General features: G+C 38.1%; 1 protein-coding gene across 1 annotated transcript; it reads right to left on the bottom strand.

Moving 5' to 3' along the window:
• Positions 1–200436: 200436 nt before the first annotated feature.
• Positions 200437–802166, bottom strand: FBXL17 (F-box and leucine rich repeat protein 17). Its single transcript, XM_064274712.1, has 9 exons — positions 801134–802166; positions 773009–773131; positions 765710–765967; positions 750468–750599; positions 627915–628022; positions 589453–589583; positions 385456–385532; positions 225391–225533; positions 200437–203209 (listed from the first exon to the last, which is right to left on the bottom strand). The coding sequence occupies exons 1-9, from the start codon at positions 802136–802138 to the stop codon at positions 203069–203071; spliced, it is 2118 nt and encodes a 705-aa protein (XP_064130782.1). The 5' UTR covers positions 802139–802166; the 3' UTR covers positions 200437–203068.
• Positions 802167–1153433: the final 351267 nt, after the last annotated feature.

Genomic DNA, 1153433 nt, shown 5'->3' on the forward strand with positions numbered 1-1153433 from the left:
ATTTATAGACTTCACAACAAATTACCGTAACAAACCAACCACCTTCCTAATAACAAAAATTCATAATAATAACACAAATTCTTCTCCATCACAAAAATATCTCACAAAATTCCAGCAATGAGAAATAGGTGGGAAAAATTTAAACAAGAGAACCAAAAGATAATGCTTTTATTTTCTTAAATCAAACTTTTATTTAAAATGTTGTCCCCATTCCCCCTTTTTTAAAACTTGCTGATGTTCATATTCTTGGCCTATTTTAGGGTGCTTTTTTTTTTTTCTCTTATGAGAAGGATGCATTTCTTCCCTCAGCCTTTCTGATAGCAGCTCTAATGGGTGCTCGTATGACACAGACAGGACTGCAGGAAATATTCTGGACCCTTTTGAGGATATATGTATCTTTAGGAGGAAGAGAATTCACGACTCCTGTCTTAGGGAAAATGCTGATCCTCGTCAGAGAATCTTTCTAGTCAGGAAAATATCAGGTATCAGGCATTCTGTACTGTCAAAGCCAGAATGAGTAAAGAAAAACAAATTTACTCACTTATTTCCCATTTGGAATACATAATGTAATAAAATGTGAAAATTCAGTGTATCAGGAGAAGATATATGTTACAATATTTTAAATAACTCTAATTTGTTACAAGTATGAATAGCAATAACATTTTAAACAGAAAAAAATCATACAATATGGTCTTAAAATGATTTAATGAGTTAGAATAAGAGTGAAATTTGCAACTGTTCCAAACATAACTCAAATATCTACATGAAATAATTCATAAAACGAAATCAAATGACTCCTGGGATTATATAACTAAGCAATTATTGATATTGGAGTTATTAAGCAGCAATATGATAAAAAGATATAGTTTGGAGGGAGGTATTTTAAACTGTAATTTGAATTTATACAGATCAGCCTTACATGAAATAATTATGATTAGTCCAATGTCGCTGAGGCAATGATTTTTAAGCTGGGCTTTCAAGGATTAGGATAGCCTTTTGTGAAGTATGAAAGGAGATTTACTTATGAGAGAAAGAAAAAAGCAAGAAGCTAAAAACACGAAGGAGTAAAAATACAGGGCATGTTTGAATGCTTTGAGTTCGACAAGACTGAAATGGCATTGTAGGAATGGACTATAAAAGAGATTAATTGCCATTCTAAAAATTTTTGGTCTTTAAAGCTATAGGCAACCAAGTGCATTGGTGGTTTCAAAACAACTGACGTTGAAGTGATAATCTATATGCCTCAAATTAAAACACAAATAGGGATTTTTATTTTATATTTATTATTGTTATTTGGCCTTGAACTATCTAGATCTTAACCTTGGCTGTGAAACAGGATCTCCTAGGTAGCTTGTCCTAGTTGGTTTGGTATGGGGACTTGGCATCTGTATTTTTAAATGCTCCCCAGGGAAGTCTAATGAGCATAGAGGATTGAGAGTCACTGATCCAGATAATTTACAGAAGAGATAATAAAGGAAACAGACTAGAGCAAAAATTAAAGAAATAATACATAGACACAAAACTAACTTCTAACAGATGACTAACATAACAGTATCTAATCTCATTGCTCTATTCCTAGAGCATTTAAAATTCATTCCGAAGCCCCACCAAAATACCCTTTGCCATCAAGTGGTTTCCAACTCAATGACCCTATAGGACAGAGTAGAGAACTGCCCCATAGGGTTTCCAAGGCTGTAAATCTTTACAGAGGCATCTTTCTCCCACAGATCAGCTGGTGGGTGTACACGGCTAACCTTTCCGTGAGCAGGCAAGTGCTTAACCACTGCATCATCAGGGCTCCTTCTGAAGGAGCTGTGGAAAATAAGTCCAGGTCCTATTGCCAGGCTATCACCTAGGTGACTTTCCTACAGACTCTTGAAGTTATTAGTGAAATCCTCCTCACTACACCCCACTCCTGCCCATTTAGCACAGGTTTCCAAGAATCTCTAGAAATAACTCTGCTAAATTTTCTCTCCTTAAAGACATTAAGGAATGCTTCTTTTCTGTTTCCGGCCTAGCTGTGCCTTTTGTGTGCATCCTAAAAATGAAAGAAAACTCCACTAAACAGAATGCTATTGTCTCTACTTCCAGTCCTGTGAGCCTCAACTTCCACCATGAATTTCCCACCTTCATTCTCCCTTCACTTTCCTGGTGTTTGCTGGAGTTTATTTCACAGTGTCCCTTCCCTTCTACTGGTACGTAGAAGCAGTTTTACAAGTTGCTGCAATTTTGTGAAAGAGGTATTATGAGCAATATTTATTTATGAAATAACTATCTCTTTTTTGTTACCGTTTTGGCCATTTCAAAACATATTTCAAATAGGACCAACATAAACTTTTTAAGCATACAGAAATTTTAGCAGTCATTTTAATAAACAACTAAACCATATAATCTGACACATAAATATGTGTTATATTTGTGTGTATTACAGATGTGTATGTATGTGCTTACATGTAATTTTAAAAGAAGTAAGCAAGAATTGGTTGATTCAGCCAATTTTTTCAGCACATTTATTATTTACACAACTGGTTATGTAACCAGTTTTTAACCATGAAGCTGAAATTGGTACTAAAAAAACCAAAAACCTGTTACTACTCATAGCAACCCATAGAACAGAGTAGAACTGCCCCATAGGGTTTTCAAGGCAATAATCTTTACTGAAGCAGATTGCCACATCCAGCTGTGGAGTTCAAATCATGAACATTTCAGTTAGCAACCAAGTGCTTAACCACTGTGACACCAGGGCTCCTGTGCCTGAAATTGGTGGGTAATTTTATTCTTATAAGCTATTTTCAGTTGTCTTTTACTATTTTAACACATATGAACTGTTTACTGCTCTGTATTTCTCCTCTTCAAATTTTTAAACAAAAATCAAATAAAATTTATCTGCATTTTACAAACCTAATTCATCAACTTAACAATGTATACTCTTAAAATGTTCTTTGTGAATTATTATATATGTATATATATATTTATATTATTATGACACTATATTCCTTAATAGAATATGTATTACCATTAACCTGTATTACCAAGAAAAAAAAAGTTGGTATTTATGTTTTATTACAAAAGTAATAAACATCTACATATTACATATTACAAAGGTAATAGACATCTACAACTTACCTTTGTTTTAAATAAAAAGAATATGAAGCTTCATGAATTGAATTGTGTCCTCAAAAAATGTGTGTATCAATTTGGCTAGGCCATGATTCCTGGTATTGTTGATTGTCCACCATTTTGTTACCTGATTTACTTTTCCTACGTGTTGTAAATTCTGTCTCTATGATGTTCATAAGATGGGATTTGAGGCAGTTATGTTAATGAGACAGGACTCAATGCACAAGATTGGATTGTGTCTTGAGCAAATCTCTTTTGAGATATAAAAGAGAGAAGTAAGCAGAGAGACATGGGTCCTCATACCACCAAGAAAATAGTGCCAGGAGGAGAGCGCATTCTTTAGACCCAGGGTCCCTGCACTGAGAAGTTCCTAGTCCTGGAGAAGATTGATGACAGGAACCTTTGTCCAGAGCTGACAGAGAAAGAAAGCCTTCCCCTGGTGCTAACACCTTGAATTTGGACTTCTAGCCTACTAGACTCTGAGAGACTAAACTTTTGTTTGTTGAAGCCATCCACTTGTGGTATTCCTGTTAAAGCAGCACTAAATAACTAAGACAAGTGGCCTTTCCAAAAATAAAGTTAATTTGTGCTTATTTTTCTTATTCAGACTAATAATTAGGATATTTCTCTCCTTCCAGCTCTACCTACCACCACTCAAACAGCACATAAGCATGCATTTTTAATTATTTTACTACCATAAAAATAATAATAATAATAAAACCCGTTGCCGTCAAGTTCACTCTGACTCATAGCAACCCTACAGGAGAGAATTGAACTGCCCCATAGGGTTTCTAAGGAGCAGCTACTGGATTTGAACTGCGGACCTTTTGGTTAGTGCTGAACACTTAACCACTGTGCCACCAGGGCTCTGTTTACTATCATGGAAACTCCCAAAAAGCAAGTTCATCTTTTGTTTCTTCTATGCTGTTATACATATAATACGTTAGCATACATATACATATACACACAAAGAGAGAGCAAAAATTTAGTTTTCAATCAATTTTTATCCACTTCTGTGAGAATTCGTTTAAAGATGATTAGAGGATATAACCCTTAGTCAGTAAGCATGATTATATGAAATAAGAAATGCTGTTTTAAGCCACTTTTTAGCTTTCGCTTTACTTTTTTCTCCCAGATCTAAACTAAGTGTAGAATTATGGCACACTAAAAACTCTTTCCTCAGATTATGTGCATTTTTTTCAGATAAAAAGCTCCCTTAAGGGATTTGGGTCTTAATATTTTGTGGATGTAGATTTTTTTTTTTTTTTTTTTTTTTTTTGCCTTAGTCATGGAAACAATTGTCTCAAATTTTTTTTTTTTTTCATTTTATTTGGCCACAGAAGAGACGGTCTTTTAAAATATACTGTTAATTTTTTAAATAAAATTGTCCCCTACTGCAGATTTGTACCTTTGGTCTGAAACTTCTAAATACCTTATGCCAACAATGTAAATTTATTGTGATGCTGTAAAGTTACAGTTAAGGTATAATTGTTTTTTAAAAAGCATTTCATCTTGTAGTTTGGGATAACAGTTATAAAACTGGCATCTGTAGGACTCACTATAACTTATGATCTTAGACTGTGAAATAATAATGCAGAGGATTATTGGTCAAAAGTTATTTTAAATGAGAAATATTTTACTGAATTGGCTCTTTCTACACTCAAGTCTAAGGAGGAATGTGTGCTCACAAAATGATTACCTTTTAGTCAAAGATTGTCACTTTTCATTTTCATTACCAAAAAACCAAACCCATTGCTGTTGAATTGATTCCAACTCATAGCGACCCTGTAAGACAGAGTAGAACTGCCCCATAGGGTTTCTAAGGAGTGGCTGGCAGATTCAAACTGCTAACCTTTTGCTTAGCAGACTGAGCTCTTAACCACTGTGCTGCCTGGCTCCTCATTTCTATTAGTCTCCCTTTTTTTTGGTCATGTGATGTATACTAAAATGGGATTTATTGGTTCAGCTGGATTCTGAATTACCCTCTTTTCTTGTGGATTAGGAGAGTGTATTTCTTAGCCATTTCCCCTGAAATCCATCAGGATATTTTATGTGGACTATCTAGTATTCTACACAATTCTGACGCTTAATAAATATTATACTACAGTATTAAAATAAATCATCTTAAAGTACTACATAGCTATTAAGTGAGATCTTATTCAGTTTGCCAAGATATTGAAAAGTTTTATTTTCCCATCTAAGATACAGCTACAGATCTCTACTCATCTTGAACAAAAGAGAATTAAGGAAACCAAAGTCTCAAAGAAGAAGCTAGTCCACAGGACTAATAGCCCACATGAACCACAGCTTCATCTAGCCTGAGACCAGAAGAACTGGATGGTGCCCAGCTACCATTACCCCACTGTTCTGGCCAAGGACATAATAGAAGATCCCCAGATAGAAAGGGAGGAAAATGTAGAGCAAAACTCAAGTTTCTAAAAAAGGCCAGACTTACTGGACCTATAGAGACTAGAGGAACCTCTGAGACTATCTCCTTAAGATATCTTTTGAATTTGGAACTGAAGCCACTTCTGGTGGTCTTCTTTCATTCAAATAAAATAAACAATATCACCTGTGAGTACTGTGTGCCCTTAAATAATCAACTACATGAGACCAAACAGTCAATATATACACTAAAACAAAGATAAGAAGCTAAGGAGGGAATCTAGATTAATGGAAACATACAAACAAAATGGAAATAATGAGAATGTCGACACATTGTGAAAAATGTATCCAATGTCATGGAACGAGTTGTGTAAAAATTGTTAAATGGGAACCTAATTTGCTGTGTAAATTTTCACCTGAAACAGAATAAAATACATTTTTTTAAGTTTTATTTTCTCTTCACACAGAAAGTAATTTTAAAACTCTCCATAAAATGTTCTTGCATTTATAAGATGTCTACATGTTACAAAGTGGTAAAATGTGTATCTTCCATTTATGTACTTAATTTGTTCAATTTATTCTGGAGCCTGAATTTGCCACTTTAATAAGAGGGAGTTTAAAATTGGGCAGACAAAAATGGAAATAGTGCCATTTGTCAAGTAAATGCCCTTTTCCCAATGGCTATTCTGAAATCTTTATACAAGATTACCAGGCCACTAGTTAGGTAACATTTTGTGCCATTAAGAAGCTCTGCATATCTGTGACTAGTATGTCATACAGATGTAGGCTAACAAGCATTGAAACCATGAGGATTTACTTTACAGTTGCAGACACAAAAATGGAGTAGGAAATGATTCAGTTAATCCAATTACACCTTAACTGCTTGTTTTGAGGTCCTGGTTTGACACTGCCATCAAGAAAAAAAAAAACAACTTTTCTTCCAAAGGTATTGCTCAAATGCTGTACATTTTATCTACCAATGTGTGAACCAAATAAAAATGATGCATCATCTGTGATAGGTTAAAAAATAGCCAAAATTCTTCCCTCCTTACTTTACGATTTTGCAGTTCCTCCCATCAATAAGTGGAGCCTATTTTTCCACTGTTTGAATCTGAGCTGATCTTGTGACTTCCACTGGCTAAGAGAATGTGGCAAAAGCAACGCAATGCTGTACCAATTCTGAGCCAAGCCTCAACAGGCCTTTAAGCTTCCAGATGTAATGTGGGTAAGCCCAAGCTAGCCTGCTAATTGATGAGAGATGTGTAGACCAATCACCCCCGTCACCATACACAATCCCCAGGAGCAGAGCTATCTACCTGAATGCCAGCTGTCTGCAGATGCATGAGGAAGCCCAGCTGAGACCAGAAGAATCACACAGTTGAGCCCAGACTAAATTGCCAACCCACAAAGTCCTGAGCTGAATAAATGCTTATGTTAAGCCACTAAATTTTGGGGTGGTTTGCTCTACAGCAATAGATAAAAGATATACCTTTTTCCTAAATTACTGGAAATAAAATTCTGTATAAATAAATACGGTTATTCTTTCACAATGTTGATTTCTATAACTGAGTTACTTGATGTTAAATCTATAAAAGGAAAACTTATAGCTTTCTGAATAAAACAGGCAAGTTTGTTCTTGTTACTTTATAAATTTCATAGGAAATCTTTATCTTCAACAAAAACCTTACATGTAACTCTAAATGAACACAATTAACATTCAAGTCTTTCTGATCCTCTTTGAATATCTAAAACCAAACCCCCGCTGCCATCGAGTTGATACCTACAGCAACCCTATTGGACAGAGTAGAACTGCCCCACAGGGTTTCCAAGTAGCGCCTGGTGGATTTGAACTGCCAGCCTTTTGGTTAGCAGCCAAGCTCTTAACCACTGCACCACCAGGGCTTCCTTTGGATATCATTTGGTTAGAATAGCAAACCAGAGCAGATGATTGCTGCAGAGGTGATTCTTCTTCTAAAGTAGTTCCCAACAAGAAAAATGAAAAGGTAAAATCAAAGGAAGCTATGTTTAGCTTCATCTCAAATATCCACATCATTCACTATTATTGATTTGCCATCATGGCACCTCCATATTTCAGCAGGAGGATCTTCACAAGACAGAAACTACAGTGACACTGTAAGGGTCATCTTGCTGTCAACCTCAAATTACAACATATCTGCTTTTGGCTGACAGCCATGGCAAGCCTGGAGAAGCACAGCTCTCTTTCCATAGATGGAATAGATGTGGTTCAAGGAAGTGAGATATGAAGTGAAATTTTATATACCAAGTCTCATTTTCCTGTAATTCAAAGTTCTAAAATAGGGGTTTTGTCAGGATGTCTTCTGTGCAGTCCCTCTGAGTCTGTTTACTAATCTGAGTTTCCAACGCATGCCCTCCGGTGTGGAGACTAATCTACAAACTCAAAGTTGTCTTTTGAGCATTCATCACACTTTCTTCCTCTGCAGCAACTTGCACTATTGTCTACCCTCCCTTCTTGAGACTTTTTACCCTTTGGAGTCTGTGACTTCATGTTTCAGAGTTCTCTTATCTTCAGCTAGTTTTTCCTGCCTCCTCTCTTACGACTCATAACCCCATATATTATAGTAGTAAATACTTAATAATTATTTGTAGAATGGATAAATAAATACGTGAATATCCATCCTTTAAAACTAGGTGTTTTCAGTTAGCCCTCTTTTTCTTCTTTTCTATACAGTCTTCCTTAACAATCACACTCATAGTCACAGCTCCAATTATTGTCTCTTTGTGGCTATCTCCCAAATTCTAGCTCTAGAGCTTATTGATTTTTACCATCACGTCCACATTTCCAATGTTCTCATTTATTGTTCCATATGACTATACTCTGACACCTCAAAGTCAGCAAGTCCTAAAGCACATCTATTCATTCAACAAACCCAGCCACCCCCTTCCTGGCATGACTGCTTTCCTACATGCCAAGGTAAGGATAAAGTTCCCATCAGTTCCCAAAAAAAGAACTTCTACTGACAGACTTGATAAAACCAAGAACTCAGTATTCTATCAATGAATGAAAAAATCAGTTTCCTAAATTCTCTTTTCTATGTCAAGTTATATAAGAAGTTACCACCTAACTGGTTTCTGCCACCTACACCAGCCTCTGCCCAATATGTATACTCCAGAGTGCAACTGGGGTGATTTATCCGAAAGGCAAACTGAGAAGGTGACATTACAGTAACCATCTGAGGGATGCGAGGAAGCCCTGCTCATATAGGGGTGTGGGTAGAGGTACCCCAGGCTGCCAGCCCAGGCAGGGGAAACAGCAAGCCCAAGGGCTCTGAGGGCGGAGAGCTCCAGGAGTATTGAGGGGACAGCAAGAGGCCAGTGTAACTGGAGGGAGCAAACAAAGGGACAAGCAGAAGGAAATGAACCTCTAGAGGTGTCAGGTACCAGATCTTTTAGGCTTTATAGGCCTTTGCAACAACTGTGACTTTTACCTCAAGTGTGATGGGAAACCAGCAGAGGGTTTTCAGCTGAGGGCCTGATTCAGGTTTAATGGGATCAGTTTGGCTGCTCTTTTGAGAATCCAGGGAGAGGCAGAAGCAGGCCAACCACTGGGAGGCCTTATTTTTGTTAAAGTTGTGGTCTGTTCTCTAATAGTTGCTGCTGTTGGATGTCCCATAGGGTTTTCTTGGCTGCAATCCGGGACCTTGGTGGCACAATGGTTAGGTGTTTGGCTGCTAACCAAAAGGTCAGCAGTTTGAACCCACCAGCTGCTGGGAAACCCTGTGGGGCAATTCTACTGTATCCTATAGGCTCTCTGTGTGTCGGGATCTTCCTGATGGCAACGGGCTTGGGTTTTTGGTTTTTTAATCTTTACAGAAGCACATTGTCAGGTCTTTCTCCCGAGGAGCTGCTGGGTGGGTTCAACCATTGAGCCACTAGAAACCCTTAATAGTTGCTACCATAATTAACCACTTTATACTCACACTAAATAGTTCCACATGTCAGAATTTTAGGATTACTATTTTTTTATATATTATGGAAACCCTGGTAGCATAGTGGTTAAGAGCTACGGCTGCTAACCAAAAGGTCTGCAGTTCAGATCTTCCAGGCACTCCCTGGAAACTCTATGGAGCAGTTCTACTCTGTCCTATAGGGTGGCTATGAATTAGAATCAACTTGATGGCAATGGGTTTTGGTTTGTATACCTTTATGGAGTCCTTGGGTGGTACAAATGGTTAATGTGCTAGGCTGTTAATGGAAAGGTTGGAAGTTCAAGTACCCAGAGGTACCTCAAAAGAAAGGCCTAGGGATCTACTTTTGAAAAATCAGCCATTGAAAACCCTATGAAGGACAGTACTACTGACATACATGGGGTCACTAGGAGACAGAATTGATGGCAACAGGTTTATATACTTTCATATTTTTAATAATTTGTTGTTGTTGTTCATGTGTACTTTTTGACTTCGAAGCCAAACAATGTACAGTTTGGGGTTAAGGCAGTGATAATGGAGATATCTGAATACCAATAAATGGATCTTCTCCCCAGAATTTCAGATCCAGGGGCATCCTTGAAAACAAGGGGGCGATTTTAAGCAACAGCCCTCTGGTTCGTTCCTTGATGTCACAAGTCAAAAAGCAACCCCTTTGCAGCCACAAGGGAACTTAATTGCTATCTCCTGTGCAGGTGAATTATGGCTTAAGGAATAAAGAAATAAATAAGTTTAAAAAAAATTACTGAGTCACTTACATTGAAAGAAACAAGAAGGGAGGAAAGATACATGAGGTTAGGGAGAGGATTTTATAATGTTTCCAAGTCGAGTCAATGACAAATGTACGTAATTAATCATAGACACCATTTTGGCAAATGATATTTTTAAATGATAGAGGCAATTATCTGTACAATTACCTGTGCACAGGAATGCATTATTTTCTGGCTTTTAACAGGCAGCCTACCTTACAGAATAGGTAAGGAACAGACTTACCCAATTTAGTATCCTGGTTTGTAACTTCAATCTAAAAAGGAAAATTTTTGGGTAGTTAAAGGAAACTCAGAAGAGGAATACAGTAATAGTAACTTTCTGACTCTTCTATTAATATCTTCATGAAACTATTCACTTGTTTTTCAATTTCAAAACATAAAAAGATAGGTTAAACACATGTACACACTCTTTTTATAAGAAAATATTATAGCTTTCTAAACATGTTTCTGACAAATATCCTAGAAACAAATTGAAAAACTTGTGAAAACAATAAAAGAATATTTGCTACTCTGTAGGATAAAATTAAAATGAGAGAAAATTCCAGCAACTACAGCAAGCAATGGTCTTTCTTCTAACTTGATAGAATGAGCACATTACTATCTCCGCTATTTCTTTAGCTTCATGGTCTTATCTTACAAAGGCAGTATGGTGTGGTGAAAAGATTTCAGTCTGGAATCAGACAGATGTATTTTCAAATCTGGCTCTGTAATTTACTATGTTTATAACCTTGAGCAAGTTACTGAACATCCCGAAGTCTCAATTTCTTTGTAGAAGTGGGACTAATCATCTAAATCTCCTAAAACTTGCTGTGAGCAGTACATGAGATGTTTACTGAGTACCTGGGCTAACATTAAGGACTCAGCACATGTTCAGTATTGTACATATTATTAATGTTAAGCCCTCCCCCTCACTGAAGCTTTTTAATATCTTATCCTTCTAAAATAAATTACAATGTCATACTATCATCCATTCATTCTACCAATATGTATTGAGTGCTATGCATACACACAAATTGTCAGTATATAAATAAATGAGTCGTTTTAGACCAGTAAGGAAAGGCTAGATTTTTCAGAAAATGACTTGGAGTGACTGGCTAGCAATTTCAATCTCTAACTCAGATGGTCTAAAACTGTGATGCCCAATACAACACTCATTAGTCACACGTGGCTATTGAGCGCTTGAAATGCAGTTATTCTGAACTGAGATGTGCTGATTTGCTGAAGGAGTCCTGGTGGTGCAGTGAGTTAAGAGCTCAGCCACTAACCAAAAGGTTGGCAGTTCGAATCCACCTGAAAATACTATGGGGCAGTTCTACTCTGTCCTATAGGGTCCCCATGAACTGGAATAGATTCGATGGTGACGGGTTTGATTTTTATTTATTCATTTTGGCTTGATGTGCTGAAAATGTAAAATACACTTGGCATGTAAAACAAAAAAGACTGTAAAGAATCTCATTAATTTTTTTTATATTGATCATACTTGAAATTATAATACTTTGGATATATTGGGTTATATAAAACATATTAAAATGAATTTCATCTGTTTCCTTTTACTTTTCTAATGCGGCTACTAGAAAATTTAAAATTTTCTGGCTCACATTTGAGACTAGTGTTATATTTCTATTGGGCAGCACTGGTCTAAATGTTTAAACATAACAAGGAAGGAAGGAAAAAAAAAGAATCTGGAAGACCTAGAAGTTACAAGCCTTAAAAAGATCTTTTTTTATGGTGCTCCTTGGAAACTCTATTGGGCAGTTCTACTCTGTCCTATAGGGTCGCTATGAGTCGGAATGGACTCCACGGCAGTGGGTTGGGTTTTTTTTTTTTAATGCATGATGCCAGTGGCAGAAAATCCAAGAGACTGAGAAACTGTGCGTTAAGCACAATGCCAGACACTTTCCAGTCAATTCCAGCTTGTATTATTTATTCATTTATGATCACCTCTCGTATTTTAGGCACTGTACTAGTTTTTTTTTTTTTTTTTTTTTGCTAGAGCTATAATGAGGAACAGTCTATCGAGGAGATCTTAGTCTAATCGGAATACAAACAAAAATTTTATAAATTTTTTTATTTTGTGTTTCACATTGTTCTTAGGGACCTAAAAGACAGTATGTTTTAATTTTCTTTCCAAAAGTTTGGACATACCCCTTCACATTCGACCATTATTAGAACCACCACCAACCACTTCTGTCATGATAGTGTGAAAAATTAACAGCCGCAAGACACCGAAAGGCAGTTTGGGTTCCTTTGGTAAAAATTTCTTCTATTAATATACTGTAAAGGTGTTCAGGAATAACATCAGTTTAGAAGTACTTATCTGGCATACATTGCTATATCATGTATATTGTTTTCATACAGAATCATACCTGAATCCTTCAGCAGTATCTCATGACACCTACCGTGCGGTCCTCTAAGTAGTTATGCATGTGTATGCGTGTACGTGGGAGAGAGCAAATCCGTTCAATTTGGGCGGTCACAGCATCCCCCAACTCGCCTCCACTTCAGGCTTCTAAAAGGAAGGAGCCTCGCTGCTAGGGCAGCTCGGGGCCTGGCCTTTTGTCGTGTTGATTAGAATGAGAGCCGAGCAGCAGGATTTACATCTTAAAGGGAACTGAGCCCTGGCCCCAGAAGCTGATCCTGAAAGGAGGAGGGGAGCGGAGGAAAGGCTTAAGGGAGCCAGAGTCACCGACAGGAGTTTGGAGGAGTGCAGAGAGAGAATGCAGAGAGAGAAAACAAACAGGGAACAGTCTCCATGCTGAGCTGTGTGAGATATTGAGATATTGGGATGACATTGAAATACTGAGATATTGACATGGAAGGAGGCGATTCTGAGAGAGAAGGCAGAGTCAACGGAGGCAAGAAGATTCCAAGAAGCCTTGCTGAGGGTTATATAACGCCTTGCCAGTTTTCTGAGAGGATGCAGTGAGGATTTAAAACACTTTTCATTAATTGTTGCCTATCAGACCGATGTTTCCACTGGCGACGTACCCGCGTGTCACTGTGGCGAGAGCAGCTCAAAGCACTCCGCGTGTTGTTTTCCGGTTGGCCTGCAATGCTGAAAGTGAAGACTGTCCCGAGCTCCCCTGCAGGCCCGAAGCAGCGATCACGTTCTCAGCACCCGAACTCTAGCAGATGCTCCATAAATACGGGCTGAATTAAAATCTTTGGGATCTGGAGATAGATAGAGCCCATACATCTCTGAACGCTAAATAGGTGCAGCCTCCAAGTTAATAAATGTGTCTGTGTGGCCCGAGGTAGTGATAAAGACCTAACCTAGAACAAAAAAAAAAAAAACCGTTGCCATCGAGTTAATTCTGACTCGCAGGGACTCTATAGGACAGAGCAGAACTGCCCCGTAGGGTGTCCAAGGAGCGTCTCCTGTATTAGAACTGCTGCCCTTTTGGTTAGCAGCCTGAGCTCTTAAACACTGCGCCACCAGGGCTCCTAGCTGAGGCATGGCTTCTTAAATCTTCACGTTCGTGATGCCAACAGCTGTTACTGACCTGGTTTACAGGGTTTTTCTTTTTCCCCCGTTAAAAAAAAAAAAATTATATTCGACTAGTTTGCCCTGTAAAACCGTCATCTAAAGTACAATAAAATATGTATGTATATATATTCAGTTGTCCATGACAAGAAATACCCATTCTCAGCTTAAATACACAAGTTCACTTTACTGCTTGCCCAGAAATGTGCGGGGCTGGGGGAACAAGGAGGAGATTCTGTAGTGTCAGGGTGCACCCCACCATCTTGTCCCACGGACTAATTAATAGAGAAGACACCAAAAAAAAAAAAAAAAAAAAAAGCCCATTGCTGTGGAGTGGGTGGGACTCATAGGAACCCTATAGGACAAAGTAGAACTGCCCCACAGGGTTTCCAAAGCTGTAAATCTTTACAGAAGCAGATTGCCACATCTCTCTCCCCACAGCCAGTGCTGGTGGGTAGTTAGCAACTGCTTTAACCACTGCACCACCAAGCCTTCTAATATAGAAGAAGGGAGGAAAAGTATAGGGTCACAGAGGAGCTGGAAGAGCTTATAGAGGCCTGTGTAGGCCGCATGTTAGAATCAACCGAATAGCTTTTTGAATACCAAATACTCTTGTTTAAACCCAACCTAAAATTAAAATTGAATTCTTGGGCATCTGTATTTTTAAAAAGTCCTTGGGTGATTTTGATGCATAGTTTGAGGTTCGAAGCACTCTCACCTTCATTCTTACCATGTTAGAGCTTTTCGCTTCTAACTTCATAACTCAACTGGTCACCTACAGGCATCTACATTTAGTCTGCAGCTCCAGCAGGAAGTCTGAAGGGAAGTTCCTTACTTTACCCATAACTAGGGAGACCTGGGAGTCGCTGGGTAGAACAAGTGATTTGCACTTGGCTACTGTCTGAAAGGTTGGTGGTTCAAATACAACCAGCAGCACTGAAGAAGAAAGTTGTGGCAATCTGCTTCCATAAAGATTACAGCCAAGAAAATTCTATGACGCTCAGTTTTATTCTGTAACACATGGGGTTGCCATGAATCGAAATCAACTCGAAAGCAATGGGTTTGGTTTTCTTTTTCTTTTTTTTTTTTTCCAGGGAGACATGATGCCCTGGTTTGCCTGAGCCAGTCCCTGGCCATGCTGCTTTCCTGGAATAATTGTTAATAGCTCCCCCTTTCACTTTTAGAAGAGTCCTGGTTTGGATGGCAAATTAGGTGGTCACTCTACACATATGAAACAGGGAACCCAAACCTAGAGTAGTATTTTCCTGGGATTTCTTCCAACTACAATTTTAATACTCTTCCCATCTCCTACTTCCTCAAATATCTTTCTTTCCAATCCTTCTCTTTCTCTTTCATCAAATAAGGCTTAAATACTCTCCAGAGAGCCCATTTCCTCACCCCACCCCATTGAATTTTTTTCTTATCTCCATGTTTCTAGAGTCCAGGTGGAGGCTGCAGCTTAAAGAAGACTTATTTTATCTTGTTTGGCCTGTTTGCAGACTGGGAGAGGGGAAGTATTCTGAAGCTGTGATTGGCCAGACCACAGATCTGCTTTTCTCCAGACTTGGATGACTAAAACCAAAACCAAACAAACGAAAATGACTAGCACAGGAGAAAGTTGTGACAGTCTGCTTCCGTAGAGATGTATAGCCTTGGAAACCCTATGGGGCCACTATGAGTTGGAATAGACTACAGGGCAGTGGGTTTCATTTTGGTTTGGGTGAATGGCTACAGAAATGGTCCATCAAGTATAGCATTCACAAGGAAATGAGCCATAGCTGACTAGGAATTAGAAACTGCCAGGTGAAGGCTGGTCAAAATGTGGACCTCAGACCACTACAGACAGAGGAACAAGGAGATCCATGGTTCCCTCTAAAAAAACCAAACCCAAACAGTTGTAGTGGAGTTAACGCCAACTCATGGTAACCTCATATGTGTCCGAGTAGAACTGTGTTCCACAGGATTTTCAATGGCTGGTTTTTTGGAATTAGATTGCTGGGCTTTTCTCCTAAAGTACCTCTGGGTGGCCTCAAACTTCTAACCTTTCAGTTAGCAGCCAAGCACATTAACCAGAGGCACCACTATGGGTCTTCTAGATGAACCCAAATCACAGACTTCCCGCACAGGAGTGCAGAGGTCAGGAACTGTCATCTTACTGTTCACTCTTGTCCTGCATCTTCCCTAGCCTGACTGTTCTACTGGCTTGGGCCCTGAACTTTGAACCTCAATGCTAATTCTCATCTGTATTTGATAATCGTGTGTTCTGGTACTGAGTTCTCTTTCCCCAAACTTTGCTTCATACTCTCATTCCAAAACATTGTAATCTCCCTGCCTTGGACTGATTGCTACCTCACAGAGCTCTTCCTGAATTCCATTGCTAATTCTGGTGATTCCCCAAAAACACAGGCCAGGATTTGGGGGATAAAGGGCACATGGGCCAATTCAATTTCAGAGATTCTCTGATATGGTCATAAACGTAGTTGATTTTTCTTCATTTTTACTACCTGGTCTGCCCTCCTCTCACCAAAGTTCAGATTTCTCTGCAGGGGTGAACCTAGCATACTGATGAGAGTTTCTGAATCTGTTTTCACTTTAAAGTATGGCTCTTTTTATGAACCCTTCCATTCCGTTCAGTCATAGCTAAGGTTCTCTACTCCCTTCATCCAATTTCCTGCCACCTTCCTAAATGGCCTCAGCTCTCCACCTAACCTCTTCTACGAGTTGCTGAATTGTTTTGTGAGCTGAAGATTGGGCTGTATTAACTATTGAATATTTACATTACAGAAGTTGCAATGGAGCTGGAGCTGGAGTTGCAAACTCAAATGACCCCAGGGGGCAGACTGACAGAGAGTGGAGTAGGCTGAGTGGGACCTGGAGCAAGCTGGAGTGCACCTGCCCAGTCAAAAGCGTCCAGGCACGGTGAGGCTGCACTGGACTGTTGTCATGGAGGACTGCTGGCTCCAAGTGCTAATCTTTTCATTTTGCAAGAAAGGAGATATCCAGATCCCTATGAGAAGTCTATTAAAAAAAAAAAAAAAAATTTTTTTTTTTTTTAATGTTGGCAACTAATTTAAAAATTTTAAATTACTTACTGGCTAAACAAAACTCATCTGTGAGTAGGAGCTGGTTCTCTGGCTGCCAGTTTGTGATGCCTATTACAGTGTGTTCTCAGACAAAATTTTATGTAATGTGACTTCAAGATTGAAAAATCATCTGAGGCAACCCAATGCAAAGCCAGGTAGTGTGGAGTCTGATGGACATCCCGGAACTCTATGGGAACTGATGTTCATGCATGAAGTCAACAGCAACCAGGAAAACAGGAACTCCTACTAAGTGACAATCAGCCACTTAAGAAAATTTTTTAATGAAAGGAGATTTTAAACATTCTATAAAAGGTCCACTGTGCATTCTTTTGTGCATGAACACTTCGTTTTTCATAAACAAAAAGCCTCTAATTGTCTTTCATTTTAAACATCTTCATCAGCAAGGATATTGAGGAGGTAGTTAGAGGGAAAAATAATGACACCATGCAAGTTGGCAGTGAAATCAGTTACTCTCTTATCTCTTTTGACAGTTTACATTTTGAGTGACAACTGAGGTTATCTACTTTGCAAATGTTGTAGCTTTATTCTTGAGCAAGGTGATAGGAAAATACACTACTTTCCACTATTACTGGACATTATCTTGGGAAAAAAAATCAAGATGTAATGCTTTAAATCAGAATATTTCAACCTGGCATGGTAAAAATGGCCAACTTATTGACACTCCAGAGCAGGATATTGACATTTTGGATCAGATAATTCTTTGTTTGGGGGGCTGTTCTGTGCATTGTAGAATGTGTAGTAACATCTCTGGCCCCTACCCACTAGATGCCAGCAGTCACTTCCTCCCTTCCCACGGTTGTAAAAATAAAAAATGTCTGCAGACATTGCCAAATGTTTACTAGAGCCAGATTCATCCCCATTTGAGGACCACTGCCTATAGGGTCACTATGAGTCGGAACTGACTAGACAACATTGAGGTTTTTTTTGCTCTAGAGGCATTGTTATAGATTGCAACTTGGTTTTCCATTCTCCAGAAAAGTCTTAAAATGGCAGTTTACACAAGGGGAAAGATGTTCGAAAAAGCATTACCACCAACTTCATCTAAGTCCTTAGGGGGCTGTGGGGGGTAGGGAGGGAGGTCTTTGGATCAAAAGCAGGGAATGTATACTGACAAATAAATTGCAGTGAGGGGCAGGACAGATGGGCAGGAGATGCGAAATCCACTCTTCTTGACAATAACATGTCGACGAGCAGGAACCAATAGAGATCTATCAGGCCAGGTAGTGACGTCTCCCAGTAGGTCCCTAACTACACATGGGGAACTCCAGTCATCCTCCGAACAAGCCAGAATCAAATTTTCAACATATTGAAGAATGGGATGATATGGAAGAGTTAGACATTTAATAGAGGCACCCCCCCTGCCCCATTTTGGAAAGAATATTTTTTCCCAGAAAAACTTGGAAGGTTGTAATAGTGGTTTGAAATAAGTAACGATTTTTTCTTTGTGGTTATGGGAGAAATCATCAATTTCATTTCTCAATAGAACCTCATAAACCCAATAGGCCAAATGCCAGCACAAAAAGTAAATGGCTGCAGGATCCTCAAGGGAAGACATACTTTAACAATGAAGTATTCTCACCAAACATTGAGAACAGTACATGAAGGGCAATGAGCTAGAGTATGTGGCATTCACATTTCCTGCTTTGACAGCACTGTTTGTCAAAATAACTGTAATTTTCAAAGAAAAGACTAATTTTTACTATATTGCTTTTCTGTCTGGTAGAAACTATAAAGAATAAGTTCACTAAGTTTTTGGTTGAGTTTTGGTTTATCTAACTTGTTACACCACAGTTAAATATTTCAAAATGGCATCTTCTAGTCTTCTTTTTATATTCGATGCTGTTGTTGTTGGCTGCCATTGAGTCAGCCCCTGACTCAATGGCAGCCCATGTGCAATGGAAGGAAATGCTGCCCAGTCCTGTGCCATTCCCCTGATTGGTTGAGGATTGGACCATTTGATCCACAGGATTTTCTTTAGCTAATTTTTGGAAGTAGATGACTGGGCCTTTCTTACTAGTTCTTTTTAGTGTGGAAGCTCTGCTGAAACCTGTTCAGCATCGTAAGCCTCCACTGACAGGTGATACCTGTACAAGTGGTGCGTTGGTGGGGAATCGAACACAGGTCTCCTGCATGAAAGGTGAGAATCCTACAACCGAACCACCAGTGCCCTCATTTATGATATCTATTTAGCTTAAAATCTGTTTTGTAAATTTAATAACCAAAAAAAAAAAAGCATTAAGATTCTTTAAAGGCCTTTTAAATAGGCCTTTTGAGGATTGATTGGCTCACTATGTATTTGTGATTGCTCAAGAGGAAGTGGTGAAAGGAAAGGACTTCCTTCCTTGACCAAGCCTGGCTCCTCAACTTTGTCATCCAAACTCCTGGAAAGTATAATTTGAGGACTGTGAATAGTGGACCTCAAACTACATCTTATACATTTTCTTCATTTCACCTTTTTGTATGCTTTTATGTTTTCCCCTCACAAAATAACTTTTAAAGTAGAATTCACTTATAACTGGTTATAATGCATTTTACCTGGTAGGCAGAATTGGTTATTAATTAACAGCATTGCATATAATATTAGAAAAAACAGTAACTTAGAAGAAATTGGGAAAACTTTTTCTTAGACTTTGTGTATACAACAGCAAACAATTTGTTATACTGAAATAGAGTGAATTTGTTTTCTCAGTGACATTCTATTCATCATGTCTTAAAAATCATCAGTCCCAGCTTTATTCTCTGTGACAATGGGAGTTTTTTTTAGCATAAAAGCTTCTTGGTTGGTTGTCAGAGAGGAATCTCCAGGCTAATTTGTCCCTATCAGTCAGAGGAGGGCCCTCAGTGAAGAACTTCATCCTTGATACTCTGAGGGAAGGTGGGAAAGGGAGAAGGGGTGATTTAAAGAAAGTTTTAAATGGTCCTGAATTCAAAGAATATAGTTTAGTTGGAAAACTTAGAACTATGTTTATTACAAAGGCTTAAGAATGCACTCAAATCAGCTGAGTAAATGCAACTGAATTCAAGAGAAATCTGAAAGCTTTGGTGCTGAAAAATCCCCCAAATTTATAGAGTTAGGAGGTACAGAGCAAAGTGGTAAAATCATGGGCTCTAGATTCTGAGAGACTTGTTTTCTATTCTAGCCTGTGTAACCCTGGGCAAGTTTCTTAACCTCTCTGATCCTCAAACCCCCTCACTGTCTATAGCCAGAAAAGGTCATGTTTGTCAGAAGCCAGGCTCATGGTAAGAGTACAGCAAGTGCTGGTTTCATCATTACTGTTAAGAGTGGTAATAGTACTACTACTTACACCCTGAGAAAAGTGTGTACTACAAGTAAGGAAGACCAGACCACTGGAAAGTAAAGAGACTGGCTTTCACGGTTAAGCTTTGTAATTCCAAAGCATAGGAAGAATAAATCACATTTTTAGATAAGATTAAGTGAGGGAAGTTCGCCTGAGGAGACAGAAGGAGTAAAATCGATGTGGTGTCAATATCACTTAGAGGAATACAAAAGATACCGAGTTGGTTCAGGAGTCGGAAGAACCAGGTTCTTAAATAGATTTTACCTTCGGAGTCCCAATTCCTTTACCTGTATGACCCTAAAAAAAACTAGGCAGAGCAAATTCTCTCTGGGACTCTAGTTGTTCACCTGCGAAATGGGATGTGTCATCTCTGAGGGTCATCCAAGTTTTGTGGCAAACAAGAATCCAAGTTCTTGGACGTGACTGAAATGATTAAACAATAGTGATGCAGTTGCTCTACAAGTACTTTGTAAATTTGATTGGAGTGGGAAATAGCAGATAGAGGAGGACTAGCTTAGAGCTGGATTTATGTTTATAAGGTTCCTCTCACAACAGCATAAAAGGAAGGATTGAATCTGTAAACTTGATGGAAGAATAGATGTTAGAAGCCCATGAATTGGGAATGGGAATGACACTAAAATTGTTGAAATAAGAGAAAGGAACTATTTGTAGGAGGATCCCTAGTGGCACTTGCAGTGGTTAAGTGCTCAACTGCTAGCTGAAAGTTTGGCGGTTCAAACCCACCAGAGGGAGAAAGATGTGGCAGTCTGCTTCCATCAAGATTACAGCCTTGGAAACTCTGTGGGGCAGTTATACGCTGTCCTATAGAGTGACTATAAATCAGCATCGACGACAATGGGCTTGCTCTTTTTTTGGTTACTTGTACAGGAAAGAGAACATGGTACGCTTATTTTTCAAAGAAATTAAGTGTCAGGACATGGCAAATTATATTTAATGACTAATGACCAATAAATTAGATTTACTGATTTGCTATAAGTAGAATAAATTATATTGTACATTTTTATTATCACTTTATCACTTAAAAGATTTTCTAAAAAATGGATTATAAGATTCATATAAAAGCATAAAGGTCGAAGAATAGTTAAGACAAATTTAAAAATGGAAAATAAGAAGGAAGGATTTTCCCCATTAGATATCATAAATTACTGTACCTGCATATCAACTAAAGGGGCCCTGGTGAGGCAGTGGTTAAAGCAATTGACTGCTAACCAAAAGGTCATCGGTTAGAATCCACCAGCTGCTCAGTGGGAGAAAGATGTGGCAGCCTGCTTCCATAGAGATTTACAACCTTGGAAACTCAGTGGGCTCTCTATGAGTCCGAATTGTCTTGATGGCGGTGAGTGTAGTTTTGGTGTATCAACTGAAATAGTGTGGTGTTAGGGCAGGGTCCTTACATCAGTGAATGGAAAAGAGGCCAGAAGCAGACCTAGTCTTACATTGGGCCTTGTTACATGCAGAAGTGACCTTAAAATCCAGTGGACATTTTAAGTAACTTTGCTATGCATATGGAAAACAATGTAATTAGAATACTACCTTATGTCTTACTCCAAAATAATTTCTGAATGAATTAAAGACATATATTTTTTTTTATGTGAGCTAACACATATCTTTTTATAATTTGGGAAGAGAAGAATTTCTTAAACCAAGCCCAGAAAGTACAAATCCTAAAGGAAATGATTGGTTGACTGCATCACTCATTACTGGTGAGAGTACAGGCTTGGAAGGAAATTTGGAGCCCTGGTGGTGCAGTGGTTAAAAGCTATGGCTGCTAACCAGAAGGTTGGCAGTTTGAATCCACCAGCCGCTCCTTGGAAACTCTATGGGACAGTTCTACTCTGTCCTATAGGGTCGCTATGAGTCGAAATTGACTCGATGGCGACTGGTTTGGTTTTTTGGTTTAAGGACCCCTTGGTGACGCAACAGTTAAGCACTCAGCTGCCAGCCTAAAAGTTGGTGGTTCAAACTCAAACAGCCACTCTGCAGAAGAAAGACCTGGCAATCTACTCCTATAAAGATTAGCTAAGAAAGCCTTATGAGGCAGTTCTTCTCTGTCACATGGGGTCACTTTGAGTCAAAATCGACTTGATGGCACCCAACAATAACAGTGAAGCTGGTGACGTATATATTCTAGAGCCAGCAATTCCAATTCTCATTAAACACCTTAAAGAAGTTTTCACATTTATGCTTAAGGAGACATGATTACAGCTGCAGAGCCTATAGTAGTGAAAACTGGAAAAAAAACTACATGCATATCACTAGAATAAGTAAATAAGAATGGAGCACCCCATAGCTGTTAAATTTATTGAAATTTTGATCTACGTGTATCGATATGGATGCTGTTATTGTTTCGTGCTGTCAATTCCTCAATTTCAGCTCATAGGAACACTATGTGACAGAATAGAACTGCCCCATAGGGTTTTCTAGGCTATAAACTTTACAGGAGGAGATCACCAGGTCTTTTCTTCCTTTGAGCAGCTGGTGGATTTGAACCTTGGACCTTTCAGTTAGCAGCCAAGAGCTTAACCATTCAGGTACCAGGACTCCTTATTGATATGCATAGAACTCAAAAAGAAAATATTTAATGAAAAAAGCAAGATGCAGAAAGCAAGGTTGCAGTATGATGCCATTTATGGGCATTTTAAGAACTCACAAAAATACTATTTACCAATTATAATAAAAATATAGACACTAGATAGGAATGATACACTGCAACTTTAGGATAGAAGTTATTGTAGAGAAGGAGAAAGGAAAACTACACCAGGGAAAGGTTTAAACAATTTTCAATTACATGTACAAGGTTTTATTTTTATACAATAAAGAAAATCTGTTAACATTTTTTAAATTCTGAGTGGTGGGTAACGAGTGCTTGTTATGTTAGTCTTTATATTTTCTGTATGCTCTAAATATTTCAAAATAAAGAATTACCGTCAGTAGGGTAAAACCAAAAAAACCAAACCCAGTGCCGTCGAGTTGATTCCAGCTCATAGCAACCCCATAAGACAGAGTAGAACTGCTCCAAAGAGTTTCTAAGAAGCGCCTGGTGGGTTTAAACTGCCGACCTTTAGGTTAGCAGACATAGCACTTAATCACTATGGCACCAGTTAGTAGGGTATGGTGGAAAAACTTTTATCACTCTAATCATTTAAATATTACCTGTGTATAATTGCTTAAATTTTAAGGAATTATTATTACTGCTGTGGGAGTGTTGGAAATTTTGGTTGAAATTTGCAAAATTTTTTTTTTTTTCTGGTTTTAATTCTCTGTGTCCCAAGTAGTTAAATAAAAATTACATGGTAAAGAGAACTTTACCGTAACACACTGATATTATATCACAAAAATGTTCTTAGCCCATAAGGAAATTTATTCCATGGCTCCACTTAAATTTTGATAAATATTTACTAATAGACAAGGAAAACTTAAAGTTGGAGTCCAGAGACCACTACCAACTGTAAGTATATTATGTCAGTGGGTTAATAAAATTTAATTCACTAAAATTCACTTTCCAATACCTTTCAAACATGGATGTACTGTGTAAAATGAGGAACACCTGTAAATTCCAAAGTGTAACTCAGGCTCTTGGGACTGTAGACCTCTTTGATCTGGTCACAAATTGGCTGCTGGAAACCAGAAGGCCTCCTGGACTCAAGTCTCCAGGGACTTCACCCCTGAAGCATCTCAAAACAAATAAAATGGCTGAGACAGACGCTGGACCCAGACAGAATGGCAACCATTTCACACAATTAACCCCGAATGATATGAACAGACAATTCTCCACATGTAATTATGGCTTTTGTTATTTTTCCCCTATGAAAGCATTCTATTGCTTTGGCTTAAATGCAACAGATAGAGGTATTCAGCCTCGGCTGGCAATATTTCTGATACATATTTCAATAGATTATCCTGAATCGGCCTTCTGGAAGCATTTATGCTGACCAGTTTTAAAAACCTCTTTGTCAGCCCTCACCCTTACCTGCTAACACCCAGCTCTAAAGGATGAAAGCAGGGGGTGATGGTAATCACTGTCTGCCTGCCCAGCCCTGAGTGCTGTGCCTGAGTCTGCAAAACCTGCTGTCTGGAGAAAGAAAGGAAATAAGGAGTGTAATTCAATGAATACTTGGAAACCAAACTGGAGGGTTTCTTTACTCCTTTAAAGGAGCAGTGATATCAGAAGCAGGATTATGAAATAGAAAGGGTTAGGAAAAATGGGGTCTTAGTGAAATAGAATAGCAAGGCCATTTCAAATTGAATTACACAGGATCGTGGCAATTAGAATTGGAAAAGATCTCTCTGTCTTTCTCTGTCAAAGCATGATTACTCCCAATGGTATATTCTCCCAAGCTTAGTCCAGTCCAATTTTAAATGATTCAAGTGATTATGCTTCTTTGGCTTCTCTTGGGACATCACTTCACAGTCTAAAACAGCTAACTGCTAGGGGTTCCTTCCTACATTTTTTCTTTGCCTTATTTCCATTATTCTGTTTTATATTCCCCAATCCACCTTAAAACTACTTGGATTTAATTTTAAATGGGTACAATCTGTATTTGAATGATTAAACCAAGCTGAGTTTAGATCTTCTTGGCTAGGCTAATGTTTCTGTATCTCTATTTGATACACACACATACAGATATCCACCCATGCACGCATGTGTACACATGCAAACATACATACACTCACGAGTGTACTCGCATACATACGCACACTATTAAAAAAATATTACCACAGCTGCAATATGCTTATGAGAAAAATTAGTAAAGATCTCTGACTTTTAGATCATTCATTGATAAAACAATCACAAAAGAAATCAATAATCTACTGCTTTTAAACTAGTAAATAGGCAAGAACGAATAAGCCTAAATGTTATTTTTGCCTTTTGAATATTATATTTATTGTACATGAGTGAAATAATATAATCTTTTAATATAGTATTTAATATAGTTTATTCAGAATAAGTAAGATTGTTATAAAATATGATGCTAACATCATAAATATATTTACAGAAAATATTTTATTCAAACTTTTTTCACCCATTGAAAGAACAATGGCTCAAGTTTTCTTTGTGGATGGACTCATCCTTACATTAAATATGGTTTAGGCTTTGTATAAGTTGTAGAACCTAGGGGAACAGCCTAAGGTATTCAACGTTAATGGATGTTGCTCAAAGGTATTTAAATTTGATCAAAAAATTTATATAAGTTTCAATGTCCTTTTCAAAGAGGTGCCCCAACGTGTCCCTCACATTTGCCCATCGACCAGCCAATAATAAGCTTTGTGCATATATCTGTAAAAAGAAGAAAAATAAACAAGTGATTTGAACTTTCTTTAAGATGGAATTCACCATTTTTACAGTCATGGTTTTTTACGCCATTCATTAAAAAAATTCTCAAGCTGGAAGAAATCTTAGAGTTCATCTAGCTCAGTGATTACAGCCATAGTCTGGAAAGATTGGAAAGAGCATCTGTGCCACAATTTAAACTTTTAAATTTATCAGTTCGTTGAATTTTAGTTAAATATAGTGGATTGAATATGTTTTTACTTTGAATCCCTTTGTAAATCTTGTAAAAGAAAAATAAAACAAAAGAACGAAGAAAACATGAGAAGAGATAGCCGCCAAGGAGACATGTCTATGCATTTTTGGAAGGTAAAAGTAAAGGGAGTGGTAGCTGAATAAGCTGAATGGAGAAAGCTAATAATGGCTAACAAATTCAACCATTTGTTATGTGTTAGAAATTATTATAAAAGGTTCTCATGTGATGAATATGAGGCAGAATGGGTTGGTAAGAAAGCTAGCACGTGGTAGAACTGGTATGTAAACTCAGAATACCTAACTTACACATCTGTACAGACGGGACTATCGATGACAAGGAAGCCAAATTGCCCCCATCAAACCCCAAAAAGGCTCAGTAATTCGAGGCACCTTCACAGTGGAAGGGGTGAGGGATAGGCTGAAACAGCATGATTGATTGAAACTCTGTGAAGAAAACACTTAGACCACAAGCTCCCATTTACCATACCAACTGGGTCAGAAGATTGGAGGATTCTTTATGGCAGAAACTAAATCTCCTTAAAAAAATTACTACAACGATTGACATTGTGGGTTCCCATATAACAGCCAGCTTACCACCCCATACCCGCACAGTGGTGTCTAACTGTAAGTTCCATCCATGTACAGAGAGACCTTCTAAGTAGGCGTTAGCATCACTCTTGATATCTACGTCTGTCGACTAATTTATCTCTTGATCATAGGTTGCCTTTTCCTTAATTTTTTCTGTGTCCCTCTATTTTTGATTGAATGCTGGACAGTATGTGTAGAAGAACAATAGAGACTGAGGAAAATACTGTTTACATCTGGAAACAAACATACTTCTTCAGTCAGTCTATTGTGGGAAACTGAGACAATCTACTCAGTAGTTGAACTGAATTTGGGTTTTGCCAGTGTACTAGAGACGTGAAATTTCTTCAGCAGTGCCTATTGCTACCTTGTCCTCAAAGGAAGCCTGGCGTTCCAGTAGATTTTTTACATTGTTCCTGTTCCACTATCACCTTTCAGGATTCCTTGTGCTTGTGCTCCGGAGATGCATCTCTCTCCATGCTCTCGCCCCACTCTCAGTAATAGATCACTATTGCTCATGTTAACCAATGAATGGCTTGTGGTGGGAGTTTTCTCATGTCTCCTGGTCCATTTTCAGACTTAGACAGGTCCCGTGCCTCTAGGCCTTGGGAATGAGACTTTCTTAGCTTTCCTGCCTTCACTTCGTGGCAGTCAAACTGCCTTGTATTTGCTTCAGTTGAGAGGAAGAGAGTGTCCTGCCCTACCCCAGTAGTAATAGGCCTCTTCTTTGTATTAGTGCATAATTTTGAGCCCAAGTAAGTTTTCTGACCTTTCCCAAGGGGCAGATGACTTTTGCTTCTAGTCCTCCCTCAGAGGCAGCTTGCCTTTGTCAGGGACTGATGACAGAAGTTTTTCCTGTCTTTCCTTCAGCTGTAGACTATTATTGCTCTTACTCAATGCAAGGGTCATGGTAGGAACAATGGGGTTTCCTGTCCTGATGCAGAGCAGATAGGTTTGCTTCTAACCCTCCCTCAATAGCAGTTTACCTTTGCTTGGGGAAGTAGGTTTATGCCTCTGCCACTGGTAGATGGCTCTGGCTTTTGCTCCTCTCACAGAGACAGTGGACATTTGCCCGGGCTTTGAGGAAGGGACTAGAAGGGCTGCCAGTTCCTCTCCTAGTGGCCTTACACCTTTGCTTCCTATGACAGCAGGGTCTGGGGAAGTGGGTGCTGTTTCACACCTGTACACTACTGAGAGGAGCTGTCTTAGCTTTCCAATCCTGCCCCCAATCTTTTCTTATGAGCAACTGATGGAAGCCTGTGGAAAAGAGAGTGAGTATGGATTCCTCTTGTGCTTGGAGATTCCCAGGATTCTAAACTGTCACGATAGCCCATACTTGGGCTTAAGAATTTGTTATAATTTTAGCTGTTTTCATCACACCCAATTTCACGGCAGCCACCTCTTTCTCTTCTGCTCTGCCAAACATGAAATGGCTCATAGGTCTTCTCTTTTTTTGGAGAGCACCCTTAGGAATTCAGACCTTAGGAAAGATGACCCTTAGGAATTCAGTTCACCTGGTTGGCTTGCAATATCAGCTCTCTGATGGACTCACGATAAGTTAAAATATGATGATAACATAAACTATCCACACATTTTGAAGTTTATTTCATTCTTATTGCCTTTAAAAATGGTATCTGAATTTACATTCACATCAGGCACTGAATGAAATGCCTGTTTCACTAGGCCCTAGCCAAGCCTAGAAATTATCATTTTTATAAAATCCGTGACAATCAAAAAGAAAGAAAATGTTAGCTTATTACTTTTTAAGTTTGAATTTATATATCTCTGATATTGTTGAACAATTCTTCATACATTTGTTGGCTATTTATGTCCTTCTTTTACAAATTGCCCATTCATGATATTTTTCCATGTTTCAATTGGAGTTTTTATCTCCTTGTTATTAATGTGTAAGAACATTTGCAAATTAAAGATACAAAGACAAATAATTTTCAAAGGATTTTCCCCTTTGTTTGACAAATTACACATGTCTACATGAAGGGACATTTCTGAATGGAAACATAAGTGGAAGAACAAGGGTCAAGGGGATTGACAGGAAGCTTACACTACCTTCAAGCTGCTGACCTTTTGGTTAGTAGCCAAGTTCTTTAACCACTGTGCCACCAGGGCTCCGCACTACCTAAAGCACAGCTGTTTGAGAAACATAGCTGAAAATGACGTTAGTAAATCAAAGGGAAGGCTGGAAGAAAATGCTTCTCTTGGCTAAGATATATTTTGGGGAGTTTTCCATATATTTGTATTGCCTAAGCAAGGCATTAGCAGAATAAAATTTCTCCCAGAAATCTACTCAGAAGTCAATTCTTGGAATGATGATAGAAGTCTTTCTTTTTAAGAATGAATAAGTCTTTTGGATAAACATGGATAAAAGCTTTTGCTCAATATGGTAATAACTCCAATAGGCTCACAGTGGCAAAACGAAGTCTGTCTCGAAGTGTCTTATTACAATAAAATCAAATTTAACCTCTTAAATCCAACACATAAATCACTTACTTTTCTTTTCTTTCAAACAATTTGTGAGTACATTACCATAAATACTACCTGTCACAAGACTGATAGCTGTCAGTAGCTCAAAAATATGAATAAAATTGAAAATACATTTGAGTATGGGAACCATAATAGCATTTTGAACAGAGGTGACAATAATAAGAGGTTATGGAAGACAAGAAAAATTCTAAGGAATAGCAGAACCAAGAAAATTTTCTTCAGATCAAATAAACTCCCAAATCAGTCTCACCAGAGTTGTATTTCCACGAAATATAACAGTCAATAAAATACCTATTGGCCCTTGGTAGTCTGTTGCCATGGAAAATCGAGTTTACTTTGTGAATTTTTATATTGAATGCAGAATATCAAGTTGCAGAGCATAATTTCAAAATTGCACAATTTATATTTCTTTCCAAATGATACTTGAAACCTTCATTAATACATCTTCAATGATGTAAAAATTAATCTTGCCTGATTTTTAAATGTACTTTTAATCATTAACTGGAATAAATAAATCCCAGATGCCTTTTAAAAGATTTCAGATAAAAGAAGTTTCATCCAAATTTTGGAACTCAGTTTGTATCTCTTTTGCATTTTTTTTGTTTTAAAAACACGGTATTACACACCACAACTTGGATGGATCTCAAGGGTATTATGCTGAGTAGAAAAAGCCAGCCTCAAAATGCTATGATTTCACTTATATAACATTCTCAAAATGACAAAAATATAGAGGTGGAGAAGAGATTGATGGTTGTCAAGGGGTGGAAGAAAATGTGGGTATGGATGAGGGACTCCCTTTGGGTTGCTGGTACAGTTCTGTATCTCGAGTGTGGTGGTAGTTACACAAATGTATACATAGACTGACGGCACTCTGATGGCATAATGTTTAAGTGCTTGGCTGCTAACTGAAAGGTTGGCAGTTTGAACTACCTCTGTGGGAGAAAAGATTTGGCGATTGGCTCCTATAAAGATTGTAGCCTAGGAAACACTGTGAGGCAGTTCTACTCTATCCTACAGAGTTGCTCTGAGTTGGAATTGATCTGTACACTTTTTTCTATGTCTGTGTCTTAGCCTGGGATCTCTAGAGGACCAAAACCAGTGAAGTATATATAAACATATATAAAAAGATTTATTTCAAGGAAATGGTTGACGCAGTTGTGAAGGTTGGCCAGTCCAAAATCTGTGGGTCAGGCTGGAGGCTTCTTCTGACTCACATCATTGTAGGGGATGACGAACCCAAAATTGGCAAGTCAGATGACAGGCTTCTGATTTACAGGGCTAGGAGAGCTGGTGAATCCTAGAATCTGCAGGTCAGGCAGCATGCTGTTGGCTCATGTTCCAAGAACCAGAGGTTGGAGGATGATGAGTCAGATGCAGGATCGAGAGAGAGAGCTTTGCCAGAAGACCCACATACATTGAATGCAGGCCACACCCTCAACCAAACTCCCTTTTCAACTGATTTGCTGCTCACATATCATAAAATGGAGGATAATTGCATAATATCTGCCAAACCACTGAGAATCATGACCTGGCCAAGTTGACCTTAACCGTCACAGTATGATAATCAAAATAAAAAGTTTATGTAAAATAATATTATGTCCGTAGTGCCAAAAATGCACTGAAGCTCTGTATGATTGGCATGTCAATGAAGTGAATCAACTATACACCAAATGGAAAGAGAAAAGATACTTTAAAAAAAATTCCCCTGTTATAGGGTCAAATGAAAGGAGGAGTTGGGCCTTTGGGTTATCAACCATCACATGCATCAGGGTGCTTTAGAATTTAGCAGCTTTGCAATTATGTGCTTTTGTATCAGGTCTACAAAGATTGAAAAAGTTTTCTTACCTGCCTTTGATGAACATCTTCTGGAGATAATAGCTAGGTTTCCCCATAAAAGTAGGTTCACAAAACATACATACCCTCAAACACTTAGAACCTCTCCCTACATGCTGAGCAGTCTGTGGAAACTAGAGAGAGGTGGTTTTATTCAAATGCCTTTAAAATCGTTAACACCACTTAGGTCCTATTGTTTAGGCCTTGAACCAATGCTTCTTTTCATGGACGAAATATAGAGAAACCCCCTTCCTCTCATGCTATGCAACTGGAGAGTTAACCCACACCCTTCAATTTATATAATCCTTCCTGATTTTTAGAGAGAAAAATATTCTTCTTGGTATTTCTATTGGGGCTCTAAAAACAATACATGCAAACAGTGATTTATCAACCTTTTTATTTAGGCTAGTTTGCATATAAAATTATACAAAATCTCACTTTAATGCTCATATATAATACCTTCTATTTAAATTGCCTATATATTTTTTTATATAATGAAAAGAAAATTTTTTGCAATGTATTTTTTTCTCACAGAAGAAATAATTCAAGTACCAGAAGATAAATAAGACGAACTGTCTGCTCTCAGGTATGTTTTCTGATTATGTGCAGGTGGCAATGTTTATGAAGAACTAGGCAATTAAAACAAAAAAAAGTTGGTTCCTGAGCAGATCTTCTGCTGTCACACTGGTCTGTCCTCCTTTCTAACTGCACCTGTTATATAAGGGATCATGTTGCAAATAATGATACAATTATCTAAATGGAGAGATTATTGGTATATTATGAGTGAAAGATAATGCTTCAGTCACTTTAAGTGATTGTAATTTTTTAAAATGTTACCAATAGTATTTGGACAATGAGCTCCATGAAGAACGAGTAGAAATTGATTTTCAAGACATAGGGAGTCCTGGGAACCAGCAGGCGAGCATATTTAAAAAGACTTACCAGGGCCTCCCAGGCCAAAAGATGCTACCAACTCACTGACAATTTTTTCACATGTGAATTTTTTAGATGTAACTCCCAAAGTATTTATAGAAATGACCAACTGATCTCTCAAGACTTCACTCTCCACTGAAGAGTACTTCCTTCATACCAAATTTACTGACCTTATGTCCAATTATTTTCAACCCCATTCTTCTCTGATTTTACTTAATTATCTATCCTCTAAAGAATTCCCTCAAATGGTGACAATAACTATCTTTTACCTATCTCCCATGATTTCCATCTACTCTTCAGTGCATCACTCTCTCCTCTGACTCTGATAATGAGCTCCACACATTGACTCACCTGCTCAGGCCTCTTGAGGGATGGTTGAATGTCACCATGGTGATAGGGTACCACAGCAAAGCCCTACTGGGAATGAAATAGGGCTCAAGGGATGAGGCACACCTCTGGAAGAATGAGTTTAGGGCCTGTTAGTTGGGAGAGAATAGGAGGTAGATAAATTAGAGTACTACATTGTGGTGCTGACAGGCCTTGGGAGCCAAGTTTAATTCACTATTGCAGAGAAGTAAAACTTGGTTTTTCAGTTTTTTTCTCTATCCCAATGAAAAGCTAGTCAAATTCATGTACCAGGAATACTGCTGTATCACCTCCATGTTAATGAGCTAGGTGGTGTGTGTGTGTGTGTGTTGTAATATAATAAGGTTCTCAAATGAACTAGGCTTAACATTAGTTTTTGAATCTTCTTCCATTTGTAGAGGTAGTTTGGGAGTAATTAGTGTTTGGGGGAATAATTATTAGCAACCTCATTATATCAAAGTGTCTTAGCATAGGACAAATTGTCCAGCTATTTAGTCACAGTCAGACTTTAGATCAATCTTATTAAGGGATTTCCCCACAGTTGCTGAAAATCTAGGGAAATTTGCTTCATTAAGAGCCTATTCTTACGAATGGAGTAACTCTTTCACAACTGTGGCCTGGCATAGAAAAATATTATGTCAAAATCTTCAATACAGGTTTGAATCTAGGTTTTACTTGAAAATTTTTAGAAAACAAAAAGCTAAACAATGTCCTCTTTAAAGTGTCATAGACATTTTAGTAACATTCTCAAACGGCTGCAGAAGAATCATTTATTGACCAAAACTGAGAAAGAAAAGACTCACGGGCTCAAAAGGCAGGGGGATATCATACCACCAAGAAAACACTGCCAGGAGCAGAGCGTGTCCTTTGGACCCAGGGTTCCTGCATGGAGAAGCTCCTATTTCAGAGGAAGATTGATGGCAAGAACTTTCCTTCAGAGCCAACAGAGAGAGAAAGCCTTCCCCTGTAGGCGACACCCTGAATTTGGACTTCTAGCCCACCAGACTGTGAGAAAATAAATTTTTCTTTGTTAAAGCCATCCACTTGTGGTATTTCTCTTATAGCAGCGCTAAGTCACTGGGACAGCAAGCAAGGTTGTGTCATCGGCATACTGCAGGTTGTTAAAGACTCTTCCTCCAATCCTGATGCCCGTTCTTCTCCATATAGTCCAGCTTCTTGGATTATTTGCTCAGTTTACACATTGCATAAGTATGGTGAAAGGATACAACCCTGACACACAACTTTCTTGATTTTAAACCACGCAGTATTCCCTTGTTCTGTTTGAAAAACTGCCTCCAGATCTATGTACAGGTTCTGCATGACCACAATGAAATGTTCTGAAATTCTCATTCTTCATAATGTTGTCCATAATTTGTTATGAGCCACATAGTCTAATGTCTTTGTGTAGTCAATAAAACACGGGTAAACATCTTTCTGGCATTCTCTGATTTCAGCCAGGATCCATCTGACCTCAGCAATGATATCCCTGGTTCCACGTCCTCTTCTGAACTGGCTTGAATTTCTGGCAGTTCTATGTTGGTGTGCTGCTGCAGCCGTTTCTGAATTATCTTCAGCAAAATTTTACTTTCGTGTTATATTAATGATATTGTTCAATAATTTCCATATTCTATTGGATCACCTTTCTTTGTAATGGGCACAAATATGGGTCTCTTCCAGTTCGTTGGCCAGGTAGCTGTCTTCCAAACTTTTTCCCTAGACAAGAGAACACTTCCAGCGTGGCATCTGTTTGTTGAAACATCTCCACTGGTATTTCATCCATTCCTGGAGCCTTGTTCTTCACCAATGTTTTCAGTACAGCTGGGACTTCTTCCTTCAGTACCATCAATTCTTGACCATAGGCTGCCTCTTGAAATGGTTGAATGTCAACCAAGTCTTTTTGGTACAGTGACTATGTATTCCTTCCATCTTCCTTTGATGCTTCCTGTGTTGTTCAATATTTTGCTCGTAGAATCCTTCACTTTTGCAACTCGAGCCTTGAATATTTTCTTCAGTTCTTTCAGCTTGGGAAATGCCAAGCGTGTTCTTCCCTTTTGATTTTCTAACTCCAGATATTTGCACATTTTATTTTAATACTTTGTTTTGTCTTCTTGAGCTGCCCTTTGAAATCTTCTGTTCAACTCTTTTATTTCATTATTTCTTCCTTTCGCTTTAGGTATTCTATGTTCAAGAGCAAGTTTCAGAGGCTCTTCTGACATCCATTTTGTTCTTTCCTTTCTTGTCTTTTTAATGAGCTTTTCTTTTCTCATGTATGATGTATTTGATGTCATCCCACGACCATTAATGACCAAGATCATTAGTGTTCAATGTGTCAAATCCATTTTTGAGATGATCTCTAAATGTAGGTTGAATATACTCAAGGTCATACTTTGGCTCTCATGGACTTGTTTTAATTTTCTTCAGCTTCAACTTGAACTTGCATATGAGCAATTGATGGTCTGTTCTGCAGTCAGCTTCTAGCCTTATTCTGACTAATGATATTTGGCTTTTCCATTGTCTTTTTCCTCAGATGTAGTTGATTTGATTCCTGTGTGTTCCATCCAGTGAGATCCATGTGTATAAAGCAAACCCAATGCCTTCAAGCTGATTCAGACTTATAGTGAACCTGTAGGACAGAGTAGAACTGCCCCATAAGGTTTCCAAGGCTGAAAATCTTTACAGAAGTAGGCTGCCATATGTTTCTCCTTCAGAGCTACTGGTGGGTTGAACCACCAACCTTTCAGTTAGCTGTAGCGTGCTTTAACCACTGCACCACCAGGGCTGCTTTCCCTGTGTACATTTGCCATTTATATTGTTGAAGAAAGTTATTTGCAATGAATAGGTCATTGATCTTGCAAAACTCTGCCATATAATCTCTGACTTCATTTCTATCACTAAGGCCATATTTTCCAATGACTGATCCTTCTTTGTTTCCAACTTTCACATTCCAATCACCAATAATTATCAATGCATTTCGATTGCATGTTTGATCAATTTCAGACTGCAGAAGTTGGTAAAAGTCTTCAATTTCCTTACCTTTGGCATTAGTGGTTAGTGCATAAATTTGAATAACAGTGTTAACTGGTCTTCCTTATAGGAGTATGGATATTATCTTGTCACTGACAGTGTTGTACTTCAGGATGGATATTGAAATCTTCTTTTTGATGATTAATGCGACACCATTCCTCTTTGATTTGTCATTCCCAGCATAGTAGGTCATACTCGCTACTTATCTGTTTATCATACTGTGGTGGCTTGCATGTTGCTGTGATGCTGGAAGCTATGCCACTGGTATTTCAAATACTAGCAGGATCACTCATGATGAACAGATTTCAGCAGAGCTTCCAGGCTAAGACAAAGGACCTGGCAATCTACTTCTAAAAAATTTGACCAGTGAAATCTTACAGATAGCAGCAGAACATTTTCTGGTACAGTGCTGGAAGATGAACCTGTCAGGTTGGAATGCACTCAAAATACAACTGGACAAGAGCTGCCTCTTCAAAGTAGTCTATCTTTATGACATGGATAAAGACCTTCATTTACTGATGTGGACTGACTCAAAATGAGAAGAAACAGCTGTATTTAAACATTTATTGGTAGTAGGAACATGTTGTTGTTGTTATTGTTAGGTACCATTAAGTCAGTTCCAACTCTTAGCAACCATATGTACAGCAGAACAAAACACTGCCTTGTCCTGCACCAACCTCACAATCTTTGTTATTTTCAAGCCCATTGTTGCAGCCACTGTCAATCCATCTCGTCAAGGGTCTTCCTCTTTTTAGCTGACTGTCTACTTTACCAAGCATGTTGTCCTTCTCCAGGGACTGGTTCCTCCTGATAACATGTCCAAAGTACATGAGATGAAGTCTCACCATTCTCACTTCCAAGGAGCACTCTGGCCATATTTCTTCCAAGAAAGACTTGTTCATTTTCTAGCAGTTCATGATACATTCCATATTCTTCCCTGAGAACATAATTCAAAGGCATCAATTCTTCTTCAATCTTCCTTATTCATTGTCCAGCTTTTAAATGCATATGAGGCTTTGGCTTTTACATGCATATGATACCATGGCTTGGGTCAGGTGTACCTCAGTCCTCATAGTGACATCTTTGTTTTTTAACACTTTAAAGAGGTCTTTTGCAGCAGATTTGCCAAATGCAATAAGTCATTTAATTTCCTTACTGGTGCTTCCATGGGTGTTGATTGTGGATCCAAGTAAAATGAAATTCTTGACATCAATCTTCATTTATCGTGATGTTGTTTATTGATCCAGTTGTGAGGATTTTTGTTTTCCTTATGTTGAAGGCTGTAGTCTTTGATCTTTCTCAGTAAGTGCTTCAAGTCTTCTTTGCTTTCAGCAAGCAGAGTTGTGTCCTCTGCATATCACAGGTTGTTAGTAAGTCTTCCACCAATCCTTGACACCACATTCTTCTTCATATAGTCCAGCTCCTTGGATTATTTGCTCAGCATACACACTGAATAACTATGGTGAAAGGATGCACTCTGACACAAACTTTGCTGATTTTAAACCCTTGTTCTGTTAGAATGATTGCCTCTTGGTCTATGCACAGGTTCTGCATGAGTACAATTAAGTGTTCTGGAATTCCCATCCTTCTCAATGTTATCCATAATTTATTATGATCCACGCAGTCAAATGCTTTTGCATAGCCAATAAAACACAGGTGAACATCTTTCTGGCATTCTCTGCTTTCAGCCAAGATCCACCTGACATCAGCAACAATATACCTCATTTCACATCCTCTTCTGAATCCAGCTTGAATTTCTGGCAGCTCCCTGTTGATGTACTGCTGCAACTGCTTTTGAGTGATCTTCAGCTAAATTTTACTTTCATGTGATATTAATGATATTGTTTGATAATTTCTGCATCCTGTTGGATCATCTTTCTTTGGAATAGGCACAAAATTAAATCTTTTCCAGTTGGTTGGCCACGTTCCTGTCTTCCAAATTTCTTGGCATAGACCAGTGAGCACTTCCAGCACTGCATCCGTTTGTTGAAACACCTCAACTGGTACTCGTCAGTTTCTGGAGTTTTATCTTTTCACCAACGCCTTCAGTGCAGCTTGGTGCGGCTTCCTTCAATACCATCAGTTCTTGATCATATGCTACCTCCTGAATGATTGAGTGTCGACCAATTCTTTCTGGTACAGTGACTGTGTATTCCTTCCATTCATCTTTTGATGTTTCCCGCATCATTCCATATTTTGCCCACAGAATCCTTGAAAATTGTCATTCAAGGCTTGAATTTTTTCTTCATTTCTCTTTGTTTGTGAAATGCTGAGCTTGTTCTCTTTTGGGAACATGGAATGTTGAAGTATGAATCAAGAAAATATGGAAGCCCTCAAAAATGAAATGGAAAGCTTGAAGATCAATATCCTAGGCGTGAGTGAGCTGAAATGGGCTGGTATTGGCCATTTTGAATCAGGTGATCATTGTCCAGCATGCTGGGTATAAAAAAGTTCTCTGTATATGGAACAGCCCCTCCAGACATGCTTAGGGATTGGGGAAATTTAGGGACAACCGGATTGCACCATAATTTCCTTGAGTGTTAGAGCAGTGGTTCTCAGACTGTAGCATGCATCAAAACCACCTGGAGGGCTTGTTAAAATACAGATTGTGGCTTACCTCCAGAGTTTCTGATTCCACAGGTCTGGAGTAGGGCTTGAGAATTTGCATTTTTAATTATTCCCAGGTGATGATGATCATTTGGAGAGCACAGGTTGAAGGTCACTCTTTACACCCATCACAACCTTACCTACACATTACAATCCACTGGGGAGATTTTCAAAATCCTGATACCCAGGTTATAGCCCAGACCTATATAACATTAAAACCTACAGTGGGGCACACTGGTTTTCAATACTTTATAAAGCTCTCTGGGATATTCCAGAAGACAGCCCAATTTGGGAAACACTACCGAATCACATAGTGGTTCTCATCCTGGACTGTACATTAGGGTTTCCTAGGGAGTTTTTTTGTTTGTTTATTTTTACCCTTGTGATTTTTAGTGTAATCACCAAGTTATGCAGCACCGACCACTACGTGATTCCAGAACACTTTCTCCACCATCTGGGGAGCTTTTAAACAAAATTCTTATACATAAGTTCTATTCTCAGAGTTCTGATATAATTGGTCTGCCGGACCAGACATCAGTTACTCAGGTGATTCTAATGTCCAGCCCAAAGCAAGAACCACAGTTCTGGAGTTTGTTACAAATCTCCCAAGACTGTTTTAAGAGTTAGATCTATTCAGGGCCTTTCATTGGCCCTGGCAGGAATGTTGTAAGTAGAAGGGAACTAGCATATGTTCTCTCTATAACTTCTCCTGTCTCTTTTATTTGGTCAGTTGCAAAACCGTGGTTTCTAGTTTTTCATCATTAAGCTTTCAGTGAATTGCCTGTTCATATCCTTTGCCCATTTTTCTATTGAGTCTCTCTTTTTCTTGCAGATTTTTTAGCTTTGTTATATATTCTACAAAGTTATGTTTTGTCTGTTATAGATGTTGTTAAGGTCTTCTCCTAGTCTGTTAGTTACTTAGTAGTATTATGTATGGTGTCCCTTGTGCCAGAGGAATCTTGAATTGTTTTGAGGTATTCAAACTTAATCATCTTTCTCTTTGTGGATTGTGATTTTGAAGTTCATTTAAAGACATCCTTTCCTACCCTGAGGTCTCAAATTTTATCCTGCAGGGTGTTTTATAACTCTCTATTATTTTTTTATTTACCATTTGTTCCTTTATCAGTGTGTTTTTTTCTTCTTAAAAACAATTTTTTTATTGTTTATATATATATACACAAAGCTTTTGTCATTTGAACATTTTTTAAATAATATTTTATTGTGTTTTAGGTGAAAGTTTACACATCAAATTAGAATCCCCTTTAACAATTTTTGGCAACCCTGGTGGCATAGTGGTTAGGTGCTACAGCTGCTAACCAAGAGGTCAGCAGTTCAAATCTCCAGGCACTCCTTGGAAACTCTATGGGGCAGTTCTACTCTGTCCTATAGGGTCGCTATGAGTCGGAATCGACTTGATGGCAGTGGGTTTGGTGTTTTGGTTAACAATTTTTATACAAATTTTTCCATGCCATTGGCTACAATTTTTATAATGTGTCTGCATTCTCATTCTTTCTATTCTGTTTGTTCTGTTTTCTTTGATCTAGCTTCCCTTCCCCTCCTTGCCATCTCATCTTTGCTTTCAGGTAACTATTGACTGTTTGGTGTCATACAGTTAATTTTTTAAGGTAGAACATTACTCATGGGTGATGTTTATTTTATAAGGCAATCTATTATTTGGCTGAAAGGTGACCTTCAGAAATAACTTCAGTGCCAAGTTCAAAGGGTATCTTAGGGCAATAGTTTTGGGGTTTCCTCTAGTCTCTATTGGTCCAGTAGGTCTGGCATTTTTTAGGGATTTGAATTTTGTTCTATATTTTTCTCCCATTTTATCTGGAACCTTCTATTTTGTCCCTGGTCAGAATGGTTGGTAGTGGTAACCAGGTACCATCTAGCTCTTCTGGTCTCAGATTTGAAGAGATCATGGTTCTTGTGGGCTATTTTTCCTGTGGATGATTTTCTTCTTTGAACTTTTGAATTCCTTCTTTCTCTTTTGCTCCATACCAGTAGAGACCAATAGTTATATCTTAGATGGCCACTCACAAGCTTTTAAGACTTCAGATGCTACTCACCAAACTCGGATGTAGAGCATTATGTTTGTGAACTATGTTATGCCAATTGACTAAATTTCCCCTGAGACTATGGTTCCAAGCCATTTGACTCAGTGAATCAATCCCTTTAGTTGTTTGGTTATGTCCAGGAAGCCTCCATAACTGTGTCCCCTATGTATTTTGTTATATATGTGTATATATGTACAGCACATGCAAACATGAGTATACACAAGCCTATTAAAAAAGCAGTGCCATCGAGTCGATTCCTATAGATACAGCTAAACATGCATGTACATTTACTTTCATTTGCCTTCCTATGCACATATATGCACCCATGTCCAGCTACGTAACACACACATATTTTTTTTTATAATTTTTGCTGTGCTTTAAGTGAAAGTTTACAAATCAAGTCAGTCTCTCACACAAAAACCCATATACACGTTGCTACGCACTCCCAATTACTCTCCCTGTAATGAGACAGCCTGCCTCTCTCCCTCCACTCTCTCTTTTTGTGTCCATCTCGCCAGCTTCTAACCCCCTCCACCCTCTCATCTCCCCTCCATGCAGGAGATGCCAACATAGTCTCAAGTGTCCACCTGATCCAAGAAGCTCACTCCTCACCAGCATCCCTCTCCAACCCGTTGTCCAGTCCAATCCATGTCTGAAGAGTTGGCTTCAGGAACGGTTCCTGTTCTGGGCCAACAGAAGTTCTGGGAGCCATGACCACCAGGGTCCTTCTAGTCTCAGTCAGACCATTAAGTCTGGTCTTATGAGAATTTGGGGTCTGCATCCCACTGCTCTCCTGCTCCCTCAGGGGTACTTTGTTGCACACATATTTTTTTGTTGTTGTTTTTACTGTTGTTGCAAAATAGTGTATGTTCCCGCATTGACCAAAATTGTTCCTTTTTCTCGTGTACACCTTAGTGTCTCTATTTACCTTTGTCAAGTTGTGCTGACTTCACTCATATTTGGGTTTCTCATAACCAAAAGTAACAAGTGTCTATTGTCCAGAAAGTGATTCTCCCTCCCTCCCCTCACATCGCTGGTAACCATCAAAGAATCTTTCTGTGTGTATATTCATTCTTGATTTTTATAATAGTGGAACCATACAATATTTGTCTTTTGGTGATTGACTTATTTCAATCAGTATAATGTCCTCCAGATTCATCCATGTTATGTTTTGTGGACTCTGCATTATTCTTTACAAAAACAAAAAACAAACTCTATTGCTGTTGAGTTGATTCGGATTCATAGAGACCCTATAAGACAGAGTAGAACTGCCCCACAGGGTTTCCAAGGAGTGGTTGATGGATTCAAACTGCCAAACTTTTGCTAAGCCGCCAAGCTCTTAACCACTGTGCCTTTGTACACATGTACCACAATTTGTTTATCCATTCTTGTGTTGATGGGCACTTAGGTTGTTTTCATCTTTTTGCTATTGCGAATAATACTGCAAGGAACATAGGTCCACATGTGTCTATTTGTGTAACTGCTCTTACATTTCTACACTATATAGCTAGGAGTGGGATTGCTGGGTCATAAGGTATTTCCGTTTCTAGCTTTTTGAGGAAGTGCCGTACTGTTTTTCTTAGTGGTTGTATATAAGTATCATATTATTTTAGCTGTTACGGTTTTGTAGAATTTCTTTGTATATGCTAAGTCAGACCCCTTTATTGTTGTTTTTTTAAAAATTGTCTTAGCTGTTTATGGGCCTTTATTGTTCCATATTAATTTTAGAAGCAGTTTGTCCAGTTCCCCAAAACTGCTAACACTTTTACTGAAACTGCATTAAATTCATAAATCACTTTACAGATATCTGTATCTTTAAATTGTAAAAGCCATCCATCTGTTTAGGTGGTGTATCTTTCATTTTATACAAATATCTTTTTACTTTCCTTTAATAGAATTTTAAAACTTACTCTTTAAAGTTTTTAGCTTTTGTGTTGTTATAAATGATTTTTTAGATTTTATTTCCTATTGCATCTTCTAATTTGTTATTGATGGTATACGAGAATGCCATTTCTCCTTGTTTAATGATATTTTATCCCTTAATCTTCCTGACCTTGTACTTCCTTAATATTTTTAATAGTTTGTTGATTCTCCTGTGTCTTTATGTGAACAATTACATAATCCACAAACAATAGGAATTTTGTCTTCTGCTTTCCAAATTTTATTCTTATTCTTATTTCAATTTATCACCTGATCGCATTGGCCAAAACCTCCACTACTATCTTTATCAGTAGCAGACACAGTCATACTGTGGTTATGAAACCCACTGTATATCCTCTTGGTTAGGAATGTGGTCTTTTTTTCCAGGAAACTTTTATCTACCTGAGGTGGACAAGGGCAAGAGGGGAACAGAACTTGACTGAAAAAGAAATACATGTGAAATCTTGTATAACACTTAAAATCCTGGGGCTTTTATTATACCCAAAACCAGGTAATTGTGGTGAAAAAGCATTTTGGATTCATACTTGAGTGGTGACTATAATCTGAATTGGATTCCCTTTCGTCTTCTTTCCTCTCCTCTCCTCTCATACCTTAAAAGTGTTCCAGAGCCCCTCTCTTGTTAAACACTACCAAACTCTTGACATGTGCCCACTGGCTTTTCTGTCTCTTCCTCTACTCTCTCCTCCTTTCCCATCCTATCCTTTATTATGTAACACAACTGAAGTTCTCTCCCTCTCTTTAAAAACCAAAAAAACCCAAACCCGTTGCCATTGAGTAGATTCCAACTCATAGCCGCCATATTGGACAGAGTAGAACTGCCTCATATGGTTTCCAAGGAGCGCCTAATGGATTCAAACTGCCAACCTTTTAGTTAGCAGCCACATTCTTAACCACTATGCCACCAGGGTTTGGGAGAGGGAAATAGAATATAGAAATAGGTGGGAACAGAGGGAGGTCTGTGAACATTCCCACTGGTAATTTTTATCCTTCCTACTAATCTACTTACATGATTAGACACACTGGGGTCAGAACATGAGATACTAAAGTAAAAAATAGTTGAGCACTTAATTCTTTTGGCTCTGCATCCGTTGCCTGATCAGCTCAACCAAAACTTGTTCAATATGATATCTGCCTCCATCACCATTATGTCCTATTTATACAATCTAAACAAAACATTATTTATTTATTTTGGCAGCTGTATTACATTGTTGGCCCATTTTCAAATTGCACTTAACTAAACTCCCAGTGTTACCCAGTTATTAGTATAATTAGTTTTTGGATCTAACTCAAATAATTTACATTTGTTCTTCTTAAAATTCCATTCTGTTCAATTTAGCTAGATACACTAGCTTATGAAGAGTTTTAGAAACTAGTCTCTGTTATCCAGCATACTATCTGATGCTCCAATCACCTTGTCATCTGTTGAATTTGATAGGAATGTCATCAGTGTGCTCATCCCAAACTTTGATAACTATGTCAAAAAGGACAGGGCCAGGGAAGAACCCTGAGGCACACCACTATAAAATTTCCTTCGGGTAGACATGGAATTAGCATTCTTTGGACATGACTCTTCAATTATTGATGAAGTCACCTGACTGTACTAGCATACACTCCATATTTCTCCATGTATCCATAAGGATTTTATGAGAAACACTGTCAGGTGCCTTACTGAAACACTAAGCACTGTGTGTGCAGCATTCCCTTGACCTACCTGGTTCAAAAACTCATGTATTATTTAGGTCTATTTCAGTTCCAATGACAGAATTTCAATATAAACTAGATTAAGCAGAGATACTTTGTAAGCTCCCCTATTGTACACTCTGCACCATTAGAGCACTGTTTCTCTTCACCTCCCAGCTCTACCATCTTCATTCTCAGCAGTTTCTCTACTTTGGAAACAAGGTGGCTACCAGCAGCTACAGAGCTGTTTTCTCAAAAGCTCCTCTGAAATCCTGGAACTGAGTCTTATTGTCCCTGATAGGATCATGAGTCATCACTAAGCCAAACCCAGGGAGATAGATGATCTGATTGGCCAGTGCTGGATCACATGCCCACCCCTAATGCTGGGCCTAGACTCTGGTCCACTGTATTACATGAACTGAGGAATCTTCAAAGGTTAACAGTGCTGTCAGAAGAGGAATAAACAGGTGTTTTCCATATCCATGAAAAAGTCTTACTTCTTATAGGCTCCACAGTATCTCCTGAATATATTGTTATCCACAGCATAAGGATTATTAACTATATATACTATTATTTTATTTATAAATATAAATGTAAAAATAAAAAATCCAATTATTACGCAGTTGAAAGCAATGTTCTGCTTGGATAAACAATGTATAACCAGAAGCTTATTTCTGTAGGGATGACTAATGAGTGTTCTCCATTAGACAGCTGGCCAGCTGACTTCAAACCCACTCACCACAGAAGAAGGCAAGAAGGTCTGTCCACAGGTGAGGGGTGGGTACCACATATGCATTCTATGGTGAGCTGTCCTTTTATGAAGAGATAATCTCTTGGTTCTGATTCATTTGGACGGTAATGGTAATATATGAACCATAATACAGTGATCTTAAAGCAACAGGAAACGCTAAGGCTGCAAGCAACAAGAAAGAGAGCTATGTTTTGGCTTCAATATAACTGTTAGAATATGGGGCTGGATTGCTTTTTCAGAGATGGAGTCTCCAAATGTGCTTACTGTCTAATTGGTTTGTCACCAAGGCACTTCTCAGCCATTTACTTTTATCTGTTCTAACTCACCTTGTACAAGCCCGCTAATGGAAGAGTGCAGGGGTAGGCACTGGGGAAAGTGCTTATGGGGCTCTTTGGACAGGATACTTTTTGTAACCAAACTCAAGGGCTAGGTGGCTGTCTGATAAGACTAGTTTTCTTATTTTTATAAGATAGAACACCAGAAGGAACACCGACAACAACAAAGGCAGGACTCCTCTCCCCACGTTGACTGCCCCAAACAATACAATATGGCCTTGGCCTAAACTAACCAGCAACCAGTTGCTGCCAAGTTGATTCCGACTCATGGTGACCCCATGTGTATCAGAATAGAACTGTGCTCCATAGGGTTATTATATTATTGTTGTTCTTGAGAATATACACAGCAGAACATATACCAACTCAACAGTTTCTACATGTACAATTCATTGACAATGAGTATATTCTTGAGTTGGGCAACTATTCTCACCCTCCTTTTCCATTAACATAAACTCATTGACCCATAAGTTTCCCATCTAATCTTTCCAGTTGTTATGGTCAATTTGATCCCATATAGATAGATCTTAAAAGGAGCACAATGCTCAGGGCAGACATTCTTTTCTAGTTAAGCTAAACTATTTTTGGTTTTAAGAAAACTTCAGGGAATATTTTTCTTATAAAATTTAAGGATTATCATAGGGCAATAGTTTCAAGGGTTCATCCAGCCTCCGTGGCTCCAGAAATTCCAGAGTTCATGAAAATTTGGAATTCTGTTTTAAATTTCCCACCTTTTGATCAGAATTCTTCTGTGGACTCTTTGATTAAAACGTTCAGGAATGGTAGCTGGGTACCATCCAGTTCTTCTGGTCTTATGGCAAAAAGCACAGGTGTTCATGGAGGTGATTAGACACACATTCCACTTCCTTCTCCTGTCCTGACTCTCCTTCTTCCTCTGTTGCTTCAGGTGAATAGAGATCACTTATTGTGCCTTAGATGGCTGCTTGCAAGCTTTTAAGACCCTAGGAACTACGCAATGAAGTAGGAGGTAGAACAGAAGTAATAAACACGTTATTAAGCCAATTAGCTGGCGTGTCCATGAAACCATGATCCTAAAGCTCCAAATAGAGGAACCAAATCCCATGAGGTGTTTGTTTTACGTAAGCAGCCTTAGTAACTACTCTTTTTGTGTGTCATTGTTGTAAATATATCCATGACACAATTTTTGCCAGTTTGACTTTTTACAGATATATAACTTATTGACAGCAATTACATTAATTGGCTGTGCAACCCTATCCTTAATCAATATAATTTTTTCATTACCAGAAACCAAAACTCAGTACTCCATAGCAATAAGGCCCTTTTTCCCACTGCGTCATAGAATTTTCAATGCCTGATTTTTCAGATGTAGATTGCCCAGGCTTTCATTTGAGGTGTAGCTGGGTGGACTCTAGCTTCCAACCTTCCAGTTGGTAGCTGAAAAGGTTAGTTGTTTGCACCAGCCAGGGACTCTGGGCCTGAACTATATACCTCTATATATATTGAGTACTATCTGTCTCTTCCTGTTCTTCTTTGACAGAGGGTCCTGTCTTTTGTTTAGGTGAACTTGATGTTGTATCAGAGTCAATATCTGGGCAGCAGCAGAATCACCATATCTAACACTATATGATAGATGGGCAGGCAGCGGAGAAAGATTGATTGTCAATTGTCAGGAATACATTAAGCTTTTCTTGAATGTACTGGGTGTAAAAATGAAAGCAAAAACATGTCAAGATTTTTGCTAATATATTATACGTATTAATACATAAGGGCCATTCTCAGAGAATGTTGGAAAAATAGCAGATATTTCAGGAATCCAATAGAGAAGGCCAATAATCCAGTTATTTGTTTATTTTGACAAGTTAAAGCCAAGCCACATAACCATGGGAGTGTTAGGGCAAGCCAGGACTTTCCAGACTGATCGATAACATTTAATGCCGCAGTTGTCTGACAAAACGAAACTAGCAAGAACATGTCGATGAACACAAAGAACCTGATCATTATCAATCACTCTTAGGATGTAAAGAACAACAAAAAATTGTAATTTATCTGAGGGTCCCACCATTAGACAATAGGGCAGAGTCTTAATTTCCTTTCCCGTTTTCACAATAAGCAAGTCAATCCAGTGCTCTAGGCACTCTTGCATTAAATATTGACATGGAGTCACTGTACAGTAGGCTTTCCTTCTAAGAAATTGATAAATTCTTAATGAAGAGTAGGCATACAGAGTCCAACATAAATGAGTAATTCATTCAAATACAGCTGACTTTGTCTTTAGAATTGTTCTTTTTTCCATACTACATAATGAACGACTTTCCCTTGGATTTAATTTTTCTGACACGAAAACACACATACCTAACACATATTTCTGGATTCTAAATGAACATGCTTGGAAAGCTTTCATTCGGTGCAAATCAAAATGAGCAAAACCTAGCAGCGAGCCGCCTTAAAACCTATAGTTTGTTTCCAGCCAAACAATAAATAGTGCCCACTTAGGAATAGAAAGAAAAAAAAGTCTTGTTGCCTGCATGCTCCTGCTGCTTTCTGAGCCCTCTGAGTCTATCAACATTCTCTCTGCTCTAGATACAAAGAAGTGGAGATTATAGAGTTCTGGAGCTAGAAGGGCATTAAGATGTCCATCTCCAACAGGCTTATGCAAAACCTTCTAGATGCTTATTTGCCAGTTCAAGGGCTATGCTTCATTCACTTTGGCTCCATAAGTGAAGAAATTTTCTTTTCACTGAGCAACTTCCTTTAGCACAAAGTGTAATAAGAAAGCTAGAAATAGAAAAAGTACAGAAGACATGATCCCAGCCCTCAATATGTGTATCATGTAAAAAAATCCCACAAAACTGGATGCCATGATGTCAACTCTGACTCATGCCAATCCCACGTGTGTCAGCATAGAACTGTGCTCCATAGGGTTTTCAATGACTGATTTTTTTGGAAGTAGATCTCCAGCCCTTTCTTATGAGGCACCTAGGGATAGACTCAAACACTAACCTTTGGTTAGCAGCTAAGCATGTTAACTGTACCTTTCAAATTACACACACACAAAATAGTCAAGATGAATGTGTGATGGTAATTTTACCAATCTCCATGCAGTTACACTAATTGGGTGGAATTAATTATGGAAGACTTTTTGAAGCTTTGAATTGAAATTTAAAGAAAATGATAGGGTCATCTTTTGGGCCCAGCCAGCATGTACCCACATGTGATATCACTGCAAGTGTCCCAATTCAAACATGCAATAAGAGCTGTCTTTGGATTAAGAAACACCAAGGGAATGTTCTTGGTAAGTTAAAAAATGTGTTTGCTGGGACTGGGTGTGTATTTTTCTAAAGATCCCAGCAGAGATCTGCTCAGGGAATGGCCAACAGGATGTTCCATACAACTTCCAGATAATCTCTAACCAGACATTGGCACCTAAAGGGAAGCGCAGCCTGTCCAATAGAAACAGCAGTGGAATAAGAGAATCCCCTAGTTGAAAAAATCACTCAGAGAATGAAACCTATTGGAAAATTAGAAAACACAATAAAAATGAGAACATGTACTTTATTTAGAAGATGATACGTGAATATCTTGAGAAATTCCAAAGGGAGATTTGAATGAACCACGACCATAGGATTGAGGCTTAAATCAAACTAATTAAAATAAATTAAGACAAGTAGTTAGGTAAGATGACATTTACTAAGATTTACAAGCATTCCTATTGATCAGTGTCTGACCTTCTGGGTGTATCTGATGAGAGACATTCAATCCATGTTTGACGCAAATAAATGAAGAATATTGAATTTGTTTTATGAGTCTGGTTTTGGTACAGCTTTTGCTGTTGTGTATTTACTTTCTCCTGTGTCTTTTCCTGCCTAATGGGAACAATAACAGTGTTTTTGAGTTGTATTCTTCCATGGAATTTCCTTACCTGTTCACCACTTCACAGGTGTAGGCTCATTCAGTACATAAACCTCTCAATGGCCGACTCTCCTGGCACTCATCAGTGTCAGGCTGTGAATGTGGTCGTTGAGAGGATGACTTCAGTGTCAGGCCACTGTCTTCAAATCCCAGCCTCATCATTTACCATTTGCAGGGGTGGATTATACAATAGGAAAGGTAAGCACGGTGCTTACCTTGCTTACCAGATCATCTGTAGTAAACGATTTCATATTTTTTCACCACATCAAAGATTCTTCTTCTAGGCATGGCTGACATCTATCTGTCTCCCAACCTCACAGAACCTTTCTGTAGAATTAAAGCCTCTTTTCAAATTTATAATCCCTGACAGGGAAGGATTACTCAGTAAGCAAGGTAAACACAGGCTTACTTGTCCTTAACTTTCTAATCTATAGTGCACAATTTCACATAGTGCACAGTTTCATATCTTTGATGTGGTGAAACCCATGTGAAATTGTTTACTACAGATTAATAGGTAAGCACAAGTAAGCCCATGCTTACCTTGGTTACTGGGTAATCGGCCCCTGACCATTTGTTACCTTAGGAAAGTTACATAAAGTCTCCTTCTCTGTAGTTCCTTATCTGTAAAATTAGAGTAATAACAGGCCATGCCTCATGCACAATTATGAATATTAACAGTGATAATGTAAGGAAAGCTAAGCATAATGTCTGGTGCACAATAAAAACTAAAAACCAAACCCATTACTATCGAGTCATTTCCAACTCATAGTGACCCTGTAGGAAATAGTAGAATTGTCCCATAGAGTTTCCAAGGAGCAGCTGGTAGATTTGAACTGTCGACCTTTTGGTTAGCAGCTGTAACTCTTAACCACTGCGCCACCAGGGCTCTCATTGTGCACGATATTCCCTCAAAATTATTTACTATTATTAAAATAAGAACAATCAAATTAACTTTAATACGATTACAAAGTTAGCTTACTGTGCCGCAGCTGCAATTCCATAGTATTATCATTGATTCCTTCCGTACCTGATTACCCTAGTTATGGTCAACAACTAATTCCAAGTGGATCTCCAGATTGTTCCAGGTCTTTTCTGAGTCCTTTAAATGAGGGTTGATTAAAGTCCTGACCTGACTTCTTAGGCCCTACCCAGGGTTGGCCTTCATTTCTGAAATAACAATTGGAGCAGGCCTGGAGACAAGAGGTTAATTTTCACCTTCTTTCCTCTACTTTTTTCCTAACTTTCACTCTTGATTTTCATATTTGTGGTGTTATTGTTTACGATATGTTTTTCCCTTCAGACTAGAAGCCCCAGAGAAGAGGGATCCTTGTTTTTTTCACTGATGTATCCCAAGTGCCTAGAAGAATTCCTGGCACATAGTTGGAGCTCAAGAGACGTTTGCTGAAACGAAGTGATGGCTTGTATGATGTCCCTGTGTGATGCAAAATTTAAGTACTCAACTACGAGCTGAAAGTTTGGCAGTTCAAACCTACCCAGAGGCTCCTTGAAAGACAGGACCGGCAATCTGCCTCCGAAAGGTCATGGACTTGAAAACTCTATGGAGCAGTTCTACTCTGCATACATGGGGTTGTTATGAGTCAGAATTGACTCGACAGCAACTGACAACGGCAACAGCATAGTTATAGTGCAATGGGCATTACAAAGATAAGAAAAGGTCTTTGTTTCAGTTGACTTGCTTTGGACCATGCTCGTTCAACAAGTGTTGATTGACCAGGGTTACCATATACAGCCTTGCAATCTGTGCCCTGCAAAGCCTCCAGAGATGTCTCTCACAGAGAATACACACCCATCCTATTCCCCCTCAGTCTCTCCCATCCCTGACTCCTACCTTCCACCACTGCCAGAACTATGCAAAGCAGAGGCCCTCTGGTTGAATACCCACCAACACTAAGTGACTACTATGAAATATAGTACTGCTTACCCAGGTGTTTATTAACCAGTTAGAGACACAGAACATTAGAGAGAAAGGGATAACTGAAAATGTAAAACTCTACCGTAGCCTGTGCCTCAGGGGTGGCACATAAAATTTGGAAGAGAGAGAGATCACTGGCTGTAGTAGCCAGGCTGGTCTTCACAGAAGAATTGAGATTTGAATGGTTATTTAACAAATGGTAATTAAATAATCAGTCAAGTAAATGCTACCTCTCCTTAGAGGAAGCAACACATGCTATTGGAAACGTGTTTAAGGGGATTTAACCTAGATCAGGGAAGTCATGGAAAGGTTTCCCTGGGAAGAGAAAAGAAGAAATTTGCCTATCTATTCCACTATTACGAAAACAAAAAGTATCCTATTTTGTTTTTGCATCTCCAGATAACAGACACACAGTTACTACACAACATAGTTTTGTGGGGTGAATGAATGAAGGGGTGTGAATTTTGGAGGGCCTGGAATGCTGAGTAGAGGGTATAAATCTTGCTGCAAATTAGACTCTTCCTTGAGCTCCCATCCTACCAAGCTGTTTGGAAGGTCCTTCTCCCATTCCAGGATCATGCCAGAATTTGGAAAGCTTACCTGGATCTCAGGGGAAAAAGTACTCAGATTGCTAATGTGTATTCCAGTTTAAAGATGAGCCTATAATAGCCACTTGAAGTCCTGTGTCTCCCTGAAGGTTTGAGACACGGTGGCATATGAAGTCTTTGCTGAGACAGTGAATCTGGTCCCTCCTTCCTCAATAGACCCTAAAGCCATTGCTTCTGAAGTTTTGCCTCCTTTGGGGCATTGACAAAGGGGACATACTGTATCTCCTATCTCTGCAGTCTCCAAGCCTTTTCTGAATCTGAAGCAATCACTCTCTCTCTCCTTTAGTTACCTTCAAAGGCACTTACCATCATCTCTTCAGAGAACTCAGCCTTTAAGGAATTGCCTCACAGGCAACTTCTGTTCTTGGCCCAGTTAATACAAACTTCCCCCTAAGGAGGAAGGGAGTCAAAAGGCTGAGTTACATTTGTAAAATCGGTAACAGAAGATAGATGGAGGACCCTACTAATCAATCTCTTAAGGTGTTTTCTTGCCATACCTGGATGAAGAGTTTGGAATTCTTCCTATAAAAGGAATATGTTGCTTTCAAGTGGTAGAGTGATTCTTCTTATTATGGTGTGCAGGATGGATTGGAGAGACAAAGGTATTATTCTGAAACCAGTTAGAAGTCTGTTGCCTCCGTGAGACATGATATAGAAAGAACCTGGACCTTAGTGTGGTAGCAGTGAGAATGGGAAGCAGGGCAGACCAGAGGCATATTGAGAAATCTTTGGTAGCTATTGAGATTGTGTAAGAAGGAGTCATATACAAGCATGAGGTTTCAAGTCTCAGTGAGTGCAAGGAAGCTGCCTAGGGTGGACGGGAAGGGAAAACAGAGAATATGATGAAGTGAGACTGTTAGAAGATATTCATGTCCATCCATGTAGAGATATTCAACTAGATGATAAAGCTGTGGGGTTGAAGCTCTGAAAAAAGAGTTAAGTGCTAGAGAAGAAAATCTGGGGACTCACTGATGTAAGGTGATAGCTGGAAATGTGAAGATGAATGGGAATATTGCAATCTAATTTTGGAGTTTGAGTCTTGGAGTTTGGCACTATTTGGGCACCAAACTCATTGCTGTCAAGTCAATTCCAACTCATAGGACGGAGTAGAACTGCCCCATAGAGTTTCCAAGGAGCACTTGGTGGTTTCGAACTGCCAAACTTTTGGTTAGCAGTCATAGCTCTTAACCCCTATGGCACCAGGGTTTCCTATTTGGGCACAGGCAGCTAAAATTGAGGAGGCCCTCTCATGAGGAAGAAGAGAATCTATCTAAGAGCTCTGTCATTGAAGCCTCAGTATCAAGTTGGGGTCAGTGAAACCAGAAGCTTTAAAAAGGACAGAAAGGATGAGAATGGTCAATTCCCAAGATCAAATCAGGAAAATAACATTAAAAAGTTACTGGAGTAGACTACTAGAATCTTTGTGAGAACAGTTTTAGTTATTTGTTGAGAAGTGAAGCCAGGAGTTCCGGAAAAAAAAAAAAAAGATGGTGAAGAAAAGGAGGCAGGGCATTTAGACCTATTCCTTAAGAAATCTGGCAGTGAAAAGATGGTGAGAAATATGACAATAACTAGAAGATCTTGTAGAATAAAGTGAAGAATTGTTTTCTCTCTCCACGTACCTAAAGAAAATGTCTTTTCCAAGAGGCAGAGGTATCAAATTGATGCTGTTAAGAGAAATAAAGATTTGTGTAACATTCTACTGTTTGTAGTAGTCATAGTGGAGGTTGTTTGCCTAGATTATGTGGCTTGGGTTCTACCATGACTCAGCAAATGATTAAATGTCTGTTGTGGCTTTATGGAGACATTCACCACCATGGTACAGTCAGCAATGACGATGGAGTCTTTATTTCTCTGTGAATGATATGAACTTCCTGTTCACTAAGACTGTCCACTCTTACCCAGTGGCTGTCAGTTCTGCTGCAGAGGGTACAGAAAAGACAGCAATAAGGTGGAAAGGAAATGGACACTCCAGACCCACACAGAGATCTGAAGAGTTGAATCTAGACTTGAGCTCCTTTCAGAATTTGGATTAGAAATGGGCGGTGATGGAGTCTTGGAGAACAGCACCTCCGGCGTTATGACTCACTATTCGAAGATTTCTATTAGGAGGGGAAGTACATGTCCTTCAGTCAGTCATCAGGAAATCATGACTGCCTGCTTACTCCGCTAAATCCTGCAGAATTTAGCTGGAGAGGGTAAGATCTAACTTAACACATCCGGGGGTGGAGACTTCAATACTGTAATGCTTTCCTCACCTAAATCCAATCTTTTCTGTTTCAAGTCATGAAAGCATGTGTTTTTAGATGTACTGATAGACAAATACACATATAGAGTTTATACATGTTATCTTTTCATAAACATTTACCTGTCAATGACTGTAACTGTAACTTAAAAAAAAAAAACTTAGAGTGCCTTTAAATAAAATCTTGACTGAATGACAGTAAAACATTCTCTGTATGAGTTCCCAAAAGAAGATGAACCCTACCATGGACTTCTTAAATTCATTCCAGAGAAAATGGAGAGTAAATGAGAATACCAAGTAGAGTTAGAGGGTTATTTTGATGAACCGATTTCTATAAAATATGAAGGCAGATTAGAGCTCATAGGGTTCCACATTTTAAATTAAATCACTGCATGGAAGCAAAGGAAATGTAACTAAGAATCTTATGTCTGCTTAACACTTCCTTCCCTTTACAGAATTCAAAAGTTCAGAAGGAAAGCACCTTTTAAGCAGTTTTTTTCACTCATTCAACCAAAAGGCGATGAAAGCCTCCCGTGATCCTGGCACAATGTTAGGCTCTAGGACTAGATGGTGAACAAAAAGAGACAGTCTCAGTCTCCTGGAGCTAAAAGGTAGGGGTGGGGCGACAGGAGGAAACAAATTTCAGTGATGGCACTGCTGAATTTCTATTTACAAACTGAGGTAAGTGCTTTAAAATAAAAGGCGGATATCTATAATAAAGGACTTGCGATGGGTTGGTGCAGACACAAGAAGGCTTCCCTGAGAAAGGGCTATTTGAGCTTAGATCTGAAGGGCAAGTTTGAGTAAAAGATAACCTAGTCAGCAGAGGCAGCATTCGAGACCCAGAGAAGAGCGCGCGCAAAATTGCACAGGACTAAGCCGTGCAGCAACTTGTTAAGGATTTGGTCTTTATTCCATGAACAGTGGGGAGCCATTCAAGGGTTTTAAACAGGTTGATGACAAGATTAGATTAGCGTTTTGAAAAGAGCCCTCTGTTTGCAATGTTGAAATAAAACTGGAAAGCCATTGTCTAAAAGCCATTGTTTCACTAAAAAATGCTATGGCCTGCAGCTGTCACAACCACTTTTCTGTGGTCACCAGGCTAATATTTTTCTGCACATCTTAAGACATTTAAAAGCTTTTTTAGGTATAGGATTAAGAATTACTTCATCCCAGATTATTGTATGTCAACATTTGCTGTAGAGACACAATGCCTTTCCATCTGCTCAAAATTTTGATTGGCACAACCGATCACTCTTCTTGTGGGTGATAGTTCAAATTAGGTCTAACAACAACAGAAAAAAAAAAAAAAATTCTGCATTTTATAGCCAGGAACAACATTGTACTGTTCTTCTCTTGACCTTTCGCCTCTGTCATTGTACACGCCCATCACCTTTTTAGTTTCCCTGCCAGTGCTCTGATTCTCTCCATGCCTCTCACCTTGCCTCTGACTTCCCTGGCTTTTATCGTACCTAGACCCCATGGTCAGTTATTCCAATAATGCTCTTGCGTTAGCACCTGACTGGGGAGGAAAAGGAAAGGAATTTGCAAAAGCAAGGTAGAGTCTGGGATACCAGACAGGATCCAGTCATCCTGACCAGCCTCTAACGTTGTCTTATAAAGACTCAATTAGCAAATTTCAACTAACCAAGGCTAAAACCGTAAATGCTCAATTGCCCTCATCAGATTCCTGAACCCCCCCAGGTTCTCTTAAGAGTGGAGCCAGAGGAGGGCTGAGTTGCAGTAGAGGATTGGTGGTCTTAGCTGATATGCATTGAGGGATACAGGACAGCAAGCCAGGCAGGTTCTGGTGACCCCAGTTAGACAACCTCCCTTTCACATGGCTATGAAACTTTGCTGTAAAAACTGAGGTGCAGGGCTGACTGGATTCATATACTCATTGAATATCATCTCTTAAGTTCATCCAAAACATACTCTCTGCCATGTTTAAAGCTATCTTCGACACTCTAAGCAAGTAGCTATCACTGGGTGTCGATAATATGGTTCTCGTCGTCATACCTTCCTCATATTGAGCTCAAGTAGATTCCTCCCTTAACTTCAACTAACTTAAGCAAACTGTGGCCTCTTCAGCCACACAGAAGGCTAATCCTTTGTTGACAAGATGTCCCTTTACCCGTTGCCATAGAGTTGATTCCGACCCATGGTGACCCTATGGCCTTATATTTCCTAAATCTTCTCTAGTGCCCCATTGTTCTAGCCATACTCTCTGCACCTGCTAAGAGTTTTGAAAAATACCATCCTTAAGACATGTGTAACTGGTTGACTAAGCAGAGGGGCTCAATGGGCTGTATGCAAAAATCAACTTTATTCTTCTATCCATTCTCTTCAAACCAACTTTTTTTCCACCTGTGTACGAAATTTGAGGCAGACCCCATAGCTTTTCCACTATGGGAAGCAAGAATATTCCCTTTGTTTTGATATTAAAAATCTAATAACCATATAACTCCAGTCCAGCGCATTTCAATTCTCTCAAAATCCAAATATATTTTGAGTATTTCCCCTGTTCTGCTCAGATCTGACTCAGTCTTAGAAGATGAGGTGGAACAGAGTGTGGCTTCCTTCTTTACTCTTTCCCGGCTCTTTCTCCTCTTCTCATTAGCTACTGTTTCTAACCACTGTAGGGTTGGGCTGGAGGAGAAGAGATGAGTGGAAGATGGCTGATACAGATGAATCTGTTGATACCTTCTAGGCATAACAGATATGCAAAGCTAATTCTTTCTCCTATGTGGTACTTTCCAATTTTTCTCTGGACTGCCTTGCTGGTGACATCTAAACATGTACTTCTCAAAGTGTCATCCACAAAGGGCAAAATGATTATTATCACTAGGGAACTTGTTAAAAATACACATTCTTAAGCCCCACCTCAGTCCTAAGGTTTGGGAATCTCTAGGAGTGAAGCCCAGGAATCTGTGTTTTAACAAGCCCTCCAGGTGACTCTTATGTAGGCTAAAATTTGAGAAGCACTGATTTAAATAGTGGTTTCTCTTCTCTGGCCAGCCACTTTCAACCCTGTTCAGGTGCTGGGCTTCTGGGCACTTTGCACGCCCAGGCTTGCACTCTCCTGAGTTGAGCTCACAAGTAAATCCCAAGACACACTATGTGTTCCCTACAGACAGTGGAGGCGCGGTTCCCTCCCAACATTGTCCTTTCTGTTTCTGCTGTACTTCTTGGAGGTCACTCCACCCAGACTGTCCATCTTAGACTTCTGAGGAGAGTGAGGTGCAAGTGTCTCTGTACCCCCAAACCCTGGGAGACACAAGCCACGGTCTCGAGGAGTTCTCTTGAAGCCTCCCTCTCTTGTCTTAAGGAGCAGAGTATATTCCTCTTTTCTATTCCCCACGGCTGGAGGCGGGGGGGGGGGTCGTGGTCTTATGTTGACCAAACTGGATCTATAGTCTGTTAAAATATTCCACATAAGTGATCTAGAAACCCCATTTGAGATATGGGAGAATTTGCTATGTCTTCTTGTGTTATTCGTGGCCTTTGGGATCTGTTGTGAAATTTCAAGACACTAGAAAAGCTATATTTGACATCCTCTTACATATGGCAGACAAAACCCAATCCAGTAGGGTGGTTGTGCTTTGTTCTGCACACTCTACTTTTAGTGACTCAGTCCAAGTTCACACTGGCCGTATCACAACACTGATGTCTTTGGATATACTGTCAATTCCCTTAAATCATTTTCACTTATGCTCCTGTTAAGTCATGTCTCCTTGAATTTATTCTTAGCTAGGTCTTTGTCTCGGTTTTAAAATAGATTTATGTTTCTCTTTTATATTTGCCATCATTATGCACCCCCTCATGCCTTCTTGTATTCATACATTACTGAGCTCATGGAACTTTCCAGACATTGACTTACATAATAGCCAGGCTATCTGTCTGACTATGCTACATACTTTCAGGTGAAATAGTTACCGTATCCCATTATTCCCAGCATTTTCACTTCTTGGTGATCAGAATTAAGAAGAGATTACTAATTCCCTGTTCCATTTTTCTACATCTGAGAGATGAAATTATCATCAAGGAAAATGAAGAATTTATCAGATATTCCGTCATTGCATTAAACATCCTGCAGATGCTCATTACACATCTGTGCTGTTTACCCTTCTTGGTTCAGCACTCACTGCTGTTTAGCGATTGATTTCTTAACTCTTTTTTGCTTCTCCGTGGAGCCAATGCCAAACCTTCTTCACTTCTTAAAGTCCAGGCCCCATTCTGCTTCTATCACTCACATAGATGATTCCACATCCCATTCAACTAAAATAATTAATTCTGATTATGTGAGCTCACTCTCTACCTCAAATCTGTTCTAATTTGACTCTTTGATTCTTTTTTTTTGTTGTTATTATCTCAGAAGACATTCCCCCATGCCTGTTAAGACAAATACCTCCATTTTTGTCATCTCTTCTCATCCCCTTTGGGATTCCGATTAATTTTGCCCCTTCAATCTGTCTCTCTCTATTAGTCCCATGATATAAGCCAGAAAATATGTGTAAGTTTCATATCTTAAAAGTCAGCTAATGAGAATACATCCCTTGACCGTCAAGTTTCCATCACATACATCCCTTTGTTTCACACATGTCAAACCATTTATGCACTTGCTTTTTTTCCATTCTACTGATAACCTTCCTTTAAAAGCTGGCTAATGATCCCCTGATCATCAAATCCAAAGGCCTTTCCTCATTTTTCATCCTCTTGGAACCCTAGGCTTTTCTCGTTATTCTTTACACTCTCCCCTAAGCACATGATAAACTCTCAATATACATTAGCCATGGTTATCATAATTGCATCAGCTTAAAAACTGATTTTCTTACCTCTAATCTCTGCCCTTCGCAATTCATAGTATACTCATTGACAAAATCACCCCCCTAGAAGAAATTCAGCTTTTGCTTAAATAATGTAGCTCCAATATCCATTTCCAACCTTATTGCCTAATGTTTCTCGACACACTAACCAAAATGGACAACACAAAATAAAACCACTTCCTCTTCTCCAAACAGGTGCTTTCATTTCTACAAGCTTTTGACTGTGGTGTTGTTCTACTTGAAACTTCTCTTCCTTTCCAGTTTTTTATGTAATATCCTGCTTGTCCTTTAACACAAATGCTACCTACCACTTCCATGAATCCTTGCCTAATTCCTTTAAATGAGTGTGATTTGTCTTTCCTCTGGGCCCCTATAGCCTATTGGTATCTCTCATGTTGTGCATTCAAATACACAAATTTTAATAACTACTATATTTAGAGAGCATAGCGTCTTGCCAAAATGACTTCCTCTTTTCAACGCAAGGAACACAACATAAATGACTCCAGCTTTCTTGTCTTACTTTAGTTTAGATAAAATATCAGCAGAGAAATGTGCTGTTTTTCCTTAATGTTTTGCCTGTAATTTGTAAAACAGAAGAAAATATTCCCATGGACATGTTTAAAATTTTCCCAAATGCCATAATCAGACCTGTATGGCAATGTCTTCATGAAGCCCACTGAACATGTCGATGCTGAAAGGTTCTGCTTGATAGGAAGTAAAATGATAAGCAATTTTGGAAATAGGCCCTATGTGGAAGTAATTTATATATGAAGAAGAAGAAGGACAGGAGGAGGAAAAGTGGGAAAAGAAGGAAAAAGAGAAAGATTTCTTAGTTACCTAGTGCTTAGCTAAAACAGAAATACCACAAGTGGATGGCTTTAACAAAGAGAAATTTATTTCTTCACAGTGAAGTAGACTCAAAGTCCAAATTCAGGGCATCAGCTCCAGGGAAAGGCTTTCTCTGCTGCTCTTCTCATCTATCTTCCCTCGAACTAGGAGCTTCTCTGCACAAGGACTCTGGGTTCAAAGGATGTGCTCTGCTCCTGGCACTTCTTTCTTGGTGATATGAGGTCCCCCCTCTGCTTGCTCCCCTTTCCTTTTTACCTCTTGAGAGTTAAAAAGTGGTGCAGGCCACATCCCAGGCAAACTTCCTTTACACTGGATCAGGGATGTGACCTGGGTAAGGGTGTGACAATCCCACTCTACTCCTCTTTAACATAAAATTACAAACACAAAATGGAGGAAAACCACACAATACTGGGAATCATGGCCTAACCAAGTTGACACAATTCAGTCCATGACAGAAGAATAGAAGGGAGGGGAGGAAAAAGAAGAACTGAAATTATTTGACTGAGAAAAGAAAAGGGACAGGAAGTATTAACAATTAGTTTGTGTCTGGAAATCTATTATATGAGTGACAGCGAGCAGCTGTTTTGTGTTTTTACTCATAGAAGGACAAACGCTTTGAGTTTTTGCAAGACAGATTAGGAAGAGACATTAGGAAAGGCCTCTGGACTCTAAATTTGGTAAAATTCTGGAGTATGACAACATGTTTTCAACAAAAGAATAGCAAGATATCTTTCTACACTGAGGTCAGAGTGAAACACTGTTCAAAAGAGAAAGTGCTAGAGGTGTGGCTTATTCAGGGTTTTTATTTATTCCAATGGATTCATAAATACAGAGGTAGATATGATTCTATCACATAGCGTATAAGGACGCTCTTTCAGAAACCACATATTATGAATTTAACCTTCATCAAAGGAAGGAAAGTTCTAAGAATATGGCATTGTGGGTCAATAGTCTTTGAAACCAGACAGTCTAGTTGATTTTCCTGGACCTCCCACAACCTAATTTTGTGACCTTGAATAAGCTATTCGACTACTCTAACAGTCAGTTAAGTAGGGATAATACTTGTGCCTTCTACACAGAGATGCTGTGAGGAGTATCGAGATGATGTTCAATAAATGTCAATTTTTATTATTTTATTAGCTACACGGCACCTTCTAGGCATGATATTAGGCATGTTCCCAACCACTATCTCCTTTATGGAGCAATCGTCCAAGCCCTACGTAAGATAGGATGGTATGATGACTTTTCACTGGAGTTATGTTCTTTAATTAAAAATAAAAGCCCTAGGTATCAAAGACCAGCCTGCTGAGTTCCCTTACCTTTCCCAACCACGAGACATTTCCCTGATGTCTGCAGCACGTCTTTGACGTCTGGGACAGAAGACCAATTTGCCTCCACCCCCATGTGGCTCCACCTGTCACCATTATTATATGATCTTTATAAAATTAAACTGAGAATGTACTATTTTTAAAATTATATTTTCGACCAAAACCATTAAGCCTACAAATATGGTGTCTATTTAATAAAATGAATGGATACGGGAAAGTAAATTTCTATATTTAATTGCACATTTTCAAAACATAATATTTATACCAACCAATGTGTTCATGTTCCGTTTGAGCTATAAAGTATTTGCCACCATCTGATGAACTTCTGATAGTGAGTCTGTTTGTAGCCTGTGGCTAACATACAGAGTATGTTTTTCTCTGGGTCATTGCTTCTTTCTTCCTCTACCATTTACCCTCAGATAAAGCCATTTTCCCAAGGATCCCAGCATGTGAATCCTTTAACTCTTCTCTGTTTATATCACCTAAAAGAGATAATCTTTCTGATCTTGGCAGCAGTTATTGTACATCAGTATAGATACCTGGTAAGATTCCAATTCTCCATTTGAGAGTCAGTTTAAAAGCACAAGATACTAAAGTTAATTGTGTAGCCATATTAGACTTCATATATGTGTGTATATATGTGTATGTATTATATATATTTTTCCCCCTTTTTTAAGGGAAGGTTGAATTCCCAGGAGCAAGGATAATGAGGCATATGCTCCATTCCTAGCAAAACAAAGAGTTTAGTTCAAAGTGTTATATAGAGCTTAATGCAAAATATATTAATAACTGTCTTTATGCTAATAGTGAAATTTTCATACCCAAACTGTAGGGTCGAATTTATATGGCTGAGTCAGAAAGAGTCATCATAATTGGAATTGCAGCAACATGTTTGGATGATAGAAATCAGTGGGGCATGACAATCTTTACTATGAGTTATACATAAAGATAGCTCAGGACTCGAATGAGACATGCATGATGTATAAAGAAATCCTTAGACGCTATGAAAATAGTTTACCACTGTGAAGAGAAAAGGGGAAGGTTAAATTACTTTGGCTATAAAGCTCCATGTAATGCAAAAACCAACTGAACCAACTTTGTTTTCCAGATGTCTTCAGAACTGCATAGTTGCAGAATTTTGACAAGTATATGAAGATGATTTCATAGAATGCCTGATACTTTGCTACACAAATAGCAACAATAATAACCAAAGATTTAAATCATACTAGGATAAGCAGCCCTGGTGGCTCAGTGGTTAAGTGTTCAGCTGCTAACAGAAAGGTAGGAGGTTTGAACCTACCAGCCACTCTTCCATAAAGACCGAAGCCGTGGAAACCCTACCTGTAAAGATTACTCTGTCCTATACAGTCACTATGAGTCGTAATCAAGTCGACAGCAACGGGTTTGGTTTTATTTTTTTTTGTATGATGTTGATAATGATGACAGTGAAGATGATGAAGAAGAGGAGGAGGAAGAGATTAAGAAGGAGAAAATCAACTAGACTTTACAGTTTTCATTAAAAGAAACTTTGAATCACCTCGCCCCTATGAAGATAGCTATCATCAGCAAAACTGAAACTAGGGAGTGTTAGTGAGGAAATGGAGAAATTGGGACCCTCATCCATGGCTGGTGGGAATGTAAAATGGTGCTGTTGATGTGGAAAACAGTTTGGCAGTGCCTCAAAAAGTTAAACATAGAATTACCACATGACCCAGAATTTTAACTACTAGATAAATACCCAAGAGACTTGAAAGCAAAGACTCAAACAGATACTTGTACACCAATGTTCATTGTAGCATTACTCACAGCTGCCAAATGAGGCGACAGCCTAAACGTCCTTCAACAGATGAATCGATAAATAAAATGTGGTACATACACACGATGGAATATCATTCAGCCTTAAAGAGAAATAAAATTCTGATATATGCTATGACATAGATGAATCTTGAAAACATTATGCTGAGTGAAGTAAGTCAGATACAGAAGGACAAATGTTGTATGATCTCACTTACATGAAATATCTAGATTAGCCAAATGCATAAAGACAAAAGTTCATTAGTGGCTACCAGCAACTGAGGGGAGGAGGAAATGGAATTCATTGCTGAAGGGGTACCGATTTTCTAATCGGGGTAATGTATATTTTTTGGAAGTGGGTAGTGGTGATGGTAATACAACATAAATGTAATTAATGTCACCAAATTTTACATAAAAAATAGTTCAAACTGTAACCTTTGTTGTTATATATATTTTACCACAAAAAAATTTAAAAGAGAGAGAGAGGCTCCTGAGAGGAAACAATTGTCTGGTGATAAAACGAGAAAATACTCTCACTCTTCTGGAGGATAAGCAATATTACGGTGAAGCATTTGTGTGCATTTCTGCATCTGTCCTTATAGAAGAATATTCATTATAAAATTAAAATGGAGTTGTATACCTTTCATCAGAGTGGAAAGTAGAATTGTTTTTAACCTAAAATTAAGAACTTTAAATGTGCTATTAATATATATATATATATATATATATTTCCTGTCCTTTGGCTTAAGTCCTATATGACTAACAGTTTATTAAGGAGAGTAGTCTATTCACTCCCCCAGTTTTCAGGGACAGAGGAGATGGAGTATAGTACATCAAAAGTTAAGGCTGACAGAGCAGACTGCTTCAAAATTGACAAGCTGATCCTAAAATTTGTATGGAAATGTAAAAGACCTCGAAGAACAAAGTTGGAGGACTTACATTACCTGACTTCAACATTTCTTTAAAGCTACAGTAACCAAGATAACTGTTGTAAAGATTGACATGTAAGTGATTGGGACTGAATAGAGAGCCCAGAAATAGGTCCACACTTGTACGGTCATTTGGAGTTTAACAAAGGTACCAAAAGAATCCAATAGGAAAAGGAAATTTTTACCAATGAATGGTGCTGGAATGATTGGATATCTATATAGAAAAAAAGTGAACCTTGGCCCCCACCCCACATCATACATGTAAATTAATTCAAGACAGATAATAGACCTAAAAATAAAATCTAAAACCATAAACTTTTCTAAGAAAACAGGAGAGTATCTTCATGACTTGAGGGCAGGAAAAGGTTTTTTAAATAGAACAAAGAAACACTACTCATGTATGGAAAAAAAAAGAATAAATTAGATAGACTTTATCAAAATGAAAAGCTTCTCTCATCAAAAGACACCGCTAATAAAATAAATACAAAACACATGCAAAACGTGTGCCTGAGAAAATACTGATATCCGGGCTATAAGAGCTTCTACAACTCAGTAACATAAAATCAAATAATTCAATTGAAAAAATGGGCAAAAGATTTGAACAAACATTTTATAAAAGAAGACTTTAGAAGGGGCAATAAACACCAGAGAAGTTGCTTAACATCATTAGTAATCAGAGAAATGGAAACTAAAAACACAGTGAAATACCATACGTATCCATAAGGAACACTGAAATTAAAAAGATTGACAATACAAAATGCTGGCAGGAATGTGGAGCAATCAGAGCTCTCAAACACTGTTGGTAGGTGTGAAAAATGGTACAACCTAGAGTAGATACTACTTACTCTTGTTTCTAGGGTAGAGGAAGTACAACTTACTCCATGACCAGCAATTCTTCTCCTACCTATTTGCTCAAGAAAAATTAAAACATATATCCACACATAAAAAGGCTTGCACAATAAGGTTCATAGCAGCTTTATTCAAAATAGAAAAAAATTGGAAATAGTCAATCAATAGGAAAATGTAGAAATAAACTCTGCCATATTCATATGGTATAATACTACTAAGCAATAAAAAGGTAAAAAACTGGAATATACACAACAACGGGTAAATCTAAAAAACGTAATGCTGAGTGGAAGAATCCTTAAACAAATTTTCCATTTATAGAAGTTCTAGAATAGGCCAGACTAATTTCTGGTAGAAAATGACAGACAAGTGGGTACCTGAGAAACTAAAATTTAACTGGGAAGGGGTATGAATGAATTTTCTGGAATGTTGATAATATTTTATGTCTTGATAGGGATTTGAGTTATACAAGCGTAAAATTTGTCAAAACCCAACAAATGTTAGCTTAAGATTTGTGCATTTCATTGTGTGTTATTTTACCTCAAATAAAAATAAAACAAACCACCCTGAAAACAAATATTGAATACTAGTTAATGATAGGTAACCCTGGTGGTGTAGTGGTTAAGAGCTATGGCTGCTAACCAAAAGGTTGCCAGTTCAAATCCACCAGGTTCTCCTCAGACACTCTATGGGGCAGTTGTATTCCATCCTATAGGGTTGCTATGGGTCGGAATTGACTTGACAGCAACAGGTTTTTTTTTTTTTTAGTTAATGATGTGCATGCTGAAGTGTTTGGGGAAAGTGTACTGATATGTGAAATCGACTTTGAAATGTATAAAATAATAAGATGGATTGATAAATAGATACAGGGATGGATAGACAGATGGATTATTATGTAATAAAGCAGGTAAGCAGATACAAACAAAAAAACCAAACCCTTTGCTGTCCATTCGATTCTGACTCACGGCAACCTTTAAGGACAGAGTAGAACGGCCCCATAGGGTTTCCAAGGAGCGCCTGGTAGATTTACCAAAATATTAACGGCATAATCTACGTAGAGGGTATGTAGTGTTCACTGCAATTTTTTTTTCAACTTTCCTGTCTGAATATTATTGCAATAAAATGTTGGAAAAGAAGTTAATGCTATTGGGTAGCCAAAACCCAGGTGAACAAGTCTGGACATTCTCTTTTTGAGTATGTAACGGGGAGACATGAGGTTTTAAGCAGGAAAAATGACAGCAGTTTACATTGTAGAATGGTCTTTCTGCCTGCAGTATACAAGGTAAATTTTAGATGTGAGAATAGGGACTAACTACAGACTAGGAAGCCAGTCAGAAAATTATTCTAAGTGCCCATGTGAAAGATTTAACAGGATGAGATCTAGAGAATTACAGTTTGTGATGGTTAGATGTTGGGAAAGAGGGCAAGGAAGGAATCTAAGATGGGTCCCATGTCTGGCATGGTTCATTGAGTGAATGGCAGTGACAACTTCTGAGAAGAAATACAGAGATAAAGCAAGTGAGAGGTGGGGGGTGAAACAAGATGTTTTATTCCTTATTGAAAACCAAACTTGTTGCTGTTGAGTCAATTCCAATTCATGATGTGACAGAATAGAACTGCTCCCTAGGGTTTTCTTGGCTATAATATTTATGGAAGTGAGTTGCCAGGCCTTTCTTCTGTGACACTGCTGGGTGGGTTCAAACTGTGAACCTTTAGATTAGTAGTTGAGTCCAAACCATTTGTGCCACGCAGAGACCTTCTATTCCATATTGTTGTTGTTGTTAGTTGCCTTCGAGTTGATTCCAACTCTTAGTGACCCCATATGTGCAGAGTATAACATGTTAGACATATCGAATTTGAGGTTCACTGTGTTTCTCTGGGATAAAGATGTCCAGGTGGCATTGAGTCTACAGCTGATAGAATAGGTTTAGGTTGGAGATACAGATTTTGAAATCACCAGTTTAAAGATCATAGTAGAAGCCATGCTAGCAGGGTGCATGAGATAGTCCAGGCAGAGAACATAAGTGAGAGAGCTCTGGGGTTGCCAACCCTTTCGGGGTTGAATGAGGAAGAGGAGCAAGCAAAGAATGTTGAGGAGGAGTAATGCAGAGCAATGCTTATAGTCTCTGAATGCACAAAGGACAGAGGTCACATAATGAAGGGCATAAATAACTGCTAGTGCTGTTGGGGCGAGGCAGGGAGCGGAGGGGGCGGGGGGAGTCAGGAAAGTTTTCACAATGGAAATGACACCTGAGCAAGACGTTGAAGAGTAAATGGGAGTTTTCCAGATGGACAAGTTGGATACAAGAAAGGCAAAGAAACAGCAGGAGGAAAGCTGCAAGCAATGTCCAGGAACTATAAAGAGTTTGATATTTCTGGGGTAAAAGTGTAGCTGGAGATAAAGCTAAAGAGATGGTCAGGCCTTGCATATTTCACTCTATGTTGGGCACTGAAGTGTGGCATTGGATATAGTTGTGGGGTTAGGGGAGGGTAGCTTTCCACAGTTCTCCATGATATGAACCGTGAGTCCTCAAACTTTAGCAAGCATCAGAATCACCTGGGGCAGCTGGTTAAAACAGAGAGCTGGGTCTCACTCCCAGAGTTTCTGATTCATTTTCTCGGAGTCCTGGAGTATCTATTATTAACAAGTTCCCAATGAAGTTGAAGTTGCTGGTGTGGGAATCACACTTTGAGGATTACTGAGGATGCTGGGAAGAGGAGGTGCCTTACAATCCCCCAGAATCAGCTTCTCAGGGCAGCTCTTCCCTGTCAGGAAGGTAGTAGTTACACTTGGGATAAGGGGCAATTCCCACCACATAGTCTTCATATCCTTCTTGGAATGTTTCCTTGGCAGACAGATTTCTTTTTAATTATACTTCGATTTATAGGAATTTTGGGAGTTTGTGAGGCTGATGTCTCTTCAACAAAATAAACTCATATTCATGCTGAGTCCCAGGGGCTTCTCAGCTCACACACCCTGGTGACACATAGCAGAGGTAACAGCTGCTGCGCAATTCTCCCCATTGCTGGTGCCTCATGGGAACTGACGGCCGCCATGAGGCTACTTACTGGTGGTATTTAATAAAATACTTGTTGGATGTTTACACATGTAAGAGCACATTTTTCATCGGTTCATCATTTTACCCTCCTGATAAGCCAGCACTGTAATGATTGATAGATAAACAAGCACAAAGAGACCGGAACGTGTCAAAGGTTCCACAGTAGCTCCTGGTCTAGTGGTGACCCCCATGACACACAGCCTCTCCTAGAACTGGTAATCATTTTTGTTAATTTCAATTTTACCTCCTCCCTAGGTCTGCAACATGCCAACAACACAATCTAATGCAACTATCCCAAAATTAACCAGGAATTATAAGTTTTTTTTTTTTTCTTGGGCTTTAGAGTTTTATAGTAGATGAAGTTAGGATGTCAGTTATTTTGTGGGAAGTATCTGTTTTCAGTCTTCTCCTTCCTCCCAAACCTTGGTATTATAGGGGTGTTGGCTATGTCTCTGATGTCACCATGACATGGGAATTGTATACATGTCTGTAAGGTGAGTGCCAAATGACTACTCTGTGTCTCCCTCAGATTCATACAAGAGAACAGTTAGGCTGTGCCTGTGCTCACAAAAGGGGCACAGAAGGGATGAAGGAGGATTAAAAAAACAAACAAACAAAAATCCTTTGCTGTCAACTCGATTCCGACTCATAGCGACCCTATAGAACAGATTAGAACTGACCCATAGGGTTTCCAAGGAGCAGCTGGTGGGTTTGAACTACTGACTTTTGGTTAGCAGCCAAGCTTTTAACCACTGTGCCACCAGAGCTCCAAACAAGGATTAGAGGATCTCAGACTGCAGCAAGGAGGACGCAGGACCAGAGTGGGGCCCCTGAGAAAGACCATGATAAAAGGGATATTGAGTTTGTTAGATGACAGATGATAACCCAGAGAGGTGTTTACTCCCACTAAGTAAGTTTAGGAGCCCTAGTGGTGCAGTGGTTAAGAGCTCAGGCTGCTAACCAGAAGGTCGGCTGTTCGAACCCACCAGGTGCTCCTTGGAAACCCTATGGGGCAGTTCTACTCTGTCCTATAGGGTTGCTATGAGTTGGGTTTTTTTCCTTAAGTAAGCTCAGATAGGGAGAATGAGGCACAATGGCAGAGACAGAGCCAAACTAGAACATACTTCTAAGAGACTTAAGGGTTTTAGGCAGCAATCAACTCACACTGAGCCAACAGAATGAGAAAGTGGTCCAACTTCAGGATATACTAAGAGAGGCCCAGTCACCAAAACATGAGGTTCCAGAGACATGGGGGGAACTCCACCCAAGAGAAGCACTTGTCCCCCAGGGATATATCCAAGGGGGTGTCAACGGGGCATGGAATGACATTCGAGGTGCCACAAATATGAAAGGCACCTGACTAACGTCCCTGGACAAGACGGGGAAAGGTGTTTCTGCTGAGGTGTAGCTGCCATCAATGTCTATTCGTCTTGAAATCGAAGGGGGACCGCGATTTAGAGATTACCCATGGGTGCTTGAATTGGGGGGGAAGGGGACACAATTTAGAGATTGCCGCTGGGGGCTTGTTACCTTCCCCGGCCCCTGTGAGGTTCCTATATAGTCCAATGCACCCCTCTACCAAACCAGGTTCAGTTTTCAATAAATATATTAAAAAGGAAAGAGAAGGGTGAGAGAGAGGGGTAATTTGGAGGAATAAAGGGCCTAGTTCCATGTAGTCTGTGATCTGGTTGAAAGAGCCAATGATGCTGAACCACAAGAAGGAATAACTCAAGGGGATGTACATTCATTATTGGATATTTGAAGGTCTGTCATGTGAAAGGGGGCTAAACTTGTGTTTAGCACAAATAGATTCTATGGGTGTATCTTACAAAAAATAAATTTCAGGGCAAGTAATATAAGAAGGAATTTTCTAGAAAGCAGAACAGTGTGAGGATTAAGAGCAAAGGCTTTGGAGCAAGGCTGCTTACGTTTGAATTTCAATTCTCCCAGTCCTGTTCCCACCTTAGAAAAGTCATTTATTCTCTTGGTGCCTCAGTTTTCCTATCAGCAAAATGGCATTAAGAACAGTATCTTCTTACAGTGTTGTGAGATTAAATGAGTTAATAGGTCTAAAAATGTTTGAACATTTTCTGGCGCATGCTAAGTATGGAATAAACACTGGCTATTGTAGTTGTTGTTTTCATTGTTATTGATAGAGCTGGTGATAGAACCACATCTTTGAGGGATGGGGTGTACCCTCTGAGGAGCTGTCCAGGCAAAGGCCTGCAAGCATCAGGCAGGGAGTCATAGAGAGGAGAAGTAGTGATGGGGGGGCAGATTGGACCGCATTGATGGTTTTCAGCTGGTGGGCTGCAGACTATCTGTGGGCACAAGGTAGTACAGGTGGGCACAAGGATTTCCGAACAACTATTAAACAACTTGTTCTCCTGCAATCTCCATTTCCACCTGCAACAGCATCATGATTACGTCTATATTCTAAATGGAAATATTTTTGTTTTAGTTTTAACAATAGCACTAAGACTCATTCACCAAAATACTTCTACACTTTTAATATCTTTAAAACTGTCCTTATAAAATACATACATTACCATAAACTAAAAGAAGTCATCCTTGAGAAAAAGTGAGCATTTTGAATCATGATATGTTCCAGGGACACTCATTCAATTCTTATTGAGTACTTCATATATGTCAGGCACTGTGCTAGGCACTACAGACATTTAGATTAATATTAAAAAGCTACAGTCTTGCCTTCAAGGAGTTTATAATTTAGTCCCACCGCTTGTACATAAAATGCAAAAGATTAAGAACCATTAAACAGGATGAAGTAGTCCCTAGGTGGCGCAAACAGTTAAGTACTCACCTATTAACCTAATGAGCCCTGGTTGCCCAGTGGTTAAGAGCTAAGACTGCTAACCAAAATATTGGCAGTTTGAATCCACCAGTTACGCCTTGGAAACTCTGTGGGGCAGTTCTAATCTACCCGATAGGATCACTAGTAGTTGGAATCAAATCGACGGCAACTGATTTGGTTTGGTTTTATTAACCTAAGTGTTGGCAACTTGAATCTACCCAGGGGCACCTTGAAAGAAAGTCCTGGAGATCTCCTTCTGAAAGATCACGGTCATTGAAAACTCTATGGAGTATAGTCCTACTCTGTTACGCATAGGGTTGCCATGAGTTGGAATCGACTGGACAATAACTGGTATGCTGATAAGCTAGATGAACCTTAGAGATAGATGCCTTTCATACTGAGTTACAATTTTATAATCCTTGATATGGCAAGCAGCAGCAACAGCACAGTGGACAAATTTACTACAGCAAAAAGATGAAACAAACAAACAAAAAATCCCAGCAGCCCAGAATCAGCCTTGAGAATGAATAAGCATGTTGAGTTAAAGGCACTGGAGGTCACTATACTTTTGCAAAGTAAATAGTAAGGGCAAGAAAGAGCAATCCCTGGGTGATGAAGCAGAAAAATGACTTCTTCAGAAAGAAAACAGAAATTCTTTAAAGTAATACATAATAATATGGAAAATAAAAATCTACCTGGCCATAATTACAACTGTTGAAGTATTAAATACAGATATTTAAGATCAGATGTGACGGGGTAGATAAACAGATAATACAAAGCATAGATTGGTCGAGAATCTTTATGAAACCTACATATTGTTGTTTAGAAACTGGATGAAAAACTCTGTTGCTAAAGGTAAGTTTCACGAAGAATATGATAGAGAGCTGAGAATTTAAGAGATGCAGTTTCAACAAAAGAAGTTTAAGGTAAAATAGACATTTCTCCCGAAATCATTTTTTGTACAGTCTTAGGGGAGAATAAAATCTTCCAGGAAGTCATTACATAGCACTTAAGACATGTAAGCGTTCCCAATCTCTAAAGCCAGGTGGTATTCATTGTGGGGTCCCGGAAGGACTCACAAGTGAATGGCCACCTTACTGCTCAGGACATAAAATACAGCCTCAGTTTTACGTTCTCACCTAAACATCAGGCTCCACTGGGAGTTTTTTCTTGAATAAAGGTTTGAGAATTGGGTTCCATCATCTATTAGTGCAGAGGAATTATTTCTGGAAATTAGAGAGGTGCTCTGTCCTCCAGAGACGAAAGAAATTAGAAAACTCTGAGCCTCTTGAATTCTAAAAACACTTGTTTCAACGATTAAATTGAATCAATATGCAGTTATAATCTTGATATATGCTGAAGTAAAACATAAAATCAATATTCAATTTAAATAGTTTCTTTCTGGGAAGGACAACAAAATGGGGAGAAAATAACTAATCCAACATTATTTTCTGAAAGTGATTTGTATTTTACTGATTTTTTTCCCCAAATTTTGTACCACACATATGCATTATTTTTATAATGAGGAAAGATGGTTGAAATAAAAACTATAATATACCAATATTAAGACAAGAGTATTATTTATCTTAAGAAGAATAATTAATGTGGTGACTTCACTCAAAGATTTAGAATAGCCAAGCCCAGTAAGAGTTAAGGCGACCACTCTGGTATAGAACTCCAAATAAAGACAGTAAGACGGATGATCCAATATGTGGTATGAAATTGAACAGTCTAGCATTATTTTATTCTGGAATATAGAAAAAATGATTAGAGACTTTATTGAGGTATTCAGACTCTCAGTGAAATCTGATCAGCTCCACATTTCAACCTACCTGTGCCAGAGGGAGAAAAGAGACACTGTATGAAGTTAATGACTGAGAAAATTAGTAAAAAAAATTTGAACTAATATTTCATCATGTATAGAGTTACAGAATATTGTGTCAAAGATTACAGTAGCAAAATCCTGAAAGTAAATTTTTTATTATCATTAATTATATTTGCCTCTAAAAAAAACCCTTTGCAGTCAAGTCAATTCCAACTCATAGCCACCCTATAGGAAGGACAGAGTAGAACTGCCAGATAGGGTTTCCAATGAGTGGCTGACAGATTCGAACTGCTGACCTTTTAGTTAGTAGCCAAGCTCTTAACCACTACACCACCATGGCTCCAAAAACAAGGAAGTTTGATAGAACGAAGTTGACTACCTACAGGAGAGATTACATTTATTTCCCTTGCTCAGCAATATCACCTTGGAAATCACACCTTTGGCTATTGTATTATGAAGCCTATGGCCAACTCATTTTTGACTATCAGATACTGGCTACTAATGAAACAAGACACCAGGTGAGGAGGACCAAAGATTTGATCATTCATGGCAGAACTTCACTTCTCTTGCAAGATTTTTCTTTAAGAGAAGCTCCCGGTCCTTGGTCAGGAAGGCCCACACACTTCACAGGGAACTGAAAGCTCTGCGTAAAATAACCTCTACTGAGCATGAGATAACATCTGTCTCCAGGTCAAAGAGATGATATACTGTGTTGTATGACACTAGTTCCTTTTTGTTCCCATTGGATTAAGATAAGGTCAGATACTTGGCTTCAAGTGACTGCATCAGTCATATATGCTAAGGTTTACCCATGGACTAATGTCAATCAACAGCCTGGAGGACAGTAACTATTCCTATGTTACAACATCGCTTCATTTTTAATGGATGGCTGACATCCACCTTAAAAGCTATTACCTGTTATAGTCCCATTAATTCCAACTCATAGCGACCCTATTAGCACATTGAAAATTCCCAATAATTAACCTTAGGGGGAAAAGTAAGTCAGCACAATTAATGTCTTTACCAGGGTCAAGGTCCACCATTTTATTGTACTCATACCCTGAGTGAGAACATAGATTTTCTATTAATTTGCTGATCATGTAAGGACTTCAGGCTCAATGTACATATTTAAAATTTATAGGAGCTGATTCTCTAAAAAACACTCTCCTGTGACAGCTTTGATAGAATTTAAATGCCTAAGCAGCCCTGCCCATACTATTCTTCCTTTGTGTATCTGACTTCTGAAAAACACACAACCTCTTTGTCGTGTTCAAGCAAGTAGCCTTGAGCTGGAAGCAAGAGTGAAGGTCAAATAAGACAGAAAATCTTAAATAAATCAGATACATTTCATTTGGCACCAAGAATTTTTTATCACACTTACCTCTATCAAAAATCAGCCAATCTTCACAGTTTACTTTTTACCTGGAGTAAAAATTAGAGTTTGCAAATTGTAAACATAGAGGGGAAAGGTAATTTAGCACACTGTTTTATCACTGCCAACCCGGTGGCTTTCATAGCCAAATCCTATATATTTTGAGAATGTCATTATCGCCTTGCAGTGTTTATAGAGCACAGTGGAGCAAGCCCGCCTCCACCAAAGGTCAGAGAGAGACACGGACTGACCCAGGTAACGACAGAGGGTGACCTGCCTGTGATTAAACCTTGCAAAAAGTAAATTAAGATAGTGGCTAGAGATGGAGGGAAGTAAGTTGCACATTTAAAGCTCAGTCATATTTCCTGAGCCTTTTTATTCTCTCCCTACCCTGACGATGCCAAATTTGATAACTGCTCTTTTAGATCATGGTATAAATTTTCTTTCTTCAGTGCAATCATTAGAGCTGAGAGAAGATGAGGGTCTTGTTTAGCGATGCCAAGTTACACTTTTGTTTATTCCTTTGTGCTTAGGGACAGAAAAAATGCAAGGGGAGTTTACTGTGGGTTTCAACATCTGTCAATACCCAGGCAGACATTTTCAGCAGCTGAAGTCAATCAGTTTCTGGAAAGTGCTAAGCAACCATACCAAGTGCTCCCAACTAACATTACCTCCGAATGTGCATGACCAGGCATATTTCAATATGTTCTGCCAGGCGGTGTTAGTAATGTGAGCAATATGCAGCTCACTTTACTTGCTGACTGGCTTAAAAAGAGAAAATTAAATACATTTCTCATAAGGATATTTTGTGGAATTTTTCCACATCATTAAATAAAATGTAGCCCTGGTTTAAAGGCATTTCCTGAGAGAAAACATTTCTTAACCTAAACTAACTGAACTATGTGAAACAGTCTGCTTGTGTACACCATAATATTTTTTTCCTGATTACAGGTAATGGGTCTCCTATCATCCTGCAAGCTTGCCCATATCGTTGAATTGTTTCATGACCATACAAAAAAAATTGACTGCAAACTTTTTAAAGCATTTCTGGGGAAATGGGTGGTTATTCAATTTTCTCCTCATAGTTAAAAAGGCTGGATGGTATCGGAGATGACATTTCTGAAATAATTAAGAAAAACAATGACAAGCTTTCTTCAGCTAGGTATATGCTTCCTTCACAACTTTGACATAACAAGCTATCACATTGCTTCCTTATTGCTTGAATAAGGAAGATAAGCTCAAATACGACAGACAAAAAGTAGCAAATGCTATAAAGAAGCACAGAATCAAATTGAAAGCTTTCTTGTTTGCCATCGGAATGCATCTTTTCACCTTCTTCCCAGGGAAGGGACTGTGCATCCCTAGCTCCGGCTTAAATCCATTCATAGTTTGGTTCTTCAGCATCCGTTTAATTACTTTAGATCCCCCATGACATTACCACTCCTAGATTCATGAATTCATGGTTCCTGTACAGGGACTGAGGTACAGTGCAAGGTTTGGGTTTCTTTTTTGTTTTTCATTGGAATAGCCACATGAGATATTCTGATTTTTCAAGAGACTCTTTTGGCCTCTTTGTCTCAGTCAGAAATTTTCTATTAAAAAGAAGGGAGGAAAAAAGTGATTCTTACAAGAAGATACTACCCATCTTCGGTTTAATCCCAGGAGCCCTCTAGCCAATTTGAAAGTCAACATCAGACAGAGAGGTAATGCTTTTTTGTCATGGTTCAATCTGAACTCTCACAGTTGTTCAAATTGAATCAAGAAGCAAGAATTTCAAACTAAGTGGTGAGTGAAAATAAAATTGGGAGACATACGTTTTCCAAGGCTGTATGGGAAGACTGCTGAGGACTCCCTGAGAGAAAAATAAAGGAGGGGTAACATTTCCACAGGAGGTTATGACTAGACAACAATCCACAAGGCAATGTGTAGAAGAGAACGGACACACCTCCCACAGCTTAATCCACATGGTTGTAATATGGCTTGGAGAAAATTTTAGCACTGGGATTTTTTAAAGAACTCTGTGAGTGAGAGAGATGGCCTCAGAAATAAAAACAAAGTTAGGTTTCAAGAATCTTAGTGCTTCTTATCCCTGTCTGGACACGCACACACATATAGTAGATGTGCCATAGGGACAAGGGTGCTGTGTCTAAAGAGAAACATGGGATAATTTTCTCTTTGGGGTGCTAGATCAAATTCCCAGTCTCCTAACTAGGTTAGGACTTTGTCCTGCTCTGGGCATTGCCTTGTAGCAGAAAATAACCTTCTGCTCCATTCCCATTCCCTGAAAAAATAAAACCTTCAAGAAGAAAGAATGTCCTATTGTTGGAGCAGAATTATTCCTCCAGTTTCTCAAAGAGGAGGTATTTTTTGCATCTGGGAATAGAGTGTGTCCAGAGGGGCTTCTTAATTTTACAGCTGGGTCCACTCAAACCAGTCCAACAAGCCAGCAGTACATAGAGGAGCCCAGCCAAACACAGTCACTTCAATCACGCTCAATTCACTTGGGTTCTGGTAAATGAAATAAAACCCCAAAGCTTGGCTTTTTATTTTTCTTAGGGCAAAGTCCATTTAGAATTGATATAGTCGCTTGCTATGGTTACATATGCCACATTTGTTTTTAAATAGCTCCACACCCCAAGGGCTCATAATTTCCATCCACAGGGTAGGTAGGAAGGCTGCAGGAAAAGAATTTTCAACACCGTCTACATTTTACCAGGCTGAGGAAAAGCACATCTGGAGATGGGTACCTAGGTTGATAAGGAGCTGGGCTATTTGTTAAAGTTTCCAGGTTGTGTTCTGGAAAGGGAGTCCAGCTGAGGGGATGGCTGGGAGATAAAATCCACTGCATATTCTGCTTGCAAAGCTATGCATTCCGCCATGAGGCTGCGGCTGCCTGGAGGAAGAGGCCTTTTTTCCTGCTCTGCGTAATTATGTCATCCACATGCAACCCTTGTGCCTGTGGGGTTGTGTCCACAAGTCACCTGACAGATTAGTGGTTAAAAAGCCTTTGGTTTTTTTTTTCAAATCCTAAATGGATTTGTGGAGGATGTTTCTCTGGTAGGGGAGGACTCAGGCGCATGACTTTTCTTGGCCCCTGTCAGAAACAAAAAGAAAAGCATAAGTTGTGGGTAAAAGGGAAGATAAAACAGGCATTCTCCACACTCTGCTTGCCCCACTTCTGGTTGAAAGGTGCACCGTGCTTCTCCAAGACAGTTTACCATATTTTGGCTATTGTTATCAAAGTTTGGTGCTTATCTTCTCTCTCTCATTGTTCATTGCAGCCAGGAACCAGGCCTCACTCAGAGTGTTAAATGGCATCCAAATGAGTCTCGCTAGTTAATGTTTAATTTAATTCAGAGATTGCAAACCAGCGGCCAGCAGACCAGTCTGTCTGGTTATGTTTCATTTGTTTCAAACAGAGTTTAACAAATGGTGAATTAGCTTTTGTGTTTTATATACTTGCTTATGTTTACAAAGGGAGAGACTCCACGTTAAAATATGCATTTCTAGCTTCTTTGGAAAAACTGGAAATGCTGGCAACACTGAGCTTGTTTTTCCTCATGACAGCAATTCACCTGGAGTAGAGTAGCTGCTACCTCCTCTTTTTTTTTTTTTTTATTGTGATTAAAATACATGTATAACATAACATTCGCCGATTCAACATTTTTTACAGGTAGAATTCAGTAACACTGATTACATTAATCTTGTTTTCCTACCATCTCCAGTATATGTTGCCAAATTTCCCATCACCATGAGCAGAAACTCAGTGCTTTCTAAACAATAACTCTCCCTCCCGATCCTGATAACCACTAATAAGCTTTGGTCTCTATGCATTCGCCTAGTATAGATATTTCATGCTAAGTGGGATCACACAATATTTGTCCATTTGTAATTGACTTGGGGGCCCTGGTGACACAATGGTTAATGGCTTGGCTGCTAACCAAAAGGTTGGCAGTTAGAATTCACCAGCTGCTCCTTGGAAATCCTATGAGGCACTTCTACTCTGTCCTACAGGGTTGTTAGGAGTTGGAATCAACTTGACGGCAATCAGTTTGGTTTGGTGATTGACTTAGTTCACTCAGTAAACTGTCGTCCCATTTTGACCTGGTATGTCCTTTAGGTCACGGAGTCACCATCATGCCCTATCCCTTCCTGTAGATTATCTGCCTTGCTCCTCTAGGCATATGGTTTAATTGAATAGGAGCTCATGAGAATAAATGACCCAATAATCTCGCTTACATTCAAGTAATGGACCCAGTGCTGTAGCACACAATTTGTCAGCATTTTTTCTTCTTTATCATCCATGGTAGATGGCTTTCACATGTGCAATCCACTCCCATTGGTGCTGTCCGGGTTATTCTAGCTATAACAAGACTGTGAGATGGTTGTGATAGCCTGGAAATCTCTCTTCTTAGAAAAAGCAAAGCAAATACTTTTCAGGCTTCAGGAAAACCATGACTGCTAACAAATTTCTTGTGACATCTCACAACTGATCACAACACACCTGTGTGAAGTGAGAGTGCATTTGAGAACAGCTCTTGTAGCTGAAAATGGAAAAGTATAAACAAGTTTAGAGAATCATGCTTATAAAGCATGATAGAAAAGACAGGACCTCCAAGTAAATAATTTTAGGACAGGGTAAATACTAGATTTACTAAGCTGAATTCAGTTTTCTACACACATACTGATGGTCACGCCAGCCTCTACTTGGGAGAAATTAGTAGCTACCTTCTTGTTGTGGTTGGGCTGGTAAGGAATCTGCACTATTAGACGCACTTCTAGGATTTAAGTAAAGATAAGGTATTTTTTCTCAGAGACTCTGGTAGACAGAGAAGACCAACAGGTTCTCTCGGGCACTCTCTCAGAACTTGAATTGGGATTGGTGTTTTAGATTCATAGTTTGCACCAAGAGGTTCATCCAGAGAGTGACAGGAATCTTGGGTACGTTTCAAGAAGTACGGGAAGGCTGGTAGCTCAGCAACAATAGGGAGGGAAAAACAGTGACTCTGGAGCAGGGGTTACAGTACCAGATGATGGACAGAGCGACAGCCCTGAGGTGCTGGGTGCTGGCTTACATAAAGAGACTCAGAAGATGCACTTTTGAGAAAGAAAACTGGAGTAGGGGAGAAATCCATGGGGGTTGATTACTTCATAAATGCTCCCCAAAGTTGGCCTTGTTAGTGATTTTGAAATTCACCAGTGTTACATTGGTTCGTTTAGGGCATGGTTGATAGATTGCATGAGAAGCCAGGCTTCACAGGTGGAGCAAGAGAAAAGTAAGATGGTTGTCCTTAATGTAGACTGTCTTGATCACCAATCTGCTTTTCAGGGTTTTTAAAACGGTGACTAACATTTTGCCTGAAAACAAAAGATTCTTAGGGGAAAGCACTGAACATCTGATGTTTCTAGAAAAGAGATTGTTAAAGGGCATTGTAAACGGATCAGGTGGGTCATTTTTCTCTGTAGGCTGGATTATTTACAAATTGGCTTAAGCAAATCAAGAATCATCTATGGAAAATCAAGCATTCATTGCTCTGCCTAGGTTCTGGTCGCTTCAAATTCAAAGTATAAGAATTTTAAAAGAAAAATCAGGGATTTTAGAGGCTACTAAAAGTGATACAGGCTAATGGTTTTAGTCATATCTCTTTAAAATGTTTTTACCACTTCTCAGAGGGATTTAACTTTCGACTGTCTGAGGCTGGCTAATTATTGAGGCAGAATTAAAAGTTGTTCTGTGCTCAGAGAGGACAAGGGGAATAAAAGCATTGAACCACAAAACTGTGTCAGGAAAGTTTGCTTTTCATGGTCATTGAGTTAACGAAGGAACAGGCCAGCTCTGATCTGGTCCATATCTGTCCGTCTTCCTGTCACCCTGGGCCTCTCAGCCACAAAGGGAAAGACACTTGTCAGACCCAGACACCTTCTCCACCCTGGAATGGAGCTGGCAAAACAAAATGCTTCTCGATTAGAAAAAAAAAGTTTAGAAATTTCTAATTCTCATTTTCTATCCGCTTGCTTAAAATGTGACAATTGTGTTTCAGGAGTGCCCTTCTATAGACACAAGGATGGGGAGCCATTGGGACAGAGAACACAACGGCTGCCCTTTTCCCCCTGGAAATGCAGAGGGGCAGAATGACTTACAGGTGGCCCCATCAGCAGCCTAAAGGAATGCAAAGGTTTGGGGAAAGAACTTTTTTTTTTTCTTAATTGCTAAAAAGAATGAAGAGAAAATGCTAATAGTTGCAGCTAGAAAATATGCCTGGGAGAACGGCCTTTATCATCAGCTTTTGAAGTAAAAAATTTGAAGTAGGGGCTGCAAAAGAGATGAAGCCAGGGAGAGGACCTTGAGGGCCAATCAACTGGATGGAATGCCATGGTTACCAGGACACAATTGATACCTGAGGGAGACACTTTTCTGTAAAGTCATTTCAAACTTGCTCGGTGATTTGATAAGAACAATTTAAATGGTCAACTAAATGGGATATTCCTGTTTCCTCTCCAGACAAGGATGCAAGAGATGTCTATAAAGACCCTAGCCTCCCTCTGCTTAAAAAAAAAAAACAACTGCTTAGGGATGTCTAAATACCTTCTGGTAATTAGCTTAACTTTGATCCAATGCAGTGCTTTCTCTTGGTAAAATAAATCCGTGAAAGGTCCTGAAATGGTCACCCCTTTAAGGTCTCTGCCTGTTAATATCAAATTGAATTATTTTAGTGGACTTTGTTTGATGTTTATTTTTTAAATCTGGTTTCTGGTTTGCCTGTTAATAAATAATATTTAATATCTATTTATAAGAGTTCAAAGTGAAAAACTTTCCTTTATTAACACAATGCCTTTTTTCCTCATAAACAAAACATGAGTGCTCCATATAAAAATATCCACACTTTGACGATGTTATTATAATCAGCACCTCAGTTTCTCACTTTATTGTTAGAAAAGCTTAGTCATGTGGCAAAACAATAAAATGTTCACCTTCTGTACCTGTGAACAAATTACATTTAACTCCTTTTGCCGTTTTTATGCATCCCTTTTCCCCAAAACTCAGAAGGAAAAGAAAACCAAAAACCAAACCCATTGTTGTCAAGTCGATTCCGACTCGTCTTAGTGACAGAGCAGAACTGCCCCATGGGGTCACTATGAGTCAGAACTGACTCCAGGGCAACAGGTTTGGTTTTCTTTTCTTTCTCTCTTTCTTTTCTGCACTCTTTAAGGAAGCAGAATGCCACATCTTTCTCCCACAGAACGGCTGATGGGTTCAAACCACCAACCTTTCAGGTAGCAGCCAAGAGCTTAACCAGTGTACCACCAGGGCTCCTTAGAAGGAAAGAGGAAGGTAGATTTGCCATATAGCTAAAACCTTTAACAGGCTAATAAGTATCAGGTGTACTGTCTTCTCCTCTCCCTCTTGTTTCCTGGTATTTCCTCAGTTGGGTTGTCTGTGAAATGGGCTGGCCTCGCGTCAAACCTGGAGCTACGAGAGGAAGTATGATTTCTTTTATTATAAAGGGAGAAACAAGTAAACATATTTAATTGTTTGATATAAGCCTCGAATTTAATCAATAGAGAATACAGTGTCATTATACTAACAACTGGTATCTTTTTAAAGAAAGGTTTTGGAATGTCACTTCAATTGGTATAATAGTGAGTAGGAGGGTTTAGAACAACATTCTCCCACAAAATTTCTTAGAGATAATAAAATATACTTTAATGGGGAAACCCTGGTGGAGTAGTGGTTAAGAGCTACAGCTACTAAACAAAAGGTCAGCAGTTTGAATCCACCAGGGGGTCCTTGAAAATCCTATGGGGCAGTTCTACTCTGTCCTATAGGGTTGCTATTCGTCAGAATCAACTCCACGGTAACGAGTTTGGTCTTTTGGTTTTATACTTTAATGAGGCTGATCATTGTAAAGCAATCAATGAAAGAAAGGCTCAAACTGGCCAATCTATTCTCATTCTGACATTGGAAATATCAATATAATTTTGTAATATTATAATGGCAATGTTTGTTTATTTTTTAATTTAAAAACACATAAATACATAAATAGGAATATATACTTGTAATCCTACTACTTAGAGATAAGCACAGTATTTTGAACTATCTTCTCTTTCAGACTTCTCAATGCACATTAAATACTGTTTTTTGCAAAATTGGGATCTAGCTAAATGTGTAATACTGTACCTTGGCTTTTTATTTAAAGTTAAATCCATTCTCCCACATCATTATATGTTATTTAAAAGTAACGTTTTTTTTGGTAAATAAAAACTGCATATTTATGTTGTTTTAAAAAATCGATACACTGTGAAATGCCTTATGATGAAAAGGAACTTTCTCTCCCATCCCAGGCCCCAGTTTTACTCTCTAGGGTTAAGTAACCACCGCCAACAGTTTCTTATAGACATCACTTTTTAATGACTGCGCTGTACTTTCTCACTCAATCAGCATCACACTAATGCAGTGAGCAAAGCATGGCACAGAATTTTGGTTAATGAGGAGGGAAAAGTTCCCATGCTGTACTTTTAAGAAAATGTGAAGTCAAGTCCATTGTTAACGTGAACACAATCTTTTATGTGATTGTACAGGTGGACAACCCAGGATTTGTATAGGTAAGTGCTCCTTTTTTGAAAGCAAATAGCTTTGGAGAGTATTACTATGGTCAAAGGAGTTAGAAGAGCCAGCAGCACTGGCTTCTCACAAAAAGACCGGGGCATCTATGAGAAAAGCATGCTGTTGTCCCATTTGCTTATGGGAGGCTGTACTCCACAATTCTTCCCAGGCATGCTCTCAATTCAGATGCCTACTTGGCCCAGAGAGGAAAGTCAATGACTGACGTAGGAAGCGTGAGACACGACTGGGAAGTGGTGGGAACCATGGTGAACAGCAAAGAATGTCATGGGGGCAGGTACAATTGCTGTTCGTACTATTACTTTATGGAAGTGCAACCCTGTGTTACCTTTCTGATTTTCTTTTTATGAGAGAAATTTTCATGCGAATTTGCCCCACATTTGGGGCAATTTATTCAAAACAACACTGGACTAACAAAACTTGCTGTGGGCTACTTTAGAGCATCTTCTTGTTTTCCTCCCATGAAATGAAAAGTCCCCTTAGCCAGAGACAACCATTTCCTTAATTGCCCCTGTGAGTCTTGGCTTCCCTAAGCTCTGGAGCTGACCTCCCTCTGTAGGAAGCCTGTGTAACTCAGGTGGCTAGCACAGAGCCTGACATAACATCACTTTACAAACATAAGCATGGCCAGAGCAAAAGAAGAGCAGGGTCTCAAAGCAGGGCTAGAATGAGGACAGTTCTCTTCTCACCACAGAGAGAAAATGGTGATTGACCTCCTAGTTCTGCTAGTGGAATAATGAAGGGGACCACTGCCCTGCAGGGTTGGGACAGTTCCCATTGCCTTGGCACCTGCCCGGACCTCCCAATGGAGTGTTTGCTGCTGTGATAGGGAGCACTCAAGTCCAAGCAGTTGTGGGTGAGGTATCTGAATATGAATGCTTAATGGTCTCGTTAACTGTGTTTTAAAAACTTTAAAAATCCACTTAAACTTTTCCCCATTCTAAAATATTGTTTCTGAAACCCAGCCCAATGCCCTTTATTTCTGTTAGCAGATTTGCCCTTCAGTGTGCCTGAGTGAATTTATACTGTCATCTAAGAGGCAAAAGGAAAGAAAGCAAATTCAATTTTATATAAGTAGTGAAAGGAGAATACCATCAGGAAGCTTCAGGCCAGCAATTCTAGATGCTTTCCACAAGGGGAATTTGAGAATGTGTTTTGTAGAAATGACAAAAGTTTGCTAGCATGAGTCAACAAACCAGTTTGGAAGCTGATGTCCTATAATGATGATGGTCACTTGGAATGATATGGGTGCCTATTAAGAGCATTGGCACCCGCCAGAGACCTCAAGTCCTGTTTTTATAAGGAAGCAGACATGAGTTTATTCAAAACATGGGCTTACAATTGATGTAACTGCTATTCCTCTACCTGAAAGGGTGCTTTATTATTTGAATATTGAAAGATGGAATCATGGAATCAAACAAACCTATCAATCTATTTCTCCGAGTTATTTGCATTTCAAATTAGTGTCATCTTTTTAAATATTTATGTTATTTGACTTGGTAACACCACTTGCAGGAATTTATTCCAAGAAAATAATTCTAAACAATAGCAAAAAATAGAAAGCAAGTTAAATATTCAATAATAGTAGAAAAGTAACTGCAGCTTGCAACCTGGGTGAAATGTTATATAGCCATTGCAATGATTATAAAGATGATGTAATAACATAGAAAATACTTATAATAAGATGTTGTCAGAAAAGCAAGATGCAAAATTTTAAATAAGCGTAGTTACATATTATACAAGCCAGCCGGCAAGCAAACAGAAATCCTTTGTATAGGAAATATTAGAGTAGGGAAAAATTCATTCAAAAGTTAACAGTAGCTATACCTGGGTAATACCTGTATTTCCCTACTTCTGATTTTCTACATTTTCTTAAATAAGTGTGTGTTACTTTTATAATGAAAAAAAGTATAAATTTTTGAAGTGGAGCTTAACCATAATGCTTTACAAAATGACAGTGTAACATCAAAATGAAATAATCTCTTCGCCAAGGTTGATTTCAGGTTGCCATGAATGGAGTTTTCTGAAGCACAAAGGTCTATCCAGCTCAATAATGATCCAAAAACACTGATTTTGAGAAAGGAAAATAAATTCAACCATTCCCTCGGGTAACTATGCCAACACTGCATACAGAATCAAGTTAATCATTCAAGGGATGGTTTACAACCCAAATCTTGAGATTTTATAGTTTGTTTTTTTTTCATAATCTCAGCTAAAACTTCTACAGTTGATACAATCAGTCAGAAAATTAATATTATTAAAATCCAACTACAGTATTAAATCAGGGATTTTCATGGATGCAGATTCAGAAGGTTGAATGAATGCAAAGTGAAGTGGAATTTCCTTTCATTTTGCATCCCCTCCCCCCATATATTTCCGCCCTTCAAATTCATCAAGTGATCCTTTGTTCTGACATTCTCGGGCAAGAAGTATGTAGGAACTGATCAACTTGCCTAACACCTCCTGTAGTTTTTAAATACGCACATGCTTGAATACATCAAATACATCTGCTCCAAGATTGTCCAGGCTAAATATTCTCAACATGTGTAATTCATATCCTATACCAGCTCCCTCTTCTCTTCTCTGATGTAACAGCAACTCACACACACACACACACACACACACACACACACACACACAGGCTTTAGTTTTCCCAGCCTGAGTTTTAAAATGGAGAAAACTAAATTTGCAACGGGAATGTGCAAAACATTATGTTGTGTCCAAGTAACCATCAAGAGTAAGTTAAATCAAATTCAGCAAGTGAGGGGAGAGATGGTAATGAAGGAGGAGAGAAATTTAGGCTGAAACCCCATTGTGTGGTTTTCAAAGGCTTTTCTGAGCTTTCTCTTCTCTATTATCACCTTGCAAATAGTCTTACTTATGCCCTGGAAATAGAAAAGGATACAGATGCAATTTTTTTTTGTTGCTGCTTGTGTGTTTCTTTTAAATTTACTTGAGAATATTTTTAAAACATGTTTTATTAGACTCCTGCAGTTTTTACTTATATTTCTTTGTAGTGGCTAAATTACACAAGGTGAACACACAAAAATAACCATTACTATTGATGCCATGTTGACTTATTTTTTTCACATTGTTTTTTGGAGTCTGGCTCAGGTTGCTAGAACAAGGTACTGCTTGGTTGACATTTATTCCTGAGACCCTTCTATAGGGATATATATGAATTAAATTTGTATGAATATGAACTCTATTTTGAGATAGGCGATGTTTATATTATCTTTCCCCAATCTTTATCTTCTTCTTTCATTTGTCCAAATTAAATGCCAAGTGGCTTTCCGCTGGCCTCTTTTTCAGTTTGCTTGGTTGTATCTGAAAAGTCTTCAAATTTGCCATAGTTCAACCTCAAAGTAATGGAATCAATCATTAGCATTGAAGATCCACAACAAGTCTCCAACTCTCATTCTGGAAGTCATCTGGGGGAAATTATTCTCTGTCTTTGGGTCTCAGTTTCCTCATTTGGGGATATTCGAAAAGTAAAGGTAATCATACAGAGCTCAAATGAATAAAATTCCTAAGAAGCTAAGTTAAGCATTATTTATAGAAAACCAAATTTGGTCTCTACTCCCATCAGTAGCACTCAACAAGGGCCAAGGATGGAATGGGGCTGGGTGAATGTCCTATTACCAAATGCTGCCCCACAAGCCCACCGAGTCCTCCCATCCTCTAACTAGTTTTCAATTCACAAAGAGAAATTACCTTTGCCCTATGGGTACTTGTTTCCTTTAAAAGTCAGAAAAACAATTATGAAAAAGCTTTACTAAAATCTTCTGTAAAGTGTCCATTCCTCAAAAGCTGACTCTTGACTCCCAGTTCCTCTCTTCACCCATTTCTATTGGAATTTCAAATATGCTGTAGTTACCCAAGTTATGATGGAATTTTCTTTTCACTTCTTTAATAAATAGATTCTCTTTGACCAAATAATAGATGTTAAAATGTCAACAGCCTGCAAATTAGAATAAAACAATTCCACAGGTGTTCCAAGAGTCCACGCAGACTTGAGGTTATCAGGAGAGGTGTGGAGATGGCCCCTAAAAAGTTAGTAGACTGGTATTCTGGTGTTAAAACTAAAAGAATGTAAATATTCCTCAATGAACTATTCCTTAATTTTTAAAAAATGGGACTCTGTAGCTACTGTGAGCTTTGTTAAGAGCATTATGCATTACTTTTTCTAATCTGAAAGATTGCCTGTGGCAAGTGAGCCCTTTGTTTTTCCTTCCAGGACTCTGCTTTTCCAGGAGGACTCTTGAAATGTGTGACCCTAGCAGCCACCCCAAATCGTTATTAGTCTCTGCTTTCAAGTGATTCTACTGATGGCCACCTCAAAAACTTGGGCATTTCTTTTTATAGTGACATTGGACAGACCATTTCTTTGTGATTGTTCTAATGAAAACTGAATTCAGCTAGAACACACACCACACATTTTCTCTTGCTTCCAAACCAAAATGCTTTTACTTTCCTTTGATTTTCAGCCTGCCTCTTTGGGAGTAAAGAGCTACATTGTTTTGGGCAAGTTGCAGTGAATGGGTCATTTCCCCTCCCTTGCTTCTGCGTTATGAACACACTCATGATAACAATTAATGAGAGGAAGGGTTTTATGATAGCGTCTAGCATCCGGTTTTCAGCTCTTAAATTCTGCCTATATGCACACGGATCCTATTACCTCTGGGGAAGCTCTTATTAATCTCAGTGTCAGAGCTGTTTCAACAAATCTACTGTAATAATGAAAAGTCATCTTATCACACTTTGCTCTCAGTAAATTTGCCGTTCTTTGATAAGGTTGCAAACAACCGGGAAGTAATTGATCTGTAATTAGTGTGGCAACTGCCGAAGAGAGCCTGTGCTGGGGTTTCATCATTTATCTGCCCAGCACAGCGCATCCTGCTCTCTAACACTAAATTATTTAGCATTCCTTTCAAATACAAATGGTCTCAAGGCGTCCTCCATTATTTTAAGAACTTTCTGAAGAGGAGGCTAACATTTAAATTTCTGATTATCTGTCACCAGTGCAGAGCTTAAAGGGTTGGGAGTGGAGGGGGATAATTTTTCACACATGACTTGCCTGCTGAAGCGAGCCTGTGCTTGGAATGGAGAGGACAGGGGGCTCTTTGATCTGCACCAAACTTGCACAATTTATCTTTTAAATGCACTAAAGCTTTTGATAAATGTCAATTTGACAATTAAATTCTTCAAGGGCCACAATATATCACCATCACAGTGCCTATTTTTGAGGGTCAGTCAGCCATAGCATCTTTCAGCAGACTGCAGCTAGCAGAAGTCAGGGGGGAATGATAGCTCTCAGGCCTAGCTCTTCTAAAAAAAAAAAAAAACTACACATGGTATTTTTATCTCTTGTTAAGTAAAATAGCTGTGATCTTCTCCTTCAAGACGGGGCACAAGTCCGATGGCAGAGTTCACAGTCTGCCTTGCAACCCAAGGGATTGTGTTGCGACCTGTCCTCTATCGTTTCTCTGATAGTTCAACGGAGGAAAGAAGTAACCCGCTCCTGTTACGTGCTCTTTCTGACAGTCTGATGCTGTTTCGACATTTTTTTTCCTTCTCTCAAGGGTATTTTCCTTTATATTTTCCAAGAGACAAACTGAGACAAGTCTGTCTTTCTCCAAGGTCTCAAACTCAGTAGGAGAAGGAGAAATAGAATGACCGAGTTGTGACTTTGGCTCTGGAAAACCCTGTTGACCTGTTTAGCCAGTTTATGCTTAAAAGGGCCATTGATAAGTCAATGAGTATGGATTATAGTTACAAGTTGAAGAAGATGGAGAAAATAGAAAGCAGGCATGAGAGTTTGTGGTGAGATTTTAGCTTCAAGGACATTCCATTGTTTTAGGCTCTGGAGACTTCAAAGTTATTTCATGCCTAAGTTCTGATCTTTCTATGCATCTTTGAGATCTAAAATACCTCACAGATCGTAAAGATGGATCAGTCCCTGCCGTCTCAGGGTTTACATTCAGAAGTGCTTCTCTTTTTTCGCTCTTTTGCTCCATGAAAACTGGACCCTGGCTGGGAGAATAACAATTGTAATGTGACATTTTGAAATGTTTCACATGAAAGATTATTTCGAACTCCATGGTTACGAAGGAGTTTCTGACAAAGAAGGATGCTTTGGACTTAGTAACAATGCCTCTGTGATCGCCTTTAAAGCTCTTCCATCATCACAGATAGTGTCACCATGACCCAGTGCAACCCCCCACCCAGATATTTGGCATAGATGTGATACTATCTTTTGACAAAACTGACATTTCAGTAGGATTGTGAAGAAGACTAAACCTCCCAGATCAGATGGCTGACCTGCTGAAAATGTAGACGTAAGATGCTGCTCTGATGTCTGTGTGCATCTTTTCTCAAGGACTGAGAAAGATCGCTCTAATAAGAAGTAGTAAAGAAGAACCAACTGGCTGACTGTCTTGAGGGCGTCTCACTGTTTCTAACACAGATTAATTTTTTGGATGGGCTATCATGCAATGTTGTCAATCAAACCCTCCCAGAATTGTAATGTGACATCAGCCCACAGTACAGCTGGAGTCATGAGTGCAGAAAGTTAGCTATAAAAGAAATGGAAGTCACTTCCCTGACCTTCAAAATGTCTGCAGCCTCTAACTTTTTGTAAAGGATTGAGAATAGCAATCATTTAGTAGATGGGGCTACCAAGGAGATTTTTCATGTGCCTATGGGCATCTCACAATGGTAACACCGGGTGAGTTGGGGGGGAAAAAGTCATTGTAGTCAATGCCATTTCAAAGCAGAGTTCTAAATAGCACTGACAAGCCTAGAAGTAGCTGACCAGATGAAATTTATCCAGTGATCATTTAGCTTTGCTGTGGCACCAAAAAAAATCAAACCAGTCGCTGTCAAGTTAACTCTGACCCATGGCAGCCCCATGTGTGTCACAGTAGAATTGTGCTCCACAGGGTTTTCAATGGCTGATTTTTCAGAAGGAGATCACCAGGCCTTGCTTCCAAGGTACCTCTGGGTGAACTTGAACCTCCAACCTTTCAGTTAGCAGCCTAGTGTGTTAACCATTTGCATCATTAATATTTAGGTCTTCTATCTGCTGTGCTTATTAATAATGTAAGGGATACACCTAACTATTAAGGAAATTCTTCTTTTGTGTCTTTCTCCTGTTTTTTCCAACTGTTTCTTATTGGATATGTTCAAGGACTCAGCTGGTATGTAAACCACTACTTACTGATGTATAAACAATTACTGATTTTAAGTACTGGTATGCAGATATTTCATGGATCGTAATGTATATTTTAATATGTATTTAAAGAGACTGGCAAAGTTCTTTGGAATGATACTGCTGATGTAATAAACTTCTAAAGCCTCCTCTATATAAATTGTCTTTTGAAATATCACTAAATGAATCATGCAGACTACACATGGAAATCAGATTAAAAAACTAATCCGTAATTGAGAATTCCGTCATTTACCCCCGAATAGCACTGAGTAAATGTCTCCTGTTATCTAATACTCTTCATGTATCATTGAATGATCAGCTTCAAAAACTACCCTGGGGCCTTGTCCTTGTCTCTGTCTTTTGATGTATCACATGCTGGAGGGCCGGCGCACCCCTAACAACGGTGGGGTCTGAGGCAGAAGCACAAATTAGGCCCACATATCTAATGTCTAAATATTTGAAATTGATAAATCAAGCTAACGAACTTCTAATAAAATATGCTTTATTCTTTAACCTTGATAAATATGCATTCGTACAAACAAAATTCAGTGATACGTATAAAGGTAAGGTTTTTAGATGAAAATATAAAAGATGGTAAAATTTAATTACTTTTACATGTCTGGATGGTTTGTTGCTGTGCTGCTGTTTGGATGAATAATAAAACAAGACGAATATAATCCATAAATTATTATATATTTTTTCCTTAGAATTTTTTCCTTGCCTTCTCAAGCAGAATTTTAATTTTTAGAATTTTATTGCAGCAAAATTCATATTAAAAAAAAAAACAACCAAACCCTTTGCCGTTGAGTCAATTCCAACTCATAGCAATCCTATAGGACAGAGTAGAACTGCCTCATAGGGTTTCCAAGGAGCACCTGGTGGATTTGAACCACTGACTTTTTGGTTAGCTGCCAAGCTCTTAACTACTACTCCTTGAGAATCTTCCTCTTTTTTGCTGACTCTCTACTTTTTTTTTTTTTTTCTACTTTACCAAGCATGCTGTCCTTCTCCAGGGACTGATCCCTCCTGACAACATGTCCAAGGTATGTAAGATTCAGTCTCACCATCCTTGCTTCTAAGGAACATCCTGGTTGTACTTCTTCCAAAACAGACTTGTTTGTTCTTTTGACAGTCCATGGCAGCATCGATATTCTTCACCAACACCATAATTCAATGGTGTCAATTCTTCTTCGGTCTTCCTTATTCATTGTCCAGCTTCCTCATGCATACGATGCGATTGAAAATACCATGGCTTTGGTCAGATGCACCTTAGTCTTCAAGACGACATCTTTCCTTTTAACACTTTAAAGAGGTCCTTTGCAGTAGATTTGCTCAATGCAAAGCATCTTTTGATTTCTCGACTGCTGCTTCCATGGGTGTTGATTGTGCATCCAAGTAAAATGAAATCCTTGACAACTTCAATCTTTTCTCTGTTTATCGTGATGTTGCTTATTGGTCCAGTGGAGAAGATTTTTGTTTTCTTTATGTTGAGGTGTAATCCATACTGAAGGTTGTGGTCTTTGATCTTCATCAGTAAGTGCTTCAAGCCCTCTTCATTTTCAGCAAGCAAGGGTGTGTCATCTGCATAAGAGTAACATTAATTATTTAATATTGCAAAATGTTACTCAGTTACAGTGTGCAACTATTGCAAAATATACTAATTTATAAGTACTTCCAGAATAATAGGAGCCTCTGGGTGGCACCTCAAGGCCTTGATTTGTAGTTTTACCAATTTCTGTTTTGTAAATATTCCCACAATGGTTGATTTCAGGCTGTTGTTGTTGTTAGCTGCCGACAGTGCCCCTGATTCACAGGACCCCATGTATAAGGGAACAAAATGCTTCGTGGTCCTGCACCATCTCTAGGATTGGTTGGGCATCAGACCTTTTTGATTCATAGGGTTTTCATGTGACTGATTTTTTAGATGGCCAGGACTTTCTTCCTTGTTTCTTTAGTCTGGAAGCCTCACTGAAGCCTGTTTGGCATCATAGCAACACACAACCCTCCACTGATAGGTGGGTAATAGTTACATATGAAGTATATTGCACCTGAAATCAAATGCATATCTCCCATATGGAAGGCCAGAATTCTATCACTGAACCACTATTACCCTCTGTGATTTCAGGCTACCAATGGTTAAAAAATGGTTTGCAAAATTCCTGACTTGTTAACAATTGGCTCTTGGGAGTAGGAATGAACCAGCTCCAGCATACCACGCTTAGCACCTTGGGAAATGATACTTCATTATGCAGGAATCTCTAACATTCATACTATCAGAAAGGAAGAATTTAGCAAGTTATCTAATTCATCTTTTCTTATAACTAAGCATCCTCAGCTCAAAGCTTCCCACTCTCAGAAACTGTCTGCATGACAGAGAGCAGCACAACCCTCAAAACTTCAGGTCACTTAGACATAGTTCCCTTTTATTTCAAAGGTGTAGGGAAAGAGATGTGGAAAAGTGTTTCTCTGGGGCCTAAATAGTGTTAATGGACAGATGTGTGTTTAGGAATACTAGTCACTCTGTGCCAACTCTGAGCACCAGATTCAGAGAGAAAGATGCTCCTGTGTATTCTTTAATAAACTTAGTGGGTTTGTGAAATTCAGAGGTTCTCTAAAGTATAGGGCCCCAGAGTCCCTTCAAGGTGAAACTGCCTTATATTGGTTTCTTTTGATTCTCTGAGACATGAACACCTTGATTAGGGCACAAGATGGCCCGTTTATACAGAATCTCCTCCATAACAAAATATAATGGTAAAACTGGTGAATTTCTAGGTTGTGATAAATGTCTTAACACTCATGAGCAGGGCTTTTCTGGTCTTGGTTCTACACATTCCATTAAAAAGAAATGATTCTCCAGAACCATCCCCACTCAAATTCCAGTCGGTAGAGTGTTGTTTCTAACCAGTCACTAAGTTTTAAATCAGTCCTAAATGTATCAGCAAGATGGAGGTAATGAAAGAAACCTAAATAAAGGTTTAGGAGGGTCTCACAGTTTTCCATTGCTCCTTGACCCACCACCCCCCACGCAACCCCTGTATTCTATGACTCATAAAATAAGAAAAGCTTTGCCACCTCAGTCAAATGTGGTTATATGTCAATCAATATAACACACAAATTCCTCATTTTATAAAGAAGAAAAATGGTACTTTACAAAAACGTTGTGATTCAAATGGAATTTTAAATTTTTTAATTATTTGACAAGATAATAGGTTCACATGGTTGGAAAATTGTAAAAATGTATACATTCAAAATTCTCCTCGAAGAAATGGGATCAACACTAGAGGCCCTAATACCTGGCATTAACAAGATACAAACCGCAACCAACAACATACAAGCTCCAGAGGATAAGCTAGATAACTGGGATCTTCTAAAAATTAAACACTTATGGTCATCAAAAGATTCCACCAAAAGAGCAAAAAGAGAACCTACAGACTGGGAAAAAAATTACGGCTATTGCAAATCAGACAAAGGTCTAATCTCTAAAATCTACAAGAAAATCTAACACCTCTACAACAAAAAGACAAATAATCCGATTAAAAAATGGGCAAAGGAAATGAACAGACACTTCACCAAAGAAGACATTCAAGCAGACAACAGGCACATGAGGAAATGCTTATCTCTAGCCATCAGAGAAATGCAAATCAAAACCACAATGAGATACCATCTCACCCCAGCGTTACTGACATGAATCAAAAAAACAGGGAATAACAGATGCTGAAGAGGCTGCAGGGAGATGGGAATTCTTATGCACTACTGGTGGGAATGCAAAATGATACATCTATTTTGGAAAACTATATGGCACTTCCTTAGAAAGCTAGAAATAGATATACCGTATGATCCAGCAATCCCACGCCTAGGAATATATCCTAGAGAAATAAGAGTTGTCACACAAATAGACATATACACACCCATGTTCATTGCAGCATTGTTCACAAGAGCAAAAAGATGAAAACAGCCTAGATGCCCGTGAACAGATGAATGGATAAACAAACTCTGGTACATACACACAATGGAGTATTAAAAAAAGAGAAAAAATGGAGTATTACACAACGATAAAGAACAATGATGAATCTGTGGAGCATCTCATAACATGAATAAATCTGGAGGACATTATGCCGAGTGAAATGAGTCAATCACCAAAGGACAAATACTGTAAGAGACCACTACTCTAAATACTCATGAAAGGGTTTACATAAAAAAAAAAAAATCTTTGATGGTTATGAGGGAGGGGAGGGGTGGGGATGGAAAAACAATTAATATACAACAGATAAGTGGAATCTTTGGTAAAAGGTAAGACAGTACACAATATTGGGGAAGCCAGCACAACCTGTACAAGGCAAGGTCATGGTAGCCCCATGAGACTGAACGACAGTAGACACATCCAAATTCCCTGAGGGATCAAATTGCTGGTCTGAGGGCTGTGGGGACCATGGTCTCAGGAAATATCTAGCTCAACTAGCATAATATAGTTTATAAAGAATATGTTCTACATTCTACTTTGGTGAGCAGTAACTGGGATCTTAAAAGCCTGTGAGCTGCCATCTAGGATGCTCCACTGGTCTCATCCCTTTGGAAGCAAGGAAGAATAAAGAAAACTGAAGGTACAAGGGAAAGATTAGTCCAAAGGACTAATGGAACACATCTACCATGGCCTCCACCAGACTGAGTCCAGTACAACTTGATGGTGCCAGGCTACCTCCACTGACTGCTCTGACAGGGATCACAATAGAGAGTTCCAGACAGAGCTGGAGAAAAATGTAGAACAAAATTCTAACAAAAAGAAAGACCAGACTTGCTGGCCTAACAGAGAATGGAGAAACCCTGAGAGTACGGCTCCTCGGGCACCCTTTCAGCTTAGTGATGAGGTCACTCCTGAGGTTCACCCTTCAGCCAAAGATTGAAGAGGCCCATGGAACAAAACAAGACTAAAGGTACACACCAGACCTGGGGCAGGGACGGAAGGCAGGAGGAAACAGGAAAGCTGGTAATAGGGAGAGTGTTGACATGTCATGGGGTTGTTACCAATGTCATAGAACAACATGTGTACTAACTGATGGGAAACTAATATGTTCTGTAAGCCTTTATCTAAAAAAAAAAAAAAAAAGTACGATTAAAAAAGAAAGAAAGAAAATTCTCCTTTTCACTCACTGCCTACCCAGTTTCCAACCTGGAAATTGGATTTTTGAGTATCCTTCCAGAGTTCACAGTGATTAAATGCTTGGCTGTTAACCAAAAGGTTGCTGTTTGAAACCCACCAGCCATTCCATGGGAGAAAGATGTGGCCGTCTGCTTCCAAAAAGATTATAGCCTTGGAAACTCTATGGGCAGTTCTACTTTGTCCTACAGGGTCGCTATGAGTTGGAATGGACTCAAAGGCAATGGGTTTGGTGTTTTGGTTTTCCAGAGTTCCTATACGAATTTATAAGAAATACACATATTTTTTTTTATTTTCATCCCCTCCCCCATTACACAAAAGTTAGATTACTGTACTGTACCTTACATTTTTAAAGCTTTACTGTGTCCTTCAGTAGTATTCCTTCATAAAGGTGTAGATTTCTTATGTTTATTCTGAATTATTAGTTGGAAATTGGATTTTTCATACATAAGATAAAAATATATATATAAATATCCTTTTATTAATTTTGTTCCTTACTGCCTTTGTGTTTTGTTGTTATTGTTTGTGGTAGTTTTTGGTTGATTTTCTTGAATCATATAATCTTCTAAAAATAATGATTTACCTCCTTTCCAATTTGTATTCCTCTACTTTTTTTCCCCTCTTATGTGATTATGTTGCCTATTCCTCAAGTACAATGTTAAATAATAGCAATGCTAATGGGCATTCTTTCCTTGTTCTAGACTACTGTGGTGGGTCTGTCTGTTCTTAAGGGTTTCTCATTAATTATCATGCTGATTTTTGAGTTGAGATAGATGTTTTAATGTATTAAGGGTTTTATTAGGCTTAGAAAGTTTCCACCTGTTCTTTATTTTAAAAGTGTTTTAGACTTTAAATCATGAACGTTCATTGAATTTTGTCAAATGCCTTCCCAGGGTCTAGGACTTTTCTCTTTAAATCTGTTAATATGAAAACTAATATTGATAAATTCACCCATATTAATCCATCTTTATAGTATTACTATGTACTATTCGATTCTGTGTGACAATAATTATTTAAAATGTTTGCATTTTAAGTGCTTATTTTGTGTAATTTTTGTCAGATTTTGGTATCAATTATATATTTACCTCAAAAGTTATTTTTTTCTATAATCTGGGACAGTATAATGTCAGTTTTGTCTGCTCTTTAAAGGTTTGGTAGTTCATCCATTTTCATTCTTTCATTTTATTGATGTAAGTATTTAAAGCTTTTTTTTTTTTTTTTTTAATGGAGATTTTAGCTGTGTCCCAGGAGCCCTGGTGGTGCAGTGGTTAAGAGCTTGGCTGCTAACCAAAAGGGCAGAAGTTCGAATCCACCAGCCACTCCTTGGAAACCCTATATGGCAGTTCTACTCTGTCTTACAGGGTTGCTATGAGTCAGAATCAACTCAATGGCAACCGCTTTGGTTTTCAGTTTTAGCTGTGTCCCATAGGTTCTTTCATATAATGTACTAATTGTTCATTGTTCTGTAGAAATTCTGAAAATTCAGTTTGTAAAGAGAACTTTAAAATGTCCAGGTGGAATTTTTTTTTTCTGTTTATTAATTTCATTATTAATTTCTAGCTCTATTGCGTTATATGTAATTCCAATTTAATTTATTGATATTTTCCTGTGGCCTATTGTAGAGGCAATTTTTATGAATGTTTCCATAGGATCAATAGCTTTCCTGAGATATAACAAACATATCACTAAATTCAAGCTTATTATGTGTACAACTCAGTGGTTTTTAGGATATTGACAGCTGGGCAACCATCTCCTCTATGATAACAACTTTCACAGAAACAGCACATTTATTTTCAGATTAGATCAAGTCTGAATCAACTTTAAACAGCTAGGGAAATTATCTGAGAGGAGACCTCCTTGAAGTGTCTTGGAGGTCTTCACTAATGAACTCCAGAGGATGGACATTCTAGTTATCCTCTCAACAATTACAGTTTTTGAACTTGCAAATACACACAGCTGTGTACATCTGTATACAGACATGTTTCTATTATTTTTTACAATTCCTCTTCATAACTACCTTGGAGATGAAGCCAACCCAACTAACCAATTAACGACTTGCTTTCGAATCAATTTTGACTCATGGTGACCCCCTATATGTCAGAGTAGAACTGTGCTTCATAGGACTTTCAAAGGCTGATTTTTCAGCCAGGCTTTTTTCTGAGGTACCTCTGGGTGGGCTCCAATCTCCAACCTTTCAGTTAGCAGACGATTGCTTTAACCATTTGCACCATGTGGGGACACCAAGATCAATTAGTTCCCTAGTATATTAATTTATTTTTTCTTTTGAAAATTTTTATGGGTAAGGTGACTGGTTTGAAAAATAGAGATCTTTTTTGTGTGTGAGCTTTTTGGTTCTACTAGCAAGATTCTATAAAATCCCTAATATGACAGTGTGAAAAGTTTTTTGAAAGTATACAGGTTGGAGACTGACAGCTTGCAATGAATGGCACTAAAGATGTTTTGTACTACCTCCCTGTATTTAGAAATGCAAACTTCCTTTTTGTTCTTGGCTATAAAATAGTAATTTCCTTTCACAGACAACTGTTGAAATCTCTGTACCCAGTAAAAGGATATTCAATTGATTCTTGCTAATCTAAGTTCTTGGGGAAAAAAAAAAGAAATGAAGCAGAACTCCTTGGAAGATGGAAAACGTGCTTTTCCTTTTCTCTGTTTCCACAAAATGACAAGAGTATCAATGAACTGACAAATGTGCAGACTGCCGATTTCATCCGAGGATTTCACTATTTCAGAAATGCACGTGCAGATTAATATGTCTTTAGATTTATATTTCACGATGAAATTTTAACACTGCAATACCCTTGATATATAATAAAAAATAAATAATATTCAGCTTTTAGGTTCCATTCTGAAATTATTCCACCTGTTCTCATCATTTATCATACCTTTCTAGAAATCTATAATTCTTAAAGCAATGGGTTCTAACGCTTCCATTTTGTTTGAGACTGCAGTGGTAGCAGGGTTAATAAATTAGCCTCCTGTCTCAGTTCAGTGGCCATCTACAATCTCTATCTGACATATTTTTAATCCTCTCCCTAATGTCAATAAAGAGGTTCTTTAGTAATAATAAAAATGAGTAAGTGTATTATATTCTCCTTCATGGATTACATTCCTGAAGGTTTACCTATTAAAGCTAACAAGTTACTAGTATTTCTAAGAGAGCTGCATTCAGCTAGCAGTGCTTTCCTTCAGTTTCATTTTGCTGCAGACAAACACTGTAGCAGCCTTTTCTGGTGTCTTCCTTGAGTTTTAGAGTCCTGCAGGGTATAACATGTCTTTAGCCAAAAAAAAAAAGGAAGGTGGGAATTTCGGTAATTTATAAGTAAGTATATCTGGGAAGTGCCGGGTCAAAACAAGGTAAGGGGTTTACCCTACCTCTTTAATGCAGAATTCTGAGGCTTTTGATATGCTAATGTGTACTGTGACTTTCTGAAAAGCCAGGAACTCTAAAGCTTTTCCCAAATATTGGAGGCCATGGAATCATTCAAAAATATATTAAAAAAAAAATGAGAACAGGTTTTACCAGGTTAATTTCCAAGTTCCCTTTCTGTCAAGATATGAGAATCAATTTTAAACACACCAATTAAAGAATGACGAAATGAAGTGCAGTAGAATATTGTGTTCTTGTTGTGGTGTGCCTTGGAGTCAATTCTACTCACAGCAACCCTATAGGACAGAGTAGAACTGCCCGATAGTGTTTCCAAGGCTGGGTAATCTTTATGAAAGCAGAATGCCACATCTTTTTCCCACCTAGTGGCTGGTGTTTTCGATCTGTCGGCCTTTCAGTTAGCAGCAGAGCGCTGAAGCACTGTGCCACCAGGGCTCCTTAGAATATTGTACAGCCATCAAAAATAATTATTTAAAGAATTTTTAATGACATGAAAAATGCTAATGATATAATAATATTGAGTAAAAGTAATACAGAACTGCATAGAATTTGGCAGTACGTACGTACGAAATTACTGAAACACACACGGAAGAAACAATGGCATGGTTCTCTCTAGGTTGAAGAGTTATGGCTGATTCTTTTCTTATTTACATTTTCATACAAATTTCGCTTATTATGACTTATATTATTAATTTTATAATATGAAGAAAGTTGAAACTTTTCCCATGTTTCATTTTCTCTACCATAGTCAGCCAGTAATTATTTCTCATCTGAACTATTTTACTTGATCTTTTACTTTTTCTTTACCTCTAATTAATTCCCTATATCAGGGGTCAGCAGTGGGCTCAATCCAGGCAATGACTGTTTTTCTTTTAAACAAAATTTTATTGGCGTATAGTCCTGTCCATTCATCACGTGTTATCTATGGCTGCTTTCGTTCTAAAAAGGCAAAGATGAGTTCTAAAAAGCTTTCATTCTAAAAAGGCAAAGATAGTTGAGGCCCTATGGCCCACGAAGCCTAAATTATTTCCTTTGGTAGAAGGGATGGGATGTGAGTATGGTTTGCAGTCATAGGTCTTAACCACATTGCGGACGCAAAATTTAAGGCAGTACTTGCTTTCGGGGAAATTACATGCCCAAATCTGGGTAGCACTGAACTGCGCAATAGATGTTTTTGTCAGTACAGGTCCACTAAGAGGCAGATACAAAGACTGAATTAGATGTGCAAGAGGTTTATTAGGGGAAATGCCTGTGAAGAATAAAAGGAGAAGGAGCAAGAGTAGGTGGGGGAGTCATTATATCAATATGCAGGCCTGACCCCTATAATAGAAGAGAGACTGCAGTGGGTTGAATGGTGTCTCTGAAAATGATACATTCGTATCCTAAACTACAGATGGATCTTAAATCCAATGGCAAGTGTTCTTATAAGAGACAGAAGAGAAGAAGACACAGATCCAGAAGAGAAAGTGCAATGTCACTATATTCACAAGTTCTTAGTGAAGACTGTTTGGGGCAGAGCACAGACCAGACACTGTTCTCATGGCATAGTCAGCAGGCATTTTATTACAGAATAAACAGGACAGGGTGACTCATAGTGACCCTATGTACAACAGAAAGAAGCACTGCCCGGTCCTGCACCGTCCTCACAATTGTTGCTATGTTTGGGCCCATTGTTGCAGCTGCTAAGTCAATCCATCTCATTAAGGATCTTTCTCTTCTTCATTGACCCTCTACATTACCAGGCGTGATATCCTTCCCCAGGAACTGGTCTGTCCTAACAACATGTCCAAAGTATGTGAGACTAAGTCTTGCCTTTCTTGCTTCTAAGCAGCATTTTGGTTTTACTTCTTCCAAGACAGATTTGTTGGTTCTTCTGGCAGTTCATGGTATTACCAATATTCTTTGCCAACACCACAATTCAAAGGCATAAATTCTTCTTCAGTCTTCCTTATACATTGTCCAGCTTTTGCATGCATATGAAGTAATTGAAAATACCACGGCGTGGGTCAGGTGCACCTTAGTCCTCAAAGTGACATCTTTGCTTTTATTTTTTTTTTTAATTTTTATTGTCCTTTAAGTGAAAGATTACAAACCAAGTCTGCTATGTACTCCTAGTTGCTCTCCCACTAATGAGGCAGCACATTCCTTCCCTCCACTCTCTATTTTCATGTCCATCCAGCCAGCTTCTGACCCTCTCTGCCCTCTCATCTCCCTTCCAGACAGGAGATGCCCACATAGTTTCATGTGTCTACTAGATCCAAGAAGCTCACTCTTCACCAGTATCCTTTTCTATCCCATAGTCCAGTCCAATCCCTATCTGAAGAGTTGGCTTTGGGAATGGCTCCTGTCTTGGGCTAACAGAAGGTCTGGGGACTATGACCTCCGGGGTGCTTCTAGTCTCAGTCAGACCATTAAGTCCAGTCTTTTATGAGAATTTGAGGTCTGCATCCCGCTGCTCTCCTGCTCCTTCAGGGGTTCTCTGTTGTATTCCTTGTCAGGGCAGTCATCCATGATAGCCAGGCACCATCTAGTTCTTCTAGTCTCAGGCTGATGCAGTCTCTAGTTCATGTGGCCCTTTCTGTCTCTTGGGCTCGTAATTACATTGTATCTTTGGTGTTCTTCATTCTCCTTTGCTCCAGGTGGGTTGAGACAAATTGATACATCTTAGATGGCCACTCTCCAAAGTGGGATGCAGGATGTTTTCTTAATATATTTTATTATGCCAATTGACTTAGATGTCCCCTGAAACCATGGGCCTCAAACCCCTGTCACGCTGCCCTTCAAAGCATTCAGTTTATTCAGGAAACTTCTCCGCTTTGGGTTTAGTCCAGTTGTACTGACCTCTCCTTTATTGTGTGTTGTTGTTCCCTTCACCTAAAATAGCTCTTATCTACAATCTAATTAGTGAAAACTCCTTTTTCTCCCTCCCTACCAGCACTTGTAACTATCAAAGAATATTTTCTTCTCTGTTTAAACTATTTCTCGAGTTCTTATAATATTGGTCTTCTACAATATTTGTCCTTTTGCAACTGACTAATTTCACCTCAGCGTAACACCTTCCAGATTCCTCCATGTTATGAAATGTTTCACGGATTCGTCATTGTTCTTTATTGATGCATAGTATTCCATTGTGTGAATATACCATAGTTTATCCATTTATCCTTTGATGGGCACCTTGGTTGGTTCCATCTTTTTGCTATTGTAAACAATGCTGCAATGAACATGGGTGCGCATATATCTGTTTGTGTAAAGGGTCTTATTTTTCTAGGATATATTCCAAGGAATGGGATTGTTGGATCGTATGGTAGTTCTATTTTTAGCTTTTTAAGGAAGTGCCAAGTCAATTTCCAAAGTGGTTGTACCATTTTTTATTCCCAACAGCAGTGTATAAGTGTTCCAGTCTCTCCACAACCTCTCCAACATTTATTATTTTTTGTTTTTTGGATTAATGCCAGGCTTGTTGGAGTGAGATGGAATCTTATTGTAGTTTTGATTTGCATTTCTCTAATGGTTAATGATCATGAGCATTTCCTTATGTATCTGTTAGCTATCTGAATGTCTTCTTTAGTGAAGTGCCTGTTCATATCCTTTGCCCATTTTTTAATTGGGTTATTTGTCTCTTTGTAGTTGAGTTTTTGCAGTATCATGTAGATTTTAGAGATCAGATGCTGATTGGAAATGTCATAGCTAAAAACTTTTTCCCAGTCTGTAGGTAATTTTTTTACTCTTTTGGTGAAGTCTTTGGATAAGCCTAGGTGTTTGATTTTTAGGAGCTCCCAGTTATCTAGTTTCCCTTCTAGTGTTTGTGCATTGTTAATAACGTTTTATACACTGTTTATGCCATCTATTAGGACTCTTAGCATTGTCCCTATTTTTTCTTCCATGATCTTTATCGTTTTAGATTTTATATTTGGATCCGTTTTGAGTTAGTTTTTGTGCATGGTGTGAGGTATGGGTCTTGTTTCATTTTTTTGCAGATGGGTATCCAGTTATGCCAGCACCATTTGTTTAAAAGACTGTCTTTTCACCATTTAACTGACTTTGGGCCCTTGTCAAATATCAGCTCCTCATATGTGGGAGGATTTATGCCTGGATTTTCATTCTGTTCCATTGGTCTATGTATCTGTTTTTGTACTAGTATCAGGCTGTTTTGACTACTGTGGCAGTGTAATAGGTTCTAAAATCAGGTAGAGTGAGGCCTCCCGCTTTGTTTTTCTTTTTCAGTAATGCTTTAGTTATCCAGGGCCTCTTTCCCTTCCATGTGATGTTAGTGATTTGTCTCTACATCTCATTAAAAAATGTTATTGGAATTTGGATTGGAATTGTGTTGTATCTATAGATGGCTTTTGGTACAATAGACATTTTTACAATGTTAAGTCTTCCTATCCATGAGCAAGTTATGTTTTTCCACTCATGTAGGTCTCTTTCGGTTTCTTACAGTAGTGTCATCTAGTTTTCTTTGTATAGGTATTTTACGTCTCTGGTAAGATTTGTTCCTAAGTATTTTATCTTCTTGGGGGTTACTGTATAACCCAGCATATCCTTGATACCAAAACCAGGTAAAGACGCTACACACAAAAAAAGAAAATTACAGACCTATATCCCTCATGAATGTAGATGAAAAAATCCTTTAGTAGTAGAGATGTTAACTCTTCTCTGAAAGTTTGGTAGAACTCTGCAGTGAAGATGTCTGGGCCAGGGCTTTTGGGGGGGGGGAGTTTTTTATTACCTTTTCAATCTCTTCTTTTGTTATGGGCTTATTCAGTTGTTCTACCTCTGTTTGTGTTAGTTTAGGTAGGTAGTGTGTTTCTAGGAATTCATCCATTTCTTTTAGGTTTTCAAATTTGTTAGAATACAGTTTTTTGTAGTAACCTGATATGACTTTTAAATTCAGTTGGATCTGTTGTAATATTGCCCATCTCATCTCTTTTTTGGGTTATTTGCTTCCTCTCTGGTTTTTCTTTTGTCAGTTCGGCCAATGGTTTATCAATTTTATTAATTTTTTCAGAGAACTAGATCTTGGTCTTGTTAACTCTTCCGCTTATTTTTCTGTTCTCTATTTCGTTTAATTCTGCTCTAATTTTTATTATTTGTTTTCTTCTGGTGCCTGAGGGTTTCTTTTACTGCTCTCTTTCTATTTGTTCAAGTTACAGGGATAATTCTTTGATTTTGGCCCTTTCTTCTTTTTTGGATGTGTGCATTTATTGATATAAACTGACCTCTGAGCATTGCTTTCACTGTGTCCCAAAGGTTCTGATAGGAAGTGTTTTCAGTCTCATTGGATTCTATGAATTTCTTTATTCCATCCTTCGCGTCTTCTATAACCCAGTGTTTTTTGAGCAGGGTATTGTTCAGTTTCTTATTGTTTGCTTTCTTTTTCCTGCTTTTCCTGTTATTGATTTCCGCTTTTATGGCCTTATGGTCAGAGAAGATGCTTTGTAATATTTCAGTGTTTTGGATTCTGCTAAGGCTTGTTTTATGACCTAATATGTGGTCTATTCTAGAGAATGTTCCATGTGCATTAGAACAAAAAGTATACTTGGCTGCTGTTGGGTGGAGTGTTCTGTTTGTGTCTATGAGGTCAGGTTGGTTTATTGTGGCATTTAGATCTTCTGTGTCTTTATTGAGCTTCTTTCTGGATGTTCTGTCCTCCAACAAAAGTGGTGTGTTGCAATCTCTTACTATATTTGTGGTGCCGTCTATATCACTTTTCAATGTTGTTAGAGTTTATTTTATGTACCTTGCAGCCCTGTAATTGGGTGCATAAATATTTAATATGGTTATATCCTCATGGTATATTGTCCCTTTAATTTTTTTTTTTAGTCATTATATAGAGTCCTTCCTTATCCTTTGTGGTGGATTTAACTTTAAAGTCTATTTTGTCAGAAATTAATATTGCCACTCCTGCTCTTTTTTGATTGTTGTTTGCTTGGTATATTTTTTTCCATCCTTTGAGTTTTAGTTTGTTTTTGTCTCTAAGTCTAAGTTGTGTCTTTTGTAGGCAGCCTATAGATGGATTGTGTTTTTTAATCCATTCTGCCACTGTGTGTCTCTCTACTGGTGCATTAGTCCATTTACAGTCAGCGTAATTGTGGATAGGTATGAGTTTAGTACTGTCATTTTGATGTCTTTTTTTATGTGTTGTTGACAATTTCTTTTTTACTTAATTTTTTGTGCTGAGTAGTTTGTTTTTATATATCATTTTTTCCTCTTATTTGTTATTGTTGATTTTGTTTCTGCTGAGTCTTTATTTTTTTCTTGTATCTTATTTTGATGAGTAGGATTGTTAGTCTCCTTTGTGGTTACCTTAATATTTACCCCTGTTTTTCTATGTTTAAACCTCACTTTTATTTCTTTATATTGCCTTTTCTTCCTCGCCATATGAAGGACCTATGACTATGTTTCTTAGTCCCTCTTTATTGTTTTAATGTTGTCTTCTTTTACATAATGACATCACTGTTTCCCCGTTTTGAGCATTTTTTAATCATGATTTATTTTTGCGATTCCCCTATCTGGGTTGACATCTGATCACTCTGTCCAGTGTTCTAGTCTTGGGTTGATATCTGATGTTATTGATTTTCTAACCACAGAACTCCCTTTAGTATTTCTTGCAGTTTTGGTTCAGTTTTTAAAAATTCCCTAAACTTCTGTTTATCTGGAAATGTCCTATTTTTGCCTTCATATTTGAGGGGCAGTTTACCTGGATATACGATTCTTGGCTAGCAATTTTTTTCCTTCAATGATTTATATAAGTCATCCATTGCCTTCTTCCCTGCATGGTTTCTGCTGAGTAGTCCAAGCTTATTCTTTTTGAATTTCCTTTGAAGGTGACTTTTTGTTTATCCCTAGCTGCTCTTAAAATTCTCTCTTTGTCTTTGGTTTTGGCAAGTTTGGTTATAATATGTCTTGGTGACTTTCTTTCAACATCTTCCTTATGTGGAGTTCGATGAGCATCTTGAATAGATATCTTCTCATCTTTCACAATATCAGGGAAGTTTTCTGCCAACAAATTTTCAACAATTCTCTCTGTTTTTTCTGTTATCCTTCCCTGTTCTGGTACTCCAGTCACTCATAGGTTATTTCTCTTGATAGAGTCCCACATGTTTCTTAGGGTTTTTTTCATTGTTTTAAATTCTTTTATCTGATTTCTCTTCAAATATATTGGTGCCAAGTGCTTTATCTTCAATCTCACCAATTCTGCTTTCCACTTGCTCAGTTCTGCTACTCTGACTTTCTATTGGGTTATCTAATTCTGTGATTTTATTTTTAATCTTCTCAATCTCTCATTGCTCTCTATGGATTTTTGTAGCTTATTAAATTTTTCATTATGTTCTTGAATAACCTTTTTAATTTCTTCAACTGCGTTATCTGTGTGTTCTTTGGCTTGTTCTGCATATTGCCTGATCTCCTTCCTGATCTCCTTCCTGATGTCTTGAAGTGTTCTGCATATTAATCTTTTAAATTCTGCACTTGGTAATTCCAGGAAGACACTTTCATCTAGAAGATCCCTTGATTCTTTGTTTTCAGAGCTTGTTGATGTGATCAGGGTCTGCTTCTTTGTGTGATTTGATATTGATTGTTGTCTCTGAACCCTCTATAAGTTATTGTATTAGTTTATTTTATGTTTGCTTATTGTATCCTAGCTTCTTGCTTTGTTTTGTTTTGACATGTCCAAATAGGTTGCTTGAGTGAGCCAGCTTAATTATTTTTGCTTTTGAAGCTCTATCGTCCTGTCACCAGATGGCTAGAGCTTTTATCAGGTATACGAGCCTAGGAGTCCATTCTTTTTTCTTTTATGGATTCAGCTCAGGTGTCTAGGTAGTTGGTCATAAAGTGTGTGGTATAGGCTCTGTCCTACAGTCTTAGAGGGGCAGGGGTGATTGGTGTAGGTACCGGTATCTGCTTGCAGCAGGGGGTCACACCCTGAACCAGACAGGGGCCTGAGAACCATCTCCCGAGTGCCTGTGACAAAAGCACATCCCTGTTCCCTAGAACACACAGGGGGGGTGGGTTTTGCAGATGGACTGTGGTAACGCAATGGTTTTGGTTGTAAGGACTGTGAACTACCAGTTTTCCTTGGATCCCTGTCATGGGTTGCTAGGTGACCTGAGTGGAGCCACCAGTCCTTAGGCCCTTGATGTGGGTAGGTGAGGACCCTGTTTAATAGGCAAAGTGGTGTCAAACATCAAACACCCACCTCTCCACTGCACAGCTGAAAGAGCTACAGCCTATCAGCAAGGGCCTACTCTCCTGAAATAGGCCCATACAGGTCCATGTAGGGGGGAAAAGTTTTCAAAGTCCATGGACTGTTTATGCCTGGACAGGAGCCACTTCTGTCCTGACCTCCCCAGGTTAGTAGAGCTGGCAGATTATCTTTTTCCCAGTTGTGAATTTATTCTTTCTCCAAGGCCAAGAGAATGGCTCAGAGTGCACAGCAGGACCTATCTCAGGCCAAGGAAAATCTATAGCCACTGAAACCAGCTTGGGGGCTGGGGGTAGGATAAAATATATGCAAGTACTTAGCTTTTGCCAGGAGCACCTTTCTTCTCTGGTTCCGGAGGTGTGAGTAGGCCTTGCAGCTGGCTGTTTCTCCCTAAGGATACTGCAGCTGAATGCTATCGCCAGCCCACTGCATCCTGAGGGTTCCCGGAGATTCAAGTCTGGCAACTCCTCTCTGCTTCTGAACTGTCTCTCCCTCCCCCTGCCACTGAGTCATTTTCTAACTTTGCCTGTGATGTTCAGGGCTCCTAGCTTATCATAAATGTAATCATTTCACTTGTTTTTTCAGGTCTTTGTTGTAAGAGGGTTCACTGGAAGCATCTGCCTACTCCGCCATCTTGGCCCAGCCTCACATCTTTGCTTTTCAACACTTTAAAGAGGTCTTTTGCAGCAGATTTCCCAATGCAATACATCCTTTGATTTCTTGATTGCTGCCTCCATGGGCGTTGGCTGTGAATACAAGTAAAATAAAATCCTTGACAACTTCAATCTTCTCAATTTATCACGATGTTGTTTATTGGTCCAGTTGTGAGGATTTTTTTTTATGTTGAGGTGTAATCCATACTGAAGGTTATAGTCTTTGATCTTCATCAGTAGGTGTTTCAAGTCCTCCTTACTTTCAGCAAGCAGGGTTGTGAGGTGATAAGTCTTCTACCAATCCTGCTGCCTTGTTCTTCTTCATATAGTCCAGCTTCTCAGATTATTTGCTCAGTGTACAGATTGAATAAGTATGGTGAAAGTATATAACACTGACAGATACCTTTCCTGGTTTTAAATCATGCCGTATCCCCTTGTTCTATTCAAATGATTTCCTATTGGTCTAGGCACAAATTCTGCGTGAGTACAATTAAGTGTTCTGGAATTTCTATTCTTCTCTATGTTATGCATCAGCTTACATCATCAGCCTAGGTTCACTGAATTTAGGCTCCCATCCACAGGGTAATATTAGATCACATCCAAGCATGCTGCAGTTTGTGTCTTGAAAAGAGAATGCCTAAATTCCATTCTCCCAGGATTAAATACAAATTCAACTGCCATGTCTATGTGACAAGTAGCATGTATAAAGAACAGGTAGGGGAAGGGGTAATAAAAGTGGGTAATAAATGGTAAAAAGGGGGTAGGTAATAAAAGTGGAAGGCCTCTGAAGGTAAAAGACATCATTTATTGCCCCCGTTCAGAGTGGGCTAGATTTACTGGCACCAGAGAACAGCCTTTCCTCCTTTACCCCACTGAGATAGCTTAACATAGTTCTCAATTTCTGTAGAGGGCAAATCTCTACAGAAGGCAAATACTTTATGTCCACCAGTAGCTATTATGTCCTTTAGCAGCTAGGGAGATGGTGATAGAGATATAGCATACCTCTGCACCCAGCAGCAGGCCATGTGAGATTGGAGGTAAAGATTGGAGTTATATGACCACAAAACAAGGAATGCCTGTGGCACCAGAATTTGGAAAATGCAAGGTAGAAGGAGTGGGGCCCTGTTAAAACTCTGATTTTAGACTTTTGGCCTTCAGAACTGTGAAAGAATATATTTCTGTTATTATAAGTCACCAAGTATGTAGTAATTTGTTACAGCATCCATCAGGAAACTAATACAGGGACAACAGAAGATTGGTTAGGAGGAGCCTTAACATACAGCACCATTCTCAGAAAGTCTTAGCAGGCTCATTGGGAGCCCAAGAGCAAGACTGACAGTAAAATTGTCCCTGGATCAGGAGAGGCCTGGATCTAATACCCCTGTCTCACTCAGTCATTGGCTGGGAGCATCACCAGGCTAAGTATATCCTCAGCGTAAATGCTGTGGATCCACTGGGACCACAGTGAAGACTCTTAGCTGAATACACTCTTCACAGAAAGTTCATTTATGGAGACATGCGAGTGGTACCACCATAGCCAACACAGTGCTTATTAATATTAGCCCAGTTGATTTGAGATGTGTGGTGGACATTGTGGTTCTTTTCCCTCAGATCATTGTGTCCCTCCGCTTCTTGTGATTTGGGACAGATTGACCCTATTTTGGACTGAGCCAATCAGGGTTATGTCATCCCCAGTGCCATAGTGAGTGGTGCATAAATGGTTCCATTGGAGTGATGTTTAGGACTTTCATTCAGTGGTTATATTTAACAGCAGGCTTTCACTCCTTGGATATGAAGGAGGAAGCATGGAACCCTGGTCACTTCTGGGAGTCTGTATTAACCAGGAAAGCTTTCAGCTAAAAGTAACCAAAAAATCTGATTAATGTGGTTTGTTTTTGTCATATAGCGAGAAAATCAGAGATAAGAAGCTACTGGCATTAGTTCGATGGTTTTAAGGCAACATCTCCACAATTCACTTGCAGCAGCTCCAATCAAAATACATTCGTCTCAAGTGGTAGGAGGCAGAGGTGACACAGGGCACATCATTTCTCCTACCCTGTCTTCCTCCCATCAAGGATGAAAAAGTGCCTTTCTCGGACACCTCTGAAGCCATCTGTTTGTCCAGGACTGGGCTGTAACTGTCTTAGTCTCCCAGGACTTTCATAACAAAATGCCACAAAGTGGGTGTCTTTAAAAAACAGAATTATTTTCTCACAGCTATCTGCTTCTAAAAGGACACAGCCTTGAAAACCCTATGAAGCAGTTCTACTCTGCACAGACGGGTTTGCCATGAGTCAGAATTGACTTGATGGCAACTGACAACAGCATACTTTTCAAGACCAAGTAGCAAAGTTGAAAATCAGCCAAGTGGATTGGATGTACCAGTTAAGATCCTTTTGCTTCCAATTTACAGAAACCCCTAACTCAAAGGGATTTTGAGTAGATCAGCAACTTGAGAATGTCAACAACAAGAATCTAGGTTCTTTCTGTCTCTCTATCCTGCCAACCTCCACCTCAGCTTCAGCGTAAGGCAAAGATGGCTGCCATTGGCAATGGAAGCTGTATTCAACAGGAAAGAGAAAACTCATGAAACCCAGGTCAGACAGGGCCAATCTGGGCCAAAAACACACAAAGCAAATGTCTGTGTGGAGGAGCGACAGGAATGAGATTTGGAGATAGCTGATGTGTATGCCAGGCCCCCTTTTAAGTATCTTTTTATGTGTGGTGTCTCATTAAATCCTCCAAGTGCAGCATCACTATGAGAGAGGTATATTTTTATCATCTCTGCTTTACAGAGGAAGCAACTGAAGGCACAGGGATATTAAATGACTTGAACAAGGTCACACAGCTATTAAGTGGCAGAGTCAGTATTTGATGGCAAGAAATCTGGGTGCAAGTTTTAGTATCAAGTTTTGGATCCTTGGTTCTTTTCTTTCCCAGATGTGCAGCTTTGGGCAAGTCACTTCACCTCTCTGAGCTTCAGGCATCTAATCCATGGAATGGAACCACATCGTATGTTCTAATCTACACCAAAGATAAGATCATCATAGATTAGATGAGATATAAAACATTTCTTGGGTTAATGTCTTAGATCTGTCTAATGGCAGGCACTCAATTCTCTTTCCTTCACCCCACCTTGCTGTTCAGAAAACAGTATTTAGTGACTTGAGGGCATCCACCCAACTTCAACTCATTAATTTGTCTTTATCCAGGGCTAAATAATCACCACCCCTAGCCCCACAATTCATAAATATCCATCTATATTTTGGGATCTCAGGATGAATCATTTTTTCAAATGGGAAGCTTCCTCCAAAGCCATAGCAGTTATTGTAGCAATAAAAACCCATGGTTTTGGGTTACACTCTATGACAAATATATCATGGAAGGCAAGAATTCTACCACTGAGCCACCATTTCCCTCTAAAACTTGGGAAAGATGGGTTTCCATGCATAATTCCATTCTTTTATCTATTCACCAACAAATATATACTGGTGTTCCCATTATACAGTGAAACCTGTGAGAGCCAGAACTTGATAGGGCTGCCTTGTTTATTCCGGGTCTCACCAACTATTCTACCTTTGGCAGGGTGCAGTCTTACCACTTTTCTATCACTCGTTGTAGTGGGGAATATTTAAGTTTTCCTTCTCTGACAGTTTTCCACTTTACGCAGTTTCTGGCTTTCACAGCTTTTACTGTACTTGCTTTGTGCCAAGCACTAGTCTATGATCTGGGGATATATCAGTGACCAAAACAGACATATATCCCTGCCCTCATGGAGCTTACATCCAGTTGGGGGAGATAATCAATAAACAATACAGAAAAAAAAATAGATATAACAAACAAATTATACATTATGTAGGAAAGGACATGTGCTAAAGATGGAAAGAAAAGGTAAAGCAGGGCAAAGAGAATAGGGTGTGTCAGGGTAGAAGTGGATGATCACAGCAGGCTTCTTCATTAAAGGCGGTCAGGCATATGGCTATCTGGGGGAAGGGCATTCAAAGCAATGGGAACAACCAGTGCAAAAGCCCAAAGCTGGGAGATGTATGAGCAAAGTGAGCAAGGGAGAGGGGAGTAGGAAATGAGGTCAGAGAGAAATGGGGGCAAGAGCATGTAGGGCCTTGTAGGCTGTTGTAAGGTCTTTGGCTTTTGCTCTGAGTGAAATCAGAGCCATTCCAGGATTTTGAGCAGAAGAGGGACATGATCTGGCTTAAACTTTAAACTGATTCCCTGGCTGTAGTATTGGGAATAAACTGTAAGGAGCAATTATAAAAAAACAAACAGAAAAGGAGCAATTGTAGACACAGGGAAATGACTTTGGAGACTTTTGCAGTATCCAAGCAAGAGATGTTGGTGGTTTGGGCAAGGGTGTTAGCAGTGAAGCTAGGGAGAAGTGGCTGAATCCTACATGTATTCTATTGTTTGAGACTGTCCTCTTCTTTGATTATGTTTGAGCGTCCTAAAATGTAAGCAACCGCAATGCCTTCACAAGATGCTAGTGACTCATTCTAATCTTGAAATTTCCCAAAACGTGCTTTTTCATCCAACACTCATTAAGATCAGCTTTGGAAAATATTGTTTTAATGTCTAAGCCATCCACCAGCTAGATCTATTACAAAGTGTTTTTATTATCATTTATTTGAGCCAGGACTGTAAGAATAAAAACTTCACATAAAAGTCTGAATTTCTGAATTCATTTAAAAAATCAGAATAGCTGGCAATGCCAGACTTGCATCTTTTCATGGTACCTAGAGCTGGAACTGAGTAGCTATTGCAGTTTGAGCTTGTGTGAAGGCACAAATCTCTGTTTGTCCCCCTTTACACATTGACATTATTTGCATGGACTTTGTAGGCACTGGGGTCTATGCAGCTGCCCTGGATACCAGAAGAAGTTGTGAGGAAAAGGAAGAGCAGTGATACTGGCCAACATCACAATGCTACTAAGCATTAGGCTCCAGGGCATTAGGCACTCACACAGGCAAACAAAGGGGTTTAAAGCTCATCTGACTATACAAATATCTTTGCATTTCCTCTATAAGCATCTTTCTTTCCCTCCATCTAACCTTCTGTCTCCTTTCACACAGTTGGCATGATGAGAGGGGCCAGACCTTTTCCAACTTGTGAGGAAGACTGCTTCTCTCCTGTTATCCCTTAGAGAGCCCACTGGGTCCAAAGTGGTGTTCAGGTATCAGGAAGCATGTAGTGGGTGGCAGAGGTCAGCTGCTCTGGACTTTAGGCAGAACAATGTTCTCTCTTGCTTCTGCATCCATCATTTCATACATTTTCCTGCCTTCTGACTGGTGAGACCTAGAGTCAATACTAGAATGAGATTCTAAGTGAAAGAAATAAACTAAGCCACAGACCTGGGCCAGGGGGACAAGAGTCACTTGTGATCCAGTTCAAATTTCCAGGACCAGGGGCTCCACAGAGGTCTCCGGGGTCAAATTCTCTAGTCATAAAACATGTGCATTTCTTTGGAGTTTCCCTTGTGAGCTCGAGCTTTCTAAAGATAAATGGTCAAAGATGGTGTTGGGGGTTCTGACCATCTCTCTCTACATAAGAGATGCAGCTCTTAACCAAGAGTGTTTAGTCAACTAGAAGTATTTCAAGAGGCTTCATTTCTGCAGTCACACTCATTCTGTCCCTTCTTCTGGCCAGCTCCCGAGGATGCAGGCACAAGGTCTACCTTACGCACCTGTACAACACAACCTCAAGCACACTCTCCTCCATGACCGTTATCAAAAAATACCCACACACTTGATGAAGCCTGAAATTCCGATGGTCTTTCACTCCAAATTAGAAATAAGACTTAAAATGCTAACTCTAGCAGCACCAGCCCTCCAGCAGCCTTGGTTGTATTAAAGTCTCAAAGTAACACAAAGAAGGCAGGGATGATAAGTTGTAAAGAACCCATGTGTGTTTACTGACTCTTCACTGACCACCTGTCCTCCCACAGTGAAAATCAGGCAATACCTTGGTCCAGGCTGGACTCAGAGGAAGAAACATTCGCGAAAGTTTTATAGCATCTCCTTGTCTTTTCCTAATTCTCCTCCTGCATGGCAACCTCTATTTTATAGAGGCAGGCGAAGAGATGTGTGAATCTTATCTTGGCTCCTTGGCCTTCAGACCCCTTGGGCATTAAGTTTTATTCTGTGCTTTAGGAGCACAAGTTACCTAACTATGACATAGCAGGGAAGAGGATTCTTACAAAGAGGCGTGGGAAAGAGTAGAGAGCGCCTGATGGTTAGCTGGAAATAAATAGCAGGAGCGTCATCATACTAATGATTGGCCATTCAAGGCTATTTCGCCAAGGGAAGAAGGTGTCAGGTTCTTGAAAAAGGACGAGGGGGAAGACAAAAATGATTAGGACCCATCTGAGTCCACTCCAGACCTATTTAAATGTTAGAACTTCTTTATCATTAAAATTAACGTGTTGGAACCAATAAATAGAAACATCTCAGAGAAGTGTACGCATTTATAACTTAGTAGCTAAGGTGTAAATGACTGAGTTCAGAGCACTCCTAAGAACACAATTTTAAATAGAGAAAAGGGAATGCCAAATCTAAGTGCATAGGCGAACATCACAAAGAAAAGGAAATCAGTGTGGAAAACTGAGTAGACAAAAGGTACCGAAAATGCTGGAGTACGGTATTTAAATAAACTGCTGTTGGATGACGTAGTGGTTAAGTGCTACGGCTGCTAACCAAGAGGCTGGCAGTTTGAATCCACCAGGTGCTCCTTGGAAACTCTATGGGGCAGTTCTACTCTGTCCTATAGGGTCGCTATGAGTCGGAATCCACTCGATGGCAGCGCGTTTGGTTTGGTTTGGCTGTTGGATAATACGAATTAAACTTGAGTCTGGAGTCAAATGGGTATGGAGAAATTTTATATATGGTCTTTTTCCTCACAAAGGAGCTTATACGGTGAGTTGATACGGTTTTAAAGTCTAGTGAATGTCCCGATTCTGGGGCAAATAAGGAGCTCAAATGTGTCTTAGCATTAAATCATCTCTGGGATGAGGCAACATTCACTGTGGTTCCCAGATGCTCCTTAACAAGCACTCATTTGAGCCAGGTGTTCAGACACCAGGACCACACTGTACCAATGTACAGCCTGAGCTGTTGTCCAAGTGGCATGTTCGTTTTTCTAAGCCCAGACAAGAAGCAATAAATGCATTAGTGTGAGCAGTAATTAGCAGCTCTGCAGAGGCCTGGCCCAGAATAGGTCCAGTGCTGTCTCCTCACTCCTGGATGGAGTCACTTTGGTGCTCTACAGCCAAAGAATTGTCCTTTTGTTGACGCTTTTGAAATCTAATGAGGGATTTGGACTTCAGGATACAAATCACAAAACACACTCTGTACCCACACCAATGATTTTGGCCCCTCCAAATCTTAGTGTTCTAATCACTGCCAGAAGTAGGGACACTCTGCTTCCAGCAGACAGTGATTTCTGGGGACATCCTAATGTTCTCAAACAATAATGGCCAAAAGAGAGAAACCGGAAAACCAAGATCAGCCATCCTGGAAATCAAAACAAGAAAGAGTAAGGGATGAGGAGGGGTAAGACAGCAAACATATGGAAGAGTTTTCAGTTATAGAGGAGGAAGCCACGCACAGGGGCCATTATTTCCATTTTCTTCAGTTTTCAGCCTTCAGAGACGCCCAGGAAATACTTTATGCTAACTCTCTTCTCTTAAAAAGCTGAAAAATCTTTCAAAACAAGAAAAAAAGTGAATGTGGCTTAGTATTGTTTTTTTCCTCCCATTCTTCAAAATAAACTGCTTTTTTTTTCTACCCAAGAGTTAACTAGTTCAAAGCCATTACATGAGGAGACAATTTGACTAAAATAACCAGGAAGTATTTGCTGTGTAGAAATCCTCATGAAGTTAAATACTGCACAGAAACATACTATGAGACACTGGGCTCGTTCACGTGGAAGCCTACTAGCAACATAGAGGGTGCCGTCTATTAAGAAGAACACTCTGGGCTTTCATTAATTTCCACATAGCTTCTTGGCCTGTTTTCACCTGTTTGTCAGTAGCATTTTCTGTAGAGAAGCAATTTAACAGAGCAAAATAAACAGGCCAGAACTTAAAGCGACTTGTATTTTCATAAGCCTTATAGGATTTTTGACCAATAGTTCAACAAACAGATTAAAATTTTCACAGAGATAAACATCTATATGCAACATTTTTTCTAACAAGAATTTTCATACTCCTTTTGAAAGATGGCATTAATTCAAACTCATAGCCACCAATATGAAAACTGTACTAGTCCTATTATGAAAAAAATTGCACATATTTCCTTAAGATACATAAAGTGTTGAGTGTTTTCTTTGACTTAAAGGCAAGCCAATCAAAATAACAGAGTAAAAAATAATCTCAGGAAAATAGACCCCAAGATTTCTTCATACGTAAGCACAAGTTTATGAGTGTATATATGTACAGGAGCAGGGTGTATTAAAACTTTAAAATTAAAACTTTAGAGAAAGTTTTAATTCTCCCAAAATATCACTTCAGAAACAAAGCAAGATTAAATGTGGAAAATCTGAGTAATTTTTTATCTCAGCAATGGTTCCAGCTTTAAGCGTAGCAACAATACCAGTTTTCAATATACAGTGCTGCTTGGAAAATAATTCTCCTGATGTAGTCTTCTTGAAATTGATATATTAAAATTCACTATACCTATTCCTTGTGCATTTATTGGGATCACCAAAACCATTGTATAATAAATGTATTATTATCACAAGCGGTAAGGAGAATTGGACTACTCACACTTCTTTGGACCTGAAATCTGTTCTACTTCCCCAAATCCCTGTGATGTCCGAGTAAATCTTTCAAGAGGCTCATTCAAGAGCCACACCAATCCCTGTGACAAGCTTCAGTGGAGCAGGGTCTAGAGCAGTGGGGGTAGGAGCGATGGTGGGAAGGACTCCATGGAAATCATTGAGTATTGTCCTGAAAACACCAAAGAGGGAGTTGAGAGAAACCTCTCCAACTGGTGCCTGACGACCGGATTGAGCCCATTTTTACAGCCTGAAAGTTTTTTAAAAAGGTCAATAAGAGGCTTCTGGGAGAATCAACACCCCCTTCCCTGACACCAAATTGTAGGAATCAATCAAATGCAATCTATTATCAATTCTGTTGCCCCGTGTTCCACTTCTGTACTGACACCAGCCCAGCCGCATATGCAGCACCTGGTCCTCTCACCCTAATCATCCAGAGCTGGGTCAGATATCACAAGTTAAAGGACACGCTTCTCCAGAATTCCGAGTCAGCCCAAGACCCCAGACCTCAGCAAGCTTGGAGTCCCTATGACACCATCATTTCTGACCTGCTTGCTACAAATTTGGAGTTTTCCCACTACTCCTTCAGGATGCCAGTGTAAGCTCAGGGATCCCCAGGGGTCCCCCTCACTTCTGACCAGCTGGTTTCCACTATTCCCTTGGGCTGGCTAACTTACTAGAATGACTCACAGTGCCCAGGAAAGTGCTACATTTGTGGTTACAGTTTTATTATAGCAAAACCAAAAACAAACCCAGTGCTGCCAAGTCAATTCTGACTCATAGCGACCCTATAGGACAGAGTAGAACTGCCCCATAGAGTTTCCAAGGAGTGCCTGGCAGATTCGAACTGCCGACCCTTTGGTTAGGAGCCGTAAGCACTTAACCACTACCCCACCAGGGTTTCCTTATTATAGCAAAGAGGATACAAATGAAGAGATAGATAGGGCAAGGTCTGGGAGCATTCCCAACTCAAAGTTTCCATGTCACTAAAAGGAATGTGCTACCCTCCCATGTGCATCAATGTCTATCACCAACCAGGAAACCCATGGAGTCCATGTCCTAACTAAGTAGGCATGATTAAATCCTGAAGTCTTTCTGGCCTGGCCAGTGCCTACCTGAGTTACCTCATTAGCATAAACCTTCAGATGTGGTCTGGCGGCCTCATCAAAGACACTTCAATAATGGGGGACAGTCCAAGGTTTTGGAGGTTATCTCTCAGGAACCAAGGACAAAGACTAAATATTTTGGGTAAAGTTAAATTCTTTACTCCACAGAGGCCAATGGTTAAAAATCAATAGATTTTTGCGTAAAAATCGGAAGTTCTGGCTCCTTTTACAAAATTGGACAACCTGACAACCAGCGGCATTCAGGCACTCATTGCTAGGCTAAGGAGCTCTACCCCTTCAGAGGGGAGAAGCATTCTCCAGATCCCAGTATCTCCTGCCTCACCTGTTCCACTCACTTGTGTTACCTTCCTGACACCTGTACAAATTTGATTTGAGTCAGGCCTTAGAGAATATATGGTCCAAACTACTAATTTGGGCATGAGAGATAAAATTGCTTGACCAACTATGTGATGATAGAAACTAGAATGCATCCCACGCACCCCAATACCCTTTGGCTGGCAAAATTCTACCCAGTCTTAGGTGTCCTCATCTTCTAAAAGACTTTTCCGCTTCTCTGAAGATAAGCTTAGTGTCCTTATACCCATAAGAGTCTGTACTCTGTCATTACACTTTCCACATGGCATTACGATGATCTCCCAATGTGTTTGTGCCCCAGAAGTTTGTATAAAATCCCTACTATTGGCCATGCCCTGCAGGGTTACCAGGGCAAGTATAATATATCCCCCAAAGACATAAAAGGACATAAAGAAATACAGATAAAATACGAAAAAGGCCACGTTGTTGTTAGGTGCTGTCAAGTTGCTTGTGACTCAAGGTGACCCTATGTACAACAGAACAAAATACTGCCAAGTCCTGTGCCATCCTCACAATTATTGTTATGTTTCAGCCCACTATTGCGGCTACTATCCAATCCATCTCATCTAGGATCTTCCTCTTTTTCCACTGACCCTCTCCTTTACCAAGCATGATATCCTTCTCCAGGGACTTGTCCTTCCTGATAACATATCTAAAGTACATGACACAAAGTCTCTCCATTCTTATTTTAAGGAACATTCTGGCTATACTTCTTCCAAGACATACTTGTTCATTTTTCTGGCAGTCCATGATGTATTCAACACTCTTAGCCAACACGATAATTCAAAGGCATCAATTTTTTTCAGTCTTCTTTATTCATTGTCCAGCTTTCCCATGCATACTAGGTGATTGGAAATATCATAGCTTGGGTCAGGCACACCTTATTCTTCAAAGTAACATCTTTGCTTTTCAACACTTTAAAGAGGTTTTTTAGAGCAGATTTGCCCAATGCAATATGTTGTTTGATTCCTCGACTGCTGCTTTCATGAGCATTGATTGTGGATCGAAGTAAAATGAAATCCATGGCAACTTCAATCTTTTCCCCATTTATCATGATGTTGTTTATTGGTCCAGTTGTGAGGACTTTTGTTTTCATTACATTGATATACAACCCATTCTCAAGGCTGTATTCTTTACTCTTCGTCAGTAAGTGCTTTAAGTCTTCTTTGCTTTCAGCAAGCAAGAGTGTATCATCCGCACATCGCAGGTTGTTAATGAGCATTCCACCAATCCTGATGCCACATCCTTCTTCATGTAATCTAGCTTCTTGGATTATTTGCTCAGCACACAGATTGAATAAGTATGGTGAAAAGATACAGCCCTGACATACTCCTTTCCGGATTTAAACGACACAGTATCTTCTTATTCTGTTTGAAACAACTGCCTCCTGGTCTATGTACAGGTACTGCAAGAACACAATTAATTGTTCTGGAATTCTCATTCTTCACAAAAGTATCCATAATTTGTTATGATCCACACAGCTGAATGCCTTTGCATAGTCAATAAAACACAGGTAAACATCTTTCTGGTATTCTCTGCTCTCAGCCAAGATCCATCTGACAGTGATATCCCTCTCTCTTTTGAATCCAGCTTGAATTTCTGGTAGCTCCCTGCCAATGTACTGCTGCAACGGCTTTTGAATGATGTTCTGCAAAATTTTACTTGTGTGTGATATTAATCATACTGTTCGATAATTTCTGCATTCTGTTGGATCACCTGTCTTTGGAATGGGCACACATGTGGATCTCTTTTAGTCAATTGGCCAGATAGCTGTCTTCCAAATTTCTTGGCATAGACAAGTGAGCATCTCTAGCTCTGCATCTGTTTATTGAAACATCTCGACTGGAATTCCGTCAATTCCTGGAGCCTTGTTTTAATCAATTCTGAATTATAGAAAGAGTAGAATAGACACGGAAACACACACAGAGGAAAGACAGACACCATGTGAGGACCCATCTATAAGCAAAGGAATACCAAGGATTGCCAGCAGACACCAGAAACTAGGAGAGTGATCCCAAAGGAATCAATACAGCTAACACCCTGATTTGGACTTTCAGCCTTCAGAACTGTGAATAAAATAATTTTTGTTGTTTAAAGCCACCCACTTATGGTCTTTATGTTATGGCAGCACCACGTAACTAAGGTCCCTGAGTGGCACAAACAGTTTGGCTTAGCTGCTAACAGATATGTTGGTGGTTCTGACTCACTCAGAGATACTGTAGAAGAAATGCCTGTCAGTCTGCTTCTGTAAAGATTATAACCAAGAAGACCCTATATAGAGCTTAGTTCTATCTGTAACACATGGAGTCACTGTGAATTGGAATCAAGTTGGTGGCAATGGGGTTTTAGGTAACTAAAACAACCTCACACCCACTAAAAAAAAAAAAAAAAGATGACTATAATAAAGGAAAAAAAAAAAAGAAAGAAAACAAGTGTTGCTAAATATGTGGTAAAATTAGAACACTTGCACATTGCTGGTGGGAGCATAAAATGGCTCAGCTGCTGTGGAAAACTGTCTAGCAGTTCCTCAAAAATTTAAACATAGAATTACCATATGACTCCCACCCCTACCCCAGCAATTCAACCCTAGGCATATACCCGAAAGAATTAAGAATAGATACGCAAACAAATACATGCACACATATGTTCATAGCAGCAAAATTCAGAACAGCTAAAAGGTAGAAATAGCCCAAGTGTCCACTAACAGATAAATGGATAAATTGTGGCTCGTACATACAATGAAATATTCAGCAAATAAAAAGGAATGAAGCATTGATGCATAAGCCTAGAAAACATTATGCTAAGTGAAAGAAGGCAGACACAAAATGTCACCTAGTGTATGATTCCATTTATAGGAAATATCCAGAACAGACTAATCCATAGGAAGGAACACAGATTGTGGTTTCCAGGGACTGCGGAGAGGAAAAACAAGTACTTAATGGGTGTAAGGTTTAATTTGGGTGATGAAAATGTCTTAGAACTTGATGGAGGTGGGTAGTGGTTGCACAACATTGTGAATGCCATAAATGTTGTTGAATTGCTAACTTTAAAATGGTTAATTTTATGTCACATGAATTTCTCCTCAATTAAAAAAAAAAAAAATGGGGCATAGGATACATTCCAGGAGGCAGAGATCACTGAGTTTGTAGGGTTTGTCTGACCGTCAGTACCATCAGTACAGGGTTGAGGAGTGGGCACTCCACTGAATCAATAATGAGAACCCTCCAGAGCTCTTGAGCTGCAGTGACATGATCAGTGCTGGGCTATGGAGTTATAGAGAGAAGAGGTAGAATGAAAAGGAGCAAGCATTTATTAAGTGTGCTAAACCTTGTGCTACATGATTTTTATCTAAGATCTTACTTTATCCTCACAGCTGGATGAAGGGGTTGCTGTGATCCCCATTTTAATAATAAAGGGAAAAGTTCAGATGTAGGTGGTGTCATGGATTGAGTTATGTCACTAAAACATGTGTATCAGTTTGGGTAGGCCATGATTTCCAGTATTGGGTGATTGTCCACAGTTTTGTCATCTGATGTGATTTTTCTATGTGTTGTAAATCCTATCTCTATGATGTTAATGAGGTGGGATAAGTGGCAGCTGTGTTAGTCAGGCAGGACTCAGTCTACAAGATCAGATTATGTCTTGAGGAAATATCTTTTGAGATATAAAAGAAAGAAGCAAGCAGAGAGACATGGGGACCTCATACCACCCAGAAAGCAGTGCCAGGAGCAGAGTGTGTCCTTTGGACCTGGGATTCCCGTGCAGAGAAGCTCCTAGTCCGGGGGAAGATTGATGAGAGGGACCTTCCTCCAATGTCTACAGCGAGAGAAAGCCTTTCCCTGAAGCTGATGTCCCTGAATTTAAACTTCTAGCTTACTTTACTGTGAGGAAATAAATTCCTCTTTGTTAAAGCCATTCACTTGTGGTATTTCTGTTATAGCAGCACTAGATGACTAAGACAGGTGGTTAAGTAAATTGCCAAGTCTACCTCTGTTTAATATCTAGTCCAATAAGTGTTTGTTGTATAAGTATATGACAAAGATAAACAAATGAATGAATGAGTGAATGTTCTTTACCTTCCATTAGTTGGGAGATCCTTCAATAGTTGAGATAGGTTCAATAGGGCTGTGGTGCTGAGAGTAGAAGCGGGGGGAGACAGCAAAAGAGAAGATAAAAAGGTAGAGCCACACAACAGTAATGAGGTCCTTTCTAGGGTGACCAACTGCCCTGATTTGCCTGGGACTAAAAAGTTTCTAGGAACATGGTAAAAAACATGATACTTTCAGCAATAAACTTGGGAGAGTTATGGGCAAACTGAAACTGTTGGTCCCCCTAACTAGGAACCCAGAGGTGTGGAAGAAGGACAGGGAAGGAGAGATACCAGGAAACCCTTCAAAATAAAAGTAACTTTATAATTGAACAGCATCTATTCTAAAACTGTAGTACTCATCGGAATTTTCTGGAAGGCTTTTTGAAACACCTAGTGCTGAAGCTAGTACTACAGCTTCTGACTCAGTAGGTCTGGGGTAGGAGGCTGATGCGGTTGACCTGGAACCACACTGTGAGAGCTGCTGCTTCTCAGTTTGCAAATCACTTCCTCCTCAGGCCTCAACACATTTGCTCCTCATGATAATCCGGTAGGCTGGGCTGGGGCCACTGGCAAGGTCTGAGGCTGACTGCTGGTCAAAGGAGCTGCATCGTTCCAGATCAGGGGAGGAAATGGAAATGGCTGCCTCACCAGCCACTGCCTTGGAGACCAGTCCCTGGAGATTTACCTGTACTGCCTTGTCAAAATCAGCCTTGAGGATCCAATCCCTGGGACATTCTTGCACCACCAGAGAGCTTTTATGGCCAGTGAATACTACCTTGAAGCTGCTATGTTCATGAAGTCAGTCCCTTCTAACTGCACAGAATCACAAAATCCCTGCCTTTTCCTGCCATGTGCTGTGCCATACTTACCCTGTGGTCCTGGTCAAATGGTAGAAGTCATATTATTCGGGTGTTCACAGAGATGCCTGCCTATAGGGGAGGAGCTATTTGCTTGTAAGTAACAATTTCCCAAAAGCACCTCCCAGTCTTCATCTGGCAGCCTGAATTAGGCCAGAGGTTGCTTGCATTAGATTTTATGCTTAATTATTGAGAATGCCAGTTGGAGATAAAAACTCGTTGTTGTCGAGTTGAACTCATAGCGACCCTATATTACAAAGTAGAACTGCCCCATAGGGTTTCCAAGGAGCAGCTGGTGGATTCGAACTGCAGACCTTTTGGTTAGCAGCAGAGCTCTTAACCATTGCAGCACTAGGGCTCCAGGTGGATATAGGCTACCAAATTTTACAAAAGAGATTAGAGAAAAGCATATTTTTATGTTTTTGTTTGTTTGTTTGCAAAGTACTTTCATAGGTCATGTCTCACTTAATCCTTATAAAAATCCTCTGGGTATTTTCCATGTTTCATAGATAAAGAGGTTAAAGTGCCGTATCCTGGAGTTGTCAGCTAGTAAGCAATGACATAAGGGCACACTCATACTCTGTCTGCCTCATTGTCTATCTCTACCAATCATAAAAAGCAGAAAGTCAAGCCTGCTGCATTTTTTCCTGTGTTTGCTATGAAACACATATACATTCTTTCATATGATTGTCAAGCCTGTGAAATATTCAGATCATTGCCAGCCCTTCAAACTCACCTTGCATCATAAATTTCATATGTATGTGTCTATTTTACATTCCTTTCTTCTCCCTACAACCTTGGAACAATGCTGTGTATACAGCAGGAATTCAATGAGCAAGTGCTGAAGTTGGGATACCTGTTATATAAGAACCTTACCTTCCTGTAGCTCTGCAAATATCAGACAGGGTAAGATATATTTTATTTTTGAATTTCTGCGGTTACTGAGTGTATTAGTTTCCTATTGCTGATATAACAAATTACCACAAATAGCAGCTTAAAACAACACAAATTTATTATCTTTTGTTTCTAGAGGTCAGAAATCTGAAATAGGTCTCACTGGTCTAAGATCAAGGTGTTGGCAGGGCTGCATTCCTTTCTGGAGGCTCTAGGGGAAATTTCTTTTCCTTACCTCTTATAGCTTCCAGATACTGTGCATATTCCTTGACTCATGGTTCCATCCCTTCATCTTCAAAGCCAGCAACAGTGGGCTGAGTCCTTCTCACACCCCATCTCTTTGACTCTGCCTCTTCTTCTGCCTTCTTCTTCCGCTTTTAAGGACCCTTGTAATGACATTGAGCCTTCCAAGATAAATCAGTACAATCTCCCTATTTTAAGGTCAACTGATTAATTCCATTTGCAATCTTAATTCTCCTTTGCCGTCCAACAACATATTCACAGATTCCATGGATCAGGATGTAGACCTCTTTTTTGGGGGGAGGGGGAGTGTTTTGCATATCAGATTGAATCGGATAGTAAAAGATATTCTGAGAGGGAAAAGGGTCACAGAAATTGATAGGATTCACTTAAAGGTAACTCACCAAAAGCACCTACCACCACTGCCAACAGTTTTGAGCACTTATGAGTTGCCTGACTCCGTGATAAGTGCCTTATATACATTTCATAAATACATTTAATCCTCACATCAAACTAGTGATATTGATATTAGCCCATTTTCAGATTAGTTAGTACAGACAAACAGGTTATGTAACTTGTTTAGCGTCAACAGAAGTGCAGAGTAATGGAGCCAAGATGGCCTGCATTCTTCTCAACACACAGTCCAGCCTCCTGGGGCTCTATTGCCACTGGCCCTCTGTTGATCACACGCAGCTTTGCATTTTCTTATGTCTTCCTTTCTGTGTTATTTGCCAGACCACTCTTAGTTATACATCGAGAGATAAGGTAAAATGAGACCTGGCAAAACCCTCCAGTAGGTAACTCTTAGGGGATTTGTTTTTCCTCTTATTCTTGTTGTTCAAGGAGACAGATGATAATTAAAATGTCAGAGCCCTTCATGCTTCCCTGATCAAGATAACTACTTTACCACAGGTGATAGAAAGAAAAAGAGGAAAATGTCTGGTGAGGGGGAAGGTGAGGTAATGATTCTGAGAAGGGTGATGAACCTGGGGAAACCGACCCCCCTCAGTCAGAGGAAGAGCTGATTGCAACTCTAGCTGAATCAGGGTGGGTGCTTCAGGAGGCTTCCTACTCTGATCCCTCCTCCCCAAATTCCCATCCCTGTCAGCTCAATGGGAGCCAATTCCCAGCAGATTCAACCAACAGCTTGCTAATTCTACCCAATCTCTCCAATTCAGTTAATTTCCAGTTTCAGTAACAGCAGCAGCAGCTGTCAAGACCAGCAGCTGTGTTCTTTGTCTTGATAGCTCAACCTCTCCCCCTTCCTCTTCAAGTTAACTGAGAGGATCATATACAACCTTCTAGGGAGAAAAAAATACAAAGGTCCTGGGTAAAATGAGAGAAGAAAGAAGAAATGACTTGTAGGACCATGAAAGTGTCAGGTTGGCGGGAAGCAATGAAGAGAATTCTCTCCCAACCTCCAAGTCTCAGCTTAATTTAAAATAACCTCCTCAACACTCGTTTACCCTGTACAATAGCTAATTTTTCTCAAACTTGCTTTGGCAAAGAACCAATTTTTTTAAATTCCAACCTGCCACAAACCAATGCATGGTTCTACTATGCATGTCTAGTGCACAAACTTATGTGACATATCACTCATCCCTGAGGACAACAGTGGCTAAAATGACCTACATCCTGCTCAAAAAGGCTATGTGCACTGATATCAGGGTAATGTCAAGTTACTATAAAAGCCTCTAAACACTCAATTCCTGTGTTTATCTCATTGACTAAGTAGTACTGTCTGAGAGGCCTCATTGGGAAGGTGTGATCTGCACAAAGGTTTATGGCCTCTTAGCCTCAGGAATTTCCAGAGGTAGAGTATTTGAGGCAGAGGAAACAGCCAGAACAAAGGTGGGAACCAGGGAGGCTAGAACTGAGGGAGTGAGGGAAAACTTAAAAGAGATTAGCTCTGACAGGTAAGAGAGGCTGGCAGATCATGTTGGGCCCTGTAGGTTGTTGAAAGCTGTTGACTGTTTTTACTCTGAGTGAAATGAGGTTCTGTTGTAGGGTTTTGAGCAGAGGAATGTCTCAATCCATTTTTTTTTTTTTTGGCTTTAACAAACAGAAGTTTATTCTCTCACAGTCTAGTAGGCTAGAAGTCCAAACTCAGGGAGTCAGCTTCAGGGGAAGTCTTTCTCTGTTGACTCTGGAGTAGGGTCTTTGTCATCAATCTTTCTCTGGACTAGGAGCTTCTCCATGCAGGAACCCCAGGTCCAAAGGAAGCACTCTGCTCCTGGCACTGCTTTCTTGGTGGCATGGGATCCCTCTGTCTGCTCGCTTCTCTCTTTTGTATCTCAAAAGAGATTGGCTCAAGACACAATCCCATCTTGTAGATTGAGTCCTGCCTCATTAACATCAAACAGGTAGGATTTACTACACATAGGAAAATCACATCAGATGACAAAATGGTGGACAATCCCACAATACTGGGAATCATGGCCTAGCCAAATTGATACACATTTTTGGGAGAAAAAATTCAATCTTTAACATGTATATAATTTTTAAAACTTATAGTTATGCCTTAACTAACCTTCAGAAGCACCCTGTCTTGTTTTACATAATTGTATTTAAATGATCAGGCTCACTGAAACACTTGAAACTTGTTCTTTCAGAAAACAGTAGAAGATTAATGAACATGTCCTGTTTCTAAGACTCCAGAGGCCTTACAATCATGGCTTACAGATCTTGCGATTGTCTTGGCAAGATTTCTATTCTTTATAATGTTTGAGCACATACTGCTCTTTTATAAGGTTTATGTGTTCTGAGATGATTGTCAACCAATCAAAAACTTTTTTGTTCAAAGTTCCTGATGAAATTATATATAACTATCCTGAAAATCTTAATTAAATGGAGCACTGATTTACTCTGTAATGATGTGCTACCCAGATTTAAAGTGTATTAAGCCTGCATAGCAATCCATGAATGGTATTCTTGAATTTTTTTTTTTTATTATTAACTTTTATTGAGCTTCAAGTGAACGTTTACAAATCAAGTCAGACTGTCACATATAAGTTTATATACATCTTACTCCGTACACCCACTTGTTCTCCCCCTGATGAGTCAGCCCTTCCAGTCTCTCCTTTCGTGACATTTTTGCCAGCTTCCAACTCTCTCTATCCTCCCATCCCCCCTCCAGACAGGAGATGTCAACACAGTCTCAAGTGTCCACCTGATATAATTAGCTCACTCTTCATCAGCATCTCTCTCCTACCCACTGTCCAGTCCCTTTCATGTCTGATGAGTTGTCTTCGGGGATGGTTCCTGTCCTGTACCAACAGAAGGTTTGGGGACCATGACCGCCGGGATTCCTCTAGTCTCAGTCAGACCATTAAGTATGGTCTTTTTATGAGAATTTGGGGTCTGCATCCTACTGATCTGCTGCTCCCTCAGGGGTTCTCTGTTGTGCTCCCTGTCAGGGCAGTCATCGATTGTGGCCGGGCACCAACTAGTTTTTCTGGTCTCAGGATAATGTAGGTCTCTGGTTCATGTGGCCCTTTCTGTCTCTTGGGCTCTTAGTTGTCGTGTGACCTTGGTGTTCTTCATTCTCCTTTGCTCCAGGTGGGTGTCTCAATTCATTTTATGTCTTGAGAGGATAATCCCAGCTTTGGTGTGAAGAATAAACTGTAGGAGGCAAGGGTAGAGGGAGGGAGACCACTTAGCTGCAGCAATAATTCAGCCAAGAAATGATGGTGGCTCAGGCCAGTGGAGGTCTGAGAAAAGGCCCAAATTTAGATATATTTTGAAGAGAGAGATGATGGATGTTGTTGTTGTTTTGTGTCATCAAGTTATTTCCGACTTGTAGCAAGGAGCTCTGGGGGTGGGATGTTCAAGTTTTCAGCTGCTAACTGAAAAACCAACAGGCTGGAGGTTCAAACCTACCAGTGGCTCCACAGAAGAAAAGACCTAGCGTAATGATTACAGCCTAGGAAATCCTATGGGGCAGTTCTACTCTGTCGTATAGTGTCGCTATGGAAGGATGGATAGGGTGAAAGAAAAAGAAAGAATATGGGAATGGTGCCATGGTTTTTGACCTGTTCCCTCAGTTGGGAAGGGCAGTATGTGCAGTGGGTTTGGTGGAGGGAAATCAGTTTAATTTCCATCATGTTGAGATTGAGGTATCCGATTGACCTCTACAGAGAGATGAGAGATGTCAAGCAGCAGTTGGGTATACAAGTCTAGAGTGTGGGAGAGACACCAGGGCTGGAAGTATTAGGGAATTGTGAGTATTTAAAGCCATAACTCAATAATATCATTGACTAAGTAAATTTAGAGAAGAGGGCACTGCAAAATTAAGAGATCAGGGAGAAGATGAGGGATCAGGAAAGGAGAGGTAGGATAGAAGTCAAGAGAGTGTAATGATCTGAAAGCCAAGGGAAGAAACTCTTTGAAGTGAGGACTTGGGCAAATTGATAAACTTTATTTTTTGTACCTGTTAAATGGGAATATTAATGCCTCCTGTGATTATCGTGAAGATTACAAATGTGCTAATTCATTTAATAAATATATACTAAGTGTAGTCACTGTACTGGGTCTTTGGATTTGACTAAGATATGGTTACTGACTCAGGAGGTTACGTATTTGCATGGCTCAGTGACTGACCCTAGAAGTTGCTCAATAGATAGTTACTTCTCCTCTCAGAATAAGTAATTGCCTCTGTGGCCTATGTGGATTCACACTCTCCTCTGCTTCTTGAGACCAATTAAAATTACTTAGTGCTAATTATTCGGTATGAGTAAGCAAGGGAATCTTCCCCTTCACCACCGCTTCAACCATTTGAGTCTAAAGCTCTGATACTCCATAGAATAGGTGAATTCCTTTCTAGTTTAGGGAATAATAAGGGTCCATTTTGGGAATTAGTAACAACTCTTACCTGAGCTGACCTGAGGGCCTTCAGGGGCTAAAGTTGCCCCAACAGCCCAATCACACCATGTCTACAACTCAGGCCCCAACTCCCCGCCTCCGAAGCCCAGACTGAGGCAAATGGCAATTTCCAATAGGGGAAAGAAACCAGGGAAGGGCTGGCTTCCTGAAGTCACTAGTCCCACTGCCTTACCTTTTGTACATGGAGAGGATATAGCGTGTTCACTGGATATGTTTTCAGAACATGCACATGGGTACATGTATATAAGTAAGACTTGTTCTTTTATTTTACCACAAACCAAGCAGCTGCCTCTTTCACCTGGTTCACTTTGAGTATTCAGGCAGCCTAGGCCCTGGAACAATGCCTTCTTCTTTCCCTAGGCTCTCACCATTCCTCTTGCCTATGGGCTGGATGTGACGCTAGGGCTCTAGGAGCCAGGTAACCAAGGTAGCCAAAAGCCCCCAGAGCCTAGGCAGGCCTCCCTGAGGACGGCCAAGGGCCGCAGGCTCTAAGCAGTCAAGGTGGGACCCTTCCCCAGCTGTGCTCTCACTCCTCTGACGTTCCCTGCCCATCTGGGCTGCTGCTGAGGGAGGTTCCTCTGGGTCTGCTGGGTTTTTATGACTATGGGTGACATTGCACAGGCGCTCCAGTTTCTTTCCCAATGCCTTTGTTTTGATCTACAAAAGTCTGCTAAGTTTCTTTTGGGCCTTGTCATGTTAACAAAAACAAATGTAATAATATGCACTTGAAAAGGCTTGCGTGTCTTGATATTTTAATAAGCTTTGATTCTACAGGGACCTCTGAGGCCTTTAAAAGTTTAAAGTTAATAAAGAGAGTAAAAGAAAAAAATATGAATTGTTTTTAATTATTATTATACAGGATTAACCAAGCCAGTTGTGTATAATTAGACAGTAGCTACCTTACATTGTAGAGGCAGTAAACAGGCCCACAGGGGGGCTGCCAGAAGGCTGAGGTGTTTACAAGGCACTGGAGATGTTTTCACCAAGCACATGATTCCCTTTGCAGTTACTATTGCTTCTATAATGGATGGGTTCATTACAACCAGAGACTAATATGCGTATCCATCATCTTTCTAGCACAGATGACTCTGAAGTGGGGGTTGGCAGTGGAGGGTGTACAATATAATTTTGTGGTAAAATTATTAAGACAGCCTATTAGTATGCAGCTTTTTTGTCTTGTTTTATTTTTGTTGTCATTGCTGAGTGGAATCTTAAGAAGTTAAATAAACAATTGCCAAAGGAGTGATGATTAAGATATTACCAAGAAAGCTTTTTTTGTGCTTTTTTAAATACCTCTGGCGGTAAAAAGCAATGGGCCAGGAGTTCTAGGGCTTTGTTATGAACCGGCCTATGACCTTAGGGAATTCAGTTATTAATTCAACGGTTACTGAGTGCTGCCGTATGTTAGGCATTGTCTTCTTCTTGTTAGGCGCCATCGAGTCGGTTCTGACTCATAGCGACCCTATGTACAGCAGAACAAAACACTGCCTGGTCCTGTGCCATCCTCACAGTCATTGCTATGTTTGAGGCACTGTCTTAGGTAAATCTAAAAAACCAAACCAGTTGCCATGGACTTCATTCCAATTCATGACCGTATGTGTACAGAGTAAAACTGCACTCCACAGGGTTTTCAAGGCTGTGACCTTTCTTCCGAGCTATGTCTGGGTGGGTTTGAACTACCACCATTTGGGCTAGTAGTTGAGAACTTAACCTTTTGTATTACCCAGGGACTCCATTGTCTCAAGTACTGGGGACAAAATGTTGAGCAAGAAAGACCCAACCCTTCTTTCCAGTTGTTTTCAAACCAGGACACACTCAGAAACTAGCTGGGAAGCTTTTTAAAACACACTCACTGAGATCCAAGCCCAGACTTCTTAGAGATGGGTACCATTTCCAGGGTATGCCCTGGGTATGTTCATTTTCAAAAGTATTTCAGTGATTTTGATGATTTCTGATTGGAATGCGAGAGAGAGAGAGAGAGAGAATTAAACAGTTAAATGAGATAAGTGCTATGAAAGGGAAATGTTTGACTTCTCTGAGCTTCCACTTCTATGTTTTACAATGGAGATAATAAATCTGTGTCCTACATATCTGTCTTAGGTCAGGTTTCCCAGGAAACAGACTCTGAGAAGTAGTAGGAAGTTCACTGGGGAGTGCTCTCAGATAAACAACCATGAGGGTGAAATAGACATGTCATTGACAAAATTGGGAAGGGATGTGGCTTGAGGCAAGGTGCCCTCTTCCGCCCTTCACAATTCCTGGGAAATGACTCAGTTGACAGCTTTCAGCAGATACCCAGCCACCTCCAGCCCCAGCAGCTGGAGGAAGGAGGGCCTCAGTCCCAAAGGGGATCTGGGTGGTGTGCCACAGCATCCACTACCGTATCCTACAGAAATTGACAATGAAATGGAGATTGATTGGGAAGTACTTCAAAAGATAAGAAGTTACTCATTTTCCATTTATTAACCCATAAATAATAATTTGCTCTTAAGAATAGCTTTTAAATTTTACTCATTTTTGATGTGACAATGATCAGTCACCCCATGATTACCGGAGTTAGCTAGACTGAGCTGGCCTGCAGAACTAGTTCCCTATTTTCCCGCTAAAGCTCCTGATGTGTCTCCTCCCAAACCTGCACACTTGGGCTGAGAAGGCACATTTCCAGGGAGAGGAGGGCTGATGTTTGAGAAGGGACATAAATGAGGCGGAGCTCCCCGCTTTACACTTTACGCATGTTCTACTTGTAGTGGTGGTACAATTACTAAAAAGAGACAAGTTCTTTTATTTATATTTGTTAAATATTTTTCTTGATTCTCCTGCTCAAGGATGAGTTGCTGGAGTTGTTTTATGCATTTAAACAAGGAGTTTAAACCCTATGCATCTCTGCTTCAGATTGAGAAACGAAAAAGTTAATTTAAATCACCTTTAAGATTCCTCTGGCTGTTTAAGGGTCTATGGTCCAATGATTTTCCAAGCTATCTACCAAGTTATCTACCTTGGGGTGACAGTAACTGATTTTCTCCCAGACAAGAGCAGACAATGCAGGGAGACCTCCAATTAGAAGTCCATCTTACTAGAATGGAAGCTTTATAAAGCTCCTCTAAAAAATTAAAAAATAAAAAAAATTTTTTTTTTTTTAAGACAATTTGGAAGGAGCCCTGGTGGCCCAGTGGCTAAGCTCTTGGCTGCTAATCGAAAGGTCATCGGTTTGAACTTACCTGCAACTCCATGGGAGAAAAATGTGACAGTCTGCCTCCAAAAGGTTACAGCCTTGGAAACCCTATGGGGCAGTTCTACTGTGTCCTATAGGGTCGACTATGAGTTGGAATCAACTGTACAGCACATAACAACAAGAAGAAGATAATTAGGAGTTCATGGGTGTGCAATTGGTTAATGAGCTCGGCCTATAGCCAAAAGGTTGGAGGTGCGAGTCCACCCACAGATGCCTTGGAAGAAAGGCCTGGTAACCTAGTTCTGAAAAATCAGCCATCGAAAACCCTAAAGAGCACAGTTCTACTCTCACACACCTGGGGTTACCTTGAGTCAATTCTGACTATGGAGCAACTGATTTTCTAAGATAACAACAAAGATGGAAGGAGTTTTTTTCCCACCCAGCTTCCCCAGTCCCATCTCTTCTTTGTCTAAACTCTGTGAGTAAGAAGGTGAATAGGTAGTAATAGGCAAATGGGAAGATACTATCAAAGGGAGGGAAAAAAATTAAGTAAAATTTACGGTTTGCTTGATTGTCTTGCCTAGACACTTCAGGTTCAAATCATGTTTATCCATGTTCCTGATTTAGGCAAGCAATTAGGATGAGAAGTTTCGATTATTTTTTTATTTTACGTTTATTTAAAGAGTCATCTATCATGGATCTGCTCTATCTCTTGTCATGTTTAAAACTATTTTAAACAACAAGATATGCTCCATGCAGCTCCACTGGAGCCTAGAGCCCCCTGTTGGCAATGGAAAAATGCAAACCAGTTTGCTGGGGCACAGTAAGCTAAAACACAAACAGTTAAAGTTGGGTGGATACTTGGAACTCAAGAATGCTGTTAGAGACCTGAACAGCAAGTTGGAAATGATTTTCACTCCATATGGCCAACATGGTTTTAAGGACTTTGAGCTTCAACCACAGGCCTATGTATTGGACAGACATAAAAATAGATGTTTGTATAAATACATGTTTGTCTAGAATTTCCATCGTTTCCTCCCTCTGAGACTGGAGCTGGTGTGATCAGGACAGGCACTGGGTAAAAGCCTAGTGAAAAGGCTGCAAAGCCTGGGATCCTGACAACTTTTGGAATTTCAAAGGAGGCTTAGATGTGGGGAATAGAAAGAATGAATAATGACAAAAAGACATTTTAAAAAGGTAAAAGGAATTACTGTGGAGCAGAATTAGCTACGAGGAATGTTAATGGTCTACACTTATTGTGTTGCCGAGAAAATGTAATACGGAAAAGCCACATAGAAAGCTCATCCCCATGGTATAACTGTGAGGAGTAATAGGAAGGATTTAAAAAGAAAACTTGAGACAGGCATTAGGGAAGAGACAGAACTTCCATATTCCCAGAGGAAGGTGAGAACATTCAAGGCATTTAAAAATTGAGGTTGAATTAAACTCTAGGAAATATTTTCTATTGTCGGCAACAATTCTATGCCTGCCCATTGGGACACAGTACTTCATCTAACAAGACATTTTCATTTCTAATTTCTTTAACTCCATGGAACACCATTCTGGAATTCTTTGCAACTCTCTGTGGTGTTTACTAAGTGAAATAACTTAGTGCCCTCCACAGCCATCACTAACTTACTATCCACTCACTCCTCCGAATCAATAATAAACACATTAAATAACACTGGTCCCCAAACAGACCCCAAATGCACCACACTATTAACCTCCCTCTGCTCCAGGAGACCAACAGACACTGTTTTCTGGCACTTAGTGGCTTTGTAAAAATCTCCAGCCTTTGACTGTTCGTGCCTCGCTTAACGCAGGAGAGTCTAGCTCTGCTTCTCTTCTTTCCTGGCTAATGCTACATGGCTATCAGGCTGAGGATCTGGGCCCCTGGGTGCAGGGCTGGGGGTAATGCCAGTCCATGTGATGGGAGAAAGAGCAAGGAAGGAAAAGAAGGTAGAAAAAAGCTTATTGTTTTTGCTGAAAACCCAATTGCATTGCCATTTTTCAATTCCATTGAGAAATGTCAATGTTCTTTCCCACCGTCTGGCGGAGGCAGATTTGACCAGGTGTCTCCATGCAGAGTGGGTTCTCACAGTTGGGCTATGTGTGTGTCATAAAGCTAAATAAGGAGCCAGTTCAGTCCGCCACTCCCCTTCACTTCTGCTGGCCAGACACACTTCCCCATATGACAGTCTTATAAATAGTTGCTAAGCAGCTGGTCCTCCTCTCACCTCCTGACTCCATCAGACTCCCCCACCAGAAGCCCCTGACAGCTACGCAGCTGGGAGCTCCCTCTTTTCTTTCTTCTCCCTTCCTTACTCTGCCCCCCAACATGTGGCCATCACCTCCCCAGTGTCCACTATAACCTTTCAATAATTGGCTTTTCTGGGGGAAAGGGTCAAAGAAGTTAGGGACTGGATATGACCACTGAAGCAAGCTGTCACCAAACTGAACAAGAGAATGGAAGGTTGGGAGATACCAGACAGCCCATAGCACAGAGCCCAGATGGTTGACCCAGCAAAAATCCCAGGAATCATTCTGGAATGAGTCAAATATTATAATTATCTATGGGGCTCTGTTCTGCCTCTATCTATATATGTACATATTCAAGAATAGCTTTGGGGAAAATAAATGTAGGGTAAAATGTATTATTATTAGCTTTTACAAAGCACAAAGAAGTGTTCAGAGTTCAAATGAGTGTAGACTTTAGGATAAGGAAAATACATGAAAGAATTAAGGAGTCGGAAGCTAATATGTGATAAGGAGGTGATATAAAAGAAGTAGCGTTTTCTTCCTAAATTTTGTTGTCTTTTATAAAAGGAAGAGGCTCTAGATTACAGGGGAGTTGTAGGGATGGTCAAAGAAAGTCAAGTCAGTTTTATAAGCATTAATAGAGTGCCTATTATGTGCTAGGCACAGGGAATGCCAAGAATTATACCTGGGTCTTGATCAGCTCCTGGGCTGGAAGGAGATTCAGATCTGTAGTGGGCTGGTAGAAGGTACAGAGGTGGAATGGTCCATTCCGCTTTTGGGAAAGAGAGTCGTGGAAGTATACGGAGAGGACGCAGGGCCATCTCGGTTATAGGACATCAGGCAGAATGATGTGCAAGTACCGCAGGTCCAGGAAACAGTGAATGGGTCCACTGAGGCAGAGAGCGAATGGCAGGGACTGGCAAAAGTACTTGGGCCAGAGGTGGTATGCACCATGGGAGAGGATTATAAATGTGAGAAAATGAAGCCTTTGGACAAAGTGTGCACTAACCGTAGGTCAATGCTGAAACGACAGGTCTTGAGTATCACCTGAGGAATCCTTCCACTTTCTGATTCACCTTATATGCTAACTTAAATGTTTGAATCTATCATGAAGGAGAGTCATCCTTGAACCATGATCCCATTAAGATAATTTCCCAAAGTACTGACACACTTCGCTGAAAAGGCCTAGAAGTGGCTGCAACTAAGGAATTCTTAACAAAGTGTAGAAAAGTTCTGGCCTTACTAAGAGAGTCCAGGACTCCTTTCTGGTTAACACACACCCAGAGACCCTCATGTGCAGGACTAAGGTCAAGAGCAGGGAGGACACACATGGTGATGGGCTGTAGCTTCATTTGGGCAAAGATCTGGGTTTACCCTTAGGCAGGAGGAAGGAAGATTCAGGCCTGGAGGATCAGGTAGATGGACCTGGCCATGTTTTATTCAGATGTCAGTGAAGTCGTCACCTTCTCTGGGAAGCCTGGGCCCTTTCTTATCGATTCTAATAGTATCATGTACCTTTTCTTCATATCATAGTTGCTATTGCATGATTATTTATTGATATCTGTTTCCTCTCCCAGAGGATAGTCAGCCAAATGGCTTTGTTCCATTGAATTCTCTACATCTAGCACCATGCCAGGCACACACTAGATACTCAGGAAATAATTGTTTCTTTAAGGATTAGAAGAGCTAATGCTTATTGAGAATTTCGCATTACATACTTTAGTCTTCACAGCTACTTATGAATTAAATGATAATAATTAATCCCATTTTACAGATGAGCAAAAAGAGAATCAAAGGGTTAAGTAACTGCCAAATGCTAATGAGTGGTAGAGCTGGGATTTGAACTCTGATAGTCTGACTCCAGAGCTCATGCTTTCCGCCTTTCAAGGGCAGGAGAAGCCACACGGTGGGCCTGGGTGCAGAGGAGGATAGCAGAGAGGCCAACAGCAGGGGAGACAGAGAGAAGAGTAGAGGTAGGGTTGGGGGTGGGGCATTTAGGTTTAAGGGACCCAGGTTTCTGGCTTCGCCACTAAATTGCCTCCATTTCAGCTGTTTAAAGAGTATTTTAGCCAGTGAATGAGGCTGGTCATCCTTAGCAGATGTTTCCCACCTACTTGGACTGTTCTCCCTAGCTATGCACTGCTGAGTTCAAGCTGTGTCCCTCAGTCACAGGTCCTTTCCAGCTCCAGTGATGTGCACTCTTATTGAGACCTAATAAAAAAAAGGCCAGAGACGACAATAGCCAGCTGAAGAGAGAACAGCAGATCGGTTATCTGTCACCCTGCCCTAGGCCCTCATCTTGGGAGCTGCGCCACAACAGGTGAGAGGGCAGGTGGCTGGGAGTTCAGATGTCACACTGCTCCTGGGAAATGCAGAGGGTGACATTAACTAAGATGGTCACCACATGTTTAACTGTGAAGTGTTCTGTAACCTCTCAAAGTCATGGGATTTAGATGGCTCCTTAAAGTCTTATTCTTTCTGTATCTCAAGACCATTTAATTATATGTAAGGATATGCCATGTTCGGAAAGTCAGTCTGGCTTCTTTCGTGTAGTTTTCTAAAATGTATTGAACCATTAACTGTGCTAAGCACTCAATCTGCTTTCTCTTATTCAGTCCTCAGAATAACCCAATGTGTGGCTATTAGTATCTTGCTTTTGCAGATAAAGAAACCAAGGCTCAGAGGCTGAAGGCACTTACTCAAGGAGTGAGTGGTGGAGCTGGGATTGGAATCTAGATCTTTCTAAATGTAGTCAAAAGTCTTGGCAACCACGGTATCCTGGGTTAACAGCCAATTATGGCTGCTGGGATACTATTTTTTCCCCCACTTTCAAGATTTTTAAAAGGTCAAATCTATTACCTGAAATAATGAAAGGAGTTAATGTGAGGATTTCTTTCTTAATCAACAATTTGATTGTTTAATGATTTTTGTTTTTGAAAATGAGGAACAAGACTAAAAACCCCATCGTAGTCTACATGTCCAAATTCTGGGATACCTCATCTTTATCTTCTTAAAGCAAGACAGGAGGGCAAAAATGGAAAGTAACACTGTCTGAGTGGCTTCAATTTGGGGAATTTTTTTTTTTTTTTTTTGCTTATAACTGAAAAACAGCTTTCATCTAAAAGATTAAATGTGACAAGAAATTAATCCATATTGTGATCTAATTATTTTTAGAATTATGAGAAAAATGTAAGGTGTCTCAACTATTTAATTTTGAAAAGTGCCTATGGAAATTAACTTTCATTACCTTTTGTAAGGATTTCTCATTTTCCTGCCACCTTTAAATAGCATTTTCAACAGTTACTAATATTGCTATTGCTGTTACATAAAGTCACTAGCATAAAAGGAAGGGTTTCTTAAAAAGCCTGACTTAAGGAACATGTGACCTGTGATGATCTTGACTTGTCCAAAGTGTAATTTATCAAATTCATAAATTAGAATGTGAAGGCTAATCAAAGACTCAGCCAGTTTTCTTGACTTCCTTTATATCTTAGAAGGATCAAAAATCAAAAACCACACCCATAGCGACTCATAGTGACCCTATAGGACAGAGTAGAACTGCCCCATAGAGTTTCTAAGGAGCACTTGGTAGATTCTAACTGCCGACCTTTTGGTCAGCAGCCATAGCTCTTAACCACTGTGCTACCAGGGCTCCTAGAGATCTTATATCTTAAGGCCCACCTATATGTCCCAAAATAAGTTTTCCAATTGGAGGCCACAATGATCTAAATGGTAAGTATTGAAGTTGATACTTGGGGAAAAAGGCATTGGATCCAGAAAGCACCAGTCAAGATCAGGAACGTAATTTGGGATGGAACCTGGTTAAGTCATCTACTCTTCGGATTTATTATACAGTAATAAATTTTTTTTTTTTTTTTTTTACTGTGTAGTAGAGAACAAGTCCTGGGTGACTACAAAGTTCATGCTAGAAGTAGCAGAAATTCTGTTGTGGGGAGAGGGTAAGGGAAAGTGATGAACAAGGGGAAAAACATCAAGTCCTTGAGTTATATAAACAGTTAACGCACTTGATACTAACCAAAAAGTTGGAGGTTCAAGTCCACCCAGAGGAACCTTGGAAAAAAGCCCTGGCAATCTACTTCTGAAAAGTCAGCCATTGAAAACACTATGAAGTACAATTCTATCTGACACACAAGACCCTCATGAGTCAGAATCGACTCCACCGCAACTGAAATAACAGAGAGAGAGCCACAGTAGGAATAACAGTGAGTGGTCAGTGGAAATCACAGAAGCCACAGCGCTGTGCTAAGGAAAGGAAGGAGCTCCAGAGACGGGGAAAGGCAGGAGATGCCAAAATTTATTTTCTTAGAACTTTTATGGGCTCCTCTGCCTTTCAAGTTCCTAAATTCAGTACTAACACACGACCATCTGTGATTCTAAACACCTATCCTCCTGAATAACACCGGTTAAGCCCCAGCGAAACACTTGTTCATATCTCTTGCCATAGGTCCTCAAAGCAAATGGCCACCACATCCAAATGCCGTGAAGGTCTGTGGGTGTTCATTTGCTCTGGAGGGAGATAGAAGGATGGACTTTGCTTGAGAACGCGGGGAGGATTTCATCAGTGGAAGCACTTAGGTAAGAGAAAAGATTAATTAATTAACTTTTCAAATTCTTCCTCTCACAAAGCATGAATGCGATGGATTCTTGCTTAACAAAGCATGATTTCCCAGTGATGCCAAGTGTCCATTTGCTTGCTTCTCTTCTTTCTCCAACTGGGGATTTCAGACGTACTCACACATCAACATAACGTTCACAATTACACATGGCTGCTAATGCATATTTACCCTGAAATTTGTGTATATACATAGGGGCAGTTCTATTCTGTCCTATAAGGTGCTGTGAGTCGGAATCTACTCAGTGGCAATTGGTTTGGTTTGGTTTGGTTTTGCTATATGTAATATAGTGAAGCATGATACTAATTCTTTATATTGACAACTAGATGGAAATTGGATACTACAGCTGCACGTAGTTATTTTATAAAAATATAAGATTTATGTTGAAAAAATTAAATATCTTCAACTTTAAATAATTTTTATTTAAAAGATTGACATTTATTATAATTCATTATAATTTGCATTTTGAATAAAAGAAAAATGTTTCAAAGACAAAAGCATTTTTTAATTTTTAATTTACATTTTATGAAAATAAATTCAAATTTTGTATATATTTGAATGCAATTATACTTTTATATTCTAATTTTTAGACCATTACGCTCAATAGAACTTAACTTCCATAAAAAATCTTGAAAATGTTGATAGGAAAATTAATAACAGACATTTTTCTTTGATTTTAAGGCTTTTCTTAGCCATAAAATCAAATATTAACCATAAAAAGCCTGATCCAAACTGCAAAAGCCTGCCAGAAACTGCTCTACAGCAATGTAAATTTGGCAGGATAACCAAAAAAAAAAAATCCAAACCTATTGCCATCAAGTCGACTGTCCCCTACGGTTTCCAAGGAGTGGCTGGTGGATTCTATATACCGGCCTTTTGTTTAGCAGAGGAGCTCTTAACCACTACATCACCAGAGTCAGAAACTCTAGAAAAGGATAGTCATCAAACCATTACCTCCTAATTTAAACCTTGAAAAGCCTTTAGGCTGCAGGTGGGTGGAGGGGCAAATTATTAGCAGCCTGGCCAGGGGTAACCTGTTATCAGTTGATCTCAGTAAAGAGGGAAGGCAGAGTTCAATCAGTCACATAAAGATTAGCCAATGGTTGATCTTCTATTCTCCTTCCTCTTCTCTTTACAAATATCATTGTAACTAGCAATTTGTGAGCCGTTTTCTTTCTTCTGGAATCTGAATGGTCACCCTATATGCATATAGAATAACTGCTCAGAATAAACCTTATATTCAAATTTCATTGAGTTTCAATTATTTTTAACAGATATAACCTCTTAATTAATGATATCATTGAAATGAAGGCAAAAAATAAATTTTATGGAATAAATACATGATCGTGTATGAGTTACACCTGCCTTTATTTTATTACTCATCTGAATATCTCCAGCTCATCCACAGAACACCCAGACAGATGCAATAACAATTAATTCAGTCATTTTTGACATTTTGCCAACTTTAAGTTCCAAAAAAGCCAAAATTTTACTCATATTTTTCGTTTTGTCTCCATGAAATATATTTGTCAAGGAAGAAAAATTGAACATATTTTGTTTAACAGTTTATGAGTTTTAAATATTTAGGCATATGGTATGTGGGCCTCTATTTGTACTCTTATTTCAAGATCTATCCTGAAGTACAACGCTGTCAGTGATAGGATAACATCCATATGCCCACAAGGAAGACCAGTTAATATGACTCTTATTCAAATGTACACACCAAACACTAATGCCAAAAAAAAAAAAAATGCCAAAGATGAGAAAATTAAAGGTTTTTTTTTTTTTTTTTTAACCAACTTCTGCAGTCTGAAATCATCAAATATGCAATCAAGATGCAGTGACAATTACTGGTGATTGGAATGCAAAAGTTGGAAAAAAAAGAAAGATCAGTAGTTGGAAAATATGGCCTTAGTCATAGAAAGGACACCAGAGATCACATGATAGAATTTTGCAAGACTAATGACTTACTCATTGCAAATACCTTTTTTCACCAACATAAACGGTGACTATACATGTAGACCTCACCAGATAGAAAATACAGGGATCAAATCAACTACATTTGTGGAAAGAAACAATGGGAAACTCAATATCGTCAGTCAGAACAAGGCCAGGGGCCTACTGGGGAATAGACCATCAATTTCTAGCCCGCAACTTTTAAGTTGAAGCTTAAGAAAATTAAAATAAATTAATAAGAATCAAAATATGACCTTAAGTATATCCCACCTGAATTTAGAGACCATCTCAAGAATAGATTTGATGCATCGAACACTATTGACCGAAGACCAGACAAGTTGTGGGATGACATCAAGGACGTCAAATATGAAGAAAGCAAAAGGTCATTAAAAAGACAGCAAAGAAAGAAAAGACCAAAAAGGATGTCAGAAGAGACTCTGAAACTTGTTCTTGAATGTAGCCAAAGCAAGTGGAAGAAATGATGAAATAAAAGAGCTGAACAGAAGATTTCAAAGGGCGGCTCCAGAAGACAAAATATTATAATGAAATGTGCAAACACCTGGAATGGAGTTAGAAAACCAAAAGGGAAAAACATGCTCAGCATTTCTCAAGCTGAAAGGACTAAAGAAAAAATTCAATCCTAAATTGCAATATTGAAAGATCCTATGGCCAAAATATGGAACGACATAGGAACATCAAAAGAAGATGGAAGAAATACATAGAGTCACAGTACCAAAAAGAATTAGTCAAAGTCCAAACATTTCAGGAGCTATCATATGATCAAGAACTGATGATATCGAAGGATGAATTCCAAGCTGCACTGAAGGCATTGGTGAAAAACAAGGCTCTAGGACTTGGTAGAATACAAATTAAGATGTTTCAACAAACTGATATAGCACTGGAGGTGCTCACTTGTCTATGCTAAGAGATTTGGAAGACAGCTACCCGGCCAATCAATTAGAAGAGATCCATATTTATGCCCATTTCAAAGAAAGGTGATCCGACAGATTGTGGAAATTATCAAACAAAACCATCAATATCACACACAACTAAAATTTTGCTGAAGATCTTCAAAAGCAGTTATAGCAGTATATCCACAGGGAACTGTCAGAAATTCAAGCTAGAGTCAGAAGAAGATGTGGAATGAGGGATATCATTGCCAATGTAAGATGGATCTTGGCAGGGTGTAGAGAATACCTGAAAGATGTTTACCTGTATTTTATTGACTATGCAAAGGCATTCAACTGCGTGGCTCATAACACATCGTGGATGCCATTACAAAGAATGGGAATTACAGAACGCTTAATTGAGTCTCTTCTGACATCCATTTTGGTCTTTTCTTTCTTTGCTGTCTTTTTAATGACCTCTTGCTTTCTTCATGTATGATGTCCTTGATGTCATTCCACAACTAATCTTGTCTTCAATCATTAGTGTTCTATTCTTGAGATGGCCTCTAAATTCAGGTGGAACATACTAAAGGCTGTACTTTGCTCTCGTGAACTTGTTCTAACTTTCTTCTTTTCAACTAGAACTTGCATATGAGCAATTGGCGGTCTGTTCTGCAGTTGGCCCCTGGCCTTGTTCTGACTGGTGACATTGAGCTTTTCCAGTGTCTCTTTCCACAGATATAGTTGATTTGATTCCTGTGTATTCCATCTGGCAAGGCCCACATGTATAGTTGCTGTTTACATTGGTAAAAGAGGGTATTTACAATCAAGAAGTCGTTGATCTTGCAAAATTCTATCTATATTAGTAGCTATTGTAAAAATAGTAGTAATGGCTACTGATGTGGAAATTCAGCAGCAAATAATTTCTATGAGCTCAGATGGTCAGGAACAGCACCATGAAGGAAAACTCAGAGATATTAAAGGGTTGAGGGTACTTGAAAGAATGTATTTTTTAAAATATCTGTTAAAGAGTTCCACTAGATAAGAAAATAATTGAGAAAAGGTGAAGTGGAGGAACCCCTAGGTCAGTAGATAAGAGTAGTTATAAAGGGGCAGGGTGACATAGCTGACAGTATAGATCACAATGGAACTGACTTGTAGGGCAAGAAGGTGGGGAGTTAGAGTCAAGCATTAGCAGCAGCAGGAAGCAAAGAGGATCCTGAATCCTCTTTCTAGTCTTGAGGGATACTGCATGGAAAAGAATAAATAACCACTCCTAGAAATGGTCGCAGGGAAAGCACTATCCTTGGGAAAGACACAGGTGTAAATTAAGGGAAAGAGCTAAAGAGAGCACTCTGACAAAGAATTACAGACCTAGGGAAGTGTGCTAAACATGGCAATCCAGTTAGCAAAGCAGAAACATGGAAGGTGAAGGACAGAGGATCAGGGAGCTGGGTGGCAGCAAGGAAGACGGCAACTTCATCAGGTTGATGAAGCAGTTGCGCAGGATTTGAAGACTGAGTTTGTGGAGAATCTTTGCACTATGGGGCTTCTGTTCACAACATTGATGAAAACAGGGAGGAGAGATTGTGTGAGTTCCTTGGAAAGGAAAATATATAATTTCAGTCCTATCACCAAATGCTTGTGACCTTAGGAAAGCCTCATTTAAATAATAAACTTGATAAACTTGTGTATCAATTTAAACATTTTTAAAAAATTTTTTAAAGATTTGGAGGCTTTGAAAAGTATAAAATGCTTTGCAAATATAAGGTATGATTATGATACGCATATCAGGTCAGGATGGGTTTTCAGTTCAAATATTCCAAAAGAATTGAAAAATATGTAGGGAAGTGTAAGGCACCAGGTTCAACTACTGGATTTCAACTACAGAAATCCAACTGCTGGATTTTGTGACTCAAGTGTTCCAGAGCATTGGTCCTACCAACAATAACCTCAACCACTGGCATGTTGCAAGCCAAGCTGCATGAGAAGGGATATGAAGAAATAAAGTGAATGGGTGGATTAGGAGAATGAAGCAAGACAAGACATCTGGAAGGCCCTGTGGGGTCAAAGAAAGGATGTGGTGAGGAGAGCTCCATGGATAGGACTTCTACTTTTCCACTGGAGCTGCAGCCACCTAATGGTGGGGAAACAAAGAATAACATAGCATATAAATTAAATTAGCATGATTGAAGGACCTGCATCATATTCAGCTCTGATTTATGGCAACCTTATGTATAAAAGAACAAACTGTTCCCTGGTCCTGTACCATCTTTATGGTCATTGGTATGTTTTAGTTCATTGTTGCGGCTATTGTCTAGTGCCCTCCAACTTATGGGACTCATTTTCCAGCACTATACTGGACAATATTCTATTGTGATCAATAAGGTTTTCACTGACTAATTTTTGAAAGTAGATGACCAGGCCTTTCTTTCTACTCTGTCTTAGTCTGGAAGCTCTGCTGAAACCTGGCCACCATGGGTGACCTTGCTGGTATTTGAAATGCAGGTAGCGTAGCTTCTAGCATCACTGCAACATGCAAGCCACCACAGTACAACAAGCTGACAGACGGGTGGTGTGGCACATTCAGGTAGAACGGTAATATTACTTCTCTGGTTCCAGTGATATTTTTTCCCCAAAGCTTGGCTATGTACAATTTTAGCCATACATCTCTCCAGAAAGTTGTAATTCACTGTACTTTCTCATGTGTTAATATATCACATTGAGTGTTGACAGGTTGGCCATTTAATTATCTAAGGATTGCTGTACTTAGCTTTGTTTCTTTGGGTTATCTACCAAAGTGTGAGGTACTTACAGCTTCTCTGAGACACCAGGGACTCTTCCTTAGGTTGTATGGGGATTCCACCATTCACATATACCCCAGGAGGATAAGCGAAGCAATTATCTGGAGATTTCAGGAAAATTACTGACTCATCTTAATTATCTAGATATAAGTAAAATCCCATTTCAACAAACTTTAAGACACTGTCCTAATTACTATGAGTAATGAGTATTGTTTTTCAAGAAGTGAGTCATTATTTGGGCATTAGACCTCTGCTATATTTTATATAGGCTGTTATCATTAAAATGGCATCTGTTCTAATCATATTTAACCTGTTTAAACTACCTAGAAATTGCCTTAAATGATTACTTAATTTTTTTTAAGTGTGTAACACACCTTGCACAGAGAAAAGCAGAGAAATGCTCCTGTGAGTAGTGTATTTGTGTTTATAGACCATGGACCATCAAATTATGGCCCTAGAATAACAGTTTATTCAGAGCTCATCTGATGAAGGCAACAATGTGTTTGGGTTCATTGTCCTACTCAGGTTTGCATTGGGGGGTGCTTGTTTAGATCAGCTAGTGCACAGTGTAGCCAAATTGTATCTGACCCTGGCCATTCCTCAGGCTGGCCCTCTATGTGGGGCTGTTATGGAGCTGCTTCATTTGTCAAGGTCATCTCCCTCAGTGCCCAGCCTTTCCTCCGGCCACTTTCAGACACTACTACGGAGGACGTGAGGGATCTTGGCCTCAAATCTTCACACCAATATAAAGGCTTTAATTGCTGCAAAGCCACAAGAGATTGAGCCCCATTAAGAAGTGAAGTGCATACAACTGGACTAAAACAAAAGCAAAGAAGTTTCCTGAATAAACTGAATGCTTAGCATAGCAAGGGCAGGGGTTTGGGGACCATGGTTTCAGGGGACATCTAAGTCAATTGGCATAATAAAGTCTATTAAGAAAACATTCTGCAACCCACTTTGGAGAAGTGTCTGGGGTCTTAAACACTAGCAAGTAGCCATCTAAGATCCATCCATTGGTTTCAACCCAACTGGAGCAAAGGAGAATGAACACCAAAGACACAAGGTAATTATGAGCCTAAGAGACAGAAAAGGCCACATAAACCAGAGACTACATCAGCCTGAGAACAGAAGAACTAAATAGTGGCTGGCTACAACCAATGACTGCCCTGACAGGGAACACAACAGAGAATCCCTGAGGGAGCAGGAGAGCAGTGGGATGCAGACCCCAAATTCTCGTAAAAAGACCAGACTTAATGGTCTGAGACTAGAAGCACCCCGGTGGTCATGGTCCCCAGACCTTCTGTTAGCCCAAGACAGGAAGCATTCCAAAAACCAACTCTTCAGACAGGGATTGGACTGGACAATGGGGTAGAAAATGATACTGGTAAAGAATGAGTTTCTTGGATCAAGTAGACAGATGAGACTATGTGGGCATCTCCTATCTGGAGGGGAGAGGAGTGGGTAGAGGGAGTCAGAAGCTGGCAGAATGGACACGAAAAGAGAGAGTGGAGGGAAGGAGTGTGCTGTCTCATTAAGGGGAGAGCAATTAGGAGAATATAGCAAGGTATATATAAATTTTTATATGAGAGACTGACTTGACTTATAAACTTTCACTTAAAACACAATAAAAATTAAAAATTAATAAAAAAAGAAATGAAGTGCAACACACCAAATTATTACATGAAGCCCTAACTTACTGCCTTACACATAAACAGTGCTTAAATATGTATTGACTAAGTAAATGGGAACGTAAATATGGCATGTCCCATTCTCATGTCCCACAGCTGCCATAAAAAAAAAAGCCATAGAGCTATCTAAAAAATTGCTTCACACAGAATTATAGTTGGACTTAACTTTCATTTTTTAATTCTAACCTATGTTTCCAACAACTTATTTGGCATCAGCATCTAGAGGTCCCATGTTGTTGTTGTTGTTGGGTGCCATGGAGTCGATTCTGATTCATGGCGGCTCCATGTGTTACAGAGTAAACTGCCCACATAGGTTTTCTTGGCCATAATCTTTACAGAAGCAGATCTCCAGGTCTTTGTTTGCAGAGCCACTGGATGGGCTTGAACTGCCAATCTTTTGGTTAGTAGCCAAGCACTTAACTGTAGCACCACAAAGGCTCTTTTGTGATGCCATAAACCTGAAACCCATTGCCATCGAGTCACTATCAACTCATAGTGACCCTCTAAGACAGAGGGTTTCCAAGGAGTGGCTGATGGATTTGAACTGCTGACATTTTTGTTAGCAGCTGAGCTTTTGACCTCTAGGCCACCAGGGCTCCAAACCTCAAAATCAACATTCTAAAGAGCCAGTGTGGTAGGCAGCCCCCAAAATAGCCCTCAATGACACCTGCCTCCTGCTAGTCATGCCCTGTGTAATCCCCTCCCCTTGAGTGGGCTGGACCTAGGAATTTGCTTCTAACAAATAGAATATGACAAATGTTAAGGGATATTATTCTGAGATTAGGTTCCGAAAAGACTCTGGCTTCTGTCTTGCTTGTCCTTTCTCACTCTCTTGTTCTCTCTCGCTGTCTCAGTCCCTGTCTTAGGTTGGGTTCTCTAGAGAAGCAAAACCAGTGAAGCATCTGGTGGCACAGTGGTTAAGAGCTCAACTCTTAACCAAAAAGTCAGCAGTTCGAATCCACCAGCCAGTCTTTGGAAACCCCATGGGTCAGCTCTACTCTGTCCTATAAGGTTGCTCTCAGTCAGAATCAACTCCACGGCAACAGGTTTCTTTTTTAATATATAGATTTATATCAAGGAAATGTCTCACACAGTTGTAGAGGCTGGAAAGTCCTAAGCCCATGGGTGAGGAGGGAAGCTTTTTCTAACTCATGTAACTTCAGGGGCTGGCGAATCCAAGACTGACAGCTCAGACAACAGGCCTCTGGCTCACAGGCTACAGAGGCTGATGAATCCCAAGATTGGCTGGTAAGCTAGCAGACTGCTTGCTCACAGACGTGGAGGCTGTTGAATCCCAAGATTGGCAAGTAAGCTGCTAAGTCAGGTCCAAAGAACCGGAGGTCAGATGAACAGGAGCCACCTGCAGGATCCAGAGGCAGCAAAAGCCGACCAGTCTTGCCAGAAAGTCCGCCTATATTGGATGTAGGCCACATCCCCAAGGAACCTCTCTTTCAACTGATTGGCTACTCACAGTAGATCGTATGATGGAGGTGATCACATTATATCATATCTCATCGTGGAGGTGATTACATCTTTATATATATATAAAAAAATCTTTATACTGCTGCCAAACTACATCATAACTGCCAAATCACTGAGAATGATGGCCCAGCCCAGTTGACACACAACCTTAATGATCAGTCTCTATCTCTGCTTGTGTTTCCACTCTCAGCATCTTTGCTCTGAGTAAAGCCAGCTGCCAAGTTGTGATTAGTCCTGTGGAGCGGCTCATTTGGCAAGAAACTGATGTCTCCAGCCAACAACCAGTGAGAATCTGAGGCCTGCTAACAGGCCTAGAAGTGACTTTAGGATTGGATCTTCTGAGGCTGCAAATAGCCATGTGAGTAAGCTTAGGAGCAGATCTTCACCCAGTCGAGTCTTCAGATGACTGCAGCCCTGGCTAATATTGATTGTAGTCCATAAGAGACCCCGAGACAGAGATACCCAGCTAAGCTTCGCCCAGATTCCTGACCCACAGGAATAGTAAGATAAGATGAGATAATAAATAATATAATAAATAAGGTGAGATAATGAATGCTTATTTTTTAAGCTTCTAAGTTTTGGGATAATTTGTTACGCTGCAATAGATAACAATACAGCCAGTCCTATGTTTTTTAGGTATTAAAACAGCCTGATAAATGGTGTCCTTCCTTCTACACTCTTTTCCTTACCAAAAATCCAAAGATATTTGCCTTAAAAAAAAAAGAAAGAAAATTTTTTTATGGCTCTGTCTTAGTCAAGGTTCTCTAGAAAACAGAACTGGTAAGTTACAGATATTTATATCTATATCTACACAGAGAAAGAGACGGGAAGATTCTCTGGATGGTGAAACAGTTAAGCACTTGGCTATTAACTGAAAGGTTGTTGGCTCGAATCCACCCAGAAGTACCTCAAAATAAAGGCCTGATGATCTACTTCTAGAAAGCCACAGCCGTGAAAACCGTATGGAGCACAGGTCCCCATGAGTTGGGATTGACTCAATGGCAACTCATCTTGACATCTATCTGTCTATCTATCTACCTGTCTATCTATGTATTAAGAAATTTACTTATTTTAAGGACTGATCCAGGCAATTGTGGCAGCTGGTAAGTACAAAATCTGTAGTTCAGGATACAAACGGAAGATGCCTGCATTCTTGTGTCTCAAAATCCTTAGGTCAGTCAGAGAGAAAGAATCCTGGCAAGATGTCTGTTTACAGTCTGGAGGAAGAATACACCCAAGAGAAAACTTCTTTTTTGCTCTTAAGTCCTTCAACTGATTGGATGAGACCCACCCACATTATAGAGAGTAACCTGCTTTACTTTAGGCCAACTGATTTAATCACTTGTAACTACATCATAACAGTATCTAGTGTTTGACAAACAACTGGACACCATAGCCTAGCCAAGTTGACACAAAAACTTAACCATCAGGTGCCCTAAAGGAAAAATTCTAAAATCCAAAGCAGAAATTCTAGCATTCTAGGTCCTTTGTAATTTGGCACTTACCTATACATTTCCAAACTATTTTCTATCAGTCTTCCCATTTCCAAATATCTCTGCTCCAACTACATCAAATAATTTGCAGTTCCTAAACACACCACATACTTTTATATCCCTCTGTTTTGTCCAGGCTGTTCCATCTGCCTGGAGTGCACTTACTCCTTACCTTCCTGGAGAACTACTACTCGCCCTCAATCCTCGTTTCCATAAATCCTTCTCTGCTTTCTTTAGGCAAAGTGAAGCATGCCCTCCACTGTTTCCATAGTTCTCTGCTCTCGTTTGGCCATTCTCTCTCTGATTAGATCACAGGTAGGAAAAGAACATAATCATTAAAAGCAAAGTGTTAGTAACTAAACAGACTGAGTTCGAATCCTGACCCACCTCTTTACTTAGCTGTGAAACCTTGGATGAGTTATTTAACGACTCTAAATTTCAGTTTCTTAATCTGTAAAATGAGATTGATAATAGAACCTACCTAATCTTTTTTTTTTCACTCTCTTTATAGTTAAATGAGATAATATGTGATGAGTCCTCAGCATAGTATCTGGCAGTACTAAGATTTCAATAAATGTTAGTTATTATTTGTACATATAACCACAGAGACTAGCAGACACTAAATTTTCAATTAATGTTTCAAAATTCTCTGAGAATTAATGCATTTCATTTGGGGACCAAGGTAGGCCAAGAAATAAATGTTACAATGGTAGAATTTCAGGCATGAACACCTGTTTTGCCTTCTTCTGGGGTTGGCCCTGAACATTAGTATTATAACTACTAATAAATTAGCAGATAGGAGAGAGAGTAGGGTCCATTTATTCACCAACAACTATTTGCCAAGAGCCTGGAAAAGAAAAGATTTTCCCCAATTAAGAAAGATAAATATTAATGTGGTGAAGTGATTATAGTCTTGACGTTGAAGGCATCATTTTCTTTCAAAAGAAAAGTTGTCGGGACACAAGAATCAATTTGAGGGTTTCATAGCTTTAAAAACTCAAGAAGCAAGATGTAATAGAAGAGGCACAGGCTGAAGATTCCAAAGATTTGGCTTCTAGATCCAACTCTGTACTTATTAGTGTGTGTCTTAGGGCAACACTCATTTATGCCATCTATATATTGGGGATGATAGTATCCATTTTCCATAATTTACACCATTGCAGGGAGGAACAAATGAGTTAACGTGTGTGAAGACAATGTTTGAAAGTTTAAGAAAACAAAAATACATGATGTGTATTTGTTTTTTGGTTTTTTTTTTTTTGGTTTTCTATTTAAATAAGAAATAGTCAAGCACGTGTAAGGACAGCAATGAAGACATAATTGATTCTGCTTATGTAAATGTGTTTTCCTTACAAGCCTTCCAAAAAATTCAAAAGGAAGTCATAAGACTAAAAGTTGTTTTAAGAAACTTTTAAAAAAATTGGAGTAAAGTGATTTTTCTTTTTTTAGCACCAACAGAACACGACTTTAAAAAAAAAAAAAATCTGAGGAATTCAATATTGAATACGAAAGAACTAGACATTAAAAGCCAGGAGCTAGTTTCTTTACTCAGTGCTTGAGTCTTTGCAGGTGTCAATGGGCCAGGTAGATCAACTCTAAAAATTAGTGTCTGTATTTTCTAGGGGTCATTAACAATTTGTCTTGGAAGGGGCAATCCCTCTGATCTCCTTCAGAAAGCTCTGTTCTAAGTGGATATTTGAAAAAAATCAAATGCAGAAAACAACTCTAGGTAAACTGGGTAAGCATGATTATCCTTAAAGGGTACTTCATTCCAAGAGGGAAAATGAAAGAAAATGGTAGACAACCAACGCCGTCTACATATTAAGCAGGGCGTTCCAATTCCAGAGGTTTCTTTGATGAACTCTCGGAGATAAAAATCACTCTTTACAATTTGAAACAAAAGTAAATGAAAGTTTGCAATGCTAAGAACCCCTGTGGAAATAAGGCGAAATAAGACGAGGCCTTCAGACCTGTGAGAAAAATCAATCTGATGGAAAATTGACAACCTTGTTTAACATGAAGCACAAGAGCTGAAGGCTGACCCCAGAGACCTCCACTGAGACACCCGGTGAAGTTCCCGTCACTCCCCTTAATCCATTCAATTATACAACAGTATCAAGAAGGGAGCTTTTTTTTTTTTAAAACCAAACATCACTTTAAATTAACTTTTTTGCCATTGTGTTTTAAATTCCGATTTCTTTCTCTTCATTCTCTCCTCTATACTAAATTATTAAAATCACCAACTGCTCTACAATCAAAAATATTTCAGAAAGCAGTGATGCCAAATTTGGATTGACTAAAGTGAAATCAGACAGAAGGAAAGATATTTTGAACATTTCTATGCTTGGTGTATTGTTTAAGGATATGGCAACAAGTAATTAAAATTTACTATTTGGCTTTTCCCCACAAAACCAAAGCTAAGCTCACTGTTTGGCCCCATTACAGCCTGATTCAGACCAGAGAGGCATCCGAGTGCAACGAAATGCACTAATATATTTATAAATGTACTGATTTTTTTCTTCATCTATAACTTGTTTCTTTTTTTTTTTTTAATAAGTTATGGTAAGGTGATAAAATTAGATTTTTTATTTGGGAAGTCAGAATGAAAAGACAAAGTGTATTAACTTTTATAACTACAGAAAATAAGAAGTACTTGATTTTTTACAAAATAAGTTTTACTCAAAATGTCACATGAATGGACCCACGTATGTAGTTGGCCACGTAAATTGTGACCAGCATACTTTTCTTTTAGCTTTATCTATTATTTATGTATCTTCAGGTGCCTTCTGGTCTCAGATTTTGTAAAGCACCTTGGGTTTTCCTGCTTTTGTGGGACTCAGCCAGGACGAGGGCCAAAGTGTTTCTGTCCAAGAGCCACCATCAACAATATTCTTATAGACTATTCTCCCTGCCTCTTTCCGATCTCCCCCAGCTCAGGGAATTTTTTCTAGTATGAGGAGTTACTAGTGGAAACCCCATGGAGCCGCTCTACTGTGTAACACATGGGGTTGCTGTAAATCAGAATTAACTAGAAGGCAACAGGCTATGGGCATTTATATACCTATTTACGTAAATAAAATTATATACACAGCCTCACAGAGGAAGCAGAATTTCACTCTGCCGTTACACGCAAACATACCTCATCCACTGGCCTTCTGATGACTCCCGTATCCCTGAGCAGGCTACCTCTAGGCAGTAAGTTTATACTTAATGCCTGTCAGCTCCTGGGCTCACTTCCTCCCCTTACCATACCTTTGTGTTCCTCTATCATCCTAATTCTACCAGTTTGACAGCTGAGCTCATCCAACTCTTAATGAATTTTCTCTGTGCCAAGCACTGTGGTAGGTGCTAGAGATTCAAAGATGCTCCTTGCTCTATAAAAGCTGATGGAGTAGTGAGGCCCTTAGAAGTTTCTTCATAGCGAATTCCTTATTCCAGGTAGCATGGAGCAAAATATTTGTGAAATGGGTGAATCCTCAACAAGACAAGTAGGCTTTGTTTAAGAAGGAAAAAAGGTGTTCATGGAGGGAGGGAGGCTAATTGTTTGGAAATCAATTCACATTTTTACCCTGAGAAAAAAAAATGTTCACCATAAGTGCTGGTGGTTATGTTCCTGAGCCTACAAAGGCTTATTTAACGCCTAATGTGACTGAAATTCCTACAGTGGTATAGCGCATTCATAGGAAACTGTACTGTTGTACTGCGTACTTTTTCAGATATGTTTCATATTAAAAAAAAAAAAGTACCAACTTTCACAGTGTGTCTTTCAAATATTACCTTGTTTGCCCCATGAGGTCAGAGGCTAATTGATTGTGGCTTGTCTAAATGAGGAAATGGAGGTTCAGTGAGGCTAAGCAAGGGGCCAGAGGTCACATGTTGAGGAAGTGGTGGTTCTAGGACTGGAAAACTGGTCTCCTGACTACCTGAGACTGAACATGAATATCCCTGGGCTAATTCAAGATGCTGCACCAAAACATTGAATTTCATTAAAATTTAGAAATAAATGTTTCGACTAGAATTTTCCAGTGTTTCTGGGATGTTTGATACTGTCCTTGTGATTTCAAAGATTAAATGTACCTTGAGGAAGCATGAACTTATCCTGAAGCAGTTTTTCTGGCAGCAAATAAGCAGCTGTTTAACCACGTTAGTAGGTTTACTGGCTTTTGTTTCCATGTCTAGATAATGCCCTTCTTAAAAAAATTTCCCCTTCAACTTGCAGTTTTAGGAATCAAATACTGCCTAATTAGAAAAGAAAGGAAGGGGCTGCTGCTAAAATACAAGGAAAAATTTGCAAAGATTGGTCTTGTTTGGTTTGGGCATGGGTCATCTGAAGTTTTCGATTGCCTGTTTTGCTACTTTGTTTTTAATGAAGCAGTCTAAAACCTCAGGTCAGTTATTAAGGCGTTAGTTTCACAAGGATTACATATTCTATCAAGCTTGTCATGTAAAATACTAGGTCTTCAAGAAAACCAGACTAAAGTAAATTTTATTTCTTTCCCAAGAAACCAAATGAGCCTAAGGGAACCAGAGGTGTCACTCAATGAAGGACAATTGCAAAAACTGATTTTAAAGTTAAAAATCTGAATTTTGGTTCTGTCTGAAGATAAAGAAATGGAGATACTTATGCCACAGATTACTGGACCGAGTATTAGAAGTGCATGTGTTGTGTCTGGCTGCATAAATGCAGTATTTCCAGCTATTTCTCTCTGAGTTTACAATACATCCTCTGTATGAAGGCTTACCCTTGCCCCTTCTACCCAACCCCCTGTCACTTATAATACACACATAGTTTATTACTCTACCATGCAATGGTGACATATTACTTTTACTTTGTGAGTAGAATATTACGCTTTCCCACATGTTACCAAGCTGCAAGCTTTTGTTAGCTCTCGTGGGAAATTTGTGATGGTGTGAAGTGAACTCCTGTCACAACTGAATGGATTGCAAAAATAGTACAGCCCTTGCTAAAGACCTGGATCATATCTTGAAAGATTGCTCTGATCAAATCAATATCTTCAACAAAATTGGTTGTAGCCAACCTTGTTTCAATGTGTGAAATGGATATAACATGTTTAAGAACGTATGGTTGGGTATCTCCTTCCATTGTATTCCTTCCAGCTAATCCTTCGGCATAGAATTTTATTTTAAAAAAAAAGCAAAAATAAGTATTAAAGAAAAAAAAAGAACATTGACACTTATGGGCACTGAACTGACCACAATTAGATGTTGTTGTTAAAAGAGGTTATTTGGGAGCATATTTGGGAATCTCACACACCTAAATTCAAAGCCAAGTTCTGTTGCTAAGTAGGGATGTAACCTTGAATAAGCTACATAACTCTTCTGAGCCTTGGTTTTCATCTATGCAAAACTGAGGTAATAATGTCTGCATCACAGGCTTTGGATGCACCAGGCACAGAGCAGGCACTCCTATATGTTAATTTACTCTCTATTCTTCCTTCTTATACGCCTTTCTTTTTCTGCCCTGTAATCCATCTACGTCTCATCTCTGTATTATCCTACTCTCGAGCATATCTGTATATTTGTGTATATGTGTGCATTAAAAATATGTATATATATGCACACACTTTTAAGAATTTCAGAATCACTTCCTTTTTTATGTTATTTAACTTAAGTCATTTTGAATTTCTTAATAGCTATTTTAATTCCCAACTAATATAATCAGTAAAAAGAAATATCCCTTTTACAGTGGTATTTCTGGCCCCCAAATCTCTAAAGGGGGCTGTAAGTAAAAACGAAAGTCTAAATGAGTTCCATTTAACTTGAAGCATATCTGACAATATGCTGAAAAATTAAGCATATAAAAATAGTCTTTCACAGATTCACTCACATACTAAATAAAACATTGAATTCTAAATGAGAAAAATTTGAAGGAAAATTCTTTTAGTAAAGAAGTTGGTGGTGGAAAAAAAAAAAGGACAAAATCTTACTGGGGGCCACATTGCATTTTCATATGACTTTTGCCCTCAGGAGGGACAAGGAAGAACAACGGGAGGAAAAGACCAAGACAGATTATGTCAGAAAGAGTCCTGGTATTCTTCACTATATTACTAATGTGACCTTAGAGAGTTTCTGGAGCCATTTGCATAAGCCAGGGCATTAAAACACAACCTTTCAGAAAGGTGGCACAGACATTAGTGTGCCTAAAAGCAATCACACTTGAAAAACTAGTGCCAAAATTCAAAGAGTTTGCCTGGGTCCTTGATCCTGATACACTGCTATGCTTTGACAAGCAGGCTTTGGGCATGATATCTGAGGGCCAGTCAAGAAGGCATTTTTGCTCATTAAGCTATTTCACTCTTGTGGCAGAATAATATTTTTAAAATATTAATTTATGCCCTTTAGATCCATTTAAACAGCTGGACGACTTTGAGCTCATTGGTTCAAGGGAAGGATGCCACACAGGGTCAAAAACAACCAAACCCAGTGCTGTCGAGTCGATTCTGACTCATAGCAACCACACAGGGTAGGAGACAAAAATCACATTCCTGGTTTTTGTCTTTGAAAAGCTTGGGTCCATGAGTCACGCTACAGGAACTGATAGAAAGTTTGAGAGCTGGGGATTTAACTGGGAAAATGAAGAAATTTATCCCTCTCTACCTGTAATTCCTCAGAACAGAAATAATCCCCTGGGCTGGGGCAGATGGAAGAAAGACAGGGAGGATTCCATGAGCATATTGATGGTGGTGACTACTGAGGAGAAGTGTCTTCACTCTGCCTCCTGGGCCAAGCCCCATGGAAACAGGAAAACCCAAGATGCTTTACAAAATCTGAGACCAGAGGCACTCTGCCCTTTCCCCAAGAGGTGAGATGGCTGGGCAGTGAATCTGGGTAGATGTAGCTAGGTGGTACTTGCAGACACATCATGCAGCCACAGGCATGAAAGGAACACAGTGACGACCGCGAGTCAAGCGTGGCAGCACAAGCTGAGAGAGATGCTTGACCTCAGGGGCCCAGGTGGACATGAGTAAAGGGCTGAGGACAGATGGGCTGATAGCATACTAAACAGGTACGTGAATGGCAGATAATCCAAGGACCAAAAGCATTCCTTCACCCCTTTTCTATACCCTCACTCCTACCCCCTGTAAAGTCCCTGTACCTGTAAAGATCCCACTCCAGAGGAAAAGGTGTGGTGGAACCTTAGATAGATGGAGAGTGAGCAGTAATCTCAGCAGAATCAGGCTTTAATATAAAATGAAGCAGAATTAAGAAAAATAATTCTAATTCTTGCACATCCAATTTGTGAAATGCATTCTTATGGAGGCCAAATAAAAATACCAGAGATGAAAACAGAGAGAGACTAGCAGCTAGGAGAGGGAACATGGATGGTCGAGAATGTCTCCTGCTCTCTTTCCAAGTCTCATTTACAGTTCTGTTTAAGTTTTGAAGCTGGAGAAAAGAAGCAATGTCAGAGGGAATTGGGGCCTTTAATACTGTGCGCTGCAGTTCGTTCTTAAAGTGGAGTCACTCAGTCGAGGTGTTTAAAAATGAAGTGCAGTTCTCAGCTCTCCGTGCCTCTCATTCAGGAACTTCAGTGAGCTCACATTCCTTTCACATTTGTTCCAAAAACTCGCCTTACACCTGAGGGTGAAGCTCTGGGTTTTTCAACTCTTCAAACGCTGTGTTTAGAGACGGCACAAAGTCTCCATTCCAAAGCAGTAGCGGTAGAGCACGGAGCCCGAAGCACATCAAGGTTTTCTTGCTGGGTCCTGAGCAACGTTGGGACCCCAAAACGCAGCCCTCCGAGGAGCTGTGGACTCAGGCTCTCTGACTGGAGCCAGGAAGAGCCTGACTCCAAAGGGAAGACTCTGCTCAGTAAAACATGGAGGAGCTGAGCCTAAAAGACTCTATGTCACTAAATCACAATAAAGCAGGCTTTATTTTACAATATGGCACGGGTGTGGGTCACTAATACCAGAAGAAGCTGACAGATGAGCCTTCTTTATCCCAGGAAGGAAACAGGGCTGGCGACGTTTTAAGCAAAAACCTTGTGATGCCAAAAACAAATACGTTAAGGGCTGGCCAAGGGCAAGTCAATAAATAAAAAGGAAGAGACAGACTCCCCGCTGTGGCTGCCAGAGGTTAAGATTGATTGCTTTGCATGTGTTATGAGAGAAGTTGCATGGAGCGCACTTCATATTTTTGCCTCTAATCACACCATTTCTGGCTTGTGTGGGGAATAGGCTGACCCCGGATACATGCTGCCAAGCCTCGCAGATAAGGGAAGGGGATTCCTTCTGGACAGCCTGCCTTTAATTTGTGGTCACAATGAAAGCCCTTGTCTTGTCTCAGGAGTCCTCTCAGAATGTGGGAAGGAAGATGACAAGTGTATCTCCTGAGGTCTGCAGGGTCCCCTTAATCCTGGAAGCAGGGGTTTAAGAGGTGCATGTCTACCTGGAAATATTTCAGGGACACCTGGACAGCATCTTTGCTGGCTTTCTGCAATTGCTCCCAGATGCTCAAAAGTTTTTTTAAATAGTCACAATCTTTCTTTCCACAGTCAGACAGAAACGCTCTCACATAAAGGTGTCAATGACTGATGCCAGCTTCTTCCCTGGGGATAGGTTTGGATAAGAGGAAGATAGGAGAGAACATGGAATTATTATTGGACAGCAAGGGTAGTGTTTTAGGGAAAGAGAGGGGATGCCATTTTGGCGGAAAGGATGAAAGATGGGAAGGGTGAGGTTGCCAAAAACAGCCATTTCATAATTTTGCATAGGGCCAGAAGTAACGAAACGGCTTTGCTGAGCTGTATGGAAGTGTCATTTGGAACAATATGCTTGTTTGAGAGATTCTATATGTTCCGCATTATTAACAGTGATATAGATCACACTCCACTCCAAAGTACCCTAAAAACATTTGACTTTTTCTAGCTTTGGCTTTCTCAGTTACTCAGTATTCAAGTAAACACAGTCCTGACATGTCCCTGCAGAGCTCACTGCTGAACCTGGAAGGCAGTGGTCAGAAACTATTGAGAGCCCCTTAGATCTTTCACAAATGAAGGATCTCAAGATATTCTCGGTCAAGAAGTCTTTTCATCATAAAGGTATCAACCCTCCCTAAGTTATGAATTAACATGATCTCACTAAAAGTACTAACAGTTCTTCTCTGGACCTAAACAAGCTGATTTTAAAGTTCATGTGGAAAAATCAACAAGCAAAATGACCTAGAAACTTCTGAAGAACAATTTGCAGGGGCAGGTTAGAGACCAGCCCTGACAGATATTAGAACGTAACAAAAAGCTTCAATATTTAAACAGCGTGGTCTGCCATGTACATGACAGACAGAATATTGAAACAGAATAGAAAGTTATTATTTTTTGGAGAAGAACCAAATATATACAGATTTAGACTATGATTGTTGTTTTTAGTTGCTATTGAGTCAATTCTGACCCCATGTGTGTAGAGTGGAACTGCTCCACAGGGTTTTTGGATGGCAGATCACTAGGCCTATCTTCCAAGGTGCCCCTTGGTGGGTTCGAACCACCAATCTTTCTGTTAGTAGTGCAGCCTTAACAACTTGTGCCATTCAGGGGCTCCTTAGAATATAATAAAGTTTTTTTTTTTAATACAGGGTTTTGAGACAACTGTGTATCTGTTTTAAAGAATAAAATTGGATCCATACCTCACACTATATACCAAGATTAAATGAAACCATAAAAAATGAACTCATAAAAATACAAGAACAAAACATGAGAGAATTACTTTAAAAATCTTTGTTACGGAAGCCCTTTCTGCCTATGAGTCAAAATTCAGAATGCATAAAGAATGAAATTAATAAATTTGACCACATTAAAAAAAAAAACTTCTCCATGCGAAAGTAACATAAAGAAAATCAAGAGAGAAAAAAAATTGCAGCTCAGAACACAAAGGGCTCATCTCTCTATATAAAGAGCTCCTAGAAGAAAAGAGACCAACAACCCAAATAGAAATTGAGTAAATGACATGAAAAGTCTGTAGAAAAAGAAACACAAATGCCAAACATACATCAAGATAGTGTCACTAATTCCTAGAGAAAAGCAAATTAACACTATACTGAGATGCCATTTCTTCCTCAGAGATTGGCAAAATTGCAAAAGTAAGACAACTCATTCTGTTGATGAGGCAGGATAAGAAAGATTCTGATTCATTGTTGGGGGGAATGCAAAGAGGTAAACTCTTGAGGTAGACAATTTGATAGTAACCTTCAAAATAATAGTTCATCTTCCAGACTTCTGCTTACGTCTATGATGGAGTAAGATAAAATGAATTTACTCTCCTGCCTTACACAACTACAACAACAACAATGGCTAGACAAATATTTAAAACAACAACTTTCAGACATTGGACCACAGGCAGCACAGAACAGTAAATCCTGACAAAAGATAAACTAGCAAAGAGAGCCTTGTAATTGCCCCAGCCTATTCCCTGGGCGGTGCAAATGGTTGATGCTCTCAGCTACTAAACAAAAGATTGGAGGTTTGAGGCCACCCAGAGGTGCCTTGGAAAAAAGGCCTGGAGATCTACTTCTGAAAAATCACCCTTAGAAAATCTTATGGAGCACAGTTCTACTCTGACGTACATGGGGTCACATGAATCAGAATTGACTCAGTGACAATTGGTTTTTTCCACCACTTATCTGTCAATTTGTCATACTGTGGTGACTTGAGTGTTCCTGTGAAACTGGAAGCTATATCACCCGTATTTCAAACACCAGCAGGGTGATTCATGGTTGACAGATTTCAGCAGAGACTAGGAAGGAAGACCTGGTGATCTAATTCTGAGAACTAGCCAATGAAAACTAAGACAGACCAGGAAGAAAGGCCTGGTGATCTAATTCTGAAAACTGTTGTTGTTGTTGTTATTGTTAGGTGCCCTTGAGTCAGTTCCGACTTATAGAGACCCTATGTACAACAGAATAAAACACTGCCCAGTCCTGCGCTGTCCTCACAATCATTATGCTTGAGCCCATTGTTGCAGCCACTGTGTCAATCTATCTTGTTGAGGTTCTTCCTCTTTTTCGTTGGTCCTCTACTTTACCAAGCATGATGTCCTTCTCCAGGAACTGATCTCTCCTGATAACATGTCCAAAGTATGTGAGATATAGACTTGCTATCCTTACTTCCAAGAAGCATTCTGGTTGTACTTCTTCCAAGGCAGATCTGTTCATTCTTTTGGCAGTCCATGGTATATTCAATGTTCTTCACTAACACCACAATTCAAAGGTGTCAATTCTTCTTCGGACTTCCTTATTCATCATCCAGCTTTTGCGTGCATATGAGGTGACTGAAAACACCAGGGCTTGGCTCAGATGGACCTTAGTTTTCAAGGTGACATCTTTGGTTTTCAACACCTTAAAGATTTCTTTTGCGCTGATTTTCCCAATGCATTGCGTCTTTTGATTTCTTGACTGCTGCTTCTATGGGTGTTGATTGTGGATCCAAGAAAAATGAAATCCTTGACAACCTCAATCTTTTTCTCCATTTATCATGATGTTGCTTATTGGTCCAGTTGTGAGGATTTTTGTTTTCTTTATGTTGAGGTGTAATCCATACTGAAGGCTGCGGTCTTTGATCTTCATCAGTAAGTACTTCAGGTCTTCTTCACTTTCAGTAAGCAAGGTTCTGTCATCTGCATAACACAGGTTGTTAATGAGTCTTCCTCCAATCCTGATGCCATGTTCTTCATATAGTCCAGCTTCTCGGATTATTTGCTCAGCATACGGATTGAATAAGTATGGTGAAATGATACAACCCTGATGCACACCTTTCCTGACTTTAAACCACTTAGTATCCCCTTGCTCTGTTCTAACGACTGCCTCTTGATCTATGTACAGGTTCCTCAGGAGCTCAGTTAAGTGTTCTGGAATCCCCATTCTTTGCAATGTTATCCATAATTTGTTATGATCCACATAGTTGAATGCCTTTGCATAGTCAATAAACACAGATAAACATCTTTCTGGTATTCTCTCCTTTCAACCAGGATTCATCTGACATCAGCAATGACGTCCTTGGTTTCACGTCCTCTTCTGAGTCCAGCTTGAATTTCTGGCAGTTCCCTGTCCATATACTGCTGTAGCCACTTTTGAATGATCTTCACCAAAATTTTACTTGAGTGTGATATTTATGATATTTTTCAATAATTTCTGCATTCGGTTGGATCACCTTTCTGAAAACTAGCCAAGGAAAACTCTATGGATCATAACACAACATTGTCTTATAGTGCTGGAAGATGAGGTCTCTAGGTTGCAGTGCACTCAACATACACAGTGACTGCAACAACGAGTTTGAGCATATGAACGATTGTAAAGATGGCACAGGACCAGGCAATGTTTTGTTCTTTGTACACGGGGTTGCCATGTTGACAGCAACTAACAACAGCAACTGGTTGGAGATGGTTTCCAAGCCACAGCCCTGGAAAGGTGATCCCAAAATTGAGGAGACAGAGTTCAGGACTCAGACAGGCCAGTGATGCTAGCTTCAGAGATTACAGAAGAGCTCCCCTTGGGTCTTCTCCTAAGGATTTTCCTAATCCATAAACTGGTCTGAGTATGGGTGCCTCTCATGGTGGGAGCATCTTTACCAATTATAATTCATGAGTTTAAAGACATATTTTCCATACAGGTGGACCTCTAAACTCCACCCCACTGCTTCATTTGGTGCTCAACTGAAGAAGCAACAATCTGCCTCAATTCTGAAGGACAACTTGGCTGCGTTGGACTCAATGACAGACAATGTCTCCATTGCCAACATGGTGCCTTCCTGAGAGATTTTCAGAGGCTTTTTCAACCGTTTGCTATTTTCACGTGTGTAGACTTCAGCTCTGTGCAAAATGCACATCAAATGTAATGGCAAAAATACTAGATTTTGAGTCCAGAGATGCGTTGCAGGCTTTAGTCTATCGTATAACCTCTGTGGGTTTGTTCTCATCTTTATAAAATGAAGTTGCTCGGCTGTGTAATCTCTAAAGCCCTTTTAGTTCTAGGATTCCACAAAAATTCTGATCACAATACATCACAGTCACGTAGAATTTCCAACGCTCCAAGATAAGGCATAATTGCACTAATTCTAAAATACATAGTTACGCTATTTAATTTTACAGTGAGATTTAATTAACTCTCCTTTCCCTCTGTCAGGTGCCCCAATGGAGTAATTGTCTTGGCGAGTTGTGCAGAGCTTTGGTGACTTCGCTGGGAACTGTGGGTCCCGATTTGCTCCCATCGCACCAAGGAAGAATCTTGGAAAGCAGCAGTGGTTTGTTCACTCGGGAAGGGGACAGCATAGTTGCCAAAGCGAGCCTACCTCCATCCTCCCCTCCGCAGCTCAAAAGTCCTCCCAGGGGAGCTGTGGGACCAGGTGCCAGCTAAGCGCCACCTGGATTTAGCCCAGTGGATAAATTTTGTTCCTTCAGCTGCCTCAGACAGGTGGATCCATCTGAAGCAAATGTTAGAAATTGGACTTTTTCATATAGTCTTGTTGAAATAACCACTGCCCCCAGGCCCCTGCAGCCAACAGGGAGCTATCTGGCTTAACCACAATTTTACTTATCTTTCAGCTGAAGCAGTCCTTCAAACATAAACCCAAGTCATTGGGGGCACTGAGTGGATTTGTGACCCTCCCTGGAGGCTGTTGGCTCCAAACTCCGGGAATATGTTATATGAAAAAAATAAATGCCTTTTTTTTTCTTACCATCTGTGAATGAAAAACATTCTTCATATGTTTAACTGTTTCAAATCGCCATATGTGAGACACGCACGTACACACGCGCGCACGCACACGTATACCACGGTCCTGTCCGGGGGGTGGAATGAAGTTGGTATTGCAGACTTTAGACCCTCTTCCAACCCTCTGCCTTTTTTTTTTTTTTTAAAGGGGGCTGTATGTATGAAGCTTCCAGATTTGTACCCACCCAGAAATAGAGCAATTTCAATCTTAGTGGGGACACTGAGGCTGACTTAGCCAGGGCAGTTTTTCTGGAATTTCAACCATCTGCTGTTATTCTCCTCCTCTCCTAGTCATTCACCTGAAATGCCCCATGCTGCCACAAAATCATATATATCTGATACCCAAAATCATGACAAATTAGGGTATGCTATTTTATTTTATGTTGTTTTATTTTTTGAGAGGGATGGATGGGAGGAGAGAAAGGCAAGAAGGAAAAAACTTCTGAATTGTACAGTTCCTCATCAACAACGAATAAGAGAACTAATCTGGCTTCTTTCAAAGATTATTGGTTTGGTTGTTTACTTGGGTTAATTTTTCTGAAAAAACTAATAAACCAGCGTTTTTCTTGTTACCTCAAGTTAATCATTTACCCTCAGAGGTTTTAGAGGGTGAAGAGTAAATTTTAAACAGCACCCATTGCAGAAAAAATAGATCTATTTTAATCTGATCCTACTATGGGTGGTTAAGAAACTGTCAATGAGAAACAGCCAAACTATGGAAGCCATTATTTTCTTAATCTAGAAGGAAACTCTCTTAGTAAGGACCTTCTTAAGGAGATTAATTGACTCACAGGTATTGCTTTTACGTAAGCCCTTTTAGAGCAGACAGTGGATCAACCCCTTCCTTACTTGCTGGAGCAAATCTTTTCTTGACCCACAGACTTGATATTGATTCCTTTCCTCCTGGATAAGGTTTCATTTAGTCACATCGTGTGGCCCAATTCTGGCTAAAGAGATATGAGAGACTTGGGACTTCCAGGAAAGGCTATTTTGGGAGACATTGCTATTCTTCACCAGTACCTGGTTCTCCTTTGAGGTATAGGGCCAATTGCACCTTCCCACCCACTTGAAGTTAGGCACAACATGAAAGAGTTCTGGCCAATGAAATGTGAGAAAAAGTCACATATATTACTTTGGGCAAAAGCGTTTAATAGCAGGAGCTAGACTTTCCAGCCTGCTCTTCCTTTGGCACCACAAGATTTGAATTTTCTGTTAAGATGGAGGCTTTCATTAGCCTGCATCAATTACCCTGACTCTGCAAATCTGTGCAAGGTGAGAAGCACAAGGAAGAAATGTACTTTTATTAAGCTCTAAATCCCTAATACGTGGAGGTTATTTGTTACTACAGCAAAATTTATTCTACCGTAACTATAACAGATTTTATGGCTCTTAAAAAAAAAAAAAAAAAAGGACAATAAGAAACAGCCTCTTTTCCTTCCCTGGACAGCACTCTGTAAGGGTATGATATTTGGGAATGCTGCAGCTATCTTGCAATCATGAGGGCATAGACTATGGACAAATTTGGGTCAGTGAAGGATGAAGCACAGAAATGCAGAAAGAAACCTCAAAGAGTCTGTCACCAGACTTCTTACGCGAAACAATAAACATCTCATTTTTATACCTCTTTAAGTCAGATTTTCTCTTATTTGTAGACAAAAGCATTCTAATTCATACACTGCAGAAGAAGTTATCTACTTCTCTCTCTCTCTCTCTTTCTCACGCACACACACTCTATCTCCGTCCATTCATCCATCCGTCTATCCATCCATCCATCCATGTATTCACTCATCCATCTATTCATCTATTCATCCATGTGACAAGCAAGCATAGCACTTACTTTTCACAATATGCCAGCCATGGAAACACACACATACACACACACACACAAAATGAACAAAAACTTCCAGAGTTTTAACTAAATCCACACCCGTATTTCCCAGGACTGTGGCTCCACCAAATCACCCTAGTGATCACTGGTGCTGTTCTTCATACTGACCCCTTCCAGGAGTCCACACGGACTCATTTAAGGTAGTTCTAGAAAGCTGAGGGTGACCTGGGCTATCAGGCCTCCTTTGTTGGGTCCTCTCATTGATTTATTTAGTCCTTCTGCCAATATGTTTCATGTATATTGGCTCTAACCTGGGCACTGCAGTAACCACAGGAAGCAACACAGAGTCAACATCATCACAGAAGAGACAAGGTGGTTGAGCACGGGAAAGAGAGAGACAAATCAACAGACCACCTGAACACAAGGGCTGCCACTGTGATTGCAGATACCCTGTAGTTCCTCACCGTGCACTCTTGAGGACACTACACTGCCTACCAGGTCTATGTCCAATGCTGGTCACTCATGTCAGCAAGCTGTGCTTATCTTTTATGCTCCAAAACTTCACAACCAAGGATCTCTTAGTCCTGGATGTGACTTTGCTCTTTGAGGTCCAGGCTAGTGTCCCCAGATGGGTCAGAATCTCCCCATTGCCACATAATAGCCTGCATTGACCACCTCTACCCAGTGATTGCTTCAAGACAATCCGTTGCCTGTAAGGTGGCTTCCTCAGCATCCATCACAAGGATTGGAAGGCAATCCTTTTCTTGGTGCTTGACTCTAGGCCCAAAGATTCTTTCAGAGCTTGTATGGGCTGGGTTCTCTGGAAGCAGATCCTGAGATGTAGTATGAGGGACAAGATGCTTTTTTATAGTCTAATACCTGTGAAGGGAAGGGAGAGAAAGCAGGATCAGTCTGAGGAAGAAATGAATCTTCAATGCAGGACCACTAAATCTCAGCTGACCTGGTGGGTACTCCGAGTAAATATTACCTATCAAAATATACTGTGTTGGATGGAAATGGCCAGGCCTTCATCCTACCCCGCTTCATTCCATCACCTAATGAGAGCAGTTCTTGAAGAGGGTGACCTCAAGTAAGGCAGCTGAGGTAGACCATGACAAAGTTCATGGTCGGAGGCTGTCTGTCTATCCCATTCCCACAACTGGGCAGGAAGTCTTTCCCTGAGGGAAGATCTGGAAGGCATGTTTCAGTGTCTGTCACAGTTCGTCTCAGTTTCACTTTTCCATGTATGTCCAGGAATTTCACCAGGATTCCAGTGGGTCTCCTTTCTTGAGGGGAAACTTAGAAAAGAGAAATTAGTGAACAATTTCAGCACCCATTGTGATTGAACAAGGCAGTTGCTTTTGGGCCCTACAATTCTCATGCCTCGCTTCTCTTCCCTCCTCATATCTACTTGCATGTTTAGTGCTTCTGTAGTGGTTGTTCTTTCGTGAGTATTAGCATGTTATACAATGATCTTTACACTTCACGCCTACTCCCACATGTCCATCTACATACCTCTACCCCAGGTTTTCTCATGCCCAAGCTTCTGATCTTTTTCCTGCCAGGTACCTGACCAGCAATAGCCATGGCCTATGAATCTACATATATTTTACTCTTGGGCCATTTATTTTCCACACAGTTTGATGACCAGGTACATCACTTGAAACTGCTCATTGGGAGGATTGTCCCTTGACATTGTCTTTCAAAGCTAAATGAGACTATATTGAAGCTGCTGTCCATTTGTGACGTGCACTTACATACTGAGCCAGCCCATCTGTAAACCAAACTGAGGCCTTTTCAACATTTTTTAGCTGGTCATATTCGGTGCTCCCATACTTATAAGCAAGAATGGATGGAGGAGCATGTACAATAGTGTGGGTACCAAGGGTTGGGCTACCTGTTTATGAAGCTTGTTTGTGCATTTGTCCCTCTGGACCTTGGTCCCAGATGTATGTTTTCCATCTTGTAATGGAGAGTTGCTGGGCCTGTTTGACTTTATAATGTGGTGGGTCTGACAGGACCTTGGTCAGACGTTCTGTCTCTAGTAGGGCCCAAGCAAGCCAGGAGTTGTATTTCTAAAGATACATGATTCTCCACTGAAGATAGCGGTCCTTTCTTCAAAACCTCAAAAGCCTGCATTGTCGTGCTACCACTGGGGCTTGCTATAAATTCTTTGGGAGCATCCACACAGGTATTTCTATTCCATGTGTCATGGTCCCAGGTTTTCCCAAACAGGACCCTACCTTGGTATAACAGACCTTCCTTGATTGGGCATTTGACTATCTTTGAGGTTCAGCCACTCTGACTTCCAGTCCTGGGCTTGGTCCTTGGCTTTCTTTCTGCTTTCTCCAGTGAGAGCAGATGAGAGCTTCCTTGTGTGCAGCCAGAGGCCTCTTGGCTTTTTTCCTTGGCTCCAATTGTCTCTTACTCATCTTCAGCTGTTCATTATATTTCTGTAGAGTACCAATGGCTCTTAGCAATAGCTATCTAACCCCATTATCTTTATGTCTGCATCTTCTTAGGTTTCAGATGACTTATACATTGTGCTTGATAGCATAGTCCTTTCCACCAATACACCATCCCAATTCACCACTAATGAACGTTTTAACAATAGGACCACCACCTGGTGATGGGGCTGTCTGTGCTCCATCTATCACCAGTGATGGGCTCCTTGTTACAGACAGGCAGTGAGTAATTCAGCTCTAAAACCCCATCTTATCACCACTGTTTTCTTAGACTGTTCTCAGTATCAACTTTGCAAAGCTAATTCTCCAAAGGCAGACACTACAACACAGTTTGGGGTGCAAGATATTTTTTAGGAATTAAAACATATAAAGAGAAGTGGGAAGAAACAGGATTGGAGAGAAAAAAGCCAATCTGACTCACACTCCACAAAGCTCAGGAATGAGTATTGCCCATCAGAGTCCGCACTGGGCCACAGTGCCCAAGCCATAACACCCAACCTTACTCAGTCACTGCTGCAGGACGCCCTGGAAGGCTGTGACCTCATATGAGGCAGCTTCTGCTGCTGAAGCTGACTCTGGAGGAGTGACAGCTGGAGGTTGACTGCTGACTTCCCTCCCTGTAGTTGACCTGGAAGTCCCTCCATGAAGGGGGAATCTACACAGCGCTGGTCCACATTTACTACCTGGCTCTCCCCGGACAACTCAAAAGCCCTCATGAAACAAGATCGCAGAGGGAACCCTAAGACCACTTGTGTGTAAATTAGGGGATAAATGGAAAAAAGCCACAACGAATCTGCGGAGAAGAAAAACGAAACTTGTCCCTTTCCATACACCTTCTTTGTTTGTGTGCTCTCCTTCCCATTTTTTCCAGTCCCATGACCCAGAAAAAGAGCATATGGGTTGAGACATTCCCTAAAGTCTCTTGCGAAAAAAACAGGCTTATCTGTGTGGATCTTTCTTCCAGGTTTCTGCCAGAGATGCTCAATCAAATAATGCTTGCTCTTCCCTATATTTGGGAATCTAAACAGGGAAAGAAAACTCTATTACCTTTTTCCACAAATGTCAGTCCTAGAAATCTCATTACTGTCCCCGTTTCCCACCTTTCGTACAGGGAACTGACCAAGTGTGTCTTCGCTTTGGTGTGACCACCCACATGAACAGAGTGAGACCAATTTCTATAGGTCTACAGCATTGCATGTTTGAAAAGTAAAGAGCAATCGAAAGTGCAAGTATTACTCTGGAAATGCTCCCTAATTAATAAGTGTTCTACATTTTTATGTGGGAATGTTTAATATTTAATTTTTCAATAATTTTATCATTTATAATTTATTAAATTTATTTTGTGGCTTGTATTTATTAAAAATTGATATACTTCCTTTTTCTTTTACTCCAATGTTAGATTATTTTTATGCAAAATGAAAAAAAAAAACTAGTGTTTTTAAGTCACAGATCTTTTTTTTAAAGCCTCAATTGCAGCATTTTAAGACTCCAATATCCTAGGCCTCCTTTATGATATCCCTCCCTACATTTTCTCAAAGGCTATTGTTCTTCTGTAGGTCAGGGGATCAGCAACCCTTCAGAAGTGGGCTAAGATGTTTAATTTTTTTTTTTCTTTTCCAATGCGCTTTGAGTAGAGGTTATTGCAGAACTAAATTTCATGTTATAGAAATGTTATGGACTTAGGGATTAAGACAATAGTCTATGGGCCCCTGAAAATTCAGATCCTGCAGCAAGATGGGCTGAGTCGTGGATTGCTGGCCTCAGGGGCTGACAGCTCAAACATCTTCAGTTTTCAGTCAGGTAATAGGAAAAAAAGGAGGGGCTGACAGAGAACACTGGAAGTAGAGTTGGTGGTAATTGTCTAAGCCTTTCAAAACTAAATATTTTCAAAAAACAAAACGTGTCTGGATTCTGCCCTTTTGCAGTGTCAGCAAGGGAACTCTTGCGACTTTGAACTGGAGTCTGAATGTAGGGCAGTGTGTTCTCCTAGGTAGAAGGAATGCTATTAAACTTCTTTCTATAGTGTAGGTTTTAGGCAGCTCAAATTATGATTAAGGTCAGGAGACCACATGTGCGTTAAGTGGAAGGGGATACTAGTATCAAACGCAGCAATCACACCGCAGGTCAAGTTTATTCAGTGCACAAATGTTTATTGAGTATCCATTATGAGGGGTGTCTGTGAGGTCAGCTGAAGAGAAAGGTAGAAGGGGTGAGAAGGGCATTTCAGTGACAGTTGGAGACATGAGCAACAGAAGGGAACATGACTTTTGCAACTCCACAAGTCACCAAAACTCCACGAATAAAAGCCCATCAAACATGGCTGTGAAGTGCTTTGAGATTCTGAGTTAAAAAAATGATCTGATGTAAAATCGTTAACTTCAACATTTGAAATTACTTTATGACTACTCGTGAACATGCCTTCTCACCGTTACTAGAACTGAAGGCGGGGTTCACATGGGTTTTACCTTGATTTCCCAGCATCCTGCACAGTGCCTTACTCCTAGTAACTTCCCATAAAAACAGGCCCAACCAGTTAATGTTTATACCCCAGACTATCTCTAGCTTGTGAGCCACAAGAGGAGAGCTTCAATGCATTTTTATCTATGTATCTTCCAAGGACCCTAGAAGAATGCTTTACACTGAAGATGCTGAATAAATATTGATTTAATTGAAGAGCAGCCTCCAATAAACCAGTTGTCATCGAGTTGATTCCAACTCATGGTGACCCCGTTTGTGTTAGAGTAGAATTGTGCTCCATAGAGTTTTCAGTGGCTGATTTTTACAAAGTAGATCATCAGGCCTTTCTTCCAAAGAGCCTCTGGTTGAACACAAACTGCCAGCCTAACAGCTGAGAGTGTTAACTCTTTGTGTTACCCAGCAACGTCAAAGCGCTGAATGAATGTTGACTTAGCTGAAGAATAACCTCCAAAACCCAACCCCTTTTCTTGCACAGGCCACTCCAGTGCCCTTCTCCCCACCTGGCAATGCCAAGCTGGGTTTCTTCCAGAGCTCTCTCCTGTAATCTAGCAGCTGAGAGTCTGTAGCATTTTGATATAATACATTAAAACATTTCCTCAGCCAAGTATTTTACACAATATAAAATATTTTCCTATGCTAATGTTTCCTTTATTTATTTATTTATTTTACAAAAAATTATCACACATTCTACAGATATTCAACAACACTCACTCAACTGAAACACAAAATAAAATTACAGAAACGTCAAATACAGACATCCTCTCAAATTAACCAGAAAGAACTTTTGGTACTGAAAAATCAACTCCAGGAAATAAATTGCAGCACAGCCTCTGTCTAGGGTCTCTTTCATGATACATCACACTGGTGGGGCAATTTAGGGTGGGGCACAGCACTGCTGTCCCTCTACCTGCTGACCTAGAACTCAGGACAGAGATGGAGAGTCCAAGTTCATAGAAGAAGGCTTACATAGTAATTCCAGGGGTCACAAGTGAGGCAGACACTCTATATATCCAGTCTGCTGTCATCTAGTTGATTTCAATTTGTGGCGACTCTGTGTGTGTTACAGTCCAAAGTGTATGAGAGCAAGGAGGATGTGAATAATGTATGTAAACTTGGTAAGAGTTCCTGATTTGAGAGAAACACTTTACACCAAGGAATTTGAGGCAGCCTTCACCCCAGGGAAGTGCCACAGCCTGAGGAAAAAGGGGAGGTGAAAACTGAAGGGCACTGAGGGAATTAAGGGTGCAGGGGTGAGGGCGAGAGGAGGAGGTGAGAGGGAGAATGTCCAGGTGCGAAATCTGTGAGGCAAGGTCCCTGTATGTGGAGGCACATCCATTCTGGGAAGGGAGGACAGTTGCTTGTGAATGGTGTCAGAGACTTAGATTAAGTACACGAAGCCCAACTCTTTACACTTCCACTCCCAATTTCAAATCACACCAATTTGGTCCCCTGTGGCTAGAAGCAAGGAGCAAAGGAATCCAGAGTCTCATGATAGGGCTAATAGCATCCGTACATATACACTTGCTCACGATCATCTATGGTCACAATGAATATTTTCATTCTTAGTTAATAGATGAGGAGATTGAAGAACAGAAAGTTTAAGCAGCTTGTATAATGTTGCACTACCATAGAGAAAGGAAGGTCGAGGGCTGGAGTTCAGGTCTTTTGACCATTCACCCACTGATTGGCTCCCTTATTTTCCTTTATGTCTCTGTTCTAATTTCACCCTCTTGGTGAAGGTTTCCCTGATCACCATGTATAAGTAGTACCGCCCATTCCATGACAGCTTCTGTTCTCTCGTTTCCCAGCCCTAATGCTTATTGATCTTTCTCCCTGTTCCTATTAGAATGTAAACTCAATGAAAGCAGGACTTTTCTGTTATAGCCACTGCTATCTCCTTAAACCTAGAACAGAGCATGGCGCATCTATATTTGATGAGCCTGCAAGGCTGAAGTTTCTGGTTTGGGGACCATACACCATGATATCTGGCCTCCTTTGAGCTCTGATTTGGTGGGAAGGATTGGTGGCCACAGGGGAGGGCAGGGCAGGGCAAGTGAGGGGCTGGAGGGGAATAGCTAAAATGAGTCTTTTGCAGGTCATTTCTTTATATCCTTAATAATTTCTCTTTAGTCTTATATGCTTCTTTTATATATTATATTGCTAAATTCTATGTAGGAACTAGGTATTTATCTAGCTTCTATCCCACAGCACTTCGACAAGCCACCAAGCCTTCAACCCACTGGGTCTTCCTCAAGAACACATTAGGAGCTGGTTCGATTCTTAAGTATACCTTAAAAACAACAGAGCTTCAAAGGCTGCAGGTAAAGGAACCAGCTCTCTCAAACAGGAATTTTCTTTAGGGTCTGTTTGGCAAACACATATGCTCCTTTCTTTGAGGCAGACCATGTCAGCAGTTTAATTTAAGACATCAAATGAGAAACAATCTGTCTGGTATAACCTTTTGCCGGTGAAATGAACAGCCTCTGAGCCAGCTCCCAGAGAACACTCTCATTATCCTGGTCTCCGTGACATGGGACATATTGTCTCTTTTCTTGACTTGACCTTAACACATCACTGATGCAAAACATATTTCTAGTTTGAAAAATAGTCATCTAGAAAATAAAACCATTTTATCCTCTCAACCACCTCAGCACTGAACCTCAGCACTGTTGAAATGCATTTTATTTGTTTGTTTTGAACCATTGTCTGTGCTGGACTCTTAAAAAATTAAGAAAATATTTGTGAGCAGAGAGGCAGTCTGCAAAAATGTACTACTTTCCATTGAAAACATAAGGTCCACGGACTAAGATCAATTGGAAACATGGGGCACTTTGACTTTTGTCCCAAAATGTCCTTGGAAATTAAGGGGTAAAGAGAGGTTTGTTTCTAAGTAAAGGCTCATGATTAAACAGGAAGGAAGGAAGGAAGGAGGGAGGGAGGGAGGGAGGGAGGGAGGGAGGGAGGGAGGGAGGGAAGGAAGGAAGGAAGGAAGGAAGGAAGGAAGGAAGGAAGGAAGGAAGGAAGGAAGGAAGGAAGGAAGGAAGGAAGGAAGGAAGGAAGGAAGGAAGGAAGATACAGATAGGTAAATAAATACACACACTTCTATTTGTATGTATGTATATGTTCCAAAACTATTTAAAATAGCAAAAATATGATCTGACCAATGGAGTGGTTCAGTGGAGTGGGGGAAGGAAACTTAAGAATCACTTAATTTAATGAGACATTTTCACAGATGAGAAACTGTGACCTTGAGTTTGCCCAGAATGATGTAGTTATTGTTGAAAGGGTCAGGGCAAGTCTTCAGCCCTCCTGGTTTGTAAGCCAATGCCTTCTTCACCCACTTTCTCCCCTAATAAAAGTCCTGTACAATGTATATACTTGTACTTCTTGATGTATTACTTACACGGGGTTACCCCATGGCATGTATATCAGTTAGGATTAGCATTGACTACTACTAACAGTGGCTACAACAATTTAGAGAAATATACCTTAATATCTGGGTATTTTGTTGTAGGCAAACCTCAGATTATAGCTCAATTGAAAAAGATGTTGCTTTTAAAAACATGATTTCCCACCAGTTGGGTATCCATTTTGTTCTAAGCAGGTGTACTAGAAACCCTCTTATTAGCACAATCAGGACAAGCTGGTTACTTAATTGCAAAAGGTGATTAAAAAAAAAATCATCAAGATAAATGTTTATACCTAAATCATGTAAAAGAAGCCCAGAGGCAAGCAGTCCAGATGCAGTGAGTGGCTCCACAGAATTAGAGGTCTGCTCCTCTTTGAACATTTTGCTCCAACTTTCTATGGTCAACTCATGATCGAAGATGGATGCTGAAAGTCTGACTATTTTGTTCACGTTACGTGCTGGAAGAGGGAAGAAAGATAAAGGGCCAAGAAGACTTCATTCTGCTGTCTGTTTCTCAAATTCCCTGCCAACTATTTCTGCTTATCCGACAAGTCAGAACTTCTACTGGTACAAGGAAGACTGGGAAGTGAGCACTGCTGCTCTAAATCAAATTGGGGTTCATATTGCAGAGGAAGCAGGAGAATATGGGTGTCAGGAGGCAACAAGCTGCCTCTACAGGAGTACAGTGTGGATGTAGTGGTAAACATCCTCCTCCTGTGTATCTAGATTTGGCCTCTTTAAAACCAACATTAGGAATTACGGTTCTAGTAGTGACAAAGCAGCTGGTATTGAACGAACTATCCCACAGATAACAATAATGCTTTCTTACTTCATCCTTCTGCTCACTTAGTGATTAATTTTCACTCCTTTGTTCAAGCTTCTGAAGGTATAAACTTGAATAAACGATTTTATGCATTTATTCATCTCTAATAGATGAATTTAAAGCTATAAATTTCTTTCTAAACACTGCTTTAGCTGCACACCACAAAAGTTGATACGTATTTCATTTTAATACAGTTCAAAATATGGTTTTAATTTCCTTCGCGATTTCTTTTTTGACCCATATGTTACTTAGTAGTATGGTTTATAGTTCTATGTATTTAAAGCTTTTTTGGATAGCCCATTGTTTCGTTTTTTAATTTAATCTCATCAAGGTCAGAGTGGATGGTTTGTAAGATTTTTTTTTTTTTTTTTTAATAAACGCACTGAGACCTGTTACAAGGTCCAGTATGTGGACTATCTTGATGAATGTTTCAAGCAAATTGGAAAAGAATGTTTTCTCCAGATATCGGATATAGACTTTGTAAATATCAATTAGGTTAGTTTTGGCTGATGTTTTTATTCAAATCTTTTGTACCTTTACTGATATTTTGCATGGTTGTTTTTTCTATTGCTGAGAGTGGAGTGATAAATTCTCCAACTACGATTTTGGTTTTTTCTATTGCTTCCTTTAAAAAAAAAAAATTAGTTTTGTTAAATTTTGCTTCATATTTTAGAAGTTTTAGGTACATATATACTTATGATGAATATGTCTTCCTGATGGTCTGAATCTTTTTTCATTATGAAATTTCACTCTTTATCTCTGATAATATATTTTGTCTTCAAAACAAAATTAAAAAAATCAGTGGATTTCAAAACAAATAATAGAGCAAATTAACAAAGCCAAAAGTTCACTCTTTTAAATGATTAATAAGTTTGACAAAACCCAGCAAGACTGATCAAGAAAAAGTGAAACTACCATGTTACCCAGTAATTCTACTCCTAGGTATACACCCAAATGACTTGAAATCAGAGACTCAAACAGAGACTTTTACACCAATGTTCATTGTAGCACTATTCACAATAGCCAAAAGGTGGAAACAACCTAAAAGCCCATCAACAGATGAATGGATAAACAAAGTGTAGGGCATACAAACAATGGAATACTATCAGCCAGCAGAAGAAAAGAAGTCTTTGATACATGCCAGAATATGAATGGAGCTTGAAGACATTACGCTGAGTGAGATAAGTCAGTCACAAAAAGACAAATATTATTATGACCTCACTTATATGAAAAGACAAGAAAAGGTAAATGTATAGAGACCAAAGCTTATTAGTGGTTACCAGAGGTGAGAGGGAAGGGGAAAGGGAAGGTTAATGGTGACGGTAAAAAGTTGAACTGGTAAAAGTGTGATATATTTATGACAACAACAACAACAAAAAGAGTAGCTGATGAGGCTGCTTATGTACAACCAAAAACCTCATGGGATTTGGTACATTGCTTTGGAGGTTTAGGGTCACGGTTTCATGGAACATCCCGGTTAATTGGCCTAATAATGTGTTTAGTGCTTCTGTTCCGCCTCCTAGTTTAGTGTGTACTGCCTGGATCTTAAAAGATTGCAAGCAGCCATCTAAACTACGATAATTAGTCTCTACTCGCCTGGCGCAACAGAGGGAGAAGGAGAGTCAGGAATAGGAGGAGCATATGGAATGCGTGGCTAATTGCCTCTGTAAACTACTGCTTCTTCTGTCATGAAACCAAGCAACTGCCTCTTCTGCTATGAGACCAGAAGAACTGGATGGTGCTTGGCTACCATTACTGCACATTTTGATTAAAGACTCTATAGAATAATCCTGATCAAAAGGGTGAAAATGCAAAACAGAATTTTAAAATATCATGGACTCCAGACTTTCTAGAGGCAAGGGGGCTGGATGAGCCCCTGAAACTATTGCCCTGAGATAGTTTTGGAACCTTAAACCAAAAATATCCCCCAAGTCTTAAAATCAAACAATAGATTAACTTAACTAGTAAAAAAATTTCTGCCTTGAGCATTATTCTCTTTTAAGAACTATCTATATAGGATCAAAGTGACAACAGCAACTTGGAAGATTAGATAAGAAACTTAGAGGGCAGAGAGTTTATGTTAATGGGGAAGAACAACTCAGAAAAGGAGGGTGTGAATGGTTGCACAACTTGAAAATTGTAATCAGTCGCTGAATTGTACATGTAGAAACTGTTGAACTGGTATGTGTTTTGCTGTGTATATTCTCAACAATAACAAAAAAATAATATTTTAAACAAAAAAGGATAAAAGAGAGAAGACAGAAATCACCAACAGCAGAATGGAAAAGAGACAACATTATAATAGATCCTACGAACATTAAAAAAGGTAATAAGGGGTTATGAATGACTTTATGCCAATAAATTCTGCAACTTAGATGCAATGAACAAATTCTTTGTGTTCCCTTGACACAAGAAAAAATAGAAAATAAAAAACTTTTCCACAGAGAAATTCCAGACCCATGTGAATTCACTGGGGAATTTCTTTTCAAACATTTAAGTAAAAAATAATACCAATTTTGTATAAACTCTCTCTGAAACTGGATGAACCTTATGAGACCATAGTATAAGAGAAGAAAATAAAGGAGAAAGCCCATATGATGATCTCAATCAGCTTTCAAGAAATAACTAAAAAGAAATTTTTCAAAATAGCAAAAAATGATAACAGAAGAAACTCAGATTTACATGAAATATTTAGGAGTACCAAAAATGGTAAATATGAGGGTAGATGTAAAATTATTGAGAAAAAGATTTGACAAATATGGATAAATAAATTGTGGTGTATTAATACAATGGAACACTATTCAGCAATAATTGATACACCCAATGACATAGGTGAATCTCAAAAACATTAGGGGAAAGAAGTCAGACACAAAAAATACATACTGCATGATTCTATTTATAAGATGTTTAATAACAGGCAAATTAATATGTGATAGAAATAATTATGGTAGTTCCCTGGGATGGGTAAGGGCACGAGGGAAATTTCTAGGGATTTGACTGTGTGGATCATAACAAATTATGGACAACATTTCAGAGAATGGGAACACCAGAGCACTTAATTGTGCTCATGAGGAATCTGTACATGGATCAAGAGGCAGTCATTTGAACAGAACAAGGGGATACCGCGTACTTTAAAGTCGGGAAAAGTGTATGTCAGGGTTGTATCCTTTCACCACAGCTATTCAATCTGTATGCTGAGCAAATAATCTGAGAAGCTGGACTATATGAAGAAGAATGGGGCATCAGGATTGGAGAAAGACTCATTAACAACCTGTGTTATGCAGATGACACAACCTTGCTTGCTGAAAGTGAAGAAGACTTGAAGTACTTACTGATGAAGATCAAAGACTATAGCCTTCAGCATGGATTACACCTCAACATAAAGAAAACAAAAATCCTCACAACTGGACCAGTAAGCAACATCATGATAAATGGAGAAAAGATTGAGGTTGTAAAGGATTTCATTTTACTTGGATTCACAATCAACACCCATGGGAGCAGCAATCAAGAAATCAAAAGACGTATAGCATTGTGAAAATCTGTTGCAAAAGACCTCTTCAAAGTGTGAAAAGCAAAGATGCCACCTTGAAGACTAAGGTGTGCCTGACCCAAGCCATGGTGTTTTCGATCCCCTCATATTCACGCGAAAGGTCGACAATGAATAAGAAAGACCAGAGAAGAATTGAAGCCTTTGAATTGTGGCGTTGGCGAAGAATATTGAATATACCGTGGACTACCAAAAGAACAAATGAATCTGTCCTGGAAGAAGCACAACCAGAATGCTCCTTAGAAGCAAGGATGTCAAGACTATGTCTCACACACTTTGGACATGGAGGGATCAGTCACTGGAGAAGGACATCATTCTTGGTAAAGGGTCAGTGAAAAAGAGAAAGAGCTTCAACAAGATGGATGAACACATTGGCTGCAACAATGGGCTCAAGCATACCAACAATTGGGAGGATGATGCAGGACCTGGCAGTGTTTCGTTCTGTTGTACATAGGGTTGCTATGAGTCAAAACCGACTCGACGGCACCTAATAACAACAACAACGTGTATATACACATATATATACACACACACATATGTATATGTGTACATATACATATATGCGCATACACATATATTTATAATATAGCTTGTTTTGGTTGTTACACTAGTCTTTTACAAAATGCAGATAAATGTATTTTAAGAGCTGTATATTTTACTGTAGGTAAATTTATCCCAATTGAAAAAGACGTTGCTTTTAAAAAGATTTCCCACCAGTTAGGTATCTGTTTTGGTCTAAGTAGCTATAGTAAAACCCCCCTTATTAGCACAGGGCAGCAAATTCATTCCTTAACTGAAAAAGTTCATTAAAATTTATTTTCAATATTTTATTTTTAATATAAAATGCATATATATGTGCATTCATTTGTTAATCATTTGACGTATAGCCAAGGCCTTTTTCCTTTGATTTGCTTTCCACATTGTCATTCATATAAAAACCACCTCTAAAACATATCATCTATGATTTCTAGTTTCAATTTCTTTAAAAAAAGGAGTAACAAATGCATTTTCATTTTGAAGCAACCTAAATGCAAAATCTTTCTAGATCTTTATGATATTCTTTTTGACATTTTACAGCTTGTATTTCTTACAACTAGACATTTTTTTCATAACTTGTCTTTCATCTAGGTTTTCCAAAGAGTTCAACTTTGTTTTCATAGCAGAGGATCAACAATTCTCTTTTCTCATTCTTATTTCATTGGTTTACATGATATTTAATTCAATTACATCAACACAATTATTCATACAATCTTGTGTTGAAGTATTGCTCTGGATCCCTGCAACTTCTCATTTAAACTTAAGGTAATAGACTCCTTTTTAATAGACTCCTTCCATACATTAAGATGTAACAAAATCACAGAAAGGGTAGAAACCTGTTTTTTAAATCTACAAATCTCTTAAAGAGTCCCTCAACTTCCTTGCCCTTGTCATCGCTTTTGCCCCAACAATTACAATCCCTAGTGCAACTTCGGCAATCTTCTTCACCCTTTTCTGGTTATATCTTTTCTATGAGGTGGAAAGGCAAATGTTGGTTTAAAGGTCTTTACAACCATTATTCCTAAGTGGCCGCTAAACACATGAAGTAGTACCCTGCTTTTTGAATGCTCGAGGGAATGCAGACTAAACTCATGATAAATACGAACGAGACAATCAGACGCAAATAGGTGATGATCTATAAGATCTTCCATACACTGCTGGTGGAAATGTGAACTGGTGAAATCCCATTGGAAAACAGAATGGTATTACCTACTGAAGCTGAAGCTATGAAAATTCCAGCAATTCCTCTTCTGGGGACCCTAGAAGTAGCTGTGCTTGTCTGTACCAGGATACATGTACAAGAATGTTCTTGGCAACAGAGTTTGTAATTGTCCTGAACTGAAAGCTGCAGCAGTATATTGATGAGGAACTGCCAGAAATTCAAGCCAGTTTCAGAAGAAGATGTGGAACCAGGGATATCATAGCTGATGCCAGATGAATCCTGTCTTAAAGCAGAGAATACCAGAAAAAGGTTTATCTGTGCTGTATTGACTATACAAAGGCATTCAGAGGCGGAGCCAAGATGGCGGACTAGGTAGACGCTACCTCGGATCCCTCTTGCAACAAAGACTGGGAAAAACAAGTGAATCCATCACATACATAACAATCTATGAACCCTGAACAACAAACACAGACTTAGAGACGGAGAACGAACAAATACGGGGAAGCAGCGACGGTTTTCGGAGCCTGGAGCCAGTGTCCCAGTCAGGTAACCTTGGCGCCGGGCTTAGGTCTGGGCCCAGGGGAGCTGATCTCAAAATCTTGTGATGGAGCAAACAAGGGGTGCAGCCCTACCCCCCTGAACTAACCCCGGGAGGGGGCCCAGCTGGTCCACGGGGGCGGCGTGGCAATGCGGCTGGCGGGACGAGAAGTCCCCGGGAGGCAGCGACTGATTTTGGAGCCAGGAGTGCAGCGTCCCAGCAGGGGAACCTTGACGCTGGGCTTTGGACTGGCAGCGGAGGATCTGACCGCGGCTTCAGCGGGCCAGACCCTCAGGGACAATCTCCACACAGCCAGCACACATAGGCGACACGCCCCTCAGGAATCTCAGATAAAATAGTCATTCCAAGCAAGATAAGCAATTTTGGCTATATTCCGGGGTGCTACTCTACTGTTTCTCTGAACCCTCCCCTCCCCTTCCCAGGTGGCTTCATTAACATTGGAATTTCCTGAGCCAGAGGGAGAACGGCTCCGGCTCCGTGGAGGCTTTGCTTTTCCCCTTTTTTTTTTTGGTCTTTTCCTAACCCATTCTTCCGGCCTGAGAGAAGGAACCACAAAAAACCCAGGGACCAAAAATCCATCCCTAATTGGACTAAAAACACAGAACCAGCTTCAGCCAAGCATATATGATCCAAATCTCAGACTTTCATCCTTACAGGGAACAAGGTGGCGGTTATAATCCAAAGGCAGTTCTGATAGGGATCTGACTGCATTTTTTTTTAAGCGGATTTTCTGGAAAAACAAGTTTCCCAGGTCTGATATCTCTGCTTATTCAACAGAGCCCTAACTGACCCACAACAGGGAACTGAGGGCTGAAGCTCCCCCCAGACCACCTAGCCTCTTGCCCTGGGGTCTAAGGAGGGTGACACCTACCAATCAGTAGAGGTGCTTGCATTGGGGGCCTAAGGTACAGCTGCAGTGCCCTCCCATCAAGGTGCTACAGGAATAGAGACACACCTACCTCACTGACACTTGGGGGAAGCCTGTCAGCATCCTGGCCCCCCTAGGGGGTGAACCCCAGCTGCTAATAGAATCTGGTGCACACAACTATCACCACTACTTCTCGAGGTGGATAGGTGTTAGGGTACAACACACACTTGATGACCCAAAATCAGATTCTACTCAAGAATAGTGAGTAGACTCAGGCATATATACCTGGCAACAGCCCAAACCAGCTGGTAATAGGTCATAAGTAAGTCAAGGGCTACAACAATCAAGACAGCACAATCTAGTCGCCCATCCACATATATTGAAAGAAAACAAAACAAGATAAGACTCAGTGACAAATTACAGAATAAACCACTACTATATCTTTTTCTTTTTTTATATCTTAGTGATGGCTTGGAGACAGTAGTCAATATCAAACCACATAAAGAAACAGACCATGACAGCTTCTACAACCCCCCAAACAAAAGAATCAAAATCTTTCCCAAATGAAGAAACTATCCTGGAATTATCAGATACAGAATATAAAAAACTAATTTACAGAATGCTTCAAGACATCAGGGATGACCTCAGAAACGAAATAAGGCAAACTGCAGAAAAAGCCAAGGAACACACTGATAAAACAGTTGAAGAACTCAAAAAGATTATTCAAGAACACAGTGGAAAAATTAATAAGTTGCAAGAATCCATAGAGAGACAGCATGTAGAAATCCAAAAGATTAACAATAAAATTACAGAATTAGACAACGCAATAGGAAGTCAGAGGAGCAGACTCAAGCAATTAGAACGCAGAGTGGGAAATCTGGAGGACCAGGGAATTAACACCAACATAGCTGAAAAAAAATCAGATAAAAGAATTTAAAAAAATGAAGAAACCCTAAGAATCATGTGGGACTCTCTCAAAAAGATAACTTGCGTATGATTGGAGTCCCAGAACAGGGAGGGAGGACAGAAAACACAGAGAAAATAGTTGAAGATCTGCTGACAGAAAACTTGCCTGACATCATGAAAGACGAAAGGATATCTATCCAAGATGCTCATTGAATCCCATTTAAGATTGATCCAAAAAGAAAAACACCAAGACATATTATCATCAAACTTGCCAAAACCAAAGATAAAGAGAAAATTTTAAAAGCAGCCAGGGAGAAAAGAAAGGTCTCCTTCAAGGGAGAATCAATAAGAATAAGTTCAGACTACTCAGCAGAAACCATGCAGGCAAGAAGGCAATGGGATGACATATACAGAGCACTGAAGGAGAAAAACTGCCAGCCAAGGATCATATATCCAGCAAAACTCTCTCTGAAATATGAAGGCAAAATTAAGATATTTACAGATAAACACAAGCTTAGAGAATTTGCAAAAACCAAACCAAAGCTACAAGAAATACTAAAGGATATTGTTTGGTCAGAAAACCAATAATATCAGATACCAGCACAACACAAGGTCACAAAACAGAACATCCTGATATCAACTCAAATAGGGAAATCACAAAAACAAATTAAGATTAATTTAAAAAAAAATGCTCATAACAGGGAATCATTGAAGTCAATACGTAAAAGATCACGATAATCAAAAAGAGGGACTAAATATAGGTGGCATAGAACTGCCATATGGAGAGTGATACAAGGCGATATAGGACAATACAAGTTAGGTTTTTACTTAGAAAAATAGGGGTAAATATTAAGGTAACCACAAAGAGGTAGAACAACTCCATAACTAAAGATAAAAGCCAAGAAAAACGTAACGACTCAACAAACATAAAGTCAAACACTATGAAAATGAGGATCTCACAATTTACTAAGAAAAACGTCTCAGCACAAAAAAGTAAGTGGAAAAATGAAATTGTCAACAACACACATAAAAGGCATCAAAATGACAACACTAAACACTTACTTATCCACAATTACGCTGAATGTAAATGGACTAAATGCACCAATAAAGAGACAGATAGTCTCGGACTGGATAAAGAAACACGATCCGTCCATATGCTGCCTACAAGAGACACACCTTAGACTTAGAGACACAAACAAACTAAAACTCAAAGGATGGAAAAAAATATATCAAGCAAACAATAAGCAAAAAAGGAGTAGCAATATTAATTTCTGACAAAATAGACTTTAGACTTAAATCCACCACAAAGGATAAAGAAGGACACTACATAATGATAAAAGGGACAGTTGATCAGGAAGATATAACCATATTAAATATTTATGCACCCAATGACAGGGCTGCAAGATACATAAATCAAATTTTAACAGAACTGAAAAGTGAGATAGACACCTCCACAATTATAGTAGGAGACTTCAACACACCACTTTCGGAGAAGGACAGGACATCCAGTTAGAAGCTCAATAGAGACACGGAAGACCTACTTACAACAATCAACCAACTTGACCTCATTGACTTATACAGAACTCTCCACCCAATAGCTGCAAAGTATACTTTTTTTTCTAGCGCACATGGAACATTCTCTAGAATAGACCACATACTAGGTCATAAAACAAACCTTTGCAGAATCCAAAACATTGAAATATTACAAAGCATCTTCTCAGACCACAAGGCAATAAAACTAGAAATCAATAACAGAAAAACTAGGGAAAAGAAATCAAACACTTGGAAACTGAACAATAGCCTCCTGAAAAAAGACTGGGTTATAGAAGACATCAAGGAGGAAATAAGGAAATTCATAGAATGCAACGAGAACGAAAATACTTCCTATCAAAACCTCTGGGACACAGCAAAAGCAGTGCTCAGAGGCCAATTTATATCGATAAATGCACACATACAAAAAGAAGGAAGAGCCAAAAGCAGAGAACTGTCCCTACAACTTGAACAAATAGAAAGTGAGCAACAAAAGAATCTATCAGGCACCAGAAGAAAACAAATAATAAAAACTAGAGCTGAACTAAATGAATTAGAGAACAGAAAAACAATTGAAAGAATTAACAAAGCCAAAAGCTGGTTCTTTGAAAAAATTAACAAAATTGATAAACCATTGGCTAGACTGACTAAAGAAATACAGGAAAGGAAACAAATAACCCGAATAAGAAACGAGATGGGCCACATCACAACAGAACCAACTGAAATTAAAAGAATCATATCAGATTATTACAAAAAATTGTACTCTAACAAATTTGCAAACCTAGAAGAAATGGATGAATTCCTGGAAAAACACTACCCACCTAAACTAACACATTCAGAAGTAGAACAACTAAATAGACCCATAACAAAAAAAGAGATTGAAAAGGTAATCATAAAACTCCCAACAAAAAAAAGCCCTGGCCCAGACGGCTTCACTGCAGAGTTCTACCAAACTTTCAGAGAAGAGTTAACACCACTACTACTAAAGGTATTTCAAAGCATAGAAAATGACAGAATACTACCCAACTCATTCTATGAAGCCACCATCTCCCTGATACCAAAACCAGGTAAAGACATTACAAAAAAAGAAAATTACAGACCTATATCCCTCATGAACAGAGATGCAAAAATCCTCAACAAAATTCTAGCCAATAGAATTCAACAATATATCAAAAAAATAATTCACCACGACCAAGTGGGATTTATACCAGGTATGCAAGGCTGGTTTAATATTAGAAAAACCATTAATGTAATCCACCACATAAATAAAACAAAAGACAAAAACCACATGATCTTATCAATTGATGCAGAAAAGGCATTTGACAAAGTCCAACACCCATTTATGATAAAAACTCTCACCAAAATAGGAATTGAAGGGAAATTCCTCAACATAATAAAGGGCATCTATGCAAAGCCAACAGCCAACCTCACTCTAAATGGAGAGAACCTGAAAGCATTTCCCTTGAGAATGGGAACCTGACAAGGATGCCCTTTATCACCGCTCTTATTCAACATTGTGCTAGAAGTCCTAGCCAGAGCAATTAGGCTAGACAAAGAAATAAAGGGCATCCGGCTTGGCAAGGAGGAAGTAAAACTATCTCTATTTGCAGGTAACATGATCTTATACACAGAAAACCCTAAGGAATCCTCCAGAAAACTACTGAAACTAATAGAAGAGTTTGGCAGAGTCTCAGGTTATAAGATAAACATACAAAAATCACTTGGATTCCTCTACATCAACAAAAAGAACATCGAAGAGGAAATCACCAAATCAATACCATTCACAGTAGCCCCCAAGAACAGAAAATACTTAGGAATAAATCTTACCAAGGATGTAAAAGACCTACACAAAGAAAACTACAAAGCTCTACTACAAGAAATTCAAAAGGACATACTTAAGTGGAAAAACATACCTTGCTCATGGATAGGAAGACTTAACATAGTAAAAATGTCTATTCTACCAAAAGCCATCTATACATACAATGCACTTCTGGTCCAAATTCCAATGTCATTTTTTGAGGTGATAGAGAAACAAATCACCAACTTCATATGGAAGGGAAAGAAGCCTCAGATAAGCAAAGCATTACTGAAAAAGAAGAAGAAAGTGGGAGGCCTTACTCTACCTGATTTCAGAACCTATTATACAGCCACAGTAGTCAAAACAGTCTGGTATTGGTACAACAACAGGCACATGTAGACCAGTGGAACAGAATTGAGAACCCAGATATAAATCCACCCACATACGAGCAGCTGATATTTGACAAAGGCTCAGAGTCAGTTAATTGGGAAAAGATAGTCTTTTTAACAAATGGTGCTAGCATAACTGGATATCCATTTGCAAAAAAATGAAACAGGACCCATACCTCACACCATGCACAAAAACTAACTCCAAGTGGATCAAAGACCTAAACATAAAGACTAAAACGTTAAAGATCATGGAAGAAAAAATAGGGACAACCTTAGGAGCCCTAATACAAGGCATAAACAGAATACAAAACATTACCAAAAATGACAAAGAGAAACCAGATAACTGGGAGCTCCTAAAATTCAAACACCTATGCTCATCTGAAGACTTCACCAAAAGAGTAAAAAGACCACCTACAGACTGGGAAAGAATTTTCAGCTATGACATCTCCGACCAGCGCCTGATCTCTAAAATCTATACGATTCTGTCAAAACTCAACCACAAAAAGACATACAACCCAATCAAGAAGTGGGCAAAGGAGATGAACACACGCTTCACTAAAGTAGATATTCATGCAGCTAACAGATACATGAGAAAATGCTCTCGATCATTGGCCATTAGAGAAATGCAAATTAAAACCATGATGAGATTCCATCTCACTCCAACAAGGCTGGCATTAATCCAAAAAACACAAAATAATAAATATTGGAGAGGCTGCAGAGAGATTGGAACTCTTCTACACTGCTGGTGGGAATGTAAAATGGTACAACCACTTTGGAAATCTATCTGGCGATATCTTAAACAGTTAGAAATAGAACTACCAGACAACCCAGAAATCCCACTCCTCGGAATATACCCTAGAGAAATAAGAGTCTTCACACAAACAGATATATGCACACCCATGTTTATTGCAGCTCTGTTTACAATAGCAAAAAGCTGGAAGCAACCAAGGTGTCCTGCAATGGTTGAATGGTTAAATAAATTGTGGTATATTCACACAATGGAATACTACGCATCGATAAAGAACAGTGACGAATCTGTGAAACATTTCATAACATGGAGGAACCTGGAAGGCATTATGCTGAGCGAAATTAGCCAGAGGCAAAAGGACAAATATTGTATAAGACCACTATTATAAGATCTTGAGAAATAGTATAAACTGAGAAGAACACATACTTTTGTGGTTACGAGGTGGGGAGGGAGGGAGGGAGGGAGCGAGGGAGAGGAGTTTTTACTGATTAGTTAGTAGGTAAGAACTGCTTTAGGTGAAGGGAAGGACAACACTCAATACATGGAAGGTCAGCTCAATTGGACTGGACCAAAAGCAAAGAAGTTTCCGGGATAAAATGAATACTTCAAAGGTCAGCGGAGCAAGGGCGGGGGTTTGGGGACCATGGTTTAAGGGGACTTCTGAGTCAATTGGCAAAATAATTCTATTATGAAAACATTCTGCATCCCACTTTAAAATGTGGCGTCTGGGGTCTTAAATGCTAACAAGTGGCCATCTAAGATGCATCAGTTGGTCTCAACTCACCTGGAGCAAAGAAGAATGAAGAACACCAAGGTCACACGACAACTAAGAGCCTAAGAGACAGAAAGGGCCACATGAACCAGAGAGCTACATCATCCTGAGACCAGAAGAACTAGTTGGTGCCTGGCCACAATCGACGACTGCCCTGACAGGGAGCGCAACAGAGAACCCCTGAGGGAGGAGGAGATCAGTGGGATGCAGACCCCAAATTCACATAAAAAGACCATACTTAATGGTCTGACTGAGACTAGAGGAATCCCGGCGGTCATGGTCCCCAAACCTTCTGTTGGCACAGGACAGGAACCATCCCCGAAGACAACTCATCAGACATGAAAGGGACTGGACAGTGGGTAGGTGAAAGATGCTGATGAAGAGTGAGCTAATTGCATCAAGTGGTCACTTGAGACTGTGTTGGCATCTCCTGTCTGGAGGGGTGATGGGAGGATAGAGAGAGTTGGAAGCTGGCAAAATTGTCACGAAAGGAAAGACTGGAAGGGCTGACTCATTAGGGGGAGAGCAAGTAGGAGCATGGAGTAAGGTGTATATAAACTTATATGTGACAGTCTGACTTGATTTGTAAATGTTCACTTGAAGCTCAATAAAAGTTAATAAAAAAAAATACAAAACAAAAAAAAATATTTTTTGAGATAAGTGTTTTTAGAATAGCTACGCAGTTAAGCTGTACTTTGTGTCTTTGCCACTTAAGCTGTCATAATTTTTTAAAACAAAAGTACAAATTACTTATGAAACTGAGAAATAGGTATCGGAAACACAATTTTAGAGGAATAATGTGGGTAATATCAAAATACGAGTGCAGTAGCAGGGCTTAATATTTGTCTTGAATAAATTACGTCCTATCTTCAAGTTTGAAAAAAAAAAAAACAAAGGCATTCGACTGTGTGGATCATAACAAATTACAAAGAATGGGAATTCCAGAACACTTAATTGTACTCATGAGGAATCTGTACATAGATTAAGGCAGTCGTTCGAACAGAACAAGGGGATACTGCATAGTTTAAAGTCAGGAAATGTGTACATCAGGGCTGTGTCCTTTCACCATATCTATTCAATCTGTATGCTGAGCAAATAATCTGAGAAGATGGACTGTATCAAGAAGAATGTGACATCAGGATTGGAGGAAGACTCATTAACAACCTGCATTATGCAGATGACACAACCTTGCTTGGTGAAAGCAAAGAGGACTTGAAGGACATTAAAGAGATCTTAGGCAGCAGATTTGCCAAATGCAATATGCCGTTTGATTTCTTGACTGCTGTTTTAATGGACATTGATCGTGGATCCAAGGAAAACGAAATCCTTGACAACTTCAATATTTTCTACATTTATCATGATGTTTCTTTTTGGTCCAGTTATGAGGGTTTTTGTTTTCTTATGTTGAAGTTCAACCCATACTAAGGCTGTAGTCTTTGATGCTTCATCAGTGTTCCGAGTCTTCTTTGCTTTCGGCAAGCAAGGTTGTGTTCCTCCAATCCTGATGCCATGTCCTTCTTCATATAGTCCAGCTTCTTGGATTATTTGCTAAGCATACAGGTTGAATAAGTATGGTGAAAGGATACAACCATGATGCACACTTTTCCTGATTTTAAATTATGCAGTATCCCCTTGTTCTGTTCAATCAGTTGCCTCTTGGTCTATGCACAGTTTCCTTGTGAGCACAATTAAGTGTGCTGGAATTTCCATTCTTTGTAATATTATCAATAATTCATTATGATCCACGCAGTCAAATGCCTTCAGATAGTCAATAGAACACAGGTAAACATCTTTCTGGTAGTCTCTGCTTTCAGCTAAGATCCATCTGACATTAGCAATGCTATCCCTTGTTCCACGTCCTCTTCTGTATCCAGCCTGAATTTCTGACAGTTCCCTGTCAGCTGCAACCACTTTTGAATTATCTTCAGCAAAGTTTTACCTGGTTGTGATATCAATGATATTGTTCAATAATTTCTGCATTCTGTTGGATCATCTTTTTTTAGAAGGGGAAAAATATGGATTTTTTCAGTCAGTTGGCTGGTTTAGCCATCTTTCAAATTTTTTGGCATAGACAAGAGAGCGCTTTCAGCATTGCATCCCTGTTTTGAAACATCTCAGTTGGTATTCTGCCACTTCTTGGAAGCTTGTTTTTTTTCAATGCCTTCAGTGCAGCTTGGACTTCTTTCTTCAGTACCATCAGTTCTTGATCACATGCTATGTCCTGAAATGGTTGAACGTCGACCAATTCTTTTCAGTACAGTGTCTCTGTGTATCTTTCCGTCTTTTTTTTGATGCTTCCTGTGTTGTTCAATATTTTGCCCATAGGATCCTTCAATATTGTAACTTTAGGCTTCATTTTTTTTCTTTACTTCTTTCAGCTTGAGAAATGCAGAATGTGTTCTTCCCTTTTGGTTATCTAAACTCCAGGTCTTTGCAAATTTCATTATAATACTTTACTTTGTCTTCTCGAGTTGCCCTTTGAAATCTTCCGTTCAGCCCTTCAGCTTCGTCATATTTGCCATTCACTTTAGCTACTCTAGGTTCAAGAGCAAGTTTCAGAGTCTCTTCTGACATCCATTTTTTTTTTTCTTTCTTTGCTGTCTTTTAATGACCTTTTGCTTTCTTCAAGTCACCCCACTAGTATTCAATGCATCAAATTTATTCTTGAGATGGTCTTGAAATTTAGGTGGTATATACCTAAGGTTGTATTTTGGCTCTTGTGGACTTGTTTTAATTTTCTTCAGCTTCAACTTGCATATGAGCCTGTGATGGCCTGTTCCACAGTCAGCCCCTGGCCTTGTTCTGATTGATGATATTGAGCTTCTCTATGGTCTCTTTCTACAGATGTAGTTGATTTGATTCCTGGGTATTCCAAACAGTGAGGTCCACATGTATAGTTGCTATTTGTGTTGCTGAAAAGGTATCTGTAAAATTCCATTATGTGATTTCCAGCATGGTTTCTATCACCAAGACCATATTTTCCAACTACTGACCCTTCTTCTTTGTTTCCAACTTTCTCATTCCAACCACCAATAACTATCAATGCATCTTGATTGCATGTTTGATCAATTTCAGACTGCAGACTTTGGTTAAAATCTTCAATTTATTCATCTTTGGCATTAGTGGTTGGTGCATCGTTTTGAATAATAGTTGTATTAACTGGTCTTCCTTGTAGGCATATGGATATTATCCAATCTCTGAAAGTGTTGTACTTCAGGATAGATTTCAGTCATAGTTTGGACAAAACTATTTGCTGTCCATTAAATTCCAACTCATGGTGACCTCATGTGCAAAGAGTAGAACTGCACTCCATGGGGCTTTCAAGGCTGTGAACTTTTGGAAGCAGATTGCCAGGCCTTTCTTCCAAGGCACCTCTGAGTGGGTTCAAACCACCAAACTTTTGGTTAGTAGTTGAGCGCTTAATCATTTACACCACCCAGGGACTCATACTCAAATGTTCATACAAAGGAATATTTTATAGCAACAAAATTGTGTAAAGTTACACATAACAAAATGGATAGATCCTACAAACACAATACTGAGTCAAAAAACAAAGTCACAAAAGAATATAAACAGCAGCATTCTTCAAAAAAGTTCAAAACCAAACTATATTTTTAAGGATGCATACTAGGTCACACACACACACACACACACACACACACACACACACACACACAAAATACAAGCCAGAAAATTATTTCCATAGAGGTCAGGGAGGGAGGGATATCCCTGTGCTTAAGAGGGTGTACAAGCAGCGGATGGCTTCTAGGGTGCAGGTGATGTTCTAGTCCTTGACCTGAATGGTGGTCGCACATGTTTGCTTCACAACCATATCAATACTGTACATATCTGTTTTATATACTTTTCTCTATTATGTTTCATAATAAAATACGTTAAAACATCATTGAATATTTCAAATAATTAATTTAATTCTCCCTGCCATCGCCGTCTTTCCCACCCACAATTATATGTTTAGGGTTCATGTTCAATTGCATCATTAACCCTTGGAGACGTGAAGATTCTAGTAACTAATTTTCTTGGATGTTTTGGCTAATTAGAAGAATAAAGGCAAAGAAGAAGGACTAGGAAGAAATGGGGGTATGTCTTAGTTATTTAGTGCTCCTGTAACAGACGGCAATGGGTGGTTGGGTAACAGAAATACCACAAGTGGATGGCTTTAACAAAGAGAAATTTATTCTTTCACAGTCTAGGGAGCTATAAGTCCAAATTCAGGACACCAGCTTCAGAGAAACCTTTCTCTCTGTCTGTCTGCTCCGAAGGAACGCACCTGACATCAATCTTTCCTGGTTGAGGAGCTTCTTAGTACAGGGACCCCAGGTCTAAAGGATGCGCTATTCTCTTGGCTCTTGTTTCTTGGTGGTATGAGGTCCCCGTGTCTCTGTGTTCTGTTTTACATCTCAAAAGAGATAGACTTAAGCCACAATGTAATCTTGTAGATTGAGTTCTGCCCATTAACAGAACTGCCTCTAATCCTGCCTCATTAACATCATAGAGGTAGGATTTACAACACATAGGAAAATCATATCAGATGACAAAACGGTGGACAATCACAGAATACTGGGAATCATGGCCTTGACAAATTGACATACATTTTGGGGGAATACTATTCGATCCATGATAGGATGCTAAAAATCACCAGCAGCCACAGAGAAAGAATAGGGAAGTGAACTAAATATCCATTAGTATAAATTTATCCTAAGACAAACGTCTTTCCTGTTTTATGATTTACTTTAGAGCAAATTCAGTCATCTGAATTATCTAATAATGAGGGGTGCCAGTAAAAAAAACTGTATGGAAAACAACTGTATGGAAACTGCGTGGAAAAAAGACTATATGGAAACCCTGGTGGCCTAGTGGTTAAGTGCTACGGCTACTAACCAAAGGGTCAGCAGTTTGAATCTGCCAAGCGCTCCTTGGAAACTCTATGGGGCAGTTCTACCCTGTCCTATAGGGCTGCTATGAGTCAGAACCGACTCGACGGCACTGGGTGGCTGGAGGGGTGCCAGTAGCTTTATTTTCACATTAACCCCAATTATTTGAGTTATCTACAAGTGCCCTTCTTTGTATTTGCCTCCTTATATCTATGAATCCTGTATAGTAATCCAGCTTTTGCTTTAGAATTAAAGAAATACTTCAACAAAACTTTGTTGTCGTTGTCAGGTGCCGTTTAGTTGGTTCCCACTCATAGCAACCCCTACATGCAATGGAATAAAACACTGCCTGGCTGGGTGCCATCTTCACAATCGCTGCTGTGCTGGAGCTCATTGATGCAGCCATTGTGTCAGTCTATCTTGTTGAGGGCCTTTCCCTTCTTCACTGATTCTCTGCTTTACCAAGCATGATGTCCTTCTCCAGGAATGGTCCCTCTTGATGCCATGGACGAAGTACTTGCCACCCTTGCTTCTAAGGAGCATTCTGGTTGTACTTCTTCCAAGACAGAGTTATTTTTTCTTTTGACAATCCATAGTATGTTCAATATTTTTCACCAACACCACAATTCAAAGCTATCAATTCTTCTTAGGTCTTCCTTATTCATTATTGAACTGTCACATGCGTATGAAGTGACTAAAAATACCATGGCTTGGGTCAGATGCACTTTAGTCCTCAAGATGACATCCTTGCTTTTTAACACTTTAAAGAGATCTTTTGTAGCAGATCTGCCCAATGCAATGCGTCCTTTGATTTCTTGACTGCTGCTTCCATTGCATTCATTGTGAATCCAAGTAAAGTGAAATTTTTGACAATGTCAATATTTTTAAATATTTCCTTAAATAAAATTATCAATATGTCTTCTTCTTTTTCCTTTTTTAAAATTTAAGCCAATAAGTGACTCTACTGTGTTTAAAAACACAATAAATCATTTCTGTCAACAAAATCAAGCTTGCTAAGCTTTCTCCATTCATTTTGGCATCACTTATCAATTTTTTTTTTTTTTTTATCAATACTACCATTGTCAGTAGCCACCCATGCCCATCAAGGCAGCATCTATTTATGACAGTGTTTTTTTTTTTTTTTAATAATTTTTATTGTGCTTTAAGTGAAAGTTTACAAATCAAGTCAGTCTGTCACATATAAGCTTATATACACCTTACTTCATACTCCCGCTTACTCTCCCCCTAATGAGTCAGCCCGCTCCCTCTTTCCAGTCTCTCCTTTCGTGACGATTTTGTCAGTTTCTAACCCTCTCTACCCTCCTATCTCCCCTCCAGACAGGAGATGCCAACACAGTCTCAAGCGTCCACCTGATACAAGTAGCTCACTCTTCATCAACATCTCTGACAGTGTTCTTTTAAAAAGCCTTTCTTTAGTCACTAATTTTTCATTTTCCATTATGTGCATTACTAAAGGACCCCAAATAAGAAAAAAAAAAAAAAAACCCAGAAGACTGAACAGATTGAACATTCAGTAAACATCACTTATGGTTGGATGCTGCATGTTGGCATGCACATGCGCAACGCGTGCGCACACACACACACGATTGAAGATTCCAGGCTGGAGAGATGAGCTCAGTGTCTGATCTAGCCATATACCCTTAGGACACCTGACATTGTTGCCTGTCATCTCAAGATCTTTCAAATGATGCCTAACTGTGGAAAATATGCAAGAAACACATAAATGTCCCTTTCATCATGTGGCAAATGAAAGAGCTGAAACAAACAATGCCTACTCTCCTTAGATGTTTCTCTTTTCCTGGGCTGATGACACTTGGATATAATTTTATTAGCCATGTAAACTCAGAGGGCAAGTGGTGCTCCAAGGGGTTATTTCTTAGAGATGGTTTTCGTTTTCTGAAGTTTATTTCCTGTAAATAGCTGCTGTTTCAAGAACTGAGGAAGCATCCATAGCTATATATATATATTTCATAAATATTTCAAGAAACTGAGGTTAATTTTAGTAAACATGACACCCCAACAGGAAACAGCATTAATGGTAGTGTAGGTAAATAAATTGTGGTTTATTCATGTAATGAAGTGGATAGACTTGACCCTGATTTTCATCTATAGATCACTGCATTATCAGACAAGTGTTTGCGTTACTAAAAGATTTTGATACTAGATTTATGTGTGTAATTAAAAATGAAGTGATAATGAAAGGGCCCCCACAGCTTTACAAAAAGAGTGTAACCGTCCTTTGATTCCAGTGGTAATGACATAACAGATATGCCACATGAATTCTCACAGCCGTCTCACAGCACCACATGGACAACTGCTCTGCTCAGAATTCCAGTGATGGTTAGATAGAAACCAGAACAAGAGAAGAGAGTGGGACTGCTGAGTCCCCCCACCTCTGCCACCTGCTTGGACAGGAGATTGTGTTAGCTCTGTTTGAGCTAACTTACATCACCAAAGAGGGGTAGGCAATCCTTGTTATCCAGTCAATCCATTTAAACAAGGTATACATTTTTTTCTTTTATATTTTTAAAGAAATTTTTGATACAGACAATTTTATATATGTAAATATAAATCGTGAAGCATACGAATAAAAACAAATACTGATGAGGCCACCCCTTAACTTACGAAATAGCATGTACAGATGCCGCTGAGGTGTGGTACTACAATCCCAGCCCACTGCCTGGCCTCCTACAAGGAACTGTTATTGTTGTTAGGCGCCCCGAGTGGATTCCAGCTCACAGCAACCTCAAGTGACAGAGCATGACTGCCCCATAGGATTTTCTTGGCTGTCATCTTTACAGAATCACATCACCTGGTCTTCCTTCTGTGGAGCCACTGGGTGGGTTTGAACTGCGAACCTTTAGGTTAGCAGCTGAGTGCTTAACCGTAGTGCCACCAGAGCTCCCTCCTATCAGTAACTACCACTCTGAAATTTTGAAATCACTCTTTTGCCTTTTTTTCTAAATATATTTATGTCCTTACATAATAGATTATTTAATTTTGTTTGTTTTTGAGCTTGATAAGTGTTGTAAAGCTTCGTATATTCTTCTGTGGCTTGCTTTTTCATTCAACGGTGTTTCTAAGATTTGTTTATATTGAGATAGGTACTACCTGTTCACTTGTACGGACTCATTAAATGCGATATCACTTTTTTTGTTTTTCTTTTTGTTTTTCTGAGCAATGCTGCTATGCACATTCTTGTGCATATCTCCTGGTTCACATGTGTAAGAATTTCTCCTAAATACACATCTATGAAGGGAAGTGCCGTACGTTCAAGTTTAGATTACCTGTATGAGATAATGCCAGGCTCTTTCCAACTTCCACCAGCAGTATATAAGTGTTCCTATTGTACTGTAACCTTTGCCAAAACTTGGTAAGGAGGAATTTCTGCTTTTTGCCAATCTATTTTTTTTTTATTGGGTATGTATTTTGTGTTCTAAATTTTGCATTTATTTGAAGATAGTATTTAAGGATTTTTCATGTGTTTATTGGCTATTCATGTTTCCTCTTTTATGTTCACGACTTTTTTGCTTTTGGGTTTTCTTTGGAGGGGAAATTGTTATTTAATTAATTCATCGAAATTCTTTATGTATTAAATGAATAATTTCTTCTATAAGGTTCAGCACAAATCTGGTTCCTACGAAGCAGAGTTTAAAGATGTCCCAAATGTCTAACTTTTCCAAGCTGCTGTACCGCTCCATCATCTCTAACATCAACTTCTCCCTCTCCCCTCAGTACTCTCCCTCCTGTCTTTGGGTTCCCTAATTCGCTACAACGTCTCACAGAACTCACAAACTGAATAAAGGAAAAGACTTACGTGGTTGAGGAGGCTGGCAAGTTCAGAATTCGTGCGTCAGGTGTAGCCTTCTCCCTGGCCCTCAGACACTGCCCAAAGGCACTCAACTTTCTTGCTCTGTGGACTGGGAAGCCCACTGTACAGTCTCCTGCAGGTCTTTCCTGGCAGTCTCTCCCTTCTTGGTGGTGGCAGGCTCTCCTTTCTGCTCTGCCATTGGCTTTCTTTTAAGGCAAAACTGACCAATCCTGTTGGTGGGCCACAATTATGTTATTTGCACAGCCTCCGCCAATCACCTGGTTGGGAGTTACAAGACCATGGCGAGAAAGGCCATACTAAGTAATTCATCACACCACATATCTTCTGAATACTTACTATTTTTTGGCTATCTGTGTTACACATATTTTCTTCTAGTGTGACTTAGCTTTGTATTCTCTTTGAGGTGACTTCTGAAGAAGTGAAGGCCTTAATTTTAATATAGACAAATTTATCAATTTTTGTCTTTATGTTTATTTAAGAAAACTTTTCCTACCCTGAGGTCTTAATGATATTTATTATCTTATGTTCTCTTCTATGAATCTTAAGATTTTTGCTTGTTAACATTAGTCCATCCATAATTAATTTTTGTACACAGTGAAATGTATGAATTTAAGTTAAATTTTGTTTTCCATGGGAATAACCAATTTAACTAGATCCATTTTTCATTTACTTTATGCTTTCCCTACTAGGTAATACGTGCTGTCCCTCTGTAATACAGGCATGTGCCACATAATGTTCATTTGGGCAACATTTGACCGCATATGCATCTGTGGTCCCATAAGGTTATAACAGAATTCAAACATTCCCATCAGAGAATGGGACTTAGCAGGTGTAACCAGATGTAGCAAACACAACAGCTTCCTGCACATAATGCGTGTATCTCGTGTCTCTTGTATACAAAGCGGTTGTGTTGCCAGGTGTATTTAACTCAAAATTTTAATATAGTAGGCTTTTTGGCAGTCAGTTCTTAAGTACACATTGTCCGTAAGTTGGACATTTGTAACTTAGGGACTGCCTGTAATATGGTGTTCCCAAACAACCAAATCTCCTAACATTCTATTTCATAGAAAGTATGGTGGACGTTGAGAAATGCATGACTGTATTCTGTTTAGGTATGTTTTGAGGCTGTCTAATTTGGTCCATTGGTTTATTTATTTATCCCTAAATAATTATCAAATTGTCTCAATTACTGTGGCTTTCTGAAAGTCGTTTATAATGTCTTGATATCTTGTAGGGCAAGTTTCCTCACCTTGTTGTTCTTTAAATGTAACTTGACTGTGCTTGACTTTTTGTTCCTCTCTATAAATTTATTAATAAGCTTGTTGAGTTTGATGAAAAACACTATTAGGATTTTGTTTGGAATTGCCTCATATTAAGAGATAGATAAATTACCAAAACAAAACCAAACCTGTTACTGCCAAGTCATTTCTGACTCATAGTGAACCTATAGGGCAGAGTGGAACTGCCTCGTGGTGTTTCCAAGAAAAAGCTGGTGGGTTAATAAATCAATTAGGGGGGAATTATCATGTTAAGAACTGTGAAGGGTATGAGATTTTACTGTACCCGCAAGCTGACAAGTTAGTCTGCCACAGTTTCATCGATGCTGCCAGAAGATAAAAGACTCCTGGGTCAGAGAAAAGAACTTCATCTGTCACAGCAATGGCAGTAGTTAGAGTATAAACATTCTCCTGTGCTGGTTCCCCGAGCCTTAATTCCCACAGAGCAACACGAAGAGTGTAGGGTGGCACCTGTAAATACAATGAGTTGTATTAAAGGAAAGGGACCTTGAATTTAGGAAACTTGAATATTTTATACGAGGCAGTAAACATTGGGCAAATCTGCTGCAAAGGACCTCTTTGAAGTGTTAAATAGCAAAGATGTCACCTTAAGAACTAAGGTGTACCTGACCCAAAGCCATGGTATTTTCAATCGCTTCATTTTTGTTTTTCATATGCATGGGAAAGCTGGATGACGAAAAAGGAATACTGAAGAATTGCTGCCTTTAAACTACGGTGTTGGCAAAGAATATTGAATATACTATGGACTGCCAGAAGAACAAACAAATGTGTCTTGGAAGAAGCATAACAAGAATGTTTCTTGGAAGCAAAGGTGGAGAGACTTTGTCTCACGTACTTTGGACATGTTATCAGGAGACATCAGCCCCTGGAGAAGGACATCATGCGTGGTAAAGTAGAGGATCAATGAAAGAGAGGAAGACCTTCAAAGAAATGGATTGATACAGTGGCTGCAACGATGAGCTCAAGCGTAGCAACAATTGTGAGGATGGCGCTGGACTGGGCAGTATTTTTTCTGTCGTATATAGGGTCATTATGAGTCAGAACTGATTCGACGGCACCTAGCAACAACAACAGACAGTAAGCTTGCCTGCCCTTTTCTTGGACGGAGGTGCTATCACCTTTGCCATACAAACATTTTTGAAGACAGTATAGAACAAAGGCAGTAAGTGCCTCTGCTCACAAGATGCACAGAAATGAAAGAGGTCCAGGGAGAATTTTCTCCCAAGTTAACATTGTTGAGTATATTAAGTCTTCCTATCCATGAACATACTAGCTCTAGACATTTATTTTTTAATGTCTTTCAACAGAGTTTTAAAAGTTTCCCATATTAGGCATGCTGCTTTTGTATTCGTTGGCTTTGTAAATATTTTTTTTAATTACATTTTTCTAACTCATGGTTTGTATATAGAAATGTAATATTGTATTTTCACAATATATCCAACTACCTTGCTAAACTCTCTTATTAATTTTGTGTTGATTCTTTCTAGTGCTTTATGTAGTTATTTCTGTTAGCTGTATATATTCAGTTTGTTTCTTTCATTCTGGCCATTAAATTTTTTGTTGTGGTGGTTAAACAGAAGTTGTAATAATGGTAAACATACTTGTCTAGTGTCCTGAGAGGATGTTTATTATGTTCCAATGTAAAAGGATATTTTTCCCTAGTTTTGGGAAGGATTCTTATATCATGGTAAGGATGTTTCTTTTTACCTTAGTTTGCTAAGCATTTTTTATCATGAATGAATATTGAATTTTTTTGAATGCTTTTATTGTCTCTGTGGAGAAAATCATACATATTTCTCTTTAATATATTAATGTGTTAGACTCAACTAGGGCATTTTGTTTGCTAAAATTTTGTTTAAAGGATTTTTGTATTGTGTCCATGAGTGACACTGGCATATAAATTTCATTTTTCAAACTATTATTGTGTGATTTTGACATCAAGGTTAGATACTTGCTTCATGGTATTTGACCCACTTCAATCAGTTTTTTGCCCTCACCACTTCTTCAAATTCACTCTTATCAAAGATGATTTCCATGTTGCTAAATCCAAAGGCCAATTCTGACCCTCATATTACTTACCAGCATATGAGTGTTTGAGCACACTCTCTCCTCAAGAGACTTTCCTCACTTGATTCTAGGACAGAGCACTCCTGGTTTTCTTTCTACTTCTCTGGTTATTTATTTTCAGTTTTCTTTGATGAGCTTGCTTCATTCCACTGAATTCCAAATGTTAGAGTGCCCAAAGTCACAGTCCTTGGATGTCTTCTCTTTCTATCCAAACTAATCCCTTGATAATCTGATCCAGGCTCATGGCTTAGAACGCCATCTATGTGCTATCTACATGCTATCCCTATACCTCTCCTCTGAAATTAACTCCTATATCCAACGCTGAACTCAACATAGTTATTTGGATATTTAGTGGACATCTCAAAATTAACTCATCAAATCATCCAATACTGAGCCTCTTATATTCTCTCCTAAAACATTTTTGCATTCTTTTCCACAAATAGAAACTGCACTATCTCTTTAAACTTAGCCTTTCCCTTATTCTTTTTATTTCTTCTACAAGATTAATTAGATATGTTAGAAAGCCTTCTACTATACACCCCATGTGTTTTAACCTCTAAGTCTTCCATACGGAAATTATCTGTACATTAGAAAAAATTCTATTTAAAAAAAAAATGATCTTTTTACTTTGTTCAGATATACCTTTCAGTTTATGGATTCTTCCTTTAGCTGCATCTCCTGTGCTACTTAATCACCCTTTTTGAATTTCAATGATTATGGCTTTCATTTCTAAAAATTCTATTTAGTTCTTTTTAAAATTTACCTGTTCATTTTTTAAGATTCTTCTAATATGTTTTAAACAACTTTCATATCTTTAGATATACAAACCAAATTTATTTTATGTTTCTCAAAATTTAATATTGAAGACTTTGAGAATGTGGGTCTATTATTTGTTGCTTCTGCTGACTTGCACTAATGCTGAATTACTTCCTTTTGTTCTCTGTGATTTTAGATTGTATTTGTTGAGACTCTATCTGTGGAGTTTCTTTTGAGGACTAGAGTGAGGGTACCTCCCTCTAGGGATGATTTTTGTTTGCTTCTGTCAGGTATTGAGCACTACTGACATGAATCCTTTTAAAAATACAATCACCAGCAATAGAAACTATGCAAATAGTGTAGGTTCAGGTGCTAAACCCATGTGATTGTTAGCTAGTAGCTATTCATTTTCACAGGAGCCTTAATAAAAAATTCATGAATAATCAAGGCTGAAGATTTCCCTTGCTGTCTGCTTCTTCAGCTTTTTTTTGCTTGTTTGTCTTTAGTTCACCATCTTAAAAAGTGTGTAAGCTTTCAGGGGTCCCAGCTTTATGTGAGGTGTGAACTCTGATTAACTCCCCGTTATTTACTAGATCAAAGTTTTCTATGCATTCTTCCTTTATTATGGAAATTCTAGGTGATGGGGATCAAACGTAGCCTACAATATTCTGGCAATGTCAAGACTATCTCTCTTGATATAAAAATTTAGCATGCAACAAAGTCAGTTGGAGGATTTGGTAAAACCCAGATAGCCGGGCCTTAGCCCTCAGGTTTCCGATTCAGTAGATCTGGGGTGGGGTCCAAGAATTTGTATTACTGACAAGTTCCCAGGTGATGCTGATGCTATTGGTCTGAGGACCACACTTTGAGAGCCACTCCTCTAGACCAGAGGTTGGCAAACTTCTGTAAAGGACCGGAAAGTCTTTGTTGGCCATGTGATCTTTATCTCAACTACTGAACTCTTGTATTGTAGCAAAGCAGCAGCCATAAACCCATTGCCATTGAGTGGATTCTGACTCATAGTGACCCTATGAAACAGTAAAACTGCTCTATAGGGTTTCCAAGGAGTGGCTGATGGATTTGAACTGCCGACCTTTTGGTTAGCGGGAGATCTCTTAACCATTGTATCACCAGTGCTCCAAAGCCGTCATAGACAATACCTAAACAAACGGTTGTGTTAAAACTTTTTTTTATAGAAATATTCAGCTGGTCATATTTGGCCCAGGGGCCATAGTTCCTACTTTGTTCCTGGCTGCAGCATATTTCCTTTGCTTCCTTGTAGGCACCTTCAGTCAATTAAACTTTTTTTTTTTTTTTTTAATGTTTTAATGAAGTTTTAGATGTCACATAGCAGAAAATCTTTCAAGATCTCCAACCCACCATAATATGGCCAGAAGTGAAAGTCACGCATTTAAACTTCACATTTGTACTTGTTGAAAGAATTTACAGCAAAACTTTTCTAGCAGATCTGATCTTTCCTACAAGTCCAAACTCTTTAGCAGGGCATGAGAAGTTCTCTACAATTAGCCCTTGTTTCCCCACCCCCCGAACGTCTCCCCCCGACTCCCCTGTTCCTACACATGTTGTTGTTTCTGTTCTATGCAGTCGAATTGATTCCAACTCCTAGTGACACCGTAGGTCACTAGGACAGTAGAACAGAGTAGAACTGCTTCATAGGATTTCCAAGGCTGTAATGTTTACAGGAACATCCTTTTCCCCGCAGAGTGGCTGGTGGCTTTGGACCACCGACCTTTCAGTTAGCAGCCGACACTTGATCACTGTGCCACCAGGGCTAGCCTCTTCTCAGACTTCGTTACGTCAAGGGCCCTGTCTCATGCCCTCATGCCTTTGCACATACTTTTTTTCCCCCATTTTCCAGGTTGTCCTCCCTTCCTCTTGGTAAATTGCTACTACTCCTTTAACCCCAGGTAAAAGCTCCTCTGTGAAGCTCTCCCTTCCCAAAGCTGCTCTCCTATGTGTGCCCTGTAGTCATGCCCGTTATCATATCTACCACACTCCACTGTCATTGCTAGTCTTCAGGGATATCTCCTTGATAGGCTCTGAGCAGCTTGAAAGTGGGAATACATTTCATTTATCTTTAAATCCCCAGTGCCTGTCACGTAGTTGTTACTGAATAAATGTTTTATTTATTTATTTTTGAATAATTCAATAAATGGCTAAGTGAATGAGTGATTGTTTAGGGAACGGGATTTTAAACAATACACTTTAAAACCCTCTGCATACTTGCCACAAAAACCCTTGAGGTTTTAATTTTACCTCAAAAATCACTAGCCAAATGAGAGCCTCCTGAATCCACTCTTGTTTACTATTTTGGGTTCATCAAACCTACATAAAGTATGCAGTGAAACACACACGGACGCCGACCACTGCATGCATCACACTCAGCCACCATCAGGGAGGCCGTTTATTGTCTCTAAAATAAAACGAAAGACACAGTGTTTTGTATCTCTTTTATTGCAACCCATTGCAAGGTCAAAAGATTCACGGAAATATAGAAACTACAAACCGGGTGAATTTTTTTTATCCACTCAAAAAGACATTAAAGACAAAGGACCAGAATTTTCCACTACAGCAATATATTTCATAGTCTTTATTCTGAAAATACTGTTGACATTTTGGAGAGGATGAAAAGCCCTGCATTATGTGTGTTCACATGTATTTATGACATCCTAAGCAAAAAAAAAGAAACTCTATATTGCCCAGAAAAATTATTTTAAGCCTCATTTCGAAGCATCTAATGAGAACACATTCCACACCCATCACAGGATCACTCAGGGCGATGCTTTTCTGGTTGTTTTGTTGAGATTAATACTTTGAGGCTGGATACATATTTCTACAGATTTCTACAAATGTACCAAAGCAGTTTTCTAGGTTAGGATGCATCAGGCTTTCTGGATTAGTCAACATTTTTAAAGAATAAGTGCAAGTCCCCCCACCCAACCCCCCAAGCTAAAGCATGTTATAGTGCTATACTTTAGATTCAGACAACGCAACATTTAAAAAAATCAATTATGCACTTCCGAAACCATTTGACAACCAAACTGTAACACTCCAAAGATTATTACAACTTTGAACTGAAATGGCACCATCTGTATCAGAGATGGTGCTCCCATCTTTTGTCTTTCTTTCTTTTTTTTTAACTATTTAAAATATAGTGTGACATATATAAAAATTAAACTTTTGCTTATTCACTCAAGCTACTAGTACTATACATACTGTCTTATAAATTAGTTTTGGATTAAAAACCAGTTAAAATATTGGGAAATAAGATATTTTTCAGTGGTGGGGAGGTGAATATGAAAACCATACAGTTCAATGTCCAAGAAGAAACACAGGTTATTAATGGAGAAGAGCTTTTTTCTTACACAAATTTTATTCCCTTCAAATTAAATTAATAACACAGTTATGGCAAAAATACCCTTGATACTTACTGACTAGATTTTCCTAACTGATTTGAATTAAAAACAAAAAATGCCACATCAGAAACATGTTGACATAATCAAAGGAAACAGTTGTTTACAAAAAAGAAGTCATTATAAATAAGTGAATAACATTCAAATGTAAATCTATCTTTTGTTTCTCATAGCTAGTATCATTTTAGCAATATTGGGACTTACAGAAAATGAAGTTCCAACCTCAGTTTAACTGTTAAAGACCAAATAACAAATAGCAAGTTCACAAGTCAGCGTTTTGTTTCCAGCTCTACTGTGAAAGATAATCACTCTTTATCTTAAAAATGCTCCCTGCTGTCTTATTATAAATGCAGACACAGGAAAGGTTATTGGAGCCTGAGTCCCTACTATGAATTAATTGTAAAGATGAGTGAAATCAAAACATATATGCATTTACTGATAGGTACTGTCTCCACCAAAAGCCGGCAATCTTTAATTAAATGAAAGAAATGCTTATTTCTGACAAGTGTAAAAAGCATTTTAATGAACAGGTGTTCCATTTTTTCTTGTTAACTCATACGTTAGCCAGCAATAGATCTCTGTTGTCGCCTAAGAACTATTCAAGAAGTGGTAACATGCATATACCCGAATAACCTGTTCTAAAACCCAAGGCAAAGCAAGACAAACAAAATCAATAGAAGGATTGTCTACTTATATCTCACTCGTTAATCTATTCATGTGACTACCTCCAAATCTAAAAAATATACTTTCATAATTACGAAAATTAACAAAATAATTAAATGATCTGCAGATTTTTTTTGCTTTTACTAACTGCACACCATTAATTACATTGGTGGCTTCAGTGTGGGATAATGCTAAGATTAGCTCCAAATATCATTAAAATATATCCTGACCAGTTTTTTTTATCTGTGAAATAAAAGCTAATACAATGTTAACGTAAAACTCAACTAAAATGTTTATTACTCAACAGAATGCATTTGCAGAATACGCATAATTAACTTTTGTCAGCTGGCCAGGGGAGTTTAGATCGTTGACTTCGTACAAAAAATTTACAAAAGGCTTTATTCTTTCTAGTCACTAAGTTACCCACCAGAGAGCAAGTCGGGCACCTGTGGAAACACTGAGTCAGGCACAGACACAGTGGATAAAATGCTCCCTTAGTGGCCTGGAGGAGGGCCTGTCTGTCAAGAAACGATCTAGAAAGAAACCATCCTGGTCTGTGTATGCATGCAGGTGCACGCATGCACGAACGTGAGAGACTGCGAGTGTCTGCATGTGCGTGTGCTTGGAATTTCTAAGAAGTTCTGGTTTCCAGGCTCCTAATTAGTGCAACATCCGTGCCTGGTCATAACCGGTAGAAATCCACAATCCTATCACTTCAGAAAAGAAGGCTGACTTCTTTTTTGGGTATCTCTAAGAAGCAGTAAGTGGAAGCTCGAAATAATACATCAATTTTTTTGATTCTACATTAAAAAAACTTTTTTTTTTTTTTTTTAGAGAAATAAGCCTTCAAACTTTAAACTAAGAGGTCTGTGGCTTTTAAAGTCTTTAATTTTGGAAAAAAACCCCACAAAACCAAGCCAAACCTGCTCACCTGGGAACAAATAACAATTGTGTGTATGCTATGCAGTAGGCCAAGGAGACACAAATATACACACTCGAGTACACACGCAGACAGGTGACAGTTAAAACCTTTCCAAGAGATCACCCACCCCTAATCTACAATTCCTCTCTGCCCTGCTGACTGATCAGAGTCAACCCACGCGTAGGCAGGAGTGTTAGGAGGAGGCAGCAGACATGTTGGGGGTCCAGCCCATCTGGTAGGCCCTCTCCAAGGTCCTCTTGCAGTCCTGCAGGACAGTGCTGAAGGTGATGTGGGGGTACTGCTGCACCAGCTGTTCCACTGTCACTTCATTGACCTGTAACCAAGGAAGAGCCACTGTCATTCATGGATACCACCAAGACCACTCAGCTGCTCACGGTGGCATGCTGCAGACTGCTTACAATGACACCAGGGACCTGGACTCGTACCTTCTTAGCAGTGTGAGAAAATGTTTTGTAAGAAGTGTTGCTTTTTGTCTTAACTCCCTGATTTCTGAGTACTATATTCATCCTCATGAGGTGATTGCTCCTCTTTGCCAAGAAATTTGGAAGACAGCTACCTGGCCAACCATCTAGAAGAGATCTCTTTTGGACCCATTCCATGGAAAAGTGATCCAACAGAATGTGGAAATTATCAAACAAAACGCTGGTGGTATAGTGGTTAAGTGCTACGGCTGTTAACCAAGAGGTTGGCAGTTCGAATCGGCCAGGCGCTCCTTGGAAACTCTACGGGGCAGTTCTACTCTGTCCTATAGGGTCATATGAGTCGGAATCGACTTAATGGCAGTGGATATTTTTTGGGGGTTATCATTAATATCACACACAAGTAAAATTTTGCTGAAGGTCATTCAAAAGCAGTTGTAGCAGTCCATTGACAGGGAACTGCCAGGAATTCAAGCTGAATTCAGAAGAGGACGTGGAATGAGGGATATCCATGCTAATGTCAGATGGATCTTGGCTGAAAGCAAAGAATACCAGAAAGATGTTTACCTGTGTTTTATTGACTATGCTAAGGCATTCAACACTGTGGATCATAACAGATTATGAATAACATTGCGAAGAATGGGAGTTCTAGAACACTTAATTGTGCTCATGAGGAACCTGTACTTAAACCAAGAGGTAGTCATTCAAATAGAACAAGGGGATACTGCGTGGTTTAAAGTCAAGAAAGGTGGGTATCAGGGTTGTATCGTTTCACCATACTTATTCAATCTGTATGCTGAGCAAATAATCCAAGAAGCCGGACTATATGAAGAAGAACGTGACATCAGGATTGGAGGAAGACTCATTAAGAATCAGCAATATGCAGATGACACAACCTTGCTTGCTGAAAGTGAAGAGGACTTGAGGCACTTACTGATAAAGATCAAAGACTACAGCCTTCAGTATGGATTACACTTAAACATAAAGAAAACAAAAATCCCTACAACTGAAGCAATCAGCAACATCATGATAACTGGAGAAAATTCTGAACTTTAAAAGATTTCATTTTATTTGGATCCACAATCAATGCCCATGGAAGCAGCAGTGAAGAAATCATATGATGCACTAGGGTCTTAAAAGCTTGTGAGTGGCCATCTAAGATATTCCACTGGTTCCACTATGTCTGGAGCAAGGGACCAAAGACACAAGGGAAAGATCAGTCCAAAGGACTAACGCACCACAACTACCACAGCCTCTACCAGACTGAGTCCAGCACAAGTAGATGATGCCTGGCTACCACCACTAACAGCTCTGACAGGGATCACAATAGAAGGTCTTGGACAGAGCTGGAGATGAATGTAGAACAAAATTCTAACTCACAAAAAAGATGAGATATACTGGTCTGACAGAGACTGTTCAAACCCCGAGGGTATGGCCCCTAGACACCCTTTTAACTCAGTACTGAAGTCACTTCTGAGGTTTACCCTTCAGCAAAGATTAGACAGGCCTATAAAACAAAATGAGACTAAATGGGCACACCAACCTATGGGCAAGGACAAGAAGGCAGGAAGGGACAGGAAAGCTGGTAATGGGGAACCCAAAGTGGAGAAGAGGAGAGTGTTGACATGTCGTGGGGTTGGCAATCAATGTCACAAAACAATATGTGTATTAATTGTTTAATGAAAAGCTAATTTGCTCTGTAAATCTTCATCTAAAGGAAAACAAAGAAATCAAAGGACGTATTGCATTCGGCAAATCTGCTGCAAAAGACCTCTTTAAAGTGTTAAAAAGCAAAGATATCACTTTAAGGACTAAGGTGTGCCTGACTAAGGTCACGGTGTTTCCAACTGCCTCATATGCATGTGAAAGCTGGACAATGAATAAGGAGGATTGAGGAAGAATTGATGCTTCTGAATTATGGAGTTGGCAAAAAATACTGAATACACCATGGACTGCCAGAAGAACAAATCTGTCTTGGAAGAAGTACGGCCAGAATGTTCCTCAGAAGCAAGGATGGTAAGACTTCATCTCAGATACTTTGGACATGTTATCAGGAGGGATGAGTCCCTGGAGAAGGGCTTCATGCTTGGTAAAGTAGAGGGTCAGTGAAAAACAGAAAGTCCCTCAATGAGATGGATCGACACAATGGCTGTAACAATGGGCTCAAGCATAGCAATGATTGTGAGGATGGTGCAGGACGGGGCAGTGTTTTGTTCTGTTGTACACAGAGTTGCCATGATTAGGAACTGACTCAACGGCACCTAACAACAACAACATATTCACCCACAGTGATTTCTTTTAAAATATGTGATATCAAGAAATCGAATGTTTTCTATTAGCTGAATAATTGCAACTTGTCAAGATCTTAACAATGTCCACTGAAAAGTTTAGTGTGTGGGAGGTATAGAAGCAATAAGATAGCATTCTAATGTGCATTTGACTTTGTCATCAACTGACAGCATTTTTAGGACAAAAATTGTAGAATGGTAGAGAGGATACACAGAATTCCAAATAGAAATGTTGGGGAAAATGTTTATTTTTCTTCCCTTTAAATGTTAAGGTATTGCAAACTTCAAGCCCCTTTGTGAAAAGGGTTGAAATGTGAGGAATCAATAATTAAAACATACATGGCTGGCAGGTCAGCGATGGCCCCAGTAGACCTTAACCATCAAAGATACCACCTTGATTCTTGATTAGACAAGGCAATCAGACAGCCCTAATTAAAACTAACACCTTTACAATTGCTGTGCTGTGGAGGGATTAATTTATCAATTATTTTTAAGCTGATTGCAGTTCATATCACAGACATAGACAGCTTTCTTCATCCTTTAGATAAATAAATGATTAACCTAAGAACCATAACTTTTAGGTAGCTTTATTTAAAATCTTTATTGAATACTTGGGCATTTTCAAATACAGCAATATTTCATTTATACCTCGTAAGTTAGTCTGAAGGAAGGTACTTGTGATACACATTTTTGAGCTCCCTCTTGGTGTCCATTACTGAAAAAGATCAGGATCACCAGAAAAAACCTAGAACAACATGAAACCCTTGATGTTTTCTTTGAAAGCCAGCTTAGAGGTATGACAGCCACAAAGTTCAGTTGTCTGCACTTTTCTGAATGACTTGGTGTCTTCTGGGTGATCTGGAAAACTATGCTGTGTATTCATCTTTCTTGTTTTATTGAGAGCTGATATTTCAACATTGTGTTGACAATACTTAATTTTTGTCAGAACATTTTTCTATCCAAGACTGGTTTGTGACTAAATAAACTTTTATTCTAAATTCAAGGAGGCCATGCAGCTGATTCTTTTCCTGATCTATACATGATGTATAAAATGTTGCTTTCAAAGGCTAGAAGAAAATAATTTTGAATAGAAAAGAACTGTTAAACAAATCAGAGTTGAGAATATGAAGTAATGGTCTTAAGATGATTTTAAACTACACGATTTTTAATTTTTCAAATTTAAATTTATGCTCTAAGTCTTGTTTGAGTTGAGGCAGCTTGTAACAATACACTTAGGAGACCGTGTGTGGCCTGGCCCTGCCTCTCTCTCTAGCAGGTATTTGGTACTATGCAGCCAGCTGGCCAAATTTCAGCTTATCAGGTTGCCCAAGTTCCTTCTAGCCTCAGGTCTTTGCACATCCTGTTCTCTTTGCCTGGAATACTTCTCAATCCAGTTCCCCATAATGATACCCTACTCATTCCTGAGTTCTTACCTTTTAATGTTATTCCTGCCAGGAACTTTGATCACTGCCCCATCTCTGCCCCTCTCCCCAAATCAAGCAAGGCTTACAGGTTGTTCACTCTTCCAGTATGTTTCCTTCATAGTATTTATGATTGTATTTTTAAGTTAGATTATAATTGCTTTGTTTGATGGCCATTTCTCCTGCTCTAATTTTTTTTTTTTTAATTTTTATTAAGCTTCAAGTGAACATTTACCATTCCAGTCAGTCTGTCACATGTAGGTTTACATAAATCTTACTCCCTTCTCCCACTTGCTCTCCCCCTATTGAGTCAGCCCTTACAGTCTCTCGTTTCGTGCCAATTTTGCCATCTTCCCTCTCTATCTTCCCATCCCCCCTCCAGTCAAGAGTTGCCTACACACTTTCCCGTGTCCACCTGATTTAATTAGCTCACTCTTCATCAGCATCTCTCTCCCCCGCACTGACCAGTCCTTTTCATGCGTGATGATTTGTCTTTCCTGCTCTAATTTAAGATACACAAAATTTATAATCATTTTTGTATCCATAAGGCAGGCATAGATATTAATGAATGAATGAGGAACAGTAACTAACTACAAATAAAAAGAGAAACCCAGGGGCAAGGCAAAGTCAGACACTAACATACCAGTCACAAAGACCAATGATTTCCTAAGGAACTCCTATCTGAACTCATGTTCAGCTCAAGAATCCCCTCCTTCAGGGAGCCTTCTCTAAGGAGGCCTATCTCCCACAAGGCTGTGTTAGGTATGTCTTCTCTGTGTACCCATGGAAAGCACCCTGCAAGGTCTGTCTTCTATTTAAGCCCTCTCACCCTACATTGCAATCATTTCTCCAGTTGCCTCTCTCTCCCACCTGAAGAAAAGCCTCTGGAAATCAGAGACTGTCTTTTGTCTTTAAAGCTATTGAGCTGTTCATAAAATAAAGAACAAGCAAGGTAACTGTGATTATTACAGACTTTGGAGTCAAACAGAAACAGGTTTGAAACCTGGTATTATTTTACTTAAGATTTGGTTTCCTCAACTGTAAAAACAAGATAAAAGTGCTTATGTCATAGGATTGTTTATAAGTATTAATTGTAATAATATGCCTTGCACTGTGATTGACATTAAAAAAAAAAAAAAAAAAAACAGGCTGCCAAATGGTAGCTCTTATTATTCTAGAAAGCATTCAGTAAGTGGCTATTGAATGCATGAGTTAGATGATGTGTTCCAAGAGACTAGTTCTCTATAGTGTTACCCAATGTTGTTCCACTTTTAAGATATTTCAGATATAAACCTTGGTAACATTAGTTGTAATGTTCAAAAATAAAATGATCATAGGGCCAGTAATAACCTTTAAAAAAAAAAACTTCATGTACAAGAAAAATCTATTCTATCTTAAAGCTCGCTGGAGAAGAAGATTCCAGAACTTCCCTCAATAACCCAGTCCAGGTTTTAAATATTCACTGTCAGGAAATTTTCCCTTTTCTTTACCTGGTGACCCCCAGGCTTCATTTAGGTTACCCTCTTCCGTTCTGCCATAAACAAACTGTAAATAGGCAGGTCTCACTAAGGGGGAGCTGAAGTCATTTGGCTCGAGAAAACCCTCGGAAAATCTGTATTGCACTACAAAGAAAGCAAACGTAGTCCAAGCCACTTAACATTCAAGGAACAAGCACCTGAAAATATATGAGGAAAGAATGGATAGAAGAAAATATTTAAATCCCCCATAAAGACAGGGACTGTCTTCTACAGTTCATCTTTTCCAATCTACACACAGGCCCATACAAAGTATTGTACCTAGTGCTGACAGGCAATTTATTTTGGAGGGTTAGTTTTTAAAAAGAGAAAATATCTGTATATGGTAACTGTTTTCCGAGAAGAGGTATGCAATTCACTTTAAGCAAACTTGTTACATGAAGAGAGGGATTTATGAAGTATATAAATTAGAGGGTAATTTTCACCTTAGTAAGACTTCCATGGTAGGGCTAATTTATTTTGCCAGCTCCCCTAATATATTTTATATATCCTGTTGATTTATCAAAATTCAATTTATCTGTAGTAAGGTACACCAGAGTTGAGAATATAAATGATGGTGTGTTACGTCTCTGGCTTTCATAGGCTATCGGCAAGGATAGACACTAATTTGGTTTTGTGTGGCTATATGAGAAGTGGCACCAGTAATCCTCTGTGGATATAATGTATCTTCTAAACAATCCTTTTGCTAACTGCGCTCTGCAAATTCCAGAAACAAAGCAATGGGGAAAACATAAATATTCCACTTTGTTGGGTAGAAGTTATTCACGGGAAATACATGAGCTTCCACTAGAGAAGGTTCTGTCTTTTACTTTTAGTGTCGCTTGGTGACATACTGCAATAAATTTTATCCGAAAGTCATGTTCATTTAGCCGTCAGAAGTACAAATTACACTCACCTCTTTGTATAGGCTACTTAAGTACTTTGGTGCCTTAGAGAAGGAGTTTAGTGTAAGACACCAGGAGAGTCCAGATCATTTTAAATTGTAACGCCTACATACACATTTCTGCAGACATTTTGTCATGCTCAACCCCACTCGCTAGAATGAAAAGAACCATTCTCTGCTCCAACTCGCAAAATGTATGCAATGTAAAAAAGGAATATAAAAATTAAAGTTTTTTTTTTTTTTATTTCCCCATGATGCCTGGTTTTCTGTATTCAATCTCTTTTCCTCTCACTGAAAACTATCAATGGCAACTCCTATATGACACAAGAGATTTGAAAAATGCAGTGTATCTTCCTCAAGAAATATGCAGCCATGTCATTTGAAGAAATTACTGTGATTAAAGGGAAAAAAGCATGTACCACAGGTTTTTTTTTAATGTAAGAAAGATTGGATTTTATAGTTCTCTCCAAAGACTACATAACCATAATTTACATTTTCAAAATTATTATAGCTCTTTTTAAGGTAGTAGCAATTTGTCTGGCATTTTAATCTATTTTGAGTTAACATCTATTAGCACTTTTTGAAAATGTGAGGCAAATTGGTATGCTAATTAAGGTAAATCACACCATAGTTTCATTCTATTGCTGCTGCTACTACGGAAGGGTGAAAAGAGAACCTTCAGAGTGTCAGAGTCTGGGTTAGCCAATCATCTGGACTATCACATTGTTTCATCACCTCCCCAGAAAGTTCCAGAATTCAGTGTAAGCCTAGGCCTGAACTATCTTCTCAATGATATCTACTGTTCAGAAAATATAATTTCTGATAAAATTTGCTGAAGAACTTGTTTGTATGAAGTGATTTTTACTTCTTTGATTCATAAAATTGGACATGTTTCTTGTGGGGGGGGGAGATATTTGATACCTGAGTATATTAAAACACTTAAGAATATAATAAATCACTTAAAATCTTTTTTTCTTAATGCAGAAAGTTTTCCTACAAAACATTAACACCATTTAAAATACAAACAGCAATGAAATGTATTACATCATTCCAAGACTATAAGTTACTTGACAGCAAGGAGTGTTCTAGTCTTCTCTTTGTTCTCAGTCCTACACACACTCTCTGGCATATTCCTGCCATTAGCATATGAGCCCATGACACAGAGGTTTTTTTGTTCACTGCCAAGTCCATAGCACCTAGGACATGCCTAGCACATAGTAAGTGCTCAATAAATATTTGTTGAATGCCTTAATATAGGAGTTGTTCAATGAATATGTACTGAATACATGAGAAAACACCTAAAATCTCCTATATCAGATATTGTGGTGATGAGCCCATCTTTTTTTGGCTGCAGTGGTCACAGTCTCTAAAATTTTGGCATTTTTGGCAGCCCCAAACTCCTTTAACCCTTTGAGTTACTCTTTGTGCTACCATCCTTTCCATTTGACATCACCCAGTGACCCTTCCCAGATACACTGTCCCTGGTATTTACATCAATTTTGCACAGGAAGGCCAAAGAATGATGGTGGTTCAGCAGTTTTTGCTTGGCCATGTGGCTGTCAGGCAGTGCTAAGGATATGATGAGGTTACATTTCAGATTAATTGATGGCAGCCTTCTTTATTGGAGATCAATGACACACTACACCAAGTGTGTAACACTGACAGACATGCTAATGGTCTCTGAACGTGAGTCGGTTTCCAAAGCTTTCCACACAATTCAGAGGATTTGACATGTTAGCCTGTAGCATCAGCACCCTGCTTGAGGTAGCAGGCCCAGGAGGGGTCCCACGGGAGATCTGGAAAGGCTGTGACATCCCTTCTGATGTCAGTTATCTGGTGGCAGAGGGAACTGTGGACAGGTGTCCGGGCTTAAAGCTGTTTTCCCCCTCGGATTTCTTGGGCTTCATGAGTCAATATGCCTTCACCCCTATCTTGAGGTAAATAGAAATCAGAGGGGCTTTATTTTTTGGTCATTTTTGCTGTCACAGTGGTCCTTGGAATTTGTTGCCCTGGAGAGCACACGGCCAATACTGCAACGGATTATACCATCCTAGATAAGCAACATGTCTCCAACCAAAACTGCCTCCTGCCCTTCACTGAGAAACATGGTACTTGTAAGTATTGGGCTCTCATGCGATAGAAGACAAACCCTTTCCTTCTCTTTAGCATGGTGTATTTTGGCAAAATACTTAAAAATAATGTGTTAATTTGTCACCCTAGTGATCAGTAAGGCAAAAAGTAGGTCCCTATTCCACTAAGGATCAGGGAGGATAATGAACATGTACTATTTTCCAGGCATCTAAACATTAATACCCTCGTATTATAGATGAACCATGGCTTAGACAGGATTAGTATGTCACACAGGGTCACACAGCTAGCAAACAGCAGCCAGGACTGAATCCAGGACCCCAACACTAACGGCTTTGCACTGCATCACCGCATCACTGCATCACAGTGTCCCAACAGAGAGGGAACGTGGCGTGGTGAAGAAAGTGCTAGACTGGGGCCTAGCTGATCACCTGCCCAATAAAATGTGTACTGACACTTTCTTTCTAACATTTTTTTTTAAAAAAATGCAGTTTGCAAATAAATACATTTCAAATTCCTTTATGTTCTCTTCAGAATGGCTGTTCTGTGGGAATGTAAACTCTAACAGGTCTGACTTGGCCTGAGGTTGTTCTGTTGTGGAGCCTTGGTCGCGTGAGACTCCAGGAGCATGATGAAAACATGATGAAACTGCAGGACTAACAAGAGGCCCTTTGGCAGAGCCAACTGCTACCATGGCACAAACAGGCATTGCTTTTTCTTCTCTTTTCCTTCCATTGCTCTATTTTTTCATGACCTGGAGGTAGAATGGCAAGAAAAACAGACAGGGTTCTCTGCCCTCTCGGAGCTTATAACCTGGCAGGGAAGATGGACAATTATACCAGCAACACCAAAGTATGCTAAGTGCTCTCTAGGGGAAGTGCAGGTTGCTGTGGTAGGAAGCACGCAGTAGGCACCTGACCATCTTCAGAAAGGCTGGAGAGGGCTCTCAAAAGAAGTGATATTTAAATGGACTTCTGAAGCCCACTTGGGAGGTGTCAGCCTGTGTAACACATGCATATGATGTGCACATATTCAGGAAAGAAAGGAAATCAGTTCATGAGCTAGACAAGTAAACAACTAAACAGCCTTTTTCTTTTTAGCTATGCAATGCTCTTCCTTCCCCACTCAACAACCTCAAGGGTATGACTGAAGTAAGTTCATGTTTTCAAACAGCACTGCTCTGAGGAAGGGGATGGAGAGAGCAGATCTCTGCTTCTGCAGGTGGGGAAAGTAAGGTGCCCACAGTACATCTGTGATGGCATCGCAAACAGCATACCCAGCTCTTGCCTCCTAATTCCATGCTCTTACCCTCAAGCCAGTCTGTCATTCTTCACAGACTCCCTGGGCAATGTCGCTCACTGCTAACAACTCCAGAGGCTGACTCCTGGAGAGTGTTGTCTCTCGGGCAATATGCCTTCCGAGTCTGCTTCTGAGTTTTCTTGGCTTTCTGGGAAATTGTACTGGATATCCATGGAACCTGGCATCACCAGGTGCAGGCAAAAGTCATCCTGGACAATGCATATTCAAATGAGACGAACTGCTCTTTCAGTAAGTGCTCACAGGCTCCAAGATGGGCATATATTAAAAAGGATAAAATAAGGGTAATGTGAACTTTAGTAACACCCCCAAATTGCATGTAAATGAGGTGAGTCATCTAAGTGCAATTTTAAATAGGACACAAAAAAAAAAAACAAAAAACCCCATAAGAACAGCCTATACATTGATTTTCCAGGACCCGGGAGAGCCGCCAACACGCACCAGCTCTCTGCAGACTGTGTAAGTGTATGATTCTATCTCCAAACCTTTGCGTAAGATGTCCTACTGTCCCTGTTTGGGTGACATGCCACATTCTGCTGATGTTTCCCTACGGTTAGAACAGGAAGATCCGGGACATCAGCCATTTGGTGCCATTTTATGATCTCTCACCTCTTTCTCTTCAGAGGCAATGCTAAGCTTCCAAGTGGTCCCTTAGGAGGGCAAGGCAGTTGCTCAACAGGTATAAACAGGTTGCAAGTAGAAGCTATAATGAAAAGAAAGGATCTTTCCCTACCCGGTGAAGGCTGTGAAAATAATTCTAGGTGTGAGCTAGAGCACTCTGCTCCTTTTCTCTTCTCTGCGGACAACTTCACATTCCCTTCCTTACCTCCTCCCTTCCCAGTCAAATCAAGGTCTTTGTCCATGCCCACTGTGATGCACACAGAACAAACGCCAGATACATATTTATTGATGGGGGATGGGTTTCAACTGTATCTGCAACCAAGAATACATTTACAAGGGTCTAGAACACTGTGTCTCAACCCAACTGCTCATTAGAATTACCTGAAGCCCAGGTCACACCCCAGACCATTTAAATCAGAATTGTGGTGTGGTGGGGCCCAGGCATCAGTATTCAAGCTCCCTGGGAAATTCCAATACACAGTCCAGTTTGAGACCTACTGATCTAAAGCCTCCTATTGAGGAGCTTCTGGAGGGCAAAGGCAATTTCTTCACTTGGGAATCTGAAAGCAAGAATTCAGAACTAAGATTATTTAAAGGTGAACAAGCACCACCCACTTCCCATGCTGCCCTCCACATCAAACTCTGAGTCAGGAGTCCTGGAGAAAAGAAGCTGATGCTCCCGCAGATTAATCCATCTTTTTTTCAAATATTCATCATTGCCTGCAATAAAAGACATGTTCCTGCAATGTGGTAAAAACAGGCTGGTTTCCTTTACTTCAGCATTTGGCCTCAATTCTCTAGCTGGGCATATCCAAAGGAGGCTACCACCTCACCTTCCCAACAGCCAACAGGAAGGAAAGATTGCCCTAAACTCAGTTCTTACATGGATCTATGGCTTCCTCAAGGGGCTGCCCATGACGTGGAAGGAGAGGGCACACATGACTAGATATTTAATACAATTTTAAAAAGAAAAACTGTATATCTCATTGGAGGCTTAAATCCACCTGCTAAATATGAGAGTCAGTTGATTACAGAATACCCAAAATGCACAATGCACTCAGAACACACTAACAGCCTGAAGCCTTTAAGGGCATACTTTTTTATAGAAAGGTAAGAAATACTAGTCTTGGGTGGCAAAAAAACTCATCTAAAAATCCCAAAGCATAGAAAGAGACAGATACTGAGCGTGCAATGAACCTGACAGAGGGAAGCTCACAAATTCAGTCAGCTTTGTCAAATGCAGTCATTCCATTTCAGAATCTGCAATGATTGGAAGTGCTATGCTCTGTCAATATCACAACAGGCATGGCTTCATGCTGTCTCTTTTTCACGAAATGTGGGTTGCCCGTTAACACCAGCATTGCTTCTATTCACTTGAATTAGCACAGTGAGAAAAAGCCAAGAACCTGGAAGGATGAAGATCACAGAAACGTCTGCAGTGTCAAGTGAGACATAGGGCTCACCAACCTGAAGCCTCTAATTAGAGATAAGTGTGACAGAGTGTCCAACAACCAGACTGCTGTCAGAGAGAAAAATTAGTGACATTTTCATTCTCTGTTTCACCTTATCCACTGATAAGGATGTTTCAAGCCAGGTGTAAGCTCTAGGTACACAGCCTGATATAAGTCATTCTGAGATGACAAATTGCTGGTCATGGAACTGACCCATTGCTCAAATCCATGCACGTGCACACGTGGTACGGGTCTAAACCAAAACAGACGAATGTGGGACACCAAGATGGAGGCAGCCAGTTGGGGAATCAGCTGTGTACTCTAAATGGTTTAGCAAAAGATCTACTATTTGAAAAAACTTGGGCCCTAATAAGATAATTAATGTAGTCACTAAGTGAGCGGTAAGTGCAGTGTATTTATGGAACACATCTGGGTGTTTCTAAATTAAACTTGCAAAGTTAAGCCAAAAAAACATAATGGAGGGGGAAAACTCTGAACTAAAAAATGTTTTCTTTTGTGCTTAATGACTTTCTTGATTTTAGTTTTTATGTTCTTACATAAAGCCTAAGGCAGTGGCAATCACCAAGTGGGCACCTGATGAAGAAATATCTTTTTAAGACTGCAGTTTCTGCCAGGTAGAATTTATGGATTTGACCTGTTTCCTAAAACAAATTTATTAGCAGCAAAATTTTATTTCTGCCTAAAAGTGATATGTAAATCTGTAGATTAAAAAAACATGAAAATAAATGATGTTGTTGGTTTTCAGAAGAGAGATGCTACATAAATCAGAGCGTTGCAGGGTTGGGCTCTGAAGGAGGCTGCGTCCAGCTACACTTCAGATGCCTGAACTCTGTAACTGTCCTCAAAGTCAGGGGTTTTGGCAGCTCTCAGGGTTCCCCAGCTACAGGAAGCTTATTATTAAATCCAAGGTGGTATCTTTTTTATTTGTTTATTTATTTATTTACTTCTGTATAGATACCTTGGAAAATCCTATGGCATGCAGGTCTACCCTGAAACACATGTGGTCACCATGAGCTGGAATTGACTCAACAGTAACTGGTTTTTTTTTTTTTTTTTTTTTTACCATCTATCAAATTATTAAGAGGCAGTAGGGCCTAATAGTTTTCAAACTTGTTTTTAGCTGTATATTTTTTTTTTTCCCCAAACACAAGCTATGTACCCAGAAACCCAAGCTATGTAGAATTCAAATAAATAAAGCAATAAAAATGGGGCTGAAGTTGAAGTTAGATGCAAGGATCCAGGCATCCTGCCCTCTTGACCACTTTGTCATTCTGAGAGGCTCTGAAGTACTTCCCTGGAGCCTTAGAGATACACAGAACGCAATGAGAAACAGCTGGTTTGATACACAATCCCATCCATCCATCCATCCATCCTCTGATACATACTTGTTTAGGAACTAGTATGTCCCAGTCACTGTGGTAGACCCTGGCAATATAATACAGAAGGAGAAACCCATGGATATTATGCCCTAATGAGGAAAGAGAGGGAAGGGGGAACGAGACAAGTAAGAATTAAACACAACAACGAACAAGAGCTAATATTTACTGCTTACTTCACTCCAGGGCCTTATATATATTAACTCATTCCTTTCAATAACATATGAGATAGGTTCTATTATTATTTTCATCTTACAGATGAGGAGACAGAGGCACAGAGAGACAGTAAAGGTATAAAAATGGTATGGGGGCATCTGACCTCCTTGTCTAACTTCGTAAGGGGGTATAATCAAGATCATCAGCCCAAGGCTGACTCCTGTAAGCCAGAGGTCAGACATAACCTCCTCTCTCCAACCTTTTTACCAACTGATACCAGCACCACCCCCCCCACCCCGCCACAATACTCCCTACTTCTCTGCTGGGTTTCATAATTCATTGCAATAGTCACAGAGAACTCCCAGACAATACTCACAATTATGGGGTTTACTAGGGAAGTAAGGGTTACAATTCAGGATCAGGAACGCTCAGGATACAGTACTTTGATCAAGACAGCTTCTTCTCAGCTGTGCTCGTAGGCAGGCCTCCTTCTGGCCCTCAGCTTTTTGGCCTCCCTTCTGCCCTGCTCAGGCAAGTGTTACAAAGCTCTTTAGTTCCACCAGTAAGTGCCTGGAGATACCCCACTCCACCAGTATACCTCGGCCCGAAGGCACTCAGCTCTCTCGCTCCATGGTTCAGCATACCCACTGTAAACGCCTTGCTGTGGGCTCAGAAGCCCACTGCACTGTCTCACGTCTGTCTCCTGGTTCTGCTGCTGCTGTTTCTCTGCTGCTGCTTCTTGCCTTGCACTGTCTCCGGAGTTATAGCTCTATCTTCTAGGTCTAGGAGGCTCCCCAGTGCAGGGAGTACCAGTCCAAAGGACATGCTCCATTCCTGTCTCTTCTTGGCAGCAGTGAGGTCTCCCCTGTCCACTTCTGGGATAGCTCATTTTAAGTCTAGCAGGATGACAAAACTGATTAATCTCCTTACTAGGGTTCCATATACCTTATACGCATGGCCTCACCCCCACAAGGGCACCATAGACCTTTTTTGTACTATTAGCAAGCTGTCCAATTTCCTTGGTAGGCCACAGGCACCTTATCTGCATAGTCCCACCCAATCATTTGGTGGGAGTTACAAGACCATAGGAAGAGAGGCCATATGAAAGTGATCCATCACACTGCAAAAGGAAAACTGCCATAGCAGAAAAGTAAGGGGGAAGGGTGGTTGTGACAGTGAAGGCAAGAGAAAAGTTCTTTCACAAAGGAGGGATTGGAGGGTTAACCATGTGGAATGCGGCTGTGAAGAGTCTGAGCAGGCTGTGGACACAGAAGTGGCCACTTGACTTGGCAACATGGAGGTTACTGGTGACCTTGAAAGGAGCAGAATCAGTGGCCTTGGGGAGATGGAAGCAGAACTGGAGTGGGTGGTGAGAAAGTAAGGAAAACAGGGCATAAACAGAAATTAAACAGCAGAGTTGAGAAAAAAAAAAAAAAAGGATCATACAGGTGTAGGGTAATCACCCTGGAAACTGGGAATGGCTGACCTCCAGAGATAATGGACTCTCCCTCACCCTGCCCTTCTCCCCCCAACACACCAACAGTTGGCGAGGATGACATTCACATCTCACAGGCCCTTGTCTGGCAGAGGCATATGACTACAGAAGGTCTGTTTGAGAATGTCCCAGAGGTGCCCTCAGAGCCCAGCACTTCTCCTCAGTGAATGCTTTCTCAAACCAAGAACTCCATGAACTGAATTCCTCCTCCAGAAAAAAAAAAAAAAGCTCATAGCTGAAGGCTGATGTGGGATAAAGTGAAGTTCTTTATTCAGAAAAAACATAATTCTGGATGCCAGTTTTTTTTCTTTTATTAATTTGCAGTTGCCCATTGGCCTGTCTATCTCCCCAGTAGGCTGCAGGCTCCACATGGGTAGGGAGTCTGTCTTACTACGTTTTTTCTGACCCATCACACATGACAGTGACTGGAGCATAACAAACCACTCAACAAATATGTCTTGAATAAATGGATAAAATACTTGATAAAAATTTGAGAAAAAAGGGTTAGGTTATCTCGGAAAGACTATTTGCCACACAGGAAGAAAATGCTCACTAGGCGCAGCATGGCAGGAGTGGACACGGGCTGAGCTTCCTTCGATCTACTGGGCCACTGCAGGCTGCTCTAGTTCCTACTTTGAGAAGTCAGGTACTTAGGAATTCTGGGATCTAATCTGAGTTCTGTTAAGGAAATGCTGTTACCTTTCCTATTTCTAAATTAGAAAAACAATATGATCCTGCAACCCAATTTTTTTGTATAATTACTTAAGCCAAATCAAAGCTCCAAGGAGATTATTTACAGCAAAGCAATGAGGCTCCAGGGTGCCTCCAGGCAAACTCCAGCAGAACATTCTATTCATCCTACAGCATTCAGGGGAATAGGAGGCCCTCTCTGTCCTCCTTTAAAAAAAAAAAAAAAACAATTTCAGTATACATCAATCCCATAACGGAGGTGAGGAAAACATAAGCAGCTAGTTGCAGCATATTTCCTCCAAAGTTCGGTAAAAGATGTTGATTTTCCTGAAGAAACAAACTGAATAAGTCCCATCCTGGACACTGCCTTGGCAAGTCATTACTGTCTCTGTTCAAAAGAAGGACCAAAATCTGCCAGTCTCTAAGGTTTTTTCTGCTTCTGTAAGTTTGACTGTAATTTAATAGGTCAAAAGTATTTAAAAAGACTCATTTTTAGAATTTCTGTTTGATTCTCGAGAGGCTAGTTTTCTCCTTTTGAAAAGATCTTCGTGTGTGAGCTTATATTTATGGATAGAATATTACGCATCTTGGGGCAGGTGGTTAATATAGCATATATAAGATTCCAAGGCAGGTATGTTTATGATGTATCCTCCCATTTGTATAATAATTGTATAATAATATTGACGATGATAAAAGCAGTTAACATTTGTTGAGTGCTGACAGTGTGCCAGACTTCGGGCTAAGTGCTTTATTGTAATATCTCATTTAATCTCAAATGATTATTTTTCATTTTCAAATTCCTATTTTTCAGATGGGAAAACTGGGGATTTTAGGGACCAAGTTGTCCAAGGTCTCACAGATAGCAAGGCAATGTAGACAGAATTTGAAAACTGAGCAGTTTGACACTAGTACTCACCATTTTACCCTCTGCCATAAAGTGCCATGCTGTGCTTCTTGGTTTAATACTTAACTACTGGAAAAGCTTTCACTTACTGCTTCTCAGCAGTTCTGGTGAGTAAAGCTGGAAGAAGAAGAGATGGGAACTCTTGGCTAAAGTGAGGTTGAGAGGTTATCTCTGAATTTCAGCTGATGTGTTTTTCCCTGTTTCAATTACGAGGAATAATCAGGAGAGGGTTGTAAAACTGTGTTTTAAAGTGCTCCTACGTGAAAATCACCTGGAGAAACTGTTTTATCAGCAAAAGGAACAAGCTGCTGATGCTTCAAGTGAAGGACTTAAGTTCACGTTTTAGAGCCCCAGACACAACTCTCTCGCCATTTTTTCATCATCCTGTTCTCTTAGAGCACGTGGCGCTGTGGGCAGTCCAAGTAATGGTTACGCCATGCACGACAGGGGACTCCTGCCACATTAGGACAGAAAGTTTTTTTTACTTTATTTTCTTTGATACAGCATAAATTTTAAATCTTAAATATTGGCTCTCTGCAACCTGGAAACAGCTGTTCATATTTGCAGGGAAAGGAGGAGTCCCTGCAGGTATACACTTTGTTTCATGGATGAATGCTACCAAAACAGTCCTGGACACAGTGCCCCACAAATTATTTTTCCCTTAAACTGATTTTTTCCAGTTAGTTCTCTATATTAGTTACAGAGTCCTGTATTATTTTCCCCATAGGCCTTTCCTGCTCCTGATTCCTAAAACAAGCTGCTAAAAACTCCATTTTCTCCACAGAAATATTTAGGGTGTTGAGGCTCTCTCTTACCATAATTACTTCCTGAAAAACACGGTGGTCAATTTTTCCCAAATATTTTTACATTAAATTGGGCACACAAAACTTGGCCCTTGATATTTTAAGGTTGTACAGCAGACTCTTGGCTTTAAAAAGCAGGCTGGTTTCTATTACTTGCTTTCTGTATTGGCTTCTCATTGATTTGATTAAATAAAATCTCACTGCCATTTAAATGAGGGACTCTGTGAAAACCAGTATTTCTTATGGCCTGAAGAATGTAGCAGCATTTATTAAAAGAAATCAAATGTTTTACTTCTCAACTAAGAACTTACTTCAGGAATTGGGACAGGTGAGGAGAAAGGTCTTGGCAATAGCAGCTTGACGAGAAATGAATTAATTCGTATTTTTCATGGTGGGGATCAATAGGAGCCTCCACAGAGGCTCTTGGCCTGTAGGCAGTTGGATAATCAATAGGATCACACAGAGGCGGCTCTCCTCCCCCAGAAGCCTCTCTGATCTTTTCTGGGCGGAATCTTCACGCCTGTGTAATTCTAATTTATGTCAACTAGAAATCAAAGAAATTCCAAGAGGCTTCGGTCATAGGACATTGGGCGGACCTTTCAAAATCTATTTATGTCTACTCCTTAAGTAATGTGGCCCCTACGGCCCTCCAGGCACCTCTACTGGTTGAGGGGAGGAACCTTGCCAGCAGAAGAGAAGCTATCTGCTCAGGGCAAAGGCGCAGGGGCGGACTTAGGTAAATCAAGGTACACTTTCTTTTCTCCCTATTTGTAATGCTGCAGGGACCTAAGAACCAAGTATTTTAAACAAAAATGCTTTGCCAAGAGTGGCTCCCTCAATAACGCTCTTTAATGATACCCCAGACGCTGGCATTTTCAAATCAAATGAACAGTGTATAAAATTAGTTCTGCATGAAGTTAAAAAAAAAAAAAAAAAATAGAAAGTGAAAGGGAGCTTTTAAAAGCTCCAGCATTTCTCTATCCAACTGCTTTTCACAAGGGTTTGGCATTTGAGAATTGCTACGTTTATGATGTTATTCACTGCTCATAATTCAGGCCCTTGGTCTCCAGACTTCTGTATTAACACACGCTGCAGAGGTTTCCACCACGACATTTTATCACCGAGGTTTTCCAAACCAGCCAGCCAATGCCATGCCACCATCCTCCTCCCCTTCTCATCAACCTTGTTACCCCAAACATTTTTCATGAACCTTGAACACTGTGTTTCCATTTGCCCTACAGCTTTACTGGTTTTTTAATTTTTTGTCCCTTTCAGTTTTGTTCTCCATCTAAACTGCCTCGTAACAAATGAGGAAAATATCATATTATTAGAAGAAACAGATTTGTATAGAATCTGGAATTGACTGAAGTTGTGAAAACAATTTCTATGACCAAAGTTGCTGCTGTCTGTAACTGTGGGAACAGTGGTAAACATACTGCTCTCATTAGAGCGCCCCGTTGATTGTACAAGCAGTTTTAACTAAATCACCAAATAAATGTGCGTTAAGTTGATAGGTGATTTCGGGTCAACTCTAATTCCCAAGGTCAAGTAAGCCTTTGAACAGTCTTTAAGAATATAAGCTCACCCCAATTCATCAAAGCCATCTCACACAGCGTTTTCTTCTCTTGGTTCTTACAATGTACTAACGTTTAGGAGATTAAGTGGCGTCAGCTTCAAAACCCAAAGTAATGCCTCTAACGTGCTTATCCATCCAGCAATCAGAAAAGCTACTCAAACAAGGACTTCTTAACGCACTTCCTAACCTTACAACTGCACACGGAATGCCGCATTTGTTGAACGGCTGCAGGACTCTTCCCTAGGAGTCACCAGTGTTGCAGCCAAACAAGTTCACTGCAGGTTAGTTTAGACATTGTCTGATAGTCCAAGAACATGTTCCTTTCATGTGCAAAGAATATGTTTTCCTAATGCTTCTCATCTGTTCTCTGTTTACCTAACATAAGAAAGAGGGAGAAAACACATTTTCCCACAACAAATAAAACACACTTTATTATTCTTGTAATTCCTCAAAAGCTGAAATGGAGGAAAAAGCACCAGTTCAGGAAAATATAGCCTTGAAATTAAATAAAGAACAAGTAAAAAGGCAACACCTTTTCTCATCTGAGTTTAAATTTTAAATACCCTTTCAAAATGAGACAACCAAAAAAAAAAAAGAAAAACCACTGCCATGGAGTCAATTTCTACTCATAGCAACTCTACAGAACCGAGTAGAACCATAGAGTTTCCAAGGCTGTAAATCTTTACAGAAGCAGACAGCCATATCTTTCTCCCCCAGAGTGGCTGGCAGGTTCAAACCACTGACATTTTAGTCAACAGCCGAGCACTTTAACCACTATGCCCCAGGGCTCCCTTTTCAAAATGAGATAGTGGTGGAATAATATATATATATTTTCTCATTTGAAAATTCAAATATCATGACATAAGTTAATAGTCAACATAATGATGTTGATGATAAGAATAATCCTAACACAAAGAACTTTATAACAAACATTATTCTATAATGTTAACTCGTTTAAATCTCACAACAATTCTACAAGATAGGTACTGTTATCATTCCCATCTTACACATAAGGAGGAAATGGAGGAACTGAGAGGTTAACTAACTTCCCAAGATAATACAACCAGTAAGTGCAGCCCAAATTTGAACCCAAATTCTGGCTCCAGAGTTCATGTATTTAACTCCTACACGTTTCTTTGCTACTCAAATCTGTCTTTGAATCTTGATGATAATTTTAAATCTGGAGATGCCTAACATAATATAAAATCTGAAAACTGCATAGCTACTTAACTCTAGGCTTCTATTCAACTCAAATCAACAAAGGCTTCTAGGTACAAGGCTTTCCTTGTACTGTATGGGTAGTTTGGAAGCTTCTTTCACCATCACAGAGCCTCTCATGTTTGGCTCTGGGCTGCCTTGAGCCTGAGGACCCCAAGCAGTAAGGCTGGGCCTCAGTTTCTCGAGCTGGGCTGCACTGCAGCAAGTTCTGGCCAGACGGCACCATGCTAGAGCCAATCGACTCCCAGGGCGGTTTTCTGGTTGGAGAAAGAAGGTTCGAAAGCTGTCTGAGGAAAGGACTAAAACCCTAAGGGATACCATTAATCAGAACACATCCCCTTCCAACTACTTTTGGATTTTAATTTGGAGCATTTGGTTAGAAAAACACCCATTCCTTAACTTATGGAAATCAGCTAAATGCTACTCAGCAATATGACTGGAATAATCTTCTGTACTAACTGGAACACACAACTTCCACAATTCATCTCTGAAGATGGAGCTGACTTTAACAAATCTGAAGAGTACAGATGAGAAATATGGTGATTTCCCAGAATGGCTGTGGATACATAAATACATTTTGAATGCATACATTTTGGTGGCCTTGGCTAGACAGCACTCGTGTTCCTTCTGGTGGAAGCTGAGGAGTTCTGCTGTCATTGTTTAGCATTTCTGGAACACTCTGCCTATTGTGGACCCTTTAACTTTGTTTTAAAAGAAGTCAGTTTAAAGTGACAAGGTTAGTAGCGGTGTTAGGTTAGTTAATAGTGAGATTTGATAGAGACTCGCAACCCCTGGGTCTCAGTGCTGTTGCTTAGCTACAAAGTAAGTCTGCTTTGTAGGCTGGGCTAAGAACATATGATAAAATCTCTCTAAACAAAGGACATCATGCTTGGTAAAATAGAGGGTCAGTGAAAAAGAAGAAGACTCTCAACGAGGTAGACTGACACAGTAGCTGCAACAAGAGGCTCAAACATAGCAATGATTGTGAGGATGGCGCTGGACCTGGCAGTGTTTTGGTCTGTTTTACACAGGGTCGCTATGAGTCGGAACTGAATCAACGGTACCTAACAACAACAATGACAAACATATGTTGGCAAATGTCTAGAATAAGTTGGTATATTAAAGTATTTGGAAAAAAGAACTAGGTCAATTAAAAAAACTGACAGAGCACACAAGGGATTTGGAGCATTATCCTATTTGCCCCTCAAATTTGCTGTACTTAGAAAATGCGTGCCCCTTAAGAGGCATGCATTTAGTTTCATTTTCTCTAGTTGAATTTGTCCCTAATCACCATTTGCAAAAGTAGCACGTGTAGTGTATGTAAATTAGTCTAATATGTCTGCATTTCTTGAGCAAGCAGCCATGGTTAACCTTCTCTAGGGAAGCAGATACCATGCCAGGAGACCTCCACCACAACTGTGCCAAGAGCACGACTCTGAAGGCCTGGGGTGAAATCTGGGCAGAGTGGCCTAGGGCCCCTTTGCAGCGCAAATTAACTACGTTTTAGGATTGTTGTAGAGACAAAATGGAAGTAGCATGGGGGAAAGTACCTCTCTGGTGCCAGGTGTTCAACATAGATTTTTATTATTTTTCTTCTCAGCTTTCAAAGTATCCTGTGTTCAGTGGGGTGCAATTTCCTAAACTCAGGCTCATGTCTTTGACCAGTCCCACAGGCCTTGTGCTGGGGTTCTGGGATTGTTTCTCATCGTACGCTAAGAGTGGCATCTTAAGTGTGGAGAAAGTCAAGCTCCCCAAAATATCCTCTCATCAGCCCTTTCTTGTCCCCAAATGACTAAAATGCACAGATGTTATGCAATGAAACTGCACGTTTGTGAAAAAGTAATTTAGCACTGTTCTCTACACCTCACTGTAACAGGAAACTTGGAACCCAGAGAAGAAATTTACTGCTAGACTCTGCAAATTGCAGTTTGCCATGAGCCCTTTTTAATTTTGGACCATGCACTTATGGAAAGGAGGACAAAATCTAAATTGACTGTGTGTATGATTGCTTTTTCTCTCTGCATAAGAGCAAAATTTATTATTAAAGAGAGAAATGCAAAAAGAATCTCAAATTGGTTTAGAAAACCAGATATCTTACAATGCATAGGTGTTACAGTATATTTTTATGGCTATTATATGTGTATATATAGAGAGAGACAGAAAGAAAGGGTGAATGTATCAAGCTACTAACTATATTGATATTAAGGAAGCAATTTGACAGAAAGCTCTTACTTTATCACATCTCATCAGCCCCAAATATCTCAGAGACTTGCTGCTCTGTGCAATCAGGGTGGCTCCTTGATCTGTAATTTCTTTACACCATCCGACATCCACAGTCTCTATTGTCATGCTGTACCTTCCAATGGCTATCAGTGCTGCAAAGAGGGACAGAGAGGAGGAAAGCAAGCATGAATGTTAGTACTATAAGGCATCTCTTTTCATTATGACTATTTCTCTCATCACTAATCTGTTCCTGAAACATTGTGTGTAAATGATTTTTTTGTAAACTAAATTAAATTTGAAATGCTTTAGGAAAGCTTGCCCTATGACAAACCCTTTTGCAAAGTAACAATCATTCTATAAATTTCCTTTCATAGGAACAAAACCTCTTATCTGTGTTACTCATTATAAGACTACATAGAGTTTCAACAACATTCAAGTCTGCGACAGCAATAAATGAAAACGAATTACACATATAACATTACAAAAACCCCAAGCAGTAACTAAAATTTATCCAAGATAACTTTTAATAATTTTTTGAAAAAGAAAAACCAATGTAAACACCATTCTGAGGTGTGCTATACTGCATGTGAATTTATTTACTGATTGACATAATTTTTTCCATGTGTTTGTGAACTGCAAAGTATAAGAGTATATAATATTTTTCACATTAGTCCTTCCTAGGGCTGTTAGAAGTTACGAGTACATTATATATATGGTCAAATTTAATTGGTACCATGTTAAAAAAATATATATATATATTTTTTAATGCAGTAAAGGGAATGGATTTGTTACGGTGAATTTCCTTCCTATATCAGAAGTCTTCCTTCTATTAACATAAAAAATGAAGCCTCTCATCTGAAAGCTATGACAGTATCTCTGGCTTTCCTGATAGGTTAGTACTGTACCACTCCTAAAGTGCAGATGGTTATCCCATAATCTAATACGTGCACGATTAGCAAAGCTCCATGACCCATCATTCTGTCACAGAGCAACCGGTCGCTGAAGGTGGCTCTTTTCTACAGACTTCTGATCTGATAGACGTACACACCTCCACATTTATTGAGCAGAAAAGAGATTTCAAACCTCCAACCAGATTAAGTTTATGGTGCGTTGGTTTGTGAATCAAAACAATGCCACGAATATTAAAAAGGAAAGAGAAATTGTTTACTAATTATTGCCTTATTCTAAGATAGCATGAATTGATTTCTGTGATATTTAAAGGTGGATGATATTTCCCAAATATGCTACTTGCTCACTAGATTGATATTAGGAGCACAGTGAATTACTCATGTAAATAAGCGTTAACTCTTACAGCTCACCGAAAAGAACACTTGGCAGAATCTCTTTTTTGATCTACATTGGCAATTTGTTTTCATTTGTTTGATTTAGTAGAAAACTTAGGCCCATGCATTTCAATATCAAAGCACTTCCTGGTATCCAAATATTGAATACCTATAAAACCAATAACCGTGACCCCAGTTTTTCCCAGTGAAAAAACTTTTTTTTTTTTTTTTTAAAGTTCATGACACCGGTTTGTTAATGCTCTCATCTTTGTACATGCTATTTTGGCATTTAACGTTTTCCAAGGGGAGACTATTAGCCAACTACTGAAGGTTTACTGAATTGGTCTGAATAATATTTTTGTGTAGTGGGAACAATGTCCCAGGTTAATTCCATTGGTGTCCCTGATCTCAGAAAATTATCGTTCTCTCTGGTAATGTCATAACCTTCATTGGTTATGATATCCTGAAGATTTCCCATGATAAATGAAGTACGAGATTCATAAATTTCTTTCAATACAAAGTACCCTAACAGTGATTTCAAAACATAAAAAAAGTACAAATTACAGGATGGCCCAAGGTTGGTAGATTGTGTACATTTTTCCCCGCACCCCAGGCATGAGGCTGCAGTTCTGCACTACTCAGAAAAGGGTAAACCAAATGAAATGATAAGTTTTCAGAGACTGTTTTATAAGCAAATGAAGCTATTGACTGTAGGCATTAAAAACCCTGGTGTTTAGTGACCCTTTCTTGCCCAAATTAAAGCAAACAATAAATAAGACAAATGAAGATAATTAAGAGTATTCAATTTTTGTTTTGACAGTTTTAGCACTTACTGAAGTTAGAATTAAACTTCATTATTCCGTAAGTCATTCAATCATTCAACAAACACCTAATGAGCATGCTAACATTTTTGACTACTATCCAATGTGCCAAGCACTGGTCTAAGAATTTGAGGTGCACTGTCTCATTTAATCCTCACAGCAAAACCATGAAGTCTTGTTTTTATTTCCATTTAAAATCCAGAAAATGGAGGCACAGAGAGATTGAATAACAGTGTCACAAAATAGTAAGTGGGGGAATGAATGAGAAGCTGGAGCCCTTCTCCCCAGCTGCACATCAGATATACTAAACCAGAAACATGGGCCAGGCACCTGGTGATTCTAATATGTGCAGCACAAGCACAGTGTGGAACTGCAGTGTGACTCTGTGCTGGGTCCTGGGGAATACTAAGATTCACTGAGCCCACTGTGTGTTTTATGGGGTGGGGGAGGAATGGGGATAGAGATGAGGAACAGGCAAGTAAACAGTAACAATACAACGCTGTTCTCCCATCTCTTCCCATTTTTAACTCCCCACCTTTCCAATCTTGAGAGTTGATCACCCTATCACTTACTGCTATACTTATTAGCTTATTTTTATTTCTGCCTCTCTCATTAGAATGACAGCTCCTATTCACTGCTATATGCCTAGCACCTAATGTATGTCTGGTACCCAGCAGGCTCCTAAAAATAGTAGTTGAATACGCCAATGTGCTTAGGTCCATTATAGTGGCATGCGAAGGGGGCGTGTGAGCCTCTCACTCCTAGAGGAGGAGAATACCAAGGAAAGCCTCACAGGAGCTGAACTAGGTCTTGAGGGATAAGTAAGGATTCTCCAGGAAAACAAAGGGGTGAGGGCAAGTATGTTGAGCTAAAGAAACACCATGTATAAAAGTAGACTGATGTGAAAGAGCAGGGGCATTGCAAGCCATTCTGTGTGGTTGGAGTAAAACTGAACAAGGAAGTGGCAAGATTCATTCATTCTACAAATATTTATTCAATGATTAGTGGCACTGGAGTAGGTATGGTAGATACAAAGAGTGGCAAAAACAAGCAGAGTCCTTGATGTCATGAAGCTGTGACCATAAAACAGAGGCCAACAGAGCCTTTTGATTCCAAAATATATACTACCTAATATAGTTTTTCTCTCTCTGAACATACCGTACTCTTGGAAATTTTTTCTTTGTTGGTAATGAACTAGCTGAGAGATCTCTAGTGTGCATAGTCTCAAGTTCAGTTCCACGTGCACCACTTAGTAGATTTCTGACCTCAGGATGACATTTAACTTTTCTTGACTTCCTTACCTGGACAGGAGGGATGCTGACTACCTATCCTGCCTACTTCACAGAATTGATTTCAAGTTCAAACGAGACAATACATGTAAAGAACTGTGCACTACATGAATGCAATGATTTATTTGACAGCTCCCCAAACCATCCTGCAGTGTTGCAGTAGATACAAAATGAAAAGACTTAAAAAAGTTTTGAAAACTAAAAAGCTCTGGGCAAATGAACACATTATATAAGTACTTAGTCATTATGCAACTGCTAGAGTTCTTGAACTACCTATTCTCCATCAGTGATCATGAACTTGGTAGACTGCACCTGGGCTGAGAGGGCTGTAAATGTAATGAGTGTTTACTACCTTCATTAGGGGCTGTTGACACGTTACAGTGGTATTTACTGAGCCTTGAAAAGGGATGAATTATGCATGGCTAATTCCTAATTCCAACACAATTTTAATATACCTTTTTTTATTTGCTAAGTGCAACTAAAAAAAAAAAAAAAAAAAAAAACTTCAGTTAAAAAAATTACACAGACCAAAAGCTGTAGTTCAGAAACTTATATGTTGATCAAAGATATATAATAACCCACTAACAGGTATTTCCTTAGGCAGGAGATGGGAGGATGGAGTGACTGAAAAACACAATACACTTTATTTGTATTCCTCCAAGAGTAGCAAAACTTCATAATAACTAAAAGTCAATATAATTGAGGTTTAAAGTACACAGATAAGGGGAAGGCTTTCTAATTACGACTGAACATCCAGAAGCAATAAAAAAGATGGACAAATTTGACTAAATAGAAATAAAAATATTTGCATGGCAAAAACAATATAAACAAAGTCAAAAAACAACTGACAAACTGGGAGAAAATATTCACAACATATAACACAGAGAGTGAATATCTCTATCATCTAAAGAACTCAAAAAATTGGGAGACAAAGGACCAAAAAAAAATGCTGACCTAAAAATGCAAAAAAAAAAAAATGAACAGATAATGGACAATAAACGATATACAAGTAGCCTTCAAACATACGTAGAAAATTTCAAACTGAGTCATAATTAGTGAAATACAAATTAAAACAACACTGATATACCATTTCTCATCTATAAGATTAGCAAAAGTGAAAAACATGATAACACAGTCTGTTGGCGAGGCTGTGAAGAAATAAGTACTCAAATATATTATTGGTGGGAATGCAAATTGGTACAATCCTTTTGGAGGGAAATTCGGCAATACTTAAGAAAAACACATAGGCAGGCAGACCCCAGCTTACAAACAACCAGATTATGGACAACTCCTACCTGCCCTTTAAAGTTATGTAAATTTGCCCTCACTCTGAAACAATTAAACCAACAAATTTTTCATCACAATCACCTTCACTTGCTGCATATGCAGCTTTTAAATCACTGAAAAGGCTTTTCTTATGCTATAATGTAAGGCTACATATAAGCCATAAGCACCTGTTCTGACTTACCTATAAATTTTTAAAGGCATACTCAGGAATGGCTCTTGATAGTAACCTGGGGACTGCCTGCACACTTAACTTCAGACCAAGAAATTCTGTTTCTAGGAATCTACCCAGAAGATATCCCTCTAACAATACAAAATTTCACTTATACAAGTTTATTTATCAGGGTATTGTTTGTAATTGCAAAATGATCAATGCAAACAACCTAAATACCCATACGTAGAAGAATGGTTGAATAAATTACCCTACTTGCACAAAATGGAATACTATGCGGCTGTAAAAAGAAAAATGGAAAAGATCGCTATTAATTAATTCAGAATGATTTGCAAATCATTAAGTAGAAAAAGCCAAGTGCAAAAGAATATGTATGGTGTGCTACTGCCCTTCATGTAAGACAGAAGGGAATATCTGCTCCTTTGTGCAAAAGGAATGCAGGAAAGATAAACCAGAAACTACAAAGGCTGTTTATCCATAGAAAGTGGGTGAGAAAGGAGTAGAAAGGAGAGAACATTCAATGTGGGGGAGATGAGGAGGGAGACACATTTTCTGGATATTGCTTTTTGTATTGCTTTCACTCTCTGAACAACAGTAATGCTTCCCAAAATAAACAAAACCAAAGGACCAAGGGGGGAGGATATGAAATACAAACAATAACAAATGAACCTAACTGTATTACAAATGAATGGTATAGCCTAGATGAACAATATAACCACACTGAGAAGGATGGGGAAAAAAGAACTAAAGTAGGATTGAAAAACATTATTTTGACTGAATACTGTAAGGAACAGAACTATAAGCAAATACTGTAGTCTAGTTAGTAAATCTACTTGTCACAGGGCTATGAGTTAGCAATTCAGTAACTACTTTATGTGTCAAAGAAAAAACTGGTGAAATTCAAATAGGGATGTGTATGTAGTTAATATTATTGCTTTAATATTAATTTCCTGGTTTTGATCATTATACTACGGCTACATAAGTTGTTAACATTAGGGGTAGCTGGGTGAAGTGTGTATGTGAACTCTCTGTACTATTTTTGCAGCTCTTCTGTAACTCTAAAATTATTTCAAAACCAAGAGTTAAAAAAAATGAATAAGCTAATAATAGTTAACAAGTGAACAAATTAAATAGAAGACTGGAATTTTCTAAGCGAAAACAAGTATTATTTTCACACTCGGAAGATCTGATACATAAATGTTAGGAAAAAAATAACATTTTTCCCTATAGGAGGAAGATGTCATCCATTAGTCATACAAATACATTAACAAGTGACCTGCAAGTACCATTTTGTCCTTCCCAGTTCTGTCTTCTGCTATGAATCTATATACCTGGAATAAAATCAGAAGAAATGCCCTAGTGCTTGAAAGCATCAGGGTTAACATTTAACAGGAGGATTAACATCTTTCATGTAATACTTGGATAAAAGCCATTTGGAAAGAAATTTCTTGGCACAGTTACAAAGAGATAAATGTGAAAAGTGCTCTTCTTTGTGGAAGCTACACAGAAGCTGCAAAAACAAAGAAATGACACATTCAAGAGCCATTTGTTGTTGTGCTCATGGTCCTTGGGAAAGCTCCTTCCATCCAGCAGCAACTACAGCAGTGGTTCCTAACTCTGGCTGTGCAGGAGAATCACAGGTGCCTCGTAAAAGTACAAATGCCTCAGTCCCACCCCTGGAGATTCCGGTTCAGGAGAAGCTATAAAAAAGCTCCCGTGATCCTAACGTGCAGCCAGGGCTGAAAACCACTGGAACAGAATAACCTACAACTCGGACAATGTCAGTCAGCTGAAAACAAAAGAACTCACTTTAAAGGATATAAATAGCTTGTAAGTGACGTGTTCTGATAGTTAAAAACAATTTTGCCTCTCAAAAAGTAACCAATTTTTGTATGTAATCCAATACTTTTTAATCTTCTTACTGCTAATTTATGTCCTTTACTTCCATTTTTATACATTATTATTATCTTTCTATTATTATGTTGTAAACTCAATACTGACTATACAGTACTTTTTCCAGACTGCCATTTCTGTAAATATTTTCCTTTACTTCATTGCACTTACCTTTATGTTTCTAATACAGCACGTATTAGAGTTTGTTTCATATTAGAATTATTTATCAACATGTCTGTCCTTCCCACTAGACTGTAAAGTTTTTGAAGCAGCAAATGTAGAGTATGCTTTATTTAACCCATTGCAGTTGAGTTGATTCTGGCTCATAGTGACCATATAGAACAAAACAGAACTGCCCCATAGTGTTTCTAAGGTTGCAAAATCTTTACAGAAGCAGACTGCTACATCTTTCTCCCACCAAGTGAATGATGGGTTTGAACCACCAACCTTTCAGTCTGTAGCTGAGCACTTAGCTAAACAAAAAACAAAAAACAAACCCGTAGCCGTTGAGTTGATTCTGATTCAGAGACCCTGTAGGACAGAGCAGAACTGCCCCATAGGGTTTCCAAGAATCAGCTGGTGGATTCCAGATCTTAACCATTGCTCCACCAAGGCTCCAAGCACTTATCTAGGCCCCCTGAAATAGCACTAATCTAGGACTCAAACATACCAATGATCATGAAGATGGAGCAGGACCAGGCAACATTTTGTTGTTACACATAAGGTCGCCATGAATTGGAGTCTACTCAATGGCAAACAAACAGCAACAACAACAACAGGATCCCTGAATATCTGAAAATCGAGTATCACTCATTTTTTATGATTTTAATAATTTTTTAAGCAAAACATACATGTAGGATTTGCATAACTTATAAGTGTATAGCTTGATGAATTTTAACCAGGTAAATACAACTGTGTAACATTATCCAGATCAAGAACAGAACACGACTAGCATTCCTGAAGCCCCCTCATCCCTCACTCCAGTCACTACTATCCCCTCAAGATTAACCAATATCCTCACTTCCAGTCACCTGTTTTTGAACTTCACATAAATAGAATCAAACACCAACATTTTGTTTTTGTTTTCTTAAGTTACCCATTATGTTTGTGAGGTTGATCCATGTTACATGTAGTGGTAGTTTACTCATTAACAATGCTGTATAGAATTCTATTCTACTGTAGATGGACATTTGGGTTGTTTCCACTTTTTGACTATTAAGGATAATGCTGCTATGATCATTGGACGTACAAGTCCTTGTGTGGACGTATGTTTTCATTTCACTTGAATATATACCTAGGAGTGAGACCGTTGGGTTGTATGGTAAGTGCATGCTTAACTTTATAAGAAAGTAAAAAACTATTTTCCTAAAGTTGCTGTATCACTTTACATTTCCATCAGCAATGTATGAGAGTTACAGTTTCCCCCACATTCTTGCCAATACTTGGTATTGTCTGTCTCTTTGATTACAGCCATTCTAGTAGGTGTGTGGTGGTACCTCATTATGAGGCTTAATTTTTATTTCCCTGTGGTTGTTGTTGTTAGGTGCCCATTGATTCGGTTCTGACTCATAGCAACCTTATGTATAACAGAATGAAATGTTGCTCCGTCCTGTGCCATCTTCATGATAAAAAAAAAAAAATATATATATATAGTAGGTATATTTCAGCCTATTGTTGCAGCCAGTATGTCAGTCCATTTCACTGAGGGGTCTTCCTCTTTTTCACTGACCCGCTACTTTACCAAGTGTGATGTCCTTCTTCAAGGATTTGTCTCTCCTAATAACATGTCCAAAGTATCTGAGACAAAGTCTCACCAACGTTGCTTCTAAGGAGCATTCGGGCTATACTGCTTCCAAGACAGATTCGTTCGTTCTTTTGGCAGTCCATAGCATTGTAAATATTCTCCGTCAATACCATAATTCAAATGCATCAATTCTATTCAGTCTTCTTTTTTCACTGTCCAGCTTTCACATACATATAAGGCAATTGAAAATACCATGGCTTGGGTCAGGTGCACCTTACTCATCAAAGTGAAATCTTTGTTTGTAAAGATTTTAAAAAGGTCTTTTACAGCTGATTTGTCTAATGCGATATGTCATTTGATTTCCTGACTGCTGTTTTAATGGGTGATGATTGTTGACCCAAGTAAAATAAAATCCTTGACAACTTCAATATTTTCTTTACATTGAGGTGTAACGTGCTTGTTCGTGCTTGGTTGCTAACATAAACATTGTCAATTCGAATCCACCCAGAGGTACCTTGGAAGAAAGGCCTGGTGATCTATTTCTGAAAAATCAGTCATTGAAAAACCAATGGAACACAGTTCTACTTTGACACACATGGGTCGCCATTAGTTGGAATCATTTCAGCGACAACTGGTTTTTATTCTCCTAAGAACTAATAATGCTGTGCATCTTTACATGGTTCCTTCCTTTTTTTTTTATCTTAGCATAATGTATCTCTCTGTGCGAGTATTCAGCAAATACCTATTAAATTAAACTGATGAAGAAGAGAAGGCTCAAAGATAATATTAGACTACAACAAAGAATCATTTTTTAAACAGCAGATCATTTTCCATGTAATTTAAAGGAAGGGACCAGTAAAAGAAACTTAGTCTACCCTCTGGAGATATGACACTTAAAATAAGAAAGTAAATTGAAGAAAACAAATAGTTATACAAAACTTTTCAAACACACATTTATTTGTGGAAATTTCAAAGACTGTAGAGTATATAGAATCCCTGGTGGTGCAGTGGTTAAAGCACTCAGCTCTTAACCAAAAGGTAGATGGTTCAAACCCACCAGCTGCTCCAAGGGAGAAAAATGAGAGAGTCTGCTTTGGTAAAAATTTACAGCCTTGGAAATCCTCTGGGTTTGCTACGAGTTGGAATTGACTCGATGGCAGTAGATTTGGTTGGTTTGGTGGAAAACATATGCTTTATTTAGGAACACTGAGTTTCTGGGAATCAAGTGAAAAATAAGTGTAATAAAAAAGGTTGCCCAGCAATGGTGGTTAACATTAGAGAGTGAAAACTTTGAATTGTATTAGCGTTTTCAGGCACTGCAAGTAGGACATTCATTTTCCATAACTCTTCTCACTGAATTTGGAACAGCAACACGCAAGGATTGTCTGACTCACAAGGGAGCAAGCTGGCTGTGGCCCTTGACCTTTCTAGGAAGAGGCTCTTCTGCCCTATACATCCTGAAACAGAAATGCAAGCATTATTTATAGGCTGTGTCTGCTTTCCTTCCTTATGGGATAAACAAGTTGGTAGAAAAGTACATGTCTAAGAGAATAATTTCTTTTTAAAAGGCCTTTTAATGTACCAGGAGCAAAGATAACTCCGTTTTCTCCTTTAACCCTTCCGATTTCTTTTGATTTTACAAGCAGAAAGACAAATCTGATTAGGTATATAGAAACTATTTCGGATTGTGTGACTTCCAAAAATATAATGAACAAGGGGCATATTTAGAGCTAACCCACATTTAACAGAAATCTGATCCACTGCTCTGGCTTTCAGTGCTGCTCTACTTGGTGGTGACCAACCCTTTGGGTGGAGTGTTAGGTTCCCCTGACAATACCTCTTATTTTATTTTAGCATTCAGGATGAGGAGGAAAAAAAGCCTTACCACTCTAACATTAGCCAAGGGCCTAAAGTACCTGGTTCAATGATTCTTTTTTATTCCAGCCTGCATAAATACATACTTTACTTATCAAAGAATTATGCATCCTTTTCAAAATCCTGACATTATACTAGATTTCATAACTTTATCACAGAAAGGTAAATTGTGGGCTTAAATATGCTGGTTTGTAGATACGGAAAAGTACATTGGTATCTCTCCTACATCTACATTTTCACCTTTCTAAACTGGATTTTTCAGATCACAATGAAGACAAAGCATCAGTTTCAAGCAGGCGTCAGATATAAAAATTGATCTGACCCCGTGTGCAGCAGAAGTAGGATGTGATTTCATAGACCACTTAAGAGATACCAAGGATGGTGACAACATACCTGTTGTCAGGTTGACCAGTAGACATTGTAAAGGTATCTCTGTACTAAAGGGTGGATAACCAAAAGAAGAGGGAAGAACATGTGGGGATAATGTCAGCAGACTGAACAGATGATCTCTTCTTTCATTCCACGAATACTGAGTACCGACTAAGAGGCAGGTAATATTTTAGGAGCTGGGGATAAAGAAATTAAATCCCTGCCCACGTGGAGCTTATAGTTTAAATATAAATAATAATTAGACTATATAGTTTGTCAGATGGTGATAATACTTCGGAGAAAAATAATGCAGGGGAAGTACTGCAACTTTAGTTAAGATGGCTAGAAAGGCCTCACACAGAAGGTGACATTTGACCAAAAATCTGAAGGAGACAGGGGATCAAGCCAAGCAGAGAAAAGCAAGTACAAAGTCCATGAGGTGGAAGGGTTGCTGGTTTGTTCTAGAATGAGCAAGGCAAGCGAGGTGGAGAGTAGTTAAAATGACAGGGACTTAATGGAAAAGGAATAAATCATCTTGTAGGTCATTTTAAAGATATTGGCTTTTGCTTCAAATAAAATGGGAATCCATGGAAGCAGCAGTCAAGAAATCAAAAGACACATTGGGTTGAGCAAATCTGCTGCAAAGGACCTCTTTAAAGTATTGAAAAGCAAAGATGTCACCCTGAAGGCTAAGGTGCACCTGACCGGAGCCATGGTATTTTCAATCGCATCATATGCATGTGAAAGCTGGACAATGAATAAGGAAGACCAAAGAAGAACTGATGCCTTTGAATTGTGGTGTTGGTGAGTACTGAATATACCATGGACTGCCAAAAGAACGAATAAATCTGTCTTGAAAGAAGTACAACCAGAAGGCTCCTTAGAAGCAAGGATGGCAAGATGTGGTCTCATGTACTTTGGGCATGTTATCAGGAGGGGTCAATCCCTGGAGAAGGACATCATGCTTGGTAAAGTACAGGGTCAGTGAAAAAGAGGAAGACCCTCAATGAGATCGATTGACACAGTGGCTGCGACAATGGGCTCAAGCATACGAACAATTCTGACGAAGGCGCAAGACTGGGCAGTGTTTCCTTCTGTGGTACGTAGGGTCCTGACTTGACGGCACCTAACAACAACAACCACCATTGAAGAATTTGGGGCAGAGAAGTGATATAGTCTAACTTAAATTTCCAAAGTACTGCTCTGGCTTCTGGGTTGAGAAAAGACTATAAGGAGACAAGAACAGAAGCAGGGAGATTAACTAGGAGGCAATTACAATTATATAGGCAAGAAGTGATAGTGGGGTGGCACAGGGTTGCATGATACAGACTGAGAGAAGGGACTAGAATTCTGTATAGATGTTAAAGAGAAGACCAATAGTATTTGCTGATGGTCTGGGTATGGAGTGTGAGCGAAAGAGAGTAGTCAAGGAGGCCAAGGGAAAAGAAATCTTTTCTTGGCACTTAGATTTGTAAGCAAATTGCTAGGTGGAATTTTAAACACTGCTGTTTGTATGTTTAAGTGTCCTTGTATCAGTAGGAATATATCGGTTTCTTTTACTAGATATAAACTCCACTGAGAGGGGCAGAGATCACTCTTTTTCATATTTTTGGGTACCATCATTTTCTAGCATAGAACCTCATTTAAAAAAGTGTGTCTATGGAAAAATTGGCACTAAGGGCAATGGTTACGCAACCAGGCTAATGTAGCTGTTACCACTAAGCTGTACACCAGAAAAAAAGGGAGAAATGGCAAATAAAGTGTTTCATATAATTTTACAACTATAATAGCAGCAAAAAAAAAAAAAAAAAAAGCTGTGTCCATTGATGCTATTTAGGTATTTAGGTACAACTAAACTGTTCACGAGATTAGTTTTCTTGATGTGAAAGTTTAGGGTCACACCTTCATGGGTCTATCCAGTCAACTGGCCTAATATTGTTTTTAGAGTGTCTGTTCTACCTCCTAGTTCAGTGAATAGCGCCTGGGGTCTTAAAAGCTTTTGAGTGGCCACCCAAGATAGATCAATTGGTCTCTATTGGCCTGGAACAGCAAAGGAAGATGGAGAACCAGGAATCAGAGAAGGAAATGGACTGAAGATTCAATTGCCTCCATAAACTACTACCTCCACTGCCACGAGATCAGAAGAAATGGATGGTGCCCAGCTACCATTACTGAATGTTTTCATCAAGGATCCCACAGATGGACCTTGATCAAAATGGGGAAAACTGTAGAACAGAAATTCAAATTCATATGAAACCAGATACACTGGATCCATTGAGACTGAGGTAACCCTAAAACTTGAACTGAAACTATCCCATGAAGCTATTGCTAAACAGTTTAGCTCAATTAATAATGTTTGCCTTGAGCACTGCATTCGTATAAAGAATTATCTATATGGTTTTAAACTGACAACTGTTAATCTAAAGTACAGATCTAAATGAATGGTGATGAAACAATATGGGTAGAGATACTGAGCATAGTGATACAATGTGAAGTATGTAACCAAAAGTCACTGAACTGTTCATGTAGAAACTGTGAATGGATGTGTATTTGACTGGGTATACTGCTACTAAAAATAAAAGAAGAAGAAAACACAAACAAAACATGTATCTTAGATATCACGATTATAAGGATTTAGGGAAAAAAAACTAAGAAAAGGGGTCTAACTTGTCTTCTTGAAAAATATGTGAGTAGCTACAATTTGTCAATCACTGTAATGACTGTAGTATCTTTGCTTAGGGAGATTACAGACTTTTTTTTCCTTCCATGCTTTTGTGTTTAAATTTTTCAACACTAGACATGTTTTACTTTTACAAAGGAAGTAACAAGCTTTTAAAAAGGTACTACTGGACAGATCACTTAATTTTACAAGAGTAAATCTGAGATCTTGACATTTCCTGTACTGGGCTTTCTCTCTGATCCAGAGCTCCTTAAGGTGAATAAACTGCTGCCAAAATTCAATACCTAAAATCTTATGAAATTATGTGAAACCATGTGAAAAAGCATAAAGCTGTTTACAAACTAAAACTAAACACATAAAGTATAGCTTGGTTATTCCTTCCAAACTGTAAGTAGAACAGAATACTCAGGGGTTGGAGTATGGATTAGCTTAGATACTTACAATAATTTTTGCTTATGGGCACTCCTCCCATAAGAAGGGCAAAAGGAATAAAAAATATGAAATTCAAAGCATTTCAATTTGAGTTTTCAAAATTGAGTGGTGAAATTAGATTAAAATTTAAGAACACTCGACTTTCCATATTCTTATTTTCTCTGTTATCTTCCTATCAAATGCCCCACTCCACTGCCGGTTTGCTCTCTAAAATCTGTCTGTTTTTCACAAAGTCCAGTAAATATTTCATCCCCAAAACTCAGTAATGGAGCTTGTGAGTATCACTGTCAGGGTGAAGACTAATAAAAAAATAGGGGAAAAATCAAAGGAATGAGAAAAAGAAAGAGCATGAGCAGAAGTAACACAGAAGAGAGAAAAGAAGGAAGGAAAGAAAAAAAAATGACGTGTACAGAGTAAGTAGTAGAGATGCTACAGAAAGGAGAGTCTTAGTTCTGGATCTGCTTACCTGAGAGCTTATACCACACATACAAGTGCACATGCCCATACGTGTACTGTGGTTTCCTAGGGCTGCTATACCAAAGTATTGCAAAACAACATGGATGGCTTAAAATAACATAAATTCACCCTTTCACAGTTCAGGAGGCTAGAAGTCTGATTCAGGGTTTGATAGGTCCAAACTCTCTCTGAAGGCTCTAGGGGAAGATCTTTGTCACCTTTTCCACCTTCAGGTGCCCTTGGCTTGTGGCATCACAACTCCAATCCCCGCCTCCATCTTCACATGACCAACTTCTTCTGTGTCTGTCTGTCTCTTCTTACCAGGACACCAGACATATTGGATTAGGGCCTGCCCTAATGATCTCATCTTAGCTAATTACACTGCAACGGCCCTATTTCCAAATACTGTCACAGTCACAGGTACTGGGGGTTTCGCTTTCAACATTCCTTTTTGGGGGGATACCAAACCCAGACCCATTGCCATTGAGTCGATTCCAACACCTAGCAACCTTATAGGACTGAATAGATCTGCCCTATAGGGTTTCTAGAGTTGTTTATAGGGTTTCATAAGAGTGCCTGGTAGATTCCACTGCGGACCTTGTGGTTAGCAGCCGTAGCTCTTAACCACTACACTTAGTTCAGGGTTTCTAATGCAACCCATAATAGGCACACACACACACACACATATACAAACACACGTTCATTCCTAGGCCTTAACACATGGGGAGATTTACCTTGAGGCTTATAACGGTTTAAATTTCAGTGTCCCTCACTTTCATGGATCCTTTACAAGGGCTCTGGGAGGTGTAGTGGTTAAGAGCTTGTCTGCTAACCAAAAAGGTCTGCAGTTTGAATCCACCAGCCGCTCCTTGGAAACCCTATGGGGCAGTTCTATTCTGTCCTATAGGGTGGCTAGGAGTTGGAATTGACTTGATGGCAACAGGTTTGGTTTTTTTTTTTTTTTGGTGTACAAGGGCCTGGGTCCTAGAATTGTGTTCACATGGTAATGTATTTTTGTAAAGTCTGTGTCATGGATTGAATTGTGTCCCCATAAAGTATGTGCCAACATGGTTAGGCCGTGGCTCCCAGTATTGTATGGTTGTCTTCCATTTTGTGATTTTCCTGTGTTATAAATCATAATCTCTGCCTGTAGTTAAAGAGGATTAAGGTAGTCACATTCCTGACTCAATGTAAAGGGAGTTTCCCTGGGGTGTGGTTTGCACCACCTTTTATTTTACAAGAAATAAAAGGAAATGGAAGCAAGCAGAGAATTGGGGACTTCATCCCTCCAAGAAAGCAGTGCCAGGAGCAGAACTCATCCTTTGGACCTGGCGGTTCCTGCGTGGAAAGGCTTCTAGTCCAGGGAAAGATTGATGACAAAGACCTTCCTCCAGAGAAAGCCTTCCCCTGGAGCCGATGCCCTGAATTTGGACTTCTAGTCTACCAGACTAAAAAAATATGTTTCTCTTTTTTAAAGCCATTCACTTGTGGTATTTCTGTTACAGCAGCACTAGATAACTAAGGCTGTCTGAAAAAGGAAGATATTTTTATATTCCTTTTCTTAAAGAGCCTTTTCTTAAGGATCTCTGGTGGTGTAGTAGTTAAAGTGCTGGGTGCTAATCAAAACGTCAGCAGTTCAAGCCCGCCAGCCACTGTACGGAGGAAAGATGTGGCAGTCTGCTTCCATAAAGATTTACAGCCTTGGAAAGCCTATGGGGTTGCTATGAGTCGGAATCAACTCCACAGCAGTGGGTTTTTTTCTTAAAGACAGACCCCCAAATTAGGTAAACCTCAAGGTGCAAAATCTTGAGTCTGTCCTTGCCTCAATCCGGAATATTTTGATTCAGTGGGTCTGACAGTGGATGCCAGGATGTTGTGTCTTCTTTTTTTTCCCCTTATGTCACACCAAGAGATTCTGATACACAGGCAGGTTGGGAAATTACTGATGAAGGACTACAGGCTGATCAGTTTAGTGAGTCCCTGACATCTAGGTAGTATTTCTTTCTGGAGCTTTGCCACCATTGATTGGGACATAAACCATATAACACTATGTAGTTTGGAAAAAGCTGACAATTGGCAACGTTCACTTCCACATTGCAGTGATGAATCACATAACCCTCTGTGCCGAGTAATTAACTATCCATTTTGTATGTACTGGCTGTAGTGATATAGTTCTTTTCAATGAGGAAGGAAGGAAATTTGGACATAACATTAACAGTTGTTAATACCAAGCAAATAGAGTAAATTGGATTTATTACAAAGAGTATGTGTGTAGATTTTTTCCCTAGGAGTTGATATAATTTGTCCAGCTTTCTAATTATAACTGGGACAGAAAATGGCTGAACCCAAAGGCCTCTCATGGTATCTAATAAACTTTTACTTACAGGGAGAACATTTCTTGGGTTAGAGAATGACAAATAATTTACTAAGCTTTTCCTGAAAGATAGCTAAAGGTGTTTCACCTATATCCAGCTGATGAATTAGCTTTAGCTAATAATCAGTGTCATGAGACAGGGAAGAAGCAGCCTGTAATTACTTTGAAAGGAATGAAGGAACAGATCTGAAAAAGAAACTAAATCAGCTAATTACTCTAGTGGCATACTGAGTGGGAGAGAAGCTTACTTTACTGCAGGTTTAAAGGGAGACAAAGACAGGGGACATCAGTAGTTTGTACGTGCCTGGCATCCACTCCCCGCTCCTGGTAATGAATCTCCAGTTTTTCCTTCCATAGGATGCCATTTGGAGAGTGTAAATAAAGCTCCCTGTGTTTGCCAAACCGGGGGTGTGCATGTGCCCCAAATCCAATGTTGAGAAATAATACTCACTTGCAGATATCTGAGTCCTGCCTGGAAATACATGAAACAAAACAGCTGGAGCTGATCCACCCAGGAGGAGGCTCCCTAGAGACTATCACGAGTCCCAGCTAGCCTAGATTTTGTATTCTTGCCCTTTCAGATTCTTCCTACTTAGTTTTTATGTATATTGACTGTGGGAATTACCCCATTGTCTTCCAATATATGTCTTTGTTTTTATTTTGCTCTATTTCTACTGAAAGTAGCATCTGTTGGTTTCTTTTGCAACCGAAGAATTTTAACTGAAACAGAAAACTATGTACATGACAGCTCAGCTATTTATCACAACAACCTAAAAAACTCAAAAGGATTCTCAGCAACCTCTGGCTGGAAGAGTTACAACAGCAGAAATTATGACTATGGCTCAGTTAATGAACATTTGCTTTGTTGGTAGGTACTGAAATTTCCATACTCACTATTAGTCAAATTAAAACAACCTTATTCAGTTTCCTTGGATATCTTTTTTGATTTTTTCAAACAATGACTCCACTGATTTTGTAAAAACAGCACAAACTTATTTTAAAAATTAAATCAGTAAAGTTCAAAAAGAAAGAAACTTAAATACCCCAAATCCCACCATCTGGAAATACCATTGCTAATATACAGTAAGTATCCTTCCAGCACCAAGATAAAAATAATTTTGGAAAACTTGTATCTAAGTATAAAACCAAAACTAACCCGTTGCCGTAGAGTAGATTCTAACTCTCAGTGACCCTACAGGACAGAGCAGAACTGCCCCTTAGGGTTTCCAAGGAGCAGCTGGTGGATTCAAACTGCCAACCGTTTGGTTAGCAGCCGTAGATCTTAATTACTGTACCAACATGCTTTCTAAAAGAAGTATTCAATTTATTTTTACTTGGATTTAACCAAAATAAAGAAATTGAATTGAAACTAAAGAATCACAGGATGTTAGTTAAATGTTTCTGTAGCATATGAGAAAATAATTGTTAAAAGTGTCTACATAAATTAAGAAAAAAACTTATGAAAACTTAAAAATTTAGAGCCATTAAAAAAAAAAAAGTCTACATGTTAACCTTGGACAGAATCTATTGATTCCCTCCTAGGAAAGATGAGAAAAGTGGCAGGCATTTTCTCCCTTTCTCCTCCTTCCTCCATATTTGTTACCTATATTATTATTTTTACATTGTCAGGTTTCAATTTTTCTTATCTGCTTGGTAATAAGCACAATTCCCACAGTTACTTTGCTCTGGTTCTATATTTAATTGGGTTAAATACTTCGGAGGAGTTTTTTCATGACTTTTTTTCATTCCTCAGATCTTTATTTGGATTAATCTCTCAGTTGACTAAATAATATATTTAAATAGTACTTTCTTTTTTAATTCTTTAAAATTCTCACGTATTCCCTAAGTTCTTGTAAATAGTTTGTTTCCCTATGCTAAAAGGACAATGTGGCTAAGTAATAAATTTTGGGGCCATGCTTTGTTTGCTTCAGAGCTTGTAGACAGGTTCTTTGATTGTGCTGTGGAGAGGATAGGTCCAACATGATTTCCTTCCCTTTATACATGTCTTGTTTTTCATGTCTGGCAGTCATACGACTCTTCCTTTATCTCTTGGCATCAATATCTTTATCAGGACATGTCTTGATTATTCAAGTAGTGACTTATGTTCCTAGAATTTGGCAGACCCTTTTGATTTTTATAGATGCAAAACACAAGACCCATGTGTTTCTGTCTTTTTCTATCAGGCTTTCTTCTCCCCCCACTATTAATACCCTCAATTGAAATCCTAGGTCATAGACACTGGGCATGATCCCATGTTTGCTCCTTTCAGACTCTTCTTTTTTGACTGATTAAGGTTGGTTACCTGTGGGGAATATGGAGAGGTGAGTAAGGAGCTAGAGCTTTCTGCAACAGCTACTTGGGAATCTTTGTATTCAGTATCCTCTGCATAAATTTGGTATTTTCTTTATCCTGATACACTTGTCCCCTCAGGTTTCTATGTTCAAGAAGGCATGTGTTACTTAGAACAAAACCATTTGAGTCATGTTTGTGTTGAATTCTGATACCTGCTGCTTCTCTTCCTCTTTCATCTGCTTTACTCCTGGCAATCTAGCCCATTTGGAGGCAAGGAGGCAGACGATGGAGATGGCTCATCGGCATAGTTTCTCCTTTAGTGGCCTCCTCCTCGACATTTTTGTGATGTGAAGCTGGGTCTCTACATGAACATTCCCACCTCTTGAGACGATGGTGCACTATTGGAGATTCACATCTCTAATCAAAGAATTGTTGGATGTCCCTTTCAGGGTGGGGATACCTATTTCATATTAATCAGAATTATCACTCAAGATATTTTTGTTTAAGAATTATGAAGACAGTCGATATTGCTGAGAAATAACAAATTATGCACAGAATTCTTAAATTTTAGTTTAACTTGACTAATATTTCCTGTGTGATTGCTGCATAAAAATAATGAAGGAGATAAAAAATGACGAGTAAAAGAAAGCCACTGTCCTTGCTTTCAGTGTGACAGAAAGATTAAATAAAATAGAATATATATATAACATTACGATTGTGTATTGTTTACTGCCCAGCCAGGTAGTATACCAAGATCAAGCTTCATTTCTCAATTTTTTTTCTAAAGTTTACATTTGCCTCATATTTGTTTTTTAATGTGCCTATCGCTGTATTTTAAATGTGCTTACAGATGGTTCAAATACCTATTAGTATTTGTCCAAAAGCTCAAATACATAAAATAACCTGTTAGTTTCATTTCCCAACCACAGTTTCCTGTTCCCAGGCCCTCCCTCCTGCAGCCCTTTATCTTGCTGCTCCCCTCTGAATTGAAGGCTCTCAATTCAGAGACATCCTAGGACTTCCCTTTTCGCTTTCCTATGGATGTCATGTTCCACTGCTAGTCATAAGATTTTTACCAACTACTGCAGTCTGAAATTGATCAAACATGCAATCAAGACGCATTGATAATTACCGGTGATTGGAATGTGAAAACTGGAAACAAAGAAAAAGAACTGGCAGTTGGAAAATATGGCCTTGGTGATAGAAACAATGCCAGAGATCACATGATAGAATTTTGTGAGACCAACAACTTCTTCATTGCAAATACCTTTTTTCAACAACATAAACAGCGACTATACACGTGCACCTCGCCAGATGGAATACACAGGAATCAAATCAACTACATCTTTGGAAAGAAACGATGGAAAAGTTCAGTATCATCAGTAAGAACAAGACCAGAGCCAACTGCAGAACAGACCATCAATTGCTCATATGCAAGTTCACACTGAAGCTGAAAAAAATTAGAACAAGTCCAAGAGAGCAAAGTATGACCTTGAGTGATATCCCACCTGAATTCAGAGACCATCCCAAGAACAGATTTGACACATTGAACACTAATGACCGAGGACCAGAAGAGTTGTGGAATGACATCAGAGACATCATACATAAAGAAGGGAGGAGGTCATTAAAAAGACAGGAAAGAAAGAAAAGCCCAAAATGGATATCAGAAGAGACGCTGTAACTTGCTCTTGAAAGTACAGTAGCTAAAGTGAAAAGATGAAATGATGAAATAAAAAAGCTGAACAGAATATTTCAAAGGGCGGCTCAAGAAGACAAAGTAAAGTATTATAATGAAATGTGCAGATCTGGAGATAGAAAACCAAAAGGGAAGAATATACTCAGCATTTATCAAGCTGAAAGAACTGAAGAAAAAATTTAAGCCTTGAGTTGCAATATTGAAGGATTCTATGGGGAAAATATTAAATGATGAAGGAAATGTCAAAAGAAGATGAAAGGAATACACAGAGTCATCATACCATAACGAACTGGTTGATGTTCAACCATTTCAAGAGGTAGCATATGATCAGGAACCAGTGGTACTGAAGGATGAAGTCCAAGCTGCACTAAAGGCACTGGTGAAAAACAAGGCTCCAGGAACTGATGGAATACCAGTTGAGATGTTTCAACAAATGGAAGCAGCACTGGAAGCACTCACTTGAGGTCTATGCCAAGAAATTTGGAAGATAGCTACCTGGCCAACTGACCGGAAGAGATCCATATTTGTACCCATTCCAAAGAAATGCAATTCAACAGAATTTAGAAATTATTGAACAGTATCATTAATATCACACACAAGTAAAATTTTGCTGAAGATCCTTCAAAAGCTGCTGCAGCAACACATCCACAGGGAGCTACCAGAAGTTCAAGCCAGATTCAGAAGAGGACATGGAACAAGGGACATAATTGCTGATATCAGATGGATTATGGCTGAAAGCAGACTATATCAGAAAGATGTTTACCTGTGTTTTACTGATTATGCAAAGGCATTCGACTGTGGATCATAACAAATTATGGATAATATCACGAGGAATGGGAATTCCAGAACACTTAATTGAGCTCCTGAGGAACCTGTACTTAAACCAAGAGGCAGTCGTTTGAACAGAACAAGGGGGTACTGTGTGATTTAAAGTCAGGAAAGGTATGTGTCAGGGTTGTATCCTTTCACCATACTTACTCAATCTGTATGCTGAGCAATAATCCAAGAGGCTGGACCACAAGAAGAAGAATGTGGCATTAAGATTGGAGGGGACTCATTAACAACCTGTGATGTGCAGATGACACAATCTTGCTTGCTGAAGGTGAAGAGGACTTGAAGCACTTACTGATGAAGATCAAAGATCAGAGCCTTCAGTATGGATTACACCTCAACATAAAGAAAACAAAAAGCAACTGGACCAATAAGCAACATCATGATAAATAGGGAACAGTTGTCGAGTATTTTGTTTTACTTGGATTCACAATCAACACCCATGGAAGGAGCAGTCAAGAAATCAAATGAAGCACTGCACTGAGCAAATCTGCTGCAAAAGACCTCTTCAATGTTTTAAAATGCAAATATGTCACTTTGAGGACTAAAGTTTGCCTGACCCAAGTCATGGTGTTTTCAATTGCATCATATGCATGTGAAAGCTGGACAATGAATAAGGAAGACTGAAGAACTGATGCTTTTGAATTACGGTGTTGGTGAAGAATACTGAATATAGCATGGACTGTCAGAAGAATTAACAAATTTGTCTTGGAAGAAGTATTGCCAGAATGCTCCTGAGAAGTAAGGATGGCAAGACTTTGTCTCACATACTTTGGACATACTATCAGGAACAACCAGTCCCTGGAGAAGTATATCATGCTTAGTAAAGCAGAGGGTCAGCAAAAAGAGGAAGACCCTCAACAAGATGGATTCACACATTGGCTGCAATGATGGGTTCAAGTATAACAACGATTGTGAGGATGGCATGGGACCAGGTAGTGTTTCCTCTGGTGTACATAGGTTTCACCGTAAGTCGGAACCGACTTCATGGCACCTAAAACAACAACAATGGATGTCATTTCCTGGATACCATGTCTTCCCTTATCATGGTTTATTCACTTCTGAGATGAAACACATCTTCTTAATGGTTTATGAGAAATAAAATGTGAGCCCTTAAATGTCTAAAAGCATCTTTCACTTCCATACTTAATGAATAATTGGGCAGTATGTATAAAAAAAAAAAATTTTTTTTTTTTTTATGTATAGAATGTTAAGTTGAAAACCATTTCTCCTCTGAATTTCGAAGGCATTGCTTTATTGTCTTCTAGCTTCTCATATTGTTTTTAAGAACTATGAAGCCATTTTTATTTCTGATCTGTAGCAAGGATCCTGTCTTTTTTCTTGGGTAACTTTTAGATTTCCTTGGAAACCCTAGTGGCGTAGTGGTTAAGTGCTACGGCTGCTAACCAAACGGTCGGCAGTTCAAATACACCAGGCCCTCACTGGAAACTCTATGGGACAGTTCTACACTGTCCTATAGGGTCGCTATGAGTCGGAATCAACTCAACGACAACAGGTTTTTTTTTTTTTTTTATTTCCTTGGCAATCTGAAATTTTACGATGATATGCCTTGATGTAGATACATTTTCTTGCATGATGCTGGAGTTTGATGGCCCATTCAATCAATTCTTTCACAACCTGTTCTTTGTTTTTAAGGAATGCAATTTCTTTTTTTATCTCTACGGATGGTACTTAGTTTTTTGTTTTGTTTTGTTTTTTGCTTGGGAATATTTTGTTTTCTTCTTATTATTCAATTCAAAGTACTTTCTTTTTTAACAGCTTTATTGAGATATTGTTCATATGCCATATAATTCACCCATTTTAAGTGTACAATTCAATAGTTTTAAGTGTACAGTTCAATAGTATATTAACAATTGTGCAACCATCACTGCAGTCAATTTTAGAACACTTTCATCACCTCGGAAAAAAAACCCCTACTCCCCAACCTAGACTTAAGCAACTGCTAAACTACTTTCCATCTCTATAGATTTCCCTATTCTAGACTTTTTTATGAATGGAATCATATAGTATGCGGTCTTTTGTGACTAGCTTCTTTCATCTAGCATAATGTTTTCAAGGTTCATCTATTTTGTAGAATGTGCCAGTAATTCATCTTTTTATGACCGAATAATATTCCATCATATAGATAGATATATACCACATTTTGTGTAGCCATTCATCAATTGATGGACACTTTCTTTTGCCATCTGCATTGTCTCTGTTTCCTCTGGGTCTTATTTTCTCTGTTATCATCTTTTTCTTTTCTGTTGGAAGCTTTTCCCAAATGTCTGGTCAGCCAAGGCTCTTTGACCATGTCACCCAGGGTTTCTAGGATATGTACATGCCTCTGAGTGCTGAGCCTTGCAAGGGTTCTGTAGGTGTAACAAGCCCATCTCTCACGGAGTACCTTCCTGAAGGCATTTAAGTTATGAGTTCTTTTGCTTCGCTAAGACAGTTACCACTCCTCTTTCTGATTTCTCCTTTCTAAAAATACATAGAAATCTCTCATAATCTCTTTTACTCTCTTTGTCTCAAAAATAATCCCTTTTAGGTCTTAAACACTAGCGAGCAGCCATCTAAGATGCATCAATTGGTCTCAAACCACCTGGATCAAAGGAGAATGAAGAACACCAAGGACACAAGGCGACTACGAGCCCAAGAGACAGAAAGGGCCACATGAACCAGAGACTACATCATCCTGAGACCAGAAGAACTAGATGGTGCCCAGCTACAACCGATGACTGCCCTGACAGGGAACACAACAGAGAACCCCTGAGGGAGCAGGAGAGCAGTGGGATGCAGACCCCAAATTCTCAAAAGACCAGGCTTAATGGTCTTACTGAGACTGGAAGGACCCCGGTGGTCATGGCCCCCAGGCCTTCTGTTAGCCCAGGACAGGAACCATTCCCGAGGCCAACTCTTCAGACATGGATTGGACTAGACAATGGTTTGGAGAGGGATGCTGGTGAGGAGTGTGCTTCTTGGATCAGGTGGACACTTGAGACTATGTTGGCATCTCCTGCCTGGAGGGGAGATGAGAGGGTTAGAAGCTGGCGAAATGGACAGAAAAGAGAGTGTGGAGGGACAGAGCGGGCTGTCTCATTAGGGGGAGAGTGATTGGGAGTGTGTAGCAAGATGTATATGGGCTTTTGTGTGAGAGACTGACTTGATTTGTAAACTTTCACTTAAAGCACAATAAAAATTATATAAAAAAAATCCCTTCTAGGTTATTTTAGTAACATTTTAGGAGGGAGAGACGATGGATACATCTATTGTATCAGCCATTTTACTTGGTGAGAAAAAGTATGGGGGATCTATGGTCTTCCTAATTGTTTTTGCTTTTGGCATTCATTAAAAATTGCTTCTTTTGGGACTGAATGAAGTATATAAGAAAGGTGAGTCTCTTTACAGCTTTATATGTTACATATGTTCATTAAAAGCAAAAATGAAAGGCAGAGTAAAAGCAGGACAACTTGGCATTAACAGTGAGTAGTGCATCCTGGAAAATAAGTAAACATACTAATTATATAATAGTATGTTTTTAAGTATTTTTGGTTCCCGTGCCTTTACTCTGCTCTATTGTACCGAAAGTTAGGTTCATCTGTATGGTTGAACAGTTTATTTAAAAAATTTAAGTTGCATACATTGAGATGTACTTTAACTATTTTATCAACCAGAGTATTATATTTACCACTGAGTAATATAATATTTGAAATTAAATTCCAGATACTTGGAAATTGTTTATATATTTCCAAGGAAGTTTCTATAACTTTAATGTTCTCTTTGAAACATACTTGAGACGGTTCTTCTGATTTAACCAACACCTTTCATGCACTAAATACTTTCATTTCAAGATAATTGAAAATAAACAAGTAAGCACCTGGTGTTTTACGCAAAAGCGTATTTTCAGTAGATTATTTTTTTACTGAAACACGTACATTAACTTGGCTTGATTCGGCATGATTTTTAGTAAGTGAATTGAACTTTGTTCACTGCAGAAAATCCTGACTAAATTGTATTGTTTTTCCATTACCATCATCTACCTACAACATATGTAATAGTTATTAAATTCAGCCAACTGAATTTCAGGTCCAGAGAGACATCTTCGAGAAAGCAGACTACAAATGACAGTTCTCTCGAATCAGACAAATACCATAAATATTTATATATACAGTTATAAACAATTATTAGTTTAAGAAATGCAATTTATCCTTGGTGATAATAGCTTTGGAAGTTAAAATGCAGAATTTAAACATTTTAGTTCTCTGAAATGTTATGCTGTCAATAAAAACAAACTGCTCCAACTGAAGAATATCAAATATTTCTCTATCTACTGTCACATTTCACTTTTTTTAAGATATGCATGCAGCATATAGTAATCGCTATGTACTTAAAAATTATATGTGTACACTAAAAACATTACTTGGAAGAACTGCTTGGATGTTCAAGAAATGAAAGATTTGAAATAAAATTGTATCCACAAAGCTTCTTTTTAAGTCCCTTGCATTTATTGAAGCTTCTTACAAAGTTTACTGAATTTCAGGCGATGGTATCTTTTTACAGTGAGCCCAAAAAAAGCAGGAAGTTGCTTCTATAGAGAAGAATTAGATAAAGTGCAATGTAGTTTATTTCTAGAACCTATTTTATTAGTTTTGAATAGAATAAGCTTCTCCAGAGAGAGCGCTACGTCTCAGGGGATTAGGAGATTTGTAAAGCTACTATCCTCTCATAATGAAGGGCTTATCAACTGCAAAATATTTTCAATTATTTCACTCAGTATATATTATCGTATCCATGAACATAAGCTACATTTCAGATTGCAATAAAGCACGCTGCTGTGTGTTTTAATTCCTTTTATAAGAGTCACATAATATCTGTGAGTATTCTTCAGCATTATATGAATTTTATTAGCCCAGGTAAAGCACTGTCTCATTTATTTGGTATTTTTGGGAAAGAAGGAGTGCCATATAAGTGAAATACCCAAATAGCAGAAGCTTACTGCTCTATAGTAGGTTAATGCATGTGAAGTTGTCACTTCTGTGGGTCAAAAATTATTAAATATCAGCAATTTTATATGGTATATAAATGTATATACTAGAAGTTTCTTATTTTAACTAATTTGGATAGAAATAGTTCTAGAAAGTTTTAAATTTTCTTTATCTTTTAAAACAGCGTTTAAATGAAAATTTTCCTTGGTGTTTATGATTTTACTCTGCTGTAATAGGAAGCTGTGCTCAGAACTATAGAGGGCTCTTTACTAAACCCAAATGCCTACAGGGTCCACATAAGTGAAGTAAGTGAGCAAAGCTGTTTTATTATATTATTTTGTCACAGACACACTTTATTTGTATGTTACACAGAGAAATATTCTTCCCTTCCATAAAAAAGTACGCTTGCTCCCTTTCTTTCTATGCCACTCAGCCCTCTAAGCCTACCCTCCTATTTCTTATTTTTGATGGGAGACTTAGATGCACTAAATATTTTGTCCAGTTTTTTTTTAGTCAGAGTATTAAAAAAAAAATCAAATATACTCAAAGATAAACGTCAACCAACGCTGGATCTCAGTATTGGTAGCAATAGGGAATGGTGGGGACTGTGGATATTGAAATGCCTTCCTTAAAAATGGGTTGAGAGAGACTGGATACGACATGCACTGTGGCCAATCTAAACTACCAAGAACTAATGACTTTAGGAAAACAGACTCAGTGTTGCTAGATCTTCAATTTTTCAAGAGAGCTTGAAATCAATTTTTAAAAATGTGATCACCAGACACTTAAATGTTGGCAACTAAAACACAAAAAACAAAAGCAAAACAAAACTGCAACAACAAAAAAAACTGCGTGTAGATGAACATTGTGGCGGCTAAAAAAAAAACACGTTTGTGGAGGAATATGGTCCACGGACCACTAGTTTGGAATCCCTGCTCTGTTTTTGTACTACGTTGTGTTCTTTGAGTCTTTCTGTGTATTTCTCTCTTTACTCTTGTTGTTATGGCTGTTTTTCAGTGGCTGTGAAGGTTGCTGGACAGCTTGAGAAATCAGGTAATCACACGTGTCACAACAGTGTATAAAATGGGAATGAACAGGTTCTGCATGAATAAAGGGCAAGAGGGTTTTTTAAAAGTATATTTTAATTTACTTTATTGATTGCAATACGACAATACAGGATGGGTTTTTAAGAAATATTTCTTATTGGTACACTGCAACTCAAGCATAGCAATGATTGTGAGGATGGCACAGGACCGGGCAGTGTTTCATTCTGTTGTACATGGGGTCACTATGAGTCGGAAGCGACTCAACGGCACGTAATAACAACAACTGTGATTACGAGAAGCAGAAGGACAGGCATCAAAAGCAGCTACCATGTATATTACCCTATCACACGAAGGATAATAGCAGGAGTTGCAGTCAAAACTGTTAACACGTTAATATTTCAAAAAGCTAAGTTAGGATTATCCCTCAGTACCTAAGCAAAGCGTGGTTATCTCAGAAGCTGTTTTCTTCCTTCCATAAAGCAAAGCAGCTACCTGATGATGATGTACTCCTGAAGACCACCTAAAAATATCTTTTAATACTTTTTTCCCACATTACTTTATCAGTTTTTAAAAGTTCTTATTATGGAAATTTAAAAACAGAAACTCAATAGATTTTATGCATGTACTTTGTGGTATCTATTTTAATTGCACAAAATGCTTTTTTTTTTTTTTTAAATAACTTGCAGGCTTTTGGTTTGTGTTCTCCTTGAAGTCGGTTGATAATTGATCTCCAGACAATTGAAATTTTACTGTAGTTTGTATAGGAAAAATCATCATTCACTGCATTGACTGAATAAAAAGTGAAAATAACAGATACTTTGTATTTTCTCTTAGTAATTTATGAGACTAAAGAAGTTTTCTTGTGTATTTCAACTTCTATATATTCAAAATGGAAACCATCAAATCATTTTGATTTTGCTTTCGTAACTCGATTTGTGATCTAAGCCTAGACAAAAAAGACTCAGGCAACATATTTCTGGAAAATATTTCACATTTCACAAACCTTGTAGTGAGACATTTCCCCCTCTATTTGTTTTACTGCTTTAGTTTTTCAATTTAAATAAATTTTATTTTTTGTTGATATTAATACCTTTGAAAGAAACTACTACTGAAGAGGCGGGGCAGACCGGGAAAGGGGTGAAGGAGGGAGATAGAGAAAAGAAGAGGGAGAAGGAAAGGAAAAGACTCCAGTTGTGTAGGATTCCTGGCTTCCTGCATCCACCTCAACCAGGACAGCTCAGCTGGCAGTATACATTGTGGTTCTTCATAAGACGTAATTATAAAATGGTAATAATACTTAAAATCACTTAAGAACTATTGCTCTATAGTCTAAAAAATTTAGAATAGATGAAAAACGTTTTAATCCAACGTAGAGCAATTGTTTACGTAAGTAATAAACCCATGTAAATAATCATTAACATAAAACCATTCTCTCTTTCCTAAGTATAAAACTGTCTGTTCTGTGCTTTCTTGGTTAAAGATTTTCGGTTTACAAAATACTTGACATATTTTAAAAAGAGTGTATCCTAAACTTAAGATTTTATTCAACATTATTCTGATCAATTCCTTTGGCTTTGATTTCTCACATAATTTACTTTTGATTATTGAGCAAGGGAGCCCTGGTGGCATAGTGGTTAAGAGCTACAGCTGCTAACCAAAAGGTCGGCAGTTCGAATCCACCGACCATTCCTTGGAAACCCTATGGCCCTCTAGAGCAGTTCTACTCTGCCCTATAGGTCCATTGTGAGTCAGAATTGACTCGATGGCAACAGTTTTTTTTTTTTTTAATTGAGCAAGAGAGATCTTAATTTATGTGGAGTATCTCTTCAGATTTCTATGTTAGTATTTGTTTAATTACATATACTTAGCACTTAAAATATACTGTGAAAGAAAGACTTTAACATACGTCAAATACACACAGTTGCAGACATATACGGTTAAATACAGCCACAATCAGGAGCGACCTAAACATATAATCACAGCACGTATATATGTGCCTCCTCTCCTTGAATATACAGATGAGACTATAACTCAATCATACTAAAAGTCATTTGCAAACCTTTGTCCATCTGGAATTATTTTCATAATGGAATTTCAGTTCATATTTTTGGGGTGGAGACTTGCCTTTTAATAAATTCTGTATGTTTCATATTTTCTCTGGGCCTCACCTGCCTCAGGCAGCTGCAGCCTCCCACGGTAATTTGTGGGTCTACCTTTGTGCATACGTGCCTCTGGGCAACATTTCTGGAGAATGAAGTACAGGACTGCAGTCAAATTCAGCAGGAACATAAGGGCATGACCATGTTGGGAACCAATCTAATATTATGCCCAAAGGAACTAAAAAGGAAGAGAGGCAGACTGCATGCCTAGGGCAAACCTTTTTTTTCTTGAGGAGTTCAGCAAATCTGGTTAAATTCCCTGGATCCAAATGTATATTTTGACCTTTTCTTGAAAACTAGATGACAGGCCAGGCAAGTAGTGAGAATAAGATCTACTCATACATATTTTTCAAAAGGACTTTCTTTAAACATCACAGGTATTCAATATATGTTATATTTAGCATACACATGCTAAGCATAAATAAAATATATCTAGTGTTTATCATTTGAAGCTTCATATACTAAGGCATTATGGATAAAAACCATTTTAAATAGAGGTAAAATAAGAGATAAATCAATATAGCACCATCTTTGTGTATAGCACTACGAGTGAACATAATTACAACAAAAGGAGTGATCATTTATGAATATTTATTACGTGGTAACATGTGCTAAGTGCTTTTATATACATTTAATCAATTAATCCTCATTTCATGCTTGGGATATAGATCTTATTTGTGTCATATAAATGAGGAAGGTACATTTCAGATAAGGTTGAATAACTTCTCCAAACACCACAGCTAATAAGAGGCAGAGGCAATCCTGCAGCCCACGTCCTACATCTGTCTGACTCCACCAGACTCCAACACCTCACCTCATACAACTGGATAATTAGATAAAACTCATAAAGGCAAGGAGGAGAAAAGGTTTGGGTGGGGAGAACATGTCTAGGAACATGGCTTATAAATGTGAATAGTTATTGAATAATACACTAAAGGGACCAAAGAAATTTAAAAACAACTAAGGAGTGGGATAACCTTTCATTTACACAGTTTGAACAAGACAATGAAAGTACACATTCATAAATATTATGCAATATTTTGGTAGCTTATAATACTACTATTACATCAAACTTAATTTTCTTTCAATTAGGCATATCTTTGTGCACTCTGCATGGAAAGTAAAGTGGTACTGAAATGCAAGGACAGGCATTTTCTAGTCAGACCCAGAAATATAGTCAACTTCTTTTTTTTTTCTGAATCAGAATTAATATCTTAGTAAAATAGATAAAACTCCCATGACATGTACAGTGAATCACTGATGAATGGGGGAAAATATTAATAGGTAATTTGCACCTTCCTATCCCTTTGTCCTCTACCTTTCCTTGACCATATCATCCATTTACACTTCACACATCTGCCTTATAAAGATCTATGAAGTGTGACTACGATGTAATTAATAAGGAATGGTCTCAAAAGATGACTACTTTGAAGGAGATAACATTTCTAGTATGTTGGTTAAATATCAGACATTACTTTAGAGACACGCTTTGTGCATGTCAAATGAAATTATACCATAGTCACAAATACACACATACAAGCTCAGTACTAAACATCCGTAGCACAGTCTTTGGCTCATATGAGGGAGAAACATGTCTTTTCATAGCATAACAAACAAATAAAAACGGAATAAACCAAGCAAACAACTAAGCAATGTGATCCTACCTGATATCTCCTATAACCAATAATATACTAAGAACTAATTGCCAGGCATTTTGGTTATTTGGTTAGATATAGCTGGATATTTGCTAATTCTAGCAATATTCAAAAACTGTGTCCTACATACAGAGAAATTCATTCATTTATTCAACAAATAACTATGAGTATCTACTAAGTTTCAGGCACAATTCTAGGTGGTAGAATATAGAATATGAAAGAATGAGTTGATGGGAGATAGTTTAAAAATGTATAATTATTTCAGTAAAAACTATGATATACTCAAATTTTAAGAAATTGTGAGCCCATTTGAAAATAATTATATAATCATATATATAGATATATATATACACATACACACACTGAGATATGTGGATAAAAATCTGTATACACTTAATTCCTTAATAAAAGCTTTGTGTTCAAAGATAGGGAGAAACATGTATAGGCTTGAGTAGTTAGGAAAGACCTAGTAGAGGTGGGTGGTGAGCTGGGCTGTGAAGCATAAATAGGCTGAGAAAAGAAGGGCATTCTGGGAAGGGGACCAAGGGGAACGACGGCTCTGGAATGTACATGGTAGATGAGGGTTCAACGGCATATCACTGAGCATATGAATCTATGGAGAGAAACAATGGGTATAAAGGTGGGAAATGTAGTTTGGGGTCTTCCTAGGAGGATCTTAAGTGCTATTTTGGGAAGTTGGAGTATACCGTAATCCCTAACAGCCTCACAGTTATGTGAGTGATCTGCATCTGAGTTGGCTTTTTCTGCCATGCCAAGCACACCTTTGCTGGTGGCAGCATGGCAAGTGGCCCTGGTGAGAGATTCTGTCCCTACATTAATTATGATTAACCAAACACATGATGATCTCACTTGTACACTTGAATTAACATAAATAGATTTTTAGAGTAACCTGTATTGAGACTCTGGGGAAAAAAATGAACAAAATTAAACATAATTCTATACTGTAAATCAATGCAGATTAAGTAAAAAAGAAGTGAAGGGCGTATTTCCAGTCAGGGCATTTTGAAGACTTATTATTAACTTCTTTAAATGGTTCCTCGGTACTTCAGAAAGAACAACTGAACAGAGTTTCCATGGAAAGTGCCACACAATTTGTGCACAGTTCTTCAAGACTGTCAAATTACTTTCAAATAATGATACCTACTGTATGTGAACAATGTTTATTGCTCAGTGGCTACACATAACTTGCATATTCTTTAGACTAACAGTTTTGGATCATAATTAGCCACTGTGCATAATGAGCGCGTAGAACTTTAGGAAGGTGTTTGAATGAAATCATCTTCAAAATCTGTAAGCAACAATGAGTGTGATGGAAATTTAAAGAATAGCTGTTAGTGTCACAGGCTTTTGAAATATTTTTTCTCCCTGAAATGAAACATTTCTCTAGCCAAATCATAAACGTAAGCTGCAAAGGCTTACTTTCCTCACCAATTAAGGCCTTTCTGCCTTAAGGATTGTTCAAGAAATATAATACAAATGGCAGCTTCTCCTTCACATCCTCACTCAATGAATTCTGAGACTCTTGAAAGAAAATACAAAGCTCAAATGCAGACACGAGAGAGAGGTGAGTGGAAGGGCTGTGTACGAAGATGGGGGAGGCTGTTAAAGTTAACCGATGTCAATGCAGCTGTTCCCAAAGAATTCTGTCCATAAATTTGGCAAACCTCATGCTCGAGGCGCTGGGTCCACACCAGAGCTTTCTTCTGCTCCAAGGAGGTTTAAACATTTCAGGGATAAAAGTCAATACTAAGAAAGGTAAACAAATGTTTTCACTTACCGTACTATTTGTTGATGTTAAATGGCATAGTGACCCTATAGGACAGAGTAGAACTGCCCCATAGAGTTTCCAAGGAGCACCTGGTGGATCTGAACTGCCAACCCTTTGGTTAGCAGCTGTAGCACCTAACCACTACAGCACCAGGGTTTCCATTTGTTTTTTTTTGGAAATGGCTCAATATATATGAATACATTGGTTTCATCCTAAGGATCTGACTTGTTGAGAAATCTTTAGAAAACTAAAGTCACTAAATTACTCCTGAGGATTATGTACATTGGACTAAAGTGACCTCACTATAGCCACTCAAATAAATACAGCTCAGGATCTCCAATGTTATTTGTTCACCTTGTGATGGGGGTCATGGGGGAAAGTGGTCACCCAGAATGGATGAAGACTTGGTTACAGAGGGTTAGAGGAAAAACTATTCAAGGAATTCAAAGAAAGAACCAATTAATAAAAGAAAAGAAATAACGAATTTGGGGATGACTCTTTTGAAAACTAAGGAAGAAAAAGATAAAGTTAATTAAACATCTTACATTCTTAAAAACTTAATCCGTGACAAACTAAAAATAAATATACCAGAAATCCTACTTTACTAACAGATGAAGAAGGCTGACATAAACATCTAAGGATAATTGTTTGGTCTTCAAAAGTGCAAAATGAAAAACAGTATAGTGTAGTGGAGAGAGTCCCACTAAAAGGTGTTCACCTGACACCTACAGCAAGCATCATATTTGACGGTGAAATACTGTAAGCGTCCTGAGGCCAGGAACGATCTGGAGATGTCTCCCACATTCTCACTACCCAGTATATTCATGGCCTTAGACAATGGCAATAAAACAAGAAGAAATGTGAGGCATAAAAATTGGAAGAAGACAAACTGATCAAATTTTCAGGGAATATGACTGATGGCCTAAAAAAGGTAACAGACTCAAACTAACAAACTGTTAAAATTACTAAGAGAGTTCAGTAAGTTGGCCAGATAAAGATTAACAAAACCAATTGTATTCCAACAATAAAGTAGCAAGAACCAGTCAGAATTTGTAAGAGAAAAAAAAGAGTCCATTGATAGTAACAACAACACAACAAAAATAATGTACAGGAATAAACCTAGCAATATACGAAACAGTTTGTGAAGAAAATTACTAATTTTGTTTAAAGACATAAAAGACCTGAAATGGAGATCTATATCCAATTCATGGATGGGAAACTTCAATGTTATGAATATGTCCTTTCTCTTCAGAAAAATCTATATTCAACGCAATGTATGATTGGACGTATACATTCAATGCAACATACAGATCTCAGTGAAAATCCCAAGAATTCAAAATACTATTTAAGAAACTGATTATAAAATTAATATGGAAAATTATGTAAGAATAAGCAAGATAATTTTGAAAACGGGTTAAGGAAGGACTGATCTACTAGAAAGTAAGACAAAATATAATGCTGCAGTAATTAAAACAGTATAGTATTGGTGACAAAATAGATAAATATAAAATATTTCAGAATTAGGCTGATGAATACGTAGAAATTTGGTCTCTGATGGAAGTTCCACATCAAAGCAGAGAGGAAATGTTGTCAAAAAATGATGTAGGAACAATTTGTGGTCCTTACACAAAAATATTTAGATCCTTAACTCACATGTATAAAGATAATAAAAAGGTCAATTGAAGACCTAAAGTTGTAAAACAAAACTTTAATATTAGTAGAATACTACAGAAGATTTTTTTTTTAACTTGGGTTGGGGAAGGCTACTTAATAAGCACAAACACCTATACAGTATTTATTCTGTGCCAATCACTTTATGTGTATTAATTCACATGCCTTACCATAATCTATGAGGTAGACACTATTATTATTCTTTTTTTTACAGCTGAAGACACAGAGGCACCGAGAGGTTATGTAAGTTGTCCAAAATCTCAGAGTTAGTACGTGGCAAAGCTAGGATTCAGACCTTAGCTGTCAAGGACTAAAATACATAATGGGATCGATAATGTGATCCCATATACTTAAATTGTAGTGTAAGACAAAGATATTTTAAGCGAAGTTAAATAAATGGCAGATTAAGAGAAAATATTTGCTACATGTAACAAAGTAATGATTTCAAGAATATATTTAAAATAAAAAAAGCTGTGATGCTGGAAGCCATGCCACTGGTATTCAAATACCACCAGGGTCACCCATGGCAGACAGGTTTCTGCTGAGCTTCCAGACTAAGACAGACTGGGAAGAAGGACCTGGCACTCTACTTCTGAAAAGAATTAGCCAGTGAGAACCTTATGAATAGCAGCGGAAATTGTGTGATACAGTGCTGGAAGATGAGCGCCCCAGGTTGGAAGCCACTCAAAATACTTCTGGGGAAGAGCTGCCTCCTCAAAGTAGACTTGACCTTAATGACATGGATGGAGTCAAGCTTTCCGGACCTTCATTTGCTGATGTGGCGCCACTCAAAATGAGAAGAAACAGCTGTGAACGGCCATTAATAATTGGAACCTGGAATGTACAAAGTATGAATCTAGGATAATTGGAAATCGTCAAAAATGAAATGGAATGCATAAAGATCAATATCCTCAGCATTAGTGAGCTGAAATGGACTGGTATTTTTGGTCATTTTGAATCGAACAATCATATGGTCTACTCTGCTGGGAACAACAACTTGAAGAGGAATGGCGTTGCATTTATCGTCAAAAAAGAACATTTCAAGATCTATCCTGAAGTACAACACTGTCAGTGATAGGATAATATCCATACGCCTACAAGGAAGACCAGTTAATGCGACTATTATTCAAATTTACTCACCAAACGCTAAGGCCAAAGGTGAAGAAATTGAAGATTCTTACCAGCTTCTGCAGTCTGAAATTGATCAAACATGCAATCAGGATGCACTGATAATTACTGGTGATTAGAACGGGAAAGTTGGAAACAATATAGAAATGATGCCAGAGATCGCGTGATTGAATGTTGCAAGACCAACGACTTCTTCATTGCAAGTAACTTTTTTTCACCAACATAAATGTGCCTATACACATGGATCTCACCAGATGGAATACACAGGAATCAAATCGACTACATCTGTGCAAAGAGATGATGGAAAAGCTCAATATCATCAGTCAGAACAAGGCCAGGGGCCAACTGTGAAACAGACCATCAATTATTCACATGTAAGTTCAAGTTGAAAGTGAAGAAAATTAGAACAAGTCCATGAGAGTCAAAATAAAACCTTCAGTATATCCCACCTGAATTAAGAGACCATCTAAAGAATAGATTTGACGCTTTGAACACTAACGACCGACGACCAGATGAGTTGTGGAATGACATCGAGGACATCATCCATGAAGAAAGCAAGATGTCATTAAAAAGACAAGAGAGAAAGAAAAGACCTAAATGGATGTCAGAAAAAACTCTGAAACTTGCCCCTGAACATCGAGTACCTAAAGCAAAAGGAAAAAATGATGACGTTAAAAAACTGAACAAAAGATTTCAAAGGGTGGCTCGAGAAGACAAAATAAATTGCAATGACATGTGCAAAGACCTGGAGATAGAAAACCAAAAGGGAAGAACACACTCAGCATTTCTCAAGCTGAAAGAAGTAAAGAAAAAATTCAAGCCTTGAGTTGCAACACTGAAGGATTTTATGGGGAAAATATTAAATGACACAGGAATCATCAAAAGAAGATAGAAGGAATACACAGAGTCACTGTACCAAAAAGAACTGGTCGACGTTCAACCATTTCAGGAGGTAACATATGATCAGGAACCAATAGTACAGAAGGAAGAAGACCAAGCTGCACTGAAGGCACTGGTGAAAAATAAGCCTCCAGGAATTGATGGAATACTAGTTGGGATATTTCAACAAATGGATGCAGCACTTGCAGTGCTCACTCGTCTATGCCAAGAAACTTGCAAGTCAGCTACCTGGCCAACTGACTGGAAGAGATCCATATTTATGCCTACTCCCAAGAAAGGTGATCCAAGTGAATGCAGAAATTATAGAACAATATCATTAATACCACACGCAAGCAAAATTTTGTTGAAGATCATTCAAAAGCAGCTGCAGCAGTATATTGACAGGGAATTGCAAGAAATTCAAGCTGGATTTAGAAGAGGTCATGGAACCAGAGATACCATTGCTGACGCCAAATGAATCCCAGCTGAAAATAGAGAATACCAGAAAGATATTTACCTTTGTTTTATTAACTATGCTAAGGTATTCAACTGTGTGGATAATAACAAATTATGGATAACATTAAGAAGAGTGGGAATTCCGGACCTAATTGTGCTCATGAGGAATCTGTACATGGATCAAGAGGCAATCATTTGAACAGAACAAGAGGATACTGCATGGTTCAAAAGTCAGGAAAGGTGTGCATCAGGGTTGTATCCTTTCACCATACCTATTCAATCTGTATGCTGAGCAAATAATCTGAGAAGCTGGACTATATAAAGAAGAATGGAGCATCAGGGTTGGAGGAAGACTCATTAACACTACCTTGCTTGGTGAAAGTGAAGAGGACTTGAAGCACTTACTGATGAAGATCAAAGACCACAGCCTTCAGTATGGATTAATCCTCAATATAAAGAAAACAAAAATCCTCACAACTGGACCAATAAACTACATCATGATAGATGGAGAAAAGATTATGGTTGCAAGGATTTCATTTTACTTGGATCCACGATCAACACCCATGGAGACATCGGTGAAGACATCAAAAGACCCATTACATTGGGCAAATCTGCTGCAAAAGGAATCTGTAAAGTGTTGAAAAGCAAAGACGTCACCTTGAGGACTAAGTGCACTTGACCCAAGCCATGGTGTTTTCAGTTGCCTCATATGCATGTGAAAGCTGAACAATGAAAAACGAAGATTGAAGAACTGATGCCTTTGAGTTGTGGTGTTGGCGAAGAATATTGAATATACCATGGACTGCCAAAAGAATGAACAAATCTGTCTTGGAAGAAGTATAACCAGAATGCTTCTTAGAAGCAAGGATGGTGAGACTACGTCTCACATACTTTGGACATATTATCAGGAGAGATCAGTCCCTGGAGAAGGACATCATGCTCAGTAAAGTGGAGAGTCAGCAAAAAAGAGAAAGACTGTCAACAAAACGGACTGATACAGTAGCTGCAACAATGGGCTCAAGCACAGCAACAATTGTGAGGATGGTGCAGGACTGGGTAGTGTTTCGTTCTGTTGTGCGTAGGGTCACTGTAAGTCAGAATAGACTCGACGGCACCTAACAACAATAACATTTTTTAAAACTTGAACAACAGTCTATGAAACTAGAAAAATGGGCAACAGCTATAAACAATTTACAGAAGAAGATATAAAACTGGCGAATAAACATATAAGAAATATTCTATTTCAGTAGTAATCCGAGAAATATAAATTGAAATGTTACTGAGATAAAATGTCTTGTTGGGAAGATCAGCAGTAAAAAATTTTGATAATACAAGGTGTTGACAGGATGTAAGAAAGTGGTCTCTCTCTTACATTGCTAAGGGAAGTGTAAATATATGTGGCCACTTTGGAGGGCAGTACAAGAGTACCAATTAAACTGAAAATCAGCACAGACCCAGTCATTTATGACAATAACAGCTCACTTTATAAAGGGCTTCCTGTCTGCCAAGCCTGTAACTCAGCACCTTATATACATTAAACACTTATCCTCATACCACCAGTAGTCTGTCAGTTTGTCATACCATGGTTGCTTACAGGTTGCTATGATGCTAGAAGCTATGTCACTAGTACTTCGAATACCAGCAGGGTCACCATGTTTCAGTGGAGCTTCTAGACTAAGACAGTCTATAAAGAAAATGCTGGTGATTACTTCCAAAAATTAGCCAAGGAATACCTTATGGATCACAACACAACATTGTCTGATATAGTGCTGGAAGATGGAGCAGAATGGGGCAATGTTTCATTCTGTAATATATAAGGTTGTCCCGAAATGGAGCTGACTCGATGGCAACTAACAGCAACAACAATCTTCATAACAACTTTGTGATGAGGAGACTTCAGCTTAGATTGTTTAGGTAACTCACCCAAATCCCATAGCTAGAAAGTGAAGAGTTGGAATTTAACCACCAAAATATATTGCTTCACTGCACAAAAGGAGGTTCACTGAAGCATTTGTAATACTGAAAAAGGAAAACAACCTTAATGCCCATCACTAGGGAAATAGACAAACAAGATACAGTATATTCACTTCATAGACTACTACAAGGTGGTTAAAACAATGAACAAAATTTATGTGTACTAATATAGATGAATCTCAAAAGAATATTGCTGAATGAAGAAAGCATGTCAAAAGATATTTACACTACGATTCCATTTATATATACAAAAAAAGCAAAACCAAACCATACATTTTTGATAGGTACATATATATAAATATGTATGAAAAATAGTCTGGAAGAACAATTACCAGACCTGTAACAGTGTTTTCTCCAGGGAAGGGGAGAGGGGAATCGGACGGGGACTGGTAGCCATAGGGAATTTCAATTTTATCTATAATGTTACACATTTTTAAAAAGGACAACATATTCATGCAATTAAAACACAGTAATAAATTAAAGTGCACCATTTGGTGTTCCTATTCTAGTTCTATCATCTATTTCCATATTTAGCTATAGGATCAAATGCTGTAAAAATGTTGCTTTATACCTCTGTAAAGACTTAAGGGACTTAAGGGAAGGCCTTAGATCTGATGTCTAGCTGGACCCTGGCACCTTTTGAGAGAGAATTTCAGTGGTTTGACTAGGTGGGAAATAGCTGTCATAAGATTATAAGTGCTTTGAAAGCAGAGACCATGTTTTATTTATATTGTATCTTAACAATGGTTAGCTTTTCATACAACCAGCTCACAATAAATACCTACTGAATTGTTACAGACTTCAAGAGGATGCGTATGTTGGTGAGGCAGATGAAGCGAGGAGTGGAGGCAGCTGGTTCGGACTACGTTATTTACCCCCAAGAGTTCAGCTACGAATGAGAAAGAGAAGGTAGTATTTTTTGTGGAGCTGACACTGTTGAGGAAAGGTTTGCTTTGCTGCTTTAGTTACATTCCACCTAGGCAGGTGGGGGTGGGGTGGGATGCAGAAATGGTGTCAAGTCCTAGAGCAGGCAGAGGAGATGGAAGAAGAGCATATGTAGACAGTTGGGTTAAAAGAAGTAACATTTCCTTTTGGTATGGAGAAAAGGAAGAGAAGGACTGTGAAGGGATAGTAGCAATATTATGATGGTGGTGATGACGACAATGACAATGGTGTCATCTTGTAGGTTCCTTGATCCCCTGGGAGCAGTATCTAGATACAAAAGATTTAGAGCTCTTCCGAAAATGTTTGAACTGTAAGTGAGGCAGGTCCACTGACTCTGGCTGCATTGCATCTTGAAGACTAGGTGGGGGTTCGAGGGATGAAAGGATTCATTCTATTTTGTATACACCTCCCCTTTCTGTGTGGCAAGCGCATTCAGGGCTTAGTTTCATAAACTAGCTTGAAAGGGATGTTACTTGGTAAGGGCAATAGTGTCACTGCTCATTCTGCAAAAACTGTCAGCTGTAGGTATCAATCCCAATCCAAATTAGGGCCATCCCAGGGCAATTTTAGGGTTGTTAAAAACAGCACAAGAACATGTGCCACACAAGAATGAAATGGGCATATTTCAACAATCATATGTAAAGAAGAAGAAAAAATAGGGAAGAAAGACTTTACATTTCATTCTATGAGTTTCTTTTGTACAAGCGGCACTTACAGATTTGGTAGAAAACCCAAATGTAAAACTGGTAAAATGTTTCCTGTCAAGTCCATCTTTTCTCTAAACCTTCAAGTAGTTCACTGAAATCAGAACAGTGTTTAAATGATCGACTCGACGGCACTGGGTTGGTGGTGGTTTGTCAGTTTAAGCAGATTGATGGGGTCTAGAGTCACAGGGGGAAGACTCCTCTCTATCTGCTGATTACACTACTTTGAAAAGGGGATGTTTCCAAAAGAGGTTAAAAATTAACATGTTAAAATAAGATTGCACCATCTTTACTTGGAAATACCCCAAATAACGGCATTAGATGAGTTCGTTTTTGCTGAGAGGTAAGGGGATGGGCAAGATAAACTTCTCCAAACCAATTTAAGCCTAGGAGTCTGAGTCTGTATCTTTTTTAGGTACATGGTTGGGGATATTTGTCGGCTGCCTCATAATTATCCAGTTAGCACCCTCCTTCACTCTGGGCCTTGATTTGTTTAGCATACATCTTATCCACCTGGCCACAACAATTAGTCAACATTTGACACAAGCCAGTCCCACCAGGGAAAATTCCAACACTTTTGCTGAGAATATCGGGACACAGTTTCTTTATTTCCTCTGGATGGTGTTCACGAAGTATTAAGTCTAGAATTACTTCAGCCCTTTTTCTACCTCAAGGAGAGTGGTAACCTAAGGACAACACCAATCTACTGAGGAAGGCAAGGTGGAAAGAATTGCAGAATAACAGAGCTGCAGCCTAAGAGCTGAGAAATGCTGGTACCAAACCTCACATATAACTAGAACTAACTCTTGGGTTCCATGAGCCAATAAAATCCCTCCCTTTTTCGTTTAAATCAGTAGAGTGGTGTTTTTATTAATTGCAACCAAAAGATTCTTAACTGACAATATCCCAGTTATTTGATTAACAGACTTAAAAATAAATATGGACAGAACATTGAATTACATTTTAGTCTTTGATGGAGAGTATAACAAACTATCTTTTGTGTAGAGAAAAACTAGTTTCTTACTATAATTGAAATCTTAAAATATATTATTTGCTTAGACTCAAGCATCCCTTCATTATTTTTGGCACTCCTTGAAATTTATTCCATATGCAATCTGGAGGGGGATGTTTGAATTCTAAATGAAGAGCCTCAACCATTACAAGCTGCACAAAACATACGTAAAACATTGTTGCCAATTTTTTTTTATTTGTATACCCTATTTTAGATCTGGGAATCTGACACTAAAAATGGTCTCAATTTAATGTTGATTTGTGTTCAATGCCAACAATAAAAAAATAAAAAAGAACCCTAGTTAATATGCCTTTGGGGCTTTTATTTTAGAGAGCTGCTATTTCCTAAGAGCGGTTTCCCAGACTGGGTAGAGGCTGGGGTAGGGGAATGGTTTATTCTTTAAACATTGTGAAAAAAAATTCCACCAATAGTCTGGAAAAGATATACAACAGTCTTTTCTGCAAGGACTTATGAAAGTAATGAGATTTTTTTCTCTGTTAGCTTCTAAGAAATTTACAGTGAGCCGCATTGTTCTTGGGTAATCTAGTCTTGGGACATAAAGTTTTAGAACCTGCAGGTACCTTTTTTGCATGTAGGAATAAAAGTAATTTTGGTTCTTACAGTAATTAATGGCTAAACAGGAGAGTTTTGTTTATTCTAGCCTTGTCCGCTGCTTGTTCAACTATGAGAACCAAATACCTTAATCCAAACTTGACTTCCCAAACATTCCATCATTATTACTAGTTCCTGCTGCCTCCCTGTCTGTGTTCAATTAGGCTGATATCTATTGGTTCAAAGAATTGTACACATCTTCCAGCAGACAAAAGATGCTTGGTGCCAGATCTCCATGCCCACTGATAGGTACCTCTGGAATGCTCACCATATCTTTTTACAGCTATTTCTTTCTCATTGTTCAAAGGCTCATTTAATACTGTCTTTGCTCCAATAAAATTTTCTGCTTCTGATAGGGGCACTCTAATAAAGACTTAAACTGGTTGCTTAAAGATCTGTCTAGCGCCGACTTTACTTAAGCCACCGCAGGGTATCATAGATGGTGCATTAAACAAAAAAGTGCAAGTCCCAGAATGTAAATGTCCATATTTATTCAATAAGGACCAGGTGGTTTTGGGCTGTAATAATCAATCCCTTGTTTTCAGAAGATTCTATAAAATGTAAGATCACCTAAAAATGTTTTAAGGTCTGAAGCAAAATCTACAATGGAGGTTGGGAAGATTCATAGCTCTAACTAAAATCACTGTTAAGAACCCAACTTTATCCACATCCTAGGTGAGCACAGGGCTGGGGAGGGTTTACTCCAAATCTCTTTTCTGATCGTAATTTTCCTTAAAGCTGCATTATCTCCTGCTTACCTTTTTGTTTAGTTCCATGAGATAAAATGACACCAAATAAAGAGTTTTGGGAATATACAATTTTTTTTTTTTAATAAGAGTGTTCTTTCCTCCAAAAACATTAAACAATAAATAGGCATTATGTTTGATCATATGAATCATTTTATGATCATATGATCATTTAAATGAGGTAAAGTCTAAAATTTGCTATTTTTATTCCAGAGCACGAGCTGTACATTTTTCTTCTTTCTTATATGAGAAAATACACATCTTAAATAAGCTATCCTGTTTCAAGTGGTACCTGGACATAAAATGTGCTTTTTAACTAAAGAATATTTTACCTCTTCCCTTTATCCTGTTCATGTCCCATAAAATAATGTACATACTTCACCTTCAGAATAGGCTGAATGAGAGAGAGAGTGCCTCAGCCACATGTGGTTAAAGAAGATCGTTTTCTGAATTAAAAGTACTCAGAATAAGAAATTGTCCCAGTAACTTGCTAAAAATATAGTCTTTGAGCATGATCAAAGGTGTGTCACTAAGGCATAGCAACTTTTGGTTTAAGAATCCTATTTAGGATTTCTTATTTTACTGTTTGTCAGGGCACTTCTATCCTTTCCTAAGGACGCTTAAAAGAAGCCAGTGAAAGTTCACTTCATGAACCTTGAATATCTTATACACTGTTAACAGATTTTAATAGATTACTACCACCACCACTACCATTAGTGTTATGACTATCATAATGGCTGCCGACAGAAGGGAAGAAATACTGGGCGGGGTGGGCCTTCCCTATTTTCTGATTCTAATTTCTAAGATTACTGAAGGGTTAAAATGATCTTGTGAGGATGCTGGTAAAATCACAGCTGAAAATCCAGAGAATGAGCATTCTACAAAACGTAAGAAGGAAATCATATCAAAAGCTCTACAAAGCTGTGGATATTTTTTTTTTTTTAAAGAAGGTGAAAGATGAAAGAAAAACCTGCACAAGTAGCATATCAAGAAACAGATGGTCTTTTTAAAAAATGAACCAAGAGTGTGCCTTCCACAAGTATGCTTCTTAATTGTGGCATACTGAGCACTTTCATGCAGATTATTTCAATTGCTAAGCACAGAGCCGAATAAACAGGGCTAGCTCATTGACATTAAATGACATAACGTACTTGGAGCTCATCTACTATTTAGTCTGTAAACACCTGATATGCAAAATTGTATGAAGAAACTACTGCCAAGACGGTTTAAGATTAACCAACGTAGAGTGAAGATTTAAAAGCTTGGCTTTCATTTTGTTAAAGATGCTCCCTTTCATATTTAATCAATGAACTTCAATTCCACTTTAAGAACTCGATTTAGAATTTATGATTTTGTTTCTTTTTAGCTAATTCCAAGATAAATTAAAGAAAGCTTAGAACTGAGGTGTGGGGGAGGAGGGAGAACGGGGGGAAAAAAAAAACTCAGGAACTTATATGAGTTAAAAGAGCAATACAATTCCTCAAGAAAATTTCAGAACAAGTAGATCGCTGCGGTTACCTTCCTCTGACAGACTGAGGAATAATGGTTTAAATGTTTATTTCTATTTAGCACAGGATTATAGCAAAATCAACGACAATCCTCAATTAAGGTCTTTTTCTACCTTCCTCACTTCCGGTTTGCTGTTTAATGCCCCCTCATTCCTTGCTGAGGAAGCCTTTCAGTAAGGGTGGCGACTGATCCACTAAGCTTCTGGGAAAGCAAGCTGCTTCCTCTGCTCCCTCAGGGGAGACGACCTAAGTGATGGGGTGCTGCTATGAAGGAGATGCAGGTCTCCCTGTGGGGAGTCCCTTCCAGTGGCAGTGTGAGAAGTGATTCAGGGAGCCTGCACACAGCTGCTCTCCAGTTTCCTTGGACAGGAGCACCTTCAGGAGCTGGCTGGGGATTCCTGAAGACTCTTGGCATATCTAGCAGAGATGCTGAGATTACATTATTCTGTTACTCAATGCACAAAGGTTTCTTTAAGGGATATTGGTTAATATCTTCTGTTTAATCTGGGTCAAAACTTTCCGAACTGAACATTTTGATGGACAAGAAAACCTAGTAGTTTATATGGGCTCTGAGTTTCCTGTTGTTCTCACAAATTACAATACTAAAATACTAAATACTGAATACTAAATTTGGAACAAGAATTTGAATACCCTTGCATTCACATACCTATACTGCCTGTCTCCTTATACACAAAAAAATACATTGAAATATCTATCCATGTATATCAATATTTAATATGTTAAATATCTGTAGCTATAGGGTTGCTATGGGTCGGAATCGACTCGACGGCACTCGGTTTGTTTTTTTGATTTGGTATATTTCACATAAGGAGCCCTGGTGGCTCAGTGATTAATCGCTCAGCTGATAACTGAAAGGTTGGAGGTTCGAACACACCAGCTGCTCTGTGGGACAAAAATGTAGCAATCTGCTTCTGTAAAGATTAAACCAAACAAAACCAAACCCATTGCCATCGAGTCAATTCTAACTCGTAGTGACCCTATAGGACAGATCAGAACTGCCCCCATAGGGTTTCCAAGGAGCGCCTGGTGGATTCAAACTGCTGACCTTTTGGTTAGTAGCCTGAGCTCTTAACCGCTACACCATCAGGGTTTCCCTTGGAAACCGTATGGGACAGTTCTACTCTGTCCTATAGGGTCGCTGAGTCAGAATCGACTCAACACCAACAAGTACATTTGACGTAGTTACATTTTTGACACGTAGCTCTGTAAATAATATAAATCAAATCCCAGCGTTCCACTGATAGGCAAAGTGCTTCTCAGTAGACTTTAAGCTATTAAAAGACAAGGCATGAGTCATATTCCTCTGTTGATTCCCAGTGCTCAGCCGTGCTGGGTAATCGTACCAGCCAATATTTGCTTGGCGCCCTCCTCTGGATTTTGTTTCCTAATGCAGTGAAGTCATTTATGAGCCCAGTTTTTATTCTTTTTATATTTCAAACTTGACCTTCCCTCTGCTTGCATAACACATGAATTGCACTTTGGGGGAGGGAGTGTGTTACAGAATTGGGGCACTTGGTAATTTGTCAATGAGGATATTTTATGTCACAACATAGTAAAACTTTGTTTACTTTACAACAAATACTACTTGTATCATGTTTTTCTTTTTATTAAAAACAAAAAACCCCTTGCAGGCAAGTAGATTCCCACCTAAACAGCAACTCTATAGGGCAGAGTAGAACTGCCCCATAGGGTTCCAAGGCTGTGGTCTTTAGGCTAGCAGCTGAGTGTTTAACCGCTGTACCACCAGGACTCCTTTTTCTTTTTTATAGACAGAGAAAAAGATTTTTATTGAATCGGAAAGAGAAAAATTATGTAGGGTCCTGACTCAATGGAGATTAGATTCCTTGTTTTGGCTACTATGTAACAAATAATTGGGACTACAACACCGGCATCATTTTGACTCCTCTTTCACACCTGATACCTGTTCCACTAGCAGGTCCTTAGGACCCCTAGGTGGCACAAATGGTTTGTGCTTGACTAGTAACCTCAAGGTTGGCTGTTCGAACCCACTCAGCAGTGCCACAGAAGAAAGGCCTGATGATTTGCTTCTGTAAAAATTACGGGCAAGAAAACCCTGTGGAGCAGTTCTCCTCTATAACACATGGGGTTGCCATGAGTTGGAATCCACTCAACAGCAATGGGTTTTATTGGTTCTGCCTTCCATAGATCCAGACTTCAATTGGTTCCCCCTACCTCCTCTGTTACCACCCAGGTGCAGGCCAACTTACTCTCATATCTTGATGACTGAAGATTGCAATAACCTTCTAACTGGTACCTATCCATCTACCTTTATCCCCCTAGAATCTACTCTCCTGAGCAGCCAGAGCAATCCTTTTAAAAGTGAATCAGTCTGGATCAGCAGAGGAAGAAGGAGACTCAGGAATCAGAGAAGGAAATGCACTGCAGATTTAATTGCCTCCATGAACTACTACCTCCATTACAATGAGACCAGAAGAAATAGATGATGCCTGACTACCATTACTGAATGTTTTGATCAAGGACCCAACAGATGGATCCTGATCAGAAGGAAGAAAAGCATGGAACAGAATTTCACACTTATATGGAAACTAGACTTCCTGGATCCATTGAGACTGGGGGAACCCCTGAATCTAATGCCTGGAAATAGTCTTTAAACCTTGACCTGAAACTGTGTCATGAAGCCATTATTAAACTAAACAACATTTTGGCTCAATTACTAACGAACGTTTGCCTTGAGCATTGCGGTCTTATAAAGAATGGTCTGTACAAGTGTAGGCACAGATGAGACCTTCAAGGGGCAGAAAGCCTAAATTAATGACGATGAAATAATAAGGGTAGAGATAGGGAGAATGCTGGCACAACGTGAAGTATGTAACCAATGTCATTGAACCGTTCATGTAGAAATTGTGAATGGATGTATACTGCCACCAAAAATATATAAAATATTTTTAAAAAGCAAATCAGCTCACATCTTTCCTCCATATACCAGCTACCTACAGGTTCTCATGTCACTCAGAGGAATGCCATAAAGGCTTTATATGTGCTGGCCCCCTTCACCTCCCATTCTCATCTCTTACTCCTCCTCCTCTTGCTCACCTCACTCCAACCACACTGCCCTCCTTTACTGTCCCACCAACAAACCAACCATCCTTCCATCTCCTGGCCTTTGCACCTACTGATCCCTTCATCCAAATATGCCCAATCCTTCCCCTGCATCTCTGCCCAGGCTCCCGAATCTTGATGGCTCATACTCTCACCTCCTTTAGAGCTTACTTTTACAGTTATCTTCTCAACGAGGCCTTCCCTGATGACCCTTTTTAAAACGACACTTCCCTCCACACTCCCTTATCCCCTCTGCCCTGACTTATTTTTATCCATATAACATATCTGCTGATTTTATTTACTTACACTAGTACGTAAACCCTCCCCCACCCAAGGGCAAGGTTTTTTTTTTTGTTTTTAATTCAGTGCTTTACCTCCAGTATCTAGAACAATGTCTGGAGATACAGTGTTCAATAAGCACAGAATACATTAATTGAATGATGGTAAATAATACAAACAGCCAACCTTTTATGATCTAGTTTTCTGGCACAGTTGTAAGACACATACTCAAAACATAAGGAAGCACAGCATACTTGGCATCCTCTTCAGCAGTTAGAAATGTCAATGCCATATTAATTCTTTCTCTTGACAAATTTGCAAACTGAGAATCAAAGTGAATGGGCCTGCCACATTCATATCTAAACCACAGACGGCTCACAGGTCGTTAGCAGCACTGACTTTGTTACTTAATCAGCAGAGTTTATAGAATTTCTGGATGAACGTGAATGCCACAAGGGATTGGGACAACCTGGCTCAATACGAACCTGAGAAGATTTCTTAGATGGTCAAGTTTAAGGGACATTGGAGTGATATCTGTGATATGAATAAATCCAAACCTCAAATTTTGAAGTGAAGTTTTGAGAAAATTGAATGACTTCTGCAAAGCACCTTTTATAAATCTAGCAGAAACCAAATTTACATCAATGCCAAAGGCAGAATGAATCTTTCTCCAAGAAGTGCCTAATCCTGCAATAAACCTGTTGAAGAGACAGATTTAATGTTCACCAAGGCTAAGTGTTTAAGAGGTCTCCACGGTATAATCTGTCACTACTACAAGTTTCTGCTTTCCCTTAAAAGCCATGAAAATTGCTCCACAATCCAACTAGGAGCTGAGTTGCTCATGTCAGGACCACAGTTTACAGTGTGTTTCTATTTTCACAGAACTTCCTTGTTTACTCCTTGGTGAAAACGTATATACCATTATAAATACTACAAAGCCTCAGGACATAGTCACAGGAAAATTCAAAGGGTAAAATACATTAAACTTAGCACTATAATTAACTGAGTGCAAACAGCATTCTATTGTTTATCTTACAAGGCACAACAGTTTGAATAGAAGGTTTCCAGATTTAGATGGCGGCTCTTTCCTGAAAGAAAAAGAAAAAAAATAGCGATGGGGGAGGTGGCCATTGAGTTTTTATTTCCAACCTAGTCAAAAGATTTACTAACATATTCTTATCACACACTCTTATTATTATAGTCATGAGGCCTATTCAGAAATTCTGTAAGGTTGGACAGCCCTGCCTTCTTTATATCATATTAAAAAACATAAACAGAAAATGTGCGCTAAACGTACATTAGTGTTCAAAACTAATGGTGCAGGAATCTATTGGGAATGTTTTTATGTTTATGTGTCAAATATATAAAAAGAATAAAGATATAGTTGGCAAGACTGATTTTCCTTTTATTCCATTTTAAAAACAAACCAATTTAAAAAAGTGCAAGTCTATATGCATATACAGACTTACATGATGTCAAGGCCTATTTTCAGGGAGTCATCTGTTTACCACAATCCTGCTTATTAACAATAGTCATGAGTGGACTGACGAGACCTGAAGAGCTCTCTTCGTCATTAATGATAAACTGGGACCTTCCCCAGATTTTAATTCGGTGCACCCTTCAGTAGGCTTTTAGTGGGAAGTGTCAGAAGATTTGGTGGCAGTTTTTGTAAATACTAAACATTTACCCTAACTTTTGATTAAAATTTCAGGTTCTTGCCAGGGAGTGTTTGCTTTAAGAAAGAGAATTTGATTTCCTTCCTATCTCCCCCACCTCCATTTTATATACCACAGGGATACAATAGCTGGGCACGTAGATTCCTGTATTTGCATATATTCCCAGATATCCCACATACTTTCATATACTATATTAAGACATCAGTAACATAAAACTTAATATCAATTAGCTCTTTTAATAGTTTTTTTTTTTTTTTTCCATAGCTGAAGGCAGTGAAATTGAGAGACAGAAAGACTGGCAAAGGTCAAGGCATACTTGGTGGCATGGCATGGAGGAAGGGATTGGTCAAAGAAAGGAAAATAAAAAATGGAGACAAGAAGCCAACATTTTTCTTCTTATCATACAAAACACAACTCTACATAGAACCTGAAAAGTTAAATCCAAGCCAGCTGTCGTTATGACTACTGGAAACCAGGAAGGGGCAGCTTCACTGCTGAGGGATTAAAGTGGCTGGAGTGGTCTTCCCTGATCCAAGAAGGGGCCCAGACATGAACACTGCGTCACTTCTGTGATCTTGGCCCAGAAACAGGGTGAGTGAGAGGTAAGGCCAGAAAAGAAGCACTTGATAATGAAAAGAGGCACGGAACAGATATTAGGCCAGGGACAAATGGTCACAACCATGGATGGTGGAGGGGGACACTCCATCCTCAATGTACACGTAAAGGGACTCTCTTCTCTTTCATGCATAGGCCCCCAGCGCTTACAACTGAAACAGACACTATTTCGTCTCCTTTTCCTCTATTGCTGCTGCTCCTCGTTCCACCTTCTGTTCTCCAAGGAAGGTACAGTCACATAATTCAAACCTGAGGTCCAGCTTTATACTGAGTTCTGATTCAATTCAATTTGAATGTCTAGGGGGCATATGTTGAGTATAAAGCTCACATTTCCTCTACCCACATGGGTAGGTCAGTACTGCTAGGAGCCAGCAGAGTGCATCATGAATAGTAAAGCTAGTGGCAGAGACCTGGTATCAGCCACCAGATTCTAAGCAAGGATGCTTACTGCTGGCTTCCTTACACAGGTGCCAATGAATAGAGGGAAAGCCAGAAAGTGGCCAGTAAGACCTGCTTGCCTTCTTTTAGTGTATGGAACATTTTATTTCCAAAATGAATTGAGGTCAGGCAGAAATACCACAAGGCACACTGTATCTCTGAATGTGGATGATTTGCAATGGATGCTGTGGGCACTGGAGTTACTAATATGTATAGAACTCCACAGGACTATTTCATCATGTAATACATTATAACGTCTAAAAAATCAATGTCCTAGGGCACAGAAAGATGAATACAGAGCTTTTCAATTATCTTCTTTTTCTAAAAATATTGTTCCCTTCAAAGAGATTCAAAAGGCAATATAAGATTGTTCTCATTTTGGCTAAGGAGATGTTAAGTCTATGCAAGGATCCCCACCCGCTCAATCCCATTGGGTAATGGCCCACTAGGCAGAAGACTGTGTAGACCTTGAAAACTTAGGTTAATAAGATGCTCCCCAAGAGCTCAATGAATGAGGATGAGATGTCTTCAGCAATTGATTTGTCTGCTTAACAGTCTAGCTGCACCCAATTTGAAAGGCTGACACTGTCTTCTTCTTTTTTTTTTTTTAACCAACATTTTCTGTCAGTAAGTACATGGATCATGGTATTGTTTTAAAATAAAATTTCCTGTCACACTCACATCTTGGGAAATATAACAGAAGCAATCCTACAAGCCCTGCTTCTTCAAATTCAGCCAAATAAGAATCCAGAGTTGGTTTAATATAACAGGCAGAAACCTAACTTTCAATCTCAATTACCCAAAAGGCACAGGGTCATCTGCCACCTTTGAAGAAACAGGCCTGCACATAAATGATATGATATAAAGAATAAGCCCGAAGACTGCCCAACTTCTTGCGGGAGAGAATGGAATATTGTAGGGGAACTTAAAACATTAGAATTTTTTTTCATTCTGTGTTTTGGAACAGATATATTCTGTCTAGTCCTAAAGCACTCCCTATCAGTATTAATAAGGTATGCAGAGAAGGCTTGTTGGGCTTGTTATAGCGGCAGAGCCCGTTTTCTAAGCCAAATTTTATATGAAAGGACAAAACAAAAAGAGGTGTCTCTCCAGCAATGGGTATGCAAGTGTGTGGGGGGTGGGAGGGAGAGGGAGGGACAAAGCCAGAATCTAAATAGGGCTGGGGCACAGAAGGTGCTCGATAAATATTTATTAAAAGAATAAACGACCTATCATTTCAAGAAAGTGCTGACTGGACTGCTCCGAAGTCCCATGTTGTGTTTACCTTAAATACACTCAGCTTGTCCTTTCTTCTGGTGGCCTATTATGGCATTTTCATCTTATTCCTGGTCTTAGTAAGTAGGTCCATGTAGCAAGGAAGTGGCTGGGGTGTTTCAGCTATACAAAAGGGCAGATTTATAGAGCCGTTGCGACCTGCAGATTCACGTAGCCTAAACTCCCAGGCACTTCCGAAATGTTGTCCCACAGCTGCTTGGTACACTGGCCAAAACTGTCTTCTCCTGGTCATTTTCCCAACTCCTCAACTTAGTGCTCCCTTGACAGAAAATCTGTGGTCAATAACTCAGCATTCTACTCCTGAAAGGCAGCTTCCTTTTAAGATTTTTTATATTATCATTGCAGTAAAATAAAATGCATTTTTTAAAGCTAAAAAGAGTTAAGGTTCTTCCCTAAAACACTAGGTACTTGATATGGTACATTTATTTTCAAGGACACAGGATTCTTTCATTGATTCACTCAACAAAAATTTATTGAACGTGTGCCTACTCTGTGGGAAGCACTGTCCTTGACATTGGGGCACAGCACTGAACAAGACAGAGAGATTCTCTTCCCCCATGCCACTAACATTCTGGTGGGGGAAATAAACAAACACATCAACAAATAAGGGAATAAAAACTTCAGATAGTAGTGACTGTGCTGAAGAAAATTAAACAGAGTGAGGTAATGGAGATGAAGGGCCAGGAGAGGGCTATTTTAGATCAGATTACTGTTGTTGTGTGCTGTTGAGTCAAATCCGACTCATAGCGACCCTAACTGGCCCTGTACGAAACCCCATATGGTTTCCCAGGCTGTAATCTTTGTGGGAGCACACTGCCAGGTCTTTTCTCCTATGGAGCCGCTGGTGGGTTCGAACCACAGGCCTTTTGTTTAGCAGACAAGTGCTTAACCATTGCGACACCAGGGTTCCTTACATCAGATAAAAAGGTAAAAAACCTTCAGATAACCAAGAGAAATTCTACCTGAGAGGGTAGCATCTTTGCCCAAAGAGACATGACTTTTAGCAGTGTTCTTTTGACACCGCAGTTTGAAGCCCTCACCACGAAATACCAAAAAATATGGAGGAAGTACATAAAATATATTTTTATTCATCGGCATTTATGTGGCTTAAGCTCCACTAAACATTAAAGCCTCATGGCAGAGAGCCATAAACATTTGTAATCGGGTACAAGAAGTCTTACTAGAGATACATTTATTACATGTAACTGGGTGTAATACTCCAGATGGTATCTGGGCATTTGCGTAAAGCTTCATGTCAAATTAATAATCATTAATTAAGGTTTAGATTATTCAGAATAAACTGGGTTAAAAAATGGTAAGTGGCCAGGATAGTACTAACTCCTCTTTGAAGCAATAAGGTTTGGTTTTGGGCTGCTTCATTCCCCTTCTAGTATTCTCTTTTTATCATGTTCACCACCAAGGTACCCTGAGCTTTCAGACTACAGTTTAGCAATTCAGGACTTAACCAAGTAATTGAAAGGATCTGCCCTAAAAAGAATCTGAGGAACTCTCTTTTTAACCTAAAAGCAATTTCACCAGATGATCTGTTTTAAATTGAGTAAACCATCCATCACAATATTCTTGAGACCAATTTAAGAATTCAACAAAATTTCTTTTGCCTCATAATACCCTCGTTCAACTGCAGAGGCAAGGTAAGAAGATAATATGTGAAACAGAGCAATTCTGAAATCTTTGGATTTTCTGATTTGTTTTATGGTATAATACAATGAAAGAATTGGTTTTGACCCCGTCAAGGGGAACCTCAAGGACAAAGATTTTATTGTTTGTTTTCCTGCAAAATTGATGTAAAGATTCAATTGACTTCGGAGTGTCCAAGTGCTTCAGAAACTAAGGCGGGGGGGGGGATTGATTTTTCATATAGATGTTATGTAATTAAGTTCTAATTTGATAAAAAGAACTGATCAAAAAGTGGTGACCATTCTGGAAATGTTCCCTAGTGCCAAATGGTTTTAGAAAGAGAAACTCTGAAGTATATTTCCTTTATGTAGCTCAGGTGTTGTGTTTCCATACTAATGGTCTCATTTTTACTCTTAAAAAATTATTACAAATCCTGCATTTGTGCGGATATATTCCTGTTTTCTTTCTGTGTATTTTGAGCTTGCCATATACTGCCTTACGTTGCAATTTTTGGGTGAAGATCTACGTAGTAGATGCTATTGGTGCCCTCTCATATCACTGCTGTCGAGTCAGTTTCAACTCACGGTGACCCTACAGGGCAGTCTTTATGGAAGCAGACTGCCACATCTTTCTCCTGCAGAGCAGCTGGTGGGTTTGAACAGCCAATCTTTCTGTTTGCAGCCGAGTGCTTAACCACTGCACCACCAGGGCTCCTTGCCCTCTCATATCCTTTCAATAATCACTGTTTCTGAAAAGGCCCACAGCTTCCTACTGTAAGCACCTGTAAGTTTTCTGACAGCTTCCTCTGGCCTCAGGAGCATGCCTGGCCTCTACATGGTGCTGGCTGGAATGCCAGGAAATTAACTGCCTGGAAGCAGCCTTTAGCCAATTACAGAAACCCAAAAAAGGCACTGGTTAATGAATGTCCCAGCTTTTTTCCCCTTAGTGACACAACTCTGAGGCATGTTCTATGCCATCCTCTTGGGGCCTCCAAATGGGACTGTACCCCAGGTGCCCACAGTAGTAATATGATCATTAATGCACCATGTAATGAATGCCTTTTTTTCCTTCCCCTTTTTCCTTTCTCACTTCCCTACAAGTTCTTCTGGCCTAAATAAAATTAAAAACTAGTTGCCATCAAGCCGATTCCTATCCATGGTGACCCCATGTGTGTCAGAGAAGAACTGTGCTCCATAGGGTTTTCAACAGCTGATTTGTTTGAAATAGACTACCAGTCCTTTCTTGCAAGCCACCTCTGGGTAGACTTGAACCCCCAACCTTTTGGTTAGCAGTCGAGTGTGTTGTCATTTGCACCACTTAGGGACTCCCCTAAATAAACTACTTGCATTGAAATCCCTGTCTCGAAGTTTATTTTGGGGAATTACAACCTAAAATAATCTATATCTTAAATATGCAATTAGACAGTTAATGCTAAAGGACAAGTCCTATGCTTTCATAGAATTTGTTGCACTTCTTATAACACCTAAGGCAGTGCTTTACACACAAAATCCTGTATTATGATAAAGAAAGCATTTAACATCTGCTGAGCACATCCTCTGTGCCATGCACTGTGCCAAATACTTTATATCCCATTCAGCAGCCCTAGAAGAGCATTGAAAACATATCAGGCACTCATTATATACCTGTTGCATAAATTGAATTTTTCAGATGATCTAACAGTGACCTTAAGAGGTAAGTAAGTGACTTGCTGACAGTTCTGCAGCTGTAAATGGCAGAGCTGGCTCCAGAGTTCAAGTTCTTAACCCCACACTAGAAGAGAGAATAACCTAGGTGAGGAAGAGGAGTAAGGAGTATACTTGATTATTTATTTGCTCTGGGCTTACAGAGAGATTAAGCAATTCATGGGGTTAGTAACATATTCATTGTCACCAGAAATCTGCATTACTTTTATCCTCATTTATTGATTACACTGGTCATAATTCTTTGGATACCTGCATCCTTCCAACTCTTTTCCCCTGTATCTCCAGGATAAGTAAATCCCATGTCAGGCTGTGTCTGTCCTTGTGCACTGCACTATAAGTGTATTCCAACCTTTAATTTGGTCATTAATGTGTGTTGTGACCTCTGCCAAGTCTCCTACTTGTGGAATAGCCAGTTCTTAGGTCAAAAGTTAGAAAGGCAGAATAACTAGCTTGCCTGTACTAGGTAGAGAAGCAAATGTCTCTCCTTTTCCAATAAAAAAAGACAACAATATGAAGGGGCCAGTTACAGAGGACAGTAGTGGCAATATTTATTTTCTGCTTCGAAATACCTCAGAACCATTTAATACTTCAAGAACACATTTTTTTTTTTTTTTAGTTATTAATGTACCTTTTGAGCTATCTGTACCTGACTTCTCCAGTAAGTTAATAATGCTAGCTTATCACCTGGAGGCCTATTTTTACTTGCTGGCTATTGACCTGAATTTTGTTTTAAAACAAGGCACGACAAAATGACTTACTAAACATAAAAAAAAAAAAAAAAAGGATGTACCTAAAAACAATTGAATATTGCACAAATGAATGAGAAAATTAAAAAACAAAAAACTAAACTTGAAATCAAATATAGAACAGGTCTTGGTGGTTATTAAAATGATGCCCCTAAATTCCAATGATTTTTTTTTATCATGATAAAATATACACAACATATTCCATTTCAACCAATTTTTCGTATACAATTCAGTGACATTAACTACAGTCACCATATTGGGCAACAATCACCACTATCCTTTTCCTACCTATGACTTTTAATAAAAACACTGAATAGAAAATAGACGCTAAATCAGTTTCTCTTCAAATATTTAAAATATTAAAGGTTAATCTATTTGGTAAACTAGCCATGGCAAAAGGACATGTTATAAATAAGAGACAAAGCTGTAACTACATGACATAGTAGAAATATTTAAATCATGGCTCAGAGCCATATTGCATGCAGTCCTGTAGGCAATTAGCCACATGGGGGAAAAATGCAATGTTAGCTCCTAGTCAAGAGTTAACTTTAAAAAAAAACCCTAACTTTACACAAGTGAATTTTGTGGAGGAAGAGGTGACCACTTCAGAAGACTCTTTGGAAGGTGTCATGGATTGAATTGTGTTCCCCCAAAATATGTGTCAACTTGGTTAGGCCATTAGTCCCAGTATTGTGTGGCTGTCCTTATTTTGTGATTGAAATTTTACGTTAAAGAGGATTAGGGCAGGATTATCACACCCTTACTAAGGTCACATCCCTGATCCAATGTAAAGGGAGTTTCCCTGGGATGTGGCCTGCACCACCTTTTATCTCTCAAGAGATGAAAGGACAGGGAAGCCTGCAAGGAGTGAGGACCTCATACCACAAAGAAAGCAGCACCAGGAGCAGAGTGTGTCCTTTGGACTTGGGGTCCCTGCATGGAGAAGCTCCTACTCCGGGGGAAGACTGATGAGATGGATGACAGAGGCAAAGTCTTCTCCGGAGCTGACACCTTGAATTTGGACTTTCAACCTACTTTACTGTGAAGAAATAAATTTCTCTTTGTTAAGGCCATCTACTTGCGGTATTTCTGTTACAGCAGCACTAGATGACCAAGACAGAAGCTTTAAAGTCAATGATTCTTGAGCAGCCTATCTGTTCAATACCTAAGAAAAATCATTTTCTTTTATATAAAAGATTATGAGGAAAATGTAAAAATCAAAACATACAGCAATAATTTCTCCAGTTAATAAGCTCTCACAAGACTTTAACTGTGAGCAGTTAAATGCTTTCTGGTAAATAAAATTGGATATGAAAGAACATATTATCTATCACAAGGTTACATTTTTCCCAAACATAATAATTTTCTTCTGAAGACAAGGTTCTTCAATTTCAAAGATGTATTCTTCATGAGGAAGAAAAACATCAATTTTTTAAATTTATGATGAGAAATTGACACCCACCATAATCAACTCTCTTTTCACATGCTGATTGATAACTCCCATGTGTTCCCTGAAGTTAAAGAACAAGAATGAAGGGGGCTGCACTTTTTTTTTTTTTTAAATACCATGTCAGCAATTATTCCTTTAAATCTACCTGCTCTTATGACTGACCTCATTTGGCATTTAGATGTTAAATATACAAATATTTTAAGGATGAAAAGTGATATTATAAAATGATTACATTTCTCACCATCTACAGAGCTTTAAAAAATATTAAGAAAAGGAGGTTCTTAGATAGTCTTTACCATAACAAAGGAAACTCTAATAATAATTAACATGAGGTCACTGGATTGTTCTTTGAGCACTGGTATAGTAAATGTGGGTATATCTTAAAATCTGGGAAAGAGAAGCAGCAAGCAGAAACTCATAAAGAGAAAACAGAACTCCTATGGGGCACGCTCAAGCTCTAAGGAAAGCTTTTCACTAAGATTAAAGAGTCAGAAGGAAAAAGCCTTTGACTAGCTTTGCAGGGAAATGCATATACAGTAGCAAGCCATCACACCCTTACTTGTGAAAGATTTAGTCTTTTAAACCTTTATTTACTTAAGAGGGTTTGGCTACAGGATTCTACCCAACAGACAAAAAGCTATTTTGATTTTTAAGAAATCAGCAAAGATGCTACCCAAAATACTCACTAGATACTCCTTTTGAAGAGTCTATATTGCAATTTGAAATAAAATTACATTTTAATTTTACATATAGAAACTCAACAATAGTGCTTCTAAATGATCTTTTATGTGTAGCTGTAAGAAAGGCATGTAGTTTACACATTTAATTCAGTGATCAATAGTTTCAAATCTTTATTTTATGGAAAGGGCAGAGTCTGAAGAGAAAGAGGCATTTGGTTTTAACAAGACTAATATCTAGTATATCATTACTATCAGAGGAGCAAAAGCCATCTATCTACCCCTAGTCTTCCGACTAAGGTCCTTTCATCCGTTCTGCAGCTGTGGGCCTGCCTACAATTATACAATCATCACTCTAAGTACGTGCAGCCGTTCGTAGAAAACGTGCTCTTTAAACAGATGTATTTCCTAATTACCTCTCTGAAAGAAGAATTCCTTGCTAGAGCAGAATTTTTTCAAATGTAAACTGACACCAGGAAAAAGAAAACAATCTTCTGGTGCAGGAATGAGTAGTCTAAGGCTCCCGTCTCACGCACTGCCATTTTACCATTTACCTTTCTTTACATAGTTCAGTAGAGTGGAAATAACACAAGGCAATGAAAGCTGAAATCTCTCTCTACCTCAAAGGAACTTGCCATATTGGTGGTGAAAAGAAACTCACTGTCAATATTGAAAACTGTGAAGACTAAACAGGCATAATAGGGAAAGTCTTCAGAAAAGAATTCATTTTTAAATGGCTTGTCCTTTTATTTCCTTGGGGGTGGGGTGAATAATTCGGAGCCTAGTGCTTTTTGAAAGCTGAAATCAAATTATCCTGTGGTTTCCGAGTTTTCCTGATGCTCTAGCCTAATTACTTAAAAGGAGCCACATTTGTTTGATGTTATTAAATCAGCTAAACTAGCCTAAATGCTCTAAAATTACTTTTACTCCTACTTAGTAGGAAAGTATATTAAATTATTATAAAAACAATGTATAACTACGATGGGGTATATGCTTGCAATAGCAGCAACATTTAAAATATATATCATTAAAGAGTAAACTTCCTCCTAAGTACAATTGCGCCAGTATTTAGTGTTTCTAAAAGCTTCTGCAAAATTTCTTGGGTTTTACTTTCAATCTAAAGTGTTGATTTATTGAAAATAGAAACTTTGTATATATATAAAAAAGGAGTTTATCAGATACCTACAAAAAAAAAAACAAAAACCACTGCCGTCGAGTCGATTCCGACTCATAGCGACCCTATAAGACAGAGTAGAACTGCCCCATAGGGTTTCCAAGGAGCACGTGGTGGATTTGAACTGCTGACCTCTTGGTTAGCAGCCGTAGCACTTAACCACTACGCCCAGAGTTTCCCAGATACCTACAGAATATGATATTTCCAAGAAACTTTTGCTGACAGCTGGTAACTATAGGTCCCCATACTGCTCACATATCTTCGTGGGAGTCGTTAAAGAGAGAAAGCTATTAGGAGAGTGACTTGCTCCATCTCCTACCCTCTGTGTTGACAAAGGCAAAATGGTTCTGTGATGCCCACTCCAAAGACAGAGGCCAGGGTGGGGGAAGAGATGAAAGTTAGCTGTTAGGAAGTTTTTATTTCCTACTTCTCTGTACTTCTATACCTGTAAAGTCGGGATTTATATATATTCTGCCTGAAAATGATGCTTGTAACAACTTCAGGTAAATTATGAGTGAAAATTTAATCCATCAGAAAAGTCTGTTTTTTCTCCCTCCAAATAATACTTGAATCCATTCACTTTTGTCCATCATCTCTCCTTTGGACCATAACTACAGCCCCCAAACTGTTCTTCTTTTCCACACACCTCCCCCATCCCTTCTGTACACAAAAGCCAAAGTAAATTTTTTAAATAGTAATTCTAATCACACTCTTCTCTGCCTAATACCCTTAAACAATTTTTCACTGCATTTAGAGTAAAAGCCAAAGGTATTACCATTGCCTACATGAGTCATGTCCCAGTCCACCTCTTCAACTTTTTCTCATGCATTCTCCCTGTCACTTGGGCTGTGTTGGTCTTCCACCAACTCCTTCAACTCACCGAACTGTTCCCTCAGTTCCTTTACCCAACCCTTTCCATGGTTGTTCCCTTCTTATCTTTCAGGTCTGGGAGCAAGTATTTCCTTCTAAGAGAAGCCTTCTCTGATGTTGTTGGTGGCCTTATGTACAGCAGAATGAAATATTGCCCAGTCCTGTACCATCTAATGATGGACTCCCATCCTGTTCTTTTCTGCCACAGAAACTTGTAAATTCCTTTAAGCATTTTTTATTACTTGATTTGTTTATGTCTTTATGGACTGCCTCCCTAGTATATAAGCCCCAGGTGTCAGGAATGATTGTGCTTGATGACCCTAGGCTGCTTCCCAATGCCTAGGACAGTGCCTTGCACCATGCAGATACTCAACAAACATTCGTTAAATGAATGAATGCAGAGAAAAGAAGTGAGGTAAATAGGGCATCTAGCAGCATCCTGAAGCTCTTTTATATTTCATTTAGCTGCGTAAGCTAATTATATGTGATTATGACGTACAGTACAAACTATTACTGCATCCATCTCCATGAAAGGCAACGGATTTATAGGGATTAGTACTTTATTAATAAATATTGGAAAGCTATATCTATGTTTTGGAAAAGTTTTATTTATACTAGCCTGTCAATATTTTCTGTAGTGACATTTTCTATTGATTGTTCAAACATCTTTGGAATTTAGTTCTATTTATCATTTTGTAGTGCTGAGTAAAAAGTAAATAAGAAAAGTTTTCCATGGGGCTTTCTATGTATACAACCTTTGTGTCCAGTATGAACTACCACTTCTGGCTGGACTAAGCAGATGGCTGCACCAGGCAGGACAGTAAAACCCAAGAAACAGGTACTTTCAAGATTCTGCCAGTTGTACATCTGAACAGACCAGACTACAGTGTTGTCTAAAGTAGAGCTGTATAATGTTACATTTGCTATGAAATGTGCAAGAAGCTAAGACCTCCTTAGCTTTTCCACTGCTTTTTATATTAAAGAGAATGTTTTAATTTTTCCAATTGAGTAATTTAAATATGTACCTTTCTGCTTTATAGCATAGCAGATTTATTTCTATTCCTTGCAAACCTGACTTGATTCAAACATGTCATTCTGACACTTCTAATTCAAAATAGAATTTCTAGAAAACTATAGTTAATTTCTGTCTTTCCAGACAAGTATTTATCCATGTACTCACTCCATAGAAGCCACACACTCACATTTGACATTCATCAGAAACATAAATTTAAATAAGATATCAATGCCAATTCTATTAGAATATGTATCACTCGTGTTATACTTGTTTCTTCTTGTGTCGGCCTTCTTTGATATACAGGTGCTTCTCAAACTAACGACCCTTACAATCACTGGATAACTTATTAAAAGTGTGGATTCCTGGATCTCACCTGCAGATTATGATTCAGTACATGTGGGGTGGGATCCAGGAATACGCATTTTTAAAAAAGTTGTGAAGGTTATTTGGATGCCAGTGGAGAGAGGCACATTCACTGAAAGACACGGGTCTAAACCTTCTTCCTTAACAGAAGGATTTTATCTAGCTCTTTTTAACAACTCCTTCAGCACTTTGCATGGTACCTGGCATTCATAGGTATCAATAAATTTTCACTGAATGAATTTTCATGAGAGTGGAAAGTTTATTGTATGATTTTATAAGGTATTTAATAGAATATCCTCATTGGTGTAATTTATCTTCTACATAGTAATATTAATTTTTTTTTTTTTAAGGACTACATTTAAGGAATATGTTTGTGTTTAAAACTTTCCATGAGTACAATGAAGCTGAATATTTTAATGACCTCCATGTGACTGGCAGCAGGTGGAATTACTGTGAGGAATAGGAAAGTGATCTTTACTACTCGATTTATTTTATGCAATTCCATTAAATGGTTTGAAATAAAGTGCTGACTATTGTCTACTGACCTCTCAACCCCAAATATATTTAAAACAAATTTGATTTGTTTTAGAAGCATAATCGTATCTCAAATCACTGAACTAAAACAGCCATACCATTTTTTTCCTTTAACATGCAGTGAAAAGATTTTTCATAATCAAAGACAATATTCAAAAATTCTAAATGAACATACTTGCTTCAAAATAAAAGATGCCTGTTAAAATAAATTTTAAAAGAAAGTGGAGAAAATAATAGAGGAAAAAAAATATACAAACTCTCTCTAAAACAGTGTTTAAAATCCAAATGACTTCTCAGCCTGAGAAATCTATTACTCCTAAAAGCAATGGGCCTGCTAAGGAAAATACAAAATGTCTAGTTCAGTGTTGATTGTAGATTTAAACTAGAGATTCTAGGAACTGGGCAATAAGGTCATGATTATTATGAAAATAAAACAGAGATATAAGTAGTTTGAGGAGGGAAGACTAAATGGTACCAGCAGACAGGAGGAGGTAGCTCTGAAGAACCAGAAGACACAAGTTTGCAGTGCAGCTATGTGACATTAGCCAAATCGCTTTTAAAACGTCTCAGTTTTCTCATCTGAGGCATGGAATAGCACTGAATTTACAGGTTTATTCTGAGGACATACCATAGTCTACGTTAAAACCAAACCAAGACTCATAGCGACTCTATAGGACAGAGTAGAACTGCCCCATAGGGTTTCCAAAGAACAGCTGGTGAATTTGAACTGCCGACCTTCTGATTAGCAGCCTAAGCTCTTAACCCCTGCGCCACCAGGGCTCCCTATAATCCACCTTAAGGGGCCCTGTAAATGGTTGCCTGTTACTACTTGGATTACCATTTTCGAGGCACAGAAACAGGATCAATAGGTAAAGAATGAGATGGAACTTGAGATATACCTATATTACCCTTTTTAAAATAATATTTTATTGTGTTTTTGGTGAAGGTTTACATGGCAGTTGAGGTTCCCATTCAACAATTTCCACACAGATTGTTCAATTAACACTGGTTACATTCTTCACAGTGCGTGAACATTCTCACTATTTCTGTTCTAGTTGTTTCCATTAATGTAGTTTCCTGGCCTCCTTACATTCTTATCTTTGTTTTAAAGTATTTGTTGACTATTTGGCCTCATATAGATGGTTTTTCAAAGGAGCATGGTACTTATGGGAGATATTCTTAATTTTGTAAGTTAATCTGTTATTTAGCTAAAAAGTGGCCTCAAGGGTCCTACATTGCCATCCTACTTGATTTTTCCAGTTTGTTCAAAATTCACCTCCTCTGATAGTATATGCTGATTGGCACACATACAGTCTGGGTATGTGCATCACAATTATATTTCATTGACTTATTTTTTGTTTTGATACAGTAGGTTAATTTTCATTTTATGACTTAAAACAATAAACAGTCATTTAAATTAGGCCTAGGATAATGTGCATTAATAGGCATCTCAATATTCTTGCATCGAGTAAACCAGAATGCAAAGAAATGGACTCATTTCCTTTGTGTTTTCCTATTTCAAACGTGCAAGAAATTTATATTAAGTAAATAAACTTTAAATGATACTCTTTTTCCTAAATAGGCTTAAAAGGTAGTCACTAAAGTGTATCCAATTCTATGTTCTTGCTTCTTACCAATTTGCTTTGATTCCATTTGTGGGTTTTCCTCTTGGCTTGTGAGGAAAGTGTGAGGTAGTGGGTAGGGTTTCATTAAGAGTTAAAAGTCTGTAGTTTATTCCAGGAAATGTCTCTCTCTGTTTGATCTTGACCATTGCATTTATATTTATTTTCATTTCAAAATCTCAAAAAAAAAAAAAAAGGAACTGGGATTGGGGGAGAGAAGGAAAGGGTGTGAAAGCATACTCCACATGATCAGCTTCACGCGTGAATTATATAAAGGAACACTCCTAAGGTGAGATGAGGGCTGTGTGTAGTCTTGAACTGAAGGGCTGCTGCCCGGCTACCATATGACACAGACTCAAGGAGTCTTTAAGTTATTTCCCATCTTTTGACACCACCAGTGTTACATTGTGATATCTGAAAAACTGTATCCTTTCACGGTATCTGAAATTATTCTTTCCACAAGTGACTCAGATTTACTTTGCCTCTTTTCCATGACAATTCCAGGTTTTGGGAAGAGAAGTATATTCATCGTGGAATAATAATAATCTAAAAGTGAAGTTTGGGCAGAAAGGCTATCTCAAAAATGACATATTATACCACATATATTGCACTGATGATTTCAAAGAGAAAAATCCCAGTTAAAAATCATTTTTGATTGCTATCCAATACAATTTGGAAACCCTGGTAGCGTAGTGGTTAAGAGCTACGGCTGCTAACCAAAAGGCTGGCAGTTTGAATCCACCAGGCGCTCCCTGGAAACTCTATGGGGTAGTTCATTCTGTCCTATAGGGTTGCTATGAGTTAGAATTGACTCAATGGCAAAACCCACTAATGGCAAAGGGTTACCCAATACATTAAATGAGCATTTTACATAAATTAAAGCTTATTTTTCTTAATTTCAAAATAGTCAATATGACAGAAAAAGCAGACACGATATTGTGATACTGAAGAAAACACTTTTAAATTATTACTTCTAATATTAAAGTTATTGAAAAGTTCAATTAGCCCTTGAATGTTTTTTGAAGCAGGATAACTTCACCAACGCTATTTTTAGTTTTGAGACCAGATACCCACTTCCAGCTTAAAATGTTGCTTTCTCACTTTCGTATTTTTTAAATTTCATTCTTTCACTTGACACTATTTTCTAGACTAGCTCTAAGTATTAGATCTGAAATGTAGCCCCTAAGGACCCTGTTGGTAGGGGAGGAAATGGGGGGTCTCGGCCATTGCTATGACTGCATTTCACACAGGTCCCTGATCTCAAGAGGTCTCAAGAGCTGAAATCTTTTACTACGTATTCTGTTTCCTATAAAAGTATGGTAAAGCATTTTGAACTACTGCCCTATTTACACAAGTTTTATCACATACTTTAATGTACTTTGTAAAGCACATGAAGTCATGTTAAAAAGCGTTGGCCTAAAACATAGTACTCTCATGACTGGAAATAAAGCCAGTGATCCAAGAACATGGGCCTCAAGTCAGGTGGTCTGTGAAATGAGTTGTTCTCAGGAGGTTTGGTGGCCACCTGTCTACAGAAAAGAATGGTCAGCAGATTAACAAAATGATGTCTTTTTGTTTTTGTATTTTGTAAACAAAGGGTATTGTTTAAACAAAAAGTGGTATTTTTTAAAAATAATTTTTATCGTGCTTTAAGTGAAAGTTTACAAATCAAGTCAGTGTGTCACATATAAACTTATACACACCTTACTACATACTCACATTTACTCTCCCCCTAATGAGTCAGCATGCTCCCTCCTTCCAGTCTCTCCTTCCGTGACCATTTTGCCAGTTTCTAAACCTCTCTACCCTCCCATCTCCCCTCCAGACAGGAGATGCCAACAGAGTCTCAAGTGTCCACCTGACGCAAGTAGCTCACTCTTCATCAGCATCTCTCTCCAACCCATTGTCAAGTCCCTTCCATGTCTGTTGAGTTGTCTTCAGGAATGGTTCTTGTCCTGGGCCAACAGAAGGTGTGGGGACCATGACCGCCGGGATTCTTCTAGTCTCAGTCAGACCATTAAGTCTGGTCTTTTTATGAAAATTTGGGGTCTGCATCCCACTGTTCTCCTGCTCCCTCAAGGGTTCTCTGTTGTGCTCCCTGTCAGGGCAGTCATTGGTTGTGGCCGGGCACCATCTAGTTCTTCTGGTCTCAGGATGATGTAAGTCTCTAGTTCATGTGGCCCTTTCTGTCTCTTGGGCTCATAGTTATCGTGTGACCTTGGTGTTCTTCATTCTCCTTTGAGCCAGGTGGGTTGAGACCAATTGATGCAGCTTAGATGGCCGCTTGTTAGCATTTAAGACCCCAGACGCCATACTTCAAAGTGGGATGAAAAGTGGTATTTTTATGTATCACTTAAATATCTATTTCCTTACTGAAATAGAAAGTTAGCCTAAATCAGACTCTTTGGTTGTTATGTGTGAATAGGAGTCTTTGAGAATCAAGGACTCTTAAGAATTTATTTGAAAGTGATTGCTGTCCTTTTTACATTGGCAGGAAATTGTAGCAAAGGTATATAAATACAATTGGCTTGCCTTAGCTTTTCTGTAAAAATTAAACAACCAAACAAAAGTCAGTGATTCTCAAAATGACTTTAAAATTAAGGATATAAATACACACATGTATATTGTATACACACACACATATAAACATATATATATTCATAAATGAGTATATATATTGAGGCATATATATATATGGAAACCCTGGTCGTGTAGTGGGTAAGTGCTATGGCTGCTAACCAAAGGGTCAGCATATTACACATACCTTATTTCAAAATATTGTGCAAAATCTTTTTTTTTAAAGTGTTGTCAGTGATAACAGAACACTTTTCACAGCGATAGGAATCTCCAAGAAAGAAAGTGAAGGCACTTTCAAGGTTTGCCTTAAAAGCATTTGTACTCTAGTACTTTAGAAGTAATGATAAAGAGGTATATCAAATAGAATTACATTATTTTTCTTCCACAATTTTGCAAGACGTAAACATATGAGCTAGCATAAAGGGCCATTTCCCACTTACTAAGCCAAGCAGGAATGTTAGGTAACACATCTGAATAAAAAGCCAGCACCAGTTTGTCCAATAGGTTCACAAGATCTCATTCTATATAGACAGAACAGGAGAAGAAGCAATGGCAGGGAAGCTAAACGTTATCACCATAGCAACCTGAGAGGGTGGGGGAAGGCACAGAATCACATGCCACCTGCTAATCAATTAGGAGAATTGTTTGCAAGCTCAAGAAATCTGAGTGGGGCTGTAAATCCTGCTATATACAAGGGTCAAGTAACACACAGAAACTTAATTGGGAATTCTCTTCTCAACTTACAATACTCAGTCATATTGTTAATACCCATATATTAATAATACTGTAGTTCATATCAGTCACTTTGCTGTATGCCATCTGCTTCAAAGAAATGTTATTTCTTTATTACTGTAAGTATGGTAGTAAATTTTTTTTTTTTTTAATTTTAAAATCGTTTCTTTTTAGTTTGCATTCAATTGCAATATTGGGGGAGTTTGAAAATGAACTGGATTTTACAAATGCAGTATGTTATAATCTCTCATTAAGGCATCCTGTAACTTCAATGTTTATATAATTGACTACTTCATACTCAAAATTTGTTCAAATTCTCAATGGCTGAAAAAGTCAAGGTATCAATTCTCTCCTTAAATACATTTGTTTTATGTGGCTAGATTATTCAATTTATTGTTGAATTGGGCCTAAGAAGCTTGTAAGTCACTTAATTTACTATTTATTTCTTCTGAAATTATTCCCAGGGGCTGAGAATCCTCTTAAGTTTGCTGCTTTTCTTTTGCCTTCTGGCTAACTATTCCTCCTCCCCTTGCACCACCTTCTACCTTGGCAGATCTAACAAGTATTCTTTTGTCCTCCTTTGCCTGAATTTGAAACTATTGATGACTCGACATTAGAAGGATGACTGATGTGTTACACAAAGGCCCCTGTGTAGGTGAAGACTGGAGACGTGCTAAGCAGCCCATTATTTTCACAGTACAGTGATCTGCTTGTGGAATTTTCTGAAAACATTTCCTAGGGATGATACATCAGAGTCTCCATTTCTGTTTTATTTTGACATTTGACCTAACACTGGACTAGTAAACCCCATCTGCAAATACGAGGCTTTTCTAAATACTTAAAATGGTAAACTCTCCATGTTACAAATTACAACAGAAGCAAGATAACCAGCTCTATTCACCAGAACTGGTCTTTAACACTATTTTTTGTATTACATTAAGTAGTCTAGCAGGAGTTTAAATAGATTTGACAGCACACAGCAACAACAAATAAAACAACTCAAAGAAAAACAAAAATGAGATTAAACAATTCAGCACTGAAAAAACCCGGGCTAAGGAAAAAAAAAAGAAAAATGGCTGAGAAAAAAACACAACGGCCAAAGTTAGAGCAGGAAAATGTTTATTTTTTTTTTTTTAAAAAAAGGTCAAGATAAAACTTAAGTAACAAGTAAGTCCTATTAAGTGAAAAATCCATATTCTCTTTTATAAACACAAAAAGGTGTGAATTAACTTAGGGATAAAAACATATACAATGTGTGTGAAACATCCAACAATCATCTGAACATAAATAGCTGGGATGCTAGGTCACCAATTGGTGAAGCTGGGATGCAAATCAGTCCGATTTTATTCCATCTATTGTGTGCAGCGACTCTCTGAGGGTGGAACAAAGGACTCAGAAGCCAGTGTTAGACTGTGATTTTTGTCCTCTGGGAAACTCCACTTAACAGCTCTGAATATCATTAAAAGCCAGTTATTCAAGAGCTGCTGCTTTAGACTGACGAGGGAGCTTTCAAAATGCAAGCACGGGAAGACAGGCCATGATTACAGACATTTTGCAGAGTAAGTCCAGTGGTGGAAAATGTTGATAAGCCTACTCTGACCTCCAACAGCACTGTTTGTCTCTCCTAATCATGAGATGGACTATCATCACACTATAATACTGTAAGCCCCTTGAAGGTAGAGACTGTGTCTGTATTTCTTTCTATTCTGTGGCATCCCGTGTACTGCTGGAAAAATAGCAGGTGCGCAATAAATACATGTTGAATTGAATTACAGCATAAGATCACATACTTGTCCCCATCAGCAGAGCCCTACACACCACTCACTGGCAATATTGAGATTACAGGGGTCACTGGCAGCACTCTGCCTAATGGTGTGCTGACTGACAGAGTAGAAAATCAAATCAAGAAGGCCAGCATGACCTTTGAGTCAGGCAGACAGGGTGTGCACTCACTGTAGCTACAAGGTCAAGATCAAAGTGACAAATGTCCAACCTTCTAGTACATGGCCACAGACCTGCACTGACCACATCTGATTATCTGTGCAATTTCATCAGCATCACGTGTAATACTTTAGATAATAATAAATAGTCAAATACAAGCACAAACAATACAATCCCAGAATGCAGCAAACTCACTAGCTAGAAGAAGTACATTTCATGACAGGCTTCTTGTGGATTACGCAAGCCTGGTGATTTGACATGAAAACAACTGCTTTATGGTGACCTGAAATGGGATTAACACAAGCCCGGATGAGTGTTAGAAATGCTTTAAAGATTCCAGTGAAGTACCATTCAAAACGATAGCCGAGCTGTTAAAAAAATCCTGGGAAAACAAAGAAGCTGAGATCAACCTGCTTATCAGTAATCAAGGAATGGGTCAGCTCATACTGAGAAAATTTATGTGGAAAAACATTATTCTAGGCATCAAGGTCATAGGTTCTGTGAACCTAGGGTGAAAAGATTAGTCATTTATCTGTCTTTTAGCCACATTGGTCTTCACAAATGGTAGTCAAAACCGGTAGCGTTACTTTTAAATACTAAGGATAAAAATAAATACATTGTATATACATGTGTCTAATCTTTTTTTTTTTACATTTAAAAATAACTTCACATTCAGCTATTGAAAAGCTCCTTTAATTGCAGAGAGAGAGTCAGTAGGTGACTAAGGCACCGCAATTTACATCTGCTTAGTGGTTATATATTAGTCTAATCTCCAGAGGGCTCCCAACCTGATTTTCTCCATATGTTACCCATATGTTACATTACCATTAACATATCTTCTAGAAAACAGCCATATGCTTTACTTTTATACCTGAATAATAGTGGCCCTTCTTTATCCTCTGGTAGTTACCTTTTCTGTGGATTTTTGAAATGTTTCTAGGAATTAAATATGAAAGGAATTATTTTAAAATCAATTGAATGCAATCTAATATTGCATTCTAGGACCTACAAGCTTCTCTACAATACTGAAATTCTCAGGCTAGAATATTAAGACAGCATTTATGTTTACATTTTAATCAAATAGAATTCAGCATGAATTTTAGTGCATTGTCCTAACCAGTGTCCCTAAAATATGCTCGAAACTAGAGAATTTTCTATGATTGACAAATGAATCATGGATAATTACCGTCAATAATCATCATCTTCCTCATGATATCAACAACAGTATATAGGTACTGAATGCTTACTGTATGCCAGGTATTGTGCTATAGGGCACAATATGTCATTTTCATTTCACCTATAAGTTGTTTTACCTACAAGTTGTTCACAGCTACATTATTTTCAGGTTGAATTCACTACAATTCTCAGTTATCATGATGGTGATTTTGCACGTCTACGACCCGGATGATTCTGGTGCTTCTAAAAAAAAAATAAATGACCTGACTCCCTGCTGCTCCTCAGTCTTCTTTCTCAATCTTCTTTCTTCTCCTAGCTGTATAACTACCAGACCCGCGACAGACTCAAACCCTGGTCACATTATGAAGGTTTGATTTCAACGAATGCCTCTGGGTGGATGACTCTAGTCATAAAATATTAGTGTATACATATTTTTTTTTTTTTAAATTTCAGGTTGCTTTATAGTAGAGAATTTCAACCCATTCTCTACCCTTAGTAGAGTCTCACGATTTTGTATCAGATTTTTGGGTGATCACCCTGTTTCCAGAATCTCCTATATCCAATCATGTAGTATATAGAATAATTCTGTTCATAATACAATCTCGATTATTTTAATCTCTTGGTATGGCAAGCACTTTCAAAAGCCAGAATCCTTTGTCTGTCTTTCAAAGTCTTTTGCCAGCTGATTCCCACGTGGTTTTGTATACTGTCAAGGCCAGACAATAAGGCCCCAGAAGAGAAGGGAAGGTGGCTTCAACAAACCTAAAACAGACCAATTCAAACTTCATTGACCATGCTCTACCTGTTCCATGCTCTGTTCCTATCACAGATGATACTTATGGTTACATTCAGATGGAAACAAGTAGGAAAATAATAATAGCAATGAACATTTGTTTAATGTTTGCTGTGCGTCATGTACTACACTAGCCACTTTATAAATAATACCCCATTTAATTCTCACAAGCCTATGAAGTAGAAAAGAGTATTAGTCCCACTTTATGAACTGATAAAATTGAGGCTTAGAAACATTAAATAACTTGCTCAAGGTAACAAAGCTAGTAAATGGCAGAACTGTCATTTGAACCCAGGCAGTATGACTCCACAGCCCACACTATCGTTCTCCATATAATGAATTTTTATAGTAAATTTCAGTCATTCATATACTGAGTCCTCACTATGTTTCAGGCACTGTGATAATAATACAAAGAATAGTAAGGCATGGACCCAAGACTCAAGTAGCTCAGGTTATTGGAGCACGAAAAACTAGACAAAGAGTGCTAAGTGAGATAGCACAGTATAGGCAAAGTGAAAAGGATCCACAGTGCAGAGGGGCCTCACACAGCCTCTGAGAACCAAGAAAGTCTTGTGAGTAAGAGCAGTGATGTTTAGGGGAGTCTTAAGGAACTGAAAGGCATTTGCTGGGTGGGAAAGGATATGGCCTCCTCTCCACAATATTTGCTAAGGCAAGGAGATGGGAAGTAGGACAGATTGTTTCAGAAAATAGAGTAGTTGAAGGGTAGACAGTCATTCCCAGAAGGACCTTAAACACCTTGCTAAGGAGTTGGCGATTTTCTGTTGACAAAAGGTTTTAAACTAGGGAGGTCCATTACCAGATTTGCATTTTAAAATATTGAAGGCAGTGGTTCTGCATATTAGATTCATCTCAGGAGCTTTTAAAGGAATACTGGGGCCCAGGCCCACCCCCAGAGATTCAGAATAAATTAATCAAAGGGAAGGCCTGGGCATCAGTATTGTTAAAAGCTCCCTAGGTAATTCACATACGCGGCCTGGGCTGAGAACCACAGCTTACGGCCTCTAGACTCTAATTTATGAAATAAAAAATGAACTTATTTTATTAAACATTTGACACATGAACAACAAAACATAGCCCCTAATTCAAAAGATTTTGTCTATGATTCTAAACAATATGTCAAACAGAATTATGGATAAATAAGACGAAAATAAAACAGAGTCCACTTTAGACTATGAATCTATGCCAAAGGAATGGGCTGCTGGCAAGAAGATGTGTGCCAAAATGTTAAGAGGTTAAGTTACGAAACTCAGTTTCAGCATGGAAAAGCAATGGCATTTAATGGGTTAAAAAAAAAATCAACCATTCATCTGAAAGACCCTCTTTTCTTAAAATTCCATTACTCCTTATCAATGCATCTTGGGCGACAATAGTTTAAAAATAAATTGTATCTTTACATTATACAGAATCATGGCTAAACTCAGCCAGAACAATTGTAGAACACACTCAGCTGAGTTACATAATGGAAGTATCTGCAGTAGTGAAAGTTATTCCAGCCCTTGGGTAGAATGACGGATCCTCCACAGTTTCTTCGGATGTGATGCCACTAGGGACCTGGCTGCAAGCATGTGTTTTTACAGACTCCTTAGCTAATGTAAAAGTCCTAACACAAACTTCAGTGCCTGGGAATGTTAAATAGATTTGGGATGCTTCCCCAGAGAGTTTTAGTTCCATTAGCACAAGACTTGGTGGCTGAGGAGAGATATAATCCTGATCTCATGTTAGAGATACAGAAAGAGAAACTCTTCACTGTCTTCAAGTTAGCAACTCACATTTCAAAAGATAAGAAGAATCTTTCAGCATTGAGAGGATGAAAGAACTTAAGTGGAACCTAATTCAGCATCTTCCATGCCACTCCTCCCCCTCAACAGAGCTCACACGGCAGAATATAGCTAAATTATTTCAGATGTTAGAAAAGAGGAAGACAGAATTTATGAGCTTCATTCAGTGACTGTCATTACTGTGTTTAACTACTGGCTTCTGGCGCCTGGAGGTTCTCCACCTTTGGCTCTATCAAGGGCAAGGGCTGCAGCTGCACGTGACAGTGTTTGCTGCCAACTCCAAGGTGCCCACAATGGTCACTGCCCATGGAAGGTCATTGTACACAGATGTTTCTGTGTGGATGGAGCTTCTACCTTTTGGCACAGAGATGAAGGCAAACAAATCTGGGTACAGGCAATACCAGCAACTCTACTGAGTCCCCACGGTTGTCCTCAGAGGGCCTAACATTCACTCACCGGGCTCTTGTCTATCACCGTGGTCCTTAAAATATATAAGGTTGATGCTAAAGCAAAAACAAGCCTCCGTCCTCTTGGAGAGTTCAGAGCAGAGGTGGAGGGGAAAGACTGTGGCATTCAAGGATAACAGAGACAGGTCCCGTACCATTTTTCCAAACTCATGTCTTGCACACCTCTATGTTCAACCTCAGCTCCAATAAAACTGGTCTTCTCAGCAGTCATCAAATTTGACTGCAAATTGCTACCTATAAACCATTACTGATGCCAAGTCTATATCTTTCTCACTTGCTATATAATCACAAATTCCTCAAACCTCACCTCCTCCAGGAAGCCTTACCAATTGTATCAGCTTTTAGTGACCTCCAATGGCAAGAGCTTTTTTCACTTACCTCAATCTCTTTACCCATCTTCCCCTATACAACTAGCTCCTCTACTTAAACTCTCAATTCGTCTGTGACTACTCCTTTAGGGTTATGTTCCACTGACAACGACTCTGCCTACTATCTCTTATCCCAACCAGCTCCCACTCTCTGTGTATAAACATAAACAATTTTCCCTCTTCCTTAAAAAACAAAACAAATGACTTCTTCAACTATGCTTTACCTAAGTAGAACTCTCACCCATTTCCTCAACTTCTGTTTACTTCTCAATAAAAGCATTCTGGATTCTGCTTCATCATACATATCGTTTTGACAAAAGTCATAAATGAATCTCCCTTTCGAAGATCCAATGGATAATTTTTAGATCCTCATTTTTCTTAATTGACCTTTTTGCAGCACTTGGCATAATTATTCATCCCCTCCTTCTTGACATCCTCCTTTCTCCTAGTGCTTACCCTCATCCTCTGGGTATTCACTCTCTCTTGCTAGCTCCTCTTTCCGTAATATTGCTTAAATGTAGATGTACCCCGGCCTTCTGTCACTGGCTGGCTGTCACTGCACAACACTCTCCCTGGGTGGCCGCTTCCATTTTCCTGAGGACTTCAATCAACTCTACATTTTGAGTCCCTGACTTGCTCCTAAGCTTTAAAAAAAAAAAACCTGAATCTCCCTATGAGCCCTTTCAATTCAGTATGCCAAACATGAAATATATTCTGTTCTGCTAGCTCTCTCACTAAACCACATCCCCTTCCCACTGCCCTAAGGGGGAAAAAACCCCCAAAAAACCATGCATTGCCTCCTGCTATTATAACCTTGGTTAAAGCCATCAACATCTGTTCATTTGCCCAACCTGGGTCTTCCTTTCTCCTAACCACCAGCCCTCCACCCATTCCAGAGCACAACCAGTTTTCCCAAGTGTACTTTTGTAACATTTCTCTCAGCCATCCCTTTTTCTCAAGCCCGACATTCACTGTCCTCGTTTGGAACTTCATCATTTTTTTGCCCAATCCAGAGCAATTGTTTCAGTTAATCTTTCCATCTCTAATACATCTTTCCTTCAATCTATCCTCTACTCCAGTGGTTGGTAAACTGTAGCCAAATGCCAAATCTTACCTGCTGCCTGTTTTTGGATATAAAGTTTAATTGAACATAGCCACACCCATTCGTTTATATATTTTCACTGGCTGCCTTCATGCAACAATGGTGCAAATACGGCCTGCAAAGCCTAAAATATTTACTATCTGGCTTGTGTGTGTGTGCGTGTGTATAAAACTCCAAATTCTGCTATTGCCAGGATGATTTTGATCAAAAATGTAAATCTGATCACATTGCTTCTATTCTTAGAAGACTTTGGTGGCTAAATTTGGTGGTGAGTAATCAAATTGTCACTCCCAAATGTAGCATTTTGGCCACACTAAATAAACCCTTGATCTCGACGGTACCTTGCATATTCTTGCCTACTTTATCCTATGTTTTGCCTATGCCATGTGTTTTGCATATCGTGCCCTTCATTAATAGAATTTCTACCGATCCTCCCAGGTTCAGGTCAGATGTCACCCTCACCACGTACTATACCTTGACTCCCCCCAACAGTCAGTTCCTTTCTATATACCGTCTTTATTTCCATAGCATTTCATATGTTTTTCTATTGCACTGATCAGTCACTCTTGTATTTATATACATGTTTGCCTTGCTAACCCATAAGCAGGGGACCTATCGTATTTCTACATGTTTCTATATGTCTCCCTATCCCAGGCATGGCATACATGGTAGGTATTCAGTGATTGATGAAACATTTGTAGGAGACCCTCAATAGCTTTCAATGGATGTCAAATTTTCTAATTATCAGAGTTATTAAGAAGCGTAACTGCCTATCTTGCATAGTAAACACCTGTGACTCAAAGTATTTAGATAGCAGACAGATACGGGTCTATTAGAAATATTGTAGGGCACGAACACTTGTTTTTCTTTTTTCTTTTGGATTGGGGATTGCCATGAGAATTTGATGAAAATTATGTACCCTCTCATTTGATCACATACCCTCTAAGTCTGTTTAAGGTCTCCAGATTAAAAATTCCTACTGCAGAGAGCATGTACTGAGGGGAAGTTATACTTTAAGGTCTTTTTCAATCCCAAGATACTAAAATTCAAAGACAGGCAGTTCTGATAAGCCTATGGAGCAGTTTTCTTCTGTCCAATTGGGTTGCTATGAGTTGGGATCGACTCCACAGCACACACAAGAAGTAAGCTGAAGATGCACTCCCACATTTATTCTTAGGTACAAGGTGATATATACAAGAGCATACATTGTAGCAGTGTTTATAACAGAAAAGTGGAAAATAACCTAAATGCCTACCAATGGGAGAATGAAAAATTAAGTAGGAGTTGTTATACAATGGTATAATGTACAAGCAAAAATGAATGAATTAGGAACATACATATCAACATAGGTAAATCTCAAAAGCGTAACACTGAACAGCAACAAAAAAGCAAGATGCAGAAGAATATACATGAGCAAGTACCATTTATATAACATTTCAAAATCTGCAAAGCCATGATATACATTGTTGAGATACATACAAATGAAGCACAAGTATAAAGATGTAAATGGGTAAAAAATACAGATACCAAACTCTGGAGAGTGATACTTTTCAAAGGGAAGGATAGGAATGTAATTAGGAGGGGCAGGAATGTGAGTTCCTAATTACATTCTTAATTCTATATATAATTTTATATTTTTAAAGTTAAGGTCCACTGATGTTTGTATACTATGTGTTCTTCTGAATATCTGAATTTTCACAATTTAAAAAGTCCATCACTTTGAAAATAATTCTTTTTTGGAGGAAGCTGCCACAACATGTACCTGGGTAATGATAATCTAACAGCTGGACATATTCCAGTTCCAGAAAACAGACTGGTGAGATTTTCAACTACACAGGCAGTGTCATCAGTACTAAAATTAGGATTCATCTTAAAGTCTGGCCAGCCTAACCCTCTTCCTTTTATGAATAAGGGAACAGAAGGGTTAGCTCAGTCATTCAGTATTTCAGATTGGCTAGTGATATGGGTAAAAACAGCTGGGTCCCAACCCACCTACTACAACCTCAGGCCAAAAAAAAAAAAAAGTAATTAAAAATGGCATTCTCAAGCCCAGTGTCCAACATTCTAGCATTATTATCAATTTCACTTAATCCTGAATCACAAATATATATCTTGAAACCATGGTCAGGGAAAAAAACCTCTGAATAAGTTTTGGACTTGAGATGGATCTGTGTTAAGAAAGTCCTGATATATATTTATCAAATGAAAAGAATAAGGTATAGAACAGTGTGTATAATACAATAAAAGGAAACAAGGAAATTGCATTTGCCTGGTTGCATTTGCACAACAATACTCATGGAAGGATAAATGAGAACAGTGTTTAGCTGTCTGCAGGGGTGGGAGCTAACCAGGCAGAGCAGATGACAGGAGTGGGAGGGTGACTTTTTTCTGTATACCTTTCTATACATTTGTGATTTGAGCCATGTAAATGTATTACCTTTTCAAAAGTTAATTAAGGAATTAAAAAAGCAAGTCCCTATAAGCTACTTGGAAACCCTGGTAGCATAGTGGTTAAGTGCTACGGCTGCTGACCAAAGGGTCAGCAGTTTGAATCTGCCAGGCGCTCCTTGGAAACTCTATAGGGCAGTTCTACTCTGTCCTACAGGGTTGCTATGAGTCGGAATCGACTCGACGGCACTGGGTTTGGTTTGGTTTGGGTATAAGCTACTTGATGAGGTTCTTACCATCTTTTCTCATGGAACCCCAGTCCAGCTTCTTATCATGTCTGCTTATGTTTTTCATGGGCTGACCAGAAAATGATGGTCAGGGCCTGACAGGTAGGATGTAATGGCCATTACCTTGGGGTTACTATGGGTCCCAATTTTATGGGCTTAGCTTCTTACCTACCAAGACTTTGGTTTTAGCTACTGAGTTGAAATGCCTCATGCCTATTCTTTTCTTCCTTAGGCCTTTAGGTTTTATAAGTAACATGGTGCAGACCTTGCCTGGGCTATGAGGTGCTCAAATTTCTTTTGGGTGTCTGGAATATGCTTGCCTGCCCACTTAGCAACTGTGTTTGACCTTGATCCCTAGCTCCTGGATGCTTACTGGCTCTCATTGCCCTGGCTTAAGGTTTGATTGACCTTGGCCTCGTGCTGTTAATTCTCATGAGGCTATCTACTCTAAGCTCTTACCCTTCTCTTTTCACCTCTCTTACCTACTGATACTTAAAATATGGAGTTCTCATTGATATATCTTCCTGTTATGATAATGTTTCCACCACTCAGGTAGAAGCCACTTGTTCTTTAACTTATAATTTGATTTCTTCTTCTACAGATTCTTTCTAAAGAGCAGGATTCTTAAAAAAAAAAAAAAAATTCATGGCAGCTGAGACAACACTAGACTGAGACTCAGCTTCAGGATGGATAAAGAACACTTTCTCTTGTCCTTAATTTCCTCAGCGCTAACATGAGGGGCTTAGTAGACATTATCTGCAAGATTCTTATACAGTCTAAATTTTATGACTCCTTTTTTTTATTTTCTCCTACCTTCTTCCAGCTCTATTCTTCCACCTAAATATTTCAAACATTCTTGGAACACATGTGTTTAAACACATGTATTCATGATTTAATCTTATAGAACTATATCAGAGAACACTAAAAAGTCTTGGAAACATAAAGGAACAAATGCGAGTTGCTGCCTGCCAAATTTACTCATGCAAAAAGGCATTTTCTTCTAGAGAGAAAAATCTCTCGAGGTACTGTGCTTAAAAAGAAGATGCCATTTTCTCATAAGAGCATTCACATAATTTTCTTTTAGGATATGAGGATTAAGGGAAATAAACCTTTTGAAAAGTATACTTATTTTAACTTTACTATGTACCATCCATTCATTAGTCAGCTACTTAATAGTTATTGAGCACCTACCTGTCATAATCATGTAAGTTATCAGTTCTTCTTAACTAATTTTCATTTTAATCATCACTCTCACCTGTGGGTGAAGCCAGAAACCTAGTAACCACCCTGGAGTTCTCTTTCCTTGACCATAAATCCAATCAATCACCAAATCTTGAGGACTCAAACTTCAGAATGGATTTTAAACCATTCCCTTCAGTCTATTCTGCCCTTGCCCAGTTCATCTCTCACCTAAGCCCTTTAATAGTCTCGTAACGGCCTCTCTGTCTACACTCTGGCTATTTCTGCAATCTCCACAGAGCAGCCAGAGTCCTCTTTTTAAACCCACAAATCTGGCTGTGCCACTCCCCAGGGAACATGCTACATGGCTTTGAATCAAGTCCACACACCTTCCCTGGCCTTCAGTGCACACAGGATTTAGTTTCTGCCTTTCCACAATTGACTAGCTATGTGAGCTTCATCAAGATATAGGACCTCTCTTTGTATTATAAATTTTATGCTATTAAATGCAGGTAAGAAGTGGAACCTGCCTGTAAAGTGCTTATGATAGTTCTTGGTACTCTCCCAAGTATTTTTTCCCCCTCATTTTTGATTAACTGTAGTAATGAGAATTGAAGTCTTCTTCCTTGTAGCTTCTATACTTTGGGTCCAGCTCTACTTATTAGAACATATACAATGTCTTTTCTGTAAAGACTTTTCAAATAGTCGAAATATCTTATCCATTAATTCTTTCAGGTCATCTCTTCTCTAGGTTAATTACCCCAGTTCCCTTAAGTATCTCCCATAGAACATTGTTTCTAGGCTCCTTGCCTCTTCTGTGGTACATGGCCAGTACTCAGTGATGTCAACTATTTGAATATGTGTGTGTGTTTTTAACTAAACTTTTTATTTTGAGATAACAGTAGATTCATATGCAGTTATAAGAAATAATACAGAGAAGTCCTAGGTGACATTAATTACATTCTTCAAGTTATACAACTATTCTTACCCAATAAGTTGTATAACTATGAAAAGTTGAATTAGCAAAATCATATGACAGGTATATTAAAAACAAAAACCAAAGGAACAGCAGCTGCTAATTGTACAACTAAACACCTCATGGATTTGGTTTTTTGATTTGGAGGCTTAGAGTCATGGCTTCATGGGATATCCCAGTTAATTGCCCTAATACTGTGTTTAGCGCTTCTGCTCTATCTCCTGGTTCATTATGCAGTGCCTGGGGTCTTAAAAGGTTATAAGCAGACATCTAAGGTACAGAAATTGGTCTCTATTCACCTGCAGCAAGATGAAAAAGTAGTGTCAGAAATAGGAGGATATGGAGTGTGTGACTAACTGCCTCCATGAACAACTGCCTCCTTCACCATGAGACCAGAAGAACTGGATGGTGTCCAGCTACCATTACTGAACATTTTGATGAAAGATTCTATATAATAATCCTGATCAAAACGAAGAAAATTCAGAACAGAAGAAGTGGCCCAGAAGCAATGTTCTGTGGGAGAAGGTGAGGGAACTGGGGTAATTAACTTGGAGAAGAGAAGACCTGAAAAGAGTTGATGGACAAGATATTTCAAATATTTGAAAAGTCTTTTTAGAGAAAGATGTTGTATATGTTCTAATGAGTACAGCTGAACCCAAAATATAGAAGTTACAGGGAAAGATGTCAATTCTCATCACTAGAATTAATCAAAAATGAGGAAAAAAATTCTTGGGAGAATAACAAATGGCTTTTCACAGGGAAAGTTTTAAGTACAGACTAAATGATCATCCTCTAAGAACCAAGTGGAAAGAATTTCCTTTTTGGATAAGGGCATGGGCTAGATAATAATAGCTAAAGTTTATTCAGCACTTAATATTGTACTAAGAGCTTTTCAGAATTATTCATTTAATCCTCACGACAACTCCATGAGCTAGACACCGCCATTTTACTAATGAGGAAATTTATACAGGCTCAGTGACTTACCCAGAGTCCAACAGGGAACAGCTGAATCAAGAGTCAAATTTAAGCATCCAGACTTCCCATTTTAGACTCTCAGTCTCCATGCTACAATACTTCTAAGTTAGATGGTGTCTGAATGTTCTCTATCTCTAATTTCCATGGCTCCATCTCTCACAACTTTCTGTAATCACTTTGTTGACTGGCATCCCATATGCTTGTAATTTCCTGCTGCTAATATTGGTTAGAAAAGGAAGTTTTTCTGGAATAGATAAATGTGTACTATTTCCTGTATATTTACAGGAAGCCATATGTAAGAGGAGATGCATATAGCAGAATGGCAACATTAGCCCATGCAAACCCTCCAAGGAAATGACAGAAGTCTATGCAATCAGAGAAGACTTCACGAGAGAATTCCATTCTTCATTCAGAATAGAATATTTATACATTTTCAAGAATCCTAAAATTTCTGAAGTCATTTTAGATGTACATCCATTTAAAATACGCATTATGTAGCAAAGACCCAAGAAAAGAATCAAAAGGTATAGCAACCTTCACAAATAGCTTCTTGCCATTAGATTAAAAAAGTGATAACTGCAAGAAGTTATTAAGCCTGCTAACATTCTGAAAATAGAATAATCAGTTTACAATATTCCTCATAAGAAGAGTATTTATAAAGTAAAATGTTCTGGAATAATCTGAGATCCAGATGAGAGTGAGCTGGATAAATAAGGAAATAGTAAAGAGGAGAACACCCCACCGAATGCACAAATATTCTCTTCTGAAAAAACTTTTGGATATATCACTGTGCTCAGATGTCTCACATGGTCTCATCTGGCACAATTTTGCAGTTGTAGTAAAAAATACAATTTGCTCGTTTAGAGCATGTTTTAGAGCTGGGTGAGAAATAATTTTCCTAAATTGAATATTTGGGAACCAATTACAACCCCAAATCTGCTATTAACCTCAAAATAGGTAATTGCAAGTTTGTGTTTAAATCCATTTGTCATAATAGAGCAAATTAAGAATCACATGATGGACATGATTAATGTGTGACAGTTATCATGAGCACCATGAGCCCAAACGAGTAACAACATCAAAGAGAAATTCCAAATGTGATGCAGCCATGGAGGCAAAACTAATTTTCAAATTATAATAACAACATCCAAGAAAGCTAATGTTTTCTTTGTGTGATAGTCACGGCTGGGCATCTGGAGGATGGCCGGCCACTAATGCCCTAATAAGTGGCAGGCGCACACTGGAAAGACTGTCATCATGTGGAGGCTGGAGCACAGTTGCTGCTGCCATTGTCATAATGGACTGGCCAGGCAGCAGGTCACAGGGTGCTAGAAAAAAGTCAGTTTCATTACCGGCTCAGGCTCAGGGGTCCATGTGCCTGAGAGTTTGGACTCATACCGCAGAAATGCATTTTCAATGCATATGGGTCCTGTTTCACTCTGTTCTTTTGCAACATTTCTTTCCTATTCTTCTGCTGAAAGACCACCAGAAGACTTGGGAAATACTTGATAGTGTCATGGAAATTGAAACTTTTTCTACACATGTAGAGCCTGCTTTCACCAACAGTCATGTGTCATTAAGAAACCAGCCTGCAGATTCTGTGAAAATAGGTGCTTTAGCCCATGACACCTGACATTTGGGGGAGTAACCCCTCTGGCAGGCACTAGGAGGCCCAGGTTCTGCTAGGTACATCACACAAGGAAAGGCACTGCCACTACCTTGCTAGATTGAGTGCCACGAGGTCAGACAAAAGGCCTTTTTTAATCTTTACATCCCCAGCACCAAGCACGGTGCCTGACTCCAAGTAGACAGTCAAGAAATAAAATGCAGTCTAAAGGACAGTTTGCAGCCCTGGTGGTGTAGTGGTTAAGAGCTTGGCTGCTAACCAAAAGGTCAGCAGTTCGAATCCGCCAGCCACTCCCTGGAAGCCCTAGGGGACCGTTCTACTCTGTCCTGTAGTGTTGCTATGAGTTGGAATCAACTCGACAGCAGCAGGTTTTATAGGACAGTTAAGTGAATGGGTTTACAATCCTGACCTTGCTGTTTACTAGCCTGTGTGACTTCAGACTTATATCAACTAAGTCTTAATTTCTCTCTGTGAAAGTGAAAAACAGCTGTTGTGAGGATTAAATTAGACAATGTATTAAAGCATTCAGTACATAGTTGTTCTTAAAAAGGGCAGTTAATTCCATCAAATGTACTTTAATGATGATAGTCATCTCAGAAGTATAAAGGAAGAAGAAGACAGAGAAAAAGCCCAAGATGGCGATTTTTCATAGATCGATGTTGGCAACAAAATTTCTCTGCACAGCGTTCCACGAGGTGAGTGCAAACAACCTTTATTTGTACAAAACTAGTTTTAAAAAAGAAAAATACTGTCTTTTTTGCACTTTTTTCATTCCATAGTCCAAAAAGCAAAACAAAAAAATCTGTCCAAAAACAGTCAATTCTCATGAGAATCAATGCTGATTACTATTAATATTTCTTGCTTCATTTTTGCTCAACAGATTTCTTAATCTCTTGACTACTTAACACTTGTTGAACCCCAGGGATAGGTTTACATACCACCACACAACACTCCTTCTTTACTTTCAGCAATTAGTAAAAGTATGGGCATATCTGAACATTTAAGTACAAAAACATAAAATAATTGATGGCTTCTCTTTTAAAAATCAAACATTTTTACATTATTTTCTTCCAAATGACCTTTCTCTATTTTTTTTCGCCTTTAATAGGATAAAAATTGGATTGTTTTCTGCATTGCTAATAATTCTTGAAATTAAAATGAAAATGTTAGATGTTAGCAATTTCTCACATTTGCCACCAACATTACTGAAACTATCGTAGCACCATCTCTGGGAATCAACCTTACTAGTTATTTGAAGAATCTGACCACAGGGTTGATTAGAAATGATGACTTTTTTAAGGTAATAATTTCTAACTGAAGGATTAAATTTGAAAAAAAGTACTGTTAGGCCTTTGAGGATCTTTTCAAATGACAGGTTTTCTGATGTATGTCAAACTTGTGCTCACAAATGTGTTTGTGTTATTTTAATGTACCATCAAATAGCCTAGATAATCAAATGATGTTTTCAGTGGTTCTGTTTCAAATATTGGCATGTTTCCAAAATGAAGACCTGGAATAAGTAATCGGAGAATAAAGCAAGGTTATTTGAACTATTTAAGTGATACAAACAGTATACTAAAATATTCACATATTCTGACTACACTATTATTGTACACATGAATATTATTAGGCCTAACAAAGTCCAGCTTTTCTTAGAAGCATCATTAAGTTAATTTGACTTTCCTGATGTATAATATATAAATATTCAATACATAGAACTAGGTGAAATCCATATGTATATCTTGTGGTTTGTGATTAGAGCATTCTAAGAAATGCTGCCTGAGTTTCACAGCTGTCTCATCAGCTACAAAGACTGAAATGGAAGTTCATTCATTCGTCTTCCTGGCTGACTCTTACTGTACTCTCTGTTACCTCACATGCTATCTCTTCTCCTTGACATTATCACCTGCCCCATGACAAAACATTACCCTCTACTTTGTCTTCCTTTAATTATAAACTGCAGTGTTCCTTGATGCTTGAGCTCCCTAAAAATATTCTCCCCTTTCAGAGGTCCAATGTACTTTTATGGGTTCAACTATTGTTTAAGTATGGAGAACTCTGAAATTTGTTTTATGGAATATTAAAGATGCAAGAAATTACAGGACTCTTATTTTATACATAAAAAAAAATAGAAGCTAAAAGTCAGCAAGTTGCTTGACTAAGTTTGCCCACTTAGTTGGCATCAGTGAAGGCATGTGAACACAGGTCTTCATAACTCCAGTTGTCTGCTCTTTATTATCCAATACCACTTCCATCTCTAGCCTTGATATCTCATTTGGTCTCTCATATCTCTACCCTCTTACTGGGCATCACACTTTAAATGTCTAAAACCAGATTCCCCAACTCCTCTGACTTCTTTTCCATCAATGGTATCTAACTTTCCAGGTTATTCTAGTACCAAATCTTAAAGTCTTTGACTCATTTATTTTACCTTCCAAATATATTCAATAGGAAATCTTTGGTAAGGAGAGTCTATTGAAATATACCCATCTTTCAAAGACAATAGCAAATATCCCTTCAATGGAGCCTTCTATAGGTATTAATTCATATTGATTTCTCTTTCCTTTGAAATCACATAGTATTGGATTGAATCCAACAATTATTTTGATATTTAGTCATGTATCTTACTGTATCACTAATGACCAAACTTTAAACTTTTTTTTCCCCATATTTCTCATAAAATCTAGAATAGTTTGTAGTAGGTACTCAATAAGTTCTTATTGTGTTGAATCATATTTCTTTGTAACTTGTTTGGACTGACATCTTTAAAACATGAATAAGATGCTTGCAAATATTTTCTGATAGTTTTGAATATTAAAACTAAAAAAAGCCTAATTGAGTTCTGAATAAATATTTCTCTCAGGGTGCCATTTTATTTCATAAAATATTTCCACTGAGTAGAAAGGCAAATAATATTTATGCATGAAATAAAATAGATATGAAATAACTATATCAAATATCAAATATTATGTACATTACTGAAATAGGGCAATTTAAATAAATATTTTTTCCTGACTTTTATATAAAACACACAAAAATAATTTAAAATAGCAGTGGCTTTAAGGGGCCTGTGCTATCTCATTAAGAACGATCAGTTCAGAATGCAGGCTGAACCAGGCACTGAGCAGCAGTCAACAGGCCTGTAGGGCGATGGAGAATACACTGGTGCAGAGAGCAGGGGTCCTCAAAAGGAAAACACCCTATTCCGATTTCCCATCATCTAATTTGCGGAATCATTAGTAAGCAAAGACAGCTGATTTTAATTGTTCAGACTGGTACACAGGGAGAAGACAATCTCAAAAGTACAGGATTCTTTTTCTCTTCCTAATTAGTCAAAGACAGTTGACATACCACGGCATATTCATGAGTCTACAGGAGAGAAAAGAGATCTTAAAAGGAGAGATGAATGAAAAGATAGCAGATGGAGAGAAAATGGTTTGATCACAGATGACTAAAAAAAAAATAAAGGACAATTGAGATAAATGAATATTAGAAGCCTGAAATGTTTAGGACAAAATTAATAAACATGAAAAACAGAAGAGAAATGGAAGAAGGTCGATTATAAGAAAGCTGCATTTTTCCTTTTTATTATTATCTGTAACATTAGGTTCAAGAACTACATATTGCACAATTCCTGCTCTGATACAAAATGTGACTTTAAAGCCAAAAACCACACAGGAAATTCAATCTCGTTAATTTGCTGACACATCTTAGATATGCTAAGTATGAAGTATGTAATGCATTTTGAAAACTGGCTCTTCTACATTTACCAAACTTCAATGAAATAAAATTATTATTTTAAATTATAAAACAATTTCTTAGGAGAAGTGAATGCTGAAAACTACTATAAGTGCAAGGAATTTCATTTTTTATTATGTTTGTTGATATTTGAAAATTGTTTGCAACAAAGTATAATTTATAGGCATAAAATGAATGTATTAAAAACAAGAAAACACTGGACCAAAAGAATCACAAATTCAATATATATCACAAAATCAACCTCTGTCTAACCTAAATAGCTCTTAGTCTTAAGACAAAAAGCAGAATGAATAATACCAATAGCATTTTTTTTTTTAACAAATAACTAAGAAGGATTACAAGGATGTTTCACTTTTTTAAAAATAATAACTAGGAAAGCTCACAAAGATGCTTCATCTCACCACAAACTGGTTCTGAACCCCTTTTTAATGTTGATTTTGCAATCAGAGTAGAGGCAGCTCAGAGCTATTGCAGCTCACTGTGACAAGAGTCTCCAAAGGAGATGAATGAGATCATCCTATTGATAAGGTCACAATTGATCTGAGGCAGACCTTTTTTAAATTAGCAAAATGTTGCAGCACTTTAGTAAGTGTCACCAACAGCATGAAAAATGCTCTGGCTTATGGAAAAACTAATTTTTTAAATTAAAAACTTGTATCAAAAAAGTCTTGCTACACCTTATTTTCTCCCAATTCATTACTGCTTTCAGAGATACAGATTCTCCAGGTAGCCTACTTTTATACCTGGTTTCAGAATATCCCACCTCCCAAAGATCACCTTTTAAAATAAATTGTTTCCCCGAATTAAAATCAATGTCTATCAAGTGTCAAAAGAAAGGTTCCTGAAAACACTAATAGATACCAATCTGAAATAAAACTCTGATCCTATCAATATGGAAATATCTTTGGCAATACCTAAAATGATTTAACTCAAAAAATCAATGACTTCTTGAATTAATCTGAGAAAAGCAAAATCAGTCCTTCAGCTTTTTTGAGAGGAAGAAAGCAGACAGAAAAGCAATGCTTAGATGGGAAAGGGGCTGACATTAAAACTATCAAAAATATAACCACCAAGTGGTAAGAAAAGTCAATTTCTTTCTCCAAGTAGAAATTGTTACGAAAACATACATACACATATATAATTTTATTAACACCCTTACAAAAGTGATTCTCAAAGGTTTTTTAGACAACCTGCTTCAGAATTACCTGGTATATTTGTTAAAAATTTAGATTAACGAAACAACCAGAACAAAAATAATGAGAATGCTCATGCACTGTGAAGAATGTAACCAACGTCATTGAACGATTTGTGTAGAAACTGTTGAATGGGAACTTAAACTGCTGTGTAAACCTTCACTGAAAACACAGTAAAATATTATTTAAAAAATTCAGGTTCCTGGAATCTCTGCAGGTGTGGTTGAGAGGTCTTCAATTTTATGATGCTCTTCAGGTGATTATTTTGCACAATAAAGTTTCAGAACCATTGCTAAAGAAGGACTTGATTGGCTGCTTCACTTGTATACAGCATGGTGCTGATATTTAGTTTTCTTTCCAAAGGTGTATGGCGTAGTGATCAGAGGTGGATGGAACAGGGGCTCTAACTCTGGTTCTGTCCTTTACAGTCTAACTTTGGGCAAGTTAGTTAAATTCTGAGACTTGAGTTCCTTATTTTAAAAAGAAAGATTTCAACACCTCATAAAGGTGCTTTGGAGATTAAGGAAAATTTACATTCAGAGTCTGGCACTCAGAAGGCTCTCAAAGATAACACTCTTAGTTCAATCCCCACAGTGACAACTTATTCTGCAGCTGGTCCACAGAATGTACCTAGAAACAGCAGCCAATAAAAGAAAGGGACTATTCTGGGGTGTTGTCCTCCTAACTCCCCAAGAAAAAGGTGATTTATGAAACCCTGAGAAATTTTACTAATACTTCACAAAATGAAAAGAAATGACTTGGCATACTATTGGGAGGGTAGGCAGAAAAGAAACTGCTTATTGGACAGTCTAGGAGAAAGTCAAGAGAAGCACTTGAAAGAAATGGTTCCAAAGTAAAGGTAAAATTTCAGATTTTCTCAATGCCCACAGGTAGGCACTGATAGTGTCAGGAAAGTAGCAAGTGGATTTGCATATATTTTACATTAAAATTAGGATGGAACGGATACCTTTAATTTTAAATTTACATTGTTCCATTGCTTTGCTTAATATAGTCACTTCTTGATTATTCCTTCCTTTGTACTTTCTCAACCTTCTAGTGTTGCTGATTAAGATCCCTCACACCAGAAGTATGTGGCTCAGAGGAAGAAGGGCACTGGCTTCATAAGCAATCCAGGTAAGGATAATGGGGACAGAGACCCAGGAAGAGCAGGTGTAAACAACAGCTGGTTCCACAGACTGTTCCACTATACACTCAGCCAATTAGCATGATCAGGAAGTAACACGCTAATAAACAGTTCTAACACTGGAAAGGAGAGAAAGGAAACACAATTTTTTCATTGGTTAGATAAAATGATTTCAGGCCAAATTACAGGAAAAAAAAAAAATCACCCAGGAAGAAGAGAAGCTTTAATTCTTACTTAGAATATGTATTTCAAAATGCATTACTTAAAAGACACTATATTTAAAACCCGTACTAGTGAAGAAAAAGTTGCATGTCATTCTTCAAGGCTTCACATAGATTTTTCTAATTCATTGATAATATTTGATTCCGAAAATTGGGGTGCATTCCATTTTTCTACCTAACATAACTCTGTAGTTTTCTGTGCATCATTTTAGATACAACATAAGCTCCTTTGTATGCCCAAACATTGCATAAACACATGCTTATGTACACATACAACAAAAGTAAGCCCTTTCAATTGTGCTTTGGCTGCAGAGCATATATTACATATATCTAAAATGTAATTGTGGTAGAAACTTCCTAGTGATTCAGTCGTATTGAGAAGAAAACAAAAATGCTTTAAAATGAGCCCCTATTTCCCATATTCACTGGATAGTTTTAAGATGACCTAGTTGATTTTGTGGGGTGATGGGCATCAATATACGGAACGTATCCTTAAACAGCAGTTTGTTACCCAAGCATCCTGTGCAGGGATGCCCCATGTTTGTGTAATGAATTCTGGACTGCTGACATGGAAGAGAAAAGACCCAAGCTGAAACAGTACAGTGGCCATGTAATATAGGAAGACAGCATAATTATCTCCCTTATGATTATGAGTCAACTATGGTACAGAGAAATAGAGGCTTTAAAAAATAGTGAATCATAAATAAAAAAAGATAGCCTCTTTTTCTGGTTTTTGATAGTTGTTCTCAGCATATAAAGATATTGAAATGCTTTATTTTTTTCATAAGTTTAAATATCTCTTTTCGTTTCACCAGCCATCAATGTTTACCCTCACTTAGCTTTAAGATGCCCAGTGATTATTCTTCATTGACTAATATAAAATCTTTACCCTCGGAAATAAAGATGCATGCTGTATAAACCTCAGAATGATCTGTACTTCAGCCAGCTACAAAATCTTAGTATATAGCTTTCCCTGCCTCCCTTCTTGAAGAAAGAAAAGCCTAATTTTTCCCTCTATAATTATGCCAGTTAGACTTTAACTTGCCCTTAAAAAGCACAGGAACATAAATGACTTCCGTAGCTATTTGATGTGCTGATACCTAATACGTGCTCCTCTGGCCTCCAGCCTCTCTTCTCTGAGGAATGGTGCAAGGGCTCTAAAAGGAACATCGCTTTGGTGCTCCTGATGTACCCTTAAACAACAGGCTCTTTTTACAGTCCCTGTCTCTTCCCAGATGACATGGCTGCCAGCTAACACCATGACCCATTGTCCTCATATCAAGTTAGCCTGTGCTTTCTCAGAGGTATCTAAATTAAAAGAATAATATTCAAAATTGAATGGAAAATAATCCTGTCATAAAGGTAAGAAGAAAATGGTGGAAAAATTGCATCAAATTCCAAATTTTGTATGCCTTATTGCACCTCTTTGACAATTTTGCACCTTTAGTTTTATGAATGATGGGGGAGGTCACACATTTTCTGAAAATAATTTCTGATATATTAGAGTTTAAAATGCCAAGTATGGTCAAGGTTCTGTGGAAATTAGTGGAGACGTGAAGATCAGGTGCTTTAGCATCAGAAATGACTTGAATCATCTTGTCTCCATGGGAACAGCCTTGGTACTCACATCAAAGGGTGTGCTCTTACATGCATAATAGTCCATGATATTTCTGGTGAGTGCTTGGGCCACGGAATTGTTCTCCTCATAGGTAGGGGCCATTTGGTCTCATGGTTGGTCACTAACCTTACTGAGGGTATTCAAGAAGATTTATAAGTACCTTATGTGTTTTCAGGAAACCCTGGTGCTATAGATGCTAACCAAAACATCAGCAGTTCAAATCCACCAGATGCTCCTTGGAAATTCTATGGGGCAGTTCTACTCTGTCCTATATGTTCGCTATAAGTCAGAATCAACTGAACGGCAATGGGTTTTATGCGTTTTCGAGTTACTTTTAGTCAGTTACGTAGAAAATCAAAGTGTTTTAGGTCATAATCATCATTTTTTATATAAAGGGTTACTTTATAAATACATACATATATACACATGCACACACACAGGTATATATATGTAGACAACTCTTTCTCATTGAGGTGCATTTTATTTCTCCACAAATTTTGTCACATGTCTTTCACTTGGATCCAATCAACGTTACCACCTCTTTCACTCACTCATGAAATTAATTTATTTTCTTGGTACATTTCAATGGCAACACCATGAACAGCCTGTTTATCACCCCATCCTGTATTACAGTTTAATAGGAGTGGCTTTATTATGCAAAAAGTTTAAATCCCCAATGTACAAAGTTTCATAATAATCATACTTATAATGTGGAGGATCAGTCTGTTGTTTGTTACTAAGAACATCAAAGCCTTCAGGTCCACTCAATGTGGTCTTGACTGACACAGAATAGAGCTAAAGGTGGTTTGCTGAAGGTATGGCTAGCAATGGCCTGAATTCCCGGCCTCTTTCATACTTTGCTTTCTTGTTTTTGGAACTATATGGTGTCACAAAGACAAGAAAAGCTCCGTGAGGTTTATTCAGCCCTTTGTAATAAAATCTGTACTTACTGTAGGAAACATTTCAGTAAATCTGTTCTCAATGACTAAAATTAATCTGTGTACCTTCCTTCCCACATGGCACAAAAATCCCAGGGCCTTATTCTGTTGTGAAAGCTGATACTCAGATTAATCAGGAACAGAAATGATATGGACAGAAGGCAATCTGGAGAACCTGATGGTTCCTGTCTGTTGATTCTCAATTCCTTCTTACTTTTGCTCCTCTAGATACCTTGCTTTCCATGTAGGTCTAAGATCACTCACTTGTCCATGGTTCTGGGGTCCAATTTGTCTTTACTAAGTCTCCTGACATTAACAGTTTCTCATTTGTCTACTCTCTTGAGTAATCGCAAAAAGTGGCAGCCTCCTTTGTGCTGGGGCACTGTGCTAAGGAATAGGGATAGAAATAAGTCACAGTGCCAAACCTTACAAGTTCCTAATCTTGAAGGAAAGGACAAATACTAATTTTCAATAGTGTGTGATGCAGGTTACAACAAGTATTTAACAGGATGTTATGGGAGTACAGAGAAGAGGAGTGTGGGCTGGGTGCCAGAAAAGAAGAGTACAAAGTGATAGCAAAAGCCAGCCTGGCTGCAAAGAAGCACGGTCCATGTGTGTTGTGGGGGGTGGGGTGGGAGAGCACTTAAGGCAGAATAAGCAATACATACAAGAGGCAAAAACAGGGCAATTTCAAGTGCAGACAGCTTCTGACTAAACAAAGGGGAGGCACCAAGAATGGGGCAAGGGCAGGGGAAGAAGTTATAGATGATTCAAACTCATGGTTAATACAAAATGAGTCAAAACATGGTAAAAAATAAAGTGGAATTAAATATTTTATTTTTAAAATGACACCTGATTTGAGAATGCTTTCATGTGGCTGTGAGGAAGTCATCTCACAGTCGCATGGCTTTGCCAGATAAACTTTCTGATTTCAAGTTATCATGGGGTGGGGGTTGGTGAGTAAGAGGGAACAAGGGTTAGGAGATGGGCTCTTGGGGATCGAGCACAAAAAGATCAATGCTTTTATAATGATAACTTTTCTTCATTAATTCCTTATTTTAAATACGACTCATAAGACAGTGAAATGCCTTTGGAATAATAAAGGGGAATGCAACATGATGCTTACTATAGATTTGTTAAATATATTTTTGTTGTCTAATTCTTTGCAAGTGAATAATAATTTTTGCATTAACATAAAGTTGTGATTTATAATACAAAATATGTAGGCTGAAACACCATTAACTAACTATATTACTGATCAACCTGTGCCTTCACTGTGACTGCTAGCCTTCCACTATGTAAAACAGCTACCAGCTATTGACCTCTGACTCTGTATCAGGCCTGCTACATAACACCTGCCCTTTGACACATGCAATATTTGAAAAACTATTACATAAAGTTATTGTTACTATCCCAGATGCCAAATAAGATTTTGTTTATTTCTACATATGCATTTTAAAGGATGACTTAAGGGCCAGTTTCTCTGGGACTAAATAACAGAGCAGGTACTAAAGGTTTTTTTTTTTTTTTAAATGAACAACTTCCCATTATATTGGAGAAAAAAGAAAAAAACTTGTCTTCCAATAAATGATTTTGTTCATAAATTAAAACAGAGACATGGGTATCAATAAACTGTACATAGCTTATACATTTCTTTTGACTACTTCAGCTACTTCAGTAACTATATGGGAATCCTTGTAGATATGCCTGAATTAGGCAAAAGTATAAAAGTATTTTATAGATAAGACAGTTATTTTAAACAATGCATGGCATCCAATAACCTAACTGTAAAAAGCTAGCTGGATAATTTCATTGTATAAAACCCACCCTCCTGTAGAGAAGTTTTCATTTGAAACTGAAAGCTATGTGTCCACAGTGAGAGAAAACAAATAAAAAACTATGAACACTAAAAATTTTTGGAAGGGGCAATCTCACATCATTTCTAGGATTCTAGAGTCTTGGTCTTTTACTAAAGTGTGCATATTTTATAAATTCCAGAGTTCTACCAGCATATATAAAAGATTAGCCTGGGAGTTAGAAGGCTATGGCTCTTCTACTGGCATACCCATCCATGCATTCACTGAGGACCTACTGTGAGCCAGACACTATTATGAGGCAATGATGGACAAGACAGATATAGTCCCTTGCTCCCAAAATGGGGAATGAGAGATTAAATAAAATAATGTATAGATAAAAATGATAAGTTCTATTAAAAAAAAAAAAAGACGTAAGTGGCCAAGACTAAACATAAGGGGAGAGATCTAATTTACCACTAATTTTGATCTGCACAGAAGAAAGGCTTTGAAGTCTGAGAAAATTTTTTTAACTCTGGCTCCCTTTCAGTTAATAGTTGTGTTACTTAACAGCTGTGCTATTGAATCTTCCTAAGCTTCAGTTTTCTTATCTGTAAAGTGGGGATAGTACTACATTTCTTTGAGGGTTAGAGAAAGAGTTAGAGACAAATATGTACAATACCGACAGTGCCAACTGCATATATATGAGGTGCCTTTAGGTGCCTTTATTATCATAATACCTCCATTTAGCATAAAATACAAAAATGGAGCACAAAGCACATTTAAACCCCGGAGCATGGAAAATCATCTTATTTCCCTATGACACTCTGCTGTTCTGCCATTGTGAGTGCACTCAAATTTTGCAGACTCAAATCAAGAATTTTATTATTTGGAAACTCACTGTAGGGTTTATATAACAGAAGGTAAAATGTAGAAAATACATTGTTTTCTAGTTAATTAGCTGAATAATCAGATAATTCAGAACATCTAAAAATCCTGGATAAACATTTAAATATATCCCTGTTGGCCAGTACACAAGAGATCTAGCACATTTATCACTTAGGCAAATATACAAACCAAACAACAAGTTCTGAGCAATAATGATAAAATGGAATTGTTTTTATGTCAGTAGGAGTTTTTTAAGATTCGTTATGGTCCCAATCTAACATAGATAGGTGAATTCACTACAGAGCTGACACTTTTTTTCTTCATTTTGTGTAGAGACGATCTGGCATCAAGCAAAGGTGTGCCATTTTCTTTATCTAAATGGATAATTTTGCCCAAAGAGATCACTTTGTTGTATGAGCTTTCATGGGGTGAGCTGGCAGATTTGTTGCTGCTTTACATGATCAAACCACAACAATACAAATCACAGGGGATACAATATATGGGCAAAGCCCAATTAAGGCCATGAATAATTCTCAGGGATAAAAATTATCACTTAAAGCATACACACCATGAAATCACTGATTATCTATTCCCTTAAAAAAATTAGTCAAAGTAAAGAGCACTAAAATGCAATACCAATATCAAATGGAATACAAATATCCTAACTGGATCCTAACTGCATGAGATGGCAATCCTGAGCCAATAAGCTGTACCCAAATCTCCTATTTTAAATTAAGAAATTTAATAAAAATGATAGTTCCCATTAAATGCCCCATTATCATTAGTACACAGTTAAGCCTTTATATAGAATGGATAGCTTTACCTCCAAAGCTATTTACAGGAAGCTAATAACTGAGACCCCAAAGACCTCAATTTACAGAAAAAGAAGGCAAGCTACATTCACTCAGGTATACAAATCACAACCATATAGACAAAAGCTCTAAGAACTCATAATCTCTTCTTTGCGGATTTTGTCAGGGATGGCTGGCTAATTGGAGGAACTCATGAAAGTACCTTACAATCCAATTAGCACTTCAGTGCAATTAAGTGGTAGAGGCTTCCCTATTCTGCAGAGACTGGCTTTGATCTTGCAGTGAAAAGTGTCCTTCCTTAGAGCTGCGGTTTTGATTTTTTTCTCAGTAATTAGTGCTAATTGTAAACCCAAGCCTTGACCTGCTATAAACAGAGTGTTTTACCGCGTTTGACACTAGGACCTTAAATCAGTGTTCTCTTTTGTCTATATTGTACTCGCTTATTAGAAGTCTGGCTATTTTGCTCATTATTTGATGCACAATAGATAAGTACATACTAAAGTCAGCTGAAACAAATGCCTTGATCTTAAGAGCTTGTGTGGGTATTTTCACTGATGTCTTTTAAGCCTGTTACCATAAAAGTAGTTGATTGAATTTCACTTAAGGAATATACTGTAGTTTTTCCAAACAAAGAATGACTGATTCAAAAGCAGTTTCTAAAGGGGTTTAGTGACCCTTGTAAGTTTGGAAAATAAAAACAAAAGATGAAAATGGTCTTTTCATGGGAGCACACATAAAGAACTGCATAAATCAGCTGCAGAAGTCTACTGAAAACCACCTATTATAACAATGTCTGTTAAATCAACTCACTGTTTAGATTCATAAAACTGAATTAAAATACAGGCCCAAGAGTGAGGAGGGTAATGAGATATCTTATATGGAAATAAGATGCTGCAAAATAAAAAGTCTTAGACCTAAAGTACAGATAACACCCTTTGAAATTAGCACAGTTTATATGCAAATACAAAGGTGCTTGATATTAGATAGGATATTTCTCTCTCAAATGTTTCTAAATATGCCTTATTCCTTTTTTTTTTTTTTTTAGTAAATAGTTTCTTCACAGAAAAAAATTATAAAGTTAGTCCCAGGCCAGGTGATACTGACAGACGTTCTGAATTAGGCCCAATTTAGTCATCATGAAGTAGGCTTCATCTAGTGTACAGACATATAATTACTGCATGGAAAAATATGTATTGAATACAAACATTCACTATACATAAAACACAATGACACCAATTAGCACTCCTCAGAAACAGCTATCTGGTGATTTTTTCCTCCCTTAGGGGGAAAAAAAAAATAATCAAGAGTCTAGAAAAGTATTTAGAAAAGGACAATATGATTAAGTATGCATGAAAGAACAATAGATGTTTAAGGCAGACGGGGGTCTTAGAAAATTTCCCTTATTTTATGTCGCTTCAATTTATAAAGTATTACATGCAAAGAGTTTAAAAATCAAACAATAATTAAAAACCTATTAAAAATACTGGGGTATTTCTCCCATCTCCTCCTCTTCAGTGGAAACTACTTTCAAATCTTTCAGCTGTTGTTTTGGTTTTCCACTTCCATATTTTCAAATCAGCTAAGACTCCTCTAAGGAAATGGATCAGGCGGATAAGCCCTGATTGTATCTGCACTTAGGTCCCTGGGTGGGGCCAACAAGTTGTGCTTGGCTACTAACCTAAAAGTTGGTGTTTCAAACCCACCTATCTGCACCTCAGAAGAAAGGCCTGCTTACAGAAAGATTACAGCCAAGAAAATTCTATGGAGCAGTTCTGTTCTGTAACACTTGGGGTCACCATGAGTCGGAATTGACTCAGCGGCAACAGGTTTGATTTGTTTTAACTGTACCAGGAAAAAGGGGCTGGACTCTCACATCTAGTACCAGACCTTCAACCTTGTTTTCAGTATGGTATCCCACCTTCTGTCTCTACTATGGATTCACTCTTCCTGGGAGCATCATCTCCTGCAGGGATGGGAGAGGTGAGGCTATTCAACCAGTGCAGCAGGGATGGCTGTGGGAGAGCTGGAGGTCTTATTGCAACTTGTACACATTTTCAAGAAATACCTGCTTTTACTACTTCCACCTTCTATCAGTACCTGGCCTCCAATTTCTCAGACCTTTGTGAGAGGTAAATTGGCTTGCTGCTCTTTGGTACTCTCAATAAGCAAGCATTTTTGTTTGACCTCTCTTCTTTCGACTAAATCATTTATCACACTTCCATCTGCTTTCCCAATTCACAAATTGTGTTTTGAGGTTATAGTGTTCTCCAACTCTAATCAAGACTGAACTCTTTGCTTTTTATTCCCCCTTGTTTTGGGGGTGATTTTGAAGAGATAGGAGCATAAATGTTTTTAGTCTGTTATAAAACAAAAGTTCCATCCCCTTATTCTAAAGATGGAAGAACTCTTGCCTGCAATGGCTAAGCAACTTGTTCTGGTTACCACAGTGATTTAGTGGCATGACAAGATTAGAACTCAATTTGCCTAAGTACCACCTGGGGCACTTTCCATCAAGCTATACTATTCATATCATTATTGGGGTCCTTATTGAGTTTAGATAATTTTTTGGCCCGTACACAATTTTAAATTATGTATATCAAAAAGATTAAGAAAGCTGTTTCTGTAGAATTTATTAGAACTGTAACTGTTGAACAGCTGCTGCTTAAAAGACTAGATCTTCCTCAATTCCTGTGGTGACAGCAACTAGGAAATTAAAAAATAAAATAAAATCGCTAGAATTTCTGGGGTGTGTAGGCATGGAAGAACTGATAGCTAAATTTATCACCTTCTCCTAGAGTTGGCAGAGTATATTGTAGGACCTATTTAATACAACATTTTCAATATTATACTTAGCATGAATCCAGAATTAGATGCAAATAATGCCTTAAACATCTAATAATACAAAAATGAAGAGAATAAAGTAACATTTTCTGTACTCGTATGTAGCATTTTAGGTTACAAATCCTAACTTCCTATTATGTCCAGTCATCATTAGGGCCAGCTATTTTAAGGCAAGATATATCATTTTATCTTATCTCAGGTATTATCTGCTTCAATGACAAACTAGAAAAAAAAAGGGCCTTAACATAATGAAACAAAAACTTATTGTTGCTGAACTGATTCTGGCTTATGGTAACACCACGCGTTACAGAAGAGAACTGCTCCGTAGGGTCTTCTTGGCTATAGTCTTTATGGAAGCAGATCGTCAGGCTTTTCTTCTGTGGCACTGCTGAGTGGGTTTGGACTGCCAACTTTTAAGCTAGTAGTCTAGTGCAATCTGTTTGTGCCACTCAAGGGTCTCTCCACATGAGAGTTTAGCTTAAACAGCATGTTACATTTTAAACCTATAGTTGTCACTGGTGGAAGGAAGGAAGAGAAGAGGAGGAATAATAATGGTAACAACAACATCTAAGAAACAGAACAGTACTCTCTGGCAGGGATCCTTATTGTCCCTGATTTACAGATAAAAGAGCTCTATGGCTCTGGAAAGTTAAGTAATTTGCCTAAGATCACACAGCTATAAGCGTTAAAGCTAGACTTTGAACCCACATTCAGTGATCTTAACAACTAAGCTGTGGTTGTAGATTAGAGTCCCCAATGACTCAGAAACAAAGTTTACTATGTGAATAAAGTAAAGAGTAAGCATAAGATATTTCAGTACACTGATCATGGTGAGGGCAGGGCAATTTCTTATCATCTAAAAAGGCAATTTAGTCTCTTCTTTTAGAGTAGACACATCTGTTACTCTTGATAAACTATTCATAAATATGAAAAACACCGGACGAGACATACTAAACTATGTCCATGAAAATGTAGTTGAAAAATTTGTTCTTACTTAAAAAAAAAAGTAATGTATCATTAGTTACAAACACCAATGGAACCACAACAAAATTATTTTTATAAAACTTAGCTTATACTTCAATGATTTGGTCAAGTGCTTAGAAATAAATACAAATGGACTTTGAGCAAGCATCAAGAGGAAAAGCTACTATGCACTATGTTCTTTCTTCACTGGAAGTCTTGGACTCTCACCTGCCGTGTAGCGACTGTTATTTTAGGTACAATTCTAATAAGCTGCATTTTTTCCTTGTAGTGCAAAGCACATCAAAAGCAGCAAACAGAAAGGGGTGAGATATTGATAAAAGCAAGAACACAGAACACTAAAACAAAGAAATGACCGTGATGTACCTCAAAAAATAACTCAAGAAGAATGGCAGCGTAAATCAGAAGCTGTCAAACTATGGCCCGTGGGCCAAATTCAACCCACTACCTCTTTTATGATAAAGTTTTATGGAAAGAAGCCATGCTTATTTGCTTATACATTGTCTTTGGCTACTTGTGCAGTACAATGGCAGAGTGGAGTAGCTGTGATACAGACCATGTGGCTTGCAAAACCAAAAATATTTACTATCTAGTCATTTATAGAAAGAGTTTGCTAACCCCATGGTCGAGATCACTGAATGCATAAATAGCACTGCATGCCTCTTTGGGCCCTGTGGGCACAGCACATCTGAGTCATCCAGAAATTTTGGCTTATGTTCAGTATACTTCAATATATACTGTTTAATAAAGCATTGAAGAATAAAATGATGTTTAGAAAGATTTCCAGAAAAAAAAAGATTTTTTTGTTTTACTGACACCAGCATAAAGACTTCAGATAATCAGAATGCCATTTATATACAGCACTCAAATATATGACATGTTACTAAAGGAAAACCTAATATTAAGCAAAAAACAACAATACACACACACACACACAACTATTCAGAAGTTGGAATTTTAAAATTAGTCACTGGCATAAGCAGGTGAGCAAAATTCAATCATACCATGTGCCCTTGCTAAAATACTTTTTTCCTTTATGATCAAAGTCTGTGTTCTGATTTCCTTCAGGTGATCCAAAGTCCCAGGGCTGTGGAAGGCTCATGTTCCCTAAACTGAGCACATTGGAAACACTGATATCAGACAAGTGAATTGGCATTTTTGAAGAACTACTGCTGTAATTTAAACCACTCCTTGATCTTCCCCCAAAGCATGCTAGAGAACCTAATTTCCATAAAAATTTCTAACCCAATTTGAACAGTGTAATGTGGACAGTGGGGAATAAATGGGTTTGATCAATTATGAATTTATGTGATACGTTAGTAAGCGATTTAGGCACAGTCTTACAATTCAGTATTTTGAACACTAACGCCATGCTACATAATTTTAAAATGGTACATTTCAGAAAAACCTCACTAGTGCACATTTGTATATTTGGAAATCTAATTAACCCAAGCATATCTTAAGGCTTTCAAGAGAGAACATACAATAACATTTTTGTCAGCTGGATGTTTACTTGAGGCTATGTAAGGATTTTATCATCTGGTATAGTTTAACCATTCAACTTCCAATTTTTATGCAGGGGCTTGCTAATCTGAGAGTTAGGTGTGGTCGGCCAGGACCTTCCCTTCTCTCTCAGCCTGGACAGCCTGGCGCTCAACGTGAGCAAGAGGACTCCTTCATTTCAGGAACACACCATGAAGTGCCTGTGACAGCTACCTTTGCTGCCAAATCCAAATCCGAAGTCAAAAGTGGCTCTTCTCCCCTACCTTAGATAAAATAACTGAGAGCTGACTTTCTTGCTGAAATACTTGAATTAGATGAATAAATGTTCACCAGTCACCACATGGCACAGACAGCAAAACATGCTTTATATATTTTCTTTGGGAAAAATATTTAGAATGGAAGACAGGTGCCCAAAGAAGGACACTGTCTGACCTGACTACCCAGTTGCTGCCTCCCATGCCCCTAACTTGAATTTCCTGTAGTAGGGTTTTCCTCGTCTCCTAGAATAGAATTATGATTACCAAAAACCAAACCCAGTGCCGTCATGTTGATTCCGACTCATAGTGACCCTATAGTGACCCGGAGAGCCAAAAAGGAGAGGACAGAAAGAAAAGACCAGTTCTTTGGACCTACTGGCTCCCTACTAAAAGGCAATGTTTTGATTCCTGCATGCAGGATTTCCTCTCTCTGTGTGCCTTGAAGTTCCTTGGTAGCGGAGGTGGATGGTTGGCCAAAGCCACACTCTGCCACCATTTTTCCTTTGCAGCTTTGATCATTTACTTTGCCAGAGTTAAAAAAAAAAAAAAAAAAAAGACCCACTGTCCTCGTTACTGCATCTTCCCAGGGACTGCTGCAGATACGGAGGTTCAGACTACAAAAAGCTATTTACACTTACTGAGTCGGAATCGACTAGACGGCAGTGGGTTTTGGTTTTGGTGGGCCTTTACTTTCTGTGTGTGTGTGCGCGCTTTAGGTGAAGGTTTACAGAGCAAATTAATTTCTCATTAAACCATTATATACACATTGTTTTGTGACATTGGTTGCCAATCCTGTGATATGTCAACACTCACCCCTTTTCGACCTTGGGTTTCCCATTTCCATTCATCCAGCTTTCCTGTTGCCTCCTGCCTTCTCGTCCTTGCCCCTGGGCTGGTATGCCCATTTAGTCCTATATACATGGCAGAACTACGTGTGTTATTTGTTTTATGGACCTGTCTAATCTTTGGCTGAAGGGTGAACATCAGGAGTGACCTCAGTACTGAGTTAAAAGAGTGTCTGAGGGGCCTTAACCTGTTTTGCCAAGTTCCCTGCTGAACTGGAGGAGGTTCATGCAGAAGCTGAGAGGAAATGGTTGCTCTGGAAAAACTGGAAGTTACAATATCAGCATTAGTTAAGCAGAAAACCAGATTTATGAGGAATTCTGATATGTTCGATACTACATAAATTATGATGGAAATATCGGGATATAAAGTATAAAAACTAAACATAATTTGCAACAGTCAATACACTCAGTTCTGCTATAAAGCTAGTGTTGAAAATGCAGATTTGTTCCAAGACTCATATATTAGGGAAGATTTGGAACACAAAGCAAATTTTGCATTGTTTATGCCACTTTCTTTGCGTGAAACACTAGGTGAATGCAGAAAACTAAACTACACCCAGCTGAACCAAGCTGTATAGATATACACAAGATACCTAAAATATAAAACACCTGCAAGCACACACCTTGAACATCTACCAGCTACATCATTTTCCCTCCTTGCTGTGACTCATTACAAGCCACACCCCTCCACATGTGTTGTTACGAGTTTCTGATTTCAGATAATCCTCCTTCTACCACTTCTCCATAACCCTTGTGATGTCAACTTCTATAAGTAAACTTCAGGTCTTTCTCAAGGTAAACTGCCATACTTACTGTAGTATGTATGTATGTCTTAACCATCTAACAAGTCTTAAATGTTTCACTTTTTATTAGGTTCCTACCTTTTTTTTTTTTCCTCAATTTTATGTGTTACTGAAGAAGTTGTAAGGATTTACATAGTGTGGTGGTTTTTAGAAACCCTGGGGTGGTGTAGTGGTTAAGTGCTACAGCTGTTAATCAAAAGGTTGGCAGTTCAAATCCTCTGGGCCCTTCTTGGAAACTCTGTGGGGCAGTTCTACTTTGTGATTTTAGAAACACATATGTTGTATTAGAACTGACTATAAATCAGATTTCATTGTTTCATTAAAGATTAAGGACAGCATTAATAACATGTTAGTTGATAAACAAGTTTTTATATTTATAGCTAGTATCCATCATGTTGTATAGAAAACAATCAGTTCACATGATTATCCTCTTGGCATTTTAGAACGCACTGCACTCCCTTCCACCACACCCCAATTTACCTCAGATGCCATCTTCTCCAGCCAGCATTCCCCAGCCTCCAAAGCCCACATCAGTCTGTATAAGATGCACCAACTATGTTCCTTGTGTTTTCAAAGCCCTCTGGTCATACCTTTGGCATAGAACTCACTCCATGGCACTCCAATTTTCTGTTCACTTATTGTCATGGATTGAATTATTTCCCCCAAAAGTGTGTATCAATTTGGCTGGGCCATGATTTCCAATATTGTTGTGGCTGTCCTCCATTTTGTGATTGTAATTTTATGTCAAAGAGGATTAGTGTGGGATTGTAATACCACTCTTACCAGGTCACATCCCTGATCCCACATAAGGGGAGTTTCCCTGGGGTGTGGCCTGCACTACCTTTTATCTTACAAGAGATAAAAGGAAAGGGAAGCAAGCAGAGAGTTGGGGACCTCATACCACCAAGAAAGCAGCACTGGGAGCAGAGCACGTCCTTTGGACCTGGGGTCCCTGCACCTGAGAAGCTCCTCGACCAGGGGAAGACTGATGACAAGGAATCTTCCTCCAGGGCTGAAAGACAGAGAAAGCCTTCCCCTGGAGCTGACGCCCTGAATTTGGACTTATAACCTACTAGACTGTGAGAGAACAAATTTCTCTTTGTTAAAGCTATCCCTTTCTGGATTTCTGTTACAGCAGCACTAGATCACTAAGACACTTATTATTCCCATTCACTAGACTGTGAGTTCTTTAGAGTGGTGATCATACCTTCTTTGTACATGTATTTGGGTTCTGAATGTGTAGCATAGTGTCTGGCACATGGCTGGTGCCTGGCAAATGATTGTGAAGGATGAATAAAGGAATATCAAGTTCTTTGTATCACTCAGAACCCTTAGCATGGTACACTGTACGGAACAGGCATTCAATTGACACTTGTTGAATGAATGGAAGAAAACAGAAATTAAAAAGTATACTTGTCCAGAGATAGAAAAACAGTAGGCAGAGTCATCTCTTGAAATTGTTAGTCTTAATGTAAATAGTGTAAATTTATCTTTATAGATGGATAGGAAAGGAAGATGACTATGACATTCTATTACCAGGATAGAACTCCTTCAAGAGGTCATCTGGCTCAGTTCTGCCATCAAGCAGGTCAATTCTTACTTCAAACCAGGTGGGTGTTCGTTCCATTTTAAACATTTTCAAAGATTATATTGTGCCTCTTAGTAGCCTTAGACAATGCTTAATGATGTTTTATAATCAAGAAATTCCTTCCTATGTAAAAGCAAGCTCTTCCTTGCTATTTCAAACCAATTTTCTTTTGTTCTTCTGTAGGGATGGAGAACTGGTCAGCATTCTTATGCTAAGCCTCTGTATACTATAGACAGTTATTAAGTCATCTCTTAGCTTTCTATTCTCCTGGCTAAGCAACAAAACACCTTTAATCTTTCCCCACATGACCTATTTTACATCCCATTAAGCATTTCTGTTGTTCTACAGACCTTTTCCAATTTTCACACTTCCTTTAAAAAATGTAGAAACTCAAAGTCGACAAAATAGTTTAATAAAAGCTTATACAATGCCAAACATAACAAAGGATTATTTTCTAACTCCCTAAATCCCAGTATCACATGAGTTTTATAGTGTGTTTTGCTAAAAGCCAACAAGCTCTTACCGCCTCTCTGTGCCTATTAGTCCTTGTGCACTACCTGAATGTGTGGTGTTTGAAGAGGGCCTGGCACATATACTCTCTCTGGAGACAGTGGTTCAAAGGTGCCCTGAGCACACACGATACCCTCTGGGACTGCTCTCACTAGCCTGGGGCTCTGGGACATGGAACCTTTCCAGGAAGTACGTCGTCTAAATTTCTGTAGTTCTGGTCATAAAGGAGCTACAAAAGTGCCTTTGGCAGAGCAAAGTCAGCCCTTGCAGTTTTGTTTCAAAGTGGGTACCACTTGGCTGACTCACCTCGAGCTCACAGTTCTTTTCTTGTCATATCTGTGCTCAAACAATTTTTTTCCCTCTGCTGACAGTATAGTTTGCTTTTCTCTCTTAGCATATAACCTTGAATTTGTTCCTATTTTTGAAATGTGATTTATATCATTTATTAAGATCATTTTGAATTCCAGTTATAACCTTCCAAGTGTTTGTAACCTCTGTTAGCTCAGCGCAATCTCCAAACTTAATCAGTATGATTTTAATTCTGTCACCCACAAAATACTGAAAATGTAGTACAGAATCAAACCCAGGCACCAGGACTGAATCCTGAACAGCTCATCTCCAATCAACAGGCTCCTATGGCGTACTCTAAGGGCATCAGGGAGTGAGCTCCTTAAAAAAATCCATGCGTACCTAATTGTGATGGGATCTAGTTAAATAAAATCTTGTTTATTGACAAAGGGTGGCAATTTACGGGGAAGAATTAAAGGTGATACCAAATTGATCATAATTCCACCCACTGCTTTCCTCTGGCCTAGGTTTAACATTTTGTCATCAAAGAAAATTACCCCACTTTGGGTAGATTTGTTATTCACAAAACAAAGATAAAATTATTACAAAGTTTTACAGTGGTGATATTTATTGCACTGGTTATCGTCACTGTGGCACTAAAAAAAAGTCAATAATTATCCATTTAAAAATATAAAACATAAAAAGATTTTTAAGTCAATATAAGAAACTAAAGATAGGGATCTGATCAACCTAGGTGACCATGATAGTAGTACTGTCATGAGTATTCAATTGCTGATCAATTCAACAAAATACTGAGTAACTGCATGGAAAGGCAAAAACTAGATGTGAAAAGTAACTTTAAAGCTAAATGCATTCAGTTATGGAGATTCCTTTACCTTCTACAACTGAAACTAGACACCCTATTTTAAACAAAAAAAAAAAAGTAAAGCAATCACGACTTAATAGTTGTAAAGATGGTCTTCATTTTAATTTTTAACTTTAATCTTAATTTCCACTAAAAAATATTTGATCCCAGAGCAATTTCCATTTGTCCCTGTTTCCAGAATTTTCAAAAGATAATAACAGTACGCCTAGAGATAATTCACAGCAAATGTTCGAAAGAGGACAGGGTTCATTTAGTTAACCAAAAATATTTATTGACTGAAAATTCAACTGTTACATGGAGTCTTAGCTGGCTACTTCCTAGTTTCCTTTAGTTTCAGGTCTAGTTATTTCAGACTACTAGGGATTTTTTTGTGCAAGTTTTTGTTAGATATTTATAAAACTGCACGGAAATGGGTCAAAGGAGAATTATAAGACACTGTCTCACTAAACTCAGATTTATGAAATGTTTGATAAAGGGATATCTGCTGCTAACAGAAAAAGGAACATATATCAAAAGAAGAAAAAAAGTCTGAGCTGTGATGTTCAGCAAAGAGTGAGCTGACCTTGTAATCGCATTGCATAAACATAAACTCTCTTCCACTTAGTTTTCTGCTGGCATATACACTTCTGTCTGCATATAATGTTAATGCATCATTTATTTATATCAAAAGCCTGCCCTAGACGTGAGCCTTAAAAATATAGTAAGATTATAGTCTTTGTTCTGGGAGCAAAAGTACTTGAGAAAGTTCTCATTCTCAAAATATGCTATTTTAATACAATCCATTCTCAGATATTCAGTGTCTAGTTATCGAAGTATGGATTAGCTGTAAATATGCTCAAATACTTCCCCTCTCCCTTCTTTTTATTCATAGATTGGCTATTTGACTACTCATTAGCACATCCAGAACAAGGCAGGCTGGCTGACTCAAATCTATCAATTTAGAAGCCTTGCCAAAAGCTTTCAGAAATTCAGTTCCCTATAGTAATTTTATTTTTAATTACAGTTCTTGATATATGCTTAATTAATAGGATTAATTCCAAGGTCAAGTAAACAGATCACACAGAGAAATAATATCATAATACATTTTTCAATTCTAATATACTGTCAGTTTATAATGTATTGTAGGTAAATATTTCCAGATATTTGTTGTTTATTCTATAATTATGCAAGATTAAAGATGTAGGTGAAACCTCTTAAAAATTACATACAGGTTTTTGTTTTGTTTTTGCACAGTCTATTGTATTAAAGAACTTGAAATAAATGTCTTACTACTTTAGATTTGAACACCTTTTTATTAATGGGAGGTTTTCACTGTAATCGACCACGTGTCTGTCAGTTTGTCATACATGCTACGGTGCCTTGCATTTGGTGTGATACTGGAAGCTTTGCCACTGGTATTTCAAATACTACCAGAGTCACCCTTGGTGGACAGGTTTCAGCTGAGCTTCCAGATTAAGACAGACTAGGAAGAAAGACCTGGCAGTATACTTCTGAAAAAATTGGCCAGTGAAATCGTATGAATAGCAGCAGAACTATATCTGATATAGTGCCAGAAGATGAGGTCAGAAGGCACTCAAAAGATGACTGGGAAGAGCTGCCTCCTCAAAGTAGAGTTGATGTTAATGACATAGATGGATTCAAGCTTTTGCGACCTTCGTTTGGTAATGCGGCACAACTCAAAATGAGAAGAAACAGCTGCAAGCATCCATTAGTAACCGGAATGTGGAATGTACGAAGTACGAATCTAGGAAAACTGGAAGTCGTCCAAAAGTAGAATGCGTAAAGATCGACATTGTAAGCATTAGTGAGCTGAAATGGACTGATATGGGCCATTCGGAATCAGATAATCTTATGGTCTACCATGCTGGGAATGACAAATTGAAGAGGAATGGCATAGCATTCATTGTCAAAAAGAACATTTCGAGATCTACCCTGAAGTACAACGCTGTCAGTGATAGGATAATATCCACACACCTACAAGGGAGACTAGTTAACATGATTATTATTCAAAAATACGCACCAACCACTAAGGCCAAAGATGAGGAAAGTGAAGATTTTTACCAATTTCTTCAGTCTGAAATTGATCAAACATGCACTCGAGCTGCATTGATAATTACTGGTGATTGGAATGTGAAAGTCGGAAACACAGAAGGATCAGTAGTTGGAAAATATGGCCTTAGTGACAGAAAAGATGCTGGAGGCTGCATGATAGAATTTTGCAAGAACAATGACTTATTCATTGCAGATACCTTTTTTCAACAACATAAATTAGCGACTATACACATGGACCTCACCAGTTGGAAAACACAGGAATCAAATTGGCTACATCTGTGGTAAGAGACAACGGAAAAGCTCAATATATCAGTCAGAACAAGGCTAGGGGCCGACTGTGGAACAGACTATCAATTGCTCATATGCAAGTTCAAGTTGAAGAAAATTAAAACAAGTCCATAAGAGCCAAAATATTACCTTGAGTATATCCCACCTGAATTTGGAGACCATCTCAAGAACAGATTTGACCCACTGAACACTAATGATCGAAGACCAGACAAGTTGTGGGATGACATCAAGGACATCATACAGGAAGAAAGCAAACTGTCATTAATAAGACATGGAAGAAAGAAAAGACCAGAATGGATGTCAGAAGAGACTCTGAAACTTGCTCCTGAACGTAGAGTAGCTAAAGCGAACGGGAGAAATGATGAAGTAAAAGAGCTGAACAGAAGATTTCAAAGGGTGGCTCAAGAAGATAAAGTAAAATATTATAATGAAATGTGCAAAGACCTGGAGTTAGAAAACCAAAAGGGAAAAACACGTTCAGTATTTCATTGTAATGGCATTATCATTAGTGGAATGTGACTATGAATTGAAATGGGCAGAATGAACTTAATGGTTTTCTTCAATAAGAAACAAAGATTCTAGACATCGAAAGAAAAAAGGGCATACGGAAACTGAGCCAATTTATGTGTAAATTTTGTAGTTCATTTTAGATTTAGTAGTACTGGAAATTTTTATTATAATGATAATTGGAGTTTTTGAAATAACAGGTTATTAATAACATTGAAGATTTTATTTATAAAGCTCAATGTGAGCCTTGCTCTTACTAGATTTTTCTACATTTTCTTGCTTAGTTAAATCTGATTTTTCGTAAAAGAAACTTAAATATAGTTGACCTAATATAGGTAATATGAAGTTTTATGAAGAAAATGTTTAATATTCTAACATGAAGATAATTATACCAATAGTGGGCATGCTGTAAAATGGTTGCACAGTGTCAAAATGAATATAAATACTACTTTATTCCAACTCTGTTTTACAGTACATCCAATAAATTTGGGCATGATAGCAGTAAATACAACAAAAGGTTAAAATGGTTGGGTGTATGTCTGTATGCTTGAATGATTGTGATGGTGTTTTTTTCCCCCTACGATTTCTATATTTTTCAAATGTTCAACCACAAATAGATATCACTTTTATAAACAGATAAAAGGTGTTAATATATAAAAAGTTGAAAAGCCAAATATGATTCTGAGGAGATTGGAAAATTTCTGCTAGTATTCTCCAAGGGATCATAAATTTCCAGATGTTATATATGGTGCACAGTGATTTCTCTTAGGGGTGATATACGGCTACTTGGAAGAATCATGACTTTATTTTAAAAGCCTGTCTTATCGCCACTGGTTATAAGAAGTATAAAGAACATTTCAAGTACAAAGAATGCAGAAGAATCTAGGCTTCATTATCTGCTGTTTTTCTTCTCATTGCTGGGTTTCCCTTGAACAATTACTGGAGTTGATATAAAAATGTATGAAATATAAGGGGAAAAAGACATTATTTAAACTGTTCATGCTTAGTTGAAGTTAATACATCATTATGAGTGAATTTGTTAATTGTATGCAGTACTAGATACTGATAAAATTGAAGATAAAAAGACACTATTCTTTCTGACAGAAGGCATCTGCCCACAATTGCCCACAATTGTCTAGTTTGACTATTTGTGGATGTCTGTTCCAGACAACAGTGAAGAAATAACCATGTTAAGATAAGATGTGAGCAGAAAAAGGAATACATTTTATTTCAAAAATGTTTAATGACATTTTCCTCTTGTTTTTTGGGAGACTTCATGCTATGGAAAGCAATTATAGAAAATGAAGATAAAAAAGTGACAGAAATCAGTATAAATAAATGCAGTGTTTAAACTGAGTTCTCAAGCTATAGCATCTAGAAATTAAACACAGTTGATTCTAGTCTCTCTAGGAGGAGAGACTAGATAGATTGTAAGTATTAGAATAAAGAAAACAAAAAAAACCTGTGGCCCTTGAGCTGATTCCAACAAAGTAGAACTGCCCCATTAGGGTTTCCAAGGAGCATCTGGTGGATTCGAGCTATTACCTTTTGGTTAGCAGCCTGAGCTCTTAACCACTGTGCCACCAGGGTTCCAAGTATTAGAATTATCATTGGGATAGTCTTGGAAATGACTGGGGAAGGAGGTTGGAAATTTCAAGCAGGGGACCATCTACAGAAAATAGCACCTATGGCAATTAGTTATCAATGATCTCTCATAGCTGGCGATGGAAACTGCCATGGCCAATAGAAACTGCTCATTACTGCCTCTCCTCAAGGGGCCCCCAGAGCATACACCCTACCTGCCATACCTTAGTTGCCTCTATGAGCGCTTGCTATATAAATACCAAATTAAAAAAAAAAAAAGCTTATCCCTCACCCTTCTTGTAGAACAAGGAATATCTAGTTGCGTGGGTATAGGCAGGCAGGGGCTAAATCTCATTTATGTATTATACTAATTATTCACTGGAAATAATCTTTTTGAGCAGGTTTGCAAAGAATCATAATTTACTGTTAAGTAAAAATGGGGTTATTAAACTGTATATATACCAAATTAATTTTTAAAATGGGAGATATCTGTGGTTATATCTGGGTTATCATTTACCTTCTTTGTAATTTTTCATATTTTCCAAATGAGAAGGAACATAAGCACAATTTAATGAGTATTCTACTATAACGCTAGGGGCCTTAGATTACTGTTAAATTTTCAAAAATTCTGCAAGGTGGGTATTTTACAGAGAAAAAAACTGAGGCTCAGAGAAGATTAAAAACTTCCTTAAGTTTACAAATAAATAAGGGCAGAGGCCTGACTTTTTTTTTTTTTTTTAAATACTAACGAACTGCTGATAAACTGCATTTTATTGTTGCTGTGGGGTGGATTCATGGACCTTGGGTGTAGCCTTGACTTTATCATCTCTACCTTCGAGTCTTCACCTGGAATCCATGGAATGTCCATTGACTGACTACAGGGAAACGTGATTAACAAATTCTGTGTGGACATATGTATGCACACTTCTCTGGGCAGGAGGCTCTCACTTTCATCAGACAATGACTAAAGTGCCTGTCAAGGAAGAAACCTAGCACATAGTTTTTTTCTTTGAATAAACTTAAATAATACTCCTTGTAAGGTTGGATTCATTAAAGACTAAAGGTGATCAAACGAGGGGCTGGAGGATGGGAGGTGAAACCAGGAAGCAGCCGCAACTGTCTTAGGCCAGATGAAGGTTGGAAAGAGCTGGGGCCTATATGTCAGAGGGGGAGGATAGTGGAAGGCCATGATTTCTTAAACTTTATTTACCACTACGAGAATCACCTGAAGGTCTTGTTAAAACAGATTTGCTGGGTCCCACCCCGAGTTTCTGATTTAGTAGGTCTAAAAATTTTTTTTTCATATGTATACGTTTATTCCTGGATTTAATAATTTATTAAATTAAAGAGGGCTGAATGCCTTAATTACACAAGTGGCAATAGGTATAAAAATACTGACTTAGCCAGGAATTGTGATGTGGACTCTTGACTCCTGATACGAAAGTAAAAATTACAATGGGGTTTCTTTCATCAGTGGGCCTTGTTGATGTTAAGAAAGGCAGGGTTTCACAAAAATCTTAGAATCTTACTCTTGAAATTACTGTACTCCAATCCTCTTATTTCACAGAAAAGGAAACTGAAACCCCAAATAAATTAAAATAAATGGTTCCAAGCCACATATTGGCAGAGTCATTTTCATTTCCAGACTCCAAGCCCCAAGATTGGGTTAGCATGTACAATTCACTGGATTTATAACCCGGCCTAACAATTTTACAGGTAATGTAATTACTGCTGGACAGGCAACCACATTTTGAGAACCATTGTTATAAGGGTTAAGACATAGGTTCTGGAGTCCAATTAGGTTTAAATCCTAGGACTACTACTTACTAGATGTGGGATCTTTGAGAAGTTACTTAACCTCTATTTCAATTTCCTAATACGTAAAATGGAGATAATTATACTTTGTGAAGAATAAATAGGATAATGCACATGAAGTGCTTATTCCAGTGTCTGCCACACATTAAGAGCTCAATAAACTTTAAACATAAAATATGCATATGCCTCCTTGGATAAATGGAATGATGTAATCCTGACACAATTCCCATAGGATAGGCTAATATATTAAAGCAAGCTGGGTATAATATATTTTTAATGATTTGTTATATAAATAAACCCTTTTCAAATTATTGAGTCAACCTAATCACATCACTGCTATTTCCTTAAATTTTCAGCATTTCTATTACTGCAGGACCACCAATGCTAAGAGAATCCATGGTAACTACACAAAGTAAACATCCACCTACCCATTAGTGCCAGCAATTATTTGGCATTTGTTATGTTAGTTAAACTGTGTAATGGTGTGTGAGAAATCAGTTTCTGCTTCCCCGACCCTTTGGAAAGCGGGTTTTCCAACCCAGCAACCCTTGCTGAGACTCCAGAGTCTGATAGCTGAGACTTCAGGAACTGATTCTTTCACAAGCCCCTTCTGGAAATGAAGCAGCAAACATCATGATCTCCTCTAAAAGAGTAAGAATCTATTACAGGGGCTTGACTATTGATAATGGCCATTTCTATCTTGGGGCTGACAGCTAACTAGGACTCTTAGTCTTCATTTTAACAAGTATTAATCATGAACCCTGAGCTATCCTTCAGAAAACATTAATTTTGGATGCATGTGATACACTAAAACAATCTGAAAGGGTTATTTTTATGCCCTTTAGATTTCAAGAAATACATCCTGCTTGCTCATGTTTAAGATAAACAGAGTAAAGGAAATGGATGAAAAATTAAATAATCTTACCAAGCACAGTCAATTTTAAACGTAAATGCATCTTGCATGCTCCAATAAATCCCTAACCTTAACTCTAAAGATACTGTAGATTTAAAACTGCACACAAATTTTACTCAATCAATAATATTCTCTAATTCAACAGGTATGTTCTGTATCTGCTTAGTTATCATTTCCTATGTTAAATCCTGGGAAGAATGCAAAAATAAATAAATGCTGTATTGCCATTACAGAATTTATCATTTATACAGGAGATAAGATAGGATCATAAGGGCAGGGGGAGGGCATTTGGGGCATGGGCAGGTTCACAGAGACTGGAATGACGATGAAATGTTTAAGGGAGACTGAGAAGAAGCCCAGCTTGGCTTGCGTAGGAGTGGGAGCCTGAGGGTGAAAATGAATCCTATGGACTTGATACTGTTCATAACCAAAAGCCTCATTAGCCAGACTCTTGATATGGTATCATTCTAACATTTTTTTTAACTGCTTTTGTACATCTGTGCTGTTTAGAAACATACCTAAGAAGATGCTGACAAGGAATGACCACAGATATGATTGAGTGATCTTTTCTATCTCCACAGGGATAAAGATTTTACTAGGGGAGGAACCTTCCTAGGAGCACAGCAGAAAGAGTAAAGGTGGAAAGCTTCTCAGTCAGGGCACGGAGAGCAGAGGAAGAAGGACTAACTAGATCATGCTACTACCACTCCACTCAGCTTCAAGCTCCCCACTGGTCTAATTGAACACTTTCTCTTTTCTGGCCAGGAGAAAGTATGTTCTATTTAAAGATGTCTCTGTCGATAGTGGCAGCTTTGGTTTTAAAGCATACCACAATATGGCACAAGGTTAGGGGGACATTGTACAAGAAAAACATTCTCCTTGATATTCTTGCCAGCATGTGAAGGGAGAAAAACCAATGAATAAATATAATAAATAAAAACAAACATTTACTCTAGAGCTACACCCAGGTGAATTTTTACTCCACCATGTTGGTTTACCTCTCCTACCATTTCCCTTCATTACAGCTGAAAACACAATGCCTCCCTATGGATAAAACTATGTTTGACTATAACTTTATTAGAGGAAAATGTATAAAGATATCTAAACAAGGCTGATTACAAAAATGATACAGACGTTTGGTATATCTGTACATATTACTATATATAGAAATGTTCACTGTGTAACATTTCTAATATAATTTTAAAGTTACTGAGTGGGGCTTAGTTATAATTTAAGGAGGTGAATTCCAGATACCACTCTAGGTAAAGAAAAGAAAATGGACAAGATGAACCTTGAACACAACTGTAAAATACATTTGAATACACAGTACTTTCAACTTAAAGTCAGAGAGATTCTCATCTTTAACTGGTATGTAGAAAATATATAGATAAATTTTCTTGCATTTGTAAACTGAAAAGCTTAAAAGGATATTTGTACTTTAGGATTAACCAGGGCATACTTTATGGGATTATAGTATTGAGCCATCAATATGGACCTTATCTATACAAAATACTTTTATATGAGGATGTCAAGGAAATGTACAAAAAACAAGCCCTTCGATTTTCAGTAACAAAACACTTCGAGTACTTCCTTTATAATCCTTTCACTCAATAATTTGACGAGCATAACACATGCAATGAGCTTGCTATGAAAACAACACTAATATTTCAAAATAAAAACTTTCCTCTGCTAAGAGCCAGAGGAAAACGCATCCATTTGCTAAAGGTGCTGCCTGGCTATGCTTCACTTATGCAAATTTTAGGTTAATTGATAGGACACACAGATAAGAGTTCTATAAACCATTTTACTGAGCATACATCCTGATTATAATGTCATGTGAAGAAATGGAGAGCAATCTGTCTTCACGTCATATTTAATAGATTTCAAGTAAATAGCCCACAAGTGCTCCTTCTAACAGGCAATGAATTATATTAATGCCCACTGTACTCTCATAGTTAAGAGTCTGTCAGCATTTTCATTATAACCTGGGCTCCAGGTACAGAACAAAGGAAGCACTTGTGATGTTCCCTGGCCCTGACCACAGTGATCCTCTCAGGCCCCACTGCCACACTGGGCCATGGGGAACACATACGAGGTCAGTCTCAGAAAATTCTGGGAAGTTAGCTATTATGGATTGAATTGTCCCCCTCCAACCCCCCAACCCCCGCAAATATATGTTGAATTCCTGGCCCTGTACTTGTGGATGGGATCCTGTTTGGAAATAGTGTTTTCTTTTGTCATGTTAATGAGGTCATACCAGTATAGGGTACATGCTAACCTAATCACTTCTGAGTTATAAAAAGGCCACAATAGACAGACACACACGGGGAAAGACTGATGATCCTCAACAAGCCAAGGAACACCAAAGGACCAAGAAATGATCAGGGCTACTGACAAGGAAGGAATTGATATGGCCTAGACTCTGATTTGGACTTTGATCCTCCAGAACAGTGCGAAAAAAAATTTCTGTTCTTAAAAGCCACCCACTTTTGGTATTGCTGTTGCAGCAGCACTAGGTAACTAAGACATTGGCTAATTTGTTATTAGCAAGCTCCATTTTATCAAGCCATCTCTGTTTTACCTGGCTTTCTTGTCCTTTCTATTAGCCTCTGTTTCTTCCCTTTCTTACTCTTTCATATCTGGCCTACTCTCTTTCATCTGGAGCCGACCTAATGACTTTTCTTTGATGCAATTTCCTTACCCAGGCTTGGTCGTTGCCCTGCCGCTTCCTCAGGATGAAACCTGGCTACCCACTGTCTTAGCTAAATGGTGTCGGCATTCTTTGCCTTTTGAGTAACAACTAACTTCATAAGCAAAACCAAGGCTAAAATAACAAAGAGAGGGGAATATGGGGAATACGGCTGATGGGGAACCTCCCTCCACACAACCAACATGGATTTACCAGAAAATTCAGAGGCCAAAACTATAGCCTCTGAGATTCACCCCAAAGTAGTGCTTCTAACAGTAAAAATGTCAGAACATCTAAGTACGCGGCAGTGGCGGGGGGGCGGGGGGGAGCGCGGCACAGTGTAGGTAGGACTGGAAACTGACACTTTGCAGTGTTTCCCCAACCCATTTTGGGTGAATACACCACACTCCACCTGTGTTAATGCACATCAGTGGAGAAATGAAAACGGAAGAGACTGGGTGGGGTGGAGTAGAAAGAAAGACAGGGAGGCAAGGAGGACATAGTGAGAAATGACGTAAGAGGAGTGCTCTGGATTGGTTTAATAACCTGCTTTGAAGTAAACAAAAAGAAGGAGGTCTAAAAGAGAAGAAAAGGAGTAGTCAACCCTGCCCCTCAAACAAGCGATTTAGAAAGGTCGCCTGTTATTTCCATCACAGGCAGACTGTGTGGTCCAGTGAGGGCACAGCCTTAGGAATGTAGCAAGTGAGGCTGTTGATTTTCAGCTCTTCTTGTATGAACTGGTTCCATCAAAATGGACAAATCACCTGGGAACAATAATGTTAACTTTTCAGGGATATTATGAGGCTAAGAGATATTTAAAACACTTTGAAAGAATGACAGTCCCATTTTCCTTTTCCTATTATAAACTTTTAAATAATTACACATTATAAACTTGTAATGAAAGTGTTGTTCTTAATTGTTACTGTTACCAAATTCAGGCATAGTATATTACTATTAACACCTGCACACATATTATTGGTATTACAATATTAATAAAGGTCTAGTTTCATGCTGATGAGGGCCCCAGTGCTACTCTGGATCTAGTTCCAGGATACACGGAATCAGTCATACAATTTTAGCTCCCAGATGTCCATGAGTTTTTAGTACCTGCTTGCTAAAACATATACTACATCCTTCTAATGACCTTTACCTGCTCAAGCTTGAGCAAGTCTGTTTTTTACAACCAAAAACAGTCAAAAAAAAAAAAAAAATTAAAGATGGCGATCATTCTATTAAATTCCTACCTTTTTTACACTGGAATTTCATAAACAGGAAAAAATAATTTGTTGTGCTTTTAGGGTAGATTAGAGACATTTAAATATTAAGAGCTACTAATTAAAAAAAAAAACTAATATTTATATCAGCACACAACAAAGATACTATGCCTAGAGTTGTCACATATGTTTTTTTGGTCAAAATAAAGAAAGTATTTTTGTTGCTGAAGTTGCATATACTTTCCTAGAGTAAAAACTTTATACTAACCTTTTGTAAGAAATCAGAATGAATTAGTATGGTGTATACAATAACTATGTCATCGTGCCAGAAATTTGACCAATTCCTTTTCATGGAAGCTTGAAAATGTCAAGTTCATTTTTAAACCCATGGCTAGTTTCATCTACTTTAAACCAAAAGTGACAAAATAGGAATTGACTGGGGGGAAAAATTCTGCAATCCACTGTTCTTAATATTTGATAATCCATGTGAAGCAGGTTTACCACAAACTGCTAGGACAGAACAAAGATGACAGATAAACTCCTGTGACCAAATTAATTGGAAATAGATGCCTCAGTCTTGTGATCTTATTTCAGTTTTTGAAAGAATTATGTGCACTTTTGGAGCACGCCACGTCTAAGGATGATTAGTCCTTGTACTGCTGGCATCAGGCTGCTAGGGCACGTTGCCAAGTGTCTCAAGAGAAAGCTAAAAGTTCAGTGGAGGTGGTGCAGACTGTGTAGCTCTTCCAGGATTACCTCGGAGAACATTCTGGCTTTTCTGCTGAAATCTTGTCAGAGTTTGATACCTATTCTCTTTGTGCCTGTGATGTGTGTTTTCAGACCGCCCTCAGAGGGCCTTCTTAGTCTCCTGTTCTCTTCATTTTTGCTATACTGCTGAGGAACATAACATAAAGTAACTTCAGGCATTTTATCTGGGCATCTATACCCACATATCTTTTCCCACCTTTATTATGATTTATACATATCAGAATGATCTGGTATTAAACTATAGCAACTAATCCCCAAGGGAACTCTTAACGCCTTCTATTTGTCTGGAAACAGTAACACTCAGAGGTAAATTGTTAACTGTCTATAAATTTGCAAAAGAAAAAAAAAGAATATTAAACACAGCCAAAAAATACTATTAATAAAATGATTAAGTATCATATAAATTGCTAATTTAAAGCAGATAATAATCTGTCTTGGATTTGATAAAACACGATTAGCTGTCTATTGGTAATTGTTGAAGTTGGGTAATGTGTACGTGGGGTTTCATTATAGGCTTTTACACAGCCTTTTATTAATGTTTGAAATTTTTCATGACAAAAACATTTAAAAAACATAAAACTTAGCAACATTAGAAGGTTATAATAATAATGTGACTGAAATCAATTTACTTTTCAGGCTAAAAATATAATCTATTGAACCATCAGTGCTGATCCTACCTTACATAGTAACCATAATAAATCCACAAGGGATAAAATTTATTTGTAGCTGGAGTAAATATTTCAATGTCTAATATAGATAAATTTACTTATCTTCTCAAACTGAGCATAACAAAGATAATAGAAAGAAATCTGAAATAAACAGTTATTCTAAGAGAGACTTCTTCGTGTTGGCATGTTTGACTTCTAATTTCAAATGATGTCAATGCTGTCTTTGGGTTTTATTTAGGGATAAGAAAATTTATAAATTTAAACACAGGAAAAAATAATTTAATCAAGTGTTATAACAGCATAATGGAAACCTAACACTAATTTAAATATTTTTATTTGCAGTGAAGAATAAGGTTGCAAGCTGTATCTCCATTTACTATAAAAAATTCAAATCTGCATGTTTTGTATCTTGATAGTCTCTTAAATATTGCATGGATACACACCAAAATCAAGTAAGCTATTTAAAATAGAGCTAAAGATCATCACTTAAAATGTAAGATTGAATTAAAATATCCATTTAAATTATATTTTATTGGAATTTTTGACAATAATTTGATAGTTATTCTTACTTTAAAAAATAAAGCATATTATACATTATAACAATAACTTTCTAGTTACTGGGGTGGTACATTTACAAATGCACAGCCCCACTTAAGGTGGCAATGTTGAAAATTATCAGGTGCTCAAAATTTAACAATATATTCCTAGAATCAGATTTCAGGATGGAGATGTCTAACAAAAAAATATAATTTTAACCTGTAAGAAAGCTGTGGGTAAACCATATTTATATGGCTGTGCGGTATTTTTTTTCCTTAATTTTAATGCTACTCAACTTTCCAAAAGTCTACACAAAATTAAAGACACCTTAAATTGGAAATTACTAATAAATGCAGGACACAAAAACGTCATATAATTGAGACTTTTACACATTTTGAGCAATAACTTTTATAATAGCATGGCTAAAAATGATCTAGTTCCTTTGAGAAGACAGATAAGGAAACACAGCAGTAGGAATTTAAAATATAACACAGCTCATATACTTCAGTTATTCTGTCTGTACATGCCTTGGTTATTAAACAAACAGTGGCATTAAAAGACATTTTCTCTAATTTATATGCAAAAACCAAAACTACATACCAAAACCCGTTACTATCAATTTTGACCCATAGCGACCCTATAGGACAGAGTAGAGCTGCCCCATAGTTTCCAAGGAATGCCTGGTGGATTCGAACTGCCAACCTTCAGGTTAGCAGCCATAGCACTTAACCACTATGCCACCAGGGTTTCCAAAACTACTAAGTGGTATGAATTGCCAGCTACTCACATCTGCCACTGATTAGTATCTTAACCAATTCTCATCTTTTTCTTTAATAAAATTTTTTTCAGATTCATAATGGTCAGGCAGGTGTCTGAAATTTGTTTTTCCCCAGACACTAAAACCTATCCTGTAAAAAAAAAATTTCTATTTTAAAATAATAATAATTTGGAAAATGAAATCTACCATGAGCCAGGTGTTTCCTATAAGGTTTCTTACATATTCCTCCCTAAGTTCTTGACTATATTTTAGGTGAGGAAAAAGGCTCATGTAAATTAACTAGATGAAACAGACATCTAGTAAGATCACTGCAGTGGCTTGGTCTGATCCCTGCTCATGGCCTTTGTACACTGTGCATGAAAATCTGATGTATCTTCGGCCGGCATTTTGTCTACTGTTTTTAACGAAGGTCTACAATAAAGATATTCAAAGCCAAGAAATTTAGTGTTGTTCTGTATACCTACATAATGTTCTGAAATCACTATTACGTATGATTTTATAATGCTTTCAACACTGCTATGCTTTCTATAATGATCTCAAACCATGTACGTACAAGGCAATGTTATGTATGTCTCCATAACAGGTATAAGGCATTATTAGGTTTGCTTCTATAAATGCTCTTAAGCCATAGATGCATAAGTCACTTGTAAGGTGACTTCAAAGTACACAATTTCAAACTTTAAAAAAAAAAAGAAAAATAAAAGCATGTGAGATATGTCATACACAACCACCTACATTGGACTGGAACACACATGACACGATAAAAGAAATGTAACAAAGTTTTATCTCTAAGGTGACCTTGAGATACTAGTAATGTTGCAAATAACCCCTTAATCTCTAAAAGCTGACACATTAGGTGAATGTCTGACCTTGAAGAAAAGATGTAACATGACATTGACTATCCCTTATCACATGAGGCCACAGTTAGAAAAATATAAGCAGTCAGTTTGGGCTCATTCCTTGAGAGAAGACAGACCCAAGAGATCCCTCTCTAGACCATGACAACACTCTAAATAAGAGACTCTGCCAGAGACTGAGACTCTGCCCATTGCCACCAACCTGGGACCCTAGCTACAAAGCCTCGCCGCTGACTTCCAGAAGTAGTCAGTCTTCCTGATACCACTCAGAAAAGGTGAAAGCCTGAACTCTAAAGATTGGGGCTCTAACCATTGAACTAACATTGTAATTGTTAATTCTGATTCTCTGGTTCTAAATAAACATCTTGAGGTCTTACTTGCATGCCTTGCAATGACTACTCTGCAATAAACTAAATGAGTTTATGCATGACAAACTTGAGTATCTATCGATTCCTAAAATTTAAGATAAAATTGTCCAGAACAAGTGTACTTTACCACATGTTGAATGATATTGTGCAACCATGGCCCCATATGAGAAAACTGGAAAATATTTTTTAAGTGTTTTTATGACTGAATGAGCTCTGGTCAAGCCAAGCAATTAATATCTATTTTATTTATAAAAGACAATACTTTGATAGTGTTTACTTCATCACAAGATTAGGTGAAATTGGTTATGAAAGTTTGAAAGGATACTGATAGTTGACAGAATTATTTTCTAAATTAATTAGGTCCTTCGTCAGAACATTGGTTAGAAGAGAATACTGGTAGGTTTATTTTTTACACACATATGCTTGAAAACAAACCAAAAAAAATCTAACAAGGATAATTTAAAATCACAAATACAAATAAGAATACCATCAGATTGTCTTTAGTACACAGGGCCAATTTTAATATACTTTTTTTTTTTTTCAAAAGAAAAATAGTTTTTTTTTAAAGAATCAAATGATAAAAAACTCAAAAGTCCTCTTTACAATATATCCTATGTAATACAGGTTAGAGCATCCTAAATTCTGCGATTAGTCTGAAACCAACTAATTCTATAGCTAGGAGGCTAGTAAGATATCTTTCAGTTCATCACCACTTTTTCTACTGCAGATGTAAATTAATCTGGGAATCTTCTGGTCAAACACTTTCCTTCCATTTTTGCGATTTAAAAAAAAATTCAATAATTTTCCCTTGAAGACATCATACAGCATGCTAACACTTTCATAAGTACAATCAACACCTTTAGAACAATGACAAATTGATAACAGTTGAACATATAAAACCCAAAAACCAAATCCGTTGCCACCAAGTCAATACCAACTCATGGAGACCCTACAGGACAGAGTAAAACTGTCCCATAGGCCTTCCAGGGCTATAAATCTTTAAGGAAGCGGACTGCTACCTTTTCCTCCCGCAGAATGGCTGGTGGGTTTGAACCACCTATCTTTAGGTTAGTAGCGGAGAGCTTAACCACTGTGCTGCCAGGACTCCTGCTGCATATATATATATATATATATATATATAAAACCCAAACCTGTTGCCATCGAATTGATTCCAACTCATAGCGACCCTATAGGACAGAGTAGAACTGCCCCATAGGGTTTCCAAGGAACAGCTGATGGATTCGAACTGCTGACTATTTCGTTAGCAGCCAAGCTCTTAACCACTGTGCCACCAGGGCTGCCTTGAATTATATAGGCTGCTACGAACAGTCTCTTTTCTAAGTAGTTTAGTTCTTGTTTTAAGTAGTTCAGTTTTAGGAGTGGTACTCTTGCAGAGGACCAAAGGAATAATTCTTTAAAAATTGTTGTGTGCAGTCAAGTTGATTCCTACTCATAGTGACTCTATAGAATGAAGTAGAACTGCCCCACAGGGTTTCCTAGGCTATAATCTTTATGTGAGAAGATTACCAAGTCTTTTCTCCTGAGGAGTGGCTGGTAGGTTTGAACCACTGACCTTTTGTTTAGCACATAAGTGCTCAACCACTGTGCCACTAGGGCTTCTATAAAAATTAGGGCAATGCATTTAAATTAAGTATCATCTACCATATATGAATGAAATATCAAACACTTAAATAACAGCTATTATTGCAACAGATAAATTTTTATGTTTCATTTTTAAATATAAAAGTCTTGCTTAGATGTATTAAAAAAATGAAATTATTCATCTAAATATGGTACTACATTTGAATTTTTTAATCCCTTAGTTAATTAAAAGTGAAAACACCATAACCATCTGATCTTTTATTTAACATAATTCGTGTAACTGCCCACTCTGGAATTTAACACGAAGGCTGAATTTCCTCTTAGACAGCAATGAAATTTGGCAAAGAAAGCACATTGTGCAAAAAAGCCAATCTTTGATTATACCTGATAATTTAGAGGATAATCCCAAATGGCTATGTAACCCCATTTCATGTCTATTTGTCCATGGGGCTGTTTTTGTCAGAACATCTAAATAAGTATGTGTTTGATGTATTTGGAGTTTATAATACTTATAGATAAATAATAAAGCCATATTGTGACTACCTGAATTAAGGAAAGCAAAACAAACAAACTAAAAAACAGTTGCCATCAAGTGGATTCCAACTCTGGAATTCCTAGGTGGTACAAATGGCTGCTAACCAAAAAGTTGGAGGTTCGAGTCTACCCAAAGGCATTTCAGAAGAAAGGCTTGGTGATCTACTTCTCTATAATCAGCCATATGGAGCACAGTTCTACTCTAACACACATGGGGTCGCCATGATCTGAATTAAGAGGAATATAAAATTGGTTAATTTCTCCACTGGAATTTCTGTTGGAACCTTCCCTGAAGCTCTACTCAAAATGAACCACACCAATGGGCTCCTAGACAAATTTTTCAGTTCCCTCCTGCTAGTTCCCTTACCCCTCTTCATTTCTCTCCACGGAGAAGTGTGATCTGAGGTTACTTTCAGGATGGTAACAGAGCAACTTGTTCTAGGAGTGAAAATTTCAAAAGAGATATGAGTTTTTCTTTTTCTATTCAACTACTTTGATGATTGTTTTATTCTTGAATCCTTCTAAGAGAGTGGAGTAGGAAGGTGATTTGAGGCTGCTCTCAGCTTGTGCAAGCAGAACTGGAGCTACTGCCCCAGGGGTGGGCAGGGATGGGGGAGGGCTTGGGATGGTACAGATGGGTGTGGCTTTTTGTTTCAATGGGGTTATTGTTCAATTCTAAGACTGGTGTTTGGGAACAGGAGTACACTTGCTTCTTCAGCTAAGAGAAATGGGGGGACTCCATGATTTTTTTTTTTTACTTTAAAGTTCTGCTTTAGGTTTGGAGCCAAAGACAGTCATCATTATTTATTCATTTAACAATTATTAGATGAGTAATGGTTATGAATGCAAGTTCTGGAGTCAGTCCCTCTAAGTTTGAATTCTGGCCCCATTACTTAGTAACTACACAACTTTGAAGTTATTTAACTTTTCTGTACATTACTTTCCTCATCTGTAAAATGGAAATAAGCAGTCTGCTTTCCATAAAGATTTATAGCCTTGGAAGCCCTATGGGGTCGCTATGAGTTGAAACCGACTTGATGGCAGTGGTCTTTTTTTTAGGTTTGTTGTGAAAATTGACTGAGTTAATAAATGTGAAACACTTAACTCAGGCCTGCCATGTAGCAAGTGGTCAATTACTATTATTGATAATTATTTTATATAGGAAATACAAATAATGCCAGTCTTGCTTGACAATGAACTAAGCTATGGAGGATGCAAACATAAACATGGAAGACAAGGTCCCTACCCCTAGGGAACCTGTTTCATAGTTTCTTGTACATCCATCTTCTTAGTGAAGTCTAGGGTTGGCATAGACCTGGTTCCTAAATTAAAATACCATCTTAATTACAAACTAATTTTATCCTTATAACAAACATCAACTCTCAGAATAAAGCCCAGACCTAATTTGAGCACCACTGGCTAAATTCTTCTGTTTTTTTATTTGAAGAGGCCCAATTTTATATTTCAAGCCTGACTTATTGACAAAGGACTTTAAAAAGGGATAATATTAATAGGCATGTGAAAGTAAGATTTACTGAAGATTAATTACAATGTATATGACTGAGGATAATTGAGAGTCAACAACACAAAGGATGCCAGCCTGTCTTCTTGGGTCCTTATACCCTTGTTCTAACACAGTCTTGCTTTCTAAAAGCCCCCTGGTTTGCCTAACATGATTGCACAGCTAACAGTGCTGACAGTATGAACAGCTGGAACAGGGAAATGGTGCTTCTGAAAGTGAAGACAAGAATATAAAAGGCTGAGTTCAAGAAGCAAGGCTGAGGCTTCTTGCCTTTCAGTCTAGGAAGTGTCATGGAAAGCAAATACCACATATATAGAAAAATTAAAACAAACAAGCAAAACACACACACACACACACACATTGTTTTGATTTAAAAGAGGACAGTGTTTACTAGAGCAGTGATATCTCAATCTACCTCATCATAAAACTCACCAGAGAAACACTAAATAATAACATCAACAAAAACTACAAAGCTCTGGGCCGCTACTACCTCTCCCCAGATTCAGATTTAGAAGCTCTGAGGCAGGCATGGTGATCTGTATACCTCTGTTTGTTTGTTTCCTTTTCAAGTTATCCAGAATACCTGAATGCAGAACCAGGGTCAAATACACTGGTTTCTATCTAGTCTTCACGTTTCTCACTAACTGCCCTAACTCTGCAGAGATTTTGACTTTGCTGGCCTTGGTGAGGTCTGGCATTGGTAGTTTGTAAAGCATACCCAGGTGTTTCTAATGTGTAGCCAGAGCTGAGTACCACAGGGCCTAGTTCAACACTTTCCTGCTGAGCAGTTTATTACACTGGATGTGATTTCTGTGCTTCAAAGCAAAGACAATATGCCATTGTCATACCAGCCGATATTACTTGAGCTCTCACTGCATAAGCTACAGCACTGGGTGGGGAACACAAACGTAACTTGGGGTATAGATCCTAGTTACTGATGAAGCCAAGTTTTAGACAAGATTTAAAAAAAAAAGTTTATGCTAAATTTCAAGGTGACAAATGTATTATGCAACCTTCAACCTCTTAGTGAGTCAAAGGGTTGTGGACAAATAAAGTCATGTCCAAGCGGAGCCAAAACAAACAAATAATCACCAAACCTATTGCTGTTGAGTTGATTCTGACTCATAGCAACCCTACAGGACAGAGTAGAATTGCCCTGTAGGGTTTTTCCAAGGAGCGGCCAGTGGATTCAAACTGCCAACCTTTTGGTTAGCAGCTGGGCTCTTAACCACTGAACCACCAGGGCTCCCCAGATGATGCAAGGGGATCTAAATAACATTTAACAAAATACCTCAGCCTTGATCTTCACAAGTTTATGGGATGTGCAAGAACCCAGGAGGAAATCAACGTGAGGGCACCTGCTGTTCTGGGCAATTCTGGAAACACAAGACAGGCAGGGAACAAGCAGGTGCTTCCTTTCTCTAAGAGAGGATGGAAGACTCTTTTTTTTTGTCCTTCTGTAAACACATCTAGAAAATGTTTAACTTTTTCACTTCCCAAATTCCTCTAAATTTCTAAAGCTTGCCTCCATAGTGCAACCTGTAATGGAAGAGATTGAAAAGAGTGCAAGAAGGGTGAGTAAAAGCAGCTGGTCTGTTCAAAGAACCTAGCCAGAGACAAAGGCGGAGAGGCTCTGATCTAACACTTGATGTGAGGCATTATCAAAAAAGAAAACGAAAAATGTCTAGGGTGATGTCAAAGGGACCTAGCTAGATCACTGTGGCTGCACCTCCACAGAGATAAAAGGAAATGGGCAGTCCTAAAGATGGGCAATGAAAGGGACTGAAAGGATGGAAAGTTTCTATCATTACAGGATAGGAGGACCAGTTCCTTCAGATTGCAGATTCTGAGAGGCTCACAGGAGCGAGCAGGTATAGAAGAGTGAGCGCACCATGAGGAAGCCTGGGACTGACACCCAAAGATGACACAGTTCTCCAAGGCTCTCTAGTTTCACACCAAAGTCTCCTGTCTCTTGATAAATAAACCTTCATCTTTTCTCCCAGTAAACCTATAAGACCCTGTCCCATATAATTAAAAGAGACATACCACGCTCCTAGACAGGATTTTCCTACTGCTTTACTCCATTCCTTTTCTTAACCCTTCAACTATATTTAGAACTGACATCGGTTTGGGTGTGTCAGAAAGGAAGACAGTGCTGACTTTACAAGTTACCATATGCTTGCCCTGGGCTACTACAGAGAGAATGTGGCCATTATAGTTTGTTTGAAGACTGGATATATTCACCAGTCCACAGAAATAACTCTAAAGCTCCTTTTCAGATGTAAATTTCCCCTACTGTTTTCTCTCTTTTTGTCTTTGGTGTTCAGATACTGCTTATGCTGGGAGAAAAATAATTCTGCATGGCTTAACTGCTCTATTATAATATCGGCTCAAAAAATGAGTCAACAATTTATTGTCAGGAATACCCTATATAAAAACACACTTTAACATATAACAGAATATCAAGCTTAATGTAGAGAGATTTAATGAAGTAAAAACAAACGGTCTAAATCAGAATTTCTTTCAAATGAAGTATGAGGATTGATGAAATACGATTTTGCCTGCTCACATCTAAAAACACTGAGATGAAAATTATTTTATATATATGTATATACATATGTATGTACATAAACACACATACATATATATACATTATTTTTATACATATATATAGTTGTTGTTGTTAGATTCTGTGAAGTCAGTTTCGACTCATAGTGACCCTATGTACAACAGAATGAAATACTGCCCGGGGTCCTGTGCCATCCTCACAATCGTTTATATATATATATATATATATATATATATATAGGCTTTAAAAGATATAAAATTGCAGTAGGAATATGACTAATGTTGGGATATTTCTTACCACAGACATGAACCAGGGGCAAATTGCCTCTTCTTAACTACACAGTTTTAGGATCAATAGATTCAGTCAAATGAGGACGAAATTAACTTTCTATTATGGATATACAACATATCAATATCCAAATACCTTGCACTAACATCAAAAATGTCATATTAAACATAAACCAAAGTGAAATTTTTGTTATGCTACATCAGAAAAGAATACTTTGTCTCCTTGAAACTGGAACTAGAACCAGAAAATGGTTGGCCTTGGGAAAGGCATTTAAATAAGACTATGACTAAGTGCTAGGGCTGCTAACCAAAGGGTCGGCAGCTGGAATCCACCAGGTGCTCCTTGGAAACTCTATGGGGCAGTTCTACTCTGTCCTATCGGGTTGCTATGAGTTGGAATTGACTCAATGGCACTGGGTTTGGTTTTAGTTTTTGGTTTATTTCTATCATTTTTAAAATGTTAAACGTCTTGCCATTAGTAAGAAAAATTTCCCCTTCGTCCTTCTACATGATGAAAAAGGTAACTTATGGCACTTGTGCCTTTGAAATAGGAATTACTTACATCAGCTTTATGACCGGTTTTGGGGACACATTTTTCAATCTTTTTATCTAAAAAATTTCAAACATATACAAAAGAAGAAAAATAGTATAATGAATTTCTGTGTATCCATCATCTAGGTTCAAGAAACTTGTTTCACGTATACCCCCGCCTCCTCTCCCCATTCTAACTGGCACACTGACTGGATTCTTTTGAAGCAAATACTAAACCAAGTATGTCATATCATTTTAGGGGGCATTTTATCAAGCCATTACCCAGCATCTGAATAACTATATTTTTGATTGTTCTTTTTCAAGGAACACCTCTTGTACTTTTCTCATTCTTAAAAAATTTTCTCTCATATATTATTACTTTGATGAGCCTGCCTGGAAAACACATATTCTCCTAAACTGGCATAGTAAGGAGATGAGTGTGATCATTCTTTATCCATGAGTATTTCTAGGAAGATGCTTTTTCACCGGTCTAAAAGACCCTCAACGAGATGGACTGACACGTGGCTGCAACAATGGGCTCAAACACAGCAATGATTGTAAGGATGGCACAGGACTTGAAAGAGTTTCGTTCAGTTGTGCATAGGGTCATTATGAGTCGGAACCGACTCTATGGCGCCTAACAACAACAACAAAAGACAAGGCTTGTATAAATACGAACACTTCTTCTATTTTCCTCAAACTATCTAATATATATATACACATCTTTTTCCCCTCCCTAGGATGTTCCATTTTTACATGAAAACTTTACAATGTCTTCTTTAAATACAATGTTACTGTTTAAAAAGAGAGTTATGTGTTACGATTCTTCAAGAACTTTTCCGTCCAATCTGCTATTCCAAACTGTTAAGTCATAACTATGCTAAAACATGGTAAAATTGTCATGGTAAACCAGAATTTATATCTGATAATCCTATAACCAATCAGTTTTTGCATAGTGTCCACCCCACTACACCAAGCTCTCTTCAGACTAATATCCTTTAGCTCAAGAATACATAGTCCCCTCTTAGTGTCCTAGTCAAGGCTATGGTGCAGAGGTTGAAAAGTAAGAATTAACTAGTAGAGATGGTCAAAATTATATTAAAATCATACTGAAATTATCATTATGGTTAATTCTACATATTTTTAAAATGAATTTTAAAGGTAAAAATTGGGTTACATTAATCATGAAGGCTTTGAAGAGATAGGATAAACACTGATACAGAAAATCGGATGGTTTTTCTGACTATTCTAGGAGGTTTCAAAATTATTTCCATTAAAGGCTAGTGACATGTATCACAAAAATTGTTTTTAAAAAGAAAATTCTCCATTTTGATGCCAAATAATTCCAAATGTTAAAAAAAAAATTAATGAAATAGTATGTTTTTTTATTATTACATTGCTTTAAATAAGAATATGTCATAGGGTGTGCATAATTTCTCTCCCCTACTTTGAGGCTACAAGTAACTAAAGAATTATCATGAGGCTGAAGACAGCTTTAAACTAATACATTTTAAAAAAATTAAACACCAAAGACAATAAGATACTATAAAACCTATAGATATTTCTATCACATTACACGTGCTTTAAAGAAAACATTTTTTAAGTAGAAAATAAGGCAAAAGTAATCTATGCTACTAAAAGTAAGGAAACTGGTTATCCCTGGGGAGGGTAATGACTGGAAAAAGTCACTAGGGGAGAGTCTGGGGTGCTGGAATGTTCTGTTTCTTGATCTGGATGCTGGTTACAGGGTACATTCAGCTTGTGAAGATTCAATGAACTACACACTTACGATAGATATGCGCTTTTCTGTATGTATATTATACTACAATAAAAAGTTTTTTAAAAAGCAGAAAACGAATTAAAATGGGATAAGAGCATTTCATACAGTATCACCTGCAGCATTGATATTTCTGAATATTTATATATTAGTAAAATATTATTTCCATGTTCATAAATATATATAAAATACAGAAGTGACTTCTAATTTCAATGGTGTACAAGGACAATTATTTCCTATTTAACCTCATTTATTTAAAATACATGCTCCTTTAAAGAATTAGGAAGAATCTTATATGTGACTTAGACTCCATTAAGAATCAGGTGTGGCTAAATGAACTCTTTCCTATAAGATATTAAAACTATATCAGGTAAAGCAAAAGAGCCATAATGCAAGATATATGCCTCATTCCTTCAGGTTACAAAATATCCCTTACTTTTAAGAAAAACATCATATATCCCATAAGAGTGTGTGTGTGTGTGTGTGTGTGTGTGTGTGTGTGTGTATACCAATGTAACAAAGAGACTAAAGAACTCAAACTTCTGAAGATTTCTATAAGTTATTCAAGATCTTTAAAATAATTATTTTTGAAAAATGATATGAGATGCATACTAAGAAATTCAAGTAGTCTGGACTCACTTAAAGTTTAATTTAATAATATTATCAAATAAAAATAAACAATATTAAATAAATTAAATAAACAAACAGTATTAAATCAACGAATATTTAAATTAGCTCTTTGAAACCTAATAAAAGGTATAAAACAGCTATTCTAAAAGAGAGTGAACGTTCCAGACATGGAACACAGAAAATGGAAAAATCCAGGCATGGAAAAATGCAAACCAAATAGACCAAAATGTCTGAATTTGGGGCTGATGAAGTACATACATACAGTGCATAATGGATAGCTGAGTTCGTGTGAGACAACCCCTCCCCCAACACAGATTTAATCTTTTAGCTATAGTTAGACTCTTGGGCAGAAGAAGCAACTCGATTTTAGTGTTAGCTTAGGATCGAAAACTTAGCAAATTGGACCATATCCAAATGCTCATAAATTGTGAAAAATTCTGATTTTTTTCATTTATGCCATGCTTAATTTTTACCTTTGTTCATACAGTAACCCTCTCTGCATAGCCGAGCTTTCTTATCCAAATCCTCCTGCCTTCCTTGGCCAGCCAGGGCCTTTGTCCTCTCTGAAATATTCCTTGATCACACTCAGCTCTCAGTTATCTTCTTCCTTCACGGAAGTATTTTTCCTTTCTCCTATGACACCAAGAACCTGTTAACTCTTAAATAATGGGCGTTTACTTTTTGTTTTTTTTAAACTGTGGCCACACACACACATAAACATTTGCTATTTTGACCCTTTTTTCAATGACAATTCATTCACCTTGTGCAGTTGTCATCACTACCCATTTCCAAATTAATGAGTGCTTTATGAGTAAAAAGTCTTTTTTTTTTTTGGATGGGGAAAGTAAAATAAGGACAAATTACAGAGCATCTACCATATTTTCTCACTGAATCTTTATCAAACTACAGATAGCGAAATTGATAATCAGAGAGGTTAAATGATTTGCCTGTTGCCACACAGTTATTAAGAAGCAAGACTGGATTATGAAGTTCAAGCTGCATGACTTCAAAACACTAAAGCCTCCACCTCCTACCAAACAGAGAGTTGGAGGACAGAGAGAATTCTATTTCATTGTGCCTCTCTCCTAGAAAACAGGCTGTATTTCCAACTTCACTACTCCTACAGCACATTGTCTGAAACAGATGTAGATGTAAAATATTAGCAAGAAAATACATAATTTTACATGTTCACATACCCAGTTGGGTTTTATACCCAGTTAGTGGCAGGGCTTGCTCTAGAAACTCTTTCCTGGCTCCTTTGCACAACGTCACACTGAAAACTCACAGGATAGCATGTCCAGAGATGAAAGATTTTACGTAAGGTGGCAGGGTGTTGTGGTGGATAGGGTACCAGATTTACTGAGTTTAAATCCTGTCGCTACCATTTACTTTGTATCCCTAGGCAACATCTGCAAATATTCTGAGCATATTTCTTTATCAGAACAACAATAATAATATAGATATTGAAAGTCTACAATTCTGAGAATTAAGGGATCACTGTATGTTAGATTACTAACAAAATGCTTAGAGCTAGTCTGACCAAGCCCTCCCAAACTTACACATAATATTGAAATGCTGAACTGTGGTATTCTAGTGACAGCTCATCAATTGCAGGTTCACCATAAAGCAAAGGCTAGAAATCAGATGTGTGTCTCTACAGCAGATCCAATGCACATAGGCCTCTGTGACCCCTCCAGGCATCTAAATGACAGAATAGTACTCTTTACTACTCATTACCCAAGAGTATTAAGGAGATGGAATCTTATAAACAATTTCAAGAATTCATTATTATATCAAATAATACAGGTTTCATTACAAGAGGGTATGGAGTTACGGAGGAGGTTTCTGTCTGATTTGTTCCGGTCTTCTAAAATGTCAGATGAACAGTCCGCTTATTTATAAATGATACTAAGAGAACAAAAGGATGAGATTATAAAAAGAAGGGAACAGCTTCAGGAGAATAAGGTAGGAGGTAAACTAAAGGTCTATTCAGGATAAATTAACATCCTGAGTCACCAAGTCAATAAAATAATACAATCCATGTGCAGGGCTAGTCTCATGTTTGCCATGGAGAGAGAGAGAGAAAAAAAAAGATTATTCAAACTGACATTCATTTTTATCACATTTCACTAAATTTGGAATGAATCCTGAAATGGAGTTTTACATTAAGGATGGTTAATCTAGAGCTGTACCGTCCAATACAGTAACCAAATAGGCACACATAGCTATTGAGCACTTGAAATGTAGACAATCTGAACTGAGAATTTTTTTTTTTTTTATAAATGTAAGGTACAGACTAGATTTCAAAGACTAACATTAAAGAAATGTAAAGCTCTCTGTTACTGTATTTATTACATATTGAAATATTATTTTGAATATATATATTAAATATTTTATTTAAATGGATTCTACCTGTTGCTTTTCACATTTTTTAATATGACTACTAGAACATTTAAAACTACATATGTTGCTTGCATTTGTAGTGTGCATTACATTTCTGTGGGACAGGAATGGCCTAGAATGAAAATCAAAGCTATTCCAGGCAAGTGACAAAGCATGAGAACTATTCTCTTCAATTCAAACAAAAGGGTTAAACTTCAGTAAGAATTCCATTTGCAAACTGTGTTTTTGAGTCACAGATGTTCATGTGATATTACATAGTAGGTATTTAGCATGTTACAGAGCTACCTGAAACATTTTTTCTTTGTTTGCACAGGGATAAGGCTTAAAGAACTTAAATTAAGTTCCTTAAGGACTTAATTCTAATATATACATTATTGATATTATATATGTTTATATTATATGTAATACCATGTAATATAGTATATCACTGTATTATATACATTATATGTATAATTATATATTATATATGTATTGTATGGCAATGGGTGTACAATAACGTATATCACTATATTATAGGGTTTATTATATATATTTTATTTTTCAGGTCAGACTGTCAAAAACAAAAACCTGAGAAACTGAGATTTGTCATCTCTTTCCTAAACCACTCCAAAATCTTCCTTATATTTGATGTCTTCACTAACCTCAGTGCAATCCATCCTCCACACTACTGCTAGAATTCTGTTTTTGGAAGATAAATTTGACTTTGTCACTTTCCTCCTCAAAAACCTCCAAAATTTCCCAGTATTTATAGCATAAAATCTAAACTCTTTACAGTTTAAAGCTTGTCAACAACTTGCTCCCAACTACTTTTCCACCCTCATCTCTGATAATTCTCCACTATGCTATGAGTCCAAATCGACTCGACGGCACTGGTTTTTTTTTTAGATACATCATACTCCAACTGCAAAAATGCCTTGTATTCCCCCAATCATGCCAAACTTGCTCATAGCTCTGAAGCCCCCATCTCCCTCCATGGCTGCTGGTGATGGCTTCTTTGCCTTCTGTGACCCACCAGGCCGACTTGGAATAGCCTTTTCTATACTCTCTAGGTATGCTGTATATGAATGTAATCATATATCCCATTCATCACATTATACTGTATATGTCTATTGTCTGACTTAAGACCGCTTTGAGAAAGGGTAGGATGAAGTTAAGAACCATAGTTTACCTTTGTATCTCTAGTTTGGCCACAACGATGGACTCAAACATGACAATGACAATGAAGATGATGCAGTGTTTCCTTATGTTGTACACAGGGTCACCATGAGCTGGAGATGACTTAACAGCAACTACCAACATCTCTGGTATCTAGCACAGTGAGAGAATTTACTAGGTCTTCAATAAATACTTTATTTTTTGATTGGAAAAATCTATGCTTTTCTCCACCATTCTTGGCCCCAATCACGCAAGACTCTCACGTTTCTGAAGCATCTCTCACTTTCCTTCTTCAACGCCCTGTATCACTGCTGTCCTGCCACAGCCTGGAATGCTTTCCTTTTTTAAAAAATTGTTTCATTTTATTATCAGAGTAATACATGTACACTGTTTCTTAGAAAGTAAAGTACTACACCATATTCTCATCTGCGCCCTCCTTCATTTGCAAACCCCACTCCTCTGAGTCAACAACTCTCACCTCTTCCAACTGTTGCTTCTGATTCTTCCCCTCATGGTCTGCTATTTCTCAACAGCGTACACACACACACACACACACACACACACACAACTCGGACCCTGCTCCCAAAGAGCACATACGTAAAAGGAGCAGGTCTATCTCTAGTTTATCTTCATGTTCCCTAAAATATCTTGCAGAGTGCTTTATACATAGTACACAAAGTTCCACAAGCACTTGTTGGTTGGCTGAATGAACAGATAAATGAATATGCAAGCTCTTTGGTTTTTTTGGTGCTTGAGCATGAACTATTTAACAGTCAAGTTAAACTGGGGTAACCATTCAGAACAAATAGGAAAGAAAGAATGAAAGGCAAGACAAAACAGACCGAAACCAGGAAATTCTCCCCAAACCAGAAAGCCAGGAATATCGGTTATGTGAATGAGTTTTAGAATCAGATAGACTTGGGTTTTCATTCTAGATGAATGACCTTGGACAAGTTACTTAACTCTTTTAGGTCTCAGCTTTCTTGTCTATAAAATGGGGATAATACTGCCTTACTCCCTCCCAAGTTTGCTGTAAGTAAATTCTGGTATGCTCTATAAATGAATGCTGCTTTTATTATTGTGTATATATATATGTGAATAATAACAATAGCAACAATATCATACTGACAACCTTGAAGATGAGGCTGACTTCCAGTCTAACCAGAAGCTTCTTATATACTTACCGCTGTGGCTTCAGCAGGCTAGGGTGAAAACAGAGAGAAGTGGTTACACCTGGTAATAGGAAATACATGGAGAGGAGACAAGGACGGTCTCCTTCTAGCAGCACAACAAAGGCAATAATCTATCTTATTCTTAGCTTCTTAGTGCTGCTATAACAGAAATCTCACGAGTGGGTGGCTGTAGAACAAAAATTTATTTTTTCATAGTTTAGGAGGCTACAAGTCTGAATTCAGGGGCCAGCTCTAGGGGAAGGCTCTTTCTGCCCACTCTGGGGGAAAATCCTCTTCTCAACTTCTCTAGTGTTCTCAGCATTCCTTGGAGATCTCCACATGGCATCTATCTTTCCCCCATTCCTGCTTGCTTCTGTGCCTAATCTGCTCCTCTTGTATCTCATAAGTGATTGGTTTAATACACAACCAACACTGACAAGGCCTCATTAACATAATAAAGAAAACTCTATTCCCTAATGGCATCACATTCACATGTATAGGGGCTAGGACTCTAATACACATTTTTTGGGGGGAGGTGGGCAGAATTTAATCCCTATCAATATCTATATGTAAATTACCTTTGTTTGATTCAGAGATTCTACCAAAGAAAAGTCAAGTCTCTTCTTTAGATGGCACACAAAGAAACACAATATCAATATTTTAGAAATGACAATGGATATCTGATTACTGTGAAAATTTAATACATACACTTGATGGAAAAGTAAATATCGTAACATCCTATACTAATGTAATCTATATACTGAATAAAAACTCTATTCAACTTTCTATTAAGACAGATATGCCAGAATCTCAAGACAATAAAACCTCACTAAAGAGAGTATCATATACCAGAACCTTAAATTGCTCTTAGCATCTCCATGATGATTCAGTACATTAATGTTAAGTGGTTGGTTAAAAGCATTTAAATCAACCTGATGTTCTTGAAATTTTCCATGGAGGAAAACAACATCCATTTAAAAAGTTCTTGCAAAAATGGATGTTGTTGAGAAGGAAGAAAAAGAAAAAAAGCACAATACATTATTTTAAAGCCCTCTACTTGGGAAGTAACATCACCTACTAGGTAAAATATAACAAAGCCCTTAAAGCACAAAGTGTAGAAGAGTAACAGGTATCACTTAAACACATCTGTGCTTACTTCCCTTTATCATGGACATACGATACTATGAAATTCTCTGCCTCTGTCTCTGTCTCTGCCTCTGTCGGTCTCTGCCTCTGCCTGTCTGTGTCTGTCTCTGCCTCTGCCTCTGTCTCTGCCTCTGCCTCTGTCTCTGCCTCTGTCTCTGTCTCTGCCTGTCTGTCTCTGCCTCTGCCTCTGTCTGTCTCTGTCTCTGCCTCTACCTCTGCCTCTGTCTCTGCCTCTGCCTCTGCCTCTGTCTGTCTCTGCCTCTGAGTATATATTCATTAAACTGTAAATATAAAATCTCAAAGCAACTAACAATATTATAATGTTGTCCTCAAGGCCCTAAATAACCTACGAGAAGAGGGAAGAAAAATTCTTTTCACATATGGCAGTAAGTGACTTAGTTTTGCAGTTTTTTACATATATCAACTGTAACTATTTACTAGTCGTGATTCAATTTAGGGAAAGGAAACCCCAATCAGAAATAAAGATAGTAAGTGTGTGTGTGTTTTATGGAAGACTAACTAGTCAAAACCAAATCTCCAAAATGGAGTTAATTTCTAATTAAATGATTTCATCATTATAATTTTTTTGGTGGGTTTTCAATACTCATAACAATAACAAAAGTAGAATTTAAGCCCTCTGGGTATGAATATATGAGTAAATGAAAAATGAACTTCTTCCAAACTCCTAATTCTTTAGCAAGTGCAGAAGAGAAAGCAGTGTATTAGGGTTAGCTTTCCTGTGACCCATAATTAAAAAAAATTCCATAATACTTTAAATATCCTATTGTTTCTATTCCTCCTGTGATAATAAGGATCCTAGATGATTCTAATAACTTATTTTTATAAGTTATTCTAAGTTTATTTTTAGTAAACTTGCAGACTTGTACAATCATCTACAGTCCAATCTTAGAATATTTTCAAAAAACAAAAAGAGGTAAAAATATGATCTCTATCTTGCAAGTGACTATTTTCAAGTGACACAAATTGCTCTTATTAGATTCTAGGTAAAAATCTACTTCTCTTTCAAACATTATTGTGCTTCGGACTACCCCAAAACCATCTACTATAAAACAGGTAAAAATGCTGGATAAAACATAATAACCATTCTTTAAATGGCACAGCTGAGCTTGTCAGAAACTATTATTCATAACAGCCCAAAAGCAAAAACAACCCAAATGTCTATCAACTGATGAACAGATAAATAAAATGTGGTATACCCATAAAACGGAATGCTATTAATATAGAACAAAATTCTAATACATGCCACAATATAGATGAACCTTAAAAAATATTATACTAAGTGAAAGAAGCCAGAAGTCAGAAGATTTCGTTTTATATGATTGCATTTACATGAAATGTCCAGAAAAGATATGTTTTTATAGAGAGAAAGCGGATTAGTGGTTTTTTTAGTGGTGTGGAGGAAACCCTGGTGGCGTAGTGGTGAAGTGGTATGGCTGCTAACCAAAAGGTCAGCAGTTTGAATCCACCAGGAGCTCCTTGGAAACTCTATGGGGCAGTTCTACTCTGTCCTGTAGGGTCGCTATAGGGTTGCTATGAGTCGGAATCGACTCGACGGCAGTGGGTTTGGTTTGGTTTCAGTGGTGTGGAAACAGGGATTAACCGTAAACTGGCAAGAATTATTGGGGTGATGAAAATATTCTAAAACTGGATTGTAATGATGATTATAAAAGTCTGCAAATTTACTAAAAATAATTTAATTGTACAACATAAAATAGGCAAATTTTATGGTATATAAAGAAAGTTGTTTAAAAAATAAAAGTAAAAAAAAAATTTTTAAGAAACTCAAAATTAAGGAAGAATGCCATGCTACCTTGAGGAGAAACGCTAATCTTGCTAATCTTGGTAGCCTTAGTTTAATCACCATAAAAGATACAGAAAAAGAAATGTCTCCTCTGTGAATTAAAGTGATAGGCCAATCCACACGAGTTTGGAATGTGAATGACCCTCTTTACTGTTCCTGGCAACCCCTACCCAAGACATAAACTGACAGTGAGTCCAAGTTGGTACTGTCCAGAGTTCATGGTGGAAATACTTACAGATCTTGAGATACATCTATCAACCCAGCCCTCATTAGGCTCTCATAGATAAAGCCCAAATAAAACAACCCCCCCGCCAAAAAAACACAAACCACCAGAAATGAAAGCCAGCAAAAACATCAAACAACAGAATAAACCCCCAAGGGATTTTATATTTTAGATTATCAGGCATACATGTAATAAAAATATATTTGAACTGTTTTGAGAAATAAAAAGGGAATTGGAAACAGAAGCAAATTACAAGATACTATAAAAATAGAGTGCAGGTATGAAAAAGAATCAGAATTTCTAGAAATTAAAAAAATCACTCATATACATATGCAACTGATATCTTAAAGAGTAGACTGGACAGAGCTGAGGAAGAAATTAGCAAATTGAAAGGCGAATCTGAAGATAACACATATTATATAGCATAGGGTGGATAATATAAAAGAGAGATTAATAGACAGGAAATACAGCATGAGGTGCAATATATGGCTAATTAGGTTTCCAGAAGAAAAGAATAACAAAAATGGGAAAAAGGCAATATTTGAGAAAAGAATCATTAAAACTTCCCCTAAAACAGATTAATCAGGTTCGGGAACTCTATAAAACTAATCATGATGAATAAAAAGAAATACATAAGTAGATCTATCACAGAAAAGGAGTCCTGGTGGTGCAGTAGTTATGAACTACAGCTGCTAACCAAAAGGTCCTTGGAAACCGTATGGGGCGGTTCTACTCTGTCCTAATAGGTTGCTATGCGTCATAATCGACTCGACAGCAACGCGTTTATGTATTTATTTTTTAATCACAGAAAAACAGCATAACACTAAAAACAAAAACGTATTTCCAGTATCAGAGGAAAAAGACAATTATTAACAAAGGGATGATGACTGACAGCTCTCTCAAACAATGGAAGCCTGAAGATAGTGCAATAATATCTTCAAAATAATGAAAGACAGTAACTGTAATTCCTTATATTGTGTACCCAGCTAAATATCATTCAAGAACATGTGTGAACCAAAATATGAACAGTCATTTTAAAAATATTTGTGTAACAAAGCCTCACACATTTCATTTAATGAACACAACTTTCCTCATTCTTGAATAAACTGACCAACATCAGTGTTATCCTATTTAAGCTAAACAAGATTGTATATTATTTCTTTAAAAAAAAAATTACCGTAGGTAGTTTATAAAGAAAATGTTCTAGATTCTACTTTGGTGAATAGCATCTGGGGTCATAAAAGCTTGTGAGTGTCCATCTAAGATTACTGATCTCACCCTGTCTGGAGCATGGGAGAATGAAGACCAAAGACACGACGGAAAGATCAGACCAAAGGACTAACGGACCACAACTATCACAGCCTCCACCAGACTGAATCCAGCACACGTAGATGGTGCCAGGATACCACTACCGACTGCTCTCACAGGGATCACAACAGAGGGTCCTGGACAGAGCTAGAGAAAAATGTAGAAGAAAATTCTAACTAAAAAAAAAAAAAAATACTGATCGGACAGAGACTGGAGAAACCCTGAGAGTATCCCAGACACTACTCTAGCTCAGTAATGAAATCTCTCCTGAGGTTCACCCTTTAGCCAAAGATCAGACAGTTCCATAAAATAAAATGAGACTAAATGGGCACACCAGTTTAGGGGCGTGGACGAGAAGGCACGAGGGGACAGGGAAGTTGGTAATGGGGACCCTAACGTTAAGAAGGGGAGACTGTTGACATGTCATGGGGTTGGCAACCAATGTCAGAAAACAATATGTATGTTAACTGTTTAATAAGAAGATAGTTTATTCTGTAAACCTTCATCTAAAGTACAATAATAAAAATAAATAAATAAAAACAAAGAAAATTGTTAGGAGTTAATAAAGAACATTTTAAAAATCATTACAGCAAAGAAAGTAATATATAAGTATCACATGATTTGATTTACTTCACAATAAATGTATTTTCATCTTTTCTCTCCCCTTTGCAATTCTACTGAGGACAGGTAAACCTGGCTGGTCTCACAAAGAAGCCTGAATGAGAGAGCACTGCCACAGTTACTGTATGGGGTAAGTGCCCCAAGCTGAGAAAGAGAACAGCTTGATTCTGTTTCTGGAGCTGGAGGAAACTGGGCCTCAGTTTCCTCCTATATAAAGACTGGGGGTTTCCAAGGAATCAAGGTTTTCTAAGAACACTTACAGATTTAATAAAGCTTGATAATCTTTTATCCCAATCCTACAGGATGCTGTAGTAGTTTCTCAGTGCTGCTATAACAAAACTACACAAGTGGGTGGCTTTAACAAACAAAAGTTTACTTTCTCACAGTTTAGGAGGCTAGGAGTCTGAATTCAGGGCACCTGCTCTAGGAGAAGGCTATCTGCTCTGGGGGAAAATACTTGTCTCAACTTCTCTGGCATTCTTGGCATTCCTTGGAGATCTCCACATGGCATCTATCTTTGCCCCATTTGTGCTTGCTTCTCTCTGCTTCCAACTTGGTTCTTTTATATCTCAATAGGGATTCGCTGAAGATCACCCAAAAGGGGCTGCAGCAGTATATCGACAGGGAACTGCCAGAAATTCAGGCCAGATTCAGAAGAGGATGTGGAACCAGGGATATCATTGCTGATGTCAGATGGATCCTGGCTGAAAGCAGAGAATACCAGAGGGATGTTTACCTGTGTTTTATTGACTATGCAAAGGCATTCAACTGTGTGGATCAAAACAAATTATAGATAACATTGTGAAGAATGAGAATTGCAGAACACTTAATTGTGCTCATGAGGAACCTGTACATAGATCAAGAGGCAGTTGTTTGGACAGAACAAGTGGATATTTAGTGGTTTAAAGTCAGGAAAGGTGTGCATCAGGGTTGCATCCTTTCACCATGCCTATTCAATCTGTATGCTGAGCAAATAATCTAAGAATCTGGACTATATGAAGAAGAATGGGACATGAGGATTGGAAGAAGACTCGTTAACAGCCTGTGATATGCAGACAGCATAGCCTTGATTGCTGAAAGTGAAGAGGGCTTGAAGCACTTACTAATGAAAATCAAAGACCACAGCCTTCAGAATGGATTACACCTCAACATTAAGAAAACAAAAATCCTCACAACTGGACCAATAAGGCACATAATAATAAACGGAGAAAAGACTCAAGTTGTCAAAGATTTCATTTTACTGGGCTCCGCGTGCTGCACGGGACGCTCGGGGACGCGGGCGCGGACGCGGCCCCGTACACGCGGCACCCACGGGCAGGCGGCACGCGGGTCAGACGCACAACCGGCGATGCGCGCGGACGGACAGACCGCGCACCCGAAACGCGGGCGGGAGACGCGGATGTACGGGAAGCAGCAATCAAAAAATCAAAGATGCATCACACTGGGCAAATTGGCTGCAAAGGACTTCTTTAAAGTGTTGAAAAGCAAAGATGTCACCTTGAAGACTAAGGTGTGCCTGACCCAAGCCATGGTATTTTCAATCGCATCACATGTTTGTGAAAGCTGGACAATGAACATGGAAGACCGAAGAACTGACACCTTTGAATCCTGGTGTTGGCAAAGAATATTGACTATACCATGGACTGCCAAAAAAGTGAACAGATCTGTCCTGGGAGAAGTACAACCAGAATGCTCCTTAGAAGCAATAATGGCGTGACTGCGTCTTGCGTACTTTGGACATGTTGTCAGGGAAGAGCAGTCTCTGGAGAAGGACATCATGCTTGGCAGAGTACAGGGTCAGCAGAAAAGAGGAAGACCCTCAAGGAGATGGACTGACACAGTGGCTACAACAATGAGCTCAAGCATAACAACAATTGTAAGGATGGTGCAAGACCGGGCAGTGTTTTGTTCTGGTGTACATACAGTTGCTATGAGTCAGAATGGACTCAATGACACCTAACAACAACAACAAGTGATTGGCTTAAGACACACCCTGCACTGATATGATCTATTTAACGTAACAAAGAAAACTCTATCCCCAAATGGGATTATATCTAGAGGTATAGAAAAATAGGGGTTAGGATTTACAACACAAATTTTTTGGGTACACAATTCAATGTCAATCCATAACAGATGCCACTGAAACTTGTCATCCATAATCTCAGAACCAATAATAAAGCTGGTGGGAAATACTTGCAGATAGAATTTGTAGCACATTTTATAACACATTCTGGCAATATTTTCTCACCAATAGTTGTATTAACTAGTTTCCAATCCTGTTTTCCCCATCCCCTGTCCCTAGGAGATTAAATAACAGAAATACCTGCTTTAAAAGACGTTCTCATGGAGGGTGGATGAAGCCCTGAAACTACTGCCCGGCGATAATCTTTAAACCTTAAACCAGAAATATCCCCTGAAGTCATCTTAAAACCGAACAACAGTTTAGCTTAACTAGTAAAAAAGGTCTGCTTTGAGCATTAGGCTCTTTTAAGAACTATCTATTTTTTTTTATATGTGATCATATCTATCTATATGGGAGTTTTTGGTTTTATATGAGATTATGGAATCCTGGTAGCTCAGTGGTTAAGAGCTTGGCTGCTAACCAAGGTCAGCAGTTCGAATCCACCAGCTGCTCTCTGGAAACTCTATGGGGCAGTTCTATTCTATCCTATAGGGAGGGTTGCTATGAGCTGGAATTGACTTGATGGCAATAGGTATGTGTGATTGAAGTGACAACAGCAACTCAAAAAGTTAGACAGGAACCTTAGGGGGCAGTGAATTTTTGTTAATGAGGGAGGACTAACTCAGAAAAGGAGGGTGAGAATGGTTGAATAACTTGAAGGATGTAACCAATGTCACTAAATTGTACATGTAAAAACTGTTGAACTGGTATATGTTTTGCTGTGTATATTCTCAGCAATAACAAAATAAATAAAATTTAGAAGAAAAAGATGTTTTCAAAACTGACAGCTTTTTTCCAAGAACAGTTTGTGCTGGTTAGGGGGTACTAGCTACCAATCTGCTGGTCTTCCCAATAGTAGCAATTCATGGAAATGGCAAATTTTAAATTACCTTTTTTTTCTGTCTTTCTGTGTCATTTTAGAGTCATACTGATACAAAAGGTAGAAGCAATATCCTTTGCGATTTTGCTGCCCAGTATTAACTAAGTTTTTCTCTTTCATACAAAAATAAAATGGAAATCTAAAGTTGGTTGTTGCTGTGGCTATGTCTGTGGACTGTGTATAAATCCTGTGTTAAAATTCTGGGTGAGGCCAGGTCTGACTGGACCAGAGGCTGTAGCAGAGGTGCTCAAAGTCAGCACGGCCATCCTGTCACATGGCTTACCCTCTCCATCTCAACGTTAGGAGTAAAATATATGTTTTTTTTTAAACTGTCCTGAACAGGAGAAATAAGAAATATGGTGTGTATGGTAGTTAAATATCTGTCCTATTATAAATAAATATAAGGAGCCTTGGTGGTCCAATGGTTAAACACTAGGCTATTAACCAAAATGATGGCAATTTGGACCCATCCAGTGGCTCTGTGGGAGAAAGACCTGGCGTTCTGCTTCTGTAAACCTCACAGCCAAGGAAACACTACGGGGCAGTTTTACTCTGTCACGTGAGGTCCCATGATTCAGAATTTACTCGATGGTGCCCAACAACAACAATATAAAATCATTTTAACATGTAAAGACAAGTCTGAAGCTGATCTTAAAATTTCTGCAGTAGGTAAAGAGTTAACAAAAGCTTTTCCCTTTCTGCATGAGCATCTGACCTTTGGTTAACTTCCTAGATCTATTCCCCTGGTAACTCTAAAGTGGAATGTTAACCATGTTATTAGACAAACACTGCTTATAGTAAAAATGACCTCTGATGGGTAGATAACATCTGGCTCATTTGAAAGAAGTATAAATACCCAATGGGGACACCACAACTTTAGATTTCCAGAGTGCATTCTTATAGCTGGACATGTAACTTGCAGGGATGCTAGAAGCTGTGTCTATGACTATTCCAAGAGACATTAGTTCCTGGGAGTATGAGGCTTCTAAGCCAGAGTAGCACTTGTACCTGCCCTATGTGCATCTCATCTTCTTGCATCTGTGCCTTCATCTGGGGGATGAAAGAAGATGCTGGGTGAACTGCAGCCTAGACTGCTCCAAGGTCTTCTACAGAAGAGGACTGACTGATACTCCTGGCTTGCAAGTTGAGATTCTGATCCTTCACCCTTCTGAGTAGATGCTTCCAAGAGTGGCCTATGACAGCTAAATGTTTAATTGAACCTACCAGGAATCTATATGTTATGGATTGAATTGTGTCTGCCCAAAAATCTGTCAGCTTAGCTAGGCCATGATTCCTAGTATCATGTGATTGTCCACCATTTTGTCATCTGATGTGATTTTCCTCTGTGTTATAAACCCTACCTCTACGACATTGATGGTAATGAGGTGGGATTATCAGCAGTTATGTTAATGAGGCAGTATTCAATCTACAAGATTAAGTGGTGTCTTAAGCCAATCTCTTGAGATATAAAAGAGGGAAACGAGCAGAGAGACCATCAAGAAACAAGAGTCAGGAGGATAGCGTCCTTTGGACCTGGGGTCCCTGTGCTGAGAAGCTCCTTGACCGGAGAAGATAGATGTCAGAGGACCTTCCCCAGAGCTGACAGAGAGAGAAAGCCTTCTCCTGGAGCTGCCACTCTGAATTCAGATGTGTAGCTTCCTGGAGTGTGAGAGAATAAATTTCTCTTTGTTAAAGCCATCCCGTTGTGGTATTTTCTATTATAACAGCACTAGATAACTAAGACACCAAGGTAGCCAGGGCACCTGAATGTTTAATTTTTAGTATAATTTTTGGTGTCAGGTCTATGTGTAACCCAGGATAAGAAACATATGACTAAAGTTATGCAAAAATTAATTTTAATAAAATTTGCATTCATTCATTCAAAAATATTTTAGAAAATTCATCGTACGTGTTCTGTGACAGACTGGAGGGTAGGAAGTAGGCAAATAGGGAACACAGTTAAGTGGCTAGTACAGTTAGCAGTGGAACCGGCACTATTTGAGATACGTTTTGAGGGTACAGCTGCCCTGGCTTATTAATGGACATAAGAGGAATGAAGAAAAGTGAGACATCAGGGGCATCTAGGTTTTGGCCTAGGTGACAACGTGAATAGTGATGCCATTTACTGACTCAGGAAGACCAGTAGTGGTTTGAAGGGGTGACAGAAACGGTGGTGAAAAACAAACAGCCTTCTAGTCCGCATTTAGATTAGCCCACTGAAAAGGAGGTACTACACAACCCAGTGGGGGAAACAATGCTTTGAAAGTAGTGATAATATGGATCCAGTTTAATCATCAGCATTACATACCTAATTACTTTTATGGGAAACAGGGATGAATAAAGAAAAAAAAGTAGGAATGGCAAAACACAGCTTTAAGTGTACAGCACATCATGTGTTAAATTGAAACAACCCCAAAGCTCAACTTCCTTCACTGTTCAAGGATAAAATCCTTTACTGTGTACACACAGGATAAAGGATTTGCAACTATATGGTGCTTGAGAAATACGGTATTGCTGTAATTTAACTCACTGTATGTGGGCTTCAAGATGCACAGTGGCATTCCGAACCAACTTTTAAAGAAAATTGCATGGAATTTTCAAGACATCAGGAGCGTTCTTAAAAGTTATGCAGAGAAAACGGATTTTTTATAGTTATGAATTACATTTAGCACTGCCAGATTGCAGGGAACTCTCTTTTTGCTGCAATTTGGTTGGAATTACTGTTGACTAAGTTTTAATTTAAAATTTTCAGGATTTAAATGGAAGAATATAGGTCACTGAATTTTCATTCACTGTTTAAGTATTACTACTGACAGAAAGCAAGCTTTGTTAGTGAGGGTCCAGTTTTGGCCCTGCAGTCCATCTCTACTGTAGTAGCTGGGAATCGAGTATGTGTTAGAGAGAATAATTTGGCTCTCAGTCAGTCAATCAGTGGACTGAACACACAGTTAGAAACCCGCCTAACACAGAACAGAAGCTCAGTTGAGAAAATCCTAAATGTATTTGTGAGACAGACTCAAGTCCACACAAGTCATATGTTACAATCACAAGCTGGAAGGGATTCGATCTTTCCTAGCAGGTTGTAGATTTAGATAGATTTGTAATAGGCCAAAAATACACTACACAGCTCCAAAGGCTAATTCTACAATTTCCAACTGGTTTTCTAAAGTTGGGGGAAAACAGGCTAAATATTTGGAAAGCCTACTACTGATAAAAAAAATTTACAGAGCCTTGCCATATGCTGAGAAACCTTGAGTAATTACAATAGGTTAATTCAAGTGCTGTATTTTAAAATAACTAATTTAAAAGTATATGGTATGTGTGCTATTAAAAACAAAGGCTATTTCTTGAATAAAGATTTAAAAAATATATTTTTTTTCCATAAATTGGACAGACTAGATTTCAAATCAACAGTCTACCTAGCAAAAGATAAAAGTATGAGCTCTGTGAGAGAATCAACATAATTAAGGAATGGCAGTGCCTTTCCACATACTTTAAGTGTGGGGGGGGGGGTGGGGGGCAGGGGTTTCTTCAGGATTGTGCTCTTTTTTTGGCTTATTTGTCCTCAAGAGCTCCCAACTCTTAAATCAGTGTTTTCCTCCAAAGAATGACAAAGGTGATGGATGATATTAACCTGTGTTAACACTCACTCATGCACATACCCTGAATTTGCTCTAACTCAAAAATACTGTGGAAGTAAAAGAACATGATAGAAATCTGGGAGGAATATGCACATGGAAAATAGGGAGCTGGCCTTTAAAGTAATACAATGTGCAAGCATGTAAATCACTAATAAGACTACACTGTTAAGTATCACCAAAAAGCTGTGACAATAAATAAACCACAAAATTACACGCAAATTTCAGCAAGCTTGCTAAACTCACCCGTCTGCCACTTAAGAAAATTTTATCAGAATCCAAGTGAGTGAAAATATCGCTGAATCTATTCTAATTTATAATTTCTAGGAAGTAACTCATTCTCAAACCTTGATTGCAAGGTGTGTTATAATAGCAAAATTGAAAACGAAGCTTTAGAGGATTTCACCTAATTTCTTATGTAAACCTAAGCAGAAGGAATGATTCTCAGAAAAAGCCAAGTACATTTGCCTGAACATAAAATAGGACTGATTGAATTTCAAACTCATTTATTTTGTAGAGTTGAAATTTTAAGTTCCTTATTACAATTCAAGATTGGCTTGAATCTTATTTATTATTAAAATACATATATCGTATATCATATACCTGAAGTTGTAATATATATTTTATTTGATATATGTATTATTCTCATTCATTTCAAAGAAGTTAATTGGTTACTATAGGATAGAAATAATTTTAATTTTCAAATATATCCTCCTCAAGCATGTTCAGAAAGTGTCATTCTGGATGACTTCAAGCTGATGATGAGCTCTTCCTACCTGAGTGCCTAGTCCTCAGTACATCAGAGGAGCACCTCTGGACTTCAAACCCTCAAAATGTGACCGTCCAAGGCTGGGTTTAGAGAGACTTTCAAAAAGAGAGCAGGGAAGAGGTTGGATCTTATTAGTATATTATGATGATTTTAAATCTGATAGTAGAACAGAAGAATCCTTTATGAGAGGAAATAAAATATCTTCCAAGGAAAACTGGTTTCTTGGAGAAGCTCCTCAAGCTATATGTGAGGAAAGGGGACAGTAGGAAGAACACAGAAATGGGAAATTCAGCCCAAGAAAGAGATGGAGATGATTAAAAAGATACTACAATCATCAATCATTAAATAGTATTTAGCCAATTTATACATAATTTTTTCTTATGCTTCTAAGAATTATTTATCTTACGAAAGCATCTTGGCAAGCAAAATTTACATTATATCAGTATAAAGGTAGTTCATTTTTAAAGGCTGCATATTTAACAAATAAAGAAATGCCATAATTCCCTGAATTTGTTTACTCCTCATTTCTAATTTTTTTTTTTTAATCTCCTTTTCTCTGCCACACTCAGTCATTCTCAATGAAAGACAAGTCGCTTTCAGGCACTCGGCACACACTGCATCTAGAAACACGTTGGCTGGATCAGACATGTCAACTCAATACAATTGTTTGAAAAGTTGAAAAGTTCAAACTATTTATTTAATGTCATGCAGATATACTCAAGAAAAGAAACACATTTGACAGTTAAATTCTAGGTGATTGTATCTAACAAACCCAAGGAAATGTTTTAGGATAAGGGTTAAAATTAACAATATAATATTTAAGTTAAAAGTAAGTTTGATTTACTTAATTAGAAATTAAATGAACAAAACTGCCTTTTTTGCTTCAGGAGAAAGTTCCATTTAATAGCTATCCTAAAACGAAATCACCTCTGTCAGACACTCCTAGCCCAAAGACATGAGATAGAAGGAATATTAACCCTTTATTTTATAGGTAATAAGATCAACATCTGGGATTCAATGATTCTGGGAAGGTTGGCACCTTCTACCTCTTGAAGAACTATGCCGTTTTTGTACCAAGGAAATTTACCAGTTTCTATTCTTGAGCAGGTCATTCACTAACATATCTAGTTCTTACTCAGTAAGAAGGTGAACTGCAGTAGTGTTTTACAAATTGTTGATTGTCCTAGTAAGTAATGAAATCAATTTAGTGAGAGTCAAACAATCACTTTAAAACCAAAACTGAAAAAACAAATCAGAGTGTATCATACTGTTTAAGTTAGAGATATACATATACATATAATGCAAAACATATTTCTCATCGTGGGATAAAGAAGCATGCATGCCCTTGAAAGAAATTACATAAGACTACACAATTAGAAAACTTTTCTATTTATTTCCAAATGGCTGGGTCCAAGACATCTAATATCAGCATTTACTTAAAATAAATGCAGAAAATTTGAGATAAACAAAATCAGAAGGCAATCTCCAGAAAGTTGACGAAGTAACTTTTTTTTTTTTTAATTGCTTCTTCTCATGCCAATCTTTAACTTCTTCAAAAGCAGAAAATGTTGCTGGTGATTAAGAACGTGGCAGATATAAGGAACTAGAAGTTTTTAGTGTACTGGGAATTCTTGAATAAGGATGCTCTAAAACCCAGGAGGGCAGATGTTGCTGTCTAATAATGAGAAGGTTGGACTTGTGATAAAGTAAACAACAGGTTTTAAGCTGGAAGGGAGAAAAAAAAAAAGGGCAGAAAATAGAGGGACATAAGGCTCTGCGTGGACAATAGGCTTAGAAGACGTAATTTGCAAAAAAAAAAAAAACAAAACTAATCCATCATTAAAACCAGGGTTCTCTACAAAAATGGCTGATTCCATGTCTACAACATGAAACACACAGGCTAGCCTGAATATTTTGACATAATTGGTCCATGTCAAGAGGACTCAGGAATCAACTTGAAATTCTTTTTTTAAGTGGCACAGTGGTTAAGTGCAACAGCTGCTAACCAAAGGATTGGCAGTTCGAATCTGCCAGGTGCTCCTTGGAAACTCTATAATGCAGTTCTACTCTGTCCTATAGGGTCGCTATAAGTCGGAATTGACTCGACAGCACTGGGTTAAAAAAAGTTACTGCAATGGATTGCCAAGTTTATGATGACAATTAAACAACAAGAATAAGAGTAACTCCTGATTGGTTGGGTGCTGGAAACCAACTGAATATTTTGAAAACTGCCTTTCCTATACATAAATTGAACTCAAGTAAACAAAAAGTTGAAGAGAAAAGTTGCTCTTTCTATAATGAAGTCCAGCTAATAAATGAAAAAGGAAAGATCTTCCCAAGAGGCTTAGCCCTATCAGTATTAGTGGATATAACCATGAGAGCCTAATCAATGATTTTTAATGTTTGTATTATGCTTTGGATGTTACTATCATTTTCTAATGGAAACCTTGGCAGATGTTTGTTTTTCAAAATAAATCAGATGTCGAGTGCCTTAAGAATGCTAATCAATCAGTAAATAGTGAAGTAGACTTAATCGAATATCAGCTGGCAAGGGCAAAATTATCTCAAAGAGAAGGTAAAACCATAAGACTGCTTGTAAGTACAGAAATATGGTTTGATGTTTTAGAAGAAAGGGATACAGCTCTTGGGTTTTTCCTCCCCAATTTTCATGCGATCTCAAAAAATGAGGAGCTCTAAAGCACACAGAGGAGGCAGAGAGTAAAGCCACACTGAACAGAGATTCAATCTTGACTTCTCAGAGACCATCCTGGAGAGGCTCTCCCAAGGAAGAAAGGCAGATGATGACACAGAGGCCTGGGAACTTCTAAATTCAGGTTAAGGAAGATGAACCTGAAGAGAAAAATTGCTTATATTTTTGAGAATGGTACAATTATGTGTTTCGAGAAATATCTGTACCTTTAGAAGCTACTATGAAATTACTTCATTCAAAATTACTTTAAAATGACCATTTAAATGAAGAAAGCATTTCTATATGAACAGCAGAAGAATCGAAATATTTTGACACAATCCAGTAAAAATCTGGAGAGGGAAGATTTTAGTTCTAGCTTTCCTAATTAATTAAAACCTCTCTGGACCCAACCTCCCCATCTAATGAAAACGGGGGGTCATGGTAATATTTATGCTTCTTTCATCAGTTTGTTGTAATAATTTAAAAAGAGAATGTGAGAAAAAAATTAACACATAAAAAGTATATAGTTTTTAAATAAAAAAAATTTGTTGAATATATGAATGCATATTGAATATCAGTGTTCCTCTACCTTTCAGCCTGGGAACACTTAATCATGGCATACAACTTCTATTTGGTGTCAGCATATCAAAGTCATAGCGATTAAACACATTAAAGCTATTAAGTTCTACCCAAAAACCAAGCTACTAATTAGATCTCATGGGATAGCTGCTTTGTGACATTGTTTCTTTTATACATAAAAACCCAGTGCATACACAGATGGACGATTATGTTATTCAGTTATATTCTTTAAGCTATGACAACTGGATAAATCCAATATAGCTTTGCAGTACTAAATACTCCTAAGCATATCACAAATCTATGAACGATTATGTAAGAGACTCTTACAGAGAAAAGTCATCGAATGTAGGCTCTGGAGCCAGATGAGTTAATAGTGAATATATACCATACAATTACTCACAAACTAAATAAATCTGAGCCTTTCCAGGCCTCAGTTTCCACATCTGTAAACCTGAATATTCATCTTGTTGTTAGCTGGTGCTGAGTTCGCCCCTACACAGGGCGACCTCAAGTGTGCAGAGTAGACCTGCTCCATGGGGTTGTCAAGGCTATAACCTTTCAAGCAGATAGCGAGGTCTGACTTCTGAAAGCACTTCTGTGTGGATTCGAACGTCCAGCCTTTTGGTTAACAGTCAAGCGCTTGATCATTTGCGTCACCCAGGGAATATTAACAGCACCTACCTAAAATGGGATGCCAAGGGGCTTAAGAGCCCTGCTGGTGCAGTGGTTAAGCCCTTGGCTGATAACAAAAAGGTTGGCAATTTTAACCCACCAGCTGCTCTGTGGGAGAAAGATGTAGCAGTCAGCTTCCACAAACTTTTACAGCTTTGCAAACCCTATGAGGCAGCTCTACTCTGTCCTATAGGGTCTCCAGGAGTTGGAATTGATATGATGGCAATGGATTTTTTGGAAGCGGATTAAGTAAATATTGCCCACAGAAAGCAATAAATGTTAGCTGTTCTATCGTTAAGGAATCTTGGTGGTACAGTGGTTAAGAGCTCGGCTGCTAACTAAAAGGTTGGTGTTTGAATCCTCCAGTTGCTCTGTGACAGTCTGCTTCTGTAAAGATTACAGCCTTGGAAACCCTACGGGGCAGCTCTACTCTGTCCTATAGAGTTGCTATGAGTCAGAATTGACTTGAGGGCAAGGGGTTTGGTTTGATTCTATTATTTTATTATTGACATGAAGCTTTACATTTTACTTTTTTCCAGTAGAGCTGGATATTTGCTTAGTAGTTAGAACCCAGAGTGGTGTTTCTTTTTATATAATATATGGTAAGTGAAGTTGTTGCCATGGGAATTGTGAATAAGACAGGAAAAGTTGAGACAAAAATTGGAACCTACCATGAATTTTCAACTAGAGTATTTTCATAAAGTTTCTTCAGAATTTGCCTGTGTGTGCACGTAATCACTTCGGATGATTTCTGTTCTTTCTTTAGATTAACCGATGCATACAAACTCATCCATTCAGACACCTGTTCTTCCTCTAGCTTTTCCCAGGGCTGTACTACCTCAAACGGCCTTCCTTCTCTTCTCTGTCCACCCATGCTTCTTGCACAAATCCTTCCCCAACTATTTCAGTCTGTGATGATCCTGTCCTCTCTTAAGCACTTACATCTCATAGGACCTGTTTTTTATTTGACACTGTCATATTGCTTAATATGTTAGAAAACTTTTCACTGCTTATGTCTGTTTTTTTTTTTTTTCTTTAACAGGATGTACTTCTCATCCATCTCTGTATTCTACACAGAACCCAGCCAGGAGCATGCACACAGTAAACCACAGAATAAACATTTGCTGAATGAAACAAAAAACCAGTCCAGAATCAATCCCAGGATTAGAAAAGAGTTTAAAGATTCTATAGGCCAATTCCTTACCCAGCGCTTCCATCTTTCCACGTTCCCCCAAAAGATAACCTCTGCATGACTACCTCTAGTAACAGAGAATTTACTACTACTCGAGACGTCTAGTTCTAAGAAGTTATAAGCATTAGGAAGTCATTTCTTCTGTGGGATACTGGGAAGCCAGTATTATTGAAATTATCTTGATGTTCATTTCAATTCCCTTGAGATCTACTCATCACTGATATAATACTGATAATGATAATAATAATTGTATTGATATTATTACACAGTGCAACAAAAACAAATGTTTCTTTCTGCATACGAGTGTACTAAGCAATGAGGGTTAAATATAGGAAGGCTATAAAAATGATTCCATATGTGATTTGGGACAAATTTCTTTTACCTGTAATAGAACTCCTTCACGAGATCAACATTAAAAAAAGCTAATCAAAATTAATTATTTAATATATTTTAGAAATGCTAAAAGTAACTGAGGAATGTTGGAAAGTTAATGTTTTAGATGATTCCATTAAATATGAAAATTTAGTATTTAGCTATAAAAGCAAATTAATTTGAGCCAACAATACTGAGAGGGGCCCTGGTGGAGCAGTGGTTAAGCACTCAGGAGGTGTAGGAAAGTTGTAAGGTGTAGGAAAGGGGTAAGCACACAGAAATAGGTTCATCAGTCTTTTAAATGTAGGTTAGAAGATTTCTTAATAATAACAATAATAAAAACTATTATATATGAAGCTAAAATTACCCTTTAAATGTGTTATGGAACTATTTTCTTGAAGATATATTTTAAGAAGTTCTCAACAGATTTGAGATACACAGCTTATTATGGAAAGACATAGTTTACGTAATAAGCATTATAATTGTTCAGTCCATTTATTTCAAGTTGCATAGCTGTAGTCTTGGTATGACCTAGGAATTAAAGAAGAAACTCAACAATTTCTTTGCTATTGAGCAAAGAAAAGCATTTAGAGGTTATAATACCAAATTTTTGATAAAAAATCATGATCCTTACTGAGAAAAAAAATAATAATAATACTTGTTAAATACAATAGAAGTATAAATCCAATAGTGGGGAGCTTCAAGGGTACAAATAAAGAAGTAGAAGTAAAGAGAAATAACTTTTAAAATGGACATATAAACAATGGCAGTTTACAACAACAGGAGATTTAGCAATTTAGTACTATTTGCTAGAAACAATAAAAGCGATCAAATGGAGAGAAAGCATGAATGGTCAACAGTAAACAACAGGACATTCTTTTTAACTTGCAAATGTATTTTCTAAAGTTCTTCTCTCTTACTTTACAACCATTTAAGTTATTCCTGCTTACAAAAGGGGTCAAATCTTACCCAGCAATTTTCGAACAGTTTAAAATACAATTTGAAAATGAAAAAAATAAGAGAAAATCTGGGATTTAATTTTAAATGGAACATCATTATCTGTACTGAATACCTAACAATATGAAAAATAAGTTATAATAAAGAACCCAATTTTTTTATATAGGATTTTTTTTCTTGAATAATTTATCAGTTTGGCAAGAAAAGATGAAACTACTGTTGACACTGGTGTAACGCAGTATGCTTTCTTAAGCTTCTTCAGTGTGTTTACTTTGATAATGTATCCCAGATCCTAATTTGGATTAACTAACAAACAGCTAAAGATGTCTGGGGTCCCAAGAAGAGGTAGGGGATGTATAACCTATTAATCTTTCAATAGCATTAGAAGGTCAACAAGGCTGGGGTGAGGCATGGGTTACACCAAAGCAAAGATTAATGTCAGCAGGCCACTCCCTGCTATTTATTTTTCTTGTCTGGAAAAACCAGATGTGTTCTTTTTGTTTTTTCCTTTAATAAACAGTCTAGCCCTATCTCCTGGATCCCACCAGAATGAAAGCTCTGGGAATGCAGAAACTATACAGCTCCTCCATCTAGTACATAAACCACTAAACCCACTGCTGTGGGTACTAAATCAACATTTGTGGACAGAATAAGTTTATGTGTGTCACATGGCAGGTCGACTAAAATGACATCTTAAATGATAACCATGGAACCAGTGACCTTCTTGACTTGGGAGACTGCCCAGAGCAATTCAAAAGCTTTTCCGGCAAACCATAGGATTGTTAAAAAGTCCCAGATTAGGCAGAAGAGCACTGGTACAAGCAGAATACTCAGTAGCCAAAGACAGCCCCAGGAAAGCAGCCAAAAGCCAGTGGGAGTGACAGAGGAGCACGTGGGGCAGCAGGGTGAGCCTGCGCGCTGCCACGTACCTTGTAGTCCTCCAAACTGTGAAGTCAGCAGTTGAGTGCTTACCACCCTCTTTAATTACAGGTTATTTGATAACTTGAGAAGGGAAGCAAAATGATATCCTGTAGCGTGAATTTCTAGGGCCCTCAGGAGTTGTGAAATCAAGAGTAATGTGATAATATCCCAGAAAAAAACCTGGTTCCTTCTTATAAACACCCCTTGACAGAACTGTTACACTGGTAACAGTCACTATGGAGACACTAATTAATGGAGATAAGCAGTTAATCCGCCCATCTCGGTTATTAGAACACTGCATGTTCTATGCTGCACAGCCCATGAGAAAGAATGGCTGATTTCTTCTCCGTGTCTTCCTATTAATCCTAAGGATACACTTTTCCAAAGGAGGAGACTTTTTAAAAGAAATTTTCGAAAGAAAAAAAGTTTTGAAGTAGAGCAGAAAGGTAGGCTGGAAAGTACTAGCTAACAAATTATCCCAAGAACAAAAGAAAGCATAAAGCCAGCCAAGAGGAAAGTATCTAAATAAAAATGAAGGTGATATACAGAAGAGAAAGGGGAGAAACCTATAAAGGGAGGCGAATTACAGGTTTTAAACGTTTTGCTCTTCATTTCCTACTAATAAGAATCTGATTTAGGTAGCTTAGGTATGGAAATCAACTAGGCAAGTATAGATTAATATAGATCAAGCTTCTAAATAATAGTTCCCACAAACAGGAAAGCCACACTTGGAGGAAGAGGAGGGTCGATTCTCCTTCAGAGAAAGAGAGATAATTCTATTATTGTAAGAACTACCAATTATCGAGAGTCCACTAGGCCAACAGCCACTACATGGGAGTTTCATATTCATTTTCACTAATTTATGTGCTATTGATTATCATGACAAAACTAGAAGGTTAAGTAACTTGCTCAAGGTCATAAAGCAAAAAAGACTAGCAAAGCTGGAGTTGTAATCTAACTCTCTGACTCTGGAGTTCAGGTTTTTTCCACAATGCTGCTTATAATATATATTTGTTCAGGGATAGAAGAGTGGCAATATTAGATTTCTCTTCAGAGAACAATTTCCTAAGATTATATTTTCCATTTACTTGTGCCTGAATTATTGATTTGTTTATAATTGCTGTCTTTTACTATAAAGATCTATGTTCAATTTAAGAAGTAAGAAGCCTATTAGAATGATAAGTTTTCTTTGTGATAATCATAAATCAATTAAAATGAACATAAATTCATAACAGCCTGGCCAGGTGTTGCTAAGTACTATAATACCACATTCAACATCTGTGATAATCTTGACAAAAATTAAAAACTATATGTCAGATGAGCTTCTGTTTTTGAATCAATTTGTCGTTGTTCTTAGGTGTTGTTGAGTCAGTTCTAACTCATAGCAACGCTCTGTACAACAGAACGAAATGCTGCCCGGTCTTGTACCATCCTTACAACTGTTGCTGTGTTTTCAGCCCACTGTTGCAGCTACTGTGTCAAACCACCTCGCTGAAGGTCGTCTTCTTTTTCACTGACCCTCTACTTTACTACGTATGATGTCCTTATCCAGAGACTGGTCTGTCTCGATAACAAGTCCAAAGTACATGAAACGAAGTCTCACCATTCTCTTTTCTAAGGCATATTCTGGGTGTCCTTCTAAGACAGATTTGTTCGTTCTTCTGGCAGTCCATTGTTTATTCAATGTTCTTTGCCAACACCACAATTCAAAGGCATCAATTCTTTTTCAGTCTTCCTTATTCATTGTCCAGCTTTTGCATGCATTTGAAGTGACTGAAAATACCATGGCTTAGATCAGGCTCGCCTTAGTCCTCAAAGTGACATCTTTGCTTTTTACTACTTTAAAGAGGTCTTTCGCAGCAGATTTGCCCAATGCAATATATCGTTTGATTTCTTGATTGCTGCTTCCATGGGTGTTGATTATGGATCCAAGTAAAATGAAATTCTTGACAACTTCAATCTTTTCTCTGTTTATCATAATGTTGCTTATTGGTCCAGCTGTGAGGAATTTTGTTTTCTTTATGTTGAGATCTAATCAATACTGAAGGCTTTAGTCATTGATCTTCATCAGTAAGTGCATCAAGTCCTCTTTGCTTGCAGCAAGCAAGGCTGTGTCATCTGCAAATCACAGGTTGTTAATGAGTCTTCCTCCACACACTTCTTCATATAGTCCAGCTTCTCAGATTACTTGCTCAGCATACAGACTGAATAAGTATGGTGAAAGGAAACAACCCTGAAGCTCACCTGTTCTGATTCTAAAGTATGCAGTATTCCCTTGTTCTGTTCGAACGACTGCCTCTTGGTCTATGTAAAGGTTCCACATAAGCATAATTAAGAATTCTCATTCTTCTCAATGTTATCCATAATTTGTTATGATCCACACAGTCAGATGCCTTTGAATCAACGCATCCTGTAAGGACCTTCAAAAACCTTAGTATACTCTACTGAAAGCATGTACACACATAATGCCTTAGAAAAATGAGATTTGGGGTAGATTAACTAGCTTGAATATGAGTAATGCAATAGGAAGTAGAATTATGGAATACTCTCTTGAAGGATGAAATCCATAAGGTATCAAGTGTACATCGAAATGTATCATCTCTAACCAGCCTCAATAATCAAAAAGTACTACACAATATGTTTCTACTTTCCCAGTTAAAGAAAGAAAAAAAAAAAAAAAAAAGACATCTGTTTTTCCATACCAGAATTTATAATTAACACAGGGCAAGAGGACACAGGAGGCTTCCCTGGCACAGCAGTTACCTCCAATGACATGCTGTTCCTCTGGATACAATGAATAATCCTTATCACTGTCTTTTTGACAAATATTATTCATGTGTTATTGGCACTGTACCAGGGAAAAAGAGATGAGATGAGCTGAGCTTTCAGTAACTTGCTTTAATTTTATAATCAAATAGCAATTACAGTACAATCTCATAAACTATCAACCTTTTCCCCCTTCCTCAATTATGCTCCAACATTGTAGAGAACATTGTAGAGAACAGATGCACAGAAACTTTTACCACAAACCATATGAATACCAAAAACTCAGGAAAGAAGGAAGGGAAATGAGGGGGGTTGGGGGGCAAAGGGCTTGAAACTTGGAGAGAATGAGGTAGGAGAAAAACTGTTAGATTTCTCCTCACCATGGGGATAAAGCCCCCAAAATATACATTTCTGGTTCCTCTGAAATAAATAAAAAATCTGAAATGGACTAGATTAATTGTTTTCAACTCTGGCTGAATAAACATGAGCATTACTTATGCAGCTTTTACAAAACCATTGCCTGAGTCCCATCTACTAGAAATTCTGATTTAAATTAGTCTTGGATAAGGCTTTTTTTTTTTTTTTTTAAGGCTCAGGTATCAGTATGTTTCAGAAGCACCTCAGCTGATTCTAATGTGTGACAGGGTTGAGAACCTCTGGCCTAAATAATCCAGAGATGCAAATAAATATAAACCATAGGGTTTTAATATAGTTCTCACCCCTCCAAGGAAAAAAATTCTAAAAATTTAAAACACCAGAACCATAAAAATATCACTAAACAATAGCAGCAGTAACAACAGCAAAACCAGTTTCCAAGAAAAGGAAAAGAAAGGGGATAGAAGAATTTTGTTTGACCCTTCTCTCTATCCTCCTTTTGTAGGAAGGTGAAGTTTATCAGCAGTACACACTGTACTAATTACTGGTTAACCTGGGTGCCAGGTACACACAGGAGCAAGAAGTCAGGCATTAATTCCCCAGTTTACCAATGAAGAAACTAAGCAACAGGGATGTGAAGGAGCTTCCCTAAGCCAAAGAACAAAGACAGAAGTTGATTCCAGATCTTCTTTTCTAAGACCAGTGATGCTTTTCCTCCTGCTCCATCTCTTCTAGAACATTTCTTTGCATTTGCTAACTTAACAGATATGTTGCTGTGCACTAGCTTTGTTACGTGACAGGTCCCTGGGAGTAGAGTATAATTTTGGCAACATTTTCCACTGCAGAACCTCAAAGAGTTCATTATAAGGAATTTAATCTATAGTTTCTGGCTATGAGCAATTTGACACTTGGCAGCAAATAGGTAAAGGGGGGGAATAAAAAATAAAATAAGATTGGAGAAGCAGGGACGGGACTGATGGTAAAGAACCTTGAGTGCCAACTAATGAGTTGGAATGAATATACAAGTTATTTAACAAACCTACCTGTACCTAATACATGCCCTATGCACAGCAAGGCAAACCCTCTAAGATCTAGACAAACCAAAAAACCTGTTGCCATCAAGTCGGTTCCGACTCATAGCGACCCTATTGGACAGAGTACTACCCCACAGAGTTTCCAAGTAGTGCCTGGTGGATTTGAACTGTGGACCTTTTGGTTAGCAACCATAGCACTTAACTACTACGCCACCAGGGTTTTCAAGACCTAGACAGTAAGGAGATGTTAAAGGTTTTGGGGTATGACAGTATCAAAGTAGGTTTAATATACCATCCATAAAACAAACCATGAGGGAAGGAAAATACAGCAAAACGCCCATTTTGCATGGTAGAATTAGTCGGGCGGGGGCGGGGGGGTGGTAACAGAAACATTATGTATAAATCCATATAAGACACATTTATCATTCTAAAAAAATAACCTCTGAAAAGAAATTAGGGTTATTTTTAACTCTTCTTTTATGCTATCTTTTATTACAGCGTTAATAGTGTTTTTCCAAAAGATGAATTTAATAAATGATAAAACACAACCCTCTCACTCAGCAGATGGTCAGCATGACATCCTGGGACTGGTGGCATTTATCAGTGTATGCTGAAGCTAACAATAAGAAAAATTAATAGATTATCAATACCCCTCAAGGTAGAAAGTATATATGCAGTTTCAAATAAACAAATTAAAAAGTTAGAAAAATGTCTTCTATAAAGCCAAAAATCTGTCTAAAACTTTATATTTAGATTAAATACATAAATTGATGAGAAAAACCTATACAAAGCTGAACAAAAAAAGAAAAGCTAGGTTATTTTTGTTTATTATTCCCAATAGGACAATTTCGTATTTTTTATATTTTTATAAAATCACTTGCTTTTCTACACTTCAAAAAGGGAAATTGAAAATTAAGATAATATAAAATCTTATAAATGTATAAACTTTACTTTTTATATATCTAAGCATGGAATTTCCCAATGCTTTAAAAAAATCTAAAATATTAAGGAGTTTGACATTTAGAATGTCAGCAAGAGTGCATCTGACATGGCATTAAATTAAAGAAATCAACTCAATGTAATAATTTCCTTAGTTATATTTATTACATCAAAAAGTTAGCTTAGTTATATTTGTTATATCAAAAAGTTAGTTATATTTATTATATCAAAAAATGGTATTTATTTTCATCAGATAGCTCTTTTAGCCAGTGTCAGCGTGTCAGCTCTTTTTGATCCAGTGTCAGTGTGTACATGTGTGCACGCTACGCAAGCGTGTATGGTTGCATATGGCAATAAACTGATATGCATACCCACTTTACTGTGGTTCTTAGTCTCACTGATTTCTTGATTTTTTTTTTGGTATAATCAGAATTAGCACAAATGAAGATAATCTCTAGGAGATAGGGGTTCTCAATTTCTTTGAAAAAAACCTTTCAATTTTTTACAATTTTTTTATTCTTGGAAAAGATTAAGACAATGGTTTATTACATACCATAATCTGTGATTTTACAGGACACCAGATACAGCTCTTTCAGGTTTTGTCCTTCCTTTGCAATGACCTCTACACACCTGAAAAACACAAAAAAACAGTGAGTTACTCTAATGGCGTTTCAAGTTAAGTTAGCAACAGCTTGGCCACCACCCTAACAGGAAGAGGTCAGCTTTGGATGAATGCCACAACGCTCTTCTCTCAACAGACCTCTGTCAAGGTGTTTAAGGAAAAGGTATTATATTCCCTGCTTTAAACTCAAGTGCTCCAATACCTAAGTGACTTTAATGAAATACATTTACGACTAGTGCACCCTTTAAAAACAGAGCTGGAAAAGAGATATTACTATAAAAATAATGGTTATAAAAGACTAGAAAACCTGTGCTATAAAATAGCTAAATATATATACACATATATATATACATATATATATACATATATATACATATATATATATATACATATATATATATATATATCTCCTATATCATGAAACGGAAACCCTGGTGGCATAGTGGTTAAGTGCTACGGCTGCTAACCAAAGGGTCGGCAGTTTGAATCGGCCAGGCGCTCCTTGGAAACTCTGCGGGGCAGTTCTACTCTGTCCTATAGGGTCACTATGAGTCGGAATTGACTCTATGGCACTGGGTTGGGTTAGATAATGAAATGATACAAAAATAATTACAATGAAATCTGAAATCATAGAATATACATGGGTGGTCACAAGGTGTCTGGTGATATTCATTCCCTGTGATTCAACAATTAACGATGGAGTTGGATAACATGGAAATACACATTTTTTGGTGAAATTTTATTCAACATAATACCAAAATATATTTTAAAAATCCATAACTTCTATAGATTAAAGGTGAAAAAACTTCTGCACATGTAAGACCTTTAAATTTTTTTACATTAAATTCTTTTATCCTTAAAATCTAAAATGAATTACATGGGTACAGGCTATTTTAATAATACAGAAACATACAATTTAAAGTCTTTCTGGTTTAAGTTAAAAGGTTTTGAATAGTACACTCTGTTCTAACAGCCCTAGCAAAGCTTGCAGCACAGAATAGAAGGGACCTTAAAAATAACCATTAACAACACTATCCATTTCGTGGCTCAGTCCCTATATCAGAAAAGCCCGTACAGTTACACTGACACATAGGCATATGCGCCCTTCAATACATTCAGTTTCAATTTTTGTAAATAACAGTTAAGTAAAAGGGTAAAAGCAAAAAGAATCATTACCCTTTTCCAGGACGTAAGGATCAAGTAATCTGATACCTGTGTGTATAATCCATCAAAAAATTACTCAGTATCCATCTCTTTCAGATATTTTATTTGCTGTCTGGCTTATTTGTAGGTATCTTCATAAAATGTCAGGGAATTTTATACAATTTTATTCCAAACAATTCATTATTGAAGGTTAAATTAGTTAGAGGGAAGACCTTTTTCTTTTACAAATATTTTTATACGATTTTATTTTAATGGAATGATAAACATTTTAAATTTTCTCAGAATAACTGAATAAACTTTCTTTTTGGGCTATTAAAAATAATTTATGATAAAAATGGGTACTTTTCTATGTTTATATAGAAAACTATCAAAATGGTAACACACTGCAATTATGATTGATATAGCTTATTGCGAACAGAAATTTTAAAACCTAATTTCATGTCATTTTGCTTTAATATAACATTTCAGTAAACTCATTAAAAAGGATAAAAACAAAAATGAAGCATTACAGACAACAATCATGATGTATTTGCAACTTTAAAATGTAACTTTCACATCCTCAGAATAAAAATAAAGGCCCTGGATGATCGCAAAGTCCTAAATTTTTTTTTTTAAACTTTGATATCAAAGATATATAACTCACTGCTCTCCTCAATCACTAACCAAGAAAACTCAAAGATCCAATATTCTGTGTGGCCACCACAAAAAAATTAATTAGTGTAGAAATAATGTTCATAGCATTAATTGTATTTTGTTCTCATGCTCTGTGCAAATAGTTCAAGATCCCTGATTTTATATTTGATTACAAAAAAACTTCAAACAAATGCAATGTTATTTGCATTCCTTCTACTTGATTCTATATTAGATATGCTATAAGCACATATGAACTTTAAAGTCATACAAACTACAAACAGCAAATAACACAAATCAATTTCACTGTACAAGCCAAAACAAATGCAATTTCATAGGCAACAAGAAGTGGTAGTCACATAAAATAAGAAAATCAGTCACTGGATGAAGGCGATCCTAAAATTAATAAAAGGCCTTGAGCATCAAGTTTCCTCCCTGTACAACTGAGAAAAATTCTGGAAGTGTGGATGATTACGAATAGGCATTGCAAAATTACTTAGCTTACTCAGGAGGCAATGCAATAGCCAAAAGATAACAAATGATTAAGAAGTAAATGGTAAGTATCTTTCAGACAAAAGTGGAAAGAAGAATTATAAGAGAAAAGCACTTTGCTTTTACAAAGGATCACCTAGAGTTTAAGCCCTGTTTTTGAAAGTTCGGTTACGTAAGTTTTTCAAAACACTTTTAATTACTCTGTAACCACAGCCAGCGAGCCAAAAGTTATACATACCATAGAAATATTAACCAAATAAAGATTCATAGGAAAAAAAATATCCCTTGGAAGATCTGTAGCAAAAGTTAATTTTAAATCATTCACGGTGATACCTGACAAGAGAAATCCCAAGTTCTGTGAATCTGGATGGAAACTCTTAAAATTATAAACACAAAACTGAGTGGTTCAAACAAATAGCTAAAATAGCTATTGTTTTAAGAGTTGAAAATGGAAGAGGTTTGTGTTATCCTGTGCAAATTGGTGGAAATGGAACACCACATCATGTCCTGGCTAGCGCCTGAAGCATTGTAATTCATCTTAGGTCTAGTTTCTCAGGCAGCATGCGGTGATAGCAGGCCATGATGAGGGACCATGGGTGGTGACTGTCTTTTCCTCCTTAAACTTTCAGAATGTGTTCTACATTTACAGGGAGTACACTAACATAACAAAAGCCTGTGGACCACATTTACTCTAAATAATTCTACCGTGTTGTACAAAGAGTTGGCTCTTTGTCACTATCTTTAGTGTATTAACATCAGAGCATTTCCAAATCGCGCTGTACAGTATATATGCAGAAAACAAAGAAAGTGGTAAATCTTAGAAATTATTTAATCATTTTGAGTATATATATATATATATATAAAAACCCACTGCCGTCGAGTATTTTTAAATGGTAGCCAGTAAAGGAGAAAAATGTTTGCGAAGTGATAATCCCTAAGACCCCACGTGTCTGTCAGCTTGTCATACTGTGGAGGGTTTCATGTTACTGTGATGTTGGAAGTTATGCCACTGGTATTCAAATACCAGCAGGGTCACCCATGGCGGAGAGGTTTCAGCTGAGTTTCCAGAGTAGAACAGGCCAGGAAGAAGGACCTGGTGGTCTACTTCTGAAAAAAATAAATAAGCCAATGAAAACCTTATGAATAGCAGCAGCACAGTGTCTGATATAGTGCCGAAGATGAGCAGCTGGAGCAATAACCAACATTATGATCAATGAAGAAAAGGCTGAATTGTCAAGGATTTCATTTTATTTGGATGCACAATCGACACCCATGGAGGCAGCCGTCAAGAAATCAAACATCGCATTGCTTTGGGCTAATCTGTTGCAAAAGACCGTTTTAAGGTGTTCAAAAGCAATATCACTTTAAGGACTAAGGTGCGGCTGACCCAAGCCATAGTGTTTTCAACCGCCTCATATGCATGTGAAAGCTAGACAATGAATAAGGAAAACTGAATAGACCCCTTTGAGTTATGGTGTTGGTGAAGAATATTGAATATATCATGGACTACCAGAAGGATGAACAAATCTGTCTTGGAAGAAGTATAGCCAGAGTACTCCTTAGAAGGGAGGATGGCAAGACTTCATCTCACATACTTTGGACATGTTATCAGGAGGAATGAGTCCCTGAAAAAGGATATCATGCTTGGTAAAGTGGAGGGTCAGTGAAAAAGAGGAAGAGCCTTAACGAGATGGACTGACACAGTGGCTGCAACAATGGCCTCAACCATAACAATGATCATGAGGATGGTGCAGGACCAGACAGTGTGTCGTCCTATTGTACACAGGGTCCCTATGAGTTGGAACCAAATCGACTGCACCTAATAACAACAACAATCTCTGAGTAAGAAGGAGAATGATAGAACCAAATACCACATTTAGAACTTCTGATTCTCCATCCTCTCTCCTATTCACAGATACCACATAGGAGAATATTCATTAATCTTAGTGATAAATTACAGTTTGGTCCTGAGGAGAAAGCCAAGAGTCCCTAAACTTAGAGTCTAGAATTCATATTGTTCCCATTCCCCCACCATCTTTAAGAACAAACCTCAGAATAGGATATGATCAACATTCTCTAACAGTCAGTACATTTAACGATTCCCTACTTCATGTATGACAAATTAAGGAGCTATAAAACTCAAAAGGATAATATACTATCACAAAATATAAGAATCTATAAGATTATTAAGGAAGAATTCATAAGGGAAAATGATGGGGAAAAATGCAGAACATTAAATATTATTAAAATACCCCATGAACATCAAACACAATTAACTCTATTAAATCATCTTCCCTAGTTCTGAGAAGGGGAGACAAGTCTTAACAAGGGAGAATTAAGAATTGGAAGACAGAGACTCCAGTCTCAGCTCCAGGGAGCTACAGAACAGCCACCTCCCTTCTTTAGAGCCCTAAAGCATCATTATAAGATGAGGGTCTATATAAACCTTTTCTCCAAATCAAACGTCCTAGGTTTGTTTAAATATACTTCAGTTTATTCTGGATTGCCACTCCTCAAATTATTTCTCACTTTTATGTTTTGGAAGGTTTCTGAAGAGAATTAAAAAAAAAATTGCTACCGTTGTAAATTCTTACGTAACAGCTGTTGAGTACATATATATAAACTCTTTTAGAACACAGAAAAGGGACAGAGAACCTGTGCCAAAGCATCCAGGATTATTTTGACAATAATGTAATTTTATGTTCACTTGCTTTTGATAATGCTTAAAATGTACCCGAAACAGTTGATAAAATTTGAAAAACAACAGAAAGGTTACTTTTGTAAGCTATATGGGTTTTAAAAAAAAGAAGAAGAAACGGCATTACTTAGTTTCAGTGGAGGGAAAATCTGTCTCCTTAGCAATAGATTCTTAATCACCTAATTTATGGGAAGGGTAAAGGTTAATGAATTAAGCTGTGTAAGCTTCAAAACTATCAAAGGAATTCAAAAGAGCCTTGAATTATGGAAAACAATGGCCCATTCTACATACATACCAAATTTTTATGTTTTTTTGTCTCCAACTCAAAGGCTGGAACATGGCATTAGTGACAATTGAAAAGAACTAATGAGGAAATATGACTACATTGCTTGCAAGAGGAGTGTCCTAGGAGACCTTGTTACTGTTTGTGATGTGCTTCAAACCCAGAAGAAGCTAATTGGAGCTGCCAGACACTGGTTTGCAAATTTCACTTTAAAGGACAGGCTCAATCACCTTAGAGGTGTGAAAAGAAATGTCCCCATTAGAGACTCATTAGTATGTGGCTTGGAGAATTTCTAAATAAACTTTAGGATGTTCTTTCCTAAGTCATTTTTATATTTAAATAATAGATATATCTTTAAACTGAGGAAAAAATACAAGACAAAAACAACACCACAAATTTAAAACCAAAACTATGAAGACTGCCATAATGTAATAGGCAAGGAAGTAAAACAGGAAGCTAGGCATGTTTAAGGTTGAATAAACATGCAGATCAAACTGCAAGAAGACAGAAAAGCAAACACATCATAAAAGGAATTTATTTGGGAGTATAATAAAAAAAAAAAAAAATTTTTTTTTTTTTTTTTATTAGCAGTAGAACCTCACTGTCGCCATTTCTTGAACCTAAGCAAACCACTGTCTGTTGTTTGAATTGTAGGTAGATTTTTTTTTTTTTTTTTTAAGGTATATAAGAAGCTGCAAAAACAAAATACAAATGAGAAAGGATTAAAACGGGTTTACCAACAGCTAAATAGAGCAACAAAGAAGCAAACTTAGTCCTACTCTCTACTGCGAAAGCTCATCCTGACTAACTCACATACAGGTCATTTAAATGACAGCAGAGGTCACCAAAACACAATTTGGCATCTTACAGAAAGAATAATGATCCCAGATTGATTTTTCTAAAGCCTCACATTGAGTTTTACTGAAGAATAATCCAATCACAGGGCAGCAAATGAATGAGCATGATTTACAAGTATATCTTGCTTTTAAAAAATATATAAAGTATTTCTATACACACACACAGATAAGTTTATAGGTAAGCATTTACAAGATGAGTGAACTCAAAAATTTATTAATAGCACATTTTCCCTTATTAAATTTGAATACAATTTCATTAATGAACATTACATTTATAAGTACTTTTTTTTAGTTACACGATACCTTAAGTTTATAGAAATGGCATGCAATAGTTTTTTTTTTTTCTCTTTGAATTAAATAACTGTACATAAATAACAAATGAAATATTACTTGCAGAAAGTGACACATGGTATAAAAGTGCAATGCCCAGTGCCCTTTGTATTTTATGGTACACATTCTTGTAAATTTTATTCTATTCTATTAAAAACACCGTACCAAATGTGTCCTTAAGTCAATTTTTCATGTAAACATCTAAATGTATTCTCAAAGAAGAGATACTCAATGCAAGCAAGATTTTATTTTTAAAAGGTAGATTTGCAATTAAAATGCTAAAGCATTTTCTCAAAGCACGTTCTTAATATACCACAGGGGCAAAGACTGGGAGTGACAAGCAAAATGTTACCAGCTCCACCAGTTAACAACAATTATCTTGGGACACTCTTTAAGTTCTCCCTTACCAAAAGTTATTCTCTGGAAAACTAAAATCTGATTAGTGAATCTGAGATTAATCTGGTCATTTGCTACTTAAACAGTGGAGAACTAATGCCTATACTGCCAAATAGATAATGAAAGCTTATAAAAAAAGAATGGTAGTTTATTTATTTAGTTTTAAATGAGATAGGACACAAGAACTGCTCTATAAACTGAAATGCTACTGAAACTTAAGTTCTACGGGTTTGAATCTTTGCCAACAGAGGTGTTACACTTTTGAGGGAAAGGAGGAGGGTGAAGATGTAGTCACTTGCTGATTCTTTCTGGATCACCCACTCCCTGAGAGTCTCTGACTTTAGAGGCTTCCTAACTGGACAGTCAGTAGGATTCTGTACTGTAAAAGCAGCAACTACTGAACAATAGCAAAATAATATTTTTTAATCATATTTAGGAATGACAATCACAAACCAGCTCTCCAAAAGTATTTTGTTTCTTCATTTATACAGCAAAATATGCTTTCTTTAATTTGAATGCTTCGTGGAGTACTTTAACACAGACAGACTAAAGCTGTTAATTTTTTTTTTTTTTTTTTACTACACATCTTCTTTCTAAGAAACTACATGGTTAAAGGTTTTACCAAAGGGGGGAAAAATGAGCGAACTAACAAACTTGTAATAAACCTGGCTCTAGCTTTAAAATTTCAGACATATTTATCCAAAAGTCTTGCTTTTAATTTTAGCTGTTGTTCCATTCTTTTAGCATAATGACATCAACCATTATTTAACAAGTTGAGCTAACCTTTTCTAATCATTCTTCAGAATATGCAAGAAACAGGAAGAAAGTCATAACTTTTATTTCTTTAATTTGAAAATGTTTTAAGCAGTACACTGTGTTAGAAATACTGAAAGACATAATCAGAAAGCCACATTATTATAAATTTATGTCTATAATATTTAAACCCTTGATGGATCAGCTACTAATTTTTGTTGTTATTGTCAATATTAATGTTTTAACTAAGATCAGAAAAATCATATCACTATCTCTTCATATACTAACAATGAAGTGAAGACAGTCAATTTCAGGATGAAAGGAAAGAGAAAAAAAAAATGTAAAAGAAAGACTTCCCAGTTCAACGATTTATTCATTCCTCCATGGGAAAGAAATGCAGTCACTATGAAGAATGAAAACTTATGAAACCTAGTCCTTCTTTTAAGCTTTTTGGGGACTCATCAATTTCTAGACAGTAAATGTAGAGGAATCCAGAAACCACATGATTTTGATACATTTAAGCCTGGTGCTGTGTTTACGCTATTCTGGTGTATTTTAAGATAGAAGGCAGAGGAGAAAATTATAATACCCTCCATGTAACGAAACTGAGTGGCATCTAGAGCTCAGGCATTAAAAAAAAAAAAGGATTATAAAAACGTAAAACCATGTTTCAGTTCAGTGTATTGTCATTTGTCACCAGCCATTACTTTCCTCACTATATGTTAGGCATTCTGGTAAGCGCCAAAAGCTCTCCCTCGCCAATATTAAATAAATGCTTTAATAGTAAAGTTAGAAATATTTCAAAGAAATTTGGTAAACTTTCAAAGAGCTAAAATGAATGTGAAATTATACTACATAAATGTGAACTTTAGGTGGAATATTAAACATATAATTAATAATTATCTCCCTGCCCACCCCTAACTCCTTACACTAACTGCTATAAATATTGATGTGAAAGTCTCCATTCAACAGACATCATATATTTTAAGCCTGCCTTTAATATAAAATGGCTAAGACTAAATTATTTTAGTGAATATAAAAGTACCTAGAAGCCCTGACAGGGAGCACAATAGAGAACCCCTGAGGGAGCAGCAGATCAGTGGGATGCAGACCCCAAATTCTCATAAAAAGACCATACTTAATGGTCTGACTGAGACTAGAGGAATCCCGGCAGTCATGGTCCCCAAATCTTCTGTTGGCACAGGACAAGAACCATCCCCGAAGACAACTCAGCAGACATGAAAGGGACTGGACAGTGGGTAGGAGAGAGATGCTGATGAAGAGTGAGCTAATTATATCAGGTGGACACTTGAGACTGTGTTGGCATCTCCTGTCCGGAGCAGGGATGGGAGGATAGAGAGAGTTGGAAGCTGGCAAAATTGTCATGAAAGGAGAGACTGGAAGGGCTGACTCATTAGGGGGAGAGCAAGTGGGAGTACGGAGTAAGATGTATATAAACTTTCATGTGACAGACTGACTTGATTTGTAAACGTTCACTTGAAGCTCAATAAAAGTTAATAAAAAAAAAAACAGTACCTAGAAGATGAGATTTCAGGCATCATTCATGAAAGAAAGAGTTAAGCACTTCCTTAGCAGAAGACAGCCACAACTTGGCTTTGTAGTGACTAATTGCCTCTTTAACCCTTGTACTCTGGGAGTTGGCCTGTGCTTCAATACCAGTTTTGTGATGCAGCCAAAGACTGATGTTCAACACAAACCTCCCATGACCTGTGTAGCCAAGGAGTTAACTCAGACAAGATGCTGACAAAAGGTTTCCTTCTCACTTGGGAAGGCAGAGAATCTCTTTTTGGATAAGTCAAACTCTCAGAATACTATAAAACGTAGGTAAAGGCAATTTATAAAAGTCAAAAGGATGGTTTCACTTTAACAATGATTCTAAGCATCCCAATGTACCATTCAAAGTTTTGTTTGAGAAATGGTTTTACCAATACTAAAAAAAAAAAAAAAGATTTAGTTATTTTAAAATGCAGCAAAGAAGGCACCTAATTAGATATCTTTGAAGGCTTATAATTAAATAGCCGTCATAAGATACAAAGGAAAGCAGGTGAGTGTTCTCCATTCCAAATGTTTCCCACATGCTTCAAGCATTCATACTCAGGCAAGCTGAACTGTGTTTTTTTTTTTTTTTTTAATTCATAGGGTGTAAGTTTTTAGAGTAGTGTTAGGTTTACAGAAAAACTGTCATTAATTTTTAGCTTAGTAACTATCTAGCCTGACTAAAAACTAATAAAATAATTTTTACATGGCGATTTTAAGTAGAGATTATATACAAGTAATTAATTCTGCAATTATGAGAATGGAATAGTCAAGGCTTCTTGTTAGTTTTTTTTTTTTAAAGAGATGAAGAAGGGGTTCTAGATTAGGGAGCAGCAAACACGTAGGCAGTGGAACGAAGTAGCCCAGATATGTATTCAGTAAGAGGAAATAAGAATGATCACACAGGCCTGATGAGGGCAGGCACACTACATAAATCTGACCTTACTGATGCTCATTTGGATTGAACTCTGAGCCCCGTGAGGCTTAAAAATCGTCACTACTGGATACATAAAATCTGCTTCTAAAGCTCTGGGACTGCCATTGTTTTACTCCCATATCATTACCTATTAATGTTCACATCAGAGATGAAATAATCTCCGTGCTAACATTTACAGGAAAGAGAGGTGGCAGTCATGTGTTGTTATTTTGTTACATTTTTACACAGAGAGATAACTTTTTACTTAAAAAAAAAAAATTATGCTTTTTTAAAAATTAAGTAGTCCACATATTTCTATAAGTTAAAAGAGGCATCAACCAAAATTTTTCAAACAAAAGTTATATAATGTATATATTTTTTAAATCTCAAAAGAAGGATGAAGGCTGATTTCAGTTAATTTTTATTAATTTGAATAATAAACAAATCCTCCATATTTTCTCCTGAAATAACATTCAATTAAATGCAACAGTTAAGATTTAGAAATTCCAGAGAAAGGCTACTGAATTTTGTTTAGCTTCTCTGGCTACCAGGACAGCTCAGTGATTACTGACATTAAAATGTCCATTTGCCTATAATATATACTTCTAGAAGATTCTTTCTAAACTCTTTAATTTTTCTATCAATGCAAAGACTTGATTATAACAATTTAATTTACAGCCAAGTAAGTATGTAGTATATCTGTGTGCATGTGTGTATATTTGTAAATATAATTCTTAAAAAATACATTTTTTCCTTTACCAGTATTGTTATTAAATCATTAAATATATCATTGTTGTACTAAACAAAGGAATTGAGTAGCTCAGGCCCTGAAATGTCATAATCACTAAAATCCAGGTTGCTTTGGTTGGACTCGTCATCAGTGTAGCCCTATGAAGCAAAAACACATCTCTCTGTTTATAGGAAGAGTGGCAGAAAGCTAATGTAACCAGTGTGTAAGACTGATAGAAACCATGGGGGGGAAGCATTATCCATTTTCTCCTTGCAGAAGTTGCAAAAGCAAGATGGCAAGATAGCACAAGGAAGGGAGAAGACACACTTCACTATTTGTTTCAGACAGTGGGTACCTCTGCAGGCAACACTGCATCTGACAACCAGCAGGAACAAGCAACACTCCCAACCCCAGCACTCAGCTTTACGTTATTCTAAATGATAAATCAAAATGAACAGTGCATCTCTGGCATATTTCTAAATACTGTACTGTTGATTATCATAGTTACTGTTCTGTCTGCATAATCAACAAACCATGTAGCAAAATGGAGTAACAATTTTAACAATTCTGTTCTACACAGAAAACACTCGCTTCTGTCAAAGGAATAAAAAAAAGATTGCATTCTGGTATTGTGAGGAAGAAGCAAGACTGAGAGTTGGTTTCTGATTTTTAGAAGTGGTTAGTGGAATAAAAAGGCAAGAGCAATGCCCCAACTCCCAGCATTTGAAATGGATGTCAGGTAAATGTGTTTGGAGTCAATTGGCCAGTTTTGTGCTTTTAGAGGTCCTGAGGGTGTATGGTGAGTTCTGCCCTGGTAACGATAGAATTTTATAAAAAAAAAAACCAAGTGCATAAATCCTCTTTTCTGATATTTTATTTAAAGGTAAGCATAAGGTCATCAGATACACAACATATGCAGGCCAGTTGGCAATATTTGGGGCTTTGGGAAAGTAATAGAAATTCAATGCCATGTCATACTTAGAAAAGGGTGAAGGAAAATATAAAGGGTAATAATATAACCCTGGTGGCATAGTGGTTAAGAGGTCAGCTGCTAAGCAAAAGGTACGCAGGTCAAATCTACTTGCTGCCCCTTGGAAACCTTATGGGGCAGTTCTACTCTGTCCTATAGGATCACTATGAGTCGGAACCAACTCGATGGCACCTAACAATAACAACAACAATAATACGACTAAGTCATTGAAAGCGATGCGTACTCAAGGAATCACTGGTTGAATTAGTGGCTAGACTTAAGCTTGTGGGGAGAATATTGTAAAGTGGAAAAAGAAGAAACACAAGACATTTATGTATTTCATAATTATTGACAGCCTAAATTTATTTAATGTATTTATGCCACTAGAAATGCATATAGAATCATAAAGTAAATATTTGAGAGAGGCAAGGAAGGTAAAAAATGTGGGTAGAAAAATGATAAAGTCAGGGATACAGTCACCAAGAAAGAATTCAAACAGTTCAGTCTTGAAAAGCTTCTACAAGTGGGATAAGATTTTGGAATAAGCTTTCAAGGAGCCAAAGTAAAGCAGGAACATGGTTATTCGTAAGATTCAAAATATCAATGGGTTAAAAAAAATCTGATGTTCAAAAAATGCTACAAAAAGATGAGATATGCTTGAGGCACTTCTGGGAAAATGCTGAAGTTTCAAGAAAGTATCAAAATATTCTGGATCATTTAGAAGATTTCTCCCACTGTGAACTTAATCCACCAGAAACTGGCCTCTCAAAACATTAAAAAAAAAAAAAAGGAGAGAAGAAAGAAAAGTATATTGCACATGGTTAGTAACATAATACAATAAAAAACACAGATGATACTTAGCTACATCAGAATTTTACTAAATTTTAATGTTTTAAGTACAACATCAATCAGCTATTGGTAATGGAAATACACGTCAGATATTCATACTGTTGAAAGTGTGTGCGTGTGTTTGTGTGTGCATGTGTGTGTGCACGTAGAGGAAAGCACTAGAGTTGGAAAAGTAATTCGACTTCCCTAAATCTCTTACACGTAAAGTGGAAGATGTAATACCTACCTCCAGGGATTTTGTGAAGGTTACATTTCTTAACGTTTGTAAAGACACTTTTCCTCATTCACAAACACTTACTACCCCCCAACCATGCAGATACAAATATGGATAAGAGAAGTCTCTTCCCCAAATGAATTCACAATCTTGTCAACTTTAGTATCTTTCACACAAATAAGGCAGGATTATCTAGATTAGTATTTCCTAATGTGAGTATCTCAAGAAACAAGTACTTAACGGCATTTAAGGCTGATACCTGGAAGGGAAAAAAGAGTGCATGTAAAGCACATAACAGCACCTGCCATACAATAAGCAATTAAAATGTTAATTATTATTATTTAGGCCCAAGCACAGAATCTGGCACATAAAAAGTATCTGTAGTAGGCAGAAGGATGGCCCCGCAGAGATATCAGGTCCTAGTCCTAGGAATCTGTAACTGTTAGTTTTTATGGAAAACAATCCTTTGAGAGTGTGGTTAAATTAAGGAATTTGAGATCGGGAGATTATCCAGATTATCTGGGAGGGCTCTAGATACAATCACAAGTGTCCTTACAAAACAGAAGCAGAGGGAGATTTGACATCAACAGAAGAGAAGAAAGTGAGAAGACCATGAAACAGAGATAGGATTGATGCACCCACAAACCAAGGAATGCCGAAGTAGAAAGAGGCAAGGAAAAGATTATTCCCTAGAGCCTCCAGACCTTGACTTAGGTCCAGCTAAACCAATTTTGGACTTCCAGCCTCCAGTTATGACAGAGAACAAATTTCTATCACTTTTAAGTGGTCAAATCTGTTCCAATTTGGACAGCAGCCATAGGAAACTAAGGTAGGGCCTAACAAGTATGTTATTAAGTTAATCAGTGTATTTCAAATGTGGCACAAAACATTTTGATTTAAAAAGGTAACAAACTAATTGCAATTAAGAAAATACAATCGAATAAGACAAAATTTTAAGTTGTAAAAGAGACAAAAAAAGAAAATATATACTTAAAGAATGCTACCATATCTTTGGCCTGAATCAGAATAAATTCAGAAAAGGTACATATTACAAAGTTTTTTTAGAACAAAGACCCATTTTTCCTCAAAATTTTATGATGGAAATTTTCAAGCATACTTAAAAGATGAAAGAATTTAACAGTGAAAACCTATTGCCTACCACCTAGATTCTAAAATTATCATCTTGCTACACCTGCTTTACACAGATGTATCCATCTCTCTATCCATCCCACTCGATCCATAAATTTATGTAATTTTTTGATGCATTTCAAAGTAACTGCTAATACCAGTATGTTTCACTTTTAAACACTTCACATGCACATCATTAACTAGAATTTAGTATTTATTAATGGTTCTTTCTTTAAAGGTAAAATTTAACTATTGCTTGCACTGTGAAAGGAAAAAATCTTAAATGCTATCAGTTTTGACCAATGTATAGATATGTCTACCTTGACTCCCTAACAAGACCAAGTCTATTCCTAGCACCCGACAAGTTCCTTCATGGCCCTTTCCAGTCAAAGCCCATATTCATCCATCAAGGCAACTACTGTTGTGGATGATTTGCCATTTTGCTTTACCATAGCTTAGTTTTGCCTATTCTAAAACTTCATATAAATAAACCCATACTGTATGTAGCCTTTTTTGTAAGGCTTTGTTACTCAGAAGATGGTTTTGAGATTCAATTACCTTGTGTTATTACCAGTAGTTTGTACTTTTTCAACTGTGAAACGCTATCCCATTATATAATATTATACCCCATTCCATAACACTATGAAGGAAGGAAATTCCGGAACACTCAATTGTGCTCATGAGGAACCTGTACATAGACCAGGCGGCAGTCATTTGAACAGAACAGAACTAAACCTGTTGCTGTTAATACTGACTCATAGCAAACCTATAGGACAGAGTGGAACTGCCCTATAGGGTTTCCAAGGAGTAGATGGTGGATTCGAACTGCCAACCTTTTGGTAGCAGCCGAGCTCTTAACTACTGGGCTATCTGGGCTCCAAGGTGACACTAATTGCCTCCCCCCAGAAAAAACCAAACCTGTTTCCGTTGAGTTGATTCCAACTCATAGTGACCCATAGGACAGAGTAGAACTGCCCCATAGAGTTTCCAAGGAGGGCCTGGTGGATTTGGACTGCCAATCTTTTGGTTAGCAGCCGTAGCATTTAACTACTGTGCCACCAGGGTTCCCAAGATGATACTACATGGTTTAAAATCAGGACAGATGTGTGTCAGGGTTGTATCCTTTCACCATACTTATTGAATCTGTATGTTGAGCAAACAATCTGAGAAGCTGGACTATATGAAGAAGAACGGGGCATTAGGAGCCTAGATGGAAGACGCAATCTGCAATATGCAGGTGACACAACTTTGCTTGCTGAAAGTGAAGAAAACTTGAAGCACTTACTGATGAAGATTAAAGACTATAGCCTTCAGTATGGATTACACCTTTCACAAAGAAAACAAAAATCCTCACAACTGGACCAATAAGCCACATCATGATAAATGGAGAAAAGACTGACATTGTCAAACATTTCATTTTACTTGTATCCACAATCAATGCCTATGGAAGCAGCAGTCAAGAAATCAAACAACGCATTGCACTGGGCAACTTTGCTGCAAAAGACATCTTCAAAGTGTTCAAAACCAAAGATGTTACTTTAAGGACTAAGGTGCGCCTGATCCAAGCCATTGCATTTTCAATCACCTCATATGCATGCAAAAGCTTGGCAATGCATAAAGAAGATAGAAGAAGAATTAATGCCTTTGAATTCTGGTGATGGCAAAGAATACTGAATATACCATTGACTGCCAAAACAATGAACAAATCTGAGGCGAGGCAAGATGGGGGAACAGCCAGACACTTCCTGCAATCTCTCTTAAAACAAAGACGTGAAACAACTATATTTATGACAAGCTAGGAGCCCTAAACATCAAAGGCTAAGTTAGAAAATGAACTGAGTGGGCGGGGGGGAGAAGGGGAAGATGGTTCAGAAGCAGAGAGGAGTTGCCGGACCTGTATCTCGGGGGTCTCTCAGGCACCATTCCCAGAAGCAGCTTTGACACGCTGGTAGTAGCATTTTGCCTCAGTTTCCTCAGGGAGAAGCAGCCAGTTGTACAGCCTACTCACATCTCCAGGACCAGAGAAGAATGGTGCTCTCAGCAAAACCTAAGTACTTGCCTATATTTTAACATGCCCACAGCCCCCAAGCCAGCTTCAGTGGCTGTAGATTTCCCTGGGCCTGAGATAGGCCCTATTAAACACCCTGAGCCATCCTCCTGGCCTTGGAACATGAATAAATTCACAACTGGGGAAAAGATAATTTGCCAGCTCCACTAACCGGGGGAGCTCAGGACAAAAGCGGCTCTGTCCAGGCATAAACAGTCCGTGGACTTTGAATACCTTTCCCCCTTGCATGGCCCTGTGTAGGCCTATTTCAGGCCCTTCTCGGTAGACTGCAACCATTTCAGCTGTGCAGTGAAGAGGTGGGTGTTTGATATTTGACACCACTGTGCCTATTAAACAGGGTCCTCCCCTACCCACATCAGGGGCGTAAGGACTGATGGCTCCAATCAGGTCACCCAGCCATCCACGACAGGGACCCAAGGATAACTGGTACTGCCCAGTCCTTACAACCAAAAGCAAGGGGTACCCAAGATCCATCTTCAGAACCCAACCACCTGTATGCTCTAGGGAACAGGGACACGCTTTCCTCAGAGACACTCTGGGGATGGTTCTCAAGCCCCTGCCTTGTTCAGAGCATGACACCCTGCTGCAACCAGATACTGGAACCTATACCAATCACCCTTGCCCCTCTAAGACTGTAGGACAGAGCCAGTGCCATACACTTGATGATCAGCTACCTGGACACCTGACATGAATTCATACAAGAAAAGTGAATGGACTCCTAGACTGATATACCTGACAGCAGCTCTAGTCATCTAGTGACAGGACATCAGATCTTCAAAGACAAAAATAATCAGGCTAGCTCACTCAAGCAACCCATCTGGGCATATCAAAACAAAACAATGCAATAAGCCAGGATACAGTAAGCAAACATAAAGTAAACTAATACAATAACTTATAGATGGCTTGGAGACAAGAGTCCATATCAAGTCACATAAAGAAACAGACTATGATCACCTCAACAAGCTCTCAAAACAAAGAATCAATGGATCTTCTGGATGAAGGTGCCTTCCTGAAATTACCGGATGCAGAACTCAAAAGATTAATATATAGAACTCTTCAGGACATTAGGAATGAGATTAGGAAGGAGATCAGGCAATACACAGAACAAGACAAGGAACACACAGATAAAGCAGCTGAAGAAATTAAAAAGGTTATTTAAGAACATAATGAAAAATTTAATAAGCTGCAAAAATCCATAGTGAGACAGCAATCAAAAATTCAGAAGATTAACAATAAAATTACAGAATTAGACAACTCAATAGACAGTCAGAGGAGCAGAACTAAGCGTGTGGAAGACAGAATTGGTGAGCTTGAAGATAAAGCACTTGGCACCAACATATTTGAAGAAAAATCACATTAAAGAATTTAAAACAATGAAGAAACCTTAAGAATCATGTGGGACTCTATCAAGGGAAATAACCTACGAGTGATTGGAGTACCGGAACAAGGAGGGACAACAGGAAATACAGAGAGAATTGTTGAAGATTTCTTGGCAGAAAGCTTCCCTGATATCGTGAAAGATGAGAAAGTATCTATCCAAGATGCTCCTCAAACTCCACATAAGGTAGATGCCAAAAGAGAGTCATCAAGACATATTATAACCAAACTTGCCAAAACCAAAGATAAAGAGAGAATTTTAGGAGCAGCTAGGGGTAAATGAAAAGTCACCTACAAAAGAGAGTCAATCGGAATAAGCTTGGACTACTCAGCAGAAACCATGCAGGCGAGGAAGCAATGGGATGACTTATATAAAGCATTGAAGGAAAAAAGTTGCCAGCCAAGAATCATATATCCAAGAGAACTGCCTCTCAAATATGAAGGTGAAATTAGGACATTTCCAGATAAACAGAAGCTTAGCGATTTTTAAAAAACCAAACTAAAGCTACAAGAAATACTAAAGGGAGTTCACTGGTTAGAGGATCAATAATATCAGGTATCAACCGAAGACTAGAACACTGGACGGACAATCAGAGGTCAACCCAGAAAGCGAAATCACAAAAATAAATCAAGATTAAAAAAAAAAAAAAAAGCTCAGAACAAGGAAACAGAGATGTTACTATGTAAAAGAAGACAACATTAAAACAATAAAGAGGGACTAAGAATTGTGGTCATAGATCTTTCAAACGCAGAGGAAGACAAGCTGATATAAAGAAATAAAAGTCAGGTTTAAACTAAGAAAAATAGGGGTAAATATTAAGGTAGCCACAAAGGAGACTAACTATCCTACTCATCAAAATAAAATAAAAGGAAAAAATAGAGACTCAGCAGAAAAAAAATCAACAACAATGAATAAGGGGAAAAGACAACATGTAAACTACTCAGCACCAAAAATTAAGTTGGAAAAAGAAACTGTCAATAACACACACAAAAAGACATCAAAATGACAGCACTAAACTCATATCTACCTATAATTATGCTGAATGTAAATGCATGAAATGCACCAATGAAGAGACAGAGAGTGGCAGAATGGATAAAAAAACACAATCCGTCTATATGCTGCCTATAAGAGACACATCTTAGACTTAAAGACACAAACTAAAACTCAAAAGGATGGAAAAAAATATATAACAAGCAAACAACAATCAAAAAACAGCAGGAGTGGCAGTATTAATTCCAGACAAAATAGACTTGGAAGTTAAATCCACCACAAAGGACAAGGAAGGACATTATACAATGATTAAAGGGACAATACACCAGGAGGATATAACCATATTCAATATTTATGCACCCAATGACAGGGCTGCAAGATACATAAAACAAACTCTAACAGCCTTGAAAAGTGAAGTAGATGGCTTCACAATTACAGAAGTCGACTTCAACATACCACTTTCGGTGAAGGACAGGACATCCAGAAAGCAGCTCAATAATGACACGGAAGATCTAAATGCCACAATAAACCAACATGACATCACAGACATACACAGAACATTCCACTGGACAGCAGCCAAGTGTGCTTTCTGTTCTAGTGCACATGGAACATTCTCCAGAGTAGAACACATATTAGGTCATAAAACTAGCCTTAGCAGAATCCAAAACAATGAAATATTACAAAGCATCTTCTCTGACCATAAGGCCATAAAAGCAGAAATAAATAACAGGAAAAGCAGGAAAAAGAAATCAAACACTTAGAAACTGAACAAATACCCTGCTCAAAAAAGACTACATTATAGAAGTTATTAAGGGTGGAATAAAGAAATTCATAGAATCCAATGAGAATGAAAACACTTCCTATCAGAGCCTTTGGGGCACAGCAAAAGCAGTGCTCAGAGATCAATTTATATCTATAAATATACACATACAAAAAGAAGAAAGGACCAAAATCAAAGAATTATCCCTATAACTTCAGCAAATAGAGAGCAACAAAAGAAACCCTCAGGCACCAGAAGAAAGCAAATACTAAAAAGAAAAGAAAAATTAGAGCAGAATTAAATGAAATAGAGAACAGAAAAACAATGCAAAGAGTTAACAAGACGAAGAGCTGGTTCTCTGAAAAAATTAACAAAATTGATAAACCTTTCACCAAACTGACAAAAGAAAAACAGGAGAGGAGGCAAATAACCCAAATAAGAAATGAGATGGGTGATATTACAACAGACCCAATTGAGATTAAAAGAAACACATTGGATTACTATGAAAAACTCTACTCTAACAAATTTGAAAACCTAGAAGAAATGGAAGAATTCCTAGAAACACACTACCTACCTAAACTAACACAAACAGAGGTAGAACAACTAAATAGACGCATAACAAAAGAAGAGATTGAAAAGGTAATCAAAAAACTCCCAACAACAACAACAAAAAGCCCTGGGGGGCCAAGATGGCGGACTAGGTGGACGCTACCGCGGATCCCTCTTGCAACAAAGACTTGGAAAAACAAGTGAATCGATCACATACATAACAATCTACGAACTCTGAACAACAAACACAGACTTAGAGACGGAGAACGAACAAATACGGGCAGACAGCGATCGTTTTCAGAACTAAGAGCCAGCGTACCAGGCGGCTCCATTAACATCCGAATACCCTGAGCCAGAAGGAGAATTCAGATAGGGATCTGACTGCATTTTTTTTAGCTGATTACCTGGAAAATCTAGTTTCCCAGGGATGGCTCAGAGACAGCAGTCCATATCAAACCACATAAAGAAGCAGACCATGACAGCTTCTACAACCCCCCAAACAAAAGAATCAAAATCTTTCCCAAATGAAGATACAATCCTGGAATTATCAGATACAGAATATAAAAAACTAATTTACAGAATGCTTAAAGATATCACAAATGAAATTAGGATAAATGCAGAAAAAGCCAAGGAACACACGGATAAAACTGTTGAAGAACTCAAAAAGGTTATTCAAGAACATAGTGGAAAAATTAATAAGTTGCAAGAATCTATAGAGAGACAGCATGTAGAAATCCAAAAGATTAACAATAAAATTACAGAATTAGACAACGCAATAGAAAGTCAGAGGAGCAGACTCGAGCAATTAGAATGTAGACTGGGACTTCTGGAGGACCAGGGAATCAACTCCAACATAGCTGAAAAAAAATCAGATAAAAGAATTAAAAAAAATGAAGAAACCCTAAGAACCATGTGGGACTCTATCAAGAAGGATAACTTGCGAGTGATTGGAGTCCCAGAACAGGGAGGGGGGACAGAAAACACAGAGAAAATAGTTGAAGAACTCCTGACACAAAACTTCCCTGACATCATGAAAGACGAAAGGATATCTATCCAAGATGCTCATTGAACCCCATTTAAGATTGATCCAAAAAGAAAAACACCAAGACATATTATCATCAAACTTGCCAAAACCAAAGATAAACAGAAAATTTAAAAGCAGCCAGGGAGACAAGAAAGGTTTCCTTCAATCAATAAGAATAAGTTCAGACTACTCAGCAGAAACCATGCAAGCAAGAAGGGAATGGGACGACGTATACAGAGCACTGAAGGAGAAAAACTGCCAACCAAGGATCATATATCCAGCAAAACTCTCTCTGAAATATGAAGGAGAAATTAAGATATTTACAGATAAACACAAGTTTAGAGAATTTGCAAAAACTAAACCAAGACTGCAAGAAATGCTAAAGGAGATTGTTTGGCCTGATGACCAATATTATCAGGTACCAGCACAATACAAGGTCACAAAACAGAACGGCATGATATCAACGCAACTCAAATAGGGAAAGCACAAAAACAAACAAAGTATGATTAATTCTAAAAATAAATAAATAAACAAAATAATACACATAACAGGAAATCATGGAAATCAATAGATAAACGATCACAATAATCAAAAAGAGGGACTAAATATAGGAGGCATTGAACTGCCAGATGGAGAGGGATACAAGGCGATACAGAAAGATACAAGTTAGGTTTTTACTTAGAAAAATAGGGGTAAATAACAAGGTAACCACAAAAAGGAATATCAATTCCATAACTCAAGAAAAACGTAACGACTCAACAAACATAAAGTTAAACATTATGAAAATGAGGATCTCACAATCTGCTAAGAAAAACGTCTCAGCACAAGAAAGTATGTGGAAAACTGAAAAGGCCAACAACACACAGGAAAAGGCATCAAAATGACAGCACTAAAAACTTATTTATCTATAATCACGCTGAATGTAAATGGACTAAATGCACCAATAAAGAGACAGAGAGTCACAGACTGGATAAAGAAGCACAATCCATCTATATGATGCCTACAAGAGACACAGCTTAGACTGAGAGACACAAACAAACTAAAACTCAAAGGATGGAAAAAAACATATCAAGCAAATAATAAGCAAAAAAGAAGAGGAGTAGCAATATTAATTTCTGACAACATAGACTTTAGACTTAAATCCGCCACAAAGGATAAAGAAGGACACTATATAATGATAAAAGGGACAATTGATCAGGAAGATATAACCATATTAAATATTTACGCACCCAATGACAGGGCTGCAAGATACATAAATCAAATTTTAACAGAATTGAAAAGCGAGATAGACACCTCCACATTTATAGTAGGGGACTTCAACACACCACTTTCGGAGAAGGACAGGACATCCAGTAAGAAGCTCAATAGAGACACGGAAGACCTACTTACAACAATCAACCAACTTGACCTCATAGACTTATACAGAACTCTCCACCCAACTGCTGCAAAATATACCTTTTTTTCTAGTGCACATGGAACATTCTCTAGAATAGACCACATATTAGGTCACAAAACAAATCTTGGTAGAATCCAAAACATCGAAATATTACAAGCGTCTTCTCAGACCACAAGGCAATGAAGCTAGAAATCAATAACAGAAAAACTAGGGAAAAGAAATCAAATACTTGGAAAATGAACAATACCCTCCTGAAAAAAGACTGGGTTATAGAAGACATCAAGGAGGGAATAAGGAAATTCTTAGAAAGCAACGAGAATGAAAATACTTCCTATCAAAACCTCTGGGACACAGCAAAAGCAGTGCTCAGAGGCCAGTTTATATCGATAAATGCACACATACAAAAAGAAGAAAGAGCCAAAATCAGAGAACTGCCCCGACAACCTGAACAAATAGAAAGTGAGCAACAAAAGAACCCATCAGGCACCAGAAGAAAACAAATAATAAAAATTAGAGCTGAACTAAATGAATCAGAGAACAGAAAAACAATTGAAAAAATTAACAAAGCCAAAAGCTGGTTTTTTGAAAAAATTAACAAAACTGATAAACCATTGGCCAGACTGACTAAAGAAAAACAGGAAAGGAAACAAATAACCCGAATAAGAAACGAGAAGGATCACATCACAACAGAGCCAAATGAAATTAAAAGAATCATTTCAGATTACTACGTAAAATTGTACTCTAACAAATTTGAAAACCTAGAAGAAATGAATAAATTCTTGGAAAAAGACTACCTACCTAAACTAACATATTCAGAAGTAGAACAACTAAATAGACCCATAACAAAAAAAGAGATTGAAACGGTAATCAAAAAACTTCTAACAAAAAAAAGTCCTGGCCCAGATGGCTTCACTGCAGAGTTCTACCAAATCTTGAGAGAAGACTTAACACCACTACTACTGAAGGTATTTCAAAGCATAGAACAAGACGGAATACTACCCAACTCATTCTATGAAGCTACCATCTCCCTGATACCAAAACCAGGTAAAGACATTACAAAAAAAGAAAATTTTAGACCTATATCCCTCATGAACACAGATGCAAAAATCCTCAACAAAATTCTAGCCAATAGAATCCAACAACACATCAAAAAAATAATTCACCCTGATCAAGTGGGATTTATACCAGCTATGTAAGGCTGGTTTAATATCAGAAAAACCATTAATGTAATCCATCACATAAATAAAACAAAAGATAAAAACCACATGATCTTATCAATAGATGCAGAAAAGGCATTTGACAAAGTTCAACACCCATTTATGATAAAAACTCTTACCAAAATAGGAATTGAAAGAAAATTCCTCAACATAATAAAGGGCATCTATGCAAAGCCAACAGCCAATATCACTCTAAATGGAGAGAACCTGAAAGCATTTCCCCTCAGAACGGGAACCAGACAAGGATGCCCTTTATCACCACTCTTATTCAACATCGTACTTGAAGTCCTAGCCAGGGCAATTAGGCTAGACAAAGAAATAAAGGGTATCCAGATTGGCAAGGAGGAAGTAAAGCTATCACTATTTGCAGATGACATGATCGTATACATGGAAAACCCTAAAGAATCCTCCAGAAAACTACTGAAACTAGTAGAAGAGTTTGGAAGAGTCTCAGGTTATAAAATAAACATACAAAAATCACTTGGATTCCTCTACATCAACAAACAGAACACCGAAGAGGAAATAACCAAAATCAATACCATTCACAGTAGCCCCCAAGAATATAAACGACTTAGGAATAAATCTTACCAAGGATGTAAAAGACCTATACAAAGAAAATTATAAAACTCTGTTACAAGAAATTCAAAAGGACATACTTAAGTGGAAGAACATACCCTGCTCATGGATAGGAAGACTTAACATAGTAAAAATGTCTACTCTACCAAAAGCCATCTATACATATAACGCACTTCCAATCCAAATACCAATGTCATATTTTAAGGGGATAGAGAAACAAATCACTAATTTCATACGGAAGGGAAAGAACCCCCGGATAAGCAAAGCATTACTGAAAAAGAAGAAGAAAGTGGGAGGCCTCACTCTACCTGATTTCAGAACCTATTATACAGCCACAGTAGTCAAAACCGCCTGGTACTGGTACAACAACAGGCACAAAGACCAATGGAACAGAATTGAGAACCCAGATATAAATCCATCCATGTATGAGCAGCTGATATTTGACAAAGGACCAGTGTCAATTAATTGGGGAAATGGTAGTCTTTTTAACAAATGGTGCTGGCATAACTAGATATCCATTTGCAAGAAAATGAAACAGGACCCATACCTCACACCATGCACAAAAACTAACTCCAAGTGGATCAAAGACCTAAACATAAAGACTAAAACGATAAAGATCATGGAAGAAAAAATAGGGACAACCCTAGGAGCCCTAATACAGGGAATAAACAGAATACAAAACATTACCAAAAATGATGAAGAGAAACCAGATAACTGGGAGCTCCTAAAAATCGAACACCTACGCTCATCTAAAGACTTCACCAAAAGAGTAAAAAGACCACCTACAGACTGGGAAAGAATTTTCAGCTATGACATCTCAGACCAGCGCCTGATCTCTAAAATCTACATGATTCTGTCAAAACTCAACCACAAAAAGACAAGCAACCCAATCAAGAAGTGGGCAAAGGATATGAACACACATTTCACTAAAGAAGATATTCAGGCAGCCAACAGATACATGAGAAAATGCTCCCGATCATTAGCCATTAGAGAAATGCAAATTAAAACTACGATGAGATTCCATCTCACACCAACTAGACTGGCATTAATCCAAAAAACACAAAATAATAAATGTTGGAGAGGCTGCGGAGAGATTGGAACTCTCATACACTGCTGGTGGGATTGTAAAATGGTACAACCACTTTGGAAATCCATCTGGCGTTATCTTAAACAGTTAGAAATAGAACTACCATACAACCCAGAAATCCCACTCCTCGGAATATACCCTAGAGATACAAGAGCCTTCACACAAACAGACATATGCACACCCATGTTTATCGCAGCTCTGTTTACAATAGCAAAAAGCTGGAAGCAACCAAGATGTCCGTCAACGGATGAATGGGTAAATAAATTGTGGTATATTCACACAATGGAATACTACGCATCGATAAAGAACAGTGACGGATCTCTGAAACATTTCATAACATGGAGGAATCTGGAAGACATTATGCTGAGCGAAATGAGTCAGAGGCAAAAGGACAAATATTGTATAAGACCACTATTATAAGATCTTGAGAAATAGAAAAAACGGAGAAGAACACATACTTTTGTGGTTACAAAGGGGGGAGGCAGGGAGGGAGGGAGGGAGAGGGTTTTTTATTGATCAATCAGTAGATAAGAACTGCTTTGGGTGAAGGGAAAGACAACACACAATACAAGGAAGGTCAGCCTAATTGGACTGGACTAAAAGCGAAGAAGTTTCCGGGATAAAATGAAAGTTTCAAAGGTCAGCGGAGCAGGGGCTGGGGTCTGGGGAACATGGTTTGAGGAGACTTCTAAGTTAACGGGCAAAATAATTCTATTATGAAAACATTCTGCATCCCACTTTGAATTGTGGCGCCTGGGGCCTTAAATGCCAACTAGCGGCCATCTAAGATACATCAATTGGTCTCAACCCACCTGGAGCAAAGGCAAAGGAAGAAAACCAAGGCCACACGACAACTAAGAACTCAAGAGACAGAAAGCGCCACATGAACCAGAGACCTACATTACCCTGAGACCAGAAGAACTAGTTGGTGCCCGGCCACAATCGATGTCTGCCCTGCTAGGGAGCACAACAGACAACTCCTGAGGGAGCAGGAGGCCAATGGGATACAGACCCCAAATTCTCATAAAAAAACCATACCTAGTGATATGAATGCGACTAGAGGAATCCCAGAGACAATGCTCCCCAGAACTTCTGATGGCACAGGACAGGAACCATCTCCGAAGACAACTCATCAGCCATGAAAAGGTCTGGTCAGTCGGGGGGAGAGAGATGCTGATGAAGAGTGAGCCAATTAAATTAGGTGGACACTGGAGAGTGTGTTGGCAACTCTTGACTGGAGGGGGGATGGGAAGATAGAGGGAGAGGTAAGATGGCAAAATTGGCACGAAACGAGAGACTGAAAGGGCTGACTCAATAGGGGGAGAGCAAGTGGGAGAAAGGAGTAAGATGTATGTAAACCTACATGTGACAGACTGATTGGAATGGTAAATGTTCACTTGAAGCTTAATAAAAAAAAAAAAAAAAAGCCCTGGCCCGGACAGCTTCACCGAGGAGTTCTACCAAACATTCAGAGAAGAGTTAACACAACTACTACTAAAGGTATTTCAGAGCATAGAAAAGGATGGAATACTCCCAAACTCATTCTATGAAGCCACCGTATCCCTGATATGAAAACGAGGTACAGACTTCACAAAAAAAGAAAATTACAGACCTATATCCCTCATCAACTTGGATGCGAAAATCCTCAACAAAATTCTAGCCAATAGAACTCAACAATATATCAAAAAAAATAACTCACCATGACCAAGTGGGATTCATAACCAGGTATGCAGGGATGGTTCAACATTAGAAAAACAATTAATGTAATCCATCATATAAATAAAACAAAAAACAAGAATCACATGATTTTATCAATTGATGCAGAAAAGGCATTTGACAAACTTCAACACCCATTCATGATAAAAACTCTCAGCAGAATAGGAATAGAAGGAAAATTCCTCGACATAATAAAGGGCATTTATACAAAGCCAACGGTCAACATCATTCTAAATGGGGAGAGTCTGATAGTATCCCCCTTGAGACTGGGAACCAGACAAGGATGCCCTTTATCACCGCTCTTACTCAACATTGTGCTAGAGATCCTAGCCAGAGCAATTAGGCTAGATACAGAACTAACGGATATCCAGATTGGTAAGGAAGAAGTAAAAGTATCTCTGTTTGCAGATGACTGATCTTATACACGGAAAACCCTAAAGAATTGTCAAGAAAATTGCAGAAACTAATAGTTTACCAGAGCATCAGAACACAAGGTAAACACACAAAAATCAGTTGGATTCCTCTACACCAACAAAAAGAATATCAAGGAGGAAATCACCAAATTAATACCATTTACAGTAGCCCCCAGGAAGATAAAATACTTAGGGATAAATCTTAACTGAGATGTAAAAGACCTATACAAAGAAAACTACAAGACACTACTACAAGAAACCAAAAGAGACCTACATAAGTGGAAAAACATACCTTGCTCGTGGTTAGGAAGACTTAACATTGTAAAAATGTCTATTCTACCAACAGCAATCTATAGATACAATGCAATTCCGATTCAAATGCCAATGACATTTTTTAATGAGATGGAGAAACAAATTAGCAACTTCATACAGAAGATGCCCTGGATAAGCAAAGCATTACTGAAAAAGAACAAAGTTGGAGGCCTCACTCTTCCTGGTTTTAGAACCTATTATACAGCCACAGTAGTCAAAACAGCCTAGTACTGGTACAACAACAGATACATAGACCAATAGAACAGAACTGAGAATCCAGACATAAATCCACGCATATACGAGCAGCTGATATTTGACAAAGGCCCAAAGTCAATTAAATGGGGAAAAGACAGTCTCTTTAACAAATGGTGCTAGCATAACTGGATATCCAGCTACAAAAAAATGAAACAAGACCCATACCTCACACCATGCACAAAAACTAATTCAAAATGGATCAAAGACCTAAATATAAAATCTAAAATGATAAAGATCATGGAAGAAGAAATACGGACAATGCTAGGAGCCCTAATACATGGCATGAACAGTGTACAGAACGTTACTAATGATGCAGAAGAGAAACTAGATAACTGGGAGCTCCTAAAAATCAAACACCTATGCTCATCTTTGGTGAGCATCCAAAGACTTCACCAAAACAGTAAAAAGATTACCTACAGACTGGGAAAAAGTTTTTAGCTATGATATTTCTGATCAGTGTCTGATCCCTAAAATCTACATAATACTGCAAAAACGCAACTACAAAGAGGCAGATAACCCAATTAAAAAATGGGAAAAGGATATGAACTACAAAAAGGCAAATAACCCAGTTAAAAAATGGGCAAAGGATATGAACAGGCTCTTCACTAAAGAAGACATTCAGGTAGCTAAGAGATACATGAGGAAATGCTCACAATCATTAACCATTAGAGAAATGCAAATCAAAACTACAATGAGATTCCATCTCACTCCAACAAGGCTGGCATTAATCCAAAAAACACAAAATAATAAATGTTGGAGATGTTGTGGAGAGACTGGAACATTTACACACTGCTGGTGGGAATGTAAAATGGTACAACCACTTTGGAAATCGATTTGGCACTTCCTTAAAAAATTAGAAATAGAATTACCATAAGATCCAGCAATCCCACTCCTTGGAATATATTCTAGAGAATTAAGAGCCTTTACATGAACAGATATATACACACCCATGTTCACTGCAGCACTGTTTACAATAGCAAAAAGATGGAAGCAACCAAGGTGCCCATCAACAGACGAATGGATAAATTATGGTATATTCACACAATGGAATACTATGCATCGATAATGAACAATGATGAACCCATGAAATATTTCATAACATGGAGGAATCTGGAAGGCATTATTGCTAAGCAAAATTAGTCAGTTGCAAAAGGACAAATGTTATATAAGACCACTATTGTAAGAACTCAAGAAACAGTTTAAACAGAGAAGAAAATATTCTTTGATGGTTATGAGGGGGGAGGGAGGGAGGGGGGAAGGAAGGAGGGAGAGGGTTTTCACTAATTAGATAGTTTTTTTAAGAATTATTTCAGGTGAAGGCAAAGACAACACACAATGCAGGCAAGGTCTACACAACTGGACTAAACTAAAAGCAAAGAAGTTTCCTGAATAAACTGAATGCTTCGAAGGCTAGCATAGGAGGGGCGGGGGTTTGGGGACCATGGTTTCAGGGGACATTTACATCAACTGGCATAATAAAATTTATTAAGAAAACATTCTGCATCCCACTTTGGAGAGTGGCTTCTGGGGTCTGAAACACTAACAAGCGGCTATCTAAGATGCATCAATGGGTCTCAACCCACCTGGAGCAAAGGAGAATGAAGAACACCAAAGACACAAGGTAATCATGAGCCTAAGAGACAAACAGGACCACAAAAACCAGACACTGCATCGGCCTGAGACTAGAAGAGCTAGATGGTACCCGGCTACAACCGATGACTGTCTTGACAGGGAGGACAATGCAGAGTCACTGAGGGAGGAGGAGAGCAGTGGGATGCAGTCCCCAAATTCTCATGAAAAGACCAGACTTAATGGTATGACTGAGGCTAGAAGGACCCCAGAGGTCATGGTCCCCAGACCTTCTGTTAGCCCAAGATAGGAGCCATTCCCAAACCCAACTCTTCTGACAGGGACTAGACTGGACTATGGGATAGAAAATGATACTGGTGAAGAAAAGGCTTCTTGCATCAAGTAGACACAGGGGACCATGTTGGCATCTTCTGCCTGGAGGGGAGATGATAGAGCAGAGGGGGTCAGAAGCTGGCTGAATGGAAACGAAAACAGAGTGGAGAGGAGTGTGCTGTCTCATTAGGGGAGAGCAATTAGAAGTATATAGCAAGGTATATACAAATTTTTGATTTGTAAACTTTCATTAAAGCACAATAAAAATAAAAAAGACTAGCTAAGAAACTTGGGGGGGGGCAGTGAGTTTATAGTAACAGAGGGAGAACAATTAGGAAAAGGAGGGTGAGAATGCCTGCACAACTTGAAGAATGTAATCAATGTCACCGAGTTGTACAGGTAGAAATTGCTGAATTGGTTTAAGGTCTGCTACATGTATCCTCAACAACGAAAAATAAAACAAATAAATAAAAAACAGAAAAAAAAGGGAGGATAATAGCAAAAAAAAAGAGAGAATGAACAAATCTGTCTTGAAAGAAGTACAGCCAAAATGCTCCATAGAAGTATGGCAAGGCTTTTTCTCACATACTTGTACATGTTATCAGGAGGGACCAGTTCCTGGAGGAGGACTTTATATTTGTAAAAGTAGAGGGTCAGTGAAAAAGAGGAAGAGCCTCAATGAGACGGATTGACACAGTGGCTGCAACAATGGGCTCAAGCATAATAACAATTGTGATGATGGCACAGGACTGGGTAGTGTTTTCTTCTGTTATGCATAGGGTCGCTATGAGTCAGAACTAACTCCTTGGCACCTAGCAACGACGACATCCCATTAAATGACTATACCTTACTTTCTTTATCCATTCTTGTCTGGTCAAAGCTTTGACTTGTTTGCAGTTTGGGGGCAATTATTAAAAAAAAAAACCGCTAGGAACATTCTTGTCCAGGACATATGTTTTTATTTTTCTTGGGCAAAAACCTAGACGTGGAGCTGGTGAGTCACTGAGTACTGGTATGATCAGTTTTATACGGAACTGCCAAATCTTCCAAAGTTTGTAAAACCATTTTACTTCCCACCAGCACTTGTAAGAGCTGGATAATATTTTTAAAATATTGCAGATGACATAAAAGTGCATCTATATGGTCTAATTTATTTATTTTATGGACAGTTCTTAGTGTAGACTCATTGCAATAGCTTTTTAGCCCCGGGGGGCTATATGCTAGTTCTTGGGGTATCTCGTAACTAATTCTATTTCTTTTATTACTTTTATTCAAAACTACCCAAGTATCCAACAATAAGTAGATCACATTAGAAATGAGATCTTCAGTCATTTAATATAGCCCTCAACATTATATAAAGTGTAGCCCTTTATCTCTCATGAGTAGAATTACAAATTAAAAACCAACTTAAAAGCATCCCAAAATCATGATCTCCTCAGTAAACATTAATTTTTCATTTAAGGTTTCTACCCTAATTGAATAATTAACCATTGTTTTTACTTGGTGGAAGACATTACATAATGTTGTGACTAACAACATATACTGCTTATCCTATTACCAAGAGCATAAAAAAAAAAAAAAATGTGTTGTAAGAAATAGGATTAGAACTCTGGCATTAGCTAACAAATAGTAAAGACTGGATAGCATAAACCTCTCAGTAAAGTTTCCTTCAATCACTGAAGAAAAAAATAAAAGGAATTTTGTTTCTTTTAAGTGAATTGCCGAATTTTAAGAAACACGGAGTCTACTGATTTTCAGAGCTATATTTACCGTAGATAAATGTTTTCACTGAAACACTATAAAATCTCTGAAGTTTTCAAATGAACGTAAAGATGCTTAGTAGTGCTGGTAAGACAAAGTCTTAATGTTTTTCTCTAATCATATAAGTAAACACAGAACAAAAAAGACCAAAGAAAATTTAACCAGAAAGTTTACCTTTTATCACTTCATTGTAAGTTTTATTTATGTTTCATATAAAATGATTCACTTATGATTTGTGTAAAGCAATTTAACCTCAAGTATTTAAAGAACGCTTTGTAAGCATGAGTTCTAAATAAGATCAAGAAAAGAGGGGAGTCACAAATCTTTTAAAGCATTCAATTAAGGTTCAAGACATACTAAAGTTCATGATAAGCCACACTAAGATTGCCAAGCATATTACAGGTGGTTTCTGTATTTGAGGATTTCTACTTCATCTGAAAGGCCTTTTGGTACATACAATGAAAGAACTTGAGGATACTAATAATTTTAGGCATATTACTACAAACCTCACAGTACCAAAGTACTCAATAACAGAAAAAGATGTTATACCTTGATTTCATGAATATGTAAAAATACAGTAAGAATTCTAAGAGGCACTGGATTATTTTTCATAAGAAATGGAAACCACTGAGAAATAAATGCAAAGTTATTAACCGTCTTAAAGCTTTTAAAAGTCATTTTATACTTTGATATTATTCAATTATACCATATAACTTTCAAATTATTCAACCTAATTCATTTTAAAGTTTCTTACTATCATTCTCAAGGTTTTCGTTTGTTGAAATGGAGGATAATTTCACCTTCTCTGATTTCTTTGGAAACCCTGGTGGCATAGTGGTTAAGTGTTACGGCTGCTAACCAAAGCGTCAGCAGTTCGAATCCACCAAGTGCTCCTTGGAAACTCTATGGGGCAGTTCTACTCTGTCCTGTTGGGTCACTATGAGTCAGAATTGACTCAACGGTGCTGGGTTTGGTTTGGTTTTTTGGTCTGATTTCTTTACAATGTTTGGCATTTCTAAACAGTGAAACTGCTATTCATAGGGATCTTCTCCCCACAAACATTACATAATATTTTTGCTAATGATCTAATATAGAAAGGCATGGATAGTGACTCCAAATTACCCTTTCTCTTAAAAAAAAAAAATTGGTCTCTCAATAGGTACTCAGGTTTACATCCTTCTTCTAAGAACAATTATAATTAATATCTACAAATACATACCTATAAAGCAGAATCAATTTGTGCTTATTGCAAAAATTAATACAGGGCCCAACTGCATGAATTTGGAAATCTGCCTTACTAGCTAGTATAACCAACCCCAAACACAAATTAAGAGACATTCAGAATTACTTGGCAAAGAAAAGAATTTTTTACATGGCCAGCAGTTGTGTATTCATATAAATAGAGTATAGCCATGTTTGTTATTGATCCTGAATGCCCAGTGGTTTAGGTCCACCCATGCCCAGGTTACGTGAGTGTGGTATTCAGCTAAATACCTAATCTCTCTCTGCTTGAAATTTGAGATTTTACTGCCTGATCTGGGCCAGACTAAGGTGTACAGAGGCTGTAAAATCTTGGGGGTGGGGTGGGGGTGGGAATATGGTTCTTCCACCTGTACCTTCATTATAATTTAAAAACAAACAAGAGAAAACCCACTGAAGCATGAAGCTCATGGAAAGAAGACCAAAATCTTATTTTTTCAGATTGTCGTTGAAGTGCTGATACGCTAAGTATGTTCTTGGTCTGCCTAAGAGTAATCCAGCAGAATGCCTGATCTTTTAACAACTGCTGCTGCACACCTGGACCACACACTACTCCCCTATTTTATGGGCCAAGATGGCTTTAGCTTTTTTTGTTGTTATTGTTCAAATTTTGTCCCTTATTTCTTTATATGCAGCTTGAAACCTAGATTTTGACTTCTGGCGCATATATTCTGTGTAACTCTGCCTTGACCCCTTGAACACACTGACACGGTAAAAGATGTTATACCAAGCTGGTTTCTCAACTTTTTTTGGAAAAGTTCCACTGCAGGACAAGGAAAACACCACAATTTGCCTGTGTGACAGTAAATATCACAGTAAGATAATACGGATTTTACAAGGTTTTATTTTCAAAGAAGGTAGATAAGATAAATTACATACTTTTTATTTAAAATATATACCTTTTAACATTTATTTGCTTACAGCATTAAAACAGTAACCCAGTGCCGTTGAGTCGATTCCGACTCATAGTGACCCTACAGGACACAGTAGAACTGCCTTACTTAAATGGCTTAGAACACACCCAATTCTTTTTAGTCTAATTCAGAAACGTGTTTTCATGAGGCAGAATGGCAGAATGCTTAGAGCATGGGCTAGGCATTTAAGTGCTGGGACTAATCAGGGCTTAGTGACCTCAAGCAAGTTAGTTAACCTCCCTGTGCCTCACTTTCCTCAACTGTACAGAGGGGGTAACATCAGCATCTACTTTAAAGGGTGTTTGTAAGGATTAAAAGAAATGATACATGTAAAATGTTTGGAAAAGTTCCATGCGCATATTAAGCGATACAGGTTTCCCACCAGGAGAGAGAACTGCCTCATACGGTTTCCAAGGCTGTAAATCCTTATAGAAGCAGACTGCTACATCCTTCTCCCACAGAGCGGCTGGTGGGCTCAAACTGTCACTTTTTTGGTTGGTAGCCAAGTGCTTTAACCATTACAACACCAGGGCTCCTTTAGCTATTATTACTTGGTTTAGAAAATTTTCCTTATCTCTAGACATTCATTATGTGCCTCCTGATATCTACAGCAGTATCTTACCTGAAATACAAGAACCTGAATCTAATCGAGCCTTTAATCTAACTACGAATTTACAGGAAATATAGAAGGGCAGCAGGTAGAGAAATGTATTAAATGGTACCAGAAAACAGTCATCTAAAATCAGAATATAAGAAATTTTGAAGGACAAATGATTTATATTCTTCAACAAATATATGGCATGCAAAAGAAGAAGGGAGAGTTGTTATTTATTAAAAAAAGACCTAGGAGATAGATGGCCTGTCACCTCGAAGACAGGACCAGAGATCTGCTTCCAAAACGTCACAGCCTTGAAAACCCTATGGAACAGTTCTACCCTGCACATATGGGTTTGCCATGAATGAGATTTACCCTGATGGGAACTAATAACAAGAGATAAATGAATCAAATGCAATATGTGACTTAGTTTGGATCCCAATTCAAATAAACCAGCTGATAAAAAGACATTTTTTGAGACAATCAGCAAAAACTAAACATCGACTCTATAATGACATTAAGACATTATTGTCAGGTCTTGTAATAACAGTATGTATTGCATGTCTAAGTCTTCATCTGTAAGAGACAAGTGAAGTATTTACAAACAGTAATTTCTCTGGGACTTACTTTAACATACAGGGTGAGGGCGAGATTAACAGATGAAACAAGAATATCAAAATGTTGGTAAATGCTAAAGTTAGGTGACGAGTACACAGAGTTCATTATATGATTCTCTATGTATGTTTGAAACTTCCCATAATTAATGTTAAAATTAAAAAACTCATTATCTTATGGATTTAACACTTAACCTAAGACTTCAAAACAAATATACCAATAGGAAGATTTTTAAAATTATTAAACTAATAACTCATTTATAACTACTAAAACACATGCTCAACCCAGTGAATTGGGAAAAGGGAAGGTTAAAGACGGTGATGCTAATCAAGATGCAAAATAATTACATTTAACTACATTAGTTCAAAATGTAAAGTACTTGCTTTATGCCCTACAGTACACAAGGAAATGCACTACAACTTACATAAAGTTTACTTAATGGCAACTTCACCACAGATCTTACAAAATTTTAATATTCAATACAGAAATGATGTTTATAATTAGAAGATTTTTCAGTACTTAGAAGAAAAATGAATTCTAAGGAACTTATTTAGCCAATTATCCTCCAAGTTCCTTTTTGTTATTAAAACCAGTAGCAGTAGTATTATATCATTCTTCACAATCAATTCATATTTTGGGAATATCTTTCAATAAAATTTCTTAATTTCAGTCAGAAGCTGATAGTATGAAAGACTAATCCACAACCACATCTTTGAAATGGAGCTGAAAGAACAGATGAATAAATAGACTTAGGAATATAAAGAATAATAAATTATGCCTACGGCCAACCACTGTACTATAGCTATATATCATTGATCCAAAGTTGATATTCTATTTGAAAAAAATCTCATTTCAAGAGGTGAAAACATGAAAGAAAATAACACTAATTCTTTCATTTTGATGCTCCAGTATTTATTTAGACCCGAAGACACTTTCTTCTTGGTCTTAAATACAATTTAAAATGGTAAACCACAGGTAAAATTAAAAGCAGTCTCTTGAACAGTCAGTGATCAGGAATTATAAAACTTGGTAACAGTAATATTTCATTTCTATGTTAAATATATTTATCAACTGCTATCTTTCAAATAGAATATCTTCATAAAAAAGAGGTTTCCCAAAACAGTAAAAAATTACTGGTCTTTTAAGAATTTCCTTAACACCCCAAATAAATGTCTTTTATTAACATAAAAAATATGGGATCATCTTGCCAAAATTTCTTTAAAAATCAAGAATAACTATTGTTTCCAAAGCTCTGCCCTAAAGCCACCCCATGTCTAACTTTCCCAACCTTCTCTCCAATGCAGACAGTGTTTCTGGGTTCACATAGTACTTTATACAGGTTTCTACTGCATAGCACTTGACTAAGGTCGAATTAGCTAAATATTGTATAACGGTAATTTACATTTATTTAGTTATACATTGTTCTCTACCAATGGAGTATGAGCTCCTTTTACAAAAGCTTTTTTTTTTTTTTTTTAATTTAAGCTATATCGTATCCATTTCTATATGCCTAGCACCTGGAACACTAGCTGGGAAAATGGGCTTAAAAGAAGTTTGTTGCATTGGAATTTGAATTGGCACAACATGGCCAGAGTAAAATTCTTTCTGTGTCTAAAGTCAAAACACCAAGTCTTTCTTCCCCTGTGGTGAGATGATGTGTAATGTTTTCCCTTGAGACACTTGCCTTCTCTCATTCTTAGATTCACAAATAAACAAAAAGCAATACTGGTGGGGGCAAGGGGCATAGGAAAGAAATTCCGTAAAATATATTCAGTACAATTAATTCCGGATACGGTTGTACGTTTCACTCCTAGGATTCCACTATAATTCTAAGCCCTCATCAGAGAATGCAAGTGAACGAGACATTCTTACAGGGCTAATCCTTCTCATAGGTATAACCTTTAATCAATTTCAATTATTAAAAAAAAAAAGAAAATCATTTACGAACTTTTGTACTTCAACGGTTATTTCTAACAAATATCTTGTGATGCACCTCAAAGTTGTTTGCAACAGCCAATGTGTAGCTGACATGCCCGCGAGTATCACTGCATTAGATGACCAGCTACAGTAGCTTCTGTCCACATGATTCTACCACCGCCTTTAAGAAAATACATTACCCCCAGGAAATGCTCCCACTCTCAAGCCATTTCCAAGGTAGAAACTGAAATGGTGAGTGCTATCATAAAGAATAGCAACTGAACATATCATAAGTAACCAAATGCATCTAATATTAATTATCCCCACGTGAATCCCTGGCCTCACAAAATACAATTGCATTCAGTGCTCTAGCCCAATGTTTTTCAAATAATGGGTAATGACCCATAATGATCACGAAATCCTTTAGTGATATAAGACTAATATTGCTTAAAAAAGTAAAGTAGAATTGAAAACATCACAGTACATCACAGATAAAAATAACTATTGTTTCATGAAAATTTTGTTTCAGTGATGTGTACGGGGTGTGTGTGTGTGTGTGTGTACTGAGTCAGAAAGAAAACTTATTCCTTACTGTGAATGGTAGTAAGTGAAAACATTTCTGAAAGCCACTTTTCTAGACCAGGGCTTAACAAACCTCATTGTGCCTATAAATGGCTCGGGAGCTTGTAAAGAATGCAGATAGATGCCTAAACCTGAGAATGCATTTTATCAAGGTAGCCGTAGGTGATTCTGGTATACGTGGCCTATGGACCACCCCTTGAGAAACACACTGCATTTGGCACTACAGTCTAGCATTTGCCACCTAGTAGTTGAGACTGAGTAACCAATGGACTCTGTTCTTTCTTAAAGCACAGAGACTGTTGTTTAGTGTACCACTGACGCTCACCTGGCTACTAGTCTGATCCCAGTGCTGGCTTCATACTTGCAAGTTTTAGTTGTGTTTGCCCTCGAATCTTCTCATACCAGTTATATTTGTTCTTTTAAATTATGCAGTTTACTTAAATGTTATAACAAATGATGAAGCGTGAAAGTGAAAAAAAAGACAATTATTTCTATAAAAACTATATCAGTGCTTTGGGTATGTTTTTGATTACGGTAACTCACTTAAAATGCTTTTGAATTAGGTGTGAGACAATTATAAAAATTTGAGGAAAAATTTACAAAATTTAGCTTCACAAGTGTCTCAGGGCCCATTCTGCTTTAATGTACTGAAAACTGGAAATCACTGATGATGCAAAGGAGGTGTGTTTTATGCAAGAAAAATGACATGAAATCCCATCAGCATGCTCATATACAAATAAAAGGTATTGGACCTTCAGCAGAATACTAGTGAATAAATGGACATACATATAGTTTAAATTATGCAAATTCTCTAAACATTTTATTTTATGATTCCCCCTTTTTAACTCTTTAAAGGAGCAAATACTAATTCCCAACAGGGCAGAAAAGAAGGGCTTCCACTACATTGTTGTTCCTTAATACAACTTTCTGGATCCCTTTTTTAAGTTAATGAAGCCAAAAGTTTATTTCTATTTTAAATTCCTGTTCAAATTATTATTTCAACTCTTTAAATTACTTCACAATATAAGATTTAAGCAGTATAAATTCAGAAAATGATCAGATGATTTGCAGTTTAAAAACAAAGATTATGTGACCACGACCATAACATTAATAAATATAACACTAGGTTTTTTTGTTTTTTTTTTTAATACAGAAGATACAAGCCTTTCCAAACGGCAAAAAGCTGTGTTTTGCATTTGACAAAAAATTATAAAATAAAATATACTGATATCAACTAGATTTAGTTTTTTTTTTTTTTTTTTTTTATAGCTGTAACCCTGGTGGCGTAGTGGTTAAGTGCTATGGCTGCTAACCAAAAGGTCAGCAGTTCAAATCTGCCGGGTGCTCCTTGGAAACTCTACGGGGCAGTTCTCCTCTGTCCTGTAGGATCACTATGAGTTGGAATCAACTCTATGGCAGTGGGTTTGGTTTTGGTTTGGTATAGCTGTAACAAGTTATTTATCTTCTGCCTACTGAATAAAAGAATTGGTAATAGCTTAAAATGAAAGTAAACATTCATTTCACTAGTTATAAGAAAATAAGAAGACTTTTAACTTTGCTGTAAAAGGAGAAAATGCTTAAAACAAGCTCCCTTCCCAAAATAAGCCTATATAAGCTATTCAAAGCCACTATTGTAAAGTACCACAATTTAAGTATCTTTTCCTGCTAAAAATTTTAAGTCTTCATGTTGTACAGGTAAGTATTAGCACTAGCATAATTCTGAGTTTTATTTATATACTTTAAGAGTAATAATGTAATCACAGAAAGCTACCCCAAATCCTGATTTGTATGCTGCCATAAGTTAGAGTAGAAAAAAAAAATTGATGCCAATAAAAAATACTTTTGTTGTGGGTTTAATTATAGCCCCATCTCCAGGTTGTTGGAAAACATAACAAAGCAGCACATCAGCATAAAATGAATACATAATTAGTGCCTAAAGCTCCATGCCAGGATTCCTCATCAGCATAAATTTTAAAATGACGTTGTTTATTTATTTAGAAAATAGTAAAAATGTTGAAACATATTACATTATATCTTGAGAAGCAAAACAGAAAACTTTATATTACAGTTTAACTTTGAAAATTATGAGAATATTCAGGTATAATAATAAAATCTTGGATTACTAATAAGTTTTCCGATATCAGACACTGCCTCTTCAAGAACGCGGTGGACTGTCTGGAAGCCACCCCAAGCAGGGTCACTGATTTCACAGTCTTTGATCATTTGGTGCTTTTATCCTCAGTCTGTTGTTGTGTGCTGTTGAGTCGATTCCAACTCAGCCAAAAACCAAACCTGTTGTTATGGCGTCATTTCCGACACATAGCAACCCTATATGGTTAGCAGCTGTAGTTCTTAACCACTGCACCAACAGGGCTCGAAAGCAACCCTATTTCACAGAGCACAAGTGTCCCATAGAATTTCCTAGGCTAAAATCTTGAGTGGACGGAGCCCTGGTGGCGCAGTGGTTAAGAGCACAGCTGCTAACCAGAAGGTCAGCAGTTCAAATCTATCAGCTGCTCCTTGGAAACCCTATATGGCAGTTCTACTCTGTGTACAGGGTTGCTGTGAGTCAGAGTCAACTCAACAGCAATAAGTTTGGAAATTTTAGTGGGGCAGATTACTAGGTCTTTTCTCCCATGGAGCCGCTGGTGGGCTTGAATCACCAGCCTCTTGGTTAGCAGCAGAGTACTTAAGCACTGTGCAACCAGGTCTCCTGCCCTCAGTCTAGAAGTAGCTTATTTACCAAAAAAAAAAAAAAAAAACGACACTTTTAACTTAGTACTTTCATGCCTTGCTCTGGGAAGGATGTGGGGAAACAGATACACACTTGGTGGGAGCATAAATTAGCACAACCATTCTGGAGTGTGGTCTGGTATTATTCAACCTTTCATTTACTTACTTATGTACTACCATACATGACCTAGGGGCATACCAAATCCCAGTGATATAAAGTGAACAAAACTAAGAAACTCAAGGTCGAGAAGGGAAGAGTGTTGACATGTTACATGGTTGGCAACCAAAGTCACAAAACAATAAAGAACAAAACAATATGTATTATTAATTGTTTAATGAGAAACTCATTTGCTCTGTAAACCTTCCTCTAAAGTACGCTTAAAAAAAAAAATACTAAGAAAATTTTCTATGCATGTGTCTTATGACTCCAAAATTAGAAATTCTACTACTGCAAACACAAATAGGATACTAAAAAACAAATTTATGGCATCTAGATGCAGGCATGAAATACAAATATACATATTTTCATTGACATGGGAAGATTTCAAGAAATATTGTTGAGTTAAAAGAAAATGTCACAAAGCAGCATGAATAGTACAATAATTTTTACACAATTATTTCCTGAATAATGAAAACTTCTATTTCTTAAAAAAAAATCTTAAATTGGTTTGGATTCAATACATTTCTTTCTTTCAAAACAAATTAATTGCCAAATGATTTATGGGACTAAGGAGATAATGTCCCAATGCTTTGTGGACATGAGGTTTTTTTAAGATGAAAGTTGACTAACAGACATTAGATATGTAAGAATATTAACATGGAGTGCAAACTAGGAATCGTAGAAGTGATTTGGCTTACATATTTTGGGCAATAAAAGAGTTATACAAATTATAATAATATAGTAGTGAATGGGAAGCGTTAGGCACAAAATCTGGAATCAAAGACTTTGGCTTGAACCTAGTTTCTGTCTCTTGAAGTGTGACTACGGACCAGGTTATTTAACCTCTGCGGTCTACTCTCCTAATAGCATAAAATGGAAATAATGGCTTCACAGGGTTGTTGGGAGGATTAAACAATATATGTAGAGGATATCACATAAGTGCTCAATTATTATTTCAGCTGGTAGCTATTATTATTAAATACTCCTAAATAGGAAAATACACATTTGTACAATATTTTAAGATTTTTTTCTTTAGTATTGCTTATACAAATTCTCAAGATGAGTTCAAAAAAGGAGGCTCATGTTTAATCAATTTTCATGACAATGCATTTGTCAAGTCAAAATCACACTAAGAAACTTCGATTTCTTACCTATGTGAGTTATTTCCTTATACAACCCACAATTCTGAAATTTCATTTTCTGCCGACAATTTTATTACAAAAAATTTTAAATACACAGCAATATTGAAATATATTCCACCAGTAAGATTTTACTATACTTGTCCTATTATATATTCATTTCTCTATCCGTTCAGTCATACAGTTTTTTTTTAACTAAATTTTTTATTTTGTGATAATTGTAGATTCACTAGCAGTTGGAAAAAATAATATACAAAGAAATACCATGTACCCATTGCAGAGTTTCTAGCAATGGTTCCATTTTGCAAAACTCGAGTACAATATCATAATAAGGATATTGACAATGATATAGTCAAGATACAGGGCATTTCCACCACAAGGATCCCTCATGTTGCCCTTTTTATAGCCACACCCACTTCTCTTTTACCACCAACCCCTGTCAACCACTAATCTGTTATGTTGTTGTTGGCTGCCAGAGTCAGCCCCCAATTCATGATGACCTCATGCACAACAGAATGAAACAATGCCCAGTCTTGTGCCAACCCCATGACTGGTTGCGCTCAGACTGTTGAAATACACAGGGTTTTCACTGGCTGATTTTCAGAACTGATTTGCCAGGTTTTTCTTCCTAGTCCATTTTAGGCTGGAAGCACTGCTGAAACCTGTGTAGTATCACAGCAACACAGAATCCACCATGACAGACGGTGCACACATGAGGAGCACTGACTGGGAATCAAACCTAGGACTTCTGCATGGAAGGGAGAGTTCAATCACTGAACCACCAATGGCTATGTTAGAACTGTTGAAATTATTATTATTTTTTTTATAAAGTGAGTTTTTAATAGATAGCATACATTTCATATTGAGTGAGTGGTAGTAGTTTGTTTTTCAACGAAGTAGTTCATTTCACCTAAATTGTCTAATCTATGTGTACAGAATTATTTGTTGCATTCCCTTATTATCAGGATCTGTAGTAATAGTCTCTGCTTCATTCCTGACATTTGTAATTTATGTCTTTTCTCTTTTTTTTTCTTTTTCAGTCTTGCTAGAGGTTTGTCAATTCTACTGATCTTCTCAAAGAACGAGCTCTTTGCTTCCTTGATTTTCTCCATTGTTTTTGTTTTCGATTTCATTGATTTCTGATCATTGTTATTTCTTTCCCTCCACTTGTGTGCAATTTAATTTGCTCTTCTTTTTCTAGGTTTTCAGGTGGAAGCTTAGATTATTAATTTAAAATTTTTCTTCTTTTCTAGTGTCTGCATTTACATGCTGAAAAGTTTCCTTCAAGCACTGCTTTAGCTGTGTCACACAAATACTGGTAATTTGTATTTTCATGTTCATTTAGCTTTTTGTTTTTAATTTCCCTTGAGACTTTCTCTTTGAACAAGGAATTATTTAGAAGTGTCTTGTTTAGTTTGTAAGTGTTGGCAGAATTTTCTGTTATCTTTCTGTTTTTGATTTCTAGTTTGATTCCATTGTGGCTGGAGAACACACACTGTAGGACTTCAGTTCTTTTAAATTTCGCGAGGTTTGTTTTATGTCCAAGATGCGGTCTAGCTTAGTATATGCCATATACAGGAAATTGAAAAGAATGTGTAATATACGTTCTTGGGTGGAGTGCTCTGTAAATATCAATTAGCTCCTGTTACTTGATAGTGTTGTTGAGTTCTTCTATATCCTTGCTGATTTTTTCTTGGGGGGTGGGGGTGGCCTAATTTTTCTATTACTTGTGAAGAGAGGGATTTGAAGTCGTCAGCTGTAATTGTGGATGTGCCTATTTTCCTCTTCAGTTTTATCAGCATTTTCTTCACATGTTTTGCAAATTCTATTATTTGATGCATACACATTTAGGATTACTATGTCATCTTGGCAGAGCCCTGGTGGCACAGTGGTTAAGAGCTCGGCTGCTATCTAAAAGGTCTGCAGTTCAAATCTATCAACCGCTCCTTTGAAACCCTACAGGGCAGTTCTACTCCTTCCTATAGGGTTGCTGTGAGTCAGAATTGACTGGATAGCAACGGATTTTGGTTTTTGGAATGTTGTCTTGGTGGATCCCTGGTGGCGCAGTGGTTAAGAGCCCAGTTGCTAACCAAAAGGTCGGCAGTTCAAATATACAAGCTGCTTCTTGGAAAACATATGAGGCAGTTCTACTCTGTCCTATAGGTTGCTATGAGTTGGAATCGACTCGGCAACAACCAGGTTTATGTGGTCTTGGTAGGTTGATCCCTTTATCATTATATATATGTTCCCCTCTATCTCTGGTAGTTTTCTAAAGTCTGTTCTCTCTGATATTAAAATAGCTACTCCTGCTTTCCTTTGATTAATGTTTGCATGATATCTTTTTTATGTATACACACACACACACACACACACATAAAGCTCTGTATAACTTTTTCAGTGGTTGCTCTAGATATCACATTATGGATATATAACTTATCATGGTCTACTGGTATCATCATTTTATCAGTTTAAGTGAAGTGTAAGACCTTATACTTTATACTCTGTTACCTCGCTCCATTTATAATGGTCTTAACTATTTTCTCTACATATGTTTAAAACCAAATTAGATAGTACAATTTTTGCTTCTACCATCAAATATAATTTAGAAAGCTCAAGAGAAGAAAATCCTATTTATGTACTCATATTTTTGCTTACCATGTTCTTTCTGATGTTTCAAAATTCCTTCGTCATTTCTTTTCTGTTTAAAGAACTGCCTTAAGCTATTCCTTTATGGTACGTTTGCTGGTGACAAATTCTCTTACGCTCTCCTTTGTCTGAGAATGTCATGATTTCCCCCTCATTCCTGAAGGATATTTTCATCGGGTATAGGATTTTGGGTTCTTTCCTTTTAGTGCTAAGCCTCTTCTGATACTACAAAATGGGGTGGGAAGACGTCTCTGTTCCTCCAGGGTGGGAGTAGAAGTCCAGGCTCCCCACATGGCCCACACTAACACTGGGCAGGCAGGGGGAGAGGTCGTTACTGGCCTTAGGGATCAAAGTCCTGGCTCCCTATTTGGTCTACTCTGAGGCCACTGCGGTGAGGGTACTAAGGTGCCACATTACAGCTTTGAGAGATAAAGTCCAGACACCCCATTCAGTCTTCGCATGGATGAGGGTGGGGACACAGTTTTTCCTTTGGTGCTTGCCTGGAATACAGCAGTTATTGTATAAAGTGCTTTCTTTTTTTATCTTGTAAGGCTGCCCTTTTCATAATTCTTTGGCTAGAGACAGCAGGCTTTTGTTGGAGCTTTTTTTGTCTGAGCCCATTGGTATTTTGAGGTTGCCAGCTTCTTCAGCTCTAAGTCTGAAATATATGACAGAAAAAGAAAACTCAGGGAACCCACCGCTACGTCCTTCCTCAGATTCCAAAGTCTCTAGCTAGTCTATCTTCTTCTTCCACTTTTGAGAGTACTCATGTCTTTTTTATATATAATGTCCAGGAATTTTAGTTGTACTTAGTGGAAGAAATAGGCAAAAGTATGCCTACTCACTCTTTCTAAAAGTAGAAGTCTGTCATACAGTTTTAAAGTTATTTAAAACTCTCAAATACCAAGGATATAGTGATATTTAAACTGTTATCAACTGAACTGTATCCCCCCCAAAATGTGTCCAAGCCCTTGTACCTGTGGATGTAATCCTGTTTGGAAAAAAGGTTTTCTTTTGTTATGTTAATAAGGTCATACCAATATAGAGTGGATTCTAAACCTGATCACCTATGACTTACAAAAAGAACAGAATAGACATATATATTAATTGGGGAAAAGCAGACGTTAAGGAACACCAATGAACTCCGAGGATCACTGGCAACACCAGAAACTAGGAGAGAGGCTCACAGAACAAATTGACATGGCTGAGACCGTGATTTGCTCTCTTGGCCTCCAAAACTGTGAGAAAATGAATTTCTGTTCTTTAAAGCCACCCACTTCTGGTAATTCTGTTATGGCTGCACTAGGTAACTAAGACAAACTCTAAGATCTTTATGAGGTTTATCATCTACAACTACAAACAAATAATATCGTAGTGACTCTACAGGAGAGAGTAGAACTGCCCCCTAGAGTTTCCAAGGAGTGCCTGGTGAATTCGAACTGCCAACCTTTTGGTTAGGAGCCATAGTTCTTAACCACTAAGCCACCAGGGTTTCCAACAGAATGATATAGAGTCATAAATCCAACATTGCTGTACTTGTTTTCTAAATAATAAAATAATTTCATTATTGATAATCAATGTATTATTGTATTATTATAAGAAGAGCCTTCCCAAGATAATTTTTTAAAATTCAAACTTGTGGTGACAGATTTTAAAATAATGTAGATTATTCACAGGTTAAAAAAAAAAGTAGTTCCTCATGTATATAAAAGGAAAGGTACATGGACTGCATTGGAAAATGAATTAAAAAACAAAAACTGAGAACTGGACATTCAGTATTAAAATGCTCTTTCATTATTCTTGGGGAAAAAAATAATCTTTTACGCTTTACCCCTTTGTTCCGTTTTGTCTTTAAGCGTCACTCCACTGGGAATATTTTTTATTCTAAGTTTTTCACACTCATAATCAAAGCTTTTCTTTGAATTATATTTTTGAATTTTTTTCTATAATGTCATTTATTGACCAATAAATTCTCAAAGTCTTTAGACTATACACTGTATTTTACAAGATTTTCAAATACAAGTATTCTCTAAACTCTTTTATGGAGAAGCAGGGGGAGGGGGGAAAGCAGAGTGCTGTGAGCCTTTTTTGGTATAGTCTAGTCCTAATCCTTTGGACTGAGACCTTTGAATTTTGGTGTTGGTGAAGAATATTGACTATATACCATGGACTGCAAAGGAAACCCTGGTGGCATAGTGGTTAAGTGCTACGGCTGCTAACCAAAGGGTCGGCAGTTCGAATCCGCCAGGCGCTCCTTGGAAACTCTATGGGGCAGTTTCTACTCCATCCTATAGGGTTGCTATGAGTCGGAATCGACTCGAGGGCACTGGGTTGGGCGAAAAGAACGAACAAATCTGTCTTGGAAGGACAACCAGAATGCTCCTTAAAAGCAAGGATGGCGAGACCGTATCTTACATACTTTGGACATGTTATCAGGAGGGATCAGTCCCTGGAGAAGGACATCATGCTTGGTAGAGGGTCAGCAAAAAAGAGGAAGACCCTCAGTGAGATGGGCTGACACAGTGGCTGCAAAAGTGGGCTCAAGCATAACAACAACTGTGAGCATGGCGCAGGACCAGGCAGTGTTTTGTTGTGTGGTACACAGGGTCACTACAATTCGGAACTGACTCAGTGGCACCTAACAACAAAAACAGTCCTAATCCCATTTTCAGATTGGGTTTGGAAGTAAGGATTTATAATAATAAAAATGAAGTTCATTATATCAAGATATGGGGAGTCTAAAACCTATATTACGTTCAATCCACTGGCTTTGATGTAATACATGGAAACTGACCAGAGATGGTTTTCTAAAATTATTTTTATTATAGGATGTTTCAACATGGCTGATTACCAAAAAAAATTACCTATTCTGTGTAGTTAAAATATTCCTATTAATTCTCACATACCACACACACACACACACACACACACACTCCTTTGAGGTAGGGTAAAAGCCATAGTAGCTTAGCCTCTGGAGTTCCTCGGTGGTACAAACAGTTAGCACAGTCAGCTGCTAAGCAAAAGGCTGGACACTCACATCCACCCAGAGTTACCTTGAAAAAAAGGCCTGGCAATTAAAAAAAGGCCAAAAAATCAGCCATTGAAAACCCTATGGAGTACAGCTCTACCCTCACACACATGGAGTTGCCATGAGTCAGAATCAACTCAATGGCCACTGTTTTTTTTTTTTTTTTTTTGGCTTAACCTCCAGGTGGGTGTCTGTATTGGTCTCTTAGTTGCCTAATGAGTATGGCTGCTCACTCTTTCCCTGGCAACTCTCTATCCGAGCCAGGTCAGAACCTCTGGCTAGAGACTTGCTTTCAAGTGCTGCAGAGAGGGGAGGAACAGTATGAACCTGCAGTGGAAGCAAGTCTACTGAACTACAAAAGTTTGTGTTCCCGCTGCCACCGAGTTGATTCCTACTCATAGCAACCCTGTAGGAAAGAGTAGAGCTGCCCCATAGGGTTTCCAAGGCTGTAAATCTCTACAGAAGCAGACTGCTACATCTACCTCCCTCGGAGTGGCTGGTAGGTTCGAACTATAGACCTTTCATTTAGCAGCCAAGCATTTTAACCACTGTACAACCAGTGTTCCTTGCTCTAAGAGGTGGAGAATAATTTTTCTATAATTGGCGTCCCTAGGTGTGTTCACCCCCTTACTCTTAATAGTTATATGCAAGTTAGCAAATCCTAAAATAATCTCAGATATAATTAGTGCATATGCTGGCTCTATTACTCACAGCCAAATGGTGGTGAGCTTTACAGGTATGCAAAACAGGCAACCCTAAAATGCTAATGCAGATAAGAAACTGGAGGCTCTCACTGAGATGCAGGCAGCCTGCATGAGCTGGTGTTGATATGGTGTTGTGGCTAAAAATGGTACCTAGTGCAGAAATTCATGGACTTACACACTTTACAATGGCCTTCAAGAAAACTAGCTATCTTAGTTTTCTAGTGCTATTGTAACAGGAATACCACAGTGGGTGACTTTAAATAACTGAAATTTATTTTCTCACAGTTCAGGAGGCTAGACGTCTCAATTCAGGGTACCAGCTTTAGGGAAAAAGCTCTCTTTCTCTATCTGTGGGCTCTGGAGGAATATCCTTGTCTCAGCTTCTGTAGTCCCAGGGTTTCTCAGTTCCTTCAGGATCTTCACATGGCATCTAGCCCTTTGTGCTTGCTTGTCTCCGTGTCTAATCTCCTTCTTATATCACTCAGAAGTAATCAGATTTGGGACACACCACACACCTATTTCCAAATAGAATTACATCCATAGGTATAGGGGTCAGGACTCCAACTCATATTTTCAGGGAACACATTTCAATGCATAACACTAGCTAAGGAGTACTCTCTGCCATCATTTATGGCATGAAAATAAAGGTCTGGTCTATGATCTCTCAAAATGTCATCAATGTAAGCATCATAAAGGGGATGTGGAGCCCTGGTGGCACAGTGGTTAAGCATTCGGCAGCTAACTAAATAGGGTGGGAGTTCAAATCCACCAGCCGCTCCTTGGAAGCCCTATGGAGCAGTTCTACTCTGTCCTATAGGGTTGTTATGAGTTGGAATTGACTCAACGGCAACGGGTTTTTTTGGGCTAGGAGGGATGCAATGTTATCAACTATTTACATGCTTGGAGATCTTTCCTCAAGAACATAATTTTTAAGATTTTTCCTACTTAAGACACAAAACTCCTACAGGAAATTACAAATGCCCATATAATTATCCTTACTTGGAATATGGATTATGAACAGATAGCTGCAATACACAGAATAAGCAGCTAGGGCTTTAGGCATCCAAGTAATCTAGATCTCTCTCCTAAATGTCAATGAGGAAACGGAGGTTTAACAAAAAGGACAGGTAAACTATCCACCACCCAAAAACGCTTTTCAAATGGCTTCAAAATCGTTAGTCTATTCAAAGAGGTAAAATACTCAAATGAAAAACTTAGGCAAAAAAGTGTTTGAATATGTAAGACAAATATTTGCCTCAGGACAAAGAATCTAGTTTACAGAAGAAAAAAAAGGACATAAACTTTTTGTACTAGACTATTAAAAATTTCTCATCAGAAATAATTTCAGAAGAAAATACTTAAAAAATAACTTAGACAATATTTTAATGCTAAAAGTGTCTTTGCATTGTGAAATTAATACATTTAATAATGGCCTGTCTTAAACGTAACGGAAAGAATAAACAGTATGATTTTCATGTAAGAATTTACAAAGAATAAGTTTTCCATAGTTTTAAAACGTAGTTTTTAAGCTTCTAAAACACATTTTTCACATCCTTCTCATTTAATGGTCACAAGGATTATAAATTTTGAACTTGATCTCCCCCAGCTCTACAAATTCTCTTTTTGGAAGCTTTCCAATGCATGGATTTGATGTGTATACAATTCAGCTAAAAATTAAATGCACAATCTTCAAAAACTCTAAATCTTTTACAGTTGTGCAGCAGAATATAAAAGAACACATACACAAACATTAGAAGCATATGAACCTTCCTATGTAAGATGGAAAACAAAAGGCTCAGTACTTTTTCTTAAATCCATCCTAGGGGATTTTGTTAAAATAGTGTGGTCTTTCAATAATCCCATTACAATAAGTATTTCTCTGGAAACAAAAATTTTCATTGTTAGGCTAATAGTCAATAATAATTTTACTACTAAAAAAAGAAAAAGTATTAATTGGTACTTTTTTTTTAATCTTTCAAAATCAATTACACATCTTGTTATCTCAGTTCATCCTGAAAACCACCCTTGGAAGTGATTTTATCTTTATCTGATAAGTGAAAAAAGTGAGATATAGAGGAGCTAAGCCTGGGTCCTGGGGATGTTGAGCTAGTTAGCAATGAGGTAGTAATGGAATTGGGACCAGGTTACTAAGCTACTAGCTCTGGAATCTCTCTGCATTCAATGAAAAAAGCGAACTAACCTTAGTAAAGACTCCCTGGGTGGTGCAAATGGCTACTGCGCTCAGCTGCTAAGGAAAGGTTGACAGTTTGTGTCATGGATTGAATTATGTCCCCCCAAAATGTGTGTATCAACTTGGTTAGGCCATGATTCCCAGTATTGCGCTGTTGTCCTCCATTTTGTGATTGTAATTTTATGTTGAGAGGATTAGGGTAGGATTGTAATATCACCCTTTCTCAGATCACCTCCCTGATCCAAGGTAAAAGGAGTTTCCTGCACCACCTTTGAGATAAAAGGAAAGGAAAGAAAGTAGAGTTGGGGACCTCATATCACCAAGAAAGCAGCACCAGGAGCAAAGCACGTCCTTTGGACACGGGGGTCCCTGCGCCTGAGAAGCTCCTTGACCAGGGGAAGACTGAAGACAAGGACCTTCCTCCAGAGCCAACAGAGAAAGAGAAAGCCTTCCCCTGGAGCCAACACCCTGAATTTGGACTTGTAACCCTACTAGAGCATGAGAAAATAAATTGCTCTTTGTTAAACCCATCTACTTGTGGTATTTCCATTATAGCAGCACTAGATGACTAAGACAGTTTGCGTCTACCCACAGATGCTCAGAAGAAAAGCCTGGCAATCTACTTCGAAAAGTCAGCCATTGAAAACCCTATGGAGCACAATTTCTACTCTGAGACACTTGGAGCCATGAGTCAGAATGGACTTGAGGGCTACTAGTAAGGTAACACCAAAAGGGCTCAAGATTTGATAATTTTCCCAGTATTTACTTATTTAATTCTGTGAAAAACTCTCTAAGTTGCATTTTATCATCTTCATTTTACAAATGAGGAAACAGAAGCTCATTTTGACAGTGGTCTGACTTGTCATATTTAGTAAGTGGCAGATTTAAACTGAGTTTGGCATGATTACAAAGTTCATCCTCTTTCCATAAGAGAAAAAAATTCAAAGGTAAGAATAATTCGGAAGCTAAAATAATTGCTCCTTTCCTACTACTTATCTGTAGTGACACTTCCTTATGTGAGTAAGGGAAAAGAATCCAAACATCACCTAAGTTTGGGCCAGGCCGTAAGTTATTTATTCTGATACGCCTACAGTTCTTCCTAATACTGAACACCTGGCCCAATGTCTTGAGGCACTTCTGCAGAAGCTGTCCCTGGAGACTAAAACAAGAAGGGCAGATTTTAGGAGGAGAAATATTCCCAGGAAGAGTATATTTGTGATTGTTTAAGCTGAATAGGTCTATGAAAAGACAGACAACAATCAAAAGCACCATTTCCCTGAGCACAGAGACTCTGCACGCAAAAAAAGAGGGACTTCATTCAAATCAGTTGAAAAAACACTGCTTTCTGCAACATTCAGCTCTTTGGGATCGCAACGCATATAAGCATAAAAAAAGCCCTGAGCAATAAAATACTGCAGAACAAAGCCCGGTTCACTTGGTTTGACTGAGTGTTTCCCAAGTGTAAGGCCTATTACAATTCCATAGAACAACTTCTGATGTTTCAGATTTGACTCTGAATATCATCTATGAGTATGGACTAAAAAAAAAACACTGTGCTTTTCCCTTCAATGATTTTACCAGATGGTGGGACCTTAGTGCCTTCTTCTGAAAGTACAGACCTGTGGTACATTATTCTAAAGGTACAGAGAAGGAATAGTCCCAAGGCAGATGAGATTAAATGACATAATCTCTTAGAATATTAAGGCTGGTGGGGACTTAAAGCGTTTCGGCTTCCCTTTCCATTTTTACATGTGAAGAAGAAACAGCCTAGAGGGATAGAGAACATGCTCTAAAATCAAAGGATTTTGGAAACTGTCTGGTCTGCTAACGAGCGATCTCTTTGCCCAGGCTTGGCCACGATGCCTCAGGAGGATGACATATCAGAGACACACCAAACAGCATGTCCTGGCATTCTCGGCTGGTCTGATCCAGGGCTGCAGGTAGAAGCTAAGGAGGACTGGCTAGGGGCACTGCAGAATGTTGCCTCAGGATGTTATTGTTCTGTCCTCTTGCTTTGCTCTATTTGTTTTCCAACGGGAACCATCTCAAAAAATCATGGTCTGGCTGTAATTTTGAGCATGAAACATCTGTACTGGAAATATCAGGCAGATGTCTGACATCCTAAAATGCTTCTATTTCTAGGATAATAAACTCACTATTCTCCACAAACTACATTACTGGAAGGAATTTATAATACCCAGAAGCTATTATAAATTTTATAAGGATAATTTTGGGGGGTAATTAAGTATTTTCATCATATATAATGATTTTATACATATATATATTTATGCACCATACACTAATGACAAAAATTAGGAAATTGAAGATTTTTACCAACTTCTGCAGTCTGAAATCGATCAAACATGCAATCAAGATGCATTGATAATTACTGGTGATTGGAATAAGAAAGTTGGAAATGAAGAAGAAGTATTGGTACTTGGAAAATATGGCCTTGGTGATAGAAATGACACTGGAGATCACATGACAGAATTTTGCAAGACAAACAGCTTCTTCATTGCAAATACCTTTTCTCAACAACATAAACAACGACTATTTTTATATATGCAGACCTCATTAGACAGAATACACAGGAATGAAACCAGCTACATCTGTGCAAAGAGACGATGGAAAAGCTCAATATCATCAGTCAGGATAAGGCCAGTGGCTGACTGCAGTACAGGCCATCAGTTGCTCATACGCAAGTTCAAGTTCAAGCTGAAGAAAATTCAAATAAGTCCATGAGAGCCAAAATATGACCTTGAGTATGTCCCACCTGAATTTGGAGGCCATCTCAAGAACAGATTTTGACACGCTGAATAGTAATGGCCGAAAACCAGACGAATTGTGGGAAGACATCAAGGACATCATACATGAAGAAAGCAAAAGGTCATTAAAAAGGAAGGAAGGAAAGAAAAGACCAAAATGGATGTCAGAAGAGCCTCTGAAACTTGCTCTTGAACGTAGAGTAGCTAAAGCGAATGGAAGAAATGAAGAAGTAAAAGCTGAACAGAAGGTTTCAAAGGGCAGCTCGAGAAGACAAAGTCAAATATTATAATGAAATGTGCAAAGACCTGGAGTCAGAAAACCAAAAGGGAAGAACATGCTTGGCATTTCTCAAGCTGAGAGAACTGAAGAAAAAATTCAAGCCACAAGTTTCAATTTTGAAAGATTCCAAGGGCAAAGTATTGAATGATGCAGGAAGCATCAAAAGCACATGGAAGGAATATGCAGTTACTGTACCAAAAACAAGTGGTCAACATTCAACCATTTCAGGAGGTAGCATATGATCAAGAACCCATGGTATTAAAGAAAAAAGTCTAAGCTGCACTGAAGGCACTGGCACAAAACATGTCTCCAGGAATTGAGGCAATACCAACTCAGATGTTTCAACAAATGGATGCACCGCTGGAGGTGCCTAGTCATCTATGCCAAGAAATTTAGAAGACAGCTACTTGGCCAACCAACTGGAAGAGATTCCTATTTGTGCCCATTCCAAAGATAGGTGATCCAATACATCAACAGGAAACTGCCAGAAATTCAAGACAGATTCTGAAGAGGACTGGAACAAGGGATATCATTACTGATGTCAGATGGATCTTGGCTGAAAGCAGAGAATACCAGAAAGACGCTTACCTGTGTTTTATTGACTATACAAATGCATTTGACTGTGTGGATCATAACAAACTATGAATAACATTGCAAAGAATGGGAATTCCACAACACTTCATTGTGCTTATGCAGAACCTGTACTTAGACCAAGAGGCAGTTGTTCAGGCAGAACAAGGTGATACTGTGTGGCTTAAGGTCAGGAAAGGTGTGGGTCAGGGTTGTATCCTTTCACCATACTTATTCAATCTGTATGATGAACAAATAATCTGCTGGGCTTTATGAAGAACCACATACCATTAGGATTAGAGGAAGACTCATTAAGAACCTACGTTATGCAGATGACACGACCTTGTTTGCTGAAAGTAAAGGACTTGAAGCACTTACTGATGAAGATCAAAGACTATAGCCTTCCATATGGATTATACCTCAATATAAAGAAGACAAAAATTCTGACAACTGGACCAATAAGCAATACCACGATAAATGGAGAAAATATTGAAGTTGTCAAGGATTTCTTTTTAATTGGATCACTTGGATCACCACAATCAACATCCATGGAAGCAGCAGTCAAGAAATCAAAGGATGTATTGCATTAGGAGCCCTGGTGGTACAAAGGCTAAGTACTCATCTGCTAACCAAAAGGTCAGCAGTTGGAACCCACCAGCAGCTCTGCTGAAGATAAGACCTGGCGATCTGCTACCATAAGGATTACAGCCTAGAAAACCCTATGGGGCAGTTCTACTCTGTCCCATAGTGTTACTTTGAGTTGGAATAGACTTAATGGCATGCAACAACTACATGTATGTATGCAGGCATATATATGTATATACACATATATGTATACATATTACCCACTGGTCGGCTGCTAACCAAAGGGTCAGCAGTTCGAATCTGCCAGGCGCTCCTCAGAAACTCTATGGGGGCAGTTCTACTCTGTCCTATAGGGTCGCTATGAGTCGGAATTGACTCGACGGCACTGGTTTTGGGTATACATATTTTTTCCCTATTTCCTATTAATCTATGACTTTTACTTTTACAACTAATTAACTTCATTTGATTTAGTACACTCAAGATGCTCTATGTCTTCAGAAATTAAAAAAGACCAAATGAAGGAATGGGTCATTCTTGAGAACCAGCCTTTTCTGCTGCTCTTGCTAGACAACCCCACCCCCCCATCTAATATGCAGCCCTTTTGCTGGCTCTTTAAAATCACAATCAGAAAGGTTTCAAAAGAAAAAGTTGTTTGTTCGTCTTGCTTTAAAACTTTTTTTCCAGTTGAATTATTTGTATAATTTTGATATTTAAAGGCATTAAATGAATATTTAGGTTCATAAAGTTGTTTGCAATAGACCTTATTTTCAAAATATCATGTTACTACTGCTCCTAAGTTGTGACAAGGATGTACTAGAAGTACCAATTTCTACTCTCTGCAATTTTGTCATTCTTCCAGCAGAGCCTATAAATTGAAATCCAGCTCAAGGAATCCTGAATATTTCCACAGATATACGTTTAATTAAAATCACAGTTTTAGTTGTAGGTGTGGGTTTCCTTAAGTCATTTAAGCTCTGTAGACTTCATTTTTCTGGCTTAAAAAAAAAAAAAAAAGCCAGGGGAAATGCTCCTTATGCATAAAACACTTTGAGCTCCCCAGATGAAAGCCCGCATGTGTAAGTGTGATGCGTGTTTATTGCCTCTTCTCTGATGAAAAGTGGCAGCCTTCTGCTTGATATGGGATTAGAAATTCTGACTATAATAGAGAAGAGAGAAACACAAATGAGTAACCAGCAGTCGGAATAAATAAAATTGAAAAGATGGAGAGCACTGTTTTTACAAAGAGAACATCAGTTGAGAAACTCGTGGTTTAATTTTATATGCTTTCCACTTTTAAAAAACTGGGCTCAACTGCATGTATAATGAGCTACAAGCAGAAGGTACATTCAGTAGTACATGAATAAAAAATGACCTTTTCATTTGCTGTTCCGTAGCTTGGCATTCCTATATTATTAAAATATAATGTATTAAAGATTAAGTAAGCATATTAGCATACTGATATCATGCTTATGTGGCCATGGACATGACAGCTATCCAACATGAAGCCAGAAATTCAACTATATAAAATCAGTATTTTTAAATAGTGTAGATCTCTATTAAAAATACCACAAACTTTTCTAACAGCAATCAAAGTCAGCTATTCTATGGGGAATGGGAAAAAAAGCTCTGAGGAGAGAATCTGCAAAGGGAGCCACAAAAACAATCACAAGCTATTCAGTAGCTGGGAGTGAGCTGGATTCTTTGTTATATGAAACATATTAAATAGATAAACACCCTAGCCTAGTGAAACTTAACATTCTCAATCTAAGAAGTAAAATGCTAAAGAAGTTTTCATACCAACATTTTTTAAAAGAAAAAGTTGTTTATTATGTTTGTCTTGTTTTAATTCCTTTTCATTGCTTTTTTTCCTTTCTCTCCAAAAGTATCAAATTCCCAAAGAACAGAGTTTTCCTTTCACCTTACTGTTATGTAAGGAATTCATGTTCATTTAAAAAAAAAAAAAAATTAGAGTTCAGGAAAAAAAAAAAAAAAACGAATCCTATGAGCCTACCTGCAGACATTGATCACTTTTTACATACTTCCTTTCATTGTCTTCTAATACATAGTTTTCTTTTCTGTTACTGTGTTTGTTTTTCTTTCCCATATCTCACATCTGTCATATAAAAGATACGTTACAGCATGCTTTTTTCCAAGTAATATGTCAAGAACCATTTTATACTTGGACCATGTGTTGGTTTTTTTATTTAAAAAATTATTATTTTTTTTCCTTTTCAAAAAACTGCTTTTATCTATCACAATGGAAAGCTGACATTTCCAAATTTACTCAGATGTGCTGTTGAACCCAGCACTTTGTCATTTATCCATTTCCCAAGGACAGTCTTCTTTGGAGCATCCTGAGAAAAAGAGAAACCATAGTACGCTGGTATATAAACTTAGAGAAAGACCAGAATTTCTGCTACTCAAATATCCAAGAATTTAGTCTCATATCTGTTATAGAAAAGCCTGAGGTGGGGTTAAGTATACACTCGGTATCCTTAGCTAAACTCCCCTTTTAAAGACCCAAACTGTCAATCCCTTCCACAGCTCTCCCAGCCTCAAGGCCACTCAGCCGACTACAGTTAAGTTAACGTGTAAGGGAAACAAGAAGCCCAGTCTTTGAACTACAATTGCTAATTTGTCAAATTCAAGAGTGAAGAATCTGCGTGTACCAATAGAGTCAGTGCATATTTAAGGGAGAGAAATTCTCTCATATTATGCATTAATTAAAACGAATAAAATTCTTCCTTATGCTGAAAAAAACTGGGTAAGATGGAATCATACAAAAATGTACACTAAATTGAAAATTAGGGGGAAAAAGCAAAGCTTTACTTTTTAAATGATATAAACACAAAGCAGGCACATAATAGATATGTCTTTCCTGTTTCTCTGTTGTTCTCTTCGATGACAAATAGTGATCTTTAAAACAGTTTTGTATGAATAAAATTTATCACCTACTGATGCATTATTTCTCAATTTCTTTTTCATATTACCTCTAGGAGATAAATGGCAATAACAAAGACACATTAAAATGACACTAAGAACAGCTTTTTATAGTTTTAATTATTTTTTCCTTTTTGGTAATAAAAATGGTGTGGTATGTTTGCATGTGTTATATATTGAGAAGCAATAATGCTGTTTAAATATTCATAATAGCGAAAATAACATTCACTTCATATTTTAAATATAAAGTAGATTGCTCTGTCCCCTTAATATTAAGGCCCTGAGTTTTAATATATATGGTGGACGCGCCTTTATTTATGTCCATCACTTACTGTGTTTTTTATTCTATCTGAGGTTATTTTCTGCATAGAAATAATTTTCTTTTATGAGTCCATCAAGTTTTACTTTCTGAGAAATAATTTCACAATTTGTAATATAGATAATGTACACTCAATTTTTTCACTTTTCCCGGGACTTAGGCTCATTTTAGTCTATAAAATAAACACAGAAGAACAGAAACTAAAATTCAAGGTAGGGGAGACACGGGATGAAGAGTGAACAAAATGTGTCCCCGGCCTTACCACAGTCAGAATGTGGAGACACAGCAGAGATGCCATCGAAGGCTGCTGTGCAGAGGCTCAGCAGAGCCACTGGGGACAGAACGTCATTTGGGTCACTTCAGTCAGGATCTAGTCCTCACATTTAGCACACCAGAAAGCTGATTTTGCTCTTGCATGGAGATTGACAAGCCTCTCTGGGATAAACTTGTGAAAACTAAACTCCCGTATAATGCAAATTTATTAATTTAGAATGAAAAACATTGTGGTAATCTGGGTCTCTGGCCCACTCAGAAATTTATAGGACAGAGTTTGCCTGAAGGGCAGAGTTAGACATAAAGGGCTTGAGTGACTTTATCTCAGGGTTCCTAGGCTAAAACAGTTCAAAGTAATCCTCCTTCCTTACTGTAGCTTCCTTCCATCAGAGGTTCTCATCTGGACTGCTGCTCATCAGAAGAGTACTAAAGGCATACTGCATTCTGCTGATCCCTGGCTACTCATTAAATATGTTAATATTATTAAAAACCACTACATCTCAGATAATACGGCTAGATTTTCTTGGGGTTAAACTCTGTTTTCTTGTCAGTATCAAACTACAGTGTTCAAATTTTCATTTCAAGAGGTCATTTCATTATAGGTTCTGTGGAGCAGTTTTTGTTTCCATACTTACCGGTTTTTGGCTTTGTGTGCTAGAAATATTATAAAATAATCTCTACCTTACATGGTCTTAGATTCTATATGAGCACAAAAAATTATCTTACACATCAATGGATTAGAATAGAAAATTCAGAAGAAGTCCCACAAACAAATGAGAAAATAGAAATAAAGAGGATGGATTCGTCAATAAATAGTACTGGAAAACCATTTGGGACACCATAGCCACTTGGAGAAAAATACATAAGCTAGCCCTGGACCTTATAGCTCAAATTAAAATAAATTCCAGTAGATCAAACAATTAAAAGTAAAGGAAAAGCCATAAGTGCACCATAGGACATATACGAGGAACATGAGGAAATATTTCTTATAAGCTCACAGTATGGATGGACATTCTCAGTATCTTGCTGTTAGGTGCTGTCAAGTTGGTTTCTACTCATAATGACCCTATGTACAACAGAAGAAAATACTGACAGATCCTGCTCCATCCTCACAATTGTTTCTCTGTTTGAGCCCACTGTTGCATCCACTGTGTCAATTCCTCTTTTTTGCTGACTGTATACTTTACCAAGCATGATGTCCTTCTCCAGGGACTGTCCCTTCTGATAACATGTCCAAAGTACATGAGATGAAGTCTCACCATACCCACTTCTAAAAAGCACTCTGGCCATACATCTTCCAAGACAGATTTACTTTTACTGCATAAAACTAAAAATTCTATATGCACAAGAAATAAAATGCCCATGATTAACAAAATCCAGAGAAAAATGTAAATTAAAAACAATTGCACCGAATAGTACTACAAAGGAATAATATCTTTCAAGTAAAAAATGTTCTATAACCAATAAGAAAAAGATTAACATAAACCAAAAACCAAACCCAGTGCCATCGAGTAGATTCCGACTCATAGCGACCCTACGGGACAGAGTAGAACTGCCCATTAGAGTTTCCAGGGAGGGCCTGGCGGATTTGAACTGCCGACCCTTTGGTTAGCAGCTGTAGCACTTAACCACTATGCCACCAGGGTTTCCAAGATTAATATAGTCATAGAAAAATGGGAAAAATAGGGCTAGAAAAGAAAATGTAAATGAAAATGGCTCTTAAAACATTTGGAAAAATGTTCAACTTTCATTATTAGGAGCAACGCAAATGAAAACTACAACACGATACCATATTTCACATTTAGCTAAGCAAATAAAAAACTTAATAATTATGCGACAAGTTGTGGTGGAAACAGACACCCTCATTCATTACTGATGGAAATAAAATTGATATAACTCTACAGGGAACAAGTTGGCAACATCTTTCCTAAATTAAAAATGTTCATACCCTTTGACCTAGAAATTCCACTTCTAGGTATTTATGCTATAAATAAACTCCAATGTGTATGAAATAATATTTAAGGATATTTACCATATGTGTTATTTATATGGAAACCCTGGTGACACTATGGCTGCTAACCAAAGAGTCGGCAGTTAGAATCCAGCAGGCGCTCCTTGGAAACTCTATGGGGCAGTTCTACTCTGTTCTATAGGGTCGCTATGAGTCGGAATCGACTCGACAGCACTGGGTTTGGTTTTGGTTTGGTCATTTGCATATTCTTTGTACATGTTAAAACTAAAAAGTTCTATATATGAAAAGTTAAAAAGCAAAATGCAGAAACAGAGTATGCTATTATTTGTACGAAGACATTTGTATGTATATACGTATATACATACACACATGCATATACATATCACACACACACATATGTATATACACTTACATATACACCTATATGGCCTAAGTTTGTAAACGCATAGTTTATCTCTGGAAGGCTAGTCTAGAAACTGCTAATAGGATAGTCTCTAGGGAAAGAAACCAGGCATCTAGGGATAGAAAATAGAAGAGGGAGAAAAGTAGGCACCATTTTCATTATTTTACTGTTGTACTTTTAAAATATAATGCTTATCTAAAAATAAGCAAAATGTTACAAATGTTGCTAATTGGAAAGGACCTGAATGATGAGGGGAGAGTCCAGAGGTGTTAAGGGAAAATAACATTGACCTGACGGTAGTTACTTTCAAACTTATCAGACAGCCATTAAAAAAAAAGGATAGTATTTTACGAGAAAACTCCAGAGCAATTTATCTATGAATCTTCATCTTTTATCAATGGTAAAAACTTTGAAGCCAGAAACACAACAGCATTGTAATTAACCCCTTGCGTGTTGTGACTACAAAATGATTTCCTATGAATTTTTACAGAAGGAGAAAACCATTCATGAATTCTGCTATTAGTTACCCTCTTAGTTTCAAGGCTAGTAAGTCACAGTGTATGGCTGATTACAGAGTCCCAGAAAATAAGGCCATCAATCACATGAAATATACTGCCTCATGGATAAGAAAGCAACAAAAATAACTGCTTCCAACATGAAAGAAAAGGTTTTCTATTTAGGCTTAAAACCAAAAAAGAAAACCAAACCCATTGCCTTTGAGTCAATTCCAATTCGTAGTGACCCTATAGGAAAGAGTAGAACTCCCCCACAGGGTTTCCAACTAGCAGCAGGTGGATTTGAACTGCTGACCTTTTGGTTAGCAACCGTAGCTCTTAACCACTGTAACACCAGGGCTCCCTTATCCAGTAACCTTGGCCTCTCAGGGCAAAATCCCTGGCTGGCTACCTCTCAAGCAAAAGGTAATGAGAAAAAGAAAAGCGAAATAAAATAACCAAGATTGTCTGAACAGGAAATTCTAAAGTTACAAATAGGGTCTCAAATGGGGAAGGGATGGTTGCCGGAGGAAATACTGATTGTACCTGGGAAAGAATGGGAGAAGGGTGGGGGAAATAAATCTCTTGATAAAGGGAAAAGGCACTGTTCAAAGTTGGGCTTCTGGCAAGGAATTTCACTGACACCCTTTCTGGTAAGAACTTCTTCCAAATCTTGAGAAGGGAGACGCAGGAAGAGGAACTAGGCACAGGTAGGCTTTGAAACCACAGACTTGAAACCCAAAATGTCTTTATCAGAGACAAAAGAGATACCATCACACGGAGTATATTGAAGTTATGAAGTCTTAGAGATCATCCAAAGTTGGCAAACTACTACTGTTATTAACCAAGCCACTGTGTTGGGTTAAAGAAAAAAAACAATTTATTTAAAATATCCAATATACAATAACCATTAATGCTAATTTATATAACACATAACTGAATGCATAGATTATCTTCTAAATCTTTTTTTTACTTAAAATATTTGGGATATCTGCTTGATATGAACTAATACATGTAAATGACCTCACTACCTTATGAGACTTAAAATAAAACGATGGATCATAATAATTATAATTTTAATACTGAAATGACTTCAAACAACTCATATAATTCTTGGGAACTATAATCTTTTTTATTAACTATATATGAACTTTTTTATACATGAACTTTTATAAGCAAAGTAGGATACAAAATGCATTGCAGGTATATTATTTGTATCTAAAATTTGAGGACAGTGACAAAATACTAAAAAGCTCTTTTCATTATGTATTATTTTAGAAGGCATAAAACTACAATTTTTCTCCATATTATTTTATCTTTTATACAAACTTGCATATTTTCACAAGGCTATCACTTGTTTTTATAATTACAATGTTTACCTGAAGTGGGATATGTAAGAATTTTTGCTTTTATTCCCAATTCTTCAAAACACAACAGACATTCCTTTAAAGTAAGAATTCTTGATTACTATATGAAAATAAATGAGACAATTATATTTGAAATTAAATAAAGCACTGGTGTCTTGAAAATGAACAATGAATATTTAAACTTAAAAACTAAATAACATTTTAGAGCAAAAGTATATTATATTCCATAAATGATAATTTAGTTTATTTTCTGAAAAATGAATTATTTTCTCCTTATATTTATAATAAAGCAAGGTCACAGTATGATATAACCCAGAATATAAATCATATTTTAAGTAAATATCCTAAAAGACATAATACAGAATGCATTTCATGTTTGTTGAATGAATATTCTAAAAGGAATGTTATAGATGTCAGTAATTATCAGAACATGAGAAAAACTCACTATAACAATATGGGATATTTTTATGCATTAACCATATAGAATACACATAGAAGCACAGATGGCAAGACTACATCTCATATACTCTGGACCTGTTATCAGGAGGGACAAGTCTCTGGAGAAGGACATCATGCTTGGTAAAGTAGAGGGTCAGTGGAAAAGAGGAAGACTCTCAATGAGATAGACTGACACAGTCTCTGTAACAACAGGCTCAAGCATAACAATTGTGAGGATGGCACAGGACCACGCAGTGTTTTGTTCTGTTGTACACAGGGTCGTCATGAGTCAGAACCAACAGGAGGGCACCTAACCACAACAACAACAATATATGATTATTATTTGAATCATGTAAAACACATCCAGTATCTACCCCACATTATTTTGTTATTTATGTACTTGTTCTGTCTTCCTTCCAAGAACATATATCATTATATCCCTATTAAAAAAAATAAATAAAACAAAACCCGTGCTGTTGAGTCAACTCTGACTCATAGCCACCCCACAGGATAGAACAGAACTGCCCCATGGGGTTTCTAAGGCTGTAATCTTTACAGGAGCAGATTGCCACATCTTTCCCCCAGACAGCAGCTGGTGGGTTCGTACTGCCAACCCTTCAGTTAGCAGCTAAGCACTTAACCATTCCACTACCAGGACTCCTTATCAGTAGGCACAGAACCTCATAAATGTAGGTGTTCAATAAATGATCACTGAACGAATCTGCTGAACGAATAATCCGAAGAGCTGGACTATATGGAGAAGGATGGGGCATCAGGGTTGGAGGAAGACTCATTAACAACCTGAAATATGCAGATGACACAACCTGGCTTGCTGAAAGCAGAGAGGATTTGAAGCACTTACTGATGAAGATCAAAGACCATGACCTTCAGTATGGATTACATTTCAACATAATGAAAACAAATATTCTCACAACTGAACCAATAAACAACATCATGATAAATAAAGAACAGACTGAAGCTGTCAAGGATTTCATTTTACTTTGATCCACAATGAATGCCCTGGGAATCAACAGTCAGGAAATCAAATGATGTACTACTCTGGACAAATGTGTTATAAGAGACCTCTTTACAGTGTTAAAAATAAAGATGTCACTTGAAGGACTAGGTGCCTGACCCAAACCATATTGTTTTCAATTGCCTCATATGTGAAAGCTGGACAATGAATAAGGAAGGCTGAAGAAGAATTGATGCCTTCGAATTTTGGTGTTGGTGAAGAATACTGAATATACTGCCAGAAGAACGAACAAATTTGTCTTGGAAGAAGTACTACCCAGGATGCTCCTTAGAAGTGATGATGGCAAGGCTTAGTCTCACATCCTTTGGACATGTTATCAGGAGTCATCAGTCCCTGGAGAAAGACATCATGCTTGGTAAAGTAGAAGGTCAGTGAAAAAGAGGAAGACCTTCAACGAGATGGAATGACACAGTGGCTGCAACGACTGGCTCAAGCATAACAACAACTGTAAGGATGGCATAGGACTGGGCAGTGTTTCATTCTGTTGTGCATGGGGTAATTATGAGACAGAACCAGCTCAAAGGCACCTAACAACAATGAAGGAATAAACAAGCATGCAAAAGCACTCTTAAAGTAAGTAGTAAAATGAGAAAATTACTACTAAAAATGACTAAAAAACAAAAACTCAAAGAAATACTTATATTTCTTTGAATGTCAGTTTTTATAACCTGAGAGTTTGAGGGCCTCTAGAAAAAAAAAAGTTTTTTTTTTTTTAGTTCACATGGAGGAGTTCCATGGTGGTGCAAATGGTTAGGTTCTCCACTACTTGCCGAAAGACTAGTGGTTGGAACACACCCAGCAAGCACCTCCAAAGACAGGCCTGGTGATCTGCATGAAAACACTATGGAGCAGTGTTACTCTGCACACATGGGGTCGCCGTGAGTTGGAATTGACCTGATGACAACTAACAACAACAACACTTTCTGAGGAGGCCTGGAAAAGGCTCTAACGTATTCACATGATCATATGGTCTTGTAAATTTTTCATGAGTGAGATATTTTAACTGTGATTAAGACTGCTGCACATTTAGAACCTAATTTTGTATTTGATTTCTTAAGCAGGAGGAGGGGCTACAAGTTGTATAAGCAGCAGCCCCCACCTGCCCTCCATATTTGCTCCTCATTGGTTCTCTATATCACTGAATATACTTTAATTTAAAAATGGAAACCAAGCCAACATTCGGGTATGTAACAAAGATTTGGTTTCCATTCATAAATATCTGTCATTTCTTGCTGAAAAAAATCAAACTAGAGCCAATTCTACCTTACGGGCCAGCATAGTATTTTGAAGTACAGTTTATCATCTGACAAATCATGTGGTGAGACCTCAGTTATGGATCAGCACGTTTTCTCAAATTGCAGTTCTCCTCTTTGGTAAATCATGCTTGGACATTTACTGACAGTTAACAGCTGCTCCACTACTCCACTTTTTTACTACACGTGTTGACATTCCACATTTACTCATATTTTCAGATAGCTTAAGGTGACTGAAGAAAACAGATGCTTTAATATCACTTTTAAAATCTGTTATATTTTACTCAGCATGTGAAAATATCAAGTTGTTGATTTTTGCCTGCGTGATCTAGCATGTCTCATAAAAAAATACAGTAATTAAAATACACATATAACATTCTATTTTTAGTTAAATATTTTGACATACTTATCCTACCATAATATTGAAAGTCAACTATCATGAAAGCACCATCAAATACTCTGAGTCAAAGATGTTTTTGTTAAAAGTTAGTGGAATGAAAAAAAGTGTTTTTTACACTGATAAAATACAAATATTAGTAGTATCTAACAGACTTTTTCTGACAAATGTTAGCCCAAAATGAATGTTTATAGCCTGTGCCAAACATAGATACCTGGAAAAATAGCATTTATGATGGAAACACACAGTTTTCAAAAAAGAAAAAAAAAACAAAACCCAACTTGTATAGCAGTGCTAGCTAATGGGATGATTACAATACTCTTGGCCTTAGGAGGATGTAAGAAAACATTTAAAGAACAACTGAGTCCACTGAAAATAAGATCATAAGACATTCTGTTAAAACAAATGCCTAAAGGTGTGAGTCTGATACTATCCACACACACACTTACACCCACACACAAACGCACATATATACCATGGTCCACAGCAAAAAAAATTTGATCCTCTTCAAAGGACAATATATATATATATATACACACACACACACACACACACATATATATATATATTTGGCGGGGGGGGGGCAGAAGCTAAGAAAAACAAGAAACTTTACAAAGAGAACATGCCCTGAAATTTACAACCGAATCATGTTTACTACAACTATAACATCATTTCTCTCTCCTATGATGTGTTCTGCTACATCTACATTAAATTCACGATTTTTTATTTTAAAAGATGGATATTAAAGATGTAAGAGATCCGGACTTTATTCAGCAGTTTGGCTTATGGTTAGGCTAGTCTAGAATATTTTAAACATAGGAACATTGAGGATATACCTTTTTTATATGAAAGAAGATATGGAATATGAGTGCTACCTGGGCAAAGACAGAATAAGGGAGACAAAATCATTTTTAGATGATAATTTTGTGTTATCTCTGTTAAGGTGTTTTTGTGAATATGCATCATGCCAGCAGTAGGCATAAACAGAAAATAAGAACTCATAAGAAAAATTTCCAAAGGAAATTATCCTCATTAAAAAAGCTAAATTCTATAATCTTAAGTCAGAAAATCACAGAGGGAAAATTCCTACTGATCCATGGAGGAAAGACAGATTTTTCCTCCCCATCAGGCCGGTCAGAGTCAGGAAAGAAGGCTGTCTTACTTTTTTGGTTTCAATGGGTGTCATGTCCCGCACAGCTGGAGGAATAAATGAGGGCTGATGACTCCTCACATATATCTTTCTAATTTCAAAACCTTCCTCATGCAGATGCCTGAAGCCACATTCTATAGTGCTGGTAACTGAATCTTTTTACTTTACATTCAAGACTACTAGCTATAATTATTCTGAAGCTAGACAGCACTCCAGTGGTCAAACAACAAAATTAATCTGTAGAAATAGTCTTACAAAGAGGATTGCCCACTTCAGTCAATTAGTTGATTCTCCCTCTATTGCTGTCCTAAGATATTTTTTTGGACACATGGCATATATTTCAAATTATTATGCATTAAAACAACATATTAAATAGAAATATTTCTGCATGGTAAATGAAACAATCAGTTTTCTAAATCTGAAAACAAATTAACACAGTCACTATATCATTCTTCTGTATCCAAGATGGCCCTGCAAAGCCAAATTCTGGAAGAGTCAGTGACACATGTAAGGCTCTGATCAGGTTAACGACGGTTCTCCTCTGGTATTACATTCATCTTCACTAAGCCTGGTTGTTTTTAAAAACACTATTAGGTTCAGAGACATTAACTTTTAAAGATACCTTCACATTCCTTCCCTATTAATAAAAATCTTATTTTTCAGCTTGGCATGAACGAAGAAACTGCTACAAAATGAAAACTGAAAAATTACTCTGTTTTTTAAATCAGCAACAGGGTTTATTTAAGAAGAGTATGCCTTATCGCTACAAATGATGCCCATCTCACAAGATGCATCTGCTTTTCCTACTGTCATTTCTATCACATAAATCAATGCAGCACTCATTAGTGTAAGTTCATTAGAGTTAACTAAACCTCAAGTGCAAAGATCTCAGCACTTCTGAAAACACAGATATAAAGACATCCGAGTTAATGTCACTTAATTAAAAATATAGTTTGTGTTGGGCAGTTTTTAGTAACCCTGGTTCTTATTATCTGGACTAGTGAAGTTCAGATAATTTAGGGCTGAGTAGTTTTTTTTAGTTCCAGAGTGCAGCAGAGCATAAAGGCCTTTTAAAACAGAGCGATCCAAACCCAGAATACCTACTACCTGATGCTACCACTGGGAACTGCAATTTTAATTTCCCACAGGATTTTAAGGAAACTTTTGGGTATTAAAACAAGTAAATCTTTTTTTTTTTTTTTTTTTACATTTAGTTCTACGAGTCTTTAAATTCAGTAATTTTGCCAATTAAGCAGATAAGGCATTGCCATAACACTTTTACTTTTAAAACTAAACAAATGCACTTTCTTGACGGGGAAAAAGCTTTCTCGGCTAACTAGAATTCAAAGCACCTTGAGATAAAATTCCTCAAAATAAAAGATCAATTTGTGAAAATATTACATGTTACTGAGAATCAAATGGCCCTGCCAGCTCTAGGTGGAACTGCTAAAACCAACCAAGTCCTCTCACTGGAACTTCCAAAGTGCAACTTCTGGCTTTGTTGCCAAACTATGTATTTATTTAACATCTTGTTTCAAAAGAAAGCAGGAAAGTAGTAAGATTTTCATGACCCTACCTTGTACATGTAGCTCTGGCGGTACAGTGGCTAAGAGCTTGGCTGCTAGCCAAAAGTCAGCAGTTCGAATCCACCAGCCGCTCCTTGGAAACTCTATGGGGCAGTTCTACTCTGTCCTACTGGGTCGCTATGAGTTGGAATTGACTTGACAGCAACGGGTACTACGTATATTCACTTTATCTGTATGAAGTTTTTGGGTATAAGATAATGGAACAAAATCTGTTATGGGAACTACCTTCTTCAGGACTCAAAACAGCTCAAAATTGAGAATTACGTTTATGTCACATATCTCACATGTAAGTCTAAAATTAGACACAGGGCTTCATCTCATGATTGGTATCTCCAATTGTGATGACGACTTCACTGAAGTGCATGGGTTCTTCTTTGGCTGAGCCAATCTTAATCTAGATCCAAATTTATACCAACTTGATTCCAAGTCACCTTCCTCACTCACGACGTCCTGCCCCGTGAACAGGGCATGGTGAGAGCTGTTCTACACTTGTCTTTAGTTGTCTTGATGTCACAAGGAAGCAGCTCTGCTCCTTTCGAAGCCTAACCCCTTCAAATTCCCTTCTTCTCCTTTAGTTCCCTCTCATTCCTCTCTCTCAACTTCACTGGTTCCTCGCCTCCCCTCTTCTCTTCTCATTTCTTTCTCTGTTCTTTAGACACACCTGTCGCTGTTGAGTTGATTCCGACTCACAGTAACCCTACAGAGCAGAGTAGAACTGTCAGGTAGGGTTTCCAAGGCTGTAAACTTTAAAAAAGCAGGCTGCCACATCTTTCTCCTGCACTGTCTGGTGAGATTGAACTACTCACCTTTAGGTTAGCAGCCGAGTGCTTAAACATTGTGCCACCAGGGCTCCTTCCTTAGATTACAGACATGCTCAAGTTTCTCAAATCCTAGGAAGAACTTTCCTTATTCTACTTTTCCCTAAAGTCATTATCACACTTTCCCTTTTTTTCATCAGTTCAGGCCAAATAATTTAAACTTGATGTCCCTTCTTTCTTATCTTTTGTTTACTCATTAATACATTTTATTGTATTTATGCGCAAATAATGCACACCTTCTTTGCTTGCCAATCACTTCCTCCTCCCTCGAGGTATTTTCGTGAGCCTTGCCAATTTTTTTTTCACATGTACCTGTAAAAAAAATTGCAATATATTGTAAAGGTTCTGAGGTATTCATACTACAATACATTGTGAAGGTTTGGGGGTATTTGTAAGATGCATTTTTGGTGTTCTTCACATTTTACATTTTGTCAAGTAAATGCTCTAAAACTTTAGCTCCCTTTAGTCATTCGATGTTTAAAACAGAATTAACCTTTAAAAACCCTTTGGGGATTATTTACTACTTCAGTTTCCCCTTCCTGATGACAAGGAAGCTGAAGCCCAGAGACTGATGTGAATACCAAGCTGAGGAAGGTTAACTTCCCAAGCTAAGTTTAGCTCTATCTGTTTATGAAAAATAAATCTGAAGGTAAAGAGAACAGGGAGATCAGAAACAGAGAGACTAGTTAGAATGTAATTAGTCATTCAGTTTATTAACATCAAGGATCTGAACTGGAGTTCTGACACTGGGATGACGAGGTAAGCGGTGAACTTTCATGTAATTAGATTCATAGCATGAGGAATCCAAAGGAGCTCAAGGGAATCTTGATGACTGGGAGTCACCACGAAGAGAAATACGTATGGTAGAAAAAGTGTGAAGGGAAAAAGATGATGACTGGTTTTGGGCATGCTGAATCCCAAGTGAAGTTCATGTAGACATAGTGTTGCCTGCATAACGATCAAGAATAAACTATCAGGGCCCAGCATGCATTTGGGAGTCATCAGGCAGAGTGATATACCTTGGAATAGGTGAAGTTGCCCAATTCCAGAGAGGTGAGGAAACACCTCTAGCATTATTGCAGAAAGCTATTAAACAATCAAGAAGATAGGGGAAGAACCTGTCTGATGCTGCCAGAGGAGAAGATGGTTTCATGAAGGGAGTATTTGGCAAATTTAGATTCTGTAGAAGTTGACTAAGATCTGATCTTAAGCAATTCTGTGATTTAGGTAATTTTGGCAGAATTATATTCTAAAATGTAGGGAACAGAAACTAGATCACCATATTTTTACGCAATAAGGCTAGTCTTCTACCTTAGTTTGCTAACTGCTCCCTTCCCACCAGTGAGGTATTTTCTTAAGTGCTATGCTAATTCATTTACAGCAACATGTAAAACAAACTGGCATAACAGCTTATGAAAATACATCATGGGGGGAGGGAGTGGCTGGCAAACAAATGTAGAAGGCCCGTGTTATTTTCGTAAAATTATGGTATAAGTATTAATGCACAAACAAAAGATGAGAAAAAAGGGACATCAAGTTTAAATGATTTGCTCTGTACTGATGAAGAGAAAGGGAAAGTGTGATAATGACTGTAGGTAATAGTAGAATAAAGGAAGTTCTTTTTAGGATTTGAGAAACTTGAGCATGTCTGTAATCTAAGGAAGGAGCTCTCATGGTGCAGCAGTTAAGCGCTTGACTGCTAACCAAAAGATCGGCGGTTCAAACCCACCAGTTGCTCCACAGGATAGAGAGATTGTTATTACTACTCATATTCAAGTATAAACAGTAGCAAATTAATAAGTTAGTGTCACAGTCTGCAGAATCTTTCCTAGACAAGAAGTTCTAAACCATATTTTGACCTCAATCACTAACCACATTTAAAATCTCACTCCTCATTAACCCTTTTGCATTAGAAACATTTCAGATGTAAGAAGGCAGGCTATCACTATGAGTTGGAGTCGAACAGATGGCAATGGGTTTTAGAGGCAGGCTAAGGTGCACTCAACCCTCTCTAAGAACCAAGATGTTGCTCTTAGCAGAAAGATATCATACCAAAATACCAAACCCATAGCTGTCGAGTGGATTCTGACTCCTAGTGACCCTATCAGACAGAGTAGAACTGTCCAGTGGGGTCTAAGAAAGAGCTGATGGATTTGAAATGATGACTTTCTGGTTAGCAGTCGAATGCTTAACCACTGCACCACCAGAGGTCACAGAGGGAAACAAATGAAAGGATAATTCCTGAAGTGTGTATGGGGTCATGTCCATAAAATTACTGAAATATGTTTGTTTATTTTATGATAGCCCCCCCCCCCTTTTTTCTTTACTTACACATATTTTTGCTTCAGGGAGAAAACTCTTTTATCCTATGTCAAGTTACAAAGTTAGAAATACCAATAAGGTTGCATTTTAATAGCATTTGTCAGCAATTATTACTTAAATGGAAGAGTCAAGAGGACAAAATAAAAATCCAGCAACTCTTCCATTGCTATATTTCTAAGTAATGAAGGCAGCTGGGGGTAGGGGTTCTCTTAATGGATAAAGATTTGAACTGCATTGGTGATGAAATTCAAAGCTAAAATAGGGGACAAGGGGTGAAGAAAACAATGATTTTAAATATTTATTAGCACTACTTTTTTTCTGAAACATCTATGAAGACTTGAACCACAATAAAATGAAAGAAAATTTTATTCATGACTAATTACTACCAATTAGAAGGCATTATCTATAGCAAGCAAAACTGAAGTAGAAAACTTACCATGAAAAATATCACAGATGCGGAAATGGAAGATAACCAAAAACTGAAAAATAAAGAAGTAATAAACCTGTTCTACCTGGAAGGCTCAGCAAATGAGTTTGATAAAACGAACATAACAAAGCTTTACAGCATAAGCAAGTTTTTCCAAATGTTAAAGTCCTTAAGTGAGAGGCATTCAGCTCTGTATTTACAAAGTATTTTCAATACTTGGATAATATAGATATGAACTCTTACTAAGGAGTAGGTCAATCTCATAAAACTAGGCTCCAGGAGTTAACTATATTTAGCTATCAAAGAATTAAATAAAAAAGGGGATACATTATTGCAGTTCTACAGTATTAGAAATATTGTTGGGAAAATTGGTTAGTAAATATTTGGAAAGTATTTTTTACAGCTTTTATACATGTCTTATAATGAGTCACTATATGACATATTTTTTATATGACCAGATCTTACAAAATCAAGTAGATTTAAATCCTTCTCCTACTAGAAAAGGGGTATGACACTAAAAGCTACATGGTTACTCATGCCCTGATTGATCAATTCATTCACTCATTTACTCATTGAACATTTACCTATTATTAATTAACCATCAGGCTCTGTGCTAAATAATAATGCAACACTCCTCATAGAGACAGACACATAAACAAATAGCACAATGTGCTAAGTGCAACCACAGAGGTTTGTGCAAATTGCTATGGAAACCTAGGGGAGGTATACTTAACTCTACAGGTCTCTAATGTTGTATGTGAAAGAAACCTAATTGGAACTAGCTTTGCATAAAATGCCAGTGGGTTAGGTTCCACATGAAAGGTAGCTGCATTCAGAAATAACCAGAAAAAGGAGACTGAAGCCCTACTTTTTTCTGTCTTTTTCCATTGTTGAATAGGAAAATTACTAACAGACATCTTACTTTGATTTTAAGGTTTTTTCTTATTCATGAAACCAAGTATTAACCATAAAAAGCTCGACCCAAACTGTAAAAGCCTGCCAGAAAATGCTCTACGGCAGTGTAAATGTTTTATTCTGCTAGAAAAGGGTAGTTGTCAAACCATTAACTCTTAATTTAAATCTCAAAAAGCCCGAAGGCTGCTGGTGGGTAAAAATAGCAGCCTGGCCAGAAGTCACCTGATAATCAGTTGACCTTAGCAAAGGGGGAAAAGGCAGGGTTCAATCAATCATGTTAAGGCTGGCCAATGTTTGATTTTCTATATTTTTCTCTCCTCTTTATAAGCCTCATTGTACCTCGCTTCTTTGACCATTTGCTTTTCCTGGAATCAAAGTGGTTTCCCTATAAACTGTTAAAAGGCAAAGATGTCACTTTGAGGACTAAGGTGTACCTGACCCAAGCCATGTTATTTTCAATCGCCTCATATGCATGCGAAAGGTGGACAAGGAGTAAGGATACCCGAAGAAGAATTGATGCCTTTGAATTATGGTGTTGGTGAAGAATACTGAATATACCATGGAATGCTAGAAGAATGAACAAATCTGTCTTGAAAGAAGTACAGCTAGAATACTCCTTAGAAACGAGGATGGCAAAATTTCATCTTACATACTTTGGACATGTTATCAGGAGGGACCAGTCCCTGGAGAAGTACATCATGCTTGGTAAAGCAGAGGGCCAGTGAAAAAGAGAAAGATCCTCAACAAGATGGACTGACACACTGGCTGCAACAATAGGCTCAAGCATAGCAACTACTGTGAGGGTGGCGCAGGACTCAGCCGTGTTTCCTTGTGTTGTACACAGGGTCACTATGAGTCAGAACCGACTTGAGGGTGCTTAACAACAACAACATATGCATATAGAGTAACCTCTCAGAATACACCTTATGTTCAAAATTTTGGTGAGTTTTGATTATTCTGAACACCACTTTTCTCTGCAAATTGGCTTCATTCTCTCAGAATCATTTTCTCCACAAGTCTAGAACTATTGCTGAGGAAGTTCTGGGTTCACACATCCCCAGCCTTTGCATTGGACTGGCTAGCTTGACCTATGTTTACAAAATAAGTCAGTCCTCTTAGGAACACTATATTATTGGTCTGAAGCCAAACACATTTGATGTCTGAGAAGATGATGAAATGTAAACAGCAAAGTTTAAATAGTCCTGCTTCAGCAGGAATTGTACTTCCTGGGTATGTTTACTAGAAAGCTGGGTGCTTCCTAACGAGACCAGTGGGAAACCTTTATACGAGTATGTGAGTACCTTGAATATGTTGCTAAAAAAATAATTTATATAATGATGGGGCAAAGTAATCCTGAAACTTCTCCTCAAGGGTCTTTTAAAGAACCCAGGGAATATTTCTAAAATAGGAAGTCTCAAGGTATAATCACTGATTCCTGATTAAAAATAAAAGATGGGATTGGACTGGACAATGGGTTGGAGAGAGATGCTGATGAGGAGTGAGCTACTTGTATCAGGTGGACACTTGAGACTATGTTGGCATCTCCTGTCTAGAGGGGAGATGGGAGGGTAGAGGGGGTTAGAAACTGGCAAAACGGTCACGAGAGGAGTGACTGGAACGAGGGAGCGGGCTGACTCACTGGGGGAGAGTAAGTGGGAGTATGTAGTAAGGTATATGTAAGTTTATATGTGAGAGACTGACTTGATTTGTAAACTTTCACTTAAAGCACAATAAAAATTGTTTAAAAAATATTAAGGATGGAAATAATTTATTCGATGTTGTTTAAGGTGATGGAACCCACGGTATGGTGTTTCAATGTTTTTAAAGACAAAACATTCCTACCTACTCTGTAATCCTCTATATTATACAAGGACAAGAGGAAGTCCTTAGAGAAAAATAAAATACCTCAAACTCAAAAATCCCGTTATTATTAACCTCTGCTTGAAAAAGTTAAATGTGTAATTATAGGTTACTGGGAAATCCTATCAACGCGGTTATAAAAAACAAAACTGTGCAGTTATTTGTAGATACAAGCAATGAGCTTTTAAGAATTATCTCATAGGAGGTTTAGAAGTAGCATCTTGTGACACGTTTTTGGTTGCTTAAAGGAGGCTGCCTCTTATTTACTACCCAGCAATTGCAATGGGCCTAATTTACACAATTACTTAGAAGTAACTCTTCTGAAATGCATTGTGTGATTAATTGACTTGGCTTCAGGAATGCAATGTTGCTTCTACATTGTTGTTCACTTCAACCCAATGCCCCCTAGAGCATGGATCCAATTAAGAAACAAGGCAGGGAAGCAGATATTAAGCATAGTATTTCTATATTACACAGCAGTTTCCTACAGGATTGAACACCACCACCTACTGTCTGGAGGTACTTGATTTATTCACTGCATCCCTGTGACACTGTGGGTATAGCTGATGAAAATGAATGAACAGGAATTGAAGCAAATGAAAGAAAAATTAAAACCAGACAAATTTAACTTATTAAGGGGTGCTTTTAAAAATAAAAGCAAGACTACAGTTAAAACTTTATTTTCTAATAGAGATACAAAGGATAACAATCTGGCCTAAGGATTATTTTCTCTCTGTAGTGAGATTATTTTCTCTTCATAGTGTCTTGGAAGAAGTACAGCCAAAATGCTCCTTTGAAGCATGGATGGCAAGACTTCATTTCACATACTTTAGATATGTTATCAGGAGGGACCAGTCCCTGGAGAAGGACATCATGCTTGGTAAAGTAGAGGGTCAGTGAAAAGGAGAAGACTCTCAACGAGATGGACTGACACAGCGGCTGCAACAACGGGCTCAAGCATAACAATGACTGTGAGCATGGCACAGGACCAGACAGTGTTTCCTCTGTTATACGCAGGGTCACTATAAGTCGGAACCGACTCGACGACATCTAACAACAACAATAGTGAGATTAGAACAGAGAGCCTTCCTTTGAAATTAGATGCTTCCAACCAAATTGCCATCAAGGAAACAATTTTAAGTATCAAGGAGGATTTCATTTTCCATCCTGGTAAGAAGTCATCTACTTTGTTAGTAGAGGAAGACCTAGAATCAGCAGAGTTATATATCACATGTCCACGTGAACAAACATTTACATTTCAAGAAGACAGTGTCCCTGCCCACTAAGACTGCCTCCTCTAAGACAAAACCCATGTGACAGTAAGAGGTCTTCTTAAAACCACAATTCAGATATTACTCAAGCTTACACCACACAAATAATGTCCAAGTCATTCCTCCAGGCTCTGCTTCACCTTTACCCTCCCAAATCCCCTCCATTGTCTCCTTTCTCCAAGCAACTTTCTCTTCCTATGCACCTAAACTCCACCAGCCTCTGATGGTCTGCCAAGTTCCTCAAGAAGGAAAGGCTTAAGCACAACTCTCAACTCTACATAGAGATGTAGAAAAAGCTTCCTGTTACAGCAGACTCATAATTCTACCTCGGTCCCTACATCACTATCTGACCTTAAGAAAGTTACGTGCAGCAATTAAAAATTCTCAATGGAATCCAGACTTTCTGGAGCCACTGAGCCTGGATGAACCCTTGCAACTATTGCCCTGAGATAATCTTTAAATTTTAAGCCAAAACTATCCCCTGAAGTCTTCTTTGAATCAAACAAAACAGTTGATCTTAATTAGTAAAGTGGGTATGCCTTTAGCATTTTGCTCTTTTCAAGAATTATCTATGTGAGATCAAACTGACAACAGCAACTAGCAAGGTTAGATGAGAAGCTTGGAGGGAAGTAAGTTTAAATCAATGGTGGTAGAACAATTTGGAGAAAGTGAGAATGTTTGCACTATTTGAAGAAGGTAATCAATGTCACTGAGTTGTACATGTAGAAGGAGCCACTGGTAGGCTAGTGGCTGAACACTCGGCTGCCAGAAATTGTTGAAATGGTACATGTCTGTATACATTTTCACAAAAAAAAACAAAAACAAAAAACCCCTAAAGTTATGCAGTTACATATTTACATACCAGGACATATGTGAAATAAGAAGGGCTATAGAGGATTTCTCAAAGTCCCCTCTGGTACCAAAATTCACATGATACAGTACAGAGAGAGCACTGGGTCAACCACAGACTGTCAGACTGTAGGCTCAGATTGCCTGAGTTCCAGCCTTAGCTTGCTCATTTACTAGCAATATGACTTTGGATATTTATTTTCTCATCTCTAAAATGGTGTTATACCTCATAGCATCGTTATGAGATTTAAATGGCTCTTTTTATATATATATTATAATTTTTTATATTATCAGTAAGTGCCTAGAATAATGCCTGACACATATCAAGTGTTCAAAATGTGTTGCTGTTGTTGTTAGGTGCCACTGAGTCGGTTTAGACTCATAGTAACCCTATGCACAACACAATGAAACACTGCCCGGTCCTCCTGCCTGGTCCTTAAAATTGTTGCTATGCTTGAGCCCAGTGTTGCGGCCACTGTGTCAATCCATCTCATTGAAGGTCTTCCTTTTTTTCAGTGACACTGTATAGGGTCGCTATACACTGTATAGAATCGACTCGATAGCACTGGGTTTGGTTTTGGTTTTTTTAGTACTTTACCAAGCGTGATGCCCTTCTCCAGGGAATGATCCCTCCTGATAACATGTCCAAAGTATGTGAGATGCAGACTCACCATCCTTGCTTCTAAGAAGCATTCTGGTTGTACTTCTTCCAAGACAGATTTGTTCATTCTTTTGGCAGTCCATGGTATATTCAGTATTCTTCGCCAACACCATAATTCAAAGGCATCAATTCTTTGGTCTTCTTTATTCACTGTCCAGCTTTTCCATGCATACGAGGCAATTGAAAACACTATGGCTTCGGTCAGGCACACCTTAGTCCTCAAGATGACGTATTTGATTTTCAACACTTTAAAGAGGTCTTTTGCAGCCAATTTGCCCAATGCATCTTTTATGATTTCTTGACTGCTGCTTCCACAGGCGTTGATTGTGGATTCGAGTAAAATGAAATCCTTGACAACCTCAATCTTTTCTCCGTTTCTCATGATGTGGCTTATTGGTCCAGTTGTGAGGATTTTTGTTTTATGTTGAGGTGTAATCCATACTGAAGGCTGTGGTCTTTGATCTTCATCAGTAAGTACTTCAAGTCCTCTTCACTTTCAGCAAGCAAGGTTGTGTCATCTGCATAACGCAGCTTGTTAATGAGTCTTCCTCCAATCCTGATGCCCCGTTCTTCTTCATATAGTCCAGATTTTCAGATTATTTTTTCAGCATACAGATTGAATAGGTATAGTGAAAGGATACAACCCTCACACACACCTTTCCTGACTTTAAACCAATCAGTATCCACTTGTTCTGTTCGAAGGACTGCCTATTGATTCCTATATAGATTCCTCATGAGCACAATTAAGTGTTCCGGAATTCCCATTCTCCGCAATGTTATCCATAATTTGTTATGATCCACATAGTCAAATGCCTTAGCATAGTCAATAAAACACAGGTAAACATCTTTCTAGTATTCTCTGCTTTCAGCCAGGATCCATCTAACATCAGTAATTATATCCTTGGTTCCATGTCCTCTTCTAAATCCAGCTTGAATTTCTGGCAGTTCCCTGTGGATATACTGCTGCAGCCGCTTTTGAATGATGTTCAGCAAAATTTTGCTTGCGTGTGATATTAATGATATTGTTCAATAATTTTCACATTCGGTTGAATCACCTTTCTTGGGAATAGGCATAAATAATGGATCTCTTCCAATCAGTTGGCCAGGTAGCTGTCTTCCAAATTTCTTGGCATAGAGAAATGCATGAAGCACTACATCTGCTTGTTGAAACATCTCAATTGTGCTAGTTGTTATCATTGTTAATCTAAAAAATTTCCAAGTATAGACAGGAGTACAGCAGCTGCCTCTGTTTTATACATAGTAGGTAGAATTTTACACAGTAGCTATCTCTTCTGCTTACTGCAACTTTTAGTTCCACTCCTGAATATAATCGTTTATAGGCTGCAATGTGGGTTATAACATGAACTTCAATGACAGCCCAGAGTGATCTTCTACAACATTAAAATAACAATAATGAAAAACAGATAATTATAATGAGAACATTATTTTTTGTCATCTCCTATTCTTTTTGTAGAATTTATTTTTGAATCTTTGAAGAATACATTCAGCTATACTGTGATCACATTATATTTGGCCAAAGCAAATAGAAAAAGACTCTGGAACCAAAATGAAAATAGTTGAATTCTTGTGATACATAGGGGGAAGTGGAGACTTTCATTTGTATTTAGACAGCAGAATTAGTTTTTTCTCAACGAAATGTTGCACTTGTCATTCAGCAATTGACATATATTGAAGGAGGCAACTTTGTGGCACAGCAGTTAAGCGGTTAAATGGTTAAGCTGTAGGCTGCTAACAAAAAGGTTGGTGGTTCATATCCACCTGCAACTCCATGGGAGAATACCCCTGGTGAGCTGCTTCCGTAAAGGTTACAGCCTGGGAAACCCTATGTATGGGGCAGTTCTACTCTGCCACTATGAGTCGGAATTGACTTGAGGGTACAACAACATTGCTTAAATTTTATAGTACTAATGCATTTTGTCCTGATCCATGACTTAAGATGGAATAGAAAGAAAAATGTGAAAAATATTATCTAAAAATAATCGTTTAAGAGGGTATAAAATGTTAAAAATTTTTAAATGGTAGAAAACATTCTCCGAAAGCTGTTTTCAGAAGAGGAAAGTAAAGCAAAAAACACTAGAACCCTCTCCATGGCTTCTCCCTCACTCCGACCTCAGGAAACACACACACACACACACACAGAGAGAGAGAGAGAGAGAGAGAGAGAGAGAAATGAACATTTTCCAGTCTTCTCCAAGCTCCATGTAAACTCACAAACACTGCTCTCTAGGATTCCCCAGCTTGTGAAGCAACCTGTCAATCTGAGTTTATGAAACTCTTAAACTATAGATAGCTTAAAGTATACCAGAATGTAAATATTCTCATAAAGCATGATTAAACATGGCCAAAAATATATGTGGCAAGAGAGCACCAAAACATAGCAGACAGTTGTATATAGGGGCATGTGCCTTGAATCCTGACCAAGTCTCTACAGCTTGGAGAGACCAGTGTTCACCACCACCAACATGAAGGATCTGAATGACACTTAAGCTAGGAGGGGGTAAGAATAGCAACTGGGAAAATGTAAAAGAGTTTCAGACTGATTTTCATAAGAAGGGTGGCAAACTTACTGTTTTTAATCGTTTCTACTTAGCAAAGAATTTATCCTTCATATTCTTAAAAAGCAGCTTTCTTCTACGTTATCAATAAAAACTAACACTGACCTTCCTCCTGGAAGGTTAAACTCTAGCTTCTGTTTGAAACGCTAGAGTGCCTTTTCTCAGAAGAAATGCTACACATACGTGCCTCAAGCAATGAAAAAGAATACACCATCACTCCAACCCTTCATTAGTCAGAGGATCTTGGCAACAGCGGTGCTACTTGTATACGGTGTCTGCATGAAAAACTGTTTTCAAAGGTAACCTTGCCAAGGGCTATGTTCTGTCTTGGCAAAAGGAAGCAAACTTTACTTTTCTACCAATCGGTTTGCTCTGCATGAGAAACAGGTGTTAAGGTACGAGCAGTAGCAAAACAAAATTCACCCAAAATAAGTTTCATCTGGAAAAAATAAAAAGTAACAAAAAAAACACAACTCAAGAGATAATACGCCTGCAGGGCCGATATGTTTTTGCAAAATGCAAATCATGAAAACTGGTTAAGGGATTAAATGCTCTTTTGCAAAAATGACCATGGAGATTAAAATCATTAATTAAAATCATGTAAATAATTTTCTAAAAGAACTCTCCCTTTTTATCTCATAGGTTTCAAACAGGCAAATGGTAAAAAGGTTTAGTCTCAGAAGAGATTCTCTAATTAAAACTAGCAATCTGGTATAATTAATAAGTGTCAGTCTGCAATCTCAACCACTTAGTAAAGGCAGAGAAATCAAATGCTGGTATTTCATAAAAACCCCAATAAAATCTCCAAGAAAATGAAATTTTTATAGTCTAATTCCTGTCTATACAATAGGTGTCTCAGAGGAGACGAGAAACTTGCTAAATGGAGAAATATTTTACCACTTAACAATTCCTATATACCAGTTGTATTCATTTTTCTTTTGTCTTTGGAGGTGCAACTTGACCCAAAAGTCAGCTTTCAATGATCTAACTTGGGTTTACATTTTGAATTATCTAAGGTCCTTGATTCTTTCCCTTCCCCTCCTCATTATTATCTCCACCTAGAGCAACAAAGACAAAACTCAAACTGCAGTCTTGCAATCATCTTTCCATCCTCCCTGATTGCATCTGATGTTTCAACTCTAGGATAGCCTTAGTGTTTAGAAGTGTATGTATTTATTTTTGCTTCAAGAAACAGCTTAAAAAACAAAGGGAATTGGGTTTTCAATAATAGTTTTTAGTATATAGTTTGGTCTGTAGTTATACCCATACAGGTAAAGAGAACAATTACTACCAGCCAGCAACACAGCCAGGGGCATTTGTCAAAAACCCACGTCTCATTGTTGGTGACCTCCCGTTCCCATTCTGGCAGCCCCTGACTTGTACTAGATCCATGGAGTTCTAATACAAGGAGACTCCACCCCTGGGTCCATGAATAGAACATTAGGTCTAGGCTAAGCCAATCACTGCCATCTGTAACCCTTCTACTGTACTAACCGCAGGCTGTGCAGGCAGAGTTCATCTCAGGAGTGTGTCTGAATACTGTGTAACACAGACCAGTTGCTCTTTCCTCCTCTAGATTGTGTGCTATACAGATGTGGGGCCACAGCTATTTTACGACCACCAGAGAAGTCAGCCTATGGGAAAATCTTCAGCTACACTGAAAGAGACAAAGCCAAGAGAATCCCAGAGAATGGAGCTGGAGATGCTGGTTTAAGGAAACTGAAGCCCACCTGGCCTCTGACCCTCTGCTTACAAGACCCAATTAACTACAAACCTGTTTGAAGGAGTTGTTGTTGTTTACTGATTGTTGTTGTTACTTATAACGAAAAAATCCAAACCAATATAAATGCATATGAGGCATTCAACTCAGTTACGTGGAAAATTACAAGATGCTGTGGTAGAGAAGGAACGCACTGCTCAATTTCTTCAAGCAAGGAATTGCTCCCAACTAAGTGTGGTCAGCAGCCATCCTTTGGCTCCTTCAGGGTCAACCTGTTTCAGAGAGCTGCCTAGCCCAAGCGATAGCATGCAACAGTGACTGAGTATTACGGATTGAATTGTGCCTCCTTAGCTTCTATGCCTGTGGTTCTAACCCCATTTGGGAATGGGCTGTCCTTGTTATGTGAACGAGGTGGGATTAGTGTAGGGTGTGTCTTGAATCAATCCCTTTTGAGATATAAAAGAGACAAAACAAGCAAGCAAGAGAAACAGAGATATGGGGAAGAGAGATGCCAAGCCACATGAACATCACCCAGCAGCAGAAGTTCAAACAGACAAGGACCTTCCCCCAGAGCAGACAGAGAAAGAAACCCTTCCCCTAGTGCTGTCACTCTGAATTCAGACTTTTAGCCTCCTAAACTGAGAAAATAAATTTCTGGTTGTTAAAGCCACCATTTGTGGTATTTCTCTTGCAGCAGCACTAGATAACTAAGACACTGAGCGAGGGGTGACATTTCAATCTGATGTAGAAAACTGGACAGGTAATACTGGCTCCAGAGCTCCCTGCTGGGTTGGCTGAGGTATTGTAGTGCCTGGATCACAGTTTGAATTTTTCTCTCTGCCTAATCTTTTTTCCTTCACACTTCATTTTACAGGTGTTGATCCCTAATAAACATCTTATACCCTGACTCCATCTTCAGTGCCTGCTTTCGAAGAACCTATCAGGGACAGAGGCCCTGTCCACTTTCACATTATAACAAAGTAAGAGGAGAAAAATAAATACCTATGTGAAATAATACAAGAAAAATCCTCACTCAATCACGCTAAATAAAATGCGTAACATAGATTTCCTTCTGCCCCCCTCCCCACCTTCCTTTGAAAATACACTGTTTCCTTTAGCCACATACAGAACAAATCTTGGTAAGAGGGGAAGGCATTATTTAATAATAAATTGGTGTAATACAGTTAAGTTGGCTGGGAACCTACTCAAATTGACAAGGCCTATGAGTTATGTGATATTTCCCATGAGTCACCAGTTTTGCTTTTTTCTTTTTAATTATTTTAAATGTTGGAACAACCACCTTTTTCTCATTATTTCCCTTTTTTTATTAAAGGGGAACTGATGTATAATTTGGGTAAGATTTAAGTATTTAGGTCATGGGAAATAGATGTTTTCAATCAAAGTTTGCTGTGAAGCAAATTTCTTTCAAGTGAATCCATTTTTTAATTAACTAACATTGTAAAGTTGGAGATAAACTGAACAATACAAATATCACCTGGAAGTGCAGACGGTCTTTAAAACTAACATAGTTAAAGGTATAAATAACTTTGATAAAACGATAATTTAGGGAACCCTGGTGGCGTAGTGGTTAAGTGCTACGGCTGCTAACCAAGAGATCGGAATTTCAAATCCACCAGGCACTCCTTGGGAACTCTATGGGGCAGTTCTACTCTGGCCTATATGGTCGCTATGAGTCGGAATTGACTCGACGGCAATGGGTTTGGTTTGGTGTTTTGGTATTCTCATTGCTCCATCAAAATGTTTCTTGCTCTGGTCACCAAAGATGTTTATATTTTAAAACCCATGGATACTCATCAATCAATTTTGTTGGCTTCTCAAAAGCATTATCGTTCCCTTGACACTTTTCTTCCTTTGACTTCTAACCCACAATACTCTTCTGTTTTTACTCCCATTTTTCTGCCTCTCTCTATGTTTTCTAGGCTTATTCTCTTCTATCCAGTCATTAGATGACATCCTTCAAAGCTCGGTCTCAGGGCCTTTCTTCTTCTTACTCTATAAGCAATTCCTGGTGTTCATGGCCATATCCATGCCTCTGAAGTAGCACCTACCACAGATCATTAAGTACCACCTATACACAGATCACTCATATAACATTTCAAATGAATGAATGCCTGCCTCAAAGGCATCTCAAATCCTATATGCCAGAGTAAACGCCTCAAACTCCTTCTCCCAGACTGCCCATCTCAGAGAATGGTACCATTACTCATTCTGTATTGAAAATCCAAAACTAAATAGTCTTAGGAAACATCTCCCTCTCCTCCACTGTTTCCCCATATCCAAATTGATCATTAACTCCCATTTTTTCCATAATATGTCCTGAATGTAACCGCTTTTCTGTATCCGTACTGGTAACCACCATAATCCAAATGCTCTCCTCTCTCACTTGGGCTGCCATGGCCTCCATACTAGTCTAGCTGCCCTGTGTCTGTACGGCCCACTCCCGTCTTAAAGCATTTCAATGAGAGCTGCTCCTTTTGGGATGAAAACAAAAATACTAATACAGCTACCAGACCCTGCATCTTCTGGTTTTTGGCTCAGCCTCAACCTGCACTATACTCTTCCTCACTCCCTGTACCTGGCTATGTGAACTGCTAAAAATATAATCACATATTAATTCAAAAGAATGACACAATATTTGGTTGCTCTATGATTTAATAAACAATTTGCAAATTGGAGAAACGTTTCCTCATGCGAGAAGAAACCACTTCTAGAGAATGGAGTATTCACAGACTTAAGTAACTTTTGCTTAATTAAAGAATATGCGTTCCCATGGTGATGAAGTATTTAATGGTTACTGAGTTAACATTAAAAAGGTAACTTCATGGAAGATTTGTCCCTCCACCCACTTGAAGTCCCAAGACCTCCAGAAATTCAAATTAAAGAAGCCGAGTTTTCTCATTTAATCACAGGTTAATGGTTTTGTTATGGTCTGTTCTTTGGAACAGCCATTTTCAGTGAGAGAGAAAATAAAAAACCTATGGCAAATTAATTGTGAGTCAGGAATTTCTAAGTCGGTGGATAAGAAGAGGGCCTTGGCTGCCCAGTGGTTAAAGCACTTGGCTGCTAACCAAAAGTTCAGCAATTCAAACCCACTGGAACTCTGTGGGAGAAAGACGTGCCAGTCTGCTTATGTAAAAATTTACAGCCTTGGAAACCCTGTGAGTCGCAGTGGGTTTAGTTTTGGTTTGGGTGGAAAAGCCCTCTTGAAATAAAAGTAAAACATCTATTTCTAAAATCACTTCCATTCTCACTTCCACCACAGTGCCTTTGCATGTGTATTTGCCTTTGGCCAAATGCTCACCACCCTTGCACACCTATCACCAGAATAAGTCCTTTTCTTCTTCAAATCTATGCTCAATCTATACCTCTTCAGGGAAAATTTAAATGACCTTCTCATTCTAGAATTCCCCTTATTGTATGCTGAAGTCCCACTAGGCTTCCTTAGTGTAATTTTACATTTGTTTATGATTATCTGAGAAACTTGCTTCTTCTCCATAGACTATGCTCCGGAAGTGGCTAAGAACCATGACTGTTTTTTCCTTGCTTAGTCTTGTTTTTGGTCACCATTACACCTGAAGTTTGTGATAAAGTGCCTAAAACAATGTAGGCACTCAGGATATATTTGCTAAATGAATAACCAAAAAAAGTCAATAAATATAAGTAGAATTTGATTTTAATAAGCTTGATCATAATGTAAACATATTGCAAGTAATTAAGCTTGATCAGTCCTATAGGGTCAGTATGAGTCAGAATCGACTTGATGGCAATGGGTTTGGTTTTTAGTTTTTTTAAGCTTGATCATAATGTAAACAAACTATAAGTAACTGTTAGGTATCATCTCTAAAGAATCTGAGCATATAAGATCTGTTTTGATATATTATCGCTGTCTTAAAAAATAACTTTCCAACTATAAGTGTTTGATTTTAGCATACCAAATGGAAACCAACCACCCTCAAACTTCTACATCCTCTCCCTTATATTTCTCTTCACTGGAAACAGGCCCACCCAAACAGTCTGAATCAAGACCAACTCTCTCAGAATGCCTTCCCTGGCTTCAGCACTCAATCATCTCCCTTTTTATCAACACAGTATTTCTTATAGCAAGAGGTGGCAAACTTTTTCTGTAAAAGGCCTGGCAGTAAATAACTTAGGCTTTATAGGCTATATGGTCTCCGCTGAAACTATTCAACTCTGCCGTAGTAGCACAAAAACATCCATAGAAAATACGTAAGCAAGTGAGTGTGGTTCTGTTCCAATAAAACTTTATTTGTGGACACTGAAAACTGATTTTCATAAAAATTATTATTTTTTTTCAACCATTTAAAAATGTAAAAATTGTTTTAGCTAGCAGGCCATACAAAACAGATGTTATATCAGATTGGCCCTTGGACTATAGCTTGTCAACATACCAAGGGTATCTCAAACTTTATAACTTGGAAACTTTGTATTACATGAGGGGATTTTAAGGGGCTTTTTTCAAATGGCTGGTTCTATTGTTCAGGTGGTTAACTGCTAATAAAACACACATAGGCATTCACCTTTGTTATATACTAAATACAGTCATGTATCCTTTAATATCCATGATACATTCTGTGAAATAGAATGTTATAAGATTTGGATGTTGTGAGAACACCTGGGTCCGTGGGGGTGAGGGGTTTCCCGGCACAAGCACCTGGGGGCTTCTATGTGGTGCTTGGATTGTGGATGCCTCAGGTGAGTGCTCAGCCATATCCCGCCCCAGGCCAGGGCCCTGCAGCCCCGTGAAGGTCACAGCAAGAAGGCTCTGTCTGTGGGCCTGGGCAGCAGAGTTGTGGTCTTGGCAACCCAGCGCCCCCGCACTGGCTGAGCCCCGCGATGCTTGCCTACCTGAACTCTCAGGAGCAGAATCAGGTGTCCACGCCTCCAAGCAGCAGGGGTGCTTGTACCTATGGGTGGTGGGCTGCCCAGTCGGGCTGTGGGCATCCCCTGGAGAGTGCATGCTGGACCACCGACGCATATGGTCAGACACTGCCCAAATGGATGTTATGCCATGCAGCACCATATACTAAATTTATTGGGAATCACCAATAAACTACTTGTGACACCAAGTTTTTGTTTTTGTTTATCATACACTAGGAGGTGAGGGAGACAAAGATCTGCCTAAATGAAAAACTTCTCTTGCCCTCTTGATTTAATTGAAAGACTATCACCATGTGATATTGGTAAAGCAAGCTGATACAACAAAATAAATAAAACCTTATCATGGGCAACTAATCTGTGCAAATCAAGTTTTTTTTTGCTAAAAATACAGAAATGAATTGAAGGCTAAGGGTAAAATAGAGCTGTAAATGCCATCCAAAACACATCTTAAAACTAATAACGGTAATAACAATGACAGCAATTAACATTTATTAAGTCCTTACTATAGACCAATCCCTCCGCTACTTATTTATTTATTTTTTTCATTTAAATGGCCTCCTTGTTTCTTGAATAACTTCTTGAGTAAATATTATATTCATTTGACCTTGTATGACAAAATGACAGTAATAAAAAAGTCACATTTCTCTGTTTTCTCTATTGGCATTTCCCATTCAATTTTATTTGCAAAGGGAGTTCTGTTTACTTTTTCTCCTTTTCTTTTAATCACTGATAATATACCACTAGCTTCAGCACTTTATTGCATATTTCTTGTTACTATTTGTTATTCTGCTATTTGCTTCTTCTCTAAGTTGGTTGTTAAATATGCTCCTTGAGGACAGAGATCATGCATTATGCTTTTTCTACATCTCCCACTTCCTAGAACAGGAATTAGCACGCAGCAGGCCTCCAGGAAACAGACTGCTGCTTACAAAAGGGAATTATTAGCCTAGTTTGTGAGTTCCTTAAATATGAATTTTGCTTAAATGTGTTGCATTTAAATTGAAGTGCATCTAAGAATCTTGTGAATTTTAAAATGCTCTAATCCTTACATTATATTGCAGATTTGAATATGTTGGTTGTTATCGTTAGTAGCCTTTGAGACCCTATGTACAACAGAATGAAAGAAATGTCCTGTTTCTGTGCCATCTTCAGGATTGGTGGTATAATATGTAACAGTAAAAAATAATTTATAACATTTTGTTGTTGTTATGTGCCAAACTCCTTTATCTAAAACATAATATCTTTCTCTGTTGATGGCGTTAGCTGTGACACCATTCTGCAACCTGCTAAACCAAAAAAAACCCATTGCCCTCGAGCTGATTCTGACTCATAGTAACCCTATAGGATAGATTAGTACTGCTCCATAGAGTTTCCAAGGAGCATCTGGTGGATTTGAACTGCCGATCTTTTAGTTTGCAGCCAAGCTCTTAACCACTGTGCCACCAGAGTGCAGCAACCTGCTAGGTGGAGAAAAATGTGACTTTAGACATCGGTCTTTTCTCGTTCCATAAATTACATGCCAAATTTTATTTGAATGTGCCAACAAAAATTAACTAATTACCTGTGTGGCAATAAGATCACAGAGTTCTACAAATCCTCTTGGGAACTTGCACTTATCTAGGCCCTCATTTTCCTAACATGCTATGGAAAGGAGGCTGGGAGGACAACAGCTAAATGAGACCAGCACTCGGCCTTCAGAAATTAGAGTGAAGCTAAAGCTAAGTGGATCTATACTTGTAAAAATATGAAATTTATAAAATCTAGAGTTGTTTTCTCTTCACTGCCAAAATTTAGGTTGCATTAAATGCCTTCCCTGAAATGAGTACACAGAGGACTTTTCAATTACATACCTGAGGGATAAATGTTTCCTAAAGGGAACAGAATGAAATAAGCAGTAATTACTAGATTTGTGCATCTGCTAAGATGTATTATATATTTTAGAACACTAGGCTATAAGTACCCTTCCAGGGAGAGTGAATTAAAATTCAATTTTTATAATTTATTAACGAAACCAGTAAACATTTCACTATTGAAAAACATGCCTTTTACTATACTTTTCATGTGAGGATAAACTCTTTGGAGATAATGTTCTCACTAAGAATCTTAATCTACTTTAAAAAATAAAACTCAGCAGGTTAGTGAGATAGTTATCTTCCCCTGGAACTACTGCCCCCTAGAGTCCTACAAGAGAACTCAGTCCTGTCTCCCCTCCACCCCCCGCCCTCTGCATTTTGTGAGTAACTTCCTAAGGAAATGCAAAACTTTGGTGGGAAGCAAAATCGAATTCACTGATGTGGAGCATTAAAATGATTACTAAAGAAGATTTCTTTTGAATTTCTAATAAGGAACTCATCTTGAAATGTATCCAAAAGCTGAAAAGGCAATTTACACTGTTAGATATTCCCTAAGGGTCACCAGTGAAAAAATATTATATCATACAGCATTTAGGATCCTGGAGGAATTTCCTTTACTCCCCACTCAAGTTCACAATCCTACCTGACAGTTTTTAACATCTTTTGATTTAGTAATTTTATTGCATTTAGCTTTGCATAGATTATATGCAGACCTCAGAGTTAAGTGGGTGGATCTGTCTAAGGGTAAGTACAATAGAATAAGATTTAAAATCTTTAACTCAGTGGGGTGTCTATGTTTTATTCTAATACTTAACTTTATTTCAAGATGTAATGTAAATGTATGATAATGTGGAAAGAAAAAGAGCATGATTTTTAAAAATCAAAGCCTTCAAGTACTTAGACAACCAGAGATTCGGCATGCTGGGGCTAGAACACATCTGCATCTACTATAATTCTTAATTTTAGATATAGGTATTCCCCTTTGTAGTTCCTCAGAAACTCAGTGTTCCAAAAGCTGTACTTGCACGTTGTATGCTATTAGAAGGCTGCACAGACAGGAGCCTTGGGCTCAACAAGGAGCGTTTAGCCCATCAAAGAGATACACACAGTATCCTCCACTCCCCACCCCCACCCCGAGATGATAATAAAGAATAAAAAGCCAGGAGAACAATTTAAAGAAATTTCAAACAAAGTAACAGCTCAGTGTAACTACCAGATGCTGAGCAAGTCAACATTTATCTCTGTTTTACTTCATGAGAACACAGGCACAGAACACAGTCTGTGGCACTTAGGAGCACTGCTTTTTTCAGTCATTATTTTGTGTAAATTAAGCTCCCTGCAACCAGTTAGCTAACTAAGAAGCAAAGGCAATACACTAGGGAAAAGCTCTTCTGCACAAACAAGTTAAAAAATCATCGTTCTGATTAAAAAATTCATTTTGTATCTCTCTATATCTTATATCCAGAAACTTGTCCAAACAACCCATTAACTCGATGATTCTATGAGGGAAGGGCATCTATTTTACGATCAAGTGTCCTTAATATAAATGTCAACAGGACAAGTGCACACAACTGTGGAAACAGTGTTCACGTTTGAAGAAAAAAATACAGGAAACCTCTCCCTACTTACTCATTCCATCTCCTCTTCTATATCTTTAAAGAATGCGGAAAGTATTTCTCAACTCCATTCCTCTCATCCAGATTGATAATAAATATTTACGAGTTCTTCATTCATGTATAAAAATAACACAAACAAAGCTGCAAATGTGCTCCTACTGTTGTAAGGGAGAAAGGTCTTTTTGTAATTGAAAATATGTTACTTTCGAAATCTGCAAAGAGCTCTCATATTCTCCTAAAAATGTTATTGTCTAAACCATTTCTAGGAACTAATTATTATATGATTTACTATGATTAGAAATCTTACAAAGGCTGAAGCAAAAATGAGAGTGATTTTAAAAGCCTAAATTTTGAAAGGCTTATATCAAAACTGACAGAAACAAGGATGCAAAAAAGTAAACGAGTGAATGACCTTCTATGAAAAATCAACTTAATGTTTATCTTGGCATGCTATTTCTTATGCATTTTATCAGAGCATTTTAAATTGGTAGGGAAGCAATGCTACCAATCCTCACACTGAGGAGGAAAAATTTCCTTCTCTGGCCAAATGTGATAAGTGATATTTAGCTTTTCTACTTTACATGTAAGTGAAATCTTTTTAAAAACAAATTTGCCATTTATGACAGTCACTTGAAAATCAAAACATGCCATATGTTTACATTTCTGTGGTCAAAACATATACTTTTCTTTCTATTAATGCTTAGTATTTTACATGTGCCCAGAACCCTACTTTTGAAGATTTCAAAGCAGCTTTTACAAATATTGTCAGATGGCAAAAACTGTTTACTTATGATATTATAATGAAGAAAGGCCTCAGATGCCTTCTTAATATGCAGTCTTCATTTAACCCTTACCACACTGTTAAGAAGAGGGAGTTGTTGCTGTTGGGTGCAGTAGAGTCATTTTCAACTCATAGTGACCCCACGTGACAGAGTCAAATTGCCCCATAGGGTTTTTCTTGGCTGTAATATTTACAGAACCAGGTCAGTGTGTCTTTTTCCCACAGAGCCACCGGGTGAGTCTGAAGCACCAACTTTTTGGTTAGCAGCCAAGTGCTTAACTGTTGTGCCACCAGGTGTCCTTAGGAAGAAGAGGAGATGATAGTTATGCCCAGTATGTGGGGAAAGTCAAGCTAAAAGTTTAAATAAATTATTCTAGAAAGCTATTAAAAATAAACTGGCAGAACAGAAGCCTCCTCCAGCCCTAACCCTACATACTGCATAGAGTAGCTATTCAAATGGTAAATGCAAAAGTTTCAAATTGTAGGCACTCAGTGTCAGACTAAGGATGATGAGACCAACATGCATCCTCAGAAAACAAAAGATCAACATGCAAACCATTTAGACCTCAAGCTGAAGGCAATCTTACCTATAGTCAATCATTAACACCCTGCCTGCCCTTTGTTCTCTCCATGTAAAGAATGCTCTCTCCACTTGAACTGAGGAGCACTTCCTTTCTTTAGTGCAGCCCAGCTGCAGCTGTTACTATTCCTCAATAAAACTTTTCTTTCACTTCTAACACAGTACAAGATTTTCTACTTTAACGAATTGTTATCTAGCATGTAACCATTTTGATAATTTCCTGACAATTGAGATTATTTTTCTATTACTCAAATAAATCTTGACAATAATATTTGTTGTGTTAGGAGCCTATTATATGTTAGAAACCTATTAAATATAATTTAACACTGTTAATCTCAGGCCAGAGATAATAAAAGACAAATGTAGTCACATTTTATTTATGATAAGGGCTGATATGATAAATAACATCATTCATACAGTTTCACCTTTAAGTCAGATGCCAGGACAAAATGACACAAATTAATCTGTTGGAAAAAAAATTGGAGAATTTTATGAAGAGAACTATTTCTTCAGAAATAAGAAAAGTTGATAAATCGATTTCCTAGACAGGTAACATCAAAGCTGAACAGTAAAATACTCTCTATGCCGAAACATAACTTTAAAAGATATAGATAAAATTGTTTTTTAAAAGTTTAAAATTCTAAGGACCTGAAATGCTCTAAACCTGTTTAAACATGATTACCGTATCAATCTAGTTATCTTGCTAGATATAAACGCAGTGTTTTCAAACTGTTACACTTATATACGATTCCAAAAAGGCAAGGAATCAAAAAAATGTGAACAGTTTATTGCAATACAAAATGTCTCATCTGGTTTCTTTCATAAGAAGTGTTAGTTATGTACTGCATAAGCACTGAAGTAGCAATTTATGTAGGCATGCAGAGTCCACACATGACAAAAAAAAAAAAGCACTAGCAAAATAACTTTTCAGTTCAGTAAGAAGACATTAACCCATTATAAATAACACTGCTCCTGTGCAAATGGAAAATAGAATATTTTTCAAACATGAGCAGGAACAGCTCTTAATTTAGACGGCTATCCACATAGGACGACCTTAGTGTTATAAGGCCCATTTGCTCCAGAAAGCCTTTGGTGGCAGTTCAAAATTAACACCAAACTTACGGGCACTGTCCCAAAAATCATTGTAAGGTATGCTTATGTTACCCTGGAATAAGAGAATGTGAGAGAGAGCAATGAAAAGTGGACTGGAAGTCAGAGAAGGAGAATATAATCAAGCTTTATCACATTCATATATTGGCCCAGGTTCAGTCATCAGATTATCTGGGAGTAACCTGGGGAGAACAAGAGCAGATAGAAGACAAGATAGGTGGTGGTCAGTGGGGGTATATGCTGCACCAACAATGTGTCAGTCAGTATGGAAGGAAAAGGATTAGAAAGTAAGGATATGTCTGGGCAACCAGAGTGCAATATGAGGTTTTGAGATAGATAGGGCAGTCCCCACAACAATGGCTGAAAGGCTGAGAGAAGCATGCCAAACATGAGTGTTCTGCTTTGAGTTCTGCACTGGATGGATATTAAAGCACCCTGTGGTACAGGAGAAAGAAAGTCAGCCTACAGTGTGTTGATAAATGAACAAGTGGAATGGATTTACAGGCACCTCTCTAAGGGACACTTAGTCCAGGACTGGTCTGGAAAAATCACGGTACATGTATTATTTGGATAAACCCTACCACTATGAAAATCAGATGTAGCTCTTAAGATTTTAGTTTGTAACACAAAAAACTGAACAGATATCTTTGCATCATTGGTTCTTTCTTTACATCAGATCTTAGCTTAAAGATTGTATCTTTAGATGTGCCATCTCTGACTACCCAGTATCTCTCTCCATCACATTATCCTACTCTAGTTCTCTAACATTTTATACTATCTCATATTTTTCTTACTTATTTATCTACTGTGTGTCTCTGATTCTGAGAATGTAAGCTCTATGAAAAAATGAGGGAGGACCTTTTCTATCGTATTTACTCACCACTGGATCTGCTAGAATAAGCTCACAGTAGGCACTGAATGGATATTTGATGAATGGACAAGGGGATGTCTGATGGATGAAAACAGTGATTTCAGAAGGCCCTCAATAAATAGCTGATGATTTATTATACTCTGAAAATACTAATAATTTAACCCATGTTATGTACTACAGATGTGGTTTTTCTATCTATCTACAAAAGTCCATGGATCACAAACTAGGTATATTTCTTTTAAATCAGGACTTTGATCTCTGAGCATTCACCTCCTGTCAACTTTCATATTGAGTTAACCTGCCACAGAAACCAGTATTATTATTATTTTTTTAAATCTCTCAAACGGAATGCTGTCAAATTTTCTAAAGACTGGAGAGAAAAATAAACTTCAGTTTGTTTTTTTCATATGGAGGGAGTAAAAATAGTTTATAAATATGAATACTTTTCCATTAATAACTACACGGCTAGGATGTAGCATTCTTCAGGAAACAGATAGGCTCCTAAATACTTTACTCAAGGAAATACTAAAAGTAGCATCGGATCAGAACAAAGATATCAAAGACTCACCCTACCTACTTCACATCATAAGCATCTACCTGATATTTCCATTTCCTTTGACCGCAAAATTAAAAAAAAAAAAGTAAAACTTTTCCATTAGGAATGCACCAAGATATGCCTCTCCCCCGCAACTAAGCAATACTTTAACCATATTAAAAATAAAACAAAAAATCTGAACTTTAACATACAGGCAGTCCCTAGGTTACAGATAAGATCTGTTCCTAACTGTGTCTTTAAGTCTTAAGTCAAATTTGTAGGTAAGTCAGAGCAGGTGCATACGATTCTTATTGAGCCTTACTTTAATGCCAAGAAAAGGCTTGATGCCTCTTCAATGGTTTAAAAGCTGCACATTGCAAGTGAAGGTGATTGTGATGAAGAATTTGTTGGCTGTAGGGGTTGGTTCATCGTTTCAAAGTGAGGACAAATTTACACAACATTAAAGGGCAAGTAGTTGTTGTCAGTAAGTCAGACGTTTGGATGTTCATAACCTGGAGACTGCCTGTAGCTGATCAGTGGTCAAACTAAGTGAAAGAAAAATGAAGTTCAAAATAGTCTATTACATTAACATCAGCTATTTGGCCCACTGGATAGTTTTCATTCTCTTAATTGATATTCTGTTAATAAAAAAAATTTCCATGTCCACAACTATTTTGTTAATCACCTAATGGAGATTATATTATGTCTGGTATGAGTTTACTGTTGTGCATCCCAATACAGTAATATTTTTGAAGCTTGCTCATCTGTGGATGGGCTATATTAGAGACTAAATTAACTATTCTTATTATCTCAATGACCCAAGCATTTCAGGTAACAAACTATAGCATGATTGTTATGTCCCTATCCACTGCTGGAGGAGCTCTGGTAGCACAGTGGTTAAGCACTTAGCTGCTAACTGAAAGGTTGGTGGTTTGAATCCATCAGCAGCTCTATGGGAGAGATACAGCAGTCTGCTTCCATAAACATTTACAGCCTTGGAAACCCTATGGGGCAGTTCTACTCTGCCCTATGAGGTCACTATGAGTTGGAATCCACTTGATGGCAATGGGCTTGGTTTTCTGGTTTGTCATTGCTGGCATTCTATATGTAATCACTGAAGCAAAAACTGAATATTTACATATAATAATGTTACTTGCATATCATGAAACTTCTGAAAGTTTTTAAAAATACCCTAAGTTTTGGATTTTTTGTTTGTTTACTAAGGAAAAAAACTTAATTTCTTTTTTTTTCTTAGTAAAGTGAGTTTTTTGGGTTTACTAAGAAAACATTTTTTTTCTGAGAGCATCATTCTGAACAATCAAAAGTATGTCCTTTTATTATAAAAAATTTCACACAGCTAAAAAGTAGAAAGAAATAAAAAAAAAATGAATATTCATGTATGCATAATGCAGGTCAACAATGATCAACTAACTCATGGCTAATCTTATTTCATTCATATCCTGACCTATTTCTCCCTACTCTCCTCCTTGTATTTGTAAATGTTTCAGAATGTAATTCTAACAGATCATCAGATTTTCAATATTTACATAATTCAGGTTCTGCATAGTTTTATTTAAGTCTTTATACCCCACCAGGAGTCTGGTTTCAAAAGACAGAACTATAATATGCTTTAGAAGCACTCCTAGGAGACTCTTCTTGATATTTTATAATATCAACAAGAGATTTAACACACTTAAACTAAGGTTCTATTAACCAAATACGCCCGACTTCTTCAAGAATTTTCTAGAAGGCTTCGATTACAAAACTTTTGTTTCTAAAAATAAAAATTACAAAGGAAAAGCAAGTTATAATGTCATAGTTTTAACCAATCGCTAGAATTTAAATTTTCCCTTGTTTTCAAGGTGGAACTGCTCATAAGAATATCAATTCATTCTTGGAATTGAGATGTACTGAGGCAAATTCAGACATTTTGCTACACAAATGGAGTTGTAAACACAAAAGTTCAGAACATCAGAAGTTTCATAACAAAAATCTGTGGCAAATTTCTAGTTTTCAGAAGAGAAGACATTTTAGGGAGACAAACAGTGATGTCTACACTGCTCTCCAGCTTAAAGAGTTTCTTCTTTTAGCCTTTGATGCGAATTTCGGAAAGCTACCAAATAATAGAGTAGGCTATGTCATTTTTATATGAGGCAGTTGTTTCTGGGCATATTCCGAATACCGGCATTCAAGAACCTCTTCAGAACTTTGCTTTCAAAGTTTCATTACGAATGGAATAGCATAGCAGGAAGCCAGAGAAATTCAATGTGTGTACATAGACCTCTGTCCACAGGCCAAGATTTTATTTCCAAAAGGACACAGGGCCTTCTCATTTAATAATGCCTTGGTTAGCTCATCATACCAACACAGGGCTTGTGCCAGGACATTCAAGCCTTTCGATGTTCCACTATTCATTACTCTCTGATCCTTGCCAGGGACCAGACTGAGCTCATTCAGTATAAACTTAGTGGTGGGCTCAATCAAAGGAGTTCAAGGAAAACATGAACAAGTGTTTTGTATGCAGAATCCAGCCGCTGGCAGTGTCTATTAATATAACACTGTTTCTAGCTAATTCCTCTCATTTGGAAAATGGGTTTTGAACTAAATTGAGTCACCTCTCTGTGGTATTTCAATATTAACTGATACATAAAGGAGAAAATGTTTATAATTAGTCACTTGAAAATATCCTTTGTGATAGCAATTTTCTAAACAACCCTCTCCCCCACTTTGCAATGCTGAATGGGCAGGAAATACATACAAAAAGTACCAACTCACTGTCTGTTGTTTCTAACTAATAAATCTATACTAATTTGTTATTTTTATTTTAACTAACATAAATATTTCAAAACTCCTAAAAATGAAGAATTGAATGTGCAAAGTTTGTCATTTCAGTTGGAGGAAATGCTAAAGAAACTGCAAAAATTTAAAAATAGACATCACAGCATCACAGAAGTGAAACACTTGAGAAAATGGCTTATTTGACAGAGACCTGCGTGAAGGGGTCACTGCTTCCTGGGGCAGCCGTGCTCCAGGCAGGGGCCCTAGATTCACGTGGAATGTAAGTGGTTGGGGTTCAAGTGAGATAAGTTGAATCAGTTTCGGCAGTTTATTCTTTGCCTCAAGGAATGGGAATTAAACACACATTTTTGGGGGGAGAGGAGAGAGACCCGTGGTGGCTATTACAAACAAAAGGGTTTCTTGTCTCCAAAGAGTGAGATTCATGGAAATGAAATACGGAGAAACACAGAAGGCATCAGAGATCCTATCCCAAAATAAAACAAACTCATAACAGATAGCTAACATGCAGGGAGACAAAATGTGTTTGAAGAAATCAGAACTTTTGCCTAACATTCTGAAGTAAATATGCATTCTCCATGCCACATGTCCTATTTTTAAATACTAAATTTTTCAGCCCAAAGTTAATTTTCAGTCTCAAATTGGGAAAATACATTATTTACCAGATTTAATTTCCTTTGACTAAAAATGGCTTTATTTCTGCCAAATTTTTAGAATTGAGGAAACAAACTTTGAGTGTGATTAATGAGATTGGCTTTCCAGTTAGACACATCTGAGTTCTAATGCTGATTTCACCATTTACTGGGTTCTTGGGTTAATTATTTAACCTTTCTGAGCCATTGGCTTCCTTATCAGTAAAATGGAAACACTACATGTTGCACTGAATTGGGAGTATGTGTGTGTGTTTTATGTTGTGGAGGGGAGGCTATCTTTCCATTTCAGTTTGGTCTACTCTGTTGCTCAGAAGTGTTACTTCTGGCCCTCTCTCTGGTTTTGTTTCCATTTAAGTCACCAATGCACAATGTGTTCTAACATAAGGTATCAAAAACAAACACTTTCATGAGAAGACACTTCTGTAAATACAACAACACTCAGGCATAATTTTCCCTGTGTGTCACTAATGTTTAACTGACTAAAGAATTCCTGACAGAAGAAATATTTGAATCACAGTTTTTGTAAGACTGAAAATCTTGTGATAAAGCAATGTTCTCATGATATTTTTTTTTCTGCCAATAACATTTTCTGTTCTAAATACTGTAAAGTCAGAGTTGAGAGACTAAATCAAAGATGTAACTTTAACTAATAGGAAAAGGTAAACATGTTATAAAAACCACAATGAACCCAATCAAGGAGGGGAAAAGATATTTGCCCACCAGAATTACTGAGTGTTTTGCAAATATGTATAACATCTTGTGAAGCTTTAGAACGACTTCATTTTTCTGTCTCTAAAGGCTTTATTTTATGTGAGCCAGTTAGTCTGTCTTCACATTGCTTAAAACCACCAGCTGTGAACTCACTTGGGTAGAACCTGGACAGCAATCAGAGCAAAAGAAACCCATTTCATCACCTTTAGACAACTACGCTAAAGGTAAACCTGTCTTCAGTAATTCAATTTCTAAAATTTCAGAAAACTTTCTGCAGTTTATAGTTTTAAGCTGCAGCCATTCTGCTTCCAGTGGCATGCAGAACTTAAATTCAAACAGCATTCGTTATATGATGCACAAGGCTGGGCCACTGCCTCTGCATAAAAAACAGTATATATCTGTTGTTGTTTAAATGATCAATGGTCGGTGGATCCTATCACTGATATTTTCAATGTGAACTTTCAGTACTGAAACACTATTAATGCAGTTCAAGAAAAAGTAAAATGTGGCATCAATCAACAGAGATTTGAGAAAATCAAAACTAAATAAAACATTTGTGCAAACATTAATTTTGAGCTTTTATGTCATGTTATATATTTATGAGGCTATCTCATACTCTTGCAGCAAAGCTTTTCATTTTTTAGCTGTTAAGACAGAAGTCTTTTTTTTTTTTTTCTCTCTCTTTCATTTGCCACAAATCTTATATCTCTTTTTCTCTGATGGAAGAGGTGTTCTGGAGGCCAGTGGAGCAGTTACTACAGTTAAAAGGATAATACAGCTCTCTCTCTTCTGCAGTTTTTGCAGACTATATTTATTTTTCTTCTTAAAAAGTCTCCTTCACTTACCCTTTCTCTCAGACTACAACCAAGTTGCTCTTGTGCTTTTTGTCCATTTTTCTTTTTTAACCCCTTCTATTTACTGTCCATTTTATTCATTCTACAAAGCAAACTATGTGAGATACTAACCTTGTGCTGGGCCTTCTGAAACTTTCTTCATCTATTTTTTTCTCTCTGCCCACTACAATATTAATTTCACATGTAAATGCATTTCTAAATGTTATTTTCGTTACAAAGATTATCTACATTGAAAATAAGTAAGTTAATCAACCTTATCAGATTTCTCCTGAACTGTAGAAGATTATACCATAAGCTCAAAATGTCCAATTCAATCAACAATATCAGTTGTCTCTTACAGAATAGGCCTCTGCCCACCCCGATGGGGAAGAACAAAAAGTTAAGATATAGTCTCTGTCCCCAAGAAGTTCTTTTATGTTAGTAAGACTAACATGTAAGAAAAAGTTAAATAAAAATATATATAAATGAGGGATGTGGGAGGTTATAGCTTAATGGGCACAAAGTTTCTGTTTGGGATGATAAAAACAGCAACTCAAAAGATTAGATAGGAACTTCAGGGGCAGTGTGTTTACGTTAATGGGGGAGGAATAACTCAGAAAAGGAGGGTGAGAATGGTTGCATACTCGAAGAATGTAATCGATACCAATGAATTGTACATATTGAAACTGTTGAATTGGTATATGTTTTGCTGTGTATATTTTCAACAATAACAAAAAAATAAATAAATTATTAAAAAAGCTATGAAAGTAAATAGTGGTGATGGTTGCACAACACTGTAAATGCGCTTCATGCCAATGAAACGTACACTTAAAAATAGTTAAAATGGTAACTTTTATGTACATTTACCACAATTAAAAAAACAAACAAACCCAGACATAAAGAGTAAAGGACTCGAGGAGAGGAGCCAAGATGGCAACTTAGTCCAATATACCATGCCATCCCTCTAGAGCAAAGACCTGAGAAAGCAAGTGAAACAGATACAGATGACAACCCTGGAACCCTGAACATCATAAGGAAGGACAAAGAATTGAATTGAATACCAACTGGAAAAGAAATCAAAGACTGTGAAAGAGGAGTGATACAGAGTGGAGGTGCTCTGCCAGATGTCCTGGCACAGCATGGCCATCTTGAGACAAAGCCAGTAGCGACCCTGGCTGACAAGCACAAGAAGGCAACCTCACGGAAATCCCAATAAGAGACAAAGAAACCGTGTAGCCATACCTGAAGTCAATCAAGGTGAGCGCACCACAATCCAGATCTAAGGAGGGAAAGTACAGGAAATAGGGCGAGAGTTCCAGGGATCTTGGTACCCACAGAGTAGGGATGGAGCCGGGATCCTGAGTCAGGTAGACTCACCAGCTGTGGCCCCTGATCATTATGGTGGGTGGCACACACAAAGTAACACATCCACAGAGTGTCAGCGGGAGGTCCCCCACTGGACCGGACCCCAGGCAGTCCCCCTCCTCACACCTGGTTGAGACCAAGTCCCAAATGCTGGCTACAGCCAATGGGAAGTGCAGGCATCCACATCTGATGACCAGAGGAGCACGCTTCCCTACCCCTCACCTTCCTGAACATCGGTGTCAGAAAACCCCATACCCCCGTTATCCTCCCTGTCCAGGGAACAGAATATGAGCCCCTCCTCCCCTCTGCTCAGCCCTGTCTGCCACCCTTCCCTGCCCATCAGTCTAGTGGTAATAATTGTGCCCCTGTGAATCCACTCGGCCATCAGCTACCCCCTGTCCTGGTGAGTGGTGCCAGGCATGCTCCCATGTGACCACTCTGCCATCACCCAACCCCCCATCACAGTGAGCAGCTCTGAGAGTGCACTCATGCACCCCCTGGACTGCCACCCACCTGCCCTGTCCCGGCAAGTGGTGGCAAGTACACTGCCACATGCCCACTAGGCCATCACCCACCAACCTTGTCCCAACAAGCAGCACCAGACATGCTCCTGCACACTCACCACCCACCACATCTGCCAACCAGGTGAGCAGAACAGACTACTCTCCCACACTCCCACTTTCCCACTACACCCACCACACCACCCAGCTGGCAAGTACTACCACCTACTCCCATGCCACTAGATAGATGACAAGTGGTGGTCAACACCTGCCCAGTCCACCCCCCAGCCATCCCACACAACCAGCAAACAAAGACCCATGCTGACACTGCCAGCCACTACCCTGCCTACCCAGAGATGGGTGGTGAGTGCTCCTGTACTGCTAGATTAACAACCAGAGGAGCAAGCCCATTCCACTGGCCATGTCAAAACAGAAAACAAAAAATCAGGATGAAGCAAACAAACATACATTCAATAAATAAATAACACTTTAGTGCCTTGGAGACAGCAGACAATGTCAAATCATATAAACAGGTAGGACAAGATGGCTCAAGCAAGTGACCAAAATAAAAGAGCAGAAAACCTTCCTGAGGAAGAAACGGTAATGGAACTACCTGATAAGGAATTAAAAAGAATTACATATAGTATCCTCAAAAAGATCAAGGAAAAACACAGACAAAACTCAAATTTAGAAAAACAATACAAGATCAAATCATAAAATAGACAATTAGAAGCTATACAAAAACAGCAACTAGAAATCTAAAAGATTAACAACAAAATATCAGAATTAGGTAACTCCATGGAAGGGCACAGGAGTAGAAGTGAATCAATGGAGGAAAGAATCAGTGAAATAGAGGACAAATTCCTTGCTAACAACTTCAGGAAAAATCAGCAAAAAAGAATGAAGAAAAATGAAGAAAGCCTAAGAGTTATATGGGACACTATCAAGAGGAATAATTTACACATGATTGGAATTACAGAGCAGAAGGAGACAAGAAAAAAAAAAAAGCACAGAGAGAATTTTTGAAGACTTGCTGGCAGAAAACATAGGACAAATCCAAATGAAAATCACCAAGACATATCATAAGCAAACTTTCCAAAACCACAAAGAATCTTGAGAGCAGCTCAGGAAAAAATGAAATGTCACCTATAAAGAGAAATCAAAAATACTAAGCTCTGATTTCTCAGCAGAAACCATGCAGGCAAGAGGGCAATGGGATGACATATATAAAACCGCGAAAGAAAGGAATTGCCAGCCAAAAGTCATATATCCAGCAAAACCGTCCCTCAGATATGATGGTAAACTAAGATACCCCCAAACAAACAAACAAAAAAAAAAATTGCTGTCTAGCGACCTTATAGGACAGAGTAGAACTGCCCCACAGGGTTTCCAAGGAGTAGCTGGTGGATTTGAACTGCCGACCTTTTGGCTAGCAGCTGAGCTCTTAACCACTTTGCCAGCAGGGCTCCAAGATAAACAGAAATTAAGGGAATGTGTGAAAACCAGACCAACCTAACAAGAAATATTAAAGGGAGTCTTTCAGACAAAGAACCAATGACATCAGAGAACAACCTAAGATTAAGACACAGGACATCATCACCCAGAGAACAACCCAGCTAAAGAATTCTCAAAGGTAAAATAAAGCTACAAAATGGAAAACAGGGAAGCAGAGACATCAATTTGTAAATGATGACAACTTCAAAATCAAAAGCCGAATAGTGTAGTTATAGAATTTCCATATGGAGAGGAAGTCAAGGCAATATCAAGAAATAACAGACTGTGTTAAACTTAGTAAAATAAAGGTAAATTTCAGAATAGCCACAATAAAATTAATAAACCTAATTACTCACCAAAATAAAAAGAAAACCATAAAGAGTAAACACAAAATTAGTAATAAAAAAGGAAACGAAAATAAAATCTATTAACTAAAAGAACTCAGCACGGAAAATTAAGCAAAATAAAGCAAGCTTATTTTTTCAACATCACAAAAAAAAAAAATAAAACAAATGACAGCAATAAATTCATACCTACTGATAATCATATTCTCAGTTAAGAGACAAAGTGTCAGAATGGATAAAAAGACATGACTCATCAATATGTTGCCTATAAGAGACATGCCTTAGACACAAAGATATAAATAGACTAAAAATCAAAGTATGGAAAAAAAAAATATCAAGCTAACAGTAACCAAAAAATCCACCAACAGGATGTAGCCATAATAAATATTTACACACCCAATGACAGAGCTCCAAAATACATAAACTCCATCAGTACTCAAAAGAGAAATAGTCAGTTCCACAATAAAAGTAGAAGACTTTAACACAACACTTTCAGTGGAGGACAGAACAATTAGAAAAAAACTCAACAAAGGTACAGAAAACCTAAATAACACAATCAACCAACTTGACCTCATAGACAAATATAGAACTCTACCCAACAGCAGCACAGCACACGTTCTTCTCCAACACACACAAATCTTTCTTCAGAACAGACTCCATTTTACCCCACAAAGCAAGCCTCAATAAATTAAAAAACAGCAAAATAATACAAAGCATCTTCTCTGATCACAACACTATAAAAATAGAAATCGACAACTCAACAACCGGAAGAACAAGGAAAAAAAAAAATCAAATACATGGAAACTGAATAACACCTTGCTTAAATTTAAAAAAAAAAAAAAAAAAAAACACTAGGTAATAGAAGAAATTAAAAATGAAACTTAAAAAATTCCTAGAATCAAGAATGAAAACACCTTTGGGACATAGCAAAAACAGGCATCAGAGAAGATTTTATGGCATTAAATGCATACATCAAGAAAGAAAAAATTGGCCAAAATCAATAGCTAAACCCTGTAACTCAAACAAACAGAAAAAGAACCGTAAAAGAAGCCCAAGATCATCAGAAGAAAGGAAATTATTAAGATTAGAGCAGAAATAAATGAAGCAGAAAAACAACAGACAGAATCAACAAGACTAGAAGTTGGTTCTTTGAAAGGATAGATAAAATCAACAAACTTCTGGCCAAACTGACAAAGGAAAAGAATGAGAAAATGCACATAGCCAAAATAATAAATGAGATGGGTGACATTACTACACAGCCAACTGAGGTAAAAAGATCTTAACAGAATATTATGAAAAATTACACTCCAACAAATTTGAAAGCCTTGAAGAAATGGGCAAATTTTTAGAAACACATTCCCTACCTAAACTAACACAAACTGAGGTAGAAAATTTTAACAGACCCATAACAAAAGAAAAATTGAAGAGGTCATAAAAAAACTCCAAACAAACAAACAAAAAAACCCCTGACTCAGACAGCTTCACTGGCGAACTCTATCAAACAGAGAACAGTTGGCATCAATTCTACTCAAACTATTCCAGAACGTAGAAAAGGAAGGAATACTTCCTAGTTCATTCTCGGAAGCCAGTGTAACCCTGATACCAAAGCCATGCAAAGACATTGCTAAAAAAGAAAATTACAGACAAATATCCCTCATGAATATAGACATAAAAATACTCAACAAAATTCTAGCCAATAGAAGTCAGCAGCATATAAAAAAAAAACATGAACAAGGGGATTCATACCAGGTACACAAGGATGGTGTAACATTAGAAAATCAACATACTTTACACCACATAAATAAAAGGGAAAAAAAAATCACATGATCAACTCAATCAATGCAGAAAAGGATGATAAAATCTGATATCCTTTCCTGATAAAAGCTCAGCAAAATAGGAATAGAAGGGAAATTCTTCAATATAATTAACAACAAAAATGCAAAATCAAAAGCCAACGTTAATCTCAATGGAGAGACTGAAAAAATTTCCCTTGAGAATGGGAACCAGACAAGGATACCTTTTATTACCACTTTTACTCAATATAGTATTTGAAGTCCTAGCTAGAGCAATAAGGCAAGAAAGGGAAATAAAGGGCATCCAAATCGGTAAGGAAGAAGTAAAACTATCGCTATTCACAGATGACATGATGCTAGATAGAAAATCCCAGAGATTCCACAAGAAAGCCACTGGACCCAATAGAAAGATTCAGCAAAGTGGCAGGGTACAAGATCAACATACAAAAATCAGTTGGATTCCTCTATACTTAACAGAGAATTCTGAAAAGGAAATTGGGAAAACACTACCATTTACAACAGTCCCCCAAAAGATAAAACACTTAGGAATAAATCTACCTAGGGATGTAAAAGACATGTACAAAGAAAACTACAAAACACTACTGCAAGACACCAAAAGAAACCTACGTAAATGAAAAAACACACCATGGTCATGAACTGAAAGACTTAACATTGTGTAAATGTCAACGCTACCCAAAACGATCTACAGATATAATGCAATTCCAATCCAAATTCCATCAAAATTTTTTAATAAATGGAAAAACTGATCTCCAACTTTATACGGAAAAGAAAAAGGCACTGGATAAATAAAGCAATATTGAAGAACAGAGAAGGAGGCCTCATACTCTCCGATCTCAGAACCTACTATACAGCCATAGTAGTCAAAACAGCCTGGTACTGGTACAACAACAGACACATAGACCAATGGAAAAGAATTGAGAACCCAGAAGTAAACCCATCCACCTACAGACATCTGATCTTTGAAAAGGGGTTAAAGTTCATTAAATGAGGAAGAAATAGTCTCTTTAACAAATGGTGCTGGCAAAACTGGATATCCACGGGCAGAAAAATGAAACAGGATCCATACCTCAGACGACACACAAAAACTAACTCAGAATGGGTTGAACACCAAAATGTAAAACCTAAAACTATAATGTTCATGGGAGAAACACAGGGACAAAGATAGGGGCTGTAATTTATGGCATAAAGAGATTATCAAACATAACTAAAAATGTACAAATGGCAGAAGATAAACTAGATAATTGGGAAACAGGGAACTCAGGGCAGAAATGGGGAGAGTGCTAACACATTGGAGGGATTGCAAACTGTCACAGAACAATTCGTGTATGCATCATAGAATGGGAAACAAATTTGCTGTTTAAACATTGACATATGTAATACACCACAGTTATGGGAACTTCTTACATATAACCAAACACTTCGAGGGACTGAGTAATTGGGCTTGAAGGCTAAAGACCATAGTCTTGGAGGACATCCAGGTCAATTAGCATAACATAGGTCATAAAGATAATAATCTACATACTACTTTGGTGAGTAGCATCTAGGGTCTTAAAAGTTTGTGAGCAGCCATCTAAGATACAACTATTGGTCTCCTCCCATCTGCAGCAAACGAGAGTGAAGAAAACCAAAGACTCGAGGAAGCAATTAGTCCACAGGACTACGGCCCACATAAACCACAGCCTCCTCCAGCCTGAGACCAGAAGAACTAGATTGTGCCTGGCTACCGCTACTGACTGCTCTGACCATGAACATAATAGTAGGTCCCAGTTAAATTAGGAGAAAAACGTAGAATAAAATTCAAATTCATACAAAAGACCAGACTTACTTGTCTGATAGATACTGGTGGAATTCCCAAGAATATGACTCTAAGACATCCTTCTAACATGGAACTGAAGCCATTCCCAGAGATCAGCTTTTAGCCAAATAATAGACAGGCCTATATAAAATAAACAATAACACCCAAGAGGAATGTGCTCCTTAGAACACTCAATTACATGAGACCAAATGGGCAATATCTGCCCATAAGCAAAGATGAAAAGGCAGGAAGGGGCAGGGAAACCGGGTGAAAGGAAACAGGGAACCCAGGGTGGAAATGGGATGAGTGCTGCCACATTGCAGGGATTGCAAATTGTCACAGAACAATTTGTGTATGAATTATTGAACGGGAAACAAATTTGCTATGTAAACTTTCACCTAAAGCACAATAAAATGTTTAAAACATAAACAAAAGGTAAAAGACTATTATAAAGGGACCAACACAATGAGCGCAATAGATGATTCATGGGATGCAAGTACACAACAGAATGAAGAGGATGTTCCTACTGTGTTAAAAATACATATGGTTATATATTAAAAAATGATGGAAATTATACCTACAGAGAACTCTGGAGAGTGGAAAATAATTTTTTCCCATAAAATCTGAGATATTTGATTTTTTTCTTAAGTATGAATTGCTTTTTGTATGAAAAAAAAATAGTATATAAAATGGACCAGACAAGGGAAGAGATGAGAAGGCTCTTAGAGGAGGTAGAGCCAGAGCTGGACCTTGAACGGAGACAGGAAGTGATGGGCCAGGATGGCAGCACAGAAAGGGCAAAGCACAATGGTGGGAAAGCTGTTGGCCCTTGAAAAAGATAGCAATTGAGCCAATTTGGCTTCAGAAAGAGATGCACATTAAAAGTCCGGCCGTTGCAAACTTGAGAAGGCTTTGAAGTTAGTTATACTGCATACATTTTCAATGTAGCCTTTAAACTACAAAGTATATAAAAGAGAAAGTATAGCCTTCCCTTGATATACAGTAAATTTATAAGTACAAATTAAAAAAAAATAAAGTGGGGAAACATTGAAAATGCTAGACAAGGAGACCACATTTGACTTTTAATTATCTCTATGTGTAGATTATATGCTTCATCTTTTATCCTACACAAATTATAAAATTCTTCCCAAAGGAACAGGATAGGAGACAGGCTTTGCTTTCACCTTTTCTTCTGATAAATTACTTCCAATGCTAATTACCACCAGCCTGTCAGTTTGTAATATCGGGGTGGCTTAGGTGTTGCTACGATGCTGGAAGCAATGTCACCAGTATTTCAAATACGAGTAGTGTCACCCATGGTGGACAGGTTTCTGCAGAGCTTCCAAACTAAGACAGATCAGGAAGAAAGGCTTGGTGATCTACTTCTGAAAATTAGTCAGTGAAAACCCTATGGATCACAATGGAATATTATCTGGCACAATGCTGGAATATGAGCCCCTTAGATTGGGAGGCACTCAAAATACCCAATGGTCACAACAATGAACTCGAGCATGTAAATTATCATGAAGATCGTGTAGGACTGGGCAACATTTTGTTCTGTTGTACATGGGGTTTCCATGAGTTGGAGCCAACTGTACACAACTAATAATAACAACAATTTTAACTAACAATTACAAAGACGGGAAAGAAACTTAAGGTTGTTTTAAGGTTTATATTTTATTAGACAAAGGCCATTAAATTGGAAATATTTAATCCCCCCCCCCCAATTACTTGAGAGATGTGTCAAAGAGAGAGGGAAAAGGGGAGGCAACAGAGGAGGGAAAGCAGAAGAGTCTGATGCTCTATACTTTGCAAATTGCTTCCACATATTATTTAACTGGAAAAGCACCAGAAAGTGAGAGATTATTAATTCTATTTGAAATAGTGGGAACTGAGGCTCACAGAAGTAAAGTGATTGATTTACTCAAGATCACTTGGGCAGTAGTGGTAAACCAGGGCTTAAACCTAATTCTTCTAAGTTTAGAGATCTTTCCACTATACCACAGCTACAACCCCACCACAGGATGAAGCAGAGGAAAACTGAGGGTGTAGAATAAGCAAGCAGGGCAGGATTCCAGTTCTTCTAACATAAGAATTAAAGGAAAGAAAACTAAAAAGACAATAAAAAGTGTTGGGAAGGATGTAGAGAAACTGGAACCCTCATACACTGCTGGTGGGATTGTTAAATGATGCAGACACTTTGGGAAACAGTTGCAGGTTCCTCAAAATTGAAAACATAGTTACTTTATGACCTGGAATCCCTAGTGACATAGCGGTTAAAAACTATGGCTGCTAACCAAAAGGTCGGTAGTTTGAATACACCAGACGCTCCTTGGAAACCACGTGCGGCAGTTCTACTTTGTCCTACAGGGTCGCTATGAGTTGGAATCGAGTCGATGGCAGTGGTTTTATATGTCCTTAGTATATATACCCAAGGAACTGAAAACATACGTGCACACAAAAACTTATACAGGATTGTTCACAGCAGTATTATTTATTATAGCCACAGGTGGAAACAACCCAAATGTCTTTCAACAGATAAATGAGTAGACAAAATTTGGTATATCCATACAACGGATATTGCTGGGCTATATAAAGGAATGAAGTACTGATACAAGCTACAACATGGAAGAACCTTGAACATTATGCTAAGTAAAAGAAGCTAGTCACGGAAGGCCACATATTATGTGATTCCATTTATATCAAATGTCCAGAACAGGCAAATTCATGAAGACAGAAAGTAGACTGGTAGTTGTCAACGGCTGAGGTAATAGGGGAATGGGGAGTGACTAATACTGTTATGAAATTTCTTTTTGGGCTGATGAGAATGCTCTAAAACAAGATAGCAGTAATTAACCTCTGTGAATATACAAAAAAACACTGAATTGTACATTTTAGAAGAGTGAGTTTTATGGTATAATATCACAATAAAGCTGTTGTTAAAAAGAGGAAAAGGAAATTAAAAGAAATACCCAGAAAAAATTTTAAAATGGAAACTATTATACAGATAAATTATATAGAATTCCTTCCTTGACAATATCTGAATTTTAGACACAACTCTAAAAAAATTAACATCACCTGTGTAATATTTTTGGTTTTTGTTGTTAATCAAGATTAAGAAATGAAACTTTTTAAACTATTAAGCACTGTATAAGTATCGCTATGAGTTGGAATCAACTCAACGCCACACAACAAGTATTAACTGGCCATTATTTCACAATTCAGTTTCCGCTGTAGTTTGAAAATGTCATTTTTACTGGGCTTCTTTGGGAACCCTGGTGGCGTAGTGGTTAAGAGTTCAGCTGCTAACAAAAGGTCCTCAGTTCACATCTACTAGGCGCTCCTTGGAAACCTTATGGAGCAGTTCTACCCTGCCCCCCAGGGTCGCTATGAGTAGGAATTGACTTGATGGCAACAGGTTTGGGCTTTTTTTTTGTTTTTTAGTTTTCTTAAGGGAAATCTTAATCTTTTCATATCACAATTTTGTTTTTTTGTTCGCTTTATAAAGACACAAAAAAACTACCTTTATAAAATACTTCATTTGAATGAAATATGTGAAAAGAGATAAAGCAAAAGATATTTTTAAAGAGACAGGTAGCACATACATAAAGTAAACGTGCTTCTTGGGAGCCACGGGGACTTTCACAGGGTCAGAATGCAAATCCATTTCCCTAGGGTTGACTCATGTAACTGCTTCGGAGCTCACTGTTCTACTCAGTGCTCTCTGAGGTCCGTGTATCCTACTAAAGAATGTCTTCTAAAAAACACTCTCATTTTGATTCTGTTTTCATTGAAATTAAATCAATTATACCTTGGGCAACACATTTTTTCTAATTCTATATTCCTCTTATCTAAAACTTGAGAATCTGTGTAATGAAATGCACATAACATTCTCCTTTTCACTTGATTCAACAAATTGCTTGTTCTTCATGAGAGGTAAGAGCAGGCCTTTTGGAGCAGAGCTTCCTGGGTTCCAACCCTATCCCTGATACATTTTAGCTATAGCTCTATGAAGCCAAGACAAGTCACTTGATCTCTCTAGGGTCAGTTTCCTCATCCTAAAATAGGAAAATAATAGTAACTTTTTGCAGGCTTGTGTGAGGATTAAACAAATTAATATTATAAAGCATATGATCAATGGTAGGCACATGGCACAACATAAGCACAGTGTTAGAATTAGCTAATGCCTTCATAATGAAAAGATGAATAACCTGCAGTCCCTTAACTTTATTTGCAGCTTGGGCTAGAGTCAGCCTTCACCCAACTGGACAGCCAGGCTAAGAGTACAGGGGATGGGGCTGGACTGCTATCCTGGTCCCAATCCTACCCACTCTGCTGAAATCCCCCAAATCATCCTTTGCTTCTGTGGGCAGGTATGAGAACGAAGAGGTACTGTGTCCATCACTATAGAGTGGTAACAATATGCAACAGAGATAATTCACAAATAAAGGAGTTATTTTAATCCTTAATATTCTTTTTTACCACTCATTTATTGTTTCCTTTTTCTATCCTGTTTCCTGCTTTGTAAGAATCCTTCTCTAAATATTTCTTTCTCTCTCTAGAATTATAAGTGGCTGTCAGTCATTCAATGCTGACCTACTTATGATAGACCATATGGAATGGAAGGGAGGAAGCAATCTTAAAGAAATTGATCTAGAATCTTAAGTGTGTGCTTTAAAAAAATTATAATAATATTTTTCCATAATCATTATGGTAATAACACAATAATAAAAGTGTTCATTATACTAATAATGTTGATATCCAGAATACTGTCTCCTCACCCAGATACGAAATGGTCTTAGTTTTCTGAATAGGAATAAATGGAAAAGAATGGGCTAGAGAAAATTATTTTTAAATTATCAAAGCTAGTCCAGGTTCTAAAACAGAACAAGTTTTGTGAAAAAACTTATCACCTTGGAACTCCATTCCCTAGCTGTAGGATGCTTCTGTTCCTTAGTTCTAGCTGCCTCACTAAATTGTTGTATCAAGGGAGGTTATTCTTGGCTCTTCTCGTTTCTACCCCACATCCAGTTCAGCAGCAAGTGGTGTTGGCTGTATCCTGAAAATACATACTAAACCTGACTACTTCCTACAACCTGTACTACCATCACCCAGGTCCATATGACCATCATATCTCAAACTACCCTGATAACTCTTGACTAATTTATCTGCTTCTATGTTTTTTTACCCTCTCCCTAGTACTTTCTATTCACTACACATCAAACAACATGATTATTTTAAACCATGCATGTCATTCCATTCAAAACCTTCTGATAGTTTTCTATTACACCCAGAATAAAACTCAGACCCAGCATAATCTGCCTGCTGGCTAGCACCCCAAGCTTATTTCTTACCTCTCCCTCCTTAGCTGACTTTGCTCTGGCTACAGTGGCCTCCTTCCTGTTTCTCACACACACCAATGTGTTCCTGCTTCAAAGACTTTGTACTTGCTGTTTCCTCATTTATTCACATTGCTCACTAGAGACTTCACTCAAGTCTCTGCTCAAGTGTCAGCTTCTTGATGAGGCATACTGTCACCATCCTATGGAAAACTGCAAGCAATAGCCTCTGTGCACATCCCCTACTGCTCTCCATCCATGTAATCTGTTGCACTTTTCTTTTCACTATCCGATGTAAAGAATATTTTTATTTGTTTATTACCCATTTGTCCTATTAGAATGTAACTCCCCAAAGGCAGGGACTATTTTGTTCGCCTCAACTCCACTGCCAAGAATAGGGAGCTCAGCAAATACTTGTTAAGTGAATAAACAATCAGATCACCCCAAGTGAAAGTGTTTAGAAAACTGAACTATCATGAGCTAGCTCTTTGAATACAGGAATCACCTTTTATACTTGGAGCTGAAAACATTAGTAGGTTTGTAGTGTGGATGGATGATTTCATGAATGGATGAAGTTGCCATGTTTAAGGATAATCAGTTTAGGCGGGACATGTGGCTATTACTAAAGATTTGTTAAGATTTGCGTGGGCTTCTCTGCTGTAAAAAATAATTTTGTAAACCTCTCCTTTTTTAGCCTCAAGTAGAATATTCCTTAGAAATCCTGGATCTGTGGCCTCACTAAAAACAAGACAAGTTGGAGCAAAGCAGCCCAACTATATTTGGTTCCCCAGTGGGCCAAAAGCCTCAAACCTTGGAGAAAGGCCTATTGGAAAAGCAAAAAAGGAATGGCAGATTCACACCTAGGTTTGGCAAAAGGAAGGACAAAGGGTAATGGAGAGGCTAGAACACTGCTAGTGCTCCAACCCCAGCCCCTAGAATTTCTACACCATCATTACTTTATTTTACTACATATGCTTATTGTAAACAGCATATGTGAATATAAGAGCAATACATTATTAAGACATTTCTATATATATTTGATAATACTGCATTTTATCTGAATCACTTTCAAACATCAAACACATTAAGCCCATAGGTATGAGGAGAATATATATCTGTTAAAATCAGAGCAAGGAGAATTCCTTGTCTTTATAATGAAGATTTTTTTTGAAAAGCCTGTCATATCTAACTTCTTCTAGGTTACAGGCCGATAAAATAATTAACAGCACAGTTCATAAGCACTAAAGGTGAGACTGTTGTTCCTCACACAACTCCTAGATGGAACGGGTGCACCTCTAGCTTACTCTGGCTTGTGTGCCAGCCGAGCAAAGCTCTTCCTGCTCTGTCAGCTCTCATTTTCAGTTGCTTGCTTTAAAATGGATATGAGAAAAACCACTGTATTCAAGAACACCCAAGCAGAACCTAAAGCATAATTCTGAATTAATCTATCATAAGATAATCTCTTCAAGTTTAATTTGAAACAAATTCTCCAGTAATTCAAGCTATTTATTTATATTTACAATTGAAATGGACTAAAACAAGTATCTCAAATATAGATTTCTGATATTTCTTAACTGGATATTAATTGAAATAATTATAGTATGTTATTAACAATGTCATTCAAAAGAGAAAAAGAAAGCAATGAATTAGTGCATGTATTCATAAACAAAATTGCCTCTTGACTGTGGGAATTAGATTTTAATTAATGGGCCCTTTATCAAGTTTGTAAATAAAGTTTACTGCTTGGAACTGGTTTTCCTGTGTAAAGCCCTCATTTTCACACAGAGTAAAAGAAAGCACAGGATTAAATGATTTTAGTCCTCAAATGCTGAGTAATACGTAATTTTTTTCTAAGTATTCTTTTTTTTTCTATTTAAAATTTGTTGTTGTTGTTTTTTATGGGAACCATCACTTGTCAATCCTACTGGGCTTTTCTTTCTTTCTTTTTTAGCACACCGACACGCTAAAAAAAAGGGTAGATTTGTGTCTGAAAATTTCACAGTACTATTTGCTGTACGTTAATCTTGTTTTAAGGAGAACCCTCTCTCATTTTAATTAGGATGGCATTTTATGTGTTTCCTTGTTTCTAATGAGTGGTTCAAATAAAAAATTCTAATAGGACATTAGATCCACTAACTTGGGATCTGAGTCGCACTCTCCTCCACGCAATACTCTGAAGAGTCCATATTCACCAGCATCAAGTCTCTTTCACTAGGACAATGGCAACAAAAATCTTCAACAAGTGCTGGCCTGACCCCTTTTCTTTTTCTACAGATCTAACTGAGCAGCAAAAACTGCTTGAAATTCAGCAATCACATTTCTCACTGTTCCAGAATGACCTATTTCGCACTAGAATGAACCAGTGAATTCATACATATAAATAACTATCTGCAGACACTGCTTTTCAAAATATGAACAGGAATAAGCAAAAAAAAGGGGGGGAAGAGCAGTAGTTAAAAATGAAGGTTTAAATGAATCTGTACTTTTCAACTGTTTGATGTGACAATTAGAAACAAAGCAAGTCTATATAACTGATATATCGATGCTACATTTAAAGTCTTTCAGACTTGTCAATAAATATTTATGATAGTGCAAGCTAAAATAACTTAGACTTTTTCTTAAACATACGTCATCATATTCTTATTGTGCATTCATTTACACTCTCTTTTTTAAGGAACTAAGCAAAAAACAAGTTGTTAATATAATTCTCAGCAGAATAAGCCTGTGAATTAGCTGCAATATTCTTCATCCACAAGCATTTATTAAATGCTTATTATATAAAGATCTAATTATATGCTGCTAAATCATGCAGAGACAAAATTTTCTAAGACCTCTGATCTTTCAGGAAGGGTTTTCCCCATTCTTACCATCTTTATTTTACTATATAAAATCATGCATGCCAGCTTTCTCCACTTGGGCTATAGGACCATGCTTTATTCATCTCTATATCCCTAGTGACTTACAAAATTCTATCCCATAATGGGCTCAGTGAATGTTGCTGAATAGATTACTTAGTCCCTACACTTGAGGAGCTTACCTAAACTCAGGCAATGTTCACAGAAAACCCACCATATGCCACACATTTGTGTTCTGCATCATAAACCAAAGGCCCTATATCATATCTTAAACTGACCGAAAGATTCTGATTTCCAGCTTTGATTAAATGACCAAGAAACTGAAATAAATTAAATCAAGGTTAAACATTTTTAAATCTTTTAATAAGAAAGTTTCAAAGGAGCCTGGAACTTTTGCTTTTAGCCATGACGAAATAAATAACAGGAACCAGATTTATCCTCCTATAACAGAAAACTACTAAACTAGATGAAAAACATAATAGATAATGCAGGATGGTGATCTTTGAGAGAAAGGAAACAAATGAGAAGAGCCCTATGCTCACTGCCCGGAAACAGTTTCGGGATTGCTGCATGGACAGGGAGATCTCAAACAGAGTCCAATGGGCTTGTTTAGTTCAGGAGAAAGAGTTCAGAATTTCAGGACACAAGGTGGCTAGAATCTGTTGGACAGAATACCAAAAAGGAGCGAGTTTCATGGAACAAGCAAATGAGCAAGACTGGAGATATGCAGAGGAATCCATTAGAGTATCCAGCTGAATACTGGTTTGGTCATACATAAAAATAAACTATAGAGGCCTGAGAAAGAACCATCATTAAAAAGTAAGTAAAACAATATCTGGAGCTCACAAAGGCCTGGAAATACTTGACAGTTCCACAAGCCAGAAGAGAAAGACCTCCTAATCCACATGACTTCAAACCAAATCCTCAGGAGGGTAATGCCTCACTAGTAGGAGGGTAATACCTCACTACTCTGGCCAAATTAGCCCTTGACTAAGAGCTGTTCTGGGTCCACCTAACCAAGCTTAATAGCAAGCCACAGATAATCAAACTGTGTCAAATAAGTGCATCCCAGAAGAAGGCCCTGAAATATTTAAAATATCTAAAATCAGAACCCAACAACATAATTATTCACAATGTCTGACACTCAATAAAAAAATTGCTACGCAGGAAAATATATGCTATAACCAGGAGAAAAATAAGTCAATAAAAACAGACCCAGGAATTACAGATGACAGAATTAGTGGACAAGAGCATTTAATCAAGTATTATAAATATACTCTTGTTCAAGAAGAAGGAAAGAATGAGCATGATGAGGAAAGAAATGGAAGATTTAAAAAGATCCAAATTAAACTTCTAGAGATTAAACAGGATGTTGATATGATTCAAGGTCAAAATATTCTACATTCAATAAATATATTTTCATAAATCTTTCATTTCTTCCTTTGATTCTCTCTGATATTTTAACTCTAAAATAGGGGTAAATTGGGAGGAAGCATTGTGTCACATGTCACTGGTTTCAACTTTTTCTTAAACTGTCATTCATTGTTTCAAGTAAACTTTCTAATATTTTTCATGTATACTACTCACACTTACAAATACAAAGTTACTCCAATAAAATTACATAGCATACAATGATCCAGTTGATTGTAACATAGATTTTGCTAATATTTCACCTTATCTTTTTCTTACCTTTGCTCTTATTTAGACCTCTTTCCTGCAGATGTGTAAGTGTTGTAGAGAAGGCATGGACAGGGCATCAGGAGACATAAGCTCTCTCTCATCTGCGCTCTGCAGCTGTCTGAATACCTTAAGGACATGTGACTTACTTAACCGGATCTCATTTTCTTTATCTTCTAAAGTAAAGGATGGGATTTGATCAGCAATTTTTAAACATGTTTTAGCCACTGAGCTCTGGAAGCCCAATACGCAAGATAGATAAATGCTATGCTACTCTGGTCATGTTTTTTGCGTATATGTTTATAGCAAGAGGAACACAGGAGAAGAGATAAAGCTGACTACCTTTCACATTTTCCACATCTTCTGGGCTTGTACCCACCAAAAAAACCCACTGCTGTCGAGTCGATTCTGTCTCATAGCAACCCTGTATGAGTGGGCTTGTACAGCTAGTTTAAAAACAATTGAATTGTTCTCCAGTGTCAGGTTATTTACTTATTCATTTAACAAATATTTATTATCTGCTATATGTCAGTTATTAAGTGAGGTAATGGTGACATAATGTTGGATATGACAGCATGTCCAGCCTCCAAAGGTCAGAGATGAGTGAGGGACTCTATAAGGAAAGATGAGAAAAGGGGACAACACACTATCTGGGTATGAGTGGGTATGAGCTAGTGTTTATTAGTATCAAATATGGATATATATTTCCTTTGATATTCAGAAAAATATTACTGTATTGTCCCAAATCCAGGTGCTATATATAGGCAAATTACTGATAATAAAGTCAAAAGTTTACTAAATAGTATTTGCTATGATAATCATAGTAGTTTTAAAAAGATGACTAAGGTTGTTAACTATAAATATAGAATAAAATCAGTAAGTATTACAAGGAATATAAAATTATGTGTTGGGAAAATTCTGTTCTCTTCCATTTCAATGTATCAAGGATAGGAAGAAATATGAATGGGGTAATATATGTGAGTCAACTTAGTAAAGTAAACAAGAAATATGGGCAAGGGGGGAGAAAAAAAGGTTACCTTAGAGATGTCTTTCTCAGAGGCAAGAAAACTGCTGAGAGACTCCCATAACAGATATTAAGACACCATTAAAAAACGGCGAGCTTCTCTGAGAAATGTCCCCTTAGAACTAAGTACTACTCTCAAACAACTGAGAACTATTAGAGTTGTTTCTTTTTTTAGAGCTTTGGCACACAAAAGAAATTTAAAATTATTCATTTTATGAGTCATTTAAACAGAATAATCCTTTGTATTTCTTTTTCAGTTATAGAAATCTACTTGTGATAATTGTTTGGATTAGACAGCAGTGCTGGATGTGAGGGTCATAAACTAATCTTGGTCATCATTATCCGTAATAAGTAAACAAAACAACTACAACAAAATAAAAACATCCCCAAAAGAGTTTATACTCTACTTTATGAATATGGCATGTACACTTCCTACATTCTCTAATTCCAGAACTTCACAAAAGCTTATGCATTTACTGTGCATAGTAACATTTACAATTTGCTTACTCTTAAAGTCCTTTTTTAGTATCTTAGTGAATTCATTTCATTCAATTCCTTATAAGTTGTTTTCTCTGGTTTCTAAATTACTATAAACTCTGTATGACACCAAGCATATATCATCATTTATATTAATTGAGTTTTATTGTTATTGAAAGACAACTATGTACACATCACTAAATGTCTGATGGAAACAGATTAGGCCAGGAAAATAATTTTATAGCCAATAATGAGAAATAAAGTTGTTGTATGCTCTTTGTTTGTGGTAGTGTAGGATACGAAGTGACTTTTTTATTTTTATCTGTGGACCTCTGTTTTTCTAACTATATGTATCAGAAAGACACTCAAATGAGCAAAATTTACCCTGATACTGAATGGAGCATACAAACGTTTGGCACACTGCAAAATCTTTCAAGCTTGGTTGCCTTTTTGATGCCTGAAAAGGGAATTAGAGATAGGCCATGGAATGCTAATCACACTGCTGTATCTACTCACCAAATTTAAATTCTTAGGGTGAACATATTTATCATTGACTTGTGATGCTACATCATTTTTTAATATTGCTCTCAAGCTGCTTCATGTCCTAAGTCCAGAGAACCAAGGTAAATGACAAACGTGTTGTAGATTTCATTTCTTATCTTGAATATTAACAGGAACACCTCTAATCCTATACAGATATGTAGTCCAAAAACCATAGTCATTTCAATATATTATGTGCTCCTTTAAGTATATACAATATCATAATCCCTAAGCAATTTTTTAAATGAATGCATCAATCACATGACAATTGGGAAAATTCAAGACATATTAGAAAAAAAAAGAAGCATAATCATTAGAAAATATAGGAAGGTGTCTATATATTCAGATGAATAACCCAATAGAACAATAAGTATCCAAGTTGTACAAACAAAAATATTTGTTCCTTCCTAGTACCCATGGAAGGCGTACTGGTGGTGCATGGTTAAAGTGCTCAATTGCTAACCAAAACATCAGCAGTTCTAACTCACCAGCTACATGGCACGAGAAAGATGTCATAGTCTGCTTTCATAAAGATTTACAGCCTTGGAAACCCTATGGGGCAATTCTACTCTGTCCTATAAGGTCCCTATGAGTTGAAATTGACAGCAATGAATTTGCTTTTTTTTTTGTATGTTTTGGGGGGCGGTGCATAGTGTCCTTGGGGGACAAACATTTTTGTCTGCACAACTTGGATACTAGTATCCATGGAAAGAGCCCTTGTTGGTGTAGTGGTTAAGCATTCAGCTTCTAACCAAAAGGTCGGTGATTCTAACCCACCAGCTGCTCCAAGGGAGAAGTCTACTTCCATATAGATTACAGCCATGGAAACCCTACGGGGCAGTTTTACTCTGCCCTACAGAGTCACTATGAGTTGGAACTGACTCAACGGCAATGGGTTTTTAGTACCCATGGTAAAATCAAGAAAGTTCTTTTTAGGAAACAAAAAAAAGCATGGGCTTCCTTCATTGATTTTTGTACCTGTTAGTTTTTAAAATATGAAAATTTAGTGCTTGTATATGTTGAATCTGATATACAAAAATATACTTGTAACTTATTTTTCTTTAAAATGCTTATACTACCATATATACTACCATATATGTAAACATTAATTCTTCAATTCTAGAATTGCCCTCTTTTTTAGACTCATTGTTTCTACTTAAATCCCATAGGTTAACTTCTTCAATTGCTGTTCTTATCTCCCAATGTAGTGTCAACACACATGCTATGCATCAGCCCAGAGTTATCTGCAGTTCCTTGGTTGTATGTCTCTAGAGGTATTCTTAGGGAAGCAAAGAAAGTGAAACGAGAAAAGCCTTCCTAAATTGTCAGCAATATAGGAAATAAATTGCAGGCTACCACTTACACACATTAGTACACCTCCTTTGAATGAAATGACTTCTGAATCATTTGGTAAGATCATAGCCAACGAATCACAAAAAGAATAAAGTCAATCAGGAAAATAATGTGAATTTCCTCAATGATTCATGAAGTGAGAATGCAGACACTGTATTTCCAGATCTTACAGCATTTAAGAAAAAATAAAAATTTTCTATTTTTTAAAATTTTGCAACTAATTCAAAATACTTTTTGAGTAGTTCTACAAAATGAGCCATACATACAGACCACATCAGTAAAGAGAAACTGGGCAAGACAAAGAGAAGTAAGAATTAGTGCTGTTGTTGTTATGTGCCAAGGACTCAATCCCAACTCAGCAACCTCACATGACACAGCAGAGCTGCCCCATAGGGTTTCCTAGACTGTAATCTTTACAGGAGCGTATTGCCAAATCCTTTTTCTTTGGGAGCTGTGGGTGGGTTAGAACCACTGATCTTTAGGTTAGCAGCCTAACTCTTAACCACTGTGCCACCAGGGCTCCTGGAATTAGTACTACCAGAGAGAAAAGAGAAGGCCCCAGGATATCCTTCAATGTGGTCCCCTGCTTTCAGACAGGTAAGATATTTGTCTATTTTAAAAGCTGAGGCAGCCAAGTTTCAAAGAGATTAAAATGAATTTTTCCACAATCACATTGAGGTTAAACAACACAGCACAGGTTGACCACCTTCCACAATTTTTTGTTTGTTTGCTTGCTTGACTATTTGTTTTCATGCTAAATAATCACTGGCTTGGAAATTTTACTGAATAAGTTATGGCTCGAAAAAGATGAAACTATATGATGGAAATTTTGACATGAAGATGACAGTGAACAAAATCTCTTTAGAAGGAATGCAGTAAACAAGAAAGAAAAAAGAGAAATCCTAAAGTCAAGGAAGCATATATTGAGGTACACAGTAAGGACCTTGGTGTTATATCAGTAAAATGACTACAGAATGGAGATCTAAGAGAAAGACAGGAAAGCAAAACGTAAAGTGAGGGCACAATCAAGACAGTACTGACAGGATTAACTGCAAGGCATGCTGCAGCTGGGCAGGGATGCAGGGGGGCATATCATCAATTCAAATTGAACAATTATAAGTAGTAAAAGAGCTTAAGATAAAGAATAATGGGATGACGGATATATAACCCAGTTTTCAAGAAAAAGTTATGGGACTGAAGAATCCCATTGTTCTAAAAAGTAGCACAAATAGACCCATTGTGGAAGGAACACTGGATATTTTATTCACAATCTGACAAACAATCCAGAATCCTTAGCTTCAACAGGCCTGGGATGGCAATTCTCTGCCCTTTGTTGGGTAAGTAATGCTGCAACCCCAAAGAGGGAAGGAATACACAAAAAATTATAAAGTAGATCAGATAACAATTTTCATGCTTTTGGTAGAGTTTAGAATGTTTTGTTTGATATGTAAGGTGTGTGAATCATTTAAGAAAATTTGACACATTAGGAAATCTGACTCGTTAGGCTCGATATTCTATTTGAAATATTTAAGTTTGACTAAATTTATAAATAATGTTTGTAAACTGACTGACTAATGCATACATTTAGACTTTCAGTTTGTAAGTAGTGGTTAGGTCTCAGAAAGATTTCTGTTCGATTTGTAAGGCTACTTTGCTAGAGGCTTAAAGTGCTTGAGAAAACTAAGTATACTGAGGATTATAGTGCGAGACATCTGAAGGAATTTAATTAATCAAGTTTGTAAATGGTGTTAAATGTTTAGGGGAATTTACTCTGTCAAATTTATAAGCAAATTGATCATAATTCAAGGAACAAAGGAAAGTGAGTGTTTTAAATATAACCTAAAATTACAAGATTTATGAATAAAATAAGTCTATAAATTGAGCTTAAAGTCTTATAAAAAAACGGACCTTTAAGATTAAAAAGTTTTAAGAAGTGAGTATTAATTAACACATAAGAAGTTATGAGTATTCCTTTCACATATAAAAGACTCTCAGAGATTAAAAGCCAAAATGTAATTAACGTCTCCAAATAAAAGACAAGCATCTTTCAAAATACCTTGAGACATTAGCAGGTATTTCTTGAAGAAAAGGGGGTTTGGAAAAAAAAAAATTCAGGAAAGAGCTACTAACTGTATCTCCCTCTCAGAGATTCCCATTGTATGCTACTAAAGGCTTTGAGAAAAAAAAAAAAAAAAATTGAGAAGTCCTGAAATAAAGAAATGTTTAGCTTTGTAGCTTTTCTGGAATACCGGAGTTCAGTTAATGGTTATTAACATCTTGCAAAATTGTAGAATGTGCTCCATGGAACACAGTTGGAGAAACCCTACATTAGCTAGCTGAGAAAAAAACTCCTTCAAGGATATTCCACTTTCAGAGTGTCAAGTATCCTAAGAAATAAAAAAGCAGTTACAGGGAATAGAAGTTTCATGATTTGGTAATACCACATGACAGGTGGCAGGTAGGCTGCCTTAATGAAACGGGGTAGTTCTGGCCCTGGAGATTCTCATGTATTACCATGTTCCAAAACAACTGTTTGTGCTTTCCTGACTATCAGACTTGAGGCTCTTCTCTTCTTAAAACCCCAACCATGATTTTAACTATGATCTAGATCCTAGAGGCTCCAAAATCTTTATCTCTAGTCCTGACTTCTAACTTCAGAACAAATTCTCTAGGTGCCTAAACTACATCTCTGCCTGGTTAATCTACATTAATATAAAATTTAATAGTTAAGCTACATTAACATAAAATTCACATCTCCCAAATTGAGTTCATTCATTTTCTCTCAAAATATCTGTTCATGCCTCTCTTTTCCAAAATTCGGTAACAGCACTCCAACTACCCAAGTGTCCAAGCCAAAAACTAAAGTCAATTCTAGAGTTTCCTCTCTCTCTCTCTCAGTCCCCACATCAGTAAGACTTATGTAATACATCTTTAATGGCTCTCAAGCTTATCTGATCCTTTCCATTCTGATTTTCACTCCTGATGTTGAGGACTTATTTTTTTCCTGGACCAATGCAATAATCTTCTATCAGATCTTCCTACTTCTATTTTTCTGTTTCTAATCTATCGTATATAGGTGTTTTTGTTTTTGTTTTGCTTGTTTTGTCTGTTTTTTAGTACAAGCTACTCAATGCCTTTCTATCATCAATAAACGTTAATTTCTGAAATTCTTAGTATGATATCCACGGCCCCTCATGCTCAGGCCCCTATTTACCTCTCCAGTCCACTCTTTCACTATCACCCTAACCCTGTGAAGATATATCTAACTTTTTGCACTTCCTAGTTTTTAGTATATGCTAGAGGAGCCGTGGTGGTACAGTGGTTAAGCACTCAGCTGCTAACCAGGAGGTCGGCAGTGCAAGCCCACCAGCCATTCTGCAGAAGAAAGATGTGGCAGTCTGCTGTCCTAAAGATTACAGCCTTGGAAATCCTAAAGGGCAGTTCTACTCTGCCCTATAATGCTGCCATGAGTAGGAATCTACTCGATGGCAGTGTGCTCGGTTTTTGGTTTAGTATATGCCACGACCCTTTGGACCGCTCTACCTTTACGCATATCACTTTGCCTCTTTGAAATGCCTTTATTCATACCTTCTTCCAAAAAGCTTTTAATTCATATATTGACTCAAATCAAAAGTTACCTCCTCTGGGGAGCCTCCCTTGCCCTTTGCAAACGTCCCTCTCTGTACTACCTCAATGTACTTTGTTCATAAACACAAAAGGCACCCTTTAAAATTGCTGTAATTATTTGCCTTATATAGTTGGCTTGCCTTCTAAGGCTGCGGTGGCCTGGATTATTTTCTAAGTATTCTTTTATTTTTTAAATACCTAGTACAGTCCCTGAATTGATTCAGTACTTATTCAAATAAGGTTTTAGAAATCCTACGTTTGTGATTTGACCATTTCTTTATCTCTTTTACTCTAACTCCCAGAAACTTCAGCTGAAATGTCATCTCACATCCTTGTCTGTTCTCTCAATTTATTTTTTTCCCCCTTTTCTTTTCTTTTTGGCCAAGAGTAAATGATAAATGTCCCCTTCTATCTTTTCCTACTCAGTTCTTCAGCTAAAAAAAAAAAAAAAAAAACCTCATTGCCGTTTAGTTAATTCCAACTCCTACCAACCCTATAGGACGGAGTAGAACTGCTCCATAAGATTTCCAAGGAGCAGCTGGTGGATTTGAACTGCTGACCTTTTTTAGTGAGTAGCCAAACACAAAACAAATACAGTCAAGTTTCAAATATCCTCATCTTAAAAGAGGTTTCTCTTAGTCACAAACATGTGCACATGAAGGCGATCAGAATCCAAAGGGCTTGGAATCAGCCGATGACAATGTCAGAGATTCCAGTCTTAATTCCTCTAAAGAGAAAATTGATTCAATTCAACAAATATTTACTGAACAACCATTATTCTAGAAGTCACTCTGCTAGGAGACATGTGGCCCCAGCTAAGAAGTTACCAGTTTTCCCTACCTGGCAAAAACTGCTCATGACAGTCTTCCATTCCTTTGGACCCTATTTAAAAATTTTAGGATTGAGTAAAATCTACTACTACCTTTGAGAAACCTTTCCTAATCATTCATTGCTCTGTTGTCTTTTATTTTTAAAACATAATATAGGTATACAGTTAGACCACAATACATACAATTTCATTCCTTAACAGGTTACCTTCTATTTGCTCCTGAATTGCTCCATGTCTCTAGGTTTTTTCTTACCATATGAGCAGGACCATTGTTCCTGTTTTATTTCTGTTGTCACAGATAGGACCAAGTGCAGTGCTCTGCATACATTATGAACTCAAAAAACACTTGTGTTCTAAAAGGAAAAATCTCAGGATTATGACGTTTCCTGATTCATGTATTAATAGGTTATTCACTCAGTTAGCAGACTTTATGTAATCCAGTAACTAGGAAGGCTCAGATAAAAGTAAAAAAGGATTTCAATACCTTAGTAGAAATATAAATAAATGTGAGAGAATACGACATTCGTAGCTTCTTATCACTCTTGTTAAGGGCCCAGGGTAAGAACTGCGCAAGGTCAGATGGGAAGCTCCCGCCTGACCCTGGCGTGGATAATCATGTCCTGAGGCTGTGCAATGGGAACGCCACTAGTCCCAAATCAACATGCTCATTCTATTCATAGCCTGGAATAAATTAGACACTTCGGGGAATGAAAACTGTTATTCTCCCCAGGAGGAACTAGGGCTATACACACAGGTCAGAGTACCTGCCTTGGGCATGTCAGGTGCCCAGCCAGCTGTGAAGTTCTTCCTAGTCTTGCTCAGTTGGAAGCAGCATAATAGGCCCATTGTTAACACTGAGAAAATCAGGAGCCTCAACTTTGGAAATGATGTATCTCCTATATCTCCAAAACTCAACAAAGAAAGATCTGGACTACAGACCTTAAGGATCACTAAAATTCTAGCATTCATGTTTTTGTCAGAAAATTAAATAAGTACATCTAATACTCTAATGAGGGTTTGGTTGTATAGCAACTTGTTAAGTGAATTAGACATTTTGCAGAAGGTTCTGTGCAATGAGAACACAGGCCAGCATGGTCTACTCACTTTGAGAGTAATTTAGTCCCCTACGATCAGTTCCTGATTATTACTTTGTTTTCAAACACTCCCAGAGAACAAGAGTTAATAAAAATTAATTTCGATTGGATTTCCATGGTATAGAACTACAGAAAATAAAGAAGGTAGCCCACAAACAGCGGTATCTAGTGAGACGCCGACCACCTTCCAGGGCGCTGCTTGATCAAGCCCTGGAATGAGCCTTGCTTCATATTGTGCATTCACCATGAAGCTGCTGTAGCGTGAACATATGCTGCGTTTATGCTACCAGCATTGCCTTCACAATTACCATCCACCTACCCTTCATTCTAGGTGAAGTGAAATTTACATGGGAGTAGAACCTACTTCATTAAGGGGAACAGAAACTCTTTGTGAGGAGAGGACAGGGCAGAAAATACCCTCGTTCTAGCTCCTTAGACTTCTGGAGTAAAGAGATTGGCCCATAGTCTAAATAAAACTAGTTTAAATCAGGTAGCAAAACACCACTTTTATCCAAATCTGAAAAAAAAAAAAAAAAGGCTTATATCAAGATGGTTTTCAAATTCATGGCTTCAGGCTGATGGTTTCACATTCAGTCCTTCACAGTTAAATAATTTGTAAGGGAATAAGCTACAACATTAAAATAATCTTGTTGATGTTTTTTGACAGTGGGAATATATAAAATAATGACAAACAGACAAACACACACCACATACGCAAAAGCTTGACAAAATGGAAAAGGAAATATTTTTACATTATACAGAATAATCTTGTACATGTTTTATTATAACTCTTCCTTATACAGAAGGAAAAGATACATAAATCTAACGAATACAAAATGTGGTTATAATTTAAGTGTTCAATACACAATTTCATTGTGTTTAATCTCACTGTAAAGCACCTTTGTAAAAGATGGTGTTTCATATTTGACCACTGCACATAATAAACTAAGATATTTTATAGATGAGAATAAAAAGCTATTTTAACTACATAACAAGATAAAGAAGAGCTCTTGTGAACTGAATGTTTACTTAGATGTTATTAACAGTTATGGTCATGAAGTTCCTCTGTCAAAGAGAAAAGAAAACCTTTGAGTTTATTATCGATGCCAAAGTTTCACCAATGCATTCTTAGCGCCTAGAACAGTGCATGGAAGCCCAGTAAACCCAAGACCCACCGCCGTCAAGTTGATTCCGACTCATACGGCCCCCCAGGGTTTCCAAGCCTGGCAATCTCTACAGAAGCAGACTGCCACATCTTTCTCCCAAGGAGACGCTAATGGTTTCCAACCACTGATCTTTCCATTAGCAGCTGATCACTTTAACCACTGCACCACCAGGGCTCCTGCTGGAAGCATAGTTAAAAAAAAAAAAAAAAAACCAAACTCACTGCCATAGAGTCAATTCTGACTCATAGGGACCCTACAAGACAGAGTAGTACTGCCCCCTAGGGTTTCCAAGGAGCAACTGGTAGATTTGAACTGCCAACCTTTTGGTTAGCAGCTGAAGCAGAGTAGACACATAAATGAATGATTAAGTCTATCCTTATCACTATCTTTATTATGTTCCTTATATTACTCAAAAGCTCCAAAGAACACAAGGGTTTCAGACTTAGTCGTTTTCACTGTTGTTTCTCTTATTGATTTGTGACTTATGGAGACCCCACGTGTTACAGAGTAGAACTGCTCCATATAGAGTTTTCTTGACTGTAATTTTTATGAAAGCAGATCGCCAGGCCTGCTTCTTCCGCAGTGCCACTAGGTGGGTTCCGAACCCCTTGTGGTTACCAGCGGAGTGCAAACTGTGCTGCCCAGGAACCTTTCAGTCCTTCACAGTTAAATAATTCCTAAGAGAATAGAATACAACATTAAGATAATCTTGATAATGCTTTTAACAATAGGAATATATTAAAATGATAATAGACAGGATACCAGACACACACACACACATCCCACATATACAAAGGCTTGAAAAAAGGAAGAAAGAAAATGTTTCTAAATTATACAGAATTATCCTCTGCATGTCTTGCTATAATTGTTGATTACACAAAAGGAAAAGGACACATAAATCTAATGGACACAAAAATGTGGTTACAATTTAAGTGTTTATTTTATTTCTAAAGATGTTGAAAGATGAAGCTTCATTACTCTGTATTTTTATATCTATTTGAACCTATTTATATATATTTATATCTATTTCAGCCTAAAAATTTTATATATACTTGGTTAACTGGCATTTCATGTACTAGGAGTGGAATCAAATTAACAAATACTAAAAATAACTTTTAAAAGCAATGAAATATTATTCTATGAATTATAAATCAAATTTTGAAAACACATTGGCCCTGTAGAATAAAAAAAAAAACAACAAGAACAAACATTTACAAAGGGTTATTATGTACCAGGTACTATACTAAGAATAAAAAAAAAGAAAAAAAATTTTTTTCTTTTTTTTATACTAAGAATATATACATATAAATTTTTTCATTCATCTGAAGTCGATGTTATCATTTTAAACATGAGGAAACTGAGGCATAGACAGGTTAAATAATTTTCTAATAAATCACACAGCTTATAACTAACACATCCAGGATTCAAATTCAGACAATTTGGCACCAGTGTTCATGTGCTTAACCACTATAATGTACTGCATAGAGAAATGGATTTTAATTGTTGTAAAAATATCATAAACTAGGTACACTGTTAGAAAATACAAAGATAAGTACTTCCAGTGTCTTTTGATAAATCCACTTAAGAAACTTCCTTAAAATGTGGGCCTAACTTATATTACCAGTAATAGGAGCTACATGAATACAATAGGGAAAAAAAAAAAAAAAAAGAGGTAGAGAGAGAGAGAGGGAAATAACCTCTAGGGTAAAATTCCTAAAATTAGAAAATCAACAATGTAAGAATTTAAAGCTCTGTGTCAATTTTGTATTCACACAAGCAAAACCTTTGAGTAACATACTCAGTCAGTGAGGCAAATACGATGCCTCTCAATAACGTCTCCTGCATTATTTGTCTGTTCTGCAAAAAGCTTTACAGGAAATGCCCTTAAGGGGCTGCCCAGAAAATGCTGCCCCAGCTTCATCCTATGAAGTGCCCTCATTCCTATGACACTTCAGAAAAGTGTGTTTAAGAAAACTACATGTTCCTCATGGTGACCTAAGATTACTGGTGGGGCTAACCCACTCAGCGGACAAACATTCATCCACCAGAGCATCTTCTCCTGATTCCACCAACATATGACCTTAAATCTGTGACAAAAAGGCTGAGGCTCAGAAATATAAGCATTATTATTTCTCACCTTCTATTCTCATTTTTACTTTTTATTCTTTAGCTGCATATAAGGTTTCCTACTTAACTATGATGAAACTTTTAAGAAAGTTTTTGTTGTGGTGGTAGTTTGTGTATGTGTTTTAATGAGTTTTTTGCCTTTTTTAAATGTTGTTGTTGTTGTCAAGTGCCATCAAGTCAGTTCTCACTCATAGCGACCCTATGTGCAACAGAATGAAACACTGCCCAGTCCTGAGCCATCCTCAGAATTATTGCTATGCTTGAGCTCACTGTTGTAGCCACCGTGTCAATCCATCTCACTGAGGGTCTTCCTTTTTTTTGCTGACCTCTACTTTACCAGGCATGACGTCCTTCTCCAGGGACTGATCCCTCCTGATAACATGTCCAAAGTATGTGAGATGTACTTTTGCCATCCTTGTTTCTAAGGAGCATTCTGGCTGTACTTCTTCCAAGACAGGTTTGTTCGTTCTGTTGGCAGTCCATGGTATAGTCAATATCTTTGGCCAACACCACAATTCAAAGGTGTCAAATCTTCTTTGGTTTTCCTTATTCATTGTCCAGGTTTCACATGCATATGAAGCGATTGAAAACACCATGGCTTGGATCAGGCACACCTTAGACCTCAAGGTGACATCTTTGCTTTTCGACTCTTTAAAGATGTCTTTTACAATTGATTTGCCCAATGCAATGCATCTTTCAATTTCCTAGCTGCTGCTTTCATAGGTGTTGACTGTGGATCCAAGTAAAATGAAATCCTTGACAACCTCAATCTTTTCTCTTGGTCCAGTTGTGGGGATTTCTGTTTTCTTTATGTTGAGGTGTAATCCATGCTGAAGGCTGTGGTCTTTGATCTTCATTAGAAAGTGCTTCAAGTCCTCTTCACTTTCAGCAAGCAAGGTTGTATCATCTGCATAACATAGATTGTTAATGAATCTTCCTCCAATCTTGATGCTTTTTCATATAGTCCAGCTTCTTGGATCATTTGCTCATCATACAGACTGAATAGGTATGGTGAAAGGATACAACCCTGATGCATACCTTTCCTGACTTTAAACCATACAGTATCCCCTTGTTCTGTTCGAACAACTGGCTCTTAATCCATGTACAGATTCCTTATGAGCACAATTAAGTGTTCCAGAATTCCCATTCTCTGCAATGATAACCATAATTTGTATGATCCACACAGTCAAATGCCTTTGCATAGTCAATAAAGCACATCTTTCTGGTATTCTCTGCTTTCAGCCAAGATCCATCTGACATAAGCAACGATAACCCTGGTTCCACATCCTCTTCTAAATCCGGGTTGAATTTCTGGCAGTTCCATGTTGATATACTGCTGTAGCCACTTTTGAATGATCTTCAGCAAAATTTTACTTGCATGTGATATTCATGATATTGTTCAATAATTTCTGCATTCGTTTGGGTCACCTTTCTTGGGAATAGGCATAAATATGCATCTCTTCCAGTCGGTTGGCCAGGTAGCTATCTTCCAAATTTCTTGGCGTAGATGAGTGAGCATTTCCAGCGCTGTATCCATTTGTTGAAATATCTCAATTGGTATTCCGTCAATTCCCAGAGCCTTGTTTTTTGCCAATGTCTTCAGTGTAGCTTGGACTTCTTCCTTCTGTATCACTGGTTCCTGGTCATATGTGTCTCCTAAAATGGTTGAACACTGAACAATTCTTTTTGGTATAGTGACTCTGTGTATTCCTTCCACTTTCTTTTGATGCTTCCTGTGTAGTTTAATATTTTCCCCATAGAATCCTTCACTATTGCAACTCAAGGCTTGAATTTTTTCTTCAGTTCTTTCAGCTTGAGAAATGCTGAATGTGTTTGTCCCTTTTGGTTTTCTATTTCCAGGTCTTTGCACATGTTATCATAATAGTTTACTTTGTCTTCTAGAGCCACCCTTTAAAATTTCTGTTCAGCTCTTCCACTTCAGCATTTTTTTCCTTTTGTTTTAGCTAGTTGACGTTCAATAGCAAGTTTCAGAGTCTTTTCTGACATCCATTTAGCTCTTTTCTTTCTTGCTTGTCTTTTTAATGACCTCTTGCTTTCCTTATGTATGATGTCCTTGATGTCATTCCATAAATCATCCGGTCTTCGGTCAGTAGTGTTCAACATGTCAAATCTATTCTTGAGATGGTCTCTAAATTCAGGTGGGCTATACTCAAGGCCGTACTTTGGTTCTCATGGGCTTGTTCTAATTTTCTTCAGTTCCAACTTGAACTTGCATAGGAGTAATTGACGGTCTGATCAACTGTTGGCCCCTGGCCTTGTTCTGGCTGATGATACTGAACTCTTCCGTTGTCTCTTTCCACAGATGCAGTCGATTTGGTTCCTGTGTATTCCATCTGGTGAGGTCCACGAGTATGGTTGCCGTTTATGTTGGTGGAAAAAGGTATTTGCAATGAAGAAGTGGTTGGTCTTGCAAAATTCAATAATCATGCAATCTCCAGCATCGTTTCTATCACCAAGACCGTATTTTCCAACCACTGATCCTTCTTGTTTCCAAGTTTCGCATTCCAATCACCAGTAATTATCAGTGCATACTGATTTTTTTTAATTGCCACCATGCAATTATGGCAAAACCTTTTCCAGAAAAGGCAACACTCCCAAGGAATTGCTCAGGTATCTCTATTTTTAATAACTCTCTCCTAGAAGAAGTATATTAGCCTGTTAATTCCCCTAGCTCCATCTTTTTCCTGCCTTTCTTTTTTCCTGCACAAGAAAGTTCCAAAAGGTAAAAACATCAAGCAACTTTTAAAATAATTGAGGAGGCTACCTAAAGATTAGAAATCATATGTAAGCCAATTCCTAAAGAGAAATCTTAAACATTACTGTGAACACTAAAATATATTTAGCTACTATGTTTACATTTCCATTTGATAACTTTAATATAAGCAAATTACATTCTCGTATTCTTGTGTTACTGAATTTTCAGAGAAGACATATCACCAAGTCTTTTCCTTAGAGTTTACTTTCTAGTATGAAAGGGTAAAAAAAAAAAAAAAAGCCGCAGTCTGAGTGAAAGCAAACCCTAGTTTCATCCTATTTCAGCACACCTCAAACTGTCGTCTTAATGTCACTTTTCATTACCTGATGCTCCCTATTCCTGCTTCTGTTTTATATTCTAACAGAGAACAATAAATCACTGCTGAATCTGTGATTTCCTATACTGTGCTGTTGAGAAAAGGAACAGCAAAACCAAGAACCTACTTTTCAGTTAAAGTTAAAGTTAGTACCTTCATATGTAAAACCTATTATTATAAGTCACTCACAAAATAAAGATTTGAAATTGTTGTGTAAACCTCAGGTGGTGAGCTCCTGTCTTGAGTTCCAAAGACAGAGCACCTACCAAGTGGCATTCTTTTTTGAAACTAAATAAAGGATTCACCAAGTTTGAGTAAACGAATGTCAATTTATTTGCGGTAAAGGAATAATTTGACACTCCTGATGCTCACATTACTAAATCACCTCAACGAATAAGGCAAGCATTAGTTTGTTCATGCTTATTTTAATCTATTATGTGTTTAAAGTTCCGTCCAGCTTTACCAAATGAGTCCTACAGAATCATCTTAAACACTGTACATTTCAGGTTGGCTAAGTGTAAACTGGTAAGGAGGAAAGGTGTCTATATTCCTGAAAGGAAAGGAAAGCATTTTAGGCACAGCAATTTCATGAGATGTGAGATATGTCAGAAAAGGGGCAAAGTAATGCAGGAAAACATGGTTTTAGTCTGATTTCTGCAAATGTCTAGGTCTTTGACCTTGACATATTCTGTAACTCTTCTGAGCCTCAGGTTCCTCATACGTAAAATAAGGCTGGACCAGATAAACTCTACTGTTCCTTATAATCTTAAAACTCGAAACATAAGCAAATTTATCTGAATTTTAAAGACAAACCAAACTACAGGTATTTAAGCCCAGGAATGACTAAAATGACCTGCTACGATAATATGCGATGGTACTGAAAACATTTCACTTTGGCTCAAAATGTTATCTACTTTAATAAGAGTGCTACCAAGCTAGTAAGCAAATACCTGTACATTGAAAATATTTTTACAGCAGGCATAAACAGTTTGACATAATTTGTATCATTCTCACGGGAAAATAACTTCTCCAATCTCATCTTTCTAGTCTATGTAGCAGTGCCAATTTATAGGCATATAAAATTCGAAATCTCTTCTGTGCATCAATTATAACTTATGCAGCTCCCTGAGCAGCATTTAAAAAGCAAAGAAGTGCAAACAATATTCTGCTTGCTGACACAGTAAAAAATTTAGCTAACATAGCTTCAGGACTTCATAATTTAACTGCAATCAAATATCCCCTTTTTGAGAAAGGAAAATGACTAGGGCAATATCCCAGGTATAAAACTTCACATCTAACTAAAGCATCTCTGAAGTTATCTAACTACTTGCCCAAGGAAGAGGGGGAAGAGTGCAGGTCAGAAATCTAGCTAATAATATTTTACCTTGTTATCAAGTATCTAAAAGCTATAAATCCTGCTTAATTTTTTTTTAAAAAGCAATGCATTCAAAACCACAGACGTACATATCTAAATAACATACAAGAAAAACAAAATGTAATGCAACATAAATAAGCAAATTTCAACTTTCAGTCTTTTCAGCTTGTACTACACAAAAAGACAACAAGATTTAATCTACATAAAAACAAACTCGAGGAACTTGAAAGTTTTATGAACGTTTCAGAGGAATCAATGAAAGTAGGTCAGGGTCAAAACTGAATAATATGAATAAGATTTAAACGTCAATTAGAAGTCAGAACTCCCTGAATGAAATATTTAGAATTTACATCCACAGAGAACCTTTAGGAGTCTGCAGGAAGGGGGCAATGAAATTTCAAGGGACCTTGTCAGAATCAACTTGATGCCAATGGGTTTGTTTTTTGTTTTTTTTTTTAATAGCAGATAGTTTTCAACAACAGTGATAGCTTTCGTTGGCTATGCAAATAATATCTGGGTTGATATTTGCATATTATTTTCATTAGTGTTACTTAACCTATGTTACAGTTTCTGTGGAGGGGGATAGTTTTTAAGCTGGATAAGCTTATGGCACTCAGTTATCATTCAAATAATATCTAAACTCTAAAAGGAACTAGAAAAGCTTTATTTTAGTCTACATATGTCCTTCTATTTTCCTGAGAAATGTTAAGTACATGACATACACAACACCTGTATGTTTTCACAGTCCAAAGGGCCCAAGGAGTCAACAAAATTCTAAGAGCCCAAAAGTATAAAAATCTTATTCCTCAACTCCTTCATTTTAGATTGCTCTGATGGAATGCGGCTTTTGAGAATTGCCTCCAGAGCAATCATGTGCAGTTATGAGAAGTGCAAAAGCAAGTGGTTTCTGGTCAGCTGTAGACCAGAGATAGTCCTAGGGTGCTCTGCTAATAGCTCATGGCTCAACTAAAATATACAGCATAATTTAGCCTCTAATTTGGTCAGTTTAAAAATCAGGCAGATGAAGAAAATCAGGCCCTACGCTAGAACCTGGCATATGAGATATCTGCCCAAGGGCACATTTTCATAGAAACTACTTTGGAGGTTTTGTAGGTGAAACTAGATAAGGCTCAACTCACTTCTCTCTCTTTTCATTTAAGATTCAGTTTCTTTTGTTAAACCACTAAGCACTTTTTTAAAAATTGACTACTAATGTAATAAACCTTAAAATTCATCTGATTCAAATCAAACTTTTTTTGGTTCAGATTAGAATGATTTTATTAGCATTCTAGACAGCTAAGACCATAGAAGAAACTGCCGGTTTATGTTTTTACCATCAGGCACTGTTTACTTTTAAAAGTTAAATAAATATTAATATATAAAAATAGTAATATATACATTAATCAACACTCTAATTCTTAGAGAAAATATATAGGATAGGTCAGCTAAAGGTCTATTTTCTAAAACAAGGGTCAGATGAAAAAGCTTACCGACTTCAAAAGGTATCGTGGCATGACATTTTAGATAACCAGCTTTAGTCTACTCTTTAGTTCACTGAAAGACACATTCAGTAAAAAAAAAAAAAAACATACACACACACACATATATATGGCATCACTGAGGGTCAAGACTCAGAAGAAAATATCTCAGTGGTTACTGAAGAGAATATTACTTTTAAACATCACAGAAATGCCATTCGAATTCACCAGAAGCACCTGGGTACCTAAACTCTTCAAATCAATTCAATTTCCATCTTGTCTTTGCTTCTCTATATTATGCTCGATGTGGGGTTTTTTGCTTATGACAGTAAGAATAAGGAAGAAGATATAAATATGACATTTTAAAAGTCAGTTTTGTCTAAGAAAGTAATTATAAATTTGGGAGATACAAACATTTATGTCTTTGTAGAAGTAACTTTCAAATTGCCTATCATCTACACTATAGTACAAACTGAGGCTATGGGGAGGCCATAAGAATAAATTCTGATACTCCCAAACTACAATGATGATTAATACCAAACTGCTGTCATTGTCCTGGCCGAAATATAATAAAAAAGAAAACAGTGTAGAAAAGCTGTGTACGCACGAGGGAGTTATGAATATTGATTCCTTTTTTCAGCTGCATCAATACTTGCTATTACTCATATAGGTAAAACGCAGAGCCAGCATGGAACCTCTGAGTTCCAAAGATTATTGACACATAACACTCGTTGCCTTGGGGAAATCAAGGTGCTTCTTGTTCGAAAGATAATGAGGAATGGGGTGCTTAGAAGTATAAGTGAACGAGGAAGAGGAAAATTATATAGCAGGCCATTGTTTCCAATGAAGAAATATTTCTGGTTAATGGATTTTTAAAATTCTGTCTCCAAAAAACTAGGTAATATGATATGAACTAGAAAGCATAGTTTTTACTTAAAAAAAAAAAAAAAAACTTCTCTAAGGTTAATTTCTTTTAATTAAATACATCTAATATAAAACAAGCATGGATTAAAAATTGATTTTTAAATGTGCTATGTGTAAATCCAGCTAAACATTGAAAATTGCTTGAATGATAAATCTACCTGGGGTTTTCAATAAGAGTTGCAGGTTTTCATGAAATACTATTTTTTCTGCTTTCTCTAGTTATCAATTATTATGAATTTTCTCCTTAACCCTCAATTAACCAGAAAATCTAGTCATCATTGAATTGCAATTTATTATGTCACTGCATTTCTATCCTTGAAATGCCTCAAGTAATGACTCATGATTTATTTTCTGTGATGGGGCCAATGTTTTACGTTTTTCATTTTTGGTAGGAGATAATCCCTTGTATCTCTAATATGAAGAGTCAGTCATGCTACTGGGGATTCTTTTGTCAACTAGCCTGGTTCAGCTTCAATGCTAAAAATGCTATTAACATAAGAAGGAGGCTATGAAACAGATGAAAATGAAAGGGTTAACATACCAACAATAATTTGTCACTTTATTATAATTTGCCCTGTGGCACACAGAAATTCTATGATAAAAACAATAACCAAGGAAGCTTCCCTTAACACGACACTTCTGACTGCTTGTCAGGATAGGTGATTAAAATACCAAAATTAACAAGAGGCTACAAAGCACAACTAAAAATTATGTGAAGAGCTATAGCACAATTTTATTTCAGGCACTTTAAAATTTTAATGAGATACAGATCGCTCAACACTAGCTAAAGAAAGCAACTGGGAAGCACCAGGGAGTGCAGCTACCAATGCATACTTCTGCAGATAATGCCAACTATAAGGAAAAATAAACTTTCCAAAACTATATATAATTTCAGCAGGAACATCTGGATATGTAAGTATCTACGATAGAAAAAAATGTCCAACCAAGCTCAATTATTACATGCATGTTCATAATATGTAGGAATTCACTTCCCCATCTACTTTCTAAATAGAATATTTTCTGGTTGATGTAATTTTGAAGTGAAAGCGATACCAACTGCAGCAGAGAATTGCATTCTCAGAGAAATGCGTTAGACAGATTGCCTTAAAAACCCACTCGGCATTCTGATTATTGTTAGTACAAAATGTGAATTTAAGTATTATCTTTCAACTGTAAACAATCAATCTACCTATATTGCATCCTGACAGAACACACGACTTAAGACTGAGAAAACCAAAAGAAATGCTCTTTTAGCACCATCTTTTCGTGAGCTAGGGGTCTACCAATTTGTTCTGCAGTCATATAGGCTGTCAGGTATCATGAAATCAGTGCAACGCATTCACTAGTTGTCAGTCACAGGATGACAGGATTGTAAATTAATGGAATGCATCTTCAAGCAAGTTTGTGTATACATATTTCTAAGGAATCCATTTGCAGTCTGATTTATGCTCTTAAAATAGACAACCTACCACTAACTGTTGAAATGTCTCACAGGAATGAAATTGTCTAATTGAATATCATTTTCCTTTATAATCAAAGTAGATTCCCATTTAGCTTCAATCACTTTGCAGTTTTAACCTTAATATTTTCTATACAGTGAAAAGGAGTCAAAAGACTTCAGGAATAGTTTTGAATAACATTACTTATTTAAATATGTCTCTACTGAGATGAAAATTACCAAGTAAAAATATGTCATGGTAGTTACATAACTCCTGAGACTATATCAAATAACATTCCTTAAAGCAGTAATTCATTACCATGATGAGATTACTAAAATTTATTTCAAAACCTGAATGGAACAAAGATTTTTCAAAATAAATAAAAATAACTATTGGCTGGGATATTAAGATCTTTTAAATTTGAAATGTTAAATTACCATTTTTAAAATCATTTTTTGGATTTTTAAAAAAAGACTACTGCACCTTCTTTTACCTAAATAAGCTATCTCTTTTAACCACACATACTAAATAATCTAATAAAAATGACCAAACAATGTACCAATTGACATGTTTTGGTAAGTCTAGGTAAGCAAGTCTATTTTTCATGATTTTGTTTATTAAAATAGTAACATTTTTACTGGAAAAATATTCTTTTAAGGGAAGATAATTATACATAAAATTTTCATTTTTCATGTTCTCTTCTAGGCTTTGTCATAAATTTTTATATAACCATGAACATAACAATAAATACAATTAATTTTAATATATAGTTTTTATTATAGTTGAGAAAAAATGCTAAAAAGATTTTGCAAAGTCAAAACTGAAACGTGGGTTAGGAAAGAAATGAGAGGAAGAAAAATCTCTCCCTCAGACACACATAAACTTGCCATCTATCCTAAAATACAAAAACCTTATGATTAGCAAAAAAAAAAAAAAATTCATATATTTCAGTAATCAAGAAGCTGTGGGTGGAAGTGGAAAAGAATAAAGCTATTCATAAATATCTGGATATAATCATATAATTTTAGAAGATGCTTCTAAAACTACAATGAAATGATTATGTGTCAATGTAATTATTAGGTCTGTGGACAGGATGTCAGATTCTGTTACTGTATGTGGATTCATTTAAATGGTCAAAGGAAAAAAAAAAAAAAAAAGGCTATCTGTTCAAGATTCTACTCCAGGTAGTAAAAAAGGTAAAAACACAACAAATTCATTTGTAAACTGTTTTTCAACATGCTGAAAACTTCTCAAACCAATTCTTGTCTATTGCTATTTTGTAGGCACATTTAGCAACTTCTAGGTTTTAAAGTGTTAAAGTCTACTTTAATATCATATTGCATATTTTTAACTTTATATAGACTGTCAATTGTGTTTTAACTACATAATAAGATTTATGGGCTCAAAGATGCTACAACCATATTAGCCAGGTGTGTTTGTTCAATAGTATTACGCAAATTACTGAGATTAGGATAGCTCTTGTCAGTTCAGTTCAACCCTTTCAAGATCCAATTATTTTCTGCTTTGAATTTTTTGTTAATACCATGTGTTTTCATTAATGCTGAATTATGGAATGTGTCTGAATTTTTGGCAGGTAGTATGGAAACTCTGATGGTGTAGTGGTTAAGTGCTACGGCTACTAATCAAAAGGTCAGCAGTTCAAATCTGCCAGGTGCTCCTTGGAAGTTCTATGGGGCAGTTCTTCTCTGTTCTGTAGGGTTGCTATGAGTTGGAATGGACTCGACGGCAGTGGGTTTGGTTTGGTTTTTGGTTTAGTATGGATTTTTTTTCCATACTACCTCAACCCTACCCTCAGAGGCCAGTGGGACAATATATTGTCCCATTAATTTGAGCCCCAGAAATCACAGAGTTCCACCGGAGTTCACTGGTACATACGTGTTTCCACGTAAAAATTTTCCATTTTTTCCATTAAAAATGCACACAACTCATACAATACCCTGTAGAAACAGTAATTTGTGGCATACACCTATTTTTTCGGTTTTGGCACATGCACTGTCAGTGGAAAGGCCACTTCCCAAAAAAACATGAGAGCTGGGAAAAGTGGGTGGGCAATCATATATCCCATGAATTCTGAAAGGGTTTTAATAGCACCATATTGTAGTGATCTAACCTACAAGACCGACTGAAATTCCAGTTCTCATTTTTAATGTATTTCTCATTTAGATATTATTTTTGAAAAATGAAAACGGAACAAGTAATCTTTTTCATTATGCTGGATTTTTCAAGTCTTTCTAAACCTTCAAGTTTTAGAAAAACAGCAAAACTTGAAATACACTATCAACATAAATCTCAATGCAATTCTCAACCCTGCTACTAAAATAAATAACGCACTTGAAACAGGAACAGGAACAATTCTGCAGGTTTAGATCTACTCTATTTTATGTCTATTCTGACACAAACATCTTGGTTCAAGTTATTTCTGACACCAGCAAATTATTACTTCATGGTTGCATTAAAAGGCTCCTCAAGCATCAAATGAATCTTAAATAATAAATGTGTTTCCTTAACTATTTACCACTGGAAGTTCTGAATTCTCTTATAAATAAATTTGGCAACAATATTTTGCTACAGAAGTTATTCATGAGAGATTTGTAAGCAGCCCAAGAATTCAGGTAGCAAAATCACAAATGAGGAGACCCCCAGAGTCCTCATTAATAGGACAACTATAAATGATTTAAAATTGTAGTAAGGCAGATGCTTCTATGGAAAGGTGACTTACATGCACATTATTGGTTTTAATAACAAGGACCCAAACCTTTGAAAGAAAATCCTAATAAAACATTCCATTAAGAAAAAAGGGGGAGAGGGAAAACTCCTTACCAACTAATCACCACTGTGAATTCCCTTATATTCTCAGAGCAGTGAGAGATCACATTTTCATCAAAATATAAATCCTTCCTATCAAGGGGATTTAGAACACTGATTGATTAGTAAGAAAGTAATAATTATTATAGTATTTGTTATAATTATGACTGCTAGTAAGTGTATGACTGTAGTAATTATAGTTCTACTATAACTTCTAGACTTCTCTTGTAATTTGTAAAAATTATCTCAATAAATGTAAAGGCTGTATTTTTTAATTTTTTTCCATGAAATCATTTTAGTCATTTAAGAGTAATTGCCACACAAATTACATTCAGTCATATTCAGTCTAGTACTCTACTAGAAGTATCATCTATCTTTTCAAAAAGAGTTATTTCATACAAACTTTTACTGAAGGTAGTCCCTTTTAAGAAATGCACACATAACTCTGAAAATTTAAAATAGTCTCTTACATAAGGATAAAAATGACCACAACACACTAAAATTTGTGTACTGTTATTAGTGTTAAATACAAAAGAATGGAAAAACCCTAATTAGTTAATACACTAATGTTCACTCCTTGTTAACAGGTATTACTCAAAGTGAACACTTTACCTAGGAATACTGTATGTATCTTTTATAAATGAAAAAACTATATTTTGCTTTACATACTATGTTACATATATAACAAATATTCAAAAATTAAGTAAATAAGGTTTTCTCTTTACAAGTTACTTCAGAAGGACTTCATTTGCTAATTGATTTTATTGGCAAATGCAACAAAGTTTACATTTCAGTAGCCTTTCATTGCTCACGTAGTGGTTAAGTGCTATGGCTGCTAACAAAAAGGTCAGTGGTTCGAATCCACCGGGCGCTCCTTGGAAACTCTATGGAGCAGTTCTACTCTGTCCTATAGGGTCGCTATGAGTCAGAATTGACTCGACAGCAACGGGTTTTTAGCCTTTCATTCAAGTAAATAGTGATCTACAAAATACCCCTTACCTTCATTATTACCTCCTTTTGACACTTTATTAATGGAGCAGTGTTTATTTAACTATTTAATGACGATGATCTTGAAGCACAAAGAGAAATTTGATTTCGTAAGGCAGGCTGCATAAATATCAAGCACAAGCCATTGAAGTATAATACTTTGTCAGCTCTCGCCCACACACCACATTTCTAAATACAAATAGAACATCTCCATTTGCGTGTTCTGACATCAGTTTACCTCAAACTTGGCACATAAACATGGAACCAAAATAAAGAAAATGTTACATGCATAAATAGGTTACCTGCAGTGTTATTAGGAGTAGGGGGAAAAAAATTAGAACTAATTTTAAGTGCCTTCAAAGAGAAAATGGTTACGTAAACACTGGTAGATATCCACTAATTGGACAGCAATGTAGTTATTAATATTATCTCTTTGAAAATTCTGGAGGAACATGGAGACAAACATTGGTGAAACTGCACAAGGACTATGATTACCATTTAAAAAGCACTTTTTTTTTTTTTTATCAATAAGGGTTGGAGGAAAAACACCAAAATTATGAAATGTATACAGTTAGTTTTAAACTTCTCCCATAAACTCCCTCCTCTTGGAGCTATTCCCTTTCTGTGTGTCAATATGTCTAAAAATTTTTACACCAAATTTAGTTGTTTCTTTCTCTGAGGAATCACCAACTAGTACTATGTGTGGGAGAAGTGACCAGCATTGAGATTTTAGAGTACTGTACTTAAATATTTCCTATCAGTGCTTTTGATTTCCACCTGCCAATTTAGTCTTTTTTTAACTCATTTTTTGTTGTTGTTGAGAAATATTCAGCAGAACATATACCAATTCAACAATTTTACATGTACAACTCAGTGGCCTTGATTACTGCCCATTTAATCTTATTTACTAAGAGCAATATTAAATTATTTGAAATGATCAGAGAAATCTAAAGTTCCTATTTGATTTTCTCCATTCATTCATGTACTCATTCATTCAGACCACACATGAACAATCCATCCTGGAGATTTGCATTTAAAGTTCCCTGAGGGCAATACTGAATCCCCAGCATCAAGCCCTGTGTCAGGAGTCCAGAGAGCAAGCAGAGATTTATTGGGAGAGAGGAAGAAAGAAAGAAACAGAGGGGCAAGGGGAAGAAAGGAAAAAAGGGTGGTTCGTATGGAGCAAATAAAAGGACAGGAAAGAAAAGGAATAGGAAAAAAAGAAAGAAGAGTTAAAAAAAAAAATGCTTAGATGTTGGAGTCACATATCTCAGCTTGAATTCTGCCTTTACCTTTTACTTAGCTGTAAAATCTTGAATATATTTAATTTTTTTTGTTCATTTTTCATTGTCAGAAAAAAATGAGAGCTGAATGAGTTGGCATATGTAAAATGTATACAGAGGTCCAACACTTAGTAGGTGCTCGCTACTAATGCCTCAATACACTTTGAAGAATATATATAATTTAAATGATTCTTAATGTTGTAACATTACAACTTCAAGCACTTCCAGTAAAGCTGAGCTGAACATTGTCTGTCTTTACTAGCTGTTTTGAAGATATATAACCATTATTTATGAAGCCTAAAGATCTAGCTTCATTTTTTTCCCGAAAACGGAAAAAAGCAATAAATACCAATTCTCAAGATAATTTCAATGGCAAACAACTCCAGTATTTGTTACATGACAACAATAGTTTACTGAGGAGAAATTATGTGTAAGAAAAAACCTTGCATTTCATCTCAAATCAGAATTGCAAGCAAATATATGAATATATATGTGGTAATACGTATCAGGGGAGCCGAAGCTTGAATCTTCTTTTTTCCTTTTTGAAAGAATATCACTTTATGATGCAAATAATCCCCACTTAACTCTGTCTGGTTTTTAAGTTTATAATTTAACACATTAGATTTTCTTAAACTGGGAGCATACTCATATTTCTGCCCATAAACTTTAAAATAACAGATAGGTGTAATTTCAGAAAATGACACACACACACACACACACAAAGAAACTAATTTTTCTCCAAAACCACATAATCAAGCTAGCCGCTTCTTTCTGGGATAATAGTGGCATTCTCTTTCAAAGAGTCTCTGACACTACATGGTAAACTTTAAAAGAAAAGCACACTGCATCAGCAGAGGCACCACAGGGGACTGACATTGTGACAAGAGTAAATACTATAAGTCTGGGTACAGGAGTACATCTGAAAATCATACGTATGTGTAAAATGTGTACTACACTGATATGTTCATTGATGTTCAGTCCTAATTGCAACAGCATCCTGGCTCCTGAGGTCACCCACAGGTTACAGCTTCTTCTCTAGCAATCCTCAGATCATGATTCTTACCCTCCACTTTTGTACACATCAAGCCTCTATTGCATTTCCTAATTGACAAAAAAAGAGCTGCTACGGATGTAGTAGGAGTCCCTGGGTGCTGCAAAAGTTAACACACTCCACTACTAACTCAAAGGTTGGAGGTTCGAGTCTACCCAGAGGTGCCTTGGAAGAAAAGTCTGGTAACTCAGACACTGAAAGTTCTATGGAGCACAGTTCTACTCTGCCACATATAGGGTCACGATGAGTCAAAACCAACAGTAACTGATACGGGTATAAATGTAGTACAAGTTCAATAAATTTGTATAATAATCACATTATCTAAATACATTTTTTATCATTAAATGTTTAAAGAAAAAATGTTACAGCTACTATACTACCCTTGCTATACTTCAGAATAATTCTTTGTGATCAGGGACATGCAAACTCAAAAAGGTTAGCAATCTCCTGTCTAATATATTCTATACATTTAATGGTGGCGTTGGCATTTCAAAAAAAAAAAAAGAGCCCTGGTGTCTCAGTGGTTAAGTACTTGGCTGCTAACTGAAAGGTCAATGGTTCAAACCCACTAGCTGCTCCATGGCAGAAAGACATGGCTATCTGCTTCTGGAAATGTTACAGCCTTGGGAACCCTATGCGACAGTTCTACTCTGTCCTACAGGGTTGCTACAAGTCATAACTGTCTCCATGGCACCAGTTTTTTGGGAAAAACAGGGAAAGGAAGGGGCAAAAGAAAAAAGGTCTTGTTTTCAAAGGGACGTATACATTTGGCATTTCCTTTTCTTCTCAATTTTGGGTTTGGGGTTTATTATGGATTGAACTGCATCCCCCAGAAATGTGTGTCAACTTGGCTAGGCCATGATTCCTACTATTGTGTGATTGTCTACCATTTTGTCATCTGATGTGATTTTCCTATGTGTTACAAAACCTACCTCTATGATGTTAATGAGGTGGGATTAGAGGAAGTTATGTTAAGTTAGGTTGTATTTTGAGTCAGTCTCTTTTGAGATACAAAAGAGAGAATCAAGGAGAGTGGAGGGCGACCTCATGCCACCAAGAATGAAGAACCAGGAGGGGAGCATGTTCTTTCGACCTGAGGTCCCTGCACCAAGACGCTCCTAGACCGGGGGAAGACTGATGACAAGGACCTTCCCCAGATCCAACAGAAAGAGAAAGCCTTCCCCTGGAGCTGGCAAATTGAATTTGGACTTCTAGCCTCCTAGGCCGTGAGAAAATAAATTCTCTTTTTTAAAGCCATCCACTTTTTTTCACTTGTGGTATTTCTGTTACGCAGCACTGGATAACTAAGACAATATGTAAAAGAAAAATACTTCAAAAGAAGACAGGTCACACCTCTTTGATCTGGAGGTGGGAAGACCTTTTTTATATACATACGAGCTTAACTTTAGAGCAAACTCAGATTATTACTGGTTAATATTTCCTGAATCATTCATTTATCCCTAAATAAATTCCGTTCATTCGCACAAAAAGGAAAATGGGCTAACACATTTTACGTTTGCTAAATGTAAAAAATTAAATATTCAAATACAAGTTCCAAAACCACTGAGTCGCAGTGATAGTAAGTTTCTGCAACAAATTTCTTGGTATTCTGTAATGCAAACTTTAAACAACGGTATTTCTTGCCACGACATAGGTTGTGGACATAGGAACTAGCTTTTCTTGCCCAGTCAAACGATATGGAATAAAAGATCATGGTCAAAGAAGTAGCTGTAAAAGCCACTATAGCCAGCGCTTACAAACACACAATGTGGTATGTAGTAGTACTTGGCTCATACCAAAAAAATTTTGCACTATGAATAGAATCCAACTGTGAAAACATAGAGGGCTTGGTAATCCCAGAAATTTCTATGAGCAGTTATTAGTAAGAATGTGATCTAAACTCACAGGAAACCTCATGTTTCTAAGTTAGTCTGAAAAATTATTTTGACCACTTCACATTCTCTTAATAGAGCAAAAAAAAAAAAAAAGGTTAATGATTGTTGATACAATTTTGAAATTATATGCATATATATGTATATAGGTGTGTGTGTATATATATACACACACACATACATGCATACATGCATGTATGTATGTACGCAGGAGCCCTGGTGATGCAGTGGTTAAGAGTTTGGTTGCTAACCAAAAGGTCAGCAGTTTGTATCCACCAGCTCCTCCTTGGAAACCCTATGGGGCAGCTCTACTCTGTCCTATAGGGTCAATATGAGTTAGAACTGACTCCACGGCAACAGGTTTGTTTTTTTTCATATGTGCGTGTGTGCATACACATATACGCACACACACATATATACACACACACACAGTAAAGAAACAGTAACATGTACTTCAAATTCCAAGAAACTCATTTTAATGATCAGTATAACATCATCCAATCTTTTAAACAAAGGGTGATAGAAATTAAAAGTCATTTTTTTTTTTAGAATGCTATATTACCCTGTAATATTACAGAAGTTATCATTAGCTGAAATTCTCTATGAACTAAATACAATTCCTCTACAATGATAATCATGATGTTAATCAGGAAACATGGAAAAATCCTGAAATGTCTTTGGCATTTTTAAAGAAAGATAATTACATTCCGTGTAATCACTTAAGGGTGTTTTATTCCATTGTAACTCTATGGAAATGGGTTGTCTGCACATGATATATAGCACATGTTGGCAACCTAAGGCTGTTTTTTGGGGGATGGAGGAGGGGGACTATGAGGATCAGCCACTGCTCCTCGTTTACATTACTTGGAAGAGACTCCTCTCTGCTATTTGTCTCTATTTTGTGATAGGTTGTTCCTTATCTCCCCACCACCCACTTTCACAAAATCAGGAAGGTTACCCATAAACTGTTGTGTTTTTGAGAATTGGCATGATCACATGCTGGTAATCATGCATGAGTGCAAAGTGGTATGCCACTGTTGAAAAGCTGTTATAGATGGTAACTGCACACTAATGAGATTATTTAATTATTCCAGAGCTTATCATTACTCAGCCATTATCTGCTTCAGAAAATGTACTATACTTGTCAATTATCTATTTCTAAAGAAAGAGCCATGAAATCTGTCTGATAATCAAAATTTCTAGACAAGCATCTTAGTAGTGCCCTTCTTCATTATAATAAGTGGTCTAACATGACCACTTCTACATTTATTTAATACAATGTCTGTTGAATGAAACCAAACCTCAGATGTTGGAAAAAAAAGGAGTATCACATTACACTTTAGGTTCAATAAGAGCTGGATGAGTTGCTAAAAAATACACTATGCCTAAACTATTGCTAATCTGCGCATGACACCTCCAAGATAGCAACCCAAACGCTATTAACACTGTTTATGATGGCTTACTACCTGAATTTTAAGTTATTTCATCTTATTTTTCTAGAATGTTTGTGCCTATTTTTGTAATTTCCCATCAAAGTTCTCAGGACTAGGATGTTTATAATGCAAAGATAATGTCAAGATTCTAAATCAAAAGGGCAAAAAGGACTGTTGGCAGGATAATTTATTACTTAGTAATTTGTCCAAAGTAATTTTAAAAAACAGACCCTAGTTAATTGGGGGAAGGAATCTTATAAGCAAAAGTAAAACAAGGTCAAGCAAAAGGAATATGTTTTCAGACTGCAAACATCAAGGTTACTGACAGCTACAGACAACCTTTACTTTCCCCTCCCCCTTCTTCCTTCTGCCCTGTATGTCTGGTAAAGTGGAGTGTCAGCGAAAATGAGGGAAACTCTCCATTAGATGGATTGACACAGCGGCTGCAACAATGGACTCAAACACACAGCAATTGTGAGGATGATGCAGGACGGGGAAATGTTTCATTCTGTTATACGTTAGGTAGCCATGTGTCACAGCCAACTTGACAGCAAGTAATAACATATGTTTGGCTAATTCTTCATTGACTTTACTCTCAATTTGCAGAATCCATAGAAATTAGCATAGAGAATAGTAAAAGAGTATAAATTTCCACTTTTTTGAGAGGGACTATAAAAAAAAAATTTTTTTTTTTTTTTTAATCAATAACTTAAAGGATCTCTGGTGATGCAGTGTTGAAGCATTTGGCTGCTAACTAAAAGGTTGGCAGTTCAAACCCACTAGCTGCTCCAAGGGAGGAAAATGTGGCAGTCTGCTTCCGTAAAGATTACAGCCTGGGAAACCCTACAGGGCAGTTCTACTCTGTCCTACAGGGTTGCTATGAGTTGAAATCAACGCAATGGCAATGGGTTTAATTTTTTTTGTTTGTTTTGTTTTTTTATCAGTAACTTTGGTAAAATATTTTTGCATAGACTTTTGCGTTGTGTGAAGATTTCGTGATTTTCTCCTATCCCAATGCCTAGAATAACTGGGCTTGATAGTAATTATCTCCTGTCCTTAAGTTGGTTAAAAGTTAAGAAGGTAGATAAAAGCATTCTTTGGGTAGGGAAATGGGGCAAAGAGAAGTTAGAGATAGTCACAAATAATTTTTTTTTCTCTCTCTCACATAATGAGTGAATATGTCATTCATGCATTTGTTTATTACTAACTTACTACTTATTTAGCATGTAATTTTGTCATAGGCAACATGGGTAAGATGAGTAAGACTTAGTTCCTGCCCTCACTGAACTCAAAAGCGTACACCAAAAGCCTTGAAATTCTACCCAAAGGACAAATGGCCCACATGAAACACAGTCTCTTCTAACCTGAGACCAGAAAAACTAGATGGAACCTGGCTACCACTACCCCTGGATCATAATAGAAGGTCCTAGGTAGAATGGGTAAAAATGTAGAACAAAATTCAAATTAAAAAAAAAAAAAGACCAGACTTACTGGTCTGAAAGAGATTGGAGGAACCTCCAAAACTATTACCCTAAGACAACGTTTTAACTATAGACACTCCCAGAGGCCACCTTTCAGCCAAATAATAGATTGGCCTATAAAATCAACAATAACATCTGTGAAGAATGTGCTCCTTATACAATCGACTCTATGAGACTAAAAGGGTAATATTTGCCCAAAACCAAAGATGAGAAGACAGTGAGGGACAGGGAAATTGGACCAATAGAAACAAGCAACCCAGGGAGGAAATGGGGAGAGTTGACAGACTGCAGGGACTGCAACCAAGATCATTAAACAACTTGTGTAGGAATCACTGAATGGAAAATTAACTTGCTATGTAAACCTTTACCCAAAGCACACACACACAAAAAAAAAGTTTTGAAAAAGGCCATGAAATTCTGTGATAACTGTTGTATGGACAAGATATGGAAAACAGGCTATGAGAAAAGGCAGGAAGAAAAGATCAAGTAGTCTATCAAAAAGGAAAAAAAAAAAAAAAAAGCCTGGAATGGGAGGGCCACATAAAAGGTAGGCTCTGAAGTAAGAACTACCTCAGATTTACTAACTCATTGGGAACAAGCTTTAATGTCCCTGCAAGCGACATCATTCACCAAGGAGTAATCTTATATTATATACCTAGTTAGAACTCTTTAATGCTCAAATGGAATGATCTGACTGAAACAAGGAAGTATCAAGGCATAAAACAGTCAAAGGAAGAATAAGGACCACATCATACTTAATGCATGTGTGTACGTGTGTGTGTGTGTGTTGTGTGGGGGTGTGTGTGATTATGTACAATATTTAACTATGGATATTCTTTTTTTCCCTCATACAAAAATTTATATATACCTTGCTATACTTGACGACACTGGGTTTTTTGTTGTTTTTACATACTCCTAATTGCTCTCCTCTTCATAAGACAGCACAGTCCTTCCCTCCACTCTCTATTTTCATTTCTATTCGACCAGCTTCTGACTGCCTCGGCTCTCTCATCTCCAAACAGGAGATGCCAACATTAACTACGGATATTCTTGAATAGTAAACACTGCACTTATGTATACTGTGGTTTGCCTCTAAATTATGTCCGTTTACCACCTGAGATACAGCATATGCTACTTTTAGAAATCACAGAATTATTCAGCCTACTCTGTCATCTGCAAATTTGAATTTATGAAATTTGATGGCTGTCTTATACCATCCTGGGTTCACAGCACCTCCAGACTCCGTTTCAATCAACATTTTTGAGTTTTCATAACTGGGCTGCTGAGTTCTGCTGGAGGTAATACAACAATCATATAGACTGGTGCCACTACAAATTTACAGTTTCCAAACTCTCAAAACTGCTCAGCAATTCTGCATTCCGCTGGTCAGCTCCCTCTGCCACTTCACATAGCAGCTCTTGCAAATTTTAGCTCCTGTCCCTAGGGCTCTACCCAGTTCTTTCCTTGCCTCAGGCCTTTATCTGAGAACAGGATGGGCTTTCGGAGTTCAAAGAACAATTAGGGGCCATCAAGCCTGCACGCTCTCAACTTTTCATACTTTATAAACCTAGAAATGTTTAATTAGCCCCCCACTCTTGATTCTTAGGGCAAGGGGATATCTATCCCTCATCCTCCTTGAGGTTAACTCCTCTTAACATCCCCTTAAACCTAACCATGTCCCTTGAAATCCTCCTAGACCTTGCCCCATAAATTCCCCACCTTCTCTCTTATATGACTCTGATTCTCTCATTTCCTTTGCTTCATCCTCTAAACATGTTCAAGCTTTTTCCATCCTAAAAAATTAAGCCAAAACAAAACACCTCAACCTACTGGAGTGTGGATTTTAACACACCCCCTGCTATAAAACAGTTTTCATTAAAGTCAACAAGGGTCCCCTAAATTTTAAATCCAAAGGGCTTTCCTTCCTCAGTCCGTAACTTCATAACTACCTCTGAGGCATCTGACACCTCTTTCTTGAAATTTTCTTTCTCTTGGTTTCAAGCAACAACAACCTTGCCTATTTTTCTGGTTCTTCCTCTTCATTTTCTCTGGGATTTCTGCTTCTTATGCTCACCCCTTGGAGCCCTGTCATGCAGTGGTTAAGAGCTAGGCTGCTAATCAAAATGTCGGTAATTCGAATCCACCAGTTGCTCCTTGGGAAACCCTATGGGGCAGTTCTACTCTGTCCCATAGGGTCCCTATGAATCGGAATTGACTCAATGGCAATGGGTTTACATACTAACATCTCCTGAATGTCTGGCTCAGATTTCTCCCGAGTTCTACCCTCTAAATTCAATACCCAAAAACCAAACCGATAAAAAAAAAAAAAAACTCAAGGAACTCCCATAAAACTCAAGATGACTTCTCTCCTTCAGTGAACGGTACCTCCAATTACATACACAAGAATTTTGAGCCATCCCCTTTTCTCAATCCTCACAGCAAATCAGGCACCAACACTCATTAATTCTACCTCCTAACTAATTTTTGAACTCATTTCCTCTTAATACTTTCTCCCTGTCATTGCCTTAAGCCTAGGTATTATCATTTCTTATCAGGGTCACCCAAATTGTCTCCCTCCATCGATTTTCCTGAACTTTGATCTTGACTTCCTATTTGTCTTCCACACAGTCATCAGAATGATCTAACATGGGAATGTGATGCTTCCATTCCTCTATTCAGAGTCTTCTTCTATACTTCAAGATGGCACTCAAGTCACTATACGACTCAATTCCTGTTTGATTCTCTAAAATCACCTTCTACCACTTCACTCTCAAATCAGACATTCCAACAATAACAGACCATACGTTGTTCTACACCTCCAAGCTTGTACACATAGGTACTGTACTCCACAGTCCACCTGGGAAAATGTCCCTAATCCTTCAAGCTGCAGTTAAGAGGTCACACTTCTATGGATCAATTCTAACCCCACCACTCCCATCTCAGGCTGAGCTGACCCATTCACTCTCTGGTGTAACCCCCAATATAACTTTATATTTTCCATTCACCGCAGGTGTTTTAATTATTTCTTTAAAAGTTTGTTTCTCTTAATAGAAGGTCAGGTCCCTCAGAGTAGGGGTTGTTATATTTATTTTTAAATCTCTGACAGTACAAAGCATATCTTGCAAGTGCTAGCAGGATGATTACGAAGGTAAGTATGTACAAACACAAAAATAATATTCTAACACACTTCAGTTGGCATAATTTGTCTATACTTATTTTCTCACTCTATTCTTATTATTTTTGCACTGGCACTTTAGAAACTGTAAGAGGCTATACCCTGATTATGATTATTTTGAATTCAATGTTTTGCTTCCCCTGTAATCTTTTTATGCAAACAGTAATTTTTCAAAGACTGTTTTGGGAAGTTTTTCCCACTCTACTTCCAGCAAAAGGATCCTTAAAAGGTGTTTAGTGAGCTAAATTTGTACACAGCCAAAATGATATCATAAATGGTAAATCAGTTGAGACTGAATTTCCAGATGCTCCTTATTATTTCCTTAACTCAAAGCAACAGTGCCCTTGTGTTCATTCATAAGAACACCTCTGTCCAAAAAAGCTGTCTGCGTATAAATAAGTATCAACTCAATGGATTGAGCCGACATAAGTAATACTAATATGTCAAACTAATCATTGCATTTAAAAAACTAATTGAAAACAAGAAAAACATATTGATGAGAGGTTGGATTTTCTTTAAACTGTAAAAAGTTCTCACCTACAAGTACCACCATATAGAATTATTCAGATATCAAATATATTCTACATTAAATGAACATGGCCTACTAACATGTTTTATCAGAAGAACATTAATATATACATAAAAGAACATGCTATTAATATAGTTATTCATTTGCTGTAGTATATTATAAAGAACCTGAAGTACAACCCAGACATCTCTTCATGCCCACACTTTCTACAACAGACATTCAGTCAGAATGGAATACCCCCTCTTCTGACTATACCCTCCTCACTCCTACCTCTGCTTTTTACCAATACCTGAACCTAAAATACCCCCTTCACCATTTATATATATATATAAATTTTAAAGCCTAGGCAGCTCCAACAAAGTCACATCCAATAAGATTTCCTTGAGCCCCTCAAGTGAAGTGAAGGTTCTTCTTCTGCTCTTTATGCCTGTGAACCTGCATTTTTCATTGGGAAAAAAAAAAAGAAAAGATCCAAGGCTGCTTTTTTAGACTGATACTCTGCCTATGAGTGTTTTTCCATTTTGGTTCCATGTGAATTTGGGAGAAGACTCCATTTCAGCAGGAAAAATACAACTCACATTCTTTAACTTGTTACAGTAAGCTGGTAAAGAGAACTCGATTAAAAAAAAAAATTCTGAGCTAATGGAAGGAATCTACTGCTGAAAAGTTATAGAGAGATGACACAGCATATCTTCATGTGCACCTTATAAAAAAAATAGACTGGCAACTCATTTCTAAGATGATAGGAGAACCAAGGGCATGTGATATCGCTGGAAACCTCTTTGGTTTATACTTTTGTGGCATTTTCAACACACTTAGACCAAATTAAAACGAATCAAAAGTTAAATAAAAGTTTTTCCATTTGAATCATTCCTCGAATGCTTCGTCCAGGAGGTACTGTAATGCCCTCGAAGAGTTAATATATGTGCTATCAGGGAAGGTGACTCTTAAAAGGTGTTTAATGAGCTAACTCTATAGAGACCCAAAATGATAGGAAAACGGTAAGTCATTTGGGCTTGAGTTTATGTGCTCTCATGGACCAATATAAATATACTGGAATTATTTCTAACATAAAAAGGCCCTCACTTTTAATCGTCTGTCAACTGGAGAAAGCAATTTCCCACGGCTAAAAATATTTAAAAATCTGATACGGGAATAAAATTATATTAAAATGCCATAAAGCATGGATTTGGCAACTTGCTAAGGGTAGATACAGGCTTTTACAGATTTCTCTTTCAAAGATATACCAAGCATTCCAATATTTCTAATCATTTGATAGTCAACTGCTGTAGGCAAAAAATTATACCTAGTAATTCTGTACTGCCAATATATTTTAAACTATTTTGTAAACATTGCTCATACAGTATGTCTAATAGATTTTGCATACTTTTTCTTATCAGAAACTTCTTTAACACATATAATCTACTGAAATTCTCAAACTAAATTAAATCATAATAGGAATGAAACTGACAAAATCTTTTAGTTGGCCTATTTTACCTGGAGAAACTAGTAAAATGGATCTCATGAGTCTGAATCTCCATATATATTGAAAATAAACATGTTAAATAGTCAAGTAATTTAAGTAGAAGGAGCCCTGTGTGGCTCAGTGGTTAAAGCACTCGGCTGCTAACTGAAAGGTCAGCAGTTTGAACTTACCAGCAGTACTGCGGCTAAAAGGTGCGACATTCAGCTTCCATAAAGATTTATAACCTTGAAAACCCTACAGAGTAGTTTTACTCTATCCTATAGGATTGCTATGAGTCAGAATTGACTCAATGCCAAACGGGTTTGTTTTTGGGGTTTAATTTAGGTAGACTCACAGAATGATAATTTTGCTAACTTTCCTATGTTTAAAAATACAAATGTGGTAAAGAAGCACATTGTTTTAGAATGGTGTACTTTCAATCCAAACGCACCAGAACCAAGAAATAACGGCAATAAATTAAAAAAAAAAAATTGCTTCCCTATCAGTTACACAAAAAGTAAAAAAAATAAAACAGGAGAGAAAATAAGACCCAATTTTCCATGTACTCTGATAAAATTCTAGTTTATGGCACTTACCAATGATGGATTGAGGAATATAATTCGTCATTTAAAAAAAAAGTAGTCAAAGTTTATCTGACAGATCATTTCCTATTTCATGCATTAAGAAATACATGTAGGATAAATACATCAAGAACAAAATCAACTTAAAAAAAGCAAATGAGCAGGGATCACTTTGCTGTAAATTTACTCCATACTTCAGGGACATCAGCATCTCAGAACTGTTACCACCTCTCTGTCAGAACTGTAGAGCTAGACAGAATCTAAATTCATATAATCCAATGTCAGATATGTTGTCATGGATTGAATTACGTCCCCCCAAAAATGTGTGTATCAATTGGGCTGGACCATCATTCCCAGTATTGTGTGATTTTCCTGTATGTTGTAAATCCTGCCTCTATGGTGTAAACGAGGCAGGATGGGCAGCAGTTGTGTTAGTGAGGCAGGACTCAACCTACAGGATTGGACTGTGTCTTGAGGCAATCTCCTGAGCTATAAAAGATAAAAGCAAGCAGAGAGACAGAGGGATCTCATACCACCAAGAAAGCAGCTCCAGAAGCAGGTTGTGTCCTTTGGATCTGAGGTTCCTGCACTGAGATGCCCCCCAGACCAAGGGAAGACTGATGACAAGGACCTTCCTCCACAGCCAACAGAGAGAGAAAGCCTTCCCCTGGAGCAGGCACCAGAATTAGGACTTCTAGCCTACTAGACTGTGAGAGAATAAACTTCTCTTTGTTAAAGCCATCTACTTGTGGTACTTCTATTACAGCAGCACTAGATGACTAAGACAGAATTTGCTACCAGGGGTGGGGTTCTTTGCAATGGCTCCAGACTCATGAAAGCATGGGACTTTGTAGGAGAAAGAACCACGGGGCTCAGGAAGTGAAACTTTTGATTGTCCGATGGTTGTTGTTACCTGTGATGGCTGAAAAGCTGCAGCTGGAGAGGCCTGGGGCCAAGGCCAGGTCAGGTAAGCAGGAGGAATGATAGGTGACCTCATACCACCAAGAAAGCAGTACTGGGAGCAGAGCGCATCCTCTGGACCCAGGGTCCCTGCACAGAAAAGTTCCTAGTCTGCGGGAAGATTGACGAGAAGGCCGACAGAGATATGAAATCTTCCCCTGGAGCTGACACCCTGAATTTGGACTTTTAGCCTACCTTACTGTGAGAAAATTCACTTCTCTTTGTTAAAGCCATCCACCTATGGTATTTCTGCTACAGCAGCACTAGATGACTAGAAGACATATGTCAAGATAGGTTACATTTTATATCCCCACCAAGCAAGCTTCCTTAATAATTTCCCTTATTAAACACATGCTAACTTGCCAGTTTTCTTCATTTTCTCACTTACTTTCATTTACTAACACTTACCTACAAATGTTAAGAGGTATCCTGCAATGTTTACTGTGGAGAAGTCAAGGATATGAAACAGTTATATTTTTAGCACCAGTTCTGCAAATGAAGACAGTAACTTACCAGATAAAGTGTATTATTCTAAACATTACAGAGGTCAGTTTCAAAGAGTTATTATAGCATTTGGTGCCTCAGTTAGTTTTCAAAGGGCATTTTTAAAGGACAGAGGAGGAATCACTTCACTTAAGAGCAATAGCACTGAATCTGTCGCCAAAAAAAAATTCTTTATAATTTAGAGACAAACACTATCAACACATGGAAAAATTCACACAGACAGTAGTAAAAACAACAACAAAAAAAGTAAGCATTAAATATTAAGCCACTTATCACCACGGTTAAAAAAGAATCTTAGAATCTGAATTAAATTATCACCTCTTTGGCACAGAAAAGGACTTTATAAATCTCGATATTAAGAAAAGGATTATTTTAATTCATGCCCTCTAAGACAATTATGGGGCCCTAAAAAAAATTTTTTTTTTTTGTAGTGGCACAGTGGTTAAGAGCTAGGCTGCTAACCAAGAGGCTGGCAGTTCGAATCCACCAGCCACTCCTTGGAAATCCTGTGGGGCAGTTCTACTCTGTCCTATAGGGTCACTATGAGTCTGAATCAACTCAACAACAATGGGTTCCTTTTTTTTTTTTTTTGGAAGGCAACTGTACACTTTCTGCTTCATTATCACTGTGGTGGGATGTAGTATAACACGGGTTTCCCTTTCCGCCCCAGTTCCTGGTATGCTGTGTCCCTTCCCCCAGACCAAATGGTTAGGAAAATCACCATGTTGCCTCAGAAAAGCAATCTTAGGAAAACAAGAATCAAATTCTTACTGAGTGTCATAACCCCAAGCTTTTGAATTGCAATAACTTGATTTTTAAGCTTCAAAAGATTTAAAAACTATACGGCTTATGCCATCAACCAAAGATCTAGAAGACTACTGAAGAGTCAGAGCCATTCCTCCCACCATCCAGAAGAAGAGGAGAGATAAATTCAGAGAAGCTGTGTTCTGTAGTGTGCTCACTGGAAGTATAGCCTAGAGAACCCCAGACAGCTTCAAAGAGAGAACAATCTGTGAAGCCTTATCTAGCGAAGGCCATAAAAGCACTGAGAACACAGAGGTTTCTGACATCCACCACGAAGTGGGATTAGAATAATATCTGCTGAGGAAACAACATCTTTCTTTCTCATTCTCACATACCCCCTTCTCTCCAGTCACATAGTCAACGGCAAATACTGTGCATTTAGACAAAATTGGCATGAACATAATTTTGATGACTTTTCTTCACAGAAAAATGAAAAAAAAGATTTTTTAAATTTACGATCTTACCTTTCAAAAGTAAAATACAAATGCCATGATATGTCAAATTATATTTTTTTCATTCTTGTTTTATAAAGCTAATTTTCTTACAGATGTTCCCTTTTCTGGTATTACAGAAGTATTCACTTCAAGTAAGAGTTTGTTGTTTTCTTAAAATTGCTTCTCTGAGATAGTGAGGTGGATTGTCCTGGCCACTTGGACTGAGGGAAGGGACATGGTGTAACAGAAACTGGGGTGAGGGAGGGGAATACCCATGTGTATGTCCCGCCACAGTGATAATGAAATAATTTCTTTTTTTTTTTAGTGTATATACATTTTATATAATTTTTATCAATGTGTAAATACAGTACTGTTATTTTAATTCTTTTATCCCTTTTAAATGATGTAGAATTTTTTAAATTAGAATTACTTTTAGATACAGTAAATATAAATCTCAATCCACATGATTATTTGCACAAGAAATATAATTTATTCATGTTTCTATAGGATTGCATGATTTTTCTGCTGGAGTAAGCCATGGAGAAAGCAGCATCATATTAATATCAAGACCAGAAAGATCTGAGGAAATTATCCAGAATGCATCACAGACACATAAAGAGAAAAAAAAAAAAAAAAAACTGGAAACAATCCAAATATGCTACAAGAAAATAAATGTGTTATATTCATTCAGTCGAATCCTAGACAACTCTAAACTCTAACTACATACAATCAGATGGATTGATCTTGAAAAATAATTTTGAGTGAAAGAAGCAAGTTATGCAAGAATACATACTGTATGATTCCACTGACATAAGGAAACAAAAATAGGTAAAACTATTTATTTACAATTATATATAGACGATTGATAAAATCTATGAAAAAATGTGCCAGACTAAGAGTGTAGTGACATGGACACTGCAATAGTTGAATATTTGCATTCAAAGATTACAGATTAATAGCCTTGTGGGAATCTCAAAGGTATCTGAGGAAGGTCTCAAAAGACACAAGTGACTTCATCCTGAACACTGATGTATGTAATTCTGAGGGCTACCACCAGGTGGCAGTTAGTGCTATAGGTTTTGGAGAAAATACAGAATGCCCAACTATAAAAATAGGTAACAACATCATTACTATAAAGCGCTAAGTATTTGTCAGTCCCCGGACTATGTGAAGACACAGTAATTCCTCATGACTCATAAGCAAAGCAGGGGCTTTCTTACTTTGCTAACTAATAAAACCAAGACTAGGGAGTTATGCCATTTTGTCAAGGTTACACAGCATGTGGTCAAAGTTAGGATTCTAACTGCAGAACTTCAAAGCCTGTTCTCTTCCCCACCCATTTGGTGGCACATACCACAGTGCAGTTTGTAGGATGATAGTTATTTAGAGATATATCTCATTCAGCAAACAATAAAGTTTCAGATGGTGGGGTCTATAACTGAATCATCTTACTTGTATCCTTCAAATACTCAGTTTTTAAAATTACTGAATTATGTACTGAGTAAACACTTTAATTGCTGTAGCCTTTTCACATGCAGGATCTCATTTAAACCTTCTAACAAATTCTGTGAAGGAATGTGCAATAACGGACTATGGAGTTAAATGGCCTAGGCTAAAATTCAAACAAGTCTGTACAATGCTCACCCAATATGTGACTTGGGCTAAGTCATTTAAAGATCTACATACCATAGGCTTTTATGGGGAGGAGGAGACTTTTATTAAATAGCACAGAAACTAAATAACTGATGAAACATTAAGTGAAACTGTCTGTCATGTAAAGAATCTCTAAGCTACAATATTTCTCCTTCAAAGGTTGTCTTTAACTGTCAGTGGGTTTCCCATGACCCTGTTGTCTGACCACCTAAGGAGATCTCACATTTAAGCTTCCTGGGTATCCACTTTGAGAGGGTTAAAAACATTATGTTAAGCATAAAAAAGCTGGGCTCTACTCCTAGCTTTATTTATTACACTTGATACATGAATCTCTTTGGATAGTACCTGATGAGAGCTGCAGCTTAGAAGTGCAATTCTCTCCTGCTTTCTCAACCACCATACTAACAATGGTATCACAACCCATACTTTCCTGTTTGTTCTTTCAGAAGTCATATTTGTTTCTTATTAAATTAAGTCCAAATTACTTATCCATTAATACAAATGGATGAAATTAGACCTAACTTTACGGTCTCTTAAAACACATTTTCTAAGCGTTTTCTTATGTATCATGTGGCCTGTTTAAAAATATCCTTTTTTACTTTATTTTTCTGCTCCTACCTAAGTCCAACATATAAAAGAAAATTATGACAGAGATCCTGTGTCCCTTAACTTTCAATATGTATGTGGTTAGAGACCTGATGAAGAGCCTCAGTGGCATAACACTTAAGTGCTCGGCTGCTAACCAAAAGGTTGGCAGTTCAAACCCACCCAGCTCCTCTGCAGGAGAAACACCTGGCAATCTGTTTCCATAGAGATTACAGTGAAGAAAACGTTATGGGTCAGTTCTACTCTGTCATGTGGGTTCACCATGAGCCAGAATGGACACATCAGCATCCAACAACAGAGACCTGATGCTTATTTGTTATTAATGTTTTATTTTGAAAACTTTCAAACATACAGAAGAGTAGACTATATACCTGTGTAATTTTCACCTAGATTTACCAATTGTTAACATTTCACCACATTTGCTTTATTGTTCTTTCTCAATGTACATTTTTTTATGTAGAACCATTTGAAAGTAAGTTGCAACACTAACATTTTATCACTAAATACTTCAGCATACATTTCCTAAAAAATAGGACACTCTCCTACAAAATCACAGTATCATTATCACATCCAAGAAATATGACTTGGATAGTTATTTTTCTTATACATAGTCTATGTCTACTTGTCCCAATAACAATCTTAATAGTTTTTTTTTTTTTTTTCCCAATCCAGGGTCCAATAAAGGATCAAGCACTACATTTCATTTTCAAGTTCCTTTAACTTCTTCTCTTGTCTTGTCTTTCATAACATTGTTATGGTTCACATCAGTTGTCTTGCATAATGCCCCATAATCTCAATTTGTCTGATTGCTTCCTTGTGATTAAATTCAGATTAAACATTTTTGGCACAAATACTATAGAAAATGCTATATACTTCCCACAGGATCATATCAGAAGGAATATGGTATCCATTTTTCCCATTACTGGTAGATGGTGTTTGATCACTTGATTAAGGCGATGGCTGCTAGATTTCTCTATTGTAAAAATACCTTCTGTCCTTCATAAACCAAAAAACCAAACTCACTGCGGTCAAGTCAATTCTGACTCATAGCGACCCTATAGGAAACAACAGAACTGTCCCACAGAGTTTCCAAGGAGTGGTTGGTGGATTTGAACTGCTGAACTATTGGTTAGTAGCTGAGCTCTTAATCACTGTACTATCAGGGCTCCTTTGTCTTTGTAATTAATAAATAACCTGTGAGGTAATACTCTCTTTTACCCCCAACAAATTTCTATTCAATGGTTTTAGTATCATTGATGACTCCAGCAACCTTGGTTTTTAAGTGAACCCCTTATTCTCTATGGTTACTATATTAACTAATCTGTCCTCCTCAGAGTGCTTGCTTAAGTAACATAACATTCTTTTGTGAGGCCTATAGTTTTAGCTAACACTCTGCTATGGTCCTCAAAGTTTTTTCTTTTTTCTTTCTGAACCTTCCGAACTTTCCTTGAATAAAAGCTTCAGCTACAGTATTTTACATAATAGTTGCCTCATCTCTCCTATAGGACAGACTCTATTCTATGTGCTTGCCTTACATTTCTATAAAAAGAAAAAAAAAAGTCATCCAAACACAAGCAGAACTAAACTAAGCCTATCGAACTTGAGCCCATCTGTCTCACTGGTTAACAAAGAAAATTCTCTTTGCTTCACAAAGTTACAGGACAATCTGTCAATCAAACTCTTAGCTTGTCTCCCAAAAGATCTGCACCAAGTTGTCACATCTCCATTGTTCTGTATTTGCTGTGGATCTTACTTTATCAGCTCTAATGAAGCAAGCTACATAGGAAGGTGAGATAAGACTTCTATCAAAATCTTAATTCCCAAATCAGAAGTCAAGAGGGTAATCCAAGGAAGAGCATAGCCATCTGTCCACACCTATAAGAAACTTTGCTAAGACAGATAATTACTACACTGGAACTTTTTGAGAAAGTAACTATGACCTAGGCTCAAATGTTACCCGTAAAAACCAAAACTAATTTTTCTATCATGCAAAATGTAAAAGCAATTTAAATTTTAGGACATCTATGTCCCCGCTTTCATTTTTTCCACTATGAAAAACCTGGCAGACTTTTAAAGTAAGTGATCTAGGGGTGAGCAACATGCACTAATGCCTTCAATAATGAACACAATATGCTCCAATGACATTCTCTATTCTCAGGAACTTTGATATCAAAGGTAAAATAATGTTTGAGTTAAGTGATGCATTCTTCCACAGGGAAGTCTAAGTAGCCAGCAGAAATCACAGTGAGAAGAAAGTTCTGGTCTCAGTTTTGCCACTGTGATCAGTTTGTCTACGAAAGAAAGGATTAGACCTGATAAGTTCTAAATATTTTGTATTTGGAGTTATCGATGAACTTGAACATAAAGGTGATATATTCTATGATATAAAACTATAAGTAAATATTAAAGAAAAATAACTCCATGCATACTCCCAAAAGATTTAATCAGGAAAACAAAATTTAAGGGGGCAACAAAACTTTCTGTAATCAAGATAATTAATATTTTATGGGGATTGTGGGGAACATGGTCTTGGGGAACATCTAGCTCAATTGGCATAACATAATTTATAAAGAAAATGTTCTACATTCTACTTTGGTGAGTAGCGTCTGGGGTCTTAAAAGCTTATGAGCAGCCATCTAAGATACTCCACTGGTCTCACCCCTTCAGGAGCAAGCGAGAATGAAGAAAACTAAAGATACAAGGGAAAGATTAGTCCAAAGGACTAATGGACCACAACTACCACAGCCTCCACCAGTCTGAGTCCAGGACAACTAGACAGTGCCCGGCTACCACCACTTACTACTCCGACAAGCATTACAATAGAGGGTCCTGGACAGAGTTGGAGAAAAATGTAGAACAAAATTCTAACTCACAAAAAAAGATCAGACTTATTGGCCTGACAGAGACTGGACAAACCCCTAGAGTAAAAAACCCCTAGAGTATGGCCCCCAAACACCCTTTTAGCTCAGTAATGAAGTCATTCCTGAGGTTCACCATTCAGCCAAAGATTAGACAGGCCCATAAAATGAGACTAAAAGGGCAGACCAGCCCAGGGGCAAGGATTAGAAGGCAGGACAGGACAGGAAAGCTCGTAATAGGGAAACCAACATCGAGAAGGGAGAGTGTTGGCATGTCATGGGGCTCTTAACCAATGTCATAAAAGAATATGTATACTAATTGTTTAATGAGAAGCTAGTTTGTTCTGTAACCTTTGTCTAAAGTACATTAAAAAAAAAAAAGACCACTAATATTTTAATGACATATTTTAAATATAAAAATTAATCCAAAAAACCCAGGATGGACAAAATATTAAAATTCTAAACAGAGACAGGCCGTTGTTTGTTTTATGACTTGTATTATTGTGTAATGGGAACAGTGGTTTCCAATTTGCCAATGGCTACCAGCCCAATGGGCTGTTGAGTTCTCTGCCAGGAGGGTTTATGACAGTTGATAATAGCGTCCAAAAGATGGTGTAATACAGAGCTTTACATATAGTCATGAAAAGTCAGTTTTACAAGCAAGTAAAGCGAAATACAAAGTACTGCAGAGTGAAAAAAGATCCTGCAAATTAGGGTGAAGTACGTCATCCTTGGTTGGGAGGAATGAAAATTAGGGAAAGATTCTTAGAAGTGTTTAGAGCTGCCAGATTTAGCAAATAAAAATACAAATATTGCATGAGATATACTAAACAAGTATACACTGTTTATCTGAAATTCAAATTGCACTGGGCATCCTGTATTTTATCTGGGATTCCTAAAGTGGTGGCATATAAGCTGAATCTTGAATATGGATCTAAATAAGAAATTCCTATGTGATCATTTTGAAATTGTTGTTAGTGCCATTGAGTCTATTTTTGACTCTTAGTAGAGTGTGACAGAGTAGAAACTGACTTGTGACAGAGTAGAAATTCTCCATAGGGTTTTCCAGGCTGAAAGTGCTAATTCATCAATGCCAAGAAATTTTGGAAGACATCTACCTGGCCAACTGACTAGAAGAGATTCATATTTGTGGTCATTCCAAAGAAAGGTGATCCAATAGAATGAGGAAATTATTTAACAATATCATTAATTAGTATCACATGTAAGTAAAATTTTGCTGAAGATCATTCAAAAGCAGTTGCAGCAGTACACTGACAGGGAACTGCCAGAAATTAAAGCTGGATTCAGAAGAGGACATGAAATGAGGAATACCATTGTTGATGTCAGACGGAGCTTGGCGAAAGATGTTTACCTGTGTTTTATTGACTATGGCAAGGCATTTGAGTATGTGGATCATAACAAATTTTGGATAACATTGTGAAAAATGGGAATTCCAGAACACTTAATTGTATTCATGAGGAACCTGTACATGGGTTAAGAGGCTGCCATTCAAAGAGAATGAGGGGATACTGCATGGTTTAAAGTCAGGAAAGGTGCACGTCAGGGTTGTATCCTTTCACCATTTATTCGATCTGCATGCTGAGCAAATAATCCAAGAAGCTGGACTCTATGAAGAATATGGCATCAGGGTTGGAGGAAGACTTACTAACAACTTGTGATATACAGATGACACAACCTCGCCTGCTGAAAGTGAAGAGGACTTGAAGCACTTACCGATGAAGATCAAAGACCAAAGCCTTCACTACGGATTATACCCTAACATAAAGAAAACAAAAACCCTCACAACTGGACCAATAAGCAACATGATGGTAAGTGCAGAAAATATTGAAGTTGGCACAGATTTCATTTTATTTGGATCCACAATCAACACCCATGGAAGCAGCAGTCAAGAAATCAAATGACATAACGCATTGGGCAAATCTACTGCAAAAAGACCACTTCAAAGTGTTAAAAAGCGAAGATGTCACCTTGAGAAGTAAGGTGTGCCTGACTCAAGCCATCGTATTTTGAATTACCTCATATGCATGGAAAAGCTGGACAATGATTAAGGAAGACCAAAGAAGAACTGATGTCTTTGAAATATGGTGTTGGGAAAGAAAACTGAATAATTCCATGGACTGCCAGAAGAACAAACAAATCTATCCTAGAAGAAGTACAGCCAGAATGCTCCTTAGAAGCACGGATGGCAAGACTTCGTCTCACATACTTTGGACATGTTATCAGGAGGAACCAGTCCCTGGAGAAGGACCTTATGCTTGGTAAGGAGAGGATCAGCAAAAAAGAGGGAGACCCCCGATGAAATGGATTGACACAGTGGCTACAACAATGGCCTCAAACATAGCAATGACTCTGAGGATGGCACAGGACTGGGCAGTGTTTCATGCCATTGTACATAGGGTCACTATGAGTCAGAACCGACTTGACAGCACCTAACAACAACAACAATCTCTATGGAAGCAGATAGCTAGGTTTTTCTCCTGCAGAGCCGCTAAGTGGGTTCGAACCACCAACCTTTCAGTTGGTTAGCAGCCAAGCGCTTAACCACTGTCCACCTATTAAACTAATAGGAAGCATTATGACACAGGTATTGAACTGGATTCAAATGATAATTTTGGCACCAACTAGGCAGGATGACACTGGACAAATTTCTTCTGTAACTTCAGTTTTTCCATTCTATATAATGATATTATTTGTCCCACCTACCTTCCAGAGTTGGTAAGCTCAAGAAAGCTAGGATTTGTGAAAATAACTTACAAGGTATTAAGTATTGATGAAGTAAGAATTTAAAATACAGCCTTGTTTTACTGAGGATGCAAGCCTCTGCAATGTTCATACACTAGGTGATAACCCCACAGTTCAGAGGACAGGGATCATAACGTGTTACTGCAAGTCAGGAAATATGGAAAAAATATCAAGATTGGAACAACTTGCCTTCTTTAACAATGAGCTCCATTCAAAGTCAGTACCTTCCCCTAATAAAGGTTTCAATTCATGAGGATACTCAATACCACTGTTGTGAGCACTATCTCAAATGATTAGTTATTGTGAAAAATAAAATGAAAAAACAGTTTAAAGAATACCAAAAATGCTCAAAAACCTGCTCAAACACCCCGAACGTTGATATCTCTGTGTCCTTTCTGAGTGTTCAGGGCCAAGTCAACTTGTACAACTTCCTTCTTGTACTGTAGTCAGTGTTTACAAAGGTTCATTCCTCAAATCTGTTAATTTGGACGTCAGGTAAATGTCAGAGTAATGACAGTAATAAGTGATTTACTCAACTGGACTTCACCTTCTGCCAAACACCAGAGATATGAATACCTGATTTGGAAGACAAAATTTTCTTTAAAATGGGAGGAAAAGAAAGAGAAGGGAAGGGATAATGTGGAGATGAGGGAAGGAAAGAAAAGCAAATCACGTGAGAAGGATCATGGGTGATCTCCAAGATGCAATAAGAGAGCTAACAAAAGAGACACGACAAAAAAAAAAGTGAGCAAAAAAAGAGGATGAGAAAAGAGATGAATAAAAGAAGGAGATGGGAGTAAAAAGAGGAAATTATACAGGAAATGTATCCAATCATTAGCCTGAGCAGACTAGTGTATGCCAGAATGATTAGGCAGATATTTCGGATCACTCTGGGTCTTAGACTGGGTTGTCTAGACAAGCAAAACCAGTGAAGGATATAAATATACACAGAGAGAGATTTATATCAAGGAAATGGCTCACACAGTTGTAGAGGCTGGAAAATTCCAAGTCCGTGGGTTAGGCTGGAGGCTTCTCCTGACTCACATAGCTGCAGGGGCTGGTGAACCCAAGATCAGCTGGTCAGAAAACAGGCCTCTGGCTCACAGGCTGCGGAGGCCGAAAGATCCCAAGATTGGCAGGGAAGCTGCTAGCTCAAGTCCCAAGAACCAGATGTCGGACAAACAGGAGCCAGCTGCAGGACCCAGAGCAAGCAAAAGCCCAAGAGCCCTGCAAGAAAGTCCACCTATACTGGATACAGGAAACTCTCTTTCAGCTGACTCCTCTCATCTACTTATAGCAGATCCCATCACGAAAGTGATCACATTACATCAGATCTCATCATGGAGGTGATTACATCATTATATAACTGCCAAATCACTGAGAATCATGGCCCAGCCAAGCTAACACACAACCTTAGCAATCACACTCCGTAAGCAAAAAGTTTAAGCAATAGGTCATAGATTAGCAAGATGTCAGGCCTCCATTCATTCTCAATAACAAAAATTTAACCTAAATTTGCAACTTCCCTCTAGCTAGCTGCCAATAAAATTAATCTAATAAAGCTAACATCCACGGTAAACTGATTAAATTCTTTCATAACAAAACAGGGAAATAAACACACACAGACAAAGAAACACACATAAACATTTTAAAGGTATCTTTAGGTGAAGCTTCTCAGACTGAAAAAAAGCTGAAATACATAAAGCAGGTTTTTATCGTTGTGTATCATTTCAAATTAGGAATAAAAAAAAATTTTTTTTTTTTTTTTTATAGTCCTGGTTTTGAGACTTATCCCTCAAGTAGCTAGACAAATCAGAGTTTGAGCAACAGGGCAAATCCTGCCTAGTAGATCCAAGAAATGTTCAGTGACAAACCTCTCTTGCTTTCTGAAGAACCTATAAGTGTGCCTTACAAATTTCTCCAGCTCCTGGTCTATAAGCTGATTATTTGTAAATAAACAGCTAATAAACCATCAGAGTTCAGATATAAATGGGTCCTAGAATAAATTCTGATTTAGAGCAAAAAATAAAAATAATAAGAAATCCATCTTGCAATATAGACTTAACCCCTCAGGTTATTTTCAATTTTAAGTATTATATTTCTTTCTCTGAATTTGTGTTTTTCAAATTAAATTCACAGCATATTAATACTAGCCATCCTAGATAATGCCTGTAAAGCCATAGGACTATAAACAAAGAGGCAACCTTTTGCCAAGAAAGGGCATTGATTAAAACTCAATTTTAATTTCACAGAAGTAATCTATATACAGTTCAGATAGCTGGAAACAACCTTAGCCATCCTGAACTATTAAAAATTGGTGTGACTATTCCACATGAGCCTAATAGATTTCTTCCACTTCCTCGTGATTTCTGTTATGACACATCCTATCACGCTATAGTTAATCATTCGTAAGTCTAACTTTGCCCTTATTGATGCCTATGAGCAACTTAATACAAAAGATAACATTATTTATTTAGCTTTTCGTTGTGCCCAGTACCTAGCACAGTGTCAACACAGGCGCAATATATATATTTGAGTTCATAAAATTAATTGAAAGGACAAAAGTCTCTATGGAATGTAAAATTTAAATATATCCAATCTAGAAACAAAATCGGTTTTTGATATCAATAAATAATTTCTGGAGAAAAGTACGTTAATGTAGTTCTACTTACAAAACCATATATATATTGTAAGGAGCCCTGGCGGCGCAGTGGTTAAGAGTTCGGTTGCTAATCAAAAGGTCAGCAGTTAAAATCCACCAGCTGTTCCCTGGAAATGCTATGGGGCAGTTCTACTCGGCCCTTTAGGGTCGCTATGAGTCAGAATCGACTTGACGGCAATAGATTTTGGTTGTTGGTGCAATGGCTAAATGCTAGGCTGGCTGCTAACCAAAAGGTTGGTGATTTAAACTCACCAGCTGCTCTGAAGGAGGAAGATGTGTCAGTCTGCTTCCCTAAAGATTATAGCCTTGAAAGCCCCAAAGGGCAGTTCTACTGAGTCAGAATTGACTTGATGGCAATAGATTTGGGTTTTTTTGGTTTTTAGACATATTATGTTGAAGCGCAAAAAGGAATAATCATCTTTTTCATAACTTAGGAATTTAAAAAATTTCTGAAGCAGAGAAAATATCAAAGCTTGATGACATTTTAGCCTTCTACTCTAAATCAACCCATAATTATTTTTTCTTATTAAAAAATTAGAAAAACTCTTGGCACCAAAAAGTTTTTTCTGTTTTCATAAAAACAAAATGGATTTTTAAAAAATATACTTCTCTCTTTACCTATCAAACAACAAAAGACACTACCAGCAATTAAACTTCTAATCTTAAATTCTAAGAATGATAATCTCTTTCTAAAACAGATGTGTTAGCTCTTTTGCATGGCAAACAAACAAGGAAAAAAAATAAGAAAAATAAAGCAGTGGGGCCAGTATAATTAGCTACAAGGAAAAAAAAAAAAAAAAAAAAACCTGCTGCCATCAAGTTGATTCCTACTCATAGTGACCCTACCTGACAGAGCAGAACTGCTCCGCAGGATTTCCAAGGAGCGGATGGTGGATTCGAACTTCTGACCTTTTGGTAGGCAGCCGTAGCTCTTAACCACTACAACACCAGGGTTTCCATAATTAGCTATACAAAGGTCTAAATTAACAATCTTTTAACATTAAATTATATAATTTTACTTTTCATCATTCTTCAAATGATCTATATTATTCAAAATAAAAAAATAAGAGTTTCAATAAATCTATTTTATATAATGAATCAAAACACAAAAGTTAGACCTAGCTGTTCGATATGCAAATATCCACCATCTGATAACATGCATCACCCAGTATTCCATTTTTTGTTGCATCTACTCCTGTGCATGAAACGGAACAAACTAGGAAAAAAAGAGTAAGCCAAGGACAGCATACAAACGCAAGATAATTAGGGGATTTTTTTCTTTCAAATAAATAAATAAAGAGGGAGAAGTTTTTTTTCCAAAAGACTTTTCACTCCAAATACTTCCTTGTGTTGTATAACATATGGTTATTAAAATATTTTGTGTAAGCAAATGCTCTAAAATTCTAACTCTTCTAACTCACTACTAAAGTATCTTTTATTTAGATCTAGTCATGGAAATTTTTGTAGTCATGGAAATATACCAAACTATCTCTTTTACAAGAAAGTTGTTTTTTTTTTTTTTTTAAGAGAAAACGCAGCAAAACCCAGTGCAACTCTTTTTTTATTTGACAAGTTCATTTTTTTTTTTTATGGACAGAGTCTCAGGAACAGTCTAAAGGCTCAATAGCCACTGAATTCAACTATAATTTTCCTTAAAAGAAAAAAAGCTAAAAGCTGTAGATGTGTAGGAAAAAAGGCCTGGTAACCTAAAAAAAAAAAAAAAAAACTAAACCCGTCGCTGTCGAGTCGATCCCAACTCATACTGACCCTATAGGATAGGGTAGAACTGCCCCATAGAGTTTCCGAGGAGCGCCTGGTGGATTTGAACTGCCGACCCTTTGGTTAGCAGCCGTAGCACTTAACCACTACGCCACCAGGGTTTCCGGTTTCAATATACTATATGCAAAATAAACTGATATAATGAAACTATTTTGAGAAGAGTCATATCTTAATTCAGCTATTTAAGAAAGAAATTGGACAAAAGAAAAAAAATTCTGAAAGCCCCTAGTAAGAATGAAAAAAAAAAGGAGCCCTGGTGATGCAGTGGTTAAAACCCACCAACTACTCTGCACAAGAAAGATGTGGGAGTCTGCTTCCGTAAAGATTTACAGCCTGTGAAACTCTGTGGGGCTGTTCTACTCTGCCTATAGGGTCGCTATAAGTTGGAATCAACTTGACAGCAATGAGTTTGGTTTTGGTTTTAGGAATCAAAAACAAAAATGCAGCTCAGTTTAGTCTTAAATGTTCAATGTTATATACAAGGAATATACCAATCCCACCCTTCAAACCTAGTTACCCCGACAAAGGTAACTTTCCATTGATACTTGTTGCCATTTTGTTCTACTTAATAGATCTACTTTCAAAAAAAACAAAGAAAGGGAGAAAAGAAGAGTTACAGAAAAATTAAAAGTAGTTTAAAAAATACATGCTTTAAGAACTTTAACTTGCCTCTTGAAGTTCTAAAAAATAGAACCAAATATATGAAGGAAATAAAGACAAAAATCCTAGAAAAGAGGGGGCAAATCTATCATTATTTTCACATGATATAACTGTCTATCTAGAAAATTCAAAAGAATCAACTATAAAACTATTAGAAACTATGAATCTGGAAAAATAACCAATTACTAAATGAATATACAAAAGTGTAATTCAAATGCACTCAAAGTATATTTTCATTTACCAACAACAACCAGTTAGAAAACACTGAAAAAGATATCATTAACAACAACAATAAAACTATTAAATACATTAAACTAAATTTAACATGAAATATATGGAACTATAACAAAAAAACTATAAACATGAAAAAAGAGATGCACAAAGGGCTTCTGCAAATAGGAAATGTTGTCTTAAGATATTTTAAAGATATAAAATCTCCACAAATAAAACTAATACTAAAAAGCCAAAACCCAAAACCCAAAACCAAACCCACTGCCATTGAGTCGATTCCGACTCATAGCAACACTATAGGACAGAGTAGAACTGCCCGATTGAGTTTCTAAGGAACGCCTGGCAGATTCGAACTGCTGACCTCTTGGTTAGCAGCTGTAGCACTTAACCACTACGCCACCAGGGTTTCCTACTAAAAAGCAATAACAACTAATTCGTATCGTTGTGCATGTGTGCGGAGGGGCTGTTGCCGTGTGCTGTCAAGCTGATTCTGAAAAGTTATTATTCCGACATTAATGACTAAAACATTCCAAGGTTTATGCGGAAGACTAAACCTACAAGAATTGCCAGGAAAATTGTGAGGGAACCAAAGAGGGTAATGAGGGAGACTATTCCCCCAAACAACAAAAAATCCAATCATATTATAAAGGTACACTAATTAAAACAGTATCGCACAGGTGCTACCACGGACAGATCAAAAGAGCGGAAAAAGAAAGTCCAGGATCAGGCCAAGCATACAGATTTCAGTACGTATTAAAAATAGCATTTCTACTACTTCTTGCCCAACTTGGAGTGTGGGCTGAACTTAATGGCACTTCCAAAGAACAGACTATGCACAGGGAAAAAACAGTGACTTTACAGTGGAGAAGGCTGGCAGACACCACTTTAACCAAGCAATCAAGGTTAACATCACCAGTAATATGAAGAGAAAGGCACTTCACTTCGCCTCTGTGGTATTCTTTAAGAAAACCCGTATCGGTCCAATCTTGAAAAAAAAAAAAAAAATCAGCAAGCCTACATGGAGGGACATTCTATGAAACACCTAGCTAATAATCCTCAAATCGGTCAAGGTTATGAAAAAACAAGAAAAGACTGAGAAACTGTCACAGGCCAGAAGAGATGATATAAATGATAACTAAATGCAACTGTATATTTTGGATCGAATCCTGGAACAGAAAAAGGACATCAATGAAAACACTGGTGAATCCAAAAAAAGTTTGAATTTTGGTTAATTGTAAAGAACCAACACTGGTTTCTGAGTTTTGATAAATGGTGGTGGTGGTAGTGATTGCCATCAAACTGATTCAGACTCATGGTGACCCCATAAGTGCCAAGCAGAACTGCTCCATAGGCTTTCAAGGTTGTGGCTTTTCAGAAGCAAATTGCTAGGCCTGTCTTCAGAGGCACTCAAAACAGCCAACCTTCCAGCTAACAGTCGAGCACTTAACTCTTTGCAGTACTCAGGGACTCCTTCATAAATGTACTATGGCAATTTAAAAGATAAGATTAGGAGAATCTGAGCCTAAGTGAGGGGTAGATAGGAATTCTACTAACTGTGCAACTTTTCTGTAAATCTAAAATTATTCCCCCAAAATATCATTTAAAAAACCTAGTATTTCACATAACTAAAGAAATAAGATATTCTTCAAAAATTCACAAACCCCTGAGAAATAAATATAAGATCCCCACACCTCATACTAGATGGAATAAATATAAAAAGAAAATAAGACTCATAAAATTACTGGAAAACCATATAGGTGATAGTTATATAATTTGAGATGGGAAAAGTATTTTTAAACATGACTCCAAAGCCAGAAATTATAAAGTAAAAGATTAAAACATTTGTTTATGTAGAAATTAAATATTTCTAAACAAGGAATAAAAATAAAAATGCTTTAAGTAAGGCTTTTAAAAGGGGCAGAGTGGAATAATATTTGATTAAATATCAGTAAATTTAACTTGTGCTCAATTCTTAAAGTTAATAGGAAAAAGAGACAATTTTAAAAGTGGTGGGGGCATTATGGAAAGATAATCATCAAAATAGTAAATGTAAATGTCTATTAAACATATAAATATTTACTCTAACTAGTAATCTAAGAGTTACATATTTTAATGAGATACTACTGTTAATACATTGTATTAGAAAAAAGTAATAATGCTCAGTAAATTCTTATACACAATAGACAACAGAAGAACATTTTGGCACAACTTTACTTGAGGGAATGATAGGCAATATTTATGAAAATTTTAAATATTAAACTTGGCCTAGCATATTCATTTTGGAAAGTGATTCTAAGAAATTAACTGAAAGTTTCAAGGATATGCCCTGGAGCATTATTTAAAATAGAAAAATACAGAATAAACCAAAATGTTCTTCAAGCATGGATTGGTTAAATGACTTACAGTGTATGCACATAATGGATTATTTCACAAACATTGTTGATGTAGCAAATAGGAATCAATTGGACAATGCTAAGGAGACGGGGCAGAAAGAACAGAGCACTATTCCAGGGTGACATATAAGTCAAGGATTAAAGATTGTTAAGATCAGCTCAAGCCATAATTTCATTTCTAGAAAGTCAAGATAAAAGTCACTGATTGTGTAAGGAAGCCGAGCAAATGAAGTTCAGTGGTAAGGTTAAGGTAGTAAGCCATTAAGTACTCAAAATTTGGAGTTCAAGACAACGACATCAAGGAGCTAAAACAAGAAAAGCCTTTAAAAGCCCGGTGGTGCAAATAGTTAAACGCTCAACTACTAACCAGAAGTTGGTGGTTCCAACCCGCCAAGAAGCACCTCAGAAGAAAGGCCTAGCAATCTGCTTCCAAAAGGTTGTAGCCATGAAAATCCCATGATGCACAGTTCTACTCTGAAAAACATGGGATCTCCCAGAGTTGGAAGACTCAAGGGCAGCAACTGCTGCTGTGGGGATCTCCAATGGCCCAAGGTATACCTTGAACCTTACTGGAGCAAGAAAAAGGGAACCCAAGATAATAAGGAGGCTCTTGGCAAGGGAGGTCGTGGTATTTCAATTAGTAATTCAATCTTTTAGATTTATAAGCGTATCAGAGAATAAAGATCACAACGTCCTTGGCCTAATATCACAATTAATCTGAACATAGAAACATACTCTAGAACAACAAGTTGTAGGTATGTTGTCATACCCCTCACAAGTCTAACCCAAAGTCAGCTTTTCCTCTCTTTTTCTTGATTTAAAACACTATGATAAAGCTATTAAAGCAAACGGATGAGTTAGGAAGACAATCTTTCAGATTTGTAAAACCTGATTATATGCAGTATAAAACATGACCTATCCTGCACAGCATAGAGAGATATACTGAGAAGTGTTCACACAGACTCTTCATAAGGGGTGAAAACAACAAAAATATTTTGTTTTCTACCATATTTTCTTAGCTAAACCCATGAGCTAAAGACCTTTAAATATTACATGAAGCTATAAAAGTAAACACACCAATGATAAGTCAACTTGTGTCACAGGATTATTTTCTCATTAGGATAGTAAAAGTTTACATGTTTTCCCAACATATAAAAAGAAATATGATTGCAATAGGAATTTTAAATAGTATAACTCTTTTAATAACCGGAAAAAGTTTAAAAACCTAAGTCTCAACAGGTTATTTTACTTTGTCAAATACTTAAAAACAAAAGGGTCAACCGGTGATTTGGGGTGCTTATTCTTCCTCATTATGGTGGCCAGATTTAGCAAAACTGAAATCCTAAAATCCATGATGAGACACAATGAAAGGATGTACAATAAACGTAAGCTGCCTGAAATAATCTCTTCTCTGCAGCATCAAAGGTCTTTAATAGGGTGAGCGTATTATAATACCAAGATTAGATTTATATATCCTAGAAAACGGGTTACACGCTGATGAACAGCATTAAATTGACATAATGGCTCTTAGTGGTTATAAATGTAGCTTTTTCCTACTTTAATTGGCAATGACTAGGCTGACCTTTTCTCTGTAATTGTAACTACAGTAAAGCAATTAGACAAACCACTACTTACTTATGAAATAAAGAGTAGAGGAAGAAAGCTCTCAGTCACTAGCTTTGAGAATGAAGAGTAAAATTAGGTTGCCATACTATTGAGGAAAAAAGGAGCTACCAGTAAGAAAAACAGTTTTCCATAAATTAAGTTCTATTCTTAATTTAATACCTGACCCATGGACAATAATCTCAGAAGAAAGCAGTCTCCCCAGTTGAGGACAAAAATCATTCCTGAAAAAACAGGTTTGAAAGTAAAAAAAAATGAATTAAGATGTTATCTGGGACGGTTGCGGGGAGGGCAGAAGACTAAAGAAGGTTTACTTGCAATGATAAAAAATAATAATGATAAAATTCCTAACTGTCGTCCATGCAGGCATGCTTTCCTTGGGCCCACATATTTCAGCGGGGCCTTGGGGGACAGTCAGTTGCCAGTTGCCCCAGAGGACTCATGGATGAAGTGGTGAAGGGAGCCTGAAAGCAACCTCCTCCCCACCCTGCTTCTGGACCCCAGTGGATGGTCATCTGGCTCCCCAGATTTCAAGCCTTCACATTCACAAACACTAGGTCCTTGAAGGACAGATAGGAGAAGGGGATTTCTTTTCAATAGCCAAGACTATACATAAGTGACTACCTGTCTGAGAGACCCTGGGGAGAGAATTGTGGCATACCGAAAGACAAACCACTGCAAACTTAGCCAGTGGGTCAGTTCTTGCCACAAGCAGTTGGCAGGCAATACAATACTGGGCAATGGTAAATCAACTCGAGACCCAGGATTATTTTCTCACTGGGATAGTAAAAGCTTATACATTCTCCCTATACATAAAAAGAAACATGATCGCTATACGAATTTTAGTTAAATAGTCTATCCCTGCTGGTCACTGAAAAAAGTTAGAAAATCTAAGCGGGAGCCAGGGACCATCTTTCATCAGCTAGAGTAATGAAATTCGGCACATAAAAGGCAGTTCAGGGAAATTAATGTACAATGTGTGGAAACTCAGGTTATAAACTCAGGTTATATTAAAGTGCAGTGTACAGTAATTTAAAACTGTCCACATGTGCAAATTGGGGACCATTAATTTCCCCAATTATAGGAACTGCAAAAAAGGTTTCAGAGTATGCACTGTAATATGATCATAGGTAAAAGGTGTGAGTAGAAATGATTAAAATGAAACATGGCAGAAGGATTATACAATTATCTAGAAATCCCTTGACTATGTCAGAGGCAAATATTGCTAAACTATAAACTCTGTGAAGGCAGGAGACCCAAATGTTCTGTTCACTGCCCAATTTCAAATGCCTGGTCATTGTAGGTACTTAATATATACCTGTTGAATGAAAGAAATCATATTTAGTAATTTTATCCCACCTATTCTTGGATCACACAAGCGACTATTCACAATGTTCATCAGACATGGAACAAATGTTCATCAGACATGGAACAGGGACACGTAAATACTGCTTCTCTAAAGAGTTCGCTTGGGATAGTAAATTGTATTCTATGTATGTGACATAAGGCAAGTTACTTAATGTCTCTGTGCCTCAGTTCTCTAATTTATAAAGTGGGAATAACAACAGTATGATCCCCGTGGTTGAAATTTAATAAATTAGTATATAGAAAGCACATCATACAATGACTAGCACAAAGTCAGTGCTATATAAATGCTAGTGGTTACTGCTGTTATTCCGTAATGCTATGCAAGAAAGTTTTTGAAATCCTCAGGTCAGAGGCCATTTGTTACTCATCTATGTATCACTAGTACTAAGCACAATGCCTGGCACATAATAAATGATTTTTTTAAATAGAATATAAATTGCATGGAATCAAATAGTGATACTACAATGTTCACATGCAGATCAGGAAAAAAGCCATCTAGGCCCATTATAATTCAGAACATGAATTTACTACATACTAAATTCCTCTAACATTTGATAATACCTAATCAAAAGGTAGTCATTTTTGCCATAGCCTTCCACAGAGGCAACTACTATTCCCTTATACTCTTTCTTACCATTTAATCATCATTCAAAAACCCTTAATCTTTTCAACGTATTATTGTGACATCAAAGGCACGGTAAGCAGATAAGAAGGTTAAACTGACAATCAAATATTAGAAAATGGGTTAAGATGTCAACAATGCAAAACACTAAAACATTTTGAAAAATGTACTGAAGGTATAGAGAACTACATGTGGCTCAAAATGTGTTTAGTATTACAAGCACGCTTGTGTGTATGCTCATATGTTAGAACTCTAAGAAACAGTGGATTTGTTTTATTTATAAATTTAAAAAGTTCTGCCTAACTGCCATAATGCACCCTGCACATTTCTCCTTTTGGTTTCAGAAAAGTAAATGTCAATTGGTTACCTCTGATGCAACATGCTGGATCATCCAAGACCTGGGAATAAACTATTTTTTCCACATTTTCTCTCCTAATATTTACAAGCAGTGTATGATAGACAAAAATAAGCTTTTCCTGAGTAACTGGAAATAAGACTGTCCCCTGAATTAAATTATAAAATGATTCCGAAATAGAACAGATAAACAAAGATACCTTTAAGAGTCAAAATACCTCCCAGGCTAAAGCAAGAATCTGACAAAACATTATCATCACAATGGCATCCACAGAAAAAAGGTATCAGTCAGAAATAGGATAGCCATATAATTTATCATCTAACCATTACATTAGATAAGACACAAACCAGGATTATGCTGCTCCAACTGAGACATATGATCATCCTAAATCAAAAGAGGGGTGGGTCATGTCAGAAAGCAAGAACACAAAAACAGTAAAGCAAACTTAAGGAGTGCCCTTCCAAGGACTATGTTAGCTGCCATCAAGTCAATTCCAACTCATGGTAATCCCATGCACGCAGAGTAGAAGTGCTCCATAGGTATCTTAGTTATCTAGTGCTGCCATAGCAGAAATACCACAAGTCGGTGGCTTTAACAAAGAGAAATTTATTCTCTCACAGTCTAAGAGGCTAGAAGTCCAAATTCAGGGTACGAGCTCCAGGGGAAGGCTTTCTCTCTCTGTTGGCTCTGGGGGAAGGTCGTTGTCATCAATCTTCCCTGGTCTAGGAGCTTCTCAGCACAGGGACCCTAGGTCCAAAGGATGCACTTCACTCCTGGCTCTTCTTGGTTGGTGGTAATAGGGTACCTCTCCTCTCTGCTTACTTCTCTTTTTTGTATCTCAAAAAAGACTGACTCAAGATACAACCTAGTTGTGTAGATTGAGTCCTGCCTAATTAGCATAACAGGGCTTTGGTGGCACAGTGGTTAAGGGTTCACCTGCCAGCGAAAAGGCCAGCAATTTCATCTACCAGCTGCTCATTGGAAACCCTATGGGGCAGTTCTACTCTGTTCTATATGGTCGGTATGAGTTGGAAATCAACTCAAAGGCAACAGGTTTGGTTTTGGGTTAATTAGCATAACTGCCTCTAATCTTGCCTTATTAACATCATAGAGGTTAGGATTTACAACATACAGAATAATCACACCAGATCACAAAATTGTGGACAACTACACAATACTGGGAGTCATGGCACAGCCAAGTTAACACACATTTTTGGGGGACACAATTCAATCCATACCAATAGGATTTCTAAGGCTGTGACCTTTCAGATCACCAAGCCTGACTTCCAAGGTACCATTGGTGGATTTGAATCACCGAGCACTTAACCTTCCGTGCCACCCAGGGGTCCCCTGAAGGATTATGTTGTTGTCATTGTGTGCCATCTAGTAGATTCCAACTCATAGTGACCCTATATGACAGAGTTGAACCGCCCCATTGGGTTTCCTAGGCTGAAATCTTTATGGAAACAGATCACCAGGTATTCCTATTTCATGAACACACCCCTCATTTAGTAACTATGGATGTTTTAGTTCAAACCTATTCTTATGCTATAATTGTGTATTGTTATTTAACTTGATTATGTAACTTTTCACTTATTAATGCCTTATTTCTTCTAGTATATGGTATAGCTTCTTGTTGTTGTTAGGTGCTGTCAAGTTGGTTCCGACTCATAGCGACCCTATGCACAACAGAACAAAACACTGCCTGGTCCTGCGCCATCCTTACAATCATTGTTATGCTTGATCTCATTGTTGCAGCCACTGTGATACTTCTTGAGTACTGTGATAATGTCTCATATTTAATACCACACGTTTCAGCATTGTGTACCATAAACTGTATGTAGACATCAAATGCTCACTGACTGATAATAATTATTATTATAGCTGGCATTTTTCAAATACCTACTATATGCCAGAAAATGTTTTAAGTACTTTACATGTACAGTCATATTTAAATCACACAAAAAACTTTACAAAGTAAGTACTATTGCTGTCCCATTTTACAGATATGAAAGCAAGCCACATGAAAGTTAACTAACTTGCCCAATGACACAGCAGGAATTGCCAAGATTCAAATCCAGACTGTCTGGTCCCAGAGCCCGTGCTTTTAATCACAATGGTACACTGTTTCTTAATGGAGAAATGCACTTGTGCCTGGATGATTTATTCCAAGTTCGTTCAGTTCTTAAACCTTAAAGTCATCTTTTAAGTGCTCCAAAATTGCTGATGACAGCAATCAGAGTTGGCACAGGTTGAAGACACACTCTTTTGCAGGGATCTGGTAAAATCTTTCTAGAAGGCAAATGTGAGGGCAGTGATAGTTCAGTAGTAGAATTCTCAACTTCCATGCTGAAGACCTGGGTTCAATTCCCAACCAATCTACCTCAAGCACTGTCAGTGAAGGCTTCTGTGTTGCTATGATGCTGAACAGGGTTCAGTGGAGCTTCCAGCCTAAGACAGACTGAGAAGAAAAGTCTGATGATCTATTTCCAAAGAATCAGCCAAGGAAAACCCCAGGGATCCCAACGATCAAGGATCCCATTGTGAGTGGAGTCATCATGAGTCAGGGGGTGACTCAATATCAGATAACAACAGGGGGCAATTAAGTGAGATGTATAAAAATTTCACTATGCAAACTCTTGAATACAGAAATTTCATTTCTGGAATTTAATCCCAAGGAGACAAATACAAAAGTGCGCGAAGATACAGGTATAAGAATGTCGATCACACAGTTGTTATAAATACTTACAATGCCCATCAATAAGAGACTGGTTCAAAAAATTGTGGTAAAACTCTACCATTAATCCATTAGAAACGATGACACAGATCTATAATTATTAAAATGAAAAGAAGTCCATAACATATTGTTGAGTTATAGACACAGATTGAAAAATAATACGGACAATATAATTCCATCAGGGTTGGGGAGGAGTTACACACACACAGGCTGGTATCTGAAAGATGTCTGCTTAAGTATAAAAGGTGGAAATCTCTGGATAGTGGGATTGTAGGTAGTCTCAATTTTCTTTCTTAAAATACTAAAAACCTATTGTATGTGTGGTGTTTTGTCACTGAAAGGGGCAAAAAAGAAATACAACAGCCTACCATCTAGCGAGTCTACAATCTACTCTAGTCCATGAAAGAAAACAAATGGTGGCAAATAAGTGGCTAGCAAAGAAGGTGAGGGAGAAGCTCAGCAAAGTGGGATGGAGCAGCCTAACAGTCAAGGGGAAGCAGGATTCAGGCTCTACCTCCACCACTAACTAGCTGTGTGACCCTGTCCAAGTTGCAGATAGTCTTTGAGCCTCAGTTTCAAAACTGCAAAATGAAAGAGTTAAATGGGATAATCTCCGAAGTCCTTTCTAATTCTAGGAGAGTCTGTATTTAAAATTTTAAGAAAGAGCAGGTAGGAACATGATAGTACCACTACACCCTGCTAGTCACAAGTAGATTATTCTGTCTTTATTAACCTACACTTCAGTCAGCTTGCACAGGATGTGAACATCAAAGGTCAGAAACTGGGAACAATAGCAGAAACCCACAGCCACTCAGCCACTCATTATTGGAAATATGATTATTTCTTCAAGAGTGGGATAATACATTAACCTAAGGCAGGAGCCCAAGGGAGGTACCTCACTATCCCACCAAAAGCTCATTGCCAAACAGCTGACAGCTCCCTCATTAATATTTCACTTCTACATGGGTAAAAAAACATATGATCTATCTGACATTATGGTATTTATATTTCCACTGACAAAAACCTAAGGAAAAGAGTCATGGGAGTCTTTGATGTTGCATTCTACTGTTGTTCAGATATATCAATAATCAAATCTGGAGAGCTGCCAATAAAGGAGAATAAACATCATTAGCATTTTAACGAACCTGCAAACCACAGGGCCGGAAAAGCAGAGCAAGACAGAGCAAAGGGAAATCAACACCTGCCAGCGTCTCACCTCCAGCGGTTTGCCCTTTGGCAGTCCACTGTGTCTTCCCCACCTCACGCCCACAAAACAGCCACTCCAGGGAGACAGTTCTGTATTTTAAAACCTCTCAAAGACCTGTCCACACTCTAAAGTTAAGGGGATGTGTTATAGTCTTACTCAAAAACTGAGAATAACCAACCTGATTTAAAAAATGCTTTAAGAAAGTACTGATCTTTTAGTTATAAGAGCATTTCGAGTGTCATATAGTCAGAGTGTGGTTTAATATGTTAACAAAATGGACCCAGATATAAAGAGGAAAAAATGGTACAAGGGTGGGGGTTGGGTGGGGGAAGCTATAAAGGAAGAGCTGGAGCTTGCAGATAGAAGGCTATATCAGATATCCTTTGAAGCTACTTCCAAACCGATTCTATGCTTTTTGGAATACCTCAAACTCAGAAGTACATATAAATACTCAAATTAAGTAGTTAATTTTCATTAATTGTCAGTCATTAGATCATTTTCTCAACTGAACTAGAAGTCAAAAATTAAAAGTCATGCTTCCTGCGGTATTTTGAATTTCATTTAATCTCCATCATGTGTATATGTATCTGTGTACAGATAACATTGATGTATATTTTGAAAAGGTAACTAACTTTAATATATTTGGATGGAAACTGCAAGTGATAAACATTTTACAAAGATAAAGTAGCTATATATTAAGAGATCTTATTTTATGGCAACATAAATAGGGAGCACTGTTTAAAAAAAACTCTTAAAAAAGACTGTTTATAATATAAACATACTTTGTCCATTTAATCTGAAAACAGATGATTATGAAAATATATAATAATGAGTACACCATAATTGCTTTATTTTCCTCACATACTTGTAAACACTTCAGTGTTACCATACAATAAGCATTTTTAACCTTCAAGATTCTGCTAGAGTCTAAAAATTTTGATCTAAGACCTTCACTGTCAATTTGCATAACACTGGGAGGCTATGATGTGATAAAGCATCAGTGAGGGATGGTACCACCCAAGCCACCATTCTAATAATGAACTAATGATTCATGTTCAAGGTGCTTTTGAAACATGGTTAAGCCTCCCAACATTTCAGTAAGGTAGGTCCCCATTACCCCAATGTTATAAAAGTGAAGTTAAACAAGTTTACCAAGGTTATATAGTGAATAACTCAATAATACTAGTTTGGGAAAAAACAAAGGACCCCCATCTCCCAACTCCCACTGCAAGTTCTATTCATTAGGATTGCAGAGAAGCAATCCTTGAGGATCACAAGGTAATTTATTTCATTGCTCTGGGTCTAACTGACCTTCTCTGCTGGCCAGTGGCAAGTGTTTGCCAAGATGTCACTAACCAAAAAACTTACAATGCCATGTATTATAAAATGAATATGTCAAGAATCAGATGAAAATGTCAGCAGTGACGCTAACTAACAACAATAAAAGAAAATATGCCACAGGTTTTAGAAAGATCCAAATTAAAGGGGAAAAGTTACCTGAGAAAATGTCATCAGTGACTACATCAACAAACGAATAACAAAATAGACCACAGCTTTAAGTAAGGGAAGAAGACACAAACTAAAGGGGGGGAAATTCCCAAAGAATAAAATGTTCTTGAATGGATCAGAAAGGGGAAGAAAGTCCACTTTTACAAAAGCGGGTGGAAAACACTCCTTTAGAGATCATCCTGTTGTTCCTAGGGGGTGGGAGGGGAAACTGGAAGACAGGAGGCGGCCTGTCTGAGCTCCTGTTAGGACTCTCCAGAATCTCAAAGTTATTGTTTCCTTATTTGTATGTCAAAACGAATGACATAATTTGTGAATGTCAAAAACAGTCACAGCAAATTAAACAGACATTGCACAAAAATATACCTCTTGTTGTCCTTAAACAGAAAGCTAAAATGAAGAATGCTTTTCGTTGCTGACGTTCCCACTTTGTGGTATTGGGAAGTTAAGTTTCACTTGTACGAATATGCTTAAAATCAAACAACTCATTTGGATGTCTACCCTTTTGAAATAAAAATTTTTAAAAAGTGATTACATTGAGGAAATTACTTTTATACTTTTTACACTAAAATCTATTGCCACTGAATTGATTCAGACTGACAGCAACCCTATAGGAGAGAGTAGAACTGCCCCATAGGGTTTCCAAAACTTCTTTACAGAAGCAGGCTGCCATATCTTTCCCCCATGGAGGGGCTGGTGGGTTCTGACAGCTAACCTTCTGGTTAGCGGCTAAGCACTTTAACCACTGTGCCACCAGAGTGCCTACTTTTAAACTGAGACTTAGGATATTTATTTAAAATGGACCTAGTCTGCAAATGTGGTTATCGAAAGAAATTATTGCAGCTCATTACTGAGAGTATATTTGTGCATATATTGGAATTTTCATCTGTATGCAATTGGCACATTTTAAATAATAGCATAAAAAGAACTTTCAAAATAAGACATGTGAAGACTCTTGATTGTCTGCCTAAGGATGAACTGTTGTGAAGATTAACCATAGTCCAGGTTTTATTCTAGGCAGTCTGCTTCACCTAAATGTTTACAGGATAAACACCTAGCTGAAGTAAAATCATGATTAATATGAGCACTACTAAACCATACTTAGAAAGATACATTTTAGGATGTCCTACTACCTTGGATTACTATCCCATTGTTCTCTCCCATATACTACCATGTCCATCAGCGTGGCTCATCAGAAATTCTAAAAGCTCCACCAAGTACTATGTGCACATTCAGAACCTATTTAGAGGATCAAAATGTAGTGCACAGCTAATAGTGACAAGTTAGTGAAGATAACTACAACCATTCCAATTAAACCTTAGAAAAGTACTGTCAGTGGGGAAAGAATTGTAAGTAAAAGATATGTGCACACAATAAACAATAGGGGTGCAGCACTGTAAAGTTATTGTGACCTTGGCCTTTTTTAAACAGCTACATTTTTCACAATGGAGACGACCACCAAGTAGCAGCAATGCGTGAATGTCTAAATTTCTCTCAGGGCCTGCTTTGTAATACTTTATACTTCTCCCCCTCTAACAAGCTTCACTGTTACATCCTACTTAGAGATGGATGGCTGCCAAGAGCCATCACAAAAAAGCTTCTCTATAACTTAATGATGTCTCAGTACTGGGAATAAACTTGTGAAAGAAGGATCTTGCAAACAAAAAGTAGATGGATGTCTATTTAAAGATATAAATTACCTAAAGCGTCTAATTCCAATAAGATCATAACAGTATACTATATGGAAAGTAATACATATTTCTTCAAAGACAGTTATCCATTAAATGTCTACAAATCTACAGAAAGAAACGTTGCAGAAAACTACTTTTTTTTTTCCAAATCCATTACTAACTTTATTGAAGAAAGCCAAGGCATTGTCTTAACATATTTTGTCATCTTCTTTCTGAATAAATTGCTGCCACAAGGAGATGATGCTTCTCCAGTGTTTTGCTCCCCCTGTCTTCATTCAGCTTTTTTTAATCCAGTAAGGTTAACATGTTGTCAGTCATACTACAATTGCATCCAGGTATGTCATACATAAACCACGCTATGTTGGAGAAGTCAGTGAGTGCCTCTTTACCCTTCAGTCACGCTGATAGGGCATTTTAAAAGGCTGGGCTTATACCCATTAAAGAAACGTGAATATTTTGACTGGCTTATTTTGACTTGCTCTATTTCTTGACCTGCTTGAGCACTTCATTTTTTTTTTTCCTTACCTTGAACACAAACTTATGTTCACTAGGTTTGATCGCCATCCAATCAATCAATCAACCAACACATATTTACTGAGCACCTGGATAGGAGCTCAGGACTATGGAAAAGTCACAATTCCTGGAGTCAGTTTTAATTCCCATGCTGTTATTAATGTAAGATTCTAAGGAATTTGTAATCCATCTCAGTATAAATTAAAGCTAAAAGAAAAAAAAAAAATGCAATTTACTCTCTCCCTGCTCTCCCCAAGCATAAAACGAGATTCTCCAGATATATACTCACATAAAGCAAAAGACTTGTGTGTGTGTGTGTGTGTACAATAAAAAAAAAATACTAAAATACACGGGTACTTTATTAATGAAAAAAGACTAAATCAAAACAAAAAACAGTAATTCAGCTTAATTTCAAGTTAAAAGGAAGGCCAATGAAAACTGTTATCTTTCACATGAAACTAGTTCTCAAAACACAGCAATAAATCATGGAGGAAATGCTCCTAGGCTTTACTTACCAGGCAGTAAAACCCTGCAGCAAGTCTCATTAGTGCACCGCTATGGTAATGGTAAGGTAGCTATGATACATCTGTCAGAATCACCTCAGAGTAGTGACTGGTTTATTGATGTGTGGTCATTAAGGCAATAGTTAAAACTTAAAATAAAAGCATTTCAAAAATGAATACTTTCACTTCTATTTGTGGGATTTTTGTGGTAGGTCTCATTACCTATATGCCACAGAAATTAGGCCCTCATAAGAGTTACTACTAGAAGACATAGACGTTGAAGGCGAAATTACAATGATGATTAAGACTCTGCACCAATTTTTCTAAGAGAGGCCCTCCTCTCTCCCTCCGTTTCTCCCTAACTTGACCACAAAATAGAAAAGAATACATATTTAACACTCTGAAACACCAAAAACTGTTTAATAAATATAAAATCAAGATTTTTAAAATTTGTATAAATTTAAATTTTTTTAAATTTGTATTCACACTAGCCCTTTTAGACTCAAGCCCATATAAGACCAGAAGAACTGCTTTTCCCTTCCAAGTATTCGTTAGATTAAAAAAAAAAAGTTGCCACTGAGTCAGTTCTGACTCATGGTGACCTCATGTGTTTTACAGTAGAACTATGCTCCACAGAGTTTTCAATGGTTGTGATCTTTTCAAAGTAGATTGCCACGGCTTTCTTCCGAAATGCCTGTGGGTAGATTTGAACCACCAACTTTTCAGTTAGTAGCCAAGTGTTTTAACTGTTTTTGCCACCAATGATTCCTATAGACAAATAGTCAAGGTTAAAGAGTAACACTATAAACTATAAAATGCATGTCATTTTATTGTAATGATATCATAATGCTATTTAATCAGCACTTACATTTAATAGATTCCGTTGGCAGGTTAATAGTTTGTCACAACCAACTGTATTTTAAAGCTCAGAAGAAGCTGTTGGAGGCAGCTTGATCGCTGGGAAAGAGCAGGCATGTCTTTAAACTCAAACAGACCTGCATTCAGTCAAAACTCTGCACTTGTTAGCAGTGCTCTTCAGCAAGCTACTTTACCTCTGCAAGCCTCATTTTACCTCATCTCTAAAATTGGGTGTGATGACACCTGTCACAGAGTTGTTGTGATAAATTAGATAATAAATGGAAACCTCTTACTACTTTGCCTGAATTAATACAGCTATTGTCTCAGTTATCAACTGCTATATAGAAAAAAAAATTCCTACACAGAAAAACAAACAAACTCGCCGTCGAGTCGATTCTGACTCATAGCAACCCTATAGGACAGAGCAGAATTGCCTCATAGGGTTTCCAAGGAGCACCTGGTGGATTCAAACTGCTGACCTTTTGGTGAGCCGCCAATCTCTTAACCACTACGCTGCCAGGGTTTCCACACTGCACAGACACATGCATAAAGAGATGGGAAACATTTAATGTCTATATTTTCCAATCTTTACAATCCACAAAATTGTGACTAATTTTATAGCACGTACAGTACCTTTTAAGGTGCTCTGGTGGTGCAGTGCTCAAAGTGTTTGATTGCTAACCGAAAAGTCGGTAGTCTAAAACCACCAGTGGCTCTGTAGGAGAAAGATGTATGTGGCAGTCTCCTTCCATAAAGATTTAGAGACTCCGAAACTCTATGCGGTCACTATGAGTCAAAATTGACTTGATGGCAGTGGTTTTTTTTGGTACTTTATCTTTCAACTACAAATAACTGCAGAATTCAAGTTTTGAAGGTCAAAAGACTTGTGTTTTCCCCCAAACAAAGAACATTGTTCTGCTGCTTCAGAAAGCCCAGACAGATTTCAAAGGAAGACCCAGATTCAGACCCAATGATCGATACCATCATTTAGGCTGTTTGCTTCTTTTCTGTGTTCTAACAGGCTTCAATGCTTTTCTATTTAATCAATAGATTGATTTCCATTTGAGGTGATAATTTTACTTTCAACAAGACAGTTATCTAACTGAACACTCCACAACAAATAGCATCATCAAAATATCTAGATCAAGGAGGCAAAGCCAAGATGGAGGAATAGACAGATACTTCCATCGAGCCCTCTTTACAACAAAGACCCAAAAAAAAAAAAACAAGTAAAACAAGTATATTTGTGACAAGCTGGGAGACCTGAGCATCAAAGGCAAGCTTAGACAACGAACTGAGGGGCAGGGGAAGGAAGAGACTGATCAGAAGCAGAGAGGAGTTACCAGACCTGAATTGCGGGGAGCCCTCAGGCACCATTCCCAGAGCTGCTGTGGCGGTGGCAACGGTGGCGGCACTGGTGGCGGCGGCTGCAGCAGCAGCAGGCTGGTACTAGCGTTCTGCTGCAGTTTCCTCAGGGAGAAGCAGCCAGCCACAAAGCCCACTCGCACCTCTGGAACCTGAGCAGAAGGGTGCTCTCGGCAAAAGCTAAGTACTTGCGTATATTTTACCGCGCGGCCCCCGCCCCCATCCCCAACCCAGCTTCTGTGGCTAAATGGCCACGCCTGAGACAGACTCCGGTGAGCACCTGGAGCCATCCTCCCGGCCTTGGGGAAGGAAAAAATTTCCAACTAGAGGGAAAAGATAATTTGCTAGCTCCATTAACTGGGGGAGCTCAGGACAGAAGCGGCTCCTGTCAAGGCATAAACCATCCGTGGACCTTGAGCACCTTTCCCTTCTGCATGGACCTGTGTGGGCCTATTTCGGGAGAATACGGCCTTGTTGGCAAACTCCAACCATTTCAGCGGTGCGGTGGAGAGGTGGGTGTTTGACATTTAACATTGCTCTGCCTATTAAACAAGGTCCTCACCTACCCACAACAGGGACCTAAGGACTGGTGGCTGCACTTGGGTTGCCCGGCCACCCGCGACAGGGGCCCAGAGATAACTGGTACCTCCCAGTCCTTACAACAAAATCTTTGGGTGCCCATGGTCCCTCTGCAGAGGCCACCCACCAGCACACTCTAGGGAACAGAGACGCGTTTTCCTCAGAGACGCTTGGGGGTCGATTCTCAGGCCCCTACCTTGTTCAGAGCATGACCTCCTGCTGCAATCAGATATGGGTATATACACCAATCACCCCTGCCCCTCTAAGACTGTAGGACAGAGTCTGTACCACACACTTGATATCACCTACCTGGAAACCTGAGCTGAATTCGTACAAGAAAACTGAGTGGACTCCTAGACTGATATACATAATAACAGCTCTAGCCAGCTGGGGACAGGACACCAGAGCTCCAAAGGCGAAAATAATCAAGCTAGCTCACTAAAGCAATCCACAGGGGTATACCAAAACAGAACAAAGCAAGCAGCTATGACACAGTAAGCAAGAATAAACTAATACAATAACTTATAGATGGCTTGGAGACAACAGTCAATATCAAGTCACATAAAGAAAAAGGCCATGATCACCTCAACAGGCTCTCAAAACAAAGAATCCAGGGATCTTTTAGATGAAAGTGCTTTCCTGGAATTACCAGATGCAGAATACAAAAGTTTAATGTAAAGAATCCTTCAAGACATCAGGAAGGAAATGAGGGAATACGCAGAACAAGCCGAAACACACAGATAAAGCAATTGAAGAACTCAGAAAGATTATTCAGGAACATAATGAAAAGTTTAATAAGCTGGAAAAATCCACAGACAGACAGCAATCAGAAATTCAGAAGATTAACAATAAAATTACAGAATTACATAACTCAACAGAAAGAGGAGCAGAACTGAGCAAGTAGAAGCTAGAATTTCTGAACTCAAAGATAAATCACTTGGCACTAATATATTTGAAGAAAAATCAGATAAAAGAATTAAAAAAAATGAAGAAACCTTAAGAATTATGTGGGACTCTATCAAGAGAAATAACGTACGAGTGATTGGAGTACACGAACAGGGAGGGATAACAGAAAACATAAAGAAAATTGTTGAGGATTTGTTGGCAGAAAACTTCCCTGATACTGTGAAAGATGAGAAGATATATATCCAAGAGGCTCATCGAACTCCACATAAGGTAGATCTTAAAAGAAAGCCACCAAGACATATTATAATCAAGCTTGACAAAATCAAAGATAAGGAGACAATTATAAGAGCAGCGAGGGATAAAAGAAAAGTCACCTGCAAGGGTGAGCCAATAAGAATAAGCTCGTACTACTCGGCAGAAACCATGCAAGCAAGAAGCCAATGGATGGCATGTTTAAAAAACTGAAGGAAATCAACTGCCTGCCAAGAATCAGATATCCATCAAAACTGTCTCTTAAATATGAAGGTGAAATTAAGACATTTCCAGATAAACACAAGTTGAGGGAATTAGTAAAAGCCAAACCAAAACTACAAGAAATACTAAAGGGACTTCTTTGGTTAGAAAATCAATAATATCAGGTATCGATCAAAGACTAGAACACTGGGCAGAGCAACCAGAAGTCAACCCACACAGGGAAATAAAAAAAAAAAACAAAAAAAGGCAAGATTTAAAAAAAAAAAAAAAAAAGCCCAACACAGGGTAATGGTGCTGTTATTATATAACAGAAGACAACATTAAAATAATAAAGAGGGACTCAGAAATGTAATCATAGACCTTCCATATGGAGAGAAAGACACGGTGATACAAAGAAATAAAAGTTAGTTATAAAATTAGAAAAATAAGGGTAAATAATAAGGTAACCACAAAGGAGACAAACTATCCTACTCATCAAAATAAAATACAAGGGAAAAATACAGACTCAGCAGAAACAAAATCAACAACAAATATAAGGAAAGGACAATATATAAACAAAATCTCCTCAGCACATAAAATCAAGTGGGAAAAAGAAGCTGTCAACACACAAAAAAAGATATCAAAATGATAGCACTAAATTCATACCTATCCATAATTACCCTGAATGTAAATGGACTAAATGTACAAATAAAGAGATAGAGAGTGGCAGAATGGATTAAAAAACAAGATCCGTTTATATGCTGCCTACAAGATTCACACCTTAGACTTAGAGACAAAAACAAACTAAAACTCAAAGGATGGAAAAAAAACATATCAAGCAAACAACAATCAAAAAAGACCAGGAGTGGCAATATTAATTTCTGACAAAATAGACTTTAAAGTCAAATCCATCAGAAAGGATAAGGAAGGACACTATATAATGATTAAAGGGACAATACACCAAGAAGATATAACCATTTTAAATATTTATGCACCCAATGACAGGGCTGCAAGATACATACAACAAACTCTATCAGCATTGAAAAGTGAGATAGACAGCTCCACAATAATAGTAGGAGACTTCAACACACCACTTTCGGTGAAGGACAGGACATCCAGAAAGAAGCTCAATAAAGACACGGAAGATCTAAATGCCACAATCAACCAACCTGACCTCGTAGACACATACAGAACACTCCACCCAAGAGCAACCAAGTATACTTTCTTTTCTACTGCACAGGGAACATTCTCTAGAATAGACCACGTATTAGGTCATATAGCAAGCCTTAGCAGATTCCAAAACACTGAAATATTACAAAGCATTTTCTCTGACCATAAGGCCATAAAAATGGAAATCAATAACAGGAAAAGCAGGGAAAAGAAATCAAACACCTGGAAACTGAACAATATCCTACTCAAAAAAGACTGGATTATGGAAGACATTAAGGATGGAATAAAGAAATTCAGAGAATCCAATGAGAATGAAAACACTTCCTATCAGAACCTTTGGGACACAGCAAAAGCGGTGCTCAGAGGCCAATTTGTCTCAATAAATGCACACACCCAAAAAGAAGAAAGGGCCAAATTCAAAGAACTATCTCTACAACTTGAAGAAATAGAAAGAGAGCAACAAAAGAAACCCACAGGCACCCGAAGAAAACAAATAATAAAAAATAGAGCTGAACTAAATGAAATAGAAAAAGGAAAAACAATTGAAAGAATTAACAAGACCAAAAGCTGTTTTTTTTAAAAAGTCAACAAAATTGATAAACCATTGGCCAAACTGACAAAAGAAAAACAGGACAAGAAGCAAATAACCGGAATAAGAAATGAGATGGGCGATATTACAACACACTCAACTGAAATTTAAAGAGTCATATCAGATTACTATGAAAAACTATACTCAAACAAATTTGAAAACCTAGAAGAAATGGATGAATTCCTAGAAACACACTACCTACCTAAACTAACACAAACAGAGGTAGAACAACTAAATAGACCCATAACAAGAGATTGAAAAGGTAATCAAAAAACTCCCAGCAAAAAAAAAGCCCTGGTCCAGATGGCTTCACTGCAAATTTCTCCCAAACTTTCAGAGAAGAGTTAATACCACTACCATGAAAGGTATTTCAGAGCATAGAAAAGGATGGAATACTACCAAATTCATTCTATGAAGCCACCATATCCCTGATACCAAAACCAGGTAAAGACACCATAAGAAAAGAAAATTATAGACCTATATCCCTCATGAATGTAGATGAAAAAATCCTCAACAAAATTCTGGCCAACAGAATTCAACAACATATCAAAAAAATAATTCACCATCACCAAGTGGGATTCATACCAGGTATGCAGGGATGGTTCAACATTAGAAAAACAATTAATGTAAATCCACCACATAAATAAAACAAAAGATAAGAATCACATGATTTTATCGATTGATACAGAGAAGGCACTTGACAAAGTTCAACACTCATTCATGACAAAAACTCTCAGCAAAATAGGAATAGAAGGAAAATTTCTCAACATAATAAAGGGCATTTATACAAGGACAACAGCCAAGCCATCATCACCCTAAATCGAGAGAGCCTGAAAACATTCCCACTGAGACCAGGAACCAGACAAGGATGCCCTTTATCACCACTCTTATTCAACATTGTGCTGGAAGTCCTAGCCAGAGCAATTAGGCTAGATAAAGAAATAAAGGGCATCCAGATTGGCAAGGAAGAAGTAAAAGTATCTCTATTTACAGATGACATGATCTTATACACAGAAAACCTTAAGGAATCCTCCAGAAACTACTGAAACTAATAGAAGAGTTCAGCAGAGTATTGGGATACAAGATAAACATACAAAAATCTGTTGGATTCCTCTACACCAACAAAAAGAACATCGAAGAGGAAATCACCAAATCAATGCCATTTACAGTAGCCCCCAAGAAGATAAAATACTTTAGAATAAATCTTACCAGAGATGTAAAAGACTTATACAAAGAAAACTACAGTACACTTCTGCAAGAAACCAAAAGAGACTTACATAAGTGGAAGAACATACCTTGCTCATGGATAGGAAGACTTAACAGTATAAAAATGTCTGTTCTACCAAAAGCAATCTATACATTTAATGCAATTCTGATCCAAATCCCAACGACATTCTTTAATGAGATGGAGAAACAAATCACCAACTTCATATGGGAGGGAAAGAGGCCCCGGATAAATAAGGCATTACTGAAAAAGAAGAACAAAGTAGGAGGCCGTACTTTACCTGATTTTAGAATCTATTATACTGCCACAGTAGTCAAAACAGCCTGGTACTGGTACAACAACAGATACATGGACCAATGGAACAGAATTGACAATCCAAACATAAATCCATCCATGTATGGGCAGCTGATATTTGACAAAGGCCCCAAAATAGTTAAATGGGGAAAAGACAGTCTTTTTAACAAATGGTGCTGGCATAACTGGACATTCATCTGCAAAGAAATGAAATAAGTCCCATACCTCACTCCATGCACAAAAACTAACTCAAAATGGATCAAAGACCTAAATATAAAATCTAAAATGATAAAGATCATGGAAGAAAAAATAGGGACGTTAGGAGCCCTAATACATGGCATAAACAGTATAGAAAACATTATAAAAAACGTAGAAGAAAAACTAGATAACTGGGAGCTCCTAAAAATCAAACACTTTTGCTCATCCAAAGACTTCACCAAAAGAGTAAAAAGACTACCTACAGACTGGGAAAAAGTTTTTAGCTATGACATTTCTGATCAGAGTCTGATCTCTAAAATCTACATGATACCGCAAAAACTCAATTGCAAAAAGACAAATAACCCAATTAAAAAATGGGCAAAAGTTATGAATAGACACTTCACTAAAGAAGACATTCAGGTAGCTAACAGATATATGAGGAAATGTTCATGATCATTAGCCATTAGAGAAACGCAGATCAAAACTACAATGAGATTTCATCTCACTCCAACAAGGCTGGCATTAATCTAAAAAACACAAAATAATAAATGTTGGAGACACTGTGGAAAGATTGGAACACTTCTACACTGCTGGTGGAAATGTCAAATGGTACAACCACTTTGGAAATCGATTTGGCACTTCCTTAAAAAGCTAAAAATAGAACTACCATACGATCCAGCAATCCCACTCCTTGGAATATATCCTAGAGAAATAACAGCCTTTACAGGAACAGATACATGCACACCCATGTTTACTGCAGCACTGTTTACAATAGCAAAAACATGGAAGCAACCAAGGTGCCCATCAATGGATGAATGGATAAATAAATTATGGTATATTCACACAATGGAATACTACGCATTCATAAAGAACAGTGAGGAATCTGTGAAACATTTCATAACATGGAGGCACCTGGAAGGCATTATGCTGAGTGAAATCAGTCAGTTGCAAAAGGACAAATATTATATAAGACCACTATTATAAGAACTTGAGAAATAGTTTAAACTGAGAAGAAAACATTCTTTTGCGGTTACGAGAGGGGGGAGGGAGGGAGGGTGGAAGAGGGGTACTCACTAATTAGACAGTAGATAAGAACTACTTTAGGTGAAGGGAAAGACAGCACACAGTACAGGGGAGGTCAGCACAATTGGACAAAACCAAAAGCAAAGAAGTTTCCTGAATAAACTGAATGCTTCGAAGGCCAGCGTAGCAGGGGCAGGGGTCTGGGGACCATGGTTTCAGGGGACATCTAAGTCAATTGGCATAATAAAATCTATCAAGAAAACGTTCTGCAACCCACTTTGAAGAGTGGTGTCTGTGGTCTTAAACACTAGCAAGCAGCCATCTAAGATACATCAATTGGTCTCAAACCACCTGGATCAAAGGAGAATGGAGAACACCAAGGACACAAGGCAATTACGAGCCCAAGAGACAGAAAGGGGCACATGAACCAGAGACTACATCATCCTGAGACCAGAAGAACTAGATGGTGTCCGGCTACAACCAATGACTGCCCTGACAGGGAATACAACAGAGAACCCCTGCGGGAGCAGGAAAGCAGTGGGATGCATTCCGCAAATTCTCATAAGACCAGACTTAATGGTCTGACTGAGACTGGAAGGACCCTGGTGGTCATGGCCCCCAGACCTTCTGTTGCCCCAGGACAGGAACCATTCCCGAAGCCAACTCTTCAGACATGGATTGGACTGGACAATGGGTTGGAGAGGGATGCTGGTGAGGAATGAGCTTCTTGGATCAGGTGGACACTTGAGACTATGTTGGCATCTCCTGCATGGAGGGGAGATGAGAGGGTGGAAGGGGTTAGAAGCTGGCGAAATAGACACAAAAAGAGAGAGTGGAGGGAGCGAGCAGGCTGTCTCATTAGGGGGAGAGTAATTGGGAGTGTGTAGCAAGGTGTATATGGGTTTTTGTGTGAGAGACTGACTTGATTTGTAAACTTTCACTTAAGGCACAACAAAAATTATTAAAAAAAAAATATCTAGATCCAGTATGTAGGACATCTAGAAACCAGGCAGTTCATAAAATAAGTAAAGTGATCCATGAAAATGATCCTGAGAGGTAATGCAGTTAATTAGCTAGGCCCAGAGATCTATTCACACCGAATTACGCAGACATAACATTTATTACAGAAAATAATTTTTATGTCTACTAACGAACAAAAAGTAGGGTGCTAAAATAAAACTTGACATTTTTTCCTTCATTTCTTATATCAAATTTCATTTCACTCAGATTTCTTGTCATAGCTACAGAAAATCAGAAAACGATAAATGCTCCCAGGATCTCCTTTAACATGTGCCTGTCTAAATGATTCATTTCTAAAGTCACAGTCCTCAGCACAAGTCAACCTACTTTCTTCAGAGAACTTCCTGGGGGCAGGGATGCCATTAAACACACTGTATCACGTGACTTGCTCCTTTGGAAGGAGAAAGGTGAAAGAAAGAGCTACTTGCTATATGACAACATGGTGAACACCGAACAGTATCAGCCATGTTTTATGCTCCCACGAATGGTATTTCTACATTTTCCAAAGAAGAACCAATCCCTAAATTTGACTTTTTTTTTCAACTATGGGTCCATTACAACATTGCTTCATGGAGAAACAGTTGGAAACTCAACTGGTTTTCAATTTTTAACAAATTGGTACTGCCAAATTTATAATACTTAATGATAGAGAAAGCGTCAATAACACGAAGTGTGCCTAATCTGGTTTTTTAAGACATTTAAAAATCCTGATTACATTATAAGAAGAAATATACACGTCCATCCAGAGAAAACCTGGTAAGTGCCACTTTCAGCATCTAGGTATTTCTCATCATATACTAATAGGGCACCTTAGCATACAGTCGGCGCTCTATATCCATGGGTTCCACATTCGTGGAGTCAAGCAATCTCGGATTGAAAATATTTGGAAAAAAATGTTACGTTGTTGCTGCTGTGTACCGTTACATCACAGTTTGGCCTATGATGGTTGCCTCTATACTGAACATGTACAGGCTTTTTTTCCTTGACGTTATTCCTTAAACAATGTAGTATAACAGCTATTTACGTAGCATTTACATCGTATTAGGTATTACAAGTAATCTAGAAATGATGTAAAGTATACGGGAGGATGTGCATAGGTTATATGCCAATACCACACCATTTTATATAAGGCACTTGAGCATCCTCAGATTTTAGTGTCCGCAGGGGGTCCTAGAACCAATCCCCCCAATCCCCTGTGAATGCCGAGGGACATCTGTACATTATTGAAACTAGATAATTCTAATTAATAATGAGGAACTAAAGATAACCCCATGCTACAATTTAGGAAGAGGTAATCTACTCTTCAATTTATTTTTGAAGGAAATCTTGGTAAATTTCTAAAATAAGTTTATTTTGTTTTAACTATTTCGAAGCCCTACATGGGTGATAGATACATTACATAGGTACATATGGAATAGTTATCACTTTTTAAAAATAGTGACTACTCTAACATTTTTTTAATTATATTGCTTACTAATCTTAATTGCCCTGATTTAAAAAGACAGTTCCAAAGTGCATCTTGAACAAACAGAAAAGCAATTAGCCTAAATTAATTGCTTTGCTGATGTGATTTGCACTAGGTATGCTTGGTGGTTTTGAAACGCCTGCCATTGCTTTCACAACTTGATGTTCTGATGATTTTTTAGCCTATATATGACCAGAGCAATTAACCAGATAATTGTTCTAATGTGAACCTGGCCTTAATCAGTACGTTTAGGTTCATAGTAGCAATTACCAAACACTAAACATACATTTAAAGGGCGGCGCTTAAAAGTACCAGAGGCAAAGCTAAGGAAAAACTTGCAACATATATAGACATACCTTTCTCACCCATAAACAGAAAAAAGCTGTAACTAAGAAGTCTTTTTTCAATTAATACAAAGTATTATCATTAAATATGAAAGGCAAGTGGTATTTTCGGTTCTTCTTTTAAAAGTATCTCAAAGTCCCTACTAAAAGGGAAAAACCCAACTGATTAGCCATTACAATGCTATTTATTGTTTAAAAAACAAAAAACAAGGCTATGGCTTTCAGATAAATACCATGGAATACATAAAGCAAACTCTATCTGAATCCAGACAATGACACTAAACCCTCACTTTATTAAGTATCAACTTTATTCAGAAATAAATAAATCTGGAAGAAAGAGGGCATTTGAACCAGCTGCCTGGACTTCAGCCAGAGTTGAAGCCAAATTTAAAAGCAGATTTATTCGTCCTATAAAAGCAGTACTTATAATTCTCTCAACACATATGTATTAAATTACTTCTCTGAGCTGGTCCCTGGGCAAGGTGCCGGGAGTAACTTGGGGGCAGAGAACCAAAATGAAGCCACACGTTCCTCTTTCAATGACAGAGACTCATAAACAGAATATTACACTGTCACCAATGATATATGCCACCAATAGAATGATGTGCCATAGATTCAGCGAGACAGGAACACGAGGCAACACTTCATTAGAACCACCATTATTACTTAATCTTTTCTTTAAAAATAAAGGAATTCATATTCATTTTAAGGGAAATTACTAGTAGTATTACAACTATAACTGCTAATGGAACAAGTTTGCTTTTTTTTAAATACTTCACTAAGTGAGGAGGTATTTTATACTGCCTTAAATTACACATTTTATCAGTTGAGGAATGATATACATAAAACTTTTCTTTTTTCATGAAGCACAAGGGTTTAAACTGAAAGCACTCTGTCATTCTTCACGTCTTCAGGAAGCACTACCCTTTCTTAATTTCTGTTAGGACTGTCATACAAAAAATAGCCCCGCCACATGTATGTCAGGTCTGCCATTTTTAATTACTACCAATCAAGTCTGAGCAATTTCTCCTCTGATTAAACATGTGTGTACCTATCGTCTAAAATATTTCTTTATGCCACTGTTTATAAAATATGTTATGCCAAAGCAAAATCCCTTACACTACATTAATAACTAATCACAGGAGATATTTAGCATCTTAAGCCTTTTACAAGAAAATTGTCAGATTTAATCACCTTTCTGATATTTTCACTATTTATTGGGCTTCATTTATCACACAATTTAAAACTCTGACAACAGCAAGTTATTTTAATTACTGTTTCTGGTTTCGGGCACTTTAAGAATAAGACGACTCTTGACAAAAGGGGGGGAGGGTGGGATGGTCACAAATCTGTCCAAATAGTCAATCAACTATTATCATCAATAAATGAAGGTTTTCTTCATTGTTGGCAATTCTAAAACGGTTTTGAGGTTAAGATGCCTCCAAACTCACAGGCTTATAGTACTGCATACGTAATTGTATAAAATGTGTTCCATTCATAATTCAGAATCATGAATTCTGATTGCATAAAAATCACATTTTTTAAAAGTCCCCTATAAACTAAATGTTTAATATACCTGTTTATCCATCTTCATATTGCCTGAAAAACACAACAGCAGTGGCAGCATTTGCAGCAGCACATCTAGGAACACCCATGATCCTACAGAAGGTCCATCATTAATTATTATTATTTGCAGAAATGTTTATTTATGCATTATTGCTCACTAGGAACCAAAGACAAAGCAGAAATTAAAAATTACCATCACAAGTTAGAGCTCTTAATAAAAATCAGGGTTATTCTATAAGATTAAATAATGTTAGCACAAACAGTAAGTTAAATTCACTGACACCCAATCCTGTTTTCATCTGATCTACAGAACTGGAGAAAAAATTAGCACTATGAAACTCAATCATGGTTTTAAAGCAGGCTGAGATTTATTTATCTCATGTGGACTTTCTTTTCAAGGGATTTTACTACGCTAAACACTCTGATGTTAGATACCAATTAATATTTCTAAATTAATGTATCTTAAAGATGATATTTAGTAACTAGAAGTACTGAAAGAACCAACATCAGAACCAATTCTTTATCAAGGTCACCACCTAAGAAACCACAGAAAAAGTTCCTTTCATTCGAATACACTAAGAATTTCATCTGAGAATAAATGCACAAACCATTTTATCAAACTTAGCCTTTCGTAGAAAAATATAATTGGTTATTTGAAAAGCTATATATACTAGGAAAAGTAAGCAGATTATGATAATTATTTCTTACCAAAGGCCCCGAAACCTTCAATAAATCTAACTTCTTTCTTTATGAACTCACAGACATCTTATTCAAATTATATATCCAGTGTTCCACTTTAATCCTCAGTGGTTAAGTACTTGCTACAACTGAGAGAGAGCATCTACAGATAATAAAATATTTGTAAAAATAAATGTGCATCATTAAATGCTTAAATGCTATTCAAAATTCATTCATGACCAACTATGAGCCAGATATAGTATAAGATACAAAGATGAACAAGACTTTCTATTTGTCCTCAAGGAACTATAGTAGGAAATGAGAAGTATTTTAATGGGGATTGTTTGGTAAAATTGCATTTTATTATGAAATATAATAAGCTGTTTAAAAAACAAGTCTGTGCATGCAACATAATAACCAAAATTTGTCACCTCACATATTCCATAAGGGAAAGAGAACATTCTAATTACGTTCAGAATGCCTGATGTCTGAGGTATCAGGCAAAGCACCCAAAGCCTCAGCAGGATAACCATATAATTAATGATCCCAACCAGGACACTGTGGAACACAAAAGGGAGTAAGACAGAAGTACTAAGCTTGATACAGTACCAGCACAACAGGCACGGGCTGGGGCTGCCTTGGGCAAACCAGGACACATTGTTACTCTAGATCTGAGGCAGAATAAGGTACTGGGAGTCCTCGTGGCTACAGTTTAGACATGGAAGACACAAAAAATGGGTTCCAGCTTCGGTTCCACCATTTAGTAATCTGTGAGTCCTGCAGCAAGCTGTGTAACCTATCTGTGCCTTAGTTCTCTCATTTGAAAACAATGTTAATAGTCCTTCCTCAAGGCTGTTGTAAAAATTCAGTGAAGCAATATGGGTAAATACTTAGCACAATGTCTGTCACACAGTAAAACATGTTTAATAAAAAATGGTACCTATCATTAGCTATTCTTATTATCCATGGTCCAGAAAAAAAAAACAGAGAAAAAAATACATATCCTAATCTCATTAAAAAAGCACTACAAAACTCAATCATGGTTTTAAAGAGAGGGTTGAATGGATACAAGAACACAGAAGGCATCATTTTTATAGATGACTTGGGAAACTGGAAAAAAAATTTTTTTTTTTTATCATACTACACTTGTAGGGGTGGCCTTTCAAATAATTATGAATATAAAAAATAGATTCAAAAATATGCCAACCTCCAATAAGTGTCCTTAAAAAGCTCAGGAAAATTCCACTCTTTTTTTCCCACAATCTAACACTTTCAGAAATAAATATACCTCATTACTTGTTTTTATAAAAATATGAATAAGCAATATAATAGAATAACAAAAAAAAAAAATGTGAAACAGATTATAGAAATAAGCTAAGATCTAGTTTACTAAAGCTTCTCCTAACTAGCCAAGCCACATTATCAGGCACGAAAGTCTGCTCCACATGCTACAGAGACAAGACAGTGCAGCTATAAATCCCATCCCAGGACTGATTCAATTGCTGGCATTATTTTTGCTGCCTCTTTATTTCCAAGTTTTCAGGATTTTATGGGAGAAAATTGCTCAAACTTCACACTCAATACTCCAAGGTGAAAAGTATTCCTTTCCTCCACACCACTTAACTTTAATAGAAAACAAAATATTCTCAAACTTGAATTCATCTATGCCTGTTGGATTTAATGGATATGTTTGTCCCCCTTGGGCAATCTTTAAACCTCTGTCTCTAGGAGAATTAAGTACTATTAGGGGATCGAAATGAAATAAAATTCTAAGTCCACTGTGACATGACATTCAAAGGAAGATGGTAGATTACCCACCCAGTCCTTGAACACTTATAAATACAATATATCGCATATGTTCACAAAACAATTCTTGGAAATAAAACACAATGGGCCCTCAGCAAATATTTTATATCGCCAACACCTGCTCAAATCCTCGCTGAACTTTATTTCTAAATGTCACCGTTTTTTATTGAATCAACGGAAATTTAAAAGAAGAAACAGAATAAACATCCAGAGAAGATCAGGGGAGTTAGAAAAATCTTTATAAAAAGCCTCATTGAGTTTTACATTAGCCAGGATGCTGTCAGTCTGCTTCGAAAGGGTGGTGGAATAATCTGTCACTAGACAACTTCAACCTGAGGAAAACTAAAAGACTGAAAATGTATACCCAGAAAAAGGAAAGAGAAAGAACAGTATGAATATTTTTTCTTAATGAATTCCATAATAAAGGAATCATGAATCAAATGCTAAGCACATTATCACATGGCTAATACATTCATTTTAAAAATGGGTTTGAAGTTGGAAGGAGTTTAGTTGACTAGTTCAATTTCCTTTATAATTTAGGGAACTCTTTTACAAAATTCTTGTTTGAACACTAGTGAGAGTAAGTTCTCCACTTTGGAAGAGAGTCAGTCAATGAATCTAAAGGTTTTAACTTATTTTAAGCTGAATTTTGTCCCGCTCTATAACTGCTACCTGTTTGCCAAATTCTAATTCCTAATGTATCCAAGAACTAATTTAGGGAGACTAACTCCCTACTACTTGTCAACATATTTCATCAGAAACAATTTTAAAAACTATTTGATTTACAATATGAATATCTAAAAATATCTATATTCTGGATTTTAATGAAGGAGAATTTAGTTTGTAAATTGGGAGTGGGAGTGAGGGGGACACTAACAACATTAAAAAACATGCCTGGTGGGAACAGTAGAGAACTAGGGAATGGTCAAAGAGAACAGCCCATTTGTCATCCTGGTAAGTTTGCTGATGTGAGAAAAGGTGGCTTTAGCATTGCTAGATTGCGCATTTTCCACATGAAGCCTCAAATTAAGATGTGTGTGTGCGTGTGTGTGTGTGTGCGTGTGTGTGTGTGAATTATCCCAATATTTAAAGTGTTGGCAACCAATTCAGTTTTTTAAAATACTGTATAGGAAAACAAAGCAACTTTGTGGACTGGACTCAGCTGTGGCCCACCAGTTTGCAACTTCTAACAGCCTTATTTAAAAGTCCTATTTAAAGAGAAAATATCTATAGTTACTATTCTAAACTGTAACATACATAAAGTGAAACAGCAACATACCATAAATGCTATCATATACTTGAAAGAAACAGGCCATAACAGTCTAAGATTCTCTGAATTTTAAGAGTGTGCACTGATGCAAGAGTCCCTTTTACATAAATGTAAAATTTGCATAGCAAATTAACCCTTTAAAGATAGCATTCTTAGTTGTCATTGTTTACAAGTTTAATACGTTTGATTTTTAAATTGCAAATTCAAAGAGTAAAACTCTAGCTAGGCAAGCTCAACTAGCTGGCAACATAATTTAACAACCAGCCTATAATCAACCTGGTTTTGTTATATTTTGTGACTTTTGCTAATGCATGCTAGAGAATCTATCATTTCTCGTGTAATGCCATCCCCTAGTGTTCTCCTAATTCATGAGCAAGCATGGTCAACTGTCAATAAAAGGATCATGTATTTGATAACAGGCCTCCAGATCATATGATTGAACCAACTTTTTTTAAAGGGCTAATGTTACAAATTGAAAATGCGGAGATTAATTATCATCTTTGAAAGCCATTTAAAGTTTTAAAATAGCTTTTGTAAAGATCTATTTAGAATCAATGAGATTTCATTTAATTCTTATTGGCAAAAAAGAACAAAAGAGCCATTATATGCATATCCTTATTAAAATGCTCAGAATTATTTTGATTTTTTACATCCAGAACATGCTACTTTGGACTCTATGCCAAACATACAAAAACGGTCAGGATTAAATTGGATGTGAAATAACAAAAGATTTATATCAAATACAAATAAACATTTCAATAAACTTACAGTCAAAGGGAGTAGAGGAGATATGACAACCAGATGCTTAATTTAAACCATTGATAGAAATAGTATCTTCTTTTCATAAATCACTTAGATTTTATTTGCATTCAAAAGCAATGGTAAATGTCAAATGACTACCAGACCATCCTTTTCAGCACAAGAAAATATCATGCTGTTTAACTTTCTAAACACAAACAGTGCTTTTACAAAAACAAAGAAAAGGAGCAGCATGTCTTAGTCACACAGATAGCTGCTCAATGCTTAAAATACTTAAAAGCACCATGAGCATAACAGTAACAATCTTCAACTACTATTTATTGTAAATTTTGAACTTCAAAAATGTTAACAAATAAGATTTTTTTTAAATCTAGGATGAATGCCATATATAAAAATCTTAATAGCTTAGCATCATCATGTGAGGAATTAAAGCAATATTAAACATAGATCCTTTTAATATGTTATGTATAAAATAACATATGAAGTTTCTAGTATGCTTTCATTATAAAAGAAAATGAGTTGAATAAAAAATTAAGAATCTTACACATATATGTCAATTGTGTGAATCCCAGCGGTAAAATGGAAAATGTGAACAAACAGAACTTAATTAACTCATTAGCCATTTGCTTTTTCTTTTTTGTCCTAAATCAGTTTTTCACTGTAGCAATGATGGAAAAAATACATCCATCTGAAAAGTGAAAGAAAAGTCAAATAAATGGCCTAAATTTAATAGGAACTGTATGACCTTCCCCTTAACAAAAGATGTTGAGGGGGTTAAACGAAAATGTGTGTAAAATGTCTTATCAATTACCTGAGTAAGAAAGGTTACTTCCCTCTTCTCTATCCTTAAAAGACTCACTCTTATCTCACTCATTAAGTCTTATGTCACCTAAAGAGAGCAGCTGGGACTCCGTGTCCCACAGTCTGAGACACAGTACTAAGCATTTAGTAGGGGGTTAATAAATGCTTCCTGATTTACTGGAGGATAATAATAATGAACAAATGTAAAACAGAAGCTAATTGATAGGCTAAATGCATTAGTGCATTCCAGTGCCCTCCATATGAAAGGTTACTAACCCATCTCAGCTAAGTGCTAAAATTATAATTAAGTCTGACAGGAAGTCCTAGATTTATACCAATATAATCACAAATATTGCTTAGCTTAGTATTACAGTATGGCAAGAACAATGAGATGAGTAATTTAGATGATACTGCAAAGTGGGTTTTAATGTTTGAAACTTCTATTACAGTATACTGGATAAGTGCAAGTACTGTAATTAAAACCTAAAAGAGTCTGATCTTTAAAACTCTACTGCTCAACCTCATTAAAATGCATGTTTTCTCAATTAATCCAAACTTTTCCATTAAAAACATAAAAATACTCTTTCATTCCTTGCAAATAAATCTCTACAGTAGACATATTTATGATCAAATACCAAATATCCATTAAAGTTAAAAAAAAAAAAAAAAGATTGAAATAGAGTTTGAATACATGGAAGCTAACAAGGAGAACGAAAGCTGAAGTGAGGTCGGCTTCCTTTTTCATTTGTAAATTTCCAGTTATGGCTAAATGAGCATTTGAAGAGCTTGACGATTAGAAATCCCTGAAAAGTTTTTGTTTAAATGATATAAATCCTAAGTAAAATGTTTACTTAGGAGATAATTTATATAATCTCCTATGGACTGTATCTTATTTACCTTTGTATTCTCTAATTACTGGCTCTTTCACACTTGTCAGGTATTCTGTAAATTCTTGTCAAATAAAAGGTAATCATTTTCATAATCATTTTGTTCCAGAAATGGTTTTCTCCTTTTAATTTACTGCATTAGCAAGATGTTTACCTCAAAATTAAGCTAATGTTAAACACATAAAACCACAGGATAATATTTTTTATGGCCTTAATTTTATCATCTGTTCTGAAAAACACTTTTTAAAATTATTTTAAATTGCCATATTATTAACTCTGTAGAAGCACATTGATTTCAGAGAACAATTTTACCTTTTAAAATTTATATCATTCAGATTTTTGTATATTTCATATATTAACTGTTACTCAAAAACAAAAAACATTTTAAATAAATGATTAAAGTGCCCATTCTAGATGAACGAAATTTCCAAGAAACATTTTACTAAGAGCCAAATCAAAGGTTATTACATAATTTAAACAGTAATTCAAAGTAATTTAAGACAATGTCACTAGAATTTACCATAATTTAGAAAACTGGAGTCCACATGAGTTTAATTTTAAAGTAAAAGAGGAAATTAAAAGTATGAGGGGGTCTTGAATTTAAAGGATTTACTGACACAAACTTAATAAATTCTTGCTCTTATTTATGAAACATATTTAAATCAAAATAGGTTCTAAGTTTAGCTAACAGTGCACTGTACTTTGGAAGCAAAACACGTTTGATGGCCTATCTTAAAAAAACAAAACTTGTAAAGTTACTGGTCAGGAATCTTGCCTCATGCCTGCATGTAAGGCCCTTCCTGAGCTAATCAGAAGTGCTACTGCTAATAAGCCACTGTTTTCACTATAAAAGTCTACTTCCAAGGTTTTCCTACACCTTTTTGTTCCCTCACACAACATTTCAAAGAAAAATGGGTTTATTGTTGTTTAAAAGAAAAGGCTTCCTATTTCACACGTTTTAACACAATATATTGAACTGTCCACCACATGACTTCTGTTTTGAAAACAAATTATGTTTTTACAGAGAACAAAATGTCATCCTTAAAAAAGGGTCGGAACACGTTTGAGATATTTTCTCAGAATCATTTGCCTTGATAAGTGAACAGTGCATCAATCACAAAAGCTGCAAAAGTAGTACAGTGGCAAATAAACAATAAATCTTGGATGGGAGATAAGCAAAAACTTCAACAGATTGCTGTTGCTATAATTGTTCAGGCAAACATTTGATTCAAAGCACATAAAAATCTTTTTGTAAACATAAGCAATGGATGGATTGAAAGTATACATCTAAATGGTTTTCAAGTTTTAAGCATATCAGTTTGAAAAGGCGTGGCTGCATTCAATTTTACTTAACGTTGATGTGCCTTGTTATAATGATAATTAGTATTTGGTACATAGAATACATGTTTCCCTCTGGAAAAGTGTTTTTAAAATGGTACAATGGTTACCTGTCATTTATGATCCAGTTCAGACAGAGATTGAGAGAGCTAAGATTTTTGCACCTCTTGACAATTTCCATCACGGTTTCATTATCCAGTTCAGTGATATGACGCAGGTCCAAGCTGGAAAGGTTTCTTAGCTGAGATAAATAAAAGATGGAAAAGTTAAACCTTCCATTAATTCTCAAGAATTATAAATACAGCTTATTACAAGGCAGAGTGTCACTGTACAATATTCAAAACAGAGTAATACTCTAGAATCATTTAATTAAACTCTGTTTAATATTTACATACTAAATTAGAAATGAATTCAGAAACCTATGGTGACCTAAACTTCAATGTATGAATTTCAACAAACATTAAAATCAGATTTCATTGAGGCATCATAGAAATCAAAAGTTAGCAATCTATGGTCTAATGGGAGGGGAAACCTTTAAATATATTACATTAAATACCTACAGTCTGTTGGTCTGATGAGCTTATTCTAACATTGTTCAATTTCAGATATTTATCTTCATAATAATGGCATCTCTATAGGTTTTCTCATTTTAAAAGATGAAATATGAGAAAGTGGTTAACTCGGGGATATTTTGATGATATTTTATCAATGTACTCTGAATTGTACTATAATGGATGTGTTTCTTCATATGGAAAGCAATATAAGCCATTGTTCAAGAAGTAAAGACTTTCTTCAGGTAACGCCTCCTCATTTCTTCACTTCCTCTAGGCCTTTCCTGAAGTTTCCTCTCTTCCTCTGATTAAGGAAGAAGAAAATTAATAAAATCATTCACATAAAGGCGGTGGGATCATAATTATCATCTTCAAATAAGTTACAGTTTCAAATAAAACATTTTTGCCTATTACCATGCAAAGAATTAATCTGGAGACATGTGGTAGACCAAATAATGACCCCCCATAAATGTCTACACCTTTGCAGAAGTGACTAAAGTTAAGGATCCTGAGATGGGGAGATTATCCTGGATTATCCAAGTGAACACTCAATCTAATCACATGAACCCTTAAAAGTCAGACAAATGTGATGGAAGAAGAGGCAGAAGATATTCAAAGTATGGCAGGGATTCAACCTGCCTTGTTATTAATTCTGCTCTGTATTTATTACCCCTAAAAGTAACATTTCTTATCCTTCCAACAGAGCACAAAACTCATACATAAGGAAACAGATTTACTTCAGCTTTCAAATCTCATCATTCTACTGAGATCTTAAGTATTTTACTCAGATTCATTCAACTCTCATTTTTTTCATGAGCTGACAGTCACTCACTAAGCTCACGTGGCCTTCCCTAGAACCATTTTGCCCAGCTCAACTTGAAATATGACAATATCCAAAGGCTAATTCCCAGTAACCAGCATCATTACAAGACACTTATCTAGCACCTCTACGGGATGTGGCATTTTTATTCAAAATTCCACACAAACAGCTCTGTCAAATTCATAACATTCCTTCCCTTCCTGCGGGAATTTCATAATCGTGCCCTCCAGTGTTTCATAAAAAGCTACGTTATAACAATCCTTCAAAGTCTGAAACAAATACTTACATTTAGAAAACTGACATTTTAATTAAATTTACTTTCCTTATAATTCAGTGGTAGTGCTGGGTTATACAAATCACAGAGGATTTGAATAAGCAAAGCCTTACAAGATCTTCTAAACGCTTCACTCCAATTTTTAAACATTTAGTAAGGTATTCTGAAAGAAACCCAAGTCAGTATGTAGAATGTAGATAATCAACTTTCAGTTTAATAGGGCTTTTATTGGAAAACGTATGACTTCTAACCAATTCACGTTAAAGACTAAAATTAGCCAATGACTAGTATGGCCATGTACTTAAATATAAAATGAGACACTAAAACGTTGTCTAGGAAACAAAGGCTTTGAGGATTATAAAAAGACCTCAAATGGCTCCCAAATTTCCTTAAGACCCTGGAAAAGTAAAAAATGAAACAACTGCATAAGAGGACTCACAGTACCTTGGCAAAGGCAGTAAGGATGTTCCAGTCTTTCAGGCTAACAAGGATAATTTATGTGAGTCCAGTTAGAGGTGATATTTTTTTTAAAAGAATAAAAACTACTGTATAGCAAAATATGTCAAATCCCAATTAACAGCTAAATCACTCCTTAACAGCCTTGCAGATGTTGGCTCTACTGAAACTGGGTTTCTAAACAATCAGTTGTAATCTTTAAAGAACAAAATCAAGAGTTAAGACAGGCAGCCTTGTTGGTGAAGGGTTTCTGCGGCTGTAGATCAGCACCACACACTCATCTGACAAACACACCTTTCTTGCTACCAAGGCGGACCAGGGGAGAGACCAAAGGCACAGGGAGACAGACAGGTGAAAGAAAGGCAGCTGGAGGAAGCCAGGGAGAGCTTCCTGTTAAGGACAGAGAGGGACAGTCAAGGAAAAAGGTGAAAAGGTTTTAGCACAGGTCTTGCATGGTAAAAACTGAAAAGAAAAAAAAAAAAGTAAAGAAACTAAGACTTCTGGGAATGGAAAGGAAAGGGGCAGAGAAGGATTTTTTTTTACCTGAGCAAAGGTACCTTTACGAGGTCTGATATCAACATTTAGAAAAGAACTTGGATGAACAAGGGAGAGAAGAAAGGGTATCTCTTTTGCTCGTCTCCTGGACTTGAACACTAACAGGTCAGCTGCTAACCAAAAGGTCCACAGTTCGAATCCATCAGCCACATCGTGGAAACCCTGTGGGGCAATTCCACTCTGTCCTATAGGGTCATTATGAGTCAGAACTGACTCAGTGGCAACGGGTATGGTCTTGAAAGCTACGTCCACAATAGCTACCATTTTAATTCTCTGACACCCTCTCTGTTTATTCTCTTCTAGCCATTGCCTTCTTAATCATGCTGGGCTTCTGTCTCTGCATTATTGCCAAAACCAAGGCCTGTTTGGTTTTGCCATTCTTCCACTGAATCTGACATCTTTCAACATCTTATTCAAACACTAATTTGCTTTCTAGAACACTTTACTGTTCTTCTCCTCAGAGCTATTCCTTTTAATTCCTTGCGTCATCACCAGACAGATCAATCTTGTTTAAACAACTGTGATCATATCTCTCACCTGCTCCAACACCTTTAAGAAGCAAAACCTTTTCAAATGCAAAAACGAATTCCAGGGCTTTCCTATCAAGGCCCTTCACCTTCCATCCCTGCCATTCCTTGAAATCCACTAAACCAGCTCAAATCTCTTTCTCTAAATTCTGAGAAGTTAAAATTCCTCTCACTTCCATCTTTTTGCTATTGTGAATAATGATGCAATGAACATGTGTGTGCATATGTCTATTAGTGTGACAGCTCTTATTTCTCTAGGATATATTCCTAGTAGTGAGATTGCTGGATCGTGTGGTATTTCTACTTCTAGCTTTTTAAAGAGGAGCCATATCGTTTTCCACAGTGCTTATACCATTTTACATTCCCATCAATAGTGCATTAAAGTTCTAATCTCCCCGCAACCTTTCCAACATTTGTTATTTTCTGTTTTTCTGATTAGTGCCAGTAATGTCGGGGTGAGATGGTATCTCATTGTAGTTTTGACTTGCATTTCTCTAGTGGCTAATGATTGCAGGCATTTCCTCATATGTCTGTTATCTGCCTGAATGTATTCTTTGGTGAAGTGTCTGTTCATATTCTCTGCCCATTTTTTGATTGAATTATTTGTCTTTTTGTTCTTGAGGTGTTGAAGTATTCTATGGTTTTAGAGATTAGACCCTTGTTGGGTATGTCATAGCCAAAATTTTTTCACAGTCTGTAGGTTCTCTTTTTACTCTTTTGGTGAAGTGTTTTGATAAACGTAAGTGTTTAATTTTTCGGAGCTCCCAGTTATCTAGTTTATCTTCTGGTGTTTGTGCATTGTTAGTTACGGTTTGTATTTTATTTATGCCATGTATTAGGGGCCCTAGCATTGTCCCTATTTTTTCTTTCATGATTTTTATCATTTTTGTCTTTCCCTTCACCAAAACTAACACTTACCTACTATCTAGTTAATGATTTTTCCCTTCCCCAACCCTCTCCTCCCTCATAACCATCAAAGATTGTTTCTTCCTGTAAAATTTTTCTTGAGTTTTTACAATACTGGTCTCATATAGTATTTGTCCTTTTGTGATTGACTTATTTCACTCAGCATAACACCCTCCAGATTCATCTATATTGTGAGGTATTTCACAGATTCATCATTGTTCTTTACTGTTGTGTAGTATTCCATTGTTATTCATACCATAATTTGTTTATCCATTCATCTGTTGATGGGCACTTAGGTTGTTTCCATCTTTTTGCTATTGTGAATAATGCTGCAATGAACATAGGTATGCATATATCTATTCATGTGATGGCTCTTATTTCTCTAGGATATACTCCTAGGAGTGGGATTGCTGATCGTACAGTATTTCTAGCTTTTTAAGGGAGCATCACACTGTTTTTCATAGTGGTTGGGTACCAGGCTGTTCTGACTACCATGGCTGTAGAGTAGATTCTGAGATCAGGCAGTGTGAGGTCTCCTACTTTTTTCTTTTTTTTCAATAACGCTCTGCTTCTCTGGGGCCTCTTTCCTTTCTGCATGGTACATATACACAACAGAATACTGTGCAACAATAAAGAACAATGATAAATCCGTGAAACATCTCCCAACATGAATGAATTTGTAGGGCCTTATGCTGAGTGAAATAAGTCAATCACAAAAGGACAAATATATGAGGCCACTATTATAAAGCTCAAGGAAAAGTTTAAATACAGAAAAGAACAATCTTTGATGGTTACTAGGGAGGGGAAGGGTGGGGAAGAAAAATCACTAGATAGTAGACAAGTGTTAACTTTGGTGAAGGGAAAGACAGCACACAACATAGGAGAAGTCAGCATAACTTGACCAAGGCAAAGTCATAGAAGCTTCACAGACAGATCCCAACACCTTAAGAGACTGAGCTACTGGGGCTGAGGACCTTGGTCTCCAGAGACATCTAGGTCATTTGGCGGAACAAAGTTCGTAAAGAAAATGTTCTGCGTCCAACTTTGGTGAGTAGCATCTGAGGTCTTAAAAGCTTCCAAGCAGCTAAGATACATCTATTGGTCCCCTCCTATCTGGAGCAAAAGAGGATGAAGAAAGCTAAAGACAAGGAAAACATTAGTCCAAAGGACTAATGGACCACATGAATCACAGCCTCCACTAGCCTGAGCCCAGAAGAACTAGATCATGCCGGGCTACCACCACTTATAGCTTTGACAGGGATCACAATAGAGGGTGCCGGACAGAGAGGGAGAAAAACGTAGAAAAAAATTAAAATTCACACACATACAAAAAAGACCAGACATACTGGTCTGACAGAGATTGAATGAGCCCCCAAGACTATGGCCCCTGTATATACTTTTAACTCAGAACTGAAGCCACTCCTAATGTCCACTTTTTAGCCAAAGAATAGGCAGGCCCATAAAACAATAACACACATGAGGAACTTGCTTCTTAGTTCAATCAAGTCTATGAGACCAAATGGGCAACGCCTGCCCAAAAGCAGAGAAGAGAAGACAGGAATGGACAGGAAAACTGGACGAATGGACATGGGGAACCTGGGGTGGAAAGGGAAAGGGGGGATTGCTGACACAATGCAGGGATTACAATTAATGTCACAAAACATTCTGTGTATAAATTTTGAATGAGAAACTAATTTGCACTGTAAACTTTCACCTAAAGCACAAAATTTTTTAAAAATTGCTCTCACTTCACTCATTTTACTCCAATAACTTAGAAGTGTTCCTTCTTCTCTCCCTTCCACTTATTTAAATACCCAGTTTAAATCTCATCTTCTCCATAATGCTTTCCTGATTACTTCAGGGACAGGAGAAGTTCATGAGTCTCGGAAATATATAGCCTCAGCAAATTATTAACTAGGAAGTCCCCGACAGATGTATGCCCTTTAAATGAGCATCATTATTGGCAGCAGCTGCCAAAGATTAAGAGAGCAACTAATTGGGAGTCCCTTCTTTGCCTTCTTATCTTCTTCATCTTCCCTTTCCTATTCCCCTCCCCTTTCCCACCTATCCTTTCCTTTCCTACAGCTCAGGACTAATCTCTCTTTCCAAATATCTGAAATCTACTCTTAATGCTGGGGCAGGTACAGATCTGGCTCCAGGGCAGTAACTGTGTTGCATTTTCATCCATTCATTTACAGGCACTTGTTTCCTGAGCACCCTTGTAATGTGGCAGACACTATCCCTTCCTGCCAAAGCAGTGAATCGAACCTTTGGCTGCTCATCAGGATCACTGAGGGACTTTTATAAAAAAAAAACATTGATGATAGGCCCCAATGTTGCAGACTGAATTGTGTACCCCAAAAAGATATGTTGAAGTCCTATCCCCCAGCACCTGGGAGTGTAATGTTGTTTAAAAATAGGGTCCTTCAAGATGTTATCAGTTTACTTAACATGAGGTCATACTGGTGTAAGGTAAGACCTAATTCTATATGACTAAAAAATATGACTGGTGTCCTTAAAAAAGAGGAGACCGTACACAGAGACAGGCAGGCAAAGGAAGTACATCATGTAATGCTGTAGCTTCAGGCGAAGGAATGTCTAAGGAAAGTAGGAGCCACTAGAAGTTTTTGCGCAGGAGTGCGATCGTTTTAAAAAGATCATTCTAGCTTGGTTGAGTCTAGAATGCAGGAGCAAAGGTAAATGCAGAGAGAGGCTACTGAAATAACTTAGTCAAGAAATATCAGTTACTTGGAGCAGAGTGATGGTAGCTGGAGGTGGTATGAAGTGATCAGATTCTGGATATATTTTGAAAATAAAATTAACAGAATTTCCTGGCAAGTAAATTATGGAGAGGAGGCAAGGATGATCTCAAGATTTTTGGTTTGAGCAAATGAAGGTAGAACTGCAGTTAACTAAGATGGCTTGGAGATGGGTGGGAAAAGACAGTTTTGTTTTGAATATGTTATACCTGACACGTCTATGAGATACGAAAGAGAGATGGCAAGTAAATGTGGGAGTCATCAGCACAGAAATGGCATTTATACTTTTAAATTTAATATACAAATGTATTAATTATATGCCTGTTATAGTCATTAGATTGGCTAGGTATAATCACAGTAACCTTACAATTTATCCAGATCAGATCAGAACCATTGCTGTCAAGTTGATTCCAACTCATAGCGAGCCTATAGGACAGTGTAGAACTGCCCCGTAAGGTTTCCAAGACTGTAATCTTTACGGAAGCAGATTGCCACACGTCTTTTTCCTATGGAAGGGCTAATGAGTTCAAACAGCAGACCTTTTAATTAGCAGCCGAATGCTTAACCAGTGCACCACCAAGGCTCAATTTATAGTGAATTAAAAAAAAATAAATTCACACATACAAGCATACATACCCTTAGTAATAAAATATAATACATAAGGGTAGCACAAGTCTAAAAAAAAAAAAAAAAAGATTAACAATAATAGTGTTCTTGAGCCACCCAGGACAGTTTTAAGGCTGGCTTTATTAGCCTATAAAAACCCTGGTGGTGTAGTGGTTAAGAGCTACGGCTGCTAACCAAAATGTGAACAGTTCCAATCCACCAGGTGCTCCTGGGAAACTCTACGGGGCAGTTCTATTCTGTCCTATAAGGTCGCTATGAGTTGGAACTGACTCAACAGCAACAGGTTTTTTTAAAATAAAAGCATAATTCAGCCTTCACGGCTCCAGTGAACCTCCTCTGTAAAGGTTTCCAGGGATGCTCAAAAAGCAAGAGATTCTGTCCTCTGTACACCCACTGATGTTGCTCATTCCTCCACCACAGCATTAAACACACTGCTTTACAATCTGGTCTAATTAAGTGTACGTTCCTCCCACTGGAGTCAAAAGCAAGCTACTGCAAGTCAGGGACCACGTCTTATGCATGTTTGTGTCACCAGTGCCTTACACAGTACTAAGTGCATCCAAGGCATTTATTAAATGCTTATTAATAAATGAATAAATTTGTAATCGGATCAAAACTTTAAAAGATAATGTAATTTATTTAAGTTACAAGAAACCGAGTCTCTGTTCTTCTAACTCTATCAAATGCAGGTATGCAGCTCTGATGCTACATGCTTTTAAAAGTGTTATTATATTTGAACATAAATTTCACTAATATGTAAGCATTAAATAATAAAAAACAATATTCTCATCCCTCACAAAATTAACAGTCATTTCAGAACAAGAAGCATGACCAGCTCTATTTACATATTTGTTCTTAAAATACAGAACATTAAAAAAAAAAAAAAAAGCCTTTGTAAGTTGCCAGAGTTTTGATGTGTGTGGCAGGAATTTTGAGTAGTTCACCAAAATTTTAATCACTGTCTTCTGCTGCAGAAATGTGAATTTGTTAATTGGATTTCTGCTTTTTACTACACCATTTCAGAACGGATGCTCCGCAACTCCTCCTTCACTCTGGCAGGCAGCACAGCCTCTAATTGACTTTTTTCTGGGACTTTTCTTTTCACCAAATCCCTTTCTTTTCTCCATATGAGATTTCCGGAGCTCATAACGAACTACAAACAGCACTTAAAGTTAGCAGCACTAAGCCGTCCTGTCACTCTTTTACCCAGCAGGAGCTAAGAATCAGAACTTCACTTCAATTAAAAAATAAAACATTCACAGTGTTTCACTTAAATGAGAAAAAAAAAAAAAAACCCAAAGCTTAAATAAATTAAGGGTAAATTAAGTCAAATGTGAATGCAAGCAAGGAAAGACTGCTTCATCTAATTGGACCGCTCGTGTACTTCTCTCTCTCATTTCCTTATACCAAGTTCAGAGTCTACAAAAAAAAGATACAGTTCATGGAATTTTGAACTAATTTCAGTCACTTGCACCCACATATCACACTTCAGTGGGTCAAGAGTTTTGGAAATATATTCTAAGTGAGAGCTTTACAACCTTATCTTTTTTCTGAAGTAGCAAAATAGCTAAAATATCATTAGTCCATCACAAAAGCTTATCATCCCCAAGCCAAATGACCTGTACATTGGCCCCTTGATGATACACTGTCCATTAAAGCGTAACAGTCAAATTATTTTACTCTTTGTTTCTGAAAATGCTAAGGTGTAAAACAGATTTTGAACTTAAAAGGATATATTCTGGCATATATTTTTATTTTCTGGCATTCCAAAAATGCTATAGAATTGTTACACTCCAAAATGTCTTTTTTTTTTTTTTTTTCTTCCTGGTTTAAGAGTTCAGGTTGGCAGTTCGAATCCACTAGCCACTCCTTGGAAACTCTATGGGGCAGTTCTACTCTGTCCTCTAGGGTCTCTATGAGTCAGAATTCACGGCAACAGGTTTGGTTTTGGTTTGGTTTAGAATATGCAATTGGGACTCTGATGTACATTCAAAATCTTTCTTTGATTCTTACATTCTCATTTATGGGCCTCAGCCTAAAGCTAAAGCTCACAGTAAAGTGTTGCAATCAGTCGACGGCAACAGGTTTAGTTTTTGGTTTACTCTGCGGCCAAGTAACAGTTTCAGAGTAATAAACTTCTAGCTTTTGAGCTAAAAAGCACTGACACACAGGATGACAACCACCAGCTCAACCACTCCCCCTCTCAGGCCTTCCACACTACCAGAAGAGATTTCCTAATAGGTAGAGAAACATCATGAGGCACCTGTAAAACAGGCTCCTGTAGTTTCCATCTGGGGTTTACCACTTAGGTCTGGATCACCCTAAGTCACATGGGAAGAATCCAGGTAGTCTATGCATTCATCAGGGCTTTCTCTCCTCCCAAACTTTAAGCCATTTTTATGAAAAGAAACACCCCAAAACATATTTATGAGTAACTGTCCCCCAAGAAGTCTCCAAAAAAAGCCACAAATATTCCTTCCAGGTAAGTGCGATATTAACGATCTAAAAATGAATCAACCAAATCACCCACACTTTGAGAAGGGAACCAAGAATCTGATTCTAAAAGAAACCAGGATCCAGGCTTGGAAAAAATACTATTTCTTCTACAGTCTTCATTTCGGGCATTAAACTAGATTTAATTTTTCATGGCCATTATCAAGTGCTGCAATCACCTACGACAGCGAAGAAATGAGCACGTCCCAGGTGAGAAATATCTTAAAAGGCTCAAATTTTTTACTAAGTTTTTATGTAAGGATGCATAATCAAAATCCAACTCAGGAACTCTCCTAACACTGAGTCAGATCCCATTTGTTTTACTTGAATCATTCCAAGTAGCAACAGCATTTAGTTTACAGTGCATTTAAATTTGGATTGGTAAGTTTTTACTTCAAAACTCCCCTAAACACACTCAAAGTTCAGAGCTGGAAGTCAATAATCTAAAATTCTAGGTTAATGACTATGCTGTAGGCAGTAAATCAATTATCAATAAGAAGTGGTAATCAAAAATAAGGTCTTTATGGATTTTTCCTTGATATTAAGTAACATCAAACTTAAAATACTATCGCAAAAGTAGAGGATATATTTTTTCCAAAATAAACTTAAAAAGTTCTATAACTTTGATTTAGATATTAATGCACAATTTCTGATACAAATAATTATCTCTCTATAATCCTGTTCTCTTAACCAATTTTGTCCATCTATGAGTTCCAAAGCTTCATTCAATTGAAAAGAAGTTTAAAATAATATTGGGTGTCCATCTAAGGTAATTTATGATTTACTACTAAATAATTTACATCACTTATACCTTTTCACATCAGTAAAAAGCATTACCAAAATTTTTTGAAATTAAAAAATAAACAGAAATACATGATAATATACAACAGTTTTTTAATTGTCACTCAAAACCATCCAAGATATTTCCCCTCAAATACCCAGCTCACAACAATTCTTATTTAGTCAAATATTTTTCTCTGTATTTGCCTGAGGGGGTTGTATTTACGGACTATAGTATTGAGAAAACATTTAAATTTTACTCTTGCTTGGGAGCCTGTATAAGAGCTGTCTTTCCGTAATTATGCAGCTACCCCTCTAGCCTAATCTTAGGACTCACCATGGCCTTTTGGCTCCATTATTAACTGTCATGTAACTAGCTGCCCTATCTCTCTAATTACAGCCCTGCTGGCATAGTGGTTAAGTGCTCCGGCTGCTAACCAAAAGGTCAGCAGTTTGAATCCACCAGGCATTCCTTAAAACTCTATGTGGCAGTTCTACTCTGTCCTACAGGGTCCCTGTGAGTCAGAATCGACTTGATGGCAATGGGTTTTTTTTGGAGGGGGTCAGGACAGAGGTATGGCTAGTGGTAGTCTATGAAGAGTCAACTCTAATTTAAATCTTATGCACAATTCCGTTCTTCATGCTTTGATCCCTATTGTTTTTAAGATTCTCTAAGAAGAAATAAGTATCAGTTATCTTCTCTTAAATCTCCTCTCATGTAAGAAGCTCAGAATGATGCAGAATGGAAGGTGTATAGTCAGGGTCTAACTAGGAAAACAGAAACCACTATAATTTCTTAAATTACATGAATGAAATTTCATTAAGGGAGTTGTTTACTCTGATGAAGGAGAAGCTGAAAAGACAAACTAAGGATGGTAGGGTAAACCAGAGATTTGGCAAGAGCACAAATCTACCAACACCTCTAGGCTAGAGGGTCAAAAGGAAGTGGCAATGCCACTGGCAACCATAGGTCACAATCACCCAAGACAAGCTGGACCTGCAGTAGACCTATCCAGGGCTGGAACCGTGAAGGAGATAAAGTCACTGTTGAAATGCTAAGTCAGAGAGGAAGGGAGAGAAATACCCTAGCTTCTCCGTTCCTTTCACCTTCCTGTCTCCTACTAAATGCAGCCTGCAGAGTAAAGAAAGAATCTGAGGCCAAACAGGTCCAGGACTAACCCAAAGGAAAAACACAGAAGAGGGAGGGGAGGTAAAGGATTTCGCAAAGCTACACTAGTCAATATAAATGGAGTTCTTTATAACAACCCAGGAGCAGGAATAATTGCGAGTATTACCGTACCCTGCCTGAGAAACCTAAGATGCTGACCAACTTTGTTTTCTCCTTTGAGCCAGATGAAGGCTGTAACAGTCGTAAGTTGAGTTGCTTTTTCAGGCACATGAGTATTATTTCACTTTTAAGGATCCAAAGTTGATAGCCAATTGTATGTTGAAAGAATACCCAAGATCAAACATAATTTTGAACAGTACCTCTAATCAAACAATACATTTCCTCTAGTGAATAAAACAGAGAGCGCTTCAGGGGGTAGAATATTTCCTTGGCGGGGGGTGGGGGGGAAACTTGACCAGTCATCTCACTGGGATAGAATCAATTGAAGGAAAGTCGACAGTAGGGTAAGCAGACATGCTCTTGAAGGTTTTGTAAATACATTGTGATCAACAGCTTTTGTGTAAATGCCTGTGATACCTCTGGGTTGGAAAGCAAACATGTGAAGAGCTCAGTTGCCTTTAGTTAATGGACTCTATTATTGGGTGAGCGTGTCAGGAGACTTTCAGAACACATATCCATACTAATTCATTAATAATTTAATTTATGACTAATCGAGAGTTCCTATGGAAATGAATTCCCTATATTCAAAGAACCCAACTACAATAAAAACAACATAATTTATCTTCTTTCAGTATCCAGAAGCTCCTATTGAATCTAGATCATCATTATAAACATCATGCAACATTAAACAAAATTGTAAAAAAAAAAATTTGATTTTTTGGATTCTGTATAAGTAAAAATTGACAGTCTGTGAGTGTATACTGTAAGTATGTATATGAATGAATGTATAATATGTACACAAACAGGCACTTCAATGTGGCTGTTACGGTTAAGGTTGTGTGCCAATTTGGCTGGGCCAGGATTCTCAGTGGTTTGGCAGTTGTGCAATGATGTAATTTGGCAGGAACATATGATGTAGTTATCCTCCATTTTCTGATATAATGTAATCACCTTCATGATGTGATCTGATCTGATCAGCCAATCAGTTCTAAGGGGAGTATCCTCAGGGGTGTGGATTACATCCAATACATATGGACATTCTGGCAAAGCTAGCTAGCTTTTGATCACTCTAGATTCTGCATCTGGTTTATCATCATCTGACCCCCAGGTCTTGGGACTTGAGCCAGTGGCCTTATTGCCTGCTGATTATATGCTGTCTTACCTGCCAATATCGCATTTGTCAACCTCAACAGCCCCTGAGCCGGAACCCTGCTATCTGACCTGCCAATCCTGGGTCCATCAGCCCCTGCAAATATGTGAATCAGAAGAAGCTTCCATCCTGACCTACAGACTTGGAACTTGCCAGCTCTACAACTGCATGACCATTTCCTTGAGATGACTCTCTCTCTATATATATATATACACACACACATACATACATACATATATATTTCACTGGTTTTTCTTCTCTTTAGAGAGCCTAGACTAAAACATTTAGTACCGAGAGTGGTTCTAGAGAAACAAAATTGTAAGGATTAGTTTTCTAAATTGGTTCTCAAGTCTGGTTAGTCTTAAAGATGTTGATGACTAGGCTTCCAGTAGTAAAGAGGCCATTGCCAATCCACGGCATTCAGGTGACAATAGCAATATGCAAAATATAGCCACCACTAGATAAAGTATTAGTAAAAGGAGAGGTTCTAGATGATTGCATGTTTGATACTTTTCTACAATTTTGTCAGAATTAGAAGATTAAGGAAGCTGGTTAGTTGGTTCTACTTTGGTTAAACAATATGGTAAAAGAGATGAGCTCAGGGCTTCAGAGTCACAGCTCAAAGGCTGCATAAATGACCTCAAAGTTGCCACTTGTGCCCTGAAAGAAAGCCTTATTTCTTGTAATAACAGAGCTGACATTGCCAAAAACCAAACACAGAGTCTTATTATAAGAGTGGCTAAATTACAATGCCAATAGAATTCTCAACTTCAAATGGTATCTGAAGTTAAAGTAAGGGCACTGATTGGGAAGAAATGCAATACTGAAACTTGGGATGGGAACATATGGGCAGATAATCAGGAAGCTGAGCCCCTAAGTTCCACCGACTCATTCCTGCTAACAAAACCAGCCCTCTCACTCCCATATGAAGAGACTACTCCATCTTCGTCAGCCAAGCCACCCCCCACTGTAAAACCATTATCTCCTCCACACTCATCTGATGAGATTAAACCAGCTTTGTCTAAAAGGCCTTTGTCTTGAGATAACACCTAGGGTGCCATCTGAGTTATCCCATGGGGAGGCACTTGAATCATTGCCTGTGGCACCACCTGAGGCAGATGCCTTACGAGATATTGCTGACTGTTCTCACAACACATCCCCACCACCCATTTCTGCTTCTAAACCTGTAACTAGACTAGGGTCACAGCAAGCTGCAAAAGGTGAAGTACAAAGTGTGACTCAGGAAGAGGTAAGTTACACCCAAAAGAATCAGTCGACGTTTCTAATATGCACAAACAGAAACCTGGGAATATGTGTGGGAATGGCTATTAAGGGGGTGGGATAACGGTGCAAGGAACATAAAGTTGGATCAGTCTAAGTTTATTGACATGAGCCCAGTTGTTGTTGCTGGGTGCCGTCGAGTTGGTTCCAACTCATAGCACCCCTACACACAACAGAACAAAACACTGCCTGGCACTGCGCCATCCTTACAATCATTGTTATGCTTTAGCTCACTGTTGCAGCCACTCTGTCAATCCACCTTGTTGAAGGTCTTCCTCCTTTCCACTGACCCTGTACTCTGCCAAGCATGATGTCCTTCTCCAGAGACTCATTCCTCCTGACAACATGTCCAAAGTATGTAAGACGCAGTCTCGCCATCCTTGCTTCTAAGGAGCATTCTGGCCACACTTCCTCCAAGACAGATTTGTTCATTCTTTTGGCAGTCCATGGTATATTTAATATTCTTCACAAACACCACAATTCAAAGGCATCAACTCTTCTTCGGTCTTCTTTATTCATTGTCCAGCTTTCACATGCATATGATATGATTGAAAATACCATGGCTTGGGTCAGGCGTACCTTAGTCTTCAGGATGACACCTTTGCTCTTCCATGGCTGTTGATTGTGGATCCAAGTAAAATGAAATCCTTGACAACTTCAATCTTTTCTCTGTTCATCATGATGTTGCTCATTGGTCCAGTTGTGAGAATTTTTGTTTTCTTTATACTGAGGTGTAATCCATACTGAAGGCTGTGGTCTTTGATTTTCATCAGTAAGTGCTTCAAGTCCTCTTCACTTTCAGCGAGCAAGGTTGTGTCGTCTGCATAACGCAGGTTGTTAATGAGTCTTCCTCCAATCCTGATGCCCTGCTCTTTTTCATATAGTCCAGCTTCTCAGATTATTTGTTCAGCATACAGATTAAACAGGTATGGTGAAAGAATACAACCCTGATGCACACCTTTCCTGACTTTAAACCAATCAGTATCCCCTTGTTCTGTCCAAACAACTGCCTCTTCATCTATGCAAAGGTTCCTCATGAGCACAATTAAGTCTTCTGGAATTCCCATTCTTCACAGTGTTATCCATAGTTTGTTAGGATCCACACAGTCGAATGCTTTTGCATAGTCAATAAAACACAGGTAAACATCCTTCTGGTATTCTCTGCTTTCAGCCAGGATCCATCTGACATCAGCAATGATATCCCTGGTTCCACATCCTCTTCTGAAACAGGCCTGAATTTCTGGCAGTTCCCTGTCGATATACTGCTGCAGCCATTTTTGAATGATCTTCAGCAAAATTTTGCTTGCATGTGATATTAATGATATTATTCTATAATTTCCACATGCAGTTGGATCACCTTTCTTGGGAATAGGCATAAATATGGATCTCTTCCAGTCAGTTGGCCAGGAAGCTGTCTTCCATATTTCTTGGTATAGATGAGTGAGCACCTCCAGTGCTGCATCTGTTTGTTGAAACATCTCAATTGATAGTCCATCAATTCCTGGAGCCCAGTAAGCACTGATTTTTCATTCAATGTTTCAGAGGTAAGGAAAGGATCTAATAGCTTATTTGGTTGATTCACTGAAACACGGATTATATGGTAGCCTACAGGAAATCAAGCTAAAGTACCAGACCTGCCTTGGTATACTACAGAAGAAGGTATCCAAAGGCTTAGGTAAATTGGCATGTTAGAGTGGATTTTTCAGGTTAGACCCACAGAGCCACCCATGGAGTACCCAGAGGACACACCTTTTATCACAACAGTGAGGGACAAACTTGTGAAGAGAGCCCAGCACCCTTGAAGACTACTGTGGTTGTTATTTTATGTAAGTCAGATTTGACAGTAGGAACTGCCCTACTACACCAAACTACAATGGAGCTGATTGGATCCCATGATGGTAGGGGCCAAGTAGCAGCATTCAATTGACAAGGAAAAGATGGGCATGGTTACCATAACGCACAGCAGAGTCAAAGCAGTAATCAGAATAGTCTGACTCATGTGGACTTATGGTGTTGGCTACTTAGTCATGGTGTCCCTAGGAGTGAAACAGATAGGAAATCTATTAATATTCACTTGATTGATACAAGCAGAAGAATTCTAGGTCAAGTAAACAGCAGCCTAACACAAATTGCCAGAATAGAAAGTCACGACCCCTCAATTAATTCCCAGTCTTAAGCCAGTTTACAGATCCACAACCCATTGAATGAAGGGGGGGTCAGTCCCCCTGAGGAATGACCCCCACTACACTGCCAAAAATCTATATTGGTAATCCTTGTCCAAGTCTTCCCCAAAGGGATCTACGGCCTTTCTGGAGAATGACTATTCATTGGAGAGAAGGATAGTCTGTTCAGAGATTATGCATACTGGCTCTGAACTGACACATAATTCTAGTAGACCCACAATTTCACTGTGGCCCACCAGTCAGAGTGGTGGCATATGGAGGTCAGGTTATATGGAGTCCTAGTTTAGGATCATGCCACAATGGGCCCCATAGGTCCTCCAAACTCATCTTGTAGTGATTTCCCCAGTTCCGGAATGCACAATTGGAACAGATATACTCAGTAACTGGCAGAACCGCTATACTGGATCCGTGACAAGGGGAATGAGGGCTATTACCGCAGGAAAAGCCAAGTGGAAGCCACTAGAACTGCCCTTACCTAGGAAAATAGTAATCAAAAGCACTACGGCATTCCTAGAGGGATTGAAAGATGCAGGGGTGCTGATTCCCACCACATCATCATTTCACTCGCCTATTTGGCCTGTGGAAAAAAAAAAATGAGTCTTGGAGAATGACAGTGGATTACTGTGAACTTAACCAGGTGGTGGGAGTCCTGGTGGGGGAGTGGTTAAGAGTTCAGCTACTAACCAAAAGACTGGCATTTAGAATCCACCAGCCACTCCTCGGAAACTATATGGGGCAGTTCTACTCAGTCAGAATCAACTTGATGGCAACGGGTTTAGGTTTTTGTTTTGTTTAACTAGGTGATGACTCCAATTGAAGCTGCTATTCTAGATGTGGTCTCACTGCTTGACAAAATTAATACAACTCCTGGTACCTAGTATGCAGCTGTTGATATGGCCAGTGCCTTTTTCTCGATTCTGATACCAAAGGAACACCAGAAACAGTTTGCCTTCAGCTGGCAAGGCCAGCAATACACCTTCACTGTCCTACTTCAGAGCTGTATCAACTCTCCAGCCCTATGTCATAATTCAGTCTGCAGTCTTTCCCTTCCACAAAACACCACACTGGTCCATTACATTGATGACATTATGGTGAATCCACCTAGGAAGGAAGACACATCAATGCGCCAATGACTCTGGACTTATTGGTAGAACATTTGCTTGCTAGAGGGTAGGAAATTAACTTGACAAAATTCAGCTGCCTTCTACCTCAGTGAAATTTCTAGGGATTCTGTAGTGTGGGACATATCAAGATATTCCTTCTAAAGTGAAGAATAAGTTATTGCATCTGGCTCTTCCCTCAACAAAAAAGGAGGCACACCTGATAAGCCTCTTAGGATTTTGGAGGCAACGTATCCCACATTTGAGTGTGTTACTTTGGCCTATTTATCAAGTAACTCGAAAAGCTGCTAGCTTTGAGTGGGGCCCAGAACAAGAGAAGGCTCTCAACAGGTTCAGGTTGTCATGCAAGCTGTTCTGCCACTTGGGCCTTAAGATCCAGCTGATAAAACACTTGGAAGTGTCTGTGGCAGAGAGAGATGCTGCCTGAAGTCTTTGGCAGGCCCCTGTTGGTGAATCACTGCACAGACTCTTAGGATTTTGAAGTAAAGCCCTGACATCCTCTGCAGATAAATACTCTCCTTTTGAGAAAGAGCTTTGGGCTTGTTACTGGGCTTTAGTAGAAACCAAACGCTTAACCAGAGGTCACCAAATCACTATGTGGCCTGAGCTGCCCATCATGAACTAGGTGTTGTCTGTCCCACAGATCCAGAAAGCAAGACGTGCACAGCAGCCTTCCATCATTAAATGGAAGTGGTATATATGAGGTTAGGCTCAAGCAAGACCTAAAGGCACAAATAAGTTGCATGAGAAAATGGCCCAAATACCCAGGATTTCCACTCCTGTCACATTATCTTCCATCTCCCAGTCTGCACCTATGGACTCATGAGGAGTTTCTTATGATTAGTTGACTGAAGAAGAGAAAACTGATGCTTGGTTTACAAATAGTTCTGCACAACATGCAGACACCACTCAAAAGTGGACAAAGGCAGTACTACATTCCTTTCTGGGACCTCCCTGAAGGACAGTGGTAAAAGAAAATTCTCTCAACGGGCAAAATTCCAAGCAGTGTACCTGGTTGTCCACTTTGCTTAGGAGGAGAAATGGCCAAATGTGCCACTGTATGCTGATTCAAGGGCTGTGTACAATAGTTTGGCTGAATGGTCAGGGACTTGGAAGGAACATGATTAAAAAATTGGGGACAAGGAAATATAGGGAAGAGGTATGTGGGTAGACCTCTCTGAATGTGCCAAAGCAGTGAAGATATGTGTGTCTCACATGAATTCTCACTAAAGTGTGACCTCAGCAGTGGAGGATTTTAACAATCAAGTGGATAGGATGAGGCATTCTGTGGAAATCAGTCATCCTCTTTCCCCAGCCACTCCTGTCATTGCCCAATGGGCTCATGAACAAAGTGGCCATGGTGGCAGGGTTGGAGGTTATCCATGGGCTCAGCAACATGGACTTCCACTCACTAACTCTAATTTGGCTACAGTAACTGCTGAGTGTCCAATCTGCCAGCAGCAAAGACCGACACTGAGTCCCTGCTACGGCACCACTCCTCGAGGTGATCAGCCAGCAACCTGGTAGTAGGTTTATTTCATTGGCCCACTTCCATCATGGAAAGGGCAGCCTTTTGTTCTTACTGGAATAGACACTTACTTTGATTATAGATTTGCCTTCCCCGCACTCAAGGCTTCTGCCAAAACTACCATCTGTGAACTTACAGAATGCCTTATCCATTATCACGTATTTCATAGAATCACCTCAGATCAATGGACTCACCTCACAGTATATGAAGTGCAGCAATGGGCCCATATTCATGAAATTCATGGGTTGTACCATACTCCTCATCATCCTGAAGCAGATGGTTTAACAGAATGATGGAATGGCCTTCTTAAGACACAACTACGGTGTCAGTTAGGTGTTCTCCAGGAGGCTGTAAATGCTCTAAACCACATCCAGTATATGGTGCTGTTTCTCCCACAGCCAGGATTCATGGGTCCAGGAATCAAGAAGCGGAAATGAGAGTGGCACCCCTCACCATTACTCCCAGTGACCCACTCAGAAGATTTTTGCTTCCTGTCCCCATGACCCTATGCTCTGCGGGTCTAGGGGTCTTAGTTCTAAAGGAATGAATGTTCCCACCAGTACACATAACACTGATTCCACTTAACTGGAAGTTAAGAATGCCACTCGACCATTTTGGGCTCCTCATACATCTGGCTAAACAAGTGAAGGAGGGAGTTACTCTATTGGCTGGTGTGATTGATTCTGATTACCAAGAGGAAATCAGATTGATATTACAAAATGATACTACCTATTACATAATGGAGGTAAAGAAGAGTATCTCTGGAATACAGCATATCCCTTAGGTCATCTCTTAGTACTATCATGCCCTGTGATTAAGTCTATGAAAAACTACACCAACCCAATTCTGTCACGACTACTAATGGCCCAAACCCTTCAGAAACGAAGCTTTGGCTCACCACACTAGGGAAAGAACCACAACCAGCTGAGGTACTTGCTGAAGGCAAAGGTAATACAGAATAGCTGATGGAAGAAAAAAGTAGTTCTAAATACCAGTTGCTACCATGTACTCAGTTACACAATGAGAACTGTAATTGCTATGAGTATTACTTCCTTGTATGTGCTCATTTTTTTCTATTTACTTATAAAATATAAGATGTAAACAGGGCTAGTACATTTTCAGTTGTATGCATGTTAAATTGTATCAAGTTTGACACAAGTATGACTTTGTAATTGTGTTTATTTAGAGACTGTATGGTTTAAGGATATACGTACAGGTGCTAAATCAACATGGGCGGACAGTGATGGTTGTGTCTCAACATGGCTAGGCCATGATTCTCAGTGTTTGGCAGTTATGTAATGATGTAGCTTTGTAGTTATGTAATCATGTAACTTGGCAGTTATGTAATGATGTAGTTATCCTCCATTTTGTGATATAATGTAACTACCTCCATGACGTGACCTGATCTGATTAGCCCATCAGTTGTTACGGGATTTTCCTCAGGGGTGTGGCATATATCCAATATATATGGACACTCTGGCAATGTTTGTTGGCTTTTGCTCGCTTTGGATTCTGCACCTGGCTCATCATCATCAGACCTCTGGTTCTTGGGACTTGAGCCAGTGGCCTGCTGTACTGCTTGCTAATCTTGGGATTCGCTGGCCTCCACAACCTGTGAGCCATCAGGCTGCCACCTGACCTTCCAGTCTTGGCTATGGAAGTCAGGAGAAGCCTCCAGCCAGACACCTGACCCACAGACATGGGAACTGGCAGCTTCTACAACTATGTGAGCCATTTCTTTGAGATAATTCTCTCTCTCTCTCTCTCTCTATGTATATATACATAAAACCTGTTGCTGTCAAGTTGATTCCGACTCATAGCGACCCTACAGGACAGACAGCTGCCCTACAGAGTTCCCAAAGAGCACCTGATGGATTCAAACTGCTGACCTTTTGGTTAGCAGCCATAGCACTTAACCCTTATGCCACCGGTGTTTCCTCTATATATGTGTGTGCGTATATATACATAGATAGATACATACATATATATGTGTGTGTATATATAGGTACATACATATATATACTAGATAACTACATGTTTGTGTCTTCGTTATCTCTATACATGCATACATATACATAATATACTTGTATACATACACATATACATACACATATACATATATGTGTCTGTCTGAGTTAGCTAGTGCTGCTATAACAGAAATACCAGAAGTAGATGGCTTTGACAAAAAGAATTTTATTCTCTCATAGTCTAGGAGGCTAGAAGTTCAAATTCAGGATGCCTGCTCTGAGGGAAGGCTTTCTCTCTCTGTTGGCTCTCCGGGAAGGTCCTTGTCAAAAATCTTCCCGTGGTTTAGGAGCTTCTCAGGGCAGGAACCTTGGGTCCAAAAACACGCTCTGCTTCTGACACTACCTTCTTGGTGGTATGAGGTCCCCTGTCTCTCTGTTCACTTCTCTCTTTTATATCTCAAGAGATATTGACTTAAGACACAATCGAATCTTGTAGATTGAGTCCTGCCTCATTAAAATAACTGTCTCTAATCCTGCCTCATTAACATCATAGAGGTAGGATTCACACTGCATAGGAAAATCACATTAGATAAAAAAAATGGTGGACAATCACAATACTAGGAATAATGGACTAGCCAAAATGACACACATTTTGGGGGGACACAGTTCAATCCATAACAGTGTGTGTGTGTGTATGTGCGTGTGTGTGTGTGTATATGTGTGTATGTATATATATATATATATATATATATATATGGAAACCCTGGTGGCATAGCGGTTAAGTTCTAAGGCTGCTAACCAAAAGGCCGGAAGTTTGAATCCATCAAGTGCTCCTTGGAAACTCTATGGGGCAGTTCTACTCTGTCCTACAGGGTCATTAAGAGATAGCAGCGGGTTTTTTATATATAAACATATGTGTGCATGCACACACACACACACACACAGAGGTTGCCCTGGTTTGCTTCTCTAGAGAATCCAGCCTAAAGCAGTGGCTGATAAGACTTACTCAGATGAGGTGAATATAATGCTTAAATAAGACAACTGAATTAATTAAAAATAAAATACTGTTAAATACTATATAAATGTTCAAAACAATTAAGTGAATATAACTGTCAATCTTTTTAATAAATGGAATTTATTTTAAAATTGATTTCATCCTATTTATCTGTATAACTGCCAATAAACATTTATTTTGAATTAATAAATAAGATCTCCTTAAATTTTTTTCTTGGTAGTTTCCTCACTAAGTTAAATTACAGTAAGCCTCAAATTCAGGTTTCTCTAACTCAGGCAGCATTAAAATTTCCATTACAAAACAGTGTGAATGAATTTGAAAGTATTAAAATAGAATGAAAGCACCATTTCATAACATCCTTCTTGGATAAAGAATGACCTCAAGTGTTAGAAGACATCAGATAAATTGACACTCTTTTTTTTTTTTTTTAATAATTTTTATTGTGCTTTAAGTGAAAGTTACAAACCAAGTCAGTCTGTCATATATAAGCTTATATACACCTTACTGCATACTCCCATTTACTCTCCCCCTAATGACACTCTTTTTTTACACAAGTATATGCAACAAAAAAACACACTTTATACCTAGAAGTGGAACTGCTAGGTAATATGGTAGTTCTATTTTTTTTTTTTTTAGTTTTTTGAAGAATTGTCACATTGTTTTCCACAAAGGCTGTACTATCTTGCATTTCTACCAGCAACAGGTAGGGGTTCCAATTTCCCCACATCCTCACCAACATTTGTTATTTTCATGTTTTTTTTTTTAAATCTTACCCATCGTAGTGGGATTAAAATGGTATCTCATTGTGGTTTTGATTTGTATCTCTCTGATGGCTAATAACAACAGCAAGCATCTTTTCATGTATTTGGTGACCATTTGAATGTCCTCTTTGGTCAAGTGTCTATTCAAGTCTCTAGGTATATACTCAAAAGACTTGACAGCAGAGACTGAAACAGAGGCTTGTATACCAATATTCATTGCAGCACTATTCACAATAGTCAAAAGGTAAAAACCTAAATGCCTATCAACAGGAGAATGGATAAACAAAAAGTACATACATACAATGGAATACTACTCAGTCGGTAGGAGAAAAGTTTTGATACATGCTACAATAAGGATGGACTGGAAGACATTATGCTGAGTGAAATAAGCCAATCACAAAAGAACAAATATTATATGACCTCACTTATATAAAAAAGTAAGAAAAGGCAAATGCATAGATACCAAAGTTTATTCGTGGTTACCAAGAGCAGGAGGGAGGGAAAAAGGGAGGGCAATGATGATGGAAACATTGCGTTGATTAATGGCAGGTTTTCACAGCTTATTATCGTAATTGCTGTCAGTAAGTTGTACACCTGTAAAAAGTTGAACTGGCAAAAGCTGTATGATATATATTGCCATGGATTGAATTCTGTCCACCCAAAATACGTATTAACTTGATTGGGCCATGATTCTCAGTGGTTTGGAAGTTAAGTAATGATGTAATCTGGCAGTTATGTAATGATATAATCATCCCCATGATATGATCTGACGTGGTCAGCCAGTTGTAAGGGGTTTAGAGTGGGATATAACACCCTTATTTAGGTCACAGCATTGATCTGATGTAAGAGGAGATTCCCTGGGGTATGGCCTGCAATACATTTTATCTTACAAGAGATAAAAGGAGAGAGAAGCAAGCAGAGAGTGACAGACCTCCTAGCACCAAGAAAGAAGAGCTGGTAGAGGAGTGCATCATTTGGACCAGGGGTCCATGCATTAAGAACCTCATAGACCCAGGGGAAAATTGATGCCAAGACCGATGGAGATCTCCAAGGAACACCAGGCCCACAGGTGTTGAAAGGAGACCTTCTTCCCCCAGAGCCAACAGAAAGTCTTCCACTAGAGCTGGTGCCCAGAATTCTGACTTTTAGCCTGTAAGAGAATAAATTTCTGTTTGTTAAAGCCATCCACTTGTGATATTTCTGTTTTAGCATCACTATATAACTAAGAAAGATATACTTACAACAACAATTTAAAAAAAAAAAAAAGAATAGCTGCTGAGGCTGCTTATGTACAACTAAAGACCTCATAGGATTTAGCTTCTTGGTTTCGAAGTTTAGGGTCATGGTTTCATGAGACATCCCAGTTAATTGGCCTAATAACATTGTCTTAGTTATCCAGTTCTGCTATAACAGAAATACCACAAGTGGATGGCTTTAAAAAACAGAAATTTATTCTCTCACAGCTTAGGCTAGAAGTTCCAATTCAGGGCGCCAGCGCCAGGAGAAGGCTTTCTCTCTCTCTCTCTCTTTGTTGACTCTGGGGGAAAGTTCTTGACAACAATCTTTCCCTGGTCTAGGAACTTTCCAGTATAGAGACCCCAGGTCCAAAGGATATGCACACCTGGCTCTGCTTTCTTGGTGGCATGGGGTCCCCCTGTCTCTCTACTCACTTTTTTATATCTCAAAAGAGATTGGCTTAAGAGGCAACCTAATCTTGAGATTGTGTCCTGTCCCATTAACATAGCTGCTGCTAATCCCACCTCATTCACATCATAAACCCAATAACGCATATGATTTACAACACATAGAAAATCACATCAGATGACAAAATGGTGGACAATCAAACAATACTGGGGATCATGGCCTAACCAAGTTGGTACATATTTCGTCAATCCATGATAAACATGTTTAGGGCTTCTGTTTGACCTCCTAGTTCAATGCATAGTACCTGGGGTCATAAAAGCTTATAAACTGTTATCCAAGGCACAACAATTGGTCTCTATTCACCAGAAACAACAGTGGAAGGAGGAGAGTTAGGAATGGGAGAAGGATATGGAATGCCGGAAACTTTGATGGCATAGTGGTTAAGAGCTATGGCTGCTAACCAAAAGGTCAGCAGTTCAAATCTACCAGGTGCTCCTTGGAAACTGTATGGGACAGTTCTAATCTGTCCTATAGGGTTGCTACGAGTCAGAATCGACTTTACGGCATTGGGTATAGAATGTGTGCCTAATTGCTTCCATGAACAATTGCCTCCTTTGTCATGAGACCAGGCGAAATGGTGCCTGGCTACTATTACTAAACATTTTGACCAAAGATTCCACAGAAGAATATTGATCAAAAGAGGAAAATGTAGCACAGAATTTCAAAATCTCATGGAATTCAGACTTCCTGGAGCCAAGATGGTTAGATGAACCCCTGAAACTACTGCTCCGAGATAATCTTTAAACCTTAAACTAAAAATATCTCATGAAGTCTTCTTAAAACCAAGCAACAGTTTAGCTTAACTAGTAAAAATGTCTGTCTTGAGCATTATGCTCTTTAAAGAACTATCTACATGGAAACAGACTGCCAACAACAACTCAAAAGATTAAATAGGAACATTAGAAGGCAGTGAATTTATGTTAATGGGAGAGGAACAACTCGGAAAAGGAGGGTAAGAATGGTTACACAATTCGAAGAATGTATTCAGTGTACTGAATTGTAGAAACTGTTGGATTGGTGTATGCTTTGCTGTGCATGTTCATAACAGCAGCAAAAAATAAAAAATCATAAATACCAAATTGTGTGATAAAATATAAGGAGTGAACTCAGGATAATATAAGCAAAGTTAGATAATATTTAAAACACAAAACAAAGATCTAAGAAAGGGCTTTTCAAAAAAGATTCTCAGCTGTCTTCATTTTATATTTATATATTTATATTACAGCCTGAAGCAACTAGTTTGTCCAAGGATAGGTGCCACAAAGAAACTCATTTGTTCATTTTATTTGCTACGACTTTTACGAACTGAGTCATTTGAAAGATGAATTCATTTATTTTATTAGTGTCACACTGATACTTCCTGTTGCAGTTGTTGAAGTGAAAATGCAGCACAAATATACAAGTAGAGTATGAGTAATAAATAGAGTTATAAAATATAAAAAAAGGTAGCCTTGTTGAATAGGTATTACCAACTTAACAAAGTGAGAAAAATAAATGTGATAAATTGCTACAACTTATGTAGACAATGCCTGCACTAACTCAGATAAATAAAAATCAAAGTCACTAATTTGGGCAGTAATAATAAGGCAGAACTGTATATTTCCCTGATGCACTGTATTGCTACTCCTACTAATTTATAAAAATGATTATATTAAAAACATTATGTTAGTTCTTCAGAGTGTGTTAAGATAAACAACAGAATTAACCCTTAAGGGGTCAGCCAAGAAAGGAAAAAAATAGTAACGAAGAACAGACAAACACAGTTACTCATCTTTACATCTGGCATTGGCACTCAGGCAGAGAAAAAGTTCACAAAAATTTTAAGACTTATTTTCATGCAAATTTTTTTACATTTTTATTCTGAAGAAAGAATGAGTCGATCTAGACTTAAGAGCTATGAAGGGCTTTTGTACATGGTGATGAATATCTTTGTTACTGCTTTATTTGTTTTTTAAACTCTTCCAACTACTTCCTTAATTATGCACCAAGCATTCTTCCCTGTATCAACCCTAGAAGTGGCTATTACCTATTATTAACCTCATTCCACAGATGAGGAAACTAAGGCACAGACAAGTTACGTGATTTGCCCAAGGTCATACCATTTAGTTTTGACGAAGGCAATAAATGCTGGTTTGCTATCCATTTTAAACTTCTAAGTCCTAGACAATTTTCTATATTGTGAACGCTCAATTTTTGGCTCAACTCTTAGCTGCTGAAAGGCTAAAAGGAACCAAAAGCATGGTCATCCAACAAACACTTCTTCGTAATATCCACTAGGAAGTTTTCACTAGAGAATATTTCAGAGCTTAGTGAATTTAAAAATATGTATTTTCTACATCTCAGATTATCACACAAGCACCTGTAAATAATCAGAAACTAATGAAGTGATAATCTATGACTAAACAGCAATATAGTAGAGTGTTCTTTCTTTAGAATAAGGCATTCTAAACTGGTCAGTTGTTTAGAAATCTGAAAGGCAAGAAAGTTCATCTTCCATTTCTAGTCTCTGAATAAATAAGAAAAGGAAGATGTAAATTGAGTTAGCTGCATGAATGAACATTCTTTCAGTTATTTATGTTAAACTGACTGAAAAAAATCAATTTTCTTTTCCTTTAAAAAATCTTTCATATTTTTCAACCATAAACACTTTTAAAATATAGGCTTTTTAAAAAAGTTCTTTAAATGTGATTAAGGCCCATGAATATATCAGAATTTTGGGCATCTTGTTTAGCTGTCTAGTACCTTCCTAAAGAATTCTGTTTAAAACACACATACACACACATAAAAAATAAAAAAGCCCTAAACCAAACCCAACAAATCCCAAGATTTTGGTTACTATTTATAAACTAAATAACTGAAGCATCAGACAGATCTAATGTAGCCCCAAAATTAATATTAACATTTATATAAGCACAACTTTGAATTATATAAACACTAAAAAGGAAATATATCTACCTGTAAGTTATGACAAATGTGAATTTTTCATACAGCTTTTAATAAAGATGAACTTTCAGTCAAAAATTCTTTACTGGCTTCCATAATAGTGATTTAAAATAAGGCCTTTCTGAATATTGACTGAAATAATTTGAACTTACCAGATATGCGTCAATTTACAATGGATTCATGACATTAAATTCAGGAAGCTAGAGTATTTCTGAGGCATGCATATCAACTACATGTAAAAATAACTTTGATTTTTCCCTTAAACGTTTATTATTATTATGGAAATTTCCAAATATAACAAAAGTAATGAGAACAGTATAATGAACCCCCATATGTTATTGTCCAGCTCAATTACCTGTTATTTTGCCATTTTTCTTTACTTTATTGGCCCACCTACATTTTCTTTTTCTTTCCCCCTTTGAGATATTTTAAATCAAACCCCTAATATCACATCATTTCAATGGTAAACACTCAACTGTGCATCCCTAACTAATACTTTTTAAAATATAACATGTCACTATCACTCCCAAACTCTGATGGCACAGTGGTTAAAGTGTTCGGCTGCTACCAAAAGGTCAGCAGTTTGAACTAAACAGCCACTCCATGGGAGAAAGATGTGGCAGTCAGCTTCTGTAAAGATGTCCAACCTTGGAAACCCTATGGGGCAGTTCTATTCTGTCCTACAGGGTTGCTACGAGTCGCAATTGACTTTATGGCAGTGGGTTTGGTTTTTCATTTTTGTTTTTTCTGCTATCATTCCTGACAAAATGAACAATTCCTTAATATCCAATGACCAGTTTATATTCAAATTTACACAAAAGTTTCAAAGATATATTTCTAATGTTGCTTTGTTTCAATTAGTATCCAAGCAAAGTCCCCCCAGTGCGTTTGGTTACTATATCTGGAATCTTTATCTTAGTTATCTAGTGCTGCTATAACAGAAATACCACAAGTAGACGGCTTTGGCAAACAGAAGTTTATTCACTCACACTTTAGTAGACTAGAAGCCTTAATTCAGGGCATCAGCTCCAGGGAACGCTTTCTCTCTCTGTTGGCTCTGGGGGAAGGTCCTTGTCATCAATCTTCCCCTGGTCTAGGAGCTTCTCAGTGCCCGGAACTGAGGTCCAAATGACACACAGTGTTGCCGGCACTTCTTTCTTGGTGGCATGAGATTCTTCCATCTCTCTGCTCATTTCTCTCTTATATATCTCAAAAGAAATTGACTTAAGACACAACCTAATCTGTACATTGAGTCCTGCCTCAGTAACATAACTGCCTATGATCCTGCCTCATTAACATCAGAGAGATAGGATTTACAACACATAGGAAAATCACATCAGTTGACAAAATGATGGACAATCACACAATGCTGGGAATCTTGGCCTAGCCAAGTTGACACACATTTCAGGTGGACACAATTCAATCTGTAACAGTCTTTTATGTATTAAGGTGTCCACTGTTTTCTTACGACATTTGTTCAGTACGGAAACTGGGTCATTTGGCCTGCATACAGCCCCACATTATAGATTTATCTGATTGTAGATTAACTGCAATGTCATTAATTTGTTGGGCTAACCCTATTATTTCCTAATAGGTAATTAAATCGAGAGGCAAAATTAGATTCAGACTCCATTTTAGGGAAAGAATATTACGTAGGATCACTATGAGCCAGCATTGACTGGACAGCACCCCTAATAACAACAACTATACAAAGGTGCCAGGTACCTTCTATTGCATCACCTCATGCATACATAATGTTTGACTGTCTCACTTTTATTGAGATTAAGAATGATCAGTCAGTTAAATGGTATCAGCTTCTTCCCACCATTATAAAATTCCTTTATGGGAATATTGGTTCATATTAATAGTCTGAGCATTAATTAATAATGATTGCCTACGTCCATTGTTTCTACAGTAACTACAAAATTGTGATTTTATAATTCTTTCACTCCTCTTCCATTTATTAACTACAATTGTTCTGAACAGAATTTTCCCTTATCAATTATGTGATTACTTTTGTATATAGTTCATTAAAAAAAAGATGTATGATTGCCATATTGTTTATTAATTTTCAGAGTGTGAGTTCCTGTCCTACTAAGCTTCAAAGGTGACCAATGAGTTTGTTTTCTAAAAAGCAACTTTACTGAGGTAAAACTGCATACCAAAAACTGCATTTATATAAAGCGTACAATTTCATAAGTTTTGGCATATGCATCCATCCATAAAACCCTCACCATAATCAACAAAATGAACATATACATCCTCCCTGAAATTTTCCCCCTGCTATTTTGAAATAACCTCTCCTTTTACTGTCGCCCATCCCAGTTCCCAGGCAACCGCTGGTCTGCTTTCTGTCACTATACAATCATTGGCATGTCCTAGAATTTTACAGGAATAGAACCATACTGTATGTACTCTTTTTTTGTCTGACTTTTTATATTCAGGATAATTATTTTGAAATTCATCCATGTTGCAGCATGTATCAATTGTTCATTCCTTTCAAATTCTGCGTCATTTCCCATTGTATAAATATACCACAGATTGTTCATATATACACCTGTTGACAGGCATTTGGGTTGCTTCTAGTTTGGGGCTATTACAAATAAAGCTGCTATGAGGATCCATGTGTAAGACTTTGTATAGGCATGTGCTATCATTTCTCTTGGGTAAATATCTAGTTGTAGAATGGCTGGACCATACAGTAGGTATACCTTTAGCTTTTTTAGAAATTCATAAACTGTTTCCCAAAGTGATTGGATCATTTCACTTTCCCATCAGCAAGGTATGAGGGTTCCAGCTTCTCCACATCCTTGCCAATACTTGATGTGACCAGTATTTTTAATTTAGTCAATCTATTTTTTTTTAATAAATACATAGTGATATTTAACTGTAATTTTAATTTGCATGTCCTGAATCTCTAATGCTATGAACATTTTTTATAAGCCTGCCCTCCATATATTTTCTTTGGTGAGTGTTTGTTCATAACTTTTGCCCATTCTTCATTGGGTTTCTTTTGTTTTCTTAATACTGAGTTTTGAGAGTTTTTTATGTATTGTAGCTATAAGCACTTTATCAGGTATATGATTAGCAAATATCCTTCCCAGTCTGTGGTTTGTTATTCCTTTAACGATGTATATCAAAGACCATGAGATTTTATTTTGATTAATTTATTAATTTTTTGTTGATATATTAATTTGGATCATGCTTTTGGTGTCATATCCAAGAAATCTTTGCCCAACACAAAGTTATAAAAGTTTTCCCCTATATCTTTTATTCTAGGATGTTTTTGACAAAAAAAAAAAAAATTACACAGCATAAAATTCATCTTTTCAAAGTGTACAGTTCAGTGGTTTTTAGTATATTCACAGAGTTGTGCAACCACTACCAATATCTAATTTCCAAGACATTTTTATCACCCCCAAAAGAAACCTGGCGTGCATTACTAGTCATTCCCTATTCCCTCCTCCCCCCCTCCCCTAGCCTCTGACAACCACTAATCTACTTTCTCTCTCTATTGGCTTGCCTATCCTGGACATTTCATATAAAAGGAGTCACACAAAAATGACTTTTTGTGTTTAGCTTCTTTCATGTATTCTTTCACAATATTCAATTGTATATATACACCACATTTTGTTTATTAGTCGATGGACATTTGGGTTGTTTCTACCTTTTTGGCTATTACGAATAATACTGCTGTGAATAATCTTGTACAAGTTTTTATGTAAACCTAAGTTTTGAATTTTTGGGTATACCTAGGAGCGGAATTGCCTGATCATATGATAATTGTCTTAGGGTTCTCTAGAAAAACTGAACCAGTAAAATAGATACAGACATTTCATGTTCAATTTATCATGACTTAGGCCACAGTAGGAGCCACTTCACATTAGCTTTCATGTCATTTCACATGTTCCCACTAGTCCCTCTAGGGACAAAGATATTAAGGCACGATCTTCTAGACCAAAACCAAATTAAACCAAACCCACTGCAGTAGAGTCGATTCTGACTCTTAGTGACCCTATAGGAGTATTCCCCAAAGGGTTTCCAAGGCTATAAATCCTTACAGAAGCAGGCTGACACATCTTTCTCCCACGGAGTGGCTGGTGAGTTCCATCCAAGGACTTTTTGGTTGGCAGCTGAATTAACTTTGGTGCCACCAAGTCTCCTATAGTCTAGACAAAAAAAATAATAATAACCCAAACACACTGCCGTCCAGTTAATTCTGACTCATAGCAATCCTACAGGACAACGTAATACTGCCCCAAGGGGTTTCCAAGGAGTGACTGGTGGATTTAAAATGCCAACATTTTGGTTAGCAGCTGCACTCTTAACCACTGTGTCACCAGTGCTCCACAGTCTAGACACTAGGGGTTAACTGTATAAACAGGTACACTGTAATAAATACACCTGTGTTGGAGAAGGCCCAAGTCTGTCACTTACAACAATTTACTCACAGTCTTAACTGTTAAATGGAGGCCTCAGAAGTTTTATCCTGGCTTCCCAAATACTGATCTCTAAGTATGCAACAACAGTTCCGTAAATTGGACTTTATCTCCTCAATCTGTGTGTTCTCAGCCTTGACTATTTCTGAACTCTCATTTACATAGTCATAGCAGCTTAGAAAGAAGGCCTCCTACCCCAATATTGTCTGATATTTAGAAGAATCTCTCTGAAGTCTAAGGATGTGTCATCAAAGTAAATGAGAGTCCAGATACAATCAAGATTGAGAACACCAAAATAAAACTAAATCCAAGGGATCATAGTAACAGGATATCAATATTCTTCCATTTATTCCCAACCCTCTACTTGTCCTTAGTTTAATAATGTAAGGCTTAACAAATCCCAATTTTTCTTTCTAACTTGCTAAAGGTGACTTTTCTTAGTTTAAATCAGAGTTCCTCACATTCCCTTCCAGGCCAACGATTACTGAATTCATAGACTCTTCTAGGGGAAAGCAACCCTAGACATAGATCATCTATTCCAAGCACATAATTTAATGGAGTTTAATGGATAGGAAAAATAAAGCACAGAGAATTTGCCTCTACTAGCAAGCTTAGACCCTGTGACCCTGTTGGTATCTGAATACCCTGAATACCGGTAGCATTGCTTCCAGCATCACTGAAACATGCAAGCCCCCACAGTTTGACAAACTGATAGACGCATGGGGGAAGCTATGCCACCAGTATGTAGATACCAACAAGGTCACCTATGGAAAAGAGGTTTCAGCTGAGCTTCAAGACTAAGACAGACTAGGAAGAAAGACCTAGCAGTCTACTTCTGAAAATAATTAGCCAGTGAAAACCTTACGAATAACAGCGGAACACTGTCTGATATAGTTCCAGAAGATGAGCCCTCCAGGTTGGATGGCACTCAAAAGACGACTGGGGAGGAGCTGCCTCCTCAAAGTAGAGTCAACCTTAAGGACACGGATGGAGTAAAGCTTTTGGGACCTTCATTTTCTGATGTGACATGTCTCAAAATGAGAAGAAACAGCTGCAATCATCCATTAATAATTAGAACCTGTAATGTATGAAGTATGAATCTAGGAAAATTGGAAATTGTCAAAATAAAATGGAACACAAAAACATTGATATCCTAGGCATTAGTGAGCTGAAATGGACTGTTATTGGCCATTTTGAATTGGACAATCATATGGTCTACTATACCAAGAATGACAACTTGAAGAGGAATGGTGTCACATTCCTCGTCAAAGAGAACATTTCAAGATCTATGCTGAAGTACAACGCTGTCAGTGATAGAATAATATCCACACGCCTACAAGAATGCCTGATTCATACGATTATTATCCAAATTTATGCATCAACCACTAAGGCCAAAGATGAAGAAACTGAAGATATTTACCAGTTTCTGCAGTCTGAAATTGATCAAACATGCAACCAGGATGCATTGATAATTACTGGTGATTGGAATGCAAAAGCTGGAAACAAAGAAGAAGAATTGGCAGTTGGAAAATATGGCCTTGGTGATAGAAATGATGCCAGCAATCATATGATAGAATTTTGCAAGACCAATGACTTCTACATTGCAAATACCTTTTTTCACCAACATAAACAGCAACTATACACCTGGACCTCACCAAATGAAATACACAGAAATCAAATCGATTATATCCGTAGAAAGAGACAATGGAAAAGAGTAAGTCCAGGGGCCGACTGTGGAACAGACCATCAATTGCTCATACGAAAGTTCAAGTTGAAACTGAAGAAAATTAAAACAAGTTAACAAGAGCCAAAATAAGACAGTAAGTATATCCCGCTTGAATTTAGAGATCATCTCCAGAACAGATTTGACTTGTTCAACACTGATGACCTAAGACCAGATGGTTGTGGAATGACATGAGGGACATCATACATGAAGAAAGCAAGAGGTCATTAAAAAGAAAAGAAAGAAAGAAAAGACCAAAATGGATGTCAGACGAGACTCTGAAGCTTGCTCCTGAACACCAAGTAAGTAAATGGAAGATATCATGAAGTAAAAGATTTCAAAAACAGAAGATTTCAAAGGGCAGCTCGAGAAGACAAAGTAAAGTATTATAATGAAATGTGCAAACACCTGGAGTTAGAAAATCAAAAGGGAAGAACAGCCTTGGCATTTCTCAAGCGAAAAGAATTGATGAAAAAATTCAAGCCTCAAGTTGCAATATTGAAGGATTCTACAGGAAAAATGTTAAACGACATGGGAGGCATCAAAAGAAGATTTAAGGAATACACAGAGTCACTGTACCAAAAAGAATTGGTTGACAATCAACCATTTTAGGAGGCAGCATATGATCAAGAACCGATGGTACTGAAGGAAGAAAACCAACCTGCTCTTCAGGCACTGGCAAAAAAACAAGGCTCCAGGAACTGACAGAACACCAACTGACATGTTTCCACAAAGGGACGCAGCACTAGAGGTGCTCAATTGTCTATGCCAAGAAATCTGGTAAGCAGCTAACTAGCCAACTGACTGGAAGAGATCCCTATTTGTACCCTTCCAAAGAAAGGGGATTCAACAGAATGTGGAAATTATCGAACAATATCGTTAATATCACACACAAGTAAAATTTTGCTGAAGATCATTTAAAAGCTGTTGCAGCAGTACATCCACAGGGAACTGAGAGAAAGTCAAGCTGGATTCAGAAGAGGATATGGAATGAGGGATATCATTGCTGATATCAGATAGATCTTGGCTGAATGCAGAAAACACCAGAAAGATATTTATCTGTGTTTTATTGACTACACAAAGGCATTTGACTGTGTGGATCATAATAAATTATGGACAACGTTGCAAAGAATGGGAATTCCAGAACACTTAATTGTGCTCATGAGGAACCTGTACATAGACCAAGAGGCAGTTGTCCAAACAGAACAAGGGTTTAAAGTCAATGGTTTAAAATCAAGAAAGGTGTGCATCAGGGTGGTATCCTTTTACCATACTTATGCAATCTGTATGTTGAGCTAATAATCCAAGAAGATGAACTGCATGAAGAAGAACATGGCATCAGGATTACAGAAAGATTCATTAACAACCTGCATTATACAGAAGACGCAATCTTGCTTAGTGAGAGTGAGCAGGACTGAAAGCACTTACTGATGAGGATCAATGACTACAGCCCTCAGTATGGACTGCAACTCAAGATAAAGAAAACAAAAATCCTCACAACTGGATTAAAAAGCAACATCGTGATAAACAGAAAACATTGACGTTGCCAAGGATTTTGTTTTACTTGGATCCACAATAAACACCCATGGAAACGGCAGTCATGAAATCAAATGACACATTGCATTAGGCAAATCTGCTGCAAAAGACCTCTTTAAAGTGTTAGAAAGCAAAGATAGCACTTTAAGGACTAAGATGCACCTGACCAAAGCCATGTTATTTTCAATCGCAGCTGGGCAATGAATATGGAAAACTAAAGATGAATTGATGTCTTTGAATTGTGATGTTGCCAAGGAATACTGAATATACTACGAACTGCCAGAAGAACAAACAAATCTGTCTTGGAATAAGTACAACCAGAATGCGCCTTAGAACAAGGATGGCTAGGCTTCGTCACACGTACTTTGGTTGTGTTATCAGGAGAGACCAGTCCTGGAGAAAGACTTCATGCTTGGTAAAGTAGAGGGTCAGCAAAAAAGAGAAAGACCCTCAACGAGATGGACTGACACACGGCTGCAACGATGAGGTACAGCATAATATCGACTGTGAGGATGGTGTAGCACTGAGCAGTGTTTCATTCTGTCATACAGAGGATCACTATGAGTCAGAACTGAGTCAATGGCACCTAACAACAACAATGGACTCAAAAAGTAGCCCTGGTGATGGAACAGTTAAGCGCTCAGATGCTAACCGAAAGGTCAGCAGTTTGAACCCACCAGCCACTACATGGAAGAAAAGACCTGGTGATCTGTTCCTGTAAAGATTACAGCCTAAGAAACCCTATAGGGCAGTTCTACTGTATCCTATAGGGTCACTATGAGCCAGAATTGACCCAATGGCACCGAACAACAACAACATGGGCTCAATGCAGAGTCAAGCACCTTATATCTACTACCTTATTTAATACTCTGAAAAATAATTGCCTCATGTAATTAGCGGCAAAGCCAGGACTCAAACTCAAGGTGACTCTAGGAGCTAGGCTCTTAACAAGTGTGCTTCATTGCCATAGTCCTAGGTAACTCATAAACATTTGTTCTTTTCCTAGGGAGGAAAGAAAAACATTATTTCCCACTAAAGCGTACGCCCAAGGAGACTTGAGATCTTGCCTGTTTTGTTCTGCACCGTGCTGTTGTCTTAGTTATCTGGTGTTGCTGTGACAGAAATACCGCAAGTGGGTGGCTTTAACAAACAGAAATTTATTTTCTCACAGTTTAGGAGGTTAGAAGTCCAAATTCAGGGTGCTGGCTTAGAGGAAGGCTTTCTCTTTCTATGGGATCTGGAGGAAAGTTCCTTGTCTCTTTTAAGCACCTAATCCTTGGCAATTGCGGTGATCTTCATGTGGCATAGGATTTACCTTCCCCCACCTCAGCTTGCTCACTTACTCTGTTCTTTTATATCTCAAAAGAGATTTAAGACATACCTACTCTAATACTCTCATTAATGTAACAAAAAAATCCCATTTCCAAATGGGATTATAACCACAGATTTAGGGGTTAGGATTCACAACACATATTTTATGGGGACACAATTCAATCCATAACAGCTGCTAACACAGCACTTGTTCAATAGTTGAAATATGAAGGAAGGTTGAATAAAAAGATTACTCAGCTATTAAGTGGCTAAGGCACAACTCACACCCATTCTACTAAGTACTACATGATACAGTTAAAATCTATGCACTGATAAATTTCTGGTAATACACATGTAAATTTTATAGTAGCCATTTTTTATATTGCCCCAGTGCCCCAGTGCCGTCATTATATGCATGTAAAAATTAAAACAATGTAAAAATTAGCTCCTGATTATTTTAGAGCTCTGGAAAGCAGCACACATGACACATGAATGAGAGACTACAAAGAAATTTGCATTTTTATCCTTGCTAAAATACAAGATTTCCTATATTTGCTGTATAAGTCAACTATTCAAGCTATAAGGTTAATTTTTTATATAAATTTACTTCTCTTTTTACCTTATATATTCAGAGTAATCAAATACACTGAACATATTCACTTCTTAAAAGCCAGATGCTCATAGGACCTTGTGATATATGAGCAGCAAAATCAAAATGTCTTCAAGGGTAAGATAGTGCACAATACTGGGAAGGCAGCACTACTTGTCCAAGGCAAGGTCATGGAAGCTCCATAGACACATCCAAACTCCCTGAGGGACCGAATTACAGGGCTGAGAGCTGTGGGGACCACAGTCTCAGGGAACATCTAGCTCAACTGGCACAGCATAGTTTATAAAGAAAATGTTCTACATTCTACTTTGGTGTGTAGCGTTTGGAGTCTTAAAAGCCTGTGAGTGGCAATCTAAGATAATCCACTGGCATCACCTTATCTGGAGCAAAGAAGAATGAAGAAAACCAAAGACATGAGGGAAAGATTAGTCTAAAGGACTAATGGACCACAACTACCACAGCCTCCACCAGACTGAGCACAACTAGGCTGAGCCCAGCTACCACCACTGACTGATCTGACAGGGATCACAATAGAGGGTCCTGGACAGAGCTGGGGAAAAATGTAGAACAAAATTCTAACTCACACACACACACAAAAAAAAACAGACTCACTGGTCGGAAAGAGACTGGAGAAACCCTGAGAGTATGGCCTCCGATACCCTTATAGCTCAGTAATGAAGTTGCCCCTGAGGTTCACCCTTCAGCCAAAGATTAGACAGGCCAATAAAAGAAAATGAGACTAAATGGTCACACCAGCCCAGAGGCAAGGGTGAGAAGGCAGGAGGCGACAGGAAAGCTGGTAATGGAGAACCGAAGGTTGAGAAAGACAGAGAGTTGACATGTTGTGGGGTTGGCAACCAATGTCACAAAACAATATGTGTATTAATTGTTTAATGAGAAACTAGTTTGCTCTGTAAACTTTCATCTAAAGTACAATAAAAAAAAAATTTAAGTATCTTCTAAATTCAATACATTAAGTTAACATTTAAATCATTTTTGTCACAGACATTAGTTTCTTTGATGCATATACTTTATAGTCGTTAGCAATCAAAAAGCAAAAAAGCTTCTTGTTTAGATGAGTGCCCTGTTTCAGAAAGGATAGGTTTGATATTGCTGCCTAAAACTGATTTAACTCTATCAAATACTAGTATAATTAGTTCTATGATGGTCAGACTAATTCTCATTCAAGTAAATTAAGCAATTTTGGAGCCAACCACCTGGATGATAATGAGAAACACCAAGAAGATTTAGACACAATACCTACCTTGGTTAGGTGGATAACTCCTTTAGAAGTGACTGAACAACCCATGAAGCCAACGTACTGAAGTTCAGGACAGTGCTCAGCAAAGGCTTTCACTGATTGATCTGTCACCTAGGAAACAGACATAAAGAAAGTTACTCAAGGTGACATTCCAGTGAACTCAATGATTTGGCTCCTACAATTTCCCCCTGCCCCACCTTGCATCATTAATATATCCCTTTCCATTGGTTCATTTGAATCAGCATAGAAACATGCTGTAATGTCTCCTGCGTTTAAAAAATATATCCTCCCTTAACCTGTCCACCCATTCCTTTCTATCACCACCATACGTTTTCATACTTCTTTATAGAAAACTTCTCAAAGAAATTCTGATATTTGCTATCTCCATTTCTTCACCTTCCTTTCTCTTTTTTAATGTTATTGAAATATAATTCACATACCATAAATTCACCCTTTCAAAGTGAATAATTATCTTTTCGTATATTCACAGAGTTGTGCAATCATCACCAATATCTAATTCAAGAACATTTTCATCACTCCCAAAAGAAACCCCATCCTCATTAGCAGTCATTCCCTATTTCCTCTGGTCCCAGACCCTGGCAACCACTAATCTACTTTTTGTCTCTATGGATTTGCCTGCTTACGACATTTCGTATGAATGGAATAATACAATTTGTGGATTTTGTGGCTGCCTTCTTTCTCATAGCATAATGTTTACCAACATTTATCCATGTTGTAGCATGTATCAGTATTTCATTTCCTTTTTATTGCCAAATAATATTCCATTGTATGAATATACCATACTTTCTACTCTCTTTTGATCTCACTTTAATCGGGCTTTTATCCCTATCATTCAACTGTCACCATGCTATCAAATTAAATGGTCAATTCTGATTCTCATTCCAGTTTCTCAGCAGTATCTGGAACAGCTGATGGTCCTTCTTGAAACAGTTTATTCACTTACTTCACAGTCTCCTGAATTTACTCCTTCCTTACTTCTCAGTCATTTTGCTAAATCCATCTCATTTCAGTTCTTATCCTATTTCTCTTTTCTGTCCATGAATGTTCTCTAGGTAATCTAATATAATCTTATGGTTTTAAATCAAACTATATATTTATGGTCCTCAAATTCGTATCTCCAGCCCAAACCTCTGCACTCTACTTCAAATTGGTATATCCAACTGCCTGCTCACTTTCTTTAGATGTCTATAGGTATCAGTCTTAACATGTCCAAAGGAGAAGTATTTATATTCAAACACAAAACTGTTCCTCACCTGGGTTCCCAATTTCAATGAACCGCACCTCTATATACCCAGTTATTCAAGACAAAATACTTTTCACTTAAAACACCATCCAGCCAGTTCTTCCAAAAATATCCTAAATCTGGCTACTTCTCACCTCTCCCACCACTACCATCTTAGTCCACTGTCAGTATCATCTCCTGCCTAAACTATAGAAACAGCCTCCTAACCAGCCCTCCTGCTTCCATTCCAGTCCCTCTATTGCTTATTCCTCCCACAGCTGCCACAGGATCTAATTTCACTTTCCTGCTCAAAACTCTCCAGTGGTTTATTATACTTCTAACCCAAATTCCTTACCATCGGCAATACGGGCCTAAACAATTTAATCCTAATCAGACCTCAACTCCTTTAATTTCCCTCATACTTCCACCTATCTTCCGTATTCCAGCCAAAATGGTCTCAAACTATTCCTCAAACATGCCAAGCCTGTATCAGTCTCAAGGACTTAATGTTTGTTCTTCCCTCTGCCCCAAATGCATACGTCCTAGATGGCCACATGGCTCACTCCTCCACTTCATTCTTGTCTTCACTTCAATGTCTCCTGCTAAGACTCTTTGGCCTCCCTAGCTAAAACAACAAGAAATAACTCCCCTAGTCATTCTCCGTCCCCTAATCTCTTTGATTTTCTTATCACACTTATCACTACTTGACAACATATACATTTTGCCTATTAATTTGTTTTCTTCCTTTTGCACCAGAATAGAAACTCCAGGCAGGAACTCATCTTCTCCCCTTCCATTAGGGTGATCAACCATTCAGATTGCCTATAACAGCCTCCATTTTAGCAGTGAAAGCCCCATATCCCGAAAAATCCCCTCATTGCCAGGCAAACTGGTTTGGTTGTTCTTTCCACCCTTCACCTAGTCCCCACTCTTATACCATCAGCACCTAGAAGAGTCTCTGGCACTTAGTAAGAGGACAGTGAGTATCTGTTAAATAAATGAATAAGTAATTTTTCCTCTTTGCCTCCTCCCCACTTCATCAGACTTTTTTCTTCCTTATATTTATTTTTAGGCCAAGGATATATTTGTACTATTTTAATCTACTGATTTTAAAAAAACAAATATAATAGTGGCTTTACTTTCTCTGATATGGTTTTTTATGTGTTATTAAGTCTTTTAAAAAGGGGAAGGGGAGATTTTCATACCAGCAGCGCTAAGCTTTGCTGTGTATTAAAATTCCATGAGCACAGTTACAGATACTTCTTAGACAATTGGAATTGGATTTCTGGGTTTATAGGACATCTCAGTCAACTGTCATAATACAGTTCATAAAGTTATGTTCTACAACATGACTTGGTGAGTAGTTCTGGGGTCTTAAAAGCTTGTGAGCGTCCAGCTAAGATACAACTATTGATCTCCACTCATCAGGAGCAAAACAGAGAGAAGACTCAAAGAAGAAACTAGTTTATAGGACAGTCTACGCAAACCACAGGCTTATCTACCCTGAGACTAGAAGATCTAGATGATGCCTGGCTACCACTACTGACCATTCTAATCAGGGCCACAATAGACAGACCATGACAGATGGGAGAAAAATGTGGAACAGAATCTTAAATTTCTATTAAAAAAAAAAAAAAACAGATTGACTGGACTGGTTGAGACTAGAGGATTCCCAACGACTACTGCCCTGAGATATTCTTCAAACTTTGAGGTCACCTTGTTGCTAAATAATAAATTGGCTCAAAAAATAATGAATATCACCTGTAAGTACTGTGTTGTTTTAAAAATCACCTCTATGAGACTAAATGGTTAACAATTACTTTAACAAAGATGAGAATGAAAGGGGGCAGGGAAACTAGATTAATGGAAATGGAACAACCAGAACAGAAATAATGAGAACGTTCATGCATTGTGAGGAAGGTAACCAGTGTCACTGAACAACTTGTATAGAAACTGCTGAATGGTTGAATGGGAAACTAAATTGCTGTGTAAACCTTCACCAAAAACACAATAAAATTTTTAAAAAAGAGAGTCCCTTGAGGAGTTTATTAAAAACACAGATGACAAGACCCCTTACTGGAAAAAAGGTAGGGCCAAAGATCTGTATTTTTATAAACCCCCCAAGCACGTGAAAGTCTGAGAGCCCAGTGCTGCAGAGGTGTTACATTAACAGTATTTGGCATTTCTAATTGGCCCTGCTTCAAATGAAGAGCAGAATGAAATGCCTTTTTTTGTATTCCCCTACCCCCCAAAAATTTCCATGTATAAAATTATCTTCTTGCAATTGTGCTCAAATTTTCATCACAGTTTCACCAACTTGTAGCTTATAAAAGAAGGTCCAAATATTCTCTATCATATGATAAATTTCAGATTCACTTTCCACACAGCCAAGATGAAATAAAAAAGTTAAACACTTTTGTTAGTTTTTCAAACTTAGTGCCCACTTACATCTCCTTTGCATTAGTTTTCATATGGGTGACTTATTTTGTATCTTCCTTATCTATTCTGAACAGATATCAGAAAATAAAGAAATGTGGGCAACATTAATTCTAAAACAATCACACAGAACGTTTTCCTGAAATAAAGAAACCAACAACACCTATGGTAAATCTGATAAAAGATTAATTCTGCCCTCAAAAGTAAAGTATGCTTTAGCATATTAAGACTAAGGGTGCCATTGATGAATTAAAAATGGGCTTTTCTAACACTTAGATTTCCAAAGACATTCTATTAACAAAAAACATTTAAGGTTTTTTCTCCCGGAGAGCAGCTGGAGGATTCGATTAGAACCGTTGACCTCTCAGTTAGCAGCCAAGCACTTAACCACTGCATCACCAGGGCTCCTGGTCTGGGTAGAGCTCTGCATTTATTTTATTTTAAAAGCTTCCCATGAGCTTCTAATGAGTTAAAAAAAAAAAAAAAAAAGAGTAGCCTCGGTTATATGCAAAGTTCTAAGGCCTTGCATTCAAAGTGTGGTCCTCAGACCAGAAACACTGGCATAAACTTGGAGCTTGTCATAAAATGCAGAATCTCATGCCCCACTACAGACCTACTGGGTCCTAATCTCCATTTTAACAAATCCCCCAGGAGATTCTTTTGCACATTAAAGTTTGAGAAGTACCCATCTAGGGATGAAGGACTATGCCATCTTTTTTAGGTAAACTGAATGGTTATGTCATAATCAAAGCACTAACCAAAACCAAACCTACTGCAGTTGAATTGATTTCCTCATAGTAACACTACAGGACAGAGTAGAACTGTCCCATAGGGTTTCCAAGGAGCGGCTGGTGGATTCGAACATGCCTAGCTTTTGTTAGCAGCCGAGCTCTTAACCATTGTGGCACCAGGGCTCCAATCAAAGCACTATGGAAGTGATTTTTAACAACTTTATTGAAGTATCATTTATATACCATAAAATTCGCCCATCTTAAGAGTACAGTTTGTTGAGCTTTAATAAACTTATACAGCTATGCAATCATTACCCATTTTAGAACATTTCCATCACCCCCAAGAATTCCTTTATGCCCACAGGCAATCAATCTCAGCTCCCAGCCCTTCCCAGGCAGGCAATGATCTCTTTCTAGCTCTACGGTTTTGTCTTTTCTAGAAAGTTCATATAAATAGAATTGTGTAATATGTAGTCTTCTGTGACTAGCTTCTTTTGTAATGTTTTTGAGGTTCATTTATGCTATTACATGTATCCCCAGTTTGTTCATTTTATTGCTGAACAGAATTCCATTTTATGGATATGCCATATGTTGTTTATTCACCAGCTGATGAACATTTGAATTGTTTCCAATATCGGGCTTTTAGGAATAATGCTGCTGTGAGCATTCATATACATGTCTTTGTATGGATACATATTTTCATTTCTCTATTTTTTTTTTAACTAGGAATAGAATTGATCTTGGATGAGAAGAGTATGTTTAACTTTTGACCCCTTTTTTGAATTGGGTTGCTGTTATGGATTGAATCATGCATGTCTCCTCCCCCCCACAAAATATGTTAGAATCCTAATCCCTTGGGAATTGGGTTCTTTGTCATGTTAATGAGGTCATATCAATGTAGGGTGTGTCTTTCATCTAATCACTGTTGAGATATAAAAAGAGCAGATTAAAATCCCAAAGAATCCCCAAGAAAGCTCCTAGAGCTAATAGAAGAATTAAGCAACATTTTAGGGTATAAGACCAACACACAAAAATCAGTACGGTTTCTATACACAAGTAAAGAGAAATCAGAAAAGAAAATTTTACTTATAGGATCTTTAAAAAGGGAACACAAAATTTCTTATTTGTCTTTGAACTCTTCAAAATCTATATAAATATTCTTTCTTTTTTCATCTTCACCTTCCTTTGCTTTTCAGTATTATATCTTTCACAGGGTACAGTGCTTATGTTTACTGGAAGCCTTCTCATTTGAAATAGCCATATAAAAACACAAAACAAATTGGAGCTTGTCATATAAAAGGTAAGAGCTAAATGCGGAGATAAAAAAATTAGTATGCATTTACTTTTCAAAAATTTTCAGTAAGATCTTTATCATTATGCTCTTTAATAAAAATTTCATATCTCTAGTAAATTTTTCAAGAAATTTAGAAGCAGATTATCTAAATAGAAATGTTTTCATTTTAAACCAGTCAGATAATATTTACTGAGCACCACCATGTGCCAAGAAATGTGCTATGTACAATGAATAACAGAGATGTACTGCCCTCATGAAACTTACAATCCAGCGAGAAGAGCATGTTAAACAAACATTAATTACAAATGTGATCACTACAAGCTTTCACATTCATATAATCATCTTCAGAAGTCAATAAATTATAACTTTCTATGTACACCATAGAAAGGAGCCAAAAAATGACTAGAAATTAGGCTCAATTATTACAAGTAAGATTCTTCCCAAACATTTTAAGCCAGGTCTTAATTACACGCCTGATATCACTTCAGTAGACAGCTTAATAAATACTGCTTTTACATATCATGAGAAAAAACAAGATTGAAGAATTCACATTTATTAATATAACTTTAACCTTAAATTGGAACTAAACAATCATTTCATCAAACTAACCAGAAATCCAAATCAGTGAAATTTAATATCTTAGCTTTTTATTAAGAAAAATTCCAAACATATACAAAAGTATACAGAACAGTAAAATAAACCTCTATTTCCCAATCACCTAGCTTCGACAATTATTAACTCGTGGCCAATCCTGTTTCATTTACTTCCAAAATATCATATTTATATGTAATTATTTCAGCATATCTCTAAAAGATAAAAAAAAAAAACCCAAACCAAACCCAGTGCTGTCAAGTCGATTACAACTCATAGCAACCCTATAGGACACAGTAGAACTGCCCCACAGAGTTTCCAAGGAGCGCCTGGAGGATTCAAACTGCCGACCCTTTGGTTAGCAGCCATAGCACTTAACCACTACGCCACCAGGGTTTCCCTAAAAGATAAGGCTCTTCAAAAAATCGTGTCCCTAACACTATAATCACATCTATAAAATTAAGTAAAAATGTTCAGTTGAGACAATATGAGAAATGAACTATGCTTATATGGTTTGTGTAAAGATAATAACCCAACACAGTGATTTAAAATTATCATTAAAAATTTAGCACAGTTTTATAAAAAACAACCCTTTGTCAACAAAAAAAAAAAAAAAAATTTTTTAACAAGGTCAGTGAAATTCAAAATTAATCATTTTCTAAATGTCTAAAATTCCATTAGTGTGCAATAAGAATCTGATAATTTGATTGCTTATTTGACCTTCCCTGATTTTTGTTCATTCTATCTTACTTAATGTTAGTCTTTTTTTTTTTTAGGGTTGGAAAAGTCAGATTGGCTGATAAAAAGAGATTTATAAATTAGGCATAAAAGTACTGTGAAAGGGAAGTCCACTGGTCCAGAACAAATGTCACAGGTATGTGTCCCTATTAAAAAGATCTATGACGGCAATGGGAATGGGGTATAAGTTAGATATGACTTAACCACTTAGTATCAATTTGCTGATCTAGTTTTTTTGACTAATACTTCTTTAGTTTATTGAAATTCATTATTTGGATAATCTAAATGAAACAGAAGAATCACTCTAATCTGTGTCTACTCACTCTTTAATTCACGAAAGGGGTAATCTAAAAAGTAATCTACTAATATTACAACCACAGACGTATACAGCAGTGATATTTACTTTCTATCATGCATATTCATTTGTACAGTAGCCCAATGAGGTAGGTCTGCCCAATGTTACTTATGACGAGCCTGGTGCTCTTTTCATCATAACATAAAAAAAATAATAATAATAAAAAAACTACACACACACAAAAAAAACATACTGTCTCAATAATGTACTAACAATACAACCAAAGAATCTATTTGAGCACTAAATCTGAGATCAATTAAGTAATAAGTACTAGTTGTTTCCTATACATACAATTATTTCTTCGGTCATATCACAGAAAAATTGTTTTTATTTTCTAAAGTATTCCCTATTCCACTCTCTTGAACTTTATTTCATTTGTAAATAAAACTTTTAAATTAACAGACATAGGTAGTCTGAGGATTACTTCAAAGACTGTAAAGGAAGAATTCACAAGAGTATGACTGAAGGCTAAATTAGTCTATCAAAGAGGTCACTACTAAAATTTGATTGTATGGATGTATCGTGTTATATAAGAAAACAGAAGTAGTATACACAACTTGAATTCCCAACCACATGTTTGGATGAAGAAAAATAAAGGATGGAATGAACTTAAATTTCAGAAGGCTAATACCCAAAGAACAGTGAACAAGCTCTGAGCAGCAGCAGAAGAGCTAGTTTGTCTTTCAAAAGGCATGCTAAAATTCTCAAACCACGGGAAAAGTAATTTATTGAAGACTTTCAAACTGTCCATGGTTTCATTACCTACGTAACTTTGTATTCTCTGCTTTCCTTTCTCAACTTCTGCCTGAATACATTTTTTTCCCCATGCCATTTGTTCTACTCTTCCTTTTCTTGCATTTCCATCTGTCACCTTACCTCCTTTCTCTGGTTCTTTCCTTTCCTTTTCTTCAGGTTTCTTCTGAATTCTTTTGCCCACCACCTCACCTCACCCTCCCTTAACGAGCTGATCATAATATGGAATGAATACTTTTTAAATTATTGTATTCATTTAAAATCAGTGAAATTAAACTCATTCATCTCAAAAAGAAATTTAAGATTGTGTGACTCTATGAAATCAAGAGGACTCAGACTGCCTTGGTCGCAATCCAGCTTCACCTTCACCTCTTATTAGCTGGGTAACCTTAAAAAAGTTATTTATTACCTGAAAGTTATTTATTATCATAACAAACTACTGGGGTTGTTAGGAGCATTTCAAGAGAACAGCTATATGCCAGAAACATATACTACATGTTCAATAAAGGTTACACAATGTTCAACATACACACTTCCTTCCCCGAAGTCTTTGGGGAAAGGATTTTGAAGATCATTATACAAAGTTAACTTTCAATCCCATTATTGCATTTGATATGGTACAAATCAGCATTTTATGAAAATTCTATGATATGTTCCACCTGCCCTATACCAAGCTATTAAACATTAGAAATGACAACCAAACATACAGGTCTATTTTTCACTTGTTCATCAGGGCAATGTATGAGGGCAAATAAAAAACTCGAGTTAAATGACGCTTCTAGTGGGTAAAATATCAACAACAGGTCTAATTGTACATAACAGGTTTAACTGTACTCTGAGATATATTTAAATAGAGATAACAAAAAGGAATTGACCCAAATAGTTATTTATTTTGTTAAACTATGTTGATTCTATTCTTAAAGGTCTAACTTGACAAACTATTTCACTCTAATAGCACTTAAGGATGGCAGTACATTCCTACTGTTGTTAAAGTCTTCGAAAAATACAACTAGGTCTATACATTCAAAATTAGGTTTTGTAATGCTCTTAAATATACAAGGTCTTGGGTATTAAGTACCAACAGAAAAGTTTATTTGTTAATTATAAAGAAGGTTTCCACGAAGGTATTTAGCTCTGTATATATGAGGAAACTTGATATAAATGTACAATATTCCATAACAACAAAGAATACACCCATCCCTGAAGGATGGATGCATAATATGAAAAAGAAAATGCATAGAAACAAGACATAACCTTCAAAAAGTCTCCTGTATTTGTAAAAATATTTCAGTTTAGGCTTTAATATTTTAATAGGAGAAAATACTTCCCAGGATGAATAAAATCTAACCAAAGCATAAAGTCCTATCAATCTGTGTTTTAATCATAAATGAAAGACAATAATCACTTAAAAAAAAAAAGAGTACAAACACCCTTTTGTATGAATATGGAACATTTCTTACATATTCATGTTTAACACTCTTTAAACAAGCAAACCTATTATCAAAATACAAAACCTAAAATTAGGTTATACATTTTTCATCACGTCAAACAAATACAATCACAGCTCACTAAATGTTCTTTCTTACATGTCAAACAGCTTATAAAATTCTACCTCCTTTAAATAAAGTTCCCAAATAATTGTAAGATGGCAAATTTATCACTCACCCTAACTCAGTTCACTCAGCACACACACACTTAACCTTCACCAAGGAAGCCGTGTTTAGTAACATGAATATAAACAAGGCATTTTCTTTTCCAGTTTTGGAAGAGGAAGAAAAAATATATATCTAACTGTACAGTATAAACCTGTCTCATTATTTTAAATCAGAAGCTCAAAAAGAGCAGAGCTCATGTTGTACAACATCAAAACACAGGTTGATCTCTCCAGGTATAACACTCGAAGGAGGTTTTTAAATATTTTCATGAGGACATTCTATCAAGCCCAAGTTAACACTTACCAGGAGCACAGAGCCTGACAGATGGTGGGTGCTAAATAAACATTTCTTAAATACATGAATGAATCAATCAATCCAAGAAAGGCAGGGTTTGAAAAAACCTCATCACTGAGAACAAAATGACAAATGCAACACAGTATTTCTGTTGTTAAGTCAGTATCTGAATGCCTATTTGCCAGGCACTATTTTTTTTTTTTTTTTATTATGCTAGATGAGGAATCTGGTGGCTCAGTGGTTAAGAGCTCGGCTGCTAACCAAAAGACAGGCAGTGCAAATCCACCAACAGCTCCTTGGAAACCCTATAGGGCAGTTCTACTCTGTCCTATAGGGTCGCTGTGAGTCAGAATCAACCCGACAGCAATGGGTTTGGTTTTGGTTTTGATGCTAGATGATTTTCATTTATATTTGTACTATGGTGTGAAAGTCTTCAAGAAGTTTACACATTTTGAACGAGGAAAAGCACTTCTGGAGACTTCTAAGCACTGGGCTAAGCGGAGAAGCAGAAAGATTTGTGGACCAGGATAAACTATCAATTAAAAAAAAAAAAATGAAAAATTTGAAACCACCCAAATGTATCTGGTATTATCTCTCAGTAGCAGGATTATATAAGTGTAATTTTAATTTCCTTTATACTCTTCTATATTCCCAAAGCGCAACATAAATAATTTTTACTCTTATAGTCACATAAGAAAAAATACTAAAAAAAGAAATAAAACATTGGAGAAAGCTTTCTAAAGTTTACTCTCTTATTTTAACCTAAATAATTTTCATATAAGTGTAGAAAACTTAATACGTAAATATTCTTACAAATGGGGAAAGAGATTATAAATTATTTTAACATATGAAATGTTAAATATATATGTTAATAACATAGCCATACCTGGCCTTTATTCTTCAAAAATAACTTCTACGAACTATGCAATAAGAAAATATATACATTTGTGGTATGCACTGTATCTAAGTACTTTGATTAGGTAGGCCAAAGACAATAATATTTGAAAATCTGCTTACATTTTTTCCTATAGAATGAAAATATGTAAAGTTTTAAAAATTATTAATAAATAGGAAGAATACTGCATAAAGTCAATTTACTAGTTTAGAAACAAGATACAAAGCAGAAATATAAAACATCAAACCACTGTTCCAACATGTGGCTGGATTACATAACAAGACATACGGTACAAAGAGGTACTTCAAAATGCACACGAATATGAAATGTTTATAAAACCAAAAACCCATTGCTGTCGAGTCAATCCCGACTCATAGCGACCCTATAGGACAGAGCAGAACTGCCCCATAGAGATTCCAAGGAGCGCCTGGTGGATTTGAACCGCCGACCTTTTGGTTAGCAGCCATAGCTCTTATCCACTATGTCACTATGGTTTCCGAAATTTTTATAGTGGGATGCATCCCAGGAAGCTGCAAAGCCAACTGCTTTAGCACATGACAATAATGTGCTTGCATCACACAATTTCTCACCAATACTGAGTCTGAGAACAATATAAATCAAATATATCCTAAATATCTTAAATTTCGCCTGCATGAGACTATAAAATTGGGTCATATTTGCTTTTAATAATCTGATTAGGGAGGTAGAATCCTCGCTAGCCTGACCAGTTGAAATTAGCCCCTTCAAATTGTCTCCAGTCATTTCTGATGATGCCTGAAGTGGCACCTCACTCCTTCCCATTCCCAATTAGCTGACATTCCCACAAAATCTTAACTTGTGATTTAGGAGGTAATATTAGAGCCATTACTCCCTGTCCTTGAGCATAAATAATGTGACCCAGCTGAAGATGGACTCACAAGGACCCACAAAGACACATCAACTGTGCCCTGAGGTATAAAAACAATAGCTAGGTCAACCTTGAAAACATCTTTCAGGGAACCTTTCACATAAACAAATCATACTCAGCACAAAAGCCCTGCATACTTTCCACTCTCATGCTTTTTTATTAGCATTTAGTGAATAGTAAGATTTGTTGGATTAATGAAGACCCTCCTGACTGTCCTTACTGAAACTTGTACCCATGATTATTAAGAAAGACCATTCAAAATGTAGAATCACAGTGATTTGGTGGTGTTTATCCAAACTGTGAAGAGATGAGGCTTTCAATGATTTTACTCAATTGTGATGTTAATATATAGAGATGAATCTGTAATGCTCTTTGCACTCGGACAGACATGGCACTAGCAGTATGCTTGTCCGTTCTCCCACTTTTGTCTATTCTGTAACATTCCCTGGGCTCTGGCAGCCATGGCTCTGGCAGCATGCTTTTCCATTTCCTACTTTTGCCTCTTTGAAAGAGCCTATTTGCTTTACCAAACTTTGTGATGTTTCTACCCTGCAACACTTGTTCTGCCCCTCCTGCTCTTGTTTCTGTTGTGTCCCTGTCTGCAGGGGCAGAGCCACTTGATGGCGCTTAGGGCTTCTACTGCCTCTAATGGCTACTCCAGTATCACGGCCTGATCTCCTGCAGGTCCCGCAGCTTCCAGTCCACAGATAGCCAATGACCTCATCCCTGACTCTGAGCCAAACTTCATCACTCGAACCCCAAAAACCTTCCTTTGGGGCCCATCACCACACAATGTCTGTCTCTCACATGCAGTTTCTGGTCCTCCTCCTCCTCTAACCACAGGAATTCAACCCAAGCACAAGGGTTGAAAGGGGAAGAGACACCATACCACTTGCACCTTTCCTTACTTTCCCAACTGATTTAGGAGATAATACCGGAGTCATTACTCCCTGTCCTTGAGTATAAAGAATGTGGCCCAGCTGGAGCTGGACTCACAAGGACATATCAACTGGGCCCTGAGGTATAAAGACAATAGCTGAGACAATCTTGGAAAATATCTTATAGGGAACCCTGCTGGCGCAGTGGCTAAAAGCTAGGCTGCTAACCAAAAGGTCAGCAGTTCGAGTCTACCAGCTTCTCCTTGGAAACCCTATGGGGCAGTTCTATTCTGTCCTATGGAGTCGCTATGAGTTGGAATCAACTCGACGGCAACGGATTTTTTGGATTTTTCACATAAACTAATCAGAGCACAAATGACTCACATACTTTCCACTCTTACCTTTTTCTATTAGTATTTAGCAAATTGTAAGATTTGCTAGACCAATGAAGACCCTCCTGACTGTTGTTACTGAATTATGTACCAATCATTATTAAGAAAGACAATTCAAAATGTAGAATTACGATGATTTAGCAGTTTTTAGCCAATCTGTGAAAAGATGGAAGATTTCAATGATTTCACCCATTTTGTATGTTAATATCTACTGATCAATCTGTAATGTAATGTTCCTAGGACTCAGGCAGACGTGGCTCTGGCAGTATGCTTGTCCACTTCCCTACTTTTGCCTCTTTGAACATATGTGCAATAAAATCTTTCTTTTTGCTTTACTCTAACTTTGTGGTGATTTTACCCTAGAACACTACCATAGCCAAATCTCTCCCTCTTCCTCATGTTTTAAAAATATACATATCGGAAACTAGCACATACTATGTACACAGATGTGTATACAAAAAGAAATGGGCAGGCTGGGGTCTCCATAAGTTCAGATAGTTAAGACCTGGATCTGGAGTCACAAGGACTAGATTTGAATCACTCATCTCACAACACACCAGCCATATAACCACTCCAAACCCCAGTATTCTCCATGTAAACAGAGCCATTCATAGTGCCTACTCCCCACCAAGTTATTGTAAGGATTAAATGAGATAATGCATGTAAACTATTCATATAATACAAGCTGAATGCAATTGCTTGAAAATAAATCAGTTTAGTTTGGCAAAAGTTTGTAATGTTAATCTATGGCAAAATCTGAGTTTTCTGAATCTCATGAAGAAGAAGAAAAAACACTAAAGCATTAAAAGAAAAAAAGCATGCTTTATTTAATGAGGCTTTTTGATTTAGTGTTTTTCTTTTTTTTTAAAGAGTGTTCAGTCTCTTTTTTAATATCTTGGGCAATCTATACTTACCTAACATGCAATGTAACATGGTAAAATCAAGTGCCTGACTGGAAGTCAGATCTTAATTTTAACTTAATTCACAAATGTTTATCAACTATAGCTGGAAAAGGACATCATGCTTGGTAAAGAGGGTCAGTGAAAACAACAGAGGCACTCCAGGAGATAATTAACAAAGTGGCTGCAACAATGGGCCCAAATATACACCAACAACTGTGAGAATGCTGCAGGACTGGGCAGTGTTTCGTTGTTATACACAAGGCTGCCATGAGTTGGAGTTCACTGGAGAGCAACCAACAACAAATGTGATATGCACGCGCTCAACAAAATAAAGGCCCTGTCTAGTGTGAGTGGGGGGAGGGGTGCTAATGTGCACAGATACTCATATTTATGCACATGAGGTACATGTTAAAATAGTTATGCAAAAATTGTTCTGGAAACACAGAAGAGAAAGCAATTAGTTTTGTGCATTTGTGGGGGACCAAATGGCATCCTGGAAGTTTAAAAGCCTTGAAAAAAAGAAAAAAAAAAAGCTTTGAAAAATCTTTAAGAGATCACTCCAGACACAGAAGTGAGGTAGGAACCTCTGTAAGAAAAGAAAACAACAGATGAAAGAGCCCAGAGATGTGAAGGTAAAAGGCGCATGGAAAGAATGAAAAAGTCCAGGTATCAAATTCTGGCTCTGCCCTAGAGAACACTTTGACTACCTTGGACACATTATTTAACTTTCGGTATCTCAGTTTTCTCATTTGTAAAATACAGATAAGACTACCAGACTAAAGATTTCTCATAAATATGGGTGTTCTCATAAAAAAGCATTACAGATAAGACATGCAGCATTTTTACTCAAATAATCCACACCTTCTAAGTTTGTTTGCTAACAATGCCCTCTCCCCACAAGGTATTTTCCTTAAGTGCGCTATGCCAATTTTTTTTACTGCATCAAGTTTAAAAAAAAAAAAAAAAATCAGCATAGCAGCACAGTTGGGAAACAAAAATAGCAGGTGTGCATTATTTTGCATAAAAACTTAGGTAAAAATATGGTAACTTTGTTTTACTGTAATGTCAGATTCCTTTTAACCACAGCTTTCAGATTTCTAACATAATACCCATTCCCATCTAATTGATTCTGACTCATAGCAACTCTACAGGACAGAGTAGAACCGCCCCATAGGGTTTCCAAGGGAACAGCTGGTGGATTCAAACTGCCGACCTTCTGGTTAGCAGCCAAATGCTTAACTACTGTGCCACCAGGCCCTTAAAAATTAATAAATCTAAATTTTTGGTATCAAAAGCTGATAAAAAATTGAATATATTTTAATTTTTATTCATAGAATTTAAGTTTTACTACCTTTTAAATGTCTTCAAATTATTCATCGCATTCTGAATTTTGTATCCTTCATCTATATGATGCCAGAATGACAGGATTCATATTGGTCAGATGCCAGGGATTAACATTCAATCCAGCCCTTCATTTCAAGACAAGATGGAGTATAATATTCCTCTCACTAAGTACTGCTAAAAACCCTGGGCATTACATATAAAACAAACATTTGAAGACTCTGAAAGATGAAGAGAAAAAGGCAGACCATCTAGGACCATAGGGACCTGAAGAGCAACATGGTATTGAGTTCCCTGGACTTTCTTTTGCATCATATATCCCAGGTTGGGTGCTGGAGAAGCTGACAACCTAGAAGTACCAATGGACACAAACACAAAAAGCTGAAAGAAAAGTCTGCTTTTTATAGCCAAAGGATGAGGAAAGGGGCAACACAGCAAGACAGAGAACTTTAACCTTTAACTTTTTAGCAAGATAATAACCACCCTATTTCAGAAAAATATTACAGAAAATAATATAGTCCCTCCATCAGCACTATCAGCAAAGGCTAGTACTAAGGTGGTGTCAGAGAAGGCTAAGGAGGGAGCTGAGATTCTCATCCCCTCACCCCAGCAGTAAGGTCTCTCAAAGTATCATGGAAGCCAGGTGGGGAGCAGTAATGAGCCATCACTCCCCATTCCAGCCAGGGTGCGTCAGCAGAGGTTTACTGGGCAATCTGAACTCCCACCCTGTCCAGCACTAACAAGGTACCCGTCTGTCTCAAGGTGTCAAAGAGGCCAAGGGGAGAACCTGGACTTCCACCCCAATGTGGCAATAACAAGGTGATGCCCCTCTTCTCCATCAGTATGGTGTCAGAGGAGGCCTGCAGAAAGGAAATATTTAAATAACATCCAGAGTTTCATAACGTAATACACTAAATGTCCAGGTTTCAACTGAAAATCACTTGTTACACCAGGAACCAGAAAAATCTCCACTCAAATGAGAAAGGACAGTTGACAGATGACAACACTGAGATGATAGAGATGTTGTGATTATCTGAAAAGGATTTTAAAGAAGCCATAATAAAAATGCTTCTGTGAACAATTATAGACATGCTTGAAACAAATGGAAAAACAGAAAATCTCATTAAAGACATAGAAGATATAAAGAAGAGTCAAATGGCAAGTTTTAGAACTAAAAAATACAATAACCAAAATGAAGAAATCACTGGATGGGCTCATGAACAGACTAAAGATAAGAAAGGAAAGAATACATGAACCTGAAGATAGAACAATAGAAAGTACTTAATCTGAGCAACACAGAAAATAGACTGGAAAAAAAAGTGAACAGAGCATTAGACACCTGTGTGACTACAGCAAAAGATCCAATATTCATTTTGTCAGAATCCCAGAAAGAATGAATGTGAGACTAAAAAAGTATTTAAAACATTAAGGCAAATTTTCCCAAATTTTGTAAAAGACATAAACCTACAGATTTAAGAAACTGAGAAAACCCTAAATAAGATAAACCCAAAGAAATATAGACAAAGATACATCATAATCAAATTCCTAAAAACTACAGACCAAAAAAAAAAAAAAAAAAAAAAACAGCAAGAGACAAAGAAGAATGAAGAACACCAAGGTCACACGATAACTAAGAGCCCAAGAGACAGAAAGGGCCACATGAACCAGAGACCTACATCATCCTGAGACCAGAAGAACTAGTTGGTGCCCGGCCACAATCGATGACTGCCCTGACAGGGAGCACAACAGAGAACCCCTGAGGGAGCAGGAGGTCAGTGGGATGCAGACCCCAAATTCTCATAAAAAGACCATACTTAATGGTCTGACTGAGACTAGAGGAATCCTGGCAGTCATGGTCCCCAAACCTTCTGTTGGCACAGGACAGGAACCATCCCCGAAGACAACTCATCAGACATGAAAGGGACTGGACAGTGGGTAGGAGAGAGATGCTGATGAAGAGTGAGCTAATTATATCAGGTGGACACTTGAGACTGTGTTGGCATCTCCTGTCTGGAGGGGGGATGGGAGGATAGAGAGACTTGGAAGCTGGCAAAATTGACACGAAAGGAGAGACTGGAAGGGCTGACTCATTGGGGGAGAGCAAGTGGGAGTACGGAGTAAGGTGTATATAAACTTATACGTGACAGTCTGACTTGATTTGTAAACGTTCACTTGAAGCTCAATAAAAATTAATTAAAAAAAAAAAAAAAACAGCAAGCGAGATTGACACCTTACCTATAAGAGAAAAACAGTTTGAATGGCAGTTGCTTTCTCATCAGAAAACATGGAGGTGAGAAGTGGGAGATTTTTCAAGTGCTCAAAGAAAAGAACTGTCAAGTCAGAATTCTATATCCAGCAAAAATATCCTTCAAGAATGAAGAAAAAACTAAGACATTCACAGACGAACAAAAACATAGAATTTCTTACCAGCAGACCTACCCTAAAAGAATAACTAAAAGTTAAGTTCTTGAAGCAGCAAAGAAATGATAAAAAGAATCTTGCAACATGAGGAAGAAAGAGCAATGGAAAGAGTTAAAATATGGGTTAATATAATACATTCCTTCTCTTGATTTTTCTGTGTTTGACAGTTGAAACATTCAAGCCAGGGACAGGCTGAGAAAAATTCAAACTCAAGTTCAGTACATAGTTAATGCTCTGCCTTCCCTTTTCCCCTTCTTGACCACTTAATGCGTACACTGATCTTTTTTTAAAGTAATATTCTTGTGTATTCGGTGCAAGTTTATATAGCAAATTAGGTCCCCATCTACACAAACTGTTCAGCAACATTAGTTACACTTTTTACAATGTGTCAACATTCTCTTTAAGTGTGTCTGTTTCCAGTGCTCTAGTTTCCCTACCCTCTTATCTTCCCATCTTTGCTTTGGAGTAACTGTTGACCTTTTGGTCTCATATAGATGGTTTTTTAATGGAGCACTGTACTCACGATAATATCCTTTATTTTGTGTGCCATTCTGTCATTTCACTAAAAGGTGAACTTGGGATAGTTCCTGTTCAAAGTTTAAAGAGTACCTCAAAGCAACAGTCTCAGGGAGTCATCTAGTCTCAACTTGTTCAGTAAGTCTAGACTTTTTAAGAACTTGAATTCTACTCCACTTTCTTTTCCCATCCTATTAGGGCTCATCTGTTGCAGTCCTGATCAGAACAGTCAGTTGTGGTAGTGTGCACTGATCTTGAACCCTCTGCCTAGAGACCTGTCTTAACTTCTTGATCCTGTACTAGAATGACTAAAAAATGTTTTATCCCTGTTACTGTTTAAGAAAGGAGGATTTCATTGTCTTCCCCTGCTAGGGAGGGTATGAGACAAGCCAGGAATGTATCCCACTGATATAAGAGCTTTACACATGATCTCTAACCATGGCAGGAAGGGATGATTAAAAATGAAGGCTGATTCACACTTAAAAACTGACCAAACACAACTATATATGCTGCTTTATTCTGTACCAATATGTTAAGTTATAGAAATATATCAAATCAGTATTACAAATACCTCCATGCATATTTTATGATAATTTAGGAGAAATCTACATTTAACATATTCAAATGGTAAAGGCCATTGCTTTGCCATGTTTGAAGGGACATGAACTTGTATAAGAGTATAACTTACAGTGAAAGCAAAAAAAAAAGGGAGTTTTGCACCCTTGCATTCAGGAATGCCATTAACTACTTTTGGCCTCAGTTCGTATTTCACTGCCCCAAGCAAGATGCCCTGAGGATCAATGCACAGCGGAGAACAACAAACCATATGTGGCCCATATTTTCTGGAACAGGCTATTAGAGGTCACCTGCCCACAATTACATATCTTCTTGTACTAACAAAATATGAGTCCAGGAAGAAGTCGCACTGGGAACACCACATTAGGACAGTCCTTAGGGAAACTAATTCCTCTTTCCTTTAAGCAAAAGTAAATCACAAGGAACAAAGAGAGTTTAAAAAAAAAAAAAAGGAAGAACTGCTGACTCTCCTTACCTACATCCAGGAACACATTTTTTGGCATGCAAGGAAAAAGTGACCTTATTATTTTTTAAGAACTATTTCATATCCAAAAAGCCATATAAATCTCTTCAAAGGTTTTTAAAAGGTTTAAAAGCCAGGAAATTTAGATGTTTCAGCACCATTAATGCTAACCTTGGCACTGCAACTGCTACCAATCAATTTTTTTTTTCCTTTGGAAAGAATGCATAATTTTGATGAATGCTATTGCAAATTACACATTAAAAACATAATTTTTCATATGAATGGGGCCAATATCTTTTGGCATGCTTGTCACCATCACAATATAGGTGCTAATCTTCAAATACAGTTATTAAGAATCTCAGAAAATCATTTAGAAAACCAATTCTCCTTTTTAAGGTCAACAATTACAAATAGTTAATGACCAATTGGCTTTAGCCATTACCATCCTGAACTTTACATCTTGTTTTAAACTAACAAGACAATAAATAACTATTAATAATGACCTATTTTGAAGGGTTTTTTTTGTGACCATCTACGTTCACTGAAAACGTAATTGTTTCTGTGTTTATATAATTACTCTGTCACTTCCTGATTTTTCATTTCTTTTCCGTGTAGCTGGTGCTGTTTTAGCATGAAAATAGGATGAGGGAACAGAAAATCCTAGATTAAAAAAACCCTATTGGCATTTAAAAAGAAAATACTAGTAAAACATGTATTGGATTAGAAAATATAAAAGATATTGAAAAGTACAAAATGAAAAATAAAAGCCATCTTCCCTTCACTTTGATTCCCCAAAGGCAACCACTGTTCAGTTTCTTATAATTGCTTTCAAAAACAAAAAACTTTTAATGCATACACTCATGTATGTGTACCTGTTTATTTTTCCTTCTGATTTTACATAACAGTTTCCTACTTTACATATTGTTCTGTACCTTTCTTTTTTCATTAGGATATCTTAGAGCCCTTCCACATCAGCATGGATAGATCTATCTCATTTAATTAATAGCTGCATAGTATTTCATCAACAGGTTATCTCCTGTTTTTGTTGTTTATTTTGTTTTGTAATCGGAAGCAATACCTGAATGAATATCCTTGTACACATATCTTGGGAAATCTGTACAACTAAGCTGCAGTAGTTCCCTGCAGTGCTACTCTTGGGTGAAGGGATATGCACCTTTTGTATTATAAGAGAGTCTGCTACACTGTCTTCCAGAAAGACTGCATTGTTCATATTAGCCATTGAAGAGTGTCCCTTTCACCACACCCTTGCCACCACCAGAAATTATCAAACCTCTCAGTTTCACCAATGCAAGGTAGAAAATAACGCTGTTATCATTTGGATTTCTTTCATTATTAATATGGGTATAAATATTCTCATATGTTTACTCAAAGATGGTTGTTTTTAGTCATCATACTCTTATTTAGTTAGAGCAGTTATGACCTAAAACTGCCATTCCCTTATCAGATGAATCAAACAATAGTTTAATAGAAATCCTCCTACATACTGCCAGGCTTTATTATTTTCACACATTTAATATCTAATTTTCAAAATTCACAAGATTCCTTAAAACGGAGCCAAGAGAAGCTGGCAACACTACAGGAGGAACAGGTTACAAACAGAAGGACACACAACAGTAAATACAATATGCAGTCTCTTTCCTGTAACTATAATCATAGATTACTCGTCATTTCCAATTCTTTAATATATAATGGTTCATCAATTGTCTTATCAATTGATGTTTAATTTATTATTACAAACAGTGTTGCAAAGAACATTCCTACACATGTCTCTTTGAATACATGTATAACAACCTTTCTAAGATACATGTATAAGTACATGGACATGTATACGGACAGGGTCACTATGAGTCAGAATCAACTTGATGGCACACAACAACAACATGTACCTAGAAGTGGCGTTTCTGAGTCTTGAAAGAAGCTCTTGCATAAGTGCTGGAGAGGATATAAAGAGAATCAAGAAGAGTATTGATGAGAGCAAAAATTGGTATAACTTCTTTGGAGAGTAATCTGAAACTTATAAAGTTTCTTTATCTGTAACTATAGTTTATCCCTAAGGTTCCTTCTACTCCTGCAATTTTATAGGTAGAAGATTTTCTTGTTTATAGCTATAAAATCAGCTTAGGCATAAAGTAGTCAGAACAACTGAGCAGCAAATGAAAACATACTAATAAATGACTGAAGAACAGTGCTTGGCAGAGTTAAAAAGCATCATAAGTAAAATATCAAACCAGCAAGCTGTCCGGTTAAGACAATACCTTGTTGATAAAGACAAATTCTGAATACAAAAAGATTCTAAAGACTGTAATTTTCAAATAGTTTTTTTAAATTGCTGGTACAAATGAAACAACTAAAACCAAGTAAAGGCATATATTTGGTGTGGATTCCAGCAGTCATTTTTTATCTGAAAGCTGACAATGCACATATAACTGGGAATTTAATACTATTTAAGTATGTTCTACTACATATAGAAAGATAGATGAAGAGCATATCAGACCGACCGTACTTGGCTTTGGTTATAAGAGTAAAAAGTCACAAAAACAGATCTAGGCCCCCAAAGGAGCTCTACAGATACCAAATTTCCCTGATAGGAAAGAAGTAAACACTTTTCATCCACAGTCCTGGGTAACCAGTTACTGCCACTGCTTTTTTATGCTCTAATTGGAAAACCCTCATTATGCAAAGCAAATCTGGACCACCCACCCAGATGAATCCATTACACCTGATCTCTTAGGAAAGGCACAAGCTGATGTGAAGATGTTCTAAGTCCCCAGAGTAGTCTCTGGACCTTCGGAAGGACTTACTTTGATTCCGTACCAATGATCCAAGAGATCCCAAAAGCTAGAATCATAAATTAGCTCAGCAAGTGATAGCAGATCCCGTATCAATAAAACATTCTCACAACCAACATTCGAAATTGTTACTGCATGATCAAAACAAGTGTTGAAGCTAATGTAAAAAAGCAAAGTTTTCTAAAACTGTATATGAAATTTTCCCTTGAAAGACAGCCCTACTCAGCCATAAAGAGAAATGAAGTTTTGATACATGCTACAACATGAATAAACCTAGAAAACATTATGCCAAGTGAAATAAGTCAGTTGTCCTTTTGGACAAAAATCGTATAATCCCACTTATATGAAAAAGGCAAATGTGTAGACACCAAAGGTTATCAGTGGTTAGCAGGGGTAGGAGGAAGGGGAAAGGAGGGGAGTCACTGCTTAGGGGACACTGAGTTTCTGTTAATGGTGATGAAATAATTTGAAAAAGGATAGTGGTAATGGTTACACAACATAATAAACAATGTCACTGAATTGTATACGTAAAAATCAATGAATTTGCAAGTGTTTTATATATATAATAAATATATTAATATGTATATTAATATATTTATTATATATATTTACCATAATAAAAAAAAAGCTCATACAAGAATCATAGAAAAGATATTCTAGAAAAGTGTGTGTGTGTGTGTAATCTTCATTTCTGTGCCTCAGCAGTTTTTCTGTAATGATTATCCCGGTTTTCAAGCATGTGACATGGTCCTTAGGAAACTATCTTCAAATAATTCATACCTGCTAAATGCATTACTTTAAATCTCTACTCATATTTTTATATTGTTAAAGCATAATATATCACATCGTCACTTAGAAAGTCTTTTGGATTACAAAAGTACTATTTTATCATTTAATGGCTGCCTTCAATTTCATATGGGTTATCAATTCATTCATAAAATTCTATTCCTCTATACTCTTTGTTTTCTTTACATGAGAAAAAGAATAAAGTAAGTTAGATCCTGTCACCAGGTGACCTCCCTGCTCAGCCCATCCTAACTGACTCTAACATCTAGCATTAACCATTAGGGATAATTAGAACCGGCAATAACTTAAGCAACAATTACACAAATGTGATAAATAATTAAAAATTTATAAGGAGATATCCTCTTAAAAGTAATATTAAATGTGAAACCACCTTTCCCCCAATATAGGTATCCTCAGGTAAACTCATGTTTCAAACTCATGGAAACAATTAAGGCACAATTACGTTTTATAGCAACTAGAACTTCAAATTTAAGGAATTTTCAAGCTGCATCAAAGAAACTTACTGGTAAAATGAAATGATACACCTCTTAGCAAAGGGGAAATTATGCTTGTAGAAAAAAAAAAGGAACTAAGTTTAAAAAATGGGACAGTGGTGGTTCAGCAGTAGAATTCTCGCCTCACATGTAGGAAACTCGAGTTTGATTTCTAGACAATGCACCTCAAGCACAACCACCACTTGTCTATCAGTGGAGCATGTTGCTATGATGCTGAACAGGTTTCAGCACAGCTTCCAGACCAAGAACGACTGGAAGAAAGCCTGGCAATCTACTTCCAAAAATCAGCCAGTGAAAACCCTATGAATTACAACAGTCCAGTTCTGTTGAGCATGGGGTTGCCATGAGTGACAACATCTAACAAGAAGTTAAAAATAACTTTCAACATGTTGGTGAGTTTCTCCAGTTGAACTAATCTAGAAACTAATATGATTTTTGATGTTTGCTCATTGATGACTACATTTTGGCAGATTCAAAAGTAAATTCATAAAACAGAAAGAACAGGATTCAGGTATTTGTTTTTTAAGTAATCCAATTCTCTAATTCAGTAGCAGCAGATTTTCCTGGTTTGTGGGAATATGACCCCACAAACCAGGACCCCAAGGAGCTCTCTGGGCTTGTGTCCATGAAAAGACCGACCAGGCCCACAACATGATCTAGTTCCACCTCCCAGAACCAACAAAAGCAAAATGTCATTTCTAACATGTCAAACATATTAAACTTTATTTCCACACACTGCATTGCATTGAAGTGGCTGAAAATCAGATAATGAAGGTCTTAAAATCCAAAATAATGTGATCTTTCAAAAGCTTTTTATAAACATTGTTTTTTTTTCTAAACCCTATTTCTAGGAAGACAACCTCAGACAAATCACTTTGGGAAACTAAGGTCTAAAGATGTCACTACAAATAGATTCTGAACGTTTTATTCGCTTACTGGGGAAGAAGGGAAGTAGTAATACCTAAAAGGTAGAGCTGTTGTGGTGATGAACTGAAAACTCTATGTAAAAGTGCTGACCAAAACACCAGATACATAATAAGCATGCACAAACTTTAGCAAAATTTTTGAATAGGGCTTCTATGTTGATTCTGTAAATAGCCAGCAGCTTTCTGATCTTAGTTAAGCCACTTAACCTCTCTGGGCCTGTTTCTCATCTGTAAAATCATACTTCTAGGTTCTGACCCTCCAACTAAAACCAAAAACCAAACCCTTTGCCTTTGGAAGGGTCTATATCTGATTCAAAGGACAGGTTTGAAAGGAAATTTGAGAGAACATCTGGTTCCTATTTCATATGAATATTATAAACAACCTTTCGGTACATTCACCTCTGCCCCATTGTAGGTACTTAGAAAACATCTGTTAGATGAAGAACCATGTGATCTGCTATAAGTAAGAGTAAAATTAGAATTAAAAAATGGAACTACTGAAGAAGAGATTCTGCTCCTGTCTACTGTATTTCTCTAACTAGGCTCAAGCGTCTTCTCAGGTGAAGAGCACCAAGAAAATGCTGAGCAGAGAAAAGGGTCAAGACCACAAAGACTAGAAACAGATCAAGATCTGGAATGAAGTAATTCTGAAAATAATAATCAAGGATGAGAGCAATGAAAATATGAGTTGCATTCAGCCAAGACCTGAGGCAAAGCCAAAAGTCCAGAAAACTCAGGAAAGCCTGCTCTCCTAGTGGAGATTACATACCACCTCCATGTGGGTTATTTGCATATATCTCATCTCTCCAACTAGACCACAACTTCCTTGGAAGCAAGGATTTTTGTCTAATTTACATTTACATCCCCTGCCATGACTAGCACATTACAGATATTCAATTATATTAGGCAAATTAATTAAGCATTATGCCTTCTAAAGAAAATCAAAGCTTATCTCGACATTCAAACACAACATCAGCTAAGCTAAAGTCAAAATATTTATCACTGGGCAATTTTTTTTTTTTTTACTTTTAGCTTTTGTTTTATTAAAATTATACATGCACTTGGCTTGAATTATAAAATAACTCCACAATGTTTGTTAAAAAATAGCAGACCCCCTCTATCACCACCATTTTGACGTTCCCAGAGGTATCTTCAGTTCTTTCAGATGATTGATTATTGTGGAATTACTTCCATATCTCTAAATACCATGCTTATAATGTTACTTCTTCATTTCAAGTTTTAGTCATTGTCTGTTGACTTTCCAATATGAAAATGAGGGCTGAGCTCTATTTCCTCCTCCCAAATTCAACACAGATACAGTTGTTCTTATCGAATTGTACTGTAATTCTGGTTAGATTCATATTTTTTTTTCATATTTAGTGTTTAAATAATTACGAACTATATAAACGATATTCAGACTTGAACTATGCAGAGAGCTAGCTATTATTACTTCTCCTTCGTGCACAACTTTTTGTTTACCTTAGGCTAGTAAATGTTTTAATGTTGATGTTTGGTGTTTCTTTACTTAGTTTTCTAAGCATGTATCACAAATTTACCACCAAATTCCTCACCAGAGGATATTTTAAAAACTTTGCTATACACTGTGAATGATGTGCCCCTTTGTTATTTTTAGGACCAACATAAAGATTTAAGTTGTTTTTAACAGTGTTTAATTACCAACCTCTTGCTCCATCGAACAGGACTCTATTGGTTTGGGTCAGAAAATGCCTGGGATTTAGATGAGTTATAGATTTTTCACACGTTCCACAAATTTACACTCTTCAGATAACATTTACGGAGCACAGTTCTACTCTGACACACATGGGGTCACCACGAGTCAGAATCGACCCCACGACATCTGATAAAAAATGGAAATAGCATAGGATATGGAGACAGACTCAGTAGAGACTTCTGGCTCCTCCTTAACTGAACAATAACTAACTTCTTTGACCCTTGGTTTCATCATCTCTAAAACAGTGATAGGTTGATTTCTGATTTCTCAACCCACTGGAATAATTTAAGAATGGTATCAGACTTGGATAAAATATACTTTTATACCCACCAAGACAAGATGAAGAATTAACTGAAGCTTACCAAAGCCCTGGAACCCTGGTAGCACAGTGGCTAAGAGCTCGGCTGCTGGCCAAAAGTTTGGCAGTTCGAATCTACCAGCTGCTCCTTAGAAACCTTATGGGGCAGTTCTACTCTGTCCTATAGGGTCGCTATGAGTCGGGATTGACTGGACAGCAACAGGTTTGGTTTTGGGTTTAAACCAAGGACTAATTAACAAATAGATGAATTTTAAGGGCTGGTATAGGGAGTAAGAGGAGCCCTGATGGTGCAATAGTTAAGCGCTCAGGTGTTAACCAAAAGTTTGGAACCCACCCAGCTACTTCACAGGAGAAAGATCTGGCAAGAGTACAGCCAAGAAAAACCTATGGGTCAGCTCTACTCTGTCACGTGTGGTTCCTACGAGTCAGAACTGACTTAAGGTCACACAACATCGTGGGAAGTAAATGCAGCTAGAGTCATTTGGGCCCCAACGGTTAGAAAAAGCAGCAAATGATGATGATGATGATGATAATCAGTATCACTGACAGAAAGCTTACTGTTTAGGAGGCACTGTTTCTTTTAATCCTTGATGTCAGCTCAACTGCTAACCAATAAGGTCGGCAGTTCAAATCCACCAGCCACTCCTTGGAAACCCTGCTGGGCAGATCTACTCTGTACTATAGAGTTACTATGAGTCAGAATCAACTCCATGGCAACGGGTTTCATTTTTGGTTTTGGTCTCGTTTAATCCTTGATATCAATGGCTGTGAGGAATTCTGCCCACTTTATGGATGAGAAACTGAGTCAGAGTGACTAGTAATCTATACAAATTCACAGACACTAAGTGACAGAGTTAGTCAGAAAATGTGGGTTCCAAGCCTGACTTGGCCCCTTACTAGCTATATGGTCTTGGTCAAGTCATTTAACCTTTCCATTTTCTCAACTTAATCAAGGAAGTTAGGGTAGATGACCTTTAACTTATCTGCTAAAACACTCCAGAATCCTATGCTGTAGATGTTGGAAAGCTAGTCAACAAAAGAGTCTTCTCAAGATATACCCCTGAACTGACAACATACAGAGAATTAAAAAAAAAAAAAAATTTTTTTTTTCAAATACACAAATTAGATCCCAGTAACAAATAAAATAAATAAATAAATAAACATGAGCAAGCCCTGAAGTGATATACCATAATAAAAACTGTGATATGCTATATCCAGAGCTCACATATTTCCAAGGCAATGTATAGATCATAATGTAAGCAATTACACAATTTTCATTTAAATAACAGGGTTCTATAATTTAAAAGGAGTTGTTGTCCCCCCCCCCTTTTTTTAACAATAACTCATTGGCTGCTATTAGCTGTTTTCACAGCATAATTTGAATTGAGAAGAAAGCACAAATAGCACTGCTGTTTAAGCTTTGAGAGGCAGGAATTGGAGAGATTTGCTCTAGGAAGTAGTCAGGTACAAAAAGACTATGTTCGATTAAAAAAAAATACAGCATAATCCATCAAACGTACCTATCAAAGTGCCTAAAGAAGTCCACCCCCACGTGTCTGCAGTTTGTCATACTGTGGGGGCTGTTGTGTTGCTGTGATGCTGGAAGCTATGCCACCGGTATTCAAATACCAGCAGGGTTACTCATGGTAGACAGGTTTCAGTTGAGCTTCCAGATTAAGGCAGACTAGGAAGAAGAACCTAGCGGTTTACTTCTGAAAAGAATCAGCCAGTGAAAACCTTATGAGCAGCAGTGGAACACTGTCTGATACAGTTCTGGAAGATGAGCTCTCAGGTTGGAAGCTACTCAAAAGATGACTGGGGAAGGGCTGCCTCCTCAAAGTAAAGTCATCCTCAGTGACGCAGATGGAGTCAAGCTTTTGGGACCTTCATTTGCTGATGTGGCATGACTCAAAATGAGAAAAAACAACTGCAAACATCTATTAATAATCGGAACGTGGAATGTACGAAGCATGAATCTAGGAAAATTGGAAATCGTCAAAAGTGAAATGGAACGCATAAACATTGATATCCTAAGCATTAGTGAGCTGACATGGACTGGTACTGGCTGTTCTGAATAGGACAATCATATGGTCTACTACGCTGGGTATGACAAACTGAAGAATAAGGAAGACCAAAGAAGAATTGATGCCTTTGAATTACCGTGTTGGGGAAGAATATTAAATATACCATGGACTGCCAAAAGAATGAACAAATCTGTCCTAGAAGAAGTACAACCAAAATGCTCCTTAGAAGGAAGGATGGTGAGACTATGTCTCACATACTTTGGACATGTTATCAGGAGCGATCAGTCCCTGGAGAAGGACATCATGCTTGGTAAAGTAGAGGGTCAGTGAAAAAGAAGATGACCCTCAAAGAGATGAATTGACACAGTGGCTGCAACAATGGACACAAGTATAATAAGGACTGTGAGGATGGCCCAGGACTGGGCAGTGTTTTGCTCTGTTGTACATAAGGTCGCTATGAGTTGGAACTGACTCGATGGTATCCAACAACAACAACAAAAGAAGTCAAGGACACATTCAAATACTCATTGTCAAAGATGTAATGATATGCGATGTAAAAAACACAAAGCAAAACAGGATAAAATGTAAGAGGAATTCTCAAAGTTAAAGAAACATACAAGCATACAGAAGAATATCTAAGTAGATATTTTTTTCAATAGCTAGCGAAACCAAAATTTAAATACTAGAAGGCAATGCAATAGAAGTTTTGTTTTAATCAATGATTTGTCTACATTGTTTTTCTTATTTCATGGCTACATACTGATTATTCCATTGTTCTTTTATTTGTTTTGATGACATGACTAAACTAAATCAGCTGTTACCTTATTTTTTGAAATACTGATTTTATCAGTCATTCTATCCAATTAGGAAGACAAAAAACAAAAACTATTTGCACTCATCCTCAAAAAAGGAATTCTAATTTGAAATTTAAAGATATAAATTCAATTCTTAAGCACAGAGAAGTGACCCAATTAACCATACAAATTTTCAAAGGATGGAAGCCAAAGGCCATCATAACCAATCTACTTAACTCTTCTCAACAATTCACATCTAATATACCTATAATATGTTCAACACAATACCATTTATAATGATTTAATGAATAAAATCAACACATATTTAAGAGATCCTACCTGTGATTTCTTGATGCTTGACTGTATTTTGTCTCTCATCAAAAGATCAACTAAATCAACCATTGATCTGAGGGCATACATATACAGTGACATGCTTATTTACACCAAGACTTAGTGCACTTGCATTATTGTTAAATATATCAAAAATTTCTGAAAAAAACAGTATTTAATCATCCTAAAGTCAGGACTTTTTTTGTTTTCTTTAACCAGTTTATTCTAAACCAGAGCATCTTAAGCTTTAAAGTGCATATAAAGCACATCTTGTTAAAATGCAGATTCTGATTCAGTAGGTCTGGGGTTGGGGCCTGAGAGTCTTCATTTCTGTTAAATGTCCCAGTCATGCCTACTGTTGCTGGTCCTTTCAGTAGCAAGGTTCAAGACTACAGTTAAGTTTAACTTTTACAGAAGTGCAACATTGTTCTTAATATATAGAGATACCTTATTGCCTTTAGTTTTCTCTTACTCAGGCCAACTAATTCCAATTCTTTCATTTTCCTAAATTTAAGAATATGGTAGATGAGTGTGGTAGAGTTGGGACACAGACAACAAATATGAGAAAGTTTTCCAGATTTAAAAATATATGCCAAAATTTGCTTGAAATCTCACACTGTAAGGTACAACCATTAACAGGAACTATATTATCAATTTTAAAGTTCGAATGCTGGGAAATAATTTTCAATAAGTCTAATAGCTAGAAAATATTTAGATTTATTCTGTAGCAAAATAAGCTACAACTAAAAAAAAAAAAACCCTCTGCCATCGAGTCAATTCCAACTCATAGCGACCCTACAGGACAGAGCAGAACTTCTCCAAAGGGTTTCCAAGAAGCTGCTGGTACATTTGAACTGCAAACCTTCCAGTTAGCAGCCATAGCTCTTAACCACTATGCCACCAGGGTTTCCAATATCTTGTATATTCAGCATTATCTTATATGGTCTAAAATAATAAACATCTAGAAATGACTGTATCTAGATATTCAAAATATTTCTAGAAAATTCTGCATTATGTATACATCTAATCTTATTTTTTCTAGGTTAATATCAACTATAAATTCACTAAAAAACACTGAAAATAATTTTAAGCTTGAAAATGTATTTTCTAAAATGTTTATCCTTACTGTTATTCCAAAGTTTTTAAGTGTATGCAAATTTAAATATTTGAGATTATTTTTTCCAATAGGTTTCTCAGTTAAGTATTTAAGTCTAACAGAAAATCTAACATTTCCGAAACAGCTATTTACAGAACTCTCCAAACACAGCAAAGATAATATAACAAAGATGTGCTTTGGGACACATTTATTAAACAGACAAAAATTTTATTACTATACCGGAAATCAAAATACTCCAATATGAAATTATACGTAACCACAAAATATCTGACTTCTAGTTCATATAGAGATTAACAAGTACATGTGGTTGGGAAATCTTAACTATGTAACTGTCGATTTTCATTGAAGACATGAATTATAAGATCCAGGTGTTACTTAATCCTACCTCTACTACTCATTAGTAATGTAACCTTGGTAAAGTTCCTATCTTTAAGTATTTGTTTCCATGTCCAGAAAATGGAGAAAATTGCCTAGGAGCAGGTACTATGCTGGAAGGTACAGGAGTGAATAAGACCAAGTACTTATGGTCTAAGTACTTACGGTTTAAACCAAAAGACAAACGGCAGTATACAGGTAAATGAATAAATAAAATAGGTGCTATGAAGGCAAATAAAGTCAGTTAAGAGGATAAAAAAATGACTGGCGGTACTCTATAGGACAGGGTTAGATCAGGAAAGGCCAACCTGAGGAAGTGACATTTAAGTGGAAACCTATCTCAAGGATCTTATGAAAAACCAGTGGTCATGTCTTTTATATTTCAAATACACTTTTAAATTTTATTTAAAAATCACCTTGAATTTATCCAAGTTAATGATAATCAGAGGTGGCAAAACAACTGAATGCTAAAAAGAATTCCCAACCAATTTTGGTCATTATTTGAATAACTGCTAATAAGGCAGAAAGTCAGCTAATTTAATGTGTGTCCCTGGAATGTTCCATCCTCTAGTAGAGCTGGTAATGAGAAAGAAAAATAAGAAGTTTACAGGTTGGGCAGCTAATGGGGGTGGGGGAGAATAAAGAGAAATAAAGGGTCTGGCTAATCCATAAACTGTATAATCAACTCATGAATAAATGATGTGTAAGTGACATTTCCATTTTCATTTTATTCCCAAGAGGCAACAATCACTGTAGTAGAGTGTGCGTGCATGTGTGTGTAAGTGTGTGCGCATACACGTAAGTGCCATAGCTTCTATACCTAACCTTACCTAGCACTTTTCTCTTTTTACTTTCAAAGCATTTTATCTCAAAGTATAAGGTTTAAAGGCAAATCTGTAACTATGAAACGGCTCTGGTTCAACGTTATCAGAAAAAGACCAGGACTTTTAAGTTATATAAATTCTCATGTTTTTCTTCTGAGATGCATCAGCCACTTGGCACAATACTGCAGTCACCGCAGAAAGCCTGATTCTTCACTCCTTCCCTGATAAACTGTTCAATCATAACTTCGATGGATTTAAGTATTAAACTAAAAAGCTAGAATTCAAACCCTGAAAAAGTGGCAAGCAGGAGAGAACTATATTTTCCTTAAAGATATATAAAAATTACTCAAAACAGGTAGATATTGGTTAACACGTTATAACTCTTTTTAGAGGTAAATTAAAGAAATTTAAAATTTAACTATATGAATCCTGTTGTCTTAGAATATCTTCTTTCCTTACACTGTTGTAAAAGCTCTCAATCTAGCTTTAGAGGGGATCCACAATCAGAACAAAACTAATCTCAAAATAATTCAAAGCAGCCATAATCTGAAGAGCTTAATGGGAAGAATGTTCACAATAGGACTAACTCCATCAAACTTAGTTATGCTGGATACAGACCAAAAAAAGTGTGAATCCCTTCATTTTTATTTTTCATAGCAGCACTGGCCCCACGTAATTATAAAGCTGAATGAAAGAGGAATCTTGATTCTCCACACTGGGACTAATGTGAAGGGAGGTGAGAATATGAGAATATGGGTAGGGGGGTCTTTTCCTCACCCTCCCTGCCCTTCTTCCACCATCCATCCAATCAGATCTCCTGAGAGAGAGGAGCATGTCCTATTGATCTCTGAATCCCCAGCATCTAAGACAGTGCTGCCACAAAAGAGATATTCAAAGAAAGTTAACAGAAATGTTTTAGATGAAATTTTTTTTCAGCAAGTTATTTTATTACTGAAAACGCCAAACAAAACTTAGGTACTGGCCTAAAATACATTTCCCTACTGCTGTTACAAACACTGTGAAGTACTGTGGTTATAGCCCACTTAATGGGAGACTACACAGGTCTTGGCAAAACCAAAACAGGAGCGGGGGAAAAAAAGTACCGAAGCTAAAAGGTCTCTCAACAACTTGGCAATCAAGTTTTCAAACACGTAGATGAAAAGACACTAGAGAAGTAAACACTCTCTAAGCATCTAGAAGACATCCGCTGGAAGAAGGGATGCCAGGTGTACTATCACATAAAGTGTCAGAGCTCAAGAAAACAGTAAAAGTTCGTAAGAATGAGTCTTAAATACTAAGAAGCTCTCAGTGTTTGAAGACACCTTTCAAAGAAGTAATGGTGTCCCCTACACTCCTTTGCAGTAGCAGGTTGAGAAACGAGTAGTTTCCCAATGTATTTCCAAATACGACTAAAAGTCATGCATTTAACAGGCATAGTAATAAAAGGAATGGAGCCTCAGACTGGCTTTAAAAACCACAGGTTCTCAAGGAAATTTATTATTAAGCCCAGAGAAACAAAGCATCCATTAGCCATAAGGATAAATGTCATTTAAATATTTCTCACTATGAAATTTATATAAAGTTCAATATTAACAATATTTTTTTATTCTTCTCATACCTTTTTATATAGTGAGAAGGGGAAAAATCAATTAAAAACAAAGGAATAACAGACTGCCGAAATTCACTCCTAAAAGTCTATTTGTTCATAAGAAGCATCCATTCTGAATCAGAAACTGTAAATATGGATAGTTTGTCTTCTCCCCCCCACACACACCTTTTCATCCACCCTTTCCATATAGCTCCTTTCTCAACAGCTACATCTAAGAGAAATGGAAATGATAGCGAATAATGATTTGGTGAATAAGGATAATGCTAAAAAAAAAAAAATGCAAGAGGAGAAAATATGGTTATCAGTGTCTATACCTAAGCAATATAAAGTGATAGCAACCATGACATAGTAATGGCTTCGTTTCCCCTGTGAAGCACTGAACTAAACCTCACTAAAATTGTACGTTCCTTTCCTTTCTTGTCTGTGAAATGTGGCTTTTCTTCTCTATCAATCCTACAAATACCCAAATCACATCCATGTGTGGCAGCCGCTTTCCTCCCCCTACACCCCACCCAATATCTGACTGTGATGAGGAAAGAAAGCTACAAGCTAAAGAGACCATTACGTAGTTTTATTCATTCATTTATATTTATTCGTCACGCATTTACTAAGCATCTTCTAAGTCCGGGCCCCAAGTTGGCTAGAAAAGGAACACTGCTGAGGTAAGAAGTATTGAAACAAAGGAGGGAGGTCACTGCATGCCAAAACTTAACTCTGTGAAATAAGTCACTGGGCCCTTAAGCTTTTCCTCTCTTCCTCTACCCTTTCATCAGTCCGGTAGGAGGTAGAGGAACACATACACACACACATACGTGCGCACATGCAAAAAGAACAGAGCAGGTTAACATAGCTGGTGAGCCTGAGAACTGGCAAAACCATAAGAGTTCCGTTTATTCATTACAATACAGACTCAATTCTGGAGAAAAAGTGGGAAGGTGCTACCACCACACACTATAAAGGATTGGCCGCTACCATGAAGAAAACTGCCCTTACAGCCAACTTCTTGAGAACACATTTGTGCATTAGGAGATTGTCTGAATTGGGAGATACCTGCCAATAGTTTAGAAACTATAGAACAAACCTGTGAAATAACACACTCACAGGAAGTCAGTTATAAACGCAAGATTTCTCCATGTATCTGTTTGCTATATTTTAAGTTTTCAAGGAGTTCCTTTCAACCCAGTTGGAGAAAACCTTCCAAGTACTGAGTAATATAACTAGGGAGGAAGCCTAAGTAAGAACTCTTCAAATTCTCTAGAACAGGGATTGCTGGCTCCTCCACTCACTACCTAGGTGACCTTGAAAAAATTAATCTCCTTGCCTCATTTTCATTTATAAATAAGGCTGATCACAGTATGGACGTCCCAGGGTCATAATAGTGAAGATTAAATGAACTAATATACTGCCACAATGCATAGCAAATAAAAAGCAATCAACAAATGCTAGCTATTATTTTTATAATAACTACTCCCAGATTTTCCAAATAACAGGGGCTCTGACTACACTTATGAGAAAACTGATACCCTCTTTGTCAGAAACCTACAGTATATGACTGGTGAATTAAGTAGAAAAACTCACATTATGAATACACTTTTCAATATGTATTATTTATACATGTGTGCACATGTATATAAAAATAAATTAATCCATATACTACTGTATGGTATGAAAGAGTAACCAGAGTTAACAGTTGAGTACTTTCTGTATGTTAGGCGCAGCACTAAGGACTTTTACATACTTTATTTAATTAAAAATAGAACCCAAAAAGTAGGTACTATTATTATTCAAATTATACATATAAGAAAACTGCAGAGTAGAGAAATTAATGTTCAGTCCCCACAAGGGAAATAGTTGTCCAGAATTAAACCCCAGGTCTGTGTAACCCCCAAACCAGAGCCCCTCATCAGTATGAACACTCCCTCTACAAGTAACTGAAACAGAATTCAATTTTATACACACACACAGTTTAATCACCTTTCAGATTACTTATACATCACGAATGCTGAATGAAATACAAATGTGCAACTCACAAAAGTAGACGACAAAGGACACTTCTTTCATTATAAGACTACAGTGAGAGTTCTGGCTGACTGAGGCAGTGCTTAGGACAAATATCCAGTTCAAGCATTTTGGGGTATTTTAATTTTTTGGATTTGTTGCTTTTTTGTTTATTGTTGTTTTTAGTATTTTAAGTCAAAACACTCACATGTAATCATGAAAAACATTTTTTAAAAAAGCTGTAATTTTCACCTTTCAGGTATGTTGGCCTATGAAAGGTATGTTGTAAGGAGCCCTGGTGGACAATGGTTAAGCACTTGCTGCTAATTGAAAGGTCAGCAATTCGAGCCCACCAGCAGCTGTACAGGAAAAAAGACCTGGTAATCTGCTCTTGTAAAGATTTCAGTCTAGAAAACCCTATGGGGCAGTTCTACTCAGTCCTATAGATCACTATGAGTCAGAATTGACAGTACACAACACTAACAGCAGGTATACTGTACTTAACCTGGGTATATTTCCATTGGAATGTAAGACAGTAACCATGCCTCTCTTCTGCCTACCACTATCTCTACGAAAGAGATACTTATCTTTGCTGTCAGACAGTAGATGCAGTGAAGAGGAATGAACTAACACCTATGAAGTGCGGTTTTGTGTCAAGAACTTTAAGGCCCCTACCAGGGCTATTAATCCTCACAACAACCACACAGGTATGGTATTATTATTCCCACTGTGCAGACAAAAAACTGAGAAAAAGAGAGATTTACATCATTTGACAAGATCGCCTACCCAGTAAAGGACAGAGTCTGATCTGAACCAAAAACTAACTCTTAAGCCGGCTCACCAGAGATTCCCCAGAAGCAGCCTCAGCTATAGTTCAGTGGGCAAAACACATCCTCACTTTCTATCCTGGCTTGGATCTCCTAACTCAGTACTCCTCCCTATTTCCTGTCTCAGAACCAATGTGGATAGCAGGATCTGGGTAGGAAGGAATTTACATCAATCCATGCAGATAATCAAGCATAACCAAATAAAACTGTTAATCAACATAATCAAGTAAAACTAAGAGAAAACAATTTAAGAAGTTGTCAAATGTAAAATTTTTAATGCCATATTAAACTTGAAAACAAATGACAAGGAAAAAAAATCCAATATTAAATTTCTTTGTGTGTATATTCTTTAGTCAGACACTTCAGGAAATTATCACCAGGGGCGGAAGTGGGAGAGGGACAAATGTCTAATTCTGGGTCTGTAATGATATGCTCAAAGAATTAGCCAGATTTATTTTCTGCATGTTTTCGAACTTTTTAATCCTTCATAATTCACTGCTTCATTGCACCAGAGAACTTCAGAAAACTGGACATAACAGTTTATTCAAAGTATTTGAATTGTTTTGTTAGAATATGAAAACGTTACTTTCACAGATGCTATCAAATGACCTTGATGATCTACACAGCACTCATTATAGACTGGTAAACATTTGTGAAAATCCTTGCTGTGATGATTGATTGCATTTTTCCCTGCTTCAGTTACCTCAAACTAAATTGCCTGTCATTAAAATGACGACTTCTGTCAATGTAGTTTCTTAATCCTTCCTCAGTCCTTTCTAGCAATGACAACCTTAGAATAATATACTGTAAGTCTTCATGGATCAATAATGCTCAGTATAAAACACTGCAATCTACCACCAGGATTTTTATCTCCCCATTTATAATGATCTCTGACAAGCTAACTACGAGTAAAATTTCTTACTAAGGAGGTGAGGGAAAAAAGACATCTAACAAAGAAGTCGAATACAATACTATAAACAGCATATGCCAATCTAAACAAGTTAAATTTTGAGTGAAGCTCAATGTTTGCAAAATGCTTTCATCCTAAACCAGTTAATGACTGAGATGTCATTTGCAGACTACTCAAAAAGAAAAATTATGATTCAGGCCCTTACTTAGACATTTTGAAATGATTTATGGGAGGTTATTTATATGAAAAAGGCCTCTCTACAATGTCAGAAACAGAAAGAATCTACTTAAACACCATAAAAATAAGCCAACATGCATTCTCTCGTTAATTTTTTTCCATAAACAATTAGAAAAGACATTTTTTCCCTTAAATTTGTATTTAGATTTGCATTTTAGATATCCTTATATGGAAATTTGATTATAATTGTCTTTAAACAGTACAATTTAGATGTTTTCATTTAAAACAAAAACTACTTAAAATAAATGGCATTGTATCAATGAAAATAGAACCGTGACACTGCTTTACAATTGACATTACCACTTTTATATAAGGAGTTACATCATCTGTGCCTTCTCTACATCTCTGTGTTTTATCACTTATTAAACTCAAATAACCTGAAAACTTTGAGAGCACTGAAGATGAGGAAAAATTTTCAATAAGCTAGCAGATCAGCATATTTTTCCTCCCAAATTTTAACTACAGGATGAGAAGAAACAATTTGTTTTTACTATTGGGCAGTATGGAAAAAATATATATATATCAGATTTAGAGAAGAATTAACTGCTCATAGACCTATCACTTTACATAAATCTTCTAGGGGAAAAAAACGTAACCTCCATGCATCTTTCCCAAGAAATTATTCAAGGATGTGTTCCACCAAACTGAGGAAGCAAAACAAGTAGAAGAAAATACAGAATCCAGGAAAAACAGGCACCTAGCATTAAAAGGAAACCCTGGTGGCACAGTGGTTAAGAGCTATGGCTGGTAACCAAAGGTCAGCAGGTCAAATCCACCAGGGACTCCTTGAAAACTCTATGGGGAAGTCCTACTCTGTCCTATAGGGTCGCTCAATGGCAATGGGTTTGGGTTTGGTTTTTTTAGCATTAAAAGGGTCTGATCCACAACCAACCATGGTGCAAGACCAGGCAGCATTTCATTTCATTGTGAATGAGGTTGCCCTGAGTCAGGAGCTGAGTTGATAGCACCCAATAACATAGAATAAAAAAAAAGAGAGAAAGAAAGAAATCCAAATCGAAGCAGGAGGGCTGAGGGCTCCAGGAGGAACGTCTGCAAGAAAAAAACACTATTAATTTCATCCTATTGAAAAGAGTTTACCTTTCTGTCAGAGTTTTTGGTAAGATTTAGTAATCAGTACACAGAAAATTAAACAAGTTGGAAAAAAAAAAGAAGTTATTAACTCCAAGAAAAACCAAATGTTACGAAAGGGAAAAGACGTGAACTTAATACGTGATATACTTCTGCTGCAAATGTTCACAGTTGTAATAATGTAATATAAATATATTGGAAGGACAGGAAAAGACAAAAAACAGAAAAGTGGCAGAAATGGGAGCAAAAGTGCTAAATCATTTTCTTTTGTAGCAGAAAGGCATTAACCAAAAACCAAATCAAACCCGTTGCCATCGAGTCGATTCCGACTCATAGCAACCCTATAGTTCAGAGTAGAACTACCCCATGGAGTTTCCAAGAAGCGCCCGGTGTATTCAAACTGCCAACCTTTTGTTTAGCAGCCATAGCTCTTAACCACTACGCCACCAGGGGTTCCAGAAAGGCATTATATAACTAAAATTTGAAAAATCAGAAAATAGTAGTTTGAACTTTTCTGGGGGAGGGGAATATAGAAGTAAATACGAGGCAGAAGAAATGACAAAAAGGTGAAAGCAGTTGTCTCTTGGGGAAGAACTAGAGAGGGAGGTATGTATTCCTTACTGTTAGCCTAAAGCACTTTGACGTTTTAAACTGGGTACACTTATTGCTTTCAGAAAAACTAAAAAATTGAATGAAGTGGTATTACATAAATCAATACTTACGAAATCTCAAAAAGAATGTTGGGCAAAAAAAAAGAAAATTGCAAAATGTTAAATTCACTGTTTATACTATTTACACCAGGTTTAAAAACAGAAGACCAAAACAATGAGGAGAAAGGGCATAGGCTTTGAAGTATGGCAAACTGGAACCCCTCTACTTCCCAGCAATGACACTGGACATATCACTTATCAGCTCTTATCCTTGGTTTCTCATGTATAAAGTGGGGATAACAGTAATATCTATATGATTGGGTTACATGACTGATTTATTTTGTAAATTAAATGAGATAATGCACTTAAAGTGCTTGGTACACAGTAAAACATTCTTGATAAATGTGTTATTATTCTATTTATTTTTCTTCATTTTTCAATTTTCTATACTGAACATGTAAACTTTCTAAAGCAAAAACTCTTTTCCAAAATCTTAAAAAGTTCACTAAATTAAGACATTGCATCTAGTCTTTAATCTATTAATTGGCATCAAAAGAGTAGCTCAGCCTCTATTACTTCTGCCCTGTCATCATCTCACTCACAAATATACATTGGACAAATATTTAAAGAATGTCCATTTGAACGAGTACCCCGATCACTTCCTCTACCAACAGACAGTGCTTACACATTAGGCTCAAGAAATGGTATAAGGAGGTATGGGGTGATATAAAGATGCAAATCACATGGCTTCTGCTCTCAAATAGCTTACTGCAAGCAAGACAAAGAAGCAGAGCGCCAGACAAACTCTGTGTGATAGGGCATGCCACAGTTTGAGGTCAGGCAATCTGGGGTTTCAACCCTGGTTCCGCAACTGCACTTAGAAGAAAGTTTCTTAAACTCCAGGTTTCAGTTTCCTATGTAAAAATTTGGATAAGAGGAACTACCTTGCAGGGTTACCTAGGGATCAAGATAATATCCTTAAGTGAGGACATACAGTAGGTGCTTAGTATTTGGTAACTCTTGGTCTTACCAGAATTACTGTAGAAGATAGTTGCAGTAAGTGGCGGGGGGAAGCCTTTGTATGTTTCTGTTACTCTGGAAAACTTTCACAAAAAGATAACAAATACGCAAATTCATAGTGACAAACTTTACTTTCAGATAATAGGGTCCAGGGAAGATTTTTTGTAAAGGTACTGCCATTTTAAACACCATGTTCCGAAGATCCTAAGACACACATTTTCACGTTTTAACATCTCTGCAATCAGGATGCCTGGCAATGACGGTGTGTCAGTTTAACTGGCAACACTTTTTCTTAGTGGTATATAAAATAATGATGCATGTTAGATTCAGTGAGGAAGCGTAAATAGGGGTGGAGGGCATTCTATATAGAACAGAAGTACCAAATGTACAGAACTGGAAATCCTGGGGCATGTATGTTGACATAAACTTGTACCCAAGAGAAGAAACAAAGCTGAAAAGACAGATTATCCTATTTGCTTATTTTTCTACTCCGTGTCAATAGCAGGTCCCCGGAGAGCACAAAACAGTTTGCACTTGACTACTAGCCTAAAGATTGGTGGTTCTAACCCACACAGTGGTGCCACGGAAAAAAGTCCTATCAATCTGCTTCTCTAAAGATTACGTCAAAAAAGTCCTATGAAGCAGTTCTACTCCATAACACATGGGGTCGCCATGAGCCAGAACTGACTCAACAGCACTGTGTTTATTTATCTATTTGGGGGTTACCATCACACTGGTTTAATACTGTTTTATGGTAAATTTTGGTGCACGGTAGAGTGAGTCTACCCATACAGTTCTTGAACATTGTTTCAGCTCTTCTTGTCCCTTATTCTTGCATGACAGTGTTACATTCAGATTGCCAAATGTTGTAAGAAATGCTAGTTGTGATTTTATCAGAATTGAATTGAACTTAATGGATTAATTTTGGGAGATTTATATTCTTATTATAAACCAAAAACAAAGTACCTCTATTTATTTAGATCATGTGTCTTTCAATAAAGTTGTATATTTGTCCTCATCTTTTGCACAACTTCTATTGGGTTTATTCCATGGTGTTTTATTTTGGGAGTTGTTGTTTTAAATGACACTTTTAATTTCATTCAATAAATTCATGGCATATTCAGAATCTCAAGCATATATGGCAAACTGATCAATGCAAATATGTTTAATTTTGCTTCTCTGTATGTTTAAATGTATCACAATTTAAAAATTAACAAAAGCATTTCCATGACATATGGAATACTAAAACCTCTAAAGTCCAAATAAAAGATTCTTAACACATGTGCAACTTCACTTCAAAAAAAAGCACAGATTTAAATTGTCCTGGAACGAGTATAGCATTCAAAACCCATAGTCATATATAATATTATACTATATATATATATACACACATATATACATATAAAATTTTGGATTATTAAATATTGAACCAATCTCATTTCCACAACTTTGAAATAAATGATATAAAAGCAAATATTCTCATTCACGTCAGTGGTTTTATTCTATCAATTCTATCAACATGAACAATGAGAAAGGACGCATGCAACAGAAAATCACAGATAATCCACCAAGCTGAGCTGGATGCACACTAAAAGGTAAGGCCTCGCCTAAATTCTAAGTATCTACAATACCTGGGTCATCATCTGCTTTCATTTTCCTTAAGACAACTTCACTGATCACATGAGACAGCTGGTGGCAGAGAAGTGAATTTTACTGGTGATAGAAATGAATCCCAGACAGTTTTCTTAAAATCTATACAAGCCGACAATACAGACATTTACATTTCCAAACATTTTCTAACCCTGCTTTGAAATTCTCCTTACTCTCAACTGATTTATCTTTTTTCAGAGGGCCATTAACAAATTGAAAAATAAAAATGATCAAGTGAGTTTGGGACCAGTAAGCTAACTCCAGAGCCCTGGTGGTGCACTGATTAAAGTACTCAGCTGCTAAACAAAAGGCAGGTGATTCAAACTCACAAGCTGCTCCGGGGAGAAAGATGTGGGAGTCTACTTCCGTAAAGATTTACAGCCTTGGAAACCCTATGGGGCAGTTCTACTCTGTCCTATAGGGCTGCTATGAGTCAGACTGACTTGACAGCAATGGGTTTTGGTTTGGGGTTTTGGAAGCCGACCCCCAAATCTCTATCGCCTGAACTCCAGACCCTACTAGGACATACCTAAATGTTCTCTGACATCTCAAATATGACATATTTGCTACTGTGGTCTACCCCACCCCTGAATGTGCATTGTTCTTCCATTAGATCCTATGTCAATGAGCAGCAGCTTGAGCCAAAAACTTAGGTATCTAATAAATACCCAATCAATCATAAAGATTTGCTGGCTGACTCTACCTCCTAATATCTTTTTTACTCTCACTGCCACTGCCTTCCTTCAGGCACTCATCTTCTCTTTCCTGTACTATTGCAGTAATTTCTTGGTCTTTCTACTCCTATTCTCCACAGTGTACCTTTCAGATATAAGACCAGATTATTTCAAAAATATAAATTTTATAAATATAGATTTATAAAAATATAAATCTGTTACTCCCCTGCTCAGAATTCTTTAATGCCTCTCCAGTACCTAAAAGATAAAATCCTTAGCACAACATCCAAAAAGTTTATATTGCTGCATCTCAAATCCACCTCATGGCCCAAAGTTCCCTTCTCCTGATCCTGATCTAGAAATGCCTCCACACCTTTGCACATACTGCTTCCTCAACCTAAAATCCCTTCTTTATTTTCTATTACTCACCTAGAAATATTCAATTCCTTTTAAACTAGCTAAAGCAATTGCACCTCACAAAAGCCTTCTCTGAACCACCAAGAAGACTTAGCACTGCTATTTCTTTTGAACGATGTCTTATTATAGCATTATATTTTAACTATTACTGTCTTTCTCCTCCTAAACTTCATTGGGAAATATCCAGACTTAGCATAGTGTCAACATTTATTAGACACTGAAAAAATACTTGTAGAATAAACAAAGTCAACTAACATGCATCTGACACAAGCCATGATCTTTTCAATTACCTCATACGCATGTGAAAGTTGGATAATGAAAAAGGAAGACAGAAAATGATACATATCAATGACTTCTTTTTTAAGTTAAGCAATATGTATACTCTTGATACTAGATTACAAAATATAGGATGCAACCCAACAAAGATCAAATTTATTTTTACTCTATTGTCTAAAGCATATACTTTTTTTTAACTCCTAAAAGTAGGAGGTTCCTAAAAAATACTTTGTGCTTTAAAATCTAAGCTATTAACATTACCCAGTGATTCTCATTATGTAGGCTTTTTATGAATTTTTGACAAGAACTGTCTAAATTCAAAGTGCACATGCCAATGGATACTTTTTAACCTTCATTTTATCAATGCCAAATGGTGAGCAACAATCACTAACTGAAAAAATCAGATTTAAATATGACCATTTATATTAAAATATTGACATTTCCTTATGTACCCACCCATATCTTCCCTCTAAAAGCAACTGAAAGCAAATCAAGAAATCTTTACTTTGAACTTGGCTGGAAGTGATCGGAAAATTCATCAAGCCAGCAAAGATGAGGATATAAAGTAAAGGAATTAAATCTACAACACCATTATTCACAAGTAATCCTTGTTATGAGATCTCTTTCTTCAAACATCCCACAGTTGCCCTTTTTACTAGTGTTACACATTCAGCCTGTTTAAAAATACAATAACAGCTTGTGCTAGGTCTTTATTTTTTTAATTTAAAATACCTATAAACACAAAAAGCATCCATTTCTTATTTTATGTTCTTACAGTATTTCTCTATATCTCCAAATAAACATTTTAGTTAATAGTTATTTACAGTGCATCACCTTAGTATACTATAGCAACAACTTTAGCAAAAGTTTCTGTAATTATTTATATACCTGTGCATGTTTCTTAATTCTGAAATACTAACACATTTACTCCTCAGAGTAACCTTTTCCAGTAGGTACAATTATAATCCCCATTTTACTGAGGGAAAACTGAGTAGCTAAGGAATTAATTGTTCAAGGAGACAGAGCAAGGAAACAGAAGAGCTGAACCTAGGCAGTCTTGCTCCATAGTCCATGCTCTTTATTATGTTATATAGCCTCCTGTATGCCAAACATATGCTTGGGACTTGGAAGTCAAGGTTTAAAAAAAAAAAAGACAGTTATTGCTTTCAAAGAATTCACATCTACACACTCATAACTAAAGATCCTTTTAAGTAATGAGACCTTCTAGGAGTATGATCCAACTGCTAGTAGAGTGCAAATCAGTACGATTAATTCTTAAAGTGACTCTTCACAAAGGAGGTAACTTTCCGCTGTGCCTCAGGATTCCAAGGGGCTGACTCCAGGTGGGGAGAGAAAATGGGAAAAGTCTGGCTAGAAAAGTCAATTAGAACTACATTGTAAGGTGCTTGGGAATGCTACCCCAAGGAATTTAGATTTGATTGTGTAATAGGTGATCAAAAGTCAAAGAAGAATCTTTAACATGACCAGCTAAGTGTTCTAGTAAAAAAATAAAACAAACCAAAAAACCTTTCAGTGCTATAGAGAATAAGGTGGAATAGAAAAGAGATTGGTGACAATAACATTAGTTAGGAAGGTAATGGAATAATAGTTCAGTGAGAGGAGAAGGTCTGAAGTAGGGCAGTTAGTATGGAGAGGAGAAAGAGGCAAGAGTTATTTCTGAAATCTTAGAAACTTAACTGATGAGAAAAATGAGAGGGAAGGAATCAAGGCCAACTCTAATTCTACCTTGGAAGACTAGGGGAAAGTGATGGCATTAAACATATAGAAAATAGCAACAAACCCGAAGGAGAGTTGGGATACGATTCACGATATGAAACAATATAATATAGCTGACTCTACAACTCTTGATATTTATATAAAAAATCAGTTACTTTCTGTTACAAATAGAAAATACCAAATGTAAGTTTCTTAACCTTGTTGCTTTTGGCTAAATTCATGCTATTTTCTTACTAAGAATATATCTAATATGAACCATGGGATAATTTGTGCTTGGAAAGTATAACCTAAAATAAAAAGATCAACCTCCCTAAAACCCAAAAGCACTAATTTATTTACTGTACATTATTAATGTATGAGGATTAAGACTTTGATACAGCTGTAGCACTCACTTTGATGTCAGGAATGCAAAGAAGTACCATAGCTGCCTTCTGTTCCTAGTCTTAAAGAACATATATTTTTAATCTGTAAGAGTATCAAATGTCACTTCAGACTTATTTCTTGTTTAGCTCTGAGAAAATTAGTAGCTTATTTTATTAATATTTATAAATATTAAAATTGATACCTTTGTTAATTAATAACTTGCTTTATTAATACCTACTTGAGTTATAAGTCTCCAGTTCAAAGAAGAACACTGTATATAATAAGGAGCCCTGGTGGTGCAGTGGTTAAAGTGCTCAGTTGCTAACCAAAAGTTTGCTAACCAAAACCTGCCAGGTGCTCCAAGGGGGAAAGACGTGGCCATCTGCTTCCATAAAGACTTACGGCCTTGGGAACCCTATGGGAAAGTTCTACTCTGTCCTATAGGGTCATTATGAGTTGGAATCAACCTGAAAGCAGTAGGTTTTTGGGTATATGATAAAAGTCCAAAATTATAAAAATATATAATTGCAATTATAAATAGCAATATTTTAACATAAGAATTCATTGTTACACAACTATATAATTTACTTTTTTACTTAACATTGTTATTAAAGAAAAAAACAAATGAAAAGTATTTCATTTTGTTAAAAATAAAATCTAGCATCATTCAGGTAATGTATAGATATTAGCACAGGAATTTCCCAACTTGTCTTTCTCAATTTGATAATTTCCATATAAGGTCAATAATATAATCAACTCCCTTAATTATTTTATAAATAAGCACAGGATCAAGACCATTCACTGCCTTAAAAAAGTAATGTATAATTCATTAATCTACAGCAAGTTTAGGAAAACTTAAAATAGTAAAGGTGATAAAGATGGATCATGTTATAACTTTAAATAATAAAGGCATTCTGGTGAATTTTATGAGTGGTGCAGTTTTTAGCACACAATCATTTTGTGGCAGAATTACAGAATACATAAGATCCCAATGGTTAAGGAATGTAGTTTAACAACAACAAAAAATAATTTTGCTGAATTCACAAATTAAAATACAACAGTCTGACCAACAGGTGGTGCTCAATCACCATTCATATAAGGAAAATAAATATTTCAAATGCATTTGCAGTACAATTAAATGATTTTTAGACTGTGTCAATGTAAAAAATCAAACATAAGAAAATCCAATTCATAAACATCATTCTGTTTCTACTGAGCAGAGGAAAACCATTTTGGCTACCTTCCAAAAAAATTTTAAGACTGACACAGGCATTCATTTTTCTAGGTTTTTAGAATGTTGCTGAAAACACTTCTTCAAAAATTAACATTCTTAAATGCACCACTGCAGAAAGTGTTAAACAACTTAGCAATAAACTTGAAAAAATTGTCCTAGTGTTCATAATACAATAATAAGTAACTAATTTTAACTCATTTTACATCAGCTAAACTTATGTTTTAAAATTCTTACGGTCTAAGGATGTGTATCCTATCACATTTTTAACTCTCAGTGAAAAACAATTTCAAAACAAAAATAAATTCAGCTTATTAAGAATGACCATATTTTTTGAAATCCAAGTTTCTATATGGCATTATATTCTCTATTTGTAAAAACTGCTTATGACTCAACTGTCTACCTAAAATCTAAATGTAAGCTACTCTCACCAAAAGCAATGTTGTTATTTAAATGGCAAAACAATTTCACTCCTGAATTACCCCAAATATCTAAGTAAGGCTTAGTTTATACAATTTAAAAAATAATCTACCATATAACTAAATTTTTTTCTTCTTTGGGGAGAAAGAAACACAATGTATTGCAGAAACTGCAAAATGGAGCATCATATGATAAAAAATACCCCAACACAATAAATTTTAATCTATTCAAGTTACAGCTTTCTTGCTGCTTAATGTGAAGGTGAGAAGGTATATAGCAGTATATCCAGCTTTTATATGTCTAAATACAAGACACTAAAAAAAATTACTTTTCTGTACAAAGTATTTGCAAAGGAAAAGTTGTTTCTTTCCATTGTACTAGTCAAAGGTAGATCACTAAAGCAGGACAGACATGGATTTACACTAAAATCTAGACAAAACAACTTCAAAGGGCTTTTACTTTTGCTGAAGGATACTAAATTTTCCTTTATAAAAATTAAATATCACTGATTATACTGACTTCCCTAATGGTGCTAAGAAGAAATCAATTCAAATTGCCTGAGAGATGGGAAATGATGTTGTAATCATAGAAAATATGAATAGTTTTTAAAAATAGAAATGTTCTCAATCCACACAAAACACAATTCACCCCCTGATAATATACTATCTTTCTCATAGAGAATACTGAATAAAAGTATCAGAAGTCTTACAATTCCCAATTTATTCTGTTTAATTTTTATACCCATGTTTATTTATTCACTGCTACTAACCATCCCACAATCAAAAACCTAATTTAGTTTTTACATGTTTCAAAATGAAATAAAAAATTTAATACTTCAGCATTTAAAATGTATATATTCTTCCAGTTTGTAAAGTAAACCTTTTATTCCATATCCACATTGATTTAAATAATATTAAAAATAAATTTCAGTTTTCTATACTGCCAACATTTCATTAAAACAGGACAGTATCACATTGTTTCCTCTACTACCTACCAAGTTTAACATGAGTCCACAATTGAAAAAAGGTAGCCAGATTTTTGTCACCATTCTTGAGCACTATTTGAGTTCTAAGTTTTTTTAATACTGTTAAAATGATTTAGTCAAGCTTTTACTAAAATATTTTTCTTTTAAATAACAGCAGAGGTGTACCTTTATGGCATATAGGAGAAATTTCTGATATGTGACTTAGTTTAAAGCTCTTTAAGAAAATCCCTCTATTATAATTCCTTAATAACCTGAGGGTCCCACCCCCTACTCAACATGCCACCATTAAGTTACCTTTTGTACATTTTTATTACTACAAATTATAAAATCTGTTTCCAAAACATGGTTTCAGGCTGTTTTATCATATCTACAGAAGCTGGTTTACATTACAGAAGTGTGTAGTAAAAAACAAAAACATACTTGTTTTTAGAGATAGGAAAATGCTCAAGTCACAGTGTAAATATTACTGGATGAGAAAAGAAAAGTGAGCAGGTAGGCTCTCTTCTACATATTCTATTTTGAATTAAGATATATATATTTCCTACAGGAAACTCGCTGACTTTTACTTTCCAACGAATTGCTATAAAGAGTACCTACGCTTTGAAATGCAAAAAATATAAAAATAAAAATTTAAAAAGCAAGGCCAGTCTGCCCCTGTTCATGGATTGGCTGCTTGTCCAGTAAAGCCTGGGTCCCTAGGTAAGTTATCCACTCTGCAGCAGCTGATTGAAGCAGGGCATGTGAGATTCGGAAGGCTCCAGGAGGAACTAAATAGCGTGGACACAATAACACGATAAAATGTCAGTTGAGAATCTGAAAAAAAGGGTAGATGTCATGGAAAATTATTACGTTTCTTCCCAGAGCATCCAAAATGATGGGTAAATGAACCTAATTGTCCAAATTTAGACATACATTTAAAAGTTTTGGAAAATCAATTTCTTAAAGTTCAAAAGGAATGCATCCATTTTTACAGAGAATTCTGATCCTAATATTGACTTTACAGAATGTGTAATTTCTGATACCAGAAATAGATGGTCTTCTATCAGAGTCGTACTTGAGATTTTTAAAAACATTTAAAACCAATCGTGAGTCCTGTTTAAATGTCAGATTGGATGATTCAAAATTTATATCCTTGACTCAAAAATTGTTACGAAGTGAAAAACAAATAATTTTTTGAAGTTTCACTCAAACAATTAGTACTAATTCCTTATACTTGATTTAAAAAAAAACTACAGTACCAAGAAAAAATATATTTACATTTAATATATCACACATATCTATTTACACTTAAGTGTTCAGAGATGTCAAAGTTCTAAAATGAAGGAATGTTTATCCAGAGACACACCCACGATCTGCTTCTACTATTCGTTCAAAGGAACCTAATTTGGAGACAATTTGTGATTTTTTCCTCAAGTTCAATTAAAAAAAAAGATTATGGTGTTAAATAAATGTATAGATGACATTATCTATTGTATTATCTGGATAGTTATTAAAAATTAATGTTTATAACAGATTTATTTCTTTTTTATTGCTTAGTTATCTATGGAGAGTCTTCATTGTAAAGTAAATAATTTTAACAATGTTATAAATACAGAAGAGGTGTATTCATTCTACGTGGTTGTGTTTGGTCTTATTTTGCTTCGGTAGCAATTTGAGAAAACCTGGAGGGCAGCTCCTAGACCAAAAAATTACTCATTAGTATACAATAACTCACTTACCCTCTTTTTCCACACACAAAAAAGCCAACACAGAGAAAAGAAAAAATAAAGATCTCTATATCTGGCTACATCTTTATGACCCCGAATTTATATAATGAACTACATACAATTGTTTTATATGTGTGTGTGTATGTGTGCGTGCATTTGTATGTGTGCGTGTGTGTGTGTGTGTGTGTGTGTGTTGTGGGGGGGTAATGTTCTTCTAGTTTCAAGAAGTTGATGACTCAACAATTTATACTTAACGATTCTAGTTAGTAAAATAAAACAAATACTAAAGAATATGTACATATATAAGAGCTAGTTCAAAATATGTATAATTAGATTACAAAGAGTAAAATAAAGTATACATATACATAATAAAGAGTAACAGACTTATTAAAGTTTCATTTTGTGAAATAAAATTGATTCAAGGAGTGATCAGTATAGCATTAAAAGTATAGCTCATTACTCCATTTTTTATGTCTATTTAGTTTAAGAAAAAAGGTATTAACGAAACTCAGGGAATATCTGAATTCTGATATTTCCACCACTTATTAAGAACTATTGGCACAGTTTGAATTACGGAACAATTTTAAGCCAGTGATATTACAAAATTTCTGTTAGTACATATTTACAGCAGCTTATCTATGTTGCAAGACTCCTATCTTTCTTATGCAGTGCCTGAAGGTACTCTAATAGGCAAAATTTTGGTTAAAAAAATTATGGTAAGTTTTGTATGTTTTAATTTGCAGTACCACATATCTAGCCTTTAGAAAAAACATAGACAAAAAGTGGAGAAATAACACCTAATGGAATGTAAGTGATAAAACTTCATAATTCCTGACAAATATGTATCAGTATGATAGGAATCAATATAATAGTAGAACTCTACGGGGCAGTTCTACTCCGTCCTATACGGTCGCTATAAGTTGGAATCGACTCGAGGGCACTGGGTTATAATAAAAAATAAAAATAAAAAATTATATAATTTTTATATAATAGGAATATGTTAATAATTATTCACTACAAGACATGATTTTTTCATTTAGAAGAAACATCAAAAATTTGGAGTCCAAAAAAGTTAGGCATGTCAATTCCTAAAATGATAATTTCAATGAATTTTATAAATACCTATCATGATTTTTAACTCTGCTATTAACAAAATCTAGATATTTCTCATTTGAATGCGACACATAAGTATTGATATAATATAACAGCATAACTAACTTTAAGAATACCTCCTAGTAGGACAGGCAATCCAACCATTTCTCATGTCGTGATTGGAATATGACATTTCTGTAAGCCAACCCATCATAAGTTTTTCTGAAAAACATACCACAAATTTGGACCAATCAATAAAGCAGTTGGCCAAGGCTAATTTATCTGAAAATACAGATGTCATCCAATGTACTAAACTGACACATTCAAAGAAACTCAAAGTTTACACTGAAATAGAGACAAAGATAGTGTAACGATTATAATTAATATAAATACTTCGTAAGTCTATATGAATATAAATTCATCGCTAGTCCAAAATGCCTCCATGAGTACATCGGCATTGCAACTGAAGGGTAATTTCTCTCAAAAATGGGGGGAGGGGGGGTGGGTGGGCATTTATCTTCCAAAAAAAAAAAAAATCCTAAAATAAAAGTTAGGAATACATATTGCTTTCTAATTCTGCTCAGTTAAGTCTGTACTTAAATACCTCTCTAAACGAGTCTTTAATGTAAGAAATAATCACTTTCATACAACCCTTTTTACAAAGAGAACGAGTCTGTCATTTTCCAGCCTGAAACAAGCCTTGGAAAATTTAAAGCTACTTACAAAATATGACTCTACATATAAAACCTGAAAAGTTTCTTCTAACCAAACAACTGTAAATAAGGTAACTTTCCTCATCAAATCTTTAAGCTAGTTGAACTATGTAGGAGATACATTAGTAATTTAATTTAAATGATTTTTACTATATTTAAATAAACTGTAAGGAATAGGGTGCTAGGTACTATGAAGGATATTTTAACCCAAAATGTTTTGTTCAGACATTGACATATATCCTTTACACATACTTAATATTTTTTGATAATGTTATCTATGGAATTCACATACTGATATACTTCACTTTTAAGAAAAATCAATGTTGAGAGACAGATCAGTGATAACTCATAGTTCAAAATAATTTTTCATTTTATGAAGAAAAGCCATAGAATTCCTTTAAGCCAAAATTGTCACAACTAAATTAATATGTAACTCAGTGTACAAAAAAGCAATTTACACTCATTTTGTAAACACAGAACCTAACATGTAAAGCTGCAAATACAACCATTTCAAGACAACTATTGCACACAAAATTGTACAGTGTCATAGTTACTTTCAGGTTTCTGGTTCAAAGCAAGTTAGCAACAACACAAAACACTGAAGTCTTAATATAAACAATTCATAAATCTTAGAAAGATTACGAGAATCTCTCATACAGAAAAATGCTTCAAAATATAGTCCCTTTACTAATTCTAGTCTCTAAACTACGTGGTATGGGGCTTAAATAGGCTCATGGTGAATCACCAAGTATGGCTAAAAATACGCAAAATGAGTGATTAGCACCATTAGATATTAACTTCAGGCACAACTTACAACAAATTTCTAGTCCCAGTTCAATTCTATTTGACCAGACCACTTCCCCAAAAAGAAACACACACACACCACAATTAATACTATCCATTCCTCTTTTTCCTATTTTGGTCTTCCAAAATTAAGACTAAATGTAAACAAAGACAAATCAAGCTGCAATCTTGCACTAAGGAAAATAATTCGCAATTTAAGGGGAATGAGTTTAACTATCAAGTAAAATGTATGTATTTTGAAGACAGTTTTTACTTCAACTAAAAGCTTCTCACATTTACAATAATGAGTTTCAAAGGGGAAGTATCTTAACTACAGTAGCAGTTTTCAAAATACGGTCCAGAGACTCTCCCAGCAGAGATCATTAAGGGGATCCAAAAGGTCAAAACTATTTTAATAGTAATACTAACACGTTATTTACCTTTTCCACTCTCACTCTTTGACTATAGAGTTTTCCAGAGATTATGAGACTTGTGATTAACATCATTACTCTGGTAACTGATGGAATGTATGATTACATATTCAAAATTTCTCATTTTTAATTTCAAATGTGAAAAATATCAATAGATATAATAACATAAACAAAAGCTCTTTGACATCCTGAAAACTTTTTAAGAATGCAATGGGCAGGATTGGCGGATCACAAACCATGCTCTTTCCTCCTTTATCTTTCACAGCCCGAAGGCATGTATCTCCATCCTTTTTATTGCAATTTTAAATCCAAAAAATCACCTGTCATAGATGGTAAGTACTTTTGATACAGTTGTTTTAAATAATCTTGAAGATGCCAATAAACTATAAAGCCTTTCAAAGTGCCAGCATCTTCATGAAAATTTACATATTATCCTCTTCTTTTATTACATCAACTTTTTTCAACTACCAGTATTACATAAAAACTACTTTAATCTTAACTTGAATTGTTAATTTTGCTTTAGTAATAGTATTTTAGAAGCCCTAGTGGCTCAGTGGTTAAAGCAATTGACTGCTAATCGAAAGGTTGGCAGTTTGAAACCACCAGTGGCTCCGTGGGAGAAAGATGTGGCAGTCTGCTTTCCTAGAGATTTACAGCCTGGAAACCCTACTGGATCACTATGAGTCAGAATCGACTCAAAGGCAGTGGTTTGGGGTTGGTAATAGTATTTCGATTGTGTTATCTATTATTATTCCATTATTAATAAAGAAAAGGCTGACCATGACAAGTTTTACAATGATTTCCAAAGTGTATTATAAGTTTTATCTATGCATGTACAAAATAACAATTTCATTTACGTAATGAGAATGAGATATAGTAATAAGATACTGCATATTTTATGCAAAATTTCTTACATATTGGGTGATCAGTGACTACTGCCTTACAGATTCAGGTCCTTCATTCTGTTTCTGTCTATAAATTGACAGAAACCACAACCTTGCCCCGTTTTCACCCCATCTCCCTGACTAAGGAAATTGCTACTACTGCTGTTTCTCACTATCTTTTTTTTTTTTTAACTTTTTATCAATTAAAATTAAGAAATCAGTAAGAACATCATTTGATTACCAACTAATAGTAAAAATAATAATGATGGTGCTGTAAGTTGTAATCTACTCTACGGCAATGGATTTGGGTAGTAGTAATAATACTGACAATAACAAATAATGGTGACTATCATATTTTGAGTGCCTAGAATGTGCGGCCATTGTCCTGGTCATATCACAGTGAAACCTGGGAAAGCCAGAACTCGAGAGGACTGCCTTATTTTTCTGCATCTAGCAAGTTTTCTGGGTCTAGCAAGCTTTCTGTCTTTGACAGAGTACAGTTACAACTTATCTTTTGTCCTCTAGTGAAAAATATTCAAGTTTCCTTTTCTGACAAGTTTCCCCCTTACATGGATTCCAGCTTTCGCAGATTTTATATACAATATCTCATTGTAACAAACCTATGAGGAAAGTATTATTCCCAATTTACAGATTATAAAAAACTCAGGTTCAGAGAGGTTAAGTAATTTATCCAAGAACACACACACAAAGAGTTAGTGGTGAGACAGAATTCAAACTAGGTCGGCCTCCTAAGTGCTACATAAACCTGACTCCTGTTAGCATATTCAACAGTCAGAACAGGTTTTGCTTCATGGAAATTGTGGTAGAAATACTACTCAAATTGGGAGCGGGGAGCTTCCCTGTTGATGTAGTTATTCTAGAAAACTGGTTAACTACTAAGAGAATCTTAACGAGCAGTCTGACCCTTCAGGCTGCTACTTAAGAGAGAATTAACTTTTGCCTTCATTTCCTCCAACCTTTGCTTTTAACAAATGAGAAAACTATTTTCATGAAATTGAAATAATTCAGTTAACACCTTTATTTTTAAAACATAATTGTTTATTTACTAATCTTAAAAAATGGATCACACAGCTTATTTAGCACAGACATAGGGAAAAGAACACTCACATACACTGTGGATGAAGAGTACAAATAAATACAACCATTTATTCTGAAAGTAATCTGTCAATAGGTAGCAATTTTTAAAAGCAAATACCCTCTGACCCAAAATTTTTACTTGTAGGATTTATTTCTAGGAAATGACTACAGGGGGGAGGGGAAACCTAACAAAAGAGAATTATCACAGGGATGTTTATAATACTGAATATCAGAAATAATCTAAATGAACATACAATAATAAATAAGTTACACAAAATATGGCACATCAATACAATACACAGTAGTTTTTTAAAATAATAATATAAATCTACATTTACTGACATAGAATAATGCATATAAGAATCACAAAAGCATAGTTCAAAACAACACTTAGTATGAATCAATTTTTATACTAAAATAAATACATTTATATCTGTGCATTCATAAATCTGAAATGAGACCAACCAAACTGTTAACAGTAGACTATGTGGTTGGAAGAGCTCTGTAAGCTTACACTTCAAAAAATATATTTCTGTACTGTTTAAGGTCCAATCAGATTTTATTTTTATAATCAGAGAAAGAGGCTATTTTCATACTTTCAAGAAAAAAAAATAATCACAATACCTATAGAGACGTATAAAGATGTTCATTAAAGCATGACATAAACAGCAAAAAACAGAAATAATTTAAGTACCATAGAAACCATGATATAGCATACGTCCCAGCCATGAAGAACTAATGTTCTATCAGATTATTATTACAAGAAAATCTTCAAAATACATTAATAAGTGAAACCATATACAAAGCATATGGTATTTTTATAAAATACAAAGTATATTTACGGAGAAAAACACTGAGAACATTCGCTCAAGTATAAACAGTAATTGATTGTCATCGGGTGGTGGATTATGGGTAATTTGTGATTTCTGCCACTTGTACTTTACTGTTTTTTTCAAGGTTTCTTCAGTGAGGATTTATTTTGTAATTTAAAAAAGGAAAATAAAGAAATAGAAAAATTCTCCACCTCTCATCTGCTTATATTTGGGGCAATAAATATTCCATATCCAGTACTTTAAATGAAAGGTACCGTATTTAGAATAAGTATGAAAGATGTTTTTCTAAAATTGAATCTTTCTATTAAAATGCAAAGTATTATTCTATAAATTAAATACTTTTTTTTTTTTTAAAGCAGGTAAATTTCTGTGTAATACGGCCTATATTTAAATAATTGTTTGAGGGTAATTCAAGGTTTTCCTAAGCACCACCAAGATTTCCTAGCACAGGATTTCCTACTCGAGATCAGTTTTGTAATTGTGAGGTCTCAGGACTCATATCAGATCTCTGGGTGGACTACATTTTCAATAGCTGGAAAAGGAAGAGAGGTTATGAAAGAGCACTTACCACTCTATCCACTCACCATGACCCTTAATATATGACCAAGCCATTAACAGTTTCTTTTGTTCTACCCAAATATCTCTATTTTATAATGACAAAGCTCTTTTACTACAAGAAATCACTTCTTTAAAATCCTCATGCCCTCCCACTTTGAAGACTGGCGTCTGGGGTCTTAAACACTAGCAAGCAGCTAAGACGCATCAATTGGTCTCGACCCACCTGGATCAAAGAAGAATGAAAAACACCAAGTACACAAGGCAATTACGAGCCCCGGAGACAGAAAGGGCCACATGAACCAGAGACTACATCATCCTGAGACCAGAGAACTAGATGGTGCCCAGCTATAACCGATGACTGCCCCGACAGGGAACACAACAGAGAACCCCTGAGGTAGCAGGAGAGCAGTGGATGCAGACCCCAAACTCTCGTAAGACCAGACTTAATGGTCCGACCGAGACTAAAAAGACCCTGGTGGTCACGGCCCCCAGACCCTCTGTTGGCCCAGGACAGGAACCTTTCCCAAAGCCAACTCTTCAGGCATGGATTGGACTGGACAATGGGTTGAAGAGGGATGCTGGTGAGGAGCAAGCTTCTTGGATTGGGTGGACATTTGAGACTATGCTGGCATCTCCTGCCTGGAAGGTAGATGAGAGTGTCAAGGGGGTTAAAAGCTGGCGAAAAGGACACGAAAAGAGAGAGTGGAGGGACAGAGCAGGGTATCTCATTGGGTGGAGAGTAATTGGGAGTATGTAGCAAGATGTATATAAGTTTTTGTATGAGAGACTGACTTGATTTGTAGACTTTCACTTTAAGCACAATTATATAAAAAAAAAAAAATCCTCATGCCCTAAATTTGCCCACCCTAATTCCACTTAATGATTATGTTAAGTTTACTGTCTATATCCCAAATTGTTTAATTATGTCAGAAATTGCCCATTTAAACTATCCACCTTCAATAAATAACAATATATATTGTAGCTCTGGCTACAATATATATAATTTGAAATATTCTAGTAAATTACTTGGATAAAAATTAAATTTTCCGTTAAACTTGACATATTTTTAAAATTGTTTTGAAAACTAATTTAGAGACATCTACGTAAAAATGAAGGTGCCGTGGTGGCGCAATGGTTAAGCGCTCAACTGCAGATCAAAGGGTCCGTGGTTCAAACCCACACTGCAGCACCACAGGAGAAAAGACCTGGCAATCTGCTCCCATGAAGATTTCAGCCTAGGAAACCCCATGGCGCCGTTCTACACTGTCATGCAGGGTCACTATGAGTCAGAATCAGCTCAGCAGCAGTGGGTTTGGTTTATGAGTCAGAATCGGCTAGACAGCACAAAACAATGTAAAACTGAATAAATAATTTTTGTTCAATTTTATTTTGGAGCCCTTCTCCTACTACAGTATTAGACAACCATGATACCATTAAATGTAACAGACTAGAATTTAAGTTTCTTTGCCTTTAATCAAAAAGCACTATGTGACTTGCAGGTATCCCTTACTTACACATGTCCTCCATATGAATGGCCAACTGGGAACCTCTAGTCCAGGCTAAAACTCCACAGATAATTTTCCTTCACTCTTTGCTGCTTAGCCTCAACTACTGCCATTCCTTGCTTCTAGGAGGAAACAGTTCAGGGCCAGAACACCAAAAACAAAATGTGGGACTAAAGTGGAAGAAGACATAAAAGAAAGATAGGAGCTACTGAAATCATTGCATTCTACCTTCAGTATCTCACTGCAGAGGGTCACCTTACCCAGCCTTTCATCATGAACTTTTTATCACTACCTCTCTTCATCTTCTTTACTCTAAATCTGCTTCAAAGAAGTCTGAGTGTTCTTCCAAATGTAGATAAAATGACTCTCAGTCTCTCAGACTCTCAGTCTCAGACCCACCATTTGTTTCTTTCCTTGGACTGTCCTCCCTAAGAGTCTTTTTATTCCTCCTCAAAATCTCCATTTGTTATTTTCATAAAACCCTTTAACAAACCTCAAAAAAAAAAAAAAAAAAGACAGAAGACTTGCTCTAATGACAGGAAAAGAAAAAAAAAACTCTAACGCTGTTTTGTATCTTACTTAGCTGAAGACAAAAGAAACCCTTGATAACAAGAGGCTATAATAAATCTATGGAAGGATGGAGATAAAGGCTCAGTACCAGGATATCGATGAATGTTTTCTAGATATTTACAAAAGAAAGAGTCTTAGTCTCTTTAGCTTCCAAACAAGAAAACATGTTATCCAGACACCCATCCCCACAAGTGTCCCAAGCTAGCACATCGCTGAAGTCCCTGTCTAGGTCATCGGAGTCACCATTACAAGACAGAAATGTGTCTTCTGGATATCCTAAACTGGTGCTTTGAAGATATTTTTCCATAGAAACATGGCTCGAACAGGTAACTAGGTCTCATAACATCGTAAGCATTATAGGCCCACCCAAGCCCACTGCTGTCGAGTCAATTTCGACTCATAGTAACCCTATGCTGACCCCATAGGACAGAGTAGAACTGCCCCATAGGAACTGCCCCAAGGAGCAGTTGGTGGATTTGAACTCCTTACCCTTTGGTTAGTAGCCATAGTTAACCACTTAACTACTTAACCAAGAGCAACTTAACCACTGCAGCACCACCAGGGCTCCATAAGCATTATAGTTCAAATTAAAGGCTACTGTAGACTAGATTAGGGACCCATTACATAAAACACTCCTTTAAAAAAAAAAAAGTGTTCATATCCCACCCACCTAAAAAAGCACAACTTTAAAAAAGTCTACTCCTATAAAATAACTCATTTGTAATGGCATGAACTACTTACCAGAGGGTAGGACAGCAACATTTCCATTTAGAAAAGTAATTTCCCTTTTTCTTACAAAAAATGCATCTCCTTTTTTCTAAACTTACATATCCTTGCTAGCAGACTACCTGATTGTAGCCATCCAAGCCATTGCTGGAAGGAAGCCCCAACAGTGGAATCAGAGTAATTTCACATGTATTTTCTATTTAAGCATTCACACATGTTATGACACTGCCCAAATTCCAAAGTGTGAGCAAAGAAATCAAAACTAAACTCAAGTTTCAGTTGAAGAACCCCAAACTTGATGAAAGAAGTCTACTATTTTAACTCTGAAATTGTTACTTCAAAGTACAAGTGAATTTTTTTCTATCCTTAAAAATCTTAACTATGCAAATTTTTCACTACTCTGAGGAACACAATAGGGATGTTTCTTATTCCATTATTATCTGAAGGCCAACTTAATTATTCCATATGACTTAGCCTCAAATGTAAATTCTTTTTTTTTCAAGTCCTTGTATTTTAAATAGTTCAATACCGACAACTTCTAAGTCAGTACAGTTATATCATGGGATAAAAGATATTCTTCTCCAATTTCACCATAATAAGCTAAGAGTGGACATTTTGACTTCCTGCTTCTGTACCAGACCCAAGTTACTCATGTAAAGTAAAAGCAGAATTCAAATTTAATCAGTTACAAACGTCAATTGATAATTTCTGCCATAGTTTTAAATGAAGGAAAACACTTCATATATGGCCAAACCGCGGTTACTCAAGATATCACAATCCAATGACCATGCTGCTCTTACTTCTCCTTCCAACTTCTGACTTTTGATTCTTTTTCATTTCTTATCCATTGGATAGGAGGATTACAAGAAAAAAAAAAGATGCAAAATTATTCAATTTCAAATTGTTAGAAAAAAGAATTCATTTAGTCCCAACTTTCTGCGTAATGAATGACATTTCCAACAATATATTGATCCAAAACATGTGTCTACATATAGGCGCTTCTATTCAGAGAAGCACCTGGGATCACAACTCCTCTGGAATTAAGTCCTTCCCACCACTTTCATTTACGTCCAGCCTTGGGCACCTGGGCTGAATACACATCCTTTGGGAGCCAACATTCAATTTGAAAACGAAAGGCCTAGTATCTTCAAAAAGCAAAGGCTTAAGGCCATTTAATTTTGACTCTATCTCCTGCCACATAGAAGTCCATCACTGTGGTGGTGGGGAAGAAATTAAAACAGACAGACCTAGTTTTGTCATTCATTTACAGCAAGCTATCAACTGCAAAATACACTCTTAATAGCTATATTAAGCTAAGCTATTCTGTTCATTTACATTTCATTAAGAGCTGGATAGCAGCAAAAGAAGGAGTAATTAATAAGCCAGTATTAGGCTTATTATTTATATATATATATACACACACATATATTTGTCATTATATTTCTACTATTTCTCCGACTCACTACTAACATAAGGATTATCGTTTCACTCATCAGCCTCAGTGACAATGAACACCACATATATGAAAATATTATTTAATGCTTTTATTACTTTTAGTCCCAAAGCATATCTAAAATATATTTTGAACATCCAATAATTACACTATTCACTTTATTCTTCTATATAGTAAAAGGATTCTATCTAAAAAAATCTGATAAATAAAAATATCTAAAATAAAAAATATCTGATAAAAAATATCTAAATATTTTGATAAAATACATCTAATAATCCTCAGTAATACAGAGTTAATGTAAAGAAAAATATATATTTTTAAAATCAAAATAGAGGATAACGGGAAATATATTTGGTGCCAAAATGGTAAAAATCAGTAAATCTAGGTGAAGAGTATATAGCAGTACTTTGTACTATTCTTATAATCCTTCTGCTTTGAAATTATTTCCAAATGAAAAAAAATTTAAACAACTAAAAAGAAAGCAAAAAGACCATATTTGAAATATTGTTTGATACAATCAACATTTAATACGTAGTCAAGTAGCCTTAAATGATAACATTTTTTAACGTTCTTATGAAATATTTTCTCCTGAACTATGCTAAAAGGAAAAAAAAAAAGATCAGCTCAAATACACTCTTAAAAGTAATCATGGCCTTTCGCACTGCTGTCAATATTAAAATAGCATAATCAAGAACTTTTTTATTTATGTTTACAAAGACTAGATCTATGACAGAAAAATAGTTCAGTCTAAAACATCAAATTCCTCAGATTTTCTCATAAGCAAGTTTAGAAAGCAAGCACATAAGGAAAATAATTTATAATTTAACATTCCAGTCACATGATTGGTACATATTGTGTTCTAAATACCATATTGATACTATATACTTTAATCCTAAATTCTGGTTTAAGCCTAAATATTTCTTCTTCCATATTACAAATATCAGATAAATACAATCTTTGAAAGTTAAATGATCTGTTTATACTACCTATAAATTAGGTTAAAAAAAAAAAACACAGAATAAAAATAAACATTCCAAGTGTCTGAAATTACTACTTCTAAGAGTCATGATATATGTTTAATTTAATTTCATTATTGTGAAATCAGGAAAGTCATTGCACTCCTACGAAATATTTGTATAACATTTTATATTTTATAAAGTACTTTCAAATCCATAATCTTGTTCGCTTAATAATAGCTTTGTACACTAAATAAGACAGATAGATATCATAATACCAATTTAACAGGTCAGTTTTTAGAACCTATTTTAATATTAAATTTAAGATCATTCTTTAACTTCTCCTGTGTTTATTTACAATTTTATGACTAGTAAAGCTAATCAGGGAATGCCATGTATAACATCATTATGTTCACTATGAGAACTATCTCTAAAAATCAATAAAAAATGACAGATCAAACATTTTTGGAATTGATAATCAGGGCTGAAGAAATACAGCTCCTTAGAAGGTAAGAAAAATAACCAAAACTTAGGAAAACAATATATTAATTACGTCGCTTTATTATTGAGGTAAAAAGATAATAAATACAAATACATAAAAGGAATTCTCATTTATCTTTTCAGAATTTATCTAGATCTGTAAGATCTAGGGAAGAAGAAAGTTAATTGGCTTGAGAGATCTTTTTCTCAGTTTTGATTTTTCTGGGCTTATCAAAAATAGGAGTATCTTAGAAAGACCTAGAGGATGCTCTCATTTATAATATTTTGTGCTTTTCTATGGTGTGGTGAAAATATGTAATTTATGTGCAATCTCAGTAATACTGCGGTAAATAAGTCATGATAAAACAAATACACTACATTTAAAATTGTTTTCCTGACATCAATAAAGTAACACACTACAAATTACCCCAAACTTGCATAATTTTAACTAGATCTGGTAATATTTGTCTTTCACTATTTTTCTTCCAATCACAGTATAGCCAAGAGACTTTACCCTTCTTCCAAAAACATGAACATTGTCAAAGCCAAAATATATCCTTAAAGCAACAAAGCATCAACCATATGCCATTTAATTTCAGCAATGTTAGTCTCATAAAAACCCCAGAGAGCTCCAAACACAACAATCTAAAGTACTTGTTAATCTACACCATTTAGTAGTTCAATTAGAATAGAAATCTAATATTTTCCAAATATTTTAAAATACACAGAATAATTAAATCAACAGATATAATTCTATAACTTCAGAAGCAACAATGCTAAGAAACATTTATCTTTAACATATAGTATGAACTCTATAAATAAACAGGCTTCATTTTTTAAAATCCCAAAATAGACACAAAACGTTAACTGGAATCTGACTGTAATGCTGCCTTGCAAGCACATACACCTTGATGATAAGGTCATCTCATTTCTTATGTTTAAGAAGAGTCTTCAGTAATGAAACCTCTATGAATGAGGTCTACACAGATTATCCTGAACATGTGTTATGATTCATGAAAAATGATATATTATGAATCCAATGAAGCTCTACCCTTACAAAAGATTAACTTTCAGTAAAATTTATCCTTGTTTACCTGGCCCTCTAAAAAATTTAAGGGAGAAACAACTGGTAACACTGTTATTTAAATACTTTGCTAGACAAACATGTTTGAAAAAGATTAGCAACAATACGAGAATTATATTTGAAATGTAAGCCATCTTTGTATGGCAATATCAATTTTAAATTCTAATTTCTCATTAAATAACTCCTATAACGATAAATTCCTTCTGCTCTAGGATACAAATTAAATCTTAAAAACACTTAACACATGATTGTTAAGAAAGTCCAATCATTCAAAACACAAGTGCTAGCCATTATGGCACAGAACCTTTTACGTAGCAGGCACTCAAATATTTATAGATGTAAATTATAGCAGTTATGAATACAAACTATAAAAATTTTAACACTAAAATATCAAAAGTGGGGGACATTTTTTAAATGTGTATTTCTTGCGTTAAATGATGGTTGTTCTTTATTAAACAAATTAGATTCAATATAGTTTTAGACTTTTCAATCAAGTGGTCGTTTTTAAACAGTACAATGAAGTTCTAAATACAATAAACAAGTTATTAATTAAATAAGAGTATACCAGGCTAACCCATAAAATAAACAGTATGTAAACGCATTACATAGTTAATATTTTAGCAATCAGTAAATATTTATTCACAACAAATTATCAAACTACTAGACTTCATAAGTTATTAAACAATTAGTTACTTATTAGTTACTTAAAAATATCAGTTTAACAGTGAGCCAATATACATTTCCCCCACTTCAACTTTTAAAAAAATTACTTATTTAGTTATGTCTCTATCACACTGTAAATTCTTGATAAAGATTTCAAAGTGCATGTAGCTGTAGGCCTCTATCAAACTCCATCACATATTAATTAAGGTGTACTGCTGAATGTTAACTTTTTCTGTATTATCCATTATAACATTTTTTCAGAAACAGTTGACATATCAGTTCTTCAAAAATTAAACCTATGTATATTTATTTGTCAAAATCATACATCCAAAACTTCGGTTGTAACTAAAAAATCTGATACAAAGACTACTTTTAATGACATTAATTTTTCTGAAAATTAATAACCTGTTAAAGAAAATACTCTAAATACTGTGGTATAAAAATAAAGATATATTATACTGAAAGTCTAACCATCTCAAATACAATACGATAGCATTTCCAAGTATCTTAATATACCAAATTCATGAAAAAATACACAAATACTCATGTAATACAGTCGTATTAAAAATATAATCTTCAAACAACAGAATTAAATGTCTCTTCCAAGACCTATACAGAATTTCAGCTGCCAAACAAATGGAACAGTATAATTTCATGCAAAGGGATGTGCACCTTAAAATGCAGTGATTTAAAAGCAGAAGCATTTACAGCATACATTCTAGCTAGCTATCTGCAATAAATCAATCACATGAGACTAAATTGTTTTTATTGGAAATTTTCATCTGCCAAAATAAAACCTTTAATGGGTCACTAAGTAAACAATAAAATTAAATACATATTTCTTGCCCAAAATAGCTTTTATGATACAGTTCACAAAATATTTCAAAGCCTGTATATACAATAAAATAATATAAACACAGAAAGAAATAAAGGCTGTAAACACTCGCGTTCCTAACAAATGAGTGTTAAGTTTCCTAGTACGGGAAGAAAAACCTACATACGTAACAACAAAAATGTCCTGTATCCTTAATAAATTTTAACCAGTTTATTTAAAAAAAAAATTAGTAATGAGCTATAACCAGCATATCATGCTCAATAATAGAACAATACCACATCTAGTAACTCAATGGCTCAAATGTGAGGTTTTCGCCCTTGCTACGGTATTACTAATGTTTTTATGGCATTACTAAAAGCAGTCAGTAAGATATACAGATATGAACCAAAAAGTACTTATTGACCTCCTATTATATACCTTACACTGTGGTATGCGTTAATATATTTATAATTATTTTGATTTTTAAATGAATCCCAAATAATCCAATACAGTTAAACAATATGTATATAGAAAAAATAATGCTGAATAACATGCACAAACGCTCTGAAATTATGAAGCAATAATAACTAGTTTTAAAGACTGATATTATTTAATGTCTTTTACTACTAGCACATTATATTTTCAAATGTTAAATATTATTTTGGTTTTCCCTTACCAAAACTGTGTTCATTTAAGCTCTGCTGGCACTGTGAATCATACACAGGAAACAAAAAACAGCAGAGCTCAATTTTATAGTCATGAGAGACTTAGAATTTGAGTACACAGAATCAACAGTAATGAAGTAAAGATCCCGTATTATTACTGCTCTCAAATAGTGAAATGTTTAATATTCCCATCCATGGTATTCAAGATTATAAGCTAAACAAGTGGTATTTATGAAAACAGTTGCCAAACTTCGACCCTAATTCATGGTATGACCATTCTGATTAATAATTCAGAAGTTATTTTAACTTCACAGTTTTAAAATTCACAGGGAAAATTAAATATTCATTTTAAAATTCAGCACATCCCCAAATCAAGCCAAACCCAACCATGACTGACTGATCTGACAGCACTAGAACATTCTGCTTTGTGTACTCCCCTGAAAGACACAAGGTGGGGACATAGAGCGCTGCCTTCCAATGGTTTTATTCCATGCATATACACAGCAAAAGAAGTATTTTTAATAAACCATTCACTTAAATTTATCTCTAATGTAATAGTGCAAAAATTATATAACCAACCTAGTTCCGGAAACTGGTAGTTCTAAGTAAAAAATGGGCAAAATTAGCAATAGAGAAAAAGAAAAAAAATGGATCCTATTAAAACACTTTTTAAGACAACAGTACTATGCACTTTGTTTGAAACCGTTCTGGATATAAAGAATATCAGTATGTCATTATACCTACGGTTAAAAAAAAAAAAGTTAATTTTTTTTTTTAGATTAAAGCATTTCCAATTTGATTAGGACAAGCAACTATAATAACCACTAGGTTATATCTAGTGAATTTTAACTATGCAGTGCAATGCAAAACGTAGTAACAGACGAAACAACTTTAATTCCTTTTGACGGCATTTATTTGATAAAACATTTGAAATAGTGTCAAGATTTTGATACTTTCCTACCAGAGTTAATATTTTCTAAACATTTTAAAATACATAAAAACTGAATTTTAAAATAATTATATATACCTCTAATATTACATTTTAAATTTGCAAAAATCAGTTATCTAAAAGCACTTGTTTTAATTGAAGAAAAATCTCTCATAAAACAATAAAATCTGAAATTTGAGATAATTTCCACTTCTCAAATTTAACAATTTATTTTTAAATGCATAAGCTCCAATATTACAATAAAAATGAGGATAATTACCTCTAAAATCTAGGCTAGACACCACCAAAAAAGTCAATAGCAGTATTTTTTCTCAATATGTGTATTTAAGAGGTTTGCAGTAAAAAATAAGTTTCTCAAACATGAGCTGAAATTGTTTCCTAAGGCCCAAAAGTGATCTGTTGGCCTTTAATATTATTTATGTCATGAAAAGTAACTAGGTTTTTATATTTCTTTTAAAAAAATCTATTCTCTTACCTCAAAAAGCATTTTCAAAGACGATAATGAGATCCTCCCTTACAACACTTTGCATTGCATACTTTTCTCTCATTACTACTTCACCTTTTAAAATTCTCAGTGTTCTCTTCGTTTTACCTTTGGCTTTGTTTCTTTCCTTTCCTTCTCTTTTATGCCCTTCTTTGTTTTTGGCTTGTTTCATTTTTCATTCTTTCTTTAAGCCAGCAGCATATGGAGCCAAAGTGGCCTATATCACCAAGTCTGAGATAGCTACAAAAAATAAATTCTTACTATTTTTAAGAGGAAAAAAAAAAAACAAACCAGTCATCATCTGAGAGAGGATGAAGGGATTTTAGCCCACCAGACAAGCCTGTCCAATAAAACTCAGACTCGAATCAAGGATTATAACTTCTCATGCACACACATAGAGCTCTTGGAAAGCATCCAATTTTTTTTTTTTTTTTTTTTGGTCTCTTCTGCCTAGAAAAGAGAACTAGGAAATAATTGGACTATAATAACCCAGTCTCTTTCACAAGTCTATTGAACATAAAAATGTTTTAAATGAAATCTTTATAAGTCAGGACTTTAAATGTTTTGACAATTTTTAACTTCATTTAAACATTTAAATCTGAGAAGGCTCAAATTTTCTACTTTCCACAATTTTTGCTCCAACTAATAATCAGTTACCAAACTTGTAATCGCTAGATTAGTCAAGAATGAAAATGTTAATTTTTATAATTAAATTTTTAAAACAGAGTTAGCTTTGTAACAATTTATAGATAATGCTGATTTTAATTTTCACAGCAATCATACAAGTTTACTTAAAGGAAATGCTTAGGGGTTTAATACCTATCTGCAAACTAAGCCACATGCCAAATATTTAAAGTAAATAATCAGTACCTCGAACACCTAACAGAAGTATCCTAAGAGTATTTATCAACAAAATATCTAATGATAGTCATTTTCATGTTGCCTAACAACTGATGCTTATAAAAAATTATTACTACTAATACTACTACTACTTGCCTATCATTATGACATTTATATACTTCTTGTTCTAGTATGTTCAGAAACCCTGGTGGTATGGTGGTTATGAGCTACAGCTGCTAACCAAAAAGTCGGCAGTTTGAATCCACCTGGCGCTCCTTGGAAATCCTAGGGGTCGTTCTACTCTGTCCTATAGGGTCGCTCTGAGTCGGAACTGGCTCGAGGCAATGGGTTTGGCTGTATACCAATACTCACATTTAAAATCTTTAGTTATTGAATATTTTACTATTAAGGCACTGAATTGGAAGAAACGGAATATCGAAGTACCTATGGCTACAGCCATATTCACAACTTTAAAATATTCATTCTGCTGCTTCTTTGAGGACAGAAAAATAGAGAAAAAGGTTTCTTCTCAAGTGCTGACCAAATCAAGTGCATGACTTTTATTGGTGCAGATTCGAACAAATGGCCAGAAGCCCTTTCTACAATTTCTTCAAATAAGAAATGGCCTTTGATTTATAAAAATGGAAACCGGTTTTGGATGCTCTTCTATAACATACATCTACATACTACTGTTCTGAAATAAGAGTTAATCTCACTAACATATAAAAAGTCCCTAGGACAAGGTCATGGAAGCCCCATAGACACACCCAAACTCCCCGATGGACCAAATTGCTGGGCTAAGGGCTGTGGGGACCATGGTCTCGGGGAATATTTACCTCAACTGGCAAATCATAGTTTATAAAAAAAAATGTTCTACATTCTATTTTGGTGAGTAGCATTTGGGGTCTTAAAAGTCTGTGCATGACCAACTAAAATATTCCACTGGTGTCACCCCCTCAGGAGCAAGAAAGAATGAAGAAAACTAAACATATACTGGAAAGATTAGTCCAAAGGAATAATGGACCACATCTACCACAGTCTCCACCAGACTGAGTCCAGTACAGCTAGACGGTGCCCAGGTACCACCACTGACTGCTCTGACAGGGATCAAAATAGAGGACCCCAGACAGAGCTGAAGAAAATTATAGAACAAAATTTTAACTCACAAAAAAAGACCATATTTACTATCCTGGCAGAGACTGGAGAAATCCTGAGTATATGGCCCCCAGACACCCTTTTAGCTCAGTAATGAAGTCACTCCCAAGGTTCATCCTTCAGCCAAAGATTAGACAGGCCCATAAAACAAATGGAGACTAAAGGGGCACAACAGCTCAGGGGCAAGAATTAGAAGGCAGGAGGGGACAGGAAAGCTGGCAGTAGGGAACCTAAGGTCGAGAAGGGAGTGTTGACATGTTGTGGGGCTGTTAACCAATGTTATAAAACAATATGTGTACTAACTGTTAATGAGAAACCAGTTTGTTCTATAAACCTTCGTCCAAAGTACAATTAAAAAAAAAAATACCTAAGAATGTAGAAGAAAAAGATCAGCAAGTTGGTAGAAAAATGGGCCAAGGATGAATAGTCATAGAAAACAAGAAATCCAAATGGTTTTTAAACATATGAAAAGATGCCAAATCACACTCAAAAAGGGAGAAATGCAAATCAAAACTAATTCATATACCATTCCCTGCCTATCAAAATGGCAAAAATCTAATTGTTTGACAACACACCATTGATAAGGCTGTGAGAAACAAGCACTCAGAAAATAATGCTTACAGAAATGCAAAATGGCACAACCTCTAAGGAGGGATCTCTAGCAATATCTACCAGAATCACAGATGCCTTTGACCTACCAATCACACCTAAACCAGTACAAAACAATGTATGTGCAACTGATATGACACTCCATGTAAAAACAAAAACAAGAGAATGGGTACACCCTGAGTGTCCAGAAATATGTTGGATACCATTATTTGTTATATTGCTATCAAACATTTTAGAGGCATTTCCAAACCATACAATCATTAAAAATATTACTTGAGAACTGCCTGTATGCAAGTCTCCTGCCAAAAAAAAAGAAAAAAGAAAAAGCACCAAAACTTTAATGCCAATATAGCATGATTGGTTTATAGCTAGTAAAAGCATACTGTGTACATTGGATGTGACCAATATTGCTCAATAAAAACTGATAAACGGTACTGCCTTCACATTTAATGCCACCACCAAATTCTGTCAAGAAAGAAAGGAGTGATCAACTAAGAAACATCACCACATATAAAACCTTACCAAAGAAATAGAATGCATGAATTCTTAGCTCCAGAGGAACAATTCGGAGGGGCCAAAAATATATTCTAGAAACACTCAGAAGCTAGGCAAAAAAAAAAAGGCTTAAGAATAAGTGGAAGCCTTTAAGCACAAGTAGGATTTACTTTGGCCAGAGGGAACAAAACAGTATTCCAAGAAGGAAAAGAATAAATAGAAGTCAAAACTATGGAAAATGAGAACAAAAAGGGAAATAGAGAAATATTAAGATGGCAGGTCCCACCTTACCATCTACACGAGACCTTCAAAAAGTTTGTAAGCAGGAAAATAATATTGAGACACAGTAATACCTGACTGATTTGTCTGGAACGGGTTTATAGGTTAAGCTAAGGAGAAAGGGGTGGTTATCTGATGGGTTTTTGATCTGACAAGTGTAAGGAGATACTGCAATTCAGACACAAAAATAAAAGGTCGAGGGCTAAAGAGTTAGTAGTAGGAATAGAGAATGAAGGAATCAACCATACGAGATAAGACAATCTAACAAGTAAAATACAAACATGGAAGGGAACAAGGCATAAACTAAAAATTTGCTAGTCTATGAAACCAAAAAAATCCATTCATTCAAAATTACACACTCAGCAACTACCATATACCAGGCAATCTACTGGGCACTAAGGATACAGCAGTGAACAAGGCAAATAAACTCCCTACTTCTACTGAGTTCATGCTCTAGTGGAGGAGCATGATAAAAATAATAAAGAAAAACAGCTGACACAGCCAAAGATTTCAGGCAAAACACAAAAGCACTCACCAGTAAAGAAATATAACAAAGTGGACTTAATCAAGATTAAAATCTTCTGCTCTTAAAAAGACACTATTAAGAAATGAAACAGCAAGACACAGACGGAGAAAGTAATCAGAATGCATATATCTGACACAAGAACTTGTATCCAGACCATATAAAGAACTTTAACAACTTGATAAGCAACCCAATGTTTTTTTTAAATAGACAAAAGATGTGTACAGACATTTAACAAGAAGAGACAGGAATGACCAATATACACATATAAAGACGCTCAACATCATTAATAATCAGGGAAAACCAAATTAAAACTATAATAAGATACCACTACACACCCACTCGGAGTCCTTGGGTGGTCCAAATGGTTAATGTGCTCGGTTGCTAAACAAAAGAATGGAGGTTCAAATCCACCCAGAAGCACCTCGGAACAAAAGCCTGGCAATCTATTGCCAAAAAATCAGAAGCCACTGAAAACCCTATTGAGCACAGCTCTACTCTGACACACACAGGTCGCCATGAGTTGGAACTGACTCAACAGCTACTGCTTCTGGTTATGTGCCCACTCAGAATGGCTAAAATCAAAAAGCCTGACAATACCACCTGATGGCAAAGACGTACTGCAAATGAAGCTCTCATATGTTGCTGGTAGAAATGTAAAGTGTTTATAAAAAGTTTATAAAAACTTCTAAACTTCTTTTTATGAAAACTTTTAAAAGGTTTATATAAAGAATTTATAAAACTCATTGGCGGTTTCTCACAAAGTTAAACATTCACTTACCACATAACTCAGCTATACAACTCCTTGGTATTATCCAAGAGAAATAAAATGCATACGGCCATTCAAAGACATGAAAGCTCATGGGCAGCTTTATATGTAATAGTTAAAAAAAACAAAAACAACCAAAACATTCACTAACAGGTGAATGGATAAACAAATTGTTCTATGTCCATACAATGGAATACTACTCTGCAATAAAAGAGGAATTAACTATGATACACACACAACATGTTCTTAGATATTCTCAACAATCTTTGAACCACAAGTAGATCCAGACTTAGACTGAAGCCGACATAGCAGAAAGCTAAGGGAAGAGTCAAAAACAACCAGCTTCCTAAATGCACTGTTGAGACACTACAGTAAATCAAATTGACTTGGATTTTCTGAAACTTGAAATCAAATTAATGATGGTATGGTGTAGCTTCCACTAAATAGTAAGAAAATTTAACTCCTAAGAATGAGGATTCATGGTAAAGAGAAAACAGCTACCCAAGAAAAAACTTAAAGGACTGGAATTGCTTACACTGAAGATTTCCCCCAACCCCCACTTCGGGAAAGAGTTTTGAAAAGACAAGCAACTACTGGAAGTTAAAGATCAGTCTTCCAGAATTTCCCATAAGATATAAGGTTCACTTGTTGTCACTGTTGTTAGGTGCCATCACATCACTTCCAACTCATAGCAACCCTACGCACAAAAAAACGAAACATTGCCCAGTACTGTGCCATCTTCACAATAGCTGTTATGCTTGAGCCCATTATTACAGTCACTATGTTAATCCATCTCATTGAGGGTCTTCCTCTTTTTCACTGACCCTCTACTTTACCAGGCATGATGTCCTTCTCCAAGGACTGATCTCTCCTGATGACATCCAAAGTATGTGAGACAAAGTCTCACAAAAGGTTCACTAGACCCTCTCAAACACATACAACAACCATCAGTTATTTCTCCCCCTTGCCAAAGATTTCCTTTGGTCATGAAGAGAAAGGACAACCAAAGTAGATGGTATTATCTGAAATACATGGATTAAAAAATTAAGGCTCCAAGAAGTTTAATTAAGTATTTAAGGGGGAATCACACCTAACAAAATGGTGATGCTGTAACTGGAATCTAACACAAAAGCTAACTTTCCACAGACTCTTGATGTTAGCAAGCACTAAGAGGTCTAGACTCACTGCTTGTTCCTTAATCTGACCCAGCCCAAAGAGAAGTATCAATTACTTCTCATAAGGAAAAAAATGTTCCCTAATAACATGATTAAGTATAGAATATCAAACATTTTTTAAAATGATCTTAAGTCTAACAGCTGTTATACTATTTGATGATCTCAGAAAATTCCAACAGCAGACAAGGTTACTATTAAAAACAAAAAACTATGAGCATAGGTGAATGGTAATATACAGGAAAAGATATACTTCTTGGTTTTATCAAAATCAGAACAACATAACAAACAGGGTACATATGAAAATGTATTTTTCTGATAGAAAAGTCACTGAAATTTATGGCTATTACTGTTTTTATACAGGAAAAAAAGAGTCAAAGTACCCACCAATGGTAAAATATTGAAGAAGAGAATAGTATAATATTTAAATAGGGAGAAATGCATACATGTTCGTACTGCATGAAAAGTGATCTGAAATTAATCACAAGATAATTTCTTTATTTTCATTTTCTACTTTACTATTAGAACTGTGTAACAATGCACTCTTTTTTGTTTAAATAAAGACAAGGGTTATTTAGGCTTCTTATTATATTTCTCAATATCTCCTAGACTCCTTCCAATTTTTAAAAAATTTTTGATTAGCTTTTGAAGTTTATCAAAAGTTTGACAGGTAACTGACTAAAGAAAAATCTTACTGATCACCTAAACATGAGACTACCGCTTTCACATATACTATCTGACTCAATCTTGAGGTAATATTTTTAATCTCACGCTACAAATGAGGAAAACATCTCAGAGCCACTTGCCCAAGGTCACTTAACAAAGGGGCAAATATAATACCTGAATATCTTTCTAACTCAAGCTACAAGGCACTTTTCATTATGCCACAATAGCCTATTCAAACAAGATGTTTTAAAGTTAAAATGTGCTTATGTAAGTACCTCTACTTGTATTTATGTATTATGTTGCCTCTTTTCAAAAAGCAATTGAGGCAGCTCGTGGAAACAGAGAAAAATAAACAGAAAGGATAATTGAGGTAAAGGGTAAATAATGGTTAAAAAAGCTATTCTATAATAAAGATGGAAGTCCTGAATTATTTGCCCTTGTTGATTTACTAATCTGTTTCTCAGTTTCTCAAATGAAAAAACAAAGAGGGAAATGGGACGTATACACAATCTTTTATAAAATCTGCAATATTAATAAAGGAAATCAATTGCTCAGAGATACAGTTTTCCCAGAGGGAGTATTTCCAGAGGGCCCTTAAAGGGAGGACTGTATGTGCTATAGTGAACAATGTCCTTAAAAATTTCTTAATGATAAAACACTGACCCAATGGAATAATGCCAAAACTCAATTTACTATATTTAATTCTTCAGGTAGTATTACTTATGTACTATGCAAGTACTGGTATGGCTCAATGGAACAAGTCTTTAACAGTAAATTTGTTTTATAAAAAAGAAAGCATCTTCATAAAAAACTATCAAAACAAATCATTGTAATAATTACACTTTACATTATAAGTAGCTCTTCTAATTTTAATCTTCAAATATTTCATCTTATACATGAGGAAATGCTCATAATCATTACCGATTAGAGAAATGCAAATCAAAACTACAATGAGATTCCATCTCACTCAAACAAGGCTTGCATTAATGCAAAAAACACAAAATAAAAAATGTTGGAGAGGTTGTGGAGAGATTGGAACACTTACACACTGCTGGTGGGAATGTAAAATGGTACAACCACTTGCGAAATCAATTTGGGGCTTCCTTAAAAAGCTAGAAATAGAACTACCATACGATCCAGCAATCCCACTCCTCGGAATATATCCTAGAGAAATAAGAGCCTTTAAATGAACAGATATATGCACACCCATGTTCACTTTAGCACTGTTTACAACAGCAAAAAGATGGAAGCAACCAAGGTGCCCATAAATGGATGAATGGATAAATTATGGTATATTCACACAATGGAATATTATGCATGGATAAAGAACACTGATGAATCTGCCAAACATTTTGTAACACAGAGGAATCTGGAAGGCATTATGCTGAGTAAAATTAGCTGCAAAAGGACAAATATTGTGTAAGACCAATAGTTCAAACAGAGAAGGAAATATTCTTTGACGGTTATGAAAGGGGGGACGGAGGGAGGGAGACGGGTATTCACTAATTAGATAGTAGGTAAGAACTACTTTAGGTGACGGGAAAGACAACACGCAATACAGGAGAGGTCAGTACAATCGGACTAAACCAAAAGCAAAGAAGTTTCCTGAATAAACTGAATGCTTCGAAGGCCAGTGTAGCAAGGACGGGGGTTTGGGGACCATGGTTTCAGTGGACATCTAAGTCAACCGGCATAATAAAATCTATTAAGAAAACATTCTGCGTCCCAGTTTGGAGAGTGTCGTCTAGGGTCTTAAACGCTAGCAAGCAGCCATCTAAGATACATCAATTGGCCTAAACCCACCTGGAGTAAAGGAGAATGAAGAACACCAAGGACACACAGTAAATATGAGCCCAAGAGACAGAAAGTGCCACAGAAACCAGAGACTACATCAGCCTGAGACCAGAAGAACTAGATGGTGCCCAGCTACAAACAATGACTGCCCTCTCAGGGAACAAAACAGAGAACCCCTGAGGGAGCAGGGGAGCAGTGGGATGCAGACCCCAAATTCTCATAGGAAGATCAGACTTACAGGTCTGACTGAGACTAGAAGGAACCCAGGGGTCATGGCCCCTTGACCTTCTGTTAGTCCAAGAGAGGAACCATTCCCAAAGCCAACTCTTCAGACAGGGGTTAGGCTGGACAATGGGATAGAAAAAGATGCTGGTGAAGAATGAGCTTCTTAGATCAAGTAGACACTTGAGACTATGTTGGCATCTCCTATCTGGAGGGTTTTTTTTCTTTTGATTTCTTGACTGCTGCTTCCATGGCTGGTGATTGTGAATCCAAATAAAATGAAATCCTTGACAACTACCATCTTTTCTCTGTTTATCATGATGTTGCTCATTGGTTCAGTTGTGAGGATTTTTGTTTTCTTTATATTGAGGTTTAATCCACACTGAAGGCTGTGGTCTTTGATCTTCATTAGTAAGTGCTTCAAGTCCTCTTCACTTTCAGCAAGCAAGGTGTGTCACTGGCATAACACAAGTTGTTAATGAGTCTTCCTCCAATCCTGATGCCCCGCTCTTCTTCATATAGTCCAGCTTCTCAGATTATTTGTTCAGCATACAGATTAAACAGGTATGGTGAAAGAATATAACCCTGACGCACACCTTTCCTGACTTTAAACCAATCAGTATCCCCTTGTTCTGTCTGAACAACTGCCTCTTGATCTATGTAAAGGTTCCTCACGAGCACAATTAAGTGTTCTGGAATTCCCATTCTTCGCAATGTTATCCATAATTTGTTATGATCCACACAGTCGAATGCCTCTGCATAGTCAACATGCAAGCCCCCACAATCAACAGCCATGGAAGCAGCAGTCAAGAAATCAAAGATGCATTGCATTGGGTAAATCTGCTGCAGAGGACCTCTTTAAAGTGTTCAAGAACAAAAATGTCACCTTGAAGACTAGGGTGCACCTGACCCAAGCGATGGTATTTTCAATCGCATCATATGCCTATGAAAGCTGGACAATGAATAAGGAAGACTGAAGAAGAATTGATGCCTTTGAATTGTGGTGCTGGCAAAGAATATTGAATAAGCCATGGATTGCCAGAAGAACGAACAAATCTGTCTTGGAAGAAGTGTGGCCAGAATGCTCCTTAGAGGCAAGGATGGCGAGACTGCGTCTTACATACTTTGGACATGTTGTTAGGAGGGACCAGTCTCTGGAGAAGGATATCATGCTTGGCAAAGTTCAGGGTCAGCAAAAAAGAGTGAGACCCTCATCGAGGTGGACTGACACAGTGGCTGCAACAATGGGCTCAAGCATAACGATTATAAAAATGACACAGGACTGGGCAGTGTTTCGTTCTGTTGTGCATAGGGTCGCTATGAGTCAGAGCCGACTCAACAGCACCTAACAACAACAACAACATCTGGAGGGGAGATGAGAGGACAGATGGGGTCAGAAGCTGGTGAAATGGACACGAAAGAGAGTAGAGGGAAGGAGCAGACTGTCCCATTAAAAAAAAAAAAAGAGAGAAATTAGGAGTACATAGCAAGGTGTATACAAATTTTTATATGAGACTGACTTGATTTGTAAACTTTCACTTAAAGCACAATAAAAAATTTTTTTAAAAAACTTCATCTTAAATAATTCAGATAAAATAATTTAGAGGTCATCATCATTACTAAAAATATTATTTAAATGCCATCATTTTCAAACTCTTAAATATATGAACGGTTAAGAGTCTAAGCTATGGAGCAATGGTTTTGCCTGGGGGTGTTACTGTCCTCCCCTAGTGGCACTTGTTGTTAGATGCCGTGGAGTCAATTCCAACTCACGGTGACCCCATGTGTACAGTGTAAAACTGCTCTATAAGGTTTTCAAGGCTGTGAACTTCCAGATGCAGATCTCCAGGCCTGTCTTTCAAGGCATCCCTGGGCAGGATCAAACTGCCAACCTTTCAGCTAGTAGTAAAAAAAGACAGGTAAATACAAGATACAAAGAAATTACCCCATTAGTCGAGTTACTATAAAGCAAATGAGCTGGCATAACATATAATGGAAGAGGATCTAGAATCGCAGAGCTTCGTGTGTAGTTAACCCACTGCCATCGAGTTAATTCCAACTCATAGTGATCCCATGGGGTTTCCAAGGCTGTAAATCTCTATAGAAGCAGACTGCCGCCGTATCTTTCTCCCATGGAGCCACTGGTGGTTTCTAACCACCAATCTTTTTGTTAGCAGTCCATCACTTTAACCACTGTGCCACCATGGCTCCTTTCATACGTAGTTACTCAATAAACACTACTGAAACAATGAGTAAATGGTATGAGATTCAACTTGTAAAAAAATCAATTGATCCATGTAGCTAATAACCATAAAGGATCACACCACCTATAACTATACATCACTTATTTTCAAGCTTTCAATATAATTTTCTAGAAAATTAAATGATGTCACTCCACTCTCTAAACTATGCTTCTAAACTTTATCTTCTATTTTCCAAAATATCATAAACCCATGTATTTAGTGACTGCTGTAAACCATTTGGAAACGCTGGTGGTATAGTGGTTAAGAGCTACAGCTACTAACCAAAAGGTGAGCAGTTCAAATCCACCAGGCACTCCTTGGAAACTCAATGGGGCAGTTCTACTCTGTTCTATAGGGTCGCTATGACTCAGAATTGACTGGATAGCAACGGGCTTTTTAATGGGTAAACCATTTATAACTTTCCCCATTAAGCTAAATCCTCCAAATGATTGATCTATATTGAGAAAAACCAAGAAACTATGCTGCTATATCTTCATAAAATTATTTGACGCTGTTTTAAAAAGCAGTAAGGGCATTACTGTTTTTCTTCTCCAGATGCGCCTCATTTTACAAAATACTGAATAAAGTGGAATAAACTATCTGAAGCTTCTCAGACTATTCCTCTAAACGCTTTATGCCAGCTGTATTTATCATTCATAAGCAATCTTACAAAGATGTACTTTAGAGGGCACTGACACATCAACACTCAATATGGATCTTTTAGAATCTTTCATAAGGCAAATCCTTCATAGAATGTATCAACAGAAAGAAATATGGGAACAACAAAAAAATTATCTCCCTGTTAAACTCAAACCACATTAAGATGAAATCACTTCACCCATCTTATTCTCATGTATATATGCATGAGCTCTCTATTTAAAATGAAAATCTCCTAAAAATGGAGATTGGCACAAAAATGCATTACATATCCCACATTCTTATAAATGTGATTGATTGTAACTCCCTCAAAAGGGGGAAAAATCTGTTACAATCAAAGCTGAAATGTGACAATCTGATCTCAATACTTCATCAATTAGCTTACACATATATACCAGTTGCTGTTGAGTCAATATTGACTCATGGCAACCCATCTGTTTCAGACTAGAAATGTGCTTCAACAGTTGTGATCTTTCAGAAGTAGACTGCCATACCTTTCTTCCAATGTGTGTCTGGGTGGATTTGAACCACCAACTTTTCAGTTAATAGGTGAGCATTTAGCCAACTGTACCATTCAGGAACAACCATCGATTAGCTTACTCAATATTTATTTACAAATCATTAACCATTTTGAGTGTTGACTTTTCTTGGTTATAACCAATCTAATTTCCAAAGGATTAGCAAAAACATAAAAATAGATATGAATATCTGTTTTTATTTTGTAAAAACTACCTGTTAAAAAATGGAAAGTAGAGTAAATTCTCCTGTAGTCAGAACAGAAATATTTTATTTCACCTTGAGTATCTGACCACAACAAGGTACTAATCAAAAAATATTTTTTTCTGCAAATTGGTAGTTCTGAAATCAGTGAAATCTTAAAATCAATATAAATATTTTATATAGTTTTTGTCTTTTTCCTCTTAAAAACTGCTATTAAATCAATGGTACCTCTAGCAATCAAAGAAGTTTATATGATCATTTACCCTTAGGAAAATGATTGTGATTGGATTTGCTAAATTACTGATGACACTACAAACGGGTAAGTAAACATGAAGTTATTTGGTAAGCTTAAAATCCACTTATCTCCAATCCAAACTGGTAAATGGATAGCTATTCCTGACCAACTACTACCTCCAGCACCCAACCACTCAACAACTTTTCTAACCTGCATATCAAGTCAAAGAAACTGGTACCACTGCTGCAGTAAAAATAAAGACCTCATTTTCCATACTTATGAATGCAATTTATAAATAAAAGATGAAATATGTAAGAGACTGATATACAGATACTGTATACTCATTCTAAAGAACAGTAACAATAGAGACTATCTTTAAAGTTAGATTTAACAGCATCAAGTTTAAGTTCAAAAACATACTTCCCTTAGACTAATATACTGAATTATGTCCTTCTTAAATAATGCATTGAAATATCTTAAAGCACTGTTTTTAATATTTCATCAATGACCACTTTAGACATTGATTTGATTAAAAATAAGTAAAAACTAAACCATATGTTGTTTAGTCATAAATATATATGTAAGAAAACAGGAAAAACGATAAACATAAATTTGAGGATAGTGGTGACCTCCTTTTACACCTGAAAGTGAGCCAGAAGATGAGAGAAAGAAAGCATAGGTAGATAAAAACAACTGGTAATGTTCTAGATCTTGTTTGGGTAGAGGGCTCATAGAATAAACATTAAATATTTTTTAAATAAATTAATTTTTATAATAAGACCATACATGGACCAATTAAGATAGTATGTTGTGAATCAAAGATTATGACTAGTAAAATTCCATGCTATCGAGGTCTGCTTTGCATGGGTCTACATGCAAAGATGAATAGACAGATAAACTACTAGATGAAAAATAACATTTAAAAAGCTCAGTCACTAAGATTATTTTTCTCACTGGAAAATCAGGAATTTCAAATAAATCTTATTTCCAGAATTGAAGGGAAAAATAAGTGAACTATTTTTGAACATGAATGGAAATTCAGCAGTATTTGAAACAATGAAAGCTGAGACATTAGAAGTCTAGTAGGGGTCAATGTCTTTGTTCCTAACACAAAGGAAAACATCATAGTTAGAAAATTTAGGAATATGCCCCAATTTTCAACTTATGCACACAGCAAGCTAATGAAAGATACAAATCATTCTTCTTCTGGACTTTAGTCACATACCTCACATGAAATAAGAGGTACAAGAACCATATATACAAAACTCCAATTAGGTTGTCTCTTTAAAGTTTCTTTCAGCTGACTTGATTATAAAGGGTTACAGTGTTTGAAAAAAAAAAAAAAGAAATATTTAGAGGGCAAAGAGTTAATACAAATTTATTCTAAGTTACTCAATGAGGTGACTTTAAAAAAATTTACTGTGATGGAACCTACTTTGTGATAAGCTCAGTACTATGCACTTTATATCCATCACTAAAATTACACAAATGCTCTAATTAAAGTTACAACTGGATGTTTAAAAGAAATAGTTTAGTTATTTCTAAAGCCTGTTCTATAATATATTGAAACTTATTAGCATTAGCTCTAAAAAACAGTAATAACAAAGTTAGTATGGGTAAGCTTTAATATTTTATTTAACTGAAAATAACTTCTGTAACTTTTAGGTAATTAAAGTAAAAATTTAAACACCCAAATTGCCCAGGAACTAGGAAGTCAAAATCTTCTGTACTCCAGTTAAGCTTCCATTCTGACTTCTAATTCACTGTACATCAAAGTAAATCAACTTTCCCTCACACATAAGGACTATTCCCTTCAGTGATCAGGCAGGTGTTGAGGCCAGAAAGAGAGCCTATTTTCCACAGCCCTTTACCTTGTTTGATCACTGGTTACTTTTGATCTGACACTGCCCTCTCTCTAGTAATGACTTCCCCCTCATAGACCCTACCTCACATCTGTCAAAAAGAATAAAGAGCATCAAACTGAGACCTGACAACGCCTATGGGCCATGCGATGTGCTAACAACAGAATGTTCCCCAGCTCCCACAATTTCCAATTCAGTTTCTTTTGTTCTGGGAGGTACAGGGTTAGGGTACCAATGACAGCAGAAAGGATTATGCACCAACTGTGAGACCAAGCCTTCTTGAATGTGTATCTTTTATCTTTGCTTCTTCATCTCCTTAAATGCTGTGAACTTCATGATGGTTACTGTGAAATACATATTCAGCAAGTGCAATAGAAAGTTTGTTTAAATCCTTTTCCAGGAGAAAACAAATGACACAATGTATTGTACTTCAACCATAAAGCTTTAAGAAAAAAGTCTCAAACCCATGGTGTGAGATTAGTAAAGGCCAGCTGCCAAAGAGCATGTTAATAGTACATGAAACCACTACTTAGAGGTATAGCCATATACTGTCTAAAAATAGGGATGTCTCCTATAACAATGTACATATTCATAAGAGCAATAATTTCAATTGTTAAATCACAGATTCTCACACTAAGATGGAGAATACGTTAGTACTAAAAAAATAAGTTCCTCTAGTCATGTTTAAGCAAGGTGGTGAGTACATGTAAATATTTTTCTTAAAAAGGCATTAATAACAATCATTTTTAAATACTGGAAATTAAAACAATGGTCAAATATCAATTTGATACCATTTTACTGATAATTTTTAACTGTCATTAGAACAGCAGTTCTTAAATGTTCATTTATATACAGTATACTATAAATAACATAATATAAATAATACAATATAAAACACAACAGCTGAATTAATACCTCTTTTTCCTTTAAATTTTCAAAAGATCACACTTAATGCTTCAAGAAAATTAAGAAACAAATTACATTATCCTAATAATATACCTGTTCATGTTTCTTCTTGGCTATTCTTTCCTCAATTATCTATTCTACAAAACTGTTAAAACATATTAAAGAACAAAAAGGTAATAAAATAAATAGAACCAATTTATTAAATTGAAAACTAAGAATTTTGCCTAAAGTATTAAAATAAGAGTCGCTAGGATAATTTCTGCATAGTATATTACTCTCGAGCCATGTAATATAAACATTCTGAGCTAAATTTAATGCCAGATCTGCTTGGGGCATTTTGTTGGCACCAAGCAACTAAGATGCGTATCAAGTATTATACTTAATCTAACTCCAAAAACTACAACAATAAAGTCAAGCTCTTCTAAAGAAACTCGAGCATAGAAGCAACCAGATAACATTCGTCTTTTCGAGAATTAGATGATAAAAGCATGACAAAACAGGTCACATTTTGTAGTGATCTTGAAAGATTTTTCTTACAGTTGTCTGAGAACAGAAGAGTGAAAATGCTTTGGTGGAAGTTCTGACATAACCAACTATCCTCAACGAGATGTAAACCAAAAAATAAAAATATATAAAAGGTAATCTGAAACTTAAAAAATTTTAACAGCTATGATTTTCAACACACACTTTGAGAAATAATTTCCTAAAAACTACTTAATTCTTGAATAGAACAAGCTTTTTTGGGACTCAGCTTCCTTAAATTCTCAATGTCATTCTTCTGGTGTGAACACTAATAAAGAATCAATTAATACTAGTATAGAATAAAAAATATTTCATCAATCAACTTGTCAATAAAAATAAAATGTATATATACACAGTTATATTTTAAAAGCTTTATTTTCATGTACATAACAAAATATAAATAATCACACTTAAAGTTACTGACATACTTTTCTTCCATCTCAAAAATAACTTTCCCAGAAGAAAGCCAAAAAGACTTGAGTGTAAGATGGTTCATCTTCGGTGACAGTCCTTTTCACAAAATTTACAATTTACGCAAGAAAAAAATTAATTTTTAAGGCCTAGCAAATATCCATTTAGTGAAAACATTGATGAATATATACTCAGTCACTGCATACAGGTAAAAGAAAAAAAGAAGAACAGATAATCTTTTCCCCATTTACACCGGGAGACATGAATGGAAACATACGACAAATTATCAATGTATTAGTAAGAACCATTCAATACAGAAAGCTGATAAAACACAAGAAAGGAAAAATGCAGTGAAATTCTCAAAGAATATTTTAAGTAAAAAAATAAGTTTCAGCTGAGCTTACAGGTAATGAACAAATATTGGAAGAAACCAAGATGAGAAGAGGAAATGCAAAGTAAACAAAGTAATGAGTACAGAGTCCAGTAAATCGAGAAAACCCTGAAGTAAGCCATGACAGGTTTCTGAAAAGATGAAAATAGTATTTCAGCAAGAGTATTCCGAGGCTGTGGACACGAAAAATAGAAGTCAACCACTGACAACTTCTTCAATCATGACCGAATTCAATGGAATATACTACACAGCTTTATCTTTCACACTGTTTCCCATTAAATCCTTCACTATAAGCTTAAAACAACTGTAATTCGTGGACTACATAACAGGTCACATAATGGAACTGCCTGTAATTACAAATGAGGACAAAAATATGTATTAAGGTATCACTGGAAAAGTGTTGTGTGTATACATATATATATATCCACGTGCATATGTATAGAATCATGTCTTGCACAAACTCATAGAAACACAGATTGGTGGCTGCCAAGGACTGGGGGAAGGAGAAAATGGAGAGCAACTGCTTAATGAATACAGGGTTTTCTTTTGCAATAATGAAAATATTTTGTGACTAGATAAAGGTGGTAGTTACACAACATTGTAAACATACTAAATAACAGCTGAATTCTTCACTTTAAAATGGCTAACTTCATGCTTTATAAATTTCCCTTCAACCAAAAATATTGCAAATAAAAAAAGTCTTGCAACAACTTAAAATACATGAAAATATCAAGCTAATCAAAATTATCAAGTATTTAAACCAAATATTAACCTAGTAAATGTATACGGAAATACAGTATTTTTGATTCCTCTATTCAAAGAGAATCTACAAACTAGAGCATAACCTACTTCTACCATGTTCTAAAAGGAGTTAAAGTGAAAAGGTAGCAAACATGATACAAATAATTTTACACATCTCTAGGCATTCATATGGCCATTTAAACGGCAATGAACGTATGTTTTCCTCTTTTTTCTAGGAAATATTCAATATGAGTTAATAAAAGATAAGAATAATTATGCAAATATAGTTCAATTAGAAAGCTCTGATTTACAACTGTTTTTATTTGGATTACAGAGTCTCAATACATTTGTTTATACATCCTATTAAAAGGAATGATAAGTATCTAGATTTTATGCTCAAATGAAAAATGGCCAATTAAAATCTGGTAATAGACACTACAAATTTTCAACCTCCATGAGTTCTCCTATAGTAACTGGTTACTTCTACTACCATACTTTAAAAAATACAAATCTTATGATAAAGCACAGCATCCACTAAAGATAAATACTATATAGATCTTTTCAGTAAGCTAAATTTGATGGGGCTACACAAAATAAGATGCAACAGATGGAGGGTTTTAAAAAAAGTAAATATCAAAAGAGTATGGACTTTATCTTGCTTTCCAACTTCTCAGCTACTCAAAATCAGAAGTGCAGTCCAAAAAAAAGAACTCAACAGAACACTCCCATGACTATTCATCCATCTACTGCCCAGCAGGCAAATCCACATTCAGACTTTAAACAAGGACTTCAAGGAAGACAACCTAGGTGATGTAAGTAAAGCAGAAATTATAACAGTATTTATTCACCACACAAGTAGCCTGGAAGGAACAAACCTATATACTTTTGCCTGAAGAGAGGGTTCCTGTCCAAGTGGCACAGCACTTTCATAATTATGTATCTTTTTAATACTCACTACAACAAAATGCTGGAAAAAGGTGCAGCCTATGATCTGAAAGCCAGATTCAATTATAGTTTGTAAAACTACATTCAGAAAGGCAAATCTTTAATAAAAAGTTAATTCATTGTAAACGTTCACTTGAAGCTCAATAATTTAAAAAAAAAAAAAAAAAGTTAACTCAACAATTCTCCTCCCCTAAAGTCTAACCACCAAAATAAATAAATGAGATTACGTCCTAGATATTCTAAAACCCTAGCAGTACCTCATTACTGTGAATGAGGAAAAGCATAAGCCAAAACCTCTCTCTAGATCCAAACAATACATCTCATTTGTTGACTGACAGGCTAGAAAGGTAGTTGAAACATGAGTGCATAAATGACAGGCTTAATGTACTCCCAGCATCCCACTGCCACCTAACCTTATAAAATTTGTATTTGCTAAGCCTAATGACTCGGCTCTTTCTCTCAATTCACTATGTCCTGTTGCCAACACTTAAGCACAGAGCCCAAGACAGCACATTCACACTTACATCTTAGAGATAATTTGATTTGCTCCAAATTCCTCTCTGATTTTTCAATATGCAGTCTTAAAAGGAAACAAAAACTACATCTTTTTTTAAAAAACACAAGATCTAAACCACAGAATATATATAATTGGAAAAGAACACCAGCAAAAGAAATGCAACACTAGGAATAATCTACCACCAAAAAATTAAAACCCAAGTCTAGCTGGATGTTTTTAGTAATCTAGAATTTGGTTCACAAAATTAAAAAAAAAAAAAAAAAAAGGATATGTAAATACTATTTGGAGTCTTTTATTTTTAGTCATAAGAAATTCTACACTATCCACATTAGGGTATCTATATCAGGATTTTTAATTCTAGGCTAGCTTCCTCCTGAGATCCTGTTTACATATGGACATCCCTATCATCAATTATGAGTCCCTGGAGTTTGTGAACTAATTTTAATATTACTAAACTAATAAAATTAGACAGCTAAAGGTACTGGATAAAAAAATTAATACATTCCAAAGAAAAATTGTTTGGGTATTATCCAAGTCCCTGCCTGTCCTCTATACCACAGTAGCACACAGATGAAGATAAAATACACACATAAATACATACACATTCTTTATGGTTTTATATGCCTTTCAAATGATAAGACTATAATTCATTTATGTTCTTACCAAGGTTGACTAAAAATAAAATGCTATCCATATGAGAAAAACACCAATGGATTTAAAAGAGAGAAGGTGAGACCTAGCAAAGAATTTATAATGAGTAAAAATATATTCTTCAGATTGAAATTATTCTGTCTGCCAAATGACTTTTATTTTTAATTAAACTGGATCTCAAATAATACTTCAACAAAATTAGAGTTATTACAATTAAGAATATATAAGTCTCAGCAAGGTGGCAAGAAGAAAATGAAATCAAGGACACATTACCTACTATAATAAAATACATACGAATAAATTTAACCAGGAACGTAAAGACTATAAAATACTGCTAAAAGAAGTAAAAGAGAACCTAAATTAACGGAAGGACATTCCATGGTTGTGGATTAGAAGGCTTAATATAGTTACGTTGTCAATCCTACAAGCAATCTATGAATACAATACCCCTCAAAATTCCAATGGCCTTCTTGACAGAAATGGAAAAGCCAATCCTCAAATTTATATGGAAGGGCAAAGGAGTAGCAGGGCTCACACTTCCTGACTTCAAAACATACTGTAAAGCTACACTAGTTATGATAGCCTGGCACTGGTATAATAACAGACACATAGACCAATGGAATAGAATTGCAAGCCCAGAAATAACTCCATATATCTACGGTCAACTGATTTTTTTTTTTTATTAAGCTTCAAGTGAACGTTTACAAATCCAATCAGTCTGTCACAGATAAGTGTACATTTTACTCCGTACTCCCACTTGCTCTCCCCCTAATGAGTCAACCCTTTCAGTCTCTCCTTTCGTGACAATTTTGCCGGCTTCCCTCTCTCTCTATCCTCCCATCCCCCCTCCAGACAAGAGTTGCCAACACAATCTCAAGTGTCCACCTGATATAATTAGCTCACTCTTCATCAGCGTCTCTCTCCCACCCACTGACCAGTCCCTTTCATGTCCGATGAGTTGTCTTCGGGGATGGTTCCTGTCCTGTGCCAACAGAAGGTCTGGGGACCATGGCCGCCGGGATTCCTCTAGTCTCAGTCAGACCATTAAGTTTGGTCTTTTTACGAGAATTTGGGGTCTGCATCCCACTAATCTCCTGCTCCCTCAGGGGTCCTCTGCTGTGCTCCCTGTCAGGGCAGTCATCGATTGTGGCCAGGCACCACCTAGTTCTTCTGGTCTCAGGGTGATGTACGTCTCTGGTTCGTGTGGCCCTTTCTGTCTTTTGGGCTCTTAGTTGTCGTGTGGCCTTGGTGTTCTTCATTTTCCTTTGCTCCAGGTGGGTTGAGACCAATTGATGCATCTTAGATGGTCGCTTGTTAGCATTTAAGACCCCAGACGCCACATTTCAAAGGGGGATGCAGAATGATTTCATAATAGAATTATTTTGCCAATTGACTTAGAAGTCCCCGCAAACCATGTTCCCCAGACCCCCGCCCCTGCTCCACTGACCTTTGAAGCATTCATTTTATCCTGGAAACTTCTTTGCTTTTGGTCCAGTCCAATTGAGCTGACCTTCCATGTATTGAGTGTTGTCTTTCCCTTCACCTAAAGCAGTTCTTATCTACTGATTATTCAATAAAAAACCCTCTCCCTCCCTCCCTCCCTCCCCCCCTCGTAACCACAAAAGTATGTGTTCTTCTCAGGTTTACTATTTCTCAAGATTTTACAATAGTGGTCTTATACAATATTTGTCCTTTTGCCTCTGACTAATTTGACTCAGCATAATGCCTTCCAGGTTCCTCCATGTTATGAAATGTTTCACAGATTCGTCACTGTTCTTTATCGATGCGTAGTATTCCATTGTGTGAATATACCACAATTTATTTACCCATTCATCCGTTGATGGACACCTTGGTTGCTTCCAACTTTTTGCTATTGTAAACAGAGCTGCAATAAACATGGGTGTGCATATATCTGTTTGTGTGAAGGCTCTTGTATCTCTAGGGTATATTCCCAGGAGTGGGATTTCTGGGTTGTATGGTAGTTTTATTTCTAACCGTTTAAGATAACGCCAGATAGATTTCCCAAGTGGTTGTACCATTTTACATTCCCACCAGCAGTGTAGAAGAGTTCCAATCTCTCCGCAGCCTCTCCAACATTTATTGTGTTTTTTGGATTAATGCCAGCCTTGTTAGTGTGAGATGGAATCTCATCGTAGTTTTAATTTGCATTTCTCTAATGGCTAATGATGGAGAGCATTTTCTCATGTATCTGTTGGCTGCCTGAATATCTTCTTTAGTGAAATGTGTGTTCATATCCTTTGCCCACTTCTTGATTGGGTTGTTTGTCTTTTTGTGGTTGAGTTTTGACAGAATCATGTAGATTTTAGGGATCAGGCACTGGTCGGAGATGTCATAGATGAAAATTCCTTCCCAGTCTGTAGGTGGTCTTTTTACTCTTTTGGTGAAGTCTTTAGATGAGCATAGGTGTTTGATTTTTAGGAGCTCCCAGTTACCAGGTTTCTCTTCATCATTTTTGGTAATGTTTTGTATTCTGTTTATGCCTTGTACTAGGGCTCCTAGAGATGTCCCTATTTTTTCTTCCATGATCTTTATCGTTTTAGTCTTTATGTTTAGGTCTTTGATCCACTTGGAGTTAGTTTTTGTGCATGGTGTAAGGTATGGGTCCTGTTTCATTTTTCTGCAAATGGATATCCAGTTATGCCAGCACCATTTGTTAAAAAGACTATCTTTTCCCCAATTAACTGACTCTGGTCCTTTGTCAAATATCAGCTGCTCATATGTGGATGGATCTGTATCTGGGTTCTCAATTCTGTTCCATTGGTCTATGTGCCTCTTGTTGTACCAGTACCAGACTGTTTTGACTACTGTGGCTGTATAACAGCTTCTGAAATCAGGTAGAGTGAGACCTCCCACTCTCTTCTTCTTTTTCAGTAATGCTTTACTTATCCGAGGCTTCTTTCCCTTCCATATAAAGATGGTGATTTGTTTCTCCGACACATTAAAAAATGACACTGGAATTTGAATCGGAAGTGCGTTGTATGTATAGATGGCTTTTGGTAGAATAGACATTTTTACTATGTTAAGTCTTCCTATCCATGAGCAAGGTATGTTTTTCCACTTAAGTATGTCCTTTTGAATTTCTTGTAGTAGAGCTTTGTAGTTTTCTTTGTACAGGTCTTTTACATCCTCGGTAAGATTTATTCCTAAGTATCTTATCTTCTTGGGGGCTACTGTGAATGCTATTGATTTGGTTACTTCCTCTTCAGTGTTCTTTTTGTTGATGTAGAGGAATTCAAATGATTTTTGTATGTTTATTTTATAACCTGAGACTCTGCCAAACTCTTCTATTAGTTTCAGTAGTTTTCTGGAGGATTCCTTAGGGTTTTCTGTGTATATAATCATGTCATCTGCAAATAGTGATAACTTTACTTCTTCCTTGCCAATACAGATACCTTTTATTTCTTTGTCTAGCCTAACTGCCCTGGCTAGGACTTCCAGCACGATGTTGAATAAGAGCAGTGATAAAGGGCATCCTTGTCTGGTTCCCGTTCTCAAGGGAATTGCTTTCAGGTTCTCTCCATTTAGAGTGATATTGGCTGTTGGCTTTGCATAGATGCCCTTTATTATGTTGAGGAATTTTCCTTCAATCCTATTTTGGTAAGAGTTTTTATCATAAATGGGCGTTGGACTTTGTCAAATGCCTTTTCTGCATCAATTGATAAGATCATGTGGTTTTTGTCTTTTGTTTTATTTATGTGATGGATTACATTAATGGTTTTTCTGATATTAAACCAGCCTTGCATACCTGGTATAAATCCCACTTGATCATGGTGAATTATTTTTTTGATGTGTTGTTGAATTCTATTGGCTAGAATTTTGTTGAGGATTTTTGCATCTATGTTCATGAGGGATATAGGTCTATAATTTTCTTTTTTTGTAATGTCTTTACCTGGTTTTGGTATCAGGGAGATGGTGGCTTCATAGAATGAGTTGGGTAATATTCCGTCATTTTCCATGCTTTGGAATACCTTCAGAAGTAGTGGTGTTAACTCTTCTCTGAAAGTTTGGTAGAGCTCTGCAGTGAAGCCGTCCGGGCCAGGGCTTTTTTTTGTTGGGAGTTTTTTGATTACCGTTGCAATCTCTTTTTTTGTGATTTAGTTGTTCTACTTCTGAATGTGTTAGTTTAGGTAGGTAGTGTTTTTCCAGGAAGACATCCATTTCTTCTAGGTTTGCAAATTTGTTAGAGTACAATTTTTCATAATAATCTGATATGATTCTTTTAATTTCAGTTGGGTCTGTTGTGATGTGGTCCTTCTCATTTCTTATTCGGGTTATTTGTTTCCTGTATTTCTTTACTCAGTCTAGCCAATGGTTTATCAATTTTGTTAATTTTTTCAAAGAACCAGCTTTTGGCTTTGTTAATTCTTTCAATTGTTTTTCTGTTCTCTAATTCATTTAGTTCAGCTCTAATTTTTATTACTTGTTTTCTTCTGGTGCCTGATGGATTCTTTTGTTGCTCACTTTCTATATGTTCAAGTTGAAGGGACAGTTCTCTGATTTTGGCTCTGTCTTTTTTTGTATGTGTGCATTTACCGATATAAATTGGCCTCTGAGCACTGCTTTTGCTGTGTCCCAGAGGTTTTGATAGGAAGTATTTTCATTCTCCTTGCATTCTATGAATTTCCTTATTCCCTCCTTAATGTCTTCTATAACCCAGTCTTTTTTCAGGAGGGTATTGTTCAGTTTCCAAGTATTTGATTTCTTTTCCCTAGTTTTTCTGTTATTGATGTCTAGTTTTATTGCCTTGTGGTCTGAGAAGATGCTTTGTAATATTTGGATGTTTTGGACTCTGCAAAGGTTTGTTTTATGACCTAATATGTGGTCTATTCTAGAGAATGTTCCATGTGCGCTAGAAAAAAAAGTATACTTTGCAGTAGTTGGGTGGAGAGTTCTCTATAAGTCAATGAGGTCAAGTTGGTTGACTGATGTAAGTAGATCTTCCATGTCTCTATTGAGCTTCTTACTGGATGTCCTGTCCTTCTCCGAAAGTGGTGTGTTGAAGTCTCCTACTATAATTGTGGAGGTGTCTATCTCACTTTTCAATTCTGTTAAAATTTGATTTATGTATCTTGCAGCCCTTTCATTGGGTGCATAAATATTTAATATGGTTATATCTTCCTGATCAATTGTCCCTTTTATCATTATGTACTGTCCTTCTTTATCCTTTGTGGAGGATTTAAGTTTAAAGTCTATTTTGTCAGAAATTAATATTGCTACTCCTCTTCTTTTTTGCTTATTGTTTGCTTGATGTATTTTTTTCCATCCTTTGAGTTTTAGTTTGTTTGTGTCTCTAAGTCTAAGGTGTGTCTCTTGTAGGCACCACATAGACAGATCGTGTTTCTTTATCCAGTCTGAGACTCTCTGTCTCTTTATTGGTGCATTTAGTCCATTTACATTCAGCATAATTATAGATAAATAAGTTTTTAGTGCTGTCATTTTCATGCCTTTTTATGTGTGTTGTTGACAATTTCATTTTTCCACATACTTTTTTGTGCTGAGACGTTTTTCTTAGCAAATTGTGAGATCCTCATTTTCATAGTGTTTGACTTTATGTTAGTTGAGTTGTTACGTTTTTCTTGGCTTTTACCTTGAGTTATAGATTTGTCATACCTTTTTGTGGTTACCTTATTATTTAACCCTATTTTTCTAAGTAAAAACCTAACTTGTATTGTTCTATATCGCCTTGTATCACTCTCCATATGGCATTTCAATGCCTCCTGTATTTAGTCCCTCTTTTTGATTATTGTGATCTTTTACCTATTGACTTCCATGATTCCCTGTTATATGTATTTTTTTTTTTAATTAATCTTAATTTGTTTGTTTTTGTGATTTCCCTATTTGAGTTGATATCAGGACGTTCTGTTTTGTGACCTTGTGTTGTGCTGGTATCTGATATTATTGGTTTTCTGACCCAACAATATCCTTTAGTATTTCTTGTAGCTTTGGTTTGGTTTTTGCAAATTCTCTAAACTTGTGTTTATCTGTAAATATCTTAATTTCGCCTTCATATTTCAGAGAGAGTTTTGCTGGATATATGATCCTTGGCTGGCTGTTTTTCTCCTTCAGTGTTCTGTATATGTCGTCCCATTCCCTTCTTGCCCACATGGTTTCTGCTGAGTAGTCTGAACTTATTCTTATTGATTCTCCCTTGAAGGGAACCTTTCTTTTATCCCTGGCTGCTTTTAAATTTTCTCTTTATCTTTGGTTTTGGCGAGTTTGATGATAATATGTCTTGGTGTTTTTCTTTTTGGATCAATCTTAAATGGGGTTCGATGAGCATCTTGGATAGATATCCTTTCGTCTTTCATGATGTCAGGGAAGTTTTCTGTCAGGAGTTCTTCAACTAATTTCTCTGTGTTTTCTGTCCCCCTTCCCTGTTCTGGGACTCCAATCACCTGCAGGTTATCCTTCTTGATAGAGTCCCACATGATTCTTAGGGTTTCTTCATTTTTTTTAATTCTTTTATCTGATTTTTTTTTCAGCTATGTTGGTGTTGACTCCCTGGTCCTCCAGATGTCCCAGTCTGCATTCTAATTGCTCGAGTCTGCTCCTCTGACTTCCTATTGCGTTGTCTAATTCTGTAATTTTATTGTTAATCTTTTGGATTTCTACATGCTGTCTCTCTATGGATTCTTGCAACTTATTAATTTTTCCACTATGTTCTTGAATAATCTTTTTGAGTTCAACAGTTTTATCAGTGTGTTCCTTGGCTTTTTCTGCAGTTTGCCTTATTTCATTTGTGATGTCTTGAAGCATTCTGTAAATTAGTTTTTTATATTCTGTATCTGATAATTCCAGGATTGTATCTTCATTTGGGAAAGATTTTGATTCTTTTGTTTGGGGGGTTGGAGAAGCTGTCATAGTCTGCTTCTTTAAGTGGTTTGATATGGATTGTTGTCTCCGAGCCATCACTGGGAAACTAGTTTTTCCAGAAAATCTGCCAAAAAAAAAATGCAGTCAGATCCCTATCAGAGTTCTCCCTCTGGCTTAGGCTATTCGGATGTTAATGAAGCCGCCTGGGGAGGGTGGGGGAGGGAACAGACAGATAGGAGAGTAGCACCTCAGAATATAGCCAGAGTTGCTTGTCTTGCTTGGAATGAGTATTATATCTGAGATTCCCGCGGGACGCGTTGCCTATGTGTGCTGGCTGTGTCGAGATTGCCCCCGGGGGGTCTGGCCCGCTGCAGTCACGGTCAGATCCTCCGCTTCCAGCCCCACGCCCAGGGTCAAGGCTCCCCTGCTGGGACGGTGGACTCTCGACTCCAAAATCAGTTGCAGCCTCCCGGGGACTTCTCGTCCTGCCAGCCACGTCGCCGTGCCGCCTCCGCGAACTGGCTGGGCCCCCTCCCGGGGTTAGTTCAGGTAAGTGGAGCAGCTTCCCGTGCTTGAGCCATGACCGAGTGTCCCGGCTGGGTCGCTGCCTCCGGGGACTTCTCCTACCAGCTGCGTCCCACGCCGCTCGAGCGAACCTGCTGGGCCCCCTCCCGGGGTTAGTTCAGTGGGGTGGAGCAGCTCTCCGTGTTCATGCCGTACCTGCGTCCAGTCCCAATCCCAGCGGGACGATTCCCCAGCTGGGATGCTGCTCTCCCCGCTCCAAGACCATTCACTGACTCCTGGGGACTTCTCCCACAGGGTGCGTCGCCACACCGCCCAAGCAAACCGGCTTGGCCCCCTCCCGGTGTTAGTTCAGGGGGGTGGAGCAGCTCTCTGTGCTTGTGCCGTACCTGACTGGTACGCTGGCTCCAGGCTCTGAAAACAATCGCTGCTTCCCCGTATTAGTTCGTTCTCCGTCTCTAAATCTGTGTTTGTTGTTCAGGGTTCGTAGATTGTTATGTATGTGATCGATTCACTTGTTTTTCCGTGTCTTTGTTGCAAGAGGGATCCGAGGTAGCGTCTGCCTAGTCCGCCATCTTGGCCCCACCTCTCTCTGGTCAACTGATTTTTGACAAGGGTGCTAAATCCATCCAATGGAGAAGGAAGTCTCTTCAATAAATGGTGCGGGGAAAATTAGATATCCACATGCAGAAGAACGAATTAGAATCTAACCCTTATACTATACACAAAAAACAATTCAAAATGAGTCAAGGACCTTAAACTGAAAACATAAAATTCATACAAGAAAATACAAGGATGAAGCTGTGAGATCTAGGTTTTCGTGGACCATCTAACAATGAAAGGAAGACCTGCAAAAAATAGATAAATGGGACCTCATAAAAATTAAATACTTCTGTTCATCAAAAGACTTCATCAAAAAAGTGAAAAGACAGCCTACAGAGTGGGAGAAAAATTTTGGGAATCATATATCCAATAAAGGTGGTACCCAAAATTTATAAAATACATCTATAACTTAACAACAAAAAAACTAACAACCCAATCAAAAAATGGACAGACTTGAAGAGACATTTCACCAAAGAGGACATTCCAATGGCCAACAAAGACATGAAAAGATACTCTAAGTCATCAGCCATTACCAAACCAAACCGTTGCTGTTGAGTCAATTCCGACTCATAGTGACCCTATATAGGATAGAATAGAACTGCCCCACTGGGTTTCGAAGGAGTGGCTGGTGGATTCAAACTGCTAACCTTGTGGTCAGCAGTTGAGTTCTTAACCATTGTGCCACTAAGACTTCTATTAGTCATTACGGAGACACAAAGCAAACTCACAATGAGATACCCCCATTAGAATGGCAATGATCAAAAGGATGGAGAAAACTAGGTGTTGGGACAGTTGTGGAGAAACAGGAACCCTTATCCATTGCTGGTGGGATTTTAAGTTGGTACAGCCATTGTGGAAAACAGTTTGGTGGTTCCTCAGAAAGTTGAACATAGAGCTACCATGTTGTTGTATCCCGTCAAGTCAATTCTAACTCATGGTAACCCTGTAGGACACAGTAGAACTGCCCCCCTAGGACTTCCTATGCTGTAACCTTTACAAGGGCAGACTGCCAGGTCTTTTCTCCCACAGAGCCACTGGTGGGTTTGAACAACCAACCTTTCAGTTAGCTGCCAAGCACATAACCAATGGACCACCATGGCTCCTGAGAGCTACTATATGACTCAGCAATTTCACTCTTAGGCATATACCCAAAAGATCTGAAAGCAGAGATGTGAAAAGAAATCATGTACACCTATATTAATTGCACCACTGTTCTCAATAGCCAAAGAGTGGAAAAAATTGAATGTTTATCAACTGATGAATGGATAAACAACATGTGGTATATGTATGCAATGAATACTATTGAGCCATAAAGATGAATGAAGTCCTAATGCATGCTACAACACGGATAAACTTGCAGACATTATGCTGAATGAAATAAGTCAGTCACTAAAGGACAAATACTTTATATCACTTATATGAAATAAGCAATTGTATAGAAATCTTAAGTAATTAGTGATAACCAGGGGCTAGAGGGAGAGGGGAAATAGGAGTTTTAGCTTAGAATACACTGAATGACTGTTAATGGTTGTGGGATAATTAGGAAATAGACAGCAGGATGGTTCACAACTTGAAGAAAGTAATAAGTGTCACTGAAAAGTACATGCAGACACTGATGAAATAATATATGTTATTGTATGTATATCACTAAAATAAAAATACAAATCAATATAATTCTAACATGAAGACTAGAAATTATGTTCTAGCTGATCACAACGGCATGTTGTTAAAGACCATTGTCCCAGGAAATATTCCTTGAGTACACTGATGACTTTAGCTGGAGAAATTTGATACATAAATAATGACATCATTAATATGGTAACTAGATCAGAGAAATTTATTTGAAAAGTTAGAAAAGTATTGTTTCTGCATCTTAAAACTATTTTTCAAACTTTCATTTATATACTTAGATGCATCTTCTTTTAAAGTGCTTCCTCTAGATACTTGACGAAACGTATTTTTAAAAGTATTTTCAAGTCAGTAGAAACCAATATGTCATTAAACCAACACTTACTGAATATTATGTACCAGTACTCGGGGGGAATGGATAAAAAGGTGAATACACCTTGCCCTGAAAAGAGTGGACAATCCATCTGATGAAAAACACCTATAAATCATGATTTCAATTATTAATGGAGGGCAAGACCTTGTAAAAATTTTAAAATGTACACATCTTAGTATTCTGTAATTACCTAGATATATACCCTAGAGAAACTCTTATAGACAAACACAGGAAATTTGCAAGAGGATTTTATTGCAATACTACCTATGGTAGTAAAACCCTGAAAGCGATAAAAATGTCCCTATAAAAATAGGGAATGGGAAACCAGAGACATATACGTATGATGAACACTACTAACGGTTAAAAAGGATTAATCACCGAAGTTGACCTACAATAATAAGAGTCAAGGGAGAGGCGGGGCCAAGGTGGCAGGATAGACAGGCGCTTCCAGCGAACCCTCTCACAACAAAGACCCGAAAAAACAAGTGAAACAAGTATATTTATGACAAGCTAGGAGCCCTGAACATCAAAGGCAAGCTTAGAAAACAAACTGAGGGTCAGGGGGAGGAAGAGAAGATTCAGAAGTGGAGAGGAGTTACCAGACTTGAATCACCGGGACCCCTCAGGCACCATTTCCAGGAGCAGCTATGGTGGGCCAGTAGTAGCATTCGGATACAATTTCCTCAGGGAGAAGCAGCCTGCTACACAGCCTACTCACACCTCCAGAACCAGAGAATAACGGCGCTCTTGGCAAAAGCTAAGTACTTGAGTATGTTTTACCATACCCCCTGTCCCCAAGCTGGCTTCAGCAGCTGTTGATTTTCCTGTGCCTGAGATAGGCCTAGAGCCTGTACTCCAGGCCCTGGAGAATGAATAAATTCACAATTGGGGGAAAAGATAATTTGCTAGCTCCACTTACTGGGGGAGCTCAGGACATAAGCGGCTCCTTTCCAGGCATAAACAGTCCATGGACTTTGAGTACATTTTCCCCTCTGCATGGACTTGTGTGGGACTGTGTAAGGAGAATAGGGCCTTGTTGCCAGACTGCAACTGTTTCAACCATGTGGTCGAAAAGTGAGTGTTTGATGTTTGACACTGCTTAGCCTATTAAACATGGTCCTCGCCTACCCACATCAGGGGCCTGAGGACTGGTGGTAACACTAAGGTCACCCAGGCACCCGCAACGCAGGTCCAAGGATAACTGGCACCTCCCAGTCTTTACAACTAAAAACACTGGGTGCCCGCCGTCATCTGCAGAACCCACCTGTAAGCTCTAGGGAAGAGGGACATGCTTTCCTCAGAGAAACTTGGAGGACAATTCTCAGCCGCCTGCCTTGTTAAGAGCGTGACCCCCTGCTGCAACCAGATACCACTACCTATACCAATCACCCCTGCCCCTCTAAGACTGTAGGACAGAGCCTGTACCACACACTTGATGATCAGCTACCTGGACACCTGAGCCAAATTCATACAAGAAAAGTGAATGGACTCCTAGACTGATATAACTGGTAACAGCTCTAGCCACCTGGGGACATGATGTCAGAATTCCAAAGGCCAAAATAATCAAGCTCACTCAAACAACCCATTTGGGTATATCAAAACAAAACAAGGCAAGAAGCTACAATACAATAATGAAACATCAAATGAACTAATAACATATAGATGGCTCGGAGACAACAGTCAATATCAAGTCACATAAAGAACTAGACCATGACTGCCTCAACAAGCTCTCAAAACACAGAATCAAGGCATCTTCTAGATGAAAGTGCCTTCCTGGAATTGCCGAAGGCAGAATACAAAAAATATACAGAAACCTTCAAGACAACAGAAAGGAAATGAGGCAATATGCAGAACAAGCCAAGGAACACACAGATAAATCAGCTGAAGAAATTTAAAAGGTTATTTAGGGAAATAATGGAAAATTTAATAAGCTAGAAAAATCCACAGACAGCAATCAGAAATTCAGAATATTAACAATAAAATTACAGAATTAGACAACTCAATAAAAAGTCAGAGGAGCAGAACTAAGCAAGCGGAAGACAGATTTTCTGAACTTGAACATAAAGCACTTGGCTGCAATATATTTGAAGAAAAATCTCATAAAGGAATTTAAAACCATGAAGAAAACTTAAGAATCCTGTGGGGCTCTATCAAGTGAAATAACCTACGAGTGATTGAAGTTCCAGAATAGGGAGGGATAACAGAAAATACAGAGAGAATTGTTGAAAATTTGTGGGCAGAAAACTTTCCTGATATAGTGAAAGATGAGAAGATATCTATCCAAGATGCTCATCGAAATCCATATAAGATAGATTTTAAAAGAAAGTCACCAAGATATACTATAATCAAACGTGCCAAAACCAAAAATAGAGAGAGAATTTTAAGAGCAGCTAGGGATAATTGAAAAGTCACCTACAAAGGAAAGTCAATATGAATAAGCTCAGGCTACTTGGCAGAAACCATGGAACCAAGAAGATAGTGAGATAACTTATATAAAGCATCAAAGGAAACAAACTGTCAGCCAAGAATCGTATCTCCAGCAAAACTGTCTCTCAAATATGAAGGTGAAATTAGGACATTTCCAGATAAACAGAAGTTTAGGGAATTCACAAAAACCAAACCAAAACTGCAAAAAATGCAAAAGGAAGCTCTTTGGTTAGAAGATGAATAATATCAGGTATCAACCCAAGACTAGAACACTGGGCAAAGCAATCAGGTATCAACCCAGACAGGGAAATCACAAAAACAAATCAAGATGAAAACACACTCAAAACAGGAAAACAGCCATGTTATTATGTAAAAGAAGACAACATTAAAACAATAAAGAGGGACTAGAAATATAGTCATAGATCTTTCATATGGATAGGAAGATAAGGTGAGACAAAGAAATAAAATTTAGGTTTAAATTTAGAAAAATAGGGGTAAATAATAAGGTAACCATAAAGGAGCCTAACCACCCTACACATCAAAATAAAATACAGGAAAAAAATAGAGACTCAGCAGAAAAAAAATCAACGATGACGAATATGAGGAAAAGACAATATATAAAGATAATATGCTCAGCACATAAAATCGAGTGTGAAAAAGGAACTGTCAACAACACACACAAAAAGACATCAAAAGGATAGCATTAAATTCATACCTATCCATAATTACGCTGCATGTAAATGGACAAAATGCAGCAATAAAGAGACAGAGAGTGGCAGAATGGATTCAAAAACACGGTCCCTCTATATGCTGCCTACAAGAGATATACGTTAGACTTACAGACACAAACAAGCTAAAACTCAAAGGATGGAAAAAAATATATCAAGCAACACTCAAAAAAGACCAGGAGTGGCAATATTAATTTCTGACAAAATAGACTTTAAAGTTAAATCCATCATAAAGGAAAAGGAAGGACACTATATAATGATTAAAGGGACAATATACCAGGAGGATATAACCATATTAAATATTTATGTACCCAATGACAGGTCTACAAGATACATAAAACAAACTCTATCAGCATTAAAGAGTGAGACAGACAGCTCTACAATAATAGTAGGAGACTTCAACACACCACTTTCGGTGAAGGACAGGACAACCAGAAAGAAGCTCAATAAAGACACAGAAGACCTAAATGCCACAATTAACCAACTCGACCTTAGAGACATATACAGAACACTCCACCCAACAGTAGCAAAGTATACCTTCTTTTCTAGTGCACATGGGCCATTCTCTAGAATAGACCATGTATTAGGTCATAAAGCAAGCTTTATCAGAATCCAAAACACTGAAATATTACAAAGCATCTTCTCTGAGCATAAGGCCATAAAAGTAGAAATCAATAATAGAAAAAGCAGGGAAAAGAAATCAAACACTTGGAAACTGAACAATATCCTGCTCAAAAAAGACTGCTTTATAGAAGACATTAAGGATGAAATAAAGAAATTCATAGAATGCAATGAGAATGAAAACACATCCTATAAGAACTTTTGGGACACAGACAAAGCAGTGCTCACAGGTCAACATGTATCAATAAATGCACACAACCAAAGAGAAGAAAGGGCCAAAATAAAAGAATTATCCCTACAACTTGAACAAACAGAAAGAGAGCAACAAAAGAAAACCTCAGGCACCAGAAGAAAGCAAATAATGAAAAGCAGAGCAGAATTAAGTGAAATAGAAAACAGGAAAACGACTTAAAGAGTTAATAAGACCAAGAGCTGTTTCTTTGAAAAAATTAACAAAATTAATAAATCACTGGACAAACTGACAAAAGAAAAACAGGAGAAGAAATAAATAGCCCAAATAAGAAATGAGATGGGCAATATTACAACAGACTCAACTGAAATTGAAAGAATCATATCATATTACTGTGAAAAACTGTACTCTAACCAATTCGAACACCTAGAAAAAGAAAAACTAGTGAAGAAACAGATGAATTCCTAGAAACACACTACCTACCTAAGCTAACACAAACAGAGGTAGAACAACTAAATAGACCCATAACAAAAGAAGAGACTGAAAAGGTAATCAGAAAACTCCCCCCCCCCCCGCCCCCGCCACCCAAAAAAGCCCTGGCCTGGAAGGCTTCATTGCAGAGTTCTACCAAACATTCAGAGAAGAGTTAACACCACTACTACTAAAGGTATTTCAGAGCATAGAAAAGGACAGAATACTACAAAACTCATTCTATGAAGCCAGCATATCGCTGATACCAAAACCAGGTAAAGACACCACAAAAAACGAAAATTACTGACCTATATTCCTCATCAACTTGGATGCGAAAATCCTCAACAAAATTCTAGCCAATAGAATTCAATAATATATCAAAAAAATAATTCACCATGACCAAACGGGATTCATACTAGGTATGCAGGGATGGTTCAACATTAGAAAAACAAGTAATGTAATCCATCACATAAATAAAACAAAAGACAAGAATCACATGATTTTATCAATTGATGCAGAAAAGGCATTTGACAAAGTTCAACACCCACTCATGATAAAAACTCTCAGCAGAATACGAATAGAAAAAATTCCTCAACGTAATAAAGGGCATTTATACAAAGCCAATAGCCAACATCATCCTAAATGGAGAAAGCCTGAAAGCATTCCCCTTGAGATCGGGAGCCAGACAAGGATGCCCTTTATCACCACTCTTATTCAACACTGTACTGGAGGTCCTAGCCAGTGCAATTAGGCTAGATAAAGAAATAAAGGGCATCCAGGTTGGCAAAGAAGAAGTAAAATTATCTCTATTTGCAGGTGACATGATATTATCCACAGAAAACCCTAAGGAATCCTCAAAAAAACTACTGAAACGAATAGAAGAGTTCAGCAGAGCATCAAGATACAAGATAAACATAGAAAAATCAGTTGGATTCCTCTACAACAACAAAAAGAACATCGAAGGGGAAATCACCAAATCAATACCATTTACAGTAGCCCCCAAGAAGATAAAATACTTAGGAATAAATCTTACGAGAGATGTAAAAGACTTATACAAAGAAAACTACAAAACCATTCTGCAAGAAACCAAAAGAGGAAAAAACCCTGCTCATGGATAGGAAGACTTAACATTGTAAAAACATCTATTCTACCAAAAGCAATCTAAGTTTAAGGCAATTTTGACCCAAATTCCAAAGACATTTTTTAATGAGATGGATAAACAAATCACCAAGTTCATATGGAAGGGAAAGAGGCCCCGATAAGTAAAGCATTACTGAAAAAGAAGAACAAACTGGAAGGCCTCACTTTACCTGATTTTAGGACCTATTATACCACCACAGTAGCCAAAACAGCCTGGTACTGGTGTAACAATAGACACTTAGATCAATGGAACAGAATTGAGAATCCAGACATAAAACCATTCACATATGAGCAGCTAATATTTGACAAAGGCCCAAAATCAGTTAAATGGGGAAAATACAATCTTTTTTTTTTTTTTTTTTGGCTTTAACAAAGAAATTTATTCTCTCACACGCTAGTCGGTTACAAGTCCAAATTCAAGGTGTGGCTCCAGGGGAAGGCTTTCTCCCTCTGTCAGCTCTGGAGGAAGATTTCCTTGTCAATCTTGCCTTGGTTGAGGAGCTTCTCAGGCGCAGGGACCCCAGGTTCAAAGGACATGCCCTGTTCCCGGTGCTGCTTTCTTGGTGGTATGAGGTCCCCAACTCTCTGCTTGCTTCCCTTTCATCTCTTGAGAGATAAAAAGGTGGTGCAGGCCACACCCCGGGGAAGCTCTCTTTACATTGGATCAGAGGGGTGACCTGAGTAAGGGTGGTGTTACAATCCCACCCTAATCTTTTTTTTTTTTAATTATATAAAAAAAAAAATGTATTTTATTTTCCGTTTTCCTTCAGACTTTTTTTTTTATTAACTTTTATTGAGCTTCAAGTGAACGTTTACAAATCAAGTCAGTCTGTCACATATAAGTTTATATACATCTTACTCCTTACTCCCACTTGCTCTTCCCCTAATGAGTCAGCCCTTCCAGTCTCTCCTTTCATGACAATTTTGCCAGCTTCCAACTCTCTCTATCCTTCCATTCCCCCTCCAGACAGGAGATGCCAACACAGTCTCAAGTGTCCACCTGATATAATTAGCTCACTCTTCATCAGCATCTCTCTCCTACCCTCTGTCCAGTCCCTTTCATGTCTGATGAGCTGTCTTCGGGGATGGTTCCTGGGGAAAAGACAGTCTTTTTAACAAACGGTGCTGGCATAACTGGATATTCATCTACAAAAAAATGAAAAAAGACCCACACCTAATACCATGCACAAAAACTAACTTAAAATGGATCAAAGACCTAAATAAAAAAATCTAAAACGATAAAGATTATGAAAGAAAATATAGCGACAATGTTAGGAGCCCTAATACATGGCATAAACAGTATACAAAACATTACTAAAAATGCAGAAGAAAAGCTAGATAACTGGGAGCTCCTGAAAATCAAACACCTATGCTCATCCAAAGAATTCACCAAAAGAGTAAAAAGATTACCTACAGACTGGCAAAAAGTTTTTAGCTATGAAATTTCTGATGAGTGCTGATCCCTAAAATCTACATAATACTGCAAAAACTCAACTGCAAAAAGACAAATAACCCAATTAAAAAACAGGCAAAAGATAGGAACAGACACTTCACTAAAGAAGACATTTAGGTAGCTAACATACATGAGGAAATGCTCAGGATCATTAGCCATTAGAGAGATGCAAATCAAAACTACAATGAGATTCCATCTCACTCCAACAAGGCTGGCATTAATCCAAAAACACAAAATAATAAATGTTGGAGAGGTTGTGGAGAGACTGGAACACTTATACACTGCTGGTGGGAATGTACAATGGTATAACCATTTTGGAAATCTATCTGGCGTTTTCTTCAAAAGTTAGAAATAGAACTACCATACAACCCAGAAATCCCACCCCTCGGAATATACCCTAGAGGAATAGGAGCCTTTACATGAACAGATACATGCACACGCATGTTTACTGCAGCACTGTTTACAACAGCAAAAAGCTGGAAGCAACCAAGGTGTCCATCAACGGATGAATGGTTAAATAAATTATGGTATATTCACACAATGGAATACTACGCAGGGGTAAAGAACAGTGAGGAATCTGTGAAACATTTCATAACATGGAGGAACCTGGAAGGCATTATGCTGAGTGAAATTAGACAGAGAGCAATTAGGAGTATACAGCAAGGTGTATATAAATTTTTGTATAAGAGGCTGACTTGATTTATAAACTTTCACACTTAAAGCACAATGAAAATTAAAAAAAAAAAAGATTCAAGGGAAACCGACAATTTGGATAACCCAGAATTGACAAAACGTGGTAATAGTTAAATAATATTTTTTAAATTTATTTTTCTTAAAAAAATAAAAAGCTATATATTACATACATATCTAGCAATTTTCATTATGCCTAGATTTCAAAAACAACTTAAACTTAAAAAAGCAAGTTGTAGACTGATACATACTTCGTAAGGCCAAATAGAAACCAGTTATAAATTAGTGATCACAAGCTAAATAATAACACATTATTTATGGTTATGCACTATATATGTAAAACTTTTGCTAAATTTTTTAAACTTTTTAAATTACCATAACAGTTTTCTCTGAAAGGAGACAGTGGGATGATACTAGGAATGCAAGACAACAGGGACTCAAACTTTGTCTTTTAAATTCAAGGAGAAGCAGCAAATTGAACAAAATGTTAATAATTGTCATTTTCTTGTTAGCTGGCATATGGACGTTACATTACTCTTTTTAGTATCATGCAGTTTAATTTCTCAAAATTAAAACAAAAATACAAATTCAAAAAATATGATCAAGTTTCACATTTTCTGAAAGCCCATGCTATAATCCCCACTACCTAGAGATTTCCAAATCCCTAAGCATGGCACTCAACAAATTTAACAATCTAGTCTCTGTATCCTTTCCAGAACAAACTTAAATAGCTCCCCAACCACATCACAACTTATTAGGCATTCCAGGTATTTTCCCGATGCCTTGCCTTTGTTAATGCTATTTCCTACACCTGCAATCACCTTCCCAAATTTGCTTACATCACATTATAATTATATCATTATTTATCATTCCAGACCCAATTCAAATGTCACTTATTATTTATATGATTTCTTTATTCTTCCCTCAATCCCTCACACAGAATTTTTACAATTGGCATTTCCACAGCATTTATCACTAGACTGGGATCTCTCTTTGGCAGTATAACTCCTCTTTAATTCCTCAACATTACACAGTGCCTGGCACATAGTAGATGTTCAAATGTTAACTGAATTGAATGAATATTGGAAAGAAGTGTTAAGAAAGAGGGCAGAGAGTGATAAATTCATTAATCCATTGAAGTTGCCATTAAAACTGCTTGACCAAAACGAAATGGTGCTACTACTTTCTAAGTCTAATTTCATTAAAAAAAAAAAAAAGGAAATGTTGATTTTACAAAGCAGAAAACTTTACATAAATAAGAGTGTAATATAAAGTTTTCAATATATTTCTACTGGTACTTGCAGCTTCCCCTAAATTCAGTTATCATCCTAGCAAAAAGATCTTCTGCTCATGCTAATACTTACTTTTTTCTTTGATGTCTCATAGCACTTGCTCACATGAGTTTTAAAGGGGAATAATGCCTCCTAGAGGAGTCCTTGTGTGGCACAATTAAGCACGCAAATACTAAACATAATGTCGGTGATTCAAACTTACTCAGAGGTGCCTCAGAATAAAGGCCTAGCGATCTGCTTCCAAAAGTTCATAGCCTTGAAAACCCTAAACTGCACAGCTCTACTCTACAATACATGGGGTTGCCATGAGCCAGAACTGATTGGCGGGAACAGGTAATGCCTTCAATGGAGTTCCTGGACCGTCTAAATAGTTAACATGCTCAGCTGCTAACCGAAAGGCTGGAAGTCCACATCTACCCAAAGCACCTAAAAAGAAAGGCCCGACACTTTACTTCTGAAAAATCAGCCATTGAAAACCCTACAGAACACAGTTCTACTCTGATACACATAGGGTCGCCCTGAGTTGGAATCACTCAATAGCTGGTTTAATGCCTTTTGGAAACAACTGGTTCCAAAAGCATTTGGATCGGCTCTATCTGTCATGTACCCAGGCAATCAAAAACCAAAAGGGTTTTAAAACAAAGGTTTGGGAGTCTGACAGGTCTAGACTTTGACACTTATCTCTTGTTACTTAACCTCTCACCACGTGTCTGTCAGTCCACCACGTCTGTCAGTTTGTTGTACTGTGGTGGCCTGAATATTGCTGTGATGCTAGAAGCTTTGCCACCAGTATTTGAAATACCAGCAAGATCACCCTTGATGGACATGTTTCAGCGGAGCCTCCAGAGAAAGGCACAATAGAAAGAAGGACCTGGGAGTCTACTCCTGAAAAAATTGGCCAGTGAAAATCTATGAATAGCAGCAGAATATTGTCTGATATAGTGTCGGAAGATGAGCCCTTCATAGTGGAAGGAACTCAAAATATGACCGGGAAAGAGCTGCCTCCTCAAAACAGACTCAACTTTAACGATGTGAATGTAGTCAAGCTTTCAGGACCTTCATTTGCTGATGTGGCATGGCTCAAAATGAGAAGAAACAGCTGCAAACATCCATTAATAATCAGAACGTGAAATGTACGATGTATGAATCTAGGAAAATCAGAAGAAGTGAAAAACGAAATTGGATGCATAAACATTGATACCCTAGGCATTAGTGCTGAAACAGACTGGTACTGCCCATTCTGAATCAGAAGATCACACGGTCTACTATGCCGGGAATGACAAATTAAAGGGGAACAGTGCCATGTTCATCGTAAAAAAAGAACATTCCAAGATCTACCCTAAAGTACAATGCTCTCAATGATAGGATAATACCCAGACCCCTGCAAGGAAGACTCGTTAATACGACTATTATTCATGCACCAACCACCAAGGAATAAGAATGAAGCATAAGGAGTAGAGGAAGACCCATTAACAACCTGTGTTATGCAGATGACACAACCTTCCTTGCTGAAAGAGGACTTGAAAGATGAAGAAATTGAAAATTTTTACCAATTTCTGCAGTCTGAAATTGATCAAACATGCAATCAAGATGCATTGATAATCATTGGTGATTGGAAAGTGAAACTCAGAAACAAAGAAGGATCAGTAGTTGGAAAATATGGCCTTGATCACAGAAATGACACCAAAGGTCACATGATAGAATTCTGTAAGACCAAAGACTTCTTCATTGCAAATACCTTTTTTCAACAACATAAATGGCAACTATACATGTGGACCTTACCGGATGGAATACACAGGAATCAAATCAACTACATCTGTGGAAAGAGATCATAGAAAAGATCAAGATCATCAGTCAAAACAAGGCCAGGGGCTGACTCCGGAACAGATCATCAATTACTCCCATGCAAATACAAGTTGAAACTGAAGAAAATTAGAACAAGTCCACAAGAACCAAAGCACAAACTTGAGTATATCCCACCTGAATTTAGAAAGCATCTCAAGAATAGATCTGACGCATTGAACACTAAAGACCAGACAAGTTGAAGAATGACCTCAAAGACTTCATACATAAAGAAACCAAGAGGTCACTAAAAAGACAGGAAAGAACAAAAAGACCAAAAAGACCAAAATGGATGTCAGAACAGACTGAAACATGCTCTTAAACATCCAGTAGATAAAGTGAAAGGAAGAAATGATGAAGAACTGAACAGAAGATTTCAAAGGATGACTCAAAAAGATGAAGTAAGCATTATAATGAAACGTGCAAAGACTTGAAGCTAGAAAAGCAAAAGGGAAGAATATGGTCAGCATTTCTCAAGTTGAAAGAACTGAAGAAAAAACTCAAGCCTCAGGTTGCAGAACTAAAGGATTCTACAGGGAAAATACTAAATGACACAGGAAGCATCAAAAGCACTTGGAAAGAATACACAAAGTCATTATACCAAAAACAACTGGTCTATGTCCAACCATTACAGGAGGCAGCATATGATCAATAACTGATGATACTGAAGGAACAGGTCCAAGCTGCACTGAAGGCACAAGTGAAAAACAAGGCTCCAGGAACTGATGGAATACTGTCTTACTCATCTAGTGCTGCTGTAACAGAAATACCACAAGTGGATGGCTTTAACAAAGAGAAATTTATTCTCTATTGCCTAGTAAGCTACAAGTCCAAATTCAGGGCATCAGCTCCAGAGGAAGGCTTTCTCTCTCTCTGTTGGCTCTGGAGGAAGGTCCTTGTCATCGGTCTTCCCTTGGTCTGGGAGCACCTCAGCACAGGAACCTCAGATCCAAAGGACGTGCTCTGGTCTCGGCGCTCCTGTCTTGGTGATATGGGGTTCCAAACTCTCTGCTTACTTTCCTTTCCTTTTATCTCTTGAGAGAGAAAAGGTGGTGCAGGCCACACCCCAAGGAAATTCCCTTTTATACTGGATCAGGGATGTGACCCGGGTAAGGGTGGTGTTATAATCTCACCCTCATCCTCTTGAACATAAAATTACAAAATGGAAGACAACAACAGAATACTGGGAATCCTGGCCTAATCACGTTGACACATATTTTTGGGGGGACATAATCCAACCCATAACAAATACCAACCAAGGTATTTCAACAAACAGATGCAGCGCTGGAAGCACTCACTTGTCTATGCCAAAAACTTTGGAAGACAGCTACCTGGTCAACTGACTGGAAGAGCTCCATCTTTGTATCCATTCCAAAGAAAGGTGATCCAACAGAATGTGGAAATTACCAAACAGCATCATGAATATCACACACAAGAAAAATTCTGCTGAAGATAATCCAAAAGCAGTTGCAGCAGTACTTCAACAGGGAACTACCAGAAATTCAAGCTGGATTCAGAAGAGGACGTGGAGCAAGGCATATCACTGCTGATATCAGATGGACCTTGGGTGAAAGCAGAGAATACCAGAGACGTTTACCTGTGTTTGACTAACTATGCAAAGATATTCAACTGTGTGGATCATAACAAATTATGGATAACATTGAGAAGAATGGAAATTCTGGAACACTTAATTGTGCTCATGAGGAACCTGTACTTGGACCAAAAGACAGCTGTTCAAACAGAACAAGGGGATACTGCGTGGTTTAAAGTCAGAAAAAATGTGTGTCAGGGCTGTATACCTTCACCATACTTATTCAATCAGTATACTGAGCAAATAACTTGAGAAGCTGAACTACTGGAAGAAGAACGTGACAACAGGATTAGAAGTAAAACTGATTAACAACCTGCGATATGCAGGTAACACAACTTTGATGCCTTTGAATTATGGTGTTGGTGAAGAATACTGAATATCCCACGGGTTGCCAGAAGAACAAACAGATCTGTCTTGGAAGAAGTACAGCCAGAATACTCCTTAGAAGCAGGGATCACAAGACTTTGTCTCACATAGTCTGGACATGCTATTAGGAGGACGTGTCCCTGGAGCAGGGCATCATGCTTGGTAAACTAGAGGGTCAGTGAAAAGCGGAAGACCCTCAATGAAATGGATCGACATAGTGGCTGCAACAATGAGCCCAAACATACCAATGACTGTAAGGACGGCACAGGACCCAGCAGTGTTTTATTCTGTTGTACGCTGGGTCGCTATGAGCGGCAATCGACTCAATGGCAGCTAACAACAACAACAACCTCTTAAGGCCTCAATTTCTTCATTTGTAAAATGGAGTAAGAATAGCTACCTCCTCTGGTTGTTTTGAGGATTAATTACTAAAACATTGCGAAAAATGGGAATTTCAGAACACTTAATTGTGCTCATGAGGAACCTGTACATAGATCAAGAGGCATTCAACTGTGCGGACCATAACAAATTGTGGATAACATTGCAAAGAATGGGAATTCCAGAACACTTAACTGTGCTCATGAGGAACCTGTAACTGGACTAAGAGACAGTTGTTAAAAAGAACAAGGGGATACTGTGTGGTTTAAAGTCTGGAGAAGTATGTGTCAGGGTTATATCTTTTCACCATACGTATTCAGTCTGTATGGCGAGCAAATAATGTGATATGCTGGACTATTGGAAGAAGAACGGGGCATCAGGATTGGAGGAAGACCCATTAACAACCTGCGTTATGCAGATGACACAACTTTACTTGCTGAAAGAGAAGAGGACTTGAAGCACTTACGAAGACAAAAGACCACAGTTTTCAATATGGATTACACTTCAATATAAAGAAAAGAAAAATCCTCACAACTGGACCAATAAGCAACATCATGTTAAATGGAGAAAAGACTGAAACTGACAAGGATTTCATTTTATTTGGATCCACAGTCAACACCCACAGAATCAGCCGTCAAGACATCAAAAGACAGATTGCATGGGGCAAATTTACTGCAAAGGACCTCTTCAAAGTGTTAAAAAGCAAAGATGTCACTCTGAAGACTAAGGTGCACCTGACCCAAATCATGGTGTTTTCAGTCTCCTCATATGCATGTGTGAAAGTTGGATAATGAATAAGGAAGACTGAAAAAGAATTGATACCTTTGAACTACAGCATTGGCAAAGAATATTGAATACACCATGGACTGCCAAAACAATGAACAAATTTGTCTTGGAAGAAGTATAGCCAGAATGCTCCTTAGAAGCAAGGATGGCGAGAATACGTCTCACAAACTTTGGACATGTTATCGGGAGGGATCAGTGTCTAGGGGAGGATATAATGCTTCGTAAAGCAGTGGGTCAGTGAAAAAGAGGAAGTCCCTCAATGAGGTGGATTGACAGAGTGGCAGCAACGATGGGCTCAAGCATGACAATGATTGTGAGGATAGCGCAGGACCGGGCAGTGTTTCCTTCTGTTGTAGACAGGGTTGCTATGATTCGGAACCAACTTGACAGCACCTAACAACAACAACACACGGTTGTTTTGAGGGTTAATTTTTAAAACCAACAGCATTTACATTTATTTACATTATAAATACTAAGTAAAATTATTCAAATTTTAAGAGAGCAACTAATGATCTGTTCCTGGAGAAGGACATCATGCCTTGTAGAGGGTAAGCAAAGAAGAGGAAGACCCTTAACAAGATGGACTGACACACTGGCTGCAATACTGGGCTCAAGCACAACACTCACTGAGAGGATGGCACCAGACCAGACAGTGTTTCGTTCTATTGTACATGGGGTTGCTGAGTCAGAACTGACTTGACATCATCTAACGACAACAACGACAGTAAAATCCTGAAAAGCAATATACAATAATAAAACTAAATTTAGTATCTTTAGGTCACCTTCTTAAAATGCTACATTCATGCCTCACTGTTAACTAGAAACTACAACTCTGGGTGTAAGCAAATGCCCCATCCATTAGGATGGGAAAAATGAATGAAAGAAATACCTACCCTGGAAGATTTTGGGAGCTGTAGTGACTGCCCTCACAAATGTGTACTATTTATATCTGGGATTACAAGCACACTCATTTTACAAGAAATGTTTGAGAAACAAGATGCCAGGGGTATAACTGGGGCATGGGAGTGAGGGATGGGGGCCTATATTAACTTTAAGCTGAAGAGTCAAAGAGTCAGAAAATGCAAGCCTTCATGTAATGCTAAATTGTTGTTCTTAAACACTGTCATCAACTGCAGATCTAACCACCGAGATTCACAAGGTTTTCACTCGCTGATTTTTTGAAATAGATCACCAGGCCTTTGTTCCTAGTCCATCTTAGTTCAGGAGCTCTGCAGAAACCTGTTCAGCATCAAAGCAACACACAAACCTCCACTGACAGAAGGGTGGTGGCTGCACATGAGGCACACTGACCAACAATTAAACTTGGGTCTCTGGCACAGTAACTGAGAATTCAGCTGCAGCACAAATGTTTAACTTACACACCCCAGCTGCAGGGTGGGTTATCGATCTAACGATCAACATGGCCTCTAATCTATTCACCAACTCCTGCAATAGTCTTAAATCACAGCAAGCAACAAAAAAGAATTGAACTGTTGGTGGCTAATGGCAGAAGTCACACCACAGTAAATGATACCAGGCACTGGAGCTTCAAATTGCTAAAGTTCATAAACAAATCCTAATGGATGGAAGAAGAAAAGTAACTGCTATAGAAGACTTCCTGTGTTTGGGACCCTGAAACACATTTGGTGCTTTATCTCTTAATCTCATTTACTGATTCTCATAAAAACATGCCTGAGGTAGTATTATATCCTTTCTGCAAACAAGGAAATGAAAGCACAAAAACTGGTTAACTAACTCTAAGTCACAAGATAGGAATCAGCAAGACCAGAGTTTAAACCTAGTTGAGTTTGACTCAAACATGGCATTTGCCTCAATTCCTGTTAAAATGCTTCCAGTCTGGAAGAAAAAACCTGCAGAGATGACGTTAGGTCCTACCTCATCCATGTGAGCATTGAAAGGATAATAAAAAATAAAAAATGATATTGTTACAGCAGCAGCCAAAGGACTCTATGCAATGCCACAGAATTAAAAAACTAGGAAAATATCAATTAGCCATGAGGTTGGGAAAAAAAACAGTCACAATTAACTTTCAGGAAATGAATTTTTCAACAGGAAAACATTATCATGTCCCTAAAACTTCCTAAAATATATTCATGATACATTAATATTTTCTTAATTCAGATATTTATACTAGTTCACAAGCCAACTCTAGAGAAGAAAGTTTAAAAAAAAAAAAGACCAAATATACAAAACACATACAGAAGTATATTAAATACACTAACCCTAATATTTAACATAGAAGTTATTTTTTAAATAAATCATAAAATCCCAGTAATTGAAAACATCAGACTAGACAATAAATGACAGATAATCTATCCAACCTAATCATTTTACAATCATAACATAGAAAAGCAAATCTGGAGTAGGATAGTAAAGAAGCATAGAGAATATGCTTCCTGAAGTTTCTAGATAATCAGTAACTAAAAATCCAAACTAAATTTGACTTCAAAATAGCTCTGTAGCAAGTACTACACAGAAGTGACATAAAAGCTAACACTAGGAGAAGGGAAACTGTTATGGATTGAATTGTGTCCCCAAAAAATACATGTCAACTTGGCTAGGCCATGATTCCCAGCACAGTGTGGCTGTCCTCCCTTTTGTGATCTGATGTAATTACCCTATGTGCTGTAAATCCTAACCTCTATGATGTTAATGGGGCAGGATTAGAGGCAGTTATATTAATGAGGCAGAACATAATCTACAGTATTTGGTTTTATTCTGAGACAATCTTTTTTGAGATATAAAAGAGAGAAGTGAACAGAGAGGAGAGGGACCTCATTTATCACCAAGCAAGAAGAACCAGGAGTGGAGCACGTCTTTGGATTTGGGGTCCCTGCAATGAGAAGCTCCTAGACCTAGGGGAAGACTGATGACATGGACCTTCCCCCAGAGCCGACAGAGAGAGAAAGACTTCCCCTGAAACTGGCACCCTAAATTCTGACTGCTAGCTTCCTAGACTGTAAGAGAATAAATTTTGCTTGTTAAAGCCATCCACTCATGGTATTTCTGTTAGAGCAGCACGAGATAACTAAGACAGAGACATAGGCACATAGTACACCAGATCTTCACTAAGCTGTAGAGTCTATATCACAGCTTTATAGCAAATGCAAATATATCCATGTAGGTGTATGCCACTTACCTCACCCAAAAATGAATGAATCAGAAACTCGTTCTCTTTCAGGAAGATTTTCTGTACAGGTCCTCAATTTTTTGTCTCACCATAACTCAAAATTTGAGTGTTACAATGTCAAGTGAATACCCTCAGTTTCCACCTAAATAAAACTTCTCTCTCCGATAAACACAGGAATCCTTGCCTTATTCTCAAGTTTATTCTATTTAAATCGATGCCACAAATAAGAATGTTCAAGTATCTTTCGACTTCATATAAAACGGCAAGTTCATCTTGTAACATTCTAGGTGCAGCTAATATTTCAAATGACTATAAGAAGAAACATTCCCATTAAAATCATCTAAAGGATAAAAGTAAAAAATGAACCATGACATCTGCAGAAACTGTAGCAGCATTATATCCTGATAGTTATATCAAGGACACAAAAGCTGTTGTCACTGAAATATACAAAGACAATGCTGCCATCTAAAGGCCAAAATATAACATGAAAAATGCACATTCAGTCAAACAATGCCCATGTATCAAAAATCAGTTTGATAATATTTTAAATGTCAACAAAGTTTACACTTAAAAATAAAACCCACTGTTATGATTATTTTTAGACTATACTATAAAGCTCTAACACTGTTTTTGAGACGATCCAATACGAGAGACCTAACAAAATAATTAAATGAATCTCTATTTGTGAAAGCATGAAGCATGAGTCAACTTCTGATGGCATTCTTTCAGGCATAGTGTTCTCCATATGTTCAAGTAGTTGTTAGTTTGAAATATTTATTATTAAATGACAATTAATAATATTTCTCAAAGGGAAAATAACCAAACTACTTAAAATATCAGCTTTGCATGTAATTCAAATATTTCTCCTTATTTCACAAATATAAAAATACAAATTAAACTCAATTGCTGATAACTAACATGATAAAAAGTTCCAATTATTCTAAATTTCTAAGAAGATTAAATTGAAAGAATTTTTTCCTGAGCTGAACTCTAAGACTTAGCAAAATTACTTCAGATTTCCAAGGAAACCAAAATATTTACTGAATAAAAACTGAACAGAAAACATACTTCCCTTAGGATATAAGTACACAACATTATTAATGTAATACAGTATTAAGGGAAAACTAATGTGAACGTAACTAGAATCTTCAAAACATACACAGTTGACTCCTTTGGGAAACTACTGGTTAAACTTTTTTTAATGCAAAAAGAAAAATGCTTACGTTTATTCAACAAGCAAACAAATATTACTCAACAAATATCCCCATTATGTGAGAAAAGAAAATTTTTAAGTTGGTATTACTGTCCTTTAATTTATCTTGAAGGTAAAGTAGAAACCAACAGATAACAAATACAGTAGTGATACCATAAAACCTATTAGTTTTCTAGTGTCTCCTATGCGTCAGAGTTTGTACCAGACACTTGAAGGACATTATCTCAATTAATCATCAAAACTGAAACCTGCAAAAGGAAGTATTAATAACCCCGTTTGTAAGTGAGGTTCAGAGAGCTTAAGTAACTGTTCTACATTACGATGCAAGTGGGTAAAGACTAGGATTCAAAAATTCAGTCTCACTGACCCTGAAGACTTTATTGTCTCCACAAGATCACACTACCTCACAAGTGCTTATTAAATTATATTAAATGTAAAGAGGAATGTGATTCCAGGGCAAAATATAATTCTATGTGATAATAAAACCATTTAGTTTTAATTCAAAGTATTTAAATTTTTCTAACTAGAATCTTTTTTTTAAAAAATAGCATTACCGGAGGAGGCGCGGGCCAAGATGGCGGACTAGGTGGACACTACCGCGGATCCCTCTTGCAACAAAGACTCGGAAAAACAAGGGAATCGATCACATACATAACAATCTACGAACTCTGAACAACAAGCACAGACTTAGAGACGGAAAACGAACAAATACGGGCAGACAGCGACTGTTTTCAGAACTAGGAGCCAGCGCACCAGCTGACTACTTGGAAAATCTAGTTTCCCAGTGATGGCTCGGAGACAGCAGTCCATATCAAACCACATAAAGAAGCAGACCATGACAGCTTCTACAACCCCCCAAACAAAAGAATCAAAATCTTTCCCAAATGAAGATACAATCCTGGAATTATCAGATACAGAATATAAAAAACTAATTTACAGAATGCTTAAAGATATCACAAATGAAATTAGGATAAATGCAGAAAAAGCCAAGGAACACACTGATAAAACTGTTGAAGAACTCAAAAAGATTATCCAAGAACATAGTGGAAAAATTAACAAGTTGCAAGAATCCATAGAGAGACAGCATGTAGAAATCCAAAAGATTAACAATAAAATTACAGAATTTGACAACGCAATAGAAAGTCAGAGGAGCAGACTCGAGCAATTAGAATGTAGACTGGGACTTCTGGAGGACCAGGGAAACAACACCAACATAGCTGAAAAAAAATCAGATAAAAGAATTAAAAAAAATGAAGAAACCCTAAGAATCATGTGGGACTCTATCAAGAAGGATAACTTGCGAGTGATTGGAGTCCCAGAACAGGGAGGGGGGACAGAAAACACAGAGAAAATAGTTGAAGAACTCCTGACACAAAACTTCCCTGACATCATGAAAGAAGAAAGGATATCTATCCAAGATGCTCATCGAACCCCATTTAAGATTGATCCAAAAAGAAAAACACCAAGACATATCATCATCAAACTCACCAAAACCAAAGACAAACAGAAAATTTTAAAAGCAGCCAGGGAGAAAAGAAAGGTTTCCTTCAAGGGAGAATCAATAAGAATAAGTTCAGACTACTCAGCAGAAACCATGCAGGCAAGAAGGGAATGGGACGACATATACAGAGCACTGAACGAGAAAAACTGCCAACCAAGGATCATATATCCAGCAAAACTCTCTCTGAAATATGAAGGAGAAATTAAGATATTTACAGATAAACACAAGTTTAGAGAATTTGCAAAAACTAAACCAAGACTGCAAGAAATGCTAAAGGAGATTGTTTGGCCGGATGACCAATAATATCAGGTACCAGCACAATACAAGGTCACAAAACAGAACGTCCTGATATCAACGCAACTCAAACAGGGAAAGCACAAAAACAAACAAATTAAGACTAATTCTAAAAAATAAATAAATAAACAAAATAATGCACACAACAGGAAATCATGGAAATCAATAGATAAACGATCAAAATAATCAAAAAGAGGGACTAAATATAGGAGGCATTGAACTGCCAGATGGAGAGTGATACAAGGCGAAATAGAAGGATACAAGTTAGGTTTTTACTTAGAAAAATAGGGGTAAATAAAAAGGTAACCACAAAAAGGAATATCAATTCCATAACTCAAGAAAAAAGCCAAGAAAAACGTAACGACTCAATAAACAGAAAGTTAAACATTACGAAAATGAGGATCTCACAAGCTACTAAGAAAAACGTCTCAGCACAAAAAAGCATGTGGAAAAATGAAATGGCCAACAACACACATGAAAAGGCATCAAAATGACAGCACTAAAAACTTACTTATCTATAACTACGCTGAATGTAAATGGACTAAATGCACCAATAAAGAGACAGAGAGTCACGGACTGGATAAAAAAACACGATCCATCTATATGCTGCCTACAAGAGACACACCTTAGACTTAGAGACACAAACTAAAACTCAAAGGATGGAAAAAAATATATCAAGCAAACAATAAGCAAAAAAGAAGAGGAGCAGCAATATTAATTTCTGACAAAATAGACTTTAGACTTAAATCCGCCACAAAAGATAAAGAAGGACACTATATAATGATAAAAGGGACAATTGATCAGGAAGACATAACCATATTAAATATTTACGCACCTAATGACAGGGCTGCAAGATACATAAATCAAATTTTAACAGAATTGAAAAGTGAGATAGACACCTCCACATATATAGTAAGAGACTTCAACACACCACTTTCGGAGAAGGACAGGACATCCAGTAAGAAGCTCAATAGAGACACGGAAGACCTACTTACAACAATCAACCAACTTGACCTCATTGACTTATACAGAACTCTCCACCCAACTGCTGCAAAATATACTTTTTTTTCCAGCGCACATGGAACATTCTCTAGAATAGACCACATATTAGGGCATAAAACAAATCTTTCCAGAATCCAAAACATCGAAATATTACAAAGCATCTTCTCAGACCACAAGGCAATGAAGCTAGAAATCAATAACAGAAAAACTAGGGAAAAGAAATCAAATACTTGGAAAATGAACAATACCCTCCTGAAAAAAGACTGGGTTATAGAAGACATCAAGGAGGGAATAAGGAAATTCTTAGAAAGCAACGAGAATGAAAATACTTCCTATCAAAACCTCTGGGACACAGCAAAAGCAGTGCTCAGAGGCCAATTTATATCGATAAATGCACACATACAAAAAGAAGAAAGAGCCAAAATCACAGAACTGTCCCGACAACTTGAACAAATAGAAACTGAGCAACAAAAGAATCCATCAGGCACCAGAAGAAAACAAATAATAAAAATTAGAGCTGAACTAAATGAATTAGAGAACAGAAAAACAATTGAAAGAATTAACAAAGCCAAAAGCTGGTTCTTTGAAAAAAATAACAAAATTGATAAACCATTGGCTAGACTGACTAAAGAAAAACAGGAAAGGAAACAAATAACCCGAATAAGAAACGAGAAGGACCACATCACAACAGAACCAAATGAAATCAAAAGAATCATATCAGATTACTACATAAAATTGTACTCTAACAAATTTGAAAACCTAGAAGAAATGGATAAATTCTTGGAACAATACTACTTACCTAAGCTAACACATTCAGAAGTAGAACAACTAAATAGACCCATAACAAAAAAAGAGATTGAAATGGTAATCAAAAAACTCCCAACAAAAAAAAGTCCTGGCCCAGATGGCTTCACTGCAGAGTTCTACCAAACCTTCAGAGAAGACTTAACACCATTACTATTGAAGGTATTTCAAAGTATAGAAAAAGACGGAATACTACCCAACTCATTCTATGAAGCTACCATCTCCCTGATACCAAAACCAGGTAAAGACATTACAAAAAAAGAAAATTTTAGACCTATATCCCTCATGAACATAGATGTAAAAATCCTTAACAAAATTCTAGCCAATAGAATCCAACAACACATCAAAAAAATAATTCACCCTGATCAAGTGGGATTTATACCAGGTATGCAAGGCTGGTTTAATATCAGAAAAACCATTAATGTAATCCATCACATAAATAAAACAAAAGACAAAAACCACATGATCTTATCAATTGATGCAGAAAAGGCATTTGACAAAGTCCAACACCCATTTATGATAAAAACTCTCACCAAAATAAGAATTGAAGGAAAATTCCTCAACATAATAAAGGGCATATATGCAAAGCCAACGGCCAATATCACTCTAAATGGAGAGAACCTGAAAGCATTTCCCTTGAGAACGGGAACCAGACAAGGATGCCCTTTATCACCGCTCTTATTCAACATCGTACTTGAAGTCCTAGCCAGGGCAATTAGGCTAGACAAAGAAATGAAGGGTATCCAGATTGGTAAGGAGGAAGTAAAGCTATCACTATTTGCAGATGACATGATCGTATACATGGAAAACCCTAAGAAATCCTCCAGAAAACTACTGAAACTAATAGAAGAGTTTGGAAGAGTCTCAGGATATAAAATAAACATACAAAAATCACTTGGATTCCTCTACATCAACAAAAAGAACACCGAAGAGGAAATAACCAAATCAATACCATTCACAGTAGCCCCCAAGAAGATAAAATACTTAGGAATAAATCTTACCGAGGATGTAAAAGACCTATACAAAGAAAACTATAAAACTCTGCTACAAGAAATTCAAAAGGACACACTTAAATGGAAAAACATACCCTGCTCATGGATAGGAAGACTTAACATAGTAAAAATGTCTATTCTACCAAAAGCCATTTATACATACAACGCACTTCCAATCCAAATACCAATGTCATACTTTAAGGGAATAGAGAAACAAATCACTAATTTCATATGGAAAGGAAAGAACCCCCGGATAAGCAAAACATTACTGAAAAAGAAGAAGAAAGTGGGAGGCCTCACCCTACCTGATTTCAGAACCTATTATATAGCTACAGTAGTCAAAACAGCCTGGTACTGGTACAACAACAGGCACATAGACCAATGGAACAGAATTGAGAATCCAGATATAAATCCATCCATTTATGAGCAGCTGATATTTGACAAAGGACCAGTGTCAGTCAATTGGGGAAATAATAGTCTTTTTAACAAATGGTGCTGGCATAACTGGATATCCATTTGCAAAAGAATGAAACAGGACCCATACCTCACACCATGCACAAAAACTAACTCCAAGTGGATCAAAGACCTAAACATAAAGACTAAAACGATAAAAATCATGGAAGAAAAAATAGGATCTACCCTAGGAGCCCTAATACAGGGCATAAACAGAATACAAAACATTGCCAAAAATGATGAAGAGAAACCAGATAACTGGGAGCTCCTAAAAATCAAACACCTATGCTCATCTAAAGACTTCACCAAAAGAGTAAAAAGACCACCTACAGACTGGGAAAGAATATTCAGCTATGACATCTCAGACCAGCGCCTGATCTCTAAAATCTACATGATTCCGTCAAAACTCAACCACAAAAAGACAAACAACCCAATCAAGAAGTGGGCAAAGGATATGAACACATATTTCACTAAGGAAGATATTCAGGCAGCCAACAGATACATGAGAAAATGCTCTCCATCATTAGCCATTAGAGAAATGCAAATTAAAACTACGATGAGATTCCATCTGACACCAACTAGACTGGCATTAATTCAAAAAACACAAAATAATAAATGTTGGAGAGGCTGCGGAGAGACTGGAACTCTCATACACTGCTGGTGGGATTGTAAAATGGTACAACCACTTTGGAAATCCATCTGGCGTTATCTTAAACAGTTAGAAATAGAACTACCATACAACCCAGAAATCCCACTCCTCGGAATATACCCTAAAAATACAAGACCCTTCACACAAACAGATATATGCACACCCATGTTTATTGCAGCTCTGTTTACAATAGCAAAAAGCTGGAAGCAACCAAGATGTCCATCAACGGACGAATGGGTAAATAAATTGTGGTATATTCACACAATGGAATACTACGCATCGATAAAGAACAGTGACGAATCTCTGAAACATTTCATAACATGGAGGAATCTGGAAGGCATTATGCTGAGCGAAATGAGTCAGTTGCAAAAGGACAAATATTATATAAGACCACTATTATAAGATCTTGAGAAATGGAAAAAACGGAAAAGAACACATACTTTTGTGGTTACAAAGGGGGGGAGGGAGGGAGGGAGAGGGCTTTTTATTGATCAATCTGTAGATGGGAACTGCTTTGGGTGAAGGGAAAGACAACACTCAATACAAGGAAGGTCAGCCTAATTGGACAGGATTAAAAGTAAAGAGGTTTCCGAGATAAAATGAAAGCTTCAAAGGATAGCGAAGCAGGGGCTGGGGTCTGGGGAACTTGGTTTGAGAGGACTTCTAAATCAATGGGCAAAACAATTCTATTATGAAAACACTCTGCATCCCACTTTGAATTGTGGCACCTAGGGTCCTAAATGCCAACAAGCAGCCATCTAAAATACATTAATTGGTCTCAACCCACCGGGAGCAAAGGCAAAGGAAGAACACCAAGGTCACACGACAACTAAGAACCCAAGAGACAGAAAGGGCCACTTGAACCAGAGACCTACAATATCCTGAGACCAGAAGAACTAGTTGGTGCCCGGCCACAATCGATGTCTGCCCTGTCAGGGAACACAACAGACAACTCCTGAGGGAGCAGGAGACCAATGGGATGCAGACCCCAAATTCTCATTAAAAGACCACACCTAATGGTATGATTGCGACTAGAGGAATCCCAGAGATAATGCTCCCCAGAACTTCTGATGGCACAGGACAGGAACCATCCCCGAAGACAAATCATCAGGCATGAAAAGGACTGGTCAGTGGGGGGGAGAGAGATACTGATGAAGAGTGAGCTAATTAAATCAGGTGGACACGGGAGAGTGTGTTGGCAACTCTTGACTGGAGGGGGGGATGGGAAGATAGAGAGAGAGGGAAGAAGGTAAAATTGGCACGAAACGAGAGACTGTAAGGGCTGACTCAATAGGGGGAGAGCAAGTGGGAGAAGGGAGTAAGATGTCTGTAAACCTACATGTGACAGACTGGAAATGTAAATGTTCACTTGAAGCTTAATAAAAATTAAAAAAAAAAAAAATAGCATTACCTTAAAGTACTGATACTTCTAAGAGACCTTTCAAAACTTATGAAAACAAAAATATTTACCAAATTTTAAAAACCACCTCCAAGGGGCAACAAAAAGACCTCTCTACTTTTCAGATACAATTAAAAAGCACGTGATCTTTGTAAACACGCCACACTTTAAGACCAGTCTACCAACATTTTCAAGCACGCTATTTTCCAACGCTACTAACTCCTACTAGTGCTTCCCTAATGACATTCTTTAACCTGCACTATGAACTTATCAGGAAACCTTGGCGGCGAAGTGGCTAAGAGCTATGGCTGCTAACCAAAAGGTCAGCAGTTTGAATCTACCAGGCGCTCCTTGGAAACCCTATGAGGCTGTTCTACTCTGTCCTACAGGGTCACTATGAGTTAGAATCAACTCCACGGCAACAGGTTTGGTTTGGTATGAACCTATCAATTTAAAATTAAATGGCTTCAGAATATATTCCACCATAAAAAGGAATGAACTTCTGATACATGCTACAACATGGATGAACCTTGAAAACATGGTGGGTGAAAGAAGCTAGACCCAAGTACATATTATACGATTCAATTTATAATAATTGTATAGGATAGGCAAATCCACAGAGACAGAAAGTACATTAGTAGTTGCCAGGGGCTTGGGGAAGGGATAGGGGATAGTGAGTGACAGCTAATGAGTACATGGTTTCTTTTTAGGTAATGAAAATATTCTAAAATTAGTGATGATGACTGCACAACTTCGTAATTTGCACAAAGTTTGTACAACTTTTTGTTTGTACTAAAAACCATTAATTGTATACTTTAAAAGGGTGAATTGTATGTGAATTATATCTCAGTAGAATTAAATACTTCCAAACATAGCAAATAAAATACACTGTGTGGATGAGTTACATGTGTGCTTAAAATACAAAATCTATGTAACTACCAAGATTATCTGCTCTATATTACTGGATCTCACTTTTCACCAAACTAACAGAAAAGCTGTATTTCACAAGTGTATACTTTCCTAATTATCTAAAATCTTTATAGTCCCTGAAGGAATCGGAAGAAATTATAACTACATCCTTACGTTTGGCAACTAAATTTGATTTTTTTCCAATACACCTGAATTTGTTTACTGTCAGAATTTAGACAAGACTCACTAACACATGCTAACGAATTTTAACATGCAAGTACCACACACAAACACCTATTCAGTTTTATAATCCATTTATAAATCATTGCTTTAAGAGAATTTTTGCCTCTCAGCCACTATATAAAAATAAGAATAAAAATTTTTATAAACCAAATTCAGCAAATTCAAAGGTCAGAAACAAAATGAACAATACCAGGATGATAACAAGTACTTACTAATTTGTTTTCCTGCATGTATATTCTTTGTAATTTCAGACACCCCTTAGCTATGACGATCATGCCTTCATCTGAGATCTTGTAACACTGGCCGAAATGAACATCTTTGAGTTCTCTGCATTTTGAGCCCAGCTGTAAACAAAGAGATTTGGCTGAAAACTCAGAAAATAACAAAGGCAACATATTTCTAACTGGATTTCCACAGAACTTCTTATAAAAAGCCATATCTGAGTTGACAAATAATTATTTGTAAATCACTTTTAAAATAAGATACGATGTTATCAATCTATAACTTAAAAGATTGTTTTTGTAAGCCTTTTCACCTTCTAACCTGCTTCACACCACATGTCCTTCTAGGTGCCTAGATTGCTTAATGGTTCAAATTTGCATCTTTATTTCACTTGAGTCTTTGCATCAGTTCTAGTGTTATATGGAGTGGGACATAGGTGCAATGGGTCAAAAAAGTGGTATAAAGGTCAAAGAAGGACAAAGGTCCAGAGAATGGAAAAAAAACAGTTGCAGTGGAGTTAAATTCAACTTATGGTGGCCCCGTGTATGTCAGAGTAAAACCACAGGGTTCTCAATGGCTGACTTTTCTGAAATAGATCATCAGGGCTTTTTTTCTAAGGCACCTCTGGTGTGTACTTGAACCCCCAACCACTCAGCAGCCAAGTCAACAGTTTACAGCACCAACGGACTCCCCAGTGTGTGAAAGAATATTTATTTCATGAGATTCTGGCTCTACTTCTGATTGCCCCAATGTATCATTTCTCTCCATAAGCTCCATTTACTCAATGAAAGAGAAAAATTCTGAATACACTATAGCTAACTTTCTAGTTAGAGTACTTAATTATACACTAGTACAGAAACTGAAAACAAGAGGACCAGTGATTTTTGGTTTGAAATCTTGACTGTATCTTCAACAGTTACTATAAAAAAAAATACAAGGATGATATTTCCATTAAAAAACATTAAGCAGCACAAAAATAAATTACATACACTCCTTTTCAAAACCCAGATTAAAGAATTAGATGATCAATGCAAACTGTAAATGAATGCTGTTTTTAAAAGTATTACATTCGAAGAGAATCACCTTGGCAATACAAGAAACTTACTTTAGCCATGCCTTACTTACAAAAAATTATCAAAAAGCATTTCCAATGCAGTGAGTTGTTTTAATATGCCCTTCTAGCCATGGTCTTGTAACTCTAACAAAACGATTGGGTAGGACTACACAAATAAGGTGCTTGTGGCCCACCAAGGAGATTGGACAGTTTTGCACATGCAAATAAGGTACATGGAACCCTTGCAGGGGTAGGACCATACAAATACGGTATATGGAACCCTTGTAGGGGATCCGTCAGTTTTGCCATCCCACTAAGCTTAAAGGGATCTATCTGCAGAGGTAGGGAGGGCCTCACTTTCATCAAGAAGAAAAGCCGGGGTAGAGCCTGTCCTTTGGATCTAGGATCCCTGCACTGAGAACCTCCTAGACCCAGAAGACAGAGAAAGCTGTAACACTGAAGACAGCACAAGACAGCAGCAGATCAGACTGGCAGGTTAGCTCGCTGGCCCATGGAGGAAGAAACCTGAGCGTCTTCAGGCAAGGTGCTTCCTGGTAGAGTGGGCTGCCTCCAGGCACTTATCCACGTAGCTAAAGAACTGTGTTAACACTTGACTGAGCAGGGCAGATGCCAGGCTGAGGGTCAAGGGCCAAGCACAAGGGCCAAGTGCCAAGGGCTGAGGGCTGAGGGTTGAGAGAGAGGCCTGCCTACAAGGACAGCTAAGAAGAAGCTATCCTGATCAAAGAACTGTACCCGAGTCATTCCTTTTACTTCCAAGTTGATCCTGATGCTAAACTATAACCTGTTACTTCCCTAATAAGCGCCATAATCATCAGTATGGTCTATGAGGTCTGCGTGGTATTGCAAAGATTTATCAAACCCAGCAGCAAAGTAGTGCTCTGGGGAGGACGACTGGTGTCAGAACTGGTTAAAAGGTCACGACCAGAAATACGTCTGATCTCTACCTACAGGAATCAGCCTTGGGCTGATGCTGATGTTGATTTTCTCTCCCCCTGAAGTTAGGGGAGATTTGACGCCACACCATTTTTACAACGTTATATTAAAAATAACAAAACCCAGTGTTGACAAGGGTTCAGAAAGTGTGCTAATACACTACTGGCAAGAGTATAAATTAGTACAAAAAATTTTCCTGGAGGGTAACTTAATGGAATGAAAACTATAAAAAGTACCTGAAAAATGTATGATCCAGCTTCTAAATATTTATCCAAAAAACTAAATAGGAATGTATAATTGGAAAGATATGAGACAGAGCAGAGAAAAATGTTACAGACCCTAAACAGTGAATATATTAATGTTCAGTGTAAGATTATTTCAATTATTCTAGTCTGAAAATTTTCCTAATAAAATGTTGAAATAATTATTTAAAGGTGTTTGGTAAGATACCAAATCAGTAGCCCCCCTGTTATGCATTGTGTCCCCCCAAAATGTGTGTCCACTTGGCTAGCCCATGATTCCCAGTATTGTGTGATTATCCACCATTTTGTTATCTGGTGTGATTTTCCTATGTGTTGTGAATCCTACCTCTATGATGTTAATGAGGCGGGATTAGTGGCAGTTATGTTAATGAGACAAGACTCAATCTAGGAGATTAGCTTGTGTCTTAAATCAATCTCTTTTGAGATATAAAAGAGAGAAGAAGAGAGAGACATGGGGACCTCATACCACCAAAAAACAAGAGCCAGGAGAATAGCATGTCCTTTGGATTCAGGGTCCCTCAGCCGAGAAGTACTCTACCAGGGAAGATTGATGACAAGGACCTTCCCCCAGAACCAACAGAAAGTTTTCCCCTGGAGCTGGCACCCTGATTTTGGACTTCTAGTCTCCTAGACTGTGAGAGAATAAATTTCTGTTTCTTAAAACTATCCACTTGTGGTATTTCTGTTATAGAAGTACTTGATAATTAAGATACTCCCTTTCATCGATGGGTTTCACTTTTCATGGTTTCAGTTACCCATGGTCAACCACAGTATGAAAACGTTAAATGAGTACATAACATAATGAAATCTCACGCTGTCCCAATCTGTCATTCACATAACTTTTATAACAGTATACTGTTATAATCACTCTTATTATTGCTGTTCTCTTATTGTGCCTAATTTACAAATTAAACTTTATCACAGGTATGTATGTATAGGACACATCATAGTATACATAGGGTTCATTACTATCTTTGGTTTCAGGCAACCACCAGACGTCTTAGAACGTATCCCTGATGGATAAGGGGGGACTAAAACCAAAAACCAAACCCAGTGGCATCAAGTCAATTCTGACTCATAGCAACCCTGTAAGACAGAGTAGAACTGCCCTACGGGGTTTCCAAGGAGCAGTTGGTAGATTAGAACTGCCCACCTTTTAAGTTGGCAGCTGTAGTTCGGGACTACTGTACAAGAATTGAGCAGAAGGATTTTTTTTAAAGAGTAAAATATAATAAAGAGTATAAATTATGGTATATTCATAAGACTTAATATTATACAGCCCTTAAAATTAAGCACTTGATTAAAAAATTAAATTTAAAAACTGTAGTACAATTTGAATAAAGAAATTACGCATATCAAGCATAGAAAAAAGGCTGAAAACTACACCAACACATTAACAGTGGTTATTTCCAATCAGTGCAATAATGGCTTTTTTTTTTTTTCTTTTTTGCCTATCAATATTTTCAATTTTCCCTTGGTCTAGGAGCTTCTCTACACAGGAACCTTGGGTCTAGAGGATGCACTCTGCTCCCAGTGCTGGTTTCTTGGTGATACGAGGTCCCCCTATCCCTCTGCTTGCCTCTCTTTTATATCTCAAAAGAGATTGACTTAAAACATGATCTTAATTGCTGGTAATCCCATCTCATCAACATCATAGAGACAGGATTTACCACACATAGCGAAATCACCACCACCGTGTCTGACAGTTTGTTATACTGTGGGGGCTTGCATGTTGCTGTGATGCTGGAAGCTACGCTACTGGTATTCAGATACCAGCAGAGTCACCCACAGGGGACATGTTTCAGCTGGGCTTCCAGACTAAGACAGACTAGGAAGAAGGACTCAGCAGTCTACATCTCAAAAGAATTAGCCAGTGAAACCCCTATGAATAGCAGCAGAACACTGTCTAATACGGTGCCAGAAGATAAGCCCCCCAGGTTGGAAGACACTCAAAAGACTGGGGAAGAGCTGCCTCCTCAAAGCAGAGTCAACCTTAATGACGTAGATGGAGTCAAGCTTTCAGGACCTTCATTTGCTGAGGTGGCGCCACTCAAAATGAGAAAAAACAGTTGCAAACATCCATTAATAATCAGAACATGGGATGTATGAACTATGAATCTAAGAAAATTGGAAATCATCAAAAATGAAATGGAATGCATGAACATCGATATCCTAGGCACTGGTGAGCTAAAATGGGCTAGTACTAGCCATTCTGAATTGGACAATCATATGGTCTACTATGCCAGGAATGACAACTTGAAGAGGCATGCCGTTGCGTTCACTGTCAAAAAGAACATTTCAAGACCTATCCTGAAGCACGATACTGTCAGTGATAATATTCATACACCTAAAAGGAAGACCAGTTAATGCAACTACTATTCACATTTACACACCAACCAGTACGGCCAACGATGAAGAAACTGAAGGTTTTTTTTATCACCTTCTGCAGTCTGATATCAATAGAGCATGCAATCAGGGTGCATTGGTAATTACTGGTTTGGGGAATGTGAAAGTTGGAAATGAAGAAGGATCAGTTGTTGGGAAATATGGCCCTGGTGATATAATAATGCCAGAGATCCCATGATACAATTTTGCACAACGGATGACTTCTTCGCTGCAGGTGCCTTTTTTCACCAACATAAACAGCCACTATACACATGGACCTTGCTAGATGGAATATGCAGGAATCAAATCAACTACATCTGTGGAAAGAGACAATGGAAAAGCTCAATATTATCAGTCAGAACAAGGCCAAGGACTGACTGTGGGACAGACCATCAATTGCTCATACGCAAGTTTGGTTGAAACCAAAGAAAATTAGAACAGGTCCACAGGAGCCAAAGTACAATCTTGAGCATATCCCACCTGAATTTAGAGATCATCTCAAGAATAGATTTGATGCACTGAACACTAATGACTAAATACCAGACAAGTTGTGGAATGACATCAAGGACATCACCCATGAAGAAAGCAAGAGCTCACTAAAAAGGCAGGGAAGAAAGAAAAGATCAAAATGGATGTCAGAAGAGACTCTGAAACTTGCTCTTGAACGTCGAGCAGCTAAAGCAAAAGGTAGAAAGGATGAATTAAAAGAAATGAACAGATTTCAAAGGGAGGCTCCAGAAGACAAAGTGAAGTATTATAACGACATACGCAAAGAGCTGGAGATAGAAAACCAAAAAGGAAGAACACGCTCAGCATTTCTCAAGTTGAGAGAACTAAAGAAAAAATTCAAGCTTCGAGTTGTGATAGTGAAGGATTCTATGGGGAAAATATTAAATGACACAGGAAGCATCAAAAGAAGATAGAAGGAATACACAGTCATTCTGCCAAAAGAACTGGTGGATGTTCAAACATTTAAAGAGGTAGCATAAGATCAGGAACCAACAGTACTGAAGGAAGAAATCCAAGCTGCACTGAAGGCACTGGCAAAAAACAAGGCTCCAGGAATTGACAGAATATCCACTGAGATATTTCAACAAACGGATGCAGCACTGGAAGTGCTCACTCGTCTCTGCCAAGAAACTTGGAAGAGAGCTACCTGGCCAACCGACTGGAAGAGATCCATATTTATGCCTATTCCCAAGGAAGGTGATCCAACCGAATGTGGAAATTATAGAACAATATCAGTATCACACGCAAGTAAAATTTTGCTGATTATCATTCCAAAGCAGTTACAGCAGTACATTGACAGGGAAGTGCCAGAAAATCGGGCCGGATTCAGAAGAGGACGTGGAACCACGGATATCATTGCTGATGTCAGATGGATACTGGCTCAAAGCAGAGAATACCAGAAGGATGTTTACATGTGCTTTATTGACTATGCGAAGGCATCAGACTGTATAGATCGCAACAAATTATGGATAACACTGGGAAGAATGGGAATTCCAGAATACTTAATTGTGCTCATGAGGAACCTGTACATAGATCAAGAGGCACTTGCTTGAACAGAACAAGGGGATACTGCATAGTTTAAATATGAGGAAAGGTGTGCATCAGGGTTGTATCCTTTCACCATACCTATTCAGTCTGTATGCCGAGCAAATAATCCGAAAAACTGGACTATATGAAGAAGAACAGGGCATCAGGATTGGAGGAAGCCTCATTAACAACTTGTGTTATGCTGACCACACAACCTTGCTTGCTGAAAGTGAAGATGACCTGAAGCACTTACTGATGAAGATCAAAGACCACAGCCTTCAGTATGGATTGCACCTCAATATAGAACAAAAGTCCCCAGAACTGGACCAATGAGCAACATCATCATAAACAGAGAAAAGACTGAAGTTGTCAAGAATTTCATTTTACTTGTATCCACAATAAACACCTATGGAAACAGGAGTCAAGAAATCAAAAGTCGCATTGCATTGGGCGAATCTGCTACAAAAGACCTCTTTAAAGTATTGAAAAGCAAAGATGTCACCCTGAAGACTAAGGTGCACTGACCCAAGCCATGGTATTTTCAATCACATCATATGCACGCACAAGCTGAAAAATAAATAAGGAAGACCAAAGAATTGATGCCTTTGAATTGAGGTGTCGGCAAAGAATATTGAATATATTGTGGACTGCCAAAAAAATGAACAAATCTATCTTTTAAGAAGTATAACCAGAATACTACTTAGAAGCAAGAATGGTGAGAATATGTCTTACATACTTTGGATATGCTGTCAGGAGAGATCAGTCTCTGGTAGGGACATCATGCTTGGTAAAGTACAGGGTCCTCTAAGAGGAGGAAGACCCTTAACATGATGGATTGACACAGTGGCTAAAACGGGCTCAAGCATAACTATCATGAGCATGGTGTAGGACAGGCAGTGTTTCGTTCTGTGGCACAAAGGGTCACTATGAGTCGGAATCGACTCGACAGCACCTAACAACAACAACAGGGAAGTCACATCAGAAGACAAAATGGTGGACAATCACACAATACTGGGAATCATGACCTTGCCAAGCTGGCAGACATTTTCAGGGGGTACAATTCAATCTATGGCATAATCTAACCAAAATTATAAAAGAAATATGATGGAAGAATGGGAGGGCGGGAGACACGGAAGAACCCATAAAAAACCAAACCAAACCCAGTGCCGTTGAGTCAATTCCTACTCATAGCGACCCTATAGGACAGAGTAGAACTGCCCCATAGAGTTTCCAAGGAGCGCCTGGTTGATTTGGACTGCCGAACCTTTGGTTAGCAGCCATAGCATTTAACCACTATGCCACCAGGGTTTCCGAAGAACCCATAGATGAGCTAAATCCTCATCTTCCATAACAAGGAATCAGCACAGATGGTCTAAGGAAGAAAAATCAAAACATAATAGACATGGTAGAGGAAACTGTTTCTTCTATTCCTACTTCTGGTGAGAGTTCAGTAAGTCTAATTCCTGGTCTGTATACCGCTTAGTCTGTGATTAATAGAGTAGACAGTCTCAGTTCATCTCTATCCTCCTTTACCTTGGGAACAAACTGCTTACAGCAAACAAAACAATCTCCACTTCTCCATTTGCAGACCACTCCCCTGGTCTGGCAAGTGGGTCAGTTAGCCAAACTCCAGAGCAACATTGTGCAACTTAGCTTTTCTGAGTAATAAAGTTTATATTTTGTCCTTCATCACCATTCCTTTGTCTTACTTTTCAATTTGCTCAGAACCACAGCAGTTGGGTCCTTAAGACCCAACATTTGGTACACTAACCAGGAATACTGAGAAATAAAAGAATAGGATCTACATATGTAAGGAATGACTGAGGTTTCTGATATGGTCTTGGACATCAGTATGTTTGAAGAGGTTGGTAAAGCCTCACATTAAGACATGTAAGACACACCACTGCACCTGGGAGAGAGACTTATACTGATTACATGGTGTTTTGACCTTGTCATGTGGTTTTATCTACAAGCAAGTCATTTTCCAGGAGCATGGGCTACACAGGTAAAAACAACAAACATAAGGACCATGTACATGGCCTTCATTACAAGACCTAAAATTTCAAGCACTGCTTTAATATATCTGAGCCACGCAGGGCCCCAAAGGCCTAACCGAGAGTACCCTGCTTTCACCAGATATGCTCCTTACCCAGCAGATATGCTCCTTATCCAGCAGAAAAGGCTTTCCACTTAGCTACTTCTACTACCAGCTACCCCAGCTGTACTCTACCAGTTCTCAGCCTAATAAGCATCAGTTCCTTGCCAGCCTGTGGAATTATTCAAACAAACCAATCACATTCTTTCACAGAAGCCAGGAGGTACTATACCCCCTTGTTACTACAAAGCCTGACTCCCTCAGCCTCTGCTGGTTTCCTCTATTCCTAAGTGCAACCTCCATGTGACCCTGCATGGCATGCAGGATCTTCTTCCCCTAGGCTCTGAATATATGTGAAAACTGCTGTTAATCTCATCTGTCCAGTGTTGGGTGTCAGGTGTTCATCCATTTCATACCATCTGGGGTGGAGGATCTGTCCTTCACCAATCGGGTGAATAGGAGATAGTCAAACAATGGCCTCCGCAGAGATCAGCAGGATGGGACGCTGTCACGGACTGAATAGTGCCCCCTGAAAATATGTGTCATCTTGGCTAGGCCTTGATTCCCAGTACTGTGTCATTATCCTCCCTTTTGTGATCTGGTGTAATTTTCCTATGTGTTGTAAATCCTTATCTCTGCCCATGGTTAATGAGGCAACATTAGCTCATATTAAAGGATGAGGGTGGGATGCAACACCCTTACTTAGTCACAGCCTTGATCAGATATAAGGGGAGTTTCCCTGGGTTGTGGCCTGCATCACCTTTTATCATACAAGAAATAAGAGGAGAGAGAAGCAAGCAGAGAGATAGGGATCTCCCACCACCAAGAAGGATGAGCCAGGAGTGGAGCATGTCCTTTGGACCCAGGGTCCCTGTGCTGAGAAGCTCCTAGACCAGGGGAAGATTGATGACAAGCACCTTCCCCCAGAGCCAACAGAGAGAGAAAGCCTTCCACTAGAGCTGGCACCCTGAATTTGGACTTCTAGCCTCCTAGACTGTGAGAGAACATATTTCTGTTTGTTGAAGCCATCTACTTGTGGTATTTCTGTTATAGCAGCATTAGATAACTAAGACACAAGCCCAGCTCGCAAAGGCATAGGATGTTTGTGCCTCAGCAAGGGCGTATGGTTACTGGCAAGAGTGTCGTTCAGTCTCATCACAGAAACTGATGTTTTATTTTAGACACAGCATTGGAAATGATAGGGAATTGACGTTCTATCTTGAGTGTAGCATGGCATTAGAGCAAGGGAAAATCTAAACAGCCTTCCAGTGATGTACGTGAGTTTTGTTACTTATTACTAATGTAGCCTCCAGCCTAGCCATTACTAATGTTTCATTTAAAAAATTCTGTGGTTAAAACTTTTTCTACTTAGCTTTAAAAACATAGGATGCTTACGCTATTTGACCAAGAGTTCTAAGGTTCTCCAAGTTCTCTTTTACGGTCTTCATTCTATAATCTAGGCAACTATGCAATAAAGCTCTGACACAACTACAACTTGAATAGAAGAAAGGAGTCATTTAAAACTAAACATAAAACTTGATTTGGCAACACAAGAAAACACCTTCTCTTACTTTGGTTTTTATTTTAATAACATACATAGAATTTTTTTTTTTTTTAATGGTAAGATTGCTCATCAGATTATAGGAATGGAGACCCAGGCCCAATCCAATTTCTTCTTTTAACTACCACTTCAAAAACTGTAAAAGAAAATGTTTCAAATCATCAGAAAGAGAGTTCATTTTCAAACCAAACACAGGTTTTACTGTATGTGAAATACAGAAAGTCAATATAGCATTAGTGGTTTAGTGCTCAGGCTCTGCAGACAGACATATCTGTATTCAATACCCAATTGTCTACCAATATGCATAATCTCAGGCAATTAACTCTAAACCCCGGTTTATCTGTCAAATAGCAATTCATTAAGCATTTCCTTAGCCAACATTCATTGGTTGAGTGCTCAGATTAATCACGGTTCTCCCTTCTTCTGCAACACATGCCTAACATTACAGGTAGAAGGCTATACCCTTAGTATGCCAGCATACCTTTGGTCACACCAGTTGATCTATATATTTACCAAGAGACAGCTGTGTTTGTTCTCAATCCTTTTTTATCTAATTGTATTTATTATAACATAACTCCATTAAATATGACACAAAGTAATTAAAATGAGAAGGAAAAATCAAGTTCTTGCTATAAAAACTAGACTAATGCTTGTAGTCAATAAAAGCAGGCCATAAAAAATTGCTGTTTTTAAGTTTTGGGTTACTGCTGTGTGCCATCAAGTCAACTCTGACTTATAGCAACTCTACAGGACACCAGCAGAACTGCTCCATAGGGTTTCCTAGACTATAATCTTTATGGCAGCAGAACACTAGGTCTTTTCTCCTGCAGAGCGACTGGTGGGTTCGAACCATTGACCTTTCATTAGCAGCTGAGCACTTTAAACACTGTGCCACACAGGGCTCCTTAGTTTTGGGTGAAACAACTATGAAGTTATAAAAGACTGAGGAAAATCACATTCTAAAAGAAGCTGCACTCATTGTTTCACAAGTGGCTTTAAACTGCTCTCACTTCTGTAAAAAAACAAATGAAAATCATGGATGGCACATCATAGTTACGGTTCAACAAAATCAAAACTCCAGTTAGTAATCCCTAATTCAAGAAAAAAGCCTTGACCCTAAATCAAAAGACTCACTAATGAATTTATATTTACATACTGTATTTAAATATATATCTAATACATACTAATTTTTGTGATTCCCTATTTTAACTGATTTTCAGTTAAATATGTAACAGATTCAAATCAATTAATACAGACTTTTAAAAATGTCTCATTGGAGTTTAAAATGCTGAGAAATTTCTATCAAAATATATAAAATCATGCCACAGTCATAAAATTTAAAATTTCCCCATGAGAGACTAATTTGTTTTAATATATGTAAGAACTTCATAGAATGCTTTCCTAGTGAGTAGTCAGGAAAACCATTAAAACAAGTAAGACTGTTGTATAATCTTTCCTTGTAGACAAAATGAGCTCTTTTATAAATTGGTAGTATTCTTAATATATACATTGGACCAACACACCCAGTACTACTTGGAATAGAGTCTATTTCTTCTAATATTGTACTTTCAGTCAATTCATACACAGTGTTTAAGGATATTCATTTTATTTCTGACTTCATCCCGGATCAGATTTAAATCCAGAATTACCGTAACACTCTGCTTTTACTGGGAAGTGTTGCAGCTACATCACAATTCTAAATTTAAACACTAATCCTGAAAAATTCTTGATTGGAATTACTAATTATTTCTCTCAACAAATATTTGCTGAGGGCCTACCACGTAGAGCATGTGCGCTGTGGGTAAAGTGGTACAATATGCATGGCCTCTGCCCTCCTATACTCAAGGTCTAAAAGAGTACAGTCAATTGGCCTGGAAAAGCTGCAAGAGGACACAGGCTTTGGAAATACAGGCTTCAAATTCTAGCTCTACCATCTACTATGATTTAGGCCAGTTCAATAATTTCCCCCTTTATAAAACGAGTTTAATAGCAACTATTTCACAGTTATTATAAAAATTAAATGTGAAAATACAAAAAGTGCCTAATACTATGATGGGAACATTACCAAATATTCAAAATATCCCCAAACTCATGGCCTGACACAATCTATTCAACATTTACTGAATGAAAAAAATGAATAATAGGTTGAGTGGGTAAAGAAATCTTAAATGCCTTTTCGAAAGAAAAGTGTACCAAAGTATAGTCATGCGCTGCGTACGTGTCCATTTCGGGCAAAGTCTGACTACATATACATCCACGGTCCCATGAGGTTTTAACAAAGTTCAGAAATCCCGATCGAAGAACGAGACATAGCTAATTTAGGCATGTCACACTTGACAGTCATGACGATCCTCAAAAACAAATTCTCCAAGCTATTAAAAGGATCAGCTCCACTGAAAGCTACGAGGCTGACAAAAATGCAAGAAAGACCTGTACCAGATATGGAGAAATTGCTAATGACATGGATTGAGGACTGTCTTAGCTTAGCCAGCGCTGTTATAACAGAAATACCACAAGTGGATGACTTCAACAAAGAGAAATTTATTCTCTTACAGTCTAGGAGGCTAGAAGTCCAAATTCAGGGTGCCAACTCCTGGGGAAGGCTTTTTGTATCAGCTCTAGAGGAAGGCCCTTGTCATCAATCTATCCCTGGTCTAGGAAATTCTCAGAGCAGGGACCCCGTGTCCAAAGGACATGCTCTGCTCCTGGCTCTTCCTGCTTGGTGGTAATGAGGTCCTTCTCCTCTCAGCTCGCTTCTTTCTTTTATATCTCAAAAGAGATTGACTCAAGATACAACATAATCCTGTGCATTGTATCCTATCTCATTAACATAACTGCCTCTAATCCTGCCTCATTAACCACAGGCATAAATTAGGATTTAAAGCACAAAGGAAATTTACATCGGGTTAAAAATGGAAGACAACCACACAATATTGAGAATCATGGCCTGGCCAAGTTGACACACATTTTGGGGGGGACACAATTCAATCCATAACATTCTATCCTTTGGACCCCCAAATTTCATGTCCTTGTCACATGTGAAACACATTCGCCCCATCATCCAAAAACCAAACCCACGGCCGTCGAGTTAATTCCAACTCATAACAACCTTGTAAGTATGGCGCCAAAAGTCTAAAATCAACTCCAAGGGCAAATTCCATCCTGGGGCAAAACTCCTCTTCACCTGTGAAATCTAGAATACAAGTTACCTGCTTCCAAAGTACAATTGTGGAACAGACAAAAGGTAGACATTTCCATCACAAATGGGAGAAATTGGATGGAAAGAAGGAATAACAGACACCAAGCAAGTCAGCAGAGCACATTACATTAGCTCTCATGGCTTGAAAATAATCCTCTGTTGTCTAAGACCATTTAGGCAATGGCCCTGCCCCCTAAACTCCAGGTGTTGGCCACACTATCCGGATTCTGAGCGGAGGCCCCTTGGCCCTCAGCTTCAGCTCTGCCTTCCAGGCCCACTGAGATGGCAACTCTGCTCCCTCAGATTTGGGTGGCCCCATTTTCCTAGTCTGTCTAAGCAGCAATCCTATCCCCTCAGCCCCAGCAGGCCCCGTTCTTCTGCCCTTTGGGTATGACAGCCCAACTGCCTCTGCTTTGGACAGATCTGGCCCCATTCTTTTGCCACTTGTGAACAGCAGCCTCACACTCCAGGACCGAACTGGTGGCAATCTGACTCTTTGAAACCTAGGAGGCCATGGCCCCACCCTTTCAGACCCAGAAGACTGTGATTCCACCCTTTGAGACCCCAGAGGTCACAGCCCCACCCTCTCTGAGACCGCAACAGGTTTGCTTCCTGTGCTCCTTGTCCCTTCAGCTTCTGTTTCCTGGTTCCGTGGCCTCTTCAGCCCCTTGGGCCTCTTGGGCCAGCCTAGCCTCTGCCCTGCTTGGGCAAGCATTACAAAGTCTTTTGCTCTACTGCCAAGTGGCTGGAGGTACCACACTCTGCCAGTAAATCTTTGCCAGAAGGCTCTCAGCTTTCTCACTCATGGGTCAGCAAGCCTAGCTCCACCAATAAGTACTCAGAGGCACCCCATTCTACCTGGAAGCCTCCTTCCTGCCCAAAGGCAATCAGCTCTCTTGCTCCATGGACTGGTTTTAAAGTCTAAATTCAGGATGCTAGCTCCAGGGAAAGGCTTTCTCTCTCTTGTTGGCTCTGGGGAAAGGTCCCTGTCATCAGTCTTCCCCTGGTCTAGGAACTTCTCAGTACAGGGACAACAAGTCCAAATGACATCCTCTGCTCCTGGCTCTTCTTATTTGGTGGTAATGAGGTCCCCCTCCTCTGTGCTCACTACTTTTATATCTCAAAAGAGACTGATTCAAGATACAACCTAATCCTGTAGATTGTGTCCTATCTCATTAACATAAATGCCTCAAATTCTGCCTCAAAAACATCATAAAGATTAAGATTTACAACACATAGGAAAATTACATTAGGTTAAAAAACGGAGGACAACCACACAATATTGGGAATCATGGCCTAGCCAAGCTGACACACATTTTGAGGGAACACAATTCAATTCAATTCACAACAAAGACCAAACACAAAAGTGAATCCCTCTCAGCTCACTGCCAATTACTGATAAGGCATGAAGCTTGCTGGACATGCTTAAAGAAAGAGAAGGACAGGAGTACAATACTGAGGTTAGTGCTAGAGCTCTGGGTGGTTCAAGCACTTTAAACAACGTTTTTCACTGTATAATGTGAAAATGAGAGTTGAGTCTGCGAGTGCTGTTGCAAAGGCAGCTGAAAAATTTGTTGAAAGCTTAAATAAACTAATTGTAGAGGGAGGTTATTTGCCCCAACAAATTTTTAATATGGATGAAACCTTCTTATTCTGGAAGCAAATGCCTAAAAGGACATTCATCCATAATATAGTGTTTGCACAACATCCAAATCACATAAAGTCCTATTTCATAGAATGTATTGTGGACATTAAGCAACACATGACTGTATATGTATTATTTTAATCCAACTATTCTGCAAAATATAGGTAATTACCGCCCTTCTCTTTATCTTACACTCTTCTTCCATTTTTGCCTTAAAATACTTAGCTATGTTAAAACATGTAAACATGTCATCTAGGAACAAAAAAGGAGAACTAAAAAAGTTCTCAACTAAAGCCAAATTTGGTACAAAGTTTAAGTGACAAAAAGAAGTTAATACCTGATGGGAAAAGTTCACTCACTACAAAACATGGCAAAGTTAATTAACCACTTCCCTAAACTTATTCATGAGTACATGAAAAGATGAATCACTGCAGTCTCTGGGCATTATTTTTAATATAATTCAACATCTTAAAAGTGTTGCTACAAGAAAACACTTTGATTTAATATGAGTAAAATCATTTTATAAATAGTAAAATTTACCTGCTTGAGTCCTTCATCAGTAAGTTTGTCCTGGTTGCCTACATGCACTTTCTGAAGTAAAGGACAATGAGAGGCAACCGCAATAATAGAGGTGTCAGAAAGCTGCTTACACCTGTAGGCTGTATACCTAAGAAGTCCAGGACACTTAAATGCTAAAACACACACGCCAGTGTCAGACATGCTGCGACAATCAGAAATGTTTATTTCAATTATATTTTGACTTCTTGATGCAATTTTTTCCAATAATTCATCAGTGACCTATGAGAGAAAAAGAAGAAGTTTAAATTTTTGCGAAAGATAAGACACTTTCTGTCCTTTCGTTAAATTTCCCCCAATAAATAATTATAGCACTAGCACCACAATCAAAACCTTTTTATTTAATATTACAGCATAACAAGAATACATGTGTTTTAATTAGTAGCCTAAAGTCTATCATTATTGGGAAAACTTAATTAAAACGTCAACCCCACGAAAATTCACCAAACAAAACTGTATTGAGATTTTGAATGTTTTGTTCTTTTTAGTCCACCCAACAGTGATCAGTCCATCAAGATTCATGAATCTTGACTTTTTACACTTGTTATGAAATGATTCCATAATATACATAAACTTCATTTTTTTGTCACTTTAATCAGAATACTATCTCACACATAGCTTAGAAAATATATCACTTTGTACGATATATATCAAAGACTATATGTCCATGTCAAACAGCTTTTCTCAGAAGACTAATACTAAATATAAGTAATCTTAAAATTCGCCTGGTGAAAAACTCTCATGGCCATCTAGATTTAAAAAAAAGAATAGACCTCTACATATCCCCTGCCCAATCAAATTTCCAAAAAGGAAAACAGAGTTAATGTCGTTTATATTCTTTGGGTAAAAATAAGAATACATACACTACGAGGTTTAGAATGGAATAAGGAAAAAGTGTCGAGTGACACCAAGAATAAGAGCTAAGGCTGAAGATATCTTTATGCTTCTTGGAAACAGCACAAACACTAATAGTTTCCATAAAAGCTAAACTTCTGACGTACCTCTCTTTTTATTTATTTTTTAGTCTCCAGACCTAACTACCAGCAGCAGGGGAAAGCTATTCGTTGTCTAAGTTTGTAACAAGTAGCTCAGACATTCAAGGTTAATGCAGTAAAGAGTCAATGGATTACTTCACACTTGCCACTCTATCACCTACAACTAACTAACTAACTACTCATCATTCTCCCTGGACTCACATTTCATGAACCCAGGCAGGTAAATTACTAATTCTGTAATTGTTTTAAATCTCTTAACCAATGAGGCAGAAAGAGAACAAATCATATAATGCTCTGGAACTTGCTTATTTTGTTTATGTGTGTACGTTGTTTAAACACTACTAAATACCATGGTAGAGTTTAGAGTAAGTAGGTTTAGAATAGTAAAATTCTATTCTTACTGGATAGTTTTATGTATTTCTAACGCCAAGTACTGACTACCAAGGTTGAAGAGTTAATCAAAAAATCCAACAAACTGCAATAAGCACCATAAACTCCATCTTTTCTCCTATTTATGACACCATATAAACACACTGGGCAGCAGGGTAAGGGAAAGATTAGAAAATTCATCAAAAAGACAGTTTAAAAAAAAAGTTATCTTAGCACATTTTGCTCCCAATTCTTCATCTAAAAACCAGAGAAAATAATATCTACTCCTAGGACTGTTGTGAGGATTAAATAAGTTAACAGGTATAAGGCTCTTAGAACAGTAAACGGCACATCATCAAAACAAATCCACTACTGTTTAAGTCGGCTCCGACTCATAGTGACTCTATAGGACAGGATAGAACTGCCTGATAGCATTTCCAAGGAGCTGCTGGTGGATTCGAACTGCCAACCGAAGTGTCAACAGCCAAGCTCAACTACTGCGACACCAGAGCTACAAATCGCACACAGGCAGTATTATATAAATGTTTCCATTTTTTTTCTACTATTGACATTCACATTGTAATTCATTGCATCAAGTTGGCTCTGACTCATGGCAACCTCACGTACAACAGAATGAAACACTGTCCAGTTCTACACCAGTGGCACGATCATTGGTATGTTTGGGTATGTTGTTGTAGCTACTGTGTCAATCCATCTCTTTGAGGGTTTCCCTTCTTTTTAGTGGCCCTCTACCACACATGATGTGCTTTCCTAGCAATCAGTCTCTCCTAATGATGTGTCCAAAGTGAGTTGAAGTCTAGCCATCCTCACTTCCTAAGGAACATTCTGGTTGTTTATTCTTTTGGCAGTCCATAGTACAGTCAATACTCTTCACCAATGCCACAGTTTGAACACAGCCAATACTTTCATTATTCAATTTTTCAGGTCTTCCTTTTTCATTATTCAACTTTCCCATACATATGATGTGACTGAAAAGACAATGGCTTGGGTCAGACACATCTTGATCATCAAAGTGACATCTTTGCTATTGAAAACTTAAAGAGGTCTTTTGCAACAAATCTACCCAATGTACCATGACATTTGATTTCTTTTTTATTTATTTTGCTTTAGATGAAGGTTTACACAGCAAATTCCTTTCTCATTAAACAATTAATACACATATTGCTTTGCGCAATTCATTGCCAACCCCACAACATGTCAATACTCTCCCCTTCTTGACCGTGAGTTCCCCATGTCCATTCATCCAGCTTTCCTGCCCCCTCCTGCCTTTTCATCCTTGCCCTTGGGCTGGTGTGCCAATTTAGTCTTGTATACCGGGCTGACCTACATGTATTATTTTTTGTTTAATGGGCCTGTCTAATCCTTGGCTGAAGAATGAACCTCAGGAGTGACTTCAGCACTGAGTTAAACAGGTGTCTGGGGGCTATACACTTCAGGTTTCTCCAGTTTCTGTCAGACCAGTAAGTCTGCTCTTCTTTTTTGAGTTTGAATTTTGTTCTACATTCTTCCCTAGCTCTGTCCGAGACCCTCTATTGTGATTTGTGTCAAAGAGCTGGTGGTAGTAGCCAGACACTACCTCGTTGTGCTGGACTCAGTCTGGTGGAGTTTGTGGTCCATTAGTCCTTCGGACTAATCTTTCCCTTGTCTTTGATTTTCTTCATTCTCCTTTGCTCCAGATAGAATGGGACTAATGGAGTTAGATGGCCACTCACAAGCTTTTAAGACCCCAGATACTACTCACCAAAGCAGGACGTAGAAAAGTTTCTTTATAAAACTATGTTATGCCAAACAAGCTACATGTCCCCCAACACCATGGTCCCCGGCCCTCGGTCCAGTAATTCAGTCCCTCAGGGAGTTTGGATATGTCAATGAAGCCTCTAAGATTTTTGCCTTGGACAAGTTGTACTGGCTTCCCCAGTATTGTGTACTGTCTTACCCTTCACCAAAGTTACCACTTATCTATTGTCTAATTAGTGTTTTCCCTCCCTACTCCTCCCTTCCTCGTAACCATCAAAGATTGTTTCTTTCTGTGTGTAAACCTTTGAATGAGTTTTATAACAGTGGTCTCATACAGTATTTGTCCTTTTATGATTGACTTATTTGCTCAGCATAATGCCCTCAATCCATGTTGTGAGATGTTTTGCAGATTCATCCTTGTTCTTTATCACTGCATGTATATACCACAGTTTATCCATTCATCTACCTATAGGCACTTAGGTTTGTTTCCACCTTTTTGCTATTGTGAATAATACTGCAATGAACATGGGTGTGCATATATCTATTCATGTGGTGGCTCTTATTTCTCTAGGATATATTCATAGGAGTAGGATTGCTAGACCATATGGTATTTATATTTCCGGCTTTATTAAAAAAGTGCCATATCATTGTTCAAAATGTTTGTACCATTTTACATTTCCACCAGCAGTGCATAAGAGTTCCAATTTCCCCATAACCTCTCCAACATTTGTTATTTTCTGTTTTTGTGATTTGTGCCAGGAGTGTCGGGGAGAGATAGCATCTCATCATACTTTTGATTTGCATTTCTCTAATGGCTAATGATCGCGAGCATTTCCTCCTGTGTCTGTTAGCTGTCTGAATGTCTTCTTTGGTGAAGTGTCTGTTGATAGCCTTTGCACATTTTTTAATTGGATTATTTGTCTTTTTGTTGCAGAGGTATTGGATTTTCCTACAGATTTTAGCAGTTAGACCTTTGTTGGGTTTGTCACAGCCAAAAATTTTTTCCCAGTCTGTAGGTTCTCTTTTTACTCTTTTGGTGAAGTCTTTTAATGAGCATAAGTATTTAATTTTTAGAAGATTCCAGTTATCTAGTTTATCTTCTGATGTTTGTGTATTGTTAGTTATGGTTTGTATCTAATTTATGCTGTGTATTAGAGCCTCTAGCATTGACCCTATTTTTTCTTCTATGACCTTTTAGCTTTTGTTTTTATATTTAGGACTTTGATCCATTTTGAATTAGTTTTTTGTACAGTGTGAGATATTGGTCCTGCTTCATTTTTGTACATAGGCACATCCAGTTTTGCCAGCACCATTTGTTTAAAAGGCTCTCTTTTCCCCCCATTTAATGGACTTCGGGCCTTTGTGGAAGATCAGGTGTCTGTAGGTGCATGGATTTACATTTGGGCTCTGGACTGTTTTCCACTGGTCAATGTGTCTGTCATTGTACCAGTACCAGGCTCTTTTGACTACTGCAGCTGTACAGTAGGTTCTGAGGTCAGGTAGTGCAAGGCCTCCCACTTTATTCTTCTTTTTCAATAGTGCTTTACTTATCTGGGGCCTATTCCCTTTCCACATGAAGTTAATGATTAGTTTTTCCATCTTTTTAAAGAATGTTGTTGGAATGTGTATCGGGACTGCATTGTAGTTATAGACGGCTTTGGACAGAAGCGACATTTTCACAATATGGAGTCTACCTATCCATAAGCATGGTATATTCTTCCATTTATGTAAGTCTCTTTGGGTTTTCTGCAGTAGTATTTTGTAGTTTTCTTTGTATAGGTCTTCTACATCCCTGGTTAGATTTACTCCAAAGGTTTTTTTTCTTTTTTTAGCAGCTACTACAAATGATGTGCTTTCCTGATTTTCTTTTCGTAATTCTCTTTATTGGTATACAAAAATCCAACTGATTTTTGTATGTTTACCTTGTATCCTGCTATTCTACAGAATCTTTCTGTTAGCTACAGTAGTTTTCTTATGGAGTCTTTTGGGTTCCCTATGTATAGTATCATATCACCTGCAGTAAGAACAGTTTTACTTCTTCCTTACCAATCTGGATGCCCTTTATTTCTTTTTCTTGCCTTACTGCTCCAGCTAGGACTTCCAACACAATGTTAAACTGCTGTTGTTGTCAGGTTCCGTCGAGGCAGTTCCAACTCACAGCAACCCTACATACAGTAGGAGTGGTGATAAAGGGCAACCTCATCTTGTTCCTGTTCTCAGGGAGAATGTTTTCAGTCTCTCTGTTGAGAACAATGTTGGCTGTTGGTTTTGCATAGATGTCATTTATTATGTTGAGGAATTTGCCTTCTGTACCTATTTTATTGAGAGTTCTTATCAGGAATGGGCGTTGAACTTTATTGAATGCCTTTTCTGCACAAATTGAGATAATCATGTGATTCTTTTAATTTTGTTTTATTTATGTGATGGATTATGCTGACTGACTTTCTAATGTTCAGCCACCCTTGTATATCTGGTATGCATCCACTTGGGTCATGTTGTATTTTTTTTTTTTTTTACATGATGCTGAATTCTACTGGCTAGAATTTTGTTGATAATTTTTGCATCTATATTCATGAGAGATATTGGCCTGTAATTTTTTTTTTTTTTGTGGTGTCTTTGCCTGGTTTTGTATCAGGGCTATGCTGCCTTCGTACAGTGAATTTAGAAGTACCCCTTCTTTTTCTATGTTGTGAAGTAGTTTGAGTAGTATTGGAGTAAGCTGTTCTCTGAATGTTTGGTAGAATTCTCCAGTGAAGCCATCCGGGCCAGGAAGTTTTTTTCATGTGAGTTTTTATTACCTTTTCAATCTCTTGATACAGGTCTCCTCAGATTTTCTACCTCAGTTTGTGTTAGTTTAGGTAGGTAGTATCTTTATTTTGGTAAGTTTGTTAATTTTGAGATTAACTTGAAATTCAACCCTATCTCCCTAAGCTTAAACCACTATTTTATTACTTGATATTGCCTTGATCTCCTCTCTATGTGAAAGATCATTTATTCCCTCTTATTAAAAAAAAAAAAAAAAAAAATTTTTTTTTTTGCAGCAGGAACCAGAGACATCGATCTATAAATAACATCAAAACAGTAAAAAAAAAAAAAAAAATTTTTTTTTTATACTGTTTTGATGTTATTTATAGATCGATGTCTCTGGTTCCTGCTGCAAATTTTTTAGTTTTGTTTTATCATGGAGAGGTCACTTGATTTCTTGACTGCTGCTTTCATAGACGTTGACTACTGATCCAAGTAGAATGAAACTGTTGATGACTTCAATTTCTTCTGTATTAATTATGATGATATTTATCGGTCCAGTGGAAAGGATTTTCATCTTGTTCACGTTCAAGTGTAATCCATACTGAAGGTTGTGGTCTTTGATCTTCATAAGAAAGTGTTTCAAGTAATCTTTATTTTCATCGAGAAAGGGTGTATCATCTGCATATCACTGTCAGTTTCCCATACTATGAAAGCTTGTGTGTTGCTATGATGCTGGAAACTATGTCATTGTATTTCCAGTACCTGCAGGATCACACAAGGTGGACAGGTTTCAGCAGAGTTTCCAGAGACTAAGATGGACTCAGAAGAAAGGCCTGGCAATCTACTTCTGAAAATTAGCCAATGAAAGCCCTACGGATCACAACAGAGTACTGCCCAATATATGTTCATGATATAATTCTCCCAAAAGAGAAAAAGCTTAATAACTTTTTTTTGAAAAGAAATGAAAAAAAGGGAAGACAAAGACAAGAGATTAAGAAACAAACCCAAATTAGCAACCGAAATTAAAAACTATCGTGTATACCACAAGAACCTGGCTTTAACTCACATTCACAAAAAAAAACATATTATTAATGCACAGAACTGTAACAGAATTATAGATAAGTCAGAGCTCTGGTGGTGCACTGGTTAACAACTTGTCTGCTAACCAAAAGATTAGCAGTTTGAATCTACCAGCCACTCCCTGGAAACTCTATGGGGCAGTTCTACTATGTCCTACAGGGTTGCAATGAGTCAGAATCGACCCAATGGCACTGGGTTTGGTTTTTGGTTTGGGTACCTTAAAAAATACAACACGAAAGACATGATTTCTGAAGAGTAACAGATATTTTTTAATTGAATAAGTCAAATTGTTTCTTAGAATCAGATCCCATACCTGCTGACGACTACTAAGATCCAGCTGCTTCCAAAACTGGAAATCTAAACAAAGATCACGCCAGTACTTGCAAACCAATGATGCGGAAAGGCAACGCTCATCCAGGGACAAATTGGAAAATATCTGTGAAGAAAAAAGGAACTATATGATAACACGTGCTAAACATTTTAAAGGCACAGAGAAGGGTTTTTATTTACTAGTTATAAAGATTAACTTTTTAAAACATAAAATAATCTTGCATACAAGTGGCCATTATTAGAAGAGTCATTGTTAAAGGCTGATCTAAAGAGAAAGTATGGTACAGTAGTTAAGAACATGGGCTGCTGTTACATTTTGGGTAAGAAGCATGAAGAAGGGAGCAGAAGGGCAGGTGCACATGTGCTAATATTTTAAAAATTGGAAGGATAAACCAAAAACTATTTTTAAAAAAATCTTACCTTTAGTGGGAGAGAGAAAAAAAGTAGTAGGGTAGCCAGATGAATGTACCTAGTTTTATAGTTTTGGCCTTGGAACCATGTGAACATTTTTTATGATTTTAAAAAACAAAAATAAGTCCTAAGAAGGGCACTTCATTTCTAACCTGGTTGGCTACATGCTAAAACAAAACAAAACAAAAAAAATTCTACAGCAAATGTTGAGTTAATAGGACCCAGAGTATTTTACCATAATATTTAAAATACCAGGACACAATCCGAAGTTACTCAACATAAGAAGGAAAAAAAGTGATCAATTCTAAAGAAAACAAGACAATCAACAGTGCCAAACAAGATGACACAGATGTTAGAGTTATCAAAGACTTTAAAACACTTGTTATAGCCATAGTCCATGAGGTAAACACTCATGTGTTTCTAAGAAGCTCTCAACAAAGAAATAGAAATTATAAAAACAATTAAGTGGGCATTTTAAACTGAAAAATACAAGGGATGAAATCAATTACTAGAAGGGCTCTGTAACAGAATAGAGATGACTGCAGAAAGGCATGGTGAGCTAACAGATGAACAGAAACTAGTCAATCTGAAGAACAGATGGAAAAAATGCAAAGAACTTCAAAGATCTGTTACAAAATATCAAACAATCTAACTTTCATGTATGGGAGTCCCAGAAACAGAAAAGAAACAGAATGGTGCAGAAAAAAAAATTTGAAGAAATAATGGCTTTAAGCCCGCCAAATTTGCTGGAAGACATAAATGTAGAGATTCAAGATCAGGAAACCCCAAACAGGATGAAGTGTAAGAAAATTACACCCAGGCATATCATCATTCAAACTGCTGAACACCAAAGATAAAAAAATAAATCCTGAAATTAGCAACAAAAGCAGGACACATAACATAAAGGAGAGTATCATTCAAATGAAAACAGATTTCTCATCAGAAACAATGGAGGGCAGCAGACAGTGGTAAAACTTATTAAACATTTGACAGAAAAAAACTGTCAGCCCAGAATTATATATTCAGGAACGCTATCCTTCAGGAATGACAGCAAACACAGACATATTCCAAGGAACGAAAATTAAGAGAGTCTATTACCAAGACTTGCTCTAAAAGAAGTGCTAGTGACTGAAGTGAAATGATAACAGAGAAACCTAAAATTTCAGGAATGGAGGAAAAGCATCAGAAATAATATCTAAGTAAACATAACAGACATTTTTCTTAAGTTCTTTATAATATTTAAGTCTGTTATAACAAAAATATAACAGCTTGTTTTCAATATATACAGATGTAAGACACATGCCAACTATAATGTAAAGGAAGGAAAAGTAAAGGCAGCTTTATGGTTTTAAGGCTTCTAAATTTTACTTACAGCGGTAAAAGTAGACATTAGGTATGAAACATTATATACTGTAATTCCTAAAAAAAAAAATTTTTTTAAGCAACTACTAAATATATAATATGAAGAATATACCCAAAATTAAAAAACCCAGTAAATTAAATTTATATATATACACACACCTATTAAAACAATCAAAAAACAGAAGAGCAAAAAAAAAAAAAAGACAAAAACAGAAGAGACTTTCAGAGAACAATTAAAGAAATGGCAAACTTTAATAATATAAATAATTACATTAAATGTAAATGATCTAACATACCAATTAGAAGACAGATTGCCAAACAGATTTGAAAAAATAAAACCCACCTATACAGTATCTAGAAATCCTGGTGGTCTAGGGGTTAAAGAGCTACGGCTGCTAGCCAAAAGGTCGGCAATTCGAATTCACCAGGCGCCCCCTAGAAATACTATGGGCAGTTCTACTCTGTCCAGTGGGGTTGCTATGAGTCAGAATCGACTTGTTGGCAATGGATTTTTTTTTTTTTCATTTTATATGGCATCTGCAAAAAATCCAATTTAAACATAAGGACGTAGGTTAAAAGGAAATTTTATATATCATACAAATAATAAAAGAAATCTGAAGAAGCTATACTAATAGCAGACAAAGTCGACTTCAGAACAAGGACAATTACCAGGGATAAATCTGGAAAATTCAAAACATGTAAAAATTATATAACACAAGCATAAATGACCAATGGTTGTCTTAAAGAAGAAATCACAATGGAGATTAAAAAATACTCTGAGATGAATGAACATAAGAACAAAACATACTAAAATTTATGCCATATAAATGTAAACAACTACACTAAATAAAAAAGATCTCAAATAAATAACCTAACCTTTCACTTTAAGGAGGAAAAAAAAACGAGCAAACTAAACACAAAGCAAGCATAAAGAGGGAAATAATAAAGATCAGAGCATATATAGTCGCCAGGGCTCCGTGGCACAAAGACTTAAGAGCTCCACTGCTAACCACAAGGTCGGCAGTTCCATCCCACTAGCCACTCCTTGGAAACCCAACAGGGCAGCTCTACTCTGTCCAGTAGGGTCACTATGAGTTGTAATCAACTTGACGACAATGGGTTGTTGTTTGTAGAGCATATATAAAGAAAATAGTGAATGTAAAAACCAATACAGATAATCAACAAAATCAAAAGTTTAGTCTTTGAAAGATCACCAAAATTGACTAAACTTTCAGTTAGATTGAACCAGAAAAAGGGAGAAGACTCAAATTACTAAAATCAAGATTGAAAATAAGAATATTACTACTGACCTTGCAGCAATGAAAGGATTTGTAATACCATTAGATAATGTAGAATAAAAAAAAAAAAAAAAAATTTTTTTTTTTTTTTTGAATGGAGTGGATAAATCCCTAGAAACACAAAAACTGACTCAAGAAGACATGGAATATCTGAATAAACTTGTAACAAGAGAGTAAATCGGTAATAACAAAAATTTCTAACAAAATAAAGCCAAGGACCAGATGGCTTCACCAGCAAATTCTATCAAATATTTAAAGAAGAATTAACACCAATCCTTACCAAATTATTTCTAAAATTAACGGAGAAGGGAATATTTTCTAGCTTATTCTGTGAAGCCAGCATTACTCTGCTACCAAAGTCAAACACAAACATTACAAGAAAACTACAGACCAATATGTCTTATAAATATATACACAAAAATCCTCAACAAAATACTAATGTATTTTGTGCTGAATTCAGCAGCACATTAAAGGGATTACACAGCTGACAAAGTGAGAGTTACCGCAGGAACTCAAGGGTTGTTCCACATACAAAAAAACAATCAGTGTAATACACCACATTACCAGAATCAAGGAAAAAGCAAATCATCTCAGTAGAAGCATGTTATGGATTGAATTATAGTCCCCCAAGATCTGAAAACATGGTTTTCTTTGTTATCTTAATGGGGCCATAGCAGTTTAAGGTGTGTTCTAAACCTAATCACTTCCTGTTCATGAAAAGAGCAGACTGGACATAGAAGTAAGCCCAAACAGGGTGGAAAAGAGAAGCCAACTGAAGATTGACAAGGAACCAAGGAATGCCAGGCTACAGAAGCTGACACAAGGATCTTCCTCCAGAGCTAACATAGAGCTGTCTCCTAGAGCCAGTGCCCTGAACTTAAACTTCTAGCCTAGTGAACTATGAGAAAATAAATTTCTGTTCTTTACAGTCATCCACTTACAGTATCCCTGTTACAGCAGCATTTGACAAAATGTAACACCCTTTCACGATAAAAACACGCAAGAAACTAGAATAGAAGGGAATTTCTTCAACCTGATAAAGACCATCTATGAAAAGCCCACAGCTAACATCATACTTCATGAGGAAAGATTGAAAGCTTTCCTCCCTAAGATCAGGAAGAGGACAAAGGACTCTGCTCTTGCACTTCTATGCAACATTGTGCTGGAGGTATTAACTAGTGCAAAAAAAAGAAATAAAAGGCATCCAAATTGGAAAAGAAGTAAAGCTATTTCTATTCACAGGTTGCATGATCTTACACACAGAAATCCTGAAGAATATACACAAAAAACTACCAGATCTATTTAAAAAATTCAACAAAGTTCCAGGATACAAGATCAACACATTAAAAAATCAGTTGTATTTCTACACACTAGAAATAAAAATCCAAAAATGAAATTAAGAAAACAATTCATCTCAGTAGCATCAAAAAGAATAAAATATTTAGGAATAAATCTTTTAAAAAGGTGCAAGACTTGTACACTGAAAACTACAAAACACTGTCGAAATAAATTTAAAAAGACCTAAATAAGGGAAAGACATCATGTTCACAAATTGGAAGACTTACTACTGTTAAAATGTCAATATTTCCCAAATTAATTTACGAATTCACTGCAATCCCTATCAAAATCCCAACTGCCTTTTTTTGCAGAAATATACAAGCTGAACTAAATCATAAAGAATTTAAAGGGACCTGGAATATTACCAAAACAATCTTGAAAAAGAACAACGAAGTTGGAGGATTTACATTCGCCAATGTCCAAACTTACTACAAATCTACAGTAATCAAAACAAAGTGACATTTGCATAAAGACAGGAATAAAATTGAGAGTCCAGAAATAAACCTAAACAAATGACAGTCAACAAGACCATCCACAACTGAGAAAGAATAGTCTTTTCAACAAATAGTGCTGGGACATGTGGATATGCACATGCAAAAGAATGAAGTTGCACCACTCCCTCACACCACACACAAAATTTAAATCAAAATAGATCAAAGACTTCAATGTAAGAGTTAAACTATAAAACTCTTAGAAGAAAAAAACAAACCCGTTGCCATCAGTTTGGTTCCAACTCATAGCGACCCTACAGGACAGGGCAGAACTGTCCTATAGGGTCTCAATGGCTATAATTTTTATACAAGCAACTGTCCCATCTTTCTCCGAGGGAATAGCTGGTGGATTCAAACCTCCAAACTTTCCGTTAGTAGCCAAGTGCTTAAATACTGCACCACCAGGGTTCCTCTCTTAGAAGAAAGCACAGGAGACAGGAGTACACAGAAGTAAATCTTTGAAGCTGTGGATATGGCAAGGGGTTCTTAGAGACGACACAAAAAGCACAAGCAACAAAAAAGTAGAGAAGGTGGAGCCAAGATGGCGAAATAGACAGACCCTTCCAGCAAGCCGTCTTACAACAAAGACCCGGAAAAAACAAATGAAACGAGTATGTTTATGACAAGCTAGGAGCCCTGAGCATCAAAGGCAAGCTTAGAAAACGAAGAGCAGCAGGGGGAGGAAGAGATAGTTCAGAAGCGGAGAGGAGTTACCGGACCTGAATCACGGGGAGCTCACAGGCACCATTCCCGGGAGCGAAAGCAGCGGAATGGTACTAGCGTTTGGCCACAACTTCCTCAGGGAGTACCAGCCAGCCACACAGCCTACTCACACCTCTGGAACCAGAGAAGAACGGCACTCTTGGCAAAAGCTAAGTACTTGCGTATATTTTACCACGTCCCCCCCGCCCCAGCTGGCTTCAGTCGTTGATTTCCCTGGGCCTGACATAGGCCCTATTGAGCACCTAGAGCCATCCTCCTGGCCTTGGAGAAGGAATAAATTTGCAACTGGGGGAAAAGATAATTTGCTAGCTCCACTAACCAGGGGAGCTCAAGACAAACGCGGTTCCTGTCCAGGCATAGACGCTTCATGGATTTTGAGTACCTTTCCCCTCTGCATGGACCTGTGTGAGCCTATGTCAGGAAAACAGGCCCTTGTTGGCAGACTCTAACCATTTCAGCTGAGCAGCTGAGAGGTGGGTGTTTGATGTTTGACATTGCTTTTCCTATTAAACAGGGTCCTCACCTACCCACATCAGGGACCTAAGGACTGGAGGCTCCACTCAGGTCACCCAGTCACCCATGACAGGGATCCAAGGATAACTGGTACCTCCCAGTCCTTACTACCAAAAACACTGGGTGCCCATGGTCTGTCTGCAGAACCCACCAGCCTGTACGCTTTAGGGAACAGGGACACGCTTTCCTCAGAGACACATGGGGGACGATTCTCAGCCCCCTGCCTTGTTCAGAGTGTGATCCCCTGCTGCAACCAGATATCAGTACCTATACCAATTGTCCCTGCCCCTCTAAGACTGTAGGACAGAGCCTGTACCACACACCTGATGATCACCTACCTGGACACCTGAGCCAAATTCATACAAGACAAGTGAATGGACTCCTAGAATGATACACCTGATAACAGCTCTAGCCATCTGAAGACAGGACGTCAGAGCTCCAAAGGTGAAAATAATCAAGCTAGCTCACTCAAGCAACCCACTTGGGCATATGAGAACAAAGCAAAGCAAGAAGTTACAACGCAGTAGGCAAACATAAACTAATACGATAACTTATAGAAGGCTCGGAGACAACAGTCAATATCAAGTCACATAAAGAAACAGACCATGATCGCCTCAACAAGCTCTCAAAACAAAGAATCCAGGGATCTTCTAGATAAGAGTGCTTTCCTAGAATTACCAGTCACAGAATATAAAAGATTAATATACAGAACCCTTCAAGACATCAGGAAGGAATGAGGCAATACGCAGAACAAGCCAAGGAACACACAGAAAAAGTAACTGAAGAAATTAAAAAGATTATTCAGGAACATAATGAAAAATTTAATAAGCTGGAAAAATCCATAGACAGCAATCAGAAATTCAGGAGGTTAACAATAAAATTACAGAACTAGACGACTCAGTAGAAAGTAAGAGAAGCAGAACTGAGCAAGTGGAAGGCAGAATTTCTGAACTCGAAGATAAATCACTTGGCTCTAATATATTTGAAGAAATATCAGATAAAAGAATTTTTAAAAATGAAGAAACCTTAGGAATCATGTGGGATTCTATCAACAGTAATAACCTACGAGTGACTGGAGTACCCAAACAGGGAGGGATAACAGAAAATACAGAGAGAATTGTTGAAGATTTGCTGACAGAAAACTTCCCTGATACCATGAAAGATGAGAAGGTATCTATCCGAGATGCTTATCAAACTCCACGAAAGGTAGATTTTAAAAGAAACTCACCAAGACATATCATAATCAAACTTGCCAAAACCAAAGATAAAAAGAATTTTAAGAGCAGTGAGGGATAAACGAAAAGTCACCTACAAAGGAGAGTCAATAAGAATAAGCTCGGACTACTCAGCAGAAACCATGCAAGCAAGGAGGCAATGGGATGACTTACATAAAAAATTGAAGGAAAAAAATTGCCAGCCAAGAATCTTATATCCAGCAAAACTATCTCTCAAATATGAAGGTGAAATTAGGACATTTCCAGATAAACAGAAGTTTAGGGAATTCATAAAAACCAATCCAAAACTACAAGAAATATTAAAGGGAGTTCTTTGGTTAGAAAATCAAAAGAAAAAAGTAGATAGAATGGACTTCATCAAAATTAAATGAAAACACCTCTTCTCATTCACTAGGATGGATTTTTTTTTTTTAATTTTTAATGGAAAATAAAAGTGTTGATGAGGATGTGGAGAAACTGGAACCCTTATACATTGCTTAATGGAGATGTGGAAACCCTGGTGGTGTAGTGGTTAAGTGCTACAGCTGCTAACCAAAAGGTCAGCAGTTCAAATCCACCAGGTACTCCTCAGAAACTCTAAGGGGCTGCTCTACTCTGACCACTATGAGTCGGAATCGACTGAATGACAATGGGTTTGGTTTTTTTTTTTAATGGGAATGCAAAATGGTGTAGCTGTTGTGGAAAAGCTTGGTGGCTCCTCAAAAAGATAAAGATAGAATTACCATATGATTCATCAATTCTGCTTCTAGGTATATACACAAAAGAACTGAAAACAGGTATTCAAACAAAAATTTGTACATGAATGTTCACAGTACCATAATCCATAAAAGCAAAATGTAGAAACAACCTCTTCAAGTTGTCATTCCCAGCATAGTAGACTATACGATTGCCCAATTCAAAATGGCCAATAACAGTCCATTTCAGTTCACTAATGCCTAGAATATCGATGTTTATGTGTTCCATTTCATTTTTGACGATTTCTAATTTTCCTAGATTCATACTTCGTACATTCCAGGTTCCGATTATTAACAGATGTTTGCGCAGCTGTTTCTTCTCATTTTGAGTCGTGTCACATCAGCAAATGAAGGTCCCGAAAGTTTTACTCCATCCACGTCACTAAGGTCGACTCTACTTTGAAGAGGCACCTCTTCCCCAGTCATCTTTTCAGTGCCTTCCAACCTGAGGGGCTCATCTTTCAGCACTGTATCAGACAATGTTCCGCTGCTATTCATAAGGTTTTCACTGGCTAATACTTTTCAGAAGCAGACTGCCGGGTCCTACTTCCTAGTCTGTCTTAGTCTGGAAGCTCAGCTGAAATCTGTCCTCCATGGGTGACCCTGCTGGTATCTGAATATTGGTGGCACAGCTTCCAGCATCACAGCAACACACAAGCCCCCGCAGTACGACAAACTGACAGACACATGTTTTATCAACTATGCAAAGGCATTTGACTGTGTGGATCATAGCAAATTATGGATAACATTGCAAAGAATGGGAATTCCAGAACACTTAATTGTGCTCACGAGGAAACTTTACATAGATCAAGAGGCAGTTGTTCGGACAGAACAGGGGGATACCGATTGGTTTAAAGTCAGGAAAGGTGCGCATCAGGGTTGTATTCTTTACCATACCTATTCAATCTGTGTGCTGAGCATATAATCCGAGAAGCTGGACTATATGAAGAAGAACTGGGCATCAGGATTGGAGGAAGACTCATTAACAACCTGTGTTATGCAGATGACACAACCTTGCTTGCTGAAAGTGAAGAAGACCTGAAGCACTTACTTATGAAGATCAATGACCACAGCCTTCAGTATGGATTACACCTCAACATAAAGAAAACAAAAATCCTCACAACTGGACCAATGAGCAACATCGTGATAAATGGAGAAAAGATTGAAGTTGTCAAGGATTTCATATTACTTGGATCTGCCATGAACAGCCATGGAAGCAGCAGTCAAGAAATCAAAAGACGCATTGCACTGAGTAAATCTGCTGCAAAGGACCTCTTTAAAGTGTTGAAGAGCAAAGATGTCACCCTGAAGACTAAGGTGCGCCTGACCCAAGCCATGATATTTTCAATCGCATTGCATGCATGTGAAAGGTGGACAATTAACAAGGAAGACTGAAGAAGAATTGATGCCTTTGAATTGTGGTGTTGGCGAAGAACATTGAATATACCATGGACTGCCAGAAGAACGAATAAATCTATCTTGGATGAAGTACAACCAGAATGATCCTTAGAAGCAAGGATGGCGAGACTGCGTCTTGCATACTTTGGACGTGTTGCCAGGAGGGATCACTCTCTGGAGCCATCATGCTTGGCAGAGTACAGGATCAGCGGAAAAGAGGGAGACCCTCAACGAGGTGGACTGACACAGTGGCTGCAACGATGGGCTCAAGCTTAACAACTGTAAGGATGGCGTAGAACAGGGCAGTGTTTCGTTCTGTTGTGCACAGGGTTGCTATGAGTTGGAGCCAACTCAACGGCACCTAACAACAACAGAAACAACCTAAACGTCAATCGCCAGATGAATGGAAGAACAAAATGTGGTATATACAAACGATGGAATATTATCGAGCAATAAAAAAAGGAATGAAGTACTTATGACACATGCTACAACAAGGATGAACCTTGGAAACATGCTGAAAGAAGGCAAACAAAAAAAGCCACAAATTGCATGATTCCATTTATATGAAATGCCCAGAATAGGCAAACCTATGGAGACAGAAGGTGAATTAGGGGCTGCGGGGGAGGAGAATGGGGAGTCACTGCTTAATGAGAATGGGATTTCTTTTGAGGGTAATGAAAATTCTCTGGAACTAGATATTGCAAATGGTTGTACCAAAAAACCAAACCTACTGCCATTGAGTCAATTCTGACTCACAGCAACCTGACATGACAGAGCACAACTGCCCCCACAGGGTTTCTAATGGTGTAATCTTTACGGAGGCAGACTGGCACATCTTTTTCACCCGGAGCACCTGATGGGCTCGAACTAACAACATTCCAGTTATTGGCCTACTGCTTAACCACTGAACTATCATGGCTCCTCGATGGAGGTACAGCATTGTTAAAATACTAAATGTCCCTGAATTGTACAGTTTAAAATGACTAAGATTGTGAATTTTAGGTTACATCAATTTTACCTCAATTTAAAAATCAAATAAATGGTTTGATTTCCAAGATATTTGGCAATTTCCCAATTTTTTTTTCTACTGTTGCTGTTTTTTGTTAGGTGCCAGTGTCAGTTCTGACTCAAAGCGACCCTACTGTACAATAGAACGCTATCCAGTCCTGTGCCACCCTCACAATCATTGCTATGTTTGAGCCCACTGTTGCAGCCAACTGGTCAATCCATCTCACTGAAGGTTGTCCTCTTACTCGATGACCTTACCAAGCATGATATCCTTCTTTAGCAACTGTCCCTCCTGATAATATGTCCGAAGTACATGAGATGAAGTCTTTCCATGCTCGCTTTAAAGGAGCACTGGCTATTCTTCCAAGACAGACTTGTTTGATCTTCTGGCAGTCCGTGGTATATTCAATATTCTTCACCAACACCACAATTTCAAAGGCATCAATTCTTCTTTGATATTCCTTACTCATCATCCAGTTTTCGCATGCATTTAGGGTGACTGAAAATACCACAGTCGGGTGCTCATCTTTGTTTTTCAACACTTTAAAGAGATCTTTTGTAGCAGATATGCGAATGCAAAAAAAAAAAAAAAAAAACTGATTTCTGGACTGCTGCTTCCATGGGCATTGATTGCAGATACAAGTAAGATTAAATCCTTGACAACTTCCAATCTTTTCTCCATTTATCATAATGTTGTTTAATCTTCCAGTTGTGTGGATTTTAGTTTTCTTTATGTTAAGATGTAATCCATACTGAACACTGTAGTCTGTTAAATATATATATATATATTCCTGATACATTGTCTTGTCATTATGAAATGTCTTCTTTGTCACCAATCTTAAATTTTATCTTTTAGTAACACAGCCAGTCCAGCTCTCTCATAGTTAGTATTTGTGCGGTACATATATTTTTCTGATTGCTTTCAAACTATCTGTGTCCTTAACGTAAAGCATGTCTCTGGTAAACAGCATATAGTCTTGTTTTGTTAATCCAGTCTCATAATCTCTGCACTCTGACTGGAATGTTTAGTCTATTAACAATGTAATTACTGATATGGTGAGATTTATAGCTGCCATTTTGTTATTTATTTTTCTACATTTCATATTTAAAATTTTTGTTTACCCATTCACTGTATGTTGTTATGCTGTTACATTATGCTATGCAATCTTATGTTTTTGATGTATCATTTTAATGCCTCACTTTATTTTTTACGGTTTTTTTTCTATTATTTTCTAAATAGTTTTTTCAGGCATTAGAATAAATACATCTTTAGTGTATCATAATCTACTCTAACAATGACTTAAATCTAGTAAAATATAAAAAGTTTGTTATGTGATGGCTCCATTTTCTTACTTCCTTTGTGTGATTATTTTCATATATATTATATCCACGTATGTAATAAACCCAACAACAGTTTATAAGTATTTATTTAAACAATCTTGTCTTTAAAAGAAATTAAGATAATAGAAACATTATGCCGTGTATGCAGGTATACGTATGTATATGTGTGTGTGCAAATGTATGTGTGTGCATGTGCATGTATATATATACAAACATGGGCACACACAGACATATACACTCACATTTACCGTTTCCTGTATTCTTAATCCTTCTATGAATTTCAGTTACTATCTGTTGTCATTACTTTAAGCCTAAAGGACTTCCTTTCCTACCGTATTTGTACACAAATAACACGCACCTTCTACATTTCTTTACCAAATGCGCACTCTCCCCACAAGGTATTTTCATAAGCATGCTATTGTTGTTTAAAAAAAAAAAAATAGCATAGAGCGCTTATAAAAATACCTTGCAGGGAGAAGGTGTGGCTGGCAAACAAACGCAGAAGAGACTCATGTTATTTGTGTAAAAACATGGTACACCTTGTAGGGAAGGTTTGCTAGCAACAAATTCTCAGTTTTTGTTTATACGGGAATGTATTGAATTGCCTTCATTTTTATAGGGCAGTTTTACGAAATAAGGAATTTTTGGTTGAAAGCCCCCCGACTTCTCCCACAAATATAAGTACGCCATGCTACTGCTTTTTGGTTTCCACAGTATCTGATGAGAGGTCAATTGTTAACCATTCTGCTGTTCCTCTGTTTGGTAGACAGATTTCTAAGATTATCCCAGAACCAACACCCCCTAGTGTTACTCCCACAGTTGTGTTATATTACATTACAAACGAGATTTGTAGATGTAATTGAGGTTACTAATTGGTTGATGTTAAGAAAGGATGATTATCCAGACAGGCCTAACCTAAACACATGAGGCTTTAAAATCAGTTTTCTCCAGGTGATGGCAAAAGAGTTCAGAGATGTTGAAAGCACGAAGGGAATTCAATGTGCCACTGCTGGCTTGACACTGGAAGGGGCCACACGGAAAGAGTCCACACTCCTGACAGTGACCTCTAGGAGTAGAGACCAACCCTTGACCAATAGCCAGCAAGAAAACGGGCACTCGGATTTCTATAATAAGGAACTGAATTCAGCGAACAAGAATAATCTTGGAAGTAGATTTTCCCCCCAGAGCCTCCAGATAAAAACAATCCAGCCGACATCTTGATTTCAGCCTTGTGATAACCTGAGCAGAAAACCCTGCCATGTGTGCCAGATTTCTAACCTATCGAACTATAAGCTAGTACATGCATGTTGTTTTAAGCCACCAATTTTGTGGTGATCTGTTATACAGCAATAGAAAACTAACACACTCTGTACATGATGAATTATTCTTCTCTTGCTGCTTTTAAGATTTTTCTTTATTCTTGGCTTCTTGCAGTTTGAGAATAACATGTATAGCTTGGTTCTCATTCTCTTTATCCTACGTGGGGTTCACTGAGCTTCTTATATCTATAGATTAATGATTTTTATCAAATTTGAGACATTTTTGGCCTTTATAACATCATTTTTTTTTTCTGCCTCTTTCTATCTTCTCCTTCTGGGACTCCCATTACATGGATGTTGGTACACTTGATGTTTTCCCACATCTTTGAAGCCCTGTTTTTTTTTTTTTAAAGAAGACCTGTTCATTTTTATTCAAACTTTCCTCTCTCTCTCTCTTTCTGTTTTCGTTGGATAAATGTTATCAATCAATATTCTAGTACACGGATTTTTTTCTTCTGCCATCTCATATCTGCCATTGAGAACATTTGTCTTAGGCTAGGTTCTCTAGAGAAGCAAAACCAGTAAAGTGTATAAATATATATAAAAAGAAATTTATATCAAGGAAATGGCTCACAGAGTTGTAGAGACTGGAATGTCCCAAGTCTGTAGGTCAGACTGGAGGCATCTCCTGATTCATGTAGCTGCAGGGGCTGGCAAATCCAAGATTGGCATGTCAGAGAGCAGAGCTGTTGCTCACAGCCTGTGAAGATCAACAAATCCCAAGTTCGGAAGGCAAGACCACAGGTAAGCTGCTAGCTCAAGTCCCAAGAAACAGAGGTCAGAACAGGAGCCAGCTGCGGGATCCAGAGTGAGCAAAGCCCACGAGCCTTGTCAGAATGTCTACTTATATTTGATGCAGACCACACACTCAAAAAAACTCCCTTTCAACTGACTGGCTACTCACAGCAGATCTCATCACAGGGGTGATCACATTACACCAACTATCAACATGAACATGATCACAACATCATAGACCACCAAACCACTGAAAATTATATCCCAGCCAAGTTGACACACAATCTTAACCGTCACAACATTTATTGAATTTTCTGATTATTTTACTTTTTTTCTCTATTGGGTTCTTTTTTATAGTTTCCATGTCTCTATTGAGATTCCCATTTTGTGTGTCAACATCATCACAATACCGTTTAATTCTCTGAACACAGCCTGCTAAGTCTAGTATCTGGGACCACTCAAAAATCAGTTTCTATTAACTGTTTTTCCTCTCAGTATGGATCACATTTCCCTGTTTCCTTACATGTCCTATAATTTTTTTGTTAAACACTGGACATTTTAGATAGTATGCTACAGCAACTCTGGAACTTGATTTTTTTGGTAAGGTTTTTTAGTTTTTGTTTTTTTTTTACTTGCCTGGTCTTAAACTGTGGAATCTGCTCTCTCAAGTTTTAATTCTTATATTTTTTTAGTTTGGCTTCCCCAAGAGATCATCCTGTGTCTATATAACTTAGTTTTGAGCTACTTATTTGTGCAAAGTCTATGCTCAAGCACCTCAAGCCTGGTCTTTGATCTGTATGTGGACTGGGAAAAGCATATTCAAAGCTCGGCCAATTCTCAAGTCTGCTTTAGCGTTTGCTTTTGCTAGACTCTTTGGCTTCCCCTGAAAATGCATGTAGTTTCACAATAAGCAAGGGATGTGTGGACAGCTTATCCCTTTGTGTTTCCCTTTTTTCTCAAGTCTCTGTAACACTGCTCATCCCAACTGAAGCCACAACCTCACACTAGCAAGTATCTGGGTTTTTCCCTATTTGTTTCCTGTCACATTCACTACTTTTAGCTAACAAATCCACAGTTCTTACCCCCTGCCCCCCAATGAGTCTGCCTCTCTGGAAGCAAAGCTGGTGGTTTTCCAAACTATAGTTCTAGATGAAAGCGGTGAATGAAGGGAAGAGGGAATCTGAGGTGCAGCAGCAGCCCCATGAAACAAGGCTACAGGCTATTACATGAAGCTCTAGCATTTCTCTAATAATAAATGCTTCTGAATTTATAGCCTACCTTTGGCAGATTTCCAGAGCCAAAATAGTTCTAGGCAATTTCGATCAGTTTTTGTGTGTATGTATGTATATGTGTATATGTGTGTGTGTGTATAATTTTTTTTTTTTTTTTTGGTGGAGAGGATTCACCAAACTCTTCATGCCATCATAGCTAGAAGTCTCTCTTCTGTGGATATTTTTACACTCATTAACCCCATTTTATAGATAAGAAAATAAAGACTCAGGAAGACTACCCACTCAGTGTCATCGATCATTTATTTAAGGTTAAAGAACTATGCGGTCTGAAAGGGCTAATTTTTTATGTGGGAAATGGTCACTGGAGCCAATCAGTATCTTGTTCAAAATATGGTTGACTCTGGATAGTACCTTCTTTGAACTTTTTTTTTTTTTAAAGTGAGATCATTGTTATAACCCTTATATCACTGACTAAATTCCAGTGGACCTAGATTAGTCTTGTTCATTCAACTAAAAAAAGACAACTTAATGACTGGATAAAGGGAAGATAAAACTGGCATCAGCAAACATGAGTAAAATTAAAAAGGCATACTACCAAGTTGAAATATCAATGCATATTTAATAAAAAAAAAAAAAATTTTTTTTTTTTTTTTTTTAGATCTTTGCAAATGGTATGTAATAGGCAGCCTATACAATGGTCTCCAATGATCCTTGTCTCCTGGTGTTCAGGACTTATGTAATCACCTCCAGAGTACGGGCTGGGTTTACTGACTCGTTTCTAATGAACAGAATATGGCAGAAGTGATGGGATGTCACTTCAAATTAGGTTTAAAAAAAAAAAAAAAAACTGTGGTTTCCATTTTGGGATTGTTGTCTTAGATTTCATGCTCTGAGGAGAGCAACCTACTATGTTGTAAGTACCCTGTGGAGAAACCCACATGGCAAGGAACTTAAATCCCTGGCCAATAGTCAATGAGTAGCTGAAACATGCCCAAAACCACACCAGTATGTCTGGATGGGAATTCTCCAGCCCCAGACAAGTAGCTCCAGTCAACGCCTTGACTGCAGCCTCACAAGAAACCTTGGGTCACACCCAGATTCCTAACTCACAGAAACTGTGAAATACATGTTTGTGGTTTTAAGTTAAGTGTTGGCACAATTTGTTAGGCAGCAAAAGACAACTAACACATGTTTAAATATTCCTGCTTTTCTTTCTGTTATTAAAATGTTGTCTCTGCCCATACTCTAATTCCTGAGAAAACAACTACCATCACCACCCCCGAACTATCTTCTTAATTTCATTTAACAAATATTTGTGCATGCATACCTAGGTTTCTGAGGGAGACACAGGGGCAGATTATCCAATAAGCAAGGTAAGCATTGTGCTTACCTAGCCTACCAGATGATCTGTAGTGAAACTGTTCACTACAGATTAGTAAGCAGGCACAAGTAAACCCGTGCTTATCTTGCTTACTGGGTTATCCACCCATCAGGGGTTGTAACGTGAAAAGAGGCTTTGATTCTGTAGGGAAGGTGCTGTGGGGTTGGGAGAGAGACAGATGCCAGCCAGACCTAGAAGCAAAGTCTTTGATGTGGTGAAAAATATGTGAAACTGTTCACTACAGACGATCTGGTAAGTAAAGTAAGCACTATGCTTACCTTGCCTATTAGACAATTCGCCCCTGGGGAGACACTAAGAGGCATGAGATTTGGTCAATGGCTTTAAGGATTATATAGTCAAGGGAATTTCTGAGTTATCTCTACATAGTTTGAGATTCAAGAGAAGGAGCATTTCACAGATTCCTTTGAAAAAAGAGAACGTAAGACTGTAAATAACTGACCAGTAACATTCTGTAAAATAAAGAAAATTATGAAGAGAAAAATTACACTGAAAAAAACCAGCATGGCACCTGTATCAAGCTAGGAAATTGCTTACTTTAACACAGGTTAATTAGCAATGGCTTAAACACGACCAGAGTCCAGGCTGGTACACAACCAGAGTCCAGGCTGGTAGGTACTCTAGGGATTTTTGAAATTCAGGGATCTGTCATCTTCTATGTTGTTGCTCTTTCATCGATGCCCTTATTATAAAGTTTAAGATGGCTTACCCCTATAACCTAGGTGGTCTAGCCCTTGAAAGGAGGAAGAGGAAGTAAAGGACAAGTAGCTGCTTTTTATGGATATGACCTGGAAGTTGTATACATTGACTTCACTCACATCCTCCTGCTTCATATTTAGCCATATAGCCCCATCTCTGTACAAAGAAGACCAAGAAATACAATCTCTAATTAGGTGGCCACGTGCCTAGCTAGAATTTGGGGCACTCTTCTACTAAAAGAATATGAGGAGAATGAATATGAATTCTAGTCAGGACATAGGTTGAAAACAAACTTGATTATTTTTTATTGTTAGTGGCAAATCTGGATAACATAAGCTATTAATTATCAGAAAATTTAGAAGTCATTTTGCTGATATAACCTAATCACTACCAACCTGAAATCGAAATATTTCTAAACCTTGAAAAATTCCATTTTTGAACAGAGCACTGGCATAAAATATCAGAAGGTAGTTTAGAGTGAAGAAACTTCCAGAAAGAGCATTGTTGTTTGACACTTGGTCACACCTGCCCACAGAACCTTACAGCACTTTTTAAAAACAACAAAATCAACACCTACATCTGGTCATTTCATTTCTTGATGAAGAGATCTTACTTGCTACCAGATATCACTACAAAAAGGAGTTAAGGGTTAGGAACAGGCAGGCAGACTGCTGACAAGCTACAGAAATAATGTTAGAAAAGACAACAACCTGTGTGTATCAGAAAATATGCTAGGTGCCATGGAAGATAAAGAGATGTTAAAGACGCAACACAAGACTTCACATTACCTATTGTATGATACTATTTATAAGAAATTTCCAGAAAAAGATAAACTATAGAGACAGAAAGCAGATCAGTGGTTGCCTGGGGCTGGGGGTGGGAGCAGAAATTGACTGCAAAAAGACACAGGGAACTATTTGAGGTTATGAAGTTGTCCTAAAACTGGATTGTAGTGATGGTTGCACAATTACACACATTTACTAAAAATTATCAAATGTACACTTACAATGGGTAAATTATACATCAATAAAAAGCTGTTAAAAAAAAGCTCACAAGCTTTATACTTCTATGATTCTATCATCTTTCTTCCTAGAACCTTTGAATTCCTGTTTGAGAAAACACACACACAATTTTAATGAGGTACCAAGCAGATAATATCCTAGAGATTCATAGAGGTTCCCCTCCAAAATCCTCTCAGATTTATCTGTTTCAACTTAGTTCAACTTTTCTAAACCTACTGGTCTTTTCAATTTTTTTTTCCATCTACATCTATCTTGTGTCTTTATTAAACATTCTACTTATATTGCCTGCCAAAAGTTTAAAAGTAAAATTTACCATGTAGCCTGTGGAATAAAGTACCATTCAGATAAAAAGAAGATTAATTAAATTTCTAGTACTTTTTTAACAATACAGTCACACAGCAGTTACAGACTCCGAACCTATTTCTTCATCTATACTTTAAGATAGTATCTCACAATTTAACTGAAATTTAAAACAGAAAACTAATAAATCCCAACTGTTACTACATATAGTGCTACTCTATAGTAAAGTCAGATAGGAAACTTACCCAAGAATAAGTTTTATTCTAAAGCCAGTCATGTTGTTGTTAGGTGCCATCAAGTCAGTTCCAACTCATAGTGACCTTACGTACAACAGAACGAAACATTGCCTGGTCCTGAGCCATCCTCACAATCATTGTCACATTTGGGCTCACTGTTGTAGCCACTGTGTCTATACATCTCCTTGAGGGTCTTCCTCTTCCTCTTTTTCACAGAGCCTCTACTTTACCAAACATGATGTCTTTCTCCAGGGACTGGTCACAGAATTCAATAAAAAGCAAATATTCTGATAAGCATAAACAGGATATTTAGTCAAAATTAAACTAGTTTTTTAGAAACTACTGTGCTAACATAAAAAATGCTTCCATATTTATCTTCATTTATCTTCCCTCACATTTCCTATTATTTATGCAACCTGGTAGCCCAAGAGGAGCCCTGGTACTACATTGGGGCAGTTCTACTCGATCCAATAGGGTCACTATGAGTGGGAATCAATCTGACAGCAATGGGTTGGTTTGTTTGTTTTCTGGTAGCCCAAATTGGCAAGAGAAACGAAGGTCACCCCCTTAAGAGTTACTCTGTACAAGGCACAAAAATTTATAGACTTAAATGACAAGAAAACATCTCACTTTTGTGACTAGATTTAGTTAATCAGAACTTCTAGCCATCCTTCAGCAAAGAAAATCTTACACCTGACTTTCTAAAAACCAAAACCTGTTGCCACTGAGTCAATTCCGACTCATAGCAACCCTGTAAGACAGAACAGAACTGCCCCATGGGGTTTTCAAGGAGTGGTTGGTGGATTCAAATTGATGACCTTTTGGTTAGCAGCCAATCTCTTATTAAACACTGCGCCATCAGGGCTCCTGACTTCCTAAGGAACTATTTCAGCACTGACTAAAACAATCCCCAGAACTCCAGAGACATACCTTCTAAAGGTTATCTGATAACTGGAGCCTTAAATAAAGCATTCATGAAATGCTAGATTTAACTTAATTCTTCCTACTCATGGTAATCTACATTTAAAGTTTTAGAAAGAGGTACTACTTTTCTTCTTTGACTCTTATTTCCATGTGCCCTTTCATCCCTTTTTTAATATCTTTAAAAAAAAAAAATTACATCTGGTACATAGGCTTTCCTCAGAGCACATTTCTCTTATACAATTCCTCCCTGACCACTCAAGCAACCTGTTGGTACTAAAGCTGTAAAAATAAAGATTTAATATCAACTGGCACATTATCAGTGGTGCATGCCTTGTGAGGTGTTTTACTAATAATGGTGATTTTCGATCTATCACATTCTTTCAACTGGTTTCCTGTTCAAAGAAATACAATCATTGATCTGCTGACAGACAGCAAGATAGCTAAATATATTGCCACACAGTCTCTAAAAGCTAAATATAGATTTCAAGATACTCAATTACTCAAATAGTAACTGATATAATTTGGTAAGACTGTTGCAAAGTCATTCTACCAGATAAAAATCTAGTTGTGATATCAGTAGGCACTTTAAAATTATAAAGGCAACAGGTAACAAAGGCTGAAGCTAGCATATTCGATCCAAAACAATCCTTTAGCCAATCAAAGATCAAGTGTAACAGGCTTAAGTACTTAAGAAAATGCTATTCCCAAAGTTGACCTTTGAAAAGCCATTCCCCACCTCTCAATTTTCTGGTATTTAAAGACCATACCACAGACTCAATTATGGATAAAATCAGCCTGATTCATGTGGTTTAAGTTATCTGGTGTAAGCCCCCCATCTAATTCAGGAATCCCTTCCATAACATCCCCGAGAGGAGATCATTCAGAGCCTCAGGAACAGCGATATGCTGAAAAGGTCTCTATACCTGGAAACACTGAGCTGGGTTCCAGCCCAGGGTCTGCCATTCGCTATCTAAAATTTCTTTGGGTAAACCATTTCAATTCTCCAGGCCTTTGTATTTGCATGCATAAGTAAGGGAGAGCTGACTAGTTGGCCTCAAACGTATCTTCCTGTTCTGAAGTTTTCCAGAGAGGTTCACTACTTCAAGAAAACACTAATTCCATTTTTAGATAGCTCTGATTGTTAGAAAGAGCCCTGGTGGAAAGGCGGTTAAGCGCTGAGCTGCTAACCAAAAGGCTGGCAGCTCGAATCCACCAACCGCTACTTGGAAACCCTATAGGGTACTTCTACTCTATCCTATAGGGTCACTATAAGTGGGAACTGACTCGACAGCAACAGATTTGGTTTTGGTGTTTTTTGGAATTGTTGGAAAGGACTTTCTAAAATCCAAACATATACACCCTTAAAGCCTGAAATTCAATTTCTTGATATCTAAGAAAAACGTGACATATCCATAAGAAACATCCATAAGCATTGTTTGTAGTAGCAAAAAACCGAAAACATCCATTAACAGAGAAATAAACATGATACAGTATAATACTGTAGGATACTATGCAGCAGTTTAAAAGAATAAAGGAAGCCATATACTCCCTAACAAGACCTCCAAGACATATTAAAATTTAAAAAAAAAAAACTGCAGAACATGTACATTTTGATGCCATTTATAAAAAAGCTGTGTCCAACAGAACTCTCAGTGTCAAAAACATTTTAGATCTGCATACTCCAGTACAGTAGCCACTAGTCACATGATTGTTATTTCCAAAATGTGGCTATTGTGATTGAGACACGAAATTTTAAATTTCATTTAATTTCAATTACTTCAAATTTAAAAAGCCACATGTGGCTAGTGGTTACTGTACTGAACAGTACAAGTTTAGAAGAAAACCTAAGCTACTTACAGGGATTATTCCTGGAGAGGAAACTGCAATGGGAGGGCAGAGGTGAGCCAAAACACTTTACCTGCATTATTTGCTATGTTTTAAAGCAAGAAAGTGCTTATTATTTATATAAAAATAAAATTAAATGAAGAAAGGCCTTGCTGATACTGGAAGTTCTATGCATGACACGTTGTTGTTGTTGTTAGCTGCCAGTGAGTTACCTCAGGCTCATAGCTACCCCATTCACAACAGGATCAGATCATTGTGATACACAGAGTTTTCACTGGCTGATTTTTGGAAGTAGATCACCAGGCCTTTTTTTTTTTGCTTTAGCTGAAAGTTTACAGAGCAAACTAGCTTCTCATTCAATAATTTATACACAAATTCTTTTGTGACACTGGTTGTAATCCCCATGAAGGGTCAACATTCTCCCCTTCTCCACTCAGCTTCCCTGTTTCCATTTGTCCCATTTTCCTGTCCCTTTCTGCCATCTGGTCTTTGCTTTTGGGCAGGTGTTGCCCATTTGGTCTCATTCACATGATAGATGTAAAAAGCACATTCCTCACTTGTGTTACTGTTTGTTTTATAGACTTGTGTAATGTTTTGCTGAAGAGTGAACTTCGGGAGTTACTTCAGTTTTGCATGACAAAGATGTCCAGGGGCCATGGTCTCGAGGTTCCTCCAGTCTCTGTCAGATCAGTAAGTCTGGTCTTTTTGTGTGTGTACGTGAATTTTGTTCTACATTTTTCTCCTGTTCTATCCGGGACCCTCTTCTGTCATCCCTGTCAGAGCAGTCGGTGGTGGTAGCTGGGCACCACCTAGTTGTTCTGGGCTCAGACTGGTGGAGGCTGTGGTACTTGTGGTTTGTTAGTGCTTTGGACTAACATTTCCCGTTCGTATTTGGTTTTTTTTCATTCTCTTTTGCTCCGAACAGGATAGGACCAGTAGATGTGTCTTAGGTGACCTCTCGCAAGCTTTTAAGACCCCAGAAGCTACTCCCCAAAGTCTGATGTAGAACATTTTCCTTATGAACTATGTTACGCCAATTGACCAAGATGTTCCCCAAAACTACGGTCCCCAGGCCCCAGCTACTCAGTCCCTCAAAAATGTTTGCATGTGTCTATGAAACTTCTATTATCTTGCCTTGGTCACCTTGTGCTGACTTTCTGTATAATGTGTACTGTCTTTCCCTTCACCAAAGTTACCACTTACCTACTATCTAGTTGGTGATTTCCTCTCCCCATCCCTCCTCACCCCTCCCTCTTAACCATCAAAGGTTGTTTCTTTCTGTGGGTAAGCCTTTTCTTGAGTTTCTGTAATCGTGGTCTCATACAGTCTTTGCCCGTTTGTGATTGACTTATTTCACTCAGCATGTCCTCCAGATTCATCCATGTTGCAAGATACTTCATGGATTCACCACTGTTCTTCTTCATTGCATAGTATTCCACTGTGTATATATACCCTAATTTGTTTATCCATCCGTCTGTTGATGGGCACTTGTTGTTTCCATTTTTTTGCTATTGTGAATAATGCTGCAATAAACATAGGTGTGCGTATGTGATTCATGTCACAGCTCTTATTTTCCTACGCTATATTCCTAGGAGGAGGACTGCTGGATCATATGACATTTCTATTTCTAGCTTTTTAAGGAGGCACTGTATCGTTTTCCATAATGGTTGTACCATTTCACATTTCCACCAGCAGTGCATAAGAGTTTCAATCTCCCTGCAACCTCTCCAATGGTTGTTATTTTCTGTTTTTATTATTACTATTATTAGTTTTGACTTGCATTCTCTAATGGCTAACGGTCATGAGCATTTCCTCATGTCTGTCTTTAATGAAGTGTCTGGCCACATCCTTTGCCCCTTTTTCAATTGGATCATTTCTATTTTTATTGTTGCATTGTATATTATAGATTTCAGAGATTAGACCCTTGGAGGATATGTTGTAGCCAAAAATTTTCTCCTCGTCTGTAGGTTCTCTTTTTACTCTTTTGGTGAAGTCTTTTGATGACCTTAAGTGTTTAGTTTTTAGGAACTTGTTATCTGGTTTCTCTTCTGGCGTTTGTGCATCGTTAGTTATGGTTTGTATACTATTTATGGCACATATCAGGGCCCCTCACATTGTTCCTATTTTTCTTCAATGATCTTTACAGTTTTAGGTTTTATACTTAGGTTCACTTGGCGTTAGTTTTTGTGTATGGTATGAGGTACGGGTCCTGTTTCATTTTTTTTACAAATGGACATCCAGTTTCGCCAGCATCATTTGTTGAAAAGACAGTCTTTTCCCCATTGCATGGATTTTGGGCCTTTGTCAAAAATCAGCAGACCATAGGTGGATGGATTTACCTCTGGGTTCTCAATTCTGTTCCACTGGTCTCTGTGTCTGCCATTGTACCAGTACCAGGCTGTTCTGACTACCAGGGTTGTACAGTAGGTTCTGGGATTAGGTAGTGTGAGGCCTCCTACTTTGTTCTTCTTTACTTGTCCATTGTCTCTTTCCTTTCCATATAAAATTAAGGCACCAGGCCTTTCTTCCTAGTCTGTCTTAGTCTGGAAGCTCCACTGAAAACTATTCAGCATCGTAGTAACATGCAAGCCTCTACTGACAGATGGGTTATGGCTGCGTTTGAGGTGCAAAGGCAGGCAAGTGAACTCAGGTATCTCACATGGAGGGCAAGAATTCTACCAGCAATCGAATCACTACTGCTCCCACGAAAAACATAAAAAATGTTTAGCTTTACTCTTTTGCTTTTATCATACATGGAAAAAGTCAGGCAAATATGGTAACTTTCTTCCAAGATGTACTTTAAATCACATCATCTCATATTTCTCTCCCAAACTACCACAGCCCCACCGGAGCTTTTTTTTTTTTCCACAACTATAGTAAGTTGGTACAAAAGATGCAGCAATACAATTGTAAAGGCTACTGGCCCATCATCAGGGCATACCTTCTAAGGTTCACAACTGGGGTTCAATAGATTTGTGCCTCTCTATGCAACAATCTCTCCAACTGTCATAGCTCTGGGTTCTCTTTTCCGAGCCAAACACCTTCAGTTCTTACCAGAACTACAGCCAGAACTCTTTCACCATCACAAGGCTCTACTGTGGCTCAAAAACAAGAATAACTGAAGTCAGGATATGAACATTTTTTAGAGAATTTCCTTAGTGCCATGGCATATTCCCTCATACTCTCAGCCGAAACTTCCTCAACACTTGGTCATTCATTCATTCATAAACATTTATTGAGTGCTACTTTATGCCAGACAGTGCACCTGGGGGAGGAGATATAACAGTGAACAAGATACACTGGCACAGCCTCTACCCTCAAAAGCCTTATCCTCAAAAGTTCTACTTGGATTAGAAGACACTAAAAAAAAATCTCAATTTCAATCTATCTGACGCAGTCCCACTCTTTTTACTCTGAATACCACTAGGACCATAAAGCTAGATACAGGATCCTTATTCAAGTTTCTAATACAAGGAATGGAAATCTACATGATTTACTTTAACACAACAAAGGATGTCCAATGGGTAATTTCCCTAGATGAAGTTTTCAGCAGTCCACAGCAAAAACGTGAAAAACAACAATGTAATGAACAAAATTAATTTATTATATAAGGATTTTCTTTATTATAAGTCATGTTCTTCCTCTTCTTTGTGGGGGGGGAGAGATGACATAATTAAAATGTTATATACCTTATTATTTAATGACTTAAATATAAAGTACCTGGTTTTTTGGAGCCATGGTAGCGAAGTGGATAAGAGCTTGACTGCTAACCAAAAGGATGACAGTTCGAATCCACCAGCCACTCCTTGGAAACCCTATGGGGCAGTTCTACCCTGTCCTAAAGAGTTGCTGTGAGTCAGACTGTTTGTTCTTAGTTTTCTTAGCCAAAAACAAAAAAAAACAGCAATAGAACATCTGTGTCAATTACCTGTTGACATTTGTTCATATTATCCATTGATTTAATGAACTAAAGAAAGTGCCCTATACCCTAAAATCCACCTCCTGAGAATTTAAAATTCTGTTCCTCATTCCCCCTTTGATCAGGATTCTTCTATAGAATCCTTGATTTAAATGTTCAGTAATGATAGCTGGGCACCATTCAGCTCTCCTGGTCTCGCGGCTAAGGAGGCAGTTGTTCATGGAAGAGACTTGACACTTATGCCATTTCCTCCACCGATTCTTGACCCTCCTTCTTCCTCCAGAGATCCCAGCAAATAGACACCAACTGTTGCACCCTGGATGCTCATTTGCAAGCTTTTAAGACCCCAGGCACTAGACAACAAACTAGGAGGTAGGATAAAAGCACCAAAATCAATACTAGGCCAAATGACTGTGATATCCCATGAAACCATGATCCTAAGCCTCTGAATCAAGAAAATAAATCCCATGAGGTCCTAGGGTGTACACAGGCAGTATCAGCAACTGCTTTTTTTTTTTTTTTTTGAATACAAAAAGCACATCTTTTGCCAGCTCAACCTTTTTCAGGTATACAGCTTAGTAGTATCAATTACCTTAATCAGTTTGTGCAAATATCACCTCCAATCAATGTCAGGTTTCCCTTCACCATAAACAGTGATTTACTATTTCTAAACGATGGCTACCCCTTTCTCTCTTCCTCTTACCGCTGATAACTAATAGACATTTGCTTACTTTTGTGATTTCATGTAAGTGAGAGCATACAAAATTGGACCTTTTGTGATTGATTCATGTCAATTTTATGACTGATTCATGGAAAATCCATGGAATTCAGCCATTGAGGCCAAATGACCCCCTGAAACGATTATCCTGAGGAAATCTTTAAACCTTTAACCAATCTATTCCCTGAAGTCATCTTTGAACCAAATATCAGGTTTAGCCTAATTAGAAAAAAATATCTACATTAAGCATTATACTCTTTTTAAAGAATTATCTATATGTCATCAAATGGACAACAGCAACTCGAAAGGACAGATGAGAAGCTTTGGAGGCAGTTTTTGTTAACGACAGTGAAAGAGTTTGGAAAAGGCTGTTGACAAAATTGGCACAACTTGAAGAATGTAACCAATGTCACTGACTTGTGCCTGCAGAAATTGTTGAAGTGGTGTAGGTTTTGTTGTTTTTTTTATTTTCACCAAAAGTAAAAAAAAAGGAGAAAAAGATGGCAAAACAGCAAGACAGAAGACCATAGGGTAATGTACCAACCACAGATTTACCTATTTCTGGACTTCTTTTACATGTGAGAGAAATAAACTTCCCTATAATTAAAAAAAAATCCACCCCCTGCACAAACACAACAGGCACTCGCTCCTCCAACAACCAGAGCTCCATAAGAGTTAAGTCATAACATTTTGACAGAAGGAAAAGTTAAGCTTTCCCCCGCTTTAGCTGTATTATTCACAAGAACATTAATATCACAATAAAACAGATCTGAACACAAAGACTAATTTAAAAAAGTATATTTGTGACCTTCAGTAAGAAGAAAAGTAATCCAATACTTATCAAGGTTATTTATGGCTAATCAAACTGAAAAAAACATAATTTATATTTATTAAGTCCCAAGAAAGGAGAAGGGGAGAGAAAAGAGAAAATAAGAACAACAAAGAAATTAGTAACTTAATACAAACTTGATCACATAAATCAAAGTTTGTCACTAGCATTGCCAATTGACAAAATTGCAAAGTTCACTTAGTATTTGAAAGTGACATAAAGCTTACACAAAACACACACCTGCTTCACCCACCTCCCCACCCCCAACAAAATACATACCTGTTCTTACCTTCTGATCATTTCTATGCTTTTGTTTACGGGTTAAAAAGTAGGAAAGGAACATAATATAACAAAAAGAACAAGAACTTTTTTCCTAAGACAGGCAGGCCTAAATTCCCTATTTGAAGACCTAAATCTACCCCTTTGTGTGTAACCTCGGACAAGTCATTCAATGGCTTCAAGCCCCACTAGACTATAACCTCCATAGGAGAAAGAACCACTTCTGCCTGACTCACTACTGTAAGCCCAGGTCTACAGCACTCAAATATCAGTTTCTTTTTATATAAAATAAGGATGTTAACAGTATTTATCTCACAGAGTTATGTGGAGAATTAAATGTGATATTATGTATACAAATCTCTGGCACAGTGCCTGATCATAGTGAATGCTCAATAAAAATTAACCGTTAATAACATCAGCTAAGAAACCTGAAAGTATCGTTTGAAAGTTTTCAAATACTAACAAAGTTTTTACGCAATAACTATAAATTGTTCAGTTAATAAAATATTTCATAGAAACCTACAAATAGTTGCTAAACCACTGGGCTGGGAATCTAATGAGTGAACCCTGAATTATGAGTAACAGATCAGAGATATTAAAAGACGTTCAGCAGATTCCAACTTTGCCTACTTAAAAAAAAGCATAAGCATCCTCCCCATTGGCTTCCCAACCTCTGGTTCGGACGTCCCCAGCAATCAGTGAAGCCCCCTCCCCGCGCTGAGGAGGAGAGAGGAAAACTCGGAGACTAGGGCCGGAGTTGGGGGAAAGCGAACATCCCTGCGCCTCTAGCACAGACCCACCTTGAGCAGGATGGACGGCGGCAGCTGATTGATGTCTGGGGTTTCCGGGGGTGGCTCCTTGTAACAGTCGCAGGGGACTTCGCGGGGCTCCTGACAGTCCGCGTCGCCACATTCGTGCTGCTTCTGGGCTGGCAAGGGAGCGCCGCCTCCCGCTCGGACAGCGCCCCCGACCGCCTCTGTAGTGACACCTTCAGAAGTGGGGGAGGAGGGCCCAGGACAGAGCGTCTGTGGGGGCTGCTCCGGGCCCTGGCAGCAGCCGGCGTCTGGGGGCCTCGGCGGCGAGGCACCTCCCCCCGCAGGCCCTCCCCCGCCGCCGCCGCCGCAGCCCCCGCCGCCGCAGCGGGGCTGCTTGCAGGGGGTGCAGGCGGGCACCCCGGCCCCCTTCCGCTTGCACACCATCTCGGGGGGCGTGGGGGCCTCGGCCGGCGGTGGCGGTGGCGGCGGCGGCGGCGGCGGCGACGGCCCCCGGAAGAGTTGCACGGCGACGGGCGGCCCCAGGAAGCGCACGGGCCCCACGCTGGCCAGGAAGAGGCTCCGGCCCTGCTGCTCCCAGGCGGCGGCCGCGGCCAGCCCCAGCTCTTTGCAGCAGGAGGCGGGCGACGAGGCCGAAGCAGCGGCAGCGGCGGCGGCGGCGGCCGAGGACAGTAGGAAGTGGCGGGCGGCAGCGGCGCAATCCTCGGCGGCCAGGGCCGCGTAGCGCTGCGCCAGGTGCTGCGAGGAGGCGGTGGCGGCGTAGGCCCCGTCCCGCGGCGGCGGCGAAAGCGGCGGCTCCTCCTCTGGGCCGGCGGGGGCGGGCGCGCCGGGGCTGTGCACGATGAAGCAGAGCATGCAGGGCCCGCGGAAGAAGCAGTCCCGGCTCCGGGGCGCCGCCGCCTGAGGGGGCGCCTTGGCCGGGGGCCGGCGGGGCAGTCTGAGGAGAGGGCGGCGGCGGCGGCACCAGCTGCAACAGCGAGGCCTCTTCTGGCTCGGGCGGTTACGCGGTTCTTTCGAGAGAAGGTGGCCCATATAGAAGGCCCCGAGGACGGGGACGGGGACGGGGCAAGAGGGAGGCCCGGAGAGGCGGGCTCCCGGCAGCGGGGCAGGCCGCTCGCTGGCTCGGCCTCGGGCCCGCGGTGGGGTCGCCTGCCCTGCACGCACGCACGGACACACACGCGACGGTGGGGGGTGGGCGTCAGCTGGGGGCCGCCCCGGCGCCCGACGGGGGCTACATGCTTTGCCCAGGGAAGCCGGGAGAACGATGGGAGCGAGCTTAGGGGACGCGAGGGAGCGAGCGAGCCTGCCGGCTAGGCTACCAGTCCTGGCTCGGCCCGGTGGCTCAGTCAGTCACCGCGGCAGCCGGGGAAGCGCCGGGTCGGGTTCAGACCATTTTAACTGCGGCTCCGCTGGCGGCGCGCGCGCCCGCGACACAGCTCGGCGCCGCGGGGTCGCGCGGCCCGCTCCGGGAGGGGGCGGAGCCAGCTGCAGCAGCGCGCTCCGAGCTAAGGCGCCGGCGCTCGGCTGCTCACCCGGGACCGCGGCCCGGCAGGGGACTGCAGGAAACAAGTGGTTGGCGTGGGTGCGGCGCTCGCGGGGTGCGGCGCGCGCTCCTCCCTCCCGACGCCCCAGGTCTCGTGGAGGCCGCTTCGCCCCCGCCCTTCTTTTGGGGCGGGTGGAGACGCTTCCGAGCCAGCTGTGTGACATCCGTTTGCACAGCCGCGCTGACGTCTCGAGGTGTAAGTTCAAGAGCTGCCATTGGCCGGGAGCCGCTCGGCTCCCCCCGGAGTTGGAGACCGAGGCCCCCGGAGCGGTAAAACGACTGCCACCGGAAGGACCATTCTGGGCCCAGGCTGCTCCTCCGGTGGGATGGGAAACGCGTGGCCCTTAGGTGATGTGGGCCCTTGACCTCTTGTGAGGGGCTGATGGGTTCTGGGAAACCAGGCAACCACAGTGTTACCCTACTTGTTTTCGTGCTTGTGGCGTAATGCTGACTTTATTGCAAATGTGTATCAAATTATCCATAAACAACTGAGAGAGAAACACTTTCTCAACCCAGTGAGTCATCCACCCGAACTACAAGCTATAGATGACTTTATTGTCTGCACCCTCAGAATCCCATCCATCATATACTTAAAAATGATTGTCAGGCGCTACACAAACTGTTCGAGGCGGCCCTCGGTGACCAAGGTGAAAACGAGGTTGTGGACAAACAACTTGTTAGAAATTCTGGATATAATGAGAACAAAGAGGGCAGTAACCAGAATGGTACCTGATGGTGAGGGAAGATTAGTTTTCACATGCGATAAATTTGAGAAGGTTTAAATACTGATAGGAATGAGCCAATGTGGAGGAAGAGAAGGGAATGAAAAGAGATGATACAGCAAGGCCACTGAGAAGATAGGGTCTCAGTACCTTAGGAGAGACACTCTTTTCATTGCGATTGGAGGGAATAAGGAAAGGATGAATATATATTACAGATGGACGTTTCAGTCAGGAAGTTGAAAGAGCTCCTTTCAGACGGTTTCTTTTTTCTTTTGCGTGGACCGTGGTCACCTTTGAGGGGAGAAGTGGCTAGTGTTTTGAAAAGCTACTAAGGGTAACTTGAGATAACTTGAGAGAGCTCACTGAGGAAGCAGTATTGCAGAATTCAAGAAGCGTCCCAACTTGGGGGCCAATGTTGGTCCCTGCCCTGTGTGATTTTCCCACCACAGTGGCCAGCCTCACCCAGCCTTTACTCTTTGAAATCTTTGCTAATACTGGTCTCTTTGTCAAAAATGACTTTTATTTTACGTCTGTCACACAGAGATTTCACCCCTTTCTGAGCTTGATCACCACTTGCCGTGGAGTGAATTATGACTCATGGTGACCCTGGGTGTGTCAGTAGAACTGCGCTTCACAGGGTTTTCAGTGGCTGATTTTTATGGAGTTAGATTGCAGGCTTTTCTTCTGAGGCCTCCGGGTGGACTCAAATCTCCAGCCTTTCAGGTAGCAGCCTAGCAACTGTTTGCAAGAAACCTAGGTGGCGCAAAAGTTAAGTGCTCAGCTACCAATCAAAAGGTTAGTAGTTCAGATCAGGTGTCTCAGAAGAAAGGCCTGTCAGTCTACTTCCAATATATTAGTTGGAGTCGACTCGACAGCATCTGGTTTGGTTTTCTGCTTTTGGGGTTTTTTTTGTTTCATTGGGGGGAGGTCTAAGGGCAAAGATTGTTTAATGGGTTTCATGTACGTTATTCACTATCAAACGCACTGCCCAAACTGCATTCACTCATGGATGTTGTCCACACAGCTTTCATCACTATACCTATAGGGTTATCTTCCAGAGCCCTAGAGCTCCACTGACAGATCCTTTGCCATCTCTACCAGGCTGTATTTTGAGCAAAGGCAGATGGTGTTTTAAGCCTTTTCATTACTATCCCTGTGTCAAAATTATGGATCTATCAGTTTCGTATAAGTTAAACATATACCTACTTTTATGACCCAGCAGTTCCACTTCTAGCTATTTACGCAAGAGAAATAAAAGCATATATCAGGAAAAGACTTGTACAAAAATGTTCATAGGAGATTTATTCGTGATCACCAGAAACTGTAAACAGCCTAGATGTCCATCAGTAATAGAATGGATACATGAACTGTATTATATTCATTCAGTGGAATACCACTAAACATACTGATTCACAAATCAACATGGATGAACCTCAAAAACCTTATGTTGAATGAAAGAATCCTTACAAAAGAGTGAGATTCCATTTATATGAAAGACTAGAGCAGGCAAAACTAATCTATGATGAAAAAAATCAGAAGAGTGGTTGGCTTTGGGGTGTGCCTCTGGGAAGAGGCATTAACTTGGAAGAGGCACTGGGTGGTGATTATTGGGTTACATAGGTGTATACATTTGTCAAAACTCATTAAATGGTACTCTAAGTTTTATGCACTTCTCTGTATGTAAATCTTACCTAAGATGTTGAAATCTAGTTAAGGTATACATGCTGAAGTATTCAGGGCACATGAAGTGTAGTGATGTCTAATTTACTTTGAAATACATTTTAAAAACATAAGATGGATTGATGGCTAGCTAGATACACGATAAAGCAAATACAGTAAAATGTTACTTGCAGAATATAGGAGGTAGGTATACAGATGTTGACTGTACAATATTTTCAACTTCTGTTTGAAATTTTTTATAATAAAATGTTGGAGAAAATCATGTGAGTCCATGATAAAATTTAATTACAGCCTCTGCCTATGGTATAGTCCTTTATAACTTTTTTTTGATGGAGACATATCAGAAAAGAGGAGTACACAGAATTCATTTTTAAAAGGGTGAGGAAGAGGCACTTTAGGCAGGTGATTTATACCTTATTCTTCCTTTGTGTAGATATGCAGAAAATAGTAGGGACATTGGCTCACAAAGGTGGATACAATGTATTAATCTCATCTGTTCCCTGAAGGAAAATTCTTACCTAGTGAGCCCAAGCGGTTACTGAGTCACTACTTGGGGATTTTCCTGAAGTGTCCCATCTCTTACTGTTTAATACTTATTTTATTCCCAAAAATGTAACTAAAATACTATGTCCTTCCGTTATACCTCCTTAAAATCTGCTCCCCTTCAAAGTCACAAAATATTAGAGAAAATCAAAATCATTGGTTTCCAGTCTGCTTGAATGAATCACTCAAGAAGCTTTTGAAATTCAGATCGAGGGTCCCCTCAGACTCACAGAATCAGACACTCTGGAGTTGGCGCCCTGGAATCTATAGTACCTAATTTTAACAAGCTCCCTATACTGTTCCTACACAGACAGGCTGCACCATGCAAATCTGTCAGAACTACAGATGTAATCTAGCTCTAGTGACTAAGACTTCAAGCGGTTCCCAAAAGTTACAGCACTAGTCTTACTCCCAATTCCAGAGCCATTCGGCGATGAGAAGATCATCCTTGGTCTAACTATTGAACACTGTGCCTCTCTTATAATACTTGTTCTCATAGTTAAGAACTTCTCACAACTGTTCCCACCATCGCCACCCTCCCAGTTCTCCCAAGAGAAACTAAGTTCCTTGAGGCCCCGTCTATACTCTCTTTACCACAGCGTATATTAGAGGGTCTTGCATGTTTTATAAATGATTAAACAACTGCAGTTGTCTCTAGAGCTGTAATCCAGTTTTACAATTTATTACCCTAAAAATCCTGATAAATACTCTAAATTTTCGGAAAGCCAAAGAGTTGTAAATTGTAATTATGGAGATAATTGTTGTAGTTGATAGCTTTGTTGGTGAAAAAAAGTAGCCTGCACAGCCAGAAGCAGGCCCATCTCTATCAGCTATGCCTAGTGTTGCCAGGAGCTTGCCTGGTATTTCCAGCAAAGTCTAGGTGTTCTATTGAATATAGACAATCTCACAGAATACCAACATCAAACAAGGCTACTCTGTGACCATAAAGGACGAGACAAAACCAAGACCCCTTTGAAATAATGTTTGAAGACAGCAAATCAAAAACAAACCACAAAAATGACCAAACATTCTAGCTAATATGACTGCCAGCTATTTCTTTACCAATGATAGTCCTAACCTGTCCCATTCTTTGTCCCTTCTAGATAAGAATTATTAAGATACCCAATCATAGAATTACCTCAGCTTCCGAACATCATCCGATCCAGAGCAAGGCCTCGAACCTTCCCCCGAAGCACTCCACACAACCCCAAATCCTATACATCTTTTACAATCCTCTGATTGAGACATCCTACAGTTCCTCATGGTTTGCTCTCTGCCTACTGCTTACAAGTCAGTGAACCCAAAGTACAATGGCAGGTGTGTTTCTGGTGATTTTTGGTTGAAGGGCATTAACGTTAGTTATACAGGCTTCTTCCTTAATATCACCACCCTGTCTAAAATTACTCCCACCCTTTCTCTTTCCCCTTATCCTGATTTTTTTCCTCTCATTATCACATACTAATGTTTTACTTTGTTATTATTATTGTTCTGTTTTACTAGAATATAAGTTCCCTGAGGACAGAGACTTCAGTTTTTAGGAAGATAATCTGGCTTCTGGGTGGAAGATGGACTAGAGTAGGAAGAGGCTCTTAGCAGGAAGACTAGTAAAGTTTGTTCAAAGGATCAAGGGAGAAGTCTTAAAAGCATGAATTTAGGCAATTGTGATGGGTATGATGAAATGGGGGGTGAGCTTAAGAAGCATTTCTGATGTAGAGTTGATAGGATTTAGTGAATTATTTATGAGCTCGTTAGATGGGAGGGAGTGATGGATAGGGAGGAAATAAAGAGCCCCAAAATAACTAGTATATCCACATGATACATGTCAATTTGTAACTTGCTGTGCTGAAATAATAGATGTTGTGATATAAAAAATACGCATATTTGAATAAAATTCTAACCTGGGCAACTCGTGTGTTGTGACGTAGTCAGGTAGAAACTGAATGCCACTATATTATATTAAAAATTTTAATGTGAAAAATTTAACGAAAAACCTTTCTTCTCTGCTGACATGAAATATATTCACTTTGAAATTCACATTTGCCTATAAAAAGACATCCATGTATAAAAAAGCTTTAATGTTTGTACTTGGATAATGATGGTTGTTATAAATAGCTAAAACATCCTCAAAAAACCAAACCAAACCCACTGCCATTGAGTGAATTCAACTCATAGCGACAGTGTAGAACTGCCGCGTAGAGTTTCCAAGGAGTGCCTGGCAGATTCAAACTGCCGACTTCTTGGTTAGCAGCCGTAGCACTTAACCACTATGCCACCAGGGTTTCCAAAACATCCTAGAGCACCAATAATATAAGTAGACCCATAGTTAGTGTGCCATTGATCACATTGATTGTGATAGGTGTGATGGATAATATAGCAGGGTGCACCTTGAGAGCAGAAGACATTGTACATCCAGATATACAAAATCCTACATCTTCAATAAATTTAAATCATTTTTTTAATACTCAAAGCCAAAGATGATAGAGAAAACACCTTGACAAGCTTTCAGAGAACTCCCCTCAGAAGGACAATCTACTTTTGAATAATTTGTTTCAGACACAGTATGAAAGTTCAACTTCCTGGACTGTTGTTCTTTTACCTCTTTTCATGACCATTTATTCTCATCTTTCAAGTCTCAGCCCAGATGTCATCTCATGTCACAAGATCCCTTCCCTAGTTACTTTGTTACATCACTCTGTTCAGTCCCTTCACAGGAATTACCAAAGTCAGCAGTTGTGGTGTTCTGTATTAGTTGACTATGGCCCCCACCAGAATCAGGTCCTACTTTGTTTACTCCTGAATCACCAGCACGTAGCCCAGTGCCAGACACATAGTAGGCAATCAACAAGTATCTGCTGAATGAATGAGTGAATTTGTGGTGTATATCTCTTCCCTGATGTCAAGATTCAACAATGCGTGGTGAATTTTTGAACAAAAATGGATTGATCACTTTTGGGGGTTTTCCCTGTTATGTGTTGAACATTTAACCTGGTATTAGCTAGAAAGCAAAAAACAATAAGGGATTAAGATTGAACTGCTTGGATACATGATTAACATAAAAAAATTAGTTGGATTCCTCTACACCAACAAAGAGAACTTGGAAAAAGAAATCAGCAAATCAATACCATTTACAACAGCCCCCAAGAAGATAAAGTACTTAGGAATAAATCTAACCAGGGACATAAAAACCTATACAAAGAAAACTACAAAACACTACCAGAAGAAATCAAAAAATACATATCTGGAAGAACATACCATGCTCATGGATAGGTAGACTCAACATTGTGAAAATGTGAGTTCTACCCAAAGCAATCTACAGAAACAATGCAATCGCAATCCAAATAGCAACAACATTCTTTAACAAGATGGAGAAACAAATCAACTTTACGTGGAAGGGGAAGAGACCCCAGATAAGTAAAGCATTACTAAAGAAGAAGAACAAAGTGGGAAGCCTCACACTACCTGATTTTAGAACATATTACACAACCTCAGTGTTCAAAACAGCCTGGCATGGGTGCAACAACAGACACGTAGATCAATGGAACAGAATTGAGAACCTAGACATAAGTCCATTCATCTATGAGCAGTTGATATTTTACAAAGAGCCAAAGTGTGTTAAATGGGGAAATGACACTCTAATAAATGGGGCTAGCATAATTGGATGTTCATCTGTTAAAAAAAAAAAAAAAAAAAAGATCCATTCCTCACACCATATACAAAAACTAACTCAAAAGGGATCAAAGACCCAAATATAAAGTCTAAAATGATAAAGATCATGGAAGAAAAAATAGGGACAGTGCTAGGGGCCAATATACATGACATAAACAGTATGCAAGCAATAACTAACAATGCACAAACACCAGAAGAGAAGCTAGATAACTGGGAGAGCCTAAAAATTAAACATTTATGAAAAGACTTCACCAAAACAGTCAAAAGAAAACCTACAGACTGGGAAAAAGAATTTTGGCTATGACATATCCGACAAAGGTCTAATCTCTAAAATCTGTGATCTACCACAACTCCATAACAAAAAGATAATCCAATTAAAAAATGGGCAAAGGATATGAACAGACACTTCATTAAAAACATTCAGGCGGCCAACAGAAACATGAGGAAATGTGATCATTAACCATTAGAGAAATGAAAATCAAAACTACAGTGTGATACCATATCACCCAATGATACTGGCACTAATTCAAAAAACACTAACAAATGTTGGAGAGGTTGCTGGGAGATCGGAATTCTTATGCATTGCTGGTGGGAATGTAAAATGGTACAACCACTTTCCAAAAGGATATGGCGCTTCCATAGGACCCAGCAGTCCCACTGAGAAATAAGGGCCATCACATGAATAGACATGTGCACAGCCATGTTCATTGCAGCATTATTCACAATAGCAAAAAGATGGAAACAAACTAAATGCCCATCAACAGATGAATGGATAAACAAATAATGGTACGTACAATGGAATACTACGCAACGATAAAGAACAATGAGGAATCTGTGAAGCCTCTCACAATATGGATGATTCTGGAGGGCTTTATGCTGAGTGAAATAAGTCAGTCGCAAAAGGACAAATATTGTATGAGACCATTATTATAAAAACTCAAGAAAAGGTTTACACACAAAAAAAAATCTTTTGATGGTGACGGGGGGCGGGGAGAGGACATCACTAGATAATAGACAAATGTCAACTTTGGTGAAAGGAAAGACAGCACACGATATAGGGGAAGTCAGCAAAATTGGACCAAAACAAAAGCATAAATTTTCCTAGACACATCCAAACAGTTTGAGGGACTGAGTACCTGGGGCCGGGGGCTGGGGAACATAGTCTCAGGAGACATCTAGGTCAATTGTCATTACATAGTTCATAAAGAAAATGTTCTATATCCCATTTTGGTGAGTAGCATCTGAGTCTTCAGAGCTTGTGAGGAGCCATCTAAGATACAACTATTGGTCCCATCCTGTCTGGAGCAAAAAAGAATGAAGAAAATCAAAGACACCAGGAAAACAGCCCAAAGGACTAAAAGACCACATGAACCAGAGACTCCCCCAGCCTGAACTAGAACTAGAACTAGATGGTGCCCCGCTACCACCACCAACCTCTCTGACAGGGAGTACAATAAACAGTCCTGGACAAAACAGGAGAAAAAGGTAGAACAGAATTCAAATTCATGATAAAAGACCAGATTTACTGGTCTGACAGAGCCAGAGGAACCTCCAAGGCTATGGCCCCCAGACACACTGTTAGCTCAGAACTGAAACCATTCCTGAAGCCCACTTTTCAAAGATTAGACAGACCTATAAAACAAAAAATAACAGACATGAGGAACGTGCTTCCTGTTGTTAGGTGCCATCCAGTCAGTTCCAACTCGTAGAGACCCTGTGTATAAAAGAACAAAACACTGAGTCGTCCTGCACTATCCTCACAATGATTTTTATGCTTGAGCCCATTGTTGCAGCCTTTGTGTCAATCCATCTTATTGAGGGTCTTCCTCATTTTCACTGACCCTCTACTCTACCAAGCATGATGTCCTCCACGGACTGATTCCTTGTGATAACATGTCCAAAATTTGAGAGACAAAGTCTCACCATCCTTGCTTTTAATGAGCATTCTGGCTGTATTTCTTCCAGACACGTTTGTTCGTTCTTCTGTCAGGCCATGGTATATTCAATATTCTTCACCAACACCACCATAATTCAATTGCATCAATTCTTCGGTCTTCCTTATTCATTGTACAGCTTTCACATGCATATGAGGCGATTGAAAACACCATGGCTTGGGGCAGGCTCACCTTAGTCTTTAAAGTAACATCTTTGCTTTGTAACACCCCAAAGAGGTCTTTTGCAACAGATTTGCCCAATGCAATGTGTCTTTTGATTGCTTTGACTGCTGCTTCCATGGGTGTTCATTGTGGATCCTAGTAAAATGAAATCCTTGACACCTTCAGTATTTTCTCTGTTTATCATGATGTGGCTTATTGGCCCAGTTGTGAGAATTTTTGTTTTCTTTACATTGAGATGTAATCCATACTGAAGGCTGTGGTCTTTGATCTTCATCAGTAAGTGCTTCAAGTCCTCTTCACTTTCAGCAAGCAAGGTTGTGTCATCTGCATATCACAGGTTGGCAGTGAGTCTTCTTCAGTCCTGATGCCACGTTCTTCATATACTCCAGTTTCTCAGATTATTGGTTTAGGATACAGATTCAACAGGTATGGTGAAAGGATACAACCTTGACCCACACCTTTCCTGACTTTAAATCACCCACTACCCCCTCGTTCTGATAGAACAACTACATCTTGGTCTAAGTACAGGTTCCTCATGGGCACACTTAAGTGTTCGGGAATTCTCATTCTTCCCAATGTTATCCATAATTTGTTGTGATCTACACAGTCGAATGCCCTTGCATAGTCAATAAAACAGGTAAACATCTTTCTGGTAAACTCTTCTTTCAGCCAAGATCTATCTGACAACAGTAATGATAGCCCTTGTTTCATGACCTCTTCTGAATCTGGTTTAAATTTCTGGCAATTCTCTGTCAATGTACTGCTGCAACGACTTTGGAATGATAATCAGCAAAATTTTACTCTTGTGTTATATTGATGATATTTTTCAATAATTTTCTCTCTCTGTTAAATCACCTTTTTTGGAATAGGTAAAAATAAGGATCTCTTCCAATTGGTTGGCCGGGTAGCTGTCTTCTAAATTTCTTGGCATAGACAAGTGAGCACTTCCAGCACTGCATCCATTTGTTGAAACATCTCCATTTGTATTCTGTCAATTCCTGGAGCCTTGTTTTTTGCCAATGCTTTCAGTGCAGCTTGGACCTTTTCCTTCAGTACCATTGTTTCTTGATCATATGCTACCTCCTGAAATAGTTGAATGTTGCTCAATTCTTTTTGGTATAGTGACCCTGTGTATTCCTTCCAGCTTCTTTTGATGCTTCCGGCATCATTTAGTATTTTCCCCATAGAATTCTTGAATATTGAAACTTCAGGCTTGAGTTTTTTCTTGTTCTTTCAGCTTGAGAAATGTTTAGTGTGGTCTTCCCACTTGGTTTTCTAACTCCAGATCTTTGCGCCTGTCATTATAATACTTTGTCTTATCTGGTTGACCCTTGGAATCTTCTGTCCAGCTCTTTTCATCATTTTTTCCTTTCACTTTAGCTACTTTACATTCAAGAGCAAGTTTCAGAGTCTCTTCTGACATCCATTTTGGTCTTTTCTTTCTTTCCTGTCTTTTTAAGACCTCTTGCTTTCTTCATGTATGATGTCCTTGATTGTGCTTCCTAGTTCAATTAAATATGTGAGACCAAATGGTCAACACCTGTCCAAAAGCAAGATGAGAAGGCAGGAAGTGACAGGAACTGGAGGAATGGCCACAGGAAACACAGGGTGGAAATGGGAGCGTGCTATCACGTTGTGAAGATTGCAACCAATGTCACAAAATAATGTGTATACATTTTTGATTGAGAAATTAACTCCAATTGTAAACTTTCAGCAAAGAGTCACAATTTTATGAGAGCTTTTCCAATAATCTTCTAACTTGCCTGCCTCTATACTGATTATCTTCTGAGTCAGGTACATGGGTGGGAGTGGTAGCTTGCTTGCCAATAAAATGAGAACATTTGTACTTTGCTACATGTCAGTTTCCTTGCCTTGTGTCACCTTTACTTTCTGTGAATATCCCTCATAGGACAGAGGTCACAACAGCAAGAGAGGGCCTATTGCACTCAATTTAAGTAAAACTTCATAAGACACTATTTTTGGAAATGGCATTAGAAACAATGGAAACAGGAAGAAGGCCATCAACTATAGTCCTGTGGATAATATTATGCTAAAAAAAAAAATATATAAAATTGAATATGTAGAATTATCACAACCATACAAAACAAACAAAATACATCTTGTTCACCAAAAAAGGAAAAACACCAAAGTGTTGGTATTGTTGATATTGTGGTATAATTTTTTTTAACTCTTGTATATGTTTTATGGAATCGATGTAACTAATGATAACAAAAACATATATTTTACAAATGCCTATAATAATACGTGTTATTTTAATAATGGAAAATATATTTACTAGACATTTTTTAAAAGAACCTGATTCAATGCTACCACTGGAGCAGACATTTCTAAGATGACCCTCAAGATTCCTTCCACCTTATGTACACCCTGTATTATCCCCTCCTCTTCAGTGTGGGCAAGATCTGCAAATATAATGGGATAGCCCTCCTATGATTAGGTTATATCACAATGGTGAAGGAATTCTGCAGATGAAAGTAAGGTCCTTCTCAGTTGAATTTAAGTTAATCAAAAGAGAGATTATACTGGGTGAACCTGATCTAATCAAGTGAACCCTTAAAGGAGGCCTAGTGGTCAGAGTTAGGGAGAAATCGAGCAGATTCAAAGCAGCAGCAGACACTTTCCTGTTGGCGTTGAAGAAACAACCTCCCACATGGAGAGAGCTACATGGCAGGAAAAGACAGGTGGCCTCTAGAAGCTGACGGCAGCCCCAGGGTGATGGCCAGCAAGAAAGCAGAGCTTCAGTCCTACAGAATTCTGCATTCTGCTAACAACATAAGCTTGGAAGTTGTTTTTGTTTTTAGGTGCCTTCGAGTCTGCTCCAACTCATAGCCACCTTATGTACACCAGATCAAAAGTTGCCCAGTCCTACACCATCCTCACAGTAAGTAGGTATGTTTGAGCCCATCGTTGCAGCCAAGTGTCAATCCCATCTTGTTGAGGGTCTTCTTTTTTGCTGGCCCTCTACCAAGTATGATGTCCTTCTCCAGGACTTGTTCCCACCTGATAACATGTCCAAAGTAAATTAGACAAAATCTCGCCATCTTTGCTTCTAAGGAGCATTCTGGCCATACTTCCTCGAAGACAGATTCATTCATTCTTCTGGCAATCCATGATATATTCAATATTCTTTGCAAATACAATAATTCAAATATGTCAATTCTTCAGTCTTCCTTTTTTATTGTCCAGCTTTCACATGCATTTAAAAATACCATGGTTTGAGCATTTTAAAATCTTAGAAATCAAAGTAATATCTTTGCTTAAAGAGGTCTTCCGCCATAGATTTGCCCAATGCAATATGTCATTTGATATCTTGACTGCTGCTTCCATGGACTTTGATTGTGGATCCAAGTAAAATGAAATCCTTGACAACTTCAATCTTTTCTCTGTTTACCATAATGTTGCTTATTGGTCCAGTTGTGAGGATTTTTGTTTTCTTTATGTTGTGTAATCCATACTGAAGGCTGTAGACTGAATGAAATATTTCCTAGACCTACATCATCTTCAAAATCATGCTATCCATAAGGTTTTCACTGGCTCGTTTTTTGGAAGCAGATTGTCCAGCCTTTCTTTTTAGTTTGTCTTAGTCTGGAAGCCCAGCTGAAGCCTGTCCACCATGGGTAACCCTGCTGCTATTTGAAATATTGGTGGCATAGCTTCCAGCATCATAGCAACATGCAAGCCACCACAAAGGCAGAAGGACTAAAAAGTATATAGTCTATAACTCAATTGTTAAAGCAGACATAGCATAATTTTCTCTAAATTTGGTTGTTCAGTGATACTTGTTATTAAGAGTCTCCTCTCCCACCCCAACTGAAAAATAGGAAAGAGTAAGACATTGATGTTAAGATCTGTCATGAATTGAACTGTGTCCCCCCAAAATATGTGTCAACTTGGTTAGGTCATGATTCCCAGTATCGTGTGGTTGTCATCCATTTTGTGATTGTAATTTTATGTTAAAGAGGATTCGAGTGGATTATAATGCCCTTACTAAGGTTACATCCCCGATCCAATGTAAAGGGAGTTTCCCTGGGGTGTGGCCTGTACCATGTTTTATCTTACAAGAAATGAAAGGGAAGCAAGCACAGAGTTGGGGACCTCATACCACTAAGAAGGCAGTGCTGGGAGCAGAGCACATCCTTTGGACCTGGGGTCCCTGTGCAGAGAAGCTCCTAGTCCTGGGGAACATTGATCAGAAGGCTGACAGAGAAAGCCTTTCCCTGGAGCTGATGCCCTGAATTTGGACTTTTAGCCTACTTTACAGTGAGGAAAGAAACTTCTCTTTGATAAAGACATCCGCTTGTGCTATTTCTGTTACAGCAGCACTAGATAACCAGGACAGGGCCTTTTGACCCCTCTTGGGAAATCGGTCCCAAAAGTTTGTGAACCACTGTCATGAATAGCATGCTATTCTTTGTGACTTCTTTTCCTTTTATCCTTTATAACGTTAATTTCAGTCTTATTTGACTTAAGCGCGGCTGTGTGTGTGTATGTGTCTTAGAGGAAAATAAGAAGATTCAGAACTTCTTTGTGACAAGTCTGAGTAATATGTAGAGAAACTTCAATTCCAAGTGTTTTGCCATGATTTTCCCTAACAAATGGGTACATTTCTTCCAAATTTATAAAAATTAACATCCTTAAACATTAATAAATCAGGTCCAGTTTGAATAACTTTGGATGTTTATTGCACTGCTAATCAAAGGTGTTCACTGCTGACTTAACAACAGGCAATGTAATTGCAAATTGTGACAGGTGATGTTTTTATATGTGACATAGATCTAGAGGGAAACCCTGGTGGCGTAGTGGTTAAGTGCTACGGCTGCTAACCAAGAGGTCAGCAGTTCAAATCCACTAGGTGCTCTTTGGAAACTCTATGGGGCAGTTCTACTCCGTCCTATCGGGTCGCTATGAGTCGGAATCAACTCAACGGCAGTGGATTTGGCTTGGTTTACAGATCTAGAAAGACTCCATTTCTAAAATTACCACAGTTTTCCATGACAACCCTGAAAGGATAAATAGCTTACCAACACTCTACACACTCTTATAAACAAACAAAAAAGAATGAATGAAGAAAAGTGTCTTTGGAAGTCTTAAGGGCACCAAAGTGTGCCAGAATATTCACTAAAAAATATATGGAGCACGTCGTCTTTGGAAAGTGACTAGAATCTATAAAGAACTGCAAGAAAATTCATTATTTCTAAAGGAGCCTTAAGTTTAAGGGAAATTAATCTTAAAACCTACTTTAAATTGTATTGCCTATATCATGCTGTTTCAGCTACTTTCCACCAAACTCATCCCAATCATTAGCCTCCCCTCAGCTCTAAATTGTCTCATTTCTGATTCTGCCTTTCTATTCCAGATGATACCTCAGTGGTTTAGAGATATGCTTCATAGTCGCTTCCTGTGAATGTAGTTTCAGAAAATAGTCTAAGAAGAATATTAAATTTCCTTTTCAGGTACATGAAAGGGAGTATTTGCTAAGATCAAATTGGAAAATAATTACTCTGAATAGAAACTTTTAAGGATGGGTTAATAGGAGAATAATAGTTTCTGGAATAAAACATGCGTGTGGAATACATTTTCAAGGAATCCATCATTTTTAAAACTATATGACGTATATGCATATGAGACAGTGAATGAGAGAGAGAGAAAACTTCCACTCATGTCTACTACCATCAATAATAATTTTCAGGAAATCAAAACAATGGTTTTTCAGTAATAGAAAACGTTTTTTAACTCATTTTCTTTTTTTGTAGAAATATTATTATCCACACAATCAAGTAAAAAATTTCAGAATTGGAAAAATTCTGGCAGCCTTTTGGCTAAACTGAGACAGACATCAGATCTTGTTTATAATCTCAGGCAAAAGAGACAAAGCTTGAAAGGAGAAAAAAAAAAGAAAGACAATAGAGAAATCACTTTAATGTTTCAGTCGGGTAGGGTGTTTCTAATGGCGCTCAGCTTAGAAGCTATCCCTTCTTGCCCTAGAAGCATAGAGCTCAACATCATGCATTAGGATTATAAAAATTGAAGCCATAATTACATACCTATTAGAATGGCTAAAATTAACAAGATTGACATCTCAAGTGTTGCAAGGATGTGGAGCAACTGGAACACTAATGAAAATGCAAAATGGCGTAGGCACTTTGGAAAACACATTGCCTGTTTCTTATAAAATTAAACACAAAGTTGCCATATGACCCAGCAATCTTTTACCAAGGAGATTTGGAAAATATGATTACACAAAAGCCTCACACATGTATTTATAGCATCTTTATTCGGAATTGTGAATACTGCGAACAATTCAGTTTTTCCACTGGTGAATGAATAAACAATCTGTGGTACAGCCACACAATGGATAAATATAAAACACATTTTGCTAAGTGAAAGAAGACAGACTGAAAAGGTTATATACTGTGTGATTCTATTTATATGACTTTCCTGAAAAGGCAAAACTGTAGGGAGAGAAAATAGAGCAGTGGTTGCCAGGGTCTGGAATTAGGGGAAAGGGTTTACTACAATGGGGCAGGATGGAACTTTCTGGGGTGTTGAAAATGTTCTATATCTTGGTGGTTACACAACTGAACACATTTGTCAAAACTCATAAAATTGAACACTGAAAAGGGTGAATTTTTCTCTATGTAAATTACACCTCAACAAAACTTACCTTAAAAGGAAGAAATAAAGGCCATTAATTTACAAGACAACTAACCTAGATTCTTCGAACATTCAATGTCATGAGAAAAAAAAAAAAAATTAGGGTATCTGAATTAGACCTAAAGAAACTGAAGAGACAAAACTGTCAAGTGAAATGCACGAACCTAAAATAAATTCTGGCTTGAAATAAATAAAACAAATAATAAAATCCCCTTTGTACAGTTGCAGTATATGAATATAGACTAGATATTATATATATATATAAATTTTCTTAGGAATTAAAATGATATGCTTCTTAGAAGAATGTCTTTTTTCTTAAGAGACTTGGACTGAAATATTTAAGGGTGGAATATGGTGTTTACAACTTACTTTCAAGTGGTACTGCCAAAAAAAGTGGGGGGTGGGTAGGGGACATCAGAAATGCTAGGTGAAGTATCTGTGTTTAGGCATTACACTAACCAGATAATTTGTCTTTTAAGTTTGGTGACAACTCTCTGACCTGAAATACCACATTTATTATATACTAAATTTGAATGTATATTCATAGAAACTTCAATTTTGCCCCATTAATGATCAGTTGGTTCCTATATCAATGCCATGTTACTTTATTTATTCTGATTTTATGTTTTTATGTCTAGTAGGTCAAGCCCCCCTCATTATTTATTTTTTTCAAAAATATTCAGGGTTCATCTCACCAGTTTAGCCCTCCAGATGAACATTAGAATAATTTTGTCAGTGTCTCATTTGGACTTTAATTAGTATTAAATTTATAAATTAATTTGTAGAAAATCGACATATTTTTGATATGGAACCTTTTTTTATATGTTTCTACATTTACTGAGATCTTTATGTTTCTCAGAAAATTATTGAGCATGATAAAAAAACAAAAAAAGAAGTCAAAATTTTAAAGTAAAACAGGATCAGTGTTACTGATTTTTTCCTTTTGCCCCGGGCTCTAATCTGGCTCGGCATGGCACTGATACATCTCATTCATCTCACTGGGGTCCTGGGGTGCATAACAAACACATCCCAAAGCTGTCTTGCTCAAGGCTTAAAATATTTACTATCTGACTTTTTACAGAAAATTTTGATGGGAAAGAGTGTTAATCAGCTACATAAGCTACCACGAGTTTACTGTGCAAATCTGGAATCACAGGATCTTGAACGAGCACTGGTTAGCTGTCCTCAGGTTGTTTCCAACTCATGGTGACTCCATGCACAACGGAACAAAACATTACCTGGTCCTGTGCCAACTCTGTGATCAGCTGTAAATCAGAGCATTGTGATCCATAGGGTTCTCGTTGGCTATTATTTCAGAAATAGATCGAAAGGCCTTTCTTCCTAGCCCATCTTTGTCTGGAGCTATGATTAAACCTGTCCAGCATCATAACAACAAGTTGGGTGGTGGCTGTCTATAAGGTGTAGTGGCTGGGAATCAAACCTGAGTCTCCTACATGGAAGAGGAGAATTCTACCACTGAACTACCAATGTCTCCTGAACAAGCACTAGGGACACAAAAATACCTTCCGATTGGGAGATTTCATAAGGAATCTCAGATTGGACTCATGCTTCTACTATTTGCTATCTTACGGCCAAGAAATCAAGCCCCCAAACCTCTCTCCACCAGATTTCTTCTGAAGTACCTGTAGATTTAGGTCATTTCCTTTCTTCTTGAGGTCCTCAAAATTTGGTCACTTTCCTAACATGACAGTAAGTGACTTTCCTCTTACTATCTATAAGCCTAGCTTTCCTTAAAAACTACCCAGCATATCTGATTAAAAGATCATCATTCTCTAATATGACACTCCAGACGAGGCCTTGATTACACAATTAATTTGTCCAGTTATATCCTGGTGTAAAAGAAGACAGATTCTTTTTTTTATAAAAGAAGACAGATTCTTATTGAACATATGCAGATAACTATATTGTCTAAAAAGTAATAAGACTTAGTAAAAGCTTCTGAATTCTAACAATCAGTGAGAATCAGATATGTAAAAATGTTTCATTTCATCTTACAAAAGCAGCTAACTAAGTTGTAGTGGATTGCAGACTGCTTAAGGCCAAAGAGAATGAGTCTTCTCATGTATTAAGAAAATAGAACAATTAAACAACCTCAACAATACGCCAAGCAAATAACCACAATGAAATTTTCCTCATCAGTCCACTGAGTCCTATGTAATAAATTATTGCTTTACTGGAGCTTGGTTAGCAGTCTGTTTTTATGAAGTCACCAGTATCTGGACTAAAAATAGCCCTGGAAATTCTGACTCAGTTCACTGGTAGGATCCGAGAGTTGTCTGAGTGATGTCAGCTCAGAACAGATATCTGAGCAAGAAGCCTGAGCAAGACTGTTTCTTTAAGTGTCAATAGTTTGACATGGCCAATACAGTCCTGTTCCATGAGTCTCTAACAATTATTTGTTGAAGACACAGACTCTGGGCTGTAACTTACAACAAAATATTTAGGCAAGAAACAGAACAAAACAAAACAAAAGCTATCTGTAGATGACAGAGAATCTATTAATTTATTACTGCAACTGATAATATCAGGATGGAAGAAAGTAAAATTATCTACTGGGGAATAGTACCTAACTATTTTATGAGTTTTGATTAGTGTTTTCCCTGAGGGTAAATATCTATAATGGTTAGCAAGGGCACTGGTGTACATCCAGGTACTTGTCATAAAACATGGTTGTTGTTGTTGTTGTTAGTTGCCATCAAGGTTATTTCGACTCATGGCAATCCCATGTTTGCAGAGTAGAACCGCACTCCCTGGGGATTTCAAGGCTGTGAACTTTTGATAACAAATTGCCAGGCCTGCCCTCCGAGGTGCGTCTGGATGGGTTCAAATCACCAACCTTTTAGCTAGTAGTTGAACGCTTTAACTGCCACCCAGGGACTCCTCAGAAAGCATACAACCTCTGAAATAGTTATATTAATAACATTTTCCCTATGCAAAAGTATCCTAGGGAAGAAAGAGCATTTCTTCTAATTTGACAACTATTCCCATCCAACTCTTACAATAAGAACACTTCAAAGAAACAATTATTCCTAGCATCTTTCTTTTTATAAGGCGAGAAATCAAATCTTTGTGATTTTTCCAGGTACCCTATGATAGTTTTGAGCATAAAGGATGTTCTGAAATTTTATTTTATTTTTTCTAAATTTATTCTTCGGTTTTAGGAAGGTAATTTCAAAAGAGTTGTCAGAAGATATATGGGCACTGAATTAAGATAGGAAAACAGATTACTGAGAAACAATACTTGGTTACCTACTTGATCAAAGTAACAAAAAGAGATTTTAAAGGTAAGTGTAGAAAGTAACATGATTGTAAAGAACCTTAGTTCTTTCAAAAATGAGAATACTTTGTTCTTTTTTTTTTTTCTTAAATAATCAAGAACATAATAAAATCATGAAGCAAAAAACATTATTCTGGCAAACCACAGAATCTGTTACGTAGACTGATTACACAGAAAGTAAAGAGCAACCTTTCGTATTATAGCTGGAGGTACTAATTGGTGAACCAAGGAAGCAAGCTTTGCTAAAATTTAACGTATTTTATAGCCCCTTTTCAAACTCAGTATTATAAAGCAAGGAAATGAAATTCACCTTCCATTTTCTTTCCCCATTTTCTTGTATAGTCTAGAACAGACACTGCTTTAGGGCCCCTGAGATCCTTTCAAGTGTACAAAGCAAAAACTTTTCTCATAATAATATTAAAGTGTTACTCATCCTTTACATTGTGGTTTTCTCACAAGCGTACAGTAAGTTTTCCAGAGTCTATGTGATGTATGATATCACAGCGGATTAAATGCAGAAGCAGACATGAGGATCCAGTGATTTTCTAGTAAACCAGATGTTTAAGAAATTCTTAAAAATGTAAAACAATGTCATTCTCATATTTTTTAGTTTTGGAAAGTGCAGTTATTTCTCATAAAAAATACTGATTTTTATGAGCAATATTTAACATAAGTATTTAACATGCGATGAGCTCGTATGATATTACTGCTTTCTAATTATCTAAAACAGAAAAATTCTAAAATTTTCTTACATAAACAAAAGCTCTTTGGAATCCTAACTGATTTTAACTTTTAAAGAGTCCAGAAACACTGCTTTAAGGGAAGAAATAATCTTTTTCCTTAAAAAACAGAAGCCGCAAATACGATTTTATTTTTCTGTCATTATTGCCCCTACTGTAGCCTCAACTACCCATAATAATTATCTTTTAACTAAATTTGTAGGGAAAAATGGAGGTGTAAGGGTGAAATGTTGAACTGTGTCAAAGAACCGTTTGAGCAAACAAGCATATCAACACACATAACACAACTTTTACAGCAAAGGACATCTTTTTACACCTTCTTAAGGTGGCAAAATAAACATATTTATTAACATCATTGAAAGATACAGCCTCTGTAGCACATAAAAATAAGATGCAACAGTAGCTAAATTTCAAACTGTATTTTGCAATCAATGGTTCAGTGTTCTATTACACCTAGAAATTATCCTGGTATTCAATATTATCTATTAATAAACTTACTGACAGTCCAACATTTGAAGTTACGTAAAGGTCTTGGCTTAAAACCTTGGACTGTTATTAAGTTAATTAATAGGTTAACTTAATTTAATTAATAAGAGTCCAAGGTTTTAGGTTACCTAAAGATCTTAGCCCCATGCATCTGTCAGTTTGTCATGCTGTGGGAGCTTTTGTGTTGCTGTGATGCTGGAAGCTATGCCACCGGTACTCAAATACCAGCAGGGTCAACCATGGCAGACAAGTTTCAGCTGAGCTACCAGACTAAGACAGGCTAGGAAGAAGGACCCAGTGGCCTACTTCTAAAAAGAACTAGCCAGTGAAAACCTTGTGAATAGCAGCAGAACATTGATATAGTGCCGGAAGATGAGCCCCTCAAGTTGGAAGGCACTCAAAAGATGACTGGTGAAGAACTGCCCTCTCCAACAAAGTAGGGTCAACCTTAATGACACAGATGGAGTCAAGCTTTCGGGACCTTCATTTGCTGATGTGGCATGACTCAAAATTAGAAGAAACAGCTTCAAACATACATTAATAATCGAAACATAGAACGTAAAAACTATGAATCTAGGAAAATTGGAAGTTATCAAAAATGAAATGGAATGCATAAACATCAATAACCCTAGGCAGTTGCGAGCTGAAATGGACGGATATTGGTCGTATTGAATTGGACAATCCTATGGTCTACTATACTGGGAATGACAACCTGAGGAGGAATGGCATAGTATTCATCGACAAAAAGAACATTTCAAGGTCTATTCATGAAATACGACACTGTCAGTGATAGAATAATATCCATACACCTACAAGAAAGACCAGTTAATATGACTATTATTCAAATTTACCCACCAACCACTAAGGCTAAAGATGAAGAAATTAAAGATTTTTACCAACTTCTGCAATCTGAAATTGATCGAACATGCAACCAGAATGCACTGACAATTACTGGTGATTGGAATGGGAAAGTTGGAAACAAAGAAGGATTGGTAGTTAGAAAATATGGCCTTGGTAATAGACACAATGCCAGAGATTGAATGATTGAATTTTGCAAGACCAAGGACTTCTTCGTTGTAAATGCCATTTTTCACCAACATAAATGGCGACATGGACCTCGCCTGATGGAATACGCAGGAATCAGATAGACTGCGTCTGTGGAAAGAGACAATGGAAGAGCTCAATATCATCAGTCAGAACAAAACCGGGGTAAACTGCAGATCGGACCATCAATTACGCCTATGCAACTTCAAGTTGAAACTGAAGAAAATTAGAACAAGTCCACCCGAGCTAAAGTACAACCTTGACTATATTCCACCTGAATTTAGAGATTATCTCAAGAATGGGTTTGATACATTGAACACTAATGACCGAAGACCAGGTGAGTTGTGGAATGACATCAAGGACATCATACATGAATAAAGCAATAGGTCATTCAAAAGACAGGAAAGAAAGAAAAGACCTAAATGGATGTCAGAAGAGACTCTGAAACTTGTTCTTGAATGTCAAGCAGCTAAAGCAAAAGGAAAAAATGATGAAGTAAAAGAGCTGAATAGAAGATTTTAAAGGGCAGCTCGAGAAGACAAAGTAAAGTGTTATGATGACATGTGCAAAGACCTGGAGTTAGAAAGCCAAAAGGGAAGAACATGCTCAGCATTTCTCAAGCTGAAAAAACTGAATAAAAAAATTCAAGCCTCAAGTTGCAATACTGAAGGATTCTACAGGGAAAATATTAAATGATGCAGGAAGTATCAAAAGAAGATGGAAGGAATACAAAGAGTCCTTATACGAAAAAGAATTGGTTAAAGTTCAGCCATTTCAGGAGGTAGCATATGATCAGGAACCCACGGTACTGAAGGAAGAAATCTAAGCTGCACTGAAGGCATAGGTGAAAAAACAGGCTCCAGGAATTGAAGGAATACCAATTGACGTGTCTGAACAAACTGATGCTATACTAGAAGAACTCACTTGTCTATGCCAAGAAATCTGGAAGGCAGCTACCTGGCCAACTGACTGGAAGAGATCCATATTTATGCCTATTCCCAAGAAAGGTGAGCCAACTGAATGTGGAAATTATCAGATAATATCATATGCAAGCAAAATTTTGCTAAAGATGACTCAAAAGTGGCTGCAGCAGTATATTGACAGGGAACTGCTAGAAATTCAAGCTGGATTTAGAAGAGGATATGGAACCAGGGATATCTTTGCTGATGTCAGATGGATCCTGGCTGAAAGCAGAGAAAACTATTTACCCATGTTTTATTGTCTATGCAAAGATATTCGACTGTGTGGATCATGCCCACTTTTGGATAACATTGAGAAGAATGGGAATTCCAGAACACTTAACTGTGCTCGTGAGAAACCTGTACATGGATGAAAAGGGAGTTGTTTGAACAGAACAAGGGGATACTGCATGGTTTAAAGCAAGGACAGGTGTCCGTCGGGGTTGTATCCTTTCATCATACCAATTCAGTCTGTATGCGGAGCAAATTATCGAAGAAGCTGAACTATATGAAGAAGAACAGGGCATTAGGATTGGAGGAAGACTTGTTAACAACTGGCATTATGCAGATGAGAAAACCTTGCTGAAAGTGAAGAGGACTTAAAGCACTTACTGATGAAGATCAAAGACCACAACCTTCAGTATGGATTACACCTCAACAAAAAGAAAACAAAAATCCTCAAAATTGGACCTGTAAGCAACATCATGATAAATGGAGAAAAGATTGAAGTTATCAAGGATTTCATTTTGTTGGATCCACAGTCAACACCCATGAAGCAGCAGTCAAGAAATCAAAAGATGCATTGCGTTGGGCAAATCTGCTGCAAAAGACCTACTTAAAGTGTTGAAAAGCAAAGGTGTCACCTTGAGGACTAACGTGCACCTGACACAAGCCGTGATGTTTTCAATGACTTCGTATGCATGCGAAAGCCGGACAATGAAAAAGGAAGACCAAAGAAGAATTGATGCCTTTGAATTACGGTGTTGGCAAAGAATATTGAATATACCATGGGCTGCCAGAAGAAGGAACAAATCTGTCTTGGAAGAAGCAAAGCCAGAATGTTTCTTAGAAGCAAGGGTGGTGAGACTTCATCTCACAACCTTTAGACATTCTATCAGGAGGAATCAGTCCCTGGAGAAGGACATCATGCTTGGTAAAGTAGAGGGTCCATGAAAAAGAGGAAGACCCTCAGCAAGATGGATTGACACAGTGGCTGCAACAGTGGGCTCAAGCATAGCAACAACTGTGAGGATGGCACAGGACTAGGCAGTATTTCGTTCTGTTGTGCATAGGGTCACTGTGAGTCAGAACTGGCTCGGTGGCACCTACCAACAACAAAGATCTTAGAAATTATCTTAAAGTTGACATACTCCAAAAGCATAATTACTGTTGAAATAAAAAGTTTGCCAGAATAATGACTCAATTAGTTGAGTAAAATTTACATTTTTCAAAACCCTAAACAAATTTTTTAAACGTTATGTATAAGTAGTGTCAGCTTATTTTATCAGTAAAACTGTAAGTTTGAGAAAACAAACCCAAGTAAAATAAAATGTACACTTATGCTTAATATTCATAAATCGGAGAAAAGACATAAGTGATTTCTTAAAACCAATTTATTAAACTAGTCTCATTTAGCAAAGATTTACCTTAACTATGTAAATTTGAATTCTTAAGATGTTTCTGATTTAGCCATTTCTGTAAGATGGATTAATTTTAATTTTTTTTTTTGACCGCACCATTTTTTAAGTATTATACATTTGGTTTCCTTGTTTCTGTGAATTTGGAAATATTTAATATACATAAGCACTTACTTGTCTCTATAAAACAATCAAAACAGAGTTCTTTTAAGAGGGTTTATAACCTAATTTATTAGTATTCTCCAAAGAAGTTCCTAGCCAGAGCAATTAGGCTAGATAAAGAAGTAAAGGGCATCCAGATTGGTAAGAAAGAAGTAAAAGTATCTCTATTTGCCAATGACATGACCTTATACACAGAAAATCCTAAAGAATCCTCAAAAAAAACTACTGAAACTAATAGAAGAGTTCAGCAGAGTATCAGGATACAATATAAACATACAAAAATCAGTTGGATTCCTCTACACAAACAAAGAGAACATCAAAGAGGAAATTACCAAATCAGTACCATTTACAGTAGCCCCCAAGAAGATAAAATACTTAGGAATAAATCTTACCAGAGATGTAAAAGACTTATACAAAGAAAACTACAAAACCTTTCTGCAAGAAACCAAAAGAGACCTATATAAGTGGAAAAAAACTTGCTCCTGGATAGGAAGACTTAACATTGTAAAAATGTCTACTCTACCAAAAGTGATCTATAAGTTTAATGCAATTTCAACCCAAATTCCAAAGGCATTTTTTAATGAGATGGAGAAACAAATCACCAACTTCATATGGAAGGGCAAGAGACCCTGATAAATAAAGCATTACTGAAAAAGAAGAACGAACTGAGAGGCCTCACTCTACCTCATTTTAGAACCTATTATACCACCACAGTAGTCAAAACAGCCTGGTACTGGTACAACAACAGACACTTAGATCAATGGAACAGAATTGAGAATCCAGACATAAATCCATTCACATATGAACAGCTGATATTTGACAAAGGCCCAAAGTCAGTTAATTGGGGAAAGACAGTCACTTCAACAAATGGTGCTGCATAACTGGATATTCATCTGAAAAAATTAAACAAGTCTCATACCTCCCACCATGCACAAAAACAAACTCAAAATGGATCAAAGACCTAAATATAAAATCTAAAATGATAAAGATCATGGAAGAAAAAATCGGGACATTAGGAGCCCTAATACATGGCATAAACAGTATATGAAACATTACTAAAAACGCAGATGAGAAACCAGATACCTGGGAGCTCTTAAAAATCAAACACCTATGCTCATCCAAAGACTTCACCAAAAGAGTAGAAAGACTACCAACAGACTGGGAAAAAGTTTTTAGCTTTGACGTTTCCAATCAGCGTCTGATCTCTAAAATCTACATGATTCTGCTAAAACTCAACTACAAAAAGATAAATAACCCAATTAAAAAATGGGTAAAGGATATGAACAGGCACTTCGCTAAAAAGGACATTCAGGCTGCTAACAGATACTTGAGGAAATGCTCATGGTCATTAGCCATTAGAGAAATGCAAATCAAAACTACAGTGAGATTCCATCTCACTCCGACAAGACTGGCATTAATGCAAAAAACACAAAATAATAAATGTTGGAGAGGTTGTGGAAAGACTGGAACATTTATACACTCCTCGTTGGAGTATCAAATGGTACAACCACTTTGGAAATCTATTTGGTGCTACCTTAAAAAACTAGAAATAGAACTACCATAGGATCCAGCAATCCCGCTCCGTGGAATATATCTTAGAGAAATAAGAGCCTTTATATGAACAGACATATGCACACCCATGTTCATCGCAGCACTGTTTACAATAGCAAAAAGATGGAAGTAACCAAGGTGCCCATCAACGGATGAATGGATACATAAATTATGGTATATTCACACAATGGAATACTACGCATTGATGAAGAACAGTGATGAATGCGTGAAACATTTCATAACATGGAAGAATCTGGAAGGCATTATGCTGAGTGAAATTAGTCAGTTGCAAAAGGACAAATACTCTATGAGACCACTATTATAAGAACTTGAAAAATAGTTTAAACAGAGAAGAAAATATTCTTTGATGGTTACGAGGCGGGGAGGGAGGGAGGAAGGGAGGAGGGTTTTCACTAATTAGATAGTAGATAAGAACTATTTCAGGTGAAGGGAAAGACAACACCCAGTACAGGAGAGGTCAGCACAACTGGACTAAACCAAAAGCAAAGAAGCTTCCTGAATAAGCTGAACTCTTCAAAGGCCAGCATAGAAGGGGCAGGGGTCTGGGGACCATGGTTTCAGGGGACATCTAAGTCAATTGGCATAATAAAAATCTATTAAGAAAACATTCTGCATCCCACTTTAGAGAGTGGCGTCTGGAGTCTTAAACGCTAGCAAGCGGCCATCTAAGATGCAGCAATGGGTCTCGACCCAACTGGAGCAAGGAAGAATGAAGAACACCAAAGACACAAGGTAATTATGAGCCTAAGAGACAGAAAGGACCACATAAACCAGAGACTATATCAGCCTGAGACCAGAAGAACTAGATGGTGCTGGGCCACAACCAATGACTGCCCAACAGAGAGCACAACAGAGAACCCCTGAGGGAGCGGGAGAGCAGTGGGATACAGACTTAATGGTCATATTGGGACTAGAAGGACCCTGGAGGCCATGGTCCCCAGACCTTCTGTTAGTCCAAGACAGGAACCATTCCCAAAGCCAACTCCTCAGACAGGGATTGGACTGGAATATGGGGTGGAAAATGATACTGTTGAAGAACAAGCTTCTTGGATGAAGTAGACACATGAGACTATGTTGGCATCTCCTGTCTGGAGGGGAGATGAGAGTGCAGAGGTGGCCAGAAGCTACCTGAATGGACACAAGGAGAGAAAGTGGAGGGAAGAACTGTGCTATCTCATTAGAGGGAGAGCAATTAAGAGTGTATAGCAAGGTATATATAAATTTTTATATGGGACACTGGCCTGATTTGTAAACTTGCATTTAAAGAACAATAAAAATTAAAAAAAAAAAAAAAACTCTCCAAAGACAGAAAAACTTTTGTACTCACAAAACAAGAGGTAAAGAAAGGCCTTTCTGAATTATAAACACGTAGAAAAAGACCCATAGAGTACGCTTAACTTCAGTTCTACAACTTCAGTCATAGGTCAAGGTCAAACAAAGAAACTCAAAAACTAACTGGTCTATACATTAAAGAGTTGCTTTTCCCAATGGGCACAAAATTTTTATAGATTTGACCTCAGAATGCACACACACACAACTAACAAATTGGATTCTCTGCTGTCTCTCACCCAACAAAGAAAAGATCGCCGTTGTTCACCTAACAGAGATCATCAAATGGTCAGAACATAAAACCAAACTACCAATTGTTGCTGTGAAGAAAGAATAATTTATTAACTGTTTGCAAACCAGAAAACACACACACACACATACAATCAGTAGAGAGGGGATAAAAAGTAAAAGAAACTGAAAGTCAGGAAAGTTAGAGTTCTATTGCTGGATTTACCTCTGTGAGGCACCAGAATGGGTTGAGGACGCTTCTGAGGTGTACTTCTCCAGCAATGCAATGTCCCTGGCTCTAGGAGGTAAAGTCATTGGACATATCGGAAGATAATTTTTAAAGTTGCTAAAGTTTAATTTTTTTTTTAAAAAAGGAAAATCATGCCGGTCAATCAAATATAAAATGAATAGGTGTCAGAGATTTTTAAAATCTGATTAATAAACTAGGGAACCTGGAAAATATTAAAAATCAAGAAAAAGGAGAATCCAAAGAACAGACACAGATATAGGCCATCAGATATGCTGAAATGAATTTGTTAATAAATGTAAATACGATCAATAGCCATGGGGCAATAATCAATTGCATCTCTACCAGCGAAAGTTTATTTGCATTTCTATGAACAAGAATCATTTTTATTACTATCAGTTGACTACAACAGAACGGTTAGATAGACAAAGAAAGGTGTAGGTAACCAAAAAGCTTTGGCTAAACAAACACTAGCATTCCATAGAACACCCAGTAATCTTTCTTCCCATTTCAAAGCCTTTCGCTTTGGTATTTCCTGACGCTTTCTCCCACCTCTCAGCCTGCCTCTTCCCTAGCATCCTCAAGCTGTACTAACACCCTCACAAAGGCAGCCCAGTGAGGCCTGCAGGCCCTTTCTCTCTCCTCATCCTTCTCTCTCCTCATCCCACTCATGTAATGGCTCCATGCAGATCATTACCATTAACCTTTAGAAAAAGCACTAGGAATGGAATCATTTATAATAAGAAGCTATCAGTCTCGTTCATGTTATCTGTCCAAAGGTATGCTAACAATAACAATAGCAGTAGAGTTGTTTCCTGTCCCAAATGAAATCTCTAATTAAAGGTATTTTTAATTGGTAGTGAAAAAAAAAAGTAAAAATTCTTCCCACAGTTTACGGAAAACACAATTTTGATGTGCGGCAAACAGGCAGCCCAACCCTGGCTATTCTTTAACTTTAGAATTTCTGACTTCTCAGAAAAGCTTATAGCAAAGGTCATGTGAGCCCCAGGGGTCAGGGATGCAAAGGCGAGGTCAGCAGCAGCCTGGGGTTGCTGTATGCCATGGAGTCAATTCCGACTCATGGTAACCCCACGTGACAGAGTAGAACTGTCCCATAGGGTTTTCAAGGCTGTACTCTTTATAGGAGCAGATTAGCAGGACTTTTCTCCTGAGAAGCCACTGGTGGATTCAAACCACTGGCCATTCAGTTATATTGTAGTGAAAGAACACCACAAAGTTTAGAAAAGCAGAAAGAAAGTTTTATTTGGCATATATTCAAAAAGGTGAAAGTGGGAAGCAGACAAGCATGCTGTCACAACCATATGTGCCCAAGTCCATGGGATATTACAGAATAGGTAAGAATGAGAAAACGGACAAGCATGCTGCTAGAGCCATGTCTGCCAAGGAATGTTAGAGTCATCAGTATGTATTAACATTACAAATGGGCAAAACTTTTGAAAGCTTCACCTTTTCACAGATTGGCTAGAATCTGTGATCTTACATTTTGAATTGTCCTTTTTAACAATCATTTATATAGGTTTCAGTAAGAACAGTCAGGAAGGTCTTCATTGGTCCAACAATTTTTCTATTCACTAAATGTTAATAGAAAAAGATAAGAGTGGAAAGTCTTTTGTGTTGTTTGATTGGCTTATGTGAAAGCTCCCCTAAAAGATATTTTCTTACCTAAAAGATATATTCCAAGATTATCCTAGCTATTGTCTTTATACCTCAGGACCCAGTTAATGTGTCCTTGTGAGTTCTTGCAAGTTCTTGTGAGCCCAGCTCCAGCTGGGTCACATTCTCTATGCTCAAGGACAGGGAATAATGATTCCAATATTATTTTCTAAATCATTCCCTCCTGTTGATCAGAGGTAGGAGATAACACATCAGTGATCAATACCTGGACTTAGCTGAGCCCCTAAAGGGTGGCCACTGCAGGCTCTTTAAACTCACGGTGCTGGTTTTCCACTGGATACCATCTGGTCCTTCACCAGGATCTTAAGTAAGAGTGATGTCACATTGCCAAAGTGAGCAGACTCAACATTTTAGCCTGAGGCCTTCTTTGCCTTTTAAGTGTGTAGGAAAATAGAAGATAAATTTTGTATGCCTAATACTATCAGGATGCATAGTAAGACTATTACTATCTCTTGCAGTGGTGATCTAGCCCATGCACTTATTCCTGATGGTAACCAACCAAATAAAAAGTGCTTCTTTCCTGGTGGTATGAGGTCTTCACTCTCTACTTGCTTCCCTTTCCTTTTATCTCTTGTAAAATAAAAGATGGTGCAGGCCACATGCCAGGGAAACTCCCTTTACATTGGATCAGGGATCTAACCTTAGTAAAAAGTGTTATAATCCCACCCTAATCCTCTCTAACATAAAATTACAATCACAAAATGGAGGACGACCATACAATACTGGGAATCATGGTCTAAACAAGATGACACATATTTTGGAGGGACAAAATTCAATCCATGACAGAAAGTCTGTTTAAACCTTTTAAGTTTTCGTTCAACTTTTACTATTCTCATATTTTTCCCAATCTAATTTTAGCCCTTAAAGATTTTATCAACTGGTTTTGGAGATCACAAAGTCTCTGCTCAGTTGACCAATTCACTGATATGGATATAACCATCTAAGTCTCTGGCTAGGATTGGAAACACTTTCCCAGGCCATTTTTTTACTTCTTAAAGTTCCTCTACAATAAAGAGAACTTGTTGACAGTTCTCTTATGATTGGAATACACCCAATTTCTCACAACTATCCTAAAGCAGCAATTTTTCTTATCTTCTTTTTGTCTTAAAAGGGTCTCCACCTAGTTGGAAAGTGTCTTTCGAAAGCTTCCCTGGAGCTCTAAGACCTTGGAAACTGGGGGTTGGGGAGGCCTGATCTAGCCCTACCCTCCCTATTTTTTGCCTCATGGTAGAAGACAAGATTAGGTCATTCCAAATCATTTACATATGTTTAAGTTGACCTAAGCCTTTTGAAAGGCAAAAGGTAACTAATTTCTTTCTCTTTTACTGTTCTGGAACTGCTACTTTTACTTCAAGACAAAATTATTCCTTTTCCTTAAATAAAACATATTTCATATAATATTTAGCTTAAGTTACTAAGGAAGGTTTTGCTTTTAAGATTGACTCAAACAAAGTTTTTCAAAGTAGCTACTAAAAATCTAAATCATAAGACAGACACAAGATGCAGCTTTTCTTGGATGAGGACAAGGGAAGAACTGAGGTTCTAAGACAGCCTTACAAAAAACAGCAATTCTCAGCCATAACCACCAATTTAATATACGACAGAAACTTAGACACAATGCTCTAGATTAGAAGCTCTCAGAACAAAAGGAGACAGAAAGACCACATGAACTCACTGAACAATACCACACAAAACAAAGATATGAAGATCCCAGTTTCTTAAAGTGAATATAGCAATTTTTGGTAAGATCAGCTCCATTCAATGGAAAACAGGTTCTAGATAAAACTTATTAACTTGCCAGAGCTTCAGATGGAGGGTTTCACACATTGGGCAGCTGATTGGGTTCTTTAAGGATGATAATAACAATGATTAGCATTTGTTAATTAGATACATTTCAGTGTTATGTGGTGGTAGTTTGAGGCTTCAATGAGAGTAGGTTTAGGAAATGCAAGTTGAATCCAGATTAAGTAAAGTCTTCAGTTACAGTCAGGAAACAATCAAGAGTTATGCAAACCTTAGCAGATGTCATTAAAAAAAAACTACCCAACAAAAATCTACTGCCCACTCCTCACCCTATATCCTTCGTTCATTTCTCTATTATTCTCAACCTAGTATTTTCATGCTCTCAGCCCTTACTAGTCACCTCTTACCCATATCCTTCAGATAAGTTTAATTGCCCTTCTACAATTCCATTTTTCAACAGTAACCACTGGAAAAATACACAATATTCCAATTACATCAATACCATGCTTTTACCGTAAGAGTAGGAACAGAGGACTTTTGGGTTAGTGGTGATGATATCAGAATTTCCTAGAGGATAAAACATTTCAGTTACCTTTTTCTGTTACCCATGAAAAACAAAAGCACATTTAATTTCTCTGCCACTATTGTTTCTACATAAAAATAATCTTCTTAACCCAAAACTCACTCTGGCTTTCTGTCTTCCAAAAATACCCACTTTGATGCCACCCAACACCCAAATGTGTGGGCACAGACACACACACTTCTTCCACTTTTGGATGGTAACATTGCATTCAATTGGCCCAGAAATCAGCTATTCAAAATCCGTCAGTTTGAGATAGGATTCATTTTCATCTCAATGGCTATCTCTTATCTTAAATCCTTCCTGATCTACAAAGAAAAAGTCCATTTAAATCCAATAATCCTCTGATAGGGCTTCCTCCAGATCATTTATAAAGATACTAAGTAAGACTGGTTCTACCACAAATTCTTAAGAAATCAACCCTTGTTATAGGGGAGAAAAATCAAAGTTTAGTAAAGCAAAAAGAAAGTTTTATTCGGCATATATTCAAAAGGGAAAAAGTGGGTAGTGGACAAAGATGCTGCCAGAGCTAATGTTTGCCCAAATCCGAGGAAGGTTACAGAATCATCAGTATATATTAATACCATAGAATGGGTAGAATCATTGAAAGCTTCGCCTTTTCACAGATTGGCTAGAAATTGTGACCTTACGTTTTGAATCATTTTTCTTAACAATCATTGGTACAGGTTTCAGTAATGACAGTCAGGAGGGTCTTCACTGGTCCAACAAATTTCTATTCACTAAATGCTAATATAAATGGATAAGAGTGGAAAGTCTTTTGTGTTCTGTTTGATTGGCTTTATGTGAAAAGTTCCTTAAAAGATATTTTTCTTCTTTGAAAGATAATTTCCAAGATTGCCTCATCTATTGTCTTTATCTCAGGGCCCAGTTGATGTGTCCTTGTGAGTCCTTGTGGGCCCAGCTCCAGCTGAGTCACATTCTCTATGTCAAGGACAGGGAATAATGATTCCAATATTATTTTCTAAATCACCCTTCACACATCTCATTTATCTCTTCCATTTGCTTCCTATTCTCAGGACAATTTTTTAGTTCTGGGCTGAATACTACCACCTTTCCTAACAACTCTTATTTCCATAGCGAATTGTTAGGAAAAACTATAATATTAGCCCTGTTAAAAATAACCAGTACTCTCACTGGAATTTGAACGTAAGTTTTATTCTGAGCAGTTACTCTATATGCCTGTAAGGAGGTCGTTTTGATTCCATGAAAAACAAATGGTTTACCTTGCTTGCTGGGTCATCTGTCCCTGCCATGGATTGTAAATTTAAAAAAAGGATTTGATTCTATAGGTACTGTAGGATTGGAAGAGAGACAGATGCCAGCCATACTTAAAAGCAGAATCTTTGTTATGCTGAAAAAATGTGAAATTGTTCACTATAGATGATCTAGTAAGCAAGGTAAGTGCCGCACTTACTTTGCCTATTGGATAATCTGCCCCTGGGGGCTTATAAAGAGAAGAAAACCTGTTGTTATGGAGTCGATTCTAACTCATAGCAACCCTACAGGACAGAGTAGAACTGCCCCATAGGGTTTCCAAGGAGCGGCTGGTGGATTGAACTGCCAGCTTTTTTGGTTAGCAGCCAAGCTCTTAACCACTGCACCAACAGGGCTCCTATAAAGAGAAGAGGAAGGAGAAATACAGATCAACCATTGACTAATCTTAACTTGATTGATTGAAACCTGCCTTTCCCCTTTACTGAGATCAGCTGATATTAGTATACTTCTGGCCTAGCTGCTAATAATTTGACCCTCCACCCACCTGCAGCCATGAGGCTTTTTGAGATTTAAATTAGGAGACAGTGGTTTGACAACTATCCTTTTCCAGCAGGATAAGACAAATTTATATTGCTATAGAGAAGCTTCTAGCAGGCTTTGGCAATATTGGGTTAGGCTTTTTATGATTATTATTTACTTTCATGGATAAGAAAAACCTTAAAACCAAAGAAAAATGTCTGTTATTAATTTTCCTATTCAACAGTGCTTAGTCCACTCTATCCACATTTTCTCCTTCTACGCAGCACACACACCCATTGCCGCTGAGTCGATTCCAATTCATAGTGACTCTACAGGACAGAGTAGAACTTCCCCATAGGGTTTCCAAGGAGCGCCTGGTGGATTCAAACTGCCGACCCTTTGGTTACAGCTGTAGCCCTTAACCACTACACCACCAGTTATCAAGCATAATTTCATTTCGCAAAGCACCACCAATGTATTATTTTCCCATTTGGTAATATTATCATTTATAGAGGAGCCCTGGTGGGGCATAGTGTTTAAGAGCTTAGCTGGTAACCAAAAGGTCGGCAGTTCAAATCTACCAGCCACTCCTTGGAAACCCTATGGGGCAGTACTACTCTATCCTGTAGGGTTGCTGTGAGTCGGAATGGACTCGACAGTAATGGGTTTGGTTTTTTGTTATCATTTATAGAATTCACTAGTATAGTTGCATAAGAAAGTGAGACAAAGTTAAGGCAAATTACTTTTCTGAGAGTCAGTTTCCTTATCTGTACAAAGGCTCAAAGCACAGGGGCTCTTGGATGATTAATGAGCAAAATCAGTGAAAGCATCTAACACACATCTATCAGGAGCACAAACACTGTTGGTTCTGCTCCAGCCCAGCTCTCAAGCACCTCCTCTTCTCTACTTAGTCATCTGCAACGGGCTTCAGAGTGACCACTTTCATCATAGCATATACAGTCTGCAACAAAAATCCAACTTCATCCACAAATGTCTTCACAATTCCCAAGCAGGTTACTCATGTTTTCTCTGCCTCAGACCATTTCATTAACAAAAGAGGGTAGCACGTACATGCCTGGATTTTGTAAATTTAACTTGTAACATTTTAGATATCTCATAGTGACCCTGTAAGACAGAATACAACTGCCCCATAAGGTTTCCTAGGCTGTAATCTTTACCAAAGCAGATCGATCACCAGATCTTTTCTCCTGCGAAGTGGCTAGTGAGTTCAAAGTGCTGACCTTTTGGTAGTAGCCTAGCACTTAACCATTGCACCACTGGAATCAACTTGACAGCAAACAAAAATAACTTTATTTTAGATATGAATCTACATGTGATGCTGTAACTCACACATATTCATTTCAGAGGATCATTAATTCATTCATTTATTCAACAAATATTCTTGAGCAACCACTCTGAACAAAATACTTCTCAGATATAGTACAGTATTGAATAACACTGTCAAAATATCTGCTCTCAGGGGGCTTACAGAAGAATCTACGTGCTGGGGGAGGGAAGTCTATTTTAGATAGCGTGGTTAAGGAAGGCCTCTTGAGGAGGTAACACGAATGAGCAGGTCATGTTGATATAGAGGGAAGGTGCAGTCTAATAAGTGCAATGGCCTAGGAAAATATCAGGAAAGCTCTAGTTGGCTGTGATAATGACTTTGGACTTCATTATGAACCATGTGGGAAGCCACTATAGATTTTTCTATTTCAAACTGGGTTTCTCTGCTTACAAAAGAAAAATGCTACAAATCAGTTCAGTACTTTTACCATTTTATTTCTACTTTGGAGCATAGTCTTAATCAAAGAGCAATTACTTGATGCAGGATTTGATACTTTTTCAGCAAAGGACCATATAGTAAATATTTTAGACATGTCTATAAGGTTTCTGTTATAAATACTCAACCCTGCCATTGTGGCACCAAATCAGCCATAGACAATATGTGCACAAAAGAGCACGGCTGTATTCCAATAAAACTTTATTTGTGGGCATTGATATCTTAATTTCATATAATTTTCACAAGTCACATTTTTTTCCCAACCATTTAAAAATGTAAAAACTAATCTTATCTCATGAGTCATAAAAAAACAGGTGTTGGGGTGGACTTGCTCCACAAGCCATAGATTGCCAACCTCTGTCTAAACTATAACATATTATAATATTGTGCAGGGTTTTATTTCTAGGCTATTCGAAGAAGAAATGAGAGCTTGTAGCCTGTGCTAGCAGACACAAAAATTAATAAGTGTTTGTGCCAACCTCACAGTAATGGGTTAATTGCACTGGCTCAAAGTGGTGGCAGAAGGGGGGGTAAGTAAAACTGTGGTTGCTTCTCAGAAAGTATGTGGTCAAGATTGTAATCAGTAAGTTTGTGACCAAAATACCATTTTGTGCAGCTTGTTCTAAGACAGAATGCCTGCAGACTGACTTCAGAATGCCTGTAGATTAACTGATAAGACTAATAGTTAATGTTTCCCCAAGCTTTTGTTGTATAAAAGGCCCTTCTCCTTTTGTGTACTTTGGGAAACTTTGTAATATTTACCTAGTACTGCCCCAAATTGAGTTGCTGTTCCTCAATAAAACTCAGTTCTTTCCTACTCATAACAGAGTGAGGAGTTTTGTTCTTCAACATCTCTGGTGTCGGACAAGGGATACTGAAGGTGCATTGCCTGCAGTGACCCTGAGGAATCAAGGATTCGGGCCCTGGTAATAACCGAGCTATTTGGGCTCTCCACCTCTATGAGATCTTCTGAATTATTACCAGGTAAATAACCTCTCAAATACGAGCTCCTCTCTCTTTGTGTTGAAAGCTCTTCGAGTTTTATTGAAGGATCTGTTTTTGTCTGGATCTGTTTTCTCTGTTCTTGCAAGGTAGGTTTCACTATCTCTCTGGAAAAATGGGAAGTGCCAATTTCAGGATAAATTGGAGCCACCCTCTGGGACTTCTGCCCACTATATGAATAAGCAGTTTGGTGCTTCAAGGTGTACATTTTTGTCAGGCTGGCATAACCATACTAAAGATAGTTTGGAAAATTAGTGGCCACTCTGGGTTTTTTTTTTTGAACTCTCAAAATTGGTTCTTCTTTGCTGTAAATTATAAACTCGAGACTCCTGAATCAAGCAATCTCAATGGGATGTCTATTTTGATTGTTTTTTTGAATCTTCCAGAAGACATCAGGACAGTAAAATTGCTTGCCTGCAGGATATCATTTCTAAATTGACTAAACAAAATAAGAAATTACAATGTCAAAATTCAGCCCCTTCCCCCTCTGCTCCATTGCCAGCTGCTAATTCTTTGGATCCTTCTTTGCTTTCTTATTTCTCTGATAATCTTTTATGTGAGCTCCCTTTCTTTCCAACAAAACGAGCCAATAAGCCTCTGTCTGAAACGCCTTTCAAAATCCACCCTAGTATGGAGACAGAGCATCTTCCGTGTATTACTTTTATCCCTTGGACATACTCAGAAATGCATAACATTTTGAAAGATTTCCTTCTTTGACGGTTCAGAAAGAGTGAAACCAGGTTTCAAATGGTTGTTATGAAGGAATCCCAGTCTTTAAGCTGCAAAAATATGTGGGCATGGATTGAACATCTTAAAAGCTTTTGGGGCACTCACCATCAACAGAAAGAAACCCATGAAAGGAGAAGCTGGGACACAAGATGGGCCAGAGCATTAAGCTGCTCACCAACCACAAGACACTCTCAAGCAACAGGGGCACTCTGTGAAACAAAATACAGATCAGACATCTCAGCAGATTCCCTGCTATGAATTTAATTTGATTTTAGGAAATCAAAGTTTCAACTGAATTCTTAACATTCTTAATAAGTGAGCCTGGATTTCCCCCTATTGAGATGCTGCTTTGGGGTTCATGTTCAAAAACACTATAAGCTAAAAATACTAGAAATAATTTAGAATTTCAGTGATCACTTTGAGAAAATGGATTTTCATCTGCTCTTTTTCCTACCACTTTGGGAAAATGAGTTCCCATTTGTGTTGTCTTTTCTTTCCTATTTGGGGAACTTCTGTTTGGTACTCAGGTTTGTCAGGGGGCCTAAGATCCCTCCATCTGAAACTCTGGAAAGTTAATAAGTTTTATCTACAACCTGTTTCTCTGTTGAATTGATCTTACCAAAGAGTTACCGTAGACATTTTAAGAAGCTAAGTTATTTTGTGTAAGCTTGGTTGTGAGCTGGCCTCACAGGTAGGTGAGTTTATGTGGTTTTTCTGTTTCATTTTGTTCTGAGAGCTTGCCTCTAGTCTAGAGTGTTGTATCTGAATTTCTGTCTTGTATCAGGTTGAAGGCCATGGCTGGTGTTTTCCGAGATGTTAACTATAAAATCGCAGTTCTTTTCTCTTCCAAGAAAAACTGCTTCTTGTGCCTGGGCTTTTAATAGCTACTCTGAGAAACTTTGATATAAATTGGTCTATTTGAAAAGTGTACTGAAAAAGGATAGGTTATTTATTTTGATAGTTATAACAAGGCCTGAAAAAGGGATGAATTATCATAATTTTATTCTCTAAAGGATTCTATAAAGCGTGCAAAAGGTAGGATTATGAAAATATAATAATTTCTTACCCATGAATGGTATTATTAAATTAGATTATAATATTTCTTTGAAGAACTTACTCTGATTGGTTTAATAATCAATAAGCATTTATATAAACTAAATAATTCTAATATTCCCAGTAATTAATGAAAATAAATTCATTCTGACAAGTGTTTTTATGTTTCTGTCAACCTTGAAAGCAAAACCTTAAAAACAAAATCCTTCTAAGTAATGTGATAAAAAAGAAAAACAAAAAAACCAAACCTGTTGCCATCGGCTGGATTCCAACTCATAATGACCCTAGAGCTTAAGCTAGATGTTATACAAAAAATGTTTTGTTTAAGGAAAAGGGGTAATTTTGTCTTAAAGTTAGACTAGTAGTTCCAGGATGGGAAAAGGGAGGTATAGGACAAGCATAAAAAAAAAAAAAAGAAGGCTAGGCAGAAATTGATAGGTTCATTTACGAAATTGCTAAAGAGTTTTGGTATTTACTGGGTAAATAGGGGGTTATGATAAAGAGAAGACAAAACTGCTTACCAAGAGAATACTAGAGAATAAAAGGGAAATGATTTGGTTATCTTCTATCTTTCAAAATACCTAGGGCAACTTAAACATATGTAAATGAATTGGGATGACCCATTTTTTATTTTCCCATGAGCTGAAAGATAGGGAAGGTGGGGCAAGATCAGATCTTCTCAACCACCAGCCTCTGTGGCCCAGTATCTCTAGGGAAGCTTTCGACAGAACCCTCATGATTAGACGAAGACCTTTTAAGTCAAAAGAAAGATAATGTGGATACTGAGATTAAAAAAATACAACAAAACTCTGTCTTACTAGAGTTATCAGAAATTCGGTGGATCCCTGTCATAAAAATAATGTAAACAAGTTCTCTCTATCGTAGAGGAATTCTAAGAACCCATAAGATAGAAATCACAATGAGACATACCTGAAATGAAATCATAGAGTAAAATGAAGACATTTTGATTAAAAAAAATTTTTTTAAATCAATAAAATCTAAGGTTATTTTGAAAAATACAGGAAATGGGAATAGATTGAATAAAAATATAGACTATTTAAAGAAACTTCATTTAAACAATAACTATGTTTAATTGTAGTATACAGGCTTGAAATAATTTCCAAGATCTTTAGTAACCTGCTGATATCAAATTGAGTTGATATTCATTATACTTTAAATTTATATACTTTTGCTCTTTATGCCACAGAGAAATGATATATATTTGGGTCTGCTAATGAATATGTTCATTATTGCACCTTAAGTTTGTGCTGTAAGAGATATACAATAAAGGCAAAGTTTAAAAGGTTTATTAAAAAGGAAATTTATTTGATATGACCTAAGTTTTTATCTGTCTGGCTAAATGATGGGTTAATTTATAAGATTTTAAAGAATTTTTGGTGTCAGATAGCATACAAAGAGTTGGTTTTACTGCTGTTAAATAAACAAAATTTCTTTAATTATTGGGTTGAAGAGTTAATTTATTCTTTGTGTAATCTACCTTGAAGCAAGGGTTCCTCAACTCATTGGATTAAAATTCCTGAGTCAAAAACCAAGCCACATGGCTTTAAGAAAAAGCTAAGTTTTCACTTTTTTTCTTTTCTTTCTGTTTTCAACCCCACAACATGTCAACACTCTCCCCTTCTCGACCTTGGGTTCCCTACTACCAGCTTTCCTGTCCCCTCCTGCCTTTCCAGTCCTTGCCCCTGGGCTGCTGTGCCCCTTTAGTCTTGTTGTTTTATGGGCCTGTCCAATCCCTGGAGAAAGGGTGAACCTCAGGAGTGACTTCATTACTGAGCTAAAAGGGTGTCCAGGGACCATACTCGGGGTTTCTCCAGTCTCTGTCAGACCAGTAAGTCTGGTCTTTTGTGTTTTGTGTGTGTGAGTTAGAATTTTGTTCTTCATTTTTCTCCAGCTCTATCTGGGACTCTCCACTGTAATCCCTGTCAGAGCAGTCAGTGGTGGAAGCTGGGCAGAATCCAGTTGTGCCAGACTCAGTCTGCTGGAGGCTGTAGCATTTGTGGTTCATCAGTCCTTTTGGACTAATCCTCCCCTTGTGTCACTGATTTTCTTCATTCTCCCTTGCTCCAGATGAGGTGAGACCAGTGGAGAATCTTTTATGGCCACTCACAAGCTTTCAAGGCTCAAAGACGCTACTCACCAAAGTAGAATGTAGAACATTTTCTTTATAAACTGTTATGCCAGTTGAGCTAGATGTTCCCTGAGACCATGATCCTCATAGCTCTAAGCCCAGCAATTCAATCCCCCAGGGATCTTGGATGTATCCACAGAGCCTCCATGACTCTACCCTGGACAAGTTGTGCTAGCCTCCCCAGCATACTGTCCTGCCCTTCGCCAAAGTCACCATGTTACCAGGTGGAAATCCTGGTTCTTGTTTAGCATGACTCATGTTGGCCAATAAACAAGAGATCAAGGTGAGAGAACAACAGGAAAGTCACCTTGATTTTGTTGTACAAGGAAAGGAGTCAGTCACAGCTGCTGCTGCCAAGACTGCTTGCCACGGGTGGATGGGCAAGTTACTTTTAAAGTGGTTTACAAGTAGAGAGTTCATACGAGTTACATCAGCAGTATTCTTAATCATACTACTCAGGTGCAATGAGGTTTGCATATAACTGCCAACCAAAAGCTGGATTTAAATGCAAAGCTGGCGGGGGTGGGGAGGGAGGGGAGGTCCCAGCAAAAGAAACAGGCTTTTTCAATACAACACTGTCGGGGAGGAAACCAGGCAAAGAAAACATGATTTTTAATACAGCACTGTGGGGATTCCGTCTCAGCCACTAATTGATTGTCTAGTTAGTGTTTTTCCATCCCTACCCCTCCCCTCCCTCATAACCATCAAAGATTGTTTCTTTTTGTGTATAAACCTTTTCATGAGCTTTTATAGTGGTGGTCACATACAATATTTGTCCTTTTGTGATTGACTTATTTCACTTAGCGTAATGCCCTCCAGATTCATCCATGTTGTGAGATGCTTTACAAATTTATCATTGGTCTTTGTTGGTGCATAGTACTATGTGTATGTACCATATTTTGTTTATTCATTTATCTGTTTATGGGCATCTAGGTTGTTTCCATCTTTTTGCTGTTGTGAACAATACTGCAGTGAACACGCGTGTGCATATGTCTATTAATGTGACAGCTCTTATTTCTCTAGTATATATTCCTAGGAGTGGAATTGCTGGATCATATGGTATTTCTATTTCTAGCTTTGTAAGGAAGTGCTGTATCGCTTTCCAAAATCGTTGCTCCATTTTGCATTCCTGCCAGTAGTGCAAGAGTTCCACTCTCCCCACAGCCGCTCCTACATTTGTTATTTTCTGTTTTTTGATTCATGCCAGTAATGCTGGGGTGAGGTGATATCTTGTTGTGGGTTTGATTTACATTTCTCTAATGGCTAGTGATTGTGAGCATTTCCTCATGTGCCTGTGATCTGCCTGAATGTCTTCTTTGGTGAAATGTCTGTTCATTTCCTTTGCCTATTTTTTAACTGGATTATTTGCCTTTTTGTTGTAAAGTTGTTGGATTTTCCTGTTAAGGCTTTTACTTTTAAGGTCTTTGGTTAAATAACTCAAGTATTGTTTCTTGGTGACCTACGATAAACTCCCAACAACTCTGAAACTTCATGCAAAGACACAAAAGATTTTTCCCCCTGATTTATAAAGGAAAAAGTGCTAAATGAATAAGGTTTAAATGCATTGTTAAATCAGGAAAGGGGCTAGATTTTCTTTGTGTTAAAATTTATGTGTCAGTGATGTTTGCTTGACATTAGACAAAAAGTGCAAAATGTTATACCAACATTTATTTCATTTTTATTTTTTTAATTGCTAATTTTGTCATACCTTATTTCTTTTGAATCTAACATCATCAAACCCAATGGTTTTAACCGGGGAATTGACATCATTTACCCATGGAGTTTTTTTTTTTTTTTTTAATTACTCTTCAGATGTTGAGATTCTTGATAACCTTGGCATATTCTTGATATATCCTGACTACATGCTATTATGTCTCAAGATTATTATGAGTTATATCTGAAGATCTTTTAAAATAAAGTTACATATGTTTGTCTAAATTTTTAAAATTGATGTTATTTGGCTTTGCATTAATTTTGTAATTAGCTCCTATCAGATCTTTTCACTTTTAAGAATGATTGTTATAAGTTAACTATGGACATTTTTAGATTGTCATCTGCTGATAAGTTTTACTTGGCTGATTCACTGAAAGTGCATGACCAAAATATTTTAACAAAAATTGACTATATCGGACTTATGGAGTATAATATTTCAAACATAGATAGAAGTAGTTCTTCAAAACTGAATTGCCATCTCTTATGTTGCTTTCACCAACTCTAATATTGTTCAACCTGAATTACTAAAATATTGTCAATCTTTAATCCAATACTCTGAGGAATATTTTTCACAGGTTAAAGAAGCCTTTAAGTACCAGAAACCAGACTTCCAAAATCTGCCTGATATTGTCCCAGGGGACTGTGTATATTGGAAGAAACATCAACTAAAATATTCCATGGAGACTAATTGGAAAGGATTGTATGTAGTTCTCCTTACTAACCCATGTGCTGCAAATCACAAAGACTCAAAACTTGGATCCATTTGTTTCAGCCAAAGAAAGCTAAAACATCCCCGTGGACTTCTTGGACTTCTAGGAAACTAAAGATCATTTTGAAATGCCCTAGTGCCCAGAAGCAGGTGACATTTGAATAGACAGCTGAACCCAAGATCACAGAACAAAACTCAATGAATCTTGCTGAAATTTTTGGACTTGCTTTAGAGTTAAAACTATTCTTATGTTATTAGCCTTACTTGATACTTGTGGTCTTCTTCCTTGTTAATCCTACTCAACGTGAAGAATCCTTTAGGGCTTATTCTTTTAATCCCGATAATTCCTTCTAATGCTTGGAGAGAAAATGCATTCATCAAGTTAGCCCAATCGGTAGCCAGCACCAGTAATCCAACTGAATGTTGGATTTGTCATCCCTCTTCACTTGCTGTGCATGAAAATTCTGATCCATTGGCCTCTCCCATATCAGATTATAGTCATGTGTACAGTGTTACTATTAACCCCAACCTCTTTCTAAACAGGCCATATATGTTAGATTATGGCATCCTCCTGGAATATTAGCTCAACTTCAGGTACCATGTATTAATCTAACCCTAATCAGAATGACAGAGTATTCTGAAGCTGCTTGGACCCTTCTGATCCCAACTGTCAAAATTATTTTGTAGTCTCTTACCCAAAACTCCCTAGGTTTTGGACTGATGCTCGTGTGGCTAATATAACAAATTTGAAGAGTACATTTGGGAGAATCTCCCATGTCAACCTTTGGAATCTAGAAGAATTAGGATTAGGATGATTATCAATTTGCAATAACTCTTTAATGAAAAATTGGCTCACACAAGTAAACCAAAATATACCTATCCTTCCCACACAACTAAAATGGTGTGGTTTGTGCTCCTTATGGGTATATATTTTTGTGTAGGGGATCAAACTATCCCAGAATGACAGAACTTAATCCCAGAGATGAACCCATCCTTGATCATTGCCCTGCTTAGATGGCTGGAACATGGCAGGTCAACATACTCTATGACATTTAGGAGTACATTTGAAAATTCACTCATATAATGAAAGTATACACTAGACTAATGATTCGGAACTTCTTACTTGTTATTAAAGTGATGCAGACCCCTTGAAGTGAGCAGATCAAATGAAATTCCAAAACCCTATATCTGAAAAACCTAGACTAGGATGGGTATTTCCCCAAGATTTTCTGCCCTGGTATGGTGTCCCTCAATTTGAAAAGTCTGTTTGCGACTTGTCCACTACCATGACTCCAATCACTGATGATATTGCAGATGGAATGGCAGCTCAACAAAAATCCTTAGGCTCCTTCACTGGAGTTATGCTGGGTAATAGAATAACCCATGATTTCATTTTAGTTCAACTAGGAGGGGTCTGTGCCATTGCTAATACTTCTTGCTGTTCCTGGGTGAATGCCTCGGGAGAAATTGAGAAAGATATTAGAAAAGTTCATCTAAAGACTACTTGGTTACACTCAATACCGCCCATGTCTGATTTTCCTTTTCTGGAAATTTTCAGTTTGTTACCCAGTTACACTTTATTACAAACTAGGTTAATATTTTTGATTGTTGTAATAATTATTATGAAACCAAAAAAACCAAACCTGTGGCCATCAAGTCAATTCCAACTCATAGGGACCCTATAGAGCAGAGTAGAACTGCCCCATAGAGTTTCCAAGGAGCACTTGGTGGATTTGAACTTCTGACCTTTTGGTTAGCAGCCATAGCTCTTAACCACTACACCACCAAGGCTTCCATAATTATTATAGGTATAGTTAAATGCTTTATGAAATGTTTGTCTAATGCTTATAATCAAGATAGGGTTCCTCTTACTATGCAAAGGATTATGTACCTTGAAGAAACTTACCCTCTATAACAGCCAAACTTTTGCCTCCTCCTTCCTTTCCCTCTGGAGCATTGGGCATTGACTCTTATTGTTTAGGATTCACCTGGAACTGTTTCTCAAACATAGTCTTATTGGCTATGGCTACCTTGATACAAACCAACTGAACTCACCCTGAAGATGAGGCCTATTAGTATGGCAAAGTGAAGAGACAACCCCTTGGGAAAAATCAAATACAAGCCCTTGCAGAAGAAAGGGGGCTCTATTTGTGGGTGATTAGCAACACTTAGTGGAAGCTTGATCAAAAGTGAAGAATGTGTTAGCAGACCCAAAAAGTTAAGAGGCACTTGGTCTGACCTCACAGTAATGGGTTAATCTGCACTGGCTCTAAGGGGAATGAGGAAGAGGGGAGGTAAAACTGCAGCTGCTTCTTGGAAAGTATATGGTTAAGATTGTAATCAGTAAGTTTGTAACCAAAATACCCTTTTGTGCATCTTGTCCTTGGAAAGAATACTTGCAGGCAGACTCCAGGATGTCTGTAGATTAACTGATACTACTACTATTTATTGCTTCACTAAACTTTTCATGTATAAAAGGCTCTACTCCTCTGTACTTGGAGCACTTCGTAATCTTTACCTAGTGCTGTCTCAACTCAAGTTGCTATTCCTCGATAAAACTTGTTTCTTCTACAGTCTTCCTTATCTCTTGTCCAGCTTTTGCATGCATATAAGGCATTTGAAAACACCATGCCTTGGGTTAGGCACACCTTAGTCTTCAGCATGACATCTTTGCTTTTTTAACACTTGAAGGAGGTCTTTTGCAGCAGATTTACCCAATGCAATGCGTCAGTTTGATTTCTTGACTGCTGCTTGCATGGGTGTTGATTGTGGATCCAAGTAAAATGAAATCCTTGACAACCTCAATCTTTTCTCTGTTTATTATGATATTGCTTATTGGTCCAGTTGAGAGGATTTTTGTTTCCTTTATGTTTAGGTGTAATCTGTACTGAAGGCTGTAGTCTTTGATCTTCATCAGTAAGTGCTTCAAGTCCTCTTCACTTTCAGCAAGCAAGGTTATGTCATCTGTATAACATAAATTGATAGCCTTCCTCCAATTCTGATACCCCATTCTTCTTCATACAGTCCAGCTTCTCAGATTATTTGCTCAGCATATAGACTGAATAGCTATGGTGAAAGGATACTATCCTGACACACACCTTTCCTGACTTTAAACCATGCAGCTTCTCCTCGTTCTGTGCAAACAATTGCCTCTTGATCTATGTACAGGTTCCTCATGAGCACAATCAAGTGTTCCAGAATTCCCAATCTTCATAATGTTATCCATAATTTGTTATGATCCACACAGTAGAATGCCTTTGCATAGTCAATAAAACACAGGTAGACATCTTTCTGGTATCTGTGCTTTCAGCTAGGATTCATCTGACATCAGCAATGATACCCCTTGTTCCACGTCCTCTTCTGAATTCAGCTTGAATTTCTGGCAGTTGCCTGTCAATGTACTGCTGCAGCCACTTTTCAACAATCTTCAGTAAAATTTTACTTGAGTGTGACATTAATGATATTGTTTGATAATTTCCACATTTGGTGGGATCACCTTTCTTTGGAATAGGCATAAATATGGATCTCTTCCAGTCAGTTGGCCAGGTAGCTCATCTATTTCTTGGCATAGATGAGTGAGTACTTCCAGAGCTACATCCATTTGTTGAAACATCTCAGTCAGTATTCCATCAATTCCTGGAGCCTTGTTTTTCACCAATGCCTTCAGTGCAGCTTAGACCTCTTCTTTCAGCACCGTCAGTTCCTGATCATATACTACCCCTTGAAAAGGTTGAACATCCATGAATTCTTTTTGGTATAGTGACTTTCTGTATTTCTTCTATCTTCTTTTGATGTTTCCTCTGACATTTAATCTTTTCCCCATAGAATCCTTCAATACTGCAACCCGGCTTGAATTTTTTCTTCAGTTCTTTCAGCGTTAGAAATGCCAAGTGTGTTCTTCTCTTTGGGTTTTCTATCTCCGCATCTTTGCACATGTCATTATAATATATAATAATGGACCTTACTTGTGTGCAATAGGTGACAACCATTGCTGAGTAATTTCCAGGGCTAGGGACAATTGTGGCACCTTCCAAGGTAGCTTCACCACCAGCTTAATGATACCCAAAGTTTCTTTAAACAAGATGAATTCTTTATCCCATAAGTATACATAAAGTTTAAAATATAGTTAAGATATAAAATATAAAAATAGATACGCATGTCCCCCATAGTTCCTAAAAACTTTCTCAAGGGATGTCAGCATTCTTATGTATACTTTCCTAAAATTTATCTGCTTGAAATGTAAGCATTTTTAGTAGTAAAAAAAAAAATGTCCTACTGATCTCCCATCCCCAAAGCAACTTTCATCACAGTGCTGGGCTCTGAAGTGTAAATACCTCTGTGGAGCCAAACAAAGAAATATCAAAATTTTTTGTTCAAGGAAACCTCTTGTAATGATTAACCATGGCACACATGTGTTAGATGCATTTCTGCTAGAAGTGATGCTTGGCCTGAGAAAGAGGGTGTTTTCAGTCATGTTAAGACACTCTGAAGTAGCTTTGGTGGTACAGAATTTAAAGCACTCGGATGTTTACCAAAAGGTCAGCAGTTTGAATCTAACATTTGCTCCATGGGAGAAAGATGTGACAGTCTGCTTCCATAAAATTTACAGCCATGGATATCCTACAGGGCCATTCTGTTCTGTCCTGTAGGGTAGCTATGAGTTGAAATTCGACTCGTTGGCAATGGGTTTGGCTTTGGTTTGTTGAGGGGACACTCTGAATTCTGAATAGGGTAGACAGAATAGAAAGTGATGTTTATTCTTTTATATGCAAATGAAATATGTTGTAAGATGATCAAGTTTTTTTTTGAGATACGTTGGATAAAACCCACAGATATAAATTTAACATTACTTCTTCAGATGGGATATTCAGTTTAGACCTGTTTCACCAAATCCTGTCTTGAAACACTGATTCCAATTACAGTCATTCTATTTCATCTTACAAAATACTTAATATTTTATATCTTCTACTAACAAAAACTAAACTTATTTAAATGTATGATAACATAGGGGAGCAGGAAGACAGAGAGATGTGGGAGAACTTCAGAATTGGGGGGATGACACAAGAAGTTCACTGAGGAATCCAAACACAAATATCGACTTTTAATTTTTCCGAAGAGCAGTGCTAGTGCTATCTACTAAATCCACCCCTTCCCCTCACCCCTCCATTTGAGATTGGGTAAGAAAGGAAGGCAAGAGAAAGCATCCTTATACAAATTGTCCAAATCGACTAACATTTTTGAATACAGAAGCGTGGCTGGGTGTTGTGGGTAAGGCAGGGAACAGAGAAGGGAGAAATTGCTTTCTGAGAGCCATTTCTCAAAAACGGCACCTTCGAACAATTAAAAAAATGTACAAGCGTACAATTCAAGAATTTTTGGTGAATTCATCAAGTGGCACAACTGTCACCGTAAATCAAGTTTGGAACATTTTCATCACCTCAGTAAGACATTGATAGTTAATCTCTGTTTCCACCCAGAGCTCCGAGCAACAAACTAGTCAGTCTCTACAGATTTGCCTCTTCTAGACATTTGATGTGAATGGAATCTTAGAATACATGCTCTCTTGTGTCTCTTTCACCAAGCATAATGTATCTGAGGTCCATTTACGTCATAGCATTTCAGTAGTGTGTTCCTTTTGATTGCTGAATAGTATTCTATTGCATGACTATACTGCATTTTGTCTATCCATTCACTAGTTGATGAACATTTAGTTTTTTCCAGTGTTTGGCTATTATGAATAATGCTGCTATGAACACTCACAAGTTTTTGTGTGGATACATGTTTTCATTTCTCTTGGGAAGAAAGCTAGGAGTAGAATTATTGAGTTATAGGGTAACTTTATGTTTAACCTTTTGAGAAACTGACAATCTGTTTTTCAAAATTGTACCATATTTCATTGCCACCAGCGGTATATGAGGGTTCCTGTCTCTCTGTATCCTGACAACATTAGTTATTATCTGTCTTATTTATTATAGCTGTTCTTCTTCTTGTTAACTGCTGTTGAACTTGTGGCAACACCATTCAAAACAGGATCAGACCATTGTGTTCCATAGGGTTTTCATGAGCTGATTTTTAGAAGTAGAATGCCAAGCCTTTCTTCCTAGTCCATTTTATTCTGAAAGATCTGCTGAGACCTGTTCAGCATCATAGCAACACAAAAGCCTCCACTGATGGAAGAATGGTGGCTGCACTTGAGGTGCATTGGCTGGAGATCAAATCCCGGTCTCCTGCATAGAAAGGAAGAATTCTACCACTCAGCAACCACTGCCCTCTGTCTGCCATTCTTTTGCTGTTAGGTTCTGTCAAGTTGTTTTTTGACTCATAATAACCTTGTGTCACAGAGTGGAACTACACCACTGAGTTTCCTAGGGTGTAATCTTTATGGAAGTAGATCTTCAGGTCTTTCTCCCACGGAGCCACTGCTGGGTTCGAACTCCTGACCTTTGGTTCAGCAGCTGAACGCTTAACCATTGCCTCACCATGGCTCCTTATAGCCATTCTAGTGGATGTGAAATGGTATTTCATTGTGGTTTTAATTTATATTTCCCTAATGACTAATGATAGCATAGTGGTTAAGTGTTACAGCTACTAACCAAGAGGTTGGCAGTTTAAATCCACAAGCCGCTTCTTGGAAACTCTGTGAGACAGTTCCACTCTGTTCTATAGGATCACTATGAGTCGGAATTGACTCGATGGCAGTGAGTTTGTTTGGTTGGCTTAATGACTAATAATGTTAGTATCTTTTCATGTGCTTATTAGCCTTTCATATATTTTCATTGGTGAGATGTTTACTCATATTTGTTGCCCGTTTTTCAATTGAATGTTTATCTTCTTATTATTGAGGTGTAAGGGTTCTTTGTAAATTCTGGATACACATCTCCTCTATCAGATTTGTGTTTTGTAAACATTGTCTTCAGTATGTTGCTTGTCTTGTCATTTTCTTAGCGTTTTAAAAGGTATTGTAATATCTCACTTGCCTCAGTATATGATGGTTCAACCCTGATTTATGCCTTAGAATTACCTGGGAAACCTTAAAAAATATCTTTGCCTGCCTCCTCTAAAAATTCTGATTCTAATTGGTCACTGCATCCCCTCCTTCGATATCATTTTTAAAGCTCCCTAAGTGATCCTAATGTGCAGCCAAGAAAACCACTGTGTTAGAATATGCACATGACTAGACTGCTAGAGGCATAATCAAAGATAGTCCAAGTGCAGGGCCTGTTTAATACTCCCACCAATCAGTAGCCCAGCCCCCCGGATAGCTCTTTCAGATGTTAGGACTTGCTGGTTCTCCTTTGATTGCTTCCATATGTGCTAGGCCCTGTGTTTGGCATTTTCACATATATTATCAAATTTAATTCTTCCAACAACTCTGTAAGGTAGATATGATTCCCACTTCAGCAGCTGAAGGAAATAGGGCTTAGAAAGAACAAGCAAGTCAATTAAAAATGAACAGTTAATAGGTGGTAATAACAGAAAACTCAAACACTATATTTTGCCTCTAAAACTCAGACCTTCATCGACACCTCAGTTTCAAAAGCACAAGGCAGCATCAGGTTCAGTCAACACTTCTAAGCACGTAATGTCATTGTTCATCAGAGAATACCATCTCATACCTTAAGGCCCGTGGAATGAAGAGGGTATTTGAAGTGGAAAAGAAGACTACAGCTCCATTCAAAACTTCCTCAATAATTAATTACCCAGTGCCTTGAAGATTTTTCTAAATAAGATTTCCTACAAGAAGCCAGTGACTGTTAAAGGTGAAAAAGAAGAAATGAGTTCCTGAAATTTTTCACGTTTAATAAATTCATCCTTACTTTTAAAAGAGGCTGCTAAAAAAGGAGGAGGAAAAATCTTCATTAAAAACTCTTTCTAGTCCAGGGGGGAAAATCTATACTGGGTAGAAGAGAAAGAAGTAGATTTAGGCTGTATCCTAAATAATTCCCCAGAGCCTCAAATGAAATTTTCAGCTTCTGTCATTATGGCCAGGCTGCCAAGAAAGAAAATAGGAAGTAAAAAAAAAAATTAACTTACTTTAAATTCTCCCATTTGGAGAAATCCACTCTGGTCTTTAAGATTATAAAATTGGTGAAGGAAAGAGTAACTTCTTAAAAAAAAAAAAAAAATCTTCTAAATAATTTTCCAGAACTGCTAAAATCCTCACAAACACTCCTTATAGTATTTAAAGCAAAGGTAAGGAAAATGACAAAACCTATTTAAAAGCACACAGTCTTAGTTCTTTAAGACTAGGAGGAAATAAGTTTATGGGAAAATAGAAAAGCTCCATGAAAAATCTAAAAATAAAAAAGACAATACTCAGAGAATAATTTTAGTGGGAAGATAAATTAGATTTTTGTAAAATCTCCTGAGATATCTGATCTTTTAGACTAGGCTGCTGAAAGCGTAAGAGGTATCAGAGTTGGCACAAGAGAAAAAAATACTCAGATTTTTAGGATTCAGAGAGAAAAGAAATCATTTTTAAGTAAATTAAAAAGAGAAGAGAGAGAGAGAAACAGTCTTCCTGCAAGATCTCCTAAATACCACTCTGACTGAGATCACAAGAGAGGGTTCCAGACAGAGGGAGGAAAATGAAGAACAAAAGATCAAATTCACAAAAAAGACCAAACTTTCTGTCTGACAGAGAATGGAGAAACCTTTGAGACTATGGCCCTAAGACACCTTTCTGATCCAGAATTGAAGCCATTCAGGAGACCACCTTCCAGTCAAACAACAGACCAGCCTTTAAAATAAACAATAACACCCAAGAGGAATGTGCTCCTTAGAAGAATCAATTGTAAGAGATCAAAAGGGCAATATTTACCCAAAAGCAAAGATGAGAAGGCAGGAAGGGGTAGAAAATCAGGATGAAAGGAAACAGGGAACCCAGGGTGGAAACAGGGAGAGAGCTGACACATTGTGAGGAATGAAGCCAAGGCCATGAAACACTTGATGTACGAACTATCGAATGGGAATCTAACGTGCTCTGTAAACTTTCACCTAATGCCCTATGTATATATATGTATATATCTCCTAGATTATTAACTGTACAGTGTCTTCAATAATTGTTAAGTTAAATTACTTCAGAGGGGAAAAAGAAATAATTAAGATCTAACATGAAGAAATTACTTTTTGCAAAATGTCAGGTTTTCAAAATGCATTGTAGTATTTGAAGTTAAATACCTGGAGGAAACGATCCTTTCAGCACAAAGATTTTGTGAATAAACTAATTTGGTACCAAAAAAAAAAAAAAATCCAACCTAAGCTTTACAACCAAGCAGCTGCAGGGAAAGAAGCTTCAGTTTCTCTTATTTAGCTAACTCATTGGTTTAGGTAATTAATTGATTCTCAACCATAGCCTTACGTTACATGGCAGAATTTTAAAAAACATACGCAAATATACCAATCCTCACCTTCCAAAGATTTTGATTTTGTTGGTCTGGGGTCGGAATCTAGCATGAGCTTCAACGATCTCCCCCAGGTGATTCAAGTTACCAACATGAGTGCAACTAGGGCCTAGAATCCCTGGCAATTGAGAACTGAGGACATGAGTTAAGAACTTTTAATGGCAAGGTGACAGAATAATTTTATATCTGTTGAATCTAATGATAACATATATGGCTTTATAGTTTATTTTATTTCATACTTCTATTAACTCAGTTTTATTTTACAAACATCAGTCTGTGATGAGGTAGAATTTTAAAATAGAATCACTATTCATCATCGTATCTTCACCATGAATTTTTAAAGTTATGCTGCAAATGGAGAAAAGCCTGTTTATAATGGAAAGGGCAAATTATTTCCTCTTTATGATGGAAGTAATAGTTGATGTAATATCAGAACTTGGACAGAAAGTAACTATGTGGAGGAGCAAAGGCAGAGGGAAAATCATGGGCAAAGGTGTTAAGGTAGGAGGGTGCTTAGCCAGCTGTAGCAGCTGAAGGAAAACAATAAGGCTGGAGAGAATGAGGTAGAGAGAAGTCTAAGGTCACTCGGGGCATTTTAGGCCATCTTCAGAATTTTATCTTTATTGTAAAAACAGTGGAAAGCCATTTAAGAATTTGAAGCTGATAAAAAGTGACTAAATCAGATTTTTGTTCTGAAAACATCACTACGGCCTCAGTGGGGAGAATGGACTACAGCTGGAGAGCGAATGCTGAAAACCTGCTAGGAGACAAATGAGGTCCTTTAGGTGAGAGATGATGGTAGCTCAGATGAGATGTTGGTAGTGGAGAGATGAGAACCAATACAAGAAAAGCTTCAAGAAGTCACATTACAGAGGGTGAGGGTGAGGTGGGTCCTGGCTGGTGCCTTTGGTTTAACTTTCACTGAGAAAGAGAGCTTGTTTAGATACCTTGAGTTTGGGATACCGTTGAGATATCTATACTCAGGTTATGCTTTGAAAGTTATTCATATGCTTTTCTCTTTTGCCATTTTGAATATAAGAACTTTGCCCAGTTTGGCCAAGATGCTGGCCTGAGTTTTTTTTATCCTTCACTCTCATATCCACACCCCACACTGTTCACTTCTCTTTACCACGTATCGAAGGAAGAGTCTGGAGGACCTGAAGTTCTCTGCTAGAGGGAAGAATACTCCTCTCACTTATGACACAGTCTTGCTGTTCAATGGAGGAAAGAGGAAGGAAAATGAAACCTTTCAGTTTTTGACCCTGAGAGTTGGTGGAGGAAGATAGGTAGAGAAAGGCAGGGGAAAGATTGTGTGTCTTGATTTTGGTTCCTCTACTGCCCAGACTTTCATTTCATTGTGCATAGGGTCACCACTAGTCAAAGGCTGATTCAACAGCAGCTAACAACAACAGTAATAATTGAAGCTCCGAATGTTAGCATGTGAGAGTAACATTGAGATGTTAGGGGGCTCTGGCAATATCCATCCAGTTTCAGCCATATCCTTATGCCACCCTGGGGCCCAACGATATCTACCTTGGCAGTGTAGAGTAGTAAACCTGAGGGATACCACGTGGTTAAGTTTTACCAAGCTGCCCTTGAGATGACAAGGCTTAGAAGTAACTCGAGTTTGTCAGAGAACTACTCAGCATAGCTGGGCATGGTGCCTCTGTAGTGAGGCCAACAGGGTGGTCTCACTGAACCAGGCTCAGTGGGAATGACCGCCAAGCTTTGGAGGAGCCTGTGGGCCTACAGGAACGGAGCTGACCCTGGGGCAGACAAGGAGGGCCACCGGGAGCACAAGAGGAGGATAATTATCCATGAGTCCACTATCTATAAATTAACTACCTGTAAACTTTAGCATTGAAAGATAGCAGGACTCCCCATAACAAGGTAAACAAGAGGTATGTCTCCAAATGCCAGAGGATGCAAAGCACGATGCACAGAGTGTTGCTCATTCTTTTCTACCACCACAAACTTGTGCAAGTCACATTTCTCTTTCAGATAAATATACCATTTTCGGGGAAAATATCATTTAGAGAAAGGCTAGCTGAGCGAGTGAGTATTTATGTCTAAGAGAGACTGAGTGCTACATAAAGTAGCTGTTAAAGTTCTTAAATTTAAACAGAGATGTAAATTTGACTGGATACTTAGTTTACACGCTCACACAAACCAGGGCTAGGGCTCAGTGGGAAGATCAGGTAAGTGACAAAAAAAAAAAGGAGCCACATTTCCTCTGTGTGTCTGAACTTTGCGAATCTGTACACATCTGAGTCAGTGTGGCTGGCAGGAAATTGGTTTTGTATAGAAATGTGGACCTCAGGGCAGAGAGCTAGGCTGGATAGATGAGGATGGCAGTTGTTGGTATATGGAAGGTGAATGAGGTGACAGGTATGAATTCCATCACTTAGGAGGAAAATCTAGAGTGCGTAGAGAAGAGGCAAGAAAGGAGTTTAATACTGACCCTTAAAGAACTCTACCAGTTAGTGGGCAGGAGGAGAAGACTGAGCCAGAGAGGAAGGAAGAAAAGAAGGAAAGTATGGAGTCATAAGAGCTACCTGAGAGAAGGGTGTTTTAAGAAAAAGAGCATGGCCAGTAATGTTAACTACTGCTGGGAATTTAACTAGATAAAGATTGAAAAATGTCCATGGGATTTGGGGAGGGGACAATTCGCCTTAATTAAGAAGAGGGTTATCTTCTCTGTAATGTTAATAAGATGAAACAAGGAGAGAGTGGGTGTAGATATAGGAAGAAATGTACATTTAGTAGCAGGAAATTTAGAATTCATTTCTCTCCCTCCATAAATATCTCCCTGCAAGAAAAGGAACAGAATTTATAGCAAATTGTCCAAGTGTTGCTCTGAGACACGTTGTGGTATGACCATTGGAAAAAAAATGTTCATTAAATTATCTGTCAGTTCTTTAAATTATAGCAAACTAGTGATATTAAATAATTTGAGAATATATAAAAAAAGGTAACATTAATATATATATTAATACAAAATTATATATAATACATGTAAAATATAAAATTATATCATATAGAAAACAAATACATGTAATGCAGTTTACATAATCATTCACTAAATAAGAGTTAATAATTATTCACTAAATAAGAGTTCGTTTCTTTTTAATTTTTATCAATACATCAAAATATAGATAAAATATTCCCTTGCATCTGAAGTAGACATCTGTCATTTGTGGTTGCCCCAAATATTTTGAACTTTGTTCTGGACATTTTCCATTTGCCCAGCCAGATCCACTCTCTACCTGCTCTGTGCCCTAAGAGGCTGACCTGAAAGTGTTGTATCAGCAGGCTTTCTTGGTCTTAGGTTTCCATTTGAATACATTCACCTGCACATACCAGAGAAGACCTGGCATGCAGAATGAGCAAATGGTCAAGATATTCATTCTTGATGGGTCATAGTGGGTTGGTTGTATCTGTCTGTGGAAGGTTTCAGCTCCTGTCAGGTACCCTCTCCATACATCTCTCTCTGATTGTGTTATCTGCTTTCTCCTCTTACTCATCAGGCCTACGGATCTTAACCATTCTGTTAAAGCTTAGGGTAGGGGCTTGTCCCTTATTACTTTCCTTAAATCCTACCATACCTCTTCTCAAATTACCCAGATTAATGTCATCTGTTTCAAACAGGTACCTGACTAACACAAACGCCATCTTCACATTAATACTTAAAAACCAAACCAAAAAAAAAAAAAAAGTCTTCCAGCCTCCCTATTTGCTTGTGTGCAAACTTATGAACTGGATCCCACCTATTAGACATAACCTCCTGCAATTTTTACTTGGAGCAGAGTTATGCAGGGGCACAGGAAGCGGTAGGGCATCCATTTTGCTGTCATGGATTGTTGCATAGGGGGTGTTTCAGTGAAATTCATTCAGGGAAGCAGACCAATCAGAGTACACGGAATCAGGATTTATTATAGCCTTAGACTGTGCATAGTTGAAAGAGGGACAGGGAAAGTAAAGGTCTGCAAAAAGGAGTCAGAAGGACTGACTTATTTCACTCAGCATAATAAGTCAGTCACAAAAGGACGAATATTGTATGTTCCCATTTTAGAATAGGTCGGTGCACAGAGATCAAAGTTTATTAGTGGTTACCAGGGGTGAACTGGAGGAAGGGGAAGGAAGACAAAATGCTTAGGGGACACTGAGTTTCTGTTAAGGGTGATGTAAAAATTTGTGAATGGTTAAGGATGATGGTTGAACAATATGATGAACATAATTAATGTCACTGAATTATATATGTAAAGATTGTTTGAATAGCAAATATTTTTTACATATATATTTACCACACATGAAGGAGTTGAAGAGGGAAAAAATAGGAGTTGGCAGATCAGGGGAAAGTTACTAACCACGGTTTTGAAGCACTGGCACAGGCGGACGAGGCAGAGCCTGTGGGAAGCCAGGCACATCCAGCTGCTGGAATGGAACCTCAAAGAACTGGTGTCAAAATCTACAGGAAGTATTCCGTCTTCACAGCTATTGCTCAGGAAAAGCCGTGTGCGGAGCAGAAAGAATGAGAACAAACTGGAACCTGCTGGCATCTCTGTGTCTTTCTCTCACACCGTCTCCAAGCACAGTGACCTTCAGAAAGCACTGGCTGTTACTTCACTTCTACTTTCCAATTTTTTCCTATATTTTTCTTTTGGCTGGCCAAGAATCATACCTTGTCCTCTAGTCTCTTGAACAGCCCATTTTTTAATTGTCTTTCAGGGAGTTTTTCAGACTGCGTTTCCATTAGTAGTAACAAGAAGACAGCAGCGACACTGGACAGACTCCAAAACAGCATAGGGTTAACCAACCAGTTGCCTTCGAGTAGGTTCTGACTCATGGTAAGTGTAGAACTATGCTCCATAGGGCTATCAAAGGCTGATTTTCTGGAAGTAGATTGCCAGGGTTTTTTTTTTTTTTATGCCTGGGTGGACTGAATCTCCAGACTTTTGATTAATAGCTGAGCAAATTAACTCTTTGCGCCACCCAAGGATTCCAATATAGGGTTAAAATGGCATAATTGTGTGAAGCCTCATACTTTGTCAGCTCTTCTGGCAGTTGCTATATTGGCTGCAGTTTAGGCCGTCCCCTCCCCCACCACTCACCCAAAGAGTTTGTAGAATCTCTGTGAAGATGTCTCTTGTGGCCCCCCGGGTTATGCCAAGCTGTCACAGTTATTTTGAACATCAGGCTGTCATGTAGCTCCACCTGGCCTTGCTGGACAGAGCACAGTAGCTGGTGAGTTTGTTATAGATGCATCACTTTGTATTTGGCCAAAACTAAAACCTGTTGCCATCGAGTTGATTCCGACTCATAGTTACCCTATAGGACAGAGTAGAACCGTCCCATAGGGTTTCCAGGGAGTGGCTGGTGGATTCAAACTGTGGACCTTCTGGTTAGCAGCTGAGCTCTTAGCCACTGCAACATCTGGGCTCCTTGTATTTGGCAGGGTGGGGCAATTATACCTGCAACCCTAGAATCAGCAAGCCTTCCTAGAGGGGTATTATGCTCATTTTGTCATTTCTACCTGCAACTAAAGTCTTGCCCCAACCAGAAGCTCCTTGAGAACAGATACCTGAAGATTCGGAACTCCTAACCCGTTATTAGCTAAGGGTGATTTCTCTTTTCAGAATTTATAAATCATAATTAGTAAGGGTGATAATTCTCTTCAGAATAAAAGGAAATCTTATATCTAAGAGACAAAGCCTGGGGTCAAGTGTTAACTTTAGTGAAGGGGAAGATAATACACAATATAGGGGAAGTCAGCGCAAGTTGACCAAGGCAAAGGAAGACACTTAGATGAATACGAAGAAAAAAAAAAAAAAAAGAAGCAATCACAGTAAATACTATAGCATACACAACCCTACAACAACAGTAAAAACAAATAATCACTTACGAGCAGATACATAGGCAGATTGGATGCCGAATAGGGGAAAGAAGGCATACAGGAGTAGACTGTGGATAATGTTACATACATATTTGTATGGATAGCATGTATATAGTCTCAGTGGACATGTAGGTCAATTGGAATAACATAGTTCATAAAAAAATGCTGTACGTCCTACTTTGCTGGGTAAAGTCTGGGGTTTTTAAAGCTTGTGAGAGGCCATCTAAGATACATCTATTAGTCCCATCCCATCCAGAGCAAAGGAGAATGAAGAAAACCAAAAATACAAGGAGAATATTAGTCCAAAGGACTAATGGCCCACATGAACCATAGCCTTCACCAGCCTGAGCCCAGAAGAACTAGATGGTCCCCCGCTACCAACACCAACAGTTCTGACAGGGATCACAGTAGAGGGTCTGGACAGAACAGGAGAAAAACGTAGAACAAAATTCAAATTAACAAAAAAAGACCAGATTTACTGATCTGACAGGGACTGGAGGAACCCCTGAGAATATGACCCCCAGACACACTTCTAACTAAGAACTGAAGCCAACCTTTCAGCCAAAGATTAGACATGCCTATAAAACAAACAGTGACACACAGGAGAAACGTTTCTTAGATCAATCAAGTATATGAAGCCAAATGGACAATACTTGCCCAAAAGCAAAGATGAGCAGGCAGGAAGAGACAGGAAAACGGAATGGAAATGGAGGAACAGAGGGTGGAAAGGAGGGGTGTGCTGACACATTGCAGGGATTGCAATCAACCTCAGAAAATAAATTCATGTATAAATTTTTGAATGAGAAAGTAATTTGCTCTGTAAACTTTCACCTAAAGCACAATTAAAAAGAAAACTATAAAGACGTATGACTATACATGCACCTTGTAAAGAGACTTACTAGAGAAATAAATTTTATCATTTCAACTCTGCATTCTTTTAAAATAATAATGATATTAAAGTATTTGGTAATTAAAATTAAACATACAAAAAAGTATACAGCCTGTATAAAGAATAAAAACAAAAGACTCACCCTCCTAAGAGAATAATTCATTCATCAGCAACCTGTAGAAAACCTCCCTAAAGGTGGAAATGGATAAAAACAAGTTTAGTAGTTGATCTCTGTCTGTCAGCCATCTTTCTACACTTCTCTTTATTCCAGTTTAAATTAAATGGTTCTTCATTTCAGTAACACCTTTACCAACTCTCTAAATTCATACTTTCTATCCTTTTGTCTCATGCATCTGGCAAAACCCTTATTCTGGGATAACCTGTTTCATTTATTTCTGCATCCAAGCAGCTAAGCATTGATGATTGAAAGTCACGCAACAGAGGAGATTGGTCTCACTGCAAACTCATGATCAGTCTCAGCCCTGCTGGGTTTTTCTGGGCACTTCACTCTTTTATCTCTATGAAGCTCTTTTCCTCAAACTTCCAACCCTCCCCATTCTCCTCTATATCCCCACCAGCCCCACATAGCCCCAAACCTTGTCCGTTGCTCTAAGCAATTATCTCATCCTTTACTTTACAGAGGAAATAGAAGCAGTTAGGTATACTCTCTCATCTTCCCACTTCTAAATATACACCTTTACCTCCACCTTGGACTTATCCGTTTTTGCTGCCCTCTTGTTACACTTGCACAGAAGCTTATACCCAGCAGGGCTTCCATGAGTTAGGCTTAATCATCATAATAATCACATGAAGTGGGTCTTAGCACTTCATTTTCTAACATTTAAAAAAAATTATATCAGTAACCTCTTTTATAATAGTGTTTATACTCTTCAAAGGTCTGCTTTCAGCTCCACAAATTCCCTTAGGCCTAAGGGAGGGTGAAACTTGTGTTACCCTAAATTATTTAGGAGTGATGCTATGTATAGATGTAAAGCAATCTGGGCTCAACTACTCCTTATTTATTTCACCATCCCCTTCACTAGGCCTACCACACAGAAAACAGGGGCTGCCATCCTTTATGGTAACCACCGAGCCCACGGTTATTGGTTGTTGGATGGAGCCGTGATGGCTTGGGAGAGTGATGGGAGTGGAGGATAAATGCCTGCACTGACTGCTGTCAGCTCCAGCCTATAATCAGGTCCCTGTACTACCCTAACGTTACCTAACACCTCTGGCTGGCTCTTGGATGGGGCTGCTTCACAAGGAATTGCAACAGCCAGTGGGCTAATCTAGAAATGCAGAGAAGAGGATAGAGAGGACCAAAAGCAGCTTTCCCTAGTCCATGCTTGTCCCCGCCTTCATCAGCTCTAGTCTACAATTGCCCATTCCACACACGCGCACATGTACACATTCCATGACCCAAGCACTTCCCAGGGTTTTGGGGTGAGCAATGGAACACACCAACATTCCTTTAGTTTCATTACCACGTCTGTGGTTGGTTGGGTAGGAAGCCACAGCCAATGCTAGTCTGACATGAACAGGCTATGCTACTTCTAATATGTTTTATTTTTCACTTCAGTACATCCTGTGTACATTTTTCGGCAGCATGAAATGTAACTCTATGTCACAGTCTGGATGCAAGTAGTTTATTGGGGAGGTGATCTCAGGAAACACGAGTGAGGAAGTGGTAACATGAAACAGGAAAGGTGAAAAGTCAATAAAGGGTGCATTATTGAGCCTGTAATCACTGTGGGCAACTGGAGCTCAGGCCTGCTGAGGCCCCTCTGGGAAAACACATGGAAAATGCCTTAGAATATTAACATTGAGGGAGGGAGGCTGGAGCATTTATTCATCCATTCCCTTGCCCCACTGCTTGTGCCTGAGGGGCCTTCACTCCCTCACACTCCAAGTTACACCTGCAGGCCAGGCCCAAGCTCCCTTGATGCCACACAGAAGTGAGGCACGCACTTGAGGCAGGAACCTCATCATGCTGGAAACTGTCTGCAGAAGGTGCAAGTGAACTCGATTGAGGGGATGCTGGATGAGGGATCAACCATGTCTGCTACATCTGGGGTGACTGAAGTAGTGGAGGAGTAACTTAGCGAAATGGAAATAATCAGATCCTTTATGTTTTAACAATAATAAAAAAATAATAATGCTGCTAGCCCCTTGGATTATTCTTTGTGGTGGAAAATCGGGCATAGTTCTGATACAGAAGCCAGTCCTACTCCAGCACTTCTGGGTCCAACTAAAAGCTTGGGAGGTATCTATACATGAAAAGCTGAAAGTGCTGAGCACAAAAAGCTACTCTCCAGGGAGCTTAAGGGTGGGGTAAACTTGGCTGAGGGAATGGTTCATTGTCCTTCAAAGGACAGTGTGCCCTGAGCAAGGATCTGTGTCAGAGGATTAGTTGAATTATAAAAACCCGATTATATGGGCATAAAAAAAAAATCATTTTGAAATTTGAAATTCTAGACTTAAATAAACATTGCAAAAATAGTACAGACAGTTCCCATATACTCTTCACCCAGCTTCCCCTAATGTTAATATCTAACACAACTACAATTATTAAAACCAGGAAGTTGACATGAAAGCATAATATTAACTAAACTACAGATCCTATTCAAATTTTGCCATTTTCTCCATTAGTGTTATTATTATTTTTTTCTAGTTCAGGATCCCATTGAGATTGTCATATTGAGTTTAGTTGTTGTGTTTCTTTTGTTTTCTCCATTAGTGACATTTGTTCAGTGTTCCTTTATCTTTCATAACCCTGAAAATTTTGAAGAGTGCTAGTCAATTATTTTGTAGAATGTCCTTCAATTTGAGGTTGTCTGGTATTTTATCATGAATGGTAAGATTGAGGTTATGCATTTTTGGCAAAACAATAAACCCACAGAAGTAAAATTGTGTCCTGTTAAGTGCATTATACAGGAGGTACATGATATCAATATGACACATTTCTAGTGATATTAACCTTGACCACTTGGTTAAATGGTGTCTACAGGCTTTTTCCAATGTAAAATTTTTTTTTCTTTTAAATTAGTAAATATCTTGGAGGAAGATTCTTTAAGATTATGCAAATATCCTATTTTTTATTATACTTTTGCCTACTCATTTTAGCATCCATCAATGGTTCTTAACTGCCACTGTTATTAAATGGTGTTTGCCTAATGATGATTTTCTACTCCCTTCATTTATATGGACTTATTTTCAGTGGCCTGTTAGGTTGTAGTGGGACAAATGATGGGAGTCAACTGATCAAGGGTAGACTTGCTAATAAAGCAAGTGGGAAACTGAATAATTAAACAAAGAAGATATTAGCCACATTTATATCTACTTATGTGGAGCAGTTTATTTCAGTTACATTAATTTTTTTTTTTCTGGAATGCAGTGGCCCATTTAAATATGTAGATTCATGTATGCTGATACTTTATGAAAGTTTCTTTTAATTTTTTTGTTCCATTGGGTCTGTCATTCTATTTATACCAACTATTTATATTTTGGAGCCCTGGTGGCACAGTGGTTAAGAGCTTGGCTGCTAATCAAAATGTCAGCAGTTTGAATCCCCCAGCTGCTTCTTGGAAACCCTATGGGGAAGTTCTACTCTGTCCTAGAGTGTCACTATGACTCGGAATCGACTTGAAGGCAATGGGCTTATTTATATTTTGGTTTTCTGTTGTTTTTCTTCTGTATCTGTTGTCATATTTTCTAAATTGCCTTTATCCCTCAGACTTTTTCCTCTTCTTTGTGTGAATATCTTAAATGTATCTCAATGTTATTTATTTTTCTGCAGAGGAAATTTTGCTCCTAATGAGTTTGAGGTTCTGAAATGCTATTATCTTCCTCCTAAAATGCCTCTGCTTGAATTATTTTTTTCTCTTACCTTAATTTTTTCTCTGACATCATTAAGCAGTGTTTCCTATATTTTTTCTGTTTATTGGAGTAAGTCTTCTTCCAGAGTCTGCTCTTTGGATGCCAGTGCTCATGTTCTTTTTTCCTTTTGCATATATTCCATTTAAAACTCTCCCTTTTATTGATGAGAATCTTTGAACTAGCATACTTCTATCCAGCATTATTATTTGTCCCAAAATTCATATGTGGCTTTTTATTAACTTCTTTTACTATTTCTCTGAACACTATTTAAGTCCTCACTTTAGCCCTTGAGCCGGAAGAGTAGAGGATGATTGTTTATATTCTGTATTCAATTATGCAGCTGCATGAGCTGAATGGGGAGGAAGCTGTATATCTGTGGGTAGCTGTGTTCAGGAAAATGTATCTCTGCTCTCTTCATAATTCTGTTGAAACCTCTGTATTTGAGGGCAGCTGAGTTGAGCCACGGATATTTCTTAACCCATACGAGAAAGTATTTACTACCTTCGGTGTGTTTTGGTCTTCTCTTTAGGGTGAGTGGGCCACTTTGGACCTACATTCCTGTAGCAGCTGCCTTTACTTTCCACTGTGATTCAAGACAAAGATGTGGTTGTCTTAGTTACCTAGTGCTGCCATAACAGAAATACCAGAAGTGGATGGCTTTAACAAAAAGAAATTTATTTTCTCACAGTCTAGTAGGTTACAAGTTCAAATTCAGGGTTTCAGCTCCAGAGGAAGCCTTTCTCTCTCTGTCGGCTCTGGAGGAAGGTCCTTGGCTCCAGTCTTACCCTGGTTAAGAAGCTTCTTGGGCTCAGGGACTCCAGGTCCAAAGGATGCAATCTGCTCATGGTGCTGCTTTCTTGGTGGTATGAAGTCCCCAACTCTGTGCTTGCTTCCCTTTCCTTATATCTCTTGAGAGATAAAAGGTAGTGCAGGCCATAGCCTAGGGAAACTCCCTTTACCTTGGATCAGGGAGGTGACCTAGGTAACGGTGGTGTTAAAATCCCACCCTAATCCTCTTAACACAAAATTACAATCACAAAATGGAGGACAACCACACAATACTGGGAATCATGGCCCAACCAAGTTGACACATATTTTTTGGGGGACACAATTCAATCCATGACATTCCACCCTTTGGCCTCCCAAAAATCACATCCTTGTCACATGCAAAACATATTCCCCCCATCGTACCATAGCAAAAGTCTTAACTCCAAGACCAAAATCCAAAAATTCCTCTTCATCTGTGAAATCTAGAATACAAGTTATCTGCTTCCAAAGGTACAATGGCAGAACAGGCACAAGCTAGACATTTCCATTACAAATGGGAGAAACTGAAGGGAAAGAAGGTATAACGGGCACCAAACAAGTCAGCAAAACACATTACATTAGCCCTCAAGGTTTTGAAAATAATCCTCTGTTCTCTGAAACAATTTATACAATAACCCTGCCCTCCAGCCTCTAGGTATTGACCACACTCTGGATTCTGAGTGGAGGCCCTTCAGCCCTGCACTTCAGCTCCACCTTGCAGGCCCACCGGGACGGCAGCTCTGCTCTCTTGGCTTTAGGCGCACCATTCTCCTAGTCCATCTGAGTGGCATCTCCACCCTTGGAAACACCTGAGGCCATGGCTCCACCCTTTGAAACCCCTGAGGTCATGGTCATACCTTTTGAGACTGAGGCAGCTCAGCTTCTTGTGTTCTTTGTCTCTTCAGCTTCTGTTTCCTGGTTTCTTGGCCCCTCGGTTCCTCAGGCCTCACACCCACATCTGCTCTGCTGGGGCAAGTGTTCCAAAGCTCAGTAGCTCCACCGATGAGTGCCTGGAGCCACCCCACTTCACTGGGAAGCCTCCTGTGCACAGGCGCTCAGCTCTCTCGCTCTGGGGGATGGCTCCAGCACTGTTTTCCACTCTTCTCCTGGTTCTGCTGCTGCTCGTTCTATGCTGTTGCCGATTCTCTGCCGTTGCAGGTTCTCTGCTGCACTGGTCCTCTGCTGGTGTTGCAACTCTATCTGTTCAGTTTCAAAACTGCTTCCACATTTTAGGTATCTGTTAGAGCAGCACACCACTCCCTCAGTACCAGATCCTGTCTTGGTTATCTAGTGCTGCCATAACAGAAATACCACAAGTGGATGGCTTTAACAAAGAGAAATTTATTTTCCCATAATTCAGGGCGTCGGCTCCAGGGGAAGGCTTTCTCTCTTTGTCTGCCCTGGAGAAAGATCCTTGTTCTCAATCTTTCCCTGGCTGAGGAGCTTCTCGGGCGCAGGCACCCCAGGCCCAAAGGATGGGCTCTGCTCCTGGCACTGCTTTCTTGGTAGTACGAGGTCCCCAACTCTCTACTTGCTTCCCTTTCCTTCTATCTCTTGAGAGATAAAAGGTGGTGCAGGACATACCCCAGGGAAACTCCCTTTACCTTGGATCAAGGAGGTGACTTAAGTAAGGGTGGTGTTACAATCCCACCCTAATCCTCTCAACATAAAATTACAATCACAAAATGGAGGACAATCACACAATACTGGGAATCATGGCCTAACCAACTTGACACATATTTTTTGGGGGACACAATTCAATCCATGACAGTGGTCTCCAAGAATTATTCCCACCTCTTACCCACTTTGTGGTGAGTCAAAGGGAAAACCTGTACAGCTCTGTGTCTCTTCTAGCTTCTGCCTTGGAATGCTGACTGTTGTTGTTAGCGGCCATCAAATTGATTCCGACTCAGGATGACCTAATGTGTTACAGAGTAGAATGGCTCCGTAGCTTTTTCTTGACTGTAATCTCTATGGATGCAGATTGCCAGGCCTTTTCTTCTGCAGTACCACTGGTTGTGTTTGAAGTGACATACCCTTTAGGTTAGCAGTCGAATGTAAACCATTTGTGCCACCTAGGGACCTGAAATGTTGGCTAAAGGGCTCCAAAGAATATATTCCATGTATTTTTCCTAGTATGCTCCTGTCATCAACCTAGTATCTCCAACTGATCAGCACCAAAGAGGTTTTTCATAATGTCCTTGACCTTTCCAGAAAGAAAACCTTCTTTTGACTCCTGGCATTTACATGTCGTTGTTGTTAGGTGCTGTTGAGTTGGCCCCTGACTCATGGAGACATCACGCACAACAAGATCAGACCGTTGTGATTCATAGAGTTTCCACTGGCTGATTTTTTGGAAAGCAAATCACCAGGTCTTTCTTCCTAGTCTGTCTTAGTCTGGAACCTTTGTGGCAACTTGTTCAGCATAATAGCAACACACAAGACCCTGCTGACAGACCAGTGGTGGCTGTGCTTGGGATGCATTGGCTGGGAATCAAAATTGGGTCTCCCACATGGAAAGCAAAAATTCTATCACTGAACCACCACTGCCTCCCACATTTATGCTGGTCTAAATTGAACTTTGGACATGTTATCAGGAGGATCAGTCCCTGGAGACAGACATTATGCTTGGTAAAGTAGATGGTCAGTGAAAAAGAAGAAGACTCTCAATGAGATGGGTTGACACAGTGACTGCAACAACGGGCTCAAGCAGAGCAACAACTGTGAGGATAGCGCAGGACTGGGCCGTGTTTCATTCTGTTGTACGTAGGGTCAACGATGAGTCAGAACCTACTCAGTGGCAACTAAAACGAATTGAGTTATACTTTGATGATGCCTCATGAACTTTGTAGACTAGGTCAGGCATGTTCCCTAATTCAGTGTTGATGATCTTATCATGCTTTGTCATCAAGTTTTTTGTTTTCAGAATTGATTTGTGGGAAGAATTTTATGTAAAACCCTCATTATTTGTCAGAAGAGCCAATATACTTCTTGCAGCATAAAAAGCAGTTTTCATCTTTTCTACCAATCAAAAAAGATACCTCATAAAAGATATCATTTTTTGTCCTTAAAATTAAGAAAAAATTCCTAATTGAATGATTTTTATTGCGTAACAAAGTCCTTATTATTTTTGTAAACTTCTACATGTTTTCTATACCTTACCAAAAAATAACTTTTAAAGTTAAAAAAATCTGAAAATACTCACAAAAATGTTTTGATTTTCAAATACAAAAAAGCTTTAATGTACAAATGAAATAATTCTAAGAACATAGTTGCATGTGATGAACCTCTATGCTCACCAGATGTCACTCTTGCTTCACACTACATAAAGGTAAATTTCAGCATGAGACTGGAAAAGAGACGTTTCAGTGCTGGTTTTTAAGTGGTGGAACATTTTTATTACAAAGGAACCCTTATATCCTCTAATTAAGCCATAAGACATAATAAGGAGTTCATTTTGATAGTAAGAAGGACAAAAAAACTAGATTAACTTTAATCACCAAATGAAAGAGGTAATTCTTTAAAATCTGTGTCACCTGAAGAATGAAGGAATTATTGCTTGGGGTTTAGTGTGCTGTTAATAATATGCTGGCTTTATTAAACTGACATACGCAATGGTTGCTTCATCACTTTAATCTACGAAAATTTAAGTGTCTTTGCCTCCTACACTTTGGCAGAACTGATGACGTTTAAAGTTAAGTACAAACTGGAAATTGCTATAAATGTCTTCAAATTATCCTGTTAAAGAAAAAGCAATTGTTAATTTTTTTTGAAATTCACTCTTTTCAGTGTTATATAAGGTGATTGGATTTCATAAATGCTATTCAAAGATATCTTAAAAGCGTGTATCTTGAAAAGAATTTAATGTCAATATGTGAAATTCTATTTCAATTCTAATTGTTAACATTCATTGTGTTTTTACTAGTACCAGACACTGTGTGAGGTACTTTAATATGTTTTAACTCATTTACTCCTCTCAAAAACCTGTCAGATAAATATTCTTATCATTTCTATTTTAGAGCCGAATAAACTGAGTCTCAGAAAAGTTAGGTAAACCACCCAAGGTCTGGCTCTCGAACCCATGCAATCTGGCTCCAGGACCCACTGCTATGCCCCCTAATAAGCTTTTATGTACCACAAAACTTGAAAAAAAAAAAAAAGATAGAGGTTATAGTACCATATAATATAGAGTAGGTTAGCTCTTTTAGAGTGGCTTTACAACCTTGGTTACAGATCAGAAAACTGTATTGCTCAGTTTACAGCCTATACTGTTTTTTTGTCAGCCTTGTGTACTCACTTTTAAAGGCTAAGTTTCTAATGGGAAACTTAAACACTGCTCAGCAACCAGAGGATAGGCAGTAAAAAAAGCTGTTACTACAAAACCATTAAGACTTCAGGGTGAAGATGGTGCCTGTAATTCCATTCCCTTCTCCAGCCATGCTACACCTATAGACAAGGCATATTTTAAAAAGATGAAAACCTTCAACATGGCAACGATATGAGAAAAAACAAAAGTATTATGGATAGAATTGTGTCCTCCCCAAAGATATGCTGAAGTCCTAACCCATGTACCTATAAATCTGATTTTGCTTGAGGAAATAGGGTCTTTCTTTGAAAATATCAGTTAAGTCATACTGGGGTAAGACTTAGGCCCTTCTGAGCGGTATCTTATAAAAGGAGAGAACAGACATGGAGAGAGGGGCAAAAACGGGGAAGACAGCATGTGATGATGGAGGCAGAGGTATCTGTAAGCAGCAAAGGAATGCCAAGGGTTGCCAGCCACCCCCAGAGCTTGGAGAGAGGCATGGAACAGTGACTTTCACTCCATCTTTAGAAGGAATCAACACAGTTGATACCCTGATTTGGACTTCTAGCCTCCAGAACAGTGAGAAAATAAATTTCTGTTCTTCAAAGCCTCCCGCCTTGTGGTATTTTTGTTACAACAGCATTAGGAGACTAAGACAAACAGCAACAAACTTTGGAAAGTGAAAAACACATGGTCAAGAGCCAACTGTCTAGAAGACTGAATCTCATATTGGCAGTGGGGAAAGCAAAGAGCCAATACAACTCACACCTTAGACTTCTGAAAAGGCCCAGGAACTGTTAGCTCCAGGCATCTCTGGAACTGGGAAGAAGTGTCCAGGCATGTGTATGGGGGATATATTATAGTAAGGATAATGGGGTGAACACTGAGATATGGCTAGATTCCAAAATCCTTTCATCTATTTCATGTTTCTGGGCAACTGCTGGTGTCCATACAGGCTGAAAGCTGGAGTTTATTCTCTGGAGAGAGTAAAATACAGGGTTGGTAGGAAAGGAAATTTCACCCACAGTTGAGGGTACATGGTACCATACCAAAAACAGATGGGAATGAATGACTGTATGCTTACTGAATGCTGAATGCAGAGACCCCTTAGCCTTTGTCAGAGCACCATCACCCAGGCTCTCACCCTTCAGCTGAGGTGTCAGGAGATTCTTCTCTTGGAAATACAACCTGCCCAAGAGGGTTTCTCCACAATATGACTCCTCCAGATAAACTTATATGGATGCTTAGATTTGATAGACCTCATTCACATGTCCAAAGTTTCTAATAAGCTTTTTAGTCCCATACTCATAATAAAAAGTGGACAGCCAAAGTTTTCTAGGTCTATGGGGAAATGGTTGACACTCTCAGCTTCTAACTGAAAATTTGGCCTTTCAAGTCCACCCAGAGGTACCTTGGAAGAAAGACCTGGTGATCTACTTCTGAAAAATTAGCCATTAAAAACCATACCAAGTGCACTTCGACTCTGATACACATGGGGTTGCCATGAGTTGGAATCAACTTGACAGCAACTGGTACTGATAGTAACATAGAAAATAAGAACAAAAACAAACAGAAAACAACAACTTGGAGGAACCAAGCTATCCAGAGAAATGAAAACTTAAAAAAAAAAAAGTATCTTTAATATAAAAAAAAAAAAATCCACAGAGATAAAAATGTTGCAACCATGAAACAATAAGAGGATGCTAAAAAAGAAGAAAAAAGAAGTCTTAGAAATCAAAAACATGATGTTTTTGTTACACGCCGTCTAGTTGGTTCCCACTCATAGCAACCCTATAGGAACAAAACAAAAGGAATCAAAAATCCTCACAAATGGACCAATAAGTAACATCATGATACACGGAGAAAAGACTGACATCAAAGATTTCATTTTACTTGAAATCCACAACCAACGCCCACAGAAATACCAGTCAGGAAATCAAATGACGCATTGCACTGGGTAAATCTGCTGCAAAAGACCTCTTTAAAGTGTTGAAAAGCAAAGATATCACTTTGAGGACTAAATTGTGCCTGACCCAAGCCGTGATATTTTTAATCACCTCCTATGCATGTGAAAGCTAGACAATGAATAAGGAAGATTGAAGAAGAAGAATTGATGTCTTTGAATTATGGTGTTGGTGAAGAATATTGAACGTATCATGGACTGCCAGAAGAGTGAATAAATCTGTCTGGGGAGAAATACACCCTGAGTGCTCCTTGACAGCGAAGATTGCGAGACTTTGTCTCATGCACTTTGCACATGTTATCAAAAGGGACCAGTCCCTGGAGAAGGACATCATGCTTAGTAAAGTAGAGGGTCAGCAAAAAGGAGGAAGACCCTCAACTAGATGAATTAACACAGTAGCTGCAACAATGGGCTTAAACATAACGATTGTGAGGATGGCGTAGAACAAGACAGTGTTTCATTCTGTTGTACGTAGGGTGGCTGTGAGTCGGAACTGACTCAATGGCATTGAACAAGAACAAAAAGGACAGAGCAGAACTGCCCCATAGGGGTTCCAAGGAGCAGTTGGTGAATTTGACCTGGCAAGCTTTTGGTTAGCAGCTGAGCTCTTAACCATTGTGCCAGCAGGGCTCCAAAAACATGTTAGCAGGGGGAAAAGCCTTAATAGAATATTGGAAGATAAAATTGAGCCAATCTCCCAGTAAGCAGAGACAATATATAAAGTTATGGAAATTAAAAATGAAAAGAAGTTTAGAAAGCTAGTCCAAGGAGTTCAGTGTCCAAATAATAAGAATTCCAGAGAGAGAGAGAGAGCAGAAAAAGTCGAAGGTAGGAAATCATCAGCAAAATCATTCAAGAATTGAAGAATGTGAATTTCTGGACTGAAGGATCTCAGAAGTGTTCAGCACAGGGGATGAAAACAGACAAGCAGACCTGGAATGCAGTGAGCGGCTTGACTGTAAATGACCCCAAGTACTCACTGTGGGTTGTCTGGGCAACAAGCTAAAGGGTCCAGGCTTATTTCCTCTGCTGAGTGGAGAGGCTGCACCCGAGTTCAGCTTCCCATGAGATCACCGACTTCTGTCCCTGGGGAAGAAGTTCTTACAAGCCCCAAGATATCCAGGTGTGAGGAGCTAGTGTTCTCACACAACTTGTATAAAAGCTGGCACTCTCAACTAACACTAAACCCGCTGCTGTCGAACAGATTCTGACTCATGGCGACCCCATGTGTGTCAGAGTAGAACTGTGCTGTATATGGTTTTTAAAGGCTGCTTTTTCAAAAGTAGATAGCCAGGAGGCGGAGCCAAGATGGCAGAATAGACAAACGCTTCCTTCGAGCTCTCTTTACAACAAAGACCCAAAAAAACAAGTGAAACAAGTATATTTGTGACAAGCTGGGAGCCCTGAACATCAAAGGCAAGCTTAGACAACGAACTGAGGGGCAGGGGAAGGAAGAGACCATTCAGAAGCGGAGAGGAGTTACCGGACCTAAATCGCATGGAGCCCTCAGGCACCATTCCCGGAGCTGTGGCAGCAGCAGGCTGGTCCTAGCGTTCCGCCCGCAGCTTCCTCAGCGAGAAGCAGCCAGCCTCACAGCCCACTCACACCTCCGGAACCTGACGAGAACCACGCTCTCGGCAGAAGCTAAGTACTTGCATATATTTTACCGCGTGCCTGCCCCCACCCCACCCTCAAATCAACTTCAGTGGCTGAATCCCTGGGCTGAGATAGACCCTGGTGAGCACCTGGAGACGTTCTCCCGGCCTTGGGGAAGGAAAAAAGTTGCAACTGGGGGGAAAAGATAATTTGCTAGCTCCATTAGCTGGGGGAGCTCAGGACAGAAGTGGCTCCCATCCAGGCATAAACCGTCCATGGACCTTGAGCCCCTTTCCCTTCTGCATGGACCTGTGTGGGCCTATTTCAGGAGAATAGGCCCTTGTTGGCAAACTCCAACCATTTCAGCTGTGCGGTGGAGAGGTGGGTGTTTGACATTTGACATTGCTTTGCCTATTAAACAAGGTCCTCACCTACCCACAACAGGGACCTAAGGACTGGTGGCTCCACTTGGGTTGCTCAGCCACCCACGACAGAGGTCCAGGGATAACTGGTACCTCCCAGTCCTTACAACAAAAACTTTGGGTGCCCATGGTCCCTCTGCAGAGGCCACCCACCAGCACGCTCTAGGGAACAGAGATGCGTTTTCCTCAGAGACACTTGAGGGTCGGTTCTCAGCCCCTGCCTTATTCAGAGCGTGACTCCCTGTTGCAATCAAATACAGGTATATACGCCAATCACCCCTGCCCCTCTAAGACTGTAGGACAGAGTCTGTACCACACACTTGATATCAGCTACCTGGAAACCTGAGCTGACTTCATACAAGAAAACTGAATGGACTCCTAGACTGATATACATGATAACAGCTCTAGCCAGCTGGGGACAGGACACCAAAGCTCCAAAGGCAAAAATAATCAAGCTAGCTCACTCAAGCAACCCATAGGGGTATATCAAAACAAAACAAAGCAAGCAGCTATGACACAGTAAGCAAGAATAAACTAATAACTTATTAGATGGCTCGGAGACAACAATCAATATCAAGTCACATAAAGAAAAAGGCCACGATCACCCCAACAGGCTCTCAAAACAAAGAATCCAGGGATCTTTTAGATGAAAGTGCATTCCTGGAATTACCAGATGCAGAATACAAAAGTTTAATATACAGAATCCTTCAAGACATCAGGAAGGAAATCAGGCAATACGCAGAACAAGCCAAGGAACACACAGATAAAGCAACTGAAGAACTCAGAAAGATTATTCAGGAACATAATGAAAAGTTTAATAAGCTGGAAAAATCCACAGACAGACAGCAATCAGAAATTCAGAAGATTAACAATAAAATTATAGAATTAGATAACTCAGTAGAAAGTCAGAGGAGCAGAATAGAGCAAATAGAAGCTAGAATTTCTGAACTCAAAAATAAATCCCTTGGCACTAATATATATGAAGAAAAATCAGATAAAAAAATTAAAAAAAATGAAGAAAACTTACGAATCATGTGGGACTCTATCAAGAGAAATAACCTACGAGTGATTGTGTACCAGAACAGGGAGGGATAACAGAAAATACAGAGAAAATTGTTGAGGATTTGTTGGCAGAAAACTTCCCTGATATTGTGAAAGATGAGAAGATATCTATCCAAGATGCTCATCAAACTCCACATAAGGTAGATCTTAAAAGAAAGTCACCAAGACATATTATAATCAAGCTTGCCAAAACCAAAGATAAAGAGACAATTATAAAAGCAGGGAGGGATAAAATAAAAGTCACCTACAGGGACAGCCAATAAGAATAAGCTTGGACTACTCGGCAGAAACCTTGCAGGCAAGAAGGCAATGGGATGGCATATTTAAAAACTGAAGGAAAAAAATTGCCTGCCAAGAATCATACATCCATCAAAACTATCTCTTAAATATGAAGGTGAAATTAAGACATTTCTAGATAAACATAAGTTGAGGGGATTCATAAAAACCAAACCAAAACTACAAGAAATACTAAAGGGAGTTCTTTGGTTAGAAAATCAATAATATCAGGTATCGACCCAAGACTAGAACACTGGGCAGAGCAACTAGAAGTCAACCCAGACAGGGAAATCCAAAAAAACAAAGCAAGATTACTAAGAAAAAAAAAAAAAAAAAGCTGAAAACAGGGTAACAGTGATGTTATTATATAAAGGAAGATAACATTAAAATAATAAAGAGGGACTAAGAAATGTAATCATAGACATTCCATATACATAGGAAGATACGGCGATACAAAGAAATAAAAGTTACTTTTAAATTTAGAAAAATAGCAGTAAATAATAAGGTAACAACGAAGGAGGCAAACTATCCTACACAACAAAATAAAATACAAGGGAAAAATACAGACTCAGCAGAAACAAAATCAACAACAACAAATATGAGGAAAGGAGAATATATTAACAAAATCTAATCAGCATATAAAATTAAGTGGGAAAAAGAAACTGTCAACAACATGCAAAAAAAGACATCAAAATGATAGCACTAAATTCATAAAAAAAAAAAATTCATACCTATCCATAATTACCCTGAATATAAATGGACTAAATGCACCAATAAAGAGAGTGGCCGAATGGAATAAAAAACAAGATCCATCTATATGCTGCCTACAAGAGACACACCTTAGACTTAGAGACACAAACAAACTAAAACTCAAAGGATGGAAAAAACTATATCAAGCAAACAACAATCAAAAAAGAGCAGGAGTGGCAATATTAATTTCTGACAAAATAGACTTTAAAGTCAAATCCATCAGAAGGATAAGGAAGGACACTATATAATGATTAAAGGGACAATACACCAAGAAGATATAACCATTTTAAATATTTATGCACCCAATGACAGGGCTGCAAGGTACATAAAACAATCTCTATCAGCATTGAAAAGTGAGATAGACAGCTCCACAATAATAGTAGGAGGCTTCAACGCACCACTTTCGGTGAAGGACAAGACATCCAGAAAGAAGCTCAATAAAGACACGGAAGATCTAAATGCCACAATCAACCAACCTGACCTCGTAGACATATACAGAACACTCCACCTAACAGCAACCAAGTATACTTTCTTTTCTAGTGCACATGGAACATTCTCTAGAATAGAACACATATTAGGTCATAAAGCAAGCCTTAGCAGAGTCCAAAACATTGAAATATTACAAAGCATCTTCTCTGACCATAAGGCCATAAAAGTGGAAATTAATAACAGAATAAGCAGGGAAAAGAAATCAAACACTGGGAAACTGAACAATACCCTGCTCAAAAAAGACTGGATTATAGAAGACATTAAGGATGGAATAAAGAAATTCAGAGAATCCAATGAGAACGAAAACACTTCCTATCAGAACCTTTGGGACACAGCAAAAGCGGCGCTCAGAGGCCAATTTATATCAACACATGCACACATCCAAAAAGAAGAAAGGGCCAAAATCAAAGAACTATCCCTACAACTTGAACAAATAGAAAGAGAGCAACAAAAGAAACCCACAGGCACCAGAAGAAAGCAAATAATAAAAATTAGAGCTGAACTAAATGAAATAGAAAACAGAAAAACAAATGTAAGAATTAACAAGACCAAAAGCTGTTTTTTTTAAAAACTCAACAAAATTGATAAACCATTGGCCAAACTGACAAAAGAAAAACAGGAGAGGAAGCAAATGACCTGAATAAGAAATGAGTTGGGCGATATTACAACAGACCCAACTGAAATTAAAAGAATCGTATCAGATTACTATGAAAAACTATACTCAAACAAATTTGAAAACCTAGAAGAAATGGATGAATTCCTAGAAAGACGCTACCTACCTAAACTAACACAAACAGACGTAGAACAACTAAATAGGCCCATAACAAAAGAAGAGATTCAAAAGGTAATCAAAAAACTCCCAACAAAAAAAATCCCTGGTTCAGATGGCTTCACTGCAGAGTTCTACCAAACTGTCAGAGAAGAGTTAACACCATTACTGCTAAAGGTGTTTCAGAGCATAGAAAAGGATGGAATACTACCAAGCTCATTCTATGAAGCCACCATATCCCTGATACCAAAACCAGGTAAAGATACCACAAGAAAAGAAAATTATAGACCTATATCCCTCATGAATGTAGATGAAAAAATCCTCAACAAAATTCTAGCTAATAGAATTCAACAACATATCAAAAAAATAATTTACCATGACCAAGTGGGATTCATACCAGGTATGCAGGGATGATTCAACAATTAGAAAAACAATTAACGTAATCCACCACATAAATAAAACAAAAGACAAGAATCACATGATTTTATCAATTGATGCAGAAAAGGCATTTGACAAAGTTCAACACTCATTCATGATAAAAACTCTCAGCAAAATAGGAATAGAAGGAAAATTCCTCAACATAATAAAGGGCATTTATACAAAACCAACAGCCAACATCACCCTAAACTGAGAGAGCCTGAAAACATTCCCATTGAGATCAGGAATCAGACAAGGATGCCCTTTATCACCACTCTCATTCAACATTGTGATGGAAGTCCTATCCAGAGCAATTAGGCTAGATAAAGAAATAAAGGGCATCCAGATTGGCAAGGAAGAAGTAAAAGTATCTATATTTGCAGATGACGTGATATTATACACAGAAAACCCTAAGGAATCCTCCAGAAAACTACTGAAACTAATAGAAGAGTTCAGCAGAGTATTGGGATACAAGATAAACATACAAAAATCAGTTGGATTCCTCTACACCAACAAAAAGAACATCGAAGAGGAAATCCTCAAATCAACGCCATTTACAGTAGCCCCCAAGAAGATAAAATACTTAGGAATAAATCTTACCGGAGATGTAAAAACTTATACAAAGAAAACTACAGTACACTTCTGCAAGAAACCAAAAGAGACTTACATAAGTGGAAGAACATACCTTGCTCACGGATAGGAAGACTTAACATTATAAAAATGTCTATTCTACCAAAAGCGATCTATACATTTAATGCAATTCTGATCCAAACGCCAATGACATTCTTTAATGAGATGGAGAAACAAATCACCAACTTCATATGGGAGGGAAAGAGGCCCCGGATAAATAAGGCATTACTGAAAAAGAAGAACAAAGTGGGAGGCCTTACGTTACCTGATTTTAGGACCTATTATACCACCACAGTAGTCAAAACAGCCTGGTACTGGTACAACAACAGATACATGGACCAATGGAACAGAATTGAGAATCCAGACATAAATCCATTCACATATGAGCAGTTGATATTTGACAAAGTCCCCAAAACAGTTAAATGGGGAAAAGACAGTCTTTTTAACAAATGGTGCTGGCATACCTGGATATCCATCTGCAAAAAAAATGAAACAAGACCCACACCTCACTCCATGCACAAAAACTAACTCAAAATGGATCAAAGACCTAAAATAAAATCTAAAATGGTAAAGATCATGGGAGAAAAAATAGGGACAACGTTAGGAGCCCTAATACATGGCATAAACAGTATAGAAAACATTATAAAGAACCTAGATAACTGGGAGCTCCTAAAAATCAAACACTTATGCTCATCCAAAGACTTCACCAAAAGAGTAAAAAGACTACCTACAGACTGGGAAAAAGTTTTTAGCTATGATATTTGTGATCAATGCCTGATCTCTAAAATCTACATGATACTGCAAAAACTCAACTGCAAAAAGACAAATAACCCAATTAAAAAATGGGCAAAAGATATGAATAGACACTTCACTAAAGAAGACATTCAGGTGGCTAACAGATATATGAGGAAATGTGCATGATCATTAGCCATTAGAGAAATGCAGATCAAAAGTACAATGAGATTTCATCTCACTCCAACAAGGCTGGCATCAATCCAAAAAACACAAAATAATAGATGTTGGAGATGCTGTGGAGGGATTGGAACACTTCTACACTGCTGTTGGGAATGTCAAATGGTACAACCACTTTGGAAATCGATATGGCGCTTCCTTCAGAAGTTAGAAATAGAACTACCATATGATCTAGCAATCCCGCTCCTTGGAATATAAGAGAAATAAGAGCCTTTACATGAACAGATATATGCACACCCAAGTTTATTGCGGCACTGTTTACAATAACAAAAACATGGAAGCAACCAAGGTGCCCATCAACGGATGAATGGATACATAAATTATGGTATATTCACACAATGGAATACTATGCATTGATGAAGAACAATGATGAATGCATGAAACATTTCATAACTTGGAAGAATCTGGAAGGCATTATGCTGAGTGAAATTAGTCAGTTGCAAAAGGAGACCACTGCTGGGAGCCAGGCTGCAAGGGCGGCCCCTCTGCACCCACTGCCCCCAGCATAAACATCGAAGAATTCCTGAAAAGTCAGGAATATCTCTGTCATCTGTGTTATGTTTCTATTTCATTTTCAGCCTGTATATAGCAGAATGTATAAGCATAAAATTACATTATAGATTTAGGGACCTTTGGACGGGGGGCGTCCTACTCATAATCCCCTGGTGAAATCTCGGGTAGGGACAGCCCGTGTGTTACTTGGGGATCAACATGAAGTTGTCTTAGGGGAAAAACAAATAGCTCGACTATGGAAAACAAGAATAGGATGGTGAAATCCTGGTATTTACCAAGGCCCTTTTTTGTGATTAAACCACCACCCACACATGACCCCATAAAAGCGGAAAAACAAAAGGCAGTGAGTTCTCTCAGCCAATCTCTCAGCCAATTACAGGTCAACTTTCTCGTCCACCCCGCTCACTGCTGCGCTTGACTGGTCTTTGGGTATAGAGATTGGGCTAATTGTCCTTGGCATAATCGTGGACAATATGACGTAACCCAAAGTGGCTGGACTTCAAGAACTTGACCACCCTGGACAAGATGGACAAAGCCTATGTGGCAATGGTTTTGCAAAAAGATTAACTGTTATAAAAACTGTGGAAGGTATTGCAAGATTAAGCATAAGTGTAAAGCAGTATGAAGTCAATTGTTACTTTAAATCAACTAAACAAAAACTCATTGTATTTGTGTGCGCACGCAGAACTGTACTATGTGTCACTTGGAAAATTATGTCTCTGGGAAATGATGTTTATGATTATATCTTGTACTGCCCCTTTATTGATCATGCGATGTTATGCTTTTGTAAGCTTATGATATAAAAGACAATGTAAAAAATAAAGAGCAGAGCCTTCTTTTTCTGCAGAATGAAAATATAAGACACACTACCTCTCATTCTTTTTCGCCGAACTCTACCCCTCCTCTGGTAACCCTGTTCATTGCTGAGGCTGGCCCCCGGCAGACCACTATTATAAGAACTTGAAAAATAGTTTAAACAGAGAAGAAAATATTCTTTGATGGTTACGAGGGGGGGAGGGAGGGAGGAAGGGAGGAGGGTTTTCACTAATTAGATAGTAGATAACTATTTCAGGTGAAGGGAAAGACAACATACAATGCAGGAGAGGTCAGCACAACTGGACTAAACCAAAAGCAAAGAAGCTTCGAATAAGCTGAACTCTTCAAAGGCCAGCATAGCAGGGGCAGGGGTCTGGGGACCATGGTTTCAGGGGACATCTAAGTCAATTGACATAATAAAATCTATTAAGAAAACATTCTGCATCCCACTTTGGAGAGTGACATCTGGGGCCGTTAGCTAGCGGCCATCTAAGATGCACCAATTGGTCTCAACTCACTTGGATCAAAGGAGAATGAAGAACACCAAAGACACAAGGCAATTACGAGTCCAAGAGACAGAAAGGGCCACATGAACCAGCGACTACATCATCCTGAGACCAGAAGAACTAGATGGTGCCCGGCTACAACCGAAGACTGCCCTGACAGGGAACACAAGAGAGAACCCCTGAGGGAGCAGGAGAGCAGTGGGATGCAGACCCCAAATTCTCATAAGACCAGACTTAATGGTCTGACCGAGACTGGAAGAACCCTGGTGGTCATGGCCCCCAGATCTTCTGTTGCCCCAGGACAGGAACCATTCCTGCAGCCAACTCTTCAGAAATGGATTGGACTGGACAATGGGTTGGAGAGGGATGCTGGTGAGAAGTGAGCTTCTTGGATCAGGTGGACACTTGAGACTATGTTGGCATCTCCTGCCTGGAGGGGAGATGAGAGGGTAGAGGGGGTTAGAAGCTGGCGAGAAGGACACGAAAAGAGAGAGTGGAGGGAGAGAGCAGGCTGTCTCATTAGGGGGAGAGTAATTGGGAGTGTGTGTGTGTGTTTTTTTTTTTTTACACTAGCAAGGTGTATATGGGTTTTTGTGTGAGAGACTGACTTGATTTGTAAACTTTCACTTAAAGCAATAAAAATTATTTTAAAAAAAAAGTAGATAGCCGGGCCTTTCTTCTAAGGTGCCTCCGGGTAGACTTGAACTTCCAACCTTTGGGTTAGCAGTGAGTGAGTTAACTGCTTGTGCCATTCTGGGACTACATCAAACAAGACTAAATCCATTGCCGTTCAGTGAATTCTGACTCATAACGACCCTATAAGGACAGAATAGAGCTGCCCCATGGGGTTTCCAAGGCAGTAAATTTTTAGGGAAGCAGACTGCCACATCTTTCTCCAGTGGAGCAGCTCGTGGATTCAAACCTGCCGACCTTTCAGCTAGCAGCTGAGTGCTTAACCATTGTACCACCTGGGCTCTTTCAAACAAGACTTGTGTTTGTTAGGTGCCGTTGAGTCGGTTGTGACTCATAGCGACCCTGTGCACAACAGAACGAAACACTGCCTGGTCCTATGCCATCCTCACAATTGTTGTTATGCTTGAGTCCATTGTTGCAGCCACTGTGTCAGTCCATTTCATTGAGGGTCTTCTTCTTTTTCACTTACCCCCTACTCTGTGGAGCGTGATGTCTTCCTCCAGGGACTGATCCCTCCTGACCACATGTCCAGAGTGGTCTGATTACTCCATCCTCTCCCAGTTGATACAGTTGCGCTCATCCTTGCCCTTTAAGTAGGGAGAGCTAAAATAGGGGTCAGGGTCCCTCCACTGGAACACAGGCTGGCATTTGAGTACAGTGGAGCACCCTTGGCCCTGATACGCCTCTCTCTGTGAGCTGATGGGGAGACAGGGAACTTCTCTTGCTGACCCTGGCCTTGTAAGTTTTCCTTTCTTCTTAACCCATGCTCTGTGACCTGTGGAATTTACCTGGGACCACAGTGCACAACAGCTGAGAGTCAGGAGGGATCTCTCTCTTTTTTTTTTTTTTTTTTTTAATTATACTTCAGGTGAAGGTTTACAGAATAAACTAGTTTCTCACCAAAGAGTTAGCACACAGGTTGTTCTATGACATTGGTTAACAACCCCATGACATATCAACACTCTCGCTTCTCAACCTTGGGTTCCCTATTACCAGCTTTCCTGTTTGCTCCTGCATTCCAGTCCCTGCCCCAGGGCTGGAGTGCCGCTTTAGTCTTGTTTTGTTCCATGGGTCTGTTCAATCTTTGGCTAAAGAGTAAACCTCAGGAGTGACCTCATTACTGAGCTGAAAGGGTGTCCGGGGCCATACTCTCAAGGGAGGATCTTTCTTGCACAAAAAACCCCGCACATTCTTCTCAAAAACAGGTTCCCAAAAGTGCTCCACAAAATTCTAGTTTGAGAGATTCTTGGAGAAAAAGAGTTTCTATGTGAATACTCTTTATAGCTTTTTTTGGCGGAGGCGGGGGAGGGGATTACCAATGCATAATATATCAAAGGTTCTGAGAAAGACCCACAGTAAAGGAAACCATTTCTATTTGTTTAATCCAACATTTCCCAAATTTCCTTGACCACGGAATCCTTTTTTTATGTGACACATATTTTAGTAACATCATAACAATATAACATCTGTGGAACCTTCTGGAAAGACAAGATTAGAGACTGTCTTAGTCATCTAGTGCTGTTATAACAGAAATACAGCAAGTAGATGGCTTTAACAAAGAGAAGTTTATTCTCTCACAGTCCAGTAAGCTAGAAGTCCGAATTCAAGGCACCAGCTCCAGGGGAAGGCTTTCTTCCTCTTCTGGGTCTGGAGGAAGGTCCTTGTCATCAGTCTGCCCTTGGTCTAGGGACATCTCAGTGCAGGAACCTCAGGTCCAAAGGACGCACTCTGCTCCCGGTACTGCTTTCTTGGTAGTATGAGGTCCTCGACTCTCTGCTTGATTCCCTTTCTTTTTAACTCTTGAGAGCTAAAAGGTGGTGCAGGCCACACTCCAGGGAAACTCCCTTTACGTTGGATCAGGGATGTGACCTGGTAAGGATGTTACAATCCCACCCTAATCCTCTCTAACATAAAATTACAACCACAAAATGGATAACAACCACAGAATAGTGGGAATCATGGCCTAACCAAGTTGAATACACACATTTTTGGGGGGACATAATTCAATCTATGACAGAGACAAAAGTCCAAATGCCTTAGAATAGCATCTGAGGTAGAGTTGCCAGATTTTGCAAATAAAAATGAAAGATAACCAATTAACTTTAAATTTCAGATAAACAATGAATTTTTTTTTAATTTCTTGCAATTTTGGGACATACTTGTACTAAAATTTTATTCATTGTTGATCTGAGTGTCCTGTGTTTTATCTGGCAACCCTGATCCAGAACACTTCAAAATTTAGCCCCACCCTCCTTCCTCAGTCTCACCTTTAGCTCCATGCTCCATGTGTAGCTTTGACAGAAGATTCATCCCTCTGGGTTCCCCATGCACCATCCTAGGCTGGCCTTACACTGTATCTCCTGTGATGCTCCTCCTTGACTCCTCCAGCTACCAAAAGACTACATTCTTCCAGTCTCAGATCAGAAGGTGCTTCTTCCATGAAGTCTTATTTTCCTCCAAATTATTCCTTGCTGATGAGGTTGATCCCATTAGACTTCGTTTATATTTCTATTATTTTTGACTCATTTTATTCCACTTTGTATCGTACCTCAGTAGTTTGCAACCTTTTCCCCCAAAACTGAAAAGCCAAACCAATTGCATTCAAGTCGATTCTGACTCATGGCTACCCCATGTGTATCAGAGTGGAACTGAGCTCCGTAGGGTTTTCAGTGGCTGATTTTCTGGAAGTAGAATGCCAGGACTTTCCTCTGAGACATCTCTGGGTGGACTCAAACCTCCAATCTTTTGGTTAGCACCTGAATGTGTTAACTGTTTGCACCACCCTGCAACTCCACTTTCTTTTCAGTGGTCTGTAAACTTTCCTGCAGCATACTAAAATCAAGGACAGTAGAGACGAGTAGTTTACCATCCAACATCTTTTCTGGATGAATTCAAGAAGAATGATCAATTTAAGAAAAGGAAAATCACATCTTTGAAAAATAATCAAGAGCTTTTATACAAGATTTAAGCCAGTCTTATAAATTAGTGGGACAGTGGCCTTAGTCATGTAGAATCAACATATTCCAGCAGCTCCTTCAGAATCATCTGCCCAGAGTCCTGAAGAGATAACCATTTTCTTTCTTCGCATTGTATACTGTTTTAAAATCATATAAATCTCAGAATGTTTTAAATATTATAAAATATCCTAGCAGTCTTTTCCAAGCACTATGACTACTAATCCAACAAAAATCAACCCAATTAATTGAGGATTATTTTCACCGAATTTTGGCAGGCTAGCTGCCTAGTCAGAAAACTTGTCATTACATAAGGCAATCCAGTTGTATAGTTCCCATTTTGAAAAACCTACCACTGTTTTTCTGAAAAGTCAATGTTCTATTATTATTATTCCATCAAATGAATTTGCTAGTCCTTCAGTATAATGTTGAACGAAAAAGTGTGATATCTTTTCCTGTTTCTGACTTTAATGGAAATGCTGTAAATTTTTGGGTTATATTATGTTAAAGACGTGTCTTTATATTCCTAGTTGGCTAAGCATATATATCATAAATGGGTATTGAATTTTATCAAAAATTTTTTGTCTATGTTAAATTCCCCCACGTGTCTGTCAGTTTGTCGTACTGTGGGGGCTTGTGCGTTGCTGTGATGCTGGAAGCTATGCCACCAGTATTCAGATACCAGCAGGGTCACCCATGGAGTACAGATTTCAGCTGAGCTTCCAGACTAAGACAGACTAGGAAGAAGGATCTGGCAGTCTACTTCTGAAAAGCATTAGCCAGTGGAAACCTTATGAATAGCAGCAGAACATTGATATAGTGCTGGAAGATGAGCCCCCCAGGTTGGAAGGCACTCAAAAGATGACTGGGGAAGAACTGCCTCCTCAAAGTAGAGTCGACCTTAATGATGTGGATGGAGTAAAGATTTTAAGACCTTCCTTTCCAGATGTGGCACGACTCAAAATGAGAAGAAACAGCTGCAAACATCCATTAATAATGGGAACCTGGAACGTACGAAGTATGAATCTAGAAAAATTGGAAATCCTCAAAAATGAAATGGAACGCATAAACATTGATATCCTAGGCATTAGTGAGCTGAAATGGACTGGTATTGGCCATTTTGAATTGGACAATCATATGGTCTACTATGCTGGGAATGACAACTTGAAGAGGAATGGTGTTGCATTCATCATCAAAAAGAACATTTCAGGATCTACCCTGAAGTACAACACTGTCAGTGATAAGATAATACCCATACCCCTACAAGGAAGACCAGTTAATACGACTATTATTCAAATTTACGCACCAACCACTAGGGCCAAAGATGAAGAATTAGAAGATTTTTATCAGCTGCCGCAGTCTGAAATTCATCGAACATAAAATCAAGATGCATTGATAATGACTGGTGATTGGAATGTGAAAGTTGGAAACAAAGAAGGATCAGTAGTTGGAAAATATGGCCTTGGTGATAGAAACAATGCCAGAGATTGAATGATAGAATTTTGCAAGACCAACGACTTCTTCATTGCAAATACCTTCTTTAACCAACATAAATGGTGACTATACACATGGACCTTACCAGATGGAACACACAGAAATCAAATTGACTACATCTGTGGAAAGAGACGATGGAAAAGCTCAATATCATCAGTCAGAGGGGCCGACTGTGGAACAGACCATCAATTGCTTATGTACAAGTTCAAGCTGAAACTGAAGAAAATCAGAGCAAGTCCACGAGAGCCAAAATATGACCTTGAGTATATCCCACCTGAATTTAGAAACCCTCTCAAGAATAGATTTGACTCATTGAACACTAGTGACCGCAGACCAGATGAGTTGTGGAATGACATCAAGGACATCATCCATGAAGAAAGCAAGAGGTCATCGAAAAGACAGGAAAGAATGAAAAGACCAAGATGGATGTCAGAGGAGACTCTGAAACTTGCTCTCGAATGTCGAGCAGCTAAAGCAAAAGGAAGAATTGACGAAGTAAAAGAACTGAACAGAAGATTTCAAAGGAAGCCTCGAGAAGACAAAGTAAAGTATTATAATGACATGTGCAAAGAGCTGGAGATGGAAAACCAAAAGGGAAGAACACATTCGGCATTTCTCAAGCTGAAAGAACTGAGGAAAAAATTCAAACCTCAAGTTGCAATAGTGAAGGATTCCATGGGGAAGATATTAAATGATGCAGGAAGCATCAAAAGAAGATGGAAGGAATACACAGAGTCATTATACCAGAAAGAATTAGTCAATATTCAGCCGTTTCAAGAGGTGGCATATGATCAGGAACCAATGGTACTGAAGGAAGAAGCCCAAGCTGCTCTGAAGGCACTGGCAAAAAACAAGGCTCCAGGAATTGATGGAATATTAATTGAGATGTTTCAACAAACAGATGCAGTGCTGGACGTGCTCACTCGTCTATGCCAAGAAATATGGAAGACAACTTCCTGGCCAACTGACTGGAAGAGATCCATATTTATGCCTATTCCCCAGAAAGGTAATCCAACGGAATGTGGAAATTATAGAACAATATCATTACCATCACACGCAAGCAAGATTTTGCTGAAGATCATTAAAAAATGGCTGGAGCAGTATATCAACAGGGACCTGCCAGAAATTCAGGCTGGTTTCAGAAGAGGAAGTGGAACCAGGGATATCATTGCTGAGGTCAGATGGATCCTGGCTGAAAGCAGAGAATACCAGAAGGGTGTTTACCTGTGTTTTATTGACTGTACAAAGGCATTCGACTGTGTGTATCATAACAAACTATGGATAACACTGCAAAGAATGGGAATTCCAGAAGACTTAATTGTGCTCATGAGGAACCTTTACATAGATCAAGAGGCAGTTGTTTGGACAGAACAAGGGGATACTGATTGGTTTAAAGTCAGGAAAAGTGTGCATCAGGGTTATATTCTTTCACCATACCTATTTAATCTGTATGCTGAACAAATAATCTGAGAAGCTGGACTATATGAAGAAGCATGGGCCATCAGGATTGGAGGAAGACTCATTAACAACCTGTATTATACAGATGAAACAACCTTGCTTGCTGAAAGTGAAGAGGACTTGAAGCACTTACTAACGAAGATCAAAGACCACAGCCTTCAGTCTGGATTACACCTCAACAAAAAGAAAGCGAAAATCCTCACAACTGGACCAATGAGCAACATCATGATAAATGGAGAAAAGATTGAAATTGTCAAGGATTTCATTTTACTTGGATCCACAATCAACAGCCATGGAAGCAGCAGTCAAGAAATCAAAAGACGCATTGCATTGGGCAAATCTGCTGCAAAGGACCTCTTCACAGTGTTGAAGAGCAAAGACGTCACCCTGAAGACTAAGGTGCACCTGACCCAAGCCATGGTATTTTCAATCACATCATATGCATGTGAAAGCTGGACAATGAATAAGGAAGACCGAAGAAGAGTTGATGCCTTTTAATTGTGGTGTTGGCGAAGAGTATTGGATATACCATGGACTTCCAAAAGAACGAACAAATCTGTCTTGGAAGAAGTGTGGCCAGAATGCTCCTTAGAGGCAAGGATGGCGAGACTGCATCTTACATACTTTGGACATGTTATCAGGAGGGATCAGTCCCTGGAGGAGGACATCATGCTTGGCAGAGTACAGCGTCAGCAGAAAAGAGGAAGATCCTCAACGAGGTGGATTGACACAGTGGCTGCAACAATGAGCTCAAGCATTACAACGATTGTAAGGATGGTGCAGGACCGGGTAGAATTTCGTTCTGTTGTGCATAGGGTCACTATGAGTTGGAACCGACTCGACGGCACCTAATAACAATGACAATGACAACATGTTAAATTAAAGATAGCCACAAATCCTGGCTATCTTTAGGATAGTGAGATATAGTCTGATTTCGCTTCCCATGAATCTAGACTGCTCGACTAATAGAATGCAGTTGATATGGCATGCTGGGACTTCTAAGCCTAAATCATAAGAAGAGTTGCAATTTCTACACAGGCCTCTTGGAACCCAGCTGCCACACTGGGGAGAAACCCAAGCAGCCCTGTGAAAAGGCACATATTGAAAGGAACCAAGGTTTCCAACTAAAAGTTCCAACTGGGCTTCTAAACAATAGCTACTACCAACTTGCCAGAAGTGTAAGTAAGCCATCATGGAAGTTGATCTACCAGCTCCAGTAAAGCCACCCAAGCTGAAGAGAGATGAACCATCTTTACCAAGTTCTGCCCAAATAGCAGGTTCATAAGCAAAATAAATGTTTATTATTTATTTAAGCCACTAAATTTTGAGTGGTTTGTTATGCAGCAATGCATAAAATATGACACGTTTTTTCCCCTTTAATCTGTTAATACGGTGAATTGCATTGGCAGATTTTCTGATGTTGACCTCCTTGTGTTCTGGGAATAAACCTTTGATATCTTGGATTGGTGGCTCAGTGGTAGAATTCTTGCCTTCGGTGCAGGAGGCCCAGGTTGAATTCCTGGCCAGTGCACCTCATGTGCAGCCACCACTTGTCTGTTGGTGGAAGCATGCATGTTTTGATGCTGAACACATTTCAGTGAAGAAGCCTCTAGACTAAGACGGGTTTGGTGCAGGACTGGGCAATGTTTTGTTCTGTTGTGCATGGGTTTGCCATAAATTGGGCCAACTCGAAGGCAGCTAAACAACAGTCTTAATGTACTCCCACGATTTGAACGCTGTACTCAGCGTAACCATCATCACCAAGCAACTTAATAATGTAAACAAAAGACATGAAAAATGTTTAACCTATTTCAGAAAATTTCAGACACATGAGGAGAAATAACATCATTATGTAGCCCAGAAGAATTCCTAGCTGGCAACAGTGCAAAGCAGTTTTTTGGGGTTTGTTTTTGTTTTAATTTTATATAATTAGTCTTTTCTTTAATTTAAAACACTTAATTCAGGTGAGCTAGCTTCTAGTGTATTTTTCAGCTGTTTTGAAGGTTGCATATGAAGTTCAGTTTTTCCGTTTGTCTTTTTTTATGATTCAAGTTAGGAACTTGATTAATAGCATTCCATTTAGAAAATAACTGAGGCTTCACTAATCTGAAATAATCAGAGGAAGAATTCTTTCTCTCTCTTTTTATATTTTTGTAATTAACTGTTTATGTAAAAATGGGGAGACACAATAAGCCTCAAAAAGCTTTTGAAAATAAGAAAAAAAAAAAAGGTAGCCTAGGAGGGGGGAGAGGAATTAGACTGTATCTTTCTATACCTGCTGCTGTCGAGTCGATTCTGACTCAGAGCAACCCTATCGTACAGAGTAGAACTGCCCCATATAGGTGGTCTAAAACTGGGCTACCCCAGCTTTAAAAATTTATCCTGTGAAACACTATTTTTCTACTTTTCAGATACAATAATATTTGGGAGAGAGTCTCTCACCCTCCCATCCCCTCTTCCCTATACCCAACTGATGCTCTCTTTCTCTCTCTCTCCCTCCTCTATCCAGCTCCTTTTAAGGTGATGTTCTTTTAACCAAGTCCCCAAAGCATTCTTTCTAACGTGGAACTAATAAGCCTTGCCCTCCTCCCAGCACCCTACCACCACCACATTAAGAAATGTTATTTGTATGGAAAGAGAGAGAGAAAGAGAGAGACCAAAAGCCTTAGCAAATCCCCTTAGGGTGCATTTCCATATCCATGTTTTTTTTTTTAATAAAAGCTTCCTCTAAAAGATTGCCTGCTTGGAAACATTAACTGAAGCCCCAAACAGTGAGAGGCCAGCATTTAGCTCCAGAAGTGACAGAGGCAGACAGTGGAGCTCCCAGCTGGGAAGCTGCCATTATGTAAATGTGCCCCGTATGACAGTCCTTCAAGGAGGACAAATGACTTGTCAGTGACTTCTTAATCAGCCTGTCTCTAGCAATAATAATCTAATCACTGGCCACCTAATTAAAAACGAAAGAAATTAGTGCCTTTTCCAAACACTGAGCTTCGTGAATCTCAGGTAACAGACTGTGTCATTAAGCAGAGAGCTGTCAGCTGTTTGCATGTCACATCACAGAGAGGCAGACCTTTGTGAGGTGTCTGATGCTCATGTCTGTGATTTGATCACTCTTGCCACTGTTCAGTGAATGCATTGATCTGGATGATTTGTTGTTATGATCCTTGTTCATTTATTCATTCAATCACCATTTCTACCACAAGCATTTATTATAGGCTTATTGTATGCCAGGGAATATTTCCTGGGAATAAAAAGATGAACAGGACATGTTTTCAGCTTTTGGAGGATCTTAGGAATAAAAAGATGAACAGGACATGTTTTCAGCTTTTGGAGGATCTTACTGTGTGGGAGACGTATAAAATATGTAACTATGAAACAATTTGATCAAGATGTAATAGAGATAACAAATACACAGGTATATTCCATTTGTTGAAACCATAATATGGAAGGTGCAAAATGGTGGCCCATTGGACAGAAGCAGTCGATAATATTTGAGACGGTTTAATAAAATCATGTGAGCCCCGGTTTACCAAAGACTCAGCCATACCCTGTTCTTTTTTAAACTTAGTCGACTTCATTTATTTGTTACCTGCCTGGTCCCTGTTATGCATTTGACTTTGAGATCCTGGTACAGAGATAGTTCTAACAAGCAAATACCTGATGGATTAGTTTCCTAGAGCCACCATAACAGACTACCACAAATTGAGTGGGTTGGAACAACAGAAATATATTCTCTTGCAGTTTGGGAGGCTAGAAGTCTGAAATCAAGGTGTCAGCAGTGTTAGGTTCCCTTGGAGGCTCTGAGGGAGCAACCTCTCTTCTAGCTTCTGGTGGCGGTAGGCAATCATTGGTCTACTGTAGACACGTCACTTCAGCCTCTGCCTCTACCTTCACACCACCTTCTTCTCTGTGTCTCTGTTGTCTGTTTGTCTCTCTGTGTTTAAATCTCTCTCTCCTTTCTCTTATAAAGTCACAAGTCATTGGATTTAGGGCCTACCCTAAGATAAAGGTGATTCCATCTTGAGATCTTTGACTAATTCCATCTACAAAGTCCCTACTTCAAATAAGATCATATTCTGAGGTACTGGTTCCAGGTGGACATGAATTTTAGGAGGACACTATTTAAGCCACCAGATCTCTGGGTGGCACAAGTATTTTGTGCATGACTACTAATCTAAAGGTTGGCAGTTAGAACTAAACTAAAAGCACAGTGGAAGATAGGCCTGGTGATCTGTTCCATTAAGATTACACCCAAGAAAAGCCCTGTGGAACAGTTCTCTGTAATACATGGGTTCACCTTGAGTTGGAAATGACTCGATAGCAACAGGTTTCCCGCCCCCCCCCCAATCCACTACACCTGCCATGAGGTGCTATATTATAATTTGATTTAAATACTGTCCTTTTAAATGAATTTTAAAGAAAACTATGTGTGGCATGTTAAAAAATTCACATTCACACTCTTCTCAGGTATGTAAAAAAAAATTCCCCATCAGCCACCTGTACTGTCTAGCAGGGAAAATAAACACATTTTAAACTCACCAGTCAATGGTGTCTCAGTCTGTTTGGTTTAAATATTCTTTTGGGGGTGATTCATTCTCTTTTGGGTCAGTGCCTAGTCTTTTCATTTCTCTTCCTTCTTACTTGCTTCTCTCCTGACAGCATTCGGTGTGCAGGGTGCTCCCTTGACTCTGGAAGGGTGAAGACAAGAGTGTCCTCTTGCTCATTGCTAATCCTGCTGCAGAGTGCCCCAGACTGCTGATTGCTAAAGAACAACCAGTCCCTGGACTTCAGTAAACTATTCTGGCAAAGCACCACTGCTGAGTCCATGGTCACAGTCATTTGTCTCTGGCTCCCACGTTTTCACTCATGATGGCCTCTTTCTCCTAACTCCTGTTTTTGCTCCTGTGTAACACTCCTAGTAGAAACCCTGGTGGCGCAGTGGTTAACTGCTATAGCTGCTAACCAAAAAGGTCAGCAGTTTGAATCCACCAGGTGCTCATTGGAAACCCTGTGGGGCAGTTCTACTCTGTCCTGTAGGGTTGCTATGAGTCAGAATTGACTAGACGACAATGGGTCAATGGGTTTAACACTCTTAGCACCTCTAGGCTTCCCACTCTGGGGCACCAACAACTTCTTGACCCCCTAAAAATCATGAGCAGATTGTAGTTTTAATTGCACTGGGATCAGAGAACACAGTTTATATGACATGAGTTTTTTAAAATTTGATAAAACTTGCCCTAAGCCCTGCTTTATGATCAATTTTTATAAATATTCCATGTACAGTTGAGAATGTGTTTCTCTAATTGCTGTTTTCTATTGCATAGAAATTAACACAATCTTACAACAATAACCATTTATTATCTCGCAGTTTCCGTAGATCAGAAGACTGGGCGTTGAGGAGTTGGTTTCTCTGCTTAGCGTCTCACAAGACTGAATTGAGGTGTCGACCAGTGGTGACCAGCAAGCTTGTTCAGGTTATTGCAGGATTCAGTACCTTGCAGTAGTAGAACTGAGGCCATCATTTGCCTGCTGGCTGTTGGCCAGGGGTTGCTGTCAGCTGATCACTAGTTTTAGTCATGTGACCCTTCTACTACATAGCAGCTCACTTTTTCAAAGCCATCAGGAAAATCTCTCTCTCCAGCCTGGTACGATAAAATCTTCTATAAAATAGAATAATAAAAAAGCGACTGTCCCATCATATACAAAGGTCCTGCCCACTCAACGGGAGGGCATCACACAGGGTGTACACCAGAGGCAGGAATCTTAGAGGTCATCTTAGAATTCTGCTTACCAGAGGGTCTCTGAAGGTACCCTGGTGGTGCAATGGTGAAGAGCTTGGCTGCTGACCAAAAGGTGAGTGGCTTGAACTCACACAACAGCTCTGTGGGAGAAAGACCTGGCGATTGGCTCCTGTAATGACCACAGCCTAGAAAACCCTATGGGCCAGTTCTACTCTGTCACATGGAGTTCCTATGAGTCCAAAATCGACTCAAAAGCACCTAACGGCAAAAAGAAAGGGTCTTTATATGTTGACTAAATTTAGCTTTTTAACTTTGTTATTAAAACCTTTTTTATACTTATGTTTTGTCTACTTGATCTATTTTAATCACTAAGCAGATATGTTGATTGTGAGTTTATCTATTTCTTCTTATAATTCCATCTTTTTCTTTTTTGCTTTATATATTTTGAGAATATTAGGAGTCTACCATTTAGAATTAATGGTAATAATGGCTCGTCTTAAAGTCTATTTTGTTTGATCTTAATATAGAAAGTTTGAACTTTCACCTTGTTAGTATTTGCCAAATATATAATTTTTAAAATCTTCAACCACCCTGCACCTTATCTTTTGGGTGTATATCAATTATCTCTTGCTGTTTAGCATGCTACTGCTAAAACTCAGTAGCTTACAACATCAACCAACTGATTTGCTCATGATTCTCTGGGTCAGCAATGTAGGCTGGACTCAGCCAGGCAATTCTTTTGTGGGTCTTGCCTGGGGTCATTCATGTGGTTGCAGTCACCTGGCAGCTTAACTGGGGCTAATCGTTCAAGATGTCCTTATATGTCTGGATGGTGGTGTTGACTATTAACTGAATCACTTTCTCCACATGGTCTCTTATCCTCAAGGAGGCTGTCTGGGCTTCTTCACATGGTGGCAGCATATAAAGACTGGGAACAGAAGCTACTTGATGCCTTGAAGTCTAGACTTGGAACCCCCACATGGTATTTCTCTAGAATCCCAGCTGTACTCAGTCACTGGCTGGGGCAGCCCAGAGGATGTGTGGTCTCAGTGGGAACTCTCTGGTGGATCTGAAGCGATGTCAGTCAATAAGGCTCACAGCAGGTTCTTTGAAAGGGAGGCCTGAGTGGCTCTCCTCCACTGTAGCCACACAGATATGGTTTAACGCAATAATTAAAAATATTTCTAACTCTCACTATTAGTGAGGAACCTTGTCTTCCACTTCTGTTTCATGTTTTCAGTGCTTGTTCTTTCCTCTCACATGTATCATATGAAGGATTCAAACTATGGGAGAATGAAGATGTACCTTTCTGGCATGAATTCAGCTTTAATAAACCAATCACTGTAAACGCTGGTTAATTAGCTCACACAGAAAATATAAAACAAGCTTATTTCCTGATTTTTAGAAAAATTCAAGTACACTTTTCATCTAAACAGCTTGCTCTAAATGGCTACCTTTAAGACAATGTAATTACACAGTAAAGACATTATTGCATGCATTAAGACAACAATTAACTTTTGTTTATCAAATCTATTTTTTAGCTTAAGAGTATAATCTTCAGAGTAATACTCATTCTGATTTTCCCGCTTTTAAGACAACAGTCCATTGCCTTTCAATATTTCTCCCTCCTTCAATTTTTTACCTGAGCATATAACTGCCAGGAATGAAAACTAGTTGTAGTCGTAACTAAGTTCTGAAAAATGGAATACTGGTGAATGTGATATACGCAACTTCCAGAAAGTGTACTTAAATAGAAGGAGAATGCTCATCTTCTCCTCTTTGTCTGCTCCCTACTGGCTAGAATGTAGTCAAGAGAATTGGATCTGGAGCAGCCATCTTTGACCATCAAGGGATATCCACATGGTGAGGTTGGCGGAACAGCAAGATACAAAAAATCTGTGTCCCTGATGATTGTGGCTCATCATTCCAACTCTAGATCATTGATCTGGAATTTTAGATGAGTATGTAAAAAATAAAATTCTATCACATTTAAGCCACTGTTGTTTTGACTTTTCTGTCACTAGCAGCCAAAGCCAATCCTTAACAATTTCCTTTTCATTTGTTTTCGCTTACCAATTTATCCCCAGCACCTGTCACAGTGCTTGAAGGGAACAGAACTGTGAGAGCAGCTATACAGCTAGACAAATATGATGGACCTTCCCAGCCTGAGAAAGGGAAATATTAAAACCTGAGTCAAAATAAAGGACAGAAACCACATCTGGTGCAAAACATACACTCAGTAAATATTTGTTGAGTGAATGAACGGCTGTAAGAGAAGGCTGACATGTTTTTGCATCAAATGTTCTACCTTTCTAAAAGACCCCCTTCTCCTTCACCACCTCACCAAGTTCTACAAATCTCTTAAGATCCAGCTCAAATGTGACTTCTCCATCAGACTATACTCACCTCAGAGAAAAGATGGAATGCAGGCCAGAAATCATAAGGCCTTAGGATAACTCTGGGGCCACTGCTTCTTCAAGATCACTGCTAAAATCCCTGGCTCTGTGGTAGATGTCCTTTGCTACAATCTAGCACCTGCTGTAGACCTCTGGCCCCTTCTCTGGATCCATCACTTTCCCTTCATGCACAGCTAGAAGAGCCCCACTCCCCACTTTTTTTCAGTCTGTGGAAGACAGGGATGGATGAAGGAAGACCCAATGGCTCTGGCTACTAAGACTTCTTCTCTCCCTTTCTGCCATCCGCAGCCTCATGGAATGGAACTACTTTAGGCTGCTACTATGGGCCACCCTGGATGAGGGAGAAAAATATCTGAAGCCAGTGGAAAGGGTTTTACTTGTACCAGGCTTTTCCTTTATACTTCCTTTCTTCCAAGGAGGGAGAGGAGTCAGCTTCTCACCAGTGTAGACCTAAGGATCTTTCCAGTGCAATTTTACTTGCCTCATGGTCATACAAGCTGGAGAGGGGGATGTGAACATCCCATTGAATTTGGAAATAGGAAGGCCACTTTTAATAAAATCTCATCCTTTTCTGCAATGATTGTGGTAGAGGACAGCAGAGTCGGGGAGGGATTTTCTGCCATCTTGTTCCTACCACTCGGGGCACACTCTATTCACTAGTGATATTATTTATTTTATGAGCCAATCTGTTATTTAGCTGAAAAGTAACCTCCAGGAATGGTTTCAATTCCAAGTTTAAAGAGCATCTCAGGGCGATTGTCTCGGGGTGTCATGGATTGAATTGTGTCCCCCAAAATATGTGTCAACTTGATTAGACCATGATTCCCAGTATTGTATGGTTGTCCTCCATTTTGTGATCATAATTTTATGTTAAAGAGGATTAGGGTGGGATTGTAACACCCTTACTAAGGTTACATCCCTAATCCAGTGTAAAAGGAGTGTCCCTGGAGCATGGCCTGCACCATCTTTTATCTTACCAGAGATAAAAGGAAAGGGAATCAAGCAGAGAGTGAGGACCTCATACTACCAAGAAAGCAGTGCCGGCAGCAGAGCGTGTCCTTTGGATGCAGAGCTCCTGCATGGAGAAGCTCCTAGTCCAGGGAAAGATTGATGACAAGGATCTTGCTCCAGAGCCAACAGAGAGAGAAAGCCTTCCTCTGGAATTGATGCCCTGAATTTGGACCTCTAGCCTACTAGACTGTGAGAAAATAAATTTCTCTTTGTTAAAGCCATCCACTTGTGGTATTTCTGTTACAGCAGCACTAGATGACTAAGACATGGGGGTTCCATAATTCCGGCCTTTTTTAAAAATTTGAATTTTGTTCTACATTTGTCTTCCATTCTGTCCGGGACCATCTATTGTGTCCCTGGGCAGAACAGCTGGTAGTGGTAGCTAGGCACCATCTGATTCTTCTGGTCTCAGAAGAGATGAGGCCATGGTTTGTGTGGGCTATCAGTCCTGTAGAGTAGTTTCTTCTCTGATTCTTTAGTTTCCTTCTTTTGATTTTGTTCCAGACTAGTGGAGACCAATAGCTGTATATTAGATGACCTCTTGCAAGCTTTTAAGACCCCAAACGCTACTCGCCAAACTAGGATATAGCACATAAACTTTATAAACTATGTTATGCCAATTGACTGAGGCCCTAGGATCTCAAACCCAGTAAAGCAAACCCACGAAGTGTTTGGTTATGATTAAGAAGTATCTGTAACTGTGCCTGCTATGTGCTTTATTATATTTATGAGTACATATGGAACACACACAAACATGTGTATACAGATACACATTTATATGCACATGCCTGTACTCACATATGCCTTCCTATACACATATATGCATACATATCTACCTATGCAATCACACACATATTTTCTGGTTGTTATTGCTATTGTTGCAAAACTGTGCAAGTTATAGCATTTACCAAAAATGTCCCTTATTCCTTGTGTACTTCTTAGGGTTATCATTTACCTTGGTTGATTTGTACAGACTTCAACTACATTTGGTATTGCCTTTCCCACCACCACGAATAACAGGTGTCTATTATCTACAAAGTGGTTCCTCCTCCCCTCCCCTCCAATCGGTGGTAACCATCAAAGAACATTGCTTTCTGTATGTTTACCAAATTTGTGCCTTTTTATAAAAGTGAGATCATACAATGTTTATCCTTTCGTGATTGACTTATTTCACTCAGAATAATGTCCTCCAGGTTCATCCATGTTACATTTCAAGAACTTATCATTATTGTTTGTAGTTGCATAGTAGTCCATCATATATATGTACCACAATTTGCTTATCCATTCATCCACTGATGGGCACTTAGGTTGTTTCCATCTTTTTCCTATGGTGAACAATGCTGCAATGAACATAGGTATGCATATGTCATATGTCTATCCGTATCACAGCTACTGTATCTTTAGGGTATATACCTAGGAGTGGGATTGCTAGATCATGAGGTATTTCTATTTCTAGCTTTTTGAGGCAACACCATACCATTTTCCATAGTGGTTGTACTATTTTACAGTTCCACCAGCAGTGGATAATTGTTCCAGTCTCCTCACAACCTCACCAGCATTAGTTGTTTTCTGTTTTTTTGATCAGTGCCATTTTTGCAGGTGTAAGGAGGTATCTCACTGTAGTTTTGATTTGCATCTCTCTAATGGCGAAGGAGCGCCTGGCGGATTCAAACGGCTGAACTCTTGGTTAGCAGACGTAGCATTTAACCACTACGCCACCAGGGTTTCTTAATGGCTAAGGACTGGGTGCATCTTTTCATGTGTTTGTTGGCTGTTTGAATGTTCTCTTTGGTGAGTGTCTGTTCATGTCCTGTACCGTTTTTGAATGGATTGTCTTTTTGTTGTTGAATTGTTGAAGTTATCCATGTATCTTGGACGTTAGACCCTTATGAGATATGTTATTTCCAAAGATTTTTTTTCCCAGCCTATAGGATCTCTTTTTGCTTGTTTGATAAAGTCTTTTGATGAGCATAAGTATTTGATTTTTAGGAGGTTCTGGTTATCTAATTTATCTTCTGTTGCTTATGAATTGTAGGTGTGTTTGATAATCTCTTTTTGAAGAAAATTAGATCCCAAAGTTTTGTCCCTATATTATCTTCCAGGAATTTTATAGTTTTAGCTTTAACATTCAGGTCTCTGATCCATTTTGAGTTAGATTTGTGTATGGTGTGAAGTATGAATCCAGTTTCATTTTTCTGCAAATGAATACCCAGTTTTGCCAGCACTATCTGTTAAAGACAGTGTTTCTTCCCATTGAATGGACTTCAATCTCTTGTCAAAAATCAGCTGCCCATAAGTGCATAGATTTACTTCTGGGTTCTCAATTGTATTCCATTGGTCTACATGTCTGGGCAAATCTGATGCAAAAGACCTCTTTAAAGTTCTAAAAAGCAAAGATATTTGAGGATTAAGGTGCACCTGACCCAAGCCATGGTATTTTCAAAGACCTCATATGCATGTGAAAGCTGGACAATGAATACAGAACACCGAAGAAGAATTGATGCCTTTGAATTATGGTGTTGGCAAAGAATATCGAATGTACCATGGACTGCCAGAAGAACGAATAAATTTGCCTTGGAAGAAGTACAGCCAGAGTGCTCCTTAGAAGGACGGTGAGACTTCATCTCACGTACTTTGGACATGTTATCAGGAGGGACCAGTCCCTGGAGAAGGACATCATGCTTGGTAAAGTAGAGGGTCAGTGAAAAAGAGGAAGACCATTGATGTGATGGATTGACACAGTGGCTGCAACAATGGGCTCCAACACAACAATGATTGTGAAGATGGTGCAGGACCAGGCAGTCTTTCACTCTGTTGTACGTAGAGTCGCTATGACTCAGAACTGACTTGACATCACCTGACAACAACACACATCTGTCACTGAACCAGTACCAGGCTGTTTTGATTACTGCGGCTGTATAGTATGTTTTGAGATCAGGAAGCTGAGGCTTCTTGCTTTGTTCTTCTACAGTATTGCTGTGGCTATTTGGGGCCTCTTTCCTTTCTGTATAAAGCTGGTGATTAGTTTTTCTATTCTAGTAAAGAACAATGTTAGAATTTGCATCAGGATTGCATTATATCTATAAAATTTTTTTTTTTTTTTTATAGATGGGTAATATTGACATTTTCACAATATTAAGTCTTCCAATCCATAAGCATGGAATGTTCTTCCACTTATGTAGGTCTCTTAGTTTCTTACAGTAGTGTTTTATAGTTTTCATTGTATAAGTCTTTTACATCCTGGTTAGTCTTATTCCTAGGTATTTTATCCTTTTGGGGGCTATTATAAATGGTATTGTTTTCTTGATTTCCTTTTTGTAGTTCTCCTTGTAAGTGTAAAAGAACCTAACTGATTTTGTGTTTGTCTTGTATCCTGCCATAGGATCAGACCTCAGAACGCACTCTAACAAGTTAAAATGTCCATGTTCGGGGGAGTCCCTGGGTGGCACAAACAGTTAAGTGCTCGCCTACTAACCAAATGGTTAGAGATTTGAACTCACCCAGAGGCGCCTTGGAAGACAAGCCTGGCAATCTTCTTCTGAAAGATCACTGCCTTGACAACCCTATGGAGCAGTTCTATTCTGTACACATGGGGTCACCATGAGTTGGAATCAACTTGATGGCAACCAACAACAACAATGGCAAAACAGAAAACAAACAAGAAAACAAAACCATCTAGGTCATATAAGGTAAACCTAATTCAAATGTATCAATTCTTTTTCATTCTTCCTTACTCACAGTGTTTAATATTACTGCAATTTTTTTCTTCTATGTGAATATAAATGCAAATTACTGTTTCTGCAATGGTTTATTTTTCAAATATAAGGTCATATTATAATATTTTAGTAATTCATTTTTTTCTACTGTAATGATATATTTCCAAGCACAGTGGTTAGGTACTTGGCTACTAACCAAAAGTTGATGGCTTGAACCCATCATCTGCTCCACGGGAGAAAGATGTGGCATTCTGCTTCTGTAAAGATTAAATCCAGTGCTGTCGAGCTGATTCCGACTCATAGCGACCCTATAGGACGGAGTAGAACTGCCCCATAGAGTTTCCACAGCCTTGGAAACCCTATGGGGCAGTCTACTCTGTCCTATAGGGTTGTTATGGGTCAGAATCGACTTGACAGCAATGGGTTTGGTTTGGTTCGGTCTATTCTAAGAGGCGGTATTGCCTAGTAGTTAAGAAGAAATGTTCTGGAGTCAGACTGCCTGGGTTTGAATACTGGGTAAGCAACTACAGACGGTCCTCTCTGCACAATTTTCAATATGTACAACTTTCAGCTGCTATGGTTTAGTTAAATAACACCAGTCTCCCAACAATGCACTTCAGATTTCAGTTCCTTTGGCATATTAATTGTGAATAATTGCATGAAGAACAAATTTTGCTGCTAGTCCTTGAGGCCACAAAACACTATGTAAATAACATATACACATCATTACCTGTGACCAATCCTGTCACTTCTTTCAAAGTCTTTCCATGATTGGCCACTGTACATCTATTATTCAGCTCATGCATAGATAGCAAAGCACATAGCTGTGTTGCCATCTTGTCTACTAGTAGCCCATGTGACATTCTGCAAAAATGGATAATTGAAAGAGAAAATTGTCCAACAAAGACGAAAGTACAGCAAAGAAATAAAAAGTAATAATGCTGGAAGTGAAATTTGAATATAATTTAAATGAATCTATAGAAGAAATAGCTCACCACGGGAATGTTGGCACAGGTGTCATTTGAGAAACTCTAGATATGGAGCCAGGGGAACTTAGTGAAGGCTCGTTTATTGACATAAATGAGGAAAGTGGTTGTGATGAAAAGAATGAAAATGTTGCGGAGAAGTGACACTAGCAAAATCTTCACATTAAAAGAACTCCTAGAGAGAGCAGGAGAGCACTGGGATGCAGACCCCAAATTCTCATAAGACCAGACTTAAGGGTCTGACTGAGACTGGAAGGACCCCGGTGGTCATGGCCTTCAGACTTTCTGTTGGCCCAGGACAGGAACCATTCCCAAAGCCAACTCTTCGGACAGGGATTGGACTGGACAACGGATTGGAGAGGGATGCTGGTGAGGAGTGAGCTTATTGGATCGGGTGGACACTTGAGACTATGTTGGCATATCCTGCCTGGAGGGGAGATGAGAGGGTAGAGGGGGATAGAAACTGGTGAAATGGACACGAAAAGAGAGAGTGGAGGGAGAGAGCAGGCTGTCTCATTAGGAGGAGAGCAATTGGGAGTACGCAGCAAGGCGTATATAAGTTTTTGTGTGAGAGACTGACTTGATTTGTAAACTTTCACTTAAAGCACAATAAAAATTAAAAAAAAAAAGAACTCTTGGAGATATTTCACGATGTAAGAAGTGCAAAGAATAAAATGTTGGAGGTGATTTGGACTTAGAAAGGAGTATGACAACCTGCTAAGTCATAGAAAAAATGCTCCCTCCCAATTGTAAGTTAAACAATAAGATACAGTTTGAACAGATATTCAAACTAAGCTTGAGAAATTTATTTACAAAGAAATAAAACTTAAAAAATTTTTTTTTATTGTGCTTTAAGTGAAAGTCTACAAACCAGTCAGTCTCTCATACAAAAACTTATAATCACCTTGCTATACACCCGTAGTTGCTCTCCCTCTAATGAGACAGCACACTCCTTCCCTCCACTGTCTATTTTCTAGTCCATTTGGCCAGCTTCTGCCCCCGCCCGCCTTCTCATCTCTTCTCCAGACAGGAGCTGCCTACATAGTCACATGTGTCTACTTGATCCAAGAAGCTCACTCTTCACCAGTATCATTTTCTATCCCATAGTCCAGCCAATCCCTAGCTGAAGAGTTGGCTTTGGGAATTGTTCCTGTCTTGGGCTAACAGAAAGTCTGGGGACCATGGCCTCTGGGGTCCTTCCAGTCTCAGTCAGACCATTAAGTCCGGTCTTTTTACAAGAATCTGGGGTCTGCATCCCACTGCTCTCCTGCTCCCTCAGGGGTTTTCTGTTGTGTTCCCTGTCAGGACAGTCACTGGTTGTAGCTGGGCACCATCTAATTCTTCTGATCTCAGGCTGATGTAGTCTCTGGTTTATGTGGACTTTTCTTTCTCTTGGGCTCATAATTACGTTGTGTCTTTGGTGTTCTTCCTTCTCCTTTGCTCCAGGTGGGTTGAGACCAATTGATGCATCTTAGATGGCCGCTTGCTAACGGCCCCAGATGTCACTCTCCAAAGTGGGATGCAGAATGTTTTCTTAATAGATTTTATTATGCCAATTGACTTAGATGTCCCCTGAAACCATGGTCCCCAAACCCCTGCCCCTTCTATGCTGGCCTTCGAAGAGTTTAGCTTATTCAGGAAGCTTCTTTGCTTTTGGTTTAGTCCAGTTGTGCTGACCTCTCCTGCATTGTGTGTTGTCTTTCCCTTCACCTGAAATAGTTCTTATCTACTATCTAATTAGTGAAAACCCTCCTCCCTTCCTCCCTCCCTCCCCCCCCTCGTAACCATCAAAGAATATTTTCTTCTCTGTTTAAACTATTTTTCAAGTTCTTATAATAGTGGTCTCATACAATATTTGTCCTTTTGCAACTGACTAATTTCACTCAGCATAATGCCTTCCAGATTCTTCCATGTTATGAAATGTTTCACATATTCATCATTGTTCTTTATCAATGCGTAGTATTCCATTGTGTGAATATACCATAATTTATGTATCCATTCATCCATTGATGGGCATCTTAGTTGCCTCCATCTTTTTGCTATTGTAAACAGTGCTGAAATGAACGTGAGTGTGCATATATCTGTTTGTGTAGAGACTCTTATTTCTCTAGGATATATTCCAAGGAGAGGAATTGCTGGATTGTATGGTAGTTCTACTTCAAGCTTTTTAAGGAAGTACCAAATCGATTTCCAGAGTGGTTGTACCACTTGACATTCCCACCAGCAGTATATAAGTGTTCCAATCTCTCCACAGCCTCTCCAACATTTATTATTTTGTGTTTTTTGGATTAATGCCAGCCTTGTTGGAGTGAGATGGAATCTCACTGTACTTTTGATTTGCATTTCTGTAATAGCTAATGCTCGTGAGCATTTCCTCATGTATCTGTAAATATCTTCCTTAGTGAAGTGCCTGTTCATATCCTTTGCTCATTTTTTAATTGGGTTGTCTTTTTGTAGTTGAGTTTTTGCAGTATCATGTAGATTTTAGAGATCAGACGCTGATCAGAAATGTCATAGCTAAAACCTTTTTTCCAGTCTGTAGGTAGTCTTTTCACTCTTTTGGTGAAGTCTTTGGATGAGCATAGGTGTTTGATTTTTAGGAGCTCCCAGTTATCTAGTTTCTCTTCTGCCTTGTTAGTAATGTTCTGTATACTGTTTATACCATGTATTAGGGCTCCTAACATTGTCTCTATTTTTTCTTCCATGATCTTTATCGTTTTAGATTTTATATTGAGGTCTTTGATCCACATTGATTTAGTTTTTATGCATGGCATGAGGTATGGGTCTTGTTTAATTTTTTTGCAGATGGATATTCTGTTATGCCGGCACCATTTGTTAAACAGCCTCTCTTTTCCCCATTTAACTGACTTTGGGCCTTTGTCAAATATCAGCTGCTCATATGTGAATGGATTTATGTCTGGATTCTCAGTTCTGTTCCATTGGACTATGTATCTGTTGTTGTACCAGTACCAGGCTGTTTCGACTACTGTGGGTGATATAATAAGTTCTAAAAACAGGTAGAGTGAGGTCTCCCACTTTGTTCTTCTCTTTCAGTAATGCTTTACTTATCCAGGGCCTCTTTCCCTCCCACATGAAGTTGGTGATTTGTTTCTCCATCTCATTAAAAAATGTCGTTGGACTCGTCAGACACGGATTGGACTGGAAAATGGGTTGGAGAGAGATGTTGATGAGGAGTGAGCTACTTGCATCAGGTGGACACTTAAGACTATGTTGGCATCTCCTGTCTGGAGGGGAGATGAGAGAGTAGAGGGGGTTAGAAACTGGCAAAATGGTCACGAAAAGAGAGACTGGAAGGAGGGAGCAGGCTGTCTCATTCGAGGGAGAGTAATTTGGAGTATGTAGTAAGGTGTGTATATAAGTTTTTATGTGAGAGACTGACGATTTGTAAACTTTCACTTAAAGCACAATAAAAATTAAAAAAAAAAATGTTGTTGGAATTTGGATAGGAATTGTATCTATAGATGGCTTTTAATAGAACAGACATTTTTACAATGTTAAGTCTTCCTATCCATGAGCAAGTTATGTTTTTCCACTTATGTAGGTCTCTTTTGGTTTCTTGCACTAGTGTCTTGTAGTTTACAAAGAAATAAAACTTTGTCAATGCTTTAAATTGTTGTTGTGTGTTGTCGAGTCAATTCCAACTCATAGAGACCCTATAGACACAGTAGAACTACCCCATGTGGTTTCCTAGGCTGTAAATCTTTAGGAGAGCAGATTGCCAGATCTTTTCTCCTGCTGAGTGGCTGGTGGGTTCCAACTGCCATCCTTTTGGTTATCAGCCTAGCACTTAACCATTGCACTACCAGGGCCACTTTGTTTTAAATTAGAATGTACTAAGTAAATATTTGTTGTTGTATTTAAAAAAAATTTCCTATACATTTTTATCCTGTCTGGTGGTGAGATGAGAAGGAAGAGGGGGACAGGAGCTGGTTGAGTGGACACAGGGAATACAGGGTGGAGAGGAGGAATGTGCTGTCTCATTAGGGGGAGAGCAGCTGGGAGTGCACGGCAGGGCGTGTGTGGCTCTTTGTATTAGAGACTGACTTGATTTGTAACTTTCACCTAAATCACAATAAAAAAAAAAAAAAGAATAGACATCTAGAGAAATTTTAGAGATCAGTATCTTGGTAAGAGTAGAAAGGGGGTCATATGAAAAGGAGATGAGCATGAAGGAGGAGCAGACAAAGCCGTTGACTAGATCGAGGAAGGACCCAAGTAGACGTTTGGGCAGAAATGGGTCTGTACCCCATCTCGAGGAAATAAATACAAGTGCACAAATGCCCCTACCCCTGGACAAGTACCTTCACTCCTGCAGTCAAATCAACCACTCTTTCCTGAGCCCCACAATGTTGCATGGGATGAGGCAGTTAACATCAACTATGGAGTCACCAGATTTGGGTTTGAGAGCTAATTCTATTTCTAATTGGCAGAGCTTGTCAGCCTCCTCTCTAAATTTCAGATAATGATAGCTGCTTACCAGTCTCAAGAATTACTGGGTAGAATCAAGTTATGCAGATTGGTGAAAATGCTTTGTATTTCTGCAAAATGTTATAGGTAAGTAGAATATGTGTAATACTTCTCACATTCTGTCTCATATGATAATTTGTTATACACACTGCCCACTAGAATATAAATGTTAGACAGCAGAAATTGCTCTCATCTTTGCCTCCTAAGTGTCTACCATAGTGCTTGTCATGTAATAAAAATAAACGTTTCCTGGGAAAAAAAATTTCCTACACATTTTTAATTGACAGTAAAATGTTTTGACAATAGTTTTTAAAAGTCACGGACAATTGTAATTTTTTCCATTAGTTATTAATTGTGATCGCTTTGCAGAGTTAGCTTGCAAGGTCACTTTTGCCATTCCATGCTACTGTGTCAAGCAAGGAAAGCTTGTTCTAGCTGACCGACCTTGAATAAGTTACTTCAACTCTCTATGGCTCATTTTTTCTACCTGAAACGTGGGGATAATGATAGTATCTACCTTATAGAGATGTTTTGATAATTATCTGAGTTAATGCCTATAAAACAATTAGAACAATGCCTGGTAAATAGTAAGTAAAAGTTAGCATTAATTGAATGCTCTACTGTATTTCATTATATGGCTGTATCTTAATTTTAAACAACAGCTCATTGATGGACATTTGCAAGGCTTCCAATAATTGTCTATTATAAACAATGCTGCAGTGACAATCTGTGTACATATGTCTTAGATCACTTATGTGTTTCTGGTAGATAAATTCTTGCAAATGAATGGAAGCACTAAATGAAATAACCACTTAATATTTTAATAGGTATTTCCAGATTACTTTCCACAAATGTACCAGTGGTGTATGAGTCCCTATTTCCCCATGATGACACAAATTCTGTATATTAAAAATCTTTTAAATCTCTGTAAATGCGATAGTCTAAAGTGATAACACATTTTAGCTTGTATTTGTTTAATTAGGAATGAGATTGATCATTTTTCATATTTTTATTGAACACTTTGTATTTTTTCCATGAAAGGCCAGTTGAGGTTTTTTGCTCATTTTTCTATTGATGTGTCATTTTCATGTTGATTTTTTCCAGTTTTTATTTACTTTTACGTAATAAATAATGAAATTAAAACATTGCAAGAATAGTTGTATATACTACCTAGGTATGGATAAAAACAATTTTTCTGTATTCAGCAATCTTCCTTATAGACTACAATGTGGTATACTCACAAGTTCTTAGTGAATACCATCTGGAGCAGAGCACAGATCAGATACTGTTCTAACGGTGTGGTCAAAAGGTATTTGTCACTCACAGAATAAACAGGACAGGAATGAGTAGAACAGCAAACATTCTCATCAGTCAAGGTTCCCTGACATCAGGCTCCTGTCCCAGGGTGATGTTAGATCGCATCCAGGCACTTTGCATCCTGGGAGAAGAATGCCAAAGCCCCTTTCTTCTGGTGTTAAATTCTAATAGGACAGCCATGTCTATGTGTCCAATGACATGTACGGAGAGCAAGTGGGGCAAAGGAGTAATGAGGGGGTGATAAAAGGTAAAAGGGATAATAAAAGTGGAAGGCCCTCTGCAGGCAGTAGACATTATTCATTGTCCCTGTTTAGGGTGGGTGGCCATCTCCTGGTGTCTACAGTCGAGTCAGGAGTATTCCTTACCCTCTTTACTACACTAAGATAACATAACAGAGTTCTGGGTTTCTTCAGAGAGTGATCATCTCCTAAGGCACATACTTTGTGTCCATTAGTAGCTGTCATGTCCTTGAGTAGCTAGGAAGATGGTGAGAGAGATTATAGCACAACTGAGCACTCAGCATAGGCAATAACACATTTCCTCATAACTTAAAAAAAAAAAACAACAGTACACAGAGCCCCATGGACCTTCATTTAGTTTCCCCCATTAGTGACATCTTATATAGTTGTAGTCAATATCAAAATCAGGAAACTGACATTGTATAATACTGTTAACTTGACTACACACTTCATTCAGTTTTCATCAGCTTTTACATGCATCCGTTTGAGTGTGTGTATAAAGTTCAGTGCAATTTTGTCCCACATATAGGTTTGTGTAAACTCCACCACAATCAAGATACAAGACTGTTCCATAACCACAAAGGAAACTCCCTTGTGCTGCCCCTTTATATTGTTGTACCCACCTCCATCCCTGTCCCCTGGCCACCACTAGTCTGCTCTTCATCTCTATAGTTTCATTATTTTAAGAATGTTATATGAATGAAATCAGACAATATATAACAATTTTAGATTGGCTTTTTTCACTAAGCATAATGCCCATAGAGCATCCAAGGTGTTGCAAGTATTAATAGTTGGTTCCTTTTATTGCTGAGTAGAATTTCATTGTACGGATATATCGGAGTTTAACCATTCACCCACTGAAGCATATTGGGTTGTTTCTAGTTTTTGGCTGTTATGAGCAAAGTTGCTATGAACATTCATTTACAGGTTTTTGAATGAAAATTAAGTGTTCATATCTCTGGAATACATGGCCAAGAATTCAACTGTTGGGTTAGTGCATGTTTAGTTTTATAAGAAACTTTCAAATTATTTTGCAGAGTGGTTCTACTGTTTTACGTTTCCACCAACAATGTACAAGTGATTCAGTTTCTACAAATCCTTGCCAGCATTTGGAGTTATCACTGTTCTTTTAGCCTTTCTGATAGATGTAAAATGATATTTTATTGTGGTTTTAATTAGCGTTTCCCTAACGGCTAATGATGTTAAGCACCTCTCCATATGTTTATTTGCCATTCATAGCTCATTTTTGATGAACGTCTCTTCATGTCTTTTGCCCATTTTCTAATTGGTTTTTTTTTTTTTTTTTTTTTTACTATTGAGATTTCTTTGTATATTCTAGATAAAAATCCCTTGTTGATTATACGGCCTGAAACTATTTTTCTCTAGTCTGTAGATTGTCCTTTTATCTTTTTAACAGAGTCTTTCCTCAGAGCAAAAGTTTTAAATTTTGACAAAGTCCAACTTATCAATTTTTTTCTTGCGTGGAAAAAATTCTGATTTTTAGACACTCATATATTAGGGAAATTAGCCCTATGACTGTCAGATATGTTGAAAATATTTTTTCAAATTGTATATTGGTTTATTCATGGTATTTGTTCCATATTGATGTTTGTCTTTTTAGCAAGTCAAATTCCTCATGATTTTTATTTATAATTTTCATTTTGTGCTATGCTTTTCTAAGCCTCCTTCTTCTTAAAATTCTGTTCCATAGAACTTTAAATTCTCATGGAATCCAGACTATACAGAGCCATGGAAGTTGGATGAATCCCCAAAACTATTGCCCTGAGACAATCTTTAAACCTTAAATCAAAATATACCCTGAAGTTTTCTTTAAATCAAACAGTAATTTAGCTTAACTAGCAAAGAATGTCTGCCTTAGCATTGTGCTTTTTAAAGAACTATCAATAGGGATCAAATTGACAGCAGCAACTAGAAAGATTAGATATGAAACTTAGGAGGCAGTGAGTTTATGTTAATGGCAGAGGGTCAACTCAGAAACAGGAGGTGAGAATGATTGGACAACTCGAAGAATGTAATCAGTGTCACTGAATTGTACAGGTAGAAACTGCTGAATTAGTGTATGCTCTGCTGTGTATATTCTCAAGAACAACAAAATAAAATTATAAAAAAAAATTCTGTTCTCCTTTGGCTTCCATGATACATTCTCTGATTTTGTTCAGTTGTCCCAAATTGTAAATCTTTACAAAAGATTCTTAATTCCTGACATCTTGCTACACTCACCTTCTTCTCTCTATATATTCTTTTTCTAACTGATTTATATACTCTCACAGCTTTAGCTAGCACCTCTAGCTTTGACCTGTATCTCTAGTGCCAGACTGGTTGCCATTTTCACATAGATACCTTTCTAACACCTCAAACTCCAATGTCTCCACAGGAAATCATTATTCTCCCCAATTTGATTATGGTCATCCCCAGCATCCTAGGATAGGAAGTGCAGCATCATGTTAACCTTTTTCCTTTCTCTTGTAACACATCATTACTCACCAATTTCTTCTGTCTTTTAAATCCATTTCTCCCCAGTTCACTAATTTGAGATAGTTGCCTCCTAAATAGTGCTCCAATGTCTTCTCTCTTTCAATCCATTCTATACATTATCGCCAATATTGTCTTCTTGGGACACAAGTCCAAATATGTCATTCTCCTCAAAATCCTACATTAAAAGGAGAAAGTATAATATAATATTAAGGATCAAAAATTCTATATAACTGTGAACAGACAAAAGATTAAAAATTTTCCAGAAGAACTCTATGACAATAAATTTGACAACTTGGAAGAAATTGTTATTTCTTTAGAAAAATATAAATTATCAGCTTGAAGAAAATAGAAAACCTGAATAGCTTAATAATTATAGAAGAAGTGAAGATCTGCCCTTTGAAAAGGTACCAGGACTAGTGTTGTTGTATGACCAAAAACCCATGGCCATTGAGTTGATTCTGACTCATAGTGACTTTTTTTCATAGTGACCCTCATAGTGTTTCCAAGGCTATAAATCTTTATGGAAGCAGACTGCCACATCTTTCTCCTGTGGAGCTGCTGGTAATTTTGAACCACCAATTGTTCCGTTAGCAGTTGATTGCTTTAACCACTGTGCAACCAGGTCTCCTTTAATTGATACAGACAATTATAAAAAAGAAATGAACACACACTCTCTACCTGTAATAAATTTACATTAAAAAACAAAAGCTATCAAAATCAACTATAAGCATATTCCAATTCACAGAGCACAGGTTGCACCAGGCAAAGGAAGGGAGACCAGTCAGATTACTTTTGCTGCTTTTAAATAAATGACTTTTATATACTTTTTTCCAAATCAAATACTTTGCATATAGAAATATTAAACAGAAACAGATGTTTTTCTTTTGTATTCTGGAAGCCTCAAGATGGCAGCATTTTACTTTGGAAGAAGATGTTTGGTCCCTGCAGTATGCCTGCTTCTGTATTCATAACCACACTCTCAAGTCAGGCTGTCAACAGGGAGAGGCGGCGGGAGACAAGGTGGTAGATGTGTTTCAAAATATTCTGACCTTTCACACTCTTCTCTAATTTACCATCCTCAAAGAACCTCTGTAAATTGGCAGTTCAGGTAAGCAGTTTTCCTTTAGTCATTACAGAAACAGGTATTTTATCCTAGCTGAATTTGAACCACTCTAGCCAAACAGCTGATATCCCTATTCTCAACAGAGTACTAGGGCACAGAAACAATTTTTATTTTTCATTTTGGAAGCTAGGTAGTAAAGAGCAATATTACAGTATTGCAACAACATCAGCCCTTGCCTGGTCCACTGAAATGCCTTCTTCTTGCCTCCTTAGAGCCTCTTCTCCAAACTGTGTTTCTCTTCACTCTTCTACTCCCACCCACCCATCCTATGGCATCCCGTCACAACAAACGTAGACCCAAACTCCTTACCATGACCTGTAGGTCTATACAGGAGGTCTGGTCCTGTCCCACTTCCCTGACTTCACCTTTCATCATTCTTCTTCTTGCTGACTTTGTTCTAGCCACACTAGTATTGCTTGTTCCTTGAACACAGAAAACTTGTTCCACCACAGGGCCTTTGCACTTCCTGATCTTCTGATTTTTGCATGGCTCACTTCCTTATTTGAGGTGCTTCTCAAGTGTCACTTTCTCAAACAGGTCTTATTTGATTACTGCCCTTCCCTCCAAACGTAGCCTTGCCCTGGTTTATTTTTCTTCACTGGAAGAATAAAAGTACCAAATATTTTATTGTCTTTCTCCAGCAGAATATAATTTCCATTGAGGATTGGGGTTTTATCTTGTTTACCGCTGTCTCCTCAAAACCTGGAAAAATGCCTGACACATGCATTTATTTCTTAAATAAACATTTCATTTTAAAAAGTCCCCCCCCCAAAATTGTCACCAAAACAAAAGTGATCAGATAAATGATAGCAGTTAAAAATCTTTGGCATTTGCATAATTAAAAAATATTAAAACTGGCATCGGGTTTTTTCTATAATAGAATTGTAGAATTAATTCTTAAATGAATTTAATTTTACTGGGAAGTTATAAAATTACCAAAAAGAATTTGTCACCTATGTCAAGAAGAGTGTCTGCATTACTAATCCGGGATGATATTGTGTCTGCAAAACAGCTCTAAGGCAAAGAATATTCAGGCTGCAAAGGGAAGAACGTAAATAATTAAGATATAAATTCAATTATGGTTGTGTCCCCATTACAGTTCTTTTTTTGGTAATAGCAATATACTGTGTCCTCAGTTTGTAAATGGAATTGCCTCTGGATGTAAGCATGTGGAAAGAGAGATTCTGAAAAGCTCTTGGTTAATAAAAATCATTTCATTAAATATTATTTCCATCTGTATGGATCTAGATATATTCACAATATTTGATTCAGTTTTGCAACTACATACAGTCTCAAAATCAAATTTACAATACAATAATTTAAATAATGTGGTATTCACAAATAACATTCTATTTTGAAATATTCTAAAGATAAATATAATAATATTCTATTACATTAACATAATATCCTAATTTTTTTATTTTTAGTAACAATAAAATATCTTTAAGATGAAATATCTTGAATATCTTCTTCTTTGAAATGGAATTCAGGACTTCATTTTTCATAGTATCTTACTGCATGTTTTTGTTTGTCATTTTTCTAAATACACATTAGCTTAACTCTTATTTGCTATAAAAAGTAGTTTATTTTATTCCTACTTCTTATATTTATGATTAATAATATTAGCCATAGCATCTATTAAGTGCTGACCTTGTGCTAGATACTGTACCATAAATTTATATTGATTAATACTTAGGGGCTAGCCTTGGAAATCAGTTACCATTTATAATAAAATTTCAGTGGGAAAATGAGTTCCAACTTTAAAAGCACTTACAAATTAAGTTTCAAAACACAATTTATGGAAACCCTGGTGGTGTAGTGGTTAAGTGCTATGGCTGCAAACCAAAGAGTCGCAGTTCGAATCCTCCAGGCACTTCTTGGAAACTCTATGGGGCAGTTCTACTCTGTCCTATAGGGTCGCTATGAGTCGGTATCAACTGGACGGCACTGAGTTGGGTATAGCATTCCTGGCATTTAAAGATGTTGCTGCTGACAGCATTGCTCTCTCTATACTAGCAAAGCCGCAGAGTCTGATTCATACATGAATTGTAGTTACTTTCACAATAAACATCATCCACGTGAATTCTGGACTCTGACTGTGGCGTGGCCAAGTGCCTTGGTTGCAATGCCTCTACCTTCTATGCTAAATGTTGCCTTTTCCCAAATAGTCACATCCTCTCTGATTGGCCTAGTTTGCTGAGTTCTTTGCTTCTGTAGCTGCATCTACACAATCTGTATTGATATGATGCAGTGAGACCTTGTAAATAATCTTTGGCTCATCATAGTTTAGTTCACCATAGGGAAATCATTTTGACCCAACCAAAAAACCCGTTGCCGTGGAGTCCATTCCTACTCATAGCAACCCTATAGGACAGAGCAGAACTGCCCCACAGAATTTCCAAGGAGTGCCTGGTGGATTGGAACTGCTGACCTTTTTGTTAGCAGCCATAGTTTTTAACCACTTTGCCACCAGGGTTTCCCCAAAATCTCCTCAAAGTGATATAACAAGATGGTAAGTTATTCCTCTTACATGGCAAGGTGGATATAATGGACATCTGTGGTTTATCCCGGCTAAGCATCCATTTCTCTGTATTGAGTAAAATCATCCTCTTTTGGAGATCCATTGTCCTCCATTGATTCAGTTGAGGCCCATGATTCAGCAGAGGCTAAACCATCCTCCGGCTCCATGGTGGGTAGTAACAAACAGAAGAGAGCTCTATAAGCCTTAGTCATAGACACTGGTTCATGGGTAGACCTGTGATTCAGGCAGGCTAACCACGGCCATAAGCATCAGACTAGGGCTTTTTGCTGGAACCACTGGAAAAGAGAAACTCTTTTGTTTTCTGCGGTTGCTAAACCTAGATTTTCTAATAGTCATTTTGCCACCACTTGAGACCAGCATGAAAATAAAACTAACATGAGGGAAAGCCAAACTGAAAAGAGGAGACTATACAAACTAGATTGAGCAATGATATCCAGCTTTACCTGAAGCCAGTAGTAAACCCTTATCATTTAAAATTATATCAGCATAAGCTAATTGGGTTAGTTTCTGACCTTTGCAGCTAAAAGCATCCTGAATAACACAGTGGGGATGACCACAAACAAAATCTCAAGAGCAGATACACAGCTATACTTGTCTTCCTAAGGGTACAAACAGTCATATTGAGGACTTCTGTTAACATTGACGAGAGGCCCATGAATTTAACCCTGAAGATCAGCAAGCTAGGTTGCTGCTGCTGGGTTTTAGAATCCTGCTTTGCTGTTCTTTATACTTTTTATAAAACTGGAGTAACAACTATCGGAGAAATGCTAATGCTACATCATCTTGTCAATTCTGCAGTCTTTAAAAGAATTTTAAGATCTGGTTGTAAGGAAGAATAATTAATAAATAGAAGGGGAGATTCCAACTAAGGTACAGAAAAGTTCCTATATGACAGATTTTGAATTCATTCTCCACTCTCTAGCTTTGTGATCATGGTCAAGTTAATGACCCTCTCAGCCACAGTTTCCTCTTCCTTAGAATAGGATAATTAAAAAAAAAGCAAACGAACTTGTTGCTATGGACTTGATTCCAATTCATAGCAACCCTGTAGGACAGAGTAGAACCACCCCATACGATTTCCAAAAAGCGGCTGGTGGATTTAAACTGCTGACCTTTTGGTGAACAGCCAAGCTCTTAACCATTGCACCACCAAGGCTCCAGGATGATAATAGTCCTGCCAAATAGGGTTTGTTTTTGTTTAAATTAAATGGATTGATTTAGGAAACCATCTTGAACAGTGCCTGGGTATAAATATTCAAAGTATGTCGTTATGGTTATTATTCCCTTAATCTTAGGCATTATGGCATCTGATCCCAGAAAAGAACTCAGAATTCTCACACCATGACATCATTCTCATCTGTTTCTTCAGCCACAGTTGTTGACACGGATCTGGCAGCCCAAGGTACAAACACAAGACTCTAGGCTAGAGCTTAGCATGATTTCAGTTTCTTGTGGTTAATGGTTAATACAGAAAAGCAACAGCTTACGACTGCTGCATCAGGATTGTATTCAACCTTGAAGCAATTTCCATTTTTATATGCTCACTTAGGCTAGTTTGTATGATATAAAATCAATAAGAAAAGAACTGTATAGGCAAGAAATCTGCCTACTAAAAAAAGATGTTTTCTTAGACCACATATGCCTTTAAATATTGTTATTTAAAACTTGTTATTTCCCTGCAAAGATGTGATTACAGCATTATGAGGAAGATATTGTAGTTGTACAATAGCCTTCTTTCGGCTCTCTTGAAGCAAACATTACAGATGTCTTGTGTTAAGTACAACTACATGTTATAATGGAAAACGAAGAAAGAGGATAAAACATCTGAAATTGGTCAGATAATCAGAGAAAGGCTGACCTTTTTGGAAAAATTTTAAACTATTCTCTTTTGGATTATATTGTACGATATGAGTTTCTGCTAGAGGAACAAAATTATTAGAGAATGGAAATAAAGCATAAAAATAATTGCATGAGAATTAAAAACATTTTTTTTCAATGTGTTTTAAGTGAAAGTTTATAAGCCAGTCTCTCATACCAAAATTTATATACACCTTGCTATATACTACTCCTAGCTGCACTCCCCATAATGAGACATCATGCTCCTTCTCTCCTCTCTCTCTTTTCCTGTCCATTCGGCCAGCTTCTGACCTCCACTGCCCTCTCATCTCTCCTCCAGGTGGGAGATGCCCACATAGTCACATGTGTCTACTTGATCCAAGCTCACTCTTCACCAGTATCATTCTCTATCCCATAGTCCAGTCCAATCCCTGTCTGAAGAGTTGGCTTTGGGAATGGTTCCTGTCTTGGGCTAACAGGAGGTCTGGGGACCATGACCTCTGGGGTCCTTCCAGTCTCAGTCAGACCATTAAGTCCGGTCTTTTTACAAGAATCTGGGGTCTACATCCTACTGCTCTCCTGCTCCCTCAGGGGTTCTCTGTTGTGTTCCCTATCAGGGCAGTCATTGGTTGTAGCTGGGCACCATCTAATTCTTCTGATCTCAGGCTGATGTAGTCTCTGGTTTATGTGACCTTTTCTGTCTCTTGGGCTCATAATTACCTTGTGTCTTTGATGTTCCTCATTCTCTTTTGTTCCAGGTAGGTTGAGACCAATTGATGCATCTTAGATGAACACTTGCTAGCATTTAAGACCACAGATGCTGCTCTCCAAAGTGGGATGCAGAATGTTTTCTTAGTAGATTTTATTATGCCAATTGACTTAGATGTCGCCTGAAACCATGGTCCCCAAACCCCCACCCCTGCTACCTGGCCTTTGAAGTAGTTCAGTTTATTCAGGAAGCTTCTTTGCTTTTGGTTTAGTCCGGTTGTGCTGACCTCTCCTATATTGTGTGTTGTCTTTCCCCTCACCTAAAATAGTTATTTACCATCTAATTAGTGAAAACCCTTCTCCCTCCCTCCCCCCTCTCGTAACCGTCAAAGAATATTTTCTGCTCTGTTTAAACTATTTCTTGAGTTCTCATAATAGTGGTCTATACAATATTTGTCCTTTTGCAACTGACTAATCTCACTCAGCATAATGCCTTCCAGATTCCTCCACGTTATGAAATGTGTCACTCATCCATCATTGTTCTTTTTCCATGTGTAGTTTTCCCTTGTGTGAGTATACCATAATTTATGAATCCATTCATCCATTGATGGGCACCTTGTTCGCTTCCATCTTTTTGCTATTGTAAACAGTGCTGCAATGAATATGGGTGTGCATATCTGTTCGTGTAAAGGCTCTTATTTCTCTAGGATATATTCCAAGGAGAGGAATTGCTGGATTGTATGGTAGTTCTATTTCTAATTTTTTAAGGAAGCACCAAATTGATTTCCAAAGTGGTTGTACCATTTGACATTCCCAACAGCAGTGTATAAGTGTTCCAATCTATCCAAAGCCTCTCCAACATTCATCATTTTGTGTTTTTTGGATTAATGCCAGCCTTGTTGGAGTGAGACGGAATCTCACTGTACTTTTGATTTGCATTTCTGTAATAGCTAATGCTCGTGAGCATTTCCTCATGTATCTGTTAATATCTTCCTTAGTGAAGTGCCTGTTCATATCCTTTGCTCATTTTTTAATTGGGTTGTCTTTTTGTAGTTGAGTTTTTGCAGTATCATGTAGATTTTAGAGATCAGACGCTGATCAGAAATGTCATAGCTAAAACCTTTTTTCCAGTCTGTAGGTAGTCTTTTCACTCTTTTGGTGAAGTCTTTGGATGAGCATAGGTGTTTGATTTTTAGGAGCTCCCAGTTATCTAGTTTCTCTTCTGCCTTGTTAGCAATGTTCTGTATTCTGTTTATGCCATGTATTAGGGCTCATAACATTGTCGCTATTTTTTCTTCCATGATCTTTATCGTTTTAGATTTTATATTTAGATCTTTGATCCATTTTGAGTTTGTTTTTTGTGCATGGTGTAAGGTATGGGTCTTGTTTAATTTTTTTGCAGATGGATATCTAGTTATGCCAGTACCAGTTGTTAAACAGGCTCTTTTCCCGATTTAACTGACTTTGGGTCTTTGTCAAATATCAGTTGCTCATATGTGAATGGATTTATGTCTGGATTCTCAATTCTGTTCCATTGGTCCATGTATCTGTTGTTGTACCAGTACCAGGCTGTTTTAACTACTGTAGCAGTGTAATAGGTTCTAAAATCAGGTAGAGTGAGGCCTCCCAGTTTGTTCTTCTTTTTCAATAATGCTTTACTCGTCCAGGGCCTCTTTCCCTTCCATATGACGTTGGTGATTTGTTTCTTCATCTCATTAAAAAGTGTCGTTGAAATTTGGATTGGAATTGCATTGTATCTCTAGATCACTTTTGGTAGAATAGACATTCTTACAATGTTATGTCTTCCTATCCATGAGTAAGGTTGTTTTTCCACTTGTGTAAGTCTCTTTTGGTTTCGGGCAGTAGTGTCTTGTAGTTTTCTTTGTATAGGTCTTTCACATCTCTGGTAAGGTTTATTCTTAGGTATTTTATCTTCTTGGGGGCTACTGAAAATGGTACTGATTTGAACATTTCCTCTTTGAAGTTCTTTTTGTTGATGTAGAGGAATCCAATTGATTTTTGTATGTTATCTTATATCCTGACACTCTGCTGAACTCTTCTACTAGTTTCAGTAGTTTCTGGAGGATTATTTAGGGTTTTCTCTGTGTAAGATCATGTCATCTACAAATAGAGATACTTTTACTTCTTCCTCACCAATCTGGATGCCCTATATTTCTTTATCTAGCCTAATTGCTCTGGCTAGGACTTCCAGTACAATGTTGAATAAGAGTGGTGATAAAGGGCATCCTTGTCTGGTTCCCGATCTCAAGGGAAATGCTTTCAGGCTCTCTCCATTTAGGGTGATGTTGGCTGTTCGCTTCGTATAAATGCCCTTTATTATGTTGAAGAATTTTCCTTCTATTCCTATTTTGCTGAGAGTTTTTATCACGAATGGGTGTTGAACTTTGTCAAAAGCCTTTTCTGCAACAATTGATAAAATCATGTGGTTCTTGTCTTTTGTTTGATTTATATAGTGGATCACATTGTTTTTCTAATGTTGAAGCATCCTTGCATACCTGATATGAATCCCACTTGGTCATGGTGAATTATTTTTTTGATATGTTGTTGAAATCTATTGGATAGAATTTTGTTGAGGATTTTCACATGAGGGATATAGGTCTGCAATTCTTTTTCTGTGGTGTCTTTACCTGGTTTTGGTATCAGGGATATGGTGGCTTCATACAATGGGCTTGGTACTATTCCATCCTTTTCTGTGCTCTGAAATACTTTAGTAGTAGTGGTGTTAACTCTTCTCTGAAAGTTTGGTAGAACTCTGTAGTGAAGCTGTCCTGGCCAGGGCTTTTTTTGTTGTTTTGGGGAGTTTTTTGATTACCTTTTCAATCTCTTCTTTTGCTACAGGTTTATTTAGTTGTTCTACCTCTGTTTGTGTTAGTTTAGGTAGGTAGTGTGTTTCTGGGAATTCATTCATTTCTTCTAGGTTTTCCAATTTGTTAGAGTACAATTTTTTGTAGTAATCTGATATGATTCTTCTAAGTTCGGTTGGGTCTGTTGTAATATTGCCCATCTCATTTCTTATTTGGGTTATTTGCTTCCTCTCCTGTTTTTCTTTTGTCAGTTTGGCCAGTGGTTTATCAACTTTGGCCAGTGGTTTCTTTTGTTGCTCTCTTTCTACTTGTTCAAGTTGTAGGGGTAATTCTTTGATTTTGGCTATTTCTTCTTTTTGTATGTGTGCATTTGATATAAATCGGACTCTGAGCACTGATTTTGCTGTGTCCCAAAGGTTCTGATAGGAAGTGTTTTCATTCTCATTGAATTCTATGAATTTCTTTATTCCATCCTTAGTATCTGCTATAACCCAGTCTTTTTTGAGCAGGGTGTTGTTCAGTTTCCAAGTGTTTGATTTCTTTTCCCTGCTTTTCCTGTTATTGATTTCCACTTTTATGGCCTTATGGTCAGAGAAGATGCTTTGTAATATTTCAATGTTTTGGATTCTGCTAAGGCTTGCTTTATGACCTAATATGTGGTCTATTCTAGAGAATGTTCCATGTGCACTAGAAAAGAAAGTATACTTGACTGCAGTTGGGTGGAGTGTTCTGAATATGTCTATGAGGTCAAGTTGGTTGATTGTTACATTTAGATCTTCCGTGTCTTTGCTGAGCTTCTTTGTGGTTGTTCTGTCCTTCACCAAAAGTGGTGTGTTGAAGTCTCCTACTATAATTGTGGAGCTGTCTATCTCACTTTTCAATGCTCTTAGAGTTTGTTTTATGTATCTTACAGCCCTGTCATTGGGTGCATAAATATATAATAGGGTTATATCCTCCTGGTATATTGTCCCTTTAATCATTATATAGTATCCTTCCTTATCCTTTGTGGTGGATTTAACTTTAAAGTCTATTTTGTCAGAAATTAATATTGCCACTCCTGCTCTTTTTTGAGTGTTGTTTGCTTGATATATTTTTTTCCAACCTTTGTGTTTCAGTTTGTGTCTCTAATTCTAAGGTGTGTCTCTTGTAGGCAACATATGGACCGATCGTGTTTAATCCATTCTGCCACTCTCTGTCTCTTTACTGGTGCATTTAGTCTATTTACATTCAGCGTAATTACGGATAGGGAGGTATGAGTTTACTGCTGTCATTTTGATGTCTTTTTCTGTGTTGTTGACAGTTTCTTTTTCCCACTTAATTTTTCGTACTGAGTAGTTTGTCTTTATATATTGTCTTTTCCTCTCATTCATTGTTGATTTTGTTTCTGCTGAATCTCTGTTTTTTTTCTTGTATTTTATTTTGATGTGTAAGACTGTTAGTCTCCATTGTGGTTAACTTAATATTTACTCCTATTTTTCTAAGTTTAAACCTAACTTTTATTTCTTTATATCGCCTTGTCTTCCTCTCCATATGAAAGATCTATGACTACGTTTCTGCATAAGAATTTTTTAACTGTAGTAATTGACTAAATAATTGCCTACACCTCTCAATTTGTGGTTGCTTTTAATACTTTTTCTGCTCCTCCTTCATTGTCAGACTGTCAGCTATCACGTAGTACAGTTGTCAGAATGCCTGAATCTAGCAGCTGCCCTTTTTAATTTCTTCCTTCTAATCTGCACTGGAGAGGGGAATAGGATTTTCTTTAAAATAAGAGGAAACAGGCTTTGACTGAGAGTGGAAGAGTTTAAGAATGGGTGAATCACGTGACCTTAGCGTATGCGTTTGTGATTTGTTTTTCTAGATATTCAAATGCTGTTTTTTGCTTACAGCTAGTTTTTTCAACTGTGACCAAATGAGGATGTGACCTTTGGTTGAGTGAAGTGTTTTGTAACAAATTTAAAATTTCAGAGACTTCTTACATAGCTAAGCTTTGCATTTACACGTGATCTATGTTCCTTTGCTCACAACTTTACTCATCGCCTTCCAATGAAGTATTTCTTTTTTTTTTTTAGGGTTTCATTTTGGTGGTTTCTTTCTTTCCTTTCTTTCCTTTCTTCCTTCCTCCCTCCCTCCCTCCCTCCTTTCCTTCCTTTCTTTCTTTCTTTTCTTTTTTTTAAATAATTTTATATTGAGCTTTAAGTGAAAGTTTACAGATCAAGTCAGTCTCTCACACAAAAAAAACCATATACACCTTGCTACACTCTCAATTACTCTCACCCTAATGAGACAGTCTGCTCTCTCCCTCCACTCTCTCTTTTCGTGTCCCTTTCACCAGCTTCTAACCCCCTACACCCTCTCATCTACCCTCCAAACAGGAGATGTCAACATAATCTCAAGTGTCCACCTGATCCAAGAAGCTCACTTCTCACCAGCATTCCTCTCCAACACATTGTCCAGTCCAATCCATGTCTGAAGAGATTGCTTTGGGAATGGTTCCTGTCCTGGGCCAACAGAAGGTGTGGGGGCCATGACCACCGGGGTCCTTCTAGTCTCAGTCAGACCATTAAGTCTGGTCTTATGAGAATTTGGGGTCTGCATCCCACTGCTCTCCTGCTCCCTCAGGGGTTCTTTGTTGTATTCCCTGTCAGGGCAGTCACTGGTTGTAGCCAGGCACCATCTAGTTCTTCTGGTCTTGGGATGATGTAGTCGCTGGTTCACGTGGCCCTTTCTGTCTCTTGGACTCGTAATTGCCTTGTGTCCTTGGCGTTCTTCATTCTCCTTTGATCCAGGTGAGTTGAGACCAATTGATGCATCTTAGATGGCTGCTTGCTAGCTTTTAAGACCCCAGACGCCACTCTTCAAAGTGGGATGCAGAATGTTTTCTTAATAGATTTTATTATGCCAACTGACTTAGATGTCCCCTGAAACCATGGTCCCCAGACCCCTGCCCCTGTTACGACGGCCTTCTAAGCATTCAGTTTATTCAGGAAATTTCTTTGCTTTTGGTTTAGGCCAATTGTGCTGACCTCCCCTGTATTGTGTCCTGCTTTTCCCTTCACCTAAAGTAGTTCTTATCTACTATCTAATTAATGAATACCCCCTCCCATCTTCCCTTCCTCCCACCTCTTGTAACCATAAAGAATGTTTTCTTCTCAGTTTAAACTATTTCTCAAGTTCTTATAATAGTGGTCTTATACAATATTTGTCCTTTTGCAACTAATTTCATTCAGCATAATGCCTTCCAGGTTCCTCCATGTTATGAAATGTTTCACAGATTCCTCACTGTTCTTTATCGATGCTTAGTATTCCACTGTGTGAATATACCATAATTTATTTATCCACTCATCCGTCGATGGGCAACTTGGTTGCGTCTATCTTTTTGCTGTTGTAAAAAGTGCTGCAATAAACATGGCAGTGCATATATCTGTTCATGTAAATGCTCTTATTTCTCTAGGATATATTCCAAGGAGTGGGATTGCTGGATCATATGGTAGTTCTATTTCTAGCTTTTTAAGGAAGCGCCAAATCTATTTCCAAAGTGGTTGTACCATTTGACATCCCCACCAGCAGCGTATAAGTGTTCCAATCTCTCCATAGCCTCTCCAAAAAAAATCCAGCATCTATTATTTTGTGTTTTTTGGATTAATGCCAGCCTTGTTGGAGTGAGATGGAATCTCATTGTAGTTTTGATCTGCATTTCTCTAATGGCTAATGATGGTGAACATTTCCTCACGTATCCGTTAGCTACCTGAATGCCTTCTTTAGTGAAGTGTCTATTCATATCTTTTGCCCATTTTTTTAACAGGGTTATTTGTCTTTTTGTAGTTGAGTTTTTGCAGTATCATATAGATTTTAGAGATCAGATGCTGATCGAAAATGTCATAGCTAAAAACTTTTTCCCAGTCTGTAGGTAATCTTTTCACTCTTTTGGTGAAGTCTTTGGATGAGCATAGGTGTTTGATTTTTAGTAGCTCCCAGTTATCTAGTTTTTCTTCTGCATTCTTAATAATGTTTTGCGTACTGTTTATGCCATGTAGTAGGGCTCATAATGTTGTCTCTATTTTTTCTTCCATGATGTCTATGGTTTTAGATTTTATATTGAGGTCTTTGATATATTTTGAGTTAGTTTTTGTTCATGGAGTGAGGTATGGGTCCTGTTTCATTTTTTTGTAGATGGATATCCAGTTATGCCAGCACCCTTTGTTAAAAAGACTGTCTTTTTCCTATTTAACTGTTTTGGGGACTTTGTCAAATATCAACGGCTCATATGTGGATGGATTTATTTCTGGATTCTCAATTCTGTTCCATTGGTCCATGTATCTGTTGTTGTACCAGTACCAGGCTGTTTTGACTAATGTGGTGGTATAATAAATAATGTGGTGGTATAATAGGTTCTAAAATCAGGTAAAGACCTCCCACTTTGTTCTTCTTTTTCAGTAATGCCTTTATCCGGGGCCTCTCTCCCCTCCATATGAAATTGGTGATTTGTTTCTCCATCTCATTAAAGAATGTCGTTGGCGTTTGGATTGGAATTGCATTAAATGCTTTTGGTAGAACAGACATTTTTATAATGTTAAGTCTTCTATCCATGAGCAAGGTATGGTCTTCCACTTATGTAAGTCTCTTTTGGTTTCTTGCAGAAGTGTACTATAGTTTTCTGTGTATAAATTTTTACATCTCCGGTAAGATTTATTCCTAAGTATTTTATCTTCTTGGGGGCTACCGTAAATGGCATTGATTTGGTGATTTCCTCTTCGATGTTCTTTTTGTTGGTGTAGAGGAATCCAACTGATTTTTGTATGTTTATCTTGTATCCCGATACTCTGCTGAACTCTTCTATTAGTTTCAGTAGTTTCTGGAGGATTCCTTAGGGTTTTCTGTGTGTAATATTATGTCATCTCCAAATATAGATACTTTTACTTCTTTCTTGCCAATCTGGATGCCCTTTATTTCTTTATCTAGCCTAATTGCTCTGGCTAGGCCCTCCAACACAATGTTGAATAAGAGCAGTGATAAAGGGTATCCTTGTCTGGTCCCGCATCTCAATGGGAATGCTTTCAGGCTCTCGATTTAGGGTGATGTTGGCTGTTGGCTTTGTATAAATGCTCTTTATTATGTTGAGGAATTTTCCTTCTATGCCTATTTTGCTGAGAGTTTTTATCATGAATGGGTGTTGAACTTTGTCAAATGCCTTTTCTGCGACAATTGATAAAATCATGTGATTCTTGTCTTTTGTTTTATTTATGTGGTGGATTACTTTAATTGTTTTTCTAGTTTTGAAGCATCCCTGCATACCTGGTATGAATCCCACTTGGTCATGGTGAATTATTTTTTTGATATGTTGTTGAATTCTATTGGATAGAATTTTGTTGAGGATTTTCACATGAGGGATATAGGTCTACAATTTTCTTTTTCTGTGGTGTCTTTACCTGGTTTTGGTATCAGGGATATGGTGGCTTCGTAGAATGAGTTTGGTAGTATTCCGTCCTTTTCTATGCTCTGAAATACCTTTAGTAGTAGTGGTGTTAACTCCTCTCTGAAAGTTTGGTAGAACTCTGCAGTGAAGCCATCTGAACCAGGGATTTTTTTTGTTGGGAGTTTTTTGATTACCTTTTCAATCTCTTCTTTTGTTATGTGTCTATTTAGTTGTCCTACCTCTGTTTTTGTTAGTTTAGGTAGGTAGTGTGTTTCTAGCAATTCATCCATGTCTTCTAAGTTTTCAAATTTGTTTAAGTACAGTTTTTCATAGTAATCTGATATGATTCTTTTAATTTCAGTTGGGTCTGTTGTAATATCGCAGATCTCATTTCTTATTGAGGTTATTTGCTTCCCCTCCTGTTTTTCTTTTGTCAGTTTGGCCAGTGGTTTATCAATATTGTTGATTTTTTCAAAAAAACAGCTTTTGGTCTTGTTAATTCTTTCAATTATTTTTCTGTTTTCTATTTCATTTAGTTCAGCTCTAGTTTTTATTATTTGTTTTCTTCTGGTGCCTGTGGGTTTGTTTTGGTGCTCTCTTTCTATTTGTTCAAGTTGTAGGGATAATTCTTTGATTTTGGCCCTTTCTTCATTTTGGATGTGTGCATGTGTTGATATAAATTGGCCTCTGAGCACCTCTTTTTCTGTGTCCTAAAGGTTCTGATTGGAAGTGTTTTCATTCTTATTGGATTCTCTGAATTTCTTTATTCCATCCTTAATGTCTTCTATAATCCAGTCTTTTTTGAGCAGGGTGTTGTTCAGTTTCCAAGTGTTTGATTTCTTTTCCCTGCTTTTCCTGTTATTGATTTCCACTTTTATGGCCTTATGGTCAGAGAAGATGCTTTGTAATATTTCAATGTTTTGGATTCTGCTAAGGCTTGCTTTATGACCTAATATGTGGTCTATTCTTTAGAATGTTCCATGTGCACTAGAAAAGAAAGTATACTTGACTGCAGTTGGGTGGAGTGTTCTGAATATGTCTATGAGGTCAGGTTGGTTGATTGTGGCATTTAGATCTTCCGTGTCTTTATTGAGCTTCTTTCTGGATGTCCTGTCCTTTGCCGAAATTGGTTTGTTGAAGTCTGCTACTATTATTTTAGAGCTGTCTCACTTTTCAATGCTGATAGAGTTTATGTATCTGGCAGCCGTGTCATTGGGTGCATAAATATTTAATGTGGGTATATCTTCTTGGTGTATTGTCCCTTTAATCATTATATAGTGTCCTTCCTTATCCTTTCTGATGGATTTAACTTTAAAGTCTATTTTGTCAGAAATTAATATTGCCACTCCTGCTCGTTTTTGATTATTGTTTGCTCTATATAGTTTTTTCCATCCTTTGAGTTTTAGTTTGTTTGTGTCTCTAAGTCTAAGGTGTGTCTCTTGTAGGCAGCATATAGACGGATCTTGTTTTTTATTCCATTCGGCCACTCTCTGTCTCTTTATTGGTGCATTTAGTCCATTTACGTTCAGGGTAATTATGGATAGGTATGAATTTAGTGCCATCATTTTGATGTCTTTTTTTGCATGTTGTTGACAGTTACTTTTTCCCACTTAATTTTATGTGCTGAGTAGATTTTCTTTATATATTGTCCTTTCCTCATATTTGTTGTTGTTGATTTTGTTTCTGCTGAGTCTGTATTTTTCCCTTGTATTTTATTTTGTTAAGTAGTATAGTTTGCCTCCTTTGTTGTTACCCTATTATTTACTGCTATTTTTCTAAATTTAAAAGTAACTTTTATGTCTCTGTATCACCTTTTCTTCCTATGTATATGAAAGGTCTATGATTACATTTCTTAGCCCCTCTTTATTATTTTAATGTTGTCTTCCTTTATATAATAACCGCTATTTTTTTTTTTTTAATAATCTTGCTTTGTTTTTTTGGATTTCCCTGTCTGGGTTGACTTCCAGTTGCTCTGCCCAGTGTTCTAGTCTTCGGTTGATGCCTGATATTATTGATTTTCTAACCAAAGAACTCCTTTTAGTATTTCTTGTAGTTTTGGTTTGGTTTTTACGAATTCCCTCAACTTGTGTTTATCTGGAAATGTCTTAATTTCTTCTTCATATTTAAGAGACAGTTTTGCTGGATATATGATTCTTGGCAGGCATTTTTTTTTCCTTCAGTTTTTTAAATGTCATCCCATTGCCTTCTTGCCTGCATGGTTTCTGCTGAGTAGTCCGATCTTATTCTTATTGGCTCTCCTTTGTAGGTGACTTTTTGTTTATCTCTCGCTACTCTTATAATTCTCTCTTTATCTTTGGTTTTGGCAAGGTTGTTTATAATATCTCTTGGTAACTTTCTTTCCAGATCTACCTTATGTGGAGTTCGATAAGCCTCTTGGATAGATATCTTCTCATCTTTCACAATATCAGGGAAGTTTTCTGCCAACAAATCTTCAACAATTCTCTGTGTATTTTCTGTTATCCCTCCCTGTTCTGGTACTCCAATCACTCGTAGGTTATTTCTCTTGATAGAGTCCCACATGATTCTTAAGGTTTCTTCATTTTTTTTTAATTCTTTTCTCAGATTTTTCTTCAAATATATTATTGCCAAGTGATTTATCTTCGAGTTCAGAAATTCTAGCTTCTATTTGCTCAATTCTGTTCCTCTTTCTATTGAGTTCTCTAATTTTGTAATTTTATTGTTAATCTTCTGAATTTCTGCTTGCTGTCTATGAATTTTTCATTATGTTCCTGAATAATCTTTCTAATTTCTTCAATTGCTTTATCTGTGTGTTCTTTGGCTTCTTCTGTGTATTGCCTCATTTCCTTCCTGATGTCTTGAAGGGTTCTGTATATTAAACTTTTGTATTCTGTATCTGGTAATTCCAGGAATGCACTTTCATCTAGAAGATCCCTGGATTCTTTTTTTGAGAGCCTGTTGAGGTGGTCATAGTCTGTTTCTTTATGTGACTTGATATCGACTGTTGTCTCTGAGCCATCTATAAGTTATTGTACTAGTTTATGCTTGCTTACTGTGTCGTAGCTGCTTGCTTTGTTTTGTTTTGGTATACCCCTATGGGTTGCTTGAGTGAGCTAGCTTGATTATTTTTGCCTTTGGAGCTTTGGTGTCCTGTCCCCAGCTGGCTAGAGCTGTTATCATGTGTATCAGTCTAGAAGTCCATTCAATTTTCTTGTATGAAGTCAGCTCAGGTTTCCAGGTAGCTGATATCAAGTGTGTGGTACAGACTCTGTCCTACAGTCTTAGAGGGGCAGGTGTGATTGGCGTGTATACCAGTATCTGATTGTAGCAGGGGGTCATGCTTTGAACAAGGTAGGGGGCTGAGAACTGACTCACAAGTGTCTCTGAGGAAAACGTGTCCCTGCTCCCTAGAGCATGCAGGTGGGTGTGTTCTGCAGATGGACCATGGGCACCCAAAGTTTTTGGTTGTAAGGAATGGGAGATACCAGTCATCTTTGGACCCCTGTTGCGGGTGGCTGGGTTACCTGAGTGGAGGTACCAGTCCTTAGGTCCCCGATGTGGGTAGGTGAGGACCTTGTTTAATAGGCAAAGCAATGTCAAACATCAAACACCCCCCACCTCTCCACTACACCGCTGAAATGGTTGGAGTTTGCCAACAAGGGCCTATTCTCCCAAAATAGGCCCACACAGGTCCATGCAGAAAGGAAAGGTGCTCAAAGTCAACGGACAGTTTATGCCTGGACAGGCGGTGCTTCTGTCCTGAGCTCCCCTGGTTAATGGAGCTAGCAAATTATCTCTTCCCCCCAATTGGAATTTTTTTCTTTCCCCAAGGCCAGGAGGATGGCTCTAGGTGCTCAACAGGGCCTATACCAGGCCCAGGGATTCAGCTGCTGAAGTCTGCTTGGGGGTTGGGGGGGCATGGTAAAATATACACAAGTACTTAGTTTTTGCCGAGAGCGCCGTTCTTCTCAGTTTCTGGAGGTGTGAGTAGACTGCATGGCTGGCTTCTTCTCCATAAGGAAACTTTGGCCAAATGCTAGTAGCAGCCCACCGCCGCCATTGCTGCTCTGGGAATGGTACCTGAGGGCTCCCCTCGATTCAGGTTTGGTAATTCCTCTCTACTTCTGAATGGTCTCTTCCTCCCCCTCAGTTCATTGTCTAAGCTTACCTTTGATGCTCAGGGCTTCCGGCTTGTCACAAATATACCCGTTTCACTTGTTTTTTCTGGTCTTTGTCGTAAAGAGGGCTCACCGGAAGTGTCTGTCTATTCCGCCATCTTGGCTCTGTCTCCCAGTGAAGTGTTTCTTGCCAAGAGGAACAAATCCAGACTCAATATCAGTTGCTTTTCCTAAATGGATCCCTCCCTCTTCTCTAGTCAATCCAAAACAAACATTGACCTCATCATTGTTTCCTGAATAAACCGTGCTCACTCTTGCCCATAGGCAATCTTGTAAGCTATTACTTTAACTCAAGGCACATTTTCCTACCTCTTCCAACCTTGTAATGCTTCCTAAGTCATCTCACATGCTACTGTTTCTATGGCTCTAGCTCTGGCCCACATGAATCACTCCTTAGAACAATGTAGTCTTTCCCATGCTTTGGAAAGCTGACCAAATACTATCATTACTATTCTCTATTTAGGAGGTAAATGTTTTGTATCTCAAAGTATGTTATTATCTGCTTTAAGCAAATGTGTGTTGTTTTTTGGTGCAGAGAGGAAAATAATATTTTAATATGTCTTTTACATCCTTTTCATCATCATGTCTGATAGAAAGGAGATGGCAAGTCAGGGGTGATGGAGCAGCATAGAAAGGCTAGTGATCTGAGCAAAATCGTTTCCCCTTCTCTGTATGTATCTTTATTTCTCCTGGGACAGGCCTTCTTTATACAAAGGTGTCTGGACATGGTCATGCTTCATTGGAGTGAGTAGAAAAAAGCAATTCCTTAGTCACTCATGTACATTTTTACAGAGCTTTAAAGGAAATCTCAGTTTGAAGGATCCAGTTGCTTACAGAAAAGTTGAGATATCAGGTCAACCTGTAAACATTAGGCGGTTTCAGGCATTTTTTTTGGGGGGGGGGCGAATGGGATTTCTTGTCCCAGAAATATGGTCCAGGTATGACTAATATAGCTCTCTAATCTTGGATGCTTCATATTTCCAACAATAGAAGACCATCTTTTTATAATTCTCTTATTTCCATCTCAATCTTTATGTTTTGTCAAAGGGAATCTTATGTTTCTTCTCTGCATTGAAAACACTCTAATGGAAAATTTACTCTCTCTTTTTTTTTTGCATGTTCCAGATGAAGGTTATTTTAGTCTTATTCTAACCATTTGTTCATGAGTCACATAAATCTCTTGGGTTTTCTTAACCCAAATTCCAACTTTTTTTAAAATCTTACAACATGGTTAACAATTGTATGAGATGAACAAAATCCTTCCTGGAAATAAAATATACATCATTAATTGGGCAGGTCATCAGAGTTTCCACTTAATAATTCACAGACCCTAGGAAAGCATTCTGAGGTATCTAGATTGTTTGGTTATAACACGATGCTAATGAAGATAAGGCCAAAAAAGCCCCATTTCAGTCCAATTAGTTTTATGCTAAGGAAATCTCTGCTCTAAATATGTACACAGTCTATTCAGTATAGGCAGCTCTCTCAATGATCCATCTGCTTGGTCAGGAAGGGAGAGAACTGAGTGGCAGCCTTACCACTGTGAGTGATATTTCAAAGCAAAGATTCACATTTCTATAGATGCAGGATCAGTGTATGTCAAACCGTAATTATTTATTTCTGAATAATCTCAGAAATAAAAGATCTCTATAATACGGTGTTCCGTTTTGTGTTGACTAGGCACCTTTCTCTTCCTGGTACCATAACTAGCCCACAAAATGACAGAGGGAATCAATCTGTCATGATTTCATTACCTACACTCCCACATGCTTCCCCAAATCAAAGGGGAGTTAATTACAGATTGAACTAACTACCCAAAGCTGACACATATAACATGTAAAGAGCCTTTTATTGTCAGATAAATACTTTCTCAGCTGCAATTATATTGCATAGCAAGTGGTGATACCCAAGGATGGCTAATTACAGCCCTGAATTCCCAGTGGATTATACTGAGGTTGTACCCTGGACTCCACCTCCTATTTCAATGCAGAAGCATGAATTTGAATTGGGTAAAACTTCTTACTATACCTATAACATCTAAAAATTTACATTTTATGATTCAAAAGGGCAAATGATTAGTATAACTACCTTTTATACTTAAAATAAATTAAATAACAGGATAATACTGGCGTTTGGCATTTCTGTAACATTATACAGAGATTTCTGAATATTTTCTCGTATAATTCTGACCACTATCTTATTATATGTTTCATTATAGGTTCTTGATGAAGATTTGAAAGTTTGAAGAGAAAATGGTCGTAAAGCAGAGTTTTGAAAAAAAGAATCCAAATTTTTATTCTGTTTACAAACAATGTTTTGGGACCCTATCATTCTTTGTTTCGTTCTTTTGTGCATAGGGTCGATACGAGTCGAATTTACTCGACGGCACCGAACAACAACATTTTTTAGATATCTGATAGAGAATTACTGTTTTTAACTATTGTGCTCAGATTGTTTGTGTCCTCAGCTTCTGCTCCCCAGGCATTGATCAATAGTCCATTTTATTCTTTGTTTATAGAGGCTCATGGTTCAACAATCATGAAGTAGGCCAAACTCAGCATAACATTAATTTTCAGTGTGGCTGCACACTAATGAAAGCTCTCTCATGGGAAATGTATTATTAAGGGTCCTGTTGACATTAATTTTTCCATTTAAAACTTTTTAATTCTTAAATTATTTTTGGAGCTCTTGGTGGCACAGTGATTAATTGCTCAGGCTGCTAATCAAAAGGTTGGCGTGCACTCTTCGGAAACCCTGTGGCAGTTTTATTCTGTCATATAGGGTAGTTATGAGTCGGAATCAACTTGACAGCAATGGGTTTGGGTTTTTTTGGAAATTATTTTTAAAATAAGCAGTACAAGCACATGGGGAAAATGTTAGGAGTTATGGAAAAGATATACAGAGAAAAATAAGCCTCTCCTACTCACTTTTAGGGCAACCACTATTACCAACATTTTTTTGTATCCTTCTAGAAATACACTATGCACATATGAGCATATAAGAAATCCATCCACATTTAAACATAAATGGAAGCATAATATAATACTGTTTCGTATCCTTCTTTTTCATTTAACATTATATTTTGGAGACCTCTTCGTATCCAGCTGTTTTATTAGTTTTTACAGATGAATCATGTTCCATCACAGAGTCCTGATCTTTCAAGACATTTAAAATGAAAATAAATTTCCTTCTCTGGTAATCAGACTTTATGACAGTTTATCTTCCTCTTCTAATTTAGAAAAATTTTGTGCAAGAAATTCAACATAACATGTTTGCTTATGCAGATGACATGCAAATGCAGTGTGATTCCAGGTACTGCCACTTCCTAGCTAAGTGACTTTGAAAGAGGTATTTAAACTCTATGAGCATGAGTTTTTCATTTGTGAAATGTAGTACCCACCTTTTGGTAAAGTAGAGGGTCAGAGAAAATGAGGGAAACTTTCCACAAGATGGATTGACATGGGGGCTGCAACAATGGGCTCAAACATACCAACAGTTGTGAGGATGGTGCAGGACTGTGTGATGTTTCTTTCTGTTACACTTAAGGGCTCCATGAGTCAGAACCGACTCTATGGCAACTAACCACAACAACATTCATCTCAAAGGAGTGCTGGGAAGATTAAATGAGTTAATGGGACTTAGAGTTAGTGAGTACTTTGGATGTTATTATGAGGGGCCAGTCCCTGGAGAAGGACATCATGCTTGGTAAAGTAGAGGGTCAGCAAAAAAGAGGAAGACCCTCAATGAGAGGGACTGACACAGTGGCTACTACAATGTGCTCAAGCATAACAATGATTGTGAGGATGGTGCAGGACTGGGCAGTATTTCATTCTGTTGTACATAGGGTAGCTATGTGTTGGAACTGACTCAACAACACCTAACAATAACAACAGTGAGTATGACTTACCTTAGCTTAGAACATGCACATACTGCTATATGTTTACATTTGTATTTACAGGTATATCTATAACTAAATCTATATTCAGCTTACCACAGACGACCCATTTGTCAATGAGTTGATTCTGACTCATAGTGAAATAGGACAGAGTAGAACTATCCCATAGGGTTTCCAAGGAGCAGCTGTTGGATTCAAACTGCAGACCCTTTTGTGCCACCAGTATTCCTTTATTTGACCTACAGAGTAGTAATTATAAAAAATAGTCACAAACAGTGAAAAATTGGAAGGTATTATATGAAAATCCAAATCTTTGACTTCTTTTGAGAACTCAGAAAGATCTGACTTCATTAGCTGTGCATTCTACATGGCTACCATAGGCTGGTGCCTCTACGTGGCCTGCGTTTTCTGCTAATCTGTGCCCACCAAATCCCACTGCCCTCCTCCCAGCCTGCTTCCTTCATCCACTGACTGCCTGGTGCCTGGAGACATTTGGATTTGTAACCCTGTCCTAAGCTCTGTGCTTTTTCACAATTCTTTCACCGTCGTTCATGTCCATCCCTCCTCCTAGAGTCCTTCTCCTTTTTTCCCCCTTTTGCAATCACCTGGACACTCCCTACTTTTTCTTTAAGAACAAGTTAGAGTGCTCCTTCTCTTTGGGAAATCCCCACTTCTGTCTGTGTAGGATAGTACCACTGACCACCAGTATTTCAACATTCGGTCCATTTCATCTGTCACCTCCTTGTAGGCAGAGTTTGAGTCTTTGTTCTATCTTTAGCACATCACCTACAATAAGAGCTCAAAATATTTGTGAAATGAATAAATGTGATGGATTAAGTTGGTAACAATGTTGATGGGGCATTTATTGTGAAGTAAAAAGTGCTGTTAGACAAGTTTTCAGCTATAAAAGAGGATAATTTTAATTTAAACTACAGATAGCTTTCTGGAAAGAACAGATGGGGTCAGATACTTCCAAATGAGATAGTGAGAGACTCATTAGGAAAATATTTGAATGCAGGAAGAGTAGTGGAGAACACAGGCAGGATCCAGGACAGATTTAGGCACGAGATTGGGAAGCTCTGAAGCTACAAGGCCAGACTCAGAGATATTACTTTGTCCCGTAAGACCCTAGCATACTCTATTTTGCATGAGAGCCAAAGGACAGATCTAGAAATAATAATATCAGAGGGCATGACATCGAGTATCAGTTCAGTTCTAGCAGGACTAAAGTACTCTAAAGAGTCACAGTTTGAATAATGAAATTGGTAAAAGCTTGTGGAAGGAACAGGGGAGATGGGAAGCTTACCTGAATCATAAATTATTCATGCTTCGCTGGAGAACGATGAGGCAGAACTTTAACTTTTATTACTGCTTCTGATGCGAAGTGATTAGTTTTAATTTTAGATGATTGCACATGCTTATATAACACACTAAATTCTATTTAGATATTAACATTTTTGTTTTGACCATTCCAATTTGAAATGATTTACTTGAGGTTATGGAATTGTTTCTTTCTAATGAATGCATTAGAGTTGAACATAAGATATATGGCAGGCTTCTTCCCAGTCCTCATGGTTAATCAAATAAAGTAATTTTTGTCTCTGATGCAGAAACAGAGATGAACGAATCTTTGAACTAAAATTAGATTAAACTGACACAGTTGTCTGAAGAACAGAAATATGCCCGCCGCTTGCTAATATTTATTACAAGAGAACACGCTTGCTTTCTGCTGTTGATCACAGAAGTGCTGGCTATACCGTGGCAGACAGGTTAAACTTAACTCATAAAATGAGTCTGTAAGTCAGTAAAGGTTGCTCAGCTCTTTCCCCAACCAAGAATATTGGCTATGTAGTAGTCAGCAGTGACAATTTGTATCAAAGTTGTTGACCATAATTGTATTAACTTTGCCAGAGATACCCTATTTGATTTTTTTGGATCAATAGTTATCACAGGGGGTTTAAATCTAGAATTTCTTTGGTTATCTTGCATATTCTGATTGTTTTCATATAACAGGGGTGGGGATAGTTACAAATCCCTATGAAGTTTATTTTAAAACTCTTGGTACTTTTATGTATCTTCAAGACAGTTCATTCATGTTATGGCTATGCAGTTCCCAAAAAAGTTGGTCAAAGCAGACAGAACAACAATTTTTCCTGTTATCCATCACCCAGTGATATCATAAATTCTATTGCTATGGGGAAAAATCAAAAGAATGGCTGCAATATCTTAAAAGACAGCTGGGTAAATTATTTTTCAACTAACCAAAGGATATCAGTAGAACCTTAATAATAAAAAGTCCTGATTTTAGTATTAAAGTGATGATAACCTATAACCTCATGATCAAACCCTTACTTAGATTCTCAGGCAATTAAAAAAACAACAACTTTACATGCCTTAAACCTCTAGTGATCAAAGACTGCACAAACCTCTCCTAGAATGAGTCTCATGAATTGTTTTTCAAAACTTCTTGTGATGTCCTGGATCTGAATGGAATTTTTATCTTCTGTATTTAAAAAAATCAGAAAGGTTTAAAATACCTTAAATTGTAGAAAATGGTCTTTTATTTTACCTTGACATTGTACATTTAAACTAAAAATGCACATTTAGTGCATTTTTTAGTGGTTGTAGAAATAATTGTATACCCAAACATATGTTGTTCATGCTGGCATCACCTGTTAGCTTATCTACCAGTTTTTTCTGATATAACGGGAAACTCAACCCCTAATATTTGGAAATAACTGTCATGACTTTCACAACCTATCTGTCAGCTCATCATACCGTGGTTGCTTGAGTGTTCCTGTGATACTGAACCTATGCCACCAGCATCTCAAATACCAGCAGAGTCTTAGCTTTTAGACTAAGACAGACTAGGAAGAAAGACCTGGCAATCTAATTCTAAGAATTAGTCGATGAAAACCTTATGGATCACAACAGAACACCATCCAACTCCCTTGCTTTGGACCTGTCATCAGGAGGAATCAATCTCTGGAGGAGGACATCATGTTTGGCGAAGTAGAGGGCCCAAAAAGGCGATAGAAAATCCCAGTGAGAAGGATTGGCACAATAGTTGCAACGATGAATTCAAAATGCTAGTAATCATAAGGATGATACAGAACCAGGCAACATTTTATTGTGTTGTACTTAAGGTTGCCATGAGTCAGAGTCGACTCGACACCAACTATCTATCCATCCCTATTTATCCATCGATCATGACAGTTGTATTTTTAATATGAATTGAGATGAAATTGATTCAGGAAATCTAAGATGTAATATTCTCTTTCAAATTATAATAGGAATGAAGGTTCATCCCCACAAACTCTGTCAAGGGACAGTTCTTAAAAACTCTTTTTGCAATAGGACAGGAGTCATCTTCACTGTTTAGGGCTAAGAGTGACACAGGACCAATTTTTAGTTATCTTCAGCTTGGCTCTAGCCATCAGTGGCATGTCTTCTACTATTTTTTGTAGGAATTGTCTATCTCACTATTCCAAGTCCATTTTCTCACAGCACAAAGTGAAATGCTGTCCCCTCCTTCCTGCCTCAAGTCGCCCGTGTTCTTCCTTCTCCTTCAGGAGAAGCAATGACTTTCCCCAGCCAATCAGAAGAGTTGAAGGCTCATCACCTGCTTAGACCCTCCTGAAAGGGATGGCCTCAGTCACCACACATCCCCTTTCCCTCACGTTTCTTACTTCCACACTCTGAAAACCTAAGCCCATCAGAAGATGAATGACCTTTAGGATATTGCTTCTGAAAGCTGATGGCTCTCACTTGAGAGATTAGATTTGATCAGAAGTCATTCTTGTCGCTCTCTTCTTTAGCTTTGAATTTTTATTTACCTCCTCACATCTCACTTTCTCCAAGGGAGAAGAGATTCAATGGTAACATTTACTTCCTTTCCCAATCATTTGTAAGGATATTGTTATTGTTTACTACCTGAGGATTCTAGGGAGAAAAATGCTGTATGTTTGTAAAAGGTATGAAATATTTCTTTTCAGTATTTGTGAAAAGATTTACTAAATTGAATGGCTCTTAGAATGAAATGGAACAACTCTTTTCCTGGAAGAGAAAACCAGGAAAATGTCTGAAAGCATTCTGTTTTTTGAAGTTTTAAAAACTCAGTATGAATTTCAATTAAGGTTTTAGAGGGGGTAAGAACTAAAATGAGATAATGTGGTTGTGCTAAATTCAGTGGGTTTCAGCTAAAAGTTACTCTTTTTTTTTTTTTTTCATTTTCGTGGTTTTTATTCCAGTTGCCATTGAGTCAATTCTGACTGATGGTGACCTTACATGGATCAGAGCAGAACTGTGCTCCATAGTTTTCAGTGGCTGATTTTTTGGAAGTAGATCTCCAGGACTTTCTTCCCAGGTACCTCTGGGTAGACTTGAACTGACAACCTTTTCAACCAAGAAGTTTGAGTGGACATTATCAGTAATGAGATAATTACGAATTGTGAATAACTGATAGGATGCAATGTGAAGAATACAATATCACTTCTGTAATATTCCTGCCAAAGACACATAACCTGAATCTGAATCTAATTATGAGGAAACATTAGACAAACCTAAGGGATATGGTAACTAAGTGGAATGAATACATGATTCTGAACTAGATATTTTTTTCCTATAAGGAACATCTTTGCTACAATTTGTGAAACTTGAATGGGTTTTGAGGCTTAGATGGAAGTAATGTATCAATGCTAATTTCCTGAATTTAACCTTGTACTATGGTTATAGAGAAGGCTTTCTTTATCTGTAGGAAAATTATACTAATTACACTAATATTTGGGGTCAACAAGTCCTTCTCAAACAGTTCAGGAAATAAACTTTGTAGTCTATTTGAAATTTTTCTGTAAGTTTGCTATTGCTTCAAAGTAAAAAAAAAAAATGACATAAAAAAAGTGTCTTGGTGAAATGATTGCTTTCATAGGGAAAAAATTAAATTACCAAACTGATCCCAGTAAAAAGAGATTTAAAAATATAAAAAGAGGAATTACCAGAGAAGAAATACAGAATGCTGTCAAAGAACAATCCCCAAACCGTCATCAGGCCCAGACGTTTTCACGGGAGAATTTTACTTGGCCGCTAAGAACTGATAGTTCCAATACTATTTAAGTTGTTATGAGCAAAGGAAAAGAAGAAAAGTTTCCAAGTTCTTTCATGAAATGAGAAAAAAACATTGATACCAGAACCCGAATGTGACAGTGAAAAGAAGAAAAGGACAAATCCATCTTCCTTATAAATATCTATATAATAAATCTAAATAAAACATGAGCAAACAAAACTCAAGAGCACATTAAAAGAATAACAAACCATGACTAAGTGGCATTTTATCTAGAAGTGCAGGAATACTTTAACATCAGAAAAAACTACTAATATAATTTACCATATTAATAAATCAAAATGGAAGAATTATGTGATCATCTTTATAGATTTTGAAAATATACTTAATATGCAACATCCATTCTTTTTAAAGAATGCATAAATAAAATACAAATCAATATATTTTATCATGTTAAAGAAGAATCTGTCTCTGCCCTAAAGTGACATCAGGTTGATTAAAATTGTTCACTGGAGTGGGTCCCACAAAGTGAGGAGCAAGACAAGAATGTCCATTGCTACTTAACATTTTCCATTGTCATTAAAACTAGACAAAACAAAGAAACCAAATGAATAAACATTGGGGAAAAGAAGGCAAGAGTATTCTTATTTCTAAGTGATATAATTACATGCATGGAAGACACAAGAGAACTAAAAAACTATGTAAACACTGAGAGAGTTCATTTCATATATCATATGTATAGATAGGAAACCCTGGTGGCACAGTGGTTAAGAGCTCCGCTGCTAACCAAAAGGTTGGCAATTCAAATCCACCAGGCACTCCTTGGAAACTCTATGGGGCAGTTCTACTCTGTCCCATAGGGTCACTATGAGTTGGAAATGACAGCAACAGGTATGTATAGATAGCAAGCAACACTGCTAAACCCAGCTATCGGAGGAAGATGCAACATTTCCAGTAATAGCTTTGGGTGATTTCTTTATGCAAATGCACTTCAGAGGTGAGTTTTCCAAGCTCATTGTTGTCCCATTGTAGGTAATCTGTCTTTTCTCTCTGGTAGATTTTAGGATTTTCCCTTTGATTTTGATGTTCTCAATTTTCCTGTGAGGTGGTTAGAGGTGCATTGGTTTTACCTACTTTCATTAGCACTCAGTAAGTGCTATACAAGTCCTTCACCTCCTTGATTAAATTTATTCCTAGGTATTTTATTCTTGTTTAACTTTTTGAGGAACCACCAAATTGTTTTTCACAGTGGCTGCACCATTTTACATGCCCATCAGCAAAAATCTAGCTCCATTTTAAGACTGGCTATGAAGACCCACAGATATGGGAGGTACATTCAAGCAAATGGTATAAAATTTGTGGCTATAGATCGTATAAGAGACTAAACAGGGGTCATATTTAGGAAAAACATATCATATATAATAATCAGTATTATTCAGTTTGGTACTAATTGAGCCAAGCCTGAATCAATGCCAAATGACTGAAATTGAACTGGCTGTTGTCACCATGGCTAATATTTATAAAACCAAATATGGAAAAGCGCTCTTGAATGATGATGAAAATTACATATTTAAATGTACCTTCCACTTCCCCTGCCCCAGTAGACTTGCCTGAATTTACCTTGAGGATAGAGACTTAGGGAAATCGTAAATGCAAATTCAACTGTCATAGAGGTTCTTGCCTTTTTGCCTAGTGTAGGGTGACTCAGAAGTGGTCTTCTGTCACTGTCCGGGTGCCTTCAGCTGATCATGAGTGTCTCGCTCAGACCTGAGGTCCCTCGCCTCTACTCAGTAATCCCCCAGGACACAGAGGCATAGGGAGGGGAGGGCAAAGGGGGGTGTGGGCACCAGAGAGGCACAGAATGACATTACTAGGTGCCACAAATATGAAAGACACCTGACTGAGGCAGCTGGAAAAGAAGGGGGGAAAGCCTGTCTGCTGACTTATGGCCACTATCAACATGTATTCATCTTGAATTGGGGGGGCAAAACTTAGAGATTGCCCCTGGGCACTGTTACCTGCACTGTGCCCCTGCCATGATCTTCTCCATGGCAGCACCTTTAGACCCCACGTTGTCTCCCTGTCCTCTTCCACGGAAAATCAAAATCAAAAGAAACCAGAGTCCCATCCTCATTCCTTACTTTTTTTGGAAGCTAGCTAAAGCAATGAATTTTATTTCAGACTTCCTACACAGAACCTCAAAATTTTTTCTCTACTATGTGGCATCCACTTCTCAATAAAAGCAGCAGTTATGCTAACCACGGTAGCCAATTCTTTTCACTAGCAATAAAGCACAAATATCACAGGTTTGAGCTTCTTTTTAAAAGAAGCACAATTTTAAAACCTTTAGAAAGTTGATGCCTGGAGCTGGGTGGTATAATGACTTCACCTTTCACATCAACATTAGACCCAGATAGTATTTCCAAGTGAAAAGGCTGCTGAGCCAGGGAGAGCGGCCTTTGGATGAGTGACTACTTGTTACCCGGTCAGTCTTAGTGCTGCCTGCCGTTTAGAAAGAACTAGCAAGTAATAAACTATTTACAGCTTGTACTTACCTATCCCCTAAAGGGCACTTTCTGGGGAGGGAAAAGGCAATTGATTTTCTCTATCCGATAGTCATCATCTTATACTTAGGTCATCTAACTGCCTAGCACTGCTTATGTTCAGTTCTCAGAGTACCTTATATAACAAGAGCTGTTGACTATAGGTTTTTTTGAACAGGTTTTTAAAGTCTAGTGCTTTTGCACAACATAAAATAGTATCTAGGGCTGTAGACAAGCTAGGTGCAGAGACAAGGGAGACAGAGATTTCCTGTCCCAAAGGATCTCATTTGAGCCAAGCTATAAAAAGAATGTATCAATCTTCCCTCTAGCCCTCCCAACATTTTTATTCTGATGAATTAAAAATTATCTTGAACTCTGGAAATTAAAAAAAAGAATTAATTCATTCTCTCCAAATCCTGGCTTTCCTATCTGAAAAAAATAAGAAAGTCTTTTCACCTCCGAGATTATTTGATTTTAAGAAGTCGATTTGAACAACACATAGCAAGAAACTTCAAGAGATTTTTACTGTTAGCTTGTGTGGAACAAACTCTTAGGCAAGGAAGCCAACAGGATACTTTTTAAAAATGGAAATAAAGTACATGTAAATTTTTTCAACAGGTTTTTATTTATCTATTTATTTTTAAGCTCTCTTACTCACCAGCATCAGGACAGCTTGGGCAGTAGAGGAAATCATCAGAAGTCTAAGACATGGTTCCTGTCTTCAGGTGTCGAAACCTTGCTGGTGAGACAAAACTAGTTGCTGTGGAGTCAATTCCCACTCATGGCAACCCCACGTGTGTCAGAGTAGAAATTTAAACTAAATAGAGCCCAAGCGTGACGCAAATAGTTAACTACTCGGCTACTAACCAAAAAGCTGGCAGTTCAAGTCTACCCAGAGGCATATCCAAAGAAAGGCTTGGTAATCTACTTCCGGAAAGTTATAGCCACTGAAAACCTTACGCAGCGCAAAACAAACAAAAAAACACCTGTTGCCACCAAGTCGATTCCGACTCATAGTGACCCTATAGGACAGAGTAGAACTGCCCTGTGGAGTTTCTAAGGAGTGCCTGGTGGATTCAAACCACTGACCTTTTGGTTAGCAGCCATAGCTCTTAACCACTATGGCACCACGGTTTCCTATAGAGCACAGGCCCACTCTAAGACACATGGGGTAGCCATGAGTCAGAATCAACTCAACAGCAACTGGTGGTGCTGGTAGAGCCCAAACACAAATCTGCTGCTGTAGAGTCAATTTCAACTCATAGCAACTCTATGGGACAGAGTAAAACTGCCCCATAGAGTTTACAAGGAGCACTTGGTTGATTCGAACTGCCAACCTTTTGGTTAGCAGCTATAGTACTTAACTAACACATCACCAGGGTTTCCAGGTAGAGCCCAAGATTGCACTTAATTGTGTGGGGCTGACAATAACAGGCCAAGACTACTAAGAAGTTGGGGCTTCATATGTTGGTGAGGTCACTCAGGTGAGGCTAGGCCTGGAAGAGGTGAGATGTAACCTGAGCCTTCAAGTATAATGAATGTGGCTTTTGAGGTAGGCAGAAAGACATCTACCTACCCTGGTCTATAAGACTTACTTTTTGGAGCAGTGGAAGATAAGTCCAAAGAAGGATGGTGAGAAGTTATAGAAAATTAAGAGCTTGGGCTTGAACCTAGGTCCTTAGGGGCATTTCTTTTATTCTGAGCCTTTAGAGAAGTAGTCTGTCCCCATAGTAGGGTGCTTGCACCCTAGGGGGTGCACTAGGCAACTCATTGGGATATGGGAAGAAAATAGTAGAACTTCTATTTATGTTTATTTTCTGTTTCATCCTAAAAATAATTCTACTTGTATTCATTTTTTATAATGTACTTAACATATTGATGTACATGGATAGAGCACAAATAAATATACATTTATTTGGGATGCACTATTCAATTTTTTTCTCGTAGACATGAATGATCAAAGACATTTGAAGATGACTGATTTACATCGTCATCATTACAATAATAGTTGCCATTCAGTGAGTACTTAAAATGTGCCAGGGACTGTTAAGTGCTTTACATAATAACATTATTTATCTGCACAATAAACTCCATGAGGTAGGTAGTGTATGTGATCTGTTTTCTGGGATCTGAAGCTCAGACGGGTAAAGTTACTTGTCCAAGTTCACTTAGGAAATGGCAGAACCAGGTGCAAACCCTGAACTGCCAGCTCTAACGCCTATGGAATGTATTTCCGTTCTTATGGCCTGGTAAGTCTCAAAGTTGTCAGATTTTTCCTGACACATGTGTTTTGGACTTTTACCCTCTCATTTGTAGTGCAAAAATTAAATGTTTTAATAATAATAATTTATTCTTACAGACCATGTGGCAGGAGGATTTCAGAATTTTAGAAAGCATTTTGATAGCATTGCATAGTGTACCAACACTAGAGTAATTTCTTACAACCAGTATATAATTCTGTTAATTGGTCAACTGGTCCTCTGGATATATAGGACATTTTTTGGCTTTGTTAATTCTTTCAATTGTTTTTCTGTTCTCTAATTCATTTAGTTCGGCTCTAATTTTTATTATTTGTTTTCTTCTGGTGCCTGATGGATTCTTTTGTTGCTCACTTTCTATTTGTTCAAGTTGTAGGGACAGTTCTCTGCTTTTGGCTCTTTCTTCTTTTTGTATGTGTGCATTTATCGGTATAAATTGGCCTCTGAGCACTGCTTTTGCTGTGTCCCAGAGGTTTTGATAGGAAGTATTTTCATTCTCGTTGCATTCTATGAATTTCCTTATTCCCTCCTTGATGTCTTCTATAACCCAGTCTTTTTTTCAGGAGGGTATTGTTCAGTTTCCAAGTATTTGATTTCTTTTCCCTAGTTTTTCTGTTATTGATTTCTAGTTTTATTGCCTTGTGGTCTGAGAAGATGCTTTGTAATATTTCGATGTTTTGGACTCTGCAAAGATTTGTTTTATGATCTAATATGTGGTCTATTCTAGAGAATGTTCCATGTGCGCTAGAAAAAAAAGTACATTTTGCAGCAGTTGGGTGGAGAGTTCTGTATAAGTCAGTGAGGTCAAGTTGGTTGATTGTTGTAAGTAGATCTTCCGTGTCTCTCTTGAGCTTCTTACTGGATGTCCTGTCCTTCTCTGAAAGTGGTGTGTTGAAGTCTCCTACTGTAATTGTGGAGGTGTCTATCTCACTTTTCAATTCTGTTAAAATTTGATTTATGTATCTTGCAGCCCTTTCATTGGGTGCATAAATATTTAATATGGTTATGTCTTCCTGATCAATTGTCCCTTTTATCATTATATAGTGTCCTTCTTTATCCTTTGTGGTGGATTTAAGTCTAAAGTCTATTTTGTCAGAAATTAATATTGCTACTCCTCTTCTTTTTTGCTTATTGTTTGCTTGATAAATTTTTTTCCATCCTTTGGGTTTTAGTTTGTTTGTGTCTCTAAGTCTAAGGTGTGTCTCTTGTAGGCAGCATATAGATGGATCGTGTTTCTTTAACCAGTCTGAGACTCTCTGTCTCTTTATTGGTGCATTTAGTCCATTTACATTCAGCGTAATTATAGATAAATAAGTTTTTAGTGCTGTCATTTTGATGCCTTTTTATGTGTGTTGTTGACAATTTCATTTTTCCACATGCTTTTTTGTGCTGACACATTTTTCTTAGTAAATTGTGAGATCCTCATTTTCATAGTGTTTGACTTTATGTTAGTTGAGTCGTTACGTTTTTCTTGGCTTTTATCTTGAGTTATAGAGTTGTTATACCTTTTTGTGGTTACCTTATTATTTACCCCTATTTTTCTAAGTAAAAACCTAACTTGTATTGTTCTATATCGCCTTGTATCACTCTCCATATGGCAGTTCCCTCTTTTTGATTATTGTGATCTTTTACCTATTGACTTCCATGATTCCCTGTTATGTGTATTTTTTTTTTTTAATTAATCTTAATTTGTTTGTTTTTGTGATTTCCCTATTTGAGTTGATATCAGGATGTTCTGTATTGTGACCTTGTGTTGTGCTGGTATCTGATATTATTGGTTCTCTGACCAAACAATATCCTTTAGTATTTCTTGTAGCTTTGGTTTGGTTTTTGCAAATTCTCTAAACTTGTGTTTATCTGTAAATATCTTAATTTCGCCTTCATATTTAAGAGAGAGTTTTGCTGGATGTATGATCCTTGGCTGGCAGTTTTTCTCCTTCAGTGTTCTGTATATGCTGTCCCATTCCCTTCTTGCCTGCATGGTTTCTGCTGAGTAGTCTGAACTTATTCTTATTGATTCTCCCTTGAAGGGAACCTTTCTTTTATCCCTGGCTGCTTTTAAATTTTTCTCTTTATCTTTGGTTTTGACGAGTTTGATGATAATATGTCTTGGTGTTTTTCTTTTTGGATCAATCTTAAATGGGGTTCGATGAGCATCTTGGATAGATATCCTTTCGTCTTTCATGATGTCAGGGAAGTTTTCTGTCAGGAGTTCTTCAACTAATTTCTCTGTGTTTTCTGTCCCCCCTCCCTGTTCTGGGACTCCAATCACCTGCAGGTTATCCTTCTTGATAGAGTCCCACATGATTCTTAGGGTTTCTTCATTTTTTTAAATTCTTTTATCTGATTTTTTTTCAGCTATGTTGGTGTTGATTCCCTGGTCCTCCAGATGTCCCAGTCTGCATTCTAATTGCTCGAGTCTGCTCCTCTGACTTCCTATTGCGTTGTCTAATTCTGTAATTTTATTGTTAATCTTTTGGATTTCTACATGCTGTCTCTCTATGGATTCTTGCAACTTATTAATTTTTCCACTATGTTCTTGAATAATCTTTTTGAGTTCTTCAACTGTTTTATCAGTGTGTTCCTTGGCTTTTTCTGCAGTTAGCCTAATTTCATTTGTGATGTCTTGAAGCATTCTGTAAATTAGTTTTTTATATTCTGTATCTGATAATTCCAGGATTGTATCTTCATTTGGGAAAGATTTTGATTCTTTTGTTTGGGGGGTTGGAGACGCTGTCATGGTCTGCTTCTTTAAGTGGTTTGATATGGATTGCTGTCTCCGAGCCATCACTGGGAAACTAGTTTTTCCAGAAAATCCGCTGCGTCCAATCCATATCCCGGCGGGACAGTTCCCCGGCTGGGACGCTGCTCTCCCCATTCCAAGACCAGTCACTGCCTCCTGGGGACTTCTCCCACCGGCTGCGTCGCCACGCTGCCCGCGCGAACGGGCTGGGCCCCCTCCCGGTGTTAGTTCAGTGGGGTGGAGCAGCTCTCTGTGCTTGTGCCGTACCTGACTGGTACGCTGGCTCCAGGCTCTGAAAACAATTGCTGCTTCCCCGTATTAGTTCGTTCTCCGTCTCTAAATCTGTGTTTGTTGTTCAGGGTTCGTAGGTTGTTATGTATGTGATCGATTCACTTGTTTTTCCATGTCTTTGTTGCAAGAGGGATCCGAGGTAGCGTCTGCCTAGTCTGCCATCTTGGCCCCGCCCCTATAGGACATTTTTTGAAGGATTAAAATGTTCCTTTTTCTGCAAAACGTGTTCAACTATATAGCCCATATTCTTAGCAGCCAGGAGAGGTCACGATCTATATAAACTCAAAGGCTTGTGGCCATACACACTCTTGTTACTTGAGGTTAGTGCTACGTGGAACTGAAAACCAGAGAAGAAGGAGAAGCCAAAAAGTCAAATTCTGTTGTGTGGAATTCTCTGCAGGGCTGAGCAATTGACTCTTCCACTCATCTGGGCTGCCCAGCTCCACAATGTGTCCCCAGTTATGAGCGAGTGAGTGAGATGGCCAGGCAGGCAGTCCCTACAGCTGCTGCCTGGCTGCTGTAGGGACTGCCTGCCTGGCCATCTCACTCACTCGCTCATAACTGGGGACACATCACTTTGCACACACCCAGAGTTGGAAGTGCCAGCACATTGTAATACACAAAGTACTTGTTCCCAAGCCGATGAGAAAGGTCCAGTATTGATCTACCTCTATGGTTTGTTGACCTGAAAACTAGAGGCAGAAACTCTTCAATAATGGAATGTATTAGAACTCAAGTCCTCTGTAACACATTTATAGCTACCCTTCCTTGGAATAACAGTTCTTGTGGAATTACCTGACAAGTCTAAAATCATGTCTAGCATGTTCATATATAGAACGTTTGAATAAACACAATCATGAATATATTAGAGACAAAGATACTGAATTTGTGATTTAAAAAAAAAAGAGGCAGCACTAGTCTATGTTTGCTAGAAAAAATTGCCTTATGGTGAATCTTGACTACTTAAAGGTCTGGCTTTGGCAAAAAAGTAGTTCACGCCACTTTTACCACCCATGGTCCATGCTGGTAAAGCATTATAGCATAGTGGCCTGCACTGAAAGCTGGTTCCTCCATTTAGCTGTGAGATTAAAGCAAACTACTCTCTAAGTATGTTTCCTCATTATAACAGTTTGTTAATGGTATTAAATAAGGCAATGAGTTTAAAATGTTCATCCCAGGGCCTATATGATGGTTAAGTGTATAATAAATATTAACTATTAGTGGAGTCTTTGGATGGTGCAAAGGGACAATAGGCTCAGCTGCTGACTGAAATGTTGGAGGTTCAAGTCCACTCAGAGATGTTCAGAAGAAAGGCCTGGTGATTTATTGTCTAAATAAGAGATTTTGAGTATTTCACTAAGCTACAGTGTCATTTGGATTGGAAGATCAGACTAAGATAGTTTCTTGAGCTGCACTCAAGCTGAGAAAATTATGTTGCATAACCTTCTTTGGCCTAGTCTTCTCGCTTTAAATATAACATTCAAACAAATGCCCACTATAAAATGTAAAATGCTGACTAAACACACGATTATAAAACACTCATCAGAGCCAGTCTCAGATAAAGTGGAAAACATCATAGGAAGAAAAAAGATAGGAGGAGAAGGAAGGAAGAGAGTAATGAATTCATGAGTCAGATAGTAAAACTTCTTGTATCACCCAGAAAAAATGAACACCACATTTTCCATAAACATTCAATCTCCATTTGAACGTCTCTGTTGAGTTTACTATAATTGCCTCCTTAGGGAAATGGTTCCACTTTCTGACTGTAATTAGCTCCAGGAATATTTTCTCAAATTTAGTCTGAGTTTGCCCTTTGCTCTTGCTTTACTGTTCTTTACACCTCCTTAATCTAAGCTCCATTTTCCTCTCTAGTCAGATTTTTTTTTTTTTAGGTGTTTTTCTACTGGAAATTTACTTCTTTAAATAATGCCGATCTCTTGACATTTTTGGTAGTTTCCTTCTCATATTAACAGCCTTTTTGTTTGTTTCTAGAACTTCAGGTTTCTCTTAACACTTTATGGCCCAAATTCAACTTTCATGTACTGTGTAAGTGAATCCTCTGTCCAACTATAAATAGCACCCTAACCATTAGGAGGAGTTCCTGGGTGGTATAAACAGCTAACTAGCTCGGCTGCTAACCGAAAGGGTAGAAGTTTGAGTCCACCCAGAGGCACCTTGGAAGAAAGGCCTGGTGATGTACTTCCTAAAACCACCCATTGAAAAACCCTATGGAGCATAGTTCTGCTCTGATACTCATGGGGTCACCATGAGTCAGGTCAACTCCAAGGCAATTGGTTGGATTGTTTCTTTGACAAATTCATGCAGGGTGTTCAATATGCTTATAGATATCTGTCCTGGGGTAGGTTCCGGAGGCGATTTTGAGAATTATATGGTATGCACTACTCTGTTTCAACTCTCTTTGTGCTATTCAACCCATAGATTATGCAAGTGTTATATTATCAATGATAAGACCCACAGCTATTCATGGAAACTCTGAGCTTCACCATTCATTCATTCATTCAGCACCAATTATGTACGAGACATTGTGCTAGGCATTTTGATGAATTAAATGAAACTTAACCCCGGCTTTCATGGAGCTAGCAACCCAAGGGGAGAGAAGATTTCAGCTATGGTAAGTGCAATAAAGGAAAAACATGGGTATGATTAACTGTGATGGGGTGGGAAGTTTTAAGGAAATCTTTCTTGAGACCAGGGATGCAATGTACAACTGTGTGTGTGTGTCCTTGTATGTGTGTGTGTATGAGAGAGGAAGAGATTTAAGAAGTATTTTGGGCTTCAGTAGCAATAGTTTTGTGGGGTTTTTTTTTGGTAACAGGTTAAGATATTATTCACATACCACATAATTTATTAATTTGAAGTGTACAATTCAATGCGTTTTAGTATATTCAGAATTGTGCAGCCATCATCACAATAAATTTTAGAACATTTTCATTGCCTCAGTAAAAGCCTCTGTACCCTTTAGTTATCACCCTGCCAAACCTCCCATCACTCCTAGCCCTCAACAACCACTAATCTATTTTCTGTCTGTATATGTTTGCTTATTCTGGACATTTCACATAGATGGAATCATATAATATGTGGTCTTTTTTGACTGGCTTCTATTACTTAGTATAATGTTTTCAAGGTTTAGTCATGTCATAAAAAAAATAGCGTATATGAATACTGTATTTCTTTTTATGGCCAAATAATATTTAGCTGTATGAGTACATCACATTTTGTTTATAGAAGTTTGGATTGTTTACATCTTTTGGGTATTATGAATAATGCTGCTATGAACATTCATGCGTAAGTTTTTGTGGGGACATGTGTTTTTATTTGTCTTGGGTGTGTACCTGCTGGTTTATATGGTAACTCTATGCTTAATCATTTGAGAAACTTCCAGACTGTTTTACAAAGTGGTTACACCATTTTACATTCCCATTAGCAATGTATGAAGGTTCCAATTTTTCCACACCCTCGCCAATATTTCTTATTATTGGACATTTTGTTTGTAGCCATCTTCATGGATATAAAGTGGTGTCTCATTGTGTCTTTGCTTTTCATTTTCCTGATGGCTAATGATGTTGAACATCTCTTCATGTGTTTATTGGCCATTTGTTTATCTTCTTTGTAAGAAATTCAAATCCTTTGTCCTGTTTTTTAAATTGGGCTATTTTTCTTTTTATTACTGAGTTGTGAGAGTTTTAATAGCAATCGCTTTAATTCTGAGCTATTGGACAACATTTTGAAAAGAAACTCTTCCTCATCCCAATGATAATAAAAGATACCCTTCCATGATTTCTGGGAAATTTTTCTGACTCTTCAAATTATGCAAGGATTTATGGCAAGTAATTAGTTTCTTGTTTTGATTCCTTCTGAGTTTTCTTATGAAGTCATATTATGAATAGTAGATAAGAAAATCTCACTTTAATCCAAAGCAATAACGAAATGGCCAAATCGTATTGTTTTTCTCCAAATTTTTAGTTATTTCCCATTGACAATTTTCCTTGGCTTTTTAAATTGTTTTATATTAGTGTTTAACTCTTTCCCATACACATATATTTATCTCCACTGCTAATTCTTTCCTATTTGGGCAATCATTGAGTTTTATAATTACATCATTTATACAACTTCTGGGTCATGGGCAATTTTGACTTATGTCAAGTTAACTTTCATATTTGATTAATGCCAAATATACTCAAGATTCTTAATTAGAACTAGTACTTAGGATTTATAAAGCAATTTCTATGTACAAAGCACTTTTTGGATAGTAACTAATTACCCTTTATAATATACCTGGAAGATAGATTTGTTATTAATATTTGTCCTGATGTCAAGTTCCATGAAGGGCCCACTTGACATAAATGTCTAATATGATCTAAGTTAATTGAGAAGAGACTTTTCTTTTCAACTTGAAGACAATTATTTATCCAGATCCATAATCATATTACTAATCTCTTGGCAGATGTTTATCTCAAAAGCAATACATCAAAATGTTACTAAAACATGAAAAATTATACCCTGTCTTAATAGAGGAACCATGAATAAAAATATGCCCTGTGGGATTTGATTTCAAGGGAAAAAGAAGGGAAAATGAGGCAAAAAAATTTTTAAGTTGGAAATGTAAATGTCTTGAGAAATCATTAACCTATTTACAGTACTTTGAATTTTAAGTGGGTTTTTGAAAACGTAGTGGAACAAGCTTAATGACTACTTAGGATAAGGAGAATCCTGGGAACCACAAAAACTGGATTTGCAACCAAACCTTGGCATTAAGTACTTGGGTGATGCTTGGGCACATCTCTTATCTTCATTTATTTTACTTAACCAATCAGGGGGATACAGTATGTCAGTTCCACAAACCTCCAGAAAGTGTCTGAATGAAGCCCAATTGTCTATTATTTCACTCACAGAATAGTTTTAAAAAATTTGAACTACTCTCTACCATTTTTAAAAATGGAAAATTTTACACACAAATTCAGATTTTGAACTTCTCTTGAAAATATCAGATGATCTGGCAATAGTGGTCTATGTCTTTGAGTGACAATTATTTGGAGGTGAGTAGCTTCCCCTGCTAGACAAAGCATGGCTTTCTAGATTGCCAGCCTGGCTCAGCTTAGTCATTTATGTTATGTGCCTACTTCTACAGGCACTTGAGTTTTCTAAAAGAAAACAAAAAAAGTAGAATATTTTTGTTTTTTTCTAAAGTATCTGTGGTAGGCAGAATTCTAAGATGGCTCCCAAGCTTTCTGCACCTCCTGCCCCCATGTAATCTCCTCCCCTTGGGTGTGGGCTGGACTTATGAATATAATGAGATGTCATCCCTGATTATGTTTTGTTATAAGCAAAAGAGATTTTATGGATGCTCCTAATCAGTTGACTGAAAGTTAATCAAAAGGAATATTATGCTAAGTGGGTCAGACCTAAATAGATGAGCCCTTAAAAAGAGAAGAAGTAGCAGCAGATGTTTTCCTCTTGATCTTGAGGAAGAAGCAAACAGCCATGTTGTGAACTACCTAGGAGATGAGGTCTTCAGTCTTACAGCTTTAAGGAACTGAATTCTGCCAAAAATGTGGAAGAGCTTTAGAAGGCAACCCTAAACATCAGATGAAACTATCCTCAGCCAATACCTTAATTGCAGCCTAGAGAGACATGAGCAGAGAATCCAGCTAAATTGTAACCAGACTCCTAGCCCATGGAAACTGTGAAATAATAAATTTGTATTGTCTTAAGTGTCTAATTTTGTGATAATTTGTTATGCAGCAATAGAAAACAAATACAGTATCTATCAAGAAATAATAAAAATAATACATATTTGAAAATCAAGGAATATGCCTAGAAATTCAACTGCTTAATGTATGATATATATTCCATTTAAAGAGAAGGTAACACCAAAAAACATATGTGCAAATGCATTCCCCTTGAGAACGGGAACCAGACAAGGATGCCCTTTATCAACACTCTTATTCTGCATTGTGCTGGAGATCCTAGCCAGAGCAATTAGGCTAGATAAAGAAATAAAGAGCATCCAAATTGGTAATGAACAAGTAAAAGTATCTCTATGTGGAGATGATATGATCTTATACACAGAAAACCCTAAAGAATCTACAAGAAAACTACTGGAACTAATAGAAGAGTTCAGCAGAGTATCCGGATGTATGGTAAACATACAAAAATCAGTTGGATTTCTCTACACCAACAAAGAGAACATTGAAGAAGAAATCACCAAATCAATACCATTTACAATAGCCCCCAAGAAGATAAAATAACTAGAGATAAATCTAACCAGAGACATAAAAGACCTATACAAAGAAAACTGCAAGACACTATTGCAAGAAATGAAAAGAGACCTATGTAAGTGGAAAAAAATACCTTGCTCATGGATGGGAAGACTCAACACTGTGAAAATGTCTATTCTACCCAAAGCAATCTACAGATACAATGCAATCCTGATTCAAATTCCTGATCCAAATTCATTTTTTAGTGAGATGGAGAAACAAACCACCAACTTCATATGGAAAGGAAAGAGGCCCCGCATAAGTAAAGCATTACAGAAAAGGGATAAAGTGGGAGGCCTCATACTACCTGATTTTAGAACCTATTATACTGCCACAGTAGTCAAAACAGCCTGATAATTGTACAACAACAGATACATAGACCAGTGGAACAGAATTGAGAATCCAGACATAAATCCATCCACATATGAGCAGCTGATATTTGACAAAGGTCCAAAGCCTGTTAAATGAGGAAAAGACAGTCTCTTTTATACTGGCATAATTGAATTTCCATCTGCAAAAAAATGAAACAAGACCCATAGCTCACACCATGCACAAAAACTAACTAAAAATGGATCAAAGACCTAAATGTAAAATCTAAACTGTTAAAGATCGCAGAAGAAAAAATAGGAGCATGCTAAGAGCTCTTATACATGGCATAAACAGTATACAAAACATTACTAGCAATGCAGAAACAGCAGAAGAGAAACTAGATAACTCAGAGATCCTAAAAATCAAACACTTATGCTCATTGAAAGACTTCACCAAAAGAGTAAAAAGACAACCTACAGAGTGGGGAAAAAATTTTGGCTACGACAAATCTGATCATTGTCGAATCTCTAAAATCTATATCATACTGCAAAACCTCAACAACAAAAAGACAAATAACCCAATTAAAAAATGGGCAAAGGACATGAATAGACACTTTACTAAAGAAGACATTCAGGTGGCTAACAAATATACGAGGAAATGCTCATGATCATTAGCCATTAGAGAAATGCAAATCAAAACTACAGTGAGATACCATCTCACCCCAACAAGACTGGCATTATTCCAAAAAACACGAAATAAATGTTGGAGAGGTCGTGGAGAGACTGGAACACTTATACACTGCGGGTGGGCGTGTGAAATGGTACAACCACTTTGGAAATCAATTTGGCTCTTCCTTAAAAGCTAGAAATAGAAGTATCAAACAATCAAGCAATCCCACTCCTTGGAATATATCCTAGAGAAATAAGAGCCTTCATGAAAATAGGTATATGGACACTCATGTTCACTGCAGCGCTGTTTACAATGGCAAAAAGATAGAAACAACCCAGGTCCCCATCAATGGATGAATGGGTAAGCAAATTATGCTACAAATGGAATACCACGCAACAAGAAAGAACAATGATGAATCCGTGAAACATCTCATAACATGGAGGAATCTGGAAGGCATTATGCTAAGTGTAATTAGTCAGTTACAAAAGGACAAATACCGTATGAGACCACTATTATATGAACTGTCTTAGTTATATAGTGCTGCCATAACAGAAATGCCACAAATGGATGGCTTTAACAAAGAAAAATTAATTTTCTCACAGTCTAGTACATTATAAGTCCAAATTCAGGGGGTCAGCTCCAGGGGAAGGCTTTCTCTCTCTGTTGGCCCTGGAGGAAGGTCCTTGTCCTCAACCTTCCCCTGGTCGAGGAGCTTCTCAGGCACAGGGACCCCACGCTCCAAAGACATGCTCTACTCCTGGTGCTGCTTTTTCTTGGTGGTATGAGGTCCCCAACTCTCTGTTTGCTTCCCTTTCATCTCTTGAGAGATAAAAGGTGGTGCAGGCCACATCCCAGGGAAACTCCCTTTACACTGGTTCAGGGAGGTGACTTGAGTAAGGGTGGTGTTACAATCCAACCCTAATCCTCTTAACATAAAATTACAATCACAAAATGGAGGACAACCACACAATACTGGGAATCATGGCCTAACCAAGTTGACACATATTTTTTTGGGGACACAATTCAATCTATGACAAGAACTCAAGAAAAGATTTAAACACAGAAGAAAACGTTCTTTGATGGTTATGGGGAGGCGGGGAGGGAGAGAGGTATTCACTAATTAGATAGTAGACAGAAATTATTTTAGGTGAAGGGAAGGACAATATACAATACAGGGAAAGTCAGCACAACTGGACTAATCCAAAACTAAGAAGTTTCCTGAATACAATCAAACACTTTGAGGGACAGAGTAGCAGGGGCGGGGGCCTGGGGACCATGCTTTCAGGGGACATATAGGTCAACTGGCATAACAAAGTGCATTAAGAAAATGTTCTGCATGCCACTTTGGTGAGTGGTGTCTGGGGTCTTAAAAGCTAGCAAGTAGCCATCTAAGATGCATCAATTGGTCTCAACCCACTCGGAACAAAGGAGAATGAAGAACCCCAAAGACACAGGGAAAATATGAGCCCAAATGAAACAAAGGGCCACATAAACCAGAAAATCCATCAGCCTGAGACCAGAGAAACTAGACGGTGCCCTGCTACCACCAAGGACTGCCCTGACAGGGAACACAACAGAGAATCCCTGATGGAACAGGAGAAAAGTGGGATACAGACCTCAAATCCTAGGAAGAACACTAGACTTAATGGTCTGATTGAGACTGGAGGGACCCTAGAGGTCAGGACACTGGACTCTCTGTTAGCCCAAAACTAAAACTATTCCTGAAGTTAACTCCTCAGACAAACATTAGACTGGACTATAAGACATAAAATGATACTAGTGAGGAGTGTGCTTCTTAGCTCAAATAGACATGAGTCTATGTGGGCAGCTTCTATCTGGAGGAGAGATGAGAAGGCAGAGGAGGACAGAAGCTTGTTGAATGGACACCAGAAATACAGAGTCAAGAGAAGGAGTGTGCTGTCACTTTGCAGAGAGAGCAGCTAGGGTCGTATAACCATGTGTGTATCAGTTTGTATGAGAAACTGATTCAAATTGCAAACTTTCACTTAAAGCACAATAAAAAAAAAAGTGCAGGTATATATGTATACATGTAGGCAGGTAAGTATATAAGGATGTACATATGTGTGTACATCAAGGTTTATGTATATGCATCTATGTGACTATACGCACCTCTAATCATATATATATATAATAAAGCACGTAAGGGACACAGTTGTGGATATTTCTTAGGCATAACCAAACACCTCGAGCAATTGGATTTATGGGTTTGAAGGATTAGGATCATAGTCATGGGGACATCTCAGTCAATTGGTATAATATAGTTCATAATGTTGGAAACCCTGGTAGTGTAGTGGCTAAGTGCTATGACTGCTAACCAAAGGGTCGGCAGTTCAAATCCGCCAGGTGCTCCTTGGAAACTCTAATGGGCAGTTCTACTCTGTCCTATAGGGTTGCTATGAGTTGGAATCGACTCGACGGCACTAGTTTTTGGGGTTTAGTTTATAATGTTATGTTCTATGTCCTCATTTGGGGTGGTGTCTGGGGTCTTAAAACCTCGTAAACAGTCATCTAAGATACAGCTATTGTTCTCTACTCATCTGAAGCAAAACAGAAAGAAGGAAATCAAAGGCTGAAATAAGAAACTAATCTGCAGGAAAAATAGTCTAGGAAACCACAGCCTCATCTACCCTGAGACCAGAAAAACTAGATGGTGCCTGGCTACCTCTATCAACGGTTCCAATCAGGGCCACAATAGATGGACCATGATAGAATGGGAGAAAAATATGGACCTCAAATTCCTAAAAAAAACCAAAAAACAAAAAAAAAACAGACCAACTGGACTGGGTGAGACTGGCAGGCTCCCTGACACTATCGCCCTGAGATACTCTTCAAACCCTGAACCGAAACTAACCCTGAGGTCACCTTGTAGCTTAATAACAAATTGGCTAAAACAAAACAAAACAAGACTAATATCACCTTTAAGTACTTGCTCCTTTAAAAAATCACCAATGTGAGACCAAATGGTCAACAATTGCTTTAAAACAAAGATGAGAATGTAAGGGAGCAGGAAAACTAGATTAATGGAAATGGAACGACCAGAACGGAAATAATGAGAATGTTCGCGATATTGTGAAGAACATAACCAGTGTCACTGAACAACATGTGTAGAAATTGTTGAATAGGAACCTAAACTGCTGTGTAAACCTTTAATGAAAATACAATAAAATATTATTTAAAAAAAAGAAAGAAAAATAAATAAAAATGAAATAAAAAGATGGTAATCACTTTTTTTTAATCACTATAAAGAAATACCATGAGGGAGTTTTTTGGGTGGTTCTACTGTTCTGTATCCTGATTATAATGATGGTTATATGAATCTATACATGTGTTAAAATCCATGGAACTGTATGCTAAAAGAGAAAAAAAATCAATTTTACTGTATGACAATTTAAAAAACGAAAAACAGAAGGCAGTGACTTAAGATCAGGCTCTGAGAGAGTAAGTATCCTGAGCTTTTAAATAAAAGTTTGTCTTGAACGTCGTGTTCACTTCTGAAGGCTCAAAGTTATAAATTACGCCATTAATAGGAATTGTTAAGGAAATTAAACTTACATAATTTTCCTCATTTATAGATTAAATCTGTACCACATTACATGGCAAAAAATTTGTTGATCTGTAACATTTAAAGACAGCGCTTCGATTGTTTTAAGCCTGAATGTCTTTCCAATTAAAATATAAGCTCACTGAAAGAAAGAACTATGCCTTTTTGGTTGTTATTGTGCAACATCCTAAAGGCATTTCTGGTGCTGGGCTATCTTTCAATCACAAATATGAAGGTTTAATGAGAAAGTCTTAGAAGCATTCTCACTCAGGAAAATTGGTAATTCCTTTTAAAGGCCATGAATACCAAAAGGCAGGGATCTTTGGGGCCATCTTGGAAGATGGCAACCACAATGCATTTTTATGTGTACATGTGTATGTGTGTGTGTTTATTTGTATGTATGTGTATTTATAGTGGAATATACATGCATATATTTCCTAGGTCTGTCTTCTGAAAGGGACAAGAAGCAAAGACATACCAGTAGCAATGAGTACCCCTAGAACCCAGATTTTATTCTCTAATATTATTTCCCACTAAAAGCAACCAGGGCTTCTCAGAGGAATGGCTGATTCCAGGGTTAGGGCAGGTAGGCATAAGGTGATCCAGGACATCTTGTTATTCCAGATAGTAAAGACAGACTCAAAAATATCATTAGGGCATGTCACAAGGACACAGAAGCCAGCTGAATGGATTCTCACTGGTCAAATCTGGGAAAATTTGAACTACAAAATAGTTAACTATAAGAATGAATTATAAATCATTGAAAAATGCTGAATTCCAGAGTACTTACTGATGATAGACAGATGGATAGATATAGAGATATAAAGAGATAGAGATAGACGGACAGGTAGATAGACTGATATAGAGAGATAGAGTTAGATAGGTAAATGGGGATAGTGACTTCTCTTGCTTAAAGTAGAATGACAGAGGCTTACTGGTAAATGTGGAGAAAGTACTGCATTTGTACAATCTTCGTTTTGCCACCATAATGGTAGATAGTGGATCATAAAAGAATCATCAGTGCATGCCAAAATTAGGAGGAAATTTTTAGTGAAAAGTAGGGTATTTGTAGAGTGCTCACTGATTGCTACTCAAGGGGGAAAACATTAATTACAGAGTGGAGAAATTGGGTAGCACCTTGGCCAGATGATCGAAATTAATATCCAGTGAAGAACAGATGCACAGTGTGTGTTTAAAGATGATACATCCTACAAAAGACCACACCACCACCACCCTATGCAGCACTCCAGCCTAGGATGCAAAACCTTAATCTAATCATTAGAAAACATCAGATGAACACAAAAGGAGGAACATTCTGTTAAAATAAAATTTGTGTGAAGAGACAGTATTGTTTAAAAATATCAGTGTCATAAAAGGCTGTGGAAAAGTTCCAAATTAAAGAGGCTAAAGAGGCACAAAAATTAAATGCAATTACTCAACCTTATACTCAATCTTTTACTGGAGGAGGAAAAAGTCTACATGGTCAGCTAGCAAAACTGGAATGTGGGCAGCAGGTTACATAAAAATATTGTGGTGGAAAGAACTTTGTCTTTGGTGTTGGCCAGAGATGGGTTTCATTCCTAACTCCACCACCTCTAAATGTATGATTTCTGAGTCTGTTTCTTCATTTGGAAGTGGGGATAACTAAACCTACCTCATATAGTTATCAAACACTGGTCTATCAGTTTGTGGTAGTGTGATGGCTTCCATGTTGCTATGATGCTGGAAGCTCTGCTACCAACATTTCAAATACCAGCAGGGCCACCCATGGTGAACAGGCTTCACTGGAGCTTCCAGACTAAGACAGACCAGGACAAAAGGCCTGGCAATCTACCTCCTAAAATTAGCCAATGAAAACACTATGAGTCACAACAGAATATTGTCTAAGATAGTGTTGGAAGATGATCCTCCTAGATTGGAAAGCACTCAAAGTACACAGTGACCACAACCATGGACTTGAGCATACCAGGTAACATTTCCTCCTGTTGTACGTGAGCTTGCCATAAGTAGGAGCTGACTGCAGGGCAGCTAACAACAACATGAAGTTATAGAGATTATTCAGCCAAAGTATTTTCCTGCACAGAGTAAGCCTTGAGGATATATCACTTACTTTTTCTTCTCTTCTAAGATAGGAACAGGGACTGATAATTGCCTACTTGGCTTATACCATGCAGACAACCGAATGTGATCACTACAAAATATATCTTTTTATTCTAATGGTATGAATGAGTTAAATAATTTTCCTAAGCATATACCTTACCACCAGGGGGTAACTAAGGCCATTGCTACATGTAATCTGACTTTTCAGCCATTTCAATAACTGGTGTTGGCACAGTCAATCAGATTGGCTATACAGCCCTACCATTGGATAATTAACTGCCAAAAATCGTTTTGATTATTTTCAGAGTGTTAAATGCCTGCTGGACACAAAATAAGACATGACGCCAACTTAGCAAGCTTGTTGTCATAATGCCAACACCCTCTTTTCTTGTGTCTCACGGTTTGCATTTAGTTAAGGGGCATTCTTCAGAAAGACAAACAATATTTCAATAAATATAAAATTGAGTTAGAATTTGAACAACAGCATTCTTTAACTGGTTCCTGCAATTTATTTGAATAACAGAATGAATATTGAAAGAGACTATAATTTCCTGGAAAAATGTTGCCTTTTTCATAATTATAACAAAGGCAACTCACCAGGAACACAAACAGTTGCTAAAAATGAGTACAAAACAATATGAAACACCCTGGATTTTTCACCAAACTGTACCCCACGCATTGACTTCTCTGTCCTATCGACCCATTAAGGCAGGATAAGATTATCTATACACCCACGGTGCTCTGACCTATTCCAAATGCCAGGCATCTCAGGTTTACCTGAAAAACTTCAAAATTTAAGGTCATATTTAAAAAGAAATTTATCCTTTTAGTTTGGAAATATTGTACTTAATACATTCACTTAGGTCAATATTCAAAAGTTAACAAAAGTCCTACTTAACCGCTGTTCTCAGCTACCCATTTCTCCTCTCTGGGGCAATCAATGATATGGGTTTCTGGCATGTCTTTCCAGGGATATTGCGTATATATATAGGCAAATGTTAATATACACTGTCCCCTCCTTATGTAAATGATAGCATACTAGACACACTATCCTAAACTCTATTTTTATTTTTTTTAGTCCAGTAATAAATCTTGAAGGTCATTCTATTTTAGTTCATAAAGATTATTCTCATTCTTTTCTAGGGTTAATAGTATTTCATTGTATGAATGTGTCATTATTTAACCAGTCCACTATTGGTAGATATTTAGTCGTTTTTGCTCTTGCAAGCAATGCTGCCATAAATACTCTTGTATATGTGTCAGTTTGCACATGCACGAACATATCTGTAGGTTAAATTCTTAGAAAAATGCTTAGTTAAAGAGAATGTGTGTTTGCAAATGCGACAAATAGCATCGACTTGTCCTTCATAGAAGTTGTACCAATTTACATTCCCACTGACAATAAAGAAGCACGTCTGTTGACCTCCTTGACGTTGAAACACAGTGTTTCTAACCTTTTTGGCCTTCAACAGCCTGGTAGACAAAAAGTGGTATTTCTGTAAAGTTTTATTTGCATTTCTCTTATTATGAATAAGGTTAAACGTTATCTCATATGCTTAAGAGCCACTTGTATTTTTTCTTTCTATGAACTGTAAATTCATCTCTTTTGACATTCTTTTTTAGGAGATTTATATATGATTAAAAAATTTAACTCTTGGCCTGTTCTATAAGCTGAAGATAGTTTTTTCTAAATTTATGATGTTAGAAACTTTTGCCTATTAAAAAAAAATTATTGAGGTATAGCATACTTACAAAATGTGTATAAGTCATTAGAATTTTTTTCACAAAGCGAAGACACCCCAGTAACCACCACTCAGATCAAGAAATACAATGTTTTCAGCATTCATGGACATATATTTTTAATAATCTATTTTTTGTTGCTGTTGGAAGTCTACACAATAAAACATACACCAATTTAACAATTTCTATATGTACAATTCAGTAACATTGATTACATTTTTCAAGTTGTGCAACGATTCTCACTCTCCTTTTCTGAATTGTTCCTCCCCCACTGACATACACTCACTGCCTCCTTAGCTTCCTATCTAAGCTTTTGAGTTCCTTTTGTTGATTTGATCCTATAGAGGTAGTTCTTTAAATGAGCGCAATGCTCAAGGCAGACATTCTGTACTAAAAAGTAAACTACTCTTTGGTTTAAAGCAGACTTCAGGGGATATTTTTAGTTTAAGGTTCAAAGGTTATCTCAGGGCAATAGTTTCATGGGGTTCATTTAGCCCCCATGGCTCTAGAAAGCCTGGATTCCATAAGAATTTGAAGTTCTGCTCTGCATTTCCCCTTTTTTGGTAAGGATTCTTCTATAGAATCTTTGATCAAAATGTTAGTAATGGTAGCCAGGAGCCATCCAGTCTTCTGGATGGCAATGGAGGCCATTGTTCATAGAGGCAATGAGCCACACATTTCATTCCCTCCTCTTGTTTCTGACTCTCCTTCTTCCTCTGTTGCTCTAGGTGGACAGACACCAGTTGTTGTACCTTGGATGGCTGCTTGCACGCAAGACCCCAGGGACTATGAGACGAGCTAGGAGGTAGAACAGAAGCACCAAACACATTATGAGGCCAATTAACTGGGATGTTTCATGAAACCAAGACCCTAAACCTCCAAAACAAGAAACCACATCCCATCAGGTGTTTAGTTGTACATAAGCAGCCTCAGCAGCTGCTCTTTGTTGTTGTAAAAATACATATCACTCTATGTTTCCGGGGAATATTTTTAGTTGCAAGAAGAAATGCAAAAATAAATCTTCCAAACAGATGAATTGTTTTGGGCTGATTAGAGATTATAGACAATTAGCATTTTAATTTTGACTAATTCTCATATTATTTATGAAGTTGTTTGGATAACCCCAACCAATTGCCATCGAGTCAATTCTGACTCATAGCGACCCTTTGGGACATAGTAGAACTGCCCCATAGGGTTTCCAAGGAGTGGCTGGTGGATTTGAACTGCCACTGACCTTTTCACTAGCAGCCGAGCTCTTAACCACTGTGCCACCAGGAGTCTGTTGTTTAGGTAGTAATATCGATAAGTTGCATTTTGTGGAGGAACAGAAAATCGTAAAGAATAATTTCTTTTTTTCTAGCTGCATTGCCTATTTTAACACTGGCCTACTCATATTCTTCTCTGATGGGGCAAAATATGCCCTACAGCAAGTACTAAGAAGGGAGCCTTGAAAAAATGTTAATTTTAGATTAGCCCCAGAAGGCTGATTCACCACTTTGCTCTTGGAAAAAAGATCTAGGGATATTCCACGGTTCTCATATTTGTAGCTAATTACTTAGGAGGACGCCTGATGCATTTAAAATAATAAGGTATCTGTTTTTTGATCATGTCAATGATTTATTAAAGTGCGTATTTCCTCTAAATATTCTAAATGATTGTCCATTGAAACATCTCTCCAAGTTTAGGGCAGAGAGCCTATGGCAGCAACACTCAAGCAAACAATTTCAAGGGTGAACACACAGCATCAAAAAGGTCTCTTTCATACATCTTGATTTTGAAAGGAATGCACAACGTTTGACCCTACGCTGAAATAACTATTAAGAATGGTAAGAGAAGAAATCTACTTTGAGTAAATACAATCCAGCCATAATCTCAAATTGACACAATTATGTTCTGCCTTCCTCTTATAGCTTTATTTTTGATAGAAATCTTCATGCCCAACCTGGATTTCAGAAATACCCAGATTTACAGCAGATTGGTAGCCCATGAAAATCACAAATGAGGACCCAAAAAAGCTCCAAAGTCAAGCAAGCAGTCTAAGTAAGCTGTCCAAGAACAGTGTGTTCCAGACTAAATTTGATCAGTTTTGATTTTTTGTTTTTGGCTGAAGCACTGTACAATTATGAAGACACTATATAATTCTGTAAATTTGTATTTTTTTTTTGGCTGATTTACATAGTGAACAGATCAAAGACTCTTTTTTTGCATAGCATTATTTTTAACCCTCATTTTAGGTGATGTCCTTTGTATAATAAGACTTCCTGAAAATATGATGAAATCAGAAAAGCAGGATATGGAGATTAAGAAACTAACTAGAAGCCACGATGTTGTGAGAATTTCTTCTGGTGGAGGAAAGAGTGTCTCCTGCTGTGAGGGAATTTCACCTCTTTCTGTAACAACAAGAATGTGAAACAGTGGGAGCCAGAAATCCTCTGTGCACCCCCAGGATAGGAATAGCATTATCCTCATAGTCCATATTCAAATACGTGCTCTGCTTGAGTGCTCTGAATAGCTCAGAGCATCTTGCAAACTTGAGTAGGAATGGAGCATACATCAACTTTTTCGAGGTGAGTTCAGTATCCTGAAATATTCAACTGTCTTTCTCAGTCGAATTTGACTAAGGGCCAGCTCTCTGCAAAATGCAAAGGGAGGTAATGTTTTTCATCCCTATTTTCCTTTTAAAGATATTTTCCACGTTGTTAGCATTCACAGCCTACTAAAACATCTGCTCTTGACTCCACCATGAAGAAGCAATAGGGTGGAGAAAACACTGAGTGGTTATGTGGGTTTATATAGTTTTGTCTCTGCAACAAAGTACACGTTAGGCTAGACATTTCTCTCTTTGACATCTCAGGTGGGAAATGATCTCTAAGCACTCCAGAGATCAGTGGTCCATATTTTACATTAACATATATAAATAGCTGACTACTAGGTTTGTTAATTTCTCATCCCCTAAAAACAGAAGTCTGCCGTCCATGTTGCTTGTTGCAATGGGAAGAATGTAGGGAAAGCAAGGAAAGTCCACAGCAGAGGCAAGCAGGGAGAGAGAAAAGGGATGAAGAGGCGAGAATATCAGTCCCTGTTGAGCTATTTCTATTGCTTCTTTTCCCTATAAAGAGGTCAGCATAACTGAAGTTAGCTAAAAGCTGGGTTATATGGGCTTTGGGGTACAATGAATCAATTTTATCTAGTCTTTCTAATCATGGTCTAGTAACTCCCACAAAATGACTGGCTGGGCCACAATCTTTCAAGGGATTGATTATTACGCAAAGAGTGGTTTGAAAATCCACCCAGTAGGATTGAGTCCTTGTAGTCCAGCTAGGGGATTGGTTGATTTTGCCATTCTTTTGGGCTTATATAAGTGCCAAACCCATGGAGGATTAGGGTGACCTGCACCATCAAGAAGAGTCTGGAGCAGAGTGAGTCCTTTGGGTCCAGTGTCACTGCACTGAGAACCTCCTAAACCCAGGAGAGAGAGCTGTGACACTGAAGACAGAAAAACGGCTGCAAGCACAGCAGGGTTGAGGGACAGACAAACAGTGGCAGCAGTACAAGCAGTGGGAACCATGAGATCGGCAGACTTCTGCTGGTGGGCTTGCGGGCCCATGGAGAGAGGCGGCTGTGGTGGGATTACTGTCCTTGGTGTAGTAGAAGGTTACCGGTGGGGCAGGTGCATCCATGCAGGTGGTTTACCTGCTGCTAAAGGAGTTGTAACATTTAACTGTGCAGGGCAGAGGCCTGAATGCGCCCTGTGCAGGGGCTGCACAAACCCACACACACCCCCGTAACCCCCTACAGCACGGGGACTGGAAGTTTGAGGTGCAGCCTGTCTGCATGTTCAGGGAAGACAGACAGGCAGATAGATACATAAGCCTCAAATGTTGCCAAATGTCTTAAGGTTCTCTAAAGAAACAGGACCAACAACTAGAGCCATATATAAGAACACAACATCTCTTGCCTCCCCATGCCTTATCTTTATTTGTAAGGAAAGGATATTAGGAAAGGTCTTTGCAGAACTCAAAAACCTAAAGCCAGTGATGTGCTGTAGCCAGCTGTCTCGTTTCTAATGCACAATGCAGTTTCTAGGAGTAATACATCTTCTAGAGAGCATTTAAGGCAAGTTAGAAGACAATCCTTAATAAAACATGGACAATTAGCCAGGGAAATATTAAGTTCTGGTAGCATAACAATTTAGGATTTATTGAGAAAGGTATCAAACTATCTTTTTCAGGCAGTGACTCATTTCCTTGTTTCTGTTTTTCTTCTCTCCCAGTAGTTAATTTCAGCAATTATCCTTGAATTCAGGCTTAGTTTCTCCACATTTCCTGAGTCAATACCAATGGGAGGCAGTAACAATATTAAGAGGCTTGTATTTTGGACCAACTTACAACTGTAACACACACTATCCTTGACAAAGCCCACGCCTGAAAAATAATAATAGCTAATGTTCATTGACCCCCATGTGTCTGTCAGTTTGCTGTACTGTGGGGGCTTGCGTGTTGCTGTGATGCTGGAAGCTATGCCACCAGTATTCAGATACCAGCAAGGTCACCCATGGAGGACAGGTTTCAGCTGAGCTTCTAGACTAAGACAGACTAGGAAGAAGGACCCGGCAGTCTACTTCTGAAAAGCATTAGCCAGTGAAAACCTTAGGAATAGCAGCGGAACATTGTCTGATATAGTGCTGGAAGATGAGCCCCCCAGGTTGGAAGGCACTCAAAAGATGACTGGGGAAGATCTGCCTCCTCAAAGTAGAGTTGACGTTAATGACGTGGACGGAGTAAAGCTTTCAGGACCTTCATTTGCTTAAGTGGCATAACTCAAAATGAGAAGAAACAGCTGCAAATATCCATTGATGATCAGAACTTGGAATGTACGAAGTATGAATTTAGGAAAATTTGAAATCGTCAAAACTGAAAGGGAAAGCATAAACATGGATGTCCTAGGCATTAGTGAGCTGAAATGGACTGGTATGGGCCATTTTGAATCGGACAATCATATAGTCTACTATGCTGGGGATGACTACTCAAAGAACAGTGGTGTTGCATTCATCATCAAAAAGAATGTTTCAAGATCTATCCTGAAGTACAACGCTTTCAGTGATAGGATAATATCCATACGCCTACAAGGAAGACCAGTTAATACGACTATTATTCAAATTTACGCACCAATCACTAGGGCAAAAGAGGAAGAAATAGAAGATTTTTATCAGCTGCTGCAGTCTAAAATTGATTGAACATGCGATGAAGGTGCATTGATAATTACTGGTGATTGGAAGGCAAAAGTTGGAAACAAAGAAGGATCAGTATTTAGAAAATATGGCCTTGGTGACAGAAACAATGCAGGATATCGAATGATAGAATTTTGCAAGACCAATGACTTCTTCATTGTAAATACCTTTTTTCACCAACATAAATGGTGACTATACACATGGACCTCACCAGATGGAACACACAGAAATCAAATTGACTACATATATGGAAAGAGACGATGGAAAAGCTCAGTATCATCAGTTAGGGCAAGGCTACGGGCCAACTGTGGAGCACACCATCAAGTGCTCATATGCAAGTTCAAGCTGAAACTGAAGAAAATCAGAGCAAGTCCACGAGAGCCAAAATATGACCTTGAGTATGTCCCACCTGAATTAAGAGACCATCTGAAGAATAGATTTGACACATTGAACACTAGTGACCAAACACCAGACAAGTTGTGAAATGACATCAGGGACATCATCCATGAAGAAAGCAAGAGGTCATTGAAAAGGCAGGAAAGAAAGAAAAGATCAGGATGGATGTCAGAGGAGACTCTGAAACTTGCTCTTGAACATCGAGCAGCTAAAGTAAAAGGAAGAATTGATGAAGTAAAAGAACTGAACAGAAGATTTCAAAGGGTGGCTCGAGAAGACAAAGTATTGACATATGCGAAGAGCTGGAGATGGAAAACCAAATGGGAAGAACACTCTCAGAGTTTCTCAAGCTGAAAGAGCTGAAGAAAAAATTCAAGCCTCAAGTTGCAATAGTGAAGGATTCTGTGGGGAAAATATCAAATAATGCAGGAAGCATCAAAAGAAGATGGAAGAAATACACACAGTCATTACACCAAAAAGAATTAGTTGATATTCAACACTTTCAAGAGGTGGCATATGATCAGGAACCGATGGTACTGAAAGAAGAAGTCCAAGCGGCTCTGAAGGCATTGACGAAAAACAAGGCTCCAGGAACTGATGGAATATCAATTGAGATGTTTCAACAAACAGACGCAGTGCTGGAGGTGCTCACTTGTCTATGCCAAGAAACATGGAAGACAGCTTCCTGGCTAACTGACTGGAAGAGATCCATGTTTATGCCTATTCCCAAGAAAGGATAGTCATATGATCCAACCAAATGTTGAAAGTATAGAACAATACCATTAAAATCACACGCAAGTAAAATTTTGCTGCAGCAGTATATTGACAGGAAACTGCCAGAAATTCAGGCTGGTTTCAGAAGAGGACGTGGAACCAGGGACATCATTGCTGATGTCAGATGGATCCTGGCTCAAAGCAGAGAATACCAGAAGAATGTTTACCTGTGTTTTATTGACTATGCAAAGGCATTCAACTGTGTGGATCATAACAAATTATGGATAACCCTGTGAAGAATGGGAATTTCAGAACACTTAATTGTGCTCTTGAGGAACCTTTACATAGATCAAGAGGGAGTTGTTTGGACAGAACAAGGGTATAACGATTGGTTTAAAGTCAAGAAAGGTGTGCATCAGGGTTGTATTCTTTCACCATACCTAATCAATCTATATGCTGAGCGAATAATATATGAAGAACGGAGCATCAGGATTGGAGGAAGACTCATTAACAAGCTGTGTTATGCAAATGACAAAACCTTGCTTGCTGAAAGTGAAGAGGACTTGAAGCACTTACTACTGAAGTTCAAAGACCCTACAGCCTTCAGTATGCATTGCACCTCAACATAAAAAAAAAACATAAAGAAAGCAAAAATCCTCACAAATGGACCAATGAGCAACATCATGATAAATGGAGAAAAGATTGAAGTTGTCAAGGATTTCATTTTACTTGGATCCACAATCAACAGCCATGGAAGCAGCAGTCAAGAAATCAAAAGACACATTGCATTGGGTAAATCTGCTGCAAAGGACCTCTTTAAAGTGTCGAAGAGCAAAGATGTCACCTTGAAGACTAAGGTGCACCTGACCCAAGCCATGGTATTTCCAATCCCACAATATGCATGTGAAAGCTAGACAATGAATAAGGAAGGCTGAAGAAGAATTGATGCCTTTGAATTGTGGTGTTGAGGAAGAATATTGACTATACCATGGACTGCCAAAAGAAGGAACAAATCTGTCTTAGAGAAATACAACCAGAATGTCCCTTAGAAGCAAGGATGGCGAGACTGCGTCTTACATATTTTGGACTTGTTGTCAGGAGGGATCAGTCCCTGGAGAAAGACATCGTGCTTGGCAGAGTACAGGGTCAGCCGAAAAGAGGAAGACCCTCAACAAGGTAGATTGACACAGTGACTGCAACAAGGAGCTCAAACATAACAATGATTGTAAAGATGGCTTAGGACCGGGCGGTGTTTCATTCTGTTGTGCATAGGGTCGCTATGAGTCAGAACCGACTTGACAGCACCTAAAAACAACAACAACAATCTTCATCGAGTATTTACTGTATGTATATAAAACGAACCTATTTTTGTGGAGTTGATTTCAACTAATGATGACCCCATGTGTTACAGACTAGAACTGCTTCATAATGTTTTCTTGGCTATAATCTTCATGGAAGCAGATTGCCAGACATTTCTTCCTGAGTGCCATGGGCAGGTTCGAACTGCAAACTTTTAGGTTAATAGTCCAGCACAAAATTTTCAAGCCCCCTAGAGACCTTACTTACTGTATACCAGGATGGTATTCTAAGTGCTTTATACATATTAACGCTAATCTTCATGACAATGCTGTAAATTACGTGCTATTATTATGTCTGTTTTACATTTAATAAAACTCACTTACAGAGAGTAAAAATTGCCCAACATCCTGCAGTCAGTAAGTGATGGAGCTGGTAGGCCATTGCTGGTGGTTTAGTACACAAGCCTCTGCATGTTCCCAACTCACTCTTCTCCACTCATCATAGAGTGCCTAGGTCTCAGCATACTTTGAAGTTGAGCAAACCCTCAAATTAGCAACTTTACACGTTTATTTCATTAGAAGTAGTCAGCGACACTAATATTAATATTTATGGAATTCTCAATGAGTGCTATGCACTGTTGCAAAGCCTTTTACACTCACTATCTCATTGACCGTCACAATAACTCTATTAGCTAATGTTAGAATTATCCCTATGTGTTGGCAGATAATGAAACAATGGAATGGACAGATTAAATAACTAGTTCCAAATCAAAGAGGTAGAGAGGGGTAGAGCCTGAGCTCAGAATCGGACTCTGACTCTATTATCTACTATGCAATACTGACTGCCTCTTAAAGAGGACTTACGTATCTACTTGATTCAGCAATTCTAATAGTTATAGTCTGACATTTTGTTTTTCTATACTTTAGGCTTTTACAATCCAAAGTGAAAATTTTTTCGTATTTCTAGAGACATAAATAAGATCAAATAATATACAAATAAGATGGATGCAAGGTGCCTTTCCTTTATTTGTAAGAATAGGATAGTAGGAAATTTCTTTGCAGAACTCAAAAACCTAAAAGTCAGTGGTGCGCTCTACCTGCTCTCCTTTGGCTCAGAAGAGTTGATTATGAATACGTCTTCTCAACTCAACAATCTATGTTGCGCTGGTAGCTTGAAATCAGCCATAGTGGGAGTATTTACACCAGGACAATTGGCAAATGCTACAAATGCCAATCCCAGAGAACCAGTTAAAAAATCTCATCCACATAACACCTGAAGTTATAAAATAATGGCAAATGTTTTGTTAATATTTAAGTAACTTAAAATGAAGGAGCCTACTGTGGTCTTGGGAAGTTATTAGCATTGTGTTTGTTTTTAATTGGAAGTTGGCTTACAGGATATCAAAGGGTAACATTCATTCCATTTTTCAGGCGACATCAAACACCAAATGCCTAATCTGCTTAATTTAGTTCAGAGATAAAGTAGTAGAAATTGAAAACGGTTTTACTGTCATTTTTGCAACTGCCATATTATCTGGGCTGTTGGCCAGGAAACTTAAGTAAATGATTTCTGATTTCATCTTACAAACTCAAGTACATACTAGAATATTAATTTTCTGACTCCTCTTGCCTTCCTTTAGATTTATATAACTGAATAATTGTGATGCTTTATGTGTTCTGCCTTCAAAAGAGTAAATGTGAAATACGTGAAAGGACTATGAGGACATGGCTTTGAAACTTTGCTTTTGGTAATAATTACTTATATGTCAATTAATAATCTTGTTTGAGTTTTGGAGTGATTCTCCCTCCTGCTGCTTAATAAAATAGAAATGTTCTGTCAACGTATGTGAAGTTTCAAATATTCAATATATCCCATGCAATTGCTGCTACTTAGGACCCATTCTTTCTTTAAACCTCCTTCAGCACCACCGCTTCACCACCACCCTGTCCTCTTCAGGTCCCAAGAACTAATCCAGGAAAGCTGAGATTCAAGGATGCCAAGAGAAGAGTTGAAGTAGTGGCTCAGAGAGCTAGGAATTCAGAGGAGCTCCGCAAGGATGGCAGTAGGCCATACACCAATAATCCGTTGCTGTCAAGTCTGACTCACAGCGACCCTACAGAACAGAGTAGAAATGCCCCATAGGGTTTCCAAGGAGCGGCTGATGGATTCGAACTGCTGACCTTTTGTTTAGCAGCTGTAGAATTTAACCACTATGCTACCAGGGTTTCCATTCTAATTCACCTCATGGTCTGGAGGTTTATTTTACAAATATGTCTCAAGCTCAGGTTCGATTATACATTCTCCCACTACAATGATAACTTTGCGAGGGCAGGGTCTTTGTCTAATTCTTTCCTGTATCTCCAGCATCTAGAATTCTGCCTGCCATATAATGGGTGATCATAAATATTTAGGTAATCACAGATATTTATTGAACAAATGAATGAATATGTGCTTGGCAATATTGTGACAGGGATGAGATTTTTTTTTAAGGATCTCGCACTCTATTGTATTAACATTTTACTTTTTCGGCACCTATTTACCTCAAATGTGCAATTTTTTCTCTTCAAAATAATAGCAATCTTTCCTCAAAAATGTTCTGCAGCACATTAGTTCCAAGAGATGCTACAGCAAAAGGGCTGAATGATCAAATAAAATGGGGACATGATGAGCTAAACAAAATTTAAAAGAATTTTTAACGCTGAGCTTCTCAGATCTTTTAATATGCTACTCTGCAGGCTGAATCTCTAAAAAAGGGAGAGATAGCCCATGGAGTTTTCCAAAGTTATTTTGCCATGGACCCCTTTTATACAGAGAAACATGGGTTAAGTATTCCAAGGAAAAAACTTTTGGAAATTCTTGTCTGGAAGTCTAGAAGTTTCCACAATGGCAACCCTCCTAGGTCAGCGCAGGCAGAATCTATTCTAGGATCTGAATCTTTCTTGACCTGCTCATGCTGCATTAAAAAAATAAAAAAATTTTATTCTATTTCTACCAGAGTCTGCCAGGGAAATGACTAATCTGATAAATTATATTGAAGTAAGATGTTAACCCTTAATAGGAGCTTTCTTATCTCTTCCAGGCCACAATGACATTGTAAGGACACCTCAGGTGGCCTCAATCCAAGAGGGGGCCAGTTTAGAATTTCAGGCTGGGTTAATTAATGCAATGTGATCTGAGGATGAGGAGCAGCTTAGTTTGGAGGCAAAAGATTTTTGGTAATCCCTCAGATTATGTCCTCTCTCTACACACAAAGCAAGCTGGTTATGATTGCTGGTGTCAGGTTGATCGCGGGAATCTTTTTCCTCACTATCAGAGGGAGTTAACATTAGAGTAGGAGTCCCTGGGTGGTGCAATCAGTTAAGTGCTCAACTACTAACCAAAAGGTTGGCTATTCAAACCCACCTAGAGGTGCCCCAGAAAAAAGGTCTAGCGATCTGTTTCTGAAAAGTCACAGTTCTACTCTGTAACAGATGGGGTCTCCATGAGTTGGAATTGACTTGACAGCCAACTGTTTTTGTTTTTATCAGAAGGGTAACCAATTGCGACGGTTAAGGTTGTGTGTCACCTTGGCTGGGCCATGATTCTCAGTGGTTGGCAGTTATGATGTAGTTTGGCAGTCCTATAGTGATGTAATCACCTCCATGACGAGATCTGATATAATGTGATAATCTCCATGATGGGATCTGCTGTGAACAGCCAATCAGTAGAATCTATAGATATCTTTATCTATAGATAGAGAGAGAGAGAAAGAAAAATATATATTAAGAAAATGGCTCACATGGTTGTAGAGGCTGGAAAGTCCCAAATCTGTGGGTCAGGCTGGAGGCTTCTCCTGATTCACATAGCTGCAGGGGCTGCCGAACCCAAGATCCAGACCACAAAGACTGACAAATCCCAAGATCGACAGGCAAGGTGCTAGCTGAAGTCCCAAGAGCCAAAGGTCAGATAAACAGGAGCCAGCTTCAGGATCCAGAGCAAACAAAAGCCAGTGAGCCTTGCCAGAAAGTTCACCTATATTGGATGCAGGCCGCACCCCTAAGGAAACTTCCTTTCCACTGATTGGCTGTTCACAGCAGATCCCATCATGGAGATTATCACATTATATCAGATCTCGTCATGGAGGTGATTACATCACTATAGAACTGCCAAACTACATCATAACTGCCAACCACTGAGAATCATGGCCCAGCCAAGTTGACACACAACCTTAACCGTCACAATTGGTTACCCTTCTGATAAAAACAAAAAACAAAAACAGTTGGCTGTTGAGTTAATTCCAACTCATGGAGACCCCATCTGTTACAGAGTAGAACTGTGACTTTTCAGAAACAGATTGCTAGACCTTTTTCTGAGGCACTTCTAGGTAGGTTTGAACAGCCAACCTCCTGGTTAGTAGTTGAGCACTTAACTGATTGCACCACCCAGGGACTCCTACTCTAATGTTAACTCCCTCTGATAGTGAAGAAAAAGATTCCCGCGATCAACCTGACACCAGCAATCATAACCAGCTTGCTTTGTGTGTAGAGAGAGGATATAATCTGAGGGATTACCAAAAACCAACCATCTAGGTTTCCCAGCACTGAATGATTTCCCAGGACACAGGACTTTTAGTGCTAAAGCTGGAAAGTTCTAGGTAAACCAGAATGAGTTGGTCATCTTCACAGAACAGCTACTTCACAAACTGAAAGGGCTCTGTAGGTCCTGAGGGAAGTCATAGAACTATGTAAAATTTCTGGAACCAGTAATACTTTTTACTGGCCTTGCGGAAGTACATTTAGGAGCTTATTTGTATGTGGTGAAGAAAACAAAACACAGAAGAAAATAAAGTGTAGAATGTTCTTAGTCGTTTGAAATCTAGTTATGAAGGTTGAGAAAGGGCCGAGCTTCTTCCTTCATTTTCCCCCTCTTCCCCTTCGCCTTTTAGCACTTGACAGTTTTGCAGAAGCACCAGAGGGTGCGCTGAATCTGGCAAGGCAACTGTGGGTTCCCAGTGTCTGTGGGCTGGAACTACTTCTTGTGTTCCTTGCATTTCCTTACTTTCCATTCCCTCAACCTTCTGTTTGATGTGCACCTGGGCGTTCTATTAAATTTTATCCAGCTTTCTTCTACTCCTATTTCTTTATTTGTTTTGTTTACCTAGTGTTATTCCTTAATCTTTTCATGAAAAATAAGAATAATGCCAAACATTTACTATGTGTTATGCACTGTGATATAAACTTAATACATATTTTTTTATTAATTTCCACAAAACCTTATGATGCCTATAATAAATTTATCTCCACTTTACCAATGAAACATGTTAAGAAACGTGTCTGAGGTCATACAGGCCGTAGGTGGTAAAGCAAGATTGCAAACCCTGGTTATTTGACTTTAAGCCAGCATTCCTACACCCTGCCCTATCTACATTGTCTCTATAATTTACTGAAGTTTATGAGAAAACTAATGAGACTTTGTAACTCTAGGCTGTCGTCACCAGGTAAGATGGGCCTGGATGTTGGTAAAGTTCCTACCAGTCTGGATGTCAGACTTTTGTATTAAATGCAGGCCTATCTTAATTTTTTTTTTTTTTTTTATAGCTAGATTTCTTCTTTTTTCTCTGACCGTTCCATTTGCACTTTGCCTCTAACCAGTTATTAAATGATAGAATTCCTCAGCTGTCATTCCTGGTCCTCTCCTCTTTTTATTCTTTACTCTGTCCTAAGGCAATCTGATCGATGCCCACTTCTCACAAATTTACATCTTTAAACTACCTCTTCCAAGTTCCAGACCCATAAATCTAGCTGGCTACTTGCCATCATCTTAAATGCCCCAAAGGCTCTTTATACCTAATATATTCAGAATCAAACTAAAGAAATACCTCACTGTGCTCTCTTTTCTGGACTTGGAAAATGTATTCTTTTCCAGGTTCCTCCATGTCATGGCCACTACATGATCCAGTTGTGCAAGCCAGAAACCTGGAGTAATCATCATCACCTATTCATGTAATCCATGCAAATACTGTCAGTCTCTCCTGGGCAACTGATACAGTTTCCTGACTGATCCACCCACATCCTTTCTGGCCTCCTTATAGTCATTTTCATTACAGCCAGAGCAATCTTTAAAAAAAAAAGACAACAACATATTTGACCATATCAGCATCGTCTTTCCCCTGCCTGTATCTCTTCAGCCTCATCTCACACAAAGATTAATCACCCAACTGTATCAGTCAAGGTTCCAGAAAGAATTAGATGGTATACTCAAACGAGTAATTTGAAGAGAGTTTAATAAAGATGTGGACAGTGTTTATGGTCTTCGGGGCCAGTAATGGTGAGGTTCTGGGGCCACCCAATGCCTGAGAAGGTAAGGAGAGGTAAGAATTACCATAACCTGGAAAGGGTAAAATCAGAAAAAAACAAACTCATCGCCGTTGAGTCAATTCAGACTTACAGCAACTCTATATGACAGAGTAGAACTGCCCCGTAAGGTTTCCAGGGTTGTACATCTTTAAGGAAGCAGGCTGCCACAGCTTTCTCCCACAGAGCTGTTGGCAGGTTCAAACCAACAACCTTTCAGTTATCAGATAAGCACTTAACTTCTGTGCCACCAGGGCTCCTTCTGGAAAGGGTAGCTTTATGGAAATGTTTGCTTGACAGGAACTGTGGCCTTGGGTAGAAAGACACAGATGACTCATGAACCCTTGACAGGAGGGTGCTAGAGAAATAAATAACATGACTCATTCTTCTTCCACCCATCAGTCCCAACCCAGTGTTTCTCATTGACTGACCTCAAACAAAAATCAGAGGCAAGAGAGATCATGTGCAGCAGCCTCAGGCAGTTAAGCAGGGCAGAGAAGGCTAGAAAATGGTAGAGGAGCAAATGGAAGATATTCAGGATGCCTACTATATCAGGAAGTATTTTCAAATCTAGATAAAGTATCAAAGCAAAATAAAAACAACCTATTAAAAAAAAATCAAACCTGCTGCTCTCCAGTTGATTCCATCTCATAGGGAACCTATAGGACAGAGTAGAACTACCCCACAGGATTTACAATGAGTGGCTGGTGGATTTGAACTGCCAACCTTTTGGTTAGCGCCATAGCTCTTAACCGCTATGCCACGAGGACTCCAAAAACAACCTATACAACTGTCACAGATTGAATTATGTCCCCCTAAAAATGAGTGTATCAACTTGGTTAGGCCATGATTCCCATTATTGTGTGGTTGTCCTCCACTATGTGATTGTTATTTTATGTTAAGAGGATTAGGGTGGGATTGTAATACCACTCTTACTCAGGTCACCTCCCTGATCCAGTGTAAAGGGAGTTTCCCTGGGGTGTGGCCTGCACCACCTTTTATCTTTCAAGACATAAAAGGAAAGGGAAGCAAGCAGAAAGTTGGGGACCTCATACCACCAAGAAAGCAGCATCAGGAGCAGAGTGTGTCCTTTGGACTTGGGGTCCCTGAGCCTGAGAAGCTCCTCAACCAGGGGAAGATTGAGGACAAAGACCTTCCTCCAGAGCTGATAAAAAGAGAGAGCTGTCCCCTGGAGCTGACACCCTGAATTTGGATTTGTAACCTACTAGACTGTGAGAGAATAAATTTCTCTTCATTAAAGCCATCCACTTGTGGTATTTCTCTTGTAGCAGCACTAAATGACTAAGACAATTGTAACCAGAAAACTTGAACCGCAGCTGGAATAACAGTCTACTTGATCTGCTCTGTGTAGATCTAGTACAGGACTTCTCAGGTTTACACAGGGTTCCATTCCATTGGCCATACTAAGGGTTATCCTTGTTTGTACTGTCATCACTAGAACTCCCTTTACCAGGTGAAAGACCCCTCCTCTTGTCTGTTAGCCTACCCAGCAGAGATGTTCTCTCTCAATAAATCGGCTAACCAATGTGTAGAATGTCCTCTTTATTTCTTACTACTCTACTCATTGCCTCTGATACACTGACCTCTGTTTCTGTCCTAATGAAGGAGGAGTCTGTTCATTTTTTAAAAAACTATTAGGCATGTGTTGTTACGCTCTTAAAAAAAAAAAAAGCTGTAAGAAATATATCCATATAAACAAGAACTAATGTATAATTAAGCACATTAACATTGGAACAAAGTGAGTTGTTTTGACTAAAATGACACACCCTAAAAACAAAGACCATCCAGCAGATGTTTTATAAATATCTGTCAGCTATTTCTGGGTCAGCTATTTAAATTGTGAGATTTTTGCAGGAAATGACTGTATGTTTGTGCTGACCACAATATATTTAGAATATTTAAAAAATGCTTTGAAGTTTTGCTTCCACAGATTTGGCAGAAAAGAATTTTGAAAAACTCTCATGCTACAAACACCTAGATATGGTTCATAAGGTAAAATAAACATCTTTTTAAATGCATAGATGAGCACATAACAAAACAATGGAAGCTCATAAGTGTCAAAAATGAAAAGAGAGCTAAAATCTGAGTGGTGGTGACAGCTATAGCTACAGGCTGCCCTGGGGTATCTGAAGCCACTAGGAATCTAGAGACTAGAGTTTTAGTGCCTGTGGAGGGGACCTGAGACAAAGCGGCGGGCCCTCACCAGGTAAGAAGTTGGAACTGACACCTCTACACACAGCTCAGACCCTCAAAAGTCAATATTTCTCAGAATGTAACAACCAAAATATATATAATAAAATATATAATAAATATAAATAAATAAAATATATATAAAACTTCAAAAACTTAACAACAAAAAGACAAAAAACTAACTCAAAATGGATCACAGACCTAAATGTAAAACTTTAAATGATAAAGATCATGGAAGAAAAAACAGGGACAATGCTAGAGGCCCTAATACATGACATAAATACAATACAAACCATAACCAACAATGCACAAGCACCAGAAGATAAACTAGGTAAGCGGGAGCTCCAAAAAATTAAACACTTAAGCTCATCAAAAGTCTTCACCAAAAGAGCAAAAAGAGGACCTACAGTCTGGAAAAAAAATTTGGCTATGACATATCCAACAAGGGTCTAATCTCCAAAACCTATAGAATACTTCAACTAAATGAGTATAGGATACTCAACAACAAAAAGACAAATAATCCAGTTAAAAAGTGGGCAAAGGATATAAACAGGCACTTCAGCAAAGAAGACATTCAGTCAGCTAACAGACACATGAGGAAATGCTTGAGATCACTACCCATTAGAGAAATGCAAATCAAAACTACAATGAAATACCATCTCATCCCAACATTATTGGTAACGTAAAAAACAGAAAATAACAAATGTTGGCGAGGTTGCGATGAGATTGGAACTTTTATGCACCACTGGTGGCAGTGTAAAATAGCACAACCACTATGCAAAATGATATGGCTCCACCTTAAAAAGTTAGAAATACCTTATAGTCCAGCAATCCCACTCTTGGGAATATATCCTAGGGAAATAAGAGCTGTCACATGAATAGACATATGCACACCTATGTTCGCTGCAGCATTATTCACAATAACAGAAAAGATAAAAACAGCCTAAGTGCCCATCAACAAATGAATGGATAAACAGATTATGGTACATACACTCTATGGAATACTATGCAATGATAAAGAGCAATAATCAATCCACAAAACATCTCACAATGTGAATGAATCTGTAGGGCATTATGCTAAGTTAAATAAGTCAATCACAAAAAGACAAATATTGTATGAGACCACTATTATAAAAACTCAAGGCTCACACACAGAAAAGAATAACCTTTAATGGCTACCAGGAAAAGGAGGGTGGGGAGGAGAAACCACTAACTAAATAGTAGGCAAGTTAACTTTGGTGAAGGGAAAGACAACAAACAATATAGGAGAAATCAGCGCAATATGACCAAGGCAAAGTCATAGAAGCTTCCTAGACCCACCCGAACACCTTGAGTTACTGGGGCTGAGGGCTAAGGACCATGGTCTCAGGTGACATTAAAGTCAATTGACATAATATAGTTCATAAAGAAAATGTTCTACATCCTACTTTGATGAGTAGGGTCTTAAAATCTTGTAAGCGGCCATCTACAGTAAATCTGTTGGTCCCATTCTGTCCAGAGCAAAAGAGAATGAAGAAAACCAGACACAAGGAAAATATTAGTCCAAAGGCTTAATGGACCACATGAACCACAGCCTCCACCAGCATGAGCCCAGAAGTAGTACGTGGTGCCGGCTACCACCACCGACTGCTCTGACCGGGATCACAGTAGATGGCCTCGGACAGAGTGGGAGAAAAACGTAGAAAAAAATTTTAATTTTCCAAAAAAAAAAAAAAGGCCAGTCTTGGTGGTCTGACAGAGACTGGAGGAACCCTGAGACTCTGGCACCCAGATACCCTGCTAATGCAGAACTGAAGCCACTCGAAGTCAACCTTTCAGCCAAAGATTAGTTAGGCCTATAAAATAAACCATAACACATGTGAGGAATGTGTTACTTAGTTCAGTCAAGTATACGAGTCCAAATGAGCAACACCTGCCCAAAAGCAAAGACGAGGAGGCAGAAAGGGACAGGAAAACTGGATGAATGGACACAGGGAAGCTGGGGTGGAATGAGAAAGGCGAAGAGTGCTGACACAGTGTGAGGATTGTAACCAATGTCACAATACAATTTGTGTATAAATTTTTGAATGAGAAACTAATTTGTGCTGTAAACTTTCACCTAAAGTACGATAAAATTTTTTAAAAGGTAAAACAACTAAAAAAAAGACAACCCAATTACAAAATGGTCAAAGGAGTTGAATAGACATTTCATAAAAGATGACATGCAAATGGCCACCAGACACATGAAAAAATGCTCAGCAGTCGTTAGCCATCAGAGAGATGCAAATCAAAACCACAATGAGATACCATTGCATTAGCGATAGGATGGTAAGATAAACAAAAAAAAAAATAACAAATGTCAGTGAGAATGTGTTGAAATTAGAACCCTTATCCATTGTTGGTGGGAATGCAAAATGGTACAGCCATTGTGGAAAACTGTGATATTCCTCAAAAAGCTAAAAATAGAACTACCATACAATAAAAACAAACCCATTGCTGTTGAATCAATTTTGACTTATAGTGACCTGTATAGGACAGAGTAGAACTGCCCCATAGGGATTCCAAGGAGCAACTGGTGGATTGACCCAGCAATACTACTCCTAGGTATATACCCAAAAGACTTGAAAGCACAGACTCAAAAAGATACTTGTACCTCAATGTTTATTGCAGCCCTATTCACAATAGCCAAAAGCTAGAATCAACCTAAATGCCCATCAGTGGATGAATGGATAAGCAAAATGTGGTACATACATACAATGGAGTACCATTCAGCCAGTAGGAGAAATGACATCTTTATACATGCTACAGTATTAATGGATTTTGAAGACATTATCCTGAGCAAAATAAGCCAGTCACAAAAGCACAAATATTGTGTGAACTCACTATATAAAAGGACAAGAAAAGGCAAGTGTATAGTGACCAAAGTTTATTAGTGGTTACCTGGGGTGGGAAGGAGAGTGAAAAGGGGGGCTAACGATGATGGAAAAATCTCAGGGTAGGGTTGTACAGCCAATTATTGTAATTGCTGTCGATAAGTCGTACACTGGTAAAAAGTTAAATTGGAAAAAGTCGTGTGATACGTGTATTTACAACATTGACAAAAAAAAAAAAGAGTAGCTGTTGAAGCTGCTTATGTACAATCAAACACCTCATGGGATTTTTGTTCCCTGGTTGGAGGCTTAGGGCCATGGTTTCATGGGACATCCCAATTAATTGGCCTAATAACGTGTTTAGTGCTTCTGTTCTACCTCTGAGTTTGTTGCGTAGTATCTCGGGTCTTAAAAGCTTACAAGTGGCCATCCAAGGCACAAAAATTGGCCTCTATTCACCTGGAGCAATAGAAGAAGGAGAGCCAGGAATAGGAGGAAGGTATGGAATGTGGCTAATTGCCTGCATGAACAATCACCTCCTTTGCCATGAGACCAGAAGAACTGGATGGTGCCTGGCTACCATTACTGAATGTTTTGATCAAAGATTCCACAGAAGAATCCTGATCAAAAGGGGGAAAGTGCAGAACAGAATTTCAAATTTTCAGGGACTCTAGACTTTCTGGAGCCATGGAGGGTGGATGAACTCCTGAAACTATTGCCCTGAAATAATCTTTAAAATTTAAAACAAAAATATCCCCTGAAGTCATCTTAAAACTGAACAGTTTAGCTGAACTAGTTTAGCTTAACTAGTAAAAAAGGTCTGCCTTGAGCATTGTACTCTTTAAGAACTCTCTATATGGGATCAAATTGATGACAGCAACTGATAGGATTAGATAGGAACCCTAGTGGGCAGTGAGTTTATGTTAAGGAGAAAGGAATAATTCAGAAAAGTTGAGAAAAGGGTGAGAACGGTTGCATAACTCGAAGAATGTAATCAATGTCCCTCGAAGAATGAAATCAATGTCACTCAATTGTACTTGTAGAAACTGTTACATTCGTGTATGTTTTATTGTGTAGATTCTCAACAACGAATAAAATTTTAAAAAATGAACTGAGAAAAAATATTGTATCCTACTACCAAAAAAAAAAAGCTGAAAACAATCTCCCAATCTATATAATCTTCACTCATATTAGCCTTCAATAAAAATTTAAAAACATGAATAAAAAAAAATTAAAGCTCAAAAAAGGCAACATTTCTCTTCTCCAGAAGAGAATTCTATACCATTTTTTAAAAAATACAAACTTATATTAGATATTGTTTGAGGATATAGAAGATAAATACTAGTTTTGGCTATTGTCTACAGGATGGCGGGAAGTAAAGGAGGGAATGCAGTGGAGGAAGGGCACACAGGGATCCTAGTATATTTGCAGTGTTTTCTCTCTTGAAGTATGTCCATCCAAAATCTAACGGCTTAAAACAATAGTCATTTCATTAATTTCACAATCTGTGGTTTAGGAATTTGGGCAGGGCTTGACTGGGCAGCTCTTCTACTCCAAGGACCATGGATTGGGGTCACTGAGTTGTATTCTGCTGGTGGCTGTTCTCACGTCTGGTGCCTTTGTTGGGTTGGCTGGATATCAGGGCTTATCTGGGCTCCCCTCTCTCTCAGGTAGCTTTAGGGCTTCTCCACATGATTTCTGCAGCCAGGTAGTTGAACGTTTTACGTGGCGGCTCAGCACCTATGAGAGTATGCTCCCCAAAGCAGGAAGTGGAAGCTAATGGCCTCTTAAAACCTGGGCACAGAGACAGCATCACTCCCAACTTATTGTATCAGTCAAAGCTATCACAGAACACATTCCAGTTTTCAAAGGGTGTGGGCATCCACCTCCTTTCTTGATGGAACCAGTGTCAAAGAATCTGTGGCCATCTTTAATCTATCACATCATTCTTTCCCACCAATGACTGGGTAAGAGTCATTGGCACTCATTGTCAGGGCCTGTCACAGATTGAATTGTGTCCCCCCAAAATATCTGTCAACTTAGCTGGGCCATAAGTCCCAGTATCATGTGATTGTCCACCATTTTGTGTGATTTCCCTATGTGTCGTAAATCCCATCACCATGATGTAATAATATGGGTTTGCAGCAGTTACTTTGACGAGGTCTGCAAGATTAGGTAGTGTCTTAAGCCAATTTCTTTTGAGATATAAAAGGGGGAAGTGAGCAGAGAGACCTAGGAATCTCATACCACCAAGAAAGCAGCCCTGGGAGCAGAGCACATCCTTTGGACCTGAGGTTCCTGCGCTGAGCTGCTCCCAGATCGAGAGAAGACTGATGACAAGGACCTTCTTCCTGAGTTGACAGAGAGTGAAAGCCTTCTCCCGGAGCTGGCACCCTGAATTCAGACTTCTAGCCTACTAGACTGTGAAAGAATAAACTTCTCTTTGTTAAAGCCATCCACTTGTGGTATTTCTGTTACAGCAGCGCTAGATGACTCGATGACTAAGACTGTCAAAGCAGAATAGGTCAGAAGGTGACTGAAATATCAAACTGTCTCTTGGGGGTGGTTTGAACAAGAGGAAATCCACAAAAAGTTACACTAGGTACAGGTTAACCTGCTAGAACAATGACTCAGCAACTTGGAGACAGGAGTTAGAGCCAGAATGTCATTCGTTCATTTCATTCCATTTAATAACGTGCCAGGTAACACTATGTGCCACGTAATACTAACACAGGGTGAGATATTTTTTTCTCACGGATCCCATAGTCTGTTAGTGGTTAACAATAGATAGAGGTTAACAATTAATCTAAATAATGTGATAAAGAGACTAGGCAGAAGAGTGAAAATCTAATGATGGTCAGGAAGGACTCACCATGGAATGGGCATTTAATCTGAATTACCTGATCGGTACAAACGAGCTAGTCATGTGAAGACTGGAAGAACATTCCAAGAGACAGAAGAAAGAGAGAAGTGTAAATTGAGAGCAATAGGACAAAGGTTTGGAGTTTCATGAATGATGGAACAGTTGTAGGAAATGAAATAGGACAGTGAAGCAGAAGTCAGACAATTTAGGATCTTGTAAGCCAATGCAAGGAGTTTGGATTCTATTTGAAGTGGGAAAGGAAAACAATAAAAGGGTTTTATTCGGTGAGTGGCATAACCTGATTGGTGTTATCAAAAGACTCCTCTGGCTTTCTTGTGGAGTCCCTGGGTGGTGCAAACGGTCAGCACACTGAGCTGCTAACCGGAGGGTTGGAGGTTCAAGTCCACCCAGAGCCATCTTGGAAGAAATGCCTGGCAATCTACTTCTGAAAAACCGGCCATTGAAACCCTATTGAGCATAGTACTATTTTGACACACTTGGGGTCACCATGAAAACTCTGGTGGTGTAGTGGTTAAGTGCTATGGCTGCTAACCAAGAGGCCAGCAGTTTGAATCCGCCAGGCGCTCCTTAGAAACTCTATGGGGCAGTTCTACTCTGTTCTATAGGGTCGCTATGAGTTGGAATCGACTCGACAGCAGTGGGAGTAGGTTGGGGTCACCATGAGTCAGAATCGACTGGACAGCCACTTCTATGTAAGAGGTTGGACTAGTGGCTTTTATGTAGGAGATGGACTCTGAGAACATAGATATGAAGGGAAGGAGCCTGTTTATGAGGTGTGGGGGTTCTATTTCAATAGCTTGAGTAAGAGATGAAGGCAAGGTATTAGTGGTAGAAACAGAAAGAAGATGGATTCAAGAGATATTTAGGAGTTAACATCAATAGGTCTTGGTGATGAACTGGAAAGGGATACAGAGGGAGTGGAGGACTTCAAAGTGGAGTCCTAGGTTACTGGTAACTGTCATCTTAGCCTACCTTGTCTCTCAGCCAAGGGCAGAATATCTAGATCATCATTTTCACTCATTTCAGCTTGCTTTTGAGGGTGAGGTTTCTATATCACCATGTGGCTTCTGCAAATGCTATCAGCAGTGAGCCCAGAAATGTTCAGAGACACTAAATATGTTTTCAAAGTCCTTTTCAGTTCACTAAGGGGAAAAAGTGGGAGAGCTCATTCATAACCCTTTCACTGTCCGCATCTTTAGCTTGGCCAATTAACATGAGCATTTCTCTTGTGGGTGTCACAGTGCACCTTTGAAAAGTAGCTAGTCTGACAAGAAAATAGAATTAAGAGATTCAAGCTCTACGGGAAATTTCTGACTTGTTCTCCCAGGCTGCCACAGAAATGTCTCTGGGATTCTTCACTTTCCTGCCACAAATGGCTGTTCCTCTTGATTTATTTTCTCTGATGAAGGGACGTTGAGTGATCATAGCTTCAGTTTTGTGTCATTACGACTCACCTCAATCAGAGTCTCAGACACTGGGCCAAATAAGCTGGGAGAAGAAAACCTGAGTGAGAATTATTTTCTGGGCAAACCTTTACAACTCTTCGGATTGCAGTTTATCATTCCATTCTGAGTGGAAGGTGAGTCTGGACCACAGAGCACAAAAGTAGTTTATTGTTATGAGGAGTGACCGACAGGTGTACCCTGACAACCCAGCAATGGAGGAAAATAAATGTTCTCCCTTAGCCAGACATTGCATTCTCTGGCAAGGAAATGCTGTGGGTTCAACATTTTCAGGTCCTGCTTGGCCTCCTTGCATAGCTGGTAGTTGATCTTCCATGCTCAGAATTTCCCAGGCTCACATTAGCAATTTTTTTTTTTTTGACAAGAAAATATTGTCTTTAATAGTAACCTGTTCTGCAACTAGAAAATGATAGAAGAGCCCAGAAATGGGAAAGGTAAGAATGGAGCATTAGGGGACAAGAGAGGGGTTTAAAATCAGATGTAAAGAGAAGTAGCATTAAAACCTTAATGCTTATAATCTGCAGTATCCACAGGATCACCGTTGACCTAGATAAGCTCAGGTTCAGTGCAACTTTAGTGAAAAATTCCACGATTTAGTCTTATTTTGTTTTACGGGCCTGTCATGGATTGAATTATATCCCCCCCAAAATGAGTGTATTAACTTGGTTCCCAGTATACTGTGGTTGTCCTCCATTATATGATTATAATTTTATGTTAAATAGGATTAGGGTGGGGTTGTAACACCCTTACCAGGTCACATCCCTGATCCAATGTAAAGGGAGTTTCCCTGGGGTGTGGCCTGCACCAACTTTTTTTTTTTTTTTTTTTAATTAACCTTCATTGAGCTTCAAGTGAACGTTTACAAATCAAGTCAGACTGTCACATACAAGTTTATACACATCTTACTCCGTACTCCCACTTGCTCTCCCCCTAATGAGTCAGCACTTCCAGTCTCTCGTTTCGTGTCAATTTTGCCAGCTTCCAACTCTCTCTATCCTCCCATCCCCCCTCCAGACAGCAGATGCCAACACAATCTCAAGTGTCCACCTGATATAATTAGCTCACTCTTCATCAGCATCTCTCTCCTACCCACTGTCCAGTCCCTTTCATGTCTGATGAGTTGTCTTCGGGGATGGTTCCTGTCCTCTGCCAACAGAAGGTCTGGGGACCATGGCTGCCGGGATTCCTCTAGTCTCAGTCAGACCATTAAGTATGGTCTTTTTATGAGAATTTGGGGTCTGCATCCCACTGAAATCCTGCTCCCCTCAGGGGTTCTCTGTTGTGCTCCCTGTCAGGGCAGTCATCGATTGTGGCCGGGCACCAACTAGTTCTTCTGGTCTCAGGATGATGTAGGTCTCTGGTTCATGTGGCCCTTTCTGTCTCTTGGGCTCTTAGTTATTGTGTGACCTTGGTGTTCTTCATTCTCCTTTGCTCCAGGTGGGTTGAGACCAATTGATGCATCTTAGATGGCCACTTGTTAGCATTTAAGACCCCAGATGCCACATTTCAAAGTGGGATGCAGAATGTTTTCATAACAGAATTATTTTGCCAATTGACTTAGAAGTCCCCTTAAACCATGGTCCCCAAACCCCCGCCCTTGCTCCGCTGACCTTTGAAGCATTCATTTTACCCCAGAAACTTCTTTGCTTTTGGTCCAGTCCAGTTGAGCTGACCTTCCATGTATTGAGTATTGTCCTTCCCTTCACCTAAAGTAGTTCTTATCTACTAATTAATCAGTAAAAAACCCTCTCCCACCCTCTCTCCCTCCCCCCTTCTAACCACAAAAGTATGTGTTCTTCTCAGTTTATACTATTTCTAAAGATCTTATAATAGTGGTCTTACACAATATTTGTCCATTTGCCTCTGACTAATTTCGCTCAGCATAATGCCTTCCAGGTTCCTCCATGTTATGAAATGTTTCACAGATTTGTCGCTGTTCTTTATCGATGCGTAGTATTCCATTGTGTGAATATACCACAATTTATTTACCCATTCATCCGTTGATGGACACCTTGGTTGCTTCCAGCTTTTTGCTATTGTAAACAGAACTGCAATAAACATGGGTGCGCATATATCTGTTCGTGTGAAGGCTCTTGTTTCTCTAGGGTATATTCCGAGGAGTGGGATTTCTGGGTTGTATGGTAGTTCTATTTCTAACTGTTTAAGATAATGCCAGATAGATTTCCAAAGTGGTTGTACCATTTTACATTCCCACCAGCAGTGTATAAGAGTTCCAATCTCTCCGCAGCCTCTCCAACATTTATTATTTGTGTTTTTTGGATTAATGCCAGCCTTCTTGGAGTGAGATGGAATCTCATCGTAGTTTTAATTTGCATTTCTCTAATGGTAATGATCGAGAGCATTTTCTCATGTATCTGTTAGCTGCCTGAATATCTTCTTTAGTGAAGTGTGTGTTCATATCCTTTGCCCACTTCTTGATTGGGTTGTTTGTCTTTTTGTGGTTGAGTTTTGACAGAATCATATAGATTTTAGAGATCAGGCGCTGGTCAGAGATGTCCTAGCTGAAAATTTTTTCCCAGTCTGTAGGTGGTCTTTTTACTCTTTTGGTGAAGTCTTTAGATGAGCATAGGTGTTTGATTTTTAGAAGCTCCCAGTTATCGGGTTTCTCTTCGTCATTTTTAGTAATGTTTTGTATACTGTTTATGCCTTGTATTAGGGCTCCTAGAGTTGTCCCTATTTTTTCTTCCATGATCTTTATCGTTTTAGTCTTTATGTTTAGGTCTTTGATCCACTTGGAGTTAGTTTTTGTGCTTGGTGTGAGGTATGGGTCCTGTTTCATTTTTTTTTGCAAATGGATATCCAGTTATGCCAGCACCATTTGTTAAAAAGACTGTCTTTTCCCCAATTAACTGACACTGGGCCTTTGTCAAATATCAGCTGCTCATATGTGGATGGATTTATATCTGGGTTCTCAATTCTGTTCCATTGGTCTATGTGCCTGTTGTTGTACCAGTACCAGGCTGTTTTGACTACTGTGGCTGTATAATAGCTTCTGAAATCAGGTAGAGTGAGGCCTCCCACTTTCTTCTTCTTTTTCAGTAATGCTTTGCTTATCCGAGGCTTCTTTCCCTTCCATATGAAGTTGGTGATTTGTTTCTCTATCACCTTAAAAAATGACATTGGAATTTGGATCGGAAGTGCATTGTTTGTATAGATGGCTTTTGGTAGAAAAGACATTTTTACTATGTTAAGACTTCCTATCCATGAGCAAGGTATGTTTTTCCACTTAAGTATGTCCTTTTGAATTTCTTGTAGTAGTGCTTTGTAGTTTTCTTTGTATAGGTCTTTTACATCTTTGGTAAGATTTATTCCTAAGTATTTTATGTTCTTGGGGGCTACTGTGAATGGTATTGATTTGGTTATTTCCTCTTCGATGTTCTTTTTGTTGGTGTAGAGGAATCCAAGTGATTTTTGAATGTTTATCTTGCATCCCAATACTCTGCTGAACTCTTCCATTAGTTTCAGTAGTTTTCTGGAGGATTCCTTAGGGTTTTCTGTGTATAAGATCATCTCATCTGCAAATAGAGATAATTTGACTTCCTCCTTGCCAGTCCGGATGCCCTTTATTTCTTTGCCTAGCCTAATTGCTCTGGCTAGGACTTCTAGCACAATGTTGAATAAGAGCTGTGATAAAGGGCATCCTTGTCTGGTTCCCGTTCTCAAGGGAAATGCTTTCAGGCTCTCTCCATTTAGAGTGATGCTGGCTGTTGGCTTTGTATAGATGCCCTTTATTATGTTGAGGAATTTTCCTTCAATTCCTATTTTGGTGAGAGTTTTTATCATAAATGGGTGTTGGACTTTGTCAAATGCCTTTTCTGCATCAATTGATAAGCTCATGTGGTTTTTGTCTTTTATTAATATGGTGGATTACATTAATGGTTTTTCTAATATTAAACCAGCCTAGCATACCTGGTATAAATCCCACTTGGTTGTGGTGAATTATTTTTTTGATATGTTGTTGAATTCTATTGGCTAGAATTTTGTTGAGGATTTTTGCATCTATGTTCATGAGGGATATAGGTCTGTAATTTTGTTTTTTTGTGATGTCTTTACCTGGTTTTGGTATCAGGGAGATGGTGGCTTCATAGAATGAGTTAGGTAGTATTCCGTCATTTTCTATGCTTTGAAATACCTTTAGTAGTAGTGGTGTTAACTCTTCTCTGAAAGTTTGGTAGAACTCTCCAGTATAGCCGTCCGGGCCAGGGCTTGTTTTTGTTGGGAGTTTTTTGATTATCATTTCAATCTCTTTTTTTGTTATGGGTCTATTTAGTTGTTCTCCTTCTGATTGTGTTAGTTTAGGTAGTGTTTTTCCAGGAATTCATCCATTTCTTCTAGGTTTGCAAATTTGTTAGAGTACAATTTTTTATAAAAATCTGATATGATTCTTGTAATTTCAGTTGGTTCTGTTGTGATGTGGCCCTTCTCGTTTCTTATTCAGGTTATTTGTTTCCTTTCCTGTATTTCTTTAGTCAGTCTAGCCAATGGTTTATCAATTTTGTTAATTTTTTCAAAGAACCAGCTTTTGGCTTTGTTAATTCTTTTGTTTTTCTGTTCTCTAATTCATTTAGTTCAGCTCTAATTTTTATTATTTGTTTTCTTCTGGTGCCTGATGGATTCTTTTGTTGCTCACTTTCTATTTGTTCAAGTTGTAGGGACAGTTCTCTGACTTTGGCTCTTTCTTCTTTTTGTATGTGTGCATTTATTGATATAAATTGGCGTGTGAGCACTGCTTTTGCTGTGTCCCAGAGGTTTTGATAGGAAGTATTTTCATTCTCGTTGCATTCTATGAATTTCCTTATTCCCTCCTTAATGTCTTCTATAACCCAGTCTTTTTTCAGGAGGGTATTGTTCAGTTTCCAAGTATTTGATTTCTTTTCCCTAGTTTTTCTGTTATTGATTTCTAGTTTTATTGCCTTGTGGTCTGAGAAGATGCTTTGTAATATTTCCATGTTTTGGATTGTGCAAAGGTTTGTTTTATGACCTAATATGTGGTCTATTCTAGAGAATGTTCCATGTGCGCTAGAAAAAAAAGTATACTTTGCAGCAGCTGGGTGGAGAGTTCTGTATAAGTCAGTGAGGTCAAGTTGGTTGATTGTTGTAAGTAGGTCTTCCGTGTCTCTATTGAGCTTCTTACTGGATGTCCTGTCCTTCTCCGAAAGTGGTGTGTTGAAGTCTCCTACTATAATTGTGGAGGTGTCTATCTCACTTTTCAATTCTGTTAAAATTTGATTTATGTATCTTGCAGCCCTGTCATTGGGTGCATAAATATTTAATATGGTTATATCTTCCTGGTCAATTATCCCTTTTATCATTATGTAGTGTCCTTCTTTATCCTTTGTGGTGGATATAAGTCTAAAGTCTATTTTGTCAGAAATTACTATTGCTACTCCTCTTCTTTTTTGCTTATTGTTTGCTTGATGTATTTTTTTCCATCCTTTGAGTTTTAGTTTGTTTGTGTCTCTAAGTCTAAGGTGTGTCTCTTGTAGGCAGCATATAGACAGTTCGTGTTTCTTTAACCAGTCTGAGACTCTCTGTCTCTTTATTGGTGCATTTAGTCCATTTACATTCAGCGTAATTATAGATAAGTAAGTGTTTAGTGTTGTCATTTTGATGCCTTTTTATGTGTGTTGTTGACAATTTCATTTCTCCACTTACTTTTTGGTGCTGAGATGTTTTTCTTTGTAAATTGTGAGATCCTCATTTTCATAGTATTTGACTTTATGTTTGTTGAGTCGTTACGTTTTTCTTGGTTTTTATTTTGAGTTATGGAGTTGTTGTACCTCTTTGTGGTTACCTTAATATTTACCCCTATTTTTCTAAGTAAAAACCTAACTTGTATTGTCCTATTATTGCCTTGTATCCCTCTCCATATGGCAGTTCTATGCCACCTGTATTTAGTCCCTCTTTTGGACTATTGTGATCTTTTATATATTGACTTCAATGATTCCGTTTTGAGCATTTTTTTTTTTTTAATTAATCTTAATTTGTTTTTGTGATTTCCCTATTTGAGTTGGTATCAGGATATTCTGTTCTGTGACCTTGTGTTGTGCTGGTATCTGATATTATTGGCTTTCTGACCAAACAATTTCCTTTAGTATTTCTTGTAGCTTTGGTTTGGTTTTTGCAAATTCTCTAAGCTTGTGTTTATCTGTAAATATTTTAATTTCGCCTTCATATTTAAGAGAGAGTTTTGCGGGATATATGATCCTTGGCTGGCAGTTTTTCTCCTTCAGTGCTCTGTATATGTCATCCCATTCCCTTCTTGCCTGCATGGTTTCTACTGAGTAGTCTGAACTTATTCTTATTGATTCTCCCTTGAAGGAGATCTTTCGTTTATCCCTGGCTGCTTTTAAAATTTTCTCTTTATCTTTGGTTTTGGCAAGTTTGATGATAATATGTCTTGGTGTTTTTCTTTTTGGATCAATCTTAAATGGGGTTCGGTGAGCATCTTGGATAGATATCCTTTCGTCTTTCATGATGTCAGGGAAGTTTTCTGTCAGCAGATCTTCAACTATTCTATGTTTTCTGTCCTCCCTCCCTGTTCTGGGACTCCAATCACACGCAAGTTATCTTTCTTGATAGAGTCCCACATGATTCTTAGGGTTTCTTCATTTTTTTTAATTCTTTTATCGGATTTTTTTTCAGCTATGTTGGTGTTAATTCCCTGGTCCTCCTCCAGATTTCCTACCCTGCATTCTAATTGCTCGAGTCTGCTCCTCTGACTTCCTATTGCGTTGTCTAATTCTGTAATTTTATTGTTAATCTTTTGGATTTCTGCATGCTTTCTCTCTATGGATTCTTGCAACTTATTAATTTTTCTACTATGTTCTTGAATAATCTTTTTGAGTTCTTCAACTGTTTTATCAGTGTGTTCCTTGGCTTTTTCTGCAGTTTGCCTTATTTCATTTCTGAGGTCATCCCTGATGTCTTGAAGCATTCTGTAAATTAGTTTTTTATATTCTGTATCTGATAATTCCAGGATTGTATCTTCATTTGGGAAAGATTTTGATTCTTTTGTTTGGGGCGCTGTAGAAGCTGTCATGGTCTGCTTCTTTATGTGGTTTGATATCGACTGCTGTCTCCGAGCCATCACTAAGATATTGTAGTGATTTATTCTATATTTGCTCACTGAGTCTTATCTTGTTTTGTTTTCTTTCAGTATACGTAGATAGGCTACTAGATTGTGCCGTCTTGATTGTTGTAGCCCTTGACTTACTTATGACCTATTACCAGCTGGTTTGGGCTGTTGCCAGATATATATGCCTGAGTTTATTCACTATTCTTGAGTAGAATCTGATTTTGGGTCAAGTGTGTGCTGCACCCTAACACCTATCCACCTTGAGAAGTAGTGGGGATAGTTGTGTGCACCAGATTGTATTAGCAGCTGGGGTTCACACTCCAGGGGGGCAGGATGCTGACAGGCTTCCCCCAAGTGTCAGTGAGGTAGGTGTGTCTCTATTCCTAAAGCACCTTGGTGGGTGGGCTCTGCAGCTGTACCTTAGGCCCCCAATGCAAGTACCTCTACAGATTCGTAGGTGTCACCCTCCTTAGACCCCTAAGGCAGGAGGCTAGGTGGTCTGGGGGGAGCTTCAACCCTCAGTTCCCTGTTGTGGGTCAGTTAGGGTTCTGTTGAATACGCAGAGATATCAGACCTGGGAAACTTGTTTTTCCAGTAAATCTGCTGAAAAAAAAATGCAGTCAGATCCCTATCAGAAATGCCTTTGCATTATAATAGTTACCTTGTTCCCTGTAGGGGTGAAAGCCCGAGATATGGATCAGATATGCTTGGCTGGAGCTGGTTCTGTGTTTTTAGTCCAATTAGGGAAGGATTTTTGTTCCCTGGGTTTTTTGTGGTTGCTTCTCTCAGGCCGGAAGAATGGGTTAGGAAAAGACCAAAAAAAAGGGGAAAAATAAAAAGCCGCAGAGCCATTCTCCCTCTGGCTCAGGAAATTCCAATGTTAATGAAGCCGCCTGGTAAGGGGAGGGGAGGGTTCAGAAAAACAGGAGGGAGTAGCACCCTGGAATATAGACTAAGTTGCTTATCTTGCTTGGGATGATTATTTTATCTGAGATTCCCGAGGGACATGTCACCTATGTGTGCTGGCTGGGTAGAGATTGCCCCCGAGGGTCTGTCCCGCAAAAGCCGCGGTCAGTTCCTCCACTGCCAGTCCCAAGCCCAGCGTCAAGGTTCCCCGGCTGGGACGCTGCACTCCCGGCTCCAAAACCAGTCGCTGCCTCTCAGGGACTTCTCCTCCCGCCAGCCGGGTCGCTGTGCTGCCTGTGCCGACCGGCTGGGCCCATCCCGGGGTCAGTTCAGCAGGGTAGGGCTGCGCCCCATGTTTGCACTTTCACAGAATGTCCTGCTCAGGTCCTCTGCGCCCAGCCCAAAGCCCCATGCCAAGGTTCCCCAGCTGGGACGCTGCACTCTCGGCTCCAAAACCAGTCGCTGCCTCCCGGCAACTTCTCCTCCCACCAGCCGCTTCGCTGCGCCACCCACACGGACCAGCTGGGCCCACTCCCCGGGTCAGTTCAGGGGGGTAGGGCTGTGCCCCATGTTTGCGGCATCACAGGATGTTGTGTTCAGCTTCCCTGTGCCCAGTCCTAAGCCCGGCGCCAAGGTTACCTCACTGGGATGCAGGCTCCAGGCTCCGAAAACAGTCACTGCTTCCCCATAGTTGTTAGTTCTCCGTCTCTGTCACTCAGGACAACTCTTTAAATCTGTGTTTGTTGTTCAGGGTTCATAGATTGTCATGTATGTGATCAATTCACTTGTTTTTCTGAGTCTTTGTTGCAAGAGGGATCCGAGGTAGCATCTACCTAGTCAGCCATCTTGGCCCCCTTGGCCTCTCACATTAGCAATTTGTGCAAATAAGTGTAAGGACCAGAATCAAAGCCCGTAAGTATCCAAAATCTGTGATCCTTACCTCTGACAGTAAATTTTACTTCCACTGAACTGCTTCCCTGGCTCTCCACATTGCGCCATATACTGTGCTCAACTTGGACCAAGAAATGTTAGCATTATTTCTAAATTAGTTTCAAATGTGCACAAATCAATAGGAATTTGCTGTCAGTGTCATCTGTTCTAGCTGCACCAGCCTAAAGCTTCCAAAGACCTTAAATGTGCAGACTACAGAGTTCCCACCCAGGGCCGTTGCACTGTACAGCCCCAGTGGACACCTTTTCCATTGCATTCCCTGTGAATTCCATGCCCGGACTAGTACCAATGGTTTTCCTTGCACGTGCCCCTTTGAATTGAAGTATGAGGCAGACCATCCATGAACCAAACTCAATGAACCTATTAAATGCCTCTTTCCCTCCTGTGGAGTCCCTCCTTGGTATAAACGGTTAATGCTCATGTCTTTTACCCAAAAGACTGGCGGTTGGAATACACCTAGGTGTGCCTGAGAAGAAAGGTCTGGCAGCCTACTTCTGAAAAATGAGCCATTGAAAACATTATGGAGTTCTGCTCTGACATACATGGGCTGGCCATGAACTGGAATTGACTCAATGACAACTGGTTTTTACTGCTTTCCCACCTGTAGAGGGGTCTCTGGTACACAGTGTAGGCCTCTAGGAGTCTCATGCTTACCAGGCTGGAGGCTTTCCCCTTAACCCTGTGTTTAACTTGGCTTTTGCTTTGGTTTCTTAAGGTATTTTTGGTCCAACATTTTTTGGGGGGGGGGTTTGCTTTGGTTTCTTGAGACATTTTTGGTCCAACTTGTACTAGAACCCTACCCCAGGCCCCTCCTTGCTTGGTTCATTGCTTTCTCAAGGAAATAGAATCTGTCCTGTATACTTACCCCTCATGCCCTATCCCAGCACTTGGCTAGTCTTGTCCAGCCAACCATAGTTTTCTTCAGCCTGCTCCAGAAATTTTTCTGACATACCACAACAGCTAGATCTAGCTCACATCAAACCCAGGTGTGCTCAAATCCCTAATATTGTGAGTTGTCTTTCTATGATTTGATGCCCAGCCTTGATTCTGCTATTTTGGGCTTATGGAATTCTTCTTGCAGGATCACTTCTGAGGGTCTAGTGAGTGACATAAAATATGACACTCCCATTATAAATTCACATTACTAGACACTTAAGTGAGGGCCAAGTCATAAATCACTTCATTCGAAAGCCTTTGACAGTAAAGTTTTAAATTTAATTCATGAAATATCTCAAAAATACCACAATCTTTCTATTTTTGTTGTATATGTGACATAAAAAAAAATTTGGAAGATCAATTCACAAGCATCAGATCCTCTTTCACTGAGTCAAAGGAGACATAAAACTTCTCTTCCTGCATTGCTATTCTTCCCTTCCCATCCAAGTTCCCTTACCTTTTCACCCCATCAAACCGTTAGAAATTTGGACAAAAGGAGGAAGTTAGATACAGGAAATGCAAGCCACAGGGTGTCCTTCATAGTGAGTAGGATGAGATCTCCCCTTCTTTTCCTGAAATGACTCATGAAACTCTGGACATAAAGAATTTTTTCTATTCTGGGAAACAAACCAAAAATCGAAATTTGGATTTTTTAGTGCTGTACTCCAGTGATCTAAAGAAAATAATGAGTTGCATATTTGCAAATACTGTAATGTGACTTGGTTACACCATTGTAATCTGGACACAGATTTAAGACATATGAAATCCCAAAGCTCCCTGGTGGCTCCCCAGGGATGATATCACTTGTTATGAAGTTGAAAGGAGGTAGCTCGAAGAATGTAATGGGAAAATCCCAATTGCATCTGTAATTGGTTATGAATCCAAGAAAGATCACTGGTGTTTATACCAGGAAGACTGACTGCATCTTTTAGGAATCAGCAGAGTCTTCTGCTGTTACCACAAAGCTATCCGTTGACAATTCTATTCCTCTTACTTGCTGGGAAATACAATTAAAAACCTAATCTGCTCCTAACCCAGAAAACCTCTCCACAAAGGTAGAAGAGAAAGAAAACAATTTTACTACTGAATAAGCATTAAGCCAGAATGTGATGCATCACAGGCAATATGCTAAGAAGATTCAAAGACAGAAAGAAATCTTACTTGATTTATATAGCTAAGTAGATACAACCCAGTTCATTCATGTTTTCAATATAAAGCTGCTAATTTTTCCATATCTTTATGGCTGGAGGTAGGTCTGTAATTTAGAACCAGAAAACTAGGAGGAAGGGGCATGGATATTCCTTGATGGTTACATTTCCAGAGATGGCTCCCAGATCCTTGAGGAAACATCTTTGACTTTCCTAACTTTTCAAAGAGACAGAGAAAGAACTTACAATTAAATTTTCTAAAGAAATGGAAATGTGGTAGAGGGAGTCTCTTCCCTTATTTTGAACAGGGAAGATTAAGCCTCTTATTTTTAATTTGTTTTTGGCCTTACATGCTCAGAGACCCAGATATTAAGGTCAGGATTCCAGACTTAGGCATAGGGTCCTCGGCCACCACCTTGTTGGCAAGAACAAGAGGTGGCTGTATCTGGGACAAAGAGAAAGTCCCAGCTCCTGTCTCTAATCACATCTCCCCACTCAGAGTGAGAGGATTTGGACAAATGGCCAAGGCCTATGTTTCCTGGGGTCTGTGCAATAGACATGCACGACTCGACGGCACTGGGTACTGGGTTGGGGGCCATACAGCACAGTGGAAAGCATTGGCAATGGACTGACTAGCCTGGATTTAAACCCCCTGATCATTACTAGTTGTGTGACCCTGGGAAAATTCCTTATTCTCCCTCAGTCTCTGTTTCCTCATATGCAAGAGTAGAGATTTAAAACAAAAACAAAAAACCCTATCTTGTAAGAACTGTTGTGAGAATTGAGATAATAAATGTTATTTTAATGTTTCCCATAGGTTAGAAATTCATACCCAATGCTAGTTAACTACTGTAAGTATCCATTATCATTATTATCTTCTCTTCTCCCTCTAATCACTTTCTCCTAAGAATTACCTAGTGACAACTTTTAAAGATGGAGGAGCATTCTAGGTCTTCCTTTCTCTTGGGGTGGACTAGGTGGTAAGAGGCAGAAATAAATCCCACAACCTTCCCCCCAGCCTTACCTGAAACTACTAAGAATTCCTGAGTCCCTAAATGCCCCACAAGTGTCTCCTTAGACCCAGAATCTGAACATGCAGAAGCATTCTTTCTTCTCTCACTTTTGCTGTGCCCCCTCTCTCATGTACAGAGAGCCCTGAAGACAGTCTACACTTCCACTTTACACCAGTTAAAATAAGGCCATCAGCATCAAGCATGGCATCTGATCATAGAAGTCCTCAGTCAATGTTGTGCCCTGAATAAACGAATTAGCTTAATCACCACCAACTTTAATTAGGTATCATACAAGTTGGAATTCAGGGTGCCAGCTCCAGGGGAAGGCTTCCTGTCTCTGTTGGCTCTGGGGGAATGTCCTTGTCATCAATCTTTCCCTGGTCTAGGAGCTTCTCAGCACATGGACCTCAGGTCCAAAGGATGCACTGCCCTCCTGGTTCTTCATTCTTGGTGGCATGAGGTCCCCCTGTCTCTCTGCTCGCTTCACTCTCATATCTCAAAAGAGATTAATTCAAGATCTAACCTTATCTTGGGTTAGATCTTGAATTAATCTGTTTTGGGTTAACCTAATCTTGTACATTGAGTTCTGCCTCATTAACATAACTGTCTCTAATCCTTCCTCATTAACATCATAGAGGTAGGATTTACAACACATAGGAAAATCACATCAGATGACAAAATGGTGGACAATCATACAATACTGGAAATCATGGCTGTTATGGATAGAATTGTGTCTCCCCAAAATACGTGTCAACTTGGTCAGGTCATGAGTCTCAGTATTTTATGATTGTTTGCCATTTTGTTATCTGATGTGATTTCCCTATGTGTTATAAATCCTGTCACTATGATGTAATACAATGGATTAGCAGCAATTGTACTGATGAGGTCTACAAAATTAGGTAGTATCTTACGCCAGTCTCTTTTGAGATATGAAAGAGAGAATCAAGCAGAGAGACGGGAACCTCCTACCACCAAGAAAGCAGTGTTGGAAGCAGAGCACATCCTTTGGACCTGAGGTTCCTGAGTTGAGATACTCCCAGACCAAGAGAAGATTGATGACAAGGACCTTCCTCCAGAGCCAACAGAGAAAGAAAGCATTCCCCTGGAGCCAGCCCCCTGAATTCGGACTTGTAGCCTACTGGACTGTGAGAGAATAAACTTCTCTTTGTTAAAGCCTTCCACTTGTGGTATTTCTGTTATAGCATCACTAGATGACCAAGACAACAGCTTAGGCAAGTTGACACACATGTTGCGGGAACACAGCTCAATCCATAACACTTCCAAATGAGATGAATTTACACAGTGGCTGCAACAATGGGCTGAAACAGCAATGACTGTGAGGATGGCACAGGACCAGGAAACGTTTCATTCTGTTATACACGGGGTTGCTATGAGTTGGAGCTGACTCAATGGCACTTAACAACAACATAGGTCAGGAAACCACTGATACACCACTATGGGGAAATAAAGCCTCCCTGGATTTCTCATTGCTTCTGTAAAAAGCCCTAACCTCCTGAGACATGGAAATGTATTAATTATAAAGATGAAGAATATTGACTTTTACTTCCCCTAGAAACGTTTTCACATACTATAAAGATCTGTAGTCACTTGTTTCTCTAATAAGGAGCTAATTGCTATGATACAAAAGAATAATAAAACTTCTCTTTTATCCCCCAAAGCCAAATATTTTATATTCCAGGATAGGCACTAAGTCAGCTCTGAAGTGTTTCCATTAGTAGAAGACATGAAGCCCAGACATTGGAGACATTTCTGGTTCAGAAGACAGTGGATCACTTGGATTCAGGAGAGATTTTTTTCTGAGAACCCAGGATACTTTCCATCTCTGTCTCAAAGGAGCAGAGGGTTCTCTCTCTCTTTTCTCCCCTCTTTCAGGAAAAGAGTAGGAGGCAGCTGCTTTCTTCTGTGTGTAAACAGAGAACCCATTATCCTCAAACTCTCCTCTAAGAGCTACAACCCACTATTCGCCTAAAAAGGTTCAATCAGCTTGCATCATGTTGTTTGTGGGTCTGGGGTGTGGGACCAGTGCTACAATGTTTTTCTGGCAGCTGAACTAGTTGTAAGTATCAATAAAGAGCTCTTATCCCTGAATCAGGTGCCCCATTATTCTGCAACATTCCCATATATAAATATGCAATTTTGCCAGTGGGGTAACTCTTTCCAGTTCTTGACAAAACTATCCTTATCTTTATCCTTCCTATTCTGTGACCCAATTTATGACTTCTATACTTTTAAGGAGCCCTGGTGGTGCAACAGTTAAGTGCTCAGCTACTAACTGAAAGGTCAGCAGTTCAAACCTAACAAGCGCTCTGAGGGAGAAAAGATCCGACAATCTGTTCCTGTAAAGATTACCGCCTAGTAATCCCTACAGGGCAGTTCTACTCTGCCCTGTAGGGTCACTATGAATCAGAATTGGCAACACACAACAATACCTCGATTACCCTAAGTTCAGGCTTGTTTAAAACTGCACATCCTACAAGCTCTAAAGAACTTGACTTTTCCACACGTTTCTGTGAAATGGACTTCATAAGCTTTTACTGGAAGTCCAAGTGGGATCCTTTAATCTTTTGTCTTTGCTGTGCTCTTTGCTCGCCTTGAAGAGGGCCTTTGAAGAAGTTACCGTTCCGAAGTAAAATATGCATGGTGTAATATTTCAAAATATTAGCCTGCTATACTTTTTTTTGTATTAACTAACATGACATTGTCCCAATTCCGAATGACTTTGTAAATCTAACCCTTTGTCTGGTGTCTTCAGGACCACGATAGCAGTACCTTTCCCAGTCCCATTGTTCATCTTGCACTGGGCTGTTTCATACGTCCTTTCATGGTCTCTTTCTTGCATGGACATGGTACTTTCCATCTTGGGGTGGTTTAATGTGCATACATCAACCTGCATATCTCCTTTTCTTCCTTCAGACCTGGTGGGGCAGATTAAAAAAAAAAAAAGGCAGCCACTAATTCTTTGATCTTCCACCTATTGAGAGGCCCGCTGCCATCGAGTCGATTCCGACTCATAGCGACCCTCTAGGGCAGAGTAGAACTGCCCCATAGAGTTTCCAAGGAGCGCTTGGTGGATTCGAACTGCTGACCTTTTGGTTAGCAGCTGTAGCACTTAACCACTACACCACCAGGGTTTTACAGATGAGGTCTTTTTTCCTTCCCCTTGAATCTGGGCAGGCTCTGTGACACTGTGCTAGTTTACAGGCCAAAGCCTTAAGATGCTGGCTGTTTCTATTTCATGTCTCAGGGAACAGTCATGCTTGCAGCTCTGAGTCATCTGTAAGAAGCCCAATTACCCTGCAGAAAAGATCACAAGGAACCCAGCCAAGCCCCAACCTCCAGCTCTCCTTGTCAAGGCCTTGAGCATGTGAATGCAGCCATCTGAAACCCTCCAGACCAGCCCATCCTACAGCTGACTATCCCTGAGTGCCTCAGTTCATGACAGAAGGAACAGAAGAATTGCCCAGCTGAACTGTGCCTGAATTCTTGACGCCCTCCCCCCCAAATTATGAGTAATTGAATTGGCTGTTGTTTTAAGCCATTACTCCCTGGGGTAGTTTATTACACAGCAATTGATAGCCAAAACACCTAGGCTCATTGCTGTGCTTCTTCTCTGTCATCTCTGTCTGTCACTAGCATTCCTTTTCTTCCTTCGCGCTCCCTAGGCCAGCCTCAAAGCATTCCCAACATTGATTTTACCCAAATGCTATTTATTATGATAACAGTGGTTCAAGGAAACATATAGAAAGTTAATTGCCAGACAAATTGCTTAATAACCTAGAATGTGAGTTGCAATCATTATGTTTGGATATCTTCAAGAACTCGCTCTGTCCTCTACTTGGCAAGACAACGTGTTCACTCAGGAAGAGATGTTAAAATTTTTTTTAAAGCCCCATCAACATTACCATTACTTATGCTGATGGAAATATTGGTATTAATAAACCTTAAGCACCCTCGGGGTTTGAATTCCTTTTCTATTTATATCAGTCAGGATCCGTAAAACAAAGTTTTGTTTAATGAAAAGAAATAAATGCAACGCACAATGATGTAATTAGTGTCCAAAAGCTGAGGCAAAAAATAACATTTTTAAAACATTCAGAGCAGAATCAAGATTCTATTTCTATGCTTCTCAAAGGGATTTAGAGAGGTAAGGGATGATGAGGTTGCAATATAATATATTTGCACAGTGATACCATTTTGATTTTTCTTCTTTTTAAATTCTGTCAAACTTCTTGTTTTCACTCAAGCCTACCCACGTGACACAGTGGACAAATCTGAGTTAGCAGGTTCCGTCAGCAGTGGTATCAACCCTACCAGACCCAAGCCCCCTTACCATCCTGAAATGAAATTCATAGGTGATATAATCTGTCTACCCAAATATTTTAAACAAAATATGTAATTCCCTAATTTTAATGTAAAAAGGTAATAAAATTAAGGTAATTTATGATAAATTAGCATATTTTAATATGGAAGAACGTGAGCTCAGTTAACACTATAAGAATAATGATGAATTAGATGCTTTCAACCGCACATAGAATCACTATGATGGTGACATTTACATTTGATTCAGTTTTGATATAGTGGTGACTCGCATACCACAAGAACTGCTGCCAGAGGTGATAAAATTTTCTGAAATGATGAACAGTTGTTAGCAATATACTGCACAAAACCAAGTAAAATCATTCCTTAATTTATACAGTTGTTGCATTCTGTCTTAGTCATCTAGTGCTGCTATAACAGAAATACCACAAGTGGATGGTTTTAACAAAGAGAAGTTTATTCTCTCACAGTCCGGTAGGCTAGAAGTCTGAATTCAGGGCATCAGCTCCAGGTGAAGGCTTTCTTTCTCTGTCGGCTCAGGTAGAAGGTCCTTGTCATCAGCCTTCCCTTGGTCTGGTAGCATCTCAACTCAGGAACCTCAGGTCCAAAGGATGTGCTCTGCTTCCAACACTGCTTTCTTGGTGGTAGGAGGTTCCCCTGTCTCTCTGCTTGACTCTCTCTTTTATATCTCGAAATTTTGTTTTCACGAATGCCAAGTGAAACATTCAAAAGTCACGCAACTGTGGGAAAACCCTCTTTTGTGTAAGGTTATTCCTCACAAGCACAACATCTAGCATCCTCACGCCCTGTATGACAAAAATAAAAATCCCCCAGAAATGACGAAAAAGCTCCTTAGAATAGAAATGCCAGATTAAATACGGAATGCCCAATTAAATTTGAATTTCAGCAAAACAACAAAAAATTCTTTAGTGCAAGTATGTCCTGTGCAATATTTAGGATATATTAAAACTTTGAAATTTTTTGTTGTTCCTCTGAAATTCAAATTTAACGGGGCGTCCTGTATTTTTATTTGCTAAATCTGACAGCCCTACTCCTGAGGGAGATACCAGTCTTTTGAGAACCACTGCTCAGTGGGGTACTCTCAAGGTCACAAATTAAAATTCCAAGACCTGGAATCAAGACCCCAGGAAAAAAAAGGGGATTTTATGAGGAGAAAAGAGCAGGCACCAGAATGTGAGGGCACAGTCTCCTTTGTTTCATCCACCATTAGCAACACAGACATTCTCTAATACCAGAAACTGTGTTTTAGGGGCCAGTCCAAATTTGCCTATGGCCTTGCATTTACTTGTTAAATCATTGAATCAGTTCTCTATTCTCATTTTAATTTAAAGGAAGTTACAAAGGGGCCCAAGGCCCAATCTTTCTCATAAGAAATAATTTAAAAAGATTGCCCCTTGGAGGAGGGACAATAAATCTTTCATTGATTTTCATGTTGACATAACTCTGGAGATCATGAAGATAAACAAAGGAATAACATAGCATTCTATTGCATGTCTTGCTGAACATATTTCTTCTGAATACAAAAGCTAGTCATGGTGATATAAAGGAGAGGAAGAGAAAGACAGAGGGAGGGAAATAACTAAAAATGTACATGTCTGTCTCTCCTCTAAGACTGAAAGCATTCCTGAACCAAGGGTAGAAGTTCATTCTTATACTCTCTCCACAGGTGCCTGGCATGTTGTTGTTGTTAGTTGCCATGGAGTGCATTCTGACTCACGGCGACCCCATGAATGCAGAGTAGAACTGCGTGCCATAGGGTTTCCAAGAACTTTTGGAAACAGATAGCTAGGCCTTTCTTCCAAGGAGCCTTTGGGTGGGTTCAAACCAACACCTTTTTGGTTAGTAGTTGAGCACATAACCATTTGCACCACATAGTACCTTATAATGGTAGAAACTCAGTTACTTCTAATGAAATGGAGAGAAAGAATCCAAGGCTCTAGAGTAGATTTCAAATTAAAGAACATCGTAACATATGTGAGTCAGAAATAAATTATTTTTATTTACAAATAATAAAACTTATTTATAAAAATATTTTAGAGCAAACTTTCTCATTTTTAAAGATGAGGAAAAAAAAAGATTTAGAGTTTTTAGCCTCTTTTTCAAGATTCCATGGATAATACATTAGAGCTGGAAGCCAGACCTCCTGAAAAAAATGGCTCCAGATTACATTCAATTTCCCAAACTATATTCATCAGAAAAGAAGTCTTGTTAGATGCCCTGGGAAGATAGTTGCTTTGGTAAAATAAGATTGGAAAGTGCACTATGCCATCCTATCCTATCCCTGTCACAATGTATATTATCCTAATAAAATTTTAGAAATGTTCTACAATAAGTAAACTGACTTCACTGTGATTAACTGGGCATTTCCCAAAAATATTTGATCATGGATGCTCTGAACAATATGGTGCCTTCAAACTTTAACAAACAATGCACTACACTGTGTGGTAGCCACAGAAGAAGGGTCAGACATATATATGCTGTTGTTAGGTGCCATCCAGTAGGTTTCGACTCATGGCGACGCTATACACTGCAGAATGAAACACTGTTTGGTCCTATGCCATCCTCACAATCTTTGTTATGCTTTGGTCCATTGTTGTAGCCACTGTGTCAATACATCTCATTGAGGGTCTTCCTCTTTTACTGTGATCCTGTGCCTTACCAAGCATGATGTCCTTCTCCAGGGACTGATCCCTCCTGATAACATGTCCAAAGTTTATGAGAAAAAGTCTCACCATTTTTTCTTCTAGGGAGCATTCTGGTTGTACTTCTGTTACTGCAATTTCAAGAGTTAGAGCATCCTGCTGCAAACAGCCAATTCTTGAGACAGGAGTGAGGTGGGTGGCAAGAGCTTTATTATATATACCGGTATATGGAGACAGAGGGGAATGACCTCTTCCTAAAGCTGTCTGTCTCGAGAAACTGGAGTTTAGATGGGGTTTTATAGGGAAAAGGGGACATGGCTTTTAGGAATTTGTGGAATGTCTATTCTCTGTGTGGTTTAGGTGATCACATCTCAAACATGTTGATCTTTTCCTGCCATTATCCCTTCAGCCCAGGAGTGACTGGCACCATCCTGATGAGCATCGTCTTGTTTGACAGGCTTAGATCGATATCACTTGTTTTCCCAAGGTCCTAGGGGAAACATTGGTTAACTTTTAGAGGAGCTAACAGCAAAATCATACTTGGAAACAGAGACAGGCTAAGGAAGGGAAAAATGGAGCAAATTCTGTTCAAGATATGGCTAAGCAGTCTATTCCACTTCTTCCAAGACAGATTTGTTCATTCTTTTGGCAGTCCATGGTATATTCAATATTCCTTGCCAACACCACAATTCAAAGGCATCAATTCATCCTTGGTCTTCCTTATCCGTTGTCCAGCTTTAGCATGCAGATGAAGCAACTGAAAACATCATCCCTTGGGTCAGGCCCACCTTCGTCTTCAAGTTGACGCTTTTGATTTTCAACACTTTGAAAAGGTCTTTTAAAGCAGATTTGCCCAATGCAATGTATCTTTTGATTCCTTGACTGTGGCTTCCATGGGTGTTGATTGTGGATCTAAGTAAAATGAAATCCTTAATAACAATCTTTTCTCCGTTTATCATAATGTTGCTTATTGGTCCAGGTGTGAGGATTTCTGTTTTCTTTATGCTGAGGTATAATTCATACTGAAGGCTGTGGTCTTTGATCTCCACCACTAAGTGCTTCAAGTCCTCTTCACTTTCAGAAAGCAAGGTTGTGTCATCTGCATACCACAGGATGTTAATGAATCTTCCTCCAATCCTGATGTGTTCTTCACATAGCCCAGCTTCTCAGATTATTTGCTCAGCATACAGCTTGAATAAGTATGGTGAAAAGATCCAGCCCTGACACACACCTTTCCTGACTTTAAACCACACGGTGTCCCCTTGTTCTGTTCAAACGACTACCTCTTCATCTATGTACAGGTTCCTCATGAGCACAATTCGGTGTCCTGGAATTCCCATTATTCATAATATTATCCATAATTTGTTATAATCCCCACAGTCTAATGCCTTTGCCAAGTCCGTAAAACACGGGTAAACATCTTTTTGGTATTCTCTGCTTTCAAACAGGACCTATTTGACATCAGCAATGATATCCTTGGCTTCACATAATCTTCTGAATTTGACTTGAATATCTGATATATACATATATATCACATATATACATGTATATATGTCAGTTCTTTGTACTGTGAGGGCTTGCATGTTGCTGTGATGCTGGAAGTTATGCTAATGGTATTCATATATACCAGCAGGGTCACCCATGGCAGATAAGCTTCAGCTCAGCTCCCAGACAAAGTCAGGCTAGGAAGAAGGACCTGGTGGTCTACTTCTGAAAAGAATTAGCCAGAGAAAACCTTATGAATAGCAGCAGAACATTGTCTGATAACGTGCCGCTCAAAAGATGACTGGGGAAGAGCTGCCTCCTCAAAGTAGAGTTGACTTTAATGACGTGGGTGCAGTCAAGCTTTCAGGGCCTTCATTTGCTGATGTGGCACAACTCCAAATGAGAAGAAACATCTGCAGACACCCACTAATAATCAGAACATGGAATGTACAAAGTATGAATCTAAGAAAATTGATAAATATCAATATTCTAGGCATTAGTGAGTTGAAACAGACTAGTATTGGCCATTTTGAATCAGATAATCATATGGTCTACTGTGATGGGAATGACATGTTGACGAGGAATGGTGTTGTATTCATCGTCAAAAAGAACATTTCAAGATCTATCCTGAAACATAAGCTCTGAGTGATAGGATAGTATCCACATGCCTACAAGAAAGGCCAGTTAATACAACTATTATTCAAATTTATGCACCAACCACTAAGGCCAAAATTGAAGAAGTTAAAGATTTTTACCAACTTCTACAGTCTGAAATTGATCGAACATGCAATCAGGATGCATTGATAATTACTGGGGATTGGAATTTGAAAGTTGGAAATTAGAAGGATTGGTAGTTGGAAAATATGGACTTTATGATAGAAATGACACTGAAAATCAAATGACAAAATTTTGCAACGCCAACGTCTTCTTCATTGCTAATAGCTTTTTGTGCCAGCATAAATTGCAACTATATAAGTACCTCGCCAGATGGAATACACAGGAATCAAATCGACTACATCTGTGGAAAAGGACAATGGAAAAGCAATTTCTCGTATGCAAATCCTAGACTAATTTGAAGAAAATTAGAACAAGTCCCCAAGAGCCAAAGTACAAACTTGAGTATATCCCACCTGAATTTAGAGACCGTCTTAAGAATACATTTGATGAGTTGAACACTAATGACCAAAGACCAGATGAATTGTAGAATGACATCAAGGACATCATACGTAAAGGAAGCAACAAGTTATTAAGAAGACAGGAGAGAAAGATCAAAATGGATGTCAGAAGAGCCTCTAAAAGTTGCTCTTAAACATTGAGTAACTAAAGAGAAAAGAAGAAATGTTGAAGTAAAAGAGCCAAAGAGAAGATTACTAAGGACGGCTCGAGAAGACAAAGTCTTATAATGATGTGCAAAGAGCTGGAGATAGAAAACCAAAAGGGAAGAATATGCTCAGCACTTCTCAAGCTGAAAGAACTGAAGACAAAATTCAAGCCTCAAGTTGCAATACTGAAAGATTATATGGGGAAAATGTTAAACGACATCCAAAAAAAAAACCAAATCCACTGCTGTAGAGTCAATTCCGACTTATAGCGACCCTATAGGACAGAGTAGAACTGCCCCATAGAGTTTCCAAGGAGCACCTGGCAGATTTGAACTGCCGACCTCTTGGTTAGCAGCTGTAGCACTTAACCACTACTCCATCAGAGTTTCCATTAAATGAAATAGGAAACATCAAAAGAAGATGGAAGGATTATAAAGACTCACTATACCAAAAAAAATTGGTCGACATTCAGTCATTTCAGGAGATAGCATTTGATCAGGAACCAATGATACCAAAGGAAGACCAAGCTGTACTGAAAACATTGGCAATAAACAAAACAAAGTTGATTCCGACTCATAGTGACCCTATAGAACAGAGTAGAACTGCCCCATGGAGTTTCCAAGGAGTACCTGGTGGATTCGAACTGCCAACCTTTTGGCTAGCTCCAGGAATTGACAGAATACCAACTGAGATGTTTCAACAAATGGATGTTGTGCTAGAACACATCTATGCTAAGAAATTTGAAAGACAGCTACCGGGCCAACCAACTGGAAGAGATTCCTATTTATGACTATTCTCAAAAAAGATGATCCAACTGAAAGTAGAAATTAAAGAAGCAATATCATTAATGTCACATTCAAGCAAAATTTTGCTGAAGATCATTCAAAAGTGGCTGGAGCAGTCTATCAACAGTTAACTGCCAGAAACTCAAGCCAGATTCAGAAGAGGATGTAGAACCAGGGATATCATTACTGATGTCAGATGGATCCTGGCTGAAAGGAGAGAATACCAAAAAGATGTTTATCCATGTTTTATTGATTTGGCAAAGGCATTAGACTGTGGGGATCATAACAAATTATGCACGACATTGCAAAGAATGGGAGTTCCAGAATGTGCTCATGAGGAACCTGTACAAAGATCTAGAGGCAGTTACCCGAACAGAACAAGAGGACGTTGAGTGGTTTAAAGTCAGGAAAGGTATGTGTCTGGGTTGGATCCGTTCACCAAACTGTATGCTGAGCAAATAATCTGAGAAGCTGGGCTATATGAAGAACACAACATCAGGACTGGAGGAAGACTCATTAACCACCTGTGCTATGCGAATGACACAACTTTGCTTTCTGAAAGTGAAGAGGACTTGAAGCACGAAGATCAAAGACCACAGCCTTCAGTATGGATTACACCTTAACATAAAGAAAACAGAAATCCTCACACATGGACCAATTAGCAACATCATGATAAACGGAGAAAAGATTGAAGTTGTTAAGGATTTCGTTTTACTTAGATTCAGAATCAACACCCATGGAAGCAAAGCAAAGCAAACCAAACCAAACCCACTGCCATCAAGTCGATTCCAACTCATACAGTCAAGAAATCAAAAGATACATTACACTGGACAAATCTGCTTTAAAAGGCCTCATCAAAGTGTTGAAAGGCAAAGGTGGGCCTGACCCAAGTGATGGTGTTTTCAGTCACCTCACCTCATATGCATGTGAAATCTGGATGATGAATAAGGAAGGCCAAAGAAGAATTGATGCCTTTAAATTGTGGTGTTGGCAAAGAATATCGAATATGCCACGGACTGCCAAAAGAATGAACAAATCTGTCTTGGAAGAAGTACAGCCAGAATGCTCCTTAGAAGCAAAGATGTTGAGAATTGTTTTCGCATACTTTGGACATGTTATCAGGATGGATCAGTCCCTGGAGACAGTAGAGGGTCAGCAAAAAAGAGTAACACCCTCAACAATGGGCTCAAGCATAACAACAATTGTGAGGATGGCATAGGATCAGACAATGTTTCATTCTCTTTTACACAGGGTCGCTATGAGTTGGAACTGAATAGATGGCGCCTAACAACAACAATCTGTATGTACTGCTGCAACTGCTTTTGAATGATACAAAAAAAAAAAAAAAAAAAACCCAAACCTGTTGCCATCAAGTTGATTCTGACTCATAGGGACCCCGTAGGACAGAGTAGAACTGTCCCATATAGTTTCCAAGGAACAGCGGGTGGATTCCAACTGCTGACCTTTTGGTCAGCAGTCATATAGCTCTTAACCACAACACCATTAGGGTTTCCTTTGAATGATATATATATATATGTATGGTATACATTCTTAGATATATGCATATCTGTGATAACATTTATGTACTGCTGTAACTGCTTTTGAGTATGATAGTACAGATATAATTACAGATATATACGTAATTAATATATATCTGTAATAATATATATCTATAATAATATATACTATAATCTATGTGTCTATAATAATATGTATGTATAATAATTAATATCTGTAGTTCTATCTATATTTTTAGTTATATACATTATTAAATAATGTTTATTATTAAGATGTGTTATTATAGATTTTATATATATGTATATATGACTGGGCAAGCAGTGACCAGGGACTCAATGAGACAATGCATGCTACCCCAGAGTTTCCCAAATACTGTCCTGTGGGTATAGGTGTATCAAAACCACCTGAGTTTATGAGTATACAGATTTTTAGATCATATATCCCCTAATATGCAGAGTCTCTAGATCTGTATGAAGCCCACAAATCTCACCGCTAGTTCTTCTGGGCCCAGGCTGGTGGACGCTGTGGTTCATGTGGTCCATAGTTCTTTGGACTAATATTTTCCTTGTTGTCTTAGTCATCTAGTGCTGCTGTAACAGAAATACCACAACTGGATGCCTTTAACAAAGACAAGTTTATTCTCTCACAATCAAGTAGGCTACAAGTCCAAATTCAGGGTGTCGGCTCCAGGGGAAGTCTTTCTCTCTCTGTTACCTCTGGAGTAAGGTCCTTGTCATCAGTCGTCCCTTGGTCTGGAAGCATCTCAGCACAGGAAACTCAGGTCCAAAGGATGCCCGCTGCTCCCATAACTGCTTTCTTGGTGGTATAAGTTCCCTACTCACTGCTAGCTTCCCTTTCCTTTTATCTCTTGAGAGATAAAAGGTGGTGGAGGCCACACCCCAGGCCAAATTCCCTTTAAGTTGGATCAGGGATGTGACCTGGTACAATCCCACCCTAGTCCTCTTTAACATAAAATTACAATCACAAAATGGAGGACAGCCACAGAATATTGCAAATCATGGCTTAACCAAGTTAATACATACATTTTCGGGGGAGGGGGGCGCATAATTCAATCTATGACACTTGTATCTTTGGTTTTCTTCATTCACCTTTGCTGTGGACAGGATGGGACCAGTAGATATATCTTAGATGGCTTTCACAAGCTTTTAAGACTCCAGATGCTGCTTACCGATGTGGAATGTGGAACATTTTCTTTAGGAACTACGTTATGTCAATTCGGAAACCCTGGTGGTGTAGTGGTTAAGTGCTACAGCTATTAACTAAAAGATCGCCAGTTCGAATCCACCAGGACTCCTTGGAAACTCTATGGAGCAGTTCTACTCCTTCCTATAGGGTTACTATGAGTTGGAATCGACTTGACAGCAATTTTTTTTTTTTTTTAATCTCAATTCACCTAGATGTCCCTGGAGACAAAGGTCTTTAACACTCAGCCCCATTAACTCAGTCTCTTGAGGTGTTTGGATATGCCTAGGAAGCTATTTTTTTTAGGAAGCTTCTATGACTTTGCCTTGGTCAAGTTGTGCTGACTTCTCCTATATTATGTCTTGTCTTTCCCTTCACCAAATATATATAATTTGATACACAGCAATAGAAATCTTGGCAATTGTGGTAGCTCAGGGATGCAGCCCTCAGAGTAGGTCCCAGCTGACCCAATGGACATACAGGATGAGTGGAAAGTGAAGCTTTGGTATCTAAAACCACTATGGTTTTGGAGTTGTTACTGCAGCATGCTCCAGCCTATCCTGACCAAATTATAAGGCACAGTCTTTTGTTCTCTCCACCTGACTACATTATTGAGCAACAAACAAACAACAACAGCACCCAGATATGATAGTCATCTTGAGTTATTCAGAGACAGAATTCTGTATGGAACCAAAATGTGGTTAAAAAAATCTCACTCTCTGAATTAATATTCAGCTATAATAATCTCTATGCCTTTCTTAGCTACCGGTTTTAAATGTGAACTCATCAAAGTTAAGACCTATTCAAAACTTATCTTTAAAATGCAAATAGTACTAATATGCCAAATTTCAGAGCAATTGTCTCAAACTCTAAAAGAGCTCCTTCCACCCTTGTTGAAAATAAGAACAGCCCAGCATCCCTCTCTAGTTTGGTGATTTGCCTTTCTGACATTTTGCGTTTAGCAGGAGGTTAATTAGACACAATTGCAACACTGCTGTGCTGCCCTAGGGCACAACACAAAGGGCCAATTTGGAGACAACTGTATCTTAGAAACCCTAGGAGATACCAGCTTGAAATTTCCAGCAGGTTTAAAACAGACTCTTCTTTACAAATTTAGTAGATTCATTGGAACTTTAGGTCTGCAGTGTAACCCCTAATTGGACTAAAGTTTCCATTGCAACGAGCTGCTCAAGGACATAATGAAAAGTTGACTTTAGGATGTGTTTCTCTGCTTCTTGTCTCCTAGGCACGATTGGAAATGCTAACATCCAGATGCCCTTCTACAGAGAGAAACTGAAGGCTTTTTATTTGGATTATAGGACACAGGTTTTCCTGTCCCAGAAACTAACTCAATTAGGCTACCATTAAGAGAGAGAGAAAATGTAAATGAGAAATGTGAGTATACTAGAGACCTCTCTGTAAATCAGGATTGATGGTACCTCCTGGGCAGGCGGAAAGGCAGGCAGGCAGACCCCATGCTTCCACGTTCCAGGCCTTCATGCCTCTCTTACCCCAACTTGGAAGGCACTTGCTCTTCTCTGAACCAAAGCTCTTTGCTCTAAGGCTCAGCTCAGGCCACTTTCCCACCGCCAAAAGTCCAATCAGCCCACTAAACTCATCTTTTCTTCCAGATTGAGCTCTCAAGGAAACAGATCTGAATTCCAATCTGAAACCCATCATGTGAATTAAATCAAATTACTTAATCTCTCTAAACTTTAGTTTCTCCAAATGGGGATAATACCTTACAAGGTATGGATGTTGGGGTGAGACAAGCAGTGGAAACTCCTTAGCCCCGGACTGGGGACTTGTTTTGTATTTTTATTACTTCGTTATACCATTCTGTTTAGCAGCTAATTATATTTGGCCTTGAAATCTCTGGAAAAGCATTAAGCTTGTCACATTTGTGTCTTGCTCCTCAGCTAGCTTCTAAATTTCATGAAAGCAAGGACCAATTGTCATTATTCTTTGTATTCCACCCAACGCCTAACATGCAGGAACAGTGCTTTTATGGTGTAAGTGTTTATCCATTCATCTCCCAGGGACCTGCCACAGTGCCTTGCTCAAGTGACTTAATGAATTGAATGATTGATGGGACAAAAAATAAAGAGGTCACGGTAGTGCTAACTTGCTGGAATATGATAATTTTCACTAATGTGAATTGTAAATGTGAGCAATGAAAATGAATATCATATTTCTCAAGATCTGTGGGCAAGAAACATTCAGTTTTGCTGGCCTTTATGTAGAAAGTCATTTGATTTGTCCTGTAACACTGCTTTTGGGCTCATTCCTGAATTAATTAAGTCCATTTTTCAGGGATTTTTAGCAATACATGCACTGTGTATTCAGGCATGAAAGGCAAGATCCTCTTTACATATTCATAAGTTTGAACGGGAGATTTGGGTTCCTCAGGAGAGGGTAAATTTGTGGCAGGAAGGTCTCAGATGCTTGAGGCTATGGTTTTTTCCCAAGGAGAAATTCTCACATTGACCTTCTTTTCAGATTGTAGAAAGAAAAAACCTTGTCTATAAAACGTTTAAGACCTGGAGACCTTGCCCAGAATCTAGAACATACCCCTTTGTATGTAGCTAAACAGGACAGGTAACTAAACAAGTATTCTATTCCATTGCTTCATCAAAAATCCTTGGAAATAGAATTCTAATAACACACAGGAACCTAAAGGCAACTTCACCAACAATTCCTGTCGGCCTGCAGCTTCCTTGAGAATTCCTTGGCCAGCCTTCTCTCTTGGGAATGAAAGCAAGGGGAGACAGAAAACAGGCCGGATCCACAGCAGTCTCAACAGGTGATGGCTGTTACCTAAAGGCAAAAGTTGGACGATGCATGTAAACCCTCTGCCTTTTACCCTCTCTGGGTGGTATATTTGCCCTAAACTTTCACTGAAGCTGTCAATTTTAGTTTCAAAATAGCACACATTTTACTATCAGTTACTTAGCAGCAAATGTATTTCCAAAAGATGTAAAACTTGTGGTTCCATACATTAGCCACATCTCCCCAGTTCCATTTCCTGGTCATACTCTTGCCTTTTCAAAAGGCTTTGTAGACATGCCACCTCCTCTCTGATGTTCCCGTGTCATGTGAAGAGATGTGAAGTAGGCACAAGCACATTACTCATACACCCTTCAGCACAAAAACACCACTTGGAATGTATGCATATTTGCTATTGTCACTGTAACCTGAACAGTGTGCTGTATTTCACCTATTATGTGTACGTGTCATTGGTAATTTTTTTAATATGGTAGATGGCACACAACAACAACAATCTTAATGCGACAGTTTAACTAGTGAATACATCAGGTGATAATAAAATTCTATGAAAATGACAATGATAGAGCTGATCCGCATAGCAGTTAATATTTTGTGAGTTGTCCCTTTCTATTAATTAGGACACAGGCCAAGTTGTGGTAACAAAGAGGCCCTAAAATACAGTTTATATTTATAGAAGCTTATTTCCTACTCATGTAACAGTCCAGAGTTAGTCGCCTTTGTGACTATTGGTGTGACTCTGCTCCATGCAGTCACTCAAAGACCAGGCTGTTGGGTTGGCCCAACCATCCTTAATATGTAGCTTCTATCTCTGGGAACAAGGCAGCAATTCCAGTTGTTGCCATTTCTCCAACTGTGGAAAGGGGGGAGATGGAGTCCGAAAAAAGTGGCTTCTCTTTATGGAGATGACCAGAAGTTCCCACATTTGTTATGCTACCATTCCAAAGACCTGAATCCTATTTGGTCTCACCTAGCTACAAGAAAGACTGAGAAATGTAATCTCCAGCTGAACGCAAAGCACTAAACTTGAGGCATTCTTTTATTAAAAGAAAAGACAATGAATATAAAGGACAATTAGCAATACCTTACAAATTTGTTTTAATGCTACCCAAAATGGAATAAAAAAGAAACAGAACTAACAGAAGAACCAAGAGAGGTTTATTATGCAAATTTATTCTACAATTGTTATACAATTCCTTCCTGGAGTTAGATCCAGAAATGTATGACAGTTGATGTGTGACACATACTTCTGATCCCTGTCTTAAGGGATCATTGTTGCTGTGTGCCATCCAGTTGATTCTGACTAACAGCAGCCCTATAGGACAGAGTAGAGCTGCCCCATAGGGCTTTCAAGGAGTGGCTGGTGGCTTCCAACTGCCAACGTTTTGGTTAACAGCTTGAGTTCTTAATCACTTCACCACCAGGACTCCATGGGTCATTAGATCCATCAAATAAAGTGTAATTTCTAGAGAAGTAAAGAAATAAGAGACCTATTGCAGACCTGAACACTATTCCCCACTCTCCCCTAAAAGGAGCCCTGGTAGCACAGTGGTTAAGAGTTCGGCTGCTAACCAAAAAGTCAGCAGTTCAAATCTACCAGCTGCTCCTTGTAAACCCTATGGGGCAGTTCTACTCTGTCCTACAGGGTCACTATGTGTTGAAATTGACTTGACAGCAATGAGTTGTTGTCTTTTTTTTTTTTTTTTTGATTATACTTTAAGAGTTGCTAGATTTCCTGTATAATACAGCAGTCATTGGCCCAGCTTTATTCTCTGTGAGCCCCATGGTATGGAGGCCAACACTACATGTCCCACTTTAGGCAGGACCGGCAGAGAGCAAAGTGGAAGCTACCAGTAGACATTAATCCAAAGGGTTTAATCCAGAATGCATCAGTAATAATCATAAAGGATCTTGACTGTGCGTGTATTTGTCAGCTATGCAGAATTACTTTCTATTTGGGAACCTTCTTTGGTTTTCCTAACTGGTAAATGAAAGAAGTTACACTTCCCAGGGCTAAACCCTTTTTGTGTCTTCATGAGACATAAGTAATGTACGTCAGGTAATCAGTCATGCCTTTCTTTCTGCTGGATTTGTTAAAATAGAATTTTATATACAAGTGGAAAGCTTCAAAACCTCAGCTTGTCTAACTCAGAAGTCTTTTGTTTCCTGCACATAGAAAATGAAGGACCAGACCTCTGATAACAAAATTTACCTTAATAATAAAAATGTTGGTAAAATTTGTACAGAAAGCCTATTGGGGGAAAAAACATATTTTTAAAGGGTAACTACAAAGAAAAGTCAGTCATTCTGAACGTATTTCTGTGATGGCATTTTATGCAATTACTAGAGAATAATGTATGTAAATTTAAGCCTTTTTTCTCTATTATGTTGAACCCATAATCATATTTGCTGCACTATAGCAAAAAAAGCATATATACTGTCAGATAGAAATATTTTAAGACACCACACTTTCATACATATCAAATTCCTTAGCTAGTTATTCTCTGTAAAGACGGTAAACATCCTAAGTTCTATTTAGTAAACAACTCCTCTCAAAAAAAAAAAGGAAAAACACTTTAACTAAGAATATAGAACATACAAAAGTATTTAAAGAAAAAAAAACACACTAGATTGTTTTCCAAATTTCCAATTCTCAGATTGCTTTTCAATTTCTTTTCTAGTTAAAATAAAACTGTCATAGAATTTCCACTTCTGACTTCCTCTCACTCTCCTATATGTTAAGAATTTCAGAGACTGAAAAGTTTGTTTGGGTGAGTTTTATCCTAAAAATCTTCAAGTTAAATACAATTAGGATGGCCTTGGAGGACTAATACGATTCTTTGTTTATACTGAAATTCAGGCTCAACTTGTGAAAACAAACTAAGGAAGCACATTGACTGTGACTTAGGGACATCTCTGTAGAGATTTCTAATGTAATGTTAGGATTTCGATGGGAGCCATGGCAGTGAAGCCTTGTGGAAGGGCTGCTAGGTTAATAGTAGAGCTCTAAATAAAGGCTGAGCATTGGGAAGCAGATCTAAGCACAATACCAGGTTGTGGTCCCAGCAGGTAACAAGAATTGATGACCTCAGCTGCAAGCAGGTTACATGATAGGACTAGAGATATCAAAGAATAATAAGGCAGAGGAGAGTTAGAATGTACATGTAGTTTACAATTTTTATTATTATCCACCCATTTATCCTTCTTTGGTTACTATATCCTGATGGCCTCTCAGAACCACATTCTCCTCCATTTTCAATTCATGTGCTTCAAGTGAAGTTGATCTCACCCTGGGATCCAGGAACTGCACGTGACTCAGATCTAGCCAGTCAGAACATCCCATTTCCCAGCACCTGGTAATTAGTTCAGGGGTGGACATACAACCAGTCAGAGCCAATGAATCAGACTTTCTGCTGGGTCTGTTGAGAGGGAGGCACATTCTTTTCTGTTAGACAAAAATCTGGAAGGTGTTGGCCTATAGTCTTTGGCAGCCATCTTGCCACCACATGTAAACTGAAAATGGAGAAACAGAGAATAGATCAGAGACACCTGGTCCTGACAACATGGTTTTCTTTCCTGAATCCAGGCATATCTAAAGCAAGATCCACACTGGACCTTTCAGATACACGAAATAATAAATTCTCTTTATTTACATAAGCTACTTTTGCTTGAATTTTCTGAAACATGCAACCAAAAGTGTTCTGAATGATCAAGTGAACAGCATGATTGACTGAGTAGTTAAGAAATAAAAGGGCAACTAGTGTGAGTATCTTCTGTCCTCATCCCCACTTCTGAAAAGGAGGTCAGTACAGTGTTTCTGAGCACACTTCTCAGGGGGAAGTTAAGTGTTTTTCTGTTTTAGGCTCACTGAAGCAGCTTGCCGTTGAAGAACAACAATCATTTATCATCTCATAGTTTTGCTGTGTGGGGATGGCTTGAGTGCTCCACAATGTCTGGAGCTTCAGATGGAAGTCTTGAAACCTGGGGGTCTAGAACCTTCTGAGTCCATTCTGACTCATAGTGACCCTAAAGGACAGAGTAGAACTGCCCCTTAGGGTTTCCAAGGAGCACCTAGTGGATTCCAACTGCCAATATTTTGGTTAGCAGGGGTAGCTTTTAACAACTATACCACCAAGGTAGAACCTTCTGAAGATATATTCATTTACATGTCTGGCAGCTGATCCTGTCAGCTGACAACCTTACTGGGGCTATAAGCCACAGCACCCACACATGTAGCCTGTTTATACGACCTGGGCTTCCTCACAACTTGGTGGTTGCTCTAAAAGCAAGAGTCCCAAGAGACAGACCAAGCAGAGGTCACATAACATCACTTCTACCATATTTTATTAGAAGCAAGTCCCACCTACATTCAAGGGTAGGGGAATTAAATTTCATCTTTTGAGAGGAGTGTCAAAGAATTTGCAGACATATTTTAAAACTACCACAAATGGGAAGAGTGAAGAGTTTCCCCGACACTAGGGAACTAATTAAGACAGGTACATTTTTATCTATCATAGCAGGAAGTTAAATGATATCTAACAAATCAAGAAAAAGCTACAATGGATGTCTTATGTAGAAATATGGACATAACCTCTAGGAGAATTACTAACAAATATTTAAAGTGTCTCTAGGTTCTGGGAATTCTAGTGAGGGACTTTACAGTATAAGCTTTTTATCAGTATTTAATCTTTTATTTTTGTTTACACTATAGAGCCTATAAGGAGCCTTGGTGGGCTGCTAACTGAAAGATTTGTGGTTTGAACCCACCAGCTGCAACTCTGGAGACAGCTGTGGCAGTCTGTTCCATAAAGATTTATAGCCTTGGAAACCCTATTGGGCAGTTCTACTCAGTCCTATAGGGTTGCTGTGAGTCAGAATCAACTCTACGGCAGTGGGTTTTTACTACTTTTGGTAAAATTCTAAAAATTAAATATATATAATGTGTATGTATAAGCAATATGTGTGTGCGTGTGCGTGTGAGTGTGCGTGTGTGTGTGTATATATATAAAACACCTGACATATATGTCTTAAATATGTCGGCTCATTTTTATTTTTTACCTTCTCCAAAAACTTTTTGCTAGCTCCTCTCCACCTATGTCCTGTGTTGGGTAGCCCTCCTAGGTGTCACCAGCCCTTCTAGGGCCTTTCACACTGCACTGTGGTCAATTATTTATAATTTACAATAGTTGGGATAGGAACTATCTTATATCTGCCTTCCAACAAAGTGGAGCATAATAGATGACATGTGACAAACAAGCTTTTGTTGAATAAATGAAGGGTGCCATTTTCAGATGCATAATTATAAAAAACAACTCTAACAGCCATATTGGTCAGGGGGAGAGAGAGACAACAGTGGGAAGTATAGCCAAAGGAATAAAATCCTACGAGGAGCATTTGTAATCAAACAAACTATCATGAAGGCTTGGGACAGGGTGTCTACGGCAGGTAGAATGGAGTGGTGAGAACAGAATGAGGGAGATGATTTGAATGTCAAATATACTGATTCTGAATGCAGGGTGTGATGGAAACTAGGCCAGTAAAGATCACACATAGAAAACATGTGTGGAGAGGTGATGAGGAAAGGCCTCTAAAGGAATTGTGCACTGTGGGGGAAAAGAAGTGCCAAAGGCTCAATATTGCCAGCCCCAGCGGTCATATAGATTCCAGTTCCTACAGTTTCAGTCTTCTGATGCAATCCCCCAACCCAACCTGGGATCTAGGGCTGTTGCTCCTGTTTGTCACAACTGTTCCTCAGGCAAAAGGTGAGGAGTATGAATGCAAGGACTTGTCCAGTTATACTTGACAGTGCAAAAAGTTGTGGAAATAAATTAAGCTTATTTACAGTCAAGGTTAGAGCTGAGATGAATAAAAAATGAGAGCTTAACATGGGACAGTTAATGTGCTGAGAATAACTGTGACAGTGTATTTTTCTTATGAACTGTCCCATTCAGATTTCTTGTTACATGTATTTAGGTGTGCTTAGGAGAAGAGTTGTGGATTTCTCTCTTTATCAGCTTTCCTATGCTTTTTTCAAAGTAGCCTGTTAGGGATATTAGGCGATCATTAAGATTTAAAACTTTGAAGGCTATTTAACAGCAAGGAAAATGATTATGAGACAGTAATTGAAAATAGAACATAAATTATCTACATTATGATAACTATGAAAAATTATGAGTGTATGTGATAAACGACTGGAAAAGAACTCAAGGTTTTGTTTGGGTGGCAAGCTAGTATAAGAGTCTTTCACATTTTGATTTCCATTCACTTTGTTTGAACCATAAATGTTAATTTAAGAAGTTGTCAATTTTTAAATAATGCTGCAAAAGTTGTTTTTCTCACAGTCATGAATGTGATAGTCACTTAGAGAAGTGATTCTTCTCAGACTTAATGTAAATATGGCTTCTCTCCTGATGAGATAAAGCATGGTAAAGAGAATGCACCCAGGGTCTTTAAGTCGGAGAATAGAAAGTTCTATGGCATTATGAAATCTATAAATTATAGAAAACATATCCAAAATTTGAAAGAAGGATGTGCTCTTTCAAGTGGTATCACAACAAGAACTGAGTTATGTGTGATTCTTCTGAGAAATAAAATGTGAAAAACAAGGAGTTGCCAATATAGTTCCCAAAAGTACAGCTTGGAGCCCTGAGGATACTGGCACTGGAAATTGGATAAAGGGAGATGGAATGGCTGAGTAAGAACATGCGTTTTCAGCTAAAGCATTAGATAAATATGGGGAGTTGAGTTGGGAATTAGATAAATATGGGGAGTTGAGTTGGGAGGTAATGCTAACTAGTGGGAGAAAGATAAAAAAAAAAAAATCTTGAGGGAAAATTCCAGAATGAGGACTTATAATAAAGATGACACATTGCAAAAACAGATATGTATTTATATTTCTGCAACATCACTAAAAGACTGTGAAGGGTTTAAAAAATACTTAAACCTACAAAGATGTAGAAAATGGTTTAGGAGAAAAGTGGCAACATTTTAGAAGCCAGTAAACAGAAACACAATGCATATCACATCACGACAGATGTGAGAGAAACTATGTATCAATCCAGCAACAAGAGAAGATGAAAAACAAATTGATTTATGCCATAGAATTCAGAAAAGTTTCAGAAATAGCTTGCCCAAAATATCTGTAGAAGTGGGGGTTAAGGAAAACTCCTAATAAGAGGAGAACCAGAGGCTGGTTAAGAAGTAGTTTGGAGAGCCTACAGACTGGGAAAAAAAAAATTTGGCTATGACATATCTGACAAGGGTCTAATCTTTAAAATCTATAAGATACTGCAACACCATAATAATAAAAAGACAAATAATCCAATTAAAAAACAGACAAAGGATATGAACAGACACTTCACCAAAGAAGACATTCAGGCAGCTAACAGGCACATGAAGAAATGCACTCGATCATTAGCCCTTAGAGAAATGCAAATCAAAATAAAAGGAGATACCATCTCACCCCGACGTTACTGGCATTTACCAAAAAAAACAAAATAACAAATGTTGCGGAGTTTAAGGAGATTGGAACTCTTATGCACAGCTGAGGGGAGTGTAAAATGGTACAACCACTATGGAAAACAAAAAGGCGCTTCCTTATAAAGCTAGAAATAGAAATACCATATGATCCAGCAATCCTACTCCTAGGAATATTATCCTAGAGAAATAAGATCTGTCATAGGAGTAGACATATGCACACCCATGTTCATTGCAGGATTATTCATAATAGCAAAAAGATGGAAACTATCTCAGTGCCCATCAGCAGGAGAATGGATAAACAAATTATGGTACATACACACAATGGAATACTATGCAATGATAAAGAACAATGATGAATCTGTGAAATATCTCACAACATGGATGAATCTGGAGGGCATTATGCTGAGTGAAATAAGTCAATCACGAAAGGACAAATACCATATGAAACCACGATTATGAAACCATTTTACACACAGAAAGAAACAATCTTTGGTGGTTATGAGGGAGGTGAGGGGTGGGAGGGGAAATCACAAACTAGAGAGTGGATAAACAGTAACTTTGGTAAAGGGAAAGACAGTACACATTACTGGGGAAGTCAGTACAGTAAGACTAAGACAAAGTCATAGAAACCTCATAGAAACATTCAAACACCCTGAAGGACCAAGTTACTGGGCTAAGGGCAGGGGACTGTGGTCTCGGGGGAACATTTAGGTCAATTGGCATAACACAGTTTATAAAAAAAAGTGTTCTACATCTGACTTTGGTAAGTAGCGCCTGGGGTCTTAAAAGCCTGTGAGCAGCCATCTAAGATACATCTACTGGTCCCATTCTGTCTGGAGCAAAAGAAAATGAAGAAAACCAAAGACGCAAGGGAAATGTTAGTCCAAAGAACTAATGGACTACAAGCACTGCAGCCTTTACCAGCGTAAGCTCAGAAGAACTAGATGGCACTTGGGTACCACCACTGACTGCTCTGACAGGGATAACAATAGATGGTCCCACACAGAGCAGGAGAAAAATGTAGAAAATTCAAATTCACAAAAAAGACCAGATTTACTCATTTAACAGAGACTGGAGGAACCCAGAGACTATGGCCCCCAGACACTATGCTAACTCAGAACTGAAGTCACTCCCAAAGTTCCTCCTTCAGCCAAAGATTAACACATGTAAGAAATATGCTTCTTAGCTCAATCATGTAAATGAGACCAAATGGGCAATACCTGTCCAAGCAAAGATGAGAAGGCAGAAAAGGACAGGTAAACTGGGGAGATGGAAATGGGGAACCTGGGATGGAGAAAGGGAGAGTGCTGAAACAATGCAAGGATTGCAACCAATGTCACAAAAGAAATTATGTATAAATTGTTGAATGAGAGACTAATTTGCTATATAAACTTTCACCTAAAGAACAAGGAAAAAAAAAAAAAAGGAGTTCAATACTCATATCTCATCCCTCACTCCACACAGCAGGGTTACTCATCCTGCCCCACCACAGCAAAAAGACTTTATTATTTGGAGAGAATAAAACAGAGGATAATGAACAAGGGACATTGAAAATAGGGCGATTAAGTGATCATTTACCTACAAAATATTAAAACAGCCAGCTTCCAAGGATAACCAGTTATCAAGGGAAAACCCTGCTGACACCAAAGATACAAATCAAAACAAGGAAACAGAAAAAAGCTATTTGTAGGAAACAGACTCTGCAGGGAAAAGAAAATCCAAATATATATATATGTATATATATGTATGTGTGTATGTGTGTATATATATACATATAATTTATGTTCTTAGGTAAAAAAAAAAAAAAGGTGGTTACCTATATTGGAAAAGACCTTGCTTAAGCTGGGTGTTCAGATGCCCTATTTGAGAGAGTACTTTTCATGGTATAAAGTCATAATGGCGCATGTCTTTGTGTTGGCCAATTTCAAGTGAATGAAGCTGAGAAAAATCAGGCAGATAGCAAAGATACCAACAATAAACTTCTTCATGATACCAATAGACTGGTGCTCACCTAGGGCAGAAAAGTACAGACACATGGTGAATGTGATGGCAGGTTTTCTCCCTAAATAGTCACAACCTCAACATGCTTCCTCCAACCACATATCTTTATGTATTTAAAAAACACCTGTGAATCTTCCCAGGGAAGCCTAGTATCTTACGTTGGCTCAACGGTGAGAAAAATATTGATTGTGGACAAAAAAGAACTGAAATACAAAATTGATAAGTAAGAAAGTCAAGAAAAGTAAAACCAGAAAGAATCATCATTCTTTGATATGTAGTCTGTAAGCCAAAAAAAAAAAAAAAAAAAATGGCATGCCTGAACAAAGAGTTTTAATTCCACAAATTTATTTTGTTGTTGTTTCCAGATGCCATTGAATCTGCCTCCAACTCATGGAGACCCCAGTGTGTTACAGAGTAGAACTGCTCCGTAGGGGTTCTTTGCTGTACTCTTTATGGAAGCAGCTCACCAGACTTTTCTTCCAGGACACCACTGAGTGGGTTTGAACCACCAGCCTTTAGGTTGGCAGCCGATCACAAACTACTTGTGCCACCCAGGCTCCTTATTCACAAACATAAAACTCTCAAAATACATTCACTATGAGAATTAGGTCCTTCTTCCCAATTTGTCTTAGTCTAGATGCTCCGATGATACCTGTCCACCATGGGTGACCCTGCTGGTGTTTGAAGTACCACTGCCATAGCTTCCAGCATCACAACAAGACACAAGCTACCAAAGTGTGACAAAGGATAGACTAGGAAGAACCTGGCTATCTCCTTCTGAGAAAATTGGTCAGTGAAAACCTTATGAGTAGCAGCTGAACATTGTCTGGTATAGTGTCAGGAGATGAGGACCTCAGACTGGAAGGCACTCAAAATGTGACTGGGGAAGAGCTGTCTCCTCAAAGCGGAGTTGACCTTAATGACATGGATGGAATCGAGCTTTCAGGACCTTCATTTGCTGGTGTGGCACAACTCAAAATGAGAAGACACAACTGCAAACATCCATTAATAATCAGAACGTGGAATGTAGAAAGTATGAGTCTAGGAAAATTTGAAGTTGTCAAAAATGAAATGGAATGCATAAAAATCGATATCCTAGGCATTAGCGAGCTGAAATGAATGGTATTGGCCATTTTGAGTCAGATAATCATATGGTCTACTATGCCAGGAATGACAAATTGAAGGGGAAGAGCATCATATTCCTTGACAAACAGAACATTTCAAGATCTACCCTGAAATACAATGCTGTCAATAATAGTATAATATCCATATGCCTACAAGGAACAGCAATATGACTATTATTCAAATTTACGTACCAATGACTAATATCAAAGATGAAGAAATTAAAGATTTTTACAACTTTGCAGTCTAAAATTGATCAATGCAATCATCATGCATTGATAACTACTGGTGACTGAAATATGAAAGTTGGAAACAAGGAAGAAGCTATGGCCTTGGTGATAGAAATGACACTGTAGATTGTGTGATAGATTTTTGCAAGACCAATGACTTCTTCACTGGAAATTCCTCTTTTCAACAACATAACATACATGTGACCTCACTGGATGAAATACACAGAAATCAAATCAGCTACATCTGTAGAAAGAGACTATGGAAAAGGTCAATATCATCAGTCAGAACAAGGCCAGGGGCTGACTGTGGAACACAGTATCAATAGCTCATATGCGAGTTCATGTTGAAGCTGAAAAATTAAAACAAGTTCACAAGAGCCGAAGTACGACTGTGGGTATATTCCACCTGAATTTACAGACCATTTCAAGAATAGATTTGATGCATTGAAGCTAATGACCAAAGACCAGATGAGTTGTGGGATGACCTAAAAGACATCATACATGAAGAAAGCAAGTTATTAAAAAGACAGAAATGCAAAAAAAGACCCAAAAAAACAAAAAGGATGTCAGAAGAAACTCTGAAAGTTGCTCTTGAACATCGAGTAGCAAACGCAAATGGAAGAAATGATGAAGTAAAAAAGTCAAATAGAAGATTTCAAAGGACGCTTGAGCAGACAAAGTAAAGTATTATAATGAAATGTGCAAAGACCTAGAGTTAGAAAACCAAAAGGAAAGAACATTCATGGCATTTCTCAAGCTGAAAGAACTGAAGAAAAAATTCAAGCCTCGAGTTGCAATAATGAAGGCTTTTATGGGGATAATATTGAAAGACATAGGAAGCATCAAAAGAAGATGGAAGGAATACACAGTGTCACTGTACCAAAAAGAAAACGGTTGACGTTCAACCATTTCAGCAGGTAGCCTGTGACCAAGAACTGCTGATATTAAAGGAAGACGTGCAAGCTGCACTGAAGGCATTGACGAATGACAAGGCTCCAGAAATTGACAAAATACCAAATTGAGATGTTTCAACAAATAGATACAATGCCGAAAGCACTCACTTATCTAGGCCGAGAAATTTGGAAGACAGCTACCTGGCCAACTGACTGGAAGAGATCCATATACATGCCTATTCCAAAGATAGGAATTCAGATATTATAGAATTGGGAAATTATAGAGCAATACCATTAATATCACATGCAAGTAAAATTTTGCTGAGATAATTCAAAAACTTTTATATCAGCAGGAAACAGCCAGAAATTCATGCCAGAATCAGAAAAGGACATGGAATGAGGGATATCATTTCTGATGTCAGGTGAATCTTGGCTAAAGGCAGTGAATACCAGAAAGTTGCTTACCTGTGTCTCACTGACTTTGCAAAAGCATTCAGCTGTGTGGATCATAACAAATTATGGATAATATTGTAAAGAGTGGGAATTCCAGAACTTAACTGTGCTCATGCAGAACTTGTACATAGACCAAGAAGCAGTTTGTTCAAACAGATAAGGGGATACTGCACAGTTTAAAATCAGGAATGGTGTGAGTCAGGGTAGTATCTTTCATCATACTTATGCAATTGACTCGATGGCACTGGGTTACTGGGTTATGGTGAGCAAATAATCTGAGAAACTAGACTGTATTAAGAATATGGCATCAGGATTTGTGGAAGACTCATTAACAACCTGTGTTATGCAGACAACACAACCTTGCTTGCTGAAAGCGAAGAGGACTTGAAGCACTTACTGATGAAGATCAAAGACTACCTCCTTCAGTATGGATTGCACCTCAACATAAAGACAACAAAAATCCTCACAAGTAGACCAATAAGCAACATGAAGATAAACAGAGAAAATACTGACGTAGAGGATTTCATTTCACTTGGACCCATATTCAACAGTCATGGAAGCAGTAGTCAAGAAATCAAATGATGTACTGCATTAAGCAAATCTGTGCAAAAGACTTATTTAAAGTGTAAAAAAGCAAAGATGTCACTTTGACAACTAAGGTCCACCTGACCCAAGCCATGGTATTTTCGATCACCTCATATGCATGTGAAAGCTGGACAATGAATAAGGAAGACTAAAGAATTGATGTATTTGAGTTATAGTGTTGGCAAAGAATATTGAATATACCATGGACTGCCAGAAGAATGAACAAATCTCTCTTGAAAGAAGTGCAGTCAGAATGCTTTTTAAAAGTGAAGATGGCAAGACTAGGTCTCACATACTTTGGACATGTTATCAGGAGGGATCAGTCCCTACAGAAGGACATCATGCTTGGTAAAGAAGGGGGTCAGCGAAAAGGAGGAAGACCCTCAACTAGATGGACTGACACAGTGGCTGCAACAATGTCCTCAGGCACAACAACAATTGTGAGGATGCAGCAGGACCGGGCAGTGTTTCATTCTGTTGTACATAGGGTTGCTGTGAGTCAGAACTGATGCGACAGCACCTAACAACACCAAAAACATGAGAGTTTGAATTAACCCTTTACTGTAAATCAAGGTAAAAACAGTCCTTTGGGAATCAGTAAGGGAATTAATTTTTTTCAAAATGATAATCCTACAAACTGAGAATATCCAAATCCATTTTAAGTGAGAAGTATTTTCAGAAAAGAGAACGTTTTTAATTCTCCCCAAAATAGCAGGCCATCATTCCAACCCTCTTGGAGACCACAAACCTTGCTCTGTCATTTTTCCTCTTAAATAGATTTAACTGCTAAAAACCCAATTAATCTTGAATAAGTAATTTGGTTACTCAAAACCTCTGAGCCAAAAGAATCTATTAAGTTTAAAGGCTTAGGAAGTACTGGGGGGCATTAACTAAGAAAAACAAACAATTCTACTTTAGTTGGGTTAGGGCAGGCCAACTGAAAAGAAAGTTAAAAAATTAATTTTTGGGGATAAAATATCCTAGTAAGGTACTTCTCAAACATATGATTTGCAAAAGGTAGGTCCTAGTTATGGATAACTAGTATCCCAGTTTTAAAATCTGGCTTTCAAGAAGCACAATCTTCTGCCAAAGTTAGGAGACTGGACAGCCACCATCTGGCTCTACCTTTTATAACAGTGAGAACACAGTCTGTGTTGACAGCAACTCTCTGGGACATCAGTTCTACTCACAGAATTCTGAATTCTGTTTCATGTCCAAGGGATATTGTAACCCCTATGGAAATATACAATGTCAAAATATTAGTTTTAATCATTTCTTTGTAGGTCCTTGTCTTAAGACTGGGTTCTCTAGAGAAGCGAAACCAGTAAAGTATATAAATATAGAGAGAGAGAGAGAGAGAGAAAGAGATTCATATCAAAGAAATGGCTCACGGTGTTGTAGAGGCTGGAATGTCCCAAGTCCACAGGTTGGGAAAGAGGCTTCTCCTGATTTACGTAGCCACAGGGATTGGCAAACCCAAGATAGGCAGGCAAGACTGCAGGTAAGATGCTAGCTCAATTCCCAAGAACTGTAGGTCAGATGAATAGGAGCCAGCTGTAGGATCCAGAAGGAGCAAAAGCCTCCAAGCCCTGCCTGAACATCTGCCCACACTTGATGCAGGCCACATACCCAAGGAAACTTCCTTTCAACTGATTGACTGCTCATAGCAGATCCCATCACGGGAGTGATCACATATCAAATCTCAACAGGAAAGTGATCACAGCATTACACGACTGCCAAAACACTGAGAATCATGGCCCAGCCAAGCTGACACAATCTTAACCATCACAGTCTTCATTAGGTTTTTGTTTGCTCCAAAGAAAAATTTCAGGGTTTGTCTAATCACAAATTAGTTTGGGATTTCAATAAAAAGTACATGAGAAACAAACAAAAAAACAAGAAAATGGGAAAGATAGCAAATTTAAAAGTCTAAACATGGACGACTGGCTAGTTGTAGTTTTAGTCACATAAATATGTTTTTTGACATGGAAATATTTTTCACACAATATAGGTAGATTAAAAAAAATTATAAAAAGTAAATTCCTGTTTTCATTAGGTTTGCATGACTACAAGGTACAGTAACCCAGCCAAGCCAGTTCAATTAAATGAGGGTTATTTTAGCTACAAAGGAATTCTCATTGAAATCCAGAGATAGAAACCACAGTACAGCAGGGCATCAGGAGGGCAGGTGTAGAAATTGGGAAGCCATCAGACCCTGGGGCAATTCTCTTCATTGAATATACATATACATGCATAGAACAAAAAAACCAAACCCTTTGCTCAAGTTGATTCCAATCATAGCGACCCTATAAGATAGAGCAGAACTCCTTTATAGGGTTTCCAAGGAGCAGCTGGTGGATTCGAACTGCCAACCTTTTGGTTAGCAGCTGAGTTCTTAACCACGCGCCACCAGGGATCATATAGGAAGTACAAAATGAGCAAGTACTACTTTAATACTTTTATTCTAACTCTTCTACCTTGTTAGCTTTAGTTTTATAGAAAAATTTTAGTGATTGTATTTCTTTCAAAGAGTTTAAAAATTTAGCAAAGAGTTGAAAAAGAAAACTGTGACTCGAATTGAGAAAAGTAATAATGTTCTTACATGTCGTTGTTTTTGTTGAGTGCCATCAAGTCAGTTCTGACTCAGAGCGACCCTATGTACAATAGAATGAAACACTATCCGGTCCTGCGCCATTCTCAGTCATTGTTATGCTTAAGACTATTGTTGCAGCCACTGTGTCAATCCATCTCCCTCTGCTTTACCAAGCATGATGTCCTTCTCCAGGAACTGATCCCTCCTGACAACATGTCCGAAGTATGTAAGATGTAGTCTCGCCATCCTTACTTAAAAGGAACATTCTGGTTGTACTTCTTCCAAGACAGATTTGTTCATTCTTCTGGCAGTCCATGGTATATTCAATATTCCTCTCCAGCACCACAATCAAAGACATCAAGTCTTCGATCTTTATTCATTATCCAGCTTTCACATGTATCATCAGTTACTGGGCATTTGAGTTGTTTTCACTTTAGGTCTATTATAAATAATACTACTGTAAACATTTATGTATGAGGGTTTTGGGTTTTTTTTTGGCGTATATATGTTTTCAGTTCTCTCAGATATATATCTAGAAGTGAATTGTTGGGTCATATGGTGACTTCAAGTTTAACCTTTTGGGGCACTGCCAAACTGTTTTCCAAAGTGGCTGTATCATTTTACATTCACACCAGCAATATATGCGGGTTCTGATTTCTTCACATCCTTGTCAACACATGTTCTTATGTGTCTTTTTAACTATAACATTCCTAGTGGATGTGAAGTATTATCTCATTATGGTTTTGATTTGCATTTCCTTAGTGACTAATGATGTTTGAGCATCTTTTCATGTGCTTGTTGGCCATTTGTATATCTTCTTTGAAGAAATGTCTATTCAAATTTTTTGCCCATTTTTAAAATTGGATTATTTGTCTTTTTGCTACCAAGTTGTAATAACAGTTCTTTACATATTCTAGATACTAGACCCTTCACAGTACATGACTTGCAAATATTTTCTCGTATTCTGTGAATTGCATTTTCACTTTCTTGATAGCATCCTTTGATGCAGAAAAGTTTTTAACCTTGATGAAATTCAATTTATTTAGTTTTTCTTATGTGGCTTATATCTTTGGTGTCATAACTACAAAACTGTTGTTGAATCCAAGGTCACAAATTTTCAACCTATGTTTTCTTCTAAGGGTTTTATAGGTTTAGTCCTTATACTTAGGCCTTTGATCCACTTTGAGTTAATTTTTGTACATGGTGTGAGGCAAGGGCTCAAACTTTATTCTTTTGCATGTGGCTATACCATTGTCCAAGCACATTTTGTTGAAAAGACTATTTTCCCTGAGTGAATATGCTTATTTAAAAATAGCATTTATATTTGTCTTAATTTGAGAATATACTTTCAATTTTTTTATTACACATCAAAGGTTTAGAAAAATAACAGCGTTATTTGTTGAGCAACCACTATGTCTTGGTGCTAGTTTCTTTTTGTATTTATTAAGCAACTTCCATATGGCTCTGTTCTGGGCCTTGATTACTACAACAGGAATTCAGAGTGTCTGGAAATCAATATAGAATATCTATCTTCATGGGGCTTACATTCCACCAGGGAACATAAATAAATATGTAGTATAATGAGAAATTAAAATTTTCTGTGAACAAAAGAGTAGACAGGTTAAATACACCAAGCAAACAATCATTAACTACAGAGAAAACAAAAAGGAAAGAAAAATAATCAGAGCTTACTATATATTTCAGCTACAAATAGCATTTACATGATTGTAATAAAGTAAACCCTGCTATTAATCTAACAAAAAATTATGATACAACCATAATAGGAGAATGGGGTAAAGGATATAAAACATGCATTGTAGGGAAAGAAGAGGAAAATGAGCAAAATCCTCATCTTCCATAGTGGGAAGGCAATGCATAATGTCTAAAATAAATGTCAAATGGTAGAAATTCAACCATTATTTTGATTCATGGAGATAGATACCAAAATATTCATCCAAGAGTTGAAATTTCTTGTCTCTTGGAGAGGGAAATGCTGGACTTGGGATGGGGAACTACTGCTTTTCTCTACAAATATTATAGAACTATTTGGCTCTAAACAACGTGCATAGAAATCTCAGGTTTTATTAGTTAAAAATAGTGAAACAAAGATGAAAAAGTATACAGTCCAGAAAAATAGAACTAATAATAAATGCAGAGATGTATATTTAAAAAAAGAGGATATAGAATTATTTTTTTAAGCCTATAGTAGAAATTTTTTAAAATTCTGTCATTATATATAGAGAGAGAAAAAGAGACAAGAAAGAAGTGAATAAGGATCATGTAGGTATCAATGAATCATTGTAACAGGACTTCCAAATCTTATTTGCAAAACAATTTAAAACAGAATTGAATAAGAATCTGGATATATATACAGAGAGAAACAGACACAGGGAAAGACAGACAGACAGTGAGCTTATGATAATAGCTCTTTTCAAAATATAGTCTGAGAATGTTATAAACTATTTCATACATCCAAAATGGTAAATGAATATGGTGCATATCCAAGCATAAAAGGATCTAAAGAGTGTTAAATAAACACATCAACAAGTTATTTCAAATGGAGATCTAAGATATATTGTTGAAAACAAAGACGGGCATGGTGGGTGGAAAAGTGAATAAGGAGCAAATCAAATGTGTAATTTAAATAAAAGGCAATTGTGACTCTGGTCATTATCATCTGGTTGTTCTTCTGTCAACAGATTAAAAAGTTATGGTACAGCTGTTGAAAGAGAAAAGTTATAACCAGAGCAAAGAGGAGCTGTGCAGAACATAAAGTATAAATCTGCAGAGAGAGCACATCCTTCCAGAAAAACTACCAGGGAGGAGAGACGGAGAGTGCTGCAGAACTGATGGATGTAGGTGCCAATAGATCGTTGTATCTGGAACTTCCAAATCTTATTTGCAGAGCTAATTTAAAACAGGCTTGAATAAGAATCCAGTTATATTAAAAATGCTTGGGTGATTATAAACAATGGGCAAATGATTAATGATAGTATAATTAACTCTAGGGAAATGTGTAGTGGGGTGTTGCAAAGGTCCATGTTGGGTCTGGTCTAGTTTAATGCCTTTAACGAACTGGAAAAGGAAGTGAATAGAATCTATAGATGCTATTCAATTTTCCACTGAGTTCATGGCCCTAAATAGAACGTTTTCCTGGCATAGTATGGATGGCACTCAATATGGCCTAGAAAAGGATGGATTACAATCTCTAGTCCTTCACCCTTGAATGCTTGCCTTGTATATTAGAATTAATATTCTTTTCACCTGGCCCATTTTGCAAGTCCCAGCTTTCTCTGAAATATTTTTCCTTCGATTCGCTTTCCTATACTTTCTGTTGAAAGAACATATGAAATGGCTTTCTCCTGTCCTATATGTCAGTTACAATTATTCTCTCTGTGCCTGAATTTATGCTCTGGTTTCTTGTATGCATTTAGCATACAAGTCTACTATAAAATTAGTTTAAATCTGATCACCTTGTCCTAGCAGTTGAACAGTCAACCTGTATATATACATGTATATATAGAAGTTGTATATTTTTTATCTAAATATTCATATGACCCTTTCAAAATTTGATTCTTTAAAATCTCTCCCTTAATGACTGAGCTAAACTATGCCATGTTATCTCTTAAAAAGACACTCTGTACTTTGCTATCCAATTAGGAAACTTCATTTTTCTCAGTGAGATTATGCTCACTCAGTATTTCTACGTTAGTTCCTCAAGAGAAGTTACTATCTCAATTCTACTTTCTTTTTGCTCTTGATGGCTTATTGAGCAAGCCTATTTCATCAAAATGTTCTAGGCATTTAAAAGTAATGAAAGTGTCTCGCTTATCCATGCAGTGGGGATTCAGGTGGGCAGGAAACTCACTATTAATACAAGGGTTTCGTTTCAGTCAGCAATTTCAACCAAAGTCAACTTTTTTCACAGTGGATGAACATAGAAGAAAAAGTGATATTTGATTTTCATATTTGCCTTCTTTTTGTCCTCTTTATTTGGGGGACTAGGAAGGGAAGAGTTAAGATTAGAAGAGCAAACAAATTGACAGTTGATTATAATATAAACAAGTAGTCAGTTAACCCTAATTGCCAAAAATCCTGATGCTGTAAAACTAAGAGCATAAAAATTAGAAATTAGAGCAAAATGATGGACTAAGCATACGCATTTCCTTCCCTTCCTACTCAAATAAAAAGACCAAAAATATATTTTACAATGAATAGATCTTTAATAGACAAAAAAAAAAAAAAGCCAAATAAATATGTTACCAACAGATCAAAAATTGTAATAAATTCCTGAAAGACAGAAAGCAGTGGGACGAGAATGGAGAACAATCCTCAAACACACACACACACACACCAACTTCAGAAGACAGACCCAGAAAAACTTTAAGCTCAGACTGAACGAATGGCAAGCTCAGGAGGGGGTCCTGGGGCAGCTGTCAGGAAAATTAATTAAGGAAATGGATGCAGAATAGCAGGACCAAACCACCAACTCAATCCACCTGAGTAATAGGTTGCAGCAATAGTTGATCATGGGATAAAACACAAAAACTGAATTATAAGGAAAGTGAACTACCTACCTGAAGAAGGCTCCTGGTTGAGTGTAGGAAATTAAGAGAAGAAAAACAGACTTTATGATTACTGGATGTTATGGACTGAAATGATTTGTTGAAGTTCTAACCTCTGTACTATGAATGTGATCCTGTTTGGAAACAGTTTTTCTTTTGTTATGTTAATGAAGTCATACTGGAGTCTGGTGGGTTCTAAACCTAATCCCTCTGAGTGGTGTCCTATAAAAGGAAATACAAGCACAGACAGACACACACACACACACACACGGAAGACACACCACATGATGACAGGGACAGATGCATCTACAAACTCTAGAATGCTGATGATTTCCAGCAGCTACTAAAAGCTAAAAGAAACAAGGAAGGAACTTCCCCTAGAGCTCACACCCTGAATCTGGACTTCTAGCCTCCAGAACTGTGAGTAAATACATTTCTCTTCTTTAAAGCCAATGACTTGTGCTATTTTTTGTTACCTCAACACTAAGGAGCTAGTGGCTATCCATTAAAAAAGCCCGTAGAATACAAAGAGCTTATTTACCCTGGAAAAAAAAAATGTCCTAAAGGCCTTCATGCCTAGTGTAAAACCTCCTTGTTTTGAGTAACTTGTAAAACCAATCAATACATCTCTGCCCCCACTCCATTTTGCCAGTTTTCAGTTAGCTGTCTTGTAGGAGAAATAGCAAGCCTGCAGAGGAAAGAGATTTAGATGTATGGAAAGAAACCTATGCTGCCTGCAGTAGGCAGAATTCTAAGATGGACCCCAAGATTCCCACCCAGTTGATGTACATATCCTATATAATCCCTTTGCCTTGAGTATGAGAGGGACCCTTGAATATGATGATTTCATTCCTGAGATTCGGTTGCTAGTAATTTGATATTGAGTTAATCAAAAGGGGGCATTGGTGGTTCACTGGTAGAATTCTACCTTTCACGTGGGGGACCTGGATTCTATTCCCAGTCAATGCACCTCATGTACAGTCACCACCCGTCTGTCATTACAAGCTTTTGCTTTGCTGTGATGCTGAACAGGTTTCAGCAGAGCTTCCAGACTAGGATGGACTAGGAAGAAAGGCCTGGCAGTTTATTTCTGAGAATCAGCCAGTGAAAACCCTATGGATCACAACAGTCTGATCCTGTTGTGAATGGACTCACCATGAGTCAGGGGCTTACTTGACAGCAGTTAACAACAGGTCTGAACTAATCATGGGAGTGTGTGTAAGAAGTCAGAGAGATTTAAAGCAGCAGAGATGCTCTCTGCTAGCCTTGAAGAAGCAAACAATCATGTTGTGAACTGCCTATGGCTAGGATTTGAGGGAGGCCTTTGGAAGCTAAGAGTGGCCCCAGCCAGAAGCCAGCAAGAGTATAAGGACTTTAGTCCTGAAACTGCAAGGAACTAAATTCTACCAACAATCAGTGAGCTTTGAAGAAGAAGCTGAGCCTCAGCTGAACTCACAGTTCTGGGTGACACCTTCAATTCAGCCTGGTAGGATCCAGAGTAGTGCATCCAAACCAAAAAAATACTCATTGCCCTCGATTCGATTCCAACTCATAGTGACCCTATAAGACAGAGTAGGGTTTCCAAGGAGTGGCTGGTAGGTTCAAATTGCTGCCCTTTTGGTTAGCAGTCAAGCTCTTAACCACTGGACTATCCGTGCTCCAGTAGTGCATCCAGAGAACCCATACTGAGATTAATACATTTGTGCTGTTTTGGGCTGCTAAATTTGTGGTAATTTGTTACGCAGAAATAAAAATTAATATAGCACCTACTCAATTATTTGATCTAGTTCTTTCATTTATAAATGTAGACTGACAACCAAGGACACAAAATCCATAAGCAAGAAGGGCCAAGATGAATAAAGAGAACAAATGACTCCTAAGAAAGCAGATATAATTCAGAGGGCAGAAAAGAACTATTAAAAACACAAATGAAAAACCTTATTAGCATTCTCAGAAAGAATGGAAAAGATCTTCCATCCATAAAACAAGAGAAGGTTGCCTTTAAAAAGATGCAAAAAACTTTATTTTAAATTAAAAACATAATTGTAATTTGGGAAAAATCACTAGAAGGGCTTAATAATAAGATGAGTCAGGCTGAAAACAAAATTAGTGATCTACCCAGACAACCAGTGCCGTCGAGTCAATTCAAGATCAAATTTAGAAAAATTTTCAGAACACAAAGAAAAAGAAGACAGAATTGGGGGGCGGGGGCAAGAAAGGGGAGAAAGTGAAAGTGAGGGCAGAAAAATTAAGACACATGGAAAATTATTCCAGAAATTTCAACTTCGGTCAAGTTGCAGAAGGTAGAAAATAGTGGGAGGAACTAATAAATTAATAGAAGAAAATTTTCCTGAGGAGGAGAAAGACATGAGCCTTTACAATAAAAGAGCCTACTAATTATCAAGCAAGAGTAAATAAAGACCCACAAATAATGACTATTTCTACATCGAGAGGATAAAACAAAAATATAAAAACTCTTCCAAAGAGAAGAAAATAGGCTATCGACAAAGGGACCATAATCACATTGATATAAAACATTTCATTAGCAGCCCTGGTAGCAAATAGAAAATGGAGCAAAATCTGCAAAGTGATGAAGAAAAATTATTTTGAACTTAGAATTATATACTCAGCCCAATTAGCATTCAAGAACAAGGGACAATTAAGAACATTTTCAAATATAATATGACTCAGGAAGTTCATCTGCCATAAATACTCTTTAGATGAGATTCTAGAAAATGTATTCTAGCAAACACACAACAAAAATTAACCCAAGGTAAAAATGTAGTTACAAGAAATAGTGAGGAGCAGAGAAATCAATGCAACTTATAGGTAGGTCTAAAAGATTGTTTTTCCGTAATGGCAAGAAAAAAGAAGAAAGAAGGGAAAGGAAAGGAATGGAAGGAAAAGGAAAAGATGGAGGAAAATAAGGATGGGAGCCATACTTGCAGCCATTGTTAACACAGGAGTTGGGTGGAACACACAGAAAGAAGAGCTAAGCTAAGAGAGCTGCTAAGTTTGACTTGTTAGGTCTGATAACTGATAAATTCTGTATGTTATGAAGAAGGAAGAAGATGAGGAGGAAAAGAGTAAGGAGAAGTTAAAATATGTCCATTAAATATATAAAAACAATCTCTAGAAGACTAGAAGCTGTGTGACTGACTTTCAGGTTTTCAGTGGAAATGTTAGAGGAGAAAACAAAAATTCAGTAAGTGGTAGGAATATGAAAAAATAATTTAAAAGCATGGTAAATAGAAATAATGTGAAACGAAAGTAGTAAGTCCAAACATAATACAAAAAAAAAAAAAAAAAAGCGGATGGATTAAATTTCAAATAAAATACCCTAAGGTATAAAATCCGACTACATCCTATTTGTTGTAGTTATTTGCCATTGACTCAGTTTTGACTCATACCAAACCTATGTACAACAGAACAAAAAATTGCCCAGCCCTATGTCATCTGTCATCCTCACAATCGTTGCTACGTTTGAGCCCATTGTTGCAGTCATGTGTCAGCTTCCACAGCCTGTGAGCCAGCCACCTGTCATCTGACCTGCCAATCTTGAGTTTGTCAGCTCCTGCAGCTACATGAGTCAGGAGAAGACCCCAGCCTGATGCTTGACCCATGGACTTGGAACTTGCCAGCTTCTACAACTGCGTGAGCCATCTCCTTGAGATAAAACTCTCTTGCTCTCTCTTTATATATGGCTTTGCCTGTTTAGAGAGCCCAGCCTAACACAGTGACATCTTTACTTTTTAACACTTTAAAGAGGTCTTTAGCAGCAGATTTGCCCATTGCAATTCATCGTTTTATTTCTGGATTGCTGCTTCCATGGGCATTGATTATGGGGAGTTTACTTGGGGCTGTGGCCAGCATCCAATATATATATGAATGTTTTGACAAAGCTTGCTTGCTTGCTCTGGATCCTAAATCTGGCAGCTTGTCCTCACTTGACCTCTAGTTCCTGGGATTTGAGCCAGTTAACTATCTTCTTACCTGTCCATCTTGGATTCTTTGGCCTCCACAGCCTGTGAGCTAACAGTCTGCCAACTTACCTGATGATCTTGGATTCATCAGCCTATGCAGCCCCTGAGCCAGATACCTACTGTCTGACCTGAGGATCTTGGGTTAGTCAGTCCCTGCAGCTATGTATATCAGGAGAAGCCTCTAGCCTAAAGCCTGACCCACAGACTTGGGACTTACCAGCCTCTAGGACTTCCATTTTCTTGAGATAAATCTCTCTCTGAATTGGTTTTTGGGGGAGAGATAAGGATTATGATCTTTCACTTTGTATTCTTGTGTATTGTGTGTGTTTCAAATAAGGAGAATATATTTGTGATTAACTTGTAAGCATTAATAATCAAAATATTTAAAGAAAAACACTGCTCTAAACAGGCTATATTTCCTCTCAGAGGTTAATTTTAATTAAACTCAAGACATATGTGCACAGAAAACCACACACTATCTTCCAAATTAATTAATACCCAAGTGAATTAAATTAAGAAAGGTGTTATATCAATTTTTTCTATGCCATGACTGGACATTAAAACAATTGCCAAGAAATCTCCCCCAGAAATTGCATATTCTGATTGAGAAAAAAAATCCAGGAAACAGAGCAAGGGGCATCCTGCTAGACTTCATGAACTCTGGTAGATGAGAGATGGGGGAGGAATGAAAAGGGGACTGAGATATTTAGGAATGATGGAAAAGGTGAATTGTGCGTTGAACTACAGGTAGGGAGACACCTACACTTTAGTAATGTTGTCCAAATGCATTTATTTTTTATTCTGATTTGAGGATCCACCCCACGGGTGAGCCGTGACTCCACTTAAGGAGCCCAAGACTAATTCCCAAAGGCATTAGTGTCACAGCAGTTCAGCAGAGTCACAAAACGCCTATTTGAAATGACAGGCAATAGGTGACTGAGTCCTTCTCTGTTACCTTTCAAAATCAATTATGCGTGTGAATCCGATCAAGCAAAGCTTAGACTCAACACCAGCTCACAGTTACTTATTGAGAAACTCCTATATGACAGGCCCCATGCTAGGCACTTTCACATACTACCTCATTTATTCCTGTAAAACAACAAGCAAATTAGTTAAGTGTTAGAAAATAACTATGTTTACTACTATTAAAATATGAAGTAAACCTGAAGATGAGAAAAGGCAGTTTAAAATCCTCTATCCCAAATTCATAGTCAGAGATTTGATGATTATCTTAAAGACTGAATGGTTTGAATGCTGAGATATCTGAATTTATAGCTTAGTTTTATTCCTTTTTTGAGCCTAAACCTAACAGTCCTCAAACTTTAAAATTGCTCCATGGAGTTACATACACAAAACTGTTTCAGGAATTTTCAAAGACTATTTTGACTATAGAGGATTTCTCACTTAAACAAATGACTTTAGAACCCAACACTGCTTGAGCATGTGACTCTGCTGGGTATAAAAGACTTGGGATTGATATCCATATTTTTGAATTTAGATACTCCTATACTTATTTATGGAAACTCTGGTGGGGTAGTGGTTAAGTGCTATGGCTGTTAACCAAGAGGTCGGCAGTTCGAATCCACTAGGCGCTCCTTGGAAACTCTATGGGGCAATTCTACTCTGCCCTGTAGGTTTGCTACGAGTTGGAATCAACTCAATGGCAGTGGGTTTATACTTGTTTATAGGTTAGATTCTGAAGTCTGATCCTATGTGACATGTATATGAACATCTGTATGAAGTTAACATCACTTTGGTTTCCATCATAATTATGCAACTCTTTTCTAAGCACATCTGATACTCCTAGGATTTTGCACTTATTGTACTTGAGAGGACTGGTAACAGATTTTAAAACAAAGCACAAGCACAACAAAAATGCCATGAGCTAAAAAATAACACTACACTTGTGACTAACGTAACCACACAACTGCTGAAGCTATCAGTCTGCAGAGGGAGCTGAGGTGACACTCTTGCACAGGCATGCAGCTTTGTTTGTATAACACCAAATTCCTAACTTGAATGTTATTCTTTATTCCCAACATATCATGTCGGAGGCAAATTTGCTTTGTTAAACAAAGGAAGGGGATTTCATTGTATTAATTGCCTTTTCCTATTTATGTCAACTGAAAAAGAAGCAGCCATGTAGATGGATACTGAGATATTAACACAATTTACTCTATTGATCTCTATCCATCACTTTAATTGTTGTTACCACCCAGTAGTGAGGTGGGGAAAATGGCTGTTTATCCCAAATTCTTGCAAACTGTTCCCTTAGAACTGATAACCCTTCTCATACCATCTCCTTTCTACAGAATCAAAGCCTCTTTTCAAATTTACTATCCCTGACAGGAGCAGATGACCCAGTAAAAGAGGTAAGCATGGGCTTACTTACTAATCTGTAGTGAACAATTTCACATGGGTTTCACCACATCAAATATAATCCACCCTATTGCATAATCCACCCCTGGATACAGGGCACACCCCCAAGGAAACTCCTCTTCCAACTGATTGGCTGCTAGCATCAGATCACAAAATGGAGGATGATGACATAATATCTACCAAACCACTGAGAATCACGGCCTAGCCAAGTGGACACATAACCTTAACCACCACAGAAGAATACCTGAAACATATGGATGCACAATAGCGATGTAATAAAGGAAGAAAGGAAAAGAGGGAGGGAGAGAGGAAGAAATTAATTAATGTCTATTAAATTATTATCTAGCAATTTTCATTCCTTGTACTTTTATACAAGCAAAAATTTTATTTGAAAAAAGAGGCAGGAGAACTGTAGTTCTCTGTATATAACTTTCGGGCCCACGCCTCCCCCCAGCCTCGGACCCTCGGGCCAAAAAAAAAAAAATTTTTTTTTCTTTTCTATATAACTTTTGTTTTCAAGAAGCTTTTGATCTTTCAAGACAGTTGTCATTCTCATCAGAAAAAAGATAAGAACTTTTCTAAAATGAATTTGCACTCAAGTAAAGAAGTGAAAATAAGAACATTTGGGTGTATGTATCTGTGTTCCTGTGTGCGTGTGTTTGAGGATAAACTAGAAACTATAGGGACTAATTTCCTTCAAGTGATAGATGAGAAGAGAATGGAAGGAATAGAGGAGTGAGTGAGCCCTCCTGATTATACCTTTTAATATAATTTTGATTTTTGAACCAAGTAACTGTCTCATATATTTTAAATAAAATTAAATCAACAAGGATTAAAAAAAAAAACCTTAAATTGAATAAAAACAAATAAGGACATCATTGTTGAGAGCATCCCACTACCAAGACCCAGGGAAATTGGGCATGCCTAGGACTGAGGCTAAACCATGATTATCCATCAACCTCCTACAACCAGGCAAACAGGTATCACTGTAATCAGTAACAGCAGTCTTCTGTGAGGGAAGGGTAAAGGATTGGAGAAATATCATCTCTGAGGAACAGATAAACAGAAAGCTGAGGGTGGAAGACGAACATTGAGAAAAACTCTCTGCAACTCAGCCCCTATCCTAGGTACAAGGTAATGATAAAGGAATTTGAAGCTATTGGAACACCAGGAATAACTATAACAACAAAACCTAAACTCAGTTCAACTCCTGACTATATTGACTTAACTTTCTGTACTACAAACTTAACAGAAGAGGCATGCTGATTTGCAGGTATATTTACCTCTATTTACCTGCTATTTACCTCAGTCCTGATGGCCCTACACAAAATGACAAGCTTTCAAACAAAAATTACAAGGAACATAAAAATAAGCAAAAAAAAAAAAAAGAATAAAAAAACAATGGTAAGAGACAAAGAAATCAACAGGACCAGACTCTCATAGAACCCAGATTTGAATCTGTCAGAGAATTTAAAATAAGTATAATTAATATATTAAAGGCATTACTGAAAAATGTAGGAGCCCTAGTGGTGCAATGGTTAAGTGCTTGGCTGCTAACTGAAAGGTTGGTGCTTTGAACCCACCAGCTGTTTCTTCGGAGAAAAGACCTGGTAATCTGGTCCTGTAAAGATTATACTATAGGAAACCCAGTGGGGCAGTTCTGTGTCCTACAGGCTCACTATGAGTTGGAATTGACTCAACAGCACACAAGAACAAGGTGATGTCTTTGCTTTTTAACACTTTAACAAGGTCTTTTGCACTGGATTTGCTCAATGCAATACGTCTTTTGATTTCTTGACTGTGGCTTCCATGGGCATTGAGGAGCTCTGGTGGTACCGTGGCTAAATGCTTGGCTGCGAACCAAAAGGCCAAGTTTGAATCCACCAGCCACTCTGGGAGAAAGACTTGGTAGTCTGCTTCTATAAAGATTACAGCCTTGGAAACCCTATGGGGCAGTTTTACTAAAAAAATCAGAGAATATTATGAATACCTTTACACCCGTAAGTTTGACAACTTAGTCATTTGGATATATTTATTAAGACACAAACTCTCAACACTCATTCAATAAGTAATTAATAACCTAAATAGTCCTATATCAATTTTAAAAAACGAGTCCCTAGTTAAAAACCTTCCAACAAAGAAATCTCGAGGCCCACATAGCTTCCCTGGAAAATTCTACCAAATATTTGAGGAAGAAATAATACCAATTCTAAACAAACTCATTAAATTGATAATTTCTCTTATAAAGATCAGCACAAACCTGGTTCCTATGAGGCAGAGGTTAAACATGTCCCAAATATTCAACTTTTCTAAGCTGCTGTACCATTTCACCATCTCTAACATCAACTACTCCCTTCTCCCTCATTATTCTCCTTCCCATTTTTAAGTTGCCGAATTCACTGCAACTTTTCACAGAACTCACAAACCATATAAAGGAAATGGTTAATGTGGTTATGGAGGCTGGCAAGTCTTAAATTCACAAGTTAGGTGCAGGCTTCTCCCTGGCCCTCAGTCTCTGTCCAAAGGCAGCCAGCTTTCGCGCCTTGTGGGGCCACTGCGCCATCTTCTGCAGGTCTCTCCTGTGGGTCTCCCATGCTGGTGGTAGTGGGCTCTTCTTTTCTCTGGAATCTCTTTTGAGGCAAAACTGACCAATTCCCTTGGTGGGCCACAATTATCTTATTTGCACAGCCCAACCTAATCACCTGAGTGGAAGTTACAAGACCATGATGAGAAAGGCCATACTAAGTAATTCATTACACTGCATCCATCCATAAAATGAAAAAGACAGATCACTCCCTACACATTTAATGAGACCAGCCTTACCATGATACCAAAACTAGACCAAGACAATACAAGAAAAAAAAAATCCACACAACCCACATGAACGTAAATTCAGAAACCCTCAACAAAACATTAAAATCAAAACTAGTAATGTATTAAAAAGGATAATACTTCATGGCCAAACACAAAAGCAAAATCCTTACAATATTAAGTGCTAACAAGGATGTGGAACAGCTAGAACTCTCAGACACCAGTGGTGGGAATTCAAAATGTTGCAGTCACTTTGGAAAATAATTTGGCCGTTTCTTATAAAGTTAAACATATATCTACCAAATGATGCAGTGTTATGGATTAGATTGTGTCCCCGAAAATAAGTGTTGGAAATCTAACCCCTATACCTGTGGATATAACCCTATTTGAAAATAGACCTGTCTTTGTTATGTTAATCAGATCATACCTGAGTAGGGCGAGTTCTAAATCTAATCACTTCTGAGTCATAAAAAGAGCAAATTGTACCCAGAAATGTGCACACACAGAGGGAAGAGAAAGACAGATGGCATGTGAGGATTGTCTACAAGCCAGGAAACCAGGGAATGCCCAGGACTACCTACAAGGAAGGAATCAACATGGCTAAGACCCTGATTTGGACTTTTAGCCTCTAGAATTGTGAGAAAGTACACTTCTGTTCTTTAAAGCTACCTACTTATGGTATTTCCATAACAGCAGCATTAGGAAACTAAGACACCCAGCAATCCCACTTCTATGAATTAGCCAAATGAAATTATGACTTTTTTTCCACACAATAGCCATTTCCATATGTTTAAAGCAGCTTTATTCATAATCACTAAAAACTGGTAACAGCCCAAATGTTCTCCAGCTGCCAAATGGATGAAGTCCACACAATGAAATGCTATTTAGCAATGAAAAGGAGTCAACTACTGAAACATTCATCCAAAAAATGGATCTCAAGTGTATTATGCTAAGATAAAGAAATCAGGCTGAAGAGGTTACCTATTGTATGATTTCATTTATATGACATTCTGGAACTGCCAAAACTACAGGGTCAGAAACAGATGAGTGGTTATTGAAGGCAGAAGGTGGAAAGTAGTTGACTACAAAGGGGTACAAGAGAATCTGAGGGAAGGATGGAGTCCTCTGCATCTTGATTGTTGTGGTAGTTACATGACAGCATGCATTTTTGAAATCTTATGGCACTGTACACTTAAAAGGATGAATTTACTATAAATAAATGGTATTTTTATTTAAAAAATGGAGCCTTGGTAGCACACTGGTTAAGAGCTTGGTTGCTAACCAAAAGGTTGGCAGTTTGAATCTACCAGCTGTTCCTTGGAAACCCTAGGGGACAATTCTACTGTGACCTACAGGGTCCCTATGAGTTGGGGTCGACTTGACAGCAATGGGTAATTTTTAAAAAATGAGTCCATAGGGATACTTTTTAAAAAAGATGGTGAGGGCAAAGCCAGATAATTTATAGATAAGGAATAAGATAAATACAAAATCATCATTTAAAAAATTGATTCAGGTAAGATTAATCAAAGAATGTTAGAACTGCTGAGTGAAAAATTGATGGGAATGGGACATTCACATAATCTCAAAATTTCATTTCCAAGGTAATTATAAAAGCAATCAGGTACCTTTACAAACCAGAAATCTGCCTTTTCATCATCAATAACAGGACAAATGGACACAGCATCCTTTCCTGCATTGTACTTCCGGGTCACCTTTGTCATAGATCAGGTGGCCACATACGCTTAGGCATATTTCCAGACTCTTCTATATTCCATTGGTCTATTTGTCTATCCTTGAACCACTACTATAATGCTATAATTACTATAGCTTTATAATGGTACCTGGTATTTGGTAATATAAACCCACCAACTTTGTTCTTCTTCAAGATTGCCTTATCTATCTTTTTGCATTTCCATATAAGTTTTCAAATTTGATTGTCAATTTCAAACATCTTGCTTGGATTATGATTGAACTATGATTTTATTCTTAAAGATAATGTTCTCCTTCTCTTACGTATTTTTTTAAATGAAATAACTGGTGAACCTCTTTGAATATGTTTTCCCTTAGCAGAGACTTGTAAAATTTAAGGAGTTCTTAACCCTGCTCAATTAAAATATAACTACCCTAAAAATAGATATTATTCAAGTAAAACCTCATCAATCCATATTAATCCTAACCTTAATTCTCCACTCTGAGTCCAGTAATTTCATAACACAGGATAGTCAAGGCAAAGAATGGTAAGCGAGAAAATAGAAATCAGATTTCAGAGTTCTCATGAAACTTGCTAAAATCAGACATCTTTGCAATTCCAATCAATACGTTTCACTACCCTTCACTTTGCTCTTTACACTCATGTTGAAAAGACACAAAAGTGGAGCCATGTCTCAACATTATCGCACATTATGCAGGTCGTGGCTGCTGTCAACTCCTCTGAGGAGAAGCCTCTCAGCCTGCAGCACTGTTGTGCATTGTCATGGTCTGCCTATCTTCACTCTGTCTTTCCTCTTCATTTTCACATTCCACTTGTGGCTCCTGAGTTTGCTCTGTATCATTTCAGTGTTGTCTCTGAGTGACAAATGAATGTTCAATCTTCTTTCTTTTCACGGGATTGTTATAGTCTCTAAAAATCAAGACATGCTACAATATCCTTGTGAAACCAATGACAACACTGTCAAGCCAAAGAGGATTTCTTTAACAATGGAATAAAGAAAATATATCTTTGTCAACAGGCTTCTCTGTCCATTAGATTGAGAATTTTATGCCAGCCACATTTAAAATCTTGTATATTAATACTAATCAGTTTTATTAACATTCAGACATGTTCACAACTGTTGTAGCAGCTGAATGCCTGTAAGTTAAATTGATCTGAGTTCTTAGATACCCATTAACAGCACTGCTTCCTGTTTCAGTAAAGGAGTACAGTTGTTTGGGGGTGTTTATGAAATGACATCTATTTGATTTATAGTGACCTTGACTAGGAAGGTTCTGTGTGTTAGAATGTAAATAATCACCTCCCACACTGATTGCCAAATAGCAGCAGTGTGTTCCCATTTTCAAATCATAAGAGACTACAAAGGTCTGGAAACACAACAAATACCAAGTTGGAGGCTGTCAGCCTAGAGCAGTTACATTAGGGGAGAGAGTGCCCAGACTTGTTTTATCTGGGTAACCACCAGGGCACAAAGAGGTCTGTGGGATAATGTAGTTAAGAATCCTCAGGAGATTTTCTAAACTCAAAAGAAGGAGAAAAATCAGGCTCAATATGCTTGGCAATCTGTTCTCAGGTACTTTTTAGCCCTAAAGAACTTTAGTGTCTGAAGGGCCCTGTATTGATTTGAGATAGTCAATCAAAGCAAATTCCAGAGCTGTAGAAGAAAGCAAATACTGCCTTTGGGTTTCTACTCCAAATGGGACTCAGAGTTGCAAAGATTTGCTGAAACTGACCTGGCTGCAGACCCCAGGGGCATGACCCCTTTCTCTGATTCTCTCAAAAAGTGTACACAGAGGTAATAGAGGGATCGGCAGACTGCCTCCATGATATTCCCTTCAAGGAACATTCATTTGGAGGGACTTTTCTACTCTTGTCAGAGTGCAAGTGTGCTGGCCAAGAAAAAATAGTCCAAAGTACTGCCGTTCCTCTTTAGCGAAGAAAGAGGGGTTCCTATCCCGACCCAAGCCCACCTTTAGGTTATAACAACCTGATAGCTGATTTCTAGCTTGAAAATCGCATGAGTTTTATTTTAAGCACAACAGAAGACCCAGCAGTGTTTTATACTTCAGTGCTTTATTATTCAATGTTGAATCCCAGTGTCCCCGCATAGGCATTGCAAAGCGAGTTTATGGTAGTGCTTGCTCTGTTTTCCAGAGGGACTTTTTATATGCCAGATTCTTCTTCGCGGAATACTAAAGAGGTATGCTTGTATAAGAGGAGAGGCTCCCCCCTGGGCTCCCCGCTAAAGGGTTATCTGGATCCTGATGTTTCGAGCTCCCCCATCTTTACTTCATACACCCAAAGATGAAATATTAACAAAAAGAGCACAAAGTCAGTCAAATACTAGTTCGTTCAGTCTCTCTGGAAACTTGGGCAATTTAAACACTGTCAGCCTCAATAACCTTAGCTGTGAAAATGGAAATAATGATTTTTACCTAACAGAGTTTCCAGGGCTGTATGAGATGGTGTGTATGAAAACACCTTACGCTAAGGCCTGGCCTCAAATAGACACTCAGTAAACACCTGTTTCTCTTCCTTTCATCGTCTTCCCGGATGTCAAATGCAGAAGCTAATATGCTTTAATGTATTGCTCCCCTTCTTATGGGGATAATAATTATCTGAGCACATTAGAATAAATCTGTTGTACATTTACAATTAAATTATCCACCCGCTGGTGTCTTGAATAATTAGCCTTCTTCCCGCTAATGATAAGGCTGTGCAATTCAGGTATTTCATAGGCTAAAGTTGCTTTTAGATTACATCTCCTAAAACGGGTAGATCTTAAAAACATGTTCTGAATTTACCTTAAAAAAAAAAAAAATCAAACAGAGAAGATTAGTAATTCCTGGGAAATATTCTATTGAAATAAGGAGGTAGAAAGTTTGGTTGAGGCCAGCTGACATGCCTCTAAGCTTCGTGGACCCTTCCCCACTTAGAACTCTCAGCCCCTCTCTACCTTAACCTCACAGAGGTTGTCACAGTTGGAAGAAGTACTCACTTGTGCCCAGACCACACAACAAGTTAGTGCTGACATTGGGCACACTGCTCCCATTTTCTGTCTCTGGCCTGTTCTCCAAATGAGGTACATTGGACTTCCCAAATTCAGTCTGCCCTCTTTGCTGCTGTTGACAATGAAGATTTTACAGCATGAAGTCATTTGTTTGAGGGAGGGAGCTGCAGCTTTGGGTGTCCTCTGCTATGATTGGTGGTATGGGCTTTCAGCCTTCATAATAATGCACAACAGCTGCTGAAGAACAGTGCGTTCTAAGTGACACCACATTGGAAATGGAGAACCAGCCTCCACAGTCATTTGCACAGTCATTTGTATGATTGAATTTCCCATTTTCAGGGAGGCAGATGACATTTTTATCTAAAAACAATTTAGCTTTCTCTCTGGGGAGGAAGAGCTAGATCTACCACCAGAATACAAAACAGGTTATGGAAAGAGGAAGATGATCTGGGTGGAAGAGACTGAAGCAATCCAAGAAAAGCAATGAAGTGAAGAATTTGCATCTACCGGTTTTTGTGCACAACACTAGTACAATAGCTATTCTTCCTTTGAACACTTACTCCTTTGAGTTCGCTCTACCCTAGTGTTCATAATAAAGGAGACTGGGGACTGGCACAGGTTTAATTTGTATTTATCATGTGGGTGAACTTGCTGGACATTTGAGTATCTTGGGAACCAGGATAGCTACCTGTGTGGGAACTGAGAGCTGGTCTGAGACACCCTCGATGTCCTACTTGCCCCAGAAGCCTTGAGCAATTTAGGCTGGTTGTGCGCCAATAGAACTGACAGCTGTATCGAATCCAACAGCAGATGGCTTAGTCTTTAATCTGTTGTCATGACAGATATTGTGTCAAAATGTACTCTGTGCTTAGTTGTGACAGCTAAATCATAAAGGGCATTGTGATGGGAAAAGACTAGATTTCAAGACATAGTTCCATATGTATAATCCCAAAGGATGGGTTTGGTATTTGGGGATAAAATTATGAGCTAGAACCACCAGATCAAAAAAAAAATTTTTTTTTTGCTACAACTTCTGAGCTATTTATGTTGTCTTTTCCAAATTTTCCTTTTTGAAATTTCCCAGCACTTTTTTTTAAGAGGGAGGGAGCATTTTCCCCGACAACCTTCCGAACACCTCTGCGTATTGCCCAGCACACAGCCAGAGAGCTGAATGCTTGCCTGCAGAGATTTCGGGATATTACTCTAGAGACTACATCTCCCTCCTAACCTGTTTTATTTCCTTTTTAGTTGCTCGCATGGCTGGACATTTAAAATAAACCCAGAGTTTGCACATGAACTATTATAGTACTCAAATTAATTCTTAAGGAAGTGATTTGAATTCTATTTGAAAACCGTAATATGCTCACCCATGCCTTAGCAGAAAGGAATAGAGAAACAACAGCGGTGTTTTTAAAAAATACAACTGTCCTGGGCACAAAGTAGTGTCCAGGGACCCTGTCTGGAGCCAGCTTACAAGAAATGGAGCAGACACCCTCATCGGAACCAGAGCTAAATTCCAGGGTGTATGTGTAAGGCAGGTGCTAATGGCATCCCAACAGTTGTTCCTCCTTTGAATGAAGATTTATCCCTTTTTCTACTGACCTTCTAAGAGCAAGAAGAGGGCCTTAAAGGAAGAAGTAGTAAACTAGCATGTTCTTTCCTGGACAGCCCCTTTCCCATGGTTTTCCCACTTTTACCAACAATCATGCTCTTAGACATCAATTGGGAAATAAGAAAATTGTTCCACTCGAGGCCAAGAAGAAGAGAGGAACTGGTTTCAGAGTCTGGTAAGAGAAAAACCTGCTTAATATCTCCTTATATTGCAAGGGGATCACGTTTGTCAGGAGTACATGGTGTTACTACTTGGGGATGTGATGAGAACTATTTACTACAACTTAGTTTTGAGCCAGAGCTCATTTGGAGTTTTAGCACCTGTCTCTCTACTAATGTGACAGAAAAAAAATGAAATTCACAGAGAAAGGAATTGTTATTTGTAAACAAGAAAACATGTAGCCTTGTTAGCCATTGGCAACCATCTCACTCCATAAGGGAAACCAAACTGAGGACCAAATCAACACAAGGCAGAGGGCTGAGCCAAGTGCTGCAGAGAAGTAGAGCCAGAGCCCTGATCAAACCACACTTGATGCCTACCTACCACCCAAGTTTGCCATTACAAGAGCTAATAAAGCATTTTGATGTTTCAGCAAGTTAGCATGTTCTGTTACTTCCAACTAAACACATCCTGATGGATCTAGAATTTGTTATCAGGAAAAAATAAGGTGTAAAAAGTAATAGACTATAAAATGTTAGAGTTGCTGAGGAGAAGTTGAGTCAAAAGCAATGAACACACCTTTGTACTAGCCTAGGAAATTGTCAACAGTTATTATGTGATAGCAAAATACTTGGTTAAATACAGGGGTTGTGACCATGTGCCTATTGATGCTATAGCATTAGAAAATCTGGTAAGAAAAAAATCCAGAAGATTAGAATGCCTTGTGACATTCAGTTAGATTCTAAAATGAAAAGGCAAGCTTAAGGGAAATTGTAGAAAACCAAAGAGGAAGAAAGTATATATTTTTCTAAGAGATTCCTTCCTAAAAGTCTGATAATCCAGAGTCTGACAGTGTTGGAAAATCCCAAAGAATTACAGAGAAAGGGATACAACCCTGATCAAACCCTACCTGAAGCCCTTGATATAAATTATGTGAGCTAATAAATCCTTATCCCTTGCTTAAGTTAGAGTTGGGTGTTCAGTTATTTAGAGTTTCTTATTTTTAATTGAGGAACACTGGTAGTGGTTAAAGCGCTTGGCTGGTAACCAAAAGATTGGCAGTTCGAGCTCACCAGCTGCTCTGCAGAGAAATACATGGCAGTCTGCTTCTGTAAAGATTTACTGCCTTGGAAACCCTATGGGACAGTTTTACTCTTTCCGGTAAGGTTGCTATGAGTCAGAATCGATTCGATGGCAAGGGGTTTGATTTTCCATTGAATTTTTAGCTACTTACTTACCTTTAGTTACCTTCTTTAGCCCTATACAAGAACTAAAATGTATTGTTTCTGTTTTTTAACTTTTATACCATTCTATTGTTCCTGCCTCTTCCAAGAGATTCAGGGTTTGAATATCCTTCTTTTGGTGCCTAGCTTCTGCCCAATTTGAAAAGAAAATGAACTAAATGTTAACGCTTTCTGAGTGGGGTGACTTCTTCAACTTCTTGGTCTCAGATCAAGATTCAGAAAATAATCCTGGGCATAAATGCGATAGTAATCCATCAATTCCCTGATAAGTTGTTTATTGCCTAGGCTAATTCTGGACAGATCTGGTATCTAAATCATGACCAGCAATCTTTTTACTAGCTTGTGGCTTAGTCTCTGACTTCTTTGCTTTTGACTGAGGGCTTAGTGGTTTCTTCTGGGGCCAAGTCTTGGGAATGTAATGCTCCTCACCCTTGCCTCCAACTTCCCCATATACACGTTTTTTCCCCAACCCTTCTTTTAAACCCCTTTTAGGATTGTCATCACAACCATAGCATAGTCTCTCTATCCTCTTAACTATAACAGAAATTTCCATGGATACTCAAGACTCTCAGTTGCAAGGTGCAGAAACGTACTTCCAACTATCTGAAGAAGGAATGTACTGGATCACATAACACACCATGAAAAAGCTGAGATCTGGCCCCAGAGGTGATTGGATGCAGGACTCGAGGGCCAACAGAACAATCTCTGTGTCTGTCTCCAAGTTTCTTCTGTTTTTTTCTGTATGTCAGCTTTAGTCTTTCACGGTAGATGTCCTCACAAGGCTCTAATGATGGCCAAATTCAGGCTTAAAACCCATCGCCATCACATTGATTCTAACTCATAGAGACTCCACAGGACAGAGTAGAACTGCCCCATAGAGTTTCTAAGGCCGTAAATCTTTGCAGAAGCAAACTGCCACATCTTTCTCCTGCAGAAAGGCTGGGGGGTTCAAACTGCTGACCTTTTGGTTATCAACCAAATGCTTAACCACTGCACCACCACGGCTCCTTAGATTTAGGTCTGCATCCCAATAATTTTCCAACTAGGTATGAAAGAGAGCCTTGCCCTACCACCTCCAGGAAAATCCTGAGAAAGGACTTTGATTGGTATGGCATGGGTCATACACCCTAACACAGTCACAGTGGCCAGTGAGGAGGGATATAAGTTTTGACTCAGTGGGGCCAGGTGTCCCCTCCTCTTGATACGGGGGGAGGACTGGCATTCCTTAACAAAGCTGCAGGGTTGGAATGAGTGAGAAGCAATTCTCTCAGGAGAAGGGGTACTGTTCTAAACAGACACAACAATACCTGTCCACTGAAACAGCAATTCCAGCAAAGGAACAGACTGTTTACTGGTGAGATGGACAAGTACAATAATATAACCAGTGACTCACTTGTAACAGACACTTAATAAATGCAACTGAATGTGGAAGTTAGTCCTGAGTTCTTCAGCTTCAGAAAAGGCTTACTCATCTCTCTTAGTCTGGAGGTGTCTGTTTAAGATCTGTCTCCCTTAGTCTCAATTTGGGGTCCTTCCGTCCAACTTTCCAGGAAATCCTTATGGTTCTTTCAAAAGTGAAGCTACCAGTAAGTCAGGTCATTTACTTATCTCATTCCTTTTGCAAATTGAAATGTTTTCTCTTTCTCAACCTTTGGTATCCCTCAGCCTCAACTCCCAGCTCCCATTTGAACTTAGTGGTTTCTAAAGCCAGTCATAAGTCTTTCCTAGGAGAAGTATCCTGTCAGCCAAATGCAAGGTTTACTTAAGATATATAAACACAAACAGCAAAAGTGTTATTATACATGTGGTCTACATTTAGGAACCTAGAATACCATTGACACAGGAATACCTCCACTTATTGTAAATCCCTCATGTGCTGTTGGTAACAAGTGTAGAATGAGTTCATCTCAAGTTCTATTTCTAATCAGCAATAAGTGTTGCAGATCCTAAAGTCAGCTTTATAGGGGTTTCCTCTTTGAACCTTCTTGCCAGCTGACTGCCTTGTTACAATCAAACACGTGGAACACAGACAAGAGTTCCTGAAAAGCGATCATTAGTTGAATATATAACTGGGAGAAAAACATCCACTGGCAGCCCGTGGAGGATTAGCTTGGAAACTAATGTGACAGAAAAGAAATAGAAACGGATAATTGCTTCCTCCTTCTTGGTACAAAAAGAGAGAAATGGAGTATATTTCTCAACGTCTTAGAAAAAAGAAAATACACTCTTCTAAAAAAAAAAATAAGGCAACACAATCATGTTTTGCTTTGGGAGAAAAGTAGACTCAGAATCACAGCATCTTACAGTATAACTGCAAATAAGAAACTCAGATAATCTCAAATGGAAACACATGGTATACAGTATTACCATTGTAAATCCTGCTGTCTGAGACAGACGCAAGAATCTAAAATATTGATTCTGGCAACACTTGTATGACTTTCCATTACAGCAAAGTTACTGAAGTAGAAACCTGGGCTGCCATTTTGCAAAAAGGATAATCTCAAATATGTGGCCATTTTGAGAAGTAGAACATGCAGACATTGGTCTCTTTATTTCTTGTCTATTCTTGCTAGGTTTCTCAGAATTCATAAAAACCAAACAAAATACTTGGCTAGCATTTACTAAGAAGAGATATAAGAATTAAGAATCTCCTATCTGGTATGTGATTAGTCACTGAGAAAAATACAATTTGAAATAGCTTGTGGGGAAAATTTGCTTTTTTGTAAATACATATAACAAGTTTATAAAGGAAAGTGGTAGAGAATAAAAGGAAACTCATAACATTAAGAACAGCTGACGTGACTTGTCCAAAAATATCTATGGGAAATTTATATGCTGTTAACTTCACAGTTCATCACTGAGAAATGCTATAGCCCATTATATTAACTAAATTATGGGCATTCATGGTTAATTTCAAGCACTAAATTTGTTATACGAAAGCTGGACAATGAATAAGGGAGACTAAAGAAGAATTGATGCATTTGAATTATAGTGTTGGCAAAGAATATTGAATATACCATGGACTGCCAGAAGAAGGAACAAATCTGTCTTGGAAGAATAGCCAGAATGAGAGGCAAGGATGGCGAGACTTTGTCTTACATACTTTGGACATGTTATTAGGAGGGATTAGTTCCTGGAGGAGGACATCATGCTTGGTAAAGTAGAGGGTCAGAGAAAAAGAGGAGGACCCTCAACAAGATGGACTGACAGGGTGGCTGCAACAATGGGCTCAAGCATAACAACTATGAGAGTGGCGCAGGACCAGGCAGTGTTTCATTCTGTTGTACATAGACTTGTTATGAGCCGGAACTGACAAGACAGCACCTAACAACAAACAACAACTATTTTTTATTACTTGTGTTTTTTAAAGCAATATATGTTTCATGAGAAAATCATGATAATTAAAAATCAAGATTCTTTTAACGTCAAACCAAATACACCATTTATTTTATTTATGAGATCAAGGATATTCTTTCCAAAAACCCCAAAACTCATTGCCATCCAGTCGATTCTGGCTCATAACGACCCTATAGGACAGAGTAGAACTGCCCCATAGGGTTTTCAAGGACCAGCTGGTGGATTCAAACTGCTGACCTTCTAATTAGCAGCCAAGCTCCTAACCACTACAGCACCAGGGCTCCCTATATTCTTTCTAAAAGAAGTCCCACTTTAAGTGCATAGGTACTGTCTTTTTCTTATTGTAGGAGATAAGTGTGAGTCCCAAGATTCACGGCTAGAGGATGATATAAATGAGCACTGACATTTCCTCAGGTAATTCACAATCATCCAAAAAAAAAAAAAAAACCCAAACTGTAGATAGATATCAAAGTAAAAGAAGTGAGTGACTTTGAATGACAACAGTCATGTAGAGATGACGGATGTGACCATATCAGAGATTTAGTGGAAAGGCAGTGAAAGAAGTACTCACATGAGCCAGACAGAGGCTTCCGACCTAATCCTCCCTTCCATTTGTGGTGTGAAGAGTGATCATCAGTTGATTTTAGGACTAATGGAATCATGGGCTGTTTACCCCAGAAGAAACCTTCAATAGCTCCATCCTTCCACCTGGTATTCAGGCACACCAAGAGGGGTGAGAGGTTAGCTCAGGGACACAAGTGTCTTTCCAGTTTTTCTTGACTGAAGACCACTTACAGGCAAGAGCACCTCCACCCTTACCTGATAGAAATTTAGTTTCATTTTTAAAATCTTCATATTCTGTCTTTTAAAATGCAGCTTCAATCGGTGATTTAGAACATCAGGGGAGTCCAAAATAACAAAATTTTTTTTATATGTCTTGCATTTTGGATCAGCCCACGGACCACCTGGTGAATTTTAGAATCCCAGGATGTTTAAGTTTAAAAGGCCATAGAGACCATTCACAGTAGCCATCAAGATAAAATACTTAGGAATAAATCTTACCAAAGATGTAAAAGACCCATACAAAGAAAACTACAAAGCTCTACTACAAGAAATTCAAAAGGACATACTTAAGTGGAAAAACATACCTTGCTCATGGATAGGAAGACTTAACATAGTAAAAATGTCTATTCTACCAAAAGCCATCTATACATATAACGCACTTCCGATCCAAATTCCAATGTCATTTTTTAAGGTGATAGAGAAACAAATCACCAATTTCATATGGAAGGGAAAGAAGCCTCGGATAAGCAAAGCATTACTGAAAAAGAAGAAGAAAGTGGGAGGCCTCACTCTACCTGATTTCAGAAGCTATTATACAGCCACAGTAGTCAAAACAGCCTGGTACTGGTACAACAACAGGCACATAGACCAATGGAACAGAATTGAGAACCCAGATATAAATCCATCCACGTATGAGCAGCTGATATTTGACAAAGGCCCAGTGTCAGTTAATTGGGGAAAAGACAGTCTTTTTAACAAATGGTGCTGGCATAACTGGATATCCATTTGCAAAAAAATGAAACAGGACCCATACCTCACACCATGCACAAAAACTAACTCCAAGTGGATCAAAGACCTAAACATAAAGACTAAAACAATAAAGATCATGGAAGAAAAAATAGGGACAACCCTAGAAGCCCTAATACAAGACATAAACAGAATACAAAACATTACCAAAAATGACGAAGAGAAACCAGATAACTGGGAGCTCCTAAAAATCAAACACCTATGCTCACCTAAAGACTTCACCAAAAGAGTAAAAAGACCACCTACAGACTGGGAAAGAATTTTCAGCTATGACATCTCCGACCAGCGCCTGATCTCTAAAATCTACATGATTCTGTCAAAACTCAACCACAAAAAGACAAACAACCCAATCAAGAAGTGGGCAAAGGATATGAACACACACTTCACTAAAGAAGATATTCAGGCAGCTAACAGATACATGAGAAAATGCTCTCGAGCCATTAGAGAAATGCAAATTAAAACTACGATGAGATTCCATCCAAGAAGGCTGGCATTAATCCAAAAAACACAAAACAATAAATGTTGGAGAGGCTGCGGAGAGATTGGAACTCTTATACACTGCTGGTGGGAATGTAAAATGGTACAACCACTTTGGAAATCTATCTGGCGTTACCTTAAACAGTTAGAAATAGAACTACCATACAACCCAGAAATCCCACTCTTCGGAATATACCCTAGAGAAACGAGAGCCTTCACTCAAACAGATATATGCACACCCATGTTTATTGCAGCTCTGTTTACAATAGCAAAAAGCTGGAAGCAACCAAGGTGTCCATCAATGGATGAATGGTTAAATAAATTGTGGTATATTCACATAATGGAATACTACGCATCGATAAAGAACAGTGACGAATCTGTGAAACATTTCATAACATGGAGGAACCTGGAAGGCATTATGCTGAGCGAAATTAGTCAGAGGCAAAAGGACAAATATTGTATAAGACCACTATTATAAGATCTTGAGAAATAGTAAAAACTGAGAAGAACACATACTTTTGTGGTTACAAGGCGGGGAAGGAGGGAGGGAGGGAGAGGGTTTTTTATTGATTAATTAGTAGATAAGAACTGCTTTAGGTGAAGGGAAAGACAACACTCAATACATGGAAGGTCAGCTTAATTGGACTGGACCAAAAGCAAAGAAGTTTCCGGGATAAAATGAATGCTTCAAAGGTCAGCGGAGCAAGGGCGGGGGTTTGGGGACCATGGTTTGCGGGGACTTCTAAGTCAATTGGCAAAATAATTCTATTATGAAAACATTCTGCATCCCTCTTTGAAATGTGGCGTCTGGGGTCTTAAATGCTAACAAGCGGCCATCTAAGATGCATCAATTGGTCTCAACTCACCTGGAGCAAAGGAGAATGAAGAACACCAAGGTCACACGACAACTAAGAGCCCAAGAGACAGAAAGGGCCACATGAACCAGAGACCTACATCATCCTGAGACCAGAAGAACTAGTTGGTGCCCGGCCACAATCGATGACTGCCCTGACAGGGAGCACAACAGAGAACCCCTGAGGGAGCAGGAGATCAGTGAGATGCAGACCCCCAAATTCTCATAAAAAGACCATGCTTAATGGTCTGACTGAGACTAGAGGAATCCCGGCAGCCATGGTCCCCAGACCTTCTGTTGGCAGAGGACAGGAACCATCCCCGAAGACAACTCATCAGACATGAAAGGGCCTGGACAGTGGGTAGGTGAGAGATGCTGATGAAGAGTGAGCTAATTATATCAGGTGGACACTTGAGATTGTGTTGGCATCTCCTGTCTGGAGGGGGGATAGGAGGATAGAGAGAGTGGGAAGCTGGCAAAATTGTCACGAAAGGAGAGACTGGAAGGGCTGACTCATTAGGGGGAGAGCAAGTGGGAGTACGGAGTAAGATGTATGTGAACTTATATGTGACTGACTTGATTTGTAAACGTTCACTTGAAGCTCAATAAAAGTTAATAAAAAGAAAAAGTTGACAAAAAAAAAAAAAAAAAGGCCGTAGAGAGCATTCAGAATCATATCCCTGCGTAGAAATGGAAAGGGCTGTTTTTGCAGCCGTCTGGTCCTCCCCAATATTTTACAAACAAGGAACTCAGGGCCTAGAGAATTCCATAGCTTTGCCAGAGTTTCACCGGAAGTTAAGTGACTGCAGAGCAGACCTGGGGGTTTGCTTTCCTGAGCCCTGCTTTTACTGCTCCTTGCTTGCCCTCTTGCCCTCCATTTCTTCCTTAGCGAGAAAAAAAGAGGGAGAGAAATCTGAAGTTTCCATATAGACCTAAATAAGTATTCAGTTCTGCTAATATAGAGAGCAGAAGGCCCCTTGTTGGCACAAATGGTTTGTGCTCCACTGCTAACCTATGGGTTGGCAGTTCGAACCCACCTAGTGGTGCTTGGGAAGATAAGCCTGGCAATTTACTTCCGTTAAGATCACAGCCAAGAAAACCCTATGGAGCAGTTCTACTCTGTAATACACAGGATCACCATGAGTTGAGGCCAGCTTGGCAGTAACCAACATTATATATAGACCCTTTTGTTGTGTGGTATTCTTGCCAACAAGCTGTAGTGTCTATTTTGGGAAGCCATCATTCATGCAGATAAATCACTAGTTCAGACCTCTTGTTATAAATGATCATGAGTATTGTGCATGCACCATTTGAGAGCTGCACTTTTAGAAACACCTATGAGAAATGATTCTTTCATTCATGCATTCATCTATTCAACAAATATGTAATGAGAACTTTGTTAGAAATTGCTAGATATGGGGAGAAAAAAGACACACATGAAAATGTAAGTACACTCACATGTTATGGATGCTAACCTACAACTGCTGTGCGATACCGAGAAACACGTCACTATGCAGGGTGGCATCTCATTTCTGCCACTTCTTACATATTACTTAATATCTCTGAGCTTCAGTCTCCTCAGCTTTAAACTGGAGAAAAATAATAGTTCTTAGGTCACAGGATGTCATGAGAATTAAGTGAGATCATTACTGGCACATAGTAAATGCTCATTAAATCTAGCCATTATTATTATTATAATTTCTACAGTGGATGCACAAAAGGAGACAAAGCATTTTATTTGACTTGTTAGGGTCAAAAAAGGGAAGAGGCTGTACTCTAGCTGAGTCTTGAAAATGAATTAAATTTCTACCAGCTAAGTTGGGGGGTGCAATAAATTCTGGGCAAGAGGAATTACATGAGTAGGGTGCTGGAAGCAGGCCACAGACACACTGGAAAATCTTCCGGCCATTTGTGGCCAGAGCTCAGGATACAAGCCCAGTTCCCCTGCCCACACGACTTAGCAGGGACCAGGGACCAGAATGCTAGAAGGAGGACCTGGTTCTGTCTTACCCTCCATGTCCTGGGGCAGGCAATTCTATGCTTTGGCCTTAATTCTCTTATTTGGGAAGTAGGGGGGTAAAATTAGGTGATCTCCCTTGTCCATTCTAACTTCAGAATTCCATGGTTTGAACTAGGGATCAAATCAGGTCAAGCCAGAAGCTTTAGCTTGCAGTCCAGGGAAAACCGTTGGGTGTTATAAGTTGGGGAGCTGCTAAAGGTAGTGCTTCATGGAAGTCTATGTTGGGAGGTGGGGGAGTGTGGAGAAAGGGTGGGTGCTGAGCAGCTACTCAATTAAAGGGTCAGCTCATTTGTAGACACACTAAGTACTACCTGAAAAGGGAAAGATTAATATAACTCTTACATATATTGTATTACTGTTTTTCAAGCTTATGAACTTGATCAGTTGCTATTGCAATGCATTTAAATACTTCTGCTTTTGTCCTTATGTAATTTCTCAATCAATGGATACTAAATGTTCTGCTACCGTATATAATGTACGGATCAGAAAACATTTTAACCTGTTTGTTATTGTTAGTGCCCTTGAATCAATTTCGACTCTTGGTGAGTGTGCAGAGTAGACTGCTCCATAGGATTTTCAAGGCTGTGACCTTTTGGAAGCAGATTGCCAGGCGTATCTTCCAAGGCACCTCTGGGCAGGTTGGAACCACCAACCTCTCAGCCAGTAGTTGAGTGCTTAACCTTCTGTGCCACCCAGGGACTCATCACTAAACTAGACACTGCTAAATTACTATTAACAATTTTATCTCAAGGCTGAAAATCAGGGGATAGAATATATAGCCATCAAAGCCTATTGGAATCACCATTGGCTGCCTTACTGGAGAGTGGCTTCTAGATCCCCCACGAGAGTTCAGCGGAAAGTCTGGATGACCACTGGTTGCGAACGCTGCCAAGAAGGCAGGCCTTTGGCGTTTTTAGCCTCTTTCTGATATTAACCTATGAATTAGTGAGTCTTTTGTTCATTTGAATCAGTTGAAGACTTAACAAAGCTTTAGAATTGCACAGAAATAAGCTAAAGATTACATAATTTTTGAGAAGTTCCCATCAAGTTTATTCCCTAGATGTATTCATAAAGACATGGAGAAGTCTAAATGACCCAGAAAGAAAAGAGCTTCCCAAATCACTTGTGGTCAGAAGAAATCTGGGAATTTGGGGCAAGTTATCAGCATCCCTTTGTTGGAAACACAGAAGGATGGACGTTGATTTGCAGATTTCCCCAGCAATGTTCAAAAATAAAAAACAAAACCAGAAACCTTTAGCCCATCCTAATGATACATTTGTGACTGTGTCATTCTTCCAGACTGATGAACCCAGGAGGCCGATGGTTTGGTGTATTAGAACTAATCACTTGGCTTAAATTATTCAAAGATTTTATTACTTCAATTTTCTTGTCTCCTTGATAGATTTCTCCTAGAAATCCCTATTGACAAGAGAATACAAATCAACACGTAAGTTCTTTTTTCTTCAACACTCTCAATGTTAGGTCATTGGGAATTTTTCAGATTTGAAGGGACTTTTTTTCACTTCTACTTGTATAAATTATGCAAGAGTTTTGGTATTTTTTAATTTGTCTTGTTTTTTTCTTGGAGAAAGTTTCTATTTGCAGTTGAAGGATTTGGGAAGAGTAACTGTTTATGGTTGTGGATGCGTCTTAACCAAAAGTTTGGTGGCGTTTCTCTTCGAGGTCATCACAATGTACATATTTGGTTTTCCACAATATATCACACATTGAAATACAGAAACCGCAAAAAAAAAAAAAAAAAAAATAGAAGCAATTGTGATGAGTAGTGTCTGGTTTCTTAAAAGCTTTCAAGCGGCCATCTAAGATACATCTATTGGTCCCATCCTGTCCAGAGCAGAGGAGAATGAAAAAAACCAAAGACACAAGAAAAATATTAGTCCAAAGGACTAAGGGACTACATGAACCACAGCTTCTACCAACCTGAGCCCAGAAGAACTAGTTGGTGCCTGGGCACCACTGACCACTCTGACAGGGATCAAAATAAAGGATCCCAGAGAGAGCAGGAGAAACATATAGAACAGAATTTAAATTCATACACACACAAAAAGACTTACTGGTCTGACAGAGATTGAAGGAAACCCCGAGACTATGGCCCTCGGACACCCTGCAAACTCAGAGCTGAAGCCACTCCCAAAGTCCACCTTTCAGCCAAAGGTCAGGCAGGCCTACAAAACAAACAACAGCACATGTGTGGAACGTGCCTCTTGGTTCAATTAAGTATAAGAGACTAAATGGGGAACACCTGCCCAAAAGCAAAGACGAGAAGGCAGGAGGGGACAGGAAAACTGGATGAATGGACACAGGGAACCCAGGGTGGAAAATGAAAAAGACAGAATGTTAATACAATGAGGAGACTGCAACCAATGTCACAAAACAACTTATGTATAAATTTTTGAATGAGAAACTAATTTGCGCTGTAAACGTTCACCTAAAGCACAATAAAATTAAAAGAAAATAGAAACAAATCTTTTGGTTTCAGCATTATTTAGATACTTTTTTCTTCAGAGTAACAGCCAGCAAGGTTCACAAAGACCATTGAGTTCTGGGCTGTGTTCTAGCCGAGGTGAGAAGACTTCACAGGTGTGAAGAAGAGAAAGCCATAGCCTCATGCAATGACAAGCCCTGCCACATGTAATGTTCCAGCACGAAGTCACTGGGAGGCTAGCCTTAGTCAGCACCCTGGAGTACAGGTGCTGGAAAGAAGAGGTGGGCTCCATGCACAACACACACAATTTGCGTGTATTATTTCATTCAGAAGTCACACTAACCTTGACTATCCTATGAATGAGGAATCTTCCATGTCAAGAGGTTAAGTAATTTGCCCAAGGCCAAAGAGCTAAGAAGTGACAGCAGCAAGATTAAAATCTTGCTATAATTTCAGGGTCAGGAGAAAGGCTTTATTGGGAATAAAATTTTATTGCCCAACTGACTGACCGATGCATGAAATTTTGTTGTTAAAATTAAATTAATTTGATATAGTGTTTTCCAAATACATTCTTTGACAAACTACTATTCCGAAGTTTTAGAAGTGCTTCGGTGGTTCTGGAATTTTTTATTTTAATTTCATTTATAAAACATAGTTCTAATTTTAGCAAAATATATGTGCTATACACCACCTTTTAACATCTGGAGAACCGCAAAAGTTTTCATTTAAATTCCTGTTGATTAATTTCAGAAATTAACTTATAAATTGGGGTTTACAAAAAAAAAGGAATTCTACCCAGAAAAAAATAATTTTTTTTGGTTCTACAATTGGAATTCTGTTACTGCTCCATTTCTCTGCTTCTCTTTTCAGCAATATTCATTGAAAGAACTCATTCTTTGCTCACATTCCCTAAATCCCCATGGTCCCTTCGACCCCCTCCTCCACTGAAGCCACTCTAGTGTATATCACCACTGCCGTGGCCAAATTGAGCCAGGGAAGTCAGATTCCAGGGTCACTATTTTGGTCTCATCTTACTTGACCTCTGGGAAACATTCAACAGAGATGACAGCTCCTTTCTTCACCTTTTCCCCAAGTCTTTCAGGATACCGCACTTACCTGGTTTTTCTTCTGCATCCGTAGCCTCTCTTTCTCACAGGGCTTCCAACCAGTTTGTTCCGGTTCAAAGCTCTACTGAGAATTTGCATTTCCATCCCAGGTATACTGAATCAGAATCTAAGTTTTAACAAGATCCCCAGGTGATTATTATGTATAATAAATTTTGAGAACCACTGCTCTACTAGTGGTTCTCACAATTGGTCCCTAACCAGCAGTATTAGCATCACCTAGGAACTTGTTAGAAATGCAAATTCTCAGCAGAGGTTTGAACCAGAACAAACCAGTTCGAAGCCCTGCTTTCTTAGTCTCTATCGCCAGGCCTGCCTCCTCAATTTGTCTCCTAAATATTGGAGGGATCTGCACTCTTTTCTTGGGTGATTTTATCCAGTCCAGTGACCTTAAATACTGTCTACATGCTGACAGCTGACCCTTACCTTTAGTTTGAGGTCCCCGGGTGGTGAGAACGGTTTGTGCTCAATGGCCAACCTAAAGGTTGGCAGTTCAAACCCATCCAGCAGCACTGCGGAAAAAAGGCCTGGTGATCTGCTTCCTTACAGATGACAGCCAAGAAAGCCCTATGGAGCGGTTCTACTCGATAACACATAGGGGTCATCATGGGTCAGAACTGCCAGCAGCAGGTACCTTTAGTTTCAGACTCGTATGTTTGGTCTCTCACGTGGTATCTTTACTGGGAAGACTAACCATCTCTTGATCTTTCTCCTCTAAACGAATTCCTTGCCCATTCTGCACCTTCTTAGGCAATGACCTCATAGTCTACCCGGTTGCTCAGGCTAAACACATGGGAGTTATCCTTGAATCCCTTTTCCTTCACTTCCCACAGTTAACTCATGCAACCAGCTCTCTCCAAAATATTTCCTAAATCACTCTTCCTCTCTCCAACCTTACTGCTGTCCTCCTAGTCCAAATCACCATCTTTTCTTCTGAGTTTCTGCTCCAGCCCCCTTCTTTGACTTTTTTCCTTCCCTCCCAATAACCCATTCTCGTAAAATGGGCCAGGGTTTTTCATCCTCAGCACTGTTGACATTGTAGAATGGATAATTCTTTGTTGTGGGGGGATGTGTCCTGTGCATTGTAGGATGTTTAGCAGCATCCTTGGCCTCTTCCAGGTCAGTACCACACCCCAAGTTGTAACAACCAAAAATGTCTCCAGATGTGGACAAATGTCCCTGGGTGTGGGGCGTAGGGATTACCCCCTGTTGAGAACCACTGCCATAGCCAGAGCAATTCTTATTTAAAAAAGAGAAAACATGAATCATAAATAGAAATGATAAGTTAAATAATAAAATAAAAATAATAAATAGCAATGTCACTTCTTTGTTTTAAACCCTCTAAATGACTGTGGCCAGGAAGGTTCTACTGATCTAGCCCATGCCAAATTTGCTAAATTTAAGGCTCCCAGTGGTTTTATTTTTATTCCTTATAAGTGAAATTCGTCCTCACCCCTCACCTCAGGGCAGTTGCACTTGCCGTTCTTTCTGTCTGGGACACCTTTCCCTTAGACTTCTATATATCTACTTTCTTCACATTATTTGAGGCTGGCTCCTTAGCAAGTTCTTCCCTTGCCATCCTACTTAATGTGTCACCTTTTCACATTACTGTGTCTGTTTTCTTCATAGCATCAGGCAGAGTAGAACTGCCCCATAGGGCTTCGAAGGAGCAGCTAGTAGATTTGAACTGTCAACCTTTTGGTTAGCTGCTGAGCTCTTAACCACTGCACCACCAGGGCTCCCACAGTTACCTGAAATTACCTTATTTTTACGTTTGCTTGTCTGCCTCCCCGGCTGGAATATAAGCTCCGGGAGAGGAAGTACTTTGTCTGTTGTATACCCTATTACATCTCCAGGACCTTGGATGGTGTCTGTCACACAGTAGGTACCCAAGAAACATTTGTTGATTTTTTAAAAATTCACATCTTGGATTAACATACTAGTGTGGTTGCACGTGAAGCTTCTCGGTCTGAATGTTTGCAGGTGTTTCAATACAACAGGCTACCATTCACGCTAAGGCCAAGATAAATTCCCAGTCCTGCTCATGTGTTTGATGCAAAATATGTGGAAAATGCTTCTTTCATAATGAAAAGTTGTTAACTTGATTGACTTGTGATTGGAGCACAAATGCCAATAAACAAAGTTTGGCAAAGTTAAGACCATGAAACTCATCTTTGTAAGTGACCTAAGCTACATTGAAACCATCCCCAGAGGTGAAAGCCTAATGAATCTGTCTGTTGTGCCATCAAGCCTTCTGTTTGATATAAGTTTTGTCAGGGGAATGAGGTATTGACATTTTAATGTCTGTGGATTATGGTAATGTCCTTAACTATATTGATCTGTTCAGTATTCTGTACTTGCTTTGGCTGCCATCCCAAAAACTCTAAGAGGAGGAAGTGTCCAGATGGTCATAACATGGGCTGTGAAAAGGGATCAAAGAAGTAGTCGTCAATGCAATTCATAAAATATTAGACTTCAACATTTTGACACCTCAGTTAAGCCATAAACCTAATGGGAAGGTTCCTAATGGACTAAATTAATCCTACCACTGACAAAAATCAGCATATGTGACAGGGATGAGAACCTCCTCCCAGGTGACCTACATTCTATAAGAGGGACAGAGAAGTGACTTTCCACGGATGAGCCCTTTGGCTCTGCCACTCAGGCAAGGACCTCCAAGAGAAATGCAGTAATGGGTCAGACAGGCAGGGGAGGCACAGAGCACTGGGGAGTCCATCCGCGCCTGGCAAACAAAACCAAGGCAAGAATCAGTGGAGTGAACAGCAGCGGGGCTCTGAAGTTGGGCCACCTTGTTCTGCTACTTACTAATAACTTGCTATCTGAATGCCTACCTACGGGTTACTTTATTTCCCTATGCTTTCATTTTCTGTCCCGTAAAATGAGGGAAATCATGTTTTGTTTCATTTACCGCATAAGGGAGTAGTGGTGGTCGTTGTTAGTTGCTATCAAACTGATTCCAACTCCTGGTGATTCCATGTGTACAGAGCAGAACTACTCCACAGGGTTTTCAAGGCTGTGACCTTTTGGAAGTAGATTACCAGGCCTCTGAGTGGGTTCGAACTGCCAACTTTTTGGCTAGTAATTCAGCACTTAACCATTTGTGCCACTCAGCGACTCCTTCTTAAGGCAGTAGGAGGATAAACGTGGAAGGTATGTAATACACCTAGCCCAGAATAGACACTCCAGTGCATTTTAGTTCTCTTCTTCCTTCCCTCTTCTCTGTTTCCCTCCAGACTCTGTAGCGTCTGCTCTAATTAAGACACCATGAATATTACTGACCTGACCTTGAGAGCAGCAAAGACCTTCAGAGAGCCAGTCAGGAGTCACACTCCTGTTCTTAGCAGCTTTTGTCATCCCCCTCAGGGGAGAGATTAGCCTGCGTGAGATGCTGACTTTGAGTTACCCTCCGTCTATAAAGGTGATGTAAGTCTTGGCAGGAGCAGTTGAGGGTGGGAGGGGGAGCTTGAAGGAGCATCTCTGCCCACTTCCCATAGTTGCCAGCCAACAGGAGAAGAACAGGGAAGAGCAGACCCCTGTCCTGCCATCCTGGTCCTTGTCGCAGATGCCACAGATACTTTACAGCCATTATAATAAAAGCTGAGTCTGCCAACCCTGGCTTCATATGATGAGGGGATAAACAGTAGCTAGCAAATTAAATAAAGCAGGACATTTTATATTCATGTTTGAGAGTTTAGTAGAAACTGAGAGCATAATAAATAAAGAGGGCTGTGACGGCCTTTAATAAAGCAAATAGACCAAGGAGTCATTCATGTGCTATGTGAAGGATTTGTTTTCCAGGGCAATCATGCAAAAAGGCTTAGCCTATCCTGCAGATGAAAAACTGGCCTGACCCTATCCCGCCCAGCTGAACGAACTCTGCAAACAGGATTTCCAAAGTGCTCTTTTTCAATTAATGTTTTAATATTTTGAGCCTTTTCACGGAAATTATAGCTTTAGCAGCTCAAGATGACTTAAGCAACTGCCTGATTTACAAATGCACCCAAGCAATGCCAGTGGCCTTTGCAAATTAGATTTTTAAAATAATTCACGCTGTGGCTTTTTTATGTACTCAACTGCTTCTCATACATAGCTGCCTAGTCTCGCTCTGAAGCACAGATTTTCAGAGCCCAAAGTACATTTCAACTTTTTTATATATAAACGTATGAATATAAATATATTTTTTTCTCTTCCTTTTCAGGTAACTTCACTAATGCTTTTTTTTTCTAATATTTTATTGTGCTTTAGGTGGAGGTATACAGAGCAAAATAGTTTCCCATTTGAACAACAATTTGTACACAGAGTGTTCCAAGGCATTGGTCATAGACCCCTCAATGTGTGAGCACTCTCCCCATTTCTGCCCTGAGCTCCCAGTTTTGTCCAGTTTTCCTACCCCTTCCTGCCTTCTTGTCTTTGCTTTTGTTCAGATTTTGCCCTTTTGGTCTCATATAATTAACTGTTCTAAGGAGCTTGTTCTTCTCAAGTGTTACTGTTTATTTAATAGGCCTGTCTATTGTTTGGCTGAAAGGTGGTCTCCAGGAGTGGCTTCAGCTCTACATTAGAAGGGTATCTTAGGTCCATAGTCTTGGGGGGTTCCTCCAGTCTCTATAAGACCAGTAAGTCTGGTATTTTTTATGGGTTTTTTTTGCTCTACATTTTTCTCCTGTTGTGCCTAGGACCCTTTGTTGTGATCCCTGTCAGAAAGGTTGGTAGTGGTAGCTGGGCACCACCTAATTCTTCTGGTCTCGGGGTCATGTAGGCTGTGGTTCATGTGGCCCATTAGTCCATTAGACTAATTTCTCCCTAAGTCTTTGATTTTCTCTACTCTCTTTTGCTCCAGCTGGGATGAGACCAATAGTTGTGCCTTAGATGGCCACTCGTAAGCTTTTAAGAACCCAGAAGAAACTCACTAAAGTAGGACGTAGAACATTGTTTTTATGAACTATGTTATGCCAATGACATAGACACCCCGCTCACCACTGCTTCTAGTTATCACAATGCTATAATGAAAAGAGAACCATAGGGTTCAAGATGAGGAGATATCAATCATCAAGGCTTCCTTCACATTGAGCTTCATGTCATCACTATATTTCTACTCCCCCTCTCATCATCTTGTGTCTGCAATTGCTGCCACAGCCTCTCTTCCCACCTTTTGCCTCTTGCCGTTTTGATTCATTCTGTACAACACAGCCAAAGTGTTCTTAAAACATTGCTCTTACCTCATCACTCCCTGTTGAAGAAACTGTGGGGAAGAGCACCCTACTGCCTCTGGTCTGAGCTTCCAACTCCTCTTCCTGACTTTAAAATCTTTATTTCATATCACATTGTTTTTCCAGGTATGTTTTCACTTTTCCCAAACAAGAACATTCTACTGTTGCTGGGCTCATGTTCTAACTGTGCTCCTGGCAATCTGTATTCCAGCTCGTGACTTTCCACGTACTTCCCCAGGTGAAAGTATACCCACTTCTTCTGTACCAAAAAACATCCTATATGCTTCTTTCAGACATCATCTTTACTGCACCAGCCATGATTTCCTTTCCCTTTCTTTGAATTTCTCTAGAGCTATGGCTCTCAACCCTAGGGGGCTGTCATGGATTGAATTATGTCCCCCCAAAAATGTGTGTATCGACTTGGTTAGGCCATGATTCCCAATATTGCATAGCTGTCCTTCATTTTGTGATTGTAATTTTATGTTGAGAAGATTAGGGTGGGATTGTAACACCACCTTTACTCAGGCCACCTCCCTGACCCAAGGTAAAGGGAGTTTCCCTGGGGTGTGTCCTGCACCATCTTTTAACTCTCAAGAGATAAAAGGAAAGTAAAGCAAGCAGAGTTAGAGACTTCATACCACCAAGAAAGCGGCACCAGGAACAGAGCACCTCCTTTGGACCTGGGGTTCCTGTGCCTGAGAAGCTCCTCGACCATGGGAAGATGGAGGACAAGGACCTTCCTCCAGAGCCGATAGAGAAAGCCTTCCCCTGGAGCTGACACCCTAAATTTGGACTTCAGGCCTACTTTACTGTGAGAAAATAAACTTCTTTGCTAAAGCCACCCACCTGTGGTATTTCTGTTGTAGCAGCACTAGATGACTAAGACAGGGGCTTTTAGAAATAGTGATGGCTGGATCCCATTCCCAGAGATTCTGATGTTATTGAGCTGGGTGCAAAAACTTCTAAAGGTCCTCCAGGAGATTCCAAATGTGCAGCCAAAGTTGAGAACCAAGCACTAGGGCTTATAGTCCTCACTAGGCAATAAAATGCTTTATTGTGTACTAAATTACTATAGTATATTATATTCCAGGGTCTTTGGTACGTATTTACCCTCACAAGAATCTTAATGAGATAGATGTGATTAAAGAATAAAAACAACATTGGTATGGTTTCACACCTGATCTTAGCTAAAAGATCTAGAAGTAATAATATTGGTATGGTTTTAAAGATCTACAGGGGATTCCAATGTGTTAAGGCTGACCACTGGCATTCAGCCTTACAATTTGTTTACATGAGTGTTTTCTGGATTTTCTAATTTTTAATTTCTGATCCTACCCCTTTCAACCCCCAACATACAACATAATACTAAACACATAACAGAAGCTTAATAAGTAAATATCTAAGTAGGTAAACAAGTATGTACTATTGGGTGGCCTATTTGATTTCTCACAATGTAAGTTTTTAGGTCCCTTGATTTAGAGGCATATCATGGATTCAACCCTCAAATGGGCCACTTATCTTCTCTCAGATTAAATTTCTGTCCCTCAACCAGCATCTCAATTTTTACTCCCTAACTTCCCTAAAAAATATGACATTTTTTAGAGCAGGGAGCAGCTGAGAGAGTGTGGATCATTTAGTATCACATCAATGGAGGGGGAAAAAAAGCCAATAAGAGGTGAGAAGAGGATTGGTACAACGAGAGATACATTGACCAATGGGCCAGAATGGAGAAGCCAGATGTAAATCCAGCCACCTAATGATCACCTGATCTTCTACAAAAGCCCAAAGCCCATTAAATGGGGGAAAAGACAGTCTTTTTTAAAAATGGTGCTGGTAAAACTGGATGTTGTCTCTAAACAAATGAAACAGGACTCATATCTCATACTGTACACAAAAACTAATTCAAAATGGTTCAAAGAACTAACCGGAAAACCAAAAACTATAAAGATTATGGGAGAAAAAATAGGGTCAATGCTAGGGGCCCTAGTATGTGGCGTAAGTAGCATACAAACCATAACAATACATAAACACCTGACGATATGGTACGTAACTGGGATCTTCTAAAAATTAAATACTCGTCTTGATGGCAGTGGTGGGTGGGTGTTCATCAAAAGTCTTCACCAAAAGAATAAAAAGAGAACCTATAGACTGGGAGAAAATTTTTGACTCTGACGTATCACACAAAATCTCGTCTCTAAAATCTATAGGAAAATCCAACACCTCTACAACAAAAAGACAAATAATCCAATTAAAAAATGGGCAAAGGACATGAACAGACACTTCACCAAAGAAGACAATCAGATGGTGAACAAACATGAGGAAATGCTCATGATCGCTAGCCATTAAAAACCAAAAACCAAACTCTTTGCCGTGGAGTTGATTCTGACCCACAGCAATGCTATAGGACAGAATAAAAATTTCCCATAGAGTTTCCAAGGAGCACCTGGTAGATTTGAATTGCTGACCTTCTGGTTAGTAGCTGTAGCTCTTAATCACTACACTACCAGGTTTTCCCACAAGCCATTAGAGAAATGCAAATCAAAACTGCAATGAAATACCATCTCATCCAAGCATTACCAACACAAATCAAAAAAACAGAAAATAAGTGTTGAAGAGGCTGTGGGGAGATTGGAACACTTAAGCACTGCTGGTAGGAGTACAAAATGGTACAACCATTTTGGAAAATGATATAGCGCTTCCTTAAAAAGCTAGAATAAAAATACCGTACAATCCAGTAATCCCATTCCTAGACATATAACCCAGAGAATTAAGAGCCATCACATGAATAGACATATGCACATCCATGTTCATTGCAGCATTATTCACAATAGCAAAAAATGGAAACAACTTAAGTGCCCATTAACAGATGAATGGAAAAACAAACTATTGTATATATACACAGTCGAATACCACCCAACAATAAACAACAATAATGAATCTGCAAAACATTTCACAACATGGATGAATTATGTTCAGCATTATGCTGAGTGAAATAAGTCAATCACAAAAGGACAAACAGTGTGTGGGACCACTATTATAAAAACTCCTGGAAAGGTTTACACACAGAAAGAAACAATCTTTGATGGTTACAAGGAAGGGGAAGGACGAGGAGGGAAAAACACTAAATAGACAATAGATAAGTGCTAACTTTGGTGAAGGGTAAGACAGTACACAATACTGGGGAAGTCAGCACAACTTGACCGAGGCAAAGTCATAGAAGCTTCCTAGACACATCCGGTCTCCCTGAGGAACCAAGTTACTGGGCTAAGGGCTGGGGACCATGATCTCAGGGGACATCTAACTCAGTCGACATTACATAGTTTATAAAGAAAATGTTCTACAACCTACTTCAGTGAGTAGCATCTGCGGTCTTAAAAAGCTTGTAAGCAGCCATCTAAGATTCTCCACTGGTCTCACCCTCTCTGGAGCAAGGGAGAATAAAGAAAACCAAAGACACAAAAGAAAGATTAGTCCAAAGGACTAATGGACCACAGCCTCTAAGAGACTAAGGCCAGCACAACTAGATGGTGCCTGGCTACCACTGCTAACTGCTCTAACAGGGATCAGAATAGAGGGTCCCAGACAAAGTGGGAGGAAAATATAGAACAAAACTCTAACTCACAAAAAAGTACCAGACTTGTTGGTCCAACAGAGACTAGAGAAACCGTGAGAGTATGGCCCCTGGACACCCTTTTAATTCAGTACTAAAGTTACTCCTGAGTTTCACCCTTCAGCCAAAGATTAGTAGGCCTATAAAACAAACAATAATACACATAGTTCGACCAAGTATAAGAGACTAAATGTGCACACCAGCCCTGGGACAAGGACAAGAAGGCAGGAGGGGACAGGAAAGCTGGATTAATAGAAATGGGGAACCCAAGGTCGAGAAGGGGAGAGTGTTGACATGGCATGGGGTTGGCAACCAATGTCACAAAACAGTATGTTTATTAATTGTTTAATGAGAAACTAATTTGCTCAGTAAACCTTCACCTAAAGCACAATTAAAAAAAGAAAAGAAAAAAGAGATGAGAAGAAACATTAGCACTTATGGCTTTCGTCCTTAATATTTTGCTTTAAAATTTTTTCTTCTTATCCCGTGGTTGTGTTGGGATACAATTGGTACCACTAACTGAGTTTTAAAAAAAAAGAAAAAAAGACAACAAAGCATTCAACCAGATAAAAAATGATCCTTGCAAGCCCACCTGGTCCAAGCTTCCAGATTTTTCTAACTAACTTTAACACGCCCTTTTTTTTAAAAAAAAAAAGATGATGCAACCTTTAGAAATTAGTCTTCTTTGTTTTTTCCCAGGCACGAAACATATCAAGAAAAACCCTTTGGGGATCAGTCTGCTTGCAAAGTTCCCAGGGGATGAGACCCCACTTTGGATTGTAAGGCCACAAATTAACCCATTGGCCCAGTTGCCTGCTGGAGTGGTTGAATTTTGCCTTTCCCAAAATGCACCTCTTTTAAAGTTTCCAGCCCACTATGATGTTTCGATAATATGAGAATATGAGAAAGTTTATTTTGTGAAAACGTATCGCTTTCAAGGCTGCATGTGACATTAAAGTAAACATGCAAAACCTATTGCCATAGAGTTGATTCTAACTCATAGCAACCGATCAGACACAGAACTGCCCATACGGTTTCCAAGGCTGTAAATCTTTAGGAAAACAGACTGCCACATCTTGCTCACGTGGAGCGGCTGGTGGGTTTGAACCACCAACCTTTTGGTAAGTAGCCAAGGGCTTTAACCATTGCACCACCATGGCTCTGGTCAAAGTGAATATGTTGTTGTTGTTGTTAGGTGCCATCGAGTCGGTTCCGACTCATAGCGACCCTATGCACAACAGAACGAAACACTGCCCAGTCCTGAGCCATCCTTAAAATCGTTGTTATGCTTGATCTCATTGTTGCAGCCGCTATGTCAACCCACCTCATTGAGGGCCTTCCTCTTTTCCTCTGACCCTGTACTCTGCCAAGCATGATGTCCTTCACCAGGGACTGATCCCTCCTGACAACATGTCCAAAGTATGTAAGATGCAGTCTCGCCATCCTTGCCTCTAAGTAGGATTCTGGTTGTACTTCTTCCAAGACAGATTTGTTCGTTCTTTTGGCAGTCCATGGTATGTTCAATATTCTTCACCAACACCACAACTCAAAGGTGTCAACTCTTCTTCGGTCTTCCTTATTCATTGTCCAGCTTTCACATGTATATGGTGCGATTGAAAATACCATGGCTTGGGTCAGGTGCACCTTAGTCTTCAGGGTGACATCTTTGCTCTTCAACACTTTGAAGAGGTCCTTTGCAGCAGATTTACCCAGTGCAATGCGTCTTTTGATTTCTTGACTGCTGCTTCCATGGCTGTTGATGGTGGATCCAAGTAAAATGAAATCCTTGACAACTTCAATCTTTTCTCCATTTATCATGATGTTGCTCATTGGTCCAGTTGTGAGGATTTTTGTTTTCTTTATGTTGGAGTGTGATCTATACTGAAGGCTGTGGTCTTTGATCTTCATTAGTAAGTCCTTCAAGTCCTCTTCACTTTCAGTAAGCAAGGTCGTGTCATCTGCATAATGCAGGTTGTTATTGAGTCTGCCTCCAATCCTGATGCCCTGTTCTTCTTCATATAGTCCAGCTTCTTGTATTATTTGCTCAGCATACAGGTTAAATAGGTATGGTGAAAGGATACAACCCTGACACACACCTTTCCTGACTTTAAACCAATCAGTATCCACTTGTTCTGTCTGAACAACTGCCCTTTGGTCTATGCAAAGGTTCCTCATGAGCATAATTAAATGTTCTGGAATTCCCATTCTTTGTAATGTTATCCATAGTTTGTTATGATCCACACAGTCGAATGCCTTTGCATAGTCAATAAAACACAGATAAACATCTTTCTGGTATTATCTGCTTTGAGCCAGGATCCATCTGACATCAGCAATGATATCCCTGGTTCCGTGTCCTCTTTTGAAACCAGCCTGAATTTCTGGCAGTTCCCTGTTGATATACTGCTGCAGCCGTTTTTGAATGATCTTCAGCAAAATTTTGCTTGCGTATGATATTAATGATATTCTATAATTTCCACATTCAGTTGGATCACCTGTCTTGGGAATAGGCATATATATGGATCTCTTCCAGTCAATTGGCCAGGAAGCTGTCTTCCATATTTCTTGGCATAGATGAGTGAGCACCTCCAGTGCTGCAACTATTTGTTGAAACATCTCAGTTGATATTCCATCAATTCCTGGAGCCTTGTTTTTCGCCAATGCCTTCAGAGCAGCTTGGACTTCTTCCTTAAGTACCATCGGCTCCTGATCATATGCCACCTCTTGAAAGGGTTGAATATCAACTAATTCTTTTTGGTATAATGACTCTTTGTATTCCTTCCATCTTCTTTTGATGCTTCCTGCATCGTTTAATATTTTCCCTATGGAATCCTTCACTATTGCAACTCGAGCCTTGAATTTTTTCTTCAGTTCTTTCAGCTTGAGAAACGCCGAATGAGTTCTTCCCTTTTGGTTTTCCATCTCCAGCTCTTTGCATATGTCATTATAATACTTTACTTAGTCTTCTCGAGCCGCCCTTTGAAATCTTCTGTTCAGTTCTTTTAGTTCGTCAATTCTTCTTTTTGCTTTAGCTTCCTTTTGCTTTTGTTCAAGAGCAAGTTTCAGAGTCTCCTCTGACATCCATCTTGGTCTTTTCATTCTTTCCTGTCTTTTCGATGACCTCTTGCTTTCTTCATGGATGTTGTCCTTAATGTCATTCCACAACTCGTTTGGTCTTCGGTCACTAGTGTTCAATGTGTCAAATCTATTCTTCAGATGGTCTCTAAAGTCAGGTGGGATATACTCAAAGTCATATTTTGGCTCTCGTGGACTTGCTCTGATTTTCTTCAGTTTCATCTTGAACTTGCATATGAGCACTTGATGGTCTGTTCCACAGTCGGCCCCTGGCCTTGTTCTGACTGAGGATATTGAGTTTTTCCATCGTCTCTTTCCACAGATGTAGTCAATTTGATTTCTGTGTGTTTCATCTGGCGAGGTCCATGTGTATAGTCGCCGCTTATGTTGGTGAAAAAAGGTATTTGCAATGAAGAAGTCGTTGGTCTTGCAAAATTCTATCATTCGATATCTGGCATTGTTTCTATCACCAAGGCCATATTTTCCAACTACTGGTCCTTCTTTGCTTCCAACTTCCGCATTCCAATCACCAGTAATTATCAATGCATCTTGATTGCATATGCAATGAATTTCAGACTGCGGCGGCTGATAAAAATCTTCTATTCATCTTTGGCCCTAGTGGTTGGCATGTAAATTTGAATAATAGTATTAACTGTCCTTCCTTGTGGGCTTATGGATATTATCCTATCACTGACAGCATTGTACTTCAGGATAGATCTTGAAACGTTCTTTTTGACGATGAATGCAACACCATTCTTCTTTGAGTTGTCATTCCCAGCGTAGTAGACTATATGATTATTCTATTCAAAATGGCCAATACCAGTCCATTTCAGCTCACTAATGCCCAGGATATCGATTTTTATGCGTTCCATTTCATTTTTGAGGATTTCCAGTTTTTCTAGATTCATACTTTGTGCATTCCTCGTTCTGATTATTAATGGATGTTTGCAGCTGTTTCTTCTCATTTTGAGTCGTGCCACAGCAGCAAATAAAGGTCCTGAAAGCTTTATTCCATCCATGTCATTAAGGTCGACTCTACTTTGAGGTGGCAGCTCTTCCCCAGTCATCTTTTGAGTGCCTTCCAACCTGGGGGGCTCATCTTCCAGCAAGCACTGTATCAGACAGTGTTCTGCTGCTATTCATTAGGTTTTCACTGGCTAATGCTTTTCAGAAGTAGATTGCCAGGTCCTTCTTCCTAGTCTGTCTTAGTCTGGAAGCTCAGCTGAAACCTGTCCTCCATGGGTGACCCTGCTGGTATCTGAATAGCGGTGGCATAGCTTCCAGCATCACAGCAACACACAAGCCCCCACAGTACGATAAACTGACAGACATGTGGGGGAAAGTGAACAGAAGCCCAACAAAAGTCAGAAGGCAGTTTCTGGTTCAGGACGTTAACTGAAAATTTGCATTTATTTCCTTTCCCCCAGTTCCCAGAGAAATGACAGTAAAGAAACCTGAAGATGAATAAATCCATAATAATACTGAACACAGGGAACATCAGCCATCAACAGGTCAGAGATTTTGATAGACTTTTAGCAGATAGAATTGTAGTGATACTGATGGATAAGTAAGAGCTTGTGAAAATCAGAGCTGATATTGTGCACAATAGAAGGCTGAAGCAGAGGTGAAAGCCTGTCCTCCTGGGGTGGAGAAGCTCAAAACTAACAATGAGGAGGTATGAAGAGCGAGAATAGGGGAAGAAATCAGGATGGAAGCTGAAGGCGTATCTTCAGAACAGCTTTGCTAGCCTGCCCCCCAATCCTGCTCCCTACTGTCACTAGAAGTGATTATCACTGTTTGTGTCCCTGGGACAAGCTATAAGTCTTGCCTCTAAAAAAAAAAAAAAGGAAGACTCCAGAGTAAAATCCTGATAATTTTAGCCTTGGGAAAGTGGGTGGGAGGAATTCTGCCTATACCCTGTCCCCACACCCCAGAGTGATACTTGCCCGTAGACATGGTACCCACGCACATAGAATTCATAGCTCAGTTCTAGGACGAGGGGAAAGACCCGCACAGCAGCGTGGAAACCTATATCAGCTATCCATATTAATCACCCTAGTCCTTCTTTCATGAAGATGAATAGTTATGTGAGAGAAACAAATAGAATGAAATAAGATCAATAGGAATAAATATCTGGGGAAATAGACAATTTAGGAAAAGTGGGTGGAATTTGTTAAGAAATTTACTTCCATATAATTTTCCCAAAATATTTGAGGATATACTCCAGGAAAAAAACGTAAAAGATTCCACTAAAAAGGACAACATGAAATGAATAGAGCATACTAGCCCAGGAATACAGTGAAAAGTAATATCAGAATAAGACCTGAGCCCCAAACCTAGAAAGCAACCATTCAAAAATTAGAACTGGATATCAGTAAGCTCCTAGAAAGTTTTTAACAAGAAGAACAATACGTATTTCAGTTCACAAATAGTATGATAAAGAAACTGGAAAGTTTAATGGTATGATTTTAAAAGTCCTCTTTTCCTTTCCTCTTTCAAAACAAAAACAAAACCTCCTCCAAGAATCCTTTGTGCATTGGTCATCTAGTTGTCAAGGATACTGATATCATGAGGATTCAGTCTGTGGGTGGCGCAGATGGTTAAGTGCTCTACTACTAACTGAAAGATTGGTGGTTCAAACCCACCCAGAGACACCTCAGAAGAAAGGCCTGGTGATCTACTTTCCAAAGGTCACAACCTTGAAAACTCTGTGGAGTAGTTCTACTCTGCACACATGGGGCATTGAAGGGTTGGAATTGAGTCAATAGTAACTAGTCGTTTATATGTGATTCTTGCCTTCACTTCTGAGCGTACATGTGGCTGGCGTCCTCCATGGGCTAGCCTTTCAAACGTCTCCCATACCCACAGCACTTTTCAAAAAGGATCTTTTCTTAAAAGTTTTCTCACTGTTGCCCAGTGGTCCCAGGTGAATGAACCAGGCTAGCCAATCAATAAGCCAACTTGTCAGCAATGCTTGAGATGGCTGAGATTTTTCTAAGTAGATCTCTGAATTTAAGGTATTAGTATAAACAGCTGGTTTTGGGGAACAATGCCAAATACACAGAGAAGGTAAGGAATTGAAGCCATGAGTAACCAGGGGCAAGGAGGAGAAATAAGCTGAAGCCATGTAAGGAGAGGAAGAAAGTAGGGAGATGTTGGTGGGAAATAGGAGTGGTAAAGCCAGAGAGAAAAAGTGGCTGAACCTGCCAACAGAAATTGGATGGGACTTCTGGGAATCCTTTGAAAGGCAACAGCCTTTGCCAGCATGCTCCTTTGGCTTTTAGCCCTTCATGAGAATGAAAGTTCCACGCACTGAAAATGGCAGAGCAGGAAGAGATAAGGACTCTGGTTCTTGTCTAAGCTGACAGGAGTTTTCCGTTACCCAAAACTGAAAGCAGTTTCAGATGATACGTATTTTTCTTTTTTAATCCTATGTTTTTGTTGTTCTTTATTTTTTAACTCTAGACCTCAGTGACACAGGATTGGATTCATCATAATTCTTGGTTAATGGCATGCAACTATCATTGGTCCATACTTAGCTCTGTTTTATTTTAATTCTTAGTAATAAACACCCACAAACCACCACACAGTCCAAGAGTTAGAACATCAACAATGATTTACTTCTCCCATATACTCATTCCCATTGCATCCTCGTGTCTTCCTGCTGGAAATAACCACTTTCCTAAACTGGGGTTTATCATTCTCTTGCTTTTCTTATGTATTATGTTTATGTATGATTTCACAGAATGTTGTTCAGTTTTAGTTGTTTTTGAACTTCACTAAATAGTGTCATGTTGTATGTAGTCTTCCAGAACTTGCTTTTCTCGTTCAAAATATGTTACTAAGATTCATACATGCTGTTGCATGTAGTCAGAATTCATTCATTTTCACTGTTGGATAATATTTAATGGTTAATGTTCACATTTCCCTGTTGATGGGGGTTTTGTTTGTTTCCAGTTTTTGTTGGTTGGTTCGTTCATTTTTTGTGGTCTTAAAGCTCCTGTAAATGTTCTTGTTGTTGACTCGTGGTTCATGTTCCTTTTGGGCATATACCAAGGAGTATGATTGCTCGGTCATAGGCTATATGAAAGTTCAAATGTACAAGAAAATATAAAATTGTTTTCCAAAGTTATTATACCACTTTATACTTCCACTTGCAACATAGAAAAGATGCCGTTGATCTATTAATACATTCTTTTCTACACTTGGAATGTCAGACTTCTTGTCCTGTAAAATAATTTTTCATGGTGATCTTATCTTTTTAAAAAATTAATATGTATTATGTATACAATCAAGTATAAACAGTAGATATTTTAATTTAAAAACTCCATTCATTTACACACAAAACCCAAACCTACAATTACCTCCGTGCTTCAGTGCTGGTAAGAAAAAAATTCTCAGTGGTATTATGAGCTGAAGATGGAAAAAAGCATAAACTATCTAGAGTTCTTTTTCTAAGCTTCTTACCAAGACAAATTTAACCTTCTTGATTTTTGTTTTTTTCTGCTGAACTGTAAAGCAGCCTTTCAAGTAGATGTAGCCTATGGTAGTAAAGGAAAAAGAGTCTGGATTTCAGCCCTAGGATTCCTTTTGAATTCAACGTCTGATTCTATAGGCTTTGTTCATGTGACATCAGAGTAATTATTTTGACTTCAGAAAGGGTAAGTGGGTCTTTGGCATTACATAAACAAGAGATTCAAGGCGTTTGACTGCATTTTTCATGTTTAAGCACTCAGGTTGGCATTTATAGAAAGAACACCTCTTCTGCCAGGCTACAGGGCTGTTACTTTGTTCTTCCACAGAAGAACTGTAGATCACTCGGAGGATAAACTGGCAGGTGTTATATAAACACTGAATACAACAGAACATTCCTTTCAAATAGTGTCACATAAAAACTTCAACAAAGCTCAAAGAATCTCCAATACCCCATAGAAGAAAGCAAGACAACTGCCTCAGAAATACTGAAACTGCTAGTGAAATGAATCTACAAATACTGACTTTGAAAAAAAAAACAAAAAACATCAAAACCAAAAACAATAATAGCAACAAAAACAACAAAATTTGTATGTAAAAGAAGGCAATCAATATTAAAATAAGTAAAGTGTCTTTTTGTAACCAGAAGTACTATTTCCCACAGGTTCAAACTAAAGTGCTTTTATGCTGCAAAATTATAGTTTATGCTGGCACCTGTTATTAAGGAAGCAGCAGTGAAAATATCTACCTGTCTCCTAGAAGAAACAAAAATTAGATACAATGTAGAAAAGTTAACAAGCTATTTCCTTTTATTTTCCTCAAGACTTAAAGTCAACTCAATCCAACAAGTATTAGCTTCATTTCTATGAGTAAGGCCCCTCGTTTTTCCTTTTCTCTTTGATTTAATCCATCTTTTTTTTTTTAGTAATATTAATAATATAGTTTCAATAAACTAATATGTGCCAGTGGTGAAAGATGTTAAATATCTAACAGCAAAGAAGACTAGATGGGGGGGGGGGTTAAGTGGGGGCAAGACTCTATACGGATGAATGGCAGAAAAGACATAATATGAGAATAACATTTGAAATAGACCTTAAAACATTGGGCTGAAAAGGAGAATGAAGACAACCAAAGACATGAGGAAAATATTAGTCCAAGAGACAGAAAAGGCCACATAAACCAGACAGACTCCATCAGCCTGAGACCAGAAGAACTGGATGGTGCCTGGCTACCACCAATTACTGACCTGACAGGGTACACAACAGAGAGTCCCTGACAGAGCAGAAGAAAAATGTAGAACAGAATGCAAATTCATGTAAGAAGAACAGACTCAATGGTCTGACAGAGACTGGAGGGACCCCAAAAATTATGGCTTCCAGACACTCTGCTAACCCAGAGCTGAAACCATTCCCAAATGGTTTCAGACAAAGATTAGACAGACCTATAATACAAAAAATAACACATGTGAGAAATGTGCTTCTTAGTTTAATCAAATATACAAGATGAAATGGGCAACTCCTGTCCGAAAGCAGGATGAGTAGGCCCGAAGGGACAGGGACTGGAGGAATGGACACAGGGAACCCGGGGTAGAAATGAGGAGCATGCTGTCACATTTTGGGGATTGCATCCAATGTCACAAAACAATGTATGTATAAATTTTTGAGTGAGAAATTAACTGAAGCTGTAAACTTTCCCTAAAGTGCAATTAAAAACAAAAATTGGGCTGAGGGGCATGGTTGTGACCTGGTTCCAGATAAAAAGTAAACTACAAGCAAAAGCACGGACATATAAAATCATTGTATTTGCTGAGAGAAGAGAGAATAGTTCAGCATAATTGTAGAAGAGTAGCAGGAGGAGATGTCTGGAAAAATAGATGGAAGCTATGTTGGTCAGGATTCCTTAGGTGGAAGGTGCCTGCCATACAATGAAGACTGGACTAAGCTCAGAAAGGCGTGTATTGTCCAGTTAACAGGAAAGTCAAGGGGTGGTCTGACTTCAGTTATAGCTGGATCCAGAGACTCACAACTTGCTCTCTAAATCTTGGCTCCTTTTTCTCTCTTGGCTTTATTATCATGTTGTTCCTGGTAACTCTTGGCAGCCCAGTCTTTTATCATAGTAACTTCTAGTAGTCTCAACAGAAAATGAGCTTCTCTTTCTCTACTGTTCAGGTAAAATCCTCAGAATACAAACTCATTGGTCTGAATTAAGCCATTTGTATTTACCCTGAACCAATTACTGTGTCTAGGAGGATGTATCATGTGTCCACTCCTACAGCCAAGTCACTGCTAGCCAAACTATGGATTAGGAATCTTAAAGGCAGTCACCAAAAAAGAACTGGCTGCTGGGTAGGAAAAACAGCAGATGTCCCCTCCAAAGTTCATATTTTAGGGTCCTAAAACCAATCTGAAGATCCACCTAATTCAGCAGACAGTAGATAGCCAGCGAACATTTCTTTTAATGTACTTTAGATGAAGGTTAACAGAACAAACTAGCTTCTTATTAAACAATTAGTACACACACTATTTTATGACATTGGTTGCCAACCCCACTACATGTCCACACTTTCCCCTTCTCGATCTTGAGTTCCTTATTACCAGCTTGCCTGTCCTTCCTGCCTTGCCATTCTTGCCCCTGGGCTGGTGTGCCCATTTAGTCTCATTTTGCTTTATGGACCTGTCTAATTTTTGGCTGAAGGGTGAACCTAATGAGCTAAAAGTATATCCTGGGGCCACACTCTTGGGTCTTCTCCAGTCTCTGCCAGACCAGTAAGTCTGTTTTTTGTGTGTGGGCGGGGGGGGGGTTGAATTTTGTTCTTTGTTTTTCTCCAGCTCTGTCCAGGACCCTCTATTGTGATCCCTGTCAGAGCAGTCTGTGGTGGTAGCCAGGCACCATCTAGTTGTGCTGGCCTCAGTCTGATTAAGGCCATGGTATTTTTGGTCCATTAGTCATTTGAATTAATCTTTCCTTTGCTTCTTTGGTTTTCTTCATTCTCCCTTGCTCCAGACATGGTGAGACCAGAGGAGCATCTTAGATCACTGCTCACAAGCTTTTAAGGCCCCAGACGCTACTCACAAAACAAGGATGTAGAACATTTTCTTTATAAACTATGTTACGCCAATTGAGCTAGATGTCCCCCGAGACCATGGTCCCCACAGCCCTCAGCCCAGTAGTTTGGTCACTCAGGGAGCTCGGATGTGTCTATGGAGCTTCCATGACCTTGCCTTATACAAGTTGTGCTGGCTTCCCCAATGTTGTGTACTGTCTTACCCTTCACCAAAGTTACCACTTACTATTGTCTATTTAGTCTTTTTCCATCCCACCCCCCTCCCTCCCTCATAACCATCAAAGATTGTTTCTTTTTGTTTGTGACCCTTTGCATGAGTTTTTATAGTGGTGATTTCATACAGTATTTGCCATTTTGAGATTGACTGATTTCACTCAGCATAATGCCCTCCAGATTCACCTACGTTGTGAGATGCTTCGCAGATTCATTGTTGTTCTTTATTGTTATAGTACTCCATTGTGTGCATGTACCATAGTTTACTCATCCATTCATCTGCTGATGGACATCTAGGTTGTTTCCAATTTTTTTGCTGTTGAGAATAATGCTGCAATGAACATGGGTGTGCATATGCCTATTCTCGTGATGGCTCCTATTTCTCTAGGAGTGGGATTGCTGGATCATATGGTATTTCTATTCTAGCTTTTTAAGGAAGTGTTGTATCATTTTCCAAAAGCCATTGAACATTTTCATGAAGAGAAGCAGCATGATCAGAGTTGTACCAGAAAGACCTGGCCCTGGGATGGAGGACTGATATGAGTTTGGAGAGACTGAGGGCGAGATGAGAGATAAGAGAATTTGGTAATAACAGTTAGGAAGAAAATGAGGGCCTGTACTAGAATTGAAAACCCTGGTGGTGTAGTGGTTAAGAGCTACTGCTGCTAACCAAAAGGTTGGCAGTTCAAATCCACCAGGCACTCCTTGGAAACTCTATGGGGCAGTTCTACTCTGTCCTATAGGGTCACTATGAGTCAGAATCCACTTGACAGCAACATGTTTGGGTTTTGTTTGTTTGTTTGTTTTGGTGACACAGTGGTTAAGAGCTTGCTGCAAACCTAAAGATCAGCAATTGAATCCACCAGCTGTTCCTTGGAAACCCTATGGAGCAGTTCTGCTCTTTCCTGTAGAGTCACTAGGGGTCAGAATCAACTTGAAGGCAATGGGATGGCACAGTAATGAGCCCTGGTGGCACAGTGGTTAAAACACTTGATTGCTAACTGAAAAATCAGCAGTTTGAAACCAACAATGGCTCCGTAGGAGAAAGATGTAGCAGTCAGCTTCCATAAAAGATTTATAGCCTTGGAAACATTATGGGGTATCTACTCTGTCCTGTAGAGTCACTGTGAGTCAGAATGACTCAACGGCAGTGGGTTTGGTTTTTTGTTTGAACTAGGATTGTAGCCATGATGTTTGAAAGGCAATGGATTACAGAAACAGTTTTGGAAGTCATATCAATTTGGTTATTGGTTGAATTCTATGGGGAAAAAAAAAAGTTATCAAAGATGATTGTAGTTTCCAACCCTGGTGAACTGGAGAGACAGGGGAGTCAGGAAGAGAAGTTGTTTTGGAATAAAGATGATAACCTAGTTCAACCTGGCAGTGTTAAGTCTGAGGTAGGTGGTGTTCCTGGTGGAGATCTTCAGCAGTTGCGAAGTGAAGTCTGAGTAAAATCCAGAAGCAAAGCCATGTCTAAAGAGATAACAGGGAGAAAAGCCAAGGTAAGCTCAGGAGGCAGAAATTGGGAGCAGGGCTGGAGTGATTTGGGAGCAGAGTGACCAGTCCAGCTGGTTTCTATATTCACTTCCAGTGGTTCTATGTGGGGGTCCCTAAAAGAACTGAAGGCCACTAGACAACCTGGAGTATTGCTCAGGTGTTCACCATGGATAGGTAGCGGAGTAGTAGACAGATTATTTGTGTAATCAACTGGCTCTTTTCTTAAACTCTCCCTCTAACAATTAAAAATTTTCATTTCTTCTTTCCACTTTCTTACTTTTCTTTTCTCATGTAAAGTCTAATCTTTGAACTTTGGTAACCAGCCTGTCCCAGTCTCTTGTTGTTGTTACCCTGTATTATCAGGGATGCTCTCCCCCTCACATTCACTCCAGAAGCTTATGAAAGAAGCCATTCCAGAAATGGAACTAAGATCTTTTCTTTGGATCCAACAGGCCAGCATTTGAGTCACTGTGTGACTGTGGTTATTAATCTTTTGAAGACTCAATTTCCTTATCTGAAAAAGGATTAGTAACTGTCTACTTCATAGAGTTGCTGTGAAAATTAAGTGAAGTAATACGTGAAGCACAGATGCATAATGCCTGGCACTTAGTAAGTGTGGTCACAGGACCAGCAACATGCACACCACCAGGGAACTTACCAGAAACGGAAACTCTTGGGCTCCACCCCAGATCTACCGAATCAGAGCCTCTGGGGGTAGGGCCAGCAATCTGTTTTAACAAACCCTCCAGGTGATTCTGATGCATGCAATATGAGGACCACTGACCTAAAAGAACAGTTCTGGGGGTGGGGGTGGGGGTGGGGGTGGTTTACTTTGGGCAAGAGGGAAGAAGTGCTTGCCACGTGCACTCAGAAAGGTTGCTTCATAGAAATGTGAAACATGGCTGAAAAGAAGTTAGAAAAATACAGGGAAATAAAGCTGACTGAGCCTCTCTGCCCCTGTAAGCAGGGGGTCCTTGGGAGTGAGGTTTTGTCTGCCACCTGTGGAACACCATGGGGTCCACTACTCATGGTAGCAGAGAATTTTCACCAAATGAGGTTCTGTCTTGTGCCTTCAAATCTCACTCTAGGGAAATGTGGGTTCATATAGTCTCACCCTGCAAGAATCACTTGGAAAAGATCAGGTTGACACTCCCAGGGACAGGCTACAGGGATTTTTTTTCCCCTCTGGAGCCATAGCATCTGAACATATGGAAGAGTGAGGCCACTTGCCACCCCCCGCCCCCCATTGCACCACAGACGGACTGTCACGGCAAGGTCTCTCTTTGGGTTCTGGGTTCACAGGAGCAGAGGAGGGTGACAGGAGTTTTCAAACCCATGACTTGCAATCTTCCTTCCCAACCCTCATGAATTAACCAGAACTTTATCTCAGCATTAGTTCCAACCAAGGTGAGGACATAGGGTGCAATGGTGGGGTGGGGGGGGGGTTATATTGTCTTTAAAGATAATGTAGAGAAAGCCTGGCACACAACAGTACTTAACAAAGGGGGATGGGTGTTGGAAGGAGGTGGGATCCCCAATGGCAGGGGGTTTATAAGCACAGCAGTATAAGTGAGCTGAGAAAACAGGTGATGAGAAGGACGTGGTGCCATGTGGGAGAGAGACAAAAGCAGGACAAGGTTCCCAAAGCAAATGCCATGCCCTTCCCCATTATCTGAGGCCAACCTCCAGTCTGGCTATAACTTATTATTGACTACAGAGGGCAGAAAAGGATTGAAAGGGTTAAAGAAGTCCAGGACTTTCTACTTTAAATAATCTTTACCAGACTGTCTGCTTTGTTCATTTGCTGTGGATTGGAGTTGAGAATCTTGATCCTCCATGTCTTTTGAATGTTGTGATGTTCTGCCAAAAGGAGTGAAGGGGGAGGAGGCAGACAGCTAACACAGGTCCACAGGTGGCCTCGCAGGAAGCCTGAGGGAACTGAAGTGGATTCTACTTCCCACCACGGGACCAGGCCAGCACCAAGTGGGTGCCAAGGGGCAACACTAACAAATATTGCTATTTTGAAAAGTGTGGTTCAGCTGTCAGGCTGGCCCAAAATAAATACAACTGTCACAGTTGGAAGCCCTGAAGAAAGCCCTTCTCTTCAACGCTCTGACTACAGCTGGAGCTGACATTCCACAGAATGCAATGATTTATGCAGCAGGAAGGTGACTGGCTGTGGGCAACAGGGATTTTCTTCTGTAAGAATTTCTGTCATGGCCTTTCCTGACCCTTCACCCTGGTGATTAAAATTTTAAAAGTAAAATGAATGCCTTTTCTATGAGTTATTGAGTTTTTCTACCCGGCACTTGGCATAACTTGCCACTTGGGGAAAAAAAAGGGATAAAGGGCTCTGTTGAGTCAAATGTCACCTGAATTAATGATCTCCCTGAGAATCTTGGTTTTGGAGGGAGGATTCTGTTGACATGGAGAACATGTCTGTTTTCTGTGAGAGATGCAGTTTTATTGGGGCTTGTTGTAGAAAGAGAAGGGGATTATAAAATTGCTGATGAGACTATAGCAAGGAGTTGGGGGTGATTTTAAGCTCTTCCAGTAAAGCAGACGACCTTGGTTTCCATGCCCTTTCTACTCATGTTGACCTGGCTTCAGGGAATTGAGTCACACAAGCATGCAGCCCTGATCTTACAAAAGCAGGTGGTAGGAAAAGCACAAACGTATTTACCTTGCTGTTGTTGTGTGTGGTGGAGTGATGCTGACTCATACCACCCTATAGGACAGAGTAGAACTGCCCCATAGGGTTTCCGAGGATGTAACGTTTATAGAAGCAGACTGCCACATTTTTCTCCCACCAAGTGGCTGGTAGTTTTGAATCCCTGACTTTTTGATTAGTAACCAAGTGCTTGTATTTACCTTAGCTGTACCAAAACAAATTTGGTGATTAACTGGAAAAAAAAAAGGACATCGATTACATTATGAGGTAGACAAGGCTGAAAAAAATGATATGGTAGTTCATGTCCCTGAAATTGCTTTAGAGATATTTCCCTATTTAAACCCAAAATCGAAAAAAACCAAACCCGTTGCCTCAAGTCAATTCTGACTCATAGCAACCCTATAGGACAGAGTAGAACAGCCCCATAGAGTTTCCAAGGAGTGGCTGGTGGATTCGAACTACTGACTTTTCAGTTAGCAGCCTGAGCTCTTAACGACCACACAGCCAAGGCTGTTTAAACCAAAGGTTTTCAAAACCTTCTTTTTTAAAATAATCGTCTTATACTACAGGGAGGGCAGCACTGGAAAGCCAGAGGGATGGATGTGTGTTGTAGGCAACGACCGTAATGGACCACAAGCCTGTGCACTCTGCACCTGCCTGTGGTTGGCATTGTCTTTTCCAGCTAGAAGTTTTCCCTAAAGTCATCAGTATCAGCAAGACAACTTAAAGATAGTGAGGCTAGAAATATAGAAATCTGAATTAAACAGCTGGGACAAAGCAGAGTAACTCAGAGAGAACAGTATCTAATTGGAATCAGAAGCACCTGTATCCAAGATGGCTGTTTAGATACTCTTCAGCCCACTGGTCTCATATTGGAAGAATAAAGAGAGATCTGAAAGGGAGCATACCTACTATGTGTCCAGTGCCAGATTACTGTACATAGAAGCAAGGCAATTTTCTTCCTTTAGAAATTTAGAGTCCGATGAGGGAGAAAATATGCACATAAATAGCCTTCATACAAAACAGAATATATATCATAAGCAAGGCATACAAAAAAACTCACAACTAGCTTTCTGACAATCCTTAAGATTTGCTGGACCTGTAAGTAATTTTATGGCAAATCAAGATGTGATTACCACACCCAATAAGCAGCACCCATTAGGAAAAAAAAAAAGATGAAAAAGGGAGGACATGGAGTTTTGTTCATTTTTTAATACTGCTATATTATTGTCAGAGCCCTGGTGGTACAGTGGTTAAGAGCTATGGCTGCTAATCAGAAGGTAGGCTGTTCGAATCTACCAGTCACTCCTTCAAAAGCCTATGGGGCAGTTCTACTCTGTCCTATAGGATCCCTATGAGTCGGAATCAACTCGGTGGCAATGAGTTTGGTTTTTGGTATTATTGTTAGTGTAAGAATAATAAGAACAAAAATAGCAGCTCCCCCTTATTGAGGGTCTATTATGCCAAGTACTGTGGTCCAAAGTTTAAGTATATTAGTACGTTTAATCTTTTCAATAACCTTACAAATGAAGTAGATATTATCCCCATTTTATGGCTGAGAAAACTGCAACTTAGATTGGAAAATCAATTTGCCTAAAATCACTCAGAGTTAGAGGAAAGAGAAGCCAAGCCAGAACCTGAGCCAACCTGTGAATGATAGGTAGGAGGAGGTCACAGAGTTGGCCAAGCAACAGGAAATTTGGAAGAACAATACCAAATAGGTTAGATGCAAGTCGTATTGCAAGTCAGGGGTTGGCAGCTATAGAAAGTTTCTACAAGAAAATCCTAGATAATAGAAAATGTTCATGCTGGATAGCATCTGGTTTAGAGGTTGTCATGTTTTAATGTGCATGTGAATCACATGGGGATCTTGTTAAAATGCAGACTCTGATTCAGCGGGTCTGAGTAAGACCTGAGATTAGGCACTTCCAACAAGCTTCCAGGTGATGTGACACTCTAGGCCCAAGGGATGATGTGAGCAGCAAAGTTCTAGTCCATTGGTTTCAAATACTGGTCTAAGAACAAGTACTCAACAGTCTATAAAGAAATCCACAGACAAATGAGAAAATAGGGACAATAAACTGAGTTTTTTATACAACTAACTTCATTCAGTTTTTTCTGATTATTTATGTTGAATTATAATTCACTTTATTTGCAACACAATGCTGTTAAGATAGCCTAACTAAGTATCAGATTTAATCATAGACTAAAACTCTGACAATCTTATGTCAGTCTCCAAATTTTTTTTCGAAAAGGCTAGGAACCATTGATCTAACCCAACCTCTCATTTTATAAATGGGGAAACTGAAGCCTACATTAAAGTTTCTTACCAATTTATGGAAGCAGGCTGAAAGTCTTCTGGGTCTGGGAGGTAGAAGCTAAGGCTACAAAGGTAGATATGTTAGAACAGATTGCAGAGAACATTGCTCATCAAACCGAGAAACATGAGCGTAATCTTATAGATAATGGCAAATTATTGAATATCTTAAGGAGGGAAAAGACATAGGAAAATTTTGAATTAGGGTAACTAATCTGGCAACAACTGTAGCCTAAGTGCCTAGAAGCAGGGAGATTAATTCAGAATCTAGTACCTTATTAGCTTGATCTAATAAAATCTCAGATGCTATCATTTTTAAAAAGCACTTATGTATCCTAAAGAAAGAAAAATTCATATCAATAAAATTATTACAAAATTATTTATATCACTTTGAAATTTTTATTTTATACCTATTGAATTGCTCTTTTATACTTACTTAGACATTAATTTTTATCATATATCATTTCGTGCATTCATAAAAAGAAAACTATGAGCAAAATAGTTAAGGCCATGCTTCCCAAACCATACACCAAAGAACCTCAGGGAGCCACAGCGAGCTAACAGAGGTGTCAAGGGATATTTTATATTTTAGAGTAAAACATAGTGATACTTGACATCTGTCCCCTTGAGGTCATGCACAGTTTTAAGATTAGATCAGATTACGTTCCGTTTGATGATGTATTTTCTGAAGTTGGGTTATCGACAACTCTTGTGATAAAAAACAAGTACTGCGAAAAAATGTAGAACAGGAAATAGAGTAGTGGCGATCGATCTGATTCCAAGGTTTGAGAAGTTGTGCAACGATCACATCCATCCCATTAGTAGGTAATTTTAGGTATTTGAGAATGAAATAAATGTATTATTATTTTTCAAATGGCTACTAAGTTGTTGGACCTAACTACCTAATGATAGAAACTGTTAGATATTTCTTTTGGCCTCAAGATGCTGTGAAAAAGTACGAGACATTAAAGATGCCATGAACCAGAAAGTTTGGGAACCTGTGGATTAAGGAATTCCTAAAACTTCTTTACATTCATAGTCCAGCTCTTCTGGATCACTCTGATTTGGAATCGTCTACATCTGTGTGTTATCTGTACAACATCATCCTCCGTGCCATAGTTGTGCACCAACGTGCATCGGTGCTGTGGAAAATACCCAGAAGAATTCAATGGAAGGTTTTTAGAAAATAACCAGGACCCATATTCCTTCCTTAAACAGTCAGTTGATTAAAACACTGAGAGCTAGAAGTTCTCCATTTACACCACCAGGAAAATACCTAAGACTGAGCTTGCATAGTCAATGACAAATATTCCACAACCATCACACGGCCGACAGCAATTGTCAGTTGTCATTGATGGTAAGACACATTCTGATTTCAAATACGTTAATATGTGAAAAACACATGTATCTAAGAATCACTGAAATATGGGGATATCTCTCTCAGAATGTTGTTGTGAGAGTTGGGGTAATGAATGTAAAGGTGTTTTGTAAACTATAAAGAACTACCAATATTATTATTTATTCTGAGTAGGCTCCAGGTGAGAAGGGCCTAAAAGAAGCTATAGAAAACCTGTAAGAGGCACTGAGATAGAATCAGGAAAAAATAGAACAAAAAAAATGGGTTGTTCAACGGTTCACAACTCGTGAAGACTCTTCTGAAATTGTTTGGCTAGATGCTTGCACCCAGGCTAGGGATTATGAGAACTGTACAATCCATCTGGTACTTCTTCGGTCCTCTTTGTTATACCCCGTTCCAAAGACACAGAAACAGGCTCAAGTTATACGCTTCTGATTCTGATACTTATTCAATGTAGAATCTAGAGCCCTGGGTAAAATTCTGATGGAACGGAAGAAAATGCCCGAGGTATTTATAGCAACTCATTATATATGCCATTCTGGAACAGCAGTTTGGGATAGCAGTTAGGTTCACTGGCTTTAGCAGAATCAGACCAGGGTTACAAGTTCTAACTGTACCTTTTAGGAGGTGAGTGACCTTGGGCACCTAAGCCTCATTTTCTCCATTTCACCAAATAGGAATAATTGTAATATCTACTCCACAGGGTTGTAATGAAGATTAAATGAGATGGTGCGTGTAAAGCATATATCACAGTGCTTGACTTACATTTAGGATTTAAAAGTGAAAAAGACAAAGACATTCTAGTTCTTCTGCCACCTCTTTAGCATCTTGGGAAATTTTTCTCATGGGTATTTATTTCTATGCCTAGAACTTTATTTAGAAAGGTTTTACAAGAAATTAAGCCAAATTATATGTGACTCACATGTAGGGTCTTTCTACCAATTCCATCTCCACTAGTATCGCCCTACTCTGTGCCACCATCCTGTCTTTCCTGACCAAGAATCATAGCCTCTAACCAGAAATCTTGCTTCCACTCTTGTCTCACTGGAATCTGTTCTCAACCCCCATTTCTAAATGTTCTTCAGATTTTGTCACTGCTAGGTTAAAATCCCTCCAACATTTCCCATTGCACTGAGAAGAAAATCCAAAACCAATACCCAGACTTTCCAAGTCTGATGTTCCACCTCATCTCCTACCACAACACTTATCACTTCACTTCATCTGCGTTGAAATTCCTTCAACATGCCAAGCCCAGTCCCACTATGGGGATTTTTATGTTCCCCGTGCATAGCACATTTTACTCTCTGATATTTTTCTTGTTCATCAGTTTATTTAATAGCTGTGTTTTCTTCCTCTGCCTGCATCCCCAGCCCTCTGAATGTAAACTCCATGAGAGACGGGACAGTGTCTGGTTCTCTGCTATCTCCCCAGCACCCAAAGCACTATATGGTATATAATAGACATTTGATAAATTATTCTTTAATCATAAATAAATGTACAAATTAAACATCAGCAAAATACCATTTTATGTGTATCCTTTGAGGTATACATTTCTTGCAGGATAACACTCTGTAAGCTATAAAGAACAGCATATATTACAATTAATACACGGTAGCAAAAGATTGGAATTACTTTTTATTATCACCTCCTTTTGTTTTAGAAGTGTTTAGTAACCAAGATACCATTGTAATATTTCTCCTTTTATATTCACAAGGCCTTCTTCTGGCTCCTGAGAGATTTGCTTGTCAGTTTATACATTTCAAAGACTGACATTCCGTAGCAATTTGAATCCCTTACAGTTACTTGATTCTCCTAGCATTTTACAAATAGGCTGTTCCAAGATACCAAGGTATCAGAGTGCTCTGAATAGCTATCAAATGGGAGAGGCATTTATCTCTCCATGTAGCTATAAAGATCTTGGGCCCTCTCTCTTTCTCTTTCTCTCTCTGTCTCTTTCATTCCCATTATTTGTGGTTGGAAGAGAAAATACCAATTTAAAGTACACATTTATTTCTTTGAACTCTTTACTCATAGAGCTGGCATAAACTGGGAGACAAACACATTTATTCCAGTTTGAAGGACTAGTCTCTTTCAAGCAACCATCAGTAATGGCATATAAATCTGTCAGCATAATAGTAGTTGTTCAAGGCAAATCTGTAACTTAACTACTGAGAAGGTACAGCAGAGGTATATGGTCCTCAAACTGTCAATCAATATAGAAAAGATTCTGCTCAATTCATTTAAGTGAAAATATTTATTGAGCAACCACTATTACTCTCCAACTATATGCAGTCAGGAAAGACAGCAAATCAGACACCCATGGTAGAATAAAGGGCCTTGAGAACTGCATGTAAAGTGCCACTCATGAGGCTAGGCACAGCAAATACTGGTTTTCCCCTCAGGTTCTTGATTTTCTCCTTTGAGGCTGGCGATGTGTCTTCAAAGGCACTGTAACTCAACTCAGGTATGCCCCAAGGTGGGTAAAGGTGAGGACAGCAGCCCAGAGAGACAGTCTATTCTGTACCAAGCACTGGGCAGGGAATTTCACATACACAGAATCTCATTTCCATCCTCCTAGGTAAGTATTTTAGTTCCATTTGCCCAGATAGGAAACTGAGGTAGATCATCCAATGATCTGTGGTAGATATAGAATACAAATTAAATCCTGGTCATTCGTAACCATATTCATCTCACTCAGGACACATTTATTGCTCACCTTCAAACACTCTCCCTGAAGCTGAGGTTTCAAAATAAACTGGGCATGTTCCAAATGCTCAAAGAGCTTTCAGCCTAATGTAGGATGGAACATATAAACAAGTGACTTCTTAAATTTAGAAATGTTATACTAGAGGTATGGTTGGTAGGACAAAGGAGAGAAAGGCTCACTTTGGGAGAGAGAGATGAGAGTGAAGGGACAGTGAAGGTATCATCAGGATGTGGTAACAAAAGAGTCTTGAAAAGTGAACAAGAGTTCACCAGGCAATTAACGAGAGTAGGAGGGTAAGGAGTTGGGAGCATGAGGATGGGGCAAGGAAGCAGACAATCCAGGTATTGGGAACTGCAAATGTTAGGTTCAGGAGGCTTTAGGGAAGAGTAAGTCATCCAATCAGTCTAGAATGTGCCATAGGTGGTGGGTATAATACCATTTTCTTTACATGCTGTCTTGACCCAGTTCTGAGGCCCTGGCTGGGAAGCTGGTCTGTTTCCCTTCTTGAGCAGCTGATTAAATTCATTCTCCAATCACTCTCCTTTTCAGGTTCTCACACTCCTGGACAACTGTGCACTCATCCTAACCACCCCGGGGCCAGGTACCCAACAACTAGGGACAACATTGTGCCACTCCCCCCTCCCCGAGCCTACAGAATTATTTGAAATGCCCAATCCCCAGGAAGCCAGTGACACCTAGCTAACCCTACCTTGCTTGCCGTACATAAACCCTCTCCTACAATTCCAGCTTGTTGTTACCTTGTTCCAGGTGCAACTCCCTGGGTGGCCCTGCATCACGGCGTGATATACCTCCCTTTCTCTGGGAGTTGTGAGTAATAAATTCTGTTTATTTTCTGGCCTTCCTGTATGAGTTTCCCTTCCTCATGCTGTATCTGACAGACCATCCAAGATGTCCACAGACCCTTTGGGTCAAACTGAACACAGTGGGGGTGGCAGGAGATGAGCCTGGAGAAAAGAGCAGAGGGGCTTCTGTGTCAGGCTGAGGAGTTCAAACTCTACCATGAGGGTAACAGGGACCCAATAAAGGATTTTAAGCAAGATAATGGCATCCTCAGAATAGTGTCACCTAAAGTTCTCCCCTCAGTGATATGGAAGAAAGAGAAGAAAGAAATCTATTCAAGAAGGTAGGGAGACCAGCGAGGAGGCTACTGCCCCAGTCCAGGCAAGAGAAGCTGAGGCCCCTAATCAAAGCAGTGGCACAGAAATGCACCTGTCTGGGCCCACTCCACTGCACAGTTCAGCTTGGTGTGCTCTTTGAAGCAGTTCTGCTCCCTCAGCCACATGCACTGGTGTTAAAGGTCAGGAGAACCCTGCTCTTAGCCACAGTCAGGTGCACATTCTCCTGTTCGGTCCTCCAATTGGATTTTATGTAGGTTATTGTCCCAGTGATGTTGACCTTGCAAGGTACTGAAATTAGCCCCATTAGTCAGTCACTCCTTTGCATCAAGTTAAGGAGACTCCTATTAAAGAACAGCAGATTCCCTAGGAGGAATGAAACATTATCACCCACTAATGCCCTGCCCTTAATTGCTTCATCAGATTAATTAGGTGGCTCCCCAGCAAGGCTCTAATCAAATGGAGGCGGAACAGGTAATTGTCGATGAAGTGAAGAAATAAATGAGATTAAAAGCATTGGGGCACAAGCTGAGAAGAACTGTGCTCAGCAACTTGGGCAGAAATGGAGCACTGAATACACAGAGAAAGAATCTGAAAAAGAAGGAACGGAAGAGAGTTTAAAGACAAAGGAGGCCAGCTGGGAATCCACGTAGGAGAGCAATCCATGGAATCCACTTAGGAGAGGCCAGACATGGAATCCACTTAGAAGAACCCTTTCACCATCTATGACAGGTCTTCTGTCTTAAAGAGAGACGCTCTCATGGGACAAGAATGTGGGCTAAACAATGTAGTTTCCACAATTCTTTCAGTCCCTGTTATAAGCAGAACGGAGCTCCAGATGCTTTCTATGCGTTCTGTCAATTAACCTTCACCACCATGCTGTGACCCCTGGTGGTGCAGTGGTTAAGAGCTCAGCTGCTAACCAAAAGGTTGGCAGTTCAAATCCACCAGCCACTCCTTGGAAACCCTATGGGGTAGTTCTACTCTGTCCTATAGGGTCACTTTGAGTCAGAATCGACTCGGCGGCAACAGGTTTGGTTACCATGCTGTGAGCTAGGCTTACTATTTCTAGATTTCCCACGAGTAAACTGAGGTTCAGATAGCTTAAGTAAATTGCCCAAAGCCATTCAGCTACCCGTTCCAGGACTTGAATCTAGATCCATCTAGCTCCAAAATCTTAATCACTAACACAACTATTTCCTGTCTAACTGTTCCAGCAATCAATCACTACCTTAACTCTTCTTACTGGCTTAGGGTTCCCAAGTCCTACAGAGCTGGTTTGGCCTTTACTACTCGTGTATCCAAAGAAGTCCACGGATGCATTTAAAAAGGCCCAAACCCCAATCAGGCTCACAGTTTTACCCTATCCAGGCACCTTATATACATCCTTACCACCAGTGGTATGGTCTCCACTCTGGGGACTTACCAACAGACTCATTACCTCTGCAGTTTGAGCACTAACAGAGGGCTTGCATCCTGGGCGAACTGCTGGATTCTTGTAACAGTAAGTGGTAGGCCTGGGACTACAACCTAGTATGACCCTAGAGCAAATAAATATCAAGCTATGACTCTTCCTTACCCAGGAGTTGATGCTTGAGCAGAGTCTTGAGCATAAGGGGGTAGAGAAGAATGAAAAATTGTAGGCAGAGGAAATATAATAGGCAAAAACATGTAACCAAGAGGCACAGGAAATGCTTCGAGAATGGTGAATTGCTTAAGGTGTTTGTGCGAAAAGGTGGATGGCAGGAGACGAGGCCGGAAAGGCAGTTTGGGACCACGTTTGGAAGGTGATGGCCTGCGAAAATATCCCAGTGGAAGGGAATGCCCTTGGAGGTGCAATGATTCAGGCATTGGAAAAGTATGGAGAAAGCAGACTATAATGGAGTTGACTGGGTATTAAGTTGTATTGGAGCCCCAGAGTCCTTGGGTGATGCAAATGGTTAATGCGCCTGGCTGCTAACTGAAAGTTTGAAGGTTTGAGTTCAGACTGCAGTGCCTCAGAAGAAAAGCCTAGTGACCTACGTCCACAGTATCAGCCATTGAAAATGCTATGGTGCACAGTTCTACTCTGATACACTTGGGGTCATCACGAGTCAGAATTGACTCCAGGGCAACTGGTTTGGTTATTGAAGCCCCACGGTGGCGGGGGGGCGGGGGCTGTTCAACAGTTAAAGGCTGAGTGTGAGAGCTAAGTGATAGTTTACAAAGAGGCCCTTATCTCCTGTGGTGGGAGAGCAATCACAGGTGAGGAGTATAATCAAGATCTAATAGCTGCAGTTGCACAGCTCCAGTAATATTCAAATGCTCAGCCAAAGTAGGTCTATTTGCTAAAATAAGGGCCAAGGCTGGGAAAACCTCGAACCCTGAAGCATGAAATGGGCACATCTGGGTGGATGCTCCCATGAATTTTAATTCTGCAAAGCCCCCGAAATCTCAAAGCTTGTAGAAGTGGCCCACCTCTCCAGAGGAAAAGCTAGCAGCCCTAAGAAATAAGATACTGCTGAGCCCTCTCCTCTATAAAGCAGCAAGTGCCTCTCTCAGGGGTTGCCCCAACCCCACTCCTGGCTGTTTGATGTTAGTTGTCCATGAGTCAGCTTCCACTCATGGCAACCTTATGTATGACAGACTAAAACATTGCCTGGTCCTGCTCCATCTTCGTGATTGTCGAGCCCATTGTCGCCGCTATTACGTCGATCCATCTCATTAAGGCTTTCCTTCTCTTTCGCTGACCCTCTACTTTACTAAATATGATGTCCTTTTCTAGAAATTGGTCTTTCCTGATAATGTGCTAAAGTAAGTGAGTCAAAGTCTTGCTATCATCACTTCTATGGGATGTTCTGCTTATATTTCCTCCAGACTAAGATAAACTAGGAAGAAAGGCTTGGCAATCTATTCAATCACTGAAAATCCCATGGATCACAACAGATAGCCAGGTTGATGCTTGATGCCAAACCAAACCCATTGCTGTCAAGTAGATTCCAACTCATAGCAACCCTACAGGAGAGAGTAGAATTGCCCTACAGTGTTTCCAAGGCTGTAGTCTTTATGGAAGCATATTGACTTATCTTTCTCCCACGGAGCAGCTGGTGGGTTTGAACCATGGACTTCTTGGTTAGCATCAAGAAGCACTTAACCACTGCGCCACCAAGCTTCCTAGGATTAAATTCCCACATAACCCATGTGGACATGCAGGGCCTGAGAAGGAAGGAAAGAAATTTCTCTGCAAGAGAGTGCTTCATAAGGTGGGTGAGAGCATAAACCTGGGTAAACAAAGACTCGCCCAGAACATGAAATTTAACACCCTGGAAAAAACCTGAGGGAATGACAAACTTGCAACTAGAGTGACTGTTAGAAGCCTAGACAAAATGATGTCCTATGCTGGGAAAAGTGGAAATACCTGAAACATGATAAAGGAGAGAATAAAAAGGCCGCAGGAAGTGGGATGCTGAAGTAGATATATAAAGCCAGAAGACTCACCACAAAATTATGTTCCATGAGTGGGGTGGGGAGGGAGGTCCAGGAGACATGCCATTCACCAAGCCCATCTTTTTTTTTTTTTTATCAGGAATGTGCTGGTGAGATGGGCACCAGCAACACTCAAAAGTTAAGTGGTACCCTCTTCTGCAGGTCAGGTGTGATGGTAAGAGAAGTGGTCACAGAGCTGGACTCATTAATAGCCATGGGATAATGGGGTGTAGGCATTGGGGATTAGCCACTATATTACTATAACAATTAACAATGAGAGAAGAGCAGCCGAAGATACTTGACCTGAAGGGTGTTGTAGTGTTTAATGAAGTATGGCATCATAAGGGACAAAATTGACAGGTGCTACTTAACATCTGGAGCTCTGGTGGTGCAGTGGTTAAGAGCTATGCCTGTTAACCAAAAGGTCAGCTGTCTGAATCCACCAGATACTCCTTGGAAACCCTACAGAGCAGAGTTCTACTCTGTCCTATAGGGTTGCTAAGGGTTGGAATCAACTTGACGCTGATGTTTGTTTGTTTTTTACTTAAGGTCTGCAACCAGGAGCAAGACCACAGGGTACAAGCAAGCTGCATAAGCAGGTAGCCCAGACCCTCACCACAGCTGCACCAGTATCCCTCTCCTAGATCACATCTATTACTGCATGAGGAGCCCTTTATAACCAGCTGAAGATGGAAGAAGAGCTGCTACTGCTGTGGCCAAATCACTTTGGACTTCTTATGTCTGAGAACCAGCAAATGAGAAGTCAGCATCCCGACAGAGATAAGTGACCCTGACAGAGTTAAGTTACCTCAGAAGGAGGAGGTAGAGCTGTTTTTACAAAATGAGGGCAGGAAAGAATAGGTATGGAACCAAGATGGTTCATGTGGATGTTTCTTAGAATTCCCTTGTCCAATTGTAACTGTGAATGGACACATGTGCCACTGGAACAGGCTGCTCAGCCATATCTTGAACAGAACCTGTTCCATTTTCCCCTTTCCTAGCCTGTCTCTGTCTCCAGGTATGATTTTGCTGTTAGCTCCTCTAAAAATTAAATGTTAACCACTGTTTCCCCTAGGACCTTGGAAAAACAGGTAATATGTATCTAAGCCTGTCAAACAGGACGATGCTCATCAGGATAGCATCAGTCACCCCCTGGGCTGATGGGATAATGGCAGGGAAAGATCAACATGTTTGAGACATGATCACCTAAACCACACAGAAGGAGAATGGACATTCCCCAAATTCCTAAACCCACATCCCCCTTTCCCTATAAAACCCCAGCTGGGCTGCAGTTACTTGAGACATACAACTGTAGAAGGAGATCATTCCCCTCTGTCTCCATATACCGGTATATATAATAAAGCTCTTGCTACCCACCTCATCCCTGTCTCAAGAATTCGCTGTTTGCGCCAGGCGGCTCTGACTCGTGAAATTGCGGTAACACCACAACCCTGTCCATACAAGGGTATGATTAACCAGCAATCAGACCCCTCACAAAAGTAGTTTTGGGCTATACCACCAAGTTTTGGGTTATAGCCACTAAGGCCTGCAGAGGTGATAGCTAAGGGTGAGCAGAAATTAGAATGGATAGTAGAGGAGGGAGAGGATGGTTATCTTTGGAGCCCTGAGGTCAACTGCAGCAAGCGGGCTGTAGTTTGTCCCATTCACCTCCTCTTCTAAGTTTTTCTTCAGGAATAGAGGTCTACGAGAACCATGGAGAAGGTGCAAGGAAAAGTGAACCTGTGCAGCATACAGTGAGGACTGTAGCAATCATGGAGATGTGCTCTCCAACCTGCTGTAGAGAATATATTTGACCGATAACCTCTAGATGATACCCCACTGGCTGCTCCCAGTCACTGACTGGGCATGGCAGGGGTACTAATGCTGCTTCTTCCCAATACAGGGGTATGTACCTGTCTGTGTATCTCTACTGCTCATGCAGTCAGAATGTGCCTCCGACTTCCAGGCAGCCATAAGACGACTAGGAGTGAGACACATACACCCACTGGCATCACCTATGAGTGTTATGTTCATCTGTGATTGAGCTAGACACACAAGGCACAGAGTTGGCAAAGTGAAAACTGCTATTATTATTTATAGAAAGCAAACATTAAACAGTAACAGATTCCCAAAGGGGAAACTCTTACCCCTTCCCCTATTAACCATGTCCATTCTTATGTCACTGGGCAGGCACACCATGGTTCAGGTCAGATGCTGTATTCACATCACTGCTGCCTCTAGCTACAACCGTGCTGCTGTGGGGGTGGGGAATGCACAGCTCCCAAGTCTTCTGCTCTGCCTCTGGTCCTCACTGGGCCTTGATGCTGCCTGGGAGACCCTGCACAGTATCTCCTGAGCCTCTGCCACTGGGCCCTTTTAAGCCTTTGCTGTTGGCTCTGGAATGGTGCCTGGGCCTGCGGGGCCCTCTTACCACCATGCTATCCAGGCTCCCCACTGCCCCAGGGGAGGCATGCAACTCCTGCCTGTGGCACACGCAGGCCTCTTTTGTTCCGCACAAGCAAGTGTTACAACTCTTTTAGCTCCACTGGCAAACTTCCTGCCCAGAGGCATCTGGCTCTGCCCTACTGTAGGAAGATTTCTGTACAGAAAGTCCACTGGCAAGCTTCCTGCCTAAAGGTGCTCAGCTCTCATTCTGTGTGGTGGACAGGCTCACCACCACTGTCTCTTACCACAGTCTTCAGCATTTACTCGTTCTTCTGGGTCTAGGAGGTTCTCGGTGCAGGGATCCCCCAGTCCTTGGTCCAAAGAATACACTCTACTCTAGACTCTTTTTCTTGATGGTAGTGAAGACCCCCTGAACCTCTATGGAATTTACCCTTTTAAACCTAGAAGGATGCCAAACCAACCAATGCCCTTTGTAGACCACAACCACCTTATTTGCACAGTCATAGTAAACTGTCCAATCCCTGCAGGGATTTTACACACCTTATTTGTACAGTCCCTGTGGGAATTACAAGGCCATGGCTAGAAAGGTCATATAAAAGCAATTCACTGAACCACAACAGGATTCCTCTAACAGGCAGAAGAATGGGGCTCGCCAGGGCCGAGGGAGTGGAGTTGCAGCTCAGACAGACTAGGAGAATGCTGCCGCCCAAAGCCAAGGGAGGAGAGTTGCTGTCCCAGTGTACCTAGAAGGTGGAGCTAAAGCCCAGGGCTGAGGGGCCTTCACCCAGAATCCACACAGTGTGGCCAACATCAGCAGTCTAAAAAGCAGGACCACTGCCTAAATGGTCCCAGAGAACAGAGGATTATTTTCAAGCCTGAAAGCTGATGTAATGTGTTCTACTGTCTTGCTTGGTGCCAGTTATCCCTTCTTTCCCTGTAATTTCTCCCATTTGTAATGGAAATGTCTACCTTGTGCCTGTTCCACCACTGTACTTTGGAAGCAGATAGCTTGCATTCTAGATTTCACAAATGAAGAAGAATTTTTGAAGTTTGGACTTGGAGCTGATTTTAAGACTTTGGGGATGATATGATGGGGTGGGAAACACTGGTGGCGTAGTGGTTAAGTGCTACTGCTGCTAACCAGAGGGTCAGCAGTTTGAATCCATCAAGCGCTCCTTGGAAACTTTATGGGGCAGTTCTACTCTGTTCTATAGGGTCACTATGAGTTGGAATCGACTCGATGGCACTGGGTTTGGTTTTTTGGATGATGGGGTGAATGTGTTTTACAAGTGGCAAGAATGTGAATTTTGGGGGGGCCAAAGGGTGGAATGTCATGGGTTGAATTGGGTCCTCCCAAAATATGTGTCAACTTGCCTAGGCCGTGATTTCCAGTACTTCATGGTTGTCTATCATTTTCTGAACTGATGTAATTCTCCTATGAGTTGTAAATCCTAACCTCTATGATGTTAATAAGGCAGAATTAGAGGCAATTATGTTAATGAGGCAGGACTCAATCTATAAGATTAGGTTATATTTTGAATCAATCTCTTTTGAGACATAAAAGAATCAAGCAGAAGGGAAGAGGGGCCTCCTACCACTAAGAAAGGAGGCCTGGAAGTGAAGCGTGTCCTTTGGACCCAGTGTCCCTGCACTGAGAAACAACTAGACCAGGGGAAGATTGATGACCAGGACCTTCCCCCAAGGCCAAGAGAGAAAAAAGCATTCCCTGGAGCTGGCGCTCTGAATTCGGACTTCTAACCTCCTAAACAGTGAGAGAATAGATTCCTGCTCATTAAAGGCATCCATTTGTGGTATTTCTGTTACAGCAGCAGTAGATAACTAAGACAAATCTAAGATACCAGGCATAGAGTTTTCTTCAGCATCCCTTGGGCCCCTATGCAGAATTGGAGAAATCAGACAACTATTGTGACACAGGGTGGAGGAGTGGCAGGCTCTGAGGTGAATTCTGGGAAGACACTATGGTGAGTGAGAGAAGGGTGATGGTAAATTATCTTAAACAGTGATTTAGCAAGGTTCTGACTTGGAAGAAAGAGATCTATCTATGCCAGTTGGAGGAATAATAAACTGACCACGTTTACTTCTGTATCTTGTCTAAACCACATGATGTTTTATACTCATTTTACAGGTGAGGTCACAGAGGCTCAGAAGGATTTAAGGAAGATGTTCAAGTTCTTTCAGGTTTTGTGGTTAAGAAACGTTTCAAGCTTTGGAATTCTGGGCGAATATTTAAATCCCATCTAGATTCTTACTTTATAGTTATTTCTAGTTCTGCATTTATTTAAGATTTTATCTGCAGTGAGTTCTTTTTCTGTATTTTAACAAACTTCAGGGCTTTTTTTGTATAAATAAAATAATGCAAGTAGAGACAATTTTGTAGGTGAGCATACCAATCTTTGGTTCTGTGTGGGATGAGAACTCCATACTTTCATGGCACAGTTGACAATCTATATAGATTTCAAGTTTCTTAATCTACACATATTAAATGATTTTATGGTTTGGACTATTGTTTTCATTACTTTTTAACTGTAACACATCAAAGAATTTGCAGATGAGATCGCTTCTGGAAAGTTGTTCAATCTTTATGAAGTCTCTCATCCATTATCTGATATAGATAATTTGAGTCAAGTAAAAGGTGAAGTTCAAAATGAAAGCAATGAAGGATTTATTTTCAAATCAAATGATGACTATGTTCCCAAAACTATTGAATTCAGATTTATGGCCATCTGTAACTCTGCAACATGTCTTAAAATCATACTGGATTCCCTGTGGTGCCGTCTTTGACAGATGGCCCAGTGCAAATGTGAAACTGGACTATTAACCATACAGCATCATAGATGAACACAAGAGGCATGTTTCAGGCTGTCATTCATTTTTATTTTTTAAGAAACCAATCTGAAGAAATGTAAAAAGATTAATTATGTACCGAAGAAGAAACAGAATTGCTTTCCTGGTGTTATCCCTATTGGGGCTAAAAGAAATAGTTCCCTGAATTATGTGTAATGAATAAGGACTTCTTTGAGGAGGAATGTTACTAAAATAATATTTTTAAAATACAAAATGAATCAAATCTTTCAAATTTTTCTGAATTATATTTAAAAAAAAATAGTTCAATGGAAGTGCCAAAAAGGATTTGTTCTACAAATTGATTCTGAATTACTATTAATGTGGTGAGACCCTCACTCATTATAAGTAATGTCCAATTTATAGTGGGTTTTTGATCCCATTTATTTTGCAAATGCATAGTTCAGAGCTTAGGCTATATCTTGCTAAAGAAACAATACTGCCAGAAAACCGACATGCGCCAGACCCATACCATGTAGGAGTTTCAGATACCTAATTCTCGTCTTCCACATGGGAGACCTGGGTTCGATTCCCAGCCAGTGCAGCACCTCATGTGCAACCACTACCCATTCATCAGTGGAGGCTTGCATGTTGCTAGTCTATCTTAGATAGACTAGGAAGAAAGGCCTGGCAACTTCTTAAAATCACTGAACAAAATCCTATGAATTGTACACGGAGTCATTATGAGTCAGAGACTCAACAGCAGCTAACAACAACAATTCTTTCAGCAGCCCTACAAGGATGCTCATTTTATAAGCGAGGGTAAGGTTCAGAGGCAACCCACATGGAGCTACAATCAAGACCAGTGGTGTCAGTCTGTGCTCTGTGTCCTTTGAGGGAGCATGGAGATACAAGAGGAAAGATGTGAAGCTCAAAGAAATTCCCCTTATTTCTTAGTCACAGAGCAGGAAGTCCAGCAAACCGTTAAAATAAAGACTGCCATTTCCATATGCACGCTGCACAAGTTGAGAAATGGATTCTAGTGGTTGAGTATCCCTTTCATGACCTGTGGGATAGTCAGTTACCCACCAATATTTTCTACCTTTTAGTGTTACTTGGGAAGCTGCTTTCCCAGTTTTTGTGCATTCTGCCACAGGGTGGGGGCCTGGTTAAATGCATGAAAATGAAGAAAAGGGAGTTGGCCCCTCATTACTGTGTTGATGGGATATTGTATTAGGTGTTGCATCCTGGAGGTGTGATTTTGCAAAACTTTTGCCTCTTTTGCCATTTTTCCTGGGAGATAAGCCTTGTAAGTATATTTCCTGGATTTTGTGTACTCCTGAGAATGTACTTCTCACAAGAATAAGCTATTCGTAGGTGCCATTCATTCTTAGTCGCCATTTACTCCTGGACTCTATTCATTGTATCCAGATGTTATGACATCGCTGTTCAGCTGTGAGTTACTGTCTTGTAATCTTCCAGTACTGCTCTTCATGTTTTTGAGCCGTAAGCACTACTTTCGCAATAACAAAGAATGCATTGCAATGGTAATTTTCAAGAGACACAAATTCCTGTAAGTTATTCTTAGGTGTCATTCATTGTTTACAAGTGTAACAGCATCCATGCTTAGCTGTGAGTTGTTCTGCAGTCTTCCAGAACTGCTCTTCTTGTTTCTGAGCTGTAAGTACTACTTTTGCAGTAAAGAAGAATGCATTGTAGTAGTAATTTCCCTGAGATATAAATTCCTTTGGTTTTATTTGGGCAGGAGATTTGAATAAGACTATATGCTCCCCTTGTATTCACATGTTTGTTTGGAAGTATGCTATAGGTATTATCCTAGTTTTGCAGAACTAACATTTTTTTTTCCCCTGGAACATCCTTCTGCTTTAGAAATGGCAAAGGGATTTAGATACCTTCAGGAAATTCTAGGTTGTCTATTTTCTTTATCCAACAATGAGGAGGACTCAGATGAGGAGGGTGTCAAGGATGCCTCAGAATAGTTTACTGGTCTTGTGAAGTCTGGAGTACATTCTGAAGGTGGAAACAGTGCTGACATGGTAGTAGAGAGTAAGGAAGCAGTGGATGTTGCAGAGGAAAGGGATGAAGCAGGTGATAATGACCATGACGAAGGGGAATGGTGCGAGGATGTCTCCTACTATGAAAATCTAACTGCCTCGCTTCATCAACATTCCCAGTTTCACCCTGACTTGACCCATACAGACAGAGAAGTAAGTTATTTTTTGTCTGTATTTACAGAAGAGATTTTGGAAACTACAAAGGGCCAAATGAATCTTAATGCGACCCAGAAGTGCACCACACAGTCTAGAGAACAGGATATTAGAAGGATATCTGAAAACTGGCAGCCTACAACTGCAGAGGAAATAAAGGCATGCACTGGGTGCACATAGTGATGGGTATGAATGTCTTGCCAGAGCTCGAGCACTATTGGTCCAGTGACCCCAGCCTGGGTGTTGCTTCAGTTCCAGACCTAATGGCCAAAACCAGATTCAAGAAACTGAATGACAACATACACTACAATGACAATTCAAAAGCCGTGCCCAAAGGAGAACCTGGCTATGACTGACTTCGTAAATTGGGCCCAATTATCAATGCTTTCAGTAGCCACCTAAAGGCGGTGCATGTGCCATCAAGTGTCATGGCAGTTGATGCAAGCATGGTGTCATTCAAGGGCCATTCATCAATAAAAGAGTAGGTGCCCATAAAGTCCATCAAGTGCAGGTACAAACTTTGGTGTGTGGTTGGCTCAGAAGCTGACTTTGTGAGACAGTTTGATATTTACCATAGAAAAAAAGACATAGACAATGACTCGTCTCTCTCCCTCGGTGATAATGTGCTTGGACTGTGTCATTCATGGTATCATTTTCACAGGCTCATAAGGAGCGATAATTATCAAAGGAACGATAACTATTTTACGTCCTGTCTCTTGATGAAAATCACAAACACGAGGGAACTGTATGCTGTCAGCAGAGTGAGAGCAACTACAAAGTGGTTACCAGACATGCTGGGAGGAAAGATAATTTACAGCATGGAGAATTCAGATTTCATACTAAAGGATGTGTGTCAGCAAAAAAGTGACAGGATAATAAACCTGTGACAGTTTTGTTAATGCTCCACTATCACTATGGTCAAAAGAAAGAACAAAGACAGTTCCTCCTCAGAAATCCCTTGCCCAAGAGCAGTTGCAGCATACAACACCATTATGTGAGGAGTAGGCTGCATTGACCAGAGGTGCCAAAGGTATGAAATAGAAAGGCACTCTCTCAATGGTGGCATCTATTGCTATATTTTCTTATTGACCTTGCCATTGTAAACAGCTTTACAGTTTGCAACTGTAACCACAGGGGAAGATGTGACTAACTATTCTTCAGGCTAGCTTTCAGTAGACAGCTTTCTGTGTGCCAGAAAAGGAAGAGAAGAGGTAGACTTTCATTTCTGGCGATGTTCAAGCCAGGAGTAAGTGGGGTGCCAGATGAGGTACAGCACTAAAAGGATGGAAAGCATTTTTCTGTCAATGGATCTAGAAGGTGATGCTGAGAATGTAGCACTAAGGAGGAGACTAGGACAAAATTTATGTGCCGGCATCGACCGGTGCCTTTATGTATTGTCCCATGTTTTAAAATTTTCACAAAAAATAAAATTAAAAAAGCTAAGAAGAAAGATACAAGAACAAAATTTACGTGCAGGTGTTGCCAGGTGCCTTTATGTATTACACCATGTTTTGAAAAGTTTCATAAAATACAATAAAAAAGCTAGGATAAAACTATCTTATCCTTGCATCACATAGCCAGTATTTTCTACCTTTGGTGTTCTCTGGGGCTTATGTGCCCCACATAATATGTATCTAAACCCATATCTCATAACAACAATTCAGAAAGGGTCCTTGAATAAGCGTGCCTTCAATTAGTGAAAACACATAGTATCAACAAAAAATTAAAAGGAAAAAATAACTTGGTCTTGAAAGGTATATTGTGGCCTCTCCTACACAGCAACTAAAGCAAGGATGCTTTTGTCTTTAAAGCCTCCTCCAAGGTCCCAGTGGCTGACTTGGGTAGAGACGGAGTAGGCACCACAATCAGCAGAGGACACATAAGCTTGAAAATTGAATCTCAGTGCAACTATGATGAGCTAAACACCAGGATCTCCTCCTCAAATTTTGGATAGCACAAGCTACTTGGGATTTTTGTGTAACTCTAGAGAAGAGCCAGTTGTTGTCAATCCCAACTTATGCCAACCCTAGGTGTGTCAGAGCAGAACAGTGCTTGATAGAATTTTAATTGGCTGATTTTTTGGAAGTAGATCATCAGGTCTTTCTTCCAAAACAGGAAGGACTCCTGACATATCTGATACTGAATTTCTCCTCATGTAATATGATTTTGAAAAATTAAGGAACGTATTCTTTTTGGTCCTAAAGGTTTATTAAATTAATTTCTCCCAGTTACATGCACACATTTGTCAAACACACAGATTTCTTTAAACATCTCAGAGGTGTTTGCTCCATTTATAAGATGCTTTGATGGATCCCTGGTAGTCAAGTGATTAAGAGCTTGGCTGCTAACTAAAATGTTTACAGTTTGAATCCACCAGCCACTCTTTGGAAACCCTACAGTACAGTTCTATTCAGTCTATAGGGTCCCTATGAGTCAGAACTGACTCAACAGCAACAGGTTTGGCTTTTTTTTTTTTTTTTTGGTTTTGATGTTAATGAATCAAATTAATTTCTTGTGGAAAAGAATTTTGTAGCTGTATGTATGTTGTTGAGTTGTGATTTATGTTGTTGTTCTTAGGTGCTGTTGAGTCGGTTCTGACTCATAGTGACCCTGTGTACAACAGAACAAAACACTGCCCAGTCCTGTGCCATCCTTACAATCTTTGCTGTGTTTGAGCCCATTGTTGCAGCCACTGTGTCAATCCATCTTGTTGAGGGTCTTCCTCTTTTTCACTGACCCTCAAATTTACCAAGCATGATGTTTTTCTCTAGGTCCCTCCTGATAACATGTCCAAAGTATGTGAGATAAAGTCTCACCATCTTCACTTTTAAGGAGCATTCTGGCTGTACTGCTTTCGAGACAGATTTGTTCTTTCTTCTGCCAGGCCATGGTGTATTCAATATTCTTCACCAACACCACAATTCAAAGGCATCAATTCTTTCCTGGTCTTCCTTACTTATTGTTCAGCTTTTGCATGCATACGAGGTTATTGAAAATAACATGGTTTGGGTAAGGTGCACCTTAGTCTCCAAGGTGACGTCTTTGCTTTTTTAACATTCTAAAGAGATCTTTTGCAGCATATTTTCCTAATGCAACACGTTGTTTGATTTCTTGACTGTTGCTTCCGTGGGCATTGACTGTGAATCTAAGTAAAATGAAATCCTTGATAACTTCAATCTTTTCTCCATTTATCATGATGTTTATTGGTCCAGTTGTGAGGATTTTTGTTTTCTTTATAATGAGGCGTAATCCCTACTGAAGCCTGTGATCTTTGACCTTCATCAGTAAGTGCTTCAAGTCCTTTTCACTTTCAGCAAGCAAGGTTGTGTCATCTGCATAACGTAGGGTGTTAATGAGTCTTCCTCCAATCCTGATAACGAGTCCTTTGAACAGTGCGGTTTCTCGGATTATTTGCTCAACATACAGGCTGAATAAATATGGTGAAAGGGTACAACTCTGATACACATCTTTCTTGATTTTACACCATGCAGTACCCCCTTATTCTGTTCCAATTACTGCCTCTTGTTCTATGTACAGGTTCTGCACGAGTACAATCAGGTGTTCTGGAATTTCTGTTCTTTGCAATGTTATCCGTAATTTGTTATGATCCACACAGTCGAATGCCATTGCATAATCAGTAAAGCACAGGTAAACATCTTTCAGGTATTCCCTGCATTCATCCAAGATCTACCAGTCATTAGCAGTCACAGCCTTTCTCCTATTCTACGTTCTCTTCTGAATCCAGCTGAATTTCTGGCAGTTCCCTGTTAATTTACTGCTGCAACCATTTTTGAATTATCTTCAGCAAAATTTTAATTGTGCATGATATTAATAATATTATCTGATCATTTCTGCATTCTGTTAGATTGCCTTTTTTTGGAATGGGTACAAATATGGATCTCTTCCAGTCAGTTGTCCAGGTAGCTGTCTTCCAAATTTCTTGGCATAGACTGGTGAGCACTTTCAGCATTGTATCTGTTTGTTGAAACATCTCAATCGATATTCTCTCAATTCCTGGGGCCTTGTTTTGACATGCTTTTAGTGTAGCTTAGCCTTCTTCCTTCAATTCCATCAGTTCTAACTGCTGAAATGGTTGAACGTTGACCAATTCTTTTTGGTTCAGTGACTCTGTGTATTCCTCCCATTTTCATTTGATGCTTTCTGTGTCATTCAGTTTCCCCCCAATAGAATCATTCAATACTGCAACTCGAGGCTTGAAATTTTCCAATTCATAGCAATGCTATATGACAGAGTAGAAATGCCCCATAGGGTTTCCTAGACTGTAACATTTCGGAGAGCAGATCACCTGGTCTTTTCTCCCGCGGAGCTGCTGGTGGGTTTGAAACGCTGACTTTTCAGTTAGCAGCCAAGCACTTAACCATTGCACCACCAGCACTCCTTCATAAGAATTTTAGGTAACGTTTTTTAAAAATAAAATTTTAAGAATAATTAAGTCATGTGAGGAAAGTTATCTGGAGGTTTGGGGGATGCATTAAGCCATCCTTGCTCCTTAGAACATCCCCGTTCCTCCTCTTCTGAAATAACAAAATCTTTAAAGCTCCAAGGTGGTTTGAGCTTTAAAAGCTCCAAGGTGATTTCTGGTCTGTTTGTCTCTCTGGTGAAGATATCAAAACAGGAGTTTGTGTGACATAAAATATCCAGGTACATGTAGCTGTCACTATGATCCCAACCCTCTGTATACCAGGGAAGATATCTCAAACTGTTCCCATTTTATTGCCAAATACGCTTTAAGAGAACCAACTGAGGCCAGTCATTTGGATTTAAACACCCAGAAACTGATTGCTGGAAGCATTCAATCCTTCATATTGCCTTCTCTTCCGTCCTTCCTCCCCCTAACTGAAATAAACCAGTCGTTTGATTTTGTCCATGAAACAAAATCAGATTGACTAACGTCCCTTTTTCAATATTTTTTTTCTCTCTTAAGCAGGTATAACAGTGGATCAGAGCAATTAGCAGTGATCCAGTCCAGGTAGGAAGGCATTTTGACAGCCAATCTGAATTCCAACTCCATGAACGGGATTTAGCAAGACTGTTTAGTATGTTCCTATATGTACGTTATTCACAATCAAAGGGAGAAAATGAAGCTCCATTAAAGGTAGCCCAGGATGACAGCAATGAAACTCTCATTCCTGGAACTGCTGATGAGTTCTTATCAAGGTGAGGAGTGTCCTTACATGTGGACAGGACAGAAGGAGATAAAGGAGCAAATAAACAGAATGTGCTCTCAGAATCCCCAGCTTGATGGCTCAAAGAAGAAGTAGAAATAGATCAAACCAAAGTATTTATTATAAGATGCTCAGGTGATTTTAACTGACTAAAATACAAAACTCAGAGTCCTAAGTGCCAGGTGGTTAATGAAGGTCAGACTGGAAACGTCCATAATTTATCATTAGGAACATAGTCGGGAACATCTACTAGGAAATAATGTATAACTTCATACTTAACAATGTTTTAGAGAATGTTTTTCCTATAATTTGTAAAGCTTTTAAAATATAAGGACCAAAATCGTAGTAATTTAAGCTTCGATTTTTCTGGAAGGGCTAAGAGTGCGAACGAACCTAACAACAGCCTTGTTTAGGTACCCAAATGAAGTGAATTCCTTTATGTACACCTGAGGGGGTTTTAAGGTACCACATTTTCGCCTACATTTGACTTCAAGAACCAAAGTTGAGGAGGATAAAGCTAAAGTAAACACTGTTAAAATGGCCTTTGCAGTACAGATTTCATAGGCTAGAGGGCACAATTGTTTTAGCTGATACAAGGCCATGAAAAGCAAAATCCATTAATCTGTTTCTTACACAGTGACCTAGAGGTTTTAAATTTTGGGTCATGAATGCAAGCTCGTTTCTCATTAAAAATTCAAATCAGTACCTGCTGGAAGGAACAGCAGAATAAAATGTACATTTTCTATGGTTGCTGTGAATGATTTTTGTAGAGATCCTGGGCTTGTGGAAAAAAATAGAACATATTCCAAGAGGCCTTTCAGTTCAGAGTATTTTTCTATCCTAGGTTTATCAAGCTGTCTACTTAGTCTTCACTTGAGTTTTTTGCTCCTAAAAATAGCAGCTCTGCCTCAAAAAAATATTTAGGTATGTATGTACGTACTTGAGTACAATGTACTCAACGAGGATCTCAATAAGTATTTGAATATCATTAGGAAATTACAGGGTTGATTTTAAGTAGTGAGGTTTATCTTTAGGGATATGGTTTGTTTTGAAATGTATACATTTGGATTATTTTTTTTTTCCCAAGAGATTAGCTCATCGATGACTTTGTGTGGTCCTAACGTTGTTTCTGCCTTTAATCGTCCCCTTTCTACTTTCAATTTTCTGGGCCTTCTTTGACATTTTAGCTTCTCTAACACGATAGACTATGCCAAGAAATTTGGAAGACAGCTACCTGGCCAACTGACTGGAAGATATCTGTATTTATGCCTATTCCCAACAAAGGTGATCTAATTGAATGTGGAAATTATCGAACAATATCATTAATATCACATGCAAGTAAAATTTTGCTATAGATCATTCAAAAGTGGCTTCAGCAGTACATTGACAGGGAACTGCAAGAAATTCAGGCCAGATTCAGAAGAGGACATGGAACAAGGGCTATCATTGCTGATGTCAGATGGACCCTGGCTGAAAGCAGAGAATACCAGAAAGACGTTTACCTATGTTTTGTTGATTATGCAAAGGCATTCAACCGTGTGGATCACAACAATTTACAGATAACATTTGGAAGAATGGGAATTTCAGAACACTTAATTCTGCTCATGAGAAATCTGTACAAAGATCAAGAAGCAGTTGTTCAAATAGAACAAGGGAATACTACATGGTTTAAAGTCAGGAAAGGTGTGTGTCAGGATTGTATCCTTTCACCAAAACTATTGAGTCTGTATGTTGGGCATATAATTCAAGAAGCTGGGCTATATGAAGAAGAACGGGGCATCGGGACTGGAGGGAGACTCAATAACAACCTGAGTTACAAATGACTCAATCTTGATTGCTGAAAGCGAAGAGGACTTGAAGCACTTACTGATGAAGATCAAAGATCACAGCCTTCAGTATTTTCTTCAACATAAAGAAAATAAATATCCTTATAACTGGACCAATAAGCAGCATCATAATAAATGGGGAAAAGATTGAAGTTGTCAAAGATTTCATTTTACTTGGATCCACAATCAACACCCATGGAAGCAACAGTCAAGAAATCAAAAGATGCATTGCACTGGGCAAATCTGCTGTGAAAGACCTCTTTAAAATGTTGAAAAACAAAGATGTTACCTTGAAGACTAAGGTGTTCCTGACTCACTCCATGGTATTTTCAATCATATCATACACATGTGAAAGCTGGACAATGAATAAGGAAGACAGAAGAAAAATTGATGCGTTTGAATTCTGGTGTTGGTGAAGAATATTGAATGTACCATGGACTGCCAAAAGAACGAACAAATCTGTCTTGGAAGAAGTACAACCAGAATGCTCCTTAGAAGCAAGGATAGTAAAACTACTTCTTACATACTTTGGACAGGTTATTGGTAGGGATCAGTCCCTGGAGAAGGACGTCATGCTTGGTAAATAAAGTAAAGGGTCATCAAAAAAGAGGAAGACCCTCAATGAGATGGAATGACATAGTGGCTGCAACAAAGGGCTCAAGCATGAAAACGATCGTGAGCGTGACACAGGACCGGCAGTGTTTCGTTGTATGGTACATAGGGTCTCTCTGAGTCAGAACTGACCTGATGGCACCTGGCAACAGCAATGACGACATGATAGACTTTTAATTTCCCCACCTCATATATCATGTGTGACCTCAAGCCACAGATCACCCTCTTCTTCACTAATTTCCTCTGCTCCTGTTCATGCCAGCAACGTCTATCCTGAAGGAGAGGAGCAACATCCACACTGATGTATTCCTGCTTAATTTTATCATGTCTTTGCCTCACAAGGAAACCCTGCTGGTGTAGTGGCTAAGAGCTACGGCTGCTAACCAAAAGGTCAGCAGTTCAAATCCACCAGGCATTCCTTGGAAATCCTATGGAGCAGTTCTACTCTGTCCTTTAAGATTGCTATGAGTCAGAATTGACTCGATGGCAATGTTTTTTTTTTTTTTTTTTGCCTCATAAATCACAATTCTTCTTATCATACTCAACTTTTTTCTTGAATTTTAGTTGTTTCTTCCCTCTTTCTACACACCCAAAGACCTCAGGTAGGATATTTGCAGACTAATGAATGAAAGTATTCAAGTACTGATGGGTTTGGCATATTAAAGAAATTTTCAGGGTAAGGGATAAATGTCTCATTAGATAAGATATTAAACACTTTTTGAAGCAAATTTTTTCACCCCGCCTCCAGAATATATTCCAAATCCATCTGTGATAGGCAGGATTTTAACCCCCATGATTTTGCCTCCTAGAGTTACTCACATGGCAGAAGAAACTTTGCAGATGTAATTAAAGTAGCTTATCAGCTGGCCTTAAAATAAGGAAGTTTCCTGAATAATCTGGGTGGACCCAATGTAATCACATGATCCGTTAAAAGCAGAGATATTTTTCCAGCTACTAGTGGAAGGAGAAGTCAGAGATTCAAAACATGAAATGGATTCAATGCACCATTGTTGGCTCGAAGACGAAGGGGATACCTGTTAAGGAACTCGGACCTTGGTCCTATAACCTCTAGGAACTGAATTCCGTCAATAACTTCAATGAGCTTGGAAGGAAAGTCTTCTCATAAACCTCCAGATAAAACCCCAGCCCAGTTGGTACATTGATTTCAGCCTAGTGAGGCCTAAGTAGGAGACCCAATTGAGCCATGCTGACTCATGGAACTGTGTTTGTGGTAATTTGTTAACACAACAATAGAAAACTAATTCCATCTATTCTTGTGACCTGGAATTTTAAAAGCTTTACTGTTTAAGCTGTTTTGACTTTATTTCTTCTCTTATTTGTAACTGAAAGAGAAATGTTAAATCTTCTTCTAAGCTTTAAAAAGATGTCTTAAAATTAAAACTTTCTTTTCTGATGGGATATTGAATGTATTGGGCTTTTCTGATGCAAGAATGCAATTCTCTTTCCATTGACTGATGGCTGTCAAGAGCAAGTCTCTGTGCTAGTCAGTTTACAGATCCTGCTTCTAATTCTCATAATAACTTTATACACCAGATGAGAAAACAGATGATCAAATTGGGAAAACAATGGCAAGCACCTCTGGCAGTAAGAACAAGAAACATACTTTCAAAATGCAGCAGGCGTGTAAGGAAATTGTTTGTTGTAGAACCTGATTCCGATATGTAGAATGTCCCACATTTCAGGAACCAGTTGCAGAACAGAAATGTTTCTATATTTATAAGTTATGAATTTCAGACCACAAACAGTTCAGTATATTAAATAAAATTTTTATATGGCAACTTAATTGTTGACTTTGAGTTCCCATTTTGTTTGGCTGTAGAAAATATAAACATTGTCTTTGGGGAATTTTACTTCCCAACCCCAGGACTCATTCCAACCCCTACCCACTTCCCACCAGTTGTGCCATGGCTCCAGACACTCAGGGCCAAGTTGGGCTCCTTTAAACATCAATTACCACCCAGAGTGGTCCATTGTGCTGGTTAACATGGCTTCTATACCATCTTTGGGGCACAAGATTCTTAATTCTAAGTGGTCAATGAGCCAGCCTGCCAGGATAACCACAATAGTTCTCCCTCTGCTATATTCATCTGATCAAGCCAACATATAGCCTGAATGCAGGGAAAGGGAGTGAAAGAAGAAAAAGGAGTAAATAATATAGGTCAATTTCTCAAACATATTTTCCTGCCACACATCCTAAAGAATAAGCTGATTCGTTCAACAAACACAAAACATTTATATGCTAATGGTCTGTGCCTTCACATGTTAATTCAGGAAAACAGAGCTAATGCATCTCATTAGCCTAAAGACATTAGTGTTTATGTTTCCATCTATTTGGTGTATTTCATATAGTATTCTGAGATCCATAGGTGGCACAAAGGGTTTGCAATAGTCAACTAACCAAAAAGTTTTCTGTTTGAACCCACCCAGTGGCACCATGGAAGAAAATCCAGGCAATCTGCTTTCATAACCCTATGGAACTCAGTTCTACTCTGTAACACATGAGGTCACCAGGAGTCAAAATCAATTCCACGGCAATGGTGGTAGAATTCTCACCGGGAAACTGAGCAGCTTTTCATTCTGTTGTGCATGGCGTCACCATGAGTAGGGGGCTGACTCAGAAGAAGCTGACAACAACATATAGTATTCAACTTGTCTATACTGGGCAATAAATATTAAGTATTTTTCTTTTCTTTAAATGGCACCCATTACTGGAAACTATATTTATCATTCATTTTTAAGATTTTTTTTAGCTATCACATTCTTAAATATTTCTGATTATATGCTACTGTTAGCTATACAGAGATTTTCACCTTTTTTTTTTCTGAATTTTAATCCCACATTCCAGGAAACTTCTTAGTCCCAGGCAAACTAAGATATCCAGTCATCCTACCTGTCTATTGCAGGGGATACCCTAAAAGCCCTCTTTTCCAGCCCTTGGACTTTTTCTATCCAATTTCTCCAGTATCCTAAAGTAGACCAGAGGTGATAAGAACACTGAGGTGGTCACAGCCTAAGAATGGAAGTGTTTTGCTTATTTAAATATGTTAGTGTGGCAATGGCTAATCAGAGACACATCAAGAGAGGAATGAACGTGTGAAGAGTATTCCACTATAGACCTCAACAGTACACCATCAAGTTGCAATCTTAGTTAGCTGCCTCCACTACCAAATCCATTGCCATCGAGTCAGTTCTGACTCATAGCGATCCTATAGGACAAAGTAGAACTGCCAAGGATTCCTCAAAAAGTTTATCACCAGCCTTGCAGGTGCCCATAACAAAGCTAGGCAGGATCTTTGGGTAGTAAAACAATAGCTGTTCAATTGAGTGCTATGTAAATAGTCAAAACAAAATGGCTTTAAAGGCCTCTTAATGAACTAATCCAGCATTATTGGTCTCTTATAGACCCAGCCTCCAAATATGGGTAAAAAGAACACTCTCTAAAATATTGAAAGACTATATATAGGGAGTAATTAGAGGTGGAGGATTGATTCTACTAAAATTAGAACTTCCATTAGCCTCAAACTTGAGTGGAATTTATATAAATAACTTCTATTCTTTTTTATACCCATAGTTATGTAGAAAAAAAATTAAAAATACAGAATAGAGGATACAAAAACAAACAAAAAAAAAACACCAGTAATCATATTACTGAGAGACATCCACAACTGTTTTGTCACATTTCTTTGTGATCTCTGTACGTACTAATATATATGTATATGTGACCTACAATCAACACCTGTGGAAGCAGCAGTCAAGAAATCAAGTGACGTGATGCGCTGGGCAAATCTGCTGCAAAAGACCTCTTTAAAGTGTTAAAAAGAAAAGATGTCACTTTAAGGACGAAAGCACACCTGACCCAAGCCATAGGATTTTCAATCACCTAATAAACATGGGAAAGCTGAACAATGAATAAGGAAAACTGAAGAAGAATTGATGCCTTCGAATTGCGGCATTGGCAAAGAATATTGAATATACCATGGGCTGTCAGAAGAATGAACAAATCTGTCTTGGAAGAAGTACAGCCAGAATATTCCTTAGATGTATACTCCAAGGATAGCAAGGCTTCATCTCACATACTTTGGACATGTTGTCAGGTGTGACCAGTCCCTGGAGAAGGACATCATGCTTGGTGAAGCAGAGGGTCAGCCAAACAGAAGAATACCCTCAACGAGATGGATTGACACTGTGGCTGCAACAATGGACTCAAACACAACAACAATTATGAGGATGGCACAGGACCAGGCAGTGTTTCATTCTGTTGTACACAGGGCCACTGTAAGTCGGAATGACTCTACGGCACCTAACAACAACATATGTATATGTAATTTTGTATTCTCCTTTTATGATATAACATTACATCATAAAATGTCTCCCATGTTAACTAGTCTTCAAATACAATATTTACAATAATAAAAAAAAATTATAATGGACAGACAAATATTGTTGACCAGACAAATATCTACCATACAGTATGGTTGCCCCATATTTGATCAAATTACTATCTTAATTCACTTAAGCATATAGTGTGCACTTTTGATTGACACTCTACTCCCCAAAAAGAACAATGATTGTTTTCAGAAATCTACTTTCCTCCATATAGCCATGTGCCTCGGGGAGAAATGATCCCATCATAAGCTTCAAAAGCAGCTCTAATTGGTGTAGGAATAATCCAACTCTCCATTCCAGTGATTGGTTCAGAAATGGACATATGTCCAGTTCTAGCCAATAAGATATGATGAGAAGTTCTAATAAAGAGAATTGGGGAAAACCTTTCTCACACCTAAGACAGAACCATAAGAAGAGAAAGTCTCTCTTCTTCTGGACATGATCAGTCCTGTGCGTGTAGCCATTTCTGAGGAACACAGAGGAGATGAAGGAAGCCTTGTTCTTTAATTGGCATTGATGGACCACTGAATCAGCAACCCTGAAGCCCATCTCCTCGTCTGTACTTATTGTGATGTTATATAAATTTCCTCTTTATTTAAGCCAGGTTAAGGCCAGGTCTCTGCACTTGCAGCTAATATTCTGACACAAAATATAAACTTTTGTTCTTGTGACCATCTTTGTGCATAAATCTTTGTCCACATTTCAGATTATTTCCTAAGATAGAAGCCCTGAAATGAAAATCCTTGGTCAAAGGACATGAGCATGTTTAATATTTTTCACACTTACTGCCAACTTTATCCTGAGAAAGTTTGCATACTTCACTCATCTCAACAGCATATGAGTGGCTATTTCAATGTAGCTTTACCAGCATCAAGTATTATTTTTTTTAAGTTTTTTATGGATTTTATGGAGAAAAAATAGACCATGTTGTGATGTTAATTTGCATCTTTGTTAAAGTTGAACATATTTTCATATATAGTATTATTATTAGTCATTCATATTTATTCATCTGTGCATTGTCAATTCACATCCTTGACTCCTTCTCATTACCATTTTCTTAAGTGAATTTGAGAATAAATCATTATTTTTAAAAGTTGGTTATAATGTACCTTTTATTTTAATGTTTATCTGGTTGGGTGGAAAGGCATATTATTACAGGATCTTGGCTTTTTAGTTCATAAAATGAAAAAAGAACTGAAACTCACTGGAGATAAAAAGCTTCTCTTCTTTAAAAGATCTTCAGCTCTTCTATGGAGTTTGGGTGAAAGAGTTTAATCATTATAAACCAAATTCACATAGAACTTTTAAATTTTTTATGTTTCTAATCAGTACTCTCAGGCTGTCTAACTATTCATTTTAAAGGTTCATTTATGACCTGTTCAGCAATATTTAGGTTTCTCTCTACTGCCTTAATAGCCCACTACGACTTCTCTCATGCACCCTTTTACTAAAAATTATTTTATGTCAGAGCTTAGAAAATTTCTAATCAGCTGGAGAGAAACGTAGGTGTGTAAAAAAAAAAAAAATGAGCCCCAATAATAATACATACTCAAGATATAGGAGGCAACACTTGTTCATTTTTATCCTGAAAGTGCCAGTTTTCAATGTGTCTGCAACCCAGGAAAATAGCATAATTCAGTCTTCTTTATTAATGTGTTTGATTATATCTTTTTATATAAGTTGGCATTAGCTAGGTGCTCTCTTGAGAGAAAAGGGAAGAAATGAAGAACGGTGCTCACTCCCTTGCTGCCACAACTTTAGCTGGGTTGGAAAGAAGAATATAAGATAGTGAGGCAGCCTGCTTTGTCTCTGAAATTATGATGCCAAAAGAAAAATCTATTTCCTTTTTGGGCCTGGCTTTGTGTATAGAAAGAGTGGCAGCCTCCTCAGTGTGATTTGATAGGTCCACTCAGGCAGGAGCACAAGACAGGAATCTTGGATGGATGATCCTTGATTCAGACAGGCTTTATCCCAGTCCACAGACTAGGCAGAGGGGCTGTAATCACTGAGGTTTGTGGGCAGGACTTAATGGCCCAGGGGAAGCTCTACAGGGGGTCACAGGGTAGCAAGACCAGAGAAAAAAGCAAATGCTGGAAACTGGAACACACAGTAGTAAAAAGAGGTTCAAGTCAGAGGACAAAAAGTTCCCCCCAGATTTGACTGCCAGCAAGAGAGACTCAATCAGCAAAGTGGAAGCCCTGTAGTTTTCTCTGGGCAACCTAAATTCCAGGACTGTTGAAGGGTAACAAACCTCCGCAAGCTAGATTTAAAGTAAGAGAGGAGTACGAGGGGTTATCATTGGACCCAAGGATGGGGATGTAGGAAGGGACTGGAACCAGGGACAGGAAAATCATCAGGAACCCAGGCCATGTTCTGCCATCTCTGTTTCTCACTGTACCTCTACTACATTCTTCTCTCTGTGTTCTTGCTGGCTATTTCACCTTAGTCTACACAGAATGTGGCATCTCCCAGCTTGAGATTACATGTTGCATTCCAGCCATAGACTCTGAATCTCTCTTTATCACCCTTAATCTCTTGCCACCTCTCTCTATATATAGATAGATGGATAAATAGATAGATAGTTATATGTATATTCTCTCCCAATTTCTGTTAACTGATGGGACCAGCTCAAGTCCATCACCTGTAATCATGGGGTCACATGTACAGACAGGACCGTGGAAACTCAGCCCTAGAGACCGATGTGATATAAGGGAGAGGGGAGAAGAATGGACAATCAAGGGGTTGTTGTGAATCATCTACTTAAATAAATTCTAGGTCCCATTAGATTGAAGAGGAAGAGTGAGGCTGTTGATACACTGCCTGCTCCAAATTGAGACTGACATGTGATCTGTGGACAAGCTATTGTGGGATTAAGGGCAGAAGGAGCCAGTACTGGCATAGCTCCTCTCTTAAGAAATACTTCTGAGGAAATGGGTATATAGGGCTTATAAAATGCTCTGCTAAATAAATGTATGTTTAACATATATTTGTTTTTTTACTTTTAAAAAATGCTGAAAGTATTTAGCCATGATACAGTAATAGTGCTAGATTTGCGCTCCCACTTTAAACAGTTAGAAAACTGAACAAAATACATAAAACAACAGTTTTCAAACATTAGACAACAAGCAGGGCAGTGCTATGATTACCTCAGGTTGCTGCCTAAAGACATTGTAGCACAGGGAGGGGAACCAAAACAGAGCCAGGCAGTCTCACTGAGTTGAAAGTCCAGGGAGATCAAGGTGGCTGAATATATGGGGCAAAATAATGAAGCGAAAGGAGCTGCAAAGCAAGTGAGCTGTGAAGACCTGTAGAAGGCTTTCCCCAAATCTTTACCTAAATATTTACCTGAGTAAGCATGCATGCGAGGAAACTATCTTAGGCCAGGAAATGAACTAACAGGAAGAATTAAGGGTAAAAATCACTGGAACTCATGCATAGCTAGTAGTAAGTCACCAGAATGAAAAGACCTCCTAATACATGGGACATTGGGTAGATCCCACAAAGGGCTATTGCCTCATTGGTGGGCCAAACTAGCTCTAGACTAAAACTTGTTCTGATTCAAGGCAGAAAAACCTTAAAAGTAAGCCTCAAAATGACCAAAACTAATTCCAAGTGACTTAACAATGTCACTCAAACAAAGGCCAACAATAATTAAAAGAAAACAATAAAATATAACACTCAACATCATAAAATTCAAAATGTCTGACATCCAATCAAAAACTACCAGGCATGTAAGGAAGCAGGACACTATAATCTTTAGGTAAAAGAAAACCAATCACACATAGTTGGAATCAGCAGACAAAAACATCGAAACAGCAGTTATAAATATATTTCATTTGTTCAGGAAGGAAGAGGAAAACATGACCAAGTTGAGAAATTGAAGATATAAGAAAGATTTAAATGGAACTTCTAAGATGAAAAATAAAATATCTGAAATGAAAAATATGTTGAATAGAATTGATAGCAGTTTACACACTGCAGAAGAAAAGATCACTGGACTTAAAGACATAGTAATAGAAACTATCCACAGAGAGTCAAGATAGAAAAATATGAATAGAGCAGCAAAGACCCATGGAGCCACTTCCAGCAGTCTAATATATATATATATATATATATACTGGAGTCACAAGAAGGGTGGTTGCGGAATGGGGGGAAAATACCTGAAAACAATGGTCAAAATTTTCCTAAGTTTCCTAACTTGAGCCCACAGCTGCAAGAAGCTCTATAAACTTAAAGTGAAAAAGCATGGGGAGAGAGGCACTAGTGGTAAGCAGAATATTGGTCTCCTGGTGATCTCCATGTCCTAATCCCTAAATCTGAGAATATGTTACCTTACATGGGAAAGGAGACTTTGAAGATGTAATTAAATTAAGAATCAACAGATGGGAAAATGATCCTAAACACTCCAGGTGCGTCCAATGTAATGATAAGGATTCTTATAAGAGGGAGGCAAGAGATGTAAAGCCAGAAAAGGAGATGAAACAGATGGACGCAGAGACCAGAGTAACATGGTGGGGGCGGGGGGGGGGTCACAAGCCAAGGAATGCAGAAAGCCTCTAGAAGCAAGAAAAGGCAAAGAACAGATTTTTTTTTTCTAGAGCCTCCAGAAGGAATGTAGTTCTGCCAAAACCTTAATACTAGCTCCATAAGATCAATTTTCAGACTTCCAACCTCTGTTGTTGTTAGGTGCCATTGAGTTGATTCCAACTTGTACCAACCCTATGTACTACACACACAAAAATAACACTGGTCCTGCACCATCCTCACAATGATTGCTATGCAGACACTATGTCAATCTATCTCGTGGAGTGTCTTCCCCTCTTTTGCTGACCCTCTTACTTTACCAAGCATTATGTCCTTCTCCAAGGACTGGTCCCTTCTGATAACACATCTGAAGTATGTGAGATGAAGTCTTGCCATCCTCACATCTAAGAAGCATTCTGGCTATATAAGCCCATGATATATTCAATATTCTTTGCCAACACCATGGCCCAAAAGCATCAATTCTTCTTCAGTCTTCCTTACTCGTTGTCCAGCTTAAGCACGCATATGAGATGACTGAAAATACCATGGCTTGGGTTAGGTGCCCCTTGCTCCTCAAAGTAACGTCTTTGCTTTCTAATGCTTTAAAGAGGTCTTTTGCAACAGATTTGACCAATGCAATACATTATTTGATTTCTTGATTGCTGCTTCCAAGGGCATTGATTGTGGATTCAAGTAAAATGAAATCCTTGACAACTTCACTCTGTTATTCATGATGTTGCTTATTGGATTTTTGTTTTCTTTATGTTGAGGAGTAGTCTTTAATCTTCATCAGTAAGTGTTTCAAGTCCTCCTCACTTTCAGCAAGCAAGATTGTATCATCTGCATATTGTTAGTTATTAATTAGTTTTCTCCATTTCTGATGCCAGGAAAGAAAATACCAAAATGAATGTCAGAAGAGACTCTGAAACTTGCTCTTGAACATAGAGCAGCTAAATAGAATGGAAGAAATGTTTAAGTAAAAGAGCTGAATGGAAGATTTCAAAGGGTGGCTTGAAAAGACAAAGTAAAGTATTATAAAGTATTATAATGTGCAAAGACCTGGAGTTAGAAAACCAAAAGGGAAGAACATGCTTGGCATTTCTCAAGCTGAAGGAACTGAAGAAAAAATTCAAAGCTCAAGTTGCAATACTGAAGGATTCTGTAGGCAAAATACTGAACAATGCAGAAAGCATCAAAAGAAGATGAAAGGAATACACAGAGTCACAGTACTATAATTTGTCTACATTCAACGATTTCAGGAAGTAGCATATGATCAAGAACCAGTGGTACTGAAGGAAGAAGTCTAAGCTATACTGAAGGTATTGGAGAAAAACAAGGCTCCAGGAACTGACAGAATACCAATTGAGATCTTTCAACAAACCGATACAGCACTGAAAATGCTCACTCATCTATGCCAAGAAATTTGGGAGACAGTTACCTGGCAAACCAACTGGAAGTGATACATATTTGTGCCATTTCAAAGAAAGGTGACCAACAAAATGCAGAACTTATCAAACAATATCACTAATGTCACATGCAAGTAAAATATTACTGAAGATAATTCAAAAGCAATTACAGCAGTACAGGGAACTGCCAGAAATTCAAGCCAGATTCAGAAGAGTGACATGGAATGAGGGATATCATTGCTGAAGTCAGATGGATCCTGGCTGAATGCAGATAATACCAGAAAGTTACATACCTGTATTTTACTGACTACGCAAAGACATCGACTATGCGGATCATAACAAATTATGGATAACATTGAGAAGAATAGGAATTCCAGAGCACTTAATTGTACTCGTGGGGAACCTGTGCATAGAACAAGAGGCAGTCGTTTGAACAGAACAAGGAGATACTGCATGGTTTAAAATCAGGAAAAGTGTACATCAGAGTTGTATCCTTTCACCATGCTTATTCAGTCCCCTTATGCTGAGCAAATAATCTGACCTACAGAACTGTAAATAACAAAGATATGTTGTTTTAAGCCATTAAGTTTGTGGTAATTTTTCACAGCAGCAACAGGAAACTAATACAAACACCAAGGCAGAGTACAGTCAAATTGCTATAAACAAGTGATAAAGAGGAAAATTTTGAAAGTAGTCCAGAAAAGAAAAAAAAAATGGGGCACATTACATACTGAAAAAAAAATTATAAAAGCAACCAGAAGGGGGAAAACTTATCATGTATTGAAGAAATCCATTCTGAATACCACTGACTTAACAATGGACTCACCGTGCCCTCAATATATTTTTTGTATCTCATTTTTATACAGCTTGTAATGTCATCCTTATATGAGTAATATTTCCTTTTTTATAAGCCCTCGCTTTTTAAGAACATTATTACTACTAACCAATGAAGTATTGAAGCCCAGGAAACATGAACAGTTAAGTGAAAGAGGCAAGACTCAAATCCAGATTTTCCTGTGATGATAGGCCAAGATATCCTGAGATGATAATTTGACCATGAGCACTTTTCTCTCCTAAGGTGGAATTCATATATCTTTCAAAGCCCTATTTACATGCCACCTTTTCGTTGAAATGTCTTCCCTACCAGTCTTATGCACAGTTGTTCACTTGGGATTGTGCTGGTCTTTAAGGATGGCCCCTCCAGTGAACCATAGTCTTAATGTTCACTCTCATGCAGTACTCATAATAGCCATTGTGTACCCTTCACCTGGTTTGACCCTGTAACTCACTTTTTGACCAAGAGAATGCAATGGAAATGAAACTGCATAACTTCCAAGGTTGGGTAATAAAAAAACATAATTGCTTCTTCTTAGATTTCTGAAAACACTCACTCTTAGAACATTTGCTCTGGAAGAAGCAGGCTACCATGTAAAAAGTCTATCCTAACACTGCCATGCTGTGAGGGAAGTTCATCCTAGCCACATGAAGGAGACATGGGGATAAAGAGAAAATGCCTGATCAACACCTAGTGTTTCCTGATATCCCAAGCTCAACTAAGGCAGAAGAAAATAGCAGATGAAAATTTGCATCTAAACAGAGAAATGAAGAATATTAAAAATAATTATTTTTCCTCATTTAAAAAATCTTTTTTTAAAGATAATTTGACCATTTAAGCAAAAATAAAATTAGCATACTATGGAATTTACAACATATATAGAAGTAAAATTTATGACAGTAACAGCAAAAAGAAGGAGAGAAGTATACTGTAGCAAAGTCCTCAAAATATACTTTGAGGAGGTATAATAATATTTAAGGATATATTTTAATAAAGATGTATATTGTAAATTCTAGAGCAGGAGTCAGCAAATTACTGCTCATGCTCCAAATTTGACCCACCACTCCTTTTGTAAATAAAATAAAGCCAAGTCCATTTGTTGACTTACTTACATGGCCCACAAAGAAAAATTTGCCACCCTTGCCTTAGAGCAACCACTGTTGTTGTTAGATGCCGTCGAGTCTGTTCCGACTCATAGGGGCCCTATGCACACAGAACCAAATACTGCCTGGTCCCGCACGATCCTTACAACCTTTGTTATGCTTGAGCCCATTGCAGCCATTGTGTCAATCCACCTCGCTGAGGGTCTTCCTCTTTTCTGCTGACCCTGTACTTTACCAAGCATGATGTCCTTGACCAGGGACTGATCCCTCCTGACAACATGCCCAAAGTATGTAAGACGCAGTCTTGCCATCCTTGCTGCTAAGGAGCATTCTGGTTGTACTTCTTCCAAGACAAATTTGTTCGTTCTTCTGGCAGTCCACGGTATACTGAATATTCTTCACCAAGACCACAATTCAAAGGCATCACCTCCTCTTCAGTCTTCCTTATTCATTGTCCAGTTTTCACATGCATATGATGTGATTGAAAATACCACAGCTTGGGTCAGGCGCACCTTAGTCTTCAGGGTGACATCTTTGCTTTTCAACACTTTAAAGAGATCCTATGCAGCTGATTTTCCCAATGCAATGCATCTTTTGCTTTCTTGACTGCTGCTTCCATGGCTGTTGATTACGGATCCAAGTAAAATGAAATCCTTGACAACTTCAATCTATTCTTTGTGTATCATGGTGTTGCTTATTGGTCCAGTGGTGAGGATTTTTGTTTTCTTTATGCTGAGGTGTAATCCATACCAAAGGCTGTGGTCTTTGATCTTCACTAGTATTAAGCGCTTCAAGTCCTCTTCACTTTCAACAAGCAACGTTGTGTCATCTGTATATCACAGATTGTTAATGAGTCTTCCTCCAATCCTGATGCCCCATTCTTCTTCATATAGTCCAGCTTCTCAGATCATTTGCTCAGCATACAGATTGAACAGGTATGGTGAAAGGATACAACCCTGACACACACCTTTCCTAATTTAAACCAATCAGTATCCACTTGTTCTGTCTAAACAATTACCTCCTGATCTATGCACAGGTTCCTTATGAGCACAATTAAGTGTTCTGGAATTCCCATTCTTCACAATGTTATCCATAATTTGTTATGATCCACACAGTCGAATGCCTTTGCACAGTCAATAAAACACAGAGCAACCACTAAAAAACAAAAAAGCAAAGAAGTATAGTGGAAGGAATAAAATGGAAACATAAAAAACTTAAATCCAAAAGAAGATAGAAAAGGGGGGCTAAAGTAACACTTAAACTTGCTGCTGCATCCCATATAGTAGTACACTCCCTCCTCTGTGTTCCACATTATCTTCTGCTCACAACCTTGAATTTCTCCTACTCTTCTGACCATGACATCTCAGTCTTCTTCCTAAGTGTCATGAATTGAATTGTGTGACTCCAAAATGTCTGTCCACTTGGCTAAGTCATGATTTCCTTGTACGATTATGTGATTGTCTACCATTTTATCAACTGATGTGATTTCCCTATGAGTTGTAAATCCCGTCAATATTATGTAATAAGATGGATTAGCAGCAGTTATATCGATGAGATCTACAAGTTTAGATAGTGTCTTAAGCCAATCTCTTTGAGACATAAAAGAGAAGTGAGCAGAAAGACATGGGGACACCATACCACCAAGAAAGCAGTGCTGGGAGCAGAGCAGGTCCTTTGGACCTGAGGTTCCTGCTCTGAGATGCTCCCAGACCAAGGCAAGACTGATGCATCACAAGGACCTTCCGCCAGAGCCGAGTGGGAAAGAAAGCCTTCTCCTGGAGCCAGTGCCCTGAATTTGGACTTTTAGCTTACTGGACTGTGAGAGAATAAACTTCTCTTTGTTAAAGTCATCCACTTGTGGTATTTCTGTTATAGCAGCACTAGATGACTAAGATACTAGGTTTCCCCTTCTTTATCAGTCAACTAAATGGTTGCCATCAAGACGATTCCAACCCATGGCGACCCCATGTGTGTCAGAGTAGAACTGTGCTCCATAGGGTTTTCCATGGATGGTTTTTCAGAAGTAGATCATCAGGCCTTTCTTCCAAGGTACCTCTGGGTGAACTCAAACCTCCCACCTCTCAGTTGACAGCCGAGCACGTTAATCATTTGCACCACCCAGGAACTCCTCTCTTCCTCCGCTCCTCTCTTAAGTGCTGGTTCTCTGTCTACCACACTAGCTTCATTTACCACTTGCCATGCGCATCCTCTTCTCCAGACACACAGAACCATCTGGAGTTCTAACTACACTATGCTATTTCATGCATCTGAGTCTTTACCCATGTTGTTCCCTCTACTTGGACTTCCTCATTCCTTCTGTCCCCGACTCCCTATCCCTGCTGCTACTCCTGTGTCCTTTCTAACTTTAATTAACTCTAACTCAAACTTTAGAGTTCAACTTACACATGAACTTATCGGTTCCATAAACCTTTCCTTACTGTCCCAGTGCCCAAGCTTCTTTCCATTATTAAAGCACATACTGCACTGAGTTGTAATTATTTGTTTTTCTTCTCTATGAGACTCTATCCTTGAGGTCAGGATAATGACTTCTTCTTAATCTCAAACACAGTACCTGAGACAGAGTGGGTGTTTAGTAAATACTTGTTCAGCAAATAAATGAGTTGTTAAATGAATATCTACTTATAAAATGAAGATGGTATAAAATAATAATAATAATAGGATCTAACATTTATTAAAGTTTACTTATGCACTAGGCACTATTCAATGTAATTTACATGCATTAGCTTACTTAATTTTTATATTGACCCTATTAGGTAGGTGGCACAAACAGTTAGGCATTACTAGCCAAAAGATTGGCAGTTTCAACCCATGCAGAAACACCTACTTCTGAAAGATCACAGTCTTGAAAACCCTATGGAGCAGTTCTACTGTGCACAAACGGGGTTGCTAGGAGCCAAAATCGACTTGATAGCAACCAACAATAACAACATGTAGGTATTATTATTATCTTCATTAACTGAAAGGTTAAGTAACCTTCCCAAGGTGGTAAATAAATAATCAAGATTCAAATTTAAGTGTTCTGATTCCAGAGCCTAAGATCTAGAATGTTAGAGTTGAAAGAAACTTTAGAGATCATGTATTTCACCCCTCTTACTTTATAGATAAGGAAACTGAAATTCACAGTGCTGATGTGGCTTGTCCTTTCAGTAAAATAACAGAATAATCAAAAACATTTATAAATTCTTTGTCTTATCTAACCTATCTTCAGCCTATAAACTCCTCCAGATAATGGCATTGTGTGACTACAGCTGGATTACAGAACGGCAGCAGTAGATACAGAAGGCTTCTTTCAGGAACTATGGCCTATAGAAAAAGAATGAAATGTACAAAGCCTGGTAAGTGCATTGAACTCCTGGGAAAAGAGAGGGATGCTACCAAAGATAGCGGGGAAAGGATAATTCAAAGATGATGTCTGTGTTAAAATACAGCAACAGAAATGTTTGTGCTACTAATTGAATATGAAGAAAGATTAATAGAGGACAGAAATACAATAATTGTATTATCTATAAACATAAATTCATAACTGACATTTGTTCTGGATTGAATCCCCACACACTGGCCAGTTTGTCCTAATGTGGTGGCTTGTGTGTTACGGTGATGCTGGATGCTATGCCATCGGTATTTCAAATACCAGCAGGGTCAGCCATGGCGGACAGGTTTCAGCTTTGCTTCCAGACTAAGACAGACTAGGAAGAAGGACCCAGTGGTCTACATCTGAAAAAATTGGCCAGTGAAAACCTTATGAACAGTAGAGGAACACTGCCTGGTATATTGCTGAAAGATGAGCCTCTCAGGTTGGAAGGCACTCGAAAGATGACTGAGGAAGAACAGCCTCCTCAAAGTAGAGTCGGCCCCAGTGAAGTGGATGGAGTCAAGCTTCCAGGAACTTCATTTGCTAATGTCATAAGACTCAAAAGGAGAATAAACAGCTGCAAACATCCATTAGTAATCAGAATGTGAAACGTATAAAGTATGAATCTAGGAAAATTGGAAATCATCAAAAATGAAACGGAACACATAAACATCAATACCCGAGGCATTAGTGAGCTGAAATGGACTGGTATTGGCCATTTTGAATTAGTCATATGAACTACTATGCCAGGAATGACAACTTGAAGAGGGATGGTGTTGCATTCATCGGCAAAAAGAACATTTCAAGATCTGTCCTGAAGTACAACACTGTCAGTGACAGGATAATATCCATATGACTACCAGGAAGACCAGTTAATATGAGTATTATTCAACTTTACTCACCAACCGCTAAGACCAAAGTTGAAGAAATTGATTTTTACCAGCTTCTGCAGTCTGAAATTGACAGAACATGCAATCAGGTTGCATTGATAATTACTGGCGATTGGAATGCAAAAGTTGAAAACAAAGAAGTTTCGGTAGTTGGAAAATATGGCCTTCGTGATAGAAACAATGCCGGAGATCACATGATAGAATTTTGCAAGACCAATAATTTCTTCACTGCAAATACCTTTTTTCAACAGCATAAACTGCAACTATACACATGGACCTCACCAGATGGAATACACAGGAATCAAATCCACTACATCTGTAGAAAGAGACAATGGTAAAGTTCAATATCATCAGTCAGAATAAGGCCAGGGGCCAACTGTGAAACAGACCATCAGTTGCTCATATGCATATTCAAGTTGAAGCTGAAGAAAATTGGAACAAGTCCACAAGAGCCAAAGTATGTCCTTGAATATATCCCACCTGAATTTAGAGATCATATCAAGAATAGATTTGACATATTGAACACTAATGGCCTAAGACCAGACGAGCTGTGGAATGACATCAAGGACATTGTACATGAAGAAAGCAAGAAGTCATAAAAAAAAACAGGAAAGAAAGAAAAGACCAAAATGGGTGCCAGAAGAGACTGAAACTTTCTCTTGAACACTGAGCAGCTAAATCAAAGGGAAGAAACGATGAAGTCAAAGAGCTGAACAAAAGATTTTAAAGAACAGCTCAAGAAGACAAAGTATTATAATGACATGTCAAACAGCTAGAGATAGAAAACCAAAAGGAAAGAACACGCTCAGCACTTCTCAAGCTGAGAGAACTGAAGACAAAATTGGAGCCTCAAGATGCGATATTGAAGGATCCTATGGGGAAAATATTAAAAGACTGAGGAAAAATGAAAATAAGATGGAAGGAATACACAGATTATTATATATACCAAAAAGAATTGATCAATGTTTAACCATTTCAGGAGGTAGCATGTGATCAGAAACCAATGGCACTGAAGAAAGAAGTCCAAGCTACTCTGAAGGCATTGGTGAAAAAAAAAGGCTCCAGGAATTGACAGAATATCAATTGAGATGTTTCAACAAACAGATGCAGCGCTGGAAGTGCTCACTCGTCCATGCCAAGAAATTTCAGAGACAGCTACCTGGCCAACTGACTGGAAGAGATCTATATTTATGCCTATTCCCAAGAAAGATGATCCAACTGAATGTGGAAATTATCATTAATATCAAATGCAAGTAAAATTTTGCAGAAGATCATTCAAAAGTGGCTGCAGCAGTATATCAACAGGGAACTTCCAGAAATTCAGGCCAGATTCAGAAGAGGATGTGGAACCAGGGATATCATTGCTGATGTCAGATGGATTGTGGCTGAAAGCAGAGAACACCAGAAAGATGTTTACCTGTGTTTTATTGACTATGTGGATCATAACAAATTATGGATAACATGGGGAAGAATGGGAATTCCAGAACACTTAATTATGCTCACAAGGAACCTGTACATAGATCAAGAGACAACTTTTCAAACAGAACAAGGGGATACTGAGTGGTTTAAAGTCAGGAAAGGTGTGCATCAGGGTTGTATCTTTTCACCATACTTATTTAATCTGTATGCTGAGCAAATAATCTGAGAAGCTGGATTATATGAAGAAGAATGAGGCATCAGGATTAGAGAAAGACTCGTTAAAAACCTGAGATACGCAACCTTGCTTGCTGAAAGTGAAGAGGACTTGAAGGACTTACTAATGAAGATCAAAGACCACAGCCTTCGGTATGGATTACACCTCAACATAAAGAAAACAAAAATCCTCACAACTGGACCGATAAGCAACATCATCATGATAAACAGAGAAAAGACTGAGGTTGTCAAGGATTTCATTTTACTTGGATCCACAATCAACACCCATGGAAGCAGAAGTCAAGAAATCAAAAGATGCATTGCATTGGGCAAATCAACTGCAAAGGGACTTCTTTAAAGTGTTGAAAAGCAAAGATGTCACCTTGAAGACTAAGGTGTGCCTGACCCAAGCCATGGTATTTTCAATTGCATCATGTGCATGCAAAAGCTGGACAATGAATAAGGAAGACTGAAGAAGAATCGACGCCTTTGAATTGTGTGCTGGCAAAGAATATTGACTATACCTGGGACTACCAAGAGAACGAACAAATTCGTCTTGAAGAAGTACAACTAGAATTCTCCTTAGAAGCAAGGATGGCAAGACTGTGCCTTACATTCTTTGGATATGTTTTCAGTAGGGATCAGTCCCTGGAGAAGAACATTATGGTTGGTAAAGAAGAGAGTCAGCAGAAAAGAGGAAGTCCCACAATGAGATGGATTGACACAGTGGCTGCAACAATAGGCTTAAGAATGACAACAATTGTGAACATGGCACAGGACTGGGCAGTGTTTTGTTCTGTGCTATATAGGGTCACTATGAGTCAGAACCAACTCAATGGCACCTAACAACAACACGGCGTTAATGAGGCAGGATTAGAGGCAATTATGTTAATGAGGCAGAACTCAATCTACAAGATTAGTCCCGAGTCAGTCTCTTTTGAAATATAGAAGAAAGAAGTGAGCAGAGAGGAGGGTGGCCTCCTACCACTGAGAAAGGAGAACTAGGAGGTGAGTGTGTTCTTTGGACAGGGATTCTTGTGCTGAGAAGCTTCTAACCAGGGGAAGGTTGATGGCAAGGACATTTCCCCAGAGCCAACAGGGAGAGAAAGCCTTCCCCTGGACTATAACTAAGGCAACACTGTATGAAACTTACTTGTACTTACAGGTATGAAATGTAACATGAAGAAAATGTAATATCCTAACCATCTATACAGACACCCAGTGGTGTAGTAGTTAAAAAGTACAGCTGCTAAACAAAGGGTCAGCAGTTTGAATCCACCAGGCACTGCTTGGAAACCCTATGGGGTGGTTCTACTCTGTCCTATAGGGTTGCTATGAGTCAGAATCAACTTGATGGCAATGAGTGGTTTTTTTTTGTTTGTTTGTTTGTTTTAACAGTCTATATGCTGGAATTATTTTTCCATTATTATAGACATAGCATGGTACTGTAGATTGAGTTGTGTTCCCTCAAAGTATGTATCACCTTGGCTGCACCATGATTCCTAGTACCTTGTGATTGTCCACCATTTTGTCTTCTGATGTGATTTTCCTATGTGTTGTAAATCCTATCTCTATGAGGTTAATGAGATGGGATTAGTGGCCATTGTGTTAATGAGGCAGGACTCAACGTACAAGATTTGATTGTGTTTTGAGTCAATCTCTTTTGAGATATAAAAGAAGCAAGCAGAGAGACATGGGACCTCACACCACCGATAAACAAGAGCCAGGAGAATAGCATATCCTTTGGATCCAGGGTCCCTGTACTAAGAAGCTCCTCAACCAGAGCAAGATGGATGACAAGGACCTTCCTCCATAGCTGACAGAGAGAGAATGCATTCCCCTGGAGCTGACACCCTGAATTTGGACTAATAGCCTACTAGATTGTGAGAAAAAATAATTTCTGTTTGTTAAAGACATCCTTTTGTGGTACTTCTGTTATAGCGGCACTAGATGGCTAGGACACATGATAAGAAATGAAACCCTGCTTTCCTATTCATTTATTTTTTTAACCTTGGAAATGAATAAGATAGAGTTTCAAATTAGCTGGCACCCTCAGTGGTTAAAAGCTACAGCTGCTAAACAAAAAGATTGGCAGTTCGAATCCACCAGCTGCTCCTTTGGAACCCAATGGGGCAGTTCTACTCCGTTCTACAGGGTCGCTATAAGTCATAATCGACTTAACGGCAACAGGTTTGTTTCCATTTTTTTTTTTTTTTTTGCTATAACAGAAATACCACAAGTGGATGGCTTTAACAAACAGAAATTTATTTTCTCACAGTTTAGGAAGAAGAAGTGAGAATTCAGAATCCAGTCTCTAAGGGAAGGCTTTCTCTCTCTGTTAGCTCTGCAGGAAGGTCCTTGTCTCTTTAGCTTCTGCTTCCTGGTTCCTTGGAAATCTCTGTGTGTCTTGGCATCTATTTTACCCCCTCTCTGCTTCTCGCTTGCTTGTTTAACCTTTCATATCTCAAAAGAGATTGACTCAAAACACACCCTACATTAATCCTGTCTTATTAACACAACAAAGTAAGCCCGTTCCTAAATGAGATTATAACTACAGGAATAAGGTTCAGAATTACAACGCATATCTTGGGGGGACATAATCCAATCTGTAACAAACACATTCCGCATCCCCGGTGTCCTAACCTAGAAAAATTATTTTAAAAATGCAGCTGAACCTAAGAAGTCAACAGAAACAAAGCAGACCAGTAAAGAACTTCAAGATAAACCTCATATTCACAGGGTCCAAAATCTGCCAGCATTAGTTTAAAAAAAAAAAAAAGCATTAGTTTAAGATTATGTCTAATGAATTTTCAGAGAAAGTAAAAAAATTTCTCAAAGTCCCAAAGAATAGGCCATCTAATAAAAAATAAAAATATATCTAGATGGGTTCAAATATTGAATGTTGACCTAGAAACATGTCTCTGACTTTGACTGTGATGCAAAAGGGATACAGTCTTTTATTATTCATTCTTAATTTATTATTCACTCTGATTATCCTTTGAAGCACTTTTTTCAGATTTAAAGGAAATATCCATCATGACAACCACGTATTAAATAAAAATTACTTTCTAAATCACATTTGGGTCTTTTGTCCACTGTTTTTAGAAACCCAGTGAAAACCCAAAGATGAACAAAAAAAAATTCTTTAAAATGAATGTATATTCCCCATCAACAAGTGTAGTTTTCAACTTTCCAAACTCTAGGGCCTTTCAGTCCTTTAAGACCCACCTCTGGATTTACTATCAATCTCTCTTTCCTTAAGGGGGATAAATTGTGGGTGCTTTCTTTTTATGAGGTAATAATCGCAGTCTCTACTAAATAAACTCAGTGGCTGAGGTATTTATAGGAAATAAACCCAAGGCTAAAAAGCTAAAGGGTTTTTTTTAGCCCAGGATCTGATTATAATTGAATATTTCCAGGAGTGCACCCTCAGGTTAGCACCATTATACTGAAATGGCATCTCTCTCCTCCTTTCCATTTTTCTTCAAGGTTCTCTTTCCTGACTTTCACATTTTTGAAAGGTAGCCGTAAAGGTTTGTAATACATTTCTCATTTTCTTCATACCAAATGTTTTACTTTCAAGCTGTCAGTCCTTAACCCTACTGCAAGTTCTGCAAACTCACTAATTGTGAAATCACCATACAGCATTCAAAGATCAAAGAGAGAGAGAGAGGCTTGGGCTACCTCTTCCTCTACTATAAGACGCATATGGAAAACATTTATTAGAGCCCACAATTTAAAGTCAATTAAAAACTATGGTCACAAGATAAAACTATGGTCACAAGGCAAAACTATGGTCGCATGATAAGCAAGCAAATGAACATTTTTAAAACAGCCCTGAGCTCTGTCCTGTGAGGCAATTGTGGTTTGGTTGTTTACCACCACAGCTTATTTTAGTTTTGAAAACTAGTTTATTGTCTGTATAAATACAATGAGGTCTCTGCTTGTTTATTGTTACATCATTAAAAAAAAAAAAGTAGCTAAACAGATTTTCAAACTTAAAAGATATGTTGGGAACGGTCACACACCAAAAATCCATCAGGTTACAAGGACGCACACATGATTCATTTTGAAAAGTCATTTGGATGGTATTTGAAAGAAACGGAGAAGCATCCTTGAGATCTGCTGCAGCTTTGGCATTTGCAGAGGTGCTCCAAACACACGCACACACATTCTGTGTGTCAGCGACGTGAGTAACAGCAGAGTTCCTTTATTGCCCAATGGTTAGTGATTCTCCAGAGCAATGCTGGGTGGGCCAGACTAATGCTGCAAACATGCTTTAAAATGCGAATCTGTAATCAATCATAGTATGCTCTGAGAAATGGGGTATCATTTTAGTTTCATTTTTTCATACTACCAAGCAAAAATAAACCCAAACCTGCTGCTGTAGAGTTGATTCTGACTCATGGTGACCCCATGCATTACAGAGTAGAACTGCTCCACAGGATTTTCTTGTCTGTAACCTGATTTAACCTGATGGTTTCTTCCACTGCACCACTGAGTGGATTCAAACCACCAACCTTTCAGTCAGTAGCCAAGAGGAAACTGTTTGCACCACCCAGGGACCTACTTAATATTACCAGAGTTTCTTAAATTGGGAATTTAAAGGGTGAAAACTAACTTATTTGGGGATTCAATTTCATGGAAGCAAAAATCCGTTGACTTATTAAATGATTTGTTCTAACACAATAAGAAAACTTTCTGATTATTGTTTTGAGCTAATTCACATCCTATATGTTGCGGATTGAATTGTGTCTCCCAAAATATGTGTCAACTTGGCTAGGCCAAGATTCCCAGTATTGTGTGATTGTCCACCATTTTGTCATGATTTTCCTGTGTTATAAACCCTACCTTTATGATGTTAGTGAGGTAGGATTAACAGCATTTATGTTAATAATGCAGGACTCAATCTACAAGATCTCTTTTGAGATATAAAATCAATCTCTTTGGAGATATAAAAGAAAGAAGCAAGCAGAGAGACATAGGGACCTCATACCACCAAAAAGGCATCACCAGGAGCAGAGTGCATCCTTTGGACCCAGGGTCCCTGTACCGAGAAGCTTCTAGACCAGGGGAAGACAGATGACAAGGGCCTTCCTCCAGAGCGGACAGAGAGGGAAAGTCTTCCCCTGGAGCTGGCACCTAAATTCAGACTTCTAGCCTCCTAGACTGTAAAGGAGTAAATTTCTCATGGTTAAAGCCATCCACTTGTGGTATTTCTGTTGTAGCAGCACTATAGCACAACCTGAAGGTCACCTGCATCTTCAGTGGTCGGATCCCATACAGACCAACGACTTCCTTCCTTTCTGCAGGTATATGCTCAGCTCACCTGTAGGGCAAGCCTGAAATTACCACCTTTAGAAACCACTGTCATCCAATGAAGTGTGAGACTCAGTAGATAAACATGCCATTTCTACATAGTCTCTCAGAGGGTATGCAGAAGGACCGAGCTTGGAACAATGATGTATTCATCAATACATCCTTTACAGGCTATCCTTCCTTCCTTGCCTCACCTTTTCTCTGTGTTTTTTGAATCACCTCCCAGATAAGCTCACATGCTTCCAAAACCTTGTTTCAAGTTTGCTTAGTGGGGAAAATCCAAACTAAGATAAATTCAAAGCTTTGGCAATATCTTATCATAGTAAACAAACAAACAAAAAAACGCATTGTCATTGAGTCGATTCCAACTCATAGCGACCACATAGGACAGAGTAGAACCGCCCCACAGAGATTCCAAGAGTGCCTGGTGGATTCAAACTGCCAACCTTTTGGTTAGCAGCTGTAGCTCTTGACCACTATGCCACCAGGATTCCCTGTTATCATGGTACCACTTTTTTTTTTCCTTTTTTACATCTAGTTTGGTAGTTAAAATTATGAGCTTTTATTTTACATAGCTCTAGATTTAAATGCTGGTTAATTAACTATAATGGGAGAAAATGACTTAATCATTCTGAGCCTCAGTCTTTTATAAAGTGAGGATAATAACAGCACCTACTTTAAGGCCTCTTGTGTCTATTAAATTTGATAATACAGTTGTTGTTGTTAGCTGCCACGAAGTCTGCAACTCTATGCACAACCCTCATCCTGTGCCATCTCCATGATCAGTTGCGGTCCGAATTGTGATCCATAGTTTTTTTTTAATAGTTTATTTTGTTGCTGTTGTTGTTGTTAAGAATATATGTAGCAGAACATACACTGATTCAACAATTTCTACATGTACAATTCAGTAACATTGATTGTATCATCCAGGTGATCCACAGAGTATTCACTGACTGATTTTCAGAAGTAGATCACCAGGCCTTTCTGCCTCCGTCACTTTAGTCCAAAAGCACCACTGAAACCTGTTCAGCATCATACTGACAAGCAAGCCTCCAAGGACAGATGGGGTGGTGCCTGCACATGAGGTTCACTGACCAGGAATCAAACCTGGGTCTTCCATGTGGAAGGCAAGAATTCTACCACAGAACCACTATTGCCCCTCATAATACAGTTAGGACATTACGTAATCCTTAATAAGTACAATAATGTTCAATACATGTTAGCCATAATTGCTTGGCTATTCTAATAGATTTTGGTGGCACGGTGGTTAAGGGCTAGGTTGCTAACTGAAAGGTCAGCAGTTCAAACTCAATAGCCACTCCACAGGAGGAAGATGTAACGGTCTACTTCCATAAAGATTACAGCCTTGGAAACCCTGTGGGGCAGTTCTAATCTGTCGACAGCAATGGGTTTAGATTTGGTTTTTGTAAATTAATCTCAAGTAATTAGTAAGGTTTCATAGGGGTTTAAGAGGAAAGTAAATGGTTTCTTACTGAGAATATGACAAGAGACTGGTAAAGCCTTCCTTACCAGGAGCCTACTTTTTTACATCCATGTCGTTTACTGTCCTCGGTGGTGAAAGAAGATGGAAGCTCTCACCATCTTCACCTATCTCAAGGCTCAGTTTATACCACACCATTTCCATGAAGCCTTCCTCAGTCACTGGAGCTGAGTGGGCTTTCCTCTTTCTCAATGATGTTGAACGGCACTTACTATCTGAGAAAATACTGAAATTGTGAATGATTTCATTTTGCTTGGATCCACAGTCAACACCCAGGAAGCAGGAGCCAAGAAATCAAATGACGTATCTCATTAGGCAAATCTGCTGCTTTTTAAAGTGTTAAAAATGAAAGATGTCACTTTGAGGACCAAGGGGTGCCTGACCCAAGCCATGGTATTTTCAATCACCTCATATAGTTCAAAAGTTGGACAGTGAATAAGGAAGACTGAAGAAGAATTGATGCCTTTGAATTATGGTGTTGGCAAAGAATATTGGATATACCATGGACTGCCAAAAGAAGGAACAAATCTGTCTTGGAAGAAGTACAGCCATGGTGCTACTTAGAAGCAAAATGGTGAGACTTCGTCTCAAGTACTTTGGACATGTTATTGGGAAAGACCAGTCTCTGGAGAAGGGCATCATGCTTGGTAAGGTAGAGGGTTAGCGAAAAAGAGGAAGACCCTCAACGAGATGGATTGACACAGCGGCTGTAACGATGGGCTCAAGCATAGCAACGATTGAGAGGATGGTGCAGGACCAGGCAGTGTTTCATTCTGTTGTACATAGGGTTGTTGTGAGTCGGAATTGACTGAATGGCACCTAATAACAATGACAATCTGCCACTCATTTTAACACTTAACCATATGCAAGATCTTTAAAAAGTTTTAGGCACATTCAAAATTTACTGTTTAAGGTAATGGTATGGCAGAAATAATCTTCGATGACATTTAAGAGCACATGTACTGATATTTAAGACAATTACATTGCACAATAATATAGAAATTGTTTTTTTTCTTCAGACTTTTTGATGAAAGTTAACCTCTCAGGATCAGGAAGGTAAATTATGTTAGCAATAAAAACAAAATTCATTGTTTATTACTAGAAACATGTAGCCGGTAGATATTTATTGGACTGATTAATTTTAACAAACTGGTTTTGTGGGTATCTGTGATGACCAAGGAGACCTATAAAATTTTAACACAGGAAAGGCTGCTCTCGATACTCTGTCCTTACCGCTGTTATAAAGTATAAATGAGAAATTTAGACTTAAGTCACACAGCTAGTGCTTGAACTAGTTCTCCCGCTTCAGTGTTCTTTGTACTCCAGCACACCACTACCATATAAAACAGGTGATACTCAAGGAGCTGCCAAAACCCAAACCAAACCCACTGCAACTGAGTCAATTCTGACTCATAGTGACCCTATAGGACAGAACAGAACTGCCCCACAGGGTTTCCAAGGAGCAACTGGTGGATTCGTACTGCCCACATTTGGTTAGCAGCTGAACACTTTAACTACCACACCACCAGGGCTTCTACCAGTGGGAAAGTAATTCACTGTTACTCTTGTCACTACTTGTCCATAGCAGAGACTCCATCATGGTCACTTCAGCTGCAGCCACAGGAGATACCACTGCCACTCAACACCCTCAAGCACCTGACCCAAAGCTCCTAATCATTCCATTCCTCTGATTCTTGGTGGTAAGTGACAGCTACTGATTCTGGCTACTTTAGGCTAAAAACAAACAAACAAAACAAAATTTATTGTTAGATGATTGGGTAGACCACTGAGCTGGGGGGAAATTTGGAATGCAGGCTCCAAAAAAATGGGCAGGCACCACCTGGTCAAACCAAAGTCAAAATCACATCACAGACATAGTGTGTCACTGCACACTTGTTGCCACAGTACGAGGTTCTGCATTCCTGTGCACTGGCTACCATGAGGCAACCATGTCAGGTTATCCCCTGAACCTCACCTCACATATTGTTGTTGTTGGGTGCCATCGAGGCAGTTCCAACTCATAGCAACCCTATGTAACACAGAACAAAACACTGCCATAATCACAATCGTTAAGGGTCTTCATCTTTTCTGATGACCCTCTACTTTACCAAGCATGATGTCCTTCTCCAGGGACTCATCCCTCCTGACAACATGTCCAAAGTATGTAAGACACAGTCTCGCCATCCTTGCTTCTAAGGAGCATTCCGGTTGTACTTCTTCCAAGACAGCTTTGTTCCTTCTTTTGGCTGTACATGGTATATTCAATATTCTTTACCAACACTACAATTCAAGAGCTTCAATTCTTCTTTGGTCTTCCTTATTCATTATCCAGATTTTCCATGCATATGATGCATACGATGCAATGGAAAACACCATGGCTTGGGTCAGGTGCACCTTAGTCTTCAAGGTGACATCGTTGCTTTTCAACACTTTAAAAAGGCCCTTTGCAGTTGATTTGGCCAATGCAACATGTCTTTTGATTTCTTGACTTCTGCTTCCATGGGCATTGATTGTGAATCCAAGTGAAACGAAATCCTTGACATCCTCAATCTTTTCTCTGTTTATCATGATGTTGCTTATTGGTCCAGTTGTGAGGATGTTTGTTTCCTTTATGTTGAGGTATAATCCGTACTGAAGGCTGTGGCCTTTGATCTTTATCAGTAAGTGCTTCAAGTCGTCTTCACTTTTAGCAAGCAAGGTTATGTCATCTGCATATTGCAGGTTGCTCATGAGTCTTCCTCCAAACCAAATGCTCCATTCTCCTTCATATAGTCCAACTTCTCAGATTATTTGCTCAGCATACAGATTGAAAAGGTATAATGAAAAGATACAACCCTAATGAACACCTCTCCTGAAAACTTGAAAGCACGTAATATCCCCTTGTTCTTTTTGAACAACTACCTCTTAATCTATGTACAGGTTCCTCATGAGCACAATTAAGTCCTCTGGAATTCCCATTCTCTGTAATGTTATCCATAATTTGTTATGATCCACACAGTCGAATGCCTTTGCATAGTCAGTAAAACTCAAGAAACATTTTTCTGGTATTCTTTGCTTTTAGCCAGGATCCAGCTGACATCAGCAATTATATCCCTGGTTCCACACCTTCTTCTGAACCTGGCCTGAATTTCTGGCAGTTCCCTGTCGATATGCTGCTTGTGTGTGATACTAATGATATTGTTTGATAATTTCCACATTTGGTTGGATCAACTTTCTTGGGAATAGGCAGAAATATGAATCTCTTCCAGCTACCTGGCGAACTGACTGGAGGAGATTCATTCACCTCACAGAGGATCATCCAATCAGCCAAGGCTGGGTCATGTCCACCCCACCCTGGTCCCACCCCTAGGTGCATGCTCTTCTGGGAGAGGAAGTATGTACCTTCCCTCTGGTTTGATTGTGGGAGGCAGGGCCTCCATTATTTTTTTTTTAATCATTTCATAGAAACTCTTTATAGTATATTGTGATGAAAATCATTGTCTTTGATAGAAATTAAGATTAAAAGTGCATGTAATTTTCATAGGGCCGAAGATTGAACTGAGCATATGATGGGTTGCTAGTTGTGCTAAAATCTTAATATATTCACTGTTAGAGCCCCTTTATACATTTCTTCCCTATCACACAGCCCACAGTTGTAGTTTACTGGAGTTATAACCATGGGCTATAAGTATGACAGAAAAAAAACTTTTTAAAATTGTTCTTTAAATTATCTTAAAGTGCAGAAGTTTTTAAATTTCACATGGACATTACGAAGATAGTGTGCTGCCTTATGCTGTAATTGTTATTTAAATATCTGATGTGTATTTATCTATTCTTTCCAAAGTGATTGCAAATTCCTTCAGGGTATGTGGGAGACTGTAACATGTATTATTTTCTTAGTCCCCACAGACCTACATCGTTCTGTGAATAGCAGCCAGCTAATAAATGAATCACTGACTGGCTGACTGACTAAATGAATATATGCATGCACTATGCATTGCTTTTCCAGAAGTAGTAGATTTATTCTAACTGGCAGTCACTGTCTTGTTCATTTTCTATCACAATGAGAGCATATTAAAAGATGTGGTCTGTGGCTGTAGAACGTGTTGTGGGTTTTCCTGAGGATGGAATCTCATCCTGTTTGACTACATTAAACAGAGCTCTCTTGCCTCAGCCAGATTCATGCTTCACTGAGCCCCAGCGTGTCTTGAAAGATAGAACAAAGGGTAAAATCCACACTCTTAGGACGGTGGCAAGGGTAGCTTCTGGAGACACATGATTGAGATTCAAATCGAGGATCCCGTGGAAATAAGCCCAGTGAACTGGGGTAAGTTCTTAACCTCTCAGAGGCTTTGCTTCCTCTTTTATACCTGTTGCTGTTGAGTGGATTCCAACTCAGAGTGACCCTATATGACAGAGTAGAACTAAGGAGCAGTTGGTGGATTTGAGCGGCTGAACTTGGATTAGCAGCTTTAGCTCACAATAGCTCTTAACTACTGTACCACCAGAGCTCTCTCTTTTGTACATAGGGATCATAATGGTGACTATTTCTCATAGATGTTGCCCGATTAGGGTCTGTGACCTGGAGCAGTCACGCCAATGAAATGCGTTCCAAGTCAGAAAGAGTGAGAAAGTTTATTTAGGAAGTGATGCTACAGGGAATCCAACTGACTGTCTCTATGGAGTCCCCAAAGCAATTTTTCATTAGAGCTTATATAGAATTTTTATAAGGGTTAGAAGTGTCTTTGTAACCTGCAGATGGCATGGCTGGAGTTACTCACTACAAGATAGTGACAAGAGACTATCAGACTAAAGAGACACATGTGAAACATCTCCTTAATGGGTTAAAGATATACTGGTCAGACATCTGGACTCTTATCTCCTTGTGGGAGGTCATAAGTCACAGGTGGCAAACAAAGTTATTTGCACCCGATCAAATCAAAACAAAGAATGAAGTCGGTAGCCGTAGATCAAAATGAAGTCATTAACAAAGGTATGTGGAAAGGAGAAGGCAGGCAGAGACAGAAGAAAAACTTATAGGTTCATCATGGCATTTGTAAACTCTCAGTAGCCCTTTTTGAAAAGGAGAAAACATGCTGGGGAGTATTAGAGTCACATACAAACTTCATCAGATTAAATGAAAGAACAATGCGCGGCCTCTGGCAGGCACTCCAAGAATGCTAATAGCTGTTATTACCCCACCCATGGGTGGTGCAGAGGGTAAGAACGCAGCACTGCTGAACTCATAGGTTCCATCCCTGGACGGCCCAGTTAATCTTGCTCTGAACTGTTGGCCACAACCCTTGTTGTTCTGTCCTCAGGGCAGGACTCTGTAGGGCACAGTGAAATCTCCACTGGGATGGAGATTTTGGTGAGAAATGGTGAAACTGTAAGCCTGGCTCTAGTTTGGCTTTCAAAATAGAGGGATGAAGGTGTTTCTAAAGCACTTATATGTATCACTGAGATAGGAGAGCAAATGGGAATGTGGGGCACTTGATGGCAGTGGGTAATCTTTACCAAAGCAGATTGCCAAGCCTTTCTTCCACAACACTGCTGGGTGAGTTCCAACTGCAAACCTCTTTCGCCACCCAGGGATTTATACTACCTATAAAAACCTAAAACCTGCTTCTGTTGAGTTAATTTCAACTCATAGCAACCCTATATGACAGAGTAGAACTGCCCCCATAGGATTTCTAAGGTTGTAATCTTTACCGGAGCAGGCTGCCTTTCAGTTAGCAGCCAATTGCTTAACCGCTATGCCACAAGGCTTACTTATACTTCCCATAACCCACTGCAAAGTTGAGTCAATTCCTACTCATAGCAACCCTGTAAGACAGAGTAGAACTGCCCCACAGGGTTTCCAAGGAGCAGCTGGTGAATTCAAACTGCCAGCCTTTTGGTTAGCAGCCAAGTTCTTAACCATTGTTCCACCAGGGCTCCATTCCCCTCATAAAAACCAAACACCAAACCCATTGCCATTGAGTAGATTTCAACTCATAGTAACCCTATAGGACAGAATAGAACTGCCCCGTGGAGTTTCCAAGGAGCACCTGGTGGATTTGAACTGCCAACCCTTTGGTTAGCAGCTGTAGCACTTAACCACTACTCCACCAGGGTTCCCATATCCCCTATGTCTTTGCTATCAAGTCAATTCTGATCCATAATAATTTATAGTTCATCAATACTGTGGAACCTTGTGTTGTTTATGGTCAGTTGGCACTCAGCATCCGTTTCTACCTTTATGTTTCTTCCTGACCACAGGAGCTATAAAGCTAAAAACTCTTTTTCTCAAATTCTCTTGCAGCTGGGGTTCTTGAAGAGAATTCAGTTCCCACAATGAGAAACATGTACCCAAGATTCGGAAGTTGGAAGTGAGATGGAGCCTCCTTCATACTGAGCTGCCAGTTCATTAGTGTTTACACCTGTACTCAGCATTCCAGTGCCTAGTTATCAGGTTTGCCATTATCTAAAGGCAGCTGCCCAGATGCAACGCCCAGTGTCTAGTCACCAGCTTGGTAGGAACTGAGGCAGTAGTGGGATTCGAGCATTGGAAGCAGCAGCAACTGCCTGATCTCTGGACCACGGTGGTGTGTCCTCGAAATAGGAATTCAGTAGCAGGTCCCTGTCTTCTGCTCTTGAACCCATCCAATAATTGCATAAGTACCACTTTTCTCTATTTTAAACATCTTTCTGTCTGAAATCCCTAGAGTGGTGTCTGATTCCTGCACTGAATCTTGCAGATAATGACGCTATGGGGATGTCAGGAAGAATTAAGATCTATATGGCCTCTGCAACAATATCAAGTGACAGCGTTAGAGTAGAAAAATAAAAGTTAAGAACAGGATGTAAAGTATGCTTTATTTGTGTAAGAATAAAATGTGTGTGTGTGCAGTTATACATACATATATATAGGCTTCTTTATGCATAGAAAAAAATTGAAGTTATGTAAGAACATGACATCAGTGATTGCTCCCTGGAAAACAAAAATTGGGCCTGAGATAGGAGAGATTCACAATTCATTCAGGTATCTATTAAATTGTTCTTTTTTGTTTTTTCAATGTTCATAATATACATTTTTTCCAATTAATTTTTTTTAGTTCAGAGAAAAAATGGCAAAATTCTGTAACAATTTGGAAACAGAAAAATACATCCGTTATCCCACCAGCCTATTTTAATTTTTTATACTCTGTTGCCATCAAGTCATTCCAAATCATAGTGGCCCTATGGGACAGAGTAGAACTGCCACATAAGGTTTCCAAGGAATGGTTGGTGGATTTGAACTGCCAACCTTTTGGTTAGCAGCTGAGCTCTTAACCACTGCTCCACCAGGGCTCCTAATTTTGTATAGTCTCTCTAAATCTTTTAAAAACTTTGTTGATTAAAAAAAATTTTACAGTGAAATCTGTACACATACAACTTTATAGTCTTTTTTTTTTTTTTTTTCTACATCTTATATATAACCAGCATTTAGGGAGTACATACCATGGGCTAGCCATGTTGGTTATAAATTTCCTTGAATCATATTTCATTAAAACAAAGATGTTATTGATTTTAAATTGCACCATTATCTCACGTATCATTTAGAACTTGTAAAATAGTGCCCATTAAACTTTAACACAAACACATAGTTTTTCCTTCAATTGAATCACAAATCTCTGGAAGTTAAGCAACTTCTATCTAAAGTCAGCAGGAAGTATCTGACATTGATGCTTGGCACCTTAACGATGGCTCTGCACAATGCATGAGTTAATTATACCAGCCTCTCATTGCTTTGCAATTTCTTTCATCTACTTTGAGGGATTTCACAATTCTTCCTTTTTTTTTCAGTTACATTGGCCGGTATAGGATAGGCTCATATCACAGTCACAAATTTTTCAGTTACATTGGCCGGTATAGGATAGGCTCATATCACAGTCACAAAATGTAACACAGCTTCATCTTCAAGGTCGCCTTGCATGAATATGAGGAATTGCAGTTTTTCCTTCAGAGACAACAAATTTGCTTTACTAATATCAAATTTAAGTGCTCCTGCTCTACTTCTGTGCCTTTGTCCTTATACAGTCACATTTTGTTTCCATGTTAAAACATAATGTAGGGGGCCAAGATGGCGGACTAGGTAGACGCTACCTCGGATCCCTCTTGCAACAAAGACTCGGAAAAACAAGTGAATCGATCACATACATAACAATCTACGAACCCTGAACAACAAACACAGATTTAGAGATGGGAAACAAACAAACACGGGGGAGCAGCGATTGTTTTCAGAGCCTGGAGCCAGCGTCCCAGTCAGGTAACCTTTGGCGCCTGATCTAGGGCAGAGCCCAGGGGAGCGGACGGCGCAAACAAGGGGCCCAGCCCTACCCCCCTGAACTCACCCCGGGAGGGGGCCCAGCTGGTTCGCGTGGGCGGTGTGGCGACGCAGCTGGTGGGAGAAGTCCCTGGGAGGCAGTGTCTGGTCTTGGAGCTGGGAGAGCAGTGTCTCAGCCGGGGAATCGTGCCGCTGGGCATTTGACTGGGCGCTGTCACGGCACAAGCATGGGAAGCTGCCTCACTCCCCTGAACTAACCCCGGGAGGGGGCCCAACCGGTTCGCGGCAGCGGCTCGACAACGCGGCTGGCGGGACGAGAAGTCCCCGGGAGGCAGAGACTGATTTTGGAGCCGGGAGTAAAGCGTCCCAGCAGGGGAACCTTGACTCTAGGATTTGGACTGGCAGCGGAGGATCTGACTGTGACTTCAGTGGGCCAGACCCCCGGGGGCAATCTCCACACAGCCAGCACACATAGGCAACACGCCTGCAGGAATCTCAGATATAATAGTCATTCCAAGCAAGTCAAGCAACTCTGGCTATATTCTGAGGTGCTACTCTCCTATCTCTCTGATCCCTCCCCCACCCTCCCCAGGCGGCTTCATTAACATTGGAATTGCCTGAGACAGAGGGAGAATGGCTCCTCTGGCTCCACGGCGGCTTTGCTTTCCACACCCACCCCCTTTTTTTTTTTTTTGGTCTTTTCCTAACCCACTCTTTTGGCCTGAGAGAAGGAACAACAACAACAATAAAAAAAACCCAGGGACTAAAAATCCACCCCTAATTGGACTAAAAACACAGAACCAGCTACAGCCAAGCATATATGATCCAAATCTCAGACTTTCATCGTTACAGGGAACAAGGTGGCAGTTATAACCCAAAGGCAATTCTCATAGGGATCTGACTGCATTTTTTTTTAGCAGATTTTCTGAAAAAACTAGTTTCCCAGTGATGGCTCGGAGACAGCAGTCCATATCAAACCACATAAAGAAGCAGACCATGACAGCTTCTACAACTCCCCAGACAAAAGAATCAAAATCTTTCCCAAATGAAGATACAATCCTGGAATTATCAGATACAGAACATAAAAAACTAATTTACAGAATGCTTCAAGACATCAGAAACGAAATAAGGCAAACTGCAGAAAAAGCCAAGGAACACACTGATAAAACTGTTGAAGAACTCAAAAAGATTATTCAAGAACATAGTGGAAAAATTAATAAGTTGCAAGAATCCATAGAGAGACAGCATGTAGAAATCCAAAAGATTAACAATAAAATTACAGAATTAGACAACACAATAGGAAGTCAGAGGAGCAGACTCGAGCAATTAGAATGCACACTGGGACATCTGGAGGACCAGGGAATTAACACCAACATAGCTGAAAAAAAATCAGATAAAAGAATTAAAAAAAATGAAGAAACCCTAAGAATCATGTGGGACTCTATCAAAAAGGATAACTTGCGTGTGATTGGAGTCCCAGAACAGGGCGGGAGGACAGAAAACACAGAGAAAATAGTTGAAGAACTCCTAACAGAACTCCCTGACATCATGAAAGACAAAAGGATATCTATCCAAGATGCTCATCGAACCCCATTTAAGATTGATTCAAAAAGAAAAACACCAAGATATATTATCATCAAACTTGCCAAAACCAAAGATAAACAGAAAATTTTAAAAGCAGCCAGGGAGAAAAGAAAGGTTTCCTTCAAGGGAGAATCAATAAGAATAAGTTCAGACTACTCAGCAGAAACCATGCAGGCAAGAAGGGAATGGGACGATATATACAGAGCACTGAAGGAGAAAAACAGCCAGCCAAGGATCATATATCCAGGAAAACTCTCTCTGAAATATGAAGGCGAAATTAAGATATTTACAGACAAACACAAGTTTAGAGAATTTGCAAAAACCAAACCAAAGCTACAAGAAATACTAAAGGATATTGTTTGGTCAGAAAACCAATAATATCAGAAACCAGCACAACACAAGGTCACAAAACACAACATCCAGATATCAACTCAAATAGGGAAATCACAAAAACAAATTAAGATTAACTAAAAAAAAAAAAAATACTCATAACAGGGAATCACGGAAGTCAATATGTAAAAGATCACAATAATCAAAAAGAGGGACTAAATACAGGAGGCATAGAACTGCCATATGGAGAGGGATACAAGGCGATATAGAACAATACAAGTTAGGTTTTTACTTAGAAAAATAGGGGTAAATAAAAAGGTAACCTCAAAGAGGTATAACAACTCCATAACTCAAGATAAAAGCCAAGAAAAACGTAACGACTCAACAAACATAAAGTCAAACACTACGAAAATGAGGATCTCACAATTTACTAAGAAAAACGTCTCAGCACAAAAAAGTATGTGGAAAAATGAAATTGTCAACAACACACATAAAAAGGCATCAAAATGACAACACTAAACACTTATTTATCTATAATTACGCTGAATGTAAATGGACTAAATGCACCAATAAAGAGACAGAGAGTCTCGGACTGGATAAAGAAACACGATCCGTCTATATGCTGCCTACAAGAGACACACCTTAGACTTAGAGACACAAACAAACTAAAACTCAAAGGATGGAAAAATATATATCAAGCAAACAATGAGCAAAAAAGAAGAGGAGTAGCAATATTAATTTCTGACAAAATAGACTTTAGACTTAAATCCACCACAAAGGATAAAGAAGGACACTACATAATGATAAAAAGGGACAGTTGATCAGGAAGATATAACCATATTAAATATTTATGCACCCAATGACAGGGCTGCAAGATACATAAACCAAGTTTTAACAGAATTAAAAAGTGAGATAGACACCTCCACAATTATAGTAGGAGACTTCGACACACCACTTTCGGAGAAGGACAGAACATCCAGTAAGAAGCTCAATAGAGACACGGAAGACCTAATTACTACAATCAACCAACTTGACCTCATTGACTTATACAGAACTCTCCACCCAACTGCTGCAAAATATACTTTTTTTTCTAGCGCACATGGAACATACTCTAGAATAGACCACATATTAGGTCATAAAACAAACCTTTGCAGAGTCCAAAACATCCAAATATTACAAAGCATCTTCTCAGACCACAAGGCAATAAAACTAGAAATCAATAACAGAAAAACTAGGGAAAAGAAATCAAATACTTGGAAACTGAACAATACCCTCCTGAAAAAAAGACTGGGTTATAGAAGACATCAAGGAGGGAATAAGGAAATTCATAGAATGCAAGGAGAATGAAAATACTTCCTATCAAAACCTCTGGGACACAGCAAAAGCAGTGCTCAGAGGCCAATTTATACCGATAAATGCACACATACAAAAAGAAGAAAGAGCCAAAAGCAGAGAACTGTCCCTACAACTTGAACATATAGAAAGTGAGCAACAAAAGAATCCATCAGGCACCAGAAGAAAACAAATAATAAAAATTAGAGCTGAACTAAATGAATTAGAGAACAGAAAAACAATTGAAAGAATCAACAAAGCCAAAAGCTGGTTCTTAAATTGATAAACCATTCGCTAGACTGACTAAAGAAATACAGGAAAGGAAACAAATAACCCGAATAAGAAACGAGAAGGACCACATCACAACAGAACCAACTGAAATTACAAGAATCATATCAGATTATTATGAAAAACTGTACTCTAACAAATTTGCAAACCTAGAAGAAATGGATGAATTCCTGGAAAAGCACTACCTACCTAAACTAACACATTCAGAAGTAGAACAACTAAATAGACCCATAACAAAAAAAAGAGATTGAAACGGTAATCAAAAAACTCCCAACAAAAAAAAAGCCCTGGCCCGGACGGCTTCACTGCAGAGTTCTACCAAACTTTCAGAGAAGAGTTAACACCACTACTACTGAAGGTATTTCACAGCATAGAAAATGATGGAATACTACCCAACTCATTCTATGAAGCCACCATCTCCCTGATACCAAAACCAGGTAAAGACATTACAAAAAAAGAAAATTATAGACCTATATCCCTCATGAACATAGATGCAAAAATCCTCAACAAAATTCTAGCCAATAGAATACAACAACATATCAAAAAAATAATTCACCACGATCAAGTGGGATTTATACCAGGTATGCAAGACTGGTTTAATATCAGAAAAACCATTAATGTAATCCATCACATAAATAAAACAAAAGACAAAAACCACATGATCTTATCAATTGATGCATAAAAGGCATTTGACAAAGTCCAACACCCATTTATGATAAAAACTCTCACCAAAATAGGAATTGAAGGAAAATTCCTCAACATAATAAAGGGCACCTATGCAAAGCCAACAGCCAATATCACTCTAAATGGAGAAAACCTGAAAGCATTTCCCTTGAGAACAGGAACCAGACAAGGATGCCCTTTATCACCGCTCTGATTCAACATCATGCTAGAAGTCCTAGCCAGGGCAATTAGGCTACACAAAGAAATAAAAGGCATCCAAATTGGCAAGGAGGAAGTAAAATTATCTCTATTTGCAGATGACATGATCTTATACACAGAAAATCCTAAGGAATCCTCCAGAAAACTACTGAAACTAATAGAAGAGTTTGGCAGAGTCTCAGGTTATAAAATAAACATACAAAAATCACTTGGATTCCTCTATATCAACAAAAAGAACACTGAAGAGGAAATAACCAAATCAATACCACTCACAGTAGCCCCCCAAAAGATAAAATACTTAGGAATAAATCTTACCAAGGATGTAAAAGACTTATACAAAGAAAACTACAAAGCTCTACTACAAGAAATTCAAAAGGACATACTTAAGTGGAAAAACATACCTTGCTCATGGATAGGAAGACTTAACATAGTAAAAATGTCTATTCTACCAAAAGCCAGCTATACATACAATGCACTTCCGATCCAAATTCCAATGTCATTTTTTAAGGTGATAGAGAAACAAATCACCAATTTCATATGGAAGGGAAAGAAGCCTCGGATAAGCAAAGCATTACTGAAAAAGAAGAAGAAAGTGGGAGGCCTCACTCTACCTGATTTCAGAAGCTATTATACAGCCACAGTAGTCAAAACAGCCTGGTACTGGTACAACAACAGGCACATAGACCAATGGAACAGAATTGAGAACCCAGATATAAATCCATCCACGTATGAGCAGCTGATATTTGACAAAGGACCAGTGTCAGTTAATTGGGGAAAAGACAGTTTCTTCAACAAATGGTGCTGGCATAACTGGATATCCATTTGCAAAAAAATGAAACAGGACCCATACCTCACACCATGCACAAAAACTAACTCCAAGTGGATCAAAGACCTGAACATAAAGACTAAAACGATAAAGATCATGGAAGAAAAAATAGGGACAACCCTAGAAGCCCTAATACAAGGCATAAACAGAATACAAAACATTACCAAAAATGATGAAGAGAAACCCGATAACTGGGAGCTCCTAAAAATCAAACACCTATGCTCATCTAAAGACTTCACCAAAAGAGTAAAAAGACCACCTACAGACTGGGAAAGAATTTTCAGCTATGACATCTCCGACCAGCACCTGATCTCTAAAATTTACATGATTCTGTCAAAACTCAACCACAAAAAGACAAACAACCCAATCAAGAAGTGGGCAAAGGATATGAGCACACACTTCACTAAAGAAGATATTCAGGCAGCTAACAGATACATGAGAAAATGCTCTCGATCACTAGCCATTAGAGAAATGCAAATTAAAACTACGAAGAGATTCCATCTCACTCCAAGAAGGCTGGCATTAATCCAAAAAACACAAAACAATAAATGTTGGAGAGGCTGCGGAGAGGTTGGAACTCTTATACACTGCTGGTGGGAATGTAAAATGGTACAACCACTTTGGAAATCTATCCTGCGTTATCTTAAACAGTTAGAAATAGAACTACCATACAACCCAGAAATCCCACTCCTCGGAATATACCCTAGAGATACAAGAGCCTTCACACAAACAGATATATGCACACCCATGTTTATTGCATCTCTGTTTACAATTGCAAAAAGCTGGAAGCAACCAAGGTGTCCATCTACGGATGAATGGGTAAATCAATTGTGGTATATTCACACGATGGAATACTACGCATCGATAAAGAACAGTGACGAATCTGTGAAACATTTCATAACATGGAGGAACCTGGAAGGCATTATGCTGAGCGAAATTAGTCAGAGGCAAAAGGACAAATATTGTATAAGACCACTATTATAAGATCTTGAGAAATAGTATAAACTGAGAAGAACACATACTTTTGTGGTTACGAGGGGGGGAGGGAGGGAGGGAGAGGGTTTTTTATTGATTAATTAGTAGATAAGAACTGCTTTAGGTGAAGGGAAAGACAACACTCAATACATGGAAGGTCAGCTCAATTGGACTGGACCAAAAGCAAAGAAGTTTCCGGGATAAAATGAATGCTTCAAAGGTCAGCGGAGCAAGGGCGGGGGTTTGGGGACCATGGTTTGCGGGGACTTCTAAGTCAATTGGCAAAATAATTCTATTATGAAAACATTCTGCATCCCACTTTGAAATGTGGCATCTGGGATCTTAAATACTAACAAGCGGCCATCTAAGATGCATCAATTGGTCTCAACCCACCTGGAGCAAAGGAGAATGAAGAACACCAAGGTCACATGACAACTAAGAGCCCAAGAGACAGAAAGGGCCACATGAACCAGAGACCTACATCATCCTGAGACCAGAAGAACTAGTTGGTGCCCGGCCACAATCGATGACTGCCCTGACAGGGAGCACAACAGAGAACCCCTGAGGGAGCAGGAGATCAGTGAGATGTAGACCCCAAATTCTCATAAAAAGACCATACTTAATGGTCTGACTGAGACTAGAGGAATCCCGGCAGCCATGGTCCCCAAACCTTCTGTTGGCACAGGACAGGAACCATCCCCGAAGGCAACTCATCAGACATGAAAGGGCCTGGACAGTGGGTGGGAGAGAGATGCTGATGAAGAGTGAGCTAATTATATCAGGTGGACACTTGAGATTGTGTTGGCATCTCCTGTCTGGAGGGGGGATGGGAGGATAGAGAGAGTGGGAAGCTGGCAAAATTGTCACGAAAGGAGAGACTGGAAGGGCTGACTCATTAGGGGGAGAGCAAGTGGGAGTACGGAGTAAGATGTATATAAACTTACATGTGACAGACTGACTTGATTTGTAAACGTTCACTTGAAGCTCAATAAAAATTAATAAAAAAAAAAAAAAACTAGATAACTGGGAGCTCCTAAAAATCAAACACCTATGCTCATAAAAAAAAAGGAAAAAAAATAATAATAATGTAATCTTTAAGGGATTTTAAATAGCAATTAACTTCAAATTGTTTAGTACCACCATGCATGTAACTCAATTGATGTGACAATCACATGAACGGTGTTGGCCAAGTTTACACACGTACAGACAATGGTTGCAGCCCTGGTGGTACAGTGGTCAAGAGCTCAGGCTGCTAACCAAAAAGTTGGCAGTTGAAATCCACCAGCTGCTCCTTGGAAACTCTATGGGACAATTGTACTCTGTCCTATAGGGTCGCTATGAATCGAAATCGACTAAATAGCAAAGAGTTTGGTTTCTCTTTTTTTTTTTTTTTGATTTAGAATAGATAAAACATTGTATTGTTTTATCTGAGCCTCAAAAAATCTTCAAGTCAATACAGATGAAAAACTGAGGAATAAAGAGGTTCTCAAGGTTCGTAGTTGTTAAGAAGCAGATTTTCTTTCTGAATGCAGTCAGTCTGGTTCCAGTGCCCACAATCTAACCGTTAAGCTATGTTGTTAGCTGAGAGCTAGCCGTCTGCACCACCCAGAGGCTTTACGGACACACGTACTAGATTCAGGGCCCACGTGGGTAATCCAGGATGATCTCATTTCAATGTACTTAAGTTGATTATATCTGCAAATACATTTTTTCAAATTAGATAACATTCACAGGCTCTAGAAATTAAGATGTGGACATATCTTGGAGGGCCATCATTCAACCCACCACAAGTATTATAAGTTTTTTCTCATGTCATTATACACTATTCACAAACATTATTTTAATGGCTGCATAATATTCTATCATATTTATTCAGTAGTCTAATACATTTACCCAATCGTTGGTTTTTTTTAAAAAAGATGTTATTTTTAGAGCAGTTTTAGGTTTATAGAAAAATTGTCCAGAAAATACAGAGAGTTACCATATACCCTCCTCCCCAAGTACATTGCTTCTCCAATTAACATCTTGCATTTCTGTGGTACGTTTGTCATCATTGATAAACCAACTAATATAACATAGTTTATTAGAGTTGACACCTTGTATTGTACAATCCTACCAGTTCTGACAAATGCATAATGTCGTGTCTGCCATTACATTGGTGGTGTAGTGGTTAAGAGCTAAGGCTGCTAACCAAAAGGTCAGCAGTTTGAATCCACCAGGGGCTCCTTGGAAACTCTATGGGGCAGTTCTACTCTGTCTCACAGGTTCGCTATGAGTCGGAATCGAATCGACGGCAAAGGGTCTGGGTTTTTTTTTGGTTACCATTACATTATCACATAGACTAGCTTCACTTCCCTAAAAATGCCCCATACTTCTCCTATTCATTTCTCCCCCTTCCTCTTGCCCCCTGTAAGCATTCTTATTTAAAAGTTCACAATGTTTTCTGCTATAAATAATATCTTAATTCACAAATATTTGTCTTAGTAAGTCAGATTCACACACAGTGAATTCTGATTCAAAAGGCATGAGTAATTTTATAGCTCTTGACAGATACTGCCAAATTGCTTAATTTGAGGGTTTTTTTTTTTTAGTTAAGGAGTTAAAATTATTCCATATTTTTTCATTCGGAGGGGAAACCAAAGTTACCATGATGAAATGAAGGGAGGGCAGATTGTTTCAGGCATGGAAAATGACAGGTTGGTGGGGAAAAAACTTTAGGTTGAAAGTCTACTGATTCCCAATTTATTCAGGTGGAAAATGAAGTTTTTGTCAGTATTGGATCAGACATACACAAAATGGTCCTCAACAGAAACAGGCAGCTCCGCCCACTTTCTCTGCCTGGGAAAATGTGACAGTCAGATCATCAATTCTATTCCATGTGCTGGCCAAGCCGTGAAGCTCCAAGACAGTATGGCCAGAGAAGTAAAAGGGGGTTTATTTATTAGCTAACTGTTACATTAACTAAATGGGATATTTGAGTATCAACTCATACCTGTCATGTTGGTCTGTGGAGAGAAAGTACGTAACCAGTACCCTTTAACTCATTAATGAGGGATTAAAATACGTTCTTGTATTAAAAAAAATTTTTTTTTTAGTTACGTTCTAAGATTACAATCATAAATGGAGAGAATAACAGCCATGAAAGTAAGTCAGCTCACCCCTGTTAACACTTTATTGCATTTCTTTCAGAAGCTAGAAACATTCAAATCAAGGAAGACTAATTCTCTATAGTCAGTAAACTGCAAGGCAAAGAGTTGTCAACAATTTTCTTGTCACTTTTTAGAAATGATGTAGAAGGATGGAAAATTCCTTGGCAACTTGTTTGAGTGGCAGGTCCTGCAGTCTATGTGTACCATTCTCCTGAATTAGGCTAGTAGAACAGAGATGTCTGACGTCTCGGTGACTATCTCATCAATTATGTTGCTTTATGAAGAGATTGATGATTCCACTAAGTTTGATTATCTCTGTTTATAAAGGACTGCCATCTTTCCTATTCAGGTGGTAAATCTGAATATAGAACTACTGTTGCAAGCTGGAGAACAGATTTGATGGAGAGGCAGTGCTGCGCGGGAAAACGGAATTTTACTCAACTGAGATGGATTCAAATGCTGGCTCTAACTACCTTATTCTCTGTGACATTAGACAATGCAAACTATCTTCGGGATTAAATGTCTTCTTCTGTAAAACAAAGATTGTAAGGCTTAGGCAGTTGTGGAGATAAGAGATAATGTGTGTAAAAATATATATGCTACACA

The sequence above is a fragment of the Loxodonta africana genome, chromosome 2 (genome assembly GCF_030014295.1).
Source record: "Loxodonta africana isolate mLoxAfr1 chromosome 2, mLoxAfr1.hap2, whole genome shotgun sequence".
Lineage (NCBI taxonomy): Eukaryota > Metazoa > Chordata > Mammalia > Proboscidea > Elephantidae > Loxodonta > Loxodonta africana.

Coding starts and splice junctions, on each gene's coding strand:
- FBXL17 (XM_064274712.1), bottom strand. CDS start 802,138: ATGGGCCACCTTCTCTCGAAAGAACCGCGTAACCGCCCGAGCCAGAAG. Junction 628,023..750,467: donor ACATGCAGGAAAACAAATTA/GTAAGTACTTGT, acceptor TCTGTTTCCTAG/GTGACAGATCAATCAGTGAA. Junction 225,534..385,455: donor CTGTAAAATCACAGATTATG/GTATGTAATAAA, acceptor CCCTCTTTGCAG/CACTGATAGCCATTGGAAGG.